Source organism: Schistocerca cancellata, chromosome 3 (genome assembly GCF_023864275.1).
Source record: "Schistocerca cancellata isolate TAMUIC-IGC-003103 chromosome 3, iqSchCanc2.1, whole genome shotgun sequence".
Classification (NCBI taxonomy): Eukaryota; Metazoa; Arthropoda; class Insecta; order Orthoptera; family Acrididae; genus Schistocerca; species Schistocerca cancellata.
The window spans coordinates 430,389,417-431,486,069 of NC_064628.1; the positions used below are offsets into that span (position 1 = coordinate 430,389,417).

At 42.5% G+C, this 1,096,653-nt stretch overlaps 1 protein-coding gene and 3 non-coding genes across 4 annotated transcripts; 2 read left to right on the forward strand and 2 right to left on the reverse strand.

Moving 5' to 3' along the window:
• Window positions 1-102,413: 102,413 nt before the first annotated feature.
• LOC126176735 (metabotropic glutamate receptor 4-like) lies at window positions 102,414-950,615 on the forward strand. The gene is made up of 14 exons (XM_049923904.1): window positions 102,414-102,552; window positions 430,667-430,837; window positions 474,570-474,714; window positions 672,417-672,668; window positions 706,199-706,373; window positions 771,948-772,054; window positions 819,540-819,689; window positions 826,932-827,065; window positions 844,873-845,125; window positions 855,641-855,876; window positions 877,844-878,057; window positions 905,646-905,851; window positions 922,626-922,755; window positions 949,326-950,615. Exons 2-14 carry the CDS (start codon window positions 430,763-430,765, stop codon window positions 949,622-949,624), a joined length of 2,376 nt encoding a protein of 791 aa, XP_049779861.1. The 5' UTR covers window positions 102,414-102,552; window positions 430,667-430,762; the 3' UTR covers window positions 949,625-950,615.
• Trnat-ugu (transfer RNA threonine (anticodon UGU)) lies at window positions 115,243-115,317 on the reverse strand. The gene has a single exon. It is a non-coding gene; the product is annotated as a tRNA-Thr (tRNA).
• On the reverse strand, window positions 251,840-251,923 carry Trnas-gga (transfer RNA serine (anticodon GGA)). The gene is given in 2 exon segments: window positions 251,840-251,874; window positions 251,884-251,923. It is a non-coding gene; the product is annotated as a tRNA-Ser (tRNA).
• Window positions 781,892-782,010, forward strand: LOC126178377 (5S ribosomal RNA). The gene has a single exon (XR_007536281.1). It is a non-coding gene; the product is annotated as a 5S ribosomal RNA (ribosomal RNA).
• Window positions 950,616-1,096,653: the final 146,038 nt, after the last annotated feature.

Here is a 1,096,653-nt window from a genome sequence, read left to right on the forward strand (position 1 = left end):
ACCCTACCGGAGACTACCACAACGAGTTCTGAGGCTGTTAAGTCCCAGTAAAACGTTACCGAAAAGAGTGCTGATCCCACCTTGGTTAGATATGCTCTTATAGAGTCACTGCCACGAGGACTTATTTCATACAGTTAAAAATGAAATTAAATGAAATAAAATAAAAGATAAAAAACATAAATGTAAGAAACGCAGCGTTAGCTAGACAGCACCCACTTAACACGCGCAATACATGGCCCTTAGCTAACTGCCATCAAGATCTTACGGAAGATATAAACAGAACGGCGAACGAGCGCAAAAGTAGTTTCTCAACCTGTACTAGAAAGGTATGCAGCTGTGACCTTTGCTGTTCGTTTTACTCGCCCCACTTGTAAATGGAAGCTCTGAGACAGCGACTGGCGGAAGCAAGAACGGGCCACTCCTTTCGTCGTAATTAAGATCCTCCCTCTGCTGTCTGGAAGCAGTTTATGTAACAGAACAGATCTTTTCTCTTGTTTACTTTCATTTCTGTTCTGTATTTTCAAACATTTAACAGTGTACGTGTCTGGAGAGAAGTTTTCGCGGCACAAGCAATATTACTGTTTCCATGACGATCAACCGTGATTACAAGGTATACAAGTTACTCTTAGGGACACAGTGTGGCCTCGTCCTACGAACGGAGTACTCTAGTAGAGAAACTACGCAGTATTTCTCCTTCCAGCCTGTCTCTCTCTGACAGGCAGCGTCAGAAAGAGGATACATACAGCTAAACTTCCCATGTTGGTGCTTTTTCCCCCCTGCCTGTCCTATCATACTGTAAAATGGAAAACTGGTCAGTAAATGAACGACTAAATATGCTGACTCTGCCTACTAAACAGATTCTCTTCAAAAGGACACCAACTTAAAACAGTGGTGACATGTTTTTTTCGAATTTCTTGGAAACAAATTTAATAAATAAATTGTAATAGTCGTAACTATTAGATTACAGAGTAGTAATTATGTATTTATTTTATAGAACATTGTTGAAGAAAGTCAGCCATCAAAATAGAATGTCTTAAATTAATTGTAAAACATTAGAAGGGGACCGGTTTCCATCACCACATAATTACCTTTAGCTCTTTAGTCCTTTCAAAATGTAATATGACACACGCTATAAATTAGAGGATTACATAAAAATTGTTTAAAATTAGGTATAAAATTACAGAACATAGATACACCGGTATCGATGGACAGGTATATACGTTTGGCACAAGCTGTTGTTTATTCGAAACATGCATATCATTTCATTTCCTATTAGGTAATTTGTTCCTCTTAGTTACAAACAAACGTGATAGTGATAATAGTAACGTAAGTTCTTTCACGTACAACAGAAAAAAATAAATAGATAAAAATATGGTATGACACTGTATTTTCTGTAGGAATTTTTATGTATATAGCTTGATAGCATATCTACTGTCTTTTTGTTGCAGTAGTGAGGACATTACTTTAGATTACATGTTGATCTTTCCACGGTGTTGCTGATACGTGATACAATAAAATGTCATTTTTGAGTGGCGTAAGTACGTAGGAAGTATATTAATATTTCTTTTTTATTTGAAGTTTCCCCCAATTTATGTCATTTTTCTTATCACCAGGTTGCTTGATAATGCTCGAAGTGGCAAAATTAGCTGCTTGGAGGTGAAATAAACTACTTATTTCGAGTAAATAAACTGTTTATTTCGAATAAACAAGCTGCCTTACGCCGTAAACTCAGTTATCATTTCGCAAAAGAAATGTAATGCAGTCGCAGACCCGAGCATAAAGAACGCTGTGGAAGATAATAAAGTACCACCCAAAATCTAGCATCCATTACGAACAACAGTACAAATCCCGTACACCGTAACGCGTGAAGAAGGCTGGCGAGAAAGTACTTGAAATGCAACCTCCATCTATGGGGATCACGTTCTCTTCAGATATATATGCAGGATTCGTCGGACGGTCGTCGCAGAAGAGTACTGAGGCGGCGAAATACCAATGAATGTGCGTCACTTGCTGTCGTGCGGATCTAGTAGGGAGGCTCCTAGGCCATTTCCGAAATCGGTGGCGTGCACGGTTGTCGGTCGCCTCTCATCGATACCGACGCGAATATGAGGGCTGCGCAGTGTTGGGGCACGACCGTACAGTCTAATGTCTTAACCAAAAGTCAAAACTTTGGCAGTCGGTTCTTCTTTTAAGATGATAATACGTGAGCACACTGCGCTCCAGTTGAGAACATCTCGCTGAAAGAGGCAGGTATCAACCGAAGGGTGTCGCCTTTGGAACCTTTTGACATGAACCCGGTTAAGAACGTTTGGAACCTATTTAAACTTTTAATGAGTTGTCACAAAACTCTTCCTCATGCTCTCGATGATACTGGGATGGTGGGGGAAGATGGGAGGAGGGGGCGCCATCGAGGGCTAGGACAATATTGAGCGCTGACGTCTTAAAAACCACGTCTTTGGCGTGCCAAGGAGGAGGAAAGCACATTAAAATAGACGTCTAAGTATTTACTGTTACTTGTTATTCAATAGCGGATTTTGATTCCAGGAGTGTGCAAAGGTCAACACTTTCGAAAGACAGCCTTCGTCCTGGATATTGTTTTGTTATTATTTTTCGGTAAAGTTTCTTTTTCATAATTTCGGAAGTCTTACTCTACCCGCTCCCCTTCTACCCCACACTCGTTCGCGGAGCCGGCCTCTGTGGCCGAGCGGTTCTAGGCCCTTCAGTCCGGAACCACGCTGCTGCTACGGTCGCAGGTTCGAATCCTGCCTCGAGCATGGATGTGTGTGATGTCCTTAGTTTAGTCACGTTTAAGTAGTTCTAAGTCTAGGGGACTGATGACCTTAGATGTTAAGTCCCATAGTGTTAAGAGCCATTTGAACCATTTGAACACTTTCACGGACATCTGACTGGTGATAAACATCACTGAGCGGTTTATAGTATATTCTGATTTTTATTATAAACAATATGTATAAATTTTGATGTTTATCCTAAAAACATACAGAGCGACTTCACGCGGTGAGATATTCTTTCCAATGATACGAACCGACTCAAAGCTAAACACAAAGAACAATCTGTGTTTCCAGAAGCGACGTCCTCGACGCCCATTCTTATTATAGTGTTTCTAACCTCACTGTTTTGAGGTCCCTTTATAGACTGTGCACATAAAATCACTATTCAGGCAACACCTTGCTTATAATGAGAACTGAAAGGCCGCTTACTCTTGATACTCGTCGGCGTATGAAACACGTCCCTGGCTCTCTTCCTGTAGGCTGACTCCATCTACACAAAACGGGGGCAAAGGTGAACACACAATAGAAACTTTATAATTCATCAAATATCAGAAAGGTTTTGCGCTGCGATGATAACCGTTACGCACTTGAGCTGAACAGCGAGCAAACATGAAGAGTCTTGTGGTACTTCAGAAATCAGCAACATAGACTTAAGACAGTATGGATATGAGTGTATGCTGCATACTACTCTTCGAATACCGTAAAAGATTTTATGTAGGCTGGGGCTCTGTAGAAGATCATAACGAATAAAGCTGGCCATGCACATCAATAACTGGCAAAGAAGTTCTTCAAGTTCTCGAAGCAACATGGAAAGTCCTCAGTTTGATTGCAAGTAGTATTTCTAAAATGTTGCGTGTGGACAGAGAAGGTGATCATTACGTAAGGTGGTCTACATATTTAGCGCAGCAGTGCAGAAAACGGCTGACCGCAAAAATAAAATGAGTTTATCCTGACCTTTCCGAATGGACTAAGTGAGGAACCAGATCTAAAAATAGCATTTTTACTACAGACGATAGTATGTGGTGTTTAGTGTATGATCCAGAAACCAAGACGCAATTGACCTATGCATTAGAAGTCATGACATTTCCGACAAGCGATTATTTATATGTGATCATTTCGTGTAGGGTCGTCTTTCACACTACGTAGTTCAGTGAGTCACGAAAGGACAGACGCTTGAAAACAAGAGAACTGATATGTTCGTCAATCGAGAAGTGAAGTGCAGGTTGACTCTTACATAGGAATTACAGCAACCAGCCACTTTTTACAATGCTATTTATTTATTTAAACAGCGCCGTTACCGATTTCGTACTGACAGGTTCATCTTCAGACGACTAGTACATGTTTTACATTAGATATCACACTTTGCTTTTCCATTTATCGAAATTTCCTTCGCCTGGTGATGCCGTAAAACCAAAATAACATGAGAGACAAGAGAACAAGAGAACTGATATGTTCGTCAATCGAGAAGTGAAGTGCAGGTTGACTCTTACATAGGAATTACAGCAACCAGCCACTTTTTACAATGCTATTTATTTATTTAAACAGCGCCGTTACCGATTTCGTACTGACAGGTTCATCTTCAGACGACTAGTACATGTTTTACATTAGATATCACAATTTGCTTTTCCATTTATCGAAATTTCCTTGGCCTGGTGATGCCGTAAAACCAAAATAACATGAGAGACAAGAGAACAAGAGAACTGATATGTTCGTCAATCGAGAAGTGAAGTGCAGGTTGACTCTTACATAGGAATTACAGCAACCAGCCACTTTTTACAATGCTATTTATTTATTTAAACAGCGCCGTTACCGATTTCGTACTGACAGGTTCATCTTCAGACGACTAGTACATGTTTTACATTAGATATCACCCTTTGCTTTTCCATTTATCGAAATTTCCTTGGCCTGGTGATGCCGTAAAACCAAAATAACATGAGAGACAACGTCTTTCTAACCGTAATTGTGCCTCACAACGACTTTAAGTGAAGTAAACAAATTATTATTATTAAAGGAAAGATGCTTCGGTTTCTTACGATGAAGAAACAGTGCCATTATGTTCCATTGCAGGCTGCTTATCATCTTGCAGCAGCGAAAACTGTATAATGCACTTTTTTGTATATAAACATGCACCTAATGTAAAGCACCACTCACACACTACGAAGTTTCATCACATGGAGGTACGTATACAAAGATAGCGATATTACAACCATAACAATGCCAAATATTTCCACTCTCAGAGATATTTCATTACGTACATGTATGGGAGAGTAGAAATTTACAATTTGGTAAAGTCACATTACTTGCTATTTACATTGAAAAAGAACTGATTAAAATTAATATGTAGAAATAAAGCAGTCAGTTATAAACTGTTACTGCAGTGATAGTACGTAAATACACACATGAAAAAAAGTTTTGCATCACTTCGGTTCCAAGATTTCCGGAACTTGTACAGAAAATTGGAATAAGATGAACATAAACATCATTTCCGAACTCTTTATTGTTCATGACAACCACGCATTGCCTGTTATACCATCATACAGCAAGACCTTCAGGGTCTGCATACCTGTATTCATTCTGGCATACTATCCACAAGTTCATCAAGGCACTGTTGGTCCAGACTGCCCCACTCCTCAACGGCGATTCGGTGTAGATTGCTGACAGTGGTTGGTGGGTCACATCGTCCGTAAACAGCCCGTTTCAGTCTATCCCAGGCATGTCCGATAGGGTTCATGTCTGGAGAACATGCTGGCCACACTATTCGAGCTATGTCGTTATCCTGAAAGACGTCATTCATAAGATGTGCACGATGTGGGCACGAATTGTCGTCCATGAAGATGAATGCCTCGCGAATATGCTGCCAATATGGTTGCACAATCGGTCGTACGGTAACATTCATGTATCGTACAGCCGTTACGGCGCCTTCCATGACCACCAGCGGCGTACGTCGGCCCCACATAATGCCACCCCGAAACAGCAAGGAACATTCACCTTCTTGCACTCGCAAGACAGTGTGTTCAAGGCGTTCAGCCTGACAGGGTAGCCTACAAACTGACGATTGTCTGGTTGAAGGCATATACGACTCTCATCGGTGAAGAGAATGTGATGTCAGTCCTGAGCGGTCCATTCGGCATGTTGTTGGGCCCATCGGTATCGCGCTGCATGGTATCGTGGTTGCAAAGATCGACCTCGCCATGGACGTCGAGAGTAAAGTTGAGCATCATGCATCTTATTGCGCACAGTTTGACTCATAACGCGACGTCCTGTGGCTGCACGAAAAGCATTATTCAACATGGTGGCGTTGCTGTCAGGGTTCCTCCGAGCCATAATCCGTAGGTAACGGTCATCCACTGCAGTAGTAGCCCTTGGTCGGCCTGAGCGAGACATGTAATCGACAGTTCCTGTCTCTCTGTATCTCCTCCATGTCCGAACAACATCGCTTTGATTCACTCTGAGACGCCTGGACACTTCCATTGTTAAGAGACCATCCTGACACAAAGTAACAATGCGGGAACGATGGAACCGCGGTACTGACCGTCTAGGCGTGGTTGAACTACAGACAACACGAGCCGTGTACCTGCTTCCTGGTGGAATGACTGGAACTAATCGGTTGTCCAACCTCCCATGTCTAATAGGCGCTGCTCATGCAGAGCTGTTTACATCTTTGGGCGGGTTTAGTGACATCTCTGAACAGTCAAAGAGACTGTGTCTGTGATACAATATCCACAGTCAACGTCTATCTTCAGGGGTGATGAAAAACTTTTTCTAATGTGTGTATTATGGTATGCATTGGAACAAAAGTAAATGACAAGGGCCAAATGTACATAAACAAATATTACAACTATGGACTTATTACGGCATAGAATGAAAACACTGTCAATGGGTTGGAATTAAGATGCATATATAAATATTCCTTTAATAATAACAATTTCTTTACATCACTTAAAATCGTTGTAAGGCACAGTTACAGTTGGAAAGACGTTGTCTCATAACGTATTTTGGTTGTAGGGCACCACGACGTCAAGAAATTTTTGTGAGATGCGGAAAGAAAAGGCGAAATCTAATGTAAAACTTGAACTTACTATCTGAAAATGAACCTGTAGGTTAGAAACCCGTAACAGCGCTGTTTAAATGAATGAATAGCATTGTAAAAAGTGGTTGGTTGTTGTAATCTTCTATGTAAGAGTCAACCTGTATTTTGTATACAGCTACGGTCTCGAAATGTCAGTTTTTCACAAAATAGAATGAAACGGAAGTGGTACTGGCGTATTTGACGGATAAATCGTCGTCTTTCTTTTATGTAGTTCGTAGACGGTAGTACAGAGGGATAAGTTGTCAGTTGATTCCTTTACGCCGCTTCTCAACTTCTCTATGATCAAGATGATTGGCTGACAAATAACAGGGTTCAAACCCGGACCAAACGATTGGCAGTCCTACACACGTCAGTTGAATCAGGAACAGTTATTAGCTTCGTCTCGCGAGGTGGAAATTAAGAGAAGGGAGACTAGACGTCCTTTATGAACCACATGCAAGTTACCAGAGTACAGCCTAAAAAGGAAAATAACATGAGCCTTGGGAGGGAGCGTTAGGGATTTTCGTTCATGATCTTTCAGAGGAACAATTCCGACACTGAATTCATGTTGTTAGGGCAAGCCTTTAAATAACAAAATACCAATGTCCAACTGATTCCTTCCGGCTGCGGTTCTACTGGTTCAGCTGCTGGCACACATCCCTCATTAACGTTAAAACAGTAAATGCAGCGAGGTTGTGCCAGGTAAAATTCTTGCCGAAAGTGAAGGGAATACTGGAATGTCTGAAAAGATTAATAAGCGACGTCTGGGATTGAGTTTGTAGGCTGTGTAAAATTAATCTGACGAACATAATCTGAAAGTTCTCAGTATAAACGAAAAATTTAAAGCCTTACGAATGAAGTTATGTATCTTTCATCGTTTGGTAGGCCTTGAAATAGAGTATAATACTATAGCACGTAGCCGAAATAATCATAAACAATGGGCGATGCAATGACGTCAGGCGTAGTTTCCATGGAAATCACCCATTGTATTGTCGTACAGCTATAAAAGAGAACGCGCTGGGTATTTTACACTAGAGTCTCGCTGGCACTTGGATGGGAGCATAGATTGTGAAAGTGTACAGCCAAGCTAAGAGGCAATCGCAACATTAGCACGTAGTAATGAACAACCAAGGGAAGAAGGCATCGGATCGTTAACTTATAATACTGTACAGCCAAGCAAAGAGGGCACCGGATGGTTACCATCTAGTAGTGTACAAGCAAGTCAAGAGGACATTGAATTGTCAAAGAGAAGAAGAGATGTTGCAAAAACAGCAAGAGGACAAACACTGACAAACTGGCGCAGAGGGCGATGTCGAAGCAGTGTGCAGAAGTAAGGTCAGTAAGCACTAGTGCCGCTTCGCCATGTAAGGGGATCTCAGGCCTGCTACAAACGGTTTCTCATATCATTACCTGTCTGCAGATTTCGGCAGCGACGCCACCGCTTTGTATACGGTGGTTGGAGCGTGAAATCTGAGTGGAAGTCGTGGCGTCAGGTCGTGCTGGCTATTACTACTGGTGGAAGACGCTGCAACGTCATCCGTCATGGCAGTCAGGTTCACTGAAAACTCAATCTGGGCTGGCACCGGGCGTGTTCGTAGTGGACGAGGCCACTTCAGCGCCAGAGGATCCTCTGTACAAGTCCTTGGAGGCGCTACCGTTACTGATGTAGTTTTTGCTACAGCAGCAATAAACTGAATGTTACCACGTGACTTATCAAATAAATGCAATAAAACAGACTGCATCTTGCGTTTATCAAATGTTTTTAGTTCAGTTTTATCTGACGCATTGAGACTGTGAAAGATTAGTACTCAGTCTTCAGTTCTGCAGTATTGTCTGGCGTATTCTGTGTCACATCGGATGTAAGTCTGGGACTGTAGAGCAGGGGAGTTACACACGTTACAAAGGTTACAAGTGGAACGCGTCACGTTGCATCTGCCCCAAGCTGAACTGAACACAAACCTTCAAACCATCCATAGCGATTACGTGAAAAACTTATGTCCTCTTAAACGAGCTGCTTGCTTATCCAGACGAATGTAGTTCTTAAATAAAGGCAGTGTGATCGGCTTCTTTACTCCAGAATAGGCGAACTGCTTGTCTTGTAAACCTGTCTACCAGAAATACTGCAGGCTGTGACAAAATGACCAACTAACATGTAAAGCAGCTGCTCCAAAAAGCTGCAACCCACAACGTAGCTTTATTATGTTGTATTCTTTGCTGCGAACTGTCCAAGGACATGGAAGCGTGACAGATGCAGGAAGGCACCTGAGACACCCAAATATTTCTGGACGAGTCAGCCTACTGGTGGCTGTCTTAATTATGTGTGAGTGTGTCCTGGCAAAGATTGCCGAGGCACGTGCAAGCAGACGAGCAGCAGTGTACGAGGAAAAGTCATAATTTACTACCATCTCGAAAACGTAAAGATTCGTAATATGTTTGTAAGTGCATAGCCCTGACTCATATGTAAATCCCGGAGCAACACTACCGTAGTTCACCGGTGGGGTAGCCAAAATAAAACGGCGCTGCCCATCTCGAGTTTAATATATGTCTCGACATGGTAAACTTTTAGGTCTAGACAGTTCTTCAATATAACCTGGTTGTTTAGAAGTCCACAATATTCCAATTTTAAGTCCACAATACTCCAAATTCTCATTTAGTTTAATTAGTGATTTGTACACTACATTTGGTTTTCCTCTCAGGATTCCTTTAACTCTTCCATTCTTCAGACTTTGATTATCACGTCAGTAGATGTCGTTACGCGGTATTCGCACTACAGTATCCAAGCGCCTGGATGCGATGATTCTGAGACTTCGTGATTTTCATAAAAAACGAGCACATGTAAGTCGAACAATATACCCCGATTATTATTCGGATCTCGTCGCAGACAGTCAACGACTCATAAACTTTGGGGTTGGTGGAGAACTTTGGGGTTGGTGGAGGATGTAATGGAGCAACGGTGCCCGCATCTCGTGGTCGTGCGGTAGCGTTCTCGCTTCCCACGCCCGGGTTCCCGGGTTCGATTCCCCGGGAGGGGGGGGGTCAGGGATTTTCTCTGCCTCGTGATGGCTGGGTGTTGTGTGCTGTCCTTAGGTTAGTTAGGTTTAAGTAGTTCTAAGTTCTAGGGGACTGATGACCATAGATGTTAAGTCCCATAGTGCTCAGAGCCATTTGAACCATTTGGAGCAACGGTACATTGAAAAGTGTTCGAGGTCTCCTTCCAGCAGGTGCGTATGAGGTTCGTGTGCCAAACTACATATTTGGTCTGGGCATACCTGTAAGGAAGAACTTCGCACGATAGAGTCTAGAATGGAATTTCATCAGTGCTGGTTTACTGCAAGGATCCGTGCTGCAGACGACACACTACAATTCTTTCACCATGAGATGTACAAGTCTCTGTTATTGGAATAGGGCTATTATCAACTAAAGAACACTCGGTTCTTTCTGCCTCTGAGGTCGCTGCATTCCTTGCCTGTTGGTCCCAGTTGCCGTACGTATGTTGTCTGGAATCTTGTAAGGGAGAATCTGGTAGACAATGTACATAAGCCTACACTGAAAATGTCGGCACAATTCCATCTCAAACTTACACTGTAGCCTCCTAGTTTCCTGCGTGGTAGCAAACGATACCGTACGGTTAATGAATTCCTGGCGTCTCAACCCATGTCTCCAAATGTATCGCATAACATCTCACTATTACACTGCGCCTTATTTTAACTGAGACCTGTGAGTCTTAAATGGCTTTAGGGACATACGCCCTCTAAGATATGACAAAACAAGTGTAAGACGATTTTAAAATTTCTTGAGGTATCAGGGTGCATCCCACCCCTGTTGGGGGAACAGATTTTAGTGATTGAGTGGCTTTGTTTCCGTACCTTATATTTGTGGTGAGCCACACCTGGAGAAAAATTTACTGGTTGTATCCAAAAGCTCTTCATTTTTATAAGTAACATTTTATGTTATTACTACCACAATTTTATTTAGGTGTGAGAGTATGTGCTCGAGCTATTGAGGCCCCATGAAAAACTCATTCAGACTTTCAGTTTTGATCGAAGGAATCGCGTTACACATAATTCTGAACATTCCTGGTAGGTTATAACTCTGTACCTGATCTGGACACCAACCTAGGACTTCTGCCTTTACCAAGCATGTGCTCTACCTACAAATCTGACCAAGCACCACTCACCACCCGCCCTAACAGCCGTACTTCCGTTAGTATCACTTCTCCTACCTCACTACAGACTCTCTTAGTAAACAGTGCTGTCAAACTTTATTTAGACCAAATAATTTAGTTATTTAAAAACGTATATGAGTTTAGGCTCACTTTTTCAATACAGATTTTAGCCGAAGGCAGTATTAACCGAGGCTGTTTCGGTAATGGTGAGCGTCTGCTGTACCATTAGCGCCCTTCCAGAAAATGATATTGCCACGAATAGTCCAACAACTTCTACCTTATTTCCATCGTTCCCCACCACTGTAAAGTTATTTTTCACAGAAGCCCTTCGGTTAGTGCCGGCCCGTGTGGCCGTGCGGTTCTAGGCGCTTCAGTCTGAAACCGCGTGACCGCTACGGTCGCAGGTTCGAATCCTGCCTCGGGCATGGATGTGTGTGATGTCCTTATGTTAGTTAGGTTTAAGTAGTTCTACGTTCTAGGGGACTGATGACCTACGTTGTAGGGGACTGATGACCACAGATGTTAAGTCTCATACTGCTCAGAGCCATCTGAACCTTCGGTTAGTACATAATCTAGTCGTTGTGTGCCAAAAACCGTCGTCGTCGTCATCACCTTCATCATCATCATCATCATCTACATGATAGTCATCAGGGCGCAATGCATGACTGATCGCCCAACTTCATGAGTCCTGAAGTGGTCCCAGACTTTCTATGCAGACAAAAATCCCACTATCAGACAGCGGTACGTATCGGCAATTCTACAGCCCGTTCACATTTCTGGAAGTCCACTTCCATTAAATAAACCGCGCGTTACCTCGATGTCACGTTAGACATTCAGGTAAGTGGCTACATCATTACGTTCAGGAACTGTTGGGGGACGGCGCAAAATCGTGTAAACCGACTCTGTTTGCTGTCGAACGTCGTATCAAGGTTAGCAGAACCCCTCGGCGTCATCCAGAACAAGTCCCAGTGCCTGTCAATCTCTGGGTTCGCCATCGCATTGCGATGAAGTGTGGCGGATTCACAGACTCATAATAGTGCTTTACGAACTGCACACAATCTCACAAGCAACATTTCCAAACCGCAACTGCAACTCCTCGGTAATGGAGCAATTACCACTAGTCGCGGCATTTCCAATACTAACACATCCGTGCAATTAGATATAAAAACTACCATAGTGCCACAAGGTCTGTTCAAACTGTAAACAGTATCTAATGACTGTCTGCCTCGTCACAAATAGCAGCAGCATAATTCCAGACAACACTGCTTTGGTCACCAGCAGTTGTCGAGTAAACGCGGCGAAAACCCGTCTCCAGAAATAGCTGACATTAGCAGAAAGTAGAAAAAGAACGACATAATAAGGTTCAACGCTGACAAAACACGCCCAGTCTCGTTTACCCGTAGACGAGTAGACTTGAGAAACAGGCCGTTAATTAGCAACACAGGCGTCCTGTGGACCGTCAAGGTTAGATCCCTGTGAATGATATTCAGGACACACATTCAAACAAGTGTAAACCTGAACATCCACAAGAGGCTTGGACTGTATAAGGCACTCATGTTACCGGCTATGATATACGAAAGTTCCTCCTCGGGTACGGCGTGCCAAACATCAAAATACCCGACGTAATCCAAAACTTATGCTTGAGAGTAATACTGAGAGCGCCCTGATGGACCTGAGCCAGGGAATTACACGAAGAACTGAACATAGCCCCCATTAGCGACATGATCAAGCATCATACCAGGAAACTTCTTAGACAGTCGACAACTTAAGAGCAACACCACTACACCTAGGGTGCACGGAAACAGTCAACCCAGAACGATGGCAACGTGTGAGAGTTCCACGCGCCGTCTTAGACGACCCCATAGAGGGATAAAGCGAAACAGGCACCTTAAAAGGTCAATAGGGGTAGAGCCCAAATGTCTGTTAACGATTCACAAATGTTAAAATTGATCATGAGACCTAATGAAATAATTCCACACTTCAAAGGAGCTAGCACGTCTGGGAAAAAATCCCTTTTCTGCAGATTGTACAAAGCGTGTAAATACACACTGGTGTGTTGGCTATGAACAGGCGTCTTTACCGCGTGCTGCCCTCACATTTTACATCCAGACGGCAGAGATGAGGTTGGCAGTACCCTTGCATGACACTAAAAAAGTAACGGGTCGCTTTGGTGGTGTACGGGCATTTTCCGTTGCATGTCAGAGTGTGTTTTTATTGGTTTGTTGTAGTATGTTTCTTAAAGCTGCTGAGAAAGCCGAAACAATGAGAAATCAACTGAGATATTTCTGTACTGTCTTACTATGAATCCATCATCAACTATGCCTCCGATAACGCATAACCATAGAAATATAGTATCGTCACGCTTATATCCACAAGAGTGAGTTTAAGCTGTTAGCTGCCTTCCATATATACTTATTTGGGGTCCGAACCTTTGTATTATTTCGGGTACCTCGCACCTACTCTAATAAGTCATTTCACGAAAGCAGTAGACGGTTTGTTCCAAAATATTGAACCTATTACGTTGCGTCATCCTTGATATAAATTAAAAGCTCTTCTTTGCGAAATGATGTACGTGCTAATGTAATTTAAAAAAATTTAATGTGCTGCTTTTTTGCGATCGACAGCTGTTATGTAAATCCTTATACAAATATAGGTGTCAAATTGTAAACGGGAATTTTATTAAAGCACCACACAAGTACATAGCACGAGTAGTCATAACCTTGTAATTATCCTCGTTTATTTTTTGTTACATGTCTGTAGTCCCAGTACCCCATGCCACAATCCCGTAGCTAAAGGTGACAAAAGCAAAATGGCGCAACCAATCGATCAAATGTGACAAAAGCAAAATGGCGCAACCAATCGATCAAATGTGGTATCATGCACTAATTCGTTTTCTTCAGTTGAAAGAGAAATACACTACAATAGCGCACGCTGAATGGTGAATCCGCCACGCTTCATCACAATGCAATGGCGAACCCAGAGATTGACAAGCACTGCGACTTGTTCTGGATGACGACATATTGCAGTCGTTTACTGTCTTGTCCCACAGTGGGATAAGTGTGTTAAATAAAAGGCGATTACTCTTGAAATAATAAACAGTTTACTTACTTTTTTCCATCTGTCTCGTTCTCATTGATGCCACCTTAATACACTCCTGGAAATTGAAATAAGAACACCGTGAATTCATTGTCCCAGGAAGGGGAAACTTTATTGACACATTCCTGGGGTCAGATACATCACATGATCACACTGACAGAACCACAGGCACATAGACACAGGCAACAGAGCATGCACAATGTCGGCACTAGTACAGTGTATATCCACCTTTCGCAGCAATGCAGGCTGCTATTCTCCCATGGAGACGATCGTAGAGATGCTGGATGTAGTCCTGTGGAACGGCTTGCCATGCCATTTCCACCTGGCGCCTCAGTTGGACCAGCGTTCGTGCTGGACGTGCAGACCGCGTGAGACGACGCTTCATCCAGTCCCAAACATGCTCAATGGGGGACAGATCCGGAGATCTTGCTGGCCAGGGTAGTTAACTTACACCTTCTAGAGCACGTTGGGTGGCACGGGATACATGCGGACGTGCATTGTCCTGTTGGAACAGCAAGTTCCCTTGCCGGTCTAGGAATGGTAGAACGATGGGTTCGATGACGGTTTGGATGTACCGTGCACTATTCAGTGTCCCCTCGACGATCACCAGTGGTGTACGGCCAGTGTAGGAGATCGCTCCCCACACCATGATGCCGGGTGTTGGCCCTGTGTGCCTCGGTCGTATGCAGTCCTGATTGTGGCGCTCACCTGCACGGCGCCAAACACGCATACGACCATCATTGGCACCAAAGCAGAAGCGACTCTCATCGCTGAAGACGACACGTCTCCATTCGTCCCTCCATTCACGCCTGTCGCGACACCACTGGAGGCGGGCTGCACGATGTTGGGGCGTGAGCGGAAGACGGCCTAACGGTGTGCGGGACCGTAGCCCAGCTTCATGGAGACGGTTGCGAATGGTCCTCGCCGATACCCCAGGAGCAACAGTGTCCCTAATTTGCTGGGAAGTGGCGGTGCGGTCCCCTACGGCACTGCGTAGGATCCTACGGTCTTGGCGTGCATCCGTGCGTCGCTGCGGTCCGGTCCCAGGTCGACGGGCACGTGCACCTTCCGCCGACCACTGGCGACAACATCGATGTACTGTGGAGACCTCACGCCCCACGTGTTGAGCAATTCGGCGGTACGTCCACCCGGCCTCCCGCATGGCCACTATACGCCCTCGCTCAAAGTCCGTCAACTGCACATACGGTTCACGTCCACACTGTCGCGACATGCTACCAGTGTTAAAGACTGCGATGGAGCTCCGTATGCCACGGCAAACTGGCTGACACTGACGGCGGCGGTGCACAAATGCTGCGCAGCTAGCGCCATTCGACGGCCAACACCGCGGTTCCTGGTGTGTCCGCTGTGCCGTGCGTGTGATCATTGCTTGTACAGCCCTCTCGCAGTGTCCGGAGCAAGTATGGTGGGTCTGACACACCGGTGTCAATGTGTTCTTTTTTCCATTTCCAGGAGTGTATATATCATGTAAAGACCATGAAGATTAAGATAAATTAAGGCTCATTCAGAGGCACATACATGGAGTTCTTTTTCCCTCGCTATATTTGTGAGTGGAACAGGAAAGGAAATAACTAATAACAGTATGAGGGTGGTGGTATAACGTCAATGGGTGCTATACGGTAAGAGTACATAGAGTAAAGCAAAATTTAATAGACCAAAGAAACATGTGAGTAGTAGGATAATAGTGGCCTGAGCCCATTTTATTTGTGTGAGTTGCATACGTGCAGGGACAAGTATACATTCAGAGGCAAACCTTGTTACGCTAATTGATTTAGGACCCCATGAGAGAAGATTTATGACCCCTGGGGATAATCAGTCCTTCTGAGAAACCCTCCAGCCCTCTGGGAAATCCCCAAACATCCTCCCTCCCCCTTGCCAAGACAAATATACTTTGGACATAAAAGTAATTAATTCATTAATTAAATCAATCAATTAATTACCCCATTCCCCTCTGGGAAATCCCCCGGCCCTCCCTTCCCCTCCCTTCTCCTCCCTCAGTCCCCACTCACGTATCCACCATCTGGAAATTGTTGGGAAAAAGACCCAGTCTGTGCTCGAGAGGAAGGACATGTTAGTTTATTTTCTTTATTTTGGGTGTTGTCTTGTTGGAAATTGGTGGGAACAGACTGCCTTCCTCCCTACCCACCCTTCCCTCTCCACCTCACCTGGAAAACTGGTGGGAAATGATTAGTCTGTGTTGAGCTGTTGGACTGGAAAGTGCAAGTATTATCTTGTCCAGCAGCTAAATGTCCTAATTATTTAATTACACAACTGGAGATTGAAGCTGTTGTCTTGATGGAAAATTTTCATATGTGTCCTCTCCTAGACGTGCAGGGATTGAATGAGGTAGTTCACAATGGTACCAACAGAGAACATCTCACTCCTCACCTCCTCCCTCCCCATAGCAACCAGAAAAAATCGGCGGCAAATGTCGCTGAGCTGGTGGACTGGAAGGACCCCACGACAGGCAAGTCGTTTATTTGTAAAATTCAACTTGCAGGTATTGGATCTTCTTCTTTGACAGGAAAAGCTCATCATTCTCTGCTGTTTTGGAAGATGCAGGTTCTGTAAAATACACCCAAAGAAAGTAATTAAATCTGTAAATAGATCTTTTTTTTATCACTGAAGGAACACAGTCATGATATCAATGTCAATGTAACTCACCACATATAATTGCACTGTTACAGATCGCGCAAAACATATCTGGCAAAAATATAACTATCCAAATGCAGACTATCGAGCAATGACTGGGTCACGGCTGCAAGCACGTTGAACAGCAGCCAGAAACTGCAGGAGTGCCCGGACGCCATCAGTAGTAGCCCCCATTCCCCTGCTACTTAATCCTCAAACAAAGCAGTAGGTGCCGGGACCCCTTTGATACCAGACTCACACCTTCTATATCAGGTCAGCGGAAACAGCTGTTCCACGTTCTCGCCTTGCTGTGCAGATACTGACTTGGTTAGTTCACAATACCACCAGCAGAGGATGGTGGTAGAAGGAACCACCCCGCCTCTCCACCATCCAATCTGCTCTGCTCCTCGTCCTTGCTCCTCTGGTAACTTTCTGTCAGAGAAAGCTTCAGGTGGCGACTACTCATGGATATTGATTCGTGAGAAATACCAGAGGAAACACATACTCTCTCTCTCTCTCTCTCTCTCTCTCTCTCTCTCTCTCTCTCTCTCTCTCTCCTCTGTCTCTCAAGTGACTACTTCCTGCCCAGCGAGCATCTGTCGCATACAACTGGAAACCACATTAACCACTCTTTTGTCCTGAACAAATTGGTGGATAGCTGGTTAATCCCCAGAGCTGCCCAAAATGCTGGACTGTGGATCTGTTAGAAATAGTCCATTCACGCTACTCCACCTAAGTCAGATTAATTTACCAGTTAATCAAGTTGGTACAATCTAAGTGGGGCAGTTTTTCTTCCTTCTTTTTGGTGGATATTAGAACTGGAACATTTGGTGGGAAATTCCGAGATTCGATTCCGCAACTGCTTGGTTTCCAAAGCCCATTCTTCCCCCCCCCCCCCCCCTTTCTCAGTTTCTCTTTCATCCTGTTGGTGGATACTGGCACACGTAGGTCATTTGGCTGGAAATCCATTACGTTGGAGGTAGCTGAAAATTTAAAATTTCTGGTCAATTGTGCTATGTCCTTACACAATTTGCAGGTGACAGAGCATGGGTTTTGACTGGAGTATGATCCAATACTGCTGTCGGAACAAATAAATTGATTAATCGGGAATTTGAAGCTGTGACTGGGTTTTAAAGCACTACGTAATCCATAAGTTGGTTCTCTCAGCTAGACCATGACAAAGAACGAGAAGGAGGAGAAGAAGGAGAAGGAAGAAGGGTCTGTCAGGTGAAATGATAGTAATGACAACAAATACCATTCCCACCTTTCCATTGTAAGAGAGAGTCCACTGGACTGTATTGACAATAAGTAAACACCACACATTTAAACCACTTTCCATTCCATAGTACTCGTTGTCGCAGTTAGATGTCAAAGGTTGCTGAAACGCTCATACATCCCACGTGCACATGTCCCAATGTGTACACACGATGTCCCAGGCCAGAGATTGCTCCTAAATAGCGGAAGAATCAGCAATGATCAACAATAGTGAGTATGCAGAAGGCAATGGCGGCCACCGCATTAAATACACGTAACGCGTATCCAAAGGACATGTGATCTGCAATTGAAAAAGTGTCATCATGAATCTCCATCGTCAAAAGAATTTGGAGGCGGGGGAGGGGGGGGGGAGGGAGGGTGGTGAGAGAGATTGCCAAGGGGGAGGTGACAATGAAAAAAAAAAACACGAAAAAGCATGGAATAACCAACGAAAGAATAACGTTCTACGAGTCATAGTGTGGAATGTCAGAAATTGGAATGTTGTAGAGAAGCTAGCAAAACTGAAAAGGGAAATGCTAAGGCTCAGTCTAGATACAGTCGAGGTCAGAGAACCGAAGTAGAAAGAGGAATGGTCAGAGGTGTGTAGAGTAATATAACAACAGCAAATGCTACAAAGGGAGAAGGATTCAATATGAATAGTAAGGTAAGAGAATGAGTGACTGAAGAGTTCAGTAAAATAATTGTTCTCATCACAATCGACAGCAAACAAAAGACTGGCGACAATAGTTCATGGATACACCTCAATGTCGTGGGGAGAGGATGTAGAGAGAGAGAGAGAAAGTATATGAGTATATCGAACGGATAATTCAGTACATGAAGAGAGATGGAAATCATTTAGTTAAAAGTGACTGGAATGCATTTGCAGGGGAGAGAGTAGAACAAGGGGTTACGGGAGAATATGGCTTGGTACTAGGAAAGAGAGAGTTGAAGCACTAATTGTGTTCTGCAGTAAATTTCGGTTGGTAATGGCGAATACTCTGTGCAAGAATCACAAGAGGAGGAGGTATACTGATTTTTTATGGAACATTGACATATGCCATATCAGATAAACTTTCCGGTTTATTTATGAACTTTCGACGGCGCTTAAACACATCTTGACAGTTTTTTTTGCAATGTTTGCAGTGTTCTCCTCTTCTAATACAAGTTAGTAACTTTTTGTTAACAATGCTGAATCTCTTGCAGGAATTCTTGCCTTCTACCAAAATATAATGCACTGGCGAACTACAACGTCAGCACTTTCACTAATGCTTAATTTTATTTCCCGTATATCATAAAAAAGCATCCACCAGCTGTCCATTTGATGGTAACTAAAAAACCAAGTACCTTGGTAATGCGCAGTTGGTGTGACACCTTAGATCGCAATACGTGCAACAGGGTCGGTAACAAGTAAACAACTCACTGCACTGCATGTCGGCAAGTCGGCACAGGTTACAATGTTTCGATCGCAACAAAATGTTGTACAGGCATTTTTTTTAGACTGATTCAAAGAATGTTGGGGAGTGAGCGCTCAAAAATATTACGTCGGAAAATAAGGGACACCCTATAGGATATCTATTAGGACATCAGGGAATCCCTCCCATGGTACTAGAGGGAGCTGTAGAGGGTAAAAACTGAGAGAGAGACAGATATTGTAACATCCCAGCAAATACACTCCTGGAAATGGAAAAAAGAACACATTGACACCGCTGTGTCAGACCCACCATACTTGCTCCGGACACTGTGAGAGGGCTGTACAAGCAATGATCACACGCACGGCACAGCGGACACACCAGGAACCGCGGTGTTGGCCGTCGAATGGCGCTAGATGCGCAGCATTTGTGCACCGCCGCCGTCAGTATCAGCCAGTTTGCCGTGGCATACGGAGCTCCATCGCAGTCTTTAACACTGGTAGCATGCCGCGACAGCGTGGACGTGAACCGTATGTGCAGTTGACGGACTTTGAGCGAGGGCGTATAGTGGGCATGCGGGAGGCCGGGTGGACGTACCGCCGAATTGCTCAACACGTGGGGCGTGAGGTCTCCACAGTACATCGATGTTGTCGCCAATGGTCGGCGGAAGGTGCACGTGCCCGTCGATCTGGGACCGGACCGCAGCGACGCACGGATGCACGTCAAGACCGTAGGATCCTACGCAGTGCCGTAGGGACCGCACCGCCACTTCCCAGCAAATTAGGGACACTGTTGCTCCTGGGGTATCGGCGAGGACCATTCGCAACCGTCTCCATGAAGCTGGGCTACGGTCCCGCACACCGTTAGGCCGTCTTCCGCTCACGCCCCAACATCGTGCAGCCCGCCGCCAGTGGGGTCGCGACAGGAGTGAATGGAGGGACGAATGGAGACGTGTCGTCTTCAGCGATGAGAGTCGCTTCTGCCTTGGTGCCAATGATGGTCGTATGCGTGTTTGGCGCCGTGCAGGTGAGCGCCACAATCAGCATACGACCGAGGCACACAGGGCCAACACCCGGCATCATGGTGTGGGGAGCGATCTCCTACACTGGCCGTACACCACTGGTGATCGTCGAGGGGACACTGAATAGTGCACGGTACATCAAAACCGTCATCGAACCCATCGTTCTACCATTCCTAGACCGGCAAGGGAACTTGCTGTTCCAACAGGACAATGCACGTCCGCATGTATCCCGTGCCACCCAACGTGCTCTAGAAGGTGTAAGTCAACTACCCTGGCCAGCAAGATCTCCGGATCTGTCCCCCATTGAGCATGTTTGGGACTGGATGAAGCGTCGTCTCACGCGGTCTGCACGTCCAGCACGAACGCTGGTCCAACTGAGGCGCCGGGTGGAAATGGCATGGCAAGCCGTTCCACAGGACTACATCCAGCATCTCTACGATCGTCTCCATGGGAGAATAGCAGCCTGCATTGCTGCGAAAGGTGGATATACACTGTACTAGTGCCGACATTGTGCATGCTCTGTTGCCTGTGTCTATGTGCCTGTGGTTCTGTCAGTGTGATCGTGTGATGTATCTGACCCCAGGAATGTGTCAATAAAGTTTCCCCTTCCTGGGACAATGAATTCACGGTGTTCTTATTTCAATTTCCAGGAGTGTAATTCAAGACGTAGGTTGCAGTTGATACTCTGAGGTGGATAGGTTGGCACAGAGAGAGAAATTCGGGTGGGCTGCATCAGATCAGTCCGAATACTGATGACAAAAAGAAAAGAAAGATAGGTCCTCTTTAATGGGCTTATGGAGACACCATTTAGATAATGGAAGGCTCTTGAGGAAACCAGAAAAACAGGGGTTTTTGGTACCAAGACCGAGCCGCGTATTCTGGGACGACTATGAAAACTTTCGTCATACCTTCATCTGTATCCCAGGTGCAGAGGTTCAAATTTGCCATACTTGTGCAAGTAAAATACGCACGTAATATCCGGTGTGAGACGAAAACGTACTTTAGAATGTGACGTAGCAGTGACAAATATGTTTTACAGTGTCTCTTTTATCATCAGACGGGCTCTGGGATCCCTATGTTGTAGTACTGAAGCATTTGTAAATTTTTTGTACATAAAATACAACCCTAGGTGTAAAATCAGGTCTAGGTCATTTCAATTTCACATACGTATACCATCAAAATTTTACTGACCCATGCAGTTTCACATTAGTGACATTCTATGCTGCAGCAGGGACATTAAGAGAACCAGAGGAAAAACGTTCCTATCAGAGCACAAAAAGGCTGATACGCAGGTGTTTTAAAAGACTGACCGAAAAGTGAGGTACGAGCTGCCTCATTGTACCTTCCTCAGGAGCTTTAAATTTTTTCCCCAAAACTTTAGTGCGTGAACATATTCGCGAATTTTTATGCACAATGAGGAGGCGACAGTGCCACTGGGAAAGAGACAGAAAAGTGATAAGTACTGGCAGATAGTAATCGGTGGTTGTGTGATAGAACGAGTGAAGGAGACAACGAAAGTGTGACAGGAAGAGAGTGATAGTGGGAGAGCAACAGGGTTGACAGTGACGGAGCAGTGCTAAGAAAAGAATGGAGGAGACAGTGCCAATGGGAGAGTAATAGAGAGAAGAAGAGTGAGGAAGTTGGTGGGAGCCAGCGATAATAAGAGACAGAGCTGTGACAATGATATCGAAGAAGAGAGTCGTAGTGAGAATCAGATGAGACAGCAGCAATGGAAGGAGTCAATGACATAGCAGCAGTGAGAGAGAGCTAGAGTGATATAGTGACAGAGAGAGGATACAGTAGTAGTAGTAGTAGTAGTAGTAGGACAGAGCGAAGGAGTTTGTCGCTGTGAGACAAAAGACCGTGACAGAGAGACGAAAGAGATAATGGAAATGAGCTGCAATGAATGAGTGGCTGAGAATGGTCAAGTGGGAGTGTTTGGTTATGAGCGATTGACAGCGACGGACTAATGGATGTGAGCAAGTTCCAGTTAGGGTAGCTTGAGTGAGTGAGACGTGAATTGCATATTAAAAAGAGCACAAAGAAGTTTTGCATACCAATATTTTTGCTAAAATTATTAAAGGTGCTGAGGAAGATACAATTAGGCAATTGGATGAACCACTTTTCAGTCAGAGTCTTTTAACACACGAGCTTATTAACTCTAATAAGAACATTTTCCTGCTGCTAAAACATGATTAGAAAGTTAACATTTATTGATTCCAGTTTACAGTTCAGTGTCTTTTCCTTATCCTCGGCTGCCGCTCGAGCAAGTGGTAAGATGGAACTCCGCTGACTTCTGTTGTCAGCTTGGTCCAGCTGGTCGCCAAGGCCGCTACCCCAGCAGTTTGGCTGAAGTCATTCAGTCTGCCACTTGGCTGTCTGCATGCGAAACTGTAGTGAAAGAGTATGCCCCACACTGCCAGAGCATCCTCGAGCACACTCAAGAAGATGATGTGACCTGTGATGGCCCATTGGAATGTACTGCACAGTTGGCAATAGTGTAGCTGAATGACCCCAGGCCCACTAGACAGGTAGGCCATGGCACCCAGATGTGGCTGCAGCGCTGATCAGAACAGAGGCAATGGATGGCCCTCTCACATGGCAGTCGTGATGATAATGTGACTGACAAGCACTGCGAGATGTACTGGTGTTGACAGACCCTCCAGCTCGCTATCAGTGAGGTGATGCCAATGTGAAGTTCAGTTCCGCAACCAGCAGATCATGGATACCTGGATGTTGCTATCTCGAAAATGGCAAGCAGCATGTGCACGAGAAGTGCTGGTATATCTAGTATATGGACGTCATGGCACTGTAATAGTCATTGAATCAATGGTTTTGTGTGAATGCCACAGGTCCCAATGACCAACCGAATTCAGAGATGGAGAACCGCAATATTTATGGAGACAGGCAGGATGTAATGACGTGAGGCTCTGTTCCTTTTAGCTGCATGCAGGCCACTTCTTTATTGGTGGTCATTGGTTCTTGTTCCTCTGTATTTGTTGAACAATTTGTTTTAATACTTGCAAAGGTAATGCTTGTTGCTTCAAACAACAGGAGCTAACAAATATCTCTCTCTCTCTCTCCCTCTCCCTCTCTCTCGCTGTTGTCATTTTGCTGAATCTGTAACTTTGTGCTTGACAACTGGTGCTGGTGAAGCAATGTGTGATGATCTATGTGACCAACTTTGCGTTGACTACTTCTCTCCACCTCCACCTGGTGTCACCTGTGGCTGTGCTAATGTGAACTTAAATTTAATTTCTTATCCTTTTTTGCCGTGCAGTACAACATTCCCCTCTTCATAAACAAATTCATGAAGAGCTTACTTCCTCTGTCCATTATCATACTAGTTTGTACATGCTAGGTATGTTAACGCATGGAAAGCTCTGGTAGAAAATCACGAATTATTTAGGAGTGAAGTAGATAACGCACAATAAGACAGAATTGCCGTATCATCAATAGGCACACAAACAAAAGATACAAAGCTTGGCTACCGTGTAGAATGCACTTCCTTCATTTACCTGTAGGAAAAAATGCACATACACACACACACACACACACACACACACACACACATAGAAACTCACTCACGTGAACACACCTCTCTTTCTTCATTGTTATCAGTCGACTGCTAGCTCTTTATTGGCCCACAGTGAGTGCAATAGGGTGAGGTGGGTGAGTGAGGTACAGTGGGGTGGTAGGTGAAGAAAGGCACGAGGAAGAGTGGGGGTTGGTGGACGCGTCTAGTGGCTCATGAGACAGTGCAGAGCCATCTGTGGGCTAGCTAGGAGTGCAGGTGGAGGAGGAAGGTGGAGGAAAACACGCTGTTTACAGACTACGGTATGTGGTAACAGCATGCAACTGGCTGAAGTGTGACACAAATTAGGTGGGGGTGCTGGAACTTGGGATGATGTACTCACACACACACACACACACACACACACACACACACACACACACAATCAGGTGGTGGGTGGGGGAGCAGCAAGTTATCTTCAATTTAGATTAGGAAGGTTGTAGGAAAGAAGGATTTACTATAAGGAAAGCTCCCATCTGTGCAGCTAAGAAAAGCTGGTGGTGGTGGGGAGGATGGAGTGGCACAGGTTGTGCAGAAGCCACGTAAGTCTCATTTGTTGTGCTCTGCTGTAAGTTGTACCTCTGGGTGGTCCTTATTTTTTTTTATTTTTTTTTATTTTTTTTTTTTTTTTTTTGAAAACTGCTTCGTAGTGGACATTCATTATTCATTGTAGTTGACAGCTGGTTGGTTGTCATACCAATGTAAAACACTGTGCAGTGGCTGCAGCAGAGCTGGTATATAACATCACTGCTTTCATATGCGGCCAGACTATGATGGAGTAGGATAGGCCTGTGATGAAGCTGGAGTAGGTGCTGCTGGGTGAGTGGATTGGGCAGTTCTTGTACCTTGGATGTTGTGGCAGTTGAGTGGGTGGTGGGTCACCACTTTGGAGGGTTTGGAAGTATCTTAGGCAAGAGTTCCCTTATGTCAGGGCATGGTGATAGATAATCAAAGCTCTGACAAAGGATGTGGTTCAGTTGTTACAGTTCGAGGTGTATTGGGGGATGGGGGATGGGAGGGGTCGCTTCTTTGTGGTTGCTTCTTGGGATAGGTGTAAGTAACAGGTGAGTGTTTGGATATGACACAAGATATCTGTTTGTACAATAGGTCTGGTGGGTATTGCCTGTCTTAAAGGCCTTTGTGAAGCTTACTGGGTGAGATAGTTCTCATCAATGCATATGCATCCACCATGGGATCCAGGATGTATGGGAGGGATTTTTTGGTGTTCAGGGATGGCTGCTGTCGAATTGGAGATATTCTTGTTGATAGGTGCATCTGATGTGAACTAAGGTGTGGATAGAGCCATCTGAGAGGAGGAGATCAACCTCTCAGAATGTGGCACGATGAATGGAGGAGGACCAGGTGTTGTGGAAGGGGGAGAAGGTGTTGAGGTTGTGGAGCAAAATAAGTATTAGGTGTCCTTGTTCTAGGTCCAGATTATAAAGATGTCATCGGTAAACTTGAACCACACCAAGGATTTAGGGTTTTGTAATACTAGGAATACTTCCTCTGGGCAGCCCACGAAGAGGTAGGCAAATCAGGGTTCCATGTGGGTGCCCATGTCTGTGCCATGAATTTGTCCGTATACCTTCACTTCGAAGGTGAAGTAGATATAAATTCAAACCTTAGCCTCCCACTTTAAAGATACCAATTCCAAATCCACCATTTCAGTTCTGTAACGACTTCATCTTTGAAGGGAAGGTATGCAAACAATTTCGTTGCACAGCCAAGGGCACCAGCATCAGGTCCTCCCATGTCAACCTCTTCATGGGCCACCTAGGGGAAACATTCCTAGCTTCCCAAAGCCCCATTCATTGATGGCATCTTTATTACGTGAATCCAAGGCCACAACACCTTATTCTCATTCCTCCACAACCTCAACACCTTCTTTCCCATCCACTCCATCTGGTCCACCTCCACCCATCATGCCACCTTCTGAGATGTCGATCTCCTCCTCCTAGTTGGCTCCATCCACACCTCAGTCCACATCAAATCCAACAATCACCAACAATACTTGCTCTCTCACAGCTGCCACGCCTTACACAAAAAACTTCCTCCCATACAGTCTGCCCACCCACGGCAGATGCTTTTACAGCGATGAGAACTCTCGCCCAGTTTGTTGAAGGGTCCACAAAGGCCTTCACAGACAGATAGTATCCTAATTCAGATACAGATTTCCCATGCCATATCCTCACACACACACACATCTCGTCGCCAAATCCATCCAAAGAGCTGGTCATAAAGAAGCGACCCCCTTGCTGCCCAGTACTATCCTGAACTGAAACTGTAGCCGGCCGGGGTGACCGAGCGGTCCTATGCGCTACAGTCTGGAACCGCGCGACCGCTACGGTCGCAGGTTCGAATCCTGCCTCGGGCATGGATGTGTGTGATGTCCTTAGGTTAGTTAGGTTTAAGTAGTTCTAAGTTCTAGGGGACTGATGACCTCAGAAGTTAAGTCCTATATTGCCCAGAGCCATTTTTTTGAACTGAAATAACTGTACCAAATCCTTTGCTGGAGCGTTTATTATCTACCACCAAGCCCTGAAATTGGGGACATTCTACCCAAGACACTTCCATCACTTCGGAAAGTGGTGTTCTACGGTCCACAAAACCTGCACAACGCCCTATTCAATAAAGTTTTAAACATGGCTTCGTGGTCAGTGACTGTATACAAATTAAAAGTTAAATTTGCCTATAACGTAAGTGTAAAATGATGGGAAATTTTTTTTATAAAAGGTGTAAGTACTGACCAACAGTACAGTTAATTTCAGTATTAATCATTGAAAGGAACAATTGCAAGTAAGCTCAAATTTTTCAAAAATTAGCAAATAAGTACAGGCTGAAAAAATCTGATTTAGTAAATTTGACCCTTAATTATAAATTGGATAATATTGCGCATTTCAGGAGAGGCGTAACATATTTGGCGGAAAATATTGACAAAAAAGCTTGTAAATAACAGCGTAGACTAAACAAAATTAAGAAATACGCTGCTAGCGCCAACAGGTATTTAGGGTAGCCACAAAAACTCCCGAAAAATACAATGCCGGTGCCTAACAGCAGCAGATCCCCGCCGCCAACCGCCACCCTAAACAGTGGAGCCGAAATTTGTAAACCTTAGAGCTGTTAACAAACACCACTCAAGTGGAACATGAGCTAATAGATACAAGTTAAGAAAATGTAATTCACCCATGCATTAATAATTTAATCGCATAGAACCTACAAATGTGCCATAATACTCAAACATAACATTACTCGAAACTGAACAGATCAAACACTGCTTCATAACATAAACGGTAAAATGATGACTTAATAAACGTTCCCACAAAACAACGCAACTGAATAGGGTGAAATCATTAATCACAGAAAGTTACTTGAGATAGAAAACAATGAAACAGGAGCTTACCTCTAAGAGGTAGTACTTAATTACTAGCATTTACAAGTAAGACTCTCTTCCATGGCACTCAGAATTCAGAAATACCTGAAACACAGTTTGGTTAGCACACATTACTTGGGAAAATTTCTTTAAAGTAATTAAATGATTAAATAATAAATATTCTTGATAATTATATTTATCACAGAGATTATAAATAATTTAACAGCACTAAATTCTCAATTTTATTAAACACTAGGCTAACGAAAATGTCCCTGTTGGCTCAGAGGAAAATATGATTTGAAATCCGCCAGATTGAAGGTCCCAAATAGCTTGTGGAGTAAACAATTAAGAGCAAGGCAAAACTTCTAGTAGCACTTATAATGGCAAGCAGCCACCGTTACACGTGCAGAACGAGCACTATCTATTAAATGGATCAAACATAAACGCATCGGTTGTGGTTGATTACAAAGGGTGAAAAATTTTTTTGAGATCCATTAAGCGAGAGTCACAGAGATGGGCATATCACTGCGCGATTGATATCAACCATTGCTATACCAAGAAGTTGTCATTCCATAATTTTACTTCAATGAGAGACGCCAACATCCAAATGCTCACAGTATGGGCATAACGGAGGATAATTTACGTGAAGCTCACTGAAGGGCGTGACGAAAACTTCGATACAGCCACCAACGGTATGCTCGCAAATAACGTCTGCGCACTAACACAGCCAGCGGCCCACACAGCCGCCGGCCGACCACTGTTCGTGTTGCCCTCTCCCCACTTACACAGACACCTCTCTCGACACGCTCCGGCGTGTTTTCCAGGCTCTACGCCAGCGATAACACACCGGAAGCTAAGGGTAATTCCTGCCACCTATCGGGGAGCCAGAAAATGAAGGGGGAAGAAAAAATGAAATGAAGCCGCCACGGCTCATATACTTTGTTGTTGGTGGAGGATGCAATGGCCGCATCGGTACTCTGCGAAGTCTTCGAGACCATCTTCCAACATGTATCCCGTGCTTCACACTGCATGCGAGGTTCGCAGTGGCACATGTCATTCTTCTTTGGTTATACCTACAAGAAAAGATATTTCACAACAGTGAACCGAATGTAATCTGCATCAGTGCTAGTTCACCGCAACACTTTTTTCACCACGAGGTGTATTAGTCGTAGTGACTGTAATAGGGCAGATATAAGCTCAAGAACATTCTATTTCTTCCTGCTCCTAATGTCACTCATTTCCTGCCTAGTAGTCCCTACTGCTGTACATGTGTCGAGCACAATCTTGCAAGTGGCAGAAGCTAGAAGAGAATGTACACAACCCTACATTCAAAATCTCGAAACAACTCCTTCTCATAATATGACTGTACATTACGTGTTTGCTGCATGGTATCAAACGATACTGGACGGTTAATTAGTTCCTGGTGTTTCAACCGATACCACCAAATTAACGATTTGGTCTCACTATAACACTACGCCGTATTTTAAATGAATGTTCCTTTAGGCTGACTTCAGTTTGGCTGGAAGTATTCTCTCTATTTAAACGGTTTTGCTGGATATATTCCCTCTATTTAAGCCATATTTGAACGAGTATTGCACTGGTGTTAACATTTGGTTAAGGATAAGGACGCATCCTGAAGATATTAGGAGCAGATATTAGCGACTGAGTGGTTAGGTGCTTTCCAGTTCCTGTATTCGTGGTCAGCCACACTTGGGAAAAGATTCACTGTTTGTATCCAAATACTCTTCATTTCTCTAAGTAATATTTTATGTTATTACAGCTACAATTTTACTTAAGTGTGACGACATCTCCTCGAGATTGTAAGGTGTTTTTTTCAAAATAAACCCATTACAAATAAATTTCAACATTCCTGGCAGGTCAAAACTCTGTACCTGACCTGAACTCCAACACAGAACCATCGCCTTTCCTGAGCAAGTGCTAATCGACTGAGCTACCCAAGCACGACTCACGAACCGCCTTCACGGGCGTGTTTCTGTCAGTCCCCTTGTGCTACCCCTCAACGGCTCTCATGGTAGACAATAGAGTGGAATTTTACTCAGTAACAATACAATGAAGAGCCAAAGAAACTGGTACAACTGTCTAATATCGTGCAGGGCCCACACGAGCATGCAGCAGTGTCGCAGCACGACATGATATGGACTCGACTAATGTCTGGAGGGAAATTACAGCATTACTCCTGCAGGGCTGTCCATAAATTCGTAATAGTACGAAGGGTTGGAATTTTTTTCTGAATAGCACGTTGCAAGGGGTCCCAGACATGCTTAATAATGTTCATATCTGGGGACTTTGATGGTAAGCGGAAGTGTTTAAGCTCATAAGAGTGTCAATCCCGCGTCCGACCATCCTGATTTAGGTTTTCTGTGATTTCCCAAATCGCTCCTAGTCAAATGCCGGGATGGTTCCTTTGAAAGGGCACGGCCGACTTCCTTCCCTAATCTGACGAGACCGATGACCTAGCTGTTTGGTCTCCTCCGTCAAACAACCGAACCGAACCAATCATAAGAGTGTTACTGGAGCCACTCTATAGCAATTCTGGACGTAAGGGGGTGTCGCATTGTCCTGTTGGAATTGCCCCATTCTGTCGGAATGCACAATGGACATGAATGGATACAGATTATCTGACAGAATTCTTATGTCCATGTCACCTGTCAGATTCGTATCTAGATGTATCACAGATCCCGTATCACTCCAACTGCACATGCGCCATATCATTAGAGAGCCTACACCAGCTTGAACAGTCCCCTGCTGACATGCAGCCACCATGAATTCATGAGGTTGTCTCCATACCCGTACACGTCCATCCGCTCGATACAATCTGAAATGAGTCTCGTACGACCAGGCCACATGTTCCTAGTCATCAACAGTCCAGTGTCGTTGTTCACGAGCCCAGGGGAGGCGTAAAGTTTCGTATCGTGTAGTCATCAAGGGTACACGAGTGGGCCTTGGCTCCGAAACCCATATCGATGATGTCTCGTTGAATGGTTCTCACGCTTACACTTGTTGATGGCTCAGCACTGAAATCTGCCGCAATTTGCGGAAGGGTTGCACTTCTATTACTTTGAACGATTCTCTTCAGTCGATGTTGGTACCGTTCTTGCAGGATCTTTTTCCTGCCACAGCGATGTTGGAGATTTGATGTTGTACCGGATTTCTGATATTCACGGCATACTCGTGAATAGATCGTACGGGAAAATCCCTAATTCACCGCTACGTCGGAGATGCCGTGTCCCATCTCTCGTGTGTCGACTATAACACAACGTTCAAACTCACTTAAGTCTTGATAACCTGTCATTGTAGCAGCAGAACCGATCTAACAATTACGCCAGGCACTTGTATTATATAGTATGTTGAATATACATGCCTGTAGCAGTTTCTTTAGCTCTAGGTGTAATTTTAATTACTTGAAGAGCAATATTTGATGCGTTTTAGGGTCAGTCGTTCAATAAATATTTAATCAAAGACAATAGTAACCGGTCCAGTTTCCTCAGTGGTGGGCATCTGTTCTACCATTAGCGCTCACCCAAAAAGTGGCAGTACCACATAAAGTCACAAAAACTTCCGACTTATTTCCATTTTACTCCACCACTGAAAAGTTACTTTTGACAAAAGGTCTCTTCGGTCACTAAGTAACCAAGCCTTTGACCGCTCGAATTCGATGTCGTCGTCGTCATGTGCATCATTACCATCATCACCACCATCATCATCATTATCATTATCAGTACACAAGACCACGACTGATCGCCCAAGTTCGTGAGTCCTGAAGGGGCACCTGGCTTTCTGTATACACGAAACTACCACTATCCAAAATGGTTCAAATGACTCTGAGCACTATGGGACGTAATATCTGTTGTCATCAGTCCCTAGAACTTAGAACTACTTAAACCTAACTGACCTAAGGACATCACACACATCCTTGCCCGAGACAGGATTCGAACCTGCGACCGTAGCGGTCTCGCGGTTCCAGACTGAAGCGCCTAGAACCGCTAGGCCACAGCGGCCGGCCCACCACTGTTAGCCAGGGGGAACCATGCCGTCCAGTATATAGCCCGTCCACTTTCATAGAAGTGCATATTACTCGACGTCACGTTGGAGACACTGATACGTGGCTTCATTACGTTCTAGATAGTGTCAACCTACTTTCTTTGTTGTCAAACACCGTATGAATGTTAGCAGATCCCCTCAGCGTTTCCTGTACAAGTGCCTGCGCATGTCGGCCCTGGATTTCGCCACCGCGTTATGGGAAGCGCGATGTATTCACATATTCAGAATAGTGCTCTGCAAATTGCACACCATCTACGAAGTAAAGTTCAGAAACCTCAGCTACAGCTGCTAAGCAATGTAATGCTTTCAGGAGACTGTATGATTCTTTTACTGCAAGTCGCGGCAGTTCCGGAATGACGTATCCGTGCTGTTAGATACGATTACAAATTCCACCGTAGTACCAGCCGGCTCCATTGACACGATGATGAATATCTGATAGATGAAGTAAATCAGAGATAACGAATGACAGCCAGAGAGTCCTTCTCATTTTATTCGTTAATGATCTGCCTGAATTATCAGAAATAGTAGTAGCCTAATTTGTGGACAACACTGTTGTTAACCAGCGGTTGTCGAGTAAAAGCGTCGATTACCCACCTCCACAGGCAGTTGACATTCACAGAACAGATTTCAGAGAGCACCATGATAAGGCTAAACGCAGACAAAACACATGCAGTCTTGTTTACCCGCAGAAGAGCTGTTAATTAACAACACAAATATCCACTTAATGAACCAGGTTCGATACCTAGAAGTGATTTTCTTAAAAAAGCTGATATATAATAGACATATATAGAAACGAAGAACGACGATCGGACTAATTTACGCCCTGGTTCCCTTACTATCAAGTGTAAACACGAACGTTAATAAGAAGCTTGGACCATGTAAGGCACTCATACGTAAGTTCTTCCTGGAGTACAGCCTGCCAGACTTCAAAATAATTCATGTAAGTCAAAACAGAATATGCTTGAGACAGAGCTCCCTGATAGGGAGAACTGAACATAGCCATCGTCAGTGACGTGATAAAACAACAGACCAGGAAGCTTCCTGAGATAGTCGAGCATCACGACTCCTAGAGTGCAGCGAAAACTGTCAACCCGGAACGATGGCACCGTGTGAGAGTTCACACGTGCGATCGCACAGAAATAAACAGAAACCGACACCTGGACAATTCAGTAGGGGTAGAACCCAAATGGCCAATTAATGATTGACAAGTATGTAAATGATCATAGGAGCTAATGGTAAGAATTCCATCCTTCAAACAGTGCTGTAATTCTGGGAAAAATAGGTTTTCTCTGCAAATTATGTACGACGACAGCGTTGCCTCAAAAGAGGCACCTTCACTCCGTGCTGGCCGCAGTCTACACCCAAACGGTAGGTATGACATTGGCGGTACGCTTGCATGACATACAAAATTATCGGGTCGCTTTAAAGATGTTCGTGCTGTTCCCGTTGCATTTCGCAGTTTGTCTTTATCGTTTTACTGGAGTACGTTTCTTAAAGCAGCTTAGAAATGACGCAGTCTGTTCTGAAACAACAAGAAATCAACTGTGACATTTCTTCGCTGATCAAGTACGACTCAGAGAGCGTATAAAACGTATCAATTGCCAGCCCACAGACATTGACATCTTGTTACTACAGCTGTCTTAGCTCGAATTTGATTTCCGCGAAGAACTCATATGTGGCTGAAACACGAAGCGTCAACCAGTGAGCAAGCCCTTGCGTTGTTGTGGTATCACCAAGTTATATCCGCAACAGAGATTTTAAGAACGATTAACTGCCTACCACGTTTGCGTGTTTGGAGTCCGTATTTTTATTAATTCGAGTACCCCGCAGCCACTCTAAATCATTTCACGAAAGCAGTAGATGGTTGGCTCCAGATTATAGTGCCGATTGCTTTGCGTTACCTTTGTTATAAATCAGAGGGGCCAAAAAGAAAATGGTGCCACCCATTGATAAAGTGGAGAACTGTGCTATAATTCGTTTTCTGCAATTAAATGGGAAAAACGCTTCAACTGCCCATGCCGAGTTAGTGGAAAAATAACATTTCAGCGTTATTGTGATACAGTGTTCAGGTACACAGACCATTTTATTGTGATCAATAAGTCTGAATGACGAAGGGAGAAAGTGCATTTTACTTTTCTATGAGAAACAAAGACTCGCAAAAGAGTGTGAGGCCCTGGTACTCGAGGACTGGCGTATCGCAATTGAAGCGATAATGGAAGAAAACAAAATTCGGTCATGGATTACTTTTCAACTTTACACGGCATTTTGCAAATAACAAAGGTCGCCTCTAGCTGGGTTCAACGATTGCCAGATCCTTGCTCATTCTGTTCATACTGTTTCTTTTGACTGTCAAATTTTACCTCTCTCTTCGTAATCTCCTATTATGGCATCTTGTAACCTTTCAGCACCACTACTAGTAGCCATTTCGTATCCTGTTGCAGTAGCAAATAGAGCAAGAGAAATATATTAACTGGCTATATGTCTATATGCCTCCGCAAACGCCGTACTTTCTCTAGTCTTCGTGGTCCTTCCATAAAATGTGTAAGGTGCTGACAAATGAAAACGAAGCAGATGCAAAAAATTAAATACACTGTTTATTATTTCGAAAGCAAACGTTATAGCTGTTAATACATTCATTCCACTGTGAGACAAGAGGGTCACTGACTAAATTTCCACTTCTTCCATTGTCGCTTCGTCTGCCATTAGCCGATCTTCGAGTAACAGCTCCTCCACATCTTTCACAATTCCCCGTTCTTCACAGAGAAGTAGTTAGCCACTTCGCTCTTCGTGATTCACACTTGTTTGATCACAATGGAAGAGTCTGTGCCACTTGATCACTGTGTAAAAATGATGGTGAACCGGTGCCGTATACTTCGTCTAACTCAGCATGAACTGCTGCTGCGTTTTCCTCTTCAACTGCAGAAAAGAACTTGCCACACGATATTCCACATTATCAATGGGATGCCGGCCGGGGTGGCCGAGCGGTTCTAGGCGCTTCAGTCTTGAACCGCTACGGTCGTAGGTTCGAATCCTGCCTCGGGCTTGGATGTGTGTGATATCCTAAGGTTAGTTAGGTTTAAGTAGTTCTAAGTTCTAGGGGACTGATGACCTCAGATGTTAAGTCCCATAGTGCTCAGAGCCATATGAGTCACCTATCAATGCGTTGTCCCATTTATTTTTTGTTCCTGTAGCTGTAAGTTTCTCGCGCACGGATTTCAGTGTCTAGCGGCATTACAGACATGCAACAGCAAACGAACAAGAAAAGTACTTTACTTTTATCGAGATAATAATTAAAATTTTACGTGTACCGCATTCAGGTACTTGTGTGGTGACGTTTTAATGAAATGAATTTTTGTACAATTTGTATTTTAGTACCGTGATATCTGCCTTTTCCTTTTTCATGGAAATTTGTGGTAAGTTCCTATGGGAGCAAACAGCTGAGGTCATCGGTCCCTAGGCTGACACATTACTTAAACGAATTTACGCTAAAGACAACACACACACCCATCCCCGATGGGGGACTCGAACCTCCGACGAGGGGAACCGCACGACCCGTGGCAAACCACCCTAGACCTCGCGGCTACCTTGCGAAGCCCTTTTTCATGCTTGGTTAGTTTAGTGAGGTAAGATATGCTGAGTGTGTGTGAATACCGTGACATGAAAACTAGCAGGACTTTCGCGAATGATTTCGGGTGCTGCTAGGATCAGTCCAGGAGTTCCTTTCACAGTCACTCGCTTCTGATACAGGAGAACTATTAATACCGCCTTTGATAAAAATCTGTTGCCCTGGCGATCGTGTTCGTCATGAAACTGATCCGTCCATACTTGTCCGCTTATCATGGAAAATATCATAGCAGTTCTGAGGTTGCACCTCAAATAGGAACTTGCTTAGACATTGCGACTCAAATGTCTGTCTTGCTTAGCCGTATAGTTTCTCCTTTGTTGAGAGGTACATTGTCCAGAAAAGCTGGAAAGGCCTGTACTGGTCGTATGTAAAGTACACCAGCGGCAAGACGCAATCCAAACCTTTCACTTCGCGATAACTGATGACAGTGCCGCTAAAGCGGAGTTCCTAAACACGGTTTTCCAAAATTTCTTTACCAAAGAAGACGAATTAAATACTCTAGAATTCGAAACAACTGCCAACGTAACTTACTTAGAAATGGGTACCACCGGTGTAGTGATGTACCTTAAACCACGTACCTCTTGAATGCACGGTGTAGCTGATCAGCTACATGCCACTTCTCTTCGATTCATAGCGCACAAGTTTTCCTTTTACTACTAATACGTGTTGTGTCCATTAGTATATATTCTTAACTCGGCGGATACTACAAGTCAACCACAGGTGGCACAATTGGTCTGCGGATATCGATGTTTCGCACAGCTCCGTCGCTGCTCAATCATGCTTTTTGTTTGCAAAGATAGATGTCCAGAACGTGTGATTTTACGCCGGTTACTTAATTTATAAATTTTCTGGTACATTATTAAGGTACGTAGAAATGATTTAAACTATATGTGTATTCTAATTTAGAAAGTGTAGAAAATCTTCAAATACTGTTCGTAGCTAATTAGCTTCAACGTGAATTTATCGTATTTCCTAAACTATGAAAACAGGAGTTCACGAGGAAGATATCCTGCAGTGGCTGGAGATCCCATTAAGTAGTTAATACGGTCTGGACTCGTCATCTGATGACTGTTCACAAGGTTCTTCAGAAGATCCAATACACATTGATAGAAAAAAGTCACAATACCATAAATACATAACACTTAGAGTACCGAAATTTCTGGAATAAATTTGTGTAGGTAATCACTTACGCGATTAACATTGCAAAATCACAGGTTAGTGTAAGCGCGAGATAGGCCATTGCAAATCTGAAATGTTAGTACCTTAATAACCGGTGTAGCAATCAGAAATGCTGCGCCAGTATTAGTCTTAGTCATAGGAAAGGGGAATTGTGTTAATAAATCAGTGAAGGCGCCGTTGAGAGACGAAGTCTGGGGCCGATGGCAGTGTGTGGTAATAGTCGGCAGCTAGTAGGCTAGGCAGAGTAAACATGGCGCAGAGCTGCAGCGGCGTATTGCACATACTGTTTGGAGTGGAGCAACAGCAAGGCATGGAAGTGCAGCGTTGCTTTAAGTTATTGCGATGTATGAGGCGAGGCAGTAGGCTAGAGCCGGGAGTGGCGATATGTAAATGGCTGACGTACGGGAATTTACCCCTGCCATAGTTTCTATCTCTCTCTGACACTACATAACAAGCGAGATGAAAAGTAGTATTAATAGTCAGGCTTGACAGGTGTGTGTCAGATCAATTGAGAGTCGGGACGGACCTGTGCTGGTCTACGCTTATAGGGGCCAGTTTTGCAGCGATGTTGTAAATATTCTATGTAAATCTGTACTCTATTTCTATGTACATGTTCGGACTATATTCCACCTCCGGGGACGCAACACCGGGGCGGGAAATAACGGCAGCAGGGCACTTGGAAATTGCACGATCTTCCTGAAGGAGAGCAGAGACAGCAGTCTGCGTCGGGTCCAGGATTGGCCACGTTCACGTCCCACCCGGCGTACCGGGGCCCGGGTGAGGCTTACGCTGCGGGAGGCGCAGCAGCGCTGAAGCAGCGCCAGGGGCGGCGGCGGGTGTTGCCATCAGGCAAGTACCATTAGCGGCAAGTTACGGCACCGCATCCAGGGGGGCGCGGGTTCGAGTCCGGTCCTGTCCTGGGACAGCGTGGCCCGAGGGCCACGGGTGACCAGTACATCCACCTTCGTCCCATGGTCGGGCAGAGAAGGCCAGATGGGGCGGTGGGCGGCGGGGACCAGGGACTGTTAAGTCTGAGGACTCTCGGGTAGCTACATGACCCAAGATGCGACGCCCCGGCAAGCGGCGACCGGGCAGAGACCGGCTGCCTTCCAGCTGAGCGGCCTTGATGCCGGAGCAGCGGTGTCGGCATACCAGGAGTTGCTGAGCAGGCTGGACTAGCGGGACAACGCTGGGGGCGGCACGCCGACACTACGCTGCGCCCATCGTAGTACTGTAAATTATGTGAATAAGGCAATGCTTAAGAATACCGCTGTATCACTGTGCACTGCCCATTGACGCTATTGAATTTGCTCGACCTCCTGACGAAAAGCGGCGCGTTAGGTCCCGGGTTCTGCTCGGTCATCTTGAGTCCCGGGTTCGACCAACGACGGCCCGCAAAAGACTGTTGAGTGCAGGCATGCAAACGTGCATGTATTGTGTAATTAGGTGTCGGGTATCAGTTGGTGGGATGAAGTTCGATGCTTGTTGCGCTTAGTCGGCCAATGGACTGTTGATGCTGGTTATGGATGACACCGGTGTTGTCATCTGAGATATCCCATAGATCTGGTGATCGAGCAGGCCAGGGCAACATGTCGACAGTCTGTCGAGTATGTTGGGCTACAACAGTGGTATGTGAGCGAGCATTATCGTGTTGGAAAACACAACCTTGAATGCCGTTCGTGAATGGCAACACAGCAGGCCAAAACACAAGATTAACATAAAAATTTGCAGATAGGATGTATGGGATAACCATCAGAGTGCTCCTTCTGTCATACGAAATCGCATAGATCGTATCTCCAGGTGTATGTCCAGGGTGTCCAGTATACACACAGATTTGTTTCATTCCTTCAACTGGCCTCCTCCTAACCAGCTCACGACACCACTGGCACTGTGGCAGAACCATCTTTCGACAGAAAAGACAACAGGTCTCCACTTTGCCCTCCAATGATGCCTCTCTTGACACCACTGAATTCGCAAAAGGCTGTGGTTTGGAGTCGGTGGAATGCACGCTACAAGGCGTCTGGCTCAGAGCTGTCCTTGAAGTAACCGATTTGTAACATTCCGTTGTGTCACTGTGGTGACAACGGCTGCTCAGATTGCTGCTGGAGATACAGTACAACGCGCAAGAGCCACATGCCAAACTCGATGATCTTCCCTGTCGGTGGTGCCACAAGGCCGTACAGAGTCCAATCTTCTTGCAACTGTACACTGAACAGCACAAAAAGCGGGTCACACATAAATTCCAATGTGTAGGCTTCACCCCACTCTATGCAACCAACATAGCATAGCTTTATCGCAGGTACTCTAAGCCCTCAACAGTATAGTGGTTTGACTATATGCAATGGGTGCCACAATAGACTATTAGAGAACACTGCTCTTTATGGCAGTCAGTCCAGATGGAAATTAATAATGTCATATAATCAATACTAAAAATATGTTATGAGATAGTTCGTAACGCTTGTAAATAAAAGTACATTACAATAAGTGACACTGCAGAAATCTTATACCACTCATTAAATGACATGATGATCTGTTGTTCGTGATCTGAGTTTGAACCCACTGTTAACCAAAAGAAGCTTGAATGTCCTTTCGCTACTCGACTAGCGATAAAGAGACATAAAATACTGAAGTATTCACCAGTATCAGTTTATAAGGCCTAATGTCGAAACCTGGAAAGAAATGACGATACGTTTGGCATTGCATCGGGACCCCATGAAGCTTATGTTACCCTTAGAAGTAATCACTAGAAGTATGTAATGAAGTGCAATGCACAAGCTTCAAACACCATAAAGTAAAGCTATGGTGGTGGATGGAGAGCAGAAAGCAGTACCTATATGAATTGTTAATTAACCACCATCAGATGTCAAATATTAAACATGTTCACCAATATCGTGATACTGGAAACTGAAACGACGATAAAAATAGTTTTAGCCTGACAGGGATTCGAACCCTGCTACTTTCGCTATTGTCTTTTAAATGTGAATAGTCATGAAATACTTGTTGTAGCGAGATGGGCATATGTTCGGCTAGAGGTAACGCAATGAATAGTTCAGATATTCGGCCTTGTAAACTGGTACTGGTGAACACCTTGGTATTTTACGTCTCTTTATGCCTAGTCGAGTCTCGATCAGACATGCAAGCTTAGTTTGGTTGGGAGTGTGTTATCAGATTCGGATCACGAACACTGCGAGTGTGATAAGATTTCTGAAGTAGCACTTACTGTAATTAAGTTTAATTTACAAGCGTAGGGATTATTTCTTCTCTAATAATGTGTTTTCTCTTATTTGCTGTATCGCGGTATTAGTTTACACCTGGACATACAGAATAGCGTTCTCTAGTTATCTCTTGTGGTAATAATTGTACGTAGTGAAACTACTGTACCCCAGAGGGTTTCAGCGTTTAGAGCACCTGCGATACATTTACGTTATGTTGGTTGCTTTCAGCAGCCACCAACATTTTTCCTGTCAAGCAGAACATCGTATGGTAGTGTATCACGAACTGCGGGAACACCGGAAAACCGGAGAACCAAACAAGTTACGATTTGATGCTACAGGATGATCTTACAAAGCAGGCCGACTGATATGGGCTAAGGCAGTTCTGTGTAGTATCGGCGAGATAAGGACTATGTAGAGAGCACTGACAAGAAGATGGTACAGGTTGATAGGACGTACGTTAAGACATCAATGAATAATTTCCGTGGAACTTGAAGAAGCTGTAGAGGGGAAACAATTGTAGGAGGAGATAGAAATTTCAAAAATTTTATGCAGGTGCTATTTTGAAATGAAGAAATTGTCTCAGGTGGGTAATTCGTGGTATGCCTCATTAAACAAGTCTGATAAAATAAGGGAATCAGAATACTAGCGAGATCGCCTCGGATTTCCATCGAAGTAAAGCTTCGTCCCGGTGCAACGTTCCAACGATTTGATTGTCTGTCGTGTCATGAAAAAAGGCGCCACTTGGTGAAAGTGAGACACAGGTAATCTCGTGTCAGCGGCTCACCAGCTCGTCCTAACCAGGTGAAAGAGGAAGGAGCACGCGGCAGCGGCGGCTGTGAGTGGCGGGTTACGGAACGGAAGTCCGCAGGCGCGGACCGCCGCCCTGCTCCTGACGCCGCTGCGCCGATGCCGACGCCAACGCCGCCACCCGCCGCAAGTAGATTGCCGCGCCACCGGCGCCGACTGCATTACGTTCGCCAGCTGCGGCCCCAATCCCCGGTCGTAATTGCTTCATCAGCACCCATCCGGCCGCGGCCTGGTGAGTCGTGGTTCGCAGGCACCGTGCCGGGGCGAGCGTACAAAAGAATAGTCGGGCAAGTGGCTCTGCCAGCACGCGGCACCACTTGTTCGCTTGCCACACGAGCGGCTAGCTGTCTCCTGTGCACGTCCCGAGTAGCTGTTGTAAGCCTAAGGCAATTCCCTCAGTACGTCGCCATTGGAAAACACAATTTCCTTAACTAGAATAATAAACTTCATTCTATTCCTACTTGATAACGCTTGATGCTTATTTAAGAGACGACCAAAAAGTTTCTTTTCGACGGTTGTCAGACCAGAGTCGGTATGCCAGTCTGCCAAACAGGCGAAATCGCCCTGAGCGTTGAGGGAATCATCTCATTATCGCTCTTGGTTAAAGATACCCCTTTCATAAAATACCGGGTCCTGCTGCGTGAAAGAAATCTGTAACTGCTTGTAGCAACCCTCTTCCGTCAGGAATCGTCAACGCTTCATGACCTTTTTAATGAACCAAAGCCAGTTTAATCTCATGGGAAGAGATCAGGACTATAGGGCGATACTTCGCTATCTATTCTTCGGCAGCCAAAAAAATAATAACAGCACGTTGGTCCTGTTTGCACGCATTCAGTAATGTCACCGTAGATCTAACTTCCTCATATGCCACACGCACGTCGGAGAGACGCGAATAGGAAACTAATTCCATGTCGGTGCTTATATACCCGCATCAGAACTGCACTACATTGCGTATACGCTGCAGCAACGCCCTCAAAAGGAAACTTTTTTATCATCCCTTATAACACAATACGCATATACTGCAGCATAACAGTATGTCGATGGTCACTTGGTATCCTTGTGAAAGTAATCCTGAGGGTTTCGAAAAAATAATTGTGGCGTCTCCCTTTCTTAAAATGCAGATTTTAATTTATTCTGATGCTATACGTGGTTGATTCCAATCCCGAGCGCTGAAGTCTAGTCATAATGCTGTTCTTACAACGTGAGTCGGTTGAGCCACCACAATAAGGAGCCTAAACAAAAACCTATTGCGAAAATTCAGTAACACTCTCTCCCCTATTTCGCCATACCACAAATTGTGCTGCCCTTCTTTGAACTTCCTCGATGTACTCCGTCAATCCTGTCTAGTAAGGATCCCACACCGCGCAGCAGTATTCTAGAAGGGGACGGACAAGCGTCTCTTTAGCAGATCTGTTACATTTTCTAAGTGTCCCGCCAATAAAACTCAGTCTATGGTTAGCCTTCCCAAAAACATTTTATATGTGTTCCTTACAATTTAAGTTGCTCGCAGTTGTAATTCCTGGGTATTTAGTTGAATTTAAGGCGTTTAGATTTGAGTGATCTATCGTGTAACCGAAGTTTAAGGGATTCGTTTTAGCATTCACGTGGATGACCTCACACATTTCGTTATTTAGCGTCAACTGCTAATTTTTCACCATACATATATCTTTTCTAAATCGTTTTGAAATTTGTTTAGATCTTCTGATGATTTTACTAGTTGATAAACGACAGCATCGTCTGCAAACAATCCAAGACCGTTGCTCAGATTGTCTCCAAAATCGTTTATACAGATAAAAAACAGCAATGGGTCTATAACACTATCTTGGAGAACGCCAGAAATCACATCTGTTTTGTTCTATGGCTTTTCGTCAATTACTGCGAACTGTGATCTCTGTGACGAAATCACGAATCCAGTCACAGAACTGCGACGGTAGTCCACAAGCGCGCAATTTCGCTACAAGTCGTTTGTGTGGTAAAGTGTCAAAAGCTTTCTGGAAATCTAGAAATACGGAATCAATTTGAAATCCCTTGTCAGTAGCACTCAGCATTTCAAGTGAGTAAAGAAGTAGTAGTTTTTCACAAGAATGGTGTGTCAGTAGATCGTTCGCTTCGAGGTAATTCACAATGTTGGAACACAAAATATGTTACAAAATTCTGCTGCATATCGATGTTAACGATAGGGGTTTATAATTTAGTGGATTACTGCTGTAACTTTTCTTGAAATCTGATGAGACCTGTGCAACTTTCCAGTCTTTGAGTACGAATCTTTCGTCGAGCAAACGGTTGTATAAGATTGTTAATTGCATCAGCATACTCTGAAAGGAACATAAGTGGTATTTAGTCTTATACATTTATAAATTATAGAGCACAGCAATTAGTCGTCCTTTTTTTGCATGTTTTATTTGTGAAATCCAGATTTCGGCTAGTGCTTAGGCATTATCAATGCACTATTTTCTAGTCTCAATGCATGTCAGTTGTTGTTCCGCTGCTCTCTATAATTTATAAATCATATCACAATCGCTGAGTGCACCCACGTTCCTAATGGAAAGTAACAAGATGGTATACAGTCTGGATCGGAAGACTTGCTTTTGTTAAGTGATTTAAGTTCCTTCACTACTCCGAGGATATTTACTTCTACGTTACTCATCTTGGCAGCTGTTCTTGATTCGAATTCTTATATATTTACTTTGTCATCTTTAATTAAGGAATTTAGGAAGTTTGTATTTAGTAATTCTGCTCTGGCTGCACAGTCGTCGATAGTATTTCTATTGCTATCGCACAGGCAAGGCATTGAATGTGTCTTGCCTCTGGCTCACTTCATATACCACCAGAATCTCTTTGGACTTTCTGCCACGTTTCCAGACAAAGTTTCGTTGTGAAAACAATTATAAGCATCTCTCATTGAAGTCCGTGCTAAATTTCGAGCTTCTGTAAAAGATCGACAATCTTGGTCATTTTTCTGACCCTTTTTGTGTTCCTAGGTGGATAAGCTCCATGATTTGTTAATTTGGTATAAATCTCTCAGCCGGCCTTGGTGGCCAAGCGGTTAAAGGCGCTACAGTCTGGAACCGCGCGACCGCTACGGTCGCAGGTTCGAATCACTGCCTCGGGAATGGATGTGTGTGATGTCCTTAGGTTAGTTAGGTTTAAGTAGTTCTAAGTTCTAGGGCACTGATGACCTTAGAAGTTAAGTCCCATAGTGCTCAGAGCCATTTGAACCATAAATCTCTCAATTGCTGCCGATACTATTTCTCTGAATTCAAGCCACATCTGGTCTTCACATACATTGGTAATTTGGAAGAAGTGGAGATTGTCCCTCAGGAAGGTGCCAAGCGAATTTTTATTTGCTTTTTGAATAGGTATATTTTTCGTTTATTTTTGGAGGATTTGGGGCTTACAGTATTCAGCCTCTCTACGACAACCCTGTGTTCACTAATCTTTGTATACGTTTTGATGCTTGTTATTAGCTCAGGACTATTTGTTGCTAAAAGATTAAGGTGTATTCACAATCGTTCCATTCGTATGGGCTCATGAACTAACTGCTCGAAATAATTTTCAGAAAATGCATTTAGCATAATTTCGGATGATGTTTTATGCGTATCTCCACATTTAAACATGTATTTTCGACAACGTATCGACCGTACATTGAATTCACCACCAGCTATAATTGTATGAGTCGGGTACGTGTTTGAAATGAAACTCAAGTTCTCTTTGAATCTTTCAGCAATTGTATCAGCTGAATTGGCAGGTCAGTAAAAGGATACAATTATTTTTTTATTCCGGTTTGACAAGAATGACCTCTGCCCATATTTACTCACATGAATTGAATGCTTTGAAAAATATTCCCGCCGCTACGGAAACTGCTAACAAGAAAATGCAGATAGAATTTTAAGCTAAATAGTAAATGTCTGTATAAATTGCCGCCGCTACGGAAACTGATAACAAGAAAATGCAGATAAAATTTTCAGCTAAATAGTAAATGTTTGTATAAATTTACTTTTGCGTGGGGCGACTGCCACCAAAAATTCTATAAAGATAGCCATGGTTCGTAGTAGACTGCAATACTCTTTATTAATTATGCGATTCGTCAGTTTTGGCGTTTATGTCATTTTCAAGCACCTACAATTAAACATACCAACGCGGAACGCATTGCGACATCAGTACATAATTTTTTTAAAAACTACGACATTTAATAACAATTGTTTTAAGAACATAGCGTAAGCCGTTACTTGTACTTACATGTGTGTGACCCTCACACCCTCACATAATGTATCACATTAGTCATAGCACGTAAATCGAATTACTATTTCACACATGAGGCTACGTTTTACATAGTCCATTGCAGCATCACATGTGGATGAAATCACGTCATTACATTTACACGACCACATGACATGTTATCTGTAGCCACTCGCTGCACAATCTGACAGTTATAATGGACTGTTACTCGATGCTATCAAAGACATACACACGTAACATGACCGCTTATCAACTAACACGTGTCAGAGTGCATAATCATCACTAGCGCACCATAAAATGTCAGCATATCTTACATACCAAAATAGGGAACTAATAACTCAAATAAGGATATACAAAGGACTGTAATCAGTATACCTGCAGTGCAGTACGCCGTACATACGGGGTGCGACGCTTAAACCGGGACAAATTTCCCGCCACTTCTTATTTGCGCCGGAGGTCGCGATTGGCGTTTTTGAAAGCTATCGACACCTAGCAAACAGTCATAACCTCAAAATGGCCGAGATGTTACGAAAAAGTGCGGTGTACAACTGAAGATCCGCGATTATCGGAAGTGTTCACGCTTTGCGTTCGCCCACTGAAATAGTTCGCCTTTGGGTACTCGACATCAACTGTGTACAATGCTGTGGTCAGGTATAGTACTTCGGAGAAGTCTGGGAAAGGTTCCGTTAACCCGGCGCGGAAACCTCATTCGAGAAAACGCGTGCCACGAACTGCGGCAGTCATCGAAAATGCTCAGGCGTTGACTTCCGAGGACCTGGGGCAATCGATGAGGAAGCTGGCGTCAGTATTGAATGTCAGCAAACGAACAATGCGTCGGATGGCAGAAAAGGACCATATAAGAGACATTTAGTCCAAAACTTTGACATGTTGGCCAAACGAGTTCTGGCCCTCTAATAGCCCGGGTTTGAACCCCCTGGACTACTATGTTTGGAGGGTAGTCGGAAGAGTTACCAATAAGAAGAGGCGCCCTAATGTCGCATCTCTACGCAGCGCTGTCGAAGCAGCATTCGCGAATATATATAGTGATGTTTCAAAGACAAGATTGGAGGCGGTCATTGCGGCTGAAGGGGGTTACATCGAGTAATGTTATTCTTGAAAGATACGACTACTTACATGTAAAAGGACTTTCATTTACACTTATATTTTGTTTCAATAAATTTGTTTTTAAAAAAGGAAGTTTTATTTCTCCTTTTTTAAGCGCCGCAACCTGTAAACAGAAAATCTAATACGTCCATTTATACTAACTCTTGTCAGTATGGCAAAACATCCTTTTAGTTTTACAGTCAAAACATATTGCTATAATAACATGATGTCTATGTTGCGTTCTAATGCACAACGAAAATTAATTAAAATATTTACAGTATATGAGGCATATTTCTGCACACTCACTGATAAATCTACATTTAAACCGTAATAGAGTAGTTATGTGTATATATTGTACATCGTGTAGGCAGATCGGGATAGCTGTGAATGTTATAATGTAACGTATATTATACGTGACTCAAGGCTACTAGATCTGTGCCGCATATCTATAGCAATACATAGTCGGTCATTTAAATGGAATATCACTCTCATTATAGACCAAAATACACAGATATCGCTACATGTGCCGTTAAAAATCATACTTACAACATAAGATCATATTGTCATAAATTGTATACAGCACTGCCCTAAATGTGCGTTTTGTTCCCCTTACAAAATGAATGTTTGGTTTTGCTTCATGTACCGATTTGAAAACGGCTACAGCACAAAGCTACTGAAAATTAATAACCACTTCTACGTCAGTTAATTTGAAAAATGAAGCATCGATTAGTGATTTAAAACACAATACATTCACTGCGTCTCGTAGAACTGCCAAAGTGTTTTTAAAATTATTAAGGGGAACCGCAGTAGCCCTGGCACAATTATGAACTCATCGGGCCAGAATGAATACAATGGCCGACCGGTTTGGCCGAGCGGTTCTAGGCGCTAAAGTCTGGAGCCGCGCGACCTCTACGGTCGCAGGTTCGAATCCTGCCTCGGGCATGGATGTGTGTGATGTCCTTAGGGTAGTTAGGTTTAAGTAGTTCTAAGTCGTAGGGGACTGTTGACCTCAGCAGTTAAGTCCCATAGTGCTCAGAGCCATTTTTGAATACAATGCGAAGACTGGGTGTATTATAATGTCATACTTATGTTTATCCTTGAGAAAACTATAGCTGGTTGTGGGAGCTACTTTCTGTTCTCGAACTGCAGCTCCGCGCTTCCAGCACCTGAAGGTCGGTGGCGATTTGGATGTTCGTTTACTGAAGGCACAGAACACTTTTTTTTTCAAAATTAGTAATAATAGCCTTTAGCCCACATGTCGCCTTTCTCCCATCACACAGCAACGGATTCGGATTCATTATCATCTCTTTTGAATTTGAAATTAATAATTCACCGCAGATAAAAAAACTGTGTGCACCTGGAGCGTTACACCATTAATATACGGAATTAAATACAATGTGTGTAGTGATTATCGTACTAATAATTAGTTTATTATTCTACACGGCAAATACTGTTGTACAAAACCTAAGAACGAGGTAGATAGAGTAACGTACTAACTGCTTAGTGGAAACGAATGAAAGTAGAGGAGCATGTAAGCAGAGGTCTCCTCGGCGTGCACAGAAAGCTGTAAGTCACCTGGTGTGATGTAAGCGAGACTATAGCGCCACATTGGGCTGATTCCGAACTCGAGGCATTTGTAGGAACGGCAGAACCCAGTGCGTGCCAATCAGGGAGGTCCTAGCCACACGACATTTCCATTTCCAGTGTGCAGCTACGGTGCAGGGCAGCGGTGTTATTCACTCCATCACGGGCCGGAGACAAGATCTGGATGACACCACAAGGGGAAGATCTGTTGGGCAACTGGCAGAAGGACGAAGTGTGACAAGTGTAGATCAAGAGTTTGGTATGGCTCACACCATTGTTTCACTTGCATTGGTGAGCGTTCCAAACCACAGCCACTACTGCCCAAAGGGGATGAGGTGGTCGCCACGGTCAACTACAGCAGCAGATGACCGCTGCATCGTGCAACAGGCAAGAAGAGTCCCCCGTAGAACAGAAGGAACAATGGTGTCCACATTTAAGGGGACTGCAAGGCACGCAGTGTGACGCTCCACAATGATACGGCGACTGTTAGGGGTGGTCCCTTTGCTCGACGACCAGTATGTTGTGTTCCGTTGACAACCGAACATTATTGGCACCGTTTGCGATGGTGCCAACAACATATGGACTGGATCGACGAGTAGTCGGGTCGCGCGCTCTTCTCGGATGAGAGCAGAGCCAGTATGAGCAGTGACTCTGGCGGGAGGTGGGGACACATAATGCAGCCAGGAACATTGTCGAACATAATCGTGTTGGTGAGCTACGATTTACGGTGTGGGGAGGCATAATTCTACATGGGTGTGCTGGCCTCGAAATCTTTGAACACGGTTTACTACCAGTCAACGTTATTGTGGCACTGTATCCCTTCCCCATGTACGTCTTTTAAGGGTTGCGCTCGGGTCTGACTTCATTTTTAAGAATAACAATGCGCGACCGCATTAAGAGGTGGAGGTGAAGGAGCTCTTGCAACGAGAGGATATCCGGCGAAGGGACTGGATTGCCCTTTCCTCCCCGACTTTAACCTCATCGAGCACGTTTGGGATTCCTTGGGGAGACCTATTGCAGCACTTCCACGTGCACCAAGGAAAATCCAGAAGTTGTCAGCCGCTCTGGTGGAGTAGTGGAATGCCCTGCAACCATAACTCCTTGCTAACCTTGAAGCCAGCAAGTGAGCAGGATGCGGAGCATTCGGTGCTGACTGTGGCGGTTACACATTCTCTCCGTGTAATGACCATGGGACGGTCATAAATTGCTGTAACTTCAGCGTAGTTATTGTCTTTGAATAGAAGTGTAATTTCTGTTCTTCTCATTGCTGTATCTTTCAGTTACCTTCACTGCTATACAGTAACTCTTCTCTTATGTATGGTCCAAGTTTCCCATACGTTTTGCACACCAGCGTATATATTTACTGATGTCCAAATTTCTTCCCATAGGATGAAAGATAATATTATCCCCTCGTGCACGTCTAGGTTTTGTGAGTTTGCTCGACGTCTCAACCACAACTTGCTGTCTGATGTTAATTTCTTCTACATCTATATTTCACATGTCACCTGATGGTGTGTGGCGGAGGGTACATTGTACACCATTGCACTCCCAGTCGCGAATGCTGCGCCAGAGGAAAAATATTATTGGTAATCCCCCTTGTCTTCTCGAATGTTGTCTTCATCATCTCACTCTATGTACATAAAAGTAAACAATACTTAGCGTGACTCTTCTATGAACGGACGCTTTCGGAATTTTGACAATAAATCACAATGTGGCACACAGCACCTCTACTGTACCAGCCACCATCCCAGTTGGGTAAGCATTTCCGTCATGCATTCGCTCTTAATAAATGGACCTGAAACGAAAGGCGGTGCTACCATATGTATATTTTCTGTTTCATCTATTAGTCCTATCCGGCGAGTGTCTCAGCTTAACGAATGTGTGTTTCCGTAAGATAACTTTTTCGAGTCTGGGTAACATTTCTTGGAGATCTGTCTCCATCTGCCCCTCTGGGCAGATAGAGACAGATCTCCATGATGACTTATAAGACTACTTCACTTAAAATCACTCTGTAAACAGATTCTCAGACACTTCACTGATGGAACTCCTGCCAGTGACTGTTCGGTAATTATGTAATCACAAAATAAAGGGAGGACTCCTCGTCTATCTACACGCAATACATTAAATTTTTTAATGTAGAGTACTGATTTCCCAAGCGTTGGCCTTGTCTAGGGCGCCTTGTCACGGTCCGCGCGGCTCCCCCCCCCCCCCCCCCCCCCCGTCGGAGATTCGAGTTTTCCCTCGCACATGGGCGTGTGTGTTGTCCATAGCGTATGTTAGTTTAAATTAGATTAAGTAGTGTGTAAGCTTAGGGACCGATGACCTCAGCAGTTTGGTCCCATAAGACCTTACCACAAAGTTCCAAACGTCGATGTATTGCATCCTCTTTTTCGATACAAATTTCTAGCGTTTCGGTATCTCTGTATGCAACAGAATTATCTAAAAAGAACCTCATGGAGCTTCCATCTTATCCACAAAGTCTTCAATATCCACATAACCACTGCTTGAGAAAAAATGCAGCACCCAGATGATACGGTCGGATGTCAATGTAACTTCGTACAGGTTTATATCATCTGCAGGGTATGTAAACAGAGTGAATTAGGGCCCATCTCCTTCATTATACAGAGTACCCCAAACGTGAATTTGTTGGAGGGCATTGTTATGGTTCCGCCTCAGCTCTTGTTTAATTTTCCCTAAATTGTTTTAGGCAAATGCCGGGATGGTTCCTTTGAAATAGCACGGCCGAGTTCCTTCTCCATCCTTCCGTAATCCCATGGGATGATACAGCTGTTTGTTCCCGTCCCTCGAATCAACCAAACAATCAGTCCTGCTTAATTTACAAGTATTCACTTTATTACGATTCGCGCAATTGGCCAGTTCCAGCTCTATAAGCTATTCTCAAGCGCTAGTTACGAAATGTTGTTGTTATCTATAGCACTTGAGAGTGGCCAATCATGCAAAACGTAATAAGATAAGAACTTGGAAATTCAGAAAAATCCGAAGTGGAACCTCCACAATGTCATTCAAACGTATTCGAGGTGTTCGCTTTAAGCGTTATTACCACGTATGGTATATAAGGGGCGTCAAGAGTGTCAGACGTTGAATGATTAGTATGTAGCACATGGAGATGCCGTGCACTTGTGTGAGACAGCGTCATCTTGACCTCACAAAGTATGAAAGCTGCCTCATCATGGGTCTTCATTTGGCTGGCTTGTCGAACAACTACGACGATGGAACACAGCATTGTGCACCGAGCTCATCGTACCACTTTCGCATATGCGTCTGCCATCCGACAAGAAGCAACGTTCTGTGACGTCCTGGACCATTGTTCGGAGACCAGCAGGAGGTGGACTACGGAATAGTCACTCTATGCATAGGCTGCCGTTAGCATATCTGAAACAGTTTCGTGTGGTGCCATGACAAGGAAACATGAACTACTCATGAATGGCATCTCATTGTGTTCAGCGATGAACAGTAGTTCCGAACTACCCCCGATGAGCATCATCGACGAGTATGGCGGTGACCTGGGGAGAAATTCCATTTCTCCAGTGTTTTGGAGAGGGACAGACGTGTCACTACTGACGTCATGGTGTGAGTAGCCACAGGGTATGGCTTCAGGTCATGGCTGGTAGTGACTGATGGAAAGGGTAGCACTTCGTTACGTCACTGGCATTCTGCGTCTTCTTATGTTACATCTAACTCAACAGGATTACTTTGCCGTTATTCCAAAGCACAGTACTCGTACACACACGTCAAGTGTGTCTATAAACTATCTGCATGTTGTTAAGCTACTCTGGTGGTCAGCAAAATCTCCAGAACATGGATGAGGTCAGCTTGGAAGCCAATTCTGTCCCTGTGCATTTAGGACGTCAAGGACCAATTACAAAAGTTTGGTCCATCTTGCCTGAGAAGAGGATACAACGGCTTTATGACACCCTTCGAAACCAAATCGGTGTATACATACAGGCCACAAGGGGTGTAACGTCGTACTGACAAAAGAGCTCATATTGGCAAATTCTTTGCAAGGAACAGTTCAGCATGGACGTCGGTATCTGCTGGCTTTTAGTTCAGGTCAAGAAAGAGAGTGATCCTGATTCACACGATCGTTCTTTGAGGATTTTCCGTTGAGTCCTACAGAGGAGATTTCCGGTTTCCTGAAAGGTGTAAAACACATTCCAAAATTCTACGATGTCAGCGATGTGGGCCTAAAGCAGTGTACGTTTGTTCTACTAACCTACATGGTAACCTGTTTCCAAACACTTGGAACGCTTCGTTGCTCCGGCGATCTACAGTAGACTTTTGCTAGAAGAGAAGTTTTACATGTATTTGCTTTGCAGTATTTGCAGCGGGAAATGTCAGAGACAATATACATATATACTGAAATACTTCGATGTTTACTTTGAAAAATAGTAATACTTCACGGCTAGAGATAGCGAGACCTATTAGTTCATTTCCTTAGGAACGAACATAATTGGTGATGGTATAAATTTAACACAGTTAACGAATAAACTATGCTGTTTTGCACTGCAAGCTGATAAGACCTCGTCCATACTGGTTATCCCTCAAGACTTTTAGCTTCTGGCTGCTGATAAGTGACTGGTGCGCCAATGCATGTAGGTTTGTTATTGGAAGTCACTGCTTACGTCAGTTTGAACACCGAGTAACAGGTCAGGCTAGAAAAATAAACATTAGATTGTCTTCAAAATGTGGGTTACCAATTACAAATTACGCAGGCGCCAGCAGCTTTCATAACAGTGCTAATGCAGTTCCAAATAGTGGCCGCTATCAGGATCGGTATGATCCCGATAATTCCTTGATTTGTGGCTCTATTACTGGAATATTCACTTCAATGATGCAAATCGGTTGGTACAGGAGCTTCAACACAATGCAGGATAATCTCTCCTCGTGCTAACGTAGCGCCAAGCAGTACACACGCTGATGCTGAATTACACTACCTAACTGCCTATTTACTCGGTGGTGCACCAGATCATGTTTCACAATCGTCAGCAGCAGTGGAAGAGGTATAGCGTCAATGCCTGCTCTCCTTCCTTCCCTGTATTAATCATCCACATGATTTTCCTTTATATGCGTGTATGTAAGAAATTTATTAATAGGGGAAATACATCCTGGTATGAGTCCGTAGTTGATTCTCCATTTCAGTATAGCATTTACTGCTCGCTGATATTTAACTTTGTTTCAGTAGCTCTAATTTGTGTTCGGATAGTGGGGGCAGCCAAAACTTGTTACACGGAATACATAAGTAAAAAAAGAGTCATAAGCGATCTGCTTACTTACAAAATTTGTGCGGTAACAGACAGCTAAAGCTGCAGGTCCCTTCACAGTGCTCACTCCCAAACTGATCTGAAAGCGCATGCATTCACCGACAGCAGGAAATAAGACTTTTGAGAACTCGTGACACTGGTCTCTGGTCCCTGTTACTTAGGATCATTTTTCTACCCCTGCTCGTAGAATGTGGTACAATCAATTCAATTATAAAGAGTTTAAAGCTAGTTGGCTGCTAAATTACATGCTGGGTGAGGCAGCTACTACACGTCACCCCTAAATATCGGAACGAGGGAATACATCGAGGTATGCTTTTCGCAGCATGACGAACAAGGTGGAAAATGAAACTTCCTGGAAGATTAAAACTGTGTGCCGGACCGAGAATCGAGCTCACGATCTTTGCCTTTCGCGGGCCAGTGCTCTACCAACTGAGCTACCCAAGCACGACTCACGCCCCGTCCTCACAGCTTTACTTCCGCCAGGTCCTCGCCTCCTACCTTCCAAACTTTACAGAAGCTCTCCTGCGAACCTTGCAAAACTAGCACTCCTGAAAGAAAGGATATTGCGGAGACATGGCTTAGCCACAGCCTGGGGGATGTTTCCAGAATGAGATTTTCACTCTGCAGCGGAGTGTGCGCTGATATGAAGGTGGCAAACGTTGTGATATACGGTTAGAATTATGGCATCGACCGCTTCGTAAGAACCTACACCATCTTACCGGAAGTGTTCCCACCCTTCACCTTTATCACGACTTGGACTCTGCAGAAAACATTTCCAGTGAGGTGTCTGAAAGTCTGTGGTGGATTGGCAGAACATTCTTTCTCAGCAATCGAAGTCGGAGAAGACAGTGATTTTCGACGCTGGGGACTGGAGCGTTGCCGATTTTCTGATACATCCCAAAGAAGTTTAGTTGGGCTCAGACCAGGACTGTAGGCAGGCCAATCCGTTTCAGGACATTTTTTCTGCTCTGTTAGTCTTCTCGCTGGTTTGATGCAGCCCACCGCTAATTCTTCTCCTGTGACGACATCTCAGAGTAGCCGTTGCAACCTGCGTTCTCAATTATTGGCTTGAGGTGTTCCAGTCTCTGTCTTCCTCTACAGTTTCTACGCTCTACAGCTTCGTCTGGTACCGTGGACGTTATTCCCGGTTTCCTAACGGATTTCCTATTATCCTGTCCATACTTCTTGTCAATGTTTACCATGTATTCCTTTCCTCTGCGATTCTGCGAAAAACTCCTCGGTTCTTACCAACATTCTTCTTTCGCAACACATGTTCAACGCTGCGACTCTCCTGTGTTCTGGTTCCACTACAGTCCATGTCTCACTGCCATACAATGCCGCGCACCAAACGTACATTCTCAGGCGTTTCTTCCTCAAATTAGTACTTGTGTTTGATAGTAGCAGTCCTCTCTGGGCCAGAAATGGCCTTTTTTTCCTTGATAGACTGCTTTTTATGCCCTTCTTTCTCCGTTCGTCATGGTTTACTTTGCTACCTTGTTAGCAGAATTCTTTAACTTTATCTACTTCGTGACCACCAACTCTGACGGTATGTTCCTCGTTGTTGTCATTTGCGCCACTTATCGTTACTTTCGCCTTTCTTCGATTTACTCTCAGTCCATATCCTATACTCATTAGACTATTCATTCCATTCAGCAGATTCTGCAACTCTTTTTCATTTTCACTGACGATAGCAATGTCATCAGCGAATCTCATCACCCTTAGACCTTGAAATTTAGTCCCACTCCAGAACCTTTGTTTTATTTCCGTCGTCGCTTCTTCGATATGCAGATGGAACAGGAAGTGCGAAAGATTACACCCCTGTCTTACACCCTTTTTAAACCGTTATTGTCCACAAACCATTGCTTCACAGATACTGATTTATGTCAGGGTACATTGTCAAGCTGGTAGAAATAATCATCATCTTTCATTTGTTCCTGAATTGTATACAGTACACAATGCTGTAAAAAGTCTAGATATCCTCTACATTTGGCGTTTCCTAAAGTGTAGTACTGCTCTCTCTCCCCATGCCAGCCACAAAAATATCCCCACGACGTTACACAATCTCCTACGTATATCACTGTTGGCACTACAAATGATGGCAGGTAACGATCTCCTAACATTCACCAAATCCAGACCCTCCCTTTGGACTGCCGCAGGCTAGATCGTGTTTCATCGCTCCAAATAATTCATTTCCAGTCATGCACTGTCCAGTGGCGTCGCTGTTAACGCCACCTCAAGCGTCGCTTAGAATCGACTCCGGAGATGTGTTACTTATGAGGAGCTGCTCGACCGTTGTAGCCCATTCTTTTGAACTTTCTACGCACGGTCGTAGTGTTAGCTGAAGTGCTGGTACCGCTTTGGAACTCAAGAGTGATTCCTTCTTCTCATTTTATGTGAATTTTGCAACTACCCTCCAAAATGCTCGATAGTGCCTTGTGCGTCGGACATGAGGTCTGTCCGGTCTTGATTTTCACTTTACAATCACGTCACTAACAGTCGACTTGGATAGTTAAAGAAGGTTGAAATGTCCTGATGGATTTCTTACGTAGATGACATCCACGGTTGAGGACAGTGAGCTCTCCTGGCCGACCTATTGTGGTATTGCTGTTTCGCTAGTGGCAAGACTCCTCGCCATCTTTTTTATTGGTGGCTATGCCTCTCGCTTTACATACGGTTGTACCAATGCTGTTTATCAAATAGAGTGTAACTTCCTTCTTTGACTCTGCAAAGAGATTTTTACCAGGAATACGACATAATACGTGAGGAAGTTGATCTAACAAATATAAGAGTTCCAAAAACTCCGCCCCAGTGTTAGCAAAAGAGATGCCATGAACAGCAACCTGATTGGACAAAATGTAATCACAGCCCTCAGTCTGCAACCATTGGTTGTTATTATTATGAGTGCCATATCAGTAGATCAACCTCTTCCCACTGAGCAGTGTTTTGCGCTATAAAACAATTCCGGATGACAATACTGCACCTTGAATTTCTCTTCATATCTGGTGCAGCAGGCAGACCTTTGTGGATCACTGAGGTACACTGGTTTGCTGCGTTGTAGTCTTGTTACTGATTGATCGAGAATCACACATGCTATGTCACTGAAATCATCTTAAAGGCTCTTTCCGATGTCACTGGAAAATGCATAATCTGTTGTGAATGCATTAACTGTATGCTACTATTAATTCTGCCCACGAGTTCAAAGTAGCAGAAAAATGCTTCCCTGCTATAGTTCCTTAAAGGTGTCTGGTCGCACGCTTGCTACAAAACACTTGGGTGAGACGATGACAATAGAACAGATATTTGTGAACACACTAAGAAAAAACAAGTAAAGTTTATTAAGAGTACATTACATATGGTACTTAACTTTGGTACAGTCTGATGCATGGCACTTGATGTCCTATGTCTAATGACAATGTAGCTAAATAACTTTGCTGCCTCGTGGTAGTCTACGATAAAGAGATACAGTCCCAGTCTGCCATAAACAGTGACTGATAAGTCAGCAGGTAGTTTCCAGCGTACTGTACTAAGTCAACCACATACACTGAACAGTGCTGGCACAGACTGTGTAAGTGTTCGTGGCGCGTTATGTTTTGGTACCCGTGGGCGAGAAGATTGCCATGTCCCACCATACAAAGCAGGAGCAATGTAAACTGTGGTTGCCAGCACTCCCTAAGGTGGCTGTCCACTCTACCGGCGGGCGTATATGACGCTCTGAAGGAGGTGGCGCGGAAACAGGAACAGCTCCATTATTGTGAGCATCTTGTGGGGGCTGCTGCACAAGCAGGGGCACCAGGCAAGTGGTTGTGCCTGTGTGGTGGGGGCCTTTAGTGGTATTGTTTTGTGCACCTCTTGCTTGACCCGGAACAAACTATTCAAAAAAAGTCAGTATAAAAATTCCTTAACAATAGACTTTAAAGATTGCTTGGTACATCAGAAAATTCGCCACTTTTTCCAGTATCTCCTTCTCCTTCACTTTCTTCTCCCTGGTCTTACCCCATATGTCCACGGGGTCGGCATATTACTCTGGATGCCTTGAAGACGTTCAATCAGGTGCTGGAAGATTTCTTGGGGAATGGCAGCCGATTCTTCACGGAGCGCTGCACTGAGGACAGGTCTGGCACGAAGTCGGCGGTACAAAACATCCCAAAGTTTTCCATAGAATTCAGGTAAGCATTCTCAGCAGCCCAGTCCATTACAGATACTTTATTGTCGTGTAACAACTCTGCCACAAGCCGTACATTATAAACAGGTGTTCGATCGTGTTGAAAGATGCAGTCGCCATACCCGAATTGCTCTTCAACAGTGGGAAGCCAGAAGATGTTTAAAACATCACCGCAGGCCTGTGCTGTGATAGTTCCAAGAAAAACAACAAGGGGTGCAAGCCTTCTCCATGCAAAACACGACCAAACCGTAACACCAACGCCTCCGAATTTTACTGTTGGCATTACACACGGTGGCAGATGACGTTCACCGGGCATTCGCCATACCCACACCCCGCCATCTGATCGCCACATTGTGCACCGTGATTCGTCACTCCACACAACGTTTTTCCATTGTGCAATCGTCCAATATTTACGCTCGTTACACCAAGCGAGGCGTCGTTTCAAGTTTACCGGCGTAATGTATGGCTTAAGGACAGCCGCTCGACCATGAAATCCAAGTTTTCTCACCTCCCGCCTAACTGTCATAGTATTTGTGTGATGAAATTTGGAATTGCTGTGTGATGGTCTGGATAGATGTCTGCCCATTACACATTACGACCCTCTTCTAGTGTCGGCGGTCTCTGTCAGTCAACAGACGAGGCCGGCCTGTACGCTTTAGTGCTGTACGTGTGCCTTCACGTTTCCACTTCACTATCACATCGGGAAGAGTGGATGCGGGGATGTTTAGGAGCGTGAAAATCTCGCATACAGATGTATGCCACAAGTGACCCACAATCACCCGACCACATTCGAAGTCCGTGAGTTCCGCGAAGCGCCCCATGTTGTTCTCTCGTGATGTCTAATGACTACTGAGGTCCCTGATATGGAGTACGTGAGAACAGGTGGCAGCAAAATGCACCTAATATGATAAAAGTGTGTTTTTGGGGGTGTCCGGATACTTTTGATCACATAGTGTACCTCATTTACATAAATAACATGACAAAACATAAGTACCAACATTAAGTGCTACTTAGGCTTACTACAAGCAAAAAGTTTTATCTTAGGAAATAGGTTGACATTTCATTCTCAAGCATGAGATCGAAAAGTAATAGAATGAATTTTTTACATAAATTTGGAATCGTCTTATTATTCCATATAATTCATAAGATGTCCCCGTTTCTTCTCGTCCCTCTGCTAACAAACAATATTATCATCATCAAATCTGTAACTATTTCTCCAGTTCACTTCACTAACCATGCCAGAGTCACAGGTACAGTTATCCAGCTTTTATTCTCTAGTTAGGCGTTATTAAGTGTTCGTACAATGCGTTTTCCGCGCTATTCTGAGAACACAATTTAAAGTGGCTGCTAACTGTGGACTGTACGATTGGTAGTGTAGCCACGTGGAAAAAATTTTCTGTCAACATTTCATTTTCTTGGATAGACTGACAACATAATATGTAATCTCTCTTACCTGTTATTCCTCTTAGTCATTTATTTCCACTGTGGTAATCTGAATCTTTGGATTTTGCTAAAAATTACAACAGCGCTGATCATTCGCACTCCCAGTCAACCACTAAACAAACAGCAAATGGCATTCACTCGTTCGGGTTTCTTCGGCGCAGCTCGTATAGCTCCGTCCTCTTTTGTTTGTGGTACAGTTTTTTTTTCTTCATGCGATGGGGATTCCCCTGGCAGAGATATCACATACACTACGCATGCATTCAAAAATAAACTTACGATTCGTTCAGAGATCAGTTTAGGATGTGTTCAAAAACCAACTGGGATACGTTTCAAAATCATGAATAATAGATAGACCAAAAGGCGCTGGGTACTAGGCTGTTTTCTTCAAGAATATAAATTTGGCGCCCCCTGAAGTTGCCGCCCGGGTCAGATACTCCAGTTTGGCCCTGCTCGCCCCCCCCCCCCCTCCCCCCATCTCCAACATCCGGGCCTGGGGCTATAGAAGCGCTGGTCTTCAAGGCCAAGAGTGGACCAACACCATATTGATTTCCAGCATTACCGATGGGGGGCGCCACGAACTTGTAAGTCGTTTTCAGCCAGGTTTCTGGATACTTTTGATCACACAGTGTACATAAAATGACCATTTGAACCAAAACAGTCTCGCTTATTTGGCATTGTTACAATTGCTGCAATATTAGAAAGGCCTATTTTGTTTTATGTAGCAGACAGTGACAAAATTGACGTAACCAAATCATGAAACCATACCAGTCTTGGTTACTATTTGCATAACAGCTTTTTCAATATATTTTTCATGTAGCAAAACGTTTGACGAACTTTGATGAGGTAACAGACTCTTCCGCAGAAAGGAAGAGAAAAAAATGCCAGGACCTAAGGATTGAAGAAATGTATACTGTCTTGCCTGTCTCTTGTCTTTCCTGGTTTTATGTTTTATATTTAATTTTATGTCACACATAAGAGAAAGTTAGTAGCTATTAGGCAATAAAGAGCGCAAATTTTCTGAAGAGTTCTTAACCTCCATGTCACAAATAATCCCACCAAGTATTAATTGCGAATTTTTTTAAAGGGGGTAGTATACATAACCGGCCGACTGGGATCAGAAGAGGCACCACGGGGGAGGTTTGATGTCTTCCATTAGAAAATGTGCACGTTTGATACCACAGAGCGAAATACAGGGACGTAAGATGGAAGAATGCTATGTGAAGAGGCATCGTATTGCACATTGACACACTTAAGAACGAATAACATGCCTTACATTTCCTCGCGCATTTATGTTTTGTATATCAAACTCTGCAGAAAGATGTGCGCTACAGAAGGAACGTGTCTTTGACATATCGATCTTTCAATTTTTTACGTGCTATATGTGTAATTTGTTGCGGGACGTGGGTACCAGCCCAGTATTCATCTAATCGGATGTGTTAAACTCCGGAAAACCACATCCAGACTTGCTGGCACACTAGCGCTCGTTGTTAATCCGCTGGGAGGATTCGATAAGAGGACAACGCGCCTCCTTGTGTACCAGAAGCAGATGCTTTTATGCACTCGGCTATCCAGGTGGATCGCTGTATTGTCCGCTTTTATTTGGTGAAAACCATATCTCGATATGCGGAGTGAAGAAAACTTCACACACTGGAACTTAGCAGCATGATTCCCCACATATTAAGAATGAAAACAATTTGGAAATTTGTGGTAATTGTAAGGGACCAGACTGCTGAGGTCATCGATCCCTAGGCTTACACAGTAGTTGATCTAACTTAAACTAACTTACGCTAAAGACAACACATACACCGATGCCCGAGGGAGGACTCGTACTTCCGACGGGGGCAGCCGCACGAACCGTGACAAGGCCCCTGAGACCGCTCAGGTACCCCGCACAGCGAATAAAAGAAATAAAAAAGGTCTGTCACAAAATGTCGTCCTGCGCATATTTCTGCCAGTAAATGGACGTTAAATACTGGCAATTTGGGAACTCCCATAATCACATGTACAGTAACTAATTCTGTCAGAATATAAGAGAAGAGCCGTGCAGTGCAGTGGGTAGTTTTCGGTTAGCCTGCAAGAGGTCGAGGGTTCGTTCTGAGTCGAGGCATATTTGTTTTTATTTGCCAGTTTCACTCTGCCGTATAATTCTGTAGTATATATCGTTTCTTAAACCACAAAAATCCGACATTTATATATTACAGTGTTTTGTAACGATGAACATAACAGAAACGTAATCAGACAAGTCAGAAATAGACATTTGAAACAAAAGACCTGTAATAGGATGAATAACTACAAAAACAATATCAGTTTAAAGATGCTAAAGGTGACTGAACAGTTAAACAACTCAACATATACTAGCCATTTGTACTACCTGTATTATCGACATAAAAGTTTTCTGGGTATGGTACCGCGTCATAATGTATAAAACTTTTATGTCGAATGACTCTGGCCGCAGAAGCCTTCGCAATTGTATTACCTGTATTTTGTCCGCTCCGATATAACACATTAGCAACCAGTGACAATAATAACTTCCATATTAATGACCATAAGAGGTTTTCAAAAGAATACGTTCTCCACGGAGAAGACTCGAAGCGACCCTACCGCACGTACAAACATTGCGCGACCCGCTGGATCACACAGCGCTGTTCTCCTCGCAACATGGCTACATCCACACTGTGAACACACCCTATCAGTTATTCCACATGTGCTCCTTCATGTGGCCCCACAGAAAGAGATCAAGGGTATTTAGGGCAGGTGAACGCGGAAGCCATAGAACAGGACCTCTCCGTGCACATTAATTCCAAAGTGTGGAGGTGCACCATAATCTTTGCTGAAATGATGTGGAACATCTTACAGTGCGACAAGCAAATAGTTTGAGAGAAATGCATGATATGTTCGTGGAGTGAACAGGTCGGTCAACAAGTAGGGACCCAAATTTCTGTTTCCCAGTATTCCGGCCCAGACGTTGATGCCAAAGCGAACTTGACGACGTGCGGGTTAACTTCACACCAGTGGTGGGCATTGTGCACGTTGAAGACGCCTTCTCGAGTGAATGCTGTTTCGTCCAACCATATTGCAGTGTTTATGGAGTCGTCGTTGGCTCCTTGTTTTTGTTGGAACGATCTACAGAACTCATCCGCAGACGGCTGTCTGCAGAAGTTGCGTTAAAGAATAACGACAGGGGTGCAGCCCATGCTCGTTAGCACGTCAACGACTGCGCGTTGAGAGACATTCGGCTGCCTTGCTACGCTAATTGTACTTCGCTGCGTATGTAACCTCCAGAATAGGTTCCTCAGTAGCTGGAACATGACGAGTCCGCAGACAACCTCTGTCACGCGATGGTGGAAGAAGAGAACCTGTTTCCCGAAGGCGAAGCTCCAGACGACAAAAAATTTTTTTATCTGGATGACATCGACCAGAATTATTTAATGGAATATTCATGACGGAAGCACCAGTCCGGTTGTCAAAAGCACAAAGGACCAGGATCAAATCCTCATATTCATCGTTTGTGTATTATGCTATACTGCTGCCACACTGTTATAGAATAACACAAGAAGCAAATACGGATGAGTACGAATGTACATGGAGTCTGTCACCGGCGCGTTACTCCGCTAGCATTTAGTCCCTGTCTGCTGAAGAGCGCATACTGTATAAACATGTCATAATGGACTGTTCCCCCTAACGCCCATCACCTTTCCTGCAGCTTTTGTTCTGCATGATTCATCCCGATACTACTGATTGTGTGATGTTCATTTTCGAATTACACTGTTTCCCTAACGGTAATGGACATGATGTTTCCACATTGCCATCCATAATAATAATAATAACAACAATAACAGTAATAATAATAACAAGAGTAATGCATGGATATACTTACTAACAGCATGCGCTTATCAGACTCAATGTTGAAAGACATAGTTAGTGGGTGCACCGTGATAAACTGGTAACCGAGTTTGGAAATTAGTTGCAAATCGTGCTGATAGCCGTATTGGTGACGTAAGGACGTATAATGGATCTAAACGTAGCAAAAATATTAGCTGGTACTAATCAAATGGCTCTGAGTACTATGGGACTCAACCGCCGAGGTCATTAGTCCCCTAGAACTTAGAACTAGTTAAACCTAACTAACCTAAGGACATCACAAACATCCATGCCCGAGGCAGGATTCGAACCTGCGACCGTAGCGGTCCTGCGGTTCCAGACTGCAGCGCCTTTAACCGCACGGCCACTTCGGCCGGCAGCTGGTACTAATCGATGGGACCATTGTGGGAGGGTACACTGAAAACAGGTTTGGAATCTAGTACATGTTGTGGTGCTAAACAATTCGCGTCCTCGACATGTAGAAAGCTTTTTTAAAAGCTAACCAATGAAGACGATTGTTCGTCAATTTCTGTGTTCGTAGTTTGTAAGTGCAAATGTTTTGTAGAAGACCAATTGTAATCGCTCTATGACGATTAAGATGCCAAATACAGTAACACGCAGACTACATTTAGCAAAAAGAAACAAATACGCCTCGACGAGAATCGAACTCTCGACCTCCTGCATGCTAACGCAAAACGCTATCAACTGCGCCAACCGCACAGAGCTACTTCTTTCTCCTGGCAGAAGTAGTTGAAGTAGTTACTGTACATGTGTAACAGTGTTGCCAGATTTCCAAACTTCATCTATCATTTACTCCCGGAAATAGGCGCAGGACGAAATTTGTGAGAGACATTTTTGTATTGCTGGTATTTGAGGAATCGCGCTGCGAAGTCCGAGTGGGCTAAATTTTCTTCGCCCTGTATATCCTCGTCCTAGTGACTAGTCTCAGTTGTTCCACACTCGCCGAAAACTGGTATTATCAATATCACATAACTGAAAAAATCTAACCCCGGACCACTCAACGAGAAACACTCAGGAAACTAAACTAAAAGGAAACTACAGTGTATGTATATTTGGGCATCAGTTAGGATCGCGGTGCCATACCAAAGTCGGCAACTCGCATCGATACCACAGAAGTTAGCGGTGTCTCGTTGCAGTCCTTAGTGACGAGATGTAGGCGCTTGTGGAACCACACCCTTGTTCCCACTTCCGTAGCCCCGCCCCGCGGAGACCAACATACAGTCGAGCAGAGAAAGGCTCAGCCCCATTTCGTGACCTTCGATAAAGCGGACAACGTCGCCTAGTTACGTAGAACACATGCATTACATACGTCTTAGAATGAACTATATTTAGAACTTCGTGATCTTCGTACTTCAAGAATTTAGTGTGTGCTTTAAGGGATGCTTTAACATTCAAAGACAGTTGTAAATACTCAGTATATTCCTGTGGCAATAAATTTATAAAGTAAATCCTTTTATTGTTCCTTTAATAAAGTGAACTAATATTCCATATGCAGTAGTTCCGCTCTACCATCTCCCAGAGCAATCAAGCAACCCATAGCTAGAGGATTGTATTTCCGTCAGGTCAGAAAATGTATACTTCGCAAAGCGCCTTACAACCTGTCCCCCTCCTTTACTGTTTTGTTCACAAATGTCGCGTGGGAAGAATAACTGTCGGTAGACCTCCGTATAAACTCTTAATTTCTCGATCTGTCTTCTCATGGTGGTTTCGCAAAACGAGTGTGGGAGGAAGTAATATGTTGCTCCCGTCTTCTTGGAATGAAGGCTCCCGATATTTCGATAGTAAACCTCACCGTGATGCAGAACATTTCTCTTGTAGCATCTGTCACTGGAGTTTATTGAACACGTTCGTAGCACTCTCGGGCCGAGTGAACGATCACTTGACGAAACGCAGCGCTCTCTGTTGAATCTGTTTAATGCGACTTAGTAGGGATCCCTGACGAATAATACTCAAGAATAACGATTGTTTTTATAAGCCACTGCTTTCTATGTCGAATTTTCCTGAAAATTCTCCAAACAAATCACAATCTCATATCTTCTATTCCCACTACTTGTTTTATGAGATCACTCCATTTTAGATCGCTCCGTATGGCTACTCCTAGGGGTCTCAAGTTGGTTACTGTTCCCAGTGGTTCGCCGCCAATAGGTAATATTCGCCTATCTGTCCACAGTGCACGATGGTTATTTTCACTTCAGTCTCAACTGCCAGGGTCCACACCAATCGTCGACTTTCTGCAGGTCTGCCTGCATTTCACAACAATACTGTAGAGTTGCATCCTTCTTGCAGACAAGAGCATCGTCCGCGAATATCGTCACAGAGCCTCCAAAACTACCCAGTCGATCATTAACATAACTTGTAAATATCAGCAGGCATGTAGCCCTCCTTGGGGTGCTCACGAAATTACCTTTACATGTCGATTTTGTACCGTTGAGAAAGACGTGTTTGGTTCCATCTGAGAGGAAGTCTAGTATCTACGCACATATCTGTTCCGACCCTCGGTAAACTCGTATTTTGTTCACTGAACGGCCGGCCGCGGTGGTCTAGCGGTTCTAGGCGCTCAGTCCGGAACCGCGCGACTGCTACGGTCGCAGGTTCGAATCCTGCCTCGGGCATGGATGTGTCTGATGTTCTTAGGTTAGTTAGGTTTAAGTAGTTCTAAGTTCTAGGGGACTGATGACCATAGATGTTTAGTCCCATAGTGCTCAGAGCCATTTGAACCATTTGTTCACTGAACGACTGCGGAACTGAGATAAAAGCCTTCCTAAAGTCAAGGAAAACGATATAAACGTGTGCAACTTTCATTCGTAACAACGAGAAGTGTTTCATTGACGTTGGAGGATCGTTGTGAAAAATTACTCGCACGCTAAAAGTTTCGTGCAAACTTACGTACTGTATATACCCACATTTATTTTATCCATCCCAGGAATCGAGAATCTCAATGATTTTTCCTGTTTTCGTTGTAGATACCGGCAAGTTATCGGTCTGGGGAATTCCAAGACCGGATTATAATCTCTACAGTATTTCTTCAGACTAACTGAGACATACAAAAAGGAGCGAGCGGGAACTTCAGTTTATGTATGTAGATATAGAATATTTAATGAAATACTCTTTATTTAATAACTAAAAGATTACTCCAACTTACATTTCATGTTTGAAAACACTAATGTTCGTCTATTATTCTTTTGACGGATGACGAATGCAATGTATATTTTACTATCCAAAAAATATTTTTTTATTTGACATATTTACAGTTTAATAATTTTCACATTTTTTGCTTTACCTTTATTGTGAAACCTTGCTTCTTGCCACATTGCATGACTGTAGGTCAATGGGAAATATACTGTATGTTTTAGTGAGTGAGTTTTGAGTATCAAAGTATGTGACATAAATGGCCGTATTTCCTGATTGAATTGACTTAGAAGGTTGAAGTTTTTACACTCAGAAGGAACCATATCCTTTAATATCTGAAACAAATTTGAACTTGATACCTATAAATGTTCGGGACCGATGACCGTAGCAGTCTGGTCCCTTTCATCCCCCAAACCAACCAACCAACCAACCTATAAATGTTCCTGAAGTAAAGGTTCTTAACATTCGGTCAGACAGACAACAAAGCGAACCTGTAAGGGTTTCGTCTTTATAAACTGAGGCACGGTATGTAGCGACGAAGAAGAAAAACAGTTTTCAGTATGTTACTGAGGAAAATGGTTTTAAGAATGCGACAGACAGACAGACGGAAAACAAAGTGATTCTGTAAAGGTTCCGTTTTTATAGACTGAGGCTTAGAACCCTAATCATGTAAAATCCGAGAAGAAACCCGGTTATCGATATGTTGCAGTGTGCTGACATACGTGTCGCAATGTTACTCAACATTGCACAAAGTTAAAAGTGATTTGGATTCAACAATCAAATTATAGGTGACTATCTCGATCACATCATTATGTAATTTGTGAACTAAATGATTCCAAAACCTGGTACTTAAGGAAGGCAGGCTCGGTTACCATTGTGGACGGGGCCGTAATCAGTTGCTGTTGGCTCCCTTTTCCAATTGCACACATATATTTTAAAACGGCAATTCCAGACTCAGCAATAAATAAAGATATCACACGTTATTAATGAAGGAATAAACAACTGTGTAATTAATAGTGCTTTCAGTGCGTTACAATTTACCAAATGAGCATAAAATACAGACACAGCAAATAATGTTTCAAAAGCAAGCCAATGTGATCCGAATTAGAATTTTAAGGCAAGTGACCACAGTCACGTCAGAAAACCTTTAACGCCAAGGATGGCAATTATGAAAAAAATTTAACAAACGTACTGTAAAACAGCAAATACAACAGCAAAGGTTAATTTAAAAGGACAAGCAACTGATCACGAAAATCGTGAGACAGAATGATGGTAAACTTGGTAGCACAATTATTTAAACGTGTTGTAACGCCAAGAATGGCAATCATATAATAAATTTTAGACACATACAATAAACAGCAAATACAATAATAAAACACAAGGGCCAGTCACAGACGATGCACCAGGTGTTGACCTCTGAGTAGATCCGGCAAAAAACACTTTCGCGAGCGATGAGATAGGCAGCCAAGAGTTGTATTCACTTCGCAAAATGGTAACTCAGACTAGTGTCAGTGTAACGAATGACTAATGATACTCAGCAGAGGCTACCTGACGTCCAATCACCCAAATGCAAAGATGAAAAAATACGCCAAAGCGGTAGTGGCGGTCTGGCCTCCGCCCACAGAATAGTTTGCTTACAGCGCCTGCAACGAGAAAGGAATCATTACCACCAGATTAGAAGAATTACCAGCCAACCAACAATCAAGAAAGCTGTCAAAACTACACTCCTCACCGGACTGCAGCGGCAAGGTGAGGAAACGTACACTGCCGTTACATACACTGACCCCTCAGGGCAGGTAACTGGAGCGTTAGCGGCCACGAGGCAGGAAAAATACTGCTGGTTGAACTTAATAAATACTAACAAACTGAACGCAATAAATAGTAATTAGAAGCCAAGGAAAGCTAATCAGGTACGCCTTCCCCAAGCACTCCACTCGCTGCTCTTCGCCTTGGCAACACTACGAGCAGCAACAACAACCCAAGTCACCAACCCAAGTCGCAAGATCTAACAATGGAGGAGGTTTCTCTACTTGAATTCAAATGCACTCAACTTAAAGCTTGCAGTATCCGGTTTACGACGAGGTCGTGCACCCTTGTGACTACAGGCCTTCGATCCGGCAGTCCATGCGCGCCACCAGCGGTTCAGGCGTGTTGGCGCACTGCGCGGACCTGGCTCCTCCTGAGTCCTCCTACCGAACTGCTCACTGACACGACCCAGAAGAACAACGTTGCCCCATAGACAGGGCCACAGTTGCTACATATCGACAAGCACCGCCGTTGCCACTAGCTGACAGGCAACGCTTGTGGAATCAAGTGCTGCCAGTAAACACGAGAAGAAGACAACCAACCGCAACCATGTCAATTAAACGATACGGTCTGGCCTCCAACAGAGGACGGAAACCTACAAACAGCACCAACGCGAGCCACAGCATGGCTCATTGCTTAAGGTGAAATGTACACATCTGATTCCTTCTCTATCCTCTTCCTGTATGAATTAGTGCTTAGGCTCTAATGACCTCACCGTTGAAGGAATATTAAGCACTAATATTTCATTTTCCTAACCACATTTACTCATGCTTGGATGTTTCCTTCAATAAAATTATTACTTACTCCTAATCAACTTAGCTCTTACTAATTATTTGTATTCCAACAGAAATTGTATGCTTCTTTATTCGTTTTGTTCCTTCTTCAATGCTGTCACCGAAGCAATGTCTGTATTAAGAAAGGAGACATTCATTTAGGTGCAAGTGAAGCACTGATATCAACCGTATGTTGAGGGCTTCATCTGTTTCTAGGAAATACGTATATGCTTTCTATACTGCCTCTGCATGGTTCACCATACATTTTCATCCTTCTTTTGCGGGCTTCTATGCTAACGTGTTGATTATATGTCCGTGAACTTCCTGTCGGGTAGTTGTCATTCGTCTCTGGAAACGAGATTTTACTACAGTTCTTCAGTACCTTCATTGATGTTCGTTACTCTCTGCCAGTGGCTCCTCTTGGAACTTATTAGCCATTTTGTTCGTTGTCAACATTCTGTCGGTGATAAACATCGTGACAGTCAAAAACAACCCCTTGGCGCTGAAGCTACGTCTCTGTGGTTATCTTGAACCGGTCGCGTACACAATAAAAGAACGTGGATTAAGCAACAGTTGTGCCGTTCATCATTTTACAAAATTTTAAATACTGAGTTACTACGCTCAAGGATGTGCTCAACACAGCATTGTTCCAGAACGCTTGAAGATAATCTCCTATACATGGTAATACCGTGATGATACTTCAGACTTTTAGAGATGATGGAAAGGGAAAATTTATCAATCTGAGGTAAGGGACCCAAGTGTGGTAACGACAGTTATAAGCGGAAATCGTTCTGATGCCTCTGGCAGTGGACCTCTTCCATGCAAACTCTTTGCTTTACATATTTCGAAACGAGGTAGTACGAACCAAAACATGAAAAATATATCCAGTAAAAGGCGACTCTAAAATGCGTACCACAAGATCTATGAGCATTAGTTCATTAGGAGATGATTCACAGTACAGCTCATAGTTCGTAAGGTATCCTCTTTAGAGCTCATGTTTACTGAACGTTTTTCCTTGATTTGGTCCATAATAGCATCTCTCAAAATATGGACAGCAAAGAGCTTGCAGTAGAAGACGTCCACTGTTACAGGCATCAGAACGATTTTTTCGACTCGGTAGTTTTTGTAGCATGGGGCCTTATCTCAAATTGATACATTTCTCCAATTTTATCATGCCTGAAAGTTTGTACACTATCACAGAATAGCTGTAAACCGGCATAGTTGTAATTATGCTTCGAGATGGGACATTTCGGAATAGGTAGCACTGATGTTCGTCCTGCATCGTCCGGAACTGGACCATATAAACCCACGTTTGTTCATGCTTATGTTATGCCAATGTTCGTCTACTTACATGCAGCGAGCACAGTTTTGTTCAAAAGTTGGCTATCTTGCACTGTTTCTACACCTTGTGCTGCCTCCGTCCACGTTTTCATATGCATTGTATCGGCTGTGCTGTATGGCTTTTCATCTCATATTCATAGATGCAAACGCAGGCCGGGAGCAGTGAAAGCCTCCCCTTGCCTCTCCCCCTCATACATCCAACACACACACACACACACACACACACACACACACGCGCGCGCGCGCAAGCGCGCGGATGAAGAAAGAGAGAGAGAAAGAGGCCTTTGCTTCCGTACTTATGGATTCAGGCTACAGAAACTTGCGAGTGGGGTAGTCTTGCTGGCATACGTTCTTCAGAAACGACACTTGAATCTATTTCCTCGCAAAGAGAGAATAACTTTGTTACGCTTCACTTTCGTAACTTTAAATATTACGTATTTATGACCTTGCTCGTCCGACGTATGCAATAGGTGGTGTCGTTTACTTCAGAGCAGTGAATCAAGGCATTAGGCTTAAGCAAAGTGACTGTCGCGCAAGTTTGTAGCTTTAAAGTGTGTCCCTACTTACCGTGTCGAGACTATCACTTGTGGCACATTTACTTCATGTCTGCTTCAAACAAGAGGCGTCCAGACTACAACTCCGTGAAATTTATTGTACGCTAATGAGGAAGGGAAATTTATTGTACGCTAATGAGGAAGGGACATTCTTGTGTTTAGTCGTGTAATATTTGTTCGACGTCTTTAGGTATTATCAAAAGCATGAAATGTTCCTGAGGTCAAGCCTGGTAACCGACAATATGGGCTTGAAAGTCTCAGTTCTCACCGTTGACCGCCACATGGCTGTGAAAATCGAATGTGTCTCGCGGCACTGTAAGACAACTTAGGGCACCTGGTACAAGAAAGGCCTCTGGACATGATGGAATAACCGCCTGACCAGGTTTGACACCGCAGTAAATTTAGCTTGCGACAAAACTGGCCCATCTTCCAGCGACAGTGTATGGCAGGCCGCTAAAACAACGTACAGCAGTCTACCTCACGTCGCTGAAACAACGGAGTTAACCATTTATCTTAGTTCTCTGAAACAACGATGCTTCTCACATCTTCGGATAAACGGACTGGTTGCTCCAGCCTTTACGTATGGTCGTAGGACAGATACAGTGGCCTCGTTGACCTATCTCTTTGACGTCCATAGAATTATTTAATAGATTTAGTATGTATGTATCATCATTCTGTCCGGATATTGGGCAACTGCCTAATACACGCCACAAAGGACTTTGCATGCATAAGTCGCATTAAACTAATTCGGATACATTAAGGTAAACTTTTTGAAACTGTTTTTGTAATCAATCCTTCGTTGACAAGACGTCACATGAAACACATGACTTCATTTACGAAATGCAAAAAAGAAATTGTGAATATTTCACGGAACAATGGATAAAATGCACCTGACGTTTCTGTAGAGATACACCTGGTAGAAACACGAAGTCTACGTCCCTCTCCCTCTTCCTCTCCATCTTTTCGATGTATACGGAAACTCAAACGATGTACGTGTAATGGTGCAACAAATGGAATAGTTATGTACCCTTTTTTACACCCTATCTAATGTTTGCAGAGATCTCTCTGTCTTCAGCAGCTGACAAGTGACAAGGTGGAAGAAGCTGAAAGTAACATAGTCCAAAGAAGTCACTATTTATGGAGAAGTGAACTAAAAATTTCAGTATTGCATCAAGTAAAAGTGTGTCTGGATTTTTCCCGCAGCGCTTTGTGAGTGTCGTCAAATTAATTTGATACTTCTTTCCCTTGTATCTACCGCAGATGAACAGAGGTCTCCCGCAAGGATGCTTGTCCTGATGTTAAAGGTGATTCTGAAGGCCACCCTTAAAATTTAGAAGGTTGTCAAGGATATTTTCTAAAAGGAACCTTGGTTTCTAGCGGTTTGTTACATAATAATTATGATTTATGTGCTATGTTATCCCAGTTACCTTTCCCCCTATGAAAACACCTTCACAATAGTGTAAAGACTTGCAACATTCAATCGCCCAATGAACAAAAACCCGCAGATTCAAAGTTACTGTCACTGCGGGAATATCTCAGTATGACACTCTTCCATAGCATTCAATGTACCCCCATACGAGATTCCTATCGGAGAACTTAATCGGTACACCTATTCATACTTCATTCTTAACGTCCACCTGATACATCTGGAACAATCAAACCTTGAGACAACTCCGAGCTTTACACCTTGAGAGCGAAGAGTTAAGCGTACATTACTGTCCTGTAAAAGACATACAAGGCATACCGTCCTCATTTGTTCAGGTATTTTCAGTGCAAGACAGATAAAACTATTAAAGGAGTTAAGAAATCACATGAAAAGGAACAGATAAGGTTATCATAGCGAGATTGAATATTGTAACACGTAAATGCTCCAAAAATAAATGAAAAATATACCTATTCTAAATAGCAGATAAAAATTTACTTGACGCCTTCCTGAGAGACAATCTCCACTCCTTCCAAATTACTAATATAAGTGTAGAACAGATGTGGCTTAAATTCCAAGAGTATCAGCAGCAACTGGGAGATTTATAGCAAATAAATTAACAAGCGACGGAGCTGATCCTCCTTGGCACACAAAAAGCGGGTCAGAACACTGTTGCCGAAACAACGAAACACACATGCCAAATTTAAACAGACGCAAAATCCCTAAGATTGGCTACCTTTTACAAAAACTCGAAATTTAGCGCCGACTTCAATGAGAGATGTTTATAATAGTTTCCACAACGAATACTTGTCTCGAAACCTGGAAGAAAATCCAAAGAGATTCTGGTCGTATGTGAAGTATGTTAGCGGCAGGAATCAATCAATGTCTTCTCGGCACGATAACAATGGAGATATTGAAAATTTGTGGTAAGTTCTATGGGACCAAACTGCTGAGGTCATCGGCCCCTAGGCCTACACACTACTTACACTAACTTAACTAAGTTACGATAAGGATAACACATTCACCTATACCAGAAGGAGGACTCGAACCTCCGACGGAGGAGCCGCGAGAACCGTGGCAAGACGCCCTAGACCACGCAGCTACCACGTGCGGCGAATGGACATACTATCGAAGACAGTGCTGCCAAAGCAGAGTTACTAAACACAGCCTTTCGAAATTCCTTCATCAAAGACTCAAATGGCTCTGAGCACTATGGGACTTAACATCTGAGGTCATCAGTCCCCTAGAATCTAGAACTACTTAAACCTAACTAACCTAAGGACATCACACACATCCACGTCCGAGGCAGGGTTCGAATCTGCGACCGTAGCAGTCGCGCGGTTCCGGACTGAAGCACCTATAACCGCACAGCCACCGCGGCCGGCTCTTCATCAAAGAAGACGAAATAAATATTTTAGAATTCGAATCAAGAACAGCTGCCAACATGAGTAACTTAGAATTAGACATCCTCGTAGTAGTGAAGGAACCTGAATCACTTACTACAAGCAAGTCTTCTGGTCCAGACTGTAGGCCAATTAGGTTCCTTTCAGAGTATGCTGATGCAATAGCTCCATACCTAACAACCGTTAAGTCTGCAAAGTTGCACAGATCACAGCCAATATTCAAGAAAGATAGAAGAAATATTCCTCTAAATTACAGGCCCATGTCATTAACGTCAATACGCAGCAGGATTTTGGAACATACGTTATGCCCGAACATTATGAATTACCTCGAAGAGAACGGGCCATTCACACACAGACGACACGGATTTAGAAAACATCGTTTTTTGAAACACAAATAACTATTTATGCGCACGAAATGTTGAGTACTACTGAACAAGGATTTCAAATGGATTCCGTATTTGTAGATTTCCAAAAGGCCTCTGACACTATACCACACAAGTAGCTTGTAGTGAAATTTCGTACTTACGGAACAGCGTTTCAGTTATGCGACTGGATTGCTTATTTCATATCAGAGAATTCACAGTTCGTAGTAATTGACGGAAAGTCATCGCGTAAAACAGAAGTGATTTCTGACGTTCCCCACATTAGAGTTATAGGCCCTTTGCTGTTTCTGATCTATATAAACGATTTGGGAGACAATCTGAGCACCGGCCTTAGGTCGTTTGCAGATGACGCTGTCGTTTATCGACTAATAAAGTCATCAGAAGATCTAAACAAATTGCAAAACGATGTAGAAAAGATATCTGTGAGGTGCAAAAATTGTAATTGATCCTGAATAACGAAAAGTGTGAGGTCACCCACATGAGTGCTAAAAGGAATCCGTTAAACTTCGGTTACACGATAAATCAGTCAAATCTAAAGGCCGTAAATTCAACTAAATATGTAGTAATTACAATTACGAACAACTTAAGTTCGAAAGAACACATTGAAAATGTTGTGGGGAAGGCTAACCAAAGACTGCGTTTTACTGGCAGGACACTTAGAAAATGTAACAGATCTACTAAGGAGACTGCCTACACTACGCTTGTCCGTCCTCTTTTAGAATACTGCTGCGCGGTGTGGGATCCTAACAGACAGGATTGACGGAGTGCATCGAAAAAGTTCAGAGACGGGCCTCACGTTTTGTATTATCGCGAAATATGTGAGAGAGTGACACTGAAGTGATACACGATTTGGGCTGGACATCATTAAAACAAAGGCGTTTTTCGTTGCGACAGAACCTTCTCACGAAACTACAATCACCAACTTTCTCCTCCGATTGCGAAAATATTTTGTTGACACCGATCTACATAGGGAGAAATGATCACCACGATAAAACAAGTGAAATCAGAGCTCGTACGGGAAGTTATAAGTGTTCGTTCGTTCCGCACTCTATACGAGATTGTAATATTAGAGAATTGTGAAGGTGGTTCAATGAACCCCTGTCAGGCACTTAAAAGTGATTTGTAGAGTATCCACGTAGATGTAGATGTAGACAATATTATAACTCCCTCGGGTTGTTCGCACACTGTGTACACGTGCACAGGGTGTTCGAAAATACCGTTACACACTTCAAGGGCTTGTAGAGGGGAGTGAGAACATAATATTTTGAATAGGAAAACATGTCCGGAAACGTCATCCAACGAGGCTACATGCGTAAAACTTATAGGTGCCGGCACCTGTCAATGTATGCACATACTGGATGATTCCGTCAGGATGTTACAAACATTTACGGATGATGGAGAAGAATAAATGTATCAATTTGAGGTACGGGTACCTGTACTGGAAAAGTACTGGAAAAGTAATGGAAAAGTTATAAGTTCTGATTCATTTGACGGTATCGGTACTGTTGTTGCTAAGATTTTAGGGTAAGCAACTTTCAGAGGTGATAGTATGAACCAAACAAGAAAAACTGTCCAGTAAATATGGGCACTAAAATGCATACCTAAATAGCTATGAGCACTTTTTCATCTTCGCTAGTGAAACACATCTCACAGCCCTTAGGGTATGAACTTTACTAAATTGTTTTTCTTGTTTGCGTTCCTACTACCAACTCTGAAAGTTGCCTACAGTACATTCGTAGCAGCAGCAGTACCGATACATGAATTCCACCGTCAGAGGTATCAGAACAGTTTTCACTTGTAACTTTGAACACGTCTGTTCCCGGTACATGGACCCTTACCTCAAATTGATGCATTTGTTCTTCTCCATCATCCTTGAAACTCTGTAATATCATCACGGAATGTCCCTGTAAACAATTACAGGCACCGGCACCTACAACTTTGACTCTCTATAGCGTCGTTGGATGACGTTACCGGACATGGGTTCCTATTCAGTATATTATATACTCACAAGTCCTAGAAGTTTGTAACAGAAAATCCCGAATACGCTGTATAAGAGATATCATTCCGGTAGAAAATTTTAACAAGTTGCAGATACACTCAGCACTGGTTAACTGATTAGGGCATGGTGCAAGACTAACAATTGACGCTGGACAGAAATAACAGGGAAAAAAGAACCAGAATCTTTTGAATACGCCGTCGTTTTTCAGTCACTGGAATCAACCACAAGTGTCAATTGTCTAGTACTATCTGCTAAATGTATCGTGAATCACTTAGATGTGGCCATAGAGAAGGCATATACCAGAATAATTTGTTGGAAAACTCCCAAGGCACTGAAACGCTCTAAAGAATGGATACACTTAAAAATGTCTAATTTGAGTGATTCATATGTAACCTCGTCAAATTTGGATTAAAAGAAGAGAAGGCGGAAGTTGAAAGAAGAGCTGCAAGCATCTTCTTGGGTATCTATAGTCAGTGCGAGAACATTACAGATGTTGAAAAATCCTGACAGATTTAAACTGTGTGCCAGGCGGACCTTTGCCTTTGCCTTTCGCGGGCAAGTAGTCTACCATCAGAGCTACCCAAGCATGACTCACGCCCCGTCTTCATTGCTTTACTTCCTCTAGTACCTCGTCACCTGTTCAGAGAGCAAACATAAACATAGCCAAAGCCTTGCAGACAAACAAAAATTACGCGAAGCGAAATGTAGTGTGAGGAGGGCTATACGAGAGGCGTTCAATTAATTCGAAAGTAAAGTTCTGTGTACTGACTTGGCAGAAAATCCTAAGAAATTTTGGTCTTATGTCAAAGCGGTAGGTGGATCAAAACAAAATGTCCAGACAGTCTGTGACCAAAATGGTACTGAAACAGAGGACGAGAGACTAAAGGCCGAAATAATAAATGTTTTTTCCAAAGTTGTTTCACAGAGGAAGACTGCACTGTAGTTCCTTCTCCAGATTATCGCACAGATGACAAAATGGTAGATATCGAAATAGACGACAGAGGGATAGAGAAACAATTAAAATCGCTCAAAAGAGGAAAGGTCGCTGGACCTGATGGGATACCAGTTCGATTTTACACAGAGTACGCGAAGGAACTTGCCCCCCTTCTTGCAGCGGTGTACCGTAGGTCTGTAGAAGAGCGTAGCGTTCCAAAGGATTGGGAAAGGGCACAGGTCATCCCCGTTTTCAAGAAGGGACGTCGAACAGATGTGCAGAACTATAGACCTATATCTCTAACGTCAATCAGTTGTAGAATTTTGGAACACGTATTGTGTTCGAGTATAATGACTTTTCTGGAGACTGGAAATCTACTCTGTAGGAATCAGTATGGGTTTCGAAAAAGACGGTCGTGTGAAACCCAGCTCGCGCTATTCGTCCAAGAGACTCAGAGGACCATAGACAGGGGTTCACAGGTAGAAGCCGTGTTTCTTGACTTCCGCAAGGCGTTCGATACAGTTCCCCACAGTCGTTTAATGAACAAAGTAAGAGCATATCGACTATCAGACCAATTGTGTGATTGGATTGAATAGTTCCTAGATAACAGAACGCAGCATGTCGTTCTCAATGGAGAGAAGTCTTCCGAAGTAAGAGTGATTTCAGGTGTGCCGCAGGGGAGTGTCATAGGACCGTTGCTATTCACAATATACACTCCTGGAAATGGAAAAAAGAACACATTGACACCGGTGTGTCAGACCCACCATACTTGCTCCGGACACTGCGAGAGGGCTGTACAAGCAATGATCACACGCACGGCACAGCGGACACACCAGGAACCGCGGTGTTGGCCGTCGAATGGCGCTAGCTGCGCAGCATTTGTGCACCGCCGCCGTCAGTGTCAGCCAGTTTGCCGTGGCATACGGAGCTCCATCGCAGTCTTTAACACTGGTAGCATGCCGCGGCAGCGTGGACGTGAACCGTATGTGCAGTTGACGGACTTTGAGCGAGGGCGTATAGTGGGCATGCGGGAGGCCGGGTGGACGTACCGCCGAATTGCTCAACACGTGGGGCGTGAGGTCTCCACAGTACATCGATGTTGTCGCCAGTGGTCGGCGGAAGGTGCACGTGCCCGTCGACCTGGGACCGGACCGTAGCGACGCACGGATGCACGCCAAGACCGTAGGATCCTACGCAGTGCCGTAGGGGACCGCACCGCCACTTCCCAGCAAATTAGGGACACTGTTGCTCCTGGGGTATCGGCGAGGACCATTCGCAACCGTCTCCATGAAGCTGGGCTACGGTCCCGCACACCGTTAGGCCGTCTTCCGCTCACGCCCCAACATCGTGCAGCCCGCCTCCAGTGGTGTCGCGACAGGCGTGAATGGAGGGACGAATGGAGACGTGTCGTCTTCAGCGATGAGAGTCGCTTCTGCCTTGGTGCCAATGATGGTCGTATGCGTGTTTGGCGCCGTGCAGGTGAGCGCCACAATCAGGACTGCATACGACCGAGGCACACAGGGCCAACACCCGGCATCATGGTGTGGGGAGCGATCTCCTACACTGGCCGTACACCACTGGTGATCGTCGAGGGGACACTGAATAGTGCACGGTACATCCAAACCGTCATCGAACCCATCGTTCTACCATTCCTAGACCGGCAAGGGAACTTGCTGTTCCAACAGGACAATGCACGTCCGCATGTATCCCGTGCCACCCAACGTGCTCTAGAAGGTGTAAGTCAACTACCCTGGCCAGCAAGATCTCCGGATCTGTCCCCCATTGAGCATGTTTGGGACTGGATGAAGCGTCGTCTCACGCGGTCTGCACGTCCAGCACGAACGCTGGTCCAACTGAGGCGCCAGGTGGAAATGGCATGGCAAGCCGTTCCACAGGACTACATCCAGCATCTCTACGATCGTCTCCATGGGAGAATAGCAGCCTGCATTGCTGCGAAAGGTGGATATACACTGTACTAGTGCCGACATTGTGCATGGTCTGTTGCCTGTGTCTATGTGCCTGTGGTTCTGTCAGTGTGATCATGTGATGTATCTGACCCCAGGAATGTGTCAATAAAGTTTCCCCTTCCTGGGACAATGAATTCACGGTGTTCTTATTTCAATTTCCAGGAGTGTACATAAACGACCTTATGGATGACATCGGAAGTTCACTGAGGCTTTTTGCAGATGATGCTGTGGTGTATCGAGAGGTTGTAACAATGGAAAATTGTACTGAAATGCAGGAGGATCTGCAGCGAATTGAAGCATGGTGCAGATAATGGCAATTGAATCTCAATGTAGACAAGTGTAATGTGCTGCGAATACATAGAAAGATAGATCCCTTATCATTTAGCTACAAATTAGCAGGTCAGCAACTGGAAGCAGTTAATAACATAAATTATCTGGGAGTAGGTATTAGGAGTGATTTAAAATGGAATTATCATATAAAGTTGATTGTTGGTAAAGCAGATGCCAGACTGAGATTCATTGGAAGAATCCTAAAAAAAAAGCAATCCGAATACAAAGGAAGTAGGTTACAGTACGCTTGTTCGCCCACTGCTTGAATGCTGCTCAGCAGTGTGGGTTCGGTACCAGATAGGGTTGATAGAAGAGATAGAGAAGATCCAACAGTGAGCAGCGCGCTTCGTTACAGGATCATTTATTAATCGCGAAAGCGTTACGGAGATGATAGATAAACTCCAGTGTAAGATTCTGCAGGAGAGACGCTCAGTAGCTCAGTACGGGCTTTTGTTAAAGTTTCGAGAACATACCTTCACCGAAGGGTCAAGCAGTATATTGCTCCCTCCTACGTATATCTCGCGAAGAGATCATGAGGATAAAATCAGAGAGATTAGAGCCCACACAGAAGCATACCGACAATCCTTCTTTCCACGAACAATACGAGACTTGAATAGAAGGGAGAACCGATAGAGGTACTCAAGGTACCCTCCGCCACACACCGTCAGGTGGCTTGCGGAGTATGGATGTAGATGTAGATGTAGATGTTCTCAACAAATTTCAGCGTGGAAAACAAAAAACGTGCAGTTCGTAAGTCAGAGCTTCCCTTTCAAAGTTTCTTAAAAGCACTTTTCAATAAAAGGATTTTGGGTGTGCTACCAATACACAACATAAAATTATCCAAATAATCTATCTCAGCCGTGCTTCAATCTTACGCCTTAAGAATGTCCACTGCAACACCGCGAAAACTTCGATTATTTTAGTATTTTATTATTTTTTGTACTTTGTATTGTGATGAACCTGTACCCAAATTAATTTAATTGAGGCTAATACTAGCAGTGAAAGGTGTCATATTTCTACTAACTAGACATTTATCTCTTCTATCTGGTGACCACGATGGCACAGTCCAGGATTACATTCAATCTTTCTGGCTGCACACCCTCTGCGAATGGGGTAGGAAAGGAAAAAATGATTGTTACACATCATGGATCATTCACTGCCTGACGACTGAGAAACTGATTATAACGGTGAGCCGTTCCTAGTATTGGAGGCTCGTCTACATTTTTTTTGTCTTGTACGAAGATCTCATTTGCACATATTGACCCTTTTCATACGCATATAAAGTAATAATACACGTCAGCAGTTGGCTCGTGTTGTTAGATCCTTCACAGCAAATACTTTGCTACATAATAAATCTGTCATTCGGAAACTCAATGGCGGAAGGCGATTCAACTTTCCCCATGATGACGAGAACCGGTTAATACATGAAAAGCTTTTTTGCTTGAAGATTTGTGTCTTTAACCTCTTTTCACTGTGAGATCCCACCACATGATGTGGAAATGTTTCCTTCCTTATTCCTACTCCCCTACAGTACTTAGCTTTTTTTTAAAAAAAATCATTTTGCTTTATGCGCTAACACTGAAACAACCCTTGCTGGGTGGCAGCAGCTCTGGAGAGACTCTGCTCTGAATATTGTCTAAGAGTAGGTGATTTAGCTGGTACAGTGTTTTATAAAGGCACTGCCTAACATCTACAATTATTTCAGTCAAAAAGTCACAACAGTCTACCAAGTTATGTACTAGTCTTTTAATTGTGTTAATTACGCTGTTTCTTGTTAATTGCTGTAGTGGAGAAATTTTGAAGACTGTCCATTTTCTTAAACCACATTACCTTAACCTACTTGCTCCCTTCTAAGTATTTCAGTACTTTCTAGGCTGTAGCTAACGTTGTGTGTAAACTCTTCAACAAGAGCCTTGCAGTATTTGCATATCTGTGATCTTGCGAGTGATAAGATTCAAGGTCGTTCTCTAAAGTCAGGCACACACTCCCACAACCCACCACCCGTAGTTAAACAATGTGTAGGGATAGCCGTGCATCCAGCGTCTGCTAGACATTAGTATAATAGATCTTGTCGCACGTTGTATGTTTGTATGTATTAAGGATATAAACTTCAGTTACATTTACTGGGTTTAGTCATATGCAAGCGGTTCCGGTTCACAGTACACTATATTCACATCTGTGTATGACTCCGAGTGATTACGTTGATACCGGTAACCAGCATTACACTTCCTGCAGAAAGTCCAAAAACATCGGCGTCCGCTAAACTGAAGCTTCTTATTATCTATAGTGTGTACGATGACACTACATCACCAGAGCTGTTGAAAGTAGAGTTATCCTTAATACATATAAGAAAGGGCAAGCTCTTGCAACGAAGCACTGAAATTTCATGTCGACAGGTATGGCCTTCTATTGCCTTGATTACTCCCTTCTGGAGGAGCGTTTTCGCGAAGTGAGCGCGGTATGCTCGTGCATAATCATCTTAAAAGATCTCCCTGATGAACACATGGAACTGCACGCTTAAGGTGTGCATTAGTTATTGTCTGCCTCCTCAGTTTTCTGCTACGACCATCCGGCGTCAGAAAAATTCTGTACCCGTTGCCAAAGAGAATCTGATGACGTTGACAGAGATTCCATTCCAAATGTTCCGTTGCCCAAATTCTTCGCGCACAACAGTTGTGGGCGGTCTTTACTGTTGTTCGTAATTCATTGTGAGCATGACAGCCTTCCCCGTTGCCTCCAAAAAGGAAGCCTGTAATTCTGACACATATTCCTCAGTGTACCGACGACTCGTAATGGTGTTGATAGCAGCCGACCACTACGAAGCAAATCCTTGACGTGATGCGTGCCACGCCGGCCGTGGTGGCCAAGCGGTTAAAGGCGCTACAGTCTGGAACCGCGCGGCCGCTACGGTCGCAGGTTCGAATCCTGCCTCGGGCATGGATGTGTGTGATGTCCTTAGGTTAGTTAGGTTTAAGTAGTTCTAAGTTATAGGGGACTGATGACCTTAGAAGTTAAGTCCCATAGTGCTTAGAGCCATTTGAACCATTTTTTTGTTGCGTGCCACAATAGCTGTAAAATTTTATGTGGGCATTATCGGAGGCCGGCCGCGGTGGTCTAGCGGTTCTGGCGCTGCAGTCCGGAACCGCGGGACTGCTACGGTCGCAGGTTCGAATCCTGCCTCGGGCATGGGTGTGTGTGATGTCCTTAGGTTAGTTAGGTTTAAGTAGTTCTAAGTTCTAGGGGACTTATGACCTAAGATGTTGAGTCCCATAGTGCTCACAGCCATTTGAACCATTATCGGTGCCGGTGTTGGTGGACTAAACATCGCACACGTGACGCATTATCCCTTTCACCATCGGACACACAGTACTCTCTAGTAAACTTCGCTGAGAACTGTTAATTAGAGGACGGAATTTGTGTGTGTGTGTGTGTGTGTGTGTGTGTGTGTGTGTGTGTGTGTGTTTCTCAACTTCTGTTTCATAGCGTTTTGCTGCATAAAGGGTCACTTCGTTTAAGAAAAGAGAGGGTACTGTCTCCACCAAGTGCCCTTCTTTGGGAAAATTGATGATGACATACAATCCCAGCCCGCCAGTATGAGGAAATCGAGTTCGTCAACACACAGTGGTTCAAATGGCTCTGAGCACTATGGGACTTAACATCTGAGGTCATCAGTCCCCTAGAACTTAGAACTACTTAAACCTAACTAACCTAAGGACATCACACACATCCATGCCCGAGGCAGGATTCGAACCTGCGACCGTAGCGGTCTCGCGGTTCCAAACTGACGCGCCTATAACCGCTCGGCCACACCGGCCGGCAACACACAGTGAAAGAATAGAAATAATCAGTCGTCATCTGTACAGATTATTACAAAATAAACTTCTTGATTAGTTTCGACAAATTAATTTTCCAACCTCGGAAGATCATAAAATTAAGCTTCCGCCGGAAAGCAATCGTCAAGCAAACTCTGGACGACAGGGTTCGGCAAAAATGGGTATAGAATAAGAATGTAGTGATTACCAGGATTTTATCACAATTAACAGCAGATTAAAAACAAAAAATATACAGTAAAAACCAGATTATAACGTACCTTCCTTAAAAGTTTTACATAGTTCTGTCAAGCGTTAAAAAGTAACGTAAGCAATTCGAAGATATGGTAACCAAGAAAACTTCGCATTATTAGTAAACTATTAAAAAAATCATGAGACATATGATGATTAGCACCCATAGATCGATAGTTTGACTATAAAAGACTTCACTTGTATAAGAAGCAACGAGGGCTAGTATACCTAGTCTTGTAGAAATGAAGCACCACTAAGGCCTAACGTCACTGATATCGGGCGCCCTGCCTCTACATCAAGATACCAGAAAGTTCAATGTAGCGCCGCTTCTCCATCGGCCCACGGCGGAACCATCAACTGATTTTAAATAAACCTGATAATGGTATCCATTCTTTTGCCCTTTTTACAAGGTTTGTCTTTTTGTGTATAAATTTATACGCTCATTTCTTTAAGATTGGTGCTCTATTTCGTTTGTCTATAATAGAAGACACGAGCGCTCTCATTGTGCTTAGTCTTCGTAAGATTTTAGTCACACTAGCCCTCGTTGATTCTCATATAAGTAAAGTCTTTTATAGTCAAACTCACCGTCTGTGAGTGATAATCATCATATGTCTCATGGTTTTTTAATATTTTGTTAATAATGTGAAGTTTTCCTGGTCACCATATCTTCGCATTGTTTACGTTAGTTTTTAACTACTTCACATTATTATGTAAAAATTTTAATGAAGATACGTTTATAATCTGTTTTTACTGCACACTTTTCTTAATCTGCTGTTAATTGTGATACAACACTGGTAATAAAAAAAAAATGGTTCAAATGGCTCTAAGCACTATGGAACTTAACATCTGAGGTCATCAGTCCCCTAGACTTAGAACTACTTAAACTTAACTAACCTAAGGACATCACATATATTTATGCCCTAGGCAGGATTCGAGCCTGCGACCGTAGCAGCAGAGCGGTTCTGGACTGAAGCGCCTCGAACCGCTCGGCCACAGCGGCCAGCTCAGAACCGTTGGCATTTTTCGGTCATGTCATCGACCTGGAAGAAAGAGTGACCAGTCTCCGGTAAGTGTCTGACGCCAAAATATAGATCTGCTGTCAGTTGCTGAGAAAGGCAACGAGCAAGTTCCACCTAATGGGACGTGGAAAGAAGATACCACCTTTCCTCATAGGTTAACTATGCTGCCTAGGCCCAAACCGATGCAGTAGCGAAAGGTGCTGCTTCATGGCGTCTCATTCAAGAAATAGGCGTTCGATTTTTCAGCGGATGTTAACGGTCATCCTAATTTTGGGCACATTAGTAATTTGTCTTACGAGACTCGCATCGTAGGTTAGATTCCACGACAACTGACTTTTCGTGTACAGTTATACAGAATTCAAAATAAAATTAATATGAAAAAAATGAAACGCATCACTTACTTGTATCTAGGAACGAATATTTCGAAGAAATAAAAATCTGATTTTAATTAATTGGTACTTGTTTCTTTGCTGGTACAACGCGTGCAAGATCTCATGAACGCGTATTGTAGTATCACTGGCGATCAACGTTTATCTCGAATACGCAGGTGGCCACGCATATCGGTTTCCTGTGGTCGAATTAGTATTGAGAAATACGTTTCGCAAGAACCAAAAGAAAGGTATGCAAGTCTTGATCAATAATATGTGTGTCATGGAAGAAGTGTCTTAAGTGCTGCGTGTGTTTTGATTTCGAACGATCTAAGGGTTGTGGCTCCAGTACTCGATTTGGTCAGCAAAGCGAACAGGGACGCACGTCAAGGCAATAGCAGAGCCGCCTCGTCATCACACCCCGATGCGAGGTTAATCCGGGCAGCGCGGGTAATGCTTTCGCCGAATGGACTGGCACATTGCCGCCGCATACTATTAGCGTAATTCGCGGCCTCGTGCTAATACGGCCCACGTCCTGGGAGCCACGGGACAACGCTCAGCCGCTAGGGTCGCGCAGTGTCGGACGCGATGCTCTGTACGCTCGCTACCCTCTGATGCGGCACCAGACCTCCATCAAATCCACGCTCACACTGATGCCGATTGAAATTACGATAACGAGACAGCGTAAACCTGAGAACACCGTCCCTAATAGCAATGTGAATTTCGGACGGTTCAAATGGCTCTGACCACTATGGGACTTAACTCTGAGGTCATCAGTCCCCTAGAACTTAGAACTACTTAAACCTAACTAACCTAAGGACATCACACACATCCATGCCCGAGGCAGGATTCGAACCTGCGACCGTAGCAGTCGCGCGGTTCCGGACTGAAGCGCCTAGAACCGCTCGGCCACCGTGGCCGGCAATTTCGGATGAACAGTACACTCTTGCGAAAAACGTATAGACGAAGGGACTTTCAGCGTGATGTGTCACTCTCAAGTAACGTAACTCAATGGAACTTGGATCATACACAGAAAGAATTGCTACGCTATAGTGCAGATGTTAACTGGAAGAAAGACCATTAGATCAACAAAAATGACTCTTTTCGTCAACAAAAATAATTACGCGGAGGTCACCACGATTATTGGTGGTCCCCTAGAAGTTACAAAAAGCGGGACATGGTTCTTAAAAGAGTGTCACCACGCCATTCAGCATTTGCCTCTCTACATCGTAACAGCTGTGCCACCAAAAGCAACATGTTCGATAATCTTCCTGAGTGCATTACGTATTCCCACCTGTCGCCATATGAGGGTACGTTCAGCATTATCGAACATTGGTGGTCCAGGTGTTGTAGTGTGGGGAGGCGTGATGTTGGACGAGCCTACAGACCTGCAAATCTTTGAAAGCGTTATCCACCGGTCACTGTAATTGTAACAATGAACTCCTTCTCCATGTGCGTCGTTTCTGGGGTGCATTGGCCCTGCTTAATTTTTGTGGATGACAATACGCAAGCGTATCGAACAACGCAGGTTGAGGAGCTCTTGGACCAAAAGGGTATTCGGCGAATGGACTTGCCTGCTCTTCCCCCGACCTAAGTCCCACCGAACACGTGTGGTTTCGCTGTCTCTTTGCTTTTTGCTTTTTTATTTCTCGCGTAACAACTAATATATGAGATAAAATATGTTGCTACGAAAAGAGCCCTGAAATACTTTTTAGGGATGCTGTGCTGTGACTTTCTTTGGATCATTTATTTTCAACAAATCAAAATATATTATGTTCTTATTATTCTGGATCTGGCTTTCTATAAAAGGAACATTGTTTCGTTACTGTAACTCGCTATAAAGTTCAACATATCTTCCTTACTTTACAGTTACTGAAAATTATTTTGTTATCAATACTGAGGTTACAGTACGTAATGTTTGTTCAGCTTCAAAATTTTGCAGTGGACTTTTGTTAACAGTAAAACACCAGTAAGTACCACGACTAACACGAGAACATGAGACTATTATCAGAGAAAAAAAAATGTTTTTACTATAATTTTTCCGGACCATAACTACGCACAGCAAGATTTCTTTTATGTTATGAGGGTAAATTATCTTTTTGCACTGTTAATAATACATCATCCGCAGCCCGCGTTCACTTGTCAAACACATCATAAAATCTGCTGCTCTGCCCTGCAATTCCGAAAGCTGAAAGAAATAATTTTAGTTTACTATTACCTGTCCGCTTCTTTGCGGTATGATTGGTTTCATTCAATGCAGTTTGAATGCGCCGCGGCAGCGGCTCGTTCATAGCGCAGCGTTGCACCACAAATAATATTTAAATAGCTGAAAATGTCTTAAAAGGATGGGATAAAACACCAGGCAACCTTATTACAAATCATAATGCAAGTTTTCAGTAGGTAACCCTATTCAAAACATTTAGACATATTAAATTCTTACACACCTTTACAAATCAATACCTAATGGCGTCTTTCTCTCAATCTTGACAAAAGAATGCTACTTAAGCATACAATATAGCGTCACAGGCTCTTCCTACACACGTAACTCCAGGAAGATGACAGAGACATTAATGCTCGGTCACTACTATTTATACTCGTTGTGACATATTCTCATCTTTGTTTGATATTTAATAAGTATCGTCTGTGGCGTTTTCAGTACTCGCCGACACAGATATTATCTTTAAAAAAAATCGGTACATAATTCTATACTAGTATAAAACATGGCACATAATGGTTTCTACACTCCTGGAAATTGAAATAAGAACACCGTGAATTCATTGTCCCAGGAAGGGGAAACTTTATTGACACATTCCGGGGTCAGATACATCACATGATCACACTGACAGAACCACAGGCACTTAGACACAGGCAACAGAGCATACACAATGTCGGCACTAGTACAGTGTATATCCACCCTTCGCAGCAATGCAAGCTGCTATTCTCCCATGGAGACGATCGTAGAGATGCTGGATGTAGTCCTGTGGAACGGCTTGCCATGCCATTTCCACCTGGCACCTCAGTTGGACCAGCGTTCGTGCTGGACGTGCAGACCGCGTGAGACGACGCTTCATCCAGTCCCAAACATGCTCAATGGGGGACAGATCCGCAGATCTTGCTGCCCAGGGTAGTTGACTTACACCTTCTAGAGCACGTTGGGTGGCACGGGATACATGCGGACGTGCATTGTCCTGTTGGAACAGCAAGTTCCCTTGCCGGTCTAGGAATGGTAGAACGATGGGTTCGATGACGGTTTGGATGTACCGTGCACTATTCAGTGTCCCCTCGACGATCACCAGTGGTGTACGGCCAGTGTAGGAGATCGCTCCCCACACCATGATGCCGGGTGTTGGCCCTGTGTGCCTCGGTCGTATGCAGTCCTGATTGTGGCGCTCACCTGCACGGCGCCAAACACGCGTACGACCATCATTGGCACCAAGGCAGAAGCGACTCTCATCGCTGAAGACGACACGTCTCCATTCGTCCCTCCATTCACGCCTGTCGCGACACCACTGGAGGCGGGCTGCACGATGTTGGGGCGTGAGCGGAAGACGGCCTAACGGCGTGCGGGACCGTAGCCCAGCTTCATGGAGACGGTTGCGAATGGTCCTCGCCGATACCCCAGGAGCAACAGTGTCCCTAATTTGCTGGGAAGTGGCGGTGCGGTCCCCTACGGCACTGCGTAGGATCCTACGGTCTTGGCGTGCATCCGTGCGTCGCTGCGGTCCGGTCCCAGGTCGACGGGCACGTGCACCTTCCGCCGACCACTGGCGACAACATCGATGTACTGTGGAGACCTCACGCCCCACGTGTTGAGCAATTCGGCGGTACGTCCACCCGGCCTCCCGCATGCCCACTATACGCCCTCGCTCAAAGTCCGTCAACTGCACATACGGTTCACGTCCACGCTGTCGCGGCATGCTACCAGTGGTAAAGACTGCGATGGAGCTCCGTATGCCACGGAAAACTGGCTGACACTGACGGCGGCGGTGCACAAATGCTGCGCAGCTAGCGCCATTCGACGGCCAACACCGCGGTTCCTGGTGTGTCCGCTGTGCTGTGCGTGTGATCATTGCTTGTACAGCCCTCTCGCAGTGTCCGGAGCAAGTATGGTGGGTCTGACACACAGGTGTCAATGTGTTCTTTTTTCCATTTCCAGGAGTGTATTTATTACACAAAGTTCACACAATCGTTGTCCACGCAATTACAATCATCCAGTTCAATTATTCTTTCTCCTTTTTTACCACATGTAATATGTGTTTAGCCAGGAGACGTCACAGTGGTATGCTGTGGGTAGAAGTACTGCAGCGCGTCAGTATTGCACCAACGGCAATCCAGCAGTTGGTAACCGCACTGGTGATCGGACGGAACGACTAAACACAAGAACTCCTTACCAAGCTTGTGGCCAGCAAGGAATATGTTGCAGAGCATGTATTGCCGTCAACAGTTAGCACACATCCTATAAGAATCATTTGACGCGCTGAGTGACCGCGCGGTTAGAGGCGCCCTGTCACGGATTGCGCAGCCTCTCTCGCCTGAGGTTCGAGTCACCCCGCGGGCATGTGTGTGTGTGTGTGTGTGTGTGTGTGTGTGTGTGTGTGTGTCTTTGTTTGTGTTGTTCTTACCATAAGTAGAATTAAGTTAATTAAAGTAGTGCGTAAGTCTAGGGACCGATGATCTCAGCAGTTTGGTCCCTTAGGCATTCACACACATTTGAAAACATTTCGAAGAATAATTTTCCACCTTTTCTTATGTCAAGAGAGCCTTCGTGAATCACGCTGACTTCAGGGTAAGGATTGTCTTTGAAGAACAGTCTCATTTATGTTCATATCATTGCGCATTTCTTTCATTTACCTCTTGTATTATACTGAACAGTTCTTTGTATGTACTGTGCAAGTTTCATCCGGCTATGTTACTTTCCAGTAACACAAAACGCGAAAATTAGCGCCGTCCTTAGGTTTTGTGCAACAGTGCATATAGTTTGTTAATGAAGTGTGGTGTTTATAATGTAAGCTGGAAACTGGTTAGACAACAAATGTTAGCAGAACAATAAGGAGCTTTGTTCGTTTTTCACCCTTAAATATGAAACTGTTTTACCAAGAAGTGACTAAATAATTCATACACATAATCTATAATAACAACTAGAAAAAATTTCTGTTAGTATTAGTGTAACTTTTTGTATGTATTAGACTTTGAATAGAATGAACATTCAAATCAGTACAGATTACGGGTTAGAGTAAATCAAGGAAAGTTTAAAGTAATGAAGAGTGGCAGAAATGAGATTAGCAAAAAACCTATAAAATTGAAGCTCACATACAGACGAAGTAGTGGCATTGTTCTAACTTGGAAGCAACCCAATACACGAGGGACGACGCAGGGAAGTTACAAGAAGCTGACTAGCACAAGCAGAGAGGGCATTCATCGCATCTCTTTCTTGATCCTTCATGCGTAACTTTTCTTACGTAATACAGAATTCCTTCACATCATCTATTTCTAGTTCACCAGTTTCTATGTTAAGTTCCTCGCTAATCTGATTTCAGCTTCCCCTCATTACTTTCACTTTTGTTTACTGTCAAATTATATCAGTTGTCATTTGACTGTGTTTCCCTTTCAACAAGCCCTGTAATTTTCCCTCACTTTCAGCGAAGATAGCGTTTTTATCAAAGTATCTCATCATAGTAAAGCGAACAGTAAGTCAATAGTAACAGAACAGAACATCGAAACTGGGGAACAGAAAATATTAAATGAAGTGAAACATTCTGTCATCTAAAAACCCCGTGTTCCATGATAAGTGAACCGAGAAAGAAATGTCTGAATTAGAGAGGAACATGCGAAAATTTTTCTTGTCGCAAAGCTTATTTTTGCATGAAATGCCTCTGTAATCGTGTAAAATATACGTCAAAAAGTACCTACGCCGAAAGCATACTACGTACGGAGGTGATTCTCGCACTCTGTAAAATCTGAGAAGAGTAAAATAGATACATGAAATCAAGTCTTACGGAAATGGAAACAGATGTACGGAACATATACAAGGTGAGTTACCTAACGTTACCGCTGGATATATTTCGTAAACCACATCAAATACTGACGAACCGATTCCACAGACCGAACGTGAGGAGAGGGGCTAGTGTAATCATAAAAAAATGCACGGAAGTATGTTTTTAACACAAACCTACGTTTTTTAAAATGGAACCACGTTAGTTTTGTTAGCACATCTGAACATATAAACAAATACGTAATCAGTGCCGTTTGTTGCATTGTAAAATGTTAATTACATCCGGAGATATTGTAACCTAAAGTTGACGCTTGAAACCTCCGACGTTCAGTTGCGTGTTGTAACAAACACGGGCCACGGTCGGCGAGCAGCATCTGCAGGGACGTGTTTACGATGACGCCCGTTCTCCTGATCTTACACCTCTGGACTTCTTTCTGTGGGGTACGTTAAAGGAGAATGTGTACCGTCATGTGCCTACAACCCCAGGGGATATGAAACAACGTATTGTGGCAGCCTGCGGCGACATTACACCAGATGTACTGCGGCATGTACGACATTCATTACGCCAGAGATAGCAATTGTGTGCAGCAAATGATGGCCACCACATTGAGCATCTATTGGCCTGACATGTCGGGACACACTTTATTCCACTCCGTAATTGAAAACGGAAACCACGTGTGTACGTGTACCTCACCCCTCATGGTAATGTACATGTGCGTCAGTGAAAAAGACCAATAAAAAGGTGTTTGCATGCGGAAGTAATGTGCTGTTCCAGTCTCTTCTGTACCTAAGGTCCATCACCGTTCCCTTTGGATCCCTACGTAATTCGGTGCTCTCCGATACACAAGATCGAACAGCGGAGGAGTGGTACTTAAGCGTCAACTTTAGGTTACAATATCTCCGGATGTAATTAACATTTTACAATGCAACAAACGGCACTGACTACGTATTTGTTTATGTGTTCAGATGTGCTAACAAAACTAACGGGGTGCCATTAAAAAACACGTAGGTTTGTGTTAAAAAAACATGCTTCCGTGCATTTTTTTATGGTTTGTATTAACCAATTACACTAGCCCCTCTCCTCACGTTCGGTCTGTGGAATCGATTAGTCAGTATTTGATGTCGTTTACGAAATATATCCAGCGGTAATGTTAGGTGACTCACCCTGTATAATACGAAGAGAAGCTGGAAATGATAGACGAGGCAGGATATTACGGAATAACCTTGTGTATTGTATTCTGTATTAAACGGGGTACCTACAAAAGACGGAGTGGCTTCGTCCCGCCGTAGCCCTCAGTGGTTCACAACAACAAAACAGGCCACAGCAGTCCACCCACACCACCGCCGCCCCACATCGAACCCAGGTTTATTGTGCGATGTGCGATTCGGCCCCCAGTGGAACCCCCCCCCCCCTGGTACGTCTCATTCGGCCCCCAGTGGAACCCTCCCCTCCCCCCCCCTGGAACTTCTCATACCAGACGAGTGTTTACGTGGTAGAGTAGTTATGGTGTACGCGAATGTGGAGACAGTGCTTGCGCAGTAATCGCCGACATAGCGTAACTGAGGCGGAGTAACGGGAACCAGCCCGCATTCGCCGAAGTAGATGGGAAACCGCCTTAAAACCCATCCACAGGCTGGCCGGCACACTGGACTTCGATACTAATCTGTCGGCCGTATTCGTGCCAGTGACCGGTATGCCTTCCGGCTCGGGAAGCAGCGCGTTAGATCGCGCGCGTAGCCGAGCGGGCTCGGAATTACCCTTCTAGTAGAAGTGACTGATTTTAGGAATATCTTCTAATACATTCTGAAATAATGAATTTAGCACTCGACTGATCATAAGGGGAGAAGGCCGGGAAGGGGATTATCGAAGGCAGACAAAGAATATTGTAAGCATATTCTGTGCTTAAGGTCAGTTTCTTGAGGATATTATGTGTATAAGATATGCAGCAAGAAAAACAATACCTTTATATTTTAAGAGTTGTATTGCTTTATAAAAAATAGGTAAACGAATTCTGACTTTAAAACTAATGATGTGATAGACGTTAGATACAGATTGTGCTTAGTAACTTAGTAACACAAAAAGTAGGCAACTCTAATATGCGGAAATGACAGCTAAAATAATGCGTGCATATGGTTTTCATCTGAGTTATTGATTATATTTGCTGCCGTAAATGAAAAACTGTATGCAGAACATCAAGTGCGTTTAACTGTCGTTGTAATTCAGTAGAGGTGAGATTCGATACCGTGTGAGATTCGATTCTATAGATCCTAGAGCTGTTGATTCGTTCCCTAACATATTTTCACTTCAGGTGGATTAGGATTAGCTACTAATGTATTGTAATATGCTGTTTAGCAGTGACTTTTATTGTTTTCTCGCAAGTGCATTGTCACCCTGATATCAGTCGTTCAGTTACTTAAGATTTGCTGCACAGCTTCGGATGAGTCTACAGCTTTATATTCGTAAGGACGAAAGTTGCCGGCCGAGTGGCCGAGCGGTTGTAGGCGCTACATTCTGGAACCGCGCGACCGCTACGGCCTCAGGTTCGAAACCTGCCTAGGGCATGGATGTGTGTGATGTCCTTAGGTTTAAGTAGTTCTAAGTTCTACCCGACATACTTATGTCGATTTGGGAACAGGCTACACCCGCATGTGACTGTGGCGTGTCAGAGGGTACTCCAGACCATGTGGTTTACGAGTGCCCCCTCTTCATACCCGACATACTTATGTCGATTTGGGAAGAGGCTACACCCGCATGTGACTGTGGCGTGTCAGAGGGTACTCCAGACCATGTGGTATACGAGTGCCCCCTCTTCAATGATATTGCGACTACATTTCGAGACACACTTCCAAACCACGATACATATCAACTGCTTAGACGTGTGGACACTTTCCAACTGGTAAATACATTGGCCAACGAGGTATCACGGAAAGTTTTAAAAGAATACTTGAGGGACATGAACTAAATAACTGAGACAACCAACACTGATTGCATCCAGAGCCCTATTCCCATAGCGCCTGTGCGTGGACTGGCCGATTTTCCATCATAGTTGGAATCCGCCAAGTGCAGGATTCGGGGGAGTGGCGGTCAATGCTACCGTTAAGGACTTGCACCGGATATGACGTAGAATAAGTTAGTTTGTAGGACTTAGTTTAGGAAAATTAAGTTAGGGAACTGCAGCGAATCAACATCGTGGCCTGCCCAGTGCGAGGGGCACGCTCTTCGGGTTTAACTCGATGAGCATGGCTATCAAAAGTAGGTTTATATCTCACTGGCACACATGTGACGCTGCAGGCGATAGGAACTAGTTATAATAAATAGATATAAGTCCTAGGTACTAGATATTAAATGCCCATGGTATGTAATACTAACTGTAGCTCACATGAAAATTGTGATTAGCTGCAACATAATTACCAGTTGTATAATTATTATGACCCATTAATCAGATGAGGAAGTGGGTTAATATTGTATAATTATTATGGTTTGTAATAAAGATTTTAAAAGAAAGTTTTAGGGGACTGATGACCTCAGAAGTTAAGTCCCATAGTGCTCAGAGCCATTTGAACCATTTTTTGACCAAAGTTACTATGAAGTGTGCTGAAAAGTAATTCCTCCGAACTTTTTATCCTCTTCTCAATATATGTTGAGGTATTACACGTCATTCATATTACTCGAACCACTTCTCTGCACCGAGCGAAGTGGCGCAGTGTTTAGCACACTCGATTTGTATTCGGGAGGACGACGGTTCAGTACCGCGTCAGGCCGTCCGGTTTATGTTTTCCGTGATTTTCCCAAATCGCTTCATGCAAATGCCGGGATGTTTCTTTGGAAACGGCATGGCCTACGTCCTTGCCCATCCTTCCCTATCCCGATGGGTCCGATGACCAACAAATCAAACAACCAACTACCCTGCTTCGGTGTTGCAGTTTGTAGCCCACTGCCGTTAGAAGGCTGCGAATTGCAGAGTATAGCATGGCGGGCGCGAGAAACACTGTTTTGCTATCGAGTCTCATGAATTCGAAGAGTTCGTCCACACAGGGAGCACATCTTTCTTCAGCATGACAATGCCGGACTACATACGAGCGCTGCGACAAACCAAACGTTCGACGCCTTAGGTTCACTGTCATCGATCATCCTCCATACAGTCCCAACCGGGCCCCATCCGATTTTCGTCTGTTTCTGCAATCTAAAGTACACTTCCGAGGTTTCAACTTTGATAGTGATAAAGCGGTGCGAGCAGCGGTGAGGTTATGGCTCCGTTAACAAAGTCAAACATTATTCAGTGATGGGACCAACAAACTAGTCTCTCGTTGGGAGAAATGTGTTCGTCGCCAGAGTGATTATTTTGAGAAATAAATACGTAGACATTAAGAAACAAAGATGTACTATGATAATAAAATGTGTTGTATTCAAAAAGCGTTAAGAATTTTCACATAAAAAATTCGGAGTCATTACTTTTCAACGCGCCTTCGTAAACTGTTTTTTGCTGTAACTGCCTTTCGCAGTCGAATTCGTCTTTTGTAGTATAGACAGGTTCTGTTGGACTTATACTTTGCTCATTGTGGAAGCTGAGCAACCCTTGAAACCAATGTAGTCCTAGTCGTTATCTCATAACCCTTTCTTCCGGTATAAAATAGTCTAATTCATCACTAAACTATTTTTCATTTATTTTACGAACTTCTTGTGCAGTCTAATAAAATTTTACAGTTCTTCTTTGCAAGCATTGCAAGAATTTGAATGACTGCGACTTCAAGAAGCTATCTGAAACCTAACACTAAGTTTTCTCACCTGAAAACTGTTACAGTGCGAAACATAGTTGCAAAACCTGTTCGCTCAAGTGAATATACGCTCCTGCTGTAAATGATTCTGTAGCTTATAGATTCCCCTCAGTCCTATTACTTTCTTTTTGTTGCATCAAAATGGAATATATTTGCTCTTTGCACTTAGCTATACATAACGGGATTTTCATCCATTCGTTTCCGTGCCACTTCCCCCGGCTGATTCGCATTTTTTTCTTCTTCCACTGCAGATACAACAGTCACTAATAAAGTACGCATGCCACATCCATATTCACCAGTCATACTACAGCATCAGCGCATGTTTATCAGTCGTCCATTCCTTCAGGGTTCTGACAGACATAACACTCTTACATGATTCGCTAGATTATGTTACACCTAATAATGCAACGGCACTAAAAATTTTCTTTACGTTGCTTAGACAACTGCGAATTCGTGAGGAAATCCTTTATCATGTCTCGAGGCCACAAGACAGCCTGAAGTTACAAACATTACACTTAATTTTCCTTCTATTAGCAAATTTGATGCGACGCAGTAACATGTCCTCCATCAAAACAGACATTTAGTATCACGGTGGGGGCACCGTCTGTTTACATATAGCCTTACGAATTTTTCCTTTCCTCTTCCAGATCAGCTTTCAGGTCGTGAGATGCAATTTACGTCTGGAGATTCGAGTCCGTCGGTTTTGAAAAGAAGGAAGAGGGGCTACTTTCTCAGATGAAACTCTTTCGGAAATGAGGTCCTTCCGAGTGAGTTGTTTTTCTTTCTTCACACTGTAGCCATCGTTGAGAAATTTGTCATGAGGCTGTATTGATCTTACCTCAAGCAACTTCACAGGGAGCCTCGCTGGGAACCGTCACGGAGGAAACCAATTCAATTACCCGTGCGTATTTGCGTGATGAGCTGAAAAGTGGACTGGATTTCCACTGCACAGCACTGCCTCTGAAACCAGCTGTCAATAAAGGAAGTCCGACACACGCGCGCACACACACACACACACACACACACACACACACACACATACGCACGCACGCACGGACGCACGCAGATAAGCATCTAGATAAGGGACAATTCCTTTGGCCCATGATTCTCGGAATAGTACTGTGCGGTCTTATGTTCAACCTGTGAGTGAGTTAGATAAGCATTTTCCGTTAGGTGCCTCCATTTCCAGAAAAGAACATAGAGACATTTCCGATATTATTAGCAAACACCTAAGCCGCAGTACCCTAAGCCTGTAAATTTTAAGATATGTTTCGTATACGTGACCTCTTCCCTCGGCGAATAGTGCCCATAGTGTTTTAGGCGCACTGTGTAAAGTACTCGCACTCAGTGTAATCTGTTGCCTGTGCTGTTAATGAGAAAAGGAAAAGGGAATATAGCATAAATGGAACCACCAATCATAATGTCAGTATGTTACGATCAATTCACTACCATGAGTGGACAGTATTTTTACTCCATTAGATTTTTTTGAGAAGAGTGCAGTTTAATCATTCAGAGTAGTTACCTGGCGCTACCTGTCATTCCTTAAAGACCTTGCACCGGTGATTCGTACTTCTTCCATCACTAATATTTAAAGCTGCTATCTTCGGCTACCCTTAAAGAGTGATAACAAACGTAGCTACTTGACCATTTCTTTTTTATCCAATTCTTTAGTAAAGAATGAAGTAAAGAAAATCTTGAGCGTCGGCGCTACTTGTAAATAGCAAAATTTGATGGATTTAATTTCCAAAATTTAGTTCCATAGTAATTTGTGAATAAGGAATTCATGTTAAAATTATTTGTAGATAAAGTAGCAGAAAATATATTTGTCGTCTTGAATTTCCGTAAAATAGATCGTAGAGATAACTCGACTACTGTCAGAAGAGACAATCCGTAAAAAATAGTGGCAGACTCTAAACTCACAGTAATGGCACAGCGTAATTTAATTTGTCTTGAATTCTATAGTTAACTGTTTCGTATCTGAGAAGTTCGAAGTCTTCAGGTTTACATCAGGACGAATATTGTTATCAATATCTGTGCTACCTAAAACGTTTACCTTAACACGCAGACTTTCCCGAAATCTCTGGTCTTTGTCAGCTCCTAGTCTTTCAAAAATACCTCCACGTGTCCACCAGAAACTGAATAATCTTATGAGGATTGCTTAACTGACGTGCTACAGAGAGGCAGAGCAGAGACATCTCTGCATGAAGTCAGGATAGCAGTTGGGTACCTGTGAAACGTCCCTGACACTAGTAAAAAAACATTGTCATAGTTCAATTATTTATTAACCATTTTACAGTCGTCTTGTTCGCACCGGATTTATAGCCGATGCCACATTCAGCTGCTTGTTGGATTCCCGGTAACGACTCCGAAGCAAGTTCTCATCTGCAGGCCCAAGCCAAAGATGAGTGACCATAACCCGCGGTGCGCTGCTGGTGTGTCTAGGGGGCAGCACGAATGGTCTGCTATAGTGTGCTCTATCCCATTCCGAATTCTCTGTTTACCCTTGATGACCAGTCCGCGATATGGTGTTGTCGGCAGTCGTGTGGTCGGTCGATGTCCTTCCTATGAGCCAGGTAGGTTTCAGCACCCGGATTCGCCTCATTGTCGAACAGGAACGTGGACCCCCACGAGGTTCTGTTGCTGGTTTTGACGCTGAAGTTCGGTGCTGTCAGCACTCTGTGATGTGGTGCTGTCGGCAGACAGTTAGCTTCTCCATCAGAAATGGTAGGCGACGAACAGTAGGAAGTTCACTTGGCGAAGACCGTCACCTAAGGTACATTTTCGGCTGGTTCGTAGACTATTGTGGAGCATGTGGGACATAGATTCACTAACGGTAAATATGGGATCGAGTGCTATTACTGTGAACGCCATCGATCCGAACGATCAACTCCTTGAGAGCTGGAGAGCTCGAGTATTTAAAGGGAGATAACATGAGGCTATGGAACAATGCTCCGTTCGTAATGACCGCATGTGTCATGTGTCCTCCTTATTCTGCCAAATTAGCTTAACATGCTCTTAACTGCTGTGTAGGTTCTCTGATACTGGTTCTTATAAAGTAGGTACAGTTTATTTCGACATCTCTTACGAATTCGCGTGTCACACTTCGGTTAGTTTTCTGTTCTATTTTCCGCTGAGCTCGTCGTCTCTCTCTCTCTCTCTCTCTCTCTCTCTCTCTCTCTCTCTCTCGGCATGCTGTTGTAACTTGCCGAGGCCTGGCCCACTTACGACATGCCACTTAATTCCTCGTTCTGTCTCTGCCTCTGACTTGACAGCATTTTGCTTGTAGCAGGGTGAATGAACTTTAATAAAATTTTCAAATTTTCAGTCCCTTACTATTCTCTGTCATAACAGAGCACTGCTAACTCAAATATTATTATCAACAGGTTTGAGCCAAAGCCCATCATTGGCATTTCTTATTGACGTATGTTGCAATCCGACTAAAGATATTTATCAGTGGACGTGACTGTCCAGGCATCGGCGCCCTGGGCAAACTCTGAGGTGGTTTCCCAATATTTGCTGAAGATTAACGTCAGCTCCGCGAACCCCTGGACAGTGCATGGTGTAAAATGGAAGTACGCTAAGCAACTAATGGAAGAGGATTAATCAAGACTCTCTTGGACCTTTAAGTAACGAGCAAATCGGTATGCTGGAACCAACTGCCTGAAGGGTAGATGAAGAGCAGCAACATCTCGTGGTCGAGAAGATGGAAGGGTTCAGGAGGCGGGGGTAGACAGAGTCCCGACCTAGAGAGGCAGTCGGTCTAATGGAAGAAAACCGGGAGTAAAAATTATCTGATCCTCCAGGAAGAGGTTTGAGGCGTAAGGCTAACACACTGTCACCTGTAAACAATAATGCCGAGGCAAAATTTTGCGTTAAAAGAGCCTGGGATGAACAGGTTGGTCTTTCTGGTAAACGAAATTTGGCACGGGCAAGGAAAGTGACTATCGGTACATGGAATATGCAGAGGATTGACACTAAAACTGAGTAAGTGTTTCATAAAATAAAGAAATATTACGAATAAAAGGGGCAGAGGTACAGAAAAACGGAATGGTTCTATCCATTACTATAGCGGGATGACTGAAGAGGAGAGGGCCAGAAGTGGAGTCCCCACAGCTATTAAGAAAAAATGTCAGAAAGTTTTAAACCCTGGGATCAGATTATGGGAAAAAATCCTGCAGGTGCAAATGGAATTAAGTCACTCGTGGTGATCATCGCAGTGTATGCGCCAAATGAAGTCAGCTACTTGAAAGAAAAAGAAAAATACTTTTGTTCAGCTGACGGGATCACTGGAAATAATGGAATGCAGTGATCGAAGGACATTATTAGCCGGGAGACCCCATCCGGGATTGTTCTGCCGCCGAGTGCAAGTGAAGAAATATGACAGAAAAAAGTTTTAGTTACTGGAACTCGAATGACGTACTGGCTGCAGAACGAATTACCTTATTGTTGTTGGCCAGCATGGGAAAAATGTGTTAAATAATTATGGGGATAGGCTGACAGACTTGTGTCAGAAAAATGCCTTGAAAAAGTGAATGGATAGTTCACGCCGACGTCAATAGATCACCATAGATGGGGAAAACCGACACGTACACGTAAGTTGAGATTAGTAACTGACTGTGTGATAACACGCCAAAAAACAACGCTAGCTATAAAGGACGCGAGAGTTTTACGGAACTCCGCAAGTGTATCAAACTATTATTTACTGGTTTCAAGAATCCAGACGGACAGAAGGTGAAGAGTTGGCATCAGGTATAAACTGTTTGCAGGAGGATTCAACGAACTTCATCTATCAACACAGACTAGCAGAAAAGACATCAACATATCAAGGATGTGAAGATGTATTAGGCCTTCAAAGTTCTGCCAGAAGAAATAAAGTTGGGAAAAAAGAAAATGATGAAGATGAAAAAGGGGGCCTATAGTAAATGACCGAACACTCGGCTTGATTATAACCGGAAAACGTATGGAGCGAACGGAAGAAAAGCACGGAAGGCCATTAGTAAAGTTAAAAATGAGGCGTGGCAGAATATATAACTTGGGTACTACTAGGACAGGCAGAACGTGGAAGAAACTGAAGAAGAGAGTTAAAAACAAGACCTGTGCTGGAATTGCTCTAATAGACGTGAAGGAATAGGTAAAGACCTACCAAGCCTTGCTGATGAAAAGCAGGAACGAATTCACATAAGGAATGTTAAATGTGATGCGAGAGGATAAATATCCATGTACACGACAGATAACCTAGTAAGAAATCTGCAACCCTATGAAGGATATCGAAAACGAAGAACCATCCGGTCCTGGTGAAATAAACATATAGTTAATGGAGACAGCTTCTGAGGCTTATGTGATACCACAAAACAGTTCGTATAAAGAATAGTGCCGTATCAACTATTTCCATCACATTCGTGCTGGTATGTTCCGTCTATGCAACTAATTGAAGACCGTTTGTTTATTATCATACGAGTTTCTCTTCCTGTATTTGTGAAGCATCTTCAGTGGACTGTAATACATATTTCTTTTGATACATACAACAAAAGTATTATGTGGTAGTTATAACACGTTGTTATTTTACATTTTGTCGTGTTTGGATTTCTAGACTCTTTTGTGTCTTTCTAATTGTTTTATTGCTTCTTCGCATATAAGTTTAACAGAACTGGTTACAAGACTGAAACTTGCTTTACAACCTTTTTTTAACACGTTTTTACTTGTCTTTCTACTGTAGCCTAAACTACTCATGAGTGGGCACGTCTTATTCCAGCTTACAGTGTCGAAAACTTTCTCCATATTCACAAGGGTTAAAACAAAAATTCTCAGAAATTTGTTTCTCAAACTAAGGTCGATGTGTGCTGATTAGAACATTCATTCAATTTAACAGGTCCTGCAGTTCTTCTCCACTTTCACTAAGAATTGTAAAGACATATCGAAGTTTATTTGTGATATTCTAAATTTTTAGTCCATAAATGAACTTATCTTTCGCTTTAGTCTTTGCTGTTGTGATATGTACAGTCAACAATTGAGACGAAAGACTACATACTTGTCTTACACCACCTCTAATCCGAGCACATGTTTCTTGGTGTTCCATTCTTATACTTTCCTCTTGGTTCGTGTACATAGCGTGTACTGTGCATTATCTTTCTCTATATCTTTCCCCTGTCTCCTCAGAATTTCCAACATCTTGCGCTATTTTACATTGTAGAATATTTTTTATACCACTATAAATCTATTGAGCAGTCTTGATTTATTTTAAACATAGTGGGTACTATAAACCAAATTCAATGGTAGTTCGGTTGCAACCGTTTAATAGGAAAATATGTGACGTAGATCGAGGACATAATCGTTGCTGGAAAGATAGCATACAACATAGCAGGAAAGATAACATGTACATTACCAAAGATTTTGGCATTGGAGGCATGAAATGTATGTATAGACATCTGATACTTTACGATTTGTAGTTAATAAAATTGTTGAGTTATATGAGACATTGACATGCAGAATTATGCAATGAATTTTGTAGGAATTTGTTTCGTACACCATGGACGTGCACACACCAACAAAAGTTTTGCATCAGCCCTTTATTTTGAAATTCATGATACAGAAACCAAAATCTGGTAGTGAGTCATGCAAATACATTCATTTTCAATGTGTCCAGGTCACAAAATCAAAAAACAAACATTTGGGAAACGAGAAAATCGTCAGTTTTCCATTTTTCTTCATTTCACAGCGCTCCTAAGATAAGAAACGTCAGTACTTCGTGAAATACTCCCTTTCATGTATGAAGGCTAGGAACCGACGTGGAATACCATAGATTAGGTCATTAAGCCAGCCCTCATTTTATTTGTCACATTCTCCAATGGTGATTCTACATAACTCGCTCAGAGTACGTGGCCGTTGTCGACGTCCAAAAACACCTCGTTTCAGTCGATCCCACACATATTGGATTGGTTTCATGTCTGGGTAAAAGGCAAGCCACTCAACTCCGGTTATGCTGAAGGAACGTGTTCACGAGAACGGCGCAATGAACATTTGAGTTATGATCCATCAAGATGAAATAGTCACCAACATGTTGCCGATATGGCACCGTTATTGGCTACAGAATATCGTCCCTGTACCGTAGAGCAGTAAGAGTGTCCTCAACAACCGCGAAAAGTGTACGATGGCCTCAAGTAACGCCACCCCAGGAACATCACTCCATCACTTGTTGCACATCTGGGACACACTGTTGGAGGCAATCGATATTTCCGAGTTGTCTTCAAACACATCGGCTGCAATTATTAACACACGAACAGATCCGGATTTCGTCCGTAAACAACACACAATGACCATCCTGAGGTGTCCATTCTGCATCATTTCTTGCCCATCTGTCACGGAGCCCAAGATGTTGTGATGTACGACGTGATGTTCGTCGTGGTCGTCACGAATGGAGATTAGCATCACGGATTCGTCTCCTCAGTTTGTGCGATGGCCAACGTCCTTGTTGCTTCTTCGAACGCCGTATTCAGTTGTGGAGCACTAAGCCCACGGTTCCTTTGAGCCAGGAATCGTGGATATCGATCATCCTGAGCACCTGTCGAGCGTGAAATTCCTGGGTGATGTAAGCCATCAATGTTAACGGTGAACTGGAACCCAAGCTATGTCCGCACCACATCACTTCGACTCCGGTGCAAACATCGAGCAACTTCTCTGGTTGACAAGTCTTCTGCTTGTAGCGTGATGATGCGGACTCTGTCATCGGCCGCTATTTCCCTTCCTGGGATGATGCATGTTCGCCGTACTGTTCCATAGAAGTGTCCAATGCTTCTTTACTGACGCTTTTCCTGCAATTGCTATCCATTCGCGTCCGGCGTTCTACCCGTAGGTACCTGTATGTACGTTTACATACAACGTCAGGGCCGGCCGGAGTGGACGAGCGGTTCTAGGCGCTACAGTCTGGAACTGCGCGACCGCTACGGACGCAGGTTCGAATCCTGCCTCGGGCATGGATGTGTAAGATGTCCTTAGGTTAGTTAGGTTTAATTAGTTCTAAGTCTAGGGGACTGGTGACCTCAGATGTTAAGTCCCGTAGTGCTTAGAGCCATTTGAACATTTTTTTTTTTTTTTGGAGATGAAGCACTTTTGTTGATTTGTGTGTTTTTCAGCCTCACGTTACTGAGACATCGGATCTGCTCTGTTTGCAGGCTCCATCAGCAACATCGACGGCGCCGAATACCACTGCAACAAGACTGCGGTCCGCAAGGTGATCTCTGGCGTGGTGGGCGCAGCTTCCAGCGTCACGTCCATCCAGGTGGCCAACCTGCTGAGGCTGTTCAAGATCCCGCAGGTCAGTCCCGCTGCCGCACTGATTCCTGAAAGATACTACGCAGGCCCCGCTGGTCGTGGCACTGTTTTTTTTTTAATAGCTTTCTTGTGACATAGAAGTGATATTAGAAGTTGTTGAGGCTTTCGTGGCCAATTGTTCTGACTTTTTGCCAGCTCAAGTGCTCGCATCGTCAAAGATTCACACTTCGGCGCTGGCAGCATTAACAATACCATTCAGTAGTTCTGGCGAAACATTAGAAAGTCATTAAATGAACATCGGCCAAAGATCTCGAAGCAAAGCCAACAGGCAATAAGTTACAAAAAAAAATACACTCCTGGAAATTGAAATAAGAACACCGTGAAATCATTGTCCCAGGAAGGGGAAACTTTATTGACACATTCCTGGGGTCAGATACATCACATGATTACACTGACAGAACCACAGGCACATAGACACAGGCACCAGAGCATGCACAATGTCGGCACTAGTACAGTGTATATCCACCTTTCGCAGCAATGCAGGCTGCTATTCTCCCATGGAGACGATCGTAGAGATGCTGGATGTAGTCCTGTGGAACGGCTTGCCATGCCATTTCCACCTGGCGCCTCAGTTGGACCAGAGTTCGTGTTGGACGTGCAGACCGCGTGAGACGACGCTTCATCCAGTCCCAAACATGCTCAATGGGGGACAGATCCGGAGATCTTGCTGGCCAGGGTAGTTGACTTACACCTTCTAGAGCACGTTGGGTGGCACGGGATATATGCGGACGTGCATTGTCCTGTTGGAACAGCAAGTTCCCTTTCCGGTCTAGGAATGGTAGAACGATGGGTTCGATGACGGTTTGGATGTACCGTGCACTATTCAGTGTCCCCTCGACGATCACCAGTGGTGTACGGCCAGTGTAGGAGATCGCTCCCCACACCATGATGCCGGGTGTTGGCCCTGTGTGCCTCGGTCGTATGCAGTCCTGATTGTGGCGCTCACCTGCACGGCGCCAAACACGCATACGACCATCATTGGCACCAAGGCAGAAGCGACTCTCATCGCTGAAGACGACACGTCTCCATTCGTCCCTCCATTCACGCCTGTCGCGACACCACTGGAGGCGGGCTGCACGATGTTGGGGCGTGAGCGGAAGACGTCCTAACGGTGTGCGGGACCGTAGCCCAGCTTCATGGAGACGGTTGCGAATGATCCTCGCCGATACCCCAGGAGCAACAGTGTCCCTAATTTGCTGGGAAGTGGCGGTGCGGTCCCCTACGGCACTGCGGTCCCAGGTCGACGGGCACGTGCACCTTCCGCCGACCACTGGCGACAACATCGATGTACTGTGGAGACCTCACGCCCCACGTGTTGAGCAATTCGGCGGTACGTCCGCCCGGCCTCCCGCATGCCCACTATACGCCCTCGCTCAAAGTCCGTCAACTGCACATACGGTTCACGTCCACGCTGTCGCGGCATGCTACCAGTGTTAAAGACTGCGATGGAGCTCCGTATGCCACGGCAAACTGGCTGACACTGACGGCGGCGGTGCACAAATGCTGCGCAGCTAGCGCCATTCGACGGCCAACATCGCGGTTCCTGGTGTGTCCGCTGTGCCGTGCGTGTGATCATTGCTTGTACAGCCCTCTCGCAGTGTCCGGAGCAAGTATGGTGGGTCTGACACACCGGTGTCAATGTGTTCTTTTTTCCATTTCCAGGAGTGTAGTTTACGTAATCTTGTGACCGTCCCACTTAATTAGGTTATTCAGCTGACAGAGCTGGCATGCACCTAATATATCCTAAGCTGAGGCTGTCGGTTCCGTGCAGTAACATACTGGAGGGGAGGTTATCGAACAGATAATTTTATCCACCTTCACACGTAAACTTAGAGATTTTGTTAAAATGTAGAATATAGTGCAAATCAGGTGCAACAGCGGTAGAGTAATATACCAGCTAGATTTTGAAAAGCCAGATTAAATCTTCGAAATCACAGTTCAGCAGGGTACTAGTACAATAAGACAACCCCTGTTAATAAACTAGTTGATTTTCATGACCTATGTAACGTATAGATTCAGGTGCACTGACAAAGTAACTGCCACATACAAGAAGCAAACTTATTTTACGTGATCTAAACCTAATGATAGTTAAAGATCTGAAATATTTGCAGTCCTAATAATTTGGAAGAATGTTGGAAAGAATCTTTACCGAAATGATTAATAATGTCACTAAACACTAACTATCAAATTGCAGTGTCATGCAAAATAATTAAACTAATTATATTCAGAAACACGCCGAATGAAATTGCAGTCTAGTAAACATCGACGAAATACTCACAACCACGCAGACAACAGAACACTTTTCAAAGTACATTCAAGTACAAAGAAATAGAAAATTCTTACAGTATAGTATGCAGTACTGCAGTTTCTTATATTTCACTGCAAATATTTTAATGGTTGTCAGTGTAGAACCTCTTTGTATAATAAACGATGCTTAGAAAAGTATTATTAATATACAGTTCGAATTAAAATGCCTTCAAACTCACGAAATTGACATCATTATCTTAAGCATTTACGTATTCATATGCATTTCGTATATATAAACACTAATCGACGATATTCGGATTATAAGAGAGTAGGTAAAATCTCGGTCGAACAGATCTGACCATCTCAGGGGATGACTGCCGTACTGCACCACACACATCTTCTCCTGCCATCCGAGAACAAATAATGGAGTCCCTGAAACATTCTGTGTGATCCTACACCATTAGTAAGGGGCTAGCAGCAGCTGGACTGCGCAATTACCGTCAGTTGCGTAAACTACATTTAGAGTGGTGCAGCAAACGTGAAGCATCAACTGCCGATGAATGGCGTCGCACTATGTTCAGCGATGAATCGCGGTTTTCCGCCAGGCCGGATGACTGTCGGCAGCGAGTACGACGGCTACTCTGGAAAAAGTTCCATTCTTCCATTATTTTAGAGGGACACAGCGGTGCTAATCGTGGCATCGAGGTATGGGTAGCAGTTGGCTCTGGCATTAAGTCATGGCTGGTAATGTTCAGGAGTATCCTGCCGTCTCAAATGTCACCTCTCACGCAACAATATCGTGGTATCACTTTTCAACAGAACAATGACCGTTCACTTGTGGTACGTGTCTCTGTGGACTGTTTGCGTGACGGCGAGATACTCCCGTGGCCAGCAAGGTCTCCAGAACTGTCCTTGAAAGATCATGTGGGGGACCGGCTCCTACAACTCCGTCCCAGCGCTGGTTTCCAGGATACTAAGGACTGGTTACAACAAATGTGGATACATCGGTTTCAAGAGCCCCTCCCAAACGGAAAAAAGTGCATTTATCCAGGCCAGAGGGAGTTCAATGTCTTACTGATCTCGTATTGGCAATCCTTTTTTTCCTAGAAACCTTATTCGATGTTGTAATCACTACAATTACATCACATACCCTCCAACTCTTGTGCTTCACTTTTCTTGGCCGGCACTGTATGTACGAGGGCTATTCGGAAAGTAAGTTCCGAACGGTCGCGAAATGGAAAATGCTGTTTTTTTGCAACAGTCAGCTACACCTTCCAGCCACTTCTCTACTTAGCCGCCGCTCCGACATTCATTGTAGCGTTGTACCAACTTCAGATGGTTCAAATGGCTCTGAGCACGATGCGACTTAACATCTGAGGTCATCAGTCCCCTAGAACTTAAAAATACTTAAACCTAACTAACCTAAGGACATCACACACGTCCATGCCCGAGGCAGGCAGGATTCGAACCTGCGACTGTAGCGGTCGCGCGGTTCCAGACTGAAGCGCCTAGGACCGCTCGGTCACAATGGCCAGCTGTACCAACTTCCTAATACCCTCGTCATAGAAGGCATCCGCCTGTGTTTTCCGTCAATTTTCTAATCTCATTCACGGCTCCTTGTGTCTGTCAAAACGTTGTCTTCATAGCCAGCAGCTCATGTGAGCAGAGATAAAACTGAGTGGGAGCCAACTACGGGATTTATTGTGGGTGATTAACCACTTCCCATCGAAAAAGTTAGAGGAACATCTTCACTGTCTCTACAGAGTGCGGCGAAGAATTGTCAAGAAGAAGGATCCGTATGACAGTTATACTACTTGGTCTGCATGACATCAGGCGAAATCTCTCACCAGGCCTTCATACTTGGGGGGAGACACTATTTTGTAGGCATCCTTGCGTCCTGATCGTGTGCTCATATCTGATAAGAGCGACGTGACGTGATCGACGGGCATACTACAGACACTGCCCAACGCATATGTGCAATGCTTCATCGGATGTTCACAGTGGTTTCCATTTCGAAACGATCGGAACTTACTTTCCGAACAACTCTCGTGCGTTGGTTTTTTCCGTCACGTCTTGGCAGAGCAAATTTCTGTTTAAGGTTTGCAAGCAAAGATGTTCCACTGCTATTCGCTTATTTCGCTCCATTTCCGGCTTCTTACGTGGTCATCAGGTAACAGCTTTCTAGCACTCGTAAGAGACGCCAATGAGTAAGAAAACCTTTGATTATGACAATGGGTAGTAAATGTCCACTCAAGTGCTTCGAATAGAATTCAACAGTTAGTCACTTATTTTGGTTCAACCGTGTGGGAAGGAAGTCGAGAGTGGATGAAATGCAGTTATACGTGAGACATGTTTCAACGCCCGTAAGATATGGATTCTATCTGCTAATGTTGCATACACATTGGCATGAAAGTATTAGTGTTGTTTTTACATTAGGGAGAAATTTCTTGTTATAAATTGTGTAAGACGACGGTAATTTACTGCCATTGTAGCAGCACAGAAGTATTAAATTACAGTTTACGGTATAAATGTTGCTAAATCAGTGCAGAAAAAACACACACTGTGTTATAGTTTCTATGAACGCAATATAAGAGAAGTGAAGTAATTGTCGCAGAGATAAGAGAGCAAATAGCATATATAATATTAGCAAGATTATATGTATCCCAACCCAAATACTAATACCTCCAAGACTGAATAAAAATTAAACCTAGTGAGTACAAGGAAAACAAAAACTAGATACAGCGCAATATGTTTTGTGGTGTGTAGCGATTGATGTGATCACTGAGTTGACGTCAGGGTGTGTACCAACGGCTGATTGGATAATGTGAAGTTTAAGAATGGGAACGTGCTCAGGTGTGCCTGATCACTTACAACCAAGTGAGAATTTCGCATTCGGGAGGACGACAGTTCAACCACGCGTCCGGCCATCCTGATTTAGGTTTTCCGTGATTTCCCTACATCGCTCCAGGCAAATGCCGGGATGGTTCCTTTGAAAGGGCACGGCTGACTTCCTTCCCCGTCCTTCCCTAATCCGATGAGACCGATGATCTCGCTGTCTGGTCTCCTTCCCCAAAGAACCCAACCCAACCCAAGTGAGAATTTTACGCTAGATGCCTATTGTCTTCAAATCCTGCAAATATGATAATTTTTATTTCGTTTTGTGACTATATGTATTGCCTCTTTACCACAAAACATGTTCAGCAAAAGAAGGGTCTAACTTTCATAATCAGTCAGCCTACCTGCTATAGCTCTGCCTGTTTAATCAATATGCAACTTGTTACGATCAGCACAAGTGATTTTGAAAGCTCAATTATTCCTTTTTATATTTGCTATTGAGATGTAAGCTGCTGTACCTCTAGTATAAAATAAAGTAGCTGGAATATTTTAGATTATCTGCTAACGTTTTGGATTTATTTCTTAATTATGGGATAGTACAATAGTTATGGCTGTTTATTGCTATTATTACAACTGGCTCTGTTGTGGGAAAGACATTGATTATTTGTTTCTTGTGACGGATTTTATCAACAATGGCTATAGCCATTGCTAAGTACACTTGATCTGATAATGCAACATCTGTTAGAATATTAACCAGAAAATAAGGCAGCATGCATTCTTCGGTGTAACACAAAAGGTCTGATTCTTGTCAAAGTTCGATGTCAACTTTAAAAAAACTAGATCTGAGAATGGTTACCAATGGGTCAGTTAAACAAATAATTGTTGTTAAAATACAGTTATCTTAATTACCTGGTCGTACACAATAACTGTACTAAGTGCGCTTGTAATAAATACCATCACCTAGACGAATAAGGGAATGGGGCCTCACTTTACGTCCCTTAAGTCTATTTCCTCCGCCAACTCACTGCATCTGTTGCACGGGAACGTAATCTTGGAGAGCTAGGTAACTTGAATATGCATAGCGTAGAAGGAGCGGTGCGCTTTCGAAACAAAAGAGCATGACATGGCGGAGTGTGCCAGCACGAGCCAGACGACATCTCAGATTGCGAAGTGTAGCAAAAACACAAGGAATGTAGGCTTCAGATGCACAGCCCGACCTCCTCCGGATTTCTTCGTACCGCGAGTTAAAATTCATCTCAGAAATGCAGCAGGATAAGATATTACACAGATGCGAAAGAACCCAGCTGAGAGCGGTAGTTTCAGTTTTATTTCGAGACGAGATACTCTACTATGCCTGTACCGCAGTCTCCCAGTCCATTATTCATCAACTAGACCTTCACCTCATGTACCTGCGCCAAACCCAGACACTAACTGTGGAAAAGATAAAATTGCTCCAAATTATAAAGAGTTACAATTCAAGAGAGCTGTACGAATCTTAAAATGGAATGTAGCAACTTCCAGTCTCTTTTATCCTTTATTTATTTTTCATCTTGTGCTTCAGGTTTTTGTTACTGTAACTGTTCTCTGTGTACGTGTGATAACTTACAATATCATCTGGAATTGTAATTGAAAGGAGCCTTTTTTACAGAATGCAGTTTTAATCATAATACGAAAAGAATCAAGATTGTTGCGCCTGCTATAGAAAACCAGAATGTTTCAAAATCGATCCACTAAACAGTGAACAGTAGCCACAACAATACTGAGTTTTTTTCCGTATTTCGATTACAATTGGCTTCTTTAACACAGACACATACCTAATATAATTCCGCACAATACTGTAACCATCACATGTACACACAAAACAATTCCAGTTATAAAAACTGAAACACAAGATTAAGAAGCAAACACGATATACAAAAACAATCCACAATAAATATACAGCACTGCCCTTAAGAATGCACAAACTAAGGAGGCGCAGTGTTTTGACTGGTATTCCGGAGGGCGAGGTTCAGATCCGCGTTCGGACACCCAGATATAGGTTTTCTGTGATGCCCTAAACAGCTTCAGTCAAATGCCGGTATGATTCCATTGAAAGAATACGGCCGGTTTCGTTCCCATCCTTGAAATATTGCGAGTTTGGGCTCCCTCCGTCTCTAATGACCTCGACGTTGACGTAACGTTGAACCTAATATTCATTCCTACTTCTTCCCTGACACCAGCAGCACAAAAATATTGAAAGGAGAGTACGAAATCGAAACTGATGACACTGTGGCCTGCATATTTTCATAACGTCAGATGGAACTGCTTACTGTCAAAATGAAGATGGAGTACAAATAATATTTCAAGGTTTGCAAGAGCGACAAACTCAAAACAAAGTTAGGGATTAAAAATTTACAGCATATTGCTTGTGATGGAATAGGTAGAGTGTTAGACAGTCCGCATAAGTAATGCTGTATCGATATGAAACAGGAGGAATATCAAAGTCTGCATAGCACTGACAGGAATGCATCACAAACCAACATAAACAGAGAGAGAGAGATCTGAAGTAATTGGAATTTATATGTAAAAACCTAACATATGTACAAATGATAAAAAAGCGCGATGGTAAAGTACCAATTACATATTTCATCAGACATTTGGCTATTAACTACTGTCACAATACATCACCCGTAACTGTTTTGTCGCATTTTTCAAACTTTGCGGGAACCCTTGTTACCACTAGCCCAATACCCGCACCATCGCTTAGCCACTCACAAACTTCATCCCTAATTCGATCGAAACGCGATTTTACGCTGGCTTTCGCCGGTATGCTATGAAGTGATAGGTGTCTGTTTGCACCTTCGAGATGATTTTGATGAGCGCCTGTACAATGTACGGTTAGGTCCGGCTTTTCTCAACGAGAATGGGGTTAAAATAAGGGCACAAGTGAAACTTGGTTCAGACATATAACTTAATTCACTCCAAAGACATCAGAGAAAGTCGAAATGTACAATGTCACCATCTGATGCCCGCTAGACATCAACAGCGACAAGAATCTGCACTCGATGAAACATTGCGAAGAAATTTTGAATTTAACTCAGGTTATTAACATAACATCATCACCTCAGTACTTTTACCGACGGGGTACAAACAATGAGTCTCTTCCACCTCAGGGTCAAACAGGCTGCCTCCCTGTACTTGCTAGAATTCAGTCTCGTCTGTTATGAACAGGCCTCTTGTATTACGAACAGACTCTGAAATACTGTATGTTCTATCCAGTTCTATCTCAACACAGTTCGCTGCTTTAATTCGAAAGGTTCGATGATTGGTGGGGGGACTGGCAACCGCCCGTGATTATAATTGGTTGAAACTAATTCCGTGTTAATAGGAATTGCGATCCATTAATGTTCGAAAAGGCCGTTGGCTTACAATAAATCACTGCAGACGGTAACAACCATAAAATGTCTGCATATGACCTCCCGGTGTGACCTAAAGTGGAAGGATGACATACAATTAGCCTTAGGAATTGTGGATGCCAAACTTTACAGGAAAAATATTGACTAAATGTAACTTATTCATGAAACAAGTAGCATATCAAACACTCGTTAGACCTTACTAGGAATTGCTCTTCAGTCTTTGACTTTTACCTAGGTTTAGAGGAGATTTAGAGAAGATCCAACTATGACCGGTGTGTTTGTTGACAAGACAGTTTACGAAGCACGTAAATGTTGCAGAGATATTTACGAAACTCAAATAGCAGACCTACAAGAGCGGCGTTGTGCTTCAAGGAGAAGTTGACTGCTGAAATTTCGAGAGAATGCGTTCGAAAATGAGTTAGGCATCATATTACTGAGTCTCACGAAATGGCTACGACAAGAAATTAATGATCTGTTGGGGTATTAGCAACAACTGTTCGTCCAACGTACCATTCGCGAATGAGACAGGGCAATGGGAGAAGTATTGGGGTATCCGAAGTACCCTCGGCCACAAAGCGTGACGTGGCCTGCAAGGTTTAGATTTGGAAAAGAAATGCTACAGATCTACAGATCACTTTTCAAATTTAGAAATACAGCACAAATTATATAACGTCGATAAAATAACAAGACAAACGCAAACGGCGTTACCAGAAGGTCATATACACTTCCTTTTACACATATTTTGCAAGAAAGAAAACTGATGATAAGTCAGATGGCGATCAGTTTTGCTTCAGGAAATGTAAAGGTGCCAGAGAGGCGGTCCTGACGTTGCGCTTGATAATGGAAACAAGACCGAAGAGAAATTAAGACACACCCATAAGATTTATCGACCTGGAAACAGCGTTCGACTACGTAAAATTGTGAAAGTTGTTCGAAATTCTGTGAAAAATAGTTGTAAGCTGTAGAGAAAGGCAGAAAATATACAACAAGAACAAAAACCAAGAGGGAACAATAAGGCCGGATTAAAAATGGTGTAAGAACGAGATATAGTCTTTCGCACCTACTGTTCAGTCTATGCATCGAAGAAGCAATGACAGAAAGAAAAGAAAGGTTCAACTGTGGAATTAAAGTTCAAGGTGAAAGGATAACAGTGATAAGATTCGTTGATAACGTTGCTAACGTCAGTGAAAGTGGAGAAAATTTACAGGATCTGTTGAATGGAATGAACAGTCTAACGAGTGCTGAGTACGGAAGAAAGACGAAGGTAGTGGGAAGTAGCAGAAATGAGAATAGGGAAGAACGTAGCATCAAAATTAGTAACCACAAAGCAGATAAGTTAAGTAACTCTACTGCCGTGGAAGCAAAAAAAGAACTCATGACGGACGAAGTAAGGGCATAAAAAGCAGAGCAGCACAGGCAAAAGTGTATTCCTGACCAATCGAATTTTAGTAGTATCAAATATAGACCTTAGTTTGAAGCAGGAATTTCTGCGAATGTATGTTTGGAGCACGGCATTGTATAGTGGCGAACCATGGACTGTGGGGAAACCGAAATCGAAGCATTTGAGATGTGCTACACAAGAAACCTGAAAATTAGGGGGACTAATAACGTAAGGAATGAGGAGATTCCCCGCAGAATCGGTGAGAAAAGGAATATATGGAAAACACTGACAAGCAGAAGGTATAGGAGGGTAGGAAATCGGTTAAAGCATAAGGGAATAACTTCCGTTGTAGTAAGGAAGTTGTAGAAGCTAAAACCTGTAGAGAAAGATAAGGTTTGGAATACATAAAACTAATAATTGAGGAAGTAGGTTGTAAGTGATATTCCGTAACGAGCAGGTTGGGAACTAAGAGGAATTCGTGATGGAACGTAATATACTAGTCAGAAGACTGGTGACTGAAAAAAAAATGCGAGAAATAAAATGAACATGCCGCTAGTACCTACCGAAATACAACGTGTTTAAATTTAAATATAAAAATATAACAGAAATAAGTGTTTCATCATCAGTCATTAGGCCTGCTTTTTCCCGTTGGTGCAGGCCGTATAACAGTAATAAACATGAAAGCCAGACAAGAAAGAAGAAACTTATTTCGGAGTTAGACGCGCATCTCAAGAGACGCAATAAATCCCTGCTTCTGACTTGACGCGCGTATATACCTAGCCAGGAGGCATTATTCTAGCAGACGTGTAGCAAGACTTGTGCATTAAGTCGAATTAAAATCCGTCACCCAGAGTACTGTCGTGCTTTCCATGTACCTGAGAGAAAAGATTTACCATGTCACCAAGTTCATATACGCTTGTCTCCGTTGTTTCAACGTACGTAGCTATATTTCGTCCAAGGCTCTTAAGTAATACAGGTGAGAGGCAATAAGTATTAATGCCGACTAATTTTTCTTCTCACCACATAATGCACGTAGCGGAACGATTTCATCATCCCAATTTGCATAATTACGACGTCCAGAGCTATTTAAACATAATCCAATTATGCTAAACTTATTGTAGGTTCATGTCATGGAATTGACACTATCAAATAAGATTTTGCCGAGAAAAATCTAGAAGGGAACATCTTTCAGCTGTGGATATCAAATGGCTAATTATATTAACTGATGAATAAAATTTTCGATATGTAGGGTACCACAGCCGTATATTTTTTGGACGGTGTAATGGTTCGACCACGTCTGTTCCTTGACGTATTTATTTAGTTTCACTCGACTGGCTAGTACCGGCCTCACAGGCCATTCTCAAATACTTTAGGAGGCAACGCGACTACTTAATATTCATGTCCGCTCTTAAATAGTCGGATATATTATGACATGCTTGCACCTATAACACTTGAGAACATGCTAAAAATAACCTGTCATTACACAGAAATAATTGTAAAACTTACAATGTGCAGGTGTTAAACATACTAACCGCATTCATACTTACTACACAAGAGTGACCAGTTGTAATATTTTAGATCATTATCAGCGACAGCATGTCTTTCACAAAATACACGTAGCCTTCAGAGCAGAAGCAAAACATCGACCCCCGTGCGTTTCCAAACATTTAGCGACTCGCTGGACCATGTTCCTCTGAAATCTTCGCTTAGCTGTGGAATAATGGAAAAGGCTGTACTATCATTTTCTTTTTACTGTTAAATAACTGCACGTATTTGTATAAATCCTGCAGTAATTGCTGTATAACGAATAAGAAGCGAGATACCATACTATAAATTCTAAAATTAGAAAATGAAGCAATATTAAAACTATGTTTTCAACATCACGTAGAGACAAGACAAGACAACGGTATCATGACGTCATAACCAAGCGGCGATTGAAAAATAAAATAGTCAACTTCAAAAGAATTTTGTGGCTCGTAAAATTAGCAGTTTTTGACCTGATACTTCAATGAGGTTAGTTAACAGAGTAAACATATACGTATATCTGTTAAGTGGAAATGAGACAAAAGCGATTAAGAACGCATAATTACGATTAATTTAGTGCATAGAATGTACAACATAACTAGGAGTTTTGTGAACGAAGCCACTAACGTCTCTGAAAAATGTGTTATTTTATTATTAATGTGTATGAAGTGTTAGGAACATCTGGAGCGTTTTAAAAAGTACGGCATCTGTTTAATAAAACATTCACACATTTGAAAATAACATTATTATGCAAAAACACTGACGCAACCGCATCCCATTCGGCTGATTCGCGCAGTTTTCTTTTATCAGTACAGCTTCCAGAACTGATTGCTTTTACTTTTGAAAATATCTCCAGTTTCAAATGATTATCAGTCTCAATATACACTAAGCAGTGGAACTGCGCAGATAGATCAATACACGTAAAGTAATACGCCTTTTTTTCACTATTTTCACCCATATCTTCCGTGAAGATATTAAATTAACTTTATCTTTTAGTTTCTGACGGATTTATGTGATATTCTGTATAAATATTCACTACGGGTGGCTAAACCAATCATTATGCTTTCCTGCAATGCTGCTGCCTCCAACGTGCCCCTGTTTTCTTCTGGTTGCTCTCTGCGTGGTCCTGCAGCTGAAAATATGTAGGGTGGACAGACCAGAAAATGCATGACACAGCATTTGAAGCAATCCTTTATTTTGAAACAGCTGCAGTTATGAAATGATATTTAAATAGACACCCTAGCAGCAAGCAGGCGTTGATATACTTCATTGGGGACATGTTGAAAATGTGTGCCCCGACCGGGACTCGAACCCGGGATCTCCTGCTTACATGGCAGACGCTCTATCCATCTGAGCCACCGCGGGCACAGAGGATAGTGCGTCTGCAGGGACTTATCCCTTGTACGCTCCCCGTGAGATCCACATTCCCAACATGTCCACAACACTACATTCGTAGTGCGCCTAATAGATGTTTGCCCATCATACTCATTACTCGTGGCAGATTAATCTACCAAGTCCCGTACGAGTTCGGGCATAGCGTGTGCATTCGCACAAGAAGGTCAAAGGCCGGGAACCCATATTTTTAACTATATATGACGGTAGTATCTGTTCCCGAAAGAACAGTTACCGTCAATGACCATGCAGCTTTGCTAGAAATGAAATGATATTTAAATAGACACCCTAGCTGCAAGCAGGCGTTGATATACTTCATTGGGGACATGTTGAAAATCGGTATTTCAGCAAATCGTTCTTCACACAGAATTTTATTTAATGATCTCACGAAACTACAGTCGTCCGGAATAACAGTGGAGTCTGTGACAACTCTGAGAGGTTTTGGAGTGGAAGTAAAATATATGATATGCTAGTTCACTTTATTACAGGAATGATCTGATTTATTTAACTTTTTACAAACCATTTCCATTGGAATGTGCTCAATATTTACAACTGTCATTGAATATTGGAAGGTGGCTACACTGAGTCACAGCGCCAGAGATTGCGCCAAAAATTATTATTCAGCCGCCTCCACTGGGGCAGTAGTAGTTCAGAGGTTGCCGTGGGCAGTTCTTGTTGAGAGGATGTCGTGGGCAGTACTAGTGGGAGCATGTCGTGTGCAGTTGTTGTTCTGTTGGGCGAGACAGTAGATGCTGTTCGGTTGGTGTAATGTATAGATGGAAGATGTTGCAATGATCACAGTGTATTTTTCGTCAATATATATGGAGGTAAAAAAAAATTTATTTCACATTTCCTTAATGACAATGCCTCTCGGTCACAGGTTCAGTCAACAAAGCATCGGGCTCGTGTTCATGTATTAGACTTGTAATTCTGGTTTCTATGTGCAATTATAGTATTTCTGGTTTTTCAATTAGTTCATTGTAAATGGTGTTTAAAATTTCTTGTCGTATTGAGGAAGAACCGTGCCACATAAATGTACGTTGAATCACACTACCACACACAGGACAATTACACTTGTGCTTTGATGTTTCGTATATTTTATAGTTGCAGGAGACTTAATTAATCAATTGTGTTAACGGACATTTCCTTTCATTCTTTATTGTTATTTTATGCAGTCAGATTGCGTACTAATATTAGTCAGGGCCAACCGGTTACGAGACTTCGTAACCGGACACACAGCTACTAAAATTATTGCATAATAATTAACTCCCCTTGCAGTATTGAAGCATCACATTTACTTAACTCTTCTCCCAAAGTACAAACTTCACAAAGACCAGACACGGGTTACACATGTGTCCTAACTAGGTGATGTGGCCTGCTTGATCGGTGGTGGTGAAGTCTGAAGAGCGTTCCGTTCCTTTGCTGGGGTGTATATGGGCGAGACGCGTTGCGGTGCGGTGGCGTTGCGAAGCTTAGAGGGAGTGTTGTTTCGCTAGCGTCACCAATTCGTCAGTGTAGGATGAAGCGAGACATTGTTATCTTCTGTGGTATCGATCCCAGGTGACGACTTTATTACAGCACCGGGACCTTTGAACGATACCACGTTTAAAATTTTCAAACTACTCGTCCACGTTCAAAATCTTTAATACCTAAGTACTACATGTCCCTGTAATATAGCCAAGTCTTAAACAGTTACGAAATGTATTAACTGCTTCCAAATAACGGTGGCCAAACAGTTCAGAGTACAACTTTTCTTATCATTATTAAGCCTTGGTGGCTTGCTGCATAATGCTTTGAGATCGGCGGCAACATGTTCTGTCTATCAAACATTAGCAGAGTATGGTTTAAAATTGCTTCTCATTCTTCCAATTTCTGCCATGTTGCCGCAACAGTCACTTTAAATGGTGAATATTAGAGTTCTTTCGAGAATAATACAGGGTCAGGAAGGCATTTTCAGACGTTTTTCTGCTCTTAAAGGCATGTATGATCCAATATTGCCACGCATTTAGCCTCTCTAAACTAACTTTCTTTTTGTTAGGAGTTTAGATTAACCAAGAAGCGAAGTGTGTGATGTTAAAAGGCTGATTTGGTAATCCAGCAGTTTCATTGATACGGACTGACGAAACTGATCTTCCGTCTATGTCGTCTTCCCGAAAATGCTGAGAATATATTTTGCTATGTGTGGACGCTTTGCAGTATTTCATTCTCACAGCGTTCAATTAGAGTTCTCTTCAAGTTCTATTGACAGGAAATCTAACCTAAATTACTGAAATATAACCCCTACAATATAAGTAACCTGCGCAAGTAAAATTCATGTATATAATCGCTTGAACGAGTCCACTTATAAATGAAGTCTTGGTTGCTATACACTTTAGACTATAATCAACACGACTAGTACATTTGTAAATGATGCAAGCTGGCTTTTTTTTTCAGCAGAAAGTAACGTTTAGCGCTACTAACATGGCGGACGTCACCTTCAAGTTTGTGACGTCATAACTTCCCTTATTATATCTCCGTCATTAACGCAGGGTCGGGCGAGTTTCTTCAGGATGTCTTCTTCGGAAAACGGACATCGTTGGCTACATCTTGACAGAAAGACTGGTACTTCCGCCACTGCCACGCCCCGCGTTCGTAACACGAAACGTAAGGAATAACGTGAATATTTTCAGTATCATACGATCTTAAAAAAACATACGGGATCTTTCCTTTTTATTAACTTCACTAGACGTATGACTATTTACTGCCCATGTATAGTGTGGCGGCACATACAGCCTACAGACCACTGTAGTCACACTGGTGTCGATACAGTCTGAATGAAACTACTTGTCTTACACATGATTCTTGTGTTGCCATATCGCCTTCCTTTGACGTTCTTTTTCTACCGAAAACACTCACAGGGCCAAATTTCGTAAGAGACTTTTTTTTAATATTATTATGCAAAGAGTCGCGCTCTGCCTTCCGACTGCGCGAATATTGGTCCACCCTGTAACTCAGAAAGCTCTTTCACAATATTCTTTTGACAGCAGGAAATTGCTGAAATTAAAAGCAAGAGTGGTAACATTAAAAGTGAAACTGGAATTCTACTGTTATACGCAGAGGAGAGAGCGGATAGGTAGAGTGGGTACACTGAAGGCCTTTATAAAGAAGAAACTGCAGTTGATTTAGAAGAGGCAGGGGATCCAGTATGAGAATCGGAATTTAAGAGAGCTTTGGAGGCTTTAAAGTCAAATCTGGCTGAAAGGATGGATAACATTCTATCAGAATTTCTCAGATCATTCGGGGAAGTGGCAAGAAAACTACAACTCACATTGGTGTGTAAAGTGTATGTGTCTGGCGCCATACCATCAGACTTTCGTAAAAATATCATCCACACAATTCCGAAGTTTTGAGGGATACCAGGTGAGATGCGGGAGGGAAAGAGAAGGTCCTAGAATTTCCAGGAAAATATGTGCTGAACCAATGGATGCTATTTGTGAACATGTTAAGTTGTCAGTTTTCTTAGATGCACTGATTTCGCTACTATTTCTTTATTTCCTCCTCGTATAATATAGTACTCAACTTCTGCATAAGAAAAAAAATCTCTTCCGTTCAAGCTCTCATTTTTGTAGTGACTCTTTTCTAACACTCGACAATGTGCGTAACTGAATGAGAGTGAATAAACAGCTTTAATGTGTACTCATTGTCTGTTTTTTTTTATTTGAAATTATATAGCCTCTGACACCGAGTAAACCATACAAGCACACCGTAACATGGATCTCCGTGCTATAGTCCCTAAATTGCTGCTGTTCCAAGAATTTTACGGTATGACTTCTTTGTTATTTACGAAAAGATATTGGGTTACTTTCCAATTCGTTCATTGGGCATAATGTGCTAATACTCCTCCTTAAAACTCCAAATTGGCACGGAGTCTTTAAAGGGCGTTTCCAATTAGACTCTGGATGTCATGAATGACCATCAATCAGTAGAACAATCGCCCAAACACTGCCCTCCTCTTTCCTGCTTTCAATCTGACAAGAGAGGAACTATTAATCTGGGAGGGTACGAGAGACCACTATCGACCGAACCTCAGCTTTTTCATCCCAATGTGATCCGCCGGCAGGAAATTGCTGTGCATAAAGTAGTGGTAGTCCGTAAGGTGGAAACCACCTCGTTAATGCGAGAAATATCGACTGTCTGCTGCTCATTTATTTCACAACAGTAGAGTAATTTTGATCATGATTACTGTTCATAGCCCCCAAAACTTAAAGTATCTTTTTGTTTTGAGCAGTTATGAAGATTATACTGTTTTGACTTCCTGCTGTTCTCTCTCATGGAAAGTGAGCTGAGATTGTGTGTTATGATTAGTATTTCTTTCAAACTTAATGTAGCAGTGTAGAGAAAGGCGATTCCAAAAATTCACTTTTGCCAAGTCATTAATAAACCTAATTAATGACTGACAATGGTTAACCTCAAAAAGTTTTTAATAATTATTTTGAAACCGTAAAAACGATTTTTTCCCATGTGTGCTTCATCTGACTTGGAATTTTTCATCTTATCAGGCATCTTCCATCTTTAACTCATAATCTGCCGCTTCATGTCATCTTTTTCGTAACCGATGACCGAAGCAGTCTGGTCCCTTTAATCCCACAAACCAACCATCTTTTTCGTTATCATCCTTTTGTGACACAGTTTTCCTAGTTTTCTGTGGACAATTTTGACCAAATATTGGATTTGAATACTCTAGTACTAACTGCGATGGGAAAATTTTTTTGGCAATTGTAGGCCGAGAAACTACAGTTTGTCGCAAAAAATGTGCTACCTGCTAGCGTTCTCGTATTTGTAAGTATTTTGATAATTCCTCATGTAATACGTCTTGTTACTAATTACAACGATCGAGAGATGACCATAGCTATATATTATATAGAAATCAAGAGGCTATAATTATCGTACATTCAGTAGAAGTGCTGATCGAGTTAAACTCCTTTCATAGCAGAAAACGTAAATACGTAACTTTTTAAAAGTCACCATTGCGACCTTCGACACCTAAAATCTACTTCTGTGATTCCGGCTTTTCGCCATTCAAGCGGAAAACTGTGAAAACTTCGTTCATTAGAATGTTTCAAAATTTAAAGCAACATCGCGTAATTTTCACTGAAAAATGTTCAGATCGAGCAAGAGATAAACAATCTTAACACTCGAAGACGGCAATGGTGTCTAAAAGTTTTATGTGACTGTGTACCCCAGTCAAGAAGAGGCGTTAAACAGATCACATTTACCGAAATCTTCTATAAGTTTTGCTCTATTACTGCAATCAAAAATTCCTTAGTATCTTTAAAAAATATTTAGAATTTAAAGATCTGTTAAATATAACTTCTTCCTCAAACCAGGAAAAGTATATTTGTTGAAACTATTCTAATGATGGAGAACAAGCGTGAGAGAACCTTAAGTGGAGAAATACTTATAGAGAGAAAGATCAGCAAGGCGAAAACTTAAAAACGATACATCCAAACCAAGAAAAACCGAGGCATCTGTCCTAACTTTATGACCAGTGCAGAAAATAAAGTCAGTAGTATGCTCTGCGTGTCAAAAGCTACAGTGTTCGAGAGTCCTCAAAATAATACTTTATGTTTGTCAAGTCCACTAACTGTTCGTTGTCAGAAGTGACTGTTTACGCGCTGCTGGATCAAGTATGTTATAATATTAACAGCGATAGTGCGTAACAATACGAACGCTTGCTGTAAACACTACGTTCTCAAGCTTATTTTCGTTGTAACATCTCTGGAAACATACGGAGCTGCCAGAACGACTATGAGCTTTGTAGTGCTCTGCTGATCCATCGTGTCAGAGTTATAGAATCCAATCGAGGACGGACTGTGTCAGCCCGCTTATTTTATACATGCCATGACAGAGTACATATTTCGTCAGCGTTTTAAATCGTTTCTACGATTAGACTGAGTGGTTCGTGACTGGAAATTTCTCTCGAACATTTTTAGATGACCGTGTTCATTCTGGCAGTACGCCCAACGGGGGACTGCAACGTGCAACATGTTAACTGTTTTTTTTTTCTTTTTTTTTGCGACCTGGAATGAAAGTGAAAACAATGCATGGGCTCCACCTTTTATAGATTTGAGTGTTTTCTAGATGTTATGGACTATAGTGGAATTCCACTCGGTTACTAATTTTCAGTACTTGGAGTATTTTACACTCCTGGAAATGGAAAAAAGAACACATTGACACTGGTGTGTCAGACCCACCATACTTGCTCCGGACACTGCGAGAGGGCTGTACAAGCAATGATCACACGCACGGCACAGCGGACACACCAGGAACCGCGGTGTTGGCCGTCGAATGGCGCTAGCTGCGCAGCATTTGTGCACCGCCACCGTCAGTGTCAGCCAGTTTGCCGTGGCATACGGAGCTCCATCGCAGTCTTTAACACTGGTAGCATGCCGCGACAGCGTGGACGTGAACCGTATGTGCAGTTGACGGACTTTGAGCGAGGGCGTATAGTGGGCATGCGGGAGGCCGGGTGGACGTACCGCCGAATTGCTCAACACGTGGGGCGTGAGGTCTCCACAGTACATCGATGTTGTCGCCAGTGGTCGGCGGAAGGTGCACGTGCCCGTCGACCTGGGACCGGACCGCAGCGACGCACGGATGCACGCCAAGACCGTAGGATCCTACGCAGTGCCGTAGGGGACCGCACCGCCACTTCCCAGCAAATTAGGGACACTGTTGCTCCTGGGGTATCGGCGAGGACCATTCGCAACCGTCTCCATGAAGCTGGGCTACGGTCCCGCACACCGTTAGGCCGTCTTCCGCTCACGCCCCAACATCGTGCAGCCCGCCTCCAGTGGTGTCGCGACAGGCGTGAATGGAGGGACGAATGGAGACGTGTCGTCTTCAGCGATGAGAGTCGCTTCTGCCTTGGTGTCAATGATGGTCGTATGCGTGTTTGGCGCCGTGCAGGTGAGCGCCACAATCAGGACTGCATACAACCGAGGCACACAGGGCCAACACCCGGCATCATGGTGTGGGGAGCGATCTCCTACACTGGCCGTACACCACTGGTGATCGTCGAGGGGACACTGAATAGTGCACGGTACATCCAAACCGTCATCGAACCCATCGTTCTACCATTCCTAGACCGGCAAGGGAACTTGCTGTTCCAACAGGACAATGCACGTCCGCATGAATCCCGTGCCACCCAACGTGCTCTAGAAGGTGTAAGTCAACTACCCTGGCCAGCAAGATCTCCGGATCTGTCCCCCATTGACCATGTTTGGGACTGGATGAAGCGTCGTCTCACGCGGTCTGCACGTCCAGCACGAACGCTGGTCCAACTGAGGCGCCAGGTGGAAATGGCATGGCAAGCCGTTCCACAGGACTACATCCAGCATCTCTACGATCGTCTCCATGGGAGAATAGCAGCCTGCGTTGCTGCGAAAGGTGGATATACACTGTACTAGTGCCGACATTGTGCATGCTCTGTTGCCTGTGTCTATGTGCCTGTGGTTCTGTCAGTGTGATCATGTGATGTATCTGACCCCAGGAATGTGTCAATAAAGTTTCCCCTTCCTGGGACAATGAATTCACGGTGTTCTTATTTCAATTTCCAGGAGTGTATTTGAAATGAATGTCATAAAGTCAAAGGAGATTATTTATTCCTTGACTGTCGAAGATCATTCTACATAGATCTGCAGCATGTTTAGATAATGAAATATGGGATTACGACGTATATGACCTGCTTTGTTTCTGGATTCCGAAGTTCCTAGCAGACAGAACTGAACCTTGGTGGCAGATCAATAGTAAATACACACAGCTGACGGTGTTATTAGTCGGTTCACGTTCTACATAGCTTTCTCTATCGTACTTCAACAATGAAGTTACTGATAGTACCAGTAAACCGAAATCGTTTCTTACACTCACACCGATTCGAAGAAGTATAGGCTACAGATTTTAAGCAGTAGGCCTTGGAAATTTTACAAATAGAGTTTCTGTTATAAAGACAACCGCAGCTCAAGTAATCCATGTTCCAGACATATACAGCTTTAAGCTGTATATGAACTTTTATTTACAGGAACACATTCATATCACATCTTCAGGTGTATGTCTACAAAAATAGAAAATATACAATCGACATTATGATAAAAGTAACCGGATATCTATCCTAATTGTCTAAGCTCAACAACAACCAGTATGAAATACTCTCGCGTCAGCAAAACATTAAGCCCGTGATACGGGAAAGAGCGGGACTCAACCTTCTCAAAATAACTCTTACCCTCAACAAGCACAGCGTCATAGATCAAATTTCCACGGTGAAAAGATGGCATGTTAAAAGCGCGTTAAACTACAATGAAAACAGCAAAATAAGGAAACAAAATGGTAAAAAGTGCCAGATAGTGTTGCTGAAAGCCCGATGGTTAAGAAAACTTATTTCATACCAGGGAGCAGCGGACAGAAACCCTTCAATCGCCTCGCTCTGGATGTTAACACTGGTAGTCAACGTGCTCGTGTGTGTTACGGAGGGCACTATTGCCAAAACACACACACACACACACACACACACACACACACACACACACACACACAGTGGGGCACATTGCAAACATTTTCGCCCGTATCCAAATATCATGGGAAAGACTGATGCCTGCGTTACACAGCAAACACAAAGTATAAAATACTTCAGCATAAAAAAAGTAGAGAAAACCAGACAGACCAGACGCAAAATTTTGAAACTTCCTCGTTTAGGTAGGTTTTTACACAGGTACTCTCAAATTCAAGGAGAAAAAGTCACAAGGGGAAAAGCAGGAACTGGCGCAGGTATGTCCTTGCCGCCTCTACAGTGTTGCTTTTCACTCATCATTCGGCGTCTGTGATGCCACGTTTGCTCTACAAATGAATCTGGAGCTCGCAGACCTAGTAACACGAACAAGATCAGGAAACTAAAGCACAATCCTTAGCGGGCGACTTAATTAATGATTTTGGCTGACGCAAGCGGGCCAGTTGCACACAAGAGCGAGTCTACTTAGGTGAAATTGCGAGTGTTACTTTGACCGATTGCTTTCCTGGACGGTCCGTTAATTGGAGTGTTACCGCGGCGGCGTTCGCTCAGAGGACGCGTCGCGCACTGTTTGCGGCGCGCACGCATCCCGGCGCCGTGTAATGAGACACTTAACGCCGTGGACGCCGGCATCCCCGGCCAGATGAAGACAAATTACGCGCATCTGTGCCGCGAAAGGCAACCGGAAAGAGCGACTGGGGAAAAGAACCGACCCTGTGCGAGCGGCGCTCCCTGTGAACTCCGCAGGGAAATAGTCATCCGCGCTCGTAATTACTGAGATATTGTGCGGAAAATGCAGCTCGGAGAGCCACTGAACAACACGTGCGCTGGAAGAATGTGTCTACGCTGAAAGTGATATTACATGGGGAAAAATATTCACTTTTTTAAAAGATCCTGTGATCACCGTTATTAGGGATCAGTGTGGAGAGAGGCAAACTCGGTCTTACACAGTTTGATATCTAGCTGTAGATTATTGTGTAGTTTGCAAAACACCGACCGCTATCCGTAGGTTCTCAAATACACACTTTCTGTGTACATGATCATAAGTATCCGGACTTCAGTATGGCGCCTTTAGCGAGGCTTGAGCTTTGCTGGAGACACTTTCAATGAGGTGTGTGAATGTCTGTGAGGGAATGGCAGTCCATTCTCTCTCAAGAGATGAAACAAGAGAGGGTAGTGATATTGAAAGCTGGGAACTGTAGCGTTGTCGATGTTCTGAGACCAAACCTGTTCCATTGGGCTGAGTTCAGGATTCTGTGCAGGCTAGTCCATTTCAGGCTTGTTATTGTCCACAAACTATTGCCTCACACACGCTGTTTTAGGGTAGGATGATTGTCATGACGATACCCACAATCATCGTTTCGAAACTGTTTCTCTACGCAGTGTACAATGCTATCAAATGTATTCATATCCTTCCTCATTTAGCCTTTTTCTTAAGTGCAGTATTGGTACCAAACACTAACCATGTAAAAAACTCACACACCGTAATATCACCTCGCTCGTATTTCACTGTTGGCGCTATACATGACGGCAGATAATGTTCGCTAGGCATTTGCTATACCCAAATCCTTCTTTCAGATTACCGCAGGCGTATGCGATTCATCCGTTGTCCAGTGGCTTCGTTGTTCACACCACCTAAGCGTCTCTTCGCACTGACTAGAGAACTGCACGACATTCGAGAGATGGTCAACCATTTTACGCCATTCTCCGTTCTGTTTGACTCCCTGCGGATAGATATTGTGCCAGCTTGGTTGTTAGTAGTTCTTCGGAGTTCAGGAGTGATTCTTTCCGCCGGTTTCAAGCGAATTTTTACACCCACCCTCCGCAACGCTAGTCTATCGCTGCCCCTGAACACGTGAGGTTTGTCTTGTCATGTTTTAGGAGCGCGTCTTTCGATTTTACAACCACGTCTTCAACAGTCGACTCAGACAGCTTTACATATGTTGTACTGTCAATGATGGACTTATTATTCAGGTCATACTCAGTCACTACTCCACCTTCGAAGTCACAGGTCTCTCCCACCAGATCAATTCTGCAGTTATTTTCTAACTCTAACAATAGTCCTCGTTCAAAACCATTCAACAGCCAAGATCGCAGAAGATAGTTTTTTTATTTAAGACAACCGGTTTCAACAGACTCTGCTGTCATCGTCAGGTCTATGAGCAAGTTGCGTATACATGTAATATGTCTCATAAGTTAAGAATTAACATTTGATATAGAAGTTTTTGATTGGTATTATAAAAACCGGAGGTGTACCTGCACATATAAATACCTTAAAATCTTTTTGTTGTAAAACATGTTCATTTGACGCTCACATCACACAGAAGTGACAGACGGATAAAAATAGCACGTTATAAAAGGTTTGTCTTATATATAGAACGTGATCTTAACTATATATATAGCAAACAAGAACGTCAAGTTATGCTTTTCTCTTATTTTTAAGTGCAAAAACAATGACACGAATAGATGCGCTGAAATATGTCATTGTAGTCACATTCGCCCTAAGCAAAATCAGTGCAGTGCCATTTTGAAAAGACGCTCTTCGACAGCAAAGTTTCTACTCGCTACAATCGTCAAAAGTTTGTCAGGACTATCATCGCAACTGGCCAGGTATCGCTCTTCAGCTGAGGCAGTTGAATTTATTCCAGTGCTTTGTGTCGTCATTCCCATGCAAACTAATCCTACCTCAGTATGAAGGTGGGTCTTATAACCAAGCTAAGTTTCATCTAATTTGAACTTACTTTGAAGGACATCTATGCAGATAAGTCAGCTTATCCAAATGGGGCCAAAAGTTCCTTACCGGTTCTTCTAGCCTGTGATTCGCGTTAATAGTAAACAAGTCACTCTTCCCGTACCGTTCGGAAGGTCACCCCTGAAGGTCTTTGCGAACATAAACACTATGCTATCATGTGCACTATGTCCACCCCCGGTAGCTGAGTGGTCAGCGCAACAGAATGTCAATCCTAAGGGCCCGGGTTCGATTCCCCGCTGGGTCGGAGTTTATCTCTGCTCAGGGACTGGGTGTTGCGTTGTCCTAATCATCATCATTTCATCCCCATCGACGCGCAAGTCGCCGAAGTGGCGTCAAATCGAAAGACTTGCACTCGGCGAACAGTCTACCCGACGGAAGGCCCTAGTAACACGACGTAGTATGTGCACTGTCTGCAGGCAGATGGTTGCACTAGAATGGACTTTAGTCTTTCATTTTACAGTAAAGTGCCAGTTAAACGCATCAGACTCGTCTGTTAGACAACAAAATGAACATCTGTTTTACTACGAACAACAATCAAGACCAGTGATCGAGTCCGCTTCATCACTTTACGCGCAGAATACTTGTCAATCTGGAAAGTTGCTCGACGTGTGAATCAAACTGAAAGTGATGTAGTCGGTTCCAGCTGGCAGGTTTAATATTTACACTGCACAGGCTATCCACATTTGGCAGACGCACAGTATGATCGATAATTATCGCTTTTGAATCAAAGGAACCTATTACGGTGCTACAGAATTAATTCGGCCCTCGGAGAGGCTGCAGGACGTCCTGTATCGCATCAAACTCTTAGGAGCGTTGGTATGATGCGGATCTCCATTCCCGACGACGAGATTCTGCAACCGATACTGGAACTGTATCGCCAACATCTTGGTGATAAATTCATATTCATGGGTGGTAACTGGTGTGATTACGGTGCTGTCCTCTTAAAATGTTCCTTTAGCATGCTAGGATCACTAGTATTAAGTAGCCTACCTGCCCCGAGGGCATGAACCCAATCGAACACGTTTGGAATCGATTGAAGCGAGCTGTTTTTGGGGATTGACAATGACCGCGTACTCTGCGCGACAGCAAAATCAACACTGATGGGTGGCACAATTTGAGCCAGGGCTGGCTTTATGATTTTACGTTATGCTACGACAGATTCAAGCCTGCATACAAGCAGTGGGGTGTTCCCCCTCTACTGACGTTGCTCGAGAGAACTGCGATAAACCTCCCATGGACCCAGACGATTTTGTCTTTACACATTTTTGTATCTGGAAAAACGAAAATGAATGTATACTCGTGGCATAGAGCCAGTTTTTGTTTTCTGTGCCATCAGTTTCGAAATAAAGAGGTGAAGCAAAACTTTTGTTCATGTGTATATATGTTTTGATTGGATCGTGTTGAAAGGTGGCAGAACGGCTAAAAACATAAGTACAGAAATTACTAGGTAAATGTCTACATCAAAATTAATAAAAATGTTATCGTGATGTATAAAAGCTTTTCCGTTTGATCAGAGGGTTATCTTTCGACAGATAATTGCAAGACTTATCTATGCATCGCCGTTTTTTTTATGTTTTAAGTAAATAAGAGAAATCAAAACATCATTTTTTAAGTGAAGCTAGTTATCAGAATCGAGATAATTTCACCTTATGCTTTAACTGAAATACATCAGTTGTTTCAAAACGTTTTTCCAAAGGTAATGTTAAAACTAAGATATTCGGCCGTTTCGTAACAGTCCGCAGCTCGTGGCATAGTGGCGGGCGTTGCTACCTCTGGATCAGGGGGTCCAGGGTTCGATTCCCGATCAGGTTGGGGATTTTCTCTGCCTGGGGACTGGGTGTTCGTGTTGTCCTCATCATTTCATCATCACCACCACCATCATCATCATCATCATCATTCGTGACAGAGGCTAGATTGTATTGGGTGAAATAATTGGACTGCGTAAAAATTGGGACTCCGTACGGGCGCTGATGACCGCGCAGTTGAGGGTCCCACAAACTAAACATCAACATCATAAGTTTCGTAACAACCTTTGTAGGAGTAGTTGTTGATGGAAGCTATCACACGCAAAACTTAATATGACAGAGAGATGGGGAGTTTGTTCAGATTTATAAGGGTCAATCAAAAAGTATCTGTCTTAGGGCGTTACAGCAGCGTATACACAACGTTGTGCGACCCCAAAGCGCATATAGAACCACCGACATGCAGGTAAGGGTCTAGTGTGGTATTCGTATATTTCCGACATGCGAGCGGTAAATGCGGAAACGTGAACTATCTTGACGTTATTACCAAATGCATCCAACGTGGTGTTATTCTTTTCTTGGTTACAGAAGTACAAACACCGGTAAACATCCGAAGGAGAATGAAGAATGTGTATGAGACAGCAAATCTATCGAAAACTACCATTGTGGAATGGTGCTAGAATCTGCTGGACTGCTGGAAAGATGAAGCTCGTCCTGTTCCTTGATTACCGGAAACTACTGCCAATTTATTTCAAGAAACTGGTGACTCCATCACTGGGAACCGGTAGTACGCAACACTGGAGAAATTACGGGCAGTAATTAAGGCGAAACGTTCTGGAGGACTGTGACAAGCTGCGCTGATGCTTCATGATAACGAACGTCACCATATCGCAAATGTCGTAAAGCAGAAGATACGGCAACTCAAGTGGGAGACACTCGAGGACCGGTTGCATAGTCCTGGACGCTCCCCACGCGATTATCACGTCTTCGGTACCTTAAAAAAGGCCACGAAAGGTAGACGATTCCTGTAAGACGAGGATGTACAGCAGGCTGTTAGAAACGCCTCTGCGCAGCAATACGTGGTGTCTTATCAAAAGGGTGCATACCTGGTGCGTCGGCGGGATAATTGCGTCAATGCTCACGGCAGTTTTTCCATGACTGGCATACTGATTCCGGACCGTACGACCCCCAAATGGAAACTTTTTTATTGACTCTTATACAGTACATATTGGTATTCCTGGAGGCACTTTCCAAAAGGCAAATGAGTTACGAAAACTTGAAGCACATATAAATCTGGTAAGGTAAATGTAGGTACAGATATCTACGTGGAAAAGGACGGACCATCTTTCATTACGCGGAATTTACGTTTCGACGAACGAAGCAGTTTTTATCTGTAGAAAGTGATTAGGAATAGATCGTTTTAAGGCAGTCGGGTTCATGGAAAGAGCAGCGCTTTCAACAGAATTAAATGACAATTTGGAAGTTATAGATCAAATCAGTGCAAATTACGATGTTATTAAATGAATGGATGTATTTGTTCCTTTCTCACTGTGTTATTCTTGCAATGAAGTTAATACAGGTTGGCGAGAGACAAAGTTTGTGAAGAACATATTTTTAGTATCAAATACCTACACGGGATCCGTCGATTTCGCAGTAACTCAGCAAGTCAGATTAAATATGAAACTTGATTAGTTCACGTCAGGCGATAGAGAAACTTGTGTAAAGAATGAATAACACTTCTCAAAAGATGCAATTCGTGCCAGATATAACAAAAACGTCCCAAAAAGACAATTTATTCTTTCGTGACACTAAAACCTACTTAATTAATTCCATCTCCTATAACTGCTCATCTCCTATAACTGCTCAACCTTGCACTAAATCTTTGCTAGTGTCACTACTGAATCTCTACCCTCCGCTAAAATCACTGCTATCATCTCTTTAGCAAACTTATTTTTTAATAAACTGCATTTTGAGCAATTTCACTTTCAACAGAGTAGATTCTAAACAAACATGTTCTCATTCAGTCCTTCAGACATGCAAAACATCTCCCCCCCCCCCCCTCCCAAGTGCACTTAATAGACTTATAATAAAATTTAATCATATGGTAACGTAATTAGCAACTGTATTCATAAACTGTGCGTGACAGATTCTGATAATGACTGCATTATTTAACTAATGCGATTTACTAGGACACAACCTTCATCGTCAAGTTTAAACACCATATCAATACGTTAGCATAAACTGTGACGTTAGCTTTGACTTATAATAATCATTTTAAAGACTCTTACGGGAAAACACAAATTCAACTACATCTCTGTATTGGTTCTCCACGCTAGAGAGAAAATTATTTTGTTCTCCCTGCGTCAAATTTAACTTTCTGGATAAGTAAATTTACAATGCTTTCCACCATTAAACTTCTCTTTGAAATAGCTAGCTGTTTACATTTAAAACATTTACTGCACCCTGAAGTCAATTCTAAATTTCAAATAGTTCAGTCGTGACTCTCAACAGAATAAATAACAGCAGTGTTTGTGACCGTGCTGCAACAGTTTGTTCATTCTCTGCAATGTTTTCGTTATTATGACTAGCGATTTATTTTATTCACTTCCTACCTGGCCGACGTCACGCCAGGCTGTGCTACTGGAAGCTATGTGAATGTGTTCTTTTTCTCGCAGTAACTGAATATCGATAACTGCTTTCGGTGGCGTCCCTCGACAATCGTTTTACGAACAAATTTCTTTGAGCATTGTTGCATCCGAAATCTTGCTCCTGTGTGGCGTCGGATGCAAAAAAAGTTCTAAATAATCCAAAGAATGGTAATGGGTGGTATTTGAGGTGCTAATGCAGGAAACACAGAGCTGTTATAATCAAGAGTACACGCGTGAATAAGCTTTTTTGTCAAAAATGTGCACATTTATTTACAAATTCACTTCATTGAAAGCTCTTGCCATGCTCTTACAGTTCATAAAAAATTTATTTTTGTCCTGAAACTCATGTGCACGTAATATTTTGGCCTTTTACTTACACAGTTCACTCACAGTTCAAAGTCAGATCACGCGAATTTCCTTCCCTGGCAGTATTTATTCTTGAAAGCTGATATCCCTCTAAACCTCTTGCAACTGTATTTCTTGATTCTGTGACCACTAGCTACGAAATTTCTCGGAGCTTAACACTTATGTTGTACGCCGTTAACATAAAAATCTTTTCAGCTTTCTTTTCTCACCTCGAATCTTTACTAAGAAATTACTTCTCTCTACTTTGTCCTCTGGCTACATTTAGAATATACGCCATGCTCTTGTACTCCAAGTAAACAGTAGCCTGACGTGAAGTTCGTCACACAGTTCTAAACTTCGTCATGTTGCGCTGACAGCGCGATAGACTTCAACACGCGCCAGTATCTCTCCAGAACGATTTAGCCGTCTTTCTATATCAATACACACTTTGTTTAATATTCCTTTTACGGACAAAGCCTAAACTGATGTTACTCCACTTTTGACTTTTACCGAAACTCAGAAAAACCGCGAATGATTTCCAAGATCACTTGCAAGCGATTTATATCGAAAGTGTGACTCTCATTGCACCATATTTCAATTTATTGACAACGATAGAAGACGACAGCAACTTACCTTATTTGCCATCCAGATCTTCATCAGCAACAATTCCGCTCTCGTGATGTAGCCGGAAGCAATTCCTTTGTGCTGTAGCCGGGGTATACTGTAGCTCTACCTCTCAGAAAAACTATGAGGTCCTCGCAAGAAGCTTTTAACTCCCAAGCCGCAAACTGTGAAAATACAGGTACTGAAATATGTTTAGTTCGTCACTCTCACATAACAGAACTCAAAACAAAAACCAGAGTAATCGCTTACAGTATTTGTAAGATAATTCTGTTTCTTTAATCCAGTAAAAGACTAAACTAATACTCTGCCTTATCGTCAGTTTTCATCTCTCGAACCACGTGTTTTTTTCTGATCATAATTCTTTTGTTACATTTCGTACAATATAATTGGCTCGGGAAATCAACGTCGGTCGTTATTTTAGCAAGTTACATAAATGACAATCGACGCATTTCTCAAAATCATGATTCGGAAATAAATAATATTCGTAACAAAGCTGTAAACACTTTCCACAGTACACAATCACGGAATTTAACAGCACCAGGTAACAATAGTGCAAGTCGACATTGCTCCAGCTTCAATTCACTCATCTATAGAGTACTGCTGACGTCTCTTATCAACGCTATAAATAAAAGCAGTAACTAACCGATATTTAGCACAACGACCGTCGCACGCACTGTATATATCGCTTGCAAGGTGTCTTGGAAATTACCAAATCACATACCTATACTTCCAACTCACAACTCAGCCATCCCCGCGTTCTTCTTTTGCCGTTTGAAATTCAGATTACATTTAATCTCAACCGAGTACAGCACGCGAAATTAATTTCCATTAATTTAGTGTATTATACAAATTTACATGACAAGGACATTTTCAGAAACAACAGTTTTACATAAGAGATATATTTATCAGTGATTTAAGTCAGTATGAACAGAAATAGTTCAATAAATGTGAAAAAGAATTACGCGCGAAATACGGAAAAATAAGATGATTTGTAAATACCGTCCAATCAGGATAGAAAATTACACGTTAATAACGTTTCCGACAAAACATTGAGTGTCTGTCTGAATTTAAGTAAGCATTTGATTTCTGAATAGTACCCCGTGGGCCACCTTTGCGTTAGCTGAAGAAGTGAGAATGTAAGTAAAGGTTTCTTTGACATGCAGAAAACTGTAAATAGAAGTTTATCGTAGAATTCCGGTGAAGCTGGGAACCATTTTGAATCTGACTGCAACGGTTTCGAGCTCATGATACCACACCGTTCTTTTATTATTTTGTATTTCTAATAATAACAAGCAATCAAAAAGAGTCATTTTAAATATGTTTTAGTGAAAGTTTTTCAACCATAAAAGTTATGTGTACAGACAAAATCATTGCACAGTGGACAAGAGTAGCTGTCAGTGGGTTACGAGACGGTGCGTCTTATTAGCAGAGATAGTAAGTCTGCTGCAGGTGAGTGGCCTACCTCCTACTTCATTTCTCGAGAGAAGTACTTCTACAGTATGCAGAATGAATATCTCCTTTTAATCATGGTGTGTAATTACGTTTACAATCAAGGCACAGGAAATTAATAGTGATCAACGTCGTTCGTATAATGACAGACAAATCATTTGAAACGTTTTCCATTATCGTCTATGAAGAAGCGTCAACAGTTGCTGACATTCATTAAAGTGACACTTTCACATCTGATTTACACAAGCACGATGAGTTACATTCATAACGGAACGTTATGGATCTTAGATGATTTATTTAATGACATTCGTGTATCTTACAGACATGTTACAACCCCTCATACGTTAGAAAAGGGACCGGCGTTGGTTGAATTATGACAATTCTCAGCATAGAAGTTGTCTGATGAACGAACAGCCAATACATCAGTAAGACTTCAAGTGCTCTGTCACATCTTTTACGTTCATTCTCTTCCACTTCTATAAGTTCCGCCTAAGTTGCGTGGAAAGTTGCATGTCTAGTTTCGCAGGCTCAATTCGAATCTGTACGGATGAATCATGGCTCCAAACATTGTATTCCGTACAAAAAGCGCGAGAGTACACGTTTGAAGATGCTGTGTACGTAAATTATGTTGAGCAGACGGATTTGAATTATCGTAATATACGCCGTATAAGAGTCTTGGAGATTTGTTAGGACTCTGTGCCACAGCAGGACAAATACTTTTCGTCCCTCTTTGACGCCGTCCTTGTTTGCTCTCTACATGATCCACTAGAAACATTTCATTCGGTTTTATTTCTTTTTTGTTCAATTGCAGATAAATAACTGTATGGTGATGGTGATACTGAATACCTTTCTGAAATATGACGAACAAAATTTATCACCTGTTTCAGCTCTGTAGTGAGATAAAAATTCTTACATACTAGTTAACAATCAGAAAACTGGTACCATCATGGACTGTAGTCAGCTCCATCTACAAATACAATAAAATACTGTTTCATGGTACCTGACAGTTTTGTTGCCTTAGTAAGCATCATTATTAATAATATTTCCATTTTCTTAATTTTCGAAATATGAAGCAGCTATTCCAACTGTGCACCATACTACCTTCTTTTAGTGACTCATTGGATCTAAGTGTGAATGTGAGAAACGGGTGTAATTTTTAATGAACATAAATTACTTGTCTTCAGTATTAATAACCGCCTAATCACTGGGTCACTACCTGTTTTGTGGCACTGAAAGCCACATCTTCAGGTGAACACATGATTAAAACATTAGAGCGGAAAACCTCGAAATCTTTTTGTCCAACATTCGTTGTCTGTCAAAACAATACACCGTTAAAAGTCGGTATGCCTTACATTGAATACTGACAGATTCCATACCGTGTTTTTTTTTTTTTTTGACAGACAACGAATATTTAGTTAAAAGATTCCGAGGTTTTTCAAAAAAATGGTTCAAATGGCTCTGAGCACTATGGGACTTAACATCTATGGTCATCAGTCCCCTAGAACTTAGAACTACTTAAACCTAACTAACCTAAGGACAGCACACAACACCCAGCCATCACGAGGCAGAGAAAATCCCTGACCCCGCCGGGAATCGAACCCGGGAACCCGGGCGTGGGAAGCGAGGTTTTTCCACTCGAGTGTTTTAATCATATGTTCACCTGAAGATGTGGCTTTTAGTGACATGAAACAGGTAGTGATCCAGTAATGAGGGGCTAAATACAGCTGAAGCGGTTATTAGTACCCAAGATGAATACTCATAGCTGTGGTCGCCGCAACTACATGTCTGCATAAGTTACTTAGTCTCTAGTAGACCAAACGCATGTTCTGACCTGTTGCCGATGATAACTATTACTATATTAGATAATGAGTAACGCTGCTAAGAAACATTCCGATGTGTGCACTGATTGCACTATCATAAGATAAAATGCAACTTAGCCGCATCGTGACTACGAGTATTCAAATATCCAGTTTGTAGCGAGAATGGACATTCAAATGACAGCACGTAGTTTTGAAATGACTCAGTACTTGAACTCAGAAGTACCTCATTTGAACAATGACGTGATTTATTCATGAGCAAAGTTAATCTCATTCAGTAGTTCCGTCACAGACTACAAACCTGTGCGTAGGTATCTGCAGTAATTATGCGCATAGGGTCTCATGTGAGCAAGAGGTGCAGAATCAACTTTTGTTCTTTCTGAAAACTGTTTACTATTTATGCTACTGTATAAAGGCAGGACGTTGCTTAACGTTTTTACTAAGAAACTCCGAAAGTTCTTTACCGATCTGCTTCAAATTTTTACACAATCATCTAATAAACAGTCCAACTGACGCAGGCTACCTATTTTCAAAATACATAAACGAAACATTGTTTAACGTCGATTCCGCAAATCTCGAAAAGTTTTTTTGATCTATACAGTTGGAATTTTTAGATGACGCTCTAATAAACCTTTGGACAAGTATAGGCTGCATAGTTTTAATATATAGTTATATAAACATATACAGAATATATAAACGAAAATGTTAGAAATGATCTGGAAAAGTTATTGAGCCGTTTACTTTAAAATTTTACAAGATATTCTAAATAACCCCCCCTCCCCATGAACCATGGACCTTGCCGTTGGTGGGGAGGCTTGCGTGCCTCAGCGATACAGATGGCCGTACCGTAGGTACAACCACAACGGAGGGGTATCTGTTGAGAGGCCAGACAAACGTGTGGTTCCTGAAGAGGGGCAGCAGCCTTTTCAGTAGTTGCAAGGGCAACAGTCTGGATGATTGACTGATCTGGCCTTGTAACAATAACCAAAACGGCATTGCTGTGCTGGTACTGCGAACGGCTGAAAGAAAGGGGAAACCGCGGCCGTACTTTTTCCCGAGGGCATGCAGCTTTACTGTATGATTAAATGATGATGGCGTCCTCTTGGGTAAAATATTCCGGAGGTAAAATAGTCCCCCATTCGGATCTCCGGGCGGGGACTACTCAAGAGGATGTCGTTATCAGGAGAAAGAAAACTGGCGTCCTACGGATCGGAGCGTGGAATGTAAGATCCCTTAATCGGGCAGGTAGGTTAGAAAATTTAAAAAGGGAAATGGATAGGTTAAAGTTAGATATAGTGGGAATTAGTGAAGTTCGGTGGCAGGAGGAACAAGACTTCTGGTCAGGTGACTACAGGGTTATAAACACAAAGTCAAATAGGGGCAATGCAGGAGTAGGTTTAATAATGAATAGGAAAATAGGAAAGCGGGTAAGCTATTACAAACAGCATAGTGAACGCATTATTGTGGCCAAGATAGACACAAAGCCCACGCCTACTACAGTAGTACAAGTTTATATGCCAACTAGCTCTGCAGATGACGAAGAAATTGAAGAAATGTATGATGATATAAAAGAAATTATTCAGATAGTGAAGGGAGACGAAAATTTAATAGTCATAGGTGACTGGAATTCGAATGTAGGAAAAGGGAGAGAAGGAAACGTAGTAGGTGAATATGGATTGGGGCTAAGAAATGAAAGAGGAAGCCGCCTGGTAGAATTTTGCACAGAGCACAACTTAATTATAGGTAACACTTGGTTTAAGAATCATGATAGAAGGTTGTATACATGGAAGAACCCTGGAGATACTAAAAGGTATCAGATAGATTATATAATGGTAAGACAGAGATTTAGGAACCAGGTTTTAAATTGTAAGACATTTCCAGGGGCAGATGTGGACTCTGACCACAATCTATTGGTTATGACCTGTAGATTAAAACTGAAGAAACTGCAAAAAGGTGGGAATTTAATGAGATGGGACCTGGATAAACTGAAAGAACCAGAGGTTGTACAGAGTTTTAGGGAGAGCATAAGGGAACAATTGACAGGAATGGGGGAAAGAAATACAGTAGAAGAAGAATGGGTAGCTTTGAGGGATGAAGTAGTGAAGGCAGCAAAGGATCAAGTAGGTAAAAGGACCAGGGCTCTTAGAAATCCTTGGGTAACAGAAGAAATATTGAATTTAATTGATGAAAGGAGAAAATATAAAAATGCAGTTAATGAAGCAGGCAAAAAGGAATACAAACGTCTCAAAAATGAGATCGACAGGAAGTGCAAAATGGCTAAGCAGGGATGGCTAGAGAACAAATGTAAGGATGTAGAGGCTTATTTCATTAGGGGTAAGATAGATACTGCCTACAGGAAAATTAAAGAGACCTTTGGAGATAAGAGAACCACTTGTATGAACATCAAGAGCTCAGATGGAAACCCAGTTCTAAGCAAAGAAGGGAAATCAGAAAGGTGGAAGGAGTATATAGAGGGTCTATACAAGGGCGATGTACTTGAGGACAATATTATGGAAATGGAAGAGGATGTAGATGAAGATGAAATGGGAGATACGATACTGCGTGAAGAGTTTGACAGAGCACTGAAAGACCTGAGTCGAAACAAGGCCCCCGGAGTAGACAACATTCCATTGGAACTACTGACGGCCTTGGGAGAGCCAGTCCTTACAAAACTCTACCATCTGGTGAGCAAGACGTATGAAACCGGCGAAATACCCTCGGACTTCAAGAAGAATATAATAATTCCAATCCCAAAGAAAGCAGGTGTTGACAGATGTGAAAATTACCGAACAATGTTTAATAAGTCACAGCTGCAAAATACTAACATGAATTCTTTACAGACGAATGGAAAAACTAGTAGAAGCCGACCTCGGGGAAGATCAGTTTGGATTCCGTAGAAATACTGGAACACGTGAGACAATACTGACCTTACGACTTATCTTAGAAGAAAGATTAAGGAAAGGCAAACCTACATTTCTAGCATTTGTAGACTTAGAGAAAGCTTTTGACAATGTTGACTGGAATACTCTCTTTCAAATTCTAAAGGTGGCAGGGGTAAAATACAGGGAGCGAAAGGCTATTTACAATTTGTACAGAAACCAGATGGCAGTTATAAGAGTCGAGGGACATGAAAGGGAAGCAGTGGTTGGGACGGGGGTAAGACAGAGTTGTAGCCTCTCCCCGATGTTATTCAATCTGTATATCGAGCAAGCAGTAAAGGAAACAAAAGAAAAATTCGGAGTAGGTATTAAAATCCGTGGAGAAGAAATAAAAACCTTGAGGTTTGCCGATGACATTGTAATTCTGTCAGAGACGGCAAAGGACCTGGAAGTGCAGTTGAACGGAATGGACAGTGTGTTGAAAGGAGGATATAAGATGAACATCAACAAAAGCAAAACGAGGATAATGGAATGTAGTCGAATTAAGTCGGGTGATGCTGAGGGAATTAGATTAGGAAATGAGACACTTAAAGTAGTAAAGGAGTTTTGCTATTTGGGGAGCAAAATAACTGATGATGGTCGAAGTAGAGAGGATATAAAATGTAGACTGGCAATGGCAAGGAAAGCGTTTCTGAAGAAGAGAAATTTGTTAACATCGAATATAGATTTAAGTGTCAGGAAGTCATTTCTGAAAGTATTTGTCTGGAGTGTAGCCATGTATGGAAGTGAAACATGGACGGTAAATAGTTTGGACAAGAAGAGAATAGAAGCTTTCGAAATGTGGTGCTACAGAAGAATGCTGAAGATTAGATGGGTAGATCACATAACTAATGTGGAAGTATTGAATAGGATTGGGGAGAAGAGAAGTTTGTGGCACAACTTGACCAGAAGAAGGGATCGGTTAGTAGGACATGTTCTGAGGCATCAAGGGATCACCAATTTAGTATTGGAGGGCAGCGTGGAGGGTAAAAATCGTAGGGGGAGACCAAGAGATGAATACACTAAGCAGATTCAGAAGGATGTAGGTTGCATTAGGTACTGGGAGATGAAGAAGCTTGCACAGGATAGTGTAGCATGAAGAGCTGCATCAAACCAGTCTCAGGACTGAAGACCACAACAACAATTCTAAATAACATTCAGATGGACTTGGGAAATATATTTTTGTAAGCAACAATGTACAGCTTTCTATTCAAACTGATTGCGATAGAGAAAATGGTATGGTGTGCTTTCAAACTGCGTGGTTCCGTTTTCTTTCTCACAGCAAGTTTTGAGTACTATAGCGGGGCACTTAAGCCATCAGATAAATTGTTTCTATTCACATGGTCTCTTTTCTTATGTATAATTTTAAACAAAAATTGTACACTAACGGTATGATATTTCGTTTTCTTCCTCGTAATCGGATTTAACAAAGTGCAGGAGAGCTGTATTTATGGCTTAGATTACTACGTAATCTAAATCGTTCGAATCTCTGGAATCCCAAGCGTTTCGCAGTGAAAACTGTACGAAATACAGTCTCTCGAGTTGTAGTCAAGTCTTCGAAGAAAGCATTTGGGAATCCACGACATCCAGAGACAGATGGCCCCAGTATGCCAGAATCGACAATAATTGCTGAGAGGTGCGCATAGGGCCTGAAGATGGCATACTGGATTGTCGAAACTGGTAGCGAAAATGAAATTTCTCAGTTTGCACTACTGTTTGTCGAAAGTTCTTTGTTAAATACTTGCCCATTCACTGTCCAACGACTATAATGGAACAACAGAGACCATTGCAATAAAGCTTGTGCTACACGACCGTTATCCGCACGGCTCTCGAGTTCCCACCGGAACGATAGGTCAAGCAGCAACACACATCAGGCACCAACGGCCTCGCTTGTAGCACGTCTCTCTCAGCTTCGTTGTGGACTGTTTACAAAAGTTTACTTTAGAGAGGAAAGTTAAAAGTTTCTTTTCGTTACAACTAAAACGCACCAAACACAAACTGGCCAGCGACTGCCTTTTTTACTGCTGACTTTGCAAAACATGCGCAGCATTTTAATAATTCCTAAGTATGACAATAACTATGGACAATAGCGAACAGAAAACGAGATCATTATCAAGCTGTGATATCAGACTATAATACGCAAAAAAATCAATTCTTTTTACCAAATAGTTCCCTGAAAATCAAATGAAAAAAACTGCATAGCGGAGGATATTCGCGACTCCCAAAACAGTGTTCGTAATTTTTTACGTTAAAAATAAATCTGACTTAGAAACTAACTACATATACAGAGGTAGCATTTCAACAAGACAATATTCTTAAGGAATATTAGATGACTTTAAATTTCCCTCTCCATGTGTCGTACAATACAATTGCGGGAAGCAACAAGTACTCCGGTTTGCGTTTGGTGCGTTTTAGTTGTAACGAATCGAAACTGTTTTTAACTTTCCTCTCTGGAGTAAACTTTTGGAAACAGTCCACAACGAAGCTGAGAGAGACGTGCTACAAGCGAGGCTATTGGTGCATGATGTGTGTTGCTACTTGTCTTATAGCTCCTGTTCCCACAGGAGCGATAAGACACGAGTGCCATGCGGATAACGGTCGTGTAGTTCAAGCTTTATTGCAATAATCTCAATTGTTCCATTGTAGACGTTGGACAGCGAATGGTCAAGTATTTAACGACAGGAATTCGTATCGGTGCTGTGTCGTTGCCGTCACAGTGTGAACCATTCAAGTCGCATCAGCTACGTATCTACGCACTCCACTAATGTAGGCTGATTCTGCACAGTATTGCGAGTTGCGTATCGCATCGCATTTAGTGTTGCCTCAGTGAGAAACGCGCCTAATATTAGTGATAAATACTCATCCCCATGCATTGTGCAATTGGAATTATTATGTAGATCTATAAAATGTACGCATACTCTTGTCTCGTGCAGATAGCACTCTTGGCGACCGAGCTCTGAGTTTCATTGCACTATTAGTTCTATCTTACTTTTTCGAACTCCCTGAAGTTCTCTTACATACTTTGATGAAGCATCATCTAAGAAAAAAGACAGAGCACACTAATAGTTTAGCTATAATCTGGGAGCGATTTCGAGAATATGCATTTCACTCTTCTTTTATGAAACTTCGTGTTAGATATTAAGTCCGTTACGCGGCGAAATGTTCATATTAGCCGCAAGACCCAAGCTGTAGCGAAGCAATTTCTTAACCATATCTTTCCCCCTAGGGCTGCTATATTATCAAAGCAACCACGAGAACTGAGGAACTCGGGAAACAGGAGAGAATAATAGCTTTGTCTGTAACTGCAGTATTACCCCTGGATAGTTTCTTTCGATATAAAATTAATTATTCGCGGATATAGTGGCAGATGTACCACTAACCCTTCTGATAATATATTTCCGTACATTTCGACCACGGCAAAAAGCTTTTGCCAAAAATCAAAATTTATTCGCACATTATGACAGTGCAATATTTATAATATTTCTCCTACAGATATCGGTATCCATAGACACACTTGTAGATACCGGTTGTTAAGATGGCAAGAAATGATAATAACGTCGTAGTATATTGATACACAGCAACCAAGGAGCTAAACTTCAGCACTTACATTTACCTCTATCCTACCCAAGCCATTTTACGTTGTGTGTGCACAACCAAAGCATTCATATCATGTTCGTCGCGAATGGGCGAGGCTTGAACAAATAGTGGGAGCCTCCGTGTTAGCTTATATACGTTGAAGTGCTAAAGAAAGTGGTATAGGCATCTGTATTCAAATACAGAGATATGTAAACAGTCAGAATACGGCGCTGCGGTCGTTAACGCTCATATAAGACAACAAGCGTATGCCGTAGTTGTTAGATCGGTTATTGCAGCTACGATGGCAGGTTATCAACATTTAAGTGAGTTTGAACGTGGTGTTATAGTCGGCGCACGAGCAATGGGACACATCACCTCCCAGGTAGTGATGAAATGGGCATTTTCCCGTGCGACCATCGCACGAGTGTACCGTGAATATCAGGAATCCGGTAAAACAACAGATCTCCGAAATCGCTGCGACGGGGAAAAGATTCTGCATGAATGGGACGAACGGCGACTAAAGAGAATCGTTCAGCGTGACAGAAGTGCAACTCTTTCGCCAGTTGCTGCAGATTTCAATGCTGGACCATCGACAAGTGTCAGAGAGCTATCCATTCAACGACACATCATCGATATGGTCTTTCGGAACCGAAGGCCCTCTCTATACCCTTGATGACTGCATAAAGCTTTAGGCTTCACCTGGGCCCGTAAATACCTACGTTGGACTGTTGATGACTGGAAACAAGTTGCGAATCTCGTTTTATACTGTATCGAACGGATGGACGTGTACGTGTATGGTGACAACCCCCTGAATCCACAGACCCTGCATGTCAGCAGTGGACTGATCAAGATGGTGGTGGCTCTGCAATAGTGTGAGGCGTGTGCAGTGTGACTGATATGCTCTGACAGGTGACACTTACGTAAGCATCCAGTCTCATAACCTGCGTCCATTTATATCCATTGTGCACTCCGAAGGACCTGGGCAGTTCCAGAAGGATGATGCGACAATCCACACGCCCTGAATTGCTACAGAGTGGCTCCAGAAACACTCTTCTGAGTTTAAACACTTCCGCTGGCCACCAAACTCCGCAGGCATGAACATTATTGAGCGTATCTCGGATGCCTTGCAACGTGCTGTTCGGAAGAGATCTCCACCACCTCGTACTCTTAGGATATATTGACAGCGCTGCAGGATTCATGGTGTCAATTCCCTCTACGTCAGACACTGGTCGAGTCAATGCCACGTCGTGTTCGGCACTTCTGCGTGCTCATGGTGGACCTACACGACATTAGGCATGGGTAGCAATTTCTTTGGCTTTTCAGTGTATATTTTACAATACACCTTCTTAGTCTTTCCACGAGATATATCTAGAAGGAAGCAATATAGCGGTCGGCTCTTATAAATACGTGTTCGGAATTTTATATCGCAAGCTGCTGCAAGACAAATTTCTTTCAGCGTCTGCCACTAGCGTTGGAATAAACAAACACGTGACGCATTCGCGTTTACTAAATTAAGCAGTGGTCCTCTGTCCTCTATCAATCCTAAGCGTTAAGAGCCTGAGCAAGAATACCCAGTTATCGGTCTCAAACCAGGGCTTCGAGTGTGGACCACAGTTCCGCAGGATGTCTCCTATGCATTTTAGTCCGGCATCTTCCTTTCCCACCATTAATTACACTCCTGGAAATGGAAAGAAGAACACATTGACACCGGTGTGTCAGACCCACCATACTTGCTCCGGACACTGCGAGAGGGCTGTACAAGCAACGATCACACGCACGGCACAGCGGACACGCCAGGAACCGCGGTGTTGGCCGTCGAATGGCGCTAGCTGCGCAGCATTTGTGCACCGCCGCCGTCAGTGTCAGCCAGTTTGCCGTGGCATACGGAGCTCCATCGCAGTCTTTAACACTGGTAGCATGCCGCGACAGCGTGGACGTGAACCGTATGTGCAGTTGACGGACTTTGAGCGAGGGCGTATAGTGGGCATGCGAGAGGCCGGGTGGACGTACTGCCGAAATGCTCAACACGTGGGGCGTGAGGTCTCCACAGTACATCGATGTTGTCGCCAGTGGTCGGCGGAAAGTGCACGTGCCCGTCGACCTGGGACCGGACCGCAGCGACGCACGGATGCACGCCAAAACCGTAGGATCCTACGCAGTGCCGTAGGGGACCGCACCGCCACTTCCCAGCAAATTAGGGACACTGTTGCTCCTGGGGTATCGGCGAGGACCATTCGCAACCGTCTCCATGAAGCTGGGCTACGGTCCCGCACACCGTTAGGCCGTCTTCCGCTCACGCCCCAACATCGTGCAGCCCGCCTCCAGTGGTGTCGCGACAGGCGTGAATGGAGGGACGAATGGAGACGTGTCGTCTTCAGCGATGAGAGTCGCTTCTGCCTTGGTGCCAATGATGGTCGTATGCGTGTTTGGCGCCGTGCAGGTGAGCGCCACAATCAGGACTGCATACGACCGAGGCACACAGGGCCAACACCCGGCATCATGGTGTGGGGAGCGATCTCCTACACTGGCCGTACACCACTGGTGATCGTCGAGGGGACACTGAATAGTGCACGGTACATCCAAACCGTCATCGAACCCATCGTTCTACCATTCCTAGACCGGCAAGGGAACTTGCTGTTCCAACAGGACAATGCACGTCCGCATGTATCCCGTTCCACCCAACGTGCTCTAGAAGGTGTAAGTCAACTACCCTGGCCAGCAAGATCTCCGGATCTGTCCCCCATTGAGCATGTTTGGGACTGGATGAAGCGTCGTCTCACGCGGTCTGCACGTCCAGCACGAACGCTGGTCCAACTGAGGCGCCAGGTGGAAATGGCATGGCAAGCCGTTCCACAGGACTACATCCAGCATCTCTACGATCGTCTCCATGGGAGAATAGCAGCCTGCATTGCTGCGATAGGTGGATATACACTGTACTAGTGCCGACATTGTGCATGCTCTGTTGCCTGTGTCTATGTGCCTGTGGTTCTGTCAGTGTGATCATGTGATGTATCTGACCCCAGGAATGTGTCTATAAAGTTTCCCCTTCCTGGGACAATGAATTCACGGTGTTCTTATTTGAATTTCCAGGAGTGTAGTTAGGCTCAGTAGGCCCCCTTTAAATCGCTCCGCACGCATACTCCTCAATGTTTAACTTATATCACTGTCCGACTATGGTGTGATCAAGAAATAACCGGTCTATCCTCTTCTTTATGGGCAATACGTAATATTTATTTCTATTCCGTTTGTTTGTATTGGTGGTCAAATACGAATCCTTACCAAGCACTGATCACTGTTACCATTCTGTACTGTTGTGACTTGTCTGTATGTAACAGCAGACACAGCGAACACCCTCATGCAGTTCCCGAGGTAATCCTCTAGGCTGCTCACATAACTTCCAGAATGAAGATTTCATTTTGCTGCCGGATGGGCACTGTTTTGAAATTTGCCGGCATTTAAACTGTAAGCTGGAACGGAAATGGAACTCGGATGCTTGCTATTGGCAAGCGATTTGCGATACAGGCATTTAAATCTCGTACATTGGAAACCTCACTCAAGCTCTTCTGAATGCGTAATGGGAGTAGCATTATTGCTAGAAAGGATTTTACCGAGAAATTGATTAGCCACAGCCTGGGGCACTGTTTCCAGAATTAATGTTTCACTTTGCCACAGACTTTTAATCTCCCTGGCAGTTTCACAATATTCGAATAAAAATGCTATTTATACATTCAATCGATAATTATTACAAGCCTTAAATAATGAAATCATTCTTTATGCATTTAATTGCTTAAATCATACTATTATTTACAAAAACGTAAGTCGTATGAAGTTGATGACTTAACAGACAACTAGTTTGTACCATACTTTTTCTTTTTTGGTCGTCAGTATTTAGACTGGGTAAAAGCTTTCCGCCGCCAATTCCTCTACTGTGCCAGTCTTTCCATGTCAGAGTAGCACTTGCAATCTACTTCCTCAATTATTTGTTGAATGTATCCCAGTCTCAGTCTTCCTACACGGTTTTCATCCTCTACACCGCCCTCTAGTAACATGGAAGTTATTCTCTAATGTCTTAACACAAGGCCTACCATTCTCTCCCTCCTTCTAGTCAGTGTTCTCCATACACTCCTAGCTTCGCTCATTCTGCAGAGAATCTTCTCATTCCTTACCTCATTGGTCCATCTAATTTTCCACATTCTCCTGTTTCACCACATCTCAAATACAAATGATTGAAGCGACTTCATAAATTCACTGTTGCTCCATTCATTGACATATGGTCACGACACACTACAGATACGTAGAAAAACTCATAAAGTTTTGTTCGGCTGAAGCCGCACTTCAGGTTTCTGCCGTCAGAGCGCTCGAGAGCGCAGTGAGACAAAATGGCGACAGGAGCCGAGAAAGCGTATGTCGTGCTTGAAACGCACTCACATCAGTCAGTCATAACAGTGCAACGACACTTCAGGACGAAGTTCAACAAAAATTCACCAACTGCTAACTCCATTCGGCGATGGTATACGCAGTTTAAAGCTTCTGGATGCCTCTGCAAGGGGAAATCAACGGGTCGGCCTGCAGTGAGCGAAGAAACGGCTGAACGCGTGCGGGCAAGTTTCACGCGTAGCCCGCGGAAAATTGGCTCATGCCACAACTGGAGACCGACAGCGCCGACTTCATCTTTCAACAGGATGGTGCTCCACCGCACTTCCATCATGATGTTCGGCATTTCTTAAACAGGAGATTGGAAAACCGATGGATCGGTCGTGGTGGAGATCATGATCGGCAATTCATGTCATGGTCTCCACGCTCTCCCGACTTAACCCCATGCGATTTCTTTCTGTGGGGTTATGTGAAAGATTCAGTGTTTAAACCTCCTCTACCAAGAAACGTGCCAGAACTGCGAGCTCGCATCAACGATGCTTTCGAACTCATTGATGGGGACATGCTGCGCCGAGTGTGGGAGAAACTTGATTATCGGCTTGATGTCTGCCGAATCACTAAAGGGACACATATCGAACATTTGTGAATGCCTAAGAAACCTTTTTGAGTTTTTGTACGCGTGTGCAAAGCATTTTGAAAATATCTCAAATAATAAAGTTATTGTAGAGCTGTGAAATTGCTTCAATCATTTGTAGTAACCCTGTACTTCGATTTCCTCCTGTTCCGATTTTCCCACTGTCCAAGTCTCATTGCCGTACAATGCTGTGCTCCAAACATACTTTCTCAGAAATTTCTTTCTCAGATTAAGCCGTATGTTTCACACTAGTAGACGTCTCTCGCAATGAATGCCTTTTTCGTCAGTGCTAGTCTGATTTTTATGTCCTCCCTGCTCCGTCCGTCGTGGGTTATCTTGCTGCCAAGGTAGCAGAATTTTTTAACTTCATCTGCTTCGTGATCAACAATTCTGATGTTAAGTTTCTCGTTCTTCTCATTTCCGCTACTTTCGTCTTTCTTCGATTTACTATCAATCCATAATCTGTACTCATTACACTGTTCATTTCATTCAACAAATCCTGGAATTCTTCTTTACATTCACTGAGTATAGCAATGTCATCAGCGAATCTTAACACTGATATTCTTTCACATTGAATTTTAATCCCATTATTGAAACTTTCTTTTATTTCCGTCATTGCTTCTTCTACTTGTAAATTAAACATTAGGGTGAAGAACTACACCATTTTTAGTCCTAGCACTTCGTTCTTGCTCTTCCAGTCTTATTGTTCCTTCATGGTTCTTGCACATATTGTATGTTACCCATCTTTCCCTATAGCTTACCCCAAGTTTTATCAGTAGTTCCAATAATTCTCTCCATGTTATACAGACGAACTCCTTCTTCAGGTGGAGAAATTGTATAAACGTGCGTTTATTTTTCTTCAATCATGCTTCCATTATCAACCGCAACTTAAGAACTGACTCTCGGGTGCCTTTACCTTTCCTAAAGCCAGACTGGTAGCCCTATAACAAATCCCTAAGTTTGTTTTCCATTCTTCAGCATATAAATCTTGTCAGCAACTCGGATGCATGAGCAGTTAAGCTCATTGTGTGATAATTCTTGCACTTGTCGGCTCTTGCAGTCTTGTGTGGATAATGTTTTTCCGAAAGTCTGATGGTATATCGCCAGTCTCATACATTCTACACGCCAACGTGAATAATGGTTTTGTTGCCACTTCTCCCAATGATTTTAGAAGTTTCGATGCAGCGTTATGTTTCCCTTCTGCCTTACTTGATTGTAAATAGTCCAAAACTCTTCTAAATTTTAATTCTATTACTGGATACAATATATCTTCCCTGTCCACTTCTGTATCTTCTTCTTTCAAATAAGTCCTCCCCTTCATACAGGCGCTCCATATACTCTTTCCACCACTGAATTTAACAGTGGAATTCCAATATGCTAAGTGAGCCCTCCCGATAATCATTTCTTTTTAGATTTCATCGCATTTTTCATACAACCATTTCGCCCTGGCTTTCTTGCGCTTCCTATTTATTTCACTTTTGCAGTTCACTTCCTGGTATCTATGTTTTCCTCTCCTACTTTTGTGAATGCTCTTTTTAGATATGTCCATTCTTCTTGTACCGCCACCACCCAGGTCCGGACACTGTCTTAAGTAACCTTACGGTGTCCTCAGCGAATGTGGCGAAAAGAGTGTAAGAAAATCTTAACGCCTAACTTTATTGATATTTACCCCCGGCGAGAGCGTGAATAGCATTTATTTGGTGGAGCGGACACAAGAAAGAATGATGATAATATGGGGTCCGGAATCTATACTTTCGTAAAATAGTTCTCTGAGCTCCGATTATTTAACAGCACGTGACTCACCGCCTTGTTAATATAGGATTGCGTGAGGTGCTTTTAGAATCTGTTGCAAAATCGATGTCTACGTGAAGCATCTATAGAGAAAAATCCGTTGACGTTATCCCATTAAAATATTGCTGCAAGATATCTTTACCGTACGGAAATTAACTAAGAGAAACCTTTGAATTGAGGAAAGTATTTCCTTTTTTAAACGAAATGATCTTTGATTTGCCGAGAAGCGGCCAATGTCTATACTTAACTGAAAGTTTTTAGTTTTTACTTTAGTATGAAATAAATTAAAGTAATTCTTTACTAATTATGATTGCGAATCTTTCCAAGCGTCCGTTGATGACGGAACGCAATGGAATTGTAATGAAATTATTCCTTCGAAAGACGTCTGACAAAAATAGTCGGTTGTTCGGCCGTTCTTGTTGTTTATCCACCGTAATGAAAACCTTGAAAAATAAACCTCTCTGCCTGATGGTCACTCTGTAAGTGGAAGAAAAATACGCAATTGGCATAAATTACAAAATATTCTTTAAAATTCACAACTTACAATGCAAAATCGCTGCCGTAGCGTGCGTTTTCTTCACGGCTAGAACAGAGAGTGTATGTAATAACGCTGGTCTTTTTGGTTTCTTGCAACAGCGAGTAAGAGAACAATTACATTGCTACATAGATTTAATGCAGTCATAGGGTCTTTTGCTTTATTATTATGTCGTCTCATTACAAATATCGTTCTGACAGTTAATTACAGCCGCATTTTCAGAGTCGCAGCGTGATATTATCAGTAATTTAAAGCCTTACAATTTTCATTTTACTTCGTTTTGTGTCCGACTTTTCGTCGCACGACTCAATATTTTGTACCGCTTGTCGGTACACTCTTAAACTGAACCACTTATTGAGCTATTCTTTATCACAGTGTCTATAGCTTCAGAGAACTTAAGGCGTACCTCTTCATTCTTATCCTACTTCTTTGCCCATCGATTCTTGCTGACTAGTCTCTTGAACTTCAGCCTACTCTTCATGGTTACCGAATTGTGCTCTGCCCCTAGGTACTCATTACAATCCAATAACTGATTTCGGAAACTCTGCCTGACCATGATGTAATCTGAAATCTTCCTTTATCTTCCGGCCAAGTATACTTCCTCCTCTTTTCATTCCTGAATAGAGTATTCGCTATCATAATTTATCGCAGAACTCGGTTACTCCTTCTCCCCTCTCATTCCTAATACCAAGCCTATATTCTCCAAAACCATTTTTGTACTCTTTCCCGCATTCCAATCCCGCATGACGTAACAAACTGAATTTAACAATTTAAGGTGAATAGTTCAAACAACGTTGGAAAGGGAGGAACTCTTAATGACAGGAAACAACTCACGAAGTCACAGACAGATCAAGTTCAAAACCACCGCTATTTCATATATGTGAATAATCTTCCACTTAACATTCATCAACAAGAAGTGGTACTATTTGTGGATAATGTTGATGTTATAATAAATTCCGTTACAGAGAAAGCAACATAAGAAACAGTTAATGATTTTTTATAGATCATTATCAACTGACTCTCTGAAAATGATTGCTCGCCTAATTGTTTAACTTCATGGTATACTCAATTTTGTACATCAAATAGCCATACAAACACATGAACAGGAGTCAGTAAACACGGTAAAACGCTGTAAATTTTTTTGTGAACATACTGATGAAAACCTGAAAATATTACTGAGCTACTCAAACAGTCAAGTTCAGCTACGTTTGCTCTCCCTGTGATTGCTTGTCTTAGTAGCAAACCCATCTCCTAACATACACTCCTGGAAATGGAAAAAAGAACACATTGACACCGGTGTGTCAGACCCACCATACTTGCTCCGGACACTGCGAGAGGGCTGTACAAGCAATGATCACACGCACGGCACAGCGGACACACCAGGAACCGCGGTGTTGGCCGTCGAATGGCGCTAGCTGCGCAGCATTTGTGCACCGCCGCCGTCAGTGTCAGCCAGTTTGCCGTGCCATACGGAGATCCATCGCAGTCTTTAACACTGGTAGCATGCCGCGACAGCGTGGACGTGAACCGTATGTGCAGTTGACGGACTTTGAGCGAGGGCGTATAGTGGGCATGCGGGAGGCCGGGTGGACGTACCGCCGAATTGCTCAACACGTGGGGCGTGAGGTCTCCACAGTACATCGATGTTGTCGCCAGTGGTCGGCGGAAGGTGCACGTGCCCGTCGACCTGGGACCGGACCGCAGCGACGCACAGATGCACGCCAAGACCGTAGGATCCTACGCAGTGCCGTAGGGGACCGCACCGCCACTTCCCAGCAAATTAGGGACACTGTTGCTCCTGGGGTATCGGCGAGGACCATTCGCAACCGTCTCCATGAAGCTGGGCTACGGTCCCACACACCGTTAGGCCGTCTTCCGCTCACGCCTCAACATCGTGCAGCCCGCCTCCAGTGGTGTCGCGACAGGCGTGAATGGAGGGACGAATGGAGACGTGTCGTCTTCAGCGATGAGAGTCGCTTCTGCCTTGGTGCCAATGATGGTCGTATGCGTGTTTGGCGCCGTGCAGGTGAGCGCCACAATCAGGACTGCATACGACCGAGGCACACAGGGCCAACCCCCGGCATCATGGTGTGGGGAGCGATCTCCTACACTGGCCGTACACCACTGGTGTTCGCCGAGGGGACACTGAATAGTGCACGGTACATCCAAACCGTCATCGAACCCATCGTTCTACCATTCCTAGACCGGCAAGGGAACTTGCTGTTCCAACAGGACAATGCCCGTCCGCATGTATCCCGTGCCACCAAACGTGCTCTAGAAGGTGTAAGTCAACTACCCTGGCCAGCAAGATCTCCGGATCTGTCCCCCATTGAGCATGTTTGGGACTGGATGAAGCGTCGTCTCACGCGGTCTGCACGTCCAGCACGAACGCTGGTCCAACTGAGGCGCCAGGTGGAAATGGCATGGCAAGCCGTTCCACAGGACTACATCCAGCATCTCTACGATCGTCTCCATGGGAGAATAGCAGCCTGCATTACTGCGAAAGGTGGATATACACTGTACTAGTGCCGACATTGTGCATGCTCTGTTGCCTGTGTCTATGTGCCTGTGGTTCTGTCAGTGTGATCATGTGATGTATCTGACCCCAGGAATGTGTCAATAAAGTTTCCCCTTCCTGGGACAATGAATTCACGGTGTTCTTATTTCAATTTCCAGGAGTGTATTTTCTATACTTACACTCAACAATGTCTTATGGAAAAATTTTCCGGGGGTTAATTCGTCACGTAGGAAGCACTGATCGCACGTAAGCGTGCATTACGAATAATATTTGGTGTCTACTGCACTCATCTTACGGGTATCTGTTCAAGGAATTATTCATTTTGGCTTTTCCATATTGATATTCGTCATAATTAATCCATATTATATTGAAAAGAGTATTGGTGCCAATATCTACAAAACTACCTGAGAAACTGGCCTTTATTTTCATGAAGGAGTTCATAACGTACGACGGCGTGCTGAACATTAATACCTCCGAATACTCTTAACGCTTTTTTTTAAAAAAAGACAAGCGTTACTAATATTCCACCGTGAACAATGGACCTTGCCGCAGGGGGGGGGGGGGGGGGGAGGATCGCGTGCATCGACGATACAGATAGCCGTACCGTAGGTGCAATCATAACGGAGGGGTACCTGTTGAGAGGTCAGGCAAACGTGTGATTTTCGAAGATGGGCAGCAGCCTTTTCAGTAGTTTCAGGGGCAGCAGTTTGGATGATTGACTGATCTGGCCTTGAAACATCACCCAAAACAACCTTGCAGTGCCTGTACTGCGAACGGCTGAAAGCAAGGGTAAAATATAGCCGTAATTTTTTTCCGAGGGCATGCAGCTTTACTGTATGGTTAGCTTTTGAAATGTGGTGCTACAAAAAGTGCTTAAGATTGGGTGGGCAGTCCACGAGCTAATGAAGAGAAGCTGGATGGAACTGGGGAGAATTGAAATTTGTGGCCCAACTTGACCAAAGGAAGGGATCGGTTGGTAGGTCACGTTCTGAGGCGTCAAGGGATCACCAATTTAGTAGTGGAGGGAAGTGTAGAGAGCAAAAATCGTAGAGACAAAGATATGAATACACTAAGAAAATTCAGAGGATTGTAGGTTCCAGTAGTTACTCGGAAATGAAGAGGTTTGCACAGGACAGAGTGGCGTGGAGAGCTGCATCAAACCAGTCTCGCTGGACTGAAGACCACAACAACAACAACAACATTAATATTCAACAGTTCTATTCTTGATGTCTACATAGTCATCTGGGAGGCGAACACATTTCTGCCAATGAGGGGCCATTTTGTTGATACCGTCACTGCTGAATGTCTGACTTTGTTGACAGAGCCATAACGTGACCTCTGCTTACACCGCTTTGTCACTGTCGATGTGAAGTCCTCAAAGGAGTCCTTTAAATTCTGTAAAGGGATGAAAATCGGATGGGGCCAAATCTGGACTGTATGGAGGATGATCGATGACAATGACCTCAAGGGGTGGGATTGTTGGCGGATGTCGCAGCGGACGTGTGTGGTCCAGCATTGTCATGCTGAAGGAGAGAGTACTCCGCGTTTGGACGAACTGTTCGAGTTCGAAACTCTATTACAGCCAGCTGTATCTCCTGCAGTGACATAGTTGAGTTACACACTGGTATGCTGCACGCTACATTTCGGAGACCTCTAGTGCAGATTGTAGACATGAAGAACTAAGATGTAGAGTGTTATTAAAGTTTGTTTTATTAAAAAGCTTTAAGAATTTTCGCATAGAAACTATGGAGGCATTACTTTTCTGCAAAACATCGTATTTCTGATCATTTGCCCAGTAACGGAAAATTCTGACAGGCTGCTAATCAGGTTGTAAAAAAAACAGCCTACAATCATTTCTTCTGTTTGAGTCCATATAGGAGCTTTTATTTAATTCTTAGTTTTAAGTTTAGTTGCATGAGCGGAACAAACATATATGTTGAGGGTTGAATAACATTTAGGCGTTTTTTTGTTGTACAGATTTTTTTTGTATGAACTAGTTTTCAGCTTATTAGGCCGTCTTCAAATAACAACTGGCTATTGTTAACAAGTAGCTTGTGATCTTACGAACCGAACATTCTGGACTAAGATACAATGCACTTACATACGATCTTTAGATGTGGTATTGTCTTTGGAATTATCAAACGGGTCTTTTGACTTTTTTGTTCTGTAAAACTGTTCTTGAACATAATAAATCACATTTTATGGTTTGTCAGTACCATGTATGACAACAATTAGAATTATTTAGAAAACACAGAACTATAATTTTTTTGTATTTGTTGTGAATAGTTGTACTGGACATTAATTGTTGTACAACAGCGATGTTTTCCTTGGGGTTACATTTTATTATTAGAAAATTGTGCATTAATATATACCAAATATTACACTGTTTCAGTACAGTTACAGTTAGGAATGTAAACACATAAGGGATATTACATTATATTGGGGTGTGAGCTTGTTTACTATTGGCCACTTAGCGGTTAGTAGCAGGCTTACTGTATTGTGAAAGTTTAAGAGTGGTGATGTGCTCAGTTGCAGTTGGTCATTTAGAACCAGCTGGGGATTTAGGGCTAAGTGTTTAATTTCAAGTGCTTCTAGTAGGCTGAATTTTCTGCCTTTGTTGGCTATATGAAATGTTTTAGATATTTGTGCACTTCTCTGAGTACATGTCCAGCAAAGGCGGAGTGTGGTTTATTTAATCTCCAGCTCCGTTCACGTTCAGTCAGCCTTGTTGATATGCCCGGCCCGTTTGACCAATGTACAGTTTATTGCAGTCAATGCAGGTTATTTTTTAGACCCCACTGTTGCTTAGTTTATCTGTTTTGTCCTTGGTGTTGAATAGGAGATAGCTATAGTACCTCTTACATAAAATAATGTTTTACAGTTCTGGGGTTTCAGTGTTTTGTCTGATAGCTTACCTAGATATGGAATAGTACACCAGTTGGTTTTTGGTGTAGTTGTTATTGCAGAGGGGGCATAAATGTAGGGTAAGATTTTCCTTCTTTTGTTTCTTGTGCACGATTTTGTCAACTGATTCAGGTCTATAGTCATTGTTACATGCAATATATTTAATGATGTCTACTTCTGTTTGGAAATTCTGTTTCGACATTGGTATGGATGTGAGGTGATGTACCATGGAATGGCAGACTGCACATCTGTATGTTATTGAGTGTTGTGTACATGAGGGTATTACCGTGTATGTTGTTGTGTCTTTTCTGTAAATTTTGAAAATATGTGTATTTGTGGTGATATTAATGTTAAGGTGTAAAAAGTTAATGGATTTTTCACCTAGCTCCATGGTGAATTGTACGTTTTGTGTTGTGAATTTAGATGTTCTAGGAATGTGTTCAGTTGTCTGTTGGTACCTGTCCACTCCTACGAGAGTCGGCGGAATGCCTCGAGTAATGAGTACAACAGGCAAGAACACTACATTAGTAGTCTGTGGATAAGCTTATAATTTGGGGCTGACGGGAAGCGTGCTAGGGTAGTCCCTGCATTTGCGATGACCACTGTATCCGGATGGTGCTGTGGTCAGTCCATCTGACTAGCAAGCAACACACCAGAGTTCGAAACCCAGTCCGGCACAAATTTTCAACTTCCCTCAGTGATTTAAATCAACGACCACTAGTACCTAACGTCATCATTTCCTTTTTGCCTTGCCTATAAATTGTGAGCGCTACTGTACTTGTACCACTCGCTACGTATAAACCTGAAGATCTTTTACATCAGAAGATTTGCGAAGAACAACAGAGACACAGCGACTGCAGTGCCTTTTCAAAACCCAAACAAAGTATACTAATGACCGCCTGCCACGCTTTCCTTTTCTCAGGATGCCACGTGGACGACTAGGGGTTGGCGTGCCGCCGGCACTGAGCACAATCGCGCCCGGTTGGCGGCAGCCTCTCGCTATCGCGGCCTTCTGCCAGACGGACAGGGGACTAAGTTATTTTTGGAATTCACGCCAGCGCGCGTTGTGTCAGCAGCGTCATCCGCACTAAAGTATGACCGCACGCAAGATGGAGGACCCTTGTTCTCGAGAAAGTCGTCGACAAACCGTCCACCCACCACTTACAGAACTGTATAAGTCTGCCCTAGAACAGCGGCGTTACCATCGGCATGTAGTAACTGTGTACGGCTCGTAAACAACTGCAAGAAGAGAGTGCTGCGACTTCCTCGCACATTCACTGGTGGAAAATGGACGCCATATTAACTATGTGCCGGATGTACTCAAGTGATAACTTCTCAATTTATTCCCATTTCCCCAGCATATTACCGGTGATACGTACGGATTATTTGCCACTAATATGTAAGTTCTTAGGCTTTCGCGGCCAGATTCGATTGACATAAAATTCTACCGAATTGCTTAGTATATCGTATTGTAATATGTACCACCGTTTCGCCTCCTATTACAAATGACTTTCTCAGTAATATTACACACCTTTATAAAGGGCATTTGCAATGGTGGCCGAAATAATGGAGCATCTTACGTAATATATGTTAGTAGGCTTTCATGACCGTAGTCATTGAAAACAAAGAGCCGTTACGCAGCATCAGATGCCTCTTCAAAACAATTACACAGATAGATCAGTGAAATTCTGAAGAGCGCAGCAGAAGGGTCGAAATGCCGAGCACTGAGATGTTCTAAGAGGAATATGACGCTGCATAACGACTCGGAACATATTACTATCAATTTTATTATGTGAAGCGGCCTACAATCCAGCAGAATTTTATAGAATATGTTCATATATAGCACTCCTGCTTAATTTTCTGCACAGGACATAATAAATAAGCTCATTCGCCAAATCGACGAGGAGGAAAGATGTTTAGATGCTTGAAGAAGGACGTGTGTTAATATGTCATAGAATAATCTCCTAGTTGCCACGGGAACCAGTAGAGGGCCACAACTGATATACTTAGAACAGATAATTGAGTACGAATGGTGTAAGCGATACTCTGCGATAAAGAAATTGACGCAGTATAGAAACACGTAGCGAGCCGCCTCAAACCCACCTAAAGACTGGTACTAAAATAGTTCACGAAGAAAAGAGACACAAATCGTAATTTTTGATTAGCAGTGCACCACTTAGTGACCTCATCACGGATCTACTATCTGTAATCGATGGGTGGGGATGTATTAAGGAAAACTCACTGTTGCATTAGTACAGTAGGCAATCCAGACAAATCAGACTCTTATGGAGAAGAAATGTGCCGAGTCTCCAGCTATAAATATTTAAGATGTTTGGAGAGGAAAGGAGGACAGTATGCCTATTCAAGATAGGCATTCTATCAAATAAATGCCAATGCACTTAGAAACGTGTGTAATCGTCGAAGAATGACGAGCATATCAAGTTGAAAGATGCCAACTCGAGCTAAAGAACCTTTCGGCAATTTTTCTGATTAATACCGGCTGGACCCCACGACATCAGATACGAACGAGGGCGTACTGGAAAGTAATGCCTCCGATTTCTTTTTATTCTCTTCTCAATATCCGTGTCATGAATATTACTCGTCGACTTTCCGCTTCGCTGACGTAGGTTGCAACTCTCTGTCGCTAGATGGCTCCGTATTGTAGCTCTCAACATGGTGAAGTGTAACGTAAATGTATCGGTGAGTGTAATCCAGTTTCTAACTGCAGAAAACGCACACGTGACACCCTCTCTTTCACTGTGACAATGTCAGACCACACGGGCGCAGCCCCGAATCCTCCCGAAACTTGGTAGGTAGTAAGCAGGTAACAGGACCGAATCCTCCAAAACTGACACATTGTATGTTGTATTATAGACAATAATATAATTATCTCTGCCATGTTCCTTATCTCCTTCCCCTACCCCTCCCATGTTTTAAACAAAAAATATTGATTCACTTATGCACACTTTGCGCGCGACATTGAGCGGGCTTAGTCGCTGGGGCTGTGCCGGCTGGACTTCATCTCAATAAGATAAAAGATAAAACTTTTAAATATGCAATACACGCGAAAATTTTTTACGTCTTCTACTGTAACTTCATATGCTTTCCTTTGCCTGCTTGGAGTATTCATAACGTTTAGAGCTGCTAGCTGCTTCAAACGGGAGGATTCGGTGCCATCGTTTTTCAGACCCTTGTGGGCCTGGGAGGATTCGGTACCATTTTTCTGATCGCGGGAGGATTCAGGGCTGTGCCCGACCGCACACGAGGCCCGCGACATCTGCAACAATCCGATGTTTCGTGTTTACTGTAGTCAGTCATCCTCTATAGCGTCCTGACTTGGCCGCATCCGATTTTAAATTGTTTCCAAAACCTAAAGAACATTTTCGAGGACTTCACTTTGAAAATGATGAAGGGTGCAGGCAGATGTGAGGTTGTGGCTCCGAGAACAAAGTCAACCATTCTGCAGTGAAGGTGTCAACACACTGCTCTCTCGTTGGGATAAATGTGTTCGTTGCCAGGGTGACTACGTTGCGAAATATGTATGTAGACGTGAAGAATAAAGATGTAGAATATTAATAAAGTTTATTTTCTTTAGAAAAATTAAAAGTTTTCACATAAATAATTCGGTGGCACTACTTTTCAGTACGCTCTCGTAATAGAATTTATCATGCAGTGGATCACATGACGAGCAAAGAAAGGGCATCGTGAGTGAGTACTGTATGATGGTTTTCACAAAGCCATTACTGATTAATAACTGGGGTAGATGGACCTACTGAATTGACAGTACAAGTTAACCCAGATGTTACGTACTCTGTGGGAACACACACACAAACACAAAAGAAGCATTGGTATGGTTAGTAACATACAAAAACAAAAGGAAGTAAACTCCGTGAACATAGGGACAATTTAACTGATTCTTAGGTCCGCTTGACAGGCCCACAAATAATGTATCAGCAAGAGTGAGAATAATATCAACTGGTTGTACGCTGAAGTGTTGGGTGGTAATGACTGCTCCGATCGCGACAGGAAACATGGTATTGGTTCCACTGGCTACAGTCTGAACTCACTCAGTCGTGAATAAGCCCTCTCCCATAAGATAAAATGTCGATTCGCCCTCTGTAATCAAGTTTAAAAGAAGGGAATCAGGAATGGTTAACCATTCTTCTCAAGTGAAAACCCAGGCTGCAAGCTACACTCACCAGAATCGCCGGTTCAGCACGACAAGTCCTCCATCTGCTGCGGCATAAGGGCCGGAGCAACTCATCACTCGTGGAGCGACGAGCTGACTCTCAAATGCAAGTCCAGGCTTCTTGCCTACATCTTCCGATCGAGTTCCTTCCTTCAGGTAACCCCCAACAAGCCTCTCTAAAAATAATTTTTAGATTCTCCAATACAGAGTCCCTCGCAATTATCCACGCGAACTTTACTCCGTCAATGGGAACGCTAGTTCGAAGATTGTCCAATGAAGTTTCAGAAGTAAGTCTCTAATATCCCACCAAGCAGGTATCTTTTACCCACCAAATGTTTTTCCATGACATAACCGAGAAATTTCTTGTGCGTGATGTTTTCTGTACTGAGGCTTACCTTCCTTCCCCCAAAAAGGAGAAAAACTTTAACAGTACCTGCCACTTAGCTTTCCCATGTGAAAACAGTGAGCACACTGTCTTTTGTCCGAGAAGGCTTCCTCCAGCTTTCTCTGAAGGCCTGTCGGCTAAAACTCGCACCACCAGGATGCTCTTTTTAATAGGGTTAGTAGCTCTTAAGCTATTTCGCTTTGCATTGGCCAGACTCACAACAGTTTTCCTTGGTCGCCCGTACCATGCCAGACGAAATTCGCAATTCAAAGGACCTTCCTACCTACCAGTAAGCAGTCAAGGTGCTGTCCTCTCCTCGGGTGGATCTCCCTTTAGAAATCACCAACCGTAAACAGCTTTCCAGATCGCGTTTTCCGAGGCTCATTCATTTCTTCCGCTGAGATGTGCAACTATCAAATAAAGTAACATGCAGATAGGGAGATGGATCTTAAAAAAATGAAATGAGATGTACTTCACGGGCTCAAGCCTTGCGACCACTACCATTACTCATGACACTAACAAAAGGTTTCCACAAATTGGCTTATACGCGTCACAGATTTCCCTTAACCAGTGCAACAAAACTGAAACAAAAGAGATATCAGCCTAACATCAGAACTTTTGCAGTCCTGTCGAACTCAGTTGTGTATAATATTATGGCATGCTGATAGTTATTACTTTGGGGTCGTCTAATCAAATTGAATAAAACACAATTTTTGTGTTATCGGCGTTTCACGTTTACTCTTCGCATAGCATCTTGAGTGGCCTGCTATATGTACATATTTTCGTTTTAATATGTGGTTTACATTTAGGAAAGCTGCCAGACCAGATAACCATTGCTGAGAACAAACTTGTGATAAACGACTACATCAATACAGACACTCAACTAAACTTAATAAAAGAAATGATAACCCAAAAAAAGAAATCATTCCATTTGTACATATAGCCCTATTAAAAGAAATACACGCGTACACACACACACACACACACACACACACACACACACGCACACATACATACAAACAGGTCACAGTTACCACAGGTACACATACAATAGGGATCTGGCAGTTGGCATCAACATCCAAAATACAACACCAAAAAGTGTGTTCAGTTCCTAGTGCAGAGGAGTGTGAAAACGAAGATTCAGATAGCAATTATGACAAGAAGAATAGCTGTAACAATTGAACAAGAACACAACATCTAGAGAAACAGCCACAAAATATGATAAATTCATAATTTAAAGTATAACATTGAATTATGACTACATCATAGAAAAACAATAAACACCAGACCTATATACAATCTATATATATAACGTCCTAAATATAAACCAAATAATATAAACAAAAATATGTACATATTCCAGGCCATTGAAGATGCCTTGCAAAGAACAATGGCACAGAAACTGTTTCATTCATTTGTGATTAGACTGTCCTAAAGTATTAAATACCAACGTATCATTGTATTATCCCAACCATGAGCTAACGAATTTTAAAGTGATATTGTAGCAAAATGAAAACTGTTTGGATTTGACCTGGCGAATGCAGTGTACAAAGCTTATCTTACGGTTATTGGAATAACTCTAAAAGCACTGAATGGAACACCTCGTCTGATGGATTAAATAATTTCAGACAGCGATGGTATTGTACATTTAATGCTTCCACAATGAAAAAAGTTACACATAGATGGAGAGACCTTAACGTTGAAGTATGCACAGCATATGATTTTGAAATGAGTTTTGATCTGTTACATTTGAAGAACGTTTGTTCTATAGCGAGTTAGAGACGCTATCCAAAGACACTTGTTTAGTCTGTCCTGTTTACATCTACATCTACATCTACATCTACATGATTACTCTGCAATTCACATTTAAGTGCTTGGCAGAGGGTTCATCGAACCACAATCATACTATCTATCTACCATTCCACTCCCGAACAGCGCGCGGGAAAAACGAACACCTAAACCTTTCTGTTCGAGCTCTGATTTCTCTTATTTTATTTTGATGATCATTCCTACCTATGTAGGTTGGGCTCAACAAAATATTTTCGCATTCGGAAGAGAAAGTTGGTGACTGAAATTTCGTAAAAAGATCTCGCCGCGACGAAAAACGTCTTTGCTTTAATGACTTCCATCTCAAGTCGCGTATCATATCTTCCACACTCTCTCCCCTATTACGTGATAATACAAAACGAGGTGCCCTTTTTTGCACCCTTTCGATGTCCCCCGTCAATCCCACCTGGTAAGGATCCCACACCGCGCAGCAATATTCTAACAGAGGACGAACGAGTGTAGCGTAAGCTGTCTCTTTAGTAGACTTGTTGCATCTTCTAGGTGTCCTTCCAATGAAACGCAACCTTTGGCTCGCCTTCCCCACAATATTATCTATGTGGTCTTTCCAACTGAAGTTGTTTGTAATTTTAACACCCAGGTACTTAGTTGAATTGACAGCCTTGAGAATTGTACTACTTATCGAGTAATCGAATTCCAAAGGATTTCTTTTGGAACTCGTGTGGATCACCTCACACTTTTCGTTATTTAGCGTTAACTGCCACCTGCCACACCATACAACAATCTTTTATAAATCGCTTTGCAACTGATACTGGTCTTCGGATGAACTTACTAGACGGTAAATTACAGTATCATCTGCGAACAACCTAAGAGAACTGCTCAGATTGTGACCCAGGTCTTTTATATAGATCAGGAACAGCAGAGGTCCCAGGACGCTTCCCTGGGGAACACCTGATATCACTTCAGTTTATAATCAGAACATCGACGCGTAGGAAAATAACTGTCAAAAGCAAGGTTGTAGCCATCTACAACGGTATTTAACAGTCACATTGGCGATATTGTCATGGAGTGGAAACAAAGGTTAACACTGAGGAACACATTAAATGAAGGAAGATATATCATGATTTTCCAAAATAAACATCACTTATTATTGACACGACATAGGAAACCGTGGCGGGGCACTTCAGTAGGAAGAGTGGTAACAAAATAGGATGGAAAAGAGAGTGAGTCGTCTAGTGAGCGAGCTCACTTGGAGAGTTGCTGATAAACAGGGACAGTGCAGTAGGTAGCGCTGGAAGTGTGTCAACGGGGCGCAAAGTCGGCCGAACTCGCTGGCCCCGCAACAGGTCCTACTCGACCTATTCAAAGTTATCCAAGTACCTACAGTGAGATGTGTTGGGACTCTGAATCTGGCCGCAGCTGGAGGACTCGGTACACACTAAGCGATACTGTGTGCAAACGATCCTCCTGAAGCGCATGGATCGAGGCAAGCGAGTGGATGCAGTGCGTCTGCGCCTACGAGAAGCATATGCCTCAGTACTACACCAACACTAATGAACGAAAGTGCGACCACATTGCGTACCTAAAGAAATCTGTGAGCGGATGGAAGATGTCCTGCTAGGGCAGGCGTATCTCTAGCGGGCACCAGGGAAGTGGTTTGAGACCCTTGTTGTTCATATAGAACATTCGCATCGTGCAAGACAATATTAAAACTGACTAAGATGCAGTTATCTATAAAGAATTGCTGTTTGAAAAAGGCTACATAAGTTCTCATTCACATCTTGATAAGATTTCTAAGTCATGCAAAGATTATCAACTTGCTTTAAATTTTCAGAACATAATATTTTGCACTTCACAATAAGAAAAATATATCTGTGACTCAAAACCGAAATTAGTCAACTCATATAGATACCTGGGCGTAATAAATAGTAGGGATATAAATTGGATAAAATAGGTTAAATTGCAAGAAAAGTAGGTGGTAAATATCGTTTCATTCTGCGAAAATCCAGTAAGTGTACATACGAGATTTCTTTAAAACACTCGTGCTTCCTATTCTAGAATACAGCTCAAGCATGTGAAACTCATACCAATCAGGACTACTAGCGGATACTGAACTTATACAAAGAAGGGAAACACGAATGGTCACAGGTTCGTTGGACCCATGGGAGTTGAAAATCCCGTGATACCGAGGGTAACAAATGGTTCAAATGGCTCTGAGCACTATGGGGCTTAACTTCTAAGGCATCAGTCCCCCTAGAACTTAGAACTACTTAAACCTAACTAACCTAAGGACATCACACACATCCATGTCCGAGGCAGGGTTCGAACCTGCGACCGTACCGTTCGAGCGGTTCCAGACTGTAGCGCCTAGAACCGCTCGGCCACCTCGGCCGGGCCTAAGGTAACAGACGATGTAGATAAACAATTGTCCCGCGAAGGCCTACATATATTACTAAAGATGCAGTAATAAATGAGTAAATTAGAAATATACTACAACCCCGTACTTGTGCGCACAGAGGTATTTACGCGAAAACTATTTACGTGCATAGCGCGGATATAACTAACTACACATTTGTCATGTTGGCATGGTGACAGATCTATGTAAGGCTCATCCGGTGTTGAATTCACTGGACTACGTCTCATGCCTCACAAGAACACGGCGCACTGCTTCTGTATATTTGACGAGGGCAATTATTTGCTGGGACGTTCCGTATGCTCGGTATTCCATGTGCCCAACACCATTTAGTAGCAACCAATCTCAAGATGCTTGAATCAGGCGAAACGCGTACATATTTAATGTTTACAACACTGCGACGTAGCTTGACTGTTCGTTCATGATATACCGCTGGCTGCTGCTCCACCCCTGCCATGATTTGGCAAAAAAATATTAATACCTGTTGCAATGCTACGTTCCCTCTGCAATATATCTCACAGTGTTTTTTTTATTTTAGATGCAGATTTTGATTTTGAAATATGTTATGGAAAACTTGTAGTTAGCTATTCCAATTATGTCTTCGGTGAGATAAGTGTTCTAGAAATTTATCACGATTATTTAACTGTCTACAACTTCACTGCTTCGATTTCTGGTAAAATCTAAGAATAAATACATGTTATTTCTTCAAGTCACGTACAATTCGAATAGCCCGTGCGAGTGTGTCAACGCTAAAACTATTTGCATTTAAATGAGAAAAGAATACTGCATAAATTTTGTGCGGTTTTTGTAGGGGGCCACTTGTATATTGTACGACATTAAAAGTTCGCAAATGGTTAGTCAATCTGTTCCCAAAGAATACACTAAAGCACGCATCCTTGTTGAAAGTGCATTGTTGAACTTGATTACCACGATATGATCAAAATCTGGTGATCTAATGTATTACGCCTTTCACGCACAGGACAGACCCCGTTTTACTGAAGGCTCCGATATAGAACAAAAAAAGCACTGTGGAGTGTGTTTCCGTTGTCATAAAATTTATTCTCACACATACGACTATAACAGAAGTAGCACTGAGTGCAAACTGCATCCAGAATATCTCAAGCAGCAACAGCCAAAATACACTGAACCACAACAACGAAAATGTACGAAATGGCTTCAGCAAGTGATGTATCGAAATCAATAAAAGTCACTCACATCCACACACATCATAAAAACAGGAACAAAAGTGTTCCTTAACAAAAAATTTTGTCGACATTTGTGACAGTGGAACTGTACATTGCACAGAAAACCCACGACGTGCACTGTACTTCAAGCAAATTTTAATGCAATTAAATAATACTGAGAAAAAGTACTAACAAATATTCCTTACGTAAGTGAAACAACATTATCTGAAGAAATTACCGCAAGATCTCTTACATTTTTTGTTGCTATTGACAAATAGGAAAGGAGTAATCTACTTAGTAAAATCAAACACTTCATTAAGAATTTTCAGTTATTAGATTAAAGTTACGAACAATTGGTAGGCTATTGTAATTACGAGGTTAGTCAGTTAATAATTCGTGAAAACTAAACCGTAAGTATTTTTTGCGAAACAATAAATCAATTAAATCGAAAGTACAGTTACATTAACAGTCTGTAAATTACAAGAATTAATATTTTATTAAATAACTCATTTGTTTTCATTTTCTTTATTCTCAAGCCATAATTTCCAGGGACATTATTGCAAATTAACAGTTCTTACAAAGAACTAAAATCCCAATTCCTTCGATTTTACTAGTTCCTCAAATGATGCTTCGCCCGAGAAGAAAATATATGAGATTGAATTGCACGACTGTAGCTGAATCATTTACGTTTGTATTCTCTCCAGTCCGACGGCTGATTTGAAGCTGCTTTCTACGCAAGTTGATCCCATGGAAAGGTCTTCCGCTCTGCAGTACTGTGACCTATAACAGTTTGAACCTGAACACTGCAATCAAACCTTGATCAATGTCTGATAATTTTACCCACCACAGTTCTCTCCAATGCTAAACTGACAGACCCTTGATGCCCTTCTTTTAGGCAAGTAGTGTCTAAATGCCCTAAGTCTCTTTTTTTCCCATTTCGATTCAGCACGTCTTTAGTTATTTTATTCGCATCTAATCTTCACCATTCTTCCATGGCACTACACTTCAAAAGCATCAGTTCTTTTGTTCTCTGACCGGTTTCTCGTCCACGTTTAAGTTTTGTGGAAGGCTAGACTCGTAATACATTCAGAGAAGAATTTCTAAAACATAAATTTACACCCGATGCTAAGAAATTTTCAGAAATACTTTTCTTACAATTGCCACTCTGCATTTTATATCGTCTCTACTTCTGCCATAATCAGTTGTTTTATTGTCCAAATAGCAAAACTCATCTACGTTTTCTGATTTGTTTCCCCTACATTCCATCATCAATGTTTGACTTCTGTTAATATGTATCTTAGTATAACCTCTTTTGAAGACGCTATCCATTCCGTTCAACTGCTCGTCGAAGGACAGCGCCATCTCTGAGAGAATTACAATGGTATCAGCAAAACTTAAAAGTTTTCGTTTCTTCCCTCTGAACGTTTATTCCCTTTGCTAACTTCTCTTTTGTTTCCTTTACTGCTCTCTGAATTTAGAAAATTAATAATGTAGGGCAAAGGCTACAATCCGTTCCCACTCCCTATTCAAGTACGTTCCCTCCTTCACGCCCAACAAACAGGTTTCTGTAAAAGTTGTAGGTTACCTATTTTAAAGAGTATATTCCAGTCAAAATTGTATGAAGCTTTCTTTAAATATATAAATGCAATAAGCGTAAATGTGCCTATTTTCAGCCATGATAAACTATTTATTAACTTGTGAACATCCCAATTTAAAAAACTGAGCCACAAACATAATAGATTGTGCGAGGCGTCAGTCGTCTTGAGATCTTCTCCTCCCTTTTTATATGAAATTCAATTCGAACGACACGTTTTCGTAGTAATTTTGATAACAAATTGTTTATTGTACCCACCAATGAGTGTCAAAGACATTCAAGTAGCAAATGTTAATTTGTTTTTCACGTCTTTTTCCATTTAAGTTTTAGAATTTACTGAGAACTGGACAGAAGTACTGTCCTCTTGGGCTGGAATAAATGGAGAGCTGTTGCGAGTCTCTCCTGGATGGGCTGTCCTTCAAGGGCGGACCCAAGGACAGGTAGGTAGCACCGTGGGCAGAGGCAGTCAAGGACAGTTTCCGCTATCACTACGAGGAGCTCATCGGCAAGTCTGATCGACCTATTTAGGCGTTTGCGTTCGAAATATACGAAAGCACAACGCAACGCTGACCTCGAGATACACACACGGGGTCCTAACTGCGGTACGGCCGGCATCCTAGCGCCAGCGGATGCCATCTCGCAAAAGATTTGACTAAAAAAGCAGGAAGTAGAAATCTCGCCCGAGAGAATATTGTTCCCAGCCTGGTGGAAATACGACCCCACGTAGCGCTACATGTTCTGTTTTAGCTCACATTTTTGTGGGGGATGTAAACTGTACTTACGCCTATTAATGGAGTTGTGAAAAATTTTGGGTGCCCATGTGCCTTTCTGTCTGAGATTGTCTGATCTCCGTACGGAAGCTGCACTGGTGCAAGGTCAAAAATTGTTAGTTTAATTTTGATTAGGAGCCTTGTCTACCACCTGCGTAACTATTGGTGATGTGGTCGGGAACGACATTGTACTCTGAGACTACGAGGAGAACTAGAGTTCCTTTTTTAGAGGACTCCATCCTCCTCCGGAAGATGAACGCTTGGGAATCAAGCTTCTAGTTTCACGTTTGAGCATTCCTCTTCATGACACGAGTTTCATTCATTCATAGCTTACGAAGTTTAAAGGCATTGAGTTTTCGCTGGGAAGAGCTGCCGATTTCATCCGGTCGCACCGACAGCGTGTGGAGACGGTGTCTTTAGCAAGTGACGTCCATGTGTTGTTTGCTGACCAGCTACGAGTGTACGGGTGCAGCTACGTCCATTGCCGCTGCCTCAGGTTCAGTCACGGTAAGGATGCTGTGGGAGAGCTAAATAAATTTGAGAATAGTTAATGTGGGGTTAAGTAAGCAACTTGCGCTAAAAGTCCCCTGCAGAAATATTGAGCCATTTTGTGCGCGAACTGACCTCTCGATTCCATCCCATATATATGAGCCGTGGTAAAAATTGCTGTTTTGAAGAGCACGCCGCAGCGCGTAGTGTAAAGCAGTCGCCCTCCGTTTCTGGCGGTGGCGCCGCTGTGTCAATCGCAGCTGTGGTGTCTCCCTCTGGTGGGAAAGGGGAAAGGTAGCCTGTTCACGTGCATTTAAGGGGCGCTATGAGCTCTCCAGAATAAAATTCCCACGCGCACATAGTGTGATTAAATGTGTTAATGTTCGTGATGAACCGCTAATCGCTGGTAAATAAAGCAGATTCTTAAGAAAAAGTTTTGAAAGTAAATTCACGGTTCATCTACGCACTATCCTCACGTATAATGTGACATCATTAATCAGATGCAGAACAAATCATAGCTATTAACAGACATCATCAACAAGTTAAATTCAAGTATAAGACTGAGTAAGAGCTTAATTACTCTTTCGCTATCAGTCGCAAAGCAAAATGTAACGATAATGATCCCGCAAATTGGATGGCAAATAACGCAAAGAGACTGCAGTAGGATTTCCATTGGGTAAAATTTCTGACGCTGCAGAATAGAGAACATGAGACGAAATGGCATTATGTGCTCGCGATGGACGTCGACAGACATTTAGCTGCAGTCACTCGTTTTACTGCCTGCAGGCGTCTGTTTGCTTTGAAGAACGTCTACATTCCGAGCTGTCGAACCCTAAAGTTGGCAGCGCATTAGGGGATTAGTGCAATTAAAGCTTTACAGTCTCTCCGAGCGCGCGACGCAAAGAGAAGAAATGGGAAGTGAGGTGGAGTAATGGGCGAGCTGAAGAAATTCTAGAGGGACGTGAAGTAAAAGACTCGACAGTTGGGGGAGCCGTTAAAGGTGAGGACGCCGGAGGACGCCGCAGTCACCTGGCGCGGCACTTCAAATGGAGCGCGTAATTCGCTTAGCGGACCGCTCGCTCCCGTCCCCTAATGAGTGGCAGCGCGCGGTCGCGCCGCGCCGAACCGCGCCGACTCGCTCCGAATCGATAATCGGCGGCGGCAGCGGCGGCGGCAGCGGCAGAGGCGTGTGGCGGGTTGCGACGGTGCCAGGGGTGGGGCGGCTGCCGCCTCTCTGGCCAAGTTGCGCCGCAGCTGTTTCTGAGGCGGGGACCCGTCTGGCCGGCCCATTCACAGCTTTGCGCAGTTTCACCGCTCGCAGACAAATTGCTACCGCAAGCGACACGGCAATGACTTACTCCGGCACTATGTATTTCCCGCCACAAGACACTCCACTTCGTCGTATTTCATCGTAAAAGGCACATATTCCATTCGGATTAATCTGCAGTGCTCTTAAACGTTGAGATTAAATGCTTTTCCCGAAGAACTCCAGAATTCGCAGCTGTCATAACCTCGAGGATATTTTTTACTATTTCGTTACATAGCGCCTGTCTGTTTTGGAGAAATTGTTGTATGTACACTTAATTTTACTGTCCGTGCAGATTACATATACCGGAACTCTCTCCTAAGAGACGTTAAGCGCGTTTTCTCTGGTGTTCCGGCAGACATCTCCAACGTCTCCAGAATGAGATTTTCACTCTGCAGTGGAGGGGTGGGGGGATGCGCTGATATGAAACCTTCCTGGCAGGTTAAAACTGTGTGCCGCACCGAGACTCGAACTCGGGAACTTTGCCTTTAGCGGGCAAGTGCTCTACCAAGTGAGCTACCCAAGCACGACTCACAGCCCATCGTCACTGCTTTACTTCTGCCAGTACCTCGTCTCCTACCTTCCCAACTTCACAGAAGCTCTCCTGCGAACCTTGCAGAACTAGCACTCGTGAAAGAAAGGATATCGCGGAGATATGGCTTAGCCACAGTCTGGGGGATGTTTCTAGAATGAGATTTTCACTCTGCAGCGGAGTGTGCGCTGATATGAAACTTTTCTGGCAGATTAAAACTGTGTGCCGGACAGAGACTCGAATTCGGGACCTTTGCCTTTCGCGGGCAAGTGCTCTACCAACTGAGCTACCCAAGCACGACTCAAGCCCCGTCCTCACAGCTTTTCTTCTGAATCTCGTCTCCTACCTTCCCAACTTTACAGAAGCTCTCCTGCGAACCTTGCAGAACCAGCACTCCTGGAAGAAAGGATATTGAGGAGACATGGCTTAGCCACAGCCTGGCGGATGTTTCCAGAATGAGATTTTCACTCTGCAGCGGAGTGTGCACTGATATAAAACTTTCCTGGCAGATTAAAACTGTGTGCCGGACCGAGACTCGAACTCGGGACCTTTGCCTTTAGCGGGCAAGTGCTCTACCAACTGAGCTACCCAAGCACGACTCACGGCCCATCGTCATGGCTGTACTTCTGCCAGTACTTCGTCTCCTACCTTCCCAACTTTACAGAAGCTCTCCTGCGAACTGGCAGATGTAGAGCCGTGACGGTGGGCCGTGAGTCGTGCTTGGGTAGCTCAGTTGGTAGAGCACTTGCCCGCGAACGACAAAGGTCCCGAGTTCGACCCTCGGTCCGGCACACAGTTTTAATGTGCCAGGAAAGTTTCATCTTCAATGTCGTTTCTGTAATGTGTAGCTGGAGGCAACCAACACACTTTCATGCGACGCTCGGTATCGACGAAATTCATCGGATTTGTTTCTAAATACAAAGAAAATTGTTGTCAGATCGAAATTTTACATTTCCTGTACGATAGAAGGATCTCAGATTGATTTAGTGTGATATTCGCTTGTCGATACGTATTAACGGGACAGTAAAACGCCAAGAACAACCAGTACTCTAGCAGAGAGAGCACTGCCCTGCCCGCGCTGAGTGTTACTGCCATGGGGCAGCACTGCTCAAGCGCTGCTGCAGTATAGATTACTCTTCCTGCTTTACTGTACCTGTTTGTACATATCGATAAAACGAATATCGCACTGGACCATTTTTTACGCTCTATGGAATAGGCATGTAATATTACACATCAAAGATCATTTTGCTTATAACAGGAAACAAACCGATGCATTTTATCGACAGTGCGCTTTACATGAAAGACGTGTTGAGCAGCATTTTTTGGGATGACTACAGCTGCATATTGCAAAAACTAAATTGCTAATAATCTGCCTATATCCTAGAGGAAAAGCGACTCAAATATGTAACGTTTTGACTGGTTTCACTGTCACTGAGCCATCTTTAGATCTGAGCATGTCGACTATAAGATTAAACTGTCAGTTTCTAAAAGCGATATACGAGGGGTGTCCCAGACTATATTTCATTTCCGCCCGCCCGGTTGGCCGTGCGGTCTAACGCACGGTTTTCCGGGCGGGAAGGAGCGTCTCGTCCCCGGCACCAATCCGCCCGGCGGATTTGTGTCGAGGTCCGATGAACCGGCCAGTCTGTGAATAGTTTTTGGGTGGTTTTCCATCTGCCTCGGCGAATGCGGGCTGGTTCCCCTTGCTGCGCAAACAAGTTCTCCACGTACGCGTACACCACCATTACTCTACCACACAAACATGGGGGCTCCACTCGTCTGGTGTGAGACGTTCCGTAGGGGGTCAACAGGGGGTCGAATCGCACAATAACTCTGGGTTCGGTGTGGGGCAGGGGGGGGGGGTGAAGTGGACTGCGGTAGTCGTCGTGGGTTTGTGGACCACTGCGGCTGCGGCGGGGACGGAGCCTAGTGAGGAGTGTGATCATTAAGGACATCGCTGTATCACGTGGTGTTTAAGAAGCTGGGTGTTAACACTGCGAATATTCACATGCGATTAGCGGCAGTGTGCAGAGTGCATGCACCGTCAAGAAACGTGCTCTTGCGCCAAGACAATGCTCGTTCCCATACGAGTCGGAAAACCACGGCTTCCAGCACTTAAATGAGGTGCCTGGAACTGCCAAGCCCACCATATTCTCCTGACCTGACCCTTTTCACTTCTGTAGGCCCTCGTCGAACAACTTTTCTGGAGTCTGTCGCACCCATTGCAGGACAGCTACTCAACAGTCCCTGGATGTCTATGAAATGGTACTGGCTCAGAAGTTTCCTCATAATCCCGAATAGGTGGTACTCAGACGGGCTCAAGTGAGGAGGCATATGGCGGTTGTGGCAGTACCCCATTTCAGTTATGGCAGCCATATTTTTCCGATTCGAGTGGGGACGATTGTTGTCATGGTGCAAGAACACTTTCCGTGACGGTGTACACTCTCCACAAGCTGCTACCAATCGTCTGTGGATAAACGCATTTACACCCTCCTTCCACGGCAGGTTGAATCACTGGTCACAATTCATGCTTGGAACACATCTCCCCCCACCCCAACCTCCTCCCCTCACCACCACCACAAAAATGGAAGAACTACTCTTTCAACAAACTGTGGATTCACCACCACACTACGCCGTTGGCGCAGTCGATGCCTAACATCATTTCATAAGAGGCGGCATGGCAAAATGGCGATTCGTCGGACTGCACTATACTGAACCAGCTGCTGTCCAATTTCTTTATCATCTGGTCAATTTAAAACGTGCAGCTTTGTGTACTGCTGTGCGCAATGGCCTTGTGCGAAATACCTCACCCCAAATATCAATTGCATGCTTTTCCTTTCTAAATGTTGGTTCGGAAACGGTTCGAGATGGACTTGTATTCACAGACAGCAGCAGTTCCTCCCAGGTTTGAAACCGACTGTCACTGTCGACACGAGACACCCGTCTCTGGTCTATGTCGGTCAGCATATTTTTACGACCAATATTTTGACGCCATGTTACTTGGCACACCTTGCCTTACAGACAAATTGGACATTCCACTTGCTTACCCGGGCAAATAAGGCAACTTCATTAACTGTATGGTTATGGGCTAGTCGAAACACAATAACTCCTTTCTAACAATCTCTCACGTCTCGACGTCACCCCTGCTCCGCTAATTCCATATACCAAAATGTCCCATTCAAACCACTTGAATTCCACATGAATTACTTCTGTCGTGGAGTGTCACATGACCTTACGCCACCTATGCACCATCTGCAGCACTCCAAAGAACGAGTAATATTTTGTCCGGATAACTTTTCCGTCATAAGAGGAGCTAAAGGATTGTCATTGGGAGCGTGGGGTAATAATTCCACTGATACAACGAATTCCGATCGTGGCTCGGTGCTATTGATTTAACCCCTACAAAAAGTTCAGTTTTTGTACGCTACATTGTGTAAATTACTTCGTTCGGTGTCGTTTTTGACTTGCAATGAAATTATTGGATCGTGTAAATTAAATGCGCTCTAGATTCACGAGTAGAAAAGAGGAAGAGAGAGAGAGCGCCATGTGAACTTCTATATTGCCACTGGAGGAGTCCATAGTTAATAACAGTTTTGTGTTTGTTGGCACTGTAATCGAATAACAAGCACAACACGCGAGGTTATTAACATTTTCCACGCTGCAAGGGGAAATACTAGCAATGTTTTACATGCTATGATGTGTGAAATTTGTTGATTCCGAATCCGCCTCCTACATTACTTGCTCGCACTTGGAACGCGCACACACACACACACACACACACACAAACACACACAACATATACAATTCGCTAAGGAAAATTCTATAACACTGATATGAAGACCTAAATTAATTCGCAGACTGCATTGAGAACCAAATGAAACAAGAAATAAACAGTAACGCTGCATGCAGGGTCTCGTACCAGTTGGGCCATCAGCCTTTCAAATGGGAGGTTGTAATCACGCTCTGCGCTCCTAGTCGTTTCATTTTGCGGACTGATGCCTCTGGTAAATTCTGCGTCGATGCTCACACCAGTGTGGAACTCATTTTAGACGGCCATATTACGCACCAACCTATTTCAGAATACTCGAACGTTACAGATTCTCTTCTGTTACGAAAAGTTCGTACCATTCCTAAATGAACTGTGAAAGTTTCATTACGATATTGCGCTTTCTGAATGACCTCGTGTGTCTTTAACGCTTACGCAGAATCGAAATACTAACTGCTTCTCGTCCGTTTCCTTAAACGTTAAGAGCTCTGCGTCGATACCAATTGGCGAGTGCTTTTTCGTGACATTGTTTTCTAATTATCTGTCGTTGTGGAACATCAAAAGACAACTAAATTTAATAGTTCCTCTTCTTTTCGAAAGGCTGTTTCTGACATTTGACTGTATATATTGTATTTACTTCGCTAACTAGATTTCGCACTTATGTCATTTTCAAGTGTTACAACGTCATAAATCGTCCGTCTTGTATGAAACACAAGTCATCGTCGAAAAATACATATCAGGTTATATAAAACAGTCGGCACGTAAGTAGGTGTGAGAACGTATCTGCGGTACATACAGATAACTTCTCACACTTTCTTTTGAGGCAACTGGGCGGTTGCAGGCAGGTTCGAATTCCAGTATGGCATAATATTTTCCTATATGATTAGTAGAAGAATTGCGAATTGCGTAATGGGCCAGTCTTAGGCAATTTTCTTTCTGTTTTCTACACTGACAGGTTTACTTAAGATTCGATAGCTTCGAGAAGCTGCAAAATAACAGAGGGATCTTTGTTGATAAGACATGTTTTTAAAGCTGTTGAAATGTAGATTTCCGTTTTTTCTCCCCTAGGACACATATTTCAAGAATTTAGAGGCTTATTATTTTTTTTCCATTCCTCCAAGTAATTGATCTTGAAGCGCTATCACAATAACGCAAAAATATGTGTGTTCTGCTTTAGAATCGAATGTCTCACGGAAAGTAGCAGACCCCATTTCCAAGCAGGGGAGAATCCTCGTTTACATTTTATGTGCTCCTGGGAGATCAAAATTAATTTGAAACCTAATTATATTTTCATTTTGTGTTCTGTCTCTCTGCCCAATATTTCTCGTCGTGGTATGCGATTTCCTAGTGTTGACTACCGATCAGATTTTTCCGTATCGATGACCTTACAGTGTATCGCTCTTTTCTACAACTACGTCTACACATCGCAAGACAATGGCGGGATGAAGGGTACTTCTTGAATAACTGTCGTCCCCGCGCGCTTTCTTATTCCAGTCATGGATGGAGCACTGAAGAGAGGATCGTCGCTAAGTTATCATGTGAACTCTAATCTACCTATTTTACATTTATTGTCCTTTAGCACTATAATCTTGGAGGAAGTCACATGTTCGTTTCTGCCATCAACTTCACCGTGGTTTGCGGGGTACTGATATAGCTGTAAAAAGTATCCTAACACAGTTTTAATAGTTATAATAATCGTGATAGTTGTATTACAGAAACCAAACATTTATGGTCATCATTAACACCCCTTGAATCTCTGTACTCCATTTGTCTGTGTCCAAATTAAACCTCACGTGCAACTGGGAGAAAGTTTTCTAAATGCTCACATAGCGTCTATCGGAGGAGGAACGTGGATATCAGCCGGTATTCAACTAGCTGGATGTGGGAAACCGCCTAAAACCCACATCCAGGCTGGCCAGCTCACAAGGCGGATTCGATTCGGGTCACACGCGGCTCCCATTGTTCGGGAAGCAACGCGTTCACGAGCCTGGCGTTTTGGGCACATAATTTTAGTAGTAAACCACATCTTGAGGCACAACACCAGTTATTCAGTATCTGCCACGACGCTGGACGATCATCTCCATGCCTTTCTTCTCTTACCAAACGAATATGCGATGAGACGCTTTGCTCTTCTTTGGATTGTCTCTTTGTCTTCTATCAGTCCTACGTTAAGACATAGCATCGGTGAAAAGAAGATTTTAAGCTACATCTCTCGTGAGTGGAATAAGCTTTCTGGAAATTATTCCAATGAATCTCAACCCGGCATCCTCCATTCCCCCTGATTACTTTTATGTGGTCGGTTCACTTTAAATCACTTAGTCTGCGTACCCCCCATACTTAACAAAAGTGATTACTTCCAGCGTTCGTTTAGCAGTAGTTTAATCAAACAAAAATGTTTCTTTTCGACTATTTACATACAATACGTAACATTTGTTTATGTCAGAACAAGTCTCAGCACTAACTGTCTTCCTGCAACGTGCTATCATTTTTTAGCGTTGCGATATCTCTATTTACAAAAGCATTATTCCTTATAGCCTCACGGAGTTTTCAACACCATCCATTTGGTTGTATATTGTAAACGGTAATGTTACTACACCACTCCCTTGAGGTATGCCTGAAGCTACTTTTGCGTATAAAGATTCTCTCCGTTAAGTTTGGCTTTAGGAAAGGTAAAGGCACAGAGAGGCACTTCTGACGTAGCGGTTGATAATGGTAACAACACTAAAAATCAAGACACAGTCATAGGATTTCTCGACCTGGAAAACCTGTTCGTCTATGTAAAATCGTGTAAGAGGTTCAAAATTTTGAGAAAAATAGGAGCACGCTACACAGGGAGACAGTAAGAAGGTACAGTAAGACTGGAAGAGCGAGAAGTATGTGCTTGGATTAAAAGAATGTAAGACAGGGATGTAGTCTTTCGCCATAGTTTTTAATCTATACATCAAAGAAGCAATTATTGAAATAAAAGAACGTTTCAGGAGTGGGATTAAAATTCAGGGTGATAAGATTCGCTAGTGACATTGCTATCCTCAGTGAAAGTGAAGAAGAATTAAAGGATCTGTTGAATGGAAATCACAATCTAATGAGTACAGAATATGTATTCAGAGTAAATCGTAGAAAGACGACAGTAATGAGAAGTAGCAGAAATGAGAACAGCGAGAAACTTAACATCAGGATTGATGGTCACGAAATAGATGAAGTTAAGGAAATCTGCTACCTAGGCAGCCAAATAACCAATTACTGACGGGACAAGGCGGACATAAGAGAAAGATTAGCACTAGCGAAATGGCCACTGCTGGCCAAGAGAAGTCTGGTAATATCAAACATAGGCTTTAATTAGAGGAAAAATTTCTGAGACTGTAGAATTGGAGCATATGGACTGTGAGAAAACGAGAAAAGAGTCAAACTCTTTGAGGTGAGGTGCAACAGAAGAGTGTTAAAAATTAGATGGACTGATAAGGTAAGGAAGCAGGAGTTTCTCCACAGAATCAGTGAGGAAAGGAACATATGGAAAACTCTGACAAGAAGAAGGGATAGGGTGATAGGACCTCTGTTAAGACATCGGGGAATAACTTTCATGATACTAGTGGGTAAAAAATGTAGAGGACAACAGACATTGGAATACATCCAGCCAATAATTGAGGATGTAGCTTTCAATTGCTACTCGGAATCCGTGGCAGGCGTCGTCAAACCAATCATAAAAAAACGAACTCTTCAAAGCAGTAACGTAGCTGTGCAGATGCTCAATACGCTGGTATTGTGTACCATTCTGAATTTTTAATACTTACTTAAAGTTCTTTTCTTTAAAGCTTCGTCTTCGTATTTCTCTTTACTTCAGTGCATTAATCTTGTATATCACATTACGAATCGCAAATATTAATGTGTCATAATTTATTACTTATTCTCCCTCTTACCCTAATACTAAATATAGTGAACCTTTTTCATAATTCTTCATGCCACATTAGATATTTTTATAATTGGAAAAGGTTCCACGGTCCACGTTAATTTACATAAAATTCTCTAGTTTACTGGTTGGTTTTAGCGTCAAAAATGCTGTGGACTAATCCCCAAAAGGATTTCATTAAAAGATTTTTTATTTGTTAGGAAGCGGACAAGGATTGAAGTCACGCAAACCAGATCCACGTTATCCGTGGCTTCCCTGAATCAGTTGGGCCGAATGATGGAATGTCGTTGTATATGAGATGGTGTTGTCTACATCTATAGTTTCCTACTTCATTTCCACAAATCATTCGATATGGCGCCGCAACATCGCTTAGGGACAACTTGCGAACTACCCAAAAGAGAAACAGCAAGATGGATAACAACAAAAGTAAAACAAAGGTAATGCAATGTAGTCCTATTACACTGGGCTATAATGATGGAATCAGATTAGGTTATCAGACAGTGAAAGTAGTACACGAGTTTTGCTATTTGGTTAGCAAAACGACTGGTGATGGCCAAAGTAAATGTTCAAATGTGTGTGAAATCTTATGGGACTTAACTGCTAAGGTCATCAGTCCCTAAGCTTACACACTACTTAACCTAAAAGGATAAACACTCACACCCATGCCCGAGGGAGGACTCTAGCCTCCGCCGGGACCAGCCGCACAGTCCAGGATTGCAGCGCCCCAGACAGCTCGGCTAATCTCGCGCGGCGGTGGCCAAAGTAGATTGGATATAAAATGCAGAGCGCAATAACAAGAATAATGTTTCTGAAAAAGATAAATTTGCTCTCAGCGAATAAAAATTTAAGTTTTAGGAAGACTTTTCTCAAACTATTTGTCTGGAGCTTAGCCTAGTAAGGAAGTGAAACTCTTACGATAAATAGCTCAGGCAAGAAGAGATGCTTTTCAAATGCGGTGCCACAGAAGACCGCTTAAGATCAACACATATGTCGGATAACTAATGAACATGTGCTGAATTGAACTGGCGAGAAGTGAAATTTATGGCACAGCTTGAAAATAGAAGAGGTCGGTGAAAAGGAAATATCATGAGGCATTAAATGATCGTCAAGTTGGTAACGGAAGGACGTGTAGATAAACTTGCGGTAGTCAATTGATGAAACGGTTGCATCAAATAAAGCGTTAGCGTTTTTACTAATACTGCAAAAATGAGAACAGATTATTAAATCTATAAAATCTGGAAGATAGTGAAAGAAACTGTGCTGTGGAGCTCGTTGGCAACAAATGCAATAACATTGAAGCATCCTAGTCGAGTTGTTCGCTTGCATCTGAGACATAGGCGCGAGTGCTGTTGTCACATACGTTTACATTTATATTTATAGTCTGGAAACCCTTATGAAAAGCATGGTATAGAGTAGTTCCCATTATTTCCTGTGATAATAGATTGTTACGCCCAGGTATTTGCATGAATTGACTGATTATAATTGTAGACGTAATATACAACGTTTTTGCGTTTACTAAAATGTACCGGTTTACAATTTTGGTGCCGGCCGTGGTGGACGAGCGGTTCTAGGCACTTCAGTCCGGAACCGTGCGACTGCTACGGTCGCAGGTTCGAATCCTGCTTCGGGCATTGATGTGTGTGATGTCCTTAGGTTAGTTAGGTTTAAGTAGTTCTAAGTTCTAGGGGACTGATGATCTCAAATGTTAAGTCCCATAGTGCTCAGAGCCATTTGAACCATTTTGAACAATTTTGGACGGTTAATGCAAGTTACCACAAATGTCTTCCGCTGTAGCAACAAGACTACAGTGTCTCAGACGGAAGAACAAATTCCAGACTAAAGTGGCGGAGGAGCCGGGCAGACCCAAATCGACGAAAAAGCAAACGATAAATGTCCTAGACGAGACGTGCACTAGACGGACAGGTGAACAAGAAGCACGTTACAAAGAGCGACCAAGCGAGAAACCAAGATGAAGCGTTAACATAGCAGAGACGATGCAGATTCTGGCCTGAAGAGAGTGACGCACAACAGCAACGATTGCTAGATTGATTGATCGCCGTCCGTGTGATCGTATTTCTGTCGGACACTGCGAGAGCCACTGCCTGAATCATTCACTATCTTGGCGACAGCACTTCACAAGTTCTGCCGCAGCTAACGGCCGTCTTTCTCCTAGCAGGCAATCATATTTGTCGGGCTGGTGTACCAGATCGTTCCCCCTCGTGTGAGCAGGATGCCCTGGATAGTGCTTAGGAATGTGGATTGCAGGTGGTTGTAGTGAATGATCTGTTCGATCGTGCCCTGTGGGCTGTCCCCGAGTTTCCTGGTATCCTCCAGAGACGATGTAGATGGTTTTGCTTGACTGATGGCTGTCGACCAGCATTGCTTGGAGTGAAAAGGCTTCTACGGAGGCAGGTGATAGAAGTAATGGTGCTTTGTGCACAGCCAGTGGCGGCGCTGGTAGCAGTGCGGAGGAATCCTTGGAAGGTTGTAGTGGTGGTGATAATGTTGGTGGGGCACCCATCAGTTCTCCAGGTATGAGCTGGTGGACATATCTGTGGAGAGGGCGCCTCGCTGGGGCAACATCATCGTGGTGAAGTCCGCAGTCAATGCGATACGCACCGACACGTTTGCTGCCCAGCTGCAACTCCGCCATACGTGTGATAATGGAACCGTCCACTGGTAATGTCTGCTTCTCTGTAGGTTCTTATGAGGAGGAGTACACCATACTGAAAGACTGGAAAGAGATGCTGATGCCGAGGTCACTGGCTGGCGACAGAGGTGCAACTCTTGTTATATGCTACCGTCAGTGTGGAGGATTTGAGGTTCAAATGGTTCAAATGGCTCTGAGCGCTATGGGACTTCACATCTGAGGTCATCAGTCCCCTAGAAATTAGAACTACTTAAACCTAACTAACCTAAGGACATCACACACATCCATGCCCGAGGCAGGATTCGAACCTGCGACCGTGGCGGTCACGCGGTTGCAGACTGAAGCGCCTAGAACCGTTCGGCCACTCCGGCCGGGGGAGGATTTGTGAAGGCTGTGTGGAGTGCCGGACTGGAAATAATAAACAACACTTTCCTGGAAAAAATGTTACCATCAGATATGAATTTGAGCTTTAGGTATACTTTTCACAGAGTGTTTGTCTGCAGTGTTGACTTGTGTTTAAGGGAAACGTCTACGAAAAACAGAACAAAAATAAAAAAATAGAAACTTAAGAAGTGAGGTGCTGTAGAATCACGCTGACGATTACATGGGTACAGCGAGTAAGTAATGAAAATCATATAATTTAGCTGGAGAGAACAGAGCTTTATGGAACTCGAGTAGTTTGGTAAAACACATGCTGAGGCGATCATTTCTTAACCGACGGAAGTATAACGAGTAAAAAAGTTTTAATGGAGACAATGGCTTGAGTCCAACAAACATGTTCAAGTGGATGTTGTCTGCAGTTCAAAATGGCTCTGGGCACTATGGGACTTAACTTCAGAGGTCATCAGTGCCCTAGAACTTAGAACTATTTAAACCTAACTAACCTAAGGACATTACACACATCCATGCCCGAGGCAGGATTCGAAACTGCGACCGTAGCGGTCGCGCGGTTCCAGACTGTAGCGCCTAGAACCGCTCGGCCACTCCGGCCGGCTGGTCTGCAGTACTTACGCAGAAACGACGAGAGCTGCACAACTCGGACAAGTGTGGAGATTTGCTCCAATCCAGTCTTTAGGACTGAAAAGCCCAACAGTAAGTTTTCGGGTAATTTAATACCGAAAGTATAAGCAAAAGGAGAGAACAAGGAAGGAATCGGACACCGCAGTCAGTCGCAATCTCATTAGTTTTTTTACACTTGCAAATCAAGATTTCGGCTGTAAATAGCCATCTTCAGCACTAAAATACAAGTAATTTGCTGGATGGTTTTAGCAAGTCTGATCTTCAGATATTTGTATTTGTGATACGTTGCACATGCCCATCTCGGCAGCGTCTTAACCAAATGTGATTCCATCAAAAACCGTTCTACACGGCGACCGTAGACTATAAATATATAAAAATCTAAGTACCAGACTTTCTAAAACTATCCAGCATATAACTTCTATTTTAGTACTGAAGATGGGTATTTACAGCCGAAATATAGATTTGCAAGAATAATGAACACTAATGGGATTGCGACTGACTGCTGCGTGCCTCTCCATCCTTATAGTCTACGGTCACTGTGCACAACGGTTCCTGATGGAATTTAGGTATAAGTGTCGTGGTTTTACTAAAAACTGATTTGTAGCAGTGTGCAAGTAACAAAGGGAACGCGCCGCTCATTCTGCACGGAGGGAGACAGAGCATATTTTGCTGCTTCGCCAGCGTACTCTATGTCTGTCCCACACCGCTCGCTCTAGCCACTGAGCCACTGAGCTGGTAACTCGCAATGCTGGGGTGAGTGCCACATCGGGACACTGTTCCTGCTTCCGACTATCCATTGAAATTATCGTTGTCGGAGATCAAAGTACAATTTTACTTGTTCACATTAGGCCCTTCATACTGAAACCTACAACGGCTAAAGAACTTCAGCACACCTAAAGTAAAGTTAAAATCATCGCTAATTGTTTTATGTACCCACCGAAGTGTATGCTACAGACACAAGCGGCAAAATGATGTTGTTGATTGGCGCATTACCTGCTGCAGTTTCACTTGCTACCATACATCAGCTCACCACGTGCATCCGGAACAGGGTAATAAGATGATTGACTGCTACTTGTTTACAGGACAGATATCATAGCAACAACCGATCAGATAATGAGGCGGATCATACTTCGTATTCAGTTCACCGTTGTCATATCGTTGTCCTGCCTCAGGTGTAGCGTGTCAGCTTCAGACTAAGACTGCGCCCGTACTGTGACAATGGTGATCCGTTCCGCTGTTACCATCGGTTCTGTATGTCAGGCTTTTATTTTACACGACAGAATTCCCTTAGCAGTTCCGGAAGCCTACAGAATAGTGATAAAACTATTATCAACCTTTTACACGAACCTAGTAGTGCTTGTCAACAGACGGTGTGTGTATGTTTGCTGAAAGGAAGCGCCCAGCTGTTGCTGCCGCATAGATGGTTTATACGTACAGAAGATACCAAAACCGACGTCGCCCCTTTACCATGATCGACTGTCAGTGACTTTTGTAAAGGGAAAAAGGTGTAATGGGGTTTGGAGCCAGGGCAGTAATTAGGTAACACACGCTCGCAATGGCAAGGAAAGCATTTCTGAAGAAGAGTAATTTGTTAACATCGAGTATAGATTTAAGTGTCAGGAAGTCGTTTCTGAAAGTATTTGTATGGAGTGTAGCCATGTATGGAAGTGAATCATGGATGATAAATAGTTTGGACAAGAAGAGAATAGAAGCTTTCGAAATGTGGTGCTACAGAAGAATGCTGAAGATTAGATGGGTAGATCACATAACTAATGAGGAGGTATCGAATAGAATTGGGCAGAAGAGGAGTTTGTGGCACAACTTGACAAAAAGAAGGGACCGGTTGGTGGGACATGTTCTGAGGCATCAAGGGATCATAAATTTAGCATTGGAGGACAGCGTGGAGGGTAAAAATCGTAGAGGGAGACCAAGAGATGAATACACTAAGCAGATTCAGAAGGATGTAGGTTGCAGTAAGTACTGGGAGATGAAGAAGCTTGCACAGGATAGAGTAGCATGGAGAGCTGCATCAAACCAGTCTCAGGACTGAAGACAACAAGAACAACCACAACCACAACAAAAGTCTGAGAAGCGCCGATCAGCTACCCACGTGCTAAGAGGACCACCACCTCTACCGCCTCACAGACTATCGTCGGACGGAGCTAGGCGAGACACCAGCAAATACTGGAACCCGACCTACTGTCAGTAACGACAGCCGTTCATTGCCTCTGTTCTAGATACTGCAACGTGACACGCAAACGTCGCTATCACAGCAAAGTCAACAGGAAAATAGTCCGGGTGAACGAACATGTTAGCATCCAGCAGTTCTTACGCTCGCTGGTCTGCCAGCAGAAGTCCTCTAGAATCTCGGCACTGGAGTATGACGCAGCCATATGTTCTCGCAGCAATCACCGACGGGCACGAGGGGAACCTAACAATCCGGCGACGTGGCAGGAGCAGCAGGGTTCACAGTCGGCAGCCTGGGCCGACACACTGGGAGATGCCATGTTATTCACCTCGCCTCCCGCCCCATCCTCTCTACTTGCGGTTCCAAGCCAATGATTGAAAGTTGCAACAAAGATCGGCCTCCTTCTGCTGCACCTTCTTCAGCACCGAGTCACAGTCCAAATCTAGCCACCCCGTAAATTCCATTACAGCCAACTGTGCTAAAGCCATCCACTCACGAAAACTGTGGTTTAGGCTTTCACGTAATATTATGTGATTTTCATAGGCACTGACGTCATTCCTTGTCTCGAAAAAAGTGAACCGCCCCCTCCACCCCCCCCCTCCCCCAAAGCATTTAGAACAGGTTTACATCGTTGGCAGAGTGTGAGTGCGTATCGCTTTGGTTTTATGTTTCCCTGTGCTTTTCCCAAGGCGGGCACTAAAGCCCTGAGGCAGCGGTGAGTGCCGTGCGCTGACCAACTGGGGCAAGGCAGCCCATAAAACGCCGAGCGAACAGCTCCTCGACTGAGGGCAGGGAGTTTGAGCGGGTTTACCTGCGCGCGACACAGGCAGCGGCGCGCCTCGTATTTCGCATCCGAGGATCAGACGGGGATTTTAATTAAACGGTAAAGCGGTGGCCGCGATAAACGCCGCTAATTAAACACCGCCCGGCCGGACAGCCGGGGCAGAGCAGAGGGGGGGAGTAGTTGTCGCGCCGCAGTCGTGCGCCCACCCACTCAGCAAGCCGTTACTGCCTCGTTCCCTCCGCTGCAGCCAACTATAAAAGCTGCCGGCCAACTTCTGGGCCGGACGCAGATGCAGGGCGGCAGCTCAAGGGCTGGACTAGCCGCTTGACGGGGAGCAGCTGCTCAGGAATCCATGGCGACCAGACTCAACGTCCACAAACGCGACAGACAACATACTCGTATTGCCGAGTTATTTCTTGTAATTCAAATGACCTGGATTCGGGGTTCAAAACCCGCTACCGCCTAAATTTTGATTAATAATCAGCACTGGCAACCGAAGACTTCTGGCATAAGAAGTCAACCTCATTCTGCCAACGGTCTTGTCAAAGAGGGCGGAGGAGCGGACAGAGGTTCAGCACAGTCTCTTGTCCTTGGGGTGGGAAACTGCCCCTAAAGGCACAACAATCAGCAATGATGCAGAAGGCATACACAATGTGTATCCACAGGACACGTGGCCTGTAACTGAAAAAGTGTCAGGGTGATCCCTCCCTTACCAAAAGATTCGGGACTAGTCCCCCGTTCCGAGCTCCGAGAGATGACTGGCGAGGGGGAGGTGGCGTTGAGCATAGGACTGAATAACCAATGAAAGGATGACGTTCTACGAGTAGAGGAGTCGAGTGTCAGAATCCTGAACGTGGTAGGACAGCTATAAAAACTGAAAAGGGAAATGCAATCTAGATATAGTAGGGGGTCAGTGAAATGAACTGCAAAGAAGACAAGGATTTCTGGTCAGATGAGTACAGAAGACAACCAATAGCAGCAGAAAATAGTATAATGGGAGTAGAATTCGTTATGAATAGGAATGTACGGCAGAGAGTCAGTTACTGTGAATAATTCAAAATAGTTCAAATGGCTCGCTCTGAGCACTATGGGACTTAACATCTGAGGTCATCAGTCCCCTAGAACTTAGAACTACTTAAACCTAACTAACCTAAGGACATCACACACATTCATGCCCGAGGCAGGATTCGAACCTGCGACCGTAGCAGTTTTGCGGTTCCGGACTGAAGCGCCTAGAACCGCTCGGCTACCGAGGTCGGCTGAACAGTTCAGTACTAGGGTTATTCTCATCAGAATCGACAGCAAACCAACACCGACAACGATACTTCAGCTATACATTCCGACGTCGCAACCTGTAGATGAAGAGACAGAGATAGTACCTTTGGATATTGAAAAGGTAATACGGTACATAAAGGGAGAAGAAAATGTATTAGTCATGGGGGACTAGAATACGGTTTTAGCGGAAGGAGTAGAAGAAACGGTTACAGAACAATATGGTCTTGGGACAAGCAATGGCCGGCCGTTGTGACCAAGCGGTTAAAGGCGCTTCAGTCTGGAACCGCGCGACCGCTACGGTCGCAGGTTCGAATCCTGCCTCGGGCATGGATGTGTGTGATGTCCTTAGGTTAGTTACGTTTAAGCAGTTCTAAGTTCTAGGGGACTGATGATCTCAGAAGTTAAGTCCCATAGTGCTCAGAGCCATTTGAACCATTTTGACAAGCAATGAGAGAGAAGAAAGACTAATTGAATTCTGTAATAAATTTCAGCTGTTAGTAGCGAATGTTCTGACCAAGAATCAGAAGAGGAGGCCGGATGATACGGGAGTATTTCAGTTAGATTACATCATGGTGTGACAGAGATTCCGAAATCAGATGTAGGGCGTACCCTGGAGCAGATATAGAGTCAGATCAGAATATAGCAGTGAAGGTGAGTAGGCTGAAGTTCAAGACATTAGTCACGAAGAATAAATACGCAAAGAAGTACAATACGGAGGTATTAAGGAATGACGAGATACGCTTGAAGTTCTCTACGGCTGTAGATATAGAAATAAAGAATAGCTCAGTAGGCAGTACAGTTAAAGACGAAAGGACATCTCTAAAAATGGTAATCACAGAGGTTGGAAAGAAACATATAGGTTCAAAGAAGGTGACAGTGGACAAACCGTGGATCATGGAGAAATACTTCAGTTGATCGATGAAAGAAGGAAGTACAAAAGTGTTCAGGGAAATTCAGGAATGCAGGAATACAAGTCGCTAAGCAATGAAATAAATACGAAGTGCAAAGGACATAAGACGAAATGTCTTCATGAAAAATGCGAAGAAATCGAAGTCGGAAGGACTGACTCAGCACATAGCAAAGTCAGAACAGCATTCGGTGAAATCAAAAGCAAGGGTAGTAACATTAAGATTGCAACGGCAATTCCTCTGTTAAATGCAGAGGAGAGAGCGGGTAGGTAGAAAGAACACATTGAAGGCCTCTAAGAGAGGGAAGATTTGTCTGGTGAGACAGAAGAAGAAAGAATATTTGATTTAGAAATAGGGGACCCAGTGTTATAATCTAAGAAATGTTCGGAGGACTTAAGATAGTGTTAGATAACATCGCATCAGAATTTCTAAAATTATTGGGGGAGGTGTCAACAAAACGACTATCCACGTTGGTGTGTATAATATATGAGAGTGGCAACATACCATTTTACTTACGAAAAAATATCATTCACTCAATTCCGAAGAGTACAAGACTCGTCAAGTGCAAGATTAACGCACAGTCAGCTTGACAGCTCATGTATCCAAGTTACTGACAAGAATAATATACAAAAGAAGGAAAAAGAAATTTGACGGTGTGTTAGGTGACGACCAGTTTGGCTTTAGGAGAGGTAAATGAACTAGACAGGCAATTCTGACGTTGCGGTTGATAATAGAAGCGAGTCTAACGAAAAATCAAGACACTTTCATATTATTTGTCGGCACGGAAAAAGCGTTAGACAATGTAAAATGGTGGAAGATGTTGGAAATTCTGAGAATAATGGGTGTAAGCTGTAGGGAGATGTGTACTATACAATTTCTACAAGAGCCAGGAGAGAATGATAAGAGCGGACAACCAACGAAGTGATCGGATTAAGGAGAGTGTAAGACAGGGATCTTGTCTTTCGCCCTACCGTTCAACTTGCCCATCGAGGAAGCAATGATGGACATAATCAATGATACGATTCGCTAAAGGCACTGATATCCTGAGTGAAAGTGAAGAAGAACTATGTGATCTGCTGAATGGAATGAACAGTCCAATGAGTACAGAATAAGGACTGAGAGCAAACTGCTACCTAGGCAGCAGCAACATAACCAATGACGGACGGAGCAAGGAGAGCATCAAAAGCAGTCTAGAACAGACAAAAAGGGTATTCTGGACCAAGGTAAGTCTACTAGTATCTAACATAGGCCTTAATTTGAGGAATAAATTTCTGAGAATGTACTTTTGGGGCATAGCATTGTGTGGTAGTGAAGCATGGACTGTGGTAAAACCGGAAGAGAAGATAATCGAAGCACTGAGATGTGGTGCTACAGACAAATGTTGAAAATTCGGTGTACTGATAAGGTAAGAAATGAGGAGGTTCTGCGCAGAATCGGAAAGGAATATGAGGAAAACAGTCACAAACAGAACGGACATGATGGTAGGACATCAGTTAAGACATTAGGGACAGACTTCCATGGTATTAGAGGGAGCTGTAGAGGGCAAAGCTGTAGAGAAATAAAGAGATTAGAGTACATCCAGCAAATAGTTGACGAAGCAGTTTGCAAGTGCTACTGTGAGATGAAGAGGTTAGCAAAGGAGAGGAATTCATGGCGGATCGCATCAAACCAGTCAGAAAACTGATGACACAAAAAACTTTCGGACCCCGGATAAACAGTGGCAACGTTTGACGGTAATCCTTTCCTTTGTGGAGGCAGTATCATCCAGCCTTAAGGGGAGACGTATGAGAAAATGAATAGGTACATAGATGCTAATGTAACTTTCACTGTGTGAGGACAATGAAACCAAATTTTGCACATGTTTTCATTGTGTTACTGTCTATAAACGGGGATTTTTTTTTAAATAAGATGCTGGATACTTTTCGAACACATATCACCGCATGAGGAAAATGACTATATCGATCACTTTCAAAATGTGGTAGGTTATTCACGGAAACTAGATAAATAAATCTGTTTACCACCTCTTCAATATCAGTTTTAGAAAACTCGCAACAATTTTTTTTAAGTTACGTGTATGGTACATAGCAACCTTGAAAAAGTTTTGCACCACAGGAAACTGTGTTTTAGTACTTACAACGTCTGTAGCATACACTCATGCTCATAAATTAAGGACAAATACATGGTGAAGCAATGCTCTGGTGGGCGGTTTGTGGGCTTAAATCACCTCAGGGTATGACCATGCGGTGCATTTCACCTGCGGTTGTCGCACGGTGGCGCTGGCAGCAGTCCACATAAGCAGAGGTGTGTTGGTACATGTCAGACAATACACTATGTGATCAAAAGTATCCGGACACCTCGCTGAAAATGACCTACAAGTTCGTGGCGCCCTCCACCGGTAATGCTGGAATTCAATATGGTGTTGGTCCCACTTAGCCTTGATGACAGCTTCCACTCTCGCAGCCATATGTTCAGTCAGATACTGGAAGGTTTCTTGGGGAATGGCAGCCCATTGATCGCGGAGTGCTGCGCTGGAGAGAGGTATCGATGACGGTCGGTGAGGCCTGGCACGAAGTCGGCGTTCCAAGACATCCCAAAAGTTTTCTATAGGGTTCAGGCCAGGACTCTGTGTAGGCCAGCCTATTACAGGGACCTTATTGTTGTGTGACCACTCCGCCACAGCCCATGAATTATGAACACACGCTCGATAGTGTTGAAAGATGCAATCGCCATCTCCGAATTGCTCTTCAACAGTGGGAAGCAAGAAGGTGCTTAAAACATGAACGTAGGCCTATGCTGTGATAGTGCCACGCAAAACAACAAGGGGTGCAAGTCCCCTCCATGAAAAAAACGACCACACCATAACACCACCGCCTAAGAATTTTCCTGTTGGCACAACACACGCTAGCAGATGACGTTCTGGCATTCACCATACGCACACCCTGTTATCGAGTCTCCACATTGTGTACCGTGATTCGTGACTCCACACAACATTTTCCCACTGTTCACTCGTCCAATGTTTACGCTCCTTACACCAAGCGAGACGTCGTTAGGCATTTACCGGCGTGATGTGTGGCTTACGCGCAGCCGCTCGACCATGAAATCCAAGTTTTCTCACCTGCAGCCTAACTGCCATATTACTTGCAGTGGATCCAGATGCAGTTGGAATTCCTCTGTGATAGTCTGGATAGATGTCTGCCTATTACACATTACGACCCTCTTCAACAGTCGGCTGTCTCTCAGACGAGGTCGGCCTGTACGCTTTTGTGCTGTACGTGTCCCTTTTCTTTTCTACTCCACTATCACATCGGAAACAGTGGAGCTAGGGGTGTTCAGGAGTGTACAGACGAATGACACAAGTGGCACACAATCACCCGACCACCTTCGATGTCCGTGAGCTCCGCGCAGCGCCCCATTTTCCTCTCTAACGATGTCTAATGAGGTAGCTGATAAGGAGTACCTGGCAGTAGGTGGCAGCACAGTGCACCTAATATGAAAAACGTATGTTTTTGGGAGTGTACGGATACTTTTGATCACATAGTGTAGGTATTTCTAGTGACAATAATTTCTGATGTATTGATTCTAAAAAAAAAGTCTGTCAGGCACACTGATCTTGGGTAACATGAACGAGTCATCCTACAAACATGAGATATGAACTTAAGATGACATTGTATGACTTTATTATTCAGAGCAATACATATACAATGGATCAAAGGGAATTCTATGAGGCTTTAGTTCTAATGTGTTCCCTGCTGGAAAATACCTATGAATAAGCAACATACACAGCTCTTAACCACTATGCTTTCGTGAATCTTCAACATCCTACCCCTCTAACCCTACCTTATTTTATAAGGGTGTACTTACTGTATCGCACATGATGTTCAGTTTTTTGGTTTCATTGTTTAGTATACCACCTTCCATTACCTATTTCACTCAGTCTGTGTACAGAGACGCTTTGTCAACGACGGTTGGTCAACAGACCGACGACTTTGTTCGTGGTTTTCGAGAGGCTTTGACGGTCTATGGCATGTCGAATTCATGCCAGTATGGAGGCAACAAAAAGATATACTGAACATTTTAAGTATACTGAATGAGTTCATAGCATTATATAGAACTTACTTGATCTGCAAACCACAAACAGACAGTTTACATAGCACAATGTTTGCTTTTAAATAATAACTCTGTTGGCAACATTTGTTCGCACGACATATATTTTAGTAATTTAATGTGTGGAATGCGGTCTCATTTAATTAAAATATTTTTTATTCTATTTGTTTTTCCACCCTGGCCTCATTTTGTCAAAGACCATTTGATTCATCCTACTTACCAACCTATCATTTTTGCTTCTCTACTGAAGAAGTAGCATTACGGTGCGTCATATAACTATTGCTGTCAAGAGCCTATGAGCTGAGGCACAAAAAAAAGTATAACTTTAGAACACTGAAATTTCGAGATGCTGACTGAGACGTTTTTAATTAACCCAGGTAAACGAATATGTTTGTGAGTAATAGATATTGGCGTCCTTAAGGGGCTCCGGAACGCCCTATACTTGCAATGTTAAAATAACGCTAATAAATTACATCTTTCCTCACAAAGTATTTGAGGTAGGAAGTTGAACTTTTTACAGATTATTTATTGGAATATGGGCTACAACTTAACACAGGGATTTTACAACATTTTAGTTCAGTTATTAAAGATGATTTTTTTTTTCAATTGTAATGAAAATTCACAACATTTTTTTGCAATTTTTTATTTATATATTCAAAAATATACAGTTTTTTGGAAAAAGGCGGTGTTAAATTATGCAGAAGGTACTGTGTAACATTTACTAAAAGTTTGAAACAAATATGTTTGGAAGATCCTTAGAAAACATGTAATTAGTATGAGAAAATAAAAGTTTTGGGAATCGAGCGACGAAGATTGGATTAACTTTTTAGTGCATTCCAGGTCCATAGGATGGATTATCTTCATCCTCTGCAAACTCCTCCTCCAGCTTCCTCTTGTTCCTCCTCCTGTTTACTCTTGCTTGTATTTCTAGACTCTTTACAGCCCTGTGTGCAGCCCGAAGGCGTTCCTTGTCTAAAGCAAGCATCGCTCGTACCATGTTAGAACGTTATTATTTACAGTAATAACACATACCTTTGGCTTTCCAACATTTCTGCTTTTCTTAAAAGCCTTCAGAGGATATCTAATAACTTTACTTTTACTCATTATTATACTTCAACAAAACAGAGACTCAAGAAACAGAATTAATTACGAATATTTTCGAGATAACGACAGAGTAAATAAACATGAAACAATCGACAATCACACCAGCGATATATATTGAACCATCACAGGTTAGCCACAACACATACTTTATCTCACATCACTAAAATGTACCTGATGAACACGGACGTTAATAATAACACCATTTGACAGCAGTTTAACAGCGCCACAGTGGGTCACGCCCATGTAGAACACATTTCAAAAAAAAATTTAAAAATAGTTGTAGTCTTCGGAATTGAATAAATTATACATCTATTAAAAGGTAATAGTCTGCAGATTCAGAAAACGCAAAAAAGTAAAAATTGAACTTTTCATGATTTTGAGCCTTTCCGGAGCCCCTTAAGATATCTTAAGTGGTTTTTTTTGAGTAATTAAAGTTTTTTATATTCTCCCGAAAAAATTCAGTTTGCTGTAAATAATGGTTTACCGGAGAGCAACGATGGAGCAGTGAGCAACGATGGAGCATTCACGAATGATACGTCCTAGCTCCACTAAAATTAATATCTGCAGTATCTGTATATAGTACTCTACGTCAGTGGAGCGTACATGCCTCATAAACAATTTACTGCGTAAACCCGTGCCCTTCGCTGTTGCCTGAAAATTAGAGCGAAACACAGCATTTGTAGGTCACTTTACCCGAATGCCTCGAGATATTTTATAGCCGTTCGGTTTTAAACCAACACCAGGCTAAACTCTACAGCCCATTCATACATATGAGTTAATGGATTTCAATTCTCCCAGAACGATTAAACTGTCGGTAAGCGGAAAGTAATCACACTGCAACGTTCGCACTGTTTTCTCTCGCTGTAATTGCGTTGAAATGTTTTACGAGTGAACATGAAAGGAAATAAAAGCTGTACATAAATTAAGAACGTCATCGCAATGGACACAATATCCAGCAAAATTAATGTACTTCAGCGTGCGTTAATCCTATTGAAACGCTCATGTACAACATGAACGAATGGCCGCAGTGCTTTATGTGGCTGAATCATCTGGCTGATGAAACCAGACCAAAAAACTGCGTACTACTGGTGAAGGAGGTAGAAATATTGTGCAAGTGTCATGTTAAGTTTTTGAAACAACTGATTACGATTGTTTTGAAGCTACCAGACAAAGAGTCACATCGGTGAACCGCAGTTATGTGGACGAGAGCGTGCGGTACGTAAACTGAGCGGTCAGAAGTTACGGCAAAGTTTGTCCCGCTTGTAGACGGCCGAATGTTGGCGACTGCGTGCTACGCACAGCGCGACTGCATACACACGTCTGAGCAGTCTGTCTCAGTTACGTGTGTAGTGCACGTGGCCGTACGTAGCTACTTTGAGCGTGGTACGACAATCGATGCAGTGCATATGAGTCGTAGCTAGTATTGCCAGACGTCTCACATTTCCCAGGACATCTCGTATTTCCGGCTTACCTTTAAATGTCTTCGCGGGACAGGCTCTTTCCTTTATTTCAACTTCGTTCGATTAGTATTGTGAAATCTTTCGCACTACAGTTGGCAAACACCTATTATCTACGCACGTAGCACATAGTGCTGTTAGTCTATGATAGTACCGTGCGGGCCGATATTCACCGATTACCACCCTCTCGCGCCGCGTCACGCGTCTCTGCCTCTGTCTATTTTGTTTACATTCTTCTATTTGTTTTTTATCCATCTCAGTACCTTTCTACGATTTTGTGTTTAACGTTTTAGCTCTTCTGCTAAGTCGTTTCAGTGCTATGTCAACGTGTGTTAACAATACCGGAATGATTTTTTAATTCCATTCTTGATTGTCATTCTAGTTTACAACTTCGTTCATTGTTTTGCGAGAACTGCTGAGTGTTGAACGTGTTACGCTTGTGAATTTTTTCTGAAACTATAAACAAAACGAGTGATGTAAGTGACAGTGACACAGATAATTCGTCTAGAATTGGTAGAATATCTTACAAGAAAAACAAAAGGCATACTAATTATAATCCGAAGTGGGGAAATAGTTATTCCTGGTTAAGATAAATAACAGAAATCTCGTACAAGGCGTACTGTCACCTGTGTAATAAAGATTTCTCGCGTGCTCATCGAAGGGTCGCTGATGTAAAACAACATGCTTCTATTAAATCTCACATGGCTGTTGTTAACAACAGAGCAACAACTACCTTACCCAAATATTTCTCGAAGCCTGATCCATCTGCCTCGGAAACGGACAATATTACTGCTGGAGAATTCGCGACTGTTTATCACGAGGTAAAGCTTCCTCTTAGTTACAGTAGTACAGATTCTTCACACAAAGCATTACCATATACCTGAAGTGATTCAAAAATCTCTTAAAGTCTTAGCTGTGGAAGAACAAAAGCCAAAGCTATTGTATGTGAAGTATTGGCCAAAGAATATGTTAAAATATTTTAAAGACCATCCGAGAAAAAAATCTATACTTTTCCAAACCGACAGATGCAAGTAATAAAAAAATTTAAAAAATATTTCCAATTTGCTTACTATTCTTTGATTACGATGCCGGGGTTGTAAACCGTCTACTGGAAGTTGTAGACTGAAACGATGAATGTGCGTATCAAGTTTTGAAATTATTAATAGATACATTGGAGAAGAATGGATTCCTTTTAAATATAGTTTATGCAGTCACCGCTGACAACACTAATGTAAACTTTGGCAGAAACCATTCCATTTATACACTTCTTTTAGGTGAGAATGATACAATTGTCAAAGATGGTTGCCCCGTCCATATTCTCCACAGTGCTGCAAAATAAGAGTACTGATATACTGGAAGTATTTGATGTTTCTGCATAAATTGATGTTTTCGTTGGAAACAACAATGAAGCTTGTTGGATCAGATTCTCAGTCAATGTACAGAACGTTTGTATAACCATGTGAAACTGGCAGAAAACCTCTTCCTTAGGAAACGATGTTGCACTGCCTATGCTATTCCGAATTATGATGCAATGTTCCTTCGGACATGCATGCGTATCATATTCATATAGCCATGAGACGTGCACGTATGGCCAGATGGTACACAGTCTGCCTTCCGCGGTGCTGCGGCACGGACTTCTGTTAACGCCCTGCCATGGAATTTCGGGTGCGTGCGGTTGTTTACCTATTCGGCGTACTCGCACGTTTCGAAGACTCGATATACAATGGTATATGCATACCGAAAGTCGACTCTCAAGTTTAGTTTTTCGAATGAAAACTGAAAGGTTCCTATGAGACGAAGTTAAACTTGACTACAATGAACTTATTGGAATACACCTCTCCATAGTGAGCAGTATGGTTTACGTCAAACTGATTAACTATGCAGTGGGTGACAGAACCATTCGAGATACCTAACGTGGACTCAAATTTCGTCACTCTGATGGACATGTTGGAGAATTAACTATCGATCACGCAGGACTGGGCTTGCGAAGCATACGTATTTTCGAACTTCCCTTCGAGGCTTCGTCTGACTTGGTGATTGCCGCCTTACGCCCATATGGAAAAGTGTTTAGCTAGGTAGAGGAAAAATGGTCCAACTTCACGACCTATCCCGCACTCAGTGGGGTGCGTCGAATCAAAATAGAACTGACACAACATGTACCCTCACACTTGTTCATCGGCGGATGGAGTGCAATAGTCATCCACGATGGACAACCCAAAACACGCTCTGGATGCGGGAAAGAGGGCCACGTCCGTTCCATTCGTATGCAGAGGACGGTTGTGCAAGTTCCAATTAGCGAACCCGTGCCTACGTCCACGTTGATGCCGCTGACACTAACGTATGCGGACGCGTTTCGAACAGATGCCATCCCGAAGAATGACAGCTCCAACATCCTGACAGTTTACGGCAACCGACTGCAGCAGAGATTGCCACCTGTGACGAAACGACGTACACTTCTGCCACTCTGGAGAAGACGACGCCGTTAACCGACCGGAAAGGATCTGTAGGTGGTATGGAAACTGATCCTACGGTTGTGCAGACAGCTGCTTTCGTCCCTGAGCACAGAGATTCACTTACACCCTCGGACGTGGAGGAGCACACGTGCAAACAACGCTCACCGAAGCGGCACAAGAAACGATACATGCTTACTGCATTCCACGTCAGACGGACTTGAGCGAAACGACGATACAGAGAATCCGGATGCGCAACGGGAGGTTCTACTTCCCACACAGCAGAACGACGCGAATCACACGAGACAGGGGTTGAATACAGACACACCGGACGGAGAACCGCCGGAAGGAGTCCCTCCACCCACCGCAGGAACACCTACCTCCGCCTTCGGTCAGCCCGGCCGGAGAAACCCGACGAGAGATGGACCTCCAGCACAGGAACTGGGCTGACGAATCCAATACTGATCCACAGACCGACGACGCATCCACAGTGGCGAGTGCGGAGTCCACCGGATGTTAAGTGCGCAGAAGACGCAGACTGTCGCACAGACAGCATGTCGCCGAGCAACAGCACACAAATTAACATAAGCTTTCATGTGCGCTTTACGCACTGAGGAACAGCGGCAGGCGTATCGAACAGCCTCTATTAATATTAATACAATTAGAACGCCGGTCAAATTGCAGTTATTACGAGAGATGCTGCAAGCATCAGACGTCGACATCATCCTTCTGCAGGAAGTATGTGTCGAGAGATTCCCCGACCTCTATGAGTATGATACATACATTAGACCCACTACAGACAGCGGCAGCGGAACAGCGATACTACTACATGGTGGCATAGTAGCCGAGGACGTGGTGTACCTGCCTTCAGCGCCAGGACTGGCGCTCACAGTGCTAGGAGTACAGATCATTAACATCTACGCACTGTTGGGATCCGACAGATCGCGTGATCGATCCCGATTTTACTCAGAGGACATTGCACCACTATTCTTAGGCCGTAGTGAACATGCCTTATTTGGAGGCGACTTCAGCTGCGTGCTCCCATTAAAGAATCAACACCCACGCTATAATTCATTCCCACAGCTGCGGCAACTGATACAGGACATGAATCTCATCGATACATTGGAGACGATACATGGTGACCGACGGGGATATACCTACGTCACAAGTCACTCTGCAAGGCTCCTCGATCGAATTTACGTAACATTTCGTCTTGAATCTGTGGTCCTCGATGTGGAATTGTGGTCCGTCGCCTTTTCAGATCACATGCACGGTCTTCCTTAGTCGTCAACGAGTGTGGAGGAGTCACAGCGTTTGGAAATTGAATACAGCATGCCTCAGGAACCTGAGTGCAGACGCATAACCGAAGACGCTTGGCACATATGTGAACGACGCCTCCCGACATATCCGACATATCCGATGCGTTAAGCCTGCATTGGGCCGAGCGTTAATTGGATAAAGAAGAGAGCAGATAATGTGGAGGCGCCACACGACGGAATTTTATTTCACGATGCTCCAATTTTTGTATAAGCGCCTTCACAGGATCGGAGTGCTGCTATAAAACGAGCTCAGGCTCAAATAATTTCCATAACGCGCCACCGACTGGAGGGTATCGCAGTCCGCGCAAAGGCCTGTGAACGAGTCTGTGGAGAATCACCGTTGATGTATCACGTTAGTAGAGAAAAACAACGTAGCCGCAGAACCTTAATACAGACGGTCGTACTGCCAGATGGTCGCTGTATGACCACGCAAAAGCACATTGCCAACACCTATGTGCAACAATACGGTCATCTCTGAAGAAATGGAACACGATCAGGCAGCCTTTCATGAGGTCCCACAAACGCTATACGCGTGCCTCGACGAGACGGCCGACCGAGAGTTAAGAGGTGAAGGCACAGTTGACGACGTAATGGAAGCGCTTAATAAGGCAGCGTCGCACAAATCGCCGGGGGCCGACGGTTTCCGTTAGATTTTTATCGTACATTTAAAAATCTCATGACTCCGCGATGGACTGCCACGTACCGCAAATTGTTATTTCCCAATGTGCCTCTTCCACCCTCCTTCGTGGAAGGAATGATCATCCTATCCACAAACCATCTGGCGGCACAGGGATACAGGCCTACCGGCCACTGACCCTTCTTAATTCCGACTACAAGATCTACACCAGGATACTGGCAGCACGCTTTAAACGCGTTCTACGCCAAGTGATATCACTCGACCAAACCCAACTAGGAGGGGATAACAATATACAAACGGCACCCAGCGACTACCGCGATGTTATCGCACTGGCAACATCATGTCGCCTTCGGGGTGCACTGGTATAGATAGACTTCAATCGCGCCTTTGACAGGGTGAGCCACGCCTATCTCATGGAAGTGATAACGCTAATGAAGTTTCCAGAAAGTTTTGTCACCGTCGTTATGAGCTACTCCACGGCGCCTCATCCAGAGTGCTCATCAATGGACGCATGGTGGGGCCCAACGCCATCTCACGATTGGTCAGACAAGGGTGCCCGCTGTCGACGACATTGTATGCCATCGCTGTCGAGCCGCTGCTCTGCTGGCTCCGGAATCGACTCCAAGGAATGACAAAAAAAAAGTTCAGATGTGTGTGAAATCTTATGGGACTTAACTGCTAAGGTCATCAGTCCCTAAGCTTACACACTCGACTCGAACCTCCGCCGGGACTAGCCGCACAGTCCATGACAAGGAATGACGATAAGGCACAACAAGTTTATATGCAGAACATACGCGGATGACCTAGTGTCTTTAGCACGGTCAGGCGACGAGACAAGAGCGGCCCTGCATTGGATTAATTTGTATGGTATGGCTACGGGAAGTCGTATGAACACGGCAAATATGGGATGAACATCGGGAGAGGACTCCTGACAGGAAGTGTAGCACCATTACAGCCGATAAACAAGATGAAATGCCTAGAAATTATCTTCACTACAGACGTTCGACGCACGACGGCACTGAGCTACAGACATCTTCTGCAAACAGTTCGTGCGAGTGTCCTAAGTTACAGTTTAAGGGCTCTGGACATGATACAACGGGTCACCTTGGCCAACACTTACCTAGTTTCTCGCATCCCGCACCTGGCACAAGTTCTTCCCATGCCGGTGGCGTTGGCGCGCTGAATCCTGGCGGCATTAGGATATTTTGTGAGCACAGGTCTGCTTTTTAAGGTCGGGTACGAAACGCTCACCCTTCCTAGAAGTCGTGGAGGTCTCCACCGTCTCGTTTGGCACCGGCAGCGGTGGCTCACATCTCACCATCGCTTGCACACATGCGAACTGTTTTTGTGGAACACAGTTATGTACATATGGAACTACCGACTACCAGGAATGCAACGGCACGTGATATATATCGCATCTTGACTCGACGACGGCCGAATAATTCCGTTTAGCACCGACAACCAGCAGTTACATGGTCAGTGGTATGGCGTACAGTATACCACCCGCACTTTGTAAGGGGAAGCGCGCACTGTGGTATAAGGTGGTAAATTGGAAATACTTGACTCGTTCCAGGTTGCATACAATTCATATGGCGGATGAGCCACTGTATCCACAGTGCAATGTTATAGACACAGAGTAACATCGCCTAATATGTGGGCCTTCGGCAGACGTATGGTGTTTGGTCCTAAAAATGATCGACTCCTCCTTCGGTTGGTGCTGAAAACAATAGCACCACGGATACTGCTTCTCCCATATATAAACTATCATCCCCGAACGAAGACAAACACAGTGACTTGGATTTGGGGCCTGACTGTGCTGTACCTCTTCTGAGAAGGCAGTAAGAATGTACTCGACTTTTGGCCCTTACTACAGGAACATCACTCACAGATTATGAGACATCCGAAAAAATCGAACATTTTACGCTAATTTTTTAGGGAGTGCCTTACTTGATCCCCGACCCAGTTGGTGTGCCCGGGGTAGGAGAATGTAATTATTGCCTATAATTATTCAGAACAAGAAAGGACCAGGACAGTGGAGAGTTTCCAACGCCATACGTAAAGGCGTACCGGGCACCAAAGCGAGCTACAACGGGATTAGCGGTGAACGCGTCCAAGAAGAGGGACGTGGTTAAAAATGGATCAAATGGCTCTAAGCAGTATGGGACTTAACATCTGAGGTCATCAATCCCCTAGACTTAGAATTACTTAAACCTAACTAACCGAAGGACATCACACACATCCATGGCCGAGGCAGGATTAGAACCTGCGACCGTAGCAGCAGCGCGGTTACGGACTGAAGCGCCTATAACCGCTCGGCCACAGCGGCCGGCTAGGGACGTCGTCCGTTATTGTTTTGTACTGATAGAAGTAGTTTGTGTTTATCGTTACACCACTATATAAAAAAGTTCGCTTATTTACGTTTTCCAGAAATATTTTATTTTATAAAGGACATCGTCTTATAAAAAAACTGGTAGAAGCAGTTTATGTTTGTTATTGTTACAGCATTATGTAAAAAGACGCCCACTTATTTACGTTTTCCAGAAATATTTTATTTTATGGAGAAGATCATCTTATAAAAAAAACTGACAGAAGCAGTTTATGTTTGTTATTGTTACACCATTACGTAAGAAAGTTCACTTATTTACGTTTTCAAGAAATATTTTATTTTATAAAGGACATCGTCTTACATTAAAAAAATTGATAGAAGCAGTTTATTTTTGTTATTGTTACACCATTATGTAAAAAAAAGTCCACTTATTTACATTTCTTTAAAAAAAAAAGTCGGACAGAGCGTCTGCCATGTAAGCAGAGACCCTGGGTTCGAGTCCCGGTTGGGGCACAGATTTTCAAAAAAATAAAAGAAATTAAAAAATTAAAAAATGGTGTGGCGACCACTCGTGATAAGTAGTAAATCCGGGTTCGAATCGCGATCTGGCTCAAATTATCACTGTCGTCATTCCATAATACAGTTGGTAGTTTTCCATATTTGCAATACATGAACACATTTCATATAACGTCTTTAGGATGTTCAACTCGCGCGTCGCAATGGTCTGAATGTCGGTTACGTCGTCAAAGCGTCGACCCTTGATGCGACTTTCTCCACTTTCTAGTTTTGTAATGCGTTCATACCGCTATATTCAAGTTTCGGTACCCACGATAAGTGTTTCTAGAAAAGAATTGTGCACTTTTTGCATTTCCATAAAGTTGAGGCAGGTGACTACACGTCGTTGTTTTTGATCGGCAATCAGGATGTGCAGGGCTAACTTAACACACAGTGTTCTCTCGTCCTCGGGAAAATGTCTTGAATACCTGGTTTAGAGATGTTGCAGCGGCTTGTGATGCAACACCGTCGGTACACTACAGCCGCACATCCACTACTTAACAGTGTCTGCTCGCAACTGACTAGTCACATACACATCTGTTGTTTACAATTGTTGGTTCAATCTGCCACCGCAGTTTCTGCTCTGACGTCGCTTACAGGTCAGGAATATGTGTGTACATTCGGCGGAGTGACTGGCAGCATACTTTTTAATTCATACAGTCACAAAAATTATGCCTATAATATAATGTCTTCTTTACACACAACGAACATCTAATCAGTATGATAACCATCAGTAGTTCTTTGTGTAAATTTCCCTCTGTAGGAATGAAAGTAACTATTGCTCCTTTCATGAATTACGTTATCAACTTGCAGAAGTAATAATTCAGCGTTAGTACAACGTACCGCATTGATCGGACGTGACGGCTGATCGAGCGAGGTGTCGCAGTGGTCAGCACACTGGACTCGCATTCGGGAGGGCTATGGTTCAGACTCACGTCTGGTCACACTGATTTAGGTTTTCTACGATTTCTCTAAATTGCTTCAGGCAAATGCCGGGATGGCTCCTTCGAAACCGCACGGCAGATTTCCTTCCGCTGTAGGCGTGTAAGCTAGGCGTGTAGTTTTGTCCTCAACTCGCAACAGCGCTCTGGTCATGCAACATGCAAAGCTATCCAACAAGTCTGACTCTAATCTGAAAGCTGCTCCGGACGTGACGGCAGCTTCTCAGGTGGTTCCCTCTCCGCGAACATTTTCTTCCGCAGAGTGTGGTCTCAAAACATAACAGGTGACGAAGGAAGATTGCAATGTAGAATGACGCGGGTTTACAGATCAAATTTCGATACCATATCTTCGTTTCGTGAATACAAAACGACTGAGCTACCATAAACAAAAGCTTATACTTCATGAATGCTACGTTTTACTACCTCAAAAGAACGTACGTAGAAAAGCGTAATACAGGGTGTTTATAAATGAATATCGGTGTTCTAATGCTTTATAATATTTATTATACTAAACTTACAATTATAAATGATATGTCAAATGAAAGAGCAACTCAAACAGTTTTACCAAGAACCTTATAAATGTTCAATGTGTGCACCATTTGTCACACGGCACACATCAAGTCTATAGCCGAGTCCTTCGCAATCGTTGATAAGTGTGTCTTCAGTGGTTGTACCAACAGCTGCTTAAATCCGGTTTCTTAATTCAGGGATATATGCTGGTAGCGGAAACACTTACACAGGATCCTTGATGAAGCCCCAAAGGAAAAAAAAATCGCATGGCATTTGTTAGGGCACCGAGCGAGGTGGCGCAGTGGTTAGCACACTAGACTCGCATTCGGGAGGACGACGGTTCAATCCCGTCTCCGGCCATCCTGATTTAGGTTTTCCGTGATTTCCCTAAATAGCTTCAGGCAAATGCCGGGATGGTTCCTTTGAAAGGGCACGGCCGATTTCCTTCCCCATCCTTTCCTCACCCGAGCTTGCGCTCCGTCTCTAATGACCTCGTTGTCGACGGGACGTTAAACACTAATCTCCTCCCTCCTCCTCCTCATTTGTTAGGGTGAACGTGGAGGCCATGTAAAGCAAGCTCTGTCATAGGGCCCCTTGCGGCCTATTCAGCGCTTGGGTACAGTGAAGTTCAACCAATCGCGTATATAGCGGCGGAAATGCACGCTGCGCATGCGAACTGCTGCCAGACACAACTGTTTGAGTTGCTCTTTCATTTGACATATCGTTTATAACTGTAAGTTTAATGTAATAAATTTTATGAAGCGTTAAAACCCCGATATTCATTTATAAACACACTGTACAATGTCAAAGGTCTTCGAAGTGATCACAGTTGTGATAATCAACTCCCTCGCACACACATCATAAGACATGGAAAATGAAACATGATAAATACCTCAGTCAGTAGTCTCTACAGATAAACCAAGACCAGGCAGACCGCATGTACTAAAAAATGGCGTGTGACGAGGGCCTCCCATCGGGTAGACCGCTCGCCTGGTGCAAGTCTTTCGAGTTGACGCCTCTTCGGCAACTTGCTCGTCGATGGGGAGGAAATGATGATGATTAGGACAACACAACACCCAGTCCCTGAGCGGAGAAAATCTCTGACTCATTCGGGAATCGAACCCGGACCCTTAGGATTGACAGTCTGTCGCGCTGACTGCAATTTATTTATTTTTTCCACTCAGCTACCGGGGGCGGACACCTCATGTACTGACGGACAGGAAAGGTCGAACATTGCAGACGGTTGTTGAAAAACATCGCATGAAATCAGTGGATGGAATCACTCGCGGGTTCTAGAGTGTTACCAGAATCCCCAATGACTGTGCGTAGGGATTTCAGCAGTTGCTGTTGTGGTCGTCAGTACGCAGACTATTTTGATGCAGCTCTCCATGCTACTCAATCCTGTGCATGCCTCTTCATCTCCGAGTAACTTCTGCAACCTACATCCGTCTGAATCTGCATAGTATTTTCATCTCTTAGTCCCCCTCTACAATTTTTACCCTCCACGCTTCCCTCCAGTACTAAACTGGTGACCCCTTGATGCCTCCGAACGTTTCCTTCTAGTCAAATTGTGCCGCAAATTCCTCTTCCCTCCAATTACGTTCAGTACCTCCTCATTAGTTACGTGATCTACCCATCTAATCTTCGGCATTCTTCTGTAGCACCACATTTCAAAAGCACCACAGTTCAGCAGACTGGAATACAATGGCCCATCAGCCACACATTTAAGAGTCAGAATAACCATTACTGGAGGTGATATAAAGAGTGACTCCACTGGACAGCGAATCAGTGGAAACGACTGATTTTGGGTGATGACCAGTGACAATCCGATGTGATGGTTTAGGTTTGGATAATTCTTTGAAAACTTTATCTCTCATCTTGCATAGTGCCAACGATGAAGTACGGAGGAGATACTGGTAGGGTAGGTATATTTTTCGACGTTGGGATGTGGTTCTGTTATTGTGCTTAAGAAAACGCCAATAAGGAACGTGTACTGCGCACAGCAGAGGAACAGTTCGAAGACGATGACTGCAGCAGCATCACAGTGCACCCTGTCATAATGCAGCAAATGTAAGGCAGTTGTTTGTAGATATTCCTGAATGGATTGGCCTTCCAATAACACTGACCTGAATCCAACAGAACACTTTTGGGATGAGTTAACACGTTGACTTTGCTCCAGACCCCATTGCCCAACCTTCTTTGGTTTCGGCTCCTGAGGAAGAATAGTGTACCATTCCTCCACAATTACCTCATATAAAGTGTCCCCAGAGTTCCGGCTGCAAATTTTAACGATCTTGTAGGCTGGAAAGTGTCTGATAACGTCTTACAGGCAACAAACATGCTTGTTTCAATTTTTTTCTTTCTTTTTATTATCTGTAGTGTTATTTTAAGGTACTTGAGTCTGTCTAATTACTTTCACATTTCTTCTTGGAAACGGAGTAACTGTACCCTATCGTTCAATTTATTCCTATTATTCTTTCACACATAACCTATTCTGATCCTATAAATACCATTACCATGTAATAAATGTTATTATTGTGCCTGTTGTTATCGTATGGAGTTAATGAGCACATATTTCTAGGTATTCGTCATTGAGCCGTGACGGCTGGCGCTAGGGTGTTCGACTTGCATCGCTGATATCGATATTCGGCTGTCCTGATATCTTTGACTGCTCACATGGTGGCTTTTCCTGGTGAGCGTGTGTCAAGTGAATCCCCGGTCGGCGTTCAACGAGGCAACTGGTGTTGAAAACAGGCCCGCGTCCATAACCGTAGCGCATGGGCCTCACACCGTGCTTGTCGCCCTTGTCTTTCGGCGCGCCCCGGATATAAGGTTTCGATCATTGGGCGCGTTGACGTGCAGGATTGTGGTGGGTTCGTCGTCTCACGCTGAACAGCTTCTCAGCTCGTAATTTGCGAGCTCAAAGTTATATGACTTTTATTCTGTGTTTAAATAAGAAGTTTGTTGAAACTTATTGTAGCATGGGTAGCTGCTGGGGATGATTCTGAACTTGGTTCCACTGTGGCTATTTTAAGGAGGCTGATGTTCCTTGTTCCGTTTTGATCAGCCGCGGAGTGTGTGTTTTAAGTGCTTTTCATGCAAATTTTAACTTGCTTTAGGACATATTGTCCCCTTTGGGATTGCCTGCGGTTGTGTACGTGCCCGGCAGCCGTAGAGTCAATGGTTTAATCATTTGTCACGGCAGCAAGTGCCTTAAAGCAACTGGAAGTGATATCTAAGTTTCCTGCTAATTAACTGGGAGACGGATAATGTTAGAGTATTGCTCCTTAAGAATTTGGGGGGGGGGGGGGGCATGCTTATTATATATTCAAGTGTGGCTGTGATTTGACCTTGTTTTCATTGCAATCTATTTATGCTGCAGGACATTTGTTAAGACTGCTCGTTTCCTGGCGTCGCCGCGGCTATGGATTCTTGTCAGGACCGCTCATTGTGGGGCCGGTCGAATTATATATAAATATATACCGCCTGCTATGTGACCCTGTGCACAAGTTGTGGGGAGTGAACGCCCGTGTTGGCTGCCGGCCGTAGCGTTATTGCTTCCAAACAGTGCTACGGGCCTTAACGCTGTTCTCTAAAGTTAAGTGCAATTTGGGAATCACTCTGAGTCATTATGTCCGTTAATTAAGTGAGGCCACCTTGTTAATATTGGCGTTTCTGTAAGTCATTTTATTGGTTGAGTTATTACTTTCGCTTCTAATTTAACACTTATGTTAGTCATTTGTGTATCTTTAACGAACGTGCAACTTATTATTCCTGTGTGCAAGTTTTGCGACCTTGGTTTGCCCACATTGTATTTTTAGTATAAGCATTTTACACTGTGGACCTTTATGTGGGCAGTTCAGTTTTATTAAGCATTAAGATCTCTTTATTCTTTATGAAGTTGTGGTATTATGTGGCTGTGTAACTTTGGTTGGAAGTGTATAGTGTTATTAGTCTCTTGAGACATGGTTAAACAAGAACGATTGTTTGTGATTGATTATTCACCGTGCCTACTATCAATGATTTTGGTTGCTAACGCGAAATAATATGATTGTTATTCGTGTTCATGTAATTCAATCAAAGGGAAGATTTGTATACTGAGTCAGTAAGAGGGCAAATGTCCGAATTGAAGTTTATAATAAAGTCTGTTTTGAGTCAAATTAAAATTGTAAAACAATCACAAGCTTGTTCATCACCAGTGACGCCGGGCTTCTTATTTCCTTTGAATAACTGTGGTCAGACTGTACATTTTATTTTCTAAAGAATTGCGTAGTACCACGCTTCCGTCATTATTCACAATTATTAAAGGATGCTCAGGAATGAAAACAGTCACTATAAACGTAATTTCAGTTAAATTTTTTGTAGTCCTAATCTTCTGTATACATTGCCCTCATATAACCTATATAAATTTTTAATAGAGAAATGTTTCTCATGACTTTCATTTGCCCTTTTTTATGCGTCAAGTTTATAAGGTACATTTGGATACAACCGTAAAGTAATATACAAACCGTAGCGTGACTTTACGACCAGGCACCCGTATAGCAATCTGAATCAATAATTTAATCCGATGTGGCTGCAGGAGAATATCTCCGCATACTCAATATCCTCCCTTTCCGGTGGAGGGTTTCATTTCCTCCCTCCTGGCGATGGGCAGGACAGCAGACAGGAAAATGCCATCCTCCCAATACGCGTGCTATCTTCGAAATTGGGGCACTGCATGGTGTCGGACTTTGGAAGCGCGCGGTTTTTATCTACGCGTGATGGATGGGCGGTAAATCAATGGGCCGCCACGCCACGCCACGCCACACTGCTCCATGCCACGCCCTGCGACTCGCCGCGCCGCCGATGCCCCACCCTGCTTCTGCGACAATGCCTGTGCTGCCCTCATATCCAGGCAACGGCCACCAGCAATCTTCTTCCGCATCATCTAATTACTGTTTTCTTTTTTTTCTGCTCTGATGGACCAACTAAGGACCACGTGCCAGTTAAAATTCCTTAGTCATTACAACAATACGGGGCCTTGGGTCCACCGTGATGTAAAGCATTTTTTTTTATTTATTTATTCCCAAACTAGTTTCGGCGACAAATATCGCCATCATCTGTAGGTTCTTTGATTCTAAAACATGCAGAAATAGCATACTTCTCAGCCATTGTAAAACCTTATTACATATTTACTGCTTAGTTTCAAGTCTTATTTTCTTTACTACAAGTCACGGCGTGGTTTTACGATTGTTACCTCTGTTTACGGCATATTTCCTGCGTTCTTTTGTTGCCGTTTTCCTCGGCATACATCATGTTATCTCCAGCTGTATTATCGGCTTTTCGTAAACAAATATAAAACGTAAACTTATGTATGTCAGCGGATTGCCATAGTGTTACGGGTACAGCAAACTCCGACCAATGGAAGAGTTTCAAGATTGTCCTTAAACGCTGTTTTCTTCTTTTCTTCGAGTACTCTTTCATTTGTTCATTATGTTCTTTTGTCCTTTTTTTCTGTTCACCTCAAAGCACTTTGCTGCACTCTTCTACCTCGGAATCCTTCCCTATTCAGTATTTTATCCGTAAACATTTCTCTACCAGCTGTTTCTTCAATTTTCGTATTTGCTTTTTCTAAATACTTTTTTACTTCGTGGATTCAGCTGGTTGTTGGTATCTTATCTCACAAATATTTTAAGATCCTTTTGGTTAATATATTGTTTTGCAGTCGATGTAAATGTTTTCTGTGTTTCGAAAGACTTCATCATTATTAAGAAATTTCCAACCTTTCCTAGTTTTTCGTGGGCCTAATATTTTGTTAATGCTTCGTCTTTCTAGTATATTTAATTTACCTGAATCACAGCTTATGCTAGAATTTCACATGCACATAGATATTCTGTCTTCGCTGCTGTATTGTAATGCCTTATTTCTGCATTTTTAGACCGACATTTTTTTTTGTAAAAGTCTTCAGTTATATCAAATACACTCCCCAGTTTACGTATCCTTTCCTCTATTGCAGGTTTTTGTTAACATTTTCTTCGATTATCTCCACAGTGCAGGTTTGACAGTTCCCTATATATCGAAGGCTCCATACGTTTCCAAAAAATACATATATATATTCGAGATGGAATAGATTGCCCACAGATGGAGCTCTAGTGGCTAGCAACATTTTGTCTAGAACGCGGGGTTCCAGTCTCGATCATTAATTGGAGACGTGGTGTAGGGGCAGCGTCTTTCATTCATAATCAAAAATGTCCTCGGTCTCGGGTTCGCAACCCATCACCGCTAAAATTTTGATTAATATTCAGCATTGACGACCGAAGATTTCCTGCATAAGTAGTCACCCCCATTCTGCCAACGGCCTTATCAAAGAGGGCGGACCAGTGGCAGAGGTTCAGGGCACTCTCTTGCCCTTGGGGTGGGATACTGCCCCTAAAGGCGAAAGAAGCAACAATGATCAACGGCATGAGGATGCAGAAGGCAAGGGAAACCACTGCATTAGAGACACATAACGTGTATCCACAGGACACGTGGCCTGTAATTGCAATAGTGTCATGATGATCTCTCCATTGGCAAAAGATCCCGAATAGTTCCTCATTCGGATCTCCGGGAGGGGACTGCCAAGGGGGACGTGATCATGAGAAAAAGCACGAATAATCAAGGAAAGGATAATGTTCTACGAGTCGGGGCGTGGAATGTCAGAAGCTTGAACGTTGTAGAGAAACTAGAAAATGTGCAAAGAGAAATGCAAAGGCTCAATCTAGATGTAGTAGCGGTCAGTGAAGTGAAATGGAAAGAAGACAAGGATATCTAGTCAGATGATTATAGGGTAATATCAACAAAAGCGGAAAATGGTATAACAGGTGTAGGATTCGTTATGAATAGGCAAGTAGGGCAGAGAGTTGGTTGCTGTGAACATTTCAGTGATAGGGTTATTCTTATCAGAATCGACAGCAAACCAACACCGACAACAATAGTACGGGTATACATGCCGAAATTGAAGAGATAGAGAAAGTATATGAGGATATTAAAAGGGTGATACAATACGAAATGGGAGATGAAAATTTAATAGTCATGGGTGACTGGAATGCAGTTGTAGGGGAAGCAGTAGAGGAAAAGGTTACAGGAGAATACAGGCTTGGGACAAGGAATGAGAGAGAATAAAGACTAATTGAGTTCTGTAATAAATTTCAACTAATAATAGCGAATAGTCTGTTCAAGAACCACAAGAGGAGGAGGTATACTTGGAAAAGGCCGGGTAATGCGGGAAGATTTCAGTTAGATTACATCATAGTCAGACAGAGATTCTGGCTTGTAAAGCGTACCAAGGAGCAGATACAGATTCTGATCACAATGCAGTAGTGATGAAGAGTAAGCTTAAGTTCAAGAGATTAGTCATGAAGAGTCAATATGCAAAGAAGATACGCTTGAAATTCTCTAAGGCTGTAGATACAGCATAAAGATAGTCCAATAGGTAGTACAGCTGAAGAGGAATGAACATCTCTAAAAAGGGCAATCACAGAAGCTGGAAAGAGAAACATAGGTACAAAGGAGGCAACTATAAAGAAACCATGGGTGACAGAGGAGATATTTCACCTCATCAATGAAAGAAGGAAGTACAAAATTTTTCAGGGAAATCTAGGAATACAAAAATACAAGTCGCTAAGGAATGAAATAAATAAGAAGTGCAGGGAAGCTAGGACGAAATGTCTGGATGAAAAATGTAAAGAAATCGGGAAAGAAATGGTAGTCGGAAGGACTGACTCAGCATATAGGAAAGTCAAAACAATCTTCAGTGAAATTAAAAGCAAGGGTGGTAACATTAAAAGTGCAATCGAAATTTCATTGTTAAATGCGGATGAGGGAGCACGTAGATGGAAATAGTACATTGAAGGCCTCTGTGAGGAGGAAGTGTGAGGAGGAAGATTTGTCTGATGTGGTGGAAGAAGGAACAGGAGTCGATTTAGAAGAGATAGGGGATCCAGTATTAGAATCAAAATTTAAAAGAGCTTTGGAGGGCTTCAGATCAAATAAGACAGAAGGCATCTATAACATTCCATCAGAATTTTTAAAATCATTATGGGAAGTGGCAACAAAACGGCTATTCGCGTTGGTGTGTAGAATGTATAAGCCTGGCAGTATACCGTCTGACTTTCGGAAAAATATCATCCACGCAATTCCGAAGAGTGCAAGAGCTACTAGAGGGAGCTGTAGAGGCCATAAACTGTAAAGGAAGACAGATAATTGGAATACATCCAGCAAATAATTGAGGACGTAAGTTGCAAGTGCTACTCTTAGATGAAGAGGTTGGCATAGGAGAGAAAGTCGGGGCGGGTCGCATCAGACCAGTCGGAAGACTGATGACTCAAAAAAATTGCATTTTCATCACAAAGACGCGCAAGTCTCCACACAACTCCAGTTGAGTTCTCCCGGCCAATAATGGCATATGATCACTTAATTTCTGGTGTAATGGGTCCACATTCAATACGAAATGTTGATGAAGATTTTTTTTTATTTCCAACAATACCCTCATAATAAGGCACGTGCACACTTAGCCAGCGTAATCCAACGAACGACTGCCAACTACCTCATTATCCAATATTTGTTTATTGCGTACGGGAGCAAATCAGAGCCAACCAATTGGTTCGCCTTCGCTGGGTTCGGTCTCCTCGCGAAAACATCAAAGCTTTATTGGTTGGTTGGCACTGGGACACCTCTTCCAATATGGACGTCAGATAAAAAGTTCGTTGGTTCAGTAGCGTTTTGCCGTATCCGAGAACAGGCGTGTATTTAAGTTTTTCAGGACAGTACAGAAATAGGCTGCACTGCAATCTGGTTTCGCAGGATAGAGCAGATTAGGTTATGGTTGTGGAGGGGGCCGTAATCAGTTACTGTCAGTTGCACAAAACACACAAACTTTTATTTTCCTCAGAACCACTTAATTAGACATTGCCTTAAAAGGATCAAAATAAAATAATATGGCTTAAGGCCTAGCAAAGAAAGCTTGAGATATCTCCTGGGCTGAAGGCCCAAAATCACACCAAAAACAAGAACGGCTACAGGCCTGAACACAAGGTATAAAAAATTGCTTTAAAGAATACACACGGCTGAAGGCCACACTAAAAACAATATTTCACATGAATACTTGACTGAAAGCCACACTCAAATATTTCAGATAGAACAATTTTTTCAAAAAAATCGTTTTAAACATATTGATCTTCAAATTTTAATTTAAGATGGCTGAAGGCCTTATCTTAAAAATATTTCACGTAAAAGCTCGGCTGAAGGTCACACACTGGACATTGAACAACTCAGGGCTCGATAATAAGAAATTCACATAGAACAAACATTCAAAATTTAGTTTTTAAACAAATCAATCTTCAAATTTTAATTTAAGTCAGCTGAAGGCCTTATTTTAAAATTAAAACAAACTAAAGTAATAGACGGCTGAAGTCCTCGCATAGTACTTTAAACTAGACAGTCGCAAACCAACAGAATAGTGGTGCTCAGAAGTGTTCCAAGAGTCAGCCTGAGGAGGTAGCTCTAACGTAAGGTGAGGTGAGACAGGCAGCCAAAAGTAAGGTTAAATAATTGGACAACAACCCGACCCAGGGACGGCTGAAGGACCGATCAACAACCTAATCAATTCCCTTCTGACCGAACAATGGCACGACAACAGAAAGTATCAGCTGAGGACGAAGATACCAGCAGCACTACGTCTTCAAAATTATCGTCTAAAAACAGCCAAGGTACAACAACCACTCTAAGGAAAAAATATGAACAAACAACTAAAAGGCTGTCGAACTACACACTGTGCCGGACAGCATCAACATGGTGAGGTAAAACACACTGCTGGAAAACTATGCTAACGACCAGGGCAGGTAACTGGGGCGTTAACGGCCACAAGGCAGAAAATACCACTGGTGCACTTCACTGATAACAACCAATTTAATAGTTAAAGACCATACAGGAAGACAGCTGCAAAATTTCGCCGACTCCAACACACCATATGTTACTACTAGACGGAACGGCCCAGGAACAGCAACTGGCAATGAATGAAGAGATGTCACAGCAGTTGAGGTGTCATAACGGGTTAACTGATCACTCAACTTCATTGTCCAGGTTCGGTGGGAAACGAACTTTGTGTCTCTCACAGCTAGCACCTCACAATCCGACCACACGTGCACGCCGCCAGCAGTCCTGGCCTGACTTCGCGCCACGGAGACATCCTCGCTGGTCTGTCCCAACTGACCGAATGCCACGCACACCACCACACAGACATATAGCGGTCACACCAAAGATGGTACAGCAGTACTAGTATCGATAAGCGCTGCTGCTGCCACTCACAGAGGCAAGTCAGCAACTCGTTATGGTAGTAACTCAGGGAAAAATAGGACTCCACTCGATTGAGACAAAATGCCAAATAATAAGAGGCTCGGCCACGGCTCACGCACTATTAACTGATTCCTTTCTTCTGTTTAACAACAGGTTCTTCAGAAATCCTGTAATTTTTATTTAAAATACAGTCAATATTATATACTGAGTGCGACCTGTGGCTGCCCTGAACAGCTTAATTTCAGCCGTCACTGTTATCCCTGCAGGCAATACCCGCTCTCCCTAAGCGTGTGTATTTATTGTTTTTAAAGCAACTGCAATACGGAGTTGGACATAGAGAGAGCGCTAAAGCAGACAGTTTTATACTGAACGGGAATATTTATGGGCCCTTACGAACTGCGACTATAAAAACAAATTGAAAAGATTAGGCGTTTGGAGAGCAATAGGTGGGCCGTTAGAAATAAAAGCACACGATGTTAAAAATAAAACGGCGTCTTCAGTGACATCTTTTCCCCATGAACAACAAACAGGAACAAACAAAATTGGGAATAACCATTAATCTTTCTGCAGCAGGTGCAGCTCTCCTAACAGAGGTCTAACATTAGGAAATTTAACTCCCACACATTTTAAAAACTTTCATTAGGAAAAATTATGGAATAGCCAGCATTCCAGTTCAGCTTTAACGGTGACATTGATTTTGTTCCATCACACTGCCCCTTACTTTCTAAAGCATAGATTGCCCACTAGCGTCGTTTCTTCTTCTTTTTCTAATGATCAGCTATTTGCAATAAAATAAATCCTGTACACGCGACGACTGATAAATCCACTTCTTCTCTCATAACATCTGTCGGTAAAACTGTAATTAAAGCGCTATAACAGTAACGAAATGGGAGCAATGTCGGCCAGTTATCAGAGCCAACTGCGATTCCACATGGCAGAATACCTTGACCCTAAGCCCTTCGTTTGGTGAGGATGACAGTCAAATTCAAGTCCACTGGAGACCAACGTTCGGACGAATCCAGTGTCTGTCGGTCGTCGGCCTTCGTTGGCCTAGTGTGTATGCCCCAGTTCTCTACGCTCGCCTGCATTTATTTGTCTGTGCCGTAGTGCTGTAAGCAAATAGCCAGGTCTTGGCTGTAGGATGATCATTTCCCATCGAACACGCTACAGAAGCGTCTTTATTGCAGCTGCAGTTTGCGAACGAGCATTGACACGAATGGGGACAATGCCCGATGACAACATTCCTCTTACCTTCTTCTGACCTGCCCTTCGTGGACGATTTTCTCGAATTACCTGATCATCTCGCTGAGCAAGATCATCGGTTTACACTCACTTCCTTTCCTGATCGCCTGCAACACGAATGTCTGTACATCCTGCTTCAAAGTTCCCGCATCATTGCCGCACATTTCTGTCACGCTTGACAGTTACGTTATGAGAGCGTCGTTAACCTGGCGGAATCCTTCAGCATTAGGAATCGAATGACAGCAAGCACTTCACACCAGGTGGGAAACTCTTGTTCTAGGCATCTTTACACTCTTGCAGTGCACTGAGAACTGAAAAGTGCAACGTGTTATAATCGACGGACAAATGGCTCTGAGCACTATGGAAGTTAACATTTGAGGTCATCAGTCCCCTAGACCTTAGAACTACTTAAACCTAACGAACCTAAGGACATCACACACATCCATGCCCGAGGCACGATTCGAACCTGCGACCGTAGTGGTCGCACGGTTCCATACTGTAGCGCCTAGAACCGCTGGGCCACCCCTGCCGGCTAATCGACGGACATACTCCAGACACTGGCAACACATCCAACAAAGCATCATCGGATTTTGCACTGCGTTTTCAATTTTGCAACCTATTGGTCCTAGAAAAAAAAATCCCTCGAACAATTATTAATCGATACGCCACTTACAGTCCATCTATGGTTAAAGACTATAAAGCCTAATGCAGTGGTATTTTAATTAGTTGTACCTACACCGCTGACCACAGTAGCTTTCCAGATTTACGAAGACTGAGAAGAGTGTCCCATCTGGCTCTATTATAAAGCGAACTAATTAAACCATTGTTCGCAATAAAAACGCGGCTCCACTGCCACGCGTCAGTCCGATTACCTTTTTTGTTCCTTTCGAAAGTGCACGTCAGCCAGCGTTATGAGATTACATTAACTGATTTAATCTACTTTTCAGAAGTATTAGCTTGATTGTCATGTGGTTGCAGCAGCATCTAATTATCTTTTGAAATCTACAGAATTAAATACCTACACCGACTGTTGTCCGAACGCCAGCTTATCAGTTTCGCTTTAGAATAATCAAGTGATTCCAGTTTCCAAATATGATTCCTTTCATAACACAGACTCCTGTATTTATGTTGTGTGTTTAAAGAGATTGTATAACGTGAAATGAAACAATGTTTATAAGTACACACTGTCCAAAAATTGCATAACATAATGGCACAACGCACAATCCTCCCCGCGACAGACCATTGCATCAGAAAAATGTAATAAAATAATTTAGGCTATTAGATCATGTCTCTTTTATATATATGGGCTCAACCGCAGTAAACTTCTTAAAAAAATCATTTTCCTATGTCGACTGTTTTTTTCTTTGAAATAATGACATTTCGTTATTAACAGTTAATTTCGTCACGTTGGCACTATTTGGCTACATCACACTTATTTTATGCTTACAGCATATTAGGATCTCCACAGCAATGTGGAGTGAAGATACATGTCATGACATCACGAAAAGTTCAGCATAACCATAGTAGGTACAGATATACCTGTCTCAGATGAGAAGCCCATATGTAAAACGAAAAAAGTACAGTTAATATGTAAGTTTTGTCACGGTAATGAAAAAAGTAGACAATGAAGCAAAAACCTAATAAACCTAAGAATTTTTTTTATGTATTTTCAGGTCACTGTTTATCTTCTAACCATCCTGCTACACTTCTGTCTTCTGTGTATCACTTCCAGGTAAATTGCATAAACGTGTTTTTGTTTCGCTGCTCGATTATTCACGCGAACGAGGAAAACATATAAGTATTTCCTAAATCGAAAGACACTCGGTTCCTTATGGAGGGCTACAGAATAAAAATGGGTGTATAGGGGCGCAATATTTTCAGTTGAAAACATTGGATGTTGAGGTAGCAGTTGCATTGAAATTAGAATACGGCAGCCAAATATGCCAAAAAAATATCTCTAAGCTCTATGGGACTTAACATCTAACGTCAACAGTCCCATAGACTTTGAACTACTTAAACATAACTAATCTAAGAACATCACACACATCCATGCCCGAGGCAGGATTCGAACCTGCGACCGTAGCAGCAGCGCGGTTCCAGACTGAAGCGCCTAGAACCGTTTGGCGATAGCGGCCGGCAAATGTGCCAAAATCTGGAAAAATTCTTGTTTAATAGGTGCTGTAAAAACTGAACGACAGAAGCGTCTCTGTTCTGAAAATTATTCTACTCAAACAGCCAAGTAGCGAAGTAAAAACAATGCTGTTTTAATCGGTTTTCTTTGTTTGTACTGTGTTTGAACTGAGGTCTTCAGAGATGAATAACTCTCGCCTAATAATTATAGATAAAAGTAGTGCACATGGTCACCAATGTTGTGGTTTTGTACGACAAGCCTTCAGACATTATGCACCATTTTACTACAGCAATAATTGCTGATACATTCCGAAAGACCGTGAGGATAAGGTGAAGATTAGTGGATATGACGTACAGCCGGCACGCAATCTTCCTTGAGTACATCCAGACGTTTGAAAGAATATTCAGTAGTAAAATTGCAATTTGAGTCTTTCCAATGTCATTTTCTACCTAGCGATGCTGCCTAGAGGACAGCATGTCATAGACTAGGTTAGGACTTTACTGAGATTTCAGTTGTAACGATGTGAACAGCAGCGTCGAACACCAGAGCTTAGAGAGACTCCTATAATTAAGTAGTGTCTCACTCATTAGTTGTGTGACTCGACGTAAACGGAACATCACTTTCCTTACAGGAATGTTGAACGGCTTTACTCCAAAATATTCTTAATTTTTAAAGAAAGTTTATGATTAAACGTCCCGTCAGCGACGAGGCTATTGAAGATATAACACTGCCTCGCATTTTCAGAGGAGCGATAGCAGAATTTGCCTTACACTTAACATAATGAAAACAGCAAAAATCGTGAAGCTGGAATGGCAGACGGGATGTGAACGTGCAACTCCCTGCGAGTACGCTGTGCTCAGGGAAACATTTAATTATAAGATCTATAAGATTACCAATGGTACATGGACGTCCCATTACGTCCAATGCTGGGGTGCTTGCCAATATCGGAGAGCCATGGCAGCAGTGTCAATATGTATGGGAAAAATGAATTGGAAGTTTCTGTTGGGGAGGGCACTCAGCGTTGGTAGTTCGTGCAGCAATGTTGACTACCGTACTGCAGTGGTGTAATGGTTGGCATTTCTGCCTAGCAATCCAGACGACCCGGGTTCAATTCCTAGCTGCAGCGCAATTTTTAATTCATTTCGTCTGCTTCGATCATTATCAATGGTGTGTTGTTCACATTTACGTTCCCAGGAACTTCCTTATAGGCCATTCCTTGACTCTATAGTGGTTCTTGGTCTCACCGCTGTCCCAAAGACACAAAAAGCATCAATATTTCGTGAATCCAGCTTGTAAACCTGAAAGGAGTGCAACAACATTTAAATCGCCGCAATGCTTCCATTCATGATACTTAAATTTGATTGCCTTTAGCAACAAAGCCATGATTTCATAAGTTTCTTTCATGTCTACTGAGTAAGCCAAAGGTACCGATGGAAATGCATTGCCCTTATGCAGTAGTACTGCTTTCAATCTGGTTTTACTGGAGTCAATAAATAGTCTCCACTCCTGTGGATTGTGTTGTACACCTAGCTGATTCATCAGACCATGGACACCTCTACGTGCACACACTGAATTCTGCAAATCGAAATACTGAGCGAAGGTAGCACCTCTTGCTCTGAAACAGGAAATTATTGTTCCTGGTGCTGAAAGGCTCCGCTGCTGCAATCTTGACCCCAAGAGTTCAGCTTACTGTTTCGAAAGTTTTAGATCTGGAACCAAATCGTTCAGTCCCTGCTGATTAAAGAGCTGAGGCGAAGTGTCATTATATTGAGGGCAGTACTCTTCTATATGTTCAATACTTTCTGATTCACTTGACGTGGTGCCTGGTTCCGTAGCTTTCAAGTTACAGACAGAAACAGTAAACCCCTCATCGTGGGGCACAAGCAAATGCACTGAAGATAAATTTGGATACTTTATTTCATGTCTAGTTTTGCTCGAATATCACGAAATATTTGTAAGACAGAAGTAACAGACTGAATAATGGTCATTAGGCACACACCACACCATCGGAACAGCGAATGGCAGGGCTCGGCATTTTCATTTCGACTACTCGGTTAAGGTTGTAGTATAGGTTATGCAGGCAATATGAGGTGCAAAATTTTTATCTTTATCACCAATAGGACAATCAAAATACAATTTATATGCCTTTTTAACCAAATCAGTGAATGGTTTACTTTGGGCTTTTGGAGTGAATTTCCCACATACTTAACAAAAGTTGTCGGGGTGGTTTAGACAGCAACGAGATTTACTAGTTGCCAATTTTCTTAGTGTAAGTTTTAAACACAAAAACTTTGCGCTGTCTTTCACAGGAAACACTCACTGAGGATATCTTTCACACCACTGGATTATCACACCTACCATTTACTGACGATTTGCAGATCTTCTAGCTCTCCTGTGCAAATCAAAAACAAACAATTAAACATCAAAACAGAAGAACAGTAAGAAACGAAATACTGAACACGAAAAATAAAAAAATAAACTTTAAAAACTCAAAACTGGTAAGTGCTAGAACATTTTAAAGGTATATCGGATTCTACACACCAAATTACGTGCTAGATGATGTATCATATCCCAGATGCTAAATGGTTGTTGAGTAGTGGAATTTAACCATGTTCAGAATTAAAAATAAATACCAGAGGACTTACTCAGTCGAAACCGATCATAAAAGCAAAATAAAAACGTGACCTATATTGTCTTTTTTCCTTGTGGACATCGAAGTAATTTGTTAGATTCGCTACTACATAGCACCTCTTTAATTGTTACGTCACTTTCATCTCGTACCTCTATACCGCAATCGCGTCCGCCTGGTTAACAAATTGTTATCGTGTCTGTTTATCGTGCAGTGGGCTCGGGTTCGATTCCCGGACGGGTTGGAGATTTTTCTCTACTCGTGGACTGGGTGTTGTCTTGTTCTCATCACCATATCGTCTTCACCGACACTCAAGTCGCCAATGTGGCGTCACCGGCAATAAGACATGCACCTCGGCAGCCGAACTTCCCCGCATGGGGCCTCCCGGCAATCATTTCCCCACCATCATTTCATTTTACCCCAATCACGAGCAGGAAAATAACTAACAGTAATGGGACAGGAGAGAGCTGCGGTACGCAACAGAAGGGTGGGCCTGTTGCCACAGCGCGTCTGTTATTTTAATTCGATTATGACAAATAATCGTCCATGGAGAAAGTGTCAGATTTATAAATACAAAATTGTCGCGTCTTTTGATAATCAAAAGTATTCTATGCTATATGCACAAGCCATGTGTCCAAGTGTATTGTTACTTTGTTACACAAACACAAACACATTGTGAATGTTCTCGCATAAGCCACCCCTCTGTTAATGTCAGCACAGCACTCACTTGTTTCTGGACAAAACAAGTTAATTACTCACCGGAAATACCTTATTCGTAATTCTTTTGGATGTCGCAGTTGCAAATAATTACGTAAAACGCAGCGACACGTTTGCTTCAATATGGACGCTACTAACGAAGAATGTTGGAAAATATTTCATTGCTACTGCCCTTTTGTACTGCAAAGAATTGGAACAATGACCTATAAACGAGGTGAATTAATTTCTTAGTTGAGATATTACACCTAAAATCTCACTATCAAAGAATAAAAGTTATCTGTCTATCATGCAGATGCACGAGAGGGTTACAGTTCTATAGTTAAGCCGACTGACAAAGGGTTTCCAGCTTACTTTACTCCGACAACTGCTCCGCACAGCTGATGTCGATTATTCACATGTTTATTTTGGCTATGAACGTCCAGATTTGAGTGAAAATAATCATCTTCCTAATCGTGCAGTAGCGCCAAAATTATGCGAAAAGTGCCGAATTACACAGTGGTTATAGAAGCCATTTTAAGGATTTGAGGCAGTGGCTGTTATATGCTAACCGTACTAATTGGTAGCACACTGTTTTCTGTCCTCCACACAACTCAACAAAGCGTTTCCAGAGACTGCTCCCATCACCAGGTTGTAAAACTCAGTTCATGAGGTTAAAACACTGAAAAGTGTACCAACACAACTGCGGCTATCGTACTATGGAATATAATTAAAAACATATTGGACATTGAGTCCTCGTCTTACATTAAAATGTAGACAACTTTCCGTAGTCGTCCCAAATCCCACCGTACCTCGGACCAGTCCAGGTCCTCCTGATCAATTGTGGCATCCAAGAGTGCCAGTTTGGTGCTACTGCAGCTGTCTAGGAGTCGTTGTTGAGCTGACAGGTCCGAGTTTTTATGTAATATTACACAGCACTACGCAGCAGCACCTCGGACATGGCAGCTCAAAGCAGCTCCCGAACACCTGGAGAAGCGTCAACTTGACACTTCGTAGCTCACAGCTGATGAAGGAGGTAGCTTGAGGCGAGATACGGTTTGAGACAGACGACTTCCGACAGGAGTCGGCGATGTCAATGTAAGACGAGGACCCATTGTCTGTTGTATTTCATTTTATGAACGTCGCATATGTAATGATAGATTTTTCCAATATTTTAAACTCGTGAACTGGTTCTGACAACTTGATGCGAGAGCACTGTCTATAAAAAAGGAGTTCTTCAGTTGTCTACAGGACACAAAACTTTGGAATGCTATCAGTTAATACCGTTAAGCACTGTTGTGTTCAAACTTGTCTTCGGGTTGATGACAACTTTACCCCTACAGAATTAAGGCAAGTTCACCACGTAGCCAGTTCCATTGCCGACGTATCAGTCTTTTGTCAGAAACTTTGCGCACCGGTAGTAATTCGTCCTATACTTTTTTCGTCATTATCGTTACAGATACGACACATACATCGTAAGCAACTGTCTAGTGTACAGTTTTCATGATATTCATACAAACTTTCAAGGAGGTGATGATACGCAAATGGATCAATCTATACAACCGTTTCGGAATACACAAGGATTACAAACTAACATGAGATAATTCTTGAGGGTATTTTTGGTCTGTCATTGTAACTACAAAAATGCGTTATCTTTCACCACACGCGTTTCACTTTATTGAGGTAAAGCCTCATCAGTGGTCTGTAATTGAGTTATTTACATTTTGATTTGCTTTTTAGATAGAAAAACAGTTCGTTAAGAATAGATTGATTTTTACTTACGATGATTTTTCGGTTGATTTCTCACTTACATCAGGAAATGCGATCTGCTATCACATCGTTGTTTTTCTGTTTTTGACACTGGTAATTTTTGTCTAGTTTTTAGATGTTCTACAGCACTATGCATTTCTCACACCACACTTTCATGCACACCACTGTATTCTGTTTCGTTTTGTACTTTAAGTATGTGTTGTGTGTTGTTGTTTGTGTTTTGCAGTGTTGCCAACATAACCTTTCCGCTGCTTTGTCTATGACTTACAACATTTTGTTTTTCAAATTAAGTATATAGCAATATGATGGAGTGTGAGTTTGAGGAGAAGGTGAGGAGCGAGAAGTGAAATTAAGCTATGAGGGTGGGGGGGGGGGGTGAAGGATGCAAAAGGCTCATGGCCATTAAGCAACTACTTATTTTGTATTAATGCTTTTTATATTTGGAAATTTTCTTATAAAGGGAGGAAGTGTCTGTCTTTACTGATTTTTATGATATTCATATCTTTTCAATATTGCTTGGTCTACGGTGTTCTTGTAGGTGATCCGCAAATGTTGAATAATTTGTACCATATTTGAATGCTCTGATGTTCATGTCTGGAGAGTGCGGTGTCCAGTGGAAGTATTTTAACTCAGAAGAGTGTTCCTGGAGCCACTCTGTAGCAATTCTGGAAGTGTGCGGTCTCCTATTGTCCTCCTCGAATTGCCCGAGTCTGTCGGAATGTACAATGGGCATGAGTGGATGCAGGTGATCAGACAGACCTGTCAGAGTCGTCGACGTATCAGGGGTCCAATATCACTCCAACTCTACAAGCCGCACACCATTACAAAGCCCCATTACAAAGCCTCCACCAGCTTGAACAGTCCCCTGCTGACATGCAGGGCCCATGGAATCATGAGGTCTCTTCCATACCCTTACACATCATTCCGCTCGATACCATTTGAAACGAGACGCTACCGGCCAGGCAACACGTTTCCAGTCAACAGCCCAATGTCGGTATTGACCGGTCCAGATGAGGCCTAAAGCTTTGTGTCGTGCAGTCATCAGTGGTACACGAGTGGCCCTTCGGCTCCGAAAGCCCATATCGATGATGTTTCGTTGAATGGTTCGCACACTGACACTTTTTGATGGCCCAGCATTCAAATCTGCAGCAGTTTGCGGAACGTTGCGCTTCTGTCACGTTGGTACCGTTCTTGCAGGATATTATTCCAGGCACTGCGACGTCGGCGATTTGATGTTTTACCAGATTACTGATGTTCGCGGTACACTCGAGGAAAGGTCGTATGGGAAAATCCCCACTTCAACGCTACCTCGGAGATGCTGTATCCCATCGCTCGTGCGCCGACTATAACACCATGTTCTAAGTGACTTAAATCTTGATAATCTGCCATTGTAGAAGCAGTAACAAATCTAACAACTGCGTCAGTCACTTTTTGTCTCATATAGGCGTTGCCAACCGCAGCGCCGTATTCTCCCTGATAACATACCTCTATATTGAATACGCGTGCCTATACCAGTTTCTTTGAGACTTCAGTGTAAATTATGCGTACCTATGTGTTATGTACATTACACCACTGCGTTTATTTATTTCTGGTTTTGTATCAAATATGAACCATTTCTGTGCACTTAAAGTATCCTTTGAAAATACTGTATGAGTTAGTGAACCATGTGTGCATTCATGAGAATGATAATAGTAGAACAGGAAGAGCTGAAAGTGTCTCTGTGTTAAGGAACCAAAACTGCGCCCATGGAAACGGTAGAAGTCTCGTGGAGAGCACAGCAGCTAAGAACAAAGCACCAGTCGGTAGTCAGCCATCATAGTGAGATCACACAGGATCGTTTACGTTCTTGGTAAATCCATACAGAAATATTTACTCAGGTGGTCGTTGACTCCGATAGTAAAGATGTGGAACAGTAATAGTACGTGGGCACGCTGAAAACTAATGTCTCAAAAAGCTCTTAAAGCCTTTTTAAATAAAATAAACTTTACTTTCTTCGTCTTTATTCTTCACATCTACATATTTATTTCTCAACATACTCATTGTAGATTGTTTGGCTTTGTTGTCGGAGTCACAGCGTCGTGAACCTAAAGCGTCGGCTTGCTGCAGATGTCGCAGCTGCCTTGCGTGTGGCCTGGCCTTATCATGCTGAAGGAGAGAGAGCTGCATGTGCGAACGAGAACTTCGAATTCATTCTTTCAGTTTTCTGAGGGTCTTGTAGTATTTTGCGGAATTTATGGTGAAGCCTTTAGGCATTTATTGCAAATGCACCACACTTTGAACCTCCCAGAACATTGTGAGCATGACTTTGCCTCTCACGGCATGGTGTTGAATATTTTTGGAGTCGGTGATCCTTCGTGGTGGGATCCATTAACGTTCATGTGTGTCTGGGGTCAAAATGATGAACCCAGGTTTCATCACCTGTGACAATTCTGTTGCTGACATGTCCAGTCTCCTCTGTTTTTTGTCAGGAGTGAGCATTTGAGGCGTCCACCTTGCACTCAGTTTTCCGTACCGCAGTTCTTCAGTGACGACCTGTACACGCACTCGTGATACGCGACACTTACTGGAGAGCTGTGTCTGTGTTAAACAACGATTTTCTCTGGTGATTTCATCAACCCAATTCCGATGATTCTCGTCGACTGCCACATGCGGTCGTCACACACACACGTTGAGGTTAGCACAACCCTTTTTTTTTTCATTATGAGCACTGTCAACGCAATGCCGTACATTGCTGATGTCGATACAACCATCACCGTACGCATCTTTCATTCTTCTACGGATATCAAATGGAAGCAAGTTTTCTGCGGTTAGAAACTCTATTCGGAACCCTCTATCGGCAGACAGTTGCAGCTTCCCGCAACGAAGCTGGAAAGTCGACTGAATAATATGGATGATATGTAATACCTCAATCGACAATGAGACCAGAATAAAAAATTCGGAGGCGTTACTTTTCAGCACGTCCACGTAAATTTAGCTGAAACTACATAATATTTTGTCGACTCCGAAGTATTGCTTCGCATCCACCTCCAGGTAATGTGCTCTTTTCTTTAGTATTGTAAGTAACACGGGCCAATATTTACTATCTTTTATCAGTATAGTGGAATTTACGTATGCATATAAACTGCTATTGACCCAAGTCATGCTACTTGTGAAAGATTCTTTGCATAAAGCCTAAAAATTACCTCCGCTTGACAATTACAATGAGAAAATTGTCGCATTCTCTTAACGAAGACTGTATCAAATCGCATTATCTTGCAAAATCACTTAACGATTTATTCTAGTTATGTACACGTCCGCAGCTCGTGGTCTCGCGGTAGTGTTCTCGCTTCCCGAGCACGGCGTCCCGGGTTCGATTCCTGGCGGGGTGAGGGATTTTTCTTGCCTCGAGGTGACTGGGTGTTGTTGTGTCGTCTTCATCATCATCATTCGTCCCCATTACGGTCAGAGGAAGGCAATGGCAAACCACCTCCACTAGTACCTTGCCTAGTAAGGCGGCGCGGGTCTTCCGCATCGCTTCCCTACGCTCTGTAAAGAAGTATGGGACTCATCATAATCATCATGTAGATCATAGATTTTGCCTGTTGCCTAATATTGTAATGCAATCAGATTTTCATGAGAAGTCAACCAGTAATCTAAAAGTAGCTTTACTCTAGCAGTAAACAGAAACGATCTGCAATCTGCATTATTTTGTACAATGATGTTTGTATGTCTTGGAGACAGATAATTAACTTTGAGTCCCAATGCCTAAATTAACTATTAGTAACAAGGTCATGGTAAAAATTTAGTAAAGTAAAACTTCACACTTGTATAATATTGTTCCAGAGAGGTTGTTATAAGCCCTGGTATACGAATAATGTCAGAGTTACAACTCATGCCAGGAAATATTCTATGGTCACACAAAGTATCACGAATAAACATTTTTCAGATGATCTGACAGCAAAAAACGGTGTCAGCCAACAAACAGGACCACTCTTCCCTCGTCCTTCGCTTCCTCCTCCTCCTCTTTCGCCCTTCTTCTCCTGTTAGCAAAGTTTCCGTTGCCGGCTGATACTGGTGTTCACGGGCAATAGGTGTAAGTTGAATTGGGGCTTCATAAGTGTGTGAAGATCTAATGGGATATTTTCCAGTATCACTGGGGTCTATCTCAGAGAAACAGTATTCACTGGTAGAGTTAAGCGGATATCAAGCAGAAATTGGCATATTAATCAATAATTGTCTATCTCCTCTCACACGTTCACTGCGGATCTTTGTCAATGGATCTTCGCAAGTGTAGCGTTGAGGTAGTCATTGTATTACCTGTGAATGAACGAGGTGTGACAACTGTCCCTGTATTACTTTCCATACAATGCCGTGGACGACAGCTATTCCATGTGCAGCTGACCGAGCTACGATTCCTCATCCACAATCTTTACAGTCCATCGCAGTCACCAGTCGTTGTACGACTGGAACCAGTTTCCCTGCTTCCCTGAACTGATGGAAGGTACACTGCGGACCTCAGACTTGGGTACCTGTCCCGTTATGTTTGCAAGCTGCTCTACATTCATCATTTGTTTCTATGTACGTTAAAATCATTCCCACTAAGCTCATAACCATGTACAGAGTTATTTCACTCGAACTGATCTACTGGATACTTCAACTTCTAAACATAGACTGCTGTTCCACAGAGGTTTACGTCTAGAGTGGCCATATCAGTTCACACATCACATTGATACTATCACACCATCTGCTGTGTATTAGTGGATATTCCGGTCCTCACCCCCTCATCACGTACGCCTACAACGTTCGCGAAGATATACATAGTGAAATTAATTTATTACTTCGCATTAACAATAAATCGCACAATCGTAGCTTCCATAGTGATGGAAATTATCAGGAAGTCTGTTGCTAAGAATCATGCTGGAAAATCAGTGCAATAAAAAGTTTAAAAATTCACCTGATGACTCATTTAATTTGGAAAAACACATACCACAGTTACTGAAAAAATGACAGCTAAGAACAAAGTTTACATGTATGAAGAGCGCGCAAAATAATACAAAGTGAAGAGTGAAAATTGTTTTTTTCTGTGAAGAAAAAAAATTAACTATTGCCAAAGCTCTACGTGCTATTTGTTCTTATGGCTATCTAAATAAATAGCGTTAAGTGCGATGGTCTACAAAACAAATGCTCTTCGCTTAGTGTTACTAATTACGTGCCTTCTATTTTCTTGTGCTTGTTTCATATTTGCAGTACTGTAATACACTCTTATTTACCAACAGATAATAATTATTGACCTACTTTTTACGTCGGTCTGTTTTACATGGTTTATTGTATAGTAGGGTAACTAAGCTTTAACACATCTAATTTAAACTTCTTTCTAATCTATAGGTACCCTGTTCCTTTACCTCTCACACCCGGCCAGCGCTGCACATTCTTAGTCGGGAATCTGTACAGTCCGTTGTCTTCTTCCACTACTGACACTTCTCCCTTATCTTTCGGAACACTCTTGAAACATAGTGTTTACTGGATGTCTCCCACATGGTTGTGGGTCTGAATGAACCTGTCTGGTACCCTACAGTCTTCGCTGATCTTGTTCTGTAGGACAGACTCTTAGGTGAACACTTGACATAGAGGTAATTTTTACAAGAAAATTATTGTCGTATCGCGTTTGTGTTATTCACAGTTCATATGAAGCTAATTTTTGCTTTGGGTGGAAATGGTAGTAATTAGTAAATTCACTGTGGAGAGAATGAAAGAATTAGAATATCCAAAAAGTCCACTGCAAAATGTACAATTTTCAACTTAATAAATTAATTTTACTGCTCGTGTTTGCAGATAAATGCGTTGTTTACTTGAACTTTACTAGACCAGGAGGCAATTCCACAAAAATGATTACTGAAAATATACCAAATAAGTTAGCAAACATGTCTTCAGTCTTCCACACTGCAAAGTACCTGTGATCATATATATTCTCAAAGCAGATTTTTCTGATTTCGTCAGTTACTTACATATTCTACAGATTATTTGAACGGCTCTTTTATCGAGATGATGTGGAATGAATCAGTTTACAGGATATGTATACGTAAGTTTTTTTAATCCTATTCATAAAGTAGGAGAGGTCCGGGAGAAATGATTTTTAGGTCAGATTTAAAACTTGATTTGCTACCTGTCAGACATTGTATGTTATTGATCAAATGACCAAAATGCATGTTGATGTATGTAGAACGAATTACTGACCCACTGACAGCAATCATAATGGGTTATAAAGGTCATAGTGTTATAGGTATGGATATCACTATTTATTTATTTACTATTCTGTTTTAGGTTGTTATTCAGCTAGACACCAAGAAATGTGACCCAGGACAATTCTCCTGCTCTCCCAGGTTTCGGCATTAGTTGCCAACTTCCATATTTCTGGCGCTGAATAATACTACCTTTCGTGAGGTTACTAACAAGCAGCTACTTCCTGTGCTCCAGTCAAAGGCCAGCTCAGTTATAATACAGAGTTTGCTATTATGGATGAACATGGGTCCCTGATTTCAGTGTTTCATCAGAATATATTAACAGTTTTCTAATATTCATTTAAAGTCTTGGGAACATAATTTATGTAGTGCAAGAACAGTTCCGCTAACGTCCGTTCTGAGTTATATCAGCAGGATATTTTTCTGGTGCTGGAATGTCGTCGAACAGAACTGTTTCATCTTTTTACTACGGAAACATTAGCACGATGGACAAAAATGAAACTCTGGGTCACGACCCGCGGTTTTGCGGTGTATTCGTAGCTGTTTACTGCGCTTGTTGGTACAACAGCCATCGCGATATTCCTCGCTGTGTAGCACAAATTATGAATTCGGTCGGGCGCTTCGCGACACTGATCACATACAGTCGAGATTTTGACTGCGATTTTCCTGTGGCAGATACTGCCGACGTGCGCTCCTGATCAGAGCTGGGCAATCATTTTTTTTCCTCGGCGAAATTTTATATGGTGTGCCTCGTGGGACTGGCAGTCGTAAACTCTTTACGGCGGATACGTCATGGTTCGTTTTACGCAGTAGCAGTAAATAATTATATGACTCCGTAAAACTCTGTTGATTCTGAGCGACATAAGACGCAGCACGCGGGACTCCACGTAACAGTGCTGCACTACTCAAAGGAAAACACTGCGAAAGAGTTTTTGTACCAACTGAAATTCGAGTCCGTTTTTGTAAACTGAAAAATCAATATTTATAGAAAAACTGCACACATTGTAGATCATGTCACGGTGCGCTAGATTAAATAGAGCTCCTTGTTTGCCATTCTTCTTACTTTAGTTTTGAGTACATTTAGTTTGTAGTTAAGTACATTTTGACTACATTTAGTTTCCCATTTATATTTCATGTCCATGTTGCTAAAATTTATTAACGCTGCTTTTGCTTGCAGTAAGTTAACAGAAAAGAACGGTATAACTTATAACTTTGTGTTACACTTTTTTTTTAGTAGTCATTATTTCAACAGAAACAGAGTATCAGGATAACCTCTAATGGAAAAAAAGCAAATTATCCGACTGTGGCGAAAATCGGTATATACCATGTACATGTACTGACAAACAAGAGCTTCACAAACTGAGCAAGTCAGTAACACGTTGGTCCACAGCTGTCCTTTCTGTAAGAACTGAAGGATATCGTGCCAAATTTTATTCAATTGGTGCGATAGATGGTCAAAATTCCGAGCTGGTTGGAGGGCCCTGCCCATAATGCTCCGAACGATCTCAGTTGAAGAGAGATCCGATGACCTTGCTGGTCAAGGTAGGGTTTCGCAAGCACGAAGAGACAAGCAAAAGAAATTATGGCCGTGAACAGGTAGGCATTATCTTGCTGAAATGTAATCCCAGGATGACTTGCCATGAAGGGCAACAAATCATGGTGAATAATATCGTCGACTAATGGCTATGCTGTAAGGATGCTGTGAATGACAACCAAAGGGATCATGCTATGTAAAGAAATGGCAGACCATCACTCCTGGTTGTCGCGCCTAATGCTGGTGACAGGCAACTTGGTATCACACTGCTGTCCCTGACGTCTCCAGACACGTCTTCGCTGATCATTGGAGCTCAGTTCGAAGCGGGACTTACTCTACGACAGTCTACGATATTCTAGGCCCCGTTTTGTTACCCATCTTGACAACGATCCCGGGTTTATATTTCAGAAAGATAAATCTCGCTTGCACATGGAGAGGGATCTACTGCTTGTCTTCGTGCTTGCCAAACCCTGCTCTGGCCAGAATGGTCGCCACTATAAGTTGAATTCTTTCACGTTTGAGATCTTCCGATATGTTCCCCAATAATAGTTCAATATCAAGCATTTGTGCAACATAGTGACTGTAGTGGAATGTGCGTTAAGTTTTGCTCACAAATTTTCATCAAAATCTAAGGTCTTTTCTCGAGTGCCGTTGTTTAATAAAAATGTATCATGTGTCAGCATTTGAGTTTTAGTGCTGAAATCCCTGAAGTAGCAGGACAGAACGGGTGAGGTTATATTTGTGGAAAGGGGCCAAAATAAGTTTCTGTCAGTTACACTCAACATATAAATTTTATTAGTTAAAACCATTATAACATAAGCAGGAATAAAAACTCTCAAGGTTTTAACGAAGGAGCTCTTTTCATTTGATTTAAATCGGCTGAAAGCCACATACGAAAATCCATGGCCCAAGGCCTAAGCAAAGAATTTACTTCAATAAAAATAGGCTGAAGGCCACACATTAAGCAAGAACCGTGTTACAGCTTAAGGCCAAAACAAAGATTTTCAATGTTAATTCTAAATAGGCTGAAAGTTGGCTGAAGAACGCATACCAACCAAACAATTTAACGGCTTAAAGCCTAGGAAAAAGGGCTTTCGATTTAAAAGGGCTGAGGGCCTTAGCTTCAAATAGTTCATGAAATCTCGGCTGAAGGGCTCATACTAAAGAATAGCAATGTTATAACATAAGGGCAATACCACCGGTCATCGGCTGAGAAAACAACAATCCACAAATAACGAATAAATCTTAACAGTCGAGTTTTAAGAACAGGTAACTAATTACTCAACTTGAGGATCCTGCTTCGGAAGAAAGCGAAAAGTCGCTCACGCAGCTAGCGCCTCCAGATGGAACAGTGCGTGCCCGCCGCCAAAAACCCCGGCCTGGCTTCGCGCTGTGGAGACTGCGTCGCTGCTCAGTTCCAACGAACCAACAAGGTCCAACCACATCCCAACTCGGAAAATTGTGTTCGTCCAGAGGATCCAGAATACGTCGTCGACTGAGACTCCGGCCGAGCAAACGACCAACCGCTGCCCACCTTCGCCGACAGTGGTCCCGGCGAATACTAACACCACACGGACCCCACTGTTGCTGGCTGCCAACTCTTCCCCGACTGATACTGGTGTCATTGCTCAGCAGACCACATGTCGCCATGCGACGACCAAGCGACCGACCGACCAACGGCCTTCCGTCTGCGTCGACCACGGCGCCGGCGCGTACTTGCACGTGTGGACCCGCCTGCTACTGACTGCCAACACTGTGCCCAACTGCTGCTCCCAACTGAACTGACTTCCTTTGGACCGACGAGGTCCCGGAGGCACTGGCTCGGACCCTACCATGCAGAGGGAACACAACCGACACCTCTGCACAGAACCGACCCAAATACATGCCGTCGATGAGACGACCGTCCGAACGACCAACCAACGGTCGTCGCCGCTGGTACTGGCTGTGCGGACCTCACTGGGGCCCCGTGCCCGACTGCGTTGCTGGTCCGTCCCCCGCCTGATTCCACTGCTGGTCCGCCCGCAACTGAACTCCAGACATACGACGACCCGGAAATACTATCGGTTAATCCAGAGATGGTACGACAGTGCAGTTATCAATAAGCGCTGCTGCTGCCACTCACGGGCAAGTAAGCCAGAAGTCAGTGACAGCAGTAAATGGAATAAGAAAACGAGGCGGCAGAACCGTAAAAGAAGATGACAAACAGTAAATGACATGAACACCAGCCGCGCATGGCTCACGTACACTGGGGAAAATGGTAAACTGGAAAGCTAACAACAATGCGTCCCGTGGTGGCACGGCTGCAGATGCATTGGTCCAGCCCACTGCTGAAGATAAGACCTCGACTCCAGGTAGATTGGAGCTGATCCGCACTGAGTGAGGTAAGTATCAAGTTCCAAGAGACAGACGCTTTCGAATTGATTTTTAATGTAGCTGCTGGTAAACCTTTCGAGATGTGAGGCCGTGGTCCAAGAAACTCTTCTGTTTCTAACGTTTCGTCCGGGACTGCGCTGGACATCCTCAGAGGCGCTCCTCCGTTGAGTCTTGCCGACTGACCGGTCGGACGTCCGAGAACGACATATGTACGGTAGAAAAGGGAACGTGGTCGAAGTAACACGTGATTAGCAGAGATAATCCATGTCAAAGATAAAACTTAACTATCGATTGCCGTCTTGTCAAAGATAAAATTGTCTAGCGATTCTGCAGAGCTACTGTCCGTATGTTTTCTAAGTTTCACTGCCTTCTCTTTCCTATTAAAATTATCCTGTTGCTTATAAATTTCAATGGCTTCTCTACATAGTCGTGGATAAAAATTTGACGTTGTAGATAAAATTTCTGTTTCAGAAAACTTCACTTCATGGTTTCGTGACTGAAGAGCATGCTCTGCTACAGCTGATTTCTTTATTTTTCCTAGTCGGCGAAGAGTTTTGAGCTCTTTTAGCCGTATATTTACGCTCCTCTTGGTAGTTCCAATACAAACTTTACCACACGTACACGGAATTTTGTATACACCACATGTCGACAAAGCGGGGTGTTTATCCTTCACAGATCGGAGTACTTGGCTTATTTTCTTTGTTGACCTAAAGACTGGTCTGATGTCATGCTTCTGTAAAATCCTATCGATCTGATCCGTTACTATTTAGTAAAGGAAGTGAAATTGTATTTTTCCGTCGTCGTGGTTCAGAATTTTTCGAGGTATGAAGACAGCATACACTTCTTTGCCCTTTTCTATGTATCTTTCGCCGACTGTTCTTAGATGTCCAATTACGTCGCGTGTTCCCTTTCCCCTTATGAAACCGTATTGTTCTTCACAATGTGTTTCTTTCAGCGTTTCATATAGCCTCCTATTCAGAATTCGAAGAACTACTTTTGCTGCCTGCGATATTAGGCTGAGTGTCCTGTGGTATTCATATTTTTTGGGATTATTATCTTTGGGATTGGGACTATTATACTTACGAGAAAGCCTTCTGGCCATTTCGCTTTGTCAGGGATGTAGTTGCAAACAGAGGTCAACTCATTTTCCCTGTTAAGATTTCTTTAAGATTTCTGCCGAAATATAAGCTAAACCACACGCTTTGTTGTTTTTAAGTTCTTCCAATGCCTCTTTTACCTCTGAATCTAGGATAAAATCTCCTTTTTCATATTCATTTACTGATTCTTCCTTCTCAATCTGCAGATCGGAAGGTCTTTGATCCGCTTCATAGAGAGTTTCAATATATTCTCTTCATCTATTCTGAACAGCGTGTAGGTCACTCAAATGAGCTCCATCTTGCCCTTCTATCTCCATATTTGTTTTGTTCTTCCTTCCCTGAGATACTATTTCCTTGGCTACTGGATACATATTTTCGCACTTGCCCTCTATCTCCAGTGTCTCAATTTCTGATCTGATTTCTCTCGTCCATTTTTCCCTGGCCTGATGAGTTACTCTTCTCAGTTCATTATTCAGTCTTCTGTATTGCCTGTTTCCTTCATCAATTTGTGCGTTTTCCATTTTCTCCTTTCTGTCATCTTCACTATCATGTCATAGGTAACCCATGTTTTCCTTCTCCGCTTGCACTTCACCAAACTAACAACATCTTTACTGGTTGCTTTCAGGGTGATTCTGAACTGGTTCCACTGTTCATTTATGCCCTTTGTCTTTTCTCTAATTTTCCACTTGTCTCGGAACTCTTCTTCAAGCTTTTTGGTTATTCCCTCTTCCTTTAGAGCATCCAAGTTAAGTTTCTCTCTCACTTTACCTACTAACATTCTTTTCAGTCTATCGTGCACATCTGCTACAACAAAGTTGCGGTCAGAGTTAATATCTGCTCCTGTATAAGCCTTGGCATTTCTCATGCGTGTCCGGAGTCTACTCTGTATTAGTATGTAATCGATCTGGTATCTGCTATTGTCTATATTCGATGTCCATGTGTACCGTCTTCTTTTGTGATGTTCAAAGAGAGTGTTTCCTACTACCAATGAGTTTTCCTTAGAAAATCGGACCATTCTCGCACCCCTTTCGTTCCTGTTAACCAATCCAAACTTTCCAAACACATCTCTGTCTTTCCCTTCGCCAGTCACCACTTTCCAAACTCCCATTACTATGTCGCATGACTTTTTCTTCTCTCTCTTTCCACCAGTGATTCAATTCTTGCTAGTTGCCATGTAGACCTGTATGAGAACTACATCTTTCTTGTGACCTTTCAACCTCAGCATCATCAATCTGCTATTTATGTACTCTAACTTCATTATCATGGTTTTTTCCTCTTCTTTACTATGATAGCTACTCCATTCATTCTGTTTTGTTCCTCGTTTGAATTATGTAGTTTGTAGTCATCACTCTGTAACATACCATTGCCTCCCCTCTCACCTCGCACATTCCAAGAATATCTATATTGTTGTACCTCATCCCTTTGTTCGCATTTTCCAATTTGTCAGATTGTGAGAGGGTGTGAACGTTCCATGTACCAGTCCTTAGCTTTTCCACTTTTCTTTTTCTTTATCTTTACACTCTCAATTAGCCTCGATGTATGCCTCTCGCGGAGATCCGACTGAGAGGGTGTTTTACCTCCGGAATCATTATTTTGCACATAGAGACCCACGCCAAATGCGCCTGATAATAGTGGAATAGTAATGTGGTAGCTTCCCGTTGCTTTCCACATATGATACCAGCCGCCCACTCAGGGTCAGACGCTGTTTGCAGTCGCTCACTCTGAGTCTGACACTGCAGCTGCCTGTTGGTCCGCGTTAGGTATTTGATCTCCCTCCTACCCTCCACATCTGAGAGGCGTTCCCCGATCGGCCACCTGGAGGCGCATCCTCTAGGGGTTTCAGGCTACCCCGAGGGCAGGAAACCATGAAGTGAAGTTTTCTGAAACATAAATTTTATATTACAACGTCAAATTATAATCTACGACTATGTAGAGAAGCCACTGAAATTTATAAGCAACAGGATATTTTTAATAGAAAAGAGGAGGCAATGAAACTTAGCGACATATGGACACCAGCTCTGCAGGATCGCTACACAATTTTATCTTTGACAAGATGACAATCGATAGTTAAGTTTTATCTCTGACAAGTATTATTTCTGCTCACGTGTTACTTCGACCACGCCCCCTTTTCTACGGTACATATGTCGCTCTCGGATGTCAGTCCGGTGAGTCGGCAAGACTCAGGGAAGGAGAGCATGCAAGGATGTACAGCGCAGTCCTGGACAAAACGTCAGGAATAGAAGAGTTTCTAGGACCACGACCTCACATCCTTAAACATTTACCAGGAGGTATGACATCCGATCGTGAAAGCGTTCATTCTATTATTTCTAATGTTTAAGTGCATTTTCTCCAGGGAATTTATAGTAACAATTCGTAAATATTTTTAAAAACAGAATGCAACTTTTTTTCTTCGTTGGCCGGTTGCCAAAAGGCGGAATCTGTTGAGGGATATAGTGAAATATTCCTGCTTCAGGCCATATAGTTTCATGAAGTTCCGACTGGTAGTGGTGGCATACGTAGCCCTCAAATCGGCGTCTGGAGTTGCTTTCTATGCAGAGAGCTGAGGTTCTTTTGTCGGAAAACCAGAGCACAGCAAATATTCATAGGCGCTTGCAGAGTGTTTATGGACACCTAACATTGAACAAAAGCACGATGAGTTGTTGTGCAAGTTGTCAGTTATCCTCGCAACAAGGTTGCACAAACCTGTCCGATCTCCCGCGTGCCAGTCGGCCGCGCACAGCTGTGAGTCCTGCAGTGTCGGAACGTTGGGACACTCTCATTCGAGGTGATGAACGGATCACAATCAAACACCTCACTGGACAACTGGACGTCTCTGTTAGTAGTGCTGACTCACTTGTCCACGAGGTGTGTGTCCGCTGGGTTCCTTGCTGCCTAACGGAAGATCATAAAGAGCTACGAATGACCACCCGTGCTGAATGGCTAGCGCGTTAAGATGCTGATGGCGGCAATCTTTTATCGAACATGGTCACAGGCGATAAAATGTGCGTTCATCACTTAGAACCGCAAACAAAACGGCAATTCATGGCGTAGCACCACCCAACCCTCCTCCGAAGTAAAAGCCGCACCCTCAGCCATGAAAGTAATGGCGGCCCTCTTCTGACACTCTGAATAGGTTATTCCGTTTGATGTCCACCCTCATGCTGCAACGATCAGCTCCAAAGTGTACTGTGCTACGCTCAGGAAATTTAAGAAACGACCTCATACTGTCTGTCGCCACAAAAATGCAAACTGCACGACAACGCAAAGCTTCACACAAGTCTACACTCCAGATAGGAGCCCACAAATCGTCATTCAACTGTTTTTCTTCGTGCTCCTTACAGCCCGGATTTCGCACCTTCCCACTACGGTCTGTTTGATCCAGTGAAGGATGAACTGCACGGGAGACAGTTCGTGGATGACGCTACTGATGCAGCAAGACGTTGGCTGTAACATCAACCAATAGAGTGGCACCCTGCGGGCTTACAGGCATTCCCGTTAAGGTGATGTGAGCCCGTCGCATTGAACAGAGATTTTGTTTGCAGCCGAGAGAGTGAGAAATAATGTGCTGTAATGTAACCCTGAATAAAACCAACCTATTTTCAGAAAAAAATTGTTTCATTGCACTATTCTTTTTTGTGGTGTATTTGTTAAAATTTACAGAAATATTCACAGCATAGAAATAAACAGCGTGGCGGAACCCTAAGCATATTAATCTATCTTGAGATATGGATGTGGAGCTCCCTTTGGTTTCCCATATTTCCTATTCGCTGAGTCTGTTTCATTTTTCTTAACTGAAATTTCAGGCTTATGGAAAGGACTTTTCAGCTTTGCCAATAAGGGACTTAGTAATCATACTAACCACTAAATCTGGTGGCTTCGCAAAGTGTAAGAAATTCTTCTGTCATTCGAACATATGTGACTTTTGCGAACCTAGAGCAACAATTTCCGTTATATCAACAGAACTATCAGCACACCCTTTTATTAACACATTCAGCACTGTCAGATAACGGTATTCTCCTCCTTCTAAGAATCTACAGATACTTTTCTGTCAAGCACAAAACATCTTCGAGATAAAAGGATTTTTCAGAAAGAGGGGTTGACAATTTTTTCTAGTAAATGTACCTCAAAAAGCTGAAACTTCACAGGGGCCTCAGTTTTCTGAAATCAACCGGTGTTTTAAGAAAAATTAGACAGTACATATTGAAAAGTGTCTTAGTCTTCTTTCGAGTCCGGCTAAACAAGGCTATCGTTGCAGTACTAAACGCCATAGTTTACAGAATCTCTCAATAGATATAGTTAGGAATATCGACAATGAAAAATATTCATTTACGTATCTTTTTTTATATAATGAATCGTTTAAGTAATGATATATGTGATATCCTTACGTAGAACCTCATGTTTTAGGACTCCATATGCAACGTGTATCTCAAACAAGCCAGAGTCTTTCTTTGCTGCGTGTGTGCGCTTTTCATCTTGAAAACACTTTTGGAAAAATATGGACTGAACGTAAACGCTTAAAACTAGAGCAAACTTTAGAATTTCAGGAGAGAATATAAGAAAAAACTAGCATCAATTACATTATTGAAGCTGAAAACTCCAATTTTCGCTTTTATCTTCTTTAAGAATGAAATTTTTAAGGAACTTCGCCCCCCGAAAACCACTATAACTTCCGTTTCCTTATTGTTCACTCATTCATGATGAGTATGTATCTTGTGGCGTCCTTCCTTTAAAAAATAAATTTTCATTGCTTTTTTTTTGTAACGTTACCTAACTTTTTAACAGTAAATACGAGCTCCACATATCACACATAGGTGTCGAAATATGTATTCAGTTCGATGAGGAAAATGGTGCAGTTCTTTAGAAGTTATATTACAGTTACTATCGTTGACTGTAATTCTAAGAACTCAATACTTTGTGTATGGAATGTCTCATTGCACAAACTACCTGGGAAGAGAAAACACGCGAGACAAGAAAAGCGATCATGCTCCTACCCAGTAACGATTCGCCCATAACTGAATACATACTGTACACAGAAAGGAACAGATGTGTCAGGGAATTAAGAATCGGTACTATAAGAAAATCGCTAGGCCAGGCCGTTCCTCTCTAATTGTTTCAGCATGCTACATTCACTAATTTACAGCATTAAAAATATTTCTGGTCCTAACGTTTTGAATAACAAGTTAGGCCTGTACTCATGCAATGGCTTTAACCACTTTATCGACTGCATTGAGTTCGTATCGGATATTCCCCAAGAAACTGAGCACCAATTTGTTACAAGCTAATGCGTTTCGGTACTTGCGTGTTTTCTTTCCACACGCGATTCGTGTCCGCCTTGGCCTCAGTCGGTAGCCTTCTTACTACAGTTCATTAATCTCAGCAGGTCGAGTTGATAGTGAGTCAGAGTATCGAACATGTTTGGTTAGTCACACGTTATCTCTCTTTCACGCAAATTGCGTCCGACTCAGTTCGAGTCAGGAGTTATCGTATTCCAATTCCTCACTTCTAGTTGCATTTCATTAGCATCATAAAATCTCTTTGGCCATTCTTGTGACTAGCCACCTGAGTACGAGGCGCGACATAGCTTAAAGTGTGCATTTGTAATTCCAAAGAGCTGTTCCCGATTTGTTCGCAATTTCTCATATGTAACTTGTGAGTAGGGGCAGCATTCATACAGTAATTTTAATTGGATTTAATTAAAAATTTGCCTCTTTGTTTTCGTCAAATAGTAGACGCAGCATGTACAGACAGTGGGTGTTATCTTTGATGAAACACGCTGATATTATTTCGTCCGCAGAATCTTTATCATTGGCAGCAACAGCAATTAACAGCGGAAGCTGACGAGGAAACTAGCAACAGCAATGTTGCGTTGATACGGTGAATCGTCAGATAGGACAAAGCTCTTCTTGATGCTCGGCCAGTCAGTTGATTTCGTGCACAACATTTAATTTCTGTGGTCAGTTGTGGACAGCCACAAATCAAAATGGACAATGGCGAAAGGAACTATGGCTATTTAGTTGCTGTTCTTGAACATAGCACTACAAGCAGGATAGATTAGAATTCCATAATCACCCACATACGACTGCTGCCGGCTGTTCTTTCTCCTGCGACAATAGTTATGTTCCTCTGTTGACGTTACTATGAGGACGTGCTGAAAAGAAATTTCTTATGCGAAAGGTCTTAAAGTTTTTTAAATAAGACAAATTTTATAAACATTCCAAAGAGTCTTTAAAAGTAAACGTTCGCTAAATGAGGGGACGCCATGAAAAACGAGTGATCATAGGACACTGAAACTTTATGGAACCATTTGTAAGGACACGCAAAAAATAAACAAGGAATAAAGTGTTCTCCACCTCTTCACAAAATATTCCAAGGCCACATGACGTCAACTTCAATCCTTCCAAGAAACGTAAGAGCAAAGCCTACTCGAATGTCTGCAGCACGTGGCAAAAGGTGCTTGCTAATGTGAAGCTGGTAGCGATACAGTTCCACAATTCGCACTTTTCGAGCGGTGGATCATGGAAGGTTCAGGTGTCGTGACACATCTCATGCACTGGTTGAATATCGCACAGTGCGTCCAGCATTCTCAGCCATGGGAACAGTAACTTCTTCAACAATTTGTGGCGAAATTGACCATCGGCCTATCCCAGGAGTAGTTTCCAAATCTCCAGTTAATTCGGACTTCCAAGTCACGTTCTTCAATCCTGGTGGGGAAAGAGGACCACTCGATATTTGCTAAGAGTTGCAAAACATTTGCTGTTGTTTTGAGAAAAAAGGTTTATGAGTAAAGCTCTAGCCATCTTGTAGAGAGACCCATATTGACATTATGCAACGGTAATGCACACTAATGTTTGTATTTCAATCCTACGTCACCCTACCAGTACCGATGCCTAACGGCAAGTCAAGACAGTAACACCACTAACAACGCATCCTACAACCCATAGTCTGAACATCATTTCTATAGCTTTGAGTACCCATACGGTAAATAATTTTTCGTTTACACTGGCAGAAGGAACGAAAGTTTAACCCTAGCAGTACATGGTTTTTTTTTTCAAAATGTTAAAATTTTTGGTACGGTGCTAGATTATTGTGTTAAGAGAAAGGTGAGCACGAAGTCGCTGCCCCCCCCCCCTGGTACTGCGGGGCTTAATTATAACCACATTGTACATCTCCATTCGTCGTCTACTTGTTTATTTCTCAACATAGTCAGCCTGGCGATGAACACATTTTTCGCAGCGAGAGACCTGTTTGTTGACAGCGCCATTATATTCTTGATGGAGCCACAAACTCACCTCCGCTTACATCTCCTCGTCACTATCAAACTGAAGTCCACGAAGGTGTCCTAAAAGTTCTGGAAACATTAAGATCTGGTAGGGCCAAGTCGGGACTGTTTAGAGAATAGTCATTGACAGTGAACGCAAGGCCTCGGACTGCTGCAGACGTCGCAGCTCCATTGTGTGGTCTGGCACTGTTGTGCTGAAGATGAGGGTGCTCTACGTGTGGACCATGTAACCTCCCCCTCACTTACCGACCTTAATGACAGTGAAAAATGAAACCGCGTGTACCTAATGGGAGTTTTGGAAAAGCAATCGTCACCGAAGTTAACCTGTCGGTAAAGAGGGAGGAAAGGGTTACATCTAAATGAAACGAAATGTGCTAATGAAACTGGTGGAAATTAATTTTGAAAAGGGGTAAAGTTAATAAAGAAAGTAAATGTGCAGCCGTTACGTTAACAATTAACTAGCGGTAATTAGGTATTTGAGATTTGGGGGAAATCACGGTCGCCAGTCCTAAGGACAATTACTATAGTAACTGAAAAAGAAAGGTTATTACACATATAATTAGCACTAGAAGCGTGGCAACTGAAGGTTGACACGCGTAGTGTGAAAACTGAAAGTTTGTCAGAAGTAATAAATTTCGCTACACCCTGACTTAATTTAGCAAAAGAATTAATAAAACCGGAAAATCGAAAGTTAATTTAGTGACTGAAGTTAATAGTGAGCTTTCTTTCTGAAGCACATCGAAATTCAGTAAAATACGGTTAGTCTTGGACTACCTCAACAATCATTTCTAAAGCTACTTGAATCTACGCAATTTAGAAATAAGAGATTTAACTTTGAACCTGAATTAAATGATTCTGAACAATTAACAATAGTAAAATTTAGTACGTACCAAGCTGAGCTGCAGTCACAGGTAAGCTAAAATATGGTAACAAAACTCGCACTCTTAATTTGTGCTTGTGTAATCTGAATATTGTAGCCAGCTAACTGAACTTTGAAATTAAAGCAGTGAAATAGAATTAGCTATATTACTTTAGTGCTGGCGTTTAAATTTCAACGACACTCGGGTTCATTCCGGAAAAGGAAGGGACCCTGCTTGGTAATGCAATTGGGACAATGAGCAACAAAGGTTCATGCTAAGTTGCTGTAATTATAGTTACGAAAATGGTACAGTTTGAAAAGCTGAGGTCTGCCATACAGTTCTAAAACTTTACTTGCTTCCAGTCTTCCTTGATGGTTGATTGAAGGTTTGAAGCCGTCGATCGAGGAGGTGGCGACAGTCACTCATTGTCGGCCGTCGCTGTTGCAGAAGCTGGATGTTGGCGCGCCTTCTTCTCGACACGGTCACCAGACGAAACGGGCTCTTGATGTGCGCTAGTTAATGTTTCCCGTCCGCGACACCATGTCAGAAACTATCATCGCAAGTCGAGCGCAATTACATGCTGCCAAACCCCGAAAGCGCGGCAACTCGCGGGAGCGTCACACAACACACCTACTCCACTCGCTACTCCAGCCAGACCCTTTCTCTCTGCTCAGAGTTAACACTACCAAAGATCCTACACACTTTGATTCTTCACACAACCTATCGACGTAATCGTTCGATAGCAGTTTTCCCTAGGCAAGACCCAGCGTAAAAATACAAATGATATTTACGAAACAAACCAATTATACATCGACATAAATGCATATATATATATATATATATATATATATATATATATATATATATATATATATATACAAACAGTAAAACAATTACAATATATAAAGAGACAGAAATGTCATATCTTGAGGTAACAAAACAAGGAAAAAAAATTACAGTACACTAGATGGAAACAAGAGGATATGCATTTCCAGCGTTACAACCAATTCTTCCAATTCGTGCTTTCAATTTTCTCACGCACCGCGTGGTTCCATTACACACCGCCATGTTAATATGCTACAGTTCAGAGCCCTCTAGCGGAAGACGGTTGCAGCTTGCGTCATCGAAGAGGAAAATCGACCGAGTAAAAGGCATGACACGTAATACCTCAGCCGATATTGAGAACAAAAAATTCGGAGGCCTTACGTTTCAGCACGACCTCGTAGAAGGAGCAGCAGCAAATTTATTGTGGAGGGAAGGACCGTGTGTTTGAAGAAACGCTAAAAAAACTCTATTCCCATATAAACATGGCCCAACCGAGTCCACTGTTCACTTGTTTTTAATAGGTTGTACTAATTCCTAAAAATCCGGATTAATATCTACCGACTGATCTGGCCTTGTAACATTAACCAAAACGGCATTGCTGTGCTGGTACTGCGAACGGCTGAAAGCAAGGGGAAACTACGGCCGTAATTTTTCCCGAGGGCATGCGGCTTTACTGTATGATTAAATGATGATGGCGTCTTCTTGGGTAAAATATTCCGGAGGTAAAATAGTCCCCCATTCGGATCTCCGGGCGGGGACTACTCAAGAGGATGTCGTTATCAGGAGAAAGAAAACTGGCGTTCTACGGATCGGAGCGTGGAATGTCAGATCCCTTAATCGGGCAGGTAGGTTAGAAAATTTAAAAAGGGAAATGGATAGGTTAAAGTTAGATATAGTGGGAATTAGTGAAGTTCGGTGGCAGGAGGAACAAGACTTCTGGTCAGGTGACTACAGGGTTATAAACACAAAGTCAAATAGGGGTAATGCAGGAGTAGGTTCAATAATGAATAGGAAAATAGGAATGCGGGTAAGCTACTACAAACAGCATAGTGAACGCATTATTGTGGCCAAGATAGATACGAAGCCCACACCTACTACAGTAGTACAAGTTTATATGCCAACTAGCTCTGCAGATGACGAAGAAATTGAAGAAATGTATGATGAAATAAAATAAATTATTCAGATAGTGAAGGGAGACGAAAATTTAATAGTCATGGGTGACTGGAATTCGAGTATAGGAAAAGGGAGAGAAGGAAACGTAGTAGGTGAATATGGATTGGGGCTAAGAAATGAAAGAGGAAGCCGCCTGGTAGAATTTTTCACAGAGCACAACTTAATCATAGCTAACACTTGGTTTAAGAATCATGATAGAAGGTTGTATACATGGAAGAACCCTGGAGATACTAAAAGGTATCAGAGAGATTATATAATGGTAAGACAGAGATTTAGGAACCAGGTTTTAAATTGTAAGACATTTCCAGGGGCAGATGTGGACTCTGACCACAATCTGTTGGTTATGACCTGTAGATTAAAACTGAATAAACTGCAAAAAGGTGGGAATTTAAGGAGATGGGACCTGGATAAACTGAAAGAACCAGAGGTTGTACAGAGTTTCAAGGAAAGCATAAGGGAACAATTGATAGGAATGGGGGAAAGAAATACAGTAGAAGAAGAATGGGTAGCTTTGAGGGATGAAGTAGTGAAGGCAGCAGAGGTAAAAAGACGAGGGCTAGTAGAAATCCTTGGGTAACAGAAGAAATATTGAATTTAATTGATGAAAGGAGAAAATATAAAAATGCAGTAAATGAAGCAGGCAAAAAGGAATACAAACGTCTCAAAAATGAGATCGACAGGAAGTGCAGAATGGCTAAGCAGGGATGGCTAGAGGACAAATGTAAGGATGTAGAGGCTTATCTCACTAGGGGTAAGATAGATACTGCCTACAGGAAAATTAAAGAGACCTTTGGAGATAAGAGAACCACTTGTATGAACATCAAGAGCTCAGATGGAAACCCAGTTCTAAGCAAAGAAGGGAAAGCAGAAAGGTGGAAGGAGTATATAGAGGGTCTATACAAGGGCGATGCACTAGAGGACAATATTACGGAAATGGAAGAGGATGTAGATGAAGATGAAATGGGAGATACGATACTGCGTGAAGAGTTTGACAGAGCACTGAAAGACCTGAGTCGAAACAAGGCCCCCGGAGTAGACAACATTCCAGTAGAACTACCGACGGCCTTGGGAGAGCCAGTCCTGACAAAACTCTACCATCTGGTGAGCAAGATGTATGAAACAGGCGAAATACCCTCAGACTTCAAGAAGAATGTAATAATTCCAATCCCAAAGAAAGCAGGTGTTGACAGATGTGAAAATTACCGAACTATCTGTTTAATAAGCCACAGCTGCAAAATACTAACACGAATTCTTTACAGACGAATGGAAAAACTAGTAGAAGCCGATCTCGGGGAAGATCAGTTTGGATTCCGTAGAAATGTTGGAACACGTGAGGCAATACTGACCTTACGACTTATCTTAGAAGAAAGATTAAGGAAAGGCAAACCTACGTTTCTAGCATTTGTAGACTTAGAGAAAGCTTTTGACAATGTTGACTGGAATACTCTCTTTCAAATTCTAAAGGTGGCAAGGGTAAAATACAGGGAGCGAAAGGCCATTTACAATTTGTACAGAAACCAGATGGCAGTTATGAGTCGAAGGGCATGAGAGGGAAGCAGCGGTTGGGAAGGGAGTGAGACAGGGTTGTAGCCTCTCCCCAATGTTATACAATCTGTATATTGAGCAAGCAGTAAAGGAAACAAAAGAAAAATTTGGAGTAGGTATTAAAATCCATGGAGAAGAAATAAAAACTTTGAGGTTCGCCGATGACATTGTAATTCTGTCAGAGACAGCAAAGGACTTGGAAGAGCAGTTGAACGGAATGGATAGTGTCTTGAAGGGAGGATATAAGATGAACATCAACAAAAGCAAAATGAGGATAATGGAATGTAGTCGAATTAAGTCGGGTGATGCTGAGGGTATTAGATTAGGAAATGAGACACTTAAAGTAGTAAAGGAGTTTTGCTATTTGGGGAGCAAAATAACTGATGATGGTCGAAGTAGAGAGGATATAAAATGTAGACTGGCAATGGCAAGGAAAGCGTTTCTGAAGAAGAGAAATTTGTTAACATCGAGTGTAGATTTAAGTGTCAGGAAGTCATTTCTGAAAGTATTTGTATGGAGTGTAGCCATGTATGGAAGTGAAACATGGACGGTAAATAGTTTGGACAAGAAGAGAATAGAAGCTTTTGAAATGTGGTGCTACAGAAGAATGCTGAAGATTAGTTGGGTAGATCACATAACTAATGAGGAAGTATTGAATAGGATTGGGGAGAAGAGAAGTTTGTGGCACAACTTGACCAGAAGAAGGGATCGGTTGGTAGGACATGTTCTGAGGCATCAAGGGATCACCAGTTTAGTATTGGAAGGCAGCGTGGAGGGTAAAAATCGTAGGGGGAGACCAAGAGATGAATACACTAAGCAGATTCAGAAGGATGTAGGCTGCAGGAGGTACTGGGAGATGAAGAAGCTTGCACAGGATAGAGTAGCATGGAGAGCTGCATCAAACCAGTCTCAGGACTGAAGACCACAACAACAACATCTACCGACCGATCGTTGTGACGTATAACGCAAGTTCAGTTCAGTAAACATGCCATGAAATAAACCGAAATCTGTAGGAAACTAATCTGAGCTGTACCACTGCCTGTACCGCAGTTACTCCCACCAAAATTCGATCTAAACTCATTTTCGTTGTACTCTCTGCAAGTGGTGCACTCGTAGGAGAGATACTGGTACCTGCAAACATTTTTCGACTACTGTCTTTCCTGCCCGTGCCGTGTAACAATCACTACCTAGTAACAATCAAAACAGCGATACTGCATTTTGTTTACATTGCAGCTACATAGAACTTCTATTGGCGAGTAATGCATAAGTTATAAGAATAAGTACCCTGTTTGTTTATCTAGTTACGGCAGCGTCGTGAAACGCAGTGTAGCAATCCATCTCTCACCAATCGCTACATTTCTACGTCGACAGATACATTGATGAGCCCAAACATTATGACGACCTGTTTGGCAACGTTCGGCCCAACTTTGGAACCCAATTAAACAGAGATACTGCGTGGCTTCGTTTCGAAAAGTCGTTGGTAGTTTTCCGTAGGACTTACAAGCAGATACCCGTAAATTATGACTCGGCGGTTTGTGAGCGCGGAGCTGACACATGATAGCGTCCCTCATTAGTTTCAGCGGATACTGATCGTGCGAGTTTGACGGACAGGATTTCGTCACTTCGTTATAATGTCCCTCAAACCACTATAGCGCGTTTCTGGCCTAGTAACATGGATAATTATCCTGCTGTAAGATGCCATCGTCGACGGGGAAGACATCAAGCGTGAAGAAAAAATGGCTCTGAGCACTATGGGACTTAACTTCTGAGGTCATCAGTCCCCTAGAACTTAGAACTACATAAACCTAACTAACCTAAGGACATCACACACACCCACGCCCGAGACGGGATTCGAACCTGCGACCGTAGCTGTCGCGCGGTTCGAAACTGTAGCGCCTAGAACCGCTCGGCCACCCTCGGCCGGCCCAAGCATGAAGAGATACGAGTGATTTTCAGTAATGTCCACGTTGTTGAGAGGTATCATAGTGCCTTTAATTACTGCCACAGATCGAATGGAAGCCCAAGTGAATGTCCCTCATACCACAGTACTGTTTCCACAGGCCTGCGTAGGTGGCGCGGTACGTGCTCCGAACAACAGTTTGCCCGTATAACGGTGGATCCGAACACAGCCATCGACCTGGTATAACGAGAACCGTATTTCATTCGACTCAGAGAGACCTTTGTACAGATCCACGGTCCATTCTCCATTATCTTGTACCCACTGTAATCGTAAATGACGATGTCGTTGGATCAAGTTGGGAACATCAAGACGTCGTTTGGTCCATAGCCCAATTTTCAACAATGTGCCCCGAAACACTGGTGCCTGCACCCGCATTGCCCTTTAAAATCAGATATGTCACAGATCGCCGCCTATACTTCGTCGCCTAGCCATGGTTATACAGTCCAAACACATTCCATAAATGCTCGTGACAGTAGCGCTGACAACCGACCAGCATCGCCGAGGTGCTCTTTCCCAGGCACGGGCGCTTAACAAGCTGCCCTTTTGTCGAAGTTGCTGTCAGTGCATTTCCCACTTGCTACTCTATCGTAGACATACTGTTCCCGTTACGCCACCAGGCTGCATTCGATATCGGGGTAGGCAGTGTATCTGCCCACTCACTGTTTGTCGATAGTAACACATGATATTAGTCATACAGGTAGTGTAGGATAGTAATGGTACATAGAGATTTAAAGCAAAGGTTAAGTTGGACCGCCTAAAACAAAGAACTACCTCTAGCTAGATCAACAAAATGTAGCAGACTAGCTAGCTTGTGATGGACACTGGAAGAACAAAAAAAGAAAAAAAGGGATTTTTTGAGAATAGAGGCCAACTGCAACAAGGTATAAAAAGGATAAGGAAAGCAGTGGAATATTATATAAAACTATTTGAGTTAAAGATGAAGGACTGAAATGGAGAAAACTTGTTTTAGACTACTACAGAGGTTATGAGTTAAAGCTCACGCATTCCAATAGTTTGCCGGTGATTGCGTCAGAACATAATAAGATTGAGCATTTTTGACCCTAGCAGGAACTTTGAAGGGATGGTCACATTTTCTACGTTCTAACGCAGCCATAGGTTAATAAGTAGTAGGAGCTATTGGAAATGATAAAAGTCTCTAAACCGGCCCAAGCAATAAGCAATATGTTTGCGCATTGGCAGATACTAAATTTAGTGTGATCATTAACGCTCTACACCAACAACATGGAAAAAATGAACAACTTGTTTAAGAGGCTAAGGCGTTCACAGAGCTATAACGCTATGAAAAGAAAAACAGTGTTGACAACAGGCAGATTACGGCCAGTGTCTTCAGTTTTGCACCACAATGCAGGAAGCACTTGTGAATGAACATTTCGCCTACAGACTGATATTCAGCGACGAAGCAACCTACCATTTATCTCGATAGGTTGATTACCACAATGTGCCAGTGTCCAGCACTGAACTTCCTCATGAAATTACGTCGCATGAACGTGATTCACCGAAGGTTTCCTATTCACTATCACAGACGAAGCTGAATAAGTCGCTTTTCTTCTGTGAGGAATGGGTATCTGTTTTCTTGATATGTTGCAGTTGTCGTTGTTACTGTGACACTGCTGATTCCCAGAACTTCTTCCTCCAGCAAGATCGGGCACTCTTCATTGGAGCATCGATGTTGGTCGCTACTGAAAAGACTAACTTCCACATCGCTAGATTCGGCGTTGTGTTGAAGATGATGTAGCTCTGTTCCCTTGGTCCTCCTGGTCACCAGATCTAACGCCTTCTGAGTCTTTCCTTTGAGGGTACATAAAGAATCGTATTTAAGTATCCCCACTGCCAAGAACACTGGAACAGCTCAGATAATGCATCAATACTGCTGTGATGACCATTGCTACGTAAGATATGGATCGAACTATTGTTTGGACGTTTGTCGTGTAGGCAGAGGGCACTCGTAGAACACTTGTTGATTTCAAATTCCGAACTTAGTGAGCTTATGGTTCTGTTCCTCCTTCAGTCATATTTGTACACGTACGAAAGGGGTGATATTGATAACGATGTTGTTGTTGTTATGTTGTTGTTGTTCTTGTTGTGGTGCTGGTCTTAAGTCCAAAGACTGGTTTGATGCAGCTCTCCACGCTGCTGTATCCTGTGCGAACCTCTTCATCGCCGAATAACTATTACAACTTACATCTTTCTGAACCTATTTGCAGTATTCATCTCTCGTCTCCCTTTACAACTTTTACTCCCCCACCCCACCCCACACACACACAACACACACACACACACACACACACACACTTCCCTCCAGCACTAAACTCGTGATCCCTTGATGTCCCAGAATGTGTCCTATCACCTGTTCCTTCTTTAGTCAAGTTGTACCACAAATGTCTTATCTCCCCAATTCTATTCTGCTCCTACGTGATCTACCCAGCTAATCTTCAGCATTCTTCTGTAGCGCCGTACTTCAGAAGTTGCTACTTTTTTCTTGTCTAAATGTTTTGTCGTCCATGTTTCACTTCTGTAGTGGCTATGCCCCAGATAGTCTTCCTAACACGTCACTCCCATTTGTTATTAACAAAGTTCTCCTCTTCAGAAATGATTTTTTTGCTACTGTCAGCCTACATTTTCTATCCTCTCTACTTCAGACATCATCATTCATTTTGTTGCCCAAATAGCAACACCCCTCTATTACTTTAAGTGTCTCGCTTCCTAGTCTAACTCCCTCAGCATCACCCGGTTTAAATCGACCACATCATCTAAGAAGAATCGAAGGGTCAGTATTGTCCCGCTTGTTCCCACATTTCTCCGAAATCCAGACCTTTCATCCTCGAGGTCTGCTTCTACCAGTTTTTCCATTCTTCTGCAAAGAATTCGTGTTATTATTTTGCAATCATGACTTATTAAACTGTTAGTTCGGTAATTTCACACCTGTCAGTAACTGTTTTCCTTCGAACTGGTATTACTACGTCCCTGTTGAAGTCTGAGCGGCGATCTGTGAAGATACAACTAGTCTTTCAGGCAGTGTTTCGAGATGATGTCCAGGCTGTTTTTGACCTACGTAAAGTCAGTGAAGTATTGATGTTCGTTGCGGTACTGTGTCTATTAGCTTGATGAGGGTGAAAACATTTACAGTCGTTGGTGTTACAGCCTTTGCATCAAATTAATTCTCTGGAACAAAGAAGGGTCGCAGAGTAGGAAGCGAGACCTCGAAGAATCCATTTATCTGAAGGCGGCAGAAAGGTATCGCTTCAGTCCCCCGGCACGGGAGCTTTACGACAGAAGGGAACAGGGGAAGATATCGAAGACTCGGGCGGCTGTTCGTGCGTAAGCGATACGGGCTGCCGCTTTGATGGAGCGCCCGCCACGTCACGCGCTGCCTTGATTCGCACCCGGTCCGCAGCGGGCATCCTGTTTTCCCGGAAGATCGATTTTCCGGGAGGCGCTCCGTTTCCACAAACAGCGGCCGGCCGGGCTGTTTTCCAGACGCAGCCGGCGTGTTTTCGCAGCGACGCGCCGCCGCCTGTGCAGAGAGACCGTCCGCTCGCCCGTGTTTATTTGGAGAGCGCCGGGCGCAATCATTGCTTGCTGTCATCTGGGGAGGCCGACCAGAGGCGCTCAAAGGCTGCGCTTTTGCGTAGACCGCTGCTGTTGTCCTGACGGTGCGAAAGGAGAATGCTGGCTGTCTTGTATACAACGATCCGAATAGGGTCTTTCGACAACGCGAATGCGTTGTCTGAGGACCGTGGAACAGTCCACGTGCCATGTAAAGATCTATGTCTACCTCTAACGTCTGCACCCTCCTTACGTTGTGTCGTGGAGGGAACTTCTGGTGCCGATATCATTTGCTCTCTCCACTGTGCCATTCAAGAATGACGTGTGAGAGGAGTGATTGTCGGTAAAGTTCTGTTCAGATGGCTCTGAGCACTATGGGACTTAACATCTGTGGTCATCAGTTCCCTAGAACTTAGAACTACTTAAACCTAACTAACCTAAGGACATCACACACATCCATGCCCGAGCCAGGATTCGAACCTGTGGCTGTAGCAGTCGCGCGGTTCCGGACTGAGCGCCTAGAACCGCTAGACCACCGCGGCTGGCAAAGTTCTGTATAATCCCTGATTTCTCCCATTTTCTCGTCATAGTCATTGCACGAGACGCATGTGAGCGGAACGACCATGTTTCCGCCGGACGGAGTGGCCGAGCGGTTCTAGGCACTTGAGCCTGGAACCCCGCGACCGCTACTGTCGTAGGTTAGAATCCTGTCTCGGGCATGGATGTGTATGATGTCCTTAGGTTAGTTAGGTTTAAGTAGTTCTAAGTTCTAGGGGACTGATGACCACAGATGTTAAGTCCCATAGTGCTCAGAGGCATTTGAACCATTTGAACCATGTTTCCCGACTCTTCTTCGAAAGTACAAAATTTCGAAACCAAATCTCTCCGTAGTCCACAACACTTCTCTTTGGATCATAAAGTTTCGTAGTAATTTACACTCAATCAACTGCGTGGGCTCATTTGACTGTTCAATTCATTTAATCGGTACTGCAATTCTCGTTCACTTTCCCTGAGGATAGCAATTGTAATGTAATACAATATAAAAAAATTATTTGTTTTGTGACTCTTAGTGTAATGTAATAAAATAAAATATGAGCCGTGACTTATACAAAAAAGAAACACACATTAATGCAATGGCTCAGCATAAAAGCGAAATAACTAATGTAGGAATATTATTAACTGTGTAATACGTTGTTTAATTTAGCCCGACGTGTATAAGCACTCAGTAAAGTAGCTCAGTTCTCAGGGTAGTTACGTAATCGTCGATACATCGTGGTTTCGTCTCGATTCCCAAATATAAGATAAAAAGAGTAGCATCTACAAATGAAATCCTGTAATGGAACTGGAATCCTGTGACCAGACCTTTTCTGAATTGGATGTTATCTCGTTATATAAAGAAACTCTGTAAATAAACTTGTTAAATTATTAGTAGCTGCCTCCGGTCTCATGGGATTTGAAATAAAGTTAATTGTCCTAACCGACGGCACGTCTCGTAGATGAGCTAAAAGAAAAATGTTAAAGATTTTTCTAAGATGGCGCCTAACAATAAAAATTGTTTGTTAAGGCCCATATCTCCTTAAGACAATAAAGGTATCAGATTTACAATAGACTGATAACATACACAAATTCTTTTGACAAAATAACCATTATATTTTCCAGGTTTTAAGTACAATTTACATTATCAGCTGGTACAACAAGGTGAGCTTTACACAATAACGTCCTCTTAGGTCCGAATGCAAGCAGTTAAGATAAGCAAATGACAAAGGAAAGATATTTCATACATAGAAGCGCAAGAGACCATGGAATGTCATGTTCATTGTAGTTCTATCTCTTCTTCTTTGGCGTACATGTCGATTAGTTATAAAATTTGTCGTAATATTTAGTTTACATTCTTTTTTTAAACCCAAGTCCACCCAGGAGAAACAGTACACAATGTCGTCAGTACATCGTATCATTGATAATCTTTCACTCAGAACTGTAATTAAATTGCTGAACCCTTTCTCTTATTTACATTATTGTGTCTTCGATGTACAGATTGAACAGTAGTGGTTGCTTCAGTACTGGAAGTACCGGGCAGTGGGAAACTGAACTTCATTCGTAGCAATAATAAAGCTTATTTGACCTCGCAATTCTGCGGTAAATTGACAAACAAAATAACAATTTGAAAAGTGCAGTAACAAAGGCCAGCTGCTACAGCAGGACAAAGCTAGCGCGCTCCCCAGTGACACATCTGGAGACAGGATTCAAACCCCGGCGTGGGTCATCAGTGTGGACGCACCGCGGCACACACCGGTCGAGCAACGCAAGTGCTGGGCACTTCTAGAACACATATAAGAAGATGTCTTAAAAACATATAACAAAATGGAATACAAGGGCCAACTCGCACTGTTAATAAACCAAAAATGTGCAAAGGTAAATGAGATGTCCACTGATTATATGGTGCCTCTTTTAAATACCCATTATTAATGTGACGCCGCAGAATGAAACCAAAAACCCCTTCCTTGAAATAACAATGTACAAAAGAATTGGTTCCGACGGAGGTTCAAGTCCTCCCTCGGGCATGGGTGTGTGTGTTTGTCCTTAGGATAATTTAGGTTAAGTAGTGTGTAAGCTCAGGGATTGATGAACTTACCAGTTAAGTCCCATAAGATTTCACACATTTTGAACAAAAGAATTAAAATGATATGTGGGTACCAAGATGGCAGAACACATCCCACGGTTAAATGAATGTTCAGATGTTCAAATGAGTGTGATATCTTATGGGACTTAACTGTTAAGGTCATCAGTCCCTACGCTTACACACTACTTAACCTTAAGTATCCTATGGACAAAGACACACACCCATGCCCGAGGGAGGACTCAAAACTCCGCCGGGACCAGCCGCACAGTCCATAACTGAAGCGCCCAAGACCGCTGGGCTAATCCCGCGCGGCGGTTAAATGAATGAACTACAACAGTTCGGTAACGTTCGAGACAATTCCAAATATTCAATTTTTTGAAATTTCCTGGCAGATTTAAAACTCTGTGCCGAAGCGGGACTCGGGATCTTTGCCTTTCGCGGGCGAGTGCTCTAACGACTGAGCTACCCACGCACGACTCAGGACCCATGGGTGTCCCAGGAAGTTTCATTTCGGCGCACACTCCGCTGTAGAGTGAAAATTTCATTCTGCAAACATCCCCCAGGCTGTGGCTAAGACATGTTCCGCAATATACTTTCTTCCAGGAGTAGTGGTACTGCTAGGTCAGCAGAAGAGCTTGTGGGAAGTTTGGAAGGTAGGAGACGAGGTACAGGCGGAATCGTTGTTGTGAGGACACGTCGTGAGTCGTGCTTGGGTAGCTCAGTCAGTGCGTGGGCACATGGGACGCACTCCCGGGCGGTCGGTTGCTCAGCTTTCGTTGATGCAAGTCTCCTTTCGGCACGCTAGCGGCACGGACGTCTTGTTTACGTCTTCGCAGCGCAGAAAAAAGGTTTCAAATGGCTCTGAGCACTATGGGTCTTAACTTCTGAGGTCATCAGTCCCCTAGAACTTAAAACTACTTAAACCTAACTAACGTAAGGACATCACACACACCCATGTCCGAGGCAGGATTCGAACCTGCGACCGCAGCATTCGAGCGGTTCCAGACTGTAGCGCCTTGAACCGCTCGGCCACTCGGGCCGGCCTCGCAGCGCAGCACGCTCACTGAGTTGCTTACGTGATTCTGCCGTCTTAGCGCGCTATATTTCTTTCGAAAGAGAATGGCTTATGCCAGAAAATGAACACTGAAGATTAGCTTTTAACCTGATTATGCCCGATCAAAGGCACTTGACATCGCACAGTTTATCAGAGATGAAGTCAAGATTGACTGCAACGATCTTGTTGGCATCCACCTTTTTATAGTGACCAGTGTGGTATACGTGAAATTGGTTAACGAAGACATATGTGACAAAATTCTGTGTGCCACTCGAAGCAGTCTTAAATTCCGTCACTCTGATGCACACATCGGTGGCGTAACTGTGGACGGACTGCGGACGATCCATGTATTCGAACTTCCTTTCGAGGTACCTTCAGAGGTTTCCGTCCATATGGAAAGGTGATCAGTCATACAGCCGAAATGCTGGGTGGCCGAGCGGTTCTAGGCGTTACAGTCTGGTACCGCGCGACCGCTACGGTCGCAGGTTCGAATCCTGCCTCGCGCATGTGTGATGTCCTTAGGTTGCTTAGGTTTAAGTAGTTCTAAGTTCTAGGGAACTGATGACCTCAGAAGTTAAGTCCCATAGTGGGTTCAATTCACTACGCAACCGGTTCTCAATGGAGTACGATAGATCTGCATATAGCTAAGCAAATATGTGCCGTTCTACTTATATATTGGTGGCTGCCGTGCAGTTACAATTTATGATGGCCCGCCGAAGGCATGCTCGTGATGTGGCAAAGAAGGACGCGTCCGTTACAGCTGTCTGCAACGCAGAATCACACAGTTACCGCCAAGGGACCTACAGGGCACGACCGCTCCGACGACGCTCCCGCTGACGTTTGTCGAATTTCTCCATAGGGACCCCCTGACCGCGACCACCACTGGCTCCTGCTACTGACACATCGTCGTCTCCGGTAATGCCTCGGGCTGTTGCGGACGAACCGACACCCATGCCTCCTGCTCCCATCATGTGCAGTGGTGAGCAATCTCTAGTGCAGGGGATGGCCCTTCACTCCATGGTTATACACCTACCGATGCTTTTGTGCCTGACCATCCGGATCCCCAGGCGTCTTTGGACACTGAAGCTCACTTGCGCAAGCAACGGTCGCCGAAGAGACATTGGAAATGGCGGATCGTCCCGTCTGTCACCTGCAGGACGCAGTCTCAAGACGATAAGACGATGAGGGTCACAACTCTCAAAATGTTCTCCCGATGGACGATTCCGTGCTAGAAGCACCAGCCTACCCCCCCCCCCCCCCCACGTCGGAGGTACAACTATCTTCGCATGCACCAGGCGCTATACATATGGATGCTTAACATCAGCTGAGCCAGCACCACTTTTCCACCGCCGACGTGACGCTGCCTTCGAACTCCTCAGGCACTCCGCTGGACGCACACAATCCACGCACCTTTGCGTGGTCTGACAATGTAGACGATGAAACACCTACCATTGTGACAGCAGCGAATGCTGCTGCTCGAACCCACGACTGCTAATCGACAGGATTACTGAATGGGTATGTGCAGCCTGCTGGGACAATGTTCCTGCTCTTCGTGCCTCCATGAGCGTCCCAGTATTCCCAATTCCGCGACAAGCTTACAGGATTGGCTTCATCAATGTCAATACCATTGTCACACCTGTCAAACTACAATTGTTCAGTGAAATGTTGAGGGCGTCGGATCTAGATGCTCGATGTTGCCCTTCTGCAGGAGATTCACCTAGCGACGTTTCCTAATATCTGTGTCTTGTTTCTTATCTCGCAATGTGCTGACGGCGGCAGTGGGACGGCTACTCTTTTAAAGGAAGTCATTGACGTAGACTACGTGATCAATTTACCATCGGCTAGGGGTCTTTCTGTGACTTTCCACGGTGTCTGAATCATCAATGTTTACGCTCCCTCGGGCACGGCCAAGCGACGGGGACGGTCACAGTTCTATTCAGAACAAGTCGCCCCTTTGTTTGTAGGCGCCTACGACAGTGTTATACTTGGCAGCGACTTCAATTCTGCGTTATCCCAGAAGGACCAACATCCCCATTTCACCACATCCCAGGAACTCAAGCTGTTCGTGCATGAACTGAAACCTCACCAATACGTGGGACAGCGTGCATGTCGTCTTGACCGTGTCTACATTTCCCAAGGAATCGTAACTGCCACGCTTGACGGTGAGGTATGGCCTACCGCCCTCTCCGACCATAGCGCCTACATTTGCACTGTTTCGCTCCAGAGGCAGAAGGCGTGGCGCGGTCGAGGCCTTTGGCAGCTGAATGTCGCCTACCTCGAGGATTCGGAATGCAGGCAGGTCGTAGAGACGAAATGAAACAATTATGTGAGACGACTTCCAGCATATCCTTCAACACTCCACTGGTGACTCGACTGCACCAAGCGTGCTTTACGTCGTTCGGTGATGAATTACGGTCGCGACAAAATGCTGTGGCAGCGACGTACCATGGAATACTATTCCACAATTCTCCGCGAAATCGAAAGCCATGTCCCCCCTCCGTGCATTGATAGGTTGAAATTCATCCGATTAATGCGAAGTTAATTTCTCTTATGCGTAGCCGCCTTGAAGGCCCAATAGTACGGGGAAGATGTCACGACCGTGTACTAGGAGAACCCCTATCTATGCATCACGTCATCAGAGAGAAGCAGCGCTGTCTGAGAAAGCTGGTCAACGCTCTCGACATGCCAGATGGTAGCCGACTGACGTCCCAAAATATCGCAAACACCTTTGTGGATTACTACAAACAGTTCTATGTTGCGGAGTACTAGAACATGGCGTTAACGACTGATGTCCTCCGTTCCTTGACAGGTACCCTTGACAGGACTGCTACGGAGATTCTCACAGCGACGATTACGGGCGATGACGTCGCTGATGCTCTTCGTAAAGGTGCGGCGAACAAAGCCCCAGGTCCCTAAAAGTTTCCTCTGGAGTTTTACCGCACATTCCACGTCTCATGGTTGCACGCTGGACTGCGATGTACGAAGAACTGATGAACCCTGATATTCCCCAAGCCGGCGTGAGGTCGGGGAGTTGGACATTATCGGCCGTTAACCATGTTAAATTGTGACTTCAAGATTTTTACCTAGATTCTTGCCACCCGCCTTCGGCGCGCCATCTCTCAAGTCATTTGTTTCAATCAAATATGCTTTGGTGGTGACAGTAACATTCAGACGGCACTCGGCGATTACTGTGACGTCATAGCCCTGGCCACGACCTGCCGCGGTCGCGGTGCCTTAGTGACAGTGGTCTTGGACCACGCCTTTGATAGAGTGAGTCATGACTTTCTAGAAAACGTACTCCGACGGATGGCCTTCCCCCACAGATTTATACACGTCGTCTTGCGTCCCCTCCGAGGTGCCACATCGCGAGTGCTGGTCAACGACCATATCATGCTGTCAGTCCGTCAAGGATGTCCGCTGTCGATGCTCCATTTCGCCATCGCCATTGAGCCAGTTTGAGCAGCCGGTTGACAGGGATAACACTGAGGTGTGCAGATGGTGTGGGACATCCATGTGAACCTGAAGAAATCTAGTGCTATGTTCATCGGTAAAGGTCTTCAGCAGAGAAAGTGGCTCCATTGGCACTAGTGGATCAGCTCCAATGGTAGGTGATCACCTTCAAGCGTGATTGACAGCGCACGATGTCTTTTAACTATAAACGCCTGCTTCAGGCTATCTGCACCAGTTTTTGTGGCAACCTCCTGAGAGCATTGGATATGTTACAACGGGTGGATCTTGTTAACTCTCATGCAGTCTCGCGTCTACCCCATTTAGCACAGATTTTACCGACGCTAAAGGTAATGGCACACAGACTGCAGGTGGCGTTCGGCTGCTTCGTATGCGCGGGTCTTATCTTCAAAGTCCGCTACGACACACTGACACTTCCTCCATGAGATGGCGACCTCGGCCTTGTCAGCGTCCAAGCGAGAGCAGCTGCCCCTTATGTAAGTACGATGGTTAAATCGTGTACCCGCCGCCGAACCGGATTATCGGGAAGCCTGATTGACGAACTGACCCATTCCTCTCGAGTGGCGCCCATTGCAGTAGCCCATATTTCTTTCTCTCTCTTACAGGTCAGGCCCTTTTTCATCGAATACAGTTATGTCCATGCCAACTTGCCTAGTGCCAAGAACCCAACGACATATGATGTATACTGCCTAATGATGAGAAATCATGCTCGGAATGTTGTGGAAAGCCGATATCCTACTATCGCATAGCCTGTGGTCTGGCGTTCTGTGCACCATGTCCTCCTCGACACAAGCGCTCGTGCGACCTAGTACCTGGTCGTTAATGGAAAATACATGACACAACGTCGTCTACATGCCATTAAAATGACAGATTCGCCGCTGCGCCCTCGTTATGACACGCTTGATACGGACGAACGTCGACTGATGTGTGGATCTTCTCAGAGGTGTGGCAGCTCGTTCAGAAGATGCTTGTCTTTCTTCTACGTACGGCTCCTAATGACATTACTCCAAAATCATTTCTGTTACCAGACTTATTTTCCACGTAGGAAGACCAACGCTGTGACCTGGATGAAAGGCCTCTCAAATTCTTAATTGTTCCATGAAGGCGATAAGATTGTTCTTGATTTTTCGACGTTCCTGCAAGATCGCTGAGCCGTGGCTGACTCATGTTATGCGTTCGATAAAACCTTGATTTCTATTCTGTTTTCGGTCTCCCGCGGTTATCGCTATTATGCTGTTACCCTCTCACTCCGCGAGTGGCAGCAGCAGTGTGTATCGATATTCACACCTTGTACTATCTTTGGCATGGCGCTTATAGTTCCGGCTGGGCTGTGTGCGGGCAGTTGGTCGGTTGGCGAGGAAATCTCCGGGCTTAGTTTGGCCGAGGCCGCTGGCGGCGTTCACGCGCGGTCGGAGTGTGTGGTGCTGTTCCCATTGCTGCGAGGTCCGTGGCTCACCGGTCCTGGACACGAAAGTTGAGTTTTGACTTAATCTACCACCAAGTAACGACTGTTCACATTTGTCCGCTGCATTTCGTTGTCGGCGGTTGGGATATTCCCGCGAGCAACAACGTGTGTTTTCAAGTTGGCAAATTTTAGCCACCCTCCTGTGGGGTTTAACTGTACTTGGTTATTTTGAACTGAAGTGCACCAGCGGAATCTTCTGCCTTGTGGCAGTCACGTTCCGGCTACCTGTCCTGGTCGTTTACGTAAATTCAAGCAGTGTATTTTCCTCATCGTGTTGTCGCTGTTCAGCACGGTGTGTAGTTTGACAGCTGAATGTGTAATTGGTTGTGGGCGCCAATACTTTCTACGTTGTTCCATTGAACTCCCTGTTATGTGCTGGTCGGGTGGAGGGGAAGTTATCTTGTCGGTGGATGCGCTGACTGTCTGTCGGTTCTGGTAAAAATTCCTTACAGACTTGCCTATTTCCTTGTTGTTAATCAATAATACTGCTCAATCTCTAAAATCTGAAAAGAATTTTATTTTCCATTTTGCGTTACACATTTCCGCAGGCATTTTATACAATTAATAAGGAAAGATAGAGACAAAAAATGAAGACGGTAGAGCAGTTACCCGCGAAAGGCACAGGTCCCGTGTTCGAGTCTCGGAGCCGCGCGTGATTAGCCGAGCGGATTAGGGCGCTGCAGTCATGGACTGTGCGGCTGGTCCCGGCGGAGGTTCGAGTCCTCCCTCGGGCATGGGTGTGTGTGTTTGTCCTTGCGATACTTTAGGTTAAGTAGTGTGTAAGCTTAGGGACTGATGACCTTAGCAGTTAAGTCCCATAAGATTTCACACACATTTGAACATTTTTTTTCGAGTCTCGGTCCGGCAAACAGTTTTAATATGTCAAGAAGTTTCACATCAGTTCACACTCTGCTGCAGAGTGAAAATATCACGCTGTATACAATTTTTTGCTTGACTACGACAGCATCAAACATCTTTACCAAAGTAGATTACATAAATAGCTATCAATCTTGTAAACAATACATAATATAGAAGAAGAGTGAAAAATCTAAAGACTGTGATTTATAGAGTAGCGGGAGAAGCTCTTAATGAATAGAAAAAGTAAGGAAAAGAAATGGACTCAAAATTTTAGAATGAGGATATAAGAAAAGCCGTGAAAGAAAAACAGGATGCGCATGTAAAATATTTAAGTAACCCAACGCCACAGCTGCAAAGATGCAACACTATAAGGAGGGAAGTGATAGTGCTAAATGTGTAGGGAAAAAATCACTCCGCATTCACGAGAGACAGCATATGACCTATAAGGTTTTAAAAACTGTAAACCCAACAGAGAAAGAGACTATACAAGTAAACAATATCAAAGAAGAACAAAGGGTAAATTATTACAAAGGATTATGGTGTAACGATACAGCAAAAGAACTCAAACTGAAGCAATAAGTTAGAAGGAATTAGATGAAATACAGAAATACAGTCTGACGTAGTAATATCTGTCAAACATCAGGTAAGAACAGAACAGTGACAGGAAGACATGGTATTTAATGCCGAATTGCTAATATATGGAGGAATTATGTTACACCTACGACAGATACATTGACGAATGTTGGAGGAGCAAGAGTACACTCAAGGATTGAAGGATTTCTAGGTTGGTACAAATTTTCAAAAATGGAGGGAAAAAGCCTATGCAGTAACTACAGGAGTAATACCAGCTAACCAAGGAGTACGACAAGGCTGCTGTACCTCCACAACTATGTTCAGTATTTACATACATAAAATAATGCCTTTATGGAAATCAAAATTTCGAAAACGTATATACCAACACAGGAGGACGCTTTTAAATAACTTACTATGTGCCAACGGTGCAGTGATACTACTGAAACAAATGAGCTACAAATCTGACATGGATATCTCAACAGAAAAAAACTAAGACACTGGCCTTCAAAGGGAAAGAACAATCTAGAACTAAAATAATGAATATCAAAAGATTTTAGAGCAAGTGAGTCACGTGATCTACCTACGAAACTACGTGACATACTGCTACAGCAGAGATATTAAATTAACCCCAGTGAATCAGGCAGATACATGGAACAGTTAATAGAAACCTTAAAAGCAAAACTAAGAAAAGTACTTAAATTACATTCTATGAAACAGTTGCAGTCCCTACAGTGCTCTATGAAGTGACACCAGGGTGAGTAACAAAAGAGGACGAAAGCCGTGTTCAGGCTCAAGAGATAAAATTCCGAAGACGTGCTGAAGGCTGTACAGTTGAAGACTAAAGAATCAATACGTCAGAGAAGAACTAAAATTCTTTAATCTAAATGATAAACTTGTAGATTATGGGTGAAAATGGAACGATCACATAGAAAGAATGGAGAGTGACAGACTCCTCTTAACGCCTAGAAATGACAAGTGCCTTGGAACAACAGACAGAGGAAGACCTTGACAACGATGGGCACCGTAACAGGCAACTTCGCCTAGTTCCTGAAGACAAGAAGAAGAAGAAAAAGAGAAAGGAAAACGCCCTCAGACGATACAGTCTTTTGGCAGGGGTCCTGCCGGAGATGGCAGACTCGCATAGATGTTGTGGCTTCATTCCAACTGCTGCCAGTTCCCTCCTCCGTGAGCTGCTCCCTATGCGACTTCCTGTCCACGTCTCAGCGGATCGGCTGACAGGGAGCTGCTGATCTGACGTATTCCGGGTAGCGGCGTAATCGACCGTGATATAACACAGTCAGGCTGCGTATCCATTTTCCAGACAGAAAACCTCCCTGCTCGGCTACTGAACACGGACTGTTGGTTCCGCCCGGTCGGCCCGGTACTGCTACGCTCTGTCTTCTGTCTCGTTCCTCACGACCAGCGTGCTAGCGGAAAGCCCCGGACTCAAATCGGACGAAGCGACGAGTCCTACGCCAAAATGAATCCCTCAGCGGTCTCTCATCTCTGTAAAGGCTCGTTTACATATAGGCATCTATCAGGTAGTCGCCTTGCGGCTGTGCTTACCCTACAAGTACACTATGTGATCACGTTTTTCATATTAGATACATCGTGCTACCACCTACTGCCATATCAGCGACCTCAGTAGTCATTAGACATCGTGAGAGAGGAGAATGGGGAGCTCTGCGGAACTCACGGACTGCGAACGTGGTCAGGTGATTGGGTGTCACTTGTGTAATACGTCTGTACGCGAGATTTCACACGCCCAAACATCCCTAGGTCTATTGTTTTCGATGTGATAGTAAAGTGGATACGTGAAGGGACACGTACAGCACAAAAGCGTACAGGGCGACAGTTGAAGAGGGACGTAATGTGTAATAGACAGACATCTATCCAGACCATCATACAGGAATTCCAGCCTGCGTCAGGATCCACTGCAAGTGCTATGACAGTTAGGCGGGAGGTGAGAAAACTTGGATTTCATGGTCGAGCGCCTGTTCGTAAGCCACACATCACGCGGTAAACGCCAAATGACGCCTCACTTGGTGTAAGGAGCGTAAACATGAGACGAATGAACAGTGGAAAAACGTTGTATATAGTGACGAATCACGGTACACAATGTGGCGATAAGATGGCAGGGAGTGTATGGCGAATGCCCGGTGAACGTCATCTGCTAGCGTGCGTAGTAGCAACAGTAAAAGTCGGAGTGGTGTTATTGTCTGCCGGCCGGAGTGGCCGTGCGGTTCTAGGCGCTGCAGTCTGGAACCGAGCGACCGCTACGGTCGCAGGTTCGAATCCTGCCTCGGGCATGGATGCGTGTGATGTACTTAGGTTAGTTAGGTTTAATTAGTTCTAAGTTCTAGGCGACTTATGACCAAAGTTAAGTCGCATAGTGCTCAGAGCCATTTGAAGCCATTTGCTATGGTGTGGTCGTGTTTTTCATGGGTGGCGCTTCCACCCCTTGTTGTTTTGCGTGGCACTACCACAGCACAGGCCTACAATGATGTTTTGAGCACCTTCTTGCTTCCCACTGTTGAAGATCAATTCGGGGATGGCGATTGCATCATTCGACCTGTTCATAATGCACGGCATGTGGCTTAGTGGTTACACGACAATACCGTCCCTGTAATGGACTGGCCTGCACAGAGTACTGACCTGAATCCTATAGAAAACCTCTGGGATGTTTTGGAACGCCAACTTCGTTCCAGGCCTCGCCGACCGACGTCGATACCTCTCCGCAGTGTGGCACTCCGTGAATAAGGGGCTGCCTTTTCCCAAGAAACCTTCCAGCACCTAATTGAACGTTCAAATGGCTCTGAGCACTATGGGACTCAACATCTTAGGTCATAAGTCCCCTAGAACTTAGAACAACTTAAACCTAACTAACCCAAGGACATCACACACACACATCCGGACTGCAGCGCCAGAACCGCTAGACCACCGCGGCCGGCCCTAATTGAACGTATTCCTGCGAGAGTGAAAGCTGTCATCAAGGCTGAGGGTTGGCCAACACCATAATGAATTTCAGCATTACCGATGGAGGGGGCCACGAACTTGCAAGACATTTTCATCCAGATGTCAGGATGCTTTTGATCACATAGTGTAAGTTGAGGCACAGGTATAGGCGCTTGCCTCTTTCTCAGCTTGTGCGCATGAGTGATCCTATTCACACCTAGATTGTTTACCCACGTCGGCGCGCTACGCTTGCAAGTAGCCTACTCGTATGGTGGTAGCGCTACAGACTGTATTAGTATCACTGGCAGTGCTCTGCGCCCTCAGTAAGAGACTCTGTGGTTGGACGGACTTGCAGTTACCTGTTGGCGGTTAGCAGGTAGCGAGCGGACGGTTTTGACCTGTGTCCATGGAGATTTAGTGTTGGTAGGACATGCATTGTAAAATGATGATTCATGTATTTGCTTCTGTTTGGGTAGTCGAATTATTGACGACTAAATAATTTTTGGAACTGGATGTCACATGATTAAAGTAAAATCTGCTAAATACCTTGTTTGCTCTTCAACAAAACCTTTCTTTTGCTAGCCATATGCCTACTAGCAGTTAGAGCCTTTAGCAGTTAGAATCTTTTTATTCAGCTGAATGTAGTTGCTGCTTGCTGTAATTGCTGTAGTTCGTGTTATGAAGTGACTTACGAAATGTATGGGTTACTGTTAGCATTTCTTCTAATTCTGGGCCATTCTTTTAATTATTTGAAGTCACGTCCATTACAGAGCAGTCAGATCGCGTTGGGCTTGTTTATTGTGGGTAATAAATGAATTGTCTGAGTTGTCTTTGTCAGGGAAACTTCCGCAGGTCAGTGTTGAAGTGATAAAAATAAGTAACGAGAAAGTAGTTTCAGTTGCACTCAGCAGTTTCAGTAAAAACAAAGAAGTTTCACCTGTCGACCCTTAGTCGAGGATACTCCACTGGAATCTTCTGATTTTCTTGTAGTTTGAATAATTAGAGAATGATTAGAAATTAGTTATTGTTTACCGCTAGCGCGTAGTGTATATATGGAATTTCCTTTGTAGTTTCTTATTGTAGTACTGTATTGTAATGAGCAAAGCAGTTATGGCATGCATATGGATTTGCACTAAGTATCTCGCTGTCACTTTTGCAACTAATTAGATATTGATTATTTTCAGTGCTATTTTAGTGTGGCTTCCTATTTTTGCATTTAAGATCTTTATTTTTTTGTATGTGATTGTGTGAAATTGTGTGATAATCATGGCGAATGAAAAGTGTAAAACTTGGCTGCAAAGCAAAGTGAGAATTGACAGTGACGACGAGCGTCGCTTGTTAGCACCATCTAGTAACTAACTGACAAATGTTCAAGACAATAATTTGGTAATAGTGCAGAGGGACATGGACCAGGCAGTAAATAACGGGATAGAAATTGTAACAGTCAGTGAACACGGAACGGAGCAGTTCGCCACAGGAACGCTAAATAACAGAACAAAATCTTGCAAACAGCGTACATTCAGGTTTTGCGTCATTACACTTTTCTCAATTAAGTCAAGACACACACTGTGCTTTTCAAAATACGAATATTGCCGATGCAAATGCACTATTAATTCAAAAATTAGATCAAACAGACCAAAAGCTTCAAAAGTTTGACACAATGGAACAAAATCAGAAACGAACACAACTACAATTCAAAAGTTAGACATAATTGAACAAACACTTGAAAATTTAACCGCTGAGATACTCAAAATCGAATAGAAATATCAAAAAATTTCTGAAGATGTACAAATAAAATTTGTGAGCATTTTCAGCCTATTTTTTTGCGACGTGACAACACATTACAGAATCTTGAAGCAGCCATAAAAGAACTGTAGATCATTGTACACGAAAATCACGACACCTTGCAGGCTAAAACTGACTCAATTGCATCTATTGATACGGTCACGCAACTTGTAAAAAATCAGGAAAACTTAAAGGATACAGTACATGCGAGTACGACACAAATGGACACACTAAACCTTGGTTCAGAAAAACACACGGAGGAAATCAGCACATTATGGGGAAAAGTAGCCCAACTTCCGGATCAGTTAACAAATTTATCTACGAAGGTAGATGATGATTTGAATGATACAGAGGAATACGAGGAAATTAGGAAATTCGAAGTCAGAAACATATCAATACGCAACGCAAAAGATAAATGCGGGAAGTACAAGATCAGTTGGCACAGGTGATACAAGAACTGCATATTTCAGAGGATACTCGCGCTCCGACACAGGAAGAGGGATTTAGGAATACGGAAAAGTCGCAAAGTAATAACACACGGTATTTCGGAGATTTTGAGAGGAGTTGGCAAGGTGCAGCGAGCCTTGATATGGAACCGCCGACACGACGTGAGAATGACCGATTTGAGACTCGGCGTCACGATGACTTTGACTATAAGCTCTTCATCATAACGCGTAAATTTAAAACATTCAAGAATTCTAGTAATGATGTACATTCACAAGCATGGCTTCATTAATTCTCTCATTGTTTTCCTCCCAACTGGTCATTAGACCTTAGACTAGAATTTATGTGTGGCTATTTAGAAAATAAACCAGCGGTAAGAATGGTATCGGTTATTCGCGACTTTCACAGTGAAGGCGATTTTTATCATGCCTTCCTTTCTGCATATTGGTCTCAGGCTATTCTAGATCGAGTAAAACACAGTATTATAATTATGGAACTTTTATAACAGTCTGAATTTTCCAGCCCGGTAAAATATTTTAAAGATATGTTACCCAAGAATCAGTACTTGTCAAACCCGTACAGCCCCTCGGAACTTATTCGCATTTGCTTAATTAAGTTGCTTGAACACTGAAGACATATTATTTTGGCTGGACGTTGTAAAGATGATATCGAAACTTTTCAGGGACATTTGCAACAATTGGAAATTGTCACAGACAATCGTATGATGTGAAAACCGGAAAACGACAACAATTACGTGTCACATCCATCACAATTTCGTGACGACGTAATAACCGGACACGAAAAGGCTACTGTTATAACGCAAATCGTGACCAAAAGAGATATCACCCGTATGACAACCATTGGCAGAATAACAGTAGTTACAGAGAAAGATCACATTTCCGTGGTAATAACTATGACAAAGACAACCGTAGAAATTGACAATATGGGAACCGAAATAATTATTATCAAGGGAGACAAAATAACTTCAGACGCAACAGTCCACCTCGTAATTACGATTCCGGGAGGAATTCCCCACCTCTTAACCGACAAGAAAGGAATTACAGAAATTACCGACAAGGCGCCAGACGCTATAGTCATAATAACAGACCTGAATTTAATCAGAACTGGCGTGATTCAAATAGGACAGTCTTCTCGACAAGCTGAAATTGTAGAAATTAGATCTCCAAATCCCTGTAACGACGTGCGACAACAAAGAGATAATAGAATATGAATCGCACCGCAGGCAGACACAAAACGTACTTATGAAGTTGACGACGTAGCTGCCGTGACTATCAATTATATGGAAATGGAAGACATTAGAGATATTTTACTACAGTAACATGACATGAAATAGAAAAATATTGCATATCCTGTAATACACATCATAACAAATAACATAAAATTTACGCCAGTACTTGACTCTGGCAGTCCTATTTCAGTAATTTGCAAAACAGCTTTCAGTAAATGCGACAAATCGATTGCCCCACATTTCCTTTACGTAAGATTAAATAACAAGGTGCAATGGTTCAAATGGTTCAAATGGCTCTGAGCACTATGGGACTCAACTGCTGTGGTCATTAGTTCCCTAGAACTCAGAACTACTTAAACCTAACTAACCTAAGGACATCACACACACCCATGCTCGAGGCAGGATTCGAACCTGCGAACCGAGCGAGGTGGCGCAGTGGTTAGCACATTGGACTCGCATTCGGGAGGACGACGGTTCAATCCCGTCTCCAGCCATCCTGATTTAGGTTTTCCGTGATTTCCCTAAATCGTTTCAGGCAAATGCCGGGATGGTTCCTTTGAAAGGGCACGGCCGATTTCCTTCCCCATCCTTCCCTAACCCGAGCTTGTGCTCCGTCTCTAATGACCTCGTTGTCGACGGGACGTTAAACAACACTAACCTAACCTCGAACCTGCGACCGTAGCAGCAGCGCGGCTCCGGACTGGAGCGCCTAGAACCGCACGGCCACCACGGCCGGCCAAGTTACAATGTTTGGAAAAAGTGTAGATGTACGCCAACAAACTAACTTAGAATTCTGTAGTCAAAGCCACAGATTTATTATGAATTTTCTTATAAAGCAATTTTAAACTTTCACGGCACTGAAATAAGTTTAAAGAAAGAAGGAAAGTCTATAGCTTCGAAATTTGAAGGTTGGCTTTCAAACCATGACGAGGAAATCAATCGGCTTTACCTTTTGTCAGATCACAGATTGGGACTCCCGACGGACACTAACAATCACTTTGCAAGTACTGACAGGGATGGTATTGATGACGTATTAGATACTAACGTTCGAATTCAGAAAAAATTCAAACAATTGCTAACTGTAATGACGCTGATAGGCAGGAGCTTTTTGACACCTTACAAGCTCATTCCACAGTTTTTACTCACAAAACAGGAAGAATTAAAGGCTTTCAATACAAATTTCGTGTTCGTGAGCATCTTAAATTTTGCGTCAGATCATACGTAATTCCGGCACATTATAGGGACGGTGTTAGAACGGAAATACAATCTATGCTTGCTGAGGGCATTATTGAACCATCGGTAAGCTCATACAAAAATCCATTACATGTCCTCTAGAAGAAAAACGGATCCATCAGGCTTGTCTTAGATTCCAGACAAATAAATACCATAATCATTCCTGAAACAGACAGGCCGCAAACGTTGGAAGAACGTCTCCAAAATTTCAGTGGCGTGAGAGTGTTGTCTTCTATTGATCTCAGATCCAGCTTTTATGAAACTGAACTTCAAACAGAATGCAGAAAATATAGAGCTTTTCTTTGTTTCGGCGTTTGTTATCAATTTCGGAAACTTCCTTTTGGTTTGAACATTTCTTCGGCAGCATTCATTCGTGGACTAAATTCCATATTACCTGAGTTCTTAAAACGACACATCACATACGTGGACGATAGTTTAATAGCAGAAGCCTCTTGTGAACAACATCATCGTATCCTCAACAGTTGTTACGTATTTTTGCTGAATCTGGAATTACACATAACTTGGAAAAATCTGAATTCAGTAGGACAAAGGTGAATGTTTTGGGTCACATTATTTCCTCTGAGCGCATTCTGCCGGATCCTGAAAAGTTGGAAGCAATCAGAGCCATTCCAGTTCCATCCACAAAAAAGACAAGTTCGCAGTTTTGTAGGTCTCCTAAATTTCTACCGTCGTTTCCTGAATATGCAAATTCTTGTAACACCAAAACTTTGTCCTCTCACTGGCAAGAACACTATTTGGAACTGGGGAGAACAGGCACAGTTGGAATTTGATTTTTTGAAAGAAGCGCCACTTAACTCGCCAATCTTAATTCACCCAGATCTGTGACCCGATTTCTGTCTTACAAGTGGAAGGCCTCAGACACGGCCAACCGATTCGGCTCAAGTTTGGCAGGTCTCTTGTGTACAACCTAAAACGAAGGAATCTGATATATTTTGGTTCGACACCACCGCATTTTTGAGAAAATCATCCCTAAAGGTAATGACGAGCAATCGACTCAAAATTGGGAGGATCGATAGATAATTGTAAATAGAGCATTTTTCTTCATCAGGTCTGGGGTCCGAATACGCATAGTTTTCCAGAAATCGAGGTAAGAAACTTTTACAACTTGGTAAACGCTTTTCGTCGACAGTACCGATAGAGCAACAGCCGAGGTAACTGGCTCGGAAACGGAGAACCCGGGTTCGAATCTCGAAGAAACGTACCGAGTGTTCTTCTTTTCGTTTGTATTTTTCCATATCTCAGATGATAGGGATAGGAGGGTTAATAAGATAAGTAAATCAATAATGAATGATAATAATAAGGTAGGCAAATAAATTTCTCAAACCTCTTGGGATAGTAAACAACTAAAATGTTACTCCAGGTCACTTTACAGTGGTTCTTCCAGTCACTGTTACATGTCCTCACTTTTCTTCGAACAACTATATGGATGGTACTTGTCATATAAACATTCGAAACAAATATCCTCATGGCACCGAGAACATCTAATGAATGCAATCTTTCGATAGCTACACTATTCCTTCCGAAGAGTCGGCGGAAAACAAACTTGGTTTACATTTTAAAATATGTCTTTTTCGGGAATTAATTTTGATGCGCACCACGCATACGATATCATCTCCTGAAAAATCGGTGCTGAAAGTTGGATATGAATTATGCTGTGAATAGTTATTGCATCCGTGCGGTTGTGCAATTCCCGCGGGGTTTTCAGAAGCACACTGCAATTCTGAAGCCTGGAAATAAAGTTTTTAACCTGGCGATAGAAATAAACATCACACGGCTGGCACACAGGTGTGCAGTTTGGCGGTATTACTTTTACTGTGCACGTCGGCTGACCCTCGCCATCTATAAACATTGTGTCATATATTGTAGTATTAATTTGTCCACTCCAGGAATCCAATATGAGACAAAACTTGTTATCAGAAACGTGTGGTTTTAAAACATTCTCAAGAAATGTTCTGTAAATCGCATTCGTCAGTTTCCCGGATTTGTAGCAGGTAATGTAAACATTTTTCAACAAGTCGGTTAAACGATTGACCTCTTCTATAACCGGAGGACCAAATGTAACATTTGTTTCTTGTAAACACAGGAAAACCTTACGCAACACTTTTCCAGAGGCTTTGATGGCATATTGCGCCGTGTACGAATGTGTTAGTTTGTTTTTACTACCAACTGCGACAAGGGTTCGTTTCTCTCCCTTATGCGATAACGTGCGTCGAATGTTCACCCGTTACTCGCATCTTGTTTGATCGGTGTTGATCACGTAATCACGATTGAAACCGGCCATAAGTGACGCCGTTTGCTTGCTGAAAAGAGCCGCTACTTTCTGTATACCATCTATATTTTGTACCTCCTTATGAGAGACGTATTTAGTGACGTGCCGTTGACTAATTTTATACTCATATTTGAAATTTCTTGCCCAAGATAATGATGCAGAAAATGTAAAATCCTTGTTGGCCATATATTGAAGTGCTGCACCTGCAGCCCACTGCTGAAGTTACATTCTCGTTACGACAACGAGATTTGACAAATCGGTCGTATGTCCTCTTATTTATCGCCTGGTATTTGTCGTAGCTTGTATCTCCTTTAACGAAATCACTTTCCCACAATTTCAAGTCCTCCTTCCTTTTCAGGGCTGTCGTTGCTCCATTCAAAAAAATGTTCAAATGTGTGTGAAATCTTATGGGACTTAACTGCTAAAGTCATCAGTCCCTAAGCTTAGACGTTAATTAACCTACATTATCGTAAGGACAAACACACACACACACGCACACCCATCCCGAGGGAGGACTCGAACCTCCGCCGGCACCGGCCGCACAGTGTTGCTCCATTCTTTTGCAGTGTTTGTAAGTTCCAATTTGGATGATTCCTGGCTAGCGCTACCGCCTTTACTTTTACTTCAAGGGGCATAGCACCGTAGTTCAATCGTTTAGTAACCGGTTCGTAATACTCATCGGAAACAGATGAACCACATATCCCCAGTGACGTGGAGATTTCCAAAGTGTTGTGACCATTTTGAGATTCACTACTCGGGATATCTTCCACTGAATCACCTTCTGCTTCGTCTTCATGGTATAGTACTTCAGTATCAACAGAAGTCATTTCGTTCGTCAGATCCAAAAATCGCTCGACGAGAGCCGCTCCTATGAATCTGGAACGCCGAGAAACAGAACTGCCTGCTTCCTGTAGTGCATTGTTAATACATCTGTCTTGCAACACTTTCACAAACCAAAACACAGCGTCGGTACCTTTCCGCTTGTCATTGTCTGTGACAGGCTTCCAACTATATATTACAGTGCTAGTCGAAGGGTGTACATCCTCCATTATTCAGATTAGGCACCTGAAAGATATGACACAACAAACAATAACTAGTTACTACGGAATAAACAGACGAGCTAATTACTACAAACTACATACAGTACTCGTCATATGTTACTTACGCAAGAACACTGTATTCATTCACAAAACACATTTCATTCGGTGCATTAACGAAGGAAAAATCACTGCATGTATCCGCGAGGTTCGCGACAGCCTAAAGACGGAAAACAAGTCTTTTCGATTTACTTCTATAAAGCTCGTGCTGGAAACCTTCACTCTTCCAGATTCACAACTATGATATGAATAAGAGGCAACCGGGACAACATAACTCTCCGTGCGTGCAATCTGTCCCGTGCCTCGCTGTAAACAAGCGTCGCGCAGTTGGTGATCCCTCGTGAGGAATTTGCAGCACTCTTACTCGGAGTTACCATGTGACAAGGCTTAAAAGTTTAAAACTCGCGGCTTTTGGGAAGTTAGTTTGCCTACCTTATTATTATCATTCCTTATTGGTTTACTTACCTTATTAACCCTCCTATCCCTATCAATTGAGATATGGAAAAATACAAACGAAAAGAAAAACATCCGCTAGGATACTCCGATTCCCAGCGAGTTACATGGAAAAATACAAACGAAAAGTCGATTGCTCGTCATAACTTTTGGGGTGATTTTCTCAAAATCGCGGGGGTGTTGACCCAAAATATCTTAGATTAGTTCGTTTTAGGTTTTACACAAGCGACCTGCCAAATCTGAGCCGAATCGGTTGGCCATGTCTGAGGCCTTCCCCTTTTAGCACAGATTCTTTTAAATTTGGTCTTGGTGCGCATGTATTTCAAGAAGCCATAGAAAAGACATTTCTGTTCAGAAAACCATCGCTTTTGCTAATCGCGTGCTAACAAAATCTGAGAAAAGTTATTCCGTCACTGAATTGGAAGCTTTAGCTATCGTGTGGGCATTTGACAAACTTCGTTTCTTTTATTTGTGGCAAACATGTAAAAGTTTATAGTGATAATCGAGCATTACAATTTCTTATGTCATACAAATTAAATCATGACAGGATGAAACGGTGGGCATTGTTTCTGCAAGAATTCCGCTTCACAACAGTCTACATTCCTAGTATGGAAAACATCGTTGCGGACGCACTATCACGTGCACCGTTTGGTCTTGAGGAAAGCACACAGAAACTAACACTGAGAAAAATTTCAGTATTCTCTACATTCAAAAAGTAGACTTTGAAAACTTTTTCCACTCCATCTTTAAATGGCATTGCTCATGTGCACGACAAGGATCCGATTTAGAAATATATTAAAGGTAAATAGCATGAAAAGACACACACACACACACACACACACACACACAGATTCGTCATTAATTTCTGGTTAAAAACAACATACTCTTCTATCGTTGCACTGTTTATGACAAGGTATGGGTACTTTGTATTCCTGCCGGTTATGTTAATAAGCTCATCTGGTAGTTTCATTTTAGCTACGCACATTTTGGTCCACCAAAATCATATTCTTCGGATGACTTGTTATTTTAAAAACCTGGAAAAGAGCATTAGGAGAGTCTTGTCATTTGTAAACTTTGTCAAAAAGCTAAACCATCTACCATCTCACATCGTGCTCCATTGTTTCCTATTATTCCTACTGGATTAGAAGAATTAGCTGCTGTTGATCTTCTAGAACCCCTTGCCAAAACATTGAGTGGGTTTTCGTACGTTCTCGTCGCTGTTGAACGTACTTCAAAATTTGTTTCTTTCACACCGTTACGCAAAGCCACTGGACGATCTGTATACAATGCCTTTGTTAAAAATTTCTTACATGAAGTTGAACACGTTGCCAAGGTCATTTCAGATAACGGACCATCTTTCGTATCTGCTGTTTGTCACGCATGCTTCGGAATTGTAAAATCAAACCTGTTTTTATTTCATTGCACTCTCCACATTGTAACCAGTATGAACGCATTAAGAAAGAAAATAGTAAGCTTTGCAGGCTTTACTTTCACAGGAAGCATCAGTATTGGGACAGATACTTACACTTATTTCAAAACATACTGAATGAAATGCCTCACGACTCCACTGCTTTACCACCTATTTTTGTACTAAAGAATGAGGAACTACCAGACAGAATCAGAGAGCTTGTACCTTTTCTGAGTACACGTAAACTTCGGCATAAAGTCGTAATTGATTTGGCTATTAAACATATAAAGTCTGCTGCAGATAAAAGAAGAAAACTACATGGGAAGACAAACGCAAAGAAACTGCATATTGATCAGAAAGTTCTCATTAAAACCTATTCATTGTCACATAATAAGAAACATTTGAGTCACAAATGCTTTCTGATTTACAATGGACCTTACAAGATCCAATGAGTTGAAACTCTACGTGCTAAGAAAAGTAAAGAATTACAACACATTTCTCATGTAAAACCGTTTATTGAGAAATAATTTGCTTTCTGACTTAGTCGTTGCTATAAAATTTTTCACTTCAAGTTACTATTACGCTTCGTCACATTTAGCATGCAATGATGTTTTGCAGATAACTATCTAGTCAAGAACCTGTGAAACTTATTAAAACAGTAATTTTACGAGTTCATTTTTATAGGGAACAGACGACACAGTCTCACTGTGTGTACATTTTTGCTTGTTAGTTGCACGATTACGTCACGATTATAAGGGTCACATATACTGATGATGAGGTTTTACTGCAACATTTTCGTTCACTTGAAAAGATATTTTTAATTAAACTACTTTCTGAGAGGTCACACATGACACATTATTTGGTTTGTGTGGCAGCTACACAATTATTTTGCGACGCTAGTAACGAGTGACACAATTTTCATTATTGCTTTCACACTGTATCTGTCTTGTGTCTGCACAGTCTCACATCAATATGTTACAGTGCAGTACTTTCAAGGTCACGGCAATTACCGTAATAACTATGGCATTTATACGCATAGCACTTTACTTTTGTATGTGACAAAGTAAGTACATCGATTTTTGAAGAATGTTGCTTATGAACGGCGATAACTATGACACTTGCCACATTTTTACCGTTAAGCAATGACAGAAGTTTTCTTACAGCAAGAAGTATAGTTTAGCGCTACATGACACACATTTGAGTGATTACGTTTTATACTTGGAACATTTTTAGAGATATTTTTTAACTACAGTGACACAGAGAAATTTTTCGGTCGTACATTTCATTCCACAGTTTAAATATGTAAGATCTGAGGTATAATTACATTATCCCTCATGGGAGTATGCCTACTTTGTGTACCATGCATGTGGCAAGCGCAGGGAGCCCTAGCTAACATGGTATTTGCGTATACAGTTCTATACATCGGTACCATATTTCTCTAACATAGAATTACACAGCTATCTGGTCATTTAAGAGAGAGAAACATTTTGCCTACGTCTCTGACATATGTCTAGATAATTACACAGTTGGATTACTTCGCATTTATGAAATTGTACTTTGTCTGCATTTTGTGAACTGTTCACATTTACTTTAGGAACCATTGTGATACTGCGAGAGCTTTGAGTGATGTATATTGTATGTGACCTTGACGTAATGTTCTGCTGCGCTGGGCTGCGCGCTAGCCAACAGGAAATACTCATTGTTGTGTTGACTTTCAACTTTACTGGTGCCGCTTCAGTCACTATGAATCCAGCCGCATTCCCGTAAGCACTCGCACGCCATTGACCTTGCTATTGATATTTCTTTGCAGAACACACCACAAACACAACACACTGTTATTTGGAAACATATGATTACACTTTGGAGTTTGTACTTTGTGCTACTTACTGAAATGCCTATTAATTTATGTGAAATATTCTTACGTCTTCACATCTGAGTATGACGTCTCTCTAAGAGAGTTGAGAGACTTTCTACTGTCTTATGAAATGCCACATCGCTGATGAATGATGCTTTGATATTTTTCTTTCTACATGTTTGCCTATTTATTTGATATCTGGTTTCTAGCTGCACTAAAATAAAATTCAATACATATGCTAATGTGAACACTTTCTGTCAACATATCCATTAAATAATAATTTTATGATCCACATTCTTAAAAAAAGGAGCCATTAGACAGGAAGGAACAATAAGAAGGAGAGGGGACTAGTAACAGGAACTGCATACATAATTTTCTTTTGAAGGACTTGGTAATTTTTTTTTTTTTTTTTGTCGAATAAGGTGTTGTGGTGCACCACTTTAGTGTTAATATGTGACATAGAATCATAGCCTTTCACATGGGAGACAGATTAGATCTTGTTTCTTGTGCTGGCACTTTGCGTAGTTTTGATGGTCACAAATGCACACATGCTATTGTAAGCTTACACATATATTTCCCTTATCTGCATTGCTGTCTTTACTGTAATATTTTTTCTGCTAGTGCTTTGTCATCTTTAGGTATAAGTTATTGCATTTGATGCTGCTATTTGTCAGGCAATGTCCTACTGAATTTTACCTTGTATTACTGTGATAAGCCAGTTTTACCGCTGATTTATTTTTCTTGTTTGCTGCATATTGCCATATATTAGTTGTAATGTTACTCTTTCTTTGCTAATTTAGATATGCTGCTGCTTGCTTTGCACTTTGCATTTTTGTCATTCTTGTTTGTGTTAATATTCGTACTGCTGCATTGCCTCGTTCTCTAGTTTATGTATCTGATCTCAGTAGATTTAAGTTAACTTAAGAAGGGGTATGCTACATAAGAAAATGAGCTATGATAAGTTGGGAGGAAATGCATTTACAAGCGATAAGAAAAAGGTGTGGCCAAAAAGTACTGTATAAAGAGGAATAATTATTTTGAAAGAGGAACTGAAGTAGTTTTGCTTAAATACAGATAAATATGATTTTTTGTGTAAGTAAATATTGAAGTAAGAGAGATTAGCGTGAATTAAATGAAGTTTTAGTGGAAATGAAGTAGTTTTGGTTGAACAGGTAAGAGCATAAAGTAGGTATAAAATGCTCACAAGTACTGCAGTACCAAATGTTACAATTACACTTTGACACATTTACACTTGAAAACAGACCTTGTTCTTTCCTCTTGTGTTATTCTGCTATGTTTATGTGTACCCTTGTGTGCCTGTGTCCTTCCTATCTCTTTGTGTTCAGCTTATAAGATAATTTTGGTAGTTTTTTTCCGTTTTGATACCAGGCTGCATTCACTATGATGAGGAATACTGTTATCCTCAAATCTCAGCCCTGTTTTTGTACTATATTCATATGTTAGGCAGATGTTTAAACATTATTTATTTTGTTATTCTTCTACTAATATTCTCATTTTTCATTTATTTACTTATGTCACAATGCCTGTAATTCTCGTATATATGCTTATTTTTATCCTTTTTGTAAAGCCTGAATTACTATAATGTTATTTGTATTATCATGTTCTTTATTATAATGATGTTTTCTTTACATTTTTAATAGAATTTGTATACTGTTAAATTGTAATTGTATAGACACCAGTTCTTCAAGTTAGGTACATAGTAGGGATTCATTTCACTGGACCATTGTCCGTTGGTCATACTATATGTATCACATCTCAGAGATTATATGACTGTGTTAGTACTCGCATGTGTGTTGGTAATTCAGCAAGTGACAGGTTAACAGCATCGCTGGTTCTAAGGATACTGCAAAAAAAATTAGTGAGTGCACAGGTAGTGGTTCATGGACTTGCTACATTATCCTCAAGACTCTTCAATTGTGATGGTGCACCTGCACAGTCACAACGTACGGCTGCTGGCCATCTCTACAGGGACTACAGTGGGTCTACACATTTGGTGACCCATTACTACCATAATACCTACAAGGACTGCTGTGGGTCTGCTCTGTGGTGACCCACCAATCCTACCAAAATTCTTCAAGACTTTGTCGTGGGTCTGCTCTGTTGTGGCCCATTACTCATCTTCTCAACTGAAATCTTCATATCAAGAGCCAGCACTGTGTTTTCGTGGGGAGCGTAACACTACTTCTTCAAGACTGCATGGTTGTCCACTATTTATGTGTGCATTTTCTTTTACTGCTCAGCCTTTGTGCATGAAAGTGGCACAGTCTTCTCTTCTGCTGAATTAGAACTGTCTTTAGGGACTCTGAAGAGAATTTTTACTTTATTGACCAACAGCATATTACTTTACCTTTATGTGCATCTGATATATTTGATATTATTAATATAGAAAAATTTAACAGCTTGGTCTTGGCCACTGCCCAAAACACTCTGTAAATTTTTTTGAGGGGAGCAGGGCAGCTATGTAATTAGCCTGTTCGTATGGTGGCAGCACTATAGATTGTATTAGTATCACTGACAACGATCTGCGCCCTCAGAAGAGACTCTGTGGATGGAGGGTCTTGGAGTTAGCAGTTGACAGTTAGCAGTTAGTGAGCAGACGGTTTTGACTTGTGTCCTTCATGGAGATTTAGTGTTTGTGGGACATGCATTGTAAAATGGTGATTGATGTATTTGCTAATGTTTGGGTAGTGGAATTATTGACGATTATATAATTTTTGGAACTGGATATCACAAGATTAAGGTAAAATTTTTTTTAAATACATTGTTTGCTCTCCAACAAAATCTTTGTTTTGCTAACCATATGCCTGTTAGTAGTTAGAGACCATAGTAGTTAGAATCTTTTTATTCAGCTAACTGTAGTTGCTGCTTGCTGTAATTGCTGTAGTTCGTGTTTTGAAGATTTTCTGTGAGATAAGTGACTTATGAAACGTATTTGTTATTGTTAGCATTTCTTCTAATTCAGGCCCATTCTCTTGAGTTAATTATTTGAAGTCATGTCCATTACAGAGCAGTCAGATTGCGTTGGGCTTGTATATATTGAGTAGTAAATGAATAGGTTAAGTTTGAGTTGTCCTTGTCAGGGAAAATTCCGTAGGTCAGTGCTGAAATGATAAAAATAAGTAAAGAGACAGTAGTTCCAGTTGTACTCAGCAGTTTCTGTAAACACAAAGAAGATTCACTGTGGTAAAACGAAGGCGCGCTCACGTCGCTGATCTACAATCTTTCTCAAGGGAAGTTACGGAAACTACTGGATGAAAAATTTTCTTCTGTTTTTAATAACGGTCATAGTTCTTTCGATATTTAGGCATTACATAAGTGACCACACGAAATTGCAATGAAAAATAGGGGTCGCTATGAGTTTGCATTTGGTACGTATGAGGCCGTATATTTCTTTGTATAAAATGTAGCTAACACATTGAATTTTTCTTTGGACTTGTGGGGAAATCTATATTGTCTCCAATCTTCGAGAAATTGGACTTCATGTATAACGCTTACTTTCGCCTGTGTACGCAATGATGCAGCTGTAGTGAGTCATTCACAACATCTATCATATTTTGTAAACAGTTCAAGATATCGAAATGAGTTTTTAGTAAATGGCAGCACACAAAGAGAAGAGTATTTTGAAATGCCGTTAATATGTGAAAGTTTATGTGGACTAATTTTTGAGCGTTCAGATCGAATACTTATATCACTTTAGATAAAATTTATCAAATATATGGTAAAATTAAAGCAATAACAGCCCTCAGCCACAAAAATTAAGTCTTTTGACCTGGTTTCAACACTACTATGAGTGCCTTCATCAGAAGTAAAACATTTAAATTGGCCTATAACATAAGTACAAAAATTATGGGAAATTTTTTTGTGTAAGTGCTGACTAACAGTACAAGAAAGAAGCTGTACTTACATGTCACGTATAAAATAAATATCAAGCGATAAAGCTTTAGTTACATAATTTTTGAAGTAGAGTGCATGCAAGGCAAGCCGCTATGGGCTGCTCACACATGTAGAGCTACAAGTATCAATTACGAGCAGGTGAACATTACACCAATAGTGCCACCTAGTAGCAGCAAATACAATAGTAGCAGCAAATACAAACCTGCTACGTAACGTTCAAAATGTAGACAGGCGAATATTATGATGAACATTATTTAGTAAATGGAGTAAAAGACAATATTTTATCTGACAGCAGCAGACATGGTAACATTTTGTCTACATAAGAGCTTAGAAGTACAGTTTAAAAGCTGAAAACGCCATTATAGAATTACAAAGGCGGCTGAATGACTCAGCGAGTAGAAAAACTATATAACATGAAATGCAGCCAATATAAACCTTTTAACAAACAAAAATTTATTATGAGTCGACGTAGAAACAATATTTCGGTAACTGCACGAGGGAAGACGAAATCAAATGTCAAGTAACGACCTTATACCGTTGAAGACGTTTTTATTGCGTAATTGTAGCTGCTCATTAAAAATAAGGCCTTCATTTTGAGAAAGATGTTATAAATTTCTAATTCTTCGTGAATATGTAATCTACGCTCTTTCTTCTCGGTGTGCAAAATGCTGATATCGTGAACAACTTTAGGCAAAGGACGAATTTTGGGTGCTAGTGTCATTTTTTCTTAAAAGATGTTCTTTTTATCTGACAGTAAAGCCACGACCTGTTTGTCCGACATAGTACGTCGAGCAGGTGTCGAAAGAAAACCAGAGTTATCCAAAGGGGAACGAGTCGATTTTAAATTATGAATAAAATTTTTTCACGCTATTAGTGGTTTTATTTACTACGAAGACAGCGTTGAATGTGATAGGAGATGGTCAGCAAGAAAGGAATGAAAAAACTTCTTTAGGTAAGATTCAGTGATAGAGTTGCCGAGTATAGTAACTGTTGTAACAGTTATTCTTTTATTTTTTATTTTTTTAATAGGATTTCATCCGTCATGACAGGTTCATATTATTAACTGATATAGATTTGATTCATTTTTTTTTTCATTCAATTTTTCTTTCGAGAGTGGAATAGAAGTAGCTCTATGAATAGCAGAGTGAAAGAACGCGTTTTTATTTCACTGTGGGTGCATGGAAGGCGCAGGTACGATCTGTTTGCTATATGTTTCTTTACGAAAAACATTGAATGAGATTTTATTTTCTTCTAGTGTAAACGGCACGTCAAGAAAGTTCAATTGACAGGCCTCGTTTTCGAGTTCACTGGTGAAGGATATTTTCACTTGAAAGTCATTAAAGAGATTGAAAATACGGCCAGTGGCATCAGCGGGTCCTTTGTAGATGACTAAAATATCATCAACAAATCTGAAATAGGAGAGAATGCCTAGTTCTATAGCTGAGAAACAGTTGAAAACTTTTCTTCCAGAGAGTTAATGAAAATGTCAGCAAGGATACCAGCTGATGGATTCCCATAGCGGGAGCATCGGATTGCTGATACAATTGCCCATTAAATTCAGAATAGTTTTATTTGACTATGATTGTGATTAGATTCTTAAAGCCAGTGATTAGTTCGTCTGAAAGCTGTTTTTTGAAATGAGATAAATTTTTTGCTACAATCCCAAGTGCTTCTTGCACGGGAACGTTTGTATACAGATTTTTGATGTCTAGTAAAAACAACTTGGTATCTGAGCTGCATTTTAAATCTTTAATTTTATGGACTAAGGCGTGACTATTGGGGATGGCATAATTGTTCTCGAAGATGAATGATTTTTCCACAGTGGCATGCAGAAACTCGAACTCGGGACATTTGTCTTTCAGGGGCAAAGGTCCCGAGTTCGAGTCTCGGTCCGGCACACAGTTTTAATCTGCCAGGAAGTTTCATGTCAGCGCACACTCCACTGTAGAGTGAAAATTTCATTCTCGAAACATCCCCCAGGCTGTGGCTAAGCCATGTGTCCGCACTATCCTTTCTTCCAGGAGTGCTAGTTCTGCAAGGTTCGCAGGAGAGCTTCTGTGAAATATGGAAGGGAGGAGACGAGCAGCTGGCGGAATTAAAGAAGTGAGGACGGGGCGTGAGTCGTGCTTGGGTAGCTCAATTTGTAGAGCAATTACCAGCGAAAGGCAAAGGTCCCGAGTTCGAGTCTCGGTCCGGCACACAGGATTCATGTGCCATGAAGTTTCATATCAGCGCACACTCCGCTGTAGAGTGAAAATTTCGTTCTAGAAACATCCCCCAGGCTGTGGCTAAGCCATGTCTCCACAATATTCTTTCTTCCAGGAGTGCTGGTTATGCAAGGTTCGCTGGAGAGCTACTTTGAAGTTTGGAAGGTAGGAGACGAAGAATTGGCGGAATTAAAGCTGGGAGGACGGAGCGTGAGTCGTGCTTGCGTAGCTCAGTTGGATAGCCGGCACGGTAGCTCAGCGTGTTCGGTCAGAGGGTTAGCAGCCCTCTGTAATAAAAAAAACTGAGCTAATCGATCAACAACGAACTTAAACGGATGTCTTACGACGTCCGCCCCGAGCATATTCAACGAACGAAAACGAACAAAATGAGATTAAAAAAAAAAAAAAAAAGTTGGTTGAGCACTTGCCCGCGAAAGGTAAAGGTCCCGAGTTCGAGTCTCGGTCCGGCACACAGTTTTAATCTGCCAGGTAGTTGCATATCAGCGCACACGCCGCTGTAGAATGAAAATTTCATTCTAGACTCATTTTTTTGACAGAATTTTGTTAATGAATGAACATAAAAACTACTCAGGATATTTTAATTATTCCAGTTTCATACGTGTTGAATCTCACACTTACGATGTTCTGAAAATTTCATTTCTCTACCATCAGCGCTTTTTTAGAAAATGGGTCATTTATTGGAAAAAAGTAGTCAGGGATATTCAGCTTCAAAACTTTTTTTATTACAAATTCTTATACAGACCTACATTTCTGCGTCTAATGCATTAGAATTGCCCTGGCCCATAGTCTGTGTCTTCTTCAGTGTCACAACAGCCCAGTGCTTGCCTCCTCCTTTTCTTTCTTTCTTGCTTGTTCTGTCATTTGCTGAGCAGTTAACTCTGCTTCACGTACACGAGTCTCACCCAGTTTCTGCAGTCCTTTAGCTGTTCTTCCAAATCTTACCCCTAAATTCTCCAAAACCTTAAGTCTTTCATAGTTCCCACCCGTAAAAGTTATTACAGCATCGACATTGATAACTTTAGAGTCATAAGGCCAACAAATACATTTTTAGGCAGACGGCATCACACAATATTACTGAAGTACTCTTTCACATTCTGGATCTTTCCATGTAAACACTTCTTTAGTAGCTCAGGATTTTCCCGATGGCTGTAAACAGGTTTGTTTTACTGCCAAAGGAAGAGAATGTTATGTGTAAATTCATGGAGGCTGCCAGAAAATTCAGGTTGCCTATATTTACACCAAGTGTTTGGTGGAGACGGACACAAAGCATAACATGGCTTTTCATCGGTGTTTTCAAGTACTTCAGAAGGAAATGCAGGTCTCACATATCTGTTATACTCAAATTTGCGTTTCTTGAAGTTACTTTTACGCTTAGTCATTTTATTTACGTATAAAGGGCAATAGAAGTCAGCTTACTACAAAAATAGCCGATACTAACAGTACTTTCAACGAAAACTAGTATCAGAAACAAAGGACTGATTTGTTTATTCGTAATGCCAACTTCTGAGACGTATCAGTAGGCACAAAACAAAACAATTCACAACCTTCTAGACTGTGTAGTTCCCAAGATATGACTGCTCAACTGTGGAAATATATGCCTAGCCGCGAAATTTGACAGTCACATGTCAACCTTCAAAATATTATTTGAAGGTCTCACAATCGTCTGATTTTAATGTATTATATACCAAAATATTCTGGAAAGTCCAAAGTATATTATGGAGTAGAAAACAGAAAATGTCAAATTTCATCGAATTTTACGCACAATGTCCCCTTAAAGAGACTTTGGCACAGGTCTGCGCATCTCCCAGCTGCCGACGTTCTGGGCTGCAGAATCTGTGGAACACAGGAACGTGCCGTCACCTATCGATCCTCGCCGCATGGATCAAGTTGGATACGAAAGACTACATCCCTGACTTATATCCGCTCTAATCTTAGGAATTCTGTCGTGGTGCTCTGTTCTTATTTTGCCCTCTTTGTTCTTGTACATTAACCTTGTTTTTACTCTAGCTTTCACCTATTTTCCTGAGAATTTGGAATATCTTGCACCGTTATTCGTTGGCGAACGCTTTTTGTACGTCGACAAAAACTTATATATGTGTACTGATTTTTCTTATTTAATGCCACCATTATCACCCCAACGCTAGAACTAACTCTCTTCTCCGCTCAACTCTGCTGAAGCTAAACGGGTCGTCTTGTAACAGATCCTTAATTTTCTTATCCATTGTTCTTTATATCATTCTTGTCAGTAACTTAGAAGCATTTTAAACTGATTGTGTGATAGTACTCACACTTACCTGCCCTTTTTTTCTTCTTGACTGTGCTGATAACATTTTCTCGAAAGACTGATGATAATGTCCAGATTTATAGATTTTATAAACCAACTTGCTTAGCTGTTTGATTGTCTCTTCTGTGTTACTAAAACCCTATCCTGGAACCCAGCCTTTCTAACTGCTTCCAGGGGCAACAAAAAAGTGATACTCTATATGTCACGTCATTATTGATCATGTTTAAAAAAGTCATAAACCAGCTCATTAATAGGTGTAATTTATGTCAAAATGTTAACACAAGGAGACAAGTATTGCGGTTAGAAACTTTGTGTTCATCTGAAGGCAGCATAACTGAAGGCGCCCGAATACCCGAACTTTACTCATCAAGTATTTGAGAATGGAAGCACTTTGCGACTTCCAACGAACTGTAATCATAATTCAAAACCTTTGCTGAAACTTTGCTCGCTTGCATGCTTGTAGTCAAATAATTAACAGATTAACTCATTTGTAAAGTAACTGTCTCGTGGGCCCCTACCACCACGGCACAGTGCGTCCCAAGGTTGCGGATAGGGGATACGGCCTTCATATATGAAGGGTAGCTGCGAATACAAAAAATAATCAGTCGCGGACAGCCGGTGGGGAGCAGGCGATGGCGTGATGAACCATCCCTGTTTCTTCTTCTCTTACTATCAAATCTATTCATCAAGAATCAGCAACATTAATGGGCATTGGTCCCTTTGACGTAAAATATTCCCGAGGTAAACTAGGTTCCCATTCGGATCTCCGGGCGGAACCTACTTCGAAGAGATTCAGGCCGAAAGGAACTTTCAGGTTGCGAACATGGAACGTTAAAAGTTTGAATAGACCAGGAACGTTCCAGACATTATCGGACGAATTAGATAGATACGACGTAGACATTACAGTTATTCAAGAAACTCGGTGACAGGGGGAGGGTAGCATAAAGAGGGGTAACTATACATTTTTCTATGGAGGTGCGGAAGCTCACAGTTTCGGAACAGGTTTCGCAGTACAGAGAAAAGTGCTTCACGCAATCAGAGATGTAAGGTTCATTAGTGACCGTTACAGTGTTGTCCGACAGGTGGAATAGACTAGAAGCAATTAATGTACACGCACTAACTAAGGACACTGAAGAGGATGTTAAAGACGGCTTTTATGGAGAACTATATCAGCTGTTTGATGAGTTCTCCTCGTACGATACAAAATTAATCATAGGTGATTTTAATGCGAAGATAAGGAAGGAGGAAGCATTCCGGCCTACAATTGGGAAAGAAACTTTGCATAACATTTCGAATGATAATGGCGCAAGTGTGGTTAATTTTGAAGTTTCAAAAGACATGATTGTTGTGAGCACATATTCCAAAAGGAAGCACATTAATAAAGCAACTTGGGTTTCTCCGGATGGACACACCCGAAACCAAATTGATCATGTTCTTTTAGATCGGAGATGGCACACTAGTATTGAAAGTCTTAGGACTTTCAGGGCAGCAAACTGCGATTCTGATCATTTTCTTGGAGTTGCCAGCAACATCAAGGCGTCACAATGCAGAACTTGTTAGGTTCGACACTGAATAGCTAAATGATGAAAACTTTAGAAGAAGGTACCTGATAGAAATTTCAAATAGGTTTGATGCTCTCAGGACACACGAAGATCAAGACGACGATGTAAATGAACAGTGGATCACTGTGAGGAATAATGTCAAAGGGGCAGCGAAGGTCATAATAGGTATAATTAAGAAGAACAGGAGGAAACCGTGGTTTGATGAGGAATGCAAGAAATCGGTAGAGGAAAGGAGAAAAGCGCGGTTAGATTGAGATAGAATGGGAGACAGAAAACGAGAGGAGTTATTGAACATGAGAAGGGAAGTTGGTCGTAGGCTACGGGCAAAGAAGAGGGATTATTTGAACAATCAAATTAAAAAAAATGGAAACAAACATTAAAACAAAAAACATTAGGGAACTTTACCTAGACATAAATTGGTATAGGAAGGGGTTCAAGGCTTGAATAAATGCACTTCGAGGGGATGCCGGGGGAATACTGACAGACTCCAGCGCTATATTAAGTAAATGGAGGGCGTATTTTGAGCATCTATTAAATGTACAGCAGAAAGCAGGAAATGAGCAGGTGTACGAAATACATACAGTAGAACCCCAGATACCTGATCCAACGTTAAAGGAAGTAAGAGATGCAATCAACAAATTTAAAAACCATAAAGCACCAGGATCAGTTTGCATAACTGCAGAATTAGTTAAAAATGGGGGACAGAAATTTGTGGAAGTAGTTCACAAAGTGATAACTGAAGTATGGAACTCAGAGTTAGTACCTGAAGAGTGGTAGGAGTCGATTCTGATCCCACTTTTTAAGAAGGGCTACAAAATGGATTGTTGTAATTATAGAGGTATATCGCTATTACCAGTATGTTCCAAAATTTTCTCGAATATTCTGCTAAGCAGGCTTACACCATATGCAGATGAAATTGTGGGGGATTACCAAGCTGGCTTTTGGAGGAGCAGATCAAGTATAGACCAAATATTCACCCTCGTCAAATTTTGGAAAAGAAATGGGAACACAATAAATCAGTTCATAATCTTTTCATAGATTTTACAAAAGCATATGACTCAGTATTGCAATCAAAATTGTACAGAATTCTTGTGGTACTTGGAATACCAAAGAAGTATATTAGACTTATAGAAACGAGTTTGAAAAACACAAAAGCTAGAGTACGCGTGGGGAAATTGGAGTCAGAAGAATTTGTAATAAAGAACGGACTTAAGCAGGGAGATGACCTGTCTCCGCTAATTTGTAATTTAGTCCTAGAATATATTGTACTAATGGCTGCAGATAATTCAAATGGCGTGGAGTTAAATGGAAATATTAAAATATTAGGGTCTGCAGCTGATCTAAACATCATTAGCGTCAGGAAAGAATCTGTAACAGCAAATGCGAATTCATTAATCAAGACTAGTGAAGATGTAGGTCTAAGGATAAGTGAAGACAAAACTAAATACCTGGTTACTACTAGAATGCCAACAGCAGTAGATCAGGAAATGTTAAGAACTGGAGACATGCAGTTTGAAAAAGTGAACACATTTAAGTGTCTAGGCGTGGACATCACTTCGAGAGATCAGATTGAATCCGAACTGAAGAAGAGATTACGGGCGGGAAATGCGTGCTACTTCTCACTGGATAGATCACTTTCATCACGGATATTGTCTAGGAATTTAAAGATTAGAGTATACAAAACTATTATTCTACAAGTTATGCTGTATGGGTGTGAGACTTGGTCTCTCACTGTGCAAAATAAAAAGCCGTTTCGAGTATTTGAAAACAAAATTTTGAGGAAAATTTTCGGAGCAAAAAGGGATGACATTAGCGGAGAGTGCCGAAAACTGCATAACGAAGAAGTTCACGAACTCTATTCAAGCCCTGACATAATCAGTATTATTAAATCACGTAGGCTGCAATGGGCGGGTCACGTAGCTCGAATGGATGAGGGCAGGGCAGCGCGCAGAGTACTGGTAGGGCACATAGAGGGAAAACGTCCTGTGGGGTGCCCGAGGCGTAGATCGGAGGACAATGTGAAGGCTGATTTGAGGAGCCTAGGTATTGAAGGTGAATAGAAGGAAGTAGCCCAAGACAGGGACAGATCGCGAAAATACATTGCTGCGGTAATGGACTCTCGAGTCCGGTATGACCAGTGAGTGAGTGTGAGTGAGTAAAGTAATCAACGTTTCAAGTTATTTTATAGATGGGACTTCGATTCTTTGAGCAATCGGGGGTTTATTGATGATTTTACAAATTCCGAAAAATTGTTACCTATACCCTCTGCCTTATCTTATCGGAATCCTTCCAAAGGTCTTCCAAAGACAATCTCTGATATTAGATCCCCTCCCTCTTTCTTATCGCCTTCTATTTCTTCTTGTATCACATGGGATAGCTCTTCATCTTGTAGAGACCTACTTTGCACTCCTACCACCTGTCTGCTAGTTCCTCTGCTTTTAGCAGTGGCATTCCCTTAGCACTCATTATTTTGATGCCTGATACGCAATCAGTCCTTTGGGCGACTATTTGTCTGTTAGTTTCCTTGAATTCTTTTTCTTTTTCCAGCCATTTCGCCTTGAATTTTCAGGGCTTCCTATTTATTTCATTCCTGACTGACGTATGTTGCTGTATTATTGTCTTCTCCTGAACATTTTGTACTAATTTCTTTTGTTGATCAATTGATTTCTTCTGTTACCCAATATTTCTTGCCACCTGTCTTCCTTATAACTATGTTTGCCATACTTCTGTGATGACCCTTTTTAGATACGTCCGTTCCTCTTCAACCGAAATGCCTATTGTGGGATTCGCTATGGAGTATCTGCAGTCTCACGGATCATGAAACTCAGCTCATCATATTTCAATATTTCAGACCCCACTTCTTCCTACACTGGTTCTTCCGAAAGTCCTTAAAATTCGGCCTGCACTTCATCATTACTAAATTGAGACCACTGGTGATTCGTTGACGTGTTATGGGCAGACTCCAACCCCAAGACAAGAGTGTCTCCCAACTCTCTGTCCGCTCCTCCGTCTTGTCTGACAATGTCGTTGGCAGAATGAGGGTTCACTGCTCGTAAGGAGAGATTCGACCGCCATGGTTGACGATCTAATTAAGATTTCAAGCAATGTTGGGATGGAACCCGGAACCCACGACAGTGTGATTACCAGTACATTATTACTGTATAATATTATCACGCCCGGTTTCATCCCACTGATCCTACTCCGCCACACGCCGTCGGGTGGCTTGCGGAGTATGGATGTAGATGTAGATGTAGATGAGTGTTCTCATATTGCATGTGCTGCATACATAATATGGGTGTAACAAGTCTTCACTTCCAGTATGTGTTCTTTGTAAGTAATACTGAAGTTTATGATAGTTATCCCAATATCTTTCGATTGCAGCTGTTAGATTTTAATTCAGAGATCCATGAGCTATTGCGTTTATAATTTCTTTCAGTCGCTTATTTTAGTATCTTCTGAATTGTGCCATTAGTTATGAAGGATTGTGTACTACCTTGCTATTGTATACACTTCATTGTCGATTGCTGATGAAACTATTTAGTACTTCCTCGTGATTATTTATTTTAAAACCTGTTTTACAGAATCTGTGTAGCATAATTTCTGATGCCTGCCACATTTTTAAAAAGTGGATGGCTTAATTCCTAATGCTTTGACATAGTAACATATTTTCTTTCCTGAAAATATTTAAATTCTGTCTCTTGTGGGATTTTCAGCCCTACACTTGATATTTTTTTCTTAATGTTGAAATTCAATTCTTTATGGTCATTTATTAAGATGTTTGCTGCTATGTATGAATGTGGGGTTCCCATTGGTATGCCTTTCTTTTGTAAATAGAATGAATTCATAAATTGAAGGTAGTTGTGCTTTGTGATTATTTTACGATTTTTGCGAATTGTATAAGTTGTGATTCACATTTCTGAATTTTTATTTATTTATTTATTTATTTGTGTTTCATTAAGTGTCTTCAAGTAGGGCAGACGATATCATTTTTGCAGGTGATCGGTTGTGTGTATCTTTTACAAATGAACATCACCATCCACCAAAACTCCCTTCACACACCAACATATCATTGCAATGTTACCCTGTACAGTTCCCATGATGCCTCAGCTGATCTACGAGGCAGATTGAATGGGGAGCTCAGGAAGACTAACGCCTTATTTTAGTTCGTGTCGGTAGCTGTTCCAGATAATGTCAGTTTTGTAGATTTACACCAGAAGGAAATTTTCACTATGTGGCAGAGTGTGCTGTTTTGAAACTTGGCGCCCGTGTACTCGTAAGTCGAACTTGGAACATTGCCTTGAAATTTGTACAGTAGGAGAGAGAAATTGGTTGAAGTGGAACTGTGAGGCCGAGCCGCGATTCGTACCTGGATAGCTCAATCGGTAAGAGCATTGCACAGTGCGGCAGTATTCTGGGTGCGAGTACCCATCTAGCATACGGTTTTGAACTGCCTGGAAGTTTCTGCCGTTGCTTCAAAGGCTTCCATAATGGTTGCAGGATCCAGGACGTGCTAGGCTCTACTAGGGACAAGATGGATGCATTACACACTGCAGGCGTGTACAAGGTGGAATGCGAATGCGGAGCGGCATACATTGGTGAGACTGGCAGGCCAATACCAACACGCATTCGGGAACACGAGCACTATATTCGTCTAGGACAACACAACAGATCTGCACTAGCAGAACATTAGCAAGATTGCGGAAAGGAAATAAAATTCAGCGAAGCCTGTGTGTTGGCCAAGCAGCCAGCTATGACGAAAAGCAAAATTAGAGAGGCCATCGAAATACTTAAACATCCTAAGAATGTGAATAGATAGGATGGACTCAGGCTTCCCCCATATTGACTGCCAACAATCAGAGCCCAACAAACCGCACTGTCAACACGAGGCGCGAGCACTACCGGCGAGTAACTGCCGCCGCGCGGGTGACGTCCAGCATTTGGTAAACACTAGCCAACTTCTCATTCACCAGTGATCACCAATCGTGGCACATAATACAAGACCTAACAGACAACAGAGGTTACGCTCCCTCCACAGCAGTAACCTTTTAAAAGTAAAGTCTCCTCTCTTTCCTTAAGTGGCCAATGAAATAAACTATCTTTTAAAATTATGAAGTAATGGCATGCTCAGTGAACAGTAATAACAAAATATAAGGGACACTGCATAGCTAGAACGCACCAATAGACCTAGAAGAAGACCGCTGCAACCGTGGCCGAAACAGTGGTCAACGTGACGGATTGCCGTCCTACCGGCCCGGGTTCGATTCCCGGGTGGGTAGGAGATTTTCTCCGCTCAGGGACTAGGTGTTGTGTTGTCTTCATCATCGTTTCATCCCCATCCGGTGCGCAGGTCGCCCCAATGTAGCCTCGAATATAATAAGACCTGCACCGAGGGGCCTCCCGGCCAACGACGCCAAACGCTCATTTATATATATATATATGTTGGTGTGGGTGTTCGCGTGCTCTGCGGTTACTATCTCCTTTATGTGACAGCAATATAAATCCCGTTGATTTTATGTGCAACTGCCGGCTATCTTTCTGCCGTGGAGTGTCAATATTTGCTAAGAGCACGTCTGATTTATGCAGTGACATCCCATCTGTTCTCGGTCGCGTACTGCTGACAGTATTACGCTAAAACATAAGTCATCAATATATGGGTTTCCAATGAAAATTTAAATTTCTCGTTCAATAATACAGGGCCTCTGCTTGCCAATCTGTGTTATTCCCGATAAAATAAAAAAAAGGAGACTGGGCCACGTGCGCAGCAATTCACGGGAGACCTTTTCCTGTCACCAGTAGCCTGTGTGACACGTCGAAAAGAGCTGCGCTGATGGACGGCCTGTCAACCACTTTGGCGCTTCCAATTACTTCGCTAATAACGAACACAGCTAGCAAAAAATGCCCTAGAATTATAGCCGTAATATTTGCGACGTTTGCGCCCCCGTTATCAGTTTCACAGGATGATGAAATTTTTCCCGGGGTCCAATGTAAGCCAAGGTCTTTAGTCCTTAAGCTCTGTTCTCTACACTGATTTAGTATTGGTAACCTACTGGCAATTTTCTTGGATCAGTGGGTGTAATTAGACAAGAAAGTAATCTACCCGTATTTGTCTTCAGTGTGTATCGAGTAGTCTCGTTGTAGAAATAAATTTAAGTATAAGACTATAACAACTTTATCTATTCTAGTTCTGTATGAGTTCTAAATATGAGAGCCGTGGTCTGGGCTACATGATATCATGATATTATAACTGTGTGTCGGACCGTGATTCGAAATATTTTCACTGCTTTAAGTCGTTCGGCATTTTGCACATGTGGACCGCAGCATTAACTATAATTATGAAGTCTACTACAACATGACATGCGCTTTTAACTAGTTGCAGGATATTTAAGATTTTTAGCATCTCTGTGGTAGTTGAATACAAACTGTCTTTTGCTAGAATGTCCTACAGATTATTAGAACGTTTTCTTGGGCTCAGAATGGCCTTCCATTGTCACCCACGACATGTGTGACAAAGCTGATTTCAGATGAATTAAAGGAATCTCACAGTATAAAACTGTCATCAGTCTGCATTTGACCAGCACTTTACATGTCGAATTAATATCCAGAAACTTTCTGGCAGATCAAAGTTGGATGCTGGGCTGGCACTCGAAGCCGGAACGTTGCCTTATGCGGCCAGTGCTGTTACTGATCAAGCTATCCAAATACGAATTACGGCCCGGCCTGACAGCTTCACTTTAACAATTCCTCTCTCCTACATTATAAATTTCAAGGTAATATTTCGGGTTCAACTCACCGTCCGGCACACAGTTTTAATCTACACACGAATTTTCAATACAGCACATGCACTACCACAGAGTGAAAATTTACTTCTGGTACACACCCAAAATACTGACAGTATCTAGCACAGCCATCGACATAATCTAATATAAGGAGTTTTCATCTTGCCAGCCACCAAGTTTTGTTATTTCATATTTCGTATATTATGGTTTATATGGCTCCATTATTTTCTGTGTAAATTCTGATCCAAATTAACATAGGCTTGCTGCGACAGACTTCCTGCGTGCTTCTTCAACCTGGCTACTAGTTTAGCTGAGACATCGTGGGAACAGTAGAGGGTAACAGTAAAGCGATATGTTGAGGTGGAAGGGAGTTTGAGTGGACGGTGTAGTTGTGCGGATACCCTAGTTATGTTCATTTGTAGAAGATACACACATCCGATCACCTGCGTAAATGATTTCCTTTGTACACTTCTGTCCCACGCGAAGACACATTATGAATCACAAATCATATATCTTATTTCCCAACTCAACATCCTTTTTTTCTCAACACATACTAAACGTACAGGGTTGAATGTGGTATCGTTGAAAAGATTTCTTAACGGCTTGCGACACTGCATACCGCTTTTTCGCTAAAAGTTATTGTTAGTGGGAAATTATAACATAAAAGAGACTTTTAACGACCATAGGCAAAAGGGTATCATGAATGCCTAACTTCATAACGAATAACATACTCCCTTTTAAGCCATTTTACTTGTTTTAAAGTACTTATTAACTGGATAATTTGTACACAGTATTATCATAGCCAATAACCATGACCATTGCGTTTGTAGATATTCTCTGCCCGTAGCCTTTTCGAAACTAATATACCTTTCGAAACGAAAAACATAATTGTCATTGTCGCTTTGAAATGTTATCTATCTATTACTACTACGGCCTAACGTGCTTACATAAAGTACGAATTGCAATTAAAATCTCAAAATACAGTTGGGGTTATTTTGACTTAGTGATATACCAGGTAAGAAGCGTACAGTAAATTCTAAAATATACATTTCGCATTATTGATTTCTTTGTATTTTATATTCGTATTTTGCATTAAACTTCTTAAACGAAAATATTACAGTAGAAAGAAATTACAAGCAATCCGTAACAGTCAAACATTGTCATGAGCAGTAAATTACATTTCTTTGGTTCTTTCATTTTGTGTTTGTATTTGCTCGTTAGTTTTTAACTTTTGTCAACAACAGGGTGGTGTAGAAATTAATATCACAAAAATAAAGGACAAGTTTATAGTGACATGGAAAAGAACATTAGAAGCTGTCAATGAACAGCGTCGCTCCAAAAGGGTAGCTTCTGTCAAACACCGTCTCAGAGAGAAAGACAGCATTCCCACAACGTGGTCATTATTGAAAACTACAAAAGGGCGAAAGTTTTCGTATGGGTCCACTGGTGAACAACAAAGTAAGTTCAGAAATCTCAAACACCACTTATACAACTTAAACAAATCGTAAAATAAACACAAAACACATCAATTTTCAGTTTCTCAATTCATTATACACTACTGGCCATTAAAATAGCTACACCAAGAAGAAATGCAGATCATAAACGGGTATTCATTGAACAAATATATTATACTAGAACTGACATTTGATTAGATTTTCACGCAATTTGGGTGCATGGATCCTGAGAAATCAGTACCCAGAACAACCACCTCTGGCCGTAATAACGGCCTTGATACGCCTGGGCATTGAGTCAAACAGAGATTGGATGGCGTGTACAGGTACAGCTGCCCATTCAGCTTGGACACGATACCACAGTTCATCAAGAGTAGTGACAGGCGTATTGTGACGAGCCAGTTGCTCGGCCACCATTGACCAGACGTTTTCAATTGTTGAGAGATCTGGAGAATGTGCTGGCCAGGGCAGCAGTCGAACATTTGCTGCATACAGAAAGGTCCGTACAGGATCTGCAACATGCGGTCGTGCATTATCCTGCTGAAATGTAGGGTTTCGCAGCGATCGAATGAAGGGTAGAGCCACGGGTCGTAACACATCTGAAATGTAATGTCCAGTGTTCAAAGTGTCGTCAATGCGAACAACAGGTGACCGAGACGTGTAACCAAGGGCACCCCATACCATCTCGCCGCGTGATACGCCAGTATGGCGATGACGAATACACGCTTCCAATGTGCGTTCACCGCGATGTCGCCAAACACGGATGCGACCATCATGATGCTGTAAACAGAACCTGGATTCATCCTAATAAATGACGTTTTTCCATTCGTGCACCCAGGTTCGTCGTTGAGTACACCATCGCAGGCGCTCCTGTCAGTGATGCAGCATCAAGGGTAACCGCAGCCATGGTCTCCGAGCTGATAGTCCATGCTGCTGCGAACGTCGTCGAACTGTTCGTGCAGATGGTTTTTGTCGTGCAAACGTCCCTATCTGTTGACTCAGGGATCGAGACGTGGCAGCACGATCTGTTACAGCCATGAGGATAAGGCCTGCCATCTCGACTGCTTAGTGATACGAGGCCGTTGGGATCCAGCACGGCGTTCCGTATTACCCTTCTGAACCCACCGATTCCATATTCTGCTAACAGTCATTGGATCTCGATCAACGCGAGCAGCAATGTCGCGATACGATAAAACGCAATCGCGATAGGCTACAATCCGACCTTTAACCATGTCGGAAACGCGATGGTACGCATTTCTCCTCCTTACACGAGACATCACAACAACGTTTCACCAGGCAACGCCGGTCAACTGCGGTTTGTGTATGAGAAATCGGTTGGAACCTTTCCTTATGATAAAACGTTGTATGTGTCGCCATCGGCGCCAACTTGTGTGAATGCTGTGAAAAACTAATCATTTGCATATCACAGCTTCTTCTTCCTGTCGTTTAAATTTCGCGTCTGTAGCACGTCATCTTCATGGTGCAGCAATTTTAATGGCCAGTAGTGGATTTACAAAAGAAAGGCACTCTAATGGACACCCCGATTTCATAGATATTAACAATATCTTTATGAGTGACAGTGAAAAACAAAATCCATGTCAGGAGCTTGAACGTGGTAGGGAAACTAGAGAATCTGAAAACGGGAATGCAAAGGCTCAATCTAGATATAGTAGGGGTCAGTGAAGTGGAGTGGAAAGAAGACAAGGATTTCTGGTCAGATGAGTATAGGGTAATATCAACAACAGCAGAAAATGGTTCCACGGGAATAGGATTCGTTATGAAGAGGAAGGTAGGACACAAAGTGTGTTACTGTAAACAGTTCAGTGATAGGGTTGTTCTTATCAGAAACGACAGCAAACAAAACCGACAACGATAGTTAAGGTATACATACTGACGTCGCAATCTGAAGATTAAGAGAAGGAGAAAGTGTATGAGGATATTGAAACGGTAATACAGTATATAAAGGGATATGAAAATCTAATAGTCATGGGAGACTGGAATGCACTTGTAGGGGAAGGAGTAGAAAAGAAGGTTACAGGAGAATATGGGCTTGGGGAAAGAAATGAGATAGGAGGAAGACTGAGTTCTGTAACAAGTTTCAACTAGTAATACAGAATACTCTGTTCAAGAATCACAAGAGGGGGAGGTATACTTGGAATAGGCCGGGTGATATTGGAAGATTTCAGTTAGATTACATCATGATCAGACAGAGATTCCGAAATAAGATACTGGATTGTAAGGTGTACCCACGAGTAGACATAGACTCAGATCACAATATAGTAGTGATGAAGAGTAGGCTGAAGTTTAAGACATTAGTCAGGAAGAATCAATACGCAAAGTAGCGGTATACAAAGGAATGACGAGCTACGGTTGAAGATCTCTAAGGCTATAGATACAGCAATAAGGAATCGCTCAGTAGGCAGTACAGTTGAAGAGGAATGGACATCTCTAAAAAGGGCCATCACAGAAGTTGGGAAGGGAAACATAGGTACAAAGAAGGTAACGGCGAAGAAACATGAGTAACAGAAGAAATCAATTGATCGATGAAAGGAGGAAGTACAAAAATGTTCCGGGAAACTCAGGAATAGTGAAATACAAGTCGCTGAGGACTGAAATAAATAGGAAGTGCAGGGAAGCTAAGACGAAATGGCTGCAGGAAAAATGTGAAGACTTCAAAAAAGAAATGATTGTTGGAAGGACAATTTCAGCATACAGGATAGTCAAAACAAACTACGCTGACATTAAAAGCAAGGGCGATATCATTAAGAGTGCAACGGGAATTCCAATGTTAAATGCAGAAGAGAGAGTGGCTGGGTCAAATGGCTCTGAGCACTATGGGACTCAACATCTTAGGTCATAAGTCCCCTAGAACTTAGAACTACTTAAACCTAACTAACCTAAGGACATCACACACACCCATGCCCGAGGCAGGATTCGAACCTGCGACCGTAGCAGTCCCGCGGTTCCGGACTGCAGCGCCAGAACCGCTAGACCACCGCGGCCGGCAGAAGAGAGAGTGGATAGGTGGAAAGAACACATTGAAAGCCTCTATGAGGAGGAATATTTGTCTGATGTGATAGACGAAGAAACAGGAGTCGATTTACAAGAGATAGGGTTCCAATACTAGAATCAGAATTTAACAGTGCTTTAGAGGACTTAAGATCATATAAAGCAGTAGGGATAGATAAAATCCCATCAGAATTTCTAAAATCATCTGGAGAAGTGGCAAGAAAAAGACTATTCACGTTGGTGTGTTGAGTGTATGACTCTGGCGACATACCATCTGAATTTCGGAAAAGCATCATCCACACAATTGCAAAGACGGCAAGAGCTGACAAGTGCTAGAATTGCCACACAACCAGCTTAACAGCTGTTGCATCCAAGTTGCTGACATGGCTAACATACCAGAACAATGGAAAAGAAAGTTGAGGATGTGCTAGATGACGATCAGTTTGCTTTAGGGGTGAGACAGGAGATTCTGATGTTAAGGTTAATAATGAAAGCAAGACTACAGAAAAATCAAGAAACGTTCATAGGATAAGTCGACCTGGAAAAAGCGTTCGACAATGTAAAATGGTGCAAGATGTTCGAAATTCTCAGAAAAGTAGGGGTAAGCTATAGGGCGAGGTGGGTCATGTACAATATGTACAAGAGCCAAAAGGGAATAGTAAGAGTGAACGACCAAGAACGAAGTGCTCATATTAAAAAGGGTGTGAGACAAGGATGTAGCCTTTCGCCCCTACTGTTCTATCTGTACAGTACATCGACGAGGCAGTGATGGAAATAAAAGAAATGTTCAGGAGTGGAATTCAAATTCAAGGTGAAAGAATATCAATGATACGATTCGCTGATGGCATTGCTATCCTGAGTGAAAGTGAAGAAGAATTACATGATATGCTGAACGGAATGAACAGTCTAATGAGTACAGAGTATGGACTGAGAGTAAATCGAAGAAAGAAGGAGGTACTGAAAAGTAGTAGAAATGAGAACAGCGAGAAACTTATCAGGATTGATGGTCACGAAGTAGACGAAGTTAAGGAATTCTGCTGCCTATGCTACCTAGCTCCCCCCATGAACCATTAACTTTGCTGTTGGTGGGGAGGCTTGCATGCCTCAGCGATACAGATAGTCGTACCGTAGGTGCAAACACAACGGAGGGGTATCTGTTGAGAGGACAGACAAATGCGTGGTTCCTAAGAGGGCGGCAGCTTTTTCAGTAGTTTCAGGGGCAACCGTCCGGATGATTGACTGATTTGGCCTTGTAACACTAACCAAAACGGCCTTGCTGTGCTGGTACTGCAAACGGCTGAAAAAAGGGGAAACTACATCCGTAATTTTTCCGGAGGGCATGCAGCCTTACTGTATGGTTAAATGATGATGGCGTCCTCTTGGGTAAAATATTCCAGAGGTAAAATAGTCCCCCATTCGGAACTCCGGGCGGGAACAACTCAGGAGAACGTCTTTATCAGGAGAAGAATACCTGTCATCCTACGGATCGGAGAGTGGAATGTCATCGCTTAAACGGGCAGGTAGGTTAGAAAATTTAAAAAGGGAAATGGATAGGTTGAAGGCAAATATAGTGGGAAGTAGTGAAGTTCGGTGGTAGGAGGAATAAGATTTCTTGTCGGGTGAATACAGGGTTATAAATATAAAATCAAATAAGGGTAATGCAGGAGTAGATTTAATAATGAATACAAAAAGAGGAATGCAGGTAAGCTACTACAAACAGCATAGTTAACGCATTATTGTAGCCAAGATAGATAAGAAGCCCAAGCCTACCACAGTAGTGCAAGTTTATATGCCAAATAGTTCCGCAGATGACGAAGAGATTGATGAAATGTATGATGAGATAAAAGAAATTATTCAGATAGTGAAGGGAGACGATAATTTAATAGCCATGGGTGAATGGAATTTGTTAGTAGGAAAAGGAAGAGAAGGAAACGTAGTAGGTGAATATGGAATGGGCGTAAGGAATGAAAGAGGAAGAGGCCTGGTAGAATTTTGCACAGCATAACTTAATCATAGCTAACACTTGGTTCAAAAATCATGAAAGAAGGTTGTATACATGACAGAGGCCTGGAGATACCGGAAGGTTTCAGATAGATTATATAATGGTAAGACAGAGATTTAGGAACCAGGTTTTAAATTGTAAGACATTTCCAGGGGCAGATATGGACTCTGACTACTATCTATTGGTTATGAACTTTATGTTAAAACTGAAGAAACTGCAAAAATGTTGGAATTTAAGAAGATTGGACCTGGATAAACCGACAGAACCAGAGGTGGTAGACAGTTTCAGGGAGAGCGTTAGGGAACGATTGACAAGAGTAGGGGAAGAAACACAGTAGAAGAAGAATGGGTAGCTTTGAGAGATGAAATAGTGAAGGCAGCAGAGGATCAAGTGGGTACAAAGACGAGGGCTAGTAGAAATCATTGGGCAACAGAAGAAATATTGAATTTAATTGATGAAAGGAGAAAATATAAATATGCAGTAAATTAAGCAGGCAAAAAAGGAATACAAACGACTCAAAAACGAGATCAGCAGGAAGTGCAAAATGGCTAAGGAGGGAAAGCTAGAGGACAAATACAAGCATGTAGAGGCATATGTCACTCGGGGTAAGATAGATACTGCCTACACGAAAATTAAATAGACCTTTGGAGAAAAGAGAACCACTTGTATATCAAGAGCATTTCTAAGCAAAGAAGGGAAATCAGAAAGGTGGAAGGAGTGTTTAGAGGATGTATACAAGACCGATGTACTTGAGGACAGTATTATGGAAATGGAAGAGGATGTAGATGAAGATGAAATGGGAGATATGATACTTGTAAGTAGGCTGTTTAGGTTTTCTTATTGGCAACGTTACGTAGCGCTCTATATGAAAATCACTGGCTGTGCTGTGTGCAGTCTGTGGCTAGTTTGCATTGTTGTCTGCCATTGTAGTGTTGGGCAGCGGCAGCTGGATGTGAACAGCGCGTAGCGTTGCGCAGTTGGAGGTGAGCCGCCAGCAGTGGTGGATGTGGGGAGAGAGATGGCGGAGTTTTGTAATTTGTCATGAACTGCTATATATATTATGACTATTAAGGTAAATACATTGTTTGTTCTCTATTAATATCTTTCATTTGCTAACTATTCCTATCAGTAGTTAGTGCCTTCCGTAGTTTGAATCTTTTATATAGCTGGCAGTAGTGGCGTTCGCTGTATTGCAGTAGTTCGAGTAATGAAGATTTTTGTGAGGTAAGTGATTTCTGAAAGGTGTAGTTTAATGTTACTCAGGGCCATTCTTTTTCAGGGATCTTTGATAGTCAGATTGCGTTGCGCTAAAAATATTGTGTGTCAGTTTAAGCACAGTCTTGTAGAAATTGTTCAAAGGGGACGTTTCATACTGTGTGAAGAGTTTGACAGAGCACTGAAAGGCCCTGGGAGTAGAAAACATTACATTAGAACTACTGATAGTGTTGGGAGTGCCAGCCCTGACGAAACTCTACGATCTGGTGAGAAAGATGTATGAGACAGGCGAAATACCCTCAGATTTCAAGAAGAATATAATAATTCTAATCCCAAAGGAAACAGGTGTCGACAGATGCGAAAATTACCGATCTATCAGTTTAATAAGTCACAGCTGCAAAATACTTACACGAATTCTTCACAGACGAATGGAAAAACTAGTAGAAGCCGACCTCGGAGAAGATCGATTTGGATTCCGTAGAAAATTTGGAATACGTGAGGCAATACTGACCCTACGACTTATCTACGTTTCTAAATTTTCAGTTTTCGTTAAGCAGGACTTTTCAAAGGTATGACACGTCGTTGAAATTTCCTGTAGCCAACAGATCACACAGTCCTTCGGATTAAATATCCTTGTTTCAGCTGTGTAGGTTAAAACGTTTTACAAAGTAAATTCTTTGGGAAAAAGGATACACCTCAAGCATAAACATTTCCAGTAACAAATTCGTGAAGATGTTTCATATCAAAACAGTTGTATACAGATGACCGCTTATATTGGACGTTCACAATGACATGCAACTGTTGTACCTGAACACTAACATACAAAATATTTTCCAATTCAATAAAAGCAACATAAATTCATAGTTTAATAACAGGCACACGAAACTGCGTGGCTGTGGGTTGAGTGACAATCTCGTCCAGTTTCTTGACTTGCAACACCCGCGTCAAGATTTCCGTAGTCCCTGTACCTGTTTCCTCGTGATCATGAAACAAACATAAACAAACCAGACAGCATTCTGTGACAGAGGATAAATATCAGAAGAACACACTTACTACTACACAGAGTAGAGCTCCCCTTCCACATGCTTGCATATCTCAGGGACCTCTAACAGTGCATGACAGAGAGAACATGGAATCAAGATTATCGACTTGTATCTTATTCCCTTTGTGTATCGACGGAGGGAAAAATATTATCCATGTGCCACTGTTAACTGATTGGTAGTTAGCCTAAAGCAGCTTAATATGCTGTTGGGCGGTAGGGCCGGGCCAGAAGATAAGAAAACAGCGTTCACAACTGAAAGTATGCGTAATTTTTTATTTAAATAAAAGCCAAGAACCTTATTACGTCAGTAAAACAGCTTAAAAAAAGGCAAGTAAGAAATTAAACAACTGGTCGAATATTAACGAGGAAATGAGACTACCAAGTGACGTCAGCAAAAGATCTTTTAAAAAATTAAGAAACTAAGCAATTCATCAAAAATTAACAGTCATTTGCGTATTAATAATCGAAAACCTTAACATTTACATTTTTTTTCGATTGGCTTTTATATACAATGCCTTAAATTACTGCGGCAAATTTGGTAGAGTCAAGAGTAGCAACATGAGCAGTGCTTCACGTCCGTTGGTGACGTAAGTTCGGAAACGGCAAAAGTTATGCAGATACAATTCAGCCCCGCGACCGGCGGAATAACCCGACGGAAGGGTTGGGCGGTGTGAACTCACCAACCACGGGTGTCTCGGTGCATGGGGTAGGTCCATTACAACGTGATCTACAACATACTAAGAACTAACCTTAGGAAAGTAGATACAGTTCAGTGTTTTAGAAAGGGCGACACATATTTCATACATTAACGTTAGCAGCCAAACATAAATACATTTTAAAAAAATCTGTGATCCCAAATTAATTGGCAAAAAGTTAGTCTTACTAATTATGCAGCAGGAACCGTCATTAAATGCTGTTTTGAAATGGAAGAAAATTCAAACACGCTGACTTTTAACATGTTTCACAGTAAGGCTCTAGCCATAAGTAACGAATCGGGCGGCTCTTCCTAACGTAAACACTATTTTAAATGGCTAAGGAACCGAATCTTAGATGTCAAACTTTATCTGCCCATAGCAACTACAGTCAAAATGAACATTCTTATTTTAGCAGAATTTACCGTGGAAAATCTCAGAGTGGGTCAACTTGCAAACCCAACAAAATGTTTTATAAATACTTAACGAAAATGATTACAGTCAAAAGGCACTGATTATACTAGACTCACACAACTAAAATGTTTTACAATGCTTAACTAAAATGATTACAGTGAAAAGTCACTGATTAAATTAGAATCACCTCACTGAAATGTTTTACAATGCTTAACTAAAATTATTATAATGAAAGGCACTCTGATTAAACTTGACTTCACCGTACTGCAAAGGAAGATCAACACACACTTCAGTCCTCAACAAGATCCATGATAAGCCACTCGAACTGTGATCAATTTAAATAGGCAGTTCTGATTAATGAACTCCACTAGCTCTGTAACACAAACCACGGAACTTTCAGACATTTCACAAACAACTGCGACTAACGTCTGTAACGAAACAGTTCCTTCCATTAAGGCAAACTACAGCACTGTGACTTTAACAAAGCAAGGCGCGAAAGCCACTGAAAGAGCCTCACCAAATATATCTGATGAACTGGTACCGAAGTGGCACTCAAAATCTCCACACGTTTGGCACAGACAATTTTTCAGAGTGCTGTCACCACCACAGCAACCCAAAATACCGTCTTCGCTGGATGAGGTCTGTGCTCCGCGAAAACAATTTACTATCGCCTCCAGACCGTGAGGTAAACCGGGCTCGCGCTCTGCTAGTGCTCCTTCCAATTAGGCCAGCAGATTCCAACCTTCCCTCTGGTGCCGGTCAAAGCTCCTCGCGCGGAAAACCACCAAAGATCGTGCCCGCCAGCGCAGTCTGGTGATCGACTACTCGCTGCGAACCAGCACGGCTCACGCTGTACTCTGTATGCCCCATTACATCTTTTTCTCATATTTCTCATACTGTCATAATGCCTGCGTGAGATATTCGAAGGTGGCAGCATAACGATCGCACATTCTTCTTCGAATACAGATTCTCTAAATCTATCCAAAAGGGTTTCACGAGGTCGTCTCTATTCCAAGGATTCCCATTAACTCGTGGATGCATGATGCGGGCCTTTCATGCCCAGGAGTGAATTAATCATTCCTTCAATCATATTAAAATTGAATAATTCAACCATACTTTATGTAATTCTTAAAAATAGGTTTCTGATTAAGAAATATGTAAAAAGTACTTAATATAGCAAAGATTGTGTGAAAACAGTGGTTTCTTACTGCTGTGCACATAATGCATGAAGGGAGGCTTTTCAGGCCTGTTGTAATCTAATGCGATCTTCTGTAACTCTTCAAATGTTGGTGCCTGTGTTGTTTTTATGCTGGCAATTGTTGCACCTCCTAGACACCGGCAACAACAATAATGAACTTTCCGCTCATTGTTGAAGTTCACCTTAGAAGTGAAAGGTGTTGCTCTCATAGCTGACGAAAGTATGTTTGTTATTCTCTCTGTTTGTGTTTCTTCTCTCTTTCTCTGACAAAATAGCTTAGACTTTCTTTGTAATCAAGGAACGTTCTTTTCTTAGAGTATGGAATCATACCATACTTCACGAAAAAGAGAACCTACTTTTACCATAGAAGTAGGTGATCCAAACACTTCAACGATTTCTGAATGGTTGTACGAATGTGAATCTAGTGTTGTTTCCAAAGATGAAATTGATCCTGCATATCCTGTTTTTATGTCAGACAACTCCGAATATGAAAAATGCAGTGATGGATCTCGAGGATATAAATAAAACAGACTTGGTCTGTTACTACAATACAACCCGCTTAGTAAAATATTGTAGCGTGTACTCCCCAACCTGTAAGTACAAATAATATAGTGAGTCCAACCCAGGCTGAAAATGCAAGTAACGCAGCCTGCAAACTTTTGTAGGAGATGATTAAACTCAGTGCTGCAAAACATCACTTCCTAGCAGAACGCTAACTCATCAACTAATGAAAGTTTCTCCAGGTTCTTTTAGGGGAACAAATACACAAATGCCAAAAGATGCTTGGAGTTACTACATCGCAAGTAACATTCTGGATGAAACAGTTCATTGCACAAATCTGGAAGGACTACTCTCAGCAGCTATAACAGGTCAAACACACCGTAATGTCACAAACCTTCTTCTTTTTCTTTTTTATTTTATTTTTTTATTTTTTCATTTTTTGAATTCTCCTATTCTCTCGCAATCACAGAAGCTGGAATGTTCCAGTAAGAGAATTATTTCACGAATCTACTGGTAATCCTGTTCATACGGCAACTTTTTCTATAAAAACTGTGGAAGAAATAAGCAGAGCCATAAGGTTGGACGATAGACGCATCCGACAATCTACGATCTGAGGTCATGATACGGCAGCTTTCAGCAATGATTGGTAGCTATTCATAAAAAGTAGATGATCAGCTAGTGTCTTTCAGAGGACATTGCAGATATCTTCAGTTTACTCCAAGCAAGCCAGGAAAATACGGAATAAAGATATTCTAACTCTGCGACTCTTTAACATCATACACTATAGACGGCCTAGTGTACTAAGGAAAAAATCCAGATCACCCTCGTCAAGCTAATATTGCAGCTTATATGGTAAAGGCCCTGGCAAAAATGCTTCAAGGAAGCTCAGTCAATATCACGATAGAAAACTACTTCACCAATGTTTCGGGATTTATTGAAGGATAAAGTTACAGCAATCAGTACTCTTTGGCATAACGAACCACAAGTTCCGACTGAAATGAGACTATGTGAGACACGAGAGGTTACATTTTCAACATTTGGAACCAGCGGTGGTTTGACAATTGTGAGTTACGTACCGAAGAAGAAGAGTAATGTGGTGCTACTAAGTTCCATGCATCACGACGCCACAGTTGATAAGGCTCACAGAAAGAAGAAACCAGAAATGATTTTATTTACGACAAAACAAAGTCAGGTGTGGTTCTCTTGAATAAAACGCTTGCAAAAGACAGACAAAGAAAAGGCCGTTTGTCTTACGGGCTAACATATGGAGGTTGCAGCTATGGATGCTTTCCGTTTAATCACAAATCAACATCCAGAGTATCACAATGGAAAATCACATAAAAGATGGATTTTGTGGAAAGGCTTGGTCCTAGAACTTATTTGTCCACATATGGAGTCCCGAGACAAAACACCAAATTTGCAAAGAAACGTCGTACAATCACAGGTTCGATGCGATGTCAAAATAGACGAAGAAATGAATATCATCCACCAAAGAAAAATTCCCAGAACAAGACGGTTTTTCCGTCCACAGGAACCGGAAAGGAAAATTTCTCAGTGTTGTTCAAAATGTTCTAGCAACTATGCAATTAACATAGTGTGCCTGTTTGTGCAGATTGTTTCCAGTAATGTGTAGACCTGTGTGACAGACAGTCTAAACTTTATCTGGATAAAATGCTGTGGAGTTTAATTATTGTTGTGCCCATGTAATGTGCAACGTAGCCAATTTCGTACTTTTGTATTTCAATGCTTTACGCACGTTGATTTGCATTGAACCTCACCAAAATTCTAGTTTATATAAGTGCTAATACAGTTTACTTAATGCCAAAATAATAAAATCCGTTAAAAATGAAACTGGAACTTCTCCATTGAAATTAATGTCATTTTCTTTAACGTTTCCCCAATGTGAACTAACTACAGGTATATTTTATAAAATTGCATTCACAGTGGATAAAAGTAGGTTTTCGTAATAAACTTAACAAGGCTGATAAATAAAGATATTTATAGAAATCTCAACGGGAGCTTATGACGCTCCCATCACGCATTAACGCTAATCCTAACACTCATGCATCCAAGGACTACAGTTCCCCGAATATTTCTGTTATACTTCCGTACTAGTTGCACCGACTTACACTCCTGGAAATGGAAAAAAGAACACATTGACACAGGTGTGTCAGACCCACCATACTTGCTCCGGAGACTGCGAGAGAGCTGTACAAGCAATGATCACACGCACGGCACAGCGGACACACCAGGAACCGCGGTGTTGGCCGTCGAATGGCGCTAGCTGCGCAGCATTTGTGCACCGCCGTCGTCAGTGTCAGCCAGTTTGCCGTGGCATACGGAGCTCCATCGCAGTCTTTAACACTGGTAGCATGCCGTGACAGCGTGGACGTGAACCGTATGTGCAGTTGACGGACTTTGAGCGAGGGCGTATAGTGTAGTGGGCATGCGGGAGGCCGGGTGGACGTACCGCCGAATTGCTCAACACGTGGGGCGTGAGGTCTCCACAGTACATCGATGTTGTCGCCAGTGGTCGGCGGAAGGTGCACGTGCCCGTCGACCTGGGACCGGACCGCAGCTGCACGCCAAGACCGTAGGATCCTACGCAGTGCCGTAGGGGACCGCACCGCCACTTCCCAGCAAATTAGGGACACTGTTGCTCCTGGGGTATCGGCAAGGACCATTCGCAACCGTCTCCATGAAGCTGGGCTACGGTCCCGCACACCGTTAGGCCGTCTTCCGCTCACGCCCCAACATCGTGCAGCCCGCCTCCAGTGGTGTCGCGACAGGCGTGAATGGAGGGACGAATGGAGACGTGTCGTCTTCAGCGATGAGAGTCGCTTCTGCCTTGGTGCCAATGATGGTCGTATGCGTGTTTGGCGCCGTGCAGGTGAGCGCCACAATCAGGACTGCATACGACCGAGGCACACAGGGCCAACACCCGGCATCATGGTGTGGGGAGCGATCTCCTACACTGGCCGTACACCACTGGTGATCGTCGAGGGGACACTGAATAGTGCACGGTACATCCAAACCGTCATCGAACCCATCGTTCTACCATTCCTAGACTGGCAAGGGAACTTGCTGTTCCAACAGGACAATGCACGTCCGCATGTATCCCGTGCCACCCAACGTGCTCTAGAAGGTGTAAGTCAACTACCCTGGCCAGCAAGATCTCCGGATCTGTCCCCCATTGAGCATGTTTGGGACTGGATGAAGCGTCGTCTCACGCGGTCTGCACGTCCAGCACGAACGCTGGTCCAACTGAGGCGCCAGGTGGAAATGGCATGGCAAGCCGTTCCACAGGACTACATCCAGCATCTCTACGATCGTCTCCATGGGAGAATAGCAGCCTGCATTGCTGCGAAAGGTGGATATACACTGTACTAGTGCCGACATTGTGCATGCTCTGTTGCCTGTGTCTATGTGCCTGTGGTTCTGTTAGTGTGATCATGTGATGTATCTGACCCCAGGAATGTGTCAATAAAGTTTCCCCTTCCTGGGACAATGAATTCACGGTGTTCTTATTTCAATTTCCAGGAGTGTATTACGACATCATTGTGTTCGAAGTCTGTTGTCATGCTTACACGATAAGGACTCTAATCAGTAGAAACATATAACTGAGGCCCTGAGAATCATAAGAACCTAAAGCACACTGCCGTCGATTTCGAGACTGTAGTATGTTTGCATGTTGCTGATATCTGTTGATTTTATCGTGAACCAGCTGCATGATTGCTCTACCCCTGCACTCTACATATAAACATTTCTGAAAAGTAGTTGCACAGATTTCTGAGATATTCACTTCCATAAGGGCCCAAAGCACAAAGTTTCATATCTGCAGGAACGTGTGCTATCTACACTGGTACCCATTTCTTCATTAAAGCTGGAAGCTCTTGGAGGAATGCCCCATCATAGCCTCATGTTCATTGGTTTCAGCATTCCAGTCCTTAAAACGAACGCTGAGGATTTCAGAACCTTCAAGAGTGTTACCGAAGCCACAACCAGACGAAAAGTTGATGTTCGTGATAGTAATGTAAATTTAAGTCATTTTAGAAAGATGAAATTTACAACATATTGCCATAAACTGTTGTTTGAAGTAACATTATTTAACTGAGTCGTGGGAGCCCACCATTAGCTCAAGTCACATCGAGGGAGAGTACAGTTTGTCGTTTCCCCACAGTTTTGTAGATTCTCTGCAACTTTGAAATACGAAAACATAACAAAACGACTAGACCAAACTTAAAATACTAAGTTTAACAAATCTACTATATTCCACCCCTAAAGTGAACAGACAGTTTCATCTGAACCTCAAGCCAGAAAATGTACTTCACGAAAATGATGATAACGAGGACCATGAAGTGTTAGAGATAGGTCGTAATTGTGTGAGTGGAGCATTTAGTATCTGTTCTTTATGTTCTGATTCCACTTTTCACATTAATTCCAAACCACACAACAGTCAAAAAGACACAGTTGTCACTAGCATGTGTACGAAATTAATAATAATAATCCTAAATATTAGGTAAAATATCATAATATGAAATGAGTACGAGATTTTTATAAGAAATATAGGATGTTGAGAGTTGGTTAAAAATTCAAGTCAAATCTATGGACTAGTAGTCTTCCAACAAATCTGATTTTACAGAGCTTGGTTTTTCTCAAAACTTTGTTTCTGTGTTTTGGGCCCTTATTGTTATCAGTGCCTCAATTAATGGCACTAGCGTGTTATGTGCGTTTTCCTTTACAAGTAACTACATTTTCCAGGATCCCTTCTGAAAAATCAAAGTTTAACTATATATGACGGTACTAACTGTTCCCGAAAGAACAGTTACCTTAGATGACCATGCAGCTTTGCTAGAATGAAATGATAATTAAATGGACACCCTAGCTGCAACCAGGCTTTGATATACCTCATTGGGGACATGTTGAAAGTGTGTGCCCTGACTGGGACTCGAACCCGGGATCTCCTATTAGGTGCACTACAAATGTAGTGGTGTGGACATGTTGGGAATGTGCGTCTCACGGGGAGCGTGCAAGGGATAATTCCTGCAGGCGCAATATTGTCGGTGCCCTCGGTGGCACAATCTGGCTTTAGCTGCCGCAGCGGTCGCACGCTCCTCAAGTTTGCTCCGTGAACGTTCAGTGTTTACGCCAGTGTTTTCGTGTTTTGTGCTCGTTTATTGACGTTTTGCACGTGAATTAAGCGTTATCAATTGAGCATTTGGTCTTCTTTCGTGTCATCTTTCTACGAAGTGCCGTTGGGATTTCGGCGTTGTCCGAGATTTCTTCGCTGCAGAACATCATGGCAAACTCCGTGAGAAAAAACACCGTGATTTTCACCTTCGACAAGTACACCCGTCGAGTACAGCCCACTGTACTTGAAATACACGACTGGATTACCGAGGTAATTAGCCTTCATTCTGAATCTGTTCATACCATGCAGCTGGACTCTGATGAATACTGCATTTTTGTTAAGTTTAACGATTCCGTGAGTGTAGACCGCTTTCTGGCAAATTTTGGTTATGAAACGGAATTTACACACCGTGATGGTACTAAAAGTACTGTCAAACTCCGGAATTCCGAGTCTGTAATTAGGAATGTTAGGGTTTTGAATATTCCCATAGAAGTAGACAATTCGAAAATTAAAGATGTCCTTTCAAAGTATGGGGTTGTCAGGCAAATAGTCAACGATAGGTGGGCTTCGCATTTCAAGCTGCAGTGGTTTAACGGCATTCGCTCCGTGGAGATGGAAGTGAAAGCAAACATTCCCTTCCACATCTTTGTTGACGGGCACAAGGCGCATGTTATGTACTCAGGGCAAACCCCTACATGTCATGTATGTAACGAGTCTGGTCACCTCCGTCAGGACTGCCCTCGCCGTGTATTTGTGTTAACAAATAACCTTACGCAACGCCGGAAATTAACACTCAACGATTTGTTGCCAGCCAGTAATACAACAGAGCCGGCGGCGTTCGTGGATCCTGTTATTACCTCTGAAAATGTTGCACTTAATGTTAATGACTTTCCGTCTTTAAAACCTGCATTAACTGCTGAAATTCCGTCCCGTGACAGCGAGATTCCCACAAAAAAGCGTCCTCTAGAGGACACTGAAAAAAATGTTGATGAGGTCTCTTCCTGTGAAACACCCGTTGCCAGGAGGCCGAAGCCCAGTCCTGAAGATCTGTTGGAAGTGGAAAAAGGAGATGGCATGAAGGTCGATGTGGCTCCCACTTCCGCACAAGGACTTACACCGCCACGAACAGATAGTGACGCAGCGGATAGTGACTTTTCACGGAAATGTGACCCTGAGCCTGAGGTCACGGCTGAAATAACCGCATCAAGTGCACAACCCATACAGTGCGAACCGTACGAGGAAGTACCAAGTAAACAACCTGCTGACTCCGAAGCGCAACGCCGCGCCGAAGGAGGAAATAAACAAGCATCACCGCCTCGCCAGCAAGACAACACAACAGACACCACGCCGGAACCAAACATTGACGACTCGCAAGCCACGGCCGTTGCCCCATTCAGCCACCGCCGGCGGCTGCGACCGACACCGGGTCTTGCTGTCACGCGTCATCAAGCAAAAGCCACACCAGAGAAGAAAGACATCAAGAAAAAGAATATTAAATATGAAGTCATCAGGGCCAACACTGACGAGGAGAAAGAGAATGGCCACAGTGACTTATAGCAATGCATTGTCAGGATTTCAGGATACTTTTCTTCTCAAGCTCTTTGTTTAAAAGCAGTGAAAATTTTTCTAGGAAGATAGTACATGTAATGGGCACACAGCTTGTAAAGATCGTGCCTTGTAGGGAAGCACCTTTGCTGCTATAATCATACCGAACCTCATCCCAAATAGCTTCTTCCGGTATGTCTGTGCTGCAAGCTTATAGCATTACTACTATTAACATTAATAAAATACAGTCACTCTTGAAATTGGCAGCACTAAAAGAATTCTTGTACCAGTCCGGAACAGATATCGCGTTGCTACAAGAAGTTGCGATAACGGAATTTCGGATCCCAGGCTTTTTTGAAATTGTTAATGTTTGTACGGAAGCCAATGTCGGTACAGCCATTCTTATAAGGGAAGGCATTCCGGTGACTGAAATCGAACGACTAGAATCAGGAAGAGCCATAGGCATAAAAATTTTCGATGTGACAGTGCTTAACCTTTACGCCCCATCAGGAACTTCCCACAAATTGGATCGTGCGAAGTTTTTTCAAGATGAACTGATTTATTTATTGAGGAAAAATCCGTGTTCTCTTATACTAGGTGGAGATTTTAACTGTGTTTTAAACCAGAAAGATCAACAATTCAACTTCAACTACTCGCCACAGTTAAAAAAGTTAGTAAGTGATCTACACCTTAAGGATGTGTGGGAACTTCAGCACCCGACGTCAGTCGGGTTCACGTATATAACTAGCCACTCCCGCAGCATACTAGATAGAATTTACGTGTCACCAAAGTTGCAAAATTATGTATTAAACGTTGAGACTATTCCCGTGTATTTTAGCGATCACAGTACACTTTTAACTTGCTTTAATCTAAGTGTACAGCCAACCCGTCGATTCAGAGGCCAATGGAACTGAAATATCTCTGCTTTAACTGACGAAGAACTGAACAGGAAATAAGGTTTGCGTGGACTATGTGCCTCCGCACAGTAGACAAGCACCCAACAGTCATTGACTGGTGGACAAGGAGGGCTAAACCAAGGCTGCGGAAAGTTGCCATGCAGTATAGTGCAGCGAGGCACAGGGAGTTGAGGAATACAATGGAGTTTTATTATGAAGTTTTAAGAGACTTATATCAACAGGCACATGATGACGTAATTCGTCTGAATGATATCAAAAAAATAAAAGCCAAGTTATTAAGCATTAAACGGCAACAGATGGAGGGACTCAAAATGAAATCGAAAGCCACATCAGTCGTAGCAGATGAAACAGCTTCTCTGTATCACTTGGTGCGGCATGCTAAAAACAGACGTCTAACTTTAATTGATGAAATCCAGACGCATACTGGTACGAGTCTCACATGCCAGAAACAAATACTGAACGAAGTCCACAGGTACTATGAAACCTTATATGCCCCTACCACAGTGGAAGATGCAGCTCTCGAGGACTTTCTCACTATTTTAGGCCCACAATTGTCGGGAACAGACAACGCTGACATCCTGTCACCTATTACTAAAGATGAAGTGCATGAGGCAGTGCGTAACTCACCTCTCAACAAATCTCCGGGACTTGATGGCCTCCCTGTGGAGTTTTATGCCCGCTACTGGTCTATAATTGGGGACAAGATCACTTCCATGGCAAATGAGGTCCTGAACGGAAAACCGGTCCCTGCAGAGTTTAAGGAAAGTAAAATAGTACTGATTCCTAAGAGTAAAGGTAAAACCAACTTAAACAATTTTCGGCCTCTTTCGCTACTAAATTCTGATTACAAAATAATTTCGCGTATTATCAACAAAAGATCCCCATGAACCATGGACCTTGCCGTTGGTGGGGAGGCTTGCGTGCCTCAGCGATACAGATGGCCGTACCGTAGGTGCAACCACAACGGAGGGGTATCTGTTAAGAGGCCAGACAAACATGTGGTTCCTGAAGAGGGGCAGCAGCCTTTTCAGTAGTTGCAGGGGCAACAGTCTGGATGATTGACTGATCTGGCCTTGTAACATTAACCAAAACGGCCTTGCTGTGCTGGTACTGCGAACGGCTGAAAGCTAGGGGAAACTACAGCCGTAATTTTTCCCGAGGACATGCAGCTCTACTGTATGATTAAATGATGATGGCGTCCTCTTGGGTAAAATATTCCGGAGGTAAAATAGTCCCCCATTCGGATCTCCGGGCGGGGACTACTCAAGAGGACGTCGTTATCAGGAGAAAGAAAACTGGCGTTCTACGGATCGGAGCGTGGAATGTCAGATCGCTTAATCGGGCAGGTAGGTTAGAAAATTTAAAAAGGGAGATGGATAGGTTAAAGTTAGATATAGTGGGAATTAGTGAAGTTCGGTGGCAGGAGGAACAAGACTTTTGGTCAGGTGATTACAGGGTTATAAATACAAAATCAAATAGGGGTAATGCAGGAGTAGGTTTAATAATGAATAAAAAAATAGGAGTGCGGGTTAGCTACTACAAACAGCATAGTGAACGCATTATTGTGGCCAAGATAGACACAAAGCCCATGCCTACTACAGTAGTACAAGTTTATATGCCAACTAGATCTGCAGATGATGAAGAAATAGATGAAATGTATGACGAGATAAAAGAAATTATTCAGGTAGTGAAGGAAGACGAAAATTTAATAGTCATGGGTGACTGGAATTCGTCAGTAGGAAAAGGGAGAGAAGGAAACATAGTAGGTGAATATGGATTGGGGGGAAGGAATGAAAGAGGAAGCCGCCTTGTAGAATTTTGCACAGAGCATAAATTAATCATAGCTAACACTTGGTTCAAGAATCATGAAAGGAGGCTGTATACATGGAAGAAGCCTGGAGATACTGACAGGTTTCAGATAGATTATATAATGGTAAGACAGAGATATAGGAACCAGGTTTTAGATTGTAAGACATTTCCTGGGGCAGATGTAGATTCTGACCACAATCTATTGGTTATGAACTGCAGATTGAAACTGAAGAAACTGCAAAAAGGTGGGAATTTAAGGAGATGGGACCTGGATAAACTGAAAGAACCAGAGGTTGTAGAGAGTTTCAGGGAGAGCATTAGGGAACAATTGACAGGAATGGGGGAAAGAAATACAGTAGAAGAAGAATGGGTAGCTCTGAGGGATGAAGTGGTGAAGGCAGCAGACGATCAAGTAGGTAAAAAGACGCGGGCTAATAGAAATCCTTGGGTAACAGAAGAAATATTGAATTTAATTGATGAAAGGAGAAAATATAAAAATGCAGTAAATGAAGCAGGCAAAAAGGAATACAAACGTCTCAAAAATGAAATCGACAGGAAGTGCAAAATGGCTAAGCAGGGATGGCTAGAGGACAAATGTAAGGATGTAGAGGCTTGTTTCACTAGGGGTAAGATAGATACTGCCTACAAGAAAATTAAAGAGACCTTTGGAGAGAAGAGAACCACTTGTATGAATATCAAGAGCTCAGATGGCAACCCAGTTCTAAGCAAAGAAGGGAAAGCAGAAAGGTGGAAGGAGTATATAGAGGGTTTATACAAGGGCGATGTACTTGAGGACAATATTATGGAAATGGAAGAGGATGTAGATGAAGATGAAATGGGAGATAAGATACTGCGTGAAGAGTTTGACAGAGCACTGAAAGACCTGAGTCAAAACAAGGCCCCGGGAGTAGACAACATTCCATTAGAACTACTGATGGCCTCAGGAGAGCCAGTCATGACAAAACTCTACCATCTGGTGAGCACGATGTATGAGACAGGCGAAATACCCTCAGACTTTAAGAAGAATATAATAATTCCAATCCCAAAGAAAGCAGGTGTTGACAGATGTGAAAGTTACCGAACTATCAGTTTAATAAGTCACAGCTGCAAAATACTAACGCGAATTCTTTACAGACGAATGGAAAAACTAGTAGAAGCCGACCTCGGGGAAGATCAGTTTGGATTCCGTAGAAATGTTGGAACACGTGAGGCAATACTGACCTTACGACTTATCTTGGAAGAAAGATTAAGAAAAGGCAAACCTACGTTTCTAGCATTTGTAGACTTAGAGAAAGCTTTTGACAATGTTGACTGGAATACTCTCTTTCAAATTCTAAAGGTGGCAGGGGTAAAATACAGGGAGCGAAAGGCTATTTACAATTTGTACAGTAACCAGATGGCAGTTGTAAGAGTCGAGGGGCATGAAAGGGAAGCAGTGGTTGGGAAAGGAGTGAGACAGGGTTGTAGCCTCTCCCCGATGTTATTCAATCTGTATATTGAGCAAGCAGTAAAGGAAACAAAAGAAAAATTCGGAGTAGGTATTAAAATTCATGGAGAAGAAGTAAAAACTTTGAGGTTCGCCGATGACATTGTAATTCTGTCAGAGACAGCAAAGGACTTGGAAGAGCAGTTGAACGGAATGGACAGTGTCTTGAAAAGAGGATATAAGATGAACATCAACAAAAGCAAAACGAGGATAATGGAATGTAGTCAAATTAAGTCGGGTGATGCTGAGGGAATTAGATTAGGAAATGAGACACTTAAAGTAGTAAAGGAGTTTTGCTATTTAGGGAGTAAAATAACCGATGATGGTCGAAGTAGAGAGGATATAAAATGTAGACTGGCAATGGCAAGGAATGCGTTTCTCAAGAAGAGAAATTTGTTAACATCGAATATAGATTTAGGTGTCAGGAAGTCGTTTCTGAAAGTATTTGTATGGAGTGTAGCCATGTATGGAAGTGAGACATGGACGATAACTAGTTTGGACAAGAAGAGAATAGAAGCTTTCGAAATGTGGTGCTACAGAAGAATGCTGAAGATAAGGTGGGTAGATCACGTAACTAATGAGGAGGTATTGAATAGGATTGGGGAGAAGAGGAGTTTGTGGCACAACTTGACCAGAAGAAGAGATCGGTTGGTAGGACATGTTCTGAGGCATCAAGGGATCACAAATTTAGCATTGGAGGGCAGCGTGGAGGGTAAAAATCGTAGAGGGAGACCAAGAGATCAATACACTAAGCAGATTCAGAAGGATGTAGGTTGCAGTAGGTACTGGGAGATGAAGAAGCTTGCACAGGATAGAGTAGCATGGAGAGCTGCATCAAACCAGTCTCAGGACTGAAGACCACAACAACAACATCAACAAAAGACTCTCTGCCTTTTCCAACAAAATATTGAGTCATCACCAATCTTGTTCTCCGACCAGAACGATATTCGAAAGTCTATCTGCATACAGAGACGTCATTGCAATTACCTCAGTGACAAGTATAAAATGTGCGTTAATCTTTATAGATTTCAACAAAGCTTTTGACCGCGTTAGTCATAGATACCTCTTTGCGACGCTGTCAAGAATGGCTTTCCACCCCCAGATTGTGAACATGCTAAGGAATATTGCAACAGGTATAAATGCGAAAATAGCAATCAATGGCCAAACATCTAAACCCATACAGATAAGGCGAGGGGTTCCACAGGGCAGTCCCTTATCAATGTTTTTATTTTCCGTATCTTTAGAGTCCTTCCTCCGCACTGTCCACGCAAGATTAACAGGCATAACGTTGAGTGGTGAGAAAACTGTCATACGAGCTTATGCTGATGACGTGGGCGTGTTAATAAGGAATAAGGAGGAGACAGTTACACTGGAAAGAGAAATCCAAAGGTATTGTCTAGCGTCGGGAGCGACAGAAAATGAAAACAAAAGTCAAATATTGAATCTACGGGGCCTAGATCACCTTCGACTGGCATGGGCAAAACAAGACAACAAACATAAAACTTTGGGAATAACCTTAATGGCATGTCCGATGCGGATGGCTGCTTTTAACTGGACGGAAACTAGGAGGAAAGTTCATGGTGCTGTAATGGAGAACATCCATCGAACTATGGACCCGGTGCAAAAAGTCAGATTAATCAACTCCTGCGTTTTGTCTAAAGCGTATTTCATTGCGCAGGTATTTCCAATCCCTAAACTAGTAGCGAAAGTGATCATGTCCACTGTTACCAATTATTTATGGCGAGGAGACATATTCAGGGTTGGTGCGACTACGGTTATACTGGATGTCAGAAACGGGGGCCTCGGTTTGGTGGATATTCGCAATAAAGCGTCTGCTCTGTTCCTCAAACGGACTTTCCATATACTCAGAGAACTTCCACAATGTATAACCGCAAAGCTCTTTGAGGCTGTGACACCCCATAGCCTGTCCGCCGCTCGTGGTCTCGCGGTAGCGTTCTCGCTTCCCGAGCACGGGGTCCCGGGTTCGATTCCCGGCGGGGTCAGGGATTTTCACCTGCCTCGAGATGACTGGGTGTTTGTGTTGTCCTCATCATTTCATCATCATCCAGGAAAGTGGCGAAATTGGACTGAGCAAAGATTGGGTAATTGTACGGGCGCTGATAACCACGCAGTTGAGCGCCCCACAAACCAAACATCATCATCATCATCATCATCACCCCATAGCCCGCAAGCACCGATTGATGTGCGAAGGATTAATGCCCGTCTGCAGTATGTGAGGAACTTTTTCCTCGAAGCAAGTTATCTTAGTGACGAAATCAGAAGCAACACACGTATCACAGCGCGCGACATCATACTTGAAAGGAAGTTAAATGAGGGTAGAAACAAAATTGAAACGAAATTCCCAAATTGTGACTGGAAAGCTGTATGGCGGAACATCAACTATGCCGGACTATCTACAGACGCTATTTCCGCATGGTACAAAACAGTTAATAATGTCATCAGCACCAACGAGAGACTGTATGGGATCGGTTTAAACCAGACACACCGTTGTGGAAAATGCAATCTGGTGGATACACTCAGCCACAGATTCACCTGTGGTGGCAATGTGCATAACTGGAATTGGATCAGGCAACAAATCGCCTTTCTCACCAGATCCTCTACGCAATATATAACGCCACCGCTCCTCCTGAGACCGGACATGACATACTTTCCGAAATTAAAAACCAACGCCATTAGCTGGTTACTGGGAAAATATGTTAGTTATGTCATCCACACACTTGGGTCGGACAACGAGATAGAATTCCGCGTTTACATGAAGTGTGAATATGCAAAAATCAGCACGTATCGCAACCACAAGAAGCACTATGGCAACATGCTGAAGATCATTTTTGAAAGAATGGGTGTTGGTTAAATATGTGAAACCACTACAACACCTTGAACGAGAGCGAACAGAAGAAAAATAGTCACTTGGTTCCTTAAAAAAAAAATGTATAGAGCGTCCACCATATAATCAGGAGATCCCGGGTTCGAGTCCCGGTCGGGGCACACATTTTCAACATGTCCCCAGTGAAGTATATCAGCTAGGGTATCCATTTAATTATCATTTAAATCAAAGTTTTCCATTTTGCCTTCCCCCATTCAGACCTTACAGGATCCTCCCTTCTCGCCCTGTTGACATTTGTATCCGGACACTCCTGTGTGAGAGCTACGTACTCACAAGCATAAAATGAGGCTGGGAGTATATATTGTCAGTAGAAAAACAGTGACAGTAAAGCGGATCGGTCGGGAGATCTCACTGACATCCTTCCTGGATTAGACATTGGATGTCATCTGAGTAACAGATCCAGCAGGAACATTTCAGCCCTTCTAAAAGTGCCAAGTCGACTGTCGATGACGTGATTATAAAGTGGAAAAGCAAAGTTACAACCTCAACTAAACCAAGACCTGGCAGACCCCGTATACTGACGGACATGTTCCGTCGGCCATTGCGTTCCGTCGACCATTGCAGAGGGTGGTTGTAAAAAATCAAACGAAATGAACAAAAGGAATCACTCATGACTTCCAAAGTGCTACCAGTAGTCAACCTAGTAAATGTCTATGCGAAGGAAGTTAAAAAGGATGGGGTACAATGCTAGTGCAGCTCCTCATACGCCCAATATGGGGAGCGTTCAATAAATAATGCGAGACATTTTTCTCAGCCAATTTCGGTTCAAAAAAATTAGGAATTTGTTGTGGAACGTTTCTGAATATTTCCGTTTCGGCCTCTATACTTTCAAGAAGTTCCCATAGGCGGCGGCGCTACGCGTATCCTTAAAGCTGGCGTCTGTAACGAAGGTGCTTTACAAACAGAGAGCTGTTACTGAGTTTCATTTGGCGGAAAACCATAGCATCGCAGATATACATGGACGCTTGCAGATTGTCTACGGAGACTTTTCAGTGAAGAAAAGTAATTTGAGGTGCTGTGACTCTTGCAACGTTGGAACGTACGGACACACTCATTCGAGGTGATCGCAACCGAACGCTTCGCTACTTAATTGGTCATCTCTGTTGGTAGTGCTGACACATTCGTACCCCAGCAGGGGTACTCACAGGTGTCTACTCGCTGGATTCCACGCAAATCCACTAACAGAACATAAAAAGCAACGAAGCACCATCCGTGCGGAACTGCTTGCTCGTTTCGAGACTGATGGTGACACTTTCTTGTTGGACATCGTCACAGGCGATGGAACACACGTTCATCACTTCGAACAGAAAAGAAAATGGCAACCCATGAAGTCGCGCCACACCACCTCTCCTCCGAAGAAAGAGTTAAAAGCCGCAACCTCAGACGGTAAAGTGATGCGACAATCTGGGCGTCTGAAGGGGTTATTCTGTTTGACGAGCTCCCTTATGGCGCAACGATCAAATCTGATGTGTGTTGTGCTACGCTCAGGAAATCGAAGAAACGACTTCAGCGTGTTTGTCGCCACAAAAATGCTAACGAACTTCTCCTTGACAACGCAAGGCCTTACACAATTTGCGCAACACTGAGGCGATAAAAAGTTCATTGGACTGTCCTTCCTCAATCTCCCTATAGCTCGGATCTTGCATCTTCCGACTGCAATCTGTTTGGCCCAATGAAGTATGCACCCCACGGGAAGCTCTACATGGATGATTGGGAAGTTATTGATGCAGCAAGTCGTTGGCTGCGATGTCGACCAGTAGCATGGAACCATGAGAGCATAGAGGCCCTCCCAGTAACGTGGCATAAGGCCGTCGCATTGAGCGGAGATTGATAAATGGGACTTTTAGCCAAAAGAATGGAGAATAAGATGATGTACTGGAATCTTGAATAAAATCAACCTGCTTTCAGAAAAAAATGTATTGTACCACTTATTGAACTTGATGACTTATCGTCATCAGGCAAAAGAAGTTCTTCAGTCACACCTCTATGCGGATATACGGGACAAAAAGTTGCAGGGCCTTCTTCCCTCCCAGAAAGCAGCGTCCTCTGATCATACTTGCAACGGGGAGTTCACTGAAATCCTAATGAGGGAGTATGGAAATTGTGACAACACATGGAAAGTACATCGGAATGGTAGACTGAACTCTACATGAAGTAATTAGGTCTACCGATGTACAGACTGAATCTGTGAACTGGGGTCGGTGGACTTTCTACGGACTACGAGATTGTGACACATCGGTCCGAGCGAACCTAAACAACGTTAAATCACCGTGAAAGACATGGCAGAGGGAACGTCCCATTGTACCGGTGTACAACATGATGTTCGACAGATATCTGCAAACTATCAGCGCAAACTACTGAAGATATTTCTATTATTGGTACCTCAGGATAAAGCAAATAGTCTATAAAGATACTTTGAGCGTGGAAAAACTGATAACCGAATCGGCAAGACTGAGAGTATTGAAGACATTGAAAAATTGGTGGAAGATGTTGGTTTTGGTTAGTGAAGAATTTATAGAAATGGTGACGTCAATTTTAGAGGCTAGATAGGGATACAAAATCCTTAAAGTGTCCCCCAATAAAAGTCGAGCTGTGAAATACTGCATCTCCACATTTACCCCGCAGGCCACTGTGCAGTGCAACGTATAGTAGGTGGTACTTAGTACAATGGCATGCTGAAAAGTGATGCCTCCAAATGTTTTAAGTGAAACTTCGTTAATTTTTTAAATAAAACAAACGTTATTAACGTTCTACATCTTTATTCTTCGTGTCTACATATTTATTTGCCAATGTAGTCATCCTAGCAACGACCAAACACATTTCCCCGAACGAGAGATCACTTTTTAATACCTTCGCTGAAGAAGGTTTGGCACTGTTGACGTAACCACAACCTCACCTCTACTTGCACCGCTTCATCACTACCAAGGGAAGTGCTCGGAGGTGTCATACAAGTTTCGGAAACATATGATAATCGTATGGGCCCAATTCAGGTTTGCATGTAGGACGATTAGTGACAGTTAACGCAAGCATCTAGGATTGCTGCAGATGTCGCTGTGCTGGTGTGTGCTCTGGCATTGTCATGCTGAAAGAAAGGATGCGAAACTCCATTAAGCACGCTGTTTCTCACGGACCGACACAGTGACGTTACGTACCGCCATGTTATACGGTACAATTCGAAGCGTTCTAGCGGCAAAGGGCTGTAAATATGTAGACTTCAGGCATAGAGATGTAGAATGTTAAGGTTTTCTGAGGGCCTCTCACGCACCGACGTAATACGTTACACTCCGCCACGTTACATGCTACATTTCTAAGACTTCTGGCTGCAGAAGGTTCTAACTTGAGTCAACGTTCCCCACAGTCGTTTAATGAACAAAGTAAGAGGATATGGACTATCAGACCAGTTGTGTGATTGGATTGAAGAGTTCCTAGGTAACAGAACGCAGCATGTCATTCTCAATGGAGAGAAGTCTTCCGAAGTAAGAGTGATTTCAGGTGTGCCGCAGGGGAGTGTCGTAGGACGGTTGCTATTCACAATATACATAAATGACCTTGTGGATGACATCGGAAGTTCACTGAAGCTTTTTCCGGATGATGCTGTGGTATATCGAGAGGTTGTAACAATGGAAAATTGTATTGACATGCAGGAGGATCTGCAGCGAATTGACGCATGGTGCAGGGAATGGCAATTGAATCTCAATGTAGACAAGTCTAATGTGCTGCGAATACATAAAAAGAAAGATCCCTTATCATTTAGCTACAATATAGGAGGTCAGCAACTGAAAGCAGTTAATTCCAAAAATTATCTGGGAGTACGCATTAGGAGTGATTTAAAATGGAATGATCATATAAAGTTGATCGTCGGTAAAGCAGATGCCAGACTGAGATTCATTGGAAGAATCCTAAAAAAAATTCAATCCGAAAACAAAGGAAGTAGGTTACAGCACGCTTGTTCGCCCACTGCTTGAATACTGCTCAGCAGTGTGGGATCCGTGCCAGATAGGGTTGATAGAAGAGATAGAGAAGATCCAACGGAGAGCAGCGCGCTTCGTTACAGGATCATTTAGTAATCGCGAAAGCGTTACGGAGATGATAGATAAACTCCAGTGTAAGACTCTGCAGGAGAGACACTCAGTAGCTCGGTACGGGCTTTTGTTGAAGTTTCGAGAACATACCTTCACCGAGGAGTCAAGCAGTATATTGCTCCCTCCTACGTATATCTCGCGAAAAGACCATGAGGCTAAAATCAGAGAGATTAGAGCCCACACAGAGGCATGCCGACAATCCTTTCCACGAACAACATGAGACTGGAATAGAAGGGAGAACCGATAGAGGTACTCAAGGTACCCACTGCCACACACCGTCAGGTGGCTTGCGGAGTATGGATGTAGATGAACGAAGCGGTGAATAATTTGCATGGCATCTAATACCTCAATCAATATTGAATTTCGCAGGCATTACTTTTCACTTCAACCTCTCGCCAAATTGAAGATCATTTTTGCAGTCAGAGACAAATTTATTCGTAAGTCACCAATCTGATAAACATAGAAAGCCTTCCTCATTAATCTACATAAACGCTTTTACATTTGAAAATTTATGGCAGTTAGAACAATAATAAAATTAAAGTAATATTATTCTACGACGGCCAACTTTTACTTTAAATGAGTCTTATTGACACATTTACTCTTGACATTCCTCTGTGTATCATTATCTGTATGAGTTATACAATACTTAACAGCTATCCACAAATGTTAATAGGTAAATCCTGTTTATTATGTGGTCTTCATATTCAAACAGTTAATGACTCAACTTTTACGATTCTGCTAAATAACTAGTTTCAGCACGTTTCTGTGGCCTACTATGCAGATGAACTGAGACCGCGGTTCTTTCCACTTGAAAAACGATTCTTCCAAACGCGATCATTAGTTGCGCACGAAGTACTGCGTGATAATTATGGTTTTGGTAGAGTGCACTTTTGTGGATTGTCAGTAGATTGCAATGAAATTTCGCATCGTATTTTGTTGACTGAAGGAAAGAAAGCTGACTCTGGAATGCTAGCTAGCAGTATTCCAATTACAGTCACAGAGGCTGTAATAAGTGGCAGGCTAGATTTCTGCTTCCATCAAAGGACTGCGGAACATGAGAATCAATTTCGTTACAGCGCTGTGTCAACAGACAGCTTTAGGCTTCCGTCGTTAAACCACTGTTCGTCGCTGTGAAATGAGATTCTTCTTGAGAGAACATTTATCTCTCGTTCAGTTTCAATCCTGATTCCTGTATTCTGTTAACTATTGATTCTTTGGTAGTAGCGGCCTTCATCCCAACCTGTTTCTCATATTCGCGTCCGATGGCAGAAACATGTATCATTCTACATGTTAATGTTTCTTCATCAAGAATTTATTTTTCTTCTTTTGTAAAATGAACAGTTCTGCATTACGTGACAGTGATAGTGTGATATGGTCATTATTTGTCAGTAGAAAAGCACCGCCGTATTGTTTCTCGAAACGTCCGTAACAGAAACTCGCTTTCGCCATTGATCCGCGCTGGTATGAACTTATCAAATATTCAGTACAAATAGAGAATTCAGAGCAGCCACTTTTTGAAATATTCATTTGTCTTCTTAAAACCGTCTTAGAACCTTTTGAGGATCGTCTTGAGATGGGCCATGAGAAACTTACGTACACAGCCTGACAAAAAAATGAAAATCCAGAATACATAGTCGGCTGTCGGTATAACATCGTACACGTACACGCCATTGGTGTGTAAGTATTTGACTACAGTTTCATTTGTCTCTGACAGTTAACACGACCGCCATAGGACATTAGTGTTGTCACCGGGCCTGACAGGATACATAAGCGTCCATATTTTGAGTGATCACTGCGAAGAACGGAGATGCCGTGTACGCATATGAGACAGCCTTATCAGCACTTGATGCAGTCTGAAAGAGGGGCCACTGTGCGTCTCCATTTGACCGCCTGGTCAGATCGCGCAGTATCGAGATTTGTGGGGGCATTCGTATGTGTCAGTGGCCAGATGTTGCACTGCATGGGAACATGATGGTAGGCGTATTCGCCCTCAAGGTGAAACGTCCCCTTTGAAAATTAAGAATGACTGTGCTGGTAAACTTCTACGTTATTTGATTTTCAAACAGCTGAGCAAAACTCAATGTACTCAAACGTTTTTTTTCTTTACTTATTCTGATCATCACTAAACTTACAAACAATATTTTTAGCGCAACGCAATCTGACTCTCAATAATCCCTACAAAATAATAGCCCTAACTAACAATAGCCTATACCTTTCATGAATCACTTACCTCACAAAAATCTTCGTTACTCGAACTGCTGCAATACAGTGAGCGCCAATACTGCCAGCTACATAAAAGATTCAAACTACTGAAGGCACTAACTAGTGATAGGCATAGTTAGCAAGTGAAAGATTTTGATAGAGAACAAACAATGTAATTACCTTAATAGCGTCCAAAAGTCATTATGATCAAAAAGTCAGTATAAATTTGAAACCTTGATAAACCATGGAATAATGTAGATAGAGAGGTAAAAATTGACACACACGCTTGGAATGATATGGGTTTTTATTAGAACAAAAAAAGTATTGCTAGACGCGTGAAAGATCTCTTGCGCGCGTCGTTTGGTGATGATTGTGTGCTCAGCCGCCACTTTCGTCGTGCTTGGTCTCCCAGTTCCCCAGACCTCAGTCCGTGCGATTATTGGCTTTGGGGTTACCTGAAGTCGCAAGTGTATCGTGATCGACCGACACATCTAGGGATGCTGAAAGACAACATCCGACGCCGATGCCTCACCATAACTCCGGACATGCTTTACAGTGCTGTTCACAACATTATTCCTCGACTACAGCTATTGTTGAGCAATGATGGTGGACATATTGAGCATTTACTGTAAAGAACATCATCTTTGCTTTGTCTTACTTTGTTATGCTAATTATTGCTATTATGATCAAATGAAGCGCCATCTGTCGGAAATTTTTTGAACGTTTGTATTTTTTTGGTTCTATTAAAACCCCATGTCATTCCAAGCATGTGTGTCAATTTGTACCTCTCTATCTACATTATTCCGTGATTTATTCAGTTTTCAAATTTATACGGACTTTTTGATCACCCGGTATATATATATATATATATATATATATATATATATATATATATATATATATATATATATATATATATATTGTGTGTGTGTGTGTGTGACATACAATTGAACAAATTTCCTTTTTCTGATGGACATACGTCCAGATCGTCCGCTCAAAACTCTGGCATATCTTTCCCCACATCCTTTCCCCACATCCACCACTGCTGGCGGCTCACCTCCAACTGCCCAACGCTACGCGCTGTTAAAGTCCAACTGCCCGACACTACAATAGCAAATATTCCAACAATGCCAACCAGCCACAGACTGCACACAGCAGTCAGTGATTTTCATACAGAGCGCTACGTGGCGTTACCAAGATAAAAACATAAACAGCCAGCACAAGGCAGGACCATCGTACTGTGTGCCAAGCAAGTCATAACACTTTCACGTCTGCGGCCGGCGTCGCAAACAAGTTATGGACTCCATGCAACATTTCGTGTCACGCCGCACCACTGCCCGGAGACTAGCAGTAGCTTCGTTATGATATTACCGTTCCATACGTGGGCAACTGCTAACACCACAAGACAAACAGTTGCGTATGGAGTGCTGCCATGACCGGGAAACATGGACTGTTGATGAATCGCATCGTTTTCCATTCAGCGATGACTTGCGGTTCTGCTCTACCCCGGATGACCAATGTTGGCGAAATGGAGAAGTCGAACTCTCCTAATGATCTGGAGAGACAAGCTGCGTTATACCTGGCGCCTTGGCGCTCGGTTCCTTCAGGTATGACGTTACGTCACGGATGTTAGTGACCGACGGAATTCTGACAGCACATCGGCACATTGCGGATATCTTGCGTGCATATGCGACATTATCGTGGTGACATTTTTCAACACTACAATGCTGGACCATACATGGCTCCTTTCTCTATGAACTTTCTGCGTGCTGGTGATTCCAGTGGCCAACAAGATCTCTACATTTGCCCCCATAAAGAATGAGTGGGACCAGCTCGGACGTCAATTCTTCCCCATTGCAAGTATCCAGGAGGTCAAGGATCAGTTACAACATTTGCCGTCCAGCTTGCCTTAGAAGAGGATACAACGGCCCTACGACACCCTTTCGAACCGAATTAGTGGATGCATCCACGCAAGAGAAGGTAAAACGTTATACTGATCAGTGTGCTCATACTGCCAAAATTTTGTGATCATCGGAATAACACCGCATACCCTGTCAACCCGTGAAGATTCGTTTCTTCCTCACCTTCTGGGCACTTCATTTTGTGAAATCGTGTATTTATCTTCGTAGCTTGATATTGGGTACTGGCTCCTCGATAACAAAATAGTAAGCACTTTAATTTATCGCATTGTGTGATAGTAATGTTGCAGGTTGTACCGAACACGAATTTCTGTTCTTACTGCGGCAGTACGGTCGATGTTTCAGGGCAGCTTCCATTTCAGTTGCCTATTGGCCACAGAATTAACCATCTTTGACTTTAAACGCTGACTGGTATAATGACTCTACTACCATCCAATACACTGGATGCTGGTGGAGATACAGCGACAAGTGCTTCTTTTCTGACCAACAGGCAATTAGAACGGGAACTGTGGTGCAGGTATTAAGTATTGTACAGCCCGTACTGTCACGGTGTGTAAATAAGGTGTTAGAGGAGATTCAGTAAAGAACTGCACACTTCGTCACGTGTGCAGCTGGTCAGCGCCTGAGCACAGAGAAATGCTAATCTATCTCGAGAGCAAGTGAGTGGTGTTTTCTAGACTCCCTTCCAAGAAGAATGAATCAACTTATTGTGTACGAGCTCGAGAAACAATTCGGACAGTAAACTCAGTTATTTCCCGAGAGTCTCTTTTTTCGCGCGCGCCATTCGCATACGGAACTCGAAAATATACGCGATGCACCCTCCACAACACACTAAAGGTAGCTATTGTGCACTTCTGAAATAAAATCTATACACAGACAGAGAAATTTTTGTCATATACGTTGTTGTTAAATACATTCTACCCCATATTCTTTCTTCGATTTGAGCAGAGACAGAATATCTGCTACGGAATAACGGAAGTTCCTGTTCCACAGTAACAGGCGGAAGGCATAAATAACGTTGCTTCGGAATTTCTAAAATGGTTGGCGTTAAGTGGCATCCAAAAGATTATTCACTTAGATGATCATCAGTTTGGATTTGGATAGCCAAAGGCACCACAGGGGCAGTTCTTACGTTGATGATAGAAGCAAGATTTACGAAAATTAGACAAGTTCGTAAAATTTGTCGCTCTAGAAAAAATTCCCATAATGAAACGTGGTGGAAGATGCCAGAAATTCACAAGAAAATAGGTTTAAGCAAGGGAAACGGAATAGAAGATCACGAATGAAGTGCTCAGATTAGAAAGGGGAGCTAAGACATCAATTCAATCTATCAGCTTTCTGTTCAGTCTGCACATGGAAGAGCAAACACGGAAATAAAAGAAAGTTTAAGGAGTAGGAATAAAATTCAGCATGAAGGAATATCAACGTGGCAGATATTGCAAACATCAGTGAAAGTACGAAATAATTACCTGACCTGTTAAATGGAATGAAAAGTCTAACGAGACCACATTAAGAGGGCCGTTTAATAATTAATACAATACATTTTTTCTCGGCCAATTTCGGTTTAACGAATCCGGTATATGTTGTGGAACATTATGGAGTATTCGCGCTTCAGCCCCTACAGTTTAATGAAACTGCGATAGGTGGCGGCGCTTTCCAGATGGTGTCTTTGTAACTGTAGTACGTTCCAAGCAGAAATATTTGGAAGGAGAGACAGCATTGGTCGTATTTTTTTGTTTTATTAACCGCAAAATCGATTTTCGGTCACTTAGTGACCCTCCTCAGTGCTGTAATATACAATGTAAATTGGTAGGCATTGGTTTCAACAAGCTTAGAGCGATCACATAGAGTTTATGTGATCGCTCTAAGCTTGTTGACACCAGTACCTAACAATTTACATTGTATATTACAGCACTAAGTGACCGAAAATCGATTTTGCGGTTAATAAAACAAAAAAATACGACCAACGCTGTCTCTCCATCCAAGTATATCCATTATCTGGTCGTGGTGCACAGGACACTCCATGGAGCCGCCAATCAAGCAGAAATATGTCATTGGTATTCCTTAGGCGGGGAACCGAAGCATCGCGGATATTCGTAGGCACCTGCACTATGTCTACGCAGACATAGCAGTGAATAGAAGCACGGTTAGTCGTTGGACGAGGCGTCTGTCACTATAGCAATAAGCTGCATCGTCAAACGGCAAAGTCATGGCGACAGTCTTATGGGAGTCTGAAGTGGTTATTCTGTTTGATATCCCCTATCATGATGCAACGATCAACTCCGAAGTGCCGCTTTTCCTCTTGAATAAATCATCCAATTTTTCTGAAGTTGTAATCATTTGTTTGTCTGTAAATGTGCATCATGTCTATCAGTTTTCCAACGACCTGATCCCAGGGAATTGCTCTTGGGCCCATGAACTTTTCTACCGATCAACCAAACTTCAGTTACCGTGGGCTGAGCTCACTACATCTATATATAGCTGGTAGCAAAAGTTTACTCTATTAATGCACATAAACGATCCATCACGCGTTTAAATGAAATGATTTGGAGAGGGAAACTAAGAAAAAGTTCAATACTTCTCGTAATTACCGCCAAACGTCTGCAAACGTTATAATATTCTTATTGATCTTATGTGTAATGGTATCGACTTGCGTACGCGTTATCATAGCTGTTGCTTTTATTTCTCTACGTAATCAGTCTTCTGAACTGTTTGACGCGGCTAGCTACGAGTTCTCCACCTGTGCATCCTCTTCGTCTCAGAGCTGTACTTGCTAGCAAACGTCATCAATTATTTGTGGAGATATATATATATTCCCGATTACAGTTTTCTTCTTGTAAGGCTCCCGAAAGTATCCATGGAAATTATTCCTTGATGTCTTAACACATGTTATCCAGTACCTCTTCTTGTCAATGTTTTCCACATATACCTCTTGTTGTGGGTTGGCAGGAGAGCCAACACCGGATATGAGAGGAAGCCGAAAGGCACGCGTTTTAGCTCACGCAGGCTAGCGTGAGGTCTGTAAAAGGACAAGGAAATTAGACTTTAGCAAAAAACGTACGTAGCTGCTGGAATACTTAACTTTATCCATAAATGGTGAACATCGCTCTTGACGGTACATTATTCATAATCTTAATAGTAACTGGTAATGGCACCTTGCTAGGTCGTAGCAAATGACGTAACTGAAGGCTATGCTAACTATCGTCTCGGCAAATGAGAGCGTATTTTGTCAGTGAACCATCGCTAGCAAAGTCGGTTGTACCATTGGGGCGAGTGCTAGGAAGCCTCTCTAGACCTGCCGCGTGGCGGCGCTCGGTCTGCAATCACTGATAGTGGCGACACGCGGGTCCGACGTATACTAACGGACCGCGGCTGATTTAAAGGCTACCACCTAGCAAGTGTGGTGTCTGGCGGTGATACCACATTCCTCCCCCGCACATCGGCGTACGGTTGTGGCATAAGGCTTCCGCCCGCCGTGGGGAGGACCCCATGTTGACGTATGCGACGAGGTGGGGAGCCTAACAACAGGCGAGGCTATGCCACCCGCACCCTGCCATTCAGACCGCGGGGAGCTAGGAAACGCCTGAAAACCTGATCCAGGGTGCACGCCAACATGCGGTGTATGCGCCCTTAGAGAGACAGGAGGGGCCGAAGGGTCGACCTCCATCGGGCCGGGGCACCCGACGGGCGAAGACGACATATGGGCCGGAGCGGGCAAGAGTGCCATGTCGGAGGACAACTGGTCACGGGAAGCGATCGGCGGCGCGTGACCCAGGGAGGCGCCCGGCGGTTGCAGCGACGCGTCCACTGCGGGCGTCACCGGCGGGAGAACAGGCGGCGGCGGCGGCGCGTCGCCATGGGGCAAAATGGAAGGCAGCGTCGGTAACACCTGGGGCTGAGACGAGCCAGTAGATGGGTCCCCAGGGCGCTGACCGGACGGCACCGTCGCTGAAAGCAGACGGGGAGCGGCAGATCCCGTGCGACGACAGAGGCGCAGCTGATTGAGATGCCGACTCACCTCACCAGAGGCCCCCAAAACCAGATACATAGCGCGGCCGAGGCAGCGAAGAATGCGCCCTTCGGGCCAACGCCGTGAACCTCGATAGTGACGGTAGTAGACAACGTCGCCTGGGGCAAAAGCAGGTGGCTGCCGCTGCACAGGAACCTGATGCGGCGGATGTAGCAAAGATATCAAGGTGCGATGAGGGCGACCGTGAAGCAACTCAGCCGGCGAGCGACCATCTCGAGGCTGAGAGCGATACGAGGACAAAAAGAGCAATAACGCGTCATCCCGAGAATGCGACTCCTTCAACTTCAACATCTGTGACTTGAAAGTCCTGACCAATCGTTAAGCGGCACCGTTTGACAGTGGCGAAAACGGCGCGGACGTCAGATGTTGAATACCAATGGCCGTGCAGAATGACTGAAATTCTGCGGACATGAATTGTGGGCCATTGTCGGAAACAATAGTCTGCGGAAGACCTTCAATGCAAAGGCTAGCAGATAACGCTTGGATGGTGGCAGATGACGTTGTGGAAGACATCCGGACAACAAAAGGAAAATTACTGAATGAATCTACCACAACCAACCATCGAGCATTCCAGAATGGACCAGCAAAATCGATGTGTAAGCGTTGCAAAGGGGAAGTGGCTTTTGGCCATGCAAAGAATTTCCGCGGTGGTGCTGATTGTTGTTCGGCACGCACCATGCAAGAAGAGCACATATTCGTAATCGCGGCATCGATTCCGAACCAAGTACAGTGCTGACGAGCAAGTTATTCCGTTCTCACTATATCCCAATGTCCTTGGTGGAGAAGCCGTAAGACAGAGGACGGTAACGAACGTGGTACCACGACCCTGGACTGATCATTATCTGAACGCAACAGCAAAACACCACGTTGTACAAAAAGTCTCTCCTGGTGAACAAAATATCGGCGAACCAACGGATCCCCGATCCGTGACTTTGACAAGGGCCATTGAGTAGCAACGAAACGCAGAACGGTAGCAAGGACAGGGTCTGCAGCTGTGGCTGTAGCTACACGACGAAAATCAATCGGAAACGACTCGACCACGTCATCGGTTTCCGAATCAATGAACATGCAAGCAAGTTCGGAGGAATGGAATGCTCTATCCTCAGCAACAGGCAAACGGGACAACGCATCGGCGTTTCCGTGCTTAGCAGTGGACCAATACAAGATATCGTAGCGATACTGCGAGAGGAAAATAGACCAGCGAATGAATTTCTGCGCTGTACGTGGAGGTACAGGCTTGGTCGGATGAAAAAGCGATGTCAAAGGTTTGTGGTCGGTGATGATGGTAAAGTGATGACCATACAGGAAATCATGAAACTTTGTAACACCAAATACTAGAGCCAATGCTTCTTTCTCGATCTGCGAATAATTTGTTTGCGCAGACGAGAGCAATTTGGACGCAAAGGCAATAGGGCGATCGTGCGAACCATCTTTGCCCGCAAGCACAGCACCGATCCCGAAATCCGATGCATCCACCATCAACAAAAGGGGCTTCCGGGGATTGAATGGCGTAAGGCAAGTATTGGAAATCAACGCCGATTTCAACTGGCGAAAGGGGCGTTCGCATTCCGTCGTCCAGACGAACGGAACACCTTTACGGCGTAAGTGATGAAGCGGAGCTGAAATGGAAGAGGCGTGTGGGATATATTTATGATAATAGTTGATTTTTTCCCAGCACACTCTGTAGCTGCTTCAAATTCTGTGGCGAAGGCAAGTCTTGTATGGCACGGAGGTGCTCTGGACTGGGATGTGTGCCTTGGGCATTGAGTAGATGTCCCAGATAGGGTAAGTCACGAGCAAAAAACACACATTTGTCCTTCCGCAAGTGAAGACCATTTTGTCGCAAGACCTGAAATAATGTTCTGAGATTGGCTAAATGTTCTTCTTCCGTCTTTCCGGAGATCACAATATCGTCCAGATAGTTTGCTGCAGTAGGGACCGACGCACAAACAGTTTGTTGATATTGCTGAAACAATGCAGGGACGGATGCACACCCGAATGGCAGTCGTTTGAATCGATACAAACCAAGATGCGTGTTAACCACCAAAACGCGCTGGGATTCTTCGTTCACCGGTATTTGCAAGTACGGATCTGCTAGGTCCAACTTCGAAAAATATATACCCGGGCACAATTTGTCAAAAAGATCTTCTGGGCGGGGTAAAGGAAAAGTTGCAGTCATTAGTTGTCGATTCACTGTTGCCTTGACGTCCACACAGTCTCAATTTTCCGGAAGGTTTTTGCAAAATTACTAAGGGTGATGCCCAGAGAGAAGCCTGCACACCTTCAATTACACCTTGTGATTCCAAAACGTGCAATGTTTTTGCGACCTCATCACGCAATGCGTGTGGAACATTGCGCGATCTGAAAAATTTCGGTTGCGCGTTTACTTTCAGTTCCAAATGTGCTTTATAGTTCTTAGCGCAGCCGAGGCCCAGTGCAAAAATGTCTGTAAATTCTTCACATAGACGAGAAACACTGGCTGAAGGCACAGTCTGGTTCACTGATAGGACCTGAATTACTATAGACAAGTTGAACAACTGAAATAAATCGAAACCAAACAAGTTCACTGCAGAAGAAGAACGAAGGACGTACAATGACACAAGTTTTGTTTGTCCCTTGTATGTTGCAAGAAGGCTGCACTGTCCTAACACAGGGATATGCTGACCAGAATAGCTAGTTAGCTTAACATTTGCGTCACGCAATGGAGGTGTGCCCAGCTGTTTGTACGTGTCTTGATTGATCAGTGAAACTGCAGCTCCAATATCGAGCTGGAATGGTATCACTTTGCCGTTAATGTCCAAGTCCACAAAAAGTTTATTGTCCTGCTGACGACAAGAGCGACTGTCTCGTGCAACGTGAACTGACACTGGTACAAAATCACTTGCGACTTGACGGGAGTTCCTGCGATGTCGACGCACACTATTTGTGGGACGAACACAGTCACTGTTAGAGAGAGTGAACTGGGCGGAGTGGCATGAACTATATGAATTTCCATGGGCGAAGTGTCGCGAGCCTGAGTATCCTTGGTTCGATTCCGATTCCAGCTCGAAGCAAAGGGCCTGGAATGATTTTGAGTTTCCAAGCTTTTTCTGCCAAACACTTTGAACATGACCTTTTTTATTACAGTAAACGCAAATAGCTTGGCGTGACGGGCAATTCTCACGCGAATGTCTAGTAGCACACCGCGGGCATGGTTTTAGCACTGCATTTACTTGCCAGCGCGGTACACGTGGCTGAGAACTTGGCGGCAGTGGCGCAGTCAGGCGCGAGGACTGTTTACTGTTCTGTGCAGCTCGCTCGGCGGGCCGGTTAACCTGACACACGGGTGGCGAAGTTTTAAATGATTCCTGAGCAAAGTCAAGTGTGTCCTGCCGATCCAATATGTCCATCACTTGTTGAAGGAAGGGATTGACTAGTTTCAAAATCTCTTCCCGTATACGAACATCAGAAACGTTCTGTACAATTGCATCACGTACCATAGTATCTGAATAAGGGAGTCCACATTGACACTCAAAAGCACAATCCCTAGTAAGGCCTTGCAAGGTCGCAACCCACTCCCTATTAGTCTGACCTGCCGTACATTTTGTACGGAAGAACGTATACCATTTGGCAACTACATTGACTGATTCTTTGAAATATGCATCTAATGCAGACAAAATTTCGTCGTAGTACAGAGTTGCTACGTGGCATCGGGGAAATAATTTGACTATCACACGGTACGTGTGTACCCCAATGGAGGACAATAAAAAAGGCTGCCGCTCGTTACCTTGAAATCTGTAGGCGGCGAGTTGGAATCCAAATTGGCGTGACCACTCCATCCAGCTTCCCAGTGCAGCATCAAAAGGACGAAAAGTTGGTGCAACTGCGTGTTGTGGCTGCGTGAGCGGTGGAGCGGCGGCTGCCGCATCGTTTGGCATTGCACGTTGACCATGGACGAGCTGTCCAAGGGCATCCAGTAAGGCCTGCGTCTGCTGATTCTGTAAGCGATAAAATTCGGACAGTACATCTGGAGATGGTGGCGAAGCCATTACACAAGTAAATCAGGGCAGTATAGTTACGAACGCGGTGTGGCCTCGTCGCCAAAATGTTGTGGATTGGCAAGAGAGCCAACCCGGTATGAGAGGAAGCCGAAAGGCACGCGTTTTAGCTCACGCAGGCTGGCGTGAGGTCTGGAACACGTCAAGGTAATTAGACTAGCGAAAAAGGACGTAGCTGTGGAATACTTAACTTTAATCCATAAATGGTGAACATCGCTCTTGACGGTACATGTTTTACAGCATCAATAGTAACTGGTAATGGCGCCTTGCTAGGTCGTAGCAAATGACGTAGCTGAAGGCTATGCTAACTATCGTCTCGGCAAATGAGAGCGTATTTTGTCAGTGAACTATCGCTAGCAAAGTCGGTTGTACAACTGGGCGAGTACTAGGAAGTCCATCTAGACCTGCCGTGTGGCGGCGCTCGGTCTGCAATCACTGATAGTGGCGACACGCGGGTCCGACGTATACTAACGGACCGCGGCCGATTTAAAGGCTACCACCCAGCAAGTGTGGTGTCTGGCGGTGACACCACACCTCTCCTCGCCAGTTCTGTGAAGAACCTCCCCAATTCTTATCAGACTGCCTGATTTACAGCATAGTTCTATACCATCCCATCTCTAACGCATCGATTCTCTTCTTTTCAGATTTTCCCACAGGAAATGTTTCGCTACCATACATTGCTTAGCTCCAAACACAAGTTGTCTGAAATTTCTTCCTAAAGTTAAAGCCGGTGTTTGATTTTAGATTTCCTTCGACCGGTTATGCACTCTCGGCCTATATTAGTCTGCCCTTTAACTCCTCCTTGCAGAGTCGGTCATGTCTTATGTTCAATACAAAGTAACAATATTCCGTCACTTCGTGTAGATCGTGGTCAACAGTTTTGGTGTTAAGTTATTCGCTAATATCATTTCTTCTTCCTTTAATCACTTTCGTCTTTCCTCGGTATACTCTCAGTCAAAATGCAAGGGGTGTTCACTAAATGATGCAACACATTCATTTTTTGAAAGCATGTTGGTTTTATTCAAGACTGCAGTACACCACATTACTCCCCGCCCCTTTGGCTGCAAACTCCTACTTTTCAACATAAGCTCCGTTCAATGCGACGGCCTTGCACCACCCTACTGGAGGGCCTTAATGCCCGCATGGTACCACTCCACTAGTCAAATTCGCAGCTCGTGGGCTAGTGGCTACCTCTGGATCACGGGTCCCGGGTTCGATTCCCGCCCAGGTTGGGGATTTTCTATGCCTGGGGACTGATTGTTTGTGTTGTCCTCATCATTTCATCATCATTCCTCATAGTGGCTACAGTGGATTGTAACAAAAATTGGGATGCGAAAAACTTGGGACTTTGTACGGGCGCTGATGACAGCGCAGTTGGGCAGCCCGCAAACCAAACATCATCAAACTCCACTAGTCAACGTCAGAGTCAACATCTTGCTACATCAATAAACTCCCAATCATCCACGTACTGCTTCCCGCGGATTGCGTCCTTCGTTGGGCCAAACAGATAGAAGTCGGATGTTGGTAGTTCCAGGCTCTGGGGTGGATGAGGAAGAACAGGCGAATGCAGTTCCGTGAGCTACTCTCGGATGTGTAGGGTTGTGTGAGGGCTTGCGTTGTCAAGGAGAAGGAAAAGTTCATTTGTATTTTTGTGGCGACGAACAGGTTGAGGTCGTTTCTTCAGTTTCCTGAGGGTAGCATGGATTGAGGGAGTCAGTAACGTGTTGTCCCACCGCTAGCCCTTATGCAAGCTGTTATTCGGCTTCGTATTAATTGATAAGACTTTCTCGATGTGGACAGAATTTGACATTATCTCCCTCAGGATTACCAACCTGACTGTCAGCCGCCATACGGCGGACACATAGGAGTTATGTTCTGGGTTGCCATTTCATTTCAAAGCAGGACTTCTTTGGTTGTCATCCGCGGCACCCTTACAGCACTGCGGGATGTCGACGATATTCAACGCTCCGTTTTCTTTCACGTGTTGGCAAGCCATCCTGGGCTAGCGCTTTTTCAGCAAGATAAAGGTCGCCCGCACACAGAGAGACTTTCTACTGCTTGTCTTCGTGCCTGCCAAACCATACCTTTGCCAACAAGTTCGTCGGATCTTTCCCCAGTTGAGAACATTTGGAGCATTATGCGCAGGATCTTCCAACCAGCTCGGGCTTTTGACGATCTAACTCGCGATTGGACAGATTTCGGCACGATATACCTCAAGACGACATCCAACAACTCTATCAATACATGCCAAGCCGAATAACTGCTCGCTTAAAGGCCAGATGTAGACCAACGCGTTACTGACTTGCTCAATTTGTGACGGTCTTCCTCTTGAATAAATCATATATTTTTGCTGAAATTGTAATCATTTGTTTTTCTACACGTGTGCATCACATCTATCGATTTCCGTCCAATTTTTAAGTGTTTCTGTTACTTTCCGTTGCTACCCGCCATTGAGGGATCGAATCATATCTTTCTTTTACCGCACAATGACTTGTGTTGGTCACCAGAGAAAGCCGCACGGGGTAGCCTCGTGGTCTGAGGCGTCTTGTCACGGTCCGACCGGCTCTCCCCGTCGGAGGTTCGAGTCCTAACTCGGGTATGGGTGTGTGTGTTGTCCATAGCTTAAGTTAGTTTAAGAAGTGTGTAAGCTTAGGCACCGACGACCTAAGCAGTTTGGTCTCTTAAGGTCTTACCACAAATTTACAAATTTTTTTCACCAGAGAAAAAATTAATTTGATTTTTCGAAACTTAAGTCACTTGTAATTGCGTTAGTGATTTTAAACCAGCACCTATATTCTAGCCTAGCAGTTAATGGAATTCTGACCAATTATCAGTAATCATTATAGAGTTTTAATTTTAAATGAAAATGACGTAAAAATGTTAATGTCGTGCGACTAGGTCCTCCCGTCGGGTAGATCGTTAGCCGGGTGCAAGTCTTCCAACTTGACGCCACTTCGGCGACCTGCGCGTCGATGGGGATGAAAGGATGATGATTAGGTCAACACAGCACCCAATCCCTGAGCGGAGAAAATCTCCGACCCAGCCGGGAATCGAACCCGGGCCCTTAGGATTGACATTCTGTCAAGCTGACCACTTTTTTTGTTATAATCTTTGTTGAACAAACTAAAAGTACATATATACACTATGCAATAGTTCTTCAAGGTACCATTTTAACATATACAAATGTTATTTAAACAAAAAATATTAGAAAAACATCAAATACAACAAAATATAAGATATTCTGTCTTCTTCCTTTTTTTATTTGTTTTTCTGGTCGATGCATGAGAACGTGGATAAGGGTGTTGCATCATGTGACAGGTAGGCATGGCACACCCCAATTTTGAGGGGGGTCAAGGAAGACGCTGCGGATATAACCGGCAAAAGTTTGTCGGTAAGATGGTTTTCGGGTGAGGGTGCTATGCGCGGTCACAACTTTGTACCAGAAGTCAAGGACTGTATGCGGACCACTCTGAAAGAGGTATTCTAAAGCCTGTCCTCGAAACCAGATTAGGGTATGGTGCTTAGCAAGAGGGTAGTGAAATGTCTGGGGCAACAACAGGAAACCCGGGGTTACCGTCGTTGGCGGGCACGGAGGTAAAAGCCCACGATTCGTTGGATGAGGAGCCATACGTTTTCTTTCAGGGAGCACGTAAGACGGTGCTCGTCGGTGTCTTCGAGCTGACAGTCAGGGCAGAGTGGTAAGGTGGCCAGTCCTATGCGATAAAGTCGACCATTTGTAGGGAATTTCCCATAGACTAAAACATAAAAGAGTGCTGACACAGACGACGGTAAAAAGTGTGCATGTATACACCCCCAAACCGTTCGCCAGTTAATGTCAGGATGCTGTAGCACCATGGGGTCGCAAGGGCTGGACAGCATAAACAAATGATAATAATCTTTTGTATGTGGAGGACGGGTGACTGGAAGATCGGCACGAACGTAGCTGAGTTCTATGAAACAATTTTCGACGTGGTGCAATAATGGAGAAATAGGTGCCACATTGATCGGTGGATCGAGAGAAGCTGGTCGGAAGATATCTAAGAGACTGCGTGTTAAGGATGGGACCGGCCCCTGCCAATGCCACGACATAGTGTGGACAAAGAGTGCAGAAGATCGTGCCCGCACGTTGACGAGTCCGAGGCCACCTTTTGCAGGAGGCAGAGTGTTGTAGCGGACTTTCAAAAGTGCCCCTGCTGACACGAAATATCCAAAGGCTGATTGGATGCGGCGGCCAAGGAGTAACGGCATTGGGAGGATCTGGGCGACGTGTACCAGTTTGATGTTGACATAGGACACACGTTGGAGTGGGCTTAAGTTACGGTGCACTTGACCGGGGACATGGTGCCGAATCGACTGCAAAAGCCGCCGGTAAGCGAGGGCCACTGTTCGGTGTGTGGAGCTCGTAAATTCGATACCCAAGTAACGAAGGGTGGTACTGACTGGAAGTGGGGTCGGCACCGCGCCCAATGTGCATCATAGTCGATTTACGGACATTAAGAATGCTACCAGAAAGACGTCCATACTGGTGGATCCATTGCATGGCAACATTGAGTTCCGTGGAGGAGCAGATGAGAAAGAGGAGGTCGTCCGCATAAGCCCTGCAGTGAAAGGTGTAGTCACGCAAAGTGAGACCCTGCAGTCTAGAGGTAATACCAGCGATGAGGTGCTCAAGTGCAATGGCATATAGTAAAGTTGATACAGGGCATCCTTGACGCACAGAGCGGGTATAGGAATTGGTCCTATAAGCCTCCCATTGACTTGTACCATCGAGACCGCGGGAAGTAGTAACCGGAGAATGGCATCGACAAAAAGTAATGGGAACCCCATACGTGTCGCCAGCACGAGGAGGAATGGATATCTAACGCGATCAAAGGCACTCGTGAAATCGATGGATTCCAGTGCTGCACGAAGGCGACAAACCGACGCCAGTGCGATGAGGTCACGGCATTCTCCTAGGGCTGTTTGTAAGGTGGCCCTACAACCACGTGCAGTCTGTTCCGGTGAAAGGACCGTTGGTAAGACGGTGCGTATACGCGCTGCTAAGAGGCGAGCATAGATTTTATAGTCTGCATTCAGAAGTGTAAGGAGGCGATATGCAGAGACATGAGACCCTCCCTTTGGCTTAGGCACAGGTAGAAGAATGCCAGTGACGAATTCAGGTGGAATTGGGAAGGAAGGAGTAAAGAGTTCCTGAATCATTTCCGTCCAGCGAGGAAGCATTAACGAGGTGAACGCCCGGTAAAACTCCACTGGGAGACCATCTGGTCCTGGTGATTTGTTCTTGGCCCCTTTGTTGATCGCATCTACCACCTCTTGTGCGGTGATTGCAGACGTCATGGACGTTGACTCCGCTACGGTGACGGTCCGATCAGGGGAAGGACGGAGATCATCAGGAATTGGCGTTGCCATCGGTTCATCATCATAAAACTGTCGATAATGTTCAGCAAAGACAGGCACCACTGCCGCCTGTGTTGTGTGGTGAACACCGTCGGAGGTCGTGATGATGGGGACGAAAGGTCGACGTCGATGACTATGGTCGGATGCGGCATGGATTGTGGATGGGGTTTCCTGGTGGAGGAGGTCTTGTCGTCGGGAACGCACCACGACACCATGCAGTAGTGCACGTTGGAGAGAGAGGATACGAGTTTTAGTACGCTGTCGTTCCCTATGGGTGTCAGGTGATGGAGGGAGCGCATCGAGCTCACGGAGGACGGCATAGTGAAAATTTGTGGTGTGTCGATGCCATGTTGCTGCTTCCCTGCCACATTGCATGGAGACCTTTCTGATCGCAGGTTTGGCACATTTGAGCCACCAGTGGAACGTGGATGTGTACTGCGGGAGGCGTCTTTCGCAAGAAGCCCATGTAGTGGCAATACATTTTCGGCAGTGTGGATCATTAAGGAGGGAGGTATTAAGCTTCCAGTAACCTCTGCTGCGCCACATGGGTTGAGGTGGCAGAGCCAGGGAGCAAACGACGGCGTAGTGGTCCGAAAATGCGAGGGGCCATCGTTCAGCTTGGGCGACTTCATTGCCAAGGTGGGCAGAAACATAAAACTGGTCCAGTCTGCTCGCCGAATGTGCTATATAATGGGTAAAACTGGAGGTATTGCCATGAATTTTCTTCCAAACGTCCACTATATGAAAATCTTCGATTAAGGTGAGCAGCGCCGGGCATGGCGAATAACCAGTCATTTGGTCCTGCGGATGGAGGACGCAGTTGAAATCGCCTCCCATGATAAGGCGATCATAGCGTCCAGAAAACAGGGGCGCCACGTCATGTTCGAAGAAAGTGGACCGCTGCCGACGGTTCGTGGAGCCAGACGGAGCGTAGATACTGATGACGCGCGTGTCGAAGATGGTAACAGCCATGCCCCTTCCACAGGGAAGGATTGTTGTGTCCTTGAGTGGGATTCCTTCGCGTATGTAGAAAGCCACTCCACGCCCTGATTGATCACATGTGGACGTGTATGAGTCGTAGCCGTAGATTGGTGGTAGTGTGGCAACGCATACTTCTTGAAGAAGGGCGACGTCGACGTCAGAGGCCCGAAGCATGTCACATAGGAGTTGCAGCTTGGGTGCAGTGCCGATCATGTTGATGTTCAGTGTGGCGAACCGCTACGTTTGTTTCGGTGGTGGTGGACGCGCATCTACCATCAGCAAGGGAAGTATGAGGAGGGCACCGACAGGAAGTCCCGTTCCATCAGCTGCAGTGTCTCGCTTTTGATGTTAACAGGCAGCCTCGTCCGGCGGAGGTAATTCATCTGGAGGAGGGGGCGTATCTTCCTCAATGTCGTCGGCATATGCTCCTGTGCCGTGGGTCTGTCCAATGTCCATGGGAATTGCGTCGTGGTGAGAGAGATCCGGAGGTGTCGGCGTGCAGACAGGTGTCTCAACCTGCGCACCGATTGTTACATTGTGCGTGGCGACCTCCATGGTGGTCCCGTCCTGCGAAACGTGTTGTTCATCGTGAATGTTGTCCGCCGACCTCTGCGTGGGAATGTCGGCTGGTCGGGTGTCGTCTTCGTCGTCGCGGGTGGCGACGCTCTCAGAGCCCGTGGGTCAACGGCGGCGGCGTTTGCGCCGACGTGGCGAGCGTTGTTTGCGCACGTGTTCCTCAGTGTCGGACGACGGCAAGGAGGAGCGTCGACCTGGTTCGAAGGCGTCGGTGTGTACGATGAAATTGTCAAACAGGTGTTGTGAAGAAGTATTGGTCTCTTCAGCGTCCGGTGCGGGAGCCTGTTCGGCGGCAATGTTGTCAGCAGGTGGGACGTCTGCACTGTCCGTAGGTGACTCGGACGGTGGGACGTGACGATCGGAAGGACCGGGCGACAGACTGGACGAAACTGTAGACGTGGCGAGAGCCGCTGCGTAAGTGACCGGTAGGGCGATCATCGTGGGTGTGACGGACGCTTCCGACACGTAGATAGGAAGGCACGTGTTTCTGCAACTTGATGCGGACCTGTCTAACATCGTTTAAAAGGGGATAGGTTTGAAACTGTACCCATCGTTCGGCAACATGTTCCAGAACGTTGCCATAGGGACGGAGCGACTCGATGACGACGTCTGCAGGTAGTTCGAACGGCAGTTCGAAGATCCTTATCGTCCGTGCGCTGAGACCTGCGTGATCGACGGTAACAGGTCCGACGTTGCCGTCGGAATGACAGAAGCACAGTCCACGTTTTGCCTCTTGAAGCACCTTGTCGCACGCCGCATCGTTGATCATTTTGAAGTAGACGGTACTGCTGATTATGGACAAGTGGATACAAATTAGATCCGTTGGTGGTATTTTAACTTCATCGCGAATAAATCGTTCTACCTCCAGGGCCTTGGGTCGGGCGAAGTCGGAACAAAAGTTGAAACGTAATGTCTTCTTCCGATAGTTGTGCGCCATCGTGGTCTAGAAGGGAAAAACGGCACTTAAAACAGCGGCCGAAGTAAACACAAAAACACGGTGCGCGCCTCGCCAGCAGCGCTCTGGCGTGTGACCGCCTCGCAGCACTGCCGGCGGCAGACTGCCCACTCAGCTACCGGGAGCGGGCAATCAAAGTGACATAATTTAGGTAGAAAAGCTCGCTCCTAGACGAACAGAAACCGAGTCCTACACATTATTTGTCATGGTCGCTGCACAGAGTCTTCCTGCATTTGTTGTTGGTTGCGCATCCAGCTACTCCGCCTTGGTCGCTTTGCTGTAGCATCCGTCGCTTTTTCTCCTCTACGACGATTCGGTTTGAGCTGGAACCTAGTTCCTACAAACGAAAAACGTTAACACTTGGCAGCTCTAATAGGCAGCTTCTGTCTAAATGTAGTATTTTCTGACATGGTACAACTTATGAACCATACTAATAATTAAACTTAAAAACTCCAAAACTGCTAGACGTATTTTCAAGGAGTTTCCGCAGATAACATGAATACAGTTCAGGGCTCAGCGTATGCTTGATTTCATTAAAATCAGATAATGGAAAAAAGATATTGTGTTTTACAGCTTCAGGAGTCTACTCAGCATACTAGTTCGGACGTTTACGTCTGTGACAGCGAAGTGTCTTAGTAGCGCTCGTAGATACATAAAGCGCCAAAGAACTAATAGATGGTGGCGTTACTTTTTTTAACTCAGTGACAGAAGTATTATCGAAAATTTACTTCACTGACAGAATTAAGCGTCGCAGTCTTGTCTTTATGAATACAAACTAAGAAAGATTGAACTTAAAAGGCTAGGATACACGGATTTACTGATTTCGCTCTGTGCATTAAAATCTTAACGAAATTTCTTTGTTTTTTCGATAGGTGTTGTTTATATCACAGTTCTTCGCTACGAGAAACGGGTTTATTGACAAAGTTATGCTATAAGAGTTCTGTTTTTACCGACTGACGAACGGAATCATAAAAAACTATGGTACGCAAAGGTCCTTAATCTTCCGTTGCGAAGCATGGGCCAATAGGTAGTATAAGACAAGCGCACGCTTTGAATCGTGAATCGATTTTTCCAGTATCGTGGGTCGAATGGCATCAGTCAAACAATTAGACACACCTGACCATAAATCAAGATTAATAAATCTATCCCTGCGATTAATTAACGCAAGCCGTTTTGCTGCCCAAGCCGAAGACAGTGAACCACCAGTCAGTTACCTTGTGCAACGATCCTATCCCACATTTCACTTACGTTATATTGCACCACGAATTACTGCTTAAAAAATTTGCCTCCTCGGCCGCTCCTTTACGAATTGAGCCAGTATGGGAGACTATGCAATTTTCCTGATTCTTGTACAAGGTAAAGTTGTTCTGGACAGAGCACTGCCCAGTTCTGAGGCGGTCATACAAACGTCAGTAGTACTGGACGTCGATTCGCAAGGAGTTGGCGCGCTTTGATGTTTCGAGAGCAGAGCAGGACCGAGCGTCTGGGGGCCGTTGGCTTCTTTGCCCTGGCGGTGCATAGAAAGGCGTGCTTTCGATCCAAGCCTAACGTGGCTGTTTCCAGCATGGGGTGTTTATAAACTCTGATCCTTTTTTTACGTCGGCGCATTCTTACCCCTGCAGTGCCTGTTCCACTTGTGTGTACAAGACAGCAGAAGCGTTTTCCGACCCATCGCGAAGCATCATCTCTTTGTGTGCACGCCCTACACATAAGTTAGTGTTAGTTAATTGCCCAGGTAGGCGTTCTCTCTTATTAGGTGCAGTGTTGGCTACCAAATTGTCAAATACGTCACTGTCTTTGCAAGACAGACTGAAGGACAACTCACCTCATAAACCTAAGTGCAGAGTGTATGTTATGATGCAGTCTGATACAGTGGAGGCAGACGCAGTAGTGTGTGTTCAATCAGAACTTCTATCCCAGCAATACATACGGTACAAGACGGAGTCAGCCGTCGACACAAACAGGTTCACGTTCCCTGTGGCGTTCTGTCGCCGCCTGAAAGCGTACGGTCCTTGTGGGCCATGCTATATAGACTGCGGCCAGCACGTGCTGTCGTCACATTCCGTATTCCAGTATCTGCTCCTCCTGTGTATAATCTTTCTTCTACCGTCTAATTCCAACAACACGTTACTGTTGTAGATTCACGTCCTGTATGAATTCCTGGAAATTTCGACGTATGACAGACCTGTGACCTGGAAACCGATTGTATTTAGCGAGGGACCTGCTTGGCCTACGTGAACTCCATATCTGATGAGACAAGATTGGATTATATATGCTTTTAGTAGCATAAATCCACACCGAGGGGGCTCTCAGTCACAAAAAAGAGTACACAATACATATCGACACTATGTGTCTTCGGCAGAATGTAAGTGAAACAATCCTCATGGATGTGCAATAAGTTCATGTTAAACATGTTTTCATTTAAGTGATAGTAACAGACTTGTCACAAAACATGGAAAGTGGTCATCCACAAATTACGCTGCACGTTAAGGGGGGAGGGAGGGATCAACAAAGTGTGACATCGTGTGACAAGTGGGGGCAGGGAGGGCAGGAGAGGGGGGGTAGGAGGAGGAGGAGGAGGAGGAGGAGTCAGTCACAAGCTTGGTGGCATTTCACACAAAAATCTAAAGCATCAGAAAACTAAACTTCAACCCTAACGAAAAGTTTTAAAATATCACCAATTCTATCAATGTTATTAAATAATATGTCAATTTGTTTTAATCACTTTTTTCTCAGTCGGCGAGTTCACGCTATCTGCAACAGCGGTGTCACGCGACGGCTGTCTTTGGCGTTCGCCGAAAGGTCAATACCGCCTTTGATACTTTGACAGAAACCATCGTCGCTTCGATTTCGTCTGTGTTTAAATGTTCGTATCATTTACTGGCCACTTTACTTTCGCTGAATAATGGACGAGCTTTCCTTGGACCTGTTTTTTTTTTATTTTAATTTTATCTAACAAATCTAAGTAAAAAGCTGATTTAGCTTTTCTTTACCGCAAACGATAACGCCGACGTGTACATGCAAAATAGGCTGGTAAAAATAAACAAAATACACAAGACGAAGTTAACACCTTATGGCGAAGTTCGAAAATTAATGACAGTGTTGTCGGTGAAATGGATACGAAAATTAAAGTGTTACAAATAAAATTGACGAAAAGCAGAGAGAACTTTATAGACTTTTTTTAAAAAATTCCTTCGTCGTTAAAACAACTAATACGTTGAGCATAAAAGTAAGTTTGAGTTTTATATTAACTTAATATTTCGCTTTCTCCCGCTAAAAATATATTTAGTGTCCGTGACAAGTTGAAAAACGGAGCAATTCAGTAAAGTTCAGTTGTTATTTACTACTTATTGTAAAACAAAGTCGGCAACCACATCTTTCTGTCTGTTCTGTTTGAGGTAATCTCGAAATGTACAGGATCGATGTCAATGCGGTTTCCATTATTGCATAGGTGGATTCTTCAGGGTAATTTAATATACATGGTGCGTGAAATGCCGTTATTCATCATTTTACATGTTTATTTTTAATTGCAGGAAGAAACCAAACAGGAAATATCACAAAGCACTAAAGACATAAACATACAATCAAGTACAAGCCAGTTACTTCAAAGAGTATCTAAATAAACGCCTAGTCAGAACATTTCTACGAATAAAATTGTAGTAGTAGAATATGAAAAACCGTAGTTTTGTGTTAGCACAACATGGCGACCGAGAAAGTAACAAAAAGAAATTAACAGCATCAAGGAAACACAGTCAACAAGAAAAACAACATACTTAAGAGAAATATATACTTATATGGATACGGTGTCTGTTCTTTCGGAAATATCCGAAGTCTGTGTCTGATGTTTCGGACATGTATGAAAGAACAGACACCATTGATGACCTGCAGCCGTCTAGAACGAAATTATGATTATTTTAATACATTCAGCTGCTGACGGGCGTTGATATATATCAACGGGGATAGGTGAAAATGTGTGCCTCGACACACACATTACTCGTGGAAAACATTCTTACCACGTCCCGTAAGAGTTCGGGGAATATGTGTGCATCCGCCCGTCAGCAGCTGAAGATATTAATATAATTCTAATTACTTAAGAGAAAGTTCAGCGCAGCGAAACGACAAAAGAAATCATGATTCTAAAAAACAAAATATTCTAGAGATTTATGAAAGTAATTTCGACTTAGCAGCAGCTCTTAAAATTCGAAATACTTGGTTAGCCTATAGTGGAGGAAAATTAACCTGTTCTACTTGAAATCATAAAGAAGAGTGCAGTGTTTGGTGGCGCAGCTGATAATCGAGATCGCACTGAAATTATAAGGTGCTGCAAAACATCGGACGACTAACAAGCAGAACTATCAGTTGGTCACGGTTCTACTTGAAACTCCTTCCCAGACGAGTCAATACAGATGAAGGATAAAATCACGTGGTAACTGATCATGTCATACTGTTCAGACCAGACTCTACGTTACATGTAAAGCACACAGATGGCAAATTCTATACAGCTACGATAAGAAACCCTGGAGCCTTACCTTCAGTTTTGGGCCCTGGTTAAGTATTATTTTTATCGATGGATGACAATTCACTTGTGCCAGTAGGTGTTGCAGCAGCAAATGCTCAACTACCATGTTATTGCACCTTCACTACTGTATAAAATTACCATGATTTTATACCATGATTTCGTGGTCGCTGAAAAATACAAACGTATTCCCTCTTTTTATGCACGTACTGTAACAAAGGAAGATGGTGAAGGGAAACCTGAAGCTGTAGCACAATATGGACCTACATTCGTAGCGATCTGCACAGGAAAACATTCTTCCTCTAACGCACAGACTCATCCCACAGACGCGTATATAGACTTCCGGAATTACCTGCTTTCGAAAAGTTAGCGAGAACTCGAGAAATATCTGTAAAACGGTGTTTATTTTTACTTGAGATAGTGTTCCCGCCGCAAATCCACGATACAAGCCTTTAATATTGTACAACATTTTAATGGTTTCGACATGGATACTATTTACATAGCCATAAATTTTCCAGGATAAAGTGCATTAAGAGATCGGAACGAAGAAAGGTACCTCTTAGTGCGAACTTGATAGCACTGTATTGAAACATGAAAATTTCGATTTACATCTTTATTGTTGTAATCGAACTATTGAACCTGCAGCTAGAAAAACAGAGTTTTTGGAGTGCAGGCTTACTGTTGGCTAATATTTAGAGCGAACTGTTCATTGAAAATTTTCCTGTTTGTCTTGAATACATTGTGCCAACATACACCAGCCTGGGTATCTCACAGGCTGAGACATTGAAAATTGATGGTACGTGGTACCCAAATCATGTTTATGAAACACAATATAAATATATATATATATATATATATATATATATATATATATATATATATATATATAGGGTGAGTCACCTAACGTTACCGCTGGATATATTTCGTAAACCACATCAAATACTGACGAATCGATTCCACAGACCGAACGTGAGGAGAGGGGCTAGTGTAATTGGTAATTGTTTAAACAAACCATACAAAAATGCACGGAAGTATGTTTTTTAACACAAACCTACGTTTTTTTTTAATGGAACCACGTTAGTTTTGTTAGCACATCAGAACATATAAACAAATACGTTATCATCAGTGCCGTTTGTTGCATTGTAAAATGGTAATTACATCCGGAGATATTGAAACCTCCGACGTTCAGTTGCGTGTTGTAACAAACACGGGCCACAGTCGGCGAGCAGCATCGGCAGGGACATGTTTACGATGACGACCGTGTTTACGAGTGTGGCTGCAGTGCACTGTTGTGGTTTGGTCTAGCTGTCGCAGTGTCCGCATGTAGCGCTTGCTGCTATTGTTATTCTGCATGCGTCTCCGCACGCAGACCAACTGTAGCACACTGTGTTACCAGACGTCTGTGATAGTGTAGTGTTGTAGGAACTGTGACCATGGTGTATTCGAACTCTGAAAAGGCGGAGATGATACTCATCTATGGCGAGTGTCGACGAAATGCAGCTGAAGCCTGCAGGGTGTATGCAGAACGGTAGCCGGACAGGGAGCATCCAACATGCCGCACATTGCAAAACATCTACCGCCAACTGTATGCAACAGGTATGGTCGCAGCACACAAACGGGTCCGTAACAGGCCCGTCACGGGAGAAGCGGGTGCAGTTGGTGTGTTAGCTGCTGTTGCCATGAACCCACACATGAGTACACGGGACATTGCGAGAGCCGGTGGACTGAGTCAAAGTAGTGTCATGCGCATACTGAATCGTCACCGCTTTCACCCGTTTCATGAGTCGCTACATCAGCAATTACATGGTGATTACTTTAATCATCGAGTGCAATTCTGTCAATGGGCATTAACAGAGAATGCGTTGCAGTTCTACCTGTTTACCAATGAAGCGGGTTTCACAAACCACGGGGCAGTGAATCTACGGAACATGCATTACTGGTCCGTGGACAATCCTCGCTGGCTCAGACAGGTAGAGCGACAGCGACCGTGGACTGTAAATGTATGGTGCGGAATCATTGGCGTCTACGTATGTGGTATCAGCATGATGGTGCACCTACACATTCCGGAATTAACACTAGGCTGACCCTTGACATGATGTTCGACGGGCATTTCATAGGACGTGGAGAACGCATAATTGGCCAGCCCGTTCTCCTGATCTTACACCTCTGGACTTCTTTCTGTGGGGTACGTTAAAGGAGAATGTGTACCATGCTGTGCCCACAACCCCAGAGGATATGAAACAACGTATTGTGGCAGCCTGCAGTGACATTAGACCAGATGTACTGCGGCGTGTACGACATTCATTATGCCAGAGATTGCAATTGTGTGCAGCAAATGATGGCCACCACATTGAACATCTATTCGCCTGACATGTCGGGACACATTCTATTCCACTCCGTAATTGAAAACGGAAACCACGTGTGTACGTGTACCTCACCCCCCATGGTAATGTACATGTGCGTCAGTGAAAAAGACCAATAAAAAGGTGTTAGCATGTGGACGTAATGTGCTGTTCCAGTCTCTTCTGTACCTAAGGTCCATCACCGTTCCCTTTGGATCCCTACGTAATTCAGTGCTCTCCGATACACACGATCGAACAGCGGAGGAATGGTACTCAAGCGTCAACTTTAGGTTACAATATCTCTGGATGTAATTAACATTTTACAATGCAACAAACGGCACCGATTACGTATTTGTTTATATGTTCAGATGTGCTAACAAAACTAACGGGGTTCCATTTACAAAAACGTAGGTTTGTGTTAAAAAAACATACTTCCGTGCATTTTTTTATGGTTTGTATTAACCAATTACACTAGCCCCTCTCCTCACGTTCGGGTTCGGTCTGTGGAATCGATTCGTCAGTATTTGATGTGGTTTACGAAATATATCCAGCGGTAATGTTAGGTGAAATGACAAATTGTAAAATGCGAGGTTATCGTTTACTGCGGTGTGCGAAGACCTAGCCTGTGGCGAATATCATGAGAAGTGTTTTTACCACCACCTGTTTTGATTAAATGGACTTCAGACGGTATGTATCCATAGGAAATAATGATTCGAAAGGCAAGTTTGGTTAGCTGTTATACAGCTACCTTTGGATGTCCGAGCGTCATTACATTTGAAGCAAGTTCCGTACGATGGCTGTTGCCCCAGTGTCGAGGTAAACTTATTTAAACGATCGTGTGTCATCTTTGGCCTATATTTGCAGTCACATGAGAGCCAACATTTTTGCCAATCACGGAGATTCATCCTCAAAGAAATGCAGCTAGATGTGCCAGGGAAATTCTTTGATTGGTAAACGATGGTGATGTTATTTCGTTGGATGAAGAAGATGTGGACACATCGAATGTTTCTAACATTACCCAAATCGATAACGAAGTGACTGCTATACTAGTAATCAATAATGTAAAGAAATCAGTTCAAAGTATGGTAACGTTCAATTTATTTGTGGTATTTTGTAAATTTTCTAAAAATGTTTTTTATTCTTGTTTTGAAGAAAATAGATTCTTTAAAGAAATATATAAATAATTTTAGATATGCTCTTAATTTAATAATTTTTTAAAGTTAAAGCTGCTAAATACATGACGTCACAACAGGGGGAGGGGATCACAGAAATGTGACAAACTGTGTAAATGGGTGGGGGATGAAGGGGAGAGGGGGTGCCTCCAAGGAACACGAAATTTGTGTGATGCAATTTATGGACAGCCCTAAATGTTCAATACATGCGCATGACGTGCATGTGATTATTTTTTAGGGTCCTGTAGCCACGTATCATCAAATACAAAACATTTTACCAAACTTATAAACATTGTTACGTTACTGCAATGAAGATATGCAGAAGTAAAATTTTACGTAGAATGTTATTTGGTATTATTAATTGCATAAACATGGCCGGCCGGAGTGGCCAAGCGGTTCTAGGCGCTACAGTCTGGAACCGCGCAACCGCTACGGTCGCAGGTTCGAATCCTGCGTCGGGCATGGATGTGTGTGATGTCCTTAGGTTTAAGTAGTTCTAAGTTCTAGGGGACTGATGACCTCAGAAGTTAAGTCCCATAGTGCTCAGAGCCATTTGAATTACATAAACATGAATACGTTATACAGAAAAATTCGTCAGTGAAGTAGAAGTAATTGGCCACCAATAAATTATTTAGGTTCTTTTAAACCTAACTTTATTATTAGTTAAACCCCCTAACCTCCTGTGGCTGCTGGCAAGTTGTTGAAAATCAGTGTTCTTTAATGACGGACGTCTTTATGGACCAAAATTAGTAACTTTTAAATCATTATAAAGACTAAGAATATTTCTTTTATTGATTCCATGAAAGAAGCTGTTGGTTTGAATAACAGATATATTATTAATCAAAAATTTCATTATCGAAGAAATTATTTCTGAACAGTTACTTGAAAAGGTTCAAATGGCTCTGAGCACTATGGGACTTAACATCTGTGGTCATCAGTCCCCTAGAACTTAGAACTACTTAAACCTAACTAATCTAAGGGCATCACACACATCCATGCCCGAGGCAGGATTCGAACCTGCGACCGTAGCGGTCACGCGGTTCCAGACTGAAGCACCTAGAACCGCACGGCCACACTGGCCGGCCGCACTTGAAAAGGTTTCCGCAGTACGTTCTTGAATTTACACCACAAATAATTCGTATTATACGCTGTTTGACTCAGAAAACCGTTTCTGGCTTGATGTGCTACTGCAAAAAAAAAAAAAAAAAAAAAAAAAAAAAAAAAAAAAAAAAAAAAAAAAAAAGTTCCCGTACGCCCTTATCGAGTGAAATTAAGTGACGTAAGCCTGCTTTTTTTTTCCTCCTAACATCTGACAACATCCACATTCCAAATAACGATTTCTTTAGTTGCTTCAAAAGTTCAGTGGTATTTTCCTCATAACTGAATTTGCTATCAAGTTGGTTTCCCAAGAATTTAATACTCTTAGTCACATCTGTCCGCCTGTCATATTTTGACATATGCAGGGAAGATTCTCTTTTTTTTTCAGATTTTATTGACTAAGAATTAGCCCAGAACCTTTATTGATTCTGCTCTGCACATTCGCCAAGTGAGTATTCATTCGGAAATTTGAGTCATACAGTTTCAACAAACGTGCGTGGAGTAGCTACGTTGACAGGATCTTCTAGACAAACAGGATGAAAACGTATCTGAGACGGATAGGTTCTCCTGAAAGGTTTCTGGTACTTGAAGCTACAATAAATGTACACATTACGCCATGTATACAGCCACTGATGGTATCACTTTCTCGCTTCATGCAGCACTTCCTCTGGGCTCCACAAACTAAAAGTGGACATAGAAATGGAGTAAGGTTACTCTTCTGCATAAATGTATTTTACCCATGAAGAAAGTGAGGCAATAAAACGTTTTGTGATCTTATTTTTCTGGATATGGTACAGTGGTTTTGATGACATATAGGCTGCTAAATATTTTATGTTGCCTGATAAGCATGCTTCTTTCAGTAGAAACTGAAGGCAAAATATGTTCGCTTTACGTTATTTAAATATTTATGAGCCGTGGGACATCACCTGCACAAAAGTACCTCTGGACTTGTAATTCACCTCCTGTGTGAGCCACGGGATAAAGTTACCAGCATAAACGTGTGCCTTTTCCAATTTTCTTGAGTGAGATTGCGTAAGAGCACGGATATGTGTCGAGATGCATGCAAAGAGACGAGGACATAAATTCCTCTCACGAGCTGCTCGTCAGAGTAGTTGAAGACAAACAGCCCGAGACTGGCTGAACAAGAGGCGAATATAAATATCTCTCCGCCGCTCCCACAATCAAACCGGAATTCCGTATTATTCTGTATGTTTTTCTTTACTTTGTAGAGTTTTCAACGTGCTGAAAGCAGAAGAAGTAAATTATCAACATCGGCTCCGAGTGAAAACTTTAGTACATAGAAAAGAATTTTACTGCTTGTTCTGCGAAGTATGAGAAATTATTCATTCTTACCTGAAAGCTTCTAAAACACTGTTCACAGTCCGATCACGCCTATCCACCTTACCATAGTTATAAAGGTATGGACAAAATTTTTCAATTTCCTTTCATTTCTTATACATTAATTTGGAAATTTAAATGCAGTAATATTGTTTGAAACAGGAACATATCTCATTAATAATGTATAATCTGTTATTCGGGCAAACTTATGTGAAAATTAAGATATTTATCTTAAAATTCTTCCACCATTTGTTCTCAGAATTGTTTCACTATAAAAAAAATTTAAGCGAATGCAGATTTTGAACTTTTTCGTCTGAATTGGCGACGATAATCTCACCCATCTACAACTTCATAGGATCCTCTCCACCATTTATGTGTAATTCTATCTCATCCTACGCTGCATTGTCTTCCTTCCTACATGTCTGCCTCTTTCATTAATATGTACTTTCTTGCCTCTGAAGCTTAGTGAATAGAAGATCACAGAACTATTCATTCTTTGTCAATAGCAAACTTACTTTCCAAACATTCTTGAGTTCTTTTTATGGTTCATAGTCATAGCATACATTCCTAGCATACAGATCTAATCGTTACATCTGTCTATGTAGCTATAATTAAGACAATTTTTTAATATTACTGTACCCGTTAAAATTAGGCTAAATTAAAATTGAGCAGTCAGTTCAGCGTCGTGGGTCGGCGCACCTTGCTCCATGGAAGTCCACCTGACGTTCTGGAGTCTTATAATGATTCTTGAGGATTGAAACCGGTCACTCTAATTTTAAAAAAAAATTGCGATCAGGACTGTTTTTAACTATATATATTTCGATAGTCAAATAATTATTCAGAAGACAGGAAATGACCTTCAATGTGAAATATATCGCCCAATCAAACACATCAAAATCTTCATCTAAAAACGTAAGTAAAAAAAGTTAAGTGTAGCGTTGCTCTTGGGGGACGAAAAGAAAAAGAATTGTTATTTTATTTTATTTTATTTTTTTTTAAAATGTCGAAAAAGTGAATATTTTGGTGGGCCACTTGGCAACAGAATCAGGGATTGATTACACTATTATAATAACATACGTTGAGCATTAAATACCTGAATAAGAGCAGCATATTGATATATATATATATATATTTGAAATCTTTCGGAAGAAACATTATCATTTTTGTGCATTTTTATAGTCGCGATGTAGTCATACCCGGATCAACACTAGGGACCAGAAGATTTATAGATTTTAAAAGAAATGCAACACTACACAAAAAAAATTGGTTCAGAAATAATAGGAAAACGATAATGTTCCTTCTGCCTCTTGCTGCGTTCGGCCCATCAGCGTGATCGTAATTTCTGGTGATGAAGTAACACAAAAATAATTATCATACAGGTAAATAAGGAGATGGAATCATCAAGGTTAATTTACTAAAATAAGCACACTTATCTTTAACACACGTTTTTTAATGCTACGTACCTTTTCATATTAAATTACAATAGATGACCATTGTGGTTAGATACTTTATACATAACAGTCAAAATGTCCTCTTGACGCTGTCTGTTCGATATCAGTTACAAGAAACTACATGTTTTCTGATTGGAAAAAATAACAATTAGCATATTCACTCAATACTTTCACATAGAATATAAAATACAGTTGCGGAACACAGCAAGTCCGCCTCTCATGGAATACAAACAGTAAAAGGTGAGGCGCCAAAAGCCTCATTTGTCTTGAAACAACAGAATTCGTTTTTACACCATTAATCGATACATGTACATAGAGATTTACTGGCACCGCGCAAGAACGGCAAAGATAAAGAATAATAGATTCTGTCGCTGCTATGCGATGGTTCATTTCTTTTACTTTACAATTGTTCGATAACTTTAGGCCATCAGGCGTTTACTATTGAGCGTATATTAATGTTTGTGAGGCGAAAATTACTAATATTACACTGCCTCCCATGAGGAGGGAGGGAATACCGAAGGTATTACTTTCATCCTCATGCCCATTGGAATATTTGTAATTTTCGGGTGTAACATACGGGTTATTAAAAGTTTCATTTCACATTCATTTCATAATAAAAGAATTAACGCTTCAATTGTAATTACTGACGATGGATCATTGTGAATTTGTTCTGTGTGTCTATCAGTGTTTGCATGGATTCAGTCTTTCTTGATGATTCTTAAAATTAATGCTATAAGTACACATATTTACAAACTTTATAAGGAAATGAGTCACACTTCATTTTTCAACGTTGCAAAAGTAATTTGACTATCACAACTGGTACACAACTTTCTGTTTTGACTGTATTCATTATATTGTCATCGTCTTGTCGATTGACTGCCTTGTCCGTTGTCGCACTTAATTATACATTTATTTTCGTCGCACATACACTATTTATGATAGACTTGGATTGTAGAGCGGCCACTGGTGATGGCTTCGACAAGGAAGTCCATATCTTTCACTTTCAGGACTCGAGTGTGGCTCTCCGAATTATTTCACATATGAAACAGATAAAATATCTTATATTAGAATAGCTTACAAAACTAATTTTATATACATGTGGGATGGGATTTAGGAAGGATCGGATTCTTTGACGTATTTTCGTGTGCTTATTTTCATTCGTATCGTGACCTTTCGTTAAAGTCTACATTTCAACAGTGTTCAGAGGTGACCTTGTGACTTGCCTCTGTGTACAATCAGTCATTATACTAATTACGTTAACTTCTGTATCTTAGAGGCTCTCGGAAGATTTAGGATACATACAAAATGCTTTCAGTACTGGGTGTGAATGTTTTTGCTACAGAATGTAGCGCACAGCAACTGTGTTGGCGGTTGAACGTTTACATTATTTCGTCACGTGGTGGCTGTCCGCCTCCACTGTTGCGAGCAATCTTGAAATTCAGTCTGTGCGCGCGCACGTGACCGGAGCTTTCTTGCAGAGCGTTGATTTCGCGCTTGAGGTGCCGTGCGTCGCTTTTGTTCGCCGGATCGTGGCTTTGTGCTTTTTAGATTGCTGGAGGGAGCTTCTGCCACCGAAACTGCCTCATATCACTTCCTGTCCACTATCCAGTTACGGATTCACAGGTAAGTGGTAGCTACCGCTGCAACTGCACGTGTGGAATGACACTGATTATTACACACTGCACACATCAATTAATTTTTTACACATATGGTGCAGTAGAATACTGCCACTGAAAATCGTCGAACTTTAAAACTTCACTTGCACTGTGGTGAGCGTCTGCGTGAACGGTATATTAAAAGAAATTCTCGCTTCATAACATCACACGGTGTTTACAAGTTGATTTACATACTAATATTTACAAGAGTTCATTTAAATCGAGAATTAATCTAATTGACCACTTTGAATCAGAACAATTGTTTCTTAATTAGTCTTTTTTTTTTATTCATGCCTACGGTCACAGGTAGGCTATTATAAGTCCTTTTTCTTTGACCAAATCCATTCCAATCTCCTTTACAAATTAATTTCATTCATAGTAATCTTTATCACGCTTGCTTATTCATTTTGTAGGCCCAATACATTTTTTTTTTAAATTGCTCGTCTTATTTAGTGACTTGTGAGGGGAGCTTCATTTATGTCAAAGTTTCTCTCGTATGTGCTTGTCTTTAAAGAAAGTTCGAGGACAGATTTGAAAATAGCAATTCCGCCTCGGAATTTCGTGTAGAAATACAAACAGTCGTAAAAGAAAAGTGGGCAAAGCGGGCCTACTCCCAGATCGTCGACAGAATTTAAATTACTCCTCAACCAGGTCGAAAATTTAATTTACATTGCGCATTACAAAAGCAATATGCGCGTCGCGAACCTACTCATTTTTATATGTAGTGCCTCACTTCCTAAGCACACGTGCATCTTTACAAGTTGATCCTGAGGAGTGGATAGGATCAAGGATCTTAAAGGATTTGCACTTAGGAAAGAGATTCAATAATCACAGAGAAAACAATAAATATTGCAGTGCGCACTTAAAATAAAATCTATCACTTCAAGCATGTATATCTAATATGTATCTTGCTGCAGCTTGCTTACTACTCTTCGCTCATTTCTTAGACTAAGTCAAGTTTATGCATTACGCATTTGGGTATTAATTATCATTTGTATATATATAAGCCTCTCACTAGAGTGTTGTGGTTTGCTGCTGTCGCGACCTATGAAGCTTGGGCGAGATCCTTATTCTATTTGCTGCTAGCTTGTGAATTTGCAGTATCGCTAATGCTCAATAGTACCGTGAAGTTGGCATAATAAACCATGCTACTCATATGTTCTTTTACTCAGCTTGTTTATAGTCTGGACTCATCTTACTTTGCGTTATATAATAAACTTCCTTTTTATTCCATCACACTTTTACTTAAGGTTAACGTCAGGCCTTTTTAGAACAATTGCACTGCGTTATCAATTTGTTCATGCATAATCCTAGGTATCGGTTTCCTTCGAAGAGATGTTATTTTATCGCTGGTACAGCACTGTGCTGGAAGTTACAAGTTAAATCTACCGACTGTTTTGCGCTAACAGGTGGTCCCTTATTTACGTCACATTTGAAAATAGGGAATAACCTCATGGAATCGAATCTTTTCTCACAACTTTCCTCTTTTGTCGGGACGTTTAAGTATTTCCTTTTAAAACAGGTCATTAATTTGTCCTCGATTAAATTTCACTTACTAATACTAAGCACATATAATCATCATTTTCATATTACTATTTAGTGAGAGAAGGGCATTATTCGCTCCTTCCTGCTCATTCTCAAATTACTATTTAGCGAGAGAAGTGCATTATTCGCTCCTTCCTCTTTCCTCATTTTAGTACCTCGGGGCTAATTAATACCTCTCGAGTACATCATTTTTCTTACATACTAACTTATAACTAAAATTGAAAATCGCCTCTAGGACATGTCCTCCTGTTTACATAAAGATTATTCATGTAAATACTTGTCTACAACTTATACTGTATTTTATTTTCCAGACACGTTGTTTTGATACATAAGGTTTCCTTTTAGCACCGGTTAACGTCCGTAGTCAGTTCAGTTCCGTTCTTGTTACTCATTGGTTAATCCTGATCTCCAATACCTTAGAATTTTATGACAGCTTAAATTAACTTAATTCCTGGCGTTATAAAATTTTCTTAAATCATGATGGTGGAACAATCCTTTGATTTTATTCGTGGCAGGGTCAGATAACAAATAGCTACCAATGTGTGGTTTCCTCATTATCACAAAGGGACCTTCATAAATGTGTTGCCACTTACGATTCTTCTTTAACAACAGGGATGGTTTAAAGTGAGTCCTGACTAATACCTTTTCTCCTTCTTTGAAATCTATAACTCTGTTTACCTTCTTATCAAATGCCTTTTTTCGGAGGTTAGCATACGTTGTCAATGATATGAGAGCTTGCCTGATTTTTGCGTCTAGGTCCAATTCGTTGTCTTGTAACTTTGGAAGGGGGTCTATCCATTCATTCCTTTCTTTTGATCTTGACATTAACTCATGTGGCGTGAATCCGGTCGACAGATGAGGAAGGTGGTTTACAATCTGTTCGAAAGGTGTTACGAAGTCTACCCACTGAGAGTGCTTATTCGGAATGTACGTCCTTATAAATCTGTTAAATTCTTTGAAGATTCTTTCTGTCGGATTCGATTGCTGTCGAAACAGGGACATCAAAATTTGTTTGATTCCATGGCGAGCAAGAAATGCACGCCACGGGCGTGATGTGAAATTTGAAGCATTATCAGACAAGATTGATTCTGGAACCCCGAATCGTGGGAAATAGTCATTTTCAATGCGACGAATTATTGGATTTGCACAAGAAGATTTTACTGCGTACAGTCTTATGTGCTTAGAAAAATTGTCCAGGATTGCTACTAAGTATTTAGCGCATCCCCTACCGGTGGGTAGTGGACCTGCCAAATCAATACTAAGAAGCTGGTTTGGCCTTTCAGCAACTATTTGATTTAGTGGGATTGAAGTGGAAACGTTTAAGGATTTTGCCTTTTGACAGATGACACAGTTTCTCAATAATTTATGGATTCTCTGGTGTAGATTCGGAACATAACAGTAAGTCGAGATTTTCCTTTTACATTTTTCTGGTCCGTAGTGACCCCATGAAATGTGAGTGTACCACAGAAGATGTACAATGAAATTTCGAGGGATGCAAACACACCACCTCTCAGATGACTCAGACGTCTTATGAAATAGCACTTGGTTATGAACTTTATAAAACTTGGACAACTTGTGGGCTGGATTTTCGTGAAGAATTTGTATAACCTTTTTCCATTTTGGATCTGTATTTTGAAGAATCTGAATCTGCCTACATAACTGAAGAAAATACTTTCTGTGAATTGGATCTTTCATTAACAAAACTTTATAATTAGACATTTGTTCCACCAGTTCGCTGGTTTCTGGTAAGCCCTCAGGTGAGCGAGAAAGTGCGTCTGCTATAACATTATCTTTACCTTTTATATATACAATGTCAAAGCCATATTCCTGCAGGAATAAGCACCATCGAGTAAGACGAGGGTGTTGCAACTTGCATGTAAGGAGAAATGATAAGGCTTGATGGTCTGAATAGACTTTAATTTTCCTTCCATAGATATAATAGTTAAATCGCCTAAAAGCCCATATTACGGCAAGTGCCTCCAACTCCGTAACCGAATAAGACTTCTCACACTCTGATAACACTCGACTCGCAAAGTTAATCACTTGGATTTGCTCGTGTCCATTTACTAATTGAATCTGAAAAAGACAAGCGCCGATACCCACAAAGGAAGCGTCTGCAGTAATACAAAATTCCTTATCCATCTGAGGATGATGGAGAATGTTACTGTTAACCAGACTGTCTTTAATTTTCTTAAATCCGTCTTGGCATTCCGGCGTCCAATTCCAATGTGAATTCTTTTTTAAAAGGTTGTGAAAAGCGGGATTGTTCAGTACCTGATTGGGAACAAAACGTCTGAAAAATGACGTAAGACCGATAAATCCTCTCAGTTGCCTTTTTGTAACAGGGGTTGGAAAGTTTTTTATAGCAGACAATTTTTCCGGGTCGGGTTTAATTCCTTCAGGGGTGATGATGTGTCCTAAAAATTTAATTTCACTTTTTCCAAACTTGGATTTCTTAAGATTTGCTGTAACACCATACTCTCTGAATCGTTGAAATATCTTTTGCAGAAGGGCCACATGATCTTCCCAATTTCTCGATGCTACAAGAACGTCATCCACATAGACTGTTACCTCGTCTAAAAGTTCAGGACCCAGTACATAGTCAAGGGCGGAAATAAAAATTCCGGAACTTACATTTAGTCCAAACGGTACTACTTTGAAATGGTAAGATCTACCTGCAAATATAAACGCAGTGTACTTCCTAGACTCCTGCGCAAGTTTTACTTGCCAGTAACTGCTTTTCAAATCAAGGGTGCTCAAATACTTAACTCCGTGAAACTTCTGCAGATGCTCTTCAAGAGCCTCTGGTCTCGTTCTTATGGGTACTATAATTTTATTGATTAATCTTGCATCTAGGACTAGCCTTACGCTACCATCTGATTTTAGTACAGACAATAAAGGACTCGAATAAGGTGAATGAGATACTTCTATCACATTCCAGCGTAACATTTTCCTGATCTCGCACTTGACAGCTTCTCGTCTCGCATATGGAATGGAATAGCTTGTTCTACAGTGGGTTGAATGGGGCAGGACATCCATTCGATAATCAAAGCCTTTTATTAGTCCAGGTTTCTTAGAAAATACTTGAACGTAATCTGTTAACAAATTGTAAAGCTCATTCTTCTGTTGTTTGGATAATTCAGTGGACTCACTAGCTTTACCGTATAACTCATTCTGATCGGGAATTAGGTCTTTATACTCATCGTCATTAACACTTTCAAGATCTGTCACGTCTTCTGTCTGACTGTACTGTTGTCTTTTAGTCCATGGCCGTACTGCTGTTTGAAGCACCCCAAAGTTTGTCTTCACCTTACTTCTTAACAAATTTACAGTTACTTGTTGCTGGCTCGCTACTAGAGTACAGATTCCACACTCAATGTCAATTTTAGCTTTCGTCTGCCTCAAGAATTCCATACTCAGGATACATGGCACTGATAGGTTTTTAACAATAAGGAAAATGCACGTTACTGAAATAGACTCTATCTGGATTTGAAGCTGAGTCTGAAGATTTACACGTTGTGTTAGTGGACCAATTGCTCCCGATACGGTGCAACCTTGAATTGGAAGTGATAAAACTTTGCATACAGAGGATATTTGCTTAAATAAACATAAAGATAAGACATTTATATTAGCTCCTGTATCTATAATAGCTGTTACTGGTATGTTGGCAATTGATACTCTTATGGAAGCTTGAACTTGTTCGTCCCATACGTCATCATTGTCTTTCGTCTCAGTGTCTGCTACTAGATCATCCCGTAAGTTTGTCTCTTTGTCATACCTAATTGCTTTAATTTCGTGTGGATTAAGGGACAGGGTGCCCCCATTCAAACCTGCAGCATCCTCTAGGAGGCTCAAAGGTGCTGCTTTTAATTTTCCGCTCGACGCTTACTTTCCTGCTGATTTATATTTCTTAAAGTTTCTTCCGTCTGGAACTGGTGTTGGTTTTGTGGTACGAACTCGGTTGGAAATGGATCTTGTTGTCCTGGCGTATTCGCTTGCGCATAATAAATTTGCGTATTATGCGGGCGTTTAGGCTTCAGACTTCCCGAAGGTCCGTTCGCTTGTTGCGTGAAGTGTATATTTTGTGGCTGAAAGGTATTTTGCTGTGGCTTGTGTTGATTGTAACCGTTACTGAAAGGTGTACGTTGGTTTCCACCTTGATTATGCCATTTATTTCTTTTCCACTGACGATTTGAATCGTAAGACTGATCGTTTTGATAATTACCGTTGATTGGTTGCGTGTTTCCATATTGCTGGGGCTGTGTGTTATAATGTGCATTTTCGTACTGAGGTGGTGCCGAATTATATATTGGATTGTATCTCTGGCCGTTATTGTACTTATTTTTGTATTTGCTGTTGGATTACGTAGTGTGTTTATTTTTGAAACCATTGTGGGGTTGGTACTGGCTGTCGCTGTGACGCGCTTTCGCTCGGCCACCATTGTTGCCTGCATATTCTGTATTGTGCTGGCCGCCTGCACTGAAGTGAGCGTTGCCAACATCAACTCTAGCGTCCTCGTAAATCAGATCTAACGAGTCTAACACAGATAGGAAAGTGTCCGTATCGTCCTCAGACACGTTTACTAACTTTTCTCTGATCGCAATAGGTAGCTTAGTTTTTAGAATCATAATAACGTCTTTGGCGGTGATCGGCGAATCCCAGAACTTGATTTTCGCTAAATACTTTTCAAAATACCTTCTCAAACTACCGCGCTTGCTGTTAAACACTTCGGCGTTGTAAACCTCTTTTCTCAGGCGCTGCTGCACACCAGAACTCCAGAATTTAGCTAAAAACATCTGTTCAAACTCTTTGTAACTTTTACAAAAGTCGACCATTTCGGTTCCCCATAAGGCAGCATCGCCTACGATAAATCCACTAACGAATTGAATTCGCTGGCGGTCACTCCAGCTATTCGGGAAAATTCCTGAAAAATTTCGGAGGAACACTATAGGATGAATTTCTCTCTTCTGTGGGTGAAAGGTCGGAAAAATACGATGTTTGATCACGCTTTCCTCCTGCATCAAACTGACGAAAGTGGGTGGGCTGGTACTCTGGTTAACTTGTGCTTCTATAGAACTATGAGTTTGAGCGTTATCAAATGGTGAACGGTAATGTACCTGCTGTTGTTCATGACTTCGTGGTGAATTATTCCAGTCTCCTGACACGGGAGGTGGGGAATTTTCAACTTGACATTTTAGTGTACGAACTTCATCAACTATCTGTTGACGCCATTCAGGTAAATCTTGAGCTAACGTTCGTCTTATCTGGCCTAATTCTGACATCACCGTGTCTCCTGTTTTTCCAGGGGCCGCCAATATTTCAAAGGTCACGTTTTTGACAGTTTCCCTGAGTTCGTTCTTGACCTTGTTTTCTATGAATCCGTCTTTGTTTTTAATCCACTCTTGGTAGTGGTCGGACAATGCTTCAGCATGTGCCTTAACAGTATTCTTTATTTGATCCTCTACATTAAGAGTCTCAATCTGTTTAGAAATATCATCAACAACATTCTCGATCGTGTCTACTGCGGTTTTAACTCCTTTGACCTCATCAGAGATTGCAGTATAATCTTCTTTTAAGGTCGCAGCTTGTTTTTGATATTCCATCACTTTTGAATTTATCTCTCCCTTGGCTGCTTCGATTTTTTCATCTAATCGTTTTGAAATATCCTCTATTTTTGACTCTCCTTCTGTGTCAATTTCTAGCCTCATGGTCGTGATCTGACTACTGATTTGCTTTGGACATTACCCAACAGGGTATTTAAATCAGATGTTATGTCTGCCTTTAGTTCGGCCTTTACCGAATTTAACCGTGTATTTAGGTCATTTATCTCCGTTTGCAGATCTGTTTTTACTGAATTTATGTCTGTTTTTACTGAATTGATGTCTGTTTTTACCGAATTTAATTCTGTTTTTACCGAATTTAATTCTGTTTTTACCGAATCTATTTCTGTTTTTACTGAATTTATGTCTGCTTTTACTGAGTTGCACAGATTTGTAAGGACCTGATTTTTATTATGCCGTCTTTCGGCCTTCTCTTTTTCTTCGCGGGCCTTTTCATCTAATTTTTCCTGCTTTTCTCGTTCCTGTCTTTGCGCCTCTCTCTGTCTTTGACTTTCGAACTTGCGTTCCATTATTGCTTCGATCATTGCAGCCAAGTCATTTTTTTCAAAAGCGGGAATAGTTTGCACACTAGGCCAGCTTCTAAAACTTCTGTCGAGGCAGTTTCTGCCTCCGCTCGTGTACCTATCGCGCGTGATCGTAATGGATACTGAGGTCCATTCGCATCACCGCTGTCGTCTGGTTTTGTTTGTGTCCGCCATTTACCATCAGCCATGTTCATGAATTATTTGTCAAACGTCAAAATGCTACAGATATTGTTTGTCACTGCCGTCAGTCGTTTGTCTATGACGTAGTTCTATGGCTTACTGGGACCTAAGATGAAATTTTAACTCTGGGTAACAACTGACGTTCATTTACGCCAAGAAGACAAGATGGTTCCTACTAATTACAAACAAATGAAATATCACACGTTTTACCAGTTTTGAGCGTAGTTATCCGCCATATCGTAATTTTTTTTTATGCACTGACAACAATGATACACTTTCACTGAATTTAACTACATAAGAATGGACTATGGACAAATTGAAATAAAGCTGTTTCAAGGCAAGGAAAGACAGGCTTACGTTCTGATCAACTCGAAAGATGCTACGTCACTACGAAAGCTTGGCTACTGCGTATAAAAATTTGACTTACTATGGCTGTCTTGATGATGATACGGCTGAATACTCGCGTTTTTTGGTAGTTTCATCAATCGTTCTTCCGAATTAATTAAAAGGTTTTCCCACTTCTCTTTCTTGGTTGAATTGCATCCACATGAAAAAATGAAACAAGTATTAGAACACGCACTGAAAAATTTTTAAACACATACATGAAATGATTTTTTGATCAAGTCCCTGTTCGGGCGCCAAGTGTAGCGTTGCTCTAGGGGGACGAAAAGAAAAAGAATTGTTATTTTTTTTTTTTAAATGTCGAAAAAGTGAATATTTTGGTGGGCCACTTGGCAACAGAATCAGGGATTGATTACACTATTATAATAACATACGTTGAGCATTAAATACCTGAATAAGAGCAGCATATTGATATATATATATTTGAAATCGTTCGGAAGAAACATTATCATTTTTGTGCATTTTTATAGTCGCGATGTAGTCATACCCGGATCAACACTAGGGACCAGAAGATTTATAGACTTTAAAAGAAATGCAACACTACACAAAAAAAATTGGTTCAGAAATAATAGGAAAACGATAATGTTCCTTCTGCCTCATGCTGCGTTAGGCCCATCAGCGTGATCGTAATTTCTGGTGATGAAGTAACACAAAAATAATTATCATACAGGTAAATAAGGAGATGGAATCATCAAGGTTAATTTACTAAAATAAGCACACTTATCTTTAACACACTTTTTTAATGCTACGTACCTTTTCATATTAAATTACAATAGATGACCATTGTGGTTAGATACTTTATACATAACAGTCAAAATGTCCTCTTGACGCTGTCTGTTCTATATCAGTTACAAGAAACTACATGTTTTCTGATTGGAAAAAATAACAATTAGCATATTCACTCAATACTTTCACATAGAATATAAAATACAGTTGCGGAACACAGCAAGTCCGCCTCTCATGGAATACAAACAGTAAAAGGTGAGGCGCCAAAAGCCTCATTTGTCTTGAAACAACAGAATTCGTTTTTACACCATTAATCGATACATGTACATAGAGATTTACTGGCACCGCGCAAGAACGGCAAAGATAAAGAATAATAGATTCTGTCGCTGCTATGCGATGGTTCATTTCTTTTACTTTACAATTGTTCGATAACTTTAGGCCATCAGGCGTTTACTATTGAGCGTATATTAATGTTTGTGAGGCTAATTTTCTAATATTACATAAGGTAATGACCTTCAAAGGAAAATTTCTGTTATGCTCCAGATTACCACTAGATGAACAATCAACAGAAGAAGTGCCACGTTTAGAGCTGTTAGGTTACGACATTAGACCAGCTATGAATATGAAAAGTATCTCACTAATACGAGTACCTACCTCTTGCATCATTTTACATTGTCGAACGCTTTTTCTAGGTCGATGAATCCCATGAGCGTGTCTTGATTTTTTTATCAGCCTTGCTTCCATCATAAAACGCAATGTGAGAGCTGCCTGTATTGTGCCTTTACTTTTCCGGATTGCCATGATCAAATATATAACTTTATTTTAACAGAGGAACTTTTATATGTACTCTATAAATACTCTATAAATCTGTTTGTAAACCACCTTGAAGCTGTACTGGCCCATTTAACAACCAAAAACAAAGAAATAGTGGTTGCTGGTGATTTCAATGTAGATTTCCTTAAAGACTCTCCCAATAAGATCTTATTTGAGTTAGTAACACTATCATTCAACTTAATTCCCACTGTAAAGTTCCCCACTAGGATAGCCACTTGCTCACAAACAGTCATTGATAATATCTTTATAGAAAAGTCCAATGAACAAAATTATATTACAAAACCAATAGTCAATGGCCTCTCAGACCATGACAAGCAGTTCCTTCTGTTAAATGTTAATACTGAACAGGATATAAAATCTGTTAAATCTGAGCTCAAGAGGGTAATCAGTAAGCCAAAAATTGATTATTTTAGGACACTCCTCAGAGACATTCACTGGACTGATGTTTACAGTGCTCATGGCATGAATGGATAATATAACATTTTTGCTAATAAAGTGCTTACCTTATTCGAACACTGCTTTCCCCCAAAACTTACCAATGTTAGAGCAAAGTCTACAAAGAATCCATGGATTACTCGAGGAATAGGGGTATCTTGTAAAACAAAAAGGAAACTGTATCTGTCAATCCGAAACAGTTCCAATGTTGATGCTGTAGCACGTTACAAGAAATACTGCAAAATATTAAAGACTGTAATATGGATGTCAAAGCAAATATATTACAAGGAAAAGGTAGTCATATCAGATAACAAAATAAAGACAATATGGGATATAGTGAAGGAGGAGACTGGTAGAACCAGACATGAAGAGGAACAAATAGCATTAAGAATAAATGATACATTGGTGACAGATGTGTATAGTGTTGCAGAACTTTTTAACAAACATTTTATAACTGTTACTGAAAAGATGGGGTTGTCAGGTTCGGTAGATGCTGCTATGGATTACCTTAGACCAGACATATCAAGTAACTTCCATAATATGAATTTGACCCTCACTACCCCAACAGAAATAATGTCCATCATAAAAACTTTAAAATCTAAAACACCTAGTGGGTATGATGAAATATCAACAAAGTTAATCAAAGAATGTGATTCTGAGCTAAGTAACATATTAATCTATCTGTGTAACCAGATCTGTGTTTATCAGTGGAATATTTCCTGAGTGGCTGAAATATGCTGAAGTTAAGCCACTGTTTAAGAAGGGAGATAAAGAAATAGCATCAAATTTCCGTCCAATTTCACTGTTGCCAGCATTCTCAAAAATTTTCGAAAAAGTAATGTACAGTCGTCTTTATAACCATCTTATCTCAAATAACATACTGTCGAAGTCACAGTTTGGATTTCTAAAAGGTTCTGATATTGAGAAGGCTATCTACACTTACAGTGAAAATGTGCTTAATTCATTAGACAAAAAATTGCAGGCAACTGGTATATTTTGTGATCTGTCAAAGGCATTTGACTGTGTAAATCACAATATCCTTTTAAGTAAAGTAGAATATTATAGTGTAATGGGAAATGCTGCAAAATGGTTCAAATCTTATATCTCTGGCAGGAAACAAAGGGTGTTATTAGGAAAGAGACATGTATCAAGCTATCAGGCATCATCCAACTGGGAACTAATTACATGTGGGGTCCCACAAGGTTCCATTTTGGGGCCCTTACTTTTTCTTGCGTATATCAATGACCTTTCATCAGTAACATTACCAGATGCCAAGTTTGTTTTGTTTGCCGATGATACAAACATTGCAATAAATAGCAAATCAAGTGTAATCTTAGAGAGATCAGCCAATAAAATATTTGTGGACATTAATCACTGGTTCCTAGCCAATTCTTTGTCACTAAACTTTGAAAAAACACACTACATGCAGTTCAGAACTTGTAAGGGGTGTCCCAAGAGTATATGTCTAACATATGATGACAAGAAGATAGAAGAAGTGGACAGTGTTAAATTCTTGGGGTTACAGCTTGATAATAAATTCAACTGGGAGGAGCACACCACAGAACTGCTGAAGCGTCTTAACAAATCTCTGTTTGCAATGCGAATTTTGTCAGGCATAGGGGATATAAAAATGAAAAAGCTGGAATACTATGCTTACTTTGATTCCATAATGTCACATGGGATTATTTTTTGGGGTAATTCATCAAGCCAAGCTAAAGTTTTCTGGGCACAAAAACGTGCAGTAAGAGTTATATGTGGTGTGAACTCAAGAACATCCTGCAGAAGCCTGTTTAGGGAACTAGGGATACTAACTACTGCTTCCCAATATATTTATTCCTTAATGAAATTTGTCATTAAAAATATATCACTTTTTCAAACCAACAGCTCGATTCATGGAATCAATACTAGAAATAAGAATAATCTTCACAAGGATTTAAAGTCACTTAGTCTTGTACAAAAAGGTGTGCGTTATTCAGGAACACACATTTTCAATAACTTGCCAGCAGCCATACAAAGCTTAACAACCAATGAAATTCAGTTTAAGAGAAGCCTAAAGGATTTATTGGTGGCCAACTTCTTCTACTCCATTGATGAATTTCTTAGTAAAACCAATTGATTTGTATATAAGTACAACATAACTTCTGCACAATTTCAGTGCAGTAATGTGTTCATTGAAAATTTGTGTGTGTGTGTGTGTAAGTATAATCAACTTCTGCACCATTTCAGTGCAGTAATGTGTTCATTGTAAATAAGTATTACAGTAGTTGTATTACATGTTTATTACCTTATAAATAAATAAAAAAATTTTTATTTTAAATTCAGTGCATTAGTATTTGTAAAATGACTCTTAGTGTTCATTAAAAAATGACGATCATTCCACTTGGGACCTGTGGAATGGTACATTAGCTTACTTGTTTTAGTTGTAAATATTTATCGTGTATTGTTGTTTTTCTGACATGTTCCGCATCCTGGAGGACCTCCTCACTACGGATCAATTGGAATGAAAGTAAATCTAATCTAATCTAATCTAATCTAATAAATGAAAAATTAGAGCAAACGTGCATAGAATCGAAATAGCATGTCGAAAGAATGGGGGAAGGCGGATTAGTTAAATAGTAGACAGTTGTAAACCAATATAAAAGACAGATTTAGGACGACCGAGGAACACATGAGGTCAGTGAAGACGAAATAGATTGTAAATCCAGTCCATGAAGCGAAGAAGGAGAGTTGTCTGCAGATGACTTATTACCGCCCAAATTTTCACAACGGTATTCGCAAACACGATTTTTTGTTAGATTTTAAAAAAATAATGTATTTTGTCTAGAGGTGCAGCATGGTTGTTTATGGATCTGTGGGTCTACACGTCATCATAGCTACTCACGTAAACAGTATTAAGGACTAGCATATAGACAAACAAGAGTTTGACGAGCGTAGCTCACACGAGTTTTATAGATTCAACGACATTTACGGGCTGTACAGATATAGCAGGAGATTACACATAGTTTCAATATTTCATAAACTGCTTATCTACGGCAAATACTTTGTACCAGTTCGGCAATATATATTTTCACTAAAAATTTGGTACAATATTTCTACAGACAATACAAATATTATAATTTAACGTCTGCTTGTTGTTTTGAACAGTAGCATGGTGAATTATTAGCTTCATCATCTCTTTTCCATAGGAATTTTCTTTAATTATCTTGGTAATTGAAGAAGTGCGACAGGAGTCAAATGATCCTTTATTGACACGACCGGTTTTCCAGATTACAGCTTCATCCTCCGGTATACATGAGACGAAAAGTGGAGGAGAAAATAAATAAACAATATTCTCTATATCCCAATCTAAAAAGGATTTAGTAAATAACGGATAAGAGTACTCACACTCAGTTCCTATATAATCCAGACTAGAGTTAAACGAACGACCCAGCATCCATAATCGAATAAAAATAAAACTTCCGTTGTAGGAAGTGTTGTAAGATAATAAAATCAGCAGATCGGTGAAGTCTTATGGAAAATGTGTAATTAAGGAGGCGATAGTTAATAAAACGTAAATATAACCAGATAAACCCACCGTCAGGAAAGCAATATCATGCGGAGCAGACGCATGTGGTAGAACGCCGTGCTGTGCAGCTGGAAGAACAGATCAAATAAACAGCACGAAAAAACAGGAAACCACAAACAGAAATGGAGCATTAATATCCAATAAAGACAGGTTAGGAAGGGGTGGGGAATAGTTATAGAGAAACAGATGAACCAAAGACGCTGAAAAATGGAAGAAGGCCGATATTAAGGAACTTACCAGAATGTGAATGATTACATCGGCCATACTTTAAGGGCTTTCGACATCAGATTTCGAGAACATCTGAACTTAACCAATTCAAAATTAGCTTTGAGTACAAGGGCATTCCATCACTAATTTGACGAACAATCTAAAAAATAAAGGCCCAAAGGTCCAACCCTACCTATATTGGAAGACATTGATATAATGCATTGTAAGAATCCTCTTACACAACACACGTTGTCGAACTGAACTGACCTGAGACGTCGCAGTCTCCTTGCAAATTTCGTCTGTGTAAATAGGGTTACTTGAGTTTAGTCACACTTTCATCGTTACAATACTATATTTTATATTTCCAGCCCATTTGCTACTTGCTTTTTTCCCCACTTAAGATTGTTTCATTTATCTTTCCCTATTATCCAACCACTATTTTCTTTTCCTCAATTCCCTCTCTTCTTAAAATCGACTTTACATCTTTCACCTTCCTTAATTAATGGTTTTCTAAGCCGATGATTATGGGCTGTATTTGGCGTGTTGTTCCAGGTTCCACTATATTTTTCGATATTTACATTAATCATCTACGTGAGCTTACCACCTGACTTTCCCTGTTCACTTCGTTTATATCATTCATTGTTTTTCTCATGCTTGCGCAGTGCCGCTTATTACCTAGTCTGTGCTGCACTGGCTTTTCAGGTCGATTCCTTGACCCTGCGTGCTCAGTGTTCCACCGGCTCTTGCATATGGTTGTTCGGTTGATCCGGTTACGTGACCGCTGAGTGTCAGATTCTCGCTCAAAAGTTCCTCAATATCGCCCTTTTTCAATATTTCAGCGTATTTTGGTTAGTCTGTTTCTCTGTAACTATTTTGCCCCCAAAGTGACTTTCTTGGCTACTAATGCTCCATTTTTATTTTCGGTTTCCTATCTTAGCGTGATTATTTATCTAATCTGTTTTTCTGACTCCATACCACCGTGTGCTACTGCCACACGAGTCTGTTCGTCTTATGTTGCTCTTCCAATGGTGAGTTTATCTAATTATATTGCCTTTTTGTTAATACATTCATTTTAATTCCACATTTTCAAACATTGAATTTCAGACCATGATCTCTTTTATTGTAGGATTCCTTGATATTTCGAGTGGTCGTATCCATCGATCTAGCGATTTTATTACCTTCGACCAACGTTTTATTTTGATTTAACCTTAGTCTGGATTTTATATGAATTGGTTGTGAGTACTCTTATCCTTATTTATTACATCCTTTTTAACATGGGGTATGGACAACATTGTTTACTTATTTTTCTCCCATTTTTCTACTCAGATGTATAACTGAGGACGCAGCCATAAGCTCGTTTCAATACAGGATCTTTTAACATCTGTTACGGTTCTGCACTCAAGACGTTCAAAATGGTTCAAATGGCTCTGAGCACTACGGGACTTAACTTCTAAGGTCATCAGTCCCCTAGAACTTAGAACTACGTAAACCTAACCAAACTAAGGACATCACACACATCTATGCCCAAGGCAGGATTCGAACCTGCGACCGAAGTGGTCGCACCGTTCCAGACTGTAGGGCCTAGAATCGCTCGGCCACCCCAGCCGGCCACTCAAGACGTATTTCCACAACTGTGGCTGCACGGAGTATAGTGTTTTGTTTCTTTAGTTACCTGTAGTTGCTAGGTCTTACTGTCATTTGATTAGTTTTTAGCCATTTTCGTACGTATCCAGCACAGTGAATTCTCCTACTGTCAATTTCCTCTCTCTCTCTCTCTCTCTCTCTCTCTCTCACACACACACACACACACACACACACACACAAAGAAAACGTACAAGCAAACGCACATTTACATGAACAGATTTCGGTTCTCTTATCTGTAACTATGAAGTACAAAGCTTTAAAGGCACATTTAAAATTCATACCCACTTCCGTTTTAGGACATAAACTCATGAACATTATTTATAATGATAACCCTAGACCACGGAGGCCACTAACCCTTTACACTAATAGACATCAAATGCACAATTTCACCGTTGTCCTGAAGTCTGTTAAGGAAACAACGTTGAACCTAAATATGAATATCCATACCGAAATATGAATCCGAATGCTGTATCTTAAAAACCGTGTCTTTATAACCTCTTCACCTACCTATGTTAATTTAAAATACTGAAGAGCAATAATTCGAGTTTTAAAATGAAAATGAGAAATCCCTAGAAATAATGGCATCCACGCAAAATTAAATTTACATTTCTCCAAGGAATGGAAAAGATTGTTTTTGATCGATTAAATCAAGCTGATTGCACGTGAATGACTCCTCGAGTTGGAGAACTGCCACAGTAAATCTACATTTGGAAAGAGTTGAGTAAAATGTACAAATTGTAATCAGACTTCTTAATGAAGAATACAAAATTTATTCGAAATTCACTAGACGAAAGATTACGGACATGAATAGCAGAAAGTATGATTATTGAGGAGCAATCGGGTTCTCAGAATGCAGATCCTGTGCATACAACGTCTTCAAAATAAAGAAATTTATTCTTGAGCTCCACCAACTTCCAAGGTACTACGTAAATACTTTTGACAAGCTAAGAAGAAAGAAACCGTGTGAAGCTATTTAACTACGTGCTCTCCCCTACCAAATAATTGAATTCATCAGATATGTGTATGTAAACTACACAACTTGTTTTAAGACAAACCTTCTTTGACTAAGGATACAAGGTACTTATAAATGGTGAAAAAAATCAAAGTTTTTTATGACTTTATTAAATTCTATAGTCTTTCGTGATTAAATTGATACAAACATTATAGGGTTTCAAATGGAAATGACCCATACATACCAAATTTTAAACTTACAGTCATATATGCCGCCAAACTTTCAATAAAATTAATGAGTTGAATGTTTATGGTGATACCTTCGTAACAAAACTGGAGTGTTGTGGACATGTGCAAAAGAGGATGGATGCCAGATTGAGGAAGCTACAAATAGAAATGAAAGAAGAGTTCCTGTCTGATGGAAAATCTCTGTATGGCCGAGGACGATTGACAGAAAAGGAAATAGACCTTCTTCAGAGTTATTTTGGACTGGTCATTAGACGAACTGCACCTCTGTGTGAGGTTATAGCAATGAGAAAAGCTATATGAGATACCTACGTTTATAAGTTGTCCACAGATGACCACGCTGTTCACGGACTTCGCCCTAAAGGAGAAGATTCTTGGTGTGGTTACGAAAAAGCAAAAGAAAGTGGTCAAATATACCATCATAAGAATTTTCTTCCTGAGCCTGTTATGAATGAAATTAAACCAATTTTTAGAGATCTGAGTGACCCTGTTTTGCTTAGTAAATTTCTTCATGGTGGCCCTCAGAATACAAATGAAAGTTTCAACCATGGCATATGGGAAAGATTACCCAAGAATGAGGACTAAGTACATTAAAAGTTGGTGTACTAGATGCAGTGATATGTTTCAGTGATGGAGTGATAGGAGGGTTGGAAGTCATGAGAAATTTAGGCATAAAATGTGGCTCTAATATGGAAGATCAGTTGCTTGCATGTGACAGGCAACGGGTTCATGAAGCTGAAAGTTTCACTCTTCAAATTACCACAGAAGCAAGAAGTGCTAAAAAGAATGCCAAGAGAAAGCTTGAAGATAAAGAAATGCTGCAGGATGGACTATGCTTCAGGAATGTTCTGAGACACAGTTTAATTGGACTCATATCTTCATTCCCCATTTCCCACGAGTTGTATTTTTCAGAATTCAGATACAAATATTTTCTATAGTCTATAAAGCATTGCTCTGATTTTTATCTGTAACTTGCAATAGTCCATACTTACGTAGTAGACCTAAGCTTTGTTGCAGCATCAACTAAATTATAGAAAACCTAACATTTTTATTAGGAAAAATATTATAAAAATTAAAATGGAAGATGTGATATTTTGTATCCTTGTAATATAAATAATAGGTGGAATTAAATAGGTCTAGTACCTCAGTCATCATGTCATGCATATCTGGTAAAAATTTGGTCTCCTTCAGATGTATAACATTGGATTAAACTCTACCTCAATTTGAGGAAGCATTTTGGGGAAAAAAATTTCATCAATTTATTTGTAATTTTTTAATAACCCTAAGCAGGTTCAAAAACTAATCAAAACACTTCTAATTTGTTTAGAAAGTGTGTTGCATTACCTGATATCAACAAAAATTCTGTAAAATATATACATTATAAAGAGCACCTGAAAGAAATAGGTGTTGATTTTTACATAATACTGAGCCGTAAAAGTACCCTGTATCCTTAAATAAATATGGAAATTCGTCAAGGATTTTGATTTTGTTTAAACTCCCCTGACAACAGCATTGGACAGTGGAAATTTTATATGGACAATTGTAAATTTTAATGAATATAGAGTGACCAAAATTCGTCATGAGTGCCACATTTGGTGATGACCAAATGGTCTTCGCAAATAATAAAACTTTATTTAAAGAATGGGACTGTTTGAACTCTGCAAGATATTTAAGCAGAACACGCCTGGAGCACAGCCTGTGTGGAACTGTATCATGGGTTGTGGAATTAAATGGAAAGAAGGGAACGAAGCGTTTCAAACATTGTGCAACAGAAGTATGCTAAGAATTAAATGTACTGATAAAGTACGAGGAATTTCTCTACATATTCTTCGAAGAAAGAAACACATAGAAACATTGTCTGCAAGTTCTGTGATGGTTCGTCATAAATGAAATGGGTTCTAAACAGACATGATTATTGCACTTCTTTTTTGTGATTGCTGGTCAGAGCATAGGTACACGTACGTACAGTGATAGAACCATTCTAACACTTCCGTCGAAATAGATACATTAATAGACTGACTGAAATAGATGCATTGATAGAACCAGTCTAACACTTTCGATGAAATAGACGGTTGCTGCTGATACAACTCGAAGCACTGTTCAGTGGAAACTCTTTGTCGTAGTACCGTTCAAAGACAAAATGCAAGGACTTGCAGATTAACTTGAAGAGTCTAACTGGTTTTCTCTGACTCTGTTGTCGCCGGACTAGACGGTGACTGGAACGTAGCCTGGCATAGAATTACTCGTGAGTACTTGAATCAGTCGATATCAAGACAAGCCGCCGACAGTGGCGCAAAGAACTTCTGTGGGTGTGTCTCGCTACTTTCGTCTCAAAGGTGTGGCCAGCGACGCCCCGATAGCTAGGAATATCTTTGACCTTTGTGGTGTCGATACCAGCCGCTAGTGCTGTGCACATCGACAACACTAGAACAAGAAGGGAAATAATGATAGGATATGTGTTAAAACATCAGAGAATAGTAGTGCAGGGAGCCATAGAGAGAAAAAACTGTAGTGGAAGACAGAAATTGGAATGTATCGAAAAACAGTTGTGGACCTTGTAAGTAATACTCAAAGACGAAGAGAGACTCGATAAACCCACAACCAAGTCATAAGAGACATTTTGTGAATAAAAACGTCTACATGTCTTAATATATTTATTTATTACGTCGTTTTGGCTATAGCCATCATCAGATCAAAATAATTTAGAAGTGGAAAAACTAGGTTCCGTGTGAGTATCAAAAACCAGTGCATGACACTGAACCTTGTTTCACAAGTTCTAAGTTTTGATATATTGGTGGCACGTGCCAGAATGACGTAATAAATAAAGAAACATATTTGGCGATCTAGACGGTGTTATTCACAAAATATAATAACTTGGACTCATGCAGGAAATCTATTTTCTTTGTTAATAGGATAAGCCATAAGTCAGGGAGGTATAACAACAGACAATTTTAAACTCTCAGACTACAGAGAAAACAAGGTTTAGATGATCAACTAAGAGATATGTACAACAACAGGATTCATAAAAGACATTGCCTAACTTTTGAATGGAGAAGAAGAAGTAAACATCGATTCGCAAGAGCATACAAAGCAGGACGTTAAACCGGATAAAGGAAAGACTACTAAAAAAATTGGTAACAAGAATTACCCCTTTCATGTACGGTATCACAGTTCAAATGATGAAGCTAATTACCTACCCACTACCGCCCACAATAACAGGTATCTTCAACCAGTCCTTGGCCGTAAGTGTTTTCCCTGATGCCTGGATACAGGGATTCTCAATCCACTACCTAGAGATGCTGCTGCTACAGCAACACCTGTATTGTATTCTTTCAGCACTGTCCGACACCTTAGACTCTACAGTCCATGATCAGCTTATCAGCTATCTGAATACAAACCACCTACAGTACGGGTACCAGTCAAGTTCCCAGAAACATCGCAATCAAACATCCTCTTTCATAAAAGAAACATATGACTTGAAGCTAACCGTTAACAGACAAGAGGAGATTATAATGTGCTTCTTAGATTTCATCAAATTCTTCTACCCTCTCGATTTCTGTATTTTACTTGTAAATCTTAGCAACGTAAATTTTTCTCTAGGTGCTGTGAAATACATTTTCAAAATTTTTTATTGTTTTTGGGACCTACCCATACAGTTATTCCAGAAGTATAGTGTCATAAATCAATAGCTAAGATAGTAAAAATAAAAATAAAAACCCGCCTCAATTGCGAAAAAACACCTAATGTTAAGTGTTAACCCAGGTTTCGGTGTAGATAACTACACCTTCTTCAGAACAACAATAAAACCCACAAGTGCCTCACAAGACCTTTGTCAATGATTAAAAGAACACTTTAGCTATACATTTATAAACGAAAAAGAAAAGGAAAACACAAATAGTACATATGTACAAAGTCAAAAGCACTACTTAACCGAGCGAGGTGGCGCAGTGGTTAGACACTGGACTCGCATTCGGGAGGACGACTGTTCAATCCCGCGTCCGGCCATCCTGATTTAGGTTTTCCGTGATTTCCCTAAATCGCTTAAGGCAAATTCCGGGATGGTTCCTTACAAAGGTCACGGGCGACATCCTTCCCCGTCTTTCCTTAATTCGCTGAGACCGATGACCTCGCTGTATGGTCTCCTTCCCCAAAACAACCCAACCCAACTACTTAACTTAATGGTGTACGCTCAACCTCACACGTCATATGGCGGGTCATGGCCCATCGAACATAGGCCAGTGTGAGGTGGGGCGTACACCATTAAGTGAAGTAGTAGTTTTGACTTTGTACATATGTACAGATTGTGTTTTCCTTTTCTTTTTCGTTTATAAATGTATAGCTATGGTGTTCTTTTAATCATTGACAAAGGTCTTCTTAGGCACTTGTGGGTTTTATTGTTGTTCTGAAGAAGGTGTAGTTATCTACGCCGAAACCTGGGTTAACACTTAACACTAGGTGCTTTTATCGCAATCGAGGCGGGTTTTTAGTTTTTTTTAATATATTAACCAACGATTGCTGACGCGCTGCGATCTTGAAGGTTATTCAATGGCTAAATCCAAGATCACTTGATAATTAAATCTAATTACTTCAAAAAGAACGTTTAGTTTTAACCAGACTTGCATGCAATACAAAGAAAAGTGAATAAGTGCTTCTACGATACTAACATAAGGACAACACAATCCCCAGTCCCCAAGCAAAGAAAATATCCGACCCGGCCGGGAACTGAACCCACTCCACTTGGGTAGCAATCCACCGCACTGACCGCGCAGCTATAAATGCGTACCGTTGCAAACCTTCCGCTCGCACCTGACCTCTCGCCAGTAATGCGTCGTGCCTGGCACACCAAAGTCACCATGGAGACACACAGTAGCCGATGTCCTCCTGGTTTCGGTATGATATCCTAGAATGTTTTATATAAACTGAATGACGTATCTCACTAAATACCACTTGTATGCTGACAATCCCCAGGTATATTTTAGTGCAAAACCAAACTTGAAGACAGCTAATGAGAATTTCTGTGCTGACCTGTGTGCGCTATCAAAATAGCCCTACACTATAGGGATACAGCTCACGCTATTCAAACATTCAGGCTGTCCTTATTTAACATTCTAGGCTCATTAGCCGTATGAAACGTCCCCTTAGAACAATTTTACATGACTGTGCTTAAACTGACACACAATATTTTTAGCACAATGCAATCTGACTTTCAATAATCCCTACAAAACAATGGCTCTGACTAACATTAACCTATATCTTTCACAAATCACTTACCTCACAAAAATCTTCATTACTCGAACTACTGCAATACAGCGAGCGCCACTACTGCCAGCTAAATAAAAGATTCAAACTACAGAAGGCACTAACTACTGGGTCATTCCATGTCAAGTCACCCAGGCCTTGACACCAACCATGTCAGATTTTGATGAAACTTGGTACAATTACTTCTTTTATCATCCTGAAAGCACTTGTAAAATTTTTTTGCTCTATCTCTTATAGTTCTTTTTTTATAAATTTTTAAAGTTTTTAGATTTGGCTTTGTTTCAGCAGTCGGAAATTGTAACTTAAACGTGTCCTCACAACTAAAAAAATTTGTATATTAAAGAATACTCAAGATATCAGTATGAAATTTTGGAATAAGTTTGTATATTATATCTAAATGTTAAAAAAAATTACCATAAAGATATATTAAATTCTTCCAAATGAAAAAAAATTTATAAGTTTTTTATTTTATTTTTTTTAGCTAACGGATGTTTAGTTTTACAAAAACTGCAGTATCTAGAGTCTCAGACCTCATAGAAAGCTCAAATTTGTTTTAAAATACTCTTAATTGTATAGGCTATTAGATAAAAGAAAAATTATGTTGGCTTTTTAACCTGTTTAATAGTTATCTAATTTTTAAAATAATATTAATTATATTTTAAAAATAAAAAATGCCAAGTGACTTAGACACCGAAAATAAGTTTTTGTCTTCTTGGAGTAACAATGTACACTTGGATTTTGTATTGTTACTCCTGTGTTTTGAAGTAAAAAATTATTACAGTGTTAAATAGTGCTTGGATAGTATTTTATTAAGTTTATTCGAACTCTCAGTAAGTACGGTTGCTTAGTTTACAGAGATTCTTTTCCAATATCCTATAAAAGTAACCAGAACAGTAATCAGACCAAAAGTGAAATCAGTATGTTAGATATTCAAACCTGTAGTGTAGGGTTATTTAAAAAATCTGACTGTTTCCAAACAACCTACACACCTTCAAAAAAGTTACAACCGGTATCAGAATTGAGTGAGGAAGAAAAAGATTTTATCCACTTACGATCTGGAATTAATCTGTGTGAATTTAAGAATATATGTTCACACCACAGCTACTACTTTTTAAATGTTTTTGAAAAGTATCAAACAACATGTGTAGACCCACTAAAAAAACACAAAAAGCCCATCAAAAAATCGTTGAGAAGTGTAGGCTTGGATCTTTCTAAACAATTACTGACAAAAAATATTAACATAAAACCTGGACAAAAGCTTTGCTCAACATGCCGTAACTTTTGTGAGGAAAAATTAAGAGTTGAAGTCAATGAAAGTGAAACAGATGATGAAGTCATGGTTGAATTAGAATCATTGGAATCCAGAAATGAATCCCTCGTACAAACAAACATTGCTCTTGATTATTTAGGTTTAACACCGATAAAGCTTCATGGCTTGTCAGAACAAAGTAAAGGGTCTTATTTTAAAAGGAAGGTTAGCAGTATTGAAAAGACTGCAAAAAAGGCGGTTTCAAAAGCATTAAAATATGATGCACCAAGTTCTGATGATGACGAAGAAGATAAAAGTGTGGTTGAGAAAGCAAAGGATTTTGATGTAATGATTTCTCTTATGAAAGAGAAGATTTCATCTGTTGGGAGGTCTAGAAAAATCCAGATTCTGGCCTTGGCTCCAGATTCTTGGACTCGAAATAAAGTGATGAAAGAATTTAATGTAAGTGAGTACATGGTGCGACAAGCTAGAAAACTAAAATCTGAAAAGGGTATTTTGGAAACTCCTGGTCCAAAAAAAGGTAAAACTCTTTCTGAAAATACAGTAAGACTTGTAACAGATTTTTATCAAAAGGATGAAAGTTCCAGAGTGCTACCTGGAACAAAAGACAAAGTAAGTGTTCAAAAAAATGTGTACATGCAAAAAAGACTCATTTTGTGTAACTTGAGAGAACTCTATTATTCTTTCAAATGGGAGAATCCCAAGGTAGAAGTAGGATTTTCAAAATTTTGTTTCTTGAGACCTAAATGGTGTATCCTTGCTGGTGCTGCAGGCACACACACTGTATGTGTATGCAGTATCCACCAGAATGTTAAACTATTACTGGATGCTGTGAAAATTGAAGAATCTTATAAAGACCTAATTAAGATGCTTGTGTGCAACACAGAAAACCAAAACTGCATGCTACATCATTGCAACAGCTGTCCTGCAAATACTGCGCTAACAGAGTGCTTAACTGAAAAACTAAGTAAAGATTATGATTTAGAAGAAGAAATTGTAATCAGTCAGTGGGTTAACACAGACAGGGCAGAAATGATCAAACAGTCTATCAGTGTTGAAGACTACATTTCTTTATTGGTTAGGTCATTGGAAAAGCTCACCCCACACTCTTTTATAGCAAAATCCCAATCAGCAGCGTTTAAAAGATTGAAAGAAGACCCACCACCCAAAACAGCAATTATTGTGATGGATTACAGTGAAAATTATTCCTTTGTTATACAGAATGAGATCCAAAGTTACCACTGGAATAGAGGTGGTTGTACTCTACACCCAGTTGGAGTTTTTCTAAGAAATGAGGAAAACAATGTTTTTGTTTCCAACCACTGTTTTATTAGTGATGACCAAGAACATGACACTGGTTTTGTTAACTTTGTACAAAAAGAAATTACAAAGTGGCTGTCATTACATCATACTGACATTGACTCAGTTCACTACTTTACAGATGGTTGTGCTGGGCAGTACAAAAACAGAAAGAGTTTTAAAAATTTGACTGAACACTTGAGAGACTTTAATTTGAAGGCCCAACACTCTTTTTTTGCAACAAGTCATGGGAAGTCAATTTGTGATGGCCTAGGAGGAATTATTAAAAGAATTTTAAGGAAAGCCAGTCTACAGCTTTCAGACAAAGAACAAATAATGACAGCAATCGATGTGTATAAGTTTTGTGAAAAAAATATTGAAAACATTCATTTTCACTTTATTGACAAAAAAAGAAGCTGATTTGCTACGGTTAAAACTAGAAAAACGTTTTTCAGCAACCCGAACCATTCCTGGAACTAGAAGTTTTCATAACTTCAAACCACTTCCAACAAACAACCTTGAAATTAGAAGGACTACAGATAGTGTAAAACCCTCCTTAGTCTTTTCTTTCCATTCTTCTTCTGATTGGGTTCGTGTTGAACCATCCATAAATTGCTATGTGGCTGCAAATTATGATGGTAACTGGTACTTTGGACTGGTAAAAACAATATTCAATGATGAAGAAGATGCAGAAATTCTATTTCTACATCCTTCAGGACCCGCTGCATCATTTTATTGGCCTGAAAGAGAAGATTCCTGCATAGTGCCTTTGGAGCACATAGTCTGTGTAGTAGACGCACCTCAATCATGCGGCACTGGGAGAATGTATTACCTCAAAAAAGACTGTATCAAAAGAACTGAAAGCTCTTGGATGAAGTGGAAAAACAGTTTGAATCAGCATTAATGTCTATTAAAAAGACAAAATTACTCAAAAAAATTCAATGTTTCAAGCAATCTGTTGGGTTATACATAAGTGTCGTAAGTAAACTATCTTTGTACATAATTCTAATGTAATCTACTATAATTAATAAACATGTTAAAAAGCCATCATTATTTTTGTTTTATCAAGTAGCCTATATGTTTAAGAGTAAATTAAAACAAATTTGAGCATTCTATCAGGTCTGAGACTTGAGATATTGCAATTCTTATAAAACAAAACATCCGTTAAAAAAAAAGAAAAAAATACATATATATATTTTTTTCATAGAAAATATTAATATATTTTAATAGCATCATTTTTATCTTCAAATATGTATAATAAATAAACTTGCTGCAAAAATTCATCATGTTATCTAAAAGAGTTTTTAAGATAAGCAAATTTAAAGTTTTGAATACAAATTAAACTGACCATTTACGAAGGTTCAGAAAACGCAAAACATAAAAACTTTAAAAATTTATTAAAAAAAACTGTAAGAGATACAGCAAAAAAAATTGCAGGTGTTGTCAGGATGGTATTAGAACCATTTGAGCCAAATTTCATGAAAATCTAAGGAGGTGGGTGTAAAATTTATTTTTTATTGGGTGATTTGATATGGAATGACCCTACTGATAGGCATAGTTAGCAAATGAAAGATTTTAATAGAGAACAAACAATGTATTTACCTTAATAGTCATAATATATATAGCAGTTCATGACATCCAGTCTAACAAACGTGCTGTTTCTGATGGACACACGTCCAGATTATCCATTCTCAAAAATCCGCCATCTCACTTCCCCACAACCACCACTGCTGGCGGCTCGCCTCCAACTGCGCAACGCTACGCGCTGTTCACGTCCAGCTGCCCAACACTACAATGGCAGACAACAATGCAAACTAGCCACAGACTGCACACAGCACAGCCAGTGATTTTCATACAGAGAGCGTGGCGGCGGCGTTACCAAAACCTAAACAACCTACTTACATAGCCCCCATGCTCCCCACAAAAAATTTTACAAATTGTTTTGTGCACTGGTCAATACACATTTGTTAAAATATTTCATAATCGTAACTACAATAACAAAGAAATCAAATGCATACACTTATTGATACAATGTTGGTCAAAAGCTAAAATTTTCTCACAGTCCATAAAGACAGTCCTGATCATCCATCACAGTAAAATTTCAGTGTTTTTTTTTTTTTTTAAGTCTGAGCAGTAAAAGAAAATGCACATGGAAGTAGTGGATTTCCATGCAGTCTTGAACAAGTAGTGTTGTCCTTCCAATGGAAAGACAGTGCTGACTCTTGACATGCAGACAGGTAATGGGCCACAACAGAGCAAACTCACAGCAGAGTCATTCGACGTTTTGAAGAATATTGGTAGGTAGGTCATCACAGAGTAGACCCACTGTAGTCCTGGTAGAGGTTACGGTATTGGTGGGTCACCAGAGGTGCAGACCCACTGCAGTCCTTGTAGAAATAATGGTATTGGTGGGCCATCAAAGATGCAGACCCACTGTAGTCCTTGTAGAGATGGCCAGCAGCCATCTGCTGCGACTGTGCAGGTGCACAATCACCATCGAAGAGTCTTGCAGAGAAGATAGCAAGTCCATAAACCACCACTTGTGCACGCACAAAGTTTTTGGAATTGTCCTTAGATGATGATGATGATGATGTTTGGTTTGTGGGGCGCTCAACTGCGTGGTTATCAGCGCCCGTACAATTACTCAATCTTTGCTCAGTCCAATTTCGTCACTTTCCTGGATGATGATGAAATGATGAGGACAACACAAACACCCAGTCATCTCGAGGCAGGTGAAAATCCCTGACCCCGCCGGGAATCGAACCCGGGACCCCGTGCTCGGGAAGCGAGAACGCTACCGCGAGACCACGAGCGGCGGACAATTGCCCTTAGAACCAGCAATGCTGTTATCCAGTCCGTTGCTGAATTAGTAACACACGTGCAAACACTAACAGTCACAACTTCTCACATATTGTGCATTACTATGACCAACAGAAATGTGTGCAGTGAAATGAATGCTTACAAGTTACTTAATTTGATGAACTGGTGTCAATTACAATATTATAACATGAGAATACAGTTACAAAAACACAGAAAACATCATTAAAGAACATAACAATACAGATAACATTTGTAGTACAAGCTTTACAAAAGAATCGAAATAACATATACATCAGTGTTACAGGAATTATGAGATAAGTAGATACATAAAAGATCAGAATAAATTTTGAAACATCAACTTTACACATGAGCATTAAAACAAAACAGAATAAATAATGTCTAAGCATATTTACAAGGTAAATAACATATTATTAGTGCCAATTATATTTGAGGATAACATTATTCCTCATCATAGTGAATATAGCTTAGTATTAGAAGAAGAAAAGTTTCTATGAAACTACACATAGACAGGAAGAAAACAAATACACAAGGGTACACAAAAACATAGTGGGATAACACAAAAGGAAAGGACAGGGTTTGTTTTCAGTGTAACATTTGGTACTGCAGTCCAACCCAAAACTTCGTTCCATAGACCTTTCGTCTTATTTCAACCTTTGCTTCCACCAAAAAAATCCTATCCAAGCATGCTTTCTGTTTTTTTTTCACATATTTCTTACCTCATTATTTATTCCCAAGAAAATCCTACCTAATACTGTTGTCTCTAAACCCTACTTATTTGTTCATTTCCTCTTTCAAAATACTTTTTTGGCCAAACCATTTTCTTATAGCTTCTCAATGCATTTCCTCCAATCCATCATAGTTAGTTTCTTATATAGTCTACCCCCTCTTAAGCTAACTTAAATCTACTGAGCTCAGATGCTAAACTAAGGGACGAGGCAATGCAGCAGCACAAAATAATTAACACAAACAGCAATGACAAAAATTTCAAATTGGCAAAGTAAGCAACAATATTACAACTAATATAAGGCAATGAGCAGCAAACAAGAAAAATAAATCAGTAATAAACTGGCTTAGCAGAGTAACACAAAGTCAAATTCAGTAACACTATGCCTGGCAAACAGCAGCAGCAAATTAAATAACTTATATCTAAACATGACATAGCTCAAGCAGAAAAAAATATTACACTAAAGACAACAGTGCAGACAAGGGAAATGTATATTCACATCTTAATGTCTATGTAATTAAAGTGGTGCACCACAAATTATTCTACAAAAGAAATTACCAACTACTTGAAAAGAAAATTCTGTATGCAATTCCTGTGAAGGGAAATGTGTTTTTTGTGCTCCTTCGTTTTTTTTAAGTACATCAAAGTTATTCTTTCTTTCTGGATCTGTAGGCATAAAATATTTATATTAGTACTGTAATTCCTATTATGATGAATGATCAGGACTATCTTTATGGACTGTGAGAAGATTTTAGCTTTTGACCAACATTGTATCAATAAGTGTGTGCATTTGATTTCTTTGTTATTGTAATTATGAAAAATTTTATCAAATCATTATTGGCCACTGCCCAAAACAATATGTAAAATTTTTTGTGGGGAGCATGGGGGCTATGTAAGTAGGCTGTTTATGTTTTCTTATCGGCAACGTTACGTAGCGCTCGGTATGAAAATCACTGGCTGTGCTGTGTGCAGTCTGTAGCTAGTTTGCATTGTTGTCTGCCATTGTAGTGCTGGGCAGCGGCAGCTGGATGTGAACAGCGCGTAGCGTTGCGCAGTTGGAGGTGAGCCGCCAGCAGTGGTGGATGTGGGAAATGAGATGGCGGATTTTTGAGTACAGAATGGATGTCATGAACTGCTATATATATTATGACTATTAAGGTAAATACATTGTTTGTTCTCTATTAAAATCTTTCATTTGCTAACTATGCCTATCAGTAGTTAGTGCCTTCAGTAGTTTGAATCTTTTATTTAGCTGGCAGTAGTGGCGCTCGCTGTATTGCAGTAGTTCGAGTAACGAAGATTTTTGGTGAGGTAAGTGATTTGTGAAAGGTACAGGTTAATGTTAGTCAGGACCATTCCTTTGTAGGGATTTCTGAAAGTCAGATTGCGTTGCGCTAAAAAATATTGTGTGTCAGTTTAAGCACAGTCTTGTACGAATTGTTCAAAGGGGACGTTTCAGCCGGAAATGGATAAGTACAATTTTGTCTGCAAAGAGTCAACGAATAATAATAGACGAAAACAAAAATTGGGCACAACACACAGCTGCAGTGTGCGGCGTCTCCCCATAATCACCAAAAATGTAAAAATCCCTTCCATTCTGGCCTGGAAAAGAAAGCTGTAGAAACGCTCCTACTTCAGTGGTTGATTACAGTGTTACCCTGTAACGTCTTTCTCGTCGCTTGGAATTGTGTATGAACGCCTTATAACGACAATGTCAGTATTCCTCCAGGCCCGCTATATTAGGTCGCAGTCTCCCCTTACTTTTCCAGCAATTTTCCGCACAGCTAGTCTAATTAAATAATACCTCCAGGGATACGATGATGACTGTTTGAAGTGAGAACATCGATTGATAAGGGATAAGGAATTATAATATATTCAAATACTCAGGAAACATTACCAGTTTTTATAACATCCAGCATTTCAATCTACACGCCACAATTTGCTACCGACAGCTACCACACTAAGCAAAGATCGATCGCAGCATGGACACGCAATAAAAGCAATAAGACGGCTACCGAGCAGGCCGACGAATGAACTATCCAATCTCGGCTCACTCCGTTCTGGCCGAGAATCAAACCGCAACTAACTCGCACCACAAAAGTAACTGATCTACAGCATATTGCCAACAAGCAAAGATAAACTTCTATTGGTAGCCACGGCTAAACACGGCTGCAAAATACTAACACGAACTCTTTACAGACGAATGGAAAAATTGGTAGAAGCTGACCTCGGGGTAGATCAGCTTGGATTCCGTAGAAATGTTGGAACACGTGAGGCAATACTGACCCTACGACTTACCTTAGAAGATAGATTAAGGAAAGACAAACCTATCTTTCCAGCATTTGTAGACTTAGAGAAAGCTGTTGACTGGAATACTCTCTTTCAAATTCTGAAGCTGGCAGGGATGAAATACAGGATGAAAAAGGCTATTTACAATTTGTACAGAAACCAGATGGCAGTTATAACAGTCGAGGGGCATGAAAGGGAAGCAGTGGTTGTGAAGGGAGTGAGACAAGGTTGTGGCCTATCCCCGATGTTATTCAATCTATATATCGAATAAGCAGTAAAGGAAACAAAAGAAAAATTTGGAGCAGGAATTAAAAACAATGGAGAAGAAATAAAAACTTTGAGGCTCCCAGATGACATTGTAATTCCGTGGGAGACAGCAAAGGACCTGGAAGAGCAGTTGAACGGAATGGACAGTGTATTGAAAGGAAGATATAAGATGAACATCAACACAAGCAAAGCGAGGATAATGAAACGTAGTCGGACTAAATCAGGTTAAGCTGAGGGAATTAGATTACGAAATGAGACACTTAAAGTAGTAGATGAGTTTTTCTATTTGGAAAGCAAAATAACTGATGGTGATCGAAGTAGAAGATGTAAAATGTAGTCTGGCAATGACAAGGAAAGTGTTTCTAAAGAAGAGAAATTTGTTAACATCGAGAATAGATTTAAGTATCAGAAAGTCCTTTCTGAAAGTATTTGTATGGAGTGTAGTTTAGACAAGAAGAGAATAGAAGCTTTCGAAATGTGGTGCTACAGTAGAATGCTGAAGATTAGATGGGTAGATCACATAACAAATGAGGAGGTATTAAATAGAATTGGGGAGAAGAGGAGTTTATGGCACAACTTGACTAGAAGAAGGGATCGGTTGGTAGGGCATGTTCTGAGGCATCAAGGGATCACCAATTTAGTACTGGAGGGCAGCGTGGAGGGTAAAAATCGTAGAGGGAGAGCAAGAGATGAATACACTAAGCAGATTCAGAATGATGCAGGTTGCAGTAGTTACTCGGAGATAAAGAAGCTTGCACAGGATAGAGTAGCATGGGGAGCTGCATCAAACCAGTCTCTGAACAAGAGCCCACAACAACATATTTATAAAATAGTCAGGTTCTTTCTGCAGCTGCAGGAAAATCGACTGAGGGTAATAGAAATGGTTTTGCTCTGATGGAAACGAGTGTTTCTATTGTGTTGTTCAGATAAGAGCGTTAAGGTCGAGGAAAGATATAAGGGACTACACAAAAGGCAAGGCGATAGAAGAGATAGAGTGTATGGAAATTTATACGCGTAGTGAGGACAACTGTGCGTAAGATAAAGAAAAACAATAAAACAATCGAACTCTTAGATATATTGTATGCAGACCGTGAGTGTATAGTGTATTCTTACGAAAAACACATTGCATGTGACGACACTGTACACTCACAGCCTGCATACAATATATCTGTGACGTTCGACTTTTTGATCGTATTTATCTTTCGCACAGTTGTCCTCACTATGTGTAGTAAATTGGAGAGATTTCCATACACTCGATCTCCTCTACCGCCTTGCCTTGTATGGAGTCCCTTATATCTTTCCTCGACCTTAACGCTGTTGTTTGAACAGCACAACGGAAACACTCATTTCCATCAGAGCAAAATTATTTCTATCCCCCGCAGTCGATTTTCCTGTTGAAGCGGAAGGGAGCTGACTCTGATTTCCCTCATATCAGAGAGCGAGATAATATTTGAAGTTTCAAAAGATAGTTATAATAATGTCTGCCTTTGTTCTTGTACACACTCGTTACCGCATCACAACTATGTACCCTTCTGACCAGCCAGAATTTCTTCATTTCCCGAAACCGTTAGGTGGTGCAATCTACCTGGATTCTCTCAAAAGTCAGTGCTAGAAGATATCCCCTTTGGTCACCTATAAGTATATTTTGTATCTAATACTATCACTATCATTATTATAATTATAATTATTATTGTTATTATTACTATTAGCAGGAGCAGTAGTAACAGTATCGATCGTACAAGGTGCTTCTGATAAATTCGACGAAAGGTATCAGAAAATAAGGAAACAAGAATTACGAACGAAATACCTTTACTGGCATACAAAGTTGTCACCGTTAGCTACAGCAAACCTCTGACATCTGGCGTAAAGCTGTTAGACACTGTCAGCAAACGCTGCTCGTGCAATCGCTCGAAGCACCGTGGTCACGGGTTGTTGGATATCCGCATCGTCACGGGAGATGAGACCTGGTGCTACCAATACGATACGGAGATCAAACGTCTGTCAATGGAATGGTATTCATCGCCTCCCTCGGGTGAATATTTATAATGGATCAAGGCCTTGCTGTTGGAAAAGGCAATCAACATTTTCTTAATCTTGGATTTTGCCATCCGACTTTTTTTTGGGAGGGGGGGGGGGGAGGGGAAAGGTGAAGACTTTGAACACCATGTCATTGACTGTCGCTTGGTCACCAAGTCCCATCTCTTGTAATGATGCGGATATCCAACACCGCGTGACCACGATGCTTCCAGCGGTTCCACAAGAAGAGTTTTCTGATAGTTTCCAACACCTTTACATCCGATGTCACAAAAGTGTTGTAACTAATGGTGATTGTTTTGAAGGTAAGCAAAGGTATTTTGTTTCTAACCCTTGTTTGCTTTATTTTCTGAGACCATTCAACGAACTTTTCAGACGTACCTTATATTAACGTTTTACAAAGTGCGAAATTATTTTTATATATCGTCTGGTGACGATCGTCATACTTAAATCAAAACGTTTGTCTCATTTTCTGACACCATCACAGTACATGGCTCTCCTGTGCAACAACTGAACACTTGAGATGGTTTAAACCAGTGGTTCCAATCCTGATGGTAATTACCCCGTCAGGAGTAAAAAAAAAAATCTGTGAGGGGTAAAAACTAAGCGATTTGATTATTTTTCTGTCGATTATTTTCAAAAGATCACTACTATTATCACAATTCTGTATGACTCTAATACTGATTAAGTAGATTACAAATAATTACTGTTTCTCATTTACTAGCATTAATGCAGATTCCTCACATAGTCAACCCACTACTTACATATCTTGTGCTTTGTTCCATACATCGCTGATGATAAAAGTGGGCCGTATACGTAATAAACGCTAAATATCTCAATAAAATGTCTTCTCCAATTTGAAGATAGTACCAGCAGTAGTCCAGAAATTGTTTCATTACTCGCTTCGAAACAGATAAATGAACTAATTGACAACACAACACCGCAGTAATTACATAACGACTACCGTAATGCTGAACACAGTATTACTATTATTATTATTATTATTATTATTATTGGAGTGGTTAGACACAAAGCAACAGCCGGAAGTCGTCGAATCTCTGCCAGTTTAAAAGTAAGTGGCGCAGGAATCAAATGATTTACAAGCGTTCAGTTCAGTACACACATCTGAACTTGTTTGATTTTAGATAGGGTTGCAGTGTACAGGTCAAGCAAGCGCCGCAATGGCGAGGAGTAATAAAGGATGTTTCGTAACAAATGCCTACCCTCACTGTGGATCGTTAGTTTTCTTACCTGAGAAGGAATTGTTGGTATCACTTACGATGCACGACGAATTCCTTCATCATTCATTCTGACACCCACACAGAGAAAAACACAAACTAAGTATCATTCATCTTTCATCATTTTAAAAATAAAAGTGTTCAAATTAAAGTCTTTCAACCTACAGTTTAGTTATGTGCTAAAGTAGGTGATACTGTGGGGGAGATGGGGCAACAGAGGCAGTAGGTGAGCGGAAATAGTAGCCATGTCTGATTGTACTCTGGCAGCACGTTTTGTATTATGCGAAATATGAGAGAGAGTGTCACAGAAATGATACAGGATTTGAGCTGGACATCATTAAAGGAAAGACGTTTTTCGTTGCGGCGGAATCTTCTCACGAAATTCCAGTCACAAACTTTCACCTCCGAATGCGAAAATATTTTGTTGACATCGACCTACATAGGGAGAAACGATCGCCACGATAAAATAAGGGAAATCAGAGCTCGTGCGGAAACATATAGATGTTCGTTCTTTCCTCGCGCTATACGAGATTGGAATAATAGAGAATTCTGAAGGTGGTTCGATGAACCCTCTGCCAGGCACTTAAATGTGATTTTCAGACTATCCATGTAGATGTAGATGTAGATGTAGGGGTAATGGTCTAAGAAAGATTTGGAGCCACTAGTCTAATCAGTAATTTGTAAAGATAATTGTGATTCTGTCGGAAAATAAAAATCATTTTGAAGTATTAACGTTATTAGTTCTTAGTAGTGTTATTCATATTGACGTTAAAAGTAAACTAAACTAAACACCGCCCAAACAGTCCATGAAGGCCCAACGGTTACCGACCGGCCGCCGTGTCATCCTGAGCCTACAGGCGTCACCGTATGCGAATATGGAGGGGCATGTCGTCAGTACACCGCTCCCTCGACCGTATATCAGTTTCCGAGACCGGAATCGCTACTTCTCAATCAGGTAGCTCCTCAGTTTGCCTCACAAGGACTGAGTGCACCCCGCTTGCCAGCAACGCTCAGCAGACCCGATGGTCACCCATCGAAGTGCTAACCCAGCCCGACAGCGCTTAAGTCCCGTGATCTGACGGGAACCAGTGTTACCTACACGTCAAGGCCTTGGTAGATTGATATTAGATACATTAAATTCCTTTTTAATTCTAGTAATATCATTTCATTACTACTTACTATATAAAATTTAATGCCACTCGTTAACTAATCTTGGTGTCAAAGATACTGTACGTCTGACATCCTTGTCCGACGTAACCTTCAAAATATTTACTACTATTTTTCATTTCGATAGAAACAATGTTTAATGAAAGTGTTCTTAGATTGGCGTGTTTAATTTTCATTTGTATACCGCCGACAGTAATTACAAAATATTTTCAAAAACTACGCCTCCTTTCCCAGAACGCTCTCGCTTATGTATTAGAAATGCCGGCTGGAAGGGTGGCAGCTTGAGGTCGCCGGACTTGGCAGCCGACAGACATCCCAACACAGAAGCGTCCACCGCCCGCCCGCTTCTCCGGCCACAGCCATTAGCGGTCCGCAAAGCAAACTCATCAGCTGCGAGTCCAATAAATATTTCACAAGTCGCGGATTTCAGCTTAATGGAATTTTTCCGCCTGCCGGCTGCTCCTGACGAGCGCTGTGCGGTGCGGTCGTTGTGCTCCGGTCGGCTTTTCCCCTGGCGTCAGACCTGAGTGTCGCGTGTTTTTGCAGGTAATACGGCTTTCTCCAAGGTGTGTTGAAATCCAGTGTAAGTAAATTTTCATGATGGCAGTCACCAACAGCCTTAATGAATTTTAATCAAAGACTTTCTGGAGGCAATATACCAAACGAATCATTAATATGTAAAGCACCACTAACTCTGGGCATTTTTCCAGAGAGATAGGAACATGCTATTGTGAAACCGTTCTACAAGGAGGACCACAGAAGATATCTCAATACCCGCAAGCCGTTCCAAAATTTCTGAGGCCATTTACTGTAGAATAATACCCCATTTGTGCATCAATAATATCTTCAGTAAATTACAGTTTGGGTTTTAGAAAAGTTGCTCAATTGAGAATTCCATTGACACATTCACTCATCAGATTTTACATGCATTAAATAACAAAATATTCCCATTTGGTACTTCCTGTTACCTATTTAAGTCATTTTACTGCGTGAACCACAATATTGTCATGGATAGACTGAGAGTTTATCGAATTAAGAGTACAAAGACGACAAAGGGGTAATGTCATGTCTAACCAAAAGAAGGCAGAAACGTATAGATCATAATTCAACCAATGTAATAAGGTTAGATTCTTCTGTTTAGGGAGATATCAGTTATATGGTTCCACAGGGCACAATCTTAGGTCCACTTTTGTTCCTCTAATATGTAAATAACCTTCTGTCTAATATACAACAAGGAGAATTACTTCTTTTTATAGATGACAGTAGCATTATAATCAAAAAAGTTATGTTCTGAAAAGTATTATTTTATGGTTTTCTGTGAATACTTTCACTCTCAATTTCAGAGACACACAACATATTCAGTTCTGCACATCTAGAGTTACTACACCAATGACAAGTTTAACACATGATGAGGAAGCATAAAATATGGAGGAAACTTCAAAAGTTTTAGTTGTCTATGTTGATGGGTGCCTGAACTCAAAATAATAAATTTTGGAGATACTAAAACAACTTATTTTACCTACAGTACTCCTCCAGCCTCGACGTCTAGCATTTACAACACAGTACACAGTCTTCTTGTGGAAGATCAACGTGGACATCACAACACGCAAGACACTGTACTGTACTTTTCTTTGTCACCACACAACCAACGATGACCAACGTCAGAATTTATGGATTGTGAATATTAATTACCAACAGGTGAGAAAGTAGCATTAAATCTGTCTGTTGTTTGACCAGAGAGAGAACACGATTCCAAGCTCAATTGAAGCACAAACCTGTATCTCTGTATTTAAACACAAACTTGCTAATTTCATCTCAACAGCTTCCTTAATAATGCTATCCCATTATCTGAAAGCGCACGCCAGAATCTTTGTGTTATATTCCATAACATAGTTGGTAACAAGGCAGTGCCTTGCATTAAAATATTTGCTTGACTGTTATGAGCATATGTGACACTTATGCTCTGTACACTGGTGCTGATGGTCTGACCAACCACCGTGCCATATCTGCATGGGATACGAGAGACATCCGTTTTACGCAAACCAAGATTATCCTTTACAGATCTTAAAAGGACCCTGATCGTAAGTAGTATTCGAAACATACACAATACACACCACGCCGTGTTTGCATAGAATACGACCAATCCTGTACGAAATGCTCTATGTGTAAGGTATAATGGCAGTAAACTTTTGTGCCAACTCGTTATTTTTATCACTTTCTCACTTCACCGATGATCGATAGTGCACCGCACGTCCGATGTTTCACTATAGCTGTTCTACTGAAAGGTGACTTCCAGGTGGGCTACATGAAATGACAAACTTTCGAGGTTTGAGATGACGTGGACGCTGTGAATCAAAACACGCTGAGACTGATGGTGACACCATTAGCCAGAAGATACGTATCAGAGTGCGTTGTCTTCCTGTAAACGGCCTGTCCCAGCATACTGTTAAGCCGCCTCCTAACCAACACACCAAGGAAGGTAAGCCAGCCATCCTTTTCCCCATCTATAGAGAAGCGAACATCCAGCTGGATTGGATTCAGATGTTCTAAAACACTGTTATTATTCTCATTGCCAGGAGGCCAAACAACAAAAGTATTGTTTACATATCTAAAAACAATCACGTATCAATGTCACATACTATAGGGCACATTCCTCGAAATCCTCCATAGACAGATTAATAGTAGTAGGTGACAGAGATCTCCCCACCGTAGCTCCAACTGTTTGTTCATAAAACTGATCACTAAATAAAAAGTAAATGGACGTCATCAAATGTCGCTATAGATTAGCTAATTCAACACCAAAACTATCTTCAGTTGACTGTATCGAATATAAACCTTTAAAAAAACTTGCATAATTTGCTTCCTTTCATTCTATTATGTCATACAGGATCATATTTCTGGGCAACTCACCAAAGTGAGAAAAAGTTTTTAGCGTGCGAAAGTTTGTAGAGAGAATTATTAGTGGTGCAAATTCAAGACCATCACGTAGAAAGCTGTTCAAGGAACTTTGTATTCTCACCATTGCTTCTGAATATATTTATTCCTTAATGAAATTTGTTTCAAGTAACATATGTCTATATACTGACCTCAATACAAAGTAAAACCACTGGGAATGTGAACAATCTACATTAATACCTAAAATCAATCACCGCTGTCCAAAAAGAGGTCCAGTATTCAGGAACACACATTTTCAGTAAATTGTCAGCAACTATTGCATACTTGGTTTCAGATAAAGCATGGTTTAAACAGAGTGTGAAAGACTTTTGATAGACAGCTCCTTCTATTCTATAAATGAGTATCTTAACAGGGACTGTTAGACCAGCTTAAGTAAAAATGTCTGTTAGATTTCGGTTTTGACAGCACTTGGTCCCGACGGTCAAGATTAGATATTGTCGATATGATAAATTTACTAAAAGTATGTAACTGTATTCCATTCTGACAGTGTATTAATTCTACAAATATTAGCAGTTCCAGTTACCTGTAACCTATTCATCTATTTTGACAATCTCTTGACAAATGCTCAGGGTAGTGAGTATTATATTCAATTGTTTTACTTTTTTTTATTTTATACCTTCTGACTTGTTCCACATCCACGAGAATCATCTCATTGTTTTAGTCTATGGAACGAAACTGAATCTAATCGGGTCTAATTAGATATTTGTCTAAATTTCTGTCTGTAAGAAAGAAAGTAACTATTCCTCCTTTCACGAATTTCGATTTACTCCTATAGCAGCGACAATTTAGCATTAGTAACTATGAATAAATATGTGATAACGGAGCATATAAGTATAATCTTGAAGTTTCGGTCTCATCATAAAATGTTAACGACAGAGTCACTAATGCCACATGACTATATCCGTTTAACGTTGGCGACTGGCGCAGTATGCTTTACTAATCCCGCAGACATGACGACTCCATTGAGACACAGTATTTACAAAGGAAAGTATTAAATTTTTGGGTTCTGTCTGAAATCATTACCTTATGTTGAACGTTGATTTGACTGTTGTGATCTAAAATTTATCAAAATAAAGCTTAATTTAATTTATATCATACATTCGTTTATTGTAAGCAGGAATATCATAAGTTCATTTTTCTTTGATTATCCTGTCACTAGCGAAACACGAGTAACCCAGTGGAAACTATTTCGATAAATTATAGAGGGCTATGCGACAGAAACGGAATGGAATTATTTAGGTGTCTTCCATTTTCACAGCATATTGGAGCATGTTTGCGCAGCGCCGGCGGCACATATGGGTCGTGTTTCATCAAAGCGAGGTCGCGAACGTGAGTTGGTCCCGCGTGGCTATTTATTTGAGCGTAAGCTATCGCGCAATTAAACACAACGCTACATGTTGTTACGGGGCGCCTGTCTTAACGAGGCGTGGTGGTACTGCGCTACAATTACGCTTGACATCTGTTTCAAATGAAACACATCAGCGGTCGTCAACCATTCGATGGCGAACTTAATTAAAAGTACCGTGTGTTTCTGCATTCTTAATCATAACGCTTCTTTAACCGCAATTTGTTAAATGAGAAGAAAAATTAACAGACGGAGAACGTGGTGTTTTCGAAGATTGCGGAGCCCGAATTTTACGAATTGTGTTGTCGTTTATGAAACATTGTTATTGATTAAGAAAACGCTTTTAGCGTATTGTTACTCACAGATATTTCTTTAATGAAGTTCTTTATGCAATTTTCAGCTAGGGCTGGTACACTGTACTAGTGACTAGTGCTCACATGAATAGTAGTACCTTGTGTGTAACACAGACTTTACCCGTGGGACTTTTACAATTCTCTCAAGTGCATCCCTATCGAAATGAATAATCACGACTCTGCAGAACGTGCAAATGAAGTGCGGGCAAGCTTTTAGCAAGGCTATCTGTCGACAATAGAGGGTGGCTGTACACATTCGCTCTAAAGACCAAACATTCATCACAATGATTTTAAAACGAAACCAGATAATAGTAATGAGACAAACCTGCGAAATAAATATTCATAAGTAATTGAATTAAGGTTGAAATAGTCAAACAAAATCCCGAAGCATAATAAAGCTGGCCAAACCAGATTGTTTTCTAATGGCTTTAGATATTTATTTTAGATAATCACAATATAAGTGAATGGTGGCCTCATATACTTAAAACTGAAAGAATTAGTGGTCAGTATCTGAAGCAGAAGTTCAGAATTTATAATGACTTCGTACTGACAGAGTATTTTCAGACATCAGCATCGCTAAATAATTACACACTTTTACGCATTAATTCACGAAAAGGCGTAATGCCTTCTTAACATCATTATTATCCTCAGCGGATAGCCCAGAATACTATCCATCACAAATACAAATTCTTTAAGGGCAGCTAAATACCTAACTTACATGTTCTCAGCTGCAAAAAAAAGAAAAAAAGAAAAATCGCATATGAAAGTTAGCCAATCACTGAAACGACTTGAGAGATTCTAACTCCTGGCTGAAACCAGAGCCTAGACATTAAGCAGTTTTCACACGTGACCACAAAATTATTCTAATTGCCTTAGCACAGAGCGAAACATTCGTGGCGCAGTACTGCTCAAAGCTTTATCATAAAAGACCTCAGCCGACAGACTGAAGACGAAAGACGCTCAGTGAACGTTTGGAAACGAAAGATCCTGTGTTACTCTGTGCACGCTTGTTTACAGACTCGGTCACATGACCAGTATTTAATTCCGTGACGATACTTTCATTCTGACCATCATTCAAATTTCGTACAATATTTTCACATGAGTACATACGATAAAACATTCGGTAAATCTTTGCGGTCGGTTTGGGACCTCTTAATAAAACATATATGTTGTTATAAGAATTTTAAATAAGTCTTAAACATATGAAGCTGTACTTCCGGCACTAGTCAAGACACTAACTTTATATATTTCATAACTCCTGACTATAAGTAAATGTCCGTCGAAAATTGTTGGATTACTAAAAAAGATGCTCATACTGACAATATCACTTTTGTATGTGTAGAGGATCTCATAGTTATGGCAGTATTTACGTAAAATTAAATGTATATTAGTTTACTTAGGAATTGATGTCTTCATATGATTTCTAACATCATATGATTCTATTTCGTGTATCCTAAGTGTAAATTATGAATTGAGCTCAGTTCTTATAATTTTTGTATTTAATAATAGTAATACATGTTCCTCACTTTCTAACCGTTTGATTTACAGACATGGTATAGTTTTCAATGAGCTCGTCCTTTTTTCACAGTTTTAAAGCTGTTATTAGTTTCTTTTTTTTCTAGCTTGCCAGTAAGGCAGTTTATATATTTTTAGTGGTACTGCATTTGAGGACCTAACATTCTAAACGGGATAAGTACTATTTCTTTCAAAATTTATTTTACTCGCTCTAAAGGCGCTGGATCTATGCTTGTATATTACACCAAAAGTGCTTCATCATATGACGAAGGTAACGAATCGTAACAGTGACCAACAGATCGCACTGGTTCTCGCTCCACGGCCTCCTTCATTATAAACGTGCTTGACAGTCAGCGTAGGGTAACATCAGCTTAGCGCATAGTTGCCACATGGATGTCTTGTGGACACGTTTCCGCTTTGGAAAATCAAGGTGTTGCTAGTAATGCCTCAAAATGTTCTTGTCTCTGAAAGTTAGACAGCATAATGCACGAATTAAAGAGGCAGATTATACTAAGAGTACTGGGAAAGCATGAAGTATAATGTGACTTCTTCAACTATGCTTGGAAGTAACACTCGTGCAGCTGCAACAACTATTGTTCGAATTCTTACACACATATGTTCTACTTACACCAGCATTCATGATCTGTGTTCATGCTCATGACAACAGTGAGACTATGATGTGTTTGTGGTATAAGGGTGAAGGGTCTCGTGGAACTAAAAACATATCATCATGTTTATTACATGTCCTGAATTGCACTAAAATACTGTCCATGTAGCTGGTAACAAAAAGAAGCTTATGTTTTGGAGTGACAACTGCTGTGCGTATGTGTCTGTTCGTAGTGTCTTGTGGCTTATTTGATTATAAAGAACCTGTGTATCTGGTTTTAGGTCAAAGTTTCCTATATTGTGCTAGAAACTTTGTCTTAATAGAAAAAGAGGGTAGTTAAGTGTTGTGTACGTGATGATTTACAAGTAGTGGTTACTTCAGCACACCCTTCTTTACCATGCACCACATCCAGAATAGAGGGAAAGGACTTTATTGACTTCGAGGCTGCTTCTGATAGTACCATAAACATAAAAAAGCTACACATCAGTTCTGCTGCACAAATTAAAATTACATCGTCAGGAACAGCGCATATCAAAAGTATATTCAGTGGTTCTGAACAATGGGAAAGTGTAAAAATCTTAGGGAAAGGCATATCTGTTGATTATTTCATTCACACACTCATCAGTAGTGCAAAATACACTCCAAGACAGAAAGATCCACTTGCTGATCAAGATAGGGATTCGAAAGCATAAAGACATGTAACAGAAACTCTCGCCATGTGCGATCAGGCTTTATCTTGCTGAAATGCAAGAGTAGGATACCTTGTCATGAAGGACAACAAAACGGGGCTAGAATATCATCGACGTACCGCACCGCTGTGTTGTAAGGGTGCCACAGATGACACCCGAAGGGATCCTGCTATGAAAAGAAATGTCACCCAGATCACCACTCATGGCTGTAGGGCAGTATGGATGGCAGCAACAATTTGATATCTACCGCTGCCCAGGGCGTGTCCAAACACGTCCTTGCTGGTCATCGGACCCATGTCCGCCTTCTTAGCTGGGTGGCAACGTGCTTGCCTCCCATGCACTGGGCCCGGGCTCGATTCGCGGCCGGGTTGGAGATTTTCTCCTCTCGTGGACGGGGTGATGTGTTGTCCTCATCATCATTTCATCCTCATCATTGGCATCAAGTCGCCCAATGTGGCGCCGAATGAAATAGGACTTGCACTTGGTGGGCGAACCCGAATGGGATATCCAGGCCAACAATGACATACGCTCATTTCATTTTTATCGGGATCCATTTCGAAGCGGGGCTCATCACTGAAGACAGTTCTGCTCCAGTCCTTGAGATTCCACGTCAGGCCGAAGACGTGTCTGGAGACGGACAATGGTGGGATACGAACCTGACGGTCACCCACCTTACGGCCCAACAGCCAGCTGTGATGGTCTGGGGTGCATTTCATTTTATAGCAAAACCCATTTGGTTGTCATCAGAGGCACCCTTACAGCACAGAAGTGCGTCGAGAATATTCTACGCCAAGTTTTGCTGCCCTTCATTTCAAACCATCTTGGGCTTACATTTCAGGAAGATGATGCCCACCAACACAGGGCATGAGTTCCTGCCGTTTGTCTTCGTGATTTCCAGACCCTACCTTAGCAAAGTCGGTGGATCTCTCCCCAGTTGAGGACCCTTGGAGCCTTATGGACAGGGCCCTACAACCAGCTCGGAATTTTGACGATCTAATGCGCCAATTGGACAGAAATAGGCACTATATCTCTCAGGAGTACATCCAAAAACTCTGTCAATTAGTGCCAAGCCGAGTAACTGCTTGAATCTGGTCGACAGGTGGACCAACGCGTTATTGACTTGCTCAATTTGTGAATACCTTGCTCCTGAATAAATCATTCAATTTATTTCGAAACTATTATCATTTGTTTCTCTGTACGTAGACATCACAACCACCATACTTACTGTTTTGTTGTGCAGCTTTTTGTCTGTTGAAAAATGGAGGACTTACAGTATAGTTTATATTCGCTAGATGACAAAAAAAGGTTTAAAACTATGATAAAAGTGCGTGCTAAATTTGTATGTCGTTTCCTTGTTTTATCTGAGAAGATTACTTTTGGTCCTTAGCACATTTAGAACGCAAAGTCTTCATTTAGTGTCAATATTCCAGGTCGCAGGGCTCCTCCATCTTAGCTCATCCCGCGACGAGGCCACCGGAACTCACACACACCTCTTTGTACGTGGGTAAAATGCCGATGATCGCTGCTCCTCGTCCCTTGCCGGCCACCCCTATACCTGCACTTGGCACTCCATCACGGACAAAGATTTCTCTGTGGCTCCGTCCAATTCAGCTTGCCTGCCAGCAATCAAGCGGATGGCTGGCCTCCACAACAAACATTCACGCTGGACTACAGCAGTCATGTCAAATTCAGACCACCTTGCATCAATTGAGCCAGATGCTTGTTATGTCACAGCAAGTTATCTTCGATAAATGATAATTAAATCTAAACCCTTAGCAGTCGACAGGTGTCGTTGATTAACGTCAATAGGGACAGCTGAATATGTGTGCCCCGACCGTGACTCGAATCCGGGATCTCCTGCTTACATGGCATGCATCGGAGCCACCGAGGGCACAGAGCATAGTGCGACTGCAGGGACTTATCCATTGCATGCTTTCCGTGAGACCAACATTCCCAACTGTCCACAACCTACATTCGTAGTGTCCCTAATAGATATTTTTTTTATTTACTGACTTTCAGGTCATGCCTTTACAACCATACCAATAGTGAAATGTTAATCATGACGAAATGAACGTCAGAACCAGTACCCTGTCACCGAGCGGGGGAAATTTCCGACACGGAAGGGAGTCAAAACCGTGCCCTTTCGGTTAGCAATCCGCCGCGCTGACCACACAGCTACCGAAGCGGACCTTGGTCGTTCTCTACTTCAATAAAACCTACTGCGTATGTGACCTTTCCTCATGTAGTTACATAGATCAACACTTCGCCATCGTTGCAAGTGCCTTAGTCGCCGGACGGAGTGGCCGAGCGGTTCTAGGCGCTACAGTCTGGAACCGCGCGACCGCTACGGTCGCAGGTTCGAATCCTGCCTCGGGCATGGATGTGAGGTTAGGGGACTGATGACCTCAGCAGTTAAGTCCCATAGTGCTCAGAGCCATTTGCCTCAGTCAGGGTGTAATAAATTTTTAATTAAATCCTAACGTTACAAATTACTGTTCAGACAAACTTCAACAGCTGGCGCGAATTATATCTGCGGTAAATCAGTTCTTGATAATTAAATCAAATTACTGCATCCAAGAACATTTAGCTTAACTGATTTCGCATATAATACCAAAAGTGTAAATATAAACAAGGATAAAACTTTGGAGGAAATGATAAAAGCTATGTAAATTTACTAAGGTCAAACATCTATAGACCATTAAAACAGATTAATAAGAATGCGGATTAAAATTAAATGCGACAAATTTTCTTGGTAACCGTCAGATACAGATATAATTTTCGAGTGGGTTTTAATATTATCATAATCTTATTTACTTCATCAGTTTTTTTATTAGTCATAATGATTTAACTACCCAACTTTTGTATGTTAGCGAACCCTATACTGCGAAAGTGGAAAAGTGCTTTCAGGACGGGTTGTTAGAGAGGGGCTCATATTGCAGCTAATAAACAGATTGCAATAAAACTTCTAAATCGTATATATTGAGTAAACATATACGTCTATTGACTTAACAGATTAAAAATAGGGTAGTGTTTGTTGCAGGATTCTAGTGCGAGCTGTTTACGAGATATCGTATTTTGAAAAGCTCCAACATCGACACTTTTACAGTTCCTGTGGTAGCACACAATAAAGAACAACACAAGTGCATACACTAGTTATGTGAATTCTGGAAAGTAACGAGACAGTTGACCATCACAGCTTCGTTTGACGACCACGAGTTGTGTTCAAAATGACCGCCGGCAGCGACAATAGACACTTCCAGTCTGGTATGGAACGACTTCTGCAAACGTGCTAGCATTTCAACGGAGATGTCCGAATAGGTTGCAGTAATACGTCGTTGCACATCATCGAGTGTAGTTGGTGTGTCCTTGCAGACAGCGTCTTTCAGCTTTACCCACAGAAAAAGTCTACAGCCGTCAAATCTGGGGAATGGCCCTGCCAAGGCAGAGGTTCTCTGCGTCCAGGCCAACGATTTGGAAACATTTCGTGAAGAAATGCTGTAATACTTCGTGCACTGTGGGATGTACAGCTATCACGTTGGTATCACATGTTCCTCCTAGTCTGCAAGGCATGTCTTCTAGCATCCGTGGAAGTTGGTGTATTACGAGGCTGCAATACTTGTGCGCCTTCAGTGTTTCGTCTATGAAAAACGGGCCTATGAGCTGATGGTCCAATATCCCACAGCACACATTCACACTCCATGGACGCTGACGTTCCACACGTTCCACATGGCCAAGCCAACGAGTATTGTTAGCAGACCAGTAGCACATTTTTCGGCTGGTATCATGATTGGTAAATGTGGCTACATCACTAAACAAGATACATGATACGTCTGGAGTATCCTGTCGTAACGCCCGTATACAGAAGTTAACACGATATTCATAATAGTTTCCATGCAGCTCTTTGTGGAGAATGCGTAGGACACTTGCCTGACTCACGCCACTTCATTGTCCGACTTTGCAGGAGCTAACCTGCTACATGGTGTCTAAAAGATTTTTCAGAGCGCTGTTTTTGTTAGGAGATGATCCTAGAAGTATACACTCGGTTTTCGGTAGTATGTTTAACATCCCTTTGTGCTCAAGGCAGCAAGATCACTAATTTCCCCCTCTTCTATGGCCATTTCGTTCCTTCTTTTATGTTCACTATTACACTACCACTTTTACGTAACTGGTGGATGAGGTTGATAAATAGTTGCGAGATGGTTGACGTCTATTGAGATATCTTGCTGCATGCACCGCACAAGAACAAACTGCGTTCGTTGTAGTCTCTTTATACACCATGATCACGTTTGCCTTTCCTGCATCGTCCATTCACAACCTGCCACTTGGACTGTCACAAAAATGGTTCTGAGCACTATGGGACTCAACTTCTGAGGTCATTAGTCCCCTAGAACTTAGAACTAGTTAAACCTAACTAACCTAAGGACTACACACACATCCATGCCCGAGGCAGGAGTCGAACCTGCGACCGTAGCGGTCTCGCGGTTCCAGACTGCAGCGCCTAGAACTGCACGGCCACTTCGGCCGGCGACTGTCACACACCAGCTGACTAGCAAGTCGCAGTGCACTCAGCGAACCTTATTCATAAAGTCACTTCATTGTTAATGATCATCGTAAGTTGGCATAAAATTGTGGAAGATGTTTCAAATAAACGATATTTGCCAGCGTCGTAGTTGTGTAGATAATGCCAACACTATCACAAAGCCCTCTGGGTACGCCTGTTACTAGTCGCTATCAATTACATGTTCTAATTTTCTTCAGATTAAAATATTGTGCTGACACGACTGTCTTTTGCATTCATAAAGTAACTTCATTGTTAATGTTCATCGTAAGTTGGCATAAAATTGTGGAAGATGTTTCAAATAAACGATATTTGCCAGCGTCGTAGTTGTGTAGATAATGCCAACAGTATCACAAAGCCCTCTGGGTACGCCTGTTACTAGTCGCTATCAATTACATGTTCTAATTTTCTTCAGATTAAAATATTGTGCTGACACGACTGTCTTTTGCATTCATAAAGTAACTTCATTGTTAATGTTCATCGTAAGTTGGCATAAAATTGTGGAAGATGTTTCAAATAAACGATATTTGCCAGCGTCGTAGTTGTGTAGATAATGCCAACACTATCACAAAGCCCTCTGGGTACGCCTGTTACTAGTCGCTATCAATTACATGTTCTAATTTTCTTCAGATTGAAATACTGTGCTGACACAACTGTCTTTTGCATTCATAAAGTAACTTCATTGTTAATGTTCATCGTAAGTTGGCATAAAATTGTGGAAGATGTTTCAAATAAACGATATTTGCCAGCGTCGTAGTTGTGTAGATAATGCCAACACTATCACAAAGCCCTCTGGGTACGCCTGTTACTAGTCGCTATCAATTACATGTTCTAATTTCCTTCAGATTAAAATACTGTGCTGACACGACTGTCTTTTGCATTCATAAAGTAACTTCATTGTTAATGTTCATCGTAAGTTGGCATAAAATTGTGGAAGATGTTTCAAATAAACGATATTTGCCAGCGTCGTAGTTGTGTAGATAATGCCAACAGTATCACAAAGCCCTCTGGGTACGCCTGTTACTAGTCGCTATCAATTACATGTTCTAATTTCCTTCAGATTAAAATACTGTGCTGACACGACTGTCTTTTGCTGTTAGAACCTAATGGAAGGTGAGTAGATGGAATTAGGGACATGTGCAGTAACATAACGAGTATTTATCGTTGAGATGATATTTACTCCGGGATTGCTTCACAGCGCCATTTGACGCACTACGTAATCCTAAGGTCAGAATGAAGTAGTACAGCACAGCTACATGGTTTCTAAAAGATGTTTCAGAGCTCTGTTTTTGTTAGGAGATGATCCTACAAGTATACACTCGGTTTTCCGTAATATGTTTAACATCTCTTAGTGCTCAAGGCCTGTGATAGCCTACTGCATAGCCCTGTGATATGAATCAAACAGAAAACTATAGATTTTTGCGCATCAGGCAGGGCTACATTTCCGTAGTATAACAGTGGAATCTTGAATTTCACCGAGGAAAGTTTTTAATAACGCTCCTTTTTAATATTCCATTATTTACATAGCCACTTCTGCAGTCTGTGACTTTCTGTTGTATTTAATTAAAAATTTTAGTCTTTGTAGTAGGCTCGATGATAACAGCTGTGCTTCCACACGCATAAATACGTAACTTAACACGGAAGTTCCTACTCTTCTCTCGGGTATATCACGAACAGCACGTTGTTTGACATGAAAACACGAAACACGCCTCTTCTCTCCGCCCGTGCATAATTCATTTTCAGCTTCGTCGAGGCTCGGGAGGCATTTGTGTCAGAGATTAATTTCTGTTAATGTTTGTAAAACGCATTGGCTGTTTTATCTATGTCGTTGAAGCAAATGATTCCATAAACGAAAAATATGCGCATACGAATTATGAACTGGATATCTGAACATAGAATGGTGCTAAGTAACACAACTATAAAAAATATAATATCGTGTTGTAACGGTTCAGTTTGTTAGGCAGCATTACACATAAAAATGGTAACATCCAGATATATTCCAAAATGTGACAGTCACTATACTGTAGTGATTCCAAGTTCAGTCATTTGCATCATGTAAGAGTGGTGGTAACTCTCCTTCATTTGTCTTCTCGCATGTGGAGCCTAAGCACAGAGTTTTTCTGTCATTGATAAAGGTCACGAGGAAACCTCCATCCGAGGCATTTGGAGACGGGGGGGGGGCTGAGAAAATGAATTTTCTCATTTACGAAACATTTTTGGCACTACGACAAGGAACAGAAAAGTTGCGAGACCATATGGCTCAGAAAATAACAATCACGTAAACATCCATACAGGGCGCACTTGTGAAGAAGCCTAAGACGTATAAACCAGTTACCTTCATTCAAAGTCATTTTATGACTAACGAAAGTTTTTCACAACTGCCAATAAAATATCTAAAAAAATGTTGAAAGTTGAAAGCTTGACGTGTGATTCAATGTTTCTAGGAAATCCTATTATCTAACGGTGAGATAAATTCTTATAAAAATGTTGAATGCTAATTATACTGTTTCAAATGGGCATATTTTAAAAATCTCTACATATTTATGACCTACCTTTAAATAAATATAGCAGTCTTTCGTTATTTGTGGGAGACAGTATTCTCCGTGCACATAGTATTATGAACGACCAAAATGTAACAATTGTTGGTCAAAGAATAAAAATACCATTTGTTGTTCAAAGAATAAAAATCTATATGCCGAGTCTACATTATATAACTATGACGAAAGATGCAACTTATTAAAACTAAAAAATTCTCTCTAGCCCGTAATTAATATAACCAACAGGAAAACTACGAACCATCCAAACGCCGATATGCTATTATGCAGTCAGAACATAACAGGCTTCTTATGCAGAATAGTACTAAATTTCTTCGCAGGAGCTTGAAATTGACGATTAATTTAGGATTATATCTATAGCGAGTTGACGTTTTAGCAGTTACCTTTAAATCAGTGTGTAATTTCACTGGATGTTATCAACTATTTGCAGTATACTGAATCAAAGACTTTTAAATCTGTATACTTTGAACCGAGCGAAGTGACGCATCGGTTATTGTACTGGGCTCGTATTAATGAACAGTGGTGTTCAAATCGACACCCTGACACCCGGAAAGGTTTCCCAATCGCACGTTGTTTTTTGTTTTTAATAATCTGGTAAGATCCTTGATACTGATGTCATTGGTATACATAGTGCTGTACCCTTAAGAAGTCTCTGGTTGTCCAAAAACTCTGTGTAATAATACGAGAAAACGTCTCGTTGTCTTTGTCTGCCTTTGACGACGACCAGATGTTAACTTTCTTTTCTTGTTACTTATAATAAAGAAATACTCATAAACTGTTGAAAATGGATGTAACCCTGGTGAAGCTTTCGATCAGGAAACATTACACTGTTGCGTGCCCTCTGCAAAAGGTACCAAATTTAATGTCCCATAGCCGCTTCAAAATTACCACTATAACTTATACATGTAATCATTATCTTTCTTTTTCCTTCGCATTGTTTTAGGTAGTAAAATTCGATTTTCACATAGAATCCAGAGTGAAATGAATGGAAAGCGGATGTAAGGATTGTAGTAGGGAAGGCAGATGATCGACTTCGGTTTATTGGGAGAATTTTAGGAAAGTGTGGTTCGTCTGTAAAGGACACGGCAGACTGAACGCATTCTTGAGTAGTTCTCGAGTGTCAAGGATCCCCCACCAGGTATAATCGAGGGAATACATCAAAGTAATTAACAAGTAGGCTGCTAGATTTTTTTACCGGTAGATGTGATCAACACGCAAGTATTACGAAGTGGCTTCGGTATCTCAAATGGAAATCCCTAGAGGGACGGCGAAGTTCTTTTCGAGGAACACTCTGAGAAAATTTAGAGAATCAGCATTTGCAGCTGACCTCAAAAAGATTCTACTGTCGCCAACGTATGTTTTGCGTAAGAACCACCAAAATAAGAGAAATTAGGGCTCATACGGAAGCATATAAATAGTCTTTTTCCCGGAGTGTTTTCTTGGCCGATTAGCTGAATAAATTGTAGGAAGAATGAGTCAGCAAATTTTGGAAAACAAGACAACCCAAAGTATCAAATGAATGAAGACCCTATATAATTTTTCTATACAGTGCTTGCCAATTCAACAAACTCTACAACTCCGAATGCCAGACGAACTTGACAGAACCATAAAATAGAACAGTATGCACTACCTGTATTGCATTCCGGCAGAGTACATGCTGGAAATGTCGGTTCAAAGATGTTTGAACACTGGTGTTCCTTACTCCCAAGTTCCTTATTATACCGACAAACTTCTGTGACGAATCTTTAATGAAAGCTAAGACCAAATTCTAATTTTTCTAAGAGATATGACGGAAGTATTCCCGCTCACCGCTCAAGATTTTATAAAATGTGTTTTTTGAATGATATTTGGGAAAGACTTTTCACAGTGTAACACTGGCGCAAGTCGAAAGAGAGAGGAAACTATCAAAGCTGTAAACTGTATGTGTGATGGAAGGACGTGAGAGACGAAGTAAGGAGACGAAGTATATTCCTTTTAGCGTCACTGTGTAACAGTCCAAATTCAGAAAAAGTTGTGTTAATGAATATAAAATACCGCAAATAACCTGTAATAACTGCAAGCATACGGACAACAAGCCTGATGTTTTTGACACTTTGCGCGCTATTTCGAAATTAGTTTCCATACACTGCATTCGACCACCTTGAAACAAAACTGTGAATATGTCGACCGAAAGATGCAATGAAAATAATTGTGATTGCGCTACATGACGTAAGCAGTGTTCAAAATTAAAGGCGAAGAATGCAGTTTATCTTGATTAGTGCTTCTTCCATAGAATTACATTAGTAACGTTAATGAAACATTCTCACTGCTGTGAGGCCCAACAATAACTGAGTGACCAGATGATATGTCTATACATCTTTGTAATACTTTCCTCACATTCGTATGGGTGACTAAAGATACATCCTCCCTATTAAATCTAAGAAGTAGATAGGACAGTTTTTGGGTTAGAATTGTCCACGTCCGTAGCTGAGTTGTCAGTGCGTCTGCGGAGGACCTGGGTCATATTCCCGATACTACCGGGGACTTGCTCTTTTTGCGAGAACTATAATGACTCCACCTATGAGACCAGTTAACAAGAACGGTAGTGGTCCAAGATTCACAAAGCTAGGAGAGCATGTACACCCTCACAGAGCATCAAATAAGGTCATCGGTGGATGATACAGTCAGCGTCGCTTGGTCTCCATGACCTGGTCGCGGAGCGACCAGGTCTTCTCTCCCTCCTTCCCTCCTTCCTCCTCTTCCTCAGTCCCTTCCGTCAGTCTTCTGACTGATTTGATGTGGCCCGCCAATATTGCCTCTCCGGGACAACCTCTTCATCTCAGAGTGGCACTTGCACTCAAAGGCTTCAGTTATTTCCTCGATATAAAACGTTGTCTTCTCCTTCAATTTTTACTATATAGAGCTCCCTCAAGTACCAAGTAGTTGTTTATTGCTGTCCTACAGATATGACCTTGCATCCTTTACCTTCTTTTTGCCAAAGTTCTACAAATGTTCTTCTGCTGGACCGAATCTGAAAAGAACCTCCCCACGTAACTTGCAAGATCATTCTTTAGCGCTACTCCTTACAAACCTCTTTTCTGGTTTTCTCAAAGTCCAATTAAAAAGAATGTTACACTGATATAACACTGACCATTGAGTTAGGGGAAAATAGGCTGAAACGTGAATTGGAGTTTGTGTTAGGGAAGGCGCTGGAGTAGGGTACTCGACACAACTGTGCAACCTATACTGTTACGGTGGTGTGGTGACTGGCACATCTTCCTACTAAGCAGGAGACCCAGGTTCATGTTCTGGCCGCGGCACAAGTTTTATTCACTACTTCAGCTTCTATGATCAACGTAGATAATTTTTTTCACTTTTTCAGTTGCATACCTCTGCCACAATGTCGAAATAAAGAAAATTAGAAAATAATGTTGAACTATAGAATTCTTGAATGTGAATAACAGCGAAAAAATAACAATATTAATTTCAGTAGTAATTATGACACTGCCTAAATCCTTATTTCAATACACAAATCTTAATACGGCCAAAGAAAAAGTGAAGAGATTCTGAGACATGTATTATGAGTAGGTCAGTAATCGACGGAATATGTGAAAATCATTTAACACACATATCAAATGTCTGGTTCAATTACGAAGAACTTTTTCTTTTCTATTCTGTTTAGTTGTTTATAACAGTAAAGAGACAATGAACTGCTTCAGTTGTCCAGTTTTAAAGAACGAGTTGTGCTGAAGGTAGCAAAGCATGGCACTTTCTTAATTTTCAGTCTTTTGTTGGTGTGAATTCGACAGAATCCGCGGGAATTATTGGCATTGCCTCCGACAAAGTTGGATTGGTTACGACCTTGTGTAATACTCTGTACGAACGAACTTGCTATCATATTGAATGAAATGATCTCTGTTGGAGGTCAACACATGGGCACCAACAGCATTACAACTGAGAGTCGAGCCTCAGACGTGCCTAAAGACGTGTTCCGCCTATTCTTTTGTGGCTTATTTAGGTATTAACATCCCTCCTTCATTTTTGTTTGGGACCAGAGGCCAGATTACTATGTTACTCAGTCCCATCGGTCGTACTATGGAGAGGAGGATACGCAAACCACACAGCATCAGAAACGAACATCTAAAGCAAATTTAAGGATCTCTGTCGAGAAGACTATCGTAGATGGTTAACACTCGGTCTAGTCACTCTTACGTCATCACCATCTGTTTTCGACGTCAACGTCCAGTAACCACTCACAGACGGCAGCTGATAGCACTAGCATGCGCTTATCAGGGGGACGCGAGAAACAGTGCAGTCGTTGCAGTAACGCGTATTTATCTGAAGTCGAAAAGGGCATGTTCTTTGGCTTTCGTGCTAAGGGTGGAAGGATTTCAGAAACGACTAAGTTTGTTAACTGTTTGCATGCCGCCATGGGTAAAGTATGCTGTGCATAGGAAACGGGCACCGAAGCAATTGTGGACCACAGGCTATAAATGACGGGGACGAACGACGGCTGCGGAGATGTGTAAGAGCGAATAGATGTGCAAATGTAGAGCAATTGATTGCTCAGATGAATCAAGCTGCCTTGTCTCATCAATGACTGTTCAGCGAACGTAGCTGTGTATGAGCTTCCACAGCAGACGCCTGGTTCATGCACTCATGCTGACTACAGTTCACCGACGATGGAGGCTGGAATTTGCTCGCCAGTACCACTAATGGACGTCCAGTTGTTGACGAAAGGTGGCCTGTGTTGATAAATCATGTTATTTGCTCTATCGGACAGATGGCCGTTGGCGTGTATGGCGTGAAACGGCTGAAATCAAAGCACCAATCATAATCCCACCCCACACCATCAAACCACGACCTCGATAAAGGTACCTTTCAAGGACATTAAGGGGTTGGTATCTGGTTCTTGGTTCACGCCAGACGAAAACCCGGCGAGAATCACTGTTCACCTGGACTAGTCCGTGAATATGACCTGAGACCACTGTTCCAATGACCATGTACTGTGTTCTTGACACCAGGCTTTACGTGCTCTCCAGTGACCAGGGGTCAGTGGAATGCATCTTGCAGGTCTCTGGGCGAATAAACTGTTCAGTCGTCTGTAGACTGTGTGTCTGGAGGCAGCTGTTCCAGTGTCTGTGGTAAGGTCTCGAGCAAGGCTACCTGCAGTACTCCGTGGCCGTCTGCGGGCACTGGTAGTGAGATATCGATCTTCTTGTGGTGGTGTTGTACACTGTGGACGTCCCGTACTGTAGCGCCGGGACACGTTTCCTGTCTGCTGGAATCGTTGCCTTAATCTTGAGATCACACTTTGTGGCACAGGGAGGGCCAGTGCTACGACCTGCTGTGTTTGACCAGTCACCAGTCGCCCTAGTATTCTATCCCTCATAACGTCATCAATATGTGTTCTTTGAGCCATTTTCAACACACAGTCACCAATAGCACGCCTGAAAACGTCTGCACACTTACTCGCTGCACCGTACTCTGACATACCAACACACCTCTGCGTATGTGGACTGCTGCCAGCGCCACCGCATGGTCATACCCCGAGGTGATTTAAACCCGCAGACCGCCCACCAGAGCGTTGTTTCACCATGTACCAGCATTATCCTTAATTTATGAGCATGAGAGTAGTTCTTAGGGGACTGATGACCTCAGATGTTAAGTCCCATAGTGCTTAGAGCCAATTGAACCATTTCATATGTACATGCGTGGTTCGAAGAACACCAGTATGAGTTTACCGTACTCCCCTGGCAACCAAACACCCCACATTTAAACCCAACCGAGAATCTGTGGTACCACCTCTATCGGGCTGTTCGCGCAATGAGTGCATAAACCAAGAAACCTAACGCAGCTGTTCACGGCACAGGAGTCGGCATGGCTCCACATCACTGTCGGTACCTTCCAGAACCTCACTAACCATCTTTCAGCATGGTAGCAACGGTCCGCCCTGCAAATTGTGAGTATTCAGGCTTTCTACAAGTGATCACATTAATGTTCAAAAATGGTTCAAATGGCTCTGAGCACTATGGGACTTAACATCTATGGTCATCAGTCCCCTAGGACTTAGAACTACTTAAACCTAACTAACCTAAGGACAGCACACAACACCCAGCCGACCGAGCGAGGTGGCGCAGTGGTTAGCACACTGGACTCGCATTCGGGAGGACGACGGTTCAGTCCCGTCTCCGGCCATCCTGATTTAGGTTTTCCGTGATTTCCCTAAATCGCTTCGGGCAAATGCCGGGATGGTTCCTTTGAAAGGGCACGGCCGATTTCCTTCCCCATCCTTCCCTCACCCGAGCTTGCGCTCCGTCTCTAATGACCTCGTTGTCGACGGGACGTTAAACACTAATATCCTCCTCCTCCTCCTCCACAACACCCAGCCATCACGAGGCAGAGAAAATCCCTGTCCCCGCCAGGAATCGAACCCGGGAACCCGGGCGTGGGAAGCGAGAACGCTACCGCACGACCACGAGATGCGGTCTCACATAAATGTTGCTGGACAGTATGTTAGAAGAAGGGATAATTCAGAAAGTAGTCAAAGAGCCAGTGAAGTCGACCATTTCAAGTTCTTGCGACTGATTGGTAGATGTAAGGCTTTCTTGGACGGATCACGTTCAAGATCTTGTGCAGAAACAATAATGATCTCCACTATCTCTGGCACGGTAACGGGAAGGCTTGTTTACTGTCCTTGCTGTATCTCTATTACCTCATATGTTGTATTTCGGGACAACTCTGTCCACTCACCAAGGACACTCTTACCCCAGGAAAGCGCAGTCAGACAGACCTTCGACGTCAGCTCGCGAACGTCGTATTGACCGTTGTTCGAGGCGTCTCGCAATTCTGGCTTTACCGTCCCTGTACATAAACTCAATACAGACTCATTCAGAAGAAACTGCAACATTCATTTAATGAGCATTAGAAGGAATAACGATATGTCCTTGGATGACACTTTCTTAGGCATTGTTCGGAAAGTTGTGCGCTATTCAACCGGTTTCGGTTCCAATAGGCTTACAGCAACACTGAAAAAATCTGTGTTAAACCCTAAGTCCTCAAAGTAGCAGTATTTCAGTCTGGCCCAGTCCTGTTTTGCACAGGCATTTCACTCAGCAGAAGAGAACGTTTCTCTGTAATGTGTATTTACTTACAATCTTTCAAAATCTTTTTGTGTTTTATTAAGCATTTAATTATTTTGTTAACAAACGTTCTAATCAGCTTGCATGGTCCCACGTAAACTGATAAATAAATAAGAGAAATTTAAAAATCTTGGAGAATTGAAAGAAATAGGTTTGGCGGGAAAAGAAGTTAAGGTAGTACGAATAAACAAGCTGAATATAGTACACAACTCTTTATGAATGCCTACAAGGAAAAGAATCTAACGTTCTTAGCCAAATTAAGACATTACAGGCAGCAGATATTTTGAACTTTGTAAGTACAGGATTACTTATGGGCTAAAACTTTTGGAACGAAGTATTGTCTCGGGGTGGAGGGAATCCGAGAGGTGATCTCGAAGAAATGGGAATATCAGAAACGGATATACATCTAGGTGACTTTCAAACAAAAAATTCATATTGACAAAGGTTACCAGAAAATTTTAGAATCGTGGAAAAATATTATGGACAGAAGGGAGAAGAAAATTACAAAGCATGAGGATCAAATAGTATTGGACACTGATAAAGACCATGAAAAAAGCCGGCCGCGGTGGTCTAGCGGTTCTAGGCGCGCAGTCCGGAACCGCGCGACTGCTGCGGTCGCAGGTTCGAATCCTGCCTCGGGCATGGATGTGTGTGATGTCCTTAGGTTAGTTAGGTTTAAGTAGTTCTAAGTTCTAGGGGACTGATGACCACAGTAGTTAAGTCCCTTAGTGCTCAGAGCCATTTGAAACATTTTGAACCATGGAAAAAGCTGATTCTCGTTTCCTTGATCCTAAGCTGAAATTAGCTAAAAGAGGAACGAGAGGAAGGAGAAGAAGAAAATACAATTAAGTGTACTTTGAAGTACGTATATATCGGCAGTTTTGTTGAGTAGACCTAAATTGCTTCTGGCAGTAGTATGAAGGGGTATAGCTGTAACTGTGGTATGAAAACTAGTGGTTACTAACAAACTTCAACTTCTGGGAAAATACATAGAGGTTGTAATTAAACTTTCGCTACTTGAGGGGGGGAGGGGGTGCTGCCTTGTGAAAAACGAGTAATCGTAGGATAATGAAACTTTGTGGAAGCTTTTTAAGGACGTGCGGAAGAGATACAACGTATAGTCGGCTGCGGTGGCCGAGCGGTTCTAGGCGCTTCAGTCCTGAACAGCGCGACTGCTACGGTCGCAGGTTCGAATCCTGCCTCGGGAATGGATGTGTGTGATGTACATTTCGTACCATGTTTACCACGCATGCTACAAATGTTGCTCAATGAGACGACCATCTGCATCCATGACAGCCTGAAACGCTGCTAGAGATTGGTACACTGCACTTTCCGAACGGTGGATCATAGAATGTTCAGCTGTAACGACACAGCTCCTGTGCCGCTTCTTGTTCAGAAGTAACTAAATACAAGCGAGTAAATATTCAATTACATTGTACAGTTTCGGTTTTCGACTAATTCATGCTGCAGACCCTACTGAGTTAAAACAGTTACTCATTCAACAAACTGTGGCGCAATTGGCCGCCTGCCGCTCGCAGGAGCAATTCCCAAATCGCCAGTTAATCCTAACTCCATCATCATTTTCTTCTACCCGGTGCAAAAGGACATCTCCGTATTCCTAAAATGCGTCGATACTTGAAATGGATAGCAGTACTATTGCTGTCGTTTTCATAAAACAGCTTTACGGTTAAAGCCCTGCTTACCTTCCCCAGACCTATGCTGATTTTCTGCAACTGCACTAGTCGAGAACAATTATTGCACCTGCTAGTGAGGGTGCCTCGGTCTGCTCGTGTGTTTACTTGTGCAATTGAAGGCCATCGTAATATGCACTGCTGTTCTAAGGACCAGATAACTTCCTCCTGAAACTGTTCAGACTTCAACAGTGTATATGACAGTCAACAATACTGATAAGCATTTTGTTCATTGTAACGTCACAGCGTTTTTCCGATAGCGGCCACGGGAGGACAAGTGCAATAATATCGTGGTTGTGTAGTATTGCAACCTGATGATTGTGTTTCAACCCTACGTCGCCATACAGGTACCGGTGACTAAAAGACAAACCACGACATTAACACTACTAACAACGTAAATCCTGCAGCGCGCTGTCTGAAATCATTTCTCTTCCTATGACGTTGGGTACCGATATGGTAAAGTTTCTTTCGTTCACACTGGCTCAGCTTTAACTATTACGACTACGCTGTACGTATAAGTTTTACAGTGGTGCTAACAACATTTACGGATAAGCTATGGCGATTAGGATCGCGGCTCTTTTCTTTTCTTTTTTTTTTTTTTTTTCGCCGAATCTTCATTGCGTTCGTTTCAAACATGTTACCAACCACACATTTCATAAGCTAGCTATTTTACTGAGAAGTTAGGATAACAACCAGCAGTTAGTTATACTAAAGGCCGTAGGTATCGATATCCCCACATACGTTACATCCCCACTCCGTTAGAATTCACTACGTGGCGATAGGAATGTATCAGTAACGAGGCGGAAATGATGTTACTGATACACGATTTATTGAACAAACACAATATACGAAACACGTCCACTCATAGGCACAGATCAGAAGGAATTAGCGTCTTTGTCCCGTGTAAAGATGAGTTTTCGCTCGCCAGCGATGCACGTAGGTATCGATAAGCCCACAGTGCTATATAAGGTTCGTCAATAATGCCAGAGAGAGAGAGGGAGAACCCAATAATATTCTGTTACTGGATTATGTATATCATAGGTTGTAAAATACGATTTGTAATGGAACGAACAAGTTAAATCAGTAACGACCAATGAAGGATTTCGATTTGTTAGAAGTCTTCTGGGAGATTGCACTACGTCTGTAAAGGAATTCACGTGTCTAGAGCCATTATTTCTACAGTATTGTTCCAGTGTTTCGAGTTCTTATTAAGCAGGCAAGGTTACAGGCAACGAAAGAATATAGAGCTACACTGCCAGTATTGAAAGTCGTCGCTCAGTAAACACGAATTTGCAACGATGGTGGAATCTTTGCAACAAACGCGCTGTTGTTCTCGGCAAAATGTTTGTAAGAAAGGCGAGATTGTCCTCGCCAAAACCAGTTGTTAAATTTTCTGATCTGTTTTCTGGGAGAACTGTATAGCCACTCTCCTCCCACGGTCTTTTATCGTGAAAAGGGCTCATGATAGCCGGATAAGAAGCATTCAGGCGTGCACAGAGGCATGTGGAGCTTTCTGAACACGAGAATGTTGTAGGACCAAATATCGCTAATGTTGTTAGAAAGTACTTTCTGCCATATATCGTAGAGTGGCTTGGGGAGCACACAGGATGAATCACCTAAAATTTGCACCGCAAACATTGCGGAAAAGGTAAGTGCTGCCGATGTGCTGCTTTCACGGAATGGACTGGTAATCGGGGGCTCGTATTGTTAGCCAATAAAAAGATTGTAATAAAAATTTGAAAGTGGATTTATTGATTAACACTTTTTATATGGAATAATGTCTGTTGACATTAACAAACGAAAAGTAGGGTAAATTAGAATGTCAGTAGTGTGTTTTGTAGGATTCTCGTGCAAGACCTTTCCGAGATATCGTATTTTGAAAAGTTCCCACATCGACTCTTGCACAATACCTGTGGTAGCACACACTAAAGAACAACACAACTGCGCACACTAGTTACGTGGATTCAGAAAAGTAACGAGACAGTTGACCATTACAGATTGTGTTCAATGCGACCACCGGCAGTGGCAATACACTTCCAATCTGGTATGGAACGACTGCTGCCACGTGCTAGCATTTCAGCTGATACGTCCGAGCAGGCTGCAGTGACACATTGCAGATGAACGGGTTTAGTTAGTATGTCCTTGTAGACAGCGTCTTTCAGCTTTCCCCACAGAAAAATGCCTACAGGTGCCAAATCTAGGGAACGGGCCAGCCAAGGCATAGGGCCTCTGCGTGCAATCCCACGATTTGGTAACAGTTCGTGAAGGCATGCTGTAGTAATTCGTGTACAGTGTGTTTGGACAGCCATCATTTTGATACCACAGGTTCCTCCTGGTCTGCAGGGTAACGTCTGTTAGCATCCGTAGAAGGTGGTCTGTTAGGAGGGTGGTCTGTTAGGAGGCTGCGGTACTTGGGCATGTTCAGTCTTGCGTCTGTGAAATACTGTCTATGAGCTGATGGTTCTCTGTCCATGCCATGGACGCTGACGTTCAAGCTGACGACGCCAACAGGGATGGTCACCAGACCACTAGCGCGTACTTCAGCGGTTTACGTGGCCATGAATGGTAAATGGTGCTTCTCCATTAAACAAGATACATGGTACTCCGATGAGCCAAAACATTATGACCACCAGTTTCATAACGTGTTGCTCCACTATTCTACAAGTCTTTGACAGTATTCCAGAAGTGTGTGGTACTGCATTTGTCTACGCACAGGTCACGGAAACCCCTCAAATTACGGGATGGTGGTTTACGGGCACGCAGCTGGCGCCGGGTATGTGTTCCAGGGGTACAGATCAGGCATATTTGCTGGCCGAGACATCAATGTAAGTTCACCATAATGCCCCGCAAACCACTGTAGCTCAATTCTGACCTTACAAAACGGATAGCTTTCCCGCTGGAAGACGTCATCGCCGTAGGGGGAGACTTCAAACATGAAGTAATGCAGGTGGTCCAAAGCAATATTCACATAGTTCAATACTGTCATGATGCCTTCGATTAACACCACAGATCCCATTGATGCCCAGCTCAGTGTACCCCATAGCGTGATTCTTCTCTCACCGGCCTGCATCCGTGGCGCGGTGCATGTTTCGTGCAGCCATTCTACTGGATGACGGCGTGTAAGGACCCAGCCATCGAACTGGTGTAACAAGAAATGCGATTCATTCGACAGGCGACACGTTTCTATTTACCCATGGCGGAAACGCAGTGATGCTCTGCCCACTACTAGCCGACGATGTCGCTGGATCTCCACATCACATGCAGGTATCGTGTGATGCGGAGCTCTAAGTTCACAATGGCCTTTGAACGGCGTGCTCCGAAACACTGTTGTCTGCACCAGAATTGTGCTCCGTCGTCACAAAAAATGGTTCAAATGGCTCTGAGCACTATAGGACTTAACTTCTGAGGTCATCAGTCCCCTAGAACTTAGAACTACTTAAACCTAACTAAGCTAAGGACATCACGCACATCCGTCCCCGAGGCAGGATTCGAACCTGCGACCGTAGCGGTCGCGCGGTTCCAGACTGTAGCGCCTAGAACTGGTCGGCCACTCCGGCCGGCTCCGTCGTCACATCTACCACAGATCGCTGCCTAACTTGGATTACGAAGTTGGGGATCCTGCAACCTCTACGTTGTCCGTTAAGACGTTGTCGTCCAATACACATCGCCTACTTACGTCACTGTCCTTTAGCCACTTAACCATAGATGCTGACGACAGCAATACACCAGCAGGCGACCAGCTTCGCCGTTTGAGAGATTCTTGTTTCCAGCCGCGGCGCCACGACAACGTGCCCTTTGTCAAGACCGCTTGTATCACTGAATTTCCAAATCCATCGCCCATATCTTCGCTATAATGACAGCCCAGACCATTATGTTCCGCTTACATTCTTACCTTACAGCATCAGGTGCCCGCTACACCACCAGTAGGCAGTCAGTCTCGCAGTAGTCTATGGTCATAATGTTTTGGCTCATGAGTGTATATCTGGAGAATCCGGTCTTAATGCCCATGTACTGAAGTTAATACGGGTCTCATAATCGTTTCCATGCAGCTCTTGATGGAGGCAGACGTGGTAGGAATGGAATCCACCACCTGACACGCCAAAAAAACCCTTTACTACGCAGTGCTTGGCAAAGGGTTCCCACAAGCAAAGGGATCGATGTAACCTACTGTATGGCTCAGTTATCTCCCCCTTAAAGGAAAACATTTGGGGTGGGGAGGAGGAACGAGCACTGGACGACAGATTCAAGGGACGACCTGCGATTCAGCAGCTTGATTACTAAAGCTAAATTTGAACTGAATTAAATGCGCACTGAGCTGCCCCTTGGCGTGTGGCCCACAAACCGTGTGAGCATTTTTGCAGTAACCCTCGGCTCGACTTTACTCTGCACCAAAAATATTTTTAGAAAAAGCATATCACTCAAATTTAAGCGAGGCAGAGCACCTGATCCTACGCTCTCGTGTTTAACCTCTCATACGACAGCGTCGTGATGCCACTTTTCAGCAGAACAATGCCCGTTGACATGTTTCTCCAAGAACCGTCTCCATTATACTAAGGATATGCTCGCGCCAGAAAGATATTCACATCCGTCCACGACAGAACTAGTGTGTGAGACCTTGGGCATCAACATAGTCCCAGTGCCATTAGCAAGCATATCAGGGACCAGTTACCACAGTTGTGGGCGACCTTGCATCTGAAGAAGACAGAACGGTCTTAAAATAACCTTCTCAACCGTATCGGTGCATGCATCCTGGGTAGAGGGGGTGCAACGCCAAATTGAGAAGTGGGCTCATAGTGCCAAGTTTTTTGAAAATTTTATTTGATATTGTGATCCTTAAAATCACATCACTTACCCTGTTACATCAATGAAGTTACGGAAATTTTTTTTAGCACGATAGCGTCGGTTTTTTCTGTAGTTTACAATCGATGTTCTTAATTTCATACCGAACTCGCAGTAACGTGCAAGCGACCAAGCGTTTGTTGAGAAAATGCTCTGATGGTGAACAAGAGAGAAGAGAAGTGAAGTTGCAGTTGGTAGGGTGCACCCAGCGACAGGACCCTGGCCTCTAGGTCTTACGAAGGCGCCGAGGCGGATTAGGGGCCTCGCGAGCTCCCAGGAGAGCAGCCGGCCAGCAAGCCTCGCCCTGGCGGCAGCAGCAGCAGTGGTTAACCCGCCGCAACCAGCTCCAACCTCGCCGCCAAACTTCTGCCCGCCGCTCGGCGCTGAGGCTCTTCAGCGCGGTCTCTAAAGAGCAACTTACAACTGGCGCGGCCCGCCCACGGGAAGGAAACAAACAACCACGGCGAGCTGATATTAGATAGCGCCGAACTCGTTGTATCCCAGCAGGGCCGTTACACTGCTTGCTACAGTGGGTCAGCATCTGCAGTAACAATGCTGTTATAGAGATTCAAGTGCACCGCAGGGGACTGGTAAGCATAGTAGATTAATTCCCACAGTAGCTAGAAGTATGCCTGCTTCGTATTGAGTTTTGTGACTGACAACACGTAGATTTGTGAGAGCGACGGAAGCATGCATTTAATGGCAGATGATGATCCAAGTTGAGTTTTGGCAGTAAGAGAGGAAGAGGGGGGGGGGGGGGGGCGGAAGAGGGCAAGAGGATAGGTGCGGCCTTACAGTTTGTTGCAGTCTCTCATTCTCTCCCCCGTGGCTCTCCCCCCCCCCCCCCCCCCCCACCCCACACACACACACACACACACTCACACACACACACAAATTTAGCTTGAAGTCTCTGTAAGTCCACCTTTATACAGGACAGTTGCGGGTCCACGGCTGATCAATATAAAATGTCAAATCACAAACACCTTCAGCACTCTATATTTCCAATTTTACTTTATTTTTGCTGCCAGTTCCGTTGTTACGCTGCTCTACCTTCAGGCCCTCTTACCGAAGTTCAATCGATAAACAAAGGCATCGCATTGTTAAAAAGAATACCACTGACTGCCCCTACTTCCATTGTACAGGAGGAGGTATTCTTCCTGAACATCGGACAGGGGGCGTGAAGACGGCTTAGTGTTACACAGAAACGGACAGCACAAATAAAATAAAATTGAAAATACAGACGGCTGGAGGCGTTTTTGTTTTGCCATTTTAAATTTAGCTTGATGTCTTCCCCACTTTTGAAATGCTTGAAATGCCCAGATTTATAACGATAACAAAAATTAAGTATGTGTTAATATACTGGTAAAAATAAAAAACTGTTTATATCAGTATTCCGTATATTCAATTCATTTTGAAGAAAAATGGCATTTGGAAAACATTTGACATAAAACGTGACCGGCGGCCGGCCGCCGCAGCGTCTAGGTCCGCACCATCGCGATATGGAGCAAATAAAATGGCCACCTAGATAATTCTCTAAGTCCAGTTACGTGCACAATTTCGCAAAGTTGTAGGCTGCAGCAGTTTCTGGAGCAAGTCTTGTCTTCTGCTCGAGCTGCTGCGCTACGATGTACGCGTGTGGTCTAATGGTAAACCTCGCATTTCTGAAACCAACGCCTGGGAATGGAAACCTCTCGTTACCTTTCGTCTCAACGTAATGGTACGTCAGCTACAGTGTATTTCACATCCTGACACAGCGGTCATAAGAGTTCCGTCCAATAACATTTTTACGACAGGTTTCTTGGCAGACTGCCTCTGAACGCATCATGCATCTGAGCTCTACAGGTCACATTTGCTGGCACGCGTCAGCGGCTGCGGCAACGGCGCTCCAGTCCCTAACCCTTTGTCGAAATCACCAGCTATGACTCATCACTTTTTTTTTAATTTCAGGTTAGCGCGAACGCTATCCCGACTTCCAAAAATTTTGCGCCCAAAGGACGCGCTTTTTTGGGATTTATTTACTAATATTACATCATAACATCTTTACAACAATACATGAACAGAAATGTAATTTGTGAGTAGCAGTTCAATATTATCAGTATCGAAATCCTTTAAAGAAAACAGAATTAAAAACAAAAAACAATTGAAAAGTTTGACAAATTTCACAGAGTGCTTTTGGTAACAATCCTTGAAAAAATATGTATGAATTGTGAAATTTAAACAAATTGAAATAAGTGTATCATGTAATAAAGTAAAGGAAAATGGAAAATTCTAATGAAAAATGGGAAACAAAATGGATACTTCTAACGAAGGTATCCACTGTACCTGAAACATCCTCTGATAGCCATACAATAACGCAACTGATAAACTGTTTGCAAAATGTTCGCTGTACTTCGGTGAACGGTTCAGTCGTTGATGACTTTCCCACAGGTAGGCCATATACTGCACTGCATCACTCTGTTGTAACTCAAAAATAGCGTATGCAGTGTGACCCAGTAGCCAGGCCACGGTGTTGTTCTTCGTTCGTTCTTGGATACAGTTTAAAGTCAGGAAAGAGAATCCACGTTGGTGTCACCCTGGAAGGTGTAGTTTGGTTGATAAGCCCTACCATCAATCGGCATAATTCCGATACTTCCCACACGTAGTGGCACTCTATACGGTGGTCTCTGGTGTCGACATCTCCACACTGGCTGCATTCGTTCGTCTGACTAAGGTCTATGTCTGCTAGTCGCTGTTTAGTCGGAAAGGTGTCATTGACTACTCTGTACCACAGCAAACTGATGTCCGATGGCAGGAATGGGTTGTTAACATTAGCCCATACGTGCTTCCAGACGACCGTTGGCATCCGTATTTCCAGTTTGTGCGCTGGTGGACAGCCTAGGACAGCTTCATAGATCCGCCGAGCCGACGTATGCACAAAATGCCATATTGTGGTTGAGTGATTCTCTTCCAGAAGTGTCTACGATCTGTATTTTACGCTTGACAGCAACGGAGACAGACGTCTCTCGTTAATATGATGAGTATTGTATTACACAAATATGCAAGACATGAGTGGGTATCAGAAATGGTTTTATAGTTTGTGATCGAATTAAAACACTTCACTACATTATATTCTGAAGAAGATATCTTTCAACAGGGACCGAAACGTCGGCAGTTTTATATACTGACAATGTGATAACGATCTCACAAAAAAAATTTAATGTTATTATAGCTCGTTTTTTATCCCTGTAGAGGCGATTCTTCATGCAAATTATTCTCAAGAATTCATAAGTTTTTTTTTCAAGCCACATGTAATGCCTCTAAAAATGTTATTGTTAATGAGAAAATGTTTAATGATTATTGAATATTACTTTTGGTTATTATCTAGCTTTTTAGGTTTGCCATAGTTCAAAAGTTCAATAACAGAAATTGCGACTGGCGTATTTTAGATGGGTTGGAGCCTATATACGTAAAGTGCCATTCACGAATTTGCCATAGAATTATTTCACTGAGTCTTGTAATTAATTATTGCAATTAATAATACTTTCTACCGTAGGTAGCATGATATAATGATTTTAAAATCAGGGGATGATACTTCTGTGGCTAGTTCTAACACACTACTACGTAAACAGGCATTATAACATAAAATTCCACGTGAAACCTCTCGTAGAAATTAAACAGCAAACAGTTTAGATTAACTTCAATTCTCATTTACTTGCTCTCACACTATTTAACTGAGAAAATAACTGTAATGACACTTCGTTTCACGTACCGAGGACAGCAACACAGAAAATCATTTTAAGTCCACCTACTGGGAAGACACCATAAAACATTAGCTGCGCCATGTCCGCCTAGTCCTGTGAAAGAAGGGCTAGTATTTATTGAGCTGATATGAGCGCTGCTGGAAAGAAAAAGGTTTAAATTCAATTTCGCCGCTTAATAGCGGCGATCTGGTCGATCATGTGATGCTAGATAGTTTTGCCGTCGGCATGCTATGAAAGCTTAAATAATGCAGATATTTAACATAGGGCACACAAAACTACGGAATAAACACACGAAATAACCAGTTTTATACAATTATCTATGTTAACAGTTAATTCATTACATATACGGTTGTGAGACCTGATACAGCTACGTAAGCCGTTATTATATACACAAGAACAAGAGAACCAGAGAAAAAGAAAGGCGAAGAACAAGATGGGGGAGCGTACAATGTCTCCTGTCATTACCATAATATGTCTGTACGCCGTATATCGTCTGTAATTCAGAGTGTTAATAAGTTTTACAAAATTAATTATTTGTGATAATAAGTGTGTCCATACGTCTACATGACGTATTCTGCTAATTTCATACAGTCTCATATAGATTTCGTTGAATAGCATTTTATGACAACATATGGGGACACCATGCACTTTAGTAAATGTTTGTCAATGTGTTTTACTACCGTTGTTTGATTCCTTGGGGTAAATGTATGCGATACGCTGTCTGTCTGTACCTTGCAGTGTATGAGCCATAGCAGTGCAGGAGCACTGTGCGTTTTGAGGTCCACGTATGGATTCCTGGCGAAATTAACGCTGATCGAATGTGATAAATAAGGTATTCTGTTAGGTTCAGACCAAAAAATATCGATCGTTTTTGAAGTTACACAGAATGAAAGGAAATTCCTAACGCCAGAGTTAGCAAACTTCTATATAGGGTGGAAAATTGCCGTTACAGAGGTTTAGCACACAAGAATTATATTAATTAGTATGTTCATATCGATTCCGCTGACATGTGGGTCCTACTTGGCTAATAAATTTCAAATTCGTATTGTTGACTGTTGATAGGAATCCCTCCAGAAACGTTTGTATAATAAAGCAGCTTGATGTTCACAAAGCAAAGACACTATGACCATTAGCACAGCTTCCTGAATCGAGCTTGTAAGAAGCCGTAATGTGCGAAGGCTTTCTTCACAATTCCTTAAAGGATTTCCTCTAGCAATCTGCAATCCCACAAAATAAAAATATCGTTGAACAACTGAGATTATAACCATCAACTAACATCGCCCCCTCATAATGCAACATTAAAGATAAGGACAATTGTTACTTCCCGTAGCCCAAAAATTAAATTTTCTTCCTATGTGTCTCATCTTACGTGAGGATCATATAGACTGAATCATCGAAATGGAAATGATATTCCAACTGAATTTAGCGGAAAAATTCAGTATCACACGCGGAAGTAAATTCACTATTAACGAGTTGCACGATGTTGCCAATTCAAAGCTGTGCTAGGGACAGCTTTGGAGCGAAACGCTTGTGATCGTATTACAGTGCTGTCAGAGAGACCTTTTAAGCTATGTGTGTTTAAAGCCATCCAGTTAAATTTTGTCCACAGTCATCAAATTTCTGAAGATTTTCGGTGTGGAAGGGGGCTGCTACAGCCGATGTTACTTAATTTCAGGGTAGGGATAGCAAAGCTAGTAATATTAGTTTTTCTCATGCAGCACACGGCATGTGAAACAATGAAGTATATAATTTTCCATCACGATTACGATGTCCCTAAAATACAAACTCCTCGAACACTTACTTAATAGTTTGCAACGAAAGCTTACGAGTATATCAAAGAAATAAAACGTAATTACTAATCACTTTTGCCCCACACGTCGCGAAACAGTAAGATTTAAAATACTTTGCATCTCGAAATCGACTATCTACGTGCAGTCTTGTGCCACATAGAGAGAGAATTTCAAGACTACCGGGAGAATGCGGAAATATGTTGGCGGGGATGAAGCCGAGAAGAAACTCAGTTAACCAATTATTCGATGCCACGCTGTAGTTAATTCTTCGGAGGGTTCAGAAGAAAAGAAACTGAAAATTATGTTCATTGACACAAAACTACACCGCAAAGGACGGCAGTGTGCAGTTCCGTGCCTTCATAGGTTTTTCCCCCTTCGGATTATATATATATGTAATACTGTATGTGCTAACTAGCCTCTTCATTGCTTTCGTGATGTTTTGTTGTCTGGTTCCTAATTGATGAAAAGAATCCAAATCCACGTCACTGATGGTTCCTCGAACCTCTCCAGCGACTTTTTTCGTGTTTTGTTACTTGGTACTGGTAAAGGAGACTACTGTGCCTGCTCTCACGGGGTATTGGATTGACGCTGCCAGAAGACTTCCGAATTGTACTCCAAATTGGCTGTCACAGGTGAACCAAGCACTAGATTACCTGGAATTTCCGTATCAGTTTCCGTAGCTATGTAAACAACAGCAAGAAGAAATCTTAATTTATCCACTGCTGTAACACATTCGAACAGTAGCAGTCTACCATTAACAGTTGTAAAACTATACCAGCAACTGTGCCATGAGCAAACTATGGTCGTGGCCACAAAATCGCAGCTATCTATAGCAGTGGCATCAAGTTTCGTGTGAGATGTGCAAGTACATCTGCTGTTGGGTTAGCCTATTCGGGGTCTTGGGTCTGATACAAGTCGTGTAAGATGTTCCTTTCCGTTTTGGTTTGCGTTGACTGTTTTACTGAAAATTCAGGAGAAGTAAGTTGAATTTCTACTAGTCGGTGTCGCGGCTCCAAACGCTGAGGTGCTTCGCCTAATCAAAATGACAACCTACATTCACTTTACTATTGTTTTTCTCTCTTCCCATTCCTAAAGATACAAGAATCAGATCTATTTTTTGGGGCCTCATTCTCTGCAGACATTCCAGGCCCTCGCTTGCTCAATGTGCCGCATCTACCTAGGGGTGATCGTGGTGGCCGCCGGCACCGCCGCTGCTCCACCCCTCGTGAAAACGTGACCACTCGCGGCTTGGCAGTTGGTAAACTGTAGTTGAATTTTCAGGCGATGTTGAATGGATTGGGGTGGGAAATGAGACGGTGAAAGTGGTGAACGATTTTCCTATGTGGCCTGCAAAGTACCTGGTGGCAGAAGAAGTAAAAAAAATGATTCAAATGGCTCTGAGCACTATGGGACTCAACATCTTAGGTCATAAGTCCCCTAGAACTTAGAACTACTTAAACCTAACTAACCTAAGGACATCACACACACCCATGCCCGAGGCAGGATTCGAACCTGCGACCATAGCAGTCCCGCGGTTCCGGACTGCAGCGCCAGAACCGCTAGACCACCGCGGCCGGCAAGAAGTAAAACGAATACTTAATGTAGATGGCAATAGCAATGTGGACACACGATATTTCTGGAATTTTGAGAACACAGTATCTTGCTCTACGCTGCCAGTCCAGATCTAAACACGCTGGATTCCAGTTACAAAAACGTATCCTTCTTGACCAAGCGTAATCAAGACTGCTTGGCAACTATGTTGTCCTAACAGTGATTTGCGAGTAGGGGATTGATATATCCTGCAAACTCAGATTGTTTTTTTTTTTTTTTTTTGTCACCTCGATGAAATATTCTGAATAATTCCCACTTAATGTATCACATAGAGTTAGTTTTTTTTAGTAAAAGCCCTTATTGCATAAGCTATCCCTACTCTCATCTTTCGCCTCGCAAGCTGTGTACCTGAGCTATGAGTATGACAATGTGGTAGTATATACTGTACCAGTGTCTTGTCCATATAGTTCTAAAATTCTCTATTTTCAAAGTTATAGCTCTTTCTAGATCAGTTCCAATTTTGTTGTAATAGCTGTGTCTTATGAATCCCCTTCGCCCTACTTAATTTGATCTGTCAATTGTCACAGGTAAATGACGCCCCTTAACCCTCCAAGTCAAATGTCCCCAAATGTCCCCTGGCATCGTAGGAGGTGCCATAGTCGTCTGCTTCGCGAATAGCACATTATATCACCAACAAAACAACAGAAATTCTCTGAAAATATTCTAAACAACTGTCGGCGAAACGAATTTTTATTTTGTTCGCCATTTTGGTATCAAACAAGATGGGAAACAGTACGGAAGCAATGATAAAAAATTTTAGTACGCATTACATATGCTAGATCTGGAGGTGAAAAATTTATGAAAGTGTACAACTATACATTTACCGTTTATTCTGTTTCGCTTCTGCTTCATTAGTAATACATTCAATTTTATTTTGTAAATCTACAACTAGGCATCGGTGTATTAGTGTGTTATCAGAGTAACTTCACATTTAGGTGCTTTCCTGATACAGTTGTGCATAATACAAGCCATACATAAGTACAGTCCGTTCAATGTCAATAACGTGTAGCACATTAGTGATTCCAGCTTTGGGCAAGGTCGTTTTGCACTCACTTTCAGTTTTGTTATAATAAGCTTTCACAGCAGGCCTATCAGGATACGTGTGAAATTCATTTGTACTTTCCTCTGTTGTAATCTTTTGTCCGTTTGAAGCGTTATGTTAGATCGACGTTTGGTAGCGTAGTTCTACTTAGGGCTGGCTGGAGCAGGTTGTGGATAGAAGTGAGGGCATTGTGAGCTCCCATGAAGTTTTTCATTTGGGCCTTGTCAATATTTCTGACGGGAAGCACTGCGATCGTTCACTCTCTTTCGGTATTGACGCAAAGTGACACTACTATACTCTCGCTGAATTATTTGTTCGTACTGATGAAGTAATCAAGATATTCACAGCATTTATATGACATCTAAACTGTAAATATAATTTTTCGACCCTAGTAAGGTCATTCTACGCTCGAAATACAGCTGATTTCGTTTCTCGTGTTACGGATCGTCTGCATTAACTACCACCAGAGCAATGGCAGAGAACTGAAAGTAGCTTTGTCATGTTACCTCCGTGGCACCATGCTTGTTTCGTGATCTGCAGCAAGGATAGCTGCTGGTTCAGATCTCGTTTGCCTGTCGATGTGTTTGCTTCAGTTTTTGTCAATTTCTTCTGCAGATAGCCAGTGTGAAATTTACTAACGAAATGCTGAGAAAATGTTCGCATTGCGCCAGCTGAACGATCAGCCAATTTTTACTTATTTTTATATTTAACCATCAACGTTATTCTGTGATACAATAAACTTCTTTCATTATTAATATGTTATTCCGGAGGAATGGAATATTGGATGTTTCGGCACGCTGAATATTCACATTTACCACTGCGTCTTGTATTCAGGTCAATAGGAAAATCCTAATAAGAAAAAAGGACAACGGAAGGCCATGATGCAGACAGAACTTTGCAACGATTTTTATTGACTAAACACCGTGATGACAAATAAATTCGGGTCGCAGTATATTACTCAACAATCGAATACATAGTATGAAGTTTGCCACTGCTACAGATAGCTACGAATCTGTGACCACGAGCATAGTCTACTCCTGGCATAGCTGATGGTTGTAGCCTTTCAACTGTAAATGGATGATTATGTTTGATAATTTTGTTCTGACTCTGTTCGAATGAGTTAATGCCAATACAGAAATAAATCTGGTTTACAAATACCAAACAACAAAACAGAGAAAACACATGGGAAGATTCGAAAGATCCATTAATGACATGTAGGAACTTTTCGATTCTTTTTATCTTTTAGGGACCAAACACGAGGGGAACATTACGAAAGCAATGAACAGGGTAGTTAGTATATAGCAATTTGGCACCTCTTGCCTGATGACACGGGACTTCAGTAACCACCTTCCACTTTGGGTAGCTTCCAAAATAATCCGTTTCGGTGGCTTAAATCTCACTGAATACTTTATCATTTTCGATGAGCGTTAGTTTCTCCAGGAATCCATATTTGGACCTCAAAATGTGCAGTGTTCCTACACTGCTATAGCGCATACACTGCAAGGCATTCACACAGTTTGTCACACACTTGCCAGCCACTGTTCCGAAATAATGCAGCACCCAACGACATACTTGTATCTGTCGTCCAAGCACAGCTCGCCTTGATGCCCTGCCAAGATGAAGCTATTGTCTGTTACGCGGGCGGCAGCTTTGTGCACTAATAAGCATCTATGTGGGCAACGGTAACTTAATCTATGTGGTAAAATTTTCTAAAAAGTTGTAGAGCCCGCTTGTAGCCGCGTATTGTGGAAACAAGGTACAACCGGTTTCGCGATGGTGAATCGCAGCTTCATGTTAAATTTGGCTGGGTTACATTAAGCAACTAAACCAATATGATCTCCCAACGTTCTCTAAGACACATATTCATGCATAATCAGTGCAATGAATCTTCGACGATCCATCAGTAATTTAGCTAACACTGGCCCAGATCAGAATATCCCTTAGTAACGACCCGTAATTGTCTGATTATTGAAGACTCTTTCAACATCCATTGCATTGATGATACCAGGATACGTGTCTTATAGATCGTTGGGAGATCATATAGGGTTTAATGGCTTAATGTAATCCAGCCAGATTTAACCAAAAGATCCGATTCATTATTGCGAAACCGGCTGTACCTTTATTCTACAATAAACGAGAATTAGCAGCTGCAAGTGTACTCCACAATTTTGTAGAAGATTTTGCCACAGAAAATTATTATTTTAACTTCGTGTAACAAGTTTTACACGCTGTATACTCCCAGATCACCTACAATATTGATCGTGTATTCTTTCTACTGTTACGCATATGCACGGTCTCGTATTACTATTTGAATGGTCATCAGTGTGTGTGTGTGTGTGTGTGTGTGTGTGTGTGTGTGTGTGTGTGTTCTGTTATAATTTGTTTGAATAAGGAGAGTCATGTATAGAGTAGTATGGTTGCATAAAGGAGAAAACATAGAAAAGTTTTAGCGGTGCTGATCGGAAGAGATGGTGTGCCAACTAGAGAAATTTCTTGTTTACATTTAATATGAAACTATATGCTCGCAATTATTTAGGAAGTGCATGGTTCGCCAAATTATTTAGGAGCTTAGCAGCTATCTCTTTTCAGTTGTTTTCTTGTAAATATTATAAGTGTTAGAAACATGAGTAGTTGTTTTCTATTGCTTATCCTTGAGTGATCTGTTCCTCACATTTGTACTCTTTATATCAGACGTCAAATATCCCTTAGTATATCCCATTTACTTCCGTTTTAAGTATTGAACCGCTAAATTCTGGAATAGATCTGGTTCTGCTATTATTTCAGGGAACTTGTTCATACGGAGTTATCGGTTTGCTATGAAATTTTTGCGCCTTGTCTTCTGAAGATATCTGATATTCTGAGTGTAGTGTGTGCCTTTTTGTGGTTATACGAGGGCGTGCTGAAAACTAATGCCTCTCAATTTTTTATTCTGATCTCAACATTGGAAAAAAAAAGTCGCAGCAACATAGAACGAAAGCTGATAGGCGTGTTTCTATATCTGAAAGATGACTTCTATTCAAATTTTGCGCCAGTTGCACAACTCTGGCTCTAGTAGCGCGACCATGGGGATTCAAATCATGTTTGCTCTAAATACAAGCTGCAATGGTCGTGAGCGTCAGTTAACCTTTCAGGTTCGACCGGGGTGAGTTGATGGTAGTCAAGAATGCCTTTAAGATGACAAAGACGCCATTATCAACACTGGTGCATCATAACTGCATCTGCAGTACCACTTCGAGAAGGGCGCCACAGTGACACAACGAACTGTTAGAAATCGGTTACTCCAAAGACAGCACCGAGCCAGGCCCCATGAAAGCGTGTATCCCACTGACTTCAAACCACCACCATATGCGACTTGTGTCAAGCGCTAGCGCATTAGAGGCAGGGTGTAAGTCTGTTGCGTTTTCTGGTGAAAGCTAATTATGTCTCGATGCCAGTGATGGTCGTATGTTGGTTTGAAGGACGCCATTTGAGTCCAGCATGCAACCTGTCTGCGTGCTACAAATACTGAACCTACACCTGGAGTTATGGTCTGGTGTCTGATGCCGTATGATAGCAGATGCACCCTCGCGGTTATTTAACACATTCCGACTGCAAATTTGTACGTCAATCTGTTGTTTAGACCTGTTGGCTGCCATTCATGAGCAGCACGATCACCAGATCTGTCCCCAATCGAGAATGTATTGGACATCGTCGGACAACTCCAGCGACATCGACAAACAGCATTCACCGTCCCTGTATTGACCGACCAAATGCAACAGGCGTGGAACTCAATCCTACACAGTGACATTCGGCACCTATACAACACACATGCACGTTTCCATGCTTGCGTTCAACAATCTGGCGGTTTCTCCAGTTATTAATGTACCAGCGTTTCACATTTGCAATGGCTTATCTCGCACTTGGATTAACCTGTGATCTTGTAGTGTTAATCATCTAAATATTCTGCCTAGCCAAATGCATTCCCGAAATTTCGTAATTCTACATTAAATATTTTTTGGTGTTGCGATTTTTTTTTCATCAATGTATGACATGTTATGTATATTACTTGGCCGACTTACCCTCTTGACGCAAGTTGCTACCCTCTGCAGGTAGAGTGCTCCGAACTGTAGCATATAACATGGCGGTAGTTTAGGTAATCATATCAATTGGTGAGAAACTGAAGCACGAATTCGAAGAGTTCGTCTACACTTTGAGCACCGTCGCCTTCAGCATGACAACGCCAGAGCACACACGAGTGCTGCAACAATCCATCTCTCGGGTTCATTGGCATCGATTATCCTCCATCGAGTCCCAAGTTGGCCGCATACGATTTTAACATGTTTCCAACACTTGAAGGACACATCCGAGGACTTTATTTTGATAGTTATGAAGCGGTGCAAATAGAGGTGAAGTTGTGGCTCCGTCAACAGTCAAACATTCTACAGTGGCAGTATCAAATAACTGGTCTCTCTTTGGTAAGAAAGTGTTCGTCGCTAGGATGACCGTGTTGAGATAGAAGTATGTAGACAGGAAGAATAAAGATGTTTGACTGTTAATAATATATTGAGAAATAAATACGTAGACGTGACGATCAAAAATGTAGAATGTTAATAACGTTTGTATTATTTGAACAGATTTAAGAGTTTCCACATAAAAAATTCGGATGTGTTACTTTCCAGCACACCCTAGTATCTCATCGAGAACAGGTTTCCTGTTTCCTCTTTTTGACCCCGTGTTTATGCTGCTCTCATGTCTCATATTCTTGTTTATCTGGTATTATATGCTTGTGAGCGTGGTGGTTGTGACTGATTTAAGTGGATTTTTTGACATGTTTTTATTAGGTCACTTTCTTGTCTGTCTGTTCGGCACAAATTTTGCAATTACTTTTAAACTCACTTCCCGATGATCTACTGACTTCAAACTTCAAATATAGCTCGGAACAGGATGATACTGCGCTACTAACTCGTTACAAATTTTCCGATGGATTTTAAATTAACCTTCCGATGGTCTAGAGACTTGACACTTTCAACATAGTTGAGAAGTGGAAGACAATTCAATGTTAACTCTCTTTAGTGTCTGGTGTGTGGTGTAGGGTACTTTGTGTACCCCGTTTGCCTGTTCCAGCCGCGAAAGTTTCACGGTAAGAGCGATTGCTGGTAAGCATCAGCGTGAGAGTGAATCTCTCTGATTTTTACCTTTTCTGAGATATACGTAGAAGGAAGCAATCTACTAGATGACTGCGGTGAAGAGAAACTTAAATAAACATGAAATTTACCGGTCTCTCTCGTAATCTCATCAAAATGTTGGAACTCACTTAACACATTTCACAGATACACAAGACTAAAAATCAGAACACAACTATATAAATAAAGTACTTTTAAACAGAACAGAACTAAACTGTATCACATGATTTCTCCTAGCCCATACATATTGCTAAACCCATGCAGAGAGCCCTGGAAATTTGTGTTTGTCAATTTTTAATAGTTATTACAATACTTGTAAACTTGAAGTAGGTGATAGTAAGGAGTGAAGAGAGCAGCTGTCGTTGAGAAAAATCACAGGAAAGTTCATATCCTTTGTAGTGCAATAGAATTGTTAGTTACTCGGGTGAATTATTTATGCATCAGTTAGTTATTGTATCCGCCACACGTTTTTCGTTTTAAATTTTACAATTATTGTCATAGCTATTTGAAAATCAATAGCACAATGTTTCAGTATTGTCTTTATGGCATTAGGAATCAGTATGGGCTAGGAAAATTTATTTTACATTTTTAGTCCGTTTTGAGAACGTGTTTTTTTAAAATTTGTTGTTAAGTTTCATTATCAATTTTTCTCTGTATCTTCTTTTGTACGAACCATAACCAATGCGCAGTGATGGTCCATGTGGCAGTGTGCATTTGTACGAGACAAACTTAAAGTAGCAAGTAGTGTGTGCCTACATTTTATGTGTTGTTGCTTATTTACATTCGAATATACAGCAGGCACTACGTAAAGTTCGTGGATAAGCGCAGGCGACTGCTGTGCGACTGTAAGCTTTGGACAGATTTACGGATTCTTCTGGTATCAAGACGCCACGACTAAGAGCTCCTGTGTTCTCTGTGCAGGTCTCCTTCTTCTCGACGAGTCCGGAGCTGAGCAACAAGCAGCGCTTCGAGTTCTTCTCGCGCACCATCCCCTCCGACCACTACCAAGTGAAAGCCATGGTAGAGATCGTGCGTCGCATGGGATGGTCTTACATATCAATCATCTACGAAGAATCCAATTACGGCATCAAGGTAACTAACTTACGCACTGCGCAGTATCGCCTAGTGTGCGCCACATACACACGCCGTTCAGTCACTTTAATTTGACCACCTGTCAGGAGCCTGAATAACCACCTTTTACAGCACTGACTGCTGAGAGACGTGCAGAAAGGGAGTGAGGTGCTGGAAGATAGCGATAGGGATCTGGAGCAATGCCGACTCCAGCGCAGTGGCCAATGTGTGAAGTTTGTCGATTGAGATGGTTTCAGAGATTCTCGATTCGGCTTAAATCCGGAGAGTTTGGTGGCCAGAGTAGTAAGGTGAAGTCATAACGGTTCTCTTAGTACCGTGCAATCTGTTTGGCTTCTTGCATTGTCCTGCTGGAAGAAGCCACTGTCTCAAGGAAGTACAGACTGCATGTAGGGATGTCCATGGTCCCCAAGCATAGATGCATAGTTGTATTGATCCATTATGTCTTCCAGGATGACGAGATCACCAAGGGGTACCAATAAAACATTCCTCAGACCATAACGCTTCGACGATTGCTGCAGGTTGTTTCATGCTGTTCACGCCAACGGCCATGTGTCCGATGGAGCATAAGACAGCGTTCATATGGGAATGCCACCTGCCGCACTCAGTGGACATCCAGTTGCGGTTCTGGCATGCAAATTCCAGCCGTCGTCGCCGATAAACAGCAGTCAGCTTTGGCGCATGAATAAGGCACCTGCTGCGGAGGCTAATATGCAGCAACGCACGCTTAATGGTTGCCGAGGAGACACTGTTGGCAGCCCCTTGGTTCACCTGGGCGGTCAGTTGCTCAACAGTTGCACGTCATTTCGTCCGCACACAACTTCGCTGCCGTCGTTCACCCTGTCGGTTTTAGCCAGCGCTATTCTGCCATTTAGGGTACACTTAAAGCACGGCGGCACGCTAACAGTTCAGAAAGTTAGTCATTTCGGAAATACTTCCATCCTTGGTCCGAAAGCCAATCATCATACCATTTTGGACGTCAGATAAATCGCCCCGTTTCCGCATTACGACAACCAGTGCACTGTTTTCCTCTTCTTCTCCCCTCCCCCTCCACCCCCGCGACACAGTGAACTCATCCCTTTGGTCTTAGAAGCGTGCACGTACAGTGCGAGTTGTCTGCGCCCCCTCTCCCTCCCGATACGCTTTATACAGAGTGAGTCACCTAACGTTACCGCTGGATATATTTCGTAAACCACATCAAATACTGACGAACCTATTCCACAGACCGAACGTGAGGAGAGGGGCTAGTGTAATTGTTTAATACAAACCATACAAAAATGCACGGAAGTATGTTTTTTAACACAAACCTACGCTTTTTTAAATGGAACCACGATAGTTTTGTTCGCACATCTGAACATATAAACAAATACGTAATCAGTGCCGTTTGTTGCATTGTAAAATGTTTATTACATCCGGAGATATTGTAACCTAAAGTTGACGCTTGAGTACCACTCCTCCGCTGTTCGATAGTGTGTATCGGAGAGGACTGCAACATACTTCGCTTTTCTACAGAATGATCTGCTAACGTTGCTCGAAAATGTTCCACTGGAAAAGCGTCGACGTATGTGGTATCAGCATGATGGTGCACCTGCACATTCCGAAATTAACACTAGGCTGACCCTTGACAGGATGTTCGACGGGCGTTTCATAGGACGTGGAGGACGCATAAATTGGCCAGACCGTCCTGGTGATCTTACACCTCTGGACTTCTTTCTGTGGGGTACGTTAAAGGAGAATGTGTACCGTGATGTGTCTACAACCCCAGAGGATATGAAACAACGTATTGTGGCAGCCTGCGGCGACATTGCACCAGATGTACTGCGGCGTGTACGACATTCATTACGCCAGAGATTGCAGTTGTGTGCAGCAAATGATGGCCACCACATTGAATAACTATTGGCCTGACATGTCGGGACACACTCTATTGCACTCCATAATTGAAAACGGAAACCACGTGTGTACGTGTACCTCACCCCTCATGGTAATGTACATGTGCGTCAGTGAAAAAGACCAATAAAAAGGTGTTAGCACGTGGACGTAATGTGCTGTTCCAGTCTCTTCTGTATCTAAGGTCCATCACCGTTCCCTTTGGATCCCTACGTAATTCGGTGCTCTCCGATACACACGATCGAACACCGGGGGAGTGGTACTCAAGCGTCAACTTTAGGTTACAATATCTCCGGATGTAATTAACATTTCACAATGCAACAAACGGCACTGATTACGTATTTGTTTATATGTTCAGATGTGCTAACAAAACTAACGGGGTTCCATTTAAAAAAACGTAGGTTTGTGTTAAAAACATACTTCCGTGCATTTTTGAATGGTTTGTATTAAACAATTACACTAGCCCCTCTCCTCACGTTCGGTCTGTGGAATCGGTTCGTCAGTATTTGATGGGGTTTACGAAATATATCCAGCGGTAACGTTAGGTGACTCACCCTGTATACCTTCCATTGCTAGTGGTGCCACCTGCCGTCTGTGAGTGGTCATTGCGTTTTGACGTCGAGCATAGGCGGTGGTCACATTAATGTGGCTGACCGTGTATTACACTTATTAGCTGCAGTCAAACATGTGGTAAATCTAGTGTCACATCCTTTTCCCTACGTAATAAATGTTGCTCAGGCACTCGGACGGTTTTGCTATCGCTCTGCTACACCGTCTTACCAAACACTGTCGTTCCTCAACGATCTGAGTGAAAGATACTGCTCCTATAACGGGTATCAAGTAACCATTAGCAGTTTCAGTAGTGTTAAGAAAAGCAATTTTTATCTTTTCCAAAGAATTTTATTTGTTCAGTCATATTAATTTTATCCGTTTCAAAGTAGTCCCCCTCTGAACCGATGACCTCAGCAGTTTGGTCCCATAGAAACTTACCACCATTAGTCCCCATGAGATTTTAAAAACATATGCTAGCCCATTTTTCAATCTTACAAAAACCTTTTGAACTCTGTCATTGAGGAAGTCTTTAGCTCCCTCTCAGCTATGCGTTTTTGATCTCAGACGTCAGAAATGATGACGGCTAAGCTACGGAGTAACTTTTATTATAATCTTATGAACTTTATAAATTTAATCGATGGAAATGTTTTGACACTTCACGCAATAATGGCATAAAGTTAATAATGAAAGAGATAACGGAAAATAGAAATTAACCAACAAATCAATTAAATCTTGAGAAACATTAAGCTTATCTATTGCGGATATTTTATAACCCGTGACTGTTAATTGAATGTAAATACATAAATATACAATTTTTATATAGCACATGCTGGATACTATCAAAGTTTCGCTGTCACAGTGTAAATGAATACAGACTGTGGCTGTCAAACTGGAAGGAGACAGATGGACACTAACGAAAAATGCCGCCCATACCGTCGAAAGCCAGCAACCAGCAGCTAGAAATAGCGATGTAGCTTCCAGTAAACCATCTGAAGATGAACCTGAAAAGGTTCGAAAACCGGTTCATGGAATGATAAATAACTATTCTGAAAAGTGACTGGTTGCAGTTTTATGTGTTTACATTCTTGAGAAATTTTCACGAACATCGTTCGTTCGTGTGATTCGATGCTGGAGGTACCTTGTGGCTGGGTATTCCTTAGACGCTGAGTCCATGGGATGGGATGCCTCGTTCGCCCGGTTTCTGCAGCTTTCTTCACCAGGCAGATTACAATAATTTCATATTTGTGATGAGGTAGTTTCCTCGACGTTACACTTGCAATAAAGGAAAGGATCTCCGAGTGCCTCGAAGACTTCTTATGTAATAGGATCCTGTACGTTGTCCTCGATGGCGAATATTCATGAGAGACAAGTTTATTATTAGGGGACCCTCAAGGAAATGTGACAGAACCGCTATCATTCTCTATATGCATAAACGATCTGAAAGGCAGAGAGAACAGCCATCTGCGTTTGTTTGCTGATGATACTGTGGTGTGCGAGAAGGTGTCGTAGTTTACTGACTGTGGAGAATGTAATATGGTGGACAAAATTTCTAGTTGGTGTGAAGAGTAGGAACTTGCTCTAAATGTAGAATAATGTAAGTAAATGCAGATGAGTAGGAAAATACTGCTATATAATTCTCGAATTCAGCATTAGTATCATGCTACTTGAGAGTCACGTCGCTTAAATATCTAGACGTAGAGTTGCAAAGCCGTATGAAACGGAGCGAGATAGTAGTGAGGCAGGTGAATAGTCGACTTCGATTTATTGGGAGAGTTTTAGTTAAGTGTGGTCCAACTGTAAAGAAGACTGAATACAGAACACTACCGCGATCTATCTTTGAGTACTGCTTGAGTGTTTGGTATTCCCACAAGGTCGGATTAAAGGAAGACAATGAAGCAATGCAGGGTCGAGCTACTATATTTGTTATCGGTGGGTTCGACCAACATTCAAGTATTACGAAGATGTTTCGGAAAATCGAATGGAAATTCCTGGAGTGAAAGCGATGTTCTTCTCGAGGAACACTATTGAGAAAAATTAGGAAGCCGGCATTTGAAGCTGACTGCAGAACGATCCTACTGCAGGCAACATACATTTCGCTACCACGAAGATAAGTAAGAGAAATTAGGGCTTGTTCGAAGATATATAGACGATCGTTTCGCCCTCACTCTAATTGCGGGTGGAGCAGCCACGCACTATTCGGCGGCTTGCGGAGTATTTATGTAAATGTAGAATAGATGCACGTGTAGATTAAAGTCTGTGACACGAGCCTGTGATTGGGCTGTTGGCCTGACTGCGGACCGCCTTTCTTCGCCGCGACAGTAGCAGTGGAAGGGAAGTGGGCCTATCGCCACAGCCGCCTTTTACCCCCGAAAGAGATCCATGGCACTCATTTGGCAGCAGTCGGAGTGGATCTGGAGCTACCCTGGAGGGAATGGAACCAGGAAAACTCCCGGCCACGATCCGAGATCGAACCTGGAACATCCAGGGTTCTAGTTGAGTGCTCTACTCGTTATACCAGCACGGTCACACGCGTATAATACTGCGTAATGAATAAAGTTTACCTGCAGTTATTTACATTGAAAGTAACACTAATTGAGAGTAAAAATTTCGTCATAAAATACACTCGTCGAAGGTAATTTACTCTGACACGATTTTCGCCTTTCATACTTTCACAGTGGCCCTGACAGCTTGTTATTTACTTTCCATACATTTCACGGAGCGGAAAACATTTAACAGAATAGTAAACAATGGAAAACAATTTAATTGTCTCTTTTTTTTTAATGTTCACTCTGAGGCAGGGTGTTAAACGAAACACATTCGCATAGTGTCAAATATCTATGTCCAATTAGCATTCGCAACAGTACTGCTACTTTTTGTCAGGTTCTATCTCTGCTTCCATTCGCATTCTTCATACGATGAACTTTTCACTTGTTCTTTTATTCTTCCGTAACCAACAGAAGCCTTCTGTTTGATAATGTTAGGTTGGTGCATAGGTTCGAAGCATTTTTATTTTGCATGTCGGTATTCCTGTTACTAGGCGTTTACCTATTTTCAGTTTTTTATCTGAAGTTCATTCTTGATATTTGAGTTTACATATTGTAATTCTGTCATTTGGAGATAGTGAGTGGAGCTGAGGACGCTATAATCCGTTCATCATAAGAATAAACCTGATGTAAACATTGCAACATGTATTCTGCTGCGTTGGCTGGAGCCTCGTTGGAGTTTCGTTTCACGTGGGACTGCAGCCAAGCTGTCTCGAGTACTGTCAAGTACGATAATAAGGGTACGTTTTGTGCTGTGCGTTACGCACACATAGACAAGGGGAATGCCTCAGACACGACCAACCAATTCGGCTCAGATTTAGCAGGTCGCTTGTGTACAACCTAAAACGAAGGAATCTACGATATTTTGGATCAACATCCCCGCATTTTTGAGAAAATCACCCCTAAAGGTTATGACGAGCAATCGACTCAAAATTGGCGGGATCGATAGATAATTGTAAATAGAGCATTTTTCATCATCAGGGTACGCAAACGCAAACTTTTCCAGAAATCGAGGAAAGAAACATTTACAACTGCCGCTTCTGTACCCACATGGTAAACGCTTTTCGCCGACAGCGCCGATTCATCGTAAGCTAGCCATTTTTGTTACTGTTTTTGTGGAAGAATGAAAAAATTGTAAAAAAATAGCGCAACGGTCAAGATAACTAGCAGGGAATCGGAGAATCCGGGTTAGAATCTCGAAGAGACCTAGTGGATGTTATTCTTTTCGTTTGTATTTTTCCATATCTCAATTGGTAGGAATAGGAAGGTTAATAAGGTAAGTAAATCACTGGGAATGATAATAATAATGTAGGCAAATAAATTTCTCAAACCTCTTGGGATAGTAAACAACTAAAATGTTACTCCAGGTCACTTTACAATGACTCTTCCAGTAACTGTAACGTGTCCTCACTCTTCTTCGAACAACTATATGGATGGTACTTGTCATATAAACTTTCGAAACAAATATACTCATGGCACCAAGAACATCTAATGAATGCAATCTTTCGGCAGCTACACTGTTCCTTCTGAAGAGTCGGCGGAAAACGGTTTACATTTAAAAATATGTCTTTTTCGGGAATTAATTTTGATGCGAACCACGCATACGATATCATTGCCTGAAAAATCGGTGCTGAAAGTTGGTTATGAATTATGCTGTGAATAGTTATTGCATCCGTGCGGTTGTGCAATTCCCGCTGGGTTTCCAGAAGCACACTGCAATTCTGAAGCATGGAAATGAAGTTTTTAATCTGGCGATAGAAATAAACATCATACGGCTGGCACACAGGTGTGCAGTTTGGCGGTATTACTTTTACTGTGAACGTCGGCTAACCCTCACCATCTATAAACATTGTGTCATATATTGTAGTATTAATTTTTTCACTCCCCGGAATCTAATATTGTTATCAGAAACATATGGTCTTAAAACATTCTCAAGAAACAATCTATAGATCACATTCATCAGTTTCCCCGATTTGGAGCAGTTAATGTAAACGTTTTTCAACGAGTCGGTTAAACGATTGACCTCTTCTATAACCCTAGGACCAAATGTAACATTCGATTCTTGTAAACACAGGAAAACCTTAGGCGACACTTTTCCAGAGGCTGTGATGGCATATTGCGCCGTGTACGGATGCATTAGTTTGTTTTTACTACCAACTGCGACAAGGGTTCGTTTCTCTCCCTTATGCGATAACGTGCGTCGAATATTCACCCGATGCTCGGATCCTGTTTGATCGGTGTTGATCACGTAATCACGATTAAAATCGGTCATATATGACGCCGTTTGCGTGCTGAAAAGAGCCGCCACTTTCTGTATATCTTCTATATTTTGTACCTCCTTATGAGAGACGTATTTAGTGACGTGCCATTGACGAATTTTATACTCCGATTTGAAATTTCTTGCCCAAGATAATGATGCAGCAAACGTAAAATCTTTGTTGGCCGTATGTTGAAGCGCTGCACCTGCAGCCCACTCCTGCAGTATTCTCCTTGTTACATTCTCGTTACGACAACGAGATTCGACAAATCGGTCGTATGTCCACTTCTTTATCGCCTGGTATTTGTCGTATCTTGTCCCTCCTTTAACGATATGACTTTCTCACAATTTCAAGTCCTTCTTCCTTTTTAGGGCTGTTGTTGCTCCATTCTTTTGCAGTGTTTGTTTACATCAGGTTTATTCTTATGATGAACGGATTATAGTAAATGGAGTGCCAAGAGCAGAAATCGTAACATTTTCGTTATATTCACCTGTTTAAGCTCAGTAGAGGGATGACAGCAGCGGAGGCAGCCAGAAGCATTTGTGCCGAGTATGCGGATGCTGCCCCTGTACAGATCACGGCTAGAAAATTATTTTATCGTTTTAAGGAGGATCGTTTTGACATTAGTGACTCTTCACATTAAGGACGAACTTTGGGTTTTCATGAACATCGTTTAAATGCATTAATCCATAATGATCCAAGTCAATGTTACAGAGAACTCGTAAATTTGATGAACTATGACCATTCCACCATCGTGTGACATTTGCATGCGTTGGGGAAGGTTTAAAACTCGGGTGTGTAAGTACCGCTGCTCTAAACGAAAATAACAAAAATCAGCTGGTGGCCTTATGTGCATTTCTGCATGGCTGTCATCAGTCGGTTCGTGAACATCGACCGTTCCTGTCCTGCATCCTTACTGGTGACAAGAAAAGGTGTATTTATGTTAACATAAGAAAAAGAAAGGGACAGGTGAGCCCAAACAAAGCAAAAATTCTCGTACAAAAACCTGATCACATAAAAAAAAAAATTTATGCATCTTGTGGGACAGAGACGGTGTGATGTGCCACGAATTGCTCCCCGAGATTTACTCATCACTGCTGACATTTATTGTAAACAACTGAGACGTCTTGCAGACACAATCAGAGAGCTGCGACCAGGAAGACTGCATGAAGTGATGCTGCTCTACGATAACACCCGTGCGCATTCTGTTAGACTACCGGAAAACACTGTAATGGAGTTAGGGTGGGATGTCAATCCACACCCACTTATTCACCTGATCTTGCACTCTCAGATTTTCAATCTTTCCGAGCTCTATCGAACGACCCTCAAGAAATTTCCTTTCCAGATGAAAATGCGCTCCAAACATGGCTCGACGAGTTCTTCGCCTCAGAACCATGTGATTTCCAAAGTCGCTGAGTCGGAAAGTTACCCCGCCAATGGCAGACTGTTGTAAATAGTGAAGAAGAATATACAGGGTGTTACGAAAAGGTACGGCCAAACTTTCAGGAAACATTCCCCACACACAAACAAAGAAACGATGTTATGTGGACATGTGTCCGGAAACGCTTAATTTCAATGTTAGAGCTCATTTTAGTTTCGTCAGTATGTACTGTACTTCCTCGATTCACCGCCAGTTGGCCCAATTCAAGGAAGGTAATGTTGACTTCGGTGCTTGTGTTGACATGCGACTCATTGCTCTACAGTACTAGCATCAAGCACATCAGTACGTAGTATCAACAGGTTAGTGTTCATCACGAACATGGTTTTGCAGTCAGTGCAATGTTTACAAATGCGGAGTTGGCAGATGCCCATTTCATGTATGGATTACCACGGGGCAATACCCGTGGCGCGGTACGTTTGTGTCGAGACAGATTTCCAGAACGAAGGTGTCCCGACAGGAAAACGTTCGAAGCAATTGATCGGCGTCTTAGGGAGTACGGAACATTCCAGCCTATGACTCGCGACTGGGGAAGACCTAGAACGACGAGGACACCTGCAATGGACGAGGCAATTCTTCGTGCAGTTGACGATAACCCTAATGTCAGCGTCGGAGAAGTTGCTGCTGTACAAGGTAACGTTGACCACGTCGCTGTATGGAGAGTGCTATGGGAGAACCAGTTGTTTCCGTACCATGTGCAGGCACTATCAGCAGCGGATTGGCCTCCACGGGTACACTTCTGCGAATGGTTCATCCAACAATGTGTCAGTCCTCACTTCAGTGCAAATGTTCTCTTTACGGATGAGGCTTCATTCCAACGTGATCAAATTGTAAATTTTCACAATCAACATGTGTGGGCTGACGAGAATACGTACGCCATTGTGCAATCACGTCATCGACACAGATTTTCTGTGAACGTTTGGGCAGGCATTGTTGGTGATGTCTTGATTGGGCCCCATGTACTTCCACCTACGCTCACTGGAGCACGTTATCGTGATTTCATACGGGATACTCTACCTGTGCTGCTAGAACATGTGCCTTTACAAGTGCGACACAACATGTGGTTCATGCACGATGGAGCTCCTGCACATTCGGTCGAAGTGTTCGTACGCTTCTCAACAACAGATTCGGTGACCGATGGATTGGTAGAGGCGGACCAATTCCATGGCCTCCACGCTCTCCTGACCTCAACCCTCTTGACTTTCATTTATGGGGGATTTGAAAGCTCTTGTCTACGCAACCCGGTACCAAATGTAGAGCCTCTTCGTGCTCGTATTGTGGACGGCTGTGATACAATACGCCATTCTCCAGGGCTGCATCAGCGCATCAGGGATTCCATGCGACGGAGGGTGGATGCATGTATCCTCGCTAACGGAGGACATTTTGAACATTTCCTGTAACAAAGTGTTTGAAGTCACGCTGGTACGTTCTGTTGCTGTGTGTTTCCATTCCATGATTAATGTGATTTGAAGAGAAATAACAAAATGAGCTCTAACATGGAAAGTAAGCGTTTCCGGACTTATGTCCACATAACGTATTTTCTTTCTTTGTGTGCGAGGAATGTTTCCTGAAAGTTTGACCGTACCTTTTTGTAAAACCTTGTATTATTGATGACTGAAGTCTCTGTTATTTGTGCCTGTCGTGTTTAATGAACTTATAGAAAAACGCTACGAACTTATACACCAAACGTTTAACACCCCTTTTGAATAAAGAACACAAATATTTCACATACTAGTTCTTGGCACTACCTACACGAGCGACGCAACTGTTACCTCCTAAATCGTCTCGTGCGTTTTATGTAGCTAAGGTTTGAAATGTTATCGGTCCCTTCAAGGAGCTGATGTTTTTCACGTCTTTTATATAGGTAGATACACTGCCGATCGCATTGTTATGTTACTACCGTTCTTTTTTTTCAGAATCAGTCAGAATCATTTCCTTTTTATGTAGATCATAAGTGTAGTTGTCTAAAACGTATACCAAGTACATGCGATATGATTCGTCGTCTTTCAAAAGGTTTCTACACATCATTTTGTGCAATTCATTGGATTTTGTTAACCAAGGACATTGTGAGACATGTGTTTGACCATATTTGTAATTTTAGAATCAAGTTGAGATGATCATTTAAAAAATGTGCTGTTGATACAATAATGACTCCCAAAGTCTGTCGGCAACTTTTGGTAATCAAAATCATATCTAGTTTGTTCAACCACATGTAAACGACAGAATTCCCAATATGTATCCCACGAAATGCTTTGTATAATGACTATTTTTTACTACCTGTTTACTTACAACAACTTCCAAACAATACAGTGAGAACGCATCTACCTACAAATCTGTTTTTCTTGGACTTTTTCAGACGTATAGTTAGTGAACATAGAACATAAAAATTCAATCTAAAAAGAGGAAGCGTCGCCCTACCAACTGTTCGTTGGTCGCCCGCAGTATGGCCAGAAGTTACCGGCTCCAAATAAAGTAACAGAGAAGCTTTCATTCGCCGGTGCTTTTACTGGTTACGTAAGCTGGCTATCAAACTGTAAATTCTGCTGAAACAATGTTATTCGGATGCAGAGCCTCCTTCCGTCAGGACACTGACAAAGTATGAGAATGTTCAAATGTTATCTTCGGTATGGTTACCAACAAAAGACCATTAAGACCTGAGAAATCCTCTAAACTCCCCCGTAAACTAATGGAACAAGGATCCGGAGAAATAGCTGGACTGAGAGCGCAGAATAAAAGCTTGGAGAGGTGGAATTAACGGAGCAAAAAAGAGGAAGTGGAACACCCATTGAATTATGCAACGGCAGCGGATCTCCAGGGTCGAATAAAGGCCATTGCAAAGAAACTCTAGACCATCCAAAGGAATTTGTGTGCCGTTAAAAATGGCGTATAATCTCCTGGCAGAGCACAATGAAACCTTGATCTGCATACCTCAACGTCTATGTAAATATCGGGCCAACAAAAGGTATTTGCGAGAACTGGATTAAGATGTCAAATCGAAAAAAATACCTATAGTAATTAAAATCGGTAATCCAGAACTAATCGAGTGTGAAACGGCCGAGGCAATGCTAAATAAGGTACTGTCTTCGCACCCGCGTTTCTCTATTGTTCAAGTAAATACAGTTTTATTGCACCCAAATCTGACAATTAGTGTCATAATGATTTGTTTGCTAGGTATAACATACTCTTTTGAATGGGTCAGATTTTTTTTCCGTATTACTATAGATCGAAAGTTGTTTTTTTACCGAAAAAAATTTGTAGTTCGTTACTTATTTGCATCATTTCTACATCTACATGCTCACTATACAAACAACTGTCAGTACCACATTTTTGTACATTCAGATCAAATCCTTGCACCACATCGAACTGTTATGACACGAATATAACTTCTGATACATGTCTATTGATTTGCGGTTCCCCTCCTTCCTCTTCTTCACCATTCCTCTCCACTTTTCATGTAAAAACACGAGATAACTGATTGATACGCGCTAATAAATTATTTTCTACTACCGACACGAAACCCTGACGTAACTTCCTCGGGCTGAGGAACTCCGGTATAAATTTATTCTACTTCTACCGTAATGCTCCTACTACAAATGTGTATAGGGAGACCATTATAGAGCTATTGTTTCCGTCGACCAATGCCTACTTTGTACTGAAAAGCTCAGAAATATCATTGGACTCATAACTTTCAATAGCCAGTACTGCACTGTTAACTCAGTGTGATGAGTTCACGTGCACGTGGACTTCATACATGGTAACACTAGTCTCTCACGTTAATATTGGAGGGCACTTTCATGGTATTCTGTTCCTCCAAGGATAAGTGATAGCTAGAATTACAATCTAAGATAAAAAAAGCTACGCTCAACGAAGTAGTAATGTAAATTGATCACCAATTGATATTCACAGAGGTATCGACGGAAAACTCAAAATTGTAAACTTTGGCGGCCGATGGATGAATGTCTGACACTGCAGCGCAATTTCAGAGGACGTTCGATGCTAGAAAGGCGCGTGAACAATATATTTTTCTAACAGTCGACAGGTGATGACTGACGCCAACGCTGTTCAAAAATCTACGGAAACCATTCAGGGAAAAGTGGCCCTATTTTGTCTGGATCGGAGGTAGAAATCTTCCTACGCGTCGGTCAGCGAGCCTGAAGATGGCGTAATATATCGCTGAAACTTGTTGATCAATAATATAACAACCTGGAAATTTAGAAGGCTGAAAGGAATTTTGATTTGACATTCTATTCAATATACGCAGGTGTCAGCATTTGAGAGAGGACGTGTAGTTGGGCCGAAAGAAGCCGATTGGAATAAGAGGCGAATCACTGGACATCTGAACAGCAGCGGCGCCACCATTCTACGATGTTGGCAGAAAAGGGTGAACAGTGGTTGAACAAGCGTCGAGAATGAAGCGCTCAGCCTAGCGGGATGCCAGAACTTGAAGACCGAATAATCGTCACAGATGCACATACAGCCCCTGATTCAACATTATCATAGATCCGAGTTGCATCTGATGCTTCGGTGCCCACAAGGATAAAATGACACTGTTACTCATAAGAGAAACATTAATTAATTAATTAACTTTCTTGCTCTTTGACTTTTTGTCTTTGACAAAGATAAGACAGGAACTGCATTAAAAAAATTTCTTTCGATTTTTTTTGCCTAGACGCATACCGGTGCATTATAAACTTTTTTACCTGTCTAAGATAAAAAAACTGTGAAAAAAATTGACTATTGATGAATATGTTTTCTTTGGGCTGCTGTAAGGAGAGAACGGGTTAGGTACAGGACGAGTTGGCGGTCGGAGGTTCTCCAGTTCTCAGAGAACGCCAGGCAAGGCCGGAGAAAACTGCTACAACTTGTTATGAAGACTCCGTCTCTCTCTTAGCCACAAAAGTACTCACAGTCGCCATAAGATTTTCTGGAAAACACTTTAGAAGTGAGAAGGTTGAACAAACAGTGGCAGTGTGGTATCTTCTGGCTAACAAACTGGTCGCTTAAGGAACGAGTTGAACACACAAGCTGACGACGAATTATTTCGCGTCGTTCGGACCGTGATTGTAGCTGAATCGCCCAGTATTGTTAATTCGCGAAGAAATCACTATGAATTGCATTGCAAAACACACTAACAGTGATTTTTTTTATTTTTTAAGATCCGGGGATCCAACATCGAATAAAAGTTAGTAAACGATATTTACCTTTTTCACAAATTCAATTTTTATTCTTGATAATCGCGATTAAATGTTGACCTCTGCACTTCAGATTACTTCTAAAAGCAAACTTACCTCCAACAAAAAAACACAATGTCCCATCGGCATTACTTGTTTACAACAATTACAAGAACACATAGATGCTCCTCTTGTTTTTTTTTTGTTTTTTTTTTCAGCAAAGAGCGTTGTCGTCAGAGCAAAGAGCGTTGTCGTATCAAATTCCGGTAGCGCATCATCGCTGGTATTTGCAGCCAGAATATTACAATCGTATTACATTACGTAGGGATATTACATAGCCCATTCTTGAATGAGATCTTGATAGTATCAAATCTCCGACATTATAATATTGTCTTCTCTTTGATCCCTCGTCGTGTCTCTTCTTTCCTTCATGTCGAGGTAAGCATCACAATTTTTCCTTCCCACGAGATCCTATTTCAGGGTATCTTTGGTAATGCTTGCACCCACTCATTATTATCTTCGGTATTTAGGAGTAATTCTTCCGGAGTATAACCAGTAGTTGTATGCGGTAGGTTATTTACGATTGTAGTGAAGTCTTGCAACAGATCAATCCACTTGGTTTGCTTCGTTGAGCAGTAGGTTCTCATAAAACGACTTAACTCTCTAAATGCACTTTCGATAGGACTCGCTCCGGGATTGTAACATGACGTTTCAACATGTGTAATATTTGCTTCCCGTAAAGCCTTCTTCCAAGCATAACAGGTGAAAATCGTTGCATTGCCTGTCGGAATCGTTCTTGGCTTCCCAACAGATGGAATAAAATCAAAAAACAGTTTCTTGATAACGGACTTGATGGTGTCTCATCGAATTGGGTACAACTTTACATACTTAGACAACTTATCCAAAAATCCAACTACCTCCTCTACCTCCTCTTGCCCTCGGAACTGGCCCACAGATGTCTACAGCGATCAGATCTAAAGGCTTATGTGGAATGATTGACTGCATCTCGTCTTGTGTACCTTTGTTACAAGGCTTAGTCAGCTGACAAACTTTGCATTTCTTCAAAACATGCTGAACTCTTCTCCTGATATACGGAAAGAAGCTGAAGCTGTCTATTTTGCTTGCACATTTAAGTGCGCTAAAAAGTCCCCAAACATAGTGAGTGTGCAGTATGAGCTTTTCCACGTAATCTTCTGGTATACATACACACCACTTATCTGAACTATCAGACCTTCTGCAGAGCAAAACATTATCAACTACTTTGGAGAATCTTCGGAGCTGTCCTTGATCTGACTGACTCAGTTTATTCAAAATTATAGGCCAATTACCATCTCGTTGCTGGAGAACAGATAGGTGACTACACGTGCATAAATAATATCTCCTGGATTCCACATCTTTCATCAGCAAGATCCTATGTTGCTTCTCCTTCACAATGCTAATGTTCTTCAAACCTTCAGGCAGTCTAGATAAAGCATCTGCCATTTGGTTATGTTGTCGCTTTATGTATACAACTCTGCATCGTGATGACTGGGTGTTGTGTGATGTCCTTAGGTTAGTTAGGTTTAAGTAGTTCTAAGTTCTAGGGGACTGATGACCATAGATGTTAAGTCCCATAGTGCTCAGAGCCATTTGAACCATTTTGTATACAACTCTGAAATTATATTCTTATAAAGCCAAGGTTCAGCGTGATAGACGAGCGCGAAGTAGTTTGCATTTTTGCAAAACCTAAACCAACGCTCGATGAATCAGTCATCAAACTAAACTCCAAAGTAATATCTGGGCCGTGTAACAATTTTGCATCCACAAGAGTGTCTTCGATAAGCTGCAATGCAACTTCACAGTCAATTGTTCTCGTCCACGGTACGTTTTTTCGTAGAAGCTGGTGTAATGACTCTGCATTCATCACCTGCTTGTTTAAAAATCGCCTATAGAAGGTCGTCATTCCTATGAAAGATTTTAGCTGCTTCTTGTTTGATGGTGTGGGAAAATTTTTAATGGCGCTCATCTTTGCTGAATCCATCATTATTCCCTTATTATCTACTATATGCCCGAGGAAACGGATCCGTTCAAGTGAAAAATGAGATTTTTGCAGGTTAGCTGTCACATCTGATTTTCTAAACGCATTTATGACTCTGGACAAGAGGTTAATGTGTTCTACCCAAGAAGAAGTAGCAATGAGAATGTCATCGACAAAAACCCTAAGTTCACTACGCAGATCAGGTCCTAAAACAGCATCCAATGCCTGGATAAACACATCATCATCATCATCATCATCATCATTTAAGACTGATTATGCCTTTCAGCGTTCAGTCTGGAGCATATCCCCCCTTATACAGTTCCTCCATGATCCCCTATTCAGTGCTAACTTTGGTGCCTCTTCTGATGTTAAACCTATTACTTCAAAATCATTCTTAACCGAATCCAGGTACCTTCTCCTCGGTCTGCCCCGACTCCTCCTACCCTCTACTGCTGAATCCATGAGTCTCTTGGGTAACCTTGCTTCTCCCATGCGTGTAACATGACCCCACCATCTAAGCCTGTTCGCCCTGACTGCTACATCTATAGAGCTCATTCCAAGTTTTTCTTCGATTTCTTCATTGTGGACACCCTCCTGCCATTGTTCCCATCTACTAGTACCTGCAATCATCCTAGCTACTTTCATATCCGTAACCTCAACCTTGTTGATAAGGTAGCCTGAATCCACCCAGCTTTCACTCCCATACAACAAAGTTGGTCGAAAGATTGAACGGTGCACAGATAACTTAGTCTTGGTACTGACTTCCTTCTTGCAGAAGAGAGTAGATCGTAGCTGAGCGCTCACTGCATTAGCTTTGCTACACCTTGCTTCCAGTTCTTTCACTATGTTGCCATCCTGTGAGAATATGCATCCTAAGTACTTGAAACCGTCCACCTGTTCTAACTTTGTTCCTCCTATTTGACACTCCATCCGTTTATATTTCTTTCCCACTGACATTACTTTCGTTTTGGAGATGCTAATCTTCATATCATAGTCCTTACATTTCTGATCTAGCTCCGAAATATTAATTTTTGCAAACTTTCAATCGAATCTGCCATCACAACTAAGTCATCCGCATATGCAAGACTGTTTATTTTGTGTTCACATATCTTAATCTCACCCCGCCAGTCTATTGTTTTCAACATATGATCCATAAATAATATGAACAACAGTGAGGACAGGTTGCAGCCTTGTCGTACCCCTGAAACTACTCTGAACCATGAACTCAATTTACCGTCAACTCTAACTGCTGCCTGACTATCCATGTAAAGACCTTTAATTGCTTGCAAAAGTTTGCCTCCTATTCCATAATCTTGTAGAACAGACAATAACTTCCTCCTAGGAACCCGGTAATATGCCTTTTCTAGATCTATAAAGCATAGATACAATTCCCTGTTCCACTCATAACACTTCTCCATTATTTGCCGTAAGCTAAAGATCTGGTCCTGACAACCTCTGAGAGGCCTAAACCCACACTGATTTTCATCCAATTGGTCCTCAACTAATACTCGCACTTTCCTTTCAACAATACCTGAGAAGATTTTACCCACAACGCTGATTAAAGAGATACCTCTGTAGTTGTTACAATCTTTTCTGTTCCCATGTTTAAAGATTGGTGTGATTACTGCTTTTGCCCAGTCTGATGGAACCTGTCCCGACTCCCAGGCCATTTCAATTATCCTGTATAGCCATTTAAGACCTGACATTCCACTGTATTTGATGAGTTCCGACTTAATTTCATCCACCCCAGCCGCTTTATTGCACTGCAATCTATTGACCATTTTTTCCACTTCCTCAAATGTGATCCTATTTCCATCATCATTCCTATCCCATTCTACCTCGAAATCTGAAACATTACTGATCGCATTTTCACCTACATTGAGCAACTCTTCAAAATATTCCCTCCATCTGCCCAAGGCATCCACAGGATTCACCAGCAGTTTTCCTGACCTGTCCAAAATACTTGTCATTTCCTTCTTACCTCCCTTTCGAAGACTGCTAATTGCACTCCAGAATGGTTTTCCAGCAGCTTGACCCATAGTCTTCAACCTGTTTCCAAAGTCTTCCCACGATTTCTTCTTGGATGCTGCAATTATCTGTTTGGCTTTGTTTCTTTCTTCAACATAACTTTCTCTGTCTACCTGGGTTCTGGTATGTAGCCATTTTTGATACGCCTTCTTTTTCCTTTTACAGGCTGCCTTGACTGTATCATTCCACCAAGCTGTTTGCTTCATCCTACTTTTACACACTACTGTTCCAAGACATTCGTTAGCCACTTCTAGTACTGTGTCCCTGTACCTTGTCCATTCCTTTTCCAATGACTGTAATTGACTACATTCAACTAACAGGTACCTTTCTGTGATCACTGTTATGTACTTGTGCCTGATTTCCTTATCCTGAAGTTTCTCCTCTCTTATCCTCCTACATATGGACCTGACCTCCTGCACTTTCGGCCTCACAATCCCAATTTCACTGCAGATTAAATAATGATCAGTGTCATCAAAGTATCCCCTGAATACACGTGTGTCCCTCACAGCCTTCCTGAATTCCTGATCTGTTATTATATAGTCAATGACAGATCTCGTTCCCCTGCCTTCCCAAGTATACCGGTGAATGTTCTTATGTTTAAAAAAGGAGTTTGTGATTACTAAGCCCATACTGGCACAGAAATCCAAGAGTTGTTTCCCGTTCCTGTTGGCCTCCATATCCTCTCCAAATTTACCCATAACCTTTTCATACCCTTCTGTTCGATTTCCAATCCTGGCGTTAAAATCACCCATGACCAGAACACTGTCCTTGTCCTTTACTATAACAACTACATCACTGAGTGCCTCATAAAAACTATCCATCTTATCTTGATCTGACCCTTCACAATGCGAATATACTGACACAATCCTAATTTTCTTGCTAGACACTGTCAAATCTATCCACATCAGTCGTTCGTTTACATACCTTATTGCAACTACGCTGGGTTCCATTTCTTTCCTGATGTAAAGCCCTACACCCCATTGTGCTATTCCTGCTTTGACTCCTGACAGGTAGACCTTGTATTCTCCCACTTCCTCTTCTTTCTCACCCCTTACCCGAATGTCACTAACAGCTAAAACGTCCAGCCCCATCTTACTTGCAGCCTCTGCCAGCTCTACCTTCTTCCCAGAGTAGCCCCCATTGATATTAATAGCTCCCCATCTCATTACCATTTGTTTGCCAAGTCGTATCTTAGGAGTCCCTGGTTTGTCAGTTAGAGGTGGGACTCCGTCACCTCCAAAGGTCCGAGGCATTTTGCTCTGATTGTTGCCAGCATCATATTTAAAGTACCAGGGAAGCAGGTTGCTAGCCTTACTTGCCCCGAGTCCCATTGGGTTTTACCCCTAACGGCTGAGGGACTAACCGGTGGATTTGGTAGTCTTTGCCGTATGAGCACAAAGGTGACCACGACTCAGAATATGTCCGAGATGCCCAGCCTTATTCCGAAGTAACCGGTATCCCGACTGTCGGGACCACTTACTTGGCCACTCATACGTTGCCCGTGGTTCATGAACTAGGACATGACTACAGGAACCCACACCATGAAACACACCAGAGCTAAAATTTAGGCAAAATGGAAGAACCTTAAAATGATAGCTTCTCCCTGCATAAACAAAAGCTGTGTACTTCCTCCATTCTGGACTTAGCATTATCTGCCAGTAATAATTCTGAGATCACAAGTTGAAAAGAACTTCTTGCCATGAAACTTCTGCATAAGCTCATCGATATTTTCTGGATAAGTGCAGATATGAACTATAACCTTTTTGGCTGGCGTCCAAGTCTAGACGAACTTTGTCCTCTGGTTTAGGGAAAACCAATGAAGGACTACAGTATGGGCTTGTGAATGGCCCAATCAACTTCCAATCTAACATTCGTTGCAATTCTTCATCGATAGATCGTCGAAGTCGCCAAGGAACAGGATAAAAACTTTGGCAATATGTACTACGTGGGTACACTTCTAAATTACACACATAGCCTTTCACTATATCCTGTCTTTCACTAAAAATATCTGTATTCTGCTGCAATAAGTCTGCCAATTGTTTTCGCTGCCGATCGTCCAAACAGTTAGATTCAGACGTCTTTTAAGATCTAACATCAGGTAATTTGCATAATTGATAAACCTCTTCTACATTTGATCTCCGATTCTTCTTGAAACACCTTACAAGCTTAATTGTTGAACCGCGACAATATCTTCCGTGGCTGCAGTCTTCTCTAATCAACTCCAGACACACATTCTCATCATCAATCTTAAAAGAGGCACAGCGCGCAGAGAAGTCGAATTTTACGTCCTTCTCCCGAATACTCTAAATCCCCAAAACACAGTCCTCTATTAATTTATTTATTACTAGGAACGTGCATAAAGTCTCTACATTTCCTGTTCTTAATTCAATAAGAGTCTGCATCTTTACCTACTGTGCCTTGGCACCGATTGCACTTATAACTTCACAATTACTCACAGGAAAGTCTGGTAGTTTCCGGTGTCGTCTCAACCTCTCAAACAGTGCGGCGGAGATCGCATTCACATATGCACTAGTATCAAGAATTACTTTAATAGTATGACCATAGACTTCTGCATATATCGCTGGTATAGGAACGGTCGTACACTTGGCTTTACAATGGTGGACGTCATGCGTAAGTGCATCTACTAGTCTCTGTCCGTCATTGCATTGGGACATAACAACTCTCCTGCCAGAGCCCCTTACATCACATCAGGCCGATTCTTCGGGGCACGATCTGGTCGTCTTTAGTTTAACGGATGGGTTCTGGGTTTGTCAGTGACATCCGAAATCAATGGCGGTTGCTTTCTTCAATCATTTATATTTGAAGATTGCTGGTTAATATTGTGTGGTTCGGATTATTCCCGTGGAATTGCTGATTATTCTGACTATGTGGGTTGTGGTTATTTTGATTCGTGGTTTGCATCTGATTGAATTTTCGCTTTTTAGGTTCCTTTTTCGCCCAGCGAGGTTGTAAATGCATCGCATTGGCATTCAATCTTTGGCCGCCGTTCAGATGTTATTTGTTACGCTGTCAATGGCGGTTGCTTTCTTCAATCATTTATATTTGAAGATTGCTGGTTAATATTGTGTGGTTCGGATTATTCCCGTGGAATTGCTGATTATTCTGACTATGTGGGTTGTGGTTATTTTGATTCGTGGTTTGCATATGATTGAATTTTCGCTTGTTAGGTTCCTTTTTCGCCCAGCGAGGTTGTAAATGCATCGCATTGGCATTCAATCTTTGGCCGCCGTTCAGCTGTTATTTGTTACGCTGAGCTTGGAAGCCTGAGCTCTGCTGCACTCTACTATTATTATTGCCTCTCGGTGCTGGTTGATATGCAAAGTGCCGGCCGATGTGGGCGTGCGGTTCTAGGCGCTACAGTCTGGAACCGCGTGACCGCTACGGTCGCAGGTTCGAATCCTGCATCGGGAATGGATGTGTGTGATGTCCTTAGGTTAGTTAGGTTTAAGTAGTTCTAAGTTCTAGGGGACTGACGACCTCAGATGTTAAGTCCCATAGTGCTCAGAACCATTTTTTTGATATGCAAAGTTCTTGTTTACACTAGTCGACGACTCATTCACATGATTTGTAGCTCTTAAATCTTCGTTTAATAATAGGTCGATGGTGTCGACGACAAAGTCTTCGACATTGTCTTCGGGAGCATACATGAGTTTTTCAAATATCTCGACAGGTAGCGTTGCCTTAATAATCTTCAAACTATCCTCCTGTGGGACTGGAGTATCTCAATATCTACTTTTATTCAGGTACTTCTCAAAATACCGTCGCAAGTTCCCACTCTTGACTGAAAATTGTTCTAGACTATAAATCATTTTTTCAGTCGTTCTTGAATTCTCTTAGATCAATACCTATTCATGAAAGCTCGCTCAAAATCGTCGTAGGTGCCACAGGTTTCCTTAATGTCCGTGCACCATAAACTACCTTCCCCTTGTACGTATCCAGCGACAAAAGAAATCTTTTGCGCGTCAGTCCATGCACAGGGTAAAACACCTCTAAACTCGCGAACGAAAACGACGGGGTAACAATTTTCTTCTCCTGACAGAAGACTTGGAACTGCCGGTGCTTTAGGAGCTTCTCCTCCATTAACATTTGGGCGTATACATTGCTGGGTGTTATATTGCCGTAAATAGAGTCAGACACCACATGTGCACCTTTCGTCGTTGGCGTCGGGCTACTCATCACTGACGCCGAATTCATCACATTTTGCTTCAGTTGGTCTGAAAATGTGACATGCGTGTCAGAATCACTCGCTCTTCCTTTGGTGACTTGGAAAATTCTTCAACCGATTTGGTTATATTGTCTTTCCACTTCGAGAAATCTTGACCAAATTGTTGGCTTTTCACATCATTATCAATCAGGATCGTTGTGGAATCTGAAACATTAGCCAGTTGAACGTTTTGCACAGCTTGTTGCAGTTGTTCATTAACACGCTGTGTCAGCCTCTCTTCTATAACTGCGACACAATCTGATTTAACAAGTTCAAATTTGGACACAAGAGAATCTACGGTTGTGGTAACATCTTTTCTCCTGGAACAGCTTAAGATTTGCCATTTCCGTAGCAAGATCACTTTGCTGAATCCTTAAATGATCCACTTCGCATCTCAAATTCTCACAATCTTGTCTGGTTTCTCCTGGGACAGCTTAAAATTTGCCATTTCCGTAGTAAGATCACTTTGCTGAATGCTTAAATGATCCACTTCTGATCTCAAATTCTCAAAATCTTGTCTGGTTGGCAATGACTCAACCATAGCAATATACTCTTGCATAGTTAGCCTGATATTTCCCTTGTTCAGTTACTAGTGCCTCCCGCTGCTTAACGAGACCATCTTGTTTAACAGAGAGACTTGCCTGTTCTACTGCTTCAGTATGAACCATAGTAGAAACTTTGTCTTGTTCTGCTGCCATTGATTCTTGCGCTGAAGGTGTCCTAGGCTGTTCAGTTGCTATAGATTGTACTTTGACAGACATCGATTGTTGATTTGCAGTTAACGTCTGCACCGCTTGGGATATACCAAGTAATAGATCTTTAATGTTAAATTCCTCAGTTTTACGTTAGCTGTGGTCATTACAGGTACTGAACTATCAGTGGAAGGGACTTCCTCATCTGACTGAATGTTGTCCGTTGTATTCTGTTCCTGTTCAATTCTCGACTGGGCGCGTGTCCTAACCATGAATCAGTAAACAAAAAATCTTCACACAACCCACGTAGTTTCAAAATACACACATAAAATCAGCAAAAATCTACACATGAAACTTTTTAAAAATATATGTCTATTACTAATAGAAATAGGAAGACTCTACATAAAAGGACAGTAGTAGATTCCAGACGGGTAACCTTCTTGCTTGCCTGCAGCCTGGAAATTTAGATGATCTGTTGAGATGAATCACACAGCATCTGTCTGCCGGCCCCTCTGTCCCCGTTGTGGTCTCGAACAAGTACAGGGTACGCAACACAGAAACTCACGTTATAGTACACTTCTTATCAATAGCAAACATACAAGCAAATGATACAAAATCCTAACAAGTCCCCTAACTTTACAAGCGGTCCTGTCAATTGGTCTTCACTCTAAAATGAAACTGGTACTCATAAAAGAAAAATTAATTAATTAATCAACTTGCTTGCTCTTTGATTTTTGTCTTTGGCAAAGATAAGGCAGGTACTGCATTAAAACAACTCTTCTTTGAATTTTTTGCCTAGATACATACATTATAAAATTTTTACATGCCTAAGATAAAAAAAGTCTGTGAAAAAAACTGATTATAGATGAAAATGTTTTCTTTGGGCAGCTGAAAGGAAAGAAGGGATTAGGTACAGGACGAATTGGCGGTCGGAGGTTTCCGCATGTACATCACAGCTACCGATTTCCATCTCATTTGGATAATTCCGGATACATCGAATTTTTTTTTCTTTTTTCTCCGTCACCCTGTTTATGGAAAATTATGATTACAGTTAAAGAAGGATCTCATTTCCACCAAACTGTCATTTTAAATGTGTTGATTATTAAGCACTACTAACTATCTTCGAGTGTGTGCTAATTCTCAAGTACGTATTGGATAAGAGACCATCATTCTAGTAAGGAACAAAAATTCAGTACCATGCAGAATTACTATGGCAAAGTCATCAATGGACACAACCTCGTAATAAACATTCCGATTTTTATTATATACTGAAGAGAATGACAATTGCTGCAACTTGTTATCATCCGCGTAAAGTGTGAAGTTGCCATTCAGATATTCAACCAGGTTATTAATATACAATATGAATAACTAGAGTCCTAGCACGCATCCCTTGGGCATGCCTGAAGTAATCTCTACATCGTCGTTAACTCTCCATCCAAGATAACATACTACTCCCACCGTCCCCAAGGATACTCAGTCCATTCACATATTTTCCCCCTTATGAGCTTAGTTTGACTAATGAGCTTTGATGTACTGATTCAAACGCCGTTCGAAAGTCACGATATCTGTAGCCATACAACTACCTTGATTCGTGGCTTTCAGAACGTCATGGAAGAAAAATGCGATTAAGATCGCATGACCAGTAATTCGCTTAGAATATGTTGGTTTTCGTGAAGAAGGTTATTCTGTTCGATATACAACGAGATTCTGTAAGACAGAGATACGATTCTGCAAAAGGTGGATGCCACTGATATAAGACGAAAGTGTTATCACATTTGCTTCTCTTCCTGTAGAACCGAGTGCAACATGTGCTTTCTTCCAGCTATTTGATTCACTGATTATTTGGCGTATTATGTTTAAAAGATGCAAATTCTGTACAGAATCCGAAAAGATATTTTGGTGGTGTAAAGAACGTGCACCATAGTCTCTAATCTGCCGTACTATGTGACGACTGGTCAATTATTTGAAAACTATACCCGTGTTAACTTCTTCTAGGTAGGCGCTACGGTTTTGATAAACGTTAAGTTCGTAGGCTTCCATGGCCAGTGTCATTTTGGAGAAAATAATTTTCGGTGTTGGAGCGCGTCTTGTTAACTACTAAAGCAGTTAAATTGCCGACGTTGCGACAGACTTGCTGCGAACCTCTTCAGGGCCGTTCTCTGAAGTGAAGAAGGTGGTTTTCATCACTTTGTTAGTGAAAATGAGTAGTTCATTAAGCATTAGTTGCGAGTGCTCACTCTCAAGGACATAAATAACATAAAAATGGTTCTGAGCACTATGGGACTTAACTTCTATGGTCATCAGTCCCCTAGAACTTAGAACTACTTAAACCTAACTAAGGACATCACACAACACCCAGTCATCACGAGGCAGAGAAACATAAATAACATCCGAAACGTCATCGTCTTCCATATATAATAGAAATCGGGATACTTATTACGAGATTGTGTCCATTGACGCTTTTGCCATAAGTAACTGAGCAATGGTGTGTGATTTTCCTAAAATAAAAGAATGGCTCTGAGCACTATAGGACTTAACTGCTGAGGTCGTCAGTCCCCTAGAACTTAGAACTACTTAAACCTAACTAACCTAAGGACATCACACACATCCATGCCCGAGACAGGATTCGAACCTGCGACCGTAGCGGTCACGCGGTTCCAGACTGTAGCGCCTAGAACCGCTCGGCCACACCGCCCGGCTTTTTCCTTAGATAGTTACTTGAGAAACAACACACACTCGAAACTACCTAGTAATGCTTAATAACAAACTCATTTAAAATAACAGTTTGATTGAAATGATGTTGCTCTTCAAATTTGTCTATTACATCTTATCACAAATTCGCATATGTTTATTGCTGTCAGTTGTCAGAAATGGAATACCATAAAAGTGCCCTCCTCTGTTAACGTGAATGACTAGTGTTACCATGTACCACAAAATTCTGTTCTACAAAGCATGTGGTGGCGATAGTTGGCAGCTCTGTCATCATGGCTTCACAAATTGTGGATAACATTAATTTATTCCACGAGTGAAGTGCTTGGAACGACGCTTCTCATAATACAATCACCATTACCTCCTGCTACACAATGCAAATTACTGCACAATGCTGTCTCTTCACATTAATAAATGCCTCGTTCGACCTAATTGGAATGCAAGCCAGGAATTTATCGAACAGAACTTAATGTATAATAACAAATATGCATCGTAATGCAATTACAGATTCATACCACTGGATCAATAATAGCTACCCCGAGCAGTAAACACGGCTATGCTCAGGCCACGAGCTCCATGACTGCTACCGGCGGCGAACGCTTCCCAAGTTGTTGTCAAGCGGTACTGGAGTCTCTGTCTCATACTTCTCGCCAGTCACAGGCGAAGAAAAGCAACGCGACCATATAAGGCAGTGCTACGATCAATCACTGATACGTGCAGTCAGTCTTGGCTCGTTACACTCGCAAATGCAACTCTGGATGCTGTGCAGTAGAGCGGTTTAAACCATGTTGTACAACATTGCGGTTTGCACCAGGCCGGTTAGCCACAAAACTCTACGAGCCAAAGTCTACTGTATTTGTAGCTGAGGCGTAACTTGCTGTAACTATACCGTTGATATGCAAGTTAAAACGCATCAATTAAATAGCCACGCACCGGCTGCTGAAAGACAAGAGGTGCACTGCAATTTTTGACCATTCTAGTACAAAGTAAGCAAAATTCAATGCAAACGGTATCTTTGTAATGCCCCCCACCCCCACCCCCCCCCCACCCCCACGCCACAAATTTCTAATTTGCCCCACGAACTCCACATCTAGTTTTCGTGTCAGCAGCAGTGAACGATTTATTATATTTTTCAGTCAGTGATCTCGTGTACTTAGATGAAAGAGAGAGTGTGAAAGCGATGGAGTGCGGGGGAGGGGGAATAAAGAGGGAGAAAACCAGTCAACAGACACAGGAGGATTACAGAGGTTATCTGATCAAACATCGGATCGTTAGAGACAAAGTGTAACGGGCACACTGGAGGGTGGAAGGAGAATATGTACCTTCTGAAACATCTCGGACTCACAGCGAACTGATACGGCAAGAAACTGCAGAAGATTTGACTGTATCCACACACCAAGAAACTCTTCACGTGTATACAGGGTGGTCCATTGATAGTGACCGGGCCAAATATCTCACGAAACAAGCATCAAACGAAAAAACTACAAATAACGAAACTCTTCTAGCTTGAAGGGGGGAAACCATATGGCGCTATGGTTGGCCCGGTAGATGGCGCTGCCATAGGTCAAACGGATATCAACTGCGTTTTTTAAAAATAGGAACCCCCATTTTTATTACATATTCGTGCAGTACGTAAAGAAATATGAATCTTTTAGCTGGACCACTTACGTTGTTCCAAAACTCATAGCATTTATTCTTTCACCCGCTATCGATGGCCCTTAGAAATTAAATTCTTTAATCGAAAATGTGTTCAGTTAGTGGAATACCCTGTAGATAAAGTTTTACATAATAATAATGATAAATTACTCTCCTCTTTCTGTGCCATCATTTTTCAAAACCTGATTTCGATATCTGAAACTGTTTATGAAATATGTGGAATGTTGCGGATATTTCTGGCTTTATCGCTGGCGCTGCGTTATCGCTAATGAGTGTGCTACATCAGATCAATTTTCTTTACATTGGTGACAGATAGAGACCTCCACCCAATTATAAAGAAAAATTCAATATGTTAGCTAAATTTCATACACAGAAACATATTATGTAATATGCAGCAAACGCAAATTCATAGCAACCCATATTTTTCATTGCAAACTTTTTCCAATTTCGCGAAGTGTCTTTGCTTCCACGCAAATATTGCAATAACTTGTATTCCGATTAATGAAATGATGGACACATCCCAATGAACCCGACACTTAAAGCTGCAAGTAGTTTCTGTAAAATCCTTTGAGGAAGACTGTAGGACGCGAGCCTCGATTCTTCGTTGCCGACCTGCCGAAAGGTCTCAGACAGCGTCTTCCTCCCCTTCCCAACAGACGAGTGAACTCACCCAGCGCTTTGGACGAAGCACTGTGCGTCGGCCATCGTATCGTGCACAGACTCTACCTGTCATGGGCAAATGCCCTATGGACTTCTTTCTTCGTTTTTCTTTTGTTTGTTATTTTTCTATTGTTTTCCCATCTTGTTAAGGGGTTCCTCTTCGAAACGAAAAGAAAAACTTCTGTGTTAAAACACAAGTATGTCACTTCTAAAACAAACAACACTCCTAATGAAAAGCAAATAATGTCCTCTACTGAATAAACCAACATTACTCTTTCACAACATACCTACTCTTCTAAACAAGCCCCCTATTCTAAAACAAACATTTCTCCAAACAAGTCCCCTCTTCTTTGCTAAAATAAACGAGTCTGCTCGTTCAGATCAGAGTTCCTTTCTAACGCAAAAAATTACACCTCTTCTAGCACAAACAAGGTTCGTCTTATATAACAACTTGGACTTCTTCCTTCAGCCTACAACACTCCTTTGGAAACATAAGTTATCCACTTCGAAAACGAACAAACAACCTTCCCTTCTCCAGCGATCTTTTATCCGTTTAAAACAATAAAAAGACACATCTTTCACAACAAGCCAGGTTCCTATTTTAACACTAAGGTCAGCAGCGGGCGTCTGCTGCCTACGGCCCGTGGCCTTGGTAGAAACTTGCAGGCCCCTCCAGTTCAGTTCAGGATAATCGGAGGCCAGCTGGTGAGTCAGGCAATGGTGACCACTTACAACGAAACATCACCAACTTGAGGTCATATTTTAAGGATAAAAAAGCAGTTTGTATGACATCCGCCCCAGCAATCGTTCTTCCCAAACATATGGGCCAAAATTTCGACAGTACGCACTTATGATCTTCCGAAAGCAAGTATTTTAAACTTTCACACGCACCTGTTGTTTGTTACTCACTCCACCCTCACTGCAGCCGACTAATGCCCGATCGCAACGTACTGACAAGTGGAGTGAGTAAAAGGTTTTCCAACTGGATTTAATCCGTGTTGTACCACATTACTTTTCCGCGGGGGCATATCAGTCACAAATATTACAAGATGGTAAATTAGTTTGAAATCGCTCGCTGACATACGAGTAAAGTTTTCAAACAGCATACTACTTACAGTGTTTCTCCCTTTCACCAACACACAAGTGCATTGCCACACAGAACGTGTTCCTCACTCTGGTACATGCGTTCTTTATACTGTTTTAGCTTTTTATCTGTACAAGACTTTCTATGACTAAACTTACTGCAAGAAAAGAGGACATCTTGAACGTTGGAAAAAAGTGGGTGTTATTAAGTGTGGACGGAAGCACGCATGCACACGTGTTGAAGCGAGCACTGATGTACGGCGACGAGGCTCCTTTAGGGTTCTTCCATACATCAGACACTGCATCCACATATTGTGATATGAACCGCTGTACATTGAACCTTGCGAATTCTTCGAAGTGAGAGGAGCAGAACATCGTCTTAGGCTCGTAACTGCCTTTTCTGGATCTTCAACTCTGGTGTCTCATAACCTCTCTTGTAAATTGCCCTCCTGCTATAAATGGATTTGATGAACATTTATTAAAGAAAATACACAACACTGCACCAAATGGTTCTCGACCTCTTTGCGTTTATGCCACTTAATATTCCCTTGCTGATGATCAGCTTTGTAATGCGCACGCATCTGAATATTTGAATCAGGTAAGATGGTTACATTAATTAAGAAATATTCGTAAAGTTTACTGCTGGCTTTACACGACTGACAAACGCACTGGCATTATGTTTAAAAAGTTCGCCGCTAACTGACTGATAAATATGTGGTGTTTCCAATTTAACGAGTAGATCAGGATTACATAAGATAAACTGAACTGTAAATTTACATAATGTCTGACTCATATAAGTACCTCATCTTTACGTAATGACAGCAAACCACAGACTTCAAATTGCGTGATGTTTACGTTTTTTCACCTGGGCTCTGATACACACAGACAGTTACAATTTAACTATTGGGAGCTGGCGTCTATTGACAGACTCGCGTAATATCCTAAATTTGGTAAAATATAAGCTTATTACTTGTTAGTAAACGATATAAACCACGGAAAAATTAAAAGGAACAGGCACACAACGGACAATGGTATAACTAATTAGTAGAAGAAGAAAATGGCAAACATAATACACATATTTTCAAATAACTTAGGGGAATGCAGCCGGGCGACATCGTTGATAGCTGTCGATGTTTCGAAAGATGCAGACCCTGTCGTTTCCAGGGCCAAACTGCGGGGTGTGCACATGCCGAATTATCGGCGGTTGCCGACGACGTCACCCAGTCGAATTTCCGTAAATTATTCGAACATTGTTAATGCCGGATGTAGCTCAGGCATCACGTAAAAGATGTACTTTATGAGAATGGCTGCTAGATACACGGAGATTGCCAAAGCCCATCAAATAGTTTCAAAAATAAAATTTGTGATTGAATTAGTTGTCAAATTAACAATTATATTAGTGAAAATTTGCACATGCGTTTCAGGATTACGAACTAATGGGACTAAATTTTGGAAATAAGTATGTGATTGGAACATTTTGGTGCACAAAAATTTTTGAATTGTCTTAACTTCTGAAACATGATTATGAAGAGGAGAATGAAAACTTCTAAATGACCTGCATCAGTTTAGAAACAAACAACTTGTTGCCAGCGGCGCCCTCCCCTCCAGCCATAGCTCTCAGTGAAAGGAAAAAAATGTAGTTTATTCTACAGTTTTTACAAGAAAATCACTTAAAAGGCGGTGTTACCCAAGTTTTTAACAGGTCAGGAACTGGAACTTCATTATGGCTCTTTAAAAGTCACCCATCTGTTTTCAGACCTGATCCCCGCCCCTACAAAATTTCGTATGGGTGCCCTTGCTTGTTACTCATAGAAAATTTCATCTTCAAGCGGTCCGTATGTGTAGCTAATTTCTAATCTATCTTTAACGAAAATGTATCCGTAGAAAACCAAATGCACTCTTCGTTGAGTCCGTAGTTTACGGTGTGGCTTAACACATAAGACCTCTGCGAAATGAAATAAATATTAACACATTTACTTATAATATGTACAAGTTGAAACATGATAAATAAATAACTTTGATAATGTGACGAGTCTTGTCATGCTGTGATAAATCAATGTCAGAACTGTCCTTTACCCAAACTGTTTCACTTGCCAGCGTTTATAATCTGCAGTCACTGGCTAGCTGTTAAGATTCGTAGCGTCGTTCTACAACGATGCATTCTCACTGATAGACTTCCGAGATCGGGAGCGGAACTCCGCGTACGGCGCCTTAAAAAGAATTGCCGGCGAGACAACTGAATGGAGTGAGTGACGCGATGACGCTGTCCTCTATTGGCATCCGTTGCGCCAGCCACCGGAGACGGCGAGCGCTGGAGAGAGCGGGGTTCGTGGAGGCGCACAGTGGAAGGATTAAATGTATAGTCTGTCACGAAGATAAAGGCGGCACGCCGCGCGCCATGTACGGCCGACGAAGACACCGTCCATACCAAACTTTCATCAGTAGTCCGAAAATTATTGTGTGAATAATAAATTTTAATGAAATACAGCGTGAATTAGAAATTGGATATTTCGTGTAACGATTGCATATTTACTAATGATTAAAATATATCAGAAATGGAAAAAAATAGTATTGACGTGAGAAGTATAAGAACAAGTAGGATAGTCCTAAATGCTCTGTTACAAGTTCACTGTAACCGTGGCGTAGCTCATGAGGCGAATCGCCGCTGCAGTGAGCTGCTTGCCCCTAATGAGTTTACTGACTGCTTACTGCCCTTCACGCGCAGATTCGGTACATGTCGTCAAAGCCAGCAGCAATGTTGTTACTGCCTGCTTTTAATAGTTAGTATAAAGTACAGTGAAAAACGTCAGTGCATATCTGACCACGGAGAAGACAGTTTCAGAATATCAGAGAGGGAATTTCCCACACCTTATAAGATACAAATTAAAGACTTCGACGCTTTAAATTACTTAATGGGGATTTTGGCGCTTTGTGAGAACAGGGAAAAAAGTTAGTAGAGAAAGAGGCCACTCTGATCCTTCTACCTTACCCAGATATGGGGAATACGATAGCGCTCGGGCGCACGCGCGCCCACACACACACACACACACACACACACACAGAGGCACCCTCTGCACAGTCTATAAACCGAATCGCCAATGATCATTAGCAAATTCTGATCGTATGAGGATAATTATTTGTCCATGTTGTTGAAAGCTGCAATAACGATAAAACTTTTGTGAGAGTAGATTGTTTGTTGATTGACATACTTCCGTTTATAACAAACAAATCATTACACCTCTAATTCAAATTGTCTATGTATTTTAAACAAAGAAAATTATTTTGTACCTTCCTCAGAGTCACAAAAAATGGTTCAAATGGCTCTGAGCACAATGGGACTTATCTTCTGAGGTCATCAGTCCCCTAGAACTTAGAACTACTTAAACCTAACTAAACTAAGGACATCACACACATCCATGCCCAAGGCAGGATTCGAACCTGCGACCGTAGTGGTCTCGCTTTTCCAGCCTGTAGCGATAGAACCGCTCGGCCACCCCGGCCGGCCCTCAGAGCCACAAATGCACTCTGTTTTACAGTTACATATTTCTCATGTCGTGTACAATCGTTTAAGGATTGTACAGAAGGCGTCAGTGACATACAACAGAAACTGAACATTTGTCTCGTAAGGACAATGGAAAGCTGCTAAACGTAACAGGGAACCGCTTGTTGGGTGACACCAATTCTTGCTTTTCCCTATTTTGGGATTGCTAGCAGTGACACTCGTAGCAGCAACAACAGCTCCCTCAGTGGAAAACGTTTTGTAACTCAGTAGCCATGCAACAAGATGGTGGCAGAAGGCAGTTGAACTACCGCCTGACATACTGAGATACGTTTGATGGGATGTAGGACATGTGCGTCGAAAACCAGCTACTGGAAGCGACTCACTGCATCAAGATGAACCACCTCTGTGTGGAAGGGTGCTTAGATCTGCTAGGCGGGACGAAAGATTTATTATTTTTGCGAATCACGAATTCTTTGATCTCTTGCATAAAATGACTTGAATATTACTAATTATATTTCCCCACCGTCGGTGGCAATTAGTAAGTGATAAAGGGACTCACGCAGCTAAAGGTTGTGAGATAAAAGTTTTGATAAGCGAATGGAACAGATTGTTTGGATGATTAGAATACAAAATATGAGCTTCTACTACTGTACTTTTCTACATAAAATTACAAATCTCAGGGCCTATTTGACTGGTCACGGACACGACTCACCTTTCAAGGAGAAGGAAGCCAGCATGAATAATCTCACCGTTCTTCGTGGTTATTCGTCGTGTGGTGATGTCGGTAACACACGCTGGGTCGGTACGCGCCTCGCAGAAGCGGCGGCGAATCTGCAGCTCTCATCGGCGGCCCCATCAGACCCGGATACTGTCTCCATGTGGTCCCGTGTGTTGCCTTAACCGGAGTAATGATATCACGATGTCGGGAGGCGGATGTAGGCGACGGATGGAAGAGCCCCCACGTCTTCTTACTTCCAGTCTGTCTCACCGACTGTCACTTTCATCCCTCTCCTTAGCTCATAGACTTTGAATGTTTCCTCCTTTCAGAGCTGTCATTAGCGGACTAAATTTGCAATGCCGACCAAAGAGTGATGGCCGTTTGATGACCAGACCTCCCAGTGCAGGGTACAATTGTTCTACCTTGCGTATTCCAGCACGGGCCTGATAGGTGCCAGATACAGCATCTTTCCGCAGTGTGGAGACAGTGTGGTCGTGAAATTGAGGAAGGGTTAGTGGAGGCACATTCTGTCAAGCGCCTTACCCCGTATTTCGGTGATGTGCGTTTTCCACGTAAGGCGCCGATCCAGTGTGACCCCCAGGTAGCGGCTGGTGTTCGACCAGGGGATGGGGCCTCCCATAATGAGGATTGGTGGCAGAGCTTCAGGTACACGTTTCCTCGTGAAAATCACAGCCTTGCTCTTCGCTGCATTGAACTCGAGCCGCCACTTGGTGGCCCAAGCTCCTAGCTCGTTGCAGGCTATTTGTAGTCTTCCTCGCATCAGATGTGGGTACAGGGCTGTTTTATCGGCATACAGCTCTGTCTGCACCCGTTGCGTTCGCGGCATGTCCGCTATGAATAGGGTATACAAGAAGGGCCCCAATTCTGAGCCCTGTGGGACTCCGGCGGATATTTCCCATGCTGTTGAGGTCCCGTCTTCTATCGTCACATGGAAGGTACGTCCCGCCAGGTAGGAGTGGATCAGGTGGGCGTATGTCACCGGAAATCCCTGTACTAGTAACGTGTAGACTAGTTCGTCGTGCCACACGCTGTCGAAGGCGCGGGAAACGTCTAGAAGTACAGCCCCAAGGTACTCCCTCTTCTCCAGCGCCCCCATCGCCTGCTCCACTAGTCGCAGGAGGTGGTGTGTTGTCCTGTGCCCCCTCCTGAAGCCAAACTGCTCGTCGAGAAGCAGGCCTTCTTCTCCGACGTGACGGCGCAGTCTCCTGACATAGATTCACTCAAATATCTTTGAGACCATAGGTAGCCGGTTGATATTGCGCTAATTTTGCGCCATCCTGTTGTCTTTGCCAGCCTTAGGGATCACCACCACCACCGCACGTTTCCAGGCTGAGGGATAGTGGCTGGTCCTAAGGATGGCGTTCAACATCTTCGTGAGTAGTTTCACAGCCTCTGGGGGGACCTCCTTCAGGCTGCGCCACCGACATTATCGCACCCACCTGTTTTGCGCGGGTCGAGGTGCAGTAGCTGCCGTTTAACTTCTTCTTCCGTTGTCGTTTCGATGAAGTCCTCAGGGTCTTCTGCCGTGAGGTATACACGGAGTCTACCTTCCACCATTCGGATGTGGTCGTTATCTACATCTTCTTCAACTAGCATGAAGGTGGCCGCTAAGGTATCGGCCAGTACCCCAGCTTTGGCGTCAGGCTCGGCCACTGCATGCTGTCCGACGTGTAGCGGCGAGAGTCGTTGCCTCCTGCGAAGGAACTGCTTGGTTGCTTGCCAAGCAGTGCAGTCTGCGATGTTCGGGGTCGCTATTCTCGCAGCCCAGTCCCAGTTCCTGTGTTCCGCGGTGGTACTGTATGGCGCGGCGCATTCGGTTGATCCGATTTTTCGTCGCCGCCTGGTGGGTGACGTGCCACTCTCGGACCAGCTGTTTCTTCTCCTGGATCATCTTCAGGATGTCCGGCGGTAGCTAGCGGGAGAAATACTGCAGCTTCTGACGTCTGTACTGCATTGCTACGTCAGCCGTGCTGATAGTGAGATGCGTGAAAGCTGCGAGTTTGGTGTCCACACCATCAACACCAGGATCCCGTACCGCCTCGAGCGTCTCTGACAGGTGCACGCGGAAGTGTTCCCAGTCGAAGTAGGTAGTGCTGCCCCGTCCGTGCTCAGATCGAAGATCACTGGCAGGTGATCTGAGGACAAGGCCACATGCGTCGTTGATACTGCGTCGTGGGTCACCCCTTTGATGATCGCAATGCCGAGGACATCCGGGCAGCCTTTCTTGGGATAGAGTGCAGTTTCGTATGGCCCCAGCACTATCGCGGCATTATCTGTAGCCACCTTAAGAAGCCTCCTGCCGCTGGTGTGGTGACCCTGGAGTTCCACACCTGGTGCTTGGCGTTGAAGTCGCCACCGATATACGTGTTGCCGAGCATTGACAACTGCGTCTCGAAGTCCTCTTGTCGTAGGAGTTTTCTAGGTTTCCAGTACGCGGCGATGAACGTCACTTGACCCACTGAAGTACTGACTGCGGCGCCTGTTGCTCCGAGTTGCGTCAGCTCTGGCAGCTGGATTTGGTGGTATCGCAGTGTTCTTCTTACGTAGACCGCAGCTCCGCCATATGTTGTTGGTCTATCGTCACGGTAGCACCTATAGTTAGGTGCCCTCGTCTTTACGTCGGGCTTTAGCCACGTCTCACACACGAGGCACACCCACGGCCTCGTCGCGTAAAAACTGCCTAAATTCGCCCTCCTGCTGACTTATGCTGTTTCTGATTCATACACAGACGATGACACCTATCATGTGATTAGGCATCATGGATGTTGTTGGCTTCTCTTCTGGTGTTGGCCTATTTGGCCGCAATCAGTGCAGACACGATCATCTGCGGTAGTTGGAGTAGCAGCTGTTTGAACAGTATCTCTCGTAGTTCTGCGGCCTCGGTGGTTACAGTGGTCGGAGGTGGTGGGGCGTGCTTAGGTGGTGGGATTGGGGGGGGGGCGATCGCGCTGTGGCGGCCTCCCTCCTCCACGCCCACGTATCCGGCCGGCCCTGCCCGGTGTCTCGTGCTCCTCTCGTGGCGGTCGAGGAGCGCCTTCCGCTGCGCGTGTTGGCCGCTCCGCCTCCCGCGACTGCTCGGCGTGTTGCTGGGTCTGTCTTGCAGGCGTTTCCCATGCGGCCACTGCCACGATCGCCGCTGATGCTGCAGTAGCGTAGTTTCTTCCCGGCTGAACTCTCCTCGCTGGTGCCTGCCGCCCTTTTGCAGCTGATTTTTTGAAGGTTTTACAGCCGCGGAAGCTGGCGACGTGTTCTTCATTGCATCTGCAGCGCGTGGGTGTCTTCTTGATCGGGAACGGGCATTCCCGGCTCAGGTGCTCCCCAGCACACATTACGCAGCGTGGGGACATTTTGCAATATTTTGCCAGGTGGTCAATTCCCTGCCAGTTGAAACACTGAAGCAGGCGTCTCCGCCTCCTCAGTTTTTCAACTGTGACCCCGCTGATCCTTCCCACTCTCGTTTCTTGAAAGATCTTCTTATGCTCCGGTGTGTCATCCAGTATGACGGGGAAGAGCGGGGTTTCTGCGTTGTCTTTCGGCGACTTCATCCGGGATACTGTCCATATGGTGTATCCTTTGGCCTCAAGAAGCTGCTTGAGGTACTGGGGGTCCGTACTGAATGGCAGGCGGCGGAAAACTTCTTTGAGCGTCTTTGTAGGTTCCGACGAGTACGTGAACCAGTTTAGACCACGGCTGTCAATGAGGTCAGTAACGCTTTTGTAGTCTTCCGCTGTTCGCGTCACGATTCTGTACATATCGTGACTTGCTGTCTTCGTAGTAAAGTTGTTCTTGACTACCGCGAGGATCGCCTGTTCTCCTCTTTAAAGGAGCCCGGCCATTTCACCACGATGGGTGGTAGCTGGGGCCCCTTGCTTCTCTGCTCCTGGTCTGCTGTCTCCTCCTCCTTCCCTTCGAGCTCAGCAAACCTGTTTCTAAGGACCATCGCCTGCAGCAGTGGCCAACTGTACAACTCTTCCAATCTTCTTGCGTTTGGGTACTTGAAACCCATCCATGTCAGTGGTTGTCTCAGGGGCTTTGCACCCTTTCGACGATGCCTTTCTTCCTGTTTGCAGCGTCGGTGCAGTGGTGGGTTCAAATGGTTCAAATGGCTCTGAGCACTGGGACTTAACTTCTGAGGTCACCAGTCCCCTAGAACTTAGAACTACTTAAACCTAACTAACCTAAGGACATCACACACATCCATGCCCGAGGCAGGATTCAAACCTGCGACCGTAGCGGTCTCGCGGTTCCAGACTGTAGCGCCTAGAACCGCTCGGCCACTCTGGCCGTAGTAGTGGTGGGAGTGGCGGTAGTCGCACGTTTCCGGTAGCTTTCCGGACTCGTTTCCGCCGGGGACTTCCTAGTGCAACTTTCCTCCACCTCCATATCCTCCGCGTCTTCAGCTTCCTCTTCGTCGTTCCCCAGCATGACCTGGGCCGTCCGTTGAATGGTGTCCGCGAAGACGTCTTTTATCTGCTTTCGTGATCCGACTTCAGGCCAGGAGACTGGGTCTTCGGTGGGGGATGTTCCCCTTTCGTGTGTCTTGATCTTGGAGGTGGTGTTCTTTGGTCCGGCCACGTCGAGTGCGCGTGTTGCTGTGTAGGAGGGCATGCCTGCTGTGATAGTAATAGTGCGCTTCTGTTTCTTCTTGTTCCCTTTCTGGGATCGGGTTGCTGTAGGTTGCGGACAGGGTGCGTTCGCCGGTAATATATTACCCCCGTGCCGGCGTCCCTCCCCCCTCCCCCGCCCCCGCAACTAGCCTCCTCGACCGAGGTCGAAGTCGCATTACAGCTACCCGGTCCATTAGCTTTTTCTCGTGCTTTTGCGTCTTCATCATCTGTCGTCTTCTCGGAGCAAGTCTTTGGTAGCGGATACGCCGTATCCGCCGGTATAACCGGGCGGCGACTTCCCCCGCTACTTGCGGCATTGGCCGCATAACGCCATCTCCATTCCTTCCTCCCTCTGGTTCTTCACTGGCCGGTCCGTAGTAAGCGGTGGGTCGGATGGGACTGCCGACGGAGCAAGCTTCGCCGGGCGAAGATCCGCCACTCTGCGCTCGTCTTCTAGTCACAGGAAATCAGCCACCTCGACTTCCGGGTCACCCTATCAACGATAGGCTGACCGTGGCCCGTATTTATATCCGGACGGTGTCTAGCGTTCCCTACGCCGTCCGCTCCCGCTGCGACCATGTCGGTTGGTCGCTAGATGTTCCGTCTTCCGTCCACGCCCGCTTCCGCTGGTTCCCCGGTGGCGGCCGTTTCGCGGCGTACCCTACTAGGTCCGCGCCAGCCAAGCGCGTTCCTAGCACTGTCGACAGGCTGCGTTTGCTGTTGGTGACCGTTCCGACTTTCTCCAGCGCCCCTGTCACTCTCCTGGTTTTGTGTTTTCTTCCGTTGTTCTTGTAATAGGTCCAATTTAGCGGCTTGCCGTAGCCTGGTATGCCTTTGGTGCTCTTTACATCTTATATCAACGGTCCTGGTGGTCTGGCCAGTGTAAGACATACCGTATTCACATGGTATATTGTAGATACCAGATTTTCTCAATCCCCGAACATCCTTAACCAAGAAGCGCCCTGATCTTGTTTGGTGGGCGGAACACACTCTTGATATTGTGATTTTTCAGTATTCTGCTGATCTTAGCAGATATAGGTCCTGCATACAGTAAAAATGCTACCCTCCTGATCTCTTCTTCTTGTTCTTCTCCCTTAGTATCATGTCGTCTGGAGGGATGTAGCGCCTTGCGGATGTCCCTTGTTGAGTATCCGTTGTCTACGAACACTTGCTGTAGGTGTTCTAACTCTTCTGTCAAGCTGTCTGAGTCGGACAGTGTTTTGGCTCGGTGAACAGGTGTTCGCAGCACCCCATTCTTCTGTGCCGGATGATGGCAGCTGTCAACCTATAAATATAAGACGGTGTGTGTAGGTTTTCTATATACACTATGGCCTAATGTGCCGTCTGTCTTCCTTTTCACCAGGACATCAAGGAAAGGAAGTTGACCATTATTTTCTAGTTCTATTGTGAAGCTAATGCTGCGGTGTCTCGAGTTCAGATGGTCAAGAAACTCCTGCAGTTTTTCCCAACCATGTGGATAGATGACAAACGAGTCATCAACGTACCTATAGAAACAGGTCGGCTTGTAGCCAGTGATTGTAAGTGCCTCATCCTCGAATCTCTCAATAAACAGATTTGCCTCAACCGGAGATAAGGGACTACCCATCGCCACTCCTTCAGTCTGTTCATAAAATTGGCCTCCACATACGAAATAGATGTTAAGATATGCTTGAAAAGGTGCAACACAGCTCCAAGAAATGTTTCACTGATTAAATCGAATGTGTCCTGAAGTGGTATCCTAGTGAACAGAGACATAATATCGAAGCAGACCATGATGTCTTTGTTAGAGATTCGTAGGTTTTTGAGACGTTCCACGAAGTCTGATGAGTTGCGGATGTGGTGGATGCACTTTCCCACACACGGTGCTAACATCTTCTTCAGGTGGGACGCAACGGTATACCCTCTTTATGGACCTTGGGCATTCCATATAATCTAAGTGGTACTGATGCCTTAGCTTTCAGTTGCTTGACAACCTTCTCAGGCCATCCTGTTTCCTTGAGCAGAGCTCTGGTTTTCCTGTCCACTCTATCGGTTGGGTCGTCCTCTAGTGGAGAAGATCAGCACGCTTCTTGGAAAGGTGAAGGGTGATCTGAGATTGAGAAAACTTGATATCTACCACATAAATAGCAGAACATTGCTTGGAACTTGAGCACACCATGAATTATGTAAAAACCAGGATCTTATCTCAGACCCCCAAATTTTGGGACAACGTCATCACTGAATTGATCGAAATCAAGATGACAGAGAACTTGATAAACCGGGAAGCTGGATACCAACTCAGCATGGCGTGGAACCCGGCTTTGGACCTATTACAAAAACAACTGAAGAAAACAAAACCAGGTGAGTGACAGGGGCGCTGCAGAAAGTCAGAACGGTCACCAACAGCAAACGCAGCCTGTCGACAGTGCTAGGAACGTCCTGGCGGGCGCGGACCTAGTACGGACGCCATGTAACGGCCGCCACTGGGGAAAACAGCGGAAGCGGGCGCGGACGGAAGACGGAACATCTGGAGACCAACCGACACGGTCGCAGCGGGAGCGGACGGCGTAGGGAACGCCAGACACCGTCCAGACATAAATACGGGACACGGTCAGCCTCTCGTTCAGTCAGAGGAAGCACCGGATGAAGACGCCGAGGTACGGCGTCGAAATATTGAGTTAGATAAACGCAGACCACCGGCAGTACACCCGATTCAACGAGATGTCACAAAATCGGCGGGAAAGTCTAAGAAATTACAGCCTCCTTACTGTCCACAAAACATCCTTTTTAAGCACGCTGACTCCTTCCTCAGTTCTTCAGTTTTCTATGCCTCCCTCTGCGAATTATTGGCGCTTTGAGTCTATGCTCCATCCCGTTGACTGTGGGGGTACCTGAATTCTCGACAAGTTCTCGATTTTTTAAAGTTGCAGAAAACGGCTGCTGCCAGCGGCAAGATTGAAAGACCTCCATTTGTGCATCCTTGACGTTTTCTCTTAGACCCTACGGGGTCCACAGTTACCTGCAAGGCTTTTCGTTGTCCACCAGGCTCTTCGCAAGGTGTCCATTCTTACGCAAGGTAAGAGCACCCGCCCGGCCACCACCGTAAGGTGTAAGTGGCCACCAGCGGGGGTATCATAGTACGAATGTTAATGTTTTATGGATATAACTTTTAAGTAATAAATACAAAAAAATATAAATTCTATATTTGCATTCCTATAACTATAAAAAATTGTATAAAAATTTTGATGGTCTTGATCGCATAAAATACAGTACAAGTGATTACTAATCTTTGTTGTTAACCAACCACCTTCAGATGAGATATCTGAAGATGGCTGTTTTAAAATCAAAACTAGCAGTCAATTTTAAAGTAATGTATTTTATGTCATCAAGATAATTAAGAGCTTTAATAAAATTTGTTTAAAGTTTTAAAAATACATAAGATCGCTTATTTCCATCACCTGATATCAGTCTCACTCCATTACTGTTCCTTACGCTTTTTGATATAAAACATAGATAATTAGTGTCTTAAAAGCCATGCCTATTGTCTTTAGCAGTTTCTATTACTGACGATCAAGTATGTTCTGAGTATCGTTGCCAAATAAGAGACATGCATCATGTTTCTTATTACAAGTTTCTTTATTTAACAGGGGCATTATCTCTCCCGTTATGACGAGTACCACAATTTCTTAAATTAGCTCTTCTTCGCATAATTCATGGACTGCAGTACATTGATAGAATCTCAAACACGACGGAAGCAATCGCTCATGTTCTTCCGTATGATTCTCGTCCTCTGTATCTGCAACCACACACGAGCAAGAAGGCCTACTAATATTTCTTGTCAGGCCCGGATGCTTAGAAAACGGATTTCCGCATGGCTTCGCTGCAATTACACACTCAATCACTTCTAGACGTGATTTAATTACTGTAAATTGACAATCTGTGTTTACAAAATTCACATATAATATGTACGTTTCTGGACATACCATGTCATTATGCTTCTGTGAAGACGATATTCACATCTGCTAAACCAATACTAAGCTTCCGAAAATGACTAATTAATTTTGTCGCGACCGGTAAAGCGTAATAAAAACATATTTGCAACTGAGGACTGAATTTTATGCTGAAGAAAGTTACGCCTAGGTAGGTAATCGACGTGACTGTGTGAAGCAGCATACTGCTAACGCTGTGTTCTAAAATTACGGAATCGTTTTTCCTACTCACTTGCATTAAATTACGTTTTTTTCTGCATTTAGAGGATGCCCCTATTCATCACAACAACTAGAAATTTTGTCTAAGTTTTCTTGTTTCCTCCTAAGTCACTCAACGACGGCATCCTAGTGGACACACAGCCTTCAGCAAACAGCCGCAAATTGCTGCTTACCTGTCCGTCATGTTATTTATGTGCATTGAGAACAAGAGTGGTCCTATCCCCACTTCTCTGGAGCATTTCTGAAGAAAGCCTCGTCTCTGAAGATCACTCACCATCGAGTACCACGTACTGGGCTCTGTTACTTAAGAAGTCTTCGAGCCACTCCCATATCTGGGAACCTATTCCTCAAGCTCAGACATTGGTCAGCAATCTGCAGTGGGCATCGTGTCAAACGTTTTCCGAAAATCTAGGAATACCGAACCTGTTTACTCCGCTTCATGCATGGTGCGCAGGATATCGTCAGAGAAAAGGGGAAGCTGAGTCTCGCAGTAGCAATGCTTTTTAAATCCGTGCTGGTGCGTGGACAGAAGCTTTCCCGCCTCGAGGAAATTTATTACTGAGAATGTTCAAGAATTCTGCAGCCGGAGTACGCATAGAAAAACGAGGAAGTCTGATGTGCAGTTGCCAGTCGAGCGGTTCTAGGCGCTACAGTCTCGAGCCACGCGACCGCTACGGTCGCAGGTTCGAAGGGCATGGATATGTGTGATGTCCTTAGGTTAGTTAGGTTAAAGTAGTTCTAAGTCTAGGGGCCTGATGACCTCAGGAGTTAAGTCCCACAGTGCTCAGAGCAATTTGAACCATTCTGCAGCTAACCAAGATTAAAGATATTGGTCTGTAATTTTGTGTGTCTATTATTTTACCATTCTTATACACAGTAATCACCTGCTCATTTTTCTAACAGCTTCGCACTTGGCGCTGGGTGAGAGATTCGAAATTAATGCAGGCTAAATAACACGTTCTTCTCCTTCCCGTGAAATGTTGCAGCATTAATTTTCTACAAAAGCAATACGTTTTTGTTAGTGGCTATGTTAACGTATTTGTAGCGTTTAAAAAAATATGCTCGGTCTTTTTTAAATAATGGCAGCTATAATAATTTTTATTCAGATGTAGCTAAAACCGTTTTTAAAGACATTAACTTACCAGTCTAATAGCAGTAATAATAAATATCAAGTGTTGAAATAAATGCGTTCGCGCTATACAGAGCTCTCAAATTGCAACTGCTGAAGTAGTTCAATAAACTATCGCAGCACTGTGTCATTTCCTCTTTTTGCAACCAGAAGTATTGCAAATCTGCGACGTGTGTCAAATGCCCAAAAATGCTTCTTTATACAAATACAGCAATGGATACAAAGCGTCACAAATTTAAAACGAGTCTCATTTAAAATTCACTCTGAGGTGCACACATTTTTTTAAATTAAATGACATGTTTCGACCACTCTGGATCATCTTCAGATTTAACTAGTTTCGTCTTATTTGTTCGACACTTGGTATCAGAGTACTCTGATACGAAGTTCTGATTAGGCAAGGCGGGTTGCTGACGCAGCTACTTAGATCTGAAGATGATCCAGAATGGTAGAAACATGTCATTTAATTTTTAAAAAAATGTACAACTAAGACTCAACAATAAATGATAGTTATTTTGAATATCACTACAGCTGCTGATTCTCTTGAGACGAATATGTCTGCTACAGTAGCACCTATATGTTGAGCTCGTCTGCAGGGGTTAAGGCGTAATTCGTATTCAGCAGATGTAACGCATAAATGCTCTTATTGTTACAGGCGTTCGAAGAGTTGGAGACGCTGTTGGCCCGCCACAACATCTGCATCGCCGTCAAGGAGAAGCTGGTGAAGGATTCGGGCGTCGCTGAGGAGGCCGGCTACGACAGCATCGTCAACAAGCTGCTCACCAAGCCGCGGGCCAGGGGTGAGTGTGCTCAACCGTGGATAGCAGAGGCGCGTGACCCAAGGCGCAAGCCACATATTATATGACACACAGCACAACTTATCGTCCCTGTATTCTCAAAGATAATTCTTTTTTTTGCCATTCTTCATCACTTCTTTTTCGGTTGACTGTTGACCGCCAGCTATGGTGTCACGTTTATTATCTGCGAAAGAATCGGAAGAAGCGGTCGTCGTAGAAAGAAGTTAATATTCGGTCACAGTAGTTATACGAGGGTTACTCCGAAGCATGTGCAGAAAGTTTGTGGGAACGTAGATTACCATGTAAATCAGTAACTACTGCAAGCTGTAATACCTCACGTGTGTGAATTTAGACATCGTTACTGGAAAAACTGGTAGAAGCCGACCTCGGGGAAGATTAGTTTGGATTCCGTAGAAATGTTTGAACACGTGAGGCAATACTGACCTTACGACTCATCTTAGAAGAAAGATTAAGGAAAGGCGAACCTACGTTTCTAGCATTTGTAGACTTAGAGCAAGCTTTTGACAATGTTGACTGGAATACTCTCTTTCAAATTCTAAAGGTGGCAGGGGTAAAATACAGGGAGCGAAAGGCTATTTACAATTTGTACAGAAACCAGATGGCAGTTACAAGACTCGAGGGACATGAAAGGGAAGCAATTGTTCGGAAGGGAGTGAAACAGGGTTGTAGCCTCTCCCCGATGTTATTCAATCTGTATATTGAGCAAACAATAAAGGAAACAATAGAAAAATTCGGAGTAGGTATTAAAATCCATGGAGAAGAAATAAAAACTATGAGGCTCGCCGATGACATTGTAATTCTGTCAGAGACAGCAAAGGATTAAGAAGAGCAGTTGAACGTAATGGACAGTGTCTTGAAAGGAGAATATAAGATGAACATCAACAAAAGCAAAACGAGGATAATGGAATGTAGTCGAATTAAGTCGGGTGATGCTGAGGAAAATAGATTAGGAAATGAGACACATAAAGTAGTAAATGAGTATTGCTATTTGGGGAGCAAAATAACTGATGATGGTTGAAGTAGAGAGGATATAAAATGTAGACTGGCAATGGCAAGGGAAGCGTTTCTGAAGAAGAGAAATTTGTTAACATCGAGTATCGATTTAAGTGTCAGATAGTCATTTCTGAAAGTATTTGTATGGAGTGTAGCCATGTATGGAAGTTAAACATGGATGATAAATAGTTTGGACAAGAAGAGAATAGAATCTTTTGAAATGTGGTGCTACAGAAGAATGCTCAAGATTAGATGGGTAGATCACATAACTAATGAGGAGGTATTGAATAGAATTGGGGAGAAGAGGAGTTTGTGGCACAACTTGACAAGAAGAAGGGACCGGTTGATAGGACATGTTCTGAGGCATCAAGGGATCACAAATTTAGCGTTGGAGGGCAGCGTGGAGGGTAAAAATCGTAGAGGGAGACCAAGAGATGAATACACTAAGCAGATTCAGAAGGATGTAGGTTGCAGTAAGTACTGGGAGATGAAGAAGCTTGCACAGGATAGGGTAGCATGGAGAGCTGCATCAAACCAATCTCAGGACTGAAGACCACAACAAAAATAACATACTGGAATCAGAGACTATATAGACTCTGACACACCTCTTTATACTTAATGTTGATACACTTAATACAATCGAAATACGCTACCAGAAATTTGACCGTAACATGAGATCGAAAGATGGGGAATTGCTATAAAATCAATTAATAACCATATTTTTAAAAAATTGATAATAAAAACGAGATAAAGGGAGCGCTAAGTACCACAAATGAAATTCAAATCAAAATAAACCGCTCATTTATTTAAAAAGTTCGATTTTCCACACAAGAAAACCAACGGATTGACAATACAAATCTGTTAATCAGCACGATTATGATATCCACGAAAGGATGATGAATTCAAGCTGCACATGATGTAAATAAACCCCAAGAACCTGAATTTTACCATGTAGTTGTTCGTCGTCCAAACTACAACGAAAAGAACCTATATTTGTTATTGGTATCTAACAGCACAGTGGCGTAGGTGTACCCTTATAAAATGGTTAACTCCCACGTAACGACCCAGTGTTGCACAATATAGTCAACAACCTCTTGTCGTCTCGATGGACTTGAAGAGAGTTAGCACGAGCGAGATCTGCACCAGCCTGGAATCTAAGGACTGCGCTAAGCCGTCGGGACGACGTGCCAGCGCAGAACACGATCTCAGCGATCGAGCACATGAAGTCGCCTCTAACACGGTCGATCCAAGACCGTTCGCGACCATGCGTCCCTGCACCGAACTCCCACGTTTGCGCCGGCAAGGCAAGAAGCACCAATCTAGCAAAACGTTATTTACTTCTCTCCAGTGGCGTGAAATTACAATGTTAAATAATTTGCCACCATAGAATGTAGCAAGTAGAGGGCCAATAAGGGCACACTCTTCTCTCAAAGTTTGTTGCAGAAATATGCGTCTGATGTTAAGTGGTGATAGGCAAATCAGAACGATAGTAGAACGAATGACCAGTCCAAAGATACAAATTTTAATTTTTTTTTTGCAACTTTGGACTGTTTTTTCGTTCTACTGATTTAAGCTGACCCGCAGCTACTCCATCATGCTTGAAATTCGCAAAGAAAACGTCGTTTGTACAATTTGGAATTTCCAGCATGCCAAGCGAACGAGACGGGAACTCCATTAGGTTCTGTTTCCGCAGCAGCACCGCAGTGAGTTCCTTCTAAACGTTGTCAGGTGGTGGGCCAGCCCTTAAAACTCAACCCGGACAGCACGGCACGCCACAATGCCGAAAATCCCATCCTTCTTCGAGTGATACGAGAATCCCGTAAGCCTTACTCGAGTGTCCAACAACCGCCTAAGCCAGGGACTTAATCCTTTGAGTTGCGAGTGGTCTTCCCCCTTATCCCCGGTGTCGGATGTCTTGGCCGGCCACCAATTCCTGGGGAAACGAACTGCAAGGTCCCCATGAATTCCCCTATCCGAAGCTACGTAAGTTCAGACAAAACAACCCCTGCAGTTTTTAGTAAATACAATACTTCTAATAAAGTACGGCCAGCAGAGTTAAATAAACTGACGAGAATCATGTGTCCCGCATACCTCCAGCCGGTTTCTGGAACAGTGTCTATAAAGAGACGAATGAAATTAGGTTGATGAATAATTTAATCAACAGAGACAATGGATTTCCTCTTAGCAAGACGTGGAATCCTGTACTATCTCGCTTCAAAATTGAACGTTATTCGGTGTGGCCCTGAGTGCGATATATCTCTGCCAGCAGTGTTCCACTAAGGGTGGCGCCACCTCCCTGTCTTGGAGAGCAGCAACCGTGATGGGAGGCGCATGCGCCGTGTACTGAACGGTGGCCTATATAGGACGTCGATTTGCAGCCTGGCGTCAGTTCTCAGCGGGACTCATCAGCAGAAGCAGCATTTTCCTGAAGATGGCGAACAGTTGGAATGCCGAAATATCCAGTGAAGTGGATTTTAGGATCCGGCAGCAAACCCGAAGAGACTTTCATGACAAGGAGCAGATAATGTTAGCTTATTAATTGAAAGAGGCAAACGAGATGGCTCGTAACCTACCAAATCTTATCTTCACATTTTCTGTTTGCTGAAAAAATAAGAAACTGACCAGCTTTGTGTATCTAACACTCAAGCATTCCACAAGTCCAACGGCAGCTGTCTTCTTGTTCCCGACTGTTAGTAATAGGAATCAGTGAAGGCAGCAACAGTAGCAAGTCATAATTTTCCTCTCAAACATCAGATATTGAATGCACAGATTATCCATTCTGCACAATAACACAGCTCCCCTTTCTTCACACTGAAGTTACATCTGGTCCAAAAAGCTCTACTAAAATCACTTAAAGAACAGACAAATTCTAAAGAGACCCTTGCAGCCTTTCTCTCCAGTCACAGAACGACCGAAGATATATGGTCTGAGGGTGTCATAATAAATGAACTTAAAAGTATAGCCGCGCGGTATGGCTGCGCGGTTAGAGGCGCCATGTCACTGACCGCGCGTCCCCTCCCGCCGGAGGTTCGAGTCCTCCCGCGGACATGGGTGTTTGTGTGTGTTGTTCTTAGTATAAGTTAGTTTAAGTGATGTGTAAGTCTAGGGACCGATGACCTTAGCAGTTTGGTCCCTTAGAAATTCATACAATGAACGCTTTCACGACAGGATGTTTCAGCTGCTGAGAATTCTTCCGGGTTGTATGGCCGTGGTCCATGGAACTCTTCAATCCCTGACGTTTCGTCCAAGACTACGTTGGACATCTTCGGAGGTGCTCCTGGTTGTGCTGAGTCTTGCCGACTGACGAGTAGGACGTCGAAGAGGGGCCTAAATACCGTGGAAAGTGGGCGTGGTCCGGATTTGACATGACAGCAGAGATAAACCTTGTCAAAGATAAAATTTTTTAACTATCGATTATAGTACGTCAAAGATAAAAACTTACCTATTCTGTAGCGCCACAGTCCATATGCCACTGAGTTTCATGGCTTCTTCTTTTCTGTTAAAATTATCGCCATATACTTCGATGCCTTCTCTATATGGCCGTGGATAATAGTTCGTCATAGTACATAAAACTTCAGTTTCCGAAAATTTCACTACGTGATCACCTGATTGAAGACCATGTTCCGCCACGACTGATTTGTGTGTTTTCCCTAGTCGGCAAAGACTTTTATGTTCCTTCAACAGTGTATTCACACTTATCTTTGTTGTTCCAATGTAGACCTTGCCACACGTACACGGAATCTTATATACACGACTTGTAGACGGAGGGGGACGTTTATCCTTAAAAGAAAGAAGTGCTTGGCCTATTTTCTTGATGATGATGATGATGATGATGATAATGATGATGAAGTCCCATACTCCGTGACGGAGCGTAGGGGAACGATGCGGGAGACCGCACCGCCGTACTAGGCAAGCTCCTATTTTCTTAGTTGGTCTGAAAATCGACAGAACGTCATGTTGCCTTAGAATATTGACGATTTGATCCGTTACTTTTTGATGAAGGGTAGAGAAACCGTGTTCTTCCATCGCTGTGTCCTATCGTTGCCCGCTCTTCGACGTCCGACTTGTCAGTCGGCAAGACTCAGCACAACCAGGAGCACTTACGAAGATGTCCAACGTAGCCTTGGACGAAACGTCAGGGATTGAAGAGTTCCATGAACCACGGCCATACAACCCGGAAAAATTCTCAGCATACTTAGAAATTCACACACTTTTTTTAAAAGTATAACGAAGAAGATGTGAATAAGTATATGCCTTTTAAGAATTTGGTTGGCAGTAAGTAAGAAGGAGCGTTGTTTAATCTGTTTTGGATGGCTACCGGAAAAGTAAAGAACAGTTCCTCCAATAACACATTTCATCTTGCACAGCGGGGGGAAACTGCTGAGCGACGGGCGGACTGACGGCGAAAATCCCTCATAAGAGCATCTGCAGGGGTTGCCAAGACGGCGGAGAGGGATGGGGTGGTTCAGTACATCATCTAGTGGCATGGAGTGGTGGGGGGAAGGAGGTGGGGGAGGGGCTTCTACGACGGCATAGCAGAGACGCTCGCGACGGAGCCATCGTTCTTCATAAATCTGCTGCGGGAATAGAGAGTTTTCCAGCGCCGTGGGCAGCGTCGTTGTAAATCACAGCCGCGCCGTCACACGCCCCTGCCGCCACCACCGGAGTCGATACTGAAAAACGCGTTACCTTAGGCGCACCGAGGTAGGGGGTAGGGGTGGAGTCAGAGCGGCCTCGGGTAGGCTAGCTGCGTGCTCCGTGCCGCACGCGACCGTGTCTAAAGCCATTAATGGACTGTCGCAACGCGTATTACTTACTTTTATATGGCATAGAAAACTCGCAAACTCCGAAGAATTGGAAGCCAGAATTCACGCAAAGCAGGAAAGGACTCTCGTAGGAAACTAATCTTACACATAATGTCTACAGGAACATACAACAGTCCACACTAACAAAGTACAGTATGTAAAATTTTTATCGAACTCGCTATTTCTGTTATACACCCTCTACACATTTCGTCTTCTAGGGAAAGTCCATACCACCCAACAGCAGGTGTGGATCTAAGTCGTTTCTTGGAGGTGGTTTTATTTTGTTACCCCCACGTCCGTTCCCCCCTGTCCACCATGGTCACTTTCCGCAATCCACATTTCTAAGATGCCACAGATTCCATCATTTTAAAATCGAAATTCAGAGTATTGAATGTTTCGAAAAGCATCCAAAAGAATGAAATTTACGTATGTAACGCAACTGATTAAAGGATTATAATGCCAACAGACTATCGCAACGCTGACAACGTCATAATTTAGACCAGGGCTGGTCACGGCTTGTCAAACAACAAGAGGGCCCCATGTGTCGCCCGCGTGTGGGCCGAAGTTCGGCCTGTCTCCGATTTGCTTTTTCCTTCTCGGAAGCATTCGGTGCAGTGCAACATTTCATTAAGTATTGCTGTGCGGCATTTTTCGGTCGGCACGACTCTCTCCTCAGTTCCGCAGAATCGTGGTGTCAGTGCAATTTACACTTCGATATTTGTTTGTGGTGTACAATAAATTCACCTTTCCAAGGGCTGCTTTTACAAAAAGAGGCAGCGTTGGCTATCTATCGTCACAAACCTTTAAAAATTAGTGGGAATGGCGGAAGGGAAGGATAAGAATTCTCAAAATCTGTTACTGGATGTACAGTCGCGTAATCGGCAGGTACAACGAGTTTGGTATGGAATGACATTACAACACCATGCAGAAAGAATTTAAACATATAGCTGACGATGAAAGATCAAAAAGTTACAACGTTAGACAGACGAAATTCATTGTTCTGTGCATCAGGATCCACTTTGTGCTAAAATTGCAGGCATGGGGCAAGTTATGAAAATGGTGGTACGAACAGTACATGTGCTGAACTCGTACGAACGATTCCACTGTCAGTTGCAACAGCATTCGATGGAATTAAACGAAGAGTATCGGGACATTACACTTTACTACAAAGCACAAATTAATTTATAAAGGAACAAAGAATGCAAGAACGAAAATTAGAAATCCCAAATGGATTGCAGACCTCACATTTTCAGAACACTTGACTCCACACTGCCCACTGTAAGACATTGCAAGTTGAGAAACAACTAATTTCTGATTTGGTGACGCATTTAAAAAACTGCATTGCATAAAAGACGCATTCAGATAAAAAGCACAGTCCAGTTCACTAAGGTCACTGACGCTGAAGAAAAAGAGAGGTCGGAAAAATTCATCGTGACCCTGCGCAAAGATGACACGCAAAATCGTGAATCGTTCCACATTTCCCCCCCCCCCCCCCCCCCATGTACCATGGACCTTGCCGTTGGTGGGGAGGCTTGCGTGCCTCAGCGATACAGATAGCCGTACCGTAGGTACAACCACAACGGACGGGTATCTGTTGAGAGGCCAGACAAACGTGTGGTTCCTGAAGAGAGGCAGCAGCCATTTCAGTAGTTGCAAGGGCAACAGTCTGGATGATTGACTGATCTGGCCTTGTAACAATAACCAAAACGGCCTTGCTGTGCTGGTACTGCGAACGGCTGAAAGCAAGGGGAAACTACGGCCGTAATTTTTCCCGAGGGCATGCAGCTTTACTGTATAATTAAATGATGATGGCGTCCTCTTGGGTAAAATATTCCGGAGGTAAAATAGTCCCCCATTCGGATCTCCGGGCGGGGACTACTCAAGAGGATGTCGTTATCAGGAGAAAGAAAACTGGCGTTCTACGGATCGGAGCGTGGAATGTCAGATCCCTTAATCGGGCAGGTAGGTTAGAAAATTTAAAAAGGGAAATGGATAGGTTAAAGTTAGATATAGTGGGAATTAGTGAAGTTCGGTGGCAGGAGGAACAAGACTTCTGGTCAGGTGACTACAGGGTTATAAACACAAAGTCAAATAGGGGTAATGCAGGAGTAGGTTTAATAATGAATAGGAAAATAGGAGTGCGGGTAAGCTACTACAAACAGCTTAGTGAACGCATTATTGTGGCCAAGATAGATACGAAGCTCACACCTACTACAGTAGTACAAGTTTATATGCCAACTACCTCTGCAGATGACGAAGAAATTGAAGAAATGTATGATGAAATAAAAGAAATTATTCAGATTGTGAAGGGAGACAAAAATTTAATAGTCATGGGTGACTGGAATTCGAGTGTAGGAAAAGGGAGAGAAGGAAACGTAGTAGGTGAATATGGATTGGGGCTAAGAAATGAAAGAAGAAGCCGCCTGGTAGAATTTTGCACAGAGCACAACTTAATCATAGCTAACACTTGGTTTAAGAATCATGATAGAAGGTTGTATACATGGAAGAACCCTGGAGATACTAAAAGGTATCAGATAGATTATATAATGGTAAGACAGAGATTTAGGAACCAGGTTTTAAATTGTAAGACATTTCCAGGGGCAGATGTGGACTCTGACCACAATCTATTGGTTATGACCTGTGGATTAAAACTGAAGAAACTGCAAAAAGGTGGGAATTTAAGGAGATGGGACCTGGATAAACTGAAAGAACCAGAGGTTGTACAGGGTTTCAGGGAGAGCATAAGGGAACAATTGACAGGAATGGGGGAAGGAAATACAGTAGAAGAAGAATGGGTAGCTTTGAGGGATGAAGTAGTGAAGGCAGCAGAGGATCAAGTAGGTAAAAAGACGAGGGCTCGTAGAAATCCTTGGGTAACAGAAGAAATATTGAATTTAATTGATGAAAGGAGAAAATATAAAAATGCAGTAAATGAAGCAGGCAAAAAGGAATACAAACGTCTCAAAAGTGAGATCGACAGGAAGTGCAAAATGGCTAAGCAGGGATGGCTAGAGGACAAATGTAAGGATGTAGAGGCTTATCTCACTAGGGGTAAGATAGATACTGCCTACAGGACAACTAAAGAGATCTTTGGAGATAAGAGAACCACCTGTATGAACTACAAGAGCTCAGATGGAAACCCAGTTCTAAGCAAAGAAGGGAAAGCAGAAAGATGGAAGGAGTATATAGAGGGTCTATACAAGGGCGATGCACTTGACGACAATATTATGGAAATGGAAAAGGATGTAGATGAAGATCAAATAGGAGATACGATACTGCGTGAAGAGTTTGACAGAGCACTGAAGACCTGAGTCGAAACAAGGCCTCCGGAGTAGACAACATTCCATTGGAACTACTGACGGCCTTGAGAGAGCCAGTCCTGACAAAACTCTACCATCTGGTGAGCAAGATGTATGAAACAGGCGAAATACCCTCAGACTTCAAGAAGAATATAATAATTCCAATCACAAAGGAATCAGGTGTTGACAGATGTGAGAAATACCGAACAATCAGTTTAATAAGCCACAGCTGCAAAATACTATCACGAATTCTTTACAGACGAATGGAAAATCTAGTAGAAGCCGACCTCGGGGAAGATCAGTTTGGATTCCGTAGAAATACTGGAACACGTGAGGCAATACTGACCTTACGACTTATCTTAGACGAAAGATTAAGGAAAGGCAAACCTACGTTTCTAGCATTTGTAGACTTAGAGAAAGCTTTTGACAATGTTGACTGGAATACTCTCTTTCAAATTCTAAAGGTAGCAGGGGTAAAATACAGGGAGCGAAAGGCTATTTACAATTTGTAGAAAAACCAGATGGCAGTTATAAGAGTCGAGGGGCATGAAAGGGAAGTTGTGGTTGGGAAGGGAGTAAGACAGGGTTGTAACCTCTCCCCGATGTTATTCAATCTGTATATTGAGCAAGCAGTAAAGGAAACAAAAGAAAAATTCGGAGTAGGTATTAAAATCCATGGAGAAGAAATCAAAACTTTGAGGTTCGCCGATGACATTGTAATTCTGTCAGAGACAGCAAAGGACTTGGAAGAGCAGTTGAACGGATTGGATGGTGTCTTGAAGGGAGGATATAAGATGAACATCAACAAAAGCAAAACTAGGATAATGGAATGTAGTCGAATTAAGTCGGGTGATGCTGAGGAAATTAGATTAGGAAATGAGACACATAAAGTAGTAAATGAGTTTTGCTATTTGGGGAGCAAAATAACCGATGATGGTCGAAGTAGAGAGGATATAAAATATAGACTGGCAATGGCAAGGGAAGCGTTTCTGAAGAAGAGAAATTTGTTAACATCGAGTATCGATTTAAGTGTCAGATAGTCATTTCTGAAAGTATTTGTATGGAGTGTAGCCATGTATGCAAGTGAAACATGGACGGTAAATAGTTTGGACAAGAAGAGAATAGAAGCTTTCGAAATGTGGTGCTACAGAAGAATGCTAAAGATTAGATGGGTAGATCACGTAACTAATGAGGAAGTATTGAATAGGATTGGGGAGAAGAGAAGTTTGTGGCACAACTTGACCAGAAGAAGGGATCGGTTGGTAGGACATGTTCTGAGGCATCAAGGGATCACCAATTTAGTATTGGAGGGCAGCGTGGAGGCTAAAAATCGTAGGGGGAGACCAAGAGATGAATACACTAAGCAGATTCAGAAGGATGTAGGTTGCAGTAGGTACTGGGAGATGAAGAAGCTTGCACAGGATAGAGTAGCATGGGGCGCTGCATCAAACCAGTCTCAGGACTGAAGACCACAACAACAACAGCTTGATAGAATTGAGGAGATAGTTTTCTAAACATTTTGAAGACACTGGAAATCTTATATCTGCTTTCGAGACAATCTGCTGCTTCAGTTGAAAGCAGCCTCCTGCATGTGCTAATACACCGATAGTGTCATTCTCGTTTTAAAGACAAATTCTTTTATATTACAACTGTCCAGGGCGTCTTCATTGTTTTCCTCAGGTACAGTTACCACGTCTCCATAATGAGGTTGCGAAGGCGCGACAATTTCGTTTTTCCCATTTTGTATTGTAGTTCAGTGACAGAAAGGATTAGTAGGCTCCTGAATAGGCGTAAAGTCGGTTCAGTCTTCACGGCTCACAGCAAAACTTCGACATCAAGCATGTGAAAGATGCTGTTAGTCTCAGGATGCCAGGGATTCATGTAATAATGTGTGGGTATGGTTAATTTTAAGTTAGACGAACCTGTGCACTACTGACCAGGGTCATATAGACCACGAAGTGTTTTTCCATCTACGGCGTCCCGAGAAATCAGCAGACGTGGAATATGCACCGAAAAACAGTCACCAAATTGGAGTGATATCTATCTTTGAAAGGATGTAGCTATTTGGGACAGCGTTCTGAAAGTATCATATAAATTTCTAATAATACCCTTAGTAATGACGGCAGCTAAGCACAATTAGGGGATTGCCAACTGAAAGTTGAACTGGTCGAGGTGGGTGCCAACGAACAACTTGCCTTGTACAGCGATGGACTGGTGACAAGTGATATTACAGGCAGCAGCACAGCATTTCAAGAATAGCAGCAGCAGCCACATAACAGTCACTACTTGACATGGCCTAGGGGAATTCATCCAAAAGCTTGTGAGTTTTTAATCACTCAATGCACTGGATGTTACAGGTTACTTTGTTAGTTTATATCACTTTGAGACCAGTCATTCACACATTATTTGTTTATATGTCATGAGTTTCCATGACATAATTCGAATCTTTAGCGACTCTTCCAAAGAAAGATAGAAAATTAGATTTTAAAGTCAATATTAATATATTACAAGCTTTTCAAAAGAAACCGCCGATATTTTCGTTAAGTGGTTTAGAGAAGGAAAACAAAACAAAAATCTTGGTGGCTGAATGGGGATAATAACCATCCACCTTCCCAAAGAGAAGCCCACTGTCTCACACTAGCAGCACCTGCAAAATCTGAATTTTAAATTAGGAGGTGCGAAGCAGCAACAGAACCACTACGCCACCTCATTTGGTGTGATTCGTCAGTGATGCACGGATGAAGATGGGTTTATGGGCCAAGCAGCTAAAAAATGTTTGTGACATGATAACAAATTTAGTAACTGTTGTCGTGTCATAGGAACTCTGATCTCAGAAGTTACAACAACTGAAGAAACACCGCTTCCATTGCAATTTCTTTTATTAGAGTCGGGGGCAACCAGAAGCAGTTTGTCAACAGTGGTATGAATGACATAAAATTAGCGACTTAAAATGACAAATGTTTCTGTGATTGGAATGATGATGCGTACATGTGGTGTTCATATAAGAGTCATTTCAATGACAATTTTTCGGTTTTATTCCTTTATCTTATGGGACCTAGACAATGTTTCCTTATGGCTAACACATGTTATCAACACTAATTCGGAATAAAATGTATATAATAATAAAAGCAGTGTAGGGTGGTTTTCAACAAATATAATTTCAAACTCATCTTTCACAGCGAGTCTCCTACTTTAGGATAAGAATAAAGAACCCGGAGATGAGACTTACTGAATTGTATATACAGGGAGGACCATTGATCGTGACCGGGCCAAATATCTCACGAAATAAGCGTCAAATGAAAAAACTACAAAGAACGAAACTCGTCTAACTTGAAGGGAGAAACCAGATGGCGCTATGGTTGGCCCGCTAGATGACGCTGCCATAGGTCAAACGGATATCAACAGCGTTTTTTTTTTAAACAGGAACCTCCATTTTGATTACATATCCGTGTAGTACGTAAAGAAATATGAATGTTTTAGTTGGACCACTTTTTTCGCTTTGTGATAGATGGCGCTGTACTAGTCACAAACATATGGCTCACAGTTTAGACCAACAGTTGGTAACAGGTAGTTTTTTTTTTAAATTACAAATACAGAACGTAGGTACGTTTGAACATTTTATTTCGGTTGTTCCAATGTGATACATGTACCTTTGTGAACATATCATTTCTGAGAACGCATGCTGTTACAGCTTGATTACGAGTAAATACCACATTGATGCAATAAATGCTCAAAAAGATGTCCGTCAACCTCTATGCATTTGGCAATGCGTGTAACGACATACCTCTCAACAGCGAGTAGTTCGCCTTCCTTAATGTTCGCACATGCATTGACAATGCGCTGACGCATGTTGTCAGGCGTTGTCGGTGGATCACGATAGCAAATATCCTTCAACTTTCCCCACAGAAAGAAATCCGGTGAACTTGCGGGCCATGGTATGGTGCTTCGCGGACCAATCCACCTGTCATGATATATACTATTCAATACCGCTTCAATCGCACGCGAGCTATGTGCTTGACATCCATCATGTTGGATGTACATCGCCATTCTGTCATGCAGTGAAACATCTAGTAGTACCATCCGTAGAACATTACGTAGGAAATCAGCGTACATTGCACCACTTAGACTGCCATCGATAAGATGGGGGCCAATTATCCTTCCTCCCATGACGCCGCACCATACATTAACCCGCCAAGGTCACTGATGTTCCAATTTTCGTGGATTTTCCGTTGCCCAATAGTGCATATTATGCCGGTTTACGTTACCGCTGTTGGTGAATGACGCTTCGTCGCTAAATAGAGCGCGTGCAAAAAATCTGTCATCGGCCCGTTATTTCTCTTGTGCCCAGTGTCAGAACTGTACACGACGTTCAAAGTCGCCGCCATGCGATTCCTGGTGCATAGAAATATGGTATGGGTGTAATCGAAGTTGATGTAGCATTCTCAACACCGACGTACTTGAGATTCCCGATTCTCGCGCAGTTTGTCTGCTACTGATGTGCGGATTAGCTGCGACAGCAGCTAAAACACCTATTTTGGCATCATCATTTGTTGCAGGTCGTGGTTGACGTTTAACATGTGGCTGAACACTTCCTATTTCCTTCTATAACGTAACTATCCGGCGAACGGTCCGCACACTTGGATGATGTCGTCCAGGATACCGAGCACCATACATAGCACATGCCCGTTGGGCATTTTGATCACAATAGCCATACATCAACACGATATCGACCTTTTCCGCAATTGGAAAACGGTCCATTTTAACACGGGTAATGTATCACGAAGCAAATGCCGTCCAGAACGGCGGAATGTTACGTGATACCACATACTTTTACGTTTGTGACTATTACAGCGCCATCTATCACAAAGCGAAAAAAGTAGTCCAACTAAAACATTCATATTTTATTTACGTATTACACGAATATGTACAAAAAATGGGGGTTCCTATTTTTAAAAACGCAGTTGATATCTGTTTGACTTATGGCAGCACCATCTAGCGGGCCAACCATAGCGCTATCTGGATTCCCTCTTCAAGCTAGACGAGTTTCGTTCTTTGTAGTTTCTTCGTTTGAAGCTTATTTCGTCGTGAGATATTTGGCCCGGTCACGATAAATGGACCACTATATATATATATATATATATATATATATATATATATATATACTCCTGGAAATGGAAAAAAGAACACATTGACACCGGTGTGTCAGACCCACCATACTTGCTCCGGACACTGCGAGAGGGCTGTACAAGCAATGATCACACGCACGGCACAGCGGACACACCAGGAACCGCGGTGTTGGCCGTCGAATGGCGCTAGCTGCGCAGCATTTGTGCACCGCCGCCGTCAGTATCAGCCAGTTTGCCGTGACATACGGAGCTCCATCGCAGTCTTTAACACTGGTAGCATGCCGCGACAGCGTGGACGTGAACCGTATGTGCAGTTGACGGACTTTGAGCGAGGGCGTATAGTGGGCATGCGGGAGGCCGGGTGGACGTACCGCCGGATTGCTCAACACGTAGGGTGTGAGGTCTCCACAGTACATCGATGTTGTCCCCAGTGGTCGGCGGAAGGTGCACGTGCCCGTCGACCTGGGACCGGACCGCAGCGACGCACGGATGCACGCCAAGACCGTAGGATCCTACGCAGTGCCGTAGGGGACCGTACCGCCACTTCCCAGCAAATTAGGGACACTGTTGCTCCTAGGGTATCGGCGAGGACCATTCGCAACCGTCTCCATGAAGCTGGGCTACGGTCCCGCACACCGTTAGGCCGTCTTCCGCTCACGCCCCAACATCGTGCAGCCCACCTCCAGTGGTGTCGCGACAGGCGTGAATGGAGGGACGAATGGAGACGTGTCGTCTTCAGCGATGAGAGCCGCTTCTACCTTGGTGCCAATGATGGTCGTATGCGTGTTTGGCGCCGTGCAGGTGAGCGCCACAATCAGGACTGCATACGACCGAGGCACACAGGGCCAACACCCGGCATCATGGTGTGGGGAGCGATCTCCTACACTGGCCGTACACCACTGGTGATCGTCGAGAGGATACTGAATAGTGCACGGTACATCCAAACCGTCATCGAACCCATCGTTCTACCATTCCTAGACCGGCAAGGGAACTTGCTGTTCCAACAGGACAATGCACGTACGCATGTATCCCGTGCCACCCAACGTGCTCTAGAAGGTGTAAGTCAACTACCCTGGCCAGCAAGATCTCCGGATCTGTCCCCCATTGAGCATGTTTGGGACTGGATGAAGCGTCGTCTCACGCGGTCTGCACGTCCAGCACGAACGCTGGTCCAACTGAGGCGCCAGGTGGAAATGGCATGGCAAGCCGTTCCACAGGACTACATCCAGCATCTCTACGATCGTCTCCATGGGAGAATAGCAGCCTGCATTGCTGCGAAAGGTGGATATACACTGTACTAGTGCCGACATTGTGCATGCTCTGTTGCCTGTGTCTATGTGCCTGTGGTTCTGTCAGTGTGATCATGTGATGTATCTGACCCCAGGAATGTGTCAATAAAGTTTCCCCTTCCTGGGACAATGAATTCACGGTGTTCTTATTTCAATTTCCAGGAGTGTATAACGTAACTATCCGGCGAACGGTCCGCACACTTGGATGATGTCATCCAGGATACCGAGCACCATACATAGCACATGCCCCTTGGGCATTTTGATCACAATAGCCATACATCAACACGATATCGACCTTTTCCGCAATTGGAAAACGGTCCATTTTAACACGGGTAATGTATCACGGAGCAAATGCCGTCCAGAACGGCGGAATGTTACGTGATACCACATACTTTTACATTTGTGACTATTACAGCGCCATCTATCACAAAGCGAAAAAAGTAGTCCAACTAAAACATTCATATTTTATTTACGTACTACACGAATATTTACAAAAAAATGGGGGTTCCTATTTTTAAAAACGCAGTTGATATCTGTTTGACTTATGGCAGCGCCATCTAGCGGGCCAACCATAGCGCTATCTGGTTTCCCTCTTCAAGCTAGACGAATTTCGTTCTTTGTACGTAGTTTCTTCGTTTGAAGCTTATTTCGTGAGATATTTGGCCCGGTCACGATAAATAGACCACCCTATATATATATATATATATATATATATATATATATATAGGGTGGTCCATGCTGACGAATCAGAATCACAGGTGAAGCTCACATCACACCCACCCACCCACACACACCCATATATATATATATATATATATATATATATATATATATATATATGTGTGTGTGTGTGTGTGTGTGTGTGTGTGTGTGTGTGTGTGTGTGTGTGTGTGTGTGTGAGCTTCACCTGTGATTCTGATTCGTCTGTGACTAATAAGAAAAAGTCAGTTAAGGTGCTATCATAAGGAAAAGTATGTGCACCATACCACGTCTGCGCCATTAGGGATATGCTCCAGCCAACTTTACAGCACAGTAGACAATACCTTTAGAATGTCGGACCACAGTCTGGTTCTGTTGCTGCTTCGCACCTCTTAATTTAAAATTCAGATTTTGCAGGTGCTGCTCCTGTGAGACCTCAGTAATTAATAAGTCATCTAAATAAATTAATACAACTGAGGATACCTTGGATGCGTTCCTCAAGATATCCCCGAAATGAAGCACTATCATTGGCGACCAAGCAGTAATCTCGGATTTATCATTAAAAATAGATTTTTGTCATCTACAGTGAATTATAAATGGATGTCAGTGAGACCAGTTTTAGAAACATAACTCCCAAGGAGACAATTTTTCGAACAATTCCTCTGGCCCAGGGAATCGATAAAGATATGTTAGCCTGAGCACTAATGGCAGACTTAAAATAGCTACATATTCTAATTGATCCTCTTGTCTTCTTCACTCCTACTATGTGCATTGCACATGGCTAAATATTACTCCAATACTTTGTAATCTAAACATTTCCACTTCACCTTGATTGCACATGGTTAAAGGTGGTGGTGGTTAGTGTTTAACGTCCCGTCGACAACGAGGTCATTAGAGACGGAGCGCAAGCTCGGGTTAGGGAAGGATTGGGAAGGAAATCGGCCGTGCCCTTTCAAAGGAACCATCCCGGCATTTGCCTGAGACGATTTAGGGAAATCACGGAAAACCTAAATCAGGATGGCCGGAGACGGGATTGAACCGTCGTCCTCCCGAATGCGAGTCCAGTGTGCTAACCACTGCGCCACCTCGCTCGGTTGGTGAAAGGCAGTGCATAACCTCTTCAAAACTAGGATACTGCTGATGACCTGAAATATATGTGGACTTGAAATCCTGTTGCACAATGTAGCGTCTATTCAACCAGATGTTTATACTGTACACATAATTTATCATGTTCTTTGAATGGAACTGCGATTGGAACTTAGTTCACTTAGACATGGATTTGGAAACGAAAAACCGTAAAAGCATCTAATCCAGAAATGTCAGTTGTCTTTTCTTCAGAGTTTGCTACTACTAGAGATTACACAGCTTCGCCTACAATCTGACTCTTCAGCAGGATCGACTGTCCATCAGACATGTGTTACCGCTCCATGCTGAGGACACTGCAGGTGTGGTAAGCCGATACACTGGTATATGTCTACATTAATCAAACAGATGATCGCATCTGAGTCCAACTGAAAATCTGCCAATGCTTTTCAAACTTATAGATACGAGATTCTGCAGCTTGTCTGCTGCTGATATTTGGAGCTGCCAGATTGAGTGCACCCTGCTGATGGCTGTTGTTTTCACATGCCAAACAAGACAGACGCTTGTCTATCAGGGTGGTCTGTTGTGTTTTCTGGTGAAAGCTTGTTCTGTCTTGGTGCCACTGATGACCGTGTGTTCGTTAGGAGGAGGACAGTTGAGGACCTGCAATTAACTTGTCTGCGTGCTAGACACACTGGCGCTACACATGGGGTGCAGTTTCTTATGATACCAGGAGAACTCTCGTGGTTATCCCACGCACCCTGACTGCAAAATTATGTGTCAGTCTTGTGATTCGACCTGTTGAGCTGCCATTCATGAACAGCATTCCAGGGGGTGTTTTCTAACAGGTTATACTGTCATTGTAAGCAACATTCTCTACAGAGTGTCGACATGTTGCCTTGGCCTTCTCAAACAGCACGTCTCTCTCCAATCGAGCACATGAGGACGACATCTCTAGGCCATCCACAAAAAACATCAACGTACCTGTGTTGCCCGACTACGTGCAACAGGCATGGAACTCCATCCCACAGACATCCGTTACCTGTACAACACAATGAGTGCACGTTTGCATAAGTGCATCTAACATTTTGACGGATACATCGGCTATTAACGTTCCAGCATTTCAAATTTGCAGTTTCTTATCTCACGCTTTGATTTTACAAGGTTAATCACTTACTTCTGTTATCTAGACAAATGTATTCCTGACATTTCATTAATATATATTAATTATTTTTCGATGTTGCTATTTTTTTTTCGCCACTGGATAATCCTAAATAGTACGTAACGATGCGTGCTTTTCAAGCACAGATTTGGATCCACTGGCGGGCAAAATGAGAGCGTTTCGTTTTTCGTCAGCAGCGAGGGCTTGTTAGCAATTCCATGTGCGTATTGAGAAACAGTGTGTCGCAGTTGATGAGGGAATGTCATTCAGTGGGAGCAGCACCATGTATTCGCATGTGACGGTAGCTGCAACCGTGGCCATGAGCCACCAATACCTATATGCGACGGGGCTTTGATTTGCTACGAGAGGGACTGCGACCATACTTGATTCTCATAGTATAAAACTGAACTTCCGTGTGAACACTGTTTGCTTCATCCGCTCCGCTTTAGCTAGTGTGTGGGCCGCTCGCATTCAAAAATCGCAGGCGAGTGGAACATTAAATATTCCCCTCTTAAGGTGAGCTAATCTTGGATTAGTCCGGCTGATGTTTAATAGAAACAGAATTTGTAGACATGTAAATATTATTCTGATTCTGAACTGTTGTAGGTGCTGAGGAAAGGAAAAAACGATCTGGATTATATTTTGTTCGTGTGATACAAAGGAAACCTGAATATAAACATTCTTTCTTCTAAACCACGGTTAAGTGATTTCGGAAGCTACTTCCTGACGACCTCATCGTATTTAAAAAAAAAAAAAAAAAAGCTTTTTTCAGTAATGGTGAGCTGGACATGTGAGAAAGTGTAACGGAGGCTAAAGGATCTCGTTTTCGACTGTTTTCATGTTGCCTACCTCAGTAGTTTACAGGCCCTTGCTGCATGGTTGACTATAATATTAGGATGAAACCGAAGAGACTGAAACGAAATCTATGCCCTTACCCAGTCATATACAAAGTAGCGGGTCAGGGTTTAGTCGCACTAGATATTAAGTGGCAGTGACAGAGGGGAGTAAAGCCCATTATTTTGTCAGGGGTGGCGGGAGGGAAAGCGACACTTTGTAGATCGTGGAATGGGTGTTTTACTTGGCTCAGTGAGTGAGGTGTGAGAGAAACAATGATGGTTCCATTAACAGTCGTTTATTGAGACGTAAGACCCTTTAAAGAAACAGAGTTTTAATTCGCTCAATTCCTCGCGGCAGCAATGCGGCGCGAAGGCGTAGCGTGCAGATGCCAGTGGCTGCTGATGCGGCGACGGCTCGTGTTGCAGCGGAGCACCGAGCGGCGTATTATTCCATTCAGTACCGTACCATGAACCAGTGCGACGGCAGCGCGGTCTTCTCCTTGAGAACTCGCGCGTTGCGTTATTAACAAGCGGCTACGGCGTCGCGCGGATAGTTCCGTCCCGGAGTCGAACATCGGCCGTCAGGTTCGCCGTCTTCTGGCGGAGTTCATCAACCCTTAGGTTCGCCGGTGACCCATTTGGTGAGGCTGCAGTCCCTTTATCCTCATCGGCCACCTGGGTAAGTAACATACGAACTTCTTTCTGGTAACATCTGGGATGGCATCTTGTGCGTTGTCCTATTCGCTCTGTACCGACAGCTTCTTCTGTTGAGCAGTATAGCGGATAAATCGTCTTAGCGATGTATGACGTCCGCTGGCTAACCATCGGTTCGCCCGTCCCGGCGACGTTTCTTTGTGTCTTCTTTCTCCCCTTGAAGGTACCCTTCATGCCCATTGTTGGAGGGATTTATTCGGTGTTTTTGCCAACGCCGTGAAGTTTCTAGCCATTGATCTATGCTTCTCATGTTGGGGACAAACGCGTCCAATATCGACAGACGTGGCGGTTTTCCATTGTTTTACCTGTATGCTGGCGTGGTCGATCATCGCCCTGTCGGCGTCTTCCGCCTCACCGTATACATGAGTTCAGTATGCTGACAGTTCCTGGAGCATTGACTGCTGATGTGCGAAGTGAGCTGGTCGTTGTTGCCCTTGGGAGCGTCCCCCGTTTGCTCGGTCGCCGATCTGTAGAAGCGCTGACTGCTGCTGCGCAAACTCTGCTAGTCATCGGCCTCCTTGTTCGACTGTTGCCGCTTTAGAATATTCCGGCTTAACGAGTCAAAGTCTCTAAAATTTTCACTTAACCTATAATAAGCCTTTACGTATTTTTATGCATGATCTCTGTTTGAACAACCATAAATAACACATAATTATTATGCACAATTATTGTACACCCTATAATAGTATCGTAGGACCACGTTTGCACAGATGCCAATTTTTAGCTCATCGCTCATCTTTGGCTCAAATGACTCTAAACAGGGCCGACCATGTCGTGGCAAACGACACGCGGGTGAGTTGTGCAGGCCATCGGCCGGCCAAGGCTGAGCCCGTCTAGCTTCCCAAAAGTACCCGGTACAGCACTGCTCGCAGCATTTCCGGTGGAACCCGAACAACGTGTTCCTATATACTTATTTTCAAATTAGGTAGAGGCCGAACGTGTCCCTGGTAAATGCGTTCTGTTACACGTCCTCAGAGCAAAAATCACGTGGATTCAGACCAGGTGATCTTCTAGGCCATGCATCTGGAAAACACCAGGAGATAACATGTTCGTGAAATGTTACAATAAGCAGCTCTTTTGCTGAGGCAGCTCCTTAAGTGTTGCCCACCTTGCATGAAAACAGTGGTTTCCACACAGTTGTCCTCTTCCAAAGCAATAATCATATGGTGAATGAGAGGCTCTTGATAACATGCAGACCTCATGGTACGAGGGTTCCCAGAAAGTAATGCAGCTCATTTTCTTTCTTCAGCAATCATTTTTTGAACATAATGAGAATTACGCACATGAAGAAATACTGTTTTATCTACATAGCACATGTTTCCACGTAATCGTAGCCGTTGTATGGCCTTGCTCCAGCGCAACACAAGAGCGTATATGCCCTGTCGGTACCAGTCCTTGTCCTGGTGGCGGAGCCATGTGCTTCATTGTGTGAATCACCTCCTCATCGTCTTCAAAATGTCATCCACGATGGCATCCTTTAATGGCCTGGCCGAAACAAATGGAACTCCGGAGGGGGGGGGGGGGGGGGGCGGTAAGTCAGGTCTGTAGGGTGAATCAGATAACGCTGTCCAACGCTGTTTTGGGAAGTGTTCAGTAGCACTCAGAGTTGTGGGGGGACGAGCGTTATCGTGTTGCGGAAAACATCCCCTCGGTTGCTGTGCCGCCTAAGCCGACGGAAGCGAGTATTGAATTTTGTTAATGTGTAGACATATGCTTCTGAATTAATGTTACCGCCTCTTGGTATCACGTCAATGAGAATCACACCTTCACAGTCCCAGAACATGGTGATTATGACTTTACCGGCGGAAGCAGTTGCTTTGAATTTTTTCTTCTACTGGGAGTGGGAATGGCGCCATTTCATCGACTGTCGTTTTGCTTCGGACTCAAAATGGTGAACACAGGTTTCATCAGCTGTCACAATCCGGGACAAGAAGGCCTCTCCCTCAGCTTCAAAACGTTGCAACAAATCAAGGCAAACGTTTTTTTTCTGTGCGACATGTGATCCACCGTTAGGAACCGCGGAACCTATCTTCCACACACTTTTGAATATCCAAGAGTGCGGATAATTGCACTCACACTTCCTTTTCTGATTGACAGATGCAGCGCCAACTGCCGAGTCGTAATGCGTCCCTCCTCGCGAATTACAACATCAGCCCGCTGCAACATGTCAGCTGTGATAGCCGTGGATGGTCTCCCCAATCGTTGCAAATCGTGGAGCTCCGCCGAACCACCTCCTGATCACTTCACCCTGCGTGCTCAGAAACCAAATGTACTTATGTCGACAGCAGATGCTCTATAGGCTTTGCACAAGCGTTTGTGAATATTCCCCACAGTTTCTTTCTCTGCAGTGAGAAATTCAATGACGGCACATTGCTTGTAATGTACATCACCTACAGACGGCATTTTGAAATAGTCCTGCAGCTACGCTAACTATCGGAAGTAACGGAAACTGTCGCGCTCATTCAGGAGACTTCAAGTAATACATACGTAACGTTTCGCATACGTAGCATTGTTTACTGCTGAGAAAAAATGCGGTGCGTTACTTTCTAGGCAACCCTCGTACACTTGACAGGCTTTCTGATGTGTACACTCTTCAAAGGACTGGCCGAGAATAAAGGTGCTTGTGAATCCACACCACACTGTCACATACGGCGAGTTCAATGGCTCTTCGTGCTCAACACTCCATTTAACAGTATCTGAAATTCGGCATTTCTCTGTATTCACTCCAATATGTAGTGTAAAATGTGCCTCGTCACTCCTTAGAATACTGCCTTTCCAGAAACCTAAGAGCAACTCCAGAACATTGCTGCGTATCAAGAGGTTTCAGTTTGCTGGACCGTCTGGATCTTTCACGGGTACCAGTGTAAAACACAACGCAAAACTTTACGTATAGTTGACCGTGAAATGGACAATTCTCGTGACACTGCACGAACACTAGCACTTCCCGGGATACATGCTACATGGTCAGTCATACAGCAACGACCACCTCATCAATATCTTCCACCGGGGTACGACGCCTTTCTCTCTCAGGTGCCTCACCAAGCTTACCCGTATTTTCGAATTTCATTATCACGCTCTTTAAACCATTTAATGAAATCAGGCCTCACCTCAAAAATTTCGTTCGACCATACTCTCTCAATGCAACACCGTAATTGCTGCCGATCACATAAAACCCTTTTCACTAACAGCTCACTAACAGTCTCTCTTACGGAGCGAGGCGGCGCAGTGGTAGCACACTGGACTCGCATTCGGGAGGACGATGGTTCGATCCCGCGTCCGGCCATCCTGATTTAGGTTTTCCGTGATTTCCCTAAATCGCTCCAGGCAAATGGTTCCTTTGAAAGGGCTCGGCCGACTTCCTTCCCCATCCTTCCCTAATCCGATGAGACCGATGACCTCGCTGTTTGGTCTCTTCCCCCAAACGAACCAACCAAACCAACAGTCTCTCTTCTACATAGCCATACTGTTCACTCACGTTATGGCTTGTCAAATGACAGAGTGTGCGTCATACTGTCATAAAAAGAGCGTAGAGAGACAGATTTGCACCTGGTGGCTACAATTGGAACTATTTTTGTTTACAGCATAAATCGGTTCCGCATTAATGCATTAGCATACCTACCAAGTTTCGCTGCCATACGATAATTACCGCCCACGCTGGAACTCCGTGAGTAGCTGCACCTTGATTACAACCACTCGATACTTTTTTTTTTACTAAAGTAGCAGTTTGTGGGTGTACACGTTTTCATGAATCCGCCCCTTGTGTGCGCTTTTTTTCCACGACGGATTTTTGTAATCTACATATTGATGAACTTCCATCGTAGCTCTAATAAATGGCTCTGAGTACTATGGGACTTAACATCTATGGTCATCAGTCCCCTAGAACGTAGAACTACTTAAACCTAACTAACCTAAGGACAGCACACACGTCCATGCCCGAGGCAGGATTCGAACCTGCGACCGTAGCGGTCACGCGGTTCCAGACTGTAGCGCCTAGAAGCGCACGGCCACACCGGCCGGCCCATCGTAGCTCTACTGGAACTAATAGTAACAGCTGAAGTCGTAACTGTTAAGCCCGTTGTCGTACCAAAGTAATTTCGGACTGAATCGCTACGCCACTGCCCCCCGTAGGCCAGAAATAGACAGACATGGCAATTCTGCCGTACGAGAGTCGGCCGCTACAGCATCAGGACACGGCGACATATGGTGGCCGCAGGGCAGTAGCTGTGCTCCGGCCACTTTTCGTAGCCCCGTTAACACCCCTTGTTTAATGCAATGGGCTAATGGAAAACTGTACGGTGGAAACCACGGCGTGTAAAGCGAAGAAACTAAACTATTATGACGATAATGAACACTGCCGACTTCGTTCGAGTCGGACACGAACTGCTTGCTAGGAAAAAGAAAAAAAAAACCATGGCAAGTGACAACATTCATTCGGTACTCGGTAGTACTAACTATTTTCTCAAAGAATAAGAAACTGCAGTAAGAAAACTATCAAGATTAGTTGGTGAGATCCTTTAAAATTAGAAATGAGAGAGCAACTGAGGAAGTAGAGAAACAGAGTGGCTACCTGGCAGTCAGGTCTTGTACTATTAATATTTGCACTTTTAGACAGGTGTCTGATAAGAGAACGGCACATAAGTTGAAACACACTTGCATAAACACACTTTTATAAGGTCTGTGATAGTGTATCTCTTTGTAAGATGTGTGAACAGATGAATAACTGGAAAAGACATACATAATCCGTTACAAAGCTGTTCAGATAACACTTGTGTTAAAGTTGGGAAGCTACTATCACAGAAACTTAAGGTTACCAAAGAACTGAGATAATGATATTGCTAACCCCATACCGTTTTCAAAACGTTTTTGAATTAAGTACTGAAAAATTGGAAATGGAAGAGCAAAAATATGGGAATTACCCACCCAAAGGTTACAAACAAAGGCTATATTCGCGTGTGAAGAAGAAGCTGTATACTATAGAGGGTGTTTCGGGAGAAATTATCTGTGTTCAGAAATACAATATCAACGACCAGTCGAAGCAAGGAATTCAAGTAAACGTGGGATCTAAGGTAGATACATCAGAGGGTCTATACAAGGGCGATGTAGATGAGGGCAATATTATGGAAATGGAATAGGACATAGATGAAGATTAAATGGGAGATACAATACTGCGTGAAGAGTTTGAGAGAGCACTGAAAGACCTAAGTCGAAACAAGGCCCCGGGAATAGACAACATTCCATTAGAACTACTGACAGCCTTGGAAGAGCGAGTCCTGACAAAACTCCACCATCTGGTGAGCAAGATGTATGAGATAGGCGAAATACCCTCAGACTTCAAGAAGAATATAATAATTCCAATACCAAAGAAAATAAGCGTTGACAGGTGTTAAATTCACCGAATTATTAGTTTAATAATTCACGGTTGCAAAATACTAACACGAATTTTTACAGATGAATGGAAAATCTGGTAGTTGCCGACCTGGGGAGGATCAGTTTGGAACATGTGAGGCAGTACTGACCCTACGACTTATCTTAGAAGACAGATTAAGCAAAGGCAAACCTACGTTTCTGCCAACGGCCTTGCCGCAGTGGTAACAGCAGTTTCCGCCAGATCACCGAAGTTAAGCGCTGTCGGGCTGAGATAGCACTTGGATGGGTGACCATCCGGTTTGCCGAGCGCCATTGGCAAGCGGGGTCCACTCAGCCCTTGTGAGGCAAACTGAGAATCTTCTTGATTGAGAAGTAACGGCTCTGATCTCGGACCTGGGAGAGCAGTTGAACGGAATGGACAGTGTTGAAAGGAGGATATAAGATGAACATCAACAAAAGCAAAACGAGGATAACGGAATGTAGTCGAATTAAATTAGGTGATGCTGAGGGAATCAGATTAAGAAATGAGACACACAAAGTAGTAGATGAATTCTGCTATTTGTGGAGGAAAATACCTGATGACGGTCGAAGTAGAGAGGATATAAAATATAGCTTGGCAATGGGTAGGAAAGCGTTTCCGGAAGAAGAAAAATTTGTTAACATCGAGTATACATTTAAGTATTATTACGTCTTTTTCTGAAAGTACTTGTATGGAGTAAAACAGAAGCGATTTCTGGCATTCTCCAAGGTAGTGTTATAGATCCTTTGCTGTTGCTCATCTATATAAATGATTTGGGAGACAATCTGAGGAGCCGTCTTAACTTGTTTGCAGATGACGCTGTCTTTTATCGACTAATAAAGTCATCAGAAGATCAAAATAAATTGAAAAACGATTTAGAAAAGATATGTGAATGGTGCGAAAATTGTCAGTTGACCCTAAATAACGAAAAGTGTGGGGGGGTCATCCACTTGAGTGCTGAAAAGAATTTGTTAAACTTCGGTTAGAAGATAAATCAATCAAACCCAAAGGCCTTAAATTCAACTAAATGCCTGGGAATGAAGAAAAAGCTAAATTGGAAAGAGCGCATAGAAAATGGTGTGGAGAAAGCTAACCAGTGAGTGCGTTTTATTGGCAGCACACTTAAAAAATGTAACAGACTGCCTACACTACGCTTGTCCGTCGTCTTTTAGAATACTGCTGCGCGGTGTGTGATCCTTACTGGATAGGACTGACGGAATATATCGAAAAAGTTCAAGAAAGGGCAGCACGTTTTGTATTATCGCGAAATATGGGAGAGAGTGTCACAGAAATGATAGATTTGGGCTGGACATCATTAAAAGAAAGGCGTTTTTCGTTGCGACGGAATGTTCTCTCGAAATTCCAATCACCAACTTTCTCCTCCGAATGCGAAAATATTTTGTTGACACCGACCGACATACGGAGAAAGGATCACCACGATAAAACATGGGAAATCAGAGCTCGTGCGAAAGATATAGGTGTTCGTTCTTTCCGCGCGCTATACGAGATTGGAATAACAGAGGATTTTGAAGGTGGTTCGATGAACCCTCTGCCAGGCACTGAAATGTGATTTGCAGAGTATCCATGTAAATGTAGAATTTTTACGATTTTATTAATTATAATGATCAAAAAACAAATTCTAAGAGCTTGTATTTTTGTTGGGCGTGATTTTTAAGTAACTGTCTCAAATTTTATTTAATGAAAATAACTTTTAAAGAAGGAATTTCAGACTTCTTTTACGAATTAAGAAAAAGAATTGTTCCTGTAAGCTTCTAGAGTCGACATAACTTTATAAAATGCTAGTGGGTGATATTAATATTTCACAGTCATATGCTTGGTGAATATTAGTATTGAATGCTTATATTTTCAGGAAACGAATACTAGCATATGTTTCTGATTTTTAGTATTTACTAATATCAATATGTTCCATTTATTTATTACTGCACCAAAAATGATTAAGTAAATGTTAAAGATACCAGCAATAAGTGTAAGTAAGTATAATTAACCAAACAAAACATTTAAGCTATAACAGAAAAATACTGTTACAATAGTACAAAATTCTGAAAATGACGATTAACGCAAACAAAACGTGAATTAATTAAAAATTATATATTTCCGCTGGTATTGTACTTCTGAGGTGGAACAACTGTAACATTGGCGGTTATCTTTAACACAGAGTAAGTACAAAAGGAATTTTGTAATTTATCCAGAAGCCGAGATATCAGAGATTGTATTAATAAAAGCGCGGAACGCTTAGAATCAATTTTCAGAGTGACTGCGCATCTGTTCCCCACTCCGCAGCCCTTTCCTGCTGACGCAATGCGCGCTTGCACAGTTCACTTTCTTACTCAATTAATAACAATAAAAATCAATCAAACACATCCTACTATTTGTTCTTGAAAATATAATTATTCGGTATTTCCCTCCATCAAGAACATCGTTATGATTTCGTGAAAAAATGTGAGCACGTTTTTTCTTTGAAAAGCATTTTCATAAGACAAAAATCGAGATAGTCAGTCAGAGAAATTATGCCCAACAAAAGTCCACAAGTGATGGAAGCTGGAGAAATGAATTGAAATTTGTGCCGTGGACGAGACTTGAACATGGTTCTCCTTGCTTGTTAGGCAGGAATCCTAACCATTACACCACCACAGCTCTAAGACTAAAATTGCTGCACGGACTGCCTAAGTCCAATTCCCTCCCCAGCACAAACTTCAGTTGAAATCATCAGCTTATTTTCCTCCACTTAGATCGTCGCTATTGCAGAGGCTCTCCAGCATTGGAGTAGCACGCCACCATTGCACGTAATGGGGAAATCCTGCACCTCACGTGCAGGTGACCTTATAGATCTTTAAATTCAATTTTACTTGAGAGGCTCCTGTTTATCAACGATTATGATAGAAGCCGAAGAAATGGCCACGTCCGACCACCACAAAAGAGGGTCGCCGTAGTGTGAATCAAGCACATTGTATATCGTTTCGTACCTACGCCTGCCATCCGACAACAAGTAACGCACTCCCTGCTTTGCCATACTGCACGATTCGTTGGAATGTTCAAATGTGTGTGAAATCTTATGGGACTTAACTCCTAAGGTCATTAGTCCCTAAGCTTACACACTACTTAACCTAAATTATCCTAAGGACAAAATCACACACCCATGCCCGAGGGAAGACTCAAACCTCCGCCGGGATCAGCGGCACAGTCCATGACTGCAGCGCCTGAGACCGCTCGGCTAATCCCGCGCGGCTAACCATTACACCACTGCAGCACCATGACCAATATTGCTGCACGGACTACATATGCCCACTGCTCTCCCCACCACAAACTTCAATCCGTATCACCAAATTATAGTTCATTCCTTCGGCTTCCATCATTATCGTAGATAACGATGCGACTCAAATGTCTCTAGGAAAATTTAACTATAAGATCGAAATATCCAAGCTTTTCGATCTCATTTTTTGATCCTTGTAATTAACACTGTCGTAAAAACTTCTGACGCACCGACGTAGATACTTTATACATCGTTATGTTACACGCTACAGTTCGCAGTCCTCTAGCTGTAGAGGGCTGTGGATACTTAGGAATGAAGAACAAATATGCAGAATGTTTGTTTTATTTAAAAATCCTGGAAAGTTTTCACATCAAATATTCGGAGGCATCACTTCTCAGCGCGTTCTCGTACAACAGCCCCACCCACTACTAAAGCTGGAAACGAACTCTCAGTCTCGACTGCGCTCCTACACTGTGCGCACGAAACTCACCGTTGAGTCCAGAGAGGCTACTTGTCCTCTCAATTCGCTGACGCTATTGCCTATAGACGCAATAACGTGAACCTTGTAGCTCGCACTAAAATTTTGAATGTTTCTGGGAGTTCGTTCCAAATTAAATTGTTCTCCTCCCAATTCGAGTGCTCGCCAAAGCAGTAAATTCCGGTGTGCGAGAGTGGCCGGGCCACCTGCGGCGCGGTGTGTTCGACAGCGGTACCAGCCGCCACTGCGGAGTGCCTACTCTGTAGGCGCGCCGGGTCGGCCGACGGGCAGCCGCGCTGAGACACAGTCGGCGCTTCCCCGGCCGCTACGCTGCAGCCCGCCGCGTTATTAAAATTCTTCCGGCGGCGGCCGCGCTGCCAGCGGCGTGTGACCCAGTTCGGGCGCCTGCCCTCCCCCAACTGCGAACCCATCCGCAGTCAGCCGCGCTGCCTCAATGAAAGCCAGCCCAGCTGCTCAAAATTAAACGCGCCTTGTATCATTACGAGCTGCCAAGACTTACGACCGCTGCCGGTTGCTCCGTCCGGCCATTACTTCCCTGCGCTGCATCGAGCTTATAAGTTCCCAACAGAGATGTCGGACGAAACTATGTAAACACTGCGAGACAGGCATGCTTGAACATAAATGCAGATACTAACCAAATCTGCGGGATGCGCTGTTGTACACTACTAGCCATTAAAATTGCTAAACCACGAAGATGACGTGCTACAGACGCGAAATTTAACCGACAGGAAGAATGATTAGCTTTTCGGAGCATTCACACAAGATTGGCGCCGGTTGTGACACCTACAACGTGCTGACATGAGGAAAGTTTCCAACCGATTTCTCATACACAAACAGCAGTTGACCGGCGTTGCCTGGTGAAACGTTGTTGTGATGCCTCGTGTAAGGAGGAGAAATGCGTACCAACACGTTTCCGACTTTGATAAAGGTCGGATTGTATCCTATCGCGATTGCGGTTTATCGTATCGCGACATTGCTGCTCGCGTTGGTCGAGATCCAACGACTGTTAGCAGAATATGGAATCGGTGGGTTCAGGAGGGTAATACGGAACGCCATGCTGGATCCCGACGGCCTCGTATCACTAGCAGTCGAGATGATAGGCATCTTATCCGCATGGATGTAACGGATCATGCAGCCACGTCTCGATCCGTGAGTCAGCAGATTGGGACGTTTGCAAGACAACAACCATCTGCACGAACAGTTCGACGACGTTTGCAGCAGCATGGACGATCAGCTCGGAGACCATGGCTGCGGTTACGCTTGCCGCTGCAGCACAGACAGGAGCGCCTGCGATGGTGTACACAAAGACGAACCTGGGTGCACGTATGGCAAAAAGTCATTTTTCGGATGAATCCAGGTTCTGTTTACAGCATCATAATGGTCGCATCCGTGTTTGGCGACATCGCGGTGAAAGCACATTGGAAGCGTGTATTCGTCATCGCCATACTGGCGTATCACCCGGCGTGATGGTATGGGGTGCCATTGGGTACACGTCCCGGTCACCTCTTGTTCGCATTGGCGGCACTTTGAACGGTGGACGGTACATTTCAGATGTGTTACGACCCGTGGCTCTACCCTTCATTCGATCCCTGCGAAACCTTACAATTCAGCAGGATAATGCACGGCCGCATGTTGCAGGTCCTGTACGGGCCTTTCTGGATACAGAAAATGTTCTACTGCTGCCCTGGCCTACACATTCTCCAGATCTCTCACCAATTGAAAACGTCTGGTCAATGGTGGCCGAGCAACTGGCTCGTCACAATACGCCAGTCACTACTCTTGATGAACTGTGGTATCGTGTTGAAGCTGCATGGGCAGCTGTACCTTTACAAGCTCTGTTTGGCTCAATGCCCAGGCGTTTCAAGGCCGTTATTATGGCCAGAGGTGGTTGTTCTGGGTACTGATTTCTCAGGATCTACGCACCCAAAATGTGTGAAAATGTAATCACGTGCCAGTTCTAGTATAATTTTTCCAATGAATACCCGTTTATCACCTGCATTTCTTCTTGATGTAGCAATTTTAATGGCTAGTAGTGTATTTCATCTGAAACGGCCTGTGCACAGTCCTCAATACTTCGCAAGTATTTGTCGTTGTCTGAACAGTGTTCTGTGTAGAGAGTGCATTATGTCGCAACTAAGTGAATTCGAATGTGAACAAATTGATGGTACTCGTACAATGGGTGTTTCCGTAACCGAGGCTGCTGACGAGTAAATTTTCTCAACAGGCACCGTAACGCAGACTTGTACCGCATACTGGGGTCTCAGGAGAACATCATCCGTTAAGTTATGACATCTCCCTTACTTTATGAATGCATATGATTTATTTACCGGTGCGTTAATTGCTTATATATTTGCGCCTGGTGAGGACGTAAGGAAGGGCGATGCATAACAAAGTATTTTTGTTATACTTATCTTGTAATTTGCCTGAGTCGAGTAGCTTGTGATTCCTTCTAATTAAAACTCCAGGTCATACAATTTCCGGAGGTTTATTTGTTGATGATAAAATTTTTCCAAAGTCATTGCAGAGTACATCAAGCCGGCCGGTGTGGCCGAGCGGTTCTAGGTGCTTCAGTCTGGAACTGCGCGACCGCTACGGTCGCAGGTTCGAATACTGCCTCGGGCATGGATGTGTGTGATGTCCTTAGGTTAGTTAGGTTTAAGTAGTGAATTTAAATTTGGTTCTTGCTTTTTAATCGATTTACGATAACGTTTTCCAAACTGAACTTGTGAGATCTAATTGCAGTTAATTTACGAAAGTAATAACGATGCTAACATTTATAACTACTTCTAATCAAACGAATTACGTACTTGTTATTATAGTTCTGAGTAAATGTTGGTGGTGTAAGTAAGCTGTTTAGGTATTTATGTTGGTAACGCCACGTAGCGGTCGGTATGAAAATCACTGACTGAGCTGTGTGCAGACTGGGCTGATTTCCATTGTTGGACGATTTGCTATTGTAGGGTTGGGCAGTTGGATGTGAACAGCGCATAGCGTTGTGCAGTTGGAGGTGAGCCGCCAGCAGTGGTGTATGTGGGGAGAGAGATGACAGAGTTTTGAGAGCGGACGATCTGGACGTGTGTCCATCAGAAAGAGTAAATTTGTAATTCTGGATATCATGAAGTGATATATATACTGCCAATACTGCCGATACTGCCAGCTAAATGAAAGATTCTAATTACTGAAGGCACTACCTACTGATAGGCATAGTTAGCAAATGAAAGATTTTGGTAGAGAACAATCAATGTATTTACGTTAATAGTGTTCAAAATCTTTCATTTGCTAACTATGCCTATCAGTAGTTATTGCCTTCAGTATTTAGAATCTTTTATTTATCTGGCAGTATTGGCGCTCGCTGTATTGCAGTAGTTCAAGTAACGAAGATTTTTGTGAGGTGGAAGGTATAGGTTATTGTTAGTCACGGCCATTCTTTTGTAGGGATTATTGAAAGTCAGATTGCATTGCGTTAAAAATATTGTGTGTCAGTTTAGTGATGTTCAGAATAAGTAAAGAGAGAAATGTCTGAGTACGTTCAATTTTGCTCTTCTGTTTGAAAATCAAATAAAGTAGAGGTTTACCAGCATAGTAATTCATAATTTTTCTAAGGGGAAGTTTCAATGGTTCATAGTGATTATTATGGTACATATTTACATATTATTTAATTATTCGTAAATCTTGTTTAAATATCATTCATAGTATTATATAGTACAATTACATAAGAGGAAAAAGTGCCATAGTGGCATGATTTTTATTCTTTGTGTAACAGAAAGTACCGATACCCGGCAACAAATTACGGGTATCGAATATTATAGTAATGCTGGGAAGTTGGGTATGTTACAAAGTCACAACGCGAACGAAAGCGCGTGTTTCATTCATCGTCGTAGACGGTCATTGAATAGGATTGTGACTAAAAGTAAGAGGACGACAGCTGCAAATGTCACTGCAGAACTGCATGTCGTGCAACTCCTGTAAGCACCAAAAGCTGGGACTTACAGGACGAGTTGGGATTCAAAAACTGCTCATCTGTGATGCAAATGCTCGTAACAGGAAAGCGAGCTGCCCATGCCATAAAAACTGGACTATGGAGCAATGGAAGAAATTAGTTCTATCGAACGAGTCTTGTTTCACATCGTTTCAAACTTCTGGTCCAGTTTACAACCCGATGGGGATCCACTAATGATTTTGGCAGCTGTGTCGTAGTTTTCTCTGATACCCGTGGTTACCTACATCCACATCTACACCTACATCTACACTTATACTCCGCAAGCCACCCAACGGTGTGTGGCGGAGGGCACTTTACGTGCCACTGTCATTACCTCCCTCTCCTGCTCCAGTCGCGTATGGTTCGCGGGAGGAACGACTGCCGGAAAGCCTCCGTACGCTCTCGAATCTCTCTGATTTTACATTCGTGATCTCCTCAGGAGGTATAAGTAGGGGCAAGGAATATATTCGATACCTCATCGAGAAACGCACCCTCTCGAAACCTGGACAGCAAGCTACACCGCGATGCAGAGCGCCTCTCTTGCAGAGTCTAACACTTGAGTTTGCTAAACATCTCCGTAACGCTATCACGCCACTCTTCTTTGGATCTTCTCTATCTCTTCTGTCAACCCGACCTGGCACGGATCCCATACTGATGAGCAATACTCAAGTACACCCTGCACTGTCGCATTACTTGCAAAGATTATATCACAATATTGGCTGATCAAGTGCATCCCATACTTCAGTGTTGTTTCCCGTTGCTGATGCTGTGTTCCAAAACGACAGAGTTCCTATTCAGACAGCTCGCTTCGTCGAGGACTGGTTTTGTGAGCACGAGAATGAACTGCCGCATCTGACCACCACAGTCACCAGGTGTTATTGAGCCTTTGTTGTCTATTTTGGCGAAAAGGGTGCTGTTTTGAATGCTGACGTGTTTCCTATACCGTAATGCACATGGTGATGTATTAATGTTGTGGTGTTTCTATGGTTTCGTCCATTCCCTGTTCAGTAGTACACAATTAGGCTAACACTCTGCAGCGAATTGTGCGCTCTTTTGAAACTTGCTGACTGATTTAAAGCTTGCGCCAGACCGGGACTCGAGCCACGAGGTCCTTCCCTTTCACGACCACCAATCTTACCGCAGGAGCATTACCCGCCAAACGTGGGCCTCTGAGTTCGTCCGACACGAAGTTTTAATTCGTCGCCCGCAGCTCGTGGTCGTGCGGTAGCGTTCTCGCTTCCCGCGACCGGGTTCCCGGGTTCGATTCCCGGCGGGGTCAGGGATTTTCTCTGCCTCGTGATGGCTGGGTGTTGTGTGATGTCCTTAGGTTAGTTAGGTTTAAGTAGTTCTAAGTTCTAGGGGACTGATGACCATAGATGTTAAGTCCCATAGTGCTCAGAGCCATTTGAGCCATTTTTAATTCGTCAGGAAGTTCCTTATAGTAATGCACTGGTAAAGAGAGGTTTCTGATTTCCTTTAAAGACACTGAGATTAAAAAGTTATGATATAAGCCCAAATATCGCGTCGGACCTCCTTTTTCCGGCGTAGTACAGCAACTCGACGTGGCATGGACTTAACAAGTCGTTGGAAGTCCCCTGCTAAAATATTGAGCCATTTCTCTCTACCTGTCCATACTTTTGAAAGTGTTGCCGGTGCGGTTTCGTACACGAAATAACCTCTCAACTACGTCCTATAAATGTTCGACGGGATTAATGTCGGGAGATCTGGGTGGCCAGATTATTCGCTCTGATTGTCCAGAACGTTCTTCAAACCAGTCGTTGATTTTAAACACGAGGCCCATGAGTGGTGACAAGTGGCCGAGCATAACCGTTTCCAGTCAGTGATCGGTTCAGTTAGACCAAAGGACACAGTCCATTCTATGTAAATACCTACCTCACCACAACTTGGGTCCATTGCTACGTGGGTCTACGCCACACACTAATCCTGCCATCGGCTCTTACCAACTGAAATCGGGACACATGTGACAAGCCCATGGTTTTCCAGTCGCCTACAGTCCAATCGATATGGTCACGAGCCCAGGAGAGTCGCTGCAGGTGATTTAGTGCTGTCAGCAAAATCATTCTCCTCGATCATCTGCTGCCGTAACCTATTAACGATAAAATTTCGCCGCGTTCTCCTAATGGATACGTTGGTCATACCCCCCCTCCCCCACTTTGATTTATGCGGTTATTTCACTCAGTATATTGCTTGTATATTAGCACTGACAACTCTGCGCAAACGCCGCTGCTCTTGGTCGGTAAGTGAACGCCGTCGACCACTGCCTGAAACGTGTTCTCGGTACACTATTGACAATGTGGATCTCATAATACTAGATTCCGTAAGGATTTCCGAAATGGATGCTTCTAGCTCCAGCTACCACCCCTAGTTCAAAGTCTGTTAATTCCCGTCATGCGGCCATAATCACATACTAAACTTCTCCACATTAATCACCTGAGTACAAATGACAGCTCCACCGATGCACTGACCTTTCATATCTTGTGTACACAATACTACCACCATCTGCATATGTGCATGTCGCTATCCCATGACATCGTCTCAGTGTATAACATCGAAAAACACTTGCTGTACCACGAAGAAATCTTCAGTAAAAATCTAAATTATTATTCCCTTAATCTTAATTACAGGTTTCATGAAGTTAGTAGCCGAAACAGTAAAGTAAATAAAGAACTGCACTCTGAAGCGCCAAAGAAACAGCTGTAGGCATGCATATTCAAATACAAAGATATGTAGACAGGCAGAATACGGCGCTGCGGTCGGCAACGCCTATACAAGACAACAAGTGTCTGGCGCGGCTGTTAGATAGGTTACTGGTGCTACAATGGCAGGTTATCAAGATTTAAGTGGGTATGAAGATGGCGTTACAGGCGGCGCAAGAGCGATGGGACACAGCATCTCCAAGGTAGAATTTCACGAGTGCACCGTGAGTATCAGGAATCCAGTACAACATCAAATCTCCGACAACGCTGCGGCCGGAAAAAGATCCTGCAAGAACGGGACCAACGACGACTGAAGAGAATCGTTCAACGTTACATAAGTGCAACTCTTCCACAAATTGCTACAGATTTCAGTGCTGGACCATCACCAAGTGTCAGCGAAACATCATCGATACGGGATTCGGAGACGAAGGCCCACTCATGTACCGTTGATGACTGCATGACACTTAGTTTTACGCCTCGCCTCGGCCCGTCAACACCGACGTTGGACTGTTGATGACTGGAAACATGTTGCCTGGTCGGACGAGTCTCGTTTCAAATTGTATCGAGCGGATGGATGTGTACGGGTATGGAGACAACCTCATGGATCCATAGACCCTCCATGTGAGCAGGGACTGTTCGAGCTGATGGAGGCTTTATAATGGTGTCGGCCGTGTGCTGTTGGAGTGATATGGGACCCCTGATATGCCTAGATAGGATTCTGATGAGTGACATGTACGTAAGAATCCTGTCTGATCACCTGCATCCATTTATGTCCATTGTGCATTCCGACAGACTTGGAAATTCCACCAGCACAATGCGACACTCCACACATCCAAAATTGCTACAGAGTGGCTCCATGAGCACTCTTCTGAGTTTAAACACTTCCGCTGGCCACCAAACTGCCCAGACATGAACATTATTGATCACATGTCGGATGCCTTGCGACGTATTGTTCAGAAGAGATCTCCACCCCTCGTACTATTACGGCTTTACGGACGGCCCTGCAAGATTCATGGTGTCAGTTCCCTCCAGCTCTACTTCAGACATTAGTCGAGTTCATGTCACGTCATTTTGCGTCAGTTCTGCTTGCTTGCGAGGACCCTACACGATATTAGGCAGGTGTACCAGTTTCTTTGGCTCTCCAGTGTATCTAGACGGTTTAATTCACAAAATATTCACAATAATCGCAGACTTGGCCAGACATTTAGTTCCTTTATTAATAATTGCATGTAATGTTTAGTACTACAGTCTCTGTTTGTGGAAACTCCTATCAGCTAAGTGTGTTTCCTCGCAAAAAACTGTATTCCAAGGAGTTACATGGACGGCTGAACCGAGAGGAAACCCTCTTTTACGAATTCTCAAGTTACGGTAATCTCTCTATGTACCTCCTATACACAACGATCTAAATAGTACCTTTGCGTTTGTTCTGATATGCAGAACCTCTTCATTAGTTATCCAATATATCCATTTAATCTTCAGTTTTCTTCTGTATCACTTTTCAAAAGCGTCTGTTCTATTCTTCGCTCAGAAGTTTATCGTCCATTTTTGTTTTCTGTACGAAACTATAAACCAAAACAATTACCTTCAGCAAAAACTTCTTAACATTTAAATTTGTGTTCGATGTTAAGATATTTCTTGCTATTGGCAGTCTGCATTTCATGTCACCTCTAACTCGGCCATCGTCGGTTGTTTGACACTCATATTCACAAAATTCATCTGCTGCTTGAAATACTTCATTTCCCAATCAAATTCCATGAGCAATGCCACGTTCGGTTGCCCTTGTTTTACTTTTGTTGATTTTCATCCTGTAACTTCTCTTAGGGAGAAGTCTTCAACTGATGCTTGAAGTCCTGTGCCATCTGACAGAGCTACAGCGTCATTAATTTCTTCTTCTTGAACTCTGCTCTCCAATTTTCTCCTTTGTTTGTTTGTTGCTTGTTCATTGTTTTTTTTGTTGCTTGTTCATAGTTCATATTGAACACATTCATATTAAACAACATTCGGGATAGGCAACAACCCTGTACCACTCCCTTCGCAGCTCCTGCTTCCCTTTTAAGCCATTTAACACTTACAAACTTCCGCTCCGTTCTGCCTTCATAATTTCGAAAATTGTATTCTAGGGAACATCGTCAAAATCTTTCTCTATATCTAAAATGCTATAAGTGTAGGTTTCTCTCCCTTATCTCATAGGATGAGTCATTTGCTTAGAATTGCCTCTTTATTTTTAGATTTCTCCTGAATCCATACTGATCTTCCCCAGTGACTGCTGCTGACAGTCTTTGTATTCTTATGCAAGTAATACCGTATGTTTTACATATTCTAATATTTCTCTATTATTAGAATTTTCTCTCTCTGCAGGCATTTCCAGTGCCACGTAAGATACTACTATATGCTTTACCATAGGCCCCTGGCCTTTGGGTACTTATTGTCCAAGGATTTCTTTTCTGTACTGCTGTCTCCAACGTCGTTTCATGACACTTTCGTTTAATTTCTAGTCTTCCTCTACCTCTTTACACTAGAAAGGTTTCCAATTTCTTCATCTCTGGTTGTAAGTTAGAGCTCGTTTCACTTCCATACTGTGCCGTGCAGCACGTTTGCAATTCCACATACTTCTGTTCTATAATACCATTCGACGTGACTGGATTCCTTTAACTGCAGTAAATTACCTTCGCTTACGATAATCTGCTTACTACGCCTCCTCTGCTTGAGCCATATCGTGTAATGTTGCTTTTTACGCAATAAGCTCTCAGTTCTTCTGCTGCTGTAATCTTCCTCAGTTTTAATGTTTAATATATCTCTATTTGTCTTCGACAACTGATGGCTTCAGTTTCAGCTTTGTATCCCTACAGCCAGAGGAAGAATATAGAGGAAAAGGGCAGTACCAAATCTTCAGAAGACTTTTCCTGAAAGAATTCTTCCTCTTATTCCTTGTATCTAGCCCATTTAGGCTGACCGTTTCATTGAACAGCATTCGTATGTGTCCTCTCACATCTCTATTACGTACCGGATTTTTAATTCGCTTACGTCGTTCATCTTGGACGCTGAAATTAAACACTGGCGGTTACAAGCTATTACTGTATTGCACCCTCTTCAATACAGCATTATGAATTTCAATTCTCCAGTTTTATTATTCCTACTTTTTAGATATTTTAAATCTCAAGTCTATAGCGTACCTCGTCCCTGATCCTCTGGAAGACTAACGTCGGGCAGCGGATACTACTAATAAAACTCTCAGAGAGTTTATTAATATATGGTGGCTATACAGAAAGTAAGGGCCGATCAGTCGTCGATGAAAACCACATTGAAAATCAGTTTGCTACACCTTCCAGCTAATTATTTACATAGTCGCCACTCCGACTTAGACAATAGCCGTAGTGTTGTACGATGTTTCCAATACCCTCGTCAATGAAGGCAGCCCCCTGAGCCACCTGTGCTTTCCGCCACGTCTCTACCCTGGACTGCAAATCAAATCCCGTGTACAATCATAACAGGAGCCAATGTTAAGTAACCGATATCCTTAAATCTCTGGCTTTGAGCGATACTACCTCTTCGTTCATCAAACGACGACTGACGAAATCGACTGTAGCCTTTTCACAGATATCATCTCGCACTTGCCAGACACTTAGATAAAACATAATAAAAGTAAATTTCGACAGCCGGATTTTCATCTGAAACGCCGGCCACACAAATAAGAGTCTAGTGTCTACCACTGGACCATTCTCTAGTTGCCGTGTGAGTACAGTCAGACACTACTGGTTGGTGGCCCTTTAAACCTAGTGCTAGTAGGGAGGCATTTAATTGTTTTGGGAGAAATCCTGAGTCATGATCGCATCAGCACAACGGTCGCCCATCGGTCTCTGACATCGGTTACCTCTGATTTCAGGGGCTACTTGACTAATGTCCCAAATGTGTTGAGTGTGACTGTAGTCACATGGCCTGGAGAAGAACTAGATGGAGGGAGAGAAACAGACATCGGCATCCTCACATGTTCATGGAGTGTTCTCCAGCCTTTCACTCACAATTCGTATCCGCTGGAGGGGTTCAGTATCTTGCACGTGTTACATTTCTAAAATGTGGTGTTGTATGAGAACAAACGCTTACACCTGATGGGACAGCGTTCTTTATCTACCGAGATCGTCCGAGACAGACGTGCCTAGTGGCTCGATCTCATCCTTTGTAGCCGGCCGCTGTGGCCTAGCAGTTCTAGGCGCTTCAGTCTGGAACTGCGCGACTGCTACGGTCGAAGGTTCGAATCCTTCCTGGGGCATGGATGTGTGTGATCTCCTTAGATTAGTTAGGTTTTAATAGTTCTAAGTTCTAGGGGACTGATGACCTCCGATGTTAGGTTCCATAGTGCTGAGAGCCATTTTAATCATCCTTTGTAAGTAAAGTGTCACGTGAAAGTACTGCTACTGGAGCACTGCATCCTGTTTGATGAAGCCGAGTGAGCGGTGGTCGTTCAGTGTCACTTGCTGTCTACGCGGTTCGGTTTCACTCCACATCGGGTCGACGAAGCACTTCCGTTCAACAAGCGCGTAATCCATTACACGCGGCTAAGGAAATGTCACAGTCATCGAACTTGTACACACTTGGCGACGTATGCGCATCCGTCTGTTCCCCAGGAGGGTGTGTAATCTGGCAATGTAGTGTTGCTTCCCCCCAGCTGGAGGAAGTGTTTTCGTCCTTTCTCTCGCACGTCTCAGCCGACTAAACAACAGGCAGATTGGGGAAATACACACACGTCTATCACGTTTTCGAATGGTTCTCTGTTGGCAAGTGATGTGTTGGGCTCCGAGGTATTAATATACTACTACTATTAGCGTGTGCCGATTTAGTTGACAACGCAAGAGTCCAGGTGACCTTTCTCCTCATTTCAAGAGTCGAATGACAGCCTGTGACGTGCAGCAGTAAATGTGCGAGGAGCTGGTTCCTCTACCTCACAACGAAGTGGTGCTTCTGGGTTTACGTTCCTTCATCTATTGTTATGACAGTGCGATGTGACTTGAACGTCTTGGATAATGTAGTAGTAAGAACAGTTAAGATCATACATTTGTGTCAAATGAAACAGTGTTGCCCCAGAGGCCTTTCCATATCTCAAGTATGGTCTATATATGCAGACCGAAGTGAAGAACGTAAAGTTGTATCAAGGCCGGGTTTCGAACACGGGTCTCCTGCTCACTTGGCAGGAATGGTAACCACTACGCCACGCTGTTACAATGGCTTTCCATAACTGCACGAACTACGCTAGTAGACCTCCCTCCTCAATCCAATTCTTAGTCATTTCTCAGATCACTTAGTATTGGCCCTAATCTCGAACACTGGAGGGAGCCATACTGGGATAGTCCGTGCAGCTGTGCAAAGTTACTGTGCCAGGGTGGCGTAGTGATTAGTGCGTCTGCCAAATGAGTAGGAGACACAGGTTAGAATCCCATCCTTGGTACAAATTCTCATTCGTCGCTTCAGTCAGCAAATACATAAAATAAATTTGTGTGTCACACCAGAGATTCTAACGCTTTTAGTTATCTAACATTGTCAGAGACATGATGTATTATTTCAATAAATGTTAAAATCTTTATTAGCCAAGATAGCATAGAGGAGCTCAGATAAACTAGTTACGATCGTTACCCATCATCTTCAGATTAAAATATAGGAGACACTTTGTCGGTTGAAGCATTCCCTTGTATTCCCTGTTGACAACGTGTCCTCAACTTAGACACCCATGGACGAAAGGATATTCTGCAGAACGACTTAATCAAATCCTCAGGGACTGTAATTGCACTTCTTGTTTGTAGTGAATGTAGTGGTTGTAGTGCAATTATTCAAATTTATTTTGACGAAAACATGTGGTGTGCTAAGACAGCGAGTGTTTCTATCCAGTTACGCTGTAAGCACCGCTTGTCCATTCATGTAGAGACAAGGAACACACCCCTCAATGATGTACATAAGGCTCATACGTTCCCAATAGCGCAAGATGACTCATAACTGTCTACTCGCATCGCCGGCTGCATGATAAACATCAATTGTAAGACAAAAGTGCATTCTCCACTGGTAAAAGAACTCAGTCCATCTGATGATAGCAAGGCCTTCGAAATGCGTAGGGGACTTCAAACAAAAAATGACTGAAACAGAAAACCGATAGCTTTTGTGTATTATCTAATCACTCTCAGCCCTTAAAAAGAACAGTCCATAACGAAATAATTTCATTCATTTGTGTTATGCTCGTTGTCAACTAATCCAATAAACGAATCGTGTACCCTCACTGTAATTCGCCAGCGTTTGAGGATAATGTTCTCTCTCTCTCTCTCTCTCTCTCTCTCTCTCTCTCTCTCTCGTGCGCGCGCGCCTTCTCTCTCTTTTCTTCGCTCCTCACTCCTTATACTCGTATAAGCGGCAGTCTTGTCGTAATTGAGAATCTTCAGTTACTGATATTAGTGAACGCGCCTTCTCTGCATAATATCTGTAACTGCTGTTGAAGCAGTCCAACATGTTTTCCATGACATGCAGGCAACTCTTGGAAGACCATTGTGTGGTTGAAAGAGAAGTACAGTGGACACCTAAAGCACAATAATCACTAGAAACTTTTATGTAACGGGCAGTCAAAAAGTTTCCATTCGAAGACCACACTAAGCCCTAGCCTACACGTCGGTGCTTATACAACCGCATCGCGCTCAGTTGCTTATACGCTGCAGCAACGCTCTCAGACGGAAAATTTTTGATCGTCCTTATATAAAGAAAGAAAATCTTATCCACGCAGGTCGTCTCCGTCAACACGACTAACTGGATCGCGTCACAAGGACAACTTTCCTTCCTTCCGTTGCAGTAATCTGGACTGTGTAAGTCAAAGGAAACTAAAAGAATTACCAGTGTTCAACTTGTTTCGACAAGGAATACATACTCGTACTATAGGTAATTTCTCCTACATCACAAATTCCCTCATCGATATTCTTTACACTTCGAATAATAGCCACAGCATCCCAGTAGTGGTCATCAGTACCTTCAGTTTTGCAACCTCGAAATAAAAATCCCTTCACAATCTTTCTCAAACTTCTCCTGCACATATGACGCATTGTAACTAACCTCAGACTCATATAAAGTCTAAAATTGGTCGTACATCACCAGCATACAGGACGTAGGAAGTAGGGAAGGCAGCTATAAACGCGGATGTTCCGCTGACGTAGGAACGTCCAGTAGCAACTGTTCAACTAGTGTCTTGGACGCCACACACGTAAAGAAATAAGAAAGAGGCCTGGCTGCAATAAATGCCTTTAGTTATAGTGCGCTGTAGTGCTGATCGCCATCCACACTTAAGGTAGAGAAATTGCTTAGCTCTGCTACTCCAACTTGTATTATACTTTGCGTTTAATGTTGTCAGGCTATTCCGCTTGCTTGGAGCCAGTGCTGTTCCTTCCAATTATCTGCAAACAGGCTAATGTTAATGACCTGTTACATTTTTTCAGAGTTGTAATTTGGAATATGCAAATTAATCTTATAAACTTGAGATCTGATAAGACCGCTATGTTAAACATCTGTCAATTTTTTTAACTTAGTTTTGTTCTCTTTTTTTTAATTTCGTTCAGTCTTTTCTGAAAGTTATGTGATATATACCAACAGCTGTGTTGTTGGAAATTAATTTAATTAATTCCGGGGGTAGCTGCTCAGATTGTATTACGTCATTTTCCGTGTGTTGATAAATTGGTTTGTGTTTTTTTAATAAGTATGGTAGTAAATTTGTGGCCCAGAATCCTTCCAATCAACACAAGCTCCCTACCACGTTGCAATACAGTCCGCAGGATATGAATGTGACGAAGTAAAATCGTTAGCAGAATGGCAAATCGTCAGCGGAATACTTGCTACGTTGGTGGTACGATAAAGTGCTCAGCTGGCCCTTCGTGCGCTCGCATGCCAGTTTGATACGCCAGGCCGATTACAGCCAGTCTGCGCTGCCTCAGACTGCAAAGCGGCCTCTGTGTGAAGACCCAAAGCTGCCAGCGGCTGTCAGTGTCTCGTCTGTCGTATCCCGCTACGTGGAAGACGAACTGACAGACTCCGACCCGCCAGAGAGGGAGAGAGAGAGAGAGAGAGAGAGAGAGAGAGAGAGAAAGGATCCTACACAAATGACGGCTCTCGGCTTCACTTTCATGTCAGACTGCCCTTGCGCTGCTTGTCGCTCACAGCCCCTGATACGGGATTTTTGTTTTTGTGTATTCTAAATAACCATTAAGCGACAATTTTCCTTAATCAGATTGCATTTATCCAATAACGGTACAAATTGATCAATATTATGGCCACTAGGGCGAAATCAGAAGTCCTACACCTGTATCCACATTCTTACTCAGCAAATTACTGTGTAATGCACGTCAGAGGATACTTCTCGTTGTATTAGTGATTAGGGCTTCTCCCCGTTGCATTCACGTATGAAGCGTGGGAAGACTAACACCTTAAACGCCGTTGTAATTATTCTGTCCTCGCTATTTAGGGTGAATCACGAAATTTTCCCCCTGTTGCTCGAGATTATTCCTTAGGTTATTTGGGACAAAAAATGTAAATACAGAAATGTGATCAGATCCATAATTAAGGAGCGACAACAGAGTTCCGAAACGTGTCACGGTGTGTGGAGTGCTACACTTGTGTTCAGAGGACACGCGATCAGTCTTAGGTAGACAAGTGCAGCGAGTAGTACGTTTGCATAAAAACCACGTTGTTGATACTGCAGTCACTGTTTACTGTTATTCTCTCCTGTGTACAGTACACTTTGCGATGCCCAACAAGTTTTCATCGTAGGAGTATGGGGAGATGTTCATTTTGGGCTTCTGTGATGGTAATCCTAATTGTAGGATTCAGACTGCCAAAACATTTAGTGGAAGAGATCGAACATTGCTAGAAACTGGTACTCTTCCCAGTATTTATATTCACTCTGAAAGACATCGTGACGTTCAAGAAGAGGAAACCATTCTTAATTCAGTAGAACGCAGTTCTCGTTCAAAGACATCGTGACGTTCAAGAAGAGGTAAACATTCTTAATTCAGTAGAGCGCACTTCTCGTTCAAGACGCCTAGCTTCCCGATTGAACATTTCAAAATCTAAGGTATGTAGGATTCTTCACGTGCAGAAAGTTCGCCATTTAGAGTCACATGATTGTGCCAACCATTTGCACTTTTGTAACTGGTTACATGCAAATCGGCAGCTCTATCGCTTGATAAAGTTCAGTGATTAGGCAACCTTTACAGGAGATAGCGTCAACAATATGCATAACATGCGTGTCTGGGCAGACGAAAATCTCCATGCCACGATAGTAACTCAGTTTCATCGCAAATTTAGTGTCAATGTCTGGTGTGGTGGAGTGTGTAGCCAGTAACTGGGGACGTTTATTCTCTAGGCAAATTTAAATGGTCAAATGTACTGTAACTTTTTACGAGAAGACTTACCGCAACTTCTTGAAGATGTTCCTCTGGAAACAACACGATACATGCACGTCCAACATGACGGGGCACCTGCACACTTGCACCATGTGATAACAGCGTATCTTAATCAGCAATTCTCACATTGATGAACAGGTCGCGGGAGCCGTATCAACTGACCTTCGAGATCCCTAGATTTAACACCCCTCGATTACTGCATCTGGGGAGGGGTGGATGAAAGACAGCCCGCATCTCGTGGTCGTGCGGTAGCGTTCTCGCTTCCCACGCCCGGGTTCCCGGGTTCGATTCCCGGCGAGGTCAGGCATTTTCTCTGCCTCGTGATGGCTGGGTGTTGTGTGCTGTCCTTAGGTTAGTTAGGTTTAAGTAGTTCTAAGTTCTAGGGGACTTATGACCACAGCAGTTGAGTCCCATAGTGCTCAGAGCCATTTGAACCATTTTTGATGAAAGACATCGTGTACGAAGTTAAGGTGGAAGCACGAGAAGAATTGACACAACGCATTTTCGATGCCGTAACGCCAATAAGGAACGAGCATGTGAAATTACGAAATGCTACTCTGGCGGTTAACCCCCGTGCGAATCTTTGCCTTCAAATACAGGGAAAAAATTTTGAACACCTGCTTTAAATCCACTCTAAATGCAAGAGACTGCTACAAACTTGTTTAAATTAATTATTATGTGCATTTTTGATAGTGAAATCCTACAATAAAAAAATTTTTATTCCATTTTCTAGAGTTTTTCAATAACTGTAGCTCCTTAATTGTGGATCTGATGCCCTTACTTTATTTACATTTTTTGTTCCGAAAAACCTAAGGAATACCCTCCAGAAACCGGGGAATAACCTCGTGACTCACCCTGTATGTAGGGGATTGTAGTACACTCCTCGATTCGCCACATCGAAAGATGCCTCTCGAAACTCAGAAGCAGGCTTCCTCGGAATAGTTTGTACCTTCGAGGGATATGTTTTTAGGCCTCCGATCGGTCGCAAAATTAAATCTACACTGAAAATCCGCTGAATCTTTGTGACGATATGTTGCTCAGTGTTTCTAGTACGCCCGTCTATCGCATCACGTCGTACTTTTCGGTTCGGAGCGCAAGCGGGCGTGTAAATATGCCTGGAAAGTAGTGTCTCCCGCCAAGTGTGCACTCGTGTTCGAAGTTTTCGCATAATTCCATGCAGCCCACAGTACGTAACTGACATTCATTTCTTACTTCATGACAATTGTCGGTTACACATTGCAGGTGCAACAAAGACGCTCCTGTAGTGTTTTCGATGGGAAGGGTTTGATCATCTACGATACTGCCGCAACTTGGCTCTATCTGATTTTCATCTCCTCGCTCACGATATTGGAAAGTTGGTACCACGATACGGCAAATGTCTATGCCGGAGTGGCGACTATCTAGAGACGTACTTGGAAGGTACACGTAAATATTGTTCTATGAGCGAAGTATACAATAACTGCCGCTGTCACACCTTAGCAAAAGATCTGGAAGAGAAACCGAGAAAATTCTTGTCGTATGTAAAATCGCTAATCGGATCTGAGACTTTCATTCAGTCCCTTGTTGACCAGTCTGGTGCGGCAGTTGAAGACAGAAAAACGAAAGCCGAAGTTTTAAATTTCACATTCAGGAAATCGTTCACAAGGAAAATCGTACAGACATAGAAATAAGCATACCTGGCGTAGGGAAGGAACTTACAGTCTTGAAAACAAATAAATCACCAGGTCCGGATGGAACCCCAGTTCGATTTTACAAACAGTACTCCTCGCCAGTGGCCCCTTACCTAGCTTGTATTTATTGTGAATCTCTCGCTCAGCATATATTCCCAAGCGACTGGAAAAAAGTGCAGGTGACTCCAGTGTATAATAAAAGGTAAAAGAACGGACCCGAAAAATTACAGATCTACACTCCTGGAAATGGAAAAAAGAACACATTGACACCGGTGTGTCAGACCCACCATACTTGCTCCGGACACTGCGAGAGGGTTGTACAAGCAATGATCACACGCACGGCACAGCGGACACACCAGGAACCGCGGTGTTGGCCGTCGAATGGCGCTAGCTGCGCAGCATTTGTGCACCGCCGCCGTCAGTGTCAGCCAGTTTGCCGTGGCATACGGAGCTCCATCGCAGTCTTTAACACTGGTAGCATGCCGCGACAGCGTGGACGTGAACCGTATGTGCAGTTGACGGACTTTGAGCGAGGGCGTATAGTGGGCATGCGGGAGGCCGGGTGGACGTACCGCCGAATTGCTCAACACGTTGGGCGTGAGGTCTCCACAGTACATCGATGTTGTCGCCAGTGGTCGGCGGAAGGTGCACGTGCCCGTCGACCTGGGACCGGACCGCAGCGACGCACGGATGCACGCCAAGACCGTAGGATCCTACGCAGTGCCGTAGGGGACCGCACCGCCACTTCCCAGCAAATTAGTGACACTGTTGCTCCTGGGGTATCAGCGAGGACCATTCGCAACCGTCTCCATGAAGCTGGGCTACGGTCCCGCACACCGTTAGGCCGTCTTCCGCTCACGCCCCAACATCGTGCAGCCCACCTCCAGTGGTGTCGCGACAGGCGTGAATGGAGGGACGAATGGAGACGTGTCATCTTCAGCGATGAAAGTCGCTTCTGCCTTGGTGCCAATGATGGTCGTATGCGTGTTTGGCGCCGTGCAGGTGAGCGCCACAATCAGGACTGCATACGACCGAGGCACACAGGGCCAACACCCGGCTTCATGGTGTGGGGAGCGATCTCCTACACTGGCCGTACACCACTGGTGATCGTCGAGGGGACACTGAATAGTGCACGGTACATCCAAACCGTCATCGAACCCATCGTTCTACCATTCCTAGACCGGCAAGGGAACTTTCTGTTCCAACAGGACAATGCACGTCCGCATGTATCCCGTGCCACCCAACGTGCTCTAGAAGGTGTAAGTCAACTACCCTGGCCAGCAAGATCTCCGGATCTGTCCCCCATTGAGCATGTTTGGGACTGGATGAAGCGTCGTCTCAAGCGGTCTGCACGTCCAGCACGAACGCTGGTCCAACTGAGGCGCCAGGTGGAAATGGCATGGCAAGCCGTTCCACAGGACTACATCCAGCATCTCTACGATCGTCTCCATGGGAGAATAGCAGCCTGCATTGCTGCGAAAGGTGGATATACACTGTACTAGTGCCGACATTGTGCATGCTCTGTTGCCTGTGTCTATGTGTCTGTGGTTCTGCCAGTGTGATCATGTGATGTATCTGACCCCAGGAATGTGTCAATAAAGTTTCCCCTTCCTGGGACAATGAATTCACGGTGTTCTTATTTCAATTTCCAGGAGTGTATATCCCTAACTTCTGTTTGCTGCAGAATCCTTGAATACATTCTCAGTTCTAATATAATAAACTTTCTTCAGGCTAAAAATCTTATGTCCACTAATTAGCATGGTTTTAGAGAGAATCGCTCGTGCGAATTTCAGCTTGCCCTTTTCTCACATGATATGCTGAGGACTATGGATTAAGGGTAACAGGCAGATTCCATGTTTCTGGATGTCCGGAAAGCATTTGACAAAGTGCCCCATTGCAGGCTGTTAACGAAGGTAAGCATAAGGAATACGTTCATAGGTACGTGAGTGGATCGAAGATTATTTAAATAGCAAAACCCAGTATGCTGTCCTTGACGGCGAGTGTTAATCAGAGACAAGGATATCGTCAGGAGTGTCCCAGGTAAGTTTGATAGGACGGCTACTGTTCTCTACATACGTGAATGATTTGGCGGACAGGGTGGGCAATAATCTGCGGTTGTTTGCTGAAGATGCCATGGTGTACGTTAACGTGTCGAAGTTGAGTGGCTCTAGGAAGACAGAAACCGACTTAGACGAAATTTACAGTTGGTGTGGTGAATGGCAGCTAGCTCTAAATGTGGAAAAATGTAAGTTACTGCGAACCAGTAGGAAGATCAAACCTCTAATGTTCGGATGCAGTATTGCTAGTGTCCTGCTTGACACAGTCAAGTCGTTTAGATATATGGGCGTAACGTTGCAAGGCGATATGAGATGGAACGAGCTTGTGACAACTGTGGTAGGGAACGCGAATGGTCGACTTTAGTTTATTGGGAGAATTTTAGGAAAGAGTGGTTCACCTGTAAAAGAGACCGCATATAGGGCGCTGGTGCGACCTGTTCTTGAATATTGCTTGAGTGTTTGGGATACGTCCCAGGTCGGATTTGAAGAAGACATCGAAGGATTTCAGAGAAGATAGGTTCGAACAAAACGTAAGTGTTACGGAGATGCTTCGGGAAGTCGAATGGAAATCCCTGGAGGGAAGGCGGCGTTTGTTTTCCGGAAGCACTATTGAGAAAATTTAGAGAACCGGCATTTGAAGCTGACTGCCAAACGATTCTGCTACCGCCAACATACACCGCGCGTAAGGATGACGATGAAAGATACGAGAAATTAAGGCTCATACGGAGGAGTACAGACAGTCGTTTTTTCCTCGCTTTATTTGCGAGTGGAACAGGATGGGAAATGACAAGTAGTAGTACAGGGTACCCATCGCCACGCACCTCAAGGTGGTTTGCGGAGCGTCTTTGTAGATGTAAATGTTAATAAAACAATTTCAATTTACACTTCAGTTTACACTTCGCGACCTATCGGAGTATGAAGAAGAAACAAAAAAGGGAAAAAGAAAAAAAGCCCTCTTGTATTCAAGCCTCTCCTAGTTCAATCATTTCAGCGTTTCCGACACACTTGGCATGAGTCCAACACAATGAAGCAATATTTCACTCCAATATGGATTGCACGAGTGTTTTGTGAGTAATCTCTTTTAAACATTATTCTTTCTGGTTTTTTCTGTGGGGGGGGGGGGCTGCGGGTGTTTCACCAGTCTATTGTATGGCTTGATGCGGCCGACCAAGAATTCCTCCCCCTGGCCTAAACTCTTCATCTCAATGTAGCTTTTGCACTTTACGTTCCCATTTATCTGTTCGACATATTCCACTCTGTGCCATTCCCTAAGATGTTATGTGCTACAGCTCTCCCTAGCGCCTTGGAAGTTATTCTCTCATGTCCTGTCATCTTATTCCTTCTTCCTCACCGAGAGAGCTGCCGCAGTGGTTAGCACACTGGACTCGCATTCGTTGGGACGACGGTTCAAACCCGTCTCCGACCATCCTGATTTAGGTTTTCCGTCATTTCCCTAAATCGTTTCAGGAAAAAGCCGGGATTGTGCTCCTTCTCTAATAACCTCGTTGTCGACGGGACGTTAAACACTAATCTCCTCCTCCTCCTCCTTCCTGTCAGTGTTTTCCATACGTTCCCTCTTCGCCAATTCTTCTGAGAACCTCCTCATCCCTCATCGGTCAATCTAATTTTCAACATTCTTCTGTAGCACCATACCTCAATCGCTTCGACTCTTTTCTATTCTAGTTTTCCCACTGTACATCATTCACTATCATAAAATGTTACGTTCCAAACATACATTCTCAGAAATTTCTTTCTCAATTTAAGATCAGTGTTCCATTTCAGCTGAGTTCTCTTAGCTAGGAATGCCCTGCTGGCTGTGATAATCTGCTTTTATACGTCATCCTTGCTTCGGCCTTCATGTGTTAATTGGCCTCCAGGGTAGAGAATTTCGTAACTTCGCCTACTCCATGACCTCGGTTTTGTTGTTAATTTTGTCATGATTTTCTACTTTCTTCGATTTACTCTCAATAACAGTGTGTACCGATCGGACTGTTCACTTCATTTAAGGGGCGCTGTAATTCTTTCTCAGGTCACAGCGAATATTACCATTGATGTCGTTCATCATGTACTGTAACCCCACTCCTGAAACTTTCTTTTATTTCTATCACTGCTACTTCGATGTACAGATTGAACAGCAGGGGAGAAAGACCATATCCTTTTCTAATGCTTCTGTAATACGAGTACTTCGTTCTTGGTATTTCATTCTTATTTTCTCTCCTCGTCCTTGTACGAATTTTATATCACCAATATTTTTGTGGAGTTCACAGCTCTTTCCTCTAGAAATTAAAAAGTCTTGCACCACTTCATTTCGAACGCTTTTTAGAGGTCAACAAACCCAGTGGTCGTGCACTGATTTTCTTAAGTTTTCCTTCCATTATCAACCATAACGTCACACTATTTCTCTGGTGCCTTTCCCTTTGCTAATGCCAAAATGATCCTAAACTAACAGGTTCTACATTTTCTTGTCCCTCTTATTAGCAACTTTAATGCACGAACTGTTAAGCTGATTTGGCTAAAGTTTTCGCACTTATCCGTTCTTGCTATCTTTGTGATTGTGTATGTAGATGATATGTTTCCGAGAGTGTGACTGAATATTCCAGACTCATAGACTCTAAAAAATAACTAGAACAGTCGTTTTCGGGGTTCTGTACCTCAATCGGTAAAAAGATACCCTTATAAGATCACTTTCTTGTCTGTCTGTCTTTTAAGGCCCCTTTTTCTCAGAAAGGGTAGCCATGCCAACTTAAAACTTATGTCACGTGCTAAGATTTAAGTTTCTTCTGCGGTTTAAAAATTTAAGTTTTTAAGTCTATGCAATCAAAAGACAGGCCATTTGCGTAACATAATTTGATGTCCACAAACTCACTCATTAAAACTTACGTTGACATAGAATCATGAAATTTGCCAACAATCAAGGTCTCACAGTACTTGTAAAGAAAAAAGTCCTAAAACTGTTAATTTATAATTATATATATCCATATACACATTTTTTTCCATTAGAAATTTACATCGCATTCGTAACCTGTCAAAAAGGGATTTTGATCCGGTTTTCACTAATAGGTAGCGTGATTCACTATGAGGGTTTATGTATATTATTTATAAATATTTCCTGTTAACCGGTTAAGCTACAATGAAATTAAGTCCCCCGCAGTTGTGAAAGCGTCGCCATCTAGCAATAGTAAGCGTACGATCGCCTTACTCCCATTATGACAGTGTATGCTTCCCCAGTACTGTCTTTGTAATCGTCGATAGCAAAGTACACGACAGGCCATTAAAATTGCTACACCACGAAGATGACGTGCTACAGGAAGATGATGCTGTAATATGCAAAGGATCAGCTTTTAGATCATTCACACAAGGCTGGCGCCGGTGGCGACACCTGCAACGTGCTGACATGAGGTAAGTTTCCAACCAATTTCTCATACACAAACAGCAGTTGACAGGCGTTGCCTGGTGAAACGTTGTTGTGATGCCTCGTGTAAGGAGGAGAAATGCGTACCATCACGTTTCCGACTTTGATAAAGGTCGGATTGTAGCCTATCACGATTGCGGTTTAACGTATCGTGACTTCGCTGCTCGCGTTGGTAGAGATGTAATGACTGTTTGCAGAATATGGAATCGGTGGGTTCAGGAGGGAAATACGGAACGCCGTGCTGGATCCCGACGGCCTCGTATCACTAGCAGTCGAGATGACAGGCATCTTATCCGCATGGCTGTAACGGATCGTGCAGCCACGTCTCGATCCGTGAGTCAACAGATGGGGACGTTTGCAAGACAACAACCATCTGCACGAACAGTTCGACGACGTTTGCAGCAGCATGGACTATCAGCTCTGAGACCATGGCTGCGGCTACCCTGGACGCTGCATCACAGACAGGAGCGCCTGCGATGGTGTACTCAAAGACGAACCTGGGTGCACGAATGGCAATACGTAATTTTTTTTATGAATCCAGGTTCTGTTTACAGCGTCATGATGGTCGCATCCGTGTTTGGAGACATCGCGGTGAACGCACATTGGAAGCGTGTATTCGTCATCGCCATACTGGCGTATCACCCGGCGTGATGGTATTGGGATGCCATTGGTTACACGTCTCGGTCACCTCTTGTTCGCATTGACGGCACTTTGAACGGTGGTCGTTACCTTTCAGATGTGTTACGAGCCGTGGCTCTTCCCTTCATTCAATCCTTGCGAAACCATACATTGCAGTAGGATAATGCACGACCGCACGTTGCAGGTCCTCTTTGGGCCATTCTGGATACAGAAAATGTTCGACTGCTGCCCTGGCCAGCACGTTCTCCAGATGTCTCACCAATTGAAAACGTCTGGTCAATGGTGGCCGAGCAACTGACTCGTCACAATACACCAGTCACTATTCTTGATGAACTGTGGTATCGTGTTGAAGCTACATGGGCAGCTGTACCTGTACACGCCATCCAAGCTCTGTTTGACTCAATGCCCAGGCGTTCCAAGGCCGTTATTACGGCCAGAGGTGGTTGTTCTGGGTACTGATTTCTCAGGATCTATGCACCCAAACTGCGTGAAAATGTAATCGCATGTCAGTTCTGGTATAATATATTTGTCCAATGAATACCCTTTTATCATCTCAATTTCTTCTTGGTGTAGCAATTTCAATGGCCATTAGTGGAATACTGGTCATTAATGCAAAACTGCGCTTCAGTTGCCCAGGATAAGGCTCCGATATCCAATCAAATATACACTGAAGCGTTCCACCGTACAGTTCGACATTTGCTTTAACAGCAATAGCGCTACGGACAGCTGTACTGCAATCTTCTCTGAGGACTTTCATAAGATCTTAGCAGTAGGCGCAACAAGAACGAATACAGAAGTCAATGTACCTGCAGTTTCCACTTAGCATAGCATGCTAATGTAACTCCTATATTAATAACGTAAATGAGAAATTACACAGCAAATTTTAACTTGAAGTTAAAACGTTCTCGTAAGTCTTGGAATTCCCAGAACCGAAATCTTGCCAGTATCGATAACAGGCAAAAAAGTCGACATTATCGATTCCCAGGATGGATGAACTATCTACACTCCTGGAAACTGAAATAAGAACACCGTGAATTCATTGTCCCAGGAAGGGGAAACTTTATTGACACATTCCTGGGGTCAGATACATCACATGATCACACTGACAGAACCACAGGCACATAGACACAGGCAACAGAGCATGCACAATGTCGGCACTAGTACAGTGTATATCCACCTTTCGCAGCAATGCAGGCTGCTATTTTCCCATGGAGACGATCGTAGAGATGCTGGATGTAGTCCTGTGGAACGGCTTGCCATGCCATTTCCACCTGGCGCCTCAGTTGGACCAGCGTTCGTGCTGGACGTGCAGACCGCGTGTGACGACGCTTCATCCAGTCCCAAACATGCTCAATGGGGGACAGGTCCGGAGATCTTGCTGGCCAGGGTAGTTGACTTACACCTTCTAGAGCACGTTGGGTGGCACGGGATACATGCAGACGTGCATTGTCCTGTTGGAACAGCAAGTTCCCTTGCCGGTCTAGGAATGGTAGAACGATGGGTTCGATGACGGTTTGGATGTACCGTGCACTATTCAGTGTCCCCTCGACGATCACCAGTGGTGTACGGCCAGTGTAAGAGATCGCTCCCCACACCATGAAGCCGGGTGTTGGCCCTGTGTGCCTCGGTCGTATGCAGTCCTGATTGTGGCGCTCACCTGCACGGCGCCAAACACGCATACGACCATCATTGGCACCAAGGCAGAAGCGACTCTCATCGCTGAAGACGACACGTCTCCATTCGTCCCTCCATTCACGCCTGTCGCGACACCACTGGAGGCGGGCTGCACGATGTTGGGGCGTGAGCGGAAGACGGCCTAACGGTGTGCGGGACCGTAGCCCAGCTTCATGGAGACGGTTGCGAATGGTCCTCGCCGATACCCCAGGAGCAACAGTGTCCCTAATTTGCTGGGAAGTGGCGGTGCAGTCTCCTACGGCACTGCGTAGGATCCTACGGTCTTGGCGTGCATCCGTGCGTCGCTGCGGTCCGGTCCCAGGTCGACGGGCACGTGCACCTTCCACCGGCCACTGGCGACAACATCGATGTACTGTCGAGACCTCACGCCCCACGTGTTGAGCAATTCGGCGGTACGTCCACCCGGCCTCCGGCATGCCCACTATACGCCCTCGCTCAAAGTCCGTCAACTGCACATACGGTTTACGTCCACGCTGTCGCGGCATGCTACCAGTGTTAAAGACTGCGATGGAGCTCCGTATGCCACGGCAAACTGGCTGACACTGACGGCGGCGGTGCACAAATGCTGCGCAGCTAGCGCCATTCGACGGCCAACACCGCGGTTCCTGGTGTGTCCGCTGTGCCGTGCGTGTGATCATTGCTTGTACAGCCCTCTCGCAGTGTCCGGAGCAAGTATGGTGGGTCTGACACACCGGTGTCAATGTGTTCTTTTTTCCATTTCCAGGAGTGTATGTACATAATTCTGTCTGTACGGAACCCTCGGTACGCGAGTCTTCCCACGTATCTGAACTTATTCCGAGGGACGGCCCTATTTGATCGCAAGTCTTCTATCGCTCTTTTTCACTCTGACTCTAATACTAGATCCCCTCTGGTTTCCACATTAACTTCCACGTTTAGTGTACAATACAGCATATACAGTGACCTTAATTATCTAGGTGAAACAAGCTCACACACAAAAACGTGAGTTCCGTTGAGTGGTGTGACCAACCCTGGAAGAAAAAAGCTGTAACGCGATAAGACACTCAGTTTCTGGTGAATTCGGGTGGGACTCACCTCACTGCTGCGCCAGTGACCTTAATGAGCGGACGGATCTCTCATTGCACCATAGCCCTCCATGGCCACCTGGTCCCACGGTGTGAGACTTTTTTTGTGGGTTTTTGTGCAAGGCTCAGTATATTTTCCTCCTTTTCCAATAACTCTGAAGTGTAACGCGGCATAAAAACAGTAGAGGTAGTAGTAACGCCATACATGCTCGCATGCTCGCGAAAGAATGGGACGAGTTAGACTGTGGTTAGATGTCTTCCATGTGTCCGCAGGAGGTCATGTTGAAGAAATGTGAAAGGTAAATGAAAATTTATTGTAATATACAGTTGTACCAATATTTGTTTATTGAAGACAATACACATGGGTCAAAGGTCAGACCATCTTCGGGTCTGAGGCTGGACCGATACGGACTGTCTTTAATAAAAAGTACTGCTACAGCTGCGTATTTTATAACGCAATTGTTAACTATCCTAAAACATGTTCTACGTCACCTACATAAAATATGTCTGGTAAACTGAACTTTGATCCTAAATCTAAAAGTAAAAATCACCCGAAGGCTTACGATCATGTAGGAAAGTATACCGTTACAAAATCGGATGTTTCTTTTGTAAATCAAAACTTTGTAGTGCCATGTATAAGTTAAAATTTCCCTTAAGTTTCTATTTTCATTCGCATAGAAGATATGGTCTTGCGAAATAGGATTAATAATTTTGAACCAACTTTTTTTAAGAGCCATCTATATTTTACTTGGGAAAAGCTTTCAGCAGACAATATCTTGGCTGTTGAAAGTTTTTTTACTTAAGACAATCGTATAATGGTCATCATATTACCATACTTCTCACTTGCAAGGTGTGCAGTGTCTCGTTCCACATGAAAGCCATAAATTGTAATTACAATCCAAAAAACGTACAACTATCTAATTAACCAATGACTTGGGGCACCTTATCTCTAAACTCGTAGTGAGCTATATCATGTAGTAGTTAAGACGCTGCACTCGCATGTGGGAGGACGCGGGTTCAGCTCCTTGTCCAGTATTCCCGGTGAAAACTTTCCATGGTTTTCTTAGATCACTTTATGGAAATTCTGGGATGCTGCCTTTGAAAAGGACACTGACGATTTCTTCCTTATTCTTCCCCTTTCCGAGCTTTCGCTCTGTCTCTCTAACTTATCCACCGACGGAACGGTAAACCGCCATCTTTATCGTACAAATACACGTACAGCCTTTTAAACCCTATTCTACACAAAAACTGTCGTTAACACTTTAATGTAGCGCCATCTGTATGAGTCTCTATAACTCAGAAGGTATGCCGGCCGCTGTAGCCGAGCGGTTCTAGGCGCTTCAGTCTGGAACAATACGACCGCTACGGTCGCGGGTTCGAATCCTACCTAGGGCATGGATGTGTATGATGCCCTTAGGTTAGTTAGGTTTAACTAGTTCTAGGGGACTGATTACCTCCGATGTTAAGTCCCATAGTGCTCAGAACCATTTGAACCATTTCAGAAGGTGTGCATGACAGCGGTCGGCATCTATGTCCTATAAAAACTCGCATGTGAACTAGTTGTGAATCATTTATGTCATTTGACTGTAGCTGTAAATATAACCTTATTTTAAAAACAGTAGACATATGGTATGAGTGCATAAAAAGCATAACGGTAGATTAGAACTACGCCGGAGTGTGTTGGAAGAGGAGGTGGAGCTGATATAGAAGAAATAGGTGATTTCGAAATGCGATCAGAGTTTTGTCTAAGGATTGAATGAGCTGATACAAATCAAGTTAGCTGACTGGAAATGATAATGTACCTTTGGACTTACCGGAATAACTATAAAGTTATTTCGGTTGGTGTCAAAAGTCTTTGAAACAGGTTACTTACCAATAAATGTGCAAGAATGTAGTATCACGTTATCAAGGAAGACACGAGCGGATTAATATGAAAACTGTCAGACGATTAGTTTGGTAAGTGACGCTTTCCAGTTGCTGACCAAAGTAACACACAGAAGAACAGGCAGATAATTTTAAGACGAACTTCACGACCGAGCGGGGTGGCGCAGTGGTTAGACACTGGACTCGCATTCGGGAGGACGACGGTTTAATCCCGCGTCTGGCCATCCTGATTTAGGTTTTCCGTGATTTCCCTAAATCACTCCAGGCAAATGCCGGGATGGTTCCTCTGAAAGGGCACGGCCGACTTCCTTCCCCATCCTTCCCTAATCCGATGAGACCGATGACCACGCTGTCTGGTCTCCTTCCCCCAAACCAACCAACCAACGAACTTCACGAAGATAAGTTTGGTTGCAGCGAGGGGAAAGATATCAGGGAAGCAATTCCAGCATTCTGCTTTATAACAGAAGGCAGACTGAAGACGTAAATGGCATTTGATGTTGTCATCAAGAAAACTTTTTCAGCGATAATTCGCCACCATCAGTCACTCGTAATTTTTGTATTCTAAAGCACATGGAATGTGGATTTTACAGAAGGAAATAGCGTTAATTTTACAGCTATGTTGTTATTAATTTCGTCTTTATTTTCAATATAGTTTCTTTTTCTTCTCCATATAAGTCACCATGTTAATTATCGTTTTGTTCCCTCACATAACATGCTGTCTGCAAAATGAGGCCCTCTTCCCAAAATTTGCCTGCTATCTTAATTAATTTTCGTATTATGAAACTGAATTTATATGTTTTACGGTATAGCAAATGGCCAGTTAAAAGAGCGTAACACGGCTTACTACGGGACTGCTTTGAAAAATTCATCTTATTATGCAAAAGCGTCGTCAATCTAGTCTTCTGTAATATGATGTAGCTGATCGACTGCGGATCACCTATTTGCAAGTGAAACGAATTTGTTATGATTGGCTGATACTACAGGGTAAAACATTCAAAGAATGTATTTCAGCCGGTTTTTTTTCACAATAACTCAGATGTAACATTGCATAAAAGGATCATTTTTTGCGGTGGACAGAAAGAGAAAGCAATAAAGAATTTGGTCGTTCCTTGAACAGAAACCATTCACAGTCTTTAATTATTAGTGAGCTATTATAGCTTCAGTTGTTTGCTCATTCACTTCACGGCGAGTAATGCATTTCGTTCTCTTACATGTTTGTGATTCAAATCCTCAGTTACTTATGCAAGTGCTTTCTTCTTTCCTTACCTTGCGTCATAAATTTCTATTATCTCTTGGGAATCCCAGCCACCTCCCGTTAAAACCAAAACAAAAACCGAAACGACTTTGGAGAACTGTTGCTTACTGCAGTGCACTGTAATGAAGATAAACTGTAAGCAATAATGTAACTATAAAAACAAACGAAACTGTCTTTTCGCATGTCAACAGGTGTAATTCTTGTAGCTGTTAAGCTCTTTAACTGCAGTACTTAATATCATTATTCATGCCCCGTTTCGAAATCAGTTCTTAGTAACGGTTCGCTTGAATTGTCTTTTACGACCGGTACTTTGTCGCAAGTAGTTCTGACGTAAATGCGCTCTAGATCCTACAGCAACAAGAACCATAATGACTATGGCGGTCAAGATAAGAGTATTATGTGTTACAATTCTTAACTGACACTCTCATCTGAGAAACTGATTCAATCTCTTGGAAATAAAATGGTATCAGACGATCTGTGCATGAAGAAATAAAATTGTACGCAAAGAGCTCCACCAGTTTTCGTCTTGAGTTGGTCATTGGACGAAGACTACTCTGCAATATGAATGTATGAAACATATTACAAAAGACAATTCTATTAATGTGTGATACAAAGAACATAAAAAAGAATTACTGATACATTTGAATCATACACACACGGAATCGAGCACTAAATCAACGTTTCGCTAGCATTGGTGAATTCGAAAATTTTATTGTACGGACGCACATATGAGAGCAAAATAAAAGTTTCTAGTACGATAAAGACTGCAAAGTAACCAGTAGTTAAATTCACATACTAGAGCGTGCCTTTCGATCGAAACCACTGTTATACTTAACAGATTGCATGATAAGCATGGAGTAGACGTAAACTAAAGTGAAATTCGCGTAACTGGAAAGGAACTGGGAAACTCTGCCAAGTAAGCACCATATTTGAAGAGAGCTCATGAGAAGTGGAAATGAGCTGTAGTCAACAAAGGAGCATCACGTAATTTAGTATTTCAGTCAGTGGAAAACGTTATTGTCGACTCAGGAATCCAGTCAGCAACGAAAATAAACAGCCTTGCATCATCAAAGGTCACCGACGTGTCCTCTGATATTGACATCGGTGACGCTTCAACCTGATTATGGAGAGGCATAGCAACCTTCCCTCTGGTCTGAGTTTTAGCTGGAAGAATAGATTATAAGCAGTTGCATGGGACCACCTAAAATCTTATAACTCTTTATAAGTCATAGAATGCCTCGCACTTTGGTATTCGTCTTTCCTCTCCTACATTTTTACAAGTTAATAAATGAAACGATGCAGGATGCGGGGATGTAGAAGTGGTAAACGACTGACCCCAGACGTAGCACAATAACCGACGACTTTTTTTCACCACATCAATTTATATAAGGCACACTTTGGCAAACTGAACAAATTTTTTTCTTCAAGTCAAACGTACATACTACAATTATCTGAGTCGGAAACATTAATTAAAAGCACCACCAAAATAAGTAGAAGAGTATGAACTTCTAAAATAAATTAAAGGCGCTAAGAATTCAATGAAAGACACTGCGAACTTCAAAAAACTTTAAAGGCGCCAGTAATTTAGTTAAATATCAAACAGTTCAAAGGTACCATTGAACATTAACATGAAAAATTATTTTAAAGGCGACAACAGTAACTCAAAATAATTTTACGCTAAAATACTCCATTGAAAGGTTCAGATACCAACCTCATTCCAACAGGCTTCCACTGACACAGGTTAAACTACTTTCTCGGTTTGTAACAGAATCGGCAGGCAATAACTGTCCATGAACGCCAAGGCCTCGCCCTGAGAACATTGCCCCAGAAACTGGTTTTTACATTCAACACCGGTCCCATTAGGCCATCCCGATAGTTCTTACAAATACAGAATAAAAACAGTTAAGTTTTATTACTCCACAATAGAAAAAAATTATGTTACAACACTTACAAATACCTCAAATGCAATTACAAGTCATTTAAGACAAAGAATCAGCTATGAAAGTTTTACATCGCTTAATCGTGTGAATAAATTTAGCAATGAATAATCAGTTATTACACTGCTCATTTAGTTGAACAGCTCAGGCTGAAGCGAGTCCCATGCCAGGTGGGTTAAGACGGACGCAGTTTATGGCAAAATACCGCCCAGCTGGTGCAATAGTTTTCGATGTATTTAAATCACCCAAAACACGCACAAATTTGCAGTGACACGCACTTAGAAGTTTGAATAAAATTATACATCAATGGGAGGCTTCTAAATTCACTGCTCTTTGGCACAACTCAGTTATTATCAAATACAGTAGAGAAGAGCTCACCATTATCTCGTTGTGCGATGGTAATAACGGGCAGGCGATCTCCCAAAAACAGTCTTTCTTCAACATCAAACAAACTCCCTCTCCCTAACTCATAAATCCGCCCAGACATCTATCCCTCTTTACAGCTATAAATCCAGTTCCCACGTACTTCCCTTACATCAAGCCTCCCACGTCTATCCCAGCTTTCTGACCCACTCTCGCTCCAACTTCCATTTCTACATCCGACGTCTCAGCCAAAAATCATTCCCCTCCTCAACCTCCAGCCATGGCCTATTTATTTTTATGGTTTTATTGCATCCCATACCTTCTTCTATCCATCCCTTCTTACCCACACAGCACCTTTCGAAGATCATTGCACGAGCTACACTATTTCCATCTCTGTTGTATACCAAGTCACCAAAATGAATGCCTATTACATTTAATCATGTTATTTTTATCATTTACTATATACTTAAGTAGTTGGGCGAAGAGCAGCAATATGGCTACAATACCAGCCTATATCCTTCCGAAATACTGTAAATCCCTTGAAACCCTAGATATCCCTCCGTCTCGCCTACTGCACACATCTACATCCACACCTACATACCTACACTGCAAGCCCCCGTGCGGTGCTTGACGAAGGGTTCCTCGTACCACCGCTAGTCGTTCCCTTTCCTGTTACACTCGCAAATGGAACGACGGAAAAAAGGTTGTCTATATGCTTCCGCACGAGCCTTAATTTTTATCCATGTCTTCACCGTCATTAAGCAAGGCGTACGTTCATGGCAGTGGAATCGTTCTGCTATTCCCATTTGAGTTCACGGAGAATTTCGTAATAGACACGTGTTGATCAAAGTTACCAGTAATAAGTCCACCTGCACGCGTCTCCAGCACTTCAGTGTCTTCCTTGTATCCGACCTGGTAGGGAACCCAAATACTCGAGTAATACCCAAGAATGGGACGTACACGTGTCCCATACTTGGTCTCCCGTACAGCACAGATACACTTTCCGGTAGCTGCCCTAATAAATCCAAGTCCACCATTCGCCTTCGCTACAACCAACCTCATGTGCTCGTTTCATTTTGTATCCCTTTGCTACACTATTCTATATTTTTTATTAATGTGACATCTCAAGCAGGACACTGCCAGCAAGCTGCCATTCATGACAACAAATCAAAATTCTAAGTCATCCTCTATGCTCCTACAGTCATTCAACGACAACCCTTTCTCATGCACTACTGTGTCATCAGAAAAAGTCGCAGACTGCTGTTCTTAATATCCGTCATACAGTGTATGTATGCAAAAAACAAGAGTGGTCCTGTAACACTTTGCTGGGCATGCGCTCCTGACGCTACCTGAACACTCCTTCTGTATTCTTTTACTTAAGAAGTCTCCGCAGCACTGAAATCTCTTAGATACTCGGACGTTCTTCGTAAACAGTCTGCAGCGGGGCACTGTACCAAATACTTTCTGTAAATCTAGGAATACCAATCTGCCTGCTGACGTCATCCAAGATTCGAAGGATGTCGGGCGGAAAACTGGAAAGCCGAGTTTCACAGGAATTGTGCTTCCGAAATTAGCGCTAATTTGTCGACAGAAGTTTTTCTGTTTACAAGAACTAATCAGTCTTGATAGTAAAAATAATTTAAATAAAATATTTTAAAAATATTTTTGCTATCAAGAATGATTTACTTTTTTGTTACAAGTCTCAATACAGATCGCCGTGTTCCCAAGAATATTATCACAAGTCAGAAGTTTTTCTGTTTCAAAGTAATTCATTATTTCAAGCTTAGAATACTATCAAGAATTTTTTTAGTATAAAACCGTCTACATTGCTTAATAGATTTTTTTATTTGTTACTTAGTATCGGATTTTTATCAACAAATATCAAAGAAAGTAGAACTTATTAACCACAGGTCACTGACAGTGTTGTCCAGGTTGTAAGTTTTTCGATATCTGATGACGACAGCAACTGGGACGGCGTAATAAATAAGAAATTTTTTAAGGAATCTAGACAGTTGTATTCAAAAAATATTCACAATGATCGCGGAATTACTTGGGAAACTTATTTCCTTTATTATTAATGCCCAAGAATCTGCAGAAAACCTATATTAAGGATACTGGTCTCTAATTTTGCTTTTTTGTCCTTTTTGTACAGGGCTATTACGAATGATTGAAGCGATTTCATAATTTCACTGTAGCTCCATTCATTGACATATGGCCACGACACACTACAGATACGTAGAAAAACTCATAAAGTTTTGTTCGACTGAAGCCGCACTTCAGGTTTCTGCCGCCAGAGCGCTCGAGAGCGCAGTGAGACAAAATGGCGACAGGAGCCGAGAAAGCGTATGTCGTACTTGAAATGCACTCACATCAGTCAGTCATAACAGTGCAGCGACACTTCGGGACGAAGTTCAACAAAGATCCACCAACTGCTAACTCCATTCGGCGATGGTATGCGCAGTTTAAAGCTTCTGGATGCCTCTGTAAGGGGAAATCGACGGGTCGGCCTGCAGTGAGCGAAGAAACGGTTGAACGCGTGCGGGCAAGTTTCACGCATAGTGATGTGAAAGATTCAGTGTTTAAACCTCCTCTACCAAGAAGCGTGCCAGAACAGCGAGCTCGTATCAACAATGCTTTCGAACTCATTGATGGGGACATGCTGCGCCGAGTGTGTGAGGAACTTGATTATCGGCTTGATGTCTGCCGAATCACTAAAGGGGCACATATCGAACATTTGTGAATGCCTAAAAAAACTTTTTGAGTTTTTGTATGTGTGTGCAAAGCATTGTGAAAATATCTCAAATAATAAAGTTATTGTAGAGCTGTGAAATCGCTTCAATCATTTGTAATAACCCTGTATACCGGAGCCACCCGTGCCGAATATTGTATGTAAACGTGAACTGGCATTCCATTCGGACCTGGTCATTTATTTGTTTTCAAGTTTTTCAGTTGTTTCTCAACGCCAGGGACGTCTATCTCTGCATCCTCCATACAGGAGAGTGTGAGATGGTCCTACAGTGGTATGTTTGTGGATACTCCTGCGTCAATGTCTCTTTTTTTTAATGCGTGATTTAAAACTTCAGCTTTTCTTTTGCTGTCTTCTGTTGTCGCATCCGACTGGTCGACCAGTAACTGGATGGAAGCTATCGGCCCACTTAGTGATTTTACATAGGATCAGAACTTTCTCGGGTTCTCGGCAATATCTTTCGCCAAAATAGAGCATTGCTCTATTTATAGACACTGTTTCCTACTAATTTTTGTCCATCGACTTTTCTGCGTTCCTTTTTGAATCGAGAGTACAATTTTCTCAGCATTTTCCGAATGTTTAAAACCACGATAGGTATTTTGCGTTCTTAATCCACTTACTCGTCACATACATTTACAGAAGGCGATTTGAAGTTTAAACTTTGCCTGTAATTTTTCTACATCCATCATACTGTAACTACTTGAGGTCCACGCGTCTTCACGATGCATACCTCTTCCCGTACCACCTAATCTAGGTCTCATAACCCCTCTACTAGAGCACATCCGAACCGAGTATATAAATCAGAAAACTCATTCGTAATATCCCAAATCCTATCATCTCCAATCCAAGCAATGTGCTGCGTAATTAAAGCCATATCCCAACTTTTATGTTACTCCCTACTTTGTCCACTATCTGCTATTAGAACGTTAACCAACTGACTGGTCCAACCATGACAACATACACCACTCACGCCAGGTACGTGCCACAATCTACACTCCTGGAAATTGAAATAAGAACACCGTGCATTCATTGCCCCAGGAAGGGGAAACTTTATTGACACATTCCTGGGGTCAGATACATCACATGATCACACTGACAGAACCACAGGCACATAGACACAGGCAACAGAGCATGCACAATGTCGGCACTAGTACAGTGTATATCCACCTTTCGCAGCAATGCAGGCTGCTATTCTCCCATGGAAACGATCGTAGAGATCTGGATGTAGTCCTGTGGAATGGCTTGCCATGCCATTTCCACCTGGCGCCTCAGTTGGACCAGCGTTCGTGCTGTACGTGCAGACCGCGTGAGACGACGCTTCATCCAGTCCCAAACATGCTCAATGGGGGACAGATCCGGAGATCTTGCTGGCCAGGGTAGTTGACTTACACGTTGGGTGGCACGGGATACATGCGGACGTGCATTGTCCTGTTGGAACAGCAAGTTCCCTTGCCGGTCTAGGAATGGTAGAACGATGGGTTCGATGACGGTTTGGATGTACCGTGCACTATTCAGTGTCCCCTCGACGATCACCAGTGGTGTACGGCCAGTGTAGGAGATCGCTCCCCACACCATGATGCCGGGTGTTGGCCCTGTGTGCCTCGGTCGTATGCAGTCCTGATTGTGGCGCTCACCTGCACGGCGCCAAACACGCATACGACCATCATTGGCACCAAGGCAGAAGCGACTCTCATCGCTGAAGACGACACGTCTCCATTCGTCCCTCCATTCACGCCTGTCGCGACACCACTGGAGGCGGGCTGCACGATGTTGGGGCGTGAGCGGAAGACGGCCTAACGGTGTGCGGGACCGTAGCCCAGCTTCATGGAGACGGTTGCGAATGGTCCTCGCCGATACCCCAGGAGTAACAGTGCCCCTAATTTGCTGGGAAGTGGCGGTGCGGTCCCCTACGGCACTGCGTAGGATCCTACGGTCTTGGCGTGAATCCGTGCGTCGCTGCGGTCCGGTCCCAGGTCGACGGGCACCTTCCGCCGACCACTGGCGACAACATCGATGTACTGTGGAGACCTTACGCCCCACGTGTTGAGCAATTCGGCGGTACGTCCACCCGGCCTCCCGCATGCCCACTATACGCCCTCGCTCAAAGTCCGTCAACTGCACATACGGTTCACGTCCACGCTGTCGCGGCACGCTACCAGTGTTAAAGACTGCGATGGAGCTCCGTATGCCACGGCAAACTGGCTGACACTGACGGCGGCGGTGCACAAATGCTGCGCAGCTAGCGCCATTCGACGGCCAACACCGCGGTTCCTGGTGTGTCCGCTGTGCCGTGCGTGTGATCATTGCTTGTACAGCCCTCTCGCAGTGTCCGGAGAAAGTATGGTGAGACCCACCATACTTGCTCCGGACACACCGGTGTCAATGTGTTCTTTTTTCCATTTCCAGGAGTGTACAATACGCTTTTCTAACGTAATCTCAGTGTTCATCTTGTTTTTGCTGTTCCGAAGCCCCTTCCCCCTTTTCTTCCGAACAGCCCACAGTCATACTCAGGTACATCTCATTTAGGGAAATCACGGAAAACCTAAATCATGATGGCCTGAGCCGGGTTTGAACCATCGTCGTCCTGAATACCAGTTCAGTTTGGTAACCACCGCTCCGCGTCACTCACTGTCGTTCCTAGGAAACATTTCGTATAAAAGATGCAGTCTTCATATTAAGAAGTATGGCCGTAAAGTTTCGTTTTCAACAACCGTCTTGGAAAAAAATTAATTTGTGTGTTGAAGCGTAATGACGAACCATTTTCTCTTTATGTAGTCTATAAAATAAGATGTAATGTTTGTCCCTGTTTCTACATATGGCAGACAGGAAGAGGAGTCAAAGTTAGGTTCAAAGAGCATTTTATTGGGTAAAGGAGGCGGTGACGTTCATGGCTCTGCTTATGCCGAGGATCTCATACAATGTGCCGACTCCCCTTTTAAACTGGATGACGCGGTTACTTCGAATAAGGAAGAGAAGGGTTTTTAAATTGTACTTGCTGGAGGAATTTCAAATTTTTAAGCACAATTTCAATGCAGTGGGTCATGGTGTGGGTTCCTGTTGTCCTGTCCTAGTTTATGAACCACGGGCAACGTATGAGTGGCCAAGTAAGTGGTCCTGACAGTCGGGATACCAGTTACTTTGGAAAAATAATGGGCATCTCGGACATATTCTGAGTCGTGGTCACCTTTGTGCTCAGACGGCAAAAACTACCAAATCCACCGGTTAGTCCCTCAACCGTTAGGGGTAAAACTCAATGGGGCCCGGGGCAAGTAAGGCTAGCAACCTGCTTCCCTGGCAACAATCAGAACAAAATGCCTCGAACCTATGGAGGTGACGGAGTCTCACCTTTAATTGACCAACCAGGGACTCCTAAGATACGATTCGGCAAACGAATGGTAAAGAGATGGGGAGCTATTAATATCAATGGAGGCTACTCTGGGAAGAAGGTAGAGCTGGCAGAGGCTGCAAGTAAGATGGGGTTGGACGTTTTAGCTGTTAGTGACATTCCGGTAAGGGGTGAGAAAGAAGAGGAAGTGGGAGAATATAAGGTCTACCTGTCAGGAGTCAAAGTAGGAATATTGTAGTGCTTTACATCAGGAAAGAAATGGAACCCAGCGTAGTTGCAATAAGGTATGTAAACGAACGACTGATGTGGATAGATTTGACAGTGTCTAGCAAGAAAATTAGGATTATGTCAGTATATTCGCATTGTGAAGGGACAGATCAAGATAAGATGGATAGTTTTTATGACGCACTCAGTGATGTAGTTGTTAGAGTGAAGGACAAGGACAGTGTTCTGCTCATGGGTGATTTTAATGCCAGGATTGGAAATCGAACAGAAGGGTATGAAAAGGTTATGAGTAAATTTGGAGAGGATATGGAGACCAACAGCTTGGTGGAATGACACAGTCAAGGCAGCCTGTAAAAGGAAAAAGAAGACGTATCAAAAATGGCTACATACCAGAACTCAAGTAGACAGAGAAAATTATGTTGAAGAAAGAAACAAAGCCAATTGCTGCATCCAAGAAGAAATCTTTGGAAGACTTTGGAAACAGGTTGGAGACTTTGGGTCAAGCTGCTGGAAAACCATTCTGGAGTGTAATTAGCAGTCTTCGAAAGGGAGGGAAGAAGGAAGTGACAAGTATTTTGGGCAGGTCAGGAAAACTGCTGGTGAATCCTGTTGATGCCTTGGGCAGATGGAGGGAATATTTTGAAGAGTTGCTCAATGTAGGTGAAAATACGATCAGTAATGTTTCAGATTTCTATGTACAATGGGATAGGAATGATGATGGAAATAGGATCACATTTGAGGAAGTGGAGACAATGGTCAATAGATTGCAGTGCAATAAAGCGGCTGGGGTGGATGAAGTTAAGTCGGAACTCATCAAATACAGTGGAATGTCAGGTCTTAAATGGCTACACAGGATAATTGAAATGGCGTGGCAGTCGGGACAGGTTCCATCACACTGGACGAAATCAGTAATCACACCAATCTTTAAACATGGAAACAGAAAAGATTGTAATAACTACAGAGGTATCTCTTTAATCAGCGTTGTGGGTAAAATCTTCTCAGGTATTGTTGAACGGAAAGTGCGAGTATTAGTTGAGGACAAATTGGATGAAAATCAGTGTGGGTTTAGGCCTCTTAGAGGTTGTCAGGACCAGATCTTTAGCTTACGGCAAATAATGGAGAAGTGTTAAGAGTGGAACAGAGAATTGTATCTATGCTTCATAGATCTAGAAAAGGCATATGATCGGGTTCCTAGGAGGAAGTTATTGTCTGTTGTACGAGATTATGGAATAGGAGGCAAACTCTTGCAAGCAATTAAAAGTCTTTACATAGATAGTCAGGCAGCAGTTAGAGTTGACGGTAAATTGAGTTCATGGTTCAGAGTAGTTTCAGGGGTAAGACAAGGCTGCAACCTGTCTCCACTGTTGTTCATATTATTTATGGATCATATGTTGAAAACAATAGACTGGCTGGGTGTGATTAAGATATGTTAATACAAAATAAGCAGTCTCGCATATGCGGATGACTTAGTTGTGATGGCAGATTCGATTGAAAGTTTGCAAAGTAACATTTCAGAGCTAGATCAGAAATGTAAGGACTACGGTATGAAGATTAGCATCTCCAAAACGAAAGTAATGTCAGTGGGAAAGAGATATAAACGGATTGAGTGCCAAATAGGAGAAACAAAGTTAGAACAGGTGGACGGTTTCAAGTACTTAGGAATCATATTCTCACAGGATGGCAACATAGTGAAAGAACTGGAAGCGAGGTGTAGCAAAGCTAATGCAGTGAGCGCTCAGCTACGATCTACTCTCTTCTGCATGAAGGAAGTTAGTATCAAGACTAAGTTATCTGTGCACCGTTCAATCATTCGACCAACTTTATTGTACGGGAGTGAAAGCTGGGTGGATTCAGGTTACCTTATCAATAACGTTGACGTTACGGATATGAAAGTAGCTAGGATGATTGCAGGTACTAGTAGGTGGGAACAATGGCAGGAAGGTGTCCACAATGATGAAATCAAAGAAAAACTGGCAATGAACTCTATAGATGTAGCAGTCAGGGCGAACAGGCTTAGATGGTGGCATCATGTTACACGCATGGGAGAAGCAACGTTACCCAAGAGACTCATGGGTTCAGCAGTAGAGGGTGGGAGGAGTCGGGGTAGACCAAGGAGAAGGTACCTGGATGCGGTTAAGAATGATTTTGAAGTAATAGGCCTAACATCAGAAAAGGCACCAATGTTAGCACTGAATAGGGGATCATGCAGGAATTTTATAAGGGGGACTATGCTCCAGACTGAAGGCTGAAAGGCATAATCAGTCTTAAATGATGATGATGAGTATCAATGCTAGGGACTTTATTCTTAATTATCAATTACAGCTTAGAAACAGAAACTTTTTCGATGGCTTTCAGGCTCATCTTAAATTGACATAGCAGCTGTATCGGGTTTTCCACGCTGTTTCGAGATGTTATTTTTCTCAAAAAGGCAATCGGTCATTGTCCTAATTTAACGTGTGTTGTTGTTTTCTTCACCATTTGTATAGATTAATATGTTTTTTATATAATTTTTTGATATGTTACTGTCCTTTAATCTCATTTTAATGTAATTTTATTAACGTGTCAGGTGTCTTTTGTGATTGGCACAGCTTGTTATGTAAACGACCCCTGGGCGTGAGTTTCCTGCTGGCTTCTCCTTTCTGTCTTGTTAGTTGTCTGTTTGTGTGTATGAGATATTTTATATGGATAATTTTAATGTTGATTACGCCTTATGTCTATGCCACAGCATTCATATGGATCATTTTACTGTTCACTAAACCTTATGATTTTGTTTCTCTTTTCACATAATATGTAGCACATAATTTTATTTTATATTTCCACTGTATATGTTATTTTATGTTTCTTTTACTGCACGTATGATTTCCATGTACTGGCTGTAATATAACCTATTTTTTAGATGTTATTACTTATTCTGGGGAAGACAGATTTGTATCTGGTAAATCGTAGGTAACGGTTTGAATAAACTTTGTCGTGCAACTGATTGCCCGTTTGATCCCCATTCTGTTCTTTGAATGTAAATTTGTGCTCATTAAGGATCCTAAAGGAATAAGCAGACACTGGTTTACAGTCAGACCTCAGTCAAGTTATCGACGATGGTCTTCATTTAATTTTGAATTGGAATATGAACATGACAGCACAGATCCTGCCATAATGTCGATTCCACTTGTGACACTGAAACCGAACTCGACCGACAAAATTTCGGTCGTTTCTGGGGTGTAGCCTTACAAAGTAAAAATGAATTTAAGATTCATCTGATTTTTTTTACCCGAACTGTCTTGGTTTCTGTGAAAATATGGTACGTTGACAACAATGAAAAATTTCTATATTATGGCTCTCATATTTATGGATGTCTCGGGTGTTCAGAGAGGGGTGATACGTTTCAGTTTCATCCCCACCGATTAACAAAGTCATCAATCATGGGAACTGCGATAGTTTCCTGAATAAAATGCAGTATATGGATATTTAAATGAACCACTGCATTTGTTAGTTCATCAACATAACAACACTGGGCGAATTCCACGTAGTAACACACTACTCGGTGCCATATCCCCCCATCACATAAAGATATTCAGAGTGCCCTCTACTTGGTGCCATATCTCCTTTCCTCATTAAAATATTCAGAGTCCAGGCATCATTCGAAGTTACCTCCTGCGTCTATAGTTAAGGGGACACTCCAGTAATCGCCTGAAGCAATTTAACACAACCACGGCAAACCTAGATGTTTATGGCCCTGAATCTGAACCTCTGTCGTCCACTAGCACAACTGAACCACCCGGCTCAGAGAGAAGGAGAAGCATAGCGCTTACTCCGCCTCTCCTTCTCAGTGAAGCAGCGACGTATCCGGGCAGTATAAGAGGAGCAGGAAAATCCCCACCCCTACATCCACCCACCGTCACTCGAGAAGATTTTCCTTTATTAAATTTCTCTCGCTTTGAAAGCCCAACGTCCATTCCGCTGCTCTTTATTAAAGGCGAAGCAGTGCTATCTGACGGCATATATTTCTTTATCTCTGAAGTTTGCCCCCTTTAACGTTCATCACAGCGTCTGGTGTTAACATGAATGCCCTGTCTCATGTTAATACTTCCATGCTCACAGAATACACGCTGAGTACCATTCGTCCTTGTGCCATTCATTATTAAATTCAACCTGCCAACAGCACATTCCACTGTTATAAACATTTCTTATAAACATTTCTTCTCAATGAAAATCCTATATTCGTCATAATAAAGTTTCGTTCCACTTTTGTGTATACTACAGGCTGTGAACATGTGTGAGAAATCAAAGGATAGTAAACGTTAAGTTTATCCTAAACCTGAGCCCACTCTAAACATCATCTAATGACTGCACAAACCAGTGATATGGATTTTACGATGCACAATGGCGCATACTCTTGTGAGTTCACATATGCGTACAGGCTGAACCTAAAGAAGTAAGGAATTATGGGGATTCAAAGGTCCCGATATCATTTCATCCTGTAATAACCAGTAGAAGTCAGCACTCGTATGTTGGTCTACAAGCTTATCCTAAACAGAAATCCCTATGCGTGAAGTCACAGGGAAAAACGAGTAATATACAGACTATTAGTAACCAACAAAAAACAGTAAGAATGGAAGATCGAGGGAATAGTACTCGGATTAAAAACTGAATGAGGCAATGCAGTCAGTCTCGCTACTATTCAACTGGTACGTCGAAGAGACAATGTGGACAATAAAGATTCTGGTGTGGGATTAAAGTTGAGTCTGAAAACATATCAACGGTGTGATTTGCTGAACTCATTGAAACTGACGAATTATAGGACGTTCTGAAGTAATGAAAAAGCTAGTAAACACATAATATAGTCTGAGAGGAAACCTTTAAAATACGAAAGTAGTGAGGAGAAGCAGAAATGAGATTTGCGACGAGCTTGACACGAAGTTGGGGATCACGTAGTAGACGCTGTGGCACTTGTGGAATTAACTGAATGTCAAACTTTAGCGTGGTGAGTCTCCGTCAAATAAAATAGAATAACTAATTGAAACTGCTGTTCTGTCTGCTTCCGCTTTGTCTTCTCCAGATTAACGTTATCTATCTGAATATTATATGCCTCATGACCATGGCAGCAACTGAAATAAACCCTACAGCAGGTGCTTCAACCATATAAAGTTATAGAAAAAGGGACTGGGCGAAAGCCGCGAACATGTAGCAAAAAAGGCAGTAAATCAATGGAATAATTATATACCGATCATTTAAAACGCAATAGAATGCGAGGTAGGGTTTTGTAATGTCGGACTTAAGGTAGCGCGTCTGTGTATCCAATTTGAATGCAACAACTCCTTCCTACTCGTCGTGTAGCCAGTCCTCCACGGCACGTAGAAGTTACAAACAAGGTAACGTGAGAAAGCATATTAAGAGAAAGACGCGACATATTATTGTTGACCATGAGGGATACGAGATTCAGATACAAAGGGTAGCAAGTATGGCAAATCTTATCCCATCAGCGTCAGTGACTGGTGTTCACTCAGCTCGCAGAACGAGTTGCGTGCAGTGATCGAGGTAGGCGCGTTCCAACTACCGCGGCGTGACCCGATTCCTACCGATGTGATTCTGCACCTCACTTAACCCGAAGTAATGGAGTTCACTACGCGTTAAGTAAATCTGTTGGCTACTTACACAATAATTATTTATAGTGAGTTAACAGCTCTGTCGTAAACTGGCTTTAGAATGGGCTCGAAGAGCTTGTTTCCGCGGCTTTACTGTCTGGGAGGAGACACAGCGACATGTCTGCTCTGGGAAAAAAATGGTTTCTGCACTGGAGTAGCAGTGAAAGATTTCCCAGCGCTTCGGTTGGTTATTCTACGGTAGCACCAGGCAGGCATCCCCACCAAAAAAAGTGTTCCCTTTAAAGGAGCGCGTCTGTGTATCCAACTTGAATGCAACAGCTCCTTCCTTTAACGATTTATGCTTTCTTGTGACTTTCTCAACCGGCGTATTTGGCTATTATTAAAATTACTTTGGCTTTACCATCCGATGATTCACTATTGAAGCAACACATCAGATGTCCAGAATATAAAGAAAAATTGAAATTTTAATAGAAATTTGTGTATTAAATTTTGCTACTCGTTAAATATTCATGCAACTGGCCTGTGATTGTGGCCACTGGAGTTATAATTTTGCCTCCTGTATGAATCCATGATGATAAATAGTATTAATCGAATAATTAAGTTGTTTTAAATCTGCTGTATAATAGGAGGATTTCTTCCAACTTAATAAAAACAGCTGAAGACATTTATTTCAACAACTGCATCCAGTCGAAAATTGGTTCCAGGTTAACTAGCTGCATAGCAGTTAATAGTGATACTAGACAACGTGGCTCTTTGAGGCCACTACTTTCTAATATAGTCATATATGAGATGATAAAAAGGCATTTAAATATATTTGTAATGAACTTTCTAGCACTGAAAATACCGCAAAGGAAGTTAAAGAACAAGTGGCAATAGCAAACAAAGTGCCAGCTTGTTTAAACGATACAATTTAGAAAAAATGGTTCAAATGGCTCTGAGCACTATGGGACTCAACTGCTGAGGTCATCAGTCCCCTAGAACTTAGAACTATTTAAACCTAACTAACCTAAGGACATCACACACATCCATGCCAGAGGCAGGATTCGAACCTGCGACCGTAGCGGTCTCGCGGTTCCAGACTGTAGCGCCTAGAACCGCACGGCCACTCCGGCCGGCTACAATTTAGAAAAACAAGCATATAGGAATAGATGCGAAGGTAGGAATATGCAAAACAAAATTGAGACCATTAGTAACATAGACAGCTGGGACGATACCATAAATATCAAAAATAAAAAGGCATTTTGAAACCACAGAAATGAAAGTTCTGCAAAAGAATACAGGGAAGACACTGAGACACAGTCGAGACAGTAATGAAAGCATTATAAAACGGTGTAAAATGGACTCCATTAATGAGTAGATATATAAGAGAAAGCATAATAACGAACACATACATGGACGAACGGAAGATTGTGCAAATCATAAGAAATAAATCTGCAGCTCGTAAAAGCATTATTGGCTATCCAAGGAAAAGACGGAGTGACAACCTCAGGGTAGACCGAGGGGTCCTGAAGGAAACAAGATCTATCCTAGGAAGAAAAGAAGAAGAACCACAATAAGAAGATAATTAAGTCCTCTGTCTTTGTATGGACTGGACAGCGCAGTCACTAAGGCCTGTTCACTTTTAGGTAACACATTTAGGAAAATCTCAAATTTACGAAATTTTACATGCCATTTGCCCGAATTGTCCCACAACCTGTTTTATAATTTAATATGCAGATCCCAATAGTCAAATAATTAATCTTTTATAAAAACTGCAGACAGTATTCACTATTCCAAATGTAGATCCATGTAGATAGTAGATGGTTACAACTCTCATTGTTTCTCTATCCTCTTCCCTCTGGAGCTGGCCGTTGTGGCGGAGCGGTTCTAGGCTCTTCGTTCTAGAACCGCGAGACCGCTACAGTCGCAGGTTCAAATCCTGCTTCTGGCGTGGATGTGTGTGATGTTCTTAGGTTAGTTAGGTTTAAGTAGATCTAAATTCTGGGGGACTGATGAACTCAGATGTTAAGTCCCATAGTGGTCAGAGCCATTTGAACCATTTTTTCTTTCCTCTGGATATTGTGACAGACTCTTGTTATTTTGGCAGCCTTGGGGCCTTTAGCTGGCTTACAGAAGGGAAGTTTATTTAAGAGAACGGAAAAGTAATGATAAAGCTGCTGAAAGTCATTCTCCATGCAAGTAAAGATCAGGAGAAGATAGTCGGTTGTGTCTGCCAAGTAGTAGTGTCGAAGACGCCGAGCAGTGTGCCACAAAATTGCATTATGTGAGAAGTGTAAAGGAATCCCTTTATAGCTTAGATAAGAACACAAGCCTTCGAATCATGGGAGCAGATGTTTAGCACAGGTGTGGCCTGACGTAATGGTTTCCTAAATTCTAGTAAGGGGTTCTCTTGTTGATTTATAGTAATTACTTAAATAGTGGGGGTGACTCCACGTGCGTGCCTATGGGCATGGCTTTTGATTGGCAGGGGCTGAAAATCTGTCATGTAGTGCAAGAGATTTTCTGCCTTCCTCCATCACCCTCAACAAAATCCACAAGAGTAAGAAATTGTTGAACTTGTTTATAAAATTAACATTGGTCGGAACTCACAAAGTCTGGTGCGATTGGTTGATGAGATTCCCACGCTGTCAGTACCAGATAAGTTCCGTAGAGTAAAGTTAGAACACACTTAATTCAGGGAGATAGAGGAGAAGACTTTGCTTTAGGAAGCTGTAGAAGATACTTGCCACAGTACGTTGCAGGGAACTGCAGAAATGGGTGCCTCCAACTGAGAACAGAGTACAGAGGCCGAGCCAAACATAGAATTTTAAGCCACTACTGCAGTTTTCTTCTACCCTGCACGACTTAAGAGTGATAAGGATGCACTATTGCTGTAGTCACTGAGACGAGGCGAATGAGCAGTCAGTTAATTTGTAACAGGGTTTCATTTCGCTAATTCAGTTTTCACAGCCAGCTACTTTCAGGCACCATGTGCTTAGGCGAAAGTATTGGTGTTTGTTCGTGCTTTTCTAGGAACCTTCCTTAAAACACTAACCTTTTTTTGCAATCGTTGGCCGTATTCGCGACATGGTTCCTTATGTTTCTTTTATGTATCCACCCAGCTCTGTCAAGGAGATAGTTCGTAATTGTAATCCCTTGTCCGTTTATTAAGTTTCCTTATGTAGTTTTTTACATTCCTTCGTTAATATTTCCACGTGAGATGCGGTACCTGCATTTCCATGCATAATTGGGTCACCTCTACTAATTTTCACTTAGTTAGATGTTATCCATTGTACAACCTCGTTTGCTAAACAGCTCAACAGACACCTCAGGGAAGCCACCTGGGTTATTCAGTCTTGTCTAGCAGTTAGCTGAGTACTGATTATGTTGTAGCGATAACTGATTAGCTTGCTCATTTCTAGATAGATTACTTTTTTTACTTCCAATTTCTTTTCTTTCCGTTACAATCTCTCTGTAATTCAGTATACTGTGTAAGATCTTGCCCACTCGTCTAATACAGGGCGCCTAAGAAGCTGTTTTCTTGGATACCTAGACAACAATTCAAGCAAATCTCATAATGTAGTTTATTACAGTAAATTGAATTGACAATATTAGCGGATTTACAATGAGGTGTCGCATGGAAATGGCGACATGCTAATAGTCAATGTCCTTCGACATATACAATTTCCATGCAAGCAAATAATACTGTTCACATGTCGCGGCTCGTCTTCTAGTCAGGGTCTTCTAGTGCGGCCGCGGCTAGCTGGAGAGGTGGTTGTATTCTCTTCGAATAGGGGTCGCTTCCGTGTTGGTGTCGTTGGAGTCAGCGTTCCATTGGCTGACGTCGTCTCACAGCCTTCCCTGCTGTATCATTCCAGGCTGGCGTGCCGGTGTTTGATGTTACGCGGGAACGTACTGTAATTATCATGTTCATCAAATGCTGAACGTGCTTGATTAGTGTTTCAGTCACTTTTTTTCAGCTTTCCATTTCACCACCTGGTCACCAGATTACGTGTAAACGAAGTTTTACTTTTCCGAGGCTTCTGAGATCTCGAGTCAAGAAATAATTTTTACAGATTCTAGGGAGCTGGGCTAACGATTCAACCCACACCCTGGAAGACCGGATAATACACTCCTGGAAATTGAAATAAGAACACCGTGAATTCATTGTCCCAGGAAGGGGAAACTTTATTGACACATTCCTGGGGTCAGATACATCACATGATCACACTGACAGAACCACAGGCACATAGACACAGGCAACAGAGCATGCACAATGTCGGCACTAGTACAGTGTATATCCACCTTTCGCAGCAATGCAGGCTGCTATTCTCCCATGGAGACGATCGTAGAGATGCTGGATGTAGTCCTGTGGAACTGCTTGCCATGCCATTTCCACCTGGCGCCTCAGTTGGACCAGCGTTCGTGCTGGACGTGCAGACCGCGTGAGACGACGCTTCATCCAGTCCCAAACATGCTCAATGGGGGACAGATCCGGAGATCTTGCTGGCCAGGGTAGTTGACTTACACCTTCTAGAGCACGTTGGGTGGCACGGGATACATGCGGACGTGCATTGTCCTGTTGGAACAGCAAGTTCCCTTGCCGGTCTAGGAATGGTAGAACGATGGGTTCGATGACGGTTTGGATGTACCGTGCACTATTCAGTGTCCCCTCGACGATCACCAGTGGTGTACGGCCAGTGTAGGAGATCGCTCCCCACACCATGATGCCGGGTGTTGGCCCTGTGTGCCTCGGTCGTATGCAGTCCTGATTGTGGCGCTCACCTGCACGGCGCCAAACACGCATACGACCATCATTGGCACCAAGGCAGAAGCGACTCTCATCGCTGAAGACGACACGTCTCCATTCGTCCCTCCATTCACGCCTGTCGCGACACCACTGGAGGCGGGCTGCACGATGTTGGGGCGTGAGCGGAAGACGGCCTAACGGTGTGCGGGACCGTAGCCCAGCTTCATGGAGACGGTTGCGAATGGTCCTCGCCGATACCCAAGGAGCAACAGTGTCCCTAATTTGCTGGGAAGTGGCGGTGCGGTCCCCTACGGCACTGCGTAGGATCCTACGGTCTTGGCGTGCATCCGTGCGTCGCTGCGGTCCGGTCCCAGGTCGACGGGCACGTGCACCTTCCGCCGACCACTGGCGACAACATCGATGTACTGTGGAGAGCAATTCGGCGGTACGTCCACCCGGCCTCCCGCATGCCCACTATACGCCCTCGCTCAAAGTCCGTCAACTGCACATACGGTTCACGTCCACGCTGTCGCGGCATGCTACCAGTGTTAAAGACTGCGATGGAGCTCCGTATGCCACGGCAAACTGGCTGACACTGACGGCGGCGGTGCACAAATGCTGCGCAGCTAGCGCCATTCGACGGCCAACACCGCGGTTCCTGGTGTGTCCGCTGTGCCGTGCGTGTGATCATTGCTTCTACAGCCCTCTCGCAGTGTCCGGAGCAAGTATGGTGGGTCTGACACACCGGTGTCAATGTGTTCTTTTTTCCATTTCCAGGAGTGTATATCTGGTTGCCAGTCCCTAGGCAGACCGCCTTCCCAGAGTTCCGAGGTCTGCTTTTATTTTATTACTTCATTTGGCTAAGGAGAGTAATTTCATGGCAACATCCTCGAAGGAATAGAAGAGGAAGACCATGGAAAGCGTGGTTTAGTGGTATCCAAGAAGCGCTAGAGAGAAGATATGAGAGAAGAGATAGGAGATGCGGCGACAGCTGTAGGACCCCCGCAACAAGGATTAAATTTCATTAATTAAATTCCAACTGTCGTCTTCAATTTACAGCATCGCTACCGCCGATAGCACGAGCTTGAACACCTCTGCTCTCCGCATGACGCGTTCGACGACACACTTGTCGTTGGATGGCAAGTCTTCTAGCGGTAGGTACTCCCGCCCCCACTGTCCGTGCTGCCCAGAGCGAGCGCCAAGTCTCGCTAGCTGAATGGCCCTTGCATCAAGAATGACAACAGATATCCGCGTGATTTACGAAGTACCTACACCTTGGTCTCGGCGTGTGCCACCGTCTATTGCAACTCATCAGTCCAGGCTGCGTTTCTTCGCACTTCGGGCACCCAGTGACGGTGCCCTGTCCTATCCTGTGCCCATCAAGGTCTTATTTAACTGTGCATTACCTACGCTTCATCCTCCAGGCCAGCGTAAAAAAATTGGTGTAAGACTACGTTATAATCGCAAGAGAAATTATTTCGTAGCGACTTTTTCCGCTTTCTCAGGGGACAGCTGATACAAATTAAATCATCATTCACTCTCATATGTTGCGTCAAATTCTCATCGGTGTCCTTTCAGACGTATGGGACTCAAACTAGAAAAACTGCAAAACCTTAAAATAAATGTTAACAAAATGTCGGCTTTTAGACCTGAATTCGATGCTACGCTGTTTCTATTATTTACATAAACACTTTGTCTCATAATTTTTCGCTGTTGGCTAATTTCATCCGCATGGCCGCTTTCCAGCTACCTCCGTCACAGGGAAACACTGTAAGCACCTATTTTATTTTCCACACGTTAGTTTGGAGAAAGCTCCCATCTAATGGTACCTCTGATAAAGGTTATGAACGTGGTGATAACGGGCACAATACAGATGTGAATTCCATATGTAACATGATAAAATGCAAACCTTTCGCCGTGCCAGCGCCAGCCACGCTAAATCCATTCGTTCACATAAAAAAAACACCTAACTAACTTAATGACTTCCCTAAAAAGAGAACTAATTTCCTCCAAACCAGAACCCAAAAAATTGTTTACTTCCTGTCGTCGTGCGCAGATTGTTGATCTCTGGATGAAGAGGAAAAATCATTTTCAGATAATTTTAATCGTTTTCTACATACTTCGGGAAACATACCGTGAAACAGGTATCTTACTGACTCGTGACGCCATAGAAAGCTCAGGTGCCAACTGCGAGCGTTCTAAGAGGAAATTCAAAACCATCATCTTAACGTCAAGCATTAGACCCTTTTTTTTGACAACTACAGTAACACCACTGCCTCGGTCTTCACTGACTCCTCCCAGCTGGGTTACATCCTCTGCTCTGGAGAAGTTATCTTTCTCTTCTCATTTTTTCGACTAGTTCATTGTAGTTTCTCCAATTTTCTTACATTTTATTGAAGATATTAAATATATTCAGCTCTTCCTTCACTTCCGAATTTCTAAATTTGTTACCTCTTGTCTATGCCTTCACTTCTCTTACAAATCTCATCTCAGCTGCTTGTATGCGACTCTCTTGGCATTTGTTAATAACCCACGATTCATTTCCGGGAACAAGAACTGGTACTGCCATTGTCTTATAAAATTACAAAATTTCAACCTTGATTCTTTCCTCGTTTCATTTTTTTGACATTTCTTCATTGTTCCACATATACTGCCAAGCTTTCCTAACTTCTCTATTTCTTCGCACTACTTATATGTGACGTCGCAAAACTGTTTGACCTATTCTATTATCAGTCATAATTTTTGTCCGTACAGGGTGTTGCCTTTAAACGCCATTCATTTTATCTTCTGCTCTGAAATCTTCAAATGGTACTCCTAAAAATAAAATAAACAAATGCTTTTTTTCCAAATGCGAATGTATTTTTATAAGAATGTTATTTTTGTGTCGTGTTAATTGTACTTCCATCAGCTGGTAACCACGAATTTTATCAACATCAGAACTGTAACACTGTGACGGCTGTGCCTTTCTTTGTAGTGCAATACCAGAACAGCTGCTGCGGTTGTAACCGTAATTGTAAGCCAATAGCGAAGTAAAAACAAAGCTATTACTGTAACAGGATCCATTTTTATGTTCTTCCGTACGATCTATAATTACAGATAACCGTGAAATTGTAACTAATCGTCATAGAAAAGAAGAGGACTTTAAGAACGGTAGTGCCAACCGAAAGTTCTTCTATTTAGATTTTTTATTTCATTAAAACATCAGCAAAACTTCGTAGAATTAAATAATAAAACTCAGTTGCTACGTTATAGTCTTCTTTATTCGGAAATGTTATATTTGTGGGTTAATTTTCACAAAATTTCCTCTGGAAGCGCCAGGCACCGCAAGTTCAGCCTTGGAGTTTAATAGTCCTAAGTACCGTTCTGGTACCAATGGTAATCTCTTGCGTATGTGCAGGTTAATGAGCAAAGAGACGTAAGTCGATCGATTCCGTCGCTCATGTCGAAGACGCGCGAGAAGACACTTCTAAATGGTATGATACCCACCGTTCTTTTTTCCAATATTTTGTTAACTAATAATATGCTGTATTGTTGTTACAAGCTGCGATTATCGATGACAACCCATTTTATCAACACGATGTTGTCCACGAGATTTGATTCTGTTTTGACACTTCTTTCCCCGAATGGAGGAACTCAAGATGAAAATACAAGCCCCCACAAGACCTTATGCATCGGACAGACTCAAGCTGGCAACAATGAAGTACTGTGGTATAGTGCGTATTGGACGACACACTCTCCGCTTTCACGCCACCGGTAAGCACAACGTCGAACTACTAGGGCTGTTGCATATAGCATGTATTCGTTGCTGAGTTACAGTACTTTGATATGTGGTTCTGAGTAGAAAACACGGGCTGCTGACGCAGCTACTTAGATCTGTACAAGATCCAGAGTGATCGAAACATGCACTCTAATTAAAAATGTGCAACTACAACGAAACAATAAATGAGGGTACATTGAATATTCCACGAAGCTCGAAGTCCGGTTTCGCTACCTCCTGAAACGTTTCGTTACTCACATGTTTTCCTCCTTGCACTCAGTTCGTGCACGATTCAGAACGAGTCGGTAATTTTTGTATTCGTCCAGTTTTTTACCGTCAGAGGACTCGGAGTAACGGAAACGTTTCGTTACTCGCCCATCTACTTTCCCGCGCGCTCATACAGATCGGTAGGTCTAACATTCCTCCAGTTTCGCATTCTCAGAAGAGTAAATTGATAGTGAGTCGCAATGTCGAATGTACTTCCTTACTCGACATCATGTTCTTTTTCTTTCCCGCGTCGTGCTCAGTTCGGGCTAAATCGACAGTATTCGTAATCCTCCAGTTCCTTCCTTTCACACGTTACGGTTTTCGCCGTACGGCAAATCGCCGGCTTTTCGACAGCCCACAACATTATAAACTGGTTTCAGTAGGGCTGCGGCAGCGTCCGGAATACAGCTGCTGCTGCCTCGCGACGGAATGTAGCCGTGTTTAGCCACTGCAGAGGCCAGCCGCCGTATAGCGGAATATTGCCTTGTCTACCTGTCTGTGAGCGACATGAGGCAGTGGGTGACGATCCAGTTTGGAAATTATTTTGATGTGACAACGAGTTCCAATTCCACAACTTCAGCTGTTACGACTGATACCAGTGCAGCTACGGTGAACGTTTGTCAGTATGCATAACAGAGAAAAACGATCAGGGAAGATAACCCACTGAATTCGCGCATTCACGAGCGTAGTTATACCCACAACTTGCCAGGATAGCAAATAAATGTTTATCTGTTATGGTTACATCACTAATGACATTCTGTAGCTCGTAACGAATATTCTGTAACGTTATGTGTTTCGTCAGTCCCGAAACACGTGCGGTAAAAAGTTAAGCCGTCAGTTTTGCAGCCCTACTCCAAACTACTCCATTCGACTTGCAGATACCAGCCCTCGCTCCACAGGAGCTATTCTAAATCAATTTTCATCTGTACTACGATTACTATTCTAACATTCTGCGTGGTGTCTGTTCTACGAGGTGCATTCAAGTTCTAAGGACTCCGATTTTTTTTCTCCGGACTGGAAAGAGATAGATACATGCGTATTGTTTTAAAATGAGGCCGCGTTCATTGTCAATACGTCCCAGAGATGGCAGCACCGTACGGCAGATGGAATTTTACCGCCAGCGGTGAGAATGAGAACTGTTTTAAATACTTAAAATGGCGACGTTTTCCTTACTTGTACAGCGTGCAATCATTCGTTTTCTGAATTTGCGTGGTATGAAACCAATTGAAATTCATCGACAGTTGAAGGAGACATGTGGTGATGGAGTCATGGATGTGTCGAAAGTGCGTTCGTGGGTGCGATAGTTTAATGAAGGCAGAACATCGTGTGACAACAAACCGAAACAACCTCGGGCTCGCACAAGCTGGTCTGACGACATGATCGAGAAAGTGGAGAGAATTGTTTTGGGGGATCGCCGAATGACTGTTGAACAGATCGCCTCCAGAGTTGGCATTTCTGTGGGTTCTGTGCACACAATCCTGCATGACGACCTGAAAATGCGAAAAGTGTCATCCAGGTGGGTGCCACGAATGCTGACAGACGACCACATAGCTGCCCGTGTGGCATGTTGCCAAGCAATGTTGACGCGCAACGACAGCATGATTGGGACTTTCTTTTCGTCGGTTGTGACAATGGATGAGACGTGAATGCCATTTTTCAATCCAGAAACAAAGCGCCAGTCAGCTCAATGGAAACACACAGATTCACCGCCACCAAAAAAATTTCGGGTAACCGCCAGTGCTGAAAAAATGATGGTGTCCATGTTCTGGGACAACGAGGGCGTAATCCTTACCCATTGCGTTCCAAAGGGTACTACGGTAACAGGTGCATCCTACGAAAATGTTTTGAAGAACAAATTCCTTCCTGCACTGCAACAAAAAGGTCCAGGAAGGGCAGCGCGTGTGCTGTTTCACCAAGACAACGCACCCATACATCGAGCTAACGTTACGCAACAGTTTCTTCGTAATAGCAACTTTTAAGTGATTCCTCATGCTCCCTACTCACCTGACCTGGCTCCTAGTGACTTTTGGCTTTTTCCAACAATGAAAGATACTCTCCGTGGCCGCACATTCACCAGCAGTGCTGCTATTGCCTCAGCGATTTTCCAGTGGTCAAAATACTCCTAAAGAAGCCTTCGCCGCTGTGTGTACGTCTGCAGGGCGTTACGTCGAGAAGTAACGCCAGTTTCATCGATTTCGGGTGAGTAGTTAATTAGAAAAAAAATCGGAGGCCTTAGAACTTGAATGGACCTCGTAAGTCGTGTCTCCCTACCACTTTCGCGCAACGACGCTCTGAGCAAGTTTTTTAGGGAATTGACTAGTTTGAACCTGGGACCTGTTGCTGGTTAGGAGACGCCAGACCACACATGACACATAGAGTGAGACTAGCGATGATATAATCAAATACTTAACGATTTCAGAGTTGGCTCCACTGCACTCCCTGTAAAAGAATCTTAATACTAACTAAATTTAGTGGAAGGGGTTCAAGGCTTTCCTATTTTTAGTTAGCTGGTAAAATAACGTCGAAAAAGCAGTTAACTTTACCATTGGAATTTTTATTCTACTCACAAAACATCGTTTATAAATTCCGCTATTGATGAAAGGAAATATTTTAATACAGGATGATAAAAACCAACTGCGTTCAACAAAAATGTGAACGAATTTTCCCTGAGTGGGTTTCCAAGTTCTGTTATGGATCGAAGGATGACCTATGCCATATCACATCTATAATCTAGGTTTAAGTTAAGTTTCATAAAAGAGAAAACTATCAAAATGGTCTACAGTGACCAACAATTATCTTTAATTACTTATTTAACTTGTCATAAATTACAGTGGCTGATGTGGCTTCTCAGTAATTATATAACAGAAAAATCATCGCGTTTCAGATTTTAACTTCTAATAGCAAATGTGAATACCACGAAGCTTAATTGACGACCGACACTAGTATTACGTAAAAAGGGGGTGTAACAGGTGAGACTTCTGCAGTTCTGAGTGCGGCATCGCGTGCATTCATTACCTTGTCGTTGGTTAGGCAGCGTCAGGGGACTGTGGGCGGCGCAGCTCCACACACCTCACCATCTCGAAAGCAACTCTTTCTAACCTCTCCTTACTACAGTTTATCGAAGTTGGTTTAAGAAAAGCTATCTGGCTGTGTTTTCAACTGACCAATCAGGGTCTCAATGTTAACCTTAAGCTCCGCCTACAAAAATTCTGTCTATCCAACGAGAAAAGGTATACTTTTCGTGGTGGGGTAATGTTTTTAATGTTTGCAACATAACGGAGACGCGTATAGTCTCACGCTAAAACTTTCAGCTGGTGTGGCCCTTTTAGTGTTATCGTAAGATCTATACTGTTCTTCTGGAGGGCTCTATCTTTTAACAGGAGCTGGGGGGGGGGGGGGGGGGTCTTGGTGGTCGGCTGGCGACGAGGGTGTCCGTCCCTTATCGTAGGGCCTCCTAGCCTACACGATTCTGCTCTCGGCTTCTGTTCTCGTTTCTCCCCTCGGAACTGTGTCTGTTTCACGGTGGGAAGGTATGACATGCATTTAGGCGTTCTTGTGTTAGTCTGTGGTATTCCATTTGCTCACTCGTTGATCGTATTACTTTGGTTAATTTAATGTTAGGATTTATTCGGAACTATGTGACATACTGAGGGATTTGCTATCATGTCATGGTTTTCATGGAAGGTGTTGGATTTGCCTGACACCTTACACTATACAAAGACAAGTCGTCATTTAACGTTGGTACCACAAATCTCTAACTATTGTTGGCAGACTTACGTAAATTTTTTGCACTATAATGAACATTCCGAAACGATGAAAGAGGGGAACGTTGTTATGAAAAATCTCGAAAAGTTCCCTACCGATTTACTTCAAATTTTTACGCGATACTCTAATAAACGTTCAGATAGACATAGGCTAAATATATTTTTAAATAACAATCTACAGGTTCTAGATTAACAGCGACTGCGAAAAAAAATGCTGTGCTGTATTATACCAGGAAAATGTGCGGTGTTTTTTTTCTCGCTGTCAGTTTTAGCTGTAGTGGTAAGGCATTTAAACAAGTACACAAATTGTTTCTGCCATACGTGTTGTATGAACAATGCGATATTTTGTTTTCTTCCTCGCAGTTAGCTTCACAAAAAGCAGAAAATTTCTGTTTAAGACTTACCGGCTTAAGATCAGAATACTACTACGGAATCTGAATTTGCAGTAACAATAAACAAGGTCCAAGGTCAGAGATAGGGAAGAGAGGTGAACAGACAGGAGGCCGGGCGGAGCAACTGGAAAAAGAGAGGGGGAGGAGGTGATGGTCGGAGAAAGGGGGAACAGGGAGATTAAGACGTAAATCCAATTCTCGTGCATAAATATCAACTGCGAAGCGTTGCCGGGTTCCCTAGTGATTGGAGGCAGGCATTATGAGAAGTATGGTTATTAGAAGTTTCTGGCAGCCTTTCACTCCCACTTTTGAACAGGAGTCACTACATTCGTTGTTACAGATCTTAACCTCAAAATCAGTGTAGGCTCATACTAAGGGAACGAGCGTACGACGGCAGATGCGAGAATCCTGCATCGCCGCTCCAGTTGAGGTACTAATGGAGGTAATTTTCCGTTACCTTCCTCCGACCTACTAGAAGTGTCAGGAGTGTACCTACGTTGTGCGGTTGACAGTGATGAGCGCTTGTGCACTGTAGTCTTTGGTTTGTCTAGAGATCTGAAGTGAGTCTAGAGATGAGATTAGATTAGGTTAGATTTAATTTCATTCCAATTGATCCGTTGTGAATCGGTCCTCCAAGATGTAGAACACGCCAGAAAAACAATAATACATGACAAATATTTACGGAATGATAGTCATTTTTTTAATGAAAGGATCATTTTATAACAATCATTTACTAAGATCGCATTAATGCACTAAATTTAAAATTAAAAAAAGGGATTTTTATTTATAAGGCAATAAATATGTAATAGAACTACCACGCGATGCGATCACATGGCTTACTCCTCTCGTATAGCGCTGTACAGCAGGTTGGGAGTGGGAGCGATAAATGGTTTGATAAAGTTTAAAGGGCTGCTTAACATTCATTAATCAAAAATGTTATAATGGCAAAAAATCAAAATCTAAATAATTGTCTGGCACATAAATTAAACAATAAACAGTTTACAATGAAAGGCTACTTTCACTCCTCTGAATGAACATTCCTTACAGTGAACCACCACTCACAAAATGTTTTTTTACAACGGACAGTCTCATGATCTGCAGAAACAAAAAAACACATTATGTTTTGGCCAAGACGAAAGGTTATAATCCGTAGATCGACTAAGACGTTTGACAATAAAATTCCATGTAAACACGTAACTAAAACAGTTCATTCCTTAATAACATATTTCTTCCAGCTTGGAGTTTTAAGAAAGAACAGCAGGCTACCGTACAACGAAATAATTTTATATATATTATAAATGCGAAAGTTTCTGTGTGTGTGTGTGTGTGTGTGTGTGTGTGTGTGTTTTTGTGAAGAGATTGTCTGTTACTCCTTCACGCTCAAATAGCTGGATGTATTTAGATGAAATCTGTAATGGAAATACATTACAGCCTGAATTAACACTTAGCCTACCTTATACAGACCTACCGATCAAAAGAGTGGGGGTGGAGGTGAAAAAAAGTGTAGCAAATGACCAGTATCCGAAGATGAGAACACTTAGAGACTTTCAGCAAACTTTCCACATAGTATCAAACTTTTATGAAACTTTCACTCGCTAACAACCCCCACAAAATGATAAGCGTACAAAATTATATTGCTTACTGCATTTTCGCTGTCTGCACAATAAAACTGCCGCATAAGCCATGACGTTTTAATTTCTTCCTTTTTTATTACGAACTGTATTTGCGACGCATTTTGCAGACAGTATTCGCATAAACCACTGAACGAACCAGCAAATTATATCATTGTATGACACATATTTCGGGAGACATAACGTCATAAACACTAAGATGCGTGAAAAACTGCCGAAACATGTATGACGTTTAAACTTATTACTTCTTTGCTGCTGACTCTATTCGCAGCACATTTCACAGACAGTATTCACATAAGTAGCTCTATGTATCTACAAAAATATGTCATTGTACGACACATAGATGAGGAGATATCTCGTTAAATACTGAGCTGCGTGAAAACTGCCACGTCATGCATGACGTTTTAATTTATTACATCTTCGCTACTAAGTGACTCTATTCATTTCGCAGCCAGTGGCATATACCACTGGATGCAACTGCAGAATTCTATCATTTTATGATCCACAGTTCAGGAGATACAACATCGTAAACATTGACAATGAAACTGCAGGATGAAATTCACTGGATATACAGTGTACCCATACGTGTGAAGTATGTTAATTAAATATGAAATATGTTTGACATTTGCGTACGCGGGCAAAGCCATGGGTAAACTGTTCATGCTAAACCCTCCTAGAACAATTTCAAGGTAAATTTGGTTCACATATTACGATCTAGAAATAAATATTGTGGGAGTATGAATCACCAGCCTTCTTTTGGGGTCATAGAGATAACGTGGAGAGAGATGGGGAGAGGAGGAGATGGACAGCCAGTGATGAGAAAGGACGAGATGGACAGAGAAAGGGGCAGGAGGAGATGGACAGCGAGAGAAGAGAGGTGGAGACAGACAGAGAGAGGGGGAAGAAGGGTTGAACAGATAGAGGGGGCAGGAGGCGGTCGATGGGGGCGGAGAATATGGATAGAGAGAGCAGGGAGAGGAGAAGAACGACCGAGAGACGGGATAGGACGAGAGAGACAGAGGTTGGGGGGTGGAGGAACTAGCCAGAGGGAGGATCTGGGTAAAATGGAATAATAGCAGACTGGAATAAACACGTAGGATTTTCTTTATAAATAAATTTTTAACCATGTGCAATAATGACCTCGCCGTTTGGTCCCCTCCCCAAAATCAACCAAACACCGCAGTGTGTAGCTGGCTCTTCGCAAAATGATAAGCATGTGCACCAAAACACAGGTTTAAACAACACCCTCTTAAATCAGAGTTTAAAGTTTAACTAGCGTAGAGAAGAAAAGCAATTTTAAATAACACTGCATTAAATAAGTAGCATTAAGTTTCAATGCCCCGACAACATCATGTATAATACAACCTGTCGCAGATATTTAATAACAATAAAAAGTTACTTATTTAAAATTAAAGGCAAATATTTAATAACAATAAAAAGTTACTTATTTAAAATTAAAGGCTAAAGAATAATATAATAGTACAATTATAATGGCGTCCGCCCCGGCAGCTGAGTGGTCAGCGTGATGGATTGCCGGCTGGGTCGGGGATTTTCTCCGTTCAGGGACTGGTTATTGTGCTGTCTTCATCATCATTTTTCATCCCATCCGTCGCGCAGGTCCCCCAATGTGGCGTGTGGTGTCGAATATAATAAGACCTGCACCAAGACGGCCGGACCTGCCCCGCCAATGACGCCAAACGCTCATTTCCATTATAATGGCCAGCCCAGTGATTCATAATTTTGGGTATGAAGAGTACAGAAACCACCAGGTTAAATGTTTGCGAACTGACAACTTCTTACGAATGGGTCATGTCCCACTGCCGCATCACACCCATAGCAGAACAGGAAAATAGCCATCACCAAGTCGGAGTGGCGCCGACTGTGATACGGTCTAGTTCATTCGTCCGAACCAAAACACCAGGTGTATAGAAACAAACCCACGCAACACACTGACAGTCCCATGTGCACTAGCTGAAACACATTTTACAAGTAAGGAGTCAACAGTAGATAATAGTGAGGACCTACTGTTTTATTTCTATTGCTATATTTCATTCCACAACATAGAATATCTTCAAACAGATACGCCAAGGCTACGTTGAGAAACTTGGTTTGGATCGTTCACAGCGCCGGGCACTTTCGTATGCTCACAATCGACTTCGAAAGACAGGGAGGGGGGGGGGGGGGGGCCACCGAACGGAGCCACAGGTCGCACGGGCTCGCGTCAACGATAATGTGTAGCGAAGCGGACTAGCACCAAAAGGGGGTTCGCCGAGCTTAGCGTTAGCGTCCCCATCCGACGGGCGTTATCACCTGTAATAACGTCACATGCCATCACTTCATGAGACACTGCAGATAAGCTTCGAATTTAATGCAGGACATTGGCGCAGCGAATGCTGATTGGCGACTTTACAACACCGCCTCTCGTCCCCTCGCCGGCCGAATACTGTCAGTGAAAATTTCCAGAATTCTAAGCGTGCATTAGTGACAGGGACTACTAGTCTGTCTTCAGCTGTGCCTGCGGTAATGCTTCCCGATGCAGACTTTCCAACATGGAAAAATCCTTTATAGCCGTAAGAAAGTTGTTGTGAAGAATCAGACACAATTTGAAAATAACAGTAGCATTTATAAACATGACCTTTGGAAAAAGAATAACTTCCTCTGTACACAACTTAAACTTAATTTAACACAGAAAGGAGCGAAGTACATAACCATAAAAATATTTGACAATAGCCCTTTTCCCCCCTCGTGAATTAAAGGCGAAGGCAGATGATAAAAGTTTAAAAATCAATAAAGATCATTTCCACTTGACAGCTCCTTCTTCTCCACATCTGACTTTCTAACTAGATGGTATATGTGTAGATGCGTCAAATTTATCAATTTTTTTGTTGCTCTTACATGAGGGAAACAAATCATTGAAATCCATGTTGGTACTTGATATCTGTTTTATTATTATTATTTTCTCAACGCATAACGATGTCCAAACATGTCCGTCCAACCTCGTGACGAATGAAGACAGCAAGCGGTACTGTAATTTCTGCCTTCGCTGTTCCTGCTAAGATGGCCTTTCCCATTTTACACCACTGTACCCTAAAATGGTTATAGACACTCTTGGCCAACAAAAGTACAAATGCGAGGGCGTGCGGAAGAATAATGCCTCCGAATTTATGTCAAAACTCAAAGATTTTAAAATAAAACAAACTTTAACATTCTACATCTTTAGTCTTCATGTCTACACACGTGCAGCACTTTCCCCACTAGCGGGCCTCGAATTGTAGAGTGTAACATGGCGGTGTAACGTAACTATGTCAGAGCAAGAGAAACAGTGAGGTGTAAGGTAGTTTCGAATTACAAGAGTTCGACTACACATGGACTGCCGTTTCCTTCACCATTACAATGCCAGAACACACACAAGCACTGCAACATCTGCAACAATGCGACTTCTTGGGTTCACTGTCGTAGATCATCTTCGAAGCTTCCCTTCGACAGTGATAAAGAGGTATCCACAGATAAGTCCTTCATTGGGAGAAATGTGTTCGTCACCAGGGTGACGATGTTGAGAAACATCAAAAATTCAGAGGAGTTACTTTTCAGCATGCCCTCGCGCATTCGGAACAGTGCGTGTGTTCAAATGTGTGTGAAATCTTATAGGACTTAACTGCTAAGGTCATCAGTCCCTAAGCTTACACACTACTTAACCTAAATTATCCTAAGGACAAACACACACACCCATTCCGGAGGGAGGACTCGAACCTCCACCGGGACCAGCCGCACAGTCCATGACTGCAGCGCCTAAGACCGCTCTGCTAATCCCGGGCGGCTCGGAGCAGTGTATGAAGGAATATTTAGATGAGACTAATATTTTCAATTTCCTCACACTAGCGTATTTTCAATACTGAGCGACACCCGTCGTAAAACTTAAGAGACACTATCCTCTTGTAAAAAAAGGAAAGACACACAAAACTGTGACAAGTGCTACTCTTCACAAAAGTGTTCTTTAGTAATTAACATTTCCTAACAGTAATTTAGTAAAATGGCCACATTCTTCCGTCATTTATAGCTTACACAACAGTTTCTCTATGTTAGTAAATTGCTTGCAGAGTTTCAATAACTTTGATCAGGCGGAATTACACGTACTTTATTCTACCTTTATGCATCCCTTTCAGTAACTGTTAGCCCTTGAGTCGTTGAACTCCTGATTTTCAATCATTGCATGCACAGAAAATCTCACGTCAACGTTCCTTTTCTCTCCTCTGTTTCCACCTTCCTTCAGCTGTCCGTAACTGATTTATGCAGATACGAGGACTGTCCAGAAAGTAAGTTACGATTGATCGCGAAATGAAAATCAAAGTGAAAATCAGAAATGTTTCATTTGTAACAGTTAGCTACACCTTTCAGCTACTTCTCTACGTAGTCGCCGTTCTGACTCAGACATCCGTCGTAGCGTTGTACCAACTTCCAATACCCTCATCATAGAAGGCAGCCGCCATTGATTTCCGCCAATTCTCTACGCTGGCCTAAAGCTCGTTGTCTGTGCCAAAATGTTGTCTTCATAGCCAGCGGTTCGTTTGAGCAGAGATGAAACTCAGTGGGAGACAATTACGGGCTGTATTGTGGGTAACCAAACATTTCCAATTGAAACGATGCAGGAACATCTTCATTGCCCCTGCAGAATGAGGCTGAGAATTATCTTGAAGAAGAAACCGCACGACAGTTATGTAATGTTGGTTGCATAGCTTCAGGGGAAAATTCACACCAGGCCCTCGTACTTGGCGGGGGACACTATTTTCTATAACATCTTTACGCGCTCACTAAGGGCTCAGGAATGAAAAGAGCGACATAATTCTACCTAGAGTCATACTAGAGACACTGCCCAACACATCTTTGCAAAGCTTTATCGGATTTTCATAGTCGTTTCCATTTCGCGACCGATCGTAGCTTACTTTCTGGACAGCCCTCGTATTAATGTCTCTGGGCATACCACACACAACAGCAAAGGTACATGTGGAGTACTTCACTTACATAGGCGCAAATGTACAGTTACTAGAAAATATCAACAAAAACATACATGCGTGCGTGCGCTCGCGCGCACGAGCTCGCGCGCGCGCGCGCGTGTGTGTGTGTGTGTGTGTGTGTGTGTGTGTGTGTGTGTGTGTGTGTGTGTGTGTGTGTGTGTGTTTGCAGAATGTTTCAGCGTCTTTGCATCAAAAGTCTAGAGGTGATAGATCACATCATGGGAGAAAAACTTTGATTATAGGAAGAACATTCGTTGATGCTTCTGCGCAGCTCTAGGCGTCTTCTATTGTTGGTTATGCCCCTAAAAGGTGGCAGGGTTTATACAGTCTGCGACATGTGTGCGCAATGTGTGTTGCCTATAATCCAGTCATCTTCTCCGTATAAAAGGGATAGGCCCAAAAAATTAAAATGCTCGACTCGTTTTAAAATATCTTTATCCACTTAGGAACACTCATTCTGATGGTTTGCTTGTTGAGAAAATCACTCTATCATTTTAGTGTATGTAGATACAATTAATTCGGTGAAATCTCGCCCCTCAGTGCCGACGAACTCAAAAAAAAAGGACGCCTTTCATTGCTCGGAAAGGACAGCGAAAATTTGGTCCCTAACAAAAGTCGTTCTCTATCAGACGTCCTATCACTCTTAGACGTTTGATACGAAGACTCTGAAGAACGCTGTATATACAGGGCTATATTTCTACACTTTGTCATCAAAAGTATCCGGACACCCCCAAAAACACGTTATTCATATTAGGTGCATTGTGCTGCCACTTACTGTGAGGTACACCATATCAGCGTCCTCACAAGGGAACCTCCCCATCGCACCCCCCCCTCAGATTTACTTATAAGTTGGCACAGTAGATAGGCCTTGAAAAACTGAACACAGATCAATCGAGAAAACAGGAAGAAGTTGTGTGGAACTATGAAAAAAATAAGCAAAATATACAAACTGAGTAGTCCATGCGCAAGATATACAACATCAAGGACAAAGTTAGTTCAAGAGCGCCGTGGTCCCGTGGTTAGCGTGAGCAGCTGCGGAACGAGAGGTCCTTGGTTCGAGTCTTCCCTCGAGAAAAAAGTTTAATTTTTTATTTTCAGACAATTGTTATCTGTCCGTCCATCCGTCCGATGCGAGGTAACTGCGCCGTAGTATGGGTTCGGAAAATATTCATTGACCTTGTTATTGAAGTCGCGAGCTATATTTGCTGGATTCATATTACCCACGGAATACACCTCACGTATTTAATGCCCTCTCGTCCAAAGTAGCGAACAGTCAACTGCCAGCCAGGGAGCCTCGTTAGCAGGAATACTCTCTCTTCCGTGCGCTGTAGTCGACTGACGTCGGGTGTTTCGATGTTTGTTTAGGTGTAGCGCTCCCATACTACGGCGCAGCTACCTCGCATCGGACGGAGAGATAATAATTGTCTGAAAATAAAAAACTAAACTTTTCACTCGAGGAAAGACTAGAACCAAGGACCTCTCGTTCGGCAGCTGCTCACGCTAACCACGGGACCACGGCGCTCCTAAGCTCGCAATCTCCTTGTTGTTGCCTATCTTACACATGGACTACTCAGTTTGTATATTTTGCTTATTTTTTTCATTATTCCACACAACTTCTTCCTGTTTTCTCGATTGATCTGTGTTCAGTTTTTCAAGGCCTATCCACTGTGCCAACTAAATCTGAGGGGGGTGCAATGGGGAGGTTCCCTTGTCAGTAGTCATTAGACATCGTGAGAGAGCAGAATGAGGCGCTCCGCGGAACTCACGGACTTCGAACGTGGTCAGGTGATTGGGTGTCATTTGTGTCATACGTCTGTACTCGAGATCTCCACACTCCTAAACAGCGCTAGGTCCACTGTTTCCCATGCGTTAGTGAAGTGGAAACGTGAAGGGACACGTACAGCACTAAAGCGTACAGGCCGACCTCGTATGTTGACTGACAGAGACCGCCGGCAGTTGAAGAGGGTCGTAATGCGTAATAGGCATACGTCTATCCACACCATCACACAGGAATTCCTAATTGCATCATGATCTACGGCAAATACTATGAAAGTTAGGCGGGAGGTGAGAAAACTTGGATTTCATGGCCGAGCGGGTGCCCTTAAGCCACCGGTCACGCCAGTCAATGTCAAATGACGCGAATGCCAGGTGAACGTCATCTGCCAGCGTCTGTAGTGCCAACAGTAAAACTCGGAGGCGGTGTGGTCGTGTTTTTCATGGAGGGCGCTTCCATTGCTTGTTGTTTTGCTTGGCACTTTCACAGCACTGGCCTACGTTCATGTTATTAAGCACCTTATTATTTCCCACTGTTGAAGAGCCATTCGGGCATGGCGATTGCAGCTTTCAACGCGATCGAGCACCTATTCATAAAGCACGGCCTGTGGCGGAGTGGTTACACGACAATAACATCCCTGTAATGGACTAGCCTACGCAGAGTCCCGACATGACACCTTTGGGATGTTTTGGAACGCCGACTTGGCGTCAGGCCTCACAGACCGACATCGATACCGCTCCTCAGTGCAGCACTCTGTGAAGAATGTGCTGTCATTCCCCAACAAACAGGATGGGCGTTATGGAATGAATAGGATTATTTCTAGATAGAGGCCATTTATTGGTGAAAGCATGTTAAAAAGGGGTTACATGGGCCTAGGGAGGTGAGGGTGAGCCAGAGCGTAGAGTTTGGTGAAACATAGTTCACGAAGCTACCGAAAGTTGTTGTCTGCCAAAACTAAGTCCACAGTGCCGCAGCACCGGGAGAAGCGGGAGATGTTCACTGCTACAGGGCGCGCATCCGACTCGCGGGTGAGCAAGAATACAAGAGAGCGGGCCCGGCGACGGGCGGCCGGGTACATTCGGCACACCACGCGGCTTCCTCCGCCCTGATTGGTCAGGACCGAGCAAACCGTGCGGGCGGCGTGGAACTTTGCAGAGCGTCGCCTGCTAAGCGACGCCTGGGGCGGCGTTTCCTCGTAAGCACATGAGAGAGGCGCGTGGCCAAGGTGCCCTTCCTCGTTGCTGGCTTCCTGTTGCTAGACCGTGGGATGAAAGAATTTACAGGCAGCTAACACTGCCACCCGTGGCTTGACCGCAATGGAAAAATGAAGTTACCGTTTGGAAGCTCAAATAATAAAGTAAAATCCCCTACTGTCTGGCTCATCCTTTACAGAAAACTTCTACCACGTGTTTTTTTTTAATACTAAACGGACCCTAATTACAACGGTAAAACATTCTAAGCTTAATATTAAGTGCTTTTAAAATTCGAAATACGATGTTTTGAGAAACTATCGGATCGCACTGAGATTCGAAATGTATGACATTGGGTTAATTTTAGATAATATGGCCAAATTTTGTAACAATATTTAAAAATTTCGAGTTAAGATCGTGTAACAATCTCTTTGTCGCTCTGTTCACAGCACGCATTAGGCGATGCCGTCTTGACATTGGCTGACCAACAGAGAAAATTCAATATATCGCTCGCCACATTAGACGTACCGACAAGTGCTTGCTGTTCCCACACACTGACCAGCGCCCCTGCAATCTGTCAATCATAACGTCATTTTGATTGTGGTATAACTCGCGATATTAAAATGCCCAGTCACTGTGTGTCTTACAAAGAACTTCGTCCCAGACAGATGCTGCGCGCTTATAAAAACAGTTTATCGAGTTGCTCACGGACATTATCTAAAAAATGATTTACATGAAATGTCTGTAACGTCGTCGAAGGAGTTACAACGGCTCTTCTTCTTGATGATTTGGTTTAATTTGTACTTGGCCTCGGCTAAAACTCGGCGACAGTCGGTAGAGTGTTGAGATCGTTATCAAGTTACGAAGACGACGTTCCACAAAATAACAGTGCTGAACCGAAATGTCGAGGTGCATGAGATATTTACTTCACCAAGAATCGTAATTAATCTTTCGTAATTGATGTTTAACTGATTAATGATGAAATATTAATGATAAAACCAATAGTCACATCCACAACAAATTCCCTACTAGCTGGTCGTAATTTCAAGTATCTAAGAAATTGTAACAGTGGGCTTGTTATTTGAGTCAAAGATTCTACACAAGCGCCGAGCGCTACAGTCAAATATCATCGCTGCGCGTAATTCTTACTCGGGAGTTTCATGTCAATAATTTGATAGAATTTTAAATCACAAATGCACGACTTGGCACGACAGGGTGTTTCATTGCACAATATCAGTCACTTCCTAACCGAGCCTTGAGAAGAAAACTTTCCCAGGTATTGGGGGGATTTAAATTATATGCTTCGGACCTATCACTGAAGTTCCATAAAGCACTGGCTGTTATGAATGAAAATTGTCTATCAGTGTTCGTTGCCTAAATGTTTAGTTCAAGTATCTACTTAAAAGTTCACTTTATTCTACTAGGTAAAAGTCCTCCGTTCGAATTCTAAAGCCGTGATATTTGAAGTCAGAAGATCGTATTACTGCGTCATGATAGATCGCAATTATTCAATCTCAAAAACATTCTAAGCGCGCCTACATGTACGAGCATTCAAATATATAACCTGCCTCGGCTAATTCTCGTAACGTAGCGATAATGCATTGAATTATACTTAGTCATTACTCGCGATTCCCAAAGAGTACTCACACGTAGTATTCTTTGGGATCGTTGGTTCTACTTTGCGAATGTTAATTTATGCTAATTTTGCGATTTATTATGATTTTGATTTGAAATTTCACTGAAATTTAATCTTTCTTTCGTAGATTGCTAAATTTTCATGTCTTAGATTCATCTACATCTACATCTACATCTACATGGTTACTCTGCAATTCACATTTAAGTGCTTAGCAGAGGGTTCATCGAACCACAATCTTACTATTTCCCCACCATTCCACTCCCGAACAGCCCGCGGGAAAAACTAACACCTAAACCTTTCTGTTGGAGCTCTGATTTCTCTTATTTTATTTTGATGATCATTCCTACCTATGTAGGTTGGGCTCAACAAAATATTTTCGCATTCGGAAGAGAAAGTTGGTGACTGAAATTTCGTAAATAAATCTCGCCGCGACGAAAAATGTCTTTGCTTTAATGACTTCCATCCCAATTCGCGTATCATATCTGCCACACTCTCTCCCCTACTACGTGATAATACAAAACGAGCTGCTCTTTTTTGCACCCTTTCGATGTCCTCCGTCAATCCCACCTGGTAAGGATCCCACACCGCGCAGCAGTATTCTAACAGAGGACGAACGAGTGTAGTGTAAGCTGTCTCTTTAGTGGACTTGTTGCATCTTCTAAGTGTCCTGCCAATGAAACGCAACCTTTGGCTCGCCTTCCTCACAATATTATCTATGTGGTCTTTCCAACTGAGGTTGTTCGTAAGTTTTACACCCAGGTACTTAGTTGAATTGACAGCCTTGAGAACTGTACTATTTATCGAGTAATCGAATTCCAACGGATTTCTTTTGGAACTCATGTGGATCACCTCACACTTTTCGTTATTTAGCGTCTACTGCCACCTGCCACACCATACAGCAATCTTTTCTAAATCACTTTGCAACTGATACTGGTGATGACCTTACTAGACGGTAAATTACAGCATCATCTGCGAACAACCTAAGAGAACTGCTCAGATTGTCACCCAGGTCATTTATAAAGATCAGGAGCAGCAGAGGTCCCAGGACGCTTCCCTGGGGAACACCTGATATCACTTCAGTTTTACTCAATGATTTGCCGTCTATTACTACGAACTGCGACCTTCCTGACAGGAAATCACGAATCCAGCCGCACAACTGAGATGATACCCCATAGGCCCGCAGCTTGATTAGAAGTCGCTTGTGAGGAACGGTGTCAAACGCTTTCCGGAAATCTAGAAATACGGAATAAACTTGAGATCCCCTGTCGATAGCGGGCATTACTTCGTGCGAATAAAGAGCTAGCTGCGTTGCACAAGAACGATGTTTTCTGAAACCATGCTGATTAGGTATCAATAGATCGTTCCCTTCGAGGTGATTCATAATGTTTGAGTACAGTATATGCTCCTGATTTAATTACTTGTTATTGTCCTAATAATAGTGATAAATGGAACTTCGTTCGCTTATTCACTTTTCTGGGAATTTGGGACTTGGGGGGAAATCTTTGGGGTATTGGGAGCTAATTTTTGATTTTTATTTCTCGTCCGGGGAAGTGGCATTACAGAGTACTGTGACCAGTGGAGATAACTCCGAACAGAGCTGGAGGTACTTTGTTCTCGGATGCAGCCTGTATTTTATTAGAGCGTCCGCAGGCGTACAGCGGATGTGCAGTCCGGTCCTCCCACACTCCAGCGAGCGCGCTTCTGAAGGGCTGAAGAGCCGGCAGGGCCGGCCGTCGCGACGTTCCTAATGGCGCCGCTTCCCGCAGCTAGGACCCCAAAGCTTCGAAGACGGAGAGACTCCGATATTTACCGCCGCCGCTGCCAGCGGAGGCGGCCGGATCTCTATCTCCTCCGTGCCGGCACACTTCAAAGAATTCCATTTTCCATTTTTATTGTATACGCAACCCGTTCCCTTTCGCACAGAAATACATCGAGCATAAGACACGGCATTTCCTCTTCCTAGGAGATCAAAGGAAGACACGAACAGCATTATTACGGTTCTGTACGACGTTTCCCCGTAATTCCCACATCTTTTGCGACAGACGGAAGATCGAGGACGGTGCCAAGAGGCGGACAGGTATGGATTCAGAGGCTGTTCTCCGATGCAGACTGTCCAGGCTGCGCGTCACGCAGCGAATGGGATTACGTGCTAGCAGGCAGTATTTCACTCCAGTGGAACATCTCAATTCAGCGCTTAGAATTAAACTTAGAATGTTAATTATGGAACATACTGAAAAACATGGCTGTACCAGATCACCTAATTCATCTGATACGGAGTTTATACCTAGACCAAGAAGCCACGGTGAGAACTATGTATGGAGCAACGAAATCGATAAAGATTCAAAAAGGGGTCCGGCAAGGATGCATACTGTCACCGTACTTTTTCAGTCTGTATGCAGAACATGTTATGAGGAATGCGAGGATAGATGAAGGAGAAACAGGAATCAAAATAGCTGTAATAAATGTAAACAACCTCGGGTACGCGGATGATACGATCTTGTTGTCAGAAAGTGAAGAAGAATTGAGAACACTCCTGCTGAAGGTGAAAAACGAAAGGTGGGAAGGCCGGTCTTAGGCTGAATGTGAAGCAAACGAAAATTATGGCAACTACACCTGCCAATTCGTGGGATATAGCAGGAGAAACCATGGAGGTAGTGACCACATTCAGTTATCTGCTGATATCTGCTGATGGTGGCTGCAGCCATGAAATCCGGAGACACCTGTTGCTCGGTATACAGGCGATGTCAAACCTTGACAAGGTTATAAGGTCCAGAGATATAACACTAGCAACAAAGATCCGTATTGTGGGGGCTATGGTCTTTCCAGTTGTGATGTATGGATGTGAGACCTGGACCATTAGAAAGGCTGAACGGCGAAGAATTGACTCCTTCGAATTGTGGTGTTGGAGGAAACTTCTTAGAGTTCCATGGACTGCAAATAGAACCAACAGATCAATATTGGAGCAAATAAAACCAGATTTCTCCCTGGAAGGTCTAATGTTAAAACAAAAGCTGACCTACTTTGGACGCACAATGAGAAGGCATGCCTCGCTGGAAAAACATTAATGCTGGGGAATATTGAAGGAACTAGAAGAAGAGGACGTCAGAGGATGAGATGGATCGATGGTATCACAGAAGCAATGTGTTCCAACCTGGAAGGTCTGCGTGATTTGGTTCATGGGGTCACGAAGAGTCGGAGTCGACTAAACGAATAGAGAGAGAGAGCGAGAGAGAGAGAGAATTAGGGTCAGTTTACCATAAAAACATGTGGTAGAAGCTTTAAAATAAAGCTACCTCCTTCACTTACTGAATTATTAAGTAGGAAAAAATATTCATGCCAAAACTATAAAGCCGAGTTAGGTTAAAATGTCTTAGTGTATAAGATATAAAGCTGAAATGACAGCTTGTATTTGATACAAGTAACAATGAAACTGTACCAACTCTAGCTATGAGACTGCAGTTCAACAAAGATACAGAAATTAGAAGGAAACAGTTCAGTCACCTATTTATCCTAGGATCCTTCTGAAAAAATTCTGGAGGTTTAAATTTAAAAGTTATCGGGCTGAGAATTTTATGCAATGTAAACAGAGAATAGATTTACTCAGAGAAACATTGGATCATGTGGGTCTTCAGCTAACAACGATGTAAATAATAATTTTGCCAAAAAGAGTGCTGGGTGAGCACTGCTGACGACGTTCTAAGCAATTTTGGAGCGAGTGGTTCCTTCGTCCGTCCGCACCGAGAATATATAAAGATTAAAGTGTCTGCACAATGAAGCTATTCGATCATTAAAATTAAAAGGAGGGTCAGCGTTGGCCGTAATGCTGACGGTTTATTGATAGCAAAATCGATTTTCAATCACATAGTGATCATCTTCAGTGCTGTGGTGTACAAATTAAACTCATAGGCACTGGCATCAAGTTATTATAACTAACCAAAACTGAGAAACGATCACAATAATAATAATAATAATAATAATAATAATAATAATAAACCCCGTGGAGGCCCGGGAAAAGAATAGGCCTCCGGTATGTTCTGCCACTCGTAAAAGGCGCCGAAAAGAACAAACCACTAATAGGGCTAACCCCCCTTTTAGTGTGATTACTTGGTTCAGGACAGAACTAAAGAAGCCTCGGACAAGCGCTGTCATAGTCGGGGACGACGCTTGAACCCTATGCCCCCCCACAATGGTAACGACACTGCTAGCCAACTGGAAAATGATTTAAATCCAAATAGAGGTGTTTTGCAGGATATTCTTCCTGCAACCACCCTAGAAGGAAAACAAAGACAGAGGATGAGATGGTCAGATGAAGTTAATCGACACCTCATGTTCTGTTATTACCAAGCAACAAACCTTGGAACCAACACAACTGGATACAGATCACAAGTATACACAACATTTATTACCAGATACCCAGAATTAAAATTTTTAACAGAACAACGACTAGCTGATAAGATCCGTTAATAATAAAAAATAACAGGATACCCCAGTCAGAATTAGAAAACATCAAACAACAAGTACAACAAATACTGGAACAAAATAATGTGCAATCAGAAGAAGAAGAAAATACAGTAATGGACTCAAACATCCCAGAGCAAACAAACAAAGACCAACACGCATCAATTAAACAATCAGAGGAAAACTAAATCTTACGACAGCCACCAGAACAAGCACAAATAGAACACGAAGTGACACACATGTTAGATATAGAAGAGAAATTTCAGCTGACATATACAGAATACAAAGACACAAATACAGACATTAGACCATTCTTACATAGACCGCCAAATAACCCACAAGTCGAAACAACAATAAAAACTATCAACACAATCATACACAACAAAATAAATGAAAACACAACTATGGAAGAGTTACAACTACTGGTTTATATAGGAGCACTCACTACACTAAATATACACACTAGGCAGAGATCAGAACCAACCAACACACAGAAAAAACCCACAAAACCAGCATGGCAACACAGGCTACAGATCAGAATAGAAAAACTGAGAAAAGACATCGGACAGCTAACACAATTTACAAGAAATGAAATATCAGACAGAAAACGAAAAAGGTTAGGTAAAATCTCACAACAAGAAGCGATAGAGCAATTAGATGAAAAGAAGCAGAAATTACAAGCATTGGCCTAACGACTTAGAAGATACAAAAAAAGTGAAAATAGAAGGAAACAAAACCAAACATTCAACACAAACCAAAAGAAATTTTACCAGACAATAGATAACACACGCATTAAAATAGACAATCCAACAAGCATAACAGACATGGAACACTTCTGGAGCAACATATGGTCAAACCCGGTACAACATAACAGGCAGGCACGGTGGATACAAGCAGAAACAGACACATACAAGATGATACCGCGGATGCCTGAAGTGATAATTTTGCAACATGAAGTCACCCAAGCAATTAATTCTACTCACAATTGGAAAGCCCCTGGAAAAGATAAAATACCAAATTTCTGGCTAAAGAAGTTCACCTCAACACATTCACATCTAACTAAATTATTTAACAGTTACATTGCAGACCCATACACATTCCCTGATACACTTACACATGGAATAACGTATCTGAAACCTAAAGATCAAGCAGACACAGCAAACCCAGCTAAATATCGTCCCATAACATGCCTGCCAACAATATACAAGATATTAACTTCAGTCATTACACAGAAATTAATAACACATACAACACAGAACAAAATTATAAATGAAGAACAAAAAGGCTGTTGCAAAGGAGCATGAGGATGTAAAGAGCAACTGATAATAGATGCAGAGGTGACATATCAAGCTAAAACTAAACAAAGGTTGCTACACTATGCATACATTGATTACCAAAAAGCTTTTGATAGTGTACCCCACTCATGGTTACTACAAATATTGGAAATATACAAAGTAGATTCTAAATTGATACAGTTCCTAAACATAGTAATGAAAAACTGGAAAACCACACTTAATATCCAAACAAATTCAAATAATATCACATCACAGCCAATACAGATTAAGCATGGAATATACCAAGGAGACTCATTAAGTCCTTTCTGGCTCTGCCTTGCTCTGAACCCACTATCCAACATGCTAAATAATACAAATTATGGATACAATATTACTGGAACATACCAATACAAAATCACACATTTGCTATACATGGATGATCTAAAACTACTGACAGCAACAAATTAACAACTCAACCAATTACTAACCTGAACCACGCCCCCCTTTCTCACAATATATAAGTCGCTCTCAGACACCCGACCAGTCATTCGGCAAGACTCAGTGGAGCACCGCCTCTGAGGAAGTCCAGCGCAGTCCTGGACGAAACGTAAGGAGCAGAAAAGTTCTTGGACCACGACCTCACATCCCGGAAAGTATATCAACAGCCAATAAACACCGGATATTACAGCAAGCATATTATTAAAGATCCCAATACCACAACAGATAAATGCAGACTTTGCAAACAACAAATAGAAACAGTAGATCACATCACAAGCGGATGTACAATACTAGCAAATACAGAATACCCCAGAAGACATGACAATGTAGCCAAAAAAATACATCAACAGCTTGCCTTACAACATAAACTTACAAAACAACACGTTCCCACATACAAGTATGCACCACAAAATGTACTGGAGAATGATGAATACAAATTATACTGGAACAGAACCATTATAACAGATAAAACAACACCACATAACAAACCTGACATCATACTCACCAATCAAAAGCAGTAAGTAACACAACTAATCGAAATATCCATACCCAATACAACAAATATACAAAAGAAAACAGGAGAAAAAATTTAAAAATACATCCAACTGGCTGAGGAAGTCAAGGACATGTGGCATCAGGATAAAGTTGACATTATACCAATTATACTATCAACTACAGGAGTCATACCACACAATATCCACCAGTACATCAATGCAATACAGCTACATCCAAACTTATATAAATCCGTAATTATTGATACATGTTCAATCACCCGAAAGTCCCTAAATGCAATATAACATATACCGTACAGTTAAAAGGAAGTCACGCTTGATCAAGGTCCGCGTCACTTTCCATTTTTGACCAGAAATAACGTCCGAGAAAAGAAAGAAATAATAATAATATTGCGATCGTTTCTCAGTTTTGGTTGGTTATAATAACTTGATGCCAGTGCCTATGAGTTTAATTTGTACACCACAGCACTGAAGATGATCACTATGTGATTGAAAATCGATTTTGCTATCAATAAATCATCAATATTACGGCCAACGCTGACCTTCCTTTTAGTTTAACATATATGGTCGTTGTGCACGCAGCGCTCCATGGAGTCGTCAATCAATATTCGATCATTGTCAGTGATGCGGAATGCGTTACGCTTCACTACAGAATGTGCCATGGTTATTTCTTCATTCGTGTCCGCTTAAGCCTCTGACGATGTTAATGATGAGTCAAATGATTGTTTTTTCGCTCAAATGAGAAATCTCGTATATCGTTTGAATCTGTGTAAACGTAGACTTATTTGGATTAATAATTTAAAGGGGAAAGCCTGTGTTTAATTTTTGATGTTCTGTTTCGTGTGCCACCTGTTATATTACAGACAGGTGCGTAGTATTAGTCTAAGATAGTTCTCCACTTTTAAGGCGAGCAGTTAACTTTATGTAATTAGGAACAAAGAGAGTAACTTTATTTTTAGGTAATAGTTCCGAACAGGTTGTCAGGAGACCGAAGTACAGCATTCAGCGACATTAATGTGAACAATTGTCAAAAGCCTGAACAACAATGTTTTGCAGCGCGGACCACTGCAGACATGCACGAAAAGAGTCCGTAAGGATCTGGAAGGTACCGACAGGGATGTGCTGCGCTAGGTTTCTCGGCTGAGGATCCATGGCACGAACAGTGCGATTGAGGTGGTCCTTAACGATAGGGTTTGAATCCGCGGAGCCGGCCGGAGTAGCCGAGAGGTTCTAGGCGCTTCAGCTCTGCAACCGCGCGACCGCTACGGTCGCAGGTTCGAATCCTGCCTCGGGCATGGATGTGTGTGATGTCATTAGGTTAGTTAAGTTTAAGTAGTTCTAAGTTCTAGGGGACTGATGACCTCAGATGTTAAGTCCCATAGCGCTCAGAGCATTTTGAACCATTTTTTGAATCTGCGGAGTTGGGTGGCCGGGGGAGTAAGGTACACTTTTCCTCGTGCTCTTTAAACCACACACGTACGCTGTGAACTGTGTGACACGTTGCGTTGTCCTGCTAGTAGATGCCATCGTGCCGAGGAAAAACCAGCCATATGCAGGAGTGGGTATTGTCCCCAAGGATAGCTGCCTAATTAGTTTTGCCCCTTATGCCTTCCAGAATGGCGCGATCACCCAGAGAGTGCCACGGGAACATTTCCCAGATCATAACGCACGGTTTCAGACATTTCACGCCGTATGCACCAACAGCCATCTCTCCGTTGGAGCCTAAAACGTGATTTATTTGAAAACGCCACTTGTTGCCACCCAGTGGACTTGCAACTACAGTACTGGCGTGCACTATGGGTGCATGAATCAGGCGCCTGCTATGAAGGCCCTTAAGCAATAACATTCGCTGTGCGGTCGGTTGCTCAACAGTTGCACTTCTGTTCATCCGTACACGTCTCCACAGCGGTCATTCACCCCTGTCATTTATGGTCCGCGGTGCACCACAGCTGCCTCATCGCCAGTGTTAGAGACCGCCATTTTGCCGTGCACAGTGTACTTTAACCACGGCGGCATGCGACCAGTGTAAGAACTTAGCTGTTTCGTAAATGCTTTCAGCCTTGGTCCGAAAGCCAATGATCATTCCCTTTTGGAGGTAAGATAAATCGCACCCCTTCCGCATTATAACGGGAGCACTGTTTTCCGCGTCCCCCAAGTTAGTTTATACGTCCTTCACTGGTAGTTCTGCCACCTGCCATCTGTGAGCAGTTATGACTTTGGACATAGGTGGTAGTCACATTAATGTGATTGGACCGAGTATAACTTACTCGTTAGCCCTGTCCTTCATTTTTCATTGTTAGTCTCATAGTTGTTGTTGTTGTGGTCTTCAGTCCTGAGACTGGTTTGATGCAGCTCTTCATGCTACTCTATCCTGTGCAAGCTTCTTCATCTCCCAGTACTTACTGCAACCTACATCCTTCTGAATCTGTTTAGCGTATTCATCTCTTGGTCTCCCTCTACGATTTTTACCCTCCACGCTGCCCTCCAATACTAAATTGGTGATCCCTTGATGCCTCAGAACATGTCCTACCAACCGATCCCTTCTTCTAGTCAAGTTGTGCCACAAACTCCTCTTCTCCCCAATTCTATTCAATACTTCATCATTAGTTATGTGATCTACCCATCTAATCTTCAGCATTCATTTGTAGCGCCACATTTCGAAAACTTCTATTCTCTTCTTGTCCAAACTATTTATCGTCCATGCTTCACTTCCATACATGGCTACACTCCATACAAATACTTTCAGAAATGACTTCCTGACACCTAAATCTATACTCGATGTTAACAAATTTCTCTTCTTCAGAAACGCTTTCCTTGCCATTGCCAATCTATATTTTATATCTTCTCTACTTCGACCATCATCAGTTATTTTGCTCCCCAAACAGCAAAACTCCTTTACTACTTTAAGTGTCTCATTTCCTAATCTAATTCCCTCAGCATCACCCGACTTAATTCGACTACATTCCACAGTAAGCAACGTTATCTCCTACGCTACATTTCTTACGCCGTTTTTATTTCATGAGATTTCCTTCTCGCAGTGCGTGATTGACCTTGTTTTGCTTTATTAAAACGGCTATTTCTTTTTTGCACTCTAATGAAAAACCAATGTCATTGAACGTTGTTTTGTCGAATTATTTGCGTTACCCGCATAAACTGTTAATACAATCGTTTGCAGACTCCCTAGTTGTAGTTTACAAGTTATGCGGGATAAAATTTTGTGCATCGCTGTCGAACTGCAGCCCCGCCCTACCAAAAAATGTTCAAATGTGTGTGAAATCTTATGGGACTCAACTGCTAAGGTCATCAGTCCCTAAGCTTACACACTACTTAACCTAAATTATCCTAAGGACAAACACACACACCCAAGCCCGAGGGAGGACTCGAACCTCTGCCGGGACCAGCCTCGCAGTCCATGACTGCAGCGCACCAGACCGCTCGGCTAATCCCGCGCGGCCCCGCCGTACCCCTCGGTAGCATATATGGACAAGATATTTTTTGCATGCTCGACATTAATGTAGAATGTAGGTACGCAGTGAAAATATGATGCGAGACAGAATATTAATTGGGAATACGAAGGAAAAATGTGCTAAGGTATAATTAAGGAAGTAGCGTTTGAGTTTAAATTGGCTAATGTGCTAAGGTTATGAATTGCATGTGAGTGATAAGAAACAGTATCCTATGCGATAGACGTTTCGCCTAAGCCTTACCGATTTTCATGGCGAGGTTACCAGAATAACACTAAATAAAGTGAAGATAAAGTCATTTGGGTACAAGTGCGAGTCCAGACTGTAGATGTGCGGGTTGAAATGGTTGTTATATGGTGGCTGTATTCACATACCTGCTTCTTTTTAATTCATTATTGAATATAAATCAGGAGCATGCTAGTCTTTGTAAACTGCAGTGACCTATAATCAAAATGTATTAACGTCGAAAGAGGGACCCGAGATTGCTACTAGGAACATTATAACAGCTCACTTGTTGACGTGTATGTGATTTCTTTCCCCCTAGTCTCTTGCCGCCGCTCCCCTCCCCGCCATTGACCTAAATAATTTCCGCTTACCTTTAGTTAAAATTGTAGCCACTAAAGTATATCAAAACACTGATGAGTCAAAACTTTATTACCACTCATTGGTGTTGGTCCACTTGTGAAACGAATATAATAGCAATTCTGCGTAGCATGGGTTCGACAAGTGCCGGGTGATCAAAAAGTCAGTATAAATTTGAAAACTGTATAAATCACGGAATAATGTAGATAGAGAGGTACAAATTGACACAAATGCTTGTAATGACACGGGGTTTTATTAGAACAAAAAAAAATACAAAAGTTCAAAAAAATGTCCGACAGATGTCGCTTCATCTGATCAGAATAGCAATAACTAGTACAACAAAGTAAGACAAAGCAAAGATGATGTTCTTTACAGGAAATGCTCAATATGTCAACCATCGTTCCTCAACAATAGCTGTACTCGAGGAATAATGTTGTGAACAGCACTGTAAAGCATGTCCGGAGCTATGGTGAGGCATTGGCGTCGGATGTTGTCTTTCAGCATCCCTAGAGATGTCGGTCGATCACGATACACTTGCGACTTCAAGTAACCCCAAACCCAATAATCGCATGTACTGAAGTGTGGGGACCTGGGAGGCCAAGCATGACGAAAGTGGCGGCTGAGCACACGGTCATCACCAAACGACGCGTGCAAGAGATCTTTCACGTGTCTATCAATACTTTGTTTTTTTTTGTTCTAATAAAACCCCATGTCATTGCAAGAATGTGTGTCAATTTTTACCTCTCTATCTACATTATTCCGTGGTTTATTAAGTTTTCAAATTTATACTGACTTTAAGTACTTTGTAGGTTTCCGTAGGCGCGTAGCAGCATTTGTTTATGTCCAGGTCACGAAATTCCCGTAAATTTCATCCCTTTTGTTTGTGGACGCAGAGCTGACACTACAAAATATCACAGATGCGTTACATCGTGTTCACATGAAGCGAATTCAGTGGCCAAGACATCACCGCGAATTCACTGTCATGCTTCTCAAACAAGTGTAACACATTCTTGAGTTTCTCCCGGCATATTTGATAATCAAAATTTTCACGGATATACTGCCTGTAGACCGGCAGTACACCCGTGGATATTTTGATTAGGTGTAACACAATTTGGGCTTCGGACACGGACAGCTACCCTCCTGGAAGATGTCGGGGATAACATCAAACATGAAAGGATATCGGTGGTCCGCAACAATGTTTATTTAGTTCACAACTGCCGTGCCTCCTTCATCTACTATCGCAAGTTCAGAGGAAGTGCAGGTGAATGATCCCCATACTGCCCCCGTCGGTCAGCGTCCGTGGTACTGTGCCTGTTTCCAGCAGTTGTTCACTTGGATGATTGCCTAAACGGACAAGACCATTATAACTGGATCGCTATAGGAACAGGAAGTGGTCGTCTGCTCTTCGGAGCCTCGTGTTCAACAATGTCCCTGAACAGCGTGTTCCAATGTCTCCACCAGCGTTGCAGTTCGTGGTCAGGTCTGCCACAGATCGTCACTTATTCTACTTTTTAGAGCGAGCATTCCTTCCACCTCCACCACATTCTGTGTCGAGGCATGGACATTCAACACCTTTTTGTTTGCTCAAGGTTTTCCGTCATTCACCTATTTTCAGTATATGCAAACGACAGAAGCACATGAACAGCCGACCAGCTTCTCCATTTCCGAGATGGTCGTTTCCAGGTGCCGGATCATTACAATCTGAACTTTTTCAGGGTCGCTTGTGTCAGTGGATGGTCCCATTTGCGGGCCGTGTCGTCTATAGAATAGTTCCTCATTCGTCTCTGCTCTGCTGCTTATACCGTTTCCTCGCCGCGTTATGTGTCCTAAGCGCCATCAGGTAGCATCCAGTGTCACGGTGGGCAGAGGTCATGATGTTTTGCCTCATCACTGAATGTGTGTGTGTGTGTGTGTGTGTGTGTGTGTGTGTGTGTGTGTGTGTGTGTTTCAAGACGTTTAGAAACTATGTGGCGTATTTTGGCCGTCCGTAGTGCCTAAATGGGTGCCACAGAAATACGGAGGTCTCTTCTGGAGGTCTACAGGGAGGGATGTCGAATGAGGCCACCAAGTAGTGTTCTTGTACAACTAACTCTTCAAATTAGTTAACGATTTGGTAATCCCGTAATAAGGCAACACGTGTGAGAAAGGACCGTAATAAGTCGTCTGCAGCTGTACAGTTAATATTGAATATGTAATTTGGGTGTTGGGAAGTTTCTGTAACCTCGTGCAGTCACAGGTAGATGGAAAGGAAGATATGCAAAGGCTATGACGCGCAGACTGTGGGAACTCGATAGCTAAATCTCCCAGCAAACGGACTTACAATTTAATACGAACACTACATAAGTATTCCAGAATTATTTCCCTTTTTTTGTCGTATATCTTCTGATTGCTTTGATGTGGCACGCCTCTGTTCCTCACCTGCGGCAAACTCTTCACCTCAAAGTAATAATTGCAATGTACGTCCTTAAGTATTTGCTGGACGTATTCCAATCTCCATCTTTCCCCACAATTTTAACCCTCTACAGCTTCCTCTAGCGCCAAGGAAGTTATTCTCTGATGACATAACACATGTCGTATCATCCTTTCCCTTATAACTGTCAGTGTTTTCCATACATTCCTGTGGCTCGACATTTGCAGAACATCTAATCCAAATGGTCCATGCCACTAACCCACTTATAAACACAGAGCTAAAATATGCAGGCTAAATACACTCGAAGAAATGCAAATTTTCAAACACCCTCTTTACGATAAAGACAAGTTGCTTAGTGACCAATTGCTGTTGGAAAATAAGAACTTCTTCGAAGGATTTCAGCCCTTGCTTCGTCTACCATGATGATGCGGGACTTTCTATACCGCCCGATGCCATTTCCCTCTTGCCTTTATGTTTACATACGCATTTCATGTAATTTTTGTTATTTTCTATAAGTTTACGGCTGTTTCAAAATGGTTCAAATGGCTCTGAGCACTATGGGACTTAACATCTGAGGTCATCAGTACCCTAGAACTTAGAACTACTTAAGGGGAGCCGGAGGTGGTCAAATCCAAAAATTACGATTTTTTTTTTGCTACCTCTTTAATGTAAACTTTGAATTATTGTTCTACTCGCCCTAGAAGTGGAGTTATTACCATTTTCCCCCACGCCTGCAGAGGAAATGGGCGGCCGCTGAATGCATCTAACACCCTCTCGTGACTTCCTGGCGAACTGCTTGGGATTTTCTCGGCCTGTTACGCATACAGCGCCTTATGTTACGCATACAGCGAGTGTGCAAGGGTTGGCTACATTGTTTTCTGTGACAAATGAAGCGCTAAGAGCGCGGAACATCGTCTCTTTGCTGTTTACCGTATCGAATTAGTTCAGTGTTGCGCCTGTTGTTGGTAGTATTATACTTCTTGTGTAAAGCGTTGTTCTGGTTACGATGCCACGTTTTAGTAACCGCGTATATAAGAAGAGGAAGAACGTAGCGAAAAGAAAATTATCACTAATACCAAGTTGCGATACTACAATTACTGAAACAATTACTGAAACAGTGCGTTCTTCTGCTAAGCAACACATGGCCGGCCATAGCCCTGTGACATCTTCTAGCAAGAAGCTGACTGGTGGAAGTGACAGATTTCGTGAATATGTTAGTGACAGTGATGATATTAACGAAGTACTGAATATTGGATTATTATCTTCTGTGGTGAAAGAAAGTGTTCTGTGCAAAATGTGTTCAAGTGTAGGAGTGGGACTAGAGATAAGAAAGCACTTTGGTTTAGCTTGTGAGATGAAGATAATCTGTGCATGTTGCAAGTATCAAGTGACTTTCTACAATCCACATGCCAGTCTCTTTGGTGAAAATGGACGATCTAGAGCGTTTGATGTGAATGTTCGACTTGTGTATGGTCTTCGATCCGTTGGAAAAGGGTCTGCTGCTGGTAAACTGTTTTGTGGTATTATGAACTTCCCATCGCCTCCAAGCAAATTTGGGTACTACTGTGAACTGGTAGGATCCTCTGTTGAAGATGTGGCTTTGAAAACCATGAAGGAAGCAGTGGAGGAATCTGTAGAAATGAACGGTGGTTCTAGGGATTTGGTAGTGGCATTAGATGGTTCCTGGCAAAAGAGGGGTCATAAATCCCTGAATGGGGTTGTAACTGCTACTTGTGGTGATAGTGCAAAAGTGACAGATGTTGCAATATTATCAAAATATTGTAGGTGCAAAAATAAAATCAAAGGAGAGCACAGTGGAACCTGTGAGGCAAATTTTAGTGGATCAAGTGGAGCAATAGAAGTGGATGGAGTGAAACAAATTTTTGAACGTTCAGTTCCCAGATACAACGTTAGGCACAAATACTACCTTGGGGATGGTGACTCCAAAGGTTTCAAGACTATAGAGGAACTGAAACCATATGGAAATGAATTTGTAGTTGAAAAGTTGGAATGCATTGGGCATGTGCAAAAGCGTATGGGTGCACGGCTTCAAAGGCTCAAACAAACTTTGGGTTCAAGTAAGCTCAGTGATGGAAAGACAATAGGAGGGAGAGGCAGGCTTACTGATGAGGTGATTGAACGTCTACAGGGGTACTATGGGTATGCTATAAGGCAAAATACTAGTATTGTTAGTGACATGCGAAAAGCAGTGTGGGCATTGTTCCTTCATACTGCCTCTTCCAATGAATACCCTCAACACAGCCTGTGACCAAAAGATTCCTGGTGCAAATATAATGCAAGAAAGGACTATGATCACAAACATGGTTTGCCAGCAGCTGTGATAAATGCAATCAAACAAATTTTTCATGACTTAGCACAGCCAGAATTGTTACACAAATGTCTACACGGAAAGACTCAGAATCCTAATGAGAGCGTAAACAATTTGATTTGGAAAGTGATTCCTAAAAGAGTGTTTGTAAGCATAAAAACACTGTACTTTGACATTTATGATGCAATAGCAACCTACAACCAAGGGAACAGTGTGAAGTGTGAAGTTCTGAAGGCATTAGGATTTACAGCTGGGGTGAACACTGTACGAGCACTAAGAAATATTGACAGAGAAAGGATAAGAGGAGCAGAAAGAAGAGAAAGGCATATGAAGTATGATGGAACAACAGGCCATAAAATAAGACAGAAGAGGAAGCTTTTGGAGGATGAAGAAGAAGACCCCGATAATCCATCCTATAGTGCAGGAATGTATTGAGAAACTTTGATAGCCATTTCCCGTAAATTAGAATTTTTCGAATATAAGGAACATTTTCTCAAAATCCACTCAAGCTAGAGAGATGAAATTTTTATACAGCACTCCTAGTGGTCAAACATACATTGTAACACAGCCATTTGGCAATATGTTCAGTAGTTTCATTTCAGTTTAATTATAAAGCAATTATTTGTAAAAAAAATTTGGGTCATTAATAAAAAAAATAATTGGAAGGAAACTAAAAAAGATACTCCAAAATCCCTCTGTCATAACTGCAATACTAAACCACTCTATATGTAAAAAAAATTCAAATTTTTCTATTCGGTAGTTTATTCATAAATGTTCCTCAAACTTAGTGATTTTAACATGGGCAGCATAGGCACCTCCGGCTCCCCTTAAACCTAACTAACCTAAGGACATCACACACACCCACGCCCGAGGCAGGGTTCGAACCTGCGACCGTAGCGGTCACGCGGTTCCAGACTGTAGCGCCTAGAACCGCACGGCCTCACAATTTGGTACACGTCAAGTGGTGTATAATTACGAGCTTAGTAAAGATTACACACAACATGATTTCTTATAACTGTCTTTATAATGACTTGTGGCGTGGTAAATCTCATGTAGTACTTACTAAACCGTTACATCTAATACTGTATATTGCTTATTACCCACGCCAATACCTGGCTACGACATACAGCCTTTTTGTTCTTATTAGTAGCTTCGGATATTTTCCGATTACACACTGCATATTTATACACAAACCTAGATTCAATCCCGTTTCACAATTTGTTCCACATTAAATGGTGTATTTATCGTAAAGAGCTTCATCAAGTATGCATATAATTCCACTGGCTTAACTGTTGGTTGGTTGTTTTGGGGAAGGAGACCAGACAGCGTGGTCATCGGCCTCTTCGGATTAGGGAAGGATGGGGAAGGAAGTCGGCCGTGCCCTTTCAGAGGAACCATCCCGGCATTTTCCTGGAGTGATTGAGGGAAATCACGGAAAACCTAAATCAAGATGGCCGGACGCGGGATTGAACCGTCGTCCTCCCGTGTGCGAGTCCAGTGTCTAACCACTGCGCCACTTCGCTCGGTGGCTTAACTGTCTTCATAATGTTTTGGCGTTGCATGCACCTGTTATCCAATAAATCCATTACTTTATACGATCTTCTACCTGCTTCAGTAGCTCGCTTTGACATACAGCCTACTGGTTTTCTTACGTATTAATTGCTGATTACATACTGTATATCCAACCGCTAACCTGTGTGAGACAGTTGTCCTTATTATCATTCACAGGCGTTAATTCTTAGCTACGTTCCACACATTCAGGCACTGTTAACCTTAACTTATGGCCTTTTCTTATTAAAAGGTTCCCTTACGGTATATAATGTCATTTGCCTCTCATTGAACTGTAACTTCAGTTATTATGGTTTATTTGCCAGTAACATTTCTAGCTATTGTAACAAATAATTTTATCAATTAATGTTTATTCATACATCTGTACAGTACACATTCTATATTTCTTTTGCCTTTTATGTTACGGTAATTTCAGTGATTTATGGTTTTAATGTCAATAGTCCGAACTATTGTAATAAACTATTTTCCGTAATAATCTCCGTTAACATTTATTGGTTGTAAGTCTGTATTACTCCGCACGCGCAGGCGGGCGACACCAGCTGAGCTTGCTGGATTGCTGCCCGCGGCGCTCAGTTACGATTCAGCGCCCGCGGCTCACATGTCCAGCCCGTTGGCGTGATCTATAAGCATAACATTAGTAGAAGTGAAGCAGTCTGACGACTATGTGCTGTAGCACTAACATTTTAAGTTTGACAAGGACAATATCTGGTATGTTTTAATTTAATTTTATATGGTGACATTTCTGAAAAAGGCATCATTATTATAGGCGAAACCTAGCTAAAGTTTCTTTCCTTATGCAACTGGAGGCTGAAATTTAATATGATCCCTGATACTCACGGCACACCCGTGAAATGGTCGTACGGGAAAACCCCCACTTCATCGCTACCTCGGAGGTGCTGAGTCCTAACGCTAGTGTACCGACTATAATACCACGTTCAAACTGACTTAAATCTTGATAACCTTCCACTGTAGCAGCAGTAACCGATCTAAGAACTGCGCCAGACATTTGTTGTCTTATATAGGCGTTGCCAACCGCTGCGTCGTATTCTGCCTGTTTACATACCTCTGTATTTCAGTACGCATGCCTATACCACTTTCTTTGGTGCTTCAGTATAAGATGCAACCAACAATATGCTGTGGTCATGTGGTTCATTGTGAGCAACATGACGCAGGAATATGATGCATGCAACTTATTTTTGATGCAAATAATGCGATAGTTATAACCTGTTGAATAAGGGCACTAATTGCCTGAATTCTGTTAAGGAAATCAAATTTAGCCGGCCTCTGTGGCCGAGCGGTTCTAGGTGCTTCAGTCTGGAACCACGCGGCTGCTACGGTCGCAGGTTCGAATCCTGCCTCGGGCATGGATGTGTGTGATGTCCTTAGGTTGGTTAGGTTTACTTAATTCTAAGTCTAGGGGACTGATGACCTCAGATGTTAAGTCCCATAGTGCCTAGAGCCATTTTTGAAATCAATTTTATTCTGTGTAGCTAGTTGTTAATTTCAACAACGATACATAGAATATTCACTTTCTCGTTTTAATGTGCGCGGTACTTTTTAAAGAACACTCTGCCTTCCGCATCACAGACATTTCTAGGCTGCCATTTACATACTTCTAGCGGTTTAAAATATGAGACACTAAAAATAGCAGACAAGTTTTCCTGTTTGGGCAGTAAAGTAACATGCGAGGAGCCAGACGAAACGTGTCCCATACCATAGGTAGAGGGGGGAGGGGGGGAGGGGCTCTATGGACTAGGTTTTCAACCCCTCTAGAGGAGTTAACCCTGAAATAAAAGCCTGGTTCTCCAATTTGGGGGTTGAGCGTAGGATCGACATCCCTGCCTTGTGAAAAGCCTATCATCACGAATAATTTAACAAGGAATGCCAGACTGCAATTACGAAGGCGAACTGCGCCAAGGTACAGGAATATAGATATACCGGTGCTTAAATTTGTGATATGGAACGTGCGTACAGTGCTGCAGATAGTAGCTATGAATAGTATTGCGGAGGAGACGCTAGGGTATGGAATGGGAGTTGTTGCACGTCAGGAAATCAGATCGAAGACAAGGCGTGACATTTGTAGATATTAATATTGGGTTTATAGTCTCCAAAGATAGGCGTCTTAGTTCTCACATCCACGTAACGAAAGAATATGTACTCTGCGTATCAAAGGAAATGTGACCTTCGTGAACGTATATGCACCTTTTTTTTTATATGCACCAACAGAAGAACCGTACGAAGACATGGCAGAGGAGTTCTATGATCAGCTAAAAGAGATTTGTGATAGAATACGTAGACATGACTCCAAAATAATCCTTGGTGACTACAATGCCAAACTCGGCAAGGAAGCGGCTTTCAGAGCGTGTTTGGCAATGAAAGTTTGCACGATGAAACTAGTAATAACGGTATGAACATTGCCCAGTTTGCTTCTGTGGGCAAGTTAAAGGTAGGAAGTATTTGTTTCCCAAGGAAAAATATCTACAAATTGGAACAAATGAAGAAAACCAAATCGACCACATACGGGTATCGAAGAAGTGAGCATCTGACATGAAAAATGAGCTCACTTGTCGAGGAGCTGATTCGAATTCTGACCCTTCTCTACAAGGAGCCAAAATGAGGCAGAAACTTGCTACGGCTGTCAAGGGAAATAAGAGCGGAGTAAAGAAATGGAATATAGAACAACTGAAAGATATGTCTAATGTTCAAGATTATCAGAACAGATTGAAAGAGAAGTTACAAACAAAAGACTGTAAAAACCATACAGACAACGAACGGAAATGTGTCAAAAATGACAAGAACGCTGAAATACTGGGGGAAACAAGGAGACTTAGATATGAAGGCTGGTATGATGATGATTGCAGGCAGGCAGTGGAACAGGAAAAGGAGGTAAGGCCAAAGTACTTGCAGCGAAATACAGGATCAAATCAGGCACTGTATACTGAAGAGAGATTAGAGGGAGCAAGTGTGCGTAGGAGAAAAAAAGGGGGAAGTCATAAAGAGAAAGATAGAAGAGCACTATCAAAGAAACGAGAGCAAGAAGGAAATGAAAAAAATAAACTCAAGAATATTATCCGAAACAACAGCATGTAAGGGCAAAGAGGGAAATTTGCCCACAAACAGACAGGATGTTCTGAATAGATGAAGACAATACTTCAAGATAATTTAGGAGGGCAATCTTACATGGAGCGTGCAGCCTCTCTATTGCATTGCACATCCAAAAACAGAGGAACCCACGTTAGAGGGTACAGAAGATAGTGCAGTATCTAAAAAGCTGCAAAATACCAGGAAATGATCGAATAACAGCAGACCTGTTGAAAATGGAGAAATGCGTCTCCATAAGCGAATCCACGAACTTATCAAGTTGATACGGAATCAGGAAAGAATCCCAGAAGAGTGGAGCTTAGGGCTAATCCTACCAATCCATAATAAGATAGACAAGACTTGTTCGAATTAATAAGATTCACTCTAGTATTATTTACAACATGCTAGTTTCACATGCAGAAGTGCTTATGATAGAATATCAGGGAGGATTTCAGCCTAATAGGTCCATAACTGATGAGACACCATGATAAGAAGAGTATATACCAATAAACAGCAGACGTGCACTTGCTAGAAGATATTTTCTGAAAAAAAGAAATTTGTTAACATCAAATTTAGATTTAGGTGTTTGGCAGTTCAAAATGGTTCAAATGGATTTGAGCACTGTGGGACTTAACATCTGAGGTCATCAGTCCCCTAGAACGTAGAACAACTTAACCTAAGGACATCACACACATCCATGGCCGAGGCAGGAATCGAACCTGCGACCGTAGTGGTCACGCGGTTTCAGACTGAAGCGCCTAGAACCGCTCGGCCACAACACCCGGAGTGTTTGGGAGTATTCGAAGTGTTTCTCTGGAATGAAGCCTTATACGATAGTGTAGCAGAGATGATAAACATTTCACACGGGGATAGAAGTTTTAGAAATATGGTGTTACAGAGGAATTCGAAGATTAGTAGTATAGATCTGGTAACTAATGAGCAGTATGGAATAGGATTGGACAGATAAGATATTTTCGGCACAACTCGGTAAAAAGAGGGAAGGGGTTAATAGGACGCATCCTGGGACATTAATGAAACGTCAGTTTCACAAGCTGCAACATTGTCGCTAGTAAAACAGTGACCCGTATGTAGAATAAATTTAAGTTTGTGGTCATAGACGTAAATTAAAGGAAATTTAAACGTCAGTTTAATAATGGACGGCAGAGCAGGGAATAAATATTGTAGAGAAAGACTAACGCTTGTCTTTTGTAAGTAGGCTCGAATGTACGTAGGCTGCGTAGCTATGCAGAGATGAACAGACTTCCACAGCATAGGCTAGCTTGGAAAGCTGCATCAGACTAGTATCCCGTCAGGAGACCACATAAGCAACCACAAAAGCAACAGTCCGCAGCTCGTGGTCGTGCGGTAGCGTTATCGCTTCCCACGCCCGGGTTCCCGGGTTCGATTCCCGGCGGGGTCAGGGATTTTCTCTGTCTCGTGATGACTGGGTGTTGTGTGCTGTCCTTAGGTTAGTTAGGTTTAAGTAGTTCTAAGTTCTAGGGGACTGATGACCATAGATGTTAAGTCCCATAGTGCTCAGAGCCATTTGAACCATTTGAACCACAAAAGCAACAACAATGACAACAACAACAACATTTGTTTACATCCTCATCCTGGCTGAGCAACATGTCCAGCAGAAAGCGAAGTGCGCCCATCAGTAACTATCCAGCAAAAAAGAGTCACAGCTGAAAATACAGAAAACTAAGCCACCGAACCGCATACGCCCCGCACAGGAATAAAATAAAGAACAGTTCTCGAAATACGAGAAAAACGAGACTATCATATGCTTTAAACAACATTTATCGCAGAGAGACGAGCATTTCATACCCATCCACAAAAGCGTGGCAACGTTAATAATCGCGGCACGTTGAGGGAAACAGAGCCGACTGCATGAACACGAGCAGAAAAACACACGGGCTGACAGCGGTCCCGCATCCGCAAATTCTCCGCACTGAAACAGCGCTAGCGGCATTTTATGAAACCAGCGGATTTAGCGTGCAACAGGATGGACATTTTAAGCATCGTGTATCCCGTTGCATCCTGTAAATAACACAACTACTTGCAAGTCTCCTTTGATCAAAGTCAAAGAAGAAGAGGATATTAAAGCTAAGGGCTACCATGGAAGAAAATTTAAGGAGTTTCTTGATGGTATACATATAAGTAAACCGAGAAAACTCAGTGCTGCACTTGCGTGACTAACCGTTGGACAGCCATATTTGGGATACTCTGTTTCTACCGAGAACAGTAACTTTTTGAAATTTCTTTTTGGTAGCCCTGATCTTATCAGAGGACGCATTTTGTGAATAAGCCCGTACTGCTGTATAATTACGGTGTTAGGCAATTCGAGGGACCTTCTAATAAAACTGTTGTAAAAACAGTCAATAATCGACACTTGCAAGTGGTAGGGAATCATTCAAGAAGTAGTCTTAGCAACAACAGACTTAGGCTGAAATAAAATCATAGGCAGACTTTGGTAGCAAACTACAGTCTCCAGTATAGAGCCAGACATTACCTGCAGGGGAGTAGCATACTGAACTCATATTACTCCAGTACTGCGGGGATATTATTCAGAGGACAATGTGGCGAATAGTCGTTAGGAAAAGCAGTTTCTACTTAACGTAAGTTGTCAGGACAAATTGGTGGTCATACCCTTAATCCTTTGAGTCCCAACAACACGAGATTCCAGAAAATTAGCTTTTATTGTCATGGTAAACAACGGACACAATAAGAAATTGGAAAAAGTAAACAATCAATTCTTTGAAGGAGATGGTTTCACTTTGGAACCACTGGGGTGTACAGTTCCTAACCACCCATCATTTTATGTTATACATCTGAAAGCAATTTTGCAATTTTTTCTCCACACAAACCCACACATCGAAACTTCTATGAACTCATAATGCCTAAAACAAATTTTAGTCGTGAATAAGAAGCAAAAATGTGCCCAAAATTTAACATTTCGTTTAACGATCCATGAACAATTTTCCGTTCGAAGACCGTACAGGGCTACCGGTGTTCGTCCTTTGGCAGCCAAGAAAAGAATAAAAGCACGTTGGTCCCATTTGAACGCATTTGGTAAGAATGTCGATATAGTTTCCGCATTTATGTCACGTTAATCCTTTACCTGCATGTCCGTGCTTCCATACTCCTAACGTAGTCGCGCAACATTGAATGTAGGCTACAGCCACGCCCTCAAACGAAAATATGTGATCGTCCCTTATATCAGTCAAAAGTACGTACTTTTCGAAACAACTGATAAAGCAGTAGGACAAACTCCAATTTAGATTAGGATTACTTTAGAACTACTTGCTTTCACTGCCAATGATCTCCTCAATATGATCACTCAAAAAAAAAAAAAAAAAAGGTCTCAACCCCCTAAAATCACACAGCACTTTCTGTGAACCCTATAAAAGTTTCCACGTAGAAGTACCTTAGTGTACCAATAGATTTCTCTGTCTTGCAGTAGCACCGGTGGTTTCACGTGTAAAGCGCTAGCACCTCATAACGAAAGAATGGCTGTTTGAGGCAGGCGCTACAGATGCTCAGAGGGTTAAAAGCGACACTGGTCGCTTTGGAGAGCTATAGACAGCGTAGAAATCGTATCAGCTGATCATGTTATCCTCCGCCGCTGGCAAAAGTCATGGCAGTGAAGTGGAGTGTACATGTCACACAGTAGTACGGAATCGTCGCAGTAAGATGACTCGTTGTGGAGACGTGAGATAATGGCAGAAATGAGCTATCGTGTTCCGACGGGCTCGTGATCACACCACGAAAGATGTTGCCCCATTTATTGGTGTATCAACGTGAACAGTCCGACATGTGGACATGGAATGATGCACCACTCGCAGCTAAGCAACACGGCGTAAGAACGGTAGTAGTGAAATCTTCCTAACCGACGCAGACTGGAAAGGTGAGTCACAAGTTGTCGATGGCAGTATTAGTCTCGACAGTGACTACTGGTCTCTGTGAATGCAGGTTTGTCTCACCACCCAGTTTCCGAACGAACAAAGCGAAGGGAATTGCATGTAACGGGCGTTTGCAATCGAGAACCTCGTATAAAACCATTTCTCACGGCAGTACATGAGGCAGCACATCTTCAGTGGGTCAAACAACACAAAAAATGGACATTAACTGAGCGGAGGCGAGTACAGAGCTGCACAAATACGTTCATGATTTGATGAACACTCAGGCATTCTACCTTATTTCGAGTGGGCCGCTAAATCGACCACTATTACTTCATACAGAAAACGTTTCGGACTGTTTGGAACAGCGGATGAAACGTAGCATCAGTATCCCCTCAATTTGGTGGTTTGGTGGCTCTACGCAATCTTATCATCAATGAGGAGTTTCAAAAGGGTGTGAAATATCTGAAGAATCCTATGGATTATCTTCCCAGACCTATTGAGGTCATTATCGAAGCTATAAACAGTATTACATGGTTCCAGAATGAGATTTTCACTCTGCAGCGGAGTGTGCGCTTATATGAAACCTCCTGGCAGATTAAAATTGTGTGCCAGGCCGAGACTCGAATTCGGGACCTTTGCCTTTCGCGGGAAAGTGCTCTACCACCTGAGCTATCCAAGCACGACTCACGCCCCGTCCTCACAGCTTTACTTCTGCCAGTACCTCGTCTCCCACCTTCCAAACTTTACAGAAGCTTTAAGTTTCTAATGTTCAACGTTAGATATCAGATACAACAGTGCTTACAGTTTCATCATTTCGTTTGTTTATCAAGACATTTCAATGACCAAATTAAATCTCGACAATGTCTTCCTCATCGTTTACCACCCGCTAGCCATCGGTTGGACTCCGATAGTGCCCGGTAGACACGTTGCCGCGTCGTCAGATCAGCACTGATACGCCTTGCTGGACTCGATCGTAGAGCATGAAATACGGAACAAACATGGCGTCTTTAGTACAGCAAATAAAGTATCACCCATAAAATTACAGCATCTATTGTATTTAGTCTTTCTTAGCGTTGCTCAGCGAAACATACCAGTGTTTACCAGTATTCATAGTGAACACTACAAGCTTCAGCTGTGTTTTACCAACAATACATATCTGAATGTCTTGAGATGCTTTATAAAAATCATGTATCTACGGCAGCTGAGAAGGAAATGGGGCATGGAGGTCAACATATTCTTCGAAATTTCCGTTTCAGTAAAATGTCATAAGTGAACAAATGACAAAAGATATTGAATGAGGGTCTTTCTGAATAGCTTCAATGCTAATTATTCATCAATCCTATTTTGTTTACTTTTCTGAATGGGTGTGGCGGTATTTTGTTCCTTTCACTAAAGAAATTATTCCTACTTACGGTCGAATAAGTTTTATACTCTTTTTTTCATGAAAGCGAGCGACGTACAATGCTATTGTAAATGATTGAAGAGATTTTAGACATTCACTGTGGCTACATTAATTACATACTCTCACAAAACTCAATACTCATATAGAAAAACTCAAAAGGTTTTGTACTGATGCAGCCGCACTTCTCCTTTGTGCCACGATTGCGCAGAAGTGGGCGCTAAGAAGGCGGATGCTGTGCTTGAAATGCATTCAAATCAGTCTGTCGTAACTGAGCAGTGACACTTCAGATCGAATTTCAGCAAAGATGCACCACCTGCCCACTCCAATCGGCGATGCTCAGCGCAGTTTAAAGCTTCACGACGTCTCTGCAAGGGGAAATCAACGGGTCGACATGCAGTGAGTGAAGAAGCGGTCAGATCACGTGCGGGCGAGTTTCACACGTAGTACACAGAAGTCGACGAACAGCGCAAGTAGAAACCTAAACATACCACACCCGACCGTGTGAAGATCTTAAGGAAGCGACTGAAGCTGAAACCTTACCGCGTGCAACTGCTACATGCCCTGAATCCAGATGATGAAGTGCGACGGTTTGAATGTTTGGCATAGTTGCAACAGCTTATACAGGAGCATGTGTTTTGTGAGAAACTCATATTCAGCGATAAAGCAACGTTTGTTGTGAATGGTACAGTGAACGGGCACAACTTGCGAATTGGGTGACAGAGAAACCCCACACTACCATGCAGCGTATTCGATATTCACCAAAAGTTAAAGTATACTATGCAGTCTCACGGTTTAAAGTTAACGGTTCATTTTTCTTCTGTGGAAAGACTACTGCAGGGTACATGTATCTGGAAATGTTGGAATATGCCACAGCTGAAAACCGACGGTGTGGACTTCATCTGCCAACAGAATGGTGCTCCACCCCGCTTCCATCATGATGTTCGTGAATTCTTAAACAAGTAATTGCTTAAGATCGGTCGTGATGGGATTGATGATCAGCAATTCATGTGATGGCCTCCGCGCTCTCCCGACCTTACCCCTTGCGATCTTTTTGTGTAGGGTTATGGTGTATGTGTATGGTTATGGTTTAAATGGCTCTGAGCACTATGCGACTTAACTTCTGAGGTCATCAGTAGCCTAGAACTTAGAACTAATTAAACCTAACTAACCTAAGTACATCACACACATCCATGCCCGAGGCAGGATTCGAACCTGCGACCGGAGCGGTCGCTCGGTTCCAGACTGTAGCGCCTAGAACCGCACGGCCACTCCGACCGGCCGTGTGGGTTTGTGTGTAAGATTATTTACGAATCCTCTACCAACAAACCTACCATAACTGCGATCTCGCATCAACAGTGTTCTAGAACACATTGGGACATGATGCGCCGAACGTCGGAAGAACTTCATTATCGACTTGTTATCTGCAGAGTCAGTAGGTGGAACGTACGATTTTTTTCTATGTGCGTGCGCGAAGCCCTGTGACAATATGTCAAATTAATATAACTGCAGCAAATCGCCACAACCATTTGTAATAAACTTTCACTTTATTTTAATACATATGTGTGACCCTAACAACAAGGGCTTTATTTTTCAGTATACTTATTGGAATTATTATTTAAGACTTTTAAACAACTGTAATTCTTATTGTTATTTGGACCGTTGTGAACCATCTGCTTTCTGTTTGTAGTAGAATGTAACTCCAATAATCCTTTCGTCTTCAACATCTAATCACAAGCATATCCACTGCCTGAAATGAAGCCACTTTGCGGTTATGTTCCGAGAGTAGTTACACTTCACTCTTTAATGGAGAAAAACTCTCCTGAAACCGCAGCTAAAAGCTCATAAGGTCTGAAGTCCCCTAATTGCTGCTGAAAAAGTCAGAATGTTAAATAACCGAGTAATACCTCTGCCAGAAAATGCTGCTCCCACGTTCACGCCGTGGCCTCAAACAAAGGATTGACTTTGAGTGCAGCACACGAAGAGGGTGAAAGGCAGACCTATTGCGCCTTAAAACTGGACGTTTCGGACTAAAGGGAGACACCCCTGACAGATGGTAGCCTCATAGTGGCCGGCGCACCTGATAACTACTTCAGCTATTAAGCGTGCAACAGCGCGATTATTTGTGTTTCCTCCTGCAGAAAACAGTTCCATTCACTTGCGGTGACTTTTTCTACATTCCGGGCCACTGGGCTTCCCTGTTAAAAACGATGATGTTCCTCTATTGGAAAAACTGCCATAGAACAACGGGTGCAAAAAATATTTTGCAAAAAATATTTTTCAGTATCAGGTTAGCTCAGCGATTAATTGAAAAGTAGTGTGAGAGTAAAAACATCAATATATTGTGACTTGTTGACACAAAACTACGGCAAACCCGTGCTAATATTAATTCATATTTCCGTCATTCACACGCATTCACACCCACTCGTGCAGTTTGACCACTGCGAATGTTCAGTTTGTGGTTAGGCCTTTTACAACACGCCACGCGGATGTTAGTTATTCGAAAGTCACAATGGAACGTGGGCCTTAAATATTTAAAATTAACGCTCCGTGAGTTATTATTTTAGTCATCATTCTGTATGTTCATTAGCATTTTAACGGCACATTTAAACATTTCCTGCGCTAACAGTTTTATTCTGTGTATAACTGAATATGACTAAGTGTGCAACGATTTACTTGTCTGGTTTAAGCACATTCACCTATTTTAGTAAAGACTCTAATAATGTTGTTGTTGATCACTCTGAACACACACACACACACACACACACACACACACACAGGCAAACAAATGTTCGCTGAAATTCATCACACTTTTAGTAAATTATTGATCCTCCTTCAAACAAAACCCTTCCAGTAATTGTGATACATAATGGCCAGAGAATTACCTATGTACGTGACTTCGTCAGTATCTGAATGATAACTTCCATGACGGATATAGCGGAGTGATGAGTTACCATGAATATGGCTTATGCAAGTCAGTGAGACAAAGTAGAAGTGGTCCACATTTCAGTCGATTCATTTCAACCACAAACACACACACACACACACACACACATTTTTTTCGCACAGTGTGCAAGCCGTATTAGGCGTTTCCACAGATTGTGATACTATAACTCACTGGCTTAGAGTCACCGTAACAGCACCTACGTATCTGCATGGCGAAGAATAAATTTTACAGAGCCACATGATAATCTCATAGGCAACCATCTTTCTTCATAACGGGTATGACGTAGAACGGACTTTGGCTGTATTCAAAAAGACCCATAAGCTGGTAATAATAATACTTCGAGCGTCAGTAAATTATGACTGTTCTATTAACCCGAATATTCCCGAGTGTTGGGAGCCACAGTACCATAATACTCAACCACATTCTAGTTGTACTTTAATCTCTGGGTATACTTCAGATCACAGTTTCCTCGATCTGCTTTTGAGCGAAATGTATTCAAAAGCTTATCTGTCCATATAAATTAATATTAGTGATGGGGAGTATACTTAGAGAATTCAGTGAATGCCATAACTTTCAGTAGTCGTAGATCAAAATTCTACGTCTGAGACAACACCGCTCACAGGTCAGACTTGGTGGTCCAGTAGTAAAATGCGTACTTGGAAACCTAAAGGTTGCACACTGATTATTTCAGTCTGCGTTTAACATAGCCCTCAAACAAACAAACCACCATCCAAACAGGCCTTGAAGGCCCAACGGTGCCCACTGTCAGCCATGTCATCTTCAGCCCTTAGGTGTCACTGGATGTGGATATGGAGGGGTATGGATCTCATGGCCATTGTCAGTTTTTGTGACTAGTGTCGCTACTTCTCAGTCAAGTAGCTCCTCAATTGGCCTCACTAGAGCTGAGTACATCCCGCTTGGCAATAGCACTCGGCAGACCCGGATGGTGACCCATCCCACTGCTAGCCAAGACCTATAGCGTTTAACTTTGGTAATCTGACAGGAACCGATATTACCACTTCACCAAGGCCGTTGGCCTAACCTAACCCTCAACATCCAAAAAACTCGCCAGTAACGACATATACACTCCTGGAAATTGAAATAAGAACACCGTGAATTCATTGTCCCAGGAAGGGGAAACTTTATTGACACATTCCTGGGGTCAGATACATCACATGATCACACTGACAGAACCACAGGCACATAGACACAGGCAACAGAGCATGCACAATGTCGGCACTAGTACAGTGTATATCCACCTTTCGCAGCAATGCAGGCTGCTATTCTCCCATGGAGACGATCGTAGAGATGCTGGATGTAGTCCTGTGGAACGGCTTGCCATGCCATTTCCACCTGGCGCCTCAGTTGGACCAGCGTTCGTGCTGGACGTGCAGACCGCGTGCGACGACGCTTCATCCAGTCCCAAACATGCTCAATGGGGGACAGATCCGGAGATCTTGCTGGCCAGGGTAGTTGACTTACACCTTCTAGAGCACGTTGGGTGGCACGGGATACATGCGGACGTGCATTGTCCTGTTGGAACAGCAAGTTCCCTTGCCGGTCTAGGAATGGTAGAACGATGGGTTCGATGACGGTTTGGATGTACCGTGCACTATTCAGTGTCCCCTCGACGATCACCAGTGGTGTACGGCCAGTGTAGGAGATCGCTCCCCACACCATGATGCCGGGTGTTGGCCCTGTGTGCCTCGGTCGTATGCAGTCCTGATTGTGGCGCTCACCTGCACGGCGCCAAACACGCATACGACCATCATTGGCACCAAGGCAGAAGCGACTCTCATCGCTGAAGACGACACGTCTCCATTCGTCCCTCCATTCACGCCTGTCGCGACACCACTGGAGGCGGGCTGCACGATGTTGGGGCGTGAGCGGAAGACGGCCTAACGGTGTGCGGGACCGTAGCCCAGCTTCATGGAGACGGTTGCGAATGGTCCTCGCCGATACCCCAGGAGCAACAGTGTCCCTAATTTGCTGGGAAGTGGCGGTGCGGTCCCCTACGGCACTGCGTAGGATCCTACGGTCTTGGCGTGCATCCGTGCGTCGCTGCGGTCCGGTCCCAGGTCGACGGGCACGTGCACCTTCCGCCGACCACTGGCGACAACATCGATGTACTGTGGAGACCTCACGCCCCACGTGTTGAGCAATTCGTCGGTACGTCCACCCGGCCTCCCGCATGCCCACTATACGCCCTCGCTCAAAGTCCGTCAACTGCACATACGGTTCACGTCCACGCTGTCGCGGCATGCTACCAGTGTTAAAGACTGCGATGGAGCTCCGTATGCCACGGCAAACCGGCTGACACTGACGGCGGCGGTGCACAAATGCTGCGCCAACACCGCGGTTCCTGGTGTGTCCGCTGTGCCGTGCATGTGATCATTGCTTGTACAGCCCTCTCGCAGTGTCCGGAGCAAGTATGGTGGGTCTGACACACCGGTGTCAGTGTGTTCTTTTTTCCATTTCCAGGAGTGTAGATACATTACGTGCCGCCATGTTCCACGCTACAATTCTGAAACCTCTAACTGCAGAGGACTGCAGATATGTAAACATGAAGAATAAAGATGTAGAGCGTTCTTAATGTTTGTTTTATTTAATACGTTTTGAGAGTTTTCGCAACAAAAATTTACGAGGCATTACTTTTCAGCCCTACCTCGTTTTATGTAAGGTTATAGGAAAAATTCGTAATGCAGATAAGGGAGCAGGTTACGTCCGAATCAGATTTTCAAGTGTTGATTTGCACCTTAACATATGATTATAAATAAATGCAGTAAATGAAGCAGGCAAAAAAAAAATACAAACGTCTCAAAAATGAGATCGACAGGAAATGCAAAATGGCTAAGCAGGGATAGCTAGAGGACAAATGTAAGGATGTAGAGGCTTATCTCACTAGGGGTAAGATAGATACTAACTACAGGAAAATTAAAGAGACCTTTGGAGAAAAGAGAACCACTTGTATTAATATCAAGAGCTCAGATGGCAACCCAGTTCTAAGCATAGAAGGGAAAGCTGAAAGGTGGAAGGACTGTATAGAGGGTCTATACAAGGGCGATGTGCTTGAGGACAATATTATGGAAATGGAAGAGGATGTAGATGAAGATGAAATGGGAGGTATGATACTGCGTGAAGAATTTGACAGAGCACTGAAAGACCTGAGTCGAAACAAGGCCCCGCAAGTAGACACATTCCATTAGAACTACTGACGGTCATGGGAGAGCCAGTCCTGACAAAACTCTACCATCTGGTGAGCAAGATGTATGAGACAGGCGAAATACCCTCAGACTTCAAGAAGAATATAATAATTCCAATCCCATAAAAAGGTGTTGACAGATGTGAAAATTACCGAACTATCAGTTTAATAAGTCACAGCTGCAAAATACTGACGCTAATTTTTTACAGACGAATGGAGAAACTGGTAGAAGCTGACCTCGGGGAAGATCAGTTTGGATTCCGTAGAAATATTGGAACACGTGAAGCAATACTGACCTTACGACGTATCTAAGGAGAAAGATTAAGGAAAGGCAAACCTACGTTTCTAGCATTTGTAGACTTAGAGAAAGCTTTTGACAATGTTGACTGGAATACTCTCTTTCAAATTCTAAACGTGGCAGGGGTAAAATACAGGAAGCGAAAGGCTATTTACAATTTGTACAGAAACCAGATGGCAGTTATAAGAGTCGAGGGGCATAAAAGGGACTCAGTGGTTGGGAAGGGAGTCAGACAGGGTTGTAGCCTCTCCCCGATGTTATTCGATCTGTATATTGAGCAAGCAGTAAAGGAAACAAAAGAAATATTCGGAGTAGGTATTAAAATCCATGGATAAGAAATAAAAACTTTGAGGTTCGCCGATGACATTGTAATTCTATCAGAGACAGCAAAGGACTTGGAAGAGCAGTTGAACGGAGTCGACAGTGTCTTGAACGGAGGATATAAGATGAACATCAACAAAAGAAAAACGAGGATAATGGAATGTAGTCGAATTAAGTCGGGTGATGCTGAGGGAATTAGATTAGGAAATGAGACACTTAAACTAGTAAAGGAGTTTTGCTGTTTGCGGAGAAAAATAACTGATGATGGTCGAAGTAGAGAAGATTTAAAATATAGATTGGCAATGGCAAGGAAAGCGTTTCTGAAGAAGAGAAATTTGTTAACATCGAGTATAGATTTAGGTGTCAGTAAGTCGTGTCTGAGAGTATTTGTATGGAGTGTAGCCATGTATGGAAGTGAAACATGGACGATAAATAGTTTGGACAAGAAGAGAATAGAAGCTTTCGAAATGTGGTGCTACAAATGAATGCTGAAGATTAGATGGGTAGATCACATAACTAATGATGACGTATTGAATAGAATTGGGGAGAAGAGGAGTTTGTGGCACAACTTGACAAAAAGAAGGGACCGGTTAATAGGGCATGTTCTGAGGCAACAAGGGATCACAAATTTAGCAGCGTGGAGGGTAAAAATCGTAGAGGGAGACCAAGAGATGAATACACTAAGCAGATTCAGAAGGATGTAGGTTGCAGTAAATACTGGGAATGAAGAAGCTTGCACAGGATAGGGTAGCATGGAGAGTTGCATCAAACCAGTCTCAGGACTGAAGACCACAACAACAACTTTTAACTAGTAAGAAGTCAAATCTAAGCGACGTGTCTTTGTGAGCGTTCAATACTATTGTTCAGAGATGGTGGTGGATAGCTGACTAATTCTGTAAGCCATCTCAGCGTACAACAGTTCTTTCGTTGGTGGAAGTGCCAGAAGTGTAAGAACGAAACAGGTGTTTCTCGCCTTCACTTGCCACCAAAAGTTCATGTTTAAGTGGTGATTCACCGGCACACCCACTAGTTCGGGGTGTTGATTGGTCCTTAAAGTTTACGAATCCATTGTCTACATTAGCTCCAAGTTCTCTAGCAGCTGCCGTACCTTCGATCTCGCCAGTCCATGACGCTTAATTCTTAATGTTAGCGTGAAGTACAAAAATATACAGGCCTCCTCTTTAATAAAGCGACACCTCAAAAAGCTAGTCTATCATCTGACATTGTTAGTGATTGTTTTTTATTAACTGCTGAACTTCCTAAACCACCTAGTAGCGTGACAATGCCAATCGTTCGTTCCAGTTGTTATTCGAGTGTAGTCTACATCTGTTTTCGACAACCAACTCACGGCGTGAGGGGGAGTATTCTTGTGGTGGTACGGTCATTTCACCAACCCCATACACTTCACAGTTGCAGTCGTGAATAGTACATTGGAAGAAAAATTCTCGATAAACCCTCAGTGCACTCTATTTTTTCTGACTTTATCGTTGTGATCTTTTCACGAGAATTGCGTGGGAAGAACTGATATGTTGCCAGGCTATACTCTGTACGTATGCTTGCGTAACATCAGCAGTAACACTTTCCGTGACATACAAAGCCTCTCTTGTAACCTCTACCACTGCACTCTGCTTAGCACCTCCGCAGTGCCCCTGATCGTCGGTTCTTCTCTCTGTCTCTGTCTCTCTCTGTCTCTCTCTCTCTCTCTCTAGTTAATTCACCCTTGTAGTGGTCGAAAGTTTAAGGCATTACGTGGTACTCAGAAACAGTCTGAAAGGCTTCCGAGGTTTTTGCAGAGGAAGTTGTCCTGAGAAATAACTGTTAAAAAATTCGATACATTGTACCGTTTCCGAGTTATTTAGCACTGACGTCAGTAAATTAGGTCGTCTTACGTGCAAATTCAAGCACTAGCAGATTCTAAAATTGCGCTAATGCACAGACATCTATGGGTTGTTGCTTTACCACTTATTCAAATGCTCATTGCCGGTTAAAATGTGCCTTTTTCCGAAGCAATAAATTTAAGCTAGGTGAGAAACAGATACTCATAACATTACAATGAAAGCGTACGGAACAAACTGCTACGCAGCGTAGCTACGCAACATCCCTTTACCCTGCCTACTTGGGCATAGCTTGGCTTTGATGTGGGTAGAGCAGCCTGCCCATTCTGCTGACAATGTGCGGCGGCTTGCCTGCCTGGCTAACAGGGAAGCATGGTGGCAGGTTAAAAGCGAAATGCGTACACCTTTGACGTACTCTGCAAGCGAGCAGCGTCTGTCTGCGGCCGTAGCTTAGAGTCCCGAATTGGCGGCGCGGCTAAGGCGCTTCAGCAAACAAGTGCCATCTCTCGCTCGTCGGAAGAATGTGTCCGCTTCTCCATCTGCACAACAAGAATCTTCTCCCAGCTCTATCAGAAGTGTTCCCCTAAGGCGATCCCTTTGTGTACCTATATTCTTGGGCGTTGCCACATATATTTCGATTCTCTGGCTCTTATTCTTTTCCGGAGCAGTCATTTTATGTTGGTTGACATGATCAGTCGGTGCAGGAGGCGATCTATAAATGTGTACTGTGTCCTTCTTATGAAAACTTTCATTTATTTGCCAATCACGGTGTGTTAACACATTAGGGTGCACCCATGTGCAGGTGGTCGCTCATGTCGGCACCAATGACGTGTGTCGCCATGGCTCGGAGGAAATCCTCTCTGGCTTCCGGCGACTATCTGATTTGGTGAAGACTGCCAGTCTCGCTAGCGGGATGAAAGCAGAGCTCACCGTCTGCAGCATCGTCGACAGAACTGACTGCGGACCTTTGGTACAGAGCCGAGTGGAGGGTCTGAATCAGAGGCTGAGACGGTTCTGCGACCGTGTGGGCTGCAGATTCCTCGACTTGCGCCAATGGGTGTTGGGGTTTCGGGTTCCGCTGGATAGGTCAGGAGTCCACTACACACAGCAAGCGGACTGGGCGGTTTTTTAGGTTAGATGGCCTCGGCAAGTACAGAAAGGGCAACAGTCTCAACGGGTGCGGGGCAAAGTCAGGACATGCGGGGACCAAGCAGCAATCGGTATTGTAATTGTAAACTGTCGAAGCTGCGTTGGTAAAGTACCGGAACTTCAAGCGCTGATAGAAAGCACCGAAGCTGAAATCGTTAGATGTACGGAAAGCTGACTGAAGCCAGAGATAAATTCTGCCGAAATTTTTACAAAGGCACAGACGGTGTTTAGAAAGGACAGATTGCATCCAACCGGTGGTGGCGTGTTTGTCGCTGTTAGTAATAGTTTATCCTGTAGTGAAATAGAAGTGGATAGGTCCTGTGAATTATTATGAGTGGAGGTTATACTCAACAACCGAGCTAGGTTAATAATTGGCTCCTTTTACCGACCTCCCGACTCAGCAGCATTAGTGGTAGAACAACTGAGAGAAAATCAGGAATACATTTCACATAAATTTCCTCATTATGTTATAGTCTTAGCTGGAGATTTCAATTTACCCGAAATAGACTGGGACACACAGATGTTTAGGACGGGTGGTAGAGACACAGCATCGAGTGACATTATAATGAGTGCACTATCCTAAAATTACCTCGCGCAATTATACAGAAAACCGACTTGTGGAGATAACGTCTTGGACCTACTGATAACAAACAGACCCGAACTTTTCGCCTTTGTAAGCGCAGAACATGGAATCAGTAATCATAAGGCCGTTGCAGCATCCCTGAATATGGAAGTAAATAGGAATATAAAGAAAAGGGAGGAAGGTTTATCTGTTTAGCAAGAGTAATAGGAGGCAGATTTCAGACTACCTATCAGATAAAAACGAAAATTTCTTTTCCGACACTGACAACGTTGAGTTTTTATGGAAAAAGTTCAAGGCAGTCGTAAAATTCGTTTTAGACAGGTACGTGCCGAGTAAAACTGTGAGGGACGGGAAAAACCTATAGTGGTTCAACAACAAAGTTAGGAAACTACTGCGTAAGCAAAGAGAGCTTCACTGCAAATTTAAATGCAGCCAAAACCTCTCAGACAAACAGAAGCTGAACGATGTCAAAGTTAGCGTAAGGAGGGCTATGCGTGAAGCGTTCAGTGAATTCGAAAGTAAAACTTTATGTACCGACTTGACAGAAAATCCTAGGAAGTTCTGGTCTTACGTTAAATCAGTAAGTGGATCGAAACAGCATATCCAGACACTCTGGGATGATAATGGCATGGAAACAGCTGAAATACTGAACATCTTTTTCCAAAGCTGTTTCACAGAGTAAGACCGCACTGCAATTCCTTCTCTAAACCCTCGCACGAACGAAAAAATGACTGACATCGAAATAAGTGTCCAAGGAATAGAAAAGCAACTGAAATCACTCAACAGAGGAAAGTCCACTGGACCTGATGGGATACCAATTCGATTCTACACCCCCCCCCCCTTCTAACAGCCGTGTACCGTAAGTCTCTACAGGAACGGAAGGTTCCAAATGATTGGAAAAGAGCACAGGTAGTTCCAGTTTTCAAGAAGGGTCGTCGAGCAGATGCGTAAACCTTTAAGCCTATATCTCTGACATCGATCTGTTGTAGAATTTTAGAACATGTTTCTTGCTCGCGTATCATGTCATTTCTGGAAATCCAGAATCTACTCTGTAGGAATCAAAATGGATTCCGGAAACAGTGATCGTGTGAGACCCAACTCGCTTTATTGGTTCATGAGACCCAGAAAACATTAGATACAGGCTCCCACTTAGATGCCATTTTCCTTGACTTCCGGAAGGCGTTCGATGCAGTTCCGAACTGTCGCCTGACGAACAAAGTAAGAGCCTACCGAATATCAGACCAGCTGTGTGCCTGGATTGAACAGTTTTTAGCAAACAGAACACAGCATGTTGTTCTCAATGGAGAAACGTCTACAGACGTTAAAGTAACCTCTGGCGTGCCACAGGGGTGTGTTATGGGACCATTGCTATTCACTGTATATATATATATATAAATGACCTAGTAAATAGTGTCGGAAGTTCCATGCGACTTTTCGTGGATGACGCTGTAGTATACAGAAAAGTTGCAGCATTAGAAAATTGCAGCGAAATGCAGGAAGATCTGCAGCGGATAGGCACTTGGTGCAGGGAGTGGCAACTGACCCTTAACATAGACAAATGTAATGTATTGCGAATACATAGAAAGAAGGATCCTTTGTTGTATGATTATATGCGGAACAAGCACCGGTAGCAGTTACTTCCGTAAAATATCTGGGAGTATGCGTGCGGAACGATTTGAAGTGGAATGATAATATAAAATTAATTGTTGGTAAGGTGGATGCCAGGTTGAGATTCATTGAGAGAGTCCTTAGAAAATGTAGTCCATCAACAAAGGAGGTGGTTTACAAAACACTCCTTCGACCTGTGCCTGAGTATTGCTCATGAGTGTGGGATCCGTACCAGGTAGGGTTGACAGGGGAGGTAGAGAAGATCCAAAGAAGAGCGGCGCGTTTCGTCACAAGATTATATGGTAAGCGTGATAGCGTTACGGAGATGTTTAGCGAACTCAAGAGGCAGACTCTGCAAGAGAGGCGCTCTGCAGCGCGGTGTAGCTTGCTGTCCAGATTTCGAGAGGGTGCGTTTCTGGATGAGATATCGAATATATTGCTTCTCCCTACTTATACCTCCGAAGGAGATCACGAGCGTAAAATTAAAGAGATTCGCGCGCGCACAGAGGCTTTCCGGCGGACGTTCTTCCCGCGAACCATACGCGAGTGGAACAGGAAAGGGAGGTAATGACAGTGACACGTAAAGTGCCCTCTGCCACACACCGATGAGTGGCTTGCGGAATATAAATGTAGATGTAGATGTAGTCGATTATTTGTTTCGATGAAATGAATTGACTTCTCTACATCCACAAAAGAAAATATGCTGAGGTTACAAGCTTAGTCCAACATAAAAACACAATAGGGCATTCACAAACTCGCCATTAAAAAATTACGTACCTTAAAACCGGGCAGTGATAGGTACATTATACAATTTTTTAAACAACTCTGTCACAGAAAGGGCATATAATGTGCTGTATGATTTTTAAGTCTCATAAAATACAGTTCATATGAACGGATGAACACAATACAATAACGAATACGTCTAATAAGTAAAATTAAATGAAAACATACCGTAAAAACGCATACTTTACAATAACGTAGATGTGCCACCATACTGCATGTACAACATAGAATTTCTATGGCAGAATAAAACAGATACATGTAGCATTATATCGTTTGATGATTTACCGCCATGTTGGCTATGACAGAGTAACTGACGACTAGAACTACGTTACAAAGGAAACGCTAAGTCCTGACAGGTGCCAGCAGTTAGCGTTACGCTAATCAGAAGTAAAGTAATACGGTCCCACTTTTGTATAACATTAGAATTAACAAAGCTAATTTAACTACATAGTGTGCACCAAGTAATCATTACGGCAAAATTTCACAAATCGTATGTAATGAGACACAGCGTGCTTTAATGTGTCATAGATGGTGGCCCACGACATAGGAATAATTCAATGAAAAAATAATTTTTGACGTAAAGATGACATAATACAATATATGCAATATTAACAGATCAAGTCTTACATATACAGAATAGAAGTGCCTTTCGAGAAAAAAATACGCAGCCGACGTATACAGACAAACCAAGCGACACATGACGAATTAACAATTATATAGTGGGGAATAGTAAAAAAAACAGCACGCAATCTACGATAGCAATATAAATACATTTCATTTATAAAACTTTCTTAATTACATAGATGGAAGTTTGGATCGGTCCGGGAGACGTTCATGGATAGCCAGAGTGCTTAAGATTACCGTTCTTGATAAGTGGGAAAAACGGGATCGGGCCCCGGTACGGCACAAATTTTCACAAGTCAGTAATAGATAGTACATCTATAACTAACACAGCTGATGCCAATAAATTCGCATTCAGCGAAATTATTTTGAATCTATTTCGATCGGCTGTCAATCGTCATTAATGGCAGTTCATCCAGACATACAAGAACACATTTATACCTGCTGGGACAATATTTCATAGTGAAGTCACATTTTAAATTATTTCGCAAACTGCTCGTTTGCGGACGCATATTTAGTAAAACACGCTGGTACTATTACAGCTGGAAATTTCGCCCATTAAATATGCTACGTTAGTCCCGTCACTAACTTTTGTCACTCACTGATGCCGTTCGGGATGTGTGGTAAAGGAAATCGCGGCTGACAGTAGGCCTTTGTCCTTGGCTACGGATGGCGCCTGTCGGAGACACGTGGCAGATGACGCTCGGTGTTTCCCGGTTGACGGCTATCCCGCCAAACTATCCCGTCGGCTGTCTGCTGTTGTTCTTCCATCAGCAAGGGGAGGCAGCCTCTCTCGTCGATCTCATTTCCCGAAGGTGATGAAAAGGTAATTGGTAATTCGAAAGACCCAAGCCTGTTCCCAGTGACGACGAGAAAAAACGCGGTGAACTAGTTATTGTCATGATGCATTTCGTGAAGACAGTGTTCCATCTTCATTTTTTCGCCGCACGGGGTAGCCGCGCGGTCTAAGGCGTCTTGTCTCGTTCCTGGCGGCTCCCCCCGTCGAAGGTCGAGTCCTCCCTCGGGCATGGGTGTGTGTGTGTTGTCCTTAGCGTAAGTTAGTCTAAGTTAGATTAAGTAGTCCGCAAGCTTAGGGACCGATGACCTTAGTAGTTTGGTCCCATAAGACCTTACCACAAATTTCGAAATTTCCTTCATTTCTCCGCTTGTGAATGTAATTACAATGTACGCGCGTAGTTTTCTTCAGGTCTTTCTAGCAAATTTGCTATGTATTTGTTCTTGTTTCTGTACTGATACTTTTTGTGTTAATATTCAGTCAGTAACCGAAAAAATATCAACTAGTTATACGTAGTGGTACCTGTGGAGACGTATTGTGTCATTTATATGAGTTAGAGTAACCGCACATGGAGGCATAAAGTGCAGTGTTTGCGTCGACCGTGGTACAGATAAAGCAAATGGAAGACTCCACTTATTTGGTAAAATACTGAGATTGTAATGGTACTTTGACTTCCGCGCCTCCGCCAATACAAAGATATAATTTACGATTGCGCACGCAGAAGAGCGCTGCGCCGGCGACCGATTTTTATAAATAATTTTGTTCGTCTTTTTACTTTTGCGTAGGTTTTTTGTTTTTAACAGCTAATTGATGAGTCACTCTCTCTCTTGTCTTCAGCCGAAAGACGTGTATTTTATCGGCGATGTGTTGAATGTGATTTTGGGTGGAAATTAAAATTACATTACAAAGCGAGGTTGTTTCAATAGTGATTCGAGGTGGTTATCCCCAAATTTGTAAATTGATCATGACAGTGACAACTTGAAGAAGTTTTCAACAGAAGGAGAAAAGTGAAAGACGGGTCGTCCTACAAGAGAAATTAGGACGACAGCCATGAAGACTATATTGTAATTAATACTGCGTATCTAACAAGATTATAAGGTAAATTTCAATTAGTTTTCTGATGCTATTTCCGTACAGTCGCTTTTTGTAGTGTTGCCGACCCGGTCTGCCATGCACGGTCAAATTACAGCACGATCTCAATCAATAATAAGTCCGCCTTATCCGTAACTGAAACCACCAAAATTCAAGACATCAATCAGATTTTCTATTTTATATTTTTCACGGTATTCTCCCAAGACAAAGGTAACACTACAAGATGATGTTTGTTATGAAACAGTTGTGCGATCTACATCTGCATCGATACTCTGCAAATCGCTGTTAAGATAAAGAGAGCACTTCCCATCGTAACAGATCTTAGGGCTCCTTCCCGTTCCATTCACGTATGGAGCGCACTGTAATTAATCTGATCTTTTCCTCCTCCTAGAAACACAACTTAAAGCGGGCACTTGAAGATAAGAAGGCTTTCTCGGGATAGTTTGCGTTTAACTTCAAGCGTTCGCCTGCTCATTTTCTTCAGCATCTCTATGACACTCTCATGGGTCAAAGAAATCGGTAACCATAAGTTCAATATGCCTTGTTGGTCCTTTTTGGTAAGCGTCCCACAAGATTCATCAATGTTCTAGGATGGGTCGCACGACTGATTGCATTTTGCTAGTGTTCTATCTATGACTGAGAACATATCATCGTTCCATTTCATATACACTCCTGGAAATGGAAAAAAGAACACATTGACACCGGTGTGTCAGACCCACCATACTTGCTCCGGACACTGCGAGAGGGCTGTACAAGCAATGATCACACGCACGGCACAGCGGACACACCAGGAACCGCGGTGTTGGCCGTCGAATGGCGCTAGCTGCGCAGCATTTGTGCACCGCAGTCTTTAACACTGGTAGCATGCCGCGACAGCGTGGACGTGAACCGTATGTGCAGTTGACGGACTTTGAGCGAGGGCGTATAGTGGGCATGCGGGAGGCCGGGTGGACGTACCGACGAATTGCTCAACACGTGGGGCGTGAGGTCTCCACAGCACATCGATGTTGTCGCCAGTGGTCGGCGGAAGGTGAACGTGCCCGTCGACCTGGGACCGGACCGCCCAGCGACGCACGGATGCACGCCAAGACCGTAGGATCCTACGCAGTGCCGTAGGGGACCGCACCGCCACTTCCCAGCAAATTAGGGACACTGTTGCTCCTGGGGTATCGGCGAGGACCATTCGCAACCGTCTCCATGAAGCTGGGCTACGGTCCCGCACACCGTTAGGCCGTCTTCCGCTCACGCCCCAACATCGTGCAGCCCGCCTCCAGTGGTGTCGCGACAGGCGTGAATGGAGGGACGAATGGAGACGTGTCGTCTTCAGCGATGAGAGTCGCTTCTGCCTTGGTGCCAATGATGGTCGTATGCGTGTTTGGCGCCGTGCAGGTGAGCGCCACAATCAGGACTGCATACGACCGAGGCACACAGGGCCAACACCCGGCATCATGGTGTGGGGAGCGATCTCCTACTCTGGCCGTACACCACTGGTGATCGTCGAGGGGACACTGAATAGTGCACGGTACATCCAAACCGTCATCGAACCCATCGTTCTACCATTCCTAGACCGGCAAGGGAACTTGCTTTTCCAACAGGACAATGCACGTCCGCATGTATCCCGTGCCACCCAACGTGCTCTAGAAGGTGTAAGTCAACTACCCTGGCCAGCAAGATCTCCGGATCTGTCCCCCATTGAGCATGTTTGGGACTGGATGAAGCGTCGTCTCACGCGGTCTGCACGTCCAGCACGAACGCTGGTCCAACTGAGGCGCCAGGTGGAAATGGCATGGCAAGCCGTTCCACAGGACTACATCCAGCATCTCTACGATCGTCTCCATGGGAGAATAGCAGCCTGCATTGCTGCGAAAGGTGGATATACACTGTGCTAGTGCCGACATTGTGCATGCTCTGTTGCCTGTGTCTATGTGCCTGTGGTTCTGTCAGTGTGATCATGTGATGTATCTGACCCCAGGAATGTGTCAATAAAGTTTCCCCTTCCTGGGACAATGAATTCACGGTGTTCTTATTTCAATTTCCAGGAGTGTATCTACGAAGTGTAAAACCCAGGTATATGTGTGGACTGAAAGAGTCCAATTACAACTTGTTGATACTCTAGTCATAGGATAGCATATTTTTTTGAGAAATGCACCATTTAACATTTTTGAACATTTAATGCCGATCTTTGCACCACTATGAAATCTTATGAAGATCTGACTGAATATTTGTACAGATTTTTTTCAGGCAGTAGTTCACTACAGATAACTGTATCATCTGCGAAAAGTCGGAGGTCGTTGTTCATATTGTCTCCAACATCATTAATATACAACATGAACAGAAATGGCTCCCAACACGCGAACTCTACGTCTGTCGATGACTCTCCATCGAAGATATCATGCTGCGTCCTGCCTACCAAAAACTCCTCAATCCATTCAAAAATTTATACCACATATAATCGTACTTCGGCTTACAGGCATAGATGTGATACTTAGTTAAATGCTTTTCGGATATGAGAAATAGCACATCTACCGACTGCATTGACGTATGGCTTTCAGGAGGTTGTTTGAGAAAAGTGCGTATTGGGTTTCACAAGATCGATGTTTTCGGCATCCGCGTTGACTGGCACGGACTAGGTCTTCGTCACTTTTGAGCTCATAATACGCCTATGATTAATAAACTGATGTCAAGGATATTTTAGTTTTATGTCGCTTCTCCTACTCTTTCTGTAGGTGCGTGTGACCTGTGTTTTCTTCTGATTGTTGGACATGGTTTTTTCTTCGAGGGCTCTTTGGTAGGTTACATTTAATGGAGCATAGAATCTTACATGGGTTCCATCGGGCCTTAGAGGTTCGTTCAGTTTTAGCGATTTCAGCTGTTTCTCAGCACCACTGACACTAATGACTGATATTCCTTTTCGCAGCGATGCGAGAATTAAATTGGGACAACATCACCGGATTTTCGTTTGTAAAGTAACATTTATAAACTGAGTTCATCTTTTCTCCCTTTGCCTTGCTACTCTCAATTTCAGTCCCCGTTACGTTCACGAGTGCCTGGACAAAACAGTCTTTACTGTATACTCTCCAAAAGTGTGGGCAGTTCGAAAGATGACCCCAACAATACAGAACTTTTCGTTTTAAAGTGCAGCAGTACAATAATCAACGCCTATCGCAATGTTAATATATGATTCAGTCATATATTCGTACTGTCCAGGCTGTAAAAAAGAATTGCGATTGTGAAGGTTACGGAATTTTTTCAAATGCAGTCTCACAAATAATTACGTAGGCTTCCGCAGCCAGAGTAGTTGACATAAAAGTTTTCTTTGTAGTGTACCGCGTCCTAACGTAAAAAATTACACAGGAAAAACCAACGTTTCGACAGCGGTCACAGTGGCGTTTTTTCTGGGTCTACTGATGTGCTTTAAATTTTTTTTCATCCCATTTTCTTTTGTCGACAAGAACATGAATTGATTTAATTGCACATGATTATGCAACTAAAATGTTGCGAAACCCGTTGTGCTTATAAATAAAGGACTTAAAGCTGAAGCGGTCTTATCTTCAAAATGATATAACCATTCTATGGCTGCCCCAACTAAACATAACACTCGAGCTCAATACGTTGCGTGTAAGTTCGTGGCCAGTGACTACGACCGAAACAGATCTAATCGGCCATGGCAACAAACTAAAGAAAGAGAGGTAGGCAAAATATCGACAAACAGCAGCGAGTAGCGCACTTACCTTACGTGAGGAATATCACTGACCGGATTGGTAAACTCCTCCGTCGGCTTGGTGTCCAGCCCGTATAACACGGTAACAGTTAGATCCAGGATGCTCTAAGCTCTACGAAGGACAGAATAGAATCTTTACACAAAGCGGGTGTGTACAGCGTCGAATTTCAGTGGGGAAAAGGATACGTCGGTGAGACTGGTAGGTCGATAGCAACGCGCTTACGAGAACATGAACGCTACGTTCTTCTGGGGCAGACAGCAAATCTGCAGTGGCGAACACCGGCACTCTGTGGCAAGGAAATCAAATTTAACGAAACCCACATACTGGCTAAGCAGCTGACTTCGACTAAACGCAAGAATAGAGAAGGCATAGAAATAATAAAACATCCTAACAACATGAACATAGAGGATAGGCTTGCCCCATCCTGACAGCCAATCCTCAGAGTCCAACAGGCCGCACCAACACAACACGAAGCGAGCGCTACCTGCGAGAAACTGCCGCACCGCTGCTTTTGTCCAGCTGGAGGAAAACAGGATCCCACGGCTCATTCGCCAATGAGCACCAATTGTAGTAAAGCAATAGACAACAGTAAATCCCCACTCCCTCCTCTTAGCAAGCAATTATAATAAATTTCCCACTGCTTCCGTCTCTGGTGACCAATCATAGCCAGGACCTCTGAGCATTATTACGTTACGTCATCCTAAAATGATCCGTGTTCTAAGGCAATCGGCTCTCAGCCGTGTTGTGAAGCGGACGTGCGCCGGGCTCTGTGCAGCGGTCCGCGATGGGGCCTTTGTGGTATTGCAGTACAAACAGATGGCGCTTACGTACAGAAAGACCACGAAAAAATTAACTTTCCATGTTCAGTACGCACGACTTAAGGCATACGAAGTAGAACGTTTACTGCGTGAAGCAATAGATGTCGATCCGCAGGAACGCCTCGGTATACATCTTTCAATCGTCTCCAGCACAATTTACCTGAAATTAGCTGAAGTAGCATGTGTTTGGCTTTTAGTATTTCAAATGTCTTATTTGTGCTGGGTAACAACTAGTGAAACCACATAAATATTGATCAGTGACGCTAGCAAAACTGTTTCACACACAATACAAAACGCTGCTCAATAACAAATATTCCTGCCACAAACACGTATTTAAACAGACAGCTTGCAGTGTATGAAGGTTTCAGCCATTTATTTATGAAATACTACAAACTCCTTGCAACGTTGGAACGAATTTCACCTATTAATCAGCTGATTCCACCCACAGTATTTTTTTCACTTAACAACTTCCAGCCTTGTTGCATTCTATTTCATAGTAAAATATTTAATTCCGTACCGGTAAGTATAAAAATCCACTTTCTGAATGTAGTAGAGGGCAAGCAAATTAGTACGCTCAAGCCCAAAAATTCGGACAGAATTGCCAACACTGTTTGTAGAGGAGGCCGAAATGCACGCTATAAGCTCACGCAGGCGGGCGTGAGGTCTGAGCAGGATATGTAATGAATGCTATAAAGAAAAGTACGTAGCTTCTGGAATACTTAACTTTAATCCACATTTGTAGAACATTGCTCTTGATGGTACAGAAGTATTATAGCAATTGAATACGGCGCCTTGCTAGGTCGTAGCAAATGTAGCTGAAGGCTATGCTAATTATCGTCTCGGCAAATGAGAGCGTAATTCTCAGTGAACCATGGCTAGCAACGTCGGCTGTACAACTGGGACGAGTGCTAGTACGTCTCACTAGACCTGCCGTGTGGTGGCGCTCGGTCTGCAATTACTGACAGTGGTGACACGCGGGTCCGTCGTATACTAGCGGACCGCGGCCGATTTAAAAGCTACCACCTAGCAAGTGTGGTGTCTGGCGGTGACACCACAGCTACCTCACTGCTTCAGTTAATCTTTCGTCATTTATTAAAAAATTTAAGAAAATAAATAACGAAGCGAAATTATTTATAACAAACAATGAACAACAAACAACTGATATCAACTACGGAACGTCACGATGAAACGAAATAAGATCTGCGCGTGGATGTGTATCGGGAGCAAACGAGCTAGAGGATCACGTGATCAACAACCTGAGAAACCTTGACACTCGACAGTGCCGTGACGTGACGGGACGGGGCGGCCAATGTGGATACCGCTATTTGAAATGCATTGCAGATTGTTTTGACGGTAGGTGATGTGACGTGACGATTAGTGTAAACTGGCTTTTAGTTCCGCCAATTTCTAAGCTGTACTGCGAATTTTTTATCTTTGATAGTAACTCATAACCTCACTTTCAACGTTTGATACTGCCCGAAGTCAATCTATGTGACAGAAAATGCCAATGAATCCTGACGGGAAGGTGTCGTGAGATGTTGTGGCGGACTTCCAGTGTGATCTGCCGTTTCGTGCATCACCATTGAGTCTAACCTCCTTGGCTTTCCTAAAACCAAAGATACTGCAGGTAATTCTCAGACAGTGAATTATTGAATTCACTTTATTGGTACTTCGTGGGTCTAGTGACTGTCGACCAAGGAGACCTCAGAGTAAGGAACATACCAATTTTCGAGCTTCCTTTTGAAGTTCCGACCACGCTTATCGTGGACGGGCTGTGGCCTTACGGGGAAGTACTCGGCCACGTGGAAGAAAAGTGACACACGTTCGAGGCGTATCCTATTCTGAAAGAAGTGCGGCAGGTGCGAATCTATAACTGCACAAACACGTCCCGTCGTATGTGTCCGTTGTTGGCTGTCGAGCGATCGTCATTTATGATGGTCAACTGCGGACTTGTTTGGGATGTGGGCAGAAAGGGTATGTTTGCTCTGAATTCCTACAAAGACGCCTCGTACAGATACCAGATAGTGTGGAAACGACCACTACATCGCCACCGACGACGCTGGTTACATACGTTGAGGCAGCGAGGAACATGACGGACGCTGATGTTGTTCCGCTCCAGCTACCGACTCCCGCGGGCAAGGTCTCTGAGCCCACAACGACACAACCTCCATCGGAACCGTCGCCATGCTCGACAACAAAGACCACATCTGCACTCTAGCCGCTTGAGGAAGGGGAGCACCAAAAGATCGATTCAAGCTCCGTCACGGATATGTGGGAGGTGCCTACTGTTCATCGTGATCCACAGAACGCAGACAGACGATGCCGCAAACAGAAGTCGCCCAAATGAGGAGAGAATAGGAAACGCTTCACGCTTGACACGTTACAAAAAGACAATTCCTCTTAGGCCCGGGCTGTGGACTACACTCCAACGGTTGTTGTTTCGCTGTTGGCAACGTCCTCGCAAGGACAAAGACAGTATGACCATGCACAACCCACTAAAGAGCCTCCTGGCGATTTTGCGGCTACGACACCAGATCAACGCCATTCGTCCCCTAACGTACCATGCCTCCAGCTCGGTGATTGGGCGTCGGAGATGGAAAGAATGATGTCAGACTCGAGCGACCACCAGATGCTCCCGGCCGTCGGATCGTCGAATGGACACCTTGTCTCGACCTATCAGTAATACACAGCGTAAATGGTGCGGGTGATAGGGATAATCAGACGAGCGACGTGGCGCTTAACGACTTAAACAACTGCAGAATATGTCATCGTACTGTCCAGTGCTCCAGTTGTATCGGATAAGTACATTCAGCGTCATCGGCATTAGTTCCACGATCAAACCCTAGCTGCTAAAGGACACGTTTCAAGCCGCGGTCATTGAATCGTGTTTCTTCAAGAGGTACGAGCTGATCGACGCCAGGATGTTTATGGATGCACGACTTACGTCAACCCAACCACCGACGACGGTGGCGGTACGGCCATGCAAAGAATATTCAGTATTTGACATCAGCGCGAGACGTCTCGCTCACCATCGGTGCGGTCCGCCCTTTGAATGTGTTTGCCCCGGCTGGTGCTGCGAAGCGTCGAGACGGAACGCATTATTAGTCTACTGACGTAGCTCCATTGTTTCAATGTGCAACAGAGCACTTCGTGGTGGGCGGGGACTTTAACAGCGTCTTTCGCCCTGAGAATCACATCCCTCAACATGTCCTGTGTCCGGCCCTTCAGACAATGGTCGGAGATGTCACTTTGCACAACACGTGGACAATAATCCACTGTGACCGGCGCGGATATACACACTTCACCAGCCACTAGGTCAACAGGTTGGACAGTACTTACGTTTCCTGCGGGTCTTCGGTCAGAGACTGTCGGTGCAGAGCTGTGCCCCACTGCAGTCACCGACCATCAGACCTACATCTGCGCATCACCCTGTCGACAACGGATGATCTGCAGTAGAGGACCTTGTACTCTTAACGTCAAAATTTCTCCGGAAGAGGCGTGTCATCTAGCCATCAGTGATACCTGGCACAAAATGTGAGCGACGGCGTCACACCTATGATTCCGCGATATAATTGTGATCACATTGCGCCAAACCAGCTATTCGCCGCACGCTCATGTCGTAACAGGGCGCTTTGGCAACGATCGGCCACTGAGTTTTACTACACAATACTGTGGGCACTAGCGTCGCAACAACCTTCGCCACGGCGCGGAGCGGTCGTCCACTGGACACAGGCACGGCTTCTGCAAGTCACGGTTGCCTGGTTGAAAGGCACGCGGTGTGGAGGGAACTTCAAGATTCCATGCCAGAGAACGAAGACATCGTAACAGACGCGTCATCGATGCAGTTATTGCGGCGGATGGGCAACGTGCAGACACACACACCGCCATCTCTCGTGATCTCACAGATTATTACCGCACTCTCTATGTGGCAGGTCAACTGCCATTCAATGACGTTGAGAACGTCCTGCACGATCTGCCACCTTCTGGTGAAGGAGACGCAACGTTCTTGGGGGCTACCCCACTAGATTAAATGCGCGTGGCCCTATCGCGGGGCGCAAGAAACAAATCCCCGGAGCTGCCGGTCTTCCGCTTGCATTTTGTAACACCTTTCCTGACCTGATTAGTTTGGTGACAGATGTGCTATCTCCTGGGTGTAAACTGTCGCTCCGTCCCCCCCCCCCTCCCCACTCCCGTTAAGTTTTGTTGGATACAATAACCCCTGTGCAAAACTAAACGGTGTGGGGGGGGGGGGAGGGTGGCTGTGGGAGGGGGGAGTGGAGAGGAGGAGGGGTGCAGCCGGCTGCAGTGGTCCACCGGTTCTAGACGCTTAAGTCTGCAACCGCGCCACCGATACGGTCGCAGGTTCGAATCCTCGGTCATGGCTGTGTGTGAAGTCCTTAGGCTAGTTATGTTTAAGTAATTCTAAGTGCTAGGGGACTGATGACCTCAGATCTTAAGTCCCACAGTACTCAGAGCCATTTGGAGGGGTGCAGACCGCGAGACTTCCGCCCGTTGACAATCGGATTGCAAGCTGTTCGCACGCATTCCTGCACGCCTGCTCGTTACTTTTAAAGATGCCATTCACGTCGATCAAACATGTCTGGGAGGTGGCAGTAATATACACACGGCGTTAAGCTCTTATAGACATGTGGTGGCGCTCATGTCGGCATTTCGCTTAGATGGCGCCCTCGTGGCGGTTGACCTACAAGAGTTGCCCAGAAGGTAATGCACCGCATTTTTTTTTCTCAACCGAAAATAATACTATAAATGCGAAACTGACGTATATATTATTTGAAGTCTGAATTAGTGCACCAAAGTTTCCGTCACTTCCGACTGACAGCGTAGCTGCAGGACAGTTTAAATTGGCGTCTGTCAGTGATGTACGGTACAAGCAAACGTGCCGTCATTGGATTTCTCACCGCAGAGAAAGAATACTGTGATGAATATGCACAAACGCTTGTACAAAGTGTATGGAGCATCTGCTATTGACAGAGGTACAGTTAGTCGCTGGGCACGGAGGATGACGTCATCAGAAGGCGATTCGGTGGAGCTCCACGATTTGCAGCGATCGGAGAGACCATCCATGGCTACCATACCTGACGTGTGGCAGCGAGCTGAGCATTAGAGGACGCCATTCGTGGGAGACATCTTGAGAATGATGAGGAGGTGATTCACACAGTGATGCACTGGCTCTGCCACTAGGACAAGGATTGGTACCGACAGGGAATACACGCCTTTGTTTCGCGCTGGAGGAAGGCGTAGAATGGGATGGAGATTACGTGAAAAATGGGGTTTGTAGACAAAACATCCTTCTTTCGGGTGTGCAATAAAGAATTGTTGAAGGAAAAAATGCGGTGCGTTACTTTCTGGTCAACCTTTGTAGGTCACGCATTTCTTGGAGGCTGTCTTAGAGAAGATGGATCAGTCCCCATTTGTCGGCAGGTTTGGTTCTCTGTGTCATCCACTGGGCCCCTTCCACTGTCCTAGTCAATGGCTACCGCTCGCCAACGTTCACTCTTGACCGGTCAGTGCGACCAGGCTGCTCTCTGTGACCCTCTCCCTTCGCTGTCGCCCTCGAGCCTGCATTTCGTGGTCTACGGCAGCGTCTGGAAGGCATTCGCCTCCACAGTGAGCATTTTAAATGTTGTGCCTACGCGGACAATGTAGTGTTTTTGGTGAGGTCGGCAGAAGATATATACGTACGGCGATCGCGTGGCTTCAGCGCTACCGCGTGATGGAAGAGAGCCATATCAACCTGCGGAAGTCGCATTTCATGGATGTGGGCAGAGAAATGAACTCAGTACGCCAATGCCCATTAACAAGGTCCCGTTGATGAAATGTCTGGGAGTGACTTTCCGTGGGAACGTACAGTGTACAGCTGCAGCTACTTATCGCAGACTACTTAATAAGATCTTCACGTACGTTCGTCTCCATATATTTCGAACACTTGAATTGATCATACGGGTACATTTTGTGGACATCTACCTAGCCTCGAAACTTAATCATTACACACAGATTCTACAAATGCCCGCAACGTTGAGTGCCAGGTTCAAGGCGTCCTTTGGTGATTTCGTCTGTGATGGTATGGCTTTCAAGACGCATTACGAGATACTGACGTTGCCCACACATCCTGACGACTTTGGAATGATAAACGTCCAAGCTGTGCATCGTCTACGTCCTTCAGACAAGGACACCTTCAATGGTACACTGATTGAGGAGGTCGCTCCTCAATCCCTCCGGGCGCCGATTCCTGTTGGACATATCGCGCCACCACTGTCTCACATTCGCACCTATATGCTCGGCATGAGTTATCTTTTAGATGTCCTACCAACTACGTGGGCTCCTAGTGAGCCATGGCGCCATTGAGCTAGTAGACTGCTCTGTCTGGCGCCACTGGCTCAGGCGCAGTATCGACTAATCCTCTTGCACCCCCATTGCCAATGTCTATGAGGAAGAGTTGGTATCTGCGGGTTGTGCCCTTAGAAGGTCTTTGCTTGCCGATATACCGGGTGATCAGAAAGTCAGTATAAATTTGAAAATTTAATAAACCACGGAATAATGTAGATAGAGAGGTTAAAATTGACACACATGCTTGGAATGACATGGGGTTTTATTAGAACCAAAAAAAAGTTCACAAAATGTCCGACAGATGGCGCTGGACAGCAAAACGTCAGTGTCTGCGCATGACAATCGTGTATAAAAGGAGCTGTAATGAGAGAGAGAATCAGATGCGCCAGCAGTCGTGGCATGTTGCCGTTACCTGAAAAGGCGCTTTTAGTGAAGCTGTATTATCAGAATGGAGAACGTACTGGTTCAGCATTACGATCCTATCGCCATAGGAAGGTGATTAGAACGGGTAAAGGTCCGTTGACAAATGCAGCTGTGGCAAGAATGATTTTGAAGTTCGAAGCCATGGGTTGTTTAGACGATAGACACCGTAGTGGCCGACCGAGCACAAGGCGTAATGCTGCTGAGACAGTTCAGGAAGAAATAGAGACTGTAGCGGGTTCGTCTATGCACGGGGAAGTCAGCGCGCGTCGTTTGGTGATGATCGTGTGCTCAGCCGCCACTTTCGTCATGCTTGGCCTCCCAGGTCACCAGATCTCAGTCCGTGCGATTATTGGCTTTGGGGTTCCCTGACGTCACAAGTGTATCGTGATCGACCGACATCTCTAGGGATGCTGAAAGACAACATCCGACGCCAATGCCTCACCATAACTCCGGACATGCTTTACAGTGCTGTTCACAACATTATTCCTCGACTACAGCTATTGTTGAGGAATGATGGTGGACATATTGAGCATTTCCTGTAAAGAAGATCATCTTTGCTTTGTCTTACTTTGTTATGCTAATTATTGCTATTCTGATCAGATGAAGCGCCATCTGTCGGTCATTTTTTTGAACTTTTGTATTTTTTTGGTTCTAATAAAACCCCATGAAATTCCAAGAATGTACAAATGTTCAAATGTATGTGAAATCTTATGGGAGTTAAGTGATAAGGTCATCAGTCCCTAAGCTTACACACTACTTAACATAAACTATCCTAAGGACAAACACACACACCCATGCCCGAGAGAGGACTCGAACCTCCGCCGGGACCACATGCACAGTCCAGGACTGCAGCGCCCAGACCGCTCGACTAATCCCGCGCGGCCTTCCAAGAATGTGTGTCAATTTGTACCTCTCTATCGACATTATTCAGTTTTCAAATTTATACTGACTTTTTGACCATCCGGTATATTCGGGGTTCGCTGGCCCGAGAGGGAGGTACGAAGCTTGGGGATTGGCGGCAGCGTCGCGACAAGAGGCGGTCCCGAGGTCCGAGCGGCCGAAGCCACGAGCTGCGCAAGGAGAGCCTGCGCAGAGCGAAGATACAGGAGTACTACACCGGGCTCAGCGTCGACTACCAACACCAGGTCGACATCCCGTCGGTTGGTTGGCAACATTAGTGTCGGACGACCGCTCGTGACCTGGCTGCCCTCTACTACGTGGCTTTCATCGGCACCACTCACTAACCGCTGCGACGTACCGTGGATCAATAAAACTGCTTGCTGATAAAGGGGAGTAACATTCTGCAACCCTCGTCGTGATTTGTTTCATTATCGGCCTGCCCTCCTTATTATTTTCTTGGATTGTACCCGACCGTCAGAGGTTTACTCGATCGGCTCTTTGGTCGTAAATATAGGCAGTAGTTTTGTACCTAGACACTAGTTGTCGTTTGAAAATTTGTCCATTTATTATATTTCCTGTTCTTTTTGGTTTTTACCCGATCATTAATGTTCTAATTAATTAGCTCTTGGTCGTAAACACAGCCGGAACAATTTTACTAATGCACAGGTTGCTGGGCCCGCATCTCGTGGTCGTGCGGTAGCGTTCTCGCTTCCCACGCCCGGGTTCCCGGGTTCGATTCCCGGCGGGGTCAGGGATTTTCTCTGCCTCGTGATGGCTGGGTGTTGTGTGCTGTCCTTAGGTTAGTTAGGTTTAAGTAGTTCTAGGGGACTGATGACCATAGATGTTAAGTCCCATAGTGCTCAGAGCCATTTTTGAACCGGTTGCTGTTAAACAAAAGAGGGACCTTGTGGCTATATTTATCTGTTAACGTCTCAATTCTTTGATTTTAATTGCATTTCTCAGTCATTAGTTATAATCTGAACAACCTGTTGTACTAACCTGTTCGTTTCTGCGTTTGAAAGACCGGGTCATTATTGGTGTACTGTAGCTGGATCTTGTGGTTCCGCTGAGTGAGTTCTCTTGTAATAAGTGTTCACAAGTAATGTTTTAAGACGTTCCTTCAGAGCGGTCTTAATAACTGACAATCAGTTTAAATTTGAAAATATTAACAGCCAACAGTCACCAGGGCTTTAGTCGAAATAAAATTGTCAGAAGAGACGGGTTGGGATCCAGTCGCACCTTGGTTACCTATTGAAATTAAGAGGTTGGTTGCTTTGAAGTAAGCATTATCATTGTCATATTGTTTGCTAATCTGTTTAACCTTCAAGCACAGGTGTGCATCTTAACATAGAACCTTTCGACATACAGCTTTCAAATTAAAAGTTAAGTCATCTGTTTCGACTAATTGAATCACCCTTGTCATCAATACTGCTTATATATGCTGCGTATGTATGTGTTGCAGAAGGGCATTTAATAAGAGAGACCGTGTACAGCGCAGTAGTAATCACCGCTGTTTCACCCGATAACGGGTGGGCTGCAGATCCGGCCGTCTTGTAACCATTGTCATATTACTTGAAAAAAGAGACAGCATTGGTCGTATATTTTTCTATTGCAAAATCGATTTTCTGTCACTGAGTGACCATCTTCAGTGCTATATTGTATAACAAATTGGGATGCACTGTTGTTACTAGGCTTACGGCAATCACTAGAGTCTATGTGATTGCCGTAAGCCTAGTAACAACAGTGCATCCCAATTTGTTATACAATATAGCACTGAAGGTGGTCACTCAGTGACAGAAAATCGATTTTGCAATAGAAAAATATACGACCAATGCTGTCTCTTTTTTCAAGTATACCTGTTACCTGGTCGTAGTGCACAAGACAACATGGAGTCGCCAATCAATACATTGTCATATTGTTTGCTGTTTTGCAATACAGCACTTCAGAATTCTTTTGGAAAGTTTAAAAGCTTATTCAACTTGAGGTTTAAGGTCCATAGAATTTTGCAAAATTGTTCATTTTGTTAAAGAAAATTTTATGGTTAAATGCTTCGATTATCTGTAAAACGCAGTTTATATATTTTTATATAAACAGGTGGTGTGAAAAGAAAGTTATACTGGTGGGTCCTCGTTTCCACGTTTTCCTTAATTCCAGTAAGAACCACGTACCACCTGGAACTAAGAACTTCCACCGCTCCTTTCAACAGACACTGCCTGCTCATATCTCTGAACGGCGACATCAAGCGCTTGGCTGGAAGCGGATGTGCAGTAACATACACTCGCCTTTCCTACCCACCGCGGTGAGAGCGCTTTTATACGTGTTAACGACTGAAAAATTCCCCACCCGAGAAAGTTTATACGATATCCAACTTGCCGAGGACCCTCTCTGCCCCACATGCGCCGCTGTCGACACCGAGATGCACTGTTTCGTTTGTCATACGGCTTCCGACTGCTGGCTCCTCACGTTGCACGATGGCACTATTGCTGCTACGGACGGCTCAGTCCGTAGAGGCTACCGTACTGATCCATATCGACGTGACTTGCCACCCTGCTACTCGTCATCACACCACGTAGTGGGTTATAGGTATGGTGCTGTCATACTTTTATTTTATTGAGGGCGTTGCATAGTTGTTGAATTTTTTTGGCGCTATTTAGCTAGCAACTACACGATTTTAATGTGCAAGGCGTCGTATGGTTTGCGCTTTGCGAATTAGTTGGGTTCATTGATCCTTGCGGGGTACCGTGTGTGAGAAGAGACCGAGAATATAGTACATAATGGTCTGATGAGGAACATCAACGGTAATTGTGGGATGTTTAACCATCGCCGAACGAGAAGACGACCTGGAAATCCCACCATTTGGCTACTGTGGACACCCCCGGAAGAAGATTAAAAAAATTAAAGTAAAAAAATTAAAAATTTTACAAATTAAACGAAGTATAATCAATTATTGTACCTTTCTTGTATCCTTTTTTTACAAAAAGATCAAAGGCATATTTCATTTTTGGTTCGTGAGTGCAGCCTAAAGTGCTGGCAAACCTCCGTCCTAGTTAGCTATGAGGGAGAAAGTGGCGTTGACGCTATTTATTGTTTTCAATTGTAGATCTGATAGGTCTTTGGTGGTAGTAGGTGTGTTAGGCGCCAACGCCTAAAGTGTGAGAGGTCTAGGTAAAAAAAGATTAAAAAAAGGAGTAGCGTGTCTGATTAGCAATAAAAACGTCCTCGGTCCCGGGTTCGAAACGCGCCACCATTTAAATTTTGAATAAAAATCAGCATTGTCGGCCGAAGACTTCCAGCATAAGATATCACCCTCATTCTGCCAATGGTCTTGACAAAGAGGGCGGATACTGGCTTGCCTATGGGATGGGAAACTACCCCTAAAGGCGGAAGAATCAGCAATGATGAACGGCATAAGAAGGCAGGAGGCAGTGGAAATCACTGCATTAAAGATACGAAAGTTCTGTCGAAGACGTGCTTGTAATTGGAGAAATGTCATGATTTCTAAAGTGTCAGAAGATTCCAGAATAGTCCCCCATTCGGATCACCTTTGGGGGCTGCCAAGGGGGAGGTGACCATGAGAAAAAGATAGAATAACCTTCTACGAGTCGGAGCGTGGAATGTCAGAAGTTTGAAGGTGATAGGGAAGCTAGAAAATATGAAAAGGGAAATGCAAAGGCTCAGTCTAGACATAGTGGGGTCTGTGAAGTGAAAGTGAAAGAAACCAAATATTCCTGTTCAAATGAAAATAGAGTAATATCAACGGGAGTAGCATTCGTTATGAACAGGAAGGTAGTGCAGAGAGTGTGTTACGGTGAACAGTTCAGTGTCAGGTTTGTTCTCATCAGAACCGACAGCAAACCAACACCGACGACGATAGTTCAGGTACTCATGCCGACGTCGCAAGCTGAAGATGAAGAGACAGAGAAGGTATATGAGGATATTGAACGGGTAATTCAGTACGCAAAGCGAGATTACAATCTAACAGTCACGGGGGACTGGAATGTTACGGAAGGAGAAGAAGAAAGGGTTACGAGATAATATGGGCTTGGTACCAGGAATGAGAGGAGAAAGATTCATTGAGTTATGTAAAAAATTCCAACTAGTAACAGTAAACACTCTGTTCACGAATCGCAAGAGGAGGTGGTACGCTTGAAAAAGGCCGGGAGATACGGGAAGATTTCAGTTAGATTACGCCATGGTCAGGCAGAGATTCCGAAATCAATATATCGTAATACTGATGAAGAGCACGCTAAAGTTCAAGAGATTAGTCAGGAAGAATCAATGCGCAAAGAAGTGGGACACTGAAGTACTAAGGAACGAAGAGATACTTTTGAAGTTATCTAAGGCTATAGATACTGCACTAACGAATAGCTTAGAGGGCAGTACAATTGAAAACGAATTGACATCTCTTAAAAGGGCACTCACAGGAGTTGGAAAGAGAAATATAGATACAAAGAAGGGAACTGCGAAGAAACTATGGGTAACAGTAGAAATAATTCAGTTGATCGATGAAAGAACTAAGTACAAAAATGTTCAGGGAAATTCAGGAACACAGAAATACTAGTCACTGATTTGTGAAATAAATAGGAAGTGCAGGGAAGCTAAGACGAAATACCTGCATGATAAATGTGAAGAAGCCGAAAAAGAAACGATTGTTGCAAGAACTGGCTAAGCATATAGGAAAAACTTTCGGTGAAATTAAAAACAAGGATGGTAACATTAAGAGTGCACCCGGAATTCCATTGTTAAATGCAGAGGAGAGAGCGGATAGGTGGAAAGGCGGTACGATACTCAGAAAACTTGTATGTCAACAATGTCACGTGTTTGCTATCGAGATGATGAAAAAACTCTGCTACCAAGTTCCACAGGACTCTTTTTAAAATCCAAGGACCTAGTTTCAGTGAGAGATATGTGGAGTTTTTAAGTCATCTACGTAGCACTGCTTTGTTCAGATGTGTGTGAATTCCTAAGGGACCAAACTGCTGAAGTCACCGGTCCCTAGACTTACGCACTACTTAAACTAACTTATGCTAAGAACAACACACACACCCATGCCTGAGGGAGGACTCGAACATCCGGCGGGAGGGGCCACGCAATCCGTGACATGGCGCCTCTAACCGCGCGGCAGATTTGAAACATAAGTGACAGTTTACGAAGAGTCATGTAAATAGAAAAGTATCCTCCACCACATATTTAACACTGATTTGCAGAGTACAGAATTAGGCGTAGAAATTTATATTCATTTAAATAAATACCCTCCGTTTTTTAGTCTTCTACGTATGTATCAATGGATTTCAAACATTTTGAAGAGATCATTAACGAAGTTTGTGTTAAATTTCAGGTTAATTTCAGTGGCTTTTCACTTGATCGTATGTGATGAAGAATACAGTTTTACCTGCCTTTTTAATAGTCTGTTTTCATTTTGTTTCACGAAATAATAAAATAAATAACCAAGAAAATAATTTTGTTGATTTTTATAATATTTTTATTTTAGTGTTGCAAAATATTGTGGCCAGTATGTGACTAGTATAGGGTAACGACACAAAGAACCAGCAGAGGCTGGCCAGGCGGACAGGGTCCGTCAGCACGGCTAGCTGAATGTTAAGAGGAGGACAGCAACAAGAGGAAAACGGACTGCAGAGATGGCACGGCGGAATAACAATGTTCAAACGGGTATCCTAAGGCACAGAAAAAGCTGATATCAAACCAGTGGCGTGTAATGAGAATAACATGAGAACACACGCAGCAAATGCACAATTGAAGACAAAGCCATGGCGCGGCTGGCATTATTGTGCAGCTGCAAGCTGCAGTGTGGCGTGGCCACAGCGGGCCGCAAGGCAAGTGTTGCAGAGTCAATAGTATCGCACACACGTGTAACAGTTCCGTCTAGCGCATACCTCCTGGAACGCATTCCGTTAAGGGGCTCCGGAACACCCTATACTTGCAATGTTAAAATAACGCTTATAAATTACATCTTTCCTCACAAAGTATTTGAGGTAGGAAGTTGAACTTTTTACAGATTATTTATTGGAATATGGGCTACAACTTAACACAGGGATTTTACAAAATTTTAGTTCAGTTATTAAAGATGATTTTTTTCAATTGTAATGAAAATTCACAACATTTTTTTGCAATTTTTTATTTATATATTCAAAAATATACAGTTTTTTGGAAAAAGGCTGTGTTAAATTATGCAGAAGGTACTGTGTAACATTTACTGAAAGTTTGAAACAAATATGTTTGGAAGATCCTTAGAAAACATGTAATTAGTATGAGAAAATAAAAGTTTTGGGAATCGAGCGACAAAGATTGGATTAACATTTTAGTGCATTCCAGGTCCATAGGATGGATTATCTTCATCCTCTGCAAACTCCTCCTCCAGCTTCCTCTTGTTCTTCCTCCCGTTTACTCTTGCTCGTATTTCTAGACTCTTTACAGCCCTGTCTGCAGCCCGAAGGCGTTCCTTGTCTAAAGCAAGCATCGATCGTGCCATGTTAGAACCTATCTTCATTCCCATATTTCTAAATACCTCGCACCTTACAATGTTGCCATCATTGAAAGTCGCAACAGCAACTTTACTTTTACTCATTATTATACTTCAACAAAACAGAGACTCAAGGAACAGAATTAATTACGAATATTTTCGAGATAACGACAGAGTAAATAAACAGGAAACAATCGACAATCACACCAGCGATATATATTGAACCATCACAGGTTAGCCACAACACATACTTTATCTCACATCACTAAAATGTACCTGATGAACACGGACGTTAATAATAACACCATTTGACAGCAGTTTAACAGCGCCACAGTGGGTCACGCCCATGTAGAACACATTTCGAAAAAAATTTAAAAATAGTTGTAGTCTTCGGAATTGAATAAATTATATATCTATTAAAAGGTAATAGTCTGCAGATTCAGAAAACGCAAAAAAGTGAAAATTGAACTTTTCATAATTTTGAGCCTTTCCGGAGCCCCTTAATACCTGCACAGTATGCTGGTCTTTCAAAGTTCCCGAAATGTCAGGAAAACCACGTCCCCGCCATGAGGGGAGTTGGGTGGATCAGACAGACATGAACGTTAGTTAATACTACATTGTCATCCGAGTCTACGATACGCTTAAAATATCAGTTCTCTAGCTCATGGAGAAGTTAGTTTGAAATCAACTGCAAAATCTGTACTGAACAGACAGACAAGAAACCGATTTAATAATGTTAAGGAAACTATTATTACAAGATGTAGAAAATATAAAAATGAGTCATACTACGTAGGAAGCAAACAATAATACAGAGATATAACGAATCAGTACTGAGATATAACGAATCTCTTGTTTTCGATTAGAATCTCATCAAATATATTTGGTTTTGCTGGTAACAGAAGTATCTTACCACAGATGATGGACAGTTCTCGTGCTGCATCGTTTATATTCTTCTCTGCAGTCGCAGCTAACTGATATGCAGGCAAAGACCTACCCTATTCGTTTAGTTCTAGATTTAGTCACTCTTGTGTGAAGTCAATTCAGTGATACGCATGTCCACTTCGTCTCTTCGTGTATGGGTGGAAGATCTTTAGCAGGTTTTGTATACTGCCTGGAAGGCGGGTCTCTGCTCCTGAAAACTGAAGGGTAGGCCGAATGTAGGGACCTAGGAGGAGCAGTGTTAATTTAAATTAACATTACTTTAGCAAGAAGGAGAAAACATAACTTTGCACTGAGGAGCACGTAGGTGCGAAGCCGGATGTCTTAAGTTCACAAAAGTTACACAGTCAAAATCTGTAGTGGCTCGCCCACTATGAAATAGAAAGAATGTTGCTAAATCGTCTCCTAGGAATCAAATGAGCTGAATCTGGAGCGGAGCTCGAAGATCTCCACGGCGCCGGCTAGAGGGCGCTGTCATCGGTGTCGGTGTCGTAGTGCCAATCAAAGAACTTGCATCTACGCCGTGGCATGGTAGATATCGATACCACAGTACGTGCCAACCATTTTAGTATATTATTGTTGCATGTTTGCCATACTTTTAGAATCGTCTGCTGGACTGAGATATTCGTTTAAGTACATAAAGCACATCCTAGACTTGAGGCATTGGTGATTGGGCTGGTGGCCATATATTGCGTGTGCTTTAGATATGGACGTCAACATTTTCCTTATCGGTGGATACTTAAAGCTAAGTCTTGCAGAGCACATTCCTGTTATAATGCCGTCAGTCTTACACAGCTGGTGATATCAAGACAAGTCTCATTGACGGGTACACCCATTTGTTTTGCATGGCCTGATTTGAGCCATACTTGGTCGCAGAGTAGAACAGCGTTAAAGCGCGGAGTCTCAATGTCTGCCGCTGTGCACCTCAGGCGGTTGTGGTTGCGGTGGTATTCAGAAGGGACTTGAGCGCCCACCGTTTTAGGTGACAGCTCCAACATGCCGTTTGTTGTATAATCACACTGGCTCTGACGTGCCGCCTGCATTTCAGGCAGACAAAAACAAAACAAGTTCCGACTAGTCTATAGCCCATCAACATCCATGGAAATCTAGAACAGGGAAGCAGCACCATGCACTACTTCGGCATCACATAGGAAACACTACCAACACTGTGCCAGCACGTCCGAAAACTGCTGGCGAAAACTATGGGCTGACTAAAGGGCCTCTACACGCTTCTAAACCAAGGACCAACAGTACCATCTCACCTGGATGTCACCATTGACTCCATTATCTTTTGTGGTTTTATATTTTAGGGGGGTCAGACCGATATGTGCTGTCAGATAACGAACTTCGTGCAAGCCGTTGTTCAGGTATCTTGGAATTCTAGCTCTATTGTCCCTGTGAATACACTCCGATGTGTCTGAAGCTAAGGTGGTTTATAAAGACAATCATACATCTACAAAAAGACAATACATTAATACGTATTTACAATAGGTACACTTCATACTAAACTGAGGTATTCAGGGTGGTTGTAATTAAAGTTTCGCTACTTGAGCCAGTGTACACAGTCAATCCATTTAGCAAATGGTTTCCCAACTTAACTGGAATGATGTTCAAACTGTACGCTGCAGAATTTACGTTCGTAGTACTGGTAGTGTCATAACTTACCGTTAGACGCCGTTACTGGTACGACAACATAGACCGAAACAAGGCATCAGCGTACATCACAGCTCCAAACAGTAGCATGGCTCTGGACGAGGTGAGCGGGGATTTATTCGTAAAGCTGCTTTATCAAACGACAGCAAACGTGCTACTGCTTTACGCGAGTATCGACGCATTAAAGGAATACGGAGAGTTCTTTCCCCCCAAGTGCCGAAGTTCGAATTAACTGGTGATTTGGTAATTGCTCCTGGGACAGACCGACTGCTTACTGTGCCTTGTATTTGAAACGTCCCCTTAGAACAATTATACATGACTGTGCTTAAACTGACAGACAATATTTTTAGCGCAACGCAGTCTGACTTTCAAAAATCCCTACAAAAGAATGGCCCTGACTAACATTAACCTATACCTTTCACAAATCACTTACCTCACCAAAAATCTTCGTTACTCGAACTACTGCAATACAGCGAGCGCCACTACTGCCAGCTAAATAAAAGATTCAAACTACGGAAGGCACTAACTACTGATAGGCATAGTTAGCAAATGAAAGATTTTAATAGAGAACAAACAATGTATTTATCTCAATAGTGTTCAAAAGTCATAATGTATATAGCAGTTCATGATAACCAGTATTACAACTTTCAAAACTCCGCCATCTCTCTCCTTACATCCACCACTGCTGGCGGCTCACCTCCAACTGCGCAACGCTAGGCGCTGTTAACATCCAGCTGCGCAACACTACAATAGCCAACAACAATGCAAACCAGCCACAGACTGCACACAGCACAGACAGTGATTTTCATACAGAGCGCTATGTGACGTTACCAATAAAAAAACCTATACAGTCTACTTACATAGTCCCCATGCTCCCCACAAAAGATTTTACAAATTGTTTTGGGCAGTGGCCAATACAGATTTGAAAAAAATTTTCATAATTACAATAACAAAGAAATCAAATGCACACACTTATTAATACATTGTTGGTCAAAAGCTAAAATTTTCTCACAGTCCATAAAGACAGTCCTGATCATTCATCACAGTAAAACTGCCGTTTCTTTTCTCAAAGTCTGAGCAGTAAAAGACAATGCACACGGAAGTAGTGGATTTCCATGCAGTCTTGAAGAAGTAGTGTTGTCCTTCCATCGGAAAGACAGTGCTGACTCTTGACATGCTGACAGGTAATGGGCCACAACAGAGCAAACCCACAGCAGAGTCATTCGACGTTTTGAAGAATATTGGTAGGTAGGTCATCACAGAGCAGACCCACTGTAGTCCTGGTAGAGATTACGGTATTGGTGGGCCACCAGAGGTGCAGACCCACTGCAGTCCTTGTAGAAATAATGGTACTGGTGGGTCATCAAAGATGCAGACCCACTGTAGTCCTTGTAGAGATGGCTAGCAGCCATCTGTTTTGACTGTACAGGTGCACAATCACCATTGAAGAGTCTTGCGGATAATATAGCAAGTCCATAACCACCACTTGTGCACTCGCAAAGTTTTTGGAATTGTCCTTAGAACCAGCAATGCTGTTATCCAGCCCCTTGCTGAATTATTAACACATGTGCAGACACTAACAGTCCCTACTTCTCACATATTGTCCATATACTATAACCAACAGAAACGTGTGCAGTGAAATGGAACTTACAAGTTAATAATATGATGAACTGGTGTCAATTACAATTTTATGACATAAGAATACAATTACAAAGGTACAAAATACATCATTAAAGAACATAACAATACAGATAACATTTGTAGTACAGGCTTTACAAAAGAATCGAAATAACATATACATCAGTGTTACAGGAATTATGACATGAGTACATACATAAAAGATCAGAATAACTTTCGAAACATCAACTTCACACATGAGCATTAAAACAGAACAGAATAAATAATGTCTAAACATCTTTACAAAGAAAATAACATATTATCAGAAAAATTCTACAACATAACTCTTATTAGGTAAACACATTAAGACAGGAAAAACACAAATTCACATAGTGTAATAACACAAAAATACAGGACAGGGTTTGTTTTCGGTTTGACATTTGGTACTGCAGTCCACCCCAAAACTTCATTCCATATATCTTTCCTCGTATTTCAACATTTGTTTCCACCAAAAAAATTCTATCCAAGCATGCTTTCTGTATTTATATGTTCACACATTTCTTACCTCATTATTTATTTTCCATTATCTTACCTCATCATTTATTTCCAAGAAAATCCTACCTGAACCTGTTGTCCCTAAACCCAACTTTTTTGGTTCATATCCTCTTTCAAAATACTTTTTTGGCCAAACCATTTTCTTATAGCTTCTCAATGCATTTCTTGCAATTCATCACAACTTGTTCTCTTATATGGCCTACCCCATCTTAAGCTAACTTAAATCTACTGAGCTCAGATATATATACCAAGGGACGAGGCAATGCAGCAGCACATAACAAATTAACACAAACCACAAGGACAAAAAAATGCACATTGGCAAACCAAGCAGCAGTATTACAACTAATATAAGGCAATGAGCAGCAAACAAGAAAAATAAATCAGTAGTAAAACTGGCTTAACAGAGTAAATTTAGTAGCACTATGCCTGGCAAACAGCAGCAGCAAATGCAATAACTTACATCTAAATATGACAAAGCTCAAGCAGAAAAAATATTACAGTAAAAATGGCCATGTTTAATACCTATGTCACATCTTAACACTAGGGTGATGCATCACCTTAAATTACACTACTAAATAAGTTACCCAGTCATTGACAAAAATTATGTATGCAATTCCTGTGAAGGGAAATGTCTTTTTGTGCTCCCTCGTTTTTTTTGAAGTAGATTATAAAATGGTTATTTACTGGATCTGTAGGCATAACATATCTATATTAGTACACCATTTAAATTTTATTTTAACCAATGCTGTAGTGCAGCTAGAAACTAGATATTAAACAAAATGAGTAAATAAATACGTAAAGCAAGCCATATGGCATTTCTCTCAACTAGCAAGACAATAGCCGTGAAATTTTTCTCATCGTTTCATTAGGCATTTTAGTAAATATCATAAATTAAGAGCTCCACAGTATAATCCTATGTTTTCAAGTTTGAGCGTGTCGTATTTGCGATGCTTTCTACAAAGGAATGTCAATAGCGTGGATAATGGCCTCCTTTTTTTTTCTCCACCTGTGCCTCTGAAAGGCACACACTAATGGCTTTTTTCCAGGCGTCTTTCACGCAGCTGGGTGCCCATGACGCATTACGTGAAGGTGGTCATTTAACTTTCTTACCGAAATATTTACGACAGCAGTTTCTGCTACAGTGACAGTCTCATATACAAAATTTCACAGATCGAGAATTCGCGTTGCAAATGTGTAGAAACAAAATCTTATGAATATAACAGTGTCCAAAAAATTTTCGCCGGCATTGTGATACATTCACCCATTTACACACATTTCATAACTCTTAAAGTACTATTCTTGGTTTCCAATCCTTTTTCACAAGTCAGAGTCCCTAACCACTATTCATTACTCCTTACCTTATTACACATATAAATATTTGTCGACACATCAATCTTGCGACGACACTTCAATATTTCATCATAATAAATACATAGCATAATCAAATTCCTCATATAGCATCAGCCTATTGATCATAAACATACCTCAACAGCATAATACACATCGTTGTCATAAAAATAACATCAAAACACCTCAGTCAAATCTCAAAATCGTCGTAGCTTTCTGCAATAATTTCAAAACCTAAAAAAATTCTCTGCTCATTTCAGTAGTGTCATCTACCTCAAACGTACTTTAAAAATCATGATCTCATACCAAATACATCATTCAAAGCTCTCATAGTATCACAATGGTTCCGAAAAAATATGAACAGTTCACACAGTACAGACAAAATACAGTTTCATAAGAGTGAAGTTATCCAACTGTAATTACGTAAACATTTGTCACTGATGTAATTAAAAAAAATGTTTATCTCTTAGTTAAATGATCAGATAGCTGTGTAATTTGTGTGTTAGAGGAATATGGTACCGATGTGTAAAGTTGTATAAGCAAATACCATATTAGCTAGGGCTCCTTGTGCTTGCCACACACATGGTGCACAAAGTAAGCGTGTACCCCCCTGAGGATTAATGTAATTATACCCTCAGGTGTTACAGATTACAACAATGGAATGAAATGTATTACGGAAAACCTTTGTATCATTGTACTTCAAATATCTTTAAAAATAAATGATTTAAGTACAAAATTAATCACTCAAATACGTGTCCTGTAGCGCTAAATGTGCGTCTTGCTGTAAGATAATCTCTGTGGAAGTGTCGTAGTTATTGTCCTTCGAAAGCTAAGTTCTGCAGAGGCCAATGTACTTACCTCATGATAAACAAAAGTGAAATGCTTTGCGTATAGATATCTTAGTTATTACGTTTATTGCCATGATGAAAAAAGTACTGTGCTGTAACTTATTGTTGTGCTACGGAAAAGGCTGTCTCATTGTAGCTATACCACAAAAGTTACTACTAAAACATGTTTTACTTTCCAGAATAATTCAGAAAAATTGTGCAGATATAAAACAGAAACACCACAAATGCAACATTCTAAATTGTCACTCATTAGTAGTGTCGTGATAAAATCGTGTAGCTGTCACATAAACTAACTACTGTGTCATCTGGTATCTCACAGAAAGTACTTTAAATCCAGAATGTATTTTCAAGTAAACCAAAATGTTGCATTAAAATCTCATTAGCAGTACTGGTAAATGTTCTAACTATGTGAGCCTTATAGTCGTTATGTAATCGTGCAACTAACAAGCAAGAATGGACACACACAATTACACTATGTCGTCTGTTCGCAATAACAATGCATTCGTAATTTCTGTTTAAATAAGTTCTCTTGGTTCTTGAGTGGGTATTGAACTTCAAACATTGTTGCATGTTAACAGATTCTAAGTCTGACAAAGCATACTAGCAATGTAAAGTGAAAAGTTATATGGCAAAGACAAAGTTAAAAAGCAGATTACCTTTTAATAAAGGGTTTTACATATGAAATGTGGTGTAAACCTTTACTCTTCCTAGTACGCAGAGTTTCAACTTCAGCGCAATTATCATGTGGTATACGTCGGATTCTGTAAGGTCCATTGTAAACTAGAAAGAATTTGTGACTCAAGTGTTTCTTCTTATGTGACAATGAATGAGCTTTAATGAGAACTTTCTGACCAATACATAATTTCTTTGCATTTGCTTTACCGTGTAGTTTCCTCCTTTTGTCTGCTGCAGATTTTTGTATTTTTAAGAGCCAAATCAATTATGTCTTTGTGTCGAAGTTTACGTGTATTCGGGAAAGGTACAAGCTCTCTGATTCTGTTCGGTGGTTCTTCATTCTTCAGTACAAGAGTGGGTGGTAAAGCAGTGGAGTCATGAGGCATTTCATTCAGCACATTTTGAAATAAGTGTAAATATCTGTCCCAATGCTGACGCTTTCTGTGACAATAAAGTCTGCAAAGCTTATTGATTTCTTTCATAATCCGTTCGGAAGGGTTACAATGTGGTGAGTACAATGAAATAAAAACAGGTTTGATTTTATGATTCCGAAGCATGCGTGACCAAACAGCAGATCTGAATTGCGGTCCGTTATCTGAAATGACTTTAGCAACGTAGCCAACTTCACGTAAGAAATTTTTAACAAAGGCGTTGGATACAGACCGTCCAGTGGCTTTACGTAACGGAGTGAAAGAAACAAATTTTGAAGTAAGTTCAACAGCGACTAGAACGTACGAAAATCCATTCGATGTTCTAACAAGGGGTCCCAAGAGATCAACGGCAGCAAATTCTTTTAATTTAGAAGGAATGATAGGAAACAACGGAGCACGATGTTAGATAGTAGATGGTTTCGCCTTTTGACAAAGTTTACAAATAGAGAAGACTCTTCGAATTCTCTTTTCCATATTGTTAAAATAACAAGTCGTTCGAAGAATGTGATAACATTTTCGTGGACAAAATGTGCGTAGCTGAAATGAATGTACCAAATGAGCTTATTAACAAAATCGTCAGGAATGCAAAGTACCCATAGCTTGTCATCAACAGTACAGCGTTTGAACAGTATGTTGTTTCTAACCAGATAATAATGCCGAATCTGTGTGTGTGTGTCTTTTCATGCCATTTGCTCTTGATGTCTTTCCAAATCGGATCTTTATCTTGTTCATGAGCAATGTCCTTTAAAGATGTGGTGATGAAGTTTTCAAAGGCGACTTTCTGAATGTAAAGAATACTGAAATTTTTCTCGAGGTTGCCTTCTGTGTTACTTTTCTCAAGCCCAGCCGGTACGCGTGACAGTGCGTCCGCAACAATGTTGTCCTTGCCGGGAATGTAGACTACTGTGAAGTGGAATTCTTGCAGAAACAATGCCCAACGTTTTAACCTGTCATGATTTAATTTTGAAGACATAAGAAATTGTAATGCAAGATGATCACTGTATACTTTTACGTGCTTACCAGAAAGAAAGAAACGGAATTTGTTAAATGCCCAAACGATAGCTAAAGCTTCTAATTCAGTAACGGAATAATTTTTTTCAGATTTTGTTAGCACTCGGCTAGCAAAAGCAATGGTTTTCTGAATGGTAGTGTCATTTTCTATGGCTTCTTGAAATAAATGGGCACCAAGACCGACTTTAGAAGAATCCGTGCTAAGGCAGAAATCTTGTGACAGATCTGGATGAGCTAGTATTGGCGCGTTAAGTAGCGATTCTTTCAAAGAATTGAATTCCAACTGTGCTTGTTCGTCCCAGTTCCAAATAGTATTTTTTCCAGTAAGAGAACAAAGTTTTGGTGTAACAAGAATTTGCATATTCAGAAAACGACGGTAAAAATTTACGAGCCCTAGAAAACTGCGGACTTGTTTTTTGTGGATGGAACTGGAATGGCTCTGATTGCTTCTAACTTTTCAGGATTCGGCTGAATGCCTTCAGAAGAAATAATATGTCCCAAAAACTTCACCTTTGTCCTACCGAATTCAGACTTTTCCAAGTTAACTGTAATTCCAGATTCTGCAAAAATATGTAACACGCTGTTGAGGATGCGATTTTGTTGTTCCCATGAGGCTTCTGCTATCAGAATATCGTCCACATATAAGGTGATGTGACGTTTTAAAAACTCAGGTAATATGGAATTTAGCCCGCGAATGAATGCTGCCGAAGAAATGTTCAAACCAAAAGGAAGTTTCCGAAACTGATAACAAACGCCGAAACAAAGGAAAGCTGTGTATTTTCTACATTCTGGATGAAGTTCGATCTGATAAAAGCTGGATCTGAGATCAATAGAAGACAACACTTTTACGCCATTAAAATTTTCAAGTTGTTCTTCTAACGTTTGCGGCCTGTCTGTTTCAGGAATGATGATAGTATTGATTTGTCTCGAATCTAAGACAAGCCTGATCGATCCATTTTTCTTCTCAACAACATGTAATGGATTGTTGTATGAGCTTACTGCAGGCTCAATAATGCCCTCGTCAAGCATAGATTGTATTTCTGTTCTAACATGGTCCCTATATATGCTGGAATTACGTATGGTCTAACACAAAATTTAGTATGCTCACGAACACGAAATTGGTATTGAAATCCCTTGATTGTTCCTGTTTTGTGAGTAAAAACTGTGGAATGTGCTTGTAAAATCTCAAAAAGGTCCTGCCTATCAATGTCATTACAATTCTCAATTGTTTGAATTTTATTCTGAATTAACTCATTAGTTTCAAATATGCCGTCGATATCATCCCTGTCAGTACTTGCAGAGTGATTTTAGTGTCTAGTTCCTTAGAAAATTCCGAACTGTTGTCTAACAGAAGGTAAAGCCGATTAATTTCTTCGTCATGGCTTGAGAGCCAATCTTCAAATTTCAAAGCTATTGACCTACCTTCTTTCTCTAAACTTATTTCAGCATCGTGAAAGTTTAAGATTACTTTGTATTCATTCAAAAAGTCTACTCCCCATATAATTTCCGTCGACAATAATGGAACAATAAGAAAGTTCATAGAGAAGCTGTGGCTTTGACAAAAGAATTCTAAGTTGGTTTGTTGGCACACATCTACAATTTTCCAAAGATTGCACCTTGTAATTTAATCTTACGTAACAGAAGTGTGGGACAATCGTTCAATTTGTTGCATTCGCTAAATGCTGTTTCACTAATTACTGAAATGGGACTGCCACAGTCAAGTACTGCCATAAATTTTACGTCATTTACCGTAATGTGAATCACAGGATATGCAATGTTGTTATGTTTTACGGCGTGTTCCTGGAGTACGATGTCTCTAATGTCTTCCATTCTTACGTAATTACTAGCTACGGCAGCTGCGTCGTCAGTTTCATACATACGTTTTGTGGCTGCCAGCGGTATGAGTCATTACCTATTGTCTCTTCGTTGGCGTGCGTCGTTATTGGGATTTGGAGACCTAACTTCAACAAATTCACCTTGCCGAGAGGGCCCCGCCCTGTTTGAATCTCGCCAGTTCTGACGAAATTCAGGTCTATCGTTATGATTATATCGTCTGTCGTCATGTTGGTAGATTCCATAGTTTCTTTCTTGTCTGTCAAGTGGTGGAGAATTTCTCCCTGAATCGTAACTGCGCGCTGGACCTTTGCATCTAAAGTTATTCTGTCTCCCTTGATAATAATTATTTTGGTTCCCATATTGTCTGTTTCTCTGATTGTCTCTGTGATAGTCACTACCGTGGAGAGGTGATCTTTCCCTGTAATTATTACTGCTCTGCCGACGGTTGTCATACGGGTGGTGTCTGTTTTGGTCACAATTTGTGTTGTGAGAATAGTCTTGTCGTGTCCAGTTATTATTTCTTTCATCACGGAATTGCGACGGATGTGACCTGTAATTGTTGTGTTCCTGTTTTCGCGTTCCGGGATTGTCAGTGTCAATTTATAATTCTTGTAAGAGTCCCTGAAAAGCTTCAATGTCGTCTTTGCAAAGTCCTGCCAAAATAATATGTCGTAAATGTTCAGGTAATTTGATTAAGCAAATGCAGATGAGTTCTGAGGGGCTGTATCGGTTTGACAGGTACTGCTTCTTGTGCAACATGTCTTCAAAATATTTCACAAGACTGGAAAATTCAGATTGTTCGAAATGTTTCATCATTATGATGCTATGTTTTACTCGGTCTTGTGTAGTTTGAGACCAATATGCTGAGAGGAAGGCATGATAAAATTCTCCTTCACTGTGGCAATCGTGAATGACCGATCGCATTCTTACAGCTGGTTCATTCTCTAAATAGCCACACATAAATTCTAATCTGTGCTCTAATGACCAGTTGGGAGGAAAACAATGAGAGAAATGATGGAGCCACGCTTGTGGATGAATGTCGTTGCCAGAGTTCTTAAATGTTTTAAATTTACGTGTAGTAATGAACAGCTTATAGTCAAAATCATCATGTCGCCGAGTCGCATATCGGTCATTGTTACGTCGTTTCGGCGGTTCCATTTCAAAATTCGGTGCACCTTGCCAATTTCTTTCATAATTTCCGAAATGCCCTGTGTTATTATTTTGTGGCTTTTCCGTATTTCTATGTCCCTCTTCCCGTATTGGGGCGCGAGTGTCCTCTGAAATACGTAATTCTTGTATTACCTGTGTCAGTTGATCTTGTACTTCCCGGATTTCTCTTTGGTGTTGCGTATTTATTTGATTCTGATTTTGTTTGAATTTCCTAATTTGTTCGCACTCTTCTGTGTCATTAAAGACTACCGGTTTTGTGTCATTCAGATTATCATCTACCTTCGTAGATAAATTATTTAGCTGATCCGAAAGTTCAACTACTTTCTCTGATAATGAACTAATTTCCTCCATGTGTCTTTCTGAACCAATTTTCAGAGTATCTACTGTGTCCTTTAAGTTTTCCTGAGTTTTTGCAAGTTGCGTAACCGAATCGGTAGATGCAACTGAGTCAATTTTAGCTTGCAAGGTCTCATGATTTTCATGAACAATAGTTTGCAGTTCTTTTATGGCTGCTTCGTGATTCTGTAATGCATTTTCATGCCGCAAAAAAATAGGTTGAAAATGCTCATAAATTTGTGTTTTTACATCATTACAGACTTTTTGACATTTCGATTCAATGTTATGTAACTCAGTAGTTAAATCTTCACGTGTTTGTTCAAGCTTATGTTCCACTGAGTCTAACTTTTGAAGTTTTTGTTCCATTGCGTCTAACTGTTGCTGTGTTTGTCTGTGGTGTTGTTCCATTGTGTCTAGCTTTTGAAGATTTTCTTCCATTGTGTCTAACTTTTAAAGATTTTCTTCCATTGTGTCTAACTTTTGAAGATTTTGTTCCATTGCGTCTAACTTTTGAAGCTTTTGCTGTGTTTGTCTCTGATTTTATTCCATTTGTTGCATTAATTGCAATAATAAGGTATTAGTGTCTGGAATCTGTTCCTCTACGCTTTTCGGCAGTACATTTGCACCGGCACCATTCACATTTTGACAAGTAGAAAATGTGTATTGACTCATTTGAAAAAACGGTGAGGACCCAAAACCTAAGTCTGCAGTATTTGCAGTATTGTGTTATTTCGGATTCCTGCCTGGCTGTTGCCGACCGATCGATCGATATTGGTTCCGTGTTCACTACTTGTTTCATTGCCTACGCCATTGTTTGCCGCCCGCTCCATTTCCCTATGCACAATTACCAAGTTACTACTTTGAACATTAGTTAATTCATTACTCTGCGGCGCTAACACACTGCTTTCGTCTTCACTGTCATTTCTCAGTTTACTTTGGAACATAGTATTACGTTTTTCACACGCCATTATTGTCACAATATTCCACACGACAACACAGAAAAACACAATTTGAAGAGCAAAAATACGGGAACACATTAACATAGCACTGAAAATAATATCTAGTTAATTGCAAGCGCAGCTGCCAAATACTTGCTGCAAATCTACATGCATGCCACAACTGCTTTACTGTACAACAATGAAAAACTACAACTACAAAGGAAATTCTCTCTATAATTACGCGCTAGCAATAAACAAAAGCTATACTAACTACACAAACTACAAGAAAAAAATCAGTAGATTCCAGTGAGGTATCCTCGGCTAAGGGTCGACATATGAAACGTCCCCTTAGAACAATTATACATGACTGTGCTTAAACTGACACACAATATTTTTAGCGCAACGCAATCTGACTTTCAAAAATCCCTACAAAAGAATGGCCCTGACTAACATTGACCTATACGTTTCACAAATCACTTACCTCACCAAAAATCTTCGTTACTCGAACTACTGCAATACAGCGAGCGACACTACTGCCAGCTAAATAAAATATTCAAACTACGGAAGGCACTAACTACTGATAGGCATAGTTAGCAAATGAAAGATTTTAATATAGAACAAACAATGTATTTACCTCAATAGTGTTCAAAAGTCATAATGTATATAGCAGTTCATGATATCCAGTATTACAAATTTCAAAACTCCGCCATCTCTCTCCTCACATCCACCACTGCTGGCGGCTCACCTCCAACTGCGCAACGCTACGCGCTGTTAAGGAGAGAGATGGCGGAGTTTTGAAATTTGTAATACTGGATATCATGAACTGTTATATACATTATGACTTTTGAACACTATTGAGGTAAATACATTGTTTGTTCTCTATTAAAATCTTTCATTTGCTAAATATGCCTATCAGTAGTTAGTGCCTTCCGTAGTTTGAATCTTTTATTTAGCTGGTAGTAGTGGCGCTCGCTGTATTGCTGTAGTTCGAGTAACGAAGATTTTTGGTGAGGTAAGTGATTTGTGAAACGTATAGCTTAATGTTAGTCAGGGCCATTCTTTTGTAGGGATTTTTGAAAGTCAGATTGCGTTGCGCTAAAAATATTGTGTGTCAGTTTAAGCACAGTCATGTATAAATTTTTCAAAGGGGACGTTTCATATTGTTGAAGAAGTTCCTGTTGCCATGGCTGAGAATGCTTGACGCAATACGCGATCTTCAAGCTTCGTACAAGCTGTGTCACGACAGCTAAACATTCCTTCGTCCACCGTTCGAAAAGTGCTGCATACAATTGTGTATCGTAGCTGTAGTGTTCTTCCAGGCTGTCGTGGATGCAAACAGTCGTCACATTGAGAAACGTTTGTAACCTGGAACGTAAACGTGGTACCCAATTAACAAATGTTACGTTCTCATTTGGAAATTAAATCGTATTGATTTCATTGGTTTATTCGGTGTCTCTATTCCGCCTGTCCTTAGAAACGTTTCCACAAAGCTTCATTGTCCTACGATCATTTTTTTTAACATGGGGGCCTTCTCAAGTGGCGAAAGTTTATTTATAATCTCCCTGTAAGTAACTCTGTACAGCTTTAGGGTCTTGGGGTGCTAAGTTACTCGTATGTACAATGAGATTAACGTCATTGACAGAAACAAATAGCACTGAATGCGGATACATTTAGTTTCAGAATATTAACTATGTTTAGTATCAGAATTGAGTCACGGACAGTGAAATGGTGTCTATTTAGTGTCCTCTGGTGGCAAGTATGAATGACACCTTCTCCCACGTCCTTTAGAGACCTGGAGCGGTGAAGAACAAGCTTGCCCAGCGGAGACCTGGCGGGATATTTACACGGAAGCGCCAAAGAAACTGATATAGGCATGTGTATTCAAATACAGAGATATATAAATGGGCAGAATATGGCGCTGCAGTCGTCAACGCCTATATAAGATAACAACTGTCTGGCGCAGTTGTTAGATCGCTTACTGCTGCTGCAATGGGAGGTTATCAAGATTTAACTGGAAAGTGGTGTTATAGTTGGCGCACGAGCGACGGGTCACAAAATCTCCGAGGTAGCGGTGAACTAGAGATTTTATCGTACGACAATTTCACGAGTGTTCCGTGAATGTCAAGAATCCAGTAAAACATCAAATCTCCGACATCGCAACGGCCGGAAAAAAACCCTCAAGAACGGTATCAAAGACGACTGAAGAGAATCGTTCAACCTGATAGAAGTGCAGCCCTTCCCCAAATTCCTGCAGATTACACTCCTGGCCAGTCAACAAATGTCAGAGTGCGAACCATTCAACAAAACATTATCGATATGGGCTTCCAGCGGCAAAGGCCCACTCGTGTACCCTTCATGACTGCACGACACAGAGCTTTACGCCTCGCCTGGTCCGTCGACACCGACACTGGACTGTTGATGACAGGAAACATGTTGCCTGATAAGGCGAGTTTCAAATTTTATCTAGCGAATGGTCATGTACGGGCATGGAGACAACCTCATGAAGCTATGGACCCCACATGTCAGAGGGGATTGTTCAAGTTGGTGAAGGCTGTGTAATGGTGTGGGGCGTGTGCGGCTTTAGTGATGTGGGACCTCCGATATGTCTAGATACGACGGATACGTGACACGTATGTAAGCATCTTGTCTGATCACCTGCATCCAATAATGTCCAGTGTGCATTACGACAGACTTTGGCAATTCCAGCAGGACAATGCGACACACCACACATCCAGAATTGCTACAGAGTGGCTCCAGGAACGCTCTTACGAGCTTCAATACCTCCGATGGACACCAGACTCCTCAGACATTAAAATTATTGAGCATATCTGGTATGCCTTGCAACGTGCTGTTCAGAAGAGATCTCCAACCCCTCGTACTCTTGCAGATTTACGGACAGCCCTGCAGGATTCACAGTGTCAATTACCTCCAGCACTACTTCAGATATTAGTTGAGTACATGCCATGTGGTACTCGCGGGGGTCCTACACGGTATTAGAAGGTGTACCAGTTTCTTTGGCTCTTCATTTTATATGTGCCGTAGAGGAGGTCTGTCTTAAGGGCGTACGCTGTGACACGATGGCAAATGATGCCTACCAGTCTGCGTCCTAACATTCGTCTTGCGAGCCACTGGGAAGATCTGCCGAGAAACTGTAGGAAGGACGGCCATCCAACGAAAAGAAAGGCCGCTGGTGGCGCGTTGGCTGGAGATTTGAAAGTGCCGTCCATTGTGTAGCTGTGTGTGGCGCTTCACCGGCCGGTGTGGCCGGTGTGGCCGTGCGGTTCTAGGCGCTTCAGTCTGGAACCACGTGACCGCTACGATCGCAGGTTCGAATCCTGCCTCGGGCATGGATGTGTGTGATATCCTTAGGCTAGTTAGGTTTAAGTAGTTCTAAGTTCTAGGGGACTGATGACCACAGATGTTAAGTCCCATAGTGCTCAGAGCCATGTGAACCATTTGTTGCGCTTCGGCTGTGGTCGACGAAGATGTTATCGATACGGCACACTCCATCAAAGGATTCGCTCCTGACACTACAGACACATACCGAATAAACTGAAACATTCCTTCAGTGACCACTAGACGGAAAAAAACTATTTGCATTTGCATAACATTTATAGCGATGGTTCCTAAAGCTACGCTCTTCCTGTGTTCTACCTACGTGTATCCTTTGAGACTGACCCTCTTTTTATGTTTGCCCGAGACCCTCTAACCTAAAAAACCGCCCATTCCACGCCACACAGTCCTCACTATCCGTGTAGCCGCCTCCTGCTTGTAATGGACTCTAGACTTATTTAGTCGTAAGTCGAGGAAACTGCAGCCTATCTAGCGCAGAGCATTCTGAGCCTCTGATTGAGATCCTCCATTCGGTTTTGTACTAGGGATCCGCAATCGGTCCTGTCGACTACGCAGCAAATGGTGTTCTGCTTCTATCTAGTAAACACGACTGACAGCCTTTGCCTCTTCAGATATTCATTTGAAACGAGAGAGAATCTCTTCCCATCCAAAGCGACACACATCATAGTTACCGACGTGAAGCACCGCTACAGTTGGCTGCAACCTGTGTTCTTCATGGCATCCGGAAGGACCCGTTCCACTTCTGGAATGACTCCACCTGGTATGCATGCTTAGAACACCCTGACTTTCCTCCCCTCCTTGGCAGCCACGTCTCAAAGGGGCTCCATAACGCACGTAATGTTGCAGCTCACAACTACCAATAATCCTACCCTCTGAGACTGCCCGGCTCTTGCAGACTGAAAGGTTTCCTCTGAAACAGGACCAGTGACTGCATCCGGCTGAGGGACATTGTCACCCACAGATAGCCCCTGGAACCTGTTTGCCAGACTACCCGGGGAGGCCTTACGTTCAGCCCTCAGGAAGTCTTTGGCAACCTGCCACGCCCCGAGGTGAACTCCTACTCGAGCACAGGTGAGTGGTTAACCTCAATATGAGCAGGAACTTGGCTGGCTACCGGTGCAGGTTAATGGGTCGTGCTGGACGTCCTTTGGATCCTCACGACAGAGATGTCCATGCAGCTCAGGCTCAAGCTTCGTCACAGTCTGTAACCACACTGAAGACAGTAGAATACTACACTACACAGACAATGAAATGTTTATCAACTCATGCTGTGGAACTGCACTGAAGACACTAACGAAAACGGAAGAACTGTGTCTAATAAATTGAACTAAAATGCGGAGATTCTAAATTACCAAAGCACACATGTGAGACTAAATAATTCGCTCCTGGTTAGGAACTTGTAAAATGTCACAAAATCGGTTACTTGCCGACACAAACGAAAACGCTAGAAACCGTATCCAGTAAATATTAAATTAACACGCAGGATTTCAAAAATTAAGCTACCAAAGCATATAGATGAAAATATATAAACCCCTCCTGGTTACGAAATCATAAAATGTCATGAAATCTGTTACTTCCATGTTTCTGCTGTTGCTCGGCCGGTGGATGCTTTCTCCTTACCATTGTCATAGACTGCCTCTCATCATCACTCGCTTTCACCCACTTGCATTTTCTCCGTTTCTATATTCCTCTCCCAATGGTACTGTCTCCTTAGCGCGGTTCTGTCACAGTCAACAATGTTTCACTGCCACTGTGTTCCTCTCTTTCTCTCACATTGCTATTATCTCCTTCGCTCTTTATATACCGTAACTGTTGTATACTATTTTCCAGTACTTATTAGTTTTTTGTGTCTTACCAACTGCCACTCTCTCCTTCTCTATCTCTCTGTCTTAGCATAAGAAAGCTTATATTTGTTCGCATGCAAAATTTTAAAGGTGCTCAGAAAGACAGAATGAGACAGCTGATACCCCACTTTGCAGTCAGTCTTTTAAACAGCAGTATATTCCCCTTTCTTGTGCTGTGACAGCAGCATATTTCGCTGGCTCCTTTCTTTTCCCTGCTACAGTAGGGCATGTCACTCGTATGAAACGAAGTTTCTGGGTCAGTAAAATTTTGTTAGTTTACTTGAGTGAAACTGAAGTAACGCAGAACTAATTTTACGCCTCAGAGCGGATTTTTCGTGCACAAAAGTTGTGCATGTGCTTCTGTACTACAACATGGGTTTCCCAGAAAACTTCTGATGATAACGAAGACTCCTCACCGCATATTTTCCGTGCTATTTCACTTTATAAACTCCGTCTTAGCCTCGCACCGGATTTTGTGTATTTCACGGGTGCTAGTAGGGTACGTTTGAACATCTCCTTCTCGGAAAAGGATAAAGATATCAAGAAAATTTCCAAGGCTGTTTGAGATTGGGTACTTAGGAATATATCGTAAACATTACAGTAATTTGCTGTGCGTAGCCGTCTTAGAAGCTGCGGCTCTGTTTTAGTACCCAAAAACCATATTCTTGGGGTGTTTCTCGATAACGTATAAAGACTTCTGAAAACGGGGGGATGACACTTATAGATAAATGCTTACAGAACATACACAAAGAACTGAGTGGTTCATTGAGCTTAGTTATATAGATATCCTAATGGCGAAAAAATGGTGGAAAACGCTTTTTTCGGGTTTTCTCAGAAACCTTCAATGAACTAAATGGTGCCTCCATGAGCCTCTTAAGGTGAACTGTAGACCACGCCTAATGCAAAAAGGACGTACTGAGTTGCTCCATTTGCCTAAGCTGGAGGAAGTGTGTAGTATTCAATCTCTGATCCCGTGTTGTTGGATAAATGAAGTATGACGATCACTCGGTTGATTATATAAGTGGTCCCTCGTCCAAAGAACATCCAAAACACTTGGCCATACCTTTCTATCACCAACAGAACAGGAGTAAGAGACCTGACAAAAACCCGATTTTTTGCACTGCGTTTTGCAAAATACGCATGCTGTCGATTGCGTACCGACTTTTCTACACAAATTCCATCATAGTTCCATTACCAGAATCCTAGATATATGATGGAAGTAGAAGTAAAATGTATCGTAGTAAAGGACAACTCAATGTAACAGACACTCATTATCAGCAGCTAAGCAAAACGAAAGCATAAAGCAGGAGGTTGTGGACGAACTTCAACAAGGATGGGGCATGGTGCAGAAGGCCCCGTAAGAATTTCGCAGCTGCTGCTATTTCACAATCTGAGTTGAGTACAGGAAGAGAGCACAAGTGATACCAGGGCTTGCAGCACCTAATGCAGCCAGTCGTCAAATAGTTATAGGCCTACATGGAAATGGAGTTGTTGATTCACCCCTACAATAATGGTATATAACGACAGCACCTACAGAATATTATGTGATTCCGAAACAAGCGATTTGTGTCTCTCAAAGCAATAGCACAAAGAATAATATCCCCCTGATATGGTGATATTTCTCCCACCGACATCATTTGGGTTTACTAACATGCCATTTTATATTTCCACTTCGTTTGAGAGCTCTTTATCAATTGAGCGTAACGTAACACTGAACTTTTTATTCAGGCAAGAAAGCAATTACCTTGTTCTACTCAACCTCACAGTTTATAATCATTCGCCTTACTATATTCTTGTATGGATTTCCAGTTTTCAGAAAAGTCATATTACAGTAAAGATTATAATGCAGAAGCAACACAAAACAAGAGATAAAAATGAAATTGAGGAAGAAAACAAGACGTGTGTGATAAGTCAAATAAATGTCTAATATAAGGGGCAGTCAAATGGAAACCACACAGATAGAAAAAGTAAGGAAACTGTTTATTATTACAAAAACAGTCGCCATAACTGCTAATACATGTGTCTCACTGTACGACAAAGCAGTCAACGCGTTCATGGAAAAAGTTTGTGGTTGCGTAAGGAATCATGATTTTACTCAGACGTGCAACTTCTTTGCCTGAAGCAAATTGGCGACCACGAATGTGTTTCTTCAGGGCTGCACGCATATGCTAATCGCGTGGGGAGAGATGTAGATGATGTGTAACGGTTTCCCAGCGAAACTTCTACAGCGTATGCTACTCTAAACAAATCTGGTAACATTTTGGCGGACGGGACAAGGTGGATACCAACAGTTATGGCGGTTGGTTTTAAAATCATAAACAGATCACTTACTTTTTAGGGCTCCGTTACGGAATAGGTAAAAACGGATACCTTATAGGATTACTTTGTTGTCCGCCCGCCCGTCCGGGTACCTGTCTGTCTGTCCAACTGTTAAAAACCTGTTTTCCTCAAGAACGGGTGGACGTATCAGGTCGAAGTTAATGTCAGATACTAAGATCTACGATCCCTTTGCTCTGTAAAAATTTAACCTTCTAAGTGAATGAAATCAAAGATATGGATATTTATGTCTCATATTTCGGTACTCGAAAACTCATTCATCAAAAACTACAGGGTACATCCCACTGACCAAGAATCATGATTGGCAAGAATCAAAGTTTCGCAGTACGAGACTTAATTTGTAATTATAACAAAAGAAAAAAATTTTTTGTCGTTCGTTATCAGACTGTTTGTCTGTCGTTGTGTTCAGACCCCTTTTTCTCGGGAGTGGGTAGACATATATCCTCTCTGTATCGATATTAGTAACAGACAAAACTCGTCGAGATGCTCGATTTCCAGGATGGATGAATTTTCTACAAACTTAATTCGGTGCTCTTATCCTGCTCGCACTTCTCCGGATCTTTTCCCATCTGTCTTGTTTTCATTTGACTGCCCCTTATAATTTTCCCTATACTTTATCTTATTACTGAATATTGCAGCATTTGTCTTCCTGAGATTCAATGAGATGTGACTATTAGGTAATCCATTCTAGTTGTGGTTGTTACAAAAGATAATACATTAGTTCACTTGTGAACATATACAAATATCTGAAAGAGATTTGTAGATATTTCTTTACTGACATTTAGTGGAACCCCAATTAGTATATATTCAGATCCACAGCTTTTTTGGAGAGAATCATTGGTACGAAGCTCCATCTGATGCCTGAGGTGATATTGAGATTTTAATAACAAAACAAAAGCTACAAAAAATGTTTGTTTATTTTTAATTTCCAGCACATACACCAGATCGCTCCAATATCGTTTTCATTAATATTCGATACGAAATTGCAGGCCCATCTGAAATGACGTGTTTGAAGTCTGACCAACTACTGTCACTGCATAACCTCCCCTCCCTCATCGTAGGCAGCTTCATATCGAATTGATGTTATTATGGCCAACGGAGTTATACGTCATACTTGAAACACGTTATTTATCTTCCAGTTTCATCTTACACTAACACCAATTTTAGACAATGTTCTCTCACTGAGTATTCGCATTCAAATCGTGTTTATAATATGTCTGACACGAGGATAAAAGAGCTAAAACACGCAAAACACAAATTACTAGAAAAAATCCAAAATGAAACTCACTGCCGCGAGCAACGTAGTGTGTGGTAACAAGGCCGTTTCTAAGTCGATAGTCAAAAACACTGTAGAAAGTGAATCTTACGACCATAAATAACTTAAGCATAAATCACGACCCATGAGCCAACACAGAATCGTCATAAACACCAACATATACAACTAAAATCCAATAAAACTTCAGTTTCAGAAAGCGGGGTTACCTGTTTTATTTCAAGATCGACGTACACAGGTTTCAACGGCAGAATGTGGGTTGTCGGTCGGGCTGTCAAGTGTAGTACTCGTTTCCTGTAGCATCCCTCACTGTACGAACAAAGAAAAATCAGACAAAGTTGCAAATTGCACGTATGCAATATGTAATGGGTTTGATGAGTACTGAGGCCAAGTAATTGTCACATCACTACCTTTGACTAGGATAACTCCCGTAAAGTTTTGCTCAAGCGAGCAGCCACGTAGCGCTCTGTATGAAAATCACTGGCTGTGCTGTGTGCAGTCTGTGGCTAGTTTTGCATTGTTGTCTGCCATTGTAGTGTTGGGCAGCTGCATGTTAACAGCGCGTAGCGTTGCGCAGTTGGAGGTGAGCCGCCAGCAGTGGTGGATGTGGGGAAGTGAGATGGCGGATTTTTGAGAGCGGATGATCTGGACCTGTGTCCATCAGAAACAGTACATTTGTAAGAATGGATGTCATGAACTGCTATATATATTATGACTTTTGAACACTATTAAGGTAAATACATTGTTTGTTCTCTATCAAAATCTTTCATTTGCTAACTATGCCTATCGGTAGTTAGTGCCTTCAGTAGTCTGAATCTTTTATTTAGCTGGCAGTAGTGGCGCTCGCTGTATTGCAGTAGTTCGAGTAACGAAGATTTTTGTGAGGTAAGTGATTTATGAAAGGTATAGGTTAATGTTAGTCAGGGCCATTCTTTTGTAGGGATTATTGAAAGTCAGATTGCGTTGCGCTAAAAAATATTGTGTGTCAGTTTAAGCACAGTCATGTATAATTTTTCTAAGGGGACGTTTCAAGGTACTTAAAACTTCAATGTAAGCCTGTGCTGTGATATTTCCACGCAAAACAACTAGGGATGCAAGCCCACTCTATGAAAAACACGACCACACCGTAACACTGCCACCTCCACATTTTACTGTTGGCACTACACACACTGGCAGATGACGTTCACCGCGCATCCGCCATACCCACACCCTGCCATCGGCTCACCTCAAAGTGTACCGTGGCTCGTCAATCCACATAACGTTTTCCCAATTGTCCAATGTTTACGCTCCTTACACCAAGAGAGGCGTCGTTTGGCATTTATCGGCGTGATGTGTGGCTTATGAGCAGCTGCTCGACCATGAAATCCAAGTTTTCTCACTTGCCGCGTGTACTTGCAGTGGACCCTGATGGATAATCTGGATAGCTCTAGTGTGATAGTCTGGATAGCTCTCTGCCTATTACACATTACGACCGTCTTCAAATGTCGGCGGTCTCTGTCAGTCAACAGACGAGGTCGGCGTGTACGCTTTTGCGCTGTACGTGTCCCTTCACGTTTCCACTTCACTATTATATCGGAAATAGTGGACCTAGGGTTGCCTAGGAGTGCGGAAATCTCGCGTACAGACGTATGACACAAGTTACACCCAATCACCTGACCACGTTCGAAGTCCGTGAGTTCCGCGGAGCGCCCCATTCTGCTCTCTCACGATGTCTAATGACTACTGAGGTCACTGATATGGAGTACCTGGCAGTAGGTGGCAGCACAAAGCACATAATGTGAAGAACGTATGTTTTTGGGTGTGTTCGGATACATTTGATCACATAGCGTATCTATCTGTTAACAGGTTTTTTATGCTAACTTGATTTCAGTTACTGATTACCTTGGTGTATAACAGTAATAAAGAAATATTATATTGGAAAGGTTTTTTCGAGTGCAACGCTTTTTTATTTCAGTCGAGTAGTTGTTCCTAGGTATATGGAGCACGTTTTTACATTTGGAGAAACTTAATTTTTCGGAGTAAGCTTTGTAATTTATTAAAAAAGCTGCAACACATACAAAGTTAATGCCATCATTTAAAAATGGGATAACTAAATATATTATGCTTCTATTATTTGGCTAGAGAAAATCTGAAAAGTGACCCATGGTACAATACTCTCTCCCACTGTTGGTGACCAATGAAGGTTTTTTTGCTCGTAGTCATTTCAAAACCCTACTGACACCTGACAGAAGCAGTCTCCAATAATCTGTGTCGACGTGTTCCAGCAGCCCTTTTTTGGGACCTCTTTTCATTCACGTTTCCTGATCACCTTCTTCTGCTCATTTTTCTTAACAACGAGCCGTTCGTATACCGACACAGAATAACAAACGAGACTATCTGTAGGCATGAAATAAAAATTAAGTGGTTTTACATTAGAAAACTTAGCAAAGTCTCGGAAATATTAAAATACGAATGGCATAAAATTAAAATATGCGTGGCATGACGTATTTCCCAATGGCGCACTTATACAATGCACTTAATGTTAATAAACCTATTGTTAATTGGCTGGTGAAAACAACATGAAACAATCAATCAACTATAAGCAGCAACAGCAGCAGACGAATCGACAGTCTGCGCCAGTCTACGACTCCCATTTATTTACTTAAGTAAAAATGAAGAATTTAGGAATACTTCTATGTTTCCGGCATGCGTGTCTACAAAGCTAGCCGTCCAGCTTCCATCGAAAAACTTCTTATTTCAGATTGCACAACACTTTTTTCTGCAATTAAATATTTAATTCTTCCGCTGTCAATAAGTGTGAATTTAGGGCTTTGAGCGGAAGGCCTGGAAAAATCTTTACCTGACTCAATTGTTATTTATTTTTAATCTATACAATTAAGATCTTCAGAATCAGTCTTAATTAACTGAATTATTACAGTTTTCGAAGCTACAATAGGTGTCACCGTAGAAGGTACAAATCTATTAGCGAGACATCTCGTAATTTAGAACGCAGACAATGAGTTTTGGTTAAGCTTTTCTGATTTACTTTCTTACTAATATTTCAATGATACAACTTGAAAACCTAATGTCTTGATTCTTCGTCATTTACAGAACCTAATTTTATTTCAATTCCTTCAAATACAGCAAGCACACCATATGACAAAGGGCGAGAGGTCCAAGCAGGCTTGAACTAACACCAACACATAGGTATTGTTGTAAAACTGACTTGTTAGTTTAGACCCGAAAGTTACGTAGTTGATCTGCATCGAAGTTCCGCAACGGTTGATTCTCCATATTGTAATATACTCACGTATTAGCTGAAAAGCCTGCTTGAAAGAATTACGAATGAGTTGTTAAAGGAAGAAAGATTGCAAGATAAAGGACATGAGAGCGTTACAAATTTTACCGAGAACATGTGAAAAAACTAGCTTTTCTTTCTTTATACTGTGCACAGCCACCATACAAAATTACAAAGACGCAGGGTCAGTACCTGACGAAGGACTTTAATCACAAACACAAGTGTTCAGCGACCCGAGATGGTAATATGTGAGCTGAAGGATCACATGACTAAGCTTGAATTAGATAAAAAAAAATGTAGGTGTTAGCATATAACGGAACTGATTATCAGATAAGGCAAAGTGAGTATCTTAGGCAAGATCACTACACGCTAAACACTACTTATAACGGTCACTATTCATTAGATTTTTAAAATATAACTGTGTTCATTAAATACAGAATTGCGAAATACGTCACACTTGGCGCATTTTAACTTCATGCCATTCGTATTGTAATACCAGCCAATGCGTTAGTAAGAAACTTGCGTTGTCTGATAATCAGTTCCGTTATATTCTAAAACGAACATAATTTGTATATAATTGAAGATTAGTCATCTGGTGCTTTGTGAAGTCATTTAAATTAATATTATTTCCGTTTTTCCACGTCTACAAATATCCTCTTTGTTACTTTCTCTTATTACAACAACGGAACATTGTTAATGAGCAGAAAAAGCTTATCATCCTTCATAGTACCATAATCGCAAAAGGTAGCATAAACTGAAGCAGCCAGGAGATTCGCTCGTGAATATGATTGTACTAAGGGCTTATGGGACCAAACTGCTTAGGTCACCGGTTCCTAAGCTTACCCACTACTAAATCTAACTTAACCTAACTTACGCTAAGGACGACACACACACCCATGTTCGAGACGTGAATATTGGCGACACCGTTAGAACATCGCGTTAGAAAAGGCTAATATAGATGATACATATTAAGTTAACTGAGTGAATTTACGTGATTTTTAAATAATTAAACCATAATCAGATTACAAGTAAGTGAATGCACTGTGTCAACAACAAAACGAGTCGAACTGCTTTAACAAGGATCAAAATCTAAACTGATCAATGTCGATTACCAACATAGATCACCACATGGAACTAACATCATACCTCGCCCTTGCGTCTGCTCCCTCGAAAATACACGACAAACTCAAGACCGCCCTCTATCCGCGTCGTCACTTCATGTGACAGATCGAACAACGTATTTCAGTCCATCATTTGCTGTTACCAACATTGCCTCGAAGGATGCAGTGAACTTAGCAGTAATATCCATGCCGCTATCATGGGTCGCTACACTCTATTTCAAAGAAGTGGAGTGACACAGATATATCTATATTTGCAGCAAACAAGCGAGTAAACATCTACTGCGTGGCAAACGTTAGTAAATATTTTACATTTTGTGATGATGAAAAGCTGCGGAGTGTACAGCCAACTCCCAGACTCTTTTAATACGGTTACCAATATTTGATGCTACGTTTCCTCACATATTAATGCAGTTATTTTCGTCGCACTGAACTTCAGTTACTGAGAACGCAATACCGGTCGTTTAAAGCTCATAGTATGGCGGGGATGGTATTAGAGCTATGCCCTCGATTTAGGGTGAAAAAATGGACACAGAGCGGCATGAAACTAGGGAGGTTACTGTATTTTAGATCATAAAAAAATGTCGTTTTAATTTTGCAATTAACCACTTTTCTAAATTGCTTTGGGCCCTGTCGATCGAGAAATGCAGCCATGCAGTCCCTTCCAACCATAAACTCACACAATTCTCACGAATGAGCCAGTATGTTGAGTGGGAAATAGAGCAAACATAAGTAGCAGGGCACAGCCGTTGTGGGTAGAGACTGTGCTGACATCAGTATCAGCGCTTTATTGCCAGTGGTGTCATATTACAGCTGAGACGATTGTGCACGTCACTTTTTACTGACTTCAGCATTGGAACTTCCTTATCTAGAAGGTCATTCCAGGAACATCCTGCCACGTGCCTATATGGGTGACTTCGATTTGAAGCTATGTATCATTCATCGTAGAATAATGAAACCAATAGATAGCATATTTCTCTATAAATAACTAAAAACTAACATTTGCTTATAAATATAAATAACGAATAAGTACCAAGTATTTGTTGTAACTGGGTTTTACCCTAAATACAAACCCAAAAACCCAGAAAATGCTCAGTAGAGACAAATCCAGTTTCGCCTCCCACTCCATCCAGCCACCAGCAGATGGCTGCACTGTACACTGGATCAAAGTTCGATTGTTGTACCACGCCAATAGATGGCTCCACAGTTAAATATCGCCCTTGTTCAAAAGTGTATGAATTCCTAAGGGACCAAACTGCAGAGGCCATCGGTCCCAAGACTTACACACTTCTTAAACTAACTTATGCTAACAGCAACACACACACGCGTGCCTGAGGGAGGACTCGAATCTTTGGCGGGAGGGGCCGCGCAATCCGTGACATGGTGCCTCAAACCACGCGGGCCACTCCGTGCGGCAAGTCGTCCTTACACCGTTGGTTGTACCATGAGTATGGAGTTTTCTCTGTTACCAACATATGTTTCTACAGTAAAAAACACAACAACAAGTCTTAAGTTAATAATTTTCCACAGCGAAGATGTTTTGCATAATTCTAAAATGTCTGCAAAATACTTCGGCAGCGTAAAACCTGCAATCTTAACAGTAAGCATCCATGGCTTAGTTGAGGTTCATACATGAAATGACTCAAATAAATTAATGAGATGTCACAATATTACAATTAAAAATGCAGCGTGGTTGTAAATTGATTATTTTTCACTTCTAAGATGTTCAAATAGTTCTAAACAATCTGAAAAATACATCAGCAGCGCGAAAAAGTGCGATGTTTACATTTCTGTTTACAGTTAATACATGAAAAACGCTGTTTGATTTCACAATATTGCAAAAATCGCCGGCTCTGTAAAACAAAGAGTGCGTTAATTTCCACCTCGGCACATATTCGTCAAATTAGTGCCCCTAAAAGACAAAAGTATGTGTCGTTGTGATAGATGTCAAAGCCTATTAACAGCTGACATTTTATATGGTAGGTCTAACAATTACATGTCATAAAACTACCCCGACCAGGCTCATAACGACAGAAAATAGCGGTTACCTAAGCAGGAAAAACCACACAAAAATTTCCCAACGAGGCCTAGCCCCACCACACCCTTAAAATATATATTCCAAAATTTAAATAAGTTCTCAAGGATTATTTTCGGAGAGACAAAGATAATGCATCGTGGTATTCAATAGAAACATTATAACGAAACTATTTAATGCCAATTTATGCCATCTGTTATTACATATGTCATACACCTCATAAAAGCCATGTAAATAGCAGCGGTTTGCTGACAGAAGGCTCACTAAAACCTTCGTAGACTCTATTTGTCCGACATTATTGCTCACAATATTCTAAAAAATGCATGAGTAATGTCAAAGAAGTGAGGTTCACATTGTTAAACGAGTAAAGTGCGTACTGAATCTGTACAGTTGCGTTTCTGAAAACTGTGGCTCACGGAAACAAAAGTCTGTAGCTCACTACACACCCATAAACACAGGCATAACACAATCGTCTTATTAGGAAAGGTAGGAAACAACAAGGTGAACTTATCATCAGAAATATTACTTAGACAAAAGGAGAACACGTAGACTACAACTTGTAAACATGAAACCCAAGTCGGTAACAGTGAGAGATGTGACATTTCTCACACTTTGAAAGCACAAATAAAATTATTGGCACATCGAAATTGTCAGTATAACTCTTTATATTACATGTTTATCGTAGTATAAGCCAAAACAATACGAAAAATCGATTTCGTACGCCTTGCACACACGAAGAGTCACTATAAAGAGTCACTACAATACGCGAATCACAAGACTTTGTATGACTACACTCCATACAAACGCCAAAAAAACTGCCAAACACATATTAAAGTGATGCTATTCACTATAACCTATAGACCTGTAGCTGTAGATGCGGAACTTATCGTCTTAAAAAAAAAAAAATAGGTGAACCACAACGGGAAATGACAGAAACTCTACCAGACAAAGATGCTACCCCCAGTTGAAATATAAACTTAATATCAAGCCCTCAACCACATAGTTCATACCCGGCCCTCTAATAAGCAAAGCTTAAACAAAATGGCTCTAAATATTACGAGGTATGATATCTCAACATTGCAGTTTAACAGCATGACAGTGCCTGTCAGCAGAGGCGAAGATATCGACGTCGTAATAAATGGAAAACAGAGACGAAATAGCGGTGAGGTATTATCAGTTTTTGCAAACTGTCGAAATTATATTCTGTTATAGAGTAGCTATAAAGAGGTCATCAAGAGACAACCACACGATACATTCCGTAGCGGCCTCCATAAGAGTAATGCCATGTTCAATCAGATGTCTGGTCACTTTAATAAAGTGGTTACCAAAAACATTGCCCACTCCTGGGCTTGTGATTTGACACACACAATATGTTGTATAAATCTTCCTCTACAGTTGTAGGCCACACACGTTACTCAATCAACACTAACTGTCTTACCGTATAGTATAACCTTAGTGTTGCTCTATATGCGAGATGTCACCTCCAACCGAAACGCTCTACTTCGGAAAAACTTTATAGAGCTATCAAAATCGGCTGCTCACAGTAACGCATTGTGTGAGGTAGAATAGGTACGCTGTGCATAAATTAAAAGCGATCGTAGCATATTTCTTTAAAAAAAAGGGTGCAAATTTTAACGTAAGGGTACGTAAAACATTCTCAGTTTTCTTGCCGCATCAGTTCGGGATAAAATCTCGAGCTTTCGACGATAACCTGCATCGTCATCGTCATGAACAACAGACGGTCTTCACTACTGATGCGGTGGCCTGAACAGGATGATGGAAACTGTGCACTAAGATATCAATCGGTATGCGTCGGCTTGCGGTACACAGGGTGGCCGAGACGCCCGTCCGCCTGTCGTTCTAAAACGTGTAAGGATGTCAACCTTCCTTCCTTCTCCATCTCGACAGTGAACCGGATGTTGGGATGTACGCTTTTCGTGTGTTCCATGAATTGTTCGAGAGCTTCTGCGCCGCGTGGCCAGACCATAAATGTATCATCAACAGAACGATAAAATAAAGATGAACGGAGGGGAGCGGAATTTAATGCACGTGCTTCAAAATTCTCCATAAAAATGTTTGCCAATGATGGAGACAACGGAGAGCCCATCGCCATACCGTCCGTCATTTCATAAAATTTACTACCATACGAGTAGGTGGTCGTTATCACATACCGGAACAACTTTATAGTTTCAGGAGGAAAAAGATCCGCCAGAATTTTCAAAGTGTCCTCCACAGGTACTTTTGTGAACAGCGATACCACATCCAGGCTGACTGAAACGTCATTTGGACCAAGTCTAATCTGTTTGATTTTCTCACTGAACATCTGGGAGTTTTTGATGTGATGTTTACAACGGCCGATTATAAGAGTCATCAACTTTGTTAAGTATTTGAGCCAGCGTGTAGGTAGGAGCACCAATCGACTGACTGTAGGTCTCAAGGGAACATTATGTTTGTGGACTACCGACACACGGACGGGCATCTCGGCCACTCTATTTACCGCAAGCCGACGCATACCCATTTATATATTAATGCGCAGAGTTTCCATCAGCCTGTTCAGGAGAAATCCGTTTCGAACACGTTGGTATATAGAGCAAAAACTGTTTGTGACGAGGACCATTTGAAGTCCGAAATCAACCATCTGAAGTTTGTGTTCCGAAAGTATGGCTATGGTGCACGCGCATAAAGGTAGGGTTTTCCAAGAAAAGGAAACGAGAAAGTGCCGCATACGCACAGGATGAACCACCGATTTCGGTTCTTCCTTTTTTGTGGTGCTTTATCCAGTAAAATAGGAAGAGTCCTGGGAAGTCGGGGAGTAAGGCCGATTTTTCGTCCTCCTAAGAAAATTTGGATCATGCGCCCTTTTAAGAACAACCTTGCCCTCAGGTCCCTGGAATTTATAATATCCCCTGTCAGAATTGAAACAGTTATACAGATCAGAGCATTCGTGCAGTTTCCGACGGCTGTGCAGAACACCAACGGCATATTAAAAATAGAGAACTAGAGAAATCCGCAATTGCGGAGCACAGCCTCACTAACAGACATAAAATATTATTTGATGACACAAAAATTTTGCCACATGCCTCCACATACTGGGATTATGTTATTAAGGAGGATGTTGAAATAAGAATATGCGAGAACTTGATTATCTCTCTGGTGCATGGAAACGAGTGCTCGTTGCAGAGAAGCAGCAGAGACATTCCTTGCAGAGTTTACGTTCCCACAGAAGCGGTGGCGCCACCAGTCCAGACACTGGCACCGTCTGCGACAGCAGTACGCAATCGCCGACCAATCAGAAGCCGACCAAGCAGAAGCGGTCCACGGGCTATATAAGGCCATCACAGCAATAGTGAAGACACCTCCACGACTACAGCAGCGCCGACTGGGATGCCTACTGGGAATCCATTGCCTCATGGGTTGAAAGCCATCCCATTACCTTTCACCGTCCTGCGGACGTCATCTATGCCTCTTCCTTCCACCAGAAGACCATCACTGACGCTGTGGAGGCCCACATTCCTACCAAACTCATCTACCCTCACTGCCGTACACTTCCTCCACAGGTTGCCCTTCTCCGTGAATCCCACAGGCTCTAACTCTCCTCCTTACCACCTTTGAGCAGGATACACTCCTCCGCCACCGGCAATTACAACATATCCGATACCTCCTCACAGAAAATAACGCCAGTACTGGTGCCAGACATGTACACGCCTCAACTCCACCCTCCCTGTCAACTCCTCCAAGTACTGGTCTGTTTTCCACTGCTCCACATTACTCCCTTCTCCACGACGACTGCCCGTTCCCTGACAACCTCAGTAAGACTAACCACTTTGCTTCCCACTGCTCCGAGGTCTTCTACATTCCTTACGATCCCCATTTTGATTGTTCCCTCTTCCCCACTATCCTTGAACGCACTGATACCTCTGTCCTTCCACTCGCCCCCCAGTTTCCAGTACTAGGATCAGTTACCCCCTTCAGACATAAACACTCCCATTACCACACATTGTAACGCCGGAAATGCATATCCTCCTATTTCCATCTATTGTACTATTACTTATTTGTTACCTGAAAATATGACATATCTGTGTCTTTATATACTGTAATAGTTTTACTATTTGTATATATATGCATTTATGTCGATGTCTAATTGGTTTGTTTTGTGAATATTACTTGTATTTATACGCTGGGTCTGGCCTAGGGAAAACTATGCTATCGAACGAATATATCGATAGGTCGTGTGGAGAACCAAAGTGTTTAGGATCTTTGGTAGTGAACTCTGTCGCGTGGAGCGCGGGCAGAGGGGAGTCTGGCTGGAGTAGTGCAGTGGAGCAGGTGTGTTGTGTGACGCTCCCGCGAGTTGCCGCGCTTTCGGGGTTTGGCAGCGTCTAATTGCGCTCGAATTGCTATGATAGTTTCTGACACGGTGTCGCGGACGGGAAGCATTAGCTGGCACACATCAAGAACCCGTTTCGCCTCGTGACCGTGTCGAGAAGAAGGCGCGCCAACATCCAGATTCTGCAACAGCGACGGCCGACAATGAGTGACTGTCGCCACCTGCTCGACCGACGACTGCGAACCTTCAATCAACCAACAAGGAAGACTGGCAGCACGTTAAGTTTTAGAACTGTATGGCAGACCTCAGCTTTTCAAACTGTTCCATTTTCATAACAAAAATTACAGCAACTTAGCATGAACATTTGTTGCTCATTGTCCCAATTGCATTACCAAGCAAGGTCCCTTCCTTTTCCGGAATGAACCCGAGTGTCGTTGAAATTCAAACGCCAGCATTAAAGTAATATCATTCCATTTCACTGTGTTAATTTCAAAGTTCAGTTAAAGTATTCATAGCTGGCTACAATATTTAGATTACACAAGCACAAATTAAGAGTGTGAGTTTTGTTACCATATTTTATCTTACCTGTGACTGCAGCTCAGCTTGGTACATACTAAATTTTACTATTGTTAATTGTTCAGAATCATGTAATTCAAGTTCAAAGTTAAATCTCTTATTTCTAAATTGCGTAGATTCAAGTAGCTTTTGAAATGATTGTTGAGGTAGCCCAAGACTAACTTTATTTTACTGAATTTCGTAGTGCTTCAGAAACAAATCTCACTATTAATTTCAGTCACTAAATTAACTTTCAGTTTTCCGGTTTTATTAATTCTTTTGCTAAATTAAGTCAGAGTGTAGCGAAATTTATTACTTCTGACAAACTTTCAGTTTTCACACAACACGTGTCAACCTTCAGTTGCCACGCTTTTAGTGCTAATTATATGTGCAATAACCTTTCTTTTTCAGTTACGATAGTAATTGTCCATAGGACTGGTGACCATAATTTTCCCCAAACCTCAAATATCTAATTACCGCTAGTTAATTGTTAATGTAACGGCCGCACATTTACTTTCTTTATTAACTTTACCCCTTTTCAAAATTAATTTCCACCAGTTTCATTAGCATTTTTCCTTTAATGTAGATGTAACCCTTTCCTCCCTCTTTACCGACAGATAAACTTCGGTGACGATTGCTTTTCCCAAATTCCCATTAGGTACACGCGGTTTAATTTTTCACCGTCATTAAGGTCGATAAGTGAGGGGGAGGTTACAACATGACATCAAACTTGTCCTCTGCTCCAAACCCCTGGTCACGACAGTGTCACATACCGCTACCGCTACCTCAAGGAACCCCCCCCCCCCCATCCCGTCCTTCCTAGCTGCCTTGGCCACCCTGTGCAACGTCCTCCTCTCCTCCGGCTTTTACACTAATCTCTGTGGAATACTTCCTGTGTCCTGCTGTTCCCTAAACCCAACACCCCCACCCCCCTCTGACACTTCTTCCTATGGTCCGATCTGCCTAACCTCCATGTTCAGTAAGGTCTCCGAGTCCATCCTCTTACTCCGTATTCATCACCACCTTAACCAGCATCACCTCCATCCGCTTACCTAGTGTGGCTCCCGGCCCTCCTTCTCAACGGACAACCAGCCCCTTAACCTTACCAACATTCTTTCCCTCCAACGTAACTCCCATCACTCTGCTATCTTTGTTTCCCTCAACGTCCAGAATACCTATGACTGTATCTGAAATCACCGCAGCACAGATTAAGTTGTTGTACCTGTTAGCACTTTAACAGGCAACACGTTTCAAGTTGTGAACAGTATGTGTGTGCGCATTTTCACGCGCACGCATGCACTGGTACTGTGATGCATACTACTATTAACCATTACCAATTCACAGTGCAAATAACCCTGGACGAAGAGAGAGATGGAACCCATGTGGCGAGCACCTGAGGAGCAGACATTGGAGCCATTCTACTAACTTGTAGTGGGTACACGGGCGGATGCCCTCGCCTTGCTTGAGAATGGACACATTGTGAAGATGATAATGATGATGATGATTGGTTTGTGGGGAGCTCAACTGCGCGGTTATCAGCGCCCGTACAAATTCCCAACCTTTTCTGAGTCCAATCTCGCCAGTTTCAGGAATGATGAGCAAATGATGAGGACAATACCCATTCATCTCGAGGCAGGTAAAAATCCCTGACCCCGCCTGCGTTCGAACCCGGGACCCCGTGCTCGGGAAGCTAGAAGGAGACCGCGAGACCACGAGCTGCGGACCATTACGAAGGGCCTGGCGGGCAGTAAGAAGAGTGCCAAAACTGATGGACCCTGCAGCCATTAGGATGGAGTGTCAAGAAAGCACATGTGAAGGCTTGTTCATTCTTCAGTCTCGCAGCAGCCATTGTTAACGTACCTTAGAAAGCAAGAATGTGTCAAAAATACCCACACTCCATAGGCACTGAGAGAGAGCATACACAAATCGCCAAAAAATCGCACAGGGAGGCGTGTCAAACAAAAGAACTGCAAAATATGTCAGCAAGCTTAAAAAAATGTTTTCTGGACAGTAAGGATTTCCTTAAAAATCACGAACGCCAGCTGATTCTGAAATGAAGCACATACATGTGACTGACCAGGTCTGATACAGAAATCGCCTTACGGAGAGGTGTTGTTTGGTTGCTTTCACAGCAACTTAGGAATGCAGGAAAACATCGGAACATTGTACAACAACGCTGGGAACAGGTTTGACATTGAAATTTTGAGAAAGACGCAGATTCCCGAGGCGTACATCAGCTCACGTAATATAAAGAATTTCCAGTCCGCACTGGGAGGCGTGACAATGAAACAGTGATCAGTCAATGGGCAGTATTGTAAATTTAGTCCGCGAATGGTAATGTCAAAAGGAGGATAATTTCGAGGAGTCGTTGAGCTGAGAGGTGGATGAAAAGTAAAGAGGACTTTCGGCGAGACAGTGCTGAAGCTAGAGACCATGGAGGGCTCTTCCATCTATCATCAACATACACCTTCCGACAACGCGATGGCGCTACTTCTGCTGCGGCAACACACAGCGACCTGTCCATGTAGACATCGCTCCGCCCCCTAGCTGCACAGGAGCGGCACTCCGGGCAGAGCTGCCATCTCGAGCCGCACAGCTACGAGGTGACACACCGTCCCTTCCAATGGCCTGCCACGGTCGTCACCATATGACAAACGTCTATGAAGAACGGTGAGAAGATTCATTCCCCGTCCTTCCCCTTAATAAATGAGTCATGTCCACGCCCACTCAAATAGGCCCTGAGATTTTTAATTTTTCTGTGTGTCTGAAGGCTACTGAAATAAATACATCTACATGGATAATCCGCAAATCACATTTAAGTGCCTGCCAGAAGGTTCATCGAACCACCTTCACAATTCTCTATTATTCCAGTCTCCAATAGGGCGCGGAAAGAACGAACACCTATATCTTTCCGTACGAGCTCTGATTTCCCTTATTTTTTGGTGGTGATAGTTTCTCCTTATGTAGGTCGTTATCAACAAAATATTTTCGCATTCGGAGGACAAAGGTGGTGATTGGAATTTCGTGAGAAGATTCCATCGCAACGAAAAACGCCTTTCTTTTAATGATGTCCACCTCCAATTCTGTATCATTTCTGTGACACTCTCTCCCATATTTAGCGATAATACAAAACGTGCTGCCCTTCTTTGAACTTTTCGATGTACTCCGTCAGTCCTATCTGGTAAGGATCCCACACCGCGCAGCAGTATTCTTAAAGAGGACGGACAAGCGTAGTGTAGGCAGTCTCCATAGTAGATCTGTTACGTTTTCTAAGTGTTCTGCCAGTGAAACGCAGTCTTTGGTTAGCCTTCCTCACATTTTCTATGTGTTCCTTCCAATTTAAGTTGTTCGTAATTGAAATACCTAGGTATTTGGTTGAATTTACGGCTTTTAGATTAGAATGATTATCGTGTAACCGAGGTTTAACGAATTCCTTTTAGCACTCATGTGGATGACCTCACACTTTTCGTTATTGTCAACTGTCAATTTTCGCACCATTCAGATATCTTTTCTAAATCGTTTTGCAATTTGTTTTGCTCTTTTGTTGACTTTGTTAGTCGATAAACGACAGCGTCATCTGAAAACAACCTAAAACGGCTGCTCAGATTGCCTTACAAATTGTTTATATAGATAAGGAACAGCAAAGGGCCTATAACACTATCTTGGGGAACGCCAGAATCACTTATGTTTTACTCGATGACTTTCCGTCAATTACTACGAACTGTGACCTCTCTGACGGGAAATCACAAATCCAGTCACATAACTGAGACGATATTCCATAAGCACGCAATGTCACTACAAGCCGCTTGTGTGGTACAGTGTCAAAAGCCTTCCGGAAATCCAGGAATCGGTAATCGATCTGAAATCCCTTGTCAATAGCACTCAACACTTCATGTGAATAAAGAGCTAGTTGTGTTTCACAGAAACGATGTTTTCTAAACCCATGTTGACAGTGTGTCAATAGACAGTTTTCTTCGAGGTAATTCATAATGTTTGAACACAATATATGTTCCAGAATCCTGCAGCATATCGACGTTAATGATACGGGCCTGTAATAAAGTGGATTACTCCTAGTACCTATCTTGAATATTGGTGTGACCTGTGCAACTTTCCAGTCTTTGGGTACGGATCTATCGTCGAGCGCACTGTTCTATATGATTGTTAAGTATGGAGCTAATGCATCAGCATATTCTGAAAGGAACCTAATTGGAATACAGTCTGGACCAGAAGACTTGCTTTTATTAAATGATTTAAGTTGTTTCACTACTCCGAGGATATTTACTTCTACGTTACCCATGTTGGCAGCTGTTCTCGATTCGAATTCTTGAATATTTACTTCGTCTTCTTTTGTGAAGGCATTTCGGAAGGCTGTGTTTAGTAACTCTCCTTTTGCAGCACTGTCTTTGATGGTACCTCCATTGCTATCGCGCAGAGAAAGTATTAATTGTGCTTGCCGCTAACATACTCCACATACGACCAGAACCTCTTTGGATTTTCTTCCAGGTTTCGAGACATAGTTCCGTTGTGGAAACTGTTATAAGCATCTCGCATTGAAGTCCGCGCTAAATTTCGAGTTTCTATAAAAGAAGGCCAATCTTGAGGATTCTGCTTCTGTTTAAATGTGGCATGTTTATTTCGTTGTTTCTGCAACAGTGTTCTAACCAGTTTTGTGTACCAAGGAGGATCAGCTCCGTCGTTTATTAATTTATTTGGTACAAATCTCTCAATTCAAATGGTTCAATTGGCTCTGAGCACTATGGAACTTAATATCTGAGGTCATCAGTCCCCTAGACTTAGAACTACTTAAACCTAACTAACATAAGGACATCACACACATCCATGCCTGAGTCAGGATTCGAACCTGCGATCGTAGCAGCAGCGCGGCCACAACGACCCACTGTCTCTCAATTGCTGTCTATACTATTTCTTCTAATTCACGCCAAATCTGGTCTATACTTATATTATTAATTTGGAATGAGTGGAGATTTTCTCTCAGGAAGGCGGCAAGTGATTTTTTATCTGCTTTTTTGAATTGGTATACTTTTCGTTTATTTTTGGAGTATTCTGGGACTACAATATTCAATCGTTGAAACAAATGTAATTAAAAATCAATTTTTATCTGTGTGCGTTATAATACGTGTGTTATTATTTTCTAGCAGACTGATGAATGTGCAGCGTGTATTTCATCATATCACAGTTTACTACACAGTGAAGAGTCATGTAAATTTAACTTTCGTTATCATTTTGTTTATGTTGGTATGGTGAACCAAGTACAAACTCACGCTAACGACAGTTATGGTTATTGTTATCTGGCTTCAAAGTATTAATGTTTATTCGCAACGGAATTTATCTGTCTGTACCAGTTGTCCGGCTGCCTTTATTAACTGAATCTGGCTGCAAGGAAAGTTATCTAAAGCATTTGCGACACGCAACCCACTGACAGTCCTTAATCATCTTCTTCGTCTGAAGAAGAGTTATGTCCTCACGCAACAAGATGCAGTTCTCTGTTAACCTGAGACGAGGGATTCAGCGTTGGATTACTTTCTTGAAATAATTTCGTTGGACAACGATGTTTTGAAATGAGAAAAATCTACACTCTTTCGTTTTGTATTATCAATTATTATTTGCGCTATATGATAATGCAGGCTTTCTCGGCGAATCTCGATGACAAAATCTTCTTGGGTTGACAGCCGAGTCAATGTGTTGTTTTCCAGCAACGTTTCAGCAAGTTTCTTACTTGCCATCTTCGCCGGAAGATGGCAACTAAGAAACTTGCTGAAACGTTGCTCGAAAACAACATATTGACTCGGCTGTCAACCCGGGAAGATTTTATCATTATTTGCGCTGTTACGTTAAGACCTCAATTGTTATGTTAGCTGTTATTCCTCGTTATTACTGGACTACCTGTGCTCAAGATGTTGCACTCTCTCAAAACTGGACTTGTGCCGGCAGTGTTATATTCAATATTCCAAACTTTCTTCCACACTTCTTACTCTGCCACAGCTATCCCACTATTTCCTCACATAATTAGACATCATGTTTCCCTTTCTTGTCTCTATTCTGTTCCCTTGCTTGGAGTCACCTCCAGGGGGGTATCCTTTCGGCTGACGCCCTGGTGTAACGTACGTCATTTGCGACGCTAGTCACGTATTTCATCGTATGTGCTCCCGTGATTTAACTATGAGAGCAATATAACCTTTCAACAGTTTCGTTTGTTATGCGGTGCTTCCTTCAAACTGCTACATGTACTGAATTTTAAGTTTTAAATTACTTTACCTGTACAGGTCAGTCAAATGAAAACGAGAAAGACGGAAAAAAGTAAGTAAACTGTTTATTAAATTAGAAGTAACCGCCATAACTGTTAATACATTTTTCCCACAGTGGAGCAAGACACTCATTCCCTTCATGGGAAAGTGTCTCACGTTTCTTACGGATAAGTACTTGTAAGAGGTGTGGACCTCTTCTTTCGAAGAAAATCGAGGCATAGAATGTCTTCCTTCACGGCTCCAGAGGTACGGAAATTGCATGGGGAGAGATCGAGACGGTATGGAATATGTGTTGTGGCTTCCCAACCAAACTCTTGCAGCGTACTCGAAACACTGTTGGTACGTGTAGACACCCCCCCCCCCTCCCCACATTCGCTGGGAAACCCTTACACTCTTACAAGGCGGTGGCGATTTCTTCTGAATAGCACGTTGAAAAGCATCCCAGATACGGTGGCCTGGAGCCACTCTGTAGCTGTTCTGGACGTGTTGGGTGTCGCATTGTCCTGCTGGAATTGCCCTAGTCCGTCAGAATGCACAATGGACATGAATGGATGCAGGTGATCAGACAGGATGCTTACATACGTGTCACGTGTCAGACTCGTATCTACACGTATCAGGGATCCCATATCACGCCAACTGCACACGCTCCACACCATTACAGCCTCCACCAGCTTGAACAGTCCCCTGCTATCATGCCTTCCACTCTGAAAGCCCATATCGATGATGTTCCGTTGAATGGTTCGCACCCTGACACTTGTTGATAACGCGGCACTGAAATCTGCAGCAATTTTCGGAATAATTGCGGTTCTGTCACGTTGAATGAGTCTCTTCACTCGCCATTGGTCCCGTTCTTGCTGGATTTTCTTTCGGCCGCAGCGATGTTGGAGATCCGATGTTTTCCGGATTCCTGATATTCACGGTACACTCGTGAAATAGTCGCACGGGAAAATTCTCACTTCATCGCTTCCTCGGGCATGCTGTGTCCCATCGTTCGTGCGCCGACTGTAACACCATGTTCAAACTCACTTAAATCTTGATGAGCTGCCGTTATAGCAACAGTAACCGATCTAACAACTGCGCCAGACATTTTTGCCTTATAGAGGTGTTGCCGGCTGCAGCGCCGTATTCTGCCTGCTTACCTGTCTCTGTGTTTTAATAGGCATACCTATACCAGTCTCTTCGACGCTTCAGTGTGTTTGGGAGCCCTTGGTGACGCCAGGCGCGCCCTCTGTGCCGCAGGTGCCATCATCTTCGGCTCGGACCAGGAGGTGGCGGGTGTGATGCGCGCGGTGCGGCGCTGCAACGCCACCGGCTCCTTCTCGTGGATCGGCTCGGACGGCTGGAGCGCGCGTTCGCTCGTGTCCGACGGCAACGAGCTGGAGGTGGAAGGCACGCTGTCCGTGCAGCCGCAGGCCAACCCTGTGCAGGGCTTCCACGACTACTTCCTGTCGCTCACCGTCGAGAACAACCGTCGCAACCCCTGGTTTGTCGGTAAGTGGCCGCCGCTCTCCGAGCGCTGCGCAGCCGGCGGTAGTTTAGCATGATACGTCGATGAGCCAAAAGGTCAAGCTTGCCCACCGCTGGATTGAACATCGCTTCGCAGCGTTGCGCGTACACAACGCGGAAAGGAAAGTATAAAGTGAACCGTCAATTAGGGTGATTCACAAACAACAACTCAAGTACACATGTTATTTCAAAAACGTTTTCGTCGTGGAAGTAGGGGCCAGGACGTGCTGGTGAAAAAACACACATTGATAAGGTTATGTTTCATTTTAAAAGGCTTTCTCAGTAATAAATTTTTAAGTCTGGCATTTCTTTTAAAAAAAAGAAATACAAAACAATTTCAAATAGCTTGACAATTTCCATTATGAAAAGGAGATTACCAGGTATGACATTAACAACTTGCCAATAATGAGATTTTAACTTTATATACACTCCTGGAAACGGAAAAAAGAACACATTGACACCGGTGTGTCAGACCCACCATACTTGCTCCGGACACTGCGAGAGGGCTGTACAAGCAATGATCACACGCACGGCACAGCGGACACACAAGGAACCGCGGTGTTGGCCGTCGAATGGCGCTAGCTGCGCAGCATTTGTGCACCGCCGCCGTCAGTGTCAGCCAGTTTGCCGTGGCATACGGAGCTCCATCGCAGTCTTTAACACTGGTAGCATGCCGCGACAGCGTGGACTTGAACCGTATGTGCAGTTGACGGACTTTGAGCGAGGGCGTATAGTGGGCATGCGGGAGGCCGGGTGGACGTACCGCCGAATTGCTCAACACGTGGGGCGTGAGGTCTCCACAGTACATCGATGTTGTCGCCAGTGGTCGGCGGAAGGTGCACGTGCCCGTCGACCTGGGACCGGACCGCAGCGACGCACGGATGCATGCCAAGACCGTAGGATCCTACGCAGTGCCGTAGGGGACCGCACTGCCACTTCCCAGCAAATTAGGGACACTGTTGCTCCTGGGGTATCGGCGAGGACCATTCGCAACCGTCTCCATGAAGCTGGGCTACGGTCCCGCACACCGTTAGGCCGTCTTCCGCTCACGCCCCAACACCGTGCAGCCCGCCTCCAGTGGTGTCGCGACAGGCGTGAATGGAGGGACGAATGGAGACATGTCGTCTTCAGCGATGAGAGTCGCTTCTGCCTTGGTGCCAATGATGGTCGTATGCGTGTTTGGCGCCGTGCAGGTGAGCGCCACAATCAGGCCTGCATACGACCGAGGCACACAGGGCCAACACCCGGCATCATGGTGTGGGGAGCGATCTCCTACACTGGCCGTACACCACTGGTGATCGTCGAGGGGACACTGAATAGTGCACGGTACATCCAAACCGTCATCGAACCCATCGTTCTACCATTCCTAGACCGGCAAGGGAACTTGCTGTTCCAACAGGACAATGCACGTCCGCATGTATCCCGTGCCACCCAACGTGCTCTAGAAGGTGTAAGTCAACTACCCTGGCCAGCAAGATCTCCGGATCTGTCCCCCATTGCGCATGTTTGGGACTGGATGAAGCGTCGTCTCACGCGGTCTGCACGTCCAGCACGAACGCTGGTCCAACTGAGGCGCCAGGTGGAAATGGCATGGCAAGCCGTTCCACAGGACTACATCCAGCATCTCTACGATCGTCTCCATGGGAGAATAGCAGCCTGCATTGCTGCGAAAGGTGGATATACACTGTACTAGTGCGGACATTGTGCATGCTCTGTTGCCTGTGTCTATGTGCCTGTGGTTCTGTCAGTGTGATCATGTGATGTATCTGACCCCAGGAATGTGTCAATAAAGTTTCCCCTTCCTGGGACAATGAATTCACGGTGTTCTTATTTCAATTTCCAGGAGTGTATATATATGACAACAGTTAAAAAACTCTTTTAAAAATAGCTCTATGTAAAGGATATTGCAAGGTTTGACGTTAACAATAAGAAGATTTTAAACTTGTTATATCAATAAGGGAACAATTCCAAAAAAAACTTTACGTTTCTAGCTTGTACTAAGCAAAAATAGTTCTCTCTCGCCAGTTACATAACTTAAATTTGTTACAAGATAAATGTGAATAAGCCAGCGCACGAACTTTCACATTGAAGGCAGTTCGCAACAAAAAATTATTCTTAGCTCGGTGAGGGAGTGACACGTGTAAAGCGGCCCAAATCACAATAGGCGGAATAGTTACTGGTGGTCTACAGGGCCATAGTAGATCAGCCCCAAAACTTTCATTACAAGCCGCCACCTCCCCGGGTTACTCAAAACCATAAGATGCAGCAAGGGCGAGGCCTGGACAGACTCCGAACCACAGAAATTCGCGACACTGATCCTAAATCACCGAATCGAGGTGTGAATGAAAACGGCCCGACCAAGAAGCAATGACCACATTCCCGCAGACAGGCAAACTAAAACTGTGGTGGGACGACACCAACAAAACCACTGGTGAAGAAACTCATACACTTCACTAGAACTCGAAAACCAACTCTGTTACATAAAACAGTACTCAACTTTTCACACTCAACCCCAGCGCCGGGACACATCACACTTCCAAATGTTCGTCAGAGCCAACCGCTGCCAGTGGTTTCAACGGCCGATAAGAAGGCATACGGTCCCACGCGCTGATCTCCTGCACCACGGCTTCTAAGCTTCATAAGCCACGTACATGCGGTTAAGGCAGACTTAGCCCCTGACAGCCAAGAGGTCGGCCAAAGCACGAGGCAAGCAGTTGACGACCCGCAACAGCAGCGCCGCGCTCGCGCCATCACCTCTCTCGTTCTCCGCCCAGTACGTACTCCTCGATCGTCAGGCGACCGTACACTTGCCAGAGGACGGTAGCGATCCAAACAACGCGCCAAACCGAAAGCGCCACCGCAAACACTAGACGCGAAGCGAAAGCACTCCGCCTGGCGCGCTTTTCGACGAGCCGCACAAAACTACGGCTCATAAAGGGTGTTAAAAATGCCAAATAGTTTGGGAGATAGTAGTAAACATCCGAACAAGGAACAAATTCCAATAAACATGGGTTCGGAAAAGCATACTTCCTGCTTTCTGTAAATTTGTTCATAATCGCTGAAGACGGTTGATTGTGGATATACCGTCTTCGTGGCAGATAGTATAACCGTAATAGGTGACAGTTATTGAACTATGTTAAAAAAATCTAAATTAGTTAAAAACTGCGGCGTGCACACACCTTATGCAACATGTAAACGTCACTACAAATACTCGGTTTTGGGTTATGTCATGTTCGATATGCCTTCCATCATTGACGATGATGTCGCGCAGGCGAATAGCGAAATTTTGCGTGACCCGCTAAAATGCCGAAACATCGATGCTGTCGATGACGTGAAGAATGACTGTTTTCAGCCTAGCAATGAATGGTTTCAAGTTTATTGCTGATCACCTAGTCTTTAACGTAGCCCCAAAAAAAGGAGTCGCATGTGAAATCTGGCTTCGCAGGATAGAGCAGATCAGGTTATGGTTGTGGAGATGGCCGTAATCAGTTACTGATAGTTGCACAAAACACACAAACTTTATTTTCCTAAGAACCACTTAATTACACATTGCCTTAAAAGGATCAAATTAAGACAACACATCTGAAGGCCTAGTTAAGAAAACTTGCAATACCTCCTGGGCTGAAGGCCCGAAACCACACCAAAAACAAGAACAGCTGAAGGCCCGAACACAAGTTATAAAAATTACTTTATAGAATACACGGGACGGAAGGCTTTACTTAAGAAAAAAAGAACTCACGTAAATACTTGGCTGAAGGCCACATACAAGACATTGAACAACTCAGGGCTTAGAGCGTGGATCACAAGAACTTCAGATAGAACAAACGTTCAAAATTTAGTTTTTAAGCAAATCAATCTTCAAATTTCAATTTAAGTCGGCTGAAGGCCTTATTTTTAAAACAAACTAAATTAATAGACGGCTTTAGGCCTCAGACAGTACATCGTACTAAAATGAAAATCACAGTCTAAAACCAACAGGACAGTGGTGCTCAGACGTGTTCCAAGAGTCCGCCTGAGGAGGTAGCTCTAACGTAAGGTGAGGTGAGACAGGCAGCCAGGAGTAAGGTTAAATAATCGGATGGCGACCCGATCCAGGGACGGCTGAAGGGCCGACCAATAACCTAATCAACTCCCTTCTGCCCGACCAATGGTATGACAACGGAAAATATCAGTCGAGGACGAAGATACCAGCCGCACTATGTCTTCAAAATTAGCATATGAAAACAGCCAAGGCACAATAACCATTCTTAAGAAACAAATGTGAACAAACAACTAAAAGGCTGTCGAACTACGCACTGTGCTGGTCAACATCAACATGCAGAGGAAAACACACTGCCAGAAAACTACGCTAACGACCAGGGCAGGTAACTGGGGCGTTAACGGCCACAAGGCAGAAAATACTGCTGGTGCATTTCACTAATAAGTGAGAACCAATTTAATAGTTAAAGACCATACAAGAAGACGGCAGCAAAATTTCGCCAACTCCAACACACCATATATTGCTGCTACCCGTAACGGCCCAGGAAGCAACAACCGGCAATGAATGAAGAGATGTCAGGGCACTTGAGGTGTCATAACAGATTAACTGATCACTCAAGTGTCCAGGTTCGGTGGGCAACGAACTTTTTAGCTCTCGCAGCTAGTGCCTCACAAACCGACCGTTGCGTGGCCTGACCTCGTACCGTAGAGACTTCCTCGCTGCTTTGTCCCAACCGACCAACTGCCACACACACCACCACATGGAAATAACGTGGTCACACCAAAGATGGTACAGCAGTACTAGTCTCGATAAGCGCTGCTGCTGCCACTGATGGAGGCAAGTCAGCAACTCATTATGATAGTAACTCAGGGAAAAATAAGATGCCACTCAATTTCGACAAACTGCCAAAGAACAAACGGCATCAACGCGAGCCAGCCACAGCTCAGCATGTGTTCAAATCTGGAGAATATGATGGCCAATCTAGGCCCATGCCATTGGCCTCTGGGTACCCCAGACTCAGGATTCAGTCCCCTAGCTGCTCCTCCAAAACATCACTCTCCTGCATGAATCACACCTTGTTGAAACCAGGGTCACTTTGGACAATGGGGATAAAAATCATCTTCCAAAACTTTCACATACCGTTCGGTAATGACCATGCCATCGAGGAACATCGCACCGATTATTCCGTGACTGGACATTGCACACCACACAGTCACTGGTTGAGGGTGAAGAGACTTCTCGATCACGAAATGATCAGTCCCCCAAGTGTGCCAACTTTGCTTATTGACGAACCATCCAAATGAAAGTGGGCTTCGTTGCCAAACCAAACAATATTTACATATTAATTCCCATCATCATGCCCCACAGCCAACCGTGCAGTTTGAACATTCTAACGCAATCCGTTCAGACGTTATGGCGATTTTATTTCATATAGTTAAATGATTGTCACCCTGTAGGTGAAACAAATACTGTATGGACACAGTTGTGTGCCCTGTAGTGATTCGTCAACCGGTTTTACTACTGTACATGTCTCACTGTATCGACGTCCGGTATTCTAGTGCATTCAGTTCTGTTCACCGATCTGCTCGTGCAAGCTGACTGGAGCTCACCTTGCAGCCGTGAGCAACAGAGCGGCTCACTGCGACACTGCGAGTAATGGAAGGGGAAGGGGTGGGGAGTGGTGAGGAGGGGGGGGGAGGAAACGGATTGGTTTGTTAACTTTGGGGGGGAGGGAGGACCAAACAGCGAGGTCGTCCGTCCCATCCGATTAGGTAAGGATGGGGAAGAAAGTCGGGCTTGCCCTTTCAAAGGAACCCTCCCAGTATTTGCTTGAAGTGATTTAGTGATATCACAGAAAACGAAAATCAGAATGGCCGGATGCGAGTCCAGAGCTAACCATTGCGCCACCTCGCTCAGTGAGGAATCGGAACAAGGCAGTTCGGCTAAAGTAACTGTAGTCAACGAGTCTATTCTGTTGCCGCAGAAAAGTGATATAGAGATGTGCCGCTTCACGGCGGCTAATTAATGCCTCCCGTTGTAAATTTACTACCGAAAACTTTTGCATTCATGAGAAATTATTACGAAATGAAACATAACATTTCTCTTACTTGTTAAGGCAGAGAACACGTGGCAGCCATGTACGAAACATGATGATTGTTGTTTCAGCACACACAAATTTAAATTTCCAAAAAATGGTTCAAATAGCTCTGAGCACTATGCGACTTAACTGCTTTGGTCATCAGTCCCCTAGAACTTAGAACTACTTAAACCTAACTAACCTAAGGACATCACACACATCCATGCCCGAGGCAGGATTCGAACCTGCGACCGTAGCGGTCACGCGGCTCCAGACTGTAGCGCCTAGAACCGCACGGCCACTCCAGCCGGCAAATTTCCATCAACATGTGTTTTTTACTATTTTATTCACTCGTTAAACATGTCAATAAATAATACTTATTTTGCTTTTCACTAAAGCATCAGTGACTGGTGTCACTTTCTGAGCACTGCTAATTCTAAGGTGATCTTTTAAACTGAAGCCTCTCAGTGAGCTTCTGTATGTCGATTTCCTTCTCTTCATTATGGAAAAAAAAGTTGCTCGCACAGACATGAAGGTCCAGACATCGACATAATCTTAGCTGAATACGTGTATTGAAAAAAATTTTTATACGTTTACAAGACTTATTTCATCATGAGATTGCCTGTCACGCTGCAAGTCTGAAAGAGGTATTCTCCGCTTTAATCACTGCCCCATCAAGTACATAAGACTGCGTTTAAAACTACGACTAACTTTGCACACTGTCATTCTGAAGAAAAAGCACGGTTTCCAATTCCCCTGCGCTACATAACGACTTCTGACAGCCACATTTTGCCGCGAGCACTTACTGCTCACGCTACGAGCTATCTCCTGAGCAGACCTGCTCTAACATACCCATCAGTCTGAGCACTGGGCAGTCAACAGGCAGTTGCGTTGTTCGCGTTCTGCTGTAGGTACTGTAGTTTTAGTTTTTCAATATGTGTTGTTGTGCAGTAAATTACTTGCAGCGCGGCGTATTTATCGTAGAGTCGCTATTTAGTACTCACAAAAATGATTTAATTGTTATGTTTTCTGTTACTGTGATGTACTGTTCTGTACACGAATGGCTGATTACATTCCACGTGTTACCGATGGAGGCATGCTCCAGAAGTGAAATATTTGACATGATTTTCCGCTAGGGATTAGCAACCGGGAGTAATCTGCGTGCCCGTGTCCTCTACTCGGAAAAGTATATCAAGTCGCCAAGAACCATCTGATAAGCTGTTCGGCAGAGTTCTTCAGTTTTTTAAGGACACAGGTGTGACACGCGCACCTCCCGCCAATATTTCAACAAAGGCTTAATCAGTCTTATACCAAACAATTAAATATTATATGCGGAGATAGGAAATCACGGGAACAACTGAAATAGCACATCACTTCACTACAATTTGGAAAAATGGTTCAAATGGCTCTGAGCACTATGGGACTTAACTTCTAAGGTCATCAGTCCCCTAGAACTTAGAACTACTTAAACCTAACTAACCTAAGGACATCACATCCATCCATGCCCGAGGCAGGATTCGAACCTGCGACCGTAGCGGCCGCGCGGTTCCAGACTGTAGCGCCTTTAACCGCTTGGCCACCACGGCCGGCTACAATTTGCATTTATTGTAACACTTGATAACAGATCAAGAAAGTGTCGCGTGTTACACAGCACCAAAACAATAATAAACACCTGATTCAATTTTCTTCACTTTAGTTAAGGTTCAACAGGCGAACACAATTTAAGTTCTCCTATAAACATAAATATGCGAGTAGGCGCGTTAAAGAACAGGTTATGAAACACTCACTTATAACATCAAGGCTGGCAAATAAAGTGAAAATAATTAGCAAGTTTACTCATCGACTAGAACATTAAGGTGAATAACAGGAAAGTGCACCGTCCACAACACCTTACGGCGACAGTTAACCTCCAATAAGTTCCTTTCTTTACAATATGACATTAAGTACAGCTCATTAGTAATAAAAACACAGTTAGATTCCCCGCGCATAAGCGCGATTAAAAACTGGTGGAAAAACACTAAATTGTAAATTGACAAATCTATACTCAAAGGAGCCGCACGCCATCTAAACACCCTAAAAATGGCAACTTAATGGCTACCTGGAGTAACAAAACTTAGCATGCTTATACATTGACTAGAATAAAGGAATAAATAACACATACACGGCTTCTGACGGCCGACGACAAACTGTGTTGGGCTATCGGACAGTGATTAATTTAAGCTAGCCACAACAAACGGTAACCAGGTTAGCGGCGTATTTAAAGACAAGCGTCGAGCAAGAACCCTGGTCAGAAGGTAATGGAACCAATACTAATTTACAACTAACCACAGCACTGAAATCAACTGATGACATGGTCATGGCGTACGGTGGACAGTCAATAGACTGAACACTCAGTTGAAACCCAAGTCTGCTTAGCCCAAACACCTAGTTTGAGAACGAAACAACCATGAAACAACAGGATGATATTGCAGCTTGCAGTACAAATGCCAGAGCCCGAATATAGCCTTAACCGGAGGTAGGACTAAAGCACACTAGTTTCTCTTTCAATTAAAGCTTCCAAAATAACCAAAACCAGCAGGATTCCCTTACACAGCAGACGTGCCAACACTTCCGTTCATACCCCGGTATTAACTAGCGGAACATAAATCATTGACATTTCAGATAATATTTTAAAACAACATACTTAAATACCTTTGTTTACCACAAGCCTTAATTAGTTAACAGGTTAGGCTCTGTTATTGATGCCACGCAAAGAGGTAGCAAGTTAAGGTCTACAATTTTACTTTGCCATTTAATACGCGTCGTGACGAGGAAAGAAAGAATTCAGCTAATTAATTGAAAGTCACTACTTGGATTCAGTATTTGACGATGTGCTTAACATCAACAGACAAAGGTGAGAGTCAATTTTACACTCGCAAGCAGCACACGCAGAACACGAGCATAACGTGAGCATTAAATAAACTGCTCCTTGTTCAATCATTTACACACCGTCGAAACAGTCTTCGCCGAATTACTGCAGACGCCGGAATCCCCAGTTGCTCGCAAATGACGCAGATAATGGTGAAAACGTCTTACTTTACGTGCTCTGACATCCGCAGGACGGAAGTTTCGATGGACAACCATGCCTCATCCCCTTGGATCCACCTGCGACCAAGACAGTAACATTGGCTCCTATCACGGCTTTAACGATGCATCACACCTGACACGAGTCACGCCAAAACATCAACAAAAACGGCGTGGTCTCCTGTACGCTCTCAGACGTCCACAATCAGAGTTCCTCCTCCCAACCGACGCTCCCCCGCAAACACGGTAGGCAGCCCGCCGCAGCAACGCCACAGTGTCCTCTGGCTAGGATAAGAAAACAGCAGAGCGCGAAGCGGGAATTTCAAAAGGAACGCACTACAGACAAGGAGGAAACGCAGAGAACCAACCGTGACGTTTCGTCACGGTTCAACCGGTTTTCTAGCACCCCACAAGGTGGACAGCCTCGGCAATCCACATATCTCCGATGTAGGAGCGTTTGCTATATTTACTGACTGACCGAAGGACCTGGAACCAGTGTGCGACAATCGGCAGCAGCAGAAGTCGTGGGTCATCCTGTTGCCTACGCGGTTTACACAAGCAGTTGCTCTATCTATAACATCTTAAACGCGTCCAGATCCTGAGATCAGACCACCGTAGCATATTGCAGTTCTATCAGTGGCACTTGCAGAAGTGTGTTTTCGTCGAAAATTTTAATTAACTGTAAGACGGGATTCACTAGAGACTGCAGTCTGAGTATTCATAACCGGCATATGCGGGGTGATGAAAATCCCTACAACAAGCCTGAAAAATAGTACAGCGAGTATTTTAGTTGATACGGCACTAGCTCAATCGCACATTTCGGAATGTCCAGTTTTGGATGAATATCGGTTCTACATTCAATAGGCAGCAACATTTTACTTTTACCGGGCGATGTTTCTACGCATACGGAAATCTTGCCTGCAGGAAGTACAGGTAACAGACAGGCAAAACCTACTCTAACGTTTTTCGAACTTAACGATTACGAGCAACAGTAAAGTACCGATAGCTCTGTGAATTTTGAATTACGTCCAAAATAGTACATAACATTCCGATCCCTTTTCCGTACAAATCTAAATGTGAACCTGCAATCCACTGACAAATTTTAGGCGATTGTTGAGAGATATTTATGAGTATTTTAGCGTAAGGGACCTGTTGTCTCCGATGGCTCGTCACAGATTATTCAGTCTGCTCCCCAAATTGCCTTTGTTTATGTAATAAGACATTTAAAACACTGAAATACTCTGTAAGATGTCATCTTCATTACCCGGTAAGTTCCGGTTTTCCCTTAGTGCCCATGTACACACGCCAAAGCGGAGTACTATGGTGTGGTTGCCGTCACTGCAGTAACAACTGAAGAAGAGAACACGGCAAGTCCCATCGCTCAATTTCCCAGGAACTTCGTTTAGTGGAAAAGGTGTCAAAATAAAGGAATACGTGTCTCGGCTTATACGTAGATACTCGAACGTTTCTGAGAAAACGACGGTCAAAATTTTCGAGATATGTCTAAGGTAATTTTGTGCCTTTCGCCGTGTGATCTCCCGCGACGAAGTAGTGACTTTTTAATTTTGCACCGCGTGTTATTTATTTTATTTTATTTTTATTGTTTCCATTCATCTACCCTTGTTCGTAGGATGTTTCTGCATGAATTTTTCTTATCAAATTAGGGGATACAGGGTGAGTTATAATAATTGTAAAATTGCAACTGCGTTTCTCAGTAAGAGTCGTACTTTGTTATATAATATATGTGTGTATGGTATGTTGAATGGTTACAAACTTTACAAATTCTCAGACTCTAATATTTCATTCTGATACTAAATCTTATACTATTTCTTATATTCCATTCATACTTTTTTCTTGAGGAAGATTTTGTACTTTTCTTGGGTGATACTGATCGTAGAAACATCCGAAACACAGATATTCACGAAAGAAACGTCGTTTACATTGATGAAGATTTCATGCGTTGGCAATAATCTCGCGACAAACCATGCATAACGCATCACCTTTTTCCGAAAACTGGTTCTTTGCAATTCATTTTGCAGCAAGATACACTGCAGGAATTTCAGCTAAAATAATTTGAAATAAATTTCATAATTTCTTTAAAAATCTTTCATCTGACATGCAATTATAGACGAATAATGACAGCGTAATGTCAATGTATACTTGAAAACACTCTTTTAGTAATCTCCTACAGATATGGATATATAAATGAAAACGAAAATAAAATTGTTTTGAACGCAGGACGCAACGTGTAGAAGCAGTAACCCTAACCACTGTGTCACTATTTCGTCTGAGGATATCGCGCTGTAAGAAACAATGAATACTTCGAAAACCTTCGAAAATTTTGATCGTCGTATTTTCAAAGACGATCTAGTATCTACGGACAAGCCGAGACAGGTTGGTTCAAATGGCTCTGAGCACTATGGGACTTAACATCTGAGGTCATCAGTCCCCTAGACCTTAGAACTACTTAAACCTAACTAACCTAAGGACATCACACACATCCATGCCCGAGGCAGGATTCGAACCTGCGACCGTAGCGGTCGCGCGGTTCCAGACTGTAGCGCCTAGAACCGCTCGGCCACTACGGCCGGCCCGAGACATGTGTTCGCTTTTTGTGACCCCTCCTCCATAGAACGAAGTTTCTGGGAAACAGGGTTATGGCACTTGCCGTGTTCTCTTCATCAGCCTTGAGACGCTATGTTGTTCCTCCATTGCAAATCATCTAGAAACGAGGTGCAAATCAGTCCATTCTTCATCAGTAGATCGATTCATACAGCTGTGTACCACTCTTCACGCACAACTAAAACTGTCGATAAACGATCGCAAGACAGAAACGAACAGCACTAAGTCGAAGCTTCAGGACAAAGATCAAAGTGTGCGTTACTGTTGGCTGAGTGAATGGAGCAAGTTTATTTCCAAACAAGACACACATTGCATACCGTTGACAGCTCAACTGTTTTGCAAATAAAGAGTGAAACGGGGTTAGAAATGAAATGCATTTATTCTGTAATGAGCCGCTGGAGACCAAGGCACCCAGATAACAAAATACTCAGAAACTGCCCCTGAACTAAGAAATTTTGTCGGAAAAGTTCAGTTTCACCCTGTATATCGCGACAGGCAGCAATATTAAACCCTGAAATACAGAGCAGCAAGTACTATAGTCGATCTAATACTAACTCAGAGAATCATTTAGAATGTGTAGTTTCAAACTGAAATTGAGTATTACGCATTGTTTATACAGTGTGACTTTTAGATGCTAACGGAAATGTCATTTAATGGTCTGTTGCAATGGTTTAATCAGCAGTTAACGTCAACATTTCTATCAATACGAACGACCTTTGGCATATCTCTATTGCCGCGACGAGCAGCCGCGTGGGAGGCTCCCTCATCTGCACGGATACGGACAGCACAAGCAAAAGTATGCAGTATTCGATCCGTGAAGTTCGCCAAGCTGCCTGGAGGAAGTCCATTTTTTCCAAAGTTAAGACCGTCCTCCGGCTGTTTCAGTACCGAAACTTTTCGTGGTTTTGATAACAGCGTACTTATTTTTTTGGAAAAATTTATTGTATTTCAACTTTGTGGCCGAACATCATTCCTTTCCTCACACTCAGCAGTTATCCAAAGAGTGGCTCCAGAGCATATATTTGGCGGGGGCCGCCAACTTTTTTTCAGACTGAGCGCGGGATGTACAACCAGATAGCATCGCACGGAGAAACGCAATCATCTATCTGCTATAATAAAATGCTTATCTGACAAGTGACACCAAAGCAACACTTCTAGCTTGTTATTTGCTAGGAATACCATTCGTAAGTGGCTCTACGTTTAATGCAGAACATACAAAATATTCTGATGTGAAGCAGAACGTCAAGATAAGACATATTCCCCATTTATTACAGTTTCCTTGACGTCCTAGAAATAATGGGCATCGAACAGACACAGTTTCCTTTATTTTATTTCATATCTTCTGAAGCCGTTTTAGTTTTCACGGCTGGGGTATTTATCGTTGAAATTAGAAGGCTGTAAGCTTTGAATACATATTTTCCGTCCGCATATGTTATTTTTGCAATGAGTCAGTGTGGGCCTAATAACTTTCTCTTCTACTGGGGAAATACAGGCAATATATTTCTGCACTTAAGTTCAGAAAAGCTAGAACATAAAAAAAATCGGAAAACCAATACGTGTAGCTGATATCGAGAACGAAACATTCATACTTTCTGCACTGGCACAAAAGTAATAGTGGAGTTAATTAATTGTCCAGATTATACATACGAGAATGATACCCATCGTCAGAATATTATTGCATTACATTCATTTTCTACAACCAATTATTTGCCCTGTGGATAAATGACGATTAAAAATTAATCTGCAAATAAAAAATGTGTGGCTTGTAAATTGCATGTGTTAGTACAAATATATTTCATCAAATGCAAATCAAATTTTTCGCATTAATAAATCACTACCAGAAACGAAGAAAGTGTTAATTGGAACTGAACTGACCAAAGTCTGAGCCCAACGGCTGTACCTAGAGCGTAGGCATTATCCTACTTGATTACTGAGACACAAAATTGAACGTTGCCTTAATTTTTTTTTTGTACATGGCTGCACGCGCAGAGGCCGTGAATAGTTACAATTGAAAGAAAACAGCCCTCGGTCACTATTTTTAACGAATTAAGCGGGTTTCAACACTGCTAGGAGTGTCTTCTTCAGAATTTAAATCAAAGAATGGTCTATAACATGGTCACAGAATTATGACTAAAAACATATGAAACAGAGTAGAAGTACGGAATCATCGTGAAAGACTGGCAGTACTTATATGTCATTTATAAAATAATAAATATGCCAAAAGGGCATTAGTCACAAAGATATTTAAGATAAAGAAAACTGTGATGGCGAGCCTCTAAGAGCTGCTCGTTACTTGCGTGGTGCAGGTTGCAAAACGGACTGGAGTCTTATACTCTGTATCATATGTTTTTAGTCATAATTCTGTGACCATGTTATAGACCATTCTTTGATTTAAATTCTGAGGAGGACACTCTTAGCAGTGTTGAAACCCGGTTAATTCGTTAAAAATAGTGACCGAGGGCTGTTTTCTTTCAATTGTTGCCTTAAATGCTTTTGACACTCACTGTATTATTCACTAAATGAATAATTTCAGTGCTTGGTGGGAAACTGCTATCGTTTCAGAACTGTTTGGTAGCCAAAACCAGTTTTTTTTTTTATACGTTCTAGAGGTAGTAACATGCAAATTATGTATTGCACCATCTACAATTCTTGAAAAAATAGCAGGTACAACGAAATATTATCGCGTAGACATTACTAATGGCATATTAAAGCATTAAAAACGTACATCACGCGTGAACGAATAATTTGTCGATCGACAAAGCGTCTTTACGGCTCCCGTCTTCCGGGTTGACTTTAACCACCCACTGCTTGCCACTTTCTTCATTTATCGTAAATTTTAGAGACGTGGAGTCACTGTCACATCAATTTTTACAGTTAATACCAGAACAGTATGGAATTGCTCATAATTGTCTTTAAAATTACATAAGTAGCTCATACTAGTTACATTTAGTAAGTCTTCATCAATCAAAATTCAGTCTACAAAATGTCTGTGAAAATTTAATGCCAGTATCATCGCCACATATCCCACTCATAACACGATTCTGTTATCGACGTTAATTTACGTAAAATGAATCGACCAACGACGTATAGAATTGCACAAAGACAAACAGTATTTCTACCTGCAAATAACTATGGCATGCAATAGGTACTGGGACGTTGAAATCGGTCTACAACAGCACCGCGCAAATCCAGCTACAGTAAATAACAAGACAGGCGAAAACATGGCACCCTGACCTCTCAGCCAAGCAGCGATTACATCACCAATGGCCACTCTATATACTGGTTCCCTATACTCTGGTTTTCTTGTGCGCCATCTGTCTGTAAATCGTATAAACTTTGTTCTGTGTGTTGCTGTATTTGAAGTGTTTGTCTGCCGCTTTTTCTGAGGCAGAAATTGACGACTTGCACAGCATTTGACTAAACTAGTGTCGAAAACTGCCTAAAAATCACACTCGGTCTAGCTGGTGTACCAGGCAACGATAGTTAATCCGCCACGTAACGAGCTTCCCTCCCCATCTCGCAAGGTACCGTTTTAGGACCTCCATTCTATGCCCATAACCCGACCTTACGCTTCCCAGCAGTGTTTTCTTCCAATTTTTGAGACGTCTTCTCCTAGAAAAAATTTAACCTCTCTTCCAGAAAAAAAATAAAGCTCTTCAAAATGTTTAATGCCTTCCTCAAAACAGTTAAAACTGCTCTTCAGCAAAATTAATCTATATCAGGAAGAAGACTAAATTCTGATTTAGAAAAAAACGAAAACTTCTCTGCGAAAAAAATCTTGTCTTCGAGCCACATGAGCACGTCTCCATAGACCATTGTGTTTATAAATTACTTGCTTTTAAGAGCGGCAGTAAATACTGGTTTCCGTGGAAAATGGTGCATGACTTCTTGATTCCTTTCAGCATTATCTGTACGTCGTGTTATTTTCCGTACACATTGAAAAGTCACCTTGTGTATAAACAAAAAATACATACGCAAAACAAAATATCAGGAGCATTACACTTGAAATATACCTGCATAAAATGGGGGGGGGGGGGGGGGGGAAGCAATCATATTAAAGCCTGGAACAAAATGCAGACAGGAAGTATTTAAGTAAGGCTGGGGGTAACCTAGTTAAAGATTTCAGAATGTGTGTTTTCAGGTCATGCTGGATGCTCTTGGTGTAATTAGAGTGTCACTTTTTGACAAGTTCATCATCTCTTGAGCGTGCTTAGCCGATGACTGACAGTTTCTCACGACTGACTGTCGCACACGCATTTTACGCATTTGCTCTACTCATAACGGCTATTCTACGGCTACAATGAATAACCCTCTGTTTAATTTCGCTCCCAGCCATATTGAATTATTTGGTACCTATTACAGACGCAGCAGGAACAAATAAACGTCCTGGGATCTAGATGGCAGCCATAATTATTTATATCTGTGCAATCGGTCTTCCCTACAATGCTGTAAATTTTTCCATTAATCAGCCCAATAACTTCCACAGAATGTGATTATTCTGGCGCTTCATTGTTTTTCAGTGTTTTGTACCACTCTTCAAAGCGTCGCAAACAAACGACATCCAAATGGTTCAAATGGCTCTGAGTACTATGGGACTCAACTGCTGAGGTCATTAGTCCCCTAGAACTTAGAACTAGTTAAACCTAACTAACATAAGGACATCACAAACATCCATGCCCGAGGCAGGATTCGAACCTGCAACCGTAGCGGCCTTGCGGTTCCAGACTGCAGCGCCTTTAACCGCACGGCCACTTCGGCCGGCCAACGACATCCGTCACACCTTCTTTCATCTATTGCTAGGCACCTCTTTGTGTCAATCTGTCTCATTTTTCGTAACCGATTGCCTTAGTAGTATTAATAATATAAATTTCAAATGTTCAAACATACATAGGTACCAAATAATATGTAAAATGTTTACACTGAATCAAATAACGATAGTGTACAGTTTACTGTAATGACTGATATGCATTTTTCAAAGCGAGGTCTCGTAGGATTACCAAGTTGTAAGCGTTCGCATCTCTTTTAAACATTGTACATTCAAGATGGCCTGCACATTTAATCAAAGGCATATACAATCTTGTTCTTGATCTACATTTCCCTCTTTTTTTAAAAAGAAAAAAACCGTTAACTGGCAAATTTAATTTTGTTCTTAATCGCTTCTTTAAAAAAAATGCCTTTTCCGTTTGAACGAGATAACTTATAACATTACAAGCCTCTGCAACATTGAGTGACAAGTTAATCTTTAAAATATGTCTTTTGAGTCATACGGTATATAGTACAAGCAACGTGCGTACCTGTCGATGAGGGTACCGTAACGTTATGTGTGCTTCGAGTCGAACTCGAGGGATCTATTTCTGTATTCAGAAGGACATGTTTCCGTCCGAATGTAGAACTCACCTGCGAAAAAAGTCTCGTTTAAAGGGTCTCAAAGTCATCTGCCAGATACAGTTTCGTCACTACAACAGTGTAACATAACGAGAACACAGCAAATAATGTTTCAGCAGCCGAAGTCACTATCGCGCAACGCAGTTGTCAGTTCCAATCCTGGTATTGAAAAAACTTTTCAGCGACTGTGAACAGCAAAGGAACGAGATGAGTTTGTAAAAATTTCATGATCATCAGACTTTACAATAATGTCATGGGTTAAATTTTACACTTATCAGTCTTACCTCTTGGACTGACATGTCCTGCCACACTACTCTTGGCAATTCGTTGTTCATATGAGGAGATGGCTTTGGTGATATTCTTGAGATTACGTACTGGCACAGGGTTTCGCCCTCTCCCTTCTCTCGTGTGGTCAACAACAACTCGAGTACGATATTACCCTACGCACGCAAATCTTAAAACGTCAGTGACGCTACTCAGTTTCACAAGTGTTATATTGCATATTGCACATACCTACCGCCAGTATGACCCGCAGTTGAAATGGTTGCAACCGGTAATGAGGTAACGTTACAAAATTTGTTAATCACAACTGCCACATCATAACCAAGTGTATTTTCAAGAACATCAACTTATTTCTACAGCTTTTTGCTACAAGTTGCCTAGAAACCGACAAAAAGTATTTTTTTCTGAACTTTCTATGAATAAAAACTTATTTTGAGAAATTTCAGACTTGTGAAGTCTGACAAAAGCATAAATTTTCAGAAAATAATTGTTTAAAAAATACTGCCGATTAATGTGCGGAGGTGTAATACACCTTGCAAACATTTCACACGTAGCTAAAGTGAATGGGAAAATCAGATTCCAAAGTTCATTTTCATTCATCTGTTATGAGCGAGGTGGTTAGTGGCAGATGAATCCGACGTTTTCCCGACTCAGTTTAGTGAAATCCATAGAAGAGTGAATATGCGTTCCAGGCATAAACATTTTCTTAAAGTAAAAGTCAAACAGAATTCCATATACAGCATTTTACAACTCGTATTATTCTCCATCACAAGACTACGGGAAGAAGGCACCATTAAGTTCTACGTCTCGATTCATTCAACACGTTATCAGTTGTTTTACAGATACACGCACCACGCGATAACTTCTGGCTATGATTCCGATTTTTCAGCACCCATGCGTCACTCATCTCTACTCTCTGTGAACGCTAGAAGGATACTAATGGATGATCATAGAAAATTGCTGAGGGAATAAATAATGTTGTGAGGATGTACTCTGTCAATGCAGGAGGCTGAGAAAAAGGAGAAACACCACGAGAAATGCATTCTAGAAAAGAAATGCAGATGCTAGCCAAGCCTGCCCATTGCCCTGTTGTACACTGAAGAGCCAAAGAAACTGATACACCAGCCTAATAACGTGTAGGGCCCCCGCGAGCTCGCAGAGGTGCCGCAAGACGACGTGGCATGGACTCAACTAATGTCTGAAATAGTGCTGGAGAGAATTGGCACCATGAATCCTGTGGGACTCTCCATAAATCCGTAAGAGTACGAAGGGGTGGAGATCTCTTCTGAATAGCTCGTTGCAAGGCATTCCCGGTATGCTCATTAATGCTCATGTCTGAGGACTATGGTGGGCAGAGGAAGTGCATCAACTCAGAAGAGTATTCCTGGAGTCACTCTGTAAAAATTATGGACGTGTGGGGTGTAGCATTGTCCTGCTGGAATTTCTCTAGTCCATCGGAGTGCACAATGGACATGAATGGATGCACGTGATCAGACAGGATGCTTACGTATGTGTCGCCTGTCAGAGCCGTATCTAGTCGTGTTAGGGGTCCCATATCACTCCAGCTGCACATGCCTCACACCATTACAGAACCTCCACCAGCTTGAACAGTCACCTGCTGACATGCAAGATCCATGGACTCAAAATGGTTCAAATGGCTCTGAGCACTATGGGACTCAACATCTTAGGTCATAAGTCCCCTAGAACTTAGAACTACTCAAACCTAACTAACCTAAGGACATCACACACACCCATGCCCGAGGCAAGATTCGAACCTGCGACCGTAGCAGTCCCGCGGTTCCGGACTGCAGCGCCAGAACCGCACGGCCACCGCGGCCGGCCCATCCATGGACTCATAAGGTTCTCTCCATACCCGTACACGTCCATCGATACAATTTGAAACGAGACTCGTCCGACCAGGCAACATTTTTCCAGTCATCAAAAGTCCAATGTCGATGTTGATGGGCCCAGGCGAGGCGTAAAGCTTTGTGTCGTACAGTCATCAAGGGTACACGAGTGGGCCATCGGCCCCGAAAGCCCATATCGATTATGTTTCGTTGAAGGGTTCGCACGTTGACACTTGTTGATGGCCCAGCAATGACATCTGCAGTAATTTGTGGAATGGTTGTACTTCTGTCACGCTGAACGATTCTCTTCAGTCGTCATTGGTCTTGCAGGATCTTTTTCCGGCCGCAGCGATGTCGGAGATTTGATGTTTCACCGGATTCCTGATATTCATGGTGCACTCGTGAAATGGTCTTACGGAAAAATCCCCACTTCATCGTTACTTCTAGAGCTGACTATAATGATGTCACGAAAACAAGCTACCTTTTTACTCAACATACCGACCTTATGGCGTGTGGCAGAAGGAACACTGTGTACAACCGTCATTTCCATAGATTCCTGCTGCCTTCGTGAATCGTCCTTGGGAAGACCGATTGTCGGTAAGCCTCTGTGTTGGTTTTATGTTATCTCATTTTATTTCCATGGTTATTACGCAGGGGAAAATACACTCCTGGAAATTGAAATTAGAACACCGTGAATTCATTGTCCCAGGAAGGGGAAACTTTATTGACACATTCCTGGGGTCAGATACATCACATGATCACACTGACAGAACCACAGGCACATAGACACTGGCAACAGAGCATGCACAATGTCGACACTAGTACAGTGTATATCCACCTTTCGCAGCAATGCAGGCTGCTATTCTCCCATGGAGACGATCGTAGAGATGCTGGATGTAGTCCTGTGGAACGGCTTGCCATGCCATTTCCACCTGGCGCCTCAGTTGGACCAGCGTTCGTGCTGGACGTGCAGACCGCGTGAGACGACGCTTCATCCAGTCCCAAACATGCTCAATGGGGGACAGATCCGGAGATCTTGCTGGCCAGGGTAGTTGACTTACACCTTCTAGAGCACGTTGGGTGGCACGGGATACATGCGGACGTGCATTGTCCTGTTGGAACAGCAAGTTCCCTTGCCGGTCTAGGAATGGTAGAACTATCGGTTCGATGACGGTTTGGATGTACCGTGCACTATTCAGTGTCCCCTCGACGATCACCAGTGGTGTACGGCCAGTGTAGGAGATCGCTCCCTACACCATGATGCCAGGTGTTGGCCCTGTGTGCCTCGGTCGTATGCAGTCCTGATTGTGGCGCTCACCTGCACGGCGCCAAACACGCATACGACCATCATTGGCACCAAGGCAGAAGCGACTCTCATCGCTGAAGACGACACGTCTCCATTCGTCCCTCCATTCACGCCTGTCGCGACACCACTGGAGGCGGGCTGCACGATGTTGGGGCGTGAGCGGAAGACGGCCTAACGGTGTGCGGGACCGTAGCCCAGCTTCATGGAGACGGTTGCGAATGGTCCTAGCCGATACCCCAGGAGCAACAGTGTCCCTAATTTGCTGGGAAGTGGCGGTGCGGTCCCCTACGGCACTGCGTAGGATCCTACGGTCTTGGCGTGCATCCGTGCGTCGCTGCGGTCTGGTCCCAGGTCGACGGGGACGTGCACCTTCCGCCGACCACTGGCGACAACATCGATGTACTGTGGGGACCTCACGCCCCACGTGTTGAGCAATTCGGCGGTATGTCCACCCAGCCTCCCCCATGCCCACTATACGCCCTCGCTCAAAGTCCGTCAACTGCACATACGGTTCACGTCCACGCTGTCGCGGCTTGCTACCAGTGTTAAAGACTGCGATGGAGCTCCGTATGCCACGGCAAACTGGCTGACACTGACGGCGGCGGTGCACAAATGCTGCGCAGCTAGCGCCATTCGACGGCCAACACCGCGGTTCCTGATGTGTCCGCTGTGCCGTGCGTGTGATCATTGCTTGTACAGCCCTCTCGCAGTGTCCAGAGCAAGTATGGTGGGTCTGACACACCGGTGTCAATGTGTTCTTTTTTCCATTTCCAGGAGTGTACAAATGATGAGCATTTACATAACGCTGTCACATTTATTTACGCACTGCTCTTTCTTAGCTAGTTAATTAGTTATACATACACGAAGAATTTTAGAATAATACTATATATGTTAGCTTAATACAATATTAAATCACAACGTAAAGTTAACTAATTCACAGATGCAAGCTTGTAATTACGTACATGTGATGTTTCGTAATAATTCGTACGTTGTTTGTGAAGTACTTTCATACACAAATAATTGCAAATATGTTTCAAAAAATAATTCATTTATATGTCATATCTAGAGATCGCATGGAACACACAAAGACAGACACGCACAGATTTTGAATGTGTGATCTTCCAGTAACTACCACCGTGTAAAAACGTTCTAGATTGAAAAACTTGTTTTATTATTCATATGTATATGTAAACACAGTAAGTATCTTTTAAGACGTATGATTTAACCGCCTTTAACTTCCTAAGGACATTTGTTGGGAAACGCCATTATTAATCATGGATACTCTATAAGTTCGTATTCTTTATTGACTGCATGTTTTGTTCAAAATATTCCCAACCGGCACGTCACTGTTTCTTCTTCTTATTGCTAATAAGTGTGCTTTTGAAGTGTTGAAATCAGACTTTTGTAGGCTTTCTGGTGGAGTTTCTAATTTGATGAAGACATTGTTTATACAGAAATAACTGTTGTCCAGACTGGTTCTGAAAGTCTTGTTCAGTTTCCCATCACAAACCTTTGCCAATGTGTGTCGCGAAACCCACACAACATGCACTGAAGCGACAAAGAAACTGGTATGGGCATACGTATCCAAATATAGAGATACGCAAACAAGCAAAATACGGCAACGCCTATATAAAACAACAAGCGTGTGGCGCAATTATTAGATCGGTTTCTGCTGCTACAGTGGCAGGTTATAAAGATTTAAGTGAGTCCAAACCTGGTGTTACAATCGGCTCACACGTGATGAGACACAGCATCTCCGACGTAGCGATGAAGTGGCGATTTTCCAGTACGATTATTTCACGAGTGTAGCGTGAATATCTGGAGTCCGGAAAAAACATCAAATGTCCGATATGGCTGCGGCTGGAAGAAGATCCTGCAAGAACAGGACTAATGACGATTGAAGAGAATCGTTCAACGTGACAGAAGTGCAACTCTCCCGCAAACTGCTGCAGATTTCAATGCTGGACCAAGTGTCAACGTGCGAACCATTCAACGAAACATCATCGATATGGCCTTTCGGAGCCGAACGCCCTCTCGTGACCCCTTGATGAGTGCACGACACACAGCTTTACGCCTCGCCTGGGCCCATCAACACCGACACTGGGCTGTTGACGGCGGGAAACATGTTGTCGGATCGGACGAGTCTCGTTTCAAATTGTATCGGGCGGAGAGACGTGTACGGATATGGAGACAACCTCATGAATATATGGACCCTGAATGTCAGCAGGGGATTGTTCAAGCTGGTGGAGACTCTGTGGTGGTGTCAGGCGTGTGCAGCTGGAGTGATATTGGATCTCTGATGCGTCTAGATACGACTCTGACAGGTGACACGTACGTAAGCATCCTGTCTGATCACCTGCATCCATTCATGTCAATTGTGCATTCCGACGGACTTGGACAATTTCGGCAGGACAAGGCTCCAGGGATACTCCTCTGAGTTTAAATACTTCCGCTGGCCACCAAACACCCCAGACATCAACATTATTGAGCATATCTGGGATGTCTTGCAACTTGTTGTTCAGAAGAGATCTCAACCCCCTCGTACTCTTACGGATTTATGGACAGCCCTGCAGGATTCATGGTGTTCAGACACCAGTCGAGTCCATGCCACGTAGTGCTGAGGTCCTTCTGCATGCTCGCGGGACCCCTACACGATATTAGTCGGTGTGCCAGTTTCTTTGGCTCTTCAGTGCATGTGTAATCCATTCAAGAACATTTCATAAAAGTACAGACACTAAATAAGCCAGCCTATCTGCGCTATGGCAGTTTCCAAGTAGTGCGTCTTTCATCTTACAGCAAAATGAAATAGGTGAACTACAGTTTTAACAGCATTTTCATCGCACGCCGATCCGGGCATATGAAATGGTAATATCAGAAAATCTGTCACATAAATAACCACTTTTCTGGAACCATAAACGGCATAATTTCACTTGAGAAAAATATGTCGCTGGTTAATTCGCTCGTTAATACGGTTACGAATACATATTAGTTTCTAAAATTTACTATCGCCTCAAAATTATGTGAAAGGTCGGGACCCGAAACTGGAATCTTGCGTTTCGTCAACACCGCTCTTACTGTATTATACAGAGATTTATTCTTGACGTTAAAACTTAACAAAAAGTTCAAATGAAATCGGATAAGAAAAGTCTTCGTCAGAGAGGTATGATAGCACTTATTATTTACGGCACAAAAATGAAACACTTATCACATTTATACTAACAAAAATTGCTCGTGTTTGCGTTTCATACTTTGTCGTAAGTTGTGAAAACTTCTTTTGTGTTCTTATTCGGTCGTATCTATTTTGGATATGTTTTCTCAGAACATCGACATTGGCTTGGGAAATTGAATACATCAAGGGTTTTAAATGTCCCCAAAGGAAAAACATCCGTTAGATCCAAAGGTGGTGATCGGGCAGGCCATGCAATGGATCCCCGTCGCCCCTCCATCAATCTACCTGTTCGGAAACTGATTATTGAGATACTGACGGGCTGTACGTGTAAAGTGAGGTGGATCAACACCGTGCATAAGCCACGTTCTTTGTACTGCATTCATATGTACAGCATTAAGTAGATGAAGTGGCACGTGTCTGAGAAGGTACAGACTTTTCTTTACAATAAGACGCTGCGGAAATACACTTTTTGATCAAAAGTATCCGGACATCTGACTGAAAATGACTTACAAGTTCGTGGCGCCCTCCATCGGTAATTCTAGAATTCAATATGGTGTTGGCCCACCCATAGCGATGATGACAGCTTCCAGGCATACGTTCAATCATGTGCTGGAAGGTTTCTCGGGGAATGGCAGCCCATTCTTCACAGAGTGGTGCACTGAGATGAGGAACTGATGTCGGTCGGTGAGGCTTGGCACGAAATCGGCTTTCCAAAACATCCCAAATGTGTTCTCTAGGATTCACGTCAGGACTCTATGCAGGCCAGTCTATTACAGGGATCTTATTGTCTTGTAACCACTCCGCCACAGGCCGTGTATTATGAACAGGTGCTCGATCGTGTTGAAAGATGCAATAGCCATCCCCGAATTGCTCCTCAACAGTGGTAAGCAAGATGGTGCTTAAAACATCAATATAGGCCTGCGCTGTGACAGTACCACGCAAAACACGACCACACCATAACACCACCACCTCCGAATTTTACTGTGGGCACCACACACGCTGGCTGATGACGTTCACCGGACATTCGCGATACCCACGCCTTGCCATCGGATCGCCACATTGATTCGTCACTCCACAAAACATGTTTACACTGTTCAGTCGTCCAATGTTTACGTTCCTTACACCAAGCGACGCGTCGTTTTGACATTTACCCGGCGTGATGTGTGGCTCATGAGCAGCCGCTCGACCATGAAATCCAAGTTTTCTCCTCCCGCTTAACTGTCATAGTACTTGCAGTGGATCCTGATGCAGTTTGGAATTCCTGTGTGATGGTCTGGATAGACGTCTGCCTATTACACATTACGAGGCTCTTCAACTGTCGGCGGTTTCTGTCAGTCAACAGACGAGGTCGGTCTGTATGCTTTTGTGCTTTACGTGTCCCTTCACGTTTCCACTTCCCTATCACATCGGAAACAGTGGCCCTAGGAATGTTTAGGAGTGTGGAAATCTCGCGTACAGAGGTGTGACACAAGTGACACCCAATCAGCTGACCACGTTCGAAGTCCGTGAGTTCCGCGGAGTGCACCATTCTGCCCTCTCACGTTGCCTAATGACAACTGAGGTCGCTGATATGGAGTACCTGGCAGTAGGTGGCAGAACAATACACCTAATATGAAAAACATATGATCATATAGTGTGGGTAGGGGCTATTGAGATGGTCATGAATAATTCGACTCCAGACCTTGAGGTTGAACTTCTGTTAACGACTGTCCGTCGCATTTCATGAGGTTTTTTTTTCATACACCTACGTGTGATTGTTGTGATAATTAAAGTCATCCTCATCATTGAATAAGGTACCTGGTAAGAAACACAACACATTCCCTTATCATGCGTCGACTGGTAGTCATTCTTGGCTGAATGTCTGCCTCATCTAATCCTTGCACCAACTGCAGATGACACAGGTACAGAAGATTTTTACGCTGAATATTCCAATTCATTAAGTGATTAAGGCCTTTCCGTTTCGCAGTTCTCCTTGTACTAGTTGATGGAATTTCATAGTACGAAGAACCGTTCTTCAAGCTCAGGCGTTCGTTCATCCTGAGATCTCCCACCATCTGGAACTGTATTTCCGAATGAACCCATCTCTCATAAGCGTTGGTGGAGTCGTATAGACATTCTTGCACAAGGAAACTACCAGCAATGGCAAAGTTCAGCATAAAGCTGGCTTGCTGAGTTTGAATTGCCATCTGCTAGGTCGTACCTTTAGTGCATAACTATTTAGGTATAGAAACAGCCAACGTTGGAAGATTCATTTTTACTTAAATGGTTGGTAGTATATATCCCGATTTATTCCTCTTTAGTTGTCCTTTACCTTGTTTATGTCTCTGCTTTCTCAAACATCTACCAACCTCCTGCTCATCTCCCCTACCCTACCCTGAGCCCTCCATTAGCAGTATTTTGGATATACCTTACATTCTGTAGTCCGTTTCCTTTTAACTACTCTGACTGATACTGAGATTTTCCTCCTGGTGAATCTTCTTGGCTAATACATTTATTGATTAACGCATCCTTCGGCTCCAGTGTGAACTACAATCTGTTGATGACTACGGGTCGCTGTGCGTTGGGAGCTTGTATGTTAAAAAACTTACGTGGTTTAGTTCAGGTTTAATAAAATGGTCTGGGCCCTTTTTACCGGCATATGGCTTTTATAAGAATTTTTATGAATAACACATGTGAACGATTGCCCATTTTGTGGCTTAGTATAGTCTCCGTTCTGAATCTTAATGATCCATAATCACATTCTGCTTAATGTTGCACTTTTGTTCCAAGTTTTAACAAGTTTGTTCTCACAACTGTTAAGTTTAGACTGTTTTATATTCCTCTCAAGCTTTTAGGACCGACGCCTGCCTGGACTACAAATAACTGAGTATACTTAACACACCTGTTTTGGTTGTTTTCGTCTTAGTTTATTTTATTGCTTAACATTTTGGGCAGTTCGCCAAGGTGCTTGTTCTGTGGTCTCTTATCTTCTTGTCGTTCCCTTTTACCAATCACTTCTATTGGTTCCTTCCACGCAGGCGGTGGCACTAATTGCCTGAGAGGACTATAAAACAGTCTTTACTTAACAGCTGTGAGAACAAACTTGTTAGAACAAAAATACATTATGCAGTATGTTGATTATGAATCACTAATATTCAGAAAGGAGAATATACTAAGCAACACAATGGGTAAATTAGTCGCATGTGTTATTCTTAAAAATTCTTACAAAAGCCATATGCTGGTACAAGAAGCCCAGACTATTTCATTAAACCGGTAATTACAAGAAAAAGGACCACAGAATGTAAGGTATATCCAAAATACTGCTAATGGAGGGTTGAGGGTAGGGGAGGGGAAAGACTGGGGGCGACAGCAAGATGAACAGGGTGTTGGTAGATGATTGAGAAAGCAGAAAGATAAACAAGGTAAAGGATAGCTAAAGAGGAATAAATAGGGATATATGCTACCAACCATTTAAGTAAAAAGTGAATCTTGCAGCTTTGGCTGTTTCTATACCGAAATGGTTATGCACTAAACTTGCGATACAGCAGATGCCAATTCAGACGCAGCAAGTCAACTTCATGCTAAACATTACCCTTGGTGGTAGTTTCCTTATGCAAGAATGTCTGTACGACTCCACCAGCATTTACGAGAGATGGGTTCATTCGAGAATGGAGTTCCAGATGGGATGAACAAACCCCTGAACTTGAAGAACGGTTCTTCGAACTGTGAAATTCCGTCTACTTGTACAACGAGAACTGCAAGAATGGAAGTCGTTAATAACTTGACGATTTGGAACATTCTGCGTGAAAATCTTCTGTATCCGTGTCATCTGCAGTGGGTGCAAGGGTTAAATGAGGCAGACATTCAGCCAAGAACAATTTTCTGTCAACGCAGGTTAGGTGAGTGTGCTGTGTATCTTATCAGGTAGCTTATTCACTGATGAGGATGACTTTTAAGGTGATGGGACCTTCAATTATCATAACAATCACATGTGGGAGTATGAAAACCCTCGTGCAGTGCGACGGACAGACATTAACGGAATTCAGCCTCAACGTCTGGCGGTGACTTACTCATGACCATCTCAATGGCCCCTACCTGTTTCCGCAACATCTTACCGGACAAAATTATCTGTACTTTCTCAGACACGTGCCACTTCATATACATTTCCTCCCCCACTCCAACCTTTCCCACTCCTCCTCCATACCTCCCTCTTTTCCCTGGAGCTGTTCCATTCCTTGCTCTCACCAGGAAGGCCGCTAACCTTTGGCTTTAACTCTTCATATTTTTTACGTATCTGAAACTACTACTTTATTGTTTGATTATATAGATACATCAAGTTGTTTTTTGCCTCTATGTGTCCTAACAATTAGTGCCGTTTGGTGAAGCGTAAGAGGCAGTTTAGCGTTTTGATTTCTGTCTTCACTTATGAAGTGTCGTTGGAAATGGTTTATAGTCTTATATTTCCTTAAGTCTATTTCTGGTTAAGTATTTGACGAATGTGATATATCGTGAAAGGCGGTGATAAGTTTTCAGTTTCATTCTGCTTTGGTTTCTCTCAACACTATTTTATGGTTCATAGCGAATGATGTTACGTCTCGCTATAGCATACGACTTTTGTTTGTATACTCAGTATGTGGCGGTGCTGCTGTTTACTGTTCGTTGGTATTAAATGTACAGCTGTTTCGGGAAAATTTTAAAGAGCTCAAGTGTGGTGATTGACTTGTACTTTTATTGTATTAATTGTTTTGCCCTCGATTATTGGAATTCTACTAAAGACATTATCTACATCCTGATTTGGCACCCCCTATCTGAGGTATACTTGTGGCCAGAGGAAGTAGGCTATCAGTTATGTATTTGTTCTGTCATTGTTCATGATTAAATTTGACTTCGATATACGTATCTGTAAAATCTTAACACCGTTTATGCGCTATTTCGGAAAACACTGTTCTGTGTGTCTGGAACGTATACCCTGATACGATACGTTCTGTATCTTGTTATACACTCAGATGACAAATTTAAAAAAAAAATGGTTCAAATGGCTCTGAGCACTATGGGACTTAACTTCTGAGGTAATCAGTCCCCTTGAACTTAGAATTACTCAAACCTAACTAACCTAAGGGCGTCACACACATCCATGCCCGAGGCAGGATTCGAACCTGCGACCGTAGCGGTCGCTCGGTTCCAGACTGTAGCGCCTAGAACTGCTCGGTCACTCCGGCCGGCTGACAAATTTCATTGGATAGCGATGTGCACATATACATATGGCGATAGTATTGTGTATACAAGTTATAAAAGGGCAGTGTATTGGCGGAGCTGTCGTTTACACTCAGGTGATTCATGTGGAATGGTTTTAGAAGTGATGAAGGCCACACTGCGGGAATTAACAGATTCTCAGCGCGGAATGGTAGTTGGAGCTAGATGCATGGGGCATTCCATTTCGGAAATCGTTAGAGAACCAATATTCCGAGATACACCGGACAATGCAGCGGCTGACAGCCTTCACTTAACGACCGAGAGCAGAGGCATTTGTACAGAATTGTTAGTGCTAACAGACAAGCAACGAAGCGTGAAATAACAGCAGAAATCAATATCGGACGGACGACGAACGTATCCGTTAGGACAGTAAGGCGAAATTTTGCGTAAATGGGCTATGGCAGCTGACATTTGGCGCGATTGCCTTTGCTAACAGCACGTTATTAACTGCTGCACCTCTCCTGGACTCGTTGCCATATCGGTTCGTTCTGAGACGTGGCCTGGTCAGATGTCCCGATTTCACTTGGCAACAGCTGTTGGTGGGGCTCGAGCGAGACGCAAGCAGTACGAAACCATGGATCGAAGTTGTCAACAAGGCACTGTGCAAGCTGCTGGTTGCTCCATAGTGCTGTGGGCTGTGTTAACACGGAATGTACTGGGTCCTCTAGTCCAGCTGAACCGATCGTTGACTGGAAATGGTTATGTTCGGAAACTTCGAAACTTCCTGGCAGATTAAAACTGTGTGCCCGACCGAGACTCGAACTCGGGACCTTTGCCTTTCGCGGGCAAGTGCTCTACCATCTGAGCTACCGAAGCACGACTCACGCCCGGTACTCACAGCTTTACTTCTGCCAGTAGCTAGTCTCCCACCTTCCAAACTGGCAGAAGCAAAGCTGTGAGTACCGGGCGTGAGTCGTGCTTCGGTAGCTCAGATGGTAGAGCACTTGCCCGCGAAAGGCAAAGGTCCCGAGTTCCAGTCTCGGTCGGGCACACAGTTTTAATCTGCCAGGAGGTTTCATATCAGCGCACACTCCGCTGCAGAGTGAAAATCTCATTCTGGAAATACTTCGAAACCATTTGCAGCCCTTCACGGACATGACGTTCCCAAGCAACTATCGAATTTTTCTGGATGATAATGTACCATATCACCGCGCCACAATTCTGGTTTGAAGAACATTTTGGACAATTCGAGCGAATGGTTTGGCCATCCAGAATGTCCATCGAACGTTTATGGGACATAATCGAGGCGTCAGTTCTTGCACAAAATCCTGCATCGGCAGCACGTTCACTATTATGGATGGCTATAGAGGCAGCATGGTTCAATATTTCTGCAGGGGCTTAGAGAACTCAATAATTTTTGTAACAGTTTATTGGATATAGTGTAATTCTAACTTGGTCTCGCAAGATGATTTGAAGACTGGTTCAGGTAACCAGAAACTAGGCAAATCAATGCAATAGAAAGGGAATCTTGCAACTTCGGCTGTATCTAAATCGAACTGGTTAAGGCAAGTTGCTGTTCTGCAAATAATGTAGCATGCTGAAAATCCATAGTGCATTTCAGACACTAGATACACAAAACAAAATAAATGCTATGACCAACTGTAAACAAGAAAATGAGTAAGAATGCACACTTGACGTAAATTGCGCTATGAAGAGTCACAACAGGAAATTCCTGGCATACCTCCCTAACGAATGATTTTCGAACCACGTTCATTAAAACATTTTGTAATGTGTGTGTGTGTGTGTGTGTGTGTGTGTGTGTGTGTGTGTGTGTGTTTGTGAAATCGTATGGGACTTAACTGCTAAGGTCATCAGTCCCTAAATTACACATTACTTAACCCAAATTATCCTAAGGACAAACACACACACCCATGCCCGAGGGAGGACTCGAGCCGCCGCTGGGATCAGCCGCACAGTCCATGACTACAGCGCCTTATACCGCTCGACTATTTTGTAATGTTTCGATGTCATAAATAAATTGCTCGAGTTTCTCACAGATGTATTTATATAAATATAGATATATTTATTCGATGTATTTTTTTTTTAGTGGGCCATCCTTCTTCCGTTATAGATCCCCCATAAATTGCTAGAAAACTTCTTAAGTTCAAGTTTTGCATTTGGAACTGATTTTTACCACTAATTTTTCCTTTCAGAATGAATCCAAACGATATATATGGAAAATCAATGTCTCTTGACGTTTTTACGTTCGGAAGTTTTGAATTCTTTGACATCTAGCATAAATCTTGGAGCCTGAGTTACTGTTGTTGAGATAACTATGTTGAGCTGTCCGGTCGGGAAACATGTCTTATTCTCACAGCTTCAGTTCTGCCAATACGTCTGTGTCCTGAGGCACACATGGATAGAGCAGTTAGTAAGAGCCTTATCCGCAAAAGTCAAACACTTTTTTTAATTACTAGGTGTCAAAACAGTGGAAACTTTGCATCAGTGAGAAAGATTCATTTTGAGAAAGTTGGTTTCTGTTTTATTTTTGTTCCGAGAGCATTCCTCTCAAAGGAAACACAATATCAGTATTTTGAATGCGTTCGAAAGTTATATTGAGGTGGAAGAGTTAAACGGGGCACCCTGCAAGCCAGAACTAAAATTGGACATGTTGTTATCGTTTTCAGTCCAGAGATTGGTTTGATGGACCTCTTCATCTCCGAGTAACTACTGCTACTTACATTCTTGTGGCCGGCCGCGGTGGTCTAGCGGTTCTAGGCGCTCAGTCCGGAACCGCACGACTGCTACGGTCGCAGGTTCGAATCCTGCCTCGGGCATGGATGTGTGTGATGTCCTTAGGTTAGTTAGGTTTAATTAGTTCTAAGTTCTAGGGGACTGATGACCACAGATGTTAAGTGCCATAGTGCTCAGAGCCATTTGAACCATTTGAACATTCTTGTGAATCTGCTTAGTGTATACACCTCTTGCCCCCCCCCCCCCCCCTCTACGATTTTTACCCTCCACGCTTCCCTCCAATACTAAATTAGTGATCCTTTGATGCGTCAGAACGTGTCCTACCAACCGGTTCCTTCTTCTAGTCAAGTTGGGCCACAAATTTCTCTTCTTCCCAATTCTATTCAGTATCTCCTCATTAGTTATGTGGCCTACCCATCTAATCGTCAGCATTCTTCTGTAGTACCATGTTTCGAAAGCTTCTATTCTTTTCTTGTCTAAGCTATTTATCATCCATACATAGCTGCACTCCATACAAATACTTCCAGAAAGGACTTCCTGACACTTAAATCTGTACTCGATGTTAACAAATCTCTCTTCTGCAGAAGCGCTTTCCTTGCCATAGCCAGTCTACGTTTCATATTCTCTCCGATCATCATCGGTTATTTTGCTTCCCAGATGGAAAAACTCATCTACTACTTTAAGTGTCTGATTTCCTAATCTGATTCCCTCAGCATCGCCTGATTTAATTCGACTACATTCTATTCCAGTGGACATAGTGGTGATAAAAGATATACAACTTTATGCGAGATAGCACGTTAATGGGATGTTGAGCCACACCCCAGCAAGTACAGACTAGGCGGCAATACCTCGCCCTCCCATATTCTGAATTATCTGCTCTAAAGCGGCACAACGCGTTCTGTCCCATGCTGCACTGCGATAATCTGCTCCTGCGGCAGGATGCAAACGGCCTCCGTCTTTCAGGAATGGTTCGCAGCAGGCCCGCCCGGTTTATGGAAACTAATACCCGTTCTTCAAGATAACACCAACCCTGTGTAGTCGTCACGGTATTATTGCGGTCTAATGACCCTGCATGTATCGCTATCTCCCGAACTTGATGTAAGCGCTTTATCCGGGGCCCGGCAGCACGTAAACATTGGCAGAAGAGATAACGATCCATTTTCCGCCGCCATATTCCTGGTCTGCGGGCCGTGTTTCAGAGGACCAATGGCTTACGGGGACGTGCAGCATAGCGTCGTTACGAGCCAATTATTATTCGCGAGCTCTCTGTCTTGTGCTTGCTTTCCTTCTGCCATCCACTGCCAGCCATTCCACGCTCAAGCATGCCGTGGGTATTTATGTTAGCACTAGTAGTCCTGATTACATTGCTTGTCATATCTCTGTTGTTAATCGCAGCTGCTATAAAAAAACAGTCTTTAAAAGATGGAGAACAGCCTAAACGAGTAGCATAACCTTTCATTGCGTGCGCCGCCGTCTCTTGTGTTTCAGTGCCCCACCGAATGACAAACACTCTCATTAAGACAACGTCTCGCTGCCTACTCTTTCCTTTGTTATTTTAAAGCCGCCCCACTCTTTCCTCTTTTTAACTTTCTCGCCCTCTGTACTTACAACACAGAAGTGAAATCTTTTCTCCTTTTATTAGCTTTCGCTTTGTAGACGTTCCTTCTTTTTATTTCCACCATTAATTTCTTTTCGTGCTCCTCCGACATCGTTATCGCCTCGCACTCCCAGAAGGCTTTGCACCACCAACACGACCCTCCTCGTCCCCTTCCGGCACCTCCCTTCCCTCTGTCCGGTACGGCGCACAGGTCTTTCGGATAGCTGGCCAATAGTGACGCCGCTTCTTGTGCCCATTGCAGAGTTCTGGGAGGACCACTTCCACTGCAAGTACCCCAACAGCTCGCTGACGCCTTACAACTCCAAGTACACGACGCCGTGCACCACCAAGGAGGTGCTGACTCGCAACAACACCGCCTTCGAGGATCAGCTACAGTTCGTCAGCGACGCCGTTATGGCCTTCGGGTACGCCTTCCGGTAAGTACTGCGAGCGCTCTACAATTCACTACACCAATGCCCACATTTAATCAATGTGCGGGACCAATACGGTCAATTGTATGTTATGTGATCTTTTCTCCAAAATACCGGGTGGTTATAACTAAAGTGCAGACACTCCCAGAGGTCAAGTGTGGGCAGCGAAACTTGGTACATATTTGATAATGCAAAATCGGTTTAAGCTGGAAAAAAGTTACAATTTTGGCCACCAGGTGCAAATCTGTCGCTGTGATTGTAAGAAAGACCTATATACACTACTGGCCATTAAAATTGCTACACCAAGAAGAAATTCAGATGATAAACGGGTATTCATTGGACAAATATATTATACTAGAACTGACATGTGATTACATTTTCACGCAGTTTGTTTACATAGATCCGGAGAAATCAGTACCCATAACAACCACCTCTGGCCGTAATAACGGCCTTGATACGCCTGGGCATTGAGTTAAACAGAGCTTGGATGGCATGTACAGATACAGCTGCCCATGCAGCTTCAACACGATACCACACTTCATCAAGAGTAGTGACTGGCGTATTGTGACGAGCCAGTTGCTCGGCCACCATTGACCAGACGTTTTCAGTTGATGTGAGATCTGGAGAATGCGCTGGCCAGGGCAGCGGTCGAACATTTTCTGTATCCAGAGAGGCCCTTACAGGTCCTGCAACATGCGGCCGTGCATTATCCTGCTGAAATGTATCGTTTCGCAGGGATCGAATGAAGGATAGAGCCACGGGGCGTAACACATCTGAAATGTAACGTCCACTGTTCAAAGTGCCGTCAATGCGAACAAGAAGTGACCGAAACGTGTAACCAATGGCACCCCATACCATCACTCCGGGTGATACACCAGTATGGCAATGACGAATACACGCTTCCAATGTGCGTTCACCGCGATGTAGCCAAACGCGGATGCGACCATCATGATGCTGTAAACTGAACCTGGATTCATCCGAAAAAATGACGTTTTGGCATTCGTGCACCCAGGTTCGTCGTTGAGTACACCATAGCAGGCGCTCCTGTCTGTGATGCAGCGTCAAGGGTAACCGCAGCCACGGTCTCCGAGCTGATAGTCCATGCTGCAGCAAACGCCGTCGAACTGTTCGTGCAGATGGTTGTTGTCTTGCAAACGTCTCCATCTGTTGACTCAGTGATAGAGACGTGGCAGTACGATCCGTTACAGCCATGCGGATAAGATGCCCGTCTATTCGACTGCTAGTGATACGAGGCCGTTGGGATCCAGCACAGCTCTCCGTATTACCCTCCTGAACCCACCGATTCCATATTCTGCTAACAGTCATTGGATCTCGACCAACGCGAGCAGCAATGTCGTGATACGATAAATCGCAGTCGCGATAGGCTACAATCCGACCTTTATCAAAGTCAGAAACGTGATGGTACGCATTTCTCCTCCTTACACGAGGCACCACAACAACGTTTCACCAGGCAACGCCGGTCAACTGCTGTTTGTGTATGAGAAATGGGTTGGAAACTTTCCTCATGTCAGCACGTTGTAGGTATCGCCACCGGCTGTGAAAAGCTAATCATTTGCATACCACAGCATCTTCTTCCTGTCGGTTAAATTTCGCGTCTGTAGCACGTCATCTTCGTGGTGTAGCAATTTTAATGGCCAATAGTGTAAATGTTTCTATGTATAATGGATTGTAACAGAACGTGTACACAAAGGTCAAACAAATGAAAAAGGTATAACGCTTATTTTGTTATTAATCGACACTTTCGCAAATTGTTCAATATGAGCACCGGAGATGTAGACGAGATCCTGTTCAGGGACAGATTTGTACCTGGTGGCCAAAATTGGAATTGATTTTTGTCCGTCGTAAATCGGATCCACATTAGTATACGGTATTCGCAGCCATACGATAATCACACAGTGGACCTCTTTGAGTAGCTGCACCTTAATTACAACCACTGTGTAAACGAAGAAGTTCTATGAAATGTTCTTGGCGCTCAAGGTATTCGTCACGTTCTGCGAGTATGACAACCACATCGTACAGAAACACTTACTGTGCAGCCGTGGAGAAGCAGGCTTCATCACTGGATTTCTCATAACAACAGGCGTGCTGTGGAAATAATGCAAAACTTCGACGATACCAGCCGATGCAGAGCCAGACAGCGTCAGCAACACTATCTACGTTTAGAAAGCTCAAACAGCAGAAATAAAGAAGTTGCTGAAAATACAAGTAGCTGTAAATGTAAAGAGCATTTCTTCAACTTTTGACATCACCATATAACCTGGTTTTTCATGGGACCCCCCAGTCACTATTATGACTATGTGGTTCTTTTGTAAGTTGCTCTCTTAAGGAGGTGTAACGTTTGTAGACCTATCAGTATAATGTGTCAGTCTCGTGTTCAATTGACTCCACCGTACTAGTATATGATATGTATCATACAGTCAACCAGTTACAACAAGACTTTACTTACCCTGCTTTCGACGCCATGGCTGGCTTCATCAGAAATTCCGAATAGTTACCTAAAGAGATTACAAAATCATTAACATATAGAAAAACCAAGAATAGATGGTTATTATACTGAATAGATTTATGAGGAGACTCACAAGTAGTAACAGTTGAATAGATTGAAGAGTAAAATTCTCTCGTCATATGAAATACTTCATAAGAAGATGACAATCGTCAACTGCCCATGACGATGCAGTGGACGACAACTGAAAATGTATATAGCACATGAATGGACGAGATTAATGATTTTCTACATTGCTGAGGCGCCGGCAAAGGCACGAGAAGGATTGTGATTTGTAACCAACGCAACCCTTGTACCTAACTGCGGTAGCAACCTTGCCGTCGTACAGAGAGTACAAGGACTGTGGATAAGCAGCAGAAGATAGCCGTTGAGTCCAGGCCTTGTGAAAATTCTCTTTCGAACGATACTGAAATCAGAAAGAGTGCAAGGATCGACGGGCCACAAAAAACCAAACAGCAGCCAGCGCGGATTAACAACAAAACACCTCGCTGAAACCCTGGCTTGGCTTAAGCACAATTTGGCAACAAATTACGTATAGAAACGCACTGTCGCCAGCAGACTGCGATATTATATTGAACTACAGAGTTGAAGGAAAATCAATCAGTGCTGAACTACACATCATAATCAACGATTGAAGCACTAACGTATATAAAACTTCAAAGCAACTAGTAATCAATAATTTCCTATATCGTTCCCAGAAAAGAGACAAGATTCAAGTCTGAAGGAAGGAAGATGCTTGGCCGAACAGAAGATGAAGAGCCCCAAGACTGATGTTGAAGGGAAAATATGGGCAAAAATATTTCAATATATACCTTTCCAAATACTCATCCTATTGTACACTGGTTGTCTGCAAAGTGCTATAAAAATATAAATACCTTCAGCAACGTCTTGAGAAGAAAAATAAACGTTTTTAAAACCAATACTCCACGAGATTCCACACTAAAAGGTCCACATTATTATGAGGGGCACACCAAACTACAGCAACCTCCTGTTGCAAAATTCGATTAAGAATGACGCTGCCCACCCAAAGGTTAGCCAACGGACATCTCATACAAGTCCTTCAGCTTTGTGCAAAGACATTCTTCATCAAACTCATGCAAGAACATTCGTAGACATTGTGTGAAAATAGAGGTCGAAATATGTAAAGATCAGTGTCAGGCAATTAACATAGGACTTCGATGTATTAATATCGATTCATCTCTCTATACTACATGTGTAAGTGTCTGAAAAAGAACTGAATAACAGTCTTTACATATTCATCGTTTCACAAGTAATGCAAGAGTATTTTTGTGTAAAGAAATGTTTTAAGTACTTACAATATTAATTAGAATAATATGTTAAAAAGAAAACCTGATCTTATATATTGTGTCTTAAAAATAACATTTTTAAAGTTAATTTACTGTCTATGAGTGTAATATTTTAAAATTTTATTCACTCATTATTTGCAAAGGAACATTTCTTAAAAAGCACATTGTCTGTTTGGAATAATATTTTTTTAATAATATGTGTTTATGAACATCGTTTGCGACTATAATACTTTTTGAATTTTTCATAAATCAAAATTTTGACATGAGTTGGATTTGCTAAAGAATAATTTTGATAATTATATTAGTGTTGGTTATGTTTGTATTAGTCATAATTTTTGTAAAACAAGCAGCAGAATGTAAACACTGAATTTCTGAATTAAGTCTAAAATCATTCAACTTTTTGAGTTGATTTAAATTGTAAGTTGTTTAGAAAACGGCGTTAAAAGATCTATGTGTGAGGCTCCTCATCTTCGATATAAAATCTAAAGCACGCACAACACATTTAAATAAATAAGAAAATGAAATTGATATCAGTATAAAGATTTATAGTCCTCACTTGAGGGAGACAATTAAGTCAATAAGAAAGTTAATTATTTAAAAAATTAAAGTATACAAACCAACAGAGTTAAATAGAATAAAGACTAGACTAAATGGCTGACCAATAACCAATGCTTGATAAAAAGTATAACTTTTGACTGACATAGACAATGCCTTAACCATTGTCTAACTTCAGTGCAAAAATGATCGTGGATTGGTGGTGATATGTAAGGTGTCAGACAAATGACACACATTACATTGAATTTCTGAAACAATTCTGGTTAACGCGATATGTCACATGCCATAGTTACGTAAAAATGTACGAATTTCATTGATAGGCAAAGCGAACAAACAAACCAACATCTCATGAATATAAACCACTAACACTCACACTAGTTATTTCCCAGACCCGAGCTATGAGACGCATTTTTGAGGGAAGGAGAATATTTAGACGGCAACGCCCGGCCCCTGTAGGCCAACAACTTCACAGTGGGACATACAGCGGACACAATGAGACGCCGGAGCCACTGCACAGGCCTCCAGCAAAACCAGCCCTTGTCCCTGCTTTTAACAACGACGCTTTGGAAAGCCTCTCTACAGAAACGCCGCAGGAGATTGCAGATAAACTTCCGGAGAAACACAACTCAAAACTCTAGTGACTTACTGTAACTCCCTGTGTTAAAACTCGCATGAATGAAAAAGCTGTTTATCTCAGTATTACATAGCAGAAGCTGAACTCTGACCTACGAGAGAAACGACGCCCGTGATATGCGACAAAACCTGTAGTGGGTGGAGTTATAACAAGTACAAATGCTGTGATTGATCAGAAAGAAACACACGTGGCCATCAGCTTTGACATAGGCAAATTGCAGACAGAGTAATTCGCTTCTTCTCTTGCAGAAAATCGTCGATTGTTTGAGCAAGGCGACTCGCGCCGCGCTGAGACGATTACAAGAACCACTGGCTCGTCTTAACTCATAAGGAATTAAACTGTAAATTCTCCTAGTGTGGTGAATCGTTTACTGTAAACGTCTTACAACTTTGCCACTGGTTCTACGTGGCATATAGTCTTGATGTTCTTTGTCACTACCAATATGTTGTACTGTGAAAGTGATACTATAAATACATTGTATTCAGAAACACCAGTGAAGCAGACTGCATGGCGCTGTCTTCGAATTCGAAGAGTTCGTTTACACTTGGAGCACCCTGTTCTTCAGTATGACAATGTCAAACCACACACGAGCGCTGCGACATCTGCCACAATCCCACGCCTTGGGTCCACTATCTTCCACCATCCTCCTTACAGATCCAACTTTGCCCCATGCGATTGTCATCCGTTTCCAAAACTTAAAGAATGCCTTCGATGACTTCCATTTGACAGTGATGAAGCGCCACAAGCAGAGTGGCGGTATCAACGAACTGGTCTCTCGTTGGGAGAAATGTGTTCGTCACCAGGGTGACGACGCTGAGAAATAAATATGCAGACATGAAGAATAAAGACGTTAAATGTTAATAACTTTTCTTTTATTTAGAACGCCTTAAGAGTTTTCACATAAAGATTTCTGGACATAATGTTTAATACACTCTCGTAAAAATTCCTGGGTGTAATAATTTCTAGGGATACGACATGAAACGATCACATAGGCTCAGTTGTGGGTAAAGCAGATAACAATATTCGGTTTATTGGTAGTGTGCTGGGGAAACACAATCACTCTACAAAGGAGATTGCTTACAAATCACTTGTGCGACCCATTCTTGAATACTGCTCAAGTGTGTGGTATCTCTACCAAATAGGGCTAACAGGGGAAACTTAACATACAGAGATAAGCGCAACACTAATGATCGCAGATTTGTTTGAACCGCGGGGGAGTCGCACAGAGATGCTGAAAGAATTAAACCATCCTTGAAAATAGACGTAAACTGTCCCGAGAAAGTCTATTAACAAATTTTCAAAAGTGTCTGTAAATGATGACTCTCGGAATACATCGCTTACGTAGAGAGGATAAGATTAGATTAATTACAGTACGCACAAAGGCAACTAAACAGGCATTCTTCCCTCGCTCTATACGTGAACGAAACGGGACAAAAATCCTTGTAACTGGTACAATGGGATCCTCTGCTATGCACATTACAGCGGCAGCCGCCGAGCCGAGAGGACGCACACAGAGCAGCAGCAGCACTTGTCTCATAAACTGTAAATTAATTTAGTCTTTGTTTTTTGTTCACGTGCTTTTGCAAAGAATTGAATTGTACGTGCGTATTTTACTGTGTAGACTAATGGTTAGAAAATTAATCGTAGTTTTTGTTGTTGCGTAAGTCTTGTGAATAATCTTGTGTAGGGCGGTTTCCTAGTGTAAATTTTCCTAGTGTGAAACTCCGTCGCCATTAAGTTTTTTATTTTTGTGCTAGTAGACAGCACACAGTACATATCAGTGCATTTTAGTTTGAATCTTTGTCTCGTGAAGTAACTTTTCGGCAAACAGGATTTCTAATAACAGGTATCTGTAAATACATCAACTTCAGTAGAAATTTAGTCCTGTTTAATAGCTTACGCTCTCAGAGAACAGTGAGAAATCTGCACAGCAACTTTTAGTGTTACTTTATTCTCCTTTGGTATATTTTCAAACTCAGTAGCGCCATTTGAGACATTGTATCTATTTCATACACAGTACGATATGGCTAGAGACTATGTTTGTTGTGAGCGGATACCAGGAGAGTTGGCTGCTGTCCGTAAACAGCTGGAAGCTGCGTTGGCTACCGTCGACAGTATTCTGGCAAATGCTCAAAGTTTAAGTGACGTCGGGGCGCCAGTGACGATAACCGCGGCCTTTGGTGCCAATGGAATCCCCTGGTGACCTGGAAGTCGCAACGGTTTCTGATAAGCAACATGTGACTGGTCCGTCCTCACTCCAGAGTGGGTGGCAGACAGTGGTGGGTTGGCGTGTCACTGGGCGGAAGGCGAAAGAGGGAGCAGACCGTGCGGCTGGCTCCCTAAGTCTTAGCAGCAAGTGTTGACAACTCTGAGCCAGCACGGGATGCCTGCCCTGTTGGATCAGCGGTCGATTTTCCTGCCCAGTCCCGATAAATGCAGAGGGTTGGTATGCTAGTCATTAGGAACTCCAATGTTAGGCGGGTGATGGAGTCCTTCAGGGAGATAGCAGGCAAGGCGGGAAAGAATTCCAGTTTGAATTCGGTATGTTTGGCGGGCGGCCTCATCCTTGATGTGGTGGAGGCCCTGCCGATGGTTAAAAACAAATGGTTCAAATGGCTCTGAGCACTATGGGACTTAACAGCTATGGTAATCAGTCCCCTAGAACTTAGAACTACTTAAACCTAACTAACCTAAGGACAGCACACAACACCCAGCCATCACGAGGCAGAGAAAATCCCTGACCCCGTCGGGAATCGAACCCGGGAACCCGGGCGTGGGAAGCGAGAACGCTACCGCACGACCACGAGATGCGGGCGCCCTGCCGGTGGCTATCGAGCGCACTGGGTGCAGCTGGCTACATGCAGTGGCACATATCGGTGCGAATGACGCCTGCTGCTTGGGTTCTGAGGCCATCCTCGGCTCCTTTCGGTGGCTGGCTGATTTGATGAAGGCAACTAGCAACGCACGCGGGGTGCAGGCTAAGCTGTACATTTGTAACATCGTACCCAGGGTTGATCGCGGTCCTCTGGTTTGGAGCAGAGGCTCAGAGGCTAAGACGACTCTGCGACTATACCGGATGCGAATTTCTCTGCCTCTCCTATCGGGTGCAGAATTGTATGGTTCCCCTTAGTAGGTCAGGCGTGCACTACACGCAGGAAGCGGTTACCAGGGTAACGCAGTACATGTGGCGTGCAGATGGGGCTTTTTTAGGTTGGAGAACTCCTCCCTTGGGAGCAAAGACGATTTGCCTGTTAAATCAGCCACAGCGACCTCAGAGAATCTTGGTCCTAGCAGATCAGAGATAGAAAAGATTAATATGATTTTAGTAAACTGTAGGAGCATCCAAGGAAAGATCCCAGAATTAGTGCACAGGTTGTATTGGGAACAGAAAGTTGCTTGAAACCAGACGTCAATGACAACGAAATCCTAAGTTCAGATTGGAATGTTTACCGTAAGGACTGGTTACTCACCAGTGGTGGCGGCGTGTTTATTGCAACAAAAAATTCAATAAAATCTAGCGAGGTTATCAAGGATTCCGAATGTGAATTAATCTAGGTGAAACTGATTATCAAAGAACGGTCAAAAATGGATGCTTTTATAGGCCACCTGGGTCAGGTGCTGTTGTTGTAGATAGCTTCAGACATAACTTGCTGAATATCATTAGTAATTTTCCTGATCATGCCGTAATAGGGGGTGACTTCAATTTGCCAGGTATAGATTGGGACAGTTATGCCATCAAAAATGGTGCCAGAGAATCGTGTGTCATTGTTCTGGATGTCTTGTCCGAAAATTACCTTGAGCAGTTAGAAAACCAACTCGAGAGGGTAACGTCTTAGACCTCTTGGCAACAAACGGAGCTGAACTTATAGAATAAGTTAACATAGAGGAAGGTATCAATGATCATAAGGCTGTGACTGCATCTATGATGACGGTTCCTACAAGGGATGTTAAGCAAGGTAGGAAGATATATTTGCTCTGCAAGGGTGACAGGATACAAATTTCGCAATATCTCAGCTGTCAGCATCAAATATTCGGTGATGAGTACGAAGATGTGGAGAACAAATGGAAAAAACTCAAAGACATAGTTCAATATGCCCGAGACAAGTACGTTCCGAGTAAGGTTTTAAGGGATGGGAAAGATTCACTATGGTTTAATAGCCGTGTTAGAAAAGCGCTACGTAAACAAAGAACACTTCATCTCAGATTTAAGAGAAGTAAAAACCTAGCTCACAAACAAAAGCTGAACGAAGCGAAAATGAGCGTAAGTCCAGCAATGAAAGAAGCCTTCAATTATTTTGAAAGTAAGACTTTGTCAACAGACCTGAGTAAAAATCCTAAGAGGTTTTGGTCGTATGTAAAATCAGTAAGTGGTTCAAAATCATATATTCATTCCCTCAGCGACCACGGAAGATAACACAGAGAAGGCCGAAATACCGAATTCGGTCTTCCGAAGTTGTTTCAACGTGGGAGATCGTAACTCTGTCCCTCCCTTCAATCGTCGTGCGAACGTCGAAATGGCAGATATTGAGATACGCGAGCGCGGAATTGAAAATCGGCTACAATCGCTTAGTAGTGGAATGGCTTCAGGATCAGATGAGATACGTATAAGATTGTATAAAGATTATGCGAAAGAACTTGCTCCTCTTCTAGCAGTAATTTATCGTAGAACACTTGAGCAACGGAAGGTACCTAACGACTGGAAAAAATAGCAAGTCATTCCCGTTTTTAAGAAAGGCCATAAGTCAGATCCACATAATTATAGACCTATATCGTTGACGTCAATCTGTTGTAGAATAATGGAATATTCTTCATGCTCAAGAATTAAGGAAACTAAATCGACAGATGTAAAGTTAACATCCGGAATACCACAGGGAAGTGTGATAGGACCGTTGCTGTTTGCAGTATACATAAATGATCTAGTAGAAAGCGTCGGATGCTCTTTAAGGCTATTCGCAGATGATACAGTTGTCTATATCAAAGTAGCAACGCCAGAAGATAGTAAGAATTTGCAGAACGACCTGCAGAGAACTGATGAATGGTGCAGACTCTGGAAGTTGACCCAGAACGTAAATAAATGTATCGTATTGCGCATACATAGGAAAAAAATCCACTACTGTTCAGCAATTCTATTAATGACAAACAGAGGCTTATCGACAATCATTCTTCCCACGCACTGTTCGAGAGTGGAACAGGGTTGGAGGGATCAGATAGTGGTACAGAAAGTACCCTCCGCCACAGACCATTGGGTGGCTTGCAGAGTATGATGCAGATGTAGATGTTTGCTGCATATACATATGGAGAGAACAAAAACCCTTAATGCCAATCACGTGAACAGATAACTTACAACTGGCAGCCAGGTAAACTTTTAGATTCGATGCGTAAGTTAAAAATTCGCTCCAAGTTACTGTTGCTATTCATGCATTCTTGTAAAACTGGATAAATTATTTTGGAACGTCTTGTATTTATCACATTCGTATGTACTTCGCTTCTTAATTTCAGGTTAATGGACACTTGCTCGAAAATTAGTAGGATGTAACAATTTCAGCGTCCTAGGAAAGCGATGTTGCTTAAGTACAGACCTGACTATATCACGTAACATTCTAAGGCGTCAAGGGTTGACTTCTTCAGTTGTTACTTGCTGTATAATTCTTCACTGCTGACTTCTTGACTACCGGGAACTTCAAAGTATCTTATCTTCAGGGTATAGTCATTAACATCGATTTTGGTACTCGAACGTATGATTTTATGACAGTACGTTGCTAAGTAATGTGGGTATTCTTGACTTATAAGAAATATAGATGACACAGTGGCCTCTGCGTATCTCTTTCCGCGTACCAGTTGGCGAAGTATAGAAATGACAGCGATGGGATGCACACTGAGTTCCAGCCTTCGAAAATCCGTGTAGGTCCTACCAAACCAGGCTACGAATCACAGAAATTCCACACAATCGTCTGCTGCCTTCCAGCTGTGATGAACGATAATCCGTGTTGCTCTGTCCTTCGTTTCAATTCGACTTTTTGTTTTAGGTGATCAAGCAGTGTTATCACCTATTCTTTTAATATAACTTTTGTTTGTAAACTACGAGTAGTTTTTACATTTTTGTAAGTCTACAGGTGTACAGAAAAATGGATTTGGGTAGTATACTTGGTAACAGGTATGAACAGATTAACCTACTGTTACGTTTCACTTTGATCCCTATAGACTGTTCGAACCATACTTTTAGGCATGTCACGACAGTTTCTTTTTTTATTTATGACAGCATGTACGATCTACTGCTAGCATATACAGGGTAATTCACGAAGATATACAAATATTTTAATATGTTATTCTACAAGTAAGACTAAAGAAAAAGTTCATATAAACATAGGTCCGCAAATGTTGTTACTGGCATATCCAGAGAAGCAAAGAAGTAATTTCGTGAAAGTTTTAATTTATTAACTACTTGGCCCAGTTTGTTTTTTAAATTCGAGACAATTGCACAAAGTTTTCAGCAGAAGGTGAATTTAATTTTGGAAAAATGGTGGTAATAACGTTAACTGAAACTGTATGAATGTGTCAGATAATCTGCTTTTATTAATACCATAGCACGCGTGAATTCACGTTAAACCGGAAAAAACAAAGCTCAGTGATAAGGAATTTGTACAGTGTACATACAGTTTCACAATACATAAACAATATATGTTCAAAAATGTCTCCACCGATTCCATGCATTTAGCTGCACGTGTATGAACAGATTTTGTTGTTCGTTTCAGTTTCATGCCTCGCGTGTATTGACTTTGTCCTCATAAACTATACCTTTCATCCATCCCGATACACAAAAATCCATTGGTATTAGATCGGGCGATTTGGGTGGCCACAGACGCGTAGCACTACGACCAATCCATTTCTGGAGAAAATATTCATCGAAATGTGTGGTAACGGCGTTGGTGTAGTGTGGAAGCACAGTTTACTTGGGATAGTATAAACAATTTACATAACGAGCACGTATGGTCTGAAACAAACCCACATGCAACTGTGCAGTGCAATTTCCAGCAGCGATTTATCATAAATGTGTGGTGTGGTGTGGTATAATCAACACACACTTTATTGGACCATTCATTTTCCTAGGACGTCTAACTGGCGAGACGTACTTACAGTTCCTTCAAGAAGGACTGTCCCTCTTGCTCGAAGATGTTCCACTTGGTACGCGATTACAAGTGTGTGTTGATTATACCACACCACACATTTATGCTAAATCGCTGCTGGAAATTGCATTGCACAGTTGCATGTGGGTTTGTTTCAGACCGTACGTGCTCGTTATGTAAATTGTTTATACCATCTCGAATAAACTGTGCCTCAGCAGTAAATAAAATACATTTCTGTAACCGCCCATTCGTATTATACCAGTCGCACAACTCCAAGCGAAGGGCAGGATCTCCCGGATGTAAATGATGCAATTTTTTAATCGTAAGGATACAGATGATTGTACTTAAGTGTACCCCATACCTTAGATTGTGAAATGCCTAATCGTGGAAAGATACGTCGTGTACTGGTACCCGGGCTACGTTGAACATCGTCCATAATATCCTCATCATCGTCTTCACGTATCGAGCGCTCGTACTGATTATGAACTAGGTAGAGAACCTGTCTCCCGCAATATTCAAAATACTCCGCTAATGGTCCGTGCATTCGGAATCCTCCGAGTTGAATAACGTACACGACAATTGTTAACTACAACCGTAGCATTACCATCACATTTGCCATAAATAATCATCATATCGGCGTATTTCTTTGTAGTAAATTTGAAATCCATCTCTATTTCATAAATAATCTACAAACTACAACAGTTACTATGTGGTTTCACGTAAATACACTGTTATTATGTTCTTTCACTGAATAATACAGTAAACTAACTCGTTTCAGCCTTAGGAAACTACTGAAACAACTCACTAATGGTTGCCATCAATGACAATAACGTTTCTATACTCTTTATGGAAAGTAAACAAATTTACTTGTATAATAATATTTGCTTCTCTAGATGTTCTGGAAAACTACTTCAGATACAAGTTTGGGACACGTTTTATTAGATTCACCAGATCAATAACAACCAAATAAATGGAAACTGTGCTTTACTTTAACCTCGTACAGTTTTTCTGTTGCTTCAAATCAACGAAGTTGCTGATATGACTCCGTAATGAAACATTCGCGGACCTAAGCTTATACGAAGTTATTTCTGTAATTTTACTTGTAGAATAACATATTAAAATATTTGCGTTTCTTCGTGAATCACCCTCTGTATTACCATATATACAAGACATCTGATAATGAACAAGCACTCGAATCTGGCAACAGTGACGAACAACAATTTTGTTTAAATGACACACAGTCTCAGCGGAACTCTGACACGTTTTAAACAATTTTTTTACAGCTGTTGACCCAATTATGAGGAAAACAATTGATGTCAGGTCTAATTAGAAAAGTTGTTTCATTCTTAATGTTAACAAACAAAAGGCATTAAACTAGCAAACTGTACCTCAAGGTAACTATTAGTGCTTATTTTTAGTCAACCGAGTATTTCATTTCCAGTACACAATTGTTTTCTTCGCAAGTTTTCTTAAAATGGTGAAACTGAATACAGTTGACAGCGAACAAAGACGTAGTCAAGTTTATTACGCTTGAACCGCTAACGGCTAAACTCTGACAACAGTTCACAACAGCTGCAGCAGACGTTGTATTGTGCCTCGCCGCGTCTCTAAAGGTATTTACGTCGCTGAATGGCGCTATTCACACTTTTGTTCCACTGTTCCCAGCTGCCAAATACAATTTAATAGCAGCCACTTTTTATTCGTATTTACGTTTTCTGTTCCCTCGTTTTTTCTCTGACAAGTAAGCTCGTGCGATTTTTCGCAGTATTTTTACTGTGGTCATAGAAAAGCTTCTATGCAAGGCGTTAAGGATTGCTGTTAGTGTAACTACTGACATTTCAATGCGTCCCATGCTCTTGACAGCCTTTGTCTATCATTTGAATTGTGCTTGGTTTCATCCCAGATCGAAACGTAACGTTGCACTTTATATGGACTTCTTTTTATTTCATAAGGTCCATCCGGCTGCAATCATTCATCTATGTAGTACACGTCAACTTAGTTATGCTTTAGCCCAAATCTTACACATAGTCCAATTATGATCGTATATTTCCCGGATAAGATGGCGGAATGTTTGCAGCACAAAATTGTAAGACATTTATCATACAACAGTGACCAGGATGACCAATGCAGAAAACGAACATATGTAGTTGAGAAAAAGAATATAAGCGGATAACCACTTCCTCAGCTACTAATAAGTGTATGACGATAATAACAAATGACTGTACATTAGAGCCAGTAAAGAGTGTTTAGGACATAATGTGTGATCTATATACGTAACAGATAGGAAACTTGGCAACAGTACACATACCTTAATCACGCGTAGTTATTTAGTGCACACTAACATGCACTTACCTAACTGTGCACTGGCAGAAAATTATCCAGCACCTTGTTGTAGCATCCCATCACCCTACTCCCTCACCTCCCCCCCCCCCTCTCTCCCACCTCTCTACTGACTTGTATTCTCTTGAAACACCATTTATGAACATTACATACTCATGTTCGTAGCGTTTAGCTTGCTTCGATATTTTAACAATCTTTGTTATATGCAGCTTGTAATACAGTAGTTCTGTCTTTATTCCCCACTATAATTAATCTGCTTCCCTAATCCTTTCTTCCCCCACTCCCACATCCCCTATCCCTCCCCCTCACCTTCCCTGTTTTATTAGACTGAAGTAGACCATCGATGTTGTTATGATAATACAAGCTTTGCGTTAACATCTCTGTTGTTGAAAAGTTACTACTTACGCTGGATTTGGGGGTTAAGTGGCGCTCACGCAAGTGTAGTCCGGTAACCATTATAGGTTAAAACTCATTGTAAATACGCTAACGTCTTTTTAAGTGTAATGGTCGTTGAAAGAACAACTGTACTCCTGGGTCGCTGTAGTTGGTCCGCTGTATATCTACCAGTACTGCGATTACATTTCTCAGTAATCATCAGCAACCTTCAAGATGTTTGGAAGTGGTTGATTACGACTAACAGATGCTGTTGACATAGGCAATTCTGTGACTTGTTCGTCTCAGGTTCTTGGATAGAAAGTCCGTTTCTCATGAGGGTATGATGAAATACGTTGATCGAAATCGTAAAATTGATTGTTTATTTGCGTATAGTTACAGAGTGTTTCACAGTCCATCCTAGAGGTTGTAGAGGGGACTTAGTTCATCAAGTTTTACATGGGAACCCATGTCCGGAAACCATTGGTTCCAATGTTACAAAGAAAACAAGAAATTCTCTCTCGTGCGGTAGATGTTTCTTATGAAGAAGCCTGTTATGGTAGGCTACCCACATACACGAATGTGTTATGACGCGATGCCACCTGATGTTTTATAGTTCCACCTGCCTTGTTTTCATGCTTCCGGGTGGCGCGTCAGTTGACATTACGATGACTGCTACCGCAGTAACAGCGTGCCTGAGTACACGTTTACAGGGGACGCCGATATGTCCTTAATAAACACCACTGGCCATTAAAATTGCTACACCACCAAGATGACGTGCTACAGACGCGACATTTAACCGACATGAAGAAGATGCTGTGATATGCAAATGATTAGCTTTTCAGACCGTTCACACAAGGTTAGCGCTGGTGGCGACACCTACAACGCGCTGACACGAGGAAAGTTTCCAACCGATTTCTCAAACACAAACAGCAGATGACCGGCGTTTTCCTGGTGAAACGTTGTTGTGATGCCTCGTGTAAGGAGGAGAAATGCGTACCATCACGTTTCCGACTTTGATAAAGGTCGGATTGTAGTCTATCGTGATTGCGGTTTATCGTATCGCAACATTGCTCCCCGCGTTGATCGAGATCCAATAACTGTGAGCATAATATGGAATCGGTGGGTTCAGGAGGGTAATATGGAACGCCGTGCTGGATACCAACGGCCTCGTATCACTAGCAGTCGAGATGACAACCATCTTATCCGCATGGCTGTAACGGATCGTGCAGCCACGTCTCGATCCCTGAGTCAACAGATGAGGACTTTTGCAAGACAACAACCATCTGCACGAACAGTTCGACGACGTTTGCAGCGGCATCCAGCTCGGAGACCATGGCTGCGGTTACCCTTGACGCTGCATCACAGACAAGAGCGCCTGCGATGGTGTACTCAACGACGAACCTGGATGCATGAATGGCAAAAGGTCATTTTTTCGGATGAATCCAGGTTCAGTTTCCAGCATCATGATGGTCGCATACGTGTTTGGCGACATCGCGGTGAACACACATTGGAAGAGTGTATTCGTCATCGCCATACTGGTGTATCACCTGGCGTGATGGTATTGGGTGCCATTGGTTACACGACTCAGTCACCTCTTGTTCGCATTGACGGCACTTTGAACAGTGGACGTTACATTTCAGATGTGTTACGACCCGTGGCCCTACCCTTCTTTCGATCCCTGCGAAACCCTACATTTCAGCAGGATAATGCACGACCAAATGTTGCAGGTCCTGTACGGGCCTTTATGGATACAGAAAATGTTCGACTACTGCCCTGACCAGCACATTCTCCACATCTCTGACCAATTGAAAACGTCTGGTCAATGGTGGCCGAGCAACTGGCTCGTCACATTACGCCAGTCACTACTCTCGATGAACTGTGGTATCATGTTCAAGCTGCATGGGCAGCTATACCTGTACACGCCATCCAAGCTCTGTTTGACTCAATGCCCAGGCGTATCAAGGCCGTTATTACGGCCAGAGGTGGTTGTTCTGGGTACTGATTTCTCAGGATCTATGCACCATAATTGCGTGAAAATATAATCACATGTCAGTTCTAGTACAATATATTTGTCTAATGAATACCCGTTTATCATCTGCATTTCTTCTTGGTGTAGCAATTTTAATGTCCAGTAGTGTACGATGAAGCTCGGCATAATGGAAGAGGAGCTCAACGTCCGTTCCAGATTGCTTTTCAAATCGTGTGACTCCATTTCATCCAATGTTTGCCAGAGTTGAACAAGGGCTGCGGGAAAGTTGGAAATTCACAAGCAATGGAGCTAACCTTGGTTTTCCAAGAAGGTGTCACACTTCGTACTGGAAGAGGAAGTGCTTCATCAACTTGAAGCCAACATATCGTCGACTATTCGAGCCATTGCACATGACTTGCACGTGTCTCATTCGTCTGTCTGTCGTGTTCCGGATGAACAGAAACCCCACCCATACCACCCTCAGACGGAAAGCGCCATGTTCTCGGTGGGTTTTGTGCGATGAGTCAATTTCTGTACGTGGTTTTTACATCGTTGTATGGATTTTCTTCAGTTTCCAAGGCGGATTTTGTTTACCGATGAAGCGCATTTCAACAGGAAAGGTGCTTAAAACGCTCTAAATAGCCGTATTGGGGATTAAGGAAACCCCAAAGCCACGTGCACACGAAGATTTCAGCACACCTTTGGCTTCAAAGTCTGGGCAGGTATTGCGATGATGGTGTGATTGGACCGTACATCCTTCCTCTCCTCCTAAAGTATGGACTTGATATTTCTGCAACATGCGCTGTCATAGTTTTTGGAACATGTGCCATTGGACATTCTTCGCGAATTGCGGTTCCGCTTGATGGAGCGTTCGAAACCATCTAAACATAATCTACAGGACCAGGCGGATCGGTCGACGTGGATATCATGCCTGACACGCCCTTTGAACTTTTTCTTGTGGGGTCACGTGAAGAGTATTTTTTACGAGACCCCGTCCGGTAGAAGGAAGATGTGGTTCCATGGATCATGGCTGCGGCAGGAGTAATTAAGTATACACCACGCATAGGGTAGAGTTCATTCTAACTTACTGCCCAGATACACTGTGTGCACCGAAATTGGTGGTCATCATATCGAACAGTTTCTGCAACATCACAGTAAATAGGAGTGAAATCTGTACGTCTAGTTTTCCTTGTAGCATCGAAACGAACCGTTTCCGACATGAGTTCCATGTAAAACTTGATCTTCTAAGTCCCCTCTACAATTCGGGAACATCTTGTACGCTGCAGATTGAATGAAATTGTGTTCCAGTTTTCTGACACTCGTTTTGGGCCATTTTAAAATTGCTTTACGGACGAGTCTGCCGAGCCTGGACAGCTGTTGTCGTGGTGTTCGGTCCGAAGACTGTTTTGATGCAGTTCTCCATGCTGCTCTATTCTGTGGAGGCTTCAAGACATCTGCATAACAGCTGGAACCTACATCCAATCGCCGCAGGTTTTACAACCAAGCAAAGGTCTCCGCCACATTTCCCGCCATTAGCAACTTAATTAACTACTCCTTGACGCCACAGGATGTGCCCTACCTCCTTACCCTTCTTTAAGTTGTGTTACAGACCTCGTTACCCACCCAATTCGATTCAGTATTTCATTAGTTACTCGCTCTACCGGCCTAACCACCAATATTCGTCTGCAACACCATATCGTATAAACCATATCGTCTAAACAATTTGTCGTCCACATTTAATTTACGTACAAGGCTACACTCGAGATAAATATTTTCCGATCGTTCAAATGGCTCTAAGCACTATGAGACTTAACATCTGAGTTCATCAGTCCCCTAGACTTAGAACTACTTAAACCTAACTAACCTAAGGACATCCACACATCGATGCCTTAGGCGGGATTCGAACCTATGACCTTAGCAGCAGCGCGGTTCCGGACTGAAGCGCCTAGAACCACTCGGTCACAGAGGCCGGCAAATTTTTTCGTAAAAGACTTCTTATTGCATAAATGTACGAGGGAAATTCAGTATCTAATACAACACATTTTTTTCACGGACAGTTTCGGTTGCAAAAATGCAGATTTTACTGTGGGACATTGTGGAATATTTTCACTTCAGCGCCGGCCGCGGTGGTCTAGTGGTTCTGGCGCTGCAGTCCGGAAACGCGGGACTGCTACGGTCGCAGGTTCGAATCCTGCCTCGGGCATGGGTGTGTGTGATGTCCTTAGGTTAGTTAGGTTTGAGTAGTTCTAAGTTCTAGGGGACTTATGACCTAAGATGTTGAGTCCCATAGTGCTCAGAGCCATTCACTTCAGCCCTTATAGTTTCATGAAGTTCCAATACCTAGCCGCGCTATACGTAGCCTTCAAAATGGCGCCTGTAACAGAAGTGTATTGCAGCAGAGAGCAGTCATTGAGTTTCTTTTGCAGGAAAACCAGAATATAATGCATACTCATAGGCGCCTGCAGAGCGTCTACGGAGCCCTGGCAGTGAGTCGTTGGGCGAGAGGTCAATCAGTTATCATCTTAGCGATGTCGGGCAGATCTGTCCGACCTCCCGCGCGCCGATCGGTGGCACACAGTTGTGACTGCTGCAGTTCTGGAACGTGCTGACACTCTTACTTGAGGTGATCGACGGATCACAGCCACACACCTCAATGCGCAACTGGACGACTCTGTTGATCGTCCATCAGTTGGGGTACTCAACGGTGTGTTGGTTCAAATGGCTCTGAGCACTATGGGACTTAACATTTGGGGTCATCAGTCCCCTAGAACTTAGAACTACTTATACCTAACTAACCTAAGGACACCACACACACCCACGCCCGAGGCAGGATTCGAACCTGCGACCGTAGCAGTAACGCGGTTCCAGACTGAACCGCCTAGAACCGCACGGCCTCAACGGTGTGTACCTGCTATGTTCTCGCTACCTAACACAGGACCATAAAGAGCAACGAAGGATCATCTGCGCTGAAGTGACTGCGCGTTATGACGCTGATCGCGACAATTTTTTGTGGAACATCGTTTCAGGCGATGAAACATTTCGAACCAGAAACAAAGCAGCAATCCGTGGAGTGGCGCTACACCAACTCTTCCCCAAAGAAAAAGACCAAACCCTCACCCCCAGCGTGTAAAATCAAATGATCGTCTTCTACGACCGTCAAGAGGCCTTTCTTATTCATGTCCTCCCTTATGGTGCAACGATCGAATCGGAAGTGAATTGTGATACCGTCAGCAAACTGAAGAAACGACTTCAGCGTGTTCGTCATCACAGAAATGCAAACGAACTTCTTCTCCATGGCAACGCAAAGCCTCGCACTAGTCTGCGGACCAGAAAGAGCACACAAACTTCATTGTACCGTTTTCCCTCATCCACCTCACAGCCCAGATTTCCCACCTTTCGACTTCCATCTGTTTGGCCCGATGAGGGATGCACTCCGCAGGAGTGATGGATGATGTGGAAGTTATTGATGCAGCAAGACGTTGGCTCTGAAGTGAACCAGTACAGTGGTACCACGTGATCTCATACAGGCCCTCCCTGTAAGGTGGCATGGTACGGTTATGTTGAAAAAATACGCTTTTGTAGCCGAAAGAGTGTGGAACAATATGATGTTGGAATCCTAAAAAAAACCCACCTGCTTCCAGAAAAAAGTATTGCATTACTTATTGAACGATGGAAGAATCAGTGACAGTGTGATTCTTGGCTGACGTACATGAAGAACTGTAGTAGTTTATCTTCCAGTTACTGGATTGGGCCCTAAGTTACCATCGATTTCTGCAAGATACATTGCATGTTGTCACCTCCCCAGGTAACCTTTTTCATAGCGTCTTTGAAATTCTGACCAATCTTTTTGCTTCGTCATTTGAAAGATTGTGAGATGGAGCTATAGTCAGGTGTTCGAAATTTTTCTTCTACGGAAAGCTACTAATTCCAGTGATACAATTTGTATCCGATTGTCTGATTTATGACCTTGGGAAGTTCTTCTAAGGCAAAAAAAATTTAGGTCGTTTTTATTGTGATCTATAGTTTCTGAGGTCACTTCAAATATGTATGGTAACTTTTAGTATATATCCAAACATTCGCTCCAAAATATTTTTCAGAGTTTCTTGCGGTCAGTTCTTGAAAATAATTTTTGTGGTTGCAAAGAGTGTTGCACTTGGAGAATGATGCACATCTATTCACATTATGTTCCTTTTCGATGTTTTAATCTACTTAATGATTTTAGAATCACGTGATAGAATGCGCATTAGAAACTACGGTAAAAATTTTCTGGCATTTTCTACTGCTTCTTAAGGCATTACATGGTGATTTGTGCAGCAACTGTGAATATTCTGCATACATGAGTGGTTTATAATGCACGGTTCAGTCACATTAATACATTAATGTGACCACCACCTAAGTTCGGCGTCAACGTGCAGTCGGCAGGATGGCTCACTACCAGTGGAGGGTATATAAAACGGGACGACGGACGCAGAAAACATTGCAGTCGTTGTTGCACTGCGGAGACGGAGAAATTTAGCTGACGCCCAAAGTGGCATGTTTATTGGCTCTCGGGCCAACAATGGAGGTATTCCCGAAACGAGTACGTTTGCAAACTGTTGACGTGTTGTCGTGGTTAAAGTATAGCGTGCATGGTAAAATGACGCTATCCAAAACCGGCGCTGTGCAACTGTGGTGCATCACAGTCCATAAATGACACGGCTAAACTACGGTTGTGGACGAACGAGGTGCGACAATAATGAGCCTGATGTGAAAAAAAAAAAACATGTTGCTTACCGTTTCATTCAAATTCAGGGTTGTCTCCTTCAAAGTAGTTCCCTTCTGATTGCACACACTTTTTCCAGCGCTTCTGCCATTGATGGTTACATTTCTGGAACTCATCTTCTGTAATATCCTCCAAGACCCACGTCACAGCGTTTTGGACATCTTGTGATGTTTTAAAATGGTGTCCTTTGGCCGCCGTTTTGACCTTTGGAAATAGAAAAAAGTCGCACGGAGCAATATCTGGTGAATAAGGTGTCTGTGGTAGTACTGAAATTTGTTTTGAGGTTAAAAATTTATGTACTGACAGAGCAGTATGGGATGGTGCATTATCGTGATGCAGAATCCAATTATCAGAAATGTTGGCACGGACATAAAGAACTCTTTTACGAAGTCTTTCTAAAATTTCTTTGTAGTAATATTGGTTAACTGTTCGTCCAGGAGACACCCACTCTTTATGAACAATTCCCTTGGAATCAAAGAAGCATACAAGCATGCATTTCACTTTTGACTTTGACATGCGAGCTTTTTTTGGTCTGGGTGATCCCTTTGAGCACCATTGCGAACTTTGGAGTTTTGTCTCTGGATCGTACTGAAAAAACCAACTTTCATCACGAGTGATAACACCGCTCAACAATTCTGGATTGATTTCCGTTTGCTCTAACAGATCGGCTGCCACATTTTTCCGTGTTTCTCGCTGTTGTGATGCGAGGTTTTTGGGGACCATTTTTGCACAAATCTTTCTCATACAAAGATCTTCAGTTATTATTAGACGAACTGTTTCTCGATTGATGTTCAGTTCTTCTGCAATCATTTGTTCACGAACCCTGGCCAAGTTGACATCCGTCTGTGAGGTTGATGGTCGTCCACTGCGGTCTCCATCTTCAACATTCTTTCTGCCTTCACTGAACATTTTATGCCAACGAAAGACTTGAGCTCTTGACTTAACCTCCTGTCCAAAAGCCTTCTGAAGTTTACTGTAAGTTTTCGTCGCATTTTCACCCAATTTAACGCAAAAAGAAATGGCATACCGTTGCACAATATTATGCGGTTTCATTTCCGTGACGAGAGACACAAACACGTGTTAACTTATTACAGCACAAATCACGACTGAGTGGTTGCATCGATGTGCCGCTTGAACTAGAAGCAGCTTATAGACCAAGGTCAAAGATATTGTGCCTACGCAAGCCTGCAGGGTTGCCACATCTTGCAAAGAAAATCAGTCTCATTACTTTATTGTTACACCTTGTATGTACTGGTGAATAGACGACGTGAAGCTGCTAAGCAAGCGACCACACAGGTGAACCAAGGGGGCTGCCAGCTACGTCTTCTCAACAATGGTATGACGCCATTAATAAATATAGACCTTAATCAGAAGCATATAGCTAAGGTAGAATATTCCAAATTTTTAGGTGTGTCCATTGATGAGAGATTAAATTGGAAGAAACACATTGATGATCTGCTGAAACGTTTGAGTTCAGCTACTTATGCAATAAGGGTCATTGCAAATTTTGGTGATAAACATCTTAGTAAATTAGCTTACTACGCCTATTTTCACTCGTTGATTTCATATGGCATCATATTTTGGGGTAATTCATCACTAGGGGAATAAAGTATTTATTGCACAAAAGCGTGTAATCAGAATAATAGCTGGAGTCCACCCAAGATCATCCTGCAAACATTTATTTAAGGATCTAGGGATATTCACAGTAGCTTCTCAGTATATATACTCTCTTATGAAATTTGTTATTAACAACCAAACCCAATTCAAAAGTAATAGCAGTGTGCATAACTACAATACTAGGAGAAAGGATGATCTTCACTATTCAAGATTAAATCTAACTTTGGCACAGAAAGGGGTGAATTATACTGGCACTAAAGTCTTTGGTCACTTACCAAATAGTATCAAAAGTCTGACAGATAACCAACAAGTATTTAAGAAGAAATTAAAAGAATTTCTGAATGACAACTCCTTCTACTCCATAGAGGAATTTTTAGATATAAATTAAAAAAAAATAAAATAAAAATAAAAAACACAAAAAATGAAAAAGTTATTATATTAACTTAAGTATGTTGTTAAATTAACTTAATTATGTCATGTATTGGAAAATTTGACTCGTTCCACATCATTACGAAATATCGTATTCATGATCCATGGAACTAGTATTAATCTAATCTAATCTAATCTAATCAACCCTTCAGCGAACGTTGCTGCCTATGCGCCTCAGCAGCAGGCGCCTGATTGATTCATCCATGCTGACTGCTGCTCGTCGGTGACGAACGTGCAAGTGGGCAAGTGGCGCGGCAAGTGGCATTTTCAGATGAATCACATGTTATGCTCCTTCGGAAAGATGGCCATTGACGTGTACAGAGTGAAACGTCTGAAAGCATACACCATCCGGCAATCATCACAAGGGTCCAGGCCGAAGGAGGAAGTGTTATAGGGTGGAGAATGTTTCAGTGACATTCCTTGGGTGATATCGTCATTCTAGAAGGCAAACTGGATCAACAAAGTATTATGGCATCAACTAGCAGGACAACCCAATGTGTCACACAGCTTCCAGTGTGCGTGCGTTGTTTGAACCGCACCCTATTTCCCTGACCACCAAACTCTCCAAATTAAAACTCAATCGATAATCTGTGGGACCATGTCAATCGGGCTGTTCGCGCCATAGATCATCAACCGTGAAACCTGGCGCCGCTGGGCACAGACCGGAGTTGGGATGGCCCCACATACCTGTCCGTACCTTCCAGAATCTCGTTGACTCCCTTCCTGTACATCTCGCAGCGGTCTGCGCTGCAAAAGGTCGTTATTCAGGATTCTGACAATCGTCAGATATCACTAATGTAATTAAACCTATTAGAAGGATATTGCTAAATCTTCAGTTTCAGAGTTTTATGGCTAGCAAAATCCTGTATATTTTTGACACTAGTTACATAACCGGCGGACGGTAAGCCATCTTGTACTTGGAAAGGAAGAAGGTCTTCTACCATGAAGACGTGATATATGCAAATGAACTGAGTTTCTTTAATGCCTTAAAACAATTTCTCCTGTCTTGAAATTGGGAATTTGTGCTAGTTTCCAATAGCTTCCACTTCAAAAGATTTTCAACTTGTAACTGGTTTTTAATAATACTTCTTAATTTGATTTCAATTGCTGATTATTGGCGTGTAGTTGAGTAATAATGTAAAACGTAGACTATTAAATACAATATAAACAGTATTTGCGCTATTGCAAGGCTTTTAAATTTGAACAGAATATCTGTTCCGAGGTATAGCCCACGTTGTACCTTGGAATAATTTTCACATTTGGAAAACACTACTTTTCCGATGTTTTTGTAATTTCAGGAAATGACAGCATGAAACAAATTAAATGCAAAGAAAATATATATGTAACTTCCATCACAGGACTCGCTAGAGACGAAGGTCTGCAAAAGATGTGCACCTGCAGATTGAAGCAACGAATGAAAATTTTTACCAAGGCCAGGATTCGAAGCCAAGTCTCCTGTTCACTAGGGAGAAGCGCTAACCACTACGCCACAGTGACACAATGGCTTTACAGAACTGCATGGTGTACGCTAGCACGCCTGCCTCCTCAGTTCCAAGTCCCATCCAAGCCTCGACCAACATGGTATTCCCACCAAACTCATACAGTATTCAGAGACTCTCCGATGTACTGAAATAGCACCTCAGTAGCGAACAAAACGGGGGATCCTGCCTGAGACCCAGCCAAAGGTGCTTTAGCCAAATGAAACTATATAGTTCCAGAGACTTTTCCAAGTCTCAAATATCTGTAATGTATACATGCAGACTGAAGCAACGAATCAAAATTTCTACCAAGCCAAGGATTCAAACTCGAGTCTCTTGTCACTCGGCCGATGTACTAACCACACAGGTCTCTGGGGCCATATAGTTTCGTTTGATTAAGTCTGAAAAGTTTTCCAACGTACAACACTCTTCCCTATGGTTTTGCCTTTGGCAAAATTCACATTGGGAAACAAATTCTTCGATTTATTTATCCACATTGGCCATCAGCAATATCGTTCTTCCATTTGTTTCAGCCACCATGAAGTGTCGTCTGGTATATTTTGGTTATAATACCCGTTGTGAAATCTGTCTGAAAAAATAAGAACCATGATAGTTGCTGAAAGGAGTTCTTTCCTTAAAATATAATTGCAAAAATTTTTGTCCTTTGGAAAATTGTTTGGACAACCATTTTACATAGTTAGTAAAATGCTCCATATATCATTTGGACGACTATTTTATCGAAATGATGTGGAACGAGTCACTTTACTGGGCATGTGTACATGAATACTGTAAACTTTAATGAAAACACTTTTTTTAGTCCTACTCTTGCAACTAACTTAAAAAAAAAAACAATTTTTTCTTCACGTTACCGGTTTTTAACCAGAAATTCGTCCATGAAATTTTGGGTTGCATTTAAAATTTGCTTTGCTACCCGTCAGACACTTTATGTCATTGGTCAAAAGATCGAAGATTATTAAATTCCTTTTTCAGCCGCTGACAGCTTTTATAGTGGGTAATAAACTTCATTTAACCCTCCAGCGTTGTAGATAAGGATCTCACTGTTCTTCTCAAATTGTCATGGATTATTTATGACGAATTTCTTTAGCGAATATATGTATTGTGACGACGCATTTGAAATGCCTAGCTTCTTGACGGGATACCTACATGACGGCCGTAGGTGACCATCACATAATATTCTTAATGCTCGCTTGTGCAATCAATACTTTCTTTCTAAGTAGTGAGTTACGGGAGAAAATTATTTCAGAAGGCATTATTAAGTGAAAATATCCAAATTATGTCAGGAGGTTAATTCGTTTGTTTCCTAAACCGGCAATCATACGAAGAGCACAAGGACTCATGATCATGCGCTACATCTGTTGTTCACATGATTATTTGCTTTACAGATCTGAATAGAGAATTTTTTTTTAATATAGAAAGTCCATTTTCCTGAGAACTACTTATTAGTTCTTTGGAGAGCATTATTTACCTTTTTTTTCCTTCCTCTCCAACGGGATTCATTATAATACTATTATCGTCTGAAAAAAGTACCAATTGTGGTTCTTGAACTTTAAGTGGAAGATCATTCACATATGTAAGGAATCGTGGTACATTCAAATTTGAACCCTGTAGAACACCTCTTGTGATTTCTTCCTAGTCACTAAAACGTTGTCTGAATTATGCGACACAACTTTTTGCGTTCTGTTTGTTAGGTACGATTCGAACCAGCGTGTGTAAAGCCATCAACTTCATAATGCATAATGGAGGATCATTTTCAATGCTGCGTCTATGCTCATGACTTCTAGAATTTTTCTTCGATCGGCTGGAAATGAATTTATATGCTCGCTAGTTTCTTCATCAGGTTAGCAGCAGCGTTCTTCAAATGTATCAGATTTTTCATATGGACCAGCATGCGGCCTAGATAAGGCATCAGCATTCCCATGCTTTTTTTTAAGGCCTGTATCTTATTTCTTAGTTACATCCATCAATGTGACTGCCTGTCACTGCAGTCTCTGCATTCTCATCACTGGCAGCTGTTTACTTGGATAGAACATTGAAAACAGATTCTTGTGAGCTGTTTTCAATTCAAACCTTCTTTCACACAGCTAATGATGGAATTTCTTGAAATCATAAATTATGGAAAGTGCTTCTTATTCAACTGACTGTGCCTGGACTGATGTTCGTTTTTGATCATTTGACAACCATCAATGGATGCTTTTTTGTGGTTCCATTGATTTGACAACTAACATTAGTTTTTTCGTTCAGACAATCAGGGCTGTATCGGATTTTTTCAATGTTAAATTTGAATTGAAGTAGTCTGGTTATTCCAGCAATTAGTAGGCATCTAGGTTTATGATTAGGATTTTCATTTTGCGAGAACTGATTTCCAGTTATATGGATGTTTTCCGCATGTGCTGAGTGCTGATACTTCATTACTCCTGATTTCTTCCGCTGATGCGACTTTGCTTGCTTCCTTTTGGAATTTCTTGGTCCATCACTTTGAAGGTAGATGCTCCAAGGAAGTGAAAGGAGCCTTGTTATTTCTCTCCAGGCACATGGCGAATGTGTAACTAGTCTACTTGCGAATATTGCACACTGCATTCCTGACTTTGCATTCACTCCAACTATGGTCCATTCCATTCTGGGAAAGACTTGCATTTTTTGATGGTTAAGATCATTCCTTTTGATGCCCTTATTGAATGTGGCCTTCTGAATTTTAGTGCCCGGTCAGTTGAAAGATTTCAGGCGAATCTATATTTTCTCCCTTGACTGATTTCACAATGCGTTGAGAAGCTTGATATGTATCAGTAATCTTTAAAACTTTAGCCATTCAGGACTACTGTACTGCAGGGCTGAATTCCGCATTATATCCCAATATATGCAATATAATGGCAGCCATGATTGCTCTAAGCAATTTCTTGGCAATTATGTTCGCATACGAAATTGCAGTCCCTTACGACACTCCTGTAAATCAACCATCCATTCTAGATATGTCCGCTCAGGCTTCTTCTTTGGGCTGAGGAATTTGCAGGTGGCCACCGGCCATGCGTTTTGCTTCAAACGGGCCAATAGTTGCTTAATCAGCTCAGTATGTTTTTCTTTACTGACTTCCCTGCCTCCAAAGAACTTCGTCAGGATGTCGAACGTGTCATTTTCGACGCATGGCAGGAAATATTCGGGTTTCAAGTCGACGTCTGCCACCAGATGTGCCCCGAAATGTTAATCCAGGTAGCACAGGTACCTGTCCCTTTCATCTTTCGAACGATGGAAACGGTGGTATTTTTAACTTTTTGTTACGTGCCACTGCGTTTTGTCAGCAGTTTCAACAACAGCAGTTGTCTTTTGAAGCTTCCTTTAGCTGTTCTATAAACTGCTGCTGCGTCGATGCGGACTTCTGCTGTTGTCATTCCATCAAGAGCTGCTGCATCTCCATGGACCAGCGCTGTGGAGCATCAACATTTTGATAAGCTCCGCCATTGCCATTCTGAAGCGTCTTTACGGTTCTTTGAATCCTCGTCACCAAATAATATGATTCTGGCTATAGGCCATGTTAGCTGTAATTCTTACGACAGCCGGTATAACAATATACACCCATTTGTTAACTCAGAAGAACACAAAGACAAATGTTACTTCTCTGAGTTTATCTTTCGCATAGCAATCCATGCGTCTGCAGCTATACATTTCTCCTCTGTCCATTACTGATTTGCCATTTTGCCCTTCATGTTAGCCTAATTTTTAAACTTGTTTCCATTTTCGCTAGCTTCACTTTAAGTATTTTTATATTCTCTCCTTTCATCAATTACATTGATGTGTTATCGGTTGATTTCTGTCGAGCTTCATTTCTTTCTCTATTTCATCTTCTGCTGCCTCCACTGTTTCATCTATCTTGCACCGTATTCCTTCTACTTTTTGTCTAAGTCTCCCTATGAATCTCTTGACGAGCTCTACGTCTTTCAACTTAGCCAGGTCAAATGTCCTACATTTTTTACATTTGACGCAATTTCTTGTGTTCTAATCTGCAATTCATAACCAGCATGTGATGTTAAGAGTGCACATCTATACCTGAAAATATTTTTCAGTTTTAAATCTGGTTTCGAAACTTCTGTCTTGCCATATATTGTCTGTCTGAAACCTTGAGGTGTCTCCAGGTCTCTGCCACGTATACAGCCTACTTTCATTATCCTTACACAAGTGTTTGTTATCATTAAATTGTGATCTGCGCATAATTGTACCAAGTGACTTCGCTATTAACTACTCTCCTCATGTTCTCCTGCTATTTACTCTTTTCTTCCTCTTCCTATTATCGAATTCCCATCGCCTACCATATACGTCTCTCTTAATGAGCTGAATAATTTACTTTATCTAATTGGCACTTTTGAGAGACTCTGGATGTCATGTAGACATTCTGAGCTATTCACATAAATGACCAGTAGTATAGATCAAAATTACATGATACTTAATTTTATTCATAAGACATGTGATAATTCAGACCTAGGAGTTGTTTGACGCCATGGGAATGACGTCACAAGCCACGACAGTACAAGAAGCAACCTCAGATGAAGGTGGGCGGTCGTGTGGGCGATTTTGGAGATCGCTGAGTTAGTTTCTGTTTTTTCGATTTTATTAAATAATATGTTAGCAACACTGACTAAACGAAAATTTTGATAACAGCTGTGTCCACAGACTTGGTAAAGTTATTGGTCACTGAAAGTTGTCATTTCGCTTAGGCTGTACCAAGCAGAATGACAACTTTCAGTAACTGATTAAACCAGTGGCATGATATCTTTGTTTTGTACAGAACAATAATAAACAAACATTACTCAGCGTTAGTTTGCTGTTCACGAAAGTGAAATCACTTCAGATGTAAAATGGATCCGTGGAACTGCAACCCAGGACGACCAAAGACCACAGTCTAGTATTCTGGTGGTGGGTGCTCAGGCTCGATGATAAATGCTCTACAAAAAATGAGCACTTTATAAACTCTGCCTTTGGGAATGAAATTTGTAAACTGATTTTTTCTGCTCTCACAGTTAGGTTTCCTTTTTGGACTTTGGCATTTCCCGATGTGCCTGTTATCGATGGAATGTCATCTGAGATTGCCATGCAGTCTATATACGTGTTATCTTTCTGGTTTTCCAGAATAATACAGTGAGGACGGTCTATAGATGAACGTTTTATTGCAGAACATGTAGAGGGTGAAAGCTTTCTTGGGGGCAACTGAAATTAAACATTATAATACAGCACTAAGGGCAGATGCTCTACATGGCACCGAGACACTAAAGCTAGAGCGTAAGGATGACATGGACAAAATTTTGAAAATGGAAACAAGACTGGTTAGAAGCACACTTTACCCAAGCAGCAAGAGCAGAACACAACAGGCCTCTACGTACATAAATCTGTGATCATGCCGCGCGTGATTAGCCGAGCGGTCTAAGGCACTGCAGTCATGGACTGTGCGGCTGGTCGCGGCGGAGGTTCGAGTCCTCCCTCGGGCATGGGTGTTTGTGTTTGTCCTTAGGATAATTTAGGTTAAGTAGTGTGTAAGCTTAGGGACTGATGACCTTAGCAGTTAAGTCCCATAAGATTTCACACACATTTGAACATCTGTGATCATGTAAATAGTATAATACACAAAATGCGCAAAAAAAAGAATGTCGGTCTTTGGATATTTGGCTATAATGGATGATGACAGATTGACGAAGCAAATCTTCAGTAAAATTACGAAACTTAAAGGGTAACCAACAAGGTTTAGGCAGAAACTGAATGACCTCAAAGATGCAAACATTAGCTTAAGAAGTTGCATTCACGGGCGAAGAAGAAAGATAAAGAAAACAGCCTCATGACATCGAACATACCCGGAAGCAGGAATCAGAACATGCCAAATGAGTGTGGCCGAAAAGGAAGAAGGAAGCAAGCCCCAAGAATTAAAATATTGATTTCACGTGCTTTATTAAAGGGTGATTTGAGTAAATGAATAAATCAAAAAATCACGATCGTTCTTTGACCTGAGCCGGAGATACACTCCTCGGACGTTTCTGTGAATCGATCGTTCTGACTGTCCGATACATAGTTCTTGAGAAAATGCAACTCATGTACCTGCAGTCTCTGAAAACGATGATGTAGCAGACAGTGTTTGGTTTATACATGCACTTACGGCGAGATAGCTGTTCTGTTTAACAGTGGTTCCCGTAAATCGAACTTTCCATGGTCTTCAACTAACACTGCCAGCCGAGGCCTTATGAATTATACATTCTGTTGCTTTCAACGCCGCTGAAACGGAGGTACTGTATCTGGCCTGCTTGAAACTGTCAAATAATTCTACGTCACAAAACAGGCTAAAAATGGCGTTCTGTAACATTAGGTTCTGAAATATATCAAGACAGCACAGTTTTCACAGGACGAAAGTGAGAAAAAAATGAGCTCTAATGGAGCGCTCCCCTTTAACATCCGCGTATTCAAAGCTGTATGCAATGTATGGTGTGGGGGTACTTTTTCACTGTCATTTATAGCTGTAAGAAACATTGTCTTTTAATATTTTCCTCTATTTTCGATCATGCTGAATTTTGGACTACTTATAAGACAACTGTGCTTGCGATTACATTTAGAATAATCTTCGGGAAACTACGGTGCATTGGAGGTGTCAGCGGATACGGGTAATATATGAACAAGTCACAGTTTCCAGCTACGGCACTTTTTCAAGTTATCTCCGATATTTCCGTTACACGACGATTAAATCGGAGTCCAGCTGGTGGAAACTAAGGAGGGTGCCATTTAACCCATGCAGGTCTGTAGGTTTAGTCGTCGGTTGATGAGTTAGCAACCAGCTCGCTCTGAGAGGATATCTCGGATACTCTCGTACACCATGGGAAAACGGAGGGAACGCTTATCTGTCGAACAGCAGCGAGTGAACATTCACACTTTCTGTTACAGTATACTTTACGTAGCACATAATGAAGCCTTTTCACTCAGAATTTTATCATTTTTTGTTTGGGAGAATAAACTGCATATTCGTCAAAACGAAGATCAGAGGTATGGTGGTTTCTTCAAAGAAAGCAATGTTTCGAAAACATGAGAGTTTTTTTTAACAGGCTGCTTGGATTTTAATAATAGTAAAATTATTTTTAATATATTCATTAAGTGCCAATATTTTTCGTGTTACAGAAAGCTTTTGAATATTTTTATTATCAGTTTACATGCTTCGCGAGCTCTTGTTGCACTGTTTTTCTCTTCTGCTTTCCACGTCGAAAATAATAACATTCTTTCAGATCAAAAATAGTCTCGGTGGCGAAATTTTTTAATGTCAATGACGCGTTTCACCCTTTAAGGGCATCATAAAACTATCAACAAAAACAAGAGGCCAATCAGTTGGTTACAAATTGAGGAAAAGGGTATGCTCCTATCTTGCACGGCTATGCAGACGACGTGGATTTAAAGTAACAAAACCTTGCGTAAAGATAGCTGGATACGTGACCCATCAGTCATAAAACCACAAATAATGTAAAACAGACTCCAAGGTAAACGGATACAGAATCCATGGGTCATGAAACATCCAAACGATGAAGTCAACCTAGTGAAAGGAGAGAAACGGCCAGAATAACACCGAGAAAGCTGTAATACAGAGAAAGTACAAATATGGGACGGAAACATTTTCCGCGGTTATCGTATGTTACCTTGAGCACACCAACCGGCTCCGCCGTGGCAGTACAAGATACGGCCACGCTTATAAAACCGCGGTACGAGCCGCACACAGCACATTGTCTGTGTTGGCGAGCACACAAACATTACTGTGAGAAATTGAGACACAAGTGCCGCGTATAGTGCGGCAAGAACTACACAGGTGGCGCGCACTAGCGGTTTAAGGCACATTTTCGAAAACTAAAAAGTGCGTTGAACCAGTATGAAAGTCCGTCACATAGAGTAAAACAACTAAATTTTGGAGTTCCTTCATAGCGTATGTATTCTGAATCGATAAAATTTCAAGGTACCAGGATCGGGGACAAAAATCTTTTCAGTCGCTAAAAGAAAGAAACACAAGTTATGAAATGTAAAGAGGCAAAGTCATCAATAACAAAAGAAGTCACTGCCGGCCGGAGTGGCCGTGCGGTTCTAGGCGCTACAGTCTGGAGCCGAGCGACCGCTACGGTCGCACGTTTGAATCCTCCTCGGGTATGGATGTGTGTGATGTCCTTAGGTTATTTAGGTTTAATTAGTTCTAAGTTCTAGGCGACTGATGACCTCAGAAGTTAAGTCGCATAGTGCTCAGAGCCATTTGAACCAATTTGAACCAAAAAAGTCACTAAATAATCCCGTAACCGAGACTGTTTTTGTTCTGAAACACTTTAAAACCGGTTGCTGTAACAGCCTGCCACGACTGAATGGAAAAATGTTTAATAATATTATTTTTGGTTTAAATCACTCCCACTGAATCACACATAAACACGAAATATTCTGATTATTTTCGTATGCTTACGTACCACAAGCTTCTGGTAAAAATGGAAGGCAGTCAGTTCGATCCATCTGTCTTAAGGTCCAAAATTCCCGTGTAAAGCAGAAGAAGCAGAATATTTAAACGGCGACAATCCACCACCCGCGAAGAAAAGAAACACTTCCCCGTAAGTAGCGCTAGCACAAGTATCAGCGGCTCCCTTCCACCTTCCACACACTGCCACACTCTTGAATAATTTTATGGCCGAATTTATTTAATTTATTTCGTAATCGATCACGAAGAACGAATTATAGATTTTCATGACAAGATTCAACATCGTTGAATGTAATATGACTCGTTCCACATCACTGCCATTCCCGGAACATGAAACTACATAACTATCGTTTACCTTTTTCCTCTATTTTCGATCATGCTGAATTTTGTACTACTTCGATACAAAAAGACCGTTTTCTACGCAAGGACTGTTTACAGAAAGAGGGGTTCTAACGTGACAGTTTCCGTACCTGCTAATGATCGTTACCAGATAGTAAAATAAACCGAATTATCAGTGGTAGCTGCTGTCAGTGTTACGAATGTAACTCTCTTTAAATACAGATCGGAACAGCTGCGAATTTAAAAAGAAAATGTGAAGCAGCAAACGTTTGAAAGAATTCGAATAAAACCGTTATCGCCTGCAAACCAGTTGCATGCCATTATGGTGATTGAAGTCACATCAAGGCTGTCTCCAACATGCGGTACGCAGCTTTAGAAATATTTCAGTCGTAATGCGGCGTTAATGAAAAACTGCTTTAGTTCCTTTTTCAGCTCTCCTCGCAGTAATAAATCCACGATCGAGGAAAGAGACAGCGTGATGGATAGCGTAATAAATTAATTAAAAATGTTTGCGCACGTTTCACTCCAGAGGTTTTTTTCTTCGTCGAAATTCATATCATCGTGCCCAACCCCCGTGCCTGACAGATGGCTTCCCCGCTGTCGAGCTGCGAGGCGGCTGTATGGTTTCAAGTACGACGTGGACACGGTCCTAGTTCCAGCTCGAAACCGCTCAAGAAAAAGAAGCAATACAGAAACGACTGCACGGTGACAGGAACAATATCGTGGTGAATAATCCCTTTTTGTGGAATACATAAATCTTGACGTGCTCTTCGTGGCGTTCTGCTTTGCGATGTCTCTCTAAAACTGAATATTGTATACAAGCTAACAAAAGAAGGCGGATTAGCCGTAAATCTGTAATTTTCGTACGTAGTTAATTTTTTGAGAAGTATCATACAGGCTGACACCGAACAAAAATATGGCCGGGCAGAAAATGTTAGTATATCGAACGATGCTCATAGACGATCTCGAGACACGTTATTGATCTATGTCACTGAACGGCTATCCCGGTTCATAGCTGCAGGTTGCTGTCTAGCAGTTTACAAGGGTAACAAAAATTTTAGTTTTAATATTTCGCGTGGTTAGTGACAGAATTTAAAAATTTAAAATTTTGTCATAATCTACTCACTAAGAGGTGCAATATTATGTTAAAGTTTTAACACAGTAACCACAATTAGAAACTAACTGTATGTGCTGAGACAGTGTAACGCAAAAACCAAGTTTATTTTTATCCAGTATTAGTGAATGTGAGCAATAAGTGACTTGCAACAAACTGAACATGATTTAGACTTTTGAGAAAACATTTCTCACCGTCACCCTCCTGAAAATGATGAAAGGAAAAAAACTTATCGCTTGCTACATTTTCGCTGTTAATGCAGTAAAATTGCCTCGTCAAGCAAAACGTTTTAATTTACTATCGAACCAGGTGCTAAATAAGGACTGGAATCGGATATACACTATTTAATCAAAAGTATCCGGACAACCCCCAAAAAACATATGTTTTTCATATTAGGTGCACTGCGTTGCCACCTACTGCCAGGTACTGCATATCAGCGACCTCAGTAGTCGTTAGACATCGTGAGAGGGCAGGATGGAGCGCTCCCCGAAACTCACTGACTTCGAACGTGGTCAAGTGATTGGTTGTCACTTGTGTCATACGTCTGTACGCGAGATGTCCACACTCCTAAACATCCCTAGGCCTACTGTTTCCGATATGATAATGAAGTGGACACGTGACACGTATAGCACAGAAGCACACAGGCCGACCTCGTCTGTTGACTGACAGAGACCGCCGACAGTTGAAGAGGGTCGTAATGTGTAATAGGCAGAGATCTATCCAGACCATCACACAGGAATTCCTAACTACATCAGGGTCCACTGCAAGTACTGTCACAGTTACGCGGGAGGTGAGAAAACTTGGATTTCATGGTCGAGCGGCTGCTCATAAGCCACGCATCACTCCGGTAAATGCCAAACAACGCCTCTCTCGGTGTAATGAGTGTAAACATTGGGCAATTGGAAAAACATAGTGTGGAGTGATGAAACAGGGTACACAATGTGGCGATCCGATGGTAGGGTGTGGGTATAGTCTGGCGAATGTCCGGTGAACAGTCTGTGACAGTCACAGAGGGCGGGCCTATTAGTTATAGGGAGCTCCAACGTTAGGCGGGTTATGGAGCCCCTCAGGAAAATAGCGGGTAGGTCGGGGAAGAATGCCAGTGTGCACTCGGTGTGCTTGCCGGGGGGTCTCGTCCGTAATGTGGAGGAGGCCCTTCCGGCAGCTATTGAACGCACTGGGTGTGACCGGCTGCAGATAGTAGCACATGTCGGAACGAATGACGCCTGCCGCTTGGGTTCTGAGTCCATCCTTGGTTCCTTCCGGCGGCTGGCTGATTTGGTGAAGACAACCAGCATCGCACGCGGAGTGCAAGCTGAGCTTAATATCTGCAGCATAGTGCCCAGAGTCGATCGCGGTCCTCTGGTTTGGAGCCGTGTGGAGGGTCTAAACCAGAGGCTCAGACGACTCTGCGACTATAATGGTTGCAAATTCATCGACCTCCGTTATTGGGTGGAGAACTGTAGGGCCCCCCTAGACAGGTCAGGCGTGCACTACACACCGGAAGCAGCTACTAGGGTAGCAGAGTACGTGTGGCGTGCACACGGGGGTTTTTTAGGTTAGAGGGACCCCCCCCTTGGGCGAAACGATAAAATACCTGACGGCTTACCAGAGAGGACATTATCATCGTTGATAAAGAACGTCCGTCCTCAGAGACGAAAAACAGGAAAAGTTAACGTAATATTGGTAAACTGCAGGAGTATCCAGGGCAAGGTTCCTGAATTAGTATCTCTTATTGAAGGAAATAGTGCGCATATAGTATTAGGAACGGAAAGTTGGTTAAAACCGGAAGTGAACAGTAACGAAATCCTAGACACAGAGTGGAATATATACCGCAAGGATAGGATAAACGCCAATGGTGGAGGAGTATTTATAGCAGTAAAGAATTCAATAATATCCAGTGAAGTTATTAGCGAATGCGAATGTGAAATAATCTGGGTTAAGCTAAGTATCAAAGGTGGGTCAGATATGATAGTCGGATGCTTCTATAGACCACCTGCATCAGCAACCGTAATAGTTGAGCGCCTCAGAGAGAACCTGCAGAACGTCGTGAAGAAGTTTCGTGATCATACTATTGTAATAGGGGGAGACTTCAATCTACCAGGTATAGAATGGGATAGTCACACAATCAGAACTGGAGCCAGGGACAGAGACTCTTGTGACATTATCCTGACTGCCTTGTCCGAGAATTACTTCGAGCAGATAGTTAGAGAACCAACTCGTGAAGCTAACGTTTTAGACCTCATAGCAACAAATAGACCGGAACTTTTCGACTCCGTGAATGTAGAAGAGGGTATCAGTGATCATAAGTCAGTGGTTGCATCAATGACTACAAGTGTAATAAGAAATGCCAAGAAAGGAAGGAAAATATATTTGCTTAACAAGAGTGATAGGGCACAAATCGCAGAATATCTCAGTGACCACCATCAAACGTTCATTTCTGAGGAAGAGGATGTGGAACAAAAATGGAAAAAATTCAGAAACATCGTCCAGTACGCCTTAGATAAGTTCGTACCGACTAAGGTCCAAAGCGAGGGGAAAGATCCACCGTGGTATAACAATCATGTACGAAAGGTACTACGGAAACAAAGAGAGCTTCATCATAGGTTTAAGAGTAGTCGAATCATAGCTGATAAGGAAAAGCTGAACGAAGCGAAAAAGAGCGTAAAGAGAGCAATGAGAGAAGCATTCAACGAATTCGAACATAAAACATTGGCAAACAATCTAAACAAGAACCCTAAAAAGTTTTGGTCATATGTAAAATCGGTAAGCGGATCTAAATCCCCTATTCAGTCACTCGTTGACCACGATGACACCGAAACAGAGGACGACCGAAGAAAGGCAGAAATACTGAATTCAGTGTTCCGAAACTGTTTCACTGCGGAAAATCGTAACACGGTCCCTGACTTCAGCCGTCGCACGGACGCCAAAATGGAAAAAATTGAAATAAACGATATCGGAATTGAAAAACAACTGCTATCACTTAGTAGCGGAAAAGCATCCGGACCAGACGAGATACCCTTAAGATTCTACAGTGATTATGCTAAAGAACTTGCCCCCTTTCTATCAGCAATTTATCGTAGATCGCTGGAAGAACGTAAAGTACCTAGCGACTGGAAGAAAGCGCAGGTCGTTCCCATTTTCAAGAAGGGTCATAAATCAGATGCGAATAATTATAGGCCTATTTCGCTTACGTCAATCTGTTGTAGAATAATGGAACATGTTTTGTGTTCTCGTATTATGACGTTCTTAGATAATACAAATCTCCTTCATCATAACCAACATGGATTCCGCAAACAGAGATCATGTGAAACTCAGCTCGCCCTATTTGCCCAAGAAATTCACAGTGCCGTAGACACTAGCGAGCAGATTGATGCCGTATTCCTGGACTTCAGGAAGGCATTTGATACGGTTCCGCACTTACGTTTAGTGAAAAAAATACGAGCTTACGGAATATCGGACCAGGTTTGTGATTGGATTCAGGATTTCCTAGAAGAAAGAACACAACATGTCATTCTTAACGGTTCAAAATCTGCAGATGTAGAGGTAATTTCGGGAGTACCGCAAGGAAGCGTGATAGGACCTTTATTGTTTACAATATACATAAATGACTTAGTTGACAACATCGGTAGCTCCGTGAGGCTATTTGCAGATGACACGGTTGTCTACAAGAAAGTAGCAACATCAGAAGACTCGTACGTACTCCAGGAAGACCTGCAGAGGATTAATGCATGGTGCGACAGCTGGCAGCTTTCCCTAAACGTAGATAAATGTAATATAATGCGCATACATAGGGGCAGAAATCCATTCCAGTACGATTATGCCATAGGTGGTAAATCATTGGAAGCTGTAACGACCGCAAAATACTTAGGAGTTACTATCCGGAGCGATCTGAAGTGGAATGATCACATAAAACAAATAGTGGGAAAAGCAGGCGCCAGGTTGAGATTCATAGGAAGAATTCTAAGAAAATGTGACTCATCGACGAAAGAAGTAGCTTACAAAACGCTTGTTCGTCCGATTCTTGAGTATTGCTCATCAGTATGGGACCCTTACCAGGTTGGATTAATAGAAGAGATAGACATGATCCAGCGAAAAGCAGCGCGATTCGTCATGGGGACATTTAGTCAGCGCGAGAGCGTTACGGAGATGCTGAACAAACTCCAGTGGCGGACGCTTCAAGAAAGGCGTTACGCAATACGGAGAGGTTTATTATCGAAATTACGAGAGAGCACATTCCGGGAAGAGATGGGCAACATATTACTACCGCCCACATATATCTCGCGTAATGATCACAACGAAAAGATCCGAGAAATTAGAGCAAATACGGAGACTTACAAGCAGTCGTTCTTCCCACGCACAATTCGTGAATGGAACAGGGAAGGGGGGATCAGATAGTGGTACAATAAGTACCCTCCGCCACACACCGTAAGGTGGCTCGCGGAGTACAGATGTAGATGTAGATGTAGAACGTCATCTGCCAGCGTGTGTAGTGCCAACAGTAAAATTCGGAAGCGGTGGTGTTATGGTCGTCGTATTCATGGAGGGGGCTTGCACTCATTATTTTGCGTGACACTATCACAGTAAAGGCCTACATTGATGATTTAAGCACCTTATTGCTTCCCACTGTTGAAGAGCAATTCGGAGATGGCGATTGCATCTTCCAACACGATCGAGTACCTGTTGATAATGCACGGCCTGTGGCGCAGTAGTTACACGACAATAACATTCCTGTAATGGACTGGCCTGCATAGAGTCCTGACCTGAGTCCTAGAGAACACATTTGGGATGCTGTGGAACGCCGACTTCGTGCCAGGCCTCACCGACCGACATCGGTGAAGAATAAGCTGCCATTTCCCAATTCCAACCTTTCAACACCTGATTGAATGTATGCCTGCGAGAGTGGAAGCTGTCATCAAGGCTCAGAGCCAACACCATACTGAATTCCAGCGTTTCCGGTGGAGGGCGCCACGAACTTGTAAGTCATTTTCAGCCAGTTGTCCGAATACTTTTGATCACATAGTGTACATCCTGATCTCCTTCGTCCTCCTATTTTCCGTCTATCTCACCCTGCCCTTCTCTCTGTAAATGAACTCCCCCTCTCCCTGTTCACCACCTTCTCCCCTCCTCTGTATCCATTTCCTTCCCCCTTCCCCCTCTCTGTCAGTCTCTTCCCCCCCCCCTCTCTCTCTCTGACCCTGAGCTTTGTTAATTATTATTGCAAACAAAACCTTGATTTCGAATTGAAGTCGCTTACATTGAGTGAGTGAATCGGATGGGGTTATTGATGCATGGGTCTCTCCAACTGCTGGATCTGTGGCGGAAAAAAGCTTCAATGACAGTATCTCGCATAGTTTAAATCTTCTTTCCGTTAAAACTGTCTGTTTACTCTATTCACAACAAATTTTGCAAGCAGCTTTTGCTGCCACTGAATGTACTGCACCTTCAAGATATTGTGTATCTGTACGACGCATAGTTCAAGAGATACGACGTCAAAACGCTAAGATTGGGTTAAAGATAGCTTTTGCTTCAAACAGAGTGCAAATTATCCAGACTATATTCACTCAATTTTTGGTAAAGAGAGCACTTAGCGACTTCCAAGGAACCTTAAACATAATAGGAATCCTACTCTAAACCTTTTCGTCTTTTCAGATATTCAAGAAATTAACTCATTTGTAAAACAGTCAGATGTTTGAAGCAGTTTTATACGTGGAAGATTGATTCTTTAACGAATCCGGAGTTTAATGCTATACTCTGACGAACCTAAACATTATGACCACTGCCCACCGCGACGTGGGATGCCGCCAGGTGGCACTGCAGGAATGTGACGCGGTAACAAAAGTATGTAAGCGGAGTAGACAAGGACGGCGGACCGCCGTGGAGAAGACATGGGCTGCAGATGGGGAAATCCTTTGAGACAAGCGACTTTGACAAAGGGAAGATTATTATTACGCAGACACTGTGAACGAGTATCTCGAACACGGCGAAGCTGGTCGAATGTTCTCGTGCTACTGTCGTGAGCATTTATGGAAAGAGGTAGAAGGACAGTGAAACTACCACTAGGCGCCGAATGGTTGGACGTCCACGACTCTTCACAGAACGTGGGGTCAGGAGGCTTCTATGCTCTGCAAAGTAGTACAGACGGTGATCTCAGGCATCTCTTCCAAAAGAGCACAATGCTGGCGCACGTACAAGTCTTTCAGAGCACACCGTTCGTCGTACATTAGCTCCGCAACGGACCACCCCTACTTGTTCACACGTTGACACAACACTATCATCGCTTACGATTGAAGCGGGCGTGGGACCATCAGGATTCAATCGTCGATGAATGGAAATGTATCGGCTCTTCGGGTGAATCACATTTCTGTTACACGAGGTCGATGGTCGTCTCCACAAACGCCGTCCTTGAGGTGAACGGTGGCATCCCGCCACGGACGCGGGCTGGTGGGAACAGTACTACGCTATGCGCGACGTTCTCCTACCTTTCATGAGACCTGTGGTAGTAATTTAAAGACACCCAGACGGTTGCGAATCACCTGCAGCTCTTCATGCTTGATGTCTTCACCGATGACGATGACGTATTTCATCAGTATAACTGTCCTTGTCTCGGAGCCATAAGCGTGGTACATTTATTTGAGGAGTATTGTAGTGAACTCATGTTGATGTCTCGGCGTCCAAATTCGCCTCATGTAAGTCCTGTGGAAACCATCTGAGTCGCTATCGGGCACCATCACCGCGTACGCAAATCAGCGGACCATTATTTACGCGAATTACATGACCTGAGCCACATACCTTTACAAACCTACGAACAAACTGTCGGATAGCTCATACGCAGAATCAGTGATGTAGTTCGTTCCAAACACGGGCAAACAAACGAATAAGCTCATGATCAGAATGTTTTAACTCAACAGTCTATATACGAATAATTGAAGACTTCATTTTCTTGTGTCTTTTTTCCCCGCTTCAGCGCTGGTCCAGCATGGTTATTGACGGATTTGGCATGGTCAGTTTAAGGGGTGGCCGGAATCCCTGACTCTTGCCACCCCACCCCCTACTTCCCCACCCACTCACCTTTCCCCCAGACGGAACCTAAATATAGCAAGTGTCTGCAAACTCAATTATTCATGTGAAAGTTAGCGAAAATATTCTAAATGTTTGCCCGTCGTGTAAATAAGGGCTCAAGCCCATTACTCATTTAGTCGGTTGTGACACCGCCTAGAAACCACATGCTGCACACCGGCCCTCGTTGTTAATCCGTAGCTGCGTGGTCTGTGGCCTCTTGTCGCTGTTCGCGGTGCTCCCCATGTCGGAGGTTCGAGTCCTCCCTCTGGTACGGGTGTGTATGTTGTCCTTATCGTAAGTTTGTTTAAGTTATAAAGTTGTGTGCAAACTTAGGGACCGATGACCTCAGCAGTTTGCTCCCGTACAATTTACCACAAATTTCCAAATTTTTGTTAATCCGCCGGGTGGATTTTCTCTAGGGCTGGCACACCTCCCTGTCCTGGAAGGGGCTCGTTTAATATGCATGGTATGATCAGTGTAAACAACGTGATGAAGAGCTGTTCTGTTTGTACCACATGTTTTCAAGCATACCCTTCAATGCTGTGAATAGTAAAAGTTTCTTTTTGTTTGTCAGAGAAGATTATAAATTAAGTTTCTCAGACATCATAGTAATGCTAATAACAGCTTCATTACCGTCTTCCCAGCGAAGATCCGTATGTTTGTCATTTCATCTTGGATTCGGACAGATCATTGTGCTAACATTTTCCTTACTAGGCCTAGTGTTGATGTCATTCTGAGCTAGGTCAGTAAATCGGGTTTAAGAGTATACTGTCAAATAAGTTTCTTCCTGTACACTGAGATATATTCCTCGACATAGAATAAATCCTCTCTTGTTGTAGTCATAAGGTTTGAATGAACACATCGAAATAATAAAGTGACGTAATTTTTTTTATTTGTATGCTGGTTGCGCCTGTAATCCTATCAAACTTTGATATCTCAGTTTCACCTTCTTTCTAGCGCTTACAGTGTGTAATACGCTCCTGTTATTTCTTTCTTAATGGATATTTGTACCGAATACGTAACGGATCGAAGCAAAAAGCTTATATTGACAACTAACAATTTCGTGTAAGAAATACATTTTTATATATGTCCTTACTTGATAGGAGGGACCGACATGTGGTCAGACAATAAATGCTGCTCCGATTGAAGTTAAAGAAATCAAGAAAAAAATTAATAAAATAATCCGAGGGATCTGTCAACTCATAGATTAATCTCCTGTCACAATAAACGTCTTTACAGTCGGATCGTGTGCATTCAATGCGTTCGCTTTGTAGTCGGTTCCATTTACACGTACGGCGATGTTAATCGATTGAGTAACAAGCATTCGTACTCAGAAGCGCGCTCAACGCCGGAAATTACTGCCTCCACCGGAGATTGAGCCCCGAACCATTGTCTGTGAAGATCAAGCGTTGCCACAGCGCATCTGTAGGGTATAATTGTTGGATTATCTTATCTCAAAAGCATTCATTTCAGGTCACTGCATCTTAGTTGAAAACTGTGTCTTTGTGCTGCATAAATTTTGATTGTGACCATTTGGTCGTTTTGAAATAGGCAAGTGGGTGTGGAAAGTTCCGTGAATACACGAATATTTGTATCTTACAGTGTATTAAAAAAGTGAATGTGTGCTTGGCTGTTGGGAGATATTTCGAGAAGTGCTACGTAGCGTAGTATAAAATCAGTAAACCCCCGATTCTTTGAAGAATAGAACTCCATAGCATAAAATTGTTTCAAACTTCTGATTACTATATACAAATGAGTAAGTGTATGAAATATTTGACGTTAAGCTTATAAGCGAGAAAAAGTTTAGCAAATGTTTGAAATTATGTTTAAGTTTTGTTGTAAGTCAGTAAGTAACCCCGCTATCGAACAGTGGGTGAATAGGCTGGATAATTTGCGCTTCGCTTTTAAGCGGAAGCTAGAAGCTAGTTTTTTACGCATCTCTGTGTATTAATTCATATCTCTTAAATTATGCGTCATACAATGATACAATTATGCTTGAATATTCAGTGGTATAAGCGGATATTGTCTCAAAAATGTATTGCAAATATAATTAGTAGTAAATAAATAAGAAATTAAAACGTCATGCCTGATGCGGCAGTTTAACTAAGTGAACGGCAAAAGCGTAGTAAGCAATAAACTTTATTTCCTTCATCATTTGGGGAAAGGGGGGGGGAGGGAGATGGGATGTCAGCGAGAAAAAGTTTGTTGGAATTTTGAGGTTGTATTTAACGTTTTTTTCAGGTCACTAAGTGACCAAACTTTATTTACATTCCACATCTTTATTCTTCATGTCTGTATATTTATTTCTCAACGTAATCACCCTGGCTGCCGGCCGAAGTGGCTGTGCGGTTCTAGGCGCTGCAGTCTGGAACTGCGAGACCGCTCCGGTCGCAGGTTCGAATACTGCCTCGAGCATGGATGTGTGTGATGTCCTTAGGTTATTTATGTTTAAGTAGTTATAAGTTCTAGGGGACTAATGACCTCAGAAGTTGAGTCCCATAGTGCTCAGAGCCATTTGAACCATTTTCACCCTGGTTACAAACACATTTCTCCCAAAGAAAGGCCAGTTTGCTGATACTGAAAACTCACCCCTACTTGCTTGTTTGATTTTATCATCTGCTGTTTTGAGTCTGAGTTTATTCATACCTACTATGGGTGCTTAGTTGTCCCATTTGTTAATAGTTTTGATGGTTGTAGTTTGAAGCTATCTCTCACTGCTTGCTGTGGCTAGTGCCAACAGTGTAATCTTCTAACTACGGCCCGACTAATTAGATGAATAATATTAATTAGCTTTCATCACTCATTTTAACAGAAATCATTCACAACGGATAACGCTCCCTGACACCCCCGAGGGGGGTAGAGATTTTCTTTAGCCCATAAATTGTATTCCTTCAACTTATGATTCTTTATTAGTTAGAACTTAATTTCTTTCAGTTGTTTAATTAACTCCTGAGTCGAATGCAATCAAATATTGGAAATTTGCTTTGACTGGGAATTAATGAAGATTTCCTTCATATCAAGAGTAACACAGGGATTTTGATACAAGGAATTTATTTCTCAAATTGACAATCATATTATAGTTTCATCTCCCCTTGAGATTAAGAGTTTTATATCTTCGAGGCTAAATGCAATAATTCCCAATTGGAATTAATCTTGCTTCCTACGGCTAATATATGATCATCACACTATTAGGTTGCAGGAAGATTTCATTAAATGGAAATAGTCTCGTCTCATAATACAGAATTCTCACTGGCATACAAGATACTCTTTATATTAACTGCGTATCACGGGCACTGGAAACGCTAATCATCGGAAATCAGCAGTCTTCAAAAAGGGTTCAAATGGCTCTGAGCACTATGGGACTTAACAGCTATGGTCATCAGTCCCCTAGAACGTAGAACTACTTAAACCTAACTAACCTAAGGACATCACACAACGCCCAGTCATCACGAGGTAGAGAAAATCCCTGACCCCGCCGGGAATCGAACCCTGGAACCCGCGCGTGGGAAGCGAGAACGCTACCGCATGACCACGAGCTGCGGACTCAGCAGTCTTCGGTTATAACCAACAGATCTGGTAACGTAACTGCTATCAAAAGCTGTTGTGCTACTTGAGTGATTTAGAAGTGCATCATTCACTGGAACACTAATATTAATTACATTAGCAAGGAAAGGAAACAAGTGTATGCTTGGTATTCACTTCAGAGAAAGTTTTCAAACAGGAATCACGCTCGTGATTTACGCTAAATACAGTTAATCGAAATTGTCAAAATTACATTTAATGTTTGTGATGGTAGAGAATTTACTGTGGTGTCTACAGAATTTATTTGCCACAAGCTTTACAAAATTCTGTCGTAAATGAGCTACCACCACCGTTTTGAAATTAAACCAAAATTCAAGAACAATTCACAACACTATCATGATAACATAGACAAGTTATAATAACTCTGAAATATACTTAATTAATATTGCATCATGAACCTCTGTACAGTGCGTAAAGCGTACGCACCATACGTGGGAGACCATGTGGTACCGTTACCCATCACAAACAAAACAAGAAAGGTAATTATAACTGATCAATTAAAATACACTCTTTGGGCTGCTGTTTTCTTTACTAGTGACTGAAAATTAATGAAGAATACAGTCTGATGTTTACTGACCGCTGAGAACTGGATCCCTAAGTTGCCACGAAATACGTGGCTGCAAAGCAAGTACAACGAAGACCATCCCAAATTTGGAAAATGATACCGGAAAATTATCTCAAGTCATTCTGCATCCAATCCGATAAGCATTCCAACCAATACTTGTTCATCTCGGAGTCACAAAGACTCTAATTAAACTTCTGACGTATACAACAGTTATCAGCGGCTGGTAATAACTCGTAAACTTTGAAATTTTATAGCTTAAGGCTTCCTTATGTGTTCATCGCGAAGTGCATTCAACACTATCTCTCAAAGAAAAGACCATCAAAACCAAATGAGATTCATAAACCCGTACGTAGAAATGAATCATTTTATGCGCTCTCTTAACTGGAGAAGTTTTAACCACTGACTTCCAAATACAAAGGTGCCAGGCTGAGAGCATAACCATACTCTAACTGTCGTAGCTACGCTGCTACAATCATCTAAACTGTCAAAAACACGAAAATCACCACGTCTTCGAGCATTTCCCTGTCTGCGTTGACTTTAACTAATATATTCCGAGCGTGATCCAAGATAAAATAGCTTATTTAACACCTAGTTTTCTTACCATAACAGTACACCCGACTCATAAAAATGGTGCAAACCGGGTCCAACGTCTTCCAATCTGAACCAGCCGGGGTGGAGGGGAGAGGAGGGCGAGAAGTCACCCATTGACGGAGCTACCTAACGCCCTAAAAACTATGGGTAACATGCGAAAACCTTTGCAAACATCTTTGCTCAAGCTTGACCACAGATTTCTCTTCGCAAAACCACCACCCTCCAGTCATCTTTGGTTAGTTCTATCTTTTTTTACAACCCAAACGACCACACTTTCATTCACTCATTTTCACGGGTAGGTAAAGAGAGGACTAAGGAAGTGAGGTTAGTAAAATGAACCAAAGTTTAAATGTATTTTCAGATCTAAATGACACTTTTGTAAACGAATTATTTCGAGTAGCTTCTTCTTGTGCTACCACAGACTCCAATTACCAATGTATCGATCTCTTATATTACCACCCCGGAGGTCTTAAATGAAGCATACGAACAATACCGCTTCAATACTGTCACTGTAGAATGTTTGAATTTGTTGTCGAAGCTACAATCTCACTTCTGCTTGCAACGTTTCATCGCTCGCAGAGTGAGGCCTCGAAGGTGCTCCTTAAGTTTTAGAAACAGATGAAAATCGCGTGGGTCCAATCGGGACTGTTTGGAGGTAGGGTTGCCCACTTTTTTTGTCAAAATAAGCGAGACTTTAACATGACAAAATTAATGGACCTAATATAATTTATTTAAATCTTAAAAAAGGTATACTGCAGGGACCAACCAAAAAAAAAATTCATAACACTTATAAGCTGAGATAGAACTATATTTGTTTACACTTTTGGCAGTAGTCTGAAGTTTGCTATCGTTCTTTACAAATTGGACAACTTCATCACATGTGTAATAAAAATTAACACTCATTTGTAGTTCATTTCATTAAATCTAGATTGCAACGGTTCCTATCATCAGACCATCTGCTGTTCATCAAATAAAAAATTCTTGCAGTGTGAGCATTAGATGCCGGTATATTGAGACCAAAGCCAAGAATTTTATTTATCTCCTTGGCTTTAATTCCTCTGGCCTCTGCCTCAATCATCATGAGTATCCACTTTTCAACTGTGCTACCGGCTGTAGCAATTTTTGCATTTATTATATTTTTCAAAAAACAAAATTCATTGTACTGGCTATCCTCATTTATGTCTATCTGAAAATGAGTAAGCATGTTCTGAAAAATCATTAAAATTAACAGAATTGTTTAGGGACAGTGGGAGCAAGGACTGAATTGTAGCACTGTCGAAAATGTTTACATTTTTTACAATGGAAGTATGAAAGGTATCATAAAATCTAACAAGATGATTTTGAATTCTCTTCTGATTGACAGGATCTAATCTATTTAAAATCTTATGTGTATTGCTTCAAAAAAACGAGTCAACTTTTCTATGCAAAATTTTCTTTGATAAAGCTTCAATGACACTACAGGACACCATTATAGTTAATTCTGAAATCTCTAAATACACTCCTGGAAATGGAAAAAAGAACACATTGACACCGGTGTGTCAGACCCACCATACTTGCTCCGGACACTGCGAGAGGGCTGTACAAGAAATGATCACACGCACGGCACAGCGGACACACCAGGAACCGCGGTGTTGGCCGTCGAATGGCGCTAGCTGCGCAGCATTTGTGCACCGCCGCCGTCAGTGTCAGCCAGTTTGCCGTGGCATACGGAGCTCCATCGCAGTCTTTAACACTGGTAACATGCCGCGACAGCGTGGACGTGAACCGTATGTGCAGTTGACGGACTTTGAGCGAGGGCGTATAGTGGGCATGCGGGAGGCCGGGTGGACGTACCGCCGAATTGCTCAACACGTGGGGCGTGAGGTCTCCACAGTACATCGATGTTGTCGCCAGTGGTCGGCGGAAGGTGCACGTGCCCGTCGACCTGGGACCGGACCGCAGCGACGCACGGATTCACGCCAAGACCGTAGGATCCTACGCAGTGCCGTAGGGGACCGCACCGCCACTTCCCAGCAAATTAGGGACACTGTTGCTCCTGGGGTATCGGCGAGGACCATTCGCAACCGTCTCGATGAAGCTGGGCTACGGTCCCGCACACCGTTAGGCCGTCTTCCGCTCACGCCCCAACATCGTGCAGCCCGCCACCAGTGGTGACGCGACAGGCGTGAATGGAGGGACGAATGGAGACGTGTCGTCTTCAGCGATGAGAGTCGCTTCTGCCTTGGTGCCAATGATGGTCGTATGCGTGTTTGGCGCCGTGCAGGTGAGCGCCACAATCAGGACTGCATACGACCGAGGCACACAGGGCCAACACCCGGCATCATGGTGTGGGGAGCGATCTCCTACACTGGCCGTACACCACTGGTGATCGTCGAGGGGACACTGAATAGTGCACGGTACATCCAAACCGTCATCGAACCCATCGTTCTACCATTCCTAGACCGGCAAGGGAACTTGCTGTTCCAACAGGACAATGCACGTCCGCATGTATCCCGTGCCACCCAACGTGCTCTAGAAGGTGTAAGTCAACTACCCTGGCCAGCAAGATCTCCGGATCTGTCGCCCATTGAGCATGTTTGGGACTGGATGAAGCGTCGTCTCACGCGGTCTGCACGTCCAGCACGAACGCTGGTCCAACTGAGGCGCCAGGTGGAAATGGCATGGCAAGCCGTTCCACAGGACTACATCCAGCATCTCTACGATCGTCTCCATGGGAGAATAGCAGCCTGCATTGCTGCGAAAGGTGGATATACACTGTACTAGTGCCGACATTGTGCATGCTCTGTTGCCTGTGTCTATGTGCCTGTGGTTCTGTCAGTGTGATCATGTGATGTATCTGACCCCAGGAATGTGTCAATAAAGTATCCCCTTCCTGGGACAATGAACTCACGGTGTGCTTATTTCAATTTCCAGGAGTGTATTTTGAGGTTTCCAAAATAATATTTAGAATGTAAAAAAAATTGAACGTACGCTTCGAGAATTAACAGTTTGCTAGGATCCTTATCACTAAAATACAATTTCAAAGCTTTATGTGTTTCATTTGTCCTTTGAAAATAACTTATTATTGGCTCCCAGTTCTTTATTAACCTATCAACAGCTGGTGTGAGAGACAGCCACTTAGTAGGCACATGCCTTAAAATTGCACACCAATCAGTACCAACAAGATGAAAAACGATCTTAATTCTTCCCTGCGTTTTGCTAACACTGAAAAGTGTCCTTAAATCTTAACAACCATGATTTCTATGTCTACATCTACGACATCAGGAGCATATTTAGTGCCATTATGGATTATGTGATTTGTGCTATTTGCTTTAAATATTTTGTTATTTTTCACACTCAACAATTTCATCACGAACTTATTTTTTGCCATAATTGACACTAGTGTTATCGGCACTATAAGAAAAAAATGTTATTTACGTTTAATGAATGAGATTCAAGACTGTTTTCTAAGCATGAATACCACTAGCACTCTCATCTGCTTGTTCCACAAAACCTAATAGTTTATTTCTGATGCCAAGACAAAGTTCAAAATACCCGATTACTATACGAAACATTTTCCTGTTCTTGAACTTCGACGCATCTGTAGCCCCAGAAAAAAAGGCACTAGACTTCTCTGGATCATTAAGCACATCTAGGAAATCACTTACACTTCTAGGCGGTAATAAGTTTTACGCAATGGACTCTGCTTTCGTCCTACCTCAACGTATTTTTTTGGCTACATCGGAATCCACAAATACGTTCTTTGTAAGTTTGTTTGGACAGACCATGCTAATATAACTTAGGTTGTGCTTCACTGTGTGATACACAAACGATAACTGACACACTGCAACTTTAGTCGGAATCACCACTAATGGAACTATCACTTAGGCACTGAAAATAGCTGATTTCATAGTTGTGTTACTTCCCCTAACTCTGTTTTTCTGGCCTTCGGTGTTGGCGTGCTGCTGACGGTCTGTATTACCACCATGTTCTGCGCTTAATTCACGCACGCAAAGGGTGCATAGGCTTTAGAATTGTTTCATTTTACAGGATTAACCTATAAATGAGTTTCTTCCCATTTCTTCTCATGCATACAGAAGTACTTTCCTCTCTCGTTATGCGGAGTTTTGGATTCTTCCATTTCGCGTAGCTCGGATTAGGTAGAAAGACAAAGAAACAAGATAACCGCAACGTGACTCGCGACACAGTGTTACGTTTTGTGTTCCCTACAAATCGATGTGGTAACTGTATCGATAATACTATGCCGTATCGATTAACCGATGTAACGATCGTCCAGCAACGAGATTTGAAAAATATGCTGCAGGTTTAAATTTTAATCGGTGTCATTTTATCAAATACGGGAGGAGATTGTATCTGACATTGTCATACCGAAGGAGAGGGTGCTCTTCGAAAACACGCTTCTCTTTATGAAAGTCTGGCAATGCATCAAAGTAGGTACGCTGCACATCGCTATGTTGCACGCTACAATTCGGAGCCCTCTAACTGTTGAGGGTTGCAGCTTACCTCAGCGAAGCGGGAAAGTCAACCGAGTAATATGCATGACATGTAATACTTCAACCGATACTGAGAATAGAATAGAGACTTCGGAGTCATTACTTTTCAGCATGCGCTAGTAGATACAGTTTCTAACTGTAACACTTGTCTGTTTTAAATATTTAACGTAAGATTAAGCGTTTTAATGAGTAGGTACGACAGCATTTTAAAATTTAAATTTGGTCAATAACCCAACGAAATATTGAAATGTGTTGCCTCTGGAAGCCGTTAGATAGAAAACTGCAATTGGGACTATTTGCCGTGAATCGGTTTAGGCCTCTTGCAATATAGATAAGCTCAAGCAGAGTTATCCACTGTGACCATACGAATGTAGTGCACGTGATGATACATAAATTGCACAATTTTTGTACAAATAGTATACGCATTACGGGAGGAAAGAAAACTGTCAATGATGAGTCCCACTCAGGTCTCAAGTACCAACAAGTATGGCTACACACCACTTCGAACAAGTGTGACTGACGCTGGCACGAAATGAGTGACCGTGACAGAGAAACTAGAGAACGCTAACATTTGAATAAGTGTAAAACCGTATTCGAATTTGTGCCCCACATACTGAGTGACGGGCAAAAGGCTACAATGATGGACATTATTGGAGATTTCAAGGATGTTTGTGATCGACACCCAGCTTTGGCCTCAAAATGATCTGCAGCCTGTAATACCGACCGACGCAAAATTATGATGGCCGGTGATGACTAAACAGTTACTTTGGTAACTGATTCTTCAAAACCGAGACTGTGACAAAGTAAAGCTATCGTCAATCTGAAGGTTTCTGTGAACACCAGAGTGTGCTACGAGGGCTTTACCCTCGAAATGAACCACGGTGCAACTAGGCATTTTTCACATCAACAAATGTTGCCAGAGTTGAAAGAAATGATAGTGACACAAGGATGCACTGTTTCCACAGGTAGCGAACCCCATACTTTTGGATCGTTAGTCTACCATATAACCGCTGAGCCATTTGTCCTGGGATAGGATGGGAGGCAGCGGCGTTCTCCTACCCCCTCTCCACCTTTCGCTCGGCAGTTGTTTCCATTAACCGGAAACTCAATCTAAACTGTTTTCTCCCGTGATTTTGCCCTTCCTCGGAAATAGAAGAGCAAGAGAAAGGTGGAGTGGAGAAAGAAGACTTTCCTCTTCCACGCCCCTGGAAAACTTCCTCAGTGTTAGACTAGAACAGAAAATAAAAAACTAAACCAAATCACTATCCTAACATAAACAAACTAAATAAATGGTATTTTTTATAAATATTCTTTGAGAAGCCAAAAAATAAAAGCTTCCCACTAAAGAGTCTGCGTGCTTTTCTTGTCGGACTGAGGGCCAAGACTAGTATATAATGTTCTGTGAGATTCACTGGTTACTGTACTGCGTATATCATTAGGAGCAATGAGAAGGAAACTTTGAAATACTCTCCTATATTTTGGTGCCAACTATTTATCTGTTACGTACTGCTGTTGCTTGGTGTGACATCGCCAATCGTCCACCCCTAGCGTCTTTTCGTCATCGAAAATTTCCAATTTGGCATTAGGTTCCCTTCTGCCGATACTAGATGCGGGGAAGTTCAATTGATTTTCAAATGATACAGCACAGCGATCAGTCGTCCTTCTCTTGCAGTTTTTATTCGGCAAATCTAGATTTCGGCTAGTGCCAACCCATTATCAATACACCATTTCATAGCACAAACGCATGTTCTAGTACGTCACTACACTGTTGTTTGGGCTTCTGTCACAGTTCTTTCGAGTAATCTTGTTATTTATTGACATTTAAAGGTAACAAAATAGATGGATTTTTAGTACCTACGTTTTCAAATGGCAGCCATTTTGAAGTGCAGTTCAGGAAATTTTATTTTTGAGATTAACGCGAGAGAGAATTTAATTCTGATGATGAACAGATGTTTAATTTTGGTTGCAGACCTGTACATCAACCGTGCGAACCGTTTAGTTGCGCAATAATGCAGAGTTAATTTGGCCACCATATTGTTCTCCATTTGGTCAAAATTTACTGGAAAAAAATAATTTACTAGTATTTAAGATACGTCCTTCCGTTTTTTAATGAGGATTTGTGAAAAAATTAAATTTTGGCCGAAAAATTTTTTGAACGTGCGCCTAAAGCCCCAAGACCCCCTTAAGAAGTCATAAATGTTACGCCTGCTGTCAAAATATTGCTTAAACATTCACTTAACAGTTGTGGGATCGAGACAAACGCAAGCAACAGTATCGTGGAACAATAAAAGCAGTCTGGATAGGACATGACCCTGCCACTGCCGAATTCCGACCTGTGTTGGTGCATTTACACAAGGCATAACTCAATTTTCTCGTGAACATCCAACATTCAAAAGTGATAGTGAATGAGAAACTCCCTGCATGATCTTTCCTTAAGCACAGAATGTAGACAGCTTTGTTCCCCCCTCTCTCCCCTTTATTTGCGTGGTTGCTTTGAAAAGCATGCAGTTCACTTCGTGCTATTTTGGCGTTTGTTGCACGCCGTCAGTACATGTTGCATTTTAATGGCCATTAATTTATATATTCAGGACGATGTCTGCTTGACGCAATATAGATATGGAATCTTTTTAAAAGTGTTTTGAATCAGCTACTGTAGTCATTTTATTGAAACTGCATATAGTATTGCTGTACAATTGTCTTGAAAACCTCAACAGCGTCGTAACTGCGTCCTTTCATTGCCAGCTTCAATTTGGGGAACAACTAGAAGTCGACTGGAACCAAATCCGGCGGATACGGCGGTCGATTCAGAACTGTCATCCTTATGCTGGTCAAAAACTCACGCACGATCTTCGCATTTTTGGGCTGCGCCGTTGTCGTGGAGGAACAACCCTGAACCTGCCTCTCAGTATTCGGGTCGAAGTCGATGAATTCTCGCCCACAGCCACAAAACTTAGCACAAAACTCGGCATTGCTTCGCTGCTCAACCCCAGTTTTCCGACCTCAGACACGTACTGTAATATTCACGGCCAGGATGTCGGCTCAGTGATCCAAATGGCTGTTGCTGAAATTTCCAGGATCGTAATGTCGCAACTCGCGAATAGACGGCATTGCAATTTGGAATTTCACACGAGCATCCCAACTGAACTGGTACACACTGTGTACTACTAAAATACCTACAGGGTGACAGTTATTGAACTATATGAAATAAAATCGTCATAACTTCTGAACGGTCGGCGTTAGGACGTTCAAACTGCACGGTTGGCTGCGGTGCACGATGGGAATTAGTACGCGCTGTACGGTTTGGTTTAGCGACGAAGCCCATTTTCATTTGGATGGGCTCGTCAACAGGGAAAATTGGTGCAATTGGGAGACTGGGAATCCTCATTTCGCGATCGAGAAGTCTCTTCACCATCAGCGGATGATTGCTTTGTGTGCAATGTCGAGTTGCGGAAAAATCGGTGCAATATTCCTTGATGGCACGACGACTACTGAACGGTACATGAAGGTTTTGGAAGATTATTTCCATAATCCAAAGTGTTCGTGATCTCTACAAGATGTGGTTCATGCAAAACGGACCTCGATCCCATTGAAGCAGGAGAGTGTTTGATGTCCTGGAGGAGCACTTTGATGATGATGATGTTTGGTTTGTGGGGCGCTCAACTGCGTGGTTATCAGCGCCCGTACAATTACCCAATCTTTGCTCAGTCCAATTTCGCCACTTTCCTGGATGATGATGAAATGATGAGGACAACACAAACACCCAGTCATCTCGAGGCAGGTGAAAATCCCTGACCCCGCCGGGAATCGAACCCGGGACCCCGTGCTCGGGAAGCGAGAACGCTACCGCGAGACCACGAGCGGCGGACGAGGAGCACTTTGGGGACCTAATTCTGGCTCTGCGGTAATTATAGGCCACTGGCATGGGCCTCGATTCGCCGCCATATTCTCAGGATCTGAACACATGCGACTCCTTTTTTGGGGCTATATTAAAAAAAGTTGCACGGCAATAACCCCGAAACCATTGGTGAGCTGAAAACAGCCATTCAAGAGGTCATCGACAGCATCGATGTTCCGACACTTCAGCGTGTCACGCAGGATTTCGCTATTCGTCTGCGCCACATCATCGCCAATGATGGCAGGCATATCGAACATGTCATAACCTAAATCCGAATATCTGTAATGACGTTTACATGTTGAATAAAGTATGTGCACGATGTAGTTTGTAACTAATTTATGTTTTTTTCCATATAGTTCAATAATTATCACCTCATATCATGGAACATCACTCGCCTGATACGGTTCGAGCAGGTGATCTGTTCTGAATCAGTTGCTACATGGTCTGACATATTGTTTGAGAGTTAAGTAGAGTTATCGAAACATGGATATAGCTGGGCCATTGCATTTCAGAACCAGTAAAGATACGTCTTCTGCAAAAGATTTTGAAAGATGAGTCTCTGCTTTCATTGAGGATCTGTGTGGTTTGTGTGGCCCACCACGAATTCTTCTCCTGTGACTCTTCATCTCAGAGCAGCACTTGTGTTGAACATGGCAATTATTATTTGTTGGATACATTCGAGTCTATGTGTTCCCCCAAAATTTTTACCCTGAGCCCTCTGGTTCATGTCCTTGATCCTAGTGTTTTCTACGTGTTCCATTGCTGGGAAGAACCTTTACTTTTTTATTTTATCAGCCCACTTAATTTTTTGAATCCCTATGTAAAACCAGACGTGAATCAATTTTGTGCTAGCTTAAAAATGAGTTAAAATTGCATAGAATAGGGCATCATTATATGCTACACCTGGAAGCCTTGTGAGAGGCAGTTGACTCTAACTACATCTTTCACCTCCTCCAAAGATGATGTTCCTACACTGAGTGACACATACGCGAAGATGTAATACAGCTCTGTGAGAGTAAGAATGTCAGACAAACGAAACGAGATCTGACTTAAACTTTAACTGAACTGAGCCTGATGATAATTTGTAATGCAATGCTTGTATGCAAACAATCTTACTGTGTCCTAACAGTGATGTTAAACTGGCCCTAACAAAGTTTCGTGACTTAGCTTGTAGCAACGGAAACTCGGTGCTGCTCGGAAGTGGTGATTGTTAGAATGCAGTGCAGCAGCAAAGTAGCTACAGAAAAACCCGCCGAAGTGCAGTGCAAGGGAAAGCAGCTGTGCAAAGCACGTCATGCTTTAAGCTTTAAGTAACTGTGTTGTGCTAAGTACAATGCGGAGACACTCATTTACAAAATAAAACTTTAGTAAGGCGATGGGGAAAAAAACTGAATCTGCTGAATGGTTTTGAAGAAGCTATCATTTAAAAAACTCTGTTATGAAACTGACTTTTACCAATAATACAAATCTTTACCAAATTCACTTCTTATAAAAAAATATAAGTATGCCATATAACTTAATGGTAGAAGAATGGTGAACTTATGATTGTGAGTACAAGCCATGTGAGCAGATAATTCTGTTTAATCTCGTCTCGACAATCAAACTAACCGTCCCGAATCCATGAAGAAAAATCATACCGAAGATTTGCCTTTCTAAAACTCATCATAAATTACACGCGAAGCAAGCAGTGCAGCTGCACTATTACCTGAATAACTCCACACTTATCAAATCAGTCTTTCATAAAACCATATTTCCAAAAAGCAACATCCTGTATGTTCTGCTAGTTACTTTCCCAAACCGCTCAGCAGCGTGACCGATACGTGATTCTGTCACTGATTACACGCGAATACTACACAGACAACGACATGCTGCTGACAACGAACGGTCACATTGCTTGTACCCAGACTCTCCTCGGCGTAACATATAGACTATTAAAGACATTTGTTTCATAAATACCTAGTGTACAAGTATGAATTATGATTACTCGAATAAAAAGAGAACTCACATCACTCTCATTGACTACCAACAATAAGCTAGAGACCGTACATCAACTTAAATGCTTATCACTCCAGAATAGTATCTTCATTCTCTTTCAGTGACACAGTATGCTGGTCCGATGCGTAATAACACTAAGTTGAATGTTGGAAGAGTGCTCGAATGTCAAAACCCTGCGCTGATCGTTCGTTGATATCGACCATTTTTGCATTAAATCGCTGTGTTGCTTGAATAGTGTTGTGTTGAATGTGCCAATACACTGTAAATTTGTGTCAAGCCAACGACATAAAAATTCATTTGTCCGTTTTATCCGTCCCGCAGTCTCTCGCGCTTGCTACAACAGACAATTCCAGCTTTGGCAAATGTGCCCATCCCACAAATTCTGTACTGTATTTTCTTCTCTACATTCTGTCGCATTTCTCTTCGTCTGCATCTGACTTCGTTAAATTTCGCTCCATAATTCCCACCCATAGAAGAATCTCTGAGCCATCTGAGGTAATTGTACGCGATAAGCCATATTGTTGGATTGTGCTCCTGACAATAATTCGCTTTCCACTATCCTGTTCATTGCTGCGAATTGCACGTAGCACCTGTCAAGCCAATTATTGCCGCCTAACCAGATACGAATACGCAATCTCACCAAGTATCGATTAAAAGTAAGTGACTTGCACCAAAAATTTTGACACACTTCAACAGCATTACGCTTGAAATTATGAAGATAAACCCATCTTAGAAATGTGCAGTGGAGACTAAAATAAACTATTGAAATGATCGAGGACAGTCTCTGTTAGTAAGTTTTTCCAGGAAGTAGAAAGTGATGTCAGTAGTTTGAGTTGCCATTGTTCGAGATCCCAAGCCATAGCAATATCAAAGCACTTACTCTACAGCACATGGTAGATGCCAGTACCTGTGTCTACAAATTTTACATTAATTCCGTTTATTTCGAGCGCTGACGCGTAGTAATTCTCTTAAAGGTTCTGCATCTACACACATAGTCCGCAATTCACCATACGGTGCGTGGCAGAAGGTACCTTGTACCGCTGCTAGTCGATACCTTTCCTGATCCACTCGAAAATGGATCGATTATACGTGTCCATGTGAGCCCTGATTGTTCATATCTTGTCTCCGCGGTCTTTACACGACACGTACTTTGGTGGCAGTGGAACAGTTGAGCAGTCTGTCGCGTATTCCTGTTCTCTGAAATTCCACAATAGTTTTTTTGGTGAAAAGACGGTCTTTTTCCTCCAAAGATTCGCATTTAAGTTGACGGAGTATTTCCGTAATACTCAAGTGTTGATCGAACATGCTGTTAACAAATCTACCAGTACGCTGCTGAATTGCTTTGATGTCTTCCTTTAATTCGACATGATGGGGAATCGGACCAATAAAGACGCACTAAAGAATGGTTCGCATAGGTGTTCACTGGACAGTCTCTTTTACAGACCAGCGATACCTTCCTAGCGATGTCTCGAAAAAAACGAATTCGACTATTCACCATCCCTACAAATCGATCGTTTCATTTCAAATCGCTTTGCAACGTTACTGCTAGATATTTAATAAGCAAGGCTGTGTCAAGCAGCACACCTCTAATACTGTATTCGATAGTTACAATATTGTTTCTCCCACTCAGTTGCATTAACTTACATCTTCCCATATTTTTGTAAGCTGCCGTTCATCAAACCAGATATACATGGGTTGGTCAAAAGTATGGAAATAATTGGCAACCAATGCTGTACTATCGCAATAAAGTCATGAGATGTTTAATTGACTCTCTTATTAGAACATATTACGCGTTTCGGGACTACACCCGTCTTCAGACATCTGTTACGAAAAAGTACAAAACAGAAGTGAACAGCACACTCTACACGTCTCAACGTTACAGAAAATGACATCTGGTCATATGAGTTACATACCACAAACTTCAACTCCTTCCTAACCAACCAGGGGTACAGCCTTGACAACTCAAAGAAAGTGTCGAATAACATATGATTGCGACACAAGCAGTCTTGAAGTAGGGCGTATACTGACGCTAAACAAGGCAACTAGAAGCGAAGCGCCCTCGGTAGGGGGCGCTGCATGGTCATGTGCTCCATGCGTTCACATGTGAGTTAACAATAATATACTCAGCATATAACATCTAACAAGGTGTAATTACGACTAACTGTTAGATGTTATATGCTGAGTATATTATTATTAAATTACATATGAACGCATGGAGCACATGACCATGCATCACCACCTATCGAAGGCGCTTCGCTGCTAGTTGCCTTGTTTAGCGTCAGTATACGCTCTGCTTCAAGACTGCTTGTGTCGCAGTCATATGTTATTCAAGACTTTCTTTGAGTTGTCGAGGCTGTACGCCTGGTTGGTTAGGTTCAAATGGCACTGAGCACTATGGGACTTAACTTCTAAGGTCATCAGTCCCCTAGAACTTAGAACTACGTTAACCTAACTAACCTAAGGATATCACACACATCCATGTCCGATGCAGGATTCGAACCTGCGACCGTAGCGGCCACGCGGTTCCAGACTGTAGCGCCTAGAACCGCTCGGCCACTGGTTGGTTAGGAAGGAGTTGAACCTTGTAGTATGTAATTGATGACCAAATCTCACTTTCTATAACGTTGAGACGTGTTGAGTGTGCTGCTCACTTATGTTTTGTACTTTTTTGTAACAGATGTCTGAAGATGGGTGTAATCCCGAAACGCGTAACATGTTCTAATAAAAGAGTCAATTGAACATCTCATGACTTTATTGCGATAGTACAGCATTGGTTGCCAATTATAAACATAAAAATATTCGCAGGCCTCAGACGGGATTTTATGTCCTTTATACCAAAAGTATGAAAAGACCGCAACAAATGCCTTCTTGAACCTAAATGCTGATGCTAGCCAAGGCTACAGGTTACTCTGTTGTATTTGACCACGAACGTTACCTGTGCACTGTCCTCTATGCGCTGCAAGTGTCAGAACAGTGTTCTGTGTCGTTGTGAGTGCATTACGTCGGAGCCAAGTTAATTCAAACGCGGGGAAATTGTTGGTGCCCCTGTGGCGGTTGCTTCCGTAACGAAAGTAACCTAAGTGTTTGGTGTTTCAAGGGGCGTCATATACGAGATTGTCACCATGTCTAGGAAAGCGGAATAACTTCATCCTGTAAGTCACTACGCGGACGAAACTGTGTGTTGGATGTTCGTGACAGACGGTCATTGAAGAGTAGTGCGACGAACAATAACAGGACGACAGCAGCGGAAGTCACTGCAGAACTGAATGTCTCACTCGCGAACCCCGCCTGCACCAGCTCCATAAGCAGAGGATTCCAGCGTGAGCTGGAATTCCAAAACCACTCATCAGTGACGCAAATGTCCGCAACCGGAAAACGTGGTGCTGAAGCCACAGAACCGGGACTACGGAGCAATGGAAAAAAAGTCATTTAATCGGCTGAATCTTGTTTCACATACCGTACTGGCCATTAAAATTGCTACACCAAGAAGAAATGGAGATGATAAACGGGCATTCATTGGACAAACATATTATACTAGAACTGACATGTGAATACATTTTCACGCAATTTGGGTGCATAGATCCTAAGAAATCAGTACCCAGAACAACCACCTCTGGCCGTAATAACGGCCTTGATACGCCTGGGCATTGAGTCAAACAGAGTTTGAATGGCGTGTACAGGTAAAGCTGTCCATGCAGCGTCAACACGATACCACAGTTCATCAAGAGTAGTGACCGGCGTACTTTGACGGGCCAGTTGCTCGGCCACCATTCACCAGACGTTTTCAGTTGGTGAGAGATCTGGAGAATGTGCTGGCCAGGGCAGCGGTCGAACATTTTCTGTATCCAGAAAGGCCCGTACAGGACCTGCAACATGCGGTCGTGCATTATCCTGATGAAATATAGGGTTTCGCAGGGATCGAATGAACGGTAGAGCCACGGGTCGTAACACATCTGAAATGTAATGTCCACTGTTCAAAGTGCCGTCAATTCAAACAAGAGGTGACCGAGACGTGTAGCCAATGATACCCCATACCATCATGTCGGGTGATACGCCAGTATGGCGATGACGAATACACTCTTCCAATGTACATTCAACGCGATGTCGCCAAACACCGATGCGACCATCATGATGCTGTGAACGGAACTTGGATTCATCCGACAAAATGACGTTTTTCCATTCGTGCACCCAGGTTCGTCGTTGAGTACACCATCGCAGGCGCTCCTGTCTGTGATCCAGCGTCAAGGGTAACCGCAGACATGGTCTCCGAGCTGATAGTCCATGCTGCTGCAAACGTTGTCCAACTGTTCGTGCAGATGTTTGTTGTCTTTCAAACGTCCCCATCTGTAGACTCTGGGATCGAGACGTGGCTGCACGATCTGTTACAGCCATGCGGATAAAAAGCGTGTCATATCGACTGCTAGTGATACGAGGCCGTTGGGATCGAGCACGGCGGTCGGTATTACTCTCCTGAACCCACCGATTCCATATTCTGCTAACAGTCATCGGATCTCGACCAATGCGAGCAGCAATGTCACGATACGATAAACCGCAGTCGCGATAGGCTACAATCCGACCTTTATCAAAGCCGGAAACGTGATGGTACGCATTTCTCCTCCTTACACGAGGCATCACAACAACGTTTCACCAGGCAACGCTGGTCAACTGCCGTTTGTGTATGAGAAATCGGTCGGAAACTTTCCTCATGTCAGCACGTTGGCCACTGGCGCCAACCTTGTGTGAGTGCTCTGGGAAGCTAATCATTTGCATATCACAGCATCTTCTTCCCGTCGGTTAAATTTCGCGTCTGTAGCACGTCAGTTTGGTGGTGTAGCAATTTTAATGGCCAGTAGTGTCGTATCCAACTTCCTCACGAATTTACGTCCGAAGAGTGAAACATGGCGGGGGTTCGGTGACGATTTGGGTAGCCAGATCGTGGTATTCCATGGGCCCCGTGAGGACTCTGTTCGGTCTTTCCCAAACAACTATGCACCCACAGACTCAGAGTTTCAACATTAATAGTTTTGGCTGGTTTCGTTGTCTAGGGACTGGGATACGTAGTTGTCGCATTACAGGCCAAATACTGCTGAGTCTACAGTATACAATAAGAATACACACATTAATCGAATGGTCGAAGGTTTCTATCACTAGGCAGTTGCGAATTAGGAATGTAGCTGATAAATTTATAAATGAAAGATTTGCAATTAAATAAAATCTGCAGGTACTATCTTAACGCCATCTTTGGCACTCCCGGCGTGTCTCCTTCACCGACACAAAGCACCGTCCTCGTCACAGCGGAATTCCCAGCCAAGCGGCCGATGGACCACGTCCTCCGGCCGATGTCCGGCACCACGCGGCCAGCCTGCCTGAGCCCCTTCTAGCCGAACGGCTCGATCGGTGGCCGCCAACTCTGAACTTAAACTGTTTTCAAGGCGCCACAACTCGTCCGTTACCTCACATCTGCAAGGTCGCATCACCGCCAAGGAGTATGTGACCATTTTGGCTGACCAGGTCCATCCAGTGGTGCAATGTTTGTACCCTAACGGTGATCCGGTGATCCTATGTTCTTAGACGACAGGACCCCTGTACAGAACTGTTTTTTTTTTTTTCAGTACGAGGATGAATTGTCGTATCTCCTCTGGCCACCACAGTCAACAGATCTGAATATTACGGAGCCCTTGTGGTTTACTTTGGAGATAAGGGTGCTTTAGGCAAGCTAATGTGTTGTGTTTTTGCGTTTCTGTGTTTTTGGCTACTCTATGGTATTCTGTTCACGTCATCCAGTCACCCTACAACGACATTTTCGAGTTCACTTCAGCGTCATCAGGAAAAAGTTACAGATTGCTGCTAACTCTATGCATCAAATCGTTTACATACAGAGAATAAAGTCGTCCTACCAGGCTTCCCTGGGGCGCTTCTGACGTTACACATGTCTCCTATGAACACTCGCCGTATATGAGAACGTACAGGTTTCTACACTCCTGGAAATTGAAATAAGAACACCGTGAATTCATTGTCCCAGGAAGGGGAAACTTTATTGACACATTCCTGGGGTCAGATACATCACATGATCACACTGACAGAACCACAGGCACATAGACACAGGCAACAGAGCATGCACAATGTCGGCACTAGTACAGTGTATATCCACCTTTCGCAGCAATGCAGGCTGCTATTCTCCCATGGAGACCATCGTAGAGATGCTGGATGTAGTCCTGTGGAACGGCTTGCCATGCCATTTCCACCTGGCGCCTCAGTTGGACCAGCGTTCGTGCTGGACGTGCAGACCGCGTGAGACGACGCTTCATCCAGTCCCAAACATGCTCAATGGGGGACAGATCCGGAGATCTTGCTGGCCAGGGTAGTTGACTTACACCTTCTAGAGCACGTTGGGTCGCACGGGATACATGCGGACGTGCATTGTCCTGTTGGAACAGCAAGTTCCCTTGCCGGTCTAGGAATGGTAGAACGATGGGTTCGATGACGGTTTGGATGTACCGTGCACTATTCAGTGTCCGCTCGACGATCACCAGTGGTGTACGGCCAGTGTAGGAGATCGCTCCCCACACCATGATGCCGGGTGTTGGCCCTGTGTGCCTCGGTCGTATGCAGTCCTGATTGTGGCGCTCACCTGCACGGTGCCAAACACGCATACGACCATCATTGGCACCAAGGCAGAAGCGACTCTCATCGCTGAAGACGACACGTCTCCATTCGTCTCTCCATTCACGCCTGTCGCGACACCACTGGAGGCGGGCTGCACGATGTTGGGGCGTGAGCGGAAGACGGCCTAACGGTGTGCGGGACCGTAGCCCAGCTTCATGGAGACGGTTGCGAATGGTCCTCGCCGATACCCCAGGAGCAACAGTGTCCCTAATTTGCTGGGAAGTGGCGGTGCGGTCCCCTACGGCACTGCGTAGGATCCTACGGTCTTGGCGTGCATCCGTGCGTCGCTGCGGTCCGGTCCCAGGTCGACGGGCACGTGCACCTTCCGCCGACCATTGGCGACAACATCGATGTACTGTGGAGACCTCACGCCCCACGTGTTGAGCAATTCGGCGGTACGTCCACCCGGCCTCCCGGATGCCCACTATACGCCCTCGCTCAAAGTCCGTCAACTGCACATACGGTTCACGTCCACGCTGTCGCGGCATGCTACCAGTGTTAAAGACTGCGATGGAGCTCCGTATGCCACGGCAAACTGGCTGACACTGACGGCGGCGGTGCACAAATGCTGCGCAGCTAGCGCCATTCGACGGCCAACACCGCGGTTCCTGGTGTGTCCGCTGTGCCGTGCGTGTGATCATTGCTTGTACAGCCCTCTCGCAGTGTCCGGAGCAAGTATGGTGGGTCTGACACACCGGTGTCAATGTGTTCTTTTTTCCATTTCCAGGAGTGTATTTCTATAACTTCCTGACAGATTAAAATTTAGTGCTTGACCGAGACCCAAAATAACGACTGTGGTGTCACCGCCAGACACCACACTTGCTAGGTGGTAGCCTTCAAATCGACCGCGGTCCGTTAGTATACGTCGGACCCGCGTGTCGCCACTATCAGTGATTGCAGACCGAGCGCCGCCAGACGGCAGGTCTAGTCTAGAGAGACTCCCTAGCACTCGCCCCAGTTATACAGCCGACTTTGCTAGCGATGGTTCACTGTCTACATACGCGCTCATTTGCCGAGACGACAGTTTAGCATAGCCTTCAGCTACGTCATTTGCTACGACCTAGCAAGGCGCCATATTCAGTTACTATAATCTGAACAGATAATATTGTGAATCATGTACCGTCAAGAGCGACGTTCATCATTAATGGATTAAAGTTAAGTATCAAACTAATTACGACCGCTTTCTGAATTCCAATTCCTTGTCATGTTCCAGACCTCAAGTCAGTATAGTTCTTCCCTCCTCACGCCAGCCTGCGTGAGCTAAAAAGCGTGCATTTCGGCCTCCACTAGTAACACGGTGTTGGCTCTTCTGCCAACACAACAACGACCTTTCATTCTAGTAGCTTTTCTATCTCAAGGAGTTTATTTTATTCGAACTTAGAGCATGCTCAAGAATTCTGCAGCAAACAGACGTTAAGCATATTGGTATATAATTTTGAAGGTTTGTTGTTTTACCCTTCTAATACACAGGAGTCAACTAGCTTTTCTAGTAGCTTGGTGCGCTGGACGAACGATTCACGATATTGTAAAAGCTAAATGACCTTGCACAACTATACTATACGCAGACAGACAAATTTGTTATAAATTTCGTAAAAAGAGTACTTCAGAAGTATCAATAATGTGGTGATGTCATACTGTCGTTGATCCGTGTGTAGACAGACGCTAACACTTGCTGTGTGACGTTGCAGGGACATGCACCGAGAGCTGTGCCACGGAAGGCCCGGCTTGTGCGACGCCATGAAGCCCATCAAAGGCATGGAGCTGCTGAAGTATCTCCGGAAGGTCGACTTCGTAGGTGAGCATCCAGAGCCGCTTGCCGCGTCCAGCTGCTGACCTTGTGATGATAATAAGGAGTGCTGCAATACGAGAGTCACTGCGCTGCTGCTCATTTAAAGTCTTTTTCTGAATGTATCCAGCACTGTTCTGCACGCCTAACAAACCCAACAGTCAGCCGTTGTCAAATGATAATCTCATTGCTTTATTCTTTTGCTGTTAGATAATTCCTGAGATTTTTTGAAGCTTCACCTCGTACTTGATTAATAAGATAGCAATTAATGGTGACGCACTGAACACAACAGAGTGTTACTACTCTTTACTTTAACTCAGACATGTTTCATTGATGTTGCAGATGATTTACAGTGAAAAGCAAGTAGACTGATTGAATTGTTGTCATCAGTTTCGTTGTGACTTTTTTGTGGAAACTGAGAACTTAGCTTCACATTTTCTTGTTGGTGACGGTGTCCTGCTTGAGTGCAACAGCGCGTTTCCTTAACAGCACGACATCTGCAACTAGAAACGAATGCTCCTATTTTTACAACAAACACGCAACCAAAAATGCCGTTCCCGTATGTCATTAGTCCATTCCACATAATATTTCATGATTTCTTAAGTACTTTTCTACCGAACTGCTTGTTTACTAATACTATTTACTAGGTTCGGCGATTACGCTTACATCTTAACGTCCGCGAATGTTCATAGGTTAATAAACGTCTTATTTAGACTGAAATTTATGAGATTTCAAAATGAAGGAATATTTATAAGCTCCATTTCAAATTACATTTGTCGGTACTTTTATGGTTCTGATGTGACAACTATTTCACTGTATGCAGAAAGTACTCTGTTATCGTGTTGCTCCAAGCTCATGTGATACACTACTTTGTTTCTATGTTTATTAATTTATTTATTCTGTAACCCATACGATTATTTCGAAAAGCCACGACTATATAGAGAAGTAATCGAATTGTGTAATCGTAGGGATAATTTTTACAGAAAAGAAGAAACAACGAAATTTAATGACATACGGACAGTAGTTCTACAGATTCGACAGATAAGTATTATCGTTGACAGACGAGAGTTCGATAGTTAAATTTCATCTCTGACAAGGATTACCTCTGCCGATCACGTGCAAATTTCTACCACGTCCCCTTTTCATGGTATTTATATCGTTCTTTGACATCGGATCAGTCAGTCGGCAAGCGTCAGCAGAACCAGGATAACCTCTGAAGATGCCCAACGCAGACCAAAAGAGTTTCATGGACCACGGCAACACGGAATATCCAACAGCAACTAAGACAACAAGTTCTGAAAGTCCCCATTGTATGGTATTTCGGAAAGCGTAATCATTGGGAAAAATTTTCCAAAAAGCCATGACTAAACGAAAGAAAATACAAAATGGAATTCAAATCTCTGTAAAGAGACTCTTTTCTCTATCTTCAAGACACTATTTGACAGTAGCAGAACTAAAAGACAAACCGAAACTGAAGATGCCTCGAAGAAAAACTCACTCCCGCGCAAACACACACACACACACACACACACACACACACAAGTAACATTGCGAGTGTCTACTCCCATCTCGACTCGTCTGTCACTTAGACATTACGTAATTTAAGTCTCCTGGACCAATCTGGACTGTTCTTACATACATCTGGTTTGGGCAGCAGTCAGCATGAAGCCTGAAAACTGTTGTAGGAAAATGAAGGGTCATCAAGTACTGACCCACTCAAGCCACATAGCTGCAAGGCAGCTGTATGTATAACAAAGGCCTTAAAACACACTGACGGAGCGGTTTCCCTTTGAGGTTTTAGATCAGTAGCGGTGTACTGGTGAAATATACATACTGAACTTCTTCAGACATCGAGTTTAGATCCAGAAGACTGCGGTATTATTTATATCATATTGACTACTACATTCCTTTTTTGTTTTTTCGAAATTATTCACACCACAAGTAAAGGACGTCAATAGGTCAGAAGCTGATGTAATGTCTTATCCGATAGTTTCAGGTATATCGCTGCATGATTTATCATCTGTTTCTGAATGAATAAATGAATGAATGTGGACTATTGAAGCGGTCGCCTGGCACTCTGATTCACTGAGTAGAATCATATAATTTACGTTCAGTCTTCGTTTCGAGTAGAAAGATTGTCATGCCATAAACAGAAAGTGGTAGTCCCTCAATGTTGTGATAGTGTGAACGATAGAAAATATTCATTGCCTCAAACGTTTCAGCATTCGTAGATGGAATAATTATAGTTCAAAAGGGTCTCAGGTAGATTCTTTCCATAGACAAAATTACTGCGAACAAAAGACCCTTTTTACTCTCTCTAGAGAAAAGGCGTACTGAATTGGTATTTGCTTAATGAGCTGCAGCTTGCCCATGAGATCCAAGCCAAGGCCAAATACTTTTAGGCGAATGGTACTTCCTAGTGACAGTCGAAAGTATCTCCAAAGCTTATAATGATTATAATCTGTTGTTTCTTTATTTGTGAGCTGTGCTCGATGTCATGGTGACCAGCGCCCTTATAATAACCCCATTAGATAAATAGTATGACGAAGGTAGTCAACACTGTCATTCGCCTCCGTAACGTATGTCGTTTATATGATGTCACTCGACTCGAAGATAACCTTTCAGGATCTTGGTGTTAGAAGAATCTTTGGGCGTGGAGAATCACGAACGACACGTGTGATAGTACTCTAGTTACTGGATGGGAACGTTAAAGTCTAAGATCCTTTTGTTATTCTAGTGAACGAGATTATCTGGGGCGGTGCTCCCATCCACTACTTTCTCAGTATCACACACAACTGATGAAACGTCCCCTTATAACAATTATACACGACTGTGCTTAACCTGACACACAATATTATTTAGCGCAACGCAATCTGACTATCAAAGATCCCTGCAAAAGATGGCCCTGAGTAACATTAAACTATACCATAGCTGTGTAATTTATGTTTTAGAGAAATATGGTACCGATGTGTAAAGTTGTATAAGCAAATACCATATTAGCTAGGGTTCCTTGTGCTTGCCAAACACATGATACACAAAGTAGGCGTGTACCCCCCTGAGGATTATTGTAATTATACCCTCAGGTGTTACAGATTACAGCAATGGAATGAAATGTATTACGGAAAACCTTTGTATCATTGTACTTCAAATATCTTTGAAAATAAATGTTTTTAGTACAAAATTAATCACTCAAATACGTGTCCTGTAGCGCTAAATGTGCGTCTTGCTGTAAGATAATCTCTGTGGAAGTGTCGTAGTTATCGTCCTCCAAAAGCTAAGTTCTGCAGAAGTCAATGTACTTACCTCATGATAAACAAAAGTAAAATGCTTTGCGGATTGATATCTTACTTATTACGCTTATTGCCGTGATGAAGAAAGTACTGTGCTGTAACGTATTGTTGTGCTACAGAAAAGGCTGTCTCCTTGTAGCTATAACACAAAGTTACCACTAAAACATGTTTTGATTTCCAGAAGAATTCAGAAAAACCGTGCAGATATAAAACAGATACTCCGCAAAAGCAACAATGTAAATTGTGTCACACATTAGTAACGTCGTGATATAATCGTGTAGCTGTCACATAAACTAACCACTGTCATCTGGTATCTCTCAGAAAGTACTTTAAATCCGGAATGTATTTTCAAGTAAACCAAAATGTTGCATTAGAATCTCATTAGCAGAATTGGTAAATGTTCTAAGTATGTGAGCCTTATAGTCGTTACGTAATCGTGCAACTAACAAGCAAAAATGTACACACACAATAACACTGTGTCGTCTGTTCGCAATAACAATGCAGTCGTAATTTCTGTTTAAATAAGTTCTCTTGGTTCTTGAGTGGATATTGAACTTCAAAACATTGTTGCATGTTAACAGTTTCTCAGTGTGACAAATTGTACAAGTAGCGTGAAGTGAAAATTGCAAAGACTAAGTTAAAAAGCAGATTATCTGTCAATAAATGGTTTTACATGTGAAATGTGGTGTAAACCTTTACTCTTCCTAGTACGCAGAGTTTCAACTTCAACGCAATTATCATGTGGTATACGTCGGATTCTGTAAGGTCCATTGTAAACTAGAAAGAATTTGTGACTCAAGTGTTTCTTCTTATGTGACAATGAATGAGCTTTAATGAGAACTTTCTGACCAATACATAATTTCTTTGCATTTGCTTTACCGTGTAGTTTTCTCCTTTTGTCTGCTGCAGATTTTATATTTTTAAGAGCCAAATCAATTATGTCTTTGTGTCGAAGTTTACGTGTATTCGGGAAAGGTACAAGCTCTCTGATTCTGTTCGGAGGTTCTACATTCTTCAGTACAAGAGTAGGTGGTAAAGCAGTGGAGTCATGAGGCATTTCATTCAGCACGTTTTGAAATAAGTGTAAATATCTGTCCCAATGCTGATGCTTTCTGTGACAATTAAGTCTGCAAAGCTTATTGATTTCTTTCATAATCCGTTCAGACGGGTTACAATGTGGTGAATACAATGAAATAAAAACAGGTTTGATTTTATGATTCCGAAGCATGCGTGACCAAACAGCAGATCTGAATTGCGGTCCGTTATCTGAAATGACTTTACTAACGCGTCCAACTTCACGTAAGAAATTTTTAACAAAGGCGTTGGATACAGACCGTCCAGTGGCTTTACGTAACGGAGTGAAAGAAACAAATTTTGAAGTAAGTTCAACAGCGACTAGAACGTACGAAAATCAATTCGATGTTCTGACAAGGGGTCCCAAGAGATCAACAGCAGCAAATTCTTTTAATTTAGAAGGAATAATAGGAAACAACGGAGCACGATGTGAGATAGTAGATGGTTTCGCCTTTTGACAAAGTTTACAAATAGACAAGACTCTTCGAATTCGCTTTTGCATATTGTTAAAATAACAAGTCGTTCGAAGAATATGATAACATTTTCGTGGGCCAAAATGTGCGTAGCTGAAATGAATGTACCAAATGAGCTTATTAACAAAATCGTCTGGAATGCAAAGTACCCATAGCTTGTCATCAACAGTGCAGCGTTTGAACAGTATGTTGTTTCTAACCAGATAATAATGCCGAATCTGTGTGTGTGTCTTTTCATGCCATTTGCTCTTGATGTCTTTCCAAATCGGATCTTTATCTTGTTCATGAGCAATATCCTTTAAAGATATGGTGATGAAGTTTTCAAAGGCGACTTTCTGAATGTAAAGAATACTGAAATTTTTCTCAAGGTTGCCTTCTGTGTTACTTTTCTCAAGGCCAGCCGGTGCGCGTGACAGCGCGTCCGCAACAATGTTCTCCTTGCCGGGAATGTAGACTATTGTGAAGCGGAATTCTTGCAGAAACAATGCCCAACGTTTTAACCTGTCATGATTTAATTTTGAAGACATAAGAAATTGTAATGCACGATGATCACTGTATACTTTTACTTGCTTACCAGAAAGAAAGAAACGGAATTTGTTAAATGCCCAAACGATAGCTAAAGCTTCTAATTCAGTAACGGAATAATTTTTTTCAGATTTTGTTAGCACTCGGCTAGCAAAAGCAATGGTTTTCTGAATGGTAGTGTCATTTTCTATGGCTTCTTGAAATAAGTGGGCACCAAGACCGACTTTAGAAGAATCCGTGCTAAGGCAGAAATCTTGTGACAGATGTGGATGAGCTAGTATTGGCGCGTTAAGTAGCGATTCTTTCAAAGAATTGAATTCCAACTGTGCTTGTTCGTCCCAGTTCCAAATAGTATTTTTTCCAGTGAGAGAACAAAGTTTTGGTGTAACAAGAATTTGCATATTCAGAAAACGACGGTAAAAATTTACGAGACCTAGAAAACTGCGGACTTGTCTTTTTGTGGATGGAACTGGAATGGCTCTGATTGCTTCTAACTTTTCAGGATCCGGCTGAATGCCTTCAGAAGAAATAATATGTCCCAAAAACTTCACCTCTGACCTACCGAATTCAGACTTTTCCAAGTTAACTGTAATTCCATATTCTGCAAAAATATGTAACACGCTGTTGAGGATGCAATTATGTTGTTCCCATGAGGCTTCTGCTATCGGAATACCGTCCACATATAAGGTGATGTGACGTTTTAAGAACTCAGGTAATATGGAATTTAGCCCGCGAATGAATGCTGCCGAAGAAATGTTCAAACCAAAAGGAAGTTTCCGAAACTGATAACAAACGCCGAAACAAAGGAAAGCTGTGTATTTTCTGCATTCTGGATGAAGTTCGAACTGATAAAAGCTGGATCTGAGATCAATAGAAGACAACACTTTTACACCATTAAAATTTTGAAGAAGTTCTTCCATTGTCTGCGGCCTGTCTGTTTCAGGAATAATAATAGTATTGATTTGTCTCGAATCTAAGACAAGCCTGATCATCATGCTGAACTGTAAGCCCACGATGGCTGGAATTTCATTCACTGGAATAGCCCAGCGAAGATGTGTCTGAAGATGCCCCAAACAATAACGGAACACCAACCTGAATCTTGCCTACCATACAGCCCTACGACCAGGACTGATAGTCTGGGGTGCCATATCATTTCATAGCGGGACCCGTTGGTAGTCATCCGCGGCATCCCTACAGCACAGCGGTACGTCGACGAAATTATACACCGGTTTTGTTACAGATGTTTAAAGAAATTTAAACAAATTTAAAGACATTTATAAAAATTATATTCGAATTGAATGTAAGCTCTTAGAGCAAAATTTATACACATTTTCCAAGATAATGGCGAAGATAATTGATGGTGGTACTGCTTATAATTGTTTAAATAAAGACTTATGTTGAGAGCTGAATGAGTGCATGTAACATAGCTATCGATATCTCAGCCTCTTGTGGTGCTAACACAAAACTAATGCTGTAGGTAGATAACAAATTTAAACAAATTTAAAGAAATTTATAGAAATTTAAAATTTTTTTTAAATTATAGAAATTATATTCCAATTAAATGAGCAGCCTCTAGTGGGGTTGACACCATACCAACTCCCCTAAGCAAAATTTTCCAAGAGGATCTCTAACACAATTGATGGTGGTACTGTATCTAATTGTTTAAATAAAGGCTTATGTCCAGTGCCTAGCAAGAGGTGAGTTAGGTTAGTGGAAGTAACCCAACTGCCATTTCTTTCTCACCATTTTCTTAGGTTAGTATAGGTAGCTCAATTGACCTATCTTCCCGCCAAAATTCAAACATCCCGTGAGTTCGTAGGATGGGGTGACTTAGGTTAGTGGAGGTAGCCCAATTGACCTATCTTCCCGCCATTTTTGGATAACCGTACTCGCATCATCAGTTGACTTCACATGACGTTACGTACTTGTGTCGCGGCCGCCATCTTGGACAATTGTATTTGAGTCATCAGCTGACGTCACCGCCGCCGTCTTGGATTTGGGGTGACGCTGGCCTTGGTGCGACGGTGGCCCTTGGGGTGACCTACATTGGGGTGGCGTCCTGGTTGCCCTACTCCTACTGGGTGAGGACGCATGGTTATTTAAGATGCCACAGCAATTTTATATTTAATTGCAGTTTACAAAATTAATGGTACGAGAACAGTGTAAAATATATACGCGCCATAGTACATGCAGCATATTGAAGTATGCAGCTTGTATGAAACTAGTATTAAATGATCCTAGATAATGCAACGTATGGGTATAGTCGGTACAAGAAGTAGAATTGTCTTACCAAGAGAATATTAATACAAAACAAATTGCGACAAATTACAATAGGTTTTCACTGTAACTTTTTATGTTCACACGAGAACGGCCGAGTTTCTGACATTCGTAAAGCGGCGAAAAGGGGTCATATTGACCGCACACAAAATATTTTCCTATTTGACTTAAACATGTACTTTGTTTTATTGTTTGTTAATCCATACCGTTTTTTCTAGTAATAACAATAATTATTTAACGCGATTTATTTATTTCAACAACAAAAATCTTTCAAATCTATTGTTGCTAATGCTAACAAGTTTCTTAAACTATAGATGTTCATTTATTGACTATTTGTACAACCTTCTAGACAGATTTAGTATATTTCGTCCATATTATTGCTTGTGTTTAAACACAGTTTTGTGGTACTTTTCACTCAAGTCATAGGAATCAGGTTGACGCAATTAGCACACGTGAATTCCGTTTTACGCGCATATTTTCCGCGGACGGTTTTGTGGCACTTTACACAAATTTCAGTGGCCGTGTTGTCTTTGCAGAGACTGATATGACCCTTCCTCAACTTTTTAGGTGATTTACGTCCCGTATCCTCTTCTTTTGTTTGATGTTCTTGTCTTTCGTTTCCTTGAGTTCTCTTTCCAGATGACGTATGGCTCAAAAATGGTTCAAATGGCTCTGAGCACTATGGGACTTAACATCTGTGGTCATCAGTCCCCTATAACTTAGAACTACTTAAACCTAATTAACCTAAGGACATCACACACATCCATGCCCGAGGCAGGATTCGAACCTGCGACCGTAGCAGTCGCGCGGTTCCGGACTGCGCGCCTAGAACCGCTAGACCACCGCGCTGACGTATGAACTACTTCCTTTCCATTATCTTGTTTGTTACTATGTTGCAGATAACCCATATATTCATTACTGCTATGTCTAAGACATTGTATAAGAACGCACTGGCCGTCTCCTACATGCAACCATGTCATACTTTCTTGCATCATAGAATGTTATGGCTTCAAGTTTCTTTTTTGCTTGTACTCAGAAGAATGACATTTTTATTCTTCTTCCCTTGGTATACAGTCATGGTGCTGTCTGTGTTGCCAGTATGGTGAAGGATAGTGGTGGAGTGTATTTCAGTATTGGGCTTCCTTACGTCATCGGATATTTCATGACGGACCTTGTTCATTGTACCAATTAATGGAGTTCCTTTTCTTTGAGTTTCTTAGCAAGTTGAGGAGACTTAATAAAGTACTCTGCTGTCATTTACGAATGACTCCATGAGACGCAGAATGACGTACTCGCCAAGTGGTTGCTTCTCTCTATGTATGTCATCTTTGCAGAGGTATGAGGAAGCATATTTTGTTGTTACATTGACGACAATTCAGAATTTGAGACCATATTTGTCTGGTTTGTTGGAAATGAATTGAGAAAACTTGAATCTTGTTTGGTGCTTAGCAATAGTTTCTCGTCAGTGGTTATATATATTTCCTCCAGGGCGGTAAGAAAGACTACTGTTTTCAATTAACTTTTCCAAAATTTCAGGCTCAAGAGCGAATTTGTTGGCTGCCAGGCGTTTAGCTCGGGTTGATTTTTCATCGAATTGGAGAAATCTGTAAAACTCCTGAAATCTGTTCCTTAGCATAATGTCCCTGATAAAAGTAGACCACGAAGTATGCTACCAGAGATCATCCACAGACATACCTTTAGTATAAATGATACCCCAAGCATACATGATGGCAACCAGTTTCTTCAGTTCATCAAGTGACTTAGTCCAGTCATTGTTTTTAGTACTTTTCAGGCATTTATTTCTGTGTATGTCTTCATGAGGCGTAGCACTGTTTCGCCAAAAATAAGAGGGATGGCACTGCTGACAGAGTCGTCTACTCGTTGGCAAACGTAAGCAGTGGGACCTCCTCTCTCCTTCAGCCGACCTTCTTCCGAAAGATGAAAAATAGGCAGACTCCCACAAGGCTCCATTCTTAGAAACCATCTTTGTGGACGCTTATAACTGTGCCTCCTGTGATGAAAGAGGTTGTGATTGACGTAGATCAGCATATTAAACCTGTCAGCCCCCGGTAGCTGAGTTGTCGTTACGTGGTGGCAAAGTGGTAAAGAACACGGGGGTGAGTCGTGCTTGGGTAGCTCAGCTGGTAGAATACTTGCCCGCGAAAGGCAAAGGACCCGAGTTCGAGTCTCGGTCCGGCACACAGTTGGCCAACGGCCATATCATGTTGAATACACTGGTTCTCGTCCGATCACCGAAGTTAAGCAGCATCGGGCCTGGTTAGTACTTGGATGGGTGACCGCCTGGGAACACCGGGCGCTGTTCGCTCCTCTTCATTTTAAAACTGAGTGGAAGGCTCAACAAACGAACTTGAACGGATGTCATGTGACGTCCGCAACTATCAAACACAACGATCAAAAACAAACAAAATGCAAAAAAAAAGTTGTCAGCGTGACAGAATGTCAATACTAAGGACCCGGGTTCGATTCCCGGCTGAAGATTTTCTCCGCTCGGGGACTGGGTGTTGTGTTGTCCTAATCATCATCATTTCATCCCCATCGACGCGCAAGTCGCCAAAGTGAAGTCAAATCGAAAGACTTGCACCCGGCGAACGGTCTACCCGACAGAAGGCCCTAGTCACACGACATTTATTTTAGCGTATTAATCCTTCTCCACTAATCTCTCTTCGTTCACAATGTCTTCATCTCTACTTGCCTCAGGTACATAATCATCGTCTTCGTCGATGAAGTCTATTTCTGATTCAGTTTCGAAATTCTCTAAGAGATGTAACACTTCTTCATCAGAAAGTCCACGCTGACGAGACATGTTCGAAAATGTGTTTCGGGGGCAAAGACTTATCTGAATGACACGATATAAACTGTGGTAGCTTGTAATTAACACGTGCCAAGCTGCAAAAATGAGCAGCAACTGATCTGCATGACTGCTGACTGCTGCCACTTTGTTGTTGGATAATTTGTATACATTCAGATCAAACTGACCCCTTCCGCCGTTCTAGCTATATCGAATGAAATGTAGAAGAAAACGTAAATATTTTTAAATCCTAATGCTGTATCGTAAAGAGGAGGAAAAATTAGGAAAAGTCATATGATTTGATTCATGTAGTAAGTAAACTGGATATGACAATGAAGGAAAAAGTTACGACACGGGTCATCCTGATCACTTCCGCCTTTCTAGTTTTAGTGATGTATCATTTTATTTGAATTAGGAGACAGACCGTTTGCTGACGATACTAGTATAGTTGCAAAGCCAAGCAAAGAAGCACCAACAGAGAAAATAGTAAATGATGTTTTTGTGAAAGCTGCTGATTAATTTTGCGCAAATGGTCCAGCTTTATACTTTGAAGAAATACAACTCATGCAGTTTTATAATGTAAACAAGGGCTACCTCATATTAACTCAATATACTAACCAGAAATAATAAAGATAAAAATTGCAACTCGAGAAATTCTAATACGTTTAGGCAAGACTACTTTTGCCATAAGGATAATAGCCTATATACAAGTCAATTAACATATTTTGCATATTTTCATTCACTTCATTATCTTATGGGATAATATTCTGGGAGATCCTCACTTCGACAAATATATTCGTTGGACAAAAGAAAGTAATTAAAACGATATGTGGGGTTCAGAGATGCACATCTTGCATGTATCTCTTAAAGCAGATGGAAATATTGACTTCAGGCTCTCAATACATTCACTCACTCATGAAATTAGTTATCAACAGTTCATCTGAGACTGAGACTAACAGAGATATTGAACAGTACAATATTGCAAGGAAAAATGATTTGCATTACACTTTCATGAATCTAACTTTGGCACAGAAAGGTGTGAAATACGCAGCTATAAACCACTTTGATAATCTTTCTATGCAAATAAAATGCCCTGCATCTACATCTGCAGCTACATGATTACTCTGCAACTCACAATTAAGTGCCTAGCAAAGGGTGCATCGAACAACCTTCAAGCTGCATCTCTACCGCTTCCCGCTCGAACAGCGTGGGAAAAACGAACACTTAAATCTTTCCGTATGAGCTCATATTTTATCATGTTGATCATTTCTCCCTACGTAGGTGGACGCCAACAAAATATTGTTACACTGTGAGCACAAAGTTGGTGATTGAATTTTCATGAGAAGATCTTGCCGCAACGAAAAACAGTTTTGTTTTGATTATAGCCACACCAATTCGCGTAGATGTCTGTGGCCCACTGTTCCCTATTTCGCGATAGTACAAAACGAGCTGCCTTTCTTTGAACATTTACCGATGTCCTCCGTCGATACTATCTGATGCGGATGCCACACAGCACAGTAGTACTCCAGAAGATGGCGGGCATCTGCAGTGTAAGCACTCCCTTCAGCAGTCCTGTTGCGTTTTCTAAGCGTTCTGCCAATAAATCTCAGTCTTTCTTTTGCTATACCCACAACATTATCAATGTTAACGTTCCAATTTATCATTAATTGTAATTCATAAGTATTTATCTGAGTTTAAAGCCTTTAGATTTGTGTGATTTATGGTATAACCGAAATTTCGTTGATTCCTTTCGGTATTCATTTGGATGACTTTTTACATTATTTAGCGTAAACAGCCACTTTTTGCACCACACAGGTATCTTTTCTAGTCATTTTGCAGCTCCTTTTGATCATCTGATGACTTTATAAGCGGTAAATCACAGCATCATCTGCAATCTTTCTAAAAGGGCTGCTCAGATTGTCTCCTAAATCGTTTATGTATATCAGGAAGAGCAGAGGGCCTCCAACACTACCTTGTGGAATGCCACATATTACTTCTGTTTTACTTGATGACTTTCCTTCAATTAGTACGAACTGTGACTTTTGTGACAGGAAATCACGAATCCATAGGCATGCAATTTGATTAGAAGTCGCTTGTGAGGAATAGTATCAAAATCCTTCTGGAAATACAGGGTTATTACAAATGATTGAAGCGATTGCACAGCTCTACAATAACTTTATTATTTGAGATATTTTCGCAATGCTTTGCACACACATACAAAAACTCAAAAAGCTTTTTTAGGCATTCACAAATGTTCGATATGTGCCCCTTTAGTGATTCGGCAGACATCAAGCCGATAATCAAGTTCCTCCCACACTCGGCGCAGCATGTCCCCATCAATGAATTCGAAAGCATTGTTGATGCTAGCTCACAGTTCTGGCACGTTTCTTGGTAGAGGAGGTTTAAACACTGAATCTTTCACATCACTATGCGTGAAACTTGCCCGCACGCGTTCAACCGTTTCTTCGCTCACTGCAGGCCGACCCGTTGATTTCCCCTTACAGAGGCATCCAGAAGCTTTAAACTGCGCATACTATCGCCGAATGGAGTTAGCAGTTGGTGGATCTTTGTTGAACTTCGTCGTGAAGTGTCGTTGCACTGTTATGACTGACTGATGTGAGTGCATTTCAAGCACGACATACGCTTTCTCGGCTCCTGTCGCCATTTTGTCTCACTGCGCTCTCGAGCGCTCTGGCGGCAGAAACCTGAAGTGCGGCTTCAGCCGAACAAAACTTTATGAGTTTTTCTACGTATCTGTAGTGTGTCGTGACCATATGTCAATGAATGGAGCTACAGTGAATTTATGAAATCGCTTCAATCATTTGTAATAGCCCTGTATAAAAATATGGAATCAATTTGACATCCCCTACTTTGTGGGGATAGAGAGGTAGCTATGTTTCACAACAACGATATTTTCTGAACCCATGTTCGCTGTTTATCAATAAATCGTTGTCTTGAAGACAATTCATAATGCTTTAGTACAGTTCATATTCTAGAATCCTACTTCAAGTTGACGTTAGCAGTATGGGTCTGTAATACAGCGGACTACTCCTACTTCCTTTCTTGGGTATTGATGTGACTTGTGCAACTTTCCAGTGTTTAGGTACCGACCTTTCGACGAGCGACCAGTTGTATATGATTCCTAAATATGGAGCTATTGCATCAACATACTCTGAAGGAACCTAACATATACAGCTTGACCGGGGACTTTACATCTATTAGGTGATTTAAGCTGCTTTGATATACAGAGGATATCAGCTTCTAAGTTACTCGCGTTGCCTGTTGTTCTTGATTCGAATTGTGGAACATTTACTTCGCCTTCTTCGATGACGGAATTTGAGGAAACCGTATTTGGTAGTTCTGCTTTAGTCGCACTGCCATTAGCAACATCAGCGCTGCTATTGCGCAGTGAAGGTGTTGATTGTGTTTTTCCGCTGATGTGCTTTACCTACGACCAGAATCTCTTTGGATTTTCTGCCAGATTTCGAGACGGAGTTTCGTTGTGGAAACTATTAAAGGCATTTCGCATTGAAGTTCGCTATAGGGAGCAGAAGTAAGTTCATGTGTAGGTCTAGATTATATTTGTTTCTCCCTAACAGCTACTTCTATACCATGGAAGAATATTCACGACTAAAAATAATTAGTCATTTATACAGCAAAATAAATGTCAATATTTGGCATCTAGTCATATAAATATTTTTTTTTGTTAGAAAAAGTATGTTCTATATTTACGCAGTTGACACGTTCTGTATCATAATGTTTATCGCGAATATGATTTATAGAAAATGTAACTAAGTAATGTATATATATTGAATTCTTATAAATGAAGTCTGAGTAACTCAGTAGCAGGCAGAGCTCTTAAATTTGTCAAACTGTCACTTGTCTAGAAGCTTTGCAGCATTAGCTACCAGAGCTCAGAAAGAGAGAGAGAGTGAGACTGAAAACGACTTTGAAGATGAAGACAAAGACACACTTTCATCGCAAGTTTCAAGAGCAAATCTCTTTTACGAATAACTTTAATATCTATGTTTACTATCTAATCTTATTCTGGCAGCACTTTGTAGGGCCGTCTGAATAAACCTGAAGTTTCTGCACCGTTAAAGGAAAAGGGACCAAAATGGAAAACTACTGAAGTAAGGGAAGCTAATTTGTCTCACAAATCAGTTGGCAGAACTTGATTCAAAGCGCATTTCATCAGCTTCGGCCTGTACTTTGCTGCCAATTCGAGTCGATACAAAACGTCGGGGAGCCCCCCAGCTCCACTCCAAACTTTCGCGTTCGGCCAGTGGTCTCTGTTATTGCTCCTACTTTATTCATGGAACTCTGCTAAGGTGTATGTCGAGCCTGTCGTTAAGAAAACTGGGACCAAGCACAGGACAGTAAATATACAAAACATAGTTCGTGTGCGCTTTGACCAATTCTTATAACGATTTTTATTTCTTTCTGGTCATTTCAAGCAACGAACACAAACAACAAAGGGAGTATTGTTAAATTTGCCGGCCGATCACCTCCAACATGAATAAGAAGTAAAGCAAAATGTAACCGATTAATTTCCTTGATAGTTGAAATTTTGTTTAGAATAATAAGAAAAGACACGAACTTAGAAAGAATATTACTTTCCTCTTCAACAACTCGGGTTAAAATACGAATGTAAAAATGTCAATAACTTTTATTGTTCAAAATAGTTTCCATTACCCTTTCCTAAGACCTCTAACTAAGAAGTACAGCCGGCCGGAGTGGCCGAGCGGTTCTAGGCGCTGCAGTCTGGAACCGCACGACCGCTACGGTCGCAGGTTCGAATCCTGCCTCGGCCGTGGATGTGTGTGATGTCCTTAGTTAGGTTTAAGTAGTTCTAAGTTCTAGGGGACTGATGACCCTAGAAGTTAAGTCCCATAGTGCTCAGAGCCATCTGAACCATTAAGAAGTACAAATAATATGAAGGTGATGTTTTAACGACGTTTTCGTCGACAGTTACTCCTTTTTCCAAAGTAAACGTTTTACACATCTTCTGCTCGATTTCTGTTACATGCATGTTTTGTATGACTGTAGAGTTCGATTTTGCCGTGGGAAGTGTCGTGACACACTGATGTGCACAGCAGTAGTGACTGGACGTTGTACCATTTGTCAAAGCTTCCGGGATCATCGCCTGTTCATATATGTACAGTTCAACCTCAAACACAGCAGCAGTAGTATGCACGAAACGGTGCTGGATCTCTCTTTTGCAAAGTCCTGCCCATGTATCAGGGTTAATAGTGGTCCTAATTCATTATACGTCGGACCGCAATTCACCGTAAAGATCCTGGTGAATAAGCTTGGAACAACTCATATGCTGAACATGTACTACGTATCTGGCTTTTGTCCAGCAGTGGTGACTTGGGTGATAATACGTGAGGTACGGATATAGGGTTCCATTGAGGGGACGAGGAGGGTTGCGGAGGTCACGATTTCTTAGGATATTCCCCCCTACCCCAATACACAGCCTTGCAAAAAGGTTAAGCACATAGAAGACACGATCGGATGTCAATGTAACTTCTTACAAATGATCGGCAGTTGTGTAAATGATTATAAGTGCAGTTCTCTGCGACAGGTAGAACGGCCATTCGGGTGCATTAGTATTGTTCGTGTAGTGTAGCAGGTCTGCTAAAGAAACTGCTAACGCTACGCTAATCAGCCCTCTTCTGGAGTACTGCTGCGCACTGTGGGATCCTTAAGATATAGGACTGACGGAGGAAACCGAAAAAATTCAAAAAAGGGCCGCTCGTTTTGTATTATCGCGCAATAAGGGAGAGAGTCAACGGGTATCATACACGAATTGGGGTGGCAGTCATTAAAACAAAGGCGTTTTTCGCTGCGGCAGTAGCTTCTCGTGTAATTTCAATCACCAACTTTCTCCTCAGAGTGTGAAAATATTTTATTTGTTCCTACCTTCATGGTGAAAAATGATCATTATAATCAAATAAGAGAAATCAGAGCCCTCAAGGGAAGATTTAACTGTTCGTTTTCCCCCGCGCTGTTCGGTTTGCGAGTGGAACGGTAGAGAAGTGGCTTAAAGGTGGCTCGATGAACCCTCTGCCAGGCCGGAAACGTCCGCTAAATCACGCAGGGCTAACAGGTAATTAGGATTGTGGGAAGGGCCAAGGGAGTTGCGGTCGGATTCATTTCACAATTGTAATTTATTATCATTTAGTTCACAAACACACTTTTGGAAAAATTAAATTTGCTTCGCGGCTGAGGGCCCCCAAACAGATGCTTTAGTATAAGTTCAATTTTGAAAAGACAGCCGGCCTTGGTCGCCGAGCGGTTCTACGCGCTACAGTCTGGAACCGCGCGACCGCTACGGTCGCAGGTTCGAAAACTGCCTCGGGCGTGGATGTGTGTGATGTCCTTAGGTTAGTTAGGTTTAAGTAGTTCTAAGTTCTAGGGGACTGATGACCTCAGCAGTTAAGTCTCATAGTGCTCCGAGCCATTTGAACCATTTTTTTTGAAAAGACATGACATTCAGTTATATTTACGAATAAGATAAGTCGTATACATATATGAGATCAGTATGCGGAGAGGCTGAAGGATTACATCTTCCAATTCCAAATATGATTACTGAAGCCAGAAGGCCGCAATGTTTTAAGATGATAAAAGGGCTGATGGCCCACAAGGTGCACAGAAAGAGATAAACAAACGCAATAAGATGGCTGAAGGCCGCAAAGTTAAATTCTGCAAATTAAGGAAATATATATTGCAACAATCGGTAAAACAATACATTAAGTTTAAAAATTTCCTGTTTGCAACACCAACGGCGGAAGGCCCATAATAACTTCTTTCAGAGGAAATTACAATAACCTTTCAAGAGCAGAGGGCGATAATGTTTGCACTTGAAGGAAACTCTGAGAACGTTTCCAGTGCTGAAAGCCAAGCCCACAACTAACCTTCCCAAATTAAAAATATAAAATACAGTTAAATTACAACAACATTAAGACAGCCAAAAGGATAATTAAGAGAACGACACTCAGGAGTGTCCAGTAGATCGGTCTGCCGTCGTTCACTTAGGCAAGACAGGTGGTGAGTCCAACTACACTTAATTCGTGCAAACCCAACCAAGGGACAGTCACGAACCGACCGACCAACCGCTTGCTTGCCATGACGGAGTACACGAAAATTAAAGGCCCCCCAAAAATTACAAGTATCACTATCCCCAAACAAACGCGTATGTGAACTGTGCTGCCAAAACTACACACCATGTTGGGCAGCAACAACAGGTGAGGAAAAGACACTGCCTAAAAACTACGTTAGCTGCCAGGGCAGGTAACCAGAACACTAACGGCCACAAGGCAGAAAATTCCACTGGTTCACTTAACTACGAAACAAGATAACACGGTTAACTTCACCCAAAATGAACACTGCCTGAATTTACGTTAGCGGCCAGGACAGGTTACCAGAACACTAACAGCCACAAGGCAGAAAATTCCGCTGGTGCATTTGACTATGGGGAAATTAATTTGATCAATTCCACCTGGCGGCGGCTATCTCAAACACTTCACCCGTTGTTGCTCACAGGAAAACCTCCACAACAGCAACGCTGGAACCAACAACATAATGCTCAAAACCACTCAATCTTCACGTCGTGGGTTGGCTCCTACCGATAGGACAACTCCAGACACTGCGCAGAGACCGCCAGCGGCCCCAGTCGACTACGCCACACGGAGATGTCCTCGGACCAACCGAACGACCAACAATCCACCAAAAGTCATGCCCGGCTTAACTGATGCGTGGCGGCAACGGTCGGGCGGGCTATGTTCACGAAGGCTCACTGGTGCTGCAAGCCGGCGACTGGATGATCCGGGCTGCGCTCCAGACGCGTTGCAACTGACTGCCAGGGCCCAACTCACGACCCGAACTGCTGCAGCACGTTCCGACTGACTCCACGACAGATGACAACCGGGAAGTAATAGCAGCCGAGCAAAGATCCTATCAGAGGGGATATATCAATACGCGCTACTTGCATCGATGACGGTCAGGCAAAACAGCAACTCAGTAACGCCAGTAAGTTAAATCAACGTAGTGAGATGGAAATGAGTTAAAACAGGGTGTAAAATACCAAATGGTGGGATGGCGAGCCCTTAATTGTGAACTGCATTGTAGTCATGTAGATGTAGATGCAGGGCATAGAGGGGGCAATAAGAGAGTCAAATATTGAGTACTGTAGAGGGTAGAGGAGACGGGGATGCCGCTTACGAGTACTAACGTGAGACAGCGTCATCAGCAACTGACAGAGTTGGGAAGGAGCCTCATTGTGGGTCTCAATTTGGCCAACTGGTCGAGTTGTGCAATATACGAATTTGTGAAACATTCTGATGTGACAGCGGCCCGATGTCGGACTGCATGTGTTGGTGAGGGCAGACATACTCGTTGTCAAAATTCCGGTCAACCACCTCTCACCACCGCAAGGGAGGATCGTCTTATTGTGCATCGACTCCCTTCACGTCCGAGAACAATTAACGGACTACGCAGACTGCCATTAATGTCAAACATAAACAGCTGCGTTTGGAGTGATGCCGTGACCAGGAAACATGGACTGCTGATGAGTGGTGTCGCATTGTTTTCTGTGATGAATCACAGTTATACACTACCCCGATTGACCAACGACGACGAGTAAAGCAATGACTTGGGGGGGGGGGGGGGGGTCCCATCCTTCTAACGTTCGGAAGAGGCACAGTTGTTCATCGTGTGGGAAGGCATTGGGTATGACTTCAGATCAGCGCTGGTAGTGATTGCAGGAACTGTGCCGGCTCAGTGGCACATCCCCACGTCGTGCGTCCTCTTGTGCTACCTCTGACACAACAGCATCGTAATGCCATTTTTCAAGAGGACAGTGTTCGTCCACACGTGCACGTGTCTCTATGGACGCTCTGTGCGATGCTGAGATACTGGCATGGCCACCAGTATTCCCAGATCTGTCTTCGAATAACATTTGTGAGAGAACTCGAACGTCGAATCTGTCCCAGTGTCGGCATCTAGGATACTGAGGACCGGTTACAGCTGTTGTGGACGAGCTTGCCTCAAGACACGACTTTATGAATCCCCACCAACCGAATCAGTGCATGAACCCTCATCACAGGGTGTGGAACATCAGTCGGTTAAGTGATCTCATAATGCCAAGTTTCTACATGCCACATATGCCTGCGATAGCAATAACATCAACAACAAAATATATACACTGAGGGGACCAAAGAAATGCGTTGGCGATACGTACATATACATGTGGCGTTGGTATCGCGTACACTGGAAAAGGGCAGTGCATTGGCGGAGCTGTCATTTGTACTCAGGTGATTCACGTAAAAAGGTTTCCGACGTGACTGTGGCCGCACGACGGGAATTAGCAGACTTTGAGCGCATAGTGGTAGTTAGACACATGGAACATTTCATTTCGGAAATCTAAAGAAATTCGATATTCCGAGATCCACAATGTCAAGAGTGTGTCAATAACACCAAATTTCAGGCATTACCTCTCACCACGGGCAACGCAGTGGCCGTCGTCTTTCACTTAACGACCGAAGGCAACGACGTTTGCGTAGGTTAGTCAGTGCTAACAGACAAGCAACACTACATGAAATAACTGCAGAAATCAGTGTGGGCGTACAATGATCGTACGCTTTGGGACAGTGCGGCGAAATGCGTTAATGGGCTATGGCCACAGACGGCCGACGCGAGTGCCTTTGCTAACAGCTCGAAATAGTCTACACCGCCTCCCCTAGGCTCGTGATTATATCGGTTGAACTGGAAAACCGTGACCTGGTTGGATGAGTCCCGATTTCAGTTGGTAAGAGTTCATTATACGGTTCGAATATGGCACACACCCCACGAAACCAGGAACCCAAGTTGTGAACAAGGCAAGCTGGTGGTGGCTCCATAATGGTGTGGGCTGCGTTCACATGGAATGGACTGGGTTCTCTGCTCCGGCTGAACCGATCATTGACTGGAAATGTTTATGCTCGGTACTTGGAGAGCATTTTTTTTTAAATTCTTTATTCAATTATTTCTTACATCGTAACCCACCACCTGATACATTAGTGGGTCTTAAATCTACATTACATTTTATTAGTATTAGCAGCATTTTTACTTCTATTTCTAGGTATTTGTGAGCTTACTTGCTACAGGAAATGAAGAGTTGGTTTCTTAATGGGTGAGATCTAATGTCTACATTTAGCTAACTAATCTAGGGGCTACTTCCTGCAGCGTTACAGGCGTGCCAGTTGTTGTATATAAACCTACTGTATGGCCGTGCCCACTGAGCTAACCCCAGTGAGCATGCCCCTGGCACTGGGCTGGCCTTTTAGAAGATCGCTGCAGGTTCTGTTAGGGGTCTTCTTTCTACTATCTACTTAAAGGTTAAATAATTACTGTTCCAGAGCGTGGCGGATTCCTGCCGTCACGGCGATTGGCCAGTCCACGCCCCGGCGGAATGGGATGGGTCGCCTTGAATCATGTCATGTCTGGTAGTTCATATACACTCCTGGAAATGGAAAAAAGAACACATTGACACCGGTGTGTCAGACCCACCATACTTGCTCCGGACACTGCGAGAGGGCTGTACAAGCAATGATCACACGCACGGCACAGCGGACACACCAGGAACCGCGGTGTTGGCCGTCGAATGGCGCTAGCTGCGCAGCATTTGTGCACCGCCGCCGTCAGTGTCAGCCAGTTTGCCGTGGCATACGGAGCTCCATCGCAGTCTTTAACACTGGTAGCATGCCGCGACAGCGTGGACGTGAACCGTATGTGCAGTTGACGGACTTTGAGCGAGGGCGTATAGTGGGCATGCGGGAGGCCGGGTGGACGTACCGCCGAATTGCTCAACACGTGGGGCGTGAGGTCTCCACAGTACATCGATTTTGTCGCCAGTGATCGGCGGAAGGTGCACGTGCCCGTCGACCTGGGACCGGACCGCAGCGACGCACGGATGCACGCCAAGACCGTAGGATCCTACGCAGTACCGTAGGGGACCGCACCGCCACTTCCCAGCAAATTAGGGACACTGTTGCTCCTGGGGTATCGGCGAGGACCATTCGCAACCGTCTCCATGAAGCTGGGCTACGGTCCCGCACACCGTTAGGCCGTCTTCCGCTCACGCCCCAACATCGTGCAGCCCGCCTCCAGTGGTGTCGCGACAGGCGTGAATGGAGGGACGAATGGAGACGTGTCGTCTTCAGCGATGCGAGTCGCTTCTGCCTTGGTGCCAATGATGGTCGTATGCGTGTTTGGCGCCGTGCAGGTGAGCGCCACAATCAGGACTGCATACGACCGAGGCACACAGGGCCAACACCCGGCATCATGGTGTGGGGAGCGATCTCCTACACTGGCCGTACACCACTGGTGATCGTCGAGGGGACACTGAATAGTGCACGGTACATCCAAACCGTCATCGAACCCATCGTTCTACCATTCCTAGACCGGCAAGGGAACTTGCTGTTCCAACAGGACAATGCACGTCCGCATGTATCCCGTGCCACCCAACGTGCTCTAGAAGGTGTAAGTCAACTACCCTGGCCAGCAAGATCTCCGGATCTGTCCCCCATTGAGCATGTTTGGGACTGGATGAAGCGTCGTCTCACGCGGTCTGCACGTCCAGCACGAACGCTGGTCCAACTGAGGCGCCAGGTGGAAATGGCATGGCAAGCCGTTCCACAGGACTACATCCAGCATCTCTACGATCGTCTCCATGGGAAAATAGCAGCCTGCATTGCTGCGAAAGGTGGATATACACTGTACTAGTGCCGACATTGTGCATGCTCTGTTGCCTGTGTCTATGTGCCTGTGGTTCTGTCAGTGTGATCATGTGATGTATCTGACCCCAGGAATGTGTCAATAAAGTTTCCCCTTCCTGGGACAATGAATTCACGGTGTTCTTATTTCAATTTCCAGGAGTGTATTTTCCCTTAGATATCCTCGCAGGACCTTTGCTGATACCTCGCTGGCAAGACGATTTATTATGTCGAATGTGGTAGGGTCTCTGATTAACTGATATGTGTCGTTGTGAGGTAGCTGGTTTCTTAGATCACTGGCTACGTCATCGAAGACAGGGCACTCATAGATCACGTGATCCGGAGTACCCCGTTCGGCTCCACAGTCACACGAGGGGGTAGCCCTTTTCCCGAATCGGCAAAGATATGCCGGATACGGTCCATGACCTGTGAGGAAGTGCAACAGTCCCTTACTTGGTTGGAAATGCGAAAGTTGGAGGCGTTCTTTGATGTTTGGGAGCAGCTGGTAAGTCCTTCGGCCTGTTGTCTCTGCGTCCCAGAGTTCTTGCCATAGCTCTTCTCCTCTCCTCTTAATTACAAACTTGTCCCCCACCCGCACTCCCAACATGCTCTCAGTCTTTTCAACATCTCCCCTTTTCACCCAATACCAGGCTGCCTGTTCCCAGATTTTGATGTCCAGGGGACACACCCCCATGAGTGTTAGTAGTGCCCCTCCCGGAGATGTTCTGTACGCTCCGATGGAGCGTAGAAGCATGTTGCGTTGCACCCTCCTCACAGACATAGCGGGCACGACCATCGTGAGCCTGTGTGCCCACATTCCGGATCCGTAACCTACGATATAAACAAGAATGGTGTTATGGTACAACTTTATGAGTTCTGGTGGAAGATGAAATCTGCTGTGTCCTATCATGATCAAACTGTTTAGGGCTTCTAGTGATCTTTGTGTAGCTGTTTCGATATGTTTGGCAAAGTTCCACCTTTCATCAATTATTACTCCTAGATACCGGGCCTCACGACGCCGAATCACCGGTGAGCCCTCGATTCTTACCGTTAGATTCCTGGCCAATTGGCCTTTCAGTAATAGATATGTCGACTTGTTAGGCGCAATAGTCATTCTCGTGTTCTGGCACCACTGTGTGAGGATTGCTAGTGTTCTATTGATTTTGGGTTCGAGGTCTTCACGACTTCGGCCACCAACCAGCAGAAGGAGGTCGTAGCGTAAGCTATCGCCTCTAGCACATCCACACTGTTCTCCAAGCTCTCCAGGAGGGGCTCCATATTTATATCCCAAAAGAGAGGCCCCAGGACAGAGCCCTGTGGACACCCCTTCGTGATTTTCTTACCAATTCGCCCGCTAGGAGACGATAGCCAGACCTCTCTTTCTATACAATAGCTCCTCGCCGTATAGCGGCCCTGGACACTCCTTCTCCCGCAGGCAGGACAAGAGCGACGGCCACCACAGGTTGTCAAAGGCGCCACTGATGTCCACCATGATGCCAACTATGTACTTGTGCGGAGACGACCCACAGACCTCGAACGCGAGGGCAATTGCGTCACACGCAGATCGCCCCTGCCGAAAACCGAATTGTCTGTCACTCATCCCGCACAGCACTCGGTGTGCTGTCAGTCAATCAGCTAGTAACCTCTCCAGCAATTTGCCTAACAGGTCCAATAGACAGATAGGTCTATAGGACTTTGCTTCTTTAGGGTCTTTGTCCTGCCCTTTTTTGATAATTACGACGTTGGCCTGTTTCCAGATTGTTCTGAGGTGCAGGGTCTCGTTGTAAATTCTTGCTAAAGGTGTCACCAGTTGAGGAGCGAGGTATTGCACCTCCTCCGCGATGATGCCGTCTGGTCCCGGGGCCTTTCCTTTCTTTAGTGATTTTATGTGTGCTGCCACTTCCTCTTCTGAGAAAGGGTACACCATAGTGTTATTCTGGTAGTCTGCCTGCATAGCCTACCTAATTAGGCGTTGTTCTTCTGTGTCCTCTTCCTCTTTATCATCAGGGAGGAGTGAGTGGAGGAGGACCTCAGCAGTTTCCTGCCAAGACCCAGTCATCCGGTTTCCGTCCCTGATAGTGGAGAGCACCATTGGCGACCTGATTTTTTCTCTTACTATTTTGTAAGGAGTGCCCCAGGGATCCATAGCCAATTGGCTGTGAACGTATTTTTTCCAGCTTTCCAACCTGACTGCTCGCAGTTCCTTCTGAAACTGCTCTATGGCTTCCCTGTATATTTGTAGCCATCTTTGTTTTTCTTCCCAGACGACACTTCGCTGGTAATACCTCCTCGCCCTCCTGACAGACTGACACATCTGCCCTAACTCCGCAGACCATGGTGATGGAGAAGCCGCAACGGCTCTCCTCCTGGTTGGTACAGCAGCCTTTACCGCCCTGGTAAGAGCGCCCACCAGATCTTCGGCGTGTTTGTTGATATCATCGTCATCCTCTGGCCATGTCGGAGGGTCAAACTCTCTTGCAAGGCGCTCCCAGTTGGTCCTGTTGTAGTTTAGTTGTACTTCCCACCCTATGTCCCAATGGCACTCCCGATCTGAGATTGTAAATGTGATCAGGTTGTGATCGCTGGTTGTGTCTCCGTCAGTAACAATCCAATTTTGTACATTGGCAGCGATGTTGGCTGTCATCATCGTGATGTCAATGTTGGTTCCATCTCCTCCCCCTCCTGTGTAGGTGGGGGGGGGGGGTTTCCTGGTCTATTGGCAATGAGAAGTTGTAGAGACATGATAGTCTCTTCCAGCTTGCCTCCTCTTTCATCTCGAGTGCCACTGTGCCACATGGGGGATTTGACGTTCACGTCCGCCACCACAACTGCCTTTCTGCCCCTCAGCACCGTTGCCACCTGCGTGAGTTGGTCGAGGTACACGTCAATGTCTGTACCGTACTGAAAGTACATATTTATTAGATATATGACGCCAATTGGTGACTAAAGTTCAATGACATTGCAGTGGTCGTCCGAAAGATGTGAGAGCACTGTTACCCGCAGTGCCTTGTTAGTTATTATAATGGTGGCTTTCGGGTCGTCTCCGAAGCTTACTACTTGCCAACTCATGGCAGCAAAGGCTACATTCCCCGCAAGAGAGTATGGCTCCTGCAAACAAAGCACATCAAGGCTCCTCTCCTCCACCACTCTCCGAAGCTCCTGCATGACATCCTACTGTTATTTGCGTTTAGCTGCCCTATCTGTATTTCTTTAGGTATGGGAAATATGTATGTACGTATGATTGTGGGAAGGTTTTCGTCCAGTCGTAAGCTATTCTCCCATTGGATAGGACAGACTGATTGTATATTCCGTCTAAGTTGAAGGTTTCATTTCTTCTCTCAAACACCTTTTTTACTAGGTCACGCAGGGCGCCGAAGTCGGTGGGAAGATTCATGGCCTTTAGTTGTACCCTGTCAACAGCCTCCATGGCCGAGAAGGTGACCTTACGCCCGTACCTATGTCCTACCCGCACTAGATGTCGTAGTGCGGTGGTCAGGACAGCTGGCTCCTCCAGGCGGGATAATTGTAGAGAATGTTCAAGATTGGGGTATATTCTGACCGGATCAACCGCTGTTCTCACAGCTGTTGGTTGTCTCGAGTCAGTACTGACATTGGTGTTATTCGTAATTGTATTGACTTGCACCGGCGATTCCAGTACAGGACTCCCTTGAACGAATGCTGGTCGGCCCACCGCTACAGGACGCCTGTCTCGAGTTGCCTATTTCCTGGCGTTCGCGATCCCCAGCGATAGGGAGAGGGGGCTGCCGCTTGTTCTTGTGGGTCCGTTTGGACACACGCATCCTTCATTCCCCTCCTGCCATCTCTTCCTTCTGCAAGTGTTGCGAGGAACTGTTTGAACTGGGCTGCTCTTGCCGCGTCCCTTCTCCTCTTGCATGGGGATTTTCTTTTAGGCATCCTGGGTGCCGTAGTAGACTCAGCCATAGTCAGTTCTTGATATTAAACTCTGTTGCAGTATCCTGTACGTTGGGCAGTTGCGACGAGAGGCATTGCAAGTCTTTTTGCCTCTCCTCGTGCAGGGGATGCATATTGCAGATTTTGTACAGTTTTTTCTGATGTGATTTTCTTCTCCACACCTGGAGCAAACCGACTTCCTTTCACAGTATTTATGCACATGATCAAGATCACTGCAATTATGGCAGCGAGGTACCACCAAAAAGTCCCGCACATTAATGGCGTGGAAGCCAATGCAGATCTTACCCATTGAGGTTAGTTTCTTCCACATCTGGCCAGAGACTTCCGCCACATGATGCACAACGTCTTTGTCTCTTGGCCCCGTTTTGAATTTAAGTTTGAATTCATTTTTGAAATCGTCTGTACTTATATCGTCAAAGTTCTGATTTCGGATTGTTTCTTGAAGCTCATTATTATCAAATGTGACGTATATCATACATAATCACAAGCGGATTTCTCTTTTTTGGGGGTTCACATTTTACGGCTTTGCACAGTTTCTGATTATTAAGTATTTTATTCCTGTCATCTTCCGTTGCCACATCGACTATTACTACGTTCTTTGTAGCTTTCACTTTATTTACTTTGATTTTGTCCTTTGCAGGATTGATCATTGTTGTGAAGATTTCTTGTCCTTTCTTAGTGTCTTGACCGGGCAATGGTCTCAAAAAGACAGCAGTGTCCGGTCTTTGTGATACTTTTACAATGGTATCCCTTGTAGAGTACAGCATTGCATGGTAGTGAAACATGTACTGTAGGAAAACCGGAACAAAAGAGAATCGAAGCATTTTAGATATGGTTCTACGGACGAATGTTGAAAATTAGGTGGATTGATAAAGTGAAGAATGACGAGGTTCTACGCAGAATCGGATAGGAAAGGAATATGTGAGAAACAGTGATAAGGAGACGGGACAAAATGCTTCAAATGGCTCTGAGCACTATGGGACTTAACATCTATGGTCATCAGTCCCCTAGAAATTAGAACTACTTAAACCTAACTAACCTAAGGACATCACACAACACCCAGTCATCACGAGGCAGAGAAAATCCTTGACCCCGCCGGGATTCGAACCCGGGAACCCGGGCGTGGGACATCAGTTAAGACATGAGGGAATGACTTCCATAGTACTAGAGCGAACTGTAGAGGGCAAAAACTGTAGAGGAACACAGAGATTGGAATACATCCAGAAAATAATTGGGTACGTAGGTTGCAAGTCCTACTCTGAGATGAAGAGGTTAGCGTAGTAGAGGAATTCGTGGCGGACCACATCAAACCAGTCCGAAGACTGATGACCCAAAAAAAAAAAAATTATGTTACAATTGGTAAGACAACTCTGCTATGCGAGGGTGTAAATGAGAGGAATGCTGTTTGTTTTAGTCATCAGCTGTTTACGGTCAGGAAAGTCTGTCTTTCAGTAATATTTGTCCACAGTGGAGGAACTTTTCGTCTTGCCTTACTCATTTCCCCGTGATTTGCTCATTTCGCTTGTGGACTCACGAACGTGGCCAATTAGTTGATCACAGGGGTATCATAAGGAGAGTACGTCGAGGACAACATACTGGGTTCTATAACTTACGAGGTCTTCGAGCCACTCACATGTCCATGAACCTGTTCCATATGCTCGTACTTTCTTTAACAGCATGCAATGTGGCACTATGTCAAACACTTTCTGGAAATCTATAAGTATGGAATCTGTCTGTTGCTCTTTATCCATAGGGCGTAGCATATAGTGCGAAAGAAGGGCAAGCTGAGTTTTGCAGGGCAATGCTTTCTAAAATCGTGCTCATTCGTGGACATAAGCTTCTCGCTTTCAAGAATATTTCGTATATTCGAACTATGTCTTCAAGTATTCTGCTACAGATCGATGTTAGGGATGTTGGTCTCTAATTTTGTGGGTCCGTTGTTTTGCCTTTCTTATACACAGGAGTAACCTGCACTATTTTTCAAGTCGCTTGGGACTTTGTGCTGGGAAAGAGATTCACGATAAATACACTCCTGGAAATTGAAATAAGAACACCGTGAATTCATTGTCCCAGGAAGGGGAAACTTTATTGACACATTCCTGGGGTCAGATACATCACATGATCACACTGACAGAACCACAGGCACATAGACACAGGCAACAGAGCATGCACAATGTCGGCACTAGTACAGTGTATATCCACCTTTCGCAGCAATGCAGGCTGCTATTCTCCCATGGAGACGATCGTAGAGATGCTGGATGTAGTCCTGTGGAACGGCTTGCCATGCCATTTCCACCTGGCGCCTCAGTTGGACCAGCGTTCGTGCTGGACGTGCAGACCGCGTGAGACGACGCTTCATCCAGTCCCAAACATGCTCAATGGGGGACAGATCCGGAGATCTTGCTGGCCAGGGTAGTTGACTTACACCTTCTAGAGCACGTTGGGTGGCACGGGATACATGCGGACGTGCATTGTCCTGTTGCAACAGCAAGTTCCCTTGCCGGTCTAGGAATGGTAGAACGATGGGTTCGATGACGGTTTGGATGTACCGTGCACTATTCAGTGTCCCCTCGACGATCACCAGTGGTGTACGGCCAGTGTAGGAGATCGCTCCCCACACCATGATGCCGGGTGTTGGCCCTGTGTGCCTCGGTCGTATGCAGTCCTGATTGTGGCGCTCACCTGCACGGCGCCAAACACGCATACGACCATCATTGGCACCAAGGCAGAAGCGACTCTCATCGCTGAAGACGACACGTCTCCATTCGTCCCTCCATTCACGCCTGTCGCGACACCACTGGAGGCGGGCTGCACGATGTTGGGGCGTGAGCGGAAGACGGCCTAACGGTGTGCGGGACCGTAGCCCAGCTTCATGGAGACGGTTGCGAATGGTCCTCGCCGATACCCCAGGAGCAACAGTGTCCCTAATTTGCTGGGAAGTGGCGGTGCGGTCCCCTACGGCACTGCGTAGGATCCTACGGTCTTGGCGTGCATCCGTGCGTCGCTGCGGTCCGGTCCCAGGTCGACGGGCACGTGCACCTTCCGCCGACCACTGGCGACAACATCGATGTGCTGTGGAGACCTCACGCCCCACGTGTTGAGCAATTCGGCGGTACGTCCACCCGGCCTCCCGCATGCCCACTATACGCCCTCGCTCAAAGTCCGTCAACTGCACATACGGTTCACGTCCACGCTGTCGCGGCATGCTACCAGTGTTAAAGACTGCGATGGAGCTCCGTATGCCACGGCAAACTGGCTGACACTGACGGCGGCGGTGCACAAATGCTGCGCAGCTAGCGCCATTCGACGGCCAACACTGCGGTTCCTGGTGTGTCCGCTGTGCCGTGCGTGTGATCATTGCTTGTACAGCCCTCTCGCAGTGTCCGGAGCAAGTATGGTGGGTCTGACACACCGGTGTCAATGTGTTCTTTTTTCCATTTCCAGGAGTGTACAAGCTAAGTGATTGGCCAATGCCGTAGAGAACTCTATGAAAAAACGAACTGGGATTCTATGCGGACCTGGAGACTTATTTGTTTTCAACTCCTTCAGTTGTTTCTCTGCGCCAGGTATACTTATTACTACTACTCGTATGTCGTCTGCACGGGAGTCTGTTCGATGGTTAAATGACGATATGCTTGTACGATTGTACTGTGTGAACGATTTCTTGAACATGAAATTTAAAACTTAGGCTTTCGTTTCGTCATCTTCAACTGCCACACAACGGTAGTCAACAAGTGACTGAATGGAAGCCTTAGACCCACTTAGCTATTTTACACAAGAATAGAATTTTTCCGGGTTCTTCGCCAGATCTTTAGCCAAGGTATGACGGTGGTAGCTGTAGTACGCTTCGAGCATAGATCTTTTCACAGAACCTCTACTAACCGTTGCTTGCGCGTTCTCTTTTGAGCCCAGAGTGCGACGGCCTCTGCTTCTTTATCAGTTCCCGAGTCTCATTATTGAACATGGTGGGTTTTTTCCGTCCATAATCCACCTACTAGGCACATAGTTCTCTAGACCACGATTTATAATCTCCTTAAACTTTGTCCACAATTCCTCTAAGTCCATCTTACTGGAACTAAGTGATGTGAATTCACTGTCTAAGTGAGATGCGAACAACTGCTTGTCTACTCTTTTTAGCATAGAAATACTCTCTTAGCCTTCTTGGCTCGTTTATTAACTTTCGTAATCATAATTTCTATTGTGAAATTATGAGCGCTAATCCCCGTTACCATACTGACGTAGCTTCAAGGTGTAAGATATTTCCATTGCGTGTGGGCTAGCGAACTAGCTGCTTGAGACAGTTTCCAGAAAACCCATTCAAAAGTACTTCGTATGACTGTCTGTCTGTACCCCTTGCAATGAGTACTTAGACATCCCCGACTATACTCGGTAGGTTAAAGTTATACATGATCTGGGTAACCATAGACATTCTTTGAATAATTCTAGAACTGTCACAGCAGAATCGGGTGGCCGATGAAAACATCTAATAATAAAATTTGGTTTCAGTTAGACCTGTCATGGGCGACCAGATAACTTCGCTGTCCCTCTCAACTTCGACCTTAATAGAGATAATATTTTTGCCAGCTGCAATGAACCCTCCCCTTCCTGTCGCCTCTAATCTGTCTTTCCGATACATGTTTCATGACTCGCTAACTACCTCAGAGCTTCCCACTTCGACTTTCAACCAGCTCTTGGTCCCGAAAATAATTTAGGCAATAAATTCGGAAACTTTGTTACCAACACTTCGAGAATTTACTGATAAAATTTTGACAAAGTGTCTTTACTCAGAACACGGTCTGACTTTCCTTGCTGCGCATCGGCTGGCGAGTGTTCATCGGAGTATCTTAAACTAACGCCTCGGCTGAAAAAAAAACTCATGTACATTCCTCAACTTATCTGCTACCCGAGTAGCTGCTTCCTTTGTGTAGCGCGCGCCTGTCCTATCAACGGGAGTCCTACAATTACCTAACCGATAATGCAGGTCTAGAAATTTGCAGCTAAGACCTTCACAGAGTCGACGAAACCTTTGTTTGAGACTCTCCACTCGGCTCCCAACCAAAGGACTTCGCTCAGCTCTCAAAACAATGCTGCAAACTGCGAGCTCTGCTTGCACCCACCCTTGAGGCCAGCAGTCTTCACCACTTCCGCCAGTCGCCTGTATGAACTGAGGATAGCCTCAGAACCCATGATACTGGTATATAGGACTTCTCTCATATCTAATTGCTTTGCCCATGACTTTTATAATTAGTTTTTTCCTAGCTTTAGATGCATAACTACACTTGCGGTTTTTGTTGGGTTGATGGGTAATGCCGCTCACTGTAGTATTTTGCAAGGGTTTACGTATCAACGTTAGGTAATAGATGGTGACAGTTTTCCCCTGGTCCAACCTGTAAGTAGAGTGTCTAGTGGAGTGAGCAAGATGGTTCATCAAGAACGAAGAAACGCTGCTCGAAACGAATGTTACTCAAATGTGACGGCTGAATCCCTTGCTGCCTCCCGGCCTATCCAGACGTATAGTGATAATATTACGATAAAAAGCCACAAGAAGCCGATCGAAGCGCAGTGACTCCCAGGTGCAATAAAATTGTGGTCGACTAACGCCTTGCTGGAATTTTCTCCCCAGCCGATCAGAATGCAAGCCCCGTGAGCAATAAACTGAAAACTATCCATATTAAGGGTAGTCCTCTTCCAACGAATGAGAAATAGGTGATTTTCGTGACTTTTTCAATTAAAATAAAAAGTAATGCAAAGTTTGATGATACAGCTTTATTTCTTACAGCTTTATCTTTAACAAATCATTTTTGTGTCCACATCGGATGCTCCCTGTAACCACCAAACCAGGTGGGAGGACCCCTTGCAACCGGAGCATTGCTCACGGCGGCATTTCACATTTCTCTCCTATTGGACCAACAACAAAACAATATTGTATAAACATTTTCAAAACTTTCCTATCAGCGTGCGTAGGATAACTGGAAAACGTTAAGTTTTAACACATGAAAAAATGTAATTTTTTTCGCCCCAAAAAGCCGTGCACCGAAAATAGACTTTTGAAGATATCGCAAAACGGCTACGTAATTCAATTTAGAACTCTGGCATCAAACTCCAATCAAAATCGTTTTACCCTTCTCAAGTCATGTTTACCATTTAAATGATGCAACATGTTCGAAATCCTGAGGAAAATAGGGGTAAGCTACAGAGAAAGAAAGGGAATACATAATATGCACAAGAACCAAGAGGGAACAATAAGAATGGAAGACCACGAACGAAGTCCTCGGATCAAAACGGATGTAAGACGAGTTGCTGTCTTTCCCCTTTCCTATTTAATCTGTACCTCGAAGTAGCAATGACGGAAATAAAAGAAAGGCTCAAGATTGGAATTAAAATTCAAGGTGACAGGATATCAGTGATAAGATTCGATGTTAAATTTGCTGTACTCAGAGAGAGTGAAGAAGAATTACAGGATATGCTTAATGGAATGAACAGTCTAATGAGTACAGAAAACTGATTGAGAGTAATCTAAGAAAGACGAAAGCGATGAGAAGCAGCAGAAATGAGAACAGCGAGAAACTTAATGCCATAATTGGTGACCACTAAGTAGTGAAGTATGCTGCTGCTTAGACAGAAAAATAGCCCATGACAGATGAAGCAAAGGGGACATAAAAAGAAGACTAGCACTGACAAAAATGGCAATCCTGTGTAAGAGAAGTCTGCTAGTATCAATTATAAGTCTTAATGTGAGGAAGAAGTACCTGAGAATGTACATCTAAAGCACAGCATTGTGTAACAGTGAGACAAGGACTGCGGGAAAACTAGAACAGAATAGAAGCAATTGAAATGTGGTGCTACAGAAGAATGCTCAACATTAGGTGGACTGATAAGCTAAGGAATGAGGAGGGCCTCCGCATAATCTGTGAGGAAAGGAATATATGAAAACACTGAAAAGTAGGAGAGACAGGATGATAGGACATCTGTTAAGACACCAGGGGATAACTCCCATAGTACTAGAGGGAACTGTCGAGGGTAAAAACTGTAGAGGAAGACAGAGATTGTGATGTATCCAGCAAATAATTCAGGACGTAGGTTGCAAATGCTACTCAGATATTAAGAGGTTGACACTGGAGAGGAATTCGTGGCAGGCCGCATCAAACCACACAGAAGAGTTATGATTCAAAAAAAACTAAGTGCCAGACTTTGCACCAGGTCCAGCGTAATTTTGTTACTTTTTTGTAGGTAACAAAGAGTTTAATTGTTGAGAAATATTTTCTGAAGTATCGTCTGCACTGCAGCCTTGTATGTGTGTGAAACATGGACTATAAACGTTTCACAAACTAAAGGAATAGAAGCTTTTGAAATGTGGTACTTTAATAGAATGATAAAGAATATATGGGTAAATCGGCCTGTTAATGAGGAGGCACTGAATCTGCTTAAGGAGACAAGATATTTATGGCGCTTCTTGACTAAAGTACAAGACTGGTTGGTAGGACACATCCTGAAGCACCAAGGAATCGACAATTTAGGAATGGACGGAGGTGTAGGGGCTAAATAATTTAGTGGGAGATCACGTCATGAATGCAAATTGCTGGTTCAAGCGGATATGGGTTGCAGTAGTTATGCAAAGAGGCTTGCACAGAGTAGACTAGAGTAAAGTGCTGCATTAAACCAATCTTTGAGCTGAAGACAACCATAACAACAGCAAGTTACCAATACTATTATATATGAAGGCAAGACATTGTTTAAAGATCTTACCTAAAATTTCGAGAAGTTATTGAGCCATTTATTTGAAATTTCAACACAATGCTCCAATAAACATTTGGATGGACACAGGCTATATTTTTAATATATGTAATACATCTGTTATATATACATGTATACAGGGTGTTACAAAAAGGTACGGCCAAACTTTCAGGAAACATTCCCCACACACAAATAAAGAAAAGATGTTATGTGGACATGTGTCCGGAAACGCTTAATTTCAATGTTAGAGCTCAATTTAGTTTCGTCAGTATGTACTGTACTGTAGTTCCTCGATTCACCGCCAGTTGGCCCGATTGAAGGAAGGTAATGTTGACTTCGGTGCTTGTGTTGACATGCGACTCATTGCTCTACAGTACTAGCATCAAGCACATCAGTACGTAGCATCAACAGGTTAGTGTCCATCACGAACGTGGTTTTGCAGTCAGTGCAATGTTTACAAATGCGGAGTTGGCAGATGCCCATTTGATGTATGGATTAGCACGGGGCAACAGCCGTGGCGCGGTACGTTTGTATCGAGACAGATTTCCAGAACGAAGGCGTCCCGCCAGGAAGACGTTCGAAGCAATTGATCGGCGTCTTAGGGAGCACGGAACATTCCAGCCTATGACTCGCGACTGGGGAAGACTTACTGTAGAACGACGAGAACACCTGCAATGGACGAGGCAATTCTTCGTGCAGTTGACAATAACCCTAACGTCAGCGTCAGAGAAGTTGCTGCTGTACAAGGTAACGTTGACCACGTCACTGTATGGAGAGTGCTACGGGAGAACCAGTTGTTTCCGTACCATGTACAGCGTGTGCAGGCACTATCAGCAGCTGATTGGCCTCCACAGGTACACTTCTGCGAATGGTTCATCCAACAACGTGTCAATCCTCATTTCAGTGCAAATGTTCTCTTTACGGATGAGGCTTCATTCCAACGTGATCAAATTGTAAATTTTCACAATCAACATGTGTGGGCTGTCGAGAAACCGAACGCAATTGTGCAATCACGTCATCAACAAAGATTTTCCGTGAACGTTTGGGCAGGCATTGTTGGTGATGTCTTGATTGGGCCCCATGTTCTTCCACCTACGCTCAGTAGAGCACATTATCATGATTTCATACGGGACACTCTACCTGTGCTGCTACAACATGTGCCTTTATAAGTACGACACAACATGTGGTTCATGCATGATGGAGCTCCTGCACATTTCAGTCGAAGTGTTCGTACGCTTCTCAAAAACAGATTCGGTGACCAATGGATTGGTAGAGGCGGACCAATTCCATGGCCTCCACGCTCTCCTGACATCAACCCTCTTGACTTTCATTTATGGGGGCATTTGAAAGCTCTTGTCTACGCAACCCCGGTACCAAATGTAGAGACTTCGTGCTCGTATTGTAGACGGTTGTGATACAATACGCCATTCTCCAGGGCTGCATCAGCGCATCAGGGATTCCATGCGATGGAGGGTGGATGCTTGTATCCTCGCTAACGGAGGACATTTTGTACATTTCCTGTAACAAAGTGTTTGAAGTCACGCTGGTACGTTCTGTTACTGTGTGTTTCCATTCCATGATTAATGTGATTTGAAGAGAAGTAATAAAATGAGCTCCAACATGGAAAGTAAGCGTTTCTGGACGCATGTCCACATAACATATTTTCTTTCTTTGTGTGTGAGGAATGTTTCCTGAAAGTTCCCCGTACCTATTCGTAACACCCAGTCTATACATATATTGTAATCTCCGCACGTGACACATTACTCGTTAAAGCCTGTACTGTGGTAGGTGAGCGGGGTTCGGCTTATGAGAAAGGATTTTTGTATAGATATCGATCGCGTGTACCTGGATGGTGGCCAAACAGACTTACACGCACTCTGTAATAACAATGATCCGTCAAGCAAGTTCGAATTGCAATTACACGTCAGGATGGACCAAAAGCAACACTGAAGATGCTACCAATTTGATAATAATACGGTCGCTAGCCTAATTAGGCATTAACTGAGTTTCTTCCCTGTATAAGTTGGTAGATATTCATGCAAAACAACAAGGAGTAACACTGCATAATATAGTAGAATTTTAGAACCAGAAAATCTATTGAACTGATAGTTTCACGTTCTGTACTGATATGAAAAAACCATTAATACAAAACACTACACTATAATGTATGCTACAGAACTTTATACAGTCTATTAATCTGATTACAATCGGGCATAGGTTACCCTAGAAATTGTACTTTCGTGCCCCACACACACAAAATGTCAGTTTTGATAAAGACAACACTGATAAATTTTGACATGTATATTGACTTTAACTTTTGCTGGTCAAATCAATTTAGAACACTTCAGAATTCAAATGAATAAAAATGGGGGGTGGGGGTGGGGGGTTACCCTGAAACTGTTATGATCACTGTATTTAAAAAAAATGTTAACTGAATTTATTATGCGTTCAAGATTTCCAGTATATAAGTTACTACTCTTTTCATCTTATTTATTGCTCATTTAAATACCTTTATATCTGTCTCGAAATAATTAAACTTCATTACTATGTCAATACTATGTCAATATTAAAGTTATCTTTCAACTTCGTTAGACCTTCATTATTCATTTACTGGTTCATTAACAAAACATTCCTTTAAACACCATTCTTACATAGCTAGGTCTGCAAATAATTATTATTAACACAAAATTTAATTTTTCATTTTGGGACACTCGGATTTTTTAATATATCGAGAACATTTACCTATTATTTACTTAAGTGCCTTTGGCACAGTCCAACCTCCTATCATAACGATTTAAATAGCAAATTACTTATCATTATTAAATTTCTCAGAGAAATAAAATCAAAGTCTGGAACACAAACAATTAACTACAAAGCATATACAAATACCTATATACACTACAAAACAATTTGTTGCTGCTTGCATTGAATGGCAGTCCATTTCCTTATTTACTAATAAACACACAATACTATTTAGAAAAATCACTACACATATTTGCTGCCTATTATTCAGATTTGGGCAGTCCATTTCGCATCATTTTATCACATCACCTGTACCACACTTACAATTCTCCTTTGACTATTTATCTGCTCTCTTTGGTGTTTGGCAGTCCTTTATATCACGACTCACGTACTGCCCACTTTGATTTTTGGCAGTCCCATCTTTTATTTGCCTTGCAGCATTTACCTTATCTTTTCAGCCTTTTTTTCCATACACCTTTACATTTATAGTACATTTGGTAATCTGAAACTTACATCGGTACATTAGTACACTGACATTAGTATACATATATTTACAAAGATTTGTTACATTTAGAATAAAATAGTTTCATCTTAAGATACAGCACATTTACTGCAGATTGCTTTCTGAGTGTACTTAGGTCACTCACTCCTAGGAATATATAGTTTCAGGTCCACAACGTTTCTTACACCTAAAGGTCTCTTGGATTTTAGGTACATCAGGTAGTAAGCATTATCGTGTGGAATGTTCTGTATTATTTACAGTCCATTATAAATATATTTTAATTTGGAAATTTTATGGTTCAGTTCACTAGATTTTTCTGGGGTTTTTAAAAGAATATAATCCCCAATTTTAAATTGTGATACTTTCAGGTTTTTATCATGTCTTTTAGATCTAGATTCCGCTTTTTGCTTTCTGACTAATTGATTCTTTCGACTCAACCCCAAGCTCATACGAGGAGTAAACTCTAAGTTTTCCTCAATTAAACTTTTACTTCTGCTGCCTAATAAAATTTCTTCCGGTGGGAACCCAGTAGACTGATGATGTAAGGTGTTCATGACATTCTCAAAGTCCGATATAAATCTGCCCCAGGCTCTAAATCATGCCCCTTCCTGTTTTTTCCACAACGCACCTTGGTCGACTGTGACATTGTCCCAAGATACGTTCTTGACCTGTGAACCATTTATATCTGGTGGCTTTCTCGGTTTCTGGAGTTCAAAGTCTTTGCTTACTTGAACTCTTTGCAAAATAGACACTGAGTTGTTGGGTGGCTCTTTCTTTCTGTGTTCAGTATCAACATCGTGGTTTTGTTTTAAAACTTCATTATCAGTAGGTAAAATATCGCAATTAGCTATATTCTCATTATTTTCACTAGTACCGAAATACTCATCTTCTGAACTATCAACAGAATCCGACCATTATGGATCGCTTTCAGGCTCTAACATAAAAGCTTTTCTGAGACAGGCACTAAGTTCTTCCCCTGCATTTTCGTCAGGCTTTGATTTTAACCCAATATCCTCTTTTGGAAAAACGACCTCATTATCAGCTTTACACACATCCACTGTTACTTCATATTTAATGTAATCCTCGTGGACTTCAGTTACTCGTAGGTAATTACCTGCCCTTTCCCCACGGTGCCTTTCTGTAACAGCATGTACTGTTGGTGGATCGTTAACAGAAGTTACTTCCTCATCAATGCTTAGGCTTTCACCCTCCAATTCCTTCCTATCTTGAACCATCGTCATATCGGCAGCACGCATACTTTGCGCGGCGCTATTTACTCTCTTTCCTTAAATTCGGGCCACGTCATCTTATCGACGTCCCTACTATTTCCTTTTTCACTAATTAACCTCCTTGCCTCATATTCCTTCTTAAAATCCTCCCACTCACACTGCTTAAGGCCCTTGTGTAGATCGTCGATCTGCACACGCCAATCAGTTACTTCGGCTAATTCATTCTCGCCATTTACTTCACTGCTAACACTGCTAACCGCACCTCTCTCTGTATCCACTGTTCCATCTACTATTTCCTTCGCCACGCAATTACCGCTCGTAATGTATTCGCCAGCTCTTACGGCAATGTTCGTACCTAATTCTGCCGCCTTGCTAGCGGCTTCTCTCTGAACAGCTGATCTGCTAGGCTGGGCCGTTGCCCTCTGATGCTCCACTCGCCTGTTAACACGTAGCGCACTGTGCGGCGAAGTTGAATCATCTGTGCACGCACCTGATGCTTGTCTCGCAACAACACACTGCGTCGTTCCACGCCTGTCCCTAAGCTGTCTCATAACTTTACTGTCAGTCCAGTAATGTTTCTTAAATCGGGGCCGGTATGTTCTGTCCGCTTCCGTCTGGCCCCCAACGTTCTCGGAAATCAGTTTCCCGCGTCGTTATTATTTTGTGCAGTGTATCCTCTACTGCGACCTGGATAACCCCCTCTTCCTCTTCCTCTGCCTCTACCACGCTGTATTATGTTGACTCGAAAACCATCGCCGTCATTCCTCTAGTCTTTATTGCGGTTATTCCTGTTACTAAAATTCTGATAATTGGCACGACTTTCGCGCCAGTGGTCTTCGTCTTCGACCCTTTCGAGAAACGCTTGGAAGCTGCGATGATTGCTTCCCACATATCACTTCGAATCTTCTGGAAGCTTTTTATATAGCTCCCATACGATTTCAGAATCGGATCTTCTCACTCTTAAGTGTCAATTTTCGGTACCAATATTCGCAGAAATCTTTCAAAGAATTCCTGCCCCTGTTATCATGAAGTTTGGCCATGATAAACTCGCGCCACAAATTATCCTCTTTTTGTTCGGACCAGTATTTTTCCGTAAACTTCTGTTTAAACTCTTCGAACGTCATTGGTTCGGTATTCAAGCTGATTCCCCAGCGCTTAGCGTCGCCTGCTAAGGCGCTAATTACTACGTTTATCTTCACCTGACCAGATAAGTGTTTAGGAAACATCCTCTCGCAATTTTTGATAAAATCCAACGGATGCCATCCGTTATGTTTTTTGGGGGGATCGAAGCGTTCCTCACCTTCCAACAGCTTCGTAAGTGGCATGCCATTACAGACAACACCAGGCCTACCTTTGATTTTATTCTCGAGATCGAAAATTTTGCCTTCAATTTTCGATGTATTTTGTTCACACTTTTGTACGCATCCGGTAACTTTTCCGCCTAAATCTCTTTCAGTATCTGAAACTGCCTTTTTCAACTGTGAGATTCCATGTTGGCATTCGTTTACGATCTCAGTTTTAAGACCGAAAACTTTTTCGTCTACTTTTGTTTCAACTAGAGACTCTTCTTTCTCTTGGATGTTGAGAATTTCAACATCAAACCTACTGTTTATGTCGTCAATTTCCCCCTGCATAGCATTCATATTTTTATTAATTGTGTCAATTTCAGACTTCACAGTATTTACTGCAGAACTTAAATTACCCACTTTTTGTTCGACCTGTTCTATTTGTTTACTAATTTTAATTCCTTGTTCTTCGACCTGTGCTTTAAGCTGACCAACTTGTGTTTTAAGCTGCTCGTCAATGTGTGTTTTAAGCTGATCATTCTGTCCTGCAATTTGTTTGGTAAATCGTTCAAATAAGTCGTTCATGCTTAAAATTTTCATACTGTCTTGTACTACAGAATCGATGTGTTCCGATCCTACTTCAAAATTTTCTTTCGGTTCTTTCTTTATCTGTGTTGAATCAAACAAGTCAGTGGATTGATTCACATACACACTATCATCTACAAAGTCCTCCTCTACTTCCTGTTTTATTCCTTGCTGTGTTCGAGGCGATCTCGACATTTCAATCTGTTCGTTAACATGTTCGTGGTATTGTATGCACGCCAATTGTCTAACGCTAACGCCATCTGTTATCTGGGCGCGTAAACTCCTGTCACTGCCAGCCGCATCTTCCATTACGCTCAGCACATCTACTGTGTCTACGTTCTTGTCCATACTGAACGCAAATTACACCTCACTACCCTACTTGACGTTCACTGCTATTTACTTTACTGAATTTTATTGCAATTCGTGCCACTGAACATCACCTGTTCGGTATTCACGTTAATTTGTGACCGAAAACAACTGGATGTCCTGTCACCTGGTACCACTTGTAATGCTGTGGGGAACACAGTACTCGTTAAAGCCTGTACTGTGGTAGGTGAGCGGGGTTCAGCTTATGAGAAAGGATTTTTGTATAGATATCGACCACGTGTACCTTGATGGTGGCCAAACAGACTTACACGCACTCTGTAATAACAATGATTCGTCAAGCAAGTTCGAATTCCAATTACACGTCAGGATGGACCAAAAGCAACACTGAAGATGCTACCAATTTGATAATAATACGGTCGCCAGCCTAATTAGGCATTAACTGAGTTTCTTCCCTGTACAAGTTGTTAGATATTCATGCAAAACAACAAGTAGTAACACTGCATAATATAGTAGAATTTTAGAACCAGAAAATCTATTGAACTGATAGTTTCACGTTCTGTACTGATATGGAAAAACCATGAATACAAAACACTACACTATAATGTATGCTACAGAACTTTATACTGTCTATTAATCTGATTAAAATTGGGCATAGGTTACCCTAGAAATTGTACTTTCGTGCCCCCCACACACAAAATGTCAGTTTTGATAAAGACAACAGTGATAAATTTTGACTTTTATATTGACTTTAACTTTTGCTGGTCAAATCAATTTAGAACACTTCAAAATTCAAATGAATAAAAATGGGGGGGGGGTACACTGAAACTGTTACGATCACTGCTTACAATTTTTCATTTCGGGACACTTGGATTGCACAACATTTGGAAAGGACGCTGTCTAGGTTAGTTGTGAGGATAATTAAATGATGGAAAAGTTCTGGTAAAATTTAGGTTATTATTGCACAGTTCACTCTCTGATCCATACGAATACAGTACTAAAAGTTTCAACCTGCTAGTATCGATGTGGCAGTTGGTTGGCGGCGAGGTGGAGAGGCACAGAGCACACATACAACCACAGCTATGGCTCTTGATGTATCGGCACTTTAATTCTTCTTAGCGTCGCAATACTTTTCCATTTAGTGCCTATGGAATTTTGCCATGCTGTGTGGGCATTGGAACAGCATACCCAAGGCTCAGTGAAGTTACGTCTCCCAGGAGAGCCTCCTCGCTCCAGAAGGTGTTGCTCAAACCAGTGCCACACTCCGACTACTACTGCTGAGCCCGTTGTGCCGTACAGTGCCAACGTGCATTTTCCCGCGCTCTCCTGCCATCCTCCTTTTACCGCTTCCTGACAGATCGGGTATTCACCCGAGGTTCTGCATTCTACATATCCTAACACATTGCCTACGTATGGACCAGATGCACAGTTACAATTTTAAACATCTTACAAATGTTTCAACATTTGTTACATTTCAATTCTATTACAATATTGCTTGACATTTGACATAAACATTAATATTCACATTGAAACTTATTTACAGTTTTCTTAACATAATGACATGAAACAAAAAAGAAATGAAATCACATCAATTACACAAGTTTATCGAAAAATCAGAAGAAAAAAAAAATTACTTATATGTACGATAGTACAGCGTCGTTGTTGTTACAATATATGTCCAGGATTTTCTCCCAAACCCCTGGATCGATTTCAACCAAATTTGCAACATTTATAACCTAGCTCCAATAGGAGTGGAGACAAAGGCAAAAACGTGTTTTTCCTGTGTATCAGGCTGTCCTTCACGACAGGCATGTTGTATGGGAACACTATCAGCCTGTCAGATCAACCTGCTTTACAGGACAGGCTAAATGTAAAGGGAAAGAAACAATTTTCCAGGCTCTGACGTGCACACTGCCCTGCATGCAGATGTGTTGTGTTTTTGTAGTATCGGACAGCTTTATTAACCTGTTTTGCATGGTGGCATGTATGTCAGCAGTAAATAAATCATTTTCATGCCCCTGAAATGTAGCCCAACCTGCGTGATAGGCATGTTGTGGGAGCAGTATCGGCCTGCTTTATTGAACTGCGTTGCAGGGGCTACAGATGCTGAAGAGTATGGCTGTGGACAGTTGGATAGAGAAGGTGATGGACAGGGAGAGGAGAGGAGTCAGATATGCATGTGAAAGGTGAAAGGTGTATAGGGTAGTGGACAGGTGAAAGAAAAGGAGTGGGAGGTGGATATTGTCAGAGGGAGGTTCAAATGGTTCAAATAGCTGTGAGCACTATGCGACTTAACTTCTGAGGTCATCAGTCGCCTAGAACTTAGAACTAATTAAACCTAACTAACCTAAGGACATCACACACATCCACGCCCGAGGCAGGATTCGAACCTGCGACCATATCGGTCGCTCGGCTCCAGACTGCAGCGCCGAGAACCGCACGGCCACTCCGGCCAGCTCAGATGGAGGGGGCAGGAAGATATGGTATGGAGGAAGTGGAGAAAGAGGGGGAGAATGAGTTGAAGAGACAGGAAAAGTGGGTAGTAGGAGACAGGGGTGAGAGGATCAGGTGTACAGATAGAGGAAGAGGTGGACATAGAGAGGAGAGGGGAAGGAAGAGGAGGATGTAGTATGTCCATCATACAGGGTGAACATTAATAAAACTGACAAACTGCAGGACGCCTCCCTGACTGGAAATAGAGGAAAACAGGTCCTACGAACATGTGTCTGGAACTGCACTATTGCCACGGTAGACGGCACTAAGGAATAATAGTTCCCCTGTCCACATGACATGTGTTCCTTGTGTGTTCCAGGTTGCAGGGTAGCAGCCGTTGTAATGTAGGATGCACATAATCATACGTTGTCTTACACCATGTTGGAGGGGGAGGGGCAGTGGTGGGGGTGGCTTTCCTGGAGCTCATAATAGGACTCGTCTCAATGTCCTGTAGAACCAGGTCCTCCAAATCTGCTATACGCACAGTCTGCTGACTTCCTATATGTTCGTCCCTCTGAAGGAACCCATGATCACATAAACTCCCAAAAAGGGTTTCACATGAACGTCCAAAAAGGGCTTGAAATGTTGTGTGACATTGTTGGTGTCTTGAGCATACTTACTTTGGTACAGGCATGCTGCCTCTCGATCATTCCCATTTGTTTGGCCGAACACAAACATCATGTCGGCTAGTACCCGCCTTGAATACCGAACAATACTGTTGCTCACAGTGCGAAGGGTCAATCAGCCTGCAATACTCAAGGAACGGCACGTGGTCAGAGAAACTTTCATTATTCAGCATCGTCACTGTGGCTACGATACACTTCTGGACACATGTTCATAGGATCTTTTTTCCACCATTTTCAGACAGGAATCCGTCCCTGCAGTTTGTCGGTTTTGTTAGTGTTCACCCTGCACGTTTCAAATGCATAAGCAGCTGAAATCGCAGGAAAAAGGCTTCTCGGAAAGTTCTTGATCAATTTACTTCAAATTTTTTACACGCTACTCAAATAAACATGCAGACCAACAAAGGATACATATTTTTGTAAGTTAGAATGTACTGTTTTTCTGTTAAACGGGCTGTGAGAAAGAAAATTCTGTGCTTTGAAAATTTATTGTTTCCTTTCCTTACTCACAATCAGTTTTAAATATGCTAACACGGTATTTAAACGAGTAGACAAATTGTTCGTCCCATTCTAATATTGTCCAGCTAAAGATAGAAGTTGTGAAGATAATCATTGTATCCAGTTTAGCATACGAGCACATTAGTGGTTGTAAGTTAAAATAATTATAATATTTATGCCATATATTAAGTTTCTCCTTCTGTAAATTTTAACAAAAGCTGTATACAGAACACTGTGTCGTTATGTTTGCTTCCTCGCAGTCAGTATTAACAGAGAACAGGAAAGATGTATTTATGACTTATCAGCTAATGATTAGAATACTACTGTGAAACCAGAATCGTCCAAAACTTTGTAATCGTATCCTTTGGCAGATTAAAACTGTGTGAAATACTGTCATTGAAGTAACTACCCACACAGATCCAGCAGATGGATGGGTCCCTCCCATACCCCATATGCCAATGATCCCAATCGATTTGCCCATTTATTTCAAGCGATTTCAGTTTCCAATCAAGCTTTTGTTTGCCGTAACGATAAATGAGGCCCAGTGTGAAAGAGAGGTGGACAGAGAGAGGGGAGAAAGGAGATTAGAATGTATATCCAATATTAATTCACGTTTAGCAATTTCTAAGCATTGTCTAAAAAAATGCTTCGCAATTGCTCAATAGTAAAATGAACAGCGATTGTTTTATGACGCTTCTTCTGTGTCTGTAAATAACCCTTCATCCATTTCAACGTTTTGCAGTCTACTTGTTAACAGATTTGCTTTTAACGGTAGGCTTCGATATGGTATAGAATCATTAGGTCTCCAAAGGTTCTTAATTTAGTGGCGAAGTCACTGCAGGGAGTCCTCATAGTCTGTCATCCTCTTGCGTATATTTTACATTGCCAGAAGGATGTACATCCAAAGTATGTACGTTTTGTTGTTTTTCGCGGAATTATCATACATTCGGTGTCTTTACCGGTAAATGCGTCATTTACTAGAGCACTCCAAGAATCACGAAGTAGTAGAGATTTATCGTTATTGAGACACTGTTATTACCAACAATCACGAAAAAGGGTTGATTTTTTTCCATTTTTAGACATAGTCTCCCCAGACATTAGTTCATTATTAAATCCACTTTGATCAATGTTCCAAATGCAGTCTCGCTGTATCTGGAAATTTGAAGTTTTCTGGTTTACGTTGTCGACTTAACAAGCCCCAGACTGGCGAATATCTTGGTTTTCCTGTACATCTCTGTCTGTCATGAAAATAGAAATGTGTCTGGGGCACATTGTCTATACTTTCTTGAGACGTGGTATGCAGGCTGCAGAAGATTTAAACTTTGTGTGCCATGTTTCTCTTGTTTTTTGTATTGCCCAAAATTTCAGGTACCAGTAATGGGTACATTTGCCTTTATTCCTTGCTATGTCAGATTTGGATAGAATGTGCTTTACCTATAGTTCCTTGATTGCCTTGTCTCGTTGAAATCGATGTTCATGACATCTTTTATTCTCCACGTAATCAAATAATACTTCGAGGTTCGATGTGGTTTATATAGCTGAATGCCTCTTGAACAACGATCCATAGGTCGCGGCTTTACATGAAAATGTAGCAAAATCATAAAAAATACTTACTAGACGTTCTTCTGAAAAGTTTGTTAAAATACCAACTATATTTGATTTCTTTTATGGTGAAGGTTCATAGTCACCAGAATTGTTTGCTTCTCTTTAAGGAGTATTGTTTCCGCCACTGCCACTGGCGTTACAATCTCGAATACTATTAATCCATTATCGTCCATAAAAACGTTTTCTTCATCCACTATCGTATCCAAGGTAGCTTCAATTGAACAGTCAAAGGAATATTCATGTTTCTGAACAATCAGATCCACTAAAACCGTTGCGAAAGAGTCATCATCTCGTCCTATGCCGTCTTCCGTTGAATAACGCCTTCTTAACCTGCCTACCATAGTACTTAAAACTTTCCAAACGTTAACGGTTTCGTTCATCATTGCTGAACATGTATGACAATATCGACACACGTATGTTAAACACTGCAACTGCTTGCTGAAGTAACTGATTTATTGGCGTGTTAACCCTCCGTCATTGAAGACTGCAAGCGGTATTGTGTACAAACTAAGAGCAACACAATCACACGCCGTTATAGGCGTAGTTAGAAACTTGAGATGGGTCTGTGTGCAAATTTTTAAATACTTTTGACAATGTTGACTGGAATACTCTCTTTCAAATTCTAAAGGTGGCAGGGCTAAAATACATGGAGCGAAAGGCTATTTACAATTTGTACAGAAACCAGATGGCAGTCATAAGAGTCGAGGGGCATGAAAGGGAAGCAGCGGTTGGGAAGGGAGTGAGACAGGGTTTTAGCCTGTCCCCGATGTTATTCAATCTGTATATTGAGCAAGCAGTAAAGGAAACAAAAGAAAAATTCGGAGTAGGTATTAAAGTCTATGGAGAAGAAATAAAAACGTTGAGGTTCACCGATGACATTGTAATTCTGTCAGAGACAGCAAAGGACTTGGAAGAGCAGTTGAACGGAATGGACAGTGTCTTGAAAGGAGGATATAAGATGAACATCAACAAAAGCAAAACGAGGATAATGGAATGTAGTCGAATTATGTCGGGTGATGCTGAGGGAATTAGATTAGGAAATGAGACACTTAAAGTAGTAAAGAGGTTTTGCTATTTGGGGAGCAAAATAACTGATGATTGTCGAAGTAGAGAGGATATAAAATGTAGACTGGCAATGGCAAGGAAAGCGTTTTTGAAGAAGAGAAATTTGTTAACATGGGGTATAGATTTAAGTGTCAGGAAGTCGTTTCTTAAAGTATTTATATGGATGTGAAACATGGACAATAAATAGTTTGGACAAGAAGAGAATAGAAGCTTTTGAAATGTGGTGCTACAGAAGAATGCTGAAGATTAGATGGGTAGATCACATAACTAATGAGGAGGTATTGAATAGAATTTGGGAGAAGAGGAGTTTGTGGCGCAGTTTGACAAGATGAAGGGACCGGTTGGTAGGACATGTTCTGAGGCATCAAGGGATCACAAATTTAGCATTGGAGGGCAGAGTGGAGGGTAAAAATCGTAGAGGGAGACCAAGAGATGAATACACTAGGCAGATTCAGAAGGATGAAGGTTGCAGTAAGTACTGGGAGATGAAGAAGCTTGCACAGGATAGAGCAGCATGGAGAGCTGCATCAAACCAGTCTCAGGGCTGAAGACAACAACAACAACAACAACCTGTTCGAGCCGAGAGTCGTCCCTTGTTAGACGTTTATCAATTGCTCGCATGCAGTCCCGAACTGCCGCCAGGATTCACCGACGCTTCTGCGTGTTGGCAGGTCTGAGCGGCGACAAGTTCCGCTTCGATCCGAACGGGGACGGCCCGGCGCGCTACAACATCATCCACTTCAAGCAGCTGCGGCCCGGACACTTCAAGTGGGTGCGCGTCGGAGAGTACAAGGAAGGAGAGCTGCGCCTCAACATGTCAGGTGAGCCAGCCGAGCAGCGTCGAGAAGTAGTCGTTCAGTACCTGTATTCCCATTTCCGTCTAGATCACATCTTTAGCTTCTTTATCCCTTCAACTGAGGCGACAGCCGCCGCAAAGGCCTCCCGTGGTAAGGAAATCGTTCAAGTGAGCGAGCTCCCCTGCAACGTACCAGCTAGCAGGTGCAAGGCACGAGAAAATACTCTACGAATCGAAGAGCATACTCCACGCCCATGTTTTGGTTTGGGCAATCGATCGGCAGAGGTGAAACTAAAAATACACGAGAAAATATTCTGCGCTAGTAACGGATTGAGATGCGAAATAAAAGCCTGCAAATGCTACGCACTGATTACCACAATAAACAGCTTTTCATCTTATGCAACATTACATTAATAGTTCTGCCGTTATGCACAATGGAAAAAAACAATCACACTCAAAACACCTTCCTTTATTCCTGGTCGTGTTTTTTAAGTAATGGGCACCTAATCATGGGAGAAGTTGTGGGAAGGAAGGTTTATAAATGGAACAGGGTTTCACAAATTACTAAAATTTTATTCGGATTTAAAAAACCACATGGGGTCTTTCTCCGACGTAACTCTTGGGAAACAAAATTAACATGCAAAAATAAAGCGAATTGTGGAGGACTTTTTTTTGACATTGTTAGGAAGAGTGAAAGAAGAACAGATCAGAATTCCTCAATCTGCGCAACTTACATTTTCAAACAAACAAGAGAAATAACCCAGTGAACTCCACCTTCAAGAATCGCAAAGAACCAGATGAATGCGAGCTGCTTAGAGGACGGTCTCTGAGATATGAAACTAACAATATGAAACTAACACCTGATGCTATAGCAAAAAAGGGCACATACAAGGGGTATCAGGAAGCAAGAACAGAACATTGTTAAAAATCGAAAAATGAATATATGTTAACGAAACTTACTTGATACGTGCCAAAATACATCATCGCCGCTGAGATCAGTGTACTATTGAAGCCAGGGTACCAGATTTTGTATATCCTGATCGTGTACAGTCCACTTTATCACAGTCTCCATGGACCCCTCGTAGTTCGAAAAGAGCTGTCCACAGAAGGACTCTTTCATTTTAGCGAAAAGTTAGCGAAACATTGGTAATCCGAGGGTGGCAGGTCAAGGTAGTTCAGTAGCTGAGTCACAATGTCCCATCCAAAAGACCAGATCAGATCATGACTTATAGGGTCTGGCGTTGTCAGAGAAGAGTGGTACACCACGAGTCAGCACTCCCTTTATTCGTCTCTGATTCTCTTTCCCAACTTCTGTAGGGTCTTACGATGTGCAGATGATTTGATGGTGGTCCCTTTGGCCATGAAATCGACCAGCAAGAGCCCTTTCCGATCCCAAAACGCGGACGCCATAATTTCCCTTTCTGAAGACTGAACTTGAAATTTTTTGGAGGATGGGGAATGGGTACGGTGCCACTGCAGAGACTCTTTTTTTATTCAGAAGTATAGTGGCACACCACATTTTGTCCCCAGTGACAACTGAGTCTACAAAGAACTCTTCCTCAGTTTGAAAGCGCTTAAAAAATTGAAGTGCACCCGACGCTGAGTCAACATTTTTGGCACCCGCTGTGCACACAGTTTCTTAAACCCAAGTCTTTCTGACATGATTTCACCCAGGACACTTCGTGAAACGTGCGGAAAACTTTGTTTCATGGAGTCAAGAATCACACGACGATTATCGCGAACTTTTTCTTAAACCTGCTGTACAAGCTCTTCCTAAATGGCAGATGGTCTCCCACATATTTCTTCGTCGTGGGTGTTGGTACGGCCGTAGTTAAGCAATGTAACCCACATGGTTACATTTTGACGATTCATTATCTCGGGTCCGTAGGTTTCCACACGCTGACGTTGGATACTGGCCGCCGATTCTATACGCAAAGTGAGGAACTGATAGGCTGAATGGATTCCACACCTGCTGTAGGTGGAGCAAACAGAGGGCACACTGGATGTCGTGTTATGCTGCTGCGACCACATTTTGTAAATGAGGCGCTCGGTGGCTTCCTTCGACCGTTACGAACCCCTCTACACGTCACAGGTGCCAACTCCGAAGAAAATTCCCTATGTCATACACAGCCCTTGTATTCTTACTTTTTGTGCATCTTCAAACAGCACAGTCAGCACGGGGCGACAGCCAGGTAGCGAATGATAAACAGCACGGCACGGCTCCCAGGAAACGAAAGATAAGAATACTACGAATACCAGTAAGCCCACACTCCGTTGGAGGGGAGGCAGCAATACTGGCAGCCAGTGCGACGATCATAAATGTGCCTCGAAGCATGAGAACAAAGGGTAACCCAGCAACAATTTTCCTGACGTGGCATGCAGCCACGTATAAACAGTTTACTAGGTTGCTACCGAGTTTGAATAGTCTTTATTGGAGGACGTAGCACGCACAGTCTCTAGAAGGGGAGGCAATACACAGGTTTGGTCGAAAAGAAATACTGTTGAAATGGAGCAAAATTTCTCATGTTTCATTGGAACAGAGAAGCAGGATTCCTGTTGATATCCATGCTGAGTAGGTACTTACTACATCTCCAATGAACACTTGAGGGCTAAGGCAGAGTTGCTTTCGCGTTTCAGCAATTAACTTCTGGAAACCTCAACTGCAGAATACAACGAGCAGTCCTTGGGAAACACTGTAGACTACAGCCCAACTCACCTTTATCTGTCACAATTGCTCAGTAAACACGAGATTCTCGGAATCCACAACTTCGCGTGAAAACCTTTCGGCCACCACTCAACAGTCAGCATTGACCACTTTTTCTGCGAAAATAAACTACAACCGAACTGCTAAAGAATCACAAAGCGATTTCTGCCAGCCATGTCACACGAGTTTCTGTTGATCCTTACATTTAAACTCATACACTATTGCATATTATTACTTTTTTCATGAAATCTATATTTAATTTTACGCGATAAAGACAAGCACATGTTAATACATCTGCGTTCTGGAAAGTAACATTCAGCCACGCTCAACAATAAAAAATGTTTTTCCATATTATGTGAATCCTGATTGAGCAGCTATCTTTCCTGCGCTGTTACTAGCATTCAGTTTTATTTTATCTATGTCATTAGTAGGCTGTTGTACGATCTATTGGCGGTATAATTTTCTTTTCAATCGATATACACTACAAACATATAACACAAATATGAATGGATTTGATCGTTTCAATAAAGGTGTGTTTACATATTACTTCGCTCAAAACAAAATGCCAGTGAATGAAGAAATAAAACAAGGGATGAACTATAACATTCACTAACTTTGGGTATCCAGGCACGTGTTTTATCACCAGCTCACCTGGCCTGACATTTTGTAAAACTATTATCTTTCCTATTTTTGTTTTGTTTCTTACATCATATGACTAGCGAGGTAGTGAGAGCATGCTTTCATTGGTCTGTCATAGCAGCGGAAAGGTCTCGTTGGTCCGTCACATGACGGAACTCTTGCTCAAAGGATTAGTTCTACGCACACACGACACTTACATCATAAGATAAAGAATGAAAGCGCTTATTGCTGTCGAGACGACTTCATCCATGTCGAAAACGTAACAAATGATACATTTCTGTTTCTGAAAATGGTGGCGAACCAGGCAGAGAAAGCATTTTGTGTGTTAGAATTTGCCTGTTGCAAGTCGGTAGTGAGTGTGCACTTAGCTTTATATGCTAAGTTTTATCGGATGTGTCAGAAAGGACAGTGGGATGTGTGAGGGACATTCATCCCTCGAGTGAACGCAATCTGAGCATCCCTCGGCCAACACTGTGGAAAATCCATCGATTAAGAATGAAGCCATACAAAATGCAGTTCCTGTAAGCCAAAAGCCATGACAACATATTGCACCGCATTGATATGCAGAACTATTTTGAAAATTAGGATTTCACAAGCAAATTAATGTTCAGTGACGAAGCCACATTTCATCGTTTTGGAAATGTCAACCGATACAACACGTGTACAAGGGGGACGAAGAGCCCACAAGCAACTGTCGAATACGTCTGCGATTCCAAGAAAGTTAACATACCCTGTGCCGTGTCCAAGTACACAATCTACCGACCAGACTTCTTCATTGAGAGAACTGTCGATGGTATAACCCATCTCGACATATTGCACTTGTGGCTCATGACACAGCCTGAGACTGATAGCAGGAATTTCCTTTTGACGAAAAGTGGCACCCCTCCACGTTTGCACAGCTGTGTACTAGATTTCCTCAATGAGACGCTGCCACATCGTTAGGTAGGCCGTGTTTCGGCCGCTGACCTAGAGCTACCCGAGCGGCCACTTCGGTCTTCAGACTTGACGTTGTGCGGAATTAGTGTTTAATTTAGGGGCGACTAGACAGTTCAACAAGAACAACAAACAACAGGCTTAGCAACTTCCTGACAGATTAAAACTGTGTGCCGGACCGAGACTCGAACTCAGGACCTTTGCCTTTCGCAGGCAAGTGCTCTACCAACTGAGCAACCCAAGCACGACAGTTTCATATCATCGCACACTCCGCTGCAGAGTGAAAATCTCATTCTGGAAACATCCCCCAGGCTGTGGCTAAGCCATGTCTCCGCACTATCCTTTCTTCCAGGAGTGATAGTTCTGCAAGGTTCGCAGAAGAGCTTCTGTGAAGTTTGGAAAGTAGGAGACGAGGTACTGGCAGAATTGAAGCTGTGAGGACATGGTCGTGAGTCGTGCTTGGGTAGCTCAGTTGGTAGAACACTTTTCCGCGACGGGCAAAGGTCCCGAGTTCGAGTCTCGGTCCGGCACACAGTTTTAATCTGTCAGGAAGTTTCGTATCAGCGCACACTCCACTGCAGAGTGAAAATCTCATTCTGGAAACAGGCTTAGCGTTGCCACAACTTAACAAATAGCGTCTCGTCCCCTAATGTTACATCAATGCCCGTTCCCAACTGGCCATGTTTGATTGGCTAATGCAGATGGATGCCTTCAATAACTGCTTACACAACATTACTGGTTTACATAATTTATTAATAACAGTTCACTGAAAGACAAGTCTTAAACATTTCATAGAAAGGCTGGATAAATAACCGTTCCTTTGATTAATCGGGTATTAAATTCACAGCCAATACAGTACAAAACATCACTTCCAAATAAAAACTTACAGAATCGTAATGGTAGAAAGGTACCTTACAAACTTCAAAATACAGTTTCATTTAACAAGCAGATATAAAAAAAACATATCCAATACGCAGAGTTAGCATATCTGTCAAATTCTATTATTTATAACCCGCTGAACTACAGCGCAGAACTGACAATTTCAAATCTGTACGATGAGTAATCCTGATAACAGAAAATTATGTTCACAAGTAAGAAATATAATAACTTTATGACAACGCCCATCCGGCATTGGCCACACTTTTACACAATTGTAAATTTCGTTGAAAAGTGACAGTTACCGCTCAATCGCCACACAGTTAAGTCAACTAACACCGCAGAAGTCACTGAAGGTTAATACACATACCGTATTCCACTGCTTTCTTCTCAAATCTCACGACATCCTCATTGCGAGCGAGCATGCTACAGCACAGCGTGTTCAGGTTGGGCCCACGCTGTCTCGTTTACCTGCCGTGGCGAAACACCCACAAAACCGACATCGGCCACAGCTCGCCGTAAATTGCGTCCGTACAGTTGCAGAGCCCACGGCTTATCGTTCCACAGCAGCGTTGAATTCCCAAGTGTTTCGGCTTCACCATCAGTACATTACCACTGAGTGCCAAAATTGTTAATGCACAATTCGGACCATCCGGACCCCAACACTGTGCCGTTCTGTCCTTCTCGCTCGGTACTCTCCAACCCTCCTCTCCTCGTCGCCAGAGGGCCACTCGCCGCCCCAGTGTCTCTGGCGAGGCCAATATCGACCTTAACACTCGCGGTCGGAACACAATCGTGCCGAAAACCGGAACAACGTACTGCGAATTTTTCTTGTGGGTTTACGTAAAGGGGGGGGGGGGGGGGCGCTTGCGTTCCACCTCTACCAAAGAACCTTGAAAACTTGCGACACAGCACTGCAACAGCTGTTTTTATCGGAACTCCTGATATGATGGGCTGGGTGTGGGCAGACTTGGACTACCGATTAGATGTGTGCTGTTTGACGAAGGTGGTAATATAGAACATCTATAAACATTTAAAACCACATTGGTAGCTTGTCTTACACATATAGTATCATTTGTTACACTGTTCTTGGCCATTCATCTGGATCGAAATTTTTAGACGTTTCATGGACTTTAGACAAAGGCTATTTTTCTCAACGCCCGATCCTTCGCGAAATTAAAACCACAGTGAAAGTCCGGTAAAGTTTTGCACAGATCTGTTGTCCAGCGTCCCTACCCTGCCCGTGTGTCCGCAGCTCGTGGTCTCACGGTCGCGTTCTTGCTTCCCGAGCACGGGGTCCCGGGTTCGATTCCCGGCGGGGTCAGGGATTTTCACCTGCCTCGAGATGACTGGGTGTTTGTGTTGTCATCATCACTTCATCATCACTGGGAAAGTGGCGAGTTTGGACTGAGCGAAGGTTGGGAATTTGTACGGGCGCTGATAACCGCGCAGTTGAGCGCCCCACAAACCAAACATCATCATCACCTGCCCGTGTCTCGCGTCGTGTCTCACTTTTCATTTATGAACGCACAGTGAGCATGTACATATGCCTAGAAAGCAGTGTCTCCCACCAAGAATGTTGTCCTGCTGCTGAGGCGGTTCGGCTGATTTCAGGCAGCCCGCATAATGTAACTGTCATGCATTTCCTTCCTCATGGCATTTCTCGGCCGCTTACTGCAGGCGCAACAAAGGTACTCTAGCGTTTTCAGTGGGAAATTTTTGGCTGCCAACTATACAGCCCGGACTCGGCTCCCACCGATTTTCATCTCTTCACTCACATGAACCTCTGGCTATGAGGGCAGCGTTTTGGAACAGACAACGAGCTGCAGACCAATGTAGGGAACTGACGGAGATAACAGGCAGCTGCCTTCTAAGACGAGGGTATTGGATAGTCGGTACCACGTTGCGAAAAATGTTGCAACAGCGATTATGTAGAGAAGAAGCTGGAAGGTATAGCTAGATGTTGCAAATAAAACGCTAATTTTCATTGCGTTTGCCAATTCGCGACCGGCCTTTGGTTGAAAAAGAGTACTCCTCATACTTACTATGTGTTACATCTGCCCCAACAAAGTCCAATTGTATTCCTTGATAACCGGAGTTTTTCTGCCGCCACAGAGATCCAGTTCAAGCTGGGACACCCGCAGCCGCCGGAGTCGGTGTGCTCGCTGCCGTGCGAGAGCGGCCAGGCCAAGAAGTACGTGGAGGGCGAGAGCTGCTGCTGGCACTGCTTCAACTGCACGCAGTACCAGGTGAGTGGCAGGCACTCCGTCTGGTCGACCCGCCCGCGTTCTCACACTGATAGCTGCAGTGCTCCGTTTTCCACCCGGAATCAGTAAGTTGGGTTATTGCTTTTACTTATTCTGTAATAACTGGCAGTTTTCAAGCACTTCGACTGTACTTTGGACAACATAGCAGAGCGTTTCAAAAGACAACGTGCCCATCACTGAGTCTCCAACACTGAGCTCATATGAGTAAAACACTGAAACCAATAACAACGCATGTTTGGCGTTCATAAAATAAAATAAAACATATTTGACCATGGTTCCATGGTTGCTTCAAGTTAGTGCACTTTAAAGTTTCGTGCTGATTTGTATTATTTACTTAAGTTTGAAACTTAAGTCCGCGAAGAGTCTCTTTGAACTGTGACTATAAATTTAATCCAATGCTTATACGTTTAGCCCTACTATCGCTTGAAGTAATAGTTATCTAGAAGCAATGGCTTATTTCTTTAAAAAAAAGAAACTCTTAACATTAACATAAACTTAATGACTGAAAATTACGCTCTAATTTTGGGATGCATGCTGTGATAATAAACAAATGTAATATTCTCGATCCACCTGTTCCCTGTGCATCTTCTGGGAATGTAGCATCGTAATTAGCTAGTGTGCCCAAGGAACCACTGTATATGCGCAGCTGTTGAGTGACCCATAACCACATTCCAGTGATCACACTCTCTTCCCTCATTTCTAAAGATATGACTTGAATTTGAACATCTACGATCACCAACCTCTAGCTGTCACGTCAACGAAGTACTAAATACTTATAACTATGCACCTTAATTAAAATTGAAAAAAACACTGTCAAATAAATCTTGTTTCATTGTCTTTTGTTTGCACATTAAGACCATAGTCATAATTCTTTTCATGAATGAATATTTCTAGCACTTCCAGCACGTAGAGTTTCCCTCCTTTCTTTTCCATGTGCATCTATTCTAATGCGTCTTTTATTCTCTAGAAGAAATGACCTAATTCCTACATAATGTTGTCTACTGCTGACATGAGATCGCATAGGTGCATGCGATCTTTAAACGATAGACTAAGCAGGACCTTAAGAATTCTTAAGGTTGCTTACTTACAAGAATTCCCTTGTTATAGGTACTAAACTGCCTGACAAAAATAAGTGACCTGTCCTGAAGGAGATGAGGAAATGAAATGAAACTTCAAGCCTGAGAGGTAGTTGATGATATTGCCGTGATTACAAAAGCGGGAATCAAACTTACAGCAGCCCACTTATCTGTCTGATGTTGGACCCCTTCTGGCCTGGATGCATGCATTAATTCGGTTGGAAAGGGTGTCATCCTTTCCTAAAGCTAGCTGGCCGACAATTGTTGCAACTTACCCGTCATGTCCTGGTTACAGGCTTTGGGACGGATTTGAGGTCCGGGTTGTTCACTCACGTATTTTGTAAGAGACTTACCTCGGGTATCTTGCAGGACACAGGAGTACCACAACATCACGCAGAGTGTTCAAAGAGATTTCGGGATTGCAGCCGGTCGTCCTAAACATCATTTCACGATATTTCGGCTGGGCAACTGCCAGCCAATTTCAGGTGAGCCGAACGAGGAACAGTACTCGTTTGAAACTTCGTGGCAGATTAAAACTGTCTACCGGGCCGAGACTCGAACTCGGGACCTTTGCCTTTTGCAGGCAAGTGCTCTGCCAACTGAGCTACCCAAGCACGACACACACCCCGTCTTCACATCTTCACTTCTGCCATTACCTCGTCTCCTACCTTCCAAACTTTACAGAAGCTCTCATGTGAACCTTGCAGAACTAGCACTCCTGAAAGAAAGGATATTGCGGAGACATGGCTTAGCCACAGCCTGGGGAATGTTTCCAGAATGAGATTTTCACTCTGCAGCGGAGTGTGCGCTGATATGGAAATTCCTGGCAGATTAAAACTGTGTGCCAGGCTGAGACTCGAACTGGGGACCTTTGCCTTTCGCGGGCAAGTGCTCTACCAACTGAGCTACCAAAGCACGACTCACACCCCGTCCTCACAGCATCACTTCTGCCAGTACCTCGTCTCCTACCTTCCAAACAAACAAACAAGGAGACGAGGTACTGGCAGAAGTGAAGCTGTGAGGACGTGGTGTGAGAAGTGCTTGGGTAGCTCAGTTGGTAGAGCACTTTCCCGCGAAAGGCAAAGGTCCCGAGTTCGAGTCTCGGCCCGGCACACAGTTTTAATCTGCCAGGAAGTTTCGTATCAGCGCACACTCCGCTGCAGAGTGAAAATCTCATTCCAGTACTCGTGTGGCTCACCTGAAGATGGCTGGCAGTTGTCCAGCCGAAATATAGTGGAATGTCTGGCCGGAGTGACCGAGCAGTTCTAGGGGCTACAGTCTGGAACCGCGTGACCGCTCCGGTCGCAGGTTCAAATCCTGCCTCGGGCATGGATGTGTGTGATGTCCTTAGGTTAGTAAGGTTTAAGTAGTTCTAAGTTCTAGGGGACTGATGACCTCAGAAGTTAAGTCCTATACTGCTCAGAGCCACTTGAACCATATCGACGACCGGCTGCTATCTCGAAATCTCTTTGAACAGTTGATTCCCCGGGAAAATTTTAAATTTTACATCACACGAAGTGTTCATAGAGACTCTTGCCACTTGTGGATGAACATTATCATGTTGGAAACTGGCACCACAACAATAACATCGCTTGAAATGCAACACTTGAGGATGCAGGATGTCACTGACGGACCGTTGTACCATCAGAATACCCTCAGTCTCTACCAGCCACTACCTGAAGTCCACCCGACGGCTTTGTATTTCATGACTCCAGGCGGACCACCACTCTGCTTTTCAGTAACATTGGAAGAATGGGACTTACACTACCACCCCCACCCCCCTTCCTCCCACTCCTTTTCCCTCCCCCCAGACGCCCAGGTCATCCGCATACTAGTCGACAATGTCATTCGAGGCAGAGCAGAACCGAAATTCATAGCTCAATACAATGCGACGCTATTGATCCGCATCACGTGCATTCCCATTAGGTACCACTCCAAACCCAGCCGTCTGTGTTGTCGTGCTAACGGCAGCCTGCGCATGGGATAGTTAACTCCCTAGTCTAGTTGCTGTTAGTCTCTGGTCAGTGGTGCGATATGACACAGAACATCCCAGGGACTTCATCACTTGTTTTCAGATGACGGACGCAGATGGTAAGGGTTTACGTTGGATTTGGCGGACGATACGGCGATCTTCCCTTGTGGTCGCCAGAAGTGGTCGCCCGAAACCTTGACAACGAGTATGCCTGCCCTCACACTACCGTGTCATCAAATATCGGGACACTATCAAATTTTAATGCTTACCTTGAGGTTTTCAATGGAATTAGCCGCGCTTAGCACTGAAATGAATCTTTGCCCGACCGTGACTCGGACTAGGATCTCCCACATAGCATGAGCGGTCGCCTCAACGGCCTCGGTTATCTGAGCACACTTCCCACCCGACCCAAATTCCTAGTCTCTTACATTTGAATGCTCCATAAATCTGGATATTGCACGATTCGAGAAGCCGGCGAAATAGAGACGCACGAAGTCTGTCAGGTACTCATAAGGCTGTCTCACACTAGTAAACAGCATCTCCGTGTCCTTCACAGTGTTCATTCAACACGTGATGCTGCTCACTTTTCTGATATACCCTATCAGACCTGCTAACAAAAGTAAACACGAACAACACTAATGCGCTATGGTGTCCGTTCTACCAGTCACAGAGAACTGCAACTCTAATCATTCCCATACCCGCCGTTGATGCGTACGTGTTCGAAGTCACATTGACACGCGTCCACGTCTTCTGAGTGCTGGACTTTTTGTCAGGTAGTGTAAAGTGACGTTTTTCGGGTATGGTCCATCATCAGACTATCAGAAAGAAACTTGATAAAAATTGTCGTATCAGACGGTAACTCTACCAACATCAATGCCCGCAACTCTTCCATAAAGACTTTTTGGTTTTTTTTTAAGTAGATTCTATTTTTTTAGCGATTTGAAGCAGTTTATGGGTGTGCCCTTTTCCCTGCTGATTTCGTAATTCCTCAATCCGCAGACACCCTTGTGTTGCAGGAAATAAGCCACTTTTCGAAATGAGAACATTCGAACCATCGACGTTAATTATTTTTTGTACTATTATTGGCCAGTTTCGACTACGATTTCGTCATGAAACAATAACTGTCGTACCTGAAAATAGATGGCCGCGCCCTCCAGCCTTCAACATCTGGCTGGAAAACATAAAACCTCTGACAAGTGGCCTGCTGGTGCTTGTTCCGATACATGTTTTCGGCATGACTGCATGTCGTAAGTTTTATATTTGCCGTCGATATGCTGGTGGCTGGACAATATGGTGGTCTCTCCTCATGCGCGACAATTACAAAATGGTTCAAATGTCTCTGAGCACTATGGGACTTAACATCTGAGGTCATCAGTCCCCTAGAACTTAGAACTACTTAAATCTAAGGACATCACACACATCCATGCCCGAGGCAGGATTCGAACCTGCGACCGTAGCAGCAGCGCGGTTCCAGACTGAAGTGCTTAGAACCGCTCGGCCACACCGGCCGGCGCGACAATTACCATTTGATTGTTGTATCATAGCCGAAATGTACCAGTAGTTGTTAATGAACAATAAGTATAATTACAGTCGATGGCGGAAATGTCATTTCAGCTTTTTTTTTCAATTGTGGTACCTGCCAGATGAGAAGAAAGCAACTTTCATTAATTTATTTTCTCGTTGACAGTGTTGTGAATGCAGTAGGACAGATACGCAGTAATGTAAGTAATGATACAAGACAGGAAGAAACAAATACTCGTAGGAGAGTATTGTTTTCAGGCGTCGAACTAATCTGGACCGCTCATGGTATGCTGCTACGTTGATCTTTCCGTTTTCAACACTATCAAACAAGTCTGGCCAGTTATGTACCTCCTTCGATAACGACGTCATCATCTAACTGCAGTAGTAGTACTGGCGACACGACGAGGAAAAAGAGTTTGTTTTTTATTTATTTGTAAACACCGGTTTTGGCCATAATTTCAGGCGTCTGCACTGTAAACGCTTCCTACACGAACGCAGGTGTGCGGCAACGCGAGGCCCCGCGTTTACGGGCGACCGTAAAGCGGGTGCGGACAATGCACTGCTGGGACGGTCCCGCCCCGCGCAGCACCAGCCACCACCAGCTCCCATTGTCCGCAGGCGGGGCCGCGCCGTGCTGGGAGAGCAACAGGTGTCAGATTTAGCCACTCCGCGCCCGCCGCCGCAGCAGGTGGCGCCTCAGCTGTCGATCCCCCTACGCGGCGAGCATTGACAGACACCGCGGTCCACGACCGTGTCGCAAATCCTGTAGGCACCCCGAAGGCGTTGCAAAGCAGCTTTGCGGGCATTAGCTCCGAGATTCACTCAGACACGTATCTAGGTTTCGGTGGGTCGCAGTTTGTTACAGTCTCTTCCCCTCGCGGCGTTTCATCTTGCTTGCCTGCCGCTTCCGCTAACAAATGACACTCAGTAAAGACGATAACATGCCGTGTGGCCTCAGCATTTGAGTCGATCCTACTTGCAAGTGTTGGTTCTGAGCACTATGCGACTTAACTTCTGAGGTCATCAATTTCAGAGCAATTGGTGAAGAACCTTTGGAGATTTAAGCATTTGAACAAATTCGCATTTTCATGTATATAAATAAAAATGTAAATGTTCGTTTGCGTATTCAAATACAGAGTTATGTAAACAGACAGAATACGTTGTTGTTGTAGGCAACGCCTATATAAGACAACAAGTGTCTGGCGCAGTTGTTAGATCGCTTACTGCTGTTACAGCGGCATGTTATCAAGATTTAAGTGAGTTTGGACGTGGTGTTATAGGCGGCATACGAGCGATGATGTGGCACATCATCTCCGAAGTAGCGATCGAGTTGAGATTTTCCCGCACGACCAATTCACGAAGGTACCGTGAATATCAGGAATCTGGTGAAAAGCCAAATCTCCGACATCGCTGCGGCCGGAGAAAGATCGTCCAAGAACGCGACCAACGACGACTGAAGAGAATCTTTCAACGCGACAAAAGTGCAACCGTTCAGCAAATTGCTCCAGATTTCAATGCTCGGCCATCAGTGTCAGCGTGCGAACCATTCAACGAATCATCATCTATATGGGCTTTCGGATCGGAAGGTCAACTCGTGTACCCTTGATGACTGTACGACACAAAGCTTTACGCCCCGCCTGTGCCCGCCACCACCGACATTGGACAGTTGATGATTGGAAACATGTTTCCTCATCTGACGTGTCTCGTTTCAAATTGTATCGAGCAGATGGACGTGTGCCATTATGGAGACAACCTCATTAATCCATGGACCCTGCATGTCAGCAGGGGACTGTTCAAGCTGGTGGAGGCTCTGTAATGGTGTGGGGCGTATGTAGCTGGGACCTCTTATATGTGTAGATACGATTCTGTCTGGTGACACGTACGTAAGCATTCTGTCTGATCACCTGCTTCCATTCATGTCATTGTCCACTCCGACGGACTTGGGCAATTCCAGCAGGACAATGCGACATCCCACACCTCCAGAAATGCTACAGAATGGCTCCAGGAACACTCTTCCAAGTTTAAACACTTCCACTGGCTGCGAAACTTCCCAGCTGCGAACATTATCGAACATATCTGGGCTGCTCAGCAACGTGCTCTTACGGATTTATGGACAACCCTGCAGGATTAATGGTGTCAGTTCCCTCCACCACTACTTCAGACATTAGTTGAGCACATGCCACGTCGTGTTGCGGCACTTCTGCGTGGTTGCGGGGCGCTACACGATATTTGGCAGGTGTACCAGTTTCTTTTGCTCTTCAGTGTATTTACAGAGATTTCTTGAAATCACCTGCTTTGAAGAGGACGTTTCCATTGTCGTGGTTGTTGTGCCAGACAGAGGTTGTCACCCATAAGTAGATTAGAGGTGCACTCAGGTTATTTCTTCCTCTATGAGCTACAGGGTTTGAATCTTGTCTGTTCAGCACTTCGCACCTTCGTCCTTAATTATTTGCCGGTTGTATTCCAATCTCTGTCTTTCTCTGCAGTTTTTACTCTCTATAGCGCCCTCTAGTACCATCGAAGCTACTCCCTGATTTCTTAACATATAACCTATCATCCTATCCCTTTCTCCTTGCCAGTGTTTTTCACATATTCCTTTCCTCTCCGATTCTGCGCAGAACCTCCTCATTCCTTATCTTATCAGTCCACCTAGTTTTCAACATTGTTCTGTAGCATCACATCTCAAATGCTTCGATTCTCCTGGTTCGGTTTTCTCATAGACCATGTTTCACTAGCATATAATACTGTGCTTCAAACGAACATTCTCAGAAATTTCTTCCTTTAATTAAGGCCTGTGTTTGATACTAGTAGACTTCTCTTGGTCAGGAATGCCCTCTTTTCCAGTGCTATCTGCTTTATATGTCCTCCTTGCTCTGTCCATCGTGGGTTATTTTGCTACCTAGGTACCAGAATTCCTTGACTTCCTCTACCTTGTGTTTCCCAATTCTGATGTTAAGTTTCTCTGTGTTCTCGTTTCTGCCATTTGTCATTACTTTCGTCTTTCTTCGATATATTCTCAATCCGTATGCTGTACTTGTTCCACTGTTCATTGATTCAACAGTTCCTGTAATTCTTCTACACCTGACTGAGGATAGGAATTCATCAGCAAATCTTACCATTGATATCGTATCGCCCTGAATTTTAATTCCACTCTTGAACCCTTCTTGTATTTCCTTCGTTGTTTCTTCGATCTATAGATGGTATGGGCGAAAGACTACATCCTTATCGTACATCCTTTTTAATCCGAATACTCCGTTCATTGTCTTCCTGTCTTATTGTTCTCTCTTGATTCCTGTACATATTGTACATTACCCCTCTTTCCCTATATCTTACCACTGTTTCTCTTGGAATTGCGGACATCTTCCTCCAGTTTACATTGTTGAACCCTTTTACTGGGTCGACAAATCCTATGATCATGTCTTGACTTTCCTTCAGTCTTGCTCCCACTATGAATCGTAACTTCAAAACTGCCTCTCTGGCGGCTTTACCTTTCCTAAGCCTGATGATCATCATCCAAGAGATCCTCAGTTTTCTTTTCCATTCTTCTGTACATTATACTTGTCAGCAAGTTGTATGCATGAGCTGCTAAGCTGACTGTGCTATAATTCTCGCACTTGTTGGCTCTTGCTACCTTCGGAATTTTGTGGAAGTTGTTTTTCCGATAGTCTGATGGTATGTCGCTAGTTTCACACATTCTACACACCAACGTGAATAGCCGTTTGGTTGCCACTTCCCCCAATGGTTTTTGTAAGTTGCATGTACAAGAAAAGAACATACAAGCTGAAAATTCGGCATAGAATTAACAATATGTGTATATTCAGACCACTGATGATGCTAGAAAAAACCATTTGGTCTGAATTTAAAAAATCCATTGTAAAGTGAATCATACTGATAAAATAATTAACTAAATGAATTATTTTTCTCTTTCACGGCACCCACAATCTTCCACCAAGTTAACCTGTTTAGTGTTATGTAGAGTTCCCAACTTGTAATGTACTTTGTGACGTCTGTGGTAAAATTATATTTGTGTGTGTGTGTGTGTGTGTGTGTTTGTGTGTGTGTATGTGTGTGAGCGCTTGCGGCTACAGATACACAGGAGCCAGAGACGTTGATAAGCAGCAAAGAAGTATAACGTTTGTGAATTGTATCTTTAGCTCCACGTTGTACTTCTTTGCTGTCAATCAGCATCTCTGGCGTCTGTGTATCTGTGTTCGCAGCCGCAGTGGCGCGGTCTTCGAGTTTAAAAGGACAGAGCTAGTGCTGGTGCTTTATCCATACCTTCGCTCTTCCTATTAATTACGTCCACCTGATAGCCTCCTTCCTCTCTCATCGCCCTTCCTATGTTACCAAATACAACACCAATTCCTACACCTTCTACCCCCCCGCCGGTGTGCCCCAGAGTTCCATCCCGCCCCCCTCTTCTCTACCTTCTCTATACGGCAGACATTCTATCACTCCAACCCCCATCCACCTCCTCCAATATGCCGATGACACCGCCTTCCCTGCCGTCGCCCCCACCCTTCAATGCTCCCAACACCTCCTCCAATCCCATCTTGACCAGTTCACCTCTTGGTGCAACCAATGGCTACTCAAGGTCAATCCTTCCAAAACCATAGGCAACACCACCCCTTCCTTCCATCTCCTGGATTTCTATCTTACCACCTATGGCCGCCCCATTGACCTCACCCCCACCCTCAAGTACCTTAGTGTCACCCTCGACTGCCGCCTTTCCTGGACCCTCCATCTCTGGACAGTCCAAGCCAAGGCACAAATCCGTCTCTGTCTCCTCAAACTCCGCTCTGGCTGACCTTAGGGGCTGGACCCCTCCACAATCCTCCACACTTATAAGTCCCTCATTTGCCCCATCCTTTGTTATGCCCACCCTGCCTGGATATCCGCCCCTCCCACCTACTATAAGTCCCATCAAATCCTTGAACGCCATACGCTCTGCCTCACCTATTGCATCCATCTCCCGTCCCCCAAGCAGATCCTTTATGACCTTATTCCTTTCCGACACCTTCTCCTTTTCCTCAAATTGATATGGCTCCTTTACATCTCCCGCAAGCTTGATCCTCCCCACCTGCTTGTCTCTCCCATCCCAACCCGTTGCCACACCTGTACTCCTGTGCCCCACATGCTCCCCATCTTTACACTCTCCACACCCTTGCCCGAGGTGGCTTCCACCAACTCTCCCTTCCTGATGATGTCCTCATTCCTTCCATATACCCCTCCTATCAGGTCTAATCCTCCCTTTCTTTTCCTTCCCCCTTCCTCCAGGGCTCCCTCTCTCCTTCCCACCTTCCTTTCTGCCTCCTCCCTCCTCTCTCCCAGTTCTCCCACTTCCCCCCCCCCTCACCGGGCTTTGATACCCGACACTGCCCTCTCCCTTCCCCTCTCCCTTCCTCTCACCCTTCCTTTCTCTCATTGGCTTCTTCCCCCCCCCCCCCTCCTTCCCCCCTGGCCGTCTCCTGCACCCAGTGGCTGCCCTCCCCTCATCTCCTCAGTGTGTTCAGTGCGCCAAAGATCATCACCAATGTGCTACAGTGTTCCCTTCGTGCCGGCCGCGGTGGTCTAGCGGTTCTGGCGCTGCAGTCCGGAACCGCGGGACTGCTATGGTCGCAGGTTCGAATCCTGCCTTGGGCATGGGTGTGTGTGATGTCCTTAGGTTAGTTAGGTTTAAGTAGTTCTAAGTTCTAGGGGACTTATGACCTAAGATGTTGAGTCCCATAGTGCTCAGAGCCATTTGAACCATTTGTTCCCTTCGTCAGTGCGTCAGTGTTCTTCTTCAGTGTGTTCCGTCGTTCGCATGTGAAACTGTTTATCTACGTCTGTGTGCACTGCTGAACTTATTTGTATAACCAGTGCCTTTCACGAACGCCATCGTGTCATTTCTTATGTATGTCTCCTGTTTTTACCAATCATGTGTGTCCGTTTTACTGTCTCCATGTTTATTGTCTGTTTTTCTGTGGCCGAAGAGCGGCGTCGATAGGCCGCTGCCGGCCTACCTTTTGTAAGGTATTAAAATAATAACAAAGAAAAAAAAGCTGGTGCTTTAGTCTTTCGGCTCGCTCTGAACGTGGTTGAACAATTTACAGCCGAAATATTAGAAGAAGGAGCTGAATTTATGCGGCTGCACACACGTAATTAAATGGAGCATTCACTGAGCAGTGAAAACATCGAGATGCGCAACCAACATGCAATTTCTCAATGAGTCAACCAGTGCGTAATCTTTCCTTGTATACAGACTGTAGATCTACGTTATTCCTACCTGCTTCGTTCGTTAACGCTATCCCATTAATCATTTGTATAGCTAAGTTCTATGTTTGCTTCGTAACAGTTTGACATGTTTTGCTTGCCGTCTTCATGTTGTTGCAACTTTGATGTCCAGTCGTACGCTTAGTGACATCAGGTTCGCAATTAATTACAAAATTTTCGTGTGACGAGCATCACCTAAAAGAAACGAATAGTTAGTTATTCATATGGAAACTTTTGTAATATCACTTCAGCTTGTTTACCTTCTAAGTAAATACGCATACTCTAGATATTAACAAAGTTGATTATTCGTATGACTTATGCTCAACCTGATACAAACATTTCAGCTTCCATTATCTGTGCTCATGTAGTCATTGTTCCTAGGAACGTGTCAAATACAATAACGAAAATAACAATAACGATGATTTAATGCAAATGCTGCTGAGCAATTAGTGGAAAGACACTATCCGCAGAATACTTGCTTCCATAGGTTACTGCGTGTCGAACCGTGGTGCAGCAAAACAAACACAGAACAAAAATTAGCGCCGGACTAGCTTTTGTACCCCTGCCATTGTACAGGCTACGAAAAACTGATGTCCCACGCTTCGCTGTAATCGACAAAGTAAACGCGGATTAATTGACTTCAATGAAACGCGCTGAAAGCGTTGGATGTACCAGTTCCCCTTACTGCCTGGTTGTTTTTGACGTATTTGACGACTATTATTAGCGCGCATGTGACAATAATTGAGACGCAAATTAAAATGTGTCACTCTTTTCCGTTTACTCGTATTAGATGCAGGCTGAAGGGGTAATGTCCGAAATCCTTTCTTATATTTGGGTGCGGGGGGAGTGGTCTGATGGGATTCTATAACGACTTCCTCTCCCGCGCCACCATCTCAAAGTATCACTTAAACTTAGCAACTTCAAATATTTGTTGGCTAAATATGCCTTTCTGCCTTCCCCTGCAGTTTTTACTCTCCATAGCTCCATCTAGTACAACGGAAGTTATTCCCCGATGTCTTGGCATCTGTCCTGTTATCCTGTCCCTTTCTCTGGTTTGTTTTTTCGACATATTTCTTTCCGGGTTAATTCTGCAGAGAACCGCCTCATTTCCAGTGTTACCAGTTCACTTATTTTTCACATGTTTCCTTAACTCCGTATCTCAAGCATTTCGATCCGTCTCATATACGGTTGTCCCACAGTCTACGATACGCTTCTGTACAATGCTATGTTCATGAGGCACAAATTCAGAAATACGTTCCTGTAACTAAGATCGAGTTTTGAAATGAATAGACTTCTTTTGGGGAGGAACACCTTCTCTGCATGTGCTAGGCTGCTCCTGACCACCTTACTTACCTCGTCCTTTATGAATTATTTTGCTTCTAAGTTAGCAAACGTTTCGTGTACTAAGTGGTCCCCAATTTTGATGGTAAGTTTATTACTAATTTCATTTCTCGTAACACCGTCTCCCTCCTTAAAGAGAGGGTCAATTTTTTTTAGACCCCATCATTTTCCCATATTGCGGCTAATGTTAGAAATTCGGTTCAGTGGTGCCTGCAAGCTACCTCTGTAATGTTGCAGAAGTAGGGCACTCTACGACATCACACTCTTGCTGGGGGACACTTCAAACAGCAAGGTGTCACAACAAGCAAAAAAAAAAAAAAAAAAAAAGGCCAGAGCTCAGGAGGTCATTTGCGGTGTGCGGTGTACGGTGCGTTAATCGTGCCACATTGGCACCAAATGTCACCAAAATTCTGCCTAACGCCACTAGGCCTCAAGAGGTGACGAAGGGCGTCGATGAAACCACCCCTTCCCTTGAGACGCTCATTTACACACATTCTACAATTGAAAACGACAATCTGCAGAGAGATGTGCGACAGGACGACGTTCTTAACAACCTTTGCCACTGCTCACACCTTCTAGACTATTCAATCCTTCTCTGAGGACATAGTAGGGCTTCAAGCCCATTGAACATGATCTGTCCCTTTCGAGGTGTAGTGCGACTGCAATATTTTCTCAGATATACAGGGTGGAACTACTAGGGGGAGTTAAGCCCTTTCGACGAAATTTGAAAGTGGCCTGATATAGCAAAGAGTATATACGCTTTTCCAGCCCTCCTGTATCGCACCAACATTCATACGTGGGTGAATAAAATGGCAAAGGGCCCCTCTAAGATCGTCCAGTTTAACAACACCCTCGGTGCCACGCGTACATCTTCGGTTATCACTTTAAAGATGGGCCTATATAGTGACAGCTCATAACCGAATCTAGGTGCCTCCGGGCACACAACCGCTCCCAAACCCATCAGGTTCTGTATGGCCACAAACAGACGCCAGTGCAGCAGCGTAGCGCTACTCAGCTCTAGAAGGTCGAGTTGTGGCGTGCCCACAGCTGCCTAGAAGTACGTCATGGGTTGTCTCTGCACATGTACATTTTTAAAGTGCTAAACAGAGGTGTGCAAGTGGCATTGAGTGATCGATCGAGTGGTGTTGTCGAACTGGGGGGAGGGGAGGGGAATGGTATTAGAGAGACCTGTTGCCTTTTCATTTACGCACGTGTCAATTTCGTTATCCCCCTCACTAAAAGGACGCGAAATAGGCAAGCTGAAAGAAAGCAGACATTTTTGCTCTCGCCACAGTTCCATTCAGCGAGTACATGCATTGCCACACACAAAACTCAAATTTTTACATATTTTAAGACTATTTGTAAATGCTTTACCATTTTATTACACTGCCTGACAATAACGTTAAGAACCCTGAAAACATGATCAGATGTGAATGTAATTTCGTACATCTACATACTATTGTCGTGAATGTAAATGATTAGAGTTGCAAATTCTCGATGATATGTGGAGCGGCCACTGTAGTGCATTAGTGTTGTTCATGTTTACTGTTGTTACCAGGCATGCCTGGGTATACATTGATCGCCAGAACATTATGACCACCTACCTTACAGCCGATATGTACACCTCTAGCTGCGGCGCCTGCAGCTCGAGGTCTCGCGGTTGCGTCATCGCTTCCCGAGCACGGGGCCCCGGGTTCGATTCCCGGGGGGTCAGGGATTTTCACCCTCCTCGAGATGACTGGGTGTTTGTGTTGTCCTCATCATTTCATCATGATTCATGAAAATGGCTAGATTGGGCTGAGAAAAGGTTGGGAATTTGTACGGGCGCTGATAACCGCGCAGTTGAGCGCTTCAAAAACCAAACATCATCATCTAGCAGCGGCGATGCGTCGTGGCAGGGAAACAATGAGGTCGCTGGACGGAGTTGGAATTACATCTGCACGCACAAGTCACCTAATTCCTGTAATTTCCGGGGAGAGGGGCGGTGAGCTCTGACACCACATTCAATCACGTCCTAGATGTGTTCGATCGGGTTCAGATCTTGCAAGTTGGAGGACCAGAACATCAACTGGAACTCGCCACTGTGTTCCTTGAACCACTTCATCACACTGCTGGCCTCGTGAGATGGCGCATTACCTTGTTGAAAAATGACACTACCATCGGGAAACTTGATCCATGGCCTCCGACCAGTGTACAATAGTCCTTGGCTGTCATGGTGCATTGCACGAGCTCCACTGGAGCCATGCATGACTGCGTGAATGTTCCCCACAGCCTAATAGAGCTGCCTCCAGCTTTTCTCTGATGCGCAGTACAGGTGTCAAGCTCTTCCCCCTGGAAGACGACGGATTCGCGCCCTCCCATCAGCATCGTGAAGGTATCGGGATTCATTGTACCATGCAATGCTCTGTCACTGCGCCAGCGTCCAGTGCCGATGGTCATGTGACCATTTCGCTCGTAGTTGCTGGTGTCGTGGAGTTAACATTCGCACATGCACAGGGCATCGGCTGCGGAGGCCCATCGTTAGGAGTGCTCGGTGCATTGTGTGTTCAGACACACTTGTGCTCAGTCCAGCATTAAAGTCTGATGTTAGTTTCACCACAGTCCACAGTTCGCCACCTGTGCTGTTTTACCAGTCTGCCGAGCCTGCAACGTGTGACATCTGTAATGAGGGGTGGCCGCCCAACCTCACGTCGTCCGGACGTGGTTTCACCTCGGCTTCGCCACGTGTTGAAAATACTCTCCACAGCACTCCTCGAACACCCTAAAAGCCATTCAGTTTGCGAAAATGCTGGTGCCGAGCCTCCGGGTCATCACAATCTGCCCTTGGTCAAACTCAGCCTTCCCCATTCTACACGCGGACCGCACGCTCATTGATACTACATGCACCGTGCATGCGTCTGACTATATGGGGCGTGAACAGCGTCGGATGTTGAGTGATGATTGTGTAGGACGCGTCAGATACTACACACTCTTTTGAGACAGTCTTATCAACAGTTTACAGAGTTTTCAAAGGGACATCATAGCCTCCATTTCACTGTGTAGTACAACCGTGTAGTATCCACATTTGTGAGGCATTGAGATGCGACAGTGGCCCAATTTTGGTCTGCATGGGAACATGAGGGCAGGCATAGTCATCATCGAAGGTTCCAGCTGACCACATCTAACCACCAAAAGGGAGGATCACCATACTGTGCACCAAGCACTACGCAACCCTATCAAATCTGCACCTGTCATCCGAGAGTAACTAATGCACTCCCTCCAAAATTCTCTGACATCTTGCACCATTTATCGGAGACTAGAAGCAATTGCACTGGGCAAATACCGCTCCATCCATAGACTAGGGTTAGCGTTTGGAGTGGCGCTATGACCAGGAAGGGTGGACCGCTGATGAAGTGCTTCACATTGTGATCAGAGATATATCGTGACTCTGCAATGTGCAGGGTGACCATCGGCAGTGGGTATGACGGCAATCGGGATGAAGTTACACTCTTCCAGTCTTTTGGAGACGTACAATGACGTTAATGTTGACATTATGGTGTAGGGAGCCATCGTGTATGCCTTCGGGTCACGGCTGGTAGTGATTAAGGGAACTCTGATCACTGATGGCACAACGGGTCTCTCACAGCTAACCTTTTTCCTCATCTGTTACTTCTCATGCGACAATTCTGTGGTTCCATTTTTCACCAGGACTCCCTATCAGCAAGACTACGAGATCTGCTCTTGATAGAGCATGTGTGGGACCAGTTTGGACGTCAACTCTGTCACGGTGCCAGTGTACGGCGTATCAAGGAGCAGTTACAACATTGGTGAGCCAGATTGCCTCAGGAATGGATATAACGGCTTTATGACGCTCTTCCCAATCGAACATGTGAACGCATCCAGGCTAGGGAGGGTGCAACATCACACTGATAAGTGTGCTCATACTGCCAAGTAAATTGTAACCACTATAACTTCACATACCCTTTCAACCGGTGAAATTTATTTTCTCACCCTCCTCCCCTTCTAGGTGCTTCACATACATTTTTTGTCAGGCAGTGGATATTGTTAACCACTGTGTGCTTTTTAAACGTTTTGTCTGTAGAGCGGGAAGCCCATGCCGCTGACATTCTCCACCACCCCCCCCCCCCCCGCCCTTACAAAGCGAGGGGTGAAACAACAATAAAGTGGAAAACAATGAATCCTTGCAGGTAGTCAGGAGGAAATGTTACTTGCAAAACACCAACTAACATTGTTGTCTCAACACAGACCACGCCGCCAACAGAGAGCAGTCCCCCCTCCAGTGACAGGTGTACGAGGTGCATTCAAGTTCTAAGGCCTCCGATTTTTTTTCTCCGGACTGGAAAGAGATAGAAACATGCGCATTGTTTTAAAATGAGGCCTCGTTCATTGTCACTACGTCCCAGAGATGGCAGCACCGTATGGCAGATGGAATCTTACCGCCAGCGGCGAGAATGAGAACTGTTTTAAATACTTAAAATGGCGACGTTTTCCTTACTTGAACAGCGTGCAATCATTCGTTTTCTGAATTTGCGTGGTGTGAAACCAAATGAAATTCATCGACAGTTGAAGGAGACATGTGGTAATGGAGTTATGGATGTATCGAAAGTGCGTTTGTGTGTGCGACAGTTTAATGAAGGCAGAACATCATGTGACAACAAACCGAAACAACCTCTGGCTCGCACAAGCCGGTCTGACGACATGATCGAGAAAGTGGAGAGAATTGTTTTGGGGGATCGCCGAATGACTGTTGAACAGATCGCCTCCAGAGTTGGCATTTCTGTGGGTTCTGTGCACGCAATCCTGCATGACGACCTGAAAATGCGAAAAGTGTCATCCAGGTGGGTGCCACGAATGCTGACGGACGACCACATGGCTGCCCGTGTGGCATGTTGCCAAGCAATGTTGACGCGCAACGACAGCATGAATGGGACTTTCTTTTCGTCGCTTGTGACAATGGATGAGACGTGGATGCCATTTTTCAATCCAGAAACAAAGCGCCAGTCAGCTCAATGGAAACACACAGATTCACCGCCACCAAAAAAATTTCGGGTAACGCCAGTGCTGAAAAAATGATGGTGTCCATGTTCTGGGACAGCGAGGGCGTAATCCTTACCCATTGCGTTCCAAAGGGCACTACGGTAACAGGTGCATCCTACGAAAATATTTTGAAGAATCAATTCATTCCTGCACTGCAACAAAAACGCCCGGGAAGGGCTGCGCGTGTGCTGTTTCACCAAGACAACGCACCCGCACATCGAGCTAACGTTACGCAACAGTTTCTTCGTGATAACAACTTTGAAGTGATTCCTCATGCTCCCTACTCACCTGACCTGGCTCCTAGTGACTTTTGGCTTTTTCAAACAATGAAAGACACTCTCCGTGGCCGCACATTCACCAGCCGTGCTGCTATTGCCTCAGCGATTTTCCAGTGGTCAAAACAGACTCCTAAAGAAGCGTTCGCAGCTGCAATGGAATCATGGCGTCAGCGTTGTGAAAAATGTGTACGTCTGCAGGGCGATTACGTCGAGAAGTAACGCCAGTTTCATCGATTTCGGGTGAGTAGTTAATTAGAAAAAAAATCGGAGGCCTTAGAACTTGAATGCACCTCGTATGTGTGGATACAGATCCGGCACCCGACGGACGAGACGCAGTGCCTGATGTGCCCGCTGGGCACGACCCCGGACACTGCCCGCGCGCGCTGCCGCGACATCCCCGAGGTGTTCCTGCGCGCCAGCAGCGGCTGGGCCATCGGCGCCATGTCGCTGTCCGCCACGGGCGTCCTCGTCACGCTCTTCGTCGCCGGCGTCTTCGCCCGCCACAACGACACGCCCGTCGTGCGCGCCTCGGGCCGCGAGCTCAGCTACGTCCTGCTCACAGGTGCGTGCCGGCGCTGGCTCTCATTATTACCAGCTACCTGCGGCACGCAGGGTGTCTCTCGTAAGAGTCGTCAGGTGCGTCGGCACCTGTATTTGATTTCATGCCATTTCGTCGAAAACTGTTATTTTGAGACAATGGCTATGATGATTCTTTCAAAAAAGAAGCCAGGAACCAGCCACTATTGATAAAGCTATTAATTTGCACAAATAGCGTCGTAACTGGTTTCGAATCGACACGTTCATCTTCAAGCGGCTCTCCACGTCAAGATGCACATTTATTGAAGTTTACATAAGTTTTTTCAACTTTGCTTCCCACTGTGCCCGACACTAAAAAACGATGTTACAAAGTGAGGCGTAGCGCCTTCGCATCGCTCCTATCACTTGTTAGGACGATATCGTTATAGGCATGAGTCATCGACAGATGTCACCAGCTGACATGGACCTGAGTTACAGAGCTGCACGTAATTGTACTAGTAGGCGGCAGAGGTCAGCAGTTGACGGACAATGCTAACAGTCGTAGTCAAAACACTGTTGTAAAGTTATGTTTGATTAATATTTAATGTATTTTCATAATTATAATTGTTTTATATGTGTAGTAATTAGCAGTGTGAGTGTTGTATGAGTGAAAAAGAACAGAAGTAAATGAAAATTGTTTTGTTAATTCACGAAGTACCAGTTAAACTATACAGCGGATTTACTATAATTAAGTGTGCAATCAGTTTATGGTACTAATAAATCGTGAAATAAATCGTGAGTAGAACTCAAATTAATCGGTAATTTCAGAAGGAGTAATTTTATATTTGATATTTTTCTAAATTTAGCAATTGCCATAGAAAGGTTTTACTATGATTGGTCATTGAAGTAAAGCGCGGGTTAGCGCGGGATAATACTGCAACCTGATTTGCTGTTTGCGATATCAGCCAATCAGAAAAATGCAGGCTCGCGCCAATCTATGCTGGGAACAAAGCCTTTGGTGTAATCTAGGGGAGTCAGGGCTGAGGGTTCGAACTAGTAACATCTCATTGAAAGCAGCTCCGACGAAAGTACTGTAAAATCGAGGAAAAATGCTAATTACGAGTTCACGAAGTAGTACAAAGTGTATTTAAGTGTACGGTATAGTGGAAGTCGTGTGGAATTTCGGACGGAATATCAAGATTATTGCTTTTGACTGTTAGTTAAAACCGCTTGGCGTGTTGTGCGATCTAAGACTGGAACAGGTATTACGTGTAGAGCAAGTGCACAACATTTGAGCGAGCATTTTCATAATTAAACGATCCGGTGAACTCTATTAACTTCGGTAACGGGTGTAAATACCATAAACTGGCTATGTGTGTGATTGTGCTGTGCGTGTGAACTTTACATTGTGTTGCCACTTAGTACGGACTTCGCAGTATTAACTGTGATCTTTATCGTAAAAATACACCTGAAAATTTACATTTCCAAGTTAAAACTTTCATTTCAGTAGCTAGCCACATCCCGTTTACCGGAAAATTCTATGTATGTTGCGACCTGCAGTAGACAGTAGTGGTCTAGTATTTTCTACTACAGCTTTTAGCTAGACAAATGAACATTGCTGGACACTGGCAGTGCGGTAAGAAAGTAACATCCTGAGCCGCAAAAGGACCTATTTAATGGTAACTACATGAAATGTATTCGCAGGTTAGAATACGAACAACCATCAGTTGTATAAGAGAATTATGACAGTAAACATTTGTGCCAGACTGGGATTCGAACCTTCTCGCTTTACGCGAACGGTCTCCTTAACCGCTGTGGCCACAGGTGCACGACTCACGGCCAAACACGAATTTCCATCTGTCGCACCGAGCGGGGTGGCGCAGTGGTTAGTGCACTGGACTCGCATTCGGGAGGACGAAGGTTCAAACCCGCGTCCGGCCATCCCGATTTATGTTTTCCGTGATTTCCCTAAATCGTTTAAGGCAAATGCCGGGATGGTTCCTTGGGGAAAGGACACGGCTGTTTTCCTTCTTTGTCTTCGGTTGGACGCCGTTGTGATGGTAAGAGTTTGTTAACTAGAAGTGATTTGTGGCTTTTGAGGGCACAGCTCGAACATTATTTATCAGGGGATGCAATATTTGATCTGTCCACACATTCCAGTTAACCTGAAAAAAAAACAGGTGAAGAGTTGTGTAGCGTTTAAATGCACAAATAAATTCGATAAAAGGTTCAATATTATTTTTCAAAGGTTCGTCGATGTTTTTAGATGTTTCATATGCTAATGCACTTCCATAATAAATATGTCTAGAACGTGTTAATACAATGAACGTGCCTTTAATTGCAGCTTTCCTGTTTCAAAACCAGAGCTTTTAGAAAAATGGGTAAATGCTGTTAGAAGACAAGGTTTCCGACTGACAGAAAACCACTTCGATTGGGAACATTTCGGGATTGGTTGTCTCCTTCTGAAGTGTATAAATTGCAGAAGGCTGAAACATGGTGCTGTTTCATCTGTCTTTCCTTTTCTGAACCATATACAGCAGAAAGTGAAATATATTTGTAAATAATAGGGCCTATTTTATTTGAGCTATAGAACTTTAAAGAAATTAATGTGTAAGCAGGAGGAGAGCACGTTAACCACCACAATATCCGCTCTTCAATTTCTTCACTATTCACCACAGAACACTTACGGGATCATTGGGCCTTGTGTGTGTGTGTGTGTGTGTGTGTGTGTGTGTGTGTGTGTGTGTAAGGAGGGGTTGGTTGGTTGGTTTGGGGAAGGAGACCAGACAGCGTGGTCATCGGTCTCATCGGATTAGGGAAGGATGGGGAAGGAAGTCGGCCGTGCCCTTTCATAGGAACCATCCCGGCATTTGCCTGGAGTGATTTAGGGAAATCACGGAAAACCTAAATCAGGATGGCCGGACGCGGGATTGAACCGTCGTCCTTCCGAATGCGAGTCCAGTGTCTTACCACTGCGCCACCTCGCTCGGTGTGTAAGGAGGGGGGTCGAGTGTTATATGCAGTGTGGCTACACAAAAATCAAAGAAGTTCACATATGTTCTAAGGTATTTCGTGGATACAAGCTTACAATATTTAAAGAAATTTAACACGGGATTTCCGACGTGAGTCAAATATATAATCACAACAATCGATATTAAAGATTTGTTTACACTGTATTCGAAGTACAATTACGTTTACACTATATAGCAGTTCCGAGCTTGTACTCCATCCCTAATGATTTCGTTGTCCCCGGAACGTTAAACATTAATCTCATCCTGCTCCTCCTCCACATATACTCGTTCCTGCGTCACAGCCTGTACTCGTACACGCATTATGTGATCCCCGTACAGGGGAGGAAATTCCAGTTCAAAGTCGCGTCTTGGTATTGGCGGATAGAAACGATATTGCAGTGCCTGTGTTGTTAAGAAGAACGACGCTCAGGCACTGCTATATAGTGTAAACGTAACTATCCTTCGGATACGATGTAAACAAATCTTTAATATACACTCCTGGAAATTGAAATAAGAACACCGTGAATTCATTGTCCCAGGAAGGGGAAACTTTATTGACACATTCCTGGGGTCAGATACATCACATGATCACACTGACAGAACCACAGGCACATAGACACAGGCAACAGAGCATGCACAATGTCGGCACTAGTACAGTGTATATCCACCTTTCGCAGCAATGCAGGCTGCTATTCTCCCATGGAGACGATCGTAGAGATGCTGGATGTAGTCCTGTGGAACGGCTTGCCATGCCATTTCCACCTGGCGCCTCAGTTGGACCAGCGTTCGTGCTGGACGTGCAGACCGCGTGAGACGACGCTTCATCCAGTCCCAAACATGCTCAATGGGGGACAGATCCGGAGATCTTGCTGGCCAGGGTAGTTGACTTACACCTTCTAGAGCACGTTGGGTGGCACGGGAAACATGCGGACGTGCATTGTCCTGTTGGAACAGCAAGTTCCCTTGCCGGTCTAGGAATGGTAGAACGATGGGTTCGATGACGGTTTGGATGTACCGTGCACTATTCAGTGTCCCCTCGACGATCACCAGTGGTGTACGGCCAGTGTAGGAGATCGCTCCCCACACCATGATGCCGGGTGTTGGCCCTGTGTGCCTCGGTCGTATGCAGTCCTGATTGTGGCGCTCACCTGCACGGCGCCAAACACGCATACGACCATCATTGGCACCAAGGCAGAAGCGACTCTCATCGCTGAAGACGACACGTCTCCATTCGTCCCTCCATTCACGCCTGTCGCGACACCACTGGAGGCGGGCTGCACGATGTTGGGGCGTGATCGGAAGACGGCCTAACGGTGTGCGGGACCGTAGCCCAGCTTCATGGAGACGGTTGCGAATGGTCCTCGCCGATACCCCAGGAGCAACAGTGTCCCTAATTTGCTGGGAAGTGACGGTGCGGTCCCCTACGGCACTGTGTAGGATCCTACGGTTTTGGCGTGCATTCGTGCGTCGCTGCGGTCCGGTCCCAGGTCGACGGGCACGTGCACCTTCCGCCGACCACTGGCGACAACATCGATGTACTGTGGAGACCTCACGCCCCACGTGTTGAGCAATTCGGCGGTACGTCCACCCGGCCTCCCGCGTGCCCACTATACGCCCTCGCTCAAAGTCCGTCAACTGCACATACGGTTCACGTCCACACTGTCGCGGCATGCTACCAGTGTTAAAGACTGCGATGGAGCTCCGTATGCCACGGCAAACTGGCTGACACTGACGGCGGCGGTGCACAAATGCTGCGCAGCTAGCGCCATTCGACGCCCAACACCGCGGTTCCTGGTGTGTCCGCTGTGCCGTGCGTGTGATCATTGCTTGTACAGTAGAGTTGGGCAGCACGATTCTTTTTCCCGATTCGATTCCTACGATTCAGTCTCACATTGCGAATCGATTCCTACGATTCGTTCACGATTCTTTCACGATTCATTCTAGTCTGCGATGGCACGATTCTTACGGAATGCAAAAAGTTCTATATCTTACTCACAGATGGCAGGACATGTCTGAAACTGTCAATGGGGTTAGAATCGAACTGTGTCATGATAAGATATGCCAGAAATAGTTTATTTATGAGTAAACATGCAAATGACGTTACAAGTGTGATTCTCGATTTATACGTCACATTTGATTTGATTGCATCTATTGTTTTATTTCAGTATGCCAGGAAAGAGGAGTCGATTTGTGTGAAAGGTGGTGCAAAATTACGTGGTATGCCAGAGTGGTTGTGTGGCTTGAACATATCTAACTACGGACGTCTGTTTTATATTAACAAAATCTAGCAGTGAGGGAGACTTGATTTGGCTCATATCATCCTATGTTTTTCTGTGCTAAGATGTCTTTCCAAGTCCACAACATTCTTGCAATTCATAACGCAGCTAAAGCAAATTTAGCTTAACTTTCATTTCTTCTACATACGAAGCATAGGTATTTTGCTTTTAATTTGTCTGAGAACTTGCCGCTGGCACTACTATTTACATGAGAAGATGACACTGCCAAGTGTCAGCTTGGTTTTCACGAGTAATATTACGGCCCACGAACTTCGTTTGTTCGTTTCGAGCTTCCTTTGTTGACACGCATCGTCCACTTAACTGCCATCTGGCGGCCGTAATCATTCGGCACGACTCGGCATGATTCGGAAGTTGCCTTCGAAGCATAGCGTACTGAGAATCGATGAATCGTTGGAACTTGGAATCGTCACGACTCGGAAACACACAATCGTTCTTACGATTCTTTTGAACGACGATTCGTCAGTATCACGATTCGATTCTTACGATTCTTTATTTAGAGTCGTTCAAATGAACGACTCATTCACGAGTCGCCACAACTCTATTGTACAGCCCTCTCGCAGTGTCCGGAGCAAGTATGGTTACCGGTGTCAATGTGTTCTTTTTTCCATTTCCAGGAGTGTAGATTATTGTGATTATATCTGACTGACGTCGGAAATCCCGCGTCAAACTTCTTCAAATATTGTAAGCTTGTATCCACGAAATACCTTAGAATATATGTGCACTTCTTTGATTTTTGTGTAACCACATTCCATGTAGCACCCCCTCCCCCCCCTCCTTACCTTACACACACATGTAAACACACACGCACACACACACACACACACACACACACACACACACACACACATTCACAAGGTCCAATGATCCCGTAAGTGTTCTGTGGTGAATAGTGAAGAAATTGAAGAGCGGATATTGTGGTGGTTAACGTGCTCTCCTCCTGCTTACACATTAATGTCTTTAAAGTTCTATAGCTCAAATAAGATAGGCCCTATTATTTACAAATATATTTCACTTTCTGCTGTATATGGTTCAGAAAAGGAAAGACAGATGAAACAGCACCATGTTTCAGCCTTCTGCAGTTTATACACTTCAGAAGGAGACAACCAATTCCGAAATGTTCCCAATCGAAGTGGTTTTCTGTCATTCGGAAACCTTGTCTTCTAACAGCATTTACCCATTTTTCTAAAAGCTCTGGTTTTGAAACAGGAAAGCTGCAATTAAAGGCACGTTCATTGTATTAACACGTTCTAGACATAATTATTATGGAAGTGCATTAGCATATGAAACATCTAAAAACATCGACGAACCTTTGAAAAATAATATTGAACCTTTTATCGAATTTATTTGTGCAATTAAGCGCTGCACAACTCTTCACCTGGTTTTTTTTTTTTCAGGTTAACTGGAATGTGTGGACAGTACAACTACCACTATCAAATGTTGCATCCCCTGATAAATAATGTTCGAGCTGTGTCCTCAAAAGCCACAAATCACTTCTAGTTAACAAACTCTTACCACCTCAACGGCGTCCTACCGAAGGTTCAAAATATCCCGCAATTGCGAGCCCTCGGGAAGAATAGAAAGTTTTACAAGGACTTTGCACACAGCAAAAAGTTTTCACCAAATGTGAAAATGGGAAAATGTGCACAAAGATGGTGATATTACAATCACAATAAGTGCCAAAAAAATTCTCTCTCAGAGAGATTACAATATATACATTGATTTGACAGTAGAAAATTTACAAAGAATAAAGCTTATATTATATGCATTTCAAAATCTATGATCATTATTTACAAACAAAGTTAACAAATGCAGCACCCAGTTTGCTGGTAAATGTTACTTAAACGATATTAGGTAAATATTATTATGTAAATATTTAGTATACACAGGAAATAAAATAAATGGCGAGAAACAAATAAATATTACGACAGTAGAAATTACATTAACGTATGATGCCAAATTGAAAGGTTAACTTATCTAAATTTTCTAATGTGAGGTCATTGTATATATTATAATATCTCTGAGAGAATTCTTTGGTACTGTTGTACCTATGATATCGCCATCACTTTCTGGTGTGTGTGTGTGTGGTGTGTGTGTGTGTGTGTGTGTGTGTGTGCGCGCGCGCGCGCGCGCATTACTTTACGCAACGCGGTTATACGCAAATCGAACAAGCACCGCTTACATTTTAAAGTATTTCGTGGATATAAGCCAACTACAATCGAACAAAATGACTTGAGATTTTCGATGCGAGTAAAATATAACCACAGGACCCCAGTGATGAAGATTAGTTTACACTGTGTTCGAGCGTTATGAAAGATAGTTATGTTTCAACATGTCGTTTCTAACATCATTTTTTTATGTAGGCCACCGCAGTCTCAAGAATCCTTCACCGCGAAGGGGAATAAAAAGCCAAAAACTTATTTAAACTTTAACACATGTGCGTCTTGACGTGAACAGAATTTAGAAGATGAACTTGAGCTTTTCGTGCAAATAAACAGCGTTATCAATAGTGGCTGGTTGCTGTTTTCTTCTTTGAAAGAATCAGTTTATATTTTCAATTTTGTTTTAGCAATGTATATGTGGAGTCGGCCCAAACATATACAACAATATGTTTCATTCGACGCTCGTTGTCATCGGAAAGCGACGGTTCCATTTCCGTTACATACTAAATTATTTATAAAGGGGACTTTTACGTGCCCTTTCAGTAGATCGGTCCCACATTAGTCGAGTGCGATATTCGTTCAATCGACGTGTATCAACAGGTACAGTAAAAAACAGTACTCCAGCAGTGGCTGAGTAGCACTACCGAACGGCAATGACAGTCACAGCGGGTCAAGGCAGTACTCGAGTCGCTGCTTTAGTGATTCTCTGTGTTTTACTTGTTATTACAGATACATATCGCGATACACTAATTTTGGACCTCTGTGTCGAATGGGCTCATAACATTCCGCTTTAAAAATCGTTTTGTCTGTAACAGGAAACAAACCTACGTTTAAAGTTGAGACTGGCCGTCGCATGAGAGACACGACGAGCAGTACTTGTTTTGACTGACTGCAGTCACACATGCACAAACTCCATTTACAGATATCTGCCGAAACATCAGAGAAAATGCGCCTGACTACTTTCAGAAAAGACACCCAGCATACACCACTACCTGCTGGAAAGTGTCCAGACACCCCAGTGTAATGTAGAACTGATCGCTGATCACTGTATGTGACAAGTGGCGGACCTGACAGTGTGAAAGGAGGCGTGAATACTGCGTTATCAGTAGAGAAACTGTAACAGAAGAGTGGGTCGGTCAGCACAGCTCATTGAATTCGAACGTGGACTAGTCCTGCAAAAAAGAAAAGAAAGGCTTGAAAGTAATGAGAGCTATTAAGAAAAACTTAATTAGCGATATGAGGAAAAAATTAAAATATTTCACGAACAGAAGTTGCTAACAATGTAAACGAAATGTCAAAAAGTTCATCTCTTCAAGGCTTAGCTGTTTAGCGCATAAAAATATACGAGGGTTGGAACTTAAATAGTGACACTATTAATTTACAGCTCGTGCAACATAGATACGTGTTTCAAAGTTTCACTGACCTTCAGAGCAGTCACCAGCATTGTGTATAACCCGTTGCAAGCTATGTGGCAGTCGTGGGATACTCTTAGCAGTGCCAATTGCGTTGACAGTTCGAGCGGCGTGGTCTATTGCCCGACGAATTTGTAGCAGTTCTGAAGCGAATGCCGTGAAGTGTTTCCTTCAGTTTAGAAATCTTGTTGAACTCACGATGGCTTAAGTCAGGGGAGTGCAGTAGGTGGTATAGCACTTAGCAACCCCATCAGTCAAACAAATCAGTAATAGCTTGCACTGTACGTGCTTGAGCATTGTCCTGCAAAATGATGGTCAGGTCCTGCAGAAAGTGTCGGCACTTCTGTCTCTAAGCTGGTCGTAGGTTGTGTTCAAAATATGAACAGCATGGAGACAGAGGTAATGACACTTTCTGCAGGACCTGACCATCATTTTGCAGGACAATGCTCAAGCACGTACAGTGCAAAGGGTTAGTGATTTGTTTGACTGATGGGGTTGCTAAGTGCTATACCACCTACTGCACTCCCCTCACTTAAGCCCTCGTAAGTTCAACTCGATTTCTAAACTGAAGGAAACACTTCCGGCATTCGCTTCAGAACTGCTACAAATTCGTCGGGCAATAGACCGCGCCGCTCGAACTGTCAACACAACTGGCAGTGCTAAGAGTATTTACTAAGATGGTATCTGTTCTTTCGGACATGTCCGAAAGAACAGCTACCATCTTAGTAAATATATAGTTAAGGCTCATCGGCCACTTGACCATGTTCTTCTTCTGTGCGAATGCACAAACAGTGCCCGAACTCTTACGGGAATCGGCAACGTTTGTGCCCGAACTCTTACGGGAATCGGCAACGCGCCGCGAGTAATGAGTATAATGGGCGGGGGCACTACGAATGTAGTGCGGGACAATACGTTGGGAATGTGGGTTACGCGGGAGGCGTGCCAGAGATAAATCCCTGCAGTCGCGCTATTCTCTGTGTCCTCGGTGGTTCAGATGGATAGAGCGTCTGCCATGTAAGCAGGAGATCCCGCGTTCGAGTCCCGGTCGGGACACACATTTTCATCTGTCCCCGTTGACGTATGTCAATGCCTGTAAGCAGCTAAGGGTGTTCATTTTATTATAAGTGCTTAGAGTATCCTACGAGTTCCACATCATTGGTAACAGGTTATACACAATGCTGGTGACTACTCTGAAGGTCAGTGATACTTTGAAACACGTATCTATGTTTTATGAGGTGTAAATAAATATTTTCCACTATTAAACTTCCAACCCTCGTACGTTGGTTTAGAAATTGTGGAGTTCTTTCTTTCACGTTGAAAAAATTAAATAAATATCAAATTACAGCATAAGTTGAAGCTTCTCTATTTTCTGTTAACCTATAGAATCTTTCTAATAATAGAATGCCGATCTATATCTAAATATATTATAATTCATGCTTTCTGAAAAAAACTGGAGAAGCAAAAAATAAATTAAAAAACGGTCGTAATTTTTGTGAAATGACCTGTGTAAAAGTAATAAATAAAACAAGTTAGAGAAACAGTTATGTTTCTCACTTTAAGAAAAATCATTTCACAGAAACATCACAGTTTTTTTTTTTTTTTTTTTTTTTTTTTTTTTTTTTTTTTTTTTTTTAACGGCCGCCGCAGTGCTTACTGAGCTGTGTGTTTGTGTCGCCCCGCAGGCATCCTGCTGTGCTACAGCGTGACGTTCGCGCTGGTGCTGCGGCCGACGGACGTGGTGTGCGGCGTGCAGCGCTTCGGCGCGGGCTTCTGCTTCACCGTGGTGTACGCGGCGCTGCTCACCAAAACCAACCGCATCGCGCGCATCTTCCACGCGGGCAAGCGCTCGGCGCGCAGGCCCTCCTTCATCTCTCCGCGCTCGCAGCTCTGCATCTGCAGCGCGCTTGTCGGCGTGCAGGTACGCCTCTGCCGAATCCTGCCCGCCTGCTAATTGTCACAAAGCGGGAAACTGCAGGGTGGCGCGTATTGCTTCTACCAGTTCCAAAAAAACGGAAAAAATAACAAAAACATTTTAATGCAAGTAGTAATGTAGTATGTTAATGACAAACAAGTACATAAATAATTATTAAGCATCATTTAACGAAATGGCTCCGAGTGCGAGCGTGCTGGGTGGCTGCCACCGGCCATCCTATACTGCTGGCCATTAAAATTGCTACACCACGAAGATGACGTACTACAGACGCGAAATTTAACCAACAGGGAGGAGAGGCTGTGATATGCAAATGATTAGCTTTTCAGAGCATTCACACAAGGCTGGCGCCGGTGCCGACACCTACAACGTGCTGACATGAGGAAAGTTTCCAACCGATTTCTCATACACAAACAGCAGTTGACCGGCGTTGCCTGGTGAAATGTTGTTGTGATGCCTCGTGTAAGGAGGCGAAATGCGTACCACCACGTTTCCTACTTTGATAAAGGTCGGACTGTAGCCTATCGCGATTGCGGTTTATCGTATCGCAAAATTGCTGCACGCATTGGTCGAGATCCAACGACTGTTAGCAGAATATGGACTCGGTGGGTTCAGGAGGGTAATACGGAACGCCGTGCTGGATCCCAACGGCCTCGTATCACTACCAGTCTAGATGACAGGCATCTTACCCGCATGGCTGTAACAGATCGTGCAGCCACGTCGCGATCCCCGAGTCAACAGATGGGGACGTTTGCAAGACAACAAACACCTGCACGAACACTTCGACGACGTTAGTAGCAGCATGGACTATCAGCTCGGAGACAATGGCTGCGGTTACCCTTGACGCAGCATCACAGACAGGAGCGCTTGCGATGGTGTACTCAACGACGAACCTGGCTGCACGAATGGCAAAATGTCATTTTATCGGATAAAACTAGGTTCTGTTTACAGCATCATGATGGTCGCATCCGTGTTTGGAGACATCGCGGTGAACGCACATTGGAAGAGTGTATTCGTCATTGGCATACTGGCGTATCACCCGGCGTGATGGTATGAGGTGCCATTGGTTACACGTCTCGGTCACCTCTTGTTCGCATTGACGGCACTTTGAACAGTGGACGTTACATTTCAGATGTGTTACGACCCGTGGCTCTACCCTTAGTTCGATCCCTGCGAAACCCTACATTTCAGCAGGATAATGCACGACCGCATGTTGCAGGCCCTGTACGGGCCTTTCTGGATACAGAAAATGTTCGACTGCTGCCCTGCTAGCACATTCTCCAGATCTCTCACCAACTGAAAACGTCTGGTCAATGGTGGCCGAACAACTGGCTCGTCACAATACACCAGTCACTACTCATGATGAACTGTGATATCGTGCTGAACCTGCATGGGCAGCTGTACCTGTACACGCCATCCAAGCTCTGTTTGACTCATTGGCCAGGCGTATCAAGACCGTTATTACGGCCAGAGGTGGTTGTTCTGAGTACTGATTTCTCAGTATCTATGCACCCAAACTGCGTGAAAATGTAATCACATGTCAGTTCTAGTATAATATATTTGTCCAATGAATACCCGTTTATCATCTGCATTTCTTCTTGGTGTAGCAATTTTAATGGTCAGTAATGTATATCGTGATTGGACAGGACGCTCGTAGTGCAGAGCCACTGGAGCGTGTCTCACCTGGGTGTGATCCATTGGATCCACCAGATACCGCACGACTGCTATAGGCTTCCGGTGGAAACTTGCATTTCTGTTGCCATCTTTCTCATGACCAGGGGATGGTATCAGTATGCGATACTACAGTATGTAAAACTTATCAGCAGACCTTACTACACTTTGATAGTACGAGGGACATAAAATAAAGGCACATATTGATGTAGAAATGAAACAGCTTGTAGGAAGAGCTCCGTACTTTCATGACCGTAGGTTGGCATCACTGGGATGAGCTGAGAATAGCTGACATATTAAAGTGGTTGAGCCGTGTGCGGCTCGCGTTCTTGCCGTTCGTAACTTGACGTCGTGTAAAAGCGGTAGTGACGTCTCGATTCCTTCTTGTGTTAATGGTGCCACTGAGTTGCTAGTATTGTTTCTCCGCGAGTGGCAGCAGCAGCGGTTATCGATAGCCAGTACTGTGATACTATTTTTGGTGCCACGGATAGTATTCTGGGTCGTCGTGTGTGTCAGGCAGTTCGGCTGCGGACGGGTCAGCGAGGAGGTCCGCAGCGCGAGGGCAGGCCGGGACCGCTAGCGGTGTGCAGACAGTGCCGGGCCGGGGGGCTGTAGCCGGCGACCGAACCCAGGACGTTTGAAGTTGAGTGTACCCTGTCCAGTACTGAAACCTCCAATCTGAGAGACCTCACTGTTGTTTGCATGTTGCTGCTCCCAGGGTCGGTGAGATTAACCACAACAAGTGGAGCCTGTCTGGTTGGCGGAAGCATTAGCCGCCTTCTACTCCTTGATGTTTGTTTGGATTTAGTATTATTCTTGTAAGTGAAGTGCAACCAGCTGTATTTTATGCCTTGTGGCCGCCAAATGCGAACTCCTGAAAAAGCATACCCATACCAAACGAGATTAACGCTAGAGAAAAGAAAGAAAGTTGTAGTGGTGTCTGATCGGAATCCCTTTATACACACATCAAAAAAAAAGTTTTTCATCAACTCGGTTCCGAGAGTTCCGGAACCTGTACAGAAAATTGGAATAGAGATCAACATAAACAACACTTCCGCCCTTTTATTGCTCATGAAGACAACACATTGCATGTTGTACCATCATACAGCGAGACTTTCAGAGGTCGTCGTCGAAATTGCTGGACATACCCAGTAGCACGTCCTCTTGCATTGATGTATGGCTGTTTTTGTCGTGGCATACTATCCACAAGTTCATCAAGGCACTCTTGGTTCAGATTGTCCCACTCCTCAACGGCGATTCGGCGTAGATCCCTCAGAGCGCTTGGTGGGTCACGTCGTCCATAAACAGACCTTTTCAATCTATCTCAGGCAAGTTAGGTAGGACTCATGTCTGGAGGACATGCTGGCCATTCTAGTAAAGCGATGTCATTATCCTGAAGGAAATCATGCACAACATGTGCACGATGGGGCTCGAATTATCGTCCATGAAGACGAATGCCTCACCAATATGCTACCGATATGGTTGCACTATCGGTCGGAGGATGGCATTCACGTATCGTACAGCCGTTACGGCGCCTTTCATGACCACCAGCGGCATACGTCGGCCCCGCATAATGGATTTCGCCATGGACGTCGAGAGTGAATTTGCGCATCATGCAGCCTATTGCGCACAATTTGAGTCGTAATACGACGTGCTGTGGCTGCACGAAAAGCATTATTCAACATAGTGGTGTTGCTGTCAGGGTTCCTCCGAGCCATAATAAAAATTTAAAAAAATGCCTCTGAGCACTAGGAACTTAACTTCTGAGGTCATCAGTCCCCTAGAACTACTTAAACCTAACTAACCTAAGGACATCACACACCCATGCCCGAAGCAGGATTCGAACCTGCGACCGTAGCGGTAGCGCGGTTCCACATAGTAGCTCCTAGAACAGCTCGGCCATCCCGGCCGGCGAGACATAATCCGTAGGTAGCAGTCATCCACATCAGTAGTAGCTTTTTAGCCGCTCTAGCGAGGCATGTCATCGACAGCTCCTGTCGATCTGTATCTCCTTCATGTCCGAACAACATCGCTTTGAAAATTAAAGCAATAACAGCCCTCGGCCGCAAAAATGAAGCCTTTTTAACCTAGGTTTCGGCCACTCCTAAGAGTGCCTTCGTCAATCTCCGTCTAATAGGCGCTGCTCATGCATGGTTGTTTCCATCTTTGGGTGGGTTTAGTGACATCTGTGAACTGTCAAAGGGACTGTGTCTGTGATACAATATCCACAGTCAACATCTGTCTTCAGGAGTTCTGGGAACTGGGGTGATGCAAAACTTTTTTTGATGTGTGTAGTATGTGTCAGTGCTCAAGGTCAATATTTTGAGCACTCGACATGACAAGAATTTAAAAATATATACCAACCGTCGAACCGTAACTGAGTTCCGCATTTGCTTATATTTAGTGAAGCAGGGCGGACATCTGGAAGATCTCTTCTCATTGACAGTGGGACAGTGATTAGCAGCGATGTTTATCTTATCACTTTCGATCAATTAGCACCCACATTAAGTCGTTGGAGATCTCTTGGAAAGCTCTTTCAAGTTCCGCAAACAAAATCCTACAGTCTATCAAAAGAAAGCCAGTATTATAACTCGGTAGCTGCAACCGTTAAAATATAACTTTCACATGCAGGAAACTTTGTCACTTTGTTCGCTATAGCTTAAATGAGCGAAAATGGCAGCCTTTACATTTAGTCGTTGTTGATGTATTTTGCAGGGCTGCTATTAATTACCGCACCCTGTACATTTTGGGATTTTATTATTGATGAACTATACTCTACAAAATTGTTATTTTATTCCTAGCAGGTAAAATAATTATTTCTTATGTCTCTCTTTTTATTTCTTTTTCGTCTTAACTCACGAGGAGACCACACGGCAATCGGATTTTTGTAATTCTTTATATGTATGGTGCGTGAAGTTCAGAACTCAAATACCAGTGACCAAAGCATTAGACGCCACTCTCAAAAATTTTCGAGAAAATGAAGTTTGAAGTTCCCTGAACTACTTGAGTATCAAAGTATGGTCAGCTCTCCACTAGGCTACGGGATCCTGTGGAAGAATGCTTCGCTGCCATCTGTAGGGCCTTCGTTCGATTTCCGGTTGATGCACATTTTTAAACAAAGGTTTATTTCCGTGAAGCGTAAAATACGTAAATATGGAAAACAGCAGTAGCACTAGAGACTGGTAATCGCCGGTTCGAGTTTTGTTTTGGACATTTTTTTATTTACATGATTTAAACATAAAATTCATCAAATACGTGCAAATTAACACATATCTAATTATTTTTCTGAAAAGTGCGCCTCTTTTTGTTTCTAAATGCATATCGCATACAAAATCCAGCTTTCATTGCAAATGTAAATTCTTGAACTCTGATCTTTTATAAAAAATTGTTTATAATGATTGTTTAAATTGAAAAAAGCAGTACAAATTAATTTTTTCGTCTTTATGTATTTTATTCCTCCCGGGGCAATGCTCTCAGAACATGTACCTCATTTTAAATATTTGCAGTGGCCAGGAATCGAGCGCTGGCTCCACAAACACTCCCCCCCCCACCCCCCTCTCATCCACCTCCACATACAGACACATAGCGAGCGAGCGGTGTTAAAAGATTCTGAAAAACTACTTAAGTCCATTTTCTCAATTCTTTTTTAGAGTTGCATGGATCTGCTTTGGTCGGTTGATATTTGAGTTCTGATCTTCACGTACCATAAATTTTAAAAAATGCAAAAATCGTGTGGTCTCCTTTCAGCTGAATTTATTGTTTCCCAGTTTACATTCTGCCAATTTCAAACACACATGGATCGTTCTTCATGCGCAAGGATACAGAACTCGATGTGCATCCGCAACGTACATCATATGACAGAGAGCAACAGGAAAACGTTCGTATTTCAGCGCAGTTTCCTAACGCTCTGTATCATATGATATACGCTGCGGATGCACATCGAGTCCTGCGTGCTTCTGCCTGAAGACTAAGACATGTGATAGCGTGTACAGTCGAAAACAATAAACACAGTTGAGAGAATAAGAAAAATGAACGAAAAGAGGGGGAACAGAAAGCATTTATTTTCCTCCTTGAAGTTCTTAATAATTGGTACTCGAAGCATCTTCCATCACTACGAAAGATACAAGACTATACAGACTCGTAGTTTACTGCAGAAACTTTGCTACGCTATTCAGCACTGTGCTATATCAATCAACACCTTTCATCGAATTTTTTCCTTCCGTTATGTGGATGATTGAGTTTATCGGATATAAAATGCTAATCAAACACTATGTCCAACGTAGTATGTAGATTACCAATTCACACCGGAAACATCAACTGCCGATAAGCTACACTGTCAACATAGTAGACAGAAATATTGTGGGTGGAAACGTTTCTCTCTTCGCTCTGCCTCACCACCCTTCTCGTAGCTACACACTGCCAGGACTTGTCCAATAACGACGGTCTACCAACCAGATCGGGACGTGTATAATCCAACAACTCCCTTTTTTAATAAAACGGGGGAGAAGTTCGTTGTATTTAGCTAACGTCACTGTCTTTTTCTACTGTGTGCAGCAGTTTTGAGAAAATAGTGGCTGATGAGGAAATTCCCAGCTTACTGTGACCAACTTTGACTAGTGGTGATCACAAAATTGTACTTGGTACGTGTTACAGTTCATACAAGTGAGCTACCTTCGGGGGCCCGTGTTTTCCCGAAATGTGTATTTATCTAGGGGAACAAAACTGACCAGTACGAATCTGTTGTGAGGCTTAATAACGCAACAATAAGATAAGTCTTCGCACTCTGCAGTTTTATGAGCACTGTCAGAAATTAATTTCACGGTAGGGTATTTAGTCTGCTTTCCTATTCCACGGAGCTACACTGAGGGAAGAGGAAAATGGACTGCAAGTGTCTTCCGAGTAAGAGAGAGTCAGTCAGGACTTATTCTCAGTGTCGCATCCTGTTTTCCTTCATAGAGTTCGAGAGGATACTGACGGAATTCTACCTTTCATGTACAATAGTTGGCTGGAAAGTAATGCCTCTGAATTTTTTACGTGAATCCTTAAAGAGTTTTAAATAAAACAAACGCTATTAACATTCTGCATCTTATTCATCATGTCTACATTTTTATTTCTCAACATAATCACCATGGCGACGAACACATTTCTCCCACCGAGAGACAATTTTGTTGATATCGTCACTGTAGAATGTATGCATCATTGACGAAGCCACGATCTCACCTATGCTTGCACCTCTTTATCACTATCAAAGTGAAATCCTCGAAGGCGATCTTTAAGTTTTGAAAACAGATGAAAATCGGATTGGGCAATAGCAGCACTGTATGGAGGATAATCGATGACTGAACAAAGGCGTCGGAATCTCGTGTGTGGTGTGACATTGTCATGGTGAAGGAGGTGCTCCATGTGTAGACGAACTCTTCGAGTTCGTAACTCGATTGCAGCGTGTGGGTGTGTGTTTGAGGTTTACGGGCGCTAAACAGCGTGGTCATCAGCGCCCAACTCGATTGCAGCACGCTGTTTCTCACGCAACGAAATAGTTGCATTACACACCGCCATGCTACACGTTAAAATTCAACAGACCTTTGAATGAGGACCTACAGTTTAACGTGGCCTTCTAACAGCTTTGCAACTCGGCATTTTTCAAGTTAAAAATAACTTCTGGCTGTGAATGAAGTGGTACGTGACAGATAAAAATTCTATGAGTAACCGGTTATCGAAATTGTGACCTCAGGATCCGTAATGTGACATTTAATCGTTATACGGGCGGTTTGTGGAGCTGACATGTTGTTCGTAATAAGTGGTATCTCCAGTGATAGGGAATTATGTGTTTAATTCAGTTCAGGTCAGAATACCACCATTTTGAAAATGTTTCCTAAAATTTATGTAATACCACAGACCTATAAATATAGGCTGAATACTCAGGATCGGTTTAAGGTCGAAGCGACACAAATCGCTGCTTGGGGCGCCAAGGTGAGACGGGCGCCCAAGCGCAAGATTTATATACAGTGCGTATTAGCAGCGAAAATTGACACGGGTCAAGGTGTGGGAAGGAAAAGGGGGGCGGAGGAGAGGTCAAATTATAAGTCACTTGTCTGTATAAACTGTTTTCGAACCGATCCTGCAGAATACAACAACAAAAAATATGTTATCAGTATCACAGCGGGTCGGAGTGGCCGAGCGGTTCTAGGCGCTTCCGTCTGGAACCGCGCGACCGCTACCGTCGCAGGCTCGAATCCTGCCTCGGGCATGGATTTGTGTGATGTCCGTAGGTTAGTTAGGTTTAAGTAGTTCTAAGTTATAGGGGAGTGATGACTTCAGATGTTAAGTCCCATAGTGCTCAGAGCCATTTGAATCATTTTTTCAACCAGTATCAGATATTTTCTACGGTAGAAGTTTGAGGGCGGAGAGGCGGACGGAGGTTCAGGACACTCTCTTGTCCTTGGGGTGGGAAACTGCCCCTAAAGGCGGAATAATCAGCAATGATCAACAGCATGAGGATGCAGAATGCAATGGAAACTACTGCATTAAAGACTCGTAACGTATATCCACAGAACATGTGGCCTATAACTGAAAGAAGTGTCATGATGATCTATCCTTTAGCAAAAGATTCCTGAATAGTCCCCCATTCGGATCTCTGGGAGGGGATTGCCAAGGGAGAGGTTACCATGAGAAAAAGATTGAGTAATAAACGGAAGGATAACGTTCTACGAGTCGGGGCGTGGAATGTCAGAAGCTTGAACGTAGTAGGAAAACTAGAAAAATCTGTAAAGGGAAATGCTAGGCTCAATCTAGATGTAGTAGGGGTCAGTGAAGTGAAGTGGCAAGAAGACAAGGATTTCTGGTCAGATGGGTATAGTGCAATATCAACAGCAGCAGAAAATGACATAACGGGAGTAGGATTCGTTATGAACAGGAAGGTAGGACAGAGAGTGTGTCATTGTGAACAGTTCAGTGGTAGGATTGTTCTTATCAGAATCGACAGCATAGCAACACCGACAACGATAGTTCAGGTATACATGCCGACGTCGCAAGCTGAAGATGAAGAGGTAGAGATAGAGAAAGTGTATGAGGATATTGAAAGGGTAATGCATTATGTAAATGTATATGAAAATCTAATAGTCATTGGAGACTGGAATGTAGTTTTAGGGGAAGGAGTAGAAGAAAAGGTTACAAGAGAATATGGGCTGGGGACAAGAAATGAGAGAGGAGAAAGACTAATTGAGTTTTGTAACAAGTTTCAGCGAATAATAGCGAATACTCTGTTCAAGAATCACAAGAGGAAGATGTGTATTTGGGAAAGGCCGGGTGATACGGGAAGATTTCATTTAGAGTAAATCATGGTCAGACAGATATTCCGGAATCAGATACTGGATTGTAAGGCGTGCACAGGAGCAGACATAGACTCAGATCACACTATAGTAGTGATGAAGAGTAGACTGAAGTTTAAGATATTAGTCAGGAAGAATCAATATGCAAGAAAGTTGGATACAGAAGTACTAAGGAGTGACGAGATCCGCTTGAAGTTCTCTAAGGCTATAAATACAGCAGTTGGGAATAGCTCAGTAGGCAGTACAGTTGAAGAGGAATGGACATACCTAAAAAGGGCGATAACAGAAGTTGGGATACTCAGAAACAGAGAAATACAAATCGAAGAGGAATGAAACAAATAGGAAGTGCAGGGAAGCTAAGAAGAAATGGCTGCAGGAAAAATGTGAAGACATCGGAAAAGAAATGACTGAAGGAAAGACAGACTCAGAATACAGGAGAGTCCAAACAACCTTCGGAAACATTAAAAGCAAGGATGGTAATATTAAGAGTGCAACGGGAATTCCACTGTTAAATGCAGAGGAGAGAGAGGATAGGTGGAAACAATACATTGAAAGCCTCTATGAGGAGGGTGATTTGTTTGATGTGATAGAAGAAGAAACAGGAGTCGATTTAGAAAACGTAGGGGATCCCGAAATAGAATCAGAATTTAAAAGAGCTTTGGAGGACTTAAGATCAAATAAGGTAGAAGTGATGGATAACATTCCACCAGAATTTCTAAAGTCATTGGGAGGAAGTGGCTACAATATGACTATTCACGTTGATGTGTAGAATGTCAGAGCCTGGCGACATGCCATCTGACTCTCAGGAAAGCATCATCTACACAATTCCGAAGTCGGCAAGAGCTGAAAAATGCGAGAATTACCGCACAATCAGTTTAGCAGCTCATGCATCCAAATTGCTTACAAGAATAACATACAGAAGAATGGAAAAGAAAATTGGGGGTGCGCCAGATGACTATCAGTTTGGCTTTAGGAAAGTTAAAGGCACGAGAGAGGCAATCCTGACATTGCGGTTAGTAATGGAAGCAAGACTAAAGAAAAAACCAAGACACGTTCATAGGATTTGTCGACCTGGAAAAAGCGTTCGGCAATGTAATATGGTATAAGATGTTCTAAATGCTGAGAAAAGTAGGGGTAAGAAGACTACCAAGAAAGAAGTGCTCGTATTAAAAAGGGTGTAAGACAAGAATGTAGACTTTCGCCCCTACTGTTCAATTTGTACATCGAGGAAGCAATAATGCAAATAAAAGAAAGGTTCAGGAATGCTATTAAAATTCAAGGTGAAAGGATACCAGTGATACTATTCGCTGATGATATTGCTATCCTGAGTGAAAGTGAAGAAGAATTAGATGATCTACTGAACGGAATGAACAGTCTAATGAGTAAAGAGTATGGACTGAGAGTAAATCGAAGAACGACGAAGGTAATGAGAAGTTGTAGAAATGAGAACAGCGAGAAACTTAACATCAGGATTGATGGTCACGAAGTAGATGAAGTTAAGGGATTCTGATACCTAGGCAGTAAAATAACCAATAACGGACGGACCAAGGAGGACATCAAAATCAGACTGGCAATGGCAAAAAGGGCATTCTTGGCCAAGAGAAGTCTACTGATATCAAATATCGGCCTTAATTTGAGGAAGAAATTTCTGAGAATGTCCTTCCAGAGTACAGCGTTGTATGGTAGTGAAACATGGACTGTAGGAAAACCGGAACAGAAGAGAATCGAAGCACATCTAAGATGTGGTGCTACAGACGAATGTTAAAAATCAAACCAGTCAAAAGAGTGATCACCAAAAAAAAAGTGACGAATTAAACCACTTCAAACCAAGTTAAGAATCCTGTGACCAACTAATCATTACACAAAATACTGCCCGCATCTCGTGGTCGTGCGGTAGCGTTCTCGCTTCCCACGCCCGGGTTCCCGGGTTCGATTCCCGGCGGGGTCAGGGATTTTCTCTGCCTTGTGATGGCTGGGTGTTGTGTGCTGTCCTTAGGTTAGTTAGGTTTAAGTACACTCCTGGAAATTGAAATAAGAACACCGTGAATTCATTGTCCCAGGAAGGGGAAACTTTATTGACACATTCCTGGGGTCAGATACATCACATGATCACACTGACAGAACCACAGGCACATAGACACAGGCAACAGAGCATGCTCAATGTCGGCACTAGTACAGTGTATATCCACCTTTCGCAGCAATGCAGGCTGCTATTCTCCCATGGAGACGATCGTAGAGATGCTGGATGTAGTCCTGTGGAACGGCTTGCCATGCCATTTCAACCTGGCGCCTCAGTTGGACCAGCGTTCGTGCTGGACGTGCAGACCGCGTGAGACGACGCTTCATCCAGTCCCAAACATGCTCAATGGGGGACAGATCCGGAGATCTTGCTGGCCAGGGTAGTTGACTTACACCTTCTAGAGCACGTTGGGTGGCACGGGATACATGCGGACGTGCATTGTCCTTTTGGAACAGCAAGTTCCCTTGCCGGTCTAGGAATGGTAGAACGATGGGTTCGATGACGGTTTGGATGTACCGTGCACTATTCAGTGTCCCCTCGACGATCACCAGTGGTGTACGGCCAGTGTAGGAGATCGCTCCCCACACCATGATGCCGGGTGTTGGCCCTGTGTGCCTCGGTCGTATGCAGTCCTGATTGTGGCGCTCACCTGCACGGCGCCAAACACGCATACGACCATCATTGGCACCAAGGCAGAAGCGACTCTCATCGCTGAAGACGACACGTCTCCATTCGTCCCTCCATTCACGCCTGTCGCAACACCACTGGAGGCGGGCTGCACGATGTTGGGGCGTGAGCGGAAGACGGCCTAACGGTGTGCGGGACCTTAGCCCAGCTTCATGGAGACGGTTGCGAATGGTCCTCGCCGATACCCCAGGAGCAACAGTGTCCCTAATTTGCTGGGAAGTGGTGGTGCGGTCCCCTACGGCACTGCGTAGGATCCTACGGTCTTGGCGTGCATCCGTGCGTCGCTGCGGTCCGGTCCCAGGTCGACGGGCACGTGCACCTTCCGCCGACCACTGGCGACAACATCGATGTACTGTGGAGACCTCACGCCCCACGTGTTGAGCAATTCGGCGGTACGTCCACCCGGCCTCCCGCATGCCCACTATACGCCCTCGCTCAAAGTCCGTCAACTGCACATACGGTTCACGTCCACGCTGTCGCGGCATGCTACCAGTGTTAAAGACTGCGATGGAGCTCCGTATGCCACGGCAAACTGGCTGACACTGACGGCGGCGGTGCACAAATGCTGCGCAGCTAGCGCCATTCGACGGCCAACACCGCGGTTCCTGGTGTGTCCGCTGTGCCGTGCGTGTGATCATTGCTTGTACAGCCCTCTCGCAGTGTCCGGAGCAAGTATGGTGGGTCTGACACACCGGTGTCAATGTGTTCTTTTTCCATTTCCAGGAGTGTAGTTCTAGGGGACTGATGACCATAGATGTTGAGTCCCATAGTGCTCAGAGCCATTTGAACCATTTTGAACCACAAAATACTATTTTATAGTAAATGTTATCAGACCACTTAGACAAATACCGTTATGTCATTCATCACAATGTTCCTAGGAATGCAAGGCTTGCTTGACGTTTCATGTTAGCAGTTCAAGATGTTCTGGCGATCACCACAGACTAATGGGCACCAAGTGCACGCATTGATCTCTTTTCCATCTCTCTACGGGGCCTGCGGTGTCCCACTTCTTTCAAGAGAAAAATGGTACTAAAAAACGTAATTGTAAAAACTATATAGAAGGAGAACGATAAAAATTATGAAATTATTGTCAAATGTATGCAGGTGTAAACCTTCACCTGCATTAAAGTTACCTACGGACTTTAGCGCTATTACCACCCAATTACGTACTGGTCTCAGAAAACATGTCAATACATTTTTTAGCTCTTCTTAAGACTTCTTAGAGCCTAGAAGTTTTGTGTGACTCGGTAGAGTTCGTGTTCCATTGTAGATGAGCTTTTGTGAATACCATGGAACACTTATTGGACGTAAACTACGAAGTCCTGGTGAAAACGAACGCGTCCGAATTTTTATGTGTAAATTCTTAAATCTTTTGAAATAAAACAGACGTAATTAACATTCTACAACTTTATTTTTCATGTCTAGATATTTGCACCCTTCTGCCGCTAGAGGGCTCTGAACTGTAGAGTTTAACGTGGTGGTGCGTAATGTAAGTATGTCTATGTATGAAAAACAGTGTGCTTGAATCGAGTTTCGAACTCTAAGAGTTAGTCCACACATGGAGCAACCACTCCTTCAGCATTGCAATGTCAGAAGACGCACAAGCAATGCGACGTCTACAGCAATTCGACGTCTGGGATTCACTGTCATTTATCGTCCTCGATACAGTCTCGAGTTGGCCCCATCCGATAATCATCGATTTCCAAAACTTACATAACATTTTCGTGGCCTTTACTTTGATAGTGATGAAGCGGTGCAGGCAAATGTGAGGTTGTGTTTCCGTCAATAAAGACAAACATTCTACATTGATGGTACCAACAAACTTTCATCGCTTGGGAGGAATGTGTTCATGGATAGGGTGACTGTATTGAGAAATAAATGTGTAGAGGTGAAGAAGAAAGATGTAGAATTTTCAAAACGTTTGTTTTATTTTTTTTTAAACTGAGAATCTTCACATAAAAATTCGGAGGCATTCCTTTTCAGCATGCCCTCGTACGTTTGAGCGCATAACATGTTCTAATTTTCTTCAAGACCAGAATTTCGATGGTATTGGACGGTGGTATTTTTGTAACGCCTTCCAATACAAACACCTGAACAAAAAAATTTCATCAAGACTTAGATATTAACCCTTACGATGATTACCTGCCAATTGGTTGTGTCTACAGGGTGAACCCGAGAAAAACCAATAAATATTTTGAGGTTATTGCTGGACAGAGAATGTAAGTACTTTGGTGAAAGGGAACCACGGTCTTCAGTGGTTCGTCATACAGTAATTGCATTTCATTTCTTTTCTGATCCCCATTCTTCTTTGTATCTATATTGCACTGAAAATATCTGCGCAACAGAACAAGTGGCTACGGTATACTCTATCTTACTTGTTTTAAAACAAACCCGTTCCATACACTCACCTTACCTGCTGTCGACCGCACAAATACCCACTTTACCCTTCCCCCTCAAGCTTGTATTCCTTGTTGGTCGGTTCGGTCTTGGATTTGTTTTTCCGATAGTGTTAGTTGAACCTTAACAGTTATAGATAGCAGCAGCCATAAAGTAAGTAGTGATGAGTTGACCGACATTCGCCTCGTGTGTGCATTCCTTGAATGAAATGGGATAGGGGCACAATGACAATGCTGAGTAGCTCCCGCAGCGACGGCAGCCACATCGTAGCATCTTTGCCTAGTGCACTACTAGGTGTTCAGCTGAATTATTGTTTCCATTTTACGCAAAATATTTTGACGGCCGATTCAGTCTTCTTCATCTGCTGCGAGTTTCACTGTTAAATGCACTCGTTGCCTGGACTCCTACCAGTCTGTTAATTACTGACTGTCTCGCGCCTCTATTTACTGCTGGCTACTCATTCCCGAAGCCCACTACGCACATTTTCTCTGCATTTCCCATATCTGGTGATGTGATTTGTTTGGTTGTTGCATCTGTACGTAGGTGCGCGTGAGAAACCGAAGCTTTAGCTGCTAGGATCGAAGATACTGGCCATGGCATAACAATCCATTTGGAAGAGCAAGTGTTACAATCAGACTGTGACAAAGGTGCCACCGGTAGTTGCCGCGTTCCACGATCTCATAACAAGGGCCAAAAATTGTTTTGTGGATGTTAGATGCACAACTACTGCAGCAGTATCACCGCACGAGGTGCATTCATTGCACGCAGCGGTCAGTCCATGCGGAGTAGAGTTTGCAAATGGGTCCCCACAATAAGTGCAGAAAACCACAGTTTACATTCTTTTGTGTTGTTTACAGAGTGCGCAATTACAAGAGGGAGTATGTTCGACAGCGGGAATAGCCACGTGTGGGGTAACTAAAACCCGCACAAAGTGGTATCCTGACGCTGGCAACAAAAGTTTGCTGTGAATGTGGTGAGGTAGTATTGTCAACGATTATGTGATTGGACCTGACGTACTTTCCGATAAACTGCACGGAGTCGTCATGATCCACGCCTTCTTACAGGTCCTGGAAGATGCGCCAATGGGAATTTGTCGGCTTATTTGGTTTCAACGTACGAGCAAACTCTGTTCTCGATGTAAGAACCGCACTGATGTACAGTTTGAATAACAATGATTTGGTCGAGGCGTTCCTGCTTCGATGTCATCTCCGTCGCCAGACATGAATGCAATGGACTGTTTCTTCTTCTGGGAGCATGTGAACAGCCTACTTTACGAGACTCATATAGAAACCCATTGGGACTTCATTATTAATACGTCTGCAGCCTTGGAGATAGTCCACCAAACTCCTGGGATACTTGAGCATGAAAGACCGTCGAATGTAAGCCGCTCTTCACTCTTCCGTGATCATGTGGTAGATACTTGGATAGCGTCTTTGCCGAAACAATTCTGCATTTGTTACACACTGTATCGTACGCTGGCAGAACAGATTGAACATGTGATAAAAATGTAAGTAATCTGTTTGTAGATTGTCCTATGGCCCTGTGTTTTATGTTGTAAGTTTCGGTGTCTGTGTATCACAGGCTCTCTCACTGTCGAGATGGTGTTTTCATAAAAACAAAGGTAATTTGGCAACAAACCGATTAAATCATAATTATGGTATTAAAATGTCGCATGGTACTATTGGCCTGCATATCTCAGGCGGTGGATTCAGCCGCCTGTCGGAAAGGATGTTCTTCCTCCGCGCACATTAGCCCCTTCCCTGAGGATATGAGATAGTTGCGTCACACGTAAAGTTGTAGAGCGTGGATGCGTGTGTAGTGCAGTATTAGATTCGTGTTGTATGATGAGAGAGGGGAAGAGGGTGAACGCCCCCATACGATTGACGGATCACCAACAACAGTGTCACGTACCCTCGCTTCATGAGACACTACAGAGAAGTTTGAAATTTAACCGAGGACGTTGGCGGCAAATCTGGTGGTCATCACTCTGCACCACCACCTCTCTTCCTCTTGCTGGCCAAGTGCTGGCAGTGAAAGTTAAGTCCATCTTCAGGGTTAGAGTCGAGCGCAACCGCACGGGCGTGCGTTAGCGACTGTTTATTTAGTTATTTACTTACATATTTATGGGAAGGACAAGCGGTGGCACGGGGTGTGTCTGTGGGGGGGGGGGAGGGGGGGGGGGGGTAGTGTGGGCAGGGTCCAATACCCGAGGCCTGGTCACAGTATCCCCCTCACAGCCAACGACCTAATGTCTCATAGGATAGTGGAAGACATGGGGAAACAACTGAAGTGTAAGGCTTTTTTTATTTTTGTCTTGTTTATTTTATTATTTTATTTAATTGTTTTTACTATTATTATAAAATTTTAGGGATCGTACATCACCTATGTAGAAGCAAAAATAGGAGACTAAAAAAATAAATAAATACTTAAATAAATGCAACACGCATTTATGGCGCGCCCTCCCTTCCGGGAAGGTTGAGGGATAGAATTGGTCGTAGGTGCCTGAATATCAGACAATGTCGGAGGGAGGGGGGGGGGGACTCGGTGCAGTTCCCGGTACATCCCAATTACGTGGGGTTGTAGCGGAGACATTTCGCAGGTAGTTGGCAAATAAAAGTCGGTAACGAGGGGTGCGTTCGAATGGTGCATGGGCTGTTTGCATATAGTTCCAGACGTCTAGAATTTTGCTCCCTCACGAGAAAGGTAACTGATTGTCCACTCCTTTACCCACATAATGACATGATATTTGGCGGTGGTAATATATGTGTTCTCCAGGTATAGAAACATATGCGGTTCGATCGCATCAGTTGGCACTCACACGTAGCAGACAATCTTTTGATGCACGAATTGCCAGCGTCGTGCAAGAGGCGCAGGTCAGACGGTGATCATTACTGTCGAGTTGCTGGCAGAACGGGAATCTGACAAACCGATATTGCACAGTCGCTGTTTTTTAGTAAATTTGCTGTTGTCTGTGTGATACCACATCGTCCAAAAGTCGGTAGGGAGGAAGGGATGGGGATGGTACTCCACATGTACACCGCCAGTTTCTTACGGGGAACACGACGCAATGGAAGGATGAAAAAAATCCTGGGCGACCGTGTGTCTGGGAGGCCGGTGTGTGTGCAGATGTAGCGACGAAGAAGGCCGAAATGTGAGGTGAGGCGTGATTTGGCCCACAGACACAGGCGGTGAGATAGACGCAGGAAGGGGGATCTTAAGCAAACTGCGTGTTAGGGACGTGCTCCATCCGGTGCTTTGTATTCCCTTTGTACTCATACACAAAGCCGCAGCTCACATCCAGATGTTGACAAGTCCGAGGCACCTTTCCATGGCTGGCAGGGTGAGACTCATAACGGACTTTAAACATGGAGCCAGCCATAACACCCAAGGTCCACATAAAGGTCGCACCTGTGTGATATGGACCAATTTTGATGCCACATAACGAATAAGAAAGTTAACATGTTGAAGGGTCTCCAGAGGTTCTGGTAGACTTCGTTGTGGATGATGTGTAACAGGAGACGGAAATTCGTGTTTTCTGTGCATCTGACGCTGGGGGTAAAGGTAACGCCCAGGTACCGGAAGTTCCACATTAGTGGCAGAGTTGCCACCTCATCTTTCTGAAGGACTTGTCCAAGGTACATTGCTGAAAATTTGACCACGTTCATTGCATTGCCTGCAACAACCCCATAACACGTGATCAGTTAGAGGATTGCTCGGATCTCAGAGCTGGAGTGGATGGGAAGTAGGAGGTCATCAGTATATGCCTAGCAACAGAAGTTGTGTTTGCGAAGAGTGAGTCAAGGTAGCTCGGGTCGACAGGGCAATAGCATACAGGGGGTAGAGATGGAGCACCCTTGCCGAACAAAGTAGCGGATGCGTACCTGCCTTGCCAAACGTTCGCTGACTTGGACTCGGGAACTTGCACCACTGTAAAGACGCTGGAGGACGCCAATGATGGGAGGTGGGATGTCTATGCAAGTTGCGACCGAAAATAGGAAATGTTGACTCACTTTATCGAAGGTGCTATCGAAATCTATAGCGACGGCCGCTGCACTTATTTCCAGTTAAGTAGCAGCATTCGCCTGTGGCAGTCTGTATGTCAACCTATCCCCTAGGAGTCGTTTGTTCTGGGCAGGGGGTGTGAGGAAGTATCGATGGGAGGTGCATTACCTGTAAGCTGGCGAAGATCTTGTAATCTACATTGAGCAGAGTGAGCGTTAGATAGTTTGTGGCCGTCGAACCACGGGATTGGCGTAGGCCCTCAGCAGAGGCAAGCCACACTGCTTGGTCAGATGTCATGAATTTCTGGAACATAATCGTCCACTGCAATGCCATGAGCCTCCAAAGGGCTCAGTAAAACTCAGTCGGTAGGCTGTCAATGTCGAGCGATCTGTTAATTGCACCCGCGCGGGATTAGCCGAGAGGTCTAGGGCGCTGCAGTCATGGACTGTGCAGCTGGTCCCGCGGAGGTTCGAGTCCTCCCTCGGGCATGGGTGTATGTATTTGTCCTTAGGATAATTTATGTTAAGTAGTGTGTAAGCTTAGGGACTGATGACCTTAGCAGCTAAATCCCATAAGAGTTCACACATTTTTTGTTAATTGCAACCTCATAGAGTGTGTCGTCGACTTCATCTCATGTGACCCCCATTGGTAAAGTATCCGTCTCCAAGTGGGTGAGGGTTCACATGACATATTGGAAGATAGAGTCATCATCCTCTTTCCTGTAAGTGTGCCAGTGTGCTCGACGAACGTGTAAATGATGTCCTTCTGTTTGACAATCCACAGTCATGTGGCTTGACCAGTGTGTCAATGATCTGTCTACGATGCCGTCGTTCGTCCGACTAATATGATGCATGGATGAAATTCCCAATCCCACCTGGTCATGGTGTCGAATTTGTGCCACCACCCTCTACAATTTGTGGCACGTCTGCACAACAATCCTTCCCTTAGTTCTGTGCCATTCCATCTGGTTTTCTGGGGTTTATGGTGGGCATCCAGATCTTGGAGGATGACACATTAGAAGTTGATGGTGTTTTGATGCCATTCATCCAATTCCTTTCCATATCTCATTAGTGTCTTCCTGATCTCTGGCTTTGTGCAGTCCACCCACCACAATAGAGTTCAGCAGTATCTGGCAAGGCATCGCTCACAGCCTGCCCATGTCTTGGTGACTCGATGTAAGAGCAGTGGTCATAAAAGGGCAGTGGCAATGTAAGATCATACGAAACATATCCTGTCTAGATGGCTTGCGGAATAGCAAGGTCGGTCTCCATGTCGGACTTCCCACATATCGCAGAGCAAGAGGTCTCACACCACTAAAGTAGTTCCTGGCAGATCGCATAGTGGAGAGCCTGGTCTTTTGGATGCAGAAAGCAGTTATATCACTCCTAGCAGGCAGTGTTTATATCGCTCTAAAAACAGGGGGCGATGTCGTCAGAATAAAACCGGATTCTTTCATGTCATTGGGTGGTGCCTGATGAGGCATAAACATTAATAAAGCTCGTCCCAAAGGCAGTGAGAGCCATGCCCCTATCTGATAGAAGAAAGGTGACAGGAATTCCCTTGCAGAAGTAGGTGGACACTCCATGGTCTATGGGATCACCTGTGGAGGCATGGGAGACTTCCTGCAGGAGGGCAATATTGATATCAGAAGCCCAGAACATTTCCCACATACGACGGATTTTCAACTGTGAACTGATGTTGCTGGTGTTGATTGTTGATGCCTTGGAGGCAGACACTGGTGTATCGTCCATATGGTCCTCTGAAGATGGAGTAGTGGTTCATGATATAGGATCGAGAGAGTAAATTAACCTATTAAATACGTCAGTGTCTTCACGTTGCTAGGGGGTGGGACGGGCGCAGGACCACCGGTAGGTGTCGCCACACTCAATTCGTCTCCTTCGGCAGAGGCCGTTTTGTGAGCGTCGTTCGGCCTCTTCTTCGGCCTGCTATATCTCTGCCAGAGACGGCTCGCCACCTTCTCTTGCTACCTTTCGGAGAACATTGTTTCCCCACATGACCATCTGTGTCCAATAATGGCAGGAATTCGCATCGCTTCGTCAACAAGGCCGCTGTGGGGATGATGAGCGAGTCGATCTCCATCTTGTTGGGAAGGACTGGGTCAGCAGTCTGCAGCATCTGCGCTATCGGAGCGAGGTCGACGGCCAGCGAGACAGCAGGCCGTCCGACCTACCCTCCGTAGGGATATGATCTGGCTCAGATGTAGTGTGCGGGTGTCGTTGCGAGGCGGCAGGAGAAGCGAGAGCAGGTGCGTTGGTCTACGGGAACAACATTGTTTACGACGAGGGTGGCCCGTCGGCGGCTGTCAGTTGCGTAATGAGCCCCAGTAGGTATTATAATCTAAAGTGGCTTTCTTTGGCCCACCCGAAACAAGTCCTAGGCTGGCGGTCGAGCATGATTATTGCACGGCATCCTCCAATCTGTAGATAGGACGGAATGTGGTTGCCGAAATCAATGATTGTCTGCCGGACGCCGTTTAGGAGACGATATCTCCAAAATTGTGTCTATTTGTCCGCAGTATGGCCATGGACTGTGCCATATGATCGGCGTGCCGCGACAACTTTCTCTGCTGGAAGTTCGAATGGCATTTCGAAAACGCATAGCGTAAGTATGCCTGAGCCTGCGTGGTCGATGATCACGCCGCCAGCCACGGTGGCCGAGCGGTTCTAGGCCCTTCAGTCCGGAACCGCGCTGCTGCTACGGTCGCAGGTTCGAATCCTGCCTAGGGTATGGACGTGTTTGATGTCCTTAGGTGAGTTAGGTTTAAGTATTTCTAAAGTCTAGGGGACAGATGACCTACGATGTTAAGTCCCACAGTGCTTACAGGAATGATAGAAGTGGAGCCCCTGTTTAGTCTCGAGTAGGATGTGTCCGCACGCCGCGTCATTGACGATTTTAACATAGACCTTACTATTCACGATGGACAACTTTATTCCTGTAAAGTCGGTCGCCGGGATCTTGACTTCATGTCTTAGAAAACATTCAACTTGGAGTGCCTTGAGTCGGACATAGTCGTTGCAGAAGGCAAATTTGAGTGTACGTTTAAGGTAACGGTTCGCTACGTATCGTAGACGCTAAGCCGGCACGTAAGTAACGGACGTCAGAACGTAAACAAGGCGAGCTCTCGCTCTGCATATGGAAACGCAATAGTGCGTCTATACTGATGCCTTGCCAAAGGCAGACTGCAACTTAATTAGTTCGGCTGGCATTACGTCATTGCTCACTGACGAGCATAGTTATTACAATAATTATTTTGTCTTACTGAACAGTAGTTGACAATGTATAGTAACAATAAACCAAATAGCAATACCAATTTCAGACGATTTTCGTGGCGATAATTTAAAAAAAAGTGTGTTAATTATATGTGTTCAGTACATAACAGTAATGCTCCTTAAAACGAAAGAAGAAACTGCAATGCGATATAAGTTGACTGTGAATAGCTTTCACGCTTCAATCATCTTGTTTTCCTGCACGAGTGAAACTCGCGTCGAAAAAATAAAGTTGCCTAATTAAGTGTTGTTTGTTTGCAGGCACATGTCTGCAGTTCTGGTGAATACTGAAATCCCCATGCCACAGAATCACAGAACGCCAGTAGACGAGTCAAACTACAGTGGTACAGACCATCTCTACTTCAACAGTCGGCTCCGCCGTTTGGTTCTTGCTCCTCTAGCGACGCTCGGTGATACTGTGGCGAGGAGTTTCAGTATTTACCAGAACTGCAGACATGTACCTTCAAAGAAACAAAATTCAGAAATGCAAGTTTATCTTTTCGAGGTGGTTGTTAAAACTTTACGACGCAGTGGCTTTGTTTCCGAACTGCGGCTGCCGGCAGGTTCTGATCAACGGCGTGTGGATCCTGGTGTCGCCGCCGCGCGCCGTGCACCACTACCCGACGCGCGAGGACAACCACCTGGTGTGCTCCTCGCACATCGACGCCTCCTACATGATCGCCTTCGGCTACCCCATCGTGCTCATCGTCGTCTGCACCGTGTACGCCGTGCTCACGCGCAAGATACCCGAGGCTTTCAACGAGTCCAAGCACATCGGTGAGTACACCTCTTTGCTCGCGGCAATTGAACACTTCATACATGTTTAGCCCGCATCTCGTGGTCGTGCGGTAGCGTTCTCGCTTCCCACGCCCGGGTTCCCGGGTTCGATTCCCGGCGGGGTCAGGGATTTTCTCTGCCTCGTGATGGCTGGGTGTTGTGTGCTGTCCTTAGGTTAGTTAGGTTTAAGTAGTTCTAAGTTCTAGGGGACTGATGACCACAGCAGTTAAGTCCCATAGTGCTCAGAGCCATTTGAACCAAACTTCATACATGTCTCCTGCAATCTGTGGTTTCTCTCGAGACATAACACACTAAACTAGTGGAGAATAGAGTGATAAAACACTGTAGCACGCCAAAAGGAATTTTTTGTTTTTAATTCACATTTCGTTGACGTTCTGCAGAATACGCCAAGGAAATTAAAACGCAGAAGCCGTGTTTATTTTGATATTAAGTCGACATTGCACCTGCATGATATCATTGCAATTAAATAGCAAAAAAACTATTGCTTCTCTTTACATAATACTACCCCATTTTCTTTATGCCACCTGTATTGAATACAACAGTGGTTAAGGACCTTGGCCATACATGAAATAACATGAAAATCAACGCTGAATAATCAATACACACCCTGAAATTCAGGCTAAATACATACGAGGTACAATGACGCTATGGCTGATGTGTCACGTGGTACACTACTCCCTGCCACTGCACACTGCCCCACTCATTTTCTTACGTACATACGTACCACATACCACTATACTGCAGAATAGACGTCGATTGCTTGACGGAGTCGAGGGTTGGAGCGTGTGTGTGTGTGTGTGTGTGTGTTGTGTGTGTGTGTGTGTGTGTGTGTGTGTGTGTGTGTGTGTGTGTTTGTGTGTGTTTTTTCAGTGATTACATTTAAAAGTGTAATAATTAATATCATACTAGCATAAGTTTTTGGTTCAACTCCGCTACAGATTTCGGGTTTCAGTGGTTTCCTTTCATCTATAGCTTAATTTGGATCCTTTTCTTCTTCAGGTGGAATTTCAAAAATAAAATTTAAGCTATGTATTCGCTTTTTTTTCTTCTGTTCATCTTCTCTCTGAAACTACTTTTTACATCCTTCTGAATTTTGTTATCCCATTAATCGACTATACTATCAGTTTAGTTTTGAATTACGTTTTGTCCTATATAATTTTATTTGTGATTAACTATTATTTGTTTGAGTATGAATTGGTCATGGTAAATGATCGCTTTCGATTAACCTAGAAATTTTCCAGTCTGATACTATTCCGGAAGCCAGCTCTTTAAAGGGTTGAAAATTTTCTAATATTGGCTTTATTGCTAGCGATAATTTAAAAGTGGCCAATATCGCCGTTTAAATGCATTAATACGCATTTTTAACCAAAATACCTTCTCAGCACATTTGCTGTGCATACTGATGATTCTTTGTGTTCACCGGTAGAGTTACTACAGTGTCACTCAGATAGTATTTCTGGATTTTCTTACTGCGTCTCTACTTTTCTACTTCTTGAAATAACAAAAAATCATGACCACTGTTTAACGTCTAGTCAACCACCAACCATCAGAGGCTATAAAGACTCAGTAATTTCAAATTTAAACAAGCGTAGCAAGTCGAACTTCTTATTTGTATCCACAAAACATTCAAGTTTTTCTTTTTTTAAATTACGCTTTAGTTCATTTTGAGATACTATTCGAAACCTAAATTAGGATGTGTCCTTGATAATATTTGTTAATTGAGCATTAGGCCGTGGTCTAAGGCATCTTTCTGTACCTTATGTTTCGTCTTCTAATGATGGAGACATCAACAGAGGCTATAAAGACTCAGTAATTTCAAATTTAAACAAGCGTAGCAAGTCGAACTTCTTATTTGTATCCACAAAACATTCAAGTTTTTCTTTTTTTAAATTTCTATTGCCTTTGTGTACCTCTAAGCGCAGTAATGATTAGACGTCAGTGACACAGCATATTACTCTCCACTCTTTTGGCTATAAATCCCATTTTTCTACATAATCTCCATTCAGTGCGACGACCTTACGTCACCTTCCTGGAAGGGCCTATATGGAAACACACTACTGACCGGTGTCGGAGTCATCTTCTTGCTCGATCAATAACCTCCTAATCATCCGCGTACTGATACCCACGGAAAGCGTCCTCCATGGGGCCAAGAGGCGGAAGTCCAAGATCCGGGCTGTGGGCTGGATGAGGAAAAACAGTCCAATGAAGTTCTCTGAACTCCTCTCCGGTGCGCAGACTTGTGCGAGGTTGTGCGTTGCTGTGGATAAGGTGAGGTTCGTTTGATTTTTGTGGCGAGAAATAAGCTGATGTCATTTCTTCAATCTCCTGAAGATAGCACAGTACACTTCAGAGTTGATCGTTGCACCATGAGGAAGGACATCAAACAGAATAACCCCTTCAGAGTCCCAGAAGACCGTCTCCAATACTTTACCGGCAGAGGGTAGTGCTTTGAACTTCTTCGGAGGAGGAGTTCTGCTGTGGCGCCACTCCATGGATTGCCTTTTTGTTTCCGGTTCGAAATAATGAACTCACGTTTCATCGCCTGTTACTATGTTCGCCAAAAAGCTGTCACCATCATCCTGATAACGCGCAAGCAATTTGGCACAGATGGTCCTTCGTTGCTCTTTATGGTCTTTTGTTATGCGGCAATTAACCCAGCGTGCATATACCTTTGAGTACCCGACTGGTGGACGAGTGTATAACCACTACCAAAAGAGACGGCTAGTTGAGCCGCGGGGTGTTTGATTCGCTCACCTGGAATAAATGTATTAGCACGTTCCAACTCTGCAGGCAACAGCTGTGTGCGCTCGGCCGGCACACGGGAGATGGGACAAGTTTGCGCGACCTAGTTGCGATGATGACACACGCCTCGCCCAACGACTCAACCTGCTTTTGTTCACTGCCATATTTCTGTAGACATTCTGTAAGAGCCCATGAATATCTGCGATGCTCTGATTTTCCGTCAAAAGGAACTGAATGACAGCTCTCTGCTTAGAACGCACCTCCACTGTAGAAGCCATTTTGAAGGCCACGTGTGTCGCCTCCACCTATTGGAACTTTATGACAATATAGGGGCTGAGGCGGGAGTATTCCATGATATCCCACAACAAATTCTGCAGTTTTCAACCGAAACTGGCAACGAAAAAATATGTTGCATTACTTATTGAACGCCTCTCGTATTAAATTGCTCGCCCTGAACAGAACCAAATCGAAAGAACAAGACAGATGGGGAACTCTTTTGAAAAATTTTACTATTCGAAAGGCTGACTTATAAAGGGACGTGTTGTCCTGGTGGATGAGTAAATTTTAGTTCACTAACTATGAAAACGCCCTACAACAAGAATCAGTCAGTGGCCTTTCCCAATAGTTAAAATGCCTTCAGCAGTATTTTTACCATTGTTAAAAACGATTTTCTCATTACGCAACAGACAGTTCTCTCGCCAGCTTTGACTCATTTTTCGAAGGTGGATCCACTATCGTCCGCAACCAAGTGACAATGCAGACATTTCTGGGGTCGCGCTTCTAACTGAAAAATAATTTTGAATTGTTCTTCATGGAACATTTTTTGCCTGGAGTCATAAATTGGAAAGTCTAATGCACACTCAGCTTCTTCATACCGGTAACCCATATGTTACCTTTCGTCTCGGTGGTCACACTAATTTTAAAGGGCTAATATTTTATCGATACGCCGGGAATTTATTGACTGTGTCATCAGAAGAAGTCCGCCACCGTAGCTGAGTGGACAGCGCCCCGATTTGTCATGCCGGGGGACCCGACTTCGATTCCCGGTTGGGTTGGAGATTTTCTCTGCTCGGGGACTGGGTGTTTGTGTCGTCATCATCATCATTTCATCCTCATCGACGATCAAGTCGCCGAAGTGGAGTCGCCTCAAAAGACTTGCACCAGGCGATCAAGTCTACCAGTCGGGAACCCCTCACCACACATTTCATTTTCATCAGAATAAAACTCTAACGGGTGTCTAGACCGTGCCAAATCTGCAATGCTCGTACTAGCAAGTGTAAATCTATTTAATTTGTAATGAAAGATCATCTACGCTAGTACAGACTTCCGTGGGCTCTCATCAACGTTTTTTGTATCAAACCCAAAGTTTTCCTAAATAAAAGTTTCTTATTATTTCCCAACGAACGTATTTAACGTTTCTACCAATCGTAAGGCACAGGTCACTTAATGAAGCTACAAACAGAAGCTGCGCGTTCCGTGTATCTGCAATGAAAGAACCGTAGAGTAATCGCGCCTAGGAAAAGTCAGACAACTACATAGAATTTCCAACTATTCTCAGAAATTTCTCAAATTTATCAATGCACTGTTGCATCTATAAGGGGCGATCAAAAATGTTCCGTTCAAAGGCCATACAGTCCAGAACCGGTGTACCATTCTGGTGTAATCGTCGTGAACATTGTGGGAATCATCCCACCGGCGCATCAGGTTGAAGATACCAGGCTGGTAAAACACGGTCTCCTGGTGTGTTAAAAAATCCGTAACAGGCGTCTGCCCATCCTCCTCTGACAGGAACCGTCGAACGTTAAACGCCTTTTTTAAGCGACCGAAAGCGTGATAATCGCACAGGGAGAGATCAGGACTGTAGGGCGGTTGCCCAAGTATCTTCCACTCGAGTTGGAGTAACTTCTACGTTAAGAAATTTACGATGTGAGAAAGTGCGTTATCACGAAGCAGTAGGACCCCTTGGCTCACCATCTCACAACAGTGCGAATCTGCAGTGCCACGAATCCCACAGTAATCCCTTGTCTACATGTCTATCCTTGTATACCCGTATCGGAATAGCGCTACGTTGCTTATACGCTGCAGTAACGCCCTCATACGAAAACTTTTTGATCACTCCTTATACTATATGCATCACCAGAAATTCCTCTGTAAAGATTTTAACTTTACTGTATCAGATTTTTAACTTTCCTACTAAAAAAACTGCTATAAAATATTTGAACAAGAGATGAGAACTTCGGAGTATAACGAGAGTAGACAGTTTAAAATTTGCTAGCCATAACGGGAAGTTGGCTAAGCGAGCGCCAAATCAACAGAGCTGGCTCGCTGTTGTGTTCCGGGAGCACGTTCATTCACGGTGCGGTTTATCTGGGGCCCCCAATTAGCGTCCATGTCAGCTGAAGCGTTATGCAGGAGATGGAAAAGATGTGGAAAGGTTTTCCAGCGGTGCTTTTGCGCACTGCACGGGCGCTCGCCTAACGACCAGAGGCAGAGAAAATAAAAGCCAGTGAGTCTTTTCCATCCGTGCAATGAAAGTGCCTCTGTCGCGTTTATATTCTGCTGTCGAAACCCATCGCAGAAATACGCATCTGGCAAGTACGGCCCGTAATAAATCCACTGACGTTTCTCTGTCTCCTTTCAATAGCGACGAAGAACAACTTCGATTTTCAGTTGATGAACTCTCCAGAGAACGTTGGTTTCCTGTGGAAGTGCTTTCTCTTTCCGAAAAAATTTTGTATCCCGCTAAACGCAAGTAACATCATATTTTTAGAAGTATTGTATTTAAGTCAAGAATTTAACATTTGAGAACCTACATAATAATGCAATTTACGACCAGAAACAAACCTTATTCGTAACGCGCCATATGGGTGAAGATCCGTTTAAATGAAAAGCGCTTACTAATATTTCTCGCATCGATTGAACTACGACAACCTCACAGAAACAAAAATACAGGTCACAAGGAGGAAATATAAAAATACGTTAGACTGTTGCATTGTTCTATGAATAAAATAAGAAATTATATTCGTCTTCCACGAAACTATTTGGCTGTAACTGAATGTTTCATGTGAATAACGTTGCAGCCAACAAAAAGTTGTAGGCTGTACTGAATAAATGTTTCACGGTTCCTGCACGCTCTCTCTTTCGCTGCCAACATACATAATCCGAAACATGGTTGTGAATACAGCTGTGAAGGGCAAAATACGGACGATTAACCTGTCCCAGTGTCAACACAAGAAATGGCGGAACCCAGACAAAAATGCAATACTAGGTGAAGGAGTTTCCGTTCGTCAACAACAGATGATGCCATGCATCTAGTGGGACTAAGATGACATCGTTTACTGCGAAACATTTCCCAGTTGTCTCATCACACCTGCTCACGTTTAACGCCGACAGCTTAGCCGCTTTACGATTACAAACAAATATATTTAGGCTGGAGAACACTATTTCAACACTATAACGCATGATCACACACCGCTAACAAGTGAATAGCAGAATATCCAGGATCTTGGTACCTTCCACTGTCTTGTTCCCAAAGACTTTTACATATTTTGCCCTCTCTTCCACCATATTCGTGGCAAGTCTTACGTTAAAGACGGTGCTTTTCGAAATTGTGTTTTCACAATTTCTTCAACTCAAAAACGGTAGGTTCCGTTAGGTGCAGTAACATACCATTCTTCTTGACTAATCACGTTCATAGATACTAGAAAAGAGCAATGTAATACAACCTGAAAAATTGTGCTACTGAAGTAGCACTGGGTAACCCAGCGGTGAATCTTAATGTGTGTCCTAAATGAACTGAAGACTGTTCAGTTTGTGTAACAAGAGTCAGACGACACTATTCTCTAACTTAATTGTTGGTGGTGAATTACAACATAAATTTCTTGCTTTAGACTCTGATAAGTAAATGAGCCTTATGCTGAATTACTTACGAGTATATCGATCTTAGCCCGCCCCGTTAGCTGTGCGGCCTAACACTAGGGGCCGAACCGCACGATAACACTGGGTTCGTCGTGGGGCGGCGGTGGGGTGAGTCGACTGCTGTAGCTTGTTGTGGGGTTGTGATCCGCTGAGGGCTACGGCAGGGACGATGCCTCTGCGTCGTTTCTAGGTCCCCAGTTCAATCCAATACAATACAATATCGATCATACCTAAAAAAAGAAGTTTGATCTTCAAATACTTACGTAACGCTGTCACTGCCAAACCATGAAAAATGCATTACGCTTGTGGCAGGAAATTTTTCAGAAACCATTAGCACACAAAACTGAGCAGTAGAATCACATGCACAGTTTTGGTCCTCTTCCACCTATTTAGTTACGCTCCTAAGTGTTTGGGTCACTCAGTACAGAACATATGATAGCTCCAATCGTTGCCACTCTGTACTAAGTGTTACAAATTTTATACGCAGTCGTCTTATAACATTTTCATTTCTGGTGCCTTCTCCTTACCACCATTCTCTCTGTCATGTCTTCTTCTGGACGTCAAACGAGTTAAAACTGTTAGCAGCAAATCGTCGTACCTCTTCACGAACTCATTTTTCGTTATAGCTCTCTATGCTATTGGACCACGAAGAAACAGCGAGCATCACTTTGCACCTAAACATTTGTGTATCGAGACAACTGACTAAGCATAGTTCCTGCAACGGTCGAGACGTCACTCCTATGTGTTTATTCGTTACAGAGTTATACGATATTTGCGCTTTACTACTGGAGCAGATTTACTGATTTGATTATCGTCGACGAACAAATACAGTGGCTCGCGACGAGGACCCATTTTGGGGACCAGAGAATTTCGTCGTTTCGTCTCCACGTCCGAGCGCGGTGAGTCTGTCGTTTCGAAGGCGGAGCCTGCAGACGTGGGAAGAGCTAAGAACAAAGTTGGGGCCTCCTTCTGTTAAAAGACGGCGGTAAGATGCGGGCGCTCGGTCAATATTCATTTCGGGAGCAGCAGCTGCCTGGCAAGGAGACAAGACGCAGCGCACGGCGGCGACCTAAGGACTTGAATTCCTTATTTAATGTACCTGCAGTTTCAGAGTTCCAAGCGACTCTGTATTTATGCTGCAAATGGAATAAAACGGTGTTTGTCTTTTAGCGAGGAGTGGAAAATCATTTGGAAGATAAAAGTGGTTCTACGCTCTTCACTTCGTACTCGTTCCCACTGTGGACATAGGTAACTGTTGTTAGTTCGCGTCTTTCAGAATTAATATTCTACGGTGATTATTTTTCTCTTTCGGCGTTGCGCTTTTCTCTGCCGTCCGTAGTTGACAGTTATCGCATTTCTACCAGCTCTGCTACCAGTTTCAAGTTTCTTTCTGACATTACCGTTAATTAATCTGCACAGTCTTCATCTCCGTTTAACAGACTCTGAAAATTACTTCCCAACTGAAGCTACTTTGATTTTTAATTAAGTGAAGGGTACAGCCCTCTGAAACTATATTTTCGTCGTAACACCTCTCGGGTCCCCTTCCGGTAAAGTACACTGGTGTGCAAGATTTGCGAACGAAAGTAACTTACGCATGATATGTCACTGCCAGGTACCATACCTCAACGAAACTTAGACCTTACATAGAAAGAACTGCTACGCTCTAGCACAGAATGTAGCTGAAAGAAATGCGCAGAAAACGAACAAAACTGACAAATTTATTCAAAGGCAGTAATTATGGTTCAAACGCAGTAATTATGGTAGTCTCCTGAACATTACAAAAGGATGGACATAGTTCTCAATAGGGTGTGTGGCCACCACGGATGCCAATGCATGCTCTTCAAAGTGATCTCTCACTGGCCACGATGCTGGTAAAGAGTTCTTGTTGGAGGACGTTCCATTACTGCACCAGTGCGACTGACAACTGCTGGTGCATGTGGACGTGCTACCATTCGTCTTCTCACCACATCCCACATGTACTCGACGGGATTTAAGTCATGAAATGGACAGCCTAGTCCATTCACCGAATATTCTCTCATTACAACAGCTCCAGCAGTTACTCTGTTCGACGTTGTCATTCGTAAATATGAAGTCGGGGCTGAATGCAGCCCTGATAAAAGCACATGGGTAAGGAATTGTGCCACAATAACTTTGACAGATGAGTGCAACATGTTCAAAGATTTGAAGGTCAGTACGCCCATGCAGCATTATCCTTCCCCATACCATAAAAACTGGTCCACCAAAACGATTCTACAGTCCGGAAACGCGCAACCGCTACTGTCGCAGGTTCGAATCCTGCCTCGGGCATGGATGTGTGTAATGTCCTTAGGTTAGTTAGGTTTAAGTAGTTCTAAGTTCTAGGGGACTTATGACCTCAGCAGTTGACTCCCATAGTGTTCATAGCCAGCCAACCAAAACGATTATTTCGACCATGTTCCTGGGTGCATTACGTGTTCCCTCCTTTCACGATATGAGTGTACGTCCAGAATTGCCAAACATGATCATTTTGGTGTTCCATGTGTTGTAGCGTCGGGAGCCACTACGTTGCATGTGTGTACAGACCTACAAATCTTTGAACACGGTACAATCACCGGTCAGCGCTATTGTGACACTGCACACCTTCCCTAAGTGCGAACAGCGCAGGTAGAGGATCTCCTCGAACGGGAGGATATGGTCCAATGGTTTGGCCTGCCCGTTCCTTCTGATATAAATCCCAATCACGACGAGTGGGATGCGTTAGTGTGACGTATCTCAGCACGCCCACATGCACCAACCGATTGCACTTGTCATCCGCGTTGGTGGAGGCATGGACTGTCCTACCACAATAACTCTGTATCAGTCTTGTGGTTCACATTGTAGAAAATGCATTATCGTTCGTGTTAGTCACACGTCATACTAAGAACCATGTCTCGCCTTTTTTAAATCCATGGGACTGTTATCAAATGGTTCAAATTGCTCTGAGCACTATAGGACTTAAGATCTGAGGTCATCAGTCCCCTATAACTTAGAACTGCTTAAACCTAACTAACCTAAGGACATCACACACATCCATGCCCGAGGCAGGATTCGAACCTGCGACCGTAGCAGTCGCACGGTTCCAGACTGAAGCGCCTAGAACCGCTCGGGCACCGCGGCCGGCGACCGTCATCAATCGCAGTGACTTCAGTGTATTTATTTTCTTTGAATAAAGGTATCATTTCTGCTCGGGTCATTGTGTATTTCTTTCAGTTACCTCCTCTGCTGTAGTATACTATTGCAGTCCCTTATATGTATCGTTATGTCACTTGGCAGTGAGTCATTGTGCAAAAGTTACTTTCGTTCTTAACTTTTGAAGACCAGTGGAGTTACGTATTATTTTTTTCTAAATTTTGAACTCACCGGTTCTCTTGTGGGGGGTAGTCGTAAATATTTAATTATGAACTCTAAAAAAAGTATTTTGTTTCAGATCAACATTTAGTACACATTTAAATCAACAAAGGAGCGTAGCGTAGCAAATAAAACAATATTACCACTGGGGACGCAAACAAGCCACGAATGAGCATCTACGGGAACGCACATTTACGGGAAGTTGTTGAAGGACTCTAAACCCACGAATAGGCGACAAGATATTTGACGTCCAGGTTTCATCACTGAACGTAAAGGTCGGACACTTGCCCGTAGGATAGGCGGCGATCTGTGCCATATCTGGCGGTACAATACACAGTATCCGACAATTTAGATGAAATAAGAGAGAAAATAAAAGCACATGGCCTAATCACGACACTGGCTTGCAACAAAATCGGTGCTCGCACAAATTTTATTCATTCTTCATGTGGAAGATATCCCTGACATGTCATGACGCAAGTTTCAGTATGCAGACGACCTTTCATTTTCCAACCAGAGCGATAACTAACGAAGCGCCTCAAACACTGCACGAATATAATACCAAATTGCATAGTAAAATTCTAAACAGCCGACCAGTTGCAATGGATAAAGAAATTCTTTACCTAGGTTTCGACAAATATAAATTTGTCTTCTTCAGAAGGTAACAATTTTACATTAGTAAGGACTACTGTACCATCGTCGTTTTTACAATTGTCGGCATAGATCCATGTGTCAAAAATAAAATATAGCCCTAGAATTAGGGTTTGTCACGTTAATATAAAATAGCTCATGGATCCATGTGTCAAAAATAAAATATAGCCCTAGAATTATTGTTTGTCACGTTAATATAAAATAGCTCATGGATCTTTTATATTAACGTGACAAACCCTAATTCTAGGGCTATATTTTATTTTTGACACATGGATCAATGCCGACAATTGTAAAAAACGGCGATTGTACATTAGTCCTTACTAATGTAAAATAGTTACCTTCTGAAGAAGACAATGGTTCAAATGGCTCTGAGCACTATGGGACTCAACTGCTGTGGTCATAAGTCCCCTAGAACTTAGAACTACTTAAACCTAACTAACCTAAGGACAGCACACAACACCCAGCCATCACGAGGCAGTGAAGAAGACAAATTTATATCTGTCGAAACCTAGGTAAAGAATTTCTTTATCCATTGCAACTGGTCGGCTGTTTATCATTTTATTAAATGAAACCGTTGCTGTTGTGCAGCTATGTTTAAAATACCAAATTGCATCTCAAACCGGATGGCACTAAAATGTAGGTGGTGCTGTTTCCAACTATCGATTCCACTGACACCTCAGCAGACGAAGTAAGTTTTGGTGAAATTGGAACTGTGAAATACAACGAGACTTCAGAATACCTAGGAGTAACATTGAACTGAGTGGTAGCTGTGTTTTTGCAAAAACGAGATTTTTTAAGGAATTCTATTTATTCGTCCACATCAAAGTCGGCCGGCCGAAGTGGCTGTGCGGTTAAAGGCGCTGCAGTCTGGAACCGCAAGACCGCTACGGTCGCAGGTTCGAATCCTGCCTCGGGCATGGATGTTTGTGATGTCCTTAGGTTAGTTAGGTTTAACTAGTTCTAAGTTCTAGGGGACTAATGACCTCAGCAGTTGAGTCCCATAGTGCTCAGAGCCATCAAAGTCGTCACTTTCAAAACATTTCTCTTTACACATCAGACATTTATGCCATCGCTTTCCAGTCCCCGACACACTTCTTAAACTCGAGATATGGTATAGCTTCAGCTCTCTCAGTGATGCAGTTTTTTTTTTTATAATCTCAGTTCCTGCAGAAAGTGTCACCACTTCTGTCTCTAACCTGGTCGTAGGTTGTGTTCCAAAAATGAACAGCATAGAGACAGGAGTTAGACACTTTCTGCAGGACCTGACCATCATTTTGCAGGACAATGTTCAAGCACGTACAGTGCAAGCTGTTACTGATTTGTTTGACTGACGGGGCTGCTAAGCGCTATACCACCTACTGAACTCCCCTCACTTAAGCCCTCGTGAGTTCAGCTCGATTTCTAAACTGAAGGAAACTCTTCACGGCATTCGCTTCAGAACTGCTACATATTCGTTGGGCAATAGACCGCGCCGCTCGAACTGTCAACACAATTGGCACTGTTAAGAGTATCCTAAGACTTCCACATCGCTGGTAACGTGTTATACACAATGCTGGTGTCTTCTTTGACGGTCAGTAAAACTTTGAAATACATATCTATTTTTAAGAGCTGTAAATAAATAGTTGCCACTATTAAAGTTTCAACCCTCGTAAAAATACTCATCAGCATTTATCTTCTTTTTCCTCCTTGTAATCAAATATACTCACCAGCATTTATTGTCCTTTTCCTCCTTGTATGGTTTTCATGCTGCTGATGTTCCATATTGATTCTTTTGAAATAGCACTGATGTCCCTGATATCCCAGATGTCTTCCATGCTATAAAACCTATCTGCGAATGCTTCAAAACCATCAAAATGTGGATGACTACCTGCTACAATAGTTACAGTCATCCAAGTACTACCTTCAAAAACTGCACTAACAAGAACAAAAAATCTAAATACATTGAACTGCTGTACACAGGAAAGTATGGTCGAAGTCTTCTATAACGTCGGCTCGGGTTTGGAGATGTCTGCTAACTCGCGATGTACACTTACTTACGTTCCAGTGGACAGCGTTTCGTATGTAAGTTTATACAACTGTTGGAAATTTATATTTAATAAAAATGTCGGCTCATTAGCAAGTTTTCGTTATCCAAACAAGTTACAAAGTGGTGTCAAATACTAAAATATTCTTGTGCAGCGCACGAGGGAACGGCATGCTGCTGACAAATAGATTAACTTAACTGAAGAAGTTAAATATATGAAGATGGGCATCGTAGTCCGAAAGGGTGTTATGACGTTACACTCAATCATTATAAAAGTATTTATGGCTGGTTGCTTTCATCACCATGTCTTAGCGATTCACATGATCCAGCATGGATAAAACACTATTTTCGTGGTAGTCACTTAGCGCATAAATTGACAGTGCATTACTCCATTCAACATACTGTACAACAAAACCATATCATAAAATTACAACTGAATTAGCTGAAGTTCCCCTTCATAGGAGTGCAGCGATAGTGTTTACAGGTTACGCTGCCTGACAGAAAAACGTAAACCACCCAGAAGACATGGTCGGATGTCAATGTCATGTAGTACACTACCACACCATGAGCGCGTATGTAAATGATTAGATTTGGAATTCTCCGAGGGGGTCCAACAACATATTAATAAGCAGGTTCATACTGCCAAGATCCTTGAAAATTTGACTCGATTTTGTTATCACTTAAATGACATCACATACACTCAGAACTCGTAAAGTATCACTTTGTTCCCTCCTCCCCTTCTGGATGCTTAACGTTTCCTATCAGGCAGTGTATAGTAATCGAGCGTAATTTCATCAGAGCATAATTTACAACATATACTGAAGCGCCAAAGAAACTGGTATAACCATGTGTATTCAAATACAGACGTATGTACACAGGCAGAATACGGCGCTGCTGTTGCCAGTACCTATTCAAGACAAGTGTCTGGCGCAGTTGTTAGATCGGTTACTGCTGCTACAATGACAGATTATCAAGATTCAAGTGAGTTTGAAGTGGTGCTATAGCTGGGGCACAGCAAGGTAGCGATGACATGGGGATTTTCCAGACGACCATTTCACGAGTGTACCGTGAATATCAGGAATATGGTGAAACATCAGATCTCAGTCATCGCTGCGGCCGGAAAAAGATCTTGCAAGAACGGGACCAAAGATGACTGAAGAGAACCGTTCAAGGTGACAGAAGTGCAACCCTCCCGCAGATTGCTGCAGATTTCAACGCTGAGCCATCAACAAGTGTCAGCGTGCGAACCATTCAACGAAACGTCATCGATATGGCCTTTAGGAGCCGATGGCCCACTAGTGTAACCTTGATGACTGCACAATACAAAGTTTTACGCCTCGCCTGGGAGCGCAACACCGACATTGCGCTTCAGTCGAAGTGATATGAGATCACTGGTACGTCTAGATACAACTCTGACAGGTAACACGTACGTAAGCACCTGCATCCATTCATGTACATTATGCATTCCGACCGACTTGGGCAATTCCAGCAGGACAATGCGATACCCCACACGTCCAGAACTGCTACAAAGTGGCTCCATGAAATATCTCAGTTTAAACACTTCCGCTAGCCACCAAACTCCCCAGATATGAACATTATTGAGCACATCTGGGATTCCTTGCAACGTGCTTTTCAGAAGAGATCGCCACCCTCTCGTACTCTTACGGATTGATGGACAGCCCTGCAGGATTCATGCCACGTCGTCTTGCGGCACTTCTAAGTGCTCGCGGGAGTCTACAACACATTAGGCAGGTGTATCGGTTTCTTTGTTTCTTTCGCTCTTCAGTGTATATGGCCTTGGTCGCGGACGATGAGTAAAAGAAACGGAATATACCATGTCAAGCAAAAAAATACACATGCTAGAGCGCAGATTAGACTAGTGTAATCGTTTGGTCACAAATACACTCACGGGAAAAGATCCCAACACCAAGAAATAATTAACGTAGAGAAATAAAATTTCAGGAATAAATTTGTCTAGATAACATAGTTAAGTGACTAACATCGCAATATCACGGTTTAAAATACAGCCACATCCATACCATAATCCTCAAGCCACCTAATGATGTGTGGTGGAGGGTACTTTTTATACCCCTAAATGAGCCGTGCAACCTTGTTTCACTCGCAAATAGCTCTTGGAAAGAGTGATTGTCGGTAAGCCTCTGTAATGGCTCTAATTTTCTAGACATTTTTTCTCATGGTCATTACGCGTGACATATGTGGAGGGGGGAAGTAACATGTCGTCCGACTCTTCCCTGAAAGCGCTCTCTCGGAATTTCAATAGTAAATCTCTCCGTTATGCACAACGCCTCTCTTGTTGCGTCGGTCAGTGGAGCTTATTGAGCATCTCCGTAACGCTCTCGTGCCGACTAAACGATCCTGTGACGAAACGTGCCGATCTTCGTTGGATCATTTCTATCTCTTCCATCAGCCCTATCTGGTAGGGATCCCAGACAGGTGAACAGTACTCAAGAATCGGTCGAACAAGCGCCTTTTAAGCCACTTCATTCGCGGGTGGGTTACATTTCCTTAAGATTCTTCCTATGAATCTGAGTCTGGCATCCGATTTTCCCACTATTTGTGTTATGTGGTCATTCCACTTAAGGTCGTTCTGGATACCTACTCCTAAATATTTTACGGCAGATACTGTTTCCAGCTGTTTGTCATCAATAGTGTAGCTATACGGTAGTGGATTCCTTTGCCTACGTAATTGCAGTATGTTACATTTATTTAGGTATCTTGTGGCGTAGCTACATTGTTATATACAACCGCATCATCTGCAAACAGTCAGAGAGCATCCGACGCTTTGTACCAGATCGTAATATTTATGTTGTAAACAGTAACAGTCCAACCACACGTCCTTGGGCTATACCGGAAATTACCTTTACATCTGTCGATTTTGTTCCTTTAAGAGCTGCTTATTGAGTTCTGTCTGCAAGGAAGTCTTGAATCCAGTCACAAAACTGCTCCGATACTCAGTAAGCTAGTCTTTTTTCTTCACAAAAGGGCAGTGCGGGACGGTGTCAAATGCCTTCCTGAAGTCAAGGAACACGTCATCAACCTGAGCGTCATTGTCTATGCCGCTGTGTATCTCATGAACGAACAGTGCGAGCTGAGTTTCGCAGGGCCTCTGTCTGCGGAATCCAAGTTGGCTTTTATAGAGGTAATCTTCCTTCTCCAAGAACGGCATAATTCTTGAGTATGAAACTTGTTCCATAATTCTACAACAGACTGACGTCAGCATTATAGGTCTGTAACTGTGAGCATCTGTTCTATGGCCTCTCTTAAAAATGGGGACGATTTGCGCTTTCTTCCAGTCTCTAGGTAAACTTCGGTGCTCAAGCGATCTACAATAAATTCCTGCTAGGAGAGAAGCAATTTCTTTCGCATTATTTATGTACAATCTTATAGCGAGTGTAGTTTTCTTTCTATTCCGAAATCGGTGCCATTTCGACGGTCGTACGGTGATTGAAAGGAGGGACCGTGTTACCATCTTCCGCAGTGAAATAATTTCGGAAGACCGAATTCATTATTTCGGCCTTCTCTCTGTTATCTTCCGTCTCGGTATAAGTATGCTCACTGAGTGAATGAATAGATGATTTTGAGTCACTTACTGATTTTACATACGATCATAAGCTCTAAGGATTTTTGCTCAGATTGGTTACCGAAGTTTTACTTTCAAAGTCACTGAACGCCTTTCTCATTGCTGTCCTTACGCTCATTTTCGCATCGTTCACCTTTTGTTTGTCAGCTATATTTTTACTTCTCGTGAATCTGAGATGAAGTTCTCTCCATTTACGTAGCAGTTTTCTACCACAGCTATTAAAACCATGGTCGGTCTTTCCCATCCCTTAAGACCTTACTCGGAACGTATTTGTCTAGGTCATATTGCACGATTCCTTTGAATTTAAGTGCGAGATAAACCATTGCAAAAGTGAAGTCCTGGTACATTAATAACCGGTGTAACCACCAGAATGTTGAATCCAAACGTGCATGCATTGTGTTGTTCAGGTGCCAGACGTCAATTTGTGGGTCAGAATTCCAACACTGTTGCACTTGGTTGGTCAATACAGTGACGGTTAATGCTGGTTGTCGACGACACTAGAGTTGTTGTCCGATGATGTCTGCTGCGTGCTCGACCAGCGACACATCTGGTGATCGAGCAGGTCAAGGCAAACATGTCCATACTCTGTAGAGAGTGTTCAGTTGCTTCAAATGGCTCTGAGCACTATGGGACTCAACATCTTAGGTCATAAGTCCCCTAGAACTTAGAACTACTTAAACCTAACTAACCTAAGGACATCACACACACCCATGCCCGAGGCAGGATTCGAACCTGCGACCGTAGCAGTCCCGCGGTTCCGGACTGCAGCGCCAGAACCGCTAGACCACCGCGGCCGGCTGAGAGTGTTCACTTGCAACAATGGTAAGTGGACGAGCGTTATCCATTTGGAAAACACCCCCTGGAATGCTGTTCATGAATGGCAGCACAACAGCTTGAATCGTAGACTGACATAGAAATTTCCAGTCACTGTGCATGGGATAGCCACGAGAGTGTTCTTCTTGTTATACGAAATCGCTACCCAGGCCATAACATCAGGTGTAGGTCCATTGTGTCTAGGCCGCAGAGAGGCTGGTTGTAGGAGTCACTAAACCTCTTCCTAACCAACACACACTGGCACCGAGGTAGAACCTGCTTTCATCAGGAAACACAACAGATCTCGACTCTGACTCCAAGGAATTCTCGCTTGACACCACTGAAGTCGCGAAAGGCGGTGGTTTGGGTTAGTGGAAATAACGCTACAGGGCATCTGGCTCAGAATGGTTATTGAAACAACCGATTTGTAACAGTTCGTTGTGTCGCTGTAATGCCAACTACTATTGCAATTGCTGCTGCAGATAGAGTACGATGCGCCACAAGCACGCACCGAACACAACGGTCTTCCGTCTCGGTAGTGCAACGTGGCCGTTCGGAACACAGCTTATCTTAGCCTTGTTACACGATCTCGTTCATACTCAGTTTGCTGCTGATAATTGCTGCTTTGTCGTTTTAAAGGTATTCTTGTCTAACATCGACTCACTAAACCCAAGCTCAAAGCTAACTGATGCTCACGACCGTTACAGCGCTTATTTAAAACAAATCTGTTATGCATCCTCATAGTGGCGCTGCTAGAGTCGCTTTCATGCGACTGATGCGAAATTTGAATAGACGTCAAATTACAAATGTTGAAACACGCCTACCAACTTTCGTTTATCTCGCACAACTCCTTCTTGGTGCTGGGATTTTTTCCATCAGTGTGGTTTCTAAGAGTATAAGTCCTACACGTATAGACACAACGCAGTCTCTTCGTGTAGTCCACACTAAAAGGAATTACAAAATGCAGGTTTGTTAATTGACAAAATAAAGAAAATGCCAAGATTACATCAGTTCGTACAGCAAACGTTCGATAAACAAGTTCTAGTTAATAAAGACACATTACAGCAGCTTTTGGTAGTTTCGTGATGGCGTTCTTTAAACTGAAAAAATGTGACAACAGTCAAATAATATGGCTACCTTAGATCATTATCATCAGTACAAAACGCAAGAAAACCTCAAGGCCTCCTCGCATGCTACTCCAAAAAATTTACTAGGTTCGCACTAAGAACAGGCTGCCCTATAATGGTGTCATCTTCGAAAAGCATAGCGGATCAGTAAAAACATCAATACTGACGCGGAAATTTTAATACTTGTCAGTTATATCGGGAGTCCGCATCCCACGGTAGAGCCCATGTTGGATAAAACAGGTATAATCCAGTTTGCATGTACAGATAATGAAAAATGCGGAGATTCAAATGGTTCAAATGTCTCTGAGCACTGTGGGACTTAACAGCTATGGTCATCAGTCCCGTAGAACTTAGAACTACTTAAGCCTAACTAACCTAAGGGCATCACACAACACCCAGTCATCACGAGGCAGAGAAAATCCCTGACCCCGCCGGGAATCGAACCCGGGAACCCGGGCGTGGGAAGCGAGAACGCGCACGACCACGAGCTGCGGACAAAATGCGGAGAGGTCATTAGCTTCATTGGAAAACAAGTTACACACTGAAGCGCCAAAGAAACTGGTAAAGGCATGCGTATTAAAGTACAGACATATGTAAACAGGTAAACTACGGCTCTGCGGTTGACAACGCCCATACAAGGCAACAAGTGTCTGGCGCAGTTGTTAGATCGGTTACTGCAGCTACAATGAAAGGTTATCAAGTGAGTTTCAACGTGGTGTTATAGTCTGCGCACAAGCGATGGGACACAGCATCTCCGAGGTAACGATGAAGTGAGGATTTTCCCGTAGGACCATTTCACTAGTGTACCGTGAATATCAGGAATCCGGTGAAACATCAAATCTCCGAAATCGCTGCGGCCGGAAAAAGATCCACCAAGAAGGGGCCCAAAGATGACTGAAGAGAATCATTCAAGGTGACAGAAGAGCAACGCTTCCGCAAACTGCTGCATATTTCAACTCTGGGCCATAAACAATGAAACATCTTCAATATGGGCTTTCGGAGCCGAAGGCCCACTCGTGTACCCTTGCACGACACAAAGCCTTACACCCCGCTCGGGCCCGCAACACCGACATCGGACTTTTGATGATTGGAAACATGACGCCTGGTCGGACAAGTCGTCTTTCAAATTGTATCGAGCGGATGGACTCTTATGTGTATCGGGACAACCTCATGAACCTATGGACCCTGCATGTCAGGAAGGTACTGTTCAACCTGGTAGGCTCTGTGGGGCATGTGCAGTTGAAATTATGCGTCTAGATACGACTCTGACAGGTAACACGAACGTAAGCACGCTGTCTGATCACCTGCATCCGTTCGAGTTCATTGTGCATTCCGACGGACTTGGTCAATTCCAGCAGGACAATTTGATACCCCACACATCCAGAATTGCTGCTGAGTGGCTCCAGAAAAACTTTTCTGCGTTTAAACACTTCCTCTGGCTGGCCACCAAACCTCTCAAATATGAACATTGTTGATCATATCTGGGATGCCTTGCAGCGTGCTGTTCAGAAGAGATTTTCACCCCCTCGTACTCTTACAGATTTACGGACAGCCTTGCAGGATTCATGGTGTCAGTTCCCTCCTGCACTACTTCAGACATTAGTCGAGTCCATGCGACGTCGTGTTGCGGCGCTTCTTCGTGCTCGTGGGGAGGGTTCAAAATGGTTCAAATGGCTCTGAGCACTATGGGACTTAACATCTGTGGTCATCAGTCCCCTAGAACTTAGAACTAATTAAACTTAACTAACCTAAGGACATCACACACATCCATGCCCGAGGCAGGATTCGAACCTGCGACCGTAGCAGTCGCGCGGCTCCGAACTGAGCGCCTAGAACCGCGAGACCACCGCGGCCGGCCTTGGGGAGGGGGCCTACACGATATTAGGCAGGTGTACCAGTTTACCTGGCTCTTCAGTGTAGGTTTTCGTTTTGTTTTGTTTTGCCATGCCTCTCTGTTTAAAAGCATGAATAGGCAAGCAACCGTAGTTTCTGCATTGTTGATTAATCGCATAGCTTGAGGTACAATTAAGGAGTAAACTCATAATATGCATTGATACATTCTGAACAGGCCGACCGCTGCAGCTGAGCGGTTCTAGGCGCCTCAGTCCGGAACCTCGCTGCTGCTACGGTCGCAGGTTCGAATCCTGCCTCGGGCATGGATGTGTGTGACGTCCTTAGATTAGTTGGGTTTAAGTAGTTCTAAGTCTAGGGGACTGATGATCTCAGATGTTAAGTCCCATAGTGCTTACAGCCATTTGAACCATTCTGAACGGAAAAATCCAAGGAATGTATTCTCTACTTTAAAAGTTTCCGAGATTGAATTGTCAAGAGTCGTAACGGTTTAGGTGATAGCAAATTAACAGATTATTGTTTAAAAGTGCCACCAAACTCCTCAAACATGAACATTATTGAGCACATCGGGGATGTCTTGCAGTCAGCTGTTCAGAAGAGATTTTCACCCCTTTTCACCGCTTCAGTACGGTTTGATAAATACTCACTTGCTTCTACGCGCATCATGTAGTTCTTACACTGCGAACTGCGAACTTGCGGTCCGAGTTATCCTGGGCATTGTAGAGTAGTAACTATTGGCTTTCGCGTGGCTAACGACAACATTCCTACATATGCAATCTAGCATTCTCGACGTCGTGATGTCTTATTGTCAGGTCCATTTCAGCCTCTCAGTGCTTGGGTTCCATGCCATTCACAGCCGTAGTTCATCTCCTTGATTGAGGGCTGTTACTCGGTTAACTAAGGACATTTCACATAATACCATGATTTTCTAGTAAACAAATATTTATTTTCTTCCCACTTCAATCTGATCCTCGTCGGAAAACATAAAACCTGTAACAGAAGCCTATATGGCGACACTACTTGTGTGACGTAAGAAATGAAAATAAGATTATAAGAAGGGTCACAATAATTTTATTTTTATTGTGACGCCACAGCAGCGATAATGCCATATAGGCTGCAATAACAACTTTTATGCTGTCTCGTGATTATCAGCTAGATTGAAATAGGTAGCAAGTAATAGCTGCTTTATTAGCAGCTTATGGTGCCATACAGAAATGACGATCGTTAAATATTAACGAGCTAGGGGAACTCATCTGTTATATGCTATTTTAATTTAAACAGCTTTTTTATGATGTCGCAAAAGCCGCTTGTTCGTCTAACGTATTGTGAAACATGATTCGATGTCGATTTCGTAGTACTGGCGCAGAGGACTCGACATGATACAATTATTTAAAAGACGATGGACTATGCTGTAGTCGTGTGAGGTCATGGGATATGAGCAGCTCGACGCGGGTGGAAACTGGTCATGATGTAGTAGACAGCTACTGATCGTATTTCACTGCCAAATTCTCTTTGCTATTCATGAAGAAAATTTGTACCGCCAACTCCAATTTACATTGCAAATGGTGTACACAGACCTTTTGAGGATTCTAATATTTGTTTTTTTTCTATTTTATTTGTTGCCATTTAAATATTACTTGCCATCTAGTTACTAATACAGGTCGTGTTTTCACAATACAATATTGAACATTTAGAGAATATGAATCTTATTTGATTTCTTCTTATTTTAACGAAGTTCAACAATCTTGAAACGTTAAATACTTCTAAACTTAAAACTAATTAGGAAACGTGATACTTAAAATTAATAATTTATATACTAAGAAGATAGAAAATTAAGAAGATAGACAGGCGTACAGATTTACAGAACGCCACCACCGATGCTGTCCAGGAAGGAGTGCCTCAGCAATACTTTGAGTCTCTCGCCTTGTCCTTATTCTACGAGTATGTTTGCCTGTCTTCGCCTCTGCCGCTGTCATCCCATCTGCTACGACTACCACTATCATCTGTCTCGCTACTGTCTTTAGAACTGTATGTTGCTTGTGCTAGTTGCTTCCTGTACTCTCGTCGCTGTAAGTGCTCTTTATGCAGAGTCTAGAACACTGTCTGCACAGTCGTTGAGATCTGCCCACAATATCTGATAGTGTGATGTCGTCGTGTGGCTGGCCTAGTCGTGTTTTCTACGACGAACGGTCAGAGTGCAGAAGTACGTGTTCAGGGGTCCCCCCCCCCTCTCTCTCTCTCTCTCTCTCTCTCTCTCTCTCAGCCGCCTGACCGAGATTTACGCGCAATAAATGAGTGGGGTATGGCCCATGGTCAGTTAATAACCGAACCACACCCCGGCTGGAATTGACATGTTTCATCCTCAGTCACTCCATAACGTTGGGGAGGAATGCATATACCCTGCCATCGTTTACACAGCTACCCACTCGTTTTTCCATGAATTCACTCTGCAGGTTTTATAATTACGGCACCCCCATTTGCCTCATGACATCACTGGGCGTGAAATCTTTTTGAATCCACTTCACTTCTACTGCTTTTTTATCATGTAACGTTGCTTGTCAACATCATAACGTAAGTTACAGCAGATTGTACATCTGTAGGCGTTGTCTCTCAGCTCCTGTTACAAAAACAAAACAAAAAAAATCATCTACATGCCCAACAAATTACGTATTAACGTGTGACAGAGAGCAACTAATAATTATGATTGGTTGCAGTAATTTATAGCTGCAGTCGGCAATACGTACCCTACCACTCTAAAAAGTTTCGAGACCGGAATAATAAAAAAATGGAGAAAAGTTAAGATGGTTGTTTTAATGTTTGAGGAGCTCTACACAATCTCCCCGTACTTTGTACAGAGCACAGAACGTTTATACAGCCCTGTGAAACCGGCAGAAAAGTCCTTTTTTGGGATGTTGTACAACTAGCATGTCACATTGGCTTAAATGTCGCTTATATCGTCAAAGCGTTGATATCTCATGCAAATTTCCGCACTTTGTCGCTTTGTGGTAGGTTCGTACTGATAACAGCACGTCTCGTCAACCACGAATTTTTTTTTTCAGCGAGGAATAGTCCGCGCTTTGCATTTCACTCGAGTCACACAGGCGTCCATGACTCACTGTTTTTCAAGGGAGTCAAGGTGTGCGGAACAAACTTTGCTTGCATTTTTCTCTTCTGCAAAACATTCTGTAGAGTATTTTGAACACTTGATTTAGAGATTTTGCTCCTTTGTAGCAACGGCTACACGTCCACTGCTTAACAAAACCCGCTCGCAACTGACAGGTCGAATCCACATCTGCCTTTGACAGTTGCTAGTTCAAGCTGCCACAGTAGTTATAGCGCTGACATGGCTTGTACGCCAGAATTCAAAACAGTCTCGGAATTTTTTGAACGGACGATGTATTACTCCATCTGAAGACGATTCATCCTGTGAACTCTCCACATGTCAACCAAGAACAATGTCCTCTACAGTCTTTGCAAAGAAGTGTTGCCCTTAGATTGCAGGATATCATTTAGTTATCTTTTCACTCTGACTGGCATTCAATTACATATTTGGAAACAGATTTTTATCAACTTGCCGTTCAACACTTTGCTCAAACGTACCACTTTTCTCCTAGAAGCATACATACACTACCGGAAAAAAATGTGGTATCATCAAAGACAAGGTCATTTCATTGTCAAGTGAGGCGACAGGTAGTTCGTGGCTGAAGGAGTATATGGTAACATAGTCAGACCAAGTGAAACAAGCCCAAACAGTCGCATCAATATACAGTGTCCCCTCTCTGGTAGCAACGCTGGCCTGTACTCTAGCACGCAAACGACCACATAGATGCCGAATGGCATCCTGCAACGGACTGTCCCAAGCATCTTGCGTCTTTTGTTGCAATTAGGCAATGATTCTTGCAGGTCCTGTAGAATCAGTAAGTTCTCGCTTCATGAAGTCCCAGAAGTGTTCATTTGCGGAAAGATCTAGTGATCTTAGTGGCTAGATCAGTTGTTGTACACATCGGGAAGCCCTTCGCCTTGCAGCAACTCTATGTAAACTTGGACTGTCCTCCTAAAAAAGTACATTACCTTCCTGTAGAACAAATGGCAGTAGCACGTAGATAATAGCGAGTGCAATGTCATGGGCAATGGTTATTTTACCAAGCAGAAACACCACATGTGACCGCGTGTTATAACTGATGTCCCTCCAACCCCCCCCCCTGCCCAACCCCCCCCCCCCCTACATTCGTGGCAAAATGCACCCTCGAATAGGCAGCTCACCAGATATACGCCATACACTTGTACGTACATCACTCACAGTCATTCAGTAATAACACACTCTCATCAGTGAGGACAACAGAGCGCTATTTCACTCTCCAGTCAACTCTTTCACGTCACCAGAGCAGCCTGGCTTGGCAGTGTCGTGTTGTCAGTGGTAGCCTTATTAGAGGAAAACGTGATCTTAATCCTGCTGCAAGCAGACTGTTCCCAGTGGTCCGTGATGACACGGCTGCTGCATCATAATCCCGTATTTCGTTCCTAGATGATGATCGTTCGCCCACCGCCGCTCGCACAATCCATCGAACATGACGTGTGTCTGTACTGTGCGGATGCCTGGATCTGGACTACAGGAGAGGGAATGTTCCACAGGGCACTGTTGAAAGCAGCTACACACTTCAGTACATTGAACCCCAACATATGCAGCAACTCGTCGGTACGGCCATTCAGCACCCCGCAGAACCATAGCACAACACCATTCAAATGGCTGAAGATGTTCAACAGGAGTACGTACTCGTCGGTGGGGTATGGTTGTACTCTAGAATCAATATTGCAAACACTCTTCACCTCTAAACCTAGCACACTTACTACCAGCAGAGTTAAAACAGAAAGTGAACAGACAGGCCTACTGAGCCCCATCTGATCGCTGATAATGGTGACAAATGAATCACTAAAACCCCTATATATATATATATATATATATATATATATATATATAATACCCTGGTGCTACTGAACAGTCCTTGAAGGGTACACATTCCTCCACAGTAGCACGCAGAAAATTATAGTACAACTCTAGGTGGAACTGTGTGTAGACGTTGGAAGTGATACAAGTTTTAATGATCCGTTTGGGCACAGGGGTTGACATTCGCTAATGAATTATCGTTGTTTCTGGGCTCAGCACTCTGAACTTCACGGAATGAGCATTATTTTGATTATTGTTTTGTGGCTCTGGCGAAAACGATTGACCGGCCGGTGTGGCCGTGCGGTTCTAGGCGCTTCAGTCTGGAACCGCGTGACTGCTACGGTCGCAGATTCGAATCCTGCCTTGGGCATGGATGTGTGTGATGTCCTTAGGTTAGTTCGGTTTAAGTAGTTCTAAGTTCTAGGGGACTGATGACCACAGATGTTAAGTCCCATAGTGCTCAGAGCCATTTGAACCATTTTTGAAAACGATTGACGAGAGAGCTGATTTTAAGTGTTCTGAACATCTTACAGGCTTAATAGCGTACATGAAATATGTCACCTACCTTACCTCCAAGCTACTGTAGTTTGGTGCTGTTAACCATACTCCACTGCGTATCACCAACGTATCCATCGACACAGGCGTATTATCGTAGTGGTTCTTGGTGTTGCAGGTTTCAAAATCTAACACGTGCGGCAGTGAAACAGATGATTAAGCAACCCTGTAAATAGAACATGCGTTAGTAATCAGCACAACTAACCTTAGCCATACACCCTGCCTGATAGTGATGTTCAGTCGAGATGGTGTCGTGGACTGGTGAACAATGCAAGTTTCCCGTGAAGATGTTTTACAAAAACAATGACAGATACGTGGCCACGTAGCATGTATTTCGTTCTCATTACAATCATGCACCATTTCAAAAAAATGGTTCAAATGGCTCTGAGCACTATGGGACTCAACTGCTGTGGTCATAAGTCCCCTAGAACTTAGAACTACTTAAACCTAACTAACCTAAGGACATCACACACATCCATGCCCAAGGCAGGATTCGAACCTGCGACCGTAGCGGTCGTGCGGTTCCAGACTGTAGCGCCTTTAACCGCTCGGCCACTTCGGCCGGCTGCACCATTTCCCCAGCCGCGTCGGTACATCCTATTTACAAAAACAACGTCAGATACGTGGCCGCGTAGCATGTATTTCGTTCTCATTACAATGTCGCACGCAATTCCCCAGTCCCATCGGCACATGCTAAATTGAGGGTACAGAAATTTATGCAAACGGGTGCTACGGTGCGAAATAGAAGTGGAAATGCAAAATCCGCGTGCACACCAGAGACTGTTGCAAGAGTGGAAGAAGACTTCAGCCAAAGTCCCAGGCGTAATGCATACAAGCACGCGCTGCAACTTGACACATCGGAGCGCAAGTACAGCGAATTATTTCACAAGGAACTGTGACACCACCCATAAAAAATTCTGGTAATGCGAAAACGGAATGTGGGTGACCTCCAAAGAGGTTACACTTTAAAGTGGGAATTGATGGAATTCGTGAACGATAACCTGGGCCTGATTATGAGCGATAAGATCAATTTTTAAGTTTCAGACTTTGTTCACAAGCAAAACTTTAGATTGTGGCACGTGAAAATCCCAAAATTCTTCATGAAACATCACTTCAGTCAGAGAGCGGTAGTGCGTTGCTGCATATCATCGCCCGGGATCATAAGGCCTTTTTTTAAGACGATGGCCGCAATCTGTTACTGTTAATACAGAACGTTATGTTCGTCTAATGACAAGTGCGACAGGTCGCTGATATTCCTGTAAATGCAAACACATTCTTCCAGAAAGATAGTGCCATTCTATTAACGCGCTACAGAACATCTTTCCTGACAATCTCATCTCCAAGAACGGGGGAAATTTCCTAACCTCCAAGATCCGCTAACCTTTCAGCGTGTGATTTCTTCCTTTGGTTCATTTGAAATCTCAGATCTTCCGGCGTGGCCCACCACACACCATCCAGGAGCTGAACGGTCAAATCAGAGATGAAGTTAATCGAATCCCAGTGCCAATCCTGCAAGATGTGACGTCCAACTTCCGTAAAAGTCTTTCAAAGTGTGTGAATGAAAATGGCGGCTGCCTACATGACGTCATTTTCAAGTGATGGACATTTTAAATTGCAAGCAATGTAAATTCACGTTGTATCGTTGGGGAGGTTTCAAAATAGCCCGTTTCACTGCCGCACCGGCTACACGGCATGTGTTATCTGACTCTCATTTGTGCCACTAGGCTTCGGAATTAGCAGTCACTTGCTGCTGCCTGTCGCCGGCATACTTGTATGTGTCGCCACAGAACGCTTTTGTACTTGGATTTTTGCGTCCCAGGCTTCACAAAACGAATGATGCTCGTAACCTGGTTGGCATTCTGGTCGCTGTATTCAGGTCCCCAACCGTTGCGCATTACCACATATCTATAAACAGATACCTGTTGTGTATGTGGACCTGTGTGTTCCGGCCGTTGTGTATGTGGGTCTTTTGTTCCAGGTTTCACAATGTACACGACGTGCGTGATCTGGCTGGCGTTTGTGCCGCTCTACTTCGGCACCAGCAGCCACGTGCCGCTGCGCATCACCAGCATGTCCGTCACCATCAGCTTGTCGGCTAGCGTCACGCTTGCCTGCCTCTTCTCGCCTAAACTCTACATTATCATCGTGCACCCTGAGCGCAACGTTCGCCAGAGCATGATGCCGGTAAGGGCACCACCCATTATCCGTAATTCTGTAGATATATGCCACTATAAGACTACCTTTATGTAGTGTCAGGGGTTGGATAAAAATACGGTAACAATGCGAGAGATGCGTGCTTGAACATAAAATGCAGATTCTGGCAAAGCCTGCAAGTTGCGCTGTTGCACTTGACCACGAACGGCAACTGTGAAATATCCTCAATAGGTTACAAGTGTCAGTCATGGTCTGAATAGTGTTCTGCGTAGTTTTGAGAGCATTGCGTAAGAGCCAAGCGCATATGAATGTGGGAAAACTGTTGATCCTAGTATGGTTGGTGCTTCCGTACCAAAGATCGCCGAAATGTTCGGTGTTTCTTCAAGAGGAACCGATCGAAGATTTATATGGCATACGGGGAAAGTGGAAAGAGTCATCCGTTAAGTTAGAACGCGGACGAAAGCATGTGTTGAGTGATCCTGACAGAAGGTCGTTGAAGGAACTAGTGACCAAAACCCAGGGGACGACAGCTGTCAAAGTCACTGCAGAACTTAATATCACACTCGTGAACGTTTCCAGCACCAAAACATACGAAGGAAGCTCCAGAAGCGAGCTGGAGTTCCAAAACCATTCATCAGCGATGCAAACGCCCAAAACAAATGTGGTGTAGAAGCCATAAAGCTTAGACCATGGAGCAAAGAAAGAAAGAAATTTGGTTGCATGAGTCTTTTTTTCACACTGTTTCCAACTTCCGACCAAGTTTACATCCCACGGGGCGGATTTGGTGATGATTTCGACTGTCGTATTCTGATATTCCATGTGGCCCGCTGTTACTTTGAGAAATCGAATTACTGCCTAGGATTTTGTGGCCATTTTGCCTGATCAGGTCCATCTCATAGTACAATGTTTGTTCCCCCAATAGTCATTCTGTGTCCCAAGACGATAATGTTGCTGTTCACACAGCTCTCATAGCCCAGAACTGGTATTGCGAGCACGACAATGAATTTTTGTATCTCCCCTGGCCACCAGTCACCAGATATCAAATATTATTGAGCTTTGTGGCCTACTTTGGAGAGACGGGTGCGTGATAGCTATCCACCTTCATCATAGTTACATGAGCTTATCACTATTTTTCAGGAAAAATGGTATAAGATTCCCTTGAAAACCATACAGGACCGGTATTTACCCAATCCTAGAAAGTTGAAAGCTGTTCTGAATGCCATGGGGTTTTCTGCCCCTAGGCATGGTAATGTGTTGTGTATCTAGTGTTTTCACGTGTTTGCCCATCTCCTGTATATACAGGGTAGAAACTAAATGGATGCTGGCCGTCATCCCTCAAAACCTCCCAGATTAACCGATGAGTGACACCCTTGCGTCCAGCCGCTCGAGTACTTGTCGTAAGTGCTTCCTCGCAGCGCTCCAGAACAGTCCCTTCAAATGCAGCATCCCGTCGTGTTCAGAGTCTTCCAGCAACACCATGATATCCCGCTAACTAACCTGTTTCGCCAAAGTGGCCAGTGAATTGCTGTAAACGTTTGCTGGTGTGGATGGCGTCTTGCTGGGTACCGTTCCTTGTATAACAGTCGAGCTTCATGCGCATTACCATCGGCTAGTCCATAAATAAAAACTATATCTCGGTGTTCTTCAAACGAATACTGTGCTGCCATCCTTACTGTGTGACTAAATCGCAGGTGACGCGTGTGTGTTTCGAGCGAAGCTTACGTGTGAATGCCTCTGACGTGAGGTGGAGACAAACAGCTAGACCTATTCGGCACGTGTGCGTATCACGTTGGGGCAGTGACGGGGAAAGGGACATTTGTATGTGTGAATCGACAACCATAGCGCTGCCTGTCAACCGACGACCGACGAACGGCAACAGGGCAATCTCACGGCCAATAGGAGCTCGTGGCGCCAAGTTTTCGTAGTTTAAAAACGGTGCGTTGTCGACCTACACAACATTAGTAGTTTTGGTTCCTACCGGCATCAGCTATACAGGGCTAAAATTCCGTAAATCAAATTTTCTCCACCCTGTATTCCCAAAGTTCTCTGACTGCTAAACCATGTTCATTACAACTTTCTTGAAACATTCGCAGTCGATGATTCCTGTATGGACGGTATATCTTTATATTCTGATAAAATTTATAAGCTGTATAATTAGGAGCACCTAATAATATCATTAACTGTCGTAGCAGCCTTTGGTGAGGTTATACTGCGCCTCTAAGAAAGCAAATGAAATTAGTAATTGTACAGGGGAGATTGCCGGTTTCAGCGTACCAGTGAATGCCAATGAATCATGATTTCCGTACTTCCGATGCGTGTGCATAAATACGGCGCCTAGAGGCAGCGAATAATAACCGTTTCACATGAAGGAATTTCCAATATCTATTCCACTCCAAAACATCGACGCAACAAGACAGTAAGGTTAGCGAAATACTAAAATTATCATTGAAAATTCATTTTTGACTTTTATACCCTTTTCAAGTCACCTCAAACTATTCAAAAACATAAAATAAATAGAGTAAAAATTGCACTTATCCACTGTGGTCGGGCAAGGGTCCTTTGTAATTTTTCCTGTATTTAGCTACTAATTCTTTAGTCTGCTACATCCTTCGTTCAAGTACGATGTTCAATAAATCAGTCTTCACAAATTACGGTTCATCTTAGGATGTGTGATAAATAGCTGCACATAAATGCCCTTCCGGATTCCATGCTGAGCATATAACTGAACATATCTGGTGGGGCGAAAGGGTGATGTGGTGTAAGTTTTGTAGTACTGACAGAGGGAAAACTTTGGTGACACCAGGAGAAGAAACTGACAGGAATCACGTACTAGTTGAGTTTGAATATGAAGCCATAATTACATACGTGTTCGTAGACTGTCTTTAGTGGCTAGGGATAGGTACGATGACGGTTGAGTTGTTATAGGAGGTGCACTAGTCACAAGAATTAAATTTTTGTAAGTCAGATATAGATTTTTCTGTTTTATATCCTGATAGCACATGAAATGCGAATCATTTTTGTGAAAACTAGGAATCTCCAACTTTAAAACGTGATTTTCTGAAAGTTTTAGAAGTTCTTGAGCTCTTTCTATTGAATTACAGTATATTCAATAAATAACTTATTATATGAATAACCAACTTAGAAAGACCTTTTGAAACCTTTCAGTGTCAAAGACACGCTACAAGTGTCTTGAATCAAATAGTTCAAGATTCCCTCCAACAGAGCTGAATCTTAAAAAAATCGATATTTTTCGTTTTCATTTTGCTTTTTCGTAGCCCCTTTAAAATTGTGCGATACGACTTTAAGTATAATTTACTGGAAATTATCACGTATATAGTGCACAACCTTTAACAAGTGTGAAATCTACTTCTACACTGCAAAAATATTGTTTCAAAGTGTTTTTATTCCATTTTAAATTACTCGTACATTTTGATCAAGGTATTCTGCCACTCTCTCGTTCATTGCAGTCATCTGTCCAATAACTCCAAAAACTATACCTCCTGGTATAAGCATCAACCCTACAAAACCTACCTAGACCTCTACCTGACAGTCCATAACATAAAAACTTAAGATGCTTAGAACGCTGCCTCCTTCATATCGAAGAACGACTTGGTCTCCGCCTTGCTTTCCGTAACTATCTTCTCCCACTTGTAGTCTGTATCAGCTGGTCGAGATCCCACATGTCTAAAAACTGTAACAGCTTCACCAAACACCTTACTGTACCCCCCATCTTTGAGAATCAAACGCCTCCTCTCTCAGACACACAAATCAACCCCATAAACTGTGTAATCTGTGATGTCTGCCCTGTCCTACCCTACCCGTCCCGCCCCAAGAAAAGGCACTTTTTTTTCCTTGTCTACTTGCTATCTTGCCCATCTTCTATCTACTTGCCCTCTATTACACTTTCCTACACGTAAGTCACACATCCTCCTTATGTAACATTCCCACCAAAAACTCTAACCTAAGAGTACCAGGCATTCGTACTATAACAACGCTATTGATCGTAAAGGAATGCACATCATCAACGTAATGTAACGTATCACAAAATTTCCGTGCCAGTATGTGAATACCTATATGCATGACTTTTAAACTGTTTTAACCCATGGTTGATATAGACCTACGGTAGCCATGTCGTCTCTTAGAGAAAGAAGGCAATAAAGAGTAAATAAAAAGAATTAAAAGCTCTCCGCACGTTAGTTCAACATTGGTTTACAATTATCAATATACTACTTTGTGAGAAAATTCAGGTTCTGAAACTTCCTGGCAGATTAAAACTGTGAGCTGGACCGAGACTCTCGAACTCGACTTTTTTTTTTTCGATGTAGTTCGTTGCGTTTAGTCTGAGCGGACGTCACAAGACATCCGTTCAAGTTGACCGTTGATTCCTTGACTCAGTTTTTTTACTACAGAGAGCACGCAGCCCTCTGACCGATCACGCTGAGCTACCGTGCCGGCACCATCTGAGCTACCCAAGCACAACTCACAACCCCTCCTCACAGCTTTTTTTCCGCCAGTACCTCGTCTGCTACCTTCCAAACTTCACAGAAACTCTCCTGCAGATCTCGCAGAACTAACATTCCTGGAAGAAAGAATATTGTCCAGACATGGCTTAGCCACAGAGGAGGTAGGTAGGAATTAAAGCTGTGAAAATGGGTCGTGAGTCGTCATGGGTAGCTCAGCTGGCGTGCCGGCACGGTAACTCAGCGTGTTGGGTCAGGGAGCAGGCTGCTCTCTGTAAAAAAAAAAAAAAAAAAAAAAAAAAAAAAAAAAAAAAAAAAAAAAAAAAAAACTGAGTGGAGGAATAAACAACGAACTTCAACGGATGTCATGTGACGTCCGCTGCTACCAAACAACGAACAATAAGGAACAAAATGCAAAGAAAGGAAAAGGTTAGAGCACTTGCCCACGAAAGGGAAAGATCCCGAGTTCGAGTCTCGGTCCAATACACAGTTTTAATTTGCCAGGAAGTTTCATGTCAGCGCTCTCTCCGCTGCAGAGTGAAAATTTCAGTCTGGAATTCAGGTTCTGATTTAGGCACAGTAACAGTAAGTAGTACGATTTTGCGTGTTATACCACCTTAAACATCGATAAATGCAAGGTAAAGGATACAAAAACGAGACATAGTTGACATTATTAGCTTACAGAATTAGTAGTTGATTTGTGAAGCCAGTCATGTTAAAATAGCTGTAAATTTAAAAACCAATATGAAATGGAATGAAAATTTGATATCGGTAGTCCGGATTGTGTACGGAAGACGTACATTTGTCAGGTGGAATTTGTTAGGTACTTTACTAGGATCGTAACAGGCAGTTCTTGAAAAGGTCCTCGGAGAACTTAAATGGGAATAATTACTATTAAAAACAGTCTTGATCACGACTTATTTAACAAGGTGACCGGTTTCGACCACTACTGTGGTCATCTTCAGACCATTGAGTAGGAACCCCTTTCTGTTGGAGAATCACAACAGAAAGGGGTTCCTACTCAATGGTCTGAAGATGACCACAGTAGTGGTCGAAACCGGTCACCTTGTTAAATAAATCGTGATCAAGACTGTTTTTAATAGTAATTATTTACAAGACATTGATCACTGCTGTTCCCATAATGCATTCAAAAGTAATTAAATGGGAATCCTAGACATTAAAAGGCAGTTATGTGAATATCTTACTGGAGATATACATTCATCTCTCAAAAATTCCAAGAAACATTTTAAGCAAAGAAACCTAATTTTGAAATCAAAACGCATTGGTGTGCAAAACTTAGGGTCGACAGTAACTTTCGCATGACGTGACCCTGCCAACTAACGTAGCTCGATGAAACTTGGACCATACATAGAAAGATCTGCTATGGTACAGTACTGGAGGTAAGTGGGAGAAACACGCAGTGAGACGAATAGAAATTACATACTGAACTCTCCACGATTTATGATGGTCCCCTGGACATTACAAAAGAGAGGACATGGTTCTCAATAGAGTGTGTGGTCACAATCGATGACGATGCATGCTCTGCAACCTACTCTCATGCTAACTACAAGCCTGGTACGCAGTTCTTGTGGTAGGGTGTTCAATGCTCTCACCACTGCAGTTGACAACTGCTGCGTGGCCGTCGGTGCGTGTGGACGTACTGAAATACAGCTCCCCAATGCATCCCGCATGTGCTCAGTGCGACTGAAGGCGGGGGAACGGGCAGGCTGAATATCCTCTCAGTGCAAGAACTCCTCCACCAGCGCAGTTCCATGCGGTCTAACCATTGTCATCCACAAAAATGAAGACAGGGTCAAATGCACCGTCGGAAAGACGCACGTGGAGAAGAAGTACAGTGTCACAATAACGTTTACTGGTGAATCTACTGTACTCAAAGTTTTGGAGATGAGAACGCGGATTCAACAGTATGCCACCAACACACTATAACGTCTGAATCACCCAAACGATCGTGGGTGCATTACGTGTTCCCTCTTCTCACCCATGCAGTACATCCAGAATCACTACTCAGTCTGAACCTGTTTTCATCCGAGAAGAGCACACGACCCCACTCCTTGTTGGTTCAGTCCCTGTGCTCTTGGCACGGTGCCAAATTATGCAGCCGATGTGCATGTGTCGACGGAACACAACGTGCTGGTCTTCGAGCAAAGTGATGACACCCATGCAGTCGCCGTGCCACTGTGGAAGGTGAAACTGCGTGCTTTGCGGTCCTCTCAAATGGGGTTGCAATTGCACCAATGTTTGATGTGGGCTCCTTCTTGCCTGTTGCACAACGTAGCGGTCATCTGCTGCTGTTGCTGGCCGTGGCCGACCATCTCCTCCCTTCGGGCAACAGTGCATGTGGTCTGGAACGCTTCCCAAGCACGTGAAACAATGCTGTGAGCAATGCTGGGCTACAATCGCCACACATCGTTCTTCTTCCAGTTTCCCGATGATTCTTCACCGTGTGAAGTCATCCAAACATCTCCGGGCGATGTTGTAATGAAGAACACCACCACAGCGCACCTTAACTGCTCGCTGATTAACACACACTATCTTTTCCAGTTCCTTCAACTGTCTCGTATTGCAAGGCCAGTCCCATTTGGCGCTAGAATCACGCTGACCTCGCGCCATGTGACGTCCAGCTTCTGTACACGACTGGCAGACCTCTGGCAACATGTTCCCACACTTTCATTTTATTTCCACCGAGCCTACTGAACTCTCATTCGGAAGGACGACGGTTCACACCCGCGTTCAGCCATCCCGATTTGGGGTTTTCCGTGATTTCCGTAAATCGCTTCAGGAAAATGCAGGGGTGGTTTCTTGGGAAGGGCACGGCCGACTTCCTTCCCACCCTTCTCTAATCCGAAGGGATCGATGACCTTGCTGTTTGTCCTCCCCCCCCTCCCCAACCAACCAACCACCGAGTAGTTAATATGTTATGTTACTTTATTTATCTCGTCGTTGAGTTTTGCAGAGTAGCGTATATTGAGAACGTTGACAAAATTCGTCTCACTTCATAGTAAAAATGGGAAAAACCGCCCAGTTAAAACGGGTACCTAATTTTAGTTCTGAAGAACCGTTATTTTTCGGTACTTGTTTGATTTCGGTTATAGCAGATGCTTTAATTTTTTACTCGTAGCAGGGTATAAAACCGATATATCAGTTTCCCATAGCAGTCGATCTAAAATTTTTTGTTTTTGAATAAAACTTTTTAAAAATGTATAAGTTATATGGCTTCTGGAAGATTGGTGTCGTCTTTTAATGATATTGCTTCTGACGAGTAGAGTCAACTTACAGATCAACACATTACAGGATAAGTATTAACAAATACGCTGGACGGTAAATATTGGCCAATGTATTACTTAATTCGTTACTGAAATTCTAACTTTATAAGTTGCGTTGCGACAAAGTTACGAAAAAGTTTTCAGCGATCCATGAAAATATTTGCTTTATTATAATTCCAGTCTTGGATCACAATGTATTTGTAATCAGGTTTTTAATTTCAGTCAGTAAAGACTATCGTCAGGACTAGAAAAATATAACCACTTAGAGGTAGCCTAATTTACAAACGCGCTCCTAACCATACCAATGTAAAGCAGAAGACACCATAAAAACTGTTCAATATATACCTACCAGAGTTTTATTACACATATCACGCCATTACATGTCATGGTGCTGTCAAAATCACCCACTTCGACTTCGTCAAACAAATAACACTGTGGTATTAAAAAGCACCATTGAAGCGTACATACTGCACATGAAGAGAGACTTATACTGACGTGCAGCGGCAAGGAGCGCATGTCCACGTCGCCGATGCACGTCAGCTTACATGATTTCAAGGAAGTACATTGCTCATGCTCAAGTATACAAATAACTTAGTTATAAAAGACACGTAGAAGATAATACGGAATTCTTTTGCTTACACGCCAAATAAAAAATTGTAATGGAAAACGATGCTTCATTAAAACAAACACCGATGTTAGATGATTACATAGTCTCTTTACACAATCTAAGCAATTTAATTATGCAAAGAATTACAGCTCACTAGGGAAAACATTACCAAATGTAGACATGCGCTCACGCAACATGCTCGCCAGATGGGAACTCGCAATGAACTACAGGCACAGCAATAAAATGGAATAAAAATATCACTGGCGGTCAAAGCATCATTGTCACAAGCCATCCATTAAACAGCCAAACTGTAAAGTATCAATATGTTAAAATACATTGTATACAAATATACAGTCTAAAAGGTATAGCAACACGTTATGTCGCATCGGGAATCCCAAGTCATTGTACAGTTGAACTGTAACTACTCATGACATTTCAGATGTTTGGCTAGTAAATACAAATTTATTAGTGGCCAGGCTACGCTAGTGCATTCCACTCGCTAATCAAGAGTAGATAAAGTGCCTCACAGAAAATTAATGGGACGAGTAAAAACGTTACTGAGAAACAGTATTAGCTATTCTTCTGACCATCAGTAGCTTTTTTATTATCAAATAAATTAAACAATTTTATATACTGTGCACAATATCTTTGTACAAGGCAATCAGTATAAAATACACGGACAAAAAAAGGAAAGGAATCATAAGAATACGTTAACAACAGACTAGTGCGCTCGGGGAGGCTTCTCCCTCACTCCATACTCGAATCTAACACAACCTGGAGTATTCTTCGTCCTAAGTTGTACACAGGTTTCAAGACAAAGACATAATAGACGTTTTAATGCAATAGCATTTCGTCGTGGTGGTAATTTATAACTAGCAATGACTAGTGTGCCTGGACACTATATTTCCATGAAATCTAATTATTTGCTGCCCATTTTTCTCCACATTTCCTTTTGTAGTGTTAAGTGGATGGCGGAGGCTGTCCAGATGACGTTTTCTTTCTAGTATACAAAAACAAAAAACATCTCCAGCTTCACTTTCCGATAACTTTTTCCAATCGAAATGTTTCCTTCCCAGACGTTCTTATATTCCTTTCAGGTGACTTATGGTTCAAGTGGGATTGACAGAGAAAACACCATGTTTGACTGTCACTCACGATGGTTTTCGGTAAGATGTCTCCTGCTTCTACAATTAGCACTCACGCCTGAGTGTCCTGATGATATTCCAACACCTGCTGTTTTTTCGCAGTCTCGTTTTCCTAGGCTTCTACTGAAGGAAATTTTTACACCATGAATTACCAGATCGATATTTATCACACTTTGTCAAGATGTTCATCACATAACCAAAACGGGTATTTAATGGTTAAATTTTCATTGCAGCCGGAACTGATGTCCATCATCAAAATAAATATGTTTTGCAGTCACGACAGGCATTATTACATTCTTGTACTCTCTGTGACATGGAAGCAAACAGCCTCCAATTGTCATCATGAGGAATTTTTAACATGCCTGAAACACATGCAAAGTCAGTCAAGAAGATTGCTGCCGGGAGACCTCACAGACTTGTTCTGTGGGTAATAAATCGTGGTAACGCGCTGGCCACTCAAGGATGCGTACATTCCCCCAGCAGTACGTGAAGTGGACTGAAGCGTAGAGTGTCGCATTGTCCTAGTGGAATACGCAATTTGGTACTCTGATCATGAAGGTATGACAACTCGGTTTACCTTTTTTACCACATATCGTCAAGCATCCAGCCTCTCTTCAACAATTACCAAATCAGTCCTGTTGTCTTACCTAATTCGAAGAGGTGGAGAGGTATGGATACCAATAATCACTGCTTCCTTTAACCATTCACCACGTCGTCTACGCAGCGATGGCGTTGTCCTGAGTGCTACAGGTGGAAGCAAGACTCATCGCTGAACACCACAGGGTGCCAGTTAATGTCCTACATAGCTCTAGCTCTGTACCATGCAAACTGGTGACTGCTGCGACTCCACCCAACATTCATCGGGTCGATGACGTCATTCGTTGCGACGTCGGGTGACTGCAGACGATTTGTGTCGCATTACCTCCCTCAGAAATGGGAGTGTGGTGATTATTCAACAACTTGGAAATTCAAAGGTTTGTGTATGGTGACATCGGTAAACGAGGCATGCCTCTCGAAATCTCAACCCAGATTTTAGTAGTCTTTTCTTGAAGGTGTGTGATGACACACTGCCCCTAACGTTCGCCCAGATCCGTCTAATCGTCAGACAGTCGAACAGCCCTACAGTCTTCCCATGGTGTAGTTCTTCTGGAAGGACTCGTGCCTCCTCTCTCGTCCTGATTCCACTCGTTCTACTGTCACTGCATTACATCCAACTGTAATCTGTTACGAGGTGCATTCAAGTTCTAAGGCCTCCGATTTTTTTTCTCCGGACTGGAAAGAGATAGAAACATGCGCATTGTTTTAAAATGAGGCCGCGTTCATTGTCAATACGTCCAAGAGATGGCAGCACCGTACGGCAGATGGAATTTTACCGCCAGCGGCGAGAATGAGAACTGTTTTAAATACTTAAAATAGCGACGTTTTCCTTACTTGAACAGTGTGCAATCATTCGTTTTCTGAATTTGCATGGTGTGAAACCAATTGAAATTCATCGACAGTTGGAGGAGACATGTGGTGATGGAGTTATGGATGTGACGAAAGTGCGTTCGTGGGTGCGACAGTTTAATGAAGGCAGAACATCGTGTGACAACAAACCGAAACAACCTCAGGCTCGCACAAGCCGGTCTGACGACATGATCGAGAAAGTGGAGAGAATTGTTTTGGGGGATCGCCAAATGACTGTTGAACAGATCGCCTCCAGAGTTGGCATTTCTGTGGGTTCTGTACACACAATCCTGCATGACGACCGAAAATGCGAAAAGTGTCATCCAGGTGGGTGCCACGAATGCTGACGGACGACCACATGGCTGCCCGTGTGGCATGTTGCCAAGCAATGTTGACGCCCAACGACAGCATGAATGGGACTTTCTTTTCGTCGGTTGTGACAATGGATGAGACGTGGATGCCATTTTTCAATCCAGAAACAAAGCGCCAGTCAGCTCAATGGAAGCACACAGATTCACCGCCACCAAAAAAATTTCGGGTAACCGCCAGTGCTGAAAATATGATGGTGTCCATGTTCTGGGACAGCGAGGGCGTAATCCTTACCCATTGCGTTCCAAAGGGCACTACGGTAACAGGTGCAACCTACGAAAATGTTTTGAAGAACAAATTCCTTCCTGCACTGCAACAAAAACGTCCAGGAAGGGCTGCGCGTGTGCTGTTTCACCAAGAAAACGCACCCGCTCATCGAGCTAACGTTACGCAACAGTTTCTTCGTGATAACAACTTTGAAGTGATTCCTCATGCTCCCTACTCACCTGACCTGGCTCCCAGTGACTTTTGGCTTTTTCCAACAATGAAAGACACTCTCCGTGGCCGCACATTCACCAGCCGTGCTGCTATTGCCTCAGCGATTTTCCAGTGGTCAAAACAGACTCCTAAAGAAGCCTTCGCCGCTGCCATGGAATCATGGCGTCAGCGTTTTGAAAAATATGTACGTCTGCAGGGCGATTACGTCGAGAAGTAACGCCAGTTTCATCGATTTCGGGTGAGTAGTTAATTAGAAAAAAAAGTCGGAGGCCTTAGAACTTGAATGCACCTCGTAATATGGTGGACATGTCCTCTGAGCACATTGTTCCGCAATTTCTGTTTGAAAAGTTTCAATAATTTTAGACACGACAGGTAACCATCAAATATTCACACCATTCTTCATCTGTAGCAATGGCAGTGCGTCTACTGAAAGCAATGTAAAGCAATAATGAAATATCGATGAACGCACCCCAAATTCTTGAAAATACTGGAGTATCAGTTTAGTTGTGTTCAGTCAAGATGGCAAGATGTTTACGATGTAGCACTTTACGTCCGACAGTATACATGTAGCAGGTTGTATTTCAAAATCCAACAGTGTCCAAACGCTACCTTGACTACAGCGTCTGCCGGCCGGTGTGGCCGAGCGGTTCTAGGCGCTTCAGTCTGGAACCGCGCGACCGCTACGGTCGCAGGATCGAATCCTGCCTCGGGCTTGGATGTGTGCGATGTCCTTAGGTTAGTTAGGTTTAAGTATTTCTAAGTTCTAGGGGACTGATGACCTCATATGTTAATTCCCATAGTGCTCAGAGCCATTTGAACTACAGCGTCTCACTGGTGATTGTCTCTCAGTACTTGTGCGGCAGCTAGTAGTTTCCAAACAAAAGAAACGTAAAGCCTCCATCGACGATCACCGTCTGCAGTATAATCTGGCAAGCTACTGGACACTTTTCTCTACACTCATTTGTACTGACTGACCAAAAAAATGAAGTACCCAGAAGACCTAGTCAGATGCCAAAGTAACTTCGTATGCGTACACAACATCAGTGGGCATGTAAATGATTAGAGCTGCGTTTCTCTATGACAGGTAGAATGGCCACCAGAGCTCATTAGTGTTGCTAATGTTTAGCGGTGTTATCTGGCCTGGTGAGGTATACAAGGGACGTGAACTGCGTTATATGTTGAATGATCCCGTAAGGGCACAGAGGCGCCGCCGCATATTCGTCTGAGAGGGCGTTTCAGCAGCAAACAGAGTATGGAATGAGAATAAACAAGAAAAAGACTAAAGTGATGGTATGCAGTACAGAGGCAGAATATGAACGTCTGAGAATGAGAATTGGAAGTGAAGAGCTGGAAATGAAAGCAGAATTTATCTAAGTCGGAAGCAAAATCACAAGGGATGGTAGAAGCCGGAAAGAAATTGCGAACAGAATACAAGAAGCCAAAACTGCATTTAGTCTGAGGAGAAACTTACACACCAGCGAAAACATCAGTCTGAAAATAAGGAAACGTATCATGAAAGCTTTCGTTTGGAGTGTGGCTCTATACAGATTTCAAACTTGGACAATGGGAAGAGAAGAGAGAAGACGGCTAGAGGCCCTGGAGATGTGATGCTATAGAAGGATGGGTCTCCATTTGGCTGGCTGGTCTAACCGTGTAATACCCAGCTTTGTGGGGCATTGAGATATGACAGTGACGGTATGGGTAATGAGGGCAGACGTATGCGCCATTTAGATTCTGGTCGACCAAGTCTGACCACCACAAGGAAGGATCTCTGCATTGTGCGCCAAGCGCATCGTAACCCCTCCACATCTGCGCCTGTTGTCCGTGAACAAGTAATGGCCTCCTTGCAACATTCTGTGTCATCCCGCGTCACTGGCTGGAGACTAGCAGTAGCCGGACTAGGGAATTACCACGCCAAGCGTAGGCTGCCGTTAACGCCACAACACAAACGGCTGCATTTTGAGTGGTGCCGTCACCGGGAAGCATGGACTGCTGATAAATGGCGTCGCATTGTGTTCAGAGATGAATCGCGGTCGGTTCTGCACTACCCCGGATAGTGGGGGCGACCTGGGCGAGATGTGGTTCTTCCAAGGTGTTTAAAACGCTGAATGGTGTTACACCTGGCATCATGGTGAAGGGTGCTAGGGGTACGACGACTTCAGCTCACTACTGGTCCTGATTAAGGGAACTGTGACGACCAAGTTCGAGAAACTACTGACGTAGAAATCAAAATTAATGGGACATACTACGTTATGCAGATGATATTGCTATACTCACGGAGACGAAAGAAGATCTAGAGGAAGTCCTTAGAACACTGGACAGGATTCTATGCAATCAGTATTGAATGAGAATAAACAAGACAGAGACTAAAGTGATGATATGCAGTACAGAAACAGAATATGAACCTCTGAGAATGAGAATTGGAAGTGAGGAGCTGGAAGTGATACAGGAATTTACCTACCTGGGAAGCAAAATCACAAGGAATGATAAAAGCCGGAAAGAAATTGTGAGCAGAAGACAACAGGCCAAAATTGCATTTAATCTGAGGAGGAACTTACACACCAGCAAGAACATCGGTCGACAATAAGGAAACGTGTCACGAAAGCTTTCGTTTGGAGTGTGGCCCTACACGGATGTGAAACTTGGACAATGGTAAGAGAAGAGAGAAGGCGGCTAGAGGCCCTGGAGATGTGATGCTATAGAACGATGACGAAGATCTGCTGGATACACAAAGTAAAAAATGAAGAGGTGCTTGGAAGAGTACAGGAAACCAGATTTCTTAGAAGGCATATCCAAAAAGAAGAGGAACTTGCAGGGCACATCCTAAGGAATCGGCGGGGGCGACCAAGGATATCATACATGCAACAGATCATGAATGATATTGGATGTAACACGTACTTGGAAATGAAGAGGAAGGCAGACAGAAGAGAGGAATGGCGCTCTGTTGCAGACCAACCTCAGAGTTGAACACTAAAAGAAGGAGAAAAAGAAGAAGTGACAGCACAGCAGTGCGTCACTTTCAACTGTCCACCTCATGTATTGTCTCTCATGTGACAGAATCGTGATACTATTTTTCAACAGGACATGTTCTTCCACACAGGCAACGTGTCTCTATTAACTGTCTGCCTATTGTTGAGGCACTACCGGGGCCACATAAGATCGTCATATCTGTCCCCGGTAGTCCATGTGGTCGACTAGATCAGACGTCAACTTCGTCCCAGTGCAAGTGCCTCGGGTATCAAGGACTAGCTACAACAGTTGCAGGCCATCTTCCCTCAGGAGAGAGTACAATGGCTTTCTGACACACTTCCATACCAAACCAGTACATGCATCTAGGCCAAAGGCGGTGCAACATCAAACTGATAAGCCACCTCATACTGCTAGGATCTTTATAAATATGACTCGATTTTGTAATCAATTAAATAACAGCACATACCATATCAGCTCGTGAAGTTCCATTTCATTTGCTCTTACCCTTCCGAGAGCTTCACTATTTTGTCAGGCAGTATATATCCACAAATGATATTTGTACATGTACACTACTGGCCATTAAAATTGCTACACCACGTAGATGATGTGCTACAGACGCGAAATTTAACCGACAGGAAGAAGATGCTATGATATGCAAATGATTAGCTTTTCAGAGCATTCACACAAGGTTGACGCCGGTGGCGACACCTACAACGTGCTGACATGAGGAAAGTTTCCAACCGATTTCTCATACACAAACAGCAGTTGACCGGCGTTGCCTGGTGAAATGTTGTTGTGATGCCTCGTGTAAGGAGGCGAAATGCGTACCATCACGTTTCCTACTTTGATAAAGGTCGGATTGTAGCCTATCGCGATTGCGGTTTATCGTATCGCAACATTGCTGCACGCATTGGTCGAGATCCAACGACTGTTAGCAGAATATGGAATCGGTGGGTTCAGAAGTGTAATACGGAACGCCGTGCTGGATTCCAACAGCCTCGTACAGCCTCGTATCACTAGCAGTCGAGATGACAGGCATCTTATGCGCGTGGCTGTAACAGATGGTGCAGCCACGTGTCGATCCCCGAGTCAACAGATGGGGACGTTTGGAAGACAACAACCATCTGCACGAACAGTTCGACGACGTTTGCAGCAGCATGGACTATCAGCTCGGAGACCATGTCTGCGGTTACCCTTGACGCTGGATCACAGACAGGAGCGCCTGCGATGGTGTACTCAACGACGAACCTGGGTGCACGAATGGCAAAACGTCATTCTTTCGGATAAATCCAGGTTCTGTTTACAGCATCATGATGGTCGCATCCGTTTTTGGCGACATCGCGGTGAACGCACATTGGAAGAGTGTATTCGTCATCGCCATACTGGCGTATCACCCGGCGTGATGGTATGGGGTGCCGTTGGTTACACGTCTCGGTCACCTCTTGCTCGCATTGACGGCACTTTGAACAGTGGACGTTACATTTCAGATGTGTTACGACCCGTGGCTCTACCCTTCATTTGATCCCTGCGAAACCCTACATTTCAGCAGGATAATGCACGACCGCATGTTGCAGGTCCCGTACGGGCCATTCTGAATAAGAAAATGTTCGACTGCTGCCCTGGCCAGCACATTCTCCAGATCTCTCACCAATTGAAAACGTCTGGTCAATGGTGGCCGAGCAACTGGCTCGTCACAATACGCCAGTCACTACTCTTGATGAGCTGTGGTATCATGTTGAAACTGCATGGGCAGCTGTACCTGTACACGCCATCCAAGCTCTGGTTGACTCAATTCCCAGGCGCATCAAGGCCGTTATTACGGGCAGAGGTGGTTGTTCTGGGTACTGATTTCTCAGGATCTGTGCACTCAAATTGCGTGAAAATGTCAGTTCTAGTATAATATATTTGTCCAATGAATACCCGTTTATCATCTGCATTTCTTCTTGGTGTAGCAGTTCTAATGGTCAGTAGTGTATATATCATACAACGAAAACTAACTGCATTGTCACTTGATTGAGAGCTACCTTAGAAGATGGGAAGAAGTAGCCGAATTGCGGACTGACAACCCTCCGCTTCTGCCTGCAGGTGCGGTACAGCGCCAAGAGCCCCGCCGTCACGGGAACCACGCAGACAGGCAGCATGATGGCCGCCGTCGTCTGCGGCCAGAAGCCGCCGATGCACCCGACGGGCATTTCATCGCAGACCACCGACTCCGGTGAGTAGGCTCTCCAGTTACTGCCGTTTCCCAAATTACCGCAGGCGGCACCTAATTTTAGCGTCAAAGAAAGAAAGTAAGATACAGATTCCTGAGAAATACATGTGACCTCTTGCTAAAACTTCTACGCAGTCAATGTCACTAGTAAACTTCAGCCTGGAGACATTAGCTTTGCGGGTACTCGATTTGAATCCTAGTGTTAGACGAAATCTGTCTCCAATTTTTTGGTCAAATAAGGGTAGAGAAGTTATCGTGCTGGCCTAAAGTTATTGATGATCACATTTTGTTCTCATGTACTCATTTGAATCCAATCCCATCCGCAGTAACTCGTGAAATAACAAGGTATGAGACTTTTGTAGTACCATAAGCTTATCCATTTGTCTTGTGCCCACATTAATTAGTAATTCTGTCACAACTCTGTTTTACTGTCACATACACATACACACACACACACACACACGCACACACACAGACACAACACAAACAAAATACGGACCAACACACAGCAACAGTCGGCAACACTACACATCGGAAACACACATACGTTGGTCACAAAATGGGAAGTGCAAGTGATATATGCGATGTGAGAAATGTGGGTGAAAGAACGCCAGAAATCGGCCAGTTGAAGTATCGAAATGAACAAATACATCTCCAGGACCATACACGAGTTAACAGCGCTGGAAATCGTAAGTAACACCGAACGAGAAGCTCACATTACGGAACTTGTGCTACAAAAGTTGCTTCTAACTTAAAAACCAAGAGAAAAACACGACTACCACATAATACGTTTATTGTATGTATAAAAGGAAACATGTATTTCAGGCCACCGATGATGCTTCCCAAATAAAAGAAGCGAAACGCGTTTGGCAATAAACAAACTGCCTTCATTTAGTTGCATAGACGGTGCATACCACCACGAACTAAGAGCAACTAAGGGAAAGACGGTAAACAGAAAAATATGACAAAGTTAAGTTTTTTTTATTATTTAAGGCACATGTATGTTTTCTCTACAGAAATGAAAACCAGAGGTACAATTCGCGATGGCAGATTTGTTTTCTCTCTTGTAAACATCTTATCTTTTGAAATAGGTAGTCTTTGAAGGATAGCAACGGCTTCACAGTTTCTGCTGCAATGCGTAGAGCAAGGGTTGCCTATATCAGGATTCAGGTCAATGCAGGCAACCAGGCTAACGACGTTAGAGCATTAAAGCATACATTGTGACATCGTTTCTATTATTTAAAGTCTAAGTATCCCGGAAGGTATAAGGTTCAGAGCAGTAAAACAGTCTTATCACTAATTGTATCTCTTCTTTTCAAAAAACCATACATGTGCCATTTAAAAAAGCGTAACTTTTGTGCTGAAAGTTAAATTTGTTTACTTTTAGGGATTGTAGGATTGTACATTCCTTCCCATTGTGTGAGCCCATGACAAAGATGCGTCACTGGCCAATCACATTTTTCACATTTTGTTTCATTTCGGAAATATATGAGGTGGCAAAGTTAGCTGGGACACCCTGTATATACAAGGCTGTGAGAGACTGCACCCTTGTCGTACTCTTAACTGCTACTGGTTCTGTAGCCGCTTTGTCTACATTAATTAAAATTTTATTCAAACAGAAACTTTATCATTTGTATCAAATCATTTTCCATTATACTCCCAGCGTATACCTATTCATTCTACCGAAGGCTTTCTCACAGTCTACAAATGCAATATCAGACTCCAGATGATTTTCTCGTCTCTTTTCAGCTATCTGCCGCACTATTGCAATGTTATCACTGCATGATCGCCCTTTTCTAAAACCACTTTGTCCATCCAGAAAGAGGGCGTCAGGCTTTTCTTTTGAGGATGTTTTTAATTACTCGTGGCTAAAATTTATTTCCAGTGTTCAACAGACTTATTCCTCTATAATTTCCTCAATAACTCTAGTGCCTTTTTCATAGAGTGATATTATTTGCGCCACATGTATCGTCTTCATTTACCAATATTCATTTAAAATGCAACAGTTCTAACATTAATCCTCCACATTTGATGAATTCCATTTAGTGCCATCGGGCCCTGCTGCTTTTCTGTTTTTCATCTGCTCTAATGCTTCTTGTGTCTCCTCCAATGCAATGCCGTTTCCTTGGTGTAGTTCATCACCTATTCTTTGCCCTCCTCTGTTTTAATTAGTTCAGTTTTGTCATTGTCCATGATAGTGTATTATTCTAATTTCTTTGCCCTTTACGTATCATTGTACGGAATCAAACACTGAAAATGATCTACGTGGTAGACAAGACATGGCTTTTACGCTCCTGAAACAACTCAAGAAACAGAAAAAAGATTTTGAAGTAAATATATGTCTAATTATTGATATGAAAGTGTACAGTCTGTTTCATGTACGACGCAGTCCAGTACTCTGCACTAAGGTGGAGCCTATAGTGAGAAGGAAAGCGCCGGACACCGCGTGTTAGAGCACTGCATTCGCGTGAGCGACGTTCGTTCCCAACGTTACAACTTAGCGGCAGCAATGGGCCCAGTACGCATTGGAAGGCATTTGCAATTACATTTCTTTTTAGCTATCGATTTTCCGTGTTTTCTATGGAGAAAGTGTATGCTATATACATGAGAGTCACCAAGTATTACCGCAGCGATTGAATATGGTTACGTACAACGAAAACTAAAATGCTAATCAGATATTGAATGTTATTGATGATCATTGATTTAGCTGTGGAACTGTAAATTTACGTGATTGAATAGCTGATAAAATAATGCTGGCATTCAGTTTGCAGCTAAAAATCACGCGAAGCCATGAGGCATTCTTTCCACAGAGCAAATGAAAAAGATTTACGTTGGGGAACGTGATAACGGATTGTAATCGACAACTTTGATTATAATCATCACGGATAATATTGACTGCGCATCGCAAGCTGCAGCCCGTGGGCAATTGAGTGCCACGCACCTGCAAGGCTACAAAGCATACGCGCTTATCTGTTTCCCCTACTTCGGCAGCAGCGTATCGGTTGGCTTTAGCCGAAGTAGACATGTTAGGAGCGGCCTCTGAAAGTAGTAAAAAAAAAAAATGCTGTGCCATTTAGCACTTCAGAGTGATGAGTGAGCAGCATCTGCTCACAGAGGTCTGTACAAATTCTAATTGAAGCCTCACAAAGTAAAGGAATTTGTATTGTGACGGAGCAACACTTACGTATTCGTGTAGTAAAATGTCGTTGCTCCACGTGTTAATGTGCATAAGTGACAATTTTGGCAGACAACGTCACTTCTTGCGCATTACTGTAAGTAAACATGTAGTGTAAGCGGCCAACACATTCTGTTCAGTCTCTAGAGGATCTTAGTCGGTAGCCACTTCTTCTACTGATTTATCTGGAATGGAATGCGGGCAGCAGTTATCTTTAAAAAGTAATTAATTACATAAACCTTATACCACTTATAATTTAAGTAGCAGAGTGTGTGGTACCTCCTATGTGCCGCAGTGTGCTAATAATTGCTACACACGACGAAATTATTACTGTGCAAATGCCCTTACTATTCGTCTAAGGTTACTCAGTTCCAGCTCAAGACGATTTTGTTTATTAGGTTATTAAAGGTGTACAAACAGTCATTTCCGCACACGCATCTCAGCCAGCAGTGATTAGAGATATCAGTTCTTGCACGCTTTGTTTGTACGAGTAAAATCGCAAGTTTGGAAAAGAGTCCAACATTACAGTTAAAGCCAGTAAATCAGTGTACACGCTACTTTTATAACTTTAAACACGTAACGCGTACCATTATAATAATCACTGATTAAAACGAATTCTCTGCATATAATGAACAAGTATACGCGCATTACACCGTCGTTATTAACACAACGTAAACGTCACAGTAGGTATTTGCATTTGTCTGGCAAACGTTGTGCATTTCAACAAATTTCCTTATCATACTATATCTTTTCAATAAATAAACCTCCGAAATAACTACTATCAGAAAATGCGTCTACATATGCCGTTGATCCATTTTATCATCGTTGTCTGCGTTAAAATGTCGTAGACTCAGTGTACCTCTTAACTAATCACAAGGCTAGCAATCACCTACCACTTAAGACACTTTATCATTAGTTATTAGGTAAATAATGATTTACGTTCCTGGTTTATTAAAGAAGCCCAATTTTTGTAAGTTATATTTGGCGATAAGTTAATATCCAGAGATGTAACTGGTGACTCAGACAGCGATGTAATATTCTCTCGCTACAGACTGTATGTTTTGTTCACGCAGCTTCCTATCTTTAAGGTAAACGGAACTGCTCTGAAAGTTGTTAGACTTTGGTTATTAATTATTTTCTGATAATATTGTATCAGACCTGATGCTAAATTACGAAATCTTTGAACTTTAATTACTTCTCACACTTAAATACTAGCGTCAAAGAACATCTCTGCCTGGTAACAGCCAGTCCTATCTTCATTAATGAATTTTGTTATTTCCACTCAAACAAAGATTCCCTTGCTTTCTTACGGGGAGAAATGGTCTTTTGCTATTCTTTCTGTTATGGTACTAATTTCAATTTTCTTTGAAACTAAGAGTCGGAACTTCTTTTTTTAAGTTTAACACCCTCTTACTTAAGTTACTTTTGTGTACAGAAGAAGTCGATGATAGTAAGCAAGAGACAGCAAATTCTAACTCACAATAAAGCGAGTCAACATTAAAAAAAATATAAGCAAAAAACCTACGTGCCACCACCACCTTAAGCCATGGCATCTAAATAACAGGAGCAAAATTAAACCTCTTCAGGCGTTGGCTGATCGCGACCCACCATCTGTTCCTACTTTAGACGTCACTTGTCACAAAAAAGTCAGTAATGATAAAGCCTTGCCGTGCATAATTAAATGGTTCCAATCAATTATTAATAGACTTTCAAAGTAAGATTTTGGCAATGAGTGGGCCAAATTAACACTGTATGACCAATCATTTATCACGATCCAGAATTCATTAATGCCAGCGAAATGTCAATCATCGCCAGTTGAGTTCCTATTTCTCAAAACTAAAACCAATTGTCATTTTGCAAAAATAACGTTCCACTCTATTCGCTCAGTGACTGCAGAATTCTACAACTCTTCACATCGAACACTCAATTCTATCATATTGTACCAAATTCGTTCGCCAAACAGTTATCGCAACACTCAGCCATAAATGAGTTGGCGGACTGGGACAATAATACGAATTTTGAGAACCATCCTGATCAGCAGGTGATCTCCATTTATAGTCACGACTCATTAACCAGGTTCTGATCTCACCAGTTTGTCATAGCTCTCGCTTCTAATAAATATTTTACCCACTCCTCACTATCAAACAATCAAATATCTCTAGTTGCCTCAAACAATCACCACGTTAATCATTTACTTAGAATTCTCTGGCTTGGTTCAAATGGCTCTGAGCACTATGGGACTTAACTACTGTGGTCATCAGTCCCCTGCAACTTACAACTACTTAAACCTAACTAACTTAAGGACATCACACACATCCATGCCCGAGGCAGGATTCAGACCTTCGACCGTAGCGGTCGTGCAGTTCCAGACTGTAGCGCCTAGAACCGCTCGGCCACTTCGGCCGGCTAGAACTCTCTAGCGGAAGCTCGCAATATCTATCATTGAGTATTTCGCGTCTATCAGTAACTGTAAAAAAAATTTAAAAAAATAAAAATTCACTCAACACTGCAAGAACTGCTATTCGCTGCGGTTAGCTCCCGTATAGCTAGCAATAATTATTCACACGTCACCTGTACCCAGTTCAGTCAGGCTCTTCTTTGGTGACTCTTCCCCAAGAACAGTTCATCCACGACTAATTTAATCGCCTGTAAAACCTTTTAGGAACAAATTACTAAACAAATGTATTACTTCTAACAATTAATTCAATTTTTAGGTTGCCTCTGACTCTTCTTCTCGTGGCCAACTGCAGTCTGCGCAAAGTAAATAGCATCTTCGCAGCTAACATTCGAATTTCAGCCACGCATCAACACTGGTACACTATAAATATGGTTCGAAAGGACACATATAAGCAACATAGAATAATAGCATCAAACACACATTCAATACGTCTTAATTACAATCCGGCCACTGCGACAAACAGGTGTGTTAAGACAAAACAGACCACTGTGACGACACTTCACTAATACTATTTCCTTTTGAAACGTCACAAATTCCATCGACTGGCCAATTCAGATACTGTTGCTCGACTTTAGTATCGCAGTTGGTCTGTGCATGATGGGTGGGTCGATTTTTTAAATTCCCTTTTACTGTTTTCGATGAATCACGGCTACATTTATTGGAAAACTAACTCTCAGAACAACCGACGTTAAAGGTGTGGAAAGCCTCATCAGTTACATCAAGAATTTCTGGATGGCGTAAAAACAGGAGCGTGGGGTGCAATTAGTGCAACTCGAATTATTGGACATGTCGTTTCCCATTAAACCATAACTCCTGATAGACATTCTGAGAACGAACAGCTAACGAAAAGACCTTCAGTTATTTCTTTCAAGACAATGGAAGAAGACACATCAACAATATCATAAGGATAGTTCCTATAGTCAAAAAATACTAAAAGTAAATAAATAAATGATTAAATATTGCGCATATGGAAGAGGGAGAATCATCAGTATCCCACCATTCGAATATGAAGATAAATAGTTCGTAGTGCGTAAAAAGCCAAGATGAAGATACGATGATTGTTGTGTGTGTGTGTGTGTGTGTGTGTGTGTGTGTGTGGTGTGACTATATTCTGGCAACCTGAACGGTACACACAGAAACAGTGCATTCACATGCTCATGCTCGAGAAGTGAGTAGAATCCGTCATCTCCATTGCACAAAGTAACGACAGTACACCGACACCCCAGAGACACCCGAGTACAAACTATGAAAAGGGAGCGTGAAGCAAAGATGAATTCTCACGTAAAGTATTTTCTGGCTTTGTCAGTTGTCGGAAGAGAACAACGGAATGGTACAGTGTGGGATCGTGGCAGTAAAAGGCAGGAAGAAAACTGAGGTCGCCAACTACTTTCTGTCTCTCTTTGTGCAGAACACATTCTACACCCGTCTGCTTTAGTACGCATTACCATAATCTGTCATTGAAAGCGCTCTGTTGAAACGTCTGCAAGTATTTAGTTTATGCTGTCGATTTTTCGTCATTCATGTAAGCCAGCAGAAACCACGTTAAGGAATAGCTGTGCTATATTTGGATAATGTATGCCTTCCCACCTCCTCGGAAATCCAACAGTTTTTCGTGACTGCAGTATATAGTCAAACGTATCCAGACACCTATTAGTGGACATTAATATGCTTTATGTCCACGCTTCGCCTTTATGATGGCTTTCACTATGCTGGAAACACTTCCAAAGAGTTATCTGAATATGTATGGAGAAACACCAATCCATTCCTCTTCAAGGGCTGTAAGTAGAGAAGGTAGTGATATTGGACTTTGGAGTCTGGAGCAAAATCCGGTTCTAAGTCATCCCAAAGGATTTGTACAGGATCTTTCATTTCAGGAATGATATTGTCCACCGGCCGCTGTGGCCGAGCGGTTCTAGGCGCTTCAGTCCGGAACTGCGCTGCTGTTACGGTCGCAGGTTGGAATGCTGTCTCGGTCATGGATGTGTGTGATATCCTTAGGTTAGTTAGGTTTAAGTAGTTCTAAGTCTAGGGGACTGATGACTTCAGATGTTAAGTCCCATAGTGCTTAGATTGAACCATTTGAATGATACTGTCCACAAACCACTGCGTCATAGATCCTGCTTTATGCAGAATACATTGTCATGCTGATCAGGACAATCATTGTATCTGAAATGTTCCTGTGCTGCAGGCACTACACAATACTGTGAAATGTGTTCATGTCCTTCCGCATTTAGTGTTTGCTTCAGAGCAAAACGGGGACTAAACCCAACTGCGAAATAAAACACCGTCATACCGTAATACCACTTCCTTTGCGCTTCACGGCTGACACCACACATGATGGCAGGTAACGTTTTCCAGGCATTCGCCAAACTCCAAACCCAAACCCTCCAATTGGATTGCCTCAGGGAATACCGTGATACGTCACTCCAAATCACTCCTTCCCAACCATCCGCCGCCTAGTCACGTTGCTGTTTACACCGCCTTAAGCGTCTCTTTACATTAACTATTACATTACATTTTTAAAAAGTTGCGGCTTTCGACAGTTCAGTACGGTGCAAGTGGAGGGAAGCGTAGTTGTCAGCGTGTGCTGGGCGCTTCATCAGATGACACTGTATGATGCCAAGCCTACCGGTACTCGGTGTAGAACTGGGCAGGCTCGCTTGACAAAAATGTTCAAATGTGTGTGAAATCTTATGGGACTTAACTGCTAAGGTCATCAGTCCCTAAGCTTACACTCTACTTAACCTAAATTATCCTAAGGACAAACACACACACCCGTGCCCGAGGGAGGACTCGAACCTCCGCCGGGACCAGCCGCACAGTCCATGACTGCAACGCCTAAGACCGCTCGGCTAATCCCGCGCGGCTGCTCGCTTGACAGTGTGAACAGCGAGCCAGCCGATCTAACATCTTTCTCAAACGATTTTACAGAAACTAATCTGTAATAAACTTGATTCTTGCGCGTCTTGTAGTTTTGCCTGTCATTTCGTTAATTGTCATAGTTACTGTGATCCATAGTAGAGAAATTAGTGGAAGAAATTCTTAGTTTGCTGTGAAAAATAGGCGTCGCTATGAATTTGTGTTTGATGCGTGGTAGGTTGCATGTTGCTGCGTATTAAATGTAGATAATATATTGAATTATTCTTTGAACTTGGAAGGATATCATATGTTTCCAATCTCGAGAAAATGGAATGTATGTAAAGCAGTCCGTCACGAATTCTTGCGTCAGTGAAAAAACTAGAATGAAATATGATTCCTCGTATTTCTAAATGGTTTGAGATATCGAAACAAGATTTTGGCATATCATAGCGCGCAAAGACGAGTGTTTTACCATTTGATTAATATACACCTCGATATTCAAGCGACTACTACAATGCAATTACCGACGGTCGCCGATAGTTGGAAACGAGAATTGCCGCGAGTTTTGCAACTTAATAAGTGAAGAACTTACACGTTTATTTTTATACTGAGAATAGGTTGTTTCATAAACTATTGACCTTATTTGCTCTCTGTTGCTAGTCTAATAATACACTGTTTCACGATTCTATCGCAGTTTCAACTGCATTAGAATGTTAGTGAGCTGAAATTTATAAACTCTGCTGTGATTTGACAAAATAAGCAGGTTTTACCATGACAACAAAAGTTATGTATTCGTCAAAAAGTATTCCTGAACGACACTTTCGTTGTAAATCTCCTATTCAGATGTACTGCACTGCTGCTATTAATGCAACGGAAACACTTCTTCACAATAGCTGACGACTACAGCACCCTTCAATGCCACGAATTACGACTTTACAGCGAGAGCTGGCGAACATTCATCCGTGACACCACGTGGTACTGTTTACTGAAGGCGTGGTAACAGGGGCGCTTTACCAGCCGAACCACTGGCGGCGTGGTAGGAAAAGTCGGCTCGCCATTGGTGTTACCTGGGCGACGGCATCACGTCCCCCTCCGGTCAGCCAAACGTCAAAAGTCTCACGTAATTTTATACGCACTATACACAAATGTGTGGCTTCTGAGGTGCTGCTCGACCATTGTACCCATTATTTTTAACTCCCTGTGCACATTCATTGTGCTGGGTGGTCAGCTGGTAGCACTGTGGACCTCAGAAGTGATTCCTTCCTTTCATGTGATTTTTTGCAACCACCCTCCTTAGGGTTCAACTATCCCTATACAAAAGTATGTTGGTCCGGTTGGGCTTGGTTTAGCTTCCTTCACATTTCCACTTCACAATCACATCACCAACACTCGACGTAGGCGGCTTTAGAAAGACTGTAATGTCACCAATGGATTTTTTACTCAGATGACATCCAATGACTACTCCAAATTCAAAGTCACTAATCGCCCCTGACCAACCCATTCTGCTGTACTACTTGTTTACTTACAACAATATACACGCCACCTCCTTTTATATTGACAGGTCCGTCTCTGATGACATCTACCGATCAATTTCGCATTACACATGGATGTCCGGATACTTTTGGTCAGATAGTGTGCCTTCCTTCATTCCTCCGTATATACACATCTTCTTCAAGGAAGTCATTTAAGTGGGGCCAGTACGTAAAAAATGTAAAAAATTCGATTTTTCAAAAATACGCCAATTTTGTAGTGCGCATCTTCCTGAATAGTATTATGAATAAAACATATATTTGAGAGATTGTAAGGCACCTTATTTGGTCTTAAGCGTACCAAGGTGCCGCACCACAACCCTTTGCACAGCATTCTTCTGTCATATGTAAGTCTATTTCGCTCTGTAGAATTCGAATGTTTATATTTGTGCCAGAGACTGTCATACGTGAAACAAAGGGCTCCTGATATGAAAAACTTATTGAAGAAATTTCTTCATGGCGGTACCCAAAACCCAAATGAAAGTTTTAACCAATGAGTTTGGGAAAGAACGCCAAAAAGCATTTTTGTGGGAAGAAATGCACTTGCTATTGGTGTTTATGATGCAGTTTCATGTTTTAATGATGGTGTGCAAAGCAGCAAATATGTTGTAGAGAAAATGGGAATTAAGCCTGGAGTGAACTGCATCAAAGCTTTGTATACGATAGAGAGCGTATAGTGAAGCCAGATAAATAGTTCTTGGAGGTGATCAAATCAAGGTGCATCACAGGAATGTGAAAAGCAAGAAAACTGATTTAGAAAATGAAAAAAACCCTGCTTATGGTGCTGGACAGTTCTAAAAGAATGTCAAGGGTAAGCAGAAACTTTAACGGCCATTTTCCGCAAAACACAAATTTCTGTACTCAAGTACATGTAACATCCGAAGACCTTAACTTTTCCCGGTGAATTGAATGTTCGAACAACTTACGGGTTTGCTTCCGGCTGACGTCGTCGACCACCGCCGATATTTCGACAGGAGCACACCCTGCCATTCTCAAGGCACAAATGCAAGGAGGAAGAAAAGTGCAAGGAAATTTAATATCTCGGTTCACAGAGGAGAAACAAGGAAGATACCACACACAGAACAAGTGTCAACACAACCAAAGATGACCAACACCAGAAATATCGATAGTGACTAATCAACAGGTGAGGTAGCACTAATTCTGGCCCTCTGTTTTTTGATGAGAGGCAGAGCCGGATTCCAAGCAGCTTTTAAATAAAATCCACCATCTCTGTTAATAAGGTTGCTTGATAGTTTGATTTCAACAGCTTCCTTAATAACACTATCCCAATAGTTGGACGTGCAAGCCGGAATCTCCGTGTTGTTGTATTCCATAGGATGACCGGTGTCAAGGCAGTGCTCTGCAACAGCGGATTTGCTCGGCTGTTGTAAGCGTGTGTGACGCTTATGTCCAATACACCGGTCTTCCACAGTCCTGATTGTCCGACCAATACATGACATGCCACAACTGCAAGGAATACGATAGACCCCAGCCTTACGCAAACCAATATCATCTTTTACGGACGCCAACAGGGCCTTAATCTTAGAAGGTGGTCGAAAAACACATTTCACATCATATTTCCTCAAAATACGGCCAATCCTGTTGGAAATGCTTCCTGTGTAAGGCAAAAAGGTCGTAGACTTAGGTGCCACTTCGTTGCTATCGTCACTCACCCGTTGCACAGAAGGCTGATAGCGCAACGCACGTTTGATCTGCCTCTCACTATAACCATTCTGACGAAAGGTGACTTCGAGATGTGATAGCTCAGCTGCCAAGCTTTCAGGGTGTGAGATACCGTGGGCCCTGTGAACCAAGGTGAGAAGTACTCCTTCACGCTGAGCTGGAGGGTGACAACTATCAGCTCGCAGACACAAGTCAGTGTAAGTAGGCTTCCTATATTGGTCAGACAATCAGGACTGTGGAAGACCGGTGTGTTGAACATAAGCGTCACACACGCTTACAACAGCCGAGCAAATCCGCTGTTGCAGAGCACTGCCTTGACACCGGTCAACCAATGGAATACAACAACACGGAGATTCCGGCTTGCACGTCCAACTATTGGGATAGTGTTATTAAGGAAGCTGTTGAAATCAAACTATCAAACAACCTTATTAACAGAGATGGTGGATTTTATTTAAATGCTGCTTGGAATCCGGCTCTGCCTCTCATCCAAAAATAGAGGGACAGAATTAGTGCTACCTCACCTGTTGATTAGTCACTATCGATATTTCTGGTGTTGGTCATCTTTGGTTGTGTTGACACTTGTTCTGTGTGTGGTATCTTCCTTGTTTCTCCTCTGTGAACCGAGGTATTAAATTTCCTTGCACTTTTCTTCCTCCTTGCATTTGTGCCTTGAGAATGGCAGGGTGTGCTCCTGTCGAAATATCGGCGGTGGTCGACGACGTCACCCGGAAGCAAACCCGTAAGTTGTTCGAACAAATATACTATTACTTTTAAATTTGGTATGCTTATTAAACACTAACTCCTTAATGCAAAACTCTAGAATTTTCCAAACCTATCAATAACTGTGGTAAAAACTGAGATAATTAAGTATAAAATTTGAGTTTTTTTTCTAGACATGAAGTTTAAAATGTAACAGCTCATTCACACCTGTACGTATGACTTGTACACTGTGCAAAATTCATCGAAGAAACTCGATTACCTATGAAGAAAAATGCACCTATAGCAACAAATCTAGCCAATAGTAAGTGAGAAAAAAATGATGAAATTTCACATGTATTGCTATGTTTTTGAACTCCTCTTGCTATGAGCGTGACTTTTGAATCCTTCCTGGTCATGCTGGCAGTTTTATGAATTTGTTTGTAAAAGTGTACACAGTATAAATTAAAATGTCTTGTGGTGCCTCTCCTGCTCTAAGTAGTCCCGTTTGCGTTGTTCAGTTGGAAATGTCTTCACGTTATCCGACTTTTACAGACCTGTCGAAACAATTTGCTGAAATTTTACATCTACTGTTCCGCATTTTGAAATTTTTTTAACTAGTCACTTCCCATCCATTCTGTAAACGCATTCACAGAATTAAAGCCTGCGTTTCTTGATTTATTCCATCTGTTGTCCGTTGTTATGGTATGATCCTTTTTTTTATCTTGTGCCTATATGGCTCATTAGTTTGTGAAAGATTTTGCTGTGAGTTTCTCGATTGTATTTCCTGTCGCTTGAAGACTTCATCTACACTTCGCAGGCCACTGTACAGTACAAATTGCACCTCCGTGTTGATAATTTTGTTCCAGTGTCTGAATTTATATCTTCGCTGAAAGCTGTGTATTCCACCAAAGAAGAAACTATCTTGTCTCGTACGATTTTGTTGGTTTCTCTGTGATCTCTACAGTCATTTTAACATACTTAAAGCTGTCGACTCTTTCAGTGCTTATAAGTTCTCTTATTACTACTTTGCGTCCACACGTGAAACGAATTTGGTATCATGAAATGAAATCTGAGGTACCAGCTGCTTTTTCTTTTAACAGCTCCTATATTTCTATATACTACTTCCGGGTCATCAACATCTCGTGGCTTACTTTGCGACTCAGATATAAATTGAGGTGAGACTAAGAGTACGTAGGAGATGGGGGTGGGGACTTAAACGCCAACTAATTGTGATCCATTAACTGATAAGGGAGGTTCTGGCAGGTAACCATAACAAATGTTAATGAGCAATATTGTTCCAGAGACTTTTTCAAGTCCCAAACATCTATGATGTATATATGCAGACTGAAGCGGTCTTGGTGCACATTTTCATTCGTCGCTTCAGTCTGTATATATAAATGTCAATGAGGTTTAATCAAATAACCGACCACAAAACTGTAGAGGGAGAAAGAAATTGAATAATGGCCTCAACAGGGCAACAAAGTTCTCCAATGGCAGAAATGTCACAGTAACTTGCTGTACAACTAACAGTTACAATCCCAGCAACAAAGAAAGAGCAAGGGAGGAAGACAGCGATTCACTTTAACTGCAACGACGATATCATTAGAGAAGAAAAGATCTTATTAAATATGCTGAGATTTCAATCGGAATGCGTTACAGGGCAAATTAAATTGCTGGGCAGGGTACGCCTGAAACCGTCACCATAAATCGATAAAACAGTCTTGGTGATAGCACAGTCCCGGATTAACTAAATCAAATCCACTAATAGCAATTTAATTTGCCCTTTAACGCATTCCGATTGAAATCTCAGCATATTTAATAAGATCTTTCCTTCAATCAAAACAGTTACTACGTATGCGTAGGGAGGACAGGCTCTAAAATTACAGATGCATTGGGCCCATCATCACTCACCAGTAAATGTGATAAAAGCTAGTTAGCCAATTTGAAGCTAAGATAATGACATCTCAACCAAATTTTAAAAAGAATAACCCTAACTGTCAATTAGTAGATAACCTTAAAAGCTGCCTTGGCAGACTGGTAACAGGGCTTAGAGTAAATCCCCCGAGAAAGCAATAAAATAAGCTACTGCCGTAAAACACTATTCAAATACGACCGCTAGGTCTATTTAAAATATAACAAAACATCAATTTGATAACTGTAACTTCATAATTCAGAACCGCACTAATCCTTCCACACTACAAAATCCGCTGGCTCATAACCAGACTGAAATAAAGTGACTATGTTCTGCAAGACTTAAACAATCAATTCCAGAAAACGACCAAGTAGAGGAAGTCAAAGACATAAAGGCATTTTAGCTTGTAGGTGTTCACAAACGCAGTAACACACGGCTCCGACGCCCAATTAACTGAACCAAGCGTTAGTGAAAACTCCATCGCAAGCAAAACCAATTTGATACCAACTAACCTTTTTACAGTCAGTCCTTACTGTATACAGGGTGGCCCATTGATCCTGACCGGGCCAAATATCTCACGAAATAAGCGTCAAACGAAAAAACTACAAAGAACGAAACATGTCTAGCTTGAAGGGGGGAACCAGATGGCGTTATGGTTGTCCCGCTAGATGGCGCTGCCATAGGTCAAACGGATATCAACTGCGTTTTTTTTTAAATAGGAACCCCCATTTTTATTACATATTCGCGTAGTACACAAAGAAATCTGAATGTTTTAGTTGGACCACTTTTTCGCTTTGTGATAGATGGCGCTGTAATATTCACAAACATATGGCTCACAATTTTAGACGAACAGTTGGTAACAGGTAGGTTTTTTAAATTAAAATACAGAACGTAGGTACGTTTGAACATTTTATTTCGGTTGTTCTAATGTGATACATGTCCCTTTGTGAACTTATCATTTCTGACAACGCATGCTGTTACAGCGTGATTACCTGTAAATACCACATTAATGCAATAAATGCTCAAAATGATGTCCGTCAACCTCAATGCATTTGGCAATACGTGTAACGACATTCCTCTCAACAGCGAGTAGTTCGCCTTCCGTGATGTTCGCACATGCATTGACAATGCGCTGACGCATGTTGTCACGCGTTGTCGGTGGATCACGATAGCAAATATCCTTCAACTTTCCCCACAAAAATAAATCCGGGGACGTCGGATCCGGTGAAAGTGCGGGTCATTGTATGGTGCTTCGACGACCAATCCACCTGTCATGAAATATGCTATTCAATACCGCTTCAACCGCACGCGAGCTATGTGCCGGACATCCATCATGTTGGAAATACATCGCCATTCTGCCATGCAGTGAAACATCTTGTAGTAACATCGGTAGACCATTACCTAGGAAATCAGCATACATTGCACCACTTAGATTGCCATCGATAAAATGGGGGCGAATTATCCTTCCTCCCATAATGCCGCACCATACATTAACCCGCCAAGGTCGCTGATGTTCCACTTGTCGCAGCCATCGTGGATTTTCCGTTGCCCAATAGTGCATATTATGCCGGTTTACATTACCGCTGTTGCTGAATGACGCTTCGTCGCTAAATAGAAAGCGCGCAAAAAATCTGTCATCGTCCCGTAATTTCTCTTGTGCCCAGTGGTAGAACTGTACACGACGTTCAGAGTCGTCTCCATGCAATTCCTGGCGCATAAAAATATGGTACGGGTGCAATCGATGTTGATGTAGCATTCTCAACACCGACGTTTTTGAGATTCTCGCGCAATTTGTCTGCTACCGATGTGCGGATTAGCCGCGACCGCAGCTAAAACACCTACTTGGGCATCATCATTTGTTGAGGTCGTGGTTGGCGTTTCACATATGGCTGAACACTTCCTATTTCCTAAAATAACGTAACTATCCGGCGAACGTTCCGGACACTTGGATGATGTCGTCCAGCATACATAGCACACGCCCGTTGGGTATTTTGATCGCAATTGCCATACATCAACACGATATCGACCATTTTCGCAATTGGTAAACGGTCAATTTTAGCACGGGTAATGTATCACGAAGCAAATACCGTCCGCACTGGCGGAATGTTACGTGATACCACGTACTTTGTGACTATTACAGCGTCATCTATCACAAAGCGAAAAAAGTAGTCCAACTAAAACATTCATATTTCTTTATGTACTACACGAAAAAATGGGAGTTCCTATTTAAAAAAACGCAGTTGATATGCGTTTGACCAATGGCAGCGCCATCTAGCGGGCCAGCCATAGCGCCATCTGGTTCCCCCCTTCAAGCTAGACTAGTTTCGTTGTTTGTAGTTTTTTCGTTTGATGCTTATTTCGTGATATTTGGCCCGGTCACTATCAATGGACCACCCTGTATTCACAGCAGTAACGTAAATCAGGGTTATCCTTCGAGGCGGTGTGCCATACGGTGCTTATCTTCGTGTAAATGAATGTGAACGGTGACTGAATCGTAACTCAGTAAATTAAAAACATCACTAACAACTTCACCGACAACGGTGTAACGATCTTCAATCACACCAGCGAACACTCAGAGCCAACAGCACCACTAAACGACGGATTACACTGTAAACATATCAAGCAGCTGCGAGTAAGCTATGCAAACGATGAAATCATTTTCCAATTTCGGGCTTCTGACTTACGACCTCGTCCTGCGGAATCAGAGTATCAGTACTATGGCAAACGCCAAAACTCAACGTCGCCACCGCTCTTAATCTCGGACGACATGCCACTGAGAGCCTCCCAGACAACACTCCACATCTCGTGACACTCACGCCGTCGGCAGTGGTAAAACTCAAACATCGATAAACTATCGATTAATGGATAGCGTCTGGACTGTTTTCACAATCGGTAGTCTGGTTTTACTATCGACAGTCATATCGTTTGTAGTACAATTCTTCTTTAATTGACACGCGAAAAACTGTCGCATCCCATTACTTCCATGGCGAATGGAGTGCAAGGGGCCAGTAGATTGCATTGTGTTATTCAGTCACCATCAAACATTGTGGCGCCTTAGCCAGTCTACGCTGTTTATGAACGTATGTTGTTAATAGATTGGCCAGTGTGGGAGAGGGGACGTGTCAGAGGGAATTCTCTGGTTTCTCTTCCAGTGACAACAAGTCGCAATCACGAGCATCTCGTACCGGTCAAATGCTTATGGTAAAAATTACACACGTAAATAATATGGATTCATGAATGCGGATTATGTGGAGGGTCATCTTCGAATGTGTGACCATACTTACGAGGGTTGTAACTTAAATAGTGGCAACTATTAATTCACAACCGAAACAAAACAGTTACATATTTGCACCTGTTACTGTCCTTCAAAGTAGTAGAACCCGTTGCCAGCGATGTGGAACGCGTAGTACACCGTTAGCAGAATGGAGCGGTCTACTGCCTGTCGAATCTCCGGAATAGTTCTGAAGTGAATGTCACGAAGTGATTCCTCCATCTTCGGAATCAAATCAAAGTCACAAGGACTTAAGTATGGGGGGGGGGGGGGGAGGGGTATGGTGGATGGTACAGTACTTCCCAGTCCCATCGACAGAACAGAGCAGCCCCAGCTTGCGCTGTATGCACCCGCGCATTGTCTAGCAAAATGATGGGTGGGTTGCGCAGATAGTGTCGCCGCTTCTTTCGCGAAGCTGGTCGCCGGTGATGCTCCAAAAACGAACAGTAATACTGTGTATCGACGTTCTGCCGTGGAGGAACGTAATGCGTTAGGATAACACCATCACAGTCGTACACGAGAATCACCATAATTAGACCGCTCCATTCGCAACATCTACAGAACAGGCTATGCTAACGGTATACTACGCCTTCCACATCGCCGGCAACGGGTTCGGGTTCTACATAACACTGGTGACTACTTTGAAGGTTAACTGGTGCAAACATGTAACTCCTTTGTATAGGTTGTGAATAAATAGTTGCCACTATTTAACTTCCAACCTTCGTATTTGTATCAAGAAAGACAAAAGTAAATAAGCCTGTTGCAATACAACGCAGTTAGTAGAGGCAAAAAATGACATTTTAATGATTTGTCAAGCGTTTGTTCAAATTTTCGTGATTTCCTAAGGGACCAAACTGCCGAGGTCAGTCCGCAGCTCGTGGTCGTGCGGTAGCGTTCTCGCTTCCCGCGCCCGGGTTCCCGGGTTCGATTCCCGACGGGGTCAGGGATTTTCTCTGCCTCGTGATGACTGGGTGTTGTGTGCTGTCCTTAGGTTAGTTAGGTTTAAGTAATTCTAAGTTCTAGGGGACTGATGACCATAGATGTTAAGTCCCATAGTGCTCAGAGCCATTTGAACCAATTTTTTTTTTTTTTTTTTGCTGAGGTCATCGGTCCCTAGACTTACATACTACTTAAACTAACTTATGCTAAGAACAACACACACACCCATGCCGGAGGGAGGACTCGATAGATAAGATGATTCGAAAACACAAAACAACGAAGCGATCCTAAAGCACCTGTGTCACTTCTGTTTTTGTAGAAGCACAAATATCGTTCATATGTTGGTTGCCCGTTCTGTGTTCAATTAGTGGAGCTTGCTCATTCAGGTACACACCGGTTCCGACAAAACTGAATATAATGAAAGCATAACATGCCGAGCGCCAAGATTTTTATTTGTACAGTGGCTTGACATAATCATTAAAAAGTACAGCATTATTTACATGCTATCTGCATTCACAGTACTGCAGTGCACATTGACAAGTCATTCGGGCGAAATGTGAATGTTGCCAGACTGCGAAAGTCCGCGAATGGTTTTGTAAAAACTCCTAATCCTGTAGGTATTTCTTAAGCTCTTGCCCGTTAATGATGAAACCCCTTGTTTGAAACTGGCGAAGAGGGTGAATTAGCTGACCATTATTTTTATTTTTTTTCGACTTTACAGCGTTCTGAGACCTGATTAATAATTTTCCGAGCGTCACGAGGAAGAATGCTGCCCCTAAAGCTTCTAACTCTTCGGGTTATCGTAGTAGATGACGTCAGTGTACCAAAAATAGTTTCTTCGTCACTCATTTCGTTGTTTAAACGACACACTGCCACAGGATTGTTCTTCGACGCAACTATAATGCCACAACTGTTGAATCGCTGTCGTTGGCAGCAGTGAGACTAAGAGGACAGTCGCCACGATGTGTTCCGAATGGTGCCGACATGAAACGATCAGTACTTCCCGCGCGCCACCGATAGTCTATATCGGCCGAGGAAATCCCGCGCTTCCAAGATTGTTTTGTTTGTCCATACAAAGAATTTTTTGTTATTGTTTTGAAAATGAATCATAAAAATCAACCATCTGTATGGAATTTTTTGGATGAAATGGCGGATAATAATGAGTTTGTGAAGTGCACCATCTGCAATAAAGAGCATAAACATTCAGGGAATACAACTAATTTAAGATACCACTTAAAAAGAAAGCATGATAAAAAACTAGAGAACCATAGATCAGTAATAGAACTGAAGGTTGAGGGATCAACTAGTGAGCTAGATCAATTGCAAGAAGTGCAACCAAAAAAATCGAAAAGCTCTATGAGAAATTGTTTTAACAGAAGTCAGTTATACGAAGCCAGTCCTAAAGTAAAGAAAGAACTTGATTCTCTCTATGCACAAACGATCGCTATCGACCTGCTGGCATTCAGAACTTCGAATCATCAAGGTTTGAAAAAATTTGTTCATGCCTTAGATACGAGTTGTCAGGTAAAACCAGTCTTAAATGTTCACTGATCCCAAAACTATATGAGGAGATTAAAAATAAGCTAGAAAAAGACCTTGCAAAATGTAACTTTTTGAGTGTTACAACGGACATGTAGACAAGCAACGCAAATGAAGGCATCCTGGCACTGACTTGCGACTTTGTAATTGATGAAACATTAGTTAGTGACAAAATTAGGAGGTCGTCACATGGCAGAATCTATGGCACACGGAAGTAACATTTTTTTAAAATGTTTCCTTCCTTAACTTGTCAAAGCCATGCTGAGTTTCGGTTCATCCTTGTGATCGGTACATGTCAGTACAAGTCAAGTCGGCGTAGCTTGTAAAGTTTTTCTTGTCATCTTCATCTCTCCCACCCCCACCCTTCTTGCCGATAGAAATCCGAAGACGTCCTGTCATTTGTGTTCTGTCTACAGACGCTGCCAACCTAAAAAATACTAATTAATGATTGCGTTTCAACAGGCTAAATTTATTTTCTTATTTATTACTACAAATAAGTAACACATTTGTCTCTGTAATGCGTTTTCTCAAAACATTGTTATTGCCTCGCACCATGTATATCAGATCGCCTAAGGTTAAGATTTGAGAGTCCGCCTCCGTAACGTAGCGGTAGCGTTACCGCGTACCACGCAGGGTGCCTGGGTTCGATTCCCGGCAGGAGACTGGGTGTTGTGTGTCCTTCTTCATCACTGACTCGCAAGTCGCCGGAGTGGCGTCAACTAAAGAAGACTTGCAATACGTCGGTGGAATTCCCCCCCCCCCCCCCCCCCCATGGGGCCACTAGGCCAACAATGTCATATGATCTTTTTTTTTTTTTCCATCGCCAAATCAACTGGTCGTGGCGATACTATTACTGTGTTGTTGTCTTCCGAGTATATGAACCACGCGCTTTGGTGTGCGATTTATACGAAAGTGCTTCCATTGTGTTAGCGAATCGGAACAGCATTAAAACTTCTGATGCTCATAAAATGGCGTCAATATTACTGCACATCTTTTGCCAAAAAAGGCTAACCAAAGCAAGTTGTAAATATAGGCCATATTAACCGAACTGGAATTTTTCAGTGGGAATTTAAGCTGTTGTTTACGGACTTGTAGCTTGCTGCAGGTGGAAAATAGGTCGGAAACTTGATTTTTTATCAAGAAATAAAAAGATAGATATTTCTCAATGCAACTTGCGACGAAGCTACAACCATTTATTTCTGTTTTAAGCTGTTGTATCGTCTATCAGGATCTGTCAAGTGCCATCTTTGAGCGACCAGGGTGTGTTATAGACATACATCGGTATGATGGAAGGAGATGCCAGCAAAGCTCTCTCTCCCCCACCTTTCTTTACCCTTCATTATTATTGTGCTCTTTATTCCGCTGCGTGCGCTTCATTCAGCGAACGGCGAAACTCCCAAGAAAACTTCTGCAAGCTACACACTTTACGTCAACTGCATTGAGATCACGAGCGCTGTCCACCTCAGCTATGCAGCAGCTGTAGCACTACAGTAGAGTGATGGTCCTATTATTTCGTATGCAGTGTCAACTCAACTGAGGAACACCCCTGGTCTCTTCTGTGCCCTTCTTACCCCTGTGTGCAGTTTATCTGCTGTATTCATCAGCAAATATGCACACCTAAGGTAGCAGCATTGCATGGCAGACCAGTAAACCAGGTAAACATTTCCCCTCTTTCATACTTATTACTCGCGGTAACCCGCCAGGATAGCCGAAAGCGGTAACGCGCTGCTTCCTGGACTCGGGTAGGCGCGCCGGCCCCGGATCGAATCCGTCCGGCGGATTAACGACGGCGGCCGGTGTGCCGGCCACCGTGGATGTGGTTTTTAGGCTGTTTCCCACATCCCGCTAGGTGAATGCCAGGCTGGTCCCCACGTTCCGTCTCAGTTACACGACTCGCAGACATTTGAAATACATTCACACTATTTCACGATGTATACTAGACGCAGACAGCCTGTGCATAATGCCGGATTAAGGCAGTAGCGAAAGAAGAAAGAATACTTATTACTTGTGGTGACCTTCATCCCCTTCTTCTTCATCCTCTTCCTGCTTTCCCCATGCTTCTAAAACTCTGAATTTCAACTTAGGATCGACAAGTAACATGTTGGCCCGATTGTTATGAAAATTATTTTTTTATGTATGAAAGTAATTTTTCACATAACAAGACGTTGAAAAAATATTTTTTCTTGAAAAAATCGGAGATATTGGCAGTTAATTTTAAAATTACACTTTTTTCAGGTCATCAATCAGATCTTACTAGAATACAAGACAGTAGTAGTGGTTACAGACAATGCTGCAGTAATGAAAAAAATTGCCGAAATCTTAAGGATTCAACATTCACGCCACTTTTCCAACTGCATCGTCTACGTCTACGTGATTACTCTGCTATTCACAATAAAGTGCCTGGCAAAGGGTTCAATTAACTTAACAGTACAAAAGTGTTACAAAGTGAAATCATTTTCCAAAATTTTATTGAAAACAATGGCGATTGTGAGTTTCTTTCATAACTATACACTAGCCAGTGAAAAACTGCGCAACGCTCAAAAAAGAACTGAAACTGATACAAGAGCTGCTGACTCGATAGAACACCTCATACTACATGTTCAAAAGGATTTTGGAAGTGCGAAGTGAGTTTGCGATTGCAAACAATGAAAGATCAAAAGCAGTGCCTTCCCTCACAGCAGAAAATTACTTCGCTATACAAAAGATAATAGGTCTTCTTAAGTATTTTGAAGTAGCAACAAGAACAATCTCTGTGGAGCCATACGTCACTGCTTTCTTAATTATACCTCTTATACGAGGTATTTCTGCAAATTTGACAGACTTGGAAAGCACCTTAACGGCTAATGAAGCACAAAGTGTTCTGGATTCCTTGATTAAATCAGTTAGTGAAAGACTGAAACCATTTCACACAGGGACTGTTAATATGCTTGCGACATTATTAGATCCAAGGTTTTTTAAAAAAAGAAAGAAAGAAAATCTTGGTTTCAGGACATTTCAAGAGGCAGACAACGCTGCACAATTACTTTAGAAAGAGTATGCTGCTATCATTGCATCAACACCAAGAATAATACCTGAAACAGAAGCATCCGTGAGCAGTGCTAATACGTCTATTGATACTTCTACCAGTTTGAAATCAGCAACAGTACAACGTCGATGTCATTACACCAGTCAGTGATTCCATGATTGATCTACGTCAATATTTTGAAAAATCTGTAATAGACAATCATGCTTCTGTATTAGAAAATCGGGTAAAGTCTAATAGTACGTTGTGTGTTAAACATTTAGTGGCTATGTGCTGCCCTGCGACTTCAGTTCCTGCAGAGAAGGTTTTCTCAAAGGCAGGAGAAATAATGAATGAAAAAGCAACAAACTAAAGGAGAAGAATTTAAATGCATGACTTTTTATAAAACAAAATTTGCATATCTCGTAATTTGTATGCCAAACAATAGACTGAAGGCCAAGAATTTAAATACCTTTCTTTTTATGAAACAAAATTTGCTTATCTTGTATTGCTGTCTTTAATCAATAAGAAATTCTTACAAAGCTATTTTTCATTTGAAGCACTTGCACAAAACAATCGATAGTTTATAAAAATATTTGCGATAAAATCGCCTACGCCAACTATCGATGTTTAAGTAACACTAGTCGGCAGCGCCACCCGATAACAGCGCTCCGGATCACTGCTGAACAACGGTCGACGAAACAGGCAAAGGAACTATTCAATCGATGTCTACGGCGCGAATTCAGAAGTGCCGGAGAGAAAACACACCGGCACAATATCTCTTCATTAGTTATCCAATCCGCCCCTCTAATCTGCAGCACCCTTTTGTAGAACTTATTGTCTGTATTGTTTAACGTCCACATTTCACATCCACACAAGGCTACACTCCAAAGAAATAATTTCAAAAAAGATTTGCTAATGCTTAAAATCATATTAGATGTTTAAAAAGTTCTCCCTTTTTCCTCTTTATTTCTGCCATCGTCAGTAACTTTGCTCCGCAAATAGCAAAACAGATCTACTGCCTTCAGAGTGTTAAAGTTTTATTTTTATTTTTTGTGTGTGAACCTATATTCCCTTTCCATATTTCTTCTCGTTTTCCTGTGGTGCTTTCTCAATGTATACATTGGATAACATGGAGGACTTATTCGATTTAAACAACAGTGGTCTTAGCCCCCTGTTGTCCGTACGGAAATTAAGTTTATTGTACTGTATCTCTGTCAGTCTAGTAAAGCCAACCATGACCTTTAAAGGGTAGCGGGAGACCCTTCACTAAATCTCTACTAATCACGATTTCTTCAGGAACCAGTTACCCAAAAATATTGTATCTTCTTTTCTAACATAAAGCATAGGGTCAATAGTAACTCTAATTTTCATATATTACTCTGCAACCCAGTCAGATCTTGTCTGAGGTCGGTCACAGTCAGTCTTTCCACTCTTCTGGAAATAACACACTCTACAATGAAAAATAGTAAAAAAGAAGAACGACGCACCACAGAGGAATTATCTGAATGAGACGGAAACCCGTCCATGTGATGTAGATGTATGCACAAACAAATGATTGCAATTCCAGAGAAAATTGTATCTTATTCAAGAGAAAGACCTTCACAAATCGAGCGTTGTCCCACTTCTGGCCCATATGCAAGCAGTTATAGGCTTGGCTTTGATTGACAGAGTCGTCGGATGTCGTCCTGAGGATATCGTGCCAAATTCCGTACAAATGGTGCGCTAGGTCGTCAAAATCCCAAGGTGGTTGGATGGACCTGGCAATGATGTTCCAAATGTTCTCATTTGGTAAGACATCCGGCGACCTTGCTGGCCAAGGGAGGGTCTGACAAGCACGAAGAGAAGCAGTAGATGCCCTCGCAGTGTGCGGGCGGGCATTAACTTGATGAAATGTAAGCTCAGGATAGCTTGCCACGAAGTGTTACAAAACGGGTCGTAGAATATCAGTGACGTATCGCTGTGCTATAAGGGTGCCGCGGATGAAACCCAGACCATCACTTCTAGTTGTCAAGCCATACGGCGTGCTACAGACAGGTTTGTATCTCACCACTGTCTGTGGCGTCTCCAACGCGTCTTCGCTGGTGTTTGGGGCTCGGTTGATTGGGTTCTTTGGGGGAGGAGACCAAACAGCGACGTCATCGGTGTCATCAGAGTAGGGAAGAATGGGGAAGGAAGTCGGCCGTGCCCTTTCAAAGGAACCATCCAGCCTTTGCCTGGAGCGATTTAGGGAAATCACGGAAAACCTAAATCAGGATGGCCGGACGCGCGATTGCACCGTCGTCGTCCCGAATGCGAGTCCAGTGTACTAACCACTGCACCACCTCGCTCGGTTGGGTCTCAGTTCCATGCGGGCTCGTCAGTGAAGACAATTCTACTCCAGTCAACGAGTTTCCAGCTGAAGAAGTATCTGAAGACGCCCCAGACAGCAGTGGGATATCAGTCTGACTATCGCCAGCCATGCGGCCCGACATCCAAGAGTGGTTGTCTAAGGGCCAGCCGGAGTGGCTGAGCGGTTCTAGGCGCTACACTCTGGAGCCGCGCGACCGCTACGGTCGCAGGTTCGAATCCTGCCTCGGGCATGAATGTGTGTGATGTCCTTAGGTTAGTTAGGTTTAAGTAGTTCTAAGTTCTAGGGGACTGATGACCTCAGCAGTTAAGTCCCACAGTGCTCAGAGCCATTTGAACCTTCTTTATTTGGTTGTCTATGGTGCCATTTCATTTCGTACCGTCCGCTGCACCCTTACAGTACAGCAGTACTTCGACGATTTTCGTCCCCCTGTTTTGTTGCCCTTCATGGCAAGCCATCCTGGGTTTACATTTCATCTATAAAATGCCCGCTCACATACGGCGAGAGTTCCTACTGCTTGTCTTTATGCTTGCCAAACTCTACCTTGGCTAGCAAGGTTGCCAGAGGTCTCCGCGATTGAGAAAGTTTGGGACATTATGGGCAGGACCCTCCAACCAGCTCGGGATGTCGACGATGTAAAGCCCCAATTGGACAGAATTTGACACGATATCTGTCAGGAGCACTTCGAGCAACACTATCAGTCAATGCCAAGCCGAAAAACAGCTTGTATGTTGTCCAGAGGTGGACCAACAATTTGTGAAGGAGTGCTAGTCCTGCCTGGTTCGCAGGAGAGCTTCTGTAAAGTTTGGAAGGTAGGAGACGAGGTACTGGCAGAAGTAAAGCTGTGAGGACGTTGCGTGAGTCATGCTTGGGTAGCCCAGTTGGTGGGGCACATGCCCGCGAAAGGCAAAGGTCCCGAGTTAGAGTCTCGATCCGGCACACAGTTTTAATCTGCCAGGAAGTTTCAAATTGTGAAGCTCTTTATTCTTTTTTTTTTTTTTAAGTGTGTATGTTAGTATTTCGCAACCATGAATTATTAAACTGAGGGCTCGGTACTACACCAGTCGTTACCTTTCTGCTATAGAATTTCTTAAGAGTTTCAATTCTGTCCTCTAGGGGTGTACAAACGTAACCACAAGAGATGTTACCTTTTTTCAGGTATGGAGCTGGAACTGCGTGAAGACGTGGTTCACCAGCGCCGTCCAGTGGTGCACGGCTGCGTGCTGCTGCTGGTGAACCGCTCGACTCAGACAGAGCCGCCACCCGCTGAGCCGCAGACGCAGCCCCAGCAGCAGCAGCAGCAGCAGGTGCAGCCGCAGATGCAGACCCAGGCGGTGGCCGCGGAGCACGGCAGCAGCAACGGCCCCGTGGCAGGCGGCCAGCCGCAGCTGCAGGCGCAGCAGCAGCAGCAGCAGCAGCAGCTGCAGCAGCCGCAGCAGGTGGACGTGCAGTTATAGCGGAAGCGCAGCAGGGCCCACCGGCACTCGAGCCGCAGGCGGCGCTCGCCCGTCCTCGTGTGAGAGAGACAGCCTGCGCTGCGCCGGTTGCTGAGGCTCAGCCCTCGGCGTTCAGCACTGTTGCTGGAGACTGAATGCCCCTGCCACGGCGTCAAGCGATTACGTGAAAGATTCCAAAGGTGCCGAGGCAGTAACAGAGATTCTTCCACTCCCATTTTTTCTTCCTGTGGACTAGGTAAAGTTTTTGCTATCGATTTCTTCTTTATGTGTGATCCGGGTTCTCATTGTCAACCCAACGGACTGTTCAGTGTAACGAAACACTATATGAAATGAAGAATAATAGTCGTAATTACAGTTTGTTCAGTATTATGAAATGAAAAACGTAGTCCTGTAACAGTGTCGGAAAAGGTGCTCACACTGGAGCTGACTTTTGTCCTGTCCCTTATGCCAAGCAAACCCTTCATGTACATAGTCTGTCATAAACATATCTGTTTTACTCCTGAGCGAATGCATTCGAAGTAAACCGCGTTGGTCACCATTGTCTAACGACTTCTTGAAATTAGCCTTTAGAGTAACTCTCGACACTTCTGCAGTACAGAACTTAGTTTCATTTCCTAGGAATTAGTAAATTCTCTTACACGGATGCTAAATAGTATCTACGTTCCTTAAGTGTAGAGGTTTGGGAGATGCTAATGGTAAAACAGAATGTGTCACATGTTGAGCCCCTGTGGCACATTCCTCTTATCCGTCAGTTTCCATTGAGAGCTGTACAACATTGTTACTGTCATATATGTACAAAGTATTAAAATCTGTGATTAAGTAAATTAAGAAATCTGTGATTCATTAACCATTTAAAATGATCTGCAAATGATATACCAAATAAAATAGGAGGTAGCAGTCACATGTAAACCCGTTTCATCTGTGTATGGGCAACTGTCAACATTAAACCATATGAAAATTTGCTTTTAACTCACTTCCAACAAAAATGAAATTGTACCATATTATATTGTAAATAAAGAAATATTACCAAAAATAGTCAGCTTTATCTTTCTTGTCGTCTACATAAGTGTGTCAGTTGCTTACCACCCAAGTGTGCCAATGAAGTAAAGATATAGGTGAGTGGAAAGAACAAAACAGAATAGTGTTTATCAGTTTGCAACATTAACGTAGGTAAATATACATTTTTGCTTGTAATGTTATGTAATATTTCGGCCTTAAAGGCCTACCAAAAAGAAAGGTAGAGGGAAATTATTTCACCCTCGTGTATTATGAACTGTCTGGAGACAAAAGTCTCCTTTGTAGGTATAAACTTGAATTCTACAAGCAGTTCAAGTGCGAAACTTAGCTGTATGTGTTCATCCTTTAGAACGAAGTGCAGAGGTCAGGTCTAAACTTATATAATATCATTCCAGCTTTCTGAATGGATTGAAGGCCCCATAGCAGATAGGAATTAGTACACGGTTCTCAAGAGGCAGAAATTCCAGGTGTGAAGTAGTTTCAGGTCACCCCGCGCAAATCTTAAAAGCCCATGTGTATGAACTACACAAATGCATACGTTCTCCTCCCTGTCGCTCAGCAAATTCTGATATTCGTCCGAAAAGTAAATATGTGAAAACTAAGCATTTTTTTAACTTACTCATTTCCAATCCCACTATTAAGTGATGATTCAGATATAATATGTGTTATATTTGTACTCGCTTAACGGCTTCGACAATCAGCCCGCTTCAGCAGACGTTATAATTTCCTACCGCACAGTGCCACTTCAGAGCAATGCTACTTGTTTCTCTAGTGCGTGCGCCTCCATTTTGCGAGCAGCTGACCCAGTTGTGAGCTTACGTAGTTGCAATCTGATGTGATTCTCCTTTCCTTGATGCTAATTTTTCGAGTGCCAAGTACCAGCGCATGTTGTTCTTACACTGTAACTTGATTACGTACCAATGAGAAAGCGAAAATAAATAATACAGTCTACTATTCGAAAACCACTCAGTTTCAAACCTCAATATTGCAAGAAAAATGTGACATTCAGAGATCTGGAAAATGTATTCCGTCCCTGAGCATAATACAAGGCCCAATGAGGTCGCACAAGCAAAAAATGGCTCTGAGCATTATGGGACTTAACTGCTGAGGTCATCAGTCCCCTAAAACTTACAACTACTTAAACCTAACTAACCTAAGGACATCACACACATCCATGCCCGAGGCAGGATTCGAACCTGCGACCGTAGCGGTCGCGCGGTTCCAGACTGTAGCGCCTAGAACCGCTCGGCGACACAGGCCGGCCGCACAAGCACGCTTTATAACACAGACATTTACAAATTAAAAAAAAGTTAATTTCTGAAAGTTTATTAAACATATCTTTTTCCCATTGTGTCTGCTTGGAATTAAAGATGACGCAGAAAATATTGTGATGATTAAAATAGGTGTGTCAAACTTCAAGAGGCTTCATGAAAAATATTGTGAACATGACACGCTGCGTAAGCAAACACAATGAAGTCACAAAAGTCGTAGGATACCTCCTAACATCCTTTTGTCTGGTGTAGCACAGCAAATCGACGTGGCATGGACTCAACAATCATTGCAAGACCCCACAGAAATACTGAGCGATACTGTCTCTATAGTCATCCATAATCGCGAAAGTGTTGCCGGTGCGGTATTTTGCGCACGAACTGATCTCGCGACTGTGTCCCATAAATGTTCGATGGGTGGCCAAATCATTCGCTCGAATTTTCCAGAATGTTCTTCAAACTAATCGCGAACAACTGTGACCTGGTGACGTAGCACATTGTCATCCATAAAAATTTCATCGTTGTCTGGCAACATGTTGTTGTAAGTAGTCTCCAAGTAGCCGAACACAACCATTTCCATTCAACCATCGGTACAGTTGGACCAGAGGACCCAGTCCGTTCCATGTAAACACAGCCGACACCATTATGGAGCCACCACCAGCTTACACAGTGCCCTGTTGACAACCTGGGTCCAAGGCCTCGTGGAGTCTGTGCCAAACTCGAAACCTACCGTCAGCTCTCATCAACTGAAATCGGGAGTCATCTGACCAGGCCCCGGTTTTCCAGTCGTTTAGTATCCAATCGACATGTCACGAGCCCGGGAGAGGCGCTGCAGGCGATATCTTGCTGTTAGCAGAAGCACTCGCGTCGGTCGTCTGCTGCCATAGCCGATTAACGCCAAATTTTCCCAGCACTGCACGTTCTTCGGACATACCACATTGACTGTGAGGTTATTTCAAGCAGTGTTGCTTGTCTGTTATCTCGGACAACTCTACAGAAACGACGTTGCTCTCGGTCGTTACGTGAAGGCCGTCGGCCACTGCATTGTCCGTGGTTAGAGGCAATGCCTGAAATTTGGTATTCTCTGGATTTTGGAATACTGATTTCCCTAAGATTTTCGGAAGGGGACGTCCGATGCCTCTAGCTCCAACTACTACTTCGCGTTCAAAGTCCGTTACTTCCCGTCGTGTGGCCATAATCACGAAGGAAACATTTCCACGTGCGTAACTGACAACAAATGACAGCTCCGCCAATGAAATGCCCTTTTATACCTTGTGTACGCGATACTACCGCAATCTTTATATGTGCATACGCTATGCCATGACTTTTGTCGAAAGACTGGTTTGATGTTGCGCTCCATACTAGTCTATCCTGTCAAAGCTTTTTCTTCTCTGCATAACTGCTGCAAACTATATCCATTAAAATTTTCGTACTGCAGTGGAGCACTGACCTTCCTCTATAATACTTCCCCTATATTCCCTTCATCACCGAATCGATGATTCGTTGAGGCCTGATGATGATCCTACTAAGCGATGTGCGACAAATTTCTTTTCTGCTCAATTCGATTCAGTACCTCTTTATTAGTTATTTCTAGCTACCCATCTGACCTACAGCATTCATCTGTTACATACGTTTCAAGAGTGTCTATTCCCTTGGATAGTCCACTTACTCCAGTGGTGGCCAAATTCTTCATGGAACATTTCGAAGCACGAGCGCTGGACTTGGCACCTTGTAAACCTTTAGTTTGGTACAGATACGTCGGGATACCTCCGTTGTTTGGAGCCGTGGTGAGGAACAGCCTGGTGACTTCGTAAGACACCTGAACGGTCTCCATGCCAATATAAAATTTACCTTGGAGGTAGAGAAGGTCCAAGAGCTGCCATTACTAGATGTACTGGTCACGAGGAATGGTAAAAATCTGGAACACAGCGTGTATCGAAAACATGCATACGGACCGATACCTGCACAAACTATCAAGTCACCACCGCAGCCAGAAAAGAGGCATGACCAACACGCTCGTAACGCGAGCGAGACGTATGTGTGAGCCGCAGCACCTCAGACGCTGAATGCAACACCTGGAAAGCGTTGTGACGAGCAACGGGTACTCCACCAGTTACAGAGTCAGACAGTCGGCGAAGTGACACATCGAATAGAAAAAGAAATGTCGGGTATAGCCTTTCTGCCTTACGTTCCCAGAGTGACGGACACAATCGGCGGTGCACTGAGCAACCTGTAAACCGACAAAGAAGATCGAAGAGCATCTAAGGTCGGCAAAGGAGAAAAAGGGCCCACTTGCAATGTCGAGAATACCACGTACATATGGAATAGTCTTTGTCAGGATGACTGGATGATCAATCAACACCAGGATCAAAGAACATAAGTGGCATTGCAGATTGGGGCAGGAGAGAAATCGGCCGTGGCGGAGCAGGCACTGTGTAAAACCGATCACACAGTGAAATTCACCGACACGGAAGTTCTTGCACTAGAGAAGAACTATTACACCCGTTTGTTCAGGGAAGATACAGAAATACACAAATGTGACAATAGCTTCAAAAGAAAGAAGAAAGCCTCAAGCTGAACGGATCTTGGATTCCACTGGTGCATAAAACGACCGTTGCAGATAGAAAGGGGAGGACCGTGACGGAAATGACTATAGAAAAGCCCTTGGACGTTGTTGGTCCTCCAGGTATATATAATGTGCAGCCGCGAGCTCGACTCCAAAATATGGTTCAAATGGCTCTGAGCACTATGGGACTTAACTGCTGTGGTCATCAGTCCCCTAGAACTTAGAACTACTTAAACCTAACTAACCTAAGGACAAAGCGAAGCTTTGACTGCCAGCCACTCGTGCTGGCGAAACATTAGTAAAATTATCAAACAAATGTCGGCCGAAGCACAGGAGACAGAAGGCAACAGGCAATTTGTTATTCCTGTCTTGTCTGAAATATTTATCGTAAACGTTTCACCTCATAAAAAATACTTCGTAGTTTGGCACCACGATCATGAAAAAAAGACCTCATTTTGGGATACATAATGGCTTCTTCTTTTCCAGTAAGTGTTCTGACAGACAAGCTGTGCAATGACTTCCTCTCGATCTTGTACTGTTGTAGCTGCGGACTACAGAAACTGTTGCACGACGCTAATCTTGCCTTTATATGGACATCTTGGTCTTCTACCTCAGCCAGGGGTGTTGAACCATTTCTTCTGTAGTTGGTTCTCTTTGAGCTGTAATAGCAAATCCAGTTCTGTGTTTGTTAGCCTGCATTTAGTTATTAGTTCCTGCACCGAAATCTCTATTTCATTTTCATTTCTTACGCTTTCCTATAGATTCACGTATTGATACTGAACGTGTTGTTTCTATCTGCTACACACTCAAGTTATTAGATCATAAACCGGCAATTTAATCTCTGTAAAAGTACGTATTAATTTCTAACGTATGACAAAAATCCGTTGTCTCCTACAAGCTCTGCTGAAGTTTTAGGCCATAAAAGAAAAGTTAATTTCCTTGTGTTCGTTTCTGTTGGCTTTCGACAGAAGACTGTGTTAACACAATGCAGTTTTAAGTTTGTCTTATAGGCTGCCGTACACCAAGTACAGTTCAGGAACCATATTACATTTTGATTGGGCGCGAGTAGACCGCTGACGTGTCCTTCAAAACAACGAATTGCAGAGTACGGAAACAGCTCACAGCGCTCCCATCCAAAACGGCAATTGTGGAATGATCGGGTAATAGTTATTATTTATAACGTTTTTTGTTGGGGGTGGGGGGGGGGGCATATAATATGGTGTGCCTAGGGGTAAATCCGCCGCTGCACATGCCAAGGTGGACAAGGCAAGACACTGCGAGAAGTCTCTGTGGTTTACTTGTTGTTTATTAAGTGCATGCTTCCATGAACTGACAAATGCTTAGCCATAGTCTCTATTGAAGATAATTTCACAGTATAATTTCAGCTGCTTCCCTTACCACAGACTCCCAATAGGTCGATGTGTGAGGAAGTATTCTCATTTGTTCAGACAAAATCTTGTGCATATTTAACAGTCTGTGCTCTGCAACGGCTGATTTAGCATGACACTGATGTTCGACACAGCGATCGGCAAGTGTCTGTAGACACTGGCCACCATGATGTTTGCCACACTCGCAAGGAATATATAATTCCCGAGTCCAATAATACCTTTAACTGGACGCAACATTTCTTTAATCTTTCTGAGTGGCCAGAAGACTGCCTATTTATGACTCTACCTATCTTGCTAGTAGTTGCACCGCAGCATAGAAGCTGTGCCACATGTTGGTCCTCTTGACTTGTTTGAACGGCATCATGTCTTTATTTCCTCGTCATTGATCTAATATCACAGACAGGATGCCCATTCCTTCTGAAAACTGTCTTCAAATGGCTAATCTTCGAGCCAAGGTGGTCATTGCCCAAAATAGTCCTGTCTCTGTGTAGTAAGGTGTACAGCATAGCTTTCATCTGTGCTGGATGGTAAAAGCTACGTCCATTGAAATACAGATCTGTTTGAGTTGGTTTTCTGTACACACAATGGCCCAGTCCCCTCTCTGATTTCCGTCCAACCAACATCTCTAAGAAAGGTAACTTCCTGTCCTTTCCACCTCCACTGTAAATCTGATGTTAGGATGTATACTAGTCAAATGATCAGCGAACTGCCAGTGTCAGGTTCATATTTTGATTTAGGTTATGGACGTTACTACTGAAGCAGAACACCAAGTACAGTTCAGGAGCCACATTACATTTTGATTGAGCGCGACTAAACCGCTGGAGGTAGAGAAGGTCCAAGAGCTACCATTGCTAGATGTGCTGGTCACAAGGAATGGTAAAAATCTGGGACACAGGTGAACAATTTTGAGTGGAAGCTCATTCTATGGGGCTTCCATTTGTAACTAAAGCAGCTACCAGTTCAGTAATATACATTTGCTACTGGACAGTACCCTCCAGTCAGCTACATCGCTGGAAAACAGTAACAATTATACAGGGGACTAAACAGTAAGTACCACATTGAGGACACTTCTATTTCATCTGTGTTGTGACCAGTGAGAAGTGTGCCACATGTCACTTCCCTTGCAGCAGAGTGCAAATAGAAATGAAGCTGGGCCATGAATGCTCTCCTCCACAACACTCATTACCAGACAATCTAAGTAAAGACAACCTCTTAACTTTGTATCTTGAAGATATCATCACTATTCCCAATAAGCTGAACTTTGACCATTCCATGTCCACTTATGTCCAGAGTGCACCAATATGGCATTCCCAACCCCCACTCCCAGCTTTCAGCACTTACACCCAGCACCACACCAAATTAAATACACTAATTGCAGCAAAAGACATTATGAGAACACTGCCCAGAACACACAACCTAGCTGCCACTCCTAAAAGCTCTAGCAATGCAGTCCAATACCATCATACATAATGGTTTCCATCCTGAGTCATGAGAGGCCACATTTATTTTCCTATTTTAAACCTAACAAACGTACCAGTGAAATCTCCTCCTACTGAACAATTAGCATTACTTCCATCTTCATCAAGGGTCTTGAATGCATCCTAACTCAGAACACCCACAATCGTAAAAAATGCAACTACACTTCCAAAAGACTCATTTGGGTTGCATATGATATACTCTAAAGATGATCACTTTTTATGTTGAAATGAAAATGCATCGTTTTCAGAAAAACAATTACTTTTTAACTTTTGTTTCCTAAAGGGCAGAATAATCAGAACTCGTTGGCACTAAAACAAAAACTATTTGAACACATACGAGGTGCATTCAAGTTCTAAGGCCTCCGATTTTTTTTCTCCGGACTGGAAAGAGAAACATGCGCATTGTTTTAAAATGAGGCCACGTTCATTGTCAATACGTCCAAGAGATGGCAGCATCGTACGGCAGATGGAATTTTACCGCCAGCGGCGAGAATGAGAACTGTTTTAAATACTTAAAATGGCGACGTTTTCCTTACTTGAACAGCGTGCAATCATTCGTTTTCTGCATTTGCGTGGTGTGAAACCAATTGAAATTCATTGACAGTTGAAGGAAACATGTGGTGATGGAGTTATGGATGTGTCGAAAGTGCGTTCGTGGGTGTGACAGTTTAATGAAGGCAGAACATCGTGTGACAACAAACCGAAACAACCTCAGGCTCGCACAAGCCGGTCTGACGACATCATCGAGAAAGTGGAGAGAATTGTTTTGGGGGATCGCCGAATGACTGTTGAACAGATCGCCTCCAGAGTTGGCATTTCTGTGGGTTCTGTGCACACAATCCTGCATGACGACCTGAAAATGCGAAAAGTGTCATCCAGGTGGGTGCCACGAATGCTGACGGACGACCACATGGCTGCCCGTGTGGCAATGTTGATGCGCAACGACAGCATGAATGGGACTTCCTTTTCGTCGGTTGTGACAATGGATGAGACGTGGATGCCATTTTTCAATCCAGAAACAAAGCGCCAGTCAGCTCAATGGAAGCACACAGATTCACCGCCACCAAAAAAATTTCGGGTAACCGCCAGTGCTGAAAATATGATGGTGTCCATGTTCTGGGACAGCGAGGGCGTAATCCTTACCCATTGCGTTCCAAAGGGCACTACGGTAACAGGTGCATCCTACGAAAATGTTTTGAAGAACAAATTCCTTCCTGCACTGCAACAAAAACGTCCGGGAAGGGCTGCGCGTGTGCTGTTTCACCAAGACAAAGCACCCGCATATTGACCTAACGTTACGCAACAGTTGCTTCGTGATAACAACTTTGAAGTGATTCCTCATGCTCCCTACTCACCTGAACTGGCTCCTAGTGACTTTTAGCTTTTTCCAACAATGAAAGACACTCTCCGTGGCCGCACATTCACCAGCCGTGCTGCTATTGCCTCAGCGATTTTCCAGTGGTCAAAACAGACTCCTAAAGAAGCCTTCGCCGCTGCCATGGAATCATGGCGTCAGCGTTGTGAAAAATGTGTACGTCTGCAGGGCGATTACGTCGAGAAGTAACGCCAGTTTCATCGATTTCGGGTGAGTAGTTAATTAGAAAAAAAATCGGAGGCCTTAGAACTTGAATGCTCCTCGTAGTTTTTTACTGAAGATTACTTAACTTCAGGTGCATAAGTTTGAAAAATTGTGAAGTACTTTGGAAAATGAAGTCGCACATCACACTCTTTGCAACAGTGCCTGTTATTTATTTCTTTATTTATTTTTGTCACCTTTGTAGATCTTGAGTGGCTTCATTCTAGACGAATCTTACATCTTTGCTAAGGAAATTCTGATATTTTTGTAACCAGAATCGATTTAAGAAAATGTTGCCCATTGAATATGTTTACAGGTGAACAATTTTGAGTAGAAGCTCACAGTTTTGAGTGGAAGCTCACTCTATGGGGCTTCCATTTTTAACTAAAGCTGCTGCCAGTTCAGTAATGAATTTAATGGACATTTGCTTCTGGATCTTTACTTCTTACATAAATCTTACGAATTCATAATCATTATCTTGAAAGGGCAAAAAAAAGCTTTCTTCCACCACTTTGTTTGCTATCTCTAAAAACTGTAGTAGTCCAATAGTTGGTCACTGTAGCACTCACCAATTTTATTTTTCTTATAATCCAAACTACAGACAGGTTTCATCTTCTCTATCATTCCTAATTTTGATCTGACAATGACACCTGATGCACTCATTTTGTATTTTATCATCAAAAGAAATACATTCCTAGTATTTTCCATTTGAGAAACAGCAAAATCTTACATCTGGAAAAAAATTAATTTTTTCATGTTATGGGTAATTAAACTGTTAGCTAGACCTTCTCTATTTTTCAGCTCTGCACTGTACTGCTACTTTGGAAATAAATGTAAAGCATGAGCAAATTAATTTTGCAAGTAGTTTTCATCTTACTCTTTTCGCATTTTGTGTCAGTACTAGTGAAGCACTATTGTCTCCAGTCACTTTTCCATTTTTCACACTACAAAGGCTTTACACAACTCATTGGGTATTACTTCTGTAATATTATTATTTTCGTTATTAACTCTCCAAGTCCCAGTATCATCTATGAAGCTAAACAAAGTTTTAAAGGAAGCCTTAATTATTTATATGCTTTTAAAGGAAGGAAGGTGAGAAGAAAATTTAGAGTGTAGTACAGCATCAACTACAATGTCATTTAGAGATAGAGTACAAAGCTTAGGGTCGAGAAGGATGTGGAGGAAATCAGCTATTCCCTTTACAAAGAAAGTATCCTTACATTTGCCTGGAGTGATTTCAGTAAATCATGGAAAACCTAAATCTGCATGGCTGGTTCTACACTTTTCTCTTTGTTGTTAGTTACTGATGCCACTACCATATTAATTGATGAAAAGTGATGCTTACCCAGCTTAAGTTTTTACACTGACTGATTTTCATTGTATCTGTTACATAATTTTCAATAATACTCCTGCATCCACTCTGAGATGTTTGCAATTTTTTTTTATTTTAACATATTGTATAGCAATATTATGAAAAGGACAGACTGCTACTCACTATGTGGTAGAGATGTTGTGTCGCAGATAGGTACAACAAAAACACTGTCAAACAAGTAAGTTTTTAGACAAAAAGGCCTTCTTCAGAATTAGGCAAGACATATACACACACACACACACACACACACACACTTATGACTACAGCCTCTGCTGTAAAGGCATATTGTGTGACATTCTTATATAATTATTTACTTACACTCTTACCTTCCCTTTAAAGTATACCTTGTTCCATTTGAGATTTTCTTTGCTGTCATTTTTCTTTGTACCAGCAACAACTTTTCCATTTTGGGCATGTACTTTTGTCACAACAAAGTTTATGCATGATTCTAATCTCTGCTCTGAAGCTACTACATAAATTCTAGGGAAGTCACAGAAATCATTACATTGCTAGAATTCAGAAATTCTTCATGCTATTTTAGTGTTCCAGGAGTGTATAAAAATCTTAAGCCAATTTGATGGACTACATTTGAACTCCATCCTTACACTACACAAAACTGTTACATCTGCTGAAAATGAAAGTATACTACTCAAGTTCACTATTCCAAAAATAAAAGACACAACTCTTAGCAACCCACAATGATTCAATGAAAACATTTTTGGTCTTATTCTTATAAACCATCATGTTATTTAATTTAAATAAAGTGAATCATAAGCTGCTCTTACCAGAAACAGATGATAATAGACTTATACTAAATGGAACAGTGGAACATCACTATTGTTGTGAGGTCTTCAAACTAAAGACTGGTTTAATGAAGCTCTCTATGCTAGTCTTGCACAAGATAGATCTTGGGCAAGCCATTTCATTTCTCCATAAATACTGCAACCTTTAGCCATTTCTGCCTGTTCACTTTAACCAAGACATGGGCTGACTCTTACAACTTTTAACACAACTCCCCTTCCCCCAGTTCCCTCTGTTATCAAACTAATGATTTTTTGGTATCTCAGGATTTGTCCTATCAACCAATCCTTATTCTGAGTCAAGTTGTGGCATAACTTTATTTCCAAGCCAATTTGATTCAGTATCTATTCATTAGTTATTCAATCATCCATCTAACCTTATGCATTCTTCTGTAGCATCACATTTCAAGTTCTCCTACACTCTGTTTGACCTATTTATCACCCATGTTTCACTACAATTACAATGATGTACTCCAGACAAATACATTCAGAAATGAGTACCTAAGATAAACTGACATCCAATATTAAATATTTTATCTTTTTCAGATTTTTATTTATTTATTTATTTTTTTTTTTTTTTTTTTTTTTTTTTTTTGCTATTGTCAGCTTGCATTTTATATCCAACTCATTTCAGCCTATATGTTTTTTTTTTTTTTTTACCTGTTAAAATAGCAACTGCTCACCGACTGTGTGTAGTGTCTCAGTTCCTACTGTAAATCCTTCAGCATTGGCTAATTTAATTCTTGACTAAACTCCATTACCCTCATTTTGCTTTTATAGGTATTCATCTTATAAATTCTTTTCAAGACATTATCCATTTTGTTTTACTGACTCTTCAGCAAACCTTAGATAATATATGAGGTACTGAATTTCATTAATGAAAGAAGGAGATATAAACCACAGCAATTGAAGTAGACAAAGGGGAATACAGACATCTAATAAAATGAGACTGACATGAAGTGCAAAGTGGCTAAGTGGGAATACCTAGAAGAGAACTGCAAAGCCATAGAAGCATGCATGGTAGATACCACATATAACATTATTAAAGATCTCTGGAGAAAAGAGAATGAGTTATATGAATCTGAAGAAAACAGATGACAAGTCAGAACTAAACAAACAAGGGTAATTTGACAGTAGGAGGTAAGGTTGATAGTCTGCAAAAATCAGCAGAGCCCTCTAACTAGGGAGGTATCAAGAATGATATCCCATAGGATTCAGTCTTGGGTCCCTTGTTGTTCTTAACATATATTAATGACTTATCATCCTATATTCATGAAGATGCAAAGCTAGTTGCTTTTGCTGATGATACAAGTATAGTAATCACACCCAGCAAACACGAATCAACTGAGGAAATCATAAATAATGTCTTTCAGAAAATTATTAAGCAGTTCTTTCCAAATGGGCTCTCAATAAATTTTCAGAAAACACAGTATATACAATTCTGTATGGTAAATGACATAACACCATTGATAAATATAGACAATGAACAGAAGTCTGTTGCTAAGGCAAAATAATTAAAATTTCTGGGTGTGTGCACTGATGAGAAACTGAATTGGAAGAAACACATCGATGATCCACTGAAACAGTTAAGTTTGGCTACTTGAGCTATTAGGGTTATTGCAAATTTTGGTGATAAACATATCAGTGAATTAGTCTATTATGCCTATTTTCATTCACTGCTATCATGTGGCATCATATTTTGGGAAATTCATCATAAAGAGAAAAAGTATTCATTGTAAAAAAGCATGTAATGAGAACAATAGCTGGAGCCCACCCAAGACCTCCTTGCAGACATTTACACTCCTGGAAATGGAAAAAAGAACACATTGACACCGGTGTGTCAGACCCACCATACTTGCTCCGGACACTGCGAGAGGGCTGTACAAGCAATGATCACACGCACGGCACAGCGGACACACCAGGAACCCCGGTGTTGGCCGTCGAATGGCGCTAGCTGCGCAGCATTTGTGCACCGCCGCCGTCAGTGTCAGCCAGTTTGCCGTGGCATACAGAGCTCCATCGCAGTCTTTAACACTGGTAGCATGCCGCGACAGCGTGAACGTGAACCGTATGTGCAGTTGACGGACTTTGAGCGAGGGCGTATAGTGGGCATGCGGGAGGCCGGGTGGACGTACCGCCGAATTGCTCAACACGTGGGGCGTGAGGTCTCCACAGTACATCGATGTTGTCGCCAGTGGTCGGCGGAAGGTGCACGTGCCCGTCGACCTGGGACCGGACCGCAGCGACGCACGGATGCACGCCAAGACCGTAGGATCCTACGCAGTGCCGTAGGGGACCGCACCGCCACTTCCCAGCAAATTAGGGACACTGTTGCTCCTTGGGTATCGGCGAGGACCATTCGCAACCGTCTCCATGAAGCTGGGCTACGGTCCCGCACACCGTTAGGCCGTCTTCCGCTCACGCCCCAACATCGAGCAGCCCGCCTCCAGTGGTGTCGCGACAGGCGTGAATGGAGGGACGAATGGAGACGTGTCGTCTTCAGCGATGACAGTCGCTTCTACCTTGGTGCCAATGATGGTCGTATGCGTGTTTGGCGCCGTGCAGGTGAGCGCCACAATCAGGACTGCATACGACCGAGGCACACAGGGCCAACACCCGGCATCATGGTGTGGGGAGCGATCTCCTACACTGGCCGTACACCACTGGTGATCGTCGAGGGGACACTGAATAGTGCACGGTACATCCAAACCGTCATCGAACCCATCGTTCTACCATTCCTAGACCGGCAAGGGAACTTGCTGTTCCAACAGGGCAATGCACGTCCGCATGTATCCCGTGCCACCCAACGTGCTGTAGAAGGTGTAAGTCAACTACCCTGGCCAGCAAGATCTCCGGATCTGTCCCCCATTGAGCATGTTTGGGACTGGATGAAGCGTCGTCTCACGCGGTCTGCACGTCCAGCACGAACGCTGGTCCAACTGAGGCGCCAGGTGGAAATGGCATGGCAAGCCGTTCCACAGGACTACATCCAGCATCTCTACGATCGTCTCCATGGGAGAATAGCAGCCTGCATTGCTGCGAAAGGTGGATATACACTGTACTAGTGCCGACATTGTGCATGCTCTGTTGCCTGTGTCTATGTGCCTGTGGTTCTGTCAGTGTGATCATGTGATGTATCTGACCCCAGGAATGTGTCAATAAAGTTTCCCCTTCCTGGGACAATGAATTCACGGTGTTCTTATTTCAATTTCCAGGAGTGTATTTAAGGAACTCAGGATATTCACTGTGCCTTTGCAATACATGTATCCACTTACGAAATTTGTTATTAATAACCCATCCCAATTCAAAAATAACAGCTTAATACATAGCTACAACACTATAAGAAAAGATGACCTTCACTTTTCAGGGTTAATTCTGACTTTGGCACAGAAAGGGGTGAATTATGCTGCCAAAAAAAACTTTGATCATTTGCCAAATTGCATTAAAAGGCTGACAGACAGCCAACCAACATTTAAAAACATATTAAAAGAATTTCTGAGTGACAACTCCTTCCATGGAATAGACGAATTTTTAGATATGATGTAGTAACTGAAAAAAATTATTTTGTGTAAAGTAAATTTATGTTAAAGTGACACACTCCACTTCATTATGAAATGCATATTCATGATCTATGGAACAAATATTAATGTATGTACAAGGGTCACTCCAAAAGAAATGCACACTATTTTTTTTTAAATCCATCTTTTATTCTGCATGTTTGAAAGTTTTACAGTGTGTAGATGCATCCTTTAGAAACAATATTTTCATTTCTCCACATAATTTCCATCCCTCTCAACTGCCATATGCCATCTTGGAACCAGCACCTGTATACCCGCACGGTTAAATTCTGGACCAACCTGCTGGAGCCTCTGTTTGGCAGCGTGCACAAGGGAGTCATCATCTTCAAACCTTGTTCCACAAAGAGAGTGTTTCAGTTTCCCAAAGAGATGATAGTCACATGGAGCCAGATCAGGACTGTAAGGTGGGTGTTTCAGTGTTTTCCATCTGAGTTTTGTGATTGCTTCCATGGTTTTTTGACTGACATGTGGCCGTGCATTGCGTGCAACAGCAAAACATCCTGCTTTTGTCAATGTGGTCGAACATGACTCAGTCGAGCTTGAAGTTTCCTCAGTGTCATCACATATGCATCACCAGTTCGTTAACTCTCTGCACACTGTCTGGAGTGAGAGCAGTACGAGGCCTGCTGCTGCGAGGACAGTCTGCAATATTACCGTGCCCGCTCTCATCACATAACCTGCTTGCCCACCGACTAACTGTACTGCAATCAACAGCAGCATCTCCATACACCTTTTTCAACCTCTTGTGGATGTTTCTCACTGTCTTGTTTTCACAGCACAGGAATTCTATGACAGCATGTTGCTTCTGATGAACATCAAGTGTAGCAGCCATCTTGAAGATATGCTGTGACAGCGCCGCTCATGGGAGCAGGTTGAACTAAGTTTGAAAACAAATGGGAAGGATGTATCTACACACTGTAATAGTTTCACACATACAGAATGAAAACTGTATTTTTACAAAGATAGTGTGCATTTCTTTTGGAGTCACCCTCGTATGTATAAAGGGCAATCAAATATTTTCCAGTTGAGGGTGTTGCTTTAGCATATATGCAACATAGCACAACTGTGATGCAGGTACATAAGTGCCAGTATGTATGTGAGGGATCAGTGTGATACCTGTGTCTTTCCGGAAAGAGAATGGTAAATGAAAAAATGTGAACTACAGTGACATTGTTACCAAACAAATACAAACAGGACTAACATGCTTTTCTTGGTTGCTGAAGGACAAACACTGGTAAACATCCATCATAGAATGATGAATGTATATAAGCCGTGTGTCTGTCAAAAACCACCTACATGTGAATATCAAGCCTTCAGTCACCTAAAAAAGACCATGAATGGTTGACGCATCCTGTTGGACAATGACATGTGGTAAGCAGTTATAGAATTCTCCAAATGCTTATCTTCAACCTGCTGTGTCTATGGGATGATTACCCATTACAGTTTTGCCTGATTAGCATACCAATTCTGGACTCTATGGGCATCAAACAGAATCTTCTTGCTCACTTTTTATGGATAGAGGGCTATACAAGAGAACCAAACTAGAACTCAGTATTAAGGCAAAGGAAGAGGAAGTAGATGAAGATGAGCAGAATTTGGCCAAGGAATGAAAGACTTAAGCTGAAACAAGGTGTGTGGAGTAGATCACATTACCTCAGAACTATTGAAAATCTTGATGAAAGATGAAAAAGTATTCTACCTATTGTAAAAGATGTATAAGACAGGCAAAGAAAAATATAATAATCCCAGTTCCAAAGAAGGTAAGAGGAGACAATTGTAAATATTATAGAACAGTTAGCTTGATAATTCCTTGTTGCATAATATTGACACAAATTATTTACAAAATGATGGACAGACCGCTAGCAACTGATATTGGTGTAGGTTAGTCTGAGTATTGAAGAAATGTGTGAAAACATGAGGTGGTAATGACCCTACATTTTGGCTTGGAAGATAGATTGAGGAAAGTCAGACCTATGTCTAAAGTATTTATAGATTTAGAGAAAGCTTTTGACAATGTTGACTGGAATTTACTCTGGAACTCTGAAGGAACTAGGGATAAAAGACAGAGAGAAATGGTTTATCTGCAATTTGTACAGAAACCAGACAGCAGTTATAAGAGTAAAAGAATGTAAAAAGGAAGCAACTTGTTGAAATGGGAGTGAAAAAATTTTGAAAGGGAAGTAAAGTTAAGAAAAAAGAAATAAAAACTATGAGGTTTCCCAGTTACACTGCAATTCATGCAGAGGCAACAAAGGACCTGGAAGGTCTGTCAAGTGAAATGGATAGTGTCTTGAAAAGAGTTTATAAGATGAATACCTATAAAAGCAAAATGATGGTAATGGAGTTTAGTCAAGAATTAAATTAACCAATGCTGAAGGAATTACAGTAGGAACTGAGACACTACACACAGTCAGTGAGCAGTTGCTATTTTAACAGGTAAAAAAAACATATAGGCTGAAATGAGGTGGATATAAAATGCAAGCTGACAATAGCAAAAAAAAAAAAAATTCTGAAAGAGATAAAATATTTAATATTGGATGTCAGTTTATCTTAGGTACTCATTTCTGAATGTATTTGTCTGGAGTACATCATTGTACTTGTAGTGAAACATGGGTGATAAATAGGTCAAACAGAGTGTAGGAGGACTTGAAATGTGATGCTACAAAAGAATGCATAAGGTTAGATGGATGACTGAATAACTAATGAATAGATACTGAATCAAATTGGCTTGGAAATAAAGTTATGCCACAATTTGACTCAGAGTAGGGGTTGGTTGATAGGACACATCCTGAGATACCAAAAAATCATCAGTTTGATAACAGAGGAAACTGGGGGAAGGGGAGTTGTGTTAAAAGTTGTAAGAGTCAGCAGAAATGGCTAAAGGTTGCAGTATTTATGGAGAAATGAAATGGCTTGCACAAGATCTATCTTGTGTAAGACTAGCATAGAGAGATTCATTAAACCAGTCTTTAGACTGAAGACCTCACAACAATAGTGATGTTCCATTGTTCCATTTAGTCTATTATCATCTGTTTCTGGTAAGGGCAGCTTATGATTCACTTTATTTAAATTAAATAACATGATGGTTTATAAGAATAAGACCAAAAATGTTTTCATTGAACCAATGTAGGTAGATAAAAGTTGTGTCTTTTATTTTTGGAATAGTAAACTTGAATAGTATACTTTCATTGTCAGCAAATGTAATGGTTTTATGACATGTAAGGATAGAGTTCAAATGTAGTCCATCAAATTGGCATAAGATTTTTATACTCTTCTGGAACACTAAAATAGCATGAAGAATTTCTGAATTCTAACAATGTAATGATTTCTGTAACTTCTTTAGAATTTGTGTAGTAACTTCAGAGAAGAGAGTAGATTCAAGCACACACTTTATTGTAAACAATGAAAATTAATACTATATTACTGATATTGAAGGAATCGAGATGGAATAGTAATGTTCATTAGAAAAATAATGATATTCCACAGGCGTTCTTCCAAGCATTGCCAATGTACTGTCTTCCAGACGAAGAGGTAGATGACCTACATGAAGGGTTACAAAAACTGATAAATGACAGATAATGCCATCATAAGATGATCACAGGAGATTTTATTCAGATAGACTAAAACTACTGAACAATTCTGTGATAAGAAACCTGTCAGAATGACAGGAGACATAGCTAGAAAGTAACAAACTTTGTTGTGTTAATGCTTCTATTAACACACAGGAAAACTAGAATAAATTAAGCATTTAGTTCTGATTCTTAGAAACGGAAGACTTCAGTGACAGATGGAAATGACAATTGTTTGACAAAAGTATGTGTCAAAAATGGAAAAGATGTTGGTGGTAAAAAAAATTAATAAATAAATAAAAAAGAGGTGGCAGCAAAGAAAATCTCAAATGGAATAAGGTATACCTTAAAGAGAAGGTAAGAGTTTAAGTAAATGATTATAAGACTGTGATGCAATATGCTTTTGCAGCCAGAGACTGTGGTAATATGTGTGTGTGTTGTCCAATTCTGATGAGTGCCTTCATTGCTGAATGCTTACTTGTTCAAAAATGTTCAAATGTGTGTGAAATCTTATGGGCCTTATCTGCTAAGGTCATCAGTCCCTAAGCTCACACACTACTTAACCTAAATTATCCTAAGGACAAACACACACACCCATGCCCGAGGGAGAACTCGAACCTCCGCCGGGACCAGCCACACTGTCCATGACTGCAGCGCCTTAGACCGCTCGGCTAATCCCGCATGGCTTACTTGTTTGACAGTGTTTTTGTTGTGTCTATCTGCAACTCAACATCTCTGTCATATGGTGAGCAGCAATGTATCCCTTTCATAATATTGTTGTACAATATGCTAAATTGTACAAAACAATTTGCAAATATCTCAGAGTGGATATGAGAACGTTATTGAAACTTACGTAACAGAGCCAATGAAAAACAACCAGTGTAGAAACTCAAGTTGGGTAACCATCACATTTCATCAATTAATGTGGTAAAATGGAAATGCCATGTGGCTAGGGTCTCCCATTGGGTAGGCCGTTTGCCTGGTGCAAGTCTTCTGAGTTGACGCCACTTCGGTAACTTGCATGTCAATGAGGATGAAATGATGATAAGGACAACACAACAATCAGTTCCTGAGCAGAGAAAATCTCTGACCCAGCTGGGAATCGAACCTGGGCCATGAGGGACAATCCGTCACGCTGACCACTCAGCTACCATGGGCGGACAATTAATGTTGTTGTGGCATCATTAACTAAGAATAATGAGAAAAGTGTACAACCAGGTATCCAGATTTCAGTTTTCTATGATTTCCTGAAATCACTCCAGACAAATGTCAGGATGGCTTGTTTGTAAAAGGGCATGGCTGATTTGCTGCTCCATATTTCTCTAACCTGAGGTTTGTGTTATGTTTCTAAATGACGTTGCATTTGATACAATACTACACCCTAAAATTTCTTTCCTCCCTTCCTTTCTTCCTTCAAAAGTGTACAAATACGTGGTGTATAAAACGTTCATAGTGTGAAGAACAGAAAGATGGCGGTACAGCACAGAGCTGAAAAATAAAAAAGGGCTAGCTAATAATCTAACTGCACAGACGGTGAAAAAAGTAAACTTCCATTTTGCAGATGAGAAAACTTGCTGTTTGTGAAATGGAAAAAACACTAGCAATATATATCTTTTGATAGCAAAACACAAAATAAGTGCATCAGATGTCAAAATTAGAACAAAATTAGGAAAGATAGAGAAGATGAAACTTGCGTGTAGTTTTGGTTATAATGAAAACAAGGCTGGTGTGGATCACAGTGACCAGCTAATGGACTACTAACCTTTTGAGATTAAGCAAACAAGGTGGTGAAAGAAAGTTTTTTTTTCACACTTTCATCATAATTATTATGAATTTGTATGTTTCATGTAAGAAGTTAAGGCCCACTAGCGAATATTTTGCTAAATTCATTATTGAATTGGCAGCAGCTTTGCGGAGAAAAGAAAGCCTGGTTGAATCAACTTCCATTCAAGATAGTTCACCTATATGTATATACTCAATGGGGGACATTTTCTTAAATTGATTCTGGCTGCAAAAATGTCTGAATTTCCATAGTGGAGATGTATGGTTTGTGCAGAATGAAACTGTTAGAACTTCAAGTTTAACACATATATTTAGGAACGACACAACAACACATATAAGTCATAGAGTAAGTTGACATGTGTACACGTTAGCGTTCGAATAAGCACTGAGTCTCAGTCTAGCGGCCGCTGCTCGGCTGGCTGCTTAGGTGGCGCAGCTGCTGCATGGCTGGCAAACAGCGCCGCACATAGAGGACGTGTGTCATTGCGCGGCGGCACTTTGAATGATCGGCGAGTCACAACAGAAACAAAGTAATATCTAGGAAAACTGAAGAAAAGATATCAGGCTCTGGTGCAAAGAACATAATGTATGATTTTGTTTTCCAAAATGCTTCAGAATTTTTCATACCAAGGCAACTGAAACTATTTAATTTTCAACTACATATTCAAATAGTTTTGGTTTTAGTGCCAACAACTTCTAATTCTATCTGCTTTTAGGAAACAAAAGAAAAAAACAATTAGTTGAGAAAATGTATTTTCATTTCAGTATTTAAAAAAAATGTTCATTGATTTAATTCTATGTTTATTTGCATTATTTCTTTTTAAAAAAACATCTTTCAAACACAATAAACTGATTTAAATTATGTGCAGCAGAAGACGCCACAAAAAATTCAGATAAACTATTAAAAGTGCATTATTAACCACATGAACTACACTCTGGCTGCCCAGTCCTCAAAGTATTAAATTTAGGACAGTTCTGCAATTCATTTTGCTTCAAAATATGAGACAAAGACATGATAGTAATCTATTGAAATCATTAACAACCAATTAAAATAATCAAGGAAGGCAGCATGCTGACTTTTTGAAGTGACTATAGCATGATGCATCTTTAGTATTGCAGTGTTGCTACACAGTTTTCAGTGAGGTTAGTAAGTAGTTGTAAGAAAGCTACAAAGAAGTATTACAGTAGCAACCATGTAAGTGCAGTGTGGTGTCATTTGGGTCAGAGTAACACATATGCAGAAGGATTGTGAGATAAACTAGCTGTACACAGTGGAAAGTTTCATTGTGCAGTGCTAATAGCTGAAGTAGGCAGGATGATGTCACAACACTAGGGCAAGATGCTTGTTGTGAACTACATGATTGTAGGCTGGATGATATTTTAACAAAGGTACTCTGAGCCATATAAATAGGTCTGAATTTAGAGGCAGATCCATTCAGAGTCCAGCAGCACCACCATGACACAAGATCCAAGCCAGATGATGAGACGATTGGGCAGCATCAGCTACAGCCATTGGTTCAAGCTGGCATCAGGCCAGTTACCACCTGCACTGAGTCACAGCATCACTGACCAGTTGCCCACACCAGTCATCACCAAACTCCAGCCAGAGGACAGTGGGTTGTGTCCCATGCATAGCAGTCTTCACTCACCTCCACATTGGATGCATGCAGAGCCTGACTCACAAAGAGTGATGATTCCACAGAGGAACGCTGCCACAGCAGAAGTAGGGGAACACTGTTAATGTCAAGGCCATGGCCTACTGTCAGCCACTGGTTGTCATCAGGGCACCTACATGCACATCTCCTCATCAGGGCAGAAGCAGCCACCATGAGTTGATACTGGTGAGGCTCGTCAGAGTGAGCCATGTCTGCCTCACATTACTAGCAATGTGACATATACTTCAAGTCGAATAAAACATTTCTCTTTGTCAGAAATGTGTCTCTGGGCCCACTGGCTCATCACGACAACCACTTGCCCTACCAAGTGCTGTCCGCATTCTACAAAGCGGTGTCAGGAGAGCTGAAGTTGCTGCCAGGGGATGGCGGAGGATGTACCAGCCCCTGCAATACAATGTCTGAACTGTAGCCTGCAATATCCTTATTGTAGGGTGCGTAAGACTGTTATTTATGTTCTGGTGACAACCGCGGGGGTGACAGTTAGGAGGCTTCGTCACTGAAGAGTTACTTTTGTGATGCTGGGAGAACCAGTGGATGTCATTCAGCTTAAGGGTAATTCTAGGGATGAATGGCTAGAGCCTGCATTATGTAAACAGTGCAGTCTACTTGGGCATTCTACACCTTGTGCTGAATCTGTGGCATTTGTTTGTTTTATGTGTCATTGTTTTGGCTATATGGCGAGACCACTTAGGGAGTCCAGATAGCTCATGATTATACTGAGGAAATGAGTGTGGTAGTGTTAGTAGCTAAGGAGTGTTGTGCCCTTGTTTTTGAATTGTTACTGCTGAGACCTACAAGGGAATGCAATGGAAAAATCAGAGACCCATGGTATCACCAGTGAGGAAGCTGTGTAATAATTGATTAATGAGGTTGAGCAGTTAAGGGCAGAAAATTTATTTGTCAATAACAAAATGGTAGAGAAGGTGAATGAGTTGGGGCTGTTGAAATTGCAGAGTCTAGGCGTAGCTTCAGCTGTTGCAAACCTCATTACTCCTGTTTCCGGTAGGTCATCTGAGGATGTGTTGTCATTTACAAAAGATGTCTTATCATCAGCTGAACTATGGGGTTGATCAAACAAGCAGTTGTTGCAAATGGCAAGACTGCAACTGTTGGGGCAAGTGAGGTCATTTGTGTGATGCACAGAGGCACTGGACAAGATGAAAATTTTTTAATAACTCACTCAACAATTGGTAGAGGGATATAGAGATCAGAATAGTGTTTAGTTTTTCAGTGAGAAGTTGAGTATAATTTCCAAGAGGTGTAATGAAACCATAGGGAGGATTAGGAAATGCACTGTGCACACATCTGAGTTGACACAAAGCGATGAGGCAAACAAGATGTTGCTACAAGAAGTTAAGCAATGGGCACTCAAATCTTTCCTGAGGTGCTTAGCACTAGAAATATCTAGGAGGGTACACACTGGTGTGCCTAGGGATCTCCATGCGGCAATTAGGCTAGCAATATAATTTGAGAAGACTGATGGTGTAACAGGAGTGAAAGACTGGAATATGTGTTTACAGCAAATATAAGATGTTTCAATTGTGGGTGTACAGGGCACATGCACAGGCACAGCTGCCATCCACAGAGTAATAGGGGTGGTACAAACTACCAATGGTTTGGTGGGAATAACAGTAGGAGTGGTATGGATCAACTGTGGTATTGTGGGAATCATGGCAGGGGTGGTAATAACCATCCATTAAATTAGAAAGGGAAATTCAGAACTGCCAAAAGGCATTCCCACTAAATGTGAGTGCAGTGAATAGGAATGCAGAGGCAGAATGTGCCATAGTGGGTGTAGTAGGTGGCAAGAAGTATATCATTTTGTTGGACATAAGAGTGCATGTGTTATGGCCTTGAGAGATTTAGTGTGTAGGACACAATGGGACCTACCACATAATTTCCATGGGGACAGGGGATAATGATATGTTGCCATTGGGATTGGTACCAATGAATTTTCAATTAGAGACAGCAAGGTTTAGGCAGTGTGTAGAATTGATGTGATGCAAGTGATGGCTATGGCCTGATCCTAGTGTTAGATTCTCTGCATCAGCATCATGTCATAACTGACCTTTGACAACATGTGCTGGAACGTGGTGGGAGGACAGTCCAGCTAGGCTAACCTGTCATCAATGTTGATCTGTTGCAAAGAGCAGCTGTTGTACAAGGCAGTCCAGATAAACTGATAACAATGACATTAATCTGCATAGTTGTGTGTTGAGGGGCACTGGAAGTCACTGTCAGTGAATGTGATGCCTGATTTTTCTATTTGATATGTTGTGTCTAGTGGAACTGCCGGCAGCTAGTAAGACAGGGCTTTCTAGGGAGTCCGCGGAAACCTTTCACCAAATCGGGTAAAATAATGAGCAAAATTATTGAATAAAAATGTGAAAATCAAATTCATCATTATTTTTCTTCGTGTGAAAAACATGTGTACTTTTACTCCAGGTTGTATCCCCAAGCAGCCTTTGCGGTTCCTAAGTGAGAACGTATACACAGTTTAGTGCCGGAGAATGTGGCTTCTCTGATCGACTGTTTCGCAAGAATACGGGAGTCGTTTGTGCGCCGGCTCATGGCACTAGATGCACTGAAACCTTTTACGCATGCGTGGAGCAAGCTTTGTCGACCAATCACAGCGCTTGCTGACATGTATACGGCCCCAGGCATCATTAAATGTTAAACTTGCTTTGTCAGTGCACTACGCATTTCATAAGTCGATTTTTGACCAGTTTATTACTTCTATCATGGATCGGTGGCTGAAGTCAGGATCATTGAAGAAGGGTGCAGTTTCTCCAGTGCCTTCACAACAAGGGAAGTTTCCAGTTGAAATGAATGAGGAGGGAGGACGACCAAATGAAGAACAATCACAAGAAGCTCCACAGCCGGATTTGTTATGTGAAAATGCTGCAAGTAATCCATTGGTTGCCATATCCTGTGAAAGTGGGATAGCTGGCCCGAGTGGCCAAGCAGTTCTAGGTGCTACAGTCTGGAACCGCGCGACCGCTACGGTCGCAGGTTCGAATCCTGCCTCGGGCATGCATGTGTGTGATGTCCTTAGGTTATTTAGGTTTAAGTAGTTCTAGGTTCTAGGGGACTGATGACCTCAGAAGTTAAGTCCCATAGTGCTCAGAGCCATTTGAACCATATTTTTTGAAGTGGGATAACCAAGAAGCATAAGTACAATGAAAACTATTTAGAAATGGGATTTACGGAGACAAATGAGGGTAAAGCTCAGTGTGTAATTTGTGTGTCTGTCCTTCCGAACGGTTCAATGCTTCCAGTTAAATTGCGCCGTCATTTTGAAGGTACTCACCCAGGTTTCAAGGCTAAAGACATCGATTTATTTAAAAGGAAGAGTGCTGAACTAGCAGCTTCTCAGCATTGCATGAAAACTCTTACAAAAACAATTAATGAATATTCATTAAAAGCTTCTTTCTTGGTAAGTTATCGAGTGGCAAAAACAGGCAAAGCTCATACCATTGCAGAAAATCTTGTAATTGGATCATTAATTTCAAGTTGTTTTCATTCATCTCTAAACCAAAGACTATTGATACTTCGGTGGTGGAGGGGGGTGGGGGGTCTTTGGGAACATGGTACTTGCATTAAGAAGCTTTCAGTTCCCATGGCTTTCGCTCTGAAATTTAAAGTTACTGTGCTCTTCACTGACTAGGGATCCGCCATGGATTTTCAACTAAAGAAGGGGTCTGCCAGCTGGAAAGGTTGGGAAGCCCTGTAGTAAGATATTACATGCAGCATAGCGTTTAGTATGATGAAGTATTGTACATGTACAGGAAAGGGAGAGATGTATGGTGAGGGATAATTACAGTGTGGAAAAAGTTAAGTTGTTAATGGAAATGTTAGTGGCAACATTAGAAATTCCAGAACAGGAAAATTGCTGCACAGTAGGTGTAGGCTATGAAAGGTCATAGATGTCACTGAGACTGCATTGAGTGAGAAGGTGAACCATTTGTAGAGGACAGAGAGGGCACAGATGAAGAACTATTGCAAGAATTTCATGACTTGTTCTTTCCGTGAGGGTCATTGCCTGCAACACCCATGACTCAAGACAAGTTTCTAAAGGGGAACGAAGCACCAGTGTACCAAAGGCCATGCAGAGTACTATGGTCCAGGCGGAGGAGTTTCTCAATCAGCAATTGGCCAACACCATAATAGAAGAGAGTAATGGCCATTAGGATTGGGTGGGGGGAGGGGGGGGGGAGGAAGGAGGAATTGTAATTGTACTGAAGAAGTCTATGGACAGATTGAGGAAGTATCTATTTTGCTGTGACTAGAGCAATTTGAACAGCAAGATTGTGACAAATGCTTACTCCACTCTCGATGTCAAGGAAACTGTAGTGTCGTGGAATAGTAAAGAGTTGGAAACGTGAAATATTGTCAAAGTTTCGTTGCCTATGCCAAGAGCCAGAGGCAGTAAGTTAGGCCAGAGGTAGGAGGACTGCACATATATCAGAATGTGTCGTCACGCAGGGGCAATGGCCTGGTTACACACAACAGGCGAGAGAGAATTGCTTAGCACGCGGGTTTATGTTAGACGGAGACTTTTGTAGAGTGCAAGACGGAGGTATAGCGTCAGCTGTACTGCATTTCACAACGTCGCATAAGTCTGCTGTAACAACATGTAACTCTGTCCAAAGAACACCTAAGGGGCGAGAATGACAGATGAATCAGCAGTATAAGTGAAACGAATGCGTTCATTACAAACGAGCATGATGTTGGGACATCGCTCGTGCTTCCTTTAAATACGCCAGCTTTGGTAGCAACAAGGCACTCGCAGTTAGACTTGCAGTTAGATGTGTACTGGGTCGCTGCATAGCGCTCAGCTCAGTGATCGACATGTTAATCTTTATTAAGGAGATGTTGCAGTAAGGGCGGCCCATCCAGCAGCAGACATGAGGGGACAGTACCAGCTCTGGTCCTCTCTGCTGCCATTGTCAATCATCAACCCAGGATTAGCAGATATCGCGGCAGACTCGCTCGCCACCAATGCTGATCACATCAGTGAGCCGTCATAGAGATCGTGTGGGGCCTAGGCCCTGTGCATCCGCCGTCACAACCGGGTGAGCTGACGACACTGGGGGACTTCAGCCCGTTCCGCCCATCCACCACGGATGAGCCACCAGGAGGAGCAGGGAAGAAGACAGGGTGGGATAGAGTACATTCCACACTACAAGAACGCCTCTCGTGCTGACAGCGTTGGGACTCCAACCCAGAGCCTCCACGTGCAGCAGCTTGCTGTCCACAGCCGAGCCAGCCACCTAGTCGGGCGCCGCCAGTCACACTACATCACAGCATGCGGCGCTGCGCTAGCAAGACTGTGCGGCCCGGATCTGGTGTCATCACTATGAGTCAGCAAGGACTCAGGGAAGGTCATTGATCTCACCAAGCCACATTGTACTCGGCAGGAATAAAGGTGTTATGAATTAATAATGTTTCTTTGGCGTTTCTGATGCGTCCACAGTCATTTCCTAGCATCCTGACAACTGGAGAGGTCACTGCTCGGCCATCCAGTTCAACGTAGGCGACAGGGGCCAATGGGGCGCCTACAGATTTGGTGTCAGAAGTGTCGAACCGCCCACTACAGCACTGGCCTGCAGATCTGGTATCTGGAGTCGTCGACACCGCCACTGCAGGACTCACACCACAGAGTTGCGGTCAGAACTGTCAACTCTATGCAGCCTAGTGGTAAGTGCACAAGGCGATTTTTGTTAATAACTATGGATGCACATTCTTTGTTGGAAGTGCACTTTGTGAGACCTGTGGATACAGCAGATTTATCTGGGTTTAAGGGAAACGGTTGGGAAACATACTTGGTACCAGTCAGATGTACTGTGTGTAATTTAATGGGGCATGGGGAGCCATGCACGAAGTTTGTACCAGTAGAATGTTCAATTTGTAGACGGTTTGGTCACGCAGCGCACAATTGTAGAGAGCGTCCCTGGGCAATAACAAGTCGGAAGGATTAATTTTGTTTAGTTGTGCATTGTGAGTCTTGTTTGTCTTCTTGTGTGTAGTGCTCAACTGTGACAAAGGAGCTGAGTAGCTAGTGTAGTTATTGTTCTGAGGAGTAAATTCAGTATAGAGTAAGTTGTTGGTAATTTGCACAAATCGTGCCGGAAACAAGATCCGTTAGTACTGAAGTGAGTATAGCTGCTCTGACGGAGCAAGTCTCAAAATTGTTAGAAGAGAATGCACAGCATAAGTTATGTCATGTAGAATTAATGATGCAAATGGAGACCTTGCGTTCAGCGCAAGAATCGCAAACGGGTTCAAGTGAGTGCAAGTCAGTAGCAATGTCCAACCTTGCAACGTATCCTTCAGTAGCTAACCTGATCACGCCTTTCTTGTGTAAAACAACAGAGGATGTCACAGCGTTCATTAACGATGTTTTGGCAACAGCTGCAATGGGCAATCGGTCGGACATAACTACGTTATGTTTGGCAAATTTGCAACTTGCAGAGGAAGCCAAGGCGTTCGTGATGTACCGTGAGATGCTTAGTAAGGTGAGCACATTTGAAGAATTGGCAGATGGGTTACGACAAAGATATCGTAAGCAGAATAGTGCAAGAATTTTTAGGAAGGAGTTAGCTAATTTGACACGGAAGGTCAATGAGACAGTGGAGTCTTTTTCAGATAGGATACAGAAAATTAACTCGCAGACCTACGAATTATCAGGTAATCCTGATGTGAATTGTGTATTACTATGAGAGGCAGAAAACAGAGCCCTCAATGTATTCCTCATGGGAATTCCTGCAGAATTTTCTTGTAGGGTTAAGGATGGAGAATCCTGGGGATTTAGCTGCAGCTCTGCGTATTGCAATGCATCTGCAGGAGATAGACATTGCAACAAGGGTTCGCAATGATAAACGCATCTTTGCGTCGGAGAGGAATTGTTACCGTTGTGGGAGGAAAGGTCACGTGAAGGCTCAATGCAGACAACCGCAGTGCTATGCTTGTAAACACTACAGTCACAAGGCGAATGAGTGTCGTAGTAAGTAGAATGGTAATGGGAATAAACAGGAAAAAGCATTAAACAGGAACGGGAGTGTTTCGTCTGCCGGAAGACATTCGTGGTAAGCAGAAGTACAGTGAAAACTAGTACAGAGACGGATTGTTGCTTGATGGGTTTTGTAAGGAATAACAGATGTAAGTTTTTGATTGATACAGGGGCACATGTATCCGTTGCTAGTCTAGACCTCGTGGGTAGGAGAAGACTAGGTACTCCTAGGTATAGATTACGTGGAGTAGGGAATAATGAGTTGCGACCATTGGGTACAACACAGCTTGTTTTTAAGATTGGAACTGTAGAGTTCGGAGAGCAAATGGAAGTGTTGCCAACTGTGGGACAAGGGTATTCTGTGATTCTCGGACTGGACTACCTCGATAAACACCATGCCAAAATTAGTCTTTCACACTGTACAGTTGAACTTAGTGGAATCTTGTTTTCAATGGGTACAACAGCTGTAAATGTTTCTATGTCGCAAAGTGCATCCGTTGCTAAGATGTCACCAATTGAACCGCGTACAAGGGCATTAAAGTTGATTGCGCATGTCAAAGTGCCTTAGGGTACAGGGAAGTTAGTTTGGTTGTCAGTAGGTACCGATGTACCACAGCAAAGACTATGTGTGGTGGAGCCACTGCAGGGCAATGAAGCATGGATGAAGTGCATTGTTTTATTAGGAGGAGCATTGCGCATGTAACGGATTTAAATGGGGAACTGATGGTTCTGGTCAGTGTAGATAATTTTGGGGCAGATTAAGTGGATCTCCCAAAGGGTTTAGTTGTAGCAAGTTTGGAAATACTCGATGATGAGGATATAGGTGAATCCCAAGGTGATTATAACGTCAAGCAAACCGTCAAGGCATCTGTACTACGTGATAAGATTCAGCATTTGGAGAATGGTGATCGAAAAGCTATGGAAGCTTTGTTATTAGAGTATTTAGATTTGTTTAATTCAGATGGTCCATTACCAGCAAGTCCTATCACACAGCACTGTATACCGATTGATGATAGTCCGCCGGTCTATAGAAAACCATATAGGATAGCAAAACACCTACAACCACTAGTGGAAGAATTTATTAATCAACAGCGAAGAGACGGTATTATAGAGAACACTGAGAGCCCGAGGTCTGCCAACATAGTGGTAGTTTCTAAGAAGTCATTCGACGGTACTAAAAAGTATAGGTTTTGTTGTGACTATCGTTTTTTGAACGCACGAACTGTAACAGATGCGTATCCAATACCGAACATCACAGAAACATTGGACAACCTAGGTCGGTGTAAATATTTTTTGACACTAGATCTAAAGAGTGGGTACCATCAGATAGATGTAAGTCCCGAGGATAGACCAAAGACGTCCTTTACAACAAGCCTTGGTCACTTTCAGTATCACAGAATGCCATTTGGGTTGAAAAATGCTCCTGCTACCTTCCAGCGTCTGTTAGATGGCGTGCTTCAGGGACTGAAACCGAAGATTGCTATGGTATACCTCGATGATACTGTTACTTTTTTGTGTAATATAGAAGACCATGTGGAATGAATGAATGAAGTATTTAGCAGGCTAAGAGCGGCAAATCTTACGCTTAATGTTGAGAAATGTCAGTTTGCTCAGACGCAAGTGACTTATCTTGGGCATATTATCAGTCAGGATGGGGTAAGAATGGATCCTCGTCTAACGTTGGCTGTGCATGGTTTTCCAGTACCACAGACCACTAAACAAGTTCAGCAATATGTCGGTTTATGTAATTACTACAGATGACATGTAAAGGGGTTCGTGGAAATTGCACATCCATTATCGAGATTGTTAAAGAAAGGTGTTTAGTTTGAATGGACAGCACAGTGTCAGGAGACATTCGAGAAGCTCAAACAGATACTAACATCAGACCCAGTGTTGATACTTCCTGATTTCGAACAAGAGTTCATACTATCTTGTGATGCTAGTAATATTGCTGTAGGTTGTATTCTTTCTCAGAGGATTAATGGACAGGAACATCCAGTGGCTTATGCTTCCAGGCAACTGAATAAGGCAGAGGAGAATTATTCAACTACAGATAAAGAAATGTTAGCAGTGATTTACAGTATCTCGTATTTTCGTTGTTATTTATATGGGCGTAAGTTCAAGGTGATTACAGATCACACAGCATTGAAGTGGTTGTTGGGGTTGAAAGATCCTTCGAGTTGTTTAATGAGATGGGCACTGAAACTAAGTGAATTTGATTACAAGGTAATTCACAAACCAGGGGTAAAACATACGAATGCAGATGTGCTTAGTAGAAAAATAGCAGCTGTACAAGTTGTGAGCATAAGTGAGAAGGAGTGGATAAAGGCACAAGCCACTGACAGAGAGTGTCAATTGTTCCGAATGCAACTGCAGTTTGAAATGCATGGAATTATCATGAGGTGGGCAGTTTATTTAGAACACTTTGATTACACAGTAGAGTACAATAAGTAAAAAGAGAGTGTTATTCCTAATGCTTCATCTGTGTTACCAGTGGGGAGATGATGAAGAACACTGAAACGGAAATCAAGAGAGTAATTTCAAAATTATGTATATGAAGGGGGTGAAAGATGAAAAAGATAGCAGCAGCACATGCAGTCAGTTCAGGAGAAACCAAAGTCATGATGATAATTGGAAGTTAAAATTTACTTGGGGAAGAAAGGTTATGAGAAAGTGCAGCTATATTATTAATTTCACAAAGGGACACTATCTTATGAACACAGTCCAGATAGTAACAGATGGAAAGTTTGTTGGTCTAAGCAGTACATTCACACACTCTTTAAACCCACACGTGAAAGCTTTTCTCACTGTAATTTGTTGAAATGCATACAGGAAATTCAGGAAAGTGTTTATTTCCATAATATTACTAGGAGAGTCAGGAAATGTCTTGTCACTTGTGATAGATGTCAGAGAATGAAAGTTAACAACCCAACATGCAGAGGCTATTTGTAAAGTGCAATTCCTAACAAACAGTTGGACCTAGTTGGTACTGGTTATTTGGCCAACTGCCTAATCAAAAGGAGGATACTGTTTTATATTTGTCGTGGCTGGCTTATTTTCTAATTCATTAAACTTTATCCTCTGAAGAAAGCTACCAGTAGCAAAATTATAACCAGATTACACAAGATTATTTTCACACTGTTGGTATTGCAAATGCTGTTCTTTCTGACAGTGGGAGTGAATTCATATCAAATACCTGGAAAGATTTTACTGATTAGTATAACATATTATTTCTGTTTATTCACCATCTTGTAATCCTGTTGAGATATATATAAGGGAGCAAGGCTGCCTGAACAGAACTTACTGTAGCAAAGATAAAACAAACTGGATAGATTGCTTTGAAGATGTTCTAAACAGTTTACAACACACTGCTACTGGCTTTTTCCATATGAAACCTTTTATACTAAGAAATGTGCTTACCTTATCAATGAAACAGTTGAATTTCCATCATGTAACAGTACTTCTGCAGTTGAGAGAGAGGTCATTATTAGGAAGACCATGGAATAAAATTATAGTAAAAGAAAACAGACACATGACAAAAAAGTGAAACTTACACTATTTAAAAGTGGAGACACTGTATTAACTAGGAGTTACATCAAGTCAAATTTTATGAGCAGTGAGATTAAGAAGTTTTTTGACATATACATTGAACCATTTGAAATTGTAGAAAATCAATTGCATACAGATTTATCTATTCAGAATCTAGGAAACTTTATGGACCTAGGAATGTAACACAGCTGAAATTATAGAGACAAACAAACGGAACTGATGACTGACAAATCCTATTTTGTTTATTTAAAATTTAATTTTACATTCCATCAGGGAGTTGCACACTAGTTGAATCACTGATTGGGAAAAGGAAGAAAGTCCAATCACCTCTGTTTAGAGAAAACTAAAAAAAAACTTGTTAACACTTACAATATTGTTCCTACAGTTTTGTGATCCATTACAAACTTGTAGAACTAAGTTATCTGTACACAGTGATGAGTTGTTTGAGCGCATTTGATAAATATTTTTGAAGCTATACTCTTTGGAAAATGGTGGACATTTGTCCCTTTTCCAGTAAATGATCCTCTCGCGGGAAGTTTGCAAAGAATGTCACAATACCATAGGTTCACACAGCAATTTATTTTTATTTATGTTACTAACCATTTGAAAACATTTATATTTATTTAGAAAAACATCTTAAGAATAACAGTGTACTGCAATACAATACAAAAAAGTTTAATTAACAAAATTCTTTAACATTTTCTAATCTTCTTGATCAGATTGTACTATGTTGTCTTTTTGGAAGTCTTAATCTTCTCCATCGGACTGGAAATCATTATTTCCTGTGGGCCACTGTAGAATGTTGTTAAAAAACTCTTGATACTCTAATGGAATGTACTTCACTATTTTATTAAGGTCTTGCAGCTTTTTCATATTTATAGGAATCTTATTGGTGTACGCCATAGTTCTGGGATAATTAGGTATTTGTTTTCCTTTAAAAAAACCTGTATGTATTGTGAAGCAGTCCATCTGTCCATTCCAAACAAACAACATACACTGGAATCTGATGGTTATAGGTCAAATTTAGCAAGTGAAAATATTTCCTTTGCTTGACAATTTTTGGCAAATGAAGATTTTTTGAAGTAGTGTGGCCACCATTCCTTAAAGTCAGTAATATCTTTACATTCAATAATCTTGACTTGAAACAAAGTCAGTGTTTTTCTTGAATTAACTATCAACTCAATGTACCGTTTGACAGAGTATATTCTATCTTGTTGTCATGTGACTCTTTATTACAGAACAATCCCTATCATATTGGAGAAATGAGTGACCTCGAACAGGAAAATAACGCTGAATTATTTGAAATTTCCCAGTCACTGTGAGATACATCAGGTACTGTAGAGAACTGTTGTTTTTATTTTGCCTGCCATAAGAATTACTGAACACATGTAGTTCTTTCACTGAGTCAGGTAGTCCACTTATGTAGTCACTGATAAATGTGTATACTTCATTTGGACCTCGACTGCCTTGTCCTTCATGGTAGTAGTAAAACTGTGCTGTATTGTCTTTCAGATTATGGATTCCAAATACAAAAATCCACAGTTTTTGTAAGTAGAACGTTTCCTGTACAAGAAGACAAGGAAGTGGAACATTTAGCATATAATCAAACATGAGGCCAACTGCATCATTCCTTTCAGTACACAGTTTTATCATCTCTTGTTGTTTTTTATAAAACTTAGATGCTCATTGCTTGTGAACCATCAATTCTGTGACAGCCATTTGTTTTCCAACTTCACTCAGGAACGGAGATTTAACTTTGGCTAGAAGCTCCTCACAGGCAGATCATAAATCTACTCGTGGGTGACCAAATCCATGATAAAAATTTTTATTGAAGTATTTGAGATAATATTCATACTTCAGTGTCAACTCTGGGTTTTTATCATAAAACAAGTCATGCATCTCTTTCACGTTTATGTTGGAATCCAAATATACAATATTTTTGCAAATGTAGTGAGACTGGTGGGTTGGGAAAGATTGAATATGAGCATCAGTCTTAGCAATGACATCAGATCCAACTGTATTTCCTCTGTTAATATGCTTTCCTCTACAGTCATCTGGAGACTGGCCATTAACAAGGGGTGATGTTACGTGTACAACAGCCTTATCATTCACACCATGCAAACTACAAAATGATTTGTGACATACCTATATCCTCTCAATCATAGCAAACAATCTGTATGTACCTTTCTTCACAAATGTTGGATTTTCTTTTCTGCTCCTTCTCCTTTGTACAGGTGAATGCTGTATCAGTCCCAGTAAATACATATCTGTCTCCTTCTTTTTACCATTGTACAATATCCTAATTATTTCCAATTGATCCTCATCTTTGAATGTTCTAAACACATTTTGGAACAACTGCAGTGAAACAGAATTTTGAAGCAAGATACAATATACCAGTACTTCACTTAAATATTTAGCAGTAAAATGAAGACAAATATCACAGGGAAACATGGGGTTGTCAGATTCTCTACATGCTGACATGGAATACCTCAGACCAGACATTTCAAGTTACTTCCATATTATGAATTTGACCCTCACTACCCCAGCAGAAGTAATGTACATCATAATATTTTTAAAATCAAAAACATCTAGTGGGTATGATGAAATATCAACAAAGTTAATTAAAGAATGTGATTATGAGTTAACTAACATATTAAGCTATCTGTGTAACCAGTCATTCATCAGTGGAATATTTCCTGAATGGTTGAAATATGCTGAAGTTAAGTCACTGTTTAAGAAGGGAGATAAAGAAATAGCATCAATTTTCCATACAATTTCACTTTTGCCAACATTCTCAAAAATTTTAGAAAAGGTAATGTACAATCAGCTTTATAACCATCTTATCACAAATAACATACTGTCAAAGTCACAGTTCAGATTTCTAAAGGGTTCTGGTATAGAGAAGGCTATCTACACTTACAGTGAAAAAGTACTTAATTCATTAGACAAAAAATTACAGGCAACTGGTATATTTTGTGATCTGTCAAAGGCATTTGACTGTGTAAATCACAATATCCTTTTAAGTCAATTAAAATATTATGTTGTTGCTGTTGTGGTCTTCAGTCCTGAGACTGGTATAACAGGAAATGCTGCAAAATGGTTCAAGTCTTATATCTCTGGCAGGAAACAAAGGGTGTTATTAGGAAAGAGACATGTATTAAGCTATCAGGCATCATCCAACTGGGAACTAATTACACGTAGGGCCTTTACTTTTTCTTATGTATATGAATGACCTTCAGTAACATTACCAGATGCCAAATTTGTTCTGTTTGCCAATGATACAAACATTGCAATAAAAAGCAAATCAAGTGTAGTCTTAGAAAGATCATCTATAAAAATATTTGTGGACATTTATCACTGGTTCCTAGCTAATTCTTTGTCACTAAACTTTGAAAAAAACACACTACATGGAGTTGTTGTAACATTCTTTGCCTGACATCTGGTGAAGCTGCTTACACTAGTTAGTGGAAAATAGAAGAATGTCTGGACACTCTTCTCTATTCCACTAATTACAAACTTTAAAATGCTGTACTTTCCATGTTATTACTGGTTTTTTCTTCCCATTTCCACTCTTCAATGAGTGTCCACTCACTGAAGAGCAGACAGGTCAAAAATTAAATTTATATCTCAGCTTATTTTCGAAAAAAATGGACTTTCTTCCTTTTTCCAATTACTGATACAGTTAGTGCATCATGTGTGTGGTAAATATAGAACCCCAGCCATGTGACATTTGCTTCTACAGTAACATGTTTCTGATAGCACATATTTTTTTAGGCTTTTTTATCTCTAATTTGCTCACCTATGTTTATATACTTAACTATTTGGTTTAATATACCTAAAAACATAGATAGACTTACCAAACAAAAGCGTTGGTACGTTGATAGAGACAATAACAAACACAAACACACACACAAATCTCAAGCTTTCACAACCCATGGTTGCTTCATCAGGAAAGAAGGAAGGAGAGGGAAAGACGAAAGGATGTGGGTTTTAAGGGAGAGGGTAAGGAGTCATTTCAATCCCGGGAGCGGAAAGACTTACCTTGGGGGGATAAAGGAACAGGTATACACTCACGCACACACACACATATCCATCCGCACATATACAGACACAAGCAGACATTTGCCTTTACATATGTCTGCTTGTGTCTGTATATGTGCAGATGGATATGTGTGTGTGTGTGTGTGTGTGTGTGTGTGTGTGTGTGTGTGTGAGTGTGAGTGTATACCTGTCCCTTTTCCCCCCCAAGGTAAGTCTTTCCACTCCCGGGATTGGAATGACTCCTTACCCTCTCCCTTAAAAGCCACATCCTTTCGTCTTTCACTCTCCTTCCCTCTTTCCTGATGAAGCAACTGTGGGTTGCAAAAGCTTGAGATTTGTGTGTGCGTTTGTGTTTGTTATTGTCTCTATCAGCGTACCAATGCTTTCGTTTGGTAAGTTACAGAATCTTTGTTTTTAGATATATTTTTCCCACGTGGAATGTTTCCCTCTATTATAACTATTTGGTTTGTTACTTTGATGTTTGGATATGCATATACTTGGTAGAAGATGGAACTTTGATTATGAAGAGTTACTTGGTTTTCCCTACACATTTACAAAGGGTGGGGATACAAAAATAGCCAGAATTTCTGTGCAGAAAGCGTTTACTTTATACATTATACTTTATACAAATACAAACTTAATCTCCTACAAAGTACAATCCATTAGCATTAATGCACTTGTACAAACATTCATTCCAATGTTGGAAGCACTTTTTAAATTCATCCTCTTTGATATGTGTTAGCACCTTCATGACATTCCATTTTATGCCTTCGACATCAACAAAATGTTTCCCTTTCAAGTCTCTTTGCATCCTCAGGAACAGGAAGAAGTACAAAGATGCTAAATCTGGTGAACAGGGCATGTGGGTCAAAGTAGTCATCTTTGCTGAAGCCAAAATTGGCAAACCCTGAGGGCCCTGATTATGTGTGGGAGCATTGTTGTGACACAGGAACCACTTGCCAGCATTCCACATAACCAGACATTTTCACATCAAACTTCTGTGCAGCCTTTCATAACCTCCAAATAGAACTGATGGTTACTGTTGGCTTTGAGGGACAAATTCTATATTGTCAAAAAAAAAAAAAAAAAAAAAAAAAAAACTTCAAATTTGTTTTCAGCTGCCAAGCTTTTTTGGACATTGTGAGTCAGTTGACTTCCTTTGAGTTGACTGTTGTTTACTTTTTGGATTAGACTCATAGTAACATGACTCATCACCTGTGATGATTTTGTTGACAAAATTTGGATCATCTTTGAATGCATCCTCATTTAATGACAGGCTTGAATATGATGATCCCTTTCATCTCTGGCGAGAAGTCTCAGCACAAACTTTGCTGCCATTCTTCACATCCATAAATCTGTAGTCAACATGCTCTGAAATGAGCTCTAGGACAACCTGGTTAAGTCATCAAGTTAGCTGACTGTCCTGCATCAGATTTCATTGATCAGATCATGGGTTTTCCTGATGTTGTCCTCACCTCAAGCAGTTGAAGAGCAATTGGAATAGGGCTGATCTTCAGTGGCCATTTCTTTCTTTTTAAACCAAGAAAACCATTCATACACTTGAGTTTTACTTAGAGTGTGTTCTTTGTAAGCTGTTAGCATCAACAAATAAGTTTTTGCTATCCTACAACAGCTCTCTCACAGAGAAACCTGGTACAACAAGTATACAGTGTGCAGCATTATGATTCTGATTATGTTTAGGTGCCTCTCTCATGTTCTTCTCTTATAATATATGCACCAGGAACAATTATGATCAGAAAATTTTGATTTGATTATGTCACACACATTTATACAGGGTGTTACAAAAAGGTACGGCCAAACTTTCAGGAAACATTCCTCACACACAAAGAAAGAAAATATGTTATGTGGACATGTGTCCGGAAATGCTTACTTTCCATGTTAGAGCTCATTTTATTACTTCTCTTCAAATCACATTGATCATGGAATGGAAACACATAGCAACAGAACGTATCAGCATGACTTTAAACACTTTGTTACAGGAAATGTTCAAAATGTCCTTCATTAGCGAGGATACATGCATCCACCCTCCATCATGTGGAATCCATGATGCGCTGATGCAGCCCTGGAGAATGGCGTATTGTATCACAGCCGTCCACAATACGAGCACGAAGAGTCTCTACATTTGGTACCGGGGTTGCGTAGAGAAGAGCTTTCAAATGCCCCCATAAATGAAAGTCAAGAGGGTTGAGGTCAGGAGAGTGTGGAGTCCATGGAATTGGTCCGCCTCTACCAATCCATCAGTCACCGAATCTGTTGTTAAAAAGCGTACAAACACTTTGACTGAAATGTGCAAGAGCTCCATCGTGCATGAACCACATGTTGTGTCGTACTTGTAAAGGCACATGTTCTAGCAGCACAGGTAGAGTATCCCATATGAAATCATGATAACGTGCTCCATTGAGCGTAGGTGGACGAAACTAAAATGTGCTCTAACATGGAAATTAAACATTTCCGGACACATGTCCACATAACATCTTTTCTTTATTTGTGTGTGAGGAATGTTTCCTGAAAGTTTAGCCATACCTTTTTGTAACACCCAGTATATACCTTTTGTCTACTAAAAGTTCATGATTTGCGAACTAACTGTACTCTGCCATGGGTCTCGCAAACTACTAGGTGCATTCATTTTAGACTTCAACACTTCTTACCCCTTTGATATATAGTATTTGATCAGCTATCATGACTAGAGAGTTATTACACTCATCTGGACAAGCCATGTATTTTCAAAGCTTTCACACCACATACTCAGATAATTAATTATTTGCCACTGAAATTACCTGAAGTTCAATACATATGAAGTGACTTTTAACATATATACATTGAGCCCACAGTTACTTATGAGTGGAAGATTTATTTAGCTATGTTGAGCACATTGATACACTGTTTATTACACTACACTATGGTGCTCTGATTATATAAAGGAGGAGATACTGCTATGTTTGTTTGTTCAGATCAGTATTGTTTTCATTTTACCTTTTGTACTGTCATGTAAGATGCTTGATGAATAGATACATACACAGATGAAGACTGATGATGAATACTAAACTGAAAGTACTTTACATTTTGTTTTTGAGATTATGAGTTACAGTTTATGGTATTAACACACTGGAGAGATATTGATGGTGGATTTGTGAATTACTCTGCTGCACTTTGAGACACATACTGTTATGTGGAAGAGAAACTCAAATTTAATAATTGAAGGAATCACTTAGTAAGTCAAAACTGTACCTGGCTTCCAGTGGATAATAATACCACACTGTTCTTGTTACCTTTGGCCTAGTCTAAAATGTACCTGACCAAGTATTGTTTTACATTCCATTTATCTAGATAGAGAGTGGAGGTCTTGTGCTACTGGCTACCCATACAATGATGCCCAATTTCTACACAATTTGAGTGGAGGACAGGATTCTTTTGTGAGCTTCAATATAAACTACAAACATAAATGACACATTGTAGCTATATTTTGTTCATTGTTCGTTTGACCATAATGAATGAGAAGAATAAACTGATATAGACATTTTCACATTATTCTTATCATTACTCTGGATTTACTAGTAACTCTGATGAATTGATGCATTCACTACCAGAGACATGTAAATACATGTTTCTTTTGTGAAATGTATTATTGCTTTTGTATAGTACTGAGAAGAGTTATTAATTATGTTTTGTCGAGAAATTTTTACATTAGGAGAAAGACACTATGATACACAACCAGATGTATAATGCTGTAGTATTGACACATTCTTTGGTACAAAGTTGGCAACTCATGTCATTCCACTACTCTATCCCCATTATTTCACTTTTGAGGAAGGGAGAGGATGAGTCTACTTTTGGTTTTATGTTTCAAGTCTGAGCTTTTATTGATTATGTGACCAATCAACAATATCCCAAATTTGAATGTAGTCAACATCACCACATTCAGTAATATGGTTTTGCATTGCTTGATACTTGAAGTACCTACATCTATGTCTACATCTAGATCTTTAGTCCACAAACCACCTTGTATCAATTGTTAGGGCTTCTTCCTGTTCCATTCACATATGGAGCATGGGAAGAATGATTATTTGAATACCTCTGTTCATGCAGTAATTATGCTAATCTTATCCTCATGATTCCTGCATGAGCAATGTGTAGGGGGGGTTGTAGTATATCCCTAGAGTAATCATTAGCCAGAACTTGAAATTTTCTTAATAGATTTTCTTGGGATAGTTTACGCCTGTCTTCAAGAGTCTGCCATTTCAGTTGCTTCAGTGTCTCTGTGACACTCTTCCACAGATTAAACAAACCTGTGACCATTTATGCTGCCCTTCTCTGTATACATTCAATATACCCCTATCTAGCATAGGTCCCACACACTTGTACAATATTCTAGGATGGGTTGCATGAGAGATTTGTAAGTAATCTCTTTAGCAGAATGATTGCACTTCCACAGTATTCTACCAATAAACCAAAGTTTATCACCTGCTTTATCCATGACTGAACTTACACCCAGGTATTTGTATGAGTTGGCTGATTCCAACAGTGACTCATTGATATTAGAGTCATAGGGTACTACATTTTTTTTTTTCATTTTGTGAAGTGCAAAATTTTACATTTCTGGACATTTAGTGCGAATTGCTAATCTCTGCACCACGTTGAAATCTTATCAAGATCTTATTGAATATTTATGAAGCTTCTCTCAGAGAGTACTTCATTATAAACATCTGCACCAGATTTTACTATTAATATTGTCTGCAAGGTCGTTAGTATACAACATAAACAGCAAGGATCCCAACACACTTCCCTAGGGCACACCTAAAGTTACTTCTTCATCTGATGATGACTCTCCATCCAAGATAACATGCTGTGTCCTCGCTACCAAAAGTCCTCAATCCATTCACACACCACCACATACGATTGTACTTTTGACAATAAGCATAGATGCAGTACTGATTCAAATGCTTTTTGGAAATCAAGAAACACTGCATCTGCTGGATTGCCTTGATCCAAAGCTTTCAGTATGTCATGTGAGAAAAGTGCGAATTGGGTTTCACATGATCGATGTTTTCGAAAATAATGCTGGTTGGCATTGAGGAGGTCATTCTGTTCAAGATACCTCATTATGTTTGAGCTCAGAATATTTTCTAAGATTCTACAACAAATCAATGTCAAGGATATTGGACAGTAGTTTTGTGGATCACTTCTACTACCCTTTTTGTAGACAGATGTGACCTGTGCCTTTTTCTATGAACTGGGCACAGTTTTTTGTTTGAGAGCTCTATGATGGATTATAGTAAGAAAAAGGCCAACTCAGCCACAAATTCAGTATGTTATCTGACAGGGCCTGAAGCTTTATTTAGTTTTAACGATTTCAGCTGTTTCTCTGCACCACTGACACATACTTATTCCGTTCATCTTTTGAGTGATACAAGTATTACATTGGGGCAATTCTCTTGGGTTTTCCTTTGTAAAGAAACATTCAAAAGTGATGTTAGGCATTTCAGCTTTTGCTTTGATACCCTCAATTTCATTTCCTGTCTCATTCACTAGGGATTGCACACTAACTTTGGTGCCACTAACAGCCTTTACATACAAATGGAATTTCTTTGGGGTCTTTGAAAGATTACTTGACAGTATTATGCTACGGCAGTCACTGAAGGCATCACACATTGCCCTCTTGACAGCCAAACATGTTTCATTCAGCATATCTCTATTTATATAGATACTGAGACTAGGAATTGTCCCTGATAGACTTAAATATGCAGTGGTGAAACCATTGTACAGGAAGGGTGACAGAAATGAAATAACCAATTATCATCCTATTTCACTCTTAACTTGTTTCTCCAAGATTCTCAAGAAACTTGTACACAGAAGGATTCTTGATCATCTTAGTAAATACAACATTCTCAATAAAAGTCAATTCAGTTTCCAGAAAAACATCTCAACAGAAGATGCAATATATTCTTTCACCAATGCAATTCTTGAATCAATCAATAATAAAATGTCTCCAACTGGAATTTTTTGTGACCTTTCTAAGGCGTATGATTGCATGAACCATGAGAATTTTCTGAGAAAGACAGAATTTTATGGGTTAACTGGAGAAGCAGGGATGTGGCTTGCCTCCTATTTAAACGACCGGAAACAGAAAGTCATGGTAAATGACACTAATGGGGAACCAGTGTCCTCTTCTTGGGGCACAATAAACTGTGAGGTCCCACAGGGCTCTATTCTGGGTCCTCTACTTTTCCTTATTTTCATAAATGATCTTCCAATGTGTACAAGGGCTAAGAGAAAATTTACTTTGTTTGCCGATGACACGACAATTCTGGTAGACAATTCAACAAATACTAATGTTGAGATCACTGTAAATGCAATTTTTCAAGAGATCTTTACCTGGTTTACCTCTAATGGATTACCACTAAATTTAGAAAAAACTCAATTGATTCAATTCCATACAAGCCAAAATATCGAAGGTGAGATTAATGTTAAATACTATGATGGGAATTTAGCAAGAATGGAGTCAACAAAGTTCCTGGGTCTACTTGTTAATAGCAATCTAAACTAGTCCTTACACATTCCTTACCTATATAAAAAACTAAGCTCAGCAATTTACACTATTCATGCAATTGCTTCCTTCAGTGTCTTAAATACTTTGAAAGCTGCCTATTTTGGTTATTTTCACGCCCTGGTGGCCTATGGAATTATATTCTGGGGAAACCAGCCAAAGGCAAACAAAATCCTCCTAGCCCAGAAAAGAGTCATTAGGATTCTGGGTGGCATCAATTATAGACATTCCTGCAGGAAACTCTTCCAAGAGCTGAGAATACTCAAAACAGTATCTCAGTACATTTTCTCTCTCATGTGTTTCTTGTGTAAAACCATTAATGCCCTTTTTGAAATGAACAGCATGTATCATAACTATGACACTAGGGTAAAAAATGATTTACATCTTGAACAAAAGAATCTAAGTATGGTGCAAAAAGGAGTACACTACTCTTGCATAAAAATATTTAATGCTCTCCCTCAGGCAATAAAAATGTCAGTTATTGATCCACCTACTTTTAAAGATCAACTTAAACAGTATCTTCTAAGTAAAACCATTTACTCACTGGATGAATTTATGTATGAGAATATGTGAATTGATTTTGATCTATTGTAAGTCTGTTCAATTTAATTTGTAACTTTTTACAAAAAAGAATTCGTGTAAACATTTTTTTCTATGTAATATACTATTCATTGTACAACCTATTATTATAAAAATATGTCTCAAATCTATGTAAATGACACGTTCTACACCCAAGCGATTTATCGCTAATGGGTCTACAGAACACGAATGAAATAAATAAATTAAATAAATATATCCCTACGCTTTTTTTTCATCTACTATGCAATAATCTCTGTTTTTTTAGATGTTTCTTTACAGTGACCCTATACTATGGAGGTTCCCTCCTATTGTGTGAACTGTTCTACTGGGTACATATCTATCCAGACCATTGTCAACAATTCTTTTAAACTTGAGCCAGAGTTTCTCTACATGCCCCCGACCTGTGCTGAAAGTTTCAAGGTCCTCGTTTAGATATTTCACTAGATATTATTGAACATATGTATCTTTCCACTTGGTTTACTGTCTTTTGTACTTTGGTATTCATTGTTGCCACCACTGTGTCATGGTCACTGATACCAGTTTCGATGTCGTCATCCTCAAAGAGGACAGATCTGTTTGTTGCTATTAGATCCAATATATTTCCGTCATGAGTAGGGTACCTATCTTTTCTGGGTAGTTTTCAGAGAAAACATTTACTAAAGTTCCACAGGACATCTTATCATGCCCACCACTAACAAAACTGTATTTTTCCAATTCATTGTTGGATGATTAAAGTCTCCACTAGTAATTACAATATGGTCGGGAATGATGCACAAGTGAACTGAGGTTTTCTCTGATGTTTTTGGTTACATCAAGAGATGAGTCTGGTGGGCAATAGAAGGATCCAGTTACCATTTTGTGTCCACCCCCGATACTGAGTCTTGCAAAACAAGCTTATACACTCCTGGAAATGGAAAAAAGAACACATTGACACCGGTGTGTCAGACCCACCATACTTGCTCCGGACACTGCGAGAGGGCTGTACAAGCAATGATCACACGCACGGCACAGCGGACACACCAGGAACCGCGGTGTTGGCCGTCGAATGGCGCTAGCTGCGCAGCATTTGTGCACTGCCGCCGTCAGTGTCAGCCAGTTTGCCGTGGCATACAGAGCTCCATCGCAGTCTTTAACACTGGTAGCATGCCGCGACAGCGTGGACGTGAACCGTATGTGCAGTTGACGGACTTTGAGTGAGGGCATATAGTGGGCATGCGGGAGGCCGGGTGGACGTACCGCCAAATTGCTCAACACGTGGGGCGTGAGGTTTCCACAGTACATCGATGTTGTCGCCAGTGGTCGGCGGAAGGTGCACGTGCCCGTCGACCTGGGACTGGACCACAGCGACGCACGGATGTACGCCAAGACCGTAGGATCCTAAGCAGTGCCGTAGGGGACCGCACCGCCACTTCCCAGCAAATTAGGGACACTGTTGCTCCTGGGGTATCGGCGAGGACCATTCGCAACCGTCTCCATGAAGCTCGGCTACGGTCCCGCACACCGTTAGGCCGTCTTCCGCTCACGCCCCAACATCGTGCAGCCCGCCTCCAGTGGTGTCGCGACAGGCGTGAATGGAGGGACGAATGGAGACGTGTCGTCTTCAGCGATGAGAGTCGCTTCTGCCTTGGCTCCAATGCTGGTCGTATGCGTGTTTGGCGCCGTGCAGGTGAGCGCCACAATCAGGACTGCATACGACCGAGGCACACAGGGCCAACACCCAGCATCATGGTGTGGGGAGCGATCTCCTACACTGGCCGTACACCACTGGTGATCGTCGAGGGGACACTGAATAGTGCACGGTACATCCAAACCGTCATCGAACCCATCGTTCTACCATTCCTAGACCGGCAAGGGAACTTGCTGTTCCAACAGGACAATGCACGTCCGCATGTATCCCGTGCCACCCAACGTGCTCTAGAAGGGGTAAGTCAACTACCCTGGCCAGCAAGATCTCCGGATCTGTCCCCCATTGAGCATGTTTGGGACTGGATGAAGCGTCGTCTCACGCGGTCTGCACGTCCAGCACGAACGCTGGTCCAACTGAGGCGCCAGGTGGAAATGGCATGGCAAGCCGTTCCACAGGACTACATCCAGCATCTCTACGATCGTCTCCATGGGAGAATAGCAGCCTGCATTGCTGTGAAAGGTGGATATACACTGTACTAGTGCCGACATTGTGCATGCTCTGTTGCCTGTGTCTATGTGCCTGTGGTTCTGTCAGTGTGATCATGTGATGTATCTGACCCCAGGAATGTGTCAATAAAGTTTCCCCTTCCTGGGACAATTAATTCACGGTGTTCTTATTTCAAGTTCCAGGAGTGTATACAGCTTCAATTTCGATCTCGGTGGATTTGAGTTTTTTGTCTACTGTGACAAATTCAACACCTCTATTTCCCATTTGTCTGTTGTTTCAATGTACCCTTAAATTTTCCCCAAAATTCTTACTGCTGTTGATTTCGGATTTCAACCAGCTTTCTGTACCTAGTATTATGTGAGCTTCACTGCTTTTCAAGAGCACTTTAAACTCTGGTACTTTGTTGTAAATCTTTCGGCAGTTTACCATCAGGATTTTAATACTCTCACCTGTGAGAGGCATTTCTTTTGATCCTACGCTGGTACTTCTGGGTTTCCTACAGCTATCATTATCTAAAATGAAAGGAGAGTCACCTAATCTAAAAAATGCATGTGTGCACTCCACACACAGTCAGCTACCTAAGTAGCAGCCTCTGAAGTGTAGTGCACACCTGACCTGTTTAGAGGGACCCTACAGTTCTCAACTCTGTGGCCTAAGTCCAGGAAGTCACAGCCTAGATGTCACAGAACTTCCAGAGTCTCTGGTTCAGTCCTTCCACTCCACTCAGAAACAAAGGGCAACGATCAGTTCAGGGGATAATGCTGCAAATTGTGAGCTCTTCTTTGCTGCCTTGGTCAGCAATAGCCCCACTCCATCCCAGTGTTCCTCTTCTTCTTCACATCCTGAATACAAAAACGTAATTCCATCCCATGTCTGCATTTCACCAAACTCTGACCACCTCACTTCACTCAGTCCCAGGATGTCAAGCTTATAGTTACTCATTTCCCTTGTCACTTGTTTCAGCTTGCTACTCTCCTTCAAGGTTCGTATATTACAAAAGCCGATTTTCATTTTCCTTTTCATGCCAAAGATCGTTATCAGTTTATCCATCTGGTTTTGTTTTCTCATCTCAGTTTCAGTAATCAGGTTATTTAAGAAGGGCAGGTGATGCGCTCACCACTTCTGATTGCCTTGGTGGGGCTGCCACTTTATCGCCCAGGCACTGACGATTTGCCAGATGTTTGGCATATGGGCTTTGCATTTCGTCCACATCCCTGTACATGGTTTAATCACCAGCATTGGTTAAGTGGGGGAAATGGAAAGGAAAAGAAAAAGGATGGGCTATGGATAGGAAAAGGATAGGAGACAGGTTTTCGATAGGTCATTGTGGGACACACTTGGTCTGGCTCCTCCCCTTCAGCCTGTCTGGCATGGGTGACCCTGGTGGTAGCTACGCCACTGCCAACATAGCCCCCTGGATCCAGAGCAGGCAAGCCCCCTCACCCGCATGGACAGTGCTACATTAAGTCGGTGTCCCCTGAGGAGGCTAAGTACATTAAGACTTGATATTTGAAATGTTATTACAATAAAATATATTTTAACAAAGTTAAATTTTCACTTTCAATTTTATACTTAATTGTGGTGCAATACTTGTGCACTATGCACAGATGTGTTAAGGTGACATGGCGTTACTAGCAGTGAACTGGGGTAAGTGCCAGCACACTCACTCACCTCTGTATCTCACACACGATGCAGTGCTTGTTTGGCTTCATCACCCCCTATTTATTGTTGTGAAAAAATTTATTTTTGAACAAAATTAAATATCTAGAAACAAGGGATGCAATTATTTAGTTTACATCTTTTAAGTAAAATTGATTTTTAGAGAATTCCTTATCACTACACATACAAACTAATCATGCTTATATATATGTAGAAAATATGATATAAAAGACTTTCACAAAATCATTTACAAAAATTACACAGAAACGTTACATAAATTTTGAAATAGTTACAAAGATATTATTATTTTCATTTATAAATTCTACAATCTTTACCTGAAAAGAAACACAGATGGATTTTTAACTTTACAGTACTCACATTTTTCACCACAATTGTAGGCACTAAGGTGGGCTTTTGTACAACACATTTCACTGAATGATTGGAAATGTGGGAGGAGAATTTACTTTTTTCATTTTATTTTATTATAAAAAGGAAAGGGTATGCTCCACTGCAGATTGGTTTGTCTTTGCATCCATTTCCACTACAGCTTGTAGTTAGACTTTCATGCAACCTCCATGTCCCTGAGAAACGGATAACATAGTCTAAGTTTCTGTTTTCAACTTACATCTAAGGGGGGACAAAGCACAATTTATAGTCTGTTTCCTGGCAATATTTCTAATAAATGAGCTGCTGTCAGAAAGACAAGTAGCAACAAGTTACGTCTGAGAAAACAAGTCAATTTTCTTCATAATTTAGCTTGAATCACAAACTTTGCATTCATGCTTTTCTTTCTTTCATAAATGATAGCTTTTATGTAATCAAGTTAGCTTTATGTTCTTAAATAGTGACCTTTTAGGCTCATTGGCAATTTATTTTATTATATCAGATGTTGCTTTAACTCAGAAGATTGAGTAACCTTTGCAAGTTTAACTTTTGTTTGGTATAATTATCGTATGGAGTAGTATACTAAAGATGTCATTTGCTTAACAGCACTTACTTTGCTTTGTTGTACACATTATTAAAAATTTTATTTACTCTCAACATATCGATATTTTGTGGTCTGCATTTCCAAACATACTTGTAGGATTCTGTTGTCTATTTTACCAATTAAACTTACCAACTGCCTTAAGCAAGATTAAGTGTTTTCCCCAATTTTATTGAGATGTGAGGGAAATTATTCATCAATTCTCCATCATTTAAATTTATATATATCAGCCTACTTACTTCACTTCTCCATTTTCTTCATTTTTCGAAATAAATATACTTCGCCAATTCTTTCTCCCTTTTTCTCCTTGTCAGCCTACTGACCTCATTATTTCTCTATAGATTTTGTGTGATCCTCACACCACTTCCACACATCTCCCTTTAATTAATGTTAAAACACTAGTGCTTGCCTCTAGGGGCATTACATTTGTGGCGCCGTTGAGGTCGACATCAGCATCGATCTACGTATCGTCTTTGAACTAAGCTAAGATTATCTTTTTACAGTTCTGCCATGTCAGTTCTGTGTAAGCCTTTGATGTTTTCAGGTGAATAAACAAACTACTGCAAAATGGGAGTGTTGTTTGGTGTAACCAACCCGAATTTCCTCCTCACTGGTGACCCCAAGTTGTAACGTCTTCCGTTTTCGCCGTTTTACTGTGTCCGCAACCTCCACATCAGTTATTTTCGCATGTATTACACCAACACAGCATTCGAACAATGACTTTGGCCCAATGCCTAACGCTGGATTTTGTGATCAACATGCATCGTGTTGCGGGCGATGTACACCTGCCAAGACTGCAACACGATGCCTCTCACTCGACGATTACGCCGATTTCGCCGGGCGTTTTCGAGCCTGCAACAATAAGTGAGGTTATGAGTGGGCATGACTCCAGCTGTCAAATGCCTTTGTTCCCACCACATGTGCCCTCCCTCATCGACTGTGCAGTTGCCTCTTACGGATCTCCATGCAGTGCGGGACCAATGCCGATTTCTGCAAATGCTTCGTTGGACAACCTACCACCGACAGGACAATGATTTGCCACACCAAAATCTGTGCAGTACCATGCGGACACCTGCCATGTGGCCAGAATTGCTTTGTTCACAGGTCAACCTACTCAGCATCCGACCACGCCCACACCTGCCTCGGTTCAGCATCAGCACTTGCCTCCCTACTTCAATACCTCGGCCTGCAACAGGAACAATAACTTGTTATCTGTGCCTGACCTCCACCTCCATCCCACTGCTACGCCTCAGTGTTTTGTGCCATGACATTCACCTTATCTGCACACTGTTTTGAGTGGAGTGACTATGAACAGTGAACTTTCACACATTCCATCCAACATTCGACACCATTTCCCACACTGTGCTTCTGGACAGCCCGCACCTCTGCAGCCTTCCTGCAACACAGGTGGCCCCAGCTCTGATCATACATCAAGCTTTCCACAGACTAACACGCGTTCTCAAACTTTGAACTTTTTCTCACCTGTCGCCCACGCGCAGGCTCCAGTCGAATTTCCACTACCGTTCTTGGCACATCTCGGTGCCTCATCCACGTCGGTCTTCCACGACACGTCAATCCGAACACACCCACAACGTCTTGAGCTTCTGCAACCGCAATCGACACATTATGGTGTCTCACCTGCGTCAGCCTTCCGTGTCGTGACAGATCGCGCTCAACCACAATGTATCACCTTCACGCTGTCTCCCGAACAGCCGTTGTTGCCACATCCCCTGGAGGCACACTCTCTTGGAATACTATAGCAACAACAGCTCGTTTCAGGCAGTGCCCCGACAAACTCAACTCAACCTGTTTTTCCAAACATTCTACAATGCTTACCGACACTGCCGCCGTTTAATCCCTACAGAGCTACAACTTGGTTCAAAATTGCAGACGAAGTGTTCGACCATTACAAACTCGATGAGTCAACCAGGTTTCTGTACCTCATCACCCACCTGCACGACCAGGAGGACTTGATTGCTGACCTGGTCGACGCCCCGGACTCATCTACCTGGTACACTCTAGACAAAGAGACAGTTCTACGTCAGCTTGCCCGCTCAACTGAGGCAGCAATATGCAAGTGCTCCACATCGAGCAACTAGGCAACGACAAACCTTCCCAGCTCTGGAGATGGCTACGTGCCCTGGTCAGCGCTGATCTATTCTCTGACACAGCTCTCCTTGCCATCTGGTCACACAAACTATCTCTTCACATCAGCTTTGCTCTGGCTAAAAGGCCTCCTGAACCTGTTGAGCAAAGAATGACAATTGCTGACAAGCTACACGATGCATCACTGCTCCACTTCACCAGCCACTGCCTACGTGACAAGTCTCAGGTTCAGGCTCATCGCCCTGCAGCCGGACGCGGCCGGGGCCTTACTGTGCCAACTGTTCCGCTCGCTCCGGGAAGCAGTAAACAAACAACTGGGATGTCACCGGCTCTTCCCACGGTCATGCCCCCTCCTGCAACCGAACCTGCTGCAGACACCGAACCTTAGCCACCACCACTGGCAATGAACTTTCTGCAGGAAATGCAGCCACATTACCCATACTCTTACTTCCACACAAGGTTTGGTGAGGCGGCACGGAACTGCAGACCACCCTGCTACTTCCCAAACGCCAATCACAGGTAGGTTCAGGTGTAGCCTCCTGCACACAACATGACAGGCACCCCCCAGTGCTCTATTCTGTCTGGGAGTGACCAAATAATTTCGTGAGGATACCTTTTCCTAGTGGACACAGGCGCCGATGTTTCACTGCTGCCCACGTCCTTAGCTTCATCAAACATCTGCCCTCATCATACTTCACTGCAAGCCGTGAATTCGACTAAACTACAATGCTCATGTTCAACTTCACACGTCGTCTCACTCTCCACAAACCGCAAACTCGACTGGACTTTTTTAGTGTGTGAAATTGACGAACCTATACTAGGCACTGACTTCTTGCGACACCACAAACTTTCACTGGACCTAGTGTGAAACACTGCGTTTCACCATCTGTCCAAGACTTACTTTCCCTGTGCTCCATCGAGCAACACCCCCCCCCCCCCCCCTCGTGACACATCGTTCCAGGCTCATCTCATCCATAAATGCTTGTCTCTGTCGACGATGTTACAAGAAACCACACATAAGTGCCTTGTCAAGCTTCAACACATTGCTCGCCTAGGAAAGGAACACTTCGAGCTCTCCCTCCGGCTCCACGAAACACAGTTCCAGCTCTCCGATGCAGCAAAGGAATTAGAAACACTACAGCAAGGATAAAGCAAGGTCAGTAAGTGCGCCGAATGTGCTTGCAGTCCCAGCAATCGAGCTTCCGTGTGTTTACCTCCCGCTACCCCTCGCAACTGTGCTACAAGACTGCCATAAAGTGTACTGACAGTTCTGCAGCGCCACATCCTCCCAGCACAGCAGCGTTTGACACTCGGCTGGACACAAGTGCACATGCGCGACGAGCATCATGTGTTCCCAAACTGACAGCTCCTACCCCGCCCCTCATGGACAGCACCTCAAACAATGCAACTTCAGCTCCTACGTGCCGCCGTGTGACAGCCATTGACAACACAAACAGTGCACTCACGCCAAGCATTTCGCCTGCGACCGTGCTGCCACAGACCTTGCCCTCGGACAATGGACTCACTAACACTTCATGAGCTCTACCCAGCTCATCCGAACACAGTGCCACTGCTTCGGACCGGCGGCCATCTTGTCACGTTGACTCCTGGGACACTTCACATCCCTGGCTCCCGTCGGATCCTCCGAATGGCTCCGACCACTATGACCACACCTCACTTGGCCCGCCCACCACACATTGTAAACAAACCGCCTCCTGTGCCACCGGCAACATTTCCGTCATCACCAATGGCATGGTTCACAAGCTTTGCCTCACGCTAGGCCCCCCGATCTCCAGTAAACCACGTCGACTTTGTCCCAAGCGCCTCTCCAACCTTAAAAAACAGATTTCTGAACTACTAAGCTCTGGCGTCATTGAGCCCTCTGCCAGTGGCTGGTCTACGCCCATACACATGACACCCAAGAAAGACGGGTTGTGGCGCATGTGCGGAGACTACCGTCGACTAACCGCACGAACAATTATGGACATCTACCCCATACCCAACATTGCCGACTTTACCAGTTCCCTCGCAGGTGCAACCATGTTCTCTGTTATTGATTGCAAATGGGCCAACCATCAGATCCCCATGGCACCTGAAAACATCGAGAAGACAGCAGTCACCACCTCATATTATTTAATTTTCGATTCATGCCCTTCGGTCTGAAAAACGCAACCCAGACCTGGCAACGCTTCATCAATGAAGTGCTATTCGTACTAAAATTCTGCTTTGCATATCTTGATGAGATTCTTGTGTTCAGCTCCTCCATCAAGGACAATATTTGACATGTGCAAACTGTTATGAACACTCTCACGACAGCAGGCATCGAGACCAACCAGGAAAAATTGCAGCTACATCAATCCGCTGTCACTTTTCTTGGTTTTTGGGTCTCTGCCGACGGCATTTCACCCCCCCCCCCCCCCCCCGAGAAAGTACAAACAATACTAAACCTACCCAGATCTTCATCATTCAAAGAGCTCCGGCACTTTCTGGGGACGGTTAATTATTATCACTGACATCTACCTCGGGCTGCGGAGATTCAGGCTGCACTGACCGACACCTTGGCAGGCACCAACACTTCTGGATCTCGGGCCGTTCCATGGACCCCTGCTATGACTACCTCTTTCATTGCCCTCAGAAATCTTCTTGCCGAGGCCTGCACCATCACGCATCCTCATCCCAATCCGCAGCTTTTCATCACCACAGAAGTGAGCGATACTGCTATCGGCGCTGTCCTTAGCCAGACAGTCGACAGCCAAACTTCGCCTCTGCAGTTCTTGTCGCGCAAGCTCACCAATGCACAACGGAAATATTCCGCGTTTGACAGGGAGTTGCTCGCGGTCTGCAAAGCAATCAAGCATTTTAAGACTGACGTTGAGGGACGTCCTTTCAAAATTTTAACAGACCACAAACCCCTGTCTGCGGCCATTACACACCCGCCAGCTGACCCGCCTCCTCGCCACTTCAGATACATGGACTTCATATCTCAGTTCACCACCGATGTCAGACACATAAAGGGTGCTGACAATATAGTTGCTGATTTCCTTTCATGAGTCGACGCCATCCATTCGCTGTTAGACCTCTCTGAACTGCCTAACCTCCAACCCGTCGACGAGGAAACACAAAACCTGATTTCAGACTCTACCTCTTCACTACACTTCGTCCGCACCACCTTCCCTGGCATTTCTGGTGAGATCTGGTGCCACGACAGTATGGGCATGTTATGCCCCATCATCCTAACCACGCTCTGTTGAGCTGTCTTCAATGCCTTGCATAATTTAGCCCACGCCGGTGTTCATGCATCTGCCCGCCTTGTAGCAGAGCGCTTTGTGTGGAGAAATGTCAACAAGGACTGCCAGCAATGGGCACGCTCCTGCGTCGCGTGCCAACGCTGCAAAGTACACAAGCACACTTCACCCCCCCTCGGCACCTTTTCGATCCCTCCTGGGCGTTCCCAGCATATTCATGTTGACATTGTCGGCCCTCTGCCCCCCTCTAACGGCTTTCGTTATGTTCTCTCGTTTATCAACCAAACAACTCGCTGGGTCGAGGCTGTCCCCCTCCCCAATATTACGGCAGAAACTGCTGCTTGAGCTTTCATCGAGTCATGGGTATCACATTTCGGATGTCCAGCTATCATCACAACTGACCAAGTCAGACAATTTGAGTCGGCCCTGTTCAACGAGATTTGTAACATCTGCGGCATCCAGCGCATCCATACCACAGCATATCACCCGGTAAGTAACGGGCTAGTTGAGCGCTGGCACCGCACTTTCAAGCCGACTCTTCGATGCCACGACTCTCTATGGATGGAGGCACTTCTCCTTGTGTTACTCGGCATTTGTGCGATCTATAAGGAAGACCTCAAAGGTACAATAGCTGAGTTCGTATACGGCCAGAACATTGTTTTCCCTGGCGAACTTGTGAGTCCTTCCGCTTCTCTCCCTCAGTCTGACTTACCTTCCTTCGTGGACCGCGTCAGACGCCCCTTCATCAACATCCATATCCCTCCAACCACCAGCCACTCCCACCCTAAGGTTCGTGTCCTGAAATCTCTGGACAATTGCAAATACGTCATGCTCTGAGATGACACTGTCCGTGCTCCCCTCCAACCTCCATAAACCGGCCCATACCAGCATACCAGCGCTCAGCCAACACCTGTGACATCCAGATAAAAGATTCATCTGTTACAGTCTCTCTCAACAGACTTAAGCCTGCTCATGTCGAGCCTGCTTCTAGCCCCCTTCAGGTCACGACCATTCCACTCACTGTCGCAGCTCACAGCACTCCTACCACTCCCTCCACATCGGACTTACACACTCGGTCGAGTGACTTCCAGCTCCAATTGTCGAGCTCTTCTCTGACCTCGCCCTCTACTCCGTTCTCACACACTCAATTGAGTGATCACATGCTCCCCACGTCGAGCTTACCTACAATCACGCCCTCACCACCGGGCCCTTTCCCAGTCCCTTCAACCTCTCCCCTGTTGCCTGCCTCACGCTGTAGAGGTTTCTCACGCCCCCCCCCCCCCAATCATGAATGTGCCCTCACTTGAGGTGTTTTTGCCTGTCCCGCTGGACATAATCCACAACATCTCAATAATAGTGTGTGATGATACACTGTTCGTCATGTGTTTCCCTTCATCCAGTGCTCACAACACGACCTCCGCCTTTCCCTGTCACCTGGTGAAATGTGTTCCCCTCTCACCCGACGTAGACCTGGACATGCTTCGTGTGTTCGCCACACCCACCGGAGTCATCGTTGTCATCGCTCCGTTAACACGCCCAGTACGATGCCCGGCTCACTTCAGAGACTTCCAGTTTTGGTGACCGAACCTTCCTTCACGACATCTATGGACACAGCTCCCCAACGATGCTGTCGAGCTGACCGTGGTCCAGCTCCCGCAGACCATCCCTGCCCTGCATACGCCATAGTCACCCCCCCCCCCCTGGCCTCTCATGAGTACTCCGTACTGTGGGGAAAGGGGGGGGGGGGAGTTGTGGCGCTGATGAGGTCGACACCAGCATCGATCTGAGTATCGTCTTTGCGCTAAGCTAAGATTATCTTTGTGCAGTTCTGACACATCAGTTCTGTGTAAGCCTTTGATGTGTTCAGGTGAATAAATGAACTACTGCAAAATGGGAGTGTTGTTTGGTGTAACCGACCAGAACTTCCTCCTCACATTCTTACCCTTTCTTCTCTTCAGACAACTTAATTCCCACTAAAATTATTACGTTATACAGATTCTAATTGACTAGATTTACGCATTTCTAGCTTCAATAACTTCTCATAATGCAAAGTGTGTCTCTATTATTGTAGTTACTAACCCTTTTTATGGATCTTATTTTTATCTGTTTACTTGTAGCCACGTTTTTCCTCTTATTGGCACCCAAAACATCACCATTTACCTGTCACATTCATTAGCAAGTCATCATTTCAATGTAGTTATGTCTGGAATCAATTATTCACTATGAAGACTATTCACTAGGAAGATTACTTACTAAGCAGACTTTATAACCTAATATAATATACACAACATGAAGACATTTGTGATCCTTACTTACTATGATAGAACAGAAGAAGCAATTGGAACTTGAAATGGAAATAAAGTTCCATCTAGCAGGGACCGCACGGTATGCCAAACCATGTATCCACCAAAGAGTGGCAGACTCCCTACAGTAGCTAGTTACTGTTATTTTTAAATCTCTTCAGATCCACAATATTTTGTAGACCTAGTTCCTTTTTACTCCTTGGGTATTCCAAGTGGTATTCATTTGCATGAATGGTCCATGGTAGACGTGCATAAACTTTTTAGTTTCCACTGAAATTTTCTTTGATTTTTCTTTAGTCTTGACCAATACTAGTTCACCTTTTTAAAACTAGTGGGGGAAGCTTTTGCGTCTTACCCTTTTTTTTCTATCCAAGGCTCTTTTATGTATATTTACTCTGGCCTGTGCTTTCTTTTCATTCAAAGAACTCTGAGTTAAAACTAGAAAATCAACCATGCTGGAAATTATGTTATGGGGTTCCTGACTACCGTATTTACTCGAATCTAAGCCGCACTCGAATCTAAGCTGCACCTGAAAAATGAGACTCGAAATAAAGGAAAAAAAAATTCCCGAATCTAAAAAAAATTCCCGAATCTAAGCCGCACCGGAAATTTGAGACTCGAAATTCAAGGGGAGAGTAAAGTTTTAGGCCGCACCTTCAAATCGAAACAGAGTTGATCCATTGTAATATGAGACACAATTTAGGTCGAATGAATGACGATACAGCTACAGTAGTTTGGTTCGAGTTGTAAGCTAAGCAATTAAGCTTTACCAGGTAGCCATTGCTATGCGTCAGGCGCTCCGTCCGTATTTATACGGGTACCCTTTCTTTTTCACGTGCTTAGTCTGGTTTGAATCGATTGCTTATTTTGCTTTTATCTGATAAGTGCTGTTTTCTTTGTTATAGGTGTTTGTGTCACTCTAAGCTGAAAATGCATTACTGTACTGTGTCACGCATTGTTTGTTGCATTCTGATAGTGCGTGTTTACGGCCTGTCGCCACTCGCGGCATGGCTTGCTTTTGTGTGCGCTACCGCCGCTTACAATTTAAAAAAAAGAGAGAGTAGTCGTCTCATCTGCGAAACAATGGCAAGAGACTGCTATTTGTTGTTACTTACACTGCTGCTTTCTTTGATAATGATCAACAAGAACCAAATAATAGACTGCGTATGATAGAACATGTTCTGAACGAGAGTTAGGTGAAAATGTTTCTCCGTTTGAAAATCTTTGCGGCCGCTTCTTTAGTACATTAAATTCTGCACAGAAATTAGAGTCATCTTAGAATTAAAAATCTAGTCAGTTGCCGTGCTTCATTTCTGACTGTATCACTATTAGGCATAAGAATAATACGAATATAAACATGACACGATACGTATATTCTTCCGCGTTTGCTGTTGTCTCACTCTAGTTTCGTAGTTTATTAGGCAGGCAGGATTTAAATGAGATAGCAGCAAACACGAAAGAATACATGACAAAATGTTGATATTCGTATTATTCTTATGGTGAAGAGAATACTGCATGTGATTCACATTTCATCAGGTTCCTATTAGCAACCATCTCTTCTCACAGGTAGGAAAAAATTCAGAACATAGAGTTGGCCATATTGACAAACATCCCAAACAGTCTTTCCAGTCGGATTTTCATAGTACATTGAAATTCTGCTACATTCGAAGATGAACAATACAGAATTTGTATTTACTTCGTTGGATAATGTATGAAAATGCAGTGGTCGAAACTCGGGGCGGAGAAAAAAAGCTCGTCTTCCACCTTTTTTTAAAAATTTATTTACTGACGCAGAGGTTTTGGCGCCAGTATTTATCTTTGTGCCTACAAAGCATGCCTGTGTAGCGCTACATATATTCGACGGCATAAGTTAGTTGTGGCGGCACTTACCAACTTTTTTCAGAACTTCCACTTGCTTTGCACTCGATTCTAAGCCGCAGGCGGCTTTTTGGATAACAAAAACCGGAAAAAAGTGCGGCTTAGATTCGAGTAAATACGGTAAACATTAGTTCACACAGAGCAAAACCTGTGGCATTGTGTTTAAGATTATTGATTATTTCTTCAAAAATTTTAATACAATCAGCCCAAGTCGAATGCTTCTTGGCACAGTAAGTTCTGCACAGTCTGTTTAATTCCTGCATAAATCTTTCACTCATATTCCTCAGCAGAAAATACGCCGAGATCCTAATATGGCAAAGTCCAGTCCTTTCAAGACATACCTTAAATTTTTCAGATACAAATTGATAACCATTATCTGATAAGAGATTCTTTGGCTTGCCTGTATTTACAAAATAGTCCTTTTCTAGCTTCTCTACAAGCATTTTGCATTAGCCCTCTTTATTGGACATAGTTTGACATATTTGCTAAAACTGTCAGTCACCATAAAAACAAGGGTACATCCTCCTTGAGATTTCAGGAGGGGTCCAAAAAGATCAACAGCACATAACTCCAGGGGTTCACTTGGTTCTACATAGTGCATCTCTCCTTACACTATTCTATTTACTGCACGTACCTTTTGCTACTCTAAGATGCATGTTATCAAAAATTACTTTCTCACTTAATTTAACAATGCATTTCTTAGCCCCATAATGGCCATATCTTAGATGTACATAATCTATCAGCAAATCCACGTGCTGTGAAGCAGAACACACTTTCCATTCTGCTGAATCTAACTTCCTTCTTCTGAATGTTCAAATGTGTGTGAAATCTTATGGGACTTAACTGCTAAGGTCATCAGTCCCTAAGCTTACATACTACTTAACCTATATTATCCTAAGGACAAACACACACACCCATGCCCGAGGGAGGACTCGAACCTCCACCGGGATCTTCTTCTGAATAAAATTCCTTTATGTAAGTAGTAATATTGTGCTACCTTGGGATAATTAGGGACTCCTAAATGGTTTGTGACTAATGTCAATTGATGATCATCATTCTGCTCCCATCTTAAGTTTTTAAATATTTTCTTCAAGGCACTCTCCTCTCTCAGTTCATGTATGGACAACATGCTTACTTCATTACTATCTGCTAAGCAGAGTTCTGATTCATTACATAACTCAGCACTGCTTGATAGCCCATATGCTACCTGATTGTACTTTCTCTGTATATAATAAATTTCAAGGTCAAACTGCTGAAGGTACATGGCCCACCAAGTTAGTCTTGGATGCCTCAATTTGCATGCCTTTAAAAGTGTAAGTGCTTTGTGATCACTACAGATTATCACCTTATGTCCTAAAAATAGTGCTCAAACTTCTGCATACCAAACATAATGGCTAGTGCCTCTAATTCTGAAATCCCAAAATTTCACTCAGCAGATTGTAGTGAACAACCCACAAAAAGCAATGGTTTTATGACCCTCTTGGTTGCCTTTCGTTTCCATATGAAACAACTCTACTGCAATCCCATAACCACTTGCATCAACTGTCATGCAAAAGGGTTTTGTAAAATCTAGATGGTGCAAAATCAGACTATTAATCAAACAGTTTTTTAGTCCTTCAAAAGCAAAATGGCATTCTTGAGTCCAAACCCAGGGGGTATTCTTCCTCAACAAGTTGAGCATTAAACAAGTGATTTTTAACAGAACGTCAGTAGAATCCAAACAAACCGAACATCGAACTGAGTTGGTTTTTTTTATTTTGGAGTGCTACAAACTTTTCAATGGCTGATAATTTGGATGGATCAGGCAATATACCATCCTTGCTAATTGCAAGGCCCAGGAATTTTATTTTGTCCTTTACACTTTCAGTCCTCTCTAACTTCAATTTCATACCTCCATTTTATATAGCTTCTAGCACCCTGTCCAGTAGACTGCTATGTTCTTCCCATGTGGGAATTGTCAACAGTATTTCATATACATAAATAGTTACCTGATCTAATAATTCCTGCCCTAATACATCAGTCATTACTCCTACAAAGGCACACACAGAAATATTTAATCCGAATGGGACTACTTTGTACTGGTAGCACACTCCTTCATACAAAAAGGCTGTATATTTACGTGATTCCTTTGCCAGGGGCAAATCCCAGCATCCACAAGTATTGTCCATTGGTGTGAGGTATCTAAGTGCTTGGAATTTTTGAATCAGCTTGTCCATATTCTGTGGATGATCACTTTCTCTGATTACAGTTTCATTTAACCAGTGTGCATCCAGTACTAATCTAACACTTACATCACATTTGGGCGCAACAAGATGATTATTATATTCACTAACTGCCTGCTCAATGACACTTCATGCCAACATAGATTGAATTTCATTCCTAACTGCTTGTTTTCTGGAAACATGTATCTGATAAGGTTTCTTGAAAAATACCCACCCAGGCTTTATACTCAATTGGCATTCATACCCTTTAACTTCACCAGGTGCGTTTGAGAATACATTATGATGCTTAGTTAATACACTCTTCAATTCTGCTCTTTGAATATCAGAAATTTGCTTTTTTGATTGCACCTTTTTCTCTATTTCTTCTAGGATGTATCTCTCTTCAACATTAGCATCTTGCACATTATTACTGAATTCAGTATTTTCCTCTAAGTATCCTTTATTCTTTATCACTCTAATAGGCAGTTCCCAGGTTCCATTATTACCACCTATATTACTTCCTATAAAAGATTCTCTTATTACTTGTGAGTCATGTAAGGTTAAAACTAAGTTCTTCTGGTAAAAATCAATCCTTCCCTGATACTTTGACAAAAAATCAGTACCTATTAGCATATCGACCTAGCACTATTAAACAAGGATGCTCTATTAATATGTCACTTATACCAATGGGTATCAAAGCTTCATGCTGAACTGGTCTAGAAACTTTTCCAGTAGCACCTATTATTTTTAATCCACTTCCTTTCATGATGGTTAATTACTCTTGTTGGGAACAGAATCAAAAAATGCTTGGGACAAAGCACTTGCTCTACTGCCACTGTCAAGAAGACAATTCACTGTTACAACTTATATGTTAGTTTTTATAATAGGGTGTGTTATTTTACACTGAACACATTTCTCATACACATCTTCTAATAAATCCTTCTCAGTTTGGTACCAGCTAAAGTAGTTTTGATCAGCTGCAAGTACATTCACAATTAAATTTTGGAGCTCATCAATCTTACATTATTAGCTGCCTTTTCCATCCTGTCCACTAATTTTACGTCAAAGCACTTAACAACTCCAGCTACTTCTGTTTGCTGCACATCAGTCAAACCATCCTCTGACTCTGGACAACTGCGTCCCTGCACAACATTGTTATTTATAATACTGTCATCAGCTTTTATCATTTGTGACAAGTCAATACAACTATTAGGTTCCTTGACCTCATTACTATTGCTACCCCCTTCATTCATCAATTCATCAATGCCTCCTCCATAAAACTTTGCAAAACCGATTCTGTTTCTACTAACTCAACTTTAGCTTTTAGATTGCCATCATTATCGAAGATGTAAGCTTTTACCTCATCTTTTTCCATATCAGACTCAAAACCATTAACTGCTTCTTTGCTATTACCTAGAGCATATTCATGTTCTTCTTTGACCCATTTCTTCAAAGTATTCAAAATACTGTCCACTATATTATGAGAGTGGTTTGACACATCACTAGTACTGTCTGTTCCTATTTTCTCATCCCTATGTTCTATTTGCATGTGCTGGCTGACTGTTGTTTGCATTTTTGTTACTGGCTGTGTTACTGTTACCGCCTTCTGAGTGACAGCTTCCTCATAGATGGGATTTAGCTTCCCACACACGGCCTGTTATGTTCATTTGATACAGCTTTAGATAAGGTAGCATTTTGTTCTCCTTCTTATCTCAATGGCACTGTGTTTACATTGCTGCTTTCTTCATAATAAGTGTTACGAAGGTATGGTGAGTGTCTACCCCCCCTTTCTCTACCATGGCCTTTATTTTGATAATTTGTCCTTGTATTCCTAACCTCCATACTTTTAACATTCACATTCCCACTGTCATAATTTCTGTTTTGTATGTGATTGTTAGAAGATCTGCTACTATTTTGCATCTGCTCCTCCGCAGTAAGTATTCTTTCAGCCCACTCTAGATATTCAATGAATTTATCTACATTATCTCTAGGAGCTGAAATCATTCTTTTTTGCCAGTACGAAGGCAGCTTACTACCTTCTAAACTCATAATAACCATATCTGGTTTCATCTTTTCTGTCATAAGTGACAGTCGTGAAACCCACTTTCTAAAGAAATCTTTTACTGGCTCACGTCCTGGAGCAAACTTTTTACAACTTCAAAACTCTTTTAAAATGTCATTCTGTTTGTTGTGTGACCAGTATTAAGAAATGGAGATTTAAATTCAGACAGAGTCTTACATTTCAACATCATGTCAGCTGACCACTGCAAAGTATCTCCTGACAAATGATTGCTTATGAAGGAAATTTTCTCCCTTTCTGACCACGCATTAGACAGAACATCTTCAAAATCATTCTAGAGTTCTAATGGATGAATTTGTTTGTCTGGATCAAAATGTAAAAACTGTCGACACCCAATAAAAGCGGCATCAACTGAACACACATGTTGTACAATAGTATTACTAGTACTACCAGAGGTTACTCCATTTCCTAGGTTAGCAATGTTAGTATTCAGTCCTTCTACTTGTAATTCTACTGCCTCTACCCTGTCAGAACATCTTTTGTCCACATCTTCACAAATTTTATTACAAGTTTCTTTTGCTACCTTAGTATTTTTCTGACAGGTATCTACTTTAATCTTTATTTCCTCTATTCTTCTATAGCAAAGTTTGGATTCGTTGCCTATTCTTTCTGACAACCTCCTTTCCAAAAGTTCATCTGCATCTTGAAAATCTTAGCAAACCTTTTCAATTTTACATTTGAATGTACTATGCACCTTATTTAACTGCTGCCCTACTTTGACTTGTAGATCATGGTGGATAGCATCAATTTTATAATTTAAACTACTCAATTTGGAGGTCATTTCCTTCTTTAACTCTTTATTACTATCCCTCGTTTCCTTATTACTAGACTCAATCTTATTTTCTAGTTCTTTATTAATATCCCTGAGCTCCTTATTAGTAGATTCAATTTTATTATTTAATTCTTTATGATGCGATTCGAGTTTGGCAAACAATAATTGCATCCAATTTGGAGCCTCCACATTGCAGCTTGGCATTTCCATTGATTTTAAAGGGGTTTCTTGCATTACCTGGCCTGGCTTAGTTTGAGATATATTGAGCTCTGTTTCATTATCTTATAAGGTTATTAATTCTCTCTTCTCTTTTTTGACCTCTATTTCAATTACTTTGCCATCAGAAAATGATTCTAACCTTTCAGTATCATTGAAATTCAAATCAGATTCTACCTTTAACAAATCACACTCCAACTTTATATTTATTGGTTTGACGGAACAATCCTTATTAAACTCAGTTTCTGATTCTGAGGATTCATGGTCAGAGACTGGTTCCTTCTTAACGTTTATATAAGTATCCATTTTTAGTAACCTGTTAGCAGCAATTAAAAAATACTTTAAATATTCTTGACTTAAGTTAATTGCTTGCTTAATTGTGCGGTGTACCAGCAACTGTGATGTGACACATTGCAACGTGATGCAGGCAGCAGCAGCAACAGCAGCTGTGGCAGTGAAGATGGCTGCGATCACCTACTGCAGTAGCTCCAGGGGGGACCCATACTAACAGTTACTTTTATGAATTCCAAGTGATCCAGGATGGTGTACAGTCCTTGTGAGTTTACTATCCGTTTTTACAGCAAATGCATGATTTGTCACAGTCCACCTCTGACATCATCTGAGGCAGAGTGTGATCTGACAGTTAACAGATGTGGATCTTACAGTGGCTGAATATGAAGTGAACCTTTCTACTGCCTCTCGGGCTGTATTTATATAGGTGCTGCAGTGGACGGCCGAGGGAATGTCTGTTGTCTACTGCCATAACACATGGCAGCAGCCTCAGAATGACTACTTTCTCAGACACACTATCATTAATAACATGGTTATGAATCAATTCAGAATCTTCTTAATTTTTACATGTTCTTTAGGTAACTTGTTTGAATGCACAGAAAAAGTTTCAGCTTGCTTCATTAAAAACTTTGCCTTCTAGAATTGTTATAGTGAAACTAACAGTAGATCGTTACCTCTGAACCATACCTTTACTAGAATTTGCATCAAATGTTGTTGTTATTAAAGTTCTATAATTTGGTATAGCTCTATCATTTAGTAGGTTTTATCACCTTCTGTAACCGAAATTCTCTACTATTAAAATGACAGATACTTAATCTACTACAAATGGTTATATTTCAGTTACAAATTTTGTTTTCACTCAATTAATCAAAAACTAAAAGAGGTAGCTTAACGTGGTCTCTCAGTTATTATTTATAGGGTGAACTGAAGTATAAAACAAATTTTTACATTTCTAAGTCCAGTTTTTAACGCCTTCCATTTTTCTTAAAAATGTGGATTCCAGTTGTAATTATTGCTCTTTAGCTTTGAAACTTGCACCATTTATTTATGAGCTCCATAGGCACATTCTGATCAAATTCTGTCTTTCTAGCTTTATTATTTAGCGCCACTTTTTTTTTTCTTAAAACTGCATTTTTACGGAAACTATCAAGTCTAGTTACATTAAGACTTGATATTTGAAATGTTATTACAATAAAATATATTTTTACAAAGTTTTAAGCATAAATTTTCACTTTTAATTTTATACTTAATTGTGGTGAAATACTTGCGTGCTACACGCAGACGCGTTAAGGTGACATGGTGCTACTAACTGTGAACTGGGTAAGTCCTGGCTCACTTGCTCACCTCTGTATCTCACACGATACAGCACTTGTTTCACTTCAACTAGCACTGTCCTGTTCTTCGTACAAAATTCCACTTCTCGTCTGCATCTCCATGAATAGCAGTGCTGCACTCCCCATAATTACTCTCCCACAGATCTTGCCCTTTGGTCTTCTGCCATGTTCTTGTCATACTGAGTCAGTCCCAAGATCCCTCTGATCATCTGTGACCAATGAAGCATCAACAAAAGCCCTCAGATTGAAGATATCAAAATTCAGATCTCTATCTTCAAAGATGTTGCATCCCATGTATTCAGTATCTTCAGCTTCTGACTCACCAGTGACCACATCTTCCCAGTCTTCACTATCATCTCTGTATTCATCTTCATCATCTTCACCTCTTACATAGGTTACTAAATTTGCACTTAAGGCATTACTGGAACCAGTGGTTGATCAGGTACACAATCCCTTACTCCTTGGATCCTGTTCCCCCATCACTCAAAAGTCTCCATCATACATTCTCATTACTCTCATTGCTATGACAGCAAATGGCACTTCATCCAGCTCCTGGTTGCATGTTAAAAGCTCATCTCCACATCCTAACACTGAGGGACCATCATCGTTAGTAGCCAAGAGTACTAAAATACTGAAACTCCCTTCTCCTGGTTCCTCACAGTTGTCTCTCAACCTTTATTTGACCTCTTGATCGTCCATCCACACCACAGCAAACCTTTCCTTGAGGTGCAAAATTATTTTGCAAAGTTTGCTTTAACAGGAAGATATTGAACAGCTAAAAAGTTCATGCTGAGCATGTGCAATGACATTCAAAATCAACCCTAACTTCTTCCTTCACTTCTGCACTTTTGCTGCTCACTGTACTGAGCACTCTCATTCCACACCTTTTGAATACTTACCATCACATGCCTTGTATAATTCTTTGTCAAGCACAGAGACCTGACTCCCTGAATCCAGTACATGTGGTGCTATGCTACCACTCATATATACATTAATTATTGGGTAGGCAATGCTCTCCCATTCACTCTCCTCTTGTGATAATGTTTACTGAAATTCACCAAAGTCAATAAGATAAGCTCAGGATAGACTTGTAGTTTCCCTGTCAAGTCCAGAATTTCCGCTGTTAGTCAGTCTCAGAGCAAATCATTCCATTTGTCACACTGAGTAATAGAGTTGTGGATCTCTAATACCTCCACTCACTGTTGAAATCGATGACCATACCTTCTGTCTTTGTACCACCATTCATCCAGCCTAAAATGCGGTGACCAATGACCTTACTATGTGTGTCTTTCATCTCAGTGGGTTTCTGTCTTTCTAATTGAGGTTGTGAAGTTCTCACTTTTCTGGGAAGCCAAAGACATTCTACTGTAGGTACTCACAGTAGAATATCTTTGGCTTCCCTCTGAAGACCATGCCTCCATCCTTGCTACCCTCCCTGTTTACCTTTCGCTGTTGCTTCATAACCTGGGTTGAGAGTAAATGAATCCACCTTCCCTTCTTCCCTTTTTTTCCCTCTCTCCTCCTTGATGAAGGAACAAAGTTCCAAAAGCTAGGAATGTAAATTTTCTGTTCTGTTTTGTGTATCTATCAGCTATACTGAGCTGAGGTAAGTACTGGCCAGCCCCTCTATCTCTTTGTTAGTATTTGGTTCATACAGTATTTTCAGTTTTATGTGATCCTGGTTTGCCTTAGACCAATATTTATAGAGAAATGCATGCTTGAAAACTGTCTTATATTTTACTATCTTCCACAATGAGTGACAAGCACACTGTGTCTTCTTCCTTCTTCACAGAGGTCTTCACATATAAAATTAATCTCCAAAACACGGGATCATGACAATGGCAATGCATCCTGGAACTGATCAGTCAAAATCTTTGGATGCAGGTTGTTTGATGGGTCACAAAAGGGTGAGTATTGTAGGATTAAGATGAAATGTCTGCGTCTCTCATCTTCACCACAGTCATAGTAGTTTATCCCAGTGTTAGAAGATGACTGAACGCGTGTTCCCTAATGCAGCACAGTCTGTTAGTCAGATTGCGCATTCCTCATCTTCTTGTCTCTTCTATGCCTCACTCATTCTCAGTTCTACCTCTTTCACATTGTCACTTGGACTATTACTATTATCAGTATGTCACTGTATCTGGAGAAACACCTCCTGACTGCACTGATTTATGTTTGTCTGAATCTCTTCATGATCTCTCATATTTTCCAGAGACTTGCTTCATAATGCAATAATAGCTGTCCCACCATTGTTATTAGAATTCCAACCTGCTTTGTCACCTTCTTAGTCTCATTACAGAGTACTGTGGTCCCTTCTTCTAATAAAGACACTCAGTGTCCAAGCTGTTCACTTAAGAGCAACTTGTGCATTGTTAATGATTTTTATTTGTTCTACAACTTCATCCTTCCTTGTACAACTAGATTAAAGATCTCTTTTCCTAAATCTTCTGTGGTCCTTAGGGTCTCCTGCACCAATGACACCAAATTGTTATGAAATTCTTTCACTTGTTCATGAATTTTCCTCATTTAATTATTCTGTATTTGTTTATTTTGCACAGCCATCTTTTTATATAGACTTGCAAACTATTTTTTTGTTTTCTTTGATTAAGTTTTGGAATAGTTCATCATTCTTTTTATTTTTTTAAAAAAAGTGTATGTAGAACTGACAAATCAGGTGAAAGACATGCAGGTGAAGTTGACTCATGACCCACAATGGTGGGGCCATTCCTCCTGTACTGTAGCAGTGGGTTCTGACATTGCCTTTACATCTACATCTACATTTATACTCCACAAGCCACCCAACAGTGTGTGGTGGAGGGCACTTTACGTGCCACTGTCATTACATCCTTTTCCTGTTCCGCTCGCGTATGGTTCGTGGGAAGAACGACTGCCGGAAAGCCTCCGTGCGCACTCGAATCTCTCTAATTTTACATTTGTGATCTCCCCCGAGGTATAAGTAGGGAGAAGCAATATATTCAATACCTCATCCAGAAACGCACCCTCTCAAAATCTGGACAGCAAGCTACACCGCGATGCATAGTGTCTCTCTTGAAGAGTCTGCCACTTGAGTTTGTTAAACATCTCCGTAACGCTATCACGCTTACCAAATAACCCAGTGATGAAACGTGCCACTCTTCTTTGGATCTTCTCTATCTCCTCTGTCAACCTGACCTGGTACAGATCCCACACTGATGGGCAATACTCAAGTATAGGTCAAACGAGTGTTTCGTAAGCCACCTCCTTTGTTTATGGGCTACATTTTCTAAGGACTCTCCCAATGAATCTCAACCTGGCACCCGCCTTACCAACAATTAATTTTATATGATCATTCCACTTCAAATCGTTCCATATGCATACTCCCAGATATTTTACAGAAGTAACTGCTACCAGTGTTTGTTCCGCTATCATATAATCATACAATAAAGGATCCTTCTTTCTATGTATTCGCAATACATTACATTTGTCTATGTTAAGGGTCAGTTGCCAATCCCTGCATCAAGTGCCTATCCGCTGCAGATCTTCCTGCATTTTGCTGCAATTTTCTAATGCTGCAACTTCTCTGTATACTACAGCATCATCTGCGAAAAGCCACATGGAACTTCCAACACTATCTACTAGGTCATTTACATATATTGTGAAAAGCAATGGTCACATAACACCTCCCTGTGGTATGCCAGAGGTTACTTTAACGTCTGTAGACGTCTCTCCATTGAGAACAACATGCTGTGTTCTGTTTGCTAAAAACTCTTCACTCCAGCCACACAGCTGGTCTGATATTCGGTAGGCTCTTACTTTGTTTATCAGGTGACAGTGCAGAACTGTATCGAACACCTTCCGGAAGTCAAGGAAAATGACATCTACCTGGGAGCCTGTATCTAATATTTTCTGGGTCTCATGAACAAATAAAGCGAGTTGGGTCTCACATGATCGCTGTTTCTGGAATCCATGTTGATTTCTACAGAGTAGATTCTGGGTTTCCAGAAATGACATGATACATGAGCAAAAAACATGTTCTAAAATTCTACAACAGATCGATGTCAGAGATATAGGCCTATAGTTTTGCGCATGTGCTTGACGACCCTTCTTGAAAACTGGGACTACCTGTGCTCTTTTCCAATCATTTGGAACCTTCCATTCCTCTAGAGACTTGCGGTACACGGCTGTTAGAAGGGGGGCAAGTTCTTTCACATACTCCGTGTACAATCGAATTGGTATCCCATCAGGTCCAGTGGACTTACCTCTGTTGAGTGATTTCAGTTGCTTTTCTATTCCTTGGACACTTATTTTGATGTCAGCCATTTTTTCGCTCGTGTGAGGATTTAGAGAAGGAACTGCAGTGTGGTCTTCCTCTGTGAAACAGCTTTGGAAAAAGGTGTTTAGTATTTCAGCTTTATGCGTGTCATCCTCTGTTTCAATGCCATCATCATCCCAGAGTTTCTGAAAATGCTGTTACGATCCACTTACTGATTTAACGTAAGACCAGAACTTCCTAGGATTTTCTGTCAAGTCGGTACATAGAATTATACTTTTGAATTCACTGAATGCCTCATGCATAGCCCTCCTTACACTAACTTTGACATCATTTAGCTTCTGTTTGTCTGAGAGGCTGCGTTTAAACTTGCAGTGAAGCTCTCTTTGCTTTCGCACTAATTTCTTAACTTTGTTGTTGAACCACGGTGGGTTTTTATCGTCCCTCACAGTTTTACTCGGCACATACCTGTCTAAAACACATTTTATGATTGCCTTAAACTTTTTCCATAAACACTCAACATTGTCAGTGTCGGAACAGAAATTTTCATTTTGATCTGTTAGGTAGTCTGAAATCTGCCTCCTATTACTCTTGATAAACAGATAAACCTTCCTCCCTTTTTTTATATTCCTATTTACTTCCATATTCAGGGATGCTGCAATGGCCTTATGATCACTGATTCCCTGTTCTGCACTTACAGAGTCGAAAAGTTTGGGTCTGTTTGTTATCAGTAGGTCCAAGATGTTATCTCCATGAGTAGGTTCTCTGTTTAGTTGCTTGAGGTAATTTTTGGATAGTGCACTCAGTATAATGTCACTCAATGCTCTGTCCCTATCACCTGTCCTAAACATCTGAATGCCCCAGTCTATATCTGGTAAATTGAAATCTATGCCTAAGACTATAACATGCTGAGGAAATTTATGTGAAATGTATTCCAGATTTTCTCTCAGTTGTTCTGCCACTAATGCTGCTGAGTTGGGAGGTCGGTAAAAGGAGCCAATTATTAACCTAGCTCAGTTGTTGAGTATAACCTCCACCCATAATAACTCACAGGAACTATCCACTTCTATTTCACTACAGGATAAACTACTACTAACAGTGACAAACACGCCACCACCGGTTGCATGCAATCTATCCTTTCTAAACACTGTCTGTGCCTTTGTAAAAATTTCAGCAGAATTTATCTCTGGCTTCAGCCAGCTTTCCATACCTATAACAATTTCAGCTTTGGTGCTTTCTATCAGCACTTGAAGTTCCGGTACTTTATCAACACAGCTTCGACAGTTTACAAATACAGTACCGATTGCTGCTTGGCCCCCGCATGTCCTGACTTTGCCCCACACCCTTTGAGGCTGTTGCCCTTTCTGTACTTGCCCAAGGCCATCTAACCTAAAAAACCGCCCAGTCCATGCCACACAGCCCCTGCTACTTGTGTAGCCAACTGCTGGGTGTAGTTAACTCCTGACCTATCCACCAGAACCGTCCACTCGGCTCTGTACCAAAGGTCCACAGTCAGTCCTGTTGACGATGCTGCAGATGGTGAGCTCTGCTTTCATCCCACTAGCAAGACTGGCAGTCTTCACCAAATCAGCCAGAGAGGATTTCCTCCAATCAATAGCGACACACATCATTGGTGCCAACATGAGCGACCACCTGCAGATGGGTGCCCCCTGTACACTCCATGGCATCCAGAAGGACCCTTTCCACATCTGGAATGACTCCCCCAGGTATGCACACGGAGTGCCCATTGGTTTTCTTCCCCTGCCTTGTAGCCATATCCCAAAGCGGCCCCATTACGCGCCTGACGTTGGAGCTCCCAACCACCAGTAAGCCCACCCTCTGTGGCCACCTGGATCTTGCAGACTGAGGGGCAACCTCTGGAACAGGACAAGCAGCCATATCCGGCCGAAGATCAGTATCAGCCAGAGACAGAGCCTGAAACCGGTTGGTCAGACAAACTGGAAAAGCCTTCCGTTCAGCCCTCCGGAATGTCTTTCACCCCCTGGCACACCTCAAGACGACCTCCCACTCTACCATGGGGTGAGGGGTCAGCCTCAATGTGGGCAGTATCCCAGGCAGCCACAGCCGTAGTCAGATCGGGGGATGCTTGGGACGAGCTGGCCGTCCCCGACAAACCCCCATCCGGACCACCACAGTGATGCCCATTGGCAACAGCCTCAAGTTGTGTGACCGAAGCCAACACTGCCTGAAGCTGGGAGTGAAGGGATGCCAACTCAGCCTGCATCTGAACACAGCAGTCGCAGTCCCTATCCATGCTAAATACTGTTGTGCAAAGAACGTCTGAACTAATCTACAGAGAGCACAAACAATTTGACACAAAATTTAAACGGTGATTAAAATACAAGACTGCCTATTAAATGCAGTAATGCTGCTACTTGCGCACTGCTGACACACTGAGACTACACAATTTTAAACTATTCAGGTACTAAAACGCAATGCTACAACTCTCAAATACTATAATATGCCCGAAATTTATGAATTAAACAATGCAAGTACCGAAAAACACGCAAAGAAATTAAGAATTAAACTATGTAACAAATAAGTGAGCTATGAGTATACGACTTGCTGCTGGCAGCTGCATATCCAATGGCGGCAGGGAGCACACGCTGTGACCAACCAACACTGGCCGTTCAAAACAAAAACAGAAGACAGACGACTACACGAATTTACGCTACTCAGGTACTAAAATGCAATGCTACAACTCTCAAATACTATAATACACCCAAAATTTATGAATTAAACAATGCAAGTATCCAAAAACACGCAAAGAAATTAAGAATTAAACTATGTAACAAATAAGTGAGCTAAGAGTATACAACTTGCTGCTGGCGGCTGCTTATCCAATGCCAGCAGGGAGCACACTTTGAGGCTTCACACTTGATGCTGTATACTGTTGAAACAAGCCCTAAACTGTCTAAGATGTTTTACATTTCTGTCAATCCAGGCTCCTTTTTGTCTGTTGTTATTGTTGTTGTTGTTGTGGTCTTCAGTCCTGAGACTGGTTTGATGCAGCTCTCCATGCTACTCTATCCTGTGCAAGCTTCCTCATCTCCCAGTACTTACTGCAACCTACATCCTTCTGAATCTGCTTAGTGTATTCATCTCTTGGTATCCCTCTACGATTTTTACCCTCCACACTGCCCTTCAATGCTAAATTTGTGATCCCTTGATGCCTCAGAACATGTCCTACCAACCGATCCCTTCTTCTAGTCAAGCTGTGCCACAAACTCCTCTTCTCCCCAATTCTATTCAATACCTCCTTAGTTATATGATCTACCCATCTAATCTTCAGCATTCTTCTGTGGCACCACATTTTGAAAGCTTCTATTCTCTTCTTGTCCAAACTATTTATCGTCCATGTTTCACTTCCATACATGGCTACACTCCATACAAATACTTTCAGAAATGACTTCCTGACACTTAAATCTATACTCGATGTTAACAAATTTCTCTTCTTCAGAAACACTTTCCTTGCTATTGCCAGTCTACATTTTATATCCTCTCTACTTCGACCATCATCAGTTATTTTGCTCCCCAAATAGCAAAACTACTTTATTACTTTAAGTGTCTCATTTCCTAATCTAATTCCCTCAGCATCACCCGACTTCATTCAACTACATTCCATTATCCTCATTTTCCTTCTGTTGATGTTCATCTTATATCCTCCTTTCAAGACACTGTCCATTCCGTTCAACTGCTCTTCCAAGTCCTTTGCTGTCTCTGACAGAATTACAATGTCATCGGCGAACCTCAAAGTTTTTATTTCTTTTCCATGGATTTTGATGCCTACTCCAAACATTTCTTTTGTTTCCTTTACTGCTTACTCAATATACAGATTGAATAACATCAGGGAGAGGCTACAATCCTGTCTCACTCCCTTCCCAACCACTGCTTCCCCTTCGTGCCCCTCGACTCTTACAACTGCCATCTGGTTTCTGTACAAATTGTAAATAGCCTTTCGTTCCCTGTATTTTACCCCTGCCACCTTTAGAATTTGAAAGAGAGTATTCCAGTCAACATTGTCAAAAGCTTTCTCCAAGTCTACAAATGCCAGAAATGTAGGTTTGCCCTTCCTTAATCTTTCTTCTAAGATAAGTCGTAAGGTCAGTATTGCCTCACGTGTTACAACATTTCTACGGAATCCAAACCGATCTTCCCCAAGGTCGGCTTCTACCAGTTTTTCCATTCGTCTGTAAAGAATTCGCGTTAGTATTTTGCAGCTGTGACTTAATAGACTGATAGTTCGGTAATTTTCGCAGCTGTCAACACCTGCTTTCTTTGGGATTGGAATTATTATATTCTTCTTGAAGTCTGAGGATATTTCACCTGTCTCATACATCTTGCTCAAAAGATGGTAGAGTTTTGTCAGGACTGGCTCTCCCAAGGCCGTCAGTAGTTCCAATGGAATGTTGTCTACTCCAGGGGCCTTGTTTCGACTCAGGTCTTTCAGTGCTCTGTCAAACTCTTCACGCAGTATTGTATCTCCCATTTCATCTTCATCTACATCCTCTTCCATTTCCATAATATTGTCCTCAAGTACATCGCCCTTGTATAGACCCTCTATATACTCCTTCCAAGTTTCTGCTTTCCCTTCTTTGCTTAGAACTGGGTTTCCATCTGAGCTCTTGATGTTCATACATGTGGTTCTCTTATCTCCAAAGGTCTCTTTAATTTTCCTGTAGGCAGTATGTACCTTGCCCCTAGTGAGGTAAGCCTCTACATCCTTACATTTGTCCTCTAGCCATCCCTGCTTAGCCATTTTGCACTTCCTGTCGATCTCATTTTTGAGACGTCTGTATTCCTTTTTGCCTGCTTCATTTACAGCATTTTTGTATTTTCTCCTTTCATCAATTAAATTCAATATTTCTTCTGTTACCCAAGGATTTCTACTAGCCTTCACTACTTCATCCCTCAGAGCTACCCATTCTTCTTCTACTGTATTTCTTTCCCCCAGTCCTGTCAATTGTTCCCTTATGCTCTCCCTGAAACTATGTACAACCTCTGGTTTAGTCAGTTTATCCAGGTCCCATCTCCTTAAATTCCCACCTTTTTGCAGTTTCTTCAGTTTTAATCTACAGTTCATAACCAATAGATTGTGGTCAGAGTCCACATCTGCCCCTGGAAATGTCTTACAATTTAAAACCTGGTTCCTAAATCTCTCTCTTACCATTATATAATCTATCTGATACCTACTAGTATCTCCAGGATTCTTCCATGTATACAACCTTCTTTTATGATTCTTGAACCAAGTGTTAGCTATGATTAAGTTATGCTCTGTGCAAAATTCTACCAGACGGCTTCCTCTTTCATTTCTTAACCCCAATCCATATTCACCTACTATGTTTCCTTCTCTCCCTTTTCCTACTCTCGAATTCCATTCACCCATCACTATTAAATTTTCATCTCCCTTCACTATCTGAATAATTTCTTTTATCTCATCATACATTTCATCAATTTCTTCATCCTCTGCAGAGCTAGTTGGCATATAAACTTGTACTACTGTAGTAGACATGGGCTTCATGTCTATCTTAGCCACAATAATGCGTTCACTATGCTGTTTGTAGTAGCTTACCCGCACTCCTATTTTTTTATTCATTATTAAACATACTCCTGCACTACCTCTATTTGATTTTCTATTTATAACCCTGTATTCACTTGACCAAAAGTCTTGTTCCTCCTGCCACCGAACTTCTGTAATTCCCACTATATCTAACTTTAACCTATCCATTTCCCTTTTTAAATTTTCTAACCTATCTGCTCGATTAAGGGATCTGACATTCCACACTCCGATCCATAGAACGCCAGTTTTCTTTCTCCTGATAACGACATCCTCTTGAGTAGTCTCCGCCCGGAGATCCAAATGGGGAACTATTTTACCTCCGGAATATTTTACCCAAGAGGACGCCATCATCATTTAACCATACAGTAAAGCTGCATGCCCTCGGGAAGAATTACGGCTGTAGTTTCCCCTTGCTTTCAGCCGTTGGCAGTACCAGCACAGCAAGGCCATTTTGGTTAGTGTTACAAGGCCAGATCAGTCAATCATCCAGGCTGCAACCACTGAAAAGGCTGCTTCCCCTCTTCAGGAACCACATGTTTGTCTGGCCTCTCAACAGATACCCCTCCGTTGTGGTTGTACCTACGGTACGGCCATCTGTATCGCTGAGGCACGCAAGCCTCCCCACCAATGGCAAGGTCCATGGTTCATATTTCTTAAACTATGGTGCTTTTCTGTGACTCACTAAAGCAAGTCTGCTGACAAATTTCCTGCTAGCTCTCCATTTTAAACCCACTATCTAGATCTCCAGATTACAAGAATCTCATTCACTGCACACATTCTAACTAAACTCCTTGCTTGAGCTCATGTCAACTTAGGCATTCCTTAGCAGATCTACAGATTTTAAAACAGGAAATACACCTCGCACTTGCACAGAAAAATCTTAAGGATAGAAGATGCCATTAATTTCAAAATCCCACACACAAAATTTCTTTAGTAATGTCTCCGATCATTGAAGTAATTACCCTACAAAAGTACAGCACAGATTACAGAGCTGTTCACAACATCAAGATGAATCAACAGACTACAAATCACCACATAATTAGAAAAATTCTGCAAGAAAAGTACATTGCTTACATTAGCTCTGAATTTTTGCTGGTAATTTCTATTGTCATTTGAATTTATTAAAAATTTTATTTAAATGACAGTGAATTTTCAGCCCTAAAAGTTTCAACCAATCAATCTGCACAGGTTTATAAATTTATGCTACATGTTTTAACTGCAGATCAAAAGGTAATAAGTACTTGAAATCTGCACAGGTGTCACTAATTCTTTATGTGAAGATACACCTGAGCCTTTGATAGGCCCCTCTAAATATCAGAATGATCTACCATGGGACTGGCTGATAGTCAAATCACTCCCCATGGACTCTTATGTGTTTAATGAAAAAAGTGTCATGCAACAAATAAATAATTAGTGAGAGGTGGCCCTAGCTGATATGAGACATGGCAGATGTTCCCCACAAAAGATAATGAAAAGGGTGTTAATCTACTAAATTAAACAGTGTTCCACATTAAACCCTATTTTTAACCTCTTTATTACAAAATTCTCTACTAACATGCCTGAATACCAAATTATCATAGGTTTTGTACAATCACAAATAATGCAAGTTTAAGAAAATTAACAATTGTTGACATGGGACTGTGCTGACCTAACACTTGAATACCTCAACAAAGATTGGATAGGTTAGGTAAATACGACAAGTCTGTAAATTACATGTGAATCATGACAATAAAAATCCGTGGTGGTTACATGGTGATTGCTTAAATTTTCCAGAAGGATAAGAAACTACACATGCTAGTCGAGTCATGAGTGAGCACAGAATCACCTGATAAAAGTACTGGATTTGCAAAATGTGGCTGATCATAACAGCACACCTCCAAACACATTATAATTCTTGTACCCTGCTCACCCAAGCTGTGGTATCTCCCCATGTTCAGCAGGCAGATTCATAAAGCATGATCTGCCAGGGATTAATGATATTGGTAATGAAAGTAATTTTATTTTCTCTGGATATTTTTGAAAAATAACAACAGAATATATAGCAATATTCCAGAACTTAAACCTATTTTTGGGTTATTTATTGGTTTATGCTTTTAATGACAAACTTGAACCAGTTACTTGTTACACAAAATTTCAATTTTGGTGGGAAATGAAGGCAAACACACATGCATATCATGTCAACTGAGAGAACTCTCTCACATTTCTTGTTTTTTATGTTGGTTAGTAGCAAAATCTGTGCTTTCATGAATAGGTGGTAGAAAAATGCAAAAAGGTATTAATTGCTTTCAAAGTGGTAGTTCGCCGTATTTCAGTTGAAGCATTTGGTCTGTCTGAAGTTCTGTGAACTCCTCTTCTCCCTCCAGCAAAATATCAGTGGTGGATCCTGGAGACATAGCGTAAGGATTGCTGTCATATTTGTAGACAGTGATGGAGGAAAAATAATGGTGCCTTGCTATTCTCAAAATCCATGTCATGATTTACAATGAGTTTATAAGTTATGTCACAGTGTGGATCTACCTTCAAAGTAAGAGGAAAAATCATAAGATTTTCCTTTTCCATGTATGGTTTCTGTATTTTAAGTTGTTTAAGAATCTGGTGAGTTTATCACTTGTCATCAGTACATTTTCTCATTTCCTTGCATACTCTTGTTTAGGTAATATTAAGTGGCAAAAAATGTCAGCCAAATAAGCTATCTTTGCACACCACTTCTTGTCATTTAACTGAGCTGCAAGCCTCGCTTTTCAACACTAAACATATTTAATACCTCTTTTGTTAACAAAAAAAATCTTTCCAGGACTCTACATTTTGACAACCAGCAGATCTCAGTATGCAGGAGCAAAGTGTTATGATGAGTTCTCATTTCATGGCACAACTGATTGAGGAGTCTTGTGGTAAGAGCCTAGACTTAATAAAATTTACAATGTTAACGACTGAATCTAAAACAGTTTTAAGTTCTCTTGGAATAGTCTTCATTATCAGAGCCTCATGGTGTATGAAGCAATGTGTTGAACCTACAGCCAGGATATCTTGTTGCAGTCCTCCAACAATTCTTTGAATATTCCAGTCATTGCTGAGTCACCATCTGTGCAAACAGAAAAACAACTTTTCCAGGACAGCCTGTTTTGTTCCAAGATACTGGATGTAGAACTATATACATCGGAACCAATTGACATAGAGGACAGTTCAGTACACAAAAGGAATTCTTCAGTAGTAGAATACTCATCAGCAAATCTTATTTATTTCATTAATTCATATTTCTTGTTTATATCAGTTGACTTGTTGAGCTGCAAGGAAAACAAATTATGGTTGTTTTGTTTTTCATGGATATTGCACTGGATATCTGAAGACATATCATCAACTTGCCAGCAAATAGTATTGTTTGGCAATGTAACCAAAGATATTTTCTTCTCATTGTCATCACCTAACATTGATATCACTGTTTTCTTAAATGCAAGAAAAATTACATCCTCTTCAGTAGTATGGGGATGCATTTTTTCGTGACTTTACAACTGGCTAATTGTGCTTTTAGAGAAATAGTTGCTCTCTGTACCATACCTTTGGTTTGCTTTTCTGTTGATGAAATCAATCAGCTAAAATTGTTCTTATTTCTTCCAGATAAGTGACTATGTATGCTTCAAATGTTTTCAATTTACTAGGGACCATGGATTCACTGCCTAGGTTTTCTCCATACATGACACTTTCTGGTGATTGAAAATTTTCAGGTCCAGTGAACATAATCCAAAATTTAAGTAACTCTCTCAATACTTACGAAGTATTTCAGTAGGTTTCACTGTTCCCACAAGACTTACATTTGGATTCAGTCCATTCTCACTTTTGTTACTGTTATTTGTTTGTGACTGCATCATCCTCAGCATTTCTTCTTTCTACCAAAAAGTTATCTATACAGAAAAATTAACACATTAACTGGACAGCACATTCATGTAACTAAAAATCAACTTCAAAACATGACACAACACTGTTTGCAATATGACTGCAAGTCTACAAATAAATGATTGGTAAAGACAAGCTATTTGTGCACCAAACTGAGGCTCACACTTTGTTGCTGATTTGTACATTACACTCTCTCGCTGTTGCCAGCTCTGCCCATATGTCAGTGCACCACAGGAACTTTTTACATTGTGTAGCATGCAATGGGGGAGGGTGGGGGAATAAAATAAAATAAAATAAACTGAGAACCAATGCTCTAGGCCAAGTGCTCTCCTCCAAATCTCGTCCCAGAGTGCATTCTCTACTGACACAGAGTTTCTTCTCCGCTTTACAAGTCTATGCAGTTCTCTTGCACTAATGAAAATGGCTTTGCAAAATTTGAGACAATAATATTTTTGCTAAGAAGACATCTGTCTAGCCTCCTTGCAAAAGTTTTACAACATTGACTAACAATTACACACCCAAGCATGCAGTTCTTAAACAATTCTGAGTTACCAGAATGAAGTTTTCACACTGCAGTAGAGTGTGCACTGATATCTGATATGAAACTTCCTGCCAGATTAAAACTGTGTGCTGGACTGAGACTCAAACCTGGGACCATTGTCTTTCATAGGAAAGTTTTGTGAGAGCAGGACTTGAGTCTTGCTTGGGCAGCTCAGCTCGTAGCGCACTTGTTTGCGAAAGGCAAAGGTCCTGAGTTCGAGTCTTGGTCTGGCACACAGTTTTAATCTGTCAAGAAGTTTCATATTAGTGCACACTCTGATGCAGCATGAAAATTTCATTCTGGAAACATCCCTCAGGCTGTGGCTAAGTCATGTCTCCACAATATCCTTTCTTCCAGGATTATCAGTTCTGCAAGGTTTGCAGGAGAGCTTCTGTGAAATTTGGAAGGTAAAGACGAGGCACTGGCAGAAGTAAAGCTGTGAAGATGGGTCGTGAGTCATGCTTGGGTAGCTCGGTTATCAGAGCACTTGCCCGCAAAAGGCAAAGGTCCTGAGCTGGGTCTCAGTCTGGCACACAATTTTAATTTGCCAGGAAGTTTCATATCAGCGGACACTCTGCTGCAGAGTGAAAATTTCATTCTGGAAACATCCCCTAGTCTCTTCAATACCCTTCCTTCTAGGAGTGCAAGTTCTGCAAAGTTTGCAGGAGAGCTTCTCTAAAGATTGTAAGGTAGGGGGAAAAAAGTGCTGGCAGAAATAAAGCTTTGAGGATGGGTCATGAGTCCTGCTTGGGTAATTCAGTTGGTAGAGTACTTGCCTGCAAAAGGCATGGGTCCCAAGTTTGAGTCTTGGCCTGGCTCACAGCTTTAATCTGCTAGTTTCAATTCTGAGTTACTCTCCCACACCTTGGTTAAGTTTCTTGCTTCAGGCAAAAACACTTACCTCCATGTCTGCACTTCTCAGAAATTGGCATCCTGACTTATCCTACTCTGCTATTTTTTAGATTAGCCAGTGAGGGGACCAGAGGTTCTTCACTACACATGTAGTGGTAACAGGAAGTCAGCCAATAATTTTATAAAGCAGAAAGAATTCCTGTTCACAATGAAGCCCAGACACTTCTTAAAGGATGCCCAGGTCCTTAAACATCAACGACTGCTGCTTGAATAGCATTCCCAGAAGGTGACTTTTAGGCACAAAAGAAAGTTCCTCTGAAGTGTGTTTTAGCTGGATGGGCTCCTTGTAAAGACTGAGACTCCCAGCATGTGCAGGTGCCCACCACACTAAGTTAATGATTTCAGTGAAACTAGCCTGCGACCCAATATTACACAGGGCACATATGCAAAAAACTGCAGGGATGCAACTCTGACAATACCTGGTTTGCTGTCTGGTACCTGTTATGGGCATTTGTCTTGCCTCGCACTTTCCTCTGGAAAGGGAGCCACAGCCCCAGCAAGGTTGGTCTGAACGTCTAGTTACTGGTCTGACCCACTGTGTCGAACCTGGCTCATCATATATCCAACTAAACTCCAGCGCAATTACGTGCAAAACAGTTACCAGGGAAGAGAAGGAACTGATATGTAAGGGGAATTTAATAAGTAACGCAGTACTTTTTTCCTTTGTTGAAAAGATGTATAATTTTTTGTAGGACATCCTGAAATATTCTCATTTCAGCCCTTATAGATTCACAAAACTCTGATAGGTGGCAGTGCTACATGTACCCTTCAAAATGGTGTCTGTAACAGAAGTATGTTCCAAGAGGAGAATTGTCACTGACTTTCTTTTGGCTGAAAACCAGAGCATTGCAGATATTCATAGGCATTTGCAGAATGTCTACAGAGACCTGCAGTGAACAAAAGCATGGTGAATCGTTGGACAAGGCATCAGTCATCACCGCAAAAAGGTCATACAAACCTGTCTAACCTCCCATGTGCCAGCCAGTCGCACACAGCTGTGACTCCTGCAATGATGGAATGTCCAGACACACTCATTCAAGGTGAATGATGGATGACAATCAAACACCTCACTGTTCAACACATGTCTCTGTTGGTAGTGTTGACACACTCATCCACTAGTTGGGGTAATCAGTCGTGTGTGTCTGCCATACAGCCCAGATCTTGACCTTCTGATGTCCATCTGTTTGACCCAGTGAAGGACACACACTGTGGGAAGCAGTACACGGATGATGGTGAGGTTATTGATGCAGCAAGACATTGGCTCTGATGTCAAGGAGTAGAGTGGAACTATGCAAGTATAGTGGTTCTCCCAGTAAGGTGGCATAAGACTTTTGCATTGAATGGAGACTATGTTGAAAAATGGCTTTTTGTAGCCAAAAGAGTGTGGAATAATATGGTGTGTTAGAATCCTGAATAAACCAATTTACTTTAAGAAAAAAATGTATTGCATTATTTATTGGATGCCCACCATAGAAGGTGGCAGCGTACTTCTGACATAATTAATTACAAACTTTAACTATTCTGTTAATTGACAAGAATAAAATTAATACAGTAATGATTTTAAATCAGTTATGACTAGCACATAATATGTGCCAGTCAGGCAATACATGCCTATCAGGGGGAACAAGGGTGCTTGTCACTCTCCACTCCCCTCCTCTGGAGCCTGGAGTTCAGAGTTTTTATTCAACTATTGTGCATATACCATACATTCTTGGTAATATAATAAGTTTTTTGTGCCACTTATAAAATTTAGTTCTTTTGGTTTAACATTTCTCAAAACAAACCAATCCATTTATATAAAAAAGATAGTTTACAGATTCTTGCTGCAGGGCGTGCCACAGATGATGATGATGATGGATGACCTCAAGCATATGCTCATGACCTGTTCCTAGGAAGTGTTAATGTTTTGATGAAGGCATGAATAGGGTTTCCTTTTCATTGATTTTGACAATGGATGACACATAGATGGCATTTTTAAATCCTGGAATGAAGTGCTAGTTAACCCAATTAAAGCAGACCCACTGACTGACACCAAAACAATTTCAGGTAAGCACCTGTGCTGAAAAAATGATTGTGACCATGTTCTGGGACAGTGATGGCATAATGCCTACTTGTTGTGTTCCAAAAAACACTACAGTTAACAGGTCCACCCTACTAAGATGTTTTGAAGAACAAGGTCCTTCCAGCATTGCATTAAAAACAGCTGGAAAAGGCTGCTTGTGTGCTCTTTCATCAAGACAATGAACCAATGCATTGGATGTATGCAATGCTGCAGTTTCTTTGTGACACCATTGAGGTGGTTTCTTGAGCTCCCTACTCAAATGACCTGGCTCCTAGCAACTTCTGGTGTTTTGAACTTTGAAAGGCAGTCCCTGTGATTGCACAAGTGTGCCACTACTACATCAGCAATTTTCCCGTGATCAAATCAAACTCCTAAACAGGAGTTCACAGTGGCCATGGAATCACGGCACAGACATTTTGAAAAATGTGTATGGCTGCAGGGATATTATGTCAAGAAGTGACTCAAGTTTCATAGTTTTGATGTGATTAGTTTGCGAGGGGGAAAAAATCGTGGGCATCATAATTTGAATGCACCACATATATGAGTTTAAAATCTGAGGTGATGAAAAATGAATGATGTTGCTTTCATAATTTAGACTGTATTTGCCATTGCCCAAACCATAATTCTTCACATCAAGGACATATCACTGGCAAAACATACTAGTATGGCGTGTGGGTGCTTTTGGCAGGTAATTTACATATGGTGCAGTTAGTGTTATGAATGACAGTAGTACGCAGCGATTTTCAGTGTTATGAATGACAGTAGTACGCAGCGATTTTCAGTGTTATAAATGACAGAAGTAGCCAGCAATTTGCACTCTATCACAAATTCTTTATTTACAAGTCACAGAACATATATAACATAGAGTTTCCAAGCCATATCTTAGGTATCAACATTACCAGTCACAGACGTAAATGTCTTGATTACATCACTTTCCAACATCTCTCCACCGTGCTCAACCTCCAGTGGGGGGGGGGGGGGGGGGGGGGGGGGGGGGGGGGAGGGGAGACAAACTGCATCTAAATCTGTTGAACTCCTTTCAACATTTGCCCCCCCCCCCCCAACCAAGATGTCTGTAATGTAATGAACTTCCAAGTGATTTTGTTGCTAGTGAGGATGCAATATGTTTTTGAGGTGCTCAGTGAATGGATGAAAGCATCCAATTTTAAAGTTTTTTTGGATCAGTTTACTGTCCTAGAGTACATGGATTTTCCACATGAAACTCTGACATTGGACTATTTGCACTGGACTATTTTGATCCAATAAGTGCATACATTTGCAAACTGAATTGCTATCAGCTCCTCAGCAAGTTTACCTTTGTAACACATCTTACATGTGAAGTGAAAGATCCAGCCAGTCATATGAATTAGTCTCCACTAGGCACTGAATATGGAAATGTCTACGAGACTTTGCGGTATAGTGAGAGCCATCACGTTTCAAATTCCTTCTCTCTTCCAGAAGGTCATAACACATATTTGGAGCACCAGATGGTTAAGATTCTTTTGAGTATTGTAAAGGGATACCCTCCTCTAGCATTGCTTTTCCTTGACAGAGGTATTTGATACCAGAAATATCATCAAATTTTTGGATAGATTAATAATGTCTTGGCTGTTTTTCTGAAAGAATTTATGTTGAATTGAATTGAATTTTATTTGATCCTGTAAGATTACATTGTGTACAATAAATGTACAGTATGTGTAATAGGGGGAGACTTCAATCTACCAGGTATAGAATGGGATAGTCACACAATCAGAACTGGAGCCAGGGACAGAGACTCTTGTGACATTATCCTGACTGCCTTGTCCGAGAATTACTTCGAGCAGATAGTTAGAGAACCAACTCGTGAAGCTAACGTTTTAGACCTCATAGCAACAAATAGACCGGAACTTTTCGACTCCGTGAATGTAGAAGAGGGTATCAGTGATCATAAGTCAGTGGTTGCATCAATGACTACAAGTGTAATAAGAAATGCCAAGAAAGGAAGGAAAATATATTTGCTTAACAAGAGTGATAGGGCACAAATCGCAGAATATCTGAGTGACCACCATCAAACGTTCATTTCTGGGGAAGAGGATGTGGAACAAAAATGGAAAAAATTCAGAAACATCGTCCAGTACGCCTTAGATAAGTTCGTACCGACTAAGGTCCAAAGCGAGGGGAAAGATCCACCGTGGTATAACAATCATGTACGAAAGGTACTACGGAAACAAAGAAAGCTTCATCATAGGTTTAAGAGTAGTCGAATCATAGCTGATAAGGAAAAGCTGAATGAAGCGAAAAAGAGCGTAAAGAGAGCAATGAGAGAAGCATTCAACGAATTCGAACATAAAACATTGGCAAACAATCTAAACAAGAACCCTAAAAAGTTTTGGTCATATGTAAAATCGGTAAGCGGATCTAAATCCCCTATTCAGTCATTCGTTGACCACGATGGCATCGAAACAGAGGACGACCGAAGAAAGGCAGAAATACTGAATTCAGTGTTCCGAAACTGTTTCACTGCGGAAAATCGTAACACGGTCCCTGACTTCAGCCGTCGCACGGACGCCAAAATGGAAAATATTGAAATAAACGATATCGGAATTGAAAAACAACTGCTATCACTTAGTAGCGGAAAAGCATCCGGACCAGACGAGATACCCGTAAGATTCTACAGTGATTATGCTAAAGAACTTGCCCCCTTTCTATCAGCAATTTATTGTAGATCGCTGGAAGAACGTAAAGTACCTAGCGACTGGAAGAAAGCGCAGGTCGTTCCCATTTTCAAGAAGGGTCATAAATCAGATGCGAATAATTATAGGCCTATTTCGCTTACGTCAATCTGTTGTAGAATAATGGAACATGTTTTGTGTTCTCGTATTATGACGTTCTTAGATAATACAAATCTCCTTCATCATAACCAACATGGATTCCGCAAACAGAGATCATGTGAAACTCAGCTCGCCCTATTTGCCCAAGAAATTCACAGTGCCGTAGACACTGGCGAGCAGATTGATGCCGTATTCCTGGACTTCAGGAAGGCATTTGATACGGTTCCGCACTTACGTTTAGTGAAAAAAATACGAGCTTACGGAATATCGGACCAGGTTTGTGATTGGATTCAGGATTTCCTAGAAGAAAGAACACAACATGTCATTCTTAACGGTTCAAAATCTGCAGATGTAGAGGTAATTTCGGGAGTACCGCAAGGAAGCGTGATAGGACCTTTATTGTTTACAATATACATAAATGACTTAGTTGACAACATCGGTAGCTCAGTGAGGCTATTTGCAGATGACACGGTTGTCTACAAGAAAGTAGCAACATCAGAAGACTCATACGTACTCCAGGAAGACCTGCAGAGGATTAATGCATGGTGCGACAGCTGGCAGCTTTCCCTAAACGTAGATAAATGTAATATAATGCGCATACATAGGGGCAGAAATCCATTCCAGTACGATTATGCCATAGGTGGTAAATCATTGGAAGCGGTAACAACCGTAAAATACTTAGGAGTTACTATCCGGAGCGATCTGAAGTGGAATGATCACATAAAACAAATAGTGGGAAAAGCAGGCGCCAGGTTGAGATTCATAGGAAGAATTCTAAGAAAATGTGACTCATCGACGAAAGAAGTAGTTTACAAAACGCTTGTTCGTCCGATTCTTGAGTATTGCTCATCAGTATGGGACCCTTACCAGGTTGGATTAATAGAAGAGATAGACATGATCCAGCGAAAAGCAGAGCGATTCGTCATGGGGACATTTAGTCAGCGCGAGAGCGTTACGGAGATGCTGAACAAGCTCCAGTGGCGGACACTTCAAGAAAGGCGTTACGCAATACGGAGAGGTTTATTATCGAAATTACGAGAGAGCACATTCCGGGAAGAGATGGGCAACATATTACTACCGCCCACATATATCTCGCGTAATGATCACAACGAAAAGATCCGAGAAATTAGAGCAAATACGGAGACTTACAAGCAGTCGTTCTTCCCACGCACAATTCGTGAATGGAACAGGGAAGGGGGGATCAGATAGTGGTACAATAAGTACCCTCCGCCACACACCGTAAGGTGGCTCGCGGAGTATAGATGTAGATGTAGATGTAGATATAGGACATGTCAAAGTAGTAACTTTCATTATCACTTTTTTTTCTACCCCTTTAGCTTACTTTTTTACATAATTGATCATGAATAACAATATATACAAATTTAATGGCATAAGTATTCTGCAACACTGTAAAACTCTTTTTCAATGAGATAGTCTTTAAGTGTCTATGGAAAGTCATTGTCAAGTACACTATATTGCAGGTTTTTAGGCAGACTTCTTAGTAGTCTGATACCAGAGTCTGGGGTCCTTTTTCTAGCATTGCCAGTCGGTGGGGTACTTCAGTCGTCCTTCTTGTATTGTGGTTGTGTACACTATCATTTGTAGTCTAGTCCTCACTACCTTTTGTGATGTACATTAATGTTTTGTATGTATACAACAATGAAAAAGTTAAGATACCTAACTTCTTGAAACAGTTTCTGCACGTTTCAGAGGTCTTTCTTCGTAAAATGGCCCTAATTGCTTTTTTTTTTTTTTTTTTTAATGTGAACACTCATTCTGCCTTGTGTTTGTTCGAGTTTCCCCACACAGTCACTCCATACTGTAAGTGTGGTTCGAAGAGTCCATGACACACTGTACACAGAAGGTTCTTGTCTGAATACTGTGATAACTGCATCATTAAGAATATGACAGAGCTCAGTTTCTTACAGACATTATTGTTTTTTTCCGTTTCAGTTCATTATCCACAAGAATACCTAAGAAAGTAGCAGATTCCACTTCTTCCAGCCTTGTTCCATCAACCTCTAAATACATGTCTACAGCATTCTCCTTGTTTTTAAATACTGCATACATAGTCTTTTTTAGATTTATAACCAGTTCATTTTCCAACAGGCATTGAGTTGTGACATTTGCAGATATGTATGCTCTTCTCTCAAGCTGTTCCATATTTTGGTCATTATTTAGTACTGTCATGTCATCAGCATACAATATTATCTTTTCTTCCTCCTCAACACCTATATCAGTAACAAACACATTAAATAACAATGGCCCCATTACTGAACCCTGTGGCACTCCATATTTGCTGGGTTTGTTTTCTGATTGGTATAAGTTTCCTAATGATACATACTGCTTGTGGTTGCAGAAGTATCATTTTATCCATTCACCTGGTTGCTCTCGAATACCATAGTTGCCTAATTTTTGTATCAGCATTTCATGGTCAATGGTGTCAAATGCTTTTGAAAGATCCAGAAACATTGCAGAGACAACCTTTTTTCATGTAAGGACTGTAAAATGTATACTGTTGGACTGGCAATTGCTGATTCTGAAGATTTATCATTTTTAAACCATGTTGTGAGGGTATGAGAATGTTATGTTTGTCCAAATAATTAACTGATCTGGTATACATAAGCATTTCTAGGATTTTCGAGAAACCTGATATAAGTGAAAATGGTCTGTAGTTGTTGGGGTCATCCTTATCCCCTTTCTTGTACACTGGCACCACCATTGTTATCTTCAGTTTTCCTGAAAAATTTCCATCTCTGAAAGAACAGTTTGTTATGTTTAGCAGTGGTGTTATTATCTGCTCACTTACCAGCTTTATTACATGATTTGATATTTCATCATCACCAGCTGATTTCTTGGACTTCAGTTTCTGTGTAGTTTTCCGTAGTCCATCTTCCGTGACTGGTGTTAAGAACATAGTACTGCATGTCTTTTTGGTACCTTAATAATCTTCTGTTTTTGGCTATTCCTTTCCAATTTTAAGTTTTCTACTACACTGATATAGTTATTATTCAGCATGTTTGCTATTTTCATACCATCTGTGACCACTGCATTGTTTATTTTAATTGATCTAATACCTTCTTCTTTGTTTGACCCATAATTTTCCTTTCTATCAGCATTAATTGCATTCCAAGCTGCCTTTGCCTTGTTTTTTTTTTTTTTTTTTTTTTTTTTTTTTTTAGTTCGTTATGGTGCTGTCAATTGCTCGTGCTTCTCTTATTGTTTTTCTATACTTCTTTTTTTAATATTTTATAGTTTTCAGATTTGCCCATGTGTCTTAGATCCTGCAGCTTCCTTCGCTGTTCTAGTATTTCACTGGTAATCCACTGTGTTTGATCTTGCAGTCTTTCTTGTCTCTTTACTTTGGGAAATGCTACATTAAAATGGAATTTAATTGTTGAAATAAATGCATCATATTTTTCATTTACACTCTGGGCCAGTAGGGTTTCATTCCAGGTTTCCTTACATAACATTGTTCTAAAGATGTTGATAATTTGTTCACTGGTGATCCTTATTTCTTTGGTTGTTCGTTTTGGTTCTGATTTTGTGTCATTACTTCTGCAAAAGCTGATTTGTTGTCCATGATTATCAGACATTTCTGTCTGAACTACATGTGACACATAGTTACACATATTTGCAATTATGTTGTCAGTAACTGTCTCACTTTGTGAAGTCACTCTTGTTGGTGCAGTTATTGTTACTTTCATGTTATGCTGTATTAACAATTCTTCAAAATCCTGTCTTATTTTTGTGTCTTTTCCCATGTCAATGTTGAAGTCTCCACATATAATAAGGTTTCTCTTCATATTCAACCTCAATAAGCTAGCATTTTTTTTTTTTCAGAAAGATGTTAATATTGCCACATGGTGATCTGTACACACAAAACACTCTAAAATCCTCTGTCACTACACCAGTAACTTCAAAGTCATTTTCTCTAGATATGGGCAATGTAGTAGCTTCATTGTTTACATTATTTAGGAGAGTACCTGTTTTAACATATATACAAACGCCACCACCCTTATATTTAGATATGCAGAAGTTACTAGCTAGTTTGTAGTCCTTTATTGCAACATTACGTACTTTACTTTCAGTTAGTCCATGTTCACTTATGCATAATATGTCTGGTCTTACTTCAGTCAGGAGTACTTCTGCTTCTAATTTTTTTGTCACCAAAGTATTGAATATTTTGATGAAGTACTTTTATGTAATTTTTCTTTTGTTGGTATAGACGAAGTGAGCCACATTCTGAGGCAAATTCTTTAGCATCATCTTTTTTTGTATGGTGCTCATATTTTCTTTCCAGTTAGAGTGTATGATTTTTCACCCTCTTCAGGCCATATTAGTTTCCCTTGCTTCTAATGATTTTGCAGAAATCTGCTGAATGTTACAGACCCTAGTCTATTTAAATGCAAGTCATTCTTCGCTAGTGAGTTTTCACACAGGAATTTGTTTGCGTCTACAAAAACTGCCCCAAAGACGGTGACATTGTTCTTTCAGGGCACAGTTTATTCTGGCGATATATTTTTCACTCACTGACCTTCTGTTTATGATTCCGCTAAGTATCAGCCGAGATCCTGTATACATATTTCTTGCAGAACGAATCATGTTTCTTATTTCGTTTGCCATTTCTTCCTCACTGCTGCTCTTTAACGAATTCGTTCCAACATGTATAAACACCCCTTTATAATTATGTCTGCTTTCAGAATCTGGTTCTGTAGTAGCTTGTCTTGCATTTGCCATATTTTTAAAATGTTTACCGAGTTGTTACGTTCTAATTCCAGGTCGTACGTCGATCTTGCAATTGGAGACAGCGATATTCTTCAGCAGCGAATCGTCAATTATTAAAAAGTCATTTTCCTTTTGTTGCGTATCTGTCGCCTTGTTTTTCCTTTTGCTGTATGTCACCACCTTCCATTTATATTGGCTTACTGAGTTTACCGAGACATCAACGGGAACAATTGAAATGTTGTTGTTTTTAAAGTCCGATTTTTCACTCGCATTTTCGCGATCTTCTTGCTTTTCCGTTTGATGGTTTTTACACAAACACACGACTTCTTTTCGTGTATTAATATATTTTCTTTCTTGATGGTCGAAAGTTCGGTTTTTAATGCCTCAATGTCACTTTGTAGCACAGTCTAACATAACAGTCGCGACACTCACTGCTGCAAAAGTTGTTGCCGTTTGACAGATGGAGCGACACTATCGCTACAAGCGGCAGGTAAGGTGAACGTCAGACGCGTTGTAAGCATAATATTTGTTTACATCCATTTCCTACGTAATTTCCGAATTATTCGAGTTATTTTCTTGCCTCCAAGAGTTTGTTTAGTATCGGAAGGCATATATGTTTCTATTAATCATTCTAAAATAAGCGCAAGTATGGACAAAAACCATGAATAGAGTGGCAAGCTACAACACATTCGTGAAGAAACACTTGTGACATTGGACAGAATTGCAGCTTACCACGTTGATATCAAAAGAATATAAACAACAGATTCACATGTAAGAAGCACAGACATGTACCTCTACATGCAAAAGCATCGACAGCTCGTTTATCGTTCTGTAGGCTTACTGTGTGTGTCATTGTTGCCTGTTGCCACAAGTACGACCTTAATCTTTATATTATTCAAAGTGGGTATAGCAACTGCCAAATAGTGGCAGAAATATGCTGGAAACATTATAATGAGCTGATTACATTACATTTCACGAAAAACCAAATATTTGAATAATTTTCAAACAATCTGTCTGTAGGCACTTTCCTTGTCCCGTAATAGTTTCGCTCGATCTGCACATTCTGACACTTCACACGCTTTTGTAAGACATTAACAGCTGCACTTAATCTAACCACTTTATCGTCAAAGCACGTCTGTGGTGACGATTCGCACGAATCTGGCACTGATACATGGAGAGCTGAACTGGATGCTTATGTGTCATACGGTTGTTTTACAGCTTTAGATTGACTGTCGAATCTTTGTGGCAGTTTCCTCTTCATCGTCAGTTGAGGTGGCTTATTTAGGATGTCAAACAGTGTGGGTACTGCATTCCACACGAGTTTGTTATTGTCTGTGTTTATTATTATACAGGTAAACTGCGTCTTTCTTCATAAGGTCTTCTCGTCTGCTATTAACAACCCATTTTCTGCTCCTAAATTTTTTTCTTTATTGTTATTTTAAACTTGTACAACAGGCAGGCTGTCAGCAGCACTCTACGCTGCTCTTCAGCCATAGGATACACAATGAGAAAAAACAGTGAGAAGACACATAAGTTACAGAACGGTGGGCAATAAAACAGTAGACACATAAAGACAAACACGGAGCCGTTCACACTCGACGATAATCCACACTGCAAACTGTTGATACGACGCACAAACACTGAAGATGACGATGGCACTGGTGAACGATGGAGTGTGACGGTGAACTGCTGCTAAAACGATACATTCATCATTTATACACATATAGTTTGCAAGTGAATCCTGACGATACAGTTTAGTAACATGATGGTATATACCTCTCAGGAACCTTAGGAAACCTAAAAAGAGACAGCTGTGGTGTCTTCTTCCTGTTGTTGCTGCAATTTATTGCGCTACAAACGCTCCCGATGGTATAAACCATTGTATAAATCAAAATAATCAATCACTATTCGCTTTCACGAAAATCGAGGCGAAGTGTCGCGACTGTTATGTTAGACTGTGCTTTGTAGTAACTTAATAATTTCGTTTTTTTTTTTGTATCAACTGCACTCACAAGATCGGCCGTTTCATCACAACCGTGACATGTTCACGGAAGAGCATCGCTGACGAATTTTAGATTTACTTTCGCGCACTTTTCGTGTAACCAGTAGTTGCATTTGATACACAGAATACTCTTCATCACATGCTTTACACATTCTCTAAACGAAGAACTGTTCATCTTTTGCCTTTTTAACGTGCCATCTTACATGATTTTCAACACAATGTGTGGTAGTTCAGGCTAAAAGTCATAGAAAGAAATTACTTATTTTCATTGGTAGAATCGATATGTACTAGTCCTAATCCTGAATGTACAGTTGAAATTATTTTCTTTAAGAAATATTTGAAATTACAAAATATTTGGCACACTTAAAACTTCTATTATTAATTACGCAATTTAGTGCAATTTATTAAATTTATTTCTGGATTCAGTTATAAAATAATGATATAAATTGATGGAGATTTGTATGTCAATAGAATTTGCAAACGCTTCGGAATATTGTTGTTACTGCAGAGTGAATTAGTAGTGGACATGCCTCTGATGCATTCAGACGTGTTTTTATTTTTCACAAGAACAATGTAATTTTCGACTTTGTTGAAGTGGAAATTGTAAAGACAATGTGATATCGAGAAATGTGAGAGAATAAAATTATGAGTAAAACAAAAAATACACCGCAGGCTTACTTCAGCATTATTATGTCAGTTGGAACCATGAGAACCCATAATTTCAGCTTCGAGAATCAGCCCCTAGACGTAAAGAACTGGAGCCAACTATCAGAAAAAAGTTTACTGTAAGTCTTACTCCTCTCGAACCTTGTTAAAAGAATTAACAATAACGGCAGAGACAATCAACAGATGATGTGAGTGAATGGGGAAGATTACAGAATGCAAGTCATGACAGTTCTTTCCACCAAACATGTACAGATTGAATTTCAGTGCCAAGTTCCCATATTAGGTGACCCACTGATGTCTGGTGCAATTTGTCCACTTATTAGATGATGTATATGTGTGAATTTCTGCCACTATGTTATGGATGAAAGCCTTCCATCGATTAGCGTCACTGCATATCCAGTCTGAAGTCACTGTAGCATCCATCCATAACACTGTAGGAGTCATGTGGTATCTAACTGCACACAAGTGTCTTAGTAACCATACTCCCACAAGTGCACCTATAAGTGTGAGATTGTGGCATTGTTATATTTTAGACAGGTGCAAGTACTTGCTACAGGCTAAGCGAATCAGTGTATTACCATGCAAACCATTGCAGATGTGTAGAGCTGTCCCATACACTTGGTCTGAAACATTACAAAATCTGAACATCATGATTTTTAGTAGACAATACCCATTACAGGATATGAATGCAAGACCTGAAGATAAAGTGGACATCCGAGTATTTCATCGTGTTACGAGATCATTTGGTAGCAAATCATTCAAGCAGTTCCCATACGCAATGTTTCTTGGAATAATATTTTTGCCATGATTGATACAAGAGAGATTAGTCCTCAAGGATCATAAAATTTAGCTACAGGCTTTAATAGTTTCCTTTTGGTGGTAGGTCAATAAGGTGCTTTTTCTGTGATATCATCCATATTAATGTAGAAGCTGTCCCTTGCCATATTCCATTAAACCTAAAACTTGAGTATCTGTAGTAATTTCTCACCCTTTGGTTCTCCATTTGTCTTGTAACCGATCAGCAATAGTTGCCCATTTTGCTAATTGAAAGTTCAATAATTTCATTAGGGCTGTTAGTGCATAATACACAGTGATAACCTTATAGTCTTTATCTGCACCATCTGCCAAGTCATCTATGAACATATTGTTGGCTAGCATCTGTAGGTGACAGGAAATTCAATCTCATGTCAAGCAACATGTTCTTCAGTGTTGCTGAAAGCAAGAATGGAGAGCATGTCAGGCCAAATGGAACCTAGTGAAACGGTAGTTCAGTTCTTCATTCATGGTATGGTAGTTTCTGTGACTATTTTGAAAAACGTTGTGCCACAGAAATCTTATCAAATCTCTGTCATCTTTTTGCAAGGCAAGTTGTACGAATGCTTAATAAACAGTAAGTTTTTCCAGCAAAATATTTCCTCCCACTTCTAAAGTTTTATTGAGAGAGGGTGCAAGAAGAGGCATCAAAAATGATCCTCCATTTTATTTTAGCAAGTTTCTTCTTCTTAACTGCCTAATGTGGAATTTAAAATACAGCGTTGCTTGGTTCTTCTGGGGGAGTAAATTCTACATGGTTCCTTGTAATGTAGTCTAACATAAGACAGTGTAAGTGTCCTTTAAGAAATCATTGCAAAGAAGTTTTTTATGTACACTAAGAAATATGCTTCCTGTGTTCAGTAGGTTAGTAGAACACAGAATAATATTTTCTTTCTTAGGCAGATAAATGGCTCTTCATTGCTTGAGCACAAGATATGATGCCTGAAGTTCTTGGAGGAGGACAGAATCTTTACTGTAGCAGAACACTGTTGTGACTCCCTTGCATGCTGTGTGGTTCTTTAGTAGATACGCAAGGAACAGACATCATTTGTGAATTGAGAATTCTGATACTAATTTAGTCTACAACTAATATCAAATAGTAAAAATTATACATAAATTTGTTGCTGTATTTGTAGTATCAGATGGTGACACTATATTTGACTTCAGAAATAAATACAGATACAAAAGTTTTAAAAATCTGTTAATCTTCAATACAACTCTATACAGAAGATATTGAGCCCTGGTCACTATAAAAATCTGCAAATGTTATTCAACTGGCAAACACACAAAATGGGGCCAATGCATGAAAGTTCAAACTTAAGTACACCTGCCGCTTGACTTCCGAAGAGGGGATGCCTGCATCTTATTGACAGCAGAGTAATCATTCCTGGCAGCACCCTTATGCCACAGTGGTGGCTATAGGAAACACGGTGGCAGTGTGCATATTTGAAAGTATGGCCAATCAGATAGTGGCCAATACCACAGACACGTAGTAATGCCACTTGTCTCCAGATCCCAGAATGGTCTCAATTGGTCATCTGTGGACATACGAGTCTGAAGTACAAGTTAACAACAGCTAAATTCTCACAGACAGCCGATCTACTCCCACTGAGGAATCAGAATTACCAGTCACAGATGTAAATGTCTTGATTGCATCAATTTCCAACACATAGTATTCAGGACACACAAATACTTGTAGTAATGCCAGAAGACATTCCCATACATCAATATTTTTCTTCTGATTTGTAGTATAGAAACTACAATTTGTTAGCAAGCTGAAAGGCTTACAATCTTAAATTTATCTCTCGCCATGCTTCAAAGATGTTGGAATATAAATGAAACTGATGTTACGGTAAACAGATACTATGTTTCATTGTCACCTTGAGTGATTTGAGCCAATGTGGTTGATGATCTCTGGTCCATCACATATTCTTACAGTGGAAAAATTCTCGGTGATACTTTGACTCATGAGATGTAACTGAAGTATTTTTCCTTTTTATATCTTGTTTTTAGAAAAATATCAATAATACACTGTCAGTCTTAAATTAATTAAACTGTACATACTTCTCAAATACTTCCTAAATATGCCATGTGCTGATATCAACATCATTACGATGAATAATGATGCTCTTTTACACTACATTAGTTCCACTAATTTTAATTGTTGGTACCACTTGTATACTGTATTATTTATATTGGAATGATCTCTCCAATCCACTTGGAAAATGCTGAGGAAACAGAGATGGTTGCATTCTCAGTTCAAAGAAGAATGTGGAAATGTTGACAGGCAAAAGTTAGTAGAAATTATTGTTTGTATAAAAAGACTGCTGAGCAACGATTACTACCATCACACATTAGTGAAAGATCTTGCTGAGAACCCAAGTAAATTCTGGTCATATCTGAAATTGCTAAGTGAGTCAAACGTTTTTATTCATTTATTCACTTACCAGTCTGGTGTGGCAACAGACAACAGTAAAAGAAATGATGACATTTTAGATTTTATATTTAAGAAATCATTCACAGAGGAGGATCATACAGGCATACCATCAATTGATCACTGCGCAAACTCCCATATGGAGGAGATATAAATAGGCACCCTGACACTGAGAAGCAACTGGAAGAGCTGAAAAAAAAAGTCATAAAGACCAGATGGAATCACTATTTGGCTTAACACAGAGGACTCTACAGCACTGACTCCTTACTTAGCTTGCATTTATCCCAAATCTCTCTCCTAGGGCAAAGTCCCAAACAATAGGGAAATAGTGCAGCTGACTCCTGTATTAAAGAAGGGTAAAAGAAAGGATCAGCAACATTACAGACCAATATCCTTAACATCGGTTTGCTGCAGATTTATTGAGCATATTCTAAGTTTATACATAAAAATTTTCCAAAAGACAGAAAAGTTTCTATCTATAAGTCAGAATGGATTTAGAAAGCATCACTGTTATGAAACTCAACTTGCCCTTTCCTCACACAATACCCTGTGAACCACATATAAAGGACAACAGGTATATTCCATACTCCTAGAATTCCCGAAAGCATTTGACACAGTGACCCACTGCATACTATTAACCTGTTAACAAAGGTTAAGAGTATACAGAATGGGTTCTTAGATATGTGAGTGGCTCAAAGATTTCTTTAATAATAGTATGGCAAAGTGGCATTGTTGAGTGACTGTAAGAGGATACAGGAATTTCAATTTAGTGTAACAAATGGCAGCACACTCTTCATGTGGAAAACTGTAATTCAATACAGATGAGTAAGAAAATTGTTCGACTACAGTACTAGTGGTGTGCTCCTTTACACAGTCAAATAAATTAAATATCTAGGCACAATGTTGTAAAGACATACGAAATGGAATGAGCATGTAAGGTCATAATATGGATGGTGAATGATCAGGTTCTAGTAAAGTGTAACTCATGTATAAAGGAACCGTAACACTAGTGTGACCCACTGTTGAGTACTGTTTGAGTGTTTGAGATCCTCAACCAGGTCAGATTAAAGCAAGACACTAAAACATTTCAGAGGCATGCTGGTAGATCTGTTACTGATAGGTTCGATCAAGACACGTTATTACGGAAATGCTATTTGAACTTAAATGGGGCTCCTTAGAAGGAAATGACATATTTTTGTGAAACATTATAGAGAAAATTTAGAAAACTGCATTTGTGGCTGACTACAGAATTATTCTGCCACCACCAACATACATTTTATGCAAAAACTTAGGTCTGATATGGAGACTTACAGACAGCCATTTTTTCCTTGTTCCTTTTGTCAATGGAACAGGACAGAGAATGACAAGTAGAGCTACGAAGTACCCTCCACCATGCACAATATGGTGGCTTGTGGAGATGTAGATGGCTGTTCTTTACCATTGTAACATGTATTTTGTATTTTTTTTCCTGGGTTGATTTTTGGGAATTTTCATCAGTTATTATTCAGATTCACCAGATACCTTTTTTCTTATATCAGATATCCCCTTTTGGCTCTTTCTTTATTTGGGAAATCACAGTTTCATTGTGCCAGAAGTTCTCTCTTCTACACTGGATGCGGACATCATGACGAAACTTTTACACATGTCCATCCAAATTGAGTGTGTGTTCACAATGTAGAGCAGATTATGGTAACGCATATCCATGTCAAGTTTGAGCCAGCCGATGAGGAGATGGTATGTGGTAGCCAATGAACAGCTGTTTACTAGGTGCGTCTTTAGGCCACTAAGATGCAAATTCACCATTTATATCAAGGTCACTTCATTCACTTTCTGCTTTTATCACATATTGAAACTCCTGTTATTGATGTATTCAGTATATACATAATTGCACATTTGGGCCCTTTTACATTGAAATGTTAGTCTTTTATTAATATATGCAGCACTATCTATGTTGAAATATTGTCAATAATTTCATCTCAAAGGCAGAATCTAGGTTGTGGTAACAGAATGGTTGGCTCAAATTAACGTACCGACACCAGATGCCTGCCTTGTCCTGTAACATAGTGATGATGTGGTGTGTGACATCATACATGCACAAAGAGCAAGAGAGTAGAACACTGAGAGTATTTATTTTCCTTCTAAATCAGTTTTTAGAATGTAGATTGTGGTGACAGATCAATCTATAGTGCAGTCCTAGGCATAAGTTAAGATAGAAGGCATCATTTTTTGCGAGAGTACAAAGTCTTATATAAGGTGACAGACTGATGCCAATTCCAAAGAAAACTAAAAGCATTCCTCTTTACCCACACTTTCAACAAATTATCTGAGTATGAAGATTAAGGAATTGAAAACAACTGTTAGCTACAAGGCAAGTAGAAGTGTTTGTTATAAAGCTGTAAGACAAATAATAACATGCTACAGATAGGACTGAGTACTTATATATGTTAATATATTTTCTTTGAAAACCTTTTTAATGAAACAAATATTAAGGTAAGGATAGTGGAGAATGGAAGCTACGTGGTACAACTGAGGAGGCAGCAGCTTTCTCAAAGTACAGCTTTTTTACTAATTTATAAATTTAGATGGCATAAGTGTGCAAATCATTAAGCAGGATAGTGATAGTTTGGTTACTAACATGCATGGACAGCTAAGCACATTGAAGTGCCCACTTCCATGATGTGGGGAAGCACTTCAGCTCTGTTTCGAATCTATCCAAAGAATTAATGACGAGGGCTGGTGTGCCAGCTAGCCTGGATGTGACTGCTAGGCAGTTTCTCGCAATCACCTAGGTGAATAATGGGTTTGTCCAACATCAGTTACATGATTCACGAACATTTAGAAAACATTCTCACACTTACGCGAGATAACATTAGATGCAGACAGATGGAGCACAAAAATTCCATCCTGGGGGACATGGTGGCATAATGGAAGGCATCCTGCCACGTAGTACCACTAACAATGTCAAATCCGAGATAACATACCAATCCCATGTAGACACATGATATCATGTTAATATATATCTTGACTCATTCTACATCCCTGAATGTTTTTCTTCTTGATGGGATTGTTGAACATGATGAATGAATGAATCTGTAGCATAACACAAGGCCTGGGTTTGAAAGATGACAGTTTGGTTGTGAGTTGGCAAAGGGGTATCAAAAGCCTCATTTAATATGACAAATCTGTAGTGTAGCCCAAGGTCTTGGTTATGTTCGAAGATGACGGTTTTGTTGTGACTTATTGATGCTAACGAATGCAAAGTGAAATCTTGGTTGTGGTGACAGACAGATCTGTAGCATAGTCAGAGATCCACATGAGACTGGAAGCTGTTATTCTCATTTTCAACTATTTTCTACCTACTTTGGCTCTAGAATTCTGCAGAATATATATCAATAACAAATTCCATTATGTGGCATAAGCAGAAATTGAAAAATATGAATAAAATTATTTACTAAGCATTTGTGTGTATTTGTTCCTGCAAACAAAGTCGTTTTTCCACAAATTTGGTTTTAATGGACTGCAAGACCTAGTATGTCAGGGTTGTTGCTCCCTTGAGTGTTCGCAACAGGCATTACAAACATACATTTCTAGGTTAGAATGTGAATCATCCCTAAAAAAGTTTTACTGACATCACAGCCGTTTCCTGCCACCACGTAAGCCTGCATTTTGTTTTTGCACTGGTTGCAATGCACCTTCTACAATCTGTCTGCCGATTAATGAGGATTCACATATGTGACATCACCATGGTCTATTTGGTGGTGATGAATCACCACACATCACTACTGCAAGCAGCTTTGTGGAGTTTAGCATCACACTAGGGAAGCATCGAACAGGGCAGTGACACATCCTGGACATCTGTGCCTGTTGCCGAGCCAAACGAGAAGTCTACAGCTTCCTCTCAGTATCACTTTGTACAGATATCTGCACCACTGACCCAGCAGTAGAAAAGGATGCATCCCATCAGCAGACAAAAAAATACAGAGCATACATTGTGATGTATATGATCCTACCTCTTGTTGCCCCATTATACAATCGATACAGATATAATGATTTCAAAAGTCACACTCTATTACCATCAGACCTATGATGACACGGCTGAAAGCAAGGGGAAACTACGGCCGTAATGTTTCCCGAGGGCATGCAGCTTTACTGTACGGATAAATGATGATGGCGTCCTCTTGGGTAAAATATTCCGGAGGTAAAATAGTCCCCCATTCAGATCTCCGGGTGGGGACTACTCAAGAGGACGTCGTTATCAGGAAAAAGAAAGCTGGCGTTCTACGGATCGGAACGTGGAACGTCAGATCCCTTAACCGGGCAGGTAGATTAGAAAATTTAAAAAGGGAAATGGACAGGTTAAAGTTAGATATAGTGGGAATTAGTGAAATTCGGTGGCAGGAGGAACAAGACTTTTGGTCAGGCGAATACAGGGTTATAAACACAAAATCAAATAGGGGTAATGCAGGAGTAGGTTTAATAATGAATAAAAAAATATGAGTGCGGGTAAGCTACTACAAACAGCATAGTGAATGCATTATTGTGGCCAAGATAGACACGAAGCCCACGCCTACTACAGTAGTACAAGTTTATATGCCAACTAGCTCTGCAGATGATGAAGAAATTGAAGAAATGTATGAGGAGATAAAGGAAATTATTCAGGTAGTGAAGGGAGACGAAAATTTAATAGTCATGGGTGACTGGAATTCGAGAGTAGTAAAAGGGAGAGAAGGAAACATAGTAGGTGAATATGGATTGGGGCTAAGAAATGAAAGAGGAAGCCGCCTGGTAGAGTTTTGCACAGAGCATAACTTAATCATAGCTGACACTTGGTTCAAGAATCAGGAAAGAAGGTTGTATACATGGAAGAATCCTGGAGATACTAGTAGGTATCAGATAGATTATATAATGGTAAGACAGAGATTTAGGAATCAGGTTTTAAATTGTAAGACATTTCCAGGGGCAGATGTGGATTCTGACCACAATCTATTGGTTATGACCTGTAGATTAAAACTGAAGAAACTGCAAAAAGGTGGGAATTTAAGGAGATGGGACCTGAATAAGCTGAAAGAACCAGAGGTTGTACAAAGTTTCGGGGAGAGCATAAGGGAACAATTGACAGGAATGGGGGAAAGAAGTACAGTAGAAGAAGAATGGGTAGCTCTGAGGGATGAAGTAGTGAAGGCAGCAGAGGATCAAGTAGGTAAAAAGACGAAGGCTAGTAGAACTCCTTGGGTAACAGAAGAAATATTGAACTTAATTGATAAAAGGAGAAAATATAAAAATGCAGTAAATGAAGCAGGCAAAAAGGAATACAGAAGTCTCAAAAATGAGATCGACAGGAAGTGCAAAATGGCTAAGTAGGGATGGCTAGAGAACAAATGTAAAGATGTAGAGGCTTATCTCACTAGGGGTAAGATAGATACTGCCTACAGGAAAATTAAAGAGACCTTTGGAGAAAAGAGAACCACTTGTATGAATATCAAGAGCTCAGATGGAAACCCAGTTCTAAGCAAAGAAGGGAAAGCAGAAACTTGGAAGGAGTATATAGAGGGTCTATACAAGGGCGATGTACTTGAGGACAATATTATGGAAATAGAAGAGGATGTAGATGAAGATGAAATGGGAGATACAAAACTGCGTGAAGAGTTTGACAGAGCACTGAAAGACCTGAGACGAAACAAGGCCCCGGGAGTAGACAACATTCCATTGGAACTACTGACGACCTTGGGAGAGCCAGTCCTGACAAAACTCTACCATCTGGTGAGCAAGATGTATGAGACAGGTGAAATACCCTCAGACTTCAAGAAGAATATAATAATTCCAATCCCAAAGAAAGCAGGTGTTGACAGCTGCGAAAATTACTGAACTATCAGTTTATTAAGTCACAGCTGCAAAATACTAACGCGAATTCTTTACAGACGAATGGAAAAACTAGTAGAAGCCGACATCGGGGAAGATCAGTTTGGATTCCATAGAAATATTGGAACACGTGAAGCAATACTGACCCTACGACTTATCTTAGAAGCTAGATTAAGGAAAGGCAAACCTACGTTTCTAGCATTTGTAGACTTAGAGAAAGTTTTTGACAATGTTGACTGGAATACTCTCTTTCAAATTCTGAAGGTGGCAGGGGTAAAATACAGGGAGCGAAAGGCTATTTACAATTTGTACAGAAACCAGATGGAAGTTATAAGAGTTGAGGGACATGAAAGAGAAGCAGTGGTTGGGAAGGGAGTGAGACAGGGTTGTAGCCTATCCCTGATGTTATTCAATCTGTATATTGAGCAAGCAGTAAAGGAAACAAAAGAAAAGTTTGGAGTAGGCATTAAAATCCATGGAGAAGAAATAAAAACTTTGAGGTTCGCCGATGACATTGTAATTCTATCAGAGACAGCAAAGGACTTGGAAGAGCAGTTGAACGGAATGGACAGTGTCTTGAAAGGAGGATATAAGATGAACATCGACAGAAGGAAAATGAGGATAATGGAATGTAGTTGAATGAAGTCGGGTGATGCTGAGGGAATTAGATTAGGAAATGAGACACTTAAAGTAGTAAAGGAGTTTTGCTATTTGGGGAGCAAAATAACTGATGATGGTCGAAGTAGAGAGGATATAAAATGTAGACTGGCAATAGCAAGGAAAGTGTTTCTGAAGAAGAGAAATTTGTTAACATCGAGTATAGATTTAAGTGTCAGGAAGTCGTTTCTGAAAGTATTTGTATGGAGTGTGGCCATGTATGGAAGTGAAACGTGGATGATAAATAGTTTAGACAAGAAGAAAATAGAAGCTTTCGAAATGTGGTGCTACAGAAGAATGCTGAAGATTAGATGGGTAGATCACATAACTAATGATGAAGTATTGAATAGAATTGGGGAGAAGAGGAGTATGTGGCACAACTTGACAAAAAGAAGGGACTGGTTAGTAGGACATGTTCTAAGGCACCAAGGGATCACAAATTTAGCATTGGAGGGCAGCGTGGAGAGTAAAAATCGTAGAGGGAGACCAAGAGATGAATACACTAAGCAGATTCAAAAGGATGTGGGTTGCAGTAAGTACTGGGAGATGAAGAAGCTTGCACAGGATAGGGTAGCATGGAGAGCTGCATCAAACCAGTCTCAGGACTGAAGACCACAACAACAACAACATGATGAAATATACCACTGAAAGTGGATCACATTGTTTTATCTACATTCACAGACATCTTTTCAAACAATTATCTGCCTGTTACCCTTTCCACAGTCTATGAGATTATATAGTGAATATACAAATCACTGTACCCAGGAGAGGAAAACCAGATATGGAAAGTAAAGTGGAATGCAAGGCATTTAATGATCTGTAAGTAGTGATACAATGTAAGTGACACTGAGTTCCAAGCTACTTTGGTGAAGGTATAGGTTTTTCAGTTTAGAGTTTTGTAGATCACAGTGATTGGTTGCAGCCAGTTATTAATTTCAATGAATTGTGTGTTTTGTGCAAGATACACAGTATGTGGCCTGGTCTGTTTATTGTGTGATAGTCCAAGATATCTTACAGTTTGTTTTAATGTTCTCTCCCATCAAAATAACCAAAATGAAACACAACTTAATTAACTCACCGCAATCAACTGATGCAATTCTATGGGACAGTTTCAATAATACTGCACCTCATGCCTTTGGTAAGGACTGAACAGTTAAATTACCATAATAAAAAGATTAATATCAAAAACTACTTACCTCTTTTTTGGTGCAGAATATAATTCCCAGATTTTTTTCAAGGTAGTAACTTTACTTATTTGTTTCCACTGTATCTATTCTGATGGTACAAGCATATGATGGAGAACAAGTCAGATCTATGCAGCAATCATCTCCTGATACAGCATTAGTTAGATTACTGTCAACACTGCCTAACTGATGATGATGATAATAGCCCACTGGTCACTGTCATATATATATATATATATATATATATATATATATATATATATGACAGTGACCAGTGGGCTATTATCATCATCATCAGTTAGGCAGTGTTGACAGTAATCTAACTAATGCTGTATCAGGAGATGATTGCTGCATAGATCTGACTTGTTCTCCATCATATGCTTGTACCATCAGAATAGATACAGTGGAAACAAATAAGTAAAGTTACTACCTTGAAAAAAATCTGGGAATTATATTCTGCACCAAAAAAGAGGTAAGTAGTTTTTGATATTAATCTTTTTATTATGGTAATTTAACTGTTCAGTCCTTACCAAAGGCATGAGGTGCAGTATTATTGAAACTGTCCCATAGAATTGCATCAGTTGATTGCGGTGAGTTAATTAAGTTGTGTTTCATTTTGGTTATTTTGATGGGAGAGAACATTAAAACAAACTGTTTTATATATATATATATATATATATATATATATATATATATATATAAAGAAAGATGATGAGACTTACCCAACAAAAGCGCTGGCAGGTCGATAGACACACAAATAAACACAAACATACACACAAAACTCTAGCTTTCGCAACCAACGGTTGCCTCGTCAGGAAAGAGGGAAGGAGAAGGAAAGACAAAAGGATATGGGTTTTAAGGGAGAGGGTAAGGAGTCATTCCAATCCCGGGAGCGGAAAGACTTACCTTAGGGGGAAAAAAGGACAGGTATACACTCGCACACACACACATATCCATCCATACATACAAGACACAAGCAGACATTTGTAAAGGCAAAGAGTTTGAGCAGAGATGTCAGTCGGGACGGAAGTATAGAGGCAAAGATGATGTTGAAAGACAGGTGAGGTATGAGCGGCGGCAGATTGAAATTAGGAATTAGCGGAGATTGAGGCCTGGCGGATAGCGAGAAGAGAGGATATGCTGAAGGGCAAGTTCCCATCTCCGGAGTTCTGACAGGTTGGTGTTAGTGGGAAGTATCCAGATAACCCGGACGGTGTAACACTGTGCCAAGATGTGCTGGCCGTGCACCAAGGCATGTTTAGCCACAGGGTGATCCTCATTACCAACAAACACTGTCTGCCTGTGTCCATTCATGCGAATGGACAGTTTGTTGCTGGTCATTCCCACATAGAACGCTTCACAGTGTAGGCAGGTCAGTTGGTAAATCACGTGGGTGCTTTCACACGTGGCTCTGCCTTTGATTGTGTACACCTTCCGGGTTACAGGACTGGAATAGGTGGTGGTGGGAGGGTGCATGGGACAGGTTTTACACCGGGGGCGGTTACAGGGGTAGGAGCCAGAGGGTAGGGAAGGTGGTTTGGGGATTTCATAGGGATGAACTAAGAGGTTACGAAGGTTAGGTGGACGGCGGAAAGACACTCTTGGTGGAGTGGGGAGGATTTCATGAAGGATGGATCTCATTTCAGGGCAGGATTTGAGGAAGTCGTATCCCTGCTGGAGAGCCACATTCAGAATCTGATCCAGTCCCGGAAAGTATCCTGTCACAAGTGGGGCACTTTTGGGGTTCTTCTGTGGAAGGTTCCGGGTTTGAGGAGATGAGGAAGTGGCTCTGGTTATTTGCTTCTGTACCAGGTCGGGAGGGTAGTTACGGGATGCAAAAGCTGTTTTCAGGTTGTTGGTGTAATGGTTCAAGGATTCCGGACTGGAGCAGATTCGTTTGCCACGAAGACCTAGGCTATAGGGAAGGGACCGTTTGATGTGGAATGGGTGGCAGCTGTCATAATGGAGGTACTGTTGCTTGTTGGTGGGTTTGATGTGGACGGACGTGTAAAGCTGGCCATTGGACAGGTGGAGGTCAACGTCAAGGAAAGTGGCATGGGATTTAGAGTAGGACCAGGTGAATCTGATGGAACCAAAGGAGTTGAGGTTGGAGAGGAAATTCTGGAGTTCTTCTTCACTGTGAGTCCAGATCATGAAAATGTCATCAATAAATCTGTACCAAACTTTGGGTTGGCAGGCCTGGGTAACCAAGAAGGCTTCCTCTAAGCGACCCATGAATAGGTTGGCGTACGAGGGGGCCATCCTGGTACCCATGGCTGTTCCCTTTAATTGTTGGTATGTCTGGCCTTCAAAAGTGAAGAAGTTGTGGGTCAGGATGAAGCTGGCTAAGGTAATGAGGAAAGAAGTTTTAGGTAGGGCGGCAGGTGATCGGCGTGAAAGGAAGTGCTCCATCGCAGCGAGGCCCTGGACATGCGGAATATTTGTGTATAAGGAAGTGGCATCAATGGTTACAAGGATGGTTTCCGGGGGTAACAGACTGGGTAGGGATTCCAGGCGTTCGAGAAAGTGGTTGGTGTCTTTGATGAAGGATGGGAGACTGCAAGTAATGGGTTGAAGGTGTTGATCTACGTAGGCAGAGATGCGTTCTGTGGGGGCTTGGTAACCAGCTACAATGGGACGGCCGGGATGATTGGGTTTGTGAATTTTGGGAAGAAGGTAGAAGGTGGGGGTGCGGGGTGTTGGTGGGGTCAGGAGGTTGATGGAGTCAGGTGAAAGGTTTTGTAGGGGGCCTAAGGTTCTGAGGATTCCTTGAAGCTCCGCCTGGACATCAGGAATGGGATTACCATGGCAAACTTTGTAAGTAGTGTTGTCTGAAAGCTGACGCAGTCCCTCAGCCACATACTCCCGACGATCAAGTACCACAGTCGTGGAACCCTTGTCCGCCGGAAGAATGACGATGGATTGGTCGGCCTTCAGATCACGGATAGCCTGGGCTTCAGCAGTGATGATGTTGGGAGTAGGATTAAGGTTTTTTAAGAAGGATTGAGAGGCAAGGCTGGAAGTCAGAAATTCCTGGAAGGTTAGGAGAGGGTGATTTTGAGGAAGAGGAGGTGGGTCCCGCTGTGACGGAGGACGGAACTGTTCCAGGCATGGTTCAATTTGGGTAGTATCTTGGGGAGTTGGATCATTGGGAGTAGGATTAGGATCATTTTTCTTCGTGGCAAAGTGATATTTCCAGCAGAGAGTACGGCTGTAGGACAGTATATATATACTCGCACACACACACACATATCCATCCATACATACAAGACACAAGCAGACAGAAAATGTCTGCTTGTGTCTTGTATGTATGGATGGATATGTGTGTGTGTGCGAGTGTATACCTGTCCTTTTTTCCCCCTAAGGTAAGTCTTTCCGCTCCCGGGATTGGAATGACTCCTTACCCTCTCCCTTAAAACCCATATCCTTTTGTCTTTCCTTCTCCTTCCCTCTTTCCTGACGAGGCAACCTTTGGTTGCGAAAGCTAGAGTTTTGTGTGTATGTTTGTGTTTATTTGTGTGTCTATCGACCTGCCAGCGCTTTTGTTGGGTAAGTCTCATCATCTTTCTTTTTAAATATATTTTTCCCACGTGGAATGTTTCCCTCTATTATATATATATATATATATATATATATATATATATATATATATATATATATATATATATATATATATATATAATAGAGGGAAACATTCCACGTGGGAAAAATTTATTTAAAAAGAAAGATGATGAGACTTACCAAACAAAAGCACTGGCAGGTCGATAGACACACAAAACAAACACAAACATACACACAAAATTCTAGCTTTCGCAACCAACGGTTGCCTCGTCAGGAAAGAGGGAAGGAGAGGGAAAGACAAAAGGATATGGGTTTTAAGGGAGAGGGTAAGGAGTCATTCCAATCCCGGGAGCGGAAAGACTTACCTTAGGGGGAAAAAAGGACAGGTATACACTCGCACACACACACATATCCATCCGCATATACACAGACACAAGCAGACATTTGTAAAGGCAAAGAGTTTGGGCAGAGATGTCAGTCGGGACGGGGACAGGGGTAGGAGCCAGAGGGTAGGGAAGGTGGTTTGGGGATTTCATAGGGATGAACTAAGAGGTTACGAAGGTTAGGTGGACGGCGGAAAGACACTCTTGGTGGAGTGGGGAGGATTTCATGAAGGATGGATCTCATTTCAGGGCAGGATTTGAGGAAGTTGTATCCCTGCTGGAGAGCCACATTCAGAATCTGATCCAGTCCTGGAAAGTATCCTGTCACAAGTGGGGCACTTTTGGGGTTCTTCTGTGGAAGGTTCCGGGTTTGAGGAGATGAGGAAGTGGCTCTGGTTATTTGCTTCTGTACCAGGTCGGGAGGGTAGTTACGGGATGCAAAAGCTGTTTTCAGGTTGTTGGTGTAATGGTTCAAGGATTCCGGACTGGAGCAGATTCGTTTGCCACGAAGAAAAATGATCCTAATCCTACTCCCAATGATCCAACTCCCCAAGATACTATCCAAATTGAACCATGCCTGGAACAGTTCCGTCCTCCGTCACAGCGGACCCACCTCCTCTTCCTCAAAATCACCCTCTCCTAACCTTCCAGGAATTTCTGACTTCCAGCCTTGCCTCTCAATCCTTCTTAAAAAACCTTAATCCTACTCCCAACATCACCACTGCTGAAGCCCAGGCTATCCGTGATCTGAAGGCTGACCAGTCCAGTGTGCGAGTGTATACCTGTCCTTTTTTCCCCCTAAGGTAAGTCTTTCCGCTCCCGGGATTGGAATGACTCCTTACCCTCTCCCTTAAAACCCAAATCCTTTTGTCTTTCCCTCTCCTTCCTTCTTTCCTGACGAGTCAACCGTTGGTTGCGAAAGCAGAATTTTGTGTGTATGTTTGTGTTTGTTTGTGTGTCTATCGACCTGCCAGCGCTTTTGTTTGGTAAGTCTCATCATCTTTCTTTTTAGATATATTTTTCCCACGTGGAATGTTTCCCTCTATTATATATATATATATATATATATATATATATATATATATATATATATATATATATATATATATATATAGTTTCGTCCACAGTACTACTACACCTCTGCAATCTCATAAAGCATAACCTTATCTCCAGTGACCATAATTAAGAACCTTATCAGGCATGTTAAATTCCGGTCTTCCCTGATCAATGCCACTTCCCATCAATGCCACTTCCCAAATATGTGGATGATTGTTATTTGCCAAAGGTATGGACAAAGTTTTCAAACAGTGTTATAAAGGTCACTCAGAAGCATGCATCAACATTATTAGTAGCACTCTGCAATTACCAATTCTTGTCACTAAATTACGAACATACATATGCAGATAGGCATGGTGGGGTTGTCAGCAGATACATGAGATGTGACCTCAGACTTAAAAGTCTTATGCACATTGAACCCTAAGGAAGAAAGAAATTGGAATTCATGGTCATCAAAGTAAGGATATGGATTCAGAAGCACTTAATTTGTGTTGCCTATAAACCTCCAACAATTGGAACATTTCCATCCTTACAGTTGGCTGTACACTCCCTACAGTGTCAATACAAGCATGCAATTGTAATGGGAGCCATGAACATAGACCTGCTGAGAGACACACCTTACAAAATAAACCTAAGAAGATTGTTGACTTGCAACAACATTCACATCACATAGCATACTATAATCAGACTTCAGCTGCAGGTGTCTCAGCAAATGACTTTACATTCATGGTCTACTTTTCATAGCCTACCATGAACCAAGGACCTCAATGAGGTGGGGTGTCTTGCATGCCTTAAAGATACAGGTATCCAGACCATAGGTATAACCACAATGAAGAAGTATTTGTGATGAGGCAAGAGAAACCTATGGTTTCTAAAGAGGGGCAGCAATCTTGTCAGTAGTTGCAGGGACAATGGTCTGGATGATTAATTGCCTTGCTGTCCAGGTACTCTGAAGGACTGAAAGCAAGGGGAAACTACAGCTGTTATTATTCCTGAAGGTGTGCAACTCTCCTGTACTGAATTTGATGTGATGGTGTAACAGTCTTCAGCAAGAGTGCCAGATATATTTCTGAAAGCATAAAACAATTCATGAGCTGTCAGATAATATGGGGTGGATACCGTTTGCTGCAATATAACTAATCTTACATGTTCTTTCATTTCATTTCTCCACTCGCTTCCACTGGCACAATTCCTCTAGCAGGTGTGTAGGTACATGATCTAAAGATGCCCTGGGTATGCTAAAGTTAAAATTTATTAAAAAATGAAACAGCAATAATGATATAATCAAAGACTGACTATAAGCGTTGGCAAAGACATTAGTTATGAATGCACATTAAAGTGCAGACAAATGACCAGACCCATCATTCATTTTTCTGTGTACATGATTTTGTTTTCATTCTCTCGTATATAGAAGGATGATGAAGATGTATGGCTTAAAGTATGAAGTATTACGAGTGTTAGGTATTATATTTGTGAATGAATAAGAGTATTTTTAACAACAGTATTCAGTATTTTTATTGAAGTGAAGTGGAGCCAAGTAAGGAGGATTTTCTTCATTTTTTGACACGCACTGGTGTCCTCTAAGTTGGCTGCCTGCATCTACAATTGAAATGTAAGAGAGGAAGTCCGAATAGCCTAAATTCGTACAAGCAGAACATTTCTAATAATGCAATTGTACTATACTTTAAATTTTTTTCTTTCCATGCATATATGTATGTATGTATTATTATTATAACACAACTGGCGACCTGAGTGCCATGACTTCAGGAGACCGGTTGTAAGTCAGGTTTATTAACTACTGTTATACTAAGAAATTTCTACGACATTGTTATGGAGTCATAAAAACTAATTGTCTGTATTTTCTGTTAGCATGAATCACAATGGGGAGCATGTAAAGCAAAAAGGCAAAAACTGAGGAGAAAATTTTGGGAAAGGAGTAAGAACTGGACACAGGTTATGTAAAATTTTCCATAGTGAGCTGTTTTGTTCGGTGCAGCAAAGGTAGGATGGCTAAGCAAGTTGCTTGCATGGTTACGCTTGATAGTGTCTCTTTTGAAGTAAATAGAAACATTTTCCTCATTATTCCCTTCCTTGAATTTTATGGTGGAAAATTTACAGGAATTTTTCAGTGAGATACACGTTGTCAGTAAAACATAAAGAATTGCGACACAATAGTTTGTGTATCGTAATAGATGTAAAACAGAATTTGGCATCACATAAATTACAGTTATCAAGTGTAATAATTACCATATGAAATTTTAACATTTTTGTGAAACTTTTATTTTTGCATATTCATACAACATGGCCGAAAAATGTATGTCCATTGTTGATAGCAATAACGAAAACGCAATCAGCCAAGAAGGTGTAGAATTACGTGATCGAACAATTGAAGTTCAGGCACCAAGTATGCCTACTGCAAAAAGTTTAAGCAGATCAGAGATGAGTGTCGCAGATGTGACAAATGATAGCGATGCTCCAGCAGAATAACCTTGACGACACAATGTTTACTATTGACGAGACAATGTCATGCATCTCCCAAAGTGACACTGATCATGAATGAAACATTGGAGAGCAATTCCAATGTGAATCTTGACAACATGTTACAAACACCACTTGGTCACAACACAAACATTATCTTGGAAGGTACAGCTGACAGCAACCACAGTAGTACAACTGACGCACTGCTATGGCAGTTATTATCTAACATAATTAGTTAATATGAGCATCAATTTCAGTGATATGAAACAAGATATGAATACCAAAACTGATAATTTCACACATAATCTGAACACAATCACACAAGATATGAACACGGAAACATTGGAGAGCAATTCCAATGTGAATCTTGACAACATGTTACAAACACCATTTGGTCACAACACAAACATTATCTTGGAAGGTACAGCTGACAGCAACCACAGTAGTACAACTGACGCACTGCTATGGCAGTTATTATCTAACATAATTAGTTAATATGAGCATCAATTTCAGTGATATGAAACAAGATATGAATACCAAAACTGATAATTTCACACATAATCTGAACACAATCACACAAGATATGAACACGGAAACATTGGAGAGCAATTCCAATGTGAATCTTGACAACATGTTACAAACACCATTTGGTCACAACACAAACATTATCTTGGAAGGTACAGCTGACAGCAACCACAGTAGTACAACTGACGCACTGCTATGGCAGTTATTATCTAACATAATTAGTTAATATGAGCATCAATTTCAGTGATATGAAACAAGATATGAATACCAAAACTGATAATTTCACACATAATCTGAACACAATCACACAAGATATGAACACGGTACAACACAGTTACACACAATCTAAATACAATGAAGCAAGAACAAAAACAAGTATTCAAGGATTTGCAAGACACGGTCTCACAGAAATTTAATGACAAATTTTTGTACTGAAATCAACAAAAAATTGAATGATATGAAAAAACAAGTAAAGCATGAAGTACTTTCTGAAGTTAACAGTAACATTATGGAGTTAAAATAGAAGGTAGATTATTTTAATGGCCATCATGATCAAGTAGAGCAAAAGATAAGGAAAATCACAGATGCAAACAGAAATATTGAAGCCACACAACAGTAAAAAAGATAACCTCTGTCGTTAACAAACTAAATAACGGTTATGAAGGTGTACCTCCAGCTGTAGAAAGGCTTACTTTAAGGGTAACTACATTAGACGTTGACTCAGCACGTGCTAAGAAGGGGAGAGAGAAGATCAATGAAAATCTAAGTGATATCATTAGTCCAACTGAAGCAGGTACATTAGATAAGGGCAATACCATTGCAGAGAAGTTAGTAACAGATTGTAAGTTATACACAGATGTAGTGGAAAAGAATATTCTGAAAAAAGAAAATGAAATCTTCTTTTTTTAGAAGGAAATATTACTAGATCTCGTAATACGCATGTAAATAATAAACAGGTTACAGCGAACAAACCATAATCTATTGGTACTCAACCACAATTTGTTACAAGTCCCACAGCAGGTACCAGTGACATTTGTGAGGTGCAAAATATAAACATACCCACAACTCCAATACCTGAGCAACTACCAACTGGAATTACAGGTAATTACAATAACAACATAAGTTGTTGTTGTTGTGGTCTTCAGTCATGAGACTGGTTTGATGCAGCTCTCCATGCTACTCTATCCTGTGCTAGCTTCTTCATCTCCCAGTATCTACTGCAACCTACATCCTTCTGAATCTGCTTAGTGTATTCATCTCTTGGTCTCCCTCTACGATTTTTACCCTCCACACTGCCCTCCAATGCTAAATTTGTGATCCCTTGATGCCTCAAAACATGCCCTACCAACCGATCCCTTCTTCTTGTCAAGTTGTGCCACAAACTTCTCTTCTCCCCAATCCTATTCAATACCTCCTCATTAGTTACGTGATCTACCCACCTTATTTTCAGCATTCTTCTGTAGCACCACATTTCGAAAGCTTCTATTCTCTTCTTGTCCAAACTAGTTATCGTCCATGTTTCACTTCCATACATGGCTACACTCCATACAAATACTTTAAGAAACGACTTCCTGACACTTAAATCTATACTCGATGTTAACAAATTCCTCTTCTTGAGAAACGCTTTCCTTGCCATTGCCAGTCTACATTTTATATCCTCTCTACTTCGACCATCATCGGTTATTTTACTCCCTAAATAGCAAAACTCCTTTACTACTTTAAGTGTCTCATTTCCTAATCTAATCCCCTCAGCATCACCTGACTTAATTTGACTACATTCCATTATCCTCGTTTTGCTTTTGTTGATGTTCATCTTATATCCTCCTTTCAAGACACTGTCCATTCCGTTCAACTGCTCTTCCAAGTCCTTTGCTGTCTCTGACAGAATTACAATGTCATCGGCGAACCTCAAAGTTTTTACTTCTTCTCCATGAATTTTAATACCTACTCCAAATTTTTCTTTTGTTTCCTTTACTGCTTGCTCAATATACAGATTGAATAACATCGGGGAGAGGCTACAACCCTGTCTTACTCCTTTCCCAACCACTGCTTCCCTTTCATGCCCCTCGACTCTTATAACTGCCATCTGGTTTCTGAACAAACTGTAAATAGCCTTTCGCTCCCTGTATTTTACCCCTGCCACCTTCAGAATTTGAAAGAGAGTATTCCAGTTAACATTGTCAAAAGCTTTCTCTAAGTCTACAAATGCTAGAAATGTAGGTTTGCCTTTTCTTAATCTTTCTTCTAAGATAAGTCGTAAGGTCAGTATTGCCTCACGTGTTCCAACATTTCTACGGAATCCAAACTGATCTTCCCCGAGGTCGGCTTCTACCAGTTTTTCCATTCGTCTGTAAAGAATTCGCGTTAGTATTTTGCAGCTGTGACTTATTAAACAGATAGTTCGGTAATTTTCACATCTGTCAACACCTGCTTTCTTTGGGATTGGAATTATTATATTCTTCTTGAAGACTGAGGGTATTTCGCCTGTCTCATACATCGTGCTCACCAGATGGTAGAGTTTTGTCATGACTGGCTCTCCCGAGGCCATCAGTAGTTCAAATGGAATGTTGTCTACTCCCGGGGCCTTGTTTCGACTCAGGTCTTTCAGTGCTCTGTCAAACTCTTCACGCAGTATCTTATCTCCCATTTCGTCTTCATCTACATCCTCTTCCATTTCCATAATATTGTCCTCAAGTACATCGCCCTTGTATAAACCCTCTATATACTCCTTCCACCTTTCTGCCTTCCCTTCTTTGCTTAGAACTGGGTTGCCATCTGAGCTCTTGATATTCATACAAGTGGTTCTCTTCTCTCCAAAGGTCTCTTTAATTTTCCTGTAGGCAGTATCTATCTTACCCCTAGTGAGACACGCCTCTACATCCTTACATTTGTCCTCTAGCCATCCCTGCTTAGCCATTTTGCACTTCCTGTCGATATCATTTTTGAGACGTCTGTATTCCTTTTTGCCTGCTTCATTTACTGCATTTTTGTATTTTCTCCTTTCATCAATTAAGTTCAATATTTCTTCTGTTACCCAAGGATTTCTATTAGCCCTCGTCTTTTTACCTACTTGATCCTCTGCTGCCTTCACTACTTCATCCCTCAGAGCTACCCATTCTTCTTCTACTGTATTTATTTCCCCCATTCCTGTCAATTGTTCCCTTATGCTCTCCCTGAAACTCTCTACAACCTCTGGTTCTTTCATTTTTTCCAGGTCCCATCTCCTTAAATTCCCACCTTTTTGCAGTTTCTTCAGTTTCAATCTGCAGTTCATAACCAATAGATTGTGGTCAGAATCCACATCTGCCCCAGGAAATGTCTTACAATTTAAAACCTGGTTCCTAAATCTCTGTCTTACCATTATATAATCTATCTGATACCTACTAGTGTCTCCAGGATTCTTCCAGGTATACAACCTTCTTTTATGATTCTTGAACCAAGTGTTGGCTATGATTAAGTTATGCTCTGTGCAAAATTCTACAAGGCGGCTTCCTCTTTCATTCCTTCCCCCCAATCCATATTCACCTACTATGTTTCCTTCTCTCCCTTTTCCTACTGACGAATTCCAGTCACCCATGACTATTAAATTTTCGTCTCCTTTCACTACCTGAATAATTTCTTTTATCTCGTCATACATTTCATCTATTTCTTCATCATCTGCAGAGGTAGTGGGCATATAAACTTGTACTTCTGTAGTAGGCATGGGCTTTGTGTCTATCTTGGCTACAATAATGCATTCACTATGCTGTTTGTAGTAGCTAACCCGCACTCCTATTTTTTTATTCATTATTAAACCTACTCCTGCATTACCCCTATCTGATTTTGTATTTATAACCCTGTAATCACCTGACCAAAAGTCTAGTTCCTCCTGCCACCGAACTTCACTAATTCCCACTATATCTAACTTTAACCTATCCATTTCCCTTTTTACATTTTCTAACCTACCTGCCCGATTAAGGGATCTGACATTCCACGCTCCGATCCGTAGGATGCCAGTTTTCTTTCTCCTGATAATGACGTCCTCCTGAGTAGTCCCCGCCCGGAGATCCGAATGGGGGACTATTTTACCTCCGGAATATTTTACCCAAGAGGACGCCATCATCATTTAATCATACAGTAGAGCTGCATGTCCTCGGGAAAAATTACGGCTGTAGTTTCCCCTTGCTTTCAGCCGTTCGCAGTATACAACTGAAAATGCCACGTGTCTGTCAAGTATTTTTGCAGACGAAGGTTTGCTGAGACATCGACAGTTTCCTACATTCACTACCGAAGGTAAAAGAATGAATCCAGTAGTATTCATAAGAGTTTTTTGTCATGGATTTCCATGTTACTGGACGGAAGCACAGAAAATCCGATTTGTTGTGGGATACACACAAGGTGACGTTCTTTTATGGGCAACTGAAGTGGTCAAACATTGCAGCACTTATATCCAATTTGAAGGAGCTTTCCTTGACAAATATTGGTCTGAGGCAGTGCAAGAAAGACTCAGACATGAGGTTTTCAACCCCGCACCATTCAATGACAAATACGGTAATCTATGTGGATATTTTGAAAAATACCTTAACGAGACACGCTACCGGACGAACCCAATATCACAGGTAGACATGTTAAAAATTTTCAAAAGTCGTTTACCATTGCATATTAGAGAAAAATTAGTCACAATGCCAGAGCACGACACTGAATACTTTCTGTCAGTGCTTGATTCCATCGACTTAATCAATGAAGAAAGACCTGTACCCAATAGAGCAACACAAAATCAGGCACAACAACAACAATATAGCTATGTAAATCGGTCAGTAAAATGTGACCTAAACACGCAGCAAGGGTGGTACAAACAGCAGCAAAGTTACATAACCAGAGGTATTGAGTACGGTAACAGGAACAGAGGTAACAGGAACGGAAAAAACAAACAATTTAAAAGAAACTTTCAAAACAACAGGAGTAATTTCAATGCACGAGCAAATTACTGTCACAAGGCCCTACGCTGAACATGAACAGAAACAGTCAGCCACAGCAATGGCCGAAGCGTGGCAACAATGCCGTGCCTTACACTGTACCACAGCCAACCTTTAGTAGGCAAAATAACAGCAAAGCAACCAAAGACATAAATTGGTGAAGTACCCAAACAGTAAAACTAACTGAAATTACTCCAGGTAATGAATTAAGTCACACTATGCCATTGGAAAACACCAACCGGTCGTAGTTAAGCCTCAGGCTATTGACCTCTCTCGGAGTGGGGGCAAAGCGAAACTACAAATATGTTTCATAAGGTTTGACAAACAAGGTGACATCACGGATGATCTTTATCAGCATGAGTTAGATGCAACAAATAATACCCAGGAAGAACAAGTACAGGCAAACATTAAGGTGAAAATATTTAATATTTACACACAGTTAATTTTAGGGGTTCAACTACCAACCTAATGTCAAATGCATTTTTCTATGAATTGAAGAAGAGAAGCAAATTCCCAACATTTCCTTTCCAGAATTGCAAAAATTGGTTAAACATCAGGCACTTTTTCCATTACAAACAGAACATTTTACAGTGAAGTGCAATTTTATTATAATTGACAAACTTATAGTTAATTGTCTTATTGGCATGAACACATTTAGAAGATACAAAACACAGACTGACATAGGTAATGGTAAATGCTACTTTTATGTAAAGGATCAGCTTTTTTTATTGATTTAGTCAAAACGTCTGATGAAAGTAACAAAAACAAACCAGAGTCAAATGAAATAGTACAATATTCCTTTCCAACTGTTTATTCCACAAACACATTTGATATCGAACAAGAAGCAAACACTGAGGTTAGTTACGAAATGGTAGAACAGAAACTAAGTGAATTACAGATACCAAATGATATGGAATGACAAGAACTTTCTAACTTCTTATTTAAGTACACAAATGTTTACAGTAAGGAGCCAGGAGTAATCAAAGACTATGAATATAAATTTGAAGTCTATTTTGCGTAATGTCATATCCTATTCCACGGGCAAAACGAGAGACAGTAAGCGAAGAGATCAATCATATGATTAAATGGGAAATTATACAACCTTCATTTTCACCCTATTCTAGTTCTATATTACCAGTAAGTAAGCCAGATGGGTCTGTAAGATTAGTTCTCAATTCTAGAGGTATCAATAAGATTTTAGTACCAGTATGCATAAGACCAGACAATTTGGACAAACAGCTTCTAAAGTTTTACAATACAAAATATTTCAGTATACTCGATCTCAGGGAATGTTACTGGCAAATAAAGCTCCATGAAGAAAGTAAAAAATATACAGCATTTGTTTATGGTGGCAGAAGTTACGAATTCTGTGTTCTACCTTTCAGACTGAACATTAGCAGAGGTGTATTTATATCTGCCCTGGACAAGGTCTTAGGACCAGAATTGCTTAGCAAAGTCACTGTTTATGTAGACGACAGCTAATAGCAACACCCACTTGGTTAGAGCATATCAGGCTGATTGAACAGGTATTTCAACGATTTGCAGATTATGGAGTAACAGCAATTTAAAAAAGTCTAGTTTTAGTAGGGAGCAAGTCAAATTTTTAGGACATGTTGTGTCAGAACAAGGTATATTACCTGATCCAAAAAACTTGATGCCGTACACAACTGTCCAGCTCCAAGGAATAGAAAACAACTAAAAGCCTTTTTACAACTATCATCCTTTTTTCGTAAATTCGTACCACAGCAACTGATGAACAGTGATGCATAATTCAACTTGTTACGAAAAAATAGGGCTTGGTTATGGGATGATGAGTGTCAGGAGGACTTTAATAACATTAAACAGGCATTAGTCAATGCAAACAATCTTAGACACCCTGACATGTCCAAGGATTGTGTCTATGCATAAATGCCTCATCTCAAGAGCTGGGGGCATGCTTGTTTCAGATGTGAAAAGAAGGGAATGATGTACACAAGGTCATCCGTTTCGCTAGTCGCACATTATCAGAACAGAAAGCTCTTACTCTGCATCAGAATTGGAAAGTTAAGCTGTAACATGGGCATTTAAAAAGTTTGAATATTTTTTGTGGGGTAAGAATACCAAAGTTTTCTGTGATCATCAGTCACTGTCATTTCTTTTAAGATGTAAACTATTGCACCACAGATTAACTAGGTGGTGTCTATATTTGCACGAATTCAATTTCAAGATCATTTATATTAAAGAAAGTCAGAATGTTATTGAAGATGCCTTGTCTAGGTTACCACAAGGTTTAGAGGAATTTAGTGAATTAACACAGCAAGATGCAGAAATCAAAACATTATTAATGCAGGGTACAACACAATAGTCTAATTACCATAAGTTTTGTAAGCAAATGAAAATTATGCAACAGTATGATCACAGATGGAGTACAGTCATGCAAAACCTTAAGCGAGATGAAGGTGTAAAAGCAAGTAAATGGTATCAGGAGTACAAGGCCATATTATTTCATAGGAAACATGAAAAATCTGATCAATGGTGTGTGTGCATTCCTGAAGATTATATTGGCAAATTTATAAGACACACACATGAAGTATGGGGACATTATGGAGCAGGCAAATTTACTGAAAAAATTGCAACACTTTATTATTTTCCAAATTTGAGAAGGTGAGCCCTACAGGTATTAAGAAAGTGTACAGTATGTCAAAAATCAAAACAGTCCAGTGTGTCAAAATATACTGGGCTATATCAAAATGTATGCCATTAAAAATGCAACAGCCACAAATATCAGAAAAAGAATTGAGGGAGACTATTTGAGAAGAGTAGGTAAACCAAAGGTAGAACAAGTCTTTAAAGAATTTAACTAGTTTATTAGGACATACACCCCTAACAAACACACTACATGGGTACAATACTTAACTCCCTTCAAGCAAGTTGTCAATAACCTTCCACATTCTTCAACTGTTTCACACCTAATGAACTGATGTTCCAGACAAAACGAATGAGTGGGAGTCATCCGTACCAAAGGTACCCACTACAGAAATGACACTACAAGACAAAATCAAACAAGCCATGGTTACACTAGAAAACGGGGCCGAGTATAGAAAGAAAATTTATAAAAAGAAACTGAAATGTGTTACACAATTTTTTTGAAGGACAACGAGTCCTTTTACGTACTACCCTAAATCAACAAAATTTGCCAAACTGAATAAGAAGTGGCAATTACTTTATTCGGGGCCATATATAATTTCCAAAATACCATACCCTGGGATGTGCAGATTAGCCTGTGAGAAAACAGGGAGAGACAAGGGTCTCCACCCCTCTAAATGTAATTTTTCTTCTGGAGTGTATTTTAAGATAGAGTAATGTGTATAGGCATCAGTAATTCTTTTGATTTGTACCCGTAAGAATAAAATCAACAGCAATGAGAAGTAATACACCACTTCATGCTGTCACGCTATCAGCACTCAACAATACGCACTGAAGTCAGTAGTAGGAGAGGAGGCAGTAACCTGTGCGCAAGCATGACAGACTGCCAGAAGGCGCAACCAAATATGAATGCGATATGTACATGTACCTAACTTAAAAACAAAGTAAATGGAAATACTAAGCAATTGCATCTACAATATAAGAACTGAGGAACCTATTGATATATGTACACAGAGATTTGATTAAATGCTAAGCTATGTACAACATATTTACAAGCAAAGGCAAGCATTATGAATAAATATACAAGACGTGTAAGCTAAGGAGATATGACAAAATACCATAAGAAATGTCAAATAATTTTCTTTGAAGGGTAAATGTCATAATGGGTGACAAAATAAATGATTTTTTATGAATTTAATCAACATATGGAAATATCTGCAGAGATATGTAATGACCAAATATATCAGTGGCCACCAAGCTACAAATTGCAATTAGTTTTAAGTTTTTTTTTCTTTCAGCGACCAGTGCGTCATCACGGCAGAGAAGAAGAGAACTATGCTGAGAGTAGTGGGTACCAAATGAAGAAAAGGGACACACCTCGAAGAAACAATTTAGTTATAAGGATATGAATATAACAGAAGGAAACATTCCACGTGGGAAAAAATATATCTAAAAACAAAGATGATGTGACTTACCAAACGAAAGCGCTGGCACGTCAATAGACACACAAACAAACACAAACATACACACAAAATTCTAGCTTTCGCAACCAACGGTTGCCTCGTCAGGAAAGAGGAAAGGAGAGGGAAAGATGAAAGGATTTGGGTTTTAAGGGAGAGGATAAGGAGTCATTCCAATCCCGGGAGCGGAAAGACTTACCTTAGGGGGAAAAAAGGACGGGTATACATTCACACACACACACACACACACACACACACACATATACAGACACAAGCAGACATATACAGAGGCAAAGAGTTTGGGCAGAGATGTCAGTCGAGGCGGAAGTGCAGAGGCAAAGATGTTGTTGAATGACAGGTGAGGTATGAGTGGCGGCAACTTGAAATTAGCAGAGATTGAGGCCTGGTGGATAACGGGAAGAGAGGATATATTGAAGAGCAAGTTCCCATCTCCAGAGTTCGGATAGGTTGGTGTCAGTGGGAAGTATCCAGATAACCCGGACAGCATAACACTGTGCCAAGATGTGCTGGCCGTGCACCAAGGCATGTTTAGCCACAGTTAGTTATAAGGATATTTATACAAAGGTCATAAAGCAATGAAAAATAGAAATATGCATCATCACAGTACATCTCTGTGACATTTAACAGTACCTATGCGCTGCAGAGTACACATAAACATTTAAGCACGTGATTTTACAAAAACTAATTAAGTTTTTATTGTGTCATGTGAAAGCATAAATAGTGATATTTCCAGGTATTCTACAATGGCTGAACCTTCTTTATATTTAACACTAAGCTACATGTAAATTGAAGGAAACAGCTCTAGTGCATGAAGAAACAACATGATATTATGTGAATGATTAGTCAGTACACATTATTTCTATGAAGTAAGAGTTCCTTAGCAACTAGTCCATGAATGTATGAGTAACATTTCGTCATAAATCCTTGAACCAGTAGATGAATATTTCCTTTCTTCCCTCCCAAACAAAGGAGGCGGGGCCAACCGTAGTTAGACCAGCAATGCATAATGTTTTAGTCCTATTTCAAATGTTTTTCTCCTTCCTCTACCAAAGGAAGATATGAGCCCCCATAAGTGATAAAAGCCTATCTATAAAATGAAGTATAAATGTATCATATGCTTGTATTGTATCATAATAATGTGTTGTGTTATTAATCTGTATATGTGATGTGAACAAAGATAAGCTGAAACTAATATACAAACTGTAGTAACAGAACCCAGTTAATGAAAAATTTACGATGTTTTAAATTTAAGATATTTATGTTCATATTATAATCAGTGGATGGACTGTCAGCCATAGGTATAAGCTATCATGTTACCTATATTGTTTTAACTCAATACTTGTATGAATTTTTGTTGCAAACCAAACTCCATGTGAAGGAATAAATTTCAAAGACAAGCAATTTATACAATGTTTGGAATGGCTATGTGTGTCTTTCAACAAGTGGATGGTCAAGTGTGGTGACATTAATATGCGTGTGCAACGAAATAATTTCTGAGTATTGTGGCTCACAACCCTTCACACATTAATAAATGAACTACAGTTGTTAGAACCAGTACTTACCTCGTCACCGGATGATGTTGGCCAGTGTTCTCTTCGCTGAAAATGTGAGTACAATGCGTAATAATGACGTATGGGCCATAAAAATGGAGATCTTCTGCCACAGCGTCAGATTTTGAATAATAAGCACACACCCACTGCACCCAGAATGAAGAAAAATGCCAAGGCATTTCTTCAATATTTAATACTCACGTAATGGACTATGTACGTAATCTTTTAGTTTCTTGAAGAACTCTAACATACATAGGATAAGCTAACACATCTATTCCACTACAAAAAGGGCATCGACCCCTATCGGCGAATGTAAATATAAGGTATGCACATACAAAAACACTGTACTTATCCATACCATGTCAACGTACAGTGTGGGGGCAATTGTGTAGGTACATGATGAAAGCCCCCCCTGGTTACAGAAAAGTTAAAATTTATTACAAACTGAAATAGCAATAACGATATAATCAAACACAAGCTGCAACATTGTCGCGAAAAAACAGTGACCTGTATATACAATAAGTTTCCTTTAATTTACATCTATGTATTTGATGATGCTGGTGCTGGCGCTGATTCCGCATTTAACATTTGACGATGCCACTATGGCTGCAGTACATTACGACTTTGTTTTTATGAAACAGATATGATGATGGTCATTAAAGACTGAAACCAGTAATCTGTCAACAAAAAGTTTGTGACCATAGATGTAAATTAAAGGAAACTTATGATATAATCAAAGACTGACTATAAGCGTCGGCAAAGGCATTAGTTATGAATGCGCAGTACAGCACATACAAATGACCAAACCCATCATTTATTTTTCTGTGTACATGATTTTGTTTTCATTCTCTCATATACAGAAGGATGATGAAGATGTATGGCTAAAAGTATGAAGTATTACAAGTGTTATGTATTATATTTGTGTATGAATAAGAGTATATTTAACAACATAATAAGTATTTCTCCATTTTTTGACACGCACTGGTGTCCTTGAAGTTGGCTGCCTGGATCTATAATTGAAATGTAAGAGAGGAAGTCCTAATAGCCTAAATTCGCACAAGCAGAATATTTCTAATAATCCAATTATATTAGCCTTTAAATTTTTTAAATTCATATAGATAGATAATTTTATTATAATTATTATAACACAAAGGCCTCAAGGAAATGTGTGTGCACTATTTGTGGACATTACTTACTCCAGAAAGCTGCTCCTCAGTTTTGACAGAAGCCACTCTTTCTCTCTCTCTCCCACTACGATGTTAAAATATAGTTGTTGTTGTTGTGGTCTTCAGTCCTGAGACTGGTTTGATGCAGCTCTCCATGCTACTCTATCCTGTGCAAGCTTCTTCATCTCCCAGTACCTACTGCATCCTACATCCTTCTGAATCTGCTTAGTGTATTCATCTCTTGGTCTCCCCCTACGATTTTTACCCTCCACGCTACCCTCCAATACTAAATTGGTGATCCCTTGATGCCTCAGAACATGTCCTACCAACCGATCCCTTCTTCTGGTCAAGTTGTGCCACAAACTTCTCTTCTCCCCGATCCTATTCAATACTTCCTCATTAGTTACGTGATCTACCCATCTAATCTTCAGCATTCTTCTGTAGCACCACATTTCGAAAGCTTCTATTCTCTTCTTGTCCAAACTATTTATCGTCCATGTTTCGCTTCCATACATGGCTACACTCCATACAAATACTTTCAGAAATGACTTCCTGACACTTAAATCTATACTCGATGTTAACAAATTTCTCTTCTTCAGAAACGCTTTCCTTGCCATTGCCAGTCTACATTTTATATCCTCTCTACTTCGACCATCATCAGTTATTTTGCTCCCCAAATAGCAAAACTCCTTTACTACTTTAAGTGTCTCATTTCCTAATCCAATACCCTCAACATCACCCGACTTAATTCGACTACATTCCATTATCCTCGTTTTGCTTTTGTTGATGTTCATCTTATATCCTCCTTTCAAGACACTGTCCATTCCGTTCAACTGCTCTTCCAAGTCCTTTGCTGTCTCTGACAGAATTACAATGTCATCGGCGAACCTCAAAGATTTTATTTCTTCTCCATGGATTTTGTAACGCCGGAAATGCATATCCTCCTATTTCCATCTATTGTACTATTTTTTTTCCTTGCTTTGTTACCTCAAGATATGACATTTCTGTCTCTTTGTATATTGTAATTGTTTTACTATTTGTGTATTTATGCATTTATGTCAATGTATAATTGGTTTGTTTCGTAAATATCATTTGTATTTTTACGCTGGGGCTTGCCTAGGGAAAACTGCTATCGAACGATTACGGCGATAGGTCGTGTGAAGAATCAAAGTGTGTAGGATCTTTGGTAGTGTTAACTCTGCCGCGTGGAGCACGGGCTGAGAGACAGAGTGTGGCGGGAGTAGCGAGTGGAGCAGGTGTGTTGTGCGAAGCTCCCGCGAGTTGCCGCGCTTTCGGGGTTTGGCAGCATGTAATTGCGCTCGACTTGCGATGACAGTTTCTGACATGGTGTCGCGGACGGGAAGCATTAGCTGGCGTACATCAAGAGCCCGTTTCGCCTGGTGACCGTGTCGAGAAGAAGGCGCGCCAACATCCAGCTTCTGCAACAGCGACGCCCGACAATGAGTGACTGTCGCCACCTCCTCGATCGACGGCTTCAAACCTTCAATCAACCAACAAGGAAGACTGGAAGCAAGTAAAGTTTTAGAACTGTATGGCAGACCTCAGCTTTTCAAACTGTTAAATTTTCGTAAATAATTACAGCAACTTAGCATGAACCTTTGTTGCTCATTGTCCCAATTGCATTGCCAAGCAGGGTCCCTACCTTTTCCGAAATGAACCCGAGTGTCGTTGAAATTCAAATATAATTCGATTTCACTGCTTTAATTTCAAAGTTCAGTTAAGGCATTTAGATTACACAAGCACGAATTAAGAGTGCGAGTTTTGTTACCATATTTTAGCCTACCTGTGACTGCAGCTCAGCTTGGTACGTACTAAATTTTACTATTGTTAATTGTTCAGAGTCATTTAATTCAAGTTCAAAGTTAAATCTCTTATTTCTAAATTGCGTAGATTCAAGTAACTTTTGAAACGATTGTTGAGGTAGTCCAAGACTAACCGTATTTTACTGAATTTCGATGTGCTTCAGAAAGAAAGCTCACTATTAACTTCAGTCACTAAATTAACTTTCGATTTTTCGATTTTATTAATTCTTTTGCTAAATTAAGTCAGGGTGTAGCGAAATTTATTACTTCTGACAAACTTTCAGTTTTCACACTACACGTGTCAACCTTCAGTTGCCACGCTTCTAGTGCTAATTATATGTGTAATAACCTTTCTTTTTCAGTTACTATAGTAATTGTCCTTAGGACTGGCGACCGTGATTTCCCCCAAATCTCAAATACCTAATTACCGCTAGTTAATTGTTAACGTAACGGCTGCACATTTACTTTCTTTATTAACTTTACCCCTTTTCAAAATTAATTTCCACCAGTTTCATTAGCACATTTCCTTTCATTTAGATGTAACCCTTTCCTCCCTCTTTACCGACAGGTTAACTTCGGTGACGATTGCTTTTCCAAAACTCCCATTAGGTACACGCGGTTTCATTTTTCACTGTCATTAAGGTCGAAAAGTGAGGGGGGAGGTTACACGTGGCGACCTGGTGACAGGACAATCTTCAGATTTGAGGTTGTTCTGGACACGAATTTTGCATTGTGCAAATCTCGTAACAAAGTATTGGTTACGTACAGGCCGTTACGTCAGCGAGAATAAGTAGTGGGAGTAATCCTAATTATATTTGATATTTGGCATTTATATTGAAAATTATTAAAATGAGTGAAGGCAACAATTGCCAAAATTTGGTAGACTTGGATACGGAACAATCGGTCAAACAGTGGGAAACGCGCACCGCGGTACCCATTGTTCAGGGGCAGGCGGCTAGCATGAAAGACGCGACCGCCGAAACGCAACAAAGAGCAGAAATGGAATTCCAAACTTTAGAAAATGTTTCGGAATCGGAAGTGAAAATCAAACCTGAATCCCTTTATGACGAATACGGGGGGACAATTAAAGAGGAAGCCGCTACGGAAGTGGAACCGGTAGTTTCCGGGAATTTAACTGATTTATTGAATGTTTTGATTAACGAAATCAAGAGTCAATCGGCCAAGCTAGACAATCAGAACAAAGCTATTAACGTTGTTAACAACAATGTTGGAGTTATTAATACAAAAGTTGATAAAATCAAAGAAGATATTGTTGTAATTAATACCGAAATCGGTAATCTTAAACAGGAAATGATAGGCGTTCAGGCGGAAATTGCGAGCATAAATACTCGTTTTGATTCCGAAATTAGCAGAATCGAGAAAAGTGTAGGAGAAGCAGTTGCTCCGATCATCGAGAATAAGGTGACGGAACAAATTCAATTAATGAAAAAAGAGGATCAACAGATGGTGGAAACTTTAAAGGCTTTAGTGTCCGAAGTAGACACTAAAGTGAGGGAGCAGGCTAATACCTGCGAAGAGAAAAAGAGGGAAGTGGAAACGCTTGCGACAACCACTTGCCAAGTAATTACGAGAGTGTCGGAATTAGAAAAGAAACTTGACGAAAAACAGAGCTATGTGCCAATCTGTGCACATAGTTCGGAATTGTTGACGAAAGAGGAGCGGTTCGACCCCTTGAAAAAAGGCGGTATACACGCGACGGATTTCATTAAAAATTGTGAAAGAGTTTTACCCAGATCATGGAGTAATGAGAGAAAAATTAATGTGGTTATTGATGTGCTGGCTGGTGATGCCAAGCGTTGGGGCTTAAACCTCAACATTACGAACCTGATTTTTGACGAGTTTAAAAATTTGTTTCTGGCTGAATACTGGTCAGAGCAAAAACAGCAAAGTGTCTGGCGCGAATTTGTCGTATCGAGGCCTTTCGATGCGAATTCGCGCGGTTCGATGAGGGAGTTTTGTGAGGGCTGGATCCGCAAATTGGAATATTTGCGTGATCGCCGCACGGAATCCGAAATAGTCTGGGAACTCTACAGGAAGCTCCCAGATGACACAAAACGCTACGTAGGAAGCAATCACTGGACAATCAATGATTTCCTGGAAAGAGTTGAGGACGAGGACAATTGGCGCAATAATCGCGACAGTGGTAGAGGCCGTGGTAACAACAACGGGTACCACAGCAACCACAACAACGATAACCATGGGAATAATGCATACCGCAACCATGGCAGCAATAACAATAATGGTTCGGACCGTAATAACAATCGGTACAATGCAAATAATAACAGGAATGACAGAAACCAGTATCATACTAACGTGATACGGGCTTCACAGAATAGTAATAACGCCAGAGGGTGTGATCAGCCGCCTCAGCAGCATCCGGGGAGCGTATCTGCTGGGACGAGACAGGGAAACCATTAGCCGCGCCGGTGAGGGGCCGAGCGGGCGTGGAGAAATTTTGGCGGCCAGGTGTCGCCGTTACGAAAATTCCGTATGGAATAATCAACGGCGGGAGAGTGTGCCAGTGTTAAGAGAAAAGAGTGCGCCCACAAGTAGTAGATCAGCTGTATACACGGCAGTAGAAAATACATTCGCTGTCAGTGAGAACAATTTAAGTAGTGTTCCGGAAATCGATCATAAAGTGGCAGCTGTAATACCCACAGCGGAACCGGAGACTGAGTTTAAGAATGATTCGCAATTGTTGAGAGAAGATCAGATGTCGGATAACACGTCCGTCATCGAGCGAGGGGATGCAGAGAGGGATGAGGTCTGGTTAAGGCAGTTCGGTCGCTTATACGACGAACTAAGAGATTATAGGGGTCTGTATGGGAGAAGTGTTTATGGGGAGCGCGTGCAGGATTTGCCGCGTCTCGTCCCGCAGGAAGATAGTGTTTGTGAAATGATAGAAAGTTCTGGCCCTAATCGGCAGACTTTACTAGAAATAGTTGATGTTAAGGGGGAGCACGAGCAAGATTCGTCGTGTTTCGTCCCGCAGGAGTTAGATGTTGAAGTAGTAACGGAAAGTTCTGGCCCCAACCGGCAGACCTTACCGAAAGTTTCAGTGGTAGAAGTAACTGACCCATCCGACGCAAACCTCCAGTTTAAACATTGCGAGAGTATTAAGGAGAAAGATTGCGAAAATTTTAGTGATAGCCGGACACGATTGGTAGAAAAGCACATAGATTACAACGTGTATGAGGTTAGAGCTGACATTATACGGTCAGACGATAGCAGTGTGGGTTGCGCAGATCTAGCGGAAGTAATTGCAGAAACTACTGGACACATTCCTCCAGGTAGATTGGCGGATGAGATTAATCTGACCAAAGTGGAATCAACGAAGGTGACGATTAATGAATTGATAGCAAAGCAACACTCACTAGTTGACAAGTTACAGGAAAAGGTTTCGGTATTGGAGGCGAAGCTACAGGCTAAGCCTCAGGACAAACGTGTTGAAATTAAAACTGTATGTGAACAGAGGCTGAAAAAGCCGCCAGATAAGCCGAATTTAGGGTCAAAGCCGGATGGTTTTTTCTGGAATGACCTGGATATAGACGAGGATTTACTGTGGGAAAATAAAGAAACAGTCAAGGACAAGTGTAGACAGATAGTAGTGTCTGTTAATATGCATGACCTACAACTAAACGTGTTGATTGACACCGGTGCAGAATTGAGTGCTGTATCTGGGAAAATATTTGAGTTACTGAAAGACAGACCTGGCTTCGTAGTTATGCCAGTAGCAGGAGTGAAAATTATCGGTGCTACTGGGAAGGCCAGTAAACCGGTCACAAAACAGATTTTTTTCAACTTCGAGATATGTGGGGCACGATTTGAACAAGAGTTTGTCGTCGTGCCAGACTTGACTACGGAAGTAATTATCGGGTTAGATTGGCTATTAAAGTACCGTGCAGTGATTAATTGCGAAAGTAAAACTTTGACATGTACGTCACAAAATAAAACAATAGTAGTTAGTTTTGAAGAGGCAGGAGACGGTGTGCATAAGCAATACCAGCCTATACACATTGTTAACTGGCCGGATGACATTGACATAGGAATGAATTTGAACTGCCGTAACGTGAGGAATTTCGGCATTGACAAAAGTGTAGAAAGTGAATTGGAAGAGATAATCAAATTCCCTCCACGGATTGACATTAGTATTGGTGTGAAAAAAGATCGTTTGCGAGAAGTAATGAAGCTAAAAGCCGATGCTCGCATACGTCGTCATGACGCTAAAACGCGTTTTGCTAAGTTTGCAATCGGAGACTTAGTACTTGTAAAAGCTCATGAGAAATCGAGCGAGATAGACAATGAAATCTCTAAATTTAAGTTTGTTTATAATGGACCATATAAAGTCATTGGTATACCTCACACAAATGCTTATTGCTTAGAGTATCCAAGCTCTGGAAAACGATTAGGTATACGGAATATTGTAGACTTGAAGTTGTACCAACCTAGGATCGATTAATACCACGCAATGGGTAATTTGTACAGTATGTAAATATAGAGTGTAAGATTTAAGGATGTGCCATGTTACGATGCTTTTGCCTGACCTAGAGGTCATTAATGAAGTTGTAATTAATAAGTAATTGATGTTGATTAAATTATTTAGGAATTACTGAATATTAATCAATTTAAAAATCCAAGCTGCCAGTTCTCAGCTGAGTCACAGTAGATTAAGGAAAGTAAATATGCTTTTGTAACTAGCTGTCAGATTTCATGAATGTGTGTTTCATTAGTCATTGCCGATGTACTTAGACGCTGTTTTAAGTTTCAGGCTAGTACATGCGTGTCATGATGGACAGTGTTGAGTTATCCGCTGTGATAGTGTTTATGGACTCCTTGAGATTACTCGGGAGTGAGTTTTTCCGAAAGAATTCAGTCAAACGGACGTTCTGGAAACGCCGTTACAAGGGGGAGTGAGATCAAGCGTGCCGCACCGGCGGGCGCAACAAAAATGGAAAGACCGAGCCGCTGTCGGCTCTTGTGTCGCTGTCGGCATTCTTTGTACTCGCGAGTACGGAATGTGGAGTTGCTTTTCTTCCCGGACAGCTGATGTGAAAGGATTCTGCTGTCAATATTTATGTTTTATTTTATCTGCTGTATATTATTTTCTTGTTTAGCGTTAATTGGACATGACGAGAATATTAATTATGAAAAGGTTACATAAAATTGTGTATTCTATGTAATTAATTATTAGTTTGCGTATTTTGATATACCTGTTTTTTATGACCATGTACTCTGATCAATTTTGCAAATAGTATTCCATTTCTTATAGTGTTACGAATTTTAATGATTTTGGAATAGCTAAACCATTTTCTATGTTTTCTATGAATTTTGATATGTTGTCAACCTGTTTTATTTTGTGCAAGATGACAGAGTGGAATAAGATTAGGAGTGTCTCCACTCAATTATTATTGTCTAAAAATTGGTTTATGATTAATTAGACGAATGCTAAATTTTTTTGATGTTTTGAGCATATGCATTTCCGCTGTTTCTTTTTTGGGACATTTTCTGAGTCTGTTTACGTTACACGAACATCCTCAGACAATGTGGGGCACGTGTAACGCCGGAAATGCATATCCTCCTATTTCCATCTATTGTACTATTTTTTTCCTTGCTTTGTTACCTCAAGATATGACATTTCTGTCTCTTTGTATATTGTAATTGTTTTACTATTTGTGTATATATGCATTTATGTCGATGTATAATTGGTTTGTTTCGTAAATATCATTTGTATTTTTACGCTGGGGCTTGCCTAGGGAAAACTGCTATCGAACGATTACGGCGATAGGTCGTGTGAAGAATCAAAGTGTGTAGGATCTTTGGTAGTGTTAACTCTGCCGCGTGGAGCGCGGGCTGAGAGACAGAGTGTGGCGGGAGTAGCGAGTGGAGCAGGTGTGTTGTGCGAAGCTCCCGCGAGTTGCCGCGCTTTCGGGGTTTGGCAGCATGTAATTGCGCTCGACTTGCGATGACAGTTTCTGACATGGTGTCGCGGACGGGAAGCATTAGCTGGCGTACATCAAGAGCCCGTTTCGCCTGGTGACCGTGTCGAGAAGAAGGCGCGCCAACATCCAGCTTCTGCAACAGCGACGCCCGACAATGAGTGACTGTCGCCACCTCCTCGATCGACGGCTTCAAACCTTCAATCAACCAACAAGGAAGACTGGAAGCAAGTAAAGTTTTAGAACTGTATGGCAGACCTCAGCTTTTCAAACTGTTAAATTTTCGTAAATAATTACAGCAACTTAGCATGAACCTTTGTTGCTCATTGTCCCAATTGCATTGCCAAGCAGGGTCCCTACCTTTTCCGAAATGAACCCGAGTGTCGTTGAAATTCAAATATAATTCGATTTCACTGCTTTAATTTCAAAGTTCAGTTAAGGCATTTAGATTACACAAGCACGAATTAAGAGTGCGAGTTTTGTTACCATATTTTAGCCTACCTGTGACTGCAGCTCAGCTTGGTACGTACTAAATTTTACTATTGTTAATTGTTCAGAGTCATTTAATTCAGGTTCAAAGTGAAATCTCTTATTTCTAAATTGCGTAGATTCAAGTAACTTTTGAAACGATTGTTGAGGTAGTCCAAGACTAACCGTATTTTACTGAATTTCGATGTGCTTCAGAAAGAAAGCTCACTATTAACTTCAGTCACTAAATTAACTTTCGATTTTTCGATTTTATTAATTCTTTTGCTAAATTAAGTCAGGGTGTAGCGAAATTTATTACTTCTGACAAACTTTCAGTTTTCACACTACACGTGTCAACCTTCAGTTGCCACGCTTCTAGTGCTAATTATATGTGTAATAACCTTTCTTTTTCAGTTACTATAGTAATTGTCCTTAGGACTGGCGACCGTAATTTCCCCCAAATCTCAAATACCTAATTACCGCTAGTTAATTGTTAACGTAACGGCCGCATATTTACTTTCTTTATTAACTTTACCCCTTTTCAAAATTAATTTCCACCAGTTTCATTAGCACATTTCCTTTCATTTAGATGTAACCCTTTCCTCCCTCTTTACCGACAGGTTAACTTCGGTGACGATTGCTTTTCCAAAACTCCCATTAGGTACACGCGGTTTCATTTTTCACTGTCATTAAGGTCGGAAAGTGAGGGGGGAGGTTACAATTTTAATACCTACTCCGAATTTTTCTTTTGTTTCCTTTACTGCTTGCTCAATATACAGATTGAAGAACATCGGGGAGAGGCTGCAACCCTGTCTTACTCCCTTCCCAACCACTGCTTCCCTTTCATGTCCCTCGACTCTTATAACTGCCATCTGGTTTCTGTACAAATTGTAAATAACCTTTCGCTCCCTGTATTTTACCCCTGCCACCTTTAGAATTTGAAAGAGAGTTTCCATTCAACATTGTCAAAAGCTTTCTCTAAGTCTACAAATGCTAGAAACATAGGTTTGCCTTTCTTTAATCTTTCTTCTAAGATAAGTCGTAAGGTCAGTATTGCCTCACGTGTTCCAGTATTTCTACGGAATCCAAACTGATCTTCCCCGAGGTCGGCTTCTACTAGTTTTTCCATTCGTCTGTAAAGAATTCGTGTTAGTATTTTGCAGTTGTGGCTTATTAAACTGATTGTTCGGTAATTTTCACATCTGTCAACACCTGCTTTCTTTGGGATTGGAATTATTATATTCTTCTTGTAGTCTGAGGGTATTTCGCCTGTTTCATACATCTTGCTCACCAGATGGTAGAGTTTTGTCAGGACTGGCTCTCCCAAGGTCGTCAGTAGTTCCAATGGAATGTTGTCTACTCCAGGGGCCTTGTTTCGACTCAGGTCTTTCAGTGCTCTGTCAAACTCTTCACACAGTTTTGTATCTCCCATTTCATCTTCATCTACATCCTCTTCCATTTCCATAATATTATCCTCAAGTACATCACCCTTGTATAGACCCTCTATATACTCCTTCCACCTTTCTGCCTTCCCTTCTTTGCTTAGAACTGGGTTTCCATCTGAGCTCTTGATGTTCATACATGTGGTTCTCTTATCTCCAAAGGTCTCTTTAATTTTCCTGTAGGCAGTATCTATCTTACCCCTATTGAGATAAGCCTCTACATCCTTGCATTTGTCCTCTAGCCATCCCTGCTTAGCCATTTTGCACTTCCTGTCGATCTCATTTTTGAGACGTTTGTATTCCTTTTTACCTGCTTCATTTACTGCATTTTTGTATTTTCTCCTTTCATCAATTAAGTTCAATATTTCTTCTGTTACCCAAGGATTTCTACTAGCCCTCGTCTTTTTACCTACTTGATCCTCTGCTGCCTTCACTACTTCATCCCTCAAAGCTACCCATTCTTCTTCTACTGTATTTCTTTCCCCCATGCCTGTCAATTGTTCCCTTATGCTCTCCCTGAAACTCTGTACAACCTCTGGTTCTTTCAGTTTATCCAGGTCCCATCTCCTTAAATTCCCACCTTTTTGCAGTTTCTTCAGTTTTAATCTACAGTTCATAACCAATAGATTGTGGTCAGAGTCCACATCTGCCCCTGGAAATGTCTTACAATTTAAAACCTGGTTCCTAAATCTCTGTCTTACCATTATATAATCTATCTGATACCTTTTAGTATCTCCATGGTTCTTCCATGTATACAACCTTCTATCGTGATTCTTAAACCAAGTGTTAGCTATGATTAAGTTGTGCTCTGTGCAAAATTCTACCAGGCGGCTTCCTCTTTCATTTCTTAGCCCCAATCCATATTCACCTACTACGTTTCCTTCTCTCCCTTTTCCTACACTCGAATTCCAGTCACCCATGACTATTAAATTTTCGTCTCCCTTCACTATCTGAATAATTCCTTTTATTTCATCATACATTTCTTCAATTTCTTCGTCATCTGCAGAGCTAGTTGGCATATAAACTTGTACTACTGTAGTAGGTGTGGGCTGCGTATCTATCTTGGCCACAATTATGCGTTCACTATGCTGTTTGTAGTAGTTTACCCGCATTCCTATTTTCCTATTCATTATTAAACCTACTCCTGCATTACCCCTATTTGACTTTGTGTTTATAACCCTATAGTCACCCGACCAGATGTCTTGTTCCTCCTGCCACCGAACTTCACTAATTCCCACTATATCTAACTTTAACCTATCCATTTCTCTTTTTAAATTTTCTAACCTGCCTGCCCGATTAAGTGATCTGACATTCCACGCTCCGATCCGTAGAATGCTAGTTTTCTTTCTCCTGATAACGATGTCCTCTTGAGTAGTCCCCGCCCGGAGATCCAAATGGGGGACTATTTTACCTCCGGAATATTTTACCCAAGAGGACGCCATCATCATTTAATCATACAGTAAAGCTGCATGCCCTCGGGAAAAATTATGGTCGTAGTTTCCTCTTGCTTTCAGCCGTTCGCAGTACCAGCACAGCAAGGCCGTTTTGGTTATTGTTACAAGGCCAGATCAGTCAATCATCCAGACCGTTGCCCTTGCAACTACTGAAAAGGCTGCTGCCCCTCTTCAGGAACCACACGTTTGTCTGGCCTCTCAACAGATACCCCTCCGTTGTGGTTGTACCTACGGTACGGCTATCTGTATCGCTCAGGCACGCAAGCGTCCCCACCAACGGCAAGGTCCATGGTTCATGGGGGGGGGGGGGGGGGGGGGGGGCTTCTGTGAGAATTAATAAACAGCACCAAGAACAGAACCCAAAGCATGAAGTAAATAAATAGAACAACCAATTGAAAAAATTGCAAAAGTTTATTGTAATACCCTCAGATGTCTTATGATACAATGTCAGTTTATCAGTACCTACAGAATAAAGCTTTGAACAATATATGTACAACAGTTTACAAAGAGTAAAGTATGTATTGTCTTAGGATTGGAGTTCAAATTTAAAATATATACACTCACATCATTTCATAAATTTGTTATGTTGCACATCAAAGTGAGAAAAAAACCACTGCATTGGAATGTACCACAAGGATGGATCTTTACAAGTAGATAGATAGACCTCATGAGATATTAATGCCACAAGTTTTATATACTATTCTGAACTGCATTTATCAGAGCCAGAAATATGAAATAATATAACAAACAACACAGAAGAAATTCATTTAAAAACAGAGACCATGACCAAAAGGATTATAATTCAAAGAATATTCACTGGTTCTCATCAAATATCAGCAGAATGCTTACAGTTATTTCAGATATCAGATCATCTGTCTTTTTTAGACATGCTCTAAATCAATGGCAATATTAATATAACAAACAATGAGTTACCACTGTCACCACCATTAATTCCTAATTACATATAGTCACACACAAGTAAAACAAACTACACAACATTACTTGTGTTTCTGAACAAACAGTACACAAAAATGGTTAGTATTATGAAACAGGATTTACAGTATAGGAAAATAGCACAGCTTTCAAGAGGACTATGACAACCAGTACAAAAGTGGAAAAAAACTTGTTGAAAGATATTGCTGTAATTTATGCATCATTAAAATAAAAGTAACAAACTTCAAAATTCCATGATCCATGATCATTTTCATAGAGCTGTTATTCAGATTACCAGTTTCAGAAAACTATGTTGTCATCTTTGGATCTGTAAAGTATACACCAAATAAGCCCAAAATTGGGTGTGAGATATCTGCATAACATTTTAACATAATATGGATCCATAATGCACCTTATGCAATATACTTCAAAGAATATCGTCCATGAGTTCAACAATTTGTGTCGGATAATAAATAGACAGCTCAAGAATATGAATGGCATAGCATATCGGCATGTCAAAAGCAAAACAATCATATTATAAAATCTCATACACACTAAATACATCAAGAAACAAGTTGATGTACTTAGTTTGAATGTTCAATATGTTTTGCTTCTTTAACACACACTGAATGATAATTATGGATATGCAGAATTTCATTTTATGGTTAACAAGGAATTAAATTTAATTTTTTTTAGAACTAGCTTTTTAAAGATTTAAAATATGCTCTGATTACATTGTAAACATGTATAAGGATTTATATTTTGGGCTTAGGCTTTATGTAAAATGCTGTAATTCAGTTTGTTACTACTGTGGTGCCACCTGGTGGCTGATTGTAATATCTGCTATGTTTACTACCCAACCTTAGTCTGTATGCAACTTTCAAGCGAGCACGAGCATGTATACTTGGTGCACTGTGTTTTACTTTTGACAAGGCAATATAATATTCCATGCATGTCTATTTATTACACGACAAAAATTATTGCATGAGATTCTTTGAAGTGAAGTGCATAAGGCATGTAATAGATTTGTATTAGGTTAAAAATGTTATGTAGATGTTTCACACCCAGTTTTGTACTTATCCATTATATGATTTTCAGATCCAAAGACTGCAACATAGTCTGCCAAAACTGGTGATCAAAATAAAAGCTCTACTAAAGCAATCACTGCATTTTGAAGTTTGTTACTCCTGTTTTCATATCAAACTAGATTGCCCCGAGAGTGGGGTAACATCAAGCATATGACGATCACTGTCTTTGACACATGGTACACAATTAAATTGTAGGAGACTGTGCCATAAAATACATTGACACTGCAATCAAGCTCACGGAACAATGAGATGCCAACTGGCTATATGTCAACTCTGCCAATGGCGTCAATCAGGTACAGTATGGAGGGGCATGAGATCAGCATATCCCTCTCCCACCTGTTGTCAGCTTTCCAGGCCTTGGAGCCACTACTTCTCGTTCATGTATCTCCTCAGATGAACTGGTTTCATATGCAGCTGACTGCAATTTGCAATCAACAATAAGCATGATACAATCAATAAACTATGCTTGTATATGACAAATTGAGGAAAATTCTGACACTACAATGGAAATCATGAAAAATAAACACAATATAATTCTAGCTCCTATGAGTCTACATGGCTGTAGATATAGAGGCATGAAGTTTCTACTACACATCAAGAGCTATGTCCAGTTTGTGAGCCGAGCTACCACTGATGTAAATCATATTAATTATTTCATGGTAGAACTCTTGGCAATTGTATTTGCAGCAGATCTGCAGTGTGTGAAATTCCATTGTGATCATATTACTGTATGAAGCACAATATTGGTTTATTTTATTATCAGCCATATATTATAAGTGGTGTTCCTGTAATCTATTCATAAAGCACTTCTGTTTGAAGTAAAAGAATCTCCCTGAATTTAAAGTATAGAAGCACAAGTTCATTAAAGAGTGTGTTTCTCATTACATTTCAACAGACCAATAATGGTGTAATTATAATTTACATAACCTGTGAGATCTGCAGACTCAATAAAGATACATCCTTGTAATTCTGAATAGTTTTGCTGTACCTTCAAAACAAATCAGTTTTTCAATATTCCACTTGTAACTCTTGTATTACGGTAACATGTTACAGATCTAACTTTCAACATGTCAAAATCATAGCATATATGTTTAGAGCCACTTCAAACTGATACACAAAACTGCCTTATTTTTGAACAAAATAAACATTTCACACACACACACACACACACACACCTGTTCCACAATTCATAGAATATCTCAATAACAACTACAACTGCCGGCAGGAACACAGATGCACTTTGGTGCTTCACCAAGTAATAATTTCCAAAGTGACACAGCATATCACATTTCAAAACCAATAATAATTTTACAAAATTTTCCAGCTCACAAAAATCTCTTAAATACATTTTATCTGAATGGAAGAAATACACAAGAAAATTCACAGTGTGATAAAATAACCCAGTAATTATCATAACCATACAAAGTGGACAAAATAAAAATATGTAGTTGCAAGGATTTATATATTGCACTTTCCATAGTGGCACATACGCCACATATTTTCAACATACCCACTATAAGTTGAAGGTAATGTTAATTCATTGGTGTAAAAAATTTAAAGAGCGCCATTACAGAGGAATGTTATGACAAATAAACCAATATGCTAATAAAAATCCTTCTACATTCCTATATTTCAAAAAAAATTATGTAATGATCACAAATCTCACAATGTGTGAATAAATCATGTAATGAAACTGCCAGTGGAAAGTTCTCATGGAATAAGAGACAACATTTCATTTCAGCTAGGAAGTGGATTATTAGTGAAACAGAACTTAATACAAAGTTAATATGGAATTAAAGATGTAAAATAATTATTTTCAGTGAAACTCCCACACTAATTTCCTATTGGTTTTTAACCAAAGGAATGATCAAAGCATATTAAGCTAAGGAAAACAGTCTAATTTGGTAAAAACAACATAACAAACTCTTCATTGCGTAAATTTGATAAGCTAGGAGTTGTACGAATTTTTTTATCAAATACCAAGGTTCAGAAGTAGACAACACATTGGCAAAGACTGATATTTAATTTACAAGCACACTCAAAATACAGAACAACAGATGAAAGTGAAAAATATTGTACTTCTTTGAAAATGTCTAGCTGAAATTCTGTAAAATATAAGTGCCTGTAGCATATAAGTAGTAAACAGCTTGATGCTGACAGTTACATTGTCTAACATATTGCACAGTTCGTCTTGGCTCTTATCGCGTTTACAAGCAATTGATGCTTATGTCGTCTGCTGTGAATATAATGAATAAACATGTCTCCGAGTTGTATTTCAAGAATTTTAATGCAGTATCACTTAATACCCAAACTTCTGCTTAATAAAATACATTGCACCTCAATATACCTGGTAGAAGATACCAGATAAAAGAAAGCTATATGTCAATACTGGACTCTACTGACACTAGAAACCCTTGAAATCATAAGAACACAGTCACTCAAAAAATGATCCATTCAAAATTTCTTTCTGCCTTCCAAGATCCTAAATTAAAAACTATCAAATCAGTATGAAAATCAGTGAAAACTGAAGAGGTCGATGGAAGACAGTTCTAACCCAAAACAGTGTATTTTGAGTAATCACGTGTCATATGCTTAGTTAAAAAATAAATAAATAAATAAATAAATAAAAAATAAAAAGGAGAGAGAGAATGTTAATACAATTTAGACAAAAAAAATCCAGAAAAGAGTTTTTTCTAATGGTAAATGGGGAATCACTGTTATCAGGTGGGACTCATTCGAATAGACAACCAACAACGTGCCCGTAGCAATCTTTACTAAACGGAGGGTTGGTTCTTTCTTCCAGCTTCAACTGAACTCACAAATAACATACTTTATTAATTCCCCTCCTCATTTTTCACTGGAAAGTTTGTTCTGCATTCACTATAGGATAGCTTTTGTATGAACTTCTACAGGTTACATATGTGCTTTCTTCATTCCTCACCAAAGCTACAATATTCACAAACCAAAAGTACTATCACCAATCACAGGTATTCCTTTTTTACATGTTGACCACATTTAAAAAATGATCCCTGTTCTTTACGCTTCTTTAGGCTTCTTCCTTCGCATAATTTGCACTGATGAACATAACTCAAGTGAAAGTGAATAAAAAGAGTTCGTTCCAGAGTATAACCATAATGTTTAAAAGAAAGCAGTATAGTATGACAAATTTAATACACCTACATGTGTGTTAAAAGAAGTTCACATACAACTGGGAAAACAATAATTTAACACCTTGAAACCACTCAAATTATAATGAAACCTCACAAATAAAAATATCAAATAATGTGATGGATGTCATCTTCAGTACTGGGAAATCTGAGAATATAAGTATTTTGGAGCAACTAAAAGGTTTTTAACTGAACTGGGTGGCATGAATGCTGATAAATTTCACTTGTATACAACAATGACACTTAGCTACTGCAGAAAAAAATACCTGAAAATATTCCCAATATTTCAGCTGAAAGCTCCAGCAAGCATCATTAAATGGTGATCAGATAATACAAACTTAATTTACTTGTATTAGCACACACATACATGCACAGACATCCCAACTCTGCATTTTTGCTGTTTACTTTCTCCTTAAATGTGATTAATCAATGCTGTTTATGTTTCAGTCTCTTATTGTACACAAATTGATTATGGTATTAACATGTAAACATTTCAATCTATTTGGTTTTTATACACATACAACATCCTTTCAACTACCCTACATATATAACAGACATTATTTAACAACTACCATCACAATGTTTGATAAATACTTTAACAGTTTATGTTGCTAATTCTTGTTTGTTTTCATAATAAATGTAGACAAAACCAGCAACATTTCAACTATGCATTTCTTGAATTACATTCTATTGGTCTCTCAGTCTTTCAGAATAATTTAAATTTAAAAACATGAACAGCTTAGCTCATTCCTACAAGAATAAGTTGCAATACACATAAAAATCTAGCACCATTTGAAGACAATTACAGAAATAAGTTTATAGAAAGTTTCTTAGCTATAACTGGTCTTAGAAAATATCACTATACCTCTGAAGGAAACAACATCTCATATCCTTTTACCAGTATAAGTACCAGTACACAAAAACAGGAAGAAAATGTTCACTATGATAAATAGGAAGCTGACTGTGGTATATAAAGTCTCTGGGGACATAGCTGAAGCTGACTTAAGCCTCCAGTAAGTGCTATGCAGATGAACCGTTTGATTTGTTGAAAAACAGTAACATAAACAAGTTGGACAAAAATAACATCATGCAAAATTCGTATGTAATAGAAGTGTACCAATACTGTTGTGACCCCAAGTTAAATGTGGAGCAGACATAGAGCTACACAAAGGGCTGTACTCCATGGAGACGTCTAGTGGTCACAAATTCTTACTGAAGACACAAATAACACATATTTAACTATGCATGTAATAAGTCAATCCCAATCATCCACTTAAAACTGCAGGATAGAAGAGGGAGAACCTAAGATGAAATAAAAAAGACAATATCATTATCAATGTATTACAGAATTAAAAGTGTTACTACTGCCAGTATACCCTGTCACGACCTATTCTGTTTTTAATATAAGTTCCTCCTTCCTCTCTTTAGAATCACACCAATCAAGACTCCATACTTCTTACACTTGCTAGTAACTGTAGGCATTCCAAAAATAGCAACAACCATAGTGCATCATCTATCGAGAAAAGTTTGGCTTCAATAAAACTGCTTCCTGCATGTAGGTATAATGAATGGGTCAATAATAACTTGCTTATGGTACCAATGCACCTTGAAATGGTCAAATCAAGCATAATTTCTGTGCAAGGACGAATAAAATATGAGCAGAGAAAAAATATAGGATCAGAACGAAGATTTTAAATCAGAGTCTTGATCCAAAGAGGGTGATTGGCAAGGGATGGAAAGGAATACAGTGTACCATCCAATTATAGGCATCCACAAGGCTAGACAAGATGAGGAACCTAGCCTTTTCTGGAATCTGGGATACAGCCTTTTAAACCATTGCACAAATTTCATGCATTTCTATAAACAGCTGTTTGCATTTCTACTAAAGCACAGATTTAGCACTACCGAGTGCTATCAATCACTACACTACTCAGAATTGCTTGTCTGTCAAGCGGTTCGCAGGAAACTGGGCTGTTCCTTGGTGCGGTGTCACTTTCAATGCTCTCTTACAGCAAAAACGGATGCATCAAAGTTGTGAAAGAGATGTTTTAGAGAGTACTTCTTGTTTTCTATCTTCACTTTGATGAGTATTATTCAAAGGCATTTCTCATCAGTTATTTTTACACGTATCTGGCAGCATTTTATCTGCTGTTCTGACCGCTTTATTTCCATTTTTTAATTTCCATTGTCAGCTCAGTATAATTGGTAAATGAAAAGAAATATACATTTTTTTAAAAATGTTTCCTAGCTTTATTTTGTAACTCGCTCAAACCAACTGATTTAATTAAGTGAAGATCTCATTTCAGGCCATTAACACATGAAAAGGGGGGAACTAATAATATAAAAAATGAAGTTCACATACATAAATGAAATATGATTATCTTTTAGGAAGTAACTGTTCTTCAAAAATCTGCTGAGTCAAATTTAGTTCTTGGAGCAAGATACGTCTACAAATTCACAGAATCAGTTAATCAAAACTGACAATATTGCAATTTTGTCCCCTCTTGGATAAATTTCTGTGAATGCCCATGCATCAAATGTCAGGAAAGTATGAGAGCAGCAGAAAACAAAGACGGGCTCTAGTACTATGGATGCAGATCAATAGAAGTAGTCATTAAATATGTTAAATGCTATAGATCACTGACACTGTAAAGGCATACATCTGATGAAACAAACTGAAAATTCTCTGTTGCACTGTAGTGCAGATTATCTAACAGGCAATACGTATTTTCAATATGGACTAAGAATTCCCAATCAGTATCACTACGAATGTCATGTGGTGCATACACTACGAATGTCATGTGGTGCATACGGAGTGAACACAAACTCTAACAACACAGAGCTTGTTCAGGGATATTTTCTGAAAATTTGAGTATAAGAAACCCATGGTCTCCAGCGGTCTGTTATAGAGTAATTACATTTTGTCTGCTTTCTTATATTCAATTACCTGTCTGAATCTGTACTGAGCTGAAATTATGTGGACAACAGACACAAAATTGACTGTATGTGTACTGTCTGTCTTGCATTCCATTCACTCACAGTATTTACCATTGACAACAGCAATGTATACTTTACTCTTCACCATCAAGCTTGTCTTCCGTACTGCTAAATTCTGCCTCAGGTTTGTTTTTCTGGCAGTTAGCTGCATGTAGACAACACTGGTACACAGCAGTATGGACTGTTTTACTGACGAAGAGTTGTCTGATATGCACTCATCCATGGGTCCACCATATGCAATTGAAGAGTGGCAGAACAGTGCTATGTCAAGCTGCTCTCACAGCAACAGCAAAAATGCCGCAGTACACCTGTATCCATCTGAGGGTTGTTGCATTACCCTGTTTTGTGCTGTACATTTTGTTGATCGCACATTAGAGGCTTTTTCATTGTTGTGAAGGTATTTTCACAGAAGCAATGGCAAATTGGGTAACTGGAGACTATTATACCAAAATACTTGCAAAATATCCCTGAACTTCTTCTTCTTCTCCTCACTATCACTTACTTGTGCTCCACTGCAGTCAAGTTTTGGCACCTTTTTTTTTTTAACTTTGTGGTCGAATGGCCTTCCTGTTGCTGCAGTCATGAGTTACCTGAGAGAGGGAAGTCACATGCATCACCTGTCTGTGAACTGTGTAAATCTTATTCTGTGTGTGATCGTATTTTGACTGTTTGTGAATCATATCTTCTGATGCAGAAAGTGGGGACTATCCCAGCACGTCCCTAAACGAGTGTGAGAAACTGCATACAACCACACTTGGACCAGATGGTGTGTCAGCCATGGTCGTTAATCTGCTGCACAAATTTGATCTGGATCTGGATCACCTCACTGTCTTGCGAGCTGGTGTACTGAGCATTATGCTATATGAGCAGGTAAAATATCCCTGAATGTCCTCTGAAATTTAGTTTGTGGAGATTGAGCTAAACCCGTATACAGTAGATTCCGCATTAGTCAAACATTAAACTCTATAATCTTTGTGGCTATGGCACTTACATAAATGAAAGAAATTGGGGATTATCATTAATTATGACTAAAAATGATGACAACCTAGTGAAACAATACTATAACTTGTGCTCATGCACTTAAAGCTCTAGGAAACAGTAGCATGCGTTTCAACAAAAGAAATGACATAGTCTTTACATGGATGAGTATTTGAAACATTACAGAAGGGCAATATAGTATTCACCTCAGCAATATGGACTAGCAACAGCTATTTCTAGCAACATCCACTGCAGTAGCATACACATATACTACAAATGATGAACTCTGCATTGTAGTACAGTAGGCCCCTCTGAGGTAATGTGTACGGAATTGTGGATAGCACAAAAAAAAATCAAGATATGGTCACTGTGACACACAGAAGCTGAAGACACAAAATAAATGTGTAATATGTTTCCTCTTTCTTTTACAGTACTAACATTTATGCATTGTAAGTAACCATTCACAGTGTCTTGTCCTGGACCATGCTGCAACAGATTTCAATCTCACAGTTCATCAGTACTATTTATATACCGTTCACTCCATTCTGACTACATTACCATGACTACTGTCTCACATATCTCACCAATAACCATGTAATGTTTTTCACAGTTTCCTTTCATATCTATTACTTAACTCATTCTTTGTGACACACCTTAATTTGTTGATAGTTCTCTGATACATCTGATTTAAATGCTTAAGACCCCCTTTTCTCACATTTACTGTCAAATTATGCCATACATCACATACATGCTTACAGAAATTTCTCCTTTAAGATTAGTTTGATGCCTGACTTAAGAAGGTGCTTTTCCCTGTTAAACAAATATTTCAATTTTTCAATATTATGGCACTCTTTTCGCTACTCATGAGTCCCCCCCCCCCCCCCCCCCCCAATTCCAATTCAAAATTTTAAAGCATATTATGTATTATACATAGAACAATCCCTCCATTCCATTGGTACTTGTATGTGTTACTCATCCCACAATGTCTTACCCATTTTCAACATTAATGACAAAACCTTTGGGAAAAATTACACATTACGTTTCCCATCCCTATTTTCTCACCTCTCTACCTCACTCTCATCAACCTCCCTCCACTAACATCAATATTTGTATCCATGGAAGTTATATGGTATGTTATTATTATTACTGTCATTTTGTTAAATGATTGTCTTCCTTGACTATCTATTTTTATTGTCACTATTTGCTCTATGCAAAAATCGAATGCTCTAGTAAGAACTAGCTTCCTGTCAAATGGGACAAAACTCGTGTAAAAAGTTTAGTATAGTAGTGGAAATTGTACAATGGAAACAACAAAACAAGATATATGCAACAACATGCATACTGAGTAGGGACAACTTTGCATCACCATTTAGTGAATATTGTAGCTTAAGAAGATATATTATTCTTTTATTATGCTGTGTTTGAGCTAGCATTAAAATAATGAACAACAGCATTATTACATAACTCCCAGCTATTTTAGAGAACAACTTTCATTTTTAACATAATTACATGATAACATTAAGTCACAGAACTATGAAATCTGTTTGGAGACACAAACCACTCTCTACTTTATGCAGACATATTCAGTATTCCATGGGGAATTGAAAGAAAATACAATATCATAGTGTTGTACAAAAAAGATCTATCTACATGATGTTGCTGTGGTGTTTTTTGCTTTTCAAGTTCCTTTTACCGCACACTGAAGTCCCTTCGACTAAATCACAATATTTCTCTCAAGAAAAGCAGCAACACTGAATCAGTTATCCATAAATATGAAAACTGAACTGGATTATCAGAATTCCTCTGGCATGCGGAATGTCCTCTTTTAAGGTCAGTTTTCTCAGACTTGTTACATGTTATTTGCTGGAGGGAAATCAAAATCTGAAACATGAACAAACTAGTTTTTGGAAGACTGATGACATCAGACAACTAATGTGCTTGGTAATTCATATAGCTTAGTTTACACAAATCACCCTCTCCTCAAAATTCTGCATCACATTTTTATCAATATAATTAAAATCCAAAAGCAGGACATCCACTGCAAGAAACCAAAGCTGACAAAGTAATCAAGAGGAGCCGAAGAAACTGCAAATGAAGAACAGTGATACCAACAAACCAGCTATTGAGTGTATCAGTAAGTAATTATAACAGGTAGAATGAACAAAGAGATGCACTGATCAATGACCAACATCATACAAGCATAGGCATACCTAGCAATTAACTAATATCTTCGGAAAATGAATGACTAGACCTTCTTTACAGGTTTTGAATTGATCCTCTACCTAATATTCATTACAAACTTAGAGTGTCAGCTTTACCAATTTTTCATAATTATGTCTTGGGGTTCCTTGTGTGAACTATATCTTAATATACACAACTGAAGCTTATAAACTCTCAGAAACACAATACATTTTTGTCCTACAGTAAGAGTGTGAATGTCATAAAAATTTCATTATGCATGTTATTAGAACAGCTTTTCCATGTGATGCTGACTTTTTATAACACCAGAAAAAAAACGTGTTTTACTAAAAACTGGATGCCTGATATTGAACAATGCCTAACTAGTGGTGAGGAACATTTATATGCTTTACTGGCATAGTCATCATAGTCGTGTATGAGTGAAAAAGAACATGAGATCTTTATACAAAGAACCAACAAAATTTGGTAAAATGTTCTCTCAATGCAATAAATATAAAACAATGGTTCACAACATACTCAGTCTCAAGGAAGACATGGGGTATACAGACAGGATTTCAAAATGGTTGTAAGATTTTCCTAAAAATTATATATGACTGTACTTTTAACTTAAAACTGATTTTGTGTCTTAACTTTTCAACCTTGTTTCATAGCAGCCAAAGATTCTTACTATCTGCATAGAAAATTAAGTTATATTGAACAGCTAGCCCCTCTTCAAAAAAAAACCACCAGCACCTTTTCCATCAAAAACAGGCAACATTTACAGCAAACTAAAATAATATAAACTAATAATGCACTTAGTTATGTGTGAAATAACACTACATAGCAGCTCTAAACAACTACACTGACAAGAAAAAAATTGCACTCAGTTTGTGGTGCCTTCAGTGTGAATAACTACAACACTAATATAATCTACATTGTGCCTGCAATGCTGTTTAAGAACCTGCCACTCTCAGAACATGGAACAATGAAGTGGCTATAATTCCAGCAATGTCGAGGCAACACTAACAACCATGGGACCATAACATTGTTGATATCAGTACAGTGTACTGTGTGTCAAATAGACAAATGACTTTGTGAGATTCTAATATTAAAAAACATCTGACAATTTCAGTGCAGTATGAAAGGTTACTACACCCTGAGGGATGACCACATCTCAAATTCTTAAAAAAAAAAAAAAAAAAAAAAAAAAGTCAATAAAATCAAATGTATAAAACAACAAATGAAACTAACAATTCCTTGCAGACAATCAATCACTATGCTAAAAACAGGGCAACTGCCCTACTTCTGCATAAAAAGTGCTCCAAATGTAAGTAAAAAGGAAAGGAACCAACAAA

Coding starts and splice junctions, on each gene's coding strand:
- LOC126176735 (XM_049923904.1), top strand. CDS start 430,763: ATGGTAGAGATCGTGCGTCGCATGGGATGGTCTTACATATCAATCATC. Junction 706,374..771,947: donor GCCTTCGGGTACGCCTTCCG/GTAAGTACTGCG, acceptor GTGACGTTGCAG/GGACATGCACCGAGAGCTGT. Junction 878,058..905,645: donor CAACGAGTCCAAGCACATCG/GTGAGTACACCT, acceptor CTTTTGTTCCAG/GTTTCACAATGTACACGACG.